Source organism: Nomia melanderi, chromosome 3 (genome assembly GCF_051020985.1).
Source record: "Nomia melanderi isolate GNS246 chromosome 3, iyNomMela1, whole genome shotgun sequence".
In the NCBI taxonomy this organism is placed as follows: Eukaryota; Metazoa; Arthropoda; class Insecta; order Hymenoptera; family Halictidae; genus Nomia; species Nomia melanderi.
The window spans coordinates 17,577,524-18,679,527 of NC_135001.1; the positions used below are offsets into that span (position 1 = coordinate 17,577,524).

The 1,102,004-nt window shown below is 34.0% G+C and overlaps 14 protein-coding genes, 2 long non-coding RNA genes and 5 other non-coding genes across 92 annotated transcripts; 12 read left to right on the forward strand and 9 right to left on the reverse strand.

The window, feature by feature from the left end:
* Window positions 1–337: 337 nt before the first annotated feature.
* On the forward strand, window positions 338–88,254 carry acj6 (abnormal chemosensory protein 6). 3 transcript variants are annotated; one of them, XM_076365638.1, is made up of 5 exons: window positions 338–927; window positions 1,033–1,327; window positions 55,089–55,145; window positions 69,462–69,668; window positions 79,655–88,254. In XM_076365638.1, exons 2-5 carry the CDS (start codon window positions 1,166–1,168, stop codon window positions 80,417–80,419), a joined length of 1,191 nt encoding a protein of 396 aa, XP_076221753.1. In that variant the 5' UTR covers window positions 338–927; window positions 1,033–1,165; the 3' UTR covers window positions 80,420–88,254. The 3 variants fall into 3 exon arrangements, with proteins under 3 accessions (XP_076221753.1, XP_076221752.1, XP_031837795.2); XM_076365637.1 differs by having other exon boundaries at window positions 338–1,327; XM_031981935.2 differs by having other exon boundaries at window positions 338–1,327; window positions 69,462–69,650.
* A 52,849-nt stretch (window positions 88,255–141,103) lies between these two features.
* Window positions 141,104–155,899, reverse strand: sw (cytoplasmic dynein 1 intermediate chain short wing). 41 transcript variants are annotated; one of them, XM_076365547.1, is made up of 14 exons: window positions 155,733–155,899; window positions 155,207–155,327; window positions 155,032–155,128; window positions 154,866–154,971; window positions 154,656–154,783; window positions 152,301–152,336; window positions 150,622–150,642; window positions 148,199–148,246; window positions 146,532–146,684; window positions 145,758–145,914; window positions 145,093–145,465; window positions 144,566–144,797; window positions 143,481–143,908; window positions 141,104–142,159 (listed from the first exon to the last, which is right to left on the reverse strand). In XM_076365547.1, exons 2-14 carry the CDS (start codon window positions 155,306–155,308, stop codon window positions 142,004–142,006), a joined length of 2,037 nt encoding a protein of 678 aa, XP_076221662.1. In that variant the 5' UTR covers window positions 155,309–155,327; window positions 155,733–155,899; the 3' UTR covers window positions 141,104–142,003. The 41 variants fall into 41 exon arrangements, with proteins under 41 accessions (XP_076221662.1, XP_076221657.1, XP_076221661.1 ...); XM_076365542.1 differs by having other exon boundaries at window positions 146,532–146,708; XM_076365546.1 differs by having other exon boundaries at window positions 154,656–154,786.
* A 12,004-nt stretch (window positions 155,900–167,903) lies between these two features.
* Window positions 167,904–169,648, reverse strand: LOC116429228 (uncharacterized). Its single transcript, XR_004235449.2, has 3 exons — window positions 169,346–169,648; window positions 168,263–168,493; window positions 167,904–168,181 (listed from the first exon to the last, which is right to left on the reverse strand). It is a non-coding gene; the product is annotated as an uncharacterized LOC116429228 (long non-coding RNA).
* On the forward strand, window positions 169,537–181,046 carry LOC116429229 (uncharacterized). 3 transcript variants are annotated; one of them, XM_076365316.1, is made up of 4 exons: window positions 169,537–169,689; window positions 170,307–170,618; window positions 170,682–170,779; window positions 180,324–181,046. In XM_076365316.1, the coding sequence occupies exons 1-3, from the start codon at window positions 169,659–169,661 to the stop codon at window positions 170,711–170,713; spliced, it is 375 nt and encodes a 124-aa protein (XP_076221431.1). In that variant the 5' UTR covers window positions 169,537–169,658; the 3' UTR covers window positions 170,714–170,779; window positions 180,324–181,046. The 3 variants fall into 3 exon arrangements, with proteins under 3 accessions (XP_076221431.1, XP_076221430.1, XP_076221432.1); XM_076365315.1 differs by lacking the exon at window positions 180,324–181,046 and adding an exon at window positions 171,145–171,371; XM_076365317.1 differs by lacking the exon at window positions 180,324–181,046 and adding an exon at window positions 171,145–171,371 and having other exon boundaries at window positions 169,558–169,689; window positions 170,293–170,618.
* Window positions 172,273–172,434, forward strand: LOC116429414 (U1 spliceosomal RNA). Its single transcript, XR_004235491.1, has one exon. It is a non-coding gene; the product is annotated as a U1 spliceosomal RNA (small nuclear RNA).
* On the forward strand, window positions 173,965–174,126 carry LOC116429416 (U1 spliceosomal RNA). Its single transcript, XR_004235493.1, has one exon. It is a non-coding gene; the product is annotated as a U1 spliceosomal RNA (small nuclear RNA).
* Window positions 176,645–176,806, forward strand: LOC116429415 (U1 spliceosomal RNA). The gene has a single exon (XR_004235492.1). It is a non-coding gene; the product is annotated as a U1 spliceosomal RNA (small nuclear RNA).
* On the forward strand, window positions 179,449–179,610 carry LOC116429417 (U1 spliceosomal RNA). The gene has a single exon (XR_004235494.1). It is a non-coding gene; the product is annotated as a U1 spliceosomal RNA (small nuclear RNA).
* Window positions 181,047–198,683: 17,637 nt separating the features above from the next.
* LOC116429242 (neurotrimin) lies at window positions 198,684–633,480 on the forward strand. 2 transcript variants are annotated; one of them, XR_004235452.2, is made up of 11 exons: window positions 198,684–198,842; window positions 497,901–497,995; window positions 543,385–543,592; window positions 596,045–596,203; window positions 603,726–603,854; window positions 604,483–604,620; window positions 613,374–613,523; window positions 614,749–614,796; window positions 621,971–622,036; window positions 623,894–624,724; window positions 624,825–633,480. XR_004235452.2 is itself a non-coding variant. In XM_031981978.2 (10 exons), exons 1-10 carry the CDS (start codon window positions 198,749–198,751, stop codon window positions 624,058–624,060), a joined length of 1,254 nt encoding a protein of 417 aa, XP_031837838.1. In that variant the 5' UTR covers window positions 198,684–198,748; the 3' UTR covers window positions 624,061–633,480. The 2 variants fall into 2 exon arrangements, 1 of the variants encoding a protein (XP_031837838.1); XM_031981978.2 differs by having other exon boundaries at window positions 623,894–633,480.
* A 297-nt stretch (window positions 633,481–633,777) lies between these two features.
* Window positions 633,778–641,637, reverse strand: Grip91 (gamma-tubulin complex component 3). 2 transcript variants are annotated; one of them, XM_031981807.2, is made up of 11 exons: window positions 641,387–641,637; window positions 640,251–640,417; window positions 639,941–640,073; window positions 639,132–639,546; window positions 638,292–638,794; window positions 638,001–638,193; window positions 636,567–636,771; window positions 635,667–635,888; window positions 634,867–634,998; window positions 634,283–634,543; window positions 633,784–634,155 (listed from the first exon to the last, which is right to left on the reverse strand). In XM_031981807.2, the coding sequence occupies exons 1-11, from the start codon at window positions 641,463–641,465 to the stop codon at window positions 634,009–634,011; spliced, it is 2,457 nt and encodes an 818-aa protein (XP_031837667.1). In that variant the 5' UTR covers window positions 641,466–641,637; the 3' UTR covers window positions 633,784–634,008. The 2 variants fall into 2 exon arrangements, with proteins under 2 accessions (XP_031837668.1, XP_031837667.1); XM_031981808.2 differs by lacking the exons at window positions 639,941–640,073; window positions 640,251–640,417; window positions 641,387–641,637 and adding an exon at window positions 639,675–639,928 and having other exon boundaries at window positions 633,778–634,155.
* Window positions 641,638–644,885: 3,248 nt separating this feature from the next.
* LOC116429288 (uncharacterized) lies at window positions 644,886–647,579 on the forward strand. The gene is made up of 5 exons (XM_031982055.2): window positions 644,886–644,892; window positions 645,032–645,199; window positions 646,025–646,194; window positions 646,600–646,765; window positions 647,338–647,579. The coding sequence occupies exons 1-5, from the start codon at window positions 644,886–644,888 to the stop codon at window positions 647,577–647,579; spliced, it is 753 nt and encodes a 250-aa protein (XP_031837915.1).
* Window positions 647,580–647,888: 309 nt separating this feature from the next.
* On the reverse strand, window positions 647,889–660,629 carry LOC116429293 (beta-galactosidase). 15 transcript variants are annotated; one of them, XM_076365695.1, is made up of 14 exons: window positions 660,404–660,622; window positions 660,216–660,290; window positions 659,283–659,655; window positions 657,946–658,127; window positions 657,507–657,882; window positions 655,628–655,800; window positions 654,439–654,589; window positions 654,221–654,284; window positions 654,043–654,137; window positions 653,256–653,483; window positions 651,921–652,092; window positions 651,116–651,237; window positions 649,820–650,227; window positions 647,889–649,312 (listed from the first exon to the last, which is right to left on the reverse strand). In XM_076365695.1, exons 5-14 carry the CDS (start codon window positions 657,576–657,578, stop codon window positions 648,920–648,922), a joined length of 1,878 nt encoding a protein of 625 aa, XP_076221810.1. In that variant the 5' UTR covers window positions 657,579–657,882; window positions 657,946–658,127; window positions 659,283–659,655; window positions 660,216–660,290; window positions 660,404–660,622; the 3' UTR covers window positions 647,889–648,919. The 15 variants fall into 15 exon arrangements, with proteins under 15 accessions (XP_076221810.1, XP_076221815.1, XP_076221813.1 ...); XM_076365700.1 differs by lacking the exon at window positions 660,216–660,290 and having other exon boundaries at window positions 659,283–659,544; window positions 660,497–660,629; XM_076365698.1 differs by lacking the exon at window positions 660,216–660,290 and having other exon boundaries at window positions 660,497–660,629.
* Window positions 660,630–662,325: 1,696 nt separating this feature from the next.
* Window positions 662,326–667,158, reverse strand: LOC116429304 (uncharacterized). Its single transcript, XM_031982086.2, has 3 exons — window positions 667,001–667,158; window positions 665,307–666,590; window positions 662,326–663,530 (listed from the first exon to the last, which is right to left on the reverse strand). Exons 1-3 carry the CDS (start codon window positions 667,020–667,022, stop codon window positions 662,692–662,694), a joined length of 2,145 nt encoding a protein of 714 aa, XP_031837946.2. The 5' UTR covers window positions 667,023–667,158; the 3' UTR covers window positions 662,326–662,691.
* Window positions 667,159–678,838: 11,680 nt separating this feature from the next.
* Window positions 678,839–717,425, forward strand: LOC116429162 (organic cation transporter protein). Of its 4 annotated transcripts, XM_031981766.2 has the most exons (11): window positions 678,839–679,500; window positions 692,665–692,716; window positions 695,712–695,811; window positions 711,355–711,677; window positions 712,403–712,506; window positions 712,638–712,792; window positions 713,749–714,059; window positions 714,636–714,948; window positions 715,299–715,480; window positions 716,083–716,219; window positions 716,368–717,424. In XM_031981766.2, exons 3-11 carry the CDS (start codon window positions 695,784–695,786, stop codon window positions 716,423–716,425), a joined length of 1,611 nt encoding a protein of 536 aa, XP_031837626.1. In that variant the 5' UTR covers window positions 678,839–679,500; window positions 692,665–692,716; window positions 695,712–695,783; the 3' UTR covers window positions 716,426–717,424. The 4 variants fall into 4 exon arrangements, with proteins under 4 accessions (XP_031837626.1, XP_031837625.1, XP_076221496.1 ...); XM_031981765.2 differs by lacking the exon at window positions 692,665–692,716; XM_076365381.1 differs by lacking the exons at window positions 678,839–679,500; window positions 692,665–692,716 and adding an exon at window positions 694,465–694,487.
* Window positions 717,426–717,952: 527 nt separating this feature from the next.
* Window positions 717,953–736,674, reverse strand: LOC116429160 (uncharacterized). Of its 3 annotated transcripts, XM_031981763.2 has the most exons (12): window positions 736,602–736,674; window positions 729,684–729,809; window positions 727,371–727,463; window positions 726,803–726,865; window positions 724,860–725,183; window positions 723,431–723,583; window positions 722,757–722,921; window positions 722,204–722,325; window positions 722,028–722,108; window positions 720,442–721,492; window positions 719,817–719,905; window positions 717,953–719,000 (listed from the first exon to the last, which is right to left on the reverse strand). In XM_031981763.2, exons 1-12 carry the CDS (start codon window positions 736,630–736,632, stop codon window positions 718,977–718,979), a joined length of 2,322 nt encoding a protein of 773 aa, XP_031837623.2. In that variant the 5' UTR covers window positions 736,633–736,674; the 3' UTR covers window positions 717,953–718,976. The 3 variants fall into 3 exon arrangements, with proteins under 3 accessions (XP_031837623.2, XP_031837624.2, XP_076221495.1); XM_031981764.2 differs by lacking the exon at window positions 726,803–726,865; XM_076365380.1 differs by lacking the exon at window positions 722,028–722,108.
* A 1,150-nt stretch (window positions 736,675–737,824) lies between these two features.
* Window positions 737,825–864,726, forward strand: barc (RRM1_TatSF1_like and RRM2_TatSF1_like domain-containing protein barc). 2 transcript variants are annotated; one of them, XM_031981985.2, is made up of 7 exons: window positions 737,825–737,999; window positions 738,594–738,943; window positions 739,058–739,414; window positions 835,085–835,254; window positions 857,567–857,753; window positions 863,613–863,749; window positions 864,252–864,726. In XM_031981985.2, the coding sequence occupies exons 2-7, from the start codon at window positions 738,650–738,652 to the stop codon at window positions 864,529–864,531; spliced, it is 1,425 nt and encodes a 474-aa protein (XP_031837845.1). In that variant the 5' UTR covers window positions 737,825–737,999; window positions 738,594–738,649; the 3' UTR covers window positions 864,532–864,726. The 2 variants fall into 2 exon arrangements, with proteins under 2 accessions (XP_031837845.1, XP_031837846.1); XM_031981986.2 differs by lacking the exon at window positions 737,825–737,999 and adding an exon at window positions 738,024–738,184.
* On the reverse strand, window positions 739,492–760,882 carry LOC116429246 (uncharacterized). 4 transcript variants are annotated; one of them, XM_031981990.2, is made up of 6 exons: window positions 760,663–760,882; window positions 760,027–760,367; window positions 745,329–745,604; window positions 744,082–744,318; window positions 742,670–742,883; window positions 739,492–741,826 (listed from the first exon to the last, which is right to left on the reverse strand). In XM_031981990.2, the coding sequence occupies exons 2-6, from the start codon at window positions 760,061–760,063 to the stop codon at window positions 741,619–741,621; spliced, it is 972 nt and encodes a 323-aa protein (XP_031837850.1). In that variant the 5' UTR covers window positions 760,064–760,367; window positions 760,663–760,882; the 3' UTR covers window positions 739,492–741,618. The 4 variants fall into 4 exon arrangements, with proteins under 4 accessions (XP_031837850.1, XP_076221748.1, XP_031837849.1 ...); XM_076365633.1 differs by having other exon boundaries at window positions 760,618–760,882; XM_031981989.2 differs by having other exon boundaries at window positions 760,027–760,248; window positions 760,618–760,880.
* A 6,809-nt stretch (window positions 864,727–871,535) lies between the features above and the next one.
* On the forward strand, window positions 871,536–1,024,549 carry vg (transcription factor vestigial). Of its 2 annotated transcripts, none has more exons than XM_031981868.2 (6): window positions 871,536–873,082; window positions 982,077–982,287; window positions 983,120–983,278; window positions 997,775–997,898; window positions 999,924–1,000,150; window positions 1,023,185–1,024,549. In XM_031981868.2, exons 1-6 carry the CDS (start codon window positions 872,885–872,887, stop codon window positions 1,023,229–1,023,231), a joined length of 966 nt encoding a protein of 321 aa, XP_031837728.1. In that variant the 5' UTR covers window positions 871,536–872,884; the 3' UTR covers window positions 1,023,232–1,024,549. The 2 variants fall into 2 exon arrangements, with proteins under 2 accessions (XP_031837728.1, XP_031837729.1); XM_031981869.2 differs by having other exon boundaries at window positions 983,126–983,278.
* On the reverse strand, window positions 949,024–949,105 carry TRNAS-UGA (transfer RNA serine (anticodon UGA)). Its single transcript has one exon. It is a non-coding gene; the product is annotated as a tRNA-Ser (tRNA).
* Window positions 976,729–977,669, reverse strand: LOC143174320 (uncharacterized). The gene is made up of 2 exons (XR_012998158.1): window positions 977,226–977,669; window positions 976,729–977,137 (listed from the first exon to the last, which is right to left on the reverse strand). It is a non-coding gene; the product is annotated as an uncharacterized LOC143174320 (long non-coding RNA).
* Window positions 1,024,550–1,068,684: 44,135 nt separating the features above from the next.
* Window positions 1,068,685–1,078,766, forward strand: LOC116429296 (uncharacterized). Of its 2 annotated transcripts, none has more exons than XM_031982079.2 (4): window positions 1,068,685–1,068,789; window positions 1,069,152–1,069,330; window positions 1,070,864–1,071,152; window positions 1,073,131–1,078,766. In XM_031982079.2, exons 2-4 carry the CDS (start codon window positions 1,069,161–1,069,163, stop codon window positions 1,073,374–1,073,376), a joined length of 705 nt encoding a protein of 234 aa, XP_031837939.1. In that variant the 5' UTR covers window positions 1,068,685–1,068,789; window positions 1,069,152–1,069,160; the 3' UTR covers window positions 1,073,377–1,078,766. The 2 variants fall into 2 exon arrangements, with proteins under 2 accessions (XP_031837939.1, XP_031837938.1); XM_031982078.2 differs by having other exon boundaries at window positions 1,068,713–1,069,045; window positions 1,073,131–1,078,765.
* The last annotated feature ends 23,238 nt before the right edge of the window (window positions 1,078,767–1,102,004 follow it).

Sequence of the window (1,102,004 nt, forward strand, 5' to 3'; positions counted from 1 at the left end):
GGTTGAATGCAGGTAGGATGGACAAACGGTGGTCGCGGTTAGCGACACCCACGCCGAAAGCAAACGCAAAGATGGCCGACGCGGAACGGATTTGGGGCGCAAGCGTAGCTGCATCAGACTCCGCCTATGCGCGGCCGTACCCCTCCGGGTTCCGGTCGTTCTCGGCTCACCCCGTGACGAACAACCCCTCATGCAACGAGCACGCGCCGCTCCGCGAGCATCCCGGTTAGCCACCACCCCCTGCCCCATCGCTTCCCTCTGCTCCGTCTGCTCCCGCCATCCCCCGTGGAAGAGTTCATCCGCGGAGCACTCTTCGCCGGCCAGTCAGCACCAAAAAGTGCAGAGCATCAGGACAACACATCCGCGTATCCGGTTCCACCGTGATTAATTAAAACAATCGGCGACGATTCCGAACACCTTTCACCCCTCGCGCGCACGTCCCGGCGGTTGTCCTCGCGGCGCTGATCCGGTCGTCGTGTCCGCCGCGTCAGTGGACTCCTTCGGAATCAGCTGCTCCTCAATAGGGAATTATTTATTCATACCTCGGGAGGAACGACGTGACGACCCGTCTCCCTCGCCTCTCTTCCCGCCCCGCTGTCCATTTCAACTGTCTAGTTTCTCTTGTGAAGTGTTCGCATGGATTCGTTGGAACCGATCGGAATGCTCGATCGGCGACGCTGCGACGGTTAGGGGATAAGGGTAAAACACTCGGAGAACACACTGTGCGAAATCGGGGGAAGCCGTTCCGTGTGCGCGATCACGTGCAACGATGCGAGATCCGCGATCCGTCCCGTCGATCGTAATAGAACCGGCAGACTGATCGGTCTCCTCCGCCCGAGGATGACTGGGATGAGTGTTCGCTCGTAAAAAGGGGAGAGTGTGGATGTACCATCCTGGTCGTGTACGCGCGACCGTTTACGGTGATTCGTACGTACGGTGTGCCGGCATCCTATTTGCCAGGGATTCGGTGGAAGTGAAGGTAAAAGTACTTTTTACCAGGGCTCGCGGACATTCAGGATTCTTGTCACACAGATGCGAACCACGGATACCGTGGTGAAGGAGAAGAAGCGCAGCTGTCGCTGCTAGTATCGTTCCTGTTCGAGGGTGCCGGTTTCGCGATAGTTTCGGTCTGAGCTTGGACAGCTTGGACGAGGCCGACTTCAAGATGATGTACTCACCGGACAAGATGATGGGGAGCAAGGGACTCCACGGGGCGCCGATCACCGCCCCGGGCTGTTTCCCTTCCGGAAGGTATTCGCCGCCGCCGTATCGCGCCGCGCCGGACCCCATGCCGCCGCCGCCGCGACGCTGCATGCCGAACCCCACTGTGAGTAGCCATCGCACCGTTTTACTTTTTATTTAACCAGTTAATTGCATTTCACCGGTATACACGTCATCTTAAAGCTTGAAATTATAGTATTCTTTCAACGATCGGTTCTTTATTTGTTTCAGACAAACATGTAATTCTCCTTTGTTTTGCTTTGGTTTTTCATTCGAATGTACCCTAGGTGCATTCGCCCCGCGTTTGACGAGTATACATTTCATTTTCTGATTTTACTGCGCGTAACACGAGAAATTTTGAGACTACATTCCACAGCTAACAGGTTTACGCTTTGGACTCCTTCCACGAGCGTGACGCGATGTCAATTTCATTCATAGGAGCTTTTATTTCGAGCCACACTCGACACTTTTAACTCCGTTCCATTTTTCCAGTCTTTCTTCGAGCGAATCGCGGTCTCATTTTCTTAGCACCGTTCTGATTGTTTGGTCTCTTTTGAAGTAGGTTCTAATGTTATACAGGATGTTTTTGGATTTGAAAATACCGCGAGGAGACTGATACTGGATTGCGTATTCCCAGTTTTTTCGTAATAAATATATTTACACCCGCATCAGAGTAAAAATGTATCATGTACACTGGTTTCGATATTGTTGGTATTTTTTAAAGTGCATTTCAAGTGGTACACTTTAAATGACATGGTGTTATTGAAAAGAAGACGTAAACAGAATTCGGAGAGGACAATGATTTCTTCTTTCGTAATTGATGGTGCACTAGTTTGAGGGAGCCGTTTTTGTTATATTCTGGGAAAGAAGGAATTATTTACTGTCTTTGCCCGCATTGTTTGAGATTAAATCTCAGGTTCAGAAGTAAACCTTTTATTTCGTTGTACTTTTGTTACAAAACGGTGTACACCAATTTAAAATCGTTAGTTTGAAAATATTATAATTAAGACGTAGATAAATTTTCTTCCTTAAATTTATAAAATTTAGTTAAAAAAATGTTATTGTAATTCTTATTTGAGCAGTGGACAAGTGTGAATGGGGATTTAGCATATAGACCTGAAAAGTGATCATTTTGTAGAAAATCTTTTTCGAGAAAATATAAAATGCGAATAATAGCTACTTTTGCGCAAATGTTCAATAAGGATTAGAGAGCGATGTGAAGTCTTGTTTGTTTAATTTTATAGGTTTTTTGTTACTACTTCTGGCGACGAAGAAAGGCCGCGAATAAGAACACGCACGAGCAGCAGCTGTTTTTGATCTTTCACAAAATTCAAATCATATATTGTAAACATTTTTTATTCTGGAAGAGAGTGATCGCTGTATGAGTTATAATGTAGCAAAAAAATTGAAAATTATGTTTGTGATTTTTTGAGCTTCTTTTGGTTTTCAAAATTTCAAGTTTTGTTGAAATTTCATAGCGATATATATTTTTAAGATTCCAAATGTAAAGGAAATGCGAGGAAACATATATATTGATTTTTTTTATTAAATAACGTCAAGTCTCTACTGAGTTAATCATTTTTTCCGTATTTCAGCCATCGGTTATTAATTTCAATTATATAGACGTGGATCAATTATATAGTCTTAATACAAAGAGGATTCATAGTGGAACTAAAAATATAAACAAAAGCTTTAGTTTGTAGAAATTATAGTTAAAAGTACTTCGTATGAAAAAATATCATAAAATCAAACTTTATACAATATAAAATTGTTTCCTCATCATTTTATTTCTGGAAGCATTTCTTGTATTAAAAAGTTATTTTCGAAATTCATTCTACCCTTATGAAGTACGATTTGTTTTCTATTTACTTTATTATAATTTAAATAATATAAACTTCCCATTTTATGAGAAAATACAAGTAATATGTCATAATTTATAACATTTTCAATAAGAACGGATCTATGCTTCAAGATATTTTTGTTATAATGGATGTTATCTATCTATCTTATACATAATACGTCCCCGATATTTTGTCATATGCAATTTAAATAAATATTTCATACATCTCCTGTTTTAATGAATTTAATTCTGTTATTTCCAATATTTTATAAACAAATTCAATTTTTGTGTATAACAAACAATGGAATAACAATTTAAAATGATAAAATCGAAGTGTCATTTAGTTAATTCATCTCGATGTTACACATCACATTAGTTTCATGTAAAGTTCTTTAAAACTGTACGTCAGTCTTGGAGATTACCATTAGGACTGCAAGAAACAATGCATTATACATGAACAGGTTATTGGATTGAAGAAGTACCCTAATACATTTGGAGCGTAAGGTAGCGATAAAAAAGACATTGAAAGTTCGTATCATCCATTTTCATTGGGACCAGTTTCCCTTGTCACATGTATCACACATTCCGTGTATCCGTCGTTTGTTTTACCGACGCTTACCATACCTTTCACTGATGCCAATCGTTTCAACTTCTTTAAAGTTTCTTTCAGAGTTGTTTGCGTATCTTCCTTTGAATTTAATATTCTCCTGAATTCTAAATCTAGAATTTATTACACTGCTTTCACATTTCATTTGTATACAATTGTCAGTACAGGAATGGTTAATTGTTGTGATATTTAGTATATAGCAATAGTTATTCTAAAAAGAATTGAGACTATAGTGTTAGTGTAGAAAGTATATTATAAATTTTCAATATAATTATTAATCAAACTTACAACATAATGTATCTACAGTTGACTGTTTAAAATGACGAATGCAACAATGGCTGACAAGGGAAGCGTTTGTAAGAGCGAAACAAATGATTTTCGAATTCATAAATTTTTAATGTTTAACATTCATGGAAGACAACTTTTGTCAGAGGTGGAACACAGATAGAACAAGTAATTAATTTGTCACAGTTCTCTAAGTATATTTTACATCGTTGACATATTATTGACCAGAATACAATGTATTTAATTAATTATTTGTACGATATGTATAATATATTCACGTATTAATTCTTTATACAGTACGTTTGTCTTATACAACATACTAACAATAAGAAAGATTTGCATTTTCATTTTCAAAACCATTGTTGAACGTGCATACGATAAAAATCCATTAATTACGCACTCATTTGAATACCTTACGTTTTCCCCGTTAACTGATAATCCACTCAATACATTCCCAAAAATGAAATGAATTTTTTTGCTATTGCGAAATAAGCTTTGTTTATTATTCTTCTTGTCATTTACGCAATCAATTCTTGTCGACTGTCATCTTCATATAATTTTCTTGTCTATCTGTTTTTGTAATAACTATATATTTTTTCAATCATTTCCTATCTATCGAGAATAACGATTTCGATCATTTTTTCGTAGTTGAAACGACATTACTACAATATCGTTTCCATATTTTTTAATTACTACCAGACTAACGGTCAGATTGATAGTATACTCTACATTTGAGAAACAACATTACTCTCCAAATTTCCTGATAATACCATCATGACAAAGCCTCGATACCATTAATACTCATTACAGATTTTTCGTAATGTATACCTTAATCGTTCACTTTCAAATTTCGAATTTCCAAGCTACAAATGAACGAACATCAAATTCTCTAGGAACAATAGAATAAATAGTACAATAAATGTCCGCGAACATAGTGTTCACTTCATTTAGAAATGTGACAGGACTTCTCAGCCAACCTAATATTATTATAATATTATTACATCATGGTATCAATATTATCGAAATTATTCTGCACTAAGTCCCGTCGCATTTCTAACTGAAGTTTAACGCTAGCCTCACAGACGTGAAGTGACAGCACTTCCTACCCAACCTAATATTGTTACGAAACTATTACATCATAGTAGCAACATTATTCTATTAATTTGCAGTAAGTCCCGTCGCACTTCTAACTGAAGTTCAACGCTAGCTGTGATAACTAGACCGTCCATTTCCCCGTATTTCTACCAAAAAAGTGCGCGTGAAAAATATACATAAAATAAAATTAAGTTTAACATTGCGCTTGTTTCAATATTAATTTATTCAAATCACTTAGAACGTCTTCCCAGACGTTCATAACTTATCGGAACACGTTATAAGTTCGTTACCGCGCTTAGTTCCGTCAGCCGCCATAGTATCGGCACGGCGAAAACTCCGGTATCCAAGAAAACGCATACCCTCGTGGGTTCGGTCATCCGTGTCGTCAGCGATATCCGTTTCACGACGTAAACGGGAAAGAACATCGAAGCGGGAGGCATCTAAGCAGAATCAATCGGAGCTCAGGTTCTCCGTAGGCAGAGTCCTATATCCGCCGGTCCTGACAGATCCCGCACTCTCCGCGACGTATCCATCCGCAGCCAGGAATCCCTCTGCAGACTGGTCCCGCGTCCCTCCGCGGGGCTCGAAACCATGGCACACGTCGAACCGACCTACCCCCCGCCCGCCCAACGGAACCCCTCAATCCCGCGATCTCTTTCCTCCACTATGTCGCGGACTCCACGGTCTTTAGTTTATTCATGTGACGTAATAGGATAAAAACCGTCGCTACGAGCTGAGTGCCTAGATGAGATTACAGCCGTACTGTTACGCCCGGTAACGTGAATCCGACGCAATTGCTTCCTCCTCCGATTTTTCGGCTGCCTCTGCCATCGTTCTAGCAACAGACCTCACTCTTTTTTCCCTACCCCTTGTTCCCTCGTTGCCATTCAGCTTCCGATGATGGGTTCAATGTAGCAACGCGTTTTTGGATTCTTCGAGTTGCACGGTATCGGGCGAAGTACCGGCGCAGCGGGTAACGTTACGCGAATTATCCGCGGATTGTTGTTGAATAGTTTATTGGATATTAATAAACAACGCTTGGGCAGTTGTTGACCGAACTTTCAATATTACGCGCAGTTACGATTCTGCGTCAGTAAGTTATATTCAGTACCGTAATGTGATTGCTTCTGTTCGAAGGAAATTATTAGGCTGCGTTTTAGAGGATGATTGTGTATCTGTGGTGAACCTGTTAATTGCTGTCTGGCGGATGAAGTGTTAAGATAGAAATGATTGCAGGTGCGGTGATATTTGAATAGGCGGAACGAAATAAGTATAGGGATATGTTTTCTAAGCATTTCGTTGACAGAGAAAGATATTAGTATAGTTGAATAGTAGTCTTTATAAATAATTGACAATAGAATGTTAATGGATTTGATGGTTGATTGTTTCGTGAAAAGTTTTATTTATTACAGGTCTAGGTGAATTTTGTTCTAAATAATAATTTGAAAATAGATATTTGAAATAGTAGTAATGCTGTGATAACTAGACTGTGTATTTTCTCATATTTCTACTAAATAAGTGCGTGTGAAATGGAATATACATAAAATAAAATTAAGTTTAATATTGCGCTTGTTTCAATGTTAATTTATTCAAATCACTTAGAACGGGGGTCACTTTTTATTTAACTCCAATATGTAGAAATGAATTAGGTGTATTTTATTTTTCGGAGAGATTTGAAATTTAATACAACTAGTGTAATTCAACTGATGTGAATTGCTTGATAATTGATTTATTTCCTAATCATTCGACACATTTAATAATTGATGAAGTTAATGGATGTGTAATATACATTTTTCTGAAATCCAAACGAAGTTTTCAAATTCTATGAAGAGTTTGGGGAAAGTGTTATTCATTGTTAATTCACTGTCATAGGTAATCGTTCGTGATTACACTTTCAGTCTGTAGTGTTAATTATCTATGATAATTAATACTGTTTCCCATTATGCATTCATCGTATGGTGGGGAATTATTTACATTTCGATGGCCATCGTTTCGCACGTTCTCGTGACAGATCTTCAGTGTCGTACTGACAACATTAATAATATAACATGACCTTTCGTAAGCTGCTTCTGTGCCAATTGAATTTTTGCTTTCTATTTTCTATTTCACAAAGCTGTATAATATTGTAATACATATAATTTTCTGATATATAACACTAAAATACGAATGTCACAACTACTACTTATACAACTACCCTTATAGTAAATATATATCACAATTACATCACTTCCAACATATTGTTAAAATTATAAAGAAAATTTAAAAAATTCACCTCTATATTTTTAACACAACAGTCACGATATGAACCACAATAAAGCGAATTCTATTAAAGTTTAATTAATGGTTTCCATGGATGGAACAATTTGACTTTTGTCCTCATAGGCTAACACAATATATAATCACAGTGTAGAATTTTCATGTTTACTTCCTTTTGTTACACACTGTATTCGTTCATACAATTTCCGCAAGGGGCGATGAAATATTCAAACGTGCATTTCATATGTTCAAACTTAATAAAATTCGCTGAAAAATCACTCTTCCGAACGGAATATCGGTATACGGTATCTTTATAGAATCATCCGCCATATTCGCTCATCTGTGGCGGGCCAAAACGTTATTTTATCGTGACATAGCATCGTTAACGCTGATGACAATAAATTTCCAAGCTTTTAGTTTCACCGCCATTAAATAGGATTTATAGTCCTCGTCAATATCTGAGTAACCGGGGAACCGTCGAACGGTAACATTTTGAACGGGCGTGGAAGGAAAAATCGTGCGTGATTATTGTGCCCGAACGTCCGAACGGAATATCGCGAGGAAGAAAAAAAGTGGCAACGATAAGTGTAACGACTCTGGAGGGACTCGGTGACAACGATTATCGATTGTTCCACTACAGTCACTGCATCGTCAGCTATTAACCATTAAAAGTGAACGTTCTTTTCCCGACGCGACGACGCAGTGTAGCAGACTCCGTGAAACGACGTCGCCGGAAATCCGGTTGTGTCTGTGTCTGGTTCGGTTGATGGCAAATTCCTGAGAACCTAACGTAAAATTGTTTAATACTTTGCTGACTGGTGAATTTGTTTATAGAAAACATCTACTAACTGTAATATACATACTTTCCTTACATATAATATGCTAAAATAGCTTAAATGATCTAAGCTAACGAATACAATCTAAAACGCTCTTATAAGCATCTATATTGCTTTCAGGTATAAATTAATGTGAGTGCGAATAAAAGAAACTCACGAACAACTCGGACCGATAAACACGAACATACTCGTGACCGGTAACGAGGCGTTAACTCTAGGTTTAGGGAACGCGTCAATTTGACGCATATTGAATTTCATAAACATTATTTAGTAAATCTATACGTCGATTTTTATTGGTGCAATAGTATTGTGTATTTTAATTATCTATCTTTAAGTGACTTCTAAAATCTAGATGGACGAGCATCAATTTTTCTAAGATCAATAGAATATTGCACGATAAATGTCCATAAACCAAGTGTTAAGTAGTGTACATTTGGAAAATGCATGTCATTTTAAAATATTCCTTGACAATAAATGTTTAATATGATAATGATGTTTGTCTTTATACGAAGCAGGAGTGACTTGAAAATATTTGAAGCGAAAGAATGGATAGTAATTAGACATGGCTAGAAACTATATAAATACGCATGAGTCGTTTATTTTGAAAGTAGCTTAAGTCTATTAAAAAAAGGAGAACGGTTCAAAAATGAAAGGATAATATAGAATTGGAATTGTTACAAACATTAATTTGATTTCGTTGAATAATTGACTCAAGCCAGTTTCAAAATAAACGAACCATACGTGATTAGCTGTATGCTAAAACTCTATCATGTAGAAAGTAAGAGAATGATCTGACGATATTTCATATTATAGTTAATAATTGACACACATTCATTTATATAAAAGTGGACTGTAAATTTGAAACGTTCCAAGAAATACTTTATTCTTAAATGTGTTAAATAAATGTATTGTAATCTGTTTTCACAGGTCGATTTGGTGTTTAAAGCTCGACAAGTTCGTTTTAAATGTTTCTTGTCTGGTGTTAATCATTTCTGAAGTATTTGACAATGTACGTTTTCTTTCCAACCTTTTAACCCCTTGTTCTATGATTTCTTTTGCAAATGTGTTCGATGAAACTACATTATCGTTGACCATTTATTACGAAAGGAAGGGAATTTGATACTTTATTTATGTTTATACTTGCTGTGGAGGTTAACGATAAATAATAGAAAAATAATATTTAATTTAGATTAACGCGTTGAATGCCATGGAGGTCACCGGTGACCCCCAACCAAATTGAATTATTATAATTCACTTAATGAAACGATGATTATCCGAAAAAGATTTCTGTATTACAAATAATGCTATCTAATACGAGGACATTCAGCTAGATGAACGCGCAATAATAACAATGCAATTTAATCAAATGATTTAATATTCTATTCTTTCCATTTCGAGTATTTTGTACTATGAAATCGTGTGGCATTCAACGTGTTAAAGGAAAAGTAAATAACATTTAGGTGTCTCGGATTCGGTCTAAAATTCTCATCACGACTTTGACATGACCTATGAGAAAAGAGGTTAAGGACTGTTTTCAGTACTGTCGAAAGAAAAATACATCTAATATTTGTCAGCGTTGTATGTGTATACATAGGTAAATAAAAATCAGCGATTGGCACACGGCAGCGATAGCACACCAGATGGTCTTTTCTTAGAAGAAACACTGAATTGTACATTCAGGATCATCTCCCACGTTTTTCGCGCTTTATTCAATGGAGAAGTGGAAAGTAAATTGATAAATAAATCGCGCAGGAAGTACTCTAAGGAAATAAGAATTAATCTGGAAAAATCGCAGTCCGTAGCATTCTAAAATTGGAAGGCACTCGACGTTGCAAATTATAAAATTACAAAAGATGTTCGTAGATTAAGTAATGAATAACGTGCAGCTATTACAAGTTGTTCGATAGTAAAAATAGTTTAACAAATTAAACAGATGTAAGAAATCAATTGAATTCTACAAAACGTTTTATTCGAATAGAGTTTATAAATTTCTTAATAGAAAATTAAATATGAACAAATAGAATAATCCACATGGGTATATTTTGCAAATTCCTGAAGAAACTCAGTCAATTGTAATTACTTAAGAATCATCACTGAATAAATAGTACCTGTGATACTTTCTCCGAAGAAAAATATTACGAAACTGTAAAATAATCATAACTCGATGAGATGTCGAATATGCAATCAGCGTTATGTAATGTAATTTTAAAATATTCATGAATAACAAGCTAAATTGCCCTATGGCAATAATCTTATGATTAGATCATTAGTCAAAGTTTCTCGATGAACATTTAAAATTTGATTCTACTCGTAGAGATAGGAGTGGACGTATGTGCATATTATAAACTTCAAACATTACCGTCGACTGTACATTGTAGAAACGGGATGAGGAAATTAAGCCGTGTAGAACTTGCTTCATTAGTAGCAGAAATTTAAACAGTACTCCTCCTCTGTTTGTAACGAGCCCTTTTCCAAAGAACTACTGTTCTACGGAGCCAATGCAGTTAGTGGCCTGATTTACAGAATTTTCAGGCGGTTCAATATTTGGAGAAGTCATACCTTTCTACCTTGGCTAACAGAAAATCCTTCCACTGTAATATGCCAGCTGACGTCAGTTTCTACTATTTCTACTGTTAGGCTCAAGACGAGTTTGTCTTTATGTATATGTACACTCCATGTCTCCCAGTTATCAAAATATTCCTCTGGGTAGAATATTCTTTAGACTTGTCATTTTGTCAAGAAGAATCCGTTTCTATTCGTTTCCACAATTCTCCCCTAAATTGTTTCGGACGAATATTAATCTAAGTGTAAGGTAGATATTAATCTAACGACAAGATAATATTGTCCAGAAAAATTTAATTTCAGTTGTATTTCAGATTTCGAACAGTGGTTCTTGTAGATTTTTACAAGCTGAGTTCAAACTTATGAATCAATTTTCTCCAGTATACTGTCCCATTTTTGAGAAATTTAATTATGAAAAAGAAATGTTCAGCTGAATAAATATTTTGTTTATCTTTAATTGTGGAAGCTATATAAATGTTTTCTTTTCATGGAACATGATTTCATAGACTTTATTAAATAAAAGGATACATATTTTCATTTTATAATATAAATTCAGCCCATCTTAGAATACAAATGTATTCAGTTTTCAAATGATTTTGAATGTAAATAGCATACTACATAATAACATTGTAAATATTACTTTTGTGTTTTCACAAAATGTCCTTTATTTAATATTACTCTGCCACGCAATATTAAATTTTATACATATTTCCGAAGAAGAAATCATTTGCGAGAAGTATCGAAGCGATTTTGAATTCAAACTGGACGAGAATATATCCGTCGGCAAAGTGTGCACTCTATTCTTCTGCCATGCGGCTATCACTGATTTACCTCGACTCGTCAGTGCTGCATTTAGCTACGCGTAATCGACGTGATCCAATAGACACTCTCATCCTTCCTTTAAAATTATAAAAAAACATTTCCCGACCATTCTTATTTTTGATCGGTTTCAACCTTCAGTGGATGAAAATGGTTTGTCAATATGAAACAGTCAGAAACAAATATGAAACAATAAATGTTTACTTTATTATATAATGTAATGTAATAAATAATTTTGCAATTAATAAACGAGAAAAAAATATTCCATTTGGACTTGGAAGAATAATATTTATATTTGTTAAATTCCAATTGAGATCTTCACCACGAGACAGGATGTTGCAAGGTAAAGGGTTAAATAAGTACAAACAAAGAAATACAATAAATCTTTGTATTAGTTGTTATAAGCAAGAATATTTACCATTAATCGGTAATTTTCAGACTTCCATACTTAACGGTTAAGTATAATATTTAAAAGAACATTTGATCAGAAACACATGCTTCGTTGAATAAACAAAGTTGTATACAATACAATATATCACGATAATCATAAGAAGTTGCAACCTTGCTTTCCTCGACAATGCTTGAATAAACAATTATTTATAGTATCCAATCGCATTCTATCACGTTATTTGACATCGCCGCGTGTCGCTGTCCGTTTTAGTCTGTCGAATTCCCCGTAGAATGGGGTTGGAAATACGTAAAAACCGAGTAGGATGAGGTTGCATGGGACGGAGAGGCATGTACACGGAAATTTGAAAAGTGGCATATGCGTCAAGTGGGTGGCACGGTGGTTTCGTTGGACGAAACTAAGGTGATAATTAACGTCAGAACTGTTTGACAGACTGGACTTGAACCAGTTTATTCGTATTGGGGTGGTGTACAGGCAAGAAGGGATGAACCGCGTATTCATGCTTTACCGTTCGCGCGGGGCTGCAAGCCGCAAGATTGCATAATCGATATCTCGCCTACACCTGTGCCACTCACAAACGCGCACCTGTGTACGGCGGGGGGGTGGGGGGAGAAAGGTGAACGCGTTTGAAAAAGGTCAGCCGCGGATGCTTATCATTTCACCTTTAACGGGGACTTCTGGTTTAGAGGGTCAGAAGAATCGATTTTTTAATAGTCCCTTTTTCGACCTCTGTAATAGTCAACGCATTGTAGACCGGTCGCGGGCTACTCGTGTTTTCATGCCCAAACGTTGTTGACCGGTCACGAGTTACCTGTTCGCACTTGCATTAGCTGTTTCAATGTTTGGAACGAAGGGCAATGTAGAATATTGCAAAAGCAAAATGTTCGAAGTTATATAGAAGATATGTCCAAAGTTTCATTTCAATTCATTATATGTATGTAAGGTGTATTGAAGTTTATTTAGATTGTCTCACTTTCGTGTTTAACCCTTTGCACTCCTAAGGTGCTTCTGAGTCACCACTCGATTGGTGTATCAAAATTGTAAAATTTCGTATTTAACATGAAGTCTTGAGTAATCTGTCGATACGTGAAATGGGGATATAAAATACCATTGTTCTCCTTGTTTTGTGAATAGATTCCTCGTTAAGTTAGTTGAAAAAGATGTCAACTATATCTCATAAAAATAAATTGAATACTTCTAGTGACAAATTTTTGGAGTACAAGGGGTTAATTACGGAATTACCGGTGACATGGGATAGCTTGATTTTATGTAGATCATTTCCTGCCTGTTCCTCTGTGTTTGATTTTTTTTCTGTCAGTTTGTATGACTTACTATCAATTTATGTAATGAAACATTTCAATCGCAATAGTTAGCTCGATAAAATTCATACATCTAGATTAAGGAAGGTACCAAACTCGTTAAATAAGTTAAATTGTATGCTAATTATAATGCTAACATTTATTGAATAACTTTGGAAATTTAATTACATAGCCTGTTCTCCAATTTATCTTATACGCAAAACTGATTTTTCTGTCGTTCAATAATACAATAATCTATTTAAACGTGCTGTATTTCGAGCAAGGGAATGAAGTCTATCCATTGATTTCGTTCTGCCCAGATCATAGAAAATTAGGTTTCGCAAATAGAATTTCAAATGTGACCTCGTTTAGCAAACTTTGAAATCTCCCATGTGTTTCGTTCCAGAACTGGAAGTTCATATAACTTAACATTTCCAACATTGCTGTCAATCTGTCTTTTACGTGATGTAATAACGTGTGAAATATTAAAGGAAACAAGATCTACAAAAATTCAATGTATAGTATTAAAGTAAAATGTAGAGCAATTTATACGTGCACAGATTACAATACACGCAGTTTGTAACTGGCGGAAGGAAAAAGAATGGGCAAGTATAATAGCGTAACATAAAACAATACTACGAGTTCAGAAGTACTTCATAAAATATAAATATTTGAAATTATTTATTCAAAATTTAATAGCGTTTCTATTAAATTCGAGGAATCTATTCACAAAATAAGGGGAACAATGGTATTTTATATCCCCATTTCACGTATCGACGGATTACTCAAGACTTAATGTTAAATATGAAATTTTATAATTTTGATACATCAATCGAGTGGTGACTGAGAGGCACCTTTGGAGTGCAAAGGGTTGAGCCGACTCTTGTGTGTAGCGCGGTGCCCTTCTTTATTGGAAGCCGATACAGAGCGTTCCAAAGTTGGGACGCACGTAAAAGAGCGAATTCCTGAAATCACTGCAGCACGCTTTTTTATCGAGGACCAGAAGGACACGTGCGGTGTCCTTCAAGAGCGTTTAACACGTTGAATGCCATGGAGGTCACCGATGACCCCCAACCAAATCAAATTAATTCCAACTCAATTAATCGATGATTATTTAAAAACATTTCTATATTATAAATAACGCTATCTAATACGGTGACATTCAGCCAGATCAACATGCAACAATAATAACGCAACTCAAACAAATGATTGAATGTTACATTTTTCCCATTTTGTGTGTTTTGCTTTATGAAATTATGCGACGTTTAACGTGTTAACCCTCTGTAGGCCCATGTAACTTTGAAGTCGCATATCAGTATATTGAAATCTTGTTGATTTATTCCACTTTGCACTCAAAGTGGTGAGTAATATTAAGTAATCAGTTAACTTAAACTTTTATACGCTCAGGCGTGAAAGTTTAACGTCATTGCAACTTGAAAGTTACAAAATATACTCGTTTGATGAAATTATTGAAACTATTGAATACATCGTTAACTCGTATTCATATGTGGATATTTATTAAATTTGCACTGCATAGATTTTGTTATAATTACGAACAAAAATTCGGCCCATAGAGGGTTAAAGAGGTAGGCGATCTTCGATTGCCACGCGTTCCGAAGTCGACCGTCAGTCGCGTTCGTCAAAGACCAACCCGGTCATTTTTGTAATAAACTAAATAATTATTCTGTTATCTTTACGTGTAGTTAACGCTACATCTGTCTACTACACATCAAACGGAATAAAGCGTAGAATACCTTAGAATCGATTCACACCTATGACTGTTCTATCTTAGGAATTCAAACTTGTTTTCTAGATATCCATCTTATAGCTTCTATTCGATTTATTTCTACTGATTGTTGAAAGAAGGAACTACGTCTATATTATAAACTAACTCCCGCCTGTGAACGTATGACATTTCCAGTTTGGAGTTTCCATTCGAACCCTCACAATACTTCGGTCTGCTGTGAAAGGTTGAAACAGAGTTCGAGGAAAGCTATGGAACAGAAATTGCTTCATGCTTAATTTATTTAAGTCGGATTTCTCAGTTACCGAGTAATTTATACAGTTATGGTTATTATTGATATACCCTAAGGTTATAAATACGGCACCTATTATATTCTAGGTGTGGAATTAGAAATCATGTAGACATAGAATGAAGATAGAAAAATATAAATTATGAGAAGGTTCTAGAAAATGTGACTAAATGAAAACGTGCACACAACTGCGTATGGATGACGATAAAGATCTATTATAGTACCACGAACAATTTAAGAAATGATAAATAAAGTAGATTGTAAGGTGATTGCAAGAAATACAGTAAATTGATGTTTAATGTAATCATGAAAAATAATTACGGATGAATACTGGCGTATTATGAAAATTACCATACAGATCAACTTCTTTATGATACTTATGTTCTCAGCAGGTAAAAATCAATGATTATTTATTTTAGAAGTGATAAGAATTTTAATAAATCACTATAATTATAATAAAATAATCGAGATTGTAATTTATTTAATCGCTACATCTTGTGCATACTTTCGTACGACGATTATCAATTTATAAAGCAATTACAAAAAGAAACTGGCAAAAAGATGAAAGATTTGTATTCATCAAATTCAAAGCACTGTAAAATTATTACTGTATGTTAGGCACGGTGTACAATTCTTTCACAACCTCAAACTTTATGACAATAATCGCAGTTAATATATCACAGTAATGATTACTACATTACTATATTAGTAACTTATTGTAAAACAAATATTGTATTACAGAGACAATTTTATGTTTGCCAATCATTTACATGGCACATGAATATTTCTTATAAACTTTCATTATTCTCTGTTTTCACGAGACATGCATTTGTTATAGCATTTATAAACAATCTTTTGCCTCTTTATTTCTCCTTTAGAAAAATTTCAAATTTTAGATGCAAAACATTTGATTGATCCTTTATGAAGATAAATTCATCAAATCTTCTAACTTTCCACTTTATGCAGTCTGTCACTTTAATAAACGAACGGATCATTTAATTAGTATGTCATCATTTAATTAAGGAACACCAACTAATCATAATTAAATGAAACTTCATTACATTCAAATAGTCAGTCAATCACATTTATGTAATTAGATAACTGACTACTACGTTTGATATCACTCAAAAATATACAGTCGCATTGCAATCTATAAATACAATTATCTTTGGAACAATTTGTCACTTAAAAAATCTCTCAGATGGAATGTTTTTTATTTTAAGATAACAATAATTTGGACACTTAGTTTGTTTCTAGTCGGACGTATCTAGAAGATGTAAAGATTACTGCTGCTTTTTAAGCTATTATTCAATTATATTATTCTTTTGCATCAATCGACGCAGAAAATTATTCTCCATAAACGGTGTCAACTTATTTACGACAAATATCCACCAAAACAGAAAAATTTGCATTTGAGACATATTCTAACTAACGAATAGTTCCGCAAAAATTTGAAATTTACATGCTAAAAAGAGATAATATTGTTCGATTGCTACTTTTTCTTCAATAAAGCTAACTGTACATATTTTTTTGAAAATGTGAACTCTCTAAGCTGAATATGATCATTTATACATAATGATAATTGTTCAATAGTGTGCAGGCGGGGGCAGCAAGAGAAAGTATGAATATTGAAGAATTATAAAATACTACATACAAAATTTTAATAATATATAATATATTTTATATTTATAAAATAAATATAATATATTTTAATAATATATTAATAATACATACAGTAACTTATTTATGTCATTGATTTATAGACGCTAAAAATTTTAAAAGAAAAAACATTCACTAAATAACGAATAATCCCAGAGATAACTGCATTAATAGTTTAAAATGGAACAACCTGCACGATCAAACTATAAAAGGATTTCCTATCCCTTTTGATCCTTGAATGTGTATTTTTTCTAAAAAATAAACATTTCTTAAATAAAAAAGAGGGCCAAGAACAGTTGCTTTTAAATGTCACGTACAAAGGTCCTTTCTGGTACAATTTTCCTTTATCTTCAAAAAGTTTTCTAGCTTTGCAGTAATTTAAAATGTTCGTAGTACCTATGTGCATCATTCGGGATGAAAGGGTTAATCCTAACTTAGAAAGAGAGGACCAGTCATAAAAATCAGTTTTTGAATGAAACCCTCACGGCTTTTCTGGCAATGGTCCCCCATTAAAAAAAAATGAGTGTCATGTTTGCATGTGGCTGTAAAAGACGACAAATAATATTACAATAATGAAATACAAGTTATTTAGAGATTACAATTCAAAGGAAAATAAAGAAAAACGGAGAAAAAGGAATTCACCTTGCAGTAGACTTCTACCCATCTTATTGTAATAACATACTGGAGGACCATTATCAAAAAAAGCCATGATAGCTTTTCAGTTTCAGATACGCGTTATGACATGCACAGGCTTTCATTGAAAAACAGATTTTTGTCTGGCGCTCTCCTCGTCAGACTGAAATTCGCCTATTCCTCGATACGGCCCTTTCAAAAGATCCACCGTAATAGAACAGCACGGTGAACGCGTATTAAGGGACAACGCGATATATGGGCGACGAAGAATCCGTACGTGCAGAATAATATAATATATTGCAGATGCGACTCGATAGCATTGCACTAGGGCGTCCCGGCGCGGAGGAGCATCGACGCGAGGTAAACGGGGTAGTAGCCGTGTCCCTTCGGTGATGAAAGTACGTGGATAGTGCATCGTGACACGAGACGCTCACCTACCGAGCCCCGGCCGCGTACGTGTGTCCCATAGCCATAGAACTGCCGCGGACGATCCCACACACGGGACACTGGGGACACATAACGCTCCCCACTTACATCCAATCACTCCTGATTTATATTTACTACTCGCTTGCCCCCTTATTTATCGTGCTTCACGGAGACGCGCGGAGAACAGGAACGTTAATTTGCGCAAATTGAAAATTATGGAGCGCGACCGAAGACAAGAGTCATCGGCGGAAAAGAAAACTTCGCGGAGAGTTATCGGCGGCGCTCTCTCCTTTCGATTTCCAGGGAGAATTAGCCGACCTGGCCCGCTTCCGCGATTTTTCCCTCGTTCCAGCGCGCGTGACGACGATCTTAATTGGCCGGTTTTACGGTAATCGGTTCGCGTCGCCGGCCTGACCTCCGCGTTAGTCCTCTCCCTTCGTCCCTTCTTTCGCCCGTGAGAGTGAAACTCGATTAAGAAATGAGGCCTGTAATTGGCAACCGATGGTTCGAGAATTTTAAACGTCTTACGGCTGAGGTAAGAATAATTGACATGGTTACGCCACAATCAATATCGGTATAATCAGTAATAACCGGCTGAGTTTTCAGATGTGAACACCTGTAGCGGCGTGACTTGGGAAGATTAATGTGGAAAGTAATTTTTTTGCAATGAAGGAAATACGGTTTGTGCGAATATGTATAATGCGATGTGATAAACAGGAGTTATTAGGGATGAGGGAGAAGATTTAAGGATGACCCATTAATTTTTCAAATTATGACGTTAATTACGAGGTACTTTCGTTGATGCCATTAATTCTTGAAAAATAAATAACATGGTTAAATGTTGGAAAATCATTTTTGTCTAGAAGAATATTATTTATTAGATGAAATGAATAATAGTGCAAAAGTTCGAATAAAAATTCGCAAAGATCGCATGGGAATATAAACTGATAAGTAAGTTAATCAGGAGGAAAGAAGCACAGGTGGACAAAGGGATGTATCAGATTAGGACAAGAAATAATTGGTGGGGTCTACAATAAAGTTGGGGCTTGAAATGGTACATGTTAATAGCAGGTGCAAAAGGAGAAGGGAGGTTTAGTCACGCACATATGTTCGAGCGATACTTACTAATGGGACTTTTATATCGACACACTGAGGGACACGCGTGTGTAGATTTTGTCACTTTTCTTTTTCATCAGTATTGATTATTTAGAGTGTATTGCGCAACACTTTGCATTTTTGTTTAAGTACAAACAATACCTAATGTTGTACATCAAGGAAGATGACAATTGTTCTTAAAGTAAAAAAAGTTTATTTAAGATAATTTATTTATTTAATATAATTGATTATATTAATGTAATATAATAAATATTTAACTTGCTAATAATTAATTACTTTTAATTATACTCCAGTTGAATTAATTTAAAGAAATTGGAGTTTATTCACAACAACCCAAGTAAGATCATTTTGGAGCTATTGTTATTTTATTTTTCAACGTCTACAATAATGGTAAAGATTAAAAAAATGTATGAATTTTTTTGGAACTAGTTTAATTATTTTTTAATTTATGTGATCTAAGACGTCTTGTTGAAGTATTTTAAACAAATCTACTTTCATATGTCTTAAGACTTAAAAAAAAAGAGCGAATACTCTTTACAATTGCTGTTACAAAACAAGTACTCGTACAATTTCCAACATTATTAGAAAACTAATCAGACTTCCCGTCGAATTGCGCTTGTACCTCTATAATTAATCCCTCGACCCATAACATTCCGCCAGACTTGTGACGAAATGTTTAAACTGAATTCAACAAATCTACGTATTATCCTTAAACATAAATTAAATTTCATTTTTCCATTGTCAATCGTTAACCTCCGGAATAAACGTACACATGGAGCAAGCATAAAAATGTTTGTCCTTTCTAATAAATCATCAACAATAAAATAGTTGCATCGACCATAACTGAGAAACAAATCATAAGGCAGGGGCTTAACTGTTGCCTGTCAAAGTTAGCAATTAATACGAAACCGATGAACCGCAAGAATGGTTAAATCTGCCGAAACCGTCGTTGTGCGTGTTGAAACACTTATTCATGGGCAGACCGACATTATTAATGCGTGTATATTACGAGGGTTTCCTGCGTTGGGGTAGAGTGTCCATTGTCGGTCTGGAACAGGTACACGGCAAGGGCTATCCGAAAGGGCGAACATTACTTCCGCTCGGTCCTCCGCGGTTTAACGCTCTTATTATTATTTTTATTAGGGAGCCGCGGTATATAATGCTATCAGCCCCTGAGAGGGTGGGCGCACAGGAAATAAACCTAAGTGTATAATTACAATAATACTTACTGAGATCCCTCCGTGGGTTCTCTCCCCTTGTTCAATCCCTCGTCTTCTGCTCCCTCACCAGACCTCACCGTGCCTCCGACTCCTGCTGGATTTCTACGATTCTCCGTTCCTCCAGGACTAATTGCAGGCTTCTTTCTTTTTCTGCTCCCTTTTTTCCTTGCTTTCATCGTATCTAACCTCTCCCTGTTCTTCACTCTTCGTAAGTCTCATTGATACGTCTTCCCTAAGTCTTTAAGATTTTTCATTGGACGGATAAGGAATTGAATTTTTGCAGTGCATACGGTACAAGATCCTGAAAATTAGGTAAATTTTGGGGATCCACTTTTTCGAAAGTATGCAAGCAATTCTGCTGAAGTGTTTGAGTCCATATAAATGTACTGTTGACACGAAGGGAAGAAGGATTAAGTCGAATCTGAACATTTAAGATGATTTGTGTCTTTTCGTGATTATTACTAAAACTGATTTTTTAGAGGTTGGTGTTGAACAAATTAATGTTTCTTATTGTTTTTAAATGAATATCTTTTCTGAATGGGACATATGTTTATAAGTGGTACTTAATAATGAGTCTGTTGTTCATATTCTTTCTGTATATAATCATCAGTATACAAATACCTTTTAAACCAATTGTAATAAACCAAACCTTTGCACTCGAGGGCTCAGCAGCAGAGCCATTTAAAATTTGTCATTGCAAACTGTCAAATTTTTGTATTAAATATATTATCACATTTATATCTATAATTGATAAAAAACTGTAAAATACATCTATGACTGTTCTTTCCAAGCGTGTATCATTTACTTATACGTTAATATGCTTTTTCTATTAAAACTGTTTCGAATCACTCGTAATGTCATTGTGGAAAAGCTTCAAATGCAAAGGGTTAAAATACTAAACCGTGAATATTTTCAAATTAACATATTTCGTCCAGATATGACGAAGTTAGCACAGAAAAGCCCAGAGAAATCTTCAGAAACCACTGAAACCACCTGAAAATCTCATAAATTCCGTTTACTTTCAATTTAATGAAACCAGTCACACACGAAGCGAGACGTTTAACACTAAATCTACCGAGCAGTTAACTCGAGTTCTTTAAATGTCTCTATAGAAACACCAAAAGCGCATCCGTCGAGACTTTAATTCATTTCACTTTGCGCGATACTGAATCAATTTCTTCGTCGCTTTGTCAGAGGAACATTCGTTATCTTTTTAATAATTCCAAAACGAGGACGTCAAGAAGTTTCGCCCGGTAGTTTCAGCGTTAATGTAAGCCTGTAGGAAATCAATGTCCCCATAAAGTCCGACAATCTAGTTATCGCGAACGAACCGAACGTGCAAGCACCGTCTTGACCCGCCGTGCATCAGGAAGTGAAACGATTGTATTCCGGCCACTCTAGAACTGTATAACTGGCAACGAATATAGCACTCGGTTGATTAAATCCCACGGTACTCTCGGACGGAAATATTTCTGCCCGGCGGTGTGTGTATCGCGGCGCTCATGAAGGTACGGGATCGGAGTGCCTGTGGACGATTATAAAACATAAGCAATTCCGTGGCGTATGTGTTATAGCGCAGAGCAGGGGTATACGTGACCGAACTCTTAAACGCGAAAATAGCCAAGTTCCGATGGAGTTCGGATGGGGAATGGACCGTGTTCGTGTCTACTCCGTTAGCTTGATCTCCCTCTCTCGCGAACCGAATGGCACCCTGTACACGTACGTGTCCCATCCCCCGACCACCCCCCCACTGCTCCGCAGGCCATGTACAACGAGATACATACAGGTCACACGTGTGCCGCTTTTCGGATAAGGATACTGCTTCCCGATATATTTTATGTCGTGCAAAGCATAACCGCAGTTGTGGGTGAAATACCGAGAAACCCGGAGCGTACAGGTGAAAGCATTAACCTGCGTCACCGGACACTTTCTTCGGAAACAATTCAATGATACGAAATAATTGTCCGTATGTTGTCGTGTATCAGATTGTTGTTAATGTTGTTACTAATTCACGATAGAAAATAATTAAGCAATAAATAAACGTTAAAACATGAGTAAAATAATGATTTAATTATTACGTTGTTTAATTGATTCATTAGTGAATAATTATTTTGCATATTGCATGTGAAATATTGATTTAATAATGAGTGTTTTATTTAGATAATACGTTGTTCGTTGTATAACGATTGAAATTGTGAGTTTATAATAAATAGAATGTTCTTTAAGCCATTTGCATTTTAAGGAAGTATGAAAAAGGTGATAGTGAATATGAAAATTGAGCGTATATATACGCTAATGATGCAAATGGATTAACTCTCGCTCGGCTAACATTGGATTACTTTTTATCTGTGTGGTAGGTATAAGAAGGAAATGTTTGAAATGTTCGAGATGCGTATAAATTTAATGCAGGATAAAGGAAAATATTTTATGAGTGCGGTAGCAGTGAAGAGGGAAGAGAAGATAGGAAAATCATGTAATAAAATTAGGAGAAATGAGAGGAAGAAGGAAAGAAAGTGAATATGGGGGGGTTAGAAGAAATATGGAAATGAAAGTTGAGTATCAGCGATAAAGAAGGGAATAGACAACATAAGTAGATAGGTTATTAGAAATGGAAGAGGTAGTAGTTGACAATATTATTGAAAGAAATTAGTGGGGGAATAGAGAGAATAATAAAGCACGAAAGAAGTACGGTAGACATGCCGGGGATACAGGAGGAATGAACTGAAAAGAAGAAAAGGTAGAGGGAGGAAACGTGAAACTGAAAATAGAAAAAAATGAAGAAAAAAGTTGAAACTAGGAATGCAAATAAAAAGATAGAACGAGGCATAACAGACAGGAAAGATGAAAATAAACAGTTAAGACGATAAAGGAAACGTTGAAAAATATAGTCAACCGGGATTTGAAAATAAGTAGATCAGTAAATACTGAGAGAGAGAGAGAGAGAGAGAGAAGATTAAAAGAGTATGAATAGTGATTGAAAATAAAAAAGAAAAGAAGAAAGAGACAGGTTAGTTGAGAGGGAAGGTAGATTTAATAAAAGTGATATTCGATCTGAAGGTAAAAATAGATGAGGTGGAAGAAATTGGCACAGGAGTACAGGAGAAAGGTATAGCGTGGTTAATTGCAAAATTTGGGAAAATAAGATAACGATCAGTAATAAATAAATTTATTTAATAACCGTTTGTGACAAAATATGTCGACGTATCGTGGAAAATATCCTTACTGCATATAACGATATAATTCGTCATGACATTCATCAACATAATATACACTATGAGTCTAATGAGACATGTCATTATTTTATGAAAGTAATTACCCAATCTATATATAGCCACTTCAACAAGTGATTAAGGGGTTAATAATGTATATATAAGTAATATGTATAAAACCCAAGTTTATTTATTAATTAATGAATAATAAAGGATTAGCGAGATAATAGAAGATAATTGAACATGAGACAGGGAAGAGTGCAGACAAGGAAAATTGTTAGAAGAGTGGTGGAGAAAGAAATTGATCGATACAATTACTTCAACGTTAATAATTTATTGGAATAAGAGACGAATTCCAGATATATTCCTAATGTACGTTTGCTTTAAAGTATAACAACCGATAACAGAAGAATAATATTTTATTTGACTGCAACAGAATAGAACAATATTTATGTTTGTTATTTTCGACATTTGAAAGATGAAAGAAGAGAGGGACCAGAAAATTAGGAATTCAAGTTTATATTAACGAACTCGGTATCACTTGAAATAGAAAGCAAAAAATATTTAAAATATAGTTACAATTACATTATGCAAGTATAAACATCCAATAAGCTAACTTTGTACTCAGAGTAATTCCCTTCTGATGCAATATGTTCAAGTTACTCAAGCAATACACAAAAATCCTTTGTATTTGGACCGCGCGTCAGTTGCACTTCGCGGGTGACATCTTTCGATCAGATAGCCGTGAAAAAAAAAAACACGGCGAAGCTTCTCTCCGACTTAAATCCATTTTTTATCCATTAGACGACCCGCCTAATGCGAGGCCATGCGCGCGTTTCGCGTTTAGGTACTAGAGAGAAACAATCACGGAACACTCGAAGGGAACACCCCTCGTCAAAATCAAGAGTCTATTATTATGACCATATGTTTATGCCACGATTGTATCTGAACGAAGAGGGGGGAACGTACTCCAGCTAGGGGGTCAGAAGTACACCTGCCCGAACACGACAGCACATGGACAGAAGCAGAACGCGTGAGCAAAAGTAAACACCCACGTCGGATATGTGTCACTCTTCAAACAGAATAGCAGGCTCCGCCGTTTATTGACAATTTCTGTATTGATGAGTCCTTCCGAAATAATCTTTACCGGACGTTCTTTATTCACCTGTATTTCCGTCTTTCGAACAAACTTTTATAGACCGATTTTATCGCTTTAACCCTGTGCACTCCAAAAATTTGTCACTAGAAATATTCGGTTTATTTTTATGAGATATAGATGACATTTTTTCAACTAACTTCACGAGGAATCTATTCACAATATAAGGGGAACAATGGTATTTTATTTCCACATTTCACGTATCGACGGATTACTCAGGACTTAATGTTAAATATAAAATTTTATAATTTTGATACATAATCGAATCGTGACTGAGAGGCATCTTTGGAGTGCAAAGGGTTAATTTTCGATTTCTAATTTTCTATTCCTTTATTCTTCGCCTATCTTATTTTTCGCGGCAAGTTTCTATTTAACACGGTATTGCTCCGGAATTGATTTTGAAATGATCAAATATGAAATGATCATTGAAATGATCAAGTAGTAACTTGATGCTTGCGTTTCAGTTTAATTATTCCTTACATTCGTTGTATAGAACTATTAAGGATTTATTGAATGTTATAAGGTAAGAGTTATTCAATACTAAGCGATGTTTGGGTAATAGGTTTTCTGAGTGAGTAGATAATTGCTGTTTATTTTAAAGGAAATAAAGTTCTGCAATTATAAGTTAGAAGCGTTTAAAAAATATATTACAAAGGTCAGTGAACCTTCTAATCCGGCAAACAGATTCTAAGAAGTTCTACAACGGTTGAAATTTTAAATCGATTCAAGCTCTTCCGATTTTCAACTTGCTGCAGCTGCTATTTTACGGTATTCCATACGTCCGCCATGTACAAAATTTCAGCGAAAGGATTTTAGGGTGGCTAATAATTTAGTAGATTTGGAAAAGGAGAATCGCTATATAATTTATGGTGTTGTCCCAAAGTGTACAAACTTACTAACGTATAGCGTACCGTAAAGCTGTCTTATTCAAGGATATTGGTCCATGAATTACTGTGGCTTCCTGCTGCATGATGGCTATAGTGTCCTTCATTGATGAGCAATCGAGTTTATAGCCGCCCATTGGAACACCGAGGCTTCCAACCATACTTCTAGATTTTAAGGTGCAATTTATTACAACACTAGAAACGAAGGTTAAAGCTATTAGTTCGCGTAAAGACGTACTTTAAAAGTATGAAGGCTTATTTAACAGTTGTGCGCATAAAGTTGTTTGGAAATTGGAAAGAGTTGGAAAGATAGTGAAAACTATAGTGGTTTTAATGGAAACTGAAATATAAATTTAGGACCCACCACTAAACGCTTTGAAATCGTAGAAACTTTTTGAATGATTCGATGTACAAACAAATGGCGTAATTAATACTCAATCTTGTTCTATAGCAATACCATTTAATTGTTAAAGAAATCCCATTACCCGTTTTTCTAGAAAATAATTCGGTTCGAAAATTGTGTTCGTTACAGATAATATATAATGTAGAATTTATAATATAAAATAACTACTTTATTATATTATAGTTTGTCTGTATTTACATATACCAAAAGACGTTATGGATGATAATATTGATATAGGAAAACATTTTTATCTTGAAGGAAAGCATTTATTACTATAAACGTTACACAAAGGGAATAGTACATATTGGTGTTGTAAAAATATATATAGAAGTTTGCGATACTTGATTATACCCGGATACTTTTCACTGAAGAATTATTTCTTCAAATTATAGGTTTACTTTTCTTCGTACTTCCGTATAGATATCGTGGCTATAGCTGAGGAAACACTTGGCCTTGTGTCTGTGATCAGAGACACCTGATTGCAATAAGTATTCGTCATAGTACATTGTCTTCAGAATAATATTCCATTTCAAACCACTTTTCTTACAACACTTAACCTGACCAATATATACATCAAGAAGTATTTCTAAAGTACTAACTTCTTAAGTTTGTTACCGTTTTCAATTTAACTATCCTTTAAATACGTCGGTTTAAGAATGAGCAAATGTGTGGAATTCTTATAGCTAATTTTATTAATGTTGCAAATAGAATACCAAAAATACATAAAATGTATTTTATGTTTTATCAGTTTCTTTCCTTACAATTTATAGCATTTACAAATCAATGATGCAACAGTCTTTTGTCAAATTTGTAAAATTCTGTGCATAATATTTTACGATTGTTCAATTGACAGAACGAAAAATATATCTCGTGTACTTATTATCATAGATAAATGATTACATTTATCTTACAATTAGAAGGTTGACATTTTCAAGCAAAAATATTTGATTAGCTTTAGTAAACAAAGAGTAACGAGCAAACAGTATTTTATTTATTATTTATCACTTTAATCTATGAATTTCAATATTTCCGAAAGTATTCGATGTATAAAAAACTTCTCGATTGAGATTTTTTCTGTCTTGACGGATTTTCAACTTAGATGTGTTAACGCATTTTTATCAAGAATGACCTGTTGCGTCGATTGATGCTAAAAAATGACACGATTATACTTAAAAAAATAGTGCTGACTATATCTCCTACACAAATCCACCTGAAGACAAACGACGCGTGCCAAATTACTGTCCCCCCAAAACAGAAAAAATTATACTTCTAACCAGGTAACTACATTTAACGAGTATACTCGTCATCTTGAAGCTTGAACTGATACTAATTCCTTCAACGACGAATCCTTTATTTTCTCAGACAAACATGTAATTCTTCCTTGTTCCGCTTTAGTTTTTCATTGAAACATACCCTAGATGCAATCGTCCTTAACGACTGCACTTCATTTTCTCACTTTATTGCACGAAAAACAAAAGATTTTCGAAACTAAACACCACAGTTAAACGTACCAAGTTATTACCTTCTCAAAACAGAAAATATAGTATTTAAGACATTCTTTAACACTAGGTTCACGGACATTTACTGTGCAATTTATTCTACTACTCCTAGAAAAATTCATTTTCGTCCATTCGGATTTTGGAAGTTAGAGATTTAAAAATAGTTAATCAAAGTACATATCGCTATAATTGCATCAATCAAAGCCGACGTAAATATATACCAAATAGCGTCTATAACATTCAATACGCGTGAAATTGACGCGCTCCGTAAACCCAGTGTTAGAAAACCAATTCCGCAGACAATTGCATTTATAGATTAAAATAGGACACCCCGTATAATATTTTCCAACCTCCGAGGGAGCGTTCCCGGGTACCAGGACCAATCTCCAGTAGTCGCGTTCAGCTCGAAGCATGGACCGCGGTATCTATCAGATCCGGATCCCATAAATCACTGCCCGTAACCCGAAGTTAAAAGCAATGAGAAAGCAGGATACTATGACGCTTTATAAATGGAGGCCTCTTTGCTCCGGACAGAAGGAGATCCTTCTGGCGGAGCGCGGTTGAAGTGGCTACGTCCGTTGAAATTAGCATCATCCCCGGTTAAAGCAATATCGACCGTGAGATGTCTTCTGCGGCGTCTATTCTTCCAGCCCCGAGGCTTCAGCCCCCGAGTCTTAATGAAATTATCGTCAGGCCGAGTTTCGAGGACAAATCGACGTTTCAATTTTCTTAATGCGCTCATCTCCCCGGTGGGATATTGGCGTGCTGCCGCCCTTCATGCTCCCGAAAGATGTAGCCGTGGGTCGTAAGGACACGTTCCGCTCCTTTCTCTTTCCTCCTCTCTTCTTTTCTCTATGTGTCACTGTTCCTGTTTCTATCTCTCTCTCTCTCTGTCTCTCTCTCTCTTTGCCGCCGAAATCCTCGTGCTATGAAAAGTTTCCGAGCACCACCGGACACCAGGACAAGCTACAGTTGGGTGTTATCAGCACGTGCCGCCGCGTGACCCCGCCACGTGACCAACTTGTTACCCGCTATTTGCTCTCATCCTTCCTTAAGTGCATTACTATCATTGCAATTACAGGCCCACTGAATTTCCGTGTCACTCATGCTCGAATTATTCCTCCTGCTACCCGGGCTCTTATTCGATTGTGTTTCGTCTACCCTGTTGGGTATTTTGTTTTCTGCAAATAGGTCAATAGTATGACTGCTTCTGAGACCTGTCGATTTAGAGGATGTAGGGCTCTTCAGGGCGATCGGTGGATTTTTATTACCATTGTGTTCTTGTACTGTTTTTGAAACTGTGGTACAATCGGGTAGAAATTCTAAGCGGACAATGTAGCTGGAAATTTTTCATGTGGTACTTCGTGTTCGAGATAATCCCGTTTAGGAATATTTTGGGCACCCGTAGTATTCAGTAGGAAGTGGCTAACATGTCTGTCTGTGATTTATAACGTCTGCTTCATATGATTATAATATCAATGCCACCATTTTGAAGAAACTTTTAAGATCAATTATCTCGAGAATGAAATTTCCTATCAGATAATGTTTTTTCACGTTTTTGACTTATTTTTCTATATGGATTCATTTCCTTACGGGTTATACTATGATTTCAGAAGTACTTCATATTTTGTTGCTCATTAAGTTGTTAGGAGGTTTAAGGAATCGACACTGATGATTTTTGTTGTTTTTAGGTTTTTAGGTTTAGATTTTAAGATTTTGTTTAAAGTTCTAAATGTTCTTTTGTTCATTTTATTTCATATCGATTCTTATATTATTATATTAATCAGTTCTTGATTTTTTGTCTTATTTTTACAATAGAACACTTACTATCTAATATTAGTACCGATACGTTTAGTATTATGTAAGTGGTGCAGATAGCAAACATGAATATTTAGTGTTTAAATAAATGGCAGTGATGATAAAAATAAAAATGAATTGTTCCAATAAATGATAATCATTGAAACACGAGTAATTTTAAAGTGTCGAATGTAAAAATCCAGTGAATGGATATAGTTTTCAAGACGACCGAGTAATGGGCTGACTTATTATTTACTGGCTCTACTTGTAGTCAATACAGACGGTGGCATGGTATACACGTGTTTACGCAGTCAATTAACCGGGGTTTTTTTCTCGTAAATGGTAAGCATATCGGTAAAATGAAACAGGTACAATTTTACTGTTACGCCAACACAATAACGTATACAAATTTTTGATTATTGGGGAAAGATAAATAACGTTGGAAAAATAAAGGTAACATTTAATTTCTTTCCATTAAATGTTGCATATTATTTTATGTCAAATGAAAATGTACACAGGAACAATTTATTACAACCGATTTCGATTATAATATTGACTTTGTCTTCTGTATTATTAATTCTTTGTTTTATACAAAATGTGAAACAGGTATTCATGGTACATTTATCTAAAGTTTAACACAATTAAGTAATTAGAAAAATTCGACGGGGAGTTTTTAATCATTTTGTATGTCACATATTTTATACATACGATGAAACCATAATTTATTGCACAACGGAAGCAACAAATTCCTTCAATGATTCTTATTTAATCCTAAGAATTTCTGTAAATCTCTAAAAAGAAATATGGAAACGGAGTAATTTGTGTTTAAATACATATTTCATGCTAAAACCATACTTTAATACTATATTTTAAGTGAACTCTAGTTTATTCATTATTATTTAAAATTAATTAACGTTAAAACAGGCAAATGCTGTGAATTCGGCCAGTTCCCGAGCGTTCAATATTATTGTATCGGAAACAAATTATTCGAGGAAAATTGAAAGGCTCGTTGAAAGCGCTTTCAATATTTTTCCCCGAATTGATATAATGGCGCTTACGCAACGAATTCTTTAAATTCTGTCAGGTCGAATGTAATCGTTTTTTCTTGTGTATTTTGTCGACAAAGATTCTTTTCCGCGCAGTAAAAACAATACAAAAGCTTGATTGAGAATACTATGTGTCGGGCTGATAATTTAATTTTGTGTATTTCAGAACATTTCTGCGAACGCACAACAATTTCCGACAGTTTGTATACTCCTATTCATGCGATTTCCGTGCACAATAGACCCCACGAGTTAATGAATATGAAAAAAATCCCACGCGATAGAAGATCGATAAGGTAACAATCAAATGTGTCCCCTATCGAAAAAGTTCAGACTTCTCATTGAACACTGAAGCGTACTCCGTGTATTATTTTTAAATTAGAATTGATCGGATAATTCAATATTAAGTAATTCTAAACAAACTTTTTATCAAATTAATAAGCATAATAACTGGTTATAAACAGTATAAAATTATTTTAATTGTGCAATAATAAATTCCATGTAAATAATATTACACAAATTAAATATTAAAACTTCATTTACACTTTTACTCGAAGCAAATTCAAGTTTATCACTATCTAATGATAATCTAATCTAATAAATAATTTTACGATTTACACCTACTTATAATTGGTGATGATGAATCTTAAGTTTTTAGAACAGTGAAAAATTATTTCTATTTATATTTTCATTAAAAAATGTTCATGTCAACAAGTTTAATCACAATTTATTTAAATCATATTTTAATGAATTACGAAGTAATGAATTTCTTTGCAAAATTTTTATTTACATTCCCACTTCTTTGGTATATGTAAATTATGTGTCATTACGTAAAGGCGAAATGCAAATAAATTAGATTAGCTATTTCCCTATTAAATTGTAATCTCGTAGAGTAATTCCATCGTAGGTTATTCGAGGCTTAACTATTATATCCAGCTAAATTTGTCTCCTTATTGATTTTAGTATTGTTGTAACAGTGAAAATACATGATTCTATATAAAGAAACATCGATGACTTTACAATTTAGGAAATTGTAATTTTGAAACAAGAAACTTATTGCATTACACTGTTTGTCCTTGCAGATCAAACATTTATGTTTATTACTCATGTAAACGATTTGAATACGTCAACCATACTTTGGATTAAATCTTACTTGGTTTATAATAGAATTATCATAATCGAAATAAGTTCTGTGATGTTCAGAGTTTTGTTAATTTGATTAATTTGATTAAATTTTGAGAGACAAAAGTAATAAAATGTGAGAGACTGTATGGTGTTGCAATAATCAGAGATTCTTAATTTGTTTGCAACGAAGTCCGGAAAGCAATTGCAAGATTCTATTTTAATAATTGCCTTCAGCAACCGAGGGCGAATAAGTAGTTTCTGGCATGGCAGCTGAGCCGTCGCGTCGCTGGAGAACAGAAAAGCGAAAGCGGGAAGATTGTATGTAGCTGCGACGTTCCGAATGTCTGAAATGACATGAAACATTAAGCTTGAGAGCTGGAACGAAAATCAGGCAAAATCTGCCACATCGGCTACTGCTCGAGGAAGTTCTGTAACGGGAACGCAAAATGAAAGTTATATTGTACGGATCATCCATCAACTGATTTTCTACAAACAGAAATTTTCATATCTCTAATTAGTTTGTTTATAATATTGTATATCGTTGTATTTGTAATATATATATTGTTTACAATTCATTTTATTTACGTTTAGATTGCATATTAATTTCCTTACCGAGGGTACGTGCTGACATATGCTCGTTTGACATAACTCTATATTTTGAGAATTAAGGAGTCACGGAATATTTTTAAATAAAACCATTCGCTTTGTTGTGTTTTCTTATATGTATCAATATTTAAAAATATCGGAAATGTTCAAATAGGTAATTTTCTATGTTAAGAGAAAAATGTTCTTAAAAGATACTTCACATTTGCTCTTTTTTTAAATGTTCCAATTTAGTATATTTTATATGTTTGACTCTATAAGATTTGTTACAATTAACTGTTTATTTCATTTCACTTCTAGAATTCAGCTAGACGAACCTGCAATAGTAATCATGCAATTCTATCAAATGATTTAATATTATATTTTTTCCATTTCCTGTATTTTGATCTACGGGATCAGATTGAGAATGCAGAAGTAAGATGATGTGTGTGTTGCGCTGATGCATTAGAAACGCAACACTTGTACTTGCTATTGTATATACTCTTTCTATCGCGATGTGCCATGTGCAACAGGGTGTGGAATTGCTGTCACTAATAACCTTGACAAATAATGGCAAACAATGGCGTGGTATCACGTGATTAACAGATGTAAGCGAAATACAGCGTCGTTATAACACGAAAGGAAATCTATCTGCTCTTTCATATATCACACCGCGTTATTTATGAAACGAAAATGAAGAAATAAATTTCTCCGTTGATATTAAATGGATCCCGTATTACAAGATTCTTTTTACAATTAAAAACAACATATGAACATACACAGCTTTTAATTAAATGGCAGTTTTTATACGCTTGAAGATATAATAATTTAAGTCTAAGTTGAACCACATTATTCTAATTATTTTTCATTCTAATATAACTTTTATTCCCTTTTCATTTTCTTGAACTTGCTTCAGTGAACTCTGTAACTTTTTAAGTAATTCATTTCCGTTTGCTTTTCCTATAAACTATTCCTAGTCTATTGTAATCCTTTCGGTACCATGTTACTTTTGTACATAAAGTGTTTCTGCATTTCCAAAAACAACAGAAATGCTTCGAGTGATCACTGTTATGTTACTGCAACTACAGATTTCATTCGAATTCGTCTCTCGTAGGGAACCGTAACGTTTCCCCGGTATGTAATACGTTTTCTGTCTCCGTGTACCGTGGAATTCTTTTAACGAAGTCATATTATTGTATTTGTTACGCAGAGAATGACATTTCGCACGAGGGCCCGCAACCGCAATGAATTGCTCTTAAGTGTGATGGAGCGATATTCTTGTGTCATCGTTCCCCATCCATCATATAGTTAGTTGACAAGAACGGGTGTAGATTTCCCAGCTGAAAGGATGTATTTTGTTATCGCTTTAAGAGTTATGATGTGTTTGCTAACTTAACGATTCTCAAATTATTGAATCATTGATCGCACTTCGGGCTTCCTCGGGAGAACGTTTAGTGCGGTACTTCTTGAATGAAATTCGAAAGACAAAACTGTGAATAGATAGAAGTGATTAATTTACCAGGGGATTAATAATAGGTACATACACTTTTGACTTTAATCTATTATTTAGATTTTATGTATTATTATGTAGTATTCGACTTTTATGTATTATTCAGACTTTATTATATTGATATTAAAGAAGCTTCGACTTTATCCAGAGACATTGATTATTTTTAAAAAATTAGTGTCTGTGAAAATATTATATTCAAGTAATTTCAATAGCTGACGTTTGATTTTAGTCAAAATAAAGGAATAAGTACAAATGTTAACTCTTGTCTTAAAACTCTGTACGTAGAATTCACTAAGATCCATCAATAAGATCAATCAATACGAGCTGTTCTATAACTAAAAATTGCTACAGATTTATTGGATGATGTAACACTACTAGAAAATGAAATTTTTTAATTGCGACTTTTGTTGAATTTGAGAAATCTAAGTTTTACTTACATTTCTTTAAATGTCAATTAAATATTACTTCTCTATTATTAATCATTAACCTTTAAACGTTGATATACAATGATCGTTAAAATTGTGTCTTCCTAGTAAATTATTAAGGATAAAGTAATTGCATCAGTCACAGCTAAGAGATAAATCATAGGGCAAAGGGTTTAAAAAAAATGCATATTTAGCATGAAACCAAGGAGTACCGGAGCTCTTCTAATTATACAAAAATCTCGTTGGTTCTATCTAGTTAACACGCAGGCTCGTTATTACTGCGGCTACTATAACGGTCGTATACGACGATGGTAGAGTACCTCTAATGGAGGTACGCTTCTACCTATTCGGTACGTGCAACCGCCCGCGCAAACCCATCTACGCCACCACCCTTACGATTAAAATCACCCACTCTTACTTACGGTCTTGCTCGATTCTCCCACGTCTCTGTTTCTCTCAATTCCTTCCATCCACCCCTTTCCTCTTGCCTTTATCCGTTACTTCCTCTCCTTTCTTCTTCGCTCGTTTTTATATTTATTATTATGGTAGATAGGTTCGTAGAATACGCCGTGTTGTGTGAAAGCGTGTTATATGAGATTCATCAAAGGAATAATACTAGATATTTTAATGAATCTCAAAGAAACTACCCTACAATTATTAGATTTTTCACTCATCCAAATTTTGCACCCAGAAGGAAAATAAAAGATCTAAGAAATGTTATAGCATTTTTCATTTTCGCTAGGGATAGTATAAAAACTAGTTGCAGTTGCTGATAGATTACAAACCATCTAGAGTGCTAAGGTTTGATACCAGAAATATTTTTTCATTCCATGTAAGCAATTTCATTTGTATTAAGAATATGAATGTACTTATAATACAGAATGAAGTTGATCAAACCACATTATTCAAAGGTTTTCGCAATTTTCTTATCGTGTTAATATAAAATAGTGTTATAGGATGCCATGCTGTAGGAGAGCTACTTGTAATCCTATTTCTTATCAATAATAAAATTGGCTTCCTTGATTTAACGCTATGATTTCTTTCCCAATTACGCTCGACAGATACTTTATTGTTCATAACTCATTAAAGAAAGAGGAAAATTGTACACTTGTTCCATGTCTACGTTAACGTAGAAGCGTTATAATTAGTAAGAGAAAATTAATATTCAATTCGGACTTGGAAGATGTTTATATTTGTTAAATTCTATTTGAAATCTTCACCACGACAAGATATTCTAGGGCAAGGGGTTAATCGACAATTTGCCTTCGGCGGAAGATGTGAATATCATTTTCATGTAAAACGTAAACGAAATCAATACTCATTTAATTACTTATAGAATCGAAGCAATTTTCCTAACGAAATAGAGACTGGAAAATCAAGATTTTTCACAGTAATTGCTCTTTTCGCACTTTATCTACCGCTTCTGATCAAGGCAACCACTCACTAACTACCAATACGGTTTCGTCACTGCGTAGGGCTGTACGTTTTCACTTGCGAAGCTTTGTAATTTTAAAATCAAAGTATAAACGCAGATTTTAGATCAGCGGAATTTTCGAAATAGAAAAATCGATTAACAGGCTTGCGGTAGGTAATGTTATTTTGAATCTTGTAGGTTTAGCAGAATTCGCTTTGTTCGATGTATCACTGGGAAAATTAAATTTTAAATCTATACTAAAATTGTAATATAGCGGACAAAGCGATATAAGGCTTCATGCTTCTAAATTTATGGTTTATTAATTTTCTTATCTAGCATACGCTTTGGGAATAATATTTGGAATGTTTTTTTGAAAAATTGAATGAATTGTACATGAACTACGTGTACATGTACTCGTGTTTTTATATATCTTTAAATTGAAAAGAATATTTTTAATATGTAGATGTTTGTATATAATATTTGTTTCTTGCCTTTGATTAATCAAGATTTTTTGGAGTTTACTTAGAAATTGTAGTAAGTTCTGACCTTTAATCGAAATATTTTCGATTATTTCTAGAATGTGATCAGCTGTACACACTATACTTGCATGTAAGTGTTAATTTAGAGGTTAACAAACATTTCAATAAATTAATGATAATGTAACAGATGCATATATAGTTCAAATCAATTAATGTATTACCATAATGAACAGTATACTATATTACCGCAATTATGCGAAGGGAAGGGATTGTATACTAGGTATCATTGAAACTTCTATATCATTAACGATGATAATTAGGCGTCAACTATTGGAAGTTAGCATGTATTATAATATTGAACATTATATGAGACAGGACAAACACGTTTGATTCAGGCTTCAAACTATTGAGAATCTAAGGAAGACCCAAATAATTCATCATAGCTTTCGTGTTATCAATTTCAGTTTAATAGTGGAAAGTAATACCTGTTAAAGTGAAATATTGTAACTAAGGAATACACAATATTCCCATCGGAATTAGTTGTGTATGATTCAATTGAATCTACTATTTTGATTTCTTCTAAGAAATTTCAAAATATTAGAGCATCAGTGAACCGCTCGAGTTACTTGCTTAGTGTCTTCTTTTATCTGATATTTTCTTCTTTCTCTTTGGTATTTAATACAGACGTAATAATCTACGACTTCAATAATAACAACGTTATTATTATTGTACCGTACGAAAATTAATTGATAGCGTTTACCATTCAAAAAACACATGTTCAAAGTTCTAAGAAAGAAAGAGAGAATTCAATGGTGGTTCACCGAAGCTCGTAAATCAAAGCCCATCAATTATTTTAACGACCGGAGAACGATTTTCGTGAAGGAACCAATTGGGAATCAAAGTTCTTTGTCGTAAGGCGTCAACAGATACGACCAGTCACCTGAAACGTTGATCAACAGTATCTGGCATGCGTGGCAGTTTTATTTCGTTCAGCCTTACAAATTGTTAGTCCAGATCGGTATATGGTCGACAGAGGATAGGGGAATGGGTGAAGTTGAGCATGGCGGCTGAGTATAGTGTAGATGGTCTGGATCGATGAGAGAGAGCGGCCTGGTCTGATTGGCGGGGCTGCGGGGGCGGAACACCACGTAGCCAATGAGCGTGTCTATCCCTCGTGTCTATCCCGATACACAGTGGTAACGAAATCACTGATTTTTACGCTCGGCAACCGTCAATTTCGGCTTAACTGTAAATACCATAAAGCGAATCATCATGATTTATGGATCGTTCACGCGTCACCATCCACTAACCGATAAGAATTCGATGTTTTCAAGCGACGTGCCGCTGCCTTGAATCAAACAGCGAATTATGATCCACTTCAGATACGTTTTGACACATTGCCACGCGAGTTGTAATAATATTTGTAACCGGATTACGGGTGTTTATGCATTGATTAAAAATTTGAAAATGCAAAATTTCATATAACGCTCACGACACGAGGAAATATGTGAAATATTCAGAGAATGGGGCTTCTTGTAATATTTACTGGGAATAACCATTTTCTGTGGTAATCCTGTTCTTTTTATTTATGTTCATAATAATTTTAATTTATATGAAGATAAGCAGGATATTTATAAGCTTAAACGTTCAATGAGTTTGAATTTGTAATTCTCTCTAATATCTCGGGGTAAATATGTTTGTTATTTAGAGTATAGTTTTTCTGCCATTAACTGTATGAAGATTATGGTTTCTGAGAATACTCTTGTTGACACTAAAATTACCGAACAGGTAAATTGACTTTTAGAAATTCATAGAAACTTCAAGAGTGCATCTATTGAGACTTTAATTGATCTACATTCGAAGGATGTATGTAAAATGTGTTACTATTTGAATCGTAACTCATAGACTTTTAGTCATTAGATACTGAGATATTAGGAGTTGCAGACCATCTGATTCATAAATAATTTACTTAATAAGTACCTCTCGTAAGGATTCAAGTTTAACTTTTTCTTCCATTTGCAAACAGGAAATTTATTTGTCATTTAGTCTGACATTATTTGATATGTTAAAAATGTTATATATGAAGATTTTTATTAATAAAACCATTGCGTACATATATAACGTGAAAATGTGATATGATTAAATTAGTTGTGTGCCATAATGTCAATGTTAGACTAAATAAACTAGTCCAACGTTGAAATTAATAGTTAGATGTCTATCTTTTCACAACTAGGTTGTATGTACCGCTGGCTGTCAAGCCGACCATACAACGCAGTTTACATAATGAGTATCAAGCAATTTGAAAGAATAAAATACGAATGGTTCTAAATAGGTAAAGATGATTGTGGAGAAATTTAATATAAAACTTTGTATTTGTTAATAGAATTATTACACATGTATATTACACGAGTTGTTGTATTATGTGAATAATATTGTTATGTGCTAATGTATAAAGGATAATATTGCAACTTTTTGTGTTATTTTAACATTACAGATAAAAACACAGTGCAAATTAATTTTCTGTTGAAAATGGAAAGTCAAACTTTTCTTCTAAATTGAAGTAACGTTAATAAATATAATCCAACTAACAAATGTGACACATGAAAAGATATAAAAACTGTGAACTTGAGTGTAAAATATCAGTTCTGAATGTAGTATCAGTACATAATACAGTTCTGCTTAATGAAAATGAAGCAGAACTAATATTCTATAAGTAACGTTGACGTTCAAGTTATTTAAAAAAAAGTAATGTAATTTAAACAAAAATAATGAATTACTTATTTCTTCATCCAACAATTTTATTGCAACACTATACAAAATATAACAACTGTTGAATTCTGAATTTGATAAAATTATTTTCGTTGTCAGTGATTATAAATGGATACATTACATTCTTGCTGGATGTTAAATTCTCCTTTACTTTTACACACGATTCCTTCTATCTACGATAGAAATCCAAGTAGTGACTAAAAATATGTCGATACAAATAGCATGTTTAAATTTTCAAAAATGTGCAACTGGCACGAAAGAGTTTCATCGATGAACGAGCATTGCTCCGATCATATATAAAGTTCACGATTTCAATGCTCGATTTCGTGCGTCACGTGATGGATAACAATTATGGTATTGTAACAACAGAATACGGGTTCGTATTGATTCAAAAGATAATTCTAGTATACTTTGCGTTATTGACCATTGAATTAGCATGGCATTATCGAATTATGCGCTGGAAAAGATAGTCGTTTCAAAGATAAATCTTTTGAAGATAAGTCTTTCAGTTGTGAGGACTGCAAATCAATGAACAGCAGATTTGTCAACACTTTGATTTACATATGTATATAACAGATATAATAATATTGATATACAGCGTGGTATAACTACACTGAAGGCAATTTTGCACACTAAACACAGATAAAATTAAAAATAATATTTAAATCTGAATTGAATTTAGATATGTGCGAAGCATACGAGCATTTAACACAAAATAGAAGTTTATTTTCTTATTAAGACTTCTAATATATTTAAAATGGAGTAAATATTATAAAAAGTTCTACTATAATACTTATTCCATTCTGTGGTACGAAATAATATGCTATCAATGCATAAACATCCACAGTTCAATTATTATGATATTCTAATCATTATTAACACTGTCGCGACGGGCCATAGTTAGAAGAAACGTTTGGCTAAATATGGGCATACAATTGCCAACAGTCTGCAGCTGAATTATGTTTATAGAAAAAATATTGTTCTATAATAAAATGTATTCTGTCAATGAATTTCAATTGACGTAGGACGACGTTGCTCATCGCGAAAGTGTTAATGTATTATTACATAGGCACTATTATATTTTGATTTTTAGATTGTATGAAAAATAAAAATATGTATGTATACGTGTAAATGTTCATTGAAGACTTGCTTCTTACAAAGTTATTAGTAACCTATTACACACTATTACAATCTCATATTATTTTTCACTGTAGTTATTCTATATAGTAGAGAATTGTTTATAGATTACGAAACATTACTCAGGAAAAATGAAGATAGTATTATGCTCACAATTGAAGAAGTCAGTGAAAACTACAGAAAAATAGCAGCAGGGTGCTTAAGAAAAAGGCTTGCGTCGGGGGCATTGCCCTCTAGTCTTTATGTGTGTGCGTACATGTGACCAAACGCTCAGCTGACCGAGGTTTAGACAGCACGCCCGGAAGTCGAACCTTTAATATTCAACAGTCAATATTCCGAATACAAGGACCCAACTTTTTAAATGACAGAGAACTTTTCTGATTCCGTTTATAAGAAATACAGCCGTTTCGAATAATTCTATTTTAAGAGACATTCCATATATTACAAAGAGATTTAACGATGATTACTTTTAAACTAACTTTTGCATGTGTTCGATAGCTTTTTCTATACAAATGTGAGACAACTCTGAGTAAGATGTGATCCTTTGATTAAACATTTGTGGACTTTTACAGTGCCATAAATAAATATTATTTGTATATTATTATTTATATATTCAGTAAACAGAGCTCAAATATGCATCAGTATTTCAGATCTTGATATGGTAAATAAAATTATACGACGTACGAATACAATAAAGGATATTGTATTGCAAAAATAAAAAGTAATATTTTCTGTTGAGAAATATTTATTTTATGCAACAAATTAATTTTTACATTAAATATATATTATCTTTTTACGTTGAAGAGCTATTAATAATGAAATAACTCTTACGAACATAATCAATAAAATAATTAAAAGACAAAAATTGTTTTAAGCTTTAAAAATGTATTTTAAAGTTTTCGTATATTCAGAAAATATGTAGTGAGTAAGTTGTGATTTTATTGTGTTTCAGTATATTCGATTCCGCCTAAAATGAAGTAAGGTGTATTAAAGATTACTGTAAAATTACTTTTGCTAATCATTTGCTGGTTGAGAAATATTGTGATTCGTCGCAGAATATTTTGGTATTGTTGTCGGTATTATAGTTACGTCATTGCTTTTGAAAGTAGAAAAATTGAAAACCATGGAAAGTGTACTAAAATGAATATAATTTTGAATTAAACTCAGCAGTTTCAGGAGTATTCTAAAATTCAGTCCATTATGTTGACGGTAATATGTAAACAAATAAAAGAATATTGGAAAATAGAATTGCATATAACAAATGGTACTGGTTAAAATAATTGAATAAACTATTGAAAAATCGTTTGTTATCAGTTTATGTAGTCGAAAAGTTTTCCTTCAAGAAATAACTTTTATTCCAATAAAGACACGGAACGTGACGTTATCGGCCATATATAAAAGGGGAGAAGTTACGTACTGTCACGTCAGAAATTTTCAGAATTAGAGTAATTCGTTTTGCTGCATGAATAAGCTGAAACGATGTTCCTCCGGAGACTTAATCGTATTCTGCATTAAAAGCAAAGAATCACTCAGTAAAGAGTTGATGGGAACCAGGAAGAGCGTCTATGAATCAGAATACTACATTACGAAATTTCATAAATTCTCTTTATGATAGCTCTTAGACGCTTCGCGCTTCGTCAAGCCTCTGTTTCTCATTTGAAATAGTAATGACCCGAGTGAACATAAATTGGTACAACTACTATTCGTTTCGAGGGTATGCACTGTCGAAGAATGACACCATATTCGAATAAATATAAATCATCGTTGAATCTTAGATTACGTGTTAGAAAAAAAAGATAAATGACAAATTACCGGAAAATATGAAAATAATTTGAAAATGAAAGAATTATCAGAATTAATACGATGCAAAGAATTATAATACAATTACCGGTATATACAAGGTGTTTTGAAACATGTAGGCATAACTGCAGGAATGAATTTAGTATTGTAACGTAAGAAAAGAAATTCAGATAGACATATTTCCGGAAGAATTTTGTTTCCGAACTATAGCCGCTTTCTGATATGAACACTATCGCGTTATCACGTCACAATAATAAAAAGTATGTAATTATAAAAGAAAACAAAAATGATCTAGGCATTTTACAAAATATGACTTTGAAGAAAAAATTATTTGAACCGTAATATGCGTCTCTTTGAATGAAACAATTCGTGTCTCTAATATTTTTTGTAACATACAAAAATAAGAACGTTGCATCCTAACAGAATTACTGGGACATCTTGTATATACCCTAGGATAACTGAAGAACTCTAGAATATTATGCAGATTCTTTAGCAAACGTCAATTTTGATTGATCCAATAACATAAATGTATATTTTAATCTTTGAACCTCTAATTTCCAAAATCTAAAGAAACGAATTTCAATTTTTCTAAGAGCAACAGAATAAACTGTATAATAAATGTTCGTAAACTTAGCGTTAAGAATCAAATTTCCATATAGAACGGCGAGAAAAATGAAGATATCAAGATTGAAGGTGGAAAACAGGTCCAAGCGATGTTTAGAATGGTTCAAACGAACCCGCTGAATAATGGAGGATGGTAGACAGTTACTGCAAGGGAGCAAGTGTCTCCGATTATAACAAAAGTGAAGGGGCGTAGCTCACAGCTCATTTGTTATTAACTAGCGTAGTGGAACCTCGAAGTACAGAAAGACTTGGAACACGACTTCACACTTTGACTCGCAACCCCCGGTAAATTTAGTTAATTACCAGTCAAACTTCCGCGAAGAACTTCTTCTCTTCTGTCCTTTAGCCCGTTCAATGCTTCCCTCCTCTTCTGGAAGAGGATATCAACTCAGTTTTTATCACTTATTCTTCGTTTTATCAATTCTTACACAATTTCGAATTCAATGTCGCTGGTTTTAAATTATTTAAACGTTGCGGAGAATTTGTTAAAATTTAAGAGAACCTTCTCCGTAATTTGATAGCGTGCAAGCTATTTTTTATGTTAAATTTATATTCAGTTTTAAATTATATTAAATTTATATTCAGTTTTATATTATGCTGAATTTATAAAATAATTAAACTGTAGATTTTATGCGCTACTTCATTTTTAATTAAGTAGATTCTCTAACAAAGTGATGTTAATATTTGTATGATTATAATTTGTATTAATGTGGCTTCCTCAATTAGTCTATTTACATATTTCTGCAACTATAAGTTTTGAGATCTTAAATGTATATTTGCTTCTAAAGGAGTAAATCTAAATATCATTTTCAATATATATTTATAAGTTATAGAATATGTATATAATGTATGCAGTTGTTATGCAATAATTGATAAGGAGTAAAAGACTTTAAAGACCAGACTGATATAAATTTTTATGTAGAAATATATTACTCTTTTAATCAACTTTCCTATTATACTTAATTTCAGTTTATCTCATTTGAGACAGTCCTTGGCGTCATATGGTATTTTTTAAATAAAACATTTTGTATTTCTTTTTGGAGATTTAAGTAACGTTAAAAACTGAGTAAATTGATCTTTAAAAATATAATTTTACATTAAATACGTCGATAAATGGCAACTTTTGGCTTATAATATCCTGTCTAATATTGATTTATTCTGTTCTCAAGATTCTTTCATGTCTCGTAAAAATTTATGTACATATAAAATGTTCCAGCAAATGAAATTAAAACGGGTTTTATATTTTTTCTATAAATAAAAACGTGTAGTTTTTATTAAGTATAAATGATGCAGAAAAACGTGAATTATTCTAATGTAGTGTGCTGTTCTCTCACATCTTTGAAATTACAAACTTTACATTTTTCAACATTTCATTGAAAACATTGAAGAGACTGCTGAATAATGGGTCAGCGTGTACTAAGTATTACAAGTAAAAATAGAACATCAGTACCGATCCGGCGAATAACGTCTCAACTTGACCTCTCACCTTTCAATTAATCAAATAATTCAATTTAATGTCGTTATATCGTTCCTAGTTCTTGATCATGGAACGGTTTATCTAAGATTTCTCTATATTTTAACTTAATTTTCTAATTTTAACTTAACAGAATTTATGTCGCTAAAAAAACTCAGTTCTTATCTCCCTTTTGACAAATCTTGATTGTCAAAACTTCTATGCAATAGAAACAATACCTTTTTCATTTTCATATCTGTACACTTGCAACTGATAGTTTTTCTATAAGCGAATTTAAGTTATTTTTTAAAGTTAGCGTAAGAAATGAATTTGTGTTGGACCACACAAAGAAATTCGCTTTGTCATAGCTTTTATCGATGTGGACCGACTTGATCAGTAGAATATCTTTATTAACTCTGACGTGTAAAACATTTACAGCGAACGACGTGGCTCTAAAAAACTTGTGTAACTATTAGAATAAATATTTATGTCACTTTTCTTTCTACAGCATTTGATGCTTTAATGAATTTTATTCACAATCTTCTACTTCCTTATAAAAATAGAAACACAAAAACTAAATTGAAAATAACTTAATTAATAATAATTAACTTATTAAAACTTAATTAATAATAATTATTATATTATAAATATAACAACAACAACAATAATAATGTAGAATTTGCAGCGTAGTTTTAGGATATTTTTAAGAAGTGTGAATGCAAAAATGAGTGAGCGAAGAGCCATAAAAGGGAAGACTAACGGTCGAGGAAAAATGTCCTGCACAATGTCGCAGACCCAAAGTTTCCAGTTAGGCTTCGGAAGAAGGTGTTCGAGGGTTTGTGGAGAGTGCGAATTAGAAGAATGATTGTGGGGGAGAGAATGATTTTTAAGTCCGAATGTCCAAAAGAGTATTTATGTCGAGGGAGCCGAACATTGGCCTTTGTGGCAGCAATTTGTGTGACGTTTAAGTTGTGCGTCGTTACTACAAATTTGTTTTTTATTTTTCAATAAACATAGTTATTTGTTACTTTTTTTATTTTCCAGCATATTATTCCCAATCCACACATATTTACATAATAATAATAACAGTCATTATAAATCTATAGGACGTTCAGTAGGGTAGGATGTAACAGTTCACCCATCAAATCAACGTTAAAACCAACAAAAAACGAACAAAGCCATCTTCATAAATATCCTTCAATACTTCTAACAAATGGAAGCTATTTTTCCAGCGAACCCGCACAGATAAAATTTTCCCAACCATACGCGTCAATACTTTTGTCCGAGCGTGCCGCACTAAAAGACACATTTCAATAACTGTATATCGGGCGAGTTCTTTATATCATTCCGCAACTAAGTTATCGCGAATAAAGATCCCGGCAAAAAGGAAAAGCCGATTCGGAGCAATTATTCGAACAGTTATACACGTTTGCACGTTTGAATCGCGCAACGTGCCAATACTTTTCGCCCACCGAGTCGTGTGTTCAAAGCGGAACGGATATCGGGGCACCGCGCCGCGCCGATGGCAGCGGCGGTGATGGCGGCGGCGGCGGCGGCGGTGGCGGCGGCTCCGATCGATCGGCCGAAACGATCGACCGTGTCCCGTATAATTCCGCGAAGCGGAGTTTTGCGGTTGATTTACAATCGGTCGGGCGCAGCTTCCCTGATAATCAAACGAGAGTTTCCGATTGGATTTGTACGATGCGCGCGCGGTGCACGCCCGTGTCCCTATATCCGGCCGGCGCGGCGCAACGCGTGCATGCACCGGTTAACGCCGAATCGAGGATACCAAGGAAAATCAATTAGCCGGGCAAACTGTTTCGACTGCGGCTGTTTGCCCGTGCGAGAGTCGGCGATGTATTTCGTCTCGAAGCTTGGGTATGTACAGGGTGGACCACGAAGCATGATCAGCTTACAAGGGTACCTTTTCAACTGTCATACACCGATTTTCATGAAACTGGCGAGAGACGTAGCTTTCAAGGAAATATTTGACACGTATTTTTTCTTATCGGCCAACATCCCTTTTGAACGGACGAAAACACTCCTCAAAGTTGAGGGTTGAAAGTATATTTTTTACAATGTGTGAAACAGGGGGTGTAGAAGGAAAATTTCTTTTAAGTTGTTAACCTCGAAATGAATAATTTAGATTTATGTACTGCGCCATCTAGTTTCAGAGATATTGTGAATAATATACTTTCAACCCTTAACTTTGAAGAGTGTTTTCGTCAGTTCAAAGTGGATGTTGAGCGATAAGAAAAAATACGTGTCAAATATTTTCTTGAAAGTTACGTCTCTCATCAGTTTCATAAAAATCGGCGAGCACTATTTGAATAGGTTCCCTTGTTAGATTATTCTGCTGCTGGTAGATCGATCGTGTTTGATCGATTCATGTCAGCCCTTTTTTTATAAAGTTATCAAGGTCATCTTCAGTTTTTTATAGGTAAATCTACAAGTCTTTTGCACCTATCTTTTGAGGGATAGTGACATGAATTCGACAAGCAACAAAAGAAATATTTCTTTTCCATCTAAACCAAAGAAACATTAAGAAAATATGATGTACCTTAACACTAGAAGTACCAGATGGGTCAGAATGACCCATTTACGATTCCTTCTTTCACAATTACTGAAAATATACAGTTGCTTCTTCGGGAAACTGTTAAAGAAGCTAATTTATGTAGTAACACCTACTGGAATATAAAGCAATTGAAATCTCAATAAATACAGTTACAGATTTTATAAAGAAAGGAAAAGTCAGTTTAAGTGCTTAATAGTTCTGGCATTAATAGAATCTGTGCCGAAAATAATATCCAGTGGCAGCAATAACAAATATCACTTAATTCTTCCAAGTCCGAATCGAATATTATTTTCCTATTATTAATTGTAATACTTTTGATTAAACGTAAACATAGAATAAGTTAATTGTCTTCTTTTTGTATGAATTATGAAGAATAAAATATCTGTATCGAGTGCAATTCAGAAAGAAATCATAGGGCAAGGATTTAACACATTGCATACTTAGCTGTCTAACTTTGCTAATCACCACAGCATTTAAAAAAGTATTAAATTTGATTCGAACTGATTATCTATTTAAAATATATTACATAACAATATGATATTGAAATATATATATATATTTCATTTCAACGAAGAAATCGCTTTTCTCAGCACATCGCTTACCGGCTAATTTTCGGAAAACTGAATTGCTAGGATGGCGATTTTCAGTGAGATCAACTTATATCACTTTGTAGGATGTTCTTTCGATGACGATCATGCTTCCTGGTCCACCCTGTATACAAATACACGTGTATCCAAGCCAGCACGCGCGCGATAGAGAAAGAGAGAGACTACCGCGTGTGTGCACACACGTACGCGCACACAGGGCCGCCCTTTATATTTGCAACCAATGCAACGGCGAACGTTGCCGTTCGCAACGCGTGCGTTCTTGTAACGCCGACGTTTTCGCGAGTGTGCCTGATTACAAACGCGGCGGCGTGGGCGCGCGCACGCGTGTATGCGCGCAACCAGAATTCGTAATTGTTCGGGAAATTGAAATGTTTGGAATATCGCGGGTAAACGCGGCGAGAGGTTGGCTAGATGGTAAATATTCTTGGGTTACAAAAGGATATGCGGTTTGTCGACGGAAATGGAAGCGGTCCTCGAGCGACTTGATGTTTCTACGATGGGCTTTTGTTCTAGCGTTGCTAGCGGAATTGCGGGTATTCATGGAATTTTTGGTAAAACCACTGTGAAATTTATAGAATCGAGTTTGTTGTATTATGAAATTTCGAAGTATTGTCTGGAGAGAAGTAAATAAGTGAAAGGAATGGTTTTTGGAAACGGAGTCGTAAGAATGAGGGTACTGTAGAGTGACATTTAACCTTTTAGCTACTACACGCCGCTGTAATGGCTTTCGCGTATATCATCTTCTTGAATAGTACACCACTATAGCGGCACGATTCTTTCTATGTCATCAATAGTTGTGCACATTATAGTCTAATCTAACGTAATTGTATAGCGGAAAATTCTATGAGTCTCAAATCACAGCGCTACATTTATGATATGCAGACTGTACAAAGGTATAGCTTTCGCAGCTAGTCCCGCCGTAGCTGAAAGGTTAAGAAGGATGTTTTGTAACAAAGTAGACTGTCGTCTTCTATGGTGCTGAAGGATTATTTAGGGGAAAATGGAGTAAGATACGAACGTTAAGCAAAAGTTGCTGTATAATTTTATGTTCGCTGAGTTTCTGTCTGAGAAAATACTGTATATAGTGTTAAAATCTGTTTATAAAAACATATTAAAATTAATGTATAAAACTTAATGGATAAAGTCCAAAAAGATAATTTAGAAAGTGGAAACAAAATCTTGTCGAATTGCATGTATAAGAGAAGATGGGGTACTCCTACTTGCACATCTCACGCATATACAGGTTATTAATTGAAAATTCAGTTTTGAGGGGTCCTAAGATAATCTTGAATATTTATTAAAGATTATCTCGATAAATAGCTGTTTTCCCCTATAATACAAATTTGGAGATACTAAAATCTGCTGCTACTTTCCGATACCCCTCCTTTTCTGTAGAATTCTTTCAACAGCTTCCTGCATTGACTCTTCGAATCAGCTATGTCTTCCCGTTTTTCCTTTTTACACCAAAACGATTATATTTAAAAATTAAGTGGCGTTACAAGAATGTCCTTGTCTTACTCCAAATGTTGCATCAAAATTAATTGAGTGGCAATATCATTATTCATCTGCGATTGATGTTCATAAGCATGCAAATAAAAACTTTAAAACATTGCCTATCCTATAGTAATAAAATGATAATATGATTGGAAAATATTACTGAGCTCTTAATGTTTAAAACACGTCAAATAATAAGATGACAAACGTAAGAATTAGAATTATGACTGGCAATCGCACAAGAACGATTGACTCTAATCAATGTCTCGTCTATTGTACAATTAATGTATTATTTTCATTTTAGAAAGATGGATGCATAATAAAGCTAGATAAAGGATTGTCTTTTATCATTAAACCATTATATTTATTTGCATAACGCATTTATTGATAGCATTGGTAGAGATATAATGAAATTTTCTTGTTACTTGATTCTGCATAAAGTACCGATATTTGAATGGGAATGGTGTTTTTTTAATATCTTAATTGATTGAATTCCTTACAACTAACTCTTAACATTAGAAACATTATAATACAATATGTGAATGCAAATATGTAGAATACTCCATTTAAGAGTCATGAGTCACAGTTCTTTTCCCAGAATTAAGAAAAAATATTATGGAAAATAGATAAATGATCTAAAAGGTACTATATTTATAGGGTTATATACATTTTGCAAAAGTAACAATTCGAATAGGATCATTTAACAACTACAACTACCAAGTATTTAGTGCGATTAACATGTAATCTTGATAAAAATTGTAATATTAAATTATTTTTAGTTTCTTCAAACCTTCATTAGAGTATTCAAGCGAAACCATTTATTTTCAAGATCATTTCAAATATTTAATGCTTTTAAGATATCAATAACTGCAAAACCAAAAATACGAAACCAGTCGTTCTAACTGGTACGGAGGTTCTACATAGCATTAATAATTCAATTATTTTTAAAAAGACTATTACTGTGACTATGACAGTTGCATAGACTGAATCTGAGATATTTACAAGTGATTAGTTTAGAAGGTCTATTAAGTAATTGTTTTAACCGTCGGACGACGCAGCGTTACATAAACAAAAAGGTTTACTTAAGATCGTTTCCGACTTATGATAAATTATATCGCTTACTTACTAGCGACTAATCTATTTCACGATATTATATGTTGATACTTTAAGCTTAATTCTCTAATAACTTTCTTTTAAGAATGATGATAATGGATCGTTGACTCACCTCCGCCGTCGGACGGTTAAAGGAGCTGCTTGAAACACCCCTTCATTGCGTTTAAGATATTTTAAACTAAGAGTTAATTGGGACGTCGTCGAAAAGCCTAGTTATTATTTCCTCAGTTAATATTGTTATATAAAATGTTTTATATAAATTACAGTCATTCAACAATTAAGAAAGAGAATGTAACCGTTATAGCTCTTATTTGGAATCAGGACGTTAAGGTGAATCAAAAATTTACTTTCAAACCCCCGACTAGAATAGTAATTAATTAATAGTTGAAACATCAATTATTTGGAACTGACTTAAATATAACACGTCGCAGTCGATTGCAGTATAGACTTGACTTAACTGGCATATTTTTAACTTCATACCTTAATAGTATTTTTATATAGTTTTCAAGAATACGAAAATTTTCGTTTTTGAGAAACCAAATGCAATTATATTTAGAATAAATTGAATACAAGGGTTTATTAATAACTTGGAAGCAATGTTGAAGAATATTTGTCTTCCATGGCGGATCTTTGTACTCATACAAGGATAACGAATAAAACTTTTATAATAATGAAAATTTCATTAACTAACAATAATTCACTGTTACATTAAATTTACACAAGAATTATCTGACATTTTCTGAATATGTATGAAAATGTTCCCTGCCGCTAAAAAGGTTAAACCGATAATAAAAAATTAAAATTATCATAAATAAGATAATCTCAATTATAACACTCAGCGGAAATTTTGCCATAAATGAACTTCCTTAATGGATACTTCATTGCGTATATTGAGTTATAACAGCACGGGCTTAGCACTTGAATTTTCGGCGTATTAAAATTAACTCTGTAAACTGAATTTTAGACAATAAAATGAAGAATAAGTTAAAACTGATGAAAAACTATATTCTCATCTCTACAAACATTGTGAACAATGTCATTTACAAAAAAGTTTTAAATGATTTTAAGTTTGAAAAGCTTCTAAATGATCAACAAACGAATCAAAAGAGGATTGCATATTCTTCGCGACAGTTGAAGTTAATAGTATAAGAAGCTTAACATGATAATGAAAACTTCATTTGCTAACAATAATTCACCGTTACATTGAATTCAACAGTTAAACCTGAAATATTCAACAGAGCATCTGCATTGATTTTAGCGATGATCAACAATGGCGAATTTGCGAATATACACAGACGACCGTGTATGCGTACACGTCTTCGATGTTACCCGAGCTTTGTATTTACACCCGATGTACTGTGTGCAGCTTGCAGCAAAGCACACACAATCTGTCTACACACGTGTCCGCGCACACACTCGCAGGGCGTTGATTGCAGGCGTACCTGCGAACGCTGGAGATACATGCACACGGACGTACTTACGCTCTCCATGGGAACAGAGCCGTATTGATACGTCGTTGAAAATTGACGAAACAATATTTTTGACGCTCTGATTACAAATGTACGAATGCATACAGATCCATCGCGGGGCTTGTGTACAGCCGGTTTGAATAATTACCGAGCCGCAATTTCGGGTTTCACTTGCCGATGTATAAAACAATGTTTCGAATATAAGCTATGAAATAACGAACCTACACGCGTATCCGATACCGCAATATAAATCAGTATTCTTGAACCTCGACCGCCCTGTCCACTGATGAATGTTAAATAGAGCCAAACGTTTTAACTGTTTTGAATTTATTAGTTTCGTTGAAGTAATGCACATGTACAGCGACGGAAACAGGTAAATATGAATGTTTCTAAACTTCAACTTAAAATGGAAACCAATAACATAACATTGTATTTTGTGAAGTAAATGTAATAAATAATCATGTCAATATTGTAAATATAGATATGTTCACTATTGGTAAATAACGATTTGAGTGGCCCTATCGTTTTTATTCGTCAACTATATAATGCTGACAATATATAGAAAATGTAATTATTGAAATGTATATTTATCGTAATCATTATTAAAATACTAATTTTCTTCAATGAATAACGTTGTTATTATAAAATGAATTTTTATTAAAAGATAATTATATGCGTAATAATGGTTGTTTTCATACTTCAGAAACAGTTGCCGCATAAATACTGCATTTGGTTTACATTCATTGATTAGAAATGATGCTGTTTTGATAAATATCACATATATTATTTACTTTAGTCTATAATAAATGTATAATATAACAATGTAATTAAATGTATAATAAATGTGTAGTTTTTGAGTAAAGATCGATCTTCCTGCACAAAAAGGGAAGAAGTACACCCAAAGATGATTTAAGAAAATTTCTCGAACAGTTTCTACTAGTTTTCTTTTTCCTTCACTTTTTATGTATAAATATATATTACTATCTATAATATTATAAAACATTAAAACACACCTGGAACTATGGAAAAAACTACCACATTCAAAACCACTTATACGAAAATTATAAAGAACATACTAAACTATAAATAAAAAATGTCTCTGTTCAAAAAGCAATTTTACTGTGTACACTAGACGATGGGTTCTTTAATGTTAGATATGCCAGTCTATATTTAAAGGAACAGACCAAACACGTTGCAAACATAGAGAAAATAATGAAGATAATAGTATGAAGTGCTTGCATTAGTTGAGATCCGTATCACTGTCATCGGTACCAATCGAATACAGAATTGGCCGACGCTTTAATGAGAATGATATTGAATTACCTAGTTCTGGCCGAATTCTAAAATGACTCATTTAATTTGTGACACCAGCGTCGCGACGCCGGAGTGGCCCGATTCTGTCAATCTTAGCGGAGTGTTTTAAATATACATGTCACGCGATTGCTGAGAATAAAATATGCAGGCCAGATGAATATTAAGTCCTGTTGACAGATAAACTGCAACGATATGCACAGATTTCTATCCGATTGAAAACGCCTCGCTGCATAGATCATTAGTTTCTCTGCAATAACTTGTCTACGAATTCTAGGTCTTGTATTTGTCCTTTAAAATGTGAAAAATATTGCACGTTTCGATCTTAATGGCTCGGTATTCCATATATCAACCTTATCTTTCCGCATTTCGTATGCTGAATAATATAAACTATTCTTTTGAGAAATTTCGTGAAATGTGTAAAGAAGATTAAGTTTTAATAATTTAATTGTATTACTGGATTCAGATGAAGCGTTAGAAACTATTTTTGGCTTTACTTCTTCTTTAAGGATAATGTATCAAGACAGAATATCAGTATAAAATATGTTTCAAACGTATGTTTTACTATAAAACGTACAAACAAACAAATTTGTTAGTCCTCTTAGCAGTTTTCGAAAACAAGTTTATTATACTTATAATTTTGTTGTTGGCAGTATACTATCCCTCATAATTTATAATCCAACGATAGTTTACCTATTCATTGTACATTTCTATTAATTTCAAATAAAGTAGTTAGAATATTTAATATACAATATTAATTTAAGCATACTTAAAAATTTGAAGGATGAAGGATGTTTATAGAGCCCTATCTTTAAATACGTTTATCAAAAGGAAACAACGACTTTTATGTAAAAACGAAATAAAAATCTACTTATAGTTGCAATTTCTATTATTAACATTCTTTAAATTTTGCTTATTTAAACAATACATTAAAAATCATTTCTCTTCGTACGTTTTTCTTTAAAAATTATTTCTCTGCGTTGAGTTCAACACGACAATACAAATTATAAATCAGTATGGGATGCATATTTCAAAACCTTTATTTCCTTTAGTAAGATAAACGTAAAATGCAATAATACTATCATATACAAAAATAATATTCCATATAAACATAAAGCTCAGAAATAGTTGGAACTTGAGTTTGTCATGAAAAATAAATACAAGCAGTCACTATGTCATCAATTTTATGGCGTATATAAAAAGATATGCCAGGAAAAGGAAAAAGGCAAGTTTTTATATATTATATGCTGTTTGAAATTCAAAAATATGTAACACACTTGTTCTCCCCACCCCTCCAACCATGTCACTCTGCAAAAACATATATACATGTTAACCATTTATAGGTTGGTGGCACATATAGATGCCACTTTTATTACAGGTCAAATTACAGGGACTCTGTTCACCATTTTGATCGTTATGGTGTTGCAGGAACGGTTAGTGGCACCAATAAGTGCCACCATAAAACAAGGAATCTAGGAAAATTTCGAAAAAAAATTCTCAATAATAATTGTTTCTTAAAGTATTTCTAATATGTATACGGTATACGAATTATCATGTAAAAAATAATTTGCCCCATAAAGGGTTAAGTGTATGAATAAAGTTAAATTTGGCAAATCAGTCGTTTGCTATACATACAATCATGGGTCCAAGCGACGTATTCTGGGGCTAACATTTATAACGACTAGTCTAGACAGATCGTCAGAATTAAATCGTGACGTTAGAAAATTTGACTAGCTTTCCATTTCCGATTTGGCTTATAAGTACTCGACACCTATCGCTGTGAGTTCAATGACACTTCGAGCGTACAAGGAGTCGGCGAACGTACTTAAACATAGAATTGCTTTATATAATACATTACTTCCCCAATACGAGTTACTTACACATTCCGAACAGTCTTATAAATGTTCTAATCTGAAGATTTCAGGATCAACAAAACTTTATCGTCATGTGTGTGCCTAATTCTTAATACATATAAAAATTAGATTGAATCATCGAATCAAGATTCGAAATTAATTTTTGGATAACATGCCAATAGATGAACATAATCTTAACACAGGAAAAAGTATCTTTACCAATGTGGTCAACATTAACCGTTTAACTCCCATCGGTTTTTGCTAAAACCCGATCGAAAAATGTCGAGCGACGCAGACGCGCCTCTTTCGTTTCAATACAGAAACTGAATTTTGCTTTTCTATTTTTATAAAGACAAACTTCAAATAGTGCGATCGTTAGATTTTTTCAGTTCTAAGTAGGTAATAACAAAAATAAAAACGAATAATTAGAAGGAAAAGAACCACGCCGCTTGAGACTCAAACGGTTAAATTAGAAAGAAATGTAAAAAAGACCAATGTGATATATAATTATCAATTATTATGTTACACATTGCATTCAAATTCTAATACACCTTTTTATTATTTATCAAACTTTTCGACGAGCAACATCGTTATTTAATATATCGAATTTATTAACCCTTGTCCTACAACAACGAGTGAGACTCGTGGTGAAGATTTTCAACGTGATTAAACATATATATATTACTCAGTTCATTTGAAAGCAAAGTAAATATTATTCCTCTGTAATCAACTATTATACTTAAAAGAAAATATAGACATAACATATGCTTAGAAATTTTTCTCTTTTTCCAATAAATTATTAATGACAACGTGGCCGTATCGATCAAAGTTATAAAAGAAATCATAGGCCAGAGGGTTAATAAAAGGGTTGGTGTATTTTGTTGTCTGAATTGAACATGTATGTATAGTCATGAAGTTTTATGAAGACTATACCATGCATATATAAAATTGATGCTTATGCATTTAATTATAAGATAGAATATTGTATGAGAATATTGAAGAGAATGAAACACTTGAAAACTGAAAATTTTCCTTTTGCAGAGTCGTATATTGGAAGATGCATCCATTATGTGCAATTCCTGGTCACCTAGGCATAACGTGAGTACAAACTGACATTATAATTTCTTTTCAGTTCGTTATAAATTATAACTATTTCTGAATGTTTTATATTCACTCGTTGTTATCATTAAAAATAATTATTTCTGTCGACGATTAACAAAAAGTGAATACTGTTATAAAAAATTGAATTTCCTGCACATTATCTAGATCACTTCAAAATGCAGTAGTTGCATGTTACTGAATTTGTCTTTTTAATTAATTGAAAGTGTAGTTCTGTGATATTTTATCGATGGACGTGAATTCGATAAGTAACAAATGTCACTGGTAGCAGGAACCTTTATTTAGCCAAAACAATGGAAATAATGAAGCGACAAAATAGAAGTGTCGAAATTGTGCACAGAAAGAGAAAGAGAACAAACACCAAACTCCGTTGCTCTATGCGAAATGTTCCATAATATTTATGGTTTACGAAGCCGCGTAGTTATGGTGGCTTGGCTAACATAAACTCGCTAACTCGCGGTTACGATTATGGTTAGTAGTAAATTGATTATTAAGATATACGATGAGGTGATGCGAGATAGTTTGAGTGCTATAAAAAGAGCCATGGGGTCGCTTACAGTTTCCTGCAAATGCAGCACACAGTTGCAACTGCTTTACTTGAAACTTGTACATACACCTACTTAGAAGTAATTGTAAATATTATTCCTTTTTAATATAAACGTGCCATGCCCGGTCGAATGATCGGATTTAAAATTTGGTTCAGAATTCTTCAGTTCCTTTCTTTCACGTAACTTTATATCTCAATTCTCATCTTTCCTTTTGTTTCTGTTTTCACCAGGAAAAATTTATTGTTTAATTCGTTTACTTGTATTTTATAACCAGTTATCTAGCCGGTTACAGTAGGAATAGATGTATATTAGTGTTATTATTATTATTATTAAAAACATTACTAGGATTTTGATTTAGAATCAAAGTGAAGGGAATAATACATAAAATTAGAATGAAGTTTTAAATTAAATCATTTCACTTTTCCTCTAGTATTAATATACGTCATAGTAACACAATTTAAAGATTAATAATTAAAATATGAAATATTCAGTACTATGGACAGTAAGTGTTGAACAATTCATGAGTATCATCCCTGTATATCACTATAAGCTACAGTAGATGAGACAGTAATAGTGGAACAATTGCGTGAAAATGGCGTTCTGTTTTACAAGAAATAGTACAATATATATAAAATTGTATTCTCTTGGATAAAACTTAATTTTGAAGAAACTCCGTTTAAAAATTTGCGAAGTAAGCATGAATATCACTCAATTCCTTTGGATTCGAATGAAATACTATGCTTTTATTATTAATTGTTACGTTCGAAAACAAAAGTGGATAAAAATGGATTTAGTATCTATATTTGTCTTCTGGTAAATTATTAAGAGCGAAGTTATCCTATAGAGCGCAGTTATGAAAGAAATCATAGAACATCGGGTTAATATTATGTCTACTAGTACCACTACATAAGTTGATGTGTAAAATCAACATAATCGTGTACATAAAAATTATACCAAAATGTAGAGTTCTTTTCATAAATGGTAATTAAGTATTTAAGAAAAATGAAAGAGTAGATAATGCAAATATGATAATATAATGGTGTACGAAAATTCCTTATAATTGTAATAATTTTGGAGAGCGAAAGGTAATGAAATCCGATGAATATCAACAATTCGATTTCTCTTAAAAAATACCATTTCTGTCCCAATTAAGGTAAAAGGTTACAGTTTGGCAGAAAATATTTAGTAAACCATCGAACGGTTCGCCGTCAGTTTAATTTTGTCTTAGGCCATTTTTGGCCTCACATCTCTCGAATGGCCTTCGGGTTTTCCAGACTCATTATCTTTGGACTTCTTTTTATAGTACTGTTAAAAGTACAGTCTACAATTAGCCATTCGTAGACGCAAACAATTTAAAAAAAAAAATACTGGAAACGAGATCACCTTCAGTGGAATCTTTTAAAATTTGATTTATTGACCTAAGAAATCATTCTTACGCAAACAAGACGTATTGAATATGCTATGTAACATTATCAGTAAGAAATACAGGATGTATTGAATAGGGCAATTTCCGGTGAGAAGGCCCGATTTCATTTAAATTGTCAGATGTTTATATTTTCAATTGTTTTCGGTAGCAAATTGAATCTTGCACAGGAGCCTTTTTAATTATTTTTCATATACGTAATTTACTTTCATAAATATATTTTGTTTCGTTAGCTATCAATGATATTTATAATAGTTTCTAAAATGACGCTTTCAAAAAAATCGGCTATCTCACCCGAAGTTACGCTACGGAATTACCAATAAGAAATACAGCGGTTTAAAACCTCAATAATTCCTTCATTCATGACCTTATTTAAGCTGAAAGAACATATTATCGCATATAGTTTTCATTTTATTAGACGCTTCTGTATAATATAAAACGACACTTCCAAATATAAAACAATGCTTATCACTAGAACTACCAGATAAGTCAAAATAACCCATTCTTCATTTCTTCGTTCGTAACTATTAAAAAGATATAAATGCTACTCGAAGAAATTAGGAAGTAACTTGAGTTAATAGCATGTAAGATGAGAGATAATCCGATTCCAATAATCGCATTTTTATAGTTCTTACAGTAAAATAACAAAAAATCAATTCGACTGTTCGGTAGTTCCAGTGTCAATTCTTAAGTCGTCCATGCTCCCTCCATGCGATAAGAGAATCTTCAACCTAGCAACATCGTGTGTACTCTATCTACGCGCAGCCTGGTCGCAATTAATTCTACAATAGTTCCAATTCGATTAATAGTTTCGTTTCGCAGCGGCAAAACTGACCTTCCCGCGAGCGTGAACCGCACATTACAAAACGTATCACTTCGCCCGGCAATCTGATGCGCGGCAATATTTCATGTCGCAATCTCCACGCATTAATCGAACAATAATTCACGATACGACGCCGCGTTTCGCAGTTCACATCATTAATACCCCGGTAATTGCGTTATCCAATGAACGACATCAATTATTACCGGGGAGTATCGAATGCTCTCGCGGCGACAAGTTACGCGGCGGAGCAGACACCGCCGCCGCGGCGCGACAGAGTTTCCTGCGGGAAAATATCGAGCGTAATATAAATTTGGATCGTTTCTATATCGATGACGGTGACGGCGGGGTCCAGTCCCGTCTGTGTCACAGTTGAAACTGAATTTGATCACGGCGGGGAAACGGAACGGCGGCGGCGTCGTCGTCGTCGTCGTCGTCGTCGTCATCGTCGTCGGTAATATACCCGTTACTCTAAACAGCAAGTACTCCGCCATGCAAGCGACAATTTGAACAGTCTGCTCATTTTCGTGTCAGACGTCAGATTTTCGTGGAAGAATTTATTAATTCATGCGTCAGACTACTTTGCAATGTAGGTTATCGGACGGAAATAACATAATTGTCCCAATTTGCGGTATCCGTTGTCCACAGGATTCGAGAGCGATCTCCATTTAGACTTAAATAACCGTCACTTTTAGTTCTCAACTTTCCAAGTAAGAGGATTATATTATATTTCAGAGCCGTGATTCTTCGGATGATACTTTGAAATCTTTATTCTTACGAGGTTCGCTGGTGTTTCTCAATCCGTACACTTTACTGTGCGATGTGTGAATTCCTTAAAGTGCGAATCTCCTTTATCGATGGTTTGGGTTTTTTGTATTTTTGTAAATTACAAATAAACGGTTATGGTTGAAGTATTTTGATTACTGATACCTGTAGTTCTGTAAGATTATGTTTTTATGATTCATCCTTTTCGGAGATCGTTCAAACGCAAGATTCGACAAGGATCACTTCACTGAACTTCGTTTGCACTTTAACCCTTTGCACTTGATTTATTTTAACTGTTGCTGGGTGTAAACTTGTATTTATTTTCAGGAAAATGAATTAAACGAGTGTTCGCATAAACGTTTACAATGTACCTATTGATTAATTTGTTCATGGAACGAAAGTTTATGAAAATTATATGCCAATTAACGAAAAAGATTAGGGCAAATGTATTGTACGTTATAAAATCATTATAAATGGTAAACACGTTTTAAACATTCAGTTTTAACGTTTTACATAATTATCGATGGAACTTTAATAAATTGGAAATTCCAACGGTTGAATTTTATTTTTCAACACAAGTATTAAAATATGCCTGAAATATGAATGTGAAAACGTTCCTTCAATGTTAACGTATTTTCAAAACAACTGCACCTATACGTCAAAGAATTGTTGGAATGAAAATTTAATATCCGTTTTTGTAAAGAACGTATTTTGAAAAGTGGCAATTTACTGTGTAGCGAAAGATTGTATAGGGAGAATACAATTACATGTAATTTAGCTGATTCGATCGTTATACAATCATTTTAATGGTTACAAATTATTTTGTAAATGCTTGGAAGGAAATAGTTGATGCCTGGTTTATTTTCTCCCTTCGATACAAAAGTTCTTCTCAGTTCTTACTGTTACAGCCCTTTTGAAAACTTTGAAATGTAACGAAGATAGATATGAATTTTTCTCAAGAGACACCTTTGGCAGCCAAGCATTTAATTTCAATATTTAACAAATTACACCTTAACAACTTAAAAGAAATCTAAACTTCTCTCTCAGAAAATGGCAGTTCGAAGTTTGAAGTGTAAAATACGAAAAATACCAGAGATCCGTTGCGATATGGAGAAAATAGTATTAACACTAAAATTACCGAACGGGTCAAATTTCTTATCTCAGAATTTTTATTTTGTAAGTATTTAAATTATTAAATCCTTTTTGTGAAAGATTTTCAATTAAATCCGCGTATCTCCACAAGATCAGGAGATCCTTCGAATTTCAAGAAAAATATTGCTCCAATTTTTATAAAAAGCTGAAAATAAGTCACTCTGATTGCTCGGTAGTTTTATTGTTAACCCCTTGCCATACAATAACGAATGAGACTCGCGATGAAGATTTCTAGATTAATTTAACAAAACTCAATGTTGTTCATCCCACGGATCTAAGCAAAAGACTATTTTATTCATTTTAACTATTTATTCGCTATTTGGCATCTATGTGAAGATTCCAATAAAATATTATCTTCATTGCATGAGAAAAATTTAATTGAAATTCAATTTAATCGAAATTTTATTTGAAATTCAAATATTATACACTTTATAGTACCTATATGTCTTTTGTCGTCAATTAAACAATCAAGTAAACTCCTTTTGAATGCATGATTGCTTTTATTTTAAACCACAAACTGATTTTCAATTGCTGCTGCGTAATGGAAAACAGAACGGCAGACATTATATAGTCATGAATGTGTGCATTGTGTTGAACAGCATCGAGTTGTGCTCCATTCACCATAGCATTCGGGTCTGGCTATTTTATTTATGCACTTTATTTCATTCCGACAAAAGCAATTTGAAACTTTTGTACGCGGAGATAGAAGCACGAAAATTTATGATACAAGTTTGATAAGAAACAAAAACTTCTGTAATATTTGCGAAAGCGTTTGAAAATCTTTCTTCTCAATTGTGTAGCAATTCAGAGGAATCTGAATTCTCTCGCACACTGCCACGGAAACAAGGAATGTTAGCGATTTTGTTTTCACGGATTTTTGTCTTTAAAGAAGATATAAGTAGATATTACTAACGTTAAGTTATCTTAATTAAATTAGGTTAGTATTCGATACATATGTAACATACCTATGTCTTTAAAGCAGATACGTTGCTTTAAAGGTAACGTAATCGTTTCTAGCTTCCCTGTGTCACAAGAAAATACGAAAAATTACTCATATATAAAATCATTTAAGAATCATCTTTTATTATTAACATTGCTTCTTCTATTAGCGTCTTCCATCTCTTGCACTCTCAAGAAATAAGCATGCGATAATTCCTCTGCAATCCCTAATATTGTTTCACCTCGCACGCCGGGTATCTTCCTAATTTATGCTATAATCGCTTACAACGGGAGAATTATTGTTCGGGGGATAGTTAAATGGGAACAAGTTAAATATAATGCTTCGCGGAGCACGGTAAGTTACGAGCTTAATCATTCCCGTGTTCTCGCAAATCAGTTGGAGCAGATAAATTGCACGGACGGTTTGTAGGGTGCGATAATTCAATTGTAATTGGCTAATCTTTAACGTGCCGGAGTCGGAAGACGTATTTAACGGGTGGGTTTGCCGCAGGCAGCTCGGAAAAATGACTCTATTAACCACGGGGTTGTACCGAATTGAGCCCGAAGGGAGGCCCTGCAGAAACTTTGCTAAACAACTGCACGAGGTGCTAACTACGTAACTAACAAGAGCAATCTGTATCCGTTGCTCGGCGTTACCGTCGCTTTTCTCATCTCCCTGTCCTCCACCTGCCCAGTCCACGTCTTGGAAAAACCTCTGTACCGGCGTACGTCAGCAGTAAATTGCGTACAACGAATGCTAGATAACGCGCAAATTCTACTCGTTAAGTTATAATTGTTCATACTCTTTTATAGATACGTGTGACTACCATGCAAAAATGCGTTGCACTTAACGCTAGATTTACGGACGCCTATTGTGTACTTCATTGTATCGTTCCTAGGAAGACAGATGTTCATTCATCTTGGAAATTACAGTTTCAAATGCAGAGAACTAGAATACGCTTGGCCCGTGACTTCTTTCTGTACTGTGATCGATCTAAGTACTTCGTTATCAATAATTTATTAAGAATAAAAGAAAACTCCAGTATTATTCTATGCCGACGTGTGCTCTAAGGTATAACCATTGATAACAGAGGAATAATACGTAATTTACATTCAAACAGATTGATTAATATTTATGTTGAATTCTATTTGAAATCTTCGTCATTGGCATGATAATGTAGGGCGAGGGGTTGAAATTGTAATTTCATCTTTTGCACTTGAAAGTCTGTCACTATGTATATTCGTTATTTTGTAATGAAATGTCTATTTTGCGTATCCTTTGCAACGGAACTAGAGAGAAATTGTATAAAAAATGTAACTGTCGTGTTTTAATGTTGAATATCACACTCTCTAATTTTTTGCGTCAATCTAATTGTGTGAATCTACTGTTAAGTGTAGAATAGAATGATAGAACAATATTCTACTATGTAAGATGTACTGCGGAATAATTTTTAACCGAATGCTGATATTATTATCATTTTTCTAAGTGTATTGTTTGACATAAGTAAGTGCCAGGGTATTTAAGCATTTCTCGCGAAGAAGTGCCTAATGAAATTTCCGTTTATTGTCAATTATTTCAGAATTTTTAATTGTCTCTTCTTGCTTTATTGTTATCTATACTAACCATTAATTGCCCCCTGAAACCTCATTGCAATATTCAGCATGATTTCTTAATTGAGATTAAAAGGAACTCGATATAAGAGTTGAAATGTGATTCATTTACATATAAAATGCATTTACATTTGTAAAATTTATGAAATTTAATTTTGCCGCATATTCGGCTATATAAGTTCACTTAAGAAACTTAAGAAGCTAAAGTTACCCTATGTATTTCTTGGTTTCAAGAGAAAACGTAGTCCTGAATTTATCGTCCTATTAACACTCTGTTTAAGTACGACATTCATCTCTGTTAGCAGCACTGTCACTTTCGACGGATTAGGTTCTACTGCGAGACTTTGTAACAGTGGTAGTTTCAGAGTTATGCAATCAAGCTTCATCGGTGTCCAGTATGAATGAAAACAAAGAAAAGATGTTGCACCATGTTAAGTTTCAGAAATATTTTATTTAATAATTTATTGAAACCATTGACATGAATAGGTACTCAGTGCATTTACAAGAACTACTCCTTCAATGAACAGTCAACATTACATTTATAATATATTTGTAATATATTTGTAACTCAACTTCTTCGAAATCATCTACTGCAAGCAAAATTCATGAATATAATTTGGACTTTTTAACACTATAACTACCGAGCAATTAACACTAAAACTACCAGACGGGTCAAATGACCCATGCCTGATGTCTTTTTTTTGCAATTATTAGAAAGATAACAAATGTTTCTCTGAGAAATTATTAAAGAAATTCATTTAGCACTACACAAATTGAATTGTAAATCAATTAAAGTCTGAACAGATGCCCTCTAAATACTTGTAAAATAAAAATTCTGACATCAGTCGATTTGACTCGTCCGGTAGTTTTAATGTTAATACTTCGTTGTATGTACATAAACAACACGCTCGTTTAGGAACCTCAATCAATTAACCAATTAAATTTCCAGCTGCTACACTGTACAAAAGAATTAGCGAAAAGTTTATTCAGAGGTAATATGAGATATGTTGCCTGCGTTGGTCGAATAAAAATTCAAGTTAAGTTATAGAATGTTGAACAGAAACATTGGTACAGCATGATTCTTAAGATTATCATTTTATTTGTATTATTTCCTCTTTTTGGGCATCAGTAGTCTTTGTATCTCTCAAATGGCTATAAGCATTTGTATTTTGTTAATAATGCCATACTAAGGATATTATGCGCCATTATCGAAAACAGAAAACTTGTAATGTACCGTTCCGTGGACTCGAGGAGCATATGTTCGCTCGTACAACAATTTTGAGGTTACTACCTTGAATGTAACTGAATTACTATAGTCAACCTTTCATCGTTGTAAGTAAACTTTTCTGAAACCACGCTGCATGTTCAGTGAGGTACGCAGGGAACAGTTTAGTAGATTGTAAAATAGGGAAAACAAGATACTTGGTAAACGGAGTCTTCCCTGCAGGAACGAAGGAAAACGTACGGAGCAAGTTCAAAATTAGAAAAAGTGGCGGTAGTTCAGCAACCTACAGACAGACAGTAGGTACACGTACTCTACAAAGACCGAAGGAGTTCATAAATAATCGAAGCATTGATGTACGACGGTGGTTTTCGCATGCAATATTGATCGACGTCGAACATCGCAGTTTATAATGAAATAAGTGGACAGTGAATCTCTTTCAACTTCACCTAACATAAAGAAAATATTCATATCGTAAATATTTTTTAATATTTCTAATATCCGTAAATGACTTTAATAAAATATTGTAACTTTAATCTCTTTTAAATTCCCTTTCTAGCTTTAAGACAGTATTACTTGCCACAATTGTGAGTGTCTTATTCTTGTAAAATACAACGAATTGTGCATCTAATATTATTATTTAATTTTTACTTTCTCTCGATGTTTTCTGGTAGAAATTAATTATAGTCAGTTAACACGTTACGATGGACCGTTTTGAATTGCTTGGAAAAGAGGATAATATACGAGATGACTGATGTTGAATCAAAATTTTTAATAACGTAATAAAATTTGTATCTTGCAAATATTTAAATTATGAAAGCATTTCTGCCAAAGATTTTCAATTAAATTTGTGTATTTGCACAGATACCAGACCAGCAGACCTTTCGGATCTCTAGAAACGCGTTGTCCTAGTTTTGGTAGAAAGTTGGAAATAAGTCAATCTAATTGCTCGACAGTTCTAGTGTTAAAAAGCTCAAGATTTTCGTGGTATACTTACTGTGTTAAATAAATTCAAATTATTTAAATTATTTGTATTTACTATTCAGTTTTTTCAATTATTTCAACTGTAATTTGTATCTACTTTTAAATACACAAAGGATCTGGCTGAATAACCAGACAGAAAGTAAATAAGAATTATTATTTTAATATTCGCACAAAACGTACCAACACTTTCTGTATATTAATTTCCGCCGTAATCAGCCAAGTAAATTCTTATAAAATAACAGTAAACAAGTTAGGTGATAAATTTATTTGATTGAAAACAGAAACAGAAGGAAGGACAAAATCTGAAAAATTGATTATTCGGGCAATATCGGAATCGATGTAGAGTTAACCCATTGCACTCGAAAGTTTTTAACTAGAAATATACATTCTTTAAATAAAATTTAGACGAAGTTTGTTGAAAGTAATTCAACGATCATTTATTCGTAAATTAAGAAATAAGACTATTTTACTTCTATATTTCATGTGCAGCGTACAAAGTTCGGTATTAAATATCGAAGTTTATAATTTTATCAATAACCGAGTCACTTCTCGAATGCAAATGTTAAATAAATAAAAGGAAACGCGAAAGTTTAAACCAAATTTTAAAACCAATCATTTGACCGGTCGATGTAGATTTAATGTTAAGGAGCAAATGCAGATAAAATGTTGTAGACTCAGATAACTATTTCAAAATTATGTAATTACGTATCATTAATCTCATTTGCTTCGAATCTAAACAAAATTAATTGATATGCAGATAAGTGTATACCATTAAATCGCAAGACACTTTGAAAGCAGTTGAAAGTAAGTGAGAAACGATTTGTTGAGACGGATTGTTTGTAATGGATGAATACAACTTTAATGAAACTCAATGGTACAGAGAATTCCCTCTGAACGGTCTTGGCAATCGATCAATCTCTCTGTTGATATTTTATAAAACAAGTATGAGAATCGACACCGACAAAATTATTATACTACGGAGTTATGATTTCGGAAATCGTTGAGGAAAAGATGTTTATTAACTGAATCACAGATTTAGTGTAATTTATAGTTACTTTTAGCCGAATTAGAATATCTGTTAAGCGTCTTACAAATATTACACAAGTTTTCTGCTTTGTATAATATTAAGAGATAACCATAGAGTCTCTATAATTAAAAATTGATTCGTGCTTATACAAAAATTAATTCAAAATGAAGAGAATCATGTTGACTATTTTACTGCTTTCAGAAATAGACTTTAAGTTCCATGTCTGTAATGCACTTTTCCTCGTTGAAAATAAATAAATTGTTTATCTTGGAATATTAAATGCTTTACTTGTATAATATCAAAACTAAATAAGTCGCGAAACAATAATTAATAAGTAACTAGTTTATATAAATCATTCATTCGCACGTATTATATATTAGCTATAGAAAAAGTTTTGTTTCCGATTTTCAGTGAATTTTTATATAAATATCTATACATATCCAATTGTACAATAAACTTGTTGATAAAATAATCCCATCACATATAAGAGCACTTCGAACGACATTTATTTTGAACTTTACAACGATAACATACTAACATAGTACGATGTCTCGTATTCGTGATAATAATTTGACAAGACGTCGAAAAAAAACATTCAAACCGTTACGTATTAAAATCGATTCGAATTTCTTTGAACAATGTGACAATAGTCCTCGCGTGGCAGACGAACCTTGCAATGTGCCGTGGGTGACAGATGCAGTTGACGTAAAATATCCCATATAATATCGATTGCCACGGTATAGAGGCGTATCTAGACAAAACCAAGCCATGAATTCGATTCGCAACTGTTATTAATACGTCCCCGGAAAAAGAGATCGTAATACCCTTTCAGCCTTGTCATTGTTCCTATGAAATTACGCGATTTATCATTGTCATCTTAAATTACAAAGTATTGTTATCAACGGTACGACTTTATAATTGCCGACTCTTTACTGGGAAATGTCGAACATGTTATTAATGCTAACAATGCTTGAACGATAACGTAAACGAATGTCAAACCTACTCTAGTGAAAATACTCATCGTGTTCTCTCTTTATGTGCACAATTTTCGTAACAATATGATTTTTAAAATTGTTCATAGTAACAAAAATATTGGCTCAGATCAGATATTCCTGTTAAGTTCTCTGTGTAACGTTATAACCTGTAAAACATGATTTTTATAAAATATAACTTTCACATATAAAATTGAATTATATAGTCATAATTTATTATCAATGTGTAATTGAACAGTTGTGATGAGGAATAAGAAGCATACAGCAGACTATTTTCAGCGAAACTTAAGTCTACACCTAGAATGGAACATTCAATATTTTTGTATAATTTTAATACAAATATATGTATGCTTTTGATGTTATTATAATTTAGGAGAGTCCTAAAATTCAATTTAATATTTATTTGTCATATTTAGATACAAAATTTATTAATATAAAATAAAGTAGAAATTGGATTTGCATTTTTTAGTGTTAGCTTTATTTTTTTCTGTGAATCACTCATTTAAAAACATATTTCTGATGTCTGAAATTGATTAAATTACATAAATCTATAGGAAAATGAGAGTTATTTCTGCTTCTATTAGACATGAAGTCATAAATAATTATGAAGTCTATATCTAAGTTAATAAAAAGGATTATTCTCCACACCCTTTCACTTGTCCAGTTTTAGCAGCACTCTGACCCGAAAATATCCTGTCCGGCAACCCTTGGGATGTTTGATGATCAAACGAATTTGATTAGCGAATCCCGTAGGTCACACGTAGTCGCCTTTGAAATAGCTTTAGCAGAGCGAGTAATAACGAAATATACTTCGTTTCACGTACATTGAACTTAAGAAAGAAGCTAGTAAATAAATAAGGTCGCTTATAATTATGAAGAATTGATTGCAATTTAAATTTCATTTTTTTTGGAAAGATATTATCACGCTACGTTTGGAAATAATCTTTTAATGATATCAAAACAATTTTGAATTTTCAACAATTTTATGAATTGTATGTATTTATGTAACTTTGAGAAGTTAGAATCTATGAAATGAAGTAGAAAGACCAATATTAACATCTATAATGCTATATATTAAAGTAATTAATAACAATTATAAAATAGATGTATTAGTAAAAAGTATTTTACTGTTGTACCAGTAAAAATGTATGGATTTTAATAATGTACTTTTTATAATATTGTTAAATTTTTTGTATGAATACAACGTATCTAATTTTAATTATGTAACTAATTATTGTAATTTAATTAGCTGTTGTAGGACAAGTTCTAGTTTAATTAAGCTTTCGTGCGATTCAAAGTTGGCGAAAAGCTAAATTCAAGTTTCCAGTGTCAAAACTATTTTTAGTATATCGATCGGACGGCCATGTTGAATCCGTAAGAGTGACCTCTGACCGGATACTTTTATATAAACGAACCACGTACATACATATTTGCATAAAACGACTTCAACCGGAATTTTTAACAAATACGATTTTCACATACGTGAATATTCAATATATTAACAATAATCTGAAAATTAATATTCTACGAGCAAACATAAATATTCAAGTTTACCTAAAATTATTACAAAAGAAATAATAAATAGGAAGAAAATTTGATAAAAATCATATTATTTCCAAGAGAAATATTGACAGATACTTACGAACTAATTTAATGAACTATTTAGAATGACAAGCACGAAGCCCTGATCCTTTAGCAATTGAAAATATTTGATTCATCGTAAAACTACAAACTACAAAAAACAAACGATGCAAATATGAATATAAATCTAATTCTTTTTAATTATTAAACAAAAATAGCATTATTTTCAATTATTATATATAGAAAGTACACATCTGATCGAGTAACATAAAATATCATTGCAAAATCGTCACAATTCCAAACATTTACTTATTAATATATATTACGTTTATTTATTTTAACATTAAAACTACCAGACAGGGCAAAATGACCCATTCCTGATTTCTTCTTTTTGCGATTATTAACCCTTTGCACTCGAGAATATTTTTCTCAACAAATATTCATTCTCTGATGAAGTATCAATGATATTTTTTACGACATAAAGAAATACCTTGAATAAATTGAGAGAAATATTTTATTTCGATGTTCCATGTGTCGATGCATTATAGAAAAATTCAATATTGAATTTTTAATTTTATAATTTTCTTAGGTCAAATCAAATGGCGATTGAAAGGCGCCTCTCGAGTGAAAAGGGTTAAAAAGAGGATAGACGTTTTTCTGAGAAATGATTGAGGAATTTGATTTAGCAATTCGCAAACTGAATTGTAAATCAAATAAAGTCTCAATAGATGCACTCTTCGAATTTCTGTAGAGAAATCTCAAAAAGTTGACCTAACTGCTCGGTAGTTTTAGTGTTAATAACACACGTTCATTACGTAGCTTATATTTCCATTCATTTCCCAAGTGAATCATTAATCAGTCAAAATCTCGCCAATTTAGTCCTATAAATATTCTCGATTAATGTAAATAAACACTCATTCCGTCGCATAAAATGAAACGTTTACACGATTATTTTCTCACTAGAACATCGACTGTTTACTCGTTCCAGTTACACCATGTATAAAAGATTCGGCAGACCGTTTTCCACCCTTCATTTCCAAATCCTTCAATCTCACATCGAACCGAAGACCGGGCTGGTTGTACGATATCACGGTCTCTACGAGATTTGTCTGATGGGATTTAAATTCGTTTAAAAAGACGCGAAGCTTTGTTGAAAGAGTGCTGTTAGTCGAACCTCGCTCATGATCCATGATTCTTCAATCAGTGTCACGCGTCGCTTTTAACGTTTCAGGGTGACTTATTCGGGGGCTTGAACAGCGGTCTACAAGACGGCTTACTTTCGAGGGCGGAGGCTTTGGCTGCGGATTTGGGAAAACACAACGCAGGCACCCCAATGCCTCTGAAGCACGACCCCGTCTCCGTCTACCACCATGGAGCCCATATGCCAACCCCCCATCCGAATAACCGGCCGCATCATCAGGTACATTCACACCTCTTTGTGAGTCCGCTTTTCTTGATATATTATACACATATGAATATTTTCTGCACTATCGCGCGGTAACTATCACTCATTGACGAGGGAATTATTCTGTCTGCATGGAACATCTTATTTTCATCATTTTATCACTTTCGCTGATGATTACATTGATGATTATTTTAGTACATTGATAACTACTTTAATCAAAGATTTCGTTGGTAACTGTTTACAATTATTCACAACCTTAATCTTGATAAATTTTGGATACTTTGTAGAACGTAGAGTCCTGAGTACCAGACGTTGTTAAATGTATCTAGTGTTAATATCACTTGTTCTTACAAGCGAGACTGTTCAACCAGCACACACCGATTTTTATGGAACTGATGAGAGACGTAGTTCTCAAAAAAATATTTGACACGAATTTTTTTCTTATCGGTGAAGATCCACTTTGAACGGGTCAAAATACCCTTCGAAGTTGAGGGTTGGAAGTAGATTTTTCAGAAGGATTCTGAAACTAGGGGATATAGAAAAGAAATTGTTTTTTGAAATTATTCGCCACGAAATGAATAATTTAGATTCCCTTTTTGCATCCCCCAGTTTCAGAGATCTTGTAAAAAATATACTTTCAACCGTCAACTCTGAGTGTTTTCACTCGTTCAAAATGGATTTAGAATTTAGTACAGTTGTGGTTAAGCGTTTCATAAATATCTACCGGCACATTTTGCCTTCGATGACGTTAGAAACTATATGAAAGGTATTTCGAGTATTTCGAACAAATACGTTACTTTAACCTCTCGACGCTTTTGAAGGAGGTACCTCGTAAGCGGACGTTTCCTTTTGTCGACATGACAGACGAGATATCTCGCGACCTTTTTTTCATTCATCCGACGATCTAGACGAGATATTTCATGACCTTTTTCTCTTTGTCTGCCGCTCTAGATGGGATATATCACGACCTTCTTTCCATTGTCTGGTTTCTTGGGCGAGACGTCGCAGTTCTATAATTAATAATACTTGATCAGGTTGTGGCTTGACGTAGTGACATCTTCCTGAATAGTGTGATTTCTGCGAAGAAACATGATATTTTTGGAACCGTTGTCATAGATATACAACAATGCGTAAAGACACGTCTCCATTCAAACTTTCGATGCATTATAATATCTATTGTAATTTTTATTTCTTAGCTTACACAATTTAAGCATGAATTAATGTGAGACGTTCTGTAATAATTAGAATAATTATATTCTCAATAAGCACCAGATAAAGAGAAAAGAGGTTACGAAATGCCTTATCTAAAACACCGACAGCCTATGATATTTTTCGTTTATAAGCGTGTGAAGAGGTTAATTAATTATAATTCTTTCTTAAAAGATATTAAACCGTTTAGATTATATTTTAAGAAAATATAATTACTCTTATTGCTTATAAGATATAACACTTTCAATATCATGACTTCCAACCATAATTGCTTTATGTACATCATGTTTTTATTTCCTGATTATTCCATCTGTAATAATATATAATTTTTAATTGATAAGTAAGCAAAAAAGAATCACTTGAAAGTATGGAATAATATTTTTTTATACTTAACCATAATTATGAACGTTTCACAGACGTTTTGAATTATTTTTCAGAAAATAAAATTAGAGTATTCTCATGCCTTGAATTAACTAAATTTCTAGTAGTTGTGCATTAATGTAATTTTCTTTACATGGCTGTTTCTTTTAAATACAAGTTTCGTTATCGCTAATAAAAAAATTAAATTAATTTAAATTAAAAAATTGAAAATTGCATTATATTTATGATGATCGATACGATTATAATGCTTCCCGTGCGAATGAAAATATTTTTTCATCCCTTCGCAATAAAATTCATCGAGCAATGGTTAATGACATGCTGAAAATTGGTGGAAGTGCATTTACATGCATTATGATAGACTATAATATCATAAATGAACTCCGAGACAATTTGATTAAAAACTTAATGTATCAACCGGGAATTTTTGTTAATGAAATAATTATTGCGATAAAACGTATTGAAATCCGACCGATGTTTTACAAAATTCAATAATCGAATGACGCGACAAAATGCAATGAATTGCGCGAGTGGTTTTAAAATAACTGAATATAATTAATTGCGGGACACAATTAATTACATTTTTAATCGCAGTTTATTCGCATCGTTAACTGTGCGTACAACATTTATATTTTTCATTCTCATACTTTATTTATTGATACTTCCAATATTCTCGTGTGCACGAGTGATTTTATATCTCAAATAGGAAAATTTAAAACCTGACGTCATTAATGATCAATCAATTTATGAAAATATCGTCTGGTTGAGCATTAAAATATATTCAATAAAAATAGCATTTCCGATAAATGAATCAAAACTCCAGATTAAAGTGTGATAAATTATGTGTTGTACAACACCACAAAACTGATTACCATAATTCAGTGAAATCTAACGAAGAGAAACGAAATGAAACAAGAATATAAGAGATTATTTGATAAAATAGTATAATATCATATAAATTATAAAAATGTTATAAATGTTTATTGAAATATATCTCTGTTGTAAATTACTACACCTGAAAATGCATAGTTTAATCATAGGTCCATATTAAATGTTAGGCACTACACGATAATACAATTAATTGCAATTGAAACGAAAAAGTCAAGATTCTTCCTAACGATTGCTCTACTATCTTTCTAATATCTCATACATTCAACAAAATTCGGTTTGCTCGATACCTCGCCAAGAAAAGTAATATAATGATTATGTAATGTTCACGTAAATGTTAACAATAATTCGAAAGTCGAAAGTCAAACTGTTGAAGGCGGAAAATATATACAGGAAATTCTGCAGCAAAGTTACTTTCGCACAAGTAAGACGGAATTTGTTGAGAAATAATCAGTGGATTATTATTTGAAGGAGCCATAGCCGGGGCGAAATTCAATTACAATTTGCTGCCTGCCGTTTCGGGGTTTTATGCTAATACAAGCAATCTGAGGTTCATGAGTGGATGATAGTATGACAGTGGGGTGAAGTAATCAATGTGCAGCGACCCGGAATGATCTTTTCAAGCGTAGGGGCGTTGCTCGTGTATTATCTCACCAGTGGGACAATTCGTAACACACTGGGCGGAACGCAATCAATTTTGACGGAATTTTGTTTGTATGCTGCTAGCCCCAGTTTGAAGACACTACTAGAATTCTATCACACATCGACATGGTTACTCAATTATCACAAATGCAACGTGATATATTATAACTTAATATAGTTATTCAATTATCACAAATACCACGTGATATATTATAACTTAATATAGTTATTCAATTATCACAAATACCACGTGATATATTATAACTTAACATAGTTACTCAATTATCACAAATATAAATTTGCAATATAACGTTCATGGTACAAGTAGCATTGCTCAATGTATTTTACTGGGGGAAAATGTTGAATTATACATAAAATTCTATCAATTTGTACATTAAGGAATGTTAAGCGAAAAATATATGCACCCCTTAAAATTCGAATATAGTTTAACATAATGGTCGTCACCAAAATTTAAAAAAATTATTTAGTAATATCTTTTAATGGTAATGATATGATTTTCTGCTGTTTTTTCACTGTTGTAGGATGATTATCAGTTAGCTTACTCGTTGCTTGATGGAAACCATCTTTTTTAACATTTAAACAAATATAATTAAGTTTAATTTTGTTAAACTTTGAAATAAAAATATGAAGTATAAATAATGACGTTCTTCGTTCACTAATGTAGAACAGGGTTAAAATTATATCTTTAATAGTAGTGATATTAATAATTAAGAGTCAGATATTTTACAGCTTCAAATATCGATAATTAATGAATATTATAAAATATATTTTAAATATAGAAATCAAATTATAAGATAATTGAATAATAGTATTAAATAAATTAAAAATTATATATATAACCTTACACTATTATTCAAATTATTATATAATTATAGGTATTTCAAAATACCTATAATCGGAATACTCTACACGTCTTGAACTAGCAGCAATATATATTTAAATCCATTATCCCTGAATAACAAACCAGTTCCGAAAATAGTCATTCAGAGTAACAACCTGCATCTTCATATTAACACTAGGTTTACGGACATTTACTGCAGAGTTTATTCAATTAACTTCAGAAAACTTGACATTCGTTCATTTAAATTTTGGAAATTGGAAGTTTAATGCTAGACAATTAACATACACATTTGCGTTATTGCGATCAATCAAAATCGCCGTAAGCATTTTTTACATATTGCTTATGAAATCCAATACGCGTCAAATTGTCGCGTGCCATGAGCCCAGTATTAAATAAGAGTGAATAGAAAGACTGTAACAATGAAATATCTAAGAAAAACACGAACGTTAACGCGGATTTTCACTGCGCGATCCGAAGATAACTCTAAAGATATTTCTCCGCGATAGAGTATCCATCGAAGGATTGCGGGCTGTGCGCGAATAAACGTTCACGTTCGTTCGTCGAAATCAGATCGATCTAGATAAAAAGAAAAATTGGTCGACTGTTGATCGCCGGGTATATACATTGGCCATCAAGCGGGACGTATGGATCGCAGTTCTGGCTTCCCGCAGTGCGGTGCGGCTAGGAACACCCTCTTCTCGCTTACAGCTCGCCATCTCGCTCTGTCGGGCTTGATCTACCGTGCAGATGGTCAAACAGCAAGTGTCCCATAAAGTCTGTTTTTATACGCGAGGCTGACGAATTCAATAATGGCGATGTCCTACGGGTTCGCCTAACGCCCAACGTATTACGTTCACGAACGCATGTAACGAGTTTTGTATCATTGGCACAAGTGGCGGGAGCAAACATGGGAGCAAGGGAGAGGAATCGTGGCGAGTGATAGGCCGTGCAACAGAGAGCAGCAGAGAGCAGCAGAGAGAGAGAAAGATAGGGAGAGAGAGAGAGAGAGAGAGAGAGAGAGAGAGAGAGAGAGAGAGAGAGAGAGAGAGAGAGAGAGAGAGAGAGAGAGAGAGAGAGAGAGAGAGAGAGAGAGAGAGAGAGAGAAATTCGACTAACCCTACCGTCATGTCAGCATAATGATGAAATATTGCGGAGGTCTCTGGGGCCCTACCGTACACACCCCTGAGCTAGTCCCTCGTTCACTCTATATTTGCCGGCGTCCTCTTCCAACCTAGCGTTCCTTCTTCCTCTTTCTGCGCCGCTAGCCGCCACCCACAACCCTCAGTATTTCTGATATAACTATAGTATTCCGTAGCACCCCCCAGACTGAAACCGTGCCATCCAGTTAGCTCGCCGTGCTGCATATTCCCGTGAGAATAAATGTTGCGTACATCAACGTCTCCGTGCACGTACAGCGGGAGCAACGAAAATATTCGGACACTGGGGTAGCTCGCGTTTATCTCCCCGTGTTCTAATTATTTATGCATCAAATGAATTTGCTACTTTTTCTTGGGACCGTTTATTGAGATTGCCAAGTACGCGGAGTTCCTTCAGTCGACTGCCGAACATCGATTTGTCTTTCGATTGTTCGAAAGATGAATTTCTTTATTTCTCTTGGGGCGGATCGTTGGTCTCATTGAAATGGAGAAGAATGTGACATTTTTGTAATTCATCGGTTAACTGTGCTTGACGAGCATACGCCGCGTCTTGAAACTTGAAACGATATTCGTTCTTTCAACGATGAATTTTTCGGTTTTCCAGATGAACGTGTAATTCTTTGGTTCGCTTTGGTTTGACGAGTACACGCTTCATTTTTTTATTTTATTCCGCGCAGAACGAGAGATTTTTGTAAGTAAATTCCACCGTTAGCAGGTTAATTTGCGATTAGTAGGTATTAGGTAACTGGTAGTATTATTGACTGCAATATGTTGTTCCTAATATTAGGGGAAGAAGTAGGTGGCCTTCGCGGTTTAGAAATGTCCAGGACAGTTGGACGACTTTTCGAATTATCCGTTCCGGGAATTTGTCAAGCTGATGACCGAATCGTGTTTATAGACGCAGCAAGTCTATGGCAGTATAAAAAAGTAAATGATCTCCATAATTCACTGTTTTATGCTTCATTTCCGCGAGAATGGCTCGCAAAGCTGGGAGTACTTTGTTTGTTACATGTCAGCATGCGATTTTTCATTAGTGGAAAGACGAGTCAAGCTTTGAAATTGGGAGTGCCTTGAAATTATGCAAGAGAACTGTCATAAACATGATAGAAGGCTTTCATTAAATCTTAATTAATCAGTTCTGCAAACTGGGCCGCGAAGGTATCTCGACAACAGAGATATAAGAATTCCGTAACAAATATGGTATCCCAAATGTTTCGAAATTGACAGATATTCTAAAAATGTAGAATATAGAGTGACATAATTTTTGAGAATATTACAGGATATTTTATTATTATATAACATTCGGAAACGTATTTAAACATCGTTAATAAAATTCTTAAAAGTACAGTTCTTCAGACAATTAAACATAACTTTCTAGCTAAAAATGATTATTTTTGAAGAAATGATAGATTGGCTTTATAAAATTATACAACATCTAAATATTTTAATTAAATTATATTAATTATAAATATACAATAAATTAAAAATTCTTTGTATTGAATTCAGTAATTAATAAAATTAAATTTCTTGTTTCGCTTATAATACCTATATAATTATTATTATCAGGTATTTCTCGAATATATTTCTATTTAAGAATGACTCCGCTTTGAAGCCCACCATTTTATGTAATCTACTATAAATTTTAAAAAATCCTTAATACTGCTTATAGAAACCTTTATATTTTAATAAATAATTATTTTTCACGATTACAAATATAATATATTTGAAAATAGGAAGTTCTCTCACAGGGCAATAACATAGTTTAACAAATTATAATTTTTATATATTTTAATATTCAGTACATGATTCCTTTAGGTTCATACACGTTAAATACTAACCTGAAAAACTTTTCTCTTCATTATCCTGAGCTTTCAAAAGAATTTCACAATAAATATCAGAAAAGAATTAACTGATAAAATTGTGTGCATAAACTGATCGCATTATACTCAGGGGATCGTTATACTATCGTTGGCGATGAGGATCACTGCCGGTACCTCGTGTCCCGCGGAAATATTTTACTTTCTCAATCGAAAATAAAATCTATGTTCTAGCTTTCCCTGACGTTTTCCCCACAAAATACACCTGCTCTATCACACGATGTACACGGTTAGATTTTGTCTCGAATCCTTAGCTTTCACAATAAACTGAAAAATATACGATTTAATACGTGACAAGTGCCCCGCTTGTTCTAAACATTATTTAAACATGTTGAAATAATTATAATACTGTAAAAACATAGATCATTGTATGCATTTGGTAGAGTCTATAGTATTTACGTTACCTACACGACACGTTTATATATTTAATGCATAAACAATGTTTAAAATTAAAAATTCGATTTTTTCGTTTGAAAAAACGGTTTCTCAAAAATTCAAGATAGAAAAAGACGGGTTTCAAAATTATATTTAACACTAAATATACCGACACTTTGTATACACCTATTCTTACTATAACCGGTAAAATGGTTATAAAATGAATGTAAACGAATTAAACGATAAGTTTTTCTTAGTGAAAAGAGAATCGAAAAGAAAGACAAGCATTTAAAAACTTAATTAATCGAGCGATAGAAGAACTGATATAATGTTGAGTGGACAAAGGAAAGTGCAGAATTCTTAATGAAATTTGAGAACCGGTTATTTGATCGGTCAGGGTATGTTCAGTGTTAAACATACTGCAAAAATCGTTTGTTCATTATTGAAATACAGGATACATGTTTGACAGTGTAATGAAGCAACACATTTATTTACTTATACACTTAATACGAAAATTGCAGAGCGGATATTATAAAATCTTTAAAGAATCATACGAGCGACGCTTTCCATTGCGTCACTGTATAGGAGGAAAAATATGAAGACACCTCATAAATAATTTGTAAGGGGTCGCGTACGCTCTGCTCAGAGTGACAAACACGGCACGTGCTCCATAATTGTGCGTTTGTATGTATGTGTGTAGTAGATGGTCTTCATCCCTTATTATTATTCCTTCCGTAACATTTATCCACTTACTTTAATAATGTTGGCTCATAATTTTAGAATGATTGATTGATAATTCTTTACCAATTAGTAATATCGTAATAAGAATAACCGATACGCTTGATCTGTGCTTATAAATTACAAATACCCGCAGTCTAGTTATTATATTTTGGAATTAAAAGATTATATTATCTCTTTCAAAACGTATATTTGGCGAATGTAACTAAAATCTGTAATTTGTGAAACTATATTCGTCTTTCTCACTATTACAAACAAAAGTTACTTCTATTAATAATAAAGGAAATCATACTAGGGCATTATTTAAATTTTACAGAGTTTAATGATACCTATCTCTATTTATTTTCGAAATATACAGTAATATAAACATCATGAAAGTATTTGAAGGATTACGCGGTAATATTAATCTTCTGTGTAAAAATATGAAATTCGCTATAAAAATTCTGCTAATCCATTATTGTTTAAAAGTTATATTCGTCTTGCACTGTTTTATTATTTATTATATGCATTAAATTATTAGATTTGAGATATATTTAATGACGTGGAAAAATGGTTCTTAGAATTTAAATTATGAGTAGTGGGATTTAGAAAAGATTACATAATTTGTGTATTTAATAATTGAATGAACAGACTAGATTTCATTAATATTAAATACGACAAAAAATGAAAGTTTTTAATCATTTCAATAGAAATACTGTTACTTTTAATGGGAACTAAATGACTAAACAATTATAATTATATATATTATATATAGTGAATAAAATGAATAAGTGATTGCTGATTATTATCATTTGTAATTATTATAATTACATAATATTCAAAAATGGACAAAAGTCATAAAATGGACAGTACAAGGCACAAATAGGCAAATAAAAAAAGACAAATTAATTACACTTTTCTTGTAAACATTCACAATTGAGAACAGACTAAATTAAAAAATAGAATTAATAACTCATAGAAACTAACAACTTCAATGTTTAAATTCAAGTAAAAACAGTTTCACATAATGGAAAAAAATATCACTTTTTAAACGATCGGATCTTTACGTGTTCGATAATTACGATCAAGAGTTTCATAAGTGCTAATCTAAACTGTCGGTAATTATGCAGAAAAGGGTGCCATCAACAAATTTTAATAGGTTTGAAATATACAGTCAGTTTTAATTTTTATGGTATTTGCAGTAAATTAAGCATTTATATGATTTTCTACAATCAGATATTATTGTAGTACGTTATACATCATACCTCTAATGCTTATACCAATTATCTAGAAATATAAATGTGAACCGTAAGCCTCGATGACAGCACGTATAAGAATAAAACAATTCTCAGGCAATACAATTTACAATGATTAAACTGATAATACTAAACCTTCATTGCAAATTCGATCGTCTAAGGTTTGCATTATTTACAATAATACTGCCAGAAGTTTATAATTCTAGAGATAAGAGTATTTTTACGAATATCTCTAAACTACAGTCGAGTGGCAGTAGCTTAGCTAACTTTAGCAAAGCTAAAACGAAAAAACAAGCAAAAAGATGTTAACGCATTGTTGACCGACAATTTCACACATCAGTTATCCCATATCACTGGTTATTATTCCGTAATTAAATATGAAAGTGAATCAATCGAAATAAGCATCAATACACTTTATTCGTACCTAATGAATTGAAATAAAATTTTCAACGTATCTTTTACAACTTCGAATATTTTGCTCTTGTAATATTCTATATTACCCTGCATTTCAAAAATTGAAATAACTAATGCAAGTGCAAACACGAGTTAACTCGTGACCGGTCAGCAATGCGTTAAGATACACAATTCAATCCAACAACAATAAAAAAAGTCCCCGGAGCACAGCGCGAATTAAAAGTCTGTAAAATCTATTTTCCAGATGAGTCACCCGGGAATGGAGAGTCTCGACATGCTAGACCCAGCGAATTCGATGACCACGTTAACACCGATGTCAGAGAACACGGGCGGCGGTCCGGGCCATCACGCCGGGATCCACGGGCCATCCGTGTACGGCGGCATGAACGGAATGATGGGTCACCATCACCATCACGGAAACCTGGGCGGCGGAGGCGGCAGCGTGCCTCATCCAGCTCACCATCACCCAGCGATGGCGGCGGCCGCGGCGGCAGCCGCTGCGGCTGGTCTGCACCCGGACGCAGACACAGACCCCCGGGAGCTGGAAGCGTTCGCCGAGAGATTCAAACAGAGACGCATTAAACTCGGCGTAACGCAAGCCGACGTTGGGAAAGCTTTGGCGAATTTGAAGCTTCCCGGGGTCGGAGCACTCTCGCAGTCGACAATATGTCGGTTCGAGTCGCTGACGTTATCACACAACAACATGATCGCCTTGAAGCCTATCCTCCAAGCATGGCTAGAAGAGGCTGAGGCCCAGGCGAAGAACAAAAGACGAGACCCGGACGCTCCGTCGGTGTTGCCCGCCGGTGAAAAGAAAAGGAAGCGGACGAGCATAGCCGCGCCCGAGAAACGCTCTTTAGAAGCGTATTTCGCTGTACAACCGCGGCCGTCCGGCGAGAAGATAGCCGCGATCGCGGAGAAGCTAGACCTCAAGAAGAACGTTGTCAGGGTCTGGTTCTGCAACCAGCGACAGAAGCAGAAGCGCATGAAATTCGCGGCTCAACATTGACCCGAGGGTGGCTTGTGACAGCAAAACTGACCCTATCAGTTGCCCAGTCTCGAGCCTAAACCAGAGCCCTTGACCGAGTTCCAGGGATGGCCGTAAAGGAGAAACGAGGAGCGAGAGGCGGCGGCGGACGCCATCGCGGGATTGAAAAGGCGCGGTCTCGCGCATCGCCGGTAGATGCTTCGGGCTTGAGGACTGCTTCTCGATTTCCAGTGGATTTGGACACGGTAGCTCGATACTGCGGCCAAACGGACAATAGTTGACTGTCACAGGCTTAATAATGAATGTACTGTGGTCATCGCGCTCGATCGCGCGCATGTGATGTTCTCGACTGCGAGATTTTTCATTCGTAGAAAAACGTTTCTTGGCACGTCGGTTCGCGGACTTCTTCCCTCGATGATCGCGACAGGCTTTGTCAGCGACAATGCGTTGCGTCGTTCAAACGGTGTTCGGTGATTCTTTTGTTCGGCCGGTTTTTAATGCACGCGACGAGCCGCATCACGGAGACGTTCGTTGTATGGAAGGTGATCGAAACGCGCTAGACTTATTTGAAAACATATTGGAAATGATATTCTTTGCTTCTAGATCGATCCGAAGATTAAGTTTCCTGTTTATTAATTGTATTTACGAATTGAGTTACATTTAACAGTTTTTTATTGCGGCAGAAACTGAAACAACATGGACAATTGGCGAATTCTCGAATCTTTCATTGGTGTTTCGAACTATATTCGTGTCAATGTATAACGTTTGAAGATGTATGATACTTTGAACAGTTCGAGTGTGAAGGAACTAGTCAACGAAACGTATTTGTTCGTATTGTATAAAAATATCGTATGAATTCGAGTAGAGGGGTGCTTGCGGAATCCTTAGACCAAAGCATCCGCAAAGTGAGATAGAATTTGCGAAGCGTATCAGCTACGATCGCGATAAAAGAGTTTACGAGCGCATCCACCCTCGTATCTCTCTCTATAAAGCTGTTGAAATCGTCGCTGATGCCGATATCATGACTCAACGTTCTATCAGTGTTTTTCAAATTCTCCATTTGTCCGAAATTACATATATTAATTGGCTATAACGTTTCCAACGGAAATGGAATGCAGATCGTAATACGTGAATTTTAATTGCACCGTAATTTGTTATCGATATAAAAAGTATTCCATACAATGCCTCGGAAATGAAATCTCGAATAACGTCTCTTTGTGTGAAGTGCGCTTTAAATATGTCTGAATTCACAAGTTTCGTTGAATTTCCAGAAAAACAGAAATTAAAAAGAGACCTCGCAGACAAATGAATTTTACATCCGCAGTCTGAATACCAAAGCAACTTCTTGATTATTAATTGAACAGAATAAAAATAAGAGAACTGTGAGCATTCCCCGAATTAGGGGGGGGGGGCGTCTCGCGATATTTTTAAACAAGCCACGAGGGAAGTTTCCGCGAACGAGAAAACGTCAGTCGCAACGAAGAGAGCGAATAGCCATCGACGCGTCTTGAAAAGTACAATTCGAAACATAAAAGTATAAAAAGTACGTATTGTTATAAAGCCGACGCGTGGATACGTCGCGCCGAAGAAAATAAGTGATATTAATCCTAATGAAGACACTCAGTGCAGTGTAAAAAGTGAAAAGATAGAGAAAAAGGAAATGAGAGAGGAGAGAGAAAGGGAGGGAGAGAAAGAGAGCGAGAGAGTGAGCGTGCGTGAGAGGAAAGAATGCGAAACATCGAATGTTTAACATTAGAAATTAAGGTGTTCGCTCGCTGATTTTACGTTCACGGTACAGTACTCCATAAAGAACATATCTGCTGCTCGAAAGTTCTGTGAAAGTTCGAGGACAAACCTTGAGGATTAACGCAAAGTTGTTTCATTCCGAAACGTTTATCTCCCTTCGTGAAATGATACGTTTTATCGACGGACGTCGCGACACTGCTAACTTTTATCCTCCTCGCGTAACGCGATCGACGTATAGTTGAAAATTCCATTGCCCGATTGAAGTCACGTGACAAAACATATCAACGTTAGATTTATAAAGAAAAGGGAAGAAAAAAAGAAAACGTCGTACGCGTCTGGAACATTCGGATACAGTAATACTTAGATTTTTATTGGCTCGGAATCTATTTTAATTCCCCGCATCGACGAGAATGAAAAAGTTTATATCTATTTAATGTATTTATACACTACGTATGTATGTATATCGGTGTATAAAAACAAGAAGAGAAATCAAAGGTGCTATTTACCTTTTACTAATAGTTTATCATTTTGCGAAAATTATCGACGACTTCAAGGTTTGGGAACCGGTTTCGGAATAACTTCGAGAGAACCAATATGTTTCGTTGTCGCTATAAGCCACACGCGTTTTTGCATTTTATACGCGCGTCTCTCGTTTCGAATAAAATTGTGTCGATGAGAAAACGACGAGGTTTTAGCATGAACACCTGGAAAGGTGAAAAAAAAGGGTCGGGGGGCGGGGGGTGGGGGATGCGGAGAGAGAGAGAGGAAAGGAAGAAGGGTGGGGAATCACACGAGAAAGCAAGAGAGAATTACGAAAACGTGTTATGTAGTGATTTTGGACAATCAGTGAAAAGACTGTATCATATCATATTGAAGCAATACTGTAGCATTAGTCGACGAATTAACGAACTTTATTTGTATTCCTCGTGATCGACCGCGCGTTCCCAACGCGCCGGAGTAATCTGTGCGCTCGTGCGAGACGTAACGAAAAGAAAAAATTACAAAGATAACGGACGGGAGAGTAGGGAAGAGAGAGAAACCTGATATTTTGCAACGGCAAGATCGTTGAGCGTTCGACAATGAAAGGGACAAAGGCTCGCGCCTGCTCGCGCGCGATTGGGAGCGCGACGGATCGTGTTCATCGTACATTGAGAAAATTGATCTTTCGACTCTCGAGAACTGTTCGCTGTATTTCGCGGCCTAGCGCGATTTATTTTTGTTTCCTGGCGATTTCGCTGTCTATCGGTGACAACGAAACTCGATCGACTCACGAAAGAAAAAAACAAAAAACAGAAGAGAAACGAACGAGATCCTCGTACGACTGCGCACGCAGGACTGTCGCCTCCGCGTGTGTGCAACGCCGAAAATGCTCGACAGAATTTTTAAAATGAATTGCTTTCCACCCGGAACAGCGTTTAAAGAGGCGAAGCAACCGCCGGGCGTTACACGCGCGAGAACACGGTCTGGAGAGCTGTTCGATCACGAACCAACCGCGAACTACAGTTCGAATCCCGTTACGAGTACGATGTACGACGAGAAAGTGATCGTGCTTGATTATCAGCGTGCATCGAGCAATACCACGAGGATGTTCGGCAAAGACGGCGATATATTATTGTAATAGTCAAAAGTAAACGGAGGATGGTAGTAATTTTTAAATTGTACATACGTAAAGGGATAAGTATTTTCTAGAGCAATAGTCTATTGCCATTCTACTAGGTAATGGAAGGAAATTCTAGTGCAATATAGAGTCTAACGACATTTATAATTATTATTATTAATCTTTATCATTATTACTATTATTATTAATATTATTATTATTACGTTATTACTCGTTATTTTATCTTTCTCTCTGATTTTATTAGATTATTAACATTGTCGCGAATAGAATTCACTTCGGAAACTCGTTCCACTTGTTTTCATGATTCTTCTTTAATACCTTGAGAATTATTTTTATACGCATCTGTACGACGGTCCAATGAATTATGTTCCGCTGATAACAGTGATCACATCGAACACATTTACACGTTAGGCGTAAAAGAACTTCGAATGGAGACCGATTTGCAAGGAAGTCCTTAAACATTTTGTTCCTTTGTTCGTTCTAGTATCTCTTTAGGCGAAAAGATCGAAGCTACAGACGACGACGGTCGTCGTTGAAGCAAGTTTCTAATTTGTTCGTCTGCCTCGAGTATTACGATGTCCTCGTGCACACCCCGCCATGCATAATTATTGTTATGCTTCGAAGTATATCGATGTTATTTGTTTATTTGGGAAATGGATCTGTACGTACGCATCTGTTATGGATCTACCGAGCAATATGCTATAGTTGTTCTGAAATGAATCGAGCTAAATAAAACGCATGCGCAGTAGGCAGATAAGAGAGTGGAGAGACCCACAGGTATTCTACTATCTGCTCTGAGAAAAATGGCGGACCAGAAGCTCTCACTGTATGATAATATGATTATTTATTGCATATTCATGGAATCACTCATTCAAACAGCATGAAAGAAACAACTTTGTAGGCATGAAAAGTGGATTTTTGTTTATAACGTTTTTTTTATACGAAAAGGGAAAGACTGAAATAATGATAACTTTGAATAGCGTGACATTTCTTTTATTAAATTTTTATTTAATTTTCCAGAAAATCTAAAGTATACAGCAATGGTACTTTATTATTTGAAAGGGTATGGTTATCGTTTAAATTAGAATGGAGCGAAAGAAGAGAGACAATTATATGATAACTATATATACTTTTTGTTTGTAAATAAAGAGGAATGAATATATATATTTTATTTCAGTTTAGATGATAATAGGTTTGCACGCATGTGCTATAAAAGTTCAGCATAATGTTTCTAATCGAGTCGGACGAATCGTGTGTAACATTTCAACCTAGAATCCTTTAAAGTCATATTTCTAAAATGTCAAGGTTTCGCAAATTTTAAAAGAATTTAGTTTCTTAGACTCTAGAAAATGGAATATACTCTTAGGATTGTATAACAAATAGACAGACTTCTCTTAAGACTATATGCAAAAATGTATGCAAGTGAGTATTATGAAAGAGTAATTGACAAAGACTGAAATCGAATAGTAGCTTTTATGATTCCGTAATGGATTTCTTTTGATTTAGGAAAAAAATAAAATAAAATAAAAAGTAAAAATAGTTGACACGAAGAACTAATTTAATTAATACGTTTCACATAAACTCGTAAAACTTAATACTTATTAAAAATCTTGGTTCTTAAACGATTATTAGGAAAAATTGAAATTACAATTATTCACATGTAAATGCGTTAACATATTTTTATTGACTATGTAACCGGTGCAAAGCAAAAGTTATATGTATAAAAAGTACATGAACACATTTGAGAATAATGTCTTCAAGTAAATCAGTCATTAAAAATCGTACTTACTTACTTAATTATGAGTAACTTTGAGTAGTACGATGGAATTTAATTGAAATTTTAATGTTACTTTAATATCTTGTAGAATAACTTTGATTATTTATACTAACTTCAGTTGGGATCGATGTAATTAAATTTTCACATAATACTTTAAAGGTATGGGTCATTTTATTATTTGAATTTCTCCGCATTGAAACTTCAGAATTAGACGTAAAAACATAGGTTTTTTTATTAGTTAGTAGATATAAGATATTTTCAAAGGGTAAAATTTTTATTGAAGTGTAGCTGAGGTAATTCCATTAGTTTTTCTCGATTTCCTTTATTATGGATTGATTACTTTTATACGTTACTGTTTAATAAAAATTGAAGATTAATTCCTCTTCTACAGATCGGATCTTCATTTTGCAATCCTAAAATACTCAATAAAAATAAGTTAATGTATGTAAATCTAAATTGTTTCAACCTAAACTACAATTATATAGTTCAAAAGAAACTTGCAAGTAATATTCACTGTATTTGATAAATTCAGAAAGATCTGCGGTCCGAGTACATACCTATCATGTCCTGTTCCATTACTGAAAAAAGAAATAATCTGGCTGAAATAGAGAAATTAATAAAGACATTTTTCTGCTAATTCCAGCTCAACGCAGATATGCTCATTCAGTACTCCTAAATATTAATCAAAATTTTATGAAAAATAGATTTTTCATAATAATTAATAATGGCTAATTTATTGTCGATTTCTGTACTAATTCTTCAATAGTACCTATAGAATTTTGTTTAATTATATTTTATATGCAGTTTATGTCTGAGACACTATAATTTTTAATTTGAAATTGTTTGAATCGTTCTTGACCTGAGCTGTATTAATTTGTTCACTTCTGTATAATATTTTATTTTATTATTGTTACGATGCTATAATTTTTACATTATTTTTACATTACTTACACTCGTCAAGCAATGATATTACTCGATTATACCCTTTGTTTGAGGTAGTAAGAAAGAATCTCGTGAGAGAACATATAAATTGAATTTTTTCGAAATAAAAGATAATGGAGCTAATGGGTCTTTTCGATCTCCTATCTTCTTAATCAAATGTGTGAACTAGACTGTATAAACAGTCAATGTTGTTTGATAGGTCCATACAATTTCTACAAGATGGACAACATAACTTTAAATAAATTCTAAAATATGGGTCCTATGGTAAGATATTAGACGTATTTTGCTTTATTTTGTGAAAATTTATTTCTACGGTACTTATTTTATATTGTTTCGAAATATAACAGAATATAGGGCTACTTTTAAGTATAGAAGGAGTAAAACATAATATCTTACTCAATGTTTAATATTTTTCAAATTGTTACACACAGGATAAAATGTCCTGAACAAAAAATATAAAAACAACCTTTAAATTATTAAAAAAACTTTCTTCGACGAAAGAAATGCTTAAACTGTTATGTAAATAAATATAACAATATGTCTTCACGAATCATGCGAATTTCGTGTGTAATAATTATTTATACAACATATAATTTATTAATCATTCAATGTAATCAAGTTATATTATCCATCCTGTATAAAATAGATGTTATAACAGAGACAGGACTCAACTGTTTTAGTTTTGTTAACATTGATTCGTTGATGAAGAGTAATCGGAAAATAATGCTTACTTTTTGCACACACTAATGGGAAGATAGAGTATTGTTTATGCTAGAGATTCCTAGAAATTCTAAATTCAACTTAAATCTTCAGCAATAAAGTGTTTATCTTTTTCGTTGCATTTTCATGGCATGGTAAGTAAACTTTATGTAACTGTAACAAATCTAAAGTCAGCTGTAACAAAAGTATGTTTTGTAATATGTAATTATCGTTATTGAAGGTGAATGTCCACTACGAATGATTAGAATTAGAATTCATCTCGTCTTTATTATTAACGTCTCAATTATTATTGTCTACGACTGTTAAGGAATAATTCTAATGTAAAATCACCAAAAGCCAGTAACCATTATGAATATTCCCTGAGAAAACTAATGATGATGTTCGAATATACTAATAAAGCTAACTTTTACATTACAAAAGATATTTTATTTTAATTTTCTTGTTATTCACCGAATTACATCGGTTACGATGCTTCCAAATGTGGAAGCAACAAATGCAATGTTTCCTTAAAATTACATTCTCTACTTTGTGATTACACCTATTTTTAATCAAATGAAATGAAAAATTAACATTTCTTGACAGGAAGCTTGATTTTACATTGTCCATAAAAATACCATAATTGTAATATAAAATTGGCTTCTTTAAATGCGGTCTATGGAGAAATATATAATGAATGAAAGGAGATTCGCACGCAAACTTCCAAAGGATGGTTTCTAACAAAAGTGTTCGAAGTTTTTGAAGAAGTTTCAAGACAAGTTTCCAAAATCATAAAGTGCAGATTTTATTCATTTGTAATATACTCTAACCAGTAGATTGGCAATATTTTCACTAATTTTCATTTTTACTACATTATAAAAATAAACATCAAGGAAAAAATGTGTTTATTTATTTATTACGGAATTTTTCAAATTAAAGGTTACTACTATGGATATTTAATTAATATTTTTATCGAATACAGTTTAAACGGAATAGCAGGTTTATGTATCCTATTGAAAAATATTAACTTTCAATTTCCTAACTTCAATACACCGTACTGTAATTGTGGAAAACACTGAATACTGATCTCAGTTTCCCCAATAGGGGAGAGACAGTCCTGAGCGAGACAGAAAGAAAGAATGGAAGCCCTACCGTATCAAGAAGATATTGATATTTTTAGAAAATGATCGGAACACGCAAATATAATTAGCCAATATTGTCATTATTTCTTGAGGCAAATTCCAAGAAAAGTAAATTGAAACATGTAATTTCCCTAGTACATATTTCCAAGATAAATGACTATTGATTTCTGATTTCGTAGAACGTATGAACACGTTCGGTGAAGATATATTTCTGCCCTAATGAATTCTACTATTGTTTGTATTTAACAAATATAATATGAATTAAATTATTTTTACAAAGTGTCGATAAACAATATTACATAACATACATATCTTTCTGTCATTTCGTATTTCTGTAAAACATATCATTTTCCTAATTATCAATTTTCTTTTATTAAATTATGATTGAACATAGAGAATCTCTTAAGTTACTACACAAATTACATTTCATTGTTTTCAGCAAGAGATTTTATTTCATAGGACAAAGTCAATTGTTACAAGCACAGTGCTTGAAACAAGGAAGATTCTTATTCCATTTGCATTTTAAAGTAGTGAAATATTGACGCATCTTCAATAACGTAAATCAAATTTCTGAATGTCGTGCATTAACAATACTCAGGTGTGCACCCCTTCATTTACATTTGCAAGTCACACGAAGGAAATTGCTTGAAATCGATCACCTCGCTACAATGTGAGCTCATTTCAAAATGCATTGCACACGAAGTGTCCATTTCCCTTACTTTTATGAAAGCAATTTCATTTGAATGTTCGAATACCGTAATGTTACTACTTCAACGCTGTATTCGTCCTGTATCGTTAATAGAATTACAGAATCAAATATCTATCCGTGTACCTTCTCGAAAAATTCTTTTCTACGTCAACTCGTCGGAGCCGAGATCAGACTTACTTGCAACAGACACACGAGAACCGTTTCTCCCCCATCGTGATGATTTAGTGCGACGATAAGGAACTTATTTGATAACTTACTTGATCAGGCATGCCCGAGTGTTCGCCCAGAAAGTGGAAACATTCGAGAGACGAACTCTCTGTAGACACTAAAGACAGGGTAACAAGTCATATCGCAGTATGCTTTTAACGATTATTATTACCATAATGTACACACCTAGAAGCCTTGCTGTTTGGCGCGAGTAGGTATATGTGCCGTGTACACTTTCTTTTACCTAAAAGGATTCAAGGCAAAATTCTAGATCACTATTGTGCACATTTGTATATACCAATTATTGAAGGAAACAAATGAGAACCTTCTGTCGATCGAATAAATTATTGTAATTCTGTATATCAATCAATCACTTTTTTTTCTTCGGTTGCATGAGGTAAATGGTCCAACTTATGACTACGTTTCCCCTTACCACCAGCTGCTTTCTAATAAATAAATAAATGGAAAATATAGATAAGTATCTGAGATCTATATATTCTAATTATTCATTCGCTGTTGACTGATATTACGTTATTTGGCAATTTATTTGATAATAACAGCTCATCGTATCATGAAATCACGTATTTATAAACTAGTGCAGTTGGTAATTAAACAGAAGGGAGACAGTGTGTTTCGTTCATCTAATTTAAAAGTATTACGATCGGTACCGGTAGATTAATAAGACATTAAACTGAAGATAATTTTTATTACGAATTCTTTATACATATTTACCTTACACGTGAAAAACTAAAAGTACCATTTATATTATCTGATAATGAATATTCGGTAAAAACGTTAATTATAATTTTCATTGTCCCGATGAAAATATTTATTACGAAACAATCATAATATCATGTGGTCTGTAAAAGGGGTCACTTATCTTATGCATAAAACAAAATTTTCAAAGCAATTACATCGAACATACGGCAAAATCGTTAACTGTGCCATGGTAACATTGCAATAATAAATATATTGAATTGTCTCGCAACAATATCGTCGTTTCGCGCACGACTGCAAACTTCAATCGCGTTCTCATTATCCCGCGTGCCAAGTACTTCGAAGCAACAAGCAACGTTTCTAATCTCGTTACGAGACGCCTAGTCTATATTCAGATGCATGTACAATCCGGTAATGTTTGTCGAACTTAATGGTAAGAAGAAATTTTTTCAACTTTTTGCTCGTTGATAAATCGAGTGCAAAGCTTGTGTATTATACGTATAATCCTCCATTTACAAGAACTCCAAGCATATATCCATATTCAACGCGTAGGATGATCTATGAAAATCAATTTCTGTGTCAACATTTCTGCGACGATTTACATCTGTATCATTTTAAATGTGATCGAACTGTGAGCCATTTATTTTCCCTTTGAAGCATGTATCATGATTGTTCAGAAAGAAACCTAAACTCTTTGAAAGAAAACAGATATCTGCGATATTTTTTAATTAACGCTTTCGGAGAATAGTGAATGTTATATATTACCTACACGATATAAACGTCGATTCTACAATGACTTTAAAATTATGTTTAATCAAAAATTGGCACCCGTTTCTTATTAGTTACAAAAAGAACTGGAACCTTTTCCTTTTCTAAATTTCCTGTACACTTATCGTTTAGGAGAAAACCATTAGCCAATAATAAGGCGAACACTGGAGCAATAATTTTTATTGTAATTACGAGCGATACGAGATACATTAAAATATCATTGACCCAACCAAGACCTTTGACTTTCAAAATTAAAGTTAAACTTCATCTGAAGGAACTATTTACGTGGCTTTATTATATAACACATAATCCTTTTATTTAATTAGCAATAAAATTGCTGGGTTACTTAAACCTTACGAAGGAAAAGTATTATTATTACTATTATACAAATTACTGTACATGATTTCCAATATGAATAATTTGTCATAACTCCCTTGTATTAAAACGAAGAAAAAGAGTACTAGTGATTTATACGCAAAGTTCTTTTCTCAACTTCGTTGACCAAAGTTTTCGAATTGATCGAGCTCACGATTTCATTCATAAATCTTGATTGACATAGTTTTAAGCTTCAACTAGTATGGAATGTAGTGTAACGACGCATTAAATATAAAAGACACGTGAGACTCAATTATCAGTGATCTATATCCTGAGATGGAGATCAATGTTTAAATTCAAGTAGTAACGATTCAGATTAGTAGAAATAGATTCATTAAATGAATGTCTTTGAATGTGAATTATGTTAATGACATTCGAGGGATTCCAATTCTTCCTACGCCACATCGAAACAGAATGGTAATGTTACGGCGCATGCAAGGAAAACTAAAAGCGACAGCTTTATTCGCATTCGCTGATGCTTTCAAAGAGTATTTGTTAATCCTATTCAAAAGAGTATTACCAAAAAATGTCTAATATTTAATTAACAACACTTCATTGCCCGTAATTATCGAACCATTATAATTTCCATATAAATATAAAACTTCTATCGACATCAAGTACAAAGATTTCAATTAATTGACATCCTTTCGTTCGCAAGCCCAATGTAAAATTTGTGATACTTACCAGGTAAATAAAAAAAGGGGTCCACTGTTAAGAGGTCGCTATAACAAAATGGGTACGTCAATGTTTATCATTCTTCAAAATTGTACAGTACGTTGCATCTACGCGTCACGGCGGATCTTCGAGTCGAGAGCACGAAATTGCGCTTCAGTTTGCATAGATCGTCCTACGTTAGTCGGCGTACACACAGAAAACAGTGCAAAGGAACAGAAGTTACTCGAGGAAAAGGGTCGCGTATACCTACATGCGCAGAAAAATGAAGATTTTTGTGTACATATATACATATACATATAAATATATATAAATATAAATGTGTATAAATTATTTCTTTATTTAAAAACAAACACGATCGCACGCGGCGGCGTTGGTCGTTTCGAACGCTTGAAGAAAGCTAAGCTAACGATGTAACCAAAGAGTATTACGTTGACACGTACAACTGTAAGAGGGTTTGTATAAAGAATTTACGAGAAGTACTAATTAGTATAAATAATTACTGTCAGTAACTAGATTGAATGTTTATAATAAATCTAAAGAGAAGCCAAAATGAATTGTTAAACATAGAATCTTACTCGATAGGTGTATGCGTGGTGGGTTTCCCGGTAGCCGGCTCCTTTTTCGAATCGACACTTACCGTTAGCGCAAAATCGCTCAATGGGCTTTGTATAATTTATTGTTCATCCGGTTTCCCCTCGTTTCGCGTTCGTTTAATCCTACAGACCCTGACGGCTGCGGTGAACGTGAGAAGAACGACTTTCGAATAAATTTAGAGGACGACTATTTTAAAGATGAAAAGTTAGTACAGTCCGCCTCTCGCGTTAGCTCCGTCGGCATTAGATTCAACCATTAGCACTCCAGATTGTTTTGTAATCTATCAGCAACTGCCACTAATTTTTACAGTATTCCTAGCGAAAATTAGAAATGCTATAACATTTCCTCGATCTTTTATTTTCCTTAGTACAAAATTTGGATGTGTAGAAAATCGAATAGTTTCAGTTTCTTCAGGATTCATTAAAGTATTTAATATTATAACTGCTGCAATATTGGAGCCTGCAGAGTTCAAAGGGTTAAAAGTGCAAAGGGGCGAGGAGATTCTCCCACTCACGACCACGCGTCGAAAGCCGAGCCTTGTGATTGAAAGAGTCCCCTCGCCTCTATGCACGTTTAGCTTGATAGACGAAGCTAACGCGAGAGTCGTATAATAGGCGAACGAGGCTGCGTACTAGAAGTATAACGATTACTCAAAATCGTAAGTACCGTTTACATATCATAGCGAAATGGAGTTCCGATTACGTGCGCACACACCCAGTGACCACTGTTATTTACAGCATTCGCGTGTCTTTCTAAGCGACCGGACGTTTGAATTCGACGAGACGCGGTTCCGCGCGACATTCAAAGCCCCGCCTAACCATGTCGATTAAAATCAGAAGAAAATACCAATGGCGCGCGATTAAGATTGTCCCCTTTTATTCGCACGAACAGGAAGGATTTCGATATCGTTAACAATCGAACGAGAAAAGCATTCGGGTATAGTTGTAAGCGTTCGAGATGATTTATGAATTTTTTGCAAACGATCATTGTATAGAAAACCGACGCGATTTGGCGACGAAGGCGGTTCTGTAATATACAAGACAAGATACAGTAGGATATATTGTAAAAGTATCCGAACACCATTTACGAGTAAGACCATAATTGACCGATATAATAATATAATAAAGACATATCATAAAGTATTAGTTTAATTGCCTGACATTGTAGAATTTATATGTAAATATGTTGCGTGCAACTTGGATCAGCGTTCACGGGAGACAATGAGAAAGTTTATCGGGGGAATTAATTTGTCGGGCAAACAGAGACGGTTCGCAAAGAGTTAGCGTACGCCATTCGATTCGTGTGGGACTTTCGTTATTTCGAGTTTGCTCTAGGGACTGTCACGAATTTGTATATATAATTACTCGTAAATAAATGCGTTTGTAAACTGTTATGTAATAATTGATGCACTAGTTAAACTTTATTCGCTTTCGATTTACGATTGTACGTTAGCTAAACGAGAAACGGAAATTTCGCGGCGAACCATTCGTGTCGTTTTTATAGCACAGGAGTTTTTGTAAAGTCGTCGGACTCTACGGTGTATGATAGTTTTTACGGAATTTCATTTTAGATTCGACCGACCGATGAAAACGGACACCCGTACCTCTTCAAACGAAACGATGCCTGTAGACTATGATTAGACGTAGCTGATACCGTGAGGAGCCACTTTTGTGACGTACCATGTTTCTTAAGGATAAATATATTGCGAAGGGAAAAAGGATAGACAGTGTTCTGAAGCACACCAATTTGCGCGCAATGTAAAACGATGACAAAGGAAAGCAAATTTTCCTCCATATTGTACATATCATGTGCCATAACTCATTTACCATACTTTGTGTCCAACTTTGTTCCAAGTACCTATTCAACTATAAATATTATAGTATAATAAAGTAAACCTTGATGTTATTGATAAACATGTCTTTCCATTACGTCCTTCCATTCCCTTCGAAACGAACGTTAGTTATGCTCATCTAACTGCTTATATTTATGTTTATAAGCTTGAAATGTAAACTATCGCCTTTTTACTACATTAGGAATTTCCGTAGCATTAATATTCAACTTCGCCGAAATCATTTGAAATTCTACAGATACAAACTTTCCCGTAAACGAAACTAATACCAATTTGAATCTGTTTCAGAAAATGTGGTAGGTTCTTAAAGTTTCGTGAAATTCATTTATTATACAAAAAGTGATTAGAATTACATTTTCTTTGGAATAGTTTCTTCTTACAGTTATCATGTAAAACGAAGGTAAATAAAGAGCTGAATTTTTTATAAAAACGATGATTAATTAAACAAATTTTGTATTTTACGCAACGAAATGATATAACTTTATATGTATATTGAGTATATATTTATTTAATTATTAATTCCATTAATGATTGGTAATTTATATAATTAATGATCATATCATAGAGGCAAGTAAAACTGTAGGCTACGTAATGAACAAATGATATACAAATAAGTGAACACGTTCACAAATGATTATTCACAATAATAATCATTTCATAACATTTTTCTTAAGTCAATTAATTTATATATTGGACTGATCTTCACAATTGACCAACGCAGAGCCTCATTGCAGCTGATTTTACGAAGGAAAATAATATTCAGTCCAAGTCAATTGATTAGTTCAATTTGTCAATCCAGCTATCTATAAACAATAAGAAGAATTATACACCATAATATGAATTTCTATGATAACGTCATCCAAGTAAAAATGTTTATGTTCCTACTAGAAAAATTGCAAATGTTCGAATTCTGATGAGATACCCTAGAAGAAAAAACACACGCGTAATATTATATCATTTAACCAGTTCAGTGTGGAATTTAGTTTGGAAAATCTCTCATTGTGCGCGCAATAAAATCAACTAATGAAGTGTATACTCGTTAAATGCAGGCCAAATGCGCTTAAAATATACCCTAACGAAAAACTAAAGCGAAACGAAGAATAATTACATGTTTGTCTTAAAAAATAAATAATCCATCGTCGCAAAAGTTAGCACCATTAAGAGTTTTAAGATGACGTGTATACTCGTCAAACACAGTTAACTGGTTAAGGTACCCATATTATTGCCCTTAAAGTGCTTACAGCCGGTACGATTTATCGTTCGACGAGTTGTACAACTTTGTCTGATGTGACGGTTCGAACGATAACCGTAACGTATGAGAGAGGATTGTACGACGCGATCGTGTTTGACCGCAATACGACTGTGCCATAAAACTTGTCGTACCGCAGGCGTAGGCTGTTTGGAGAAATAACAGTGAGCACTTCGGGATTAGTAACCTGCGAATCTAATATTGCTGGCAAAACTTGTTGAAATTTTTTACGATAGTTACTAAATTTGTTGCTTATGTTATAACTCGAATTAATGAATTTTTCATTTATAGATATTTTTCTGTGATTTTGTAGTTTATAAAATGTATTATGTGGAAATTGAAATTTTCATGTATGTTTAACACTAGAATTACCGTACCAGTTAAAATGATTGGTTTCGATTTGCTTGTTTCGCAATTATTGGTATCTTAAAAGCATTGAATATTCGAAATGATCTTGGAATTAAATAGTTTCACTCGAATACTATAATAAATGTCGACAGAAACTGAAAATAATTTATTGTTACAATTTTTATAGGGATTACATATTAATCGTATTAAATATTCGGTAGTTCTAGTGTTAAAGTATTTTGCATGGGAAAGGTAAAATGTAATTTTCAGTGCAACATATGGAAGACATAGAAGACTAGGAGAACCGTATCATACGAACGGCAGATCTACGATTAGTTTAACTATTAAATTCTAATGTAGAATTGTTTAAATAATAATTTGGAACACTAATGATAAATAATTTATGCACAAATTGTACGCAACAGTTTACTAATTATTTAATAATGAATAATATACTCATCCTATGTAACTCGTATAAACGTGTTAACGCTTTACTAAGTAAAATACTTTACTTAAATTTGAATTACTTGTATTTAAATATTTAAATTATTTTCCAATTACATACAAGACATTCACGGTGCCATTTCAATTAACATTACCGTTTCTGTGCAATGAGAAAACTCATTTGTGATTAAAATTATAATATATTCAACATTAACGAAATAAAATTTGATCTAATTAACACAGGAAACTAAAATATCTTTCACTTACAATTATAACGTTATCATCTTTCTTCATTTACAGGTACTCATTTTAATTGCATACATTTTCAATACCATAGTTCTTCGTTTCATTAAAAAAGGGAAAGTTAATAGTAATTAACTCATGTTTGAAAGACTACTAATCATAGTATGGTAATCTTCATATATACTAACCCCTCAGACCTGATTTTCACATAAAATTATGTTTATTTATCTAACAATAAAAGACCAATGTACCACCATAACTTCTATTTTGAATAAACTAAGTATACTTTCCTGACATATAGTTGCCTGTTATAATTTTAATATTTTATCATATATCGAAAGTATTAGGAAAATGTGTATTTATTGTTTATTATTCGAGTAACAGTTTTGTTATTCAGTTATATTCATATTTCACATGTTTACAGTGTCTTGTATTTAATAAAAGTCTTAAAGTATTATTTATTAAAAGCCCGACATAAAACAGTGTATATTAAAACGTGTATCGAATCTAAAAAGGATCTAAAAAAATTAAGGAAACTTATTAAAAAAGTAAAGAGTAGCGTCCGATACACATAAGTGTTTTACTAGAATGTGATGTTTGCAGTTAGCAGCTTGACATTAAATGTATGATCGTATAGCGAATTAGCATTTAAACGGAGATGTCTTCGCTATCAAGTACACACTGTCTATGCGCGTCCATGTGTTGTGTTTACACGAATAAACAAGTTCAATGCGCGCTGTACAACCACGTGCAATGTTTTTATTGAACCGAATCTAGACGCAGCAACTACATCGCGTGACGTATCACTATCAACATATTGCGCGGAATTATAAATTTATAACACGAGCATGAGCACACCGTTAAAGAGATTATTTATCCAAATCAGAAAATCGCACTCCAATGCACGCTTCCCATAAAATGGGTAATGTTATCGTCGCGACACGTGATGATTATCTACAACCTTCATGAGTCGATCATCAAGCGTAGAATGTATCCAATTAGTATCGTCGCATTAATTAGGTTAATGTTATTTTCCAATTACTAACAATATTATTTATTATTTACAGTAAGAATTATTGATTCTTCTATGCGTAATCGTTCATAATCACCGGGACGTTCGCAAAGTTTTATTCATTTTTAGTACTTTGTAACTGGTATGTACGTGTCTTTTAACTTTTCCTTATTCTAATATTTTTCTAAAATGTATTAACACTCAGTAGACTTCTCGTATCGGTAAATCATACATTTTTAATTGTTCTACAACGAATGAGACTCGTAGTGAAGATTTTCAGTATGACTCAACGAATATATATATTACTCAGTTCATTCGAGTGCAAAGTAAATATTATTCCTCTCTAATCAACTATTATACTTAGAAGGGAATATAGGCGTAACATATGCTTAGAATTTTTCTCTTTTTCCAATAAATTATTAATGACAAAGTGGCCATATCGATCAGAGTTGAGAAAGAAATCATTGGCCAAGGGATTAAAATGAATGCATAGAATGTCCACTAATTTGCAGAAAATATTTCAAACATAGAACATGACGCATAACTTTTCTCGCTATAACTATAAATTGTAAGTAACTAATTAATAAGTAAAATTATTACTATTGATATTTGTAGTAAAGAAAGTTATGCAATATTTTCTGCAAATTAGTGGACGTTCTATGCATACGATTTAAAAAAAATATGATACACCAATATGAGGGCTCCATTAACCCTTTGAACTCTGTAGGCTCCAATATTGCACCAGTTCTAATATTAAATATTTTAATGAATTCCTGAATCCCTAATTTCTAAAATCTAAATCAATGGATATCCATTTCGCTAGTACAACAGAATAATCTGTACAATGAATGTTCGTGAACCTAGCGTTAATTAAAGAATTCTTTCACTTGCGTCAGACACATTATTGTAACTCATCATTCAACCCAAAACTCATTTGCTAAATGATCGACAAAGATTAATAAAAGAAACTTAAAACAGTGAATGATATAAAATTAGAAAATTCCATCAATTCCTCGTCCACTGTACACCTTCCCAAAAATACGCTAGATTTACCATAACACCGGTTCACTCGTGAAACACCACACTCGGATACGAACAATCGAGAGCTTTCACGATTGAAATGATCGGTCCACCTCAAACAAGTCTGAAGGAGCGCCAGGAACAATCTCCCCGGCACTGAAGTGTACGAAGATCAAAGTTCAGCCATCAGCCCCGTGCGCACGAGGTCCGCAGCAGCAGTTGCGCCAGAAGTAACCTGTTACAGTGCCAGAAGAGAACTCGAGGAGGAAAAAGCCGCGAGGGAAACGAGTTTATAGTATCTACTGATTAATTGGTACTGCATGTAAACACCGCTCGGAACCTAAGGCTTGTTTGCCTGTGTATACACAAAGCTCATAAGGATGGCGGAATATATGGGGTCGTTCAATTCGGAGCGCACGCTGACACACACACACACAGACACACACACTACGCTCGTGCTCTCGAGCTTGAACATGTGGCAGGCGTGCCTAACTCATGTAGCCTTTGTGTTACAAATCATGTTTACATTATCGCTACACTTGTGCGGTTCTAGCCAATGCACTGGGCTCGCACTCGTTCTCGATGACCCAATAGCCTGGGGAAAACGCGCAGCCAATTTGCCCCCGAGCGTGGCTTGATTAGTTTAATTTTTGGATTTGCTCGGCCCTATAATAGTTTATGGCTGGTACGTTCTCGGTTTCCTAAAGAAACGTGCTTAACCCGTATGCATCATTAGTGGAATTTCCCCGATTATTATCACCGGAGTGCACATATGAGGACATTTATTTCGGAGTGAACAGTGGTGATAGAGAGTAGATTAAATTGGTAAAGCAATGCAGAATATTAGATGAAAATGTACATATGAATTTTCGTTGGAGAGTGAGCATGTTCTTCTGTGGACCGTTTCGTGTTAGATAATTATGGGAAAGAATTTGTAAACGTTGACATTTAACTCTTTACGGACGAATGTCGACACTCCGGTGAGGCGAAAATTTCATCTTTGGATGACCGAATCGCAAATAAATGATTTAATTACTCGAACAGCGAGGGATTGACACTTACTTTCCTTCTTTTCTAGTAATTAAGCAGTTGATATGTAATTTAGCTTCATCTATTGAAGATTTTGTTTTGTCTTGATCTTGTCTTGATCTTGTCTTTATTTGTATCGAAATTGAGTAAAATGTAATTTGATTATGTATTAAGATTAATGATTGAAATGCAACTTTCATTCGATGCTAGTTCCTATTTGTAATGATTAAGTAGGTTTCATTGAAATCAGTCAATTTCAATTGATAATTATAAAATACAATTTACAATTGACATCATTATCGCTAATATGTACACAATCAGATTTCTACCAATTTAATGTATATGAGTATCTTGAAACTACTGGAACTACAAAAACATTGCATGTGAAAAGTTATGAAGAATTTAACTGCGGAAGTAGGTTCCAAGTAGCTCCATTTGTTTGAATAATACATTTGAAAACAAACTTTGTTGTTAAGTTTACTGGTCGAATTTTAATCTACTTTTCTGTAGGTTTGTATACAAAAATGATATTGCTAAGTACTTACAAAACACGAATATACTCAAGTGTTTATTTTCGATTAATAAATACAAAGTTATTGTTCTTGCAACGAAGTCTTCAATTGTGGACAATTAAGTATCAAGATTATTTAGATATTAATTATAAAATTCTTTCAGATAAAAGGTACGTGTCAAATATTCTTGCAAGAACTATCTTCTACCGATGTTTCTATCAGTTTTATCATTTCAGATGATCCTCCTACAATATCTGTTTATAAGTTCATTGCAATTACAATATTTTGTATTTCCGGTTTTCTAGAAGCAAAACCTGAACTATCGCGGAACGATCTACACATGGAACCAAAATATTGTGTTCATGCGTTCATCAAACTTGTAGCAGTGTTGTTGACAAACGGTGTAATAGTGTAACTATTGACGGTGCATTATAAAGTAATTACGGTTACCATTTACTGTAAATCTAGTTGCGTATTAAACCATCGAACTGTTTCGCAAACTTTCGTCCATGACGAAATGTGCCAACAGTAAGACATAAAGTAAAATAAAATATTCTCAATAATTATCATTAATCACTCGCGTTGCCAATTTGGGACATCGATGTTTCATTTTAGTTCTTATGTCGATAATTATGCATCTGTTTCAAGCAGAACCTGATTCAAACATAAATAAAAAAATTCGTTATTTTCTTGTTAACAAATTGTGGAACTGATTTAATTGCACGTATTTTTCACAATTTTAAATTCATTTCTATTCGCTATGTAAAAATACAGGTCGAAAGTATAATTATGAAAATTCTTAATCTATTTACAGCGATTGTTGACTAGCAGGAAGCTGTAGTACAGAGAATAAAATGAAAAATTCCAGTGATGCCTTATGCAGAATATAAAATGCTTCATTAGAATTTGTTTATTCTGTTAATTTGTAATAACAGACATCTTTTATATACTAAAAACGTAATGTATTCGTCGTAAATTAGTCACTTCTACTTTTTTCAATTCTTACGCATATTTTGACATTTGTTTCTTTTTAATTGAGTAATATTTTATTATATGCAAGACTACATTTGCATATCTCTTACATTCAATAAATATATATACCAGGAATGTACATTCCTATTTAAACAACAATAAAGCTCTGAATATTACTACAGCTATGGATTATTCTATTCGATACCTCAGAGCAATGAGAAAGAATAATTTTCCATGCAAAATTATTATCTCTAAATAACACATTACTGAAATTCTACTTTCTTTTACAACTAAATTTCACATTTCTATTCTTTACACAATTCGCGAGGAGTGCCTGCATAGAAAAGCAGCAATGAAACGACGCAACGTTTAGCTACACAAGCAGACTTGCATTTCAACTTGCAATTGCACAGCGGCCGATTTGGCCATTTCAGTCTACCAAAATTAAAAACACCTATATCTAGAAGTTTTTCTATAACATTCCATTCTATAAAATGTTTATAAAATAGAGGTGAACAAATTAAACGATAAATTTTTCTCGTAGAAAACAGAAACAAACGAAACCGCTTAAACGAAGAATGTGAGAACTTGCGTAAAAATAAATGAACAAAAGAAAATGGCGAGTTTTCAATCAAACCTGAACACCAGTCGCGGTACGTTTATTGTTAAGACATGTCACAAAGGCGGTAGGGTAAGAGTAAAAAAAGGGGAATAGCCGTATAGTTGTAAGTCCCCAAGAATACCGGGGAACATTACGGTGCGATCTCATCATAAAAGTTATAGCTATACAATGACAACCTCATGAATGATGCACCGGCCGTGGAATTATCAAAGTTATGTGACATTGTTCGGCGGCGGGACTCACGGTCCGGCGCATAAAGGGCTTCGTGACACGCGAAATTGAGCAAAGGGAGAGGATCTAGACATGGCCAAAAGAACAGGACCGAAAGCTGCGGCCGGGATAACGGGGAAGCGAAGAAAGGGAAAGGAAACGGGTTTCGAAATAGAATGGTAGCGGAGGATAACAGGCGGCGACGGAGAGAAGAGAAAAGAGGGCGGAAGGGAGGAAAAATATCCAAGATGTCGTGACAGTGAGAGGTTAGATATAGCCACGGTACGAGGCCGGGTACAGCAGATATAACGGGCACAAACACAGTAGTTGCCGACGCGAGACCCGAGCTATGCCGGTGAATTATACATGATACAGAACACAATCACCCCTCTCGACCTTCCTAACTCGTCCGAAAACCGCCCCTCAGCTTCCAACTGCCCGTACGGATGCCGATACTCGGCCATCTCCTCGCGCCTCCGACACCACGACCTGTCGACCGACCGAGTCCTTTTTTTTCCATCCATACAACTTGGGATTTCTGATCGGGAAACACGGTCCTCCGACTAATTTACTGGGATTGGTAGGATCGACTCGTCAGCCGGTTCGCATTGTAAGGAACTATGAAAAAGAAGGGCTTATCGCTGTTCTTCATTTTAATTTTATTTAACAGTAGATTTATGGAACGCGTGAATTTTATTCGGAGTTTAGTTGTTTGATTTTCATTGAAAGTTAAATGTTTTTCTATGGAACGTTTCGTGTTGGACAATTATGGGAAAGAGTTCGTAAACGTTGACGGTTAATTTTGAAAGAGTATTATACGAGAATTGGTGAGAAAGTTGGAAAATTGATGTAAAAATTGATTACAATATGTAAATGAATTATCACATACAATTGTATATGCTAAAGATTATGTTACGAAGAAACCGATGTTGCAGAAGTAATGTTACAGAGAGTTGTTACAAAATGAAACTGTGTAACTTAGAAATAAAATAAAAATAATAATTTCATTAGAAAACTGGGATGGAAGAACATTCGAAATTACAGTCTTGTAATTCGCAAGCATTGAAAACTTTACAAGAGTAACCAAAACAATGCAAACAATGAATTACGCTTTGATTTTCTAGAATACGTACAATTTTGTAATTGACCAAAATTTTGCTTTGGAAAATAGTAAATACTCTGACAGACATGTTACATTTTAACGTTTCCATAGAACCCTTGCAGGATTTGTGAGCGAAATTTTTGATAAAAAGTATTTAGATAGATCAATCTGACTCCAGCTATTTATTTTTCAACTAACTGTCTTTCAATGGCAGACTGAAAGTTTTAGTAAGTGCAAACACAAGTGAAATAAAAATGAATAATCCGAGGCTCTCGAAAATTTTCTGGTTTCATGTACTGAATAAATAATGTGATCCGAACCGCGCCGCCCATTTGATCGATATAATAATGAAAATCCTAAGATGTAAAATATGAATAATTACATTCGTTTAAGTTACAAATTTATTGCTATTAATGAACTGATGACATGTTGACTTTTTTTAATAGAGAGCACTCATTAACTTCATTAATACAGCCTATTTTTGAATTTTGATAGAAAATAGCTTTTGGAATAAAGACTTGAATTATGTACATATTAAAAACTTTTTCATTTAAGTTCAAATTGTTTAGTGCATACGTATGTCCTGCGTACATTACAACAATTTTAAACATACGTCACGTTACCTACGTCGATTATTGTTTCAACTAACGATATTAGGTATTTATTTCTTTTTATATAATGAGAATAACTTGCTGAGACATTTGTTAATAATATTAACATAGTCTCGTACAAAATTGTATAGCCGAAACCATAATTAGTTAATATTAACATCCTAATGGATGAATAAATGTTAAGCAAATATATTTTTAGGATTACTTTCTAAACGAACATCGCTTCTCGTTAAATCTAACTAACGAAATTTCACATAAAAAAAGTAGAATAATAATCAGTACCTAATTTTTTATTTTAAACAAAGATTTAATACAAAACAGATTTCATTCTGTCTATCCCTTTCCAATTTAAAAGGTCAGCATCGCTGGATGTTTTATAAATCCCAGCTAACGGAATTTATTATAAATTCATTGAATTAAATATTCGTAAACAGAGCACACATAAAAAAAACGTAAAAGTTTCCAATTGATTCATTATTCAAGCCAGATGATATTATTGAAGCATAAATAATTTCTGCGAAGATACCTGGATTACGTAATTGTATTTACACCGGTCGTTCCGACGGAGAAGGGGAACAAAAATTCAGCACATTCGGTGTAGATTAAGTGTTCAACGTCCAGCGGCGACTGTTAATTCCTGATCTCATATTTAAGTGGAAAAGAGTTCGCGCGACGTAGACGACTCGCTTTCGTATTTTTACGAGAGTGCTAATGGTGTCGAAAGACCCTCTCTCGCCTTGACGAGAATCTACCCTCGCTTCTTCGCCTGTCTTAATTGAAAAAATATGAACTTTTTTGTCGTCGCCGGAGAGTACTTTGTTCCCCCTTAATACCACCGCTGTCTTACTTGCCGCGTTATTATAAAACATTGTAGTTTTCCACGCGAAAGATTAAGCTCGGTTCTCTCGTGCCGTAAAGGAAAATTGATTTAAGTCGTCCCGAAAGGAAAAAAAATTTCACCGACATTCATTCTCACGCTGAATTTTTAACTGCCAATTAATTACATAATATCACGTAACATTGGCAATATATTTTATCAAAATAATTCATTTCTGTATTAACTTTACGAATAGAACAGCTTGTATCATTCATATATTACGCGACATAAAAATCATGGACATATTGTTATTTAAAAAATTGCGAGTATGGCAAGATACGAAATGAAAATATTTCCAGTAGCAGAAATATGATATTTATTGTATGTACATGTTTTAATAAATAGAATAAATGAGTAAAGATTTTTAAATAATACGAAATGTTTGTTTATACTCATAAATGAATATGAAAATATGTAAGCATTTTATTGTATTAATGTTTATTCAGTGAAAACGTTAATATTCTGTAACAGAACCTTTTCTTAAAAATGGAAAAGGTATTGTGTTATTTAATTTTAATAATAGTTAATATAAAAACGAAACTCTTTATAATAATTATTCGAAATTGAATATTCTCCTCGTGCGCATGTTCGAAGATATTTTCTAGAAAGAAAAGAGAAGATACTTATAGTGTTTATATAGGCATTATGAAAAATTAATAAAACCACGAAAATTTCAAATAAATTATACTCTTTTCATGTCTGACTGGAGGTATAACGTTTAAAGTCCGGTAATTCCGTTTTCTCTGTACACAAAGACGCAACGACTTCTATTGTTTCTTCTATCGTCTTCTATCCTACGCGCATCAATTGTAGAATACTACTTGCAATAAATTAAAAACATGCTATTAATAAGAATATCGTCAAATTATTATTCATGTACCTCTGCTTAATCATTTACAATTTACTGGTACACATGATATGTTAGTGTCATCGAAAAATTCACTTTATAACTTACAGTTACAAATATATGCAATTCTCCATTGCCAAATAAAAAATTTAATTTCTCAGTGGAAAGAGAACAAATTATTGTCTTAAGTAATTTAAACCGTTCATGCAACTCAAAGCAAGGATTGTAATTCGTTGTGGAATATTAAAACGACAGGAATAAAAAAAATTTTAAATAAAACTTAAATTAGTTATCGCTAATAGCTTTCAAGCATACGGTACTTTGCAAAACATTCTGATAGGTATTTATTTCACAACACATTTTTCTTTTAGTAAAAATATATATTGACCGATGTTTAACTATTACGCCACTTTATTCCTAATTAGGAACTGTATACATTTTGTACATGTAAAAACATGTTACATCACATAACGAGTGTTGTTTGTCATTGCACTGAAACGATTAAGTTTGTATAACCATCAATATTATAAACATATTCTTCTCCGAAATTCGATACTGTAGATTAAATCACTTTATAAAAGCAATGTATGTAAATTATTCTAATACGTCTATAGATTTCAATGGACCACACCAGACTATTATTTTAGGAGGTTCTTAAAGTTAATCCTAAATCCCAATTGCCGCAGCAGTTAAAAGACGACGCGCGGCAGCAACAACAAAACCTGGTCTCCGCTAATCAAAGTGTTTGTCTTGGCTTAATCCTAGCTTAGCGGAGACTTAAATATTCCTTGTAAACTTCCGTCCAACGTCGGGGATTACTAAATGGGAGCAACGGAGGGTCTTGTCTTCGACTTAGCTAGAAAGTGCCAAGCTTGGCTGTAATAGGATAAGACCGCCGAGGAGCTTTCTTTGTTGGTTTACGTACAAAGTGTGTCATGTATTGCTAAAGGAAGTATTTTCGTCAATCTTTCGCGAAGGATACGACTGACGCATCCTATATTTTCAAGCTTTTTTTACCGTCAATATTCATCGAAGTAAACACAATCGACAATTCGCTAGAGTTCGTAGAATATATTCTAAACTCCAAAACTAGAGAAAAATTTCATTTATCGATTAGAAGATATGTTATGGTAAAGACAAAGTAAACACATTAGTATCATATTCGTTTTTCATATTTAGTTAATCTTTTAGTTCGTCTTTTAGTTAGTCTTTTACACAGTCACGTTAAATATAAAAGTACAACAATCATCTGTTTATAATTATTTAAGTTTATGAACGTTTTAGCACGAGTGTTCCTTTACAATATCTTGCCTGCCTGTGCACGCAATTGCACAAATGATATAAAAAATCCACAATTAATGCAGACATTTTTCACATTCGTTGCCTGTCGAAAAGCATAAAATAACGTTTTTAATTATACGAATGTATCGAAGGGTCATAAAAATTGATTTCACCGAAAGGAAACCGTTCGAAATTAATTATCCTGCGAGTAACTATTATTAAGGACCGCAGGAAAGCAGCGTGGTTGATGGGATAAGTAGTGGGTGCACAGGGTTGTAGAGGAAGGGGTTGACAATCCACAGTGACGGGCATTTGACACGCAAGACCGAGAAATCGCCTTATAATTAGTCGCAATACGGGACAATGACGTGCACGAAAACGACAAGAGTTGAGTAGTATGAGGTTACCGAGGAACGATACCACACGGGAGTTAGAAGAAAAGGGGGCTGCTCGAGGGGTCGCGAGTCGGTCCAGTAAGGAAGAATGGACGTCTGAATAGGTATAGAAAAAAAGAAAATTTGAAACATAACAATCGCTATTCCACAACGACGTATATTTACTGGAAAAACTGAGCACTGAACCTAGGTTTCGTTTTATATACATTACGCTAATTGAGGAGTTAAAAATCAAACAATTCTCGAATTTCGTTCGAGAGGAATACATGTGTGGCTCTAATGTTAAAAAGTACAGTGAATTTATTAAGTGTACCAGTTTGAGGAAATAGAAAATTTGACTGTTTTCTACCTACTGAATATAGTGTCGGGAAGATATATTATAGTATAAGTCTTCGTTTCCTTAAAACATAAAGATTGATAGAATACTTGCTTGATTACTGATCCAACTAAAAATTTATAATCGTTATTAATAGTTGGAACATTGAATAATGGATGATATGTAATCAAATTCTTAGAACAAAATTCAAGAAACATATATGTATATTTTATACCGAAAGAAGGATATAAAATCAATTAGTGTTAACTTAAAGGCAAATTTATGCCTTATTAAAAAATTGCTAAGAATTAAAACTAAATAACAACTAGTAACGCTAATCTCTTGTATACTTATTCGTAACTATAAGTAATAAGAGTATGATCACAAAGCAGGTCGATTCTGTTTCACTTCCTACAAACGCAACAATGATAACATTAACGCATTTCCTTAATATCTTCTCAAACCTAATAATATTTAATCATATCAATACATGTTACATTCAATAACTACGTTGCGAATTCGACAAATCTAAGCGTTACTTATTTCCAACATAAGTCAAATATCACTTGTCTATTATCAATATTTAATCTCCATAGTAAATGTAGACACAAACTAAATAAAACTTCGCTACTTTCCCTACTGAATTATTAACGACAAACATGTTTTATCAAGCGCGGTTAAGAAATAAGTCATAAGGGGTTAACGATTACGTACACTTCTGAGCCCGACATCTTCATTTGTTACCGGTCATAGGGAACACACGTAAAACCTTTCCCGCAATCTCCAAGAGCGCAATCCGACACACTTCGGAGACTTTCTTAAGCATGGAAACTATTCGCGATTCGCAAATCAATTACAAGCTTGATCCCATCCCTGCAGGTTACGGTTTGGCTGTGCAGACTCGCGACGCCGCGCCGAAGCTGTGTAGGAAGCGTATTGTTGTACCATAGAGAGACGGTGGTAGCTCGAAGAACCCCACCTACCTTGTCCCAGGCTCACTCCCCGGCGTGTGCCTGGCTACACACGTTAAGAGAACAGGAGAAGTGTGTATGTTTTGAGAGCGGTATTATATCGAGCATAAAGAGCGGCCTCGTCCCAAGGGAATGCAGCGTGTGCGTGCTTGCATGCTCTATTCGCGACCCCCCCAACTTGGGACAAACCCCCTTCTCAACGACCCTCGCAGTTCTACCTCCTCTTCGACCCCTTCCAACTTTCCTCGCTTCGGTACAAGCGTCCCCCTTTCGGTGTATGTGCCATCACACTGACTCCCCCGTCCTCTCCACTCCTCGCTCGTCCCTGAACCGGTAACCCCACGCCCTCAACCCTGTGCACCCTCGAAATGGAACCGAACAGGTTGATAATCTTCGTATAATACAAAAACTCGTACAGCCACCCTATGTTGATGCAGTCTCGCCCCCTTGTATTCTTCTTCTAACCACTTCAAATCGCCCGGCTATACCTCCGTGCCTGTCATCTTATTAACACGTTCCTTCTTTCGTGCGTTCCAGCCGTAGAAAAACTTGCGTATCTTAACCCCTTGTTCTACAACAACGAGTGAGACTCGTGGCGAAGATTTTCAACGTGATTCGACAAATATATATATTACTCAGTTCATTCGAATTCAAAGTAAATATTATTCCTCTGTAATCAACTATTATACTTAAAAGGAAATACAGGCATAATACATGCTTAGAATTTCTCTCTTTTTCCAATAAATTATTAATGACAAAGTAGCCGTATCGATCAGAGTTGAGAAAGAAGGGTTAACCCTCTATGGGCCGAATGTTTGTTCACGATTATAACAAAATCTGTGTAGTACAAAATTAATAAATATCCACGTATGAATACGAATTAACAATATATTTAATAGTTTCAATAATTTCATCAAACGAATATATTTCGTAACTTTCAAGTTACAATGACGTTAAACTTTCACGCCCGAGCGTATAAAAGTCGCAGTTAACCGATTACTTCACTTTATTCGCCACTTTGAGTGCAAAATGAAATAAATCAACAAGATGCCAATATAGTGATACCTGATTTCAAAGTTACATGGGCCTATAGAGGGTTAACACATTGCGTACCGGCTGGCTTTCAGAAAACTGAATTCGAAATGTAGAGTGATATAGAATATCGCGAAAGCAAAATATTGAAAACTGTATAAAAGGTATACCCAAAGTTTCATTTCAATCCATGTAGAAGTAAATACTAAAACGACTAGATGGGTCAAAACGACCCACTCCCGGTTTCTCCATTTTTCAATTATTAAAAAGATAACAGATATTCTCTGAGAAACGATTAAAGGAATTGATTTAGCAACACGCGAACTGAATTATAAATCAATTAAAGTCTCAATAGATGCACTCTTGAAGTTTCTATAGAGGACATTCGAAGAGTCGCTTTAACTAGTCTCGGTAGTTTCAGTGTTAAAAATTGCGTGTGAACGATTTCAATTCAGCTCCACATGATTCAGATGCCAACACCGTAAACTACGCTTTCTTATGTCCCCACTGTATCAAGTCGCCCGAGCAGACCGACTGCTGGCCGTATATAAAACTCGAAGGAATGATCAATTGAAGCGATGCCGGTTTACCCAGGAAATTGCTGAGGGTCGGTCAGCCAATACTCTTAAAAGATTAACGGGTTTCTTTTCTAGGTAGTGACGTGACGTTAGAAGAAAAGGAAGTATGTTGGCTGCCGAAGTAGTTGGCCGTTCGGCTACCCCGTAGTGCCCGCTGTTACTCCCTGATTTGTTCGTCTAGTTGGTCGTTCTGTCGGTAATTTTGGCCGGGATGCTTGAATAGCCCCGTGCCCGGTAAATACGACTCTCTTCACTTCCTGCTCAATGCAACCGAACACCGGTGAACACTTACGTGAACACTGCACACCTTATCTTCGACAGATTTATTCCTTTTCCGCTGATCATCGACGACAACACTTCCTTTAACACGTTGAATGCCAAAAAAATTTCTATATTATAAATAATGCTACCCATTGCTGTGACATTCAGTTTGATGAACGTGCAATGTTAATAATCCAATTCAGTCAAACGATTTAATACTGTATTTTTTCCATTTCGTGTATTTTGCTCTATAAAATCGTGCGACGTTCAACGTGTTAACATGTCGACTGGTCACGAGTTAACTCGTATTTGCATTTCGGTCAGTTATTTCAATTTTTGGAACGCAGGGTAATGTAGAATATTGCAGAAGCAATACTCAAAGTTATATAAAAGGTGTGCCCAAAGTTTCATTTTAATTCGTTATCTAAGAATAAAGTATATTGAAGTTTATTTGGATCGCTTCACTTTCATGTTTAAGTAGGGAATAATAATAAATAGTTCGCTTTCGATGAAATTTGTGGGTCTGATGGTTCTCCAATGACTCCCAAATAAATCTGAAATGTATTTGTAATAAACCTGTAATTGCACTCGCAGCCGACTAGTCCATTTAAACGAAAGGTCATCTAAAGTTTCGAAGAACATGTAGTTACATATACTAGGTAGTAAAATGGTTCACTTAACAATCACCCTAGCGTGATAATAAATGTAGGGCGAGCCAACATTTATGGCCACTTTGAAAGGATGTTTCAGTCACAAACATTAATAATGAGTAAATAAATAATTGAGGAAGAATTGCATAAAATAGACTACATTCCCGCGATGATAACATTTAACAGAATCGTTCTGTCCAAAAATAAAGGAATAATTTGGCTTGACAAAGTATCGAAAATCTATTCGCATCATTGGGTTTCTTGATTGAAAAACTCTACTACCCTATTTCCGTCAAAGTATTTAACACTTTTTTCATAGAATTCATCTGCGTAGTTATTTTAACACTAGAACTACGTACCAGTCAAAATGACTGGTTTCAGTTCTTCTGTTTCGCAATTATTGATATCTTCGAAGCATTGAATTCGAAATGATCTTGAAAATAAATAGTTTCACTTGAATACTATAATGAATGTCTGAAGAAACTGAAAATAATCTGTAGACGTAGACCTATCATTCCGTCAAATTTCATTGAAATCGGAAGTGGCAAGTTAGAGCAACCCTCGTCAGTTCCACTCTCCGCCCTTTCTTCTCTCTGTTATTCCTTTCGTATTTTCACTCTCTTTATTATCGTCCCGGTATTTCCCTCATTCGTGATCCACTTTACCCGTTCATCCCCTAGATTTTTCTCACTCTTTGTCTATCTCTACGATTTCCTTTCTCGCCCTCTTCTTTTCTCCCTTGTATTCCCTTCCCAGCGGCAGCCAGGTTACTTCTCTCCGCCGCCTGTCGTCTGTCTGCACAGTTAAGTGCCCCGCTTTGATTTCCGTTGGCAAACACTGTAAATTCCTATTGACCCGTCTGCCGTCACGTTATCACGTTAAATTAGTCGAAAGTAACGAGTATCGACTCGCTGTGGTTCTATGTATATTCTTCCCCATTGCCCGATATGGGCCTTGGGAGGGTAAAGTCCGCGAATTATACCATTTATTGTTCGCTGCGCGGCTTGATACTGTCGCCGGAGCATTATTTATAGCAGAGGAATTATTCTGTCCGGTTATATTTAATCAACTCTCTGTCTTATTCATAACTGAATCATTCAGAGGAATGCATTAGTCTTATATTAGTAGACACTGATTACAATATTAAATTAATGATAATCATCCTTTATTTACGGAAAGGAAAAAATACTCGGTTTTAAATAGCAAAGATTTTATTGGAATATATTATTAATGTTAGTAAGCTTGTGGTAACTAGGTAGAATAATATGATTTGCAAATGTGCCGTTTGAAAATATTCTCGAGATGTGGGTACTTTTATTTGTATAAATTCACAATGCAGTTACATTATCAATTTGTATCATATTTGAAGTTCCATAACAGTGTTTTCTACAAAATTGCATAGTTTTGTGGGAGCTAGTGAGCGGTAACAATATATTTATTCTGTTGGAAGAGATTAATTATATACTAACGCGAATTTTGATTTTTTTTTCATTAAAATTTTGTATGAAACGTTTGCAGTAAATATAAAGTGTATTAGCGATAATACAGCTGACAAAATTATGCGAAGAAATTGTGCTTGTATAATTTGAATTTATGTTTTAAATAATTCATTTTATAAAGATGGTAAATTTGAGGGTTTCCTCTATTGAATTTTTCGCTATAAAAACTTTTAATGATGAGCATAAATGTTTATTTACTGTCTGTCAATTCATTAAATTATTTTATAGATATATAGATATTGTGTTAAACTATGATAAATAATGAAATACTTTTTAACTTGACGTTTAAAGTTTTAATTACTATAACATAGTAATATAAGATTTCCTATTCAATCGCAGTTCTCTAAGGAACGGAAATTAGTACGCATAAATCTGTATGTATAATTCTGTAGTAACAATTGGTAGTAAAATAATAATCAGCCTCTTTAGTGTGAAATTGATGGTTGTACTATACTTGCGTTGATAAATACGTTCATTGAATTTATTGTACTTTTACTTTATTGTAATATAATTTTATTCGATTATAAAGTTATACTAAATTATAATTATCATTGATTTTCAATAATTCATCCATTTTACGAAAAGGAAGTCATATTTTTAATTGTACAAAATCGATTTAAGCCGCGATTGAAATATAATCGTTTCATTTGTGCAAATTAATAACCACTCAAATTGCATTAAATACTTTATATATAATAATGTCAAGATTTATCCTCAGCATTAAATTCGTCAAATACAGTATAAACTTTTAGAAAATTAATATTACAGTAAGACGTTAGCGTATTTACAATTAAGATACTAATTGTTTATAACTTCCAGAAAAGTTATTTCTTCGCGTACGTACTAAATTATTACATATCCTACTTTAATCTTGATTTTTCAGACGTATAAAGTATCTTATATCGAACCTCAATTAATGAAACTCGTTTCAATATAATTATTATTTACTTATCTTTAAAATTCTCTGAAATACCATAAAGTGGTCTTCTTATTTAAAGTGTTTAAATCTTAAGGATTAACAACCGTTTAGTAAAAATTCGACAATATTTTGACAATAGCCACCTATCGGGAGGTGCGAGTTTACCTGTGGAAATAATCGCCATCATTGTTCCTCTGCGTCACACTCTAGACACAAGATACATCGTGTAAAACGCTATAGCTCACAATCGAAGTAAACTTTCGGGAAGAATGGGATTCGAGAAGACTGAAATTTACAAGACGCAAAATGGACCGTCATAACGCGTATCGGCAAAGACTATAGTTATATACGAATCTCAGAAAGTTAAGGAGAAGACGGAGCATAACGGTACTGCGTGACAGTGTCTCCTAAATATTCAAGCGGAGCAGGTACCTAAAACTTGGCAGCTTTATCTCGGCATTACTCGAAAATTTATTCATATATAATGAACGTCTGAATAATGTAGGAGGTTAACCCCTTGTTCTGCCTCCACAAAGCCTACACGAGGAAACTGGGAGCTTGAATACTGCGAGGAGGAGATGGAAGAGTAAGAAGTAACAAACGCGGTACCAGATTATATTTAACAGGTTGGGTGGGGTCTTCAGATTGGGGGAGAAATATATTTTCCGTGGAATTATATAGGGATACAAGGGAATTAAGTATACCATATTTGATTATTACCCTTTTCATCTTACTGCGGGCTAAACATTTTCCAACCTAAATTGCGATCAGGTGATAATATGGTATCGTTAAACAGTGTGTTCGTATTTCAATCAGTTTGCAGCAATTTTGTTCTAAGATATATATATTATATATTTTATATAATATAATTTATTTGACTATGTGGTTACGTGATTGCGTAGCGTGGAATTCCTATGATTGTTTTAATCGAAATAGTAAAATATTTTAATGGGAATACATTCTTTTTATGAGTCCAGTAACACTTTGTCTTATGATTTCTTTTTCAACTCTGATCGATACGACTACTATGAAACTAACACACTGAAAGAAAATATTTACCAACTTCTCCGTTTCTGGGGATCAAGAAAAACCCTCATGCTGTTATGTATATTAGGATAGATACTTCTTAGAGATAATATGTAAACAGTCTCTATAGACGCTTTAAGGAAGTAAGTAAACATTAAAAGTTTAAATAGGAATTGTACGTGAGTATATAATAAATGTAACGTATTATGAAGCTTCTTCATACGATATTTCATTAACCAGACAATCGATTCCCAAAATTTGACACACACCGCCTCAATACTTGCAATAGGTGGAAACGGCAAGCCATAAGCAGACAGATTACATTGGGCAGATAGTCGCGAAAATAGTCTCATACAAAGAAATCATAATCTATATTTCTAACTTTTATGCAAAATCTATTCAGCAACACATTCGTCTGATAAATTATTATCAATTATCTCGAATGATCTCGAAAGCGATTATCAAAACAGTTTATCTTGGAAAGAAGTTCTCGTATAAACAAGCTTTATTCTAAATTTGTAACTTTATTTCGTTATGTAAGTTTGTCTTTACTCGTGTAAATGTTATTTACTTATTAATTTACGACTGCATTCACACATGTTGAATTACTGTCCACCCGGTTTTGTCATGATTCTGGAAATACCCTATACAGAGGCTATTAAGAGTATAATGGAGTAGAAGAGGGCGCCGAAATAAATCCGTTCCCGATACCCTTTGTAATTTGAGATGATCGGCTTGCCTCAGCCGTATTGGGACTAGAACCTGTCTCTTATATGTGTCACCAGGAAGCGGTCGTAATCTGTGATGTGATCCGTTGGGTGAAAAAAGGCTTCGGCAGCACCAGTTGGAGTGGATTGTGAAGGAAAAGAGATGAGAAGCGACGCGACGCTCGTGGGATCAAGAAATACATCGACTTATCAATAACCGAATGAATTCGAGCTGTAATTAATTATTCATAATCTTAGAAATAGACAACAGATGTAAAGTAAATTATACAATCAGTATCAAATTAATATCGGAATAATAAAGTGATATCGATAGCTTGACGAACAACATGCCGAAACTGAATTTGAGGAATTTATTATTTAGATGAGGGAACCTGTATAAATAGGTTCAAAAATTAAGTTATGCGCTATTTCCCTCAGTACTGTGGTAAAATAAATTCGAAATATTCGAAACGGAGTGAAGGTTAGTGCAAATTAAATCGAGGATTGACCACAGAAGTTGCGAAAAATTTCATGCGAATGGAAATTCATTGTTTCGACTGATGCCAAAATAAAGCTGTTAGTTACTGAAAAATAATACTATAGCTAACACTATAGTTTAGAGCAAACATAGACATAGAATATGCACAGAATTCTTATCTTGTTTTAATAAATTATTAATAACAAAGTAGGTATATCGGTCATAATTGAGAAAAAAATTGTAGGGCAAGGGGTTAATGTATGTTATGTTATACATAATATTATATTATACAGCGATTTCTTGAATATATCAAAGAATAAGCCTTACACTCTCAAAGCTGTAAATAAAAATAATAATAACAATAGAAATAATAAAATGTATCCATTATACATCTCTTAAGAAACATACAGTGCATCAAATTTACGTATTACGAAAAATATGCAAAACAAAAGTGTGTTTTTAAAAGCGTCTAATGCCTTAAGTAATTTGTCACTGATTAATCTATTTGTTCTTTCTAAATATTTACATAGAAATATACAATTTACAAATGGAAGAAGAATTTCTAGAGCTGGTAGAAGTAATATATTCAGTGCAATATAGAGTAATATTGAAGGATCTGCAGCAATTCGTACGGCTGAGATCCTCACAAAGACAATTGCACGGAATGCCTGAAGTATATTTCAAAGACGGACAAGGAACAAATAATGGCGCTCATGGGAAGAAGAACAGTACGTGGCTTGCCGCGTACGATATAGTTGGAACATAATGGTTAGGGTAGTAGTCATGTCGGTGGGGTCGGCGCGGGGGGGTAGGAGACTCTACAGTGATCGGTGCAAAGCTTCCTAATGGACGTCCATTGCGCTCGTCAAAGATATGTCTACTTATCAGCTTAAATGCGCGCGCATTTAAAACAGCAATAATGCAATAAATATCCTAGGGCCTGATTAACATAATTTCATAGCCGAAGATTCATTACCACGCATTGGAAATTGGAAGGAGACATGAGACGGATTAAGAGAGTAGTGTAAGAATGAAACAAATTTTTTTTAAATTTCATGTAAAATTTGATCGCTCGATATTTATTAAAGTCCTTTGATAGCTTGCAAACTTTAACAGTACATAGTATAACTCGAGTTTCCCATTTATTCGCTGAAAACATTTTAAACGAAAGTCAGTTTTCTTTTGTTGTTTGTGCCAGTGCAAATTTGTATAAACCTCGTCACTTCGGATATAACGAATTATATTGATGAAAGTAGAACACTTGATTCAAATTTCGATAGTACTTAGAATTACTTGTAATGAACTCGAATCTGTACAAATTCACGTGGACTAGTGTTTAAATATTTCGAGCTCCTTCGGTAAATAAATGTGTAATGTTGAAAGTAATGTGAATTAAATATCCGAAACTTCTAAGTTTTCGATTCTCTTTGAAAAATCTCTTTCAATTTATAAGCAGACTACATTATTGGAATTTCATACACAATCGTGTTTCCTATAAGTATATGAAGTCCAAATAATGTAGTCTGCTTATAAATTGACTTTTTCTATATTTTTTGTAGTAGGATTTACATAAAAAATCTTAAAGGTTATGCCAACAATATTCGAATCCTACATCTTCGACTGTGACATACTTAGCTATCGTATCATCATCCAAACGTAGTAGAAACACCAGAACACTTATCTGACACCAATTCAGGTGATCGAATTTGATTTAATATTAATTCCATCGATTGAATTCTGAACTTCGATCATACATGAAGTAAATTGGAGAAAATATCCCAACGTAGCTAACAAATTACTGCAATAAACACGATTATCTTCCAAAACATTCAAATGTCAATAAAATTCTTCACTGCCAATTATTATCCATCCCGACCGATTCTTACATATATATTCAATTGATTTTCACACACAGAACTTTTAGTTTAAAATTCTTACATAATGAACGAAAACACTCATGCGTATATTATTTCACCCTAAATACAATATATAGGGTAGACTGAGGCGAATCGGATTATTTTCTGTTTGTCATCATAAAACTAAAAATACTTGAACCTTAACGACAAAAAAACGGAAAAGAATTTTTTAATCTTCCTTTACCAAATAAGAAACAAACAACAAGAAGTATAATTTCCGATACAACAAATGGTAGAGTGGATTTTTGTTTCAATTCGATTCATCGTGTGATCCGATCCGCCTCGGTCTAACCTAACTAAAACAACCAATTGCACAATAAAACTCCTGAAATTATTAAAATATACAATGTTCTTTTATTGGAAACTTATAAATAGTTTATTGCTCGCTACGTTGAATAGCCATTTATGTACATATCTTCAAGTTACTTATCCTCACGTAATTAAAAACTATTGTCACATTAAATCCTTGATTTCAAGAAGTACTATAAAATAACATTAATTTTCAAAATGCTTGTCAATTAAAAATTTGCAGCCATTAAAACTACGCAAGGAACACGAAGTACCTCGTCGTCTGTAACGTGTTAACACTTTATCTACCGCTCTCGACCACTTACTTAGCAATTAACACTAAAATTACTAGTCAAGTGAAAATGACCCACTTCTGATTTCTTCTTTTTGCAATTATTAAAAAGATAACAGATGTTTCTCTAAGAAATGATTAAAGAAATTGATTGAAAATTAATTAAAGCCTCAATAGATGCGCTCTTGGAGTTTCTATGGAAAAACTTGAAAAAATCAATTCACCTACTCAGTAATTGTAGTGTTAAGAATGTGCTTTCCGTTAAGGCGTAGGAGTATATATTTTTAGCTGCAAAGTTTTGTAACTTTAAAATCAAAATAGGTCTCGTTATATGGTTCTGATTTCTTTTATTTTACAGCAGAACAATTTTACCAGATTATACATTGTCGAGTGTTTGTAATTGAAAACTTGATTAATAGACTTGCAGTGAATAAAGTGTTAAGCTACTGTTGCCGTCCAAACATTGTTAACTTTGAGTCCTGCATACTCCTAGCCAAAACGGAATATTTGTGTGCTCATCTGACGATCAATGTAATTGTAATTCCTCATATCAATCACATACACTTATAATTGTCACCACGGCACATGAGGGATTAACCAGTTAACTGCGTTCGACGAGTATACGCGTCACCTTGAAATCAAAATGATACTAATTCTTTTAACGATAAATTATTTATTTTCTTAGATAAACATGTAATCCTTCTTCGTTCTGCTTTAGCTTTTCGTTACAATATACTATAGGTTCATTTACACTGCCTTCGACAAGTATACACTTCATTGCTTAACTTCATTACGTGCACAATGAGAGATGAAATTAAATTCCACAGGTAACTTGTTAACGAACATCAATGTTATTCAATTTATTTGGATACAAATCACATATTATTCCTCTGTTATCAATGATTATACCTTAGAACAAATAGTCTAAAATAAGACCGGAATTTTCCCTTATTTTCAATGAACGATGAACAACAAAGTAAGATCGATCACAGTCCAGAAAGAAATCATGGAACCAGAAGTTAAAAATAGAAAAACGCGTATACGCACTCATAGTCCACACCGACGGCTTCCACCGGCCCACGTACATGCGCCCACAGCACTTAAAGGTTTAAAAGAAGAACCTTGACGCGACGAGCGTTATCTCCGCGAATCGAAAGTCAATCAGAAATAATGTCGCCGGGAACATCATCGACGGAAGCGAAAGCGGTTCATCGGGAAAAGAACGGCGGCAAGGGATATCAAGGGGCGGAGGAGATGGTGGAGGAAGATAGAAGAGTGTCTTGCTTGAAATCCCCGAGACGATAGCAAACCGGCGTAGAAGAGAAAAGAGACAGAGAAAGAGAGAACGCGGCGAAGGCCGCGCACGGATGCTGCGTGCTTCTCCATTTTGTCTTAACGTGGTGTATGCGGTTGCTAGGCAACAGCCCTTACGCTCCATTCATTTATAATTCAGCAGCCAATGCGGGCCACGCGAGTCCGCACCCTCGCTCAGTCATTCGGCTCCGGTCTGCTCTGTGAAACGCTGAAACAGCGCGCCTCCGCGGCTATACAGCGCACGCACCTTCGCGTGCACGCATATTCCTTCTTCTTTCGTATCCCTCCCCTCCCCCTTTCCCCGCCTTTTTCCTCGCCGCTCCCGCTTATTCCACCCTTAACTTACTCTCGTACTTTAACCCTCGTGCTTGTATCGCCAACAGCGCTCACGATCCAGCTTTATGCACTTTTCCATGGTTTACAGCTTTGGACAATGCCGCGCTGCGTCCTTTTTTGCCTCTACTGTTCGCGGCGTTCGCCGTTTTTGTATTTCGCTAGAATTTCTATGTTGCGAAGTTTATCATGTCACTTATTTGTGCCTTTGTTTGTTATCTTCGTGTTCTGTTGATATTTTCTGTCTAGTGGTGATTGTTTTGGTTTGTTGTACAGTATCGGGTCAAACTCGAGGACGGTCTTGAACTGAAGTTGGCAGAAATAAATGTTGGCCAATTGTTTTGAGGTTGAAGTAAATATTACTTTTCTGTTACGGTACTATTGCCGTATAGAGGTATAATTTTGAGGCTAGTTCCACCGTAGTTAAAAGGTTAAAGTAAACGTGGTTATAAATTGATATGGAATTCCAGATTGCTTTCTGTACAGTGTTAATGATAAAATAATTCTGACGGGAATGGTTGTGAACTACATTGTAATGGCAAGGGGTTGATATTTTTTTTAATGATCAACGATTACGTGCTGAAGGTTTCTTAATGTATTTTTCAATGGACATAAAAATTATAATTGTATATTAACAAGTTACGTCGAGTATAATTTAGTGATTTCCTGGAGAATTATTGCTTAATACATTGCGTGCCGGCTAATTTTCAGAAAACTGAATTGTGCGGATGGCAATTTTCAGTGAGGTCAACTTATAATCAATTCGAATCGAATTTTATATTTGTTTCCATGCTGTGGTAATTAGCGAAGTTGTATTGCTAAGTGTCTTTATATAAAAACGAGATTTCTCGTTAACAGTACACAATGCGTTAACAAACATAATTGAGCTCCTTTTGAATATGGGATTGAGTGATTTATTAATACGTTGGCTACCATCGTTACCATATTTCTGTAACAGTCTTCATAGTGACCTTGTTGATGCAATATGTCCTTTTTAAGAAATTTGTAGAGTATAGAATAAACAGGAGTTATTAATTTAAATATCATCTTATGCGTTACGACTTTCAGGAACAATATAAATTAAATTAACTTCACTCGTTTTACAGAAAATGCGAAATACGGTCCAACATAAATATGTGATGTTAATGGCAAATGTCTTAATTAACATTCATTACGTAATATAATAATAATATGCGATTCCTTGAAATTTACCTATCTAAATAAAAAGTTCTTGAATGAAGTTCTTTCTTTGCATTTCCATTTTAATCCTCATATGATCAGTACTTGCACACGTGGAGTATCAATAGAAAATTTACATCAGTTTTGAATAATTCTAAACTGGAATACTTACTAACCCTTTGAATGCTGAATTCTCTCAACCGAAACGTTTCGTGTGGACGGAATATCTTTTTGCTCAGCTGGTCGTCTGAAAATCGGTTTTATGTTAATTCGTACAAGTCGTAATTAAGTTATAATTGTAATTCCTCTGTTTCGCCAAATCGAAGAATGCTAGTAATATGGAATCAAACGTGTGAGCTCAGAAAGACTGAAACACTCATATATGCGTGCATAGTTCACAACGATGACTTTCACCGGACACATGTATGCGTCCATGGCACTCAAAGAATGAAGGATTTTCTTGATAAATAACCACTTTCCTCTCCAACGTGGATTTGGCTGCACTAAAATTTGCAGCCACTTTATGGTACCCGTTTTTCTGTCTAACTGCTTCGACAGGTTTCTGCATTGATTTTTCGAACCAACTTTGTTTTTATTTATGATGTTATGAGAATGTCCTCATCTCTCCCTACCATTTCCTATGGTATTGGAGCCTAAACATTTAAACAATTCTTGGATGTTAGAACCTTTGATATTATACTGTTTGTACCTAAAATGAAAACATTTTGGTTGCTACTTTTACTTGTGATTAAATACTGTTTCGTTAGAGTAACAAAGTAAGGTTTTTAATGAACCATTAATGTTGTTTTAAACTCGCATGTTCCAAACTTTTAAATGACAGTGAATCCTTAAAGGAACTTTTCAAATTTGATATTTTTTATTCTTAGTAATATATGCCTTGATGCAGAATTTTTTTATCGAAGTAATGAAATATATTTATCAAATGAATGCTTAAATAAAATTGATTGAATTGTGCCTAAAGTAAGTTTTATATGAAATTTGCAATAGTATATTCAATGGCGTGGTAATCAGTTTAATTATTGACATGTAGTAATTTTCTTTAACTATCAATTGTTAAACCCATGTTATAGGAAATTGTATAGAATTACTTAATTTCCACTTATTATTCAAACTCTCATTATATCCAATAAATTGTATTTAAAATAGTCCATTTACATTAACCGAACCAATAATTTGTTAATCATATACGAGAAAACATACATCTATTATGCAATAACTATATCAAACTCTAAAAATGGAAACGTTTATTATCCTTCATAATTAAAATTCGTCCACTTTTGTTTAATTTGTCTAATTGCTCTTAATCATTCATTAATTTGCTCCAAAAATTGTATATTTGACAAACAAAATTTTAATTTAATTAAATAGAGCTTGCAAATTATAGTATTAATAACATACATCTTTTTAAACTCAGAAAAATATACTTATTCTGCGCGGATAACAATAGTTAAACTATATCATATGTATGATATACATTTTACTGTACTACAGAGGTATCTCAATAAAACTTCACAAAATTTTCAGTTTATCTCGAATCTATTGAAACTTTTTAGTAGAGAAATAAATTTCTGTTTAAAAGGTGATTTTATAAGTCAAAATAAAGCGGAAGTTAAGAGTAGCGCAATTGATGTTTCAGATTCGTTTCCGAGTTATTAACGATTAAAATCCACCAATAGCGACGCGCGAGTCCAGTCTCTGTGTCTGTCTCTCGCGCGGTACGCCACTGTTCATGTTAGTACTGACCTGCCTCACGCGCGCCACTATTGACAGATCGTCATAGTTGAGAATCATTTTCAATCGCTTATAACTTGAAAATAAATCCGAAACCATAATTCAGTCACCTCACACTTTCATTGTACTTAGTTTGTAGCATCTGAACATAATTTCACTACGACCAGTCAACCTTTGCAAAGTTATTAATACAAATTATATAATCCCTAATTTCATCCATAATTGCAATAATTATTTCTCTTTTCTGAAAATCTTACCATAATACTCATCAACACTTGATCGCACATTTTAGTAATTCAAAATACAAAATGACCCATTTTTTGAATTTTCCCAAATCTTACTGATAAAGCAGTTAATTCAATCAAATCTTTTTGTTTCTCATTCCACTGTGTTGATCACTACGGCAGATGAACGGCCAATTTAATACTATACACACCCCTATCAATTTCCGCGTACTAGTTCATCTAATCGAGAGATACTTTAAAGCCATCATTTAAATTTTATAGCGCAACTTCAATTTTTGCCATTACGAAAACTGTTATAAAGCTAACAGACAGCCGCTGACCAACAAAATCACAGTACGTGTCATCAAACCATTAACACCCGTGAAACATTAAACGACGAAGAAATAGTTGATCCGTTACCCGGTCACTTCATTTTATCGTTCCCCAATTATCCTTGATTACCGATAATCAGAAAAACGCGACCCACCGTCGTGAATATTCAATGCCCTCTACTACTTTCATTCATCATAATTCCGTGTTTCGACTGAACGTTCCGCGAGTGTGTTTACAACGTGAGAAATAACTCTCTGCAGTAGCAGCGACTTGTGACAGGAACGATGGCCATGGCACTGGGAACTTCAATACCGACGAAGCCAGCCCGATGCATGCGTTGAAAAAGACTTTAATCCGAGCGTCAACAGAGGTATTACCGCGCATCGGTGCCCCGACTCTTCTCATCCCTTCATATTCCCACCTCAACTCCCTTTAACCCCGACCATTGGCTACGGTATGGAGCCTAGCGAGCGAAGCGAGGAGTTGCCGTCCCCAACTCACTCGCCTCATGCCGTATTCATGGTTCATTATCATAGCGAATCATGGCCCATCAGCTTTTGATTGTCCGCCGGCGTTGTTAGTCCTAACTAATGCGACTGCAGTGACCACGATACCTAGGACATCCGGAATGTTGTATTAGAGGATAAGCATCATCCCTCCCTCGCGATTATCCTGTCTTTTCCACTGTCACCAATCTTCTCTTTTAATGGTAAATCTTCTTACCCTTTTCTTCCTTTTTTGTTTGAACCCTTGGCAGGTTGCCTTGTAATCTATCAGCAACTGCAACTAATTTTTATAGTATTCCTAGCGAAAATGAGAAATGCTATAACATTTCTTCGATCTTCTATTTTCCTTCTTAGCACAAAATTTCGATGCGTGGAAAATCGAATAATTTTAGGGTGGTTTCTTTAAGATTCGTTAAAATATTTAATATTGTAACTGGTAATATTGGAGTTTACAGAGTTCAAAGGGTTAATTGTATTCTACGCCGGTCACGACAGATACTTTCGTTCTGTTTCTAGTTGCTAGGGAATAAGATGTTATATAATGTGTATTTATTAGCCTCTTGCTCTGCGATATCGTGTCAGACTTGAATATAAATATATATATTCGTGAACTTTTAACTTTTTAAAGTTGTGATTTTTAATCGAGATGTCGAAAAAATACTTTAAATTAAAATATCAAAACCGCGTAACTCCATTTTTTTGTAACCATCCTACAGGTTGGAGTGGAAAGTTATAAGTTAGCCTAAAGTGTTTCTTCTTGGTAGGTTATCGAACGGCCCATCGTTTGTTTCATTCGATTTAAGGTTGCTTACGACCCTCTTTAGTGGTTGTACCTTTCTGAAGAAGAAATCCAATATAAGATTCTTTCCAACTTCTAAATTTAATGAAAATTTTATATTAGTGTCACTTTGTGGAGAAAACTGTGCAAGTATAATACAACCATAAGAGCGTACATTTGCACAAAACTGTTATTTATACACGAAATGGTTTAATTAAGGATAGCGTTCAAATACTTCCTATACAACAAAGTTTTTCTCACGACTTACCATTTGCATATAACTTCAGCTATGTGTTTTATGGATTTCTTAATTCTAAATTTTTTAAATGTTCGATTAAATACATCAATGAATTGTGTTTACAAATACTTAGAATGCAACTTTTTAAACTATGTGTAGCGGGTTTTTTCGAATAAGACGATTATAAAGTTCGATACACATCTCAAATATGAAAAGAGCAAGCTTATATTAAATAACCACAGCGTTATTACATTGAATATTCTTTTCATATTTCTCAAATACGGATCACTCGTGTTTGGTAGTAGGATCCCCATTAATATGTAAAATCTCCCTTTAGTATCGTGTTCAATAAAACGATGATACCACGGTATCAAGCAGAAAATTTTCTTTACTTTTACGCATTACGCCGATACGTATACATTATTCCTGTAATTCTGAATTTCTGTATTCTCTCTAACCGCATGTTTCTGCTGAGCTTGCAGTGTAATATATTTAAAGCATATAATGTAATCTTCGTTTCTTTGAAAAATATTTTCACAGCTTTATGAAAGTCAAAAGAAAAATTCAAGGAATGGAAAATTCATTTAGAACATGTTTTAAAGATATATTAATTTGTTTTCTATCAAATAATATTCCATATCGTCCAGCAAGTATAGCATAACATTTATTTTATATTTCTACAACATTTTTATATGTTCAGCAACTTTCAGTTAAAAAGAATCTACTTTGGATTATGTAAACTTACTGTTACGTTTCCTTCTTTCAATTAAACATTTAATAAGAATGATTAAGAAAAATCATATATCGAACATATTACATTATTGAAACAATTAATATAATATATTCTTCATATACTATTAGTAACCGTCATTTGTCAATCTTTCCATGCCTTGATTCGAAAAGTAGCGAAAACATGCACGCAGCATGTATGTATCGAAAAACACGTACTCATAATAAATATTCAAGATTAAAAATATATTTCCAGAAACCCCTGGCGAAAATAAATGTCTCTCTCCGAATCTCGTTATTCTGTTACTATTAACCAGTTAACTGCGTTCGACGAGTACACACGTCACGTTAAAGCTTGAAATTATACTAATTCTTTCATCGATGAATTCTTTATTTTTCACATGAACATGTGATTCTTCTTTGTTTCGCTTTGGTTTTACATTAAAATATACCCTGGGCGCATTCGTCCTGCGTTTAAAGAGTACAAACTTCATTTCTCGATTTTATTGCGCGCAAAATGAGAGACTTTTCAAGCTAAATTCCACAGTGAACAGGTTAACAAAAATCTCCATTCGCATAAACTATCGCATAAACTATCGATAACTAGGTAAACAAGCCAACTAGGCGTTCTCAATCGTTGAGCTGTTATAAGCTACGGTACGCGTGTCTCTCTCGTAAATAAAGTAATTCCCGGAAAATGTTGTAAACGAAGGAAAATGTCGATCGTACGTTGCATGTGATGTACCGTGTGAAGTCGCCTGGTTAGACGGTCTAACTAAGTTGGCACCTCGGACGGACGGCAAACGACCTTTTCCTCTCTGTCTCCCATCACTGCACCTTGACTCCTGCTCGACCACGGTTTCGCATTAATTATTCAGCTTGAACCCAATTTGCGTGCAAGGAGCGTTCTAGGAAACTGAGACCACGGGTACCATTTCGAATTCACCGAATTCCAAAGAGGAGAAGTTCCCGAAAGCCTTTTTGGAAATCACCCACCATTTATTTCCGGGGACAGACAAAGGATATTGGAAAATTTCCAATGGAATATTCACCAGTTCCTTCCCGAATAACCGACGCTGTACACGGCGAGCAATTTTTTATCATCATCCTCAATTATTTTCCCGTTGTTTCCATGCTCTTTTGTAACATGTATTTTAACAGTACAGTTAATAATGTGAAACATGTGAATGGTCGGATGAATATTTGTGCCGGAATAAGCAGAACACAGTTTACACCGGTGAAACTGCGCACGGTTAATAAAGAAGAATATTTTTGTAGACATGGTTTTAATTTTTAAATGTTTTTTTCACGTCAGCAGCGCGCGGTCCACACCTACCCAAACCCGGCATATTTTTCTTTTGTGTATATCCGTCAATCCGCTTTAGCAGAAACATTTGCGGGTTTTATCTTAATGCGATTCGGAAAGAATGAAAAATAAATGTTTAAATTAATGAAATTTGTTAATTATGCCTCTGACTGCTGTATATGCGCGGAAAAATATTCGCGTTGAGTTTATCATCGAACAAATATGAAATATGCTTCTTCTCGATTAGTTACGACGAGTTTGTCGAATGTATTTTAGTAATGACACATTGTAAACAATAAATTAGCATTAAGAATGAAATCATAAAGTCAGTTTATTCTTATCAGTATGCAACGGTTAAGGAAAAATTTCTGATTCAATTCAAATTGATGTTTCAACTTATTTTCGAACCATTGATGCTAACAAATTATCGAGACGTTACTTAGGGTTTTGGTGAAAATTCTGTTTCTTGTTAAATTCATTGCATATACATATTCCATATCAGGACTGATAGGTATTAGTAACGTTTCCCGCTACCTAAAATGATATCCAGCTGCAATTTTAGTCTGATTCCTGATGGGAGAGGGTTCGAGAGTTGGGATTTTCCTCGCTCATCCCACTCGAGTCTGCACTCGAAGAACATCCCTAATGGGAACAGGCAATGGGTTAGGATGGGTTGACAATCCTCTAATTACTTTAAAGTAGTTCTCAATTCTGCCTGCGCTGTCACAGTTATCGAGGGTTGCAAGCCAGAAATTTTAGTATCTTCCGAATAGAACCCTGGCCATGAATCGAGAATCCGGTGTTACATATTTTCAGTTCCAACAATCCTATTACTACGGTTTTTAGAAATCTTTTACAGAAATAATTATTGAATATGTTTTTAATTATATATTCGTGTATACGACAAATACAGTTAACAGATGTTATAGTTTGGTTAAATTCATATTTCTAAATTATTAGAGCTACCGGAAAGTAATGTCGTTTTTTAAATATAAAGTTTATTTAAAATTTTCACATTGCACATGAAACATTCAATCAATGAAGAGATAGTCGCCGCCATTGTCTACGACATTTTGCCATCTGGAAACAAGTTTTTTTATGTCCCTTTTAAAAAAGTCCACTGATTTTTCATTAAAATACTTTTGTATTCCATTCTTGATATCTTCATAACTGGGAAATATTTTACCATTTAAAAAATGCTGTAGAGATTTAAATATTTGAAAATTGGATGAGGCTAAGTCACGAGGTCTCGCATTGTCGTTCTGCAGTGTTACACCCTCTCTGTTAACACATTGCGTACCGGCTAATTTTCAGAAAACTGAATTGTGCGGATGGCAATTTTCACTGAGGTCAACTTATATCGTTATACATAGAAAAACTCAGATATATTGTTATGTAATATATTTTAAATAGATAATCAATTCGAATGAAATTTTATATTTTTTTCAGTGCTGTGGTAGATAGCAAAGTTGCATAGCTAAGTGTCTTTATTTAAAAACGAGGTTTCTCGTTGCCGGTACGCAATGTGTTAACCATAGCAAGACGTTTTTTTGGAATTGCACTGCTTAAGTGTATTCATTGTTCGCAATAAAGGTTGACAGTAACAGTATTGCCGAGCTTTAAGCGTTCAAAATAAATAACTTTTTGAATATTCCACCATGTACGCAACAACACTTTATTCACATGAATATTCGTTTTTAGAGCTGAACACGTGGGACCTATTTTCCGCATCGCCAAACCTTTCCAATTTTGTGACGGTGTTCTTGCACGGTAGAGCATAATACACTAAGAATTTGCGCAATCTCTTCAATTGTCAATCTCGGATCGTTTTTAGCTTTCAATTCGTCGTTTTCAAAAAAATACGCTTGTCCTGATCTCTCATCGTCTTCCAGGAGAAAGTACCGGGTTCCGAAATTTTGAGAACCATCGTTGACACTTCCGGATAGTTAAAACTTCCGGATAAACACTATCAACACATTGTTGACCGGTTACGAGTGAACTCGTGTTTGCACTTGCAATAGCTATTGCAATTTTTGAAACGCAAAGGTAATATAGAATATTGCGAAATATTATGTGTAAATACAGTATATTGAATCTTATTCAGATTGTATCACTTTCATATTTAATTACGGAATAATAACCAGTCACATGGGATAGCTTCTGCGTAGAATTGCTAGTCAATAAAGTGTTGATATTGTTCTATGCAACGGTAGCATTGTTTCCTTTGCGAAATTCATACAGCATAGAATGTCGGATATGCCCCTTCATCATTTTATCTTTTGAAATGATAATGAATCCTCCAGAAAAAATTAAGCAGCTTATATAGGCAGTGTTTGAAGTCATTTTAGCGTTAATAGATTGTCGATTTGATTCAGACGAAGCAACATTGATTTAACCACAAACGTCAGACCGAGACAATATTACTTGCTGGTACTCCTAAAACTTTATATAAAATAATATTCGTCAATTTTTTTAAGATCAAACAAGAACTTTAAGGAAAGGAAGTATTAATGAAAGTTACGAGTACGTATAATTTATTATCTGACACTCGAATACACATTTCGTTTAAATCAATTATAATGGATTGTTTTTAAAATTGATTTCATTTCTGACCTAAATTTATCTGTTACTTACCACTGCAGTGAAATTTTGAGGCTCGTATTGAAATATTAAAATTGGAACAATGAAGTATAACATCTATAACAAACTTATTTAGACAAATAATTGAACCAACGAATTGGCTAAAACTAATTTAATCTTTTATATCATTAAATCATTAATCTTTTTTCAAATGTACGTTAGATACAAATTCGATTGATGTATCGGTACAGTCTTTTTGCTAACTACATTCGTTCCTTTTTAAATACCTACGCAAGTAGATTCGTTGATCATTCGTTGACCGGGACAGAAATCAATTCGGTAAGTGATGTATTCATTTTTCTTAGTTATCGACAAAGTATGTATCTTCTATTTGCCTTCCGAGGTGCGGGTATCGCATAAATTTATGCTTAACGGGAGCATAAAGGTCTGACAAGGAATGAGTTCCGAGACCTTGACTTAAATGGAGGCGAGCGTACGGGTAGTTGCTGCTACTCGTTGATTATTTATTCAAAGGGTATTACGGGCTCCACTAATTATAATTTATATCGTGGCAGTAACAACATCACATCGACCATACAGCTTCAGAGGTGGCACCATATACGTGAAAGTGCTAGGAAAACTTCAGCAACATCGTACGCGGTAACTGCGCCACTGTTTATAAATATTCCTGCATCTTACAAATGCATTTAACAGTAAAATAAACAAGGGAACGCAGACAGATATTTCTTGAATACAAATTCTTACGCTAATACATACAAATATTTCATATTAATGTATTAATAGCCCCTTTTCAAATCGAGTTTTGCAGAAATATGTCTGCTATGAACTTAATTTTAGATTATCAGTATTTTCGTTATAATACCATGTGACCTTAACAAATAAAATAGTTGAGTATTTATTTAGTTATCGACCTAAAACGTAGTATGTATTTTCGGAAACTAATGTAAGACGGGAAATACAATGCTTACCTGTAAAATATAATAACAATAACAGTATAAATGTGTTTATTGCTCCGGATTCATTTTTTGAAATTCTTGTTTTTTATATTTTGGTTCTTATATTATGACAAACTAAATAAAGGTTTTCGATCAAAACTTTCTTGAATACGATTTTAACTTTTATACACATAATTTTGGGTACCGCATATTTAGAGCTACGACTTATTTTTCAACTATGATTGACACAACTACTTTGCCATTAATAATTTACTGAAAAGAGACAAATTTTACGTACATTCTATGCCTATATATGACAGAAAAGTAATATTCCATTTGAATTCACAAACATTGGGTAATATTTATATTTGTTAGGTCTGGCGTGGCATTCTGGAACGTTCCAACAAATGGAATACTTTTATGTCTTACTACAAATGAGAGAATGTAATTTTATATCTTACAATTTGGCAAAATAGAGGATTAGAATATAGCAAATTCTTTGCTTCATTTTGTATATCATTCATTAATATGTCTGTATTGTGTTAAGATTCTATCATATTTGTCCCAACATAAATTAATTTGATATATATGTAAGTTTAATTTAAATTTAAGAAACATTTGCACTTAACATTTGATTCGTTCAATTTATATCAGACTTCCTTATCGCACAAAATAAATTCGTTTTAATTAAATCGGTTATTTTGAAATGAAAATAAAAGTTTAATGAAACTCATCACCATGCTTGATTCTCAAAAGAAAAATTGGTATGATCAGACAGAGGAAAACATCATTTTAATGGCAACAAATTAATAAGCTTGCGAGCACTTCACTTGTATCTGTGTTAACTCACTATGAAACATTAGAAAGGATCTGCGAGAATACAACTGAAGCACTCAAAAAGTAACTTCTCCAAAATCGTAATATCTATAAAAGCGTGTCACATAAAAATCAATCATTCATTTTAACTATTTACACATTCAAACGCAAAAATTAGATCGATGATAACTGTATTTGCCACTGTAAAAGTGGTTTTCTTAAAACCTAATAAATCGATTTAGTTGAAACATTCATACTGAACAGAACTAATTAATCTATATGCGTTAAGATCGTAGTTAATTTTTTACAAAATAATATAAGTCTATATCCGCATTCAAATAACCGCAATCACAGGACAGATTAATATTTCTAAGACCTACTGCAACGAACACTAATTTCCAAGTTCTCTAACATAAGAGACATTCTAGTTTCATTTCACGCAGAAGTCACCGCTAATTTCCTCCCACTACGGGAACTTCTGCAAAGCTGACTCTCGAAACTGGCTGTCGCATGTTTAATTCGATCAGGTTTTAAAATCCTCAACAGAAAAAGGGAATTTATTGAAAAGGAAAATCGTTAAAGCTTCGCTCTATTTTCTCTTGTCCTAGTAGCATGTAACCCCTTAACCGACTTTCAAAGAGCAGCTCCAAGTTTAGCCCGATGATAGAGAATATTTTAAAGGAAATTGGGAATTCAACAAATTCAGGCTCTCACGGAATCACGAAAATCAGCCCCGGCGTGCAGCTTGATTTCGATCGAGCCCCGGCATAGGTAGACACAGAGAATGTGACAGGCACGAGAGCCAGGAACATGTATGTACAGCCAATCAGCGGTTTTTCCTAGACTGGCTGTCATTCAGTCAGCCAAGTGGAAGGACAGGAACGGCTTGTGGTTCGGCTTTGGCATTATTCATTATGCAGCTCACAACACGCCGTCACCTGCCACCGCAGTCCTGCATACACAGTTAGCCTGCCATTGACCACACACGTGTAACTCCGCGTATGTGCATGCGATTCCTATATCAGCTACGTCTAACAAGAATTTTTTTTAGGTAACACTCCGTTTTCCTTAACGTCCACATCCGCCCACTGTCGTTGCGCTACCCAAACTTATTACTCACAGATACTAATCAAAATTGAATTAATCCTTTGCACTCGATTTATCTTTGATGTTGTTGGGTGTAAACTTGTATTTATTTTTAGGGAAATTAATTAAAGTAATTTATACCGGTAGAATTCAACGTTTTATATTTATTTCATTTATTATTATAACAAGATTTAGTTTTTATAATGTTCTAAGCATGGTGCGTTTTAAAGTACTACGAATGAAATGTAACAAATTTGTTTTGTCATCTCTAGCGTGACATATGAGTGCGAAAGGTTAATAGTTCATTGGGTCTTTCTTATTGTTAAATAAATTGCAATAATTGCAACTGCATTCAACTCACTTCTTCTTGCGTACGATACACAATCGGTTAAACGTTTGGAATTGTTTACTTCGTCAGAAGAAAATTTGGGTTTGCTCAGTGATAACTGTGTAGTTTTTCATGATACGAGCATAAATTATAGCTTCATATATTTATAATTAATTAATGCAGGTGTAGGGCGAAAATTACATTAATTAATTAATAATAGTAGTTATTTAGAATTATATGTTCGATTTACTCTGCGCTTCAATTAACGAAATAAGCTTCCTGTTTTCTTAATCAAGATTTTATCATAAGACTAATCAATAAAGGCAAACAGTGATCCTTACGGTACAATAAAATAATTTCAAATGATTCGAGACTATCCTAGTTTCGGTAAACCTATGGAAAACGTAAAATAGTATACTACATTATTTTTGACTTTCGTTTTATTCTTTCGAGAACTGTAAACATCAGAAGAAAGTATGTAAATAAAAAGGTTCCTATCATTTGAGGATTAATGTTCTCTATACTTATAAATAACCAATATCATAGCAACATTCCGAGAAGTACGAAACATTTTACAAATTTTAAAAACTTTTTTACAAACTATTCTGCCCTGCTTAAATTGAAATTAAATTTCCTTTCACGTTTATCGCTTGAAACCAAAGGTTGAAAACAGTTTTGATTCCAGTTTGAGTTATTAAATATATCAGTTTCGGTTGCGGTTCTTCAGAATCGATATTATATCGGTTCTGTATTTGTTCTATGACTATTATTTATAGATTTTGAAAACAGTGCAGAACCACAATACAAAAACCGAAATCGAGAAGTTATAGAAAATAATAGTTTTAGAATCGATATAGAACCTACGTAGTATCGTTCTGGATCGATTCAGAACCGATACACCTAATAACAGTTCCATTTGTATTCTAAAAAAATAGTATAAAATATAATAATGAAAGCACAATTATCATAAAATATTACAAGCTTTTTAGCAGCAGTTTTTAAGATATATAATACAAGTAAATATATTATATAATAAAATTAAACGTTTCATACATTTGAATAATTTCATCTAAAACCTACAAGTATAAACAATACAAGACCAATAACAACATACATCGAAGATATACTTAATTGTTCTTCATTTATGCGTCACAAATGTACTTTACATAACATATTTGTATCATATATTTTATTATATATTTTATATAATATCCTTATATCATATATTTTATTATATATTTTATACAATATATTTCATTGCATACAAGTTCAAATATTCACATATTTCGGTTACATACTGTACAAGCATCTATGCGTTATTAATGAATTCCTTAACCCCTCGTCACATAATATCGTGTCAAATTGTGAAGCAAATCTCAAACGGAAATTAAAAGAAATAAATATCACTGTTTCGAGTTCAAATTAAACATTGATTTTCTATTATCAACTTTCATTTCATAAAAATAAACACGATTATAAAAACAGACCTCTGTTATGTGTCTGGTGAATCATTAACGACAAATTCTAGTGGGCGCAGCTACGAAGGAAATCGTACAGCAAGGGGTTAATAGAATATAAGACAAGAGCTCACTTGTCGAATCGACTAAACAGTAAGTTTCCATAAGCTGATCGACGTATGAAAGAATCGTAAGCCGTGGAATGGATATTCGGTCCAGAGAGAGAATGGATAATAGGTAGGAACGGAACGCGTATAGATAGCCGTGGCTTCCGTCACTGACAGCCTCCTCCCTGTCCCGATTATAGTGGCAATATGTTTATACTAGACTGATAATGAATTCATGCTGTGCATAGGGCAACCTAGTTGTGAACAGGTTGCAGCAGCATTACAGATCGGATTGCGCAGATGCTCTTTTGTCGGCAGATGAGTGAGAGCCCTAGGGATGGTGGTGGATGATATCAGATCTGTCGGGGTCGAAGTAAGAATCAAGGGAATCGGCTCGATCTACGTGTGCGTGACGTTCATGTGACCGGATTGTGTCGAATGTGAACGTGTACGAACACAACCGGGGAGATCCCACGGGTCCCAACGGGGTACCACCTTCGGGGGCTTAATGACAATTCTGACCATTCTATGCCGCTCAAACGCTCGTTTGCGCTTGTTTGTATGTATTATGATCATTTGTATTTAAGCGGGTATGCCCACATCGACTCTAATCGCGAAGAGGTTTCCTTCTCGTCGTTTTGCTGAGCGGAACGACTTGACGCTAGACTTGGGAACAATGTAACTTGATTGTTAGAGTGCGAATAATATACAGTACGCATATTTTCGTTTGTAACTGCTACGTTGCATATTGCGTACACATATTTTCTGCATGTTTCAGTTAACCCCTTGTGCTGTGGTTTAGTTCCCAACCACCATCGATACAACTACTTTGTCATTAATGATTTATAGGAAAAAGAGAAACATTCTAGGCATATTCTATGTCGATATTCCCTCTATAGTATAACAATTCATAACCGAAGTATAATATTTCATTTGAATCCAAAAGAATCGAGTAATATTTGTGTTCATTAAGTTCTGCTTAAAATCTTTAAAAGGCAAATTATACACCCATCCGTCCATTTACGTGACAATTTCTTTGCGTCAGTCTCTTTGATGCGGTAAATTGTAACTGTAGCAACATGTATGTTACGTACAGAACGACTTGGAATTGTATTTCTTAAGTAGCTACGTGTTCCGTGGAATTTCTATTATTTCGTTCAGCAGAGTTTCAAGGATCTATCTTTGTAAGGTGACGTTTATTGTGCGGTTTATTCTACTGCTCCTAGAAAAATTCTTGTTCGTTAATTTGAATTTTGCAAGTTAGATATTTTAAAATAGATGATTCAGGTACATATCGATGTGATTGCATCAATCGAGGTTGACGCAAATTTACCAAATAGTATTTATAAAATTCAATATGCGTTAAATTAACGCGTTCCGTGAAGCTAGTGTTAAAAAAGCTGGTAGTGGGGCAGTCGACACGATCCCAAAGAATATTTGGCAACCAGCTGACCTGAGGTCTCCGGCAATAAAATAATGAAGGGATTTCCCGTTCTCGCGTCTTAACCCTTTGCACTCGGAAGGTGACTCTTAGTCGCCACTAACGAAATCCTAACGAAAAGCTAAAGCGAAACGAAGAAGAATTACATGTTTGACTCAAAAAATAAATAATCTATCGTTGAAAAAGTTAGCAGCATTAAGAGTTTTAAGATGACGTGTACACTCGTCAAACACAGTTAACTGGTTAATAATGTACGTAACCGTGTAGTTCCTTTTGTACTGGCACACTCTATTTATGCGATTGTCATTCGCGTAAAATTGAAACTGTATCAGTTTCACGTGAATGGAGGGACAGGCGTGGGTAAGTATGTACATATTTATGTATGGACACATGTTAATTATTTCTGTCGTGTCTATTTCACTATTTCATTACATGCATATTATTGTTATTATATATATATACTTGATTACATTAAATGATCTCGTCACTAGTCGCTTGACAAGGTACACCTTCGATTGGACATAAAATATACATGTAAAATCACGGAAACCTTAAACACTGATACCGTGTAATAGCTGAATCGTATACGGTATTGGACCAACACAAGAGTGTACAGTGAATAATACAACTACTCTAACAACATGATTCTATGTTCGTATATCGCTAAAATTACCACCAAAACTAGCAAACGGATCGAAATGACCAGTTCTTAATTTCTTCTGCAATTATTAAAAGATAATAGATGTCTCTGAGTAATTATTAAAAAAATTGATTTAGCAATACGCAAATAGTATCGTAAATCAATTATAATTTCGATGGATGCACTGTTGGAATTACTATAGAGAAATTTTAAAAAGTCACTTTAGTTACTCGGTAATTTTAGTATTAATTATTTGTATTTATGTAGGTAGGGTAATTCTGAATAAGTTGGCATTGTGGGTGAGATGGCCTAATCTCATTTAGATTGTCAATGTTTTTAGTGACATACTAAATCTTGCAGAGGTCTATTTAATTATTCTTTCTATATATATTCACTTCCATAAGTATATTTTCTTTTTGTTATATATCAATGATATTTATGATGTAATAGTTCTTTCAAAAAACGTGGGACATCTCTCCTTGACTTACCCTATTGTTTTAATTTTATCAACTTTGTACATGTTCGACGCATATTTACTAATATAAATGCAATTTTCTTTTGGTGCAGTTTGACATTTGTACAATTGTTGTATACTAAATCTTTAAATACCTCATCGTTTGAATACTTTCTTTGGGCACTGTACGTCGCCGGTAATACCGACCAAAAATAATACCCAGACAGTACAGAGACGTTTTACAGACGGCTCAGAGATGTCGAAGTAGTAATGAATGTACCACTAGCATTTTAAATACGTTTTTAGAATGTCTGGTGTGATGAACCAGAATATTTTTGGAATGTCTTATTTGGGTCATCTTTTAATCTTCGATAAAAATTCCGAGACAGTCTAGCAGTCGGTGACTTTAGCAGGTTAATCGACAGACACGAAAGAAATTCTATAAGAATTCGTGCATTTGTGTAACTTACCAATTTTTATTTATAAATATATAATTATGCTATAATTCTTACTTAACTTCTGCTCTATTCAATTCTTAGTTAACTTCTACGGATTTGAATTTTATGTAATCCAAATATTCCGTTGTTGTTTTTGTAAGTATCATTTTTCAGTTTAAAGACAAATATATGAAATATTTTTATATTTTCTTATATAACTTGTATTAATACACACAGTCTGAATAATTGCGATTAAAGCAAACTACATTTTCTAGAATTGAATTTTGTTGTGTATATTTTTTTTAAAAATGTTAATTTTTCTGATTGTTTTTGCAAATTTAGACACAATGTTTGGAAGTTTTAGATCTTAAAAGCAATACAACATAAAGTTTATGGTAAGCATAAAACAAGCAGGATTCTTTGATACTGTAAGTTCTAGATGTTAATTTAATTTTAATTCCTGTACATCTGTAAAACAATAAAAGCAATATACATCACAAGACCTACATAAACAAATTAATAATATATGTATTATCTAATCGGACAAGAAAAAATGTTTAATTTGAGAATTTAAGACAGTATGAAGCTTCAGAAGTAAAACACATGCGTTAATGAACATTTTCTTAATGTAGTATGTCAGTAAACCGATTTAGTAATCAACAGTAGTGTCGAAATTGTTGGAAGAACTGTACAATTATGATCAAAAGGTTTATGAATATAATTGACAAAACGCGATAAGTGTGTCTTCAGAATCTAACATTTGGAAATATTATTCTCCGTCGATGACAAATCAGACAAGTCTCCAAAAATGATAAAATATTTATTTGTGACATTTGCAGATAAAATCTCTCTAATTTTTCAGTTTTATTCTTTTCAATACTTTTTATCTCCTTGTTGAATATGTATTAAACCTTATGTGATGTATCTGTCTCGATAATTTTGGAGGAAAATATTAAAACTAATCTATCAGTGTTGTCCAATTGTTTAATTCTCTCCTTTTCCGTATTTTGTTTAGGAAGTGTTAATATAAAATAATATTATTCTATTGTCTTGTACTGTTGAAAAAGACTTGTCGCGCTACTTCCAAACTAAATTTTGTAAATGTAAATATCATTCAGTTCTTGTAACCCTAATTAAAACGAAATGCTATGTTTCTCTAAGCCATGCTTAACACTTAAAATAAATGTAGACGTATAAATATGAATTTTTATTTCATATTGCAAATTATGAATTAGAAACTAGGTAAGCAATTAATAAAAGATCATGCTCATTCTTTTTAGATATTGTTTTTATTTTGTGCAACGAATTTTATGATATACCTACTGAAAGTTTGCTATAAGAAATATATTTAACTCTTTGCACTCGGAGGTTTCATCTGAAGGCATATTTCGAATTCAATATTGAAATTTTCGAATACCAAGGGGTAAGTTTACATTAATTTTATGTCATCCTATTTTTAGAAAAATTACAAACATCGATCGTAAAATCCTCGCAAATCACTTTGTGTAACTATAAGAAGTAGAGAGAATTATCTTATACCTTTGACAAACTTCCTATTATTATACTGTCTAATTTTCTTATAAATGGAGATAAACTAAGCTTTATACATAACTTCTAGCAATCAATTAATTGTTTTAATATGAGGTTTTCAATGTTAAACAGTTTGGAACACGCAAAATGTATTAACAATGGCAAAGGTAAACTTAATATTCATTAAAATTTAAAAGATATCAGTAGACATAGACTAGAATAATCCATGGTAATTCTAAAATTTTGCACTTAAGTTTGTATTAATAATCGAAAAATGATTAATGCGAGTAAATTATTATTACAAATTATCGATAAAAACCTGAAGTATCGACATAAATAGGGAAGCTGGAGATGGTGAAGCAAACTGAAAAGTGGTGGCGTCATCTACGGTGAAACGTTAAACCTTCTATCCAATTAGTATCAACCACCCTATAGGATCTACAAAATATAAGAATAGACCACCGACGAAATATCGGTAAAGAGACCAAACGCTTCAAAGGCTTTCACTGCAAAAGTCTTATCGACCTATAAATCTAAATTCTCTTTTTATGGAGAATGGTCAGTTCAAAAACTAAATAAATAAGAAGAATGTATAAATCGTGTTTATATAATTTCCATAATCAAAGACAATGCCACTATGAACAGTAGTAGTACAATTTTTACTTCCCAAAAATTCTTTTCTCAATTGAATAATAAATATTAACATAGGTACATATTCTAGACAATAGTTTATACTAAAATAAAATTTATTTAATATAAAAATTCTTGTAAACATGGATGTTTTAAACGTTACACAGTATCTTAATTTATATTCAATATCAATGTTCACGAAAAATCAATTTGGAAAAGCATTTGTCAGAATTATTCAATAGCCAGAAGAGAACAAATTTATCGGTAGAAAAATTTGTAATACGTCGGATCTATCGATCATTGTTTTCGTACAATTTTCCATACTTCGGGAGCAATAAAAAATACTGGTGAAAAATATCGAGCGGTGATGATTAATGGCAAACATTAGCAAACAATCATGAACAGTAGCAAGCAGTGAGCGATAAATAACAAACAGTGGCGAGCAATGAGCAGTAGGGAGTATCTACCAGATTTAAGAGGCGAAAACACACATAAAATGTTCAATTTACCGAAGGTCCTTAAATTCACAGTGGCTCCATATTTTTGCGTTTGAAATATACATCACTTTGAACGTTCCTGAATTTTTCTGAATCAGTGTTGATTATCAATGACGAAAGATTTTAAATATAGCTCTCTCTTCTCCATTTGGAACAGAAAAGATAAATACTCTATCAGGCAGAATAAAATTATGGAATCCTTGTCTGAACTTTTTTGCACCATAATCAATTTTATTTAACACTTAAATTTTTAATTCAGCACAATTACTGCAATATAAATTCGAATCTAGAGGAGTTTCCTCTTTCTGAACAGTAAAAACTACATAATCATTCTTTTAATAGAATTTGATAATAAATGATGCTAAGTTAGTAGGAAGAAAATTTTTCCAAATACTTTTATTAGTTTCTTTTAAATTTTATTCATTTAAATTTGAATTTAGTTGTAACTTTTACTTTAATAATTTTGAGTAGAAACTGTTATATTATCATCGAAAAACAGTTTAAGCTTGTTTCATCTATTTTCATTTGATTATAACATAATTCCAATTTTAATTTTTAAATATGTCACAAGTATAAAAGGATATTTTTTTCATTTAAATTTAGACTTAAAATAGAAGAAGTCCGACGAGGAAATTTAGTGTTAAGACATTTTGATGCTAGTTGGTACTACAACCATTATACATTCGATATGAGAGGGAAGATAAATGAAACTTTGATTTCATCTATGTTCTTTGGGTCTTTAGTCGCAGTAACTTCCGTGTGGTAAGATCTGAGCTTAAACAGTGTTATCCTCGATAGAGTATTCTCTATAAAGGATCATGCTGAGTCTGATGGCTGCGAAAATGTTCAAGGAACTATTATATTCTTGGCCTTAACTCCGCTCATTTGAATATGCATATCCGCTCCTTGAGTAGATCCGATCCACCGATCAGACTCGCAACATTCCATTATAAACCAACGCGTGTATTAATTCCTTCTTTTTTTAAACATCCTCTACTTCTTTCTTTTGTGTAATTTAATTAGTTTTAAATGACTCATTTCAAAATTTTGTAAATAAATATAGAATATGCGGAGGTATTGTTATTCTAGTTTCATTTGGAGGCTACATATTGCAGGTAGAAATATCTTTCCTTTGATGAATACATTTGGCATTAGAGCTAGTACGATCAGGTCATTCTTTTGTTTTTGTTTAGAGATTTGTTCTCTAACTTTACTTTTTTTTAAATTAGAGAGTTCTTTGATTCCTTTCTTTTTTTCTTAGGTGAGACATTGATCTTATTCTTTATTCAACAATCGCGCTTCGTTTGTAGTTTAAGGTACGATCAACTACTTTAGTTGAACTTAGGCTGAAGAAAATACACATCTATGTATACTTACAAATGCATTTTAATTAACAAAGTACATATACTGATCTATTTTAACCTTTACACTTTGTATAAAACATTAAAAGATCACCATAATCTAAAAACAAGTATTTAGAAAAGATATTTTTATATTTTGGAAGGTAAAATTAGTAAACGTTCATGTTTTAAACTAAAATTTTATTCAGAGCATTGAAGACAATTACTAACTTATATGCTTATATGTTGAATCGCCATTGCATATAGCAATTTAAATTAAAAAATGCGTATTACAAAAACATTTCGTAATTTTATAATTCCTCGAATTTAATAGAACATTACTGGTGTATAATACATTGTAAAAGAAACATTTTAAGAAAAGGATACTGTAAAATATGCTTGACTTGAGCAGGAGTACGCATAAAAACATAGCGCTATACTTAACAATATCACATTTTAGATAAAGCCCAGCTGTTTCTATTAACGCAAAAATAATGTTATATTTACATTTTTAAGCAATAGTCTTTGTGTAATCAATTTTGCTGCTTTTATCATAGTATGAATTACAAATTACTAAAAGAATATAAATAAGAATAATAAATTAACATGTTAGTTAAAGAATGTTATTGTAAACACGGTGAGTTTTCTTGAAAAATAATTCCTAACATAACATAATGAGAATTAAGTGTTACAATCCATTTAACATGTATACTGTTAAATCTTGCAATTATTATCATACTTATTTTTCAACATTTCATTTCTTTTAATCTGTCATTTTAAGTAGTGTTTACAACTTTATTATTTACATACAAAGATATGTTGCACACATTTGTAATTATGTACTGCATTGAAATTATCTAATAACAATTTCCATGAGTAGTGTTGAATTTATAGCCGTTAGAGTATACAACAATTGCATATATATAAAGTGCCAATCCATTTGTTTAACACTTTATACAAAGTAAAGGGATTCTATAATTCTATAAATTAGTGCAATATGCTTTCTTCTTATTGTTTTCAAAATTTTTTATAATTATGCATTTATAATTATGCATTCATTTGATTTTAAGGTTTAAAATATTTAACTTGAACTTAGGAATAATTTCTAAATAAAACTGTAATTTTATCTAAAGATGCTGGTTCCCTAAGATTAAGTTTGTGTAATTCTTCGTCTGCTTTGTTGTTTTTCAACTCTCGTTGCGTATACAAAAACTTATTCCACTCATCAATTCTTGGATGCGCTAAATGCTATATTTAAAAAAAAAACATACATTTAATTTAAATTTATTTTTTTTTAAATAAAACGGAATGTTACAGAATACGCAAAGCTACAAATCTTTAAACTACCAAAGCAACTGTCCACTTGATAGTTTTTAGATTTTATTCAAACTAAATATTATCAAAATTTAGTGTCGCCAAAGAAAAATATACAGGCTGTTCCATAATGTGTAACAATGAATGTATTTTCACAAATTAGGTTTAAAGAAAATGCATTTTCATTGTACTCAAATTTAGTCACAAGATACAAAAATAATAATGTACAAAGAGATATATTACTTCTTTGCAAATAACTTTCCTGTATTGCATACAATGTATACCAAAAAGCAAAGAGACACTGAAAACTTCTGATTACTACTTAGTCAAATATTTATGTTCTATATGTATACATTTTCAAAAAGAACTTCTTTTTTTAAATAAAAGCATTTAAAAAATGTTAGACTGTATTTTCTTGGCTCACTTTTACACGTAAAATTATTTACTCTTTGATCGTCTCACTCATTGCGGCACATCCTGCACATAGTTACAAGAACAGACGATTTATGTTACTGATACTGGTACAAATTTATATATCTTCAAAACATATGAAGCGTATTTTTTTAAGTAAGAACCGTTTTAAACTTTCCGCTAATCTATACCTATAGGAAATATGACACATGGATAACACATTTGTTTGTATCAGTAGTTAACTACTGACAGTTTAATCACATTATACTTATAGAAATTGTTTGTAAAGATTATTGAAATAAGTAATCCTGCACATTACGAATTTGTACTGGCAATCTAGTTCTCTCGGCCCAAAAACACTGATAACTCAATTATATCTTAAAGAAAGTCTTTCATCACGCAAGTTTGAAAGACAGACTTATGGTGCCAGTGAAAAAATATATATGCCAATTCTAATTGTATTTAATGAAGTTTCTCATTCCCTTTCATTATACTTTTATTTTAAAACGAATTCTACTTAGAAAACACGCCTCGTATATCATTCGTTGTTGTATTCATACAGTCCGTTTTAAATGAAAAGTCGTTTTAGTTTTAACATATAACATTATCATATTTTATGTAATTTATTTATATTTGAGTATTCTTTGAATTATACTATCTAAATACTTCTTTATGCTTCCTCATTTAAAACAAAAACATAAGGCATTAACGAGGGCATTACAGATACAATTATATTTATACTTTGAAATTATTCCATAATTGTCATGAAATTAAACATTTTTCTACATTAAGGAACTAATGTATTAAGATAACGATAACTGTTATTAACTGGAACTGAACTTACCTCAGCAACATCATATACCCAAATTTTTCCAGTATCATCACCTACAGTTACATGTAGGCCACTCGGAGTCCATGAAACTCTGTTAAGAGCTGGGCATCCATCGATCATGACACTGGCGGTAGGTACTTCTGTATCTTGATTAAGATTCCATAAGTCCAATCTTCCTGAATCATCGACAGCGGCGAATAATGCTGGATGAGTTGGAGACCAGGCGACGTCGTAAACGTAATCACCATTATGCTCGAAAGAGTACAGAGGTTTAGTTTCTTTAAGACTCCATAATTTAATCGTCCAATCGATGGACGATGTTAGGAACAAGTGCGAAAAATCTATTCCAGCTTGTACTGCATGCGCGCTAATTCCAGTGACTGGCCCTTGATGACCTTCGTACGTTTCTAATACTCCAGCTTTTGTACCATGACGACAAGCTATACAAAAGCGAAACATTATATAGAGTAGTTTCCATGAAATAGGTGTTATTTTCTGAGAAATTCAAGTTAAAAGCTTTCCATATAACTGATTAATAAACGACAAATAAAATTTATGTTGTAGGTTTCTTTAAAATACTTCAAAAATTATTTAAATACGTTTATAATGTTAGAAAAATATATTATTTTATTTGAATAAACCTACAGAATCACTTTCTATAAAAAAAACATTTGTAGCAATTTTAGTGAATGTATAATAAAGTTAGGTTGACAATTGTTTGGAAATGACAAAGAAAAATATGTTTCACAATCGTATTCAGCGCATAAGAATCTATGAATGATCTATTGAATGTTGGAGAACATGAAAAGAAGTTAAAATTGATTAGACAGTTTATTTGCTAATAACTGCGCTGTTATTGGTGGATTTATAACAGTTAATAATTGGAAAACGAAGTCAAAACCTTAATTTCGGTATCCTTTAACTTTAACTTTAACTTTAACTTTAAAATGTTTCTACTATAGCACTGAACACCCAGTATACCGTCATTCAATGACTACAATAACTATTACACTCTTTTATTACAGATTCTTAGCATAAATAACTGGATCATGTGACTGAGACACGCTAGAAGGTTGTTTTATTAAAATATTACATACCTGAGTAAACAGTTCCATCTTCACTGCCCACAACAAAATTATTAACATCGCCATGGGGGAATGCTAAACAGGTAGAGGTGATTGGTTTTGATTGTTTAGTGTTCAATTCTATTCTCTCCTGTGGTTGCGACAACATGTCTAAATTCCACGAGCACATTTTTCCATCAGTTGAAATGCTGATCAAGTTGTGTGCGTTTTGAGCTCCAACGACATTTAGGCAATACACAGGATGCTATAAATACAATTATTAATACATTTTCAATATTAAAATATATTAAGTCTCCCAGAAAGTTCTGCCCGTTTTTTAATGAAAAGAAAATATTACATTTTCAATACATTTATTAACATTTACTAAAGAACATAATTTCTATCGTTACTAATGACCTCATCCCAGCGTGATAGTAATTTATGGATTTTATTCCTGTAGAATGACTCATCTTTGGAAACTTTTGACGACACTATCAGACAGAACTTTCCGGTAGACTTAATATTTTCAAAAATAATAGAAAAATACCAGATTTACTTACAGTGTGCGCATTCGCCGATAACGGAGTTCGTTGGATAGGAGTTCTCTTTTGCACCCTATTGTCCCAAAGAACAATTTGTCCAGAATAAGTCCCCCCTAAGATTAGATTCGGATGAAATCTTGCAAATGTGACCGACAAAACTGGCGACTGACAGTGAAAAATAAATTCCGGGGTTGTCTTCTTGAACTTTGTGTTCCAAACTAAACAAACCCCGTCGGGGTCGTTGGGAGTATCATCGTTATTATTATAGGAGGCTGCAAGGAGTTCTGGAAATTGAGGTGACCAATCCATAGCAGTTACGCAACGATTGCGGGACCATCGATCGCAAAAGAACGATCGATTCAACCATAAACGCTGATGGCTTTTGTCGTCCCTAAACAAAATTTGTAAACCCTCGTGTAATCAGTAAAAATATTAATTAAAAATCATTCAATAGTTTGTATCATTTTAGAAATCAAACTTCTTTTGAAAGATACAATTAATATTTTGACCGTTCACAGGTCAAATTGATTAACTCTATTTAATGCTGAAACGCTCACATAATTCTTTGTTCACATACTTTCATTAAATTTGTACTTTTTCGTTATGTGGAGTTAATCACTTTGGCAACTGAACGACACAATTAATACTATTATTATCATCAATTTTTGTTTGTTTACACTCACATTCCATCTTCCCCGTCCATGTTACCAGCGTAATCAGTATAAATGTCAACTGATTCACCTAGTGCCCTTTCCACGATACGACTAGAGCGATCAAAAAATCGTTGGAAGTCTTCGGATAATATAATCATCTGTTTCTCCTCTTCACTGAGTTCTCGTACTGTAAATCAATATTTATGCAGCTATTGTCACAACAGTAAATCATTTTCTAAAATCAAATTAATGTAAGTGTACCTAAACCAGATTTGAGTTCAATGATATCGTATAAGTGTAACTAATAATAGCATTTTCTTCGTTTATTTCAGATACATTTTTAAGAAATTGATTTGTTAAATTGCTGCGTATAAAATGATGGTTGTTACTGACGAATATATTTAATACTATAATCGTCGCATAATATAATTATATAATATCAGGAAGCTTTTAAAGTATAAGATCACGAATCAAGCTTATACTTAATATTTATTATATATAAAATTTATTTAATATTAATATTACATTAAATTAATATTAATATTAAGTAACTATTGATATTAAAACATACAGATTATTTTGAAGTTAATGTATTTAGTTGAATGTAAATATTGTAAGGAATAATATATATTTATAATATCTCGCGATCGTAAAATAACACTACTCAGAAAAAAAGATCATGCCGCCATATTGGCGACACCGATTTTGAAATTAAATGTTAAATGTCGCCATTGTGGCGGCACCGATCGAGAAGAATTAATTTTATTAAAGAAAAATTTTATTAAGTTTACTAAAAGAATTTACCTTCCTTAGGCTTTTCTTTTTCCTTCTCTTGTTCCACTTGTGTAACAGCGGGCTGCACTTCTTTAACTTGTGGTAGACCGTGCGGAAGAATCCCAGGTGGAAGCTTGCTTTGGAAACCGTCCATATGCGGCAAACTGTTCTCTTCATCTTCAGCTTGGCCATCATCAAATGTCAAAACTGTGGTGAATAAGCTGGTTCCGCCACAAATACCCTAACTTCGATATATCTACCCCTGGCAATTGCCCTACTTAAAACTTCGATTCCCTACATTCTCTTATAAAAAAGAAAAGCTGTATCAACTCGTAACATCGCTGCGTTTGCTACCTATTGCGAAATAATTCTACACAATGTAACGATACTACGAACCTATGGCATTAACATACATACAGAAAAAAAAAAGAAAGAAATGACACAAAGAAATAGTAAAACGCGGTCAGTTCGTGTAAGTAGTATCGTAAGGCACACGTAATGCTTCATCAACAGCAATCGATCTCGAAATTTGATGCAACAAAATCTGCAGAATGACGTGTCATTGTATGGAAAAACAATTATTTGGCTTTGACGTGAAGGTAAATAAATGATTTTGGTAAGTGAAGAAATTTCACAAGCGTCAGATTTAAATATAAAGGATGCAACTCTCTTTCAGAAGCTTTTATAAAGCTGTATGTAAAATAATAAGACGATAATTTGTTGGAAAATAAATAATCACACACAATAATGGAAAAGCAATCGTCGGATTGAATCGCATGCATTAATATTAGTAACAGAAGAAGGTGGACTGCTTGTTGGTGGATTATACATATAAATAAAACCGTATTACTTATTCGAAACAATTTGCGATTATCACAAAATTTTGTTTGGAATGGTATCTCTCCACCCTTAGCTGTAGCTAATGAAATGTAAATGAAACGAAAGAATGAGCCGAAGGAAATAAACGATTAATTAATTATTACTTCGATAGATGTAACTATAAGTCATATTATAATGTGATGTACATCGAACGAATTTCCCTAACGTCAGTTCTCATTATTCAATTAAAAAGAAAAATGTATTAAGATATTCAAACGAACGAAATTTGCATCGAATTAAAAAAAAAATAAATAAATAAAAATATATATGTAAAAAAGGAGTGGAGGTTTATTAACGCAACTTCCCAAGTCTCATGCAGCATCGAGTGAACGTATGACTTACATAAGAAAAAGAAATACCAAAGAAACAGTGCGAAGTTATAAATCAGAATCGATATCTTTCCATCAAGGAACTACTAAACAGTAGTGAATAGATATGAAATGAAACGAAAATGATGGCAGTAATTTATCATATTGCTTCGTTCATGCGTTGCAGTAAGAGTAGACGAATAATATATGATAAAACTATGAATATGAATATATACTATCTAAACATGCAGAAAAAGTGAAGCTAACATTTTTACAGTTACAGAACAAATCATAAAAACTACCCAATTATTTATCAAGCAATATTTAATGTAGTAATTCAAGATACGGATTCCCTCCTTTCAGTGCATATGGAAACAAAAATTTAAAGAGAAAAAAAAAAAGAGTCGAACGTGAATTCCTTTCAAAACGCAATTTTGTGAAACGAATCAAATTCACATATTACGTGATATAAATAGGCAGAGTAAATCATCTCTAGAGAGGATTACCTACCTGTGAATTCGTCCTCCCATTCTAAACCAGGATTTAGATTGTACTCGTCTTGAAGGAGGGAAAAGAAAATGTCAATCAATCTTGTGTTTCTCATTAGGTTAGTTGTGTTTCTTTCTAATTTCATGTCTTTCGCAGGAAACTATTGATGTATAACATGTACATTCAACTAAACACCAAGAATTCTTAATACACGTGAAAGTAATATACAATCGTAAGCGAATGCTACAGAAACCCGTTAAAAAATGTACAAAATTTATTGTCACTTAAAACCAATTGAAACGATGGAGAAAGTGTAATCGCTAATATTTATATCATTTACCATACAAGACACATCAATAATTGTCTAGAAAGAATGAAATGATAATATTTAATAAATAATTATAAATGCATCTATGAACATGCATATAGTTTACCCCATTAACGCAATTGTGTTTCTCAACAAGATGCTCTAAAGGGATTTACGAAGAATATTCAAATTTCTATAGGCTTCTCATAGTAATTTCAATATTACACTATCTCAGTCTATCCTATTAATATACACATACGAAACTAATCAATCATAAATATGTTCTTTTCGAAATTCCAATCCCTTTAAGCTTTCTAGTAAATGCCGGTTATAAAACATCGTTATATTTATTATAATTAAGATGATCGATATTGTTACTTTAATACGACAAAAGTAACGCGAATAAGAGCAATTTACTTCAACCCTGACAAATTAGCATTACTCTTTCAAAATAAATTGACCGTTAAACACAATGTTCGAAAAATCTTAAATAAGATTCCATAGTAACGAAAAACAAACCAAATACAAGAATGAATTCTATAAATTGAAACACCTTGAAATAATCAAACTGACATCTCCAACTAGAAGTATGTAGGTAACTTTTCTACTACAACATTCAAACTGTTCATTCGTTTCAAAGCTACGAAACCTAAAATCCATATATAACATTTGAACAATTCTTCGAAACATTTTGTTGGAAAAAATGTATTAACGAATAGTACGCAAAAATTATGCATTAATATCTAAATAAATATCTCTAAATGAAGACAGTTTTTAGTTTTCCTTGTGACTTCTATAGAAACCATGATGTTAAGACACATCTGCTTTTATAAAGTACACAATCATACTGATTGAATTCCTCATAAACAACAGCGAATTGGCTTTGCAACACTAAAAGCTTAAGCCACAGAACCTTCCACCAATTGTTTCTTTTATCTCAACGCAAAATTTAAGAACAACGGTCACCTGTCCCAGCACCATACACCCTTTCCCATGTTAGTATCCCGTAAAATTGAAAAAATTTACCAAAATAACCATGATGTCGAGCCGAGAACTCTGGAAGGTGCGTTAAGTTGTGACAAGATTTGCCAATGGATATTCATTCAATAAATATTTGACATTTCAGACAATCCCTGTTTCAAACCATAAATCATAAATTTCATTTAAAAATAAAACAGTTGAATTTCAAAGATACAAAACATTTCATTTAAAAAACGGTTTCTTATGTTTTGCATGTACAATACAATCTATACATTACGTATTATATATATATATATATTTTTTTTATATTTTATAATATAATGCATAATTCGTAATAATACCAATTATTACATAGTAACATTAACTTTAAATACACAAATCGATGAACTGTCTTAGAAGTATCATGCAAATAATTTTGAAATTGAAAATGAATAACTTAATACTCCATTTCGTAAATGTCTGTAAATGTCGTAAACATAATGTTTATTTAATACCGATGTATAATAACGTACGTGTACCAAATGAAACACTTCGCACTCCGAATATTTCTTAAAGTAAAAACAGATTTATTAATATTCTTAACGAAAATACCAGCAATCCATAATAAGAATAACTCGTAGCAACAATAATTAACAATTTCATTTAAAAAAAAAAACTCGTAGAATTTATAGAACTACTAAGAATGGTAAAGGTGTACACAGTACAAGCCCTTGTAAACATATAAATGCCAAAACATTTCTGTTTGAGAGTCGGGATGTCAGATAAGCACTTAAAAAGTAATGATACAATACATAAAAGTAAATACAGCCAATGAAAGTAGATCAATAAAAAAAGTAAAAGAGCCAAAAGATATAAAGCAATTTATAAGGTAGCAAAGATATATTAGGTCCTGGGTGGAGAGTCATTTTGCACTTCTACGTTGCTGACTAAAACCTTGCATATATTTCGAAGCTAATAGTTTTGCTCTTTTTTTTATTATCTATATTATACGTTCGTAATTCCGAATAAAACAGAGAGTGCATTCTCCGACTACTTTGATATTTAATACTTATTTGTATAGATTTTCATAATCTTAATCCCGATGAATAAACGGAGTGAAGCTAAACCTAAATGCGAACCTAAAACTTGTTGAAAACCAAGAGAAATCATAACTTACCGTAATAGTCGAATGCATGAGCTGAGAAGGGGAGGAAAAAAAATTTCACTTAGTTACAACCTCGTAAGAATGCACTACACTAATTGCACCTCTCTACACTCAGACCATACATCTTTAAAAAGAAAAGTAGTAATTAAATGTTTATAGAAAATCAGGGGAAATACACAATACATAGTATTGTTCTATTAGTCATGTATTAAATTTTATAAATCAAAACGAAAGAAGTAAATTTTAACTTGTGTTAAAGCATTTGAAGCAGCTTGTCTCTTTAGGAGTCTGTACCACTCCAAGCAATTTTAAAGAAATATTTTTGCATTCATAAAAATAAACTATAAAAAAGTCTATTGCAATGAATGTTAAAAAGGGTTAGACTTGTTGGTTATATTAAAAAAAAAAAAAATAGAAAAAAATTTCTCTGCTGAATGTAGTTAGGTGGATATAAATTTTTTAATTTGTATATCGTGCGGTGCTGAGATTCCTACATGTAAGAGGAAACATACATATTCGGCGCTTGTTATATTATTAAAACATGTTCTGATTAATGTAGTTTCAATTGATAAAGTTATTCAACACTTTCGTCTAAGTATGTTTTACCACTCAATTTAATTGATATGTTATTTACTGCCTAAAATAGAATAGTGAAACACTTAAATTACTTAAAATAATTACCAATAGATACTTAGTTGTAAATAATATTCAATATCTCACTTACATCCCTTGTCACACTTATGCCCACCCCCCTAAGTTCCTCAGGAATAAAGTTTCCTAGAAATTTTGGCAGTAATTTTTTGTAAAACATTCAGTAGCAGCACTTAGTGCACAGTCAGCAAATAAAAAATCATCGTAAAGACATTTGTCAATGTGGAACTTCTTTTCAAGCAGTGATAATGAAATTTCGGGAAACTAAATTTCTAATGTGTTATAACTACTACCATTAAGATATGTACTGAGAACATCTACACATATTCAAATTTATAAATTAAAAAAGCATCAATGATAATTAATTTGTTTGTTTCATAAATTTGAAACTAGCACGCATGAGTCAAGGTATATTGATTGTTGTTGTGATAATAATTTCCAAATTTTCCCAACAAACAGGACGCCTAAAGTTAATGTATTATATGAATTTCATAAACTGTTAGTATATAATTAAATTATGTAAAGCAAGTTAAAAGCTCGCCTTTTATGCAAACAAATACATATTGCACATGGAAATATGATTATAAAATATAAATCAGAAGTTGACTGAATTAACTGAAACTTAATTTTAAAATCCTTTTATAAATATAACTAATAATGTTTATGCATGAATACTATTACTAAAGAAAATGATGATAAAATTCATGATACACTTTGATAAATGGAATCACTATATAAACATGTATTTCCATGTACACCATTTGCAACATGATTATGGTTGTAGAATCAATGTGATTTAATCACAAATTTTCGTCCTATATAATAACTGTTAATTTTTTATTAGAAAAAGTTATATTGATAATCCTAAAAATTAGACTAAATGAACAAATCCAAAGAATAATCTCAAATTTGATTCTACAACCTTTGACTTGGAACATGGATAGCATTGTATCTACCTCTATTATATACTGTTGTACAATTATAGGAAGGGTAATAAAAAAGATGACAGAACATACATAGGTAGTTTGGTGCAGACCCACCTTTCCTGGGACGCCACCAGTCAATCTCAAAGTAGCCTGCGGAGTAAGAGTGAGTTGGTGTTGATGTTGAACAGGAGTAGATGGTGTATGCAGAAGAAGATGCGGACAGTCCTTGTGTCCAACACCGGTTGATTTGATTGATTGTATCGCAAGACAATGGGATACGCGTATATTTAATAATACCGCAAAATCAGTTAGATAACAGCATACGCAAATAACATGGAATGTATCTCATGTTTATGTTAGAAACTTTGATCTTAAACAACATACAATTATATGTATCACATTCGTGCTAACAGACTATTTTCAAATCTTTTCAAATTTTACGTTTTCATAAAAACATTGCAGTAAAGTAGGTGGTATTAAAAAGAAATATTGTAAAAATCTCGCAAAGTATTATTTTGTAGTAATGTTTACAGTCTAAAAATGAGCAGTTAAGTAAGTTCGAAATTTTAATAGAACTAACTGAAGTTGCGAATGGACGAAACAGAAGTATGAAATATAAAAAAAACATAGTTGCCACCACCAGGAAAGGCAATATTTGTATCCATAACCTGATTAAGTATTGAGTGAGTGTTATTCATATCTACTGCTATACTTTCTAAATAGTTTAGTATCCACATATGTAGTTATCAGTAAATTTTCTATTCTTTCATAAATTTTTTCTTCACAAATTAAATTATAGTAATTAAACTTTAAAACACTATATTCAACCATAGAAATATGCATATATTTTTTGTTCACTTAAGGAAATATAATATTCCTTCTTTACAATAACATAAAAACTTATTGCTTTTTCAGTGACATTATAATTAAAATATCATCAACTAATGTTAATGCGAAAAACGCGTTTCCACACATTTTTTATTTAAATAATGGCTTAAACACATGGTAGTAAACAAAAATTTATTTCATAATGATTCTGACTGTTTAAAAAGTGTTGAAAATTGTTGACAATTCAGCAAAGATCAATACACATAATGACGGAATAAAATGACAAAATTATATAAATAAATAACATGCCAATCTTACATATAAATATTTTGAGAATATGTAAGTTTCCTCATTAGCTACAATTAATTATAAAACCCAATGTAAATTGTAAATTCATTTCTTATTATCACAATGCAAATTGTAGTTATAAGTAAAACAAATTATGCTAATGTATCTAATTGTACATTACAATGAATGTGTCTCATCAATTAAAATATTATACAATAATGTTAATGCTTGACACATGTGTTATACAAATATTAATAACACAATGTCACTAATCACATATACCTTTGAATTACGTATTTCCATATACACCACCCACTTTACCATATTCAATGAATGCATTAACAAATCATTATTAGTATGAAAAATATAGTTACATTAAAACAGAACAATTTTTTATAATATTATAAGTATGCTGTGTATTGGTAAATTGTCATTTCAATGCATTTCAATCCTTTGTAATCTCATGTGGATATCTTATGAATTTGAAAAGTTAAAACTTTGTACTCTAAATAAAATAGAACTTTAATTTTAAAGATATGTATGTTATATATGTAAACAAAAAATACAAACTTTTGAATCCGAAATCCTATTTTATTTTATAAGGGATGAAATTGTGGTACCTTTATTCATTTTTTAACGACTGCCATAAATTCTAACCTATAAAATTGTATCTCTATATAGCAAATTTAGGTAAAAAATAAAATATCATTTAATACATTAACAGACTGTTAAAATTTTTCTTATATTTAAAGATGTAATATAACTTTAATATAATTTATCAAATATGAAATATTACAATGTTAGCATGAGACTACAAAGGTGTAAAATTGAAAATTACAAAATTAGCTACATCTTTAAATTACAATGAGATACCCAGTATATGTATGTTGAATATTACTATAATTCTGGAACCTTTTTGAAAGACCAATTATAAATGTTAAAATAATACATCTGTATAACTGTATATTCGTGCTTTTATTTATTTTAAGCTTTCATGCTTTTGTTCATAATCTAAAAACGAATTTGCAAATGTCTGAATAGAAAAAAAACATTTTATATGTTACTACAAAATGATTGTTTTCTTAAATATATTTTTCATAAAATAAGGGTTAATTTGTAACTAATATACAAATACATGAATTTTTTGTAGTATTTTAACATACATAGTTAATCCTCAAAGAATATTCCAAATTTTTAGTAATACTTTGTAGATATGTAATAATAATTTGTTTCTTTAAATCAACATTAGTGCAATGTACAGTATAAATATTTTCTGATTAAACACATTTTTAAATTCACAAAAATCAACATATAATGTAATAAATAAATTATAAGATAAATACAGTGACTCACCGTCATGAGATGTGTGCGTTGTCTGAATTGTTTGAGTTTGTTTATTATAGACCACTGGTTCCTTTGGCGGAATGTTGGTATGGGCAACAGAAACAATTGTGAGTTCTCTGTTTTTCCTCCTTCCAGAGCTGCTATAAAAGAGACATGTAATTGTGCCATAATATAAATATAAATACACTGAACAAAATGTTTAAGCATTAAAATAAATACCTTTGGGCAGAATTTATACTGGATGGCTGTAAACTAGCATCAGGTGTAGCATTAGCACTTTGTTCTGGAGTTAATGAATTCAAACTCGATAAACTTGATAATACATCTGCAAATAAAATAAGTGATAGGACAAATTTTAAATAAACCATAAAATAAAATTATTTACCTGACACTGGAGCTACACCTAAAGATGATAGCATAGCATCTAATTCCTTGCGGTGATCTTTATCTGTACCTGCAGCACGGACCGTAGCTTCCTCAACCTTGACATATGAAGTATGGTTAGATGTAGTTTGACATATACAAAAATATACATATTTCATATAAATAAAATACTTTACATCTTTTTGTTCCTTTTCTCTCCTGCGTCTTTCTTTTTCTTCTCTAATAGCCTGAAGCTTTGCCTTCTTTCTTTCAAGCTCAGCTTTTCTATCTGACATCATTGTACTAGTTTCTTATCACCTAAACAATATTAGTAGTTGTATTAAGCAAATTGAAAAACACAGCAATCATTTTGAGAATAATATCAAAATTATGAATGTCTTGCTAATTCATGAAATTTATTAACGGAACTGGAATCGAGTTTGGTGCGATTATTGATTTCTCCCCAGTGACGTCAGATTCTATAGAATCTGTGAAAACTATATCGGCAAATGTGTATATGAGAAGTGCATTTTCACGTATATTCAATGAATAATCGTATTATATTAAATATGCGCAAACCACATTATAATTAACATAAATTCTTGTTAGAATATCACGGAATCTACTCGTCGAATAACTTACAGCTGTCATTCAGAAATACTGATATAAAAAATTTATCTTATAAACATTCGACTTTATTAGAAATACTTATAAAATACTTACTTTAAGTAGTAAAATTTACTTCACAAATTTGAGCACTAAAAACCGTTATAGTTGCTGATTTCTACATCATCTATTCCACCCATCCGACATGCAAACCTTTTGCATTGCAACAATAGCACCACCGTATCAATATCTCGTACTAACGAAATAGCTAGCCATTTACAATGCAGTTTCCTGCATATCACTGTACGTAGTTTACAGATTTCTATGTTAGATGGCACTTTAAGAAATTTATTGCGGTAAAGAAGAAATAGACCTACTTTATTTACAGAGTTAAAATTTAGCTGTATTTCCAAAAACTTGACAAATCCGATTGGGCTGAAATGTTGTTTAGAGGACCTTTCTAAATAGAAACAATATTTGAGAGATGGATTTTGGCAATTCCAAAGTCAAGACATAATTTTAGAAAATAAGTTTTATCATAATAATATCACTTCCTACGATGCCGACACAACGTAAAACATAACGTAAAAAGGTATAGTAGTACCTTGATATTTTTTCTTCATTAATTCAATGTATATACACATTTTATATCTTCTAATAATTATATAAAAGGATCTATTTCAGTTCTTTTTATTTCATATCATCACAAATATTCACGTAAAAGTATTCAAATAGAAATTGAATATAAATATTTGAGTATTCCACAGGTTTGGACTGAAATGATTTTTGATGATTATAAAGTTAAAGCATGGGAACTTCCCCTCCTTCTGCAACCCCTCACGTGAAAAGTCCATCATACCGGGAATCAAACATTGAGGTACTAGAGGGTGGCTTGGGCCTTTGTTCGAGCGTCATTGACTAAGTACTTGGTATATACCAGGGGCTGGTTTATGATGCGTCAATTATTATTAAAATTTAAGATTCAAAGCGCTTTATTCTCACATCTGGAAGCCAAAAGTAGAAATGTTTAGCACTAAAACTACCGAGCAGTTAACTTGACATTTTGAAATTCCTCTATACAACTCAAATAATGCATCTATCGAGACTTTTATTGATTTAGAATTTAGCTTGAGTATTGCTAAATCAGTTTCTTTAATAATTTCTCAGAGAACCATCTGTTCTCTTTTTAATAATCGCAAAAATAAGAAATCCTATATTATAACGGTGACGTGAAGAGTGATCCTATAATGGTAAAATATTTTTTCACAAAATTTTGTATCTTAACTTTGGAATTGTCAAAAATTCCTCTCACAGACATTTTCTCAATGTAAAATAAAGCTGGAGGTAGGATATTAGTCCAATCAAAATATAAAAGTTATTTAAAATAATATTAAATTCATAAAATGTTATATTATTTCATAGGTATCTATAATTCAAATAAATTTTAATAGTTTGTTTTAACAAACAATCGTACGAAAGGATATGCTTCTATTACAACTTAAATATGAACTGAGAGCTTTATAACTGCATTTATCAATTGCATGCACATTTGCTCCTATAAAAGTTTGGTGGCCGAAAAATTACTTGCTAAGAACTTTCGTAATACACCTTACGTTATAAAGCAATTGCTGTTTCATGGAAATAACGTTATAGCGGGAAAAAGGGAAAGGGCGAAGGTGATTGTAGAGAGGTTGAGGGGGGCAGCATTGAGACACACGATCAAAGAAAACTTTTGTAAATTTAGCTTCGAAATTAGCTTGACACTAATTTCACGAGGAAGCGTGGGCAAGACTAAAAAAGTCAGGAAAAAGATTGACCGGGGGAGGTCGACCTCGCGTGATGCTTCATACCGACTTCGCGTGTCGAAGTCTGATTTGCTTTGTTGAATCAAGTGTATACCGGCTGTTATATCTTGCACAGAAGCGAATGAGATAGTGCATTTTCCTTCTTTTATATCCTGTTACCTACTCCGACTTCATTATTTTCGTCAACAATTAGATTCCCGATAAAACGTCTGGTTGTCAGTCTGTTCGTGAAATTATAATGTACTGCCATTATGGCAGTCCTGATATTACTCGAGCTCTTAAAATTAAATGAAGCCGGTGAAATCGTTTAAGTGGAGTATTATTTGTGTTAAACATGTTTCACATATATCATGTGTAAATTCGACTTTATTCTTAACAACGGAAAGTCTTTAACACTGTTGTCACGTTGAAATATGATCTTTTAGAATAAAAGAATTTATTATACATATAAATAGACACAAGGAAAAGAATAATTCCAATGTAATTCTTACTGATTTATTTTTGTAATATAGATTTATTGCAGAATTCGCATTTTTATTCTTTGTCACGCATACATAAGTACACTATTTATATGAAAGAATAATTGCTGTATATACTACATAAAGGTGAATGTATAATAAATAGAATAACCAGTTTCTAGTTAAAAATTGAACAGTTTATCATTTTAGGTAAAATAATGTTTACCACGTGTCTCGCGAGATTTACATATATTTTTCCAAAGTATTTTGTATTTTTAAAAAATATTAAATTTGATTAAAAGTGATTACCTATTTAAAATATGTTACATAACAATATGATATTTGAGTTTTTCTGTACATATAATCACACAAATTGATCTCACTGAAAATCGCTATCCGCACAATTCAGTTTTCTAAAAATTAGTCGGTACGCAATGTGTTAACATCACACTGAGCGCAGCATGAAATTTCTTTAGAAAATAGAGAGCAACATTTATATAGATTTCCTTTCGCATTACAATTCACATTTCTGTTCACCGTACCGGGCGCTGTATAGTCCCAATAGTTCCCACGAACCTTGTATATTTGCCAGATAAGTGGAAAGCCAGTGCCGTAGAGGTCAAACTTTCGGTGGATTTACGGAATCTCAAATCGTACCAACGTAAGCGGATCTGCCCTCTCTGGTCAAACGAGTAAAGGTCAGCCTTGTCCGGCGAAGAGGGGGCGAAGGAAGAGGGAAAGTGCGGGTTCCTCTATATTTGAGGTAGGGAACACGGAGTTGATGACCTCTAGAGAAAGTACAGATGAACGAAGGGATGAAGAGGATAGAAGTGACCTCGCATTTGCCGCAGAGTCGTCTGATGAACCACCTGGTGGACGCGCATTGCTTCTGAGAGCTAGAAAGCAAAGTTACAACAACATGCCTCGTTTCATCTCTCTTAACCCCTTCATTCCCTGTCCTACGTTTATGTTGCAGGTTTCATGCGCTAATGCTTTTAACCCACAGGTTACTTAGCCAGTTATTTTCAGTCTAAATAACGAGTTACTGTTCTCGTTTGATAAAGTAAATTAACGAAACACGTATCTCTTTACAGGTTTTAGTTTTGCTCTTGGCTGGAAGTTTACTTAGCATGAACCAATTTGGCCCATTTTCGTACTTACGCCTATTTTTCATGGATAAAATGTATGGTTCCTTCAATTTCTATTAGCACCGAGTATCGTTATAATCTATTCGTAACACAAGTGAAGTACAAAGCGTGTCAAGCATTCTTCTGAAATTTAGATTATAGAAATAAAATAAATAAAATATATAAAAATTAAATGAAATATACAAAACTGTCTAAGTTTATTCAAAACATTCAAATACTGTAGAATAAAATTAATTGTGTGCTAGATACACCAGAGACAATTTCTTTACGGTAACGTTACCTGAAGTAACAACATTACAAAGCACAAAAGTTTCATCAGTTTCCCTGTATACGCAGAAAAATTATATAAAATATATTTTCCTACCCTTAAAAGTATTTAAAATAAACAATTCAGTTATTACGATAGTAGTGGCATTTGTGATTTTACTGAAGTTATTTTTAATTAGTTCCGTCAGCTGAAAGGACCGTGTATACTTTCAGTTTGAACTGTAAAGGAAGTGGGTAGAGTTGGATGATACTAAACGAGGGGTGGAAACCGTTCAGAAAAGTTGATCGGCGTTAATTCGCCGATCAGACGAGACTTGTGTGCTCAGTACAGTTTACCTAAAGGTTTAGTAAAATCAATACTCTGTAAGTTCCTCGAGACGAAAAGTCCGTTAACATGATATTATCGTCTCTTTGAATACTAATTTCCACGGTATGCTGTGTACCAGATAGTTGAGATTTTTTACGATGCTATCGTGCCGGCACTATAATACGATGTACTTTTTGCTTGTATCAGAGATTAATGAATGCGTGCAGCGAAGAACCACGACAAATTTTTGATTAATAGCACATCAAATTGAAACGCCCAGCTATATGATCTAGTACGTGTATAAGATGTTTTGTAACTGACGGTAAAACGGGAAAAGGGATGATTTTACAAAAAAAAAAAGACTGAAAACATAGATTAACGTTATTTTACATAAAGCTTCGTCTTCAATCGGTTGAAATCGATTCTAATCGATCTCGAAAAGGGTAATATTGAAAACTTCGAACTTTTACAAAAATTCAAAGTTCAGAAGTCTTTTATATTTAACATTTTTAAACAGTTTATTATTGGCTATAAATTATATATTCAATTATAATTTTATGTTTTATGTTATGAATGATATTCATCAGTAACTCATAATCTAACTGTAAGTCACAATTACGAATATTTTATTATATTTCTCTGTTTATTACGATACTTCTCACTTCTGACAGAAATCATTATTGGTTTTTAATTTCTTGGAATAGGTGTAACAATTAGGAAATAAAAGAACTTTTCTCTTAGTAATTTCATTTGTTATTGTCAAATCATTGTATAAATCATTTAATTTCTAATATTATTTAATACAGAGTCAAGAAAAATAAATCAATAAGGCACACTGCTAAATGACCATTGAAGGACTATGTAAATTTATCAGAATATTAATTTATAATTAAAAAGTAATATTACTTCAGGGACTTAATGTCGATGACAAAGTATTCCCGTAAATTGGAAATTCAATCTATTAAATGTTATACCTGTGCGTCACCCCAGTACTGTCTTAACTGTGGATTTTAAGGAAAAGTGGGACTCTGCCACTCACTTCTTCGATCTTGTATGTCTGGGAAAATGTCCAATGCTGCCACCCTTTACAGACTTCCTTTGCGATTCCTTGGAAGTGCGACAAAATTACCTTCCCTTTTGGGCGAGTGGTTAATTAAATTTCTTCGTCTTTCATTTCTCTCTCGAGCAGGTGCACCATTAACGTCGGGAACGGTTAACATTTCTGCATTTGACTTTTCGATTCATATACTTAAACAGCAGGTATAAATATGAATATCGATCGAAGTCTTCGTTTCTATATTCACGTTTAAAAGCTTCTTATTACATTATTATTGCAACAGCTTCTTAGCAATTATTAAATTGACGTCCACGAATTTTCATTTATATTCTTACTTACCCCGTGGTCCATGAGTCACCGGACATCTGGTGGTTCTAATGGAAACATAAAGGTGAGGTGATACAGCTATGAGTAGATGTATGAAGAAATTTCATTTATCTGTTTGTCATAGTAAAACTTATAGAATCTTAATGCGCTAATAATTATAAAAAATGGTTTATAACAGTTACCTACGTATATTTATTATAAACTATACGCTTATTATAAAGTGATATTAATTAAATAAAATAACTAGAAAAGCAGATAAGAAACTAAGTTGCCAAAAGAAAATTTTTGAGAAAACTAAAGGTATTTTAAAATGAAATCAAGATTAAATCGCCACTGTTTCGAACCATGACAGGAAGCAAATATCCATTAAAGATTTTTAAAATTCTTTATGACATTCAAATAATTTATAATTCTTATCTGAGAATTTATAACAAAATTTGAACTATGAAAGTTTATTAGTTTTTCTATAATAAAATCCAGTGTTATTTGTTTGCATCCTTTCCTATAATTTCTTGTCATCTTTAAAGAACTGGTATTCCAAATATGCTGAACTTTCTCTATACCTATCTATAAAATGTTTTTAACTATTTCATAAAAAATTGAATATGTTATTAAAGAGTGGGTACTTGTAAATTGATGAGTCATATGCATTAATATTTACACATACGATGTCTTTGCAATAAATTATTCATTTATATTATCAGTAGAAATGAAAGCTATGGTTAGATGTACATAGATTACGTGAATTGGACCGTTCCTGGCTCCACATAATATGTCATACGTCATATTATAATACACAGCACGTGCCATAATCTTTTATTAGACACACGACACGCATACGTATCTTTTATTTGACACACGGCTCGTACACGTGCTTTTGAAATGCACTCTAATCGAAATCGTTACAACTGGAACCCTTCGTTGTACTCAGAATGTATAAAATTTTACGTGCCGTTGAGTAAATGAAAAATGCACTCTTTCACGAGTATTTGTGTAAGAAATGTTTATGTCACAAATATTTGTATCATAAATATTTTACAGAAGATATATATCTATATGTTTCTTCTTCTATTCTTGGTATTTTCAATAAAACTGAAATATAATACTAATAACAACATCAATTAAAAGGAATAATTCTAAATTATAGACGTTATTTTCTAATAATATTGTATAATTTCTGAGATCAGTGATAATGTGAATTCTTTGTACTTTATTTCGATATATAAGTTGAACAATAAACAATGATAAGTATGTTTAAATCTTTTAAAGCATTTTTTTTTGTTAAAATGCTGTTTTTAAAAATAAATACTTAAAATTTCTCAAGACTTATGGGCCATTATTAAGAATTGAGCATAATATTTTTTAACAAAATTTCCTAATTCTTCCTAAAGAAATTTTTACATAAAAATTATACTTCTGTATTCAAGTGATCACTATTATCCGTCTTTTTATTTTAAATGATATCTATCTATATCTAATTATTTAAAACAAATTTCGATTTATCATATTTTCAATACTCGACTATGGTCCTTATTTGCTGTAATGTTTTGACACGAGTAAGATCCTTCTTTAGTGTGATCGATCCTTCACATATCGATCGTATCCCCTTAAAATTGTCGTTTTTCCCTGAGAAAGTTAACCAGCGAAAACGTGCTCAGCCTCAAGTGCTCGTTCCCGTTGCAACTCCAACATCTGCAAGCTCGGACACTGTTATCGTTTTGTGTGCTTGACCACCTTCACTTTCACTGGTCCCTGGGGTATTATCGCTGTGTAAAAACGTCTCACCTTTTGATCTATTTCCGACCGTTTCTTCAATATAAAGTGTTAATATGTAGAGAAAGATTTCAGATATAAATCTGATAAAGATGTTATTTTATTTGCGTAAAACTAAAATGAATTCACTATGTATAAAATAAAATAACAAATGTTAATAAACATTCAGTTTGTTTGAAAATATTACCAACTTTTATTAACAGTCTAAAATTTATGTTACAAGCGGAATTCTTGAGTTTTGTATAATAATAATATTTTATATAATAATATACAATAATGTCAAATATTTTCTTGAGAACTGTATCTCACATAAGTTTCATGAAAATCTTATTATATAAATATAATAAAAACATAAGTACAAAACCCACACGCGTATCAAAATTAAAATATCCCAGCGAAGCGACAGACTAGGCCTAAGTTTATACTTCGTCAAAATATTATTGTAAGGTTATTGTTAATATTCGCACCTTTATGTAAATAACTGTATTATGTTTTCAAATGAAAACCTTTCCAAAACAGAGTTAATCTCCAAAGTGATCAATAATATTGTGTAAACGATCTTCTTCCCTGTATCTTCCGGATAGAAAAAAGGTTTATTAAATACCGTGTAATCGATTTTCACATAAATGTTTAAAAGAGTACGTTTTGTTTGGTTAAAGTAGACGAACCTCTTTTCACTTGATGTTCTTTTAAAGAGATTTTCTTGAGTCCTTTCTAAGCTGCTGTGTACACCGGTTGAAGGGTGAGTGTACTTTCACTCTCTTCAAGTGAAGTTACACGTAGAGGCACTTAAAGATGAATGGGCAAGAGCGGTTGTGACACCTATGCACACATACGAGCGCTCGTACACCTACACCTATACATGTATCGTTCATTCATTCATATGTGTCCTCTTGTACAAACTCCTGGCATATACGTGTGCAGTATGCACGTACACACACACATGCGTGCTGACACGTGGTGATAGCTGAAGATGCACGCTCCCAGAAACCGTTCTATAGAAACGCAGGATACGCCTGCGTTCATCAACTATTATTATTGACACGAGGACAGATCTAAAGACCAATGTAGGGTGTCACGTGCCTGTAATCGGCGTGCATGCGTGCATCTATCGATTGATTTTCATGATTGCATTTGGCTTCTTGTTGGATATCAAGTTTCAGTTTCAGGTTCATTAGATTGACAATTTTCCTGACTCTGTTCACCAGTTAACTGCGTTCGACGAATATACACGTCATCTTAAAACTGTAAATGGTGCCAACTTTATCAACGATGGGTGATTTATGTTTTTAGACAAGAAGTGCATTTGGCCTGCATTTGACCGGTATACACTTCATTATTTGATTTTATTGCGCGCGCTATAAGAGATTTTCGAAACTAAATTCCGCACTTAACGAGTTAATTGTTGAAGTAATTATCAGAGCTAATCCAGCCATTTGTTTAAGAAAGTTTCTAATGAATTGATGGTAACATTCGGTTATTTAAAAAGTCTTCTCGTTATTTTTAGTGTGACGTTAGTATATAAGTAAGTACTAAAAATAAGGGAATGAAGATACTGATAAGTACATTGCAAGAAGTTGATGTTCAAAATTGACAATATACGGTGTAAAGAACTCAGATTTTATAAACTGAAAATCTGTAGTTTATGTACAGGATGAAAAATGGTTGTGGAAGATATTTATCTGGGTTAGCTCTGATAATTATTTCAATAATTGACAGGGTTAGGAAAATTCTCACTGAAATTGTAAATATGACAAGAAGGAACGCACCAAAAATGTTTAATAACTAATAGAGTCATCTGTCAATTCTCTCATTTTTGAGCAATTTTGCATTTTATTTGAGGCGTATTAAAGATACTTACCTTTTTTTACAGTTTTCTCTATTCATAGATAACTAGGTTTTTCATTTCTAGCAGAAATACTCATTCCGAATTTGTAGAATTTCTATGTAGAAAATTTTATATTTTCGGGAAGCTAAAGTCGTAAATGTCAATTACATTTTAGACAGCACGTTTGAGATTTTATTGTGACAAAAATACTTTAATCCAAAATCGTTGATTTTATGATTAAAATATGAACTGAAATGTTAGTTTGACTTTCATATGTGATATTATCTGACGTTACAGTTATATATGAGTTACTCTTTGCTTTTATTTATAAAGTCGTAATAATATAAAAATGCACTTGCTAATAAGTAATGTTAAACATCTAGTAACATATCCCTTATTCGCCCAGTCATTGGCAAAGTTTAAAATATGAACCACATTTACAAATATCATATTTTCTACCCATATTTTTATATAATTCATGTAAACTGATTCTCCGTATCTCATTATTCTCTTGCAAAGTGAAAAGTATACATTTCTTGAATTTCATTCAAATTATTTTCCATACAAGTATTAAAAGAACATTCATTATAAATAATATCACTGCCTAATTACCATGTATTGTAACTTTTAATTAAGTGAACATACGTTTAATTGTATATATATAGTAATGAAATGATTATGTAGATAAATTATATTAAATTATTTTATTTTCGAATACATTTGATAGAATTTTCATAGTTTATTTATTATATCAATAAAACAATAAATTATTTTTAATATACGAACAATTTTAACTGTTTCACTTTCCTAAACCTCTTCGTTCTTCAAAGCATATTTTTAACTAGTTTCCATTTTACTTTGAAATATTGTGTTTTCTATTGAATTCTTTGTGCTGAATTTAACGAGAACCCAACAATGCACATGTATGTGTGTGTACGTTTCAAATGTGTAAATCTTTAATCGACCTGAAAATTGGAATTTCTGTGGTTGCTTCAAAGAGGTATGAAATTCTTTTTTTACAATTGACAAAAAGTAAATTTACAAACGCGTCGCGTTTCATACGTTAATTCAGCATTAACTTAGATATAACCTTATCGCGACACAAAGTGTATTACATTTTACTTTTCAGAGTAACTTTCAAAGAATTATAACTTTTGACATAAAGTCTATAAAAAAAGGTAAAAGAATAATTTCATTTCTACCATTTACCGTCTCGCAAAAATCACAATACAATATTTTAAATATCCATTGAGTTAAATAATTATGTCATACTATAAAACAATACAACGAAGTTGTTCTAACAATATTATTTGCCAGTGAATGTCACACGATATTATACACTTAATAACAATTGATTTGATTCTGCTGCAAATCAAACATTGGCTTCAAATAGGGCAATATGATTCATATAATGAAACCATAAATATTTTTAGCAAATAGAATGGTAAGGGAAGTTCATTGAGCATAAAAATTTAGCTCACCATTTCCAAAGCATCGAAACAAACTGCGAGTCCAATGCTCGAGGTGTAATCAAGTCTAGATGGCTCGTACTGATTGACAATTTTCCATGGCCTCTTCACCCTCCGGTACCCTTTCCTACGATCACCACACCTCACACTATCCATCACTTCAATACCCTTTTGAAATCACGTTTCGTTTCTGTTGCAAATAAAGCCGCATTCATACTAATCATTATAGTCGCAATAAAATGATTACTTAAACAAATCCGAATGAAATCAACTTACTGTTGCGTACCAAGAACGAACAGATAAAAATACTCTGCATTTTTGTTACATAAATTTTCAACATTAGAAATTTTGTTGCACAACTACAGCAGGAAATTAATTCTAACACGCCTGATTCTGATATTCTTCGATAGAACTCAAAAACCAAAATAATTCACAATGATTTAGATTATACGTAGCGAGAATACTATTCGCAAACATTATCTTTTTGTGCTATATTGAAAAAGTTACTTTAACATTCAACGTATTTTTAACATTAACGCGCACATAACATTGATAAAGGACGAACGTGATAGCTCAAAAGCTAGTTTTCTAAGAATCCTTTACAATAACTTTTGGAGAAATTGAATATATTTCAAAGTAGAGATTGCAAATTATTTCTATTGCACGTGGTGGAAGATATACTTTTTAATTTGATGAATTTCAATCGAAAGCAGGGAATGTATACAAGGAAGTAGAATTTAATTAAAAGATGCATTTATAAGATAACAGTGAACGATATTGCATTTGAGCCTACCACGATCGGTATCACGTTCCGTGTAATGAACTTGCTGAAAATGAAAATGTAAGACAGGACAGAATAGCAGGGTCTGGAAGCGGCTTAATAGAGTCAAGTGCCGGACGAGAAAGAACGAATAAGAAAAAAAGACAAGCTGTGTCATCTGAAAATTGGAATATTCGTTCGCTCGATGGCAAGCCCCGCTTACTATTCGTTTAGAGATTGGTGTACAATTGAACATACCGTACTTTGGGATCTTTCGGATTAAATATGACGAAATTAACAATGATGTATACTCTCATTTGACTTATTGAAAGTGAGCGCTTGTTTAAATTGTTATAGAAATTATTAAAACCACGAATTATTAGTTATTTCTGCACTCAGAATATTTTTCAATAAATGTTTCCTTCTGAGACCAAAATATTATATTATAACTGTCGCTACGTCGTTATTATTAAAGTTTTAACATGACACACCTCGTACAGCATGGATCAGCAATTATTGTCGCTTTAATTGTTTCAAAAGCTACGTTGATTAGAACAATATGCCCTTTTTTGTGAATAGTCACTTGGGAAACTTGGAAATTATTTTGCTTTTAATAACATTGAATATATCTTTCTCCTAGCCGTTAATGCATGACACAAACGTATTAACACAAAAACAAATGATCTATAGAAACAAAACAATTACATTAGTATCACTATTAAAATAAGATTTATTCATTATCAAAAGTTGTATTGTTAAAATTGTAAAAGTATTTTTTAAAATATTTTTTTTGTAATAAATTCTTTACTTTTTCCTTCCAATCGATTCCATTTACAATAAAAATTGTTTTATCCTTTAATGATTCTTTTAAACCTCATTTATTTAAAGAATATTCATTTAATTATTACAATTTACGAATTAATCCAGGAACTGGCAACGGATAACTCACTGATAGAGATAGGTTCGATAAAAACAAAGGAATAGTAGTTTGGTTTTTATAACGAACAATTTTCATTTCTTCGGACTATCGTTTCTTCGCTATTGACGAATCTCTTTGAGGATCGACAAATGTAAATACGTAGTCTTTTTACAGCCCTCCAAAGTTTGCCGCCCTAAACACAGTAAGCTCTTGAGCTACAATAGCATTGAACAATGGACGCTCGGATTAAGATGTAAATTAGTTCATAAGTCACAACATTATGCAATTGTCAGCTGCCGTGAAATACCCATTGTTATGCCAATAAACTTGAAAGATTCAAGCGACGAGTTACGAATCGAAATGGCTTTCCAGCTTATCAATATTTCTGGCCGTGGTATTATTGAAAAATATTGTTCGAGTCTTGAATTGTTTCCAATTGAAATTGTTTCTGTAAGAATTGTAGTTTTAGTAGAATAAAAAATATGATGATAATATTTATATTATTCCTTTAGGAATTTTATTAAATTACTTTTCATTTGAGGTTGATACATATCATCGAATATCATTTTCATTATATGCGAGTTAAACATTACATGTTCCCCCTGTGTGCATTCCCTGCATAAATCAGTTGTGTCCATCAGAAAACGTTGAATAAAATTGAATTGATTTTATAAAATTTTAAAAATATTAAACCTTAAAAGTGCTTGAATATTAATTTCCTATATTGTGAAGAGAACGTAAATTTTATTTTATCGTAAATCTGAAAGATTAAACGTTTGTTAAAAATGTTACGTTAAATGTTTTGCGATAAATGTCTATTAACATGTTCGTTACGTTTATAAATGACCAATTTCTAATGAATAATATTTAATAATTTTTGTATTTACCCGTATTAAATTTTCACTAATCTTTAATTACACATATATATGACATTTTAACTTAGGGAAATAGTTTTAATGTAAATAAAGTTTCCAATATTATAATAAATACTAATATTGTAAAATTGCATGACAATATATGTTTCTTGTTCTGAATAGATTATTATTTTCTTACTATATAAATTCTTTTTATTCCTTTCATAGATCATGGCTTTCAATAAAAAACATGACTTATTATAATTATAATTATATAACATAAAATATTTATAGAATAACAAGCTCAATGTGTTATTACACAATGTTTGAAATTCATAAATTTATAAATAAACATTTTAATAGTGCAGTTGTTATTTCAAGAAAACGATGGTTTAATCGTACATAGTTGTGTACAATGATTAAACAACGTAATAGTACTTAGTAGATCATTGAAGTTAATCAATATCAGTTAGAGGGAAATACTGTTTTCTTACTTGCTACACAAGTATATGTATGTCATTGTAACATTGATACGCACACATTTTACTTATACTACATGAATGCCATAGGTCACTAGGTCGATGTTTTTGATTTCTAATAAAACAGTGACGTACTCGCGTATCACTTTTCTTTCCGTAAGCATGTAATATCTACATTTATATTTAACATTGAAGTTATCATATTAAATACATTATATACATACCTTGTAATAAAGATTACATTTTATAACATTAATATTTCACACACTCGTTACTTACGTTTCCAACACATTCACTGTGCATCAAGTTGTTAAACAATTTAAAGTAATCTATATATTATAATGTATATAATATCGATACATTTATGTGCAGTTTTGTTTCAGCAAATTCTTCAGATTATACTAGAGACATTAGTATCTAAAAATGAATTTATAAGCTTGATCAGTGAGACAGCACTGTATCACTGGAAATATATCGATGCGCAGTCTTTGAATAGCGTTAGTTTGAGTCGGTAGCGGCAGTGAGTTCATCCAATAATCGATTTTGTGCCTTCGTTCTTTTAGTTCCAACGTTTTCTGTTCCGCTTCTAGCAATGCAACTATTTTACACGACGTGTATCATTTGTATGTTCACAGAACTATATAACTATATTTTAGACTTTTGCTCTATTCGAGGCGTGAATCTGATACAAAAGTGATTTTGATATTCTTTAGAAAATCCAATGAATTTTTAGAGAAAAATGTTGTATTTTATGAAGTACAGCGAATAATAATATTACGTTTAATTATCGGAAATACTTTAAACGTTTTAAATACTTATCGACATTTTACGTAACGATCAGAGCGAATTTTTAATTTTATTTAAAAGGCAATTACAGTTGCATTTTCCGTTTTGCCGTACCATGATTAAATATATTATAATTAATTAAATACTTATTGGAATATTCAACTTTAAACAGCATTCATTTTAATCTATAAAGTTCGTCATGTTCTCTGCTTAAAGATAATAATAATATAAATAATTAATCCAGAAAAATCCAAATTTTATTTTTCAAAAATCTACATGTTAAGTTCATATTTTTTTCCATCGGTTAATTCTATTTTCATTTACAGATTAAAGAAAGTTACCGCAAATTTCCATGTCCATTAGCATTCTGTATATAGCACATGTGTAACAATAACAAATTTTGTACGTAGATGTATTACAACATTTTTACGCAAATGTAGTATTCTTTATTTAGTATTTATAGCTGGCATGGCACGTAGTGGCAATTCCACTGAAAATGAAGTTGCCTGTGACTGTCAACATTGTGACGAGGAGGCAAAAGACGAAATACAGGAAAAAGACGAAGAAGCAACGACACCGGCGTTGTACAAAGAAGATAGTGACGGTGATGGCAATCGAATTATTTGCGCCCGAGATCGTGATTTCAATGACCGAACATTTCCGAGTGTTTGTCACATGTTGTGCTACAATCGCTGTTTAATATTGCGACGCTCGACTGTTATAGAAAACAGTACGAAGAGAAACGTTGTGACCGCGTATAGAAACAGTGAGTATTCACGGTAAACTTTTACTTTCTCTTATTTAATTAGCTTGCTTCATTGTATTTTAGATTATTACAAATTACGCGACGGTGCTTGTTGAGAAATACTTTCCAGCCTACGTATACCCGCAATTATAGTGAACCGTAGCGAAGAAAATTGCATTGAGGTTAGTTCATTTTTTTCTTATATCGACGTGTATATTTTGAGGATCATACAATCGGCTTATATATTTTTATAATAAAGACAAATTATTATGGATTCGTATTATTACCATTCATAAGTCAGATTTCTGTATTGAACATTAAATTATAAAAGTGATTACCATGAGAGCTTCGTGCGTGATGTTTAAGAACATAAATTAATGTTTGGCTTACGAATGAAAGTAATTTTACAATGTAACATCATGTATCATGCATGGTCATATGGTTCATGTGTCGATTCAGTCGATATGTTAATATTTAATGTTTGGCTGATTTTACATTTATTGCATGAAAATAAAAATTTGTATAATTGTTTTATTATCGTCAACAGGTGATGCGTATATGTGATATGTTAAATCTTGGTAAATGCGAAGTTTCGGATCGGAATGTTAAGATGATTAAAGGACTCTGTCTTTTCTAATAAAAAAAAGGAAACAAAATTATAATGTCATATTATAAGGAAAATAATTTGTGTAGCTTTATTTATTTAATAACTTTCTATGTAATTTAAAATTATAAAAGCAGCATTAAACGTTCTTTTAATAAAAGGAAATATACTTAAAATAGTTGATCTCAATTTTTTATTTTCTCCTCAAAACATTATCGGACTAATAATAAATGTAATAAAATGTTAACTTTCCTCGTATTTATTACATGCACGTATAAAATATTTGTTATTAAATGTATATAACTTACACGATTATATTATTTATCTATTATAAATTATTAACATGAAAGTATTGAACAAATTCCATCAAATTATACGTATTTGACAATATCATTCCGACGATTTCGTAAACATTTTGTTAACTTAATAAAAAATTCGGTAATGACTACAACTAAAATAAATATGTAAAGGTACAAGTACGGTACATACATGTACACCAGAAAGTTTAAAACCACTTTTTCAAAAATATACTTAATTTATTACGGTAGCACGTTTTATAAAGATAAATACATAATATTCATTATCCATTTCCTTTTAATGATGCTCCTACACATCTACATTAAACCCTGTTTTCATTGTATGTAAATTAAATTTGACTTACTTTCACTTAAAACAAAAGTTAAACAACTAAAGGATATTACTATTTACGAAAATACAAAACAATAATAAAGGCAATTGGGGAAGCTTATATCATATTTTTGGGAAAGAAATCATAGGACAAGGGGTTAATTTCAATATATCGACTATGCTCGAATCTTAAGAAGTGTACAACTATGTTGCTTCATTTTTCTGAACACATAAGTCTGTACAAATTTTTCAGTGGTCGGAAACTTTCCACTGGCAGCTACACATCCATGTCTATGGGGTTGAAGGGTAACTTGTTACGTGGAGTTAACCGTTGTCGGTTTAGTTCAGAAACTCGTCGCTATGTTGCGTGCTGACGGATTCCTTTTCTCGCTTCTGAAATTAGTATCCCGATGTAAGAAGTACTGTGGCGACGGGGTTGAAAGCATACTTACCTGGCGTAGAGGTTACCGTGATCACGAAGGCGGTTCCTCCAGGGTGAGGCTCTTCCATTGCACTACGGTTGAGCTGACCCCTGCGAATATCCCTAATGTGGATATCTCGGACGTACAATTTTTGTTAGTCGGGACTGCGTTCGCGCTCTCCCGGATAATTAAATTGAAAAAATAATTACATTATTGAAACAGGCTGTTGTGTTTTTTAAATTTAGAAGCATTTCTTGATCTTTGTGCAAAGTAAGTCTGTTTATAAATATTGAATTTTATTTGGAAATCAATTTTCTTTTGAATAAAAAAGTTATATGTAGTTTTATAAATATTGGTTTATTGAACATAATCGTTGAAGTAGACATTTTTCTTTGCTGTAAAAGTGAGTTACTGGCTATAGAACATATCGAAAATTGAATATTTTATGATATAAAATAATGTGGTGACGAACAGCAATATATTACACAATTTTAAATTACACAATATTAATTTAACATTATTATACAATATGAAATCCTCTACAGATAAGTGTTGTTAGATTCTAGCATACTTTGATGAATACAATATCGGTTTCGAATTTTCAATATTTTAGACGCTTCCTAGATTATATTATAAATTTTTTAGAATTTCTTCCCCATGTCTTTCTGATTCATCCTTACAATATTAGTTCGAAATTTTCGAATTTTAAACGTTTCCGAAAATTACATTATAAATTTTCAACAATCCGTCTTCGTGTCTTTCTGATTCATCCTACCAATGGTACCTAGCCATGCCTCTACGTACATTCTTCTTCTATTTTTGGAGACGGTACTCGTATTACACTATTATCTAACCTCTGATGTTACTAAATATTTCAATGCAATATAAATTTTCTTATTGTAATTGTTTTCAAGCAATTTGGAAGCTCCGGTCATCGGTGACCACCGCGGCAGTCAACGGGTTAACAGTGGAATTTAGTTTACAAAATGACATTTGACGATTAAAATGATACTCTGTAATGTTTATAAGGAATTTGTAGGAATTTTAGAATTAATTCATCTTGAGCAATTGGTTTAACACGTTTTCGACCAGCGTTTGTTTCAGTAGCAATCGTAAAATAGTAAAATAAAAACATTACAACTTTCGTAGATATTTAAAATTTAATGCTGCAAATAGCGTTCCAATTGTTCTATCATCTCAAAGTTTCATGAAAATGTGACTTACGCTAATTGACACTAATTGACCTTTTTGTATACAAGCAGAAGTGTATTGCCATTGTAACGTTCATAAGAATCCATGTAGTGCTCCTGTTAACCTTTGCACTCCGTTGGCTCTGCTATAGAGCCATAATGTGCATTACGGTTCTGATGATCAATTATCAATTGTAAAATACTTCTCTTTTTACTCGAATAACGCAAATTGACAAAAGAAATTAAGAGACGTGGAATCCATGAATATTTATTATTTTTTCTTTTTCGTATAGAAATAACTTAGGTTCTTCCAATTATATGAAATCTAGTTAAGAGTAAAACGATTATATTTATTCCATAAATTTTTATTTAATTCAGCACCTGGATGTATCGTGATATGCGAGCTACAAATATGAACAGTAGTACTCAAAATTGCCGGCAGGGTGCGTCGCCGATGAAGGAATTTCTCGCTTTCAAAAGTGTGCTGTCTAGAAGTCAAGTTACGCCTCGAAGCGGCGGAAAGCATACTTACCTGGCGTAGAGGTTACCGTGATCACGAAGGCGGTTCCTCCAGGGTGAGGCTCTTCCATTGCACCAAGGCTGAGCTGACCCCTGCGAATATCCCTAATGTGGATATCTCGGACGTACAATTTTTGATAGTCGGGACTGCGTTCGCGCTATCCCGGATAAATTAATTAAAAAAGTAAATACCTTTGTTTTAACTTTTTGAACTTTGTAGGCTTCAGTATTGCACCAGTTTATAATATTAACACGTTATGCCATGAAGGGGATTCATCGGTGACTCCCCAACTAAATCGAATAACTACAGTTCACTCAATTAAATGATTATTTGAAAACATTTTTCTATATTATAAATTATGTTACCGAATATAGTGATATTCGGCTAGATGAACGTGCAATAATAATAATGCAATTCAATCAAATGATTTAACCCTTTGCAGTCGAAGATACTTTGAAATGTACGAAACTTTCAATAGAAGCTAAATTATCTACCAATTGCATAATCAGTAGAAAAAAAAGAAACTTCACGCTGGTGGTCTCTTGTCGTTTGAATAATTCAATCATTCGTTTGCGATTTACTCTTCTTAATGTGAACATTTCATCTCGACGAAATGTCGACATTCGTCCGCAAAGGGTAAACATTATATTTTTTCATTTTGTGTATTTTCGTCTAAGAAATCATACGGCGTTCAACGTGTTAAATATTTTAATGGATCTTAAAGAAACTACCCTGAAATTATTAGATTCTCCACACATCCAAATTTTGGACTGAGGAGGAAAATAAAAGATCGAAGAAATCTTATGACAGTTCTCATTTTCGTTGGGAATACTATAAAAATTAGTTGCAGTTGAAATAGAAAGTTGTATTTTTAATATTTGGAAACTTTGCTTGGTTTTATAGAAATAGTTATGTTTATTAATATTTATGAGATTTTATTTGGAATTCAATTCTTATTTACTGATAATTGATTAGAAACGTGAAATATTTTTAGTTCGTACAAATTTGTCTTTACTATTCGAAACTATTCAAAAGGTGAATATTATAAGTAAAATAGAGGACAAACATCATCGTTACATACTTTTAAGAATAGAAGTTACTTTACAGCTTATTATTGTGAAATTTCAGTATTGATATTTATATTACTGATGATTAAATGTTCAAACATTGTTCATAGTAACTCATAAGTTATAAATGAAAAGATATGACGCTACTTTTATATATTTATTTATTATAAAAATTTATTTTTTCATACAACTTAGGAGAATTATAATTAATACATGAAAGATTTCTCTATTTTCTAGTACAGTTTAATTTCTAAAACTTTTTAAGTTTTTATGGATAAATTGAAAATATATACCTAAATAAATACATACGTGAACATGTTTAAAATAAATAGATAATAATGAATAATTATTTGGTACTATGGTTTGTTACACTATTATATAGTTATTTACTCTATTGAACATTTCACTTCGATATTACATATTTTATATATTATATTTTATATCTTGTATTTTATATCTTATATTTTATATCTTATATTAGTAAATAAAAACAACAATATTAAGTACACAAAAAATACTCATTCGTAACACAAACATTAGTTCTTTTCCAACAATTCAATGTTATTAAATGAAGGTTATTGCATTCTAAGAAAACAGATCGAAAAATTCTTTTCCTTTATAGGTTTCTATATTTTGAAATTTAGACACGTTGCCTTGTGTAGTTTGCTTATCAGGATAATAGTGCTGTATAATTATGATGCCACGTATGCAAATGAAACGATTAAATATTAGATTTGTATCTTGTTTGTGAATCTTCGTATGTAAACACGTCAATATGCCTAACAATGATTTCCTATTCTAATGATCTCCTTAATGTTAATTCATGTAATCGCAATGCTATGCCCTGCAGTTGTACCAGTTGTACCATCAATGTTGACTTATCTTAATATAGTACAGAACAGCCTCTCTCTTTTAGTCAAATTAGTACGAAGACAAAAGTGTTTAAACAAAGAAAGTATTTGATAATAGAACAATAACAGTCCTCAAATGAAATTTTATTTATATAAAATAATATAACAGAAATAATAAATAACTGTTTTAATATTTTAAATTAGATTTTGCTAAAACTGTTGAAAAATTTACAGATAATCATTAAAATAAGATATTATTACTGTAAAACCTTAGTAATGTTATTTTCACTCGTAACGAAAAGTCCTCATCTCTTTCTAATTTTGTTTAATTAAAATTATGTTAAATATATTACACAGTCTTCTCATAAAATATGGACAATAAATCGTTAATTCTATTTTTCTTTATAATTACCTTCGTAATCAACATGGTTGAAACTTAATACAATAAGTTTTTCCCGATAAGTAATCGTACGGTCCATCACTTGTCTGCTTCGTTACATTTTTCAAATTTCTAGTCTGCTATACCTTCCGTACGATGTTTCAGTCTAAATTTTAAGTTATGATTCCATTGTATAATTACAGCTTCACGAATTTCGAATAACAATTAAACCTTCAGATAAAATTTACCTGATATAACTAACTGAATTTGGTCTGTGCCGAAGATAGTTCCTAAACTCGCCGCTACACAGCGCTGATGAACAACTAGTTTCTCGCTGCAGGAATTGTACGCTGTACGTTTAAATAAGAGTGGGGAAGAGCAGAAAGCATACTTACCTGGCGTAGAGGTTACCGTGATCACGAAGGCGGTTCCTCCAGGGCGAGGCTCTTCCATTGCACTACGGTTGAGATGACCCCTGCGAATATCCCTAATGTGGATATCTCGGACGTACAATTTTTGTTAGTCGGGACTGCGTTCGCGCTATCCCGGAGTAAACTAATGTACAAAAATAAATTTTTCTTCTAAAAGAGGCTTCTTTTATAACTGCTGTAGGCCCCAGTGATATTTTGTACTCAAAGTGGTGAATAAAATTAAGTAATCAGTTCACTTAACTTTTATATGCCCAGGCTTGGAAGTTTAATGTCATTGTAACTTGAAGGTTACAAAATATATTCGTTTGATGAAATTACTGAAACTATTGAATATGTTGTTAATTCATATTCATATGTGGATATCTATTAATTTTGTATTGCATAGATTTTGTTATAGTCATGAACAAAAATTCGGCCTGTAGAGGGTTAAAATAAATCATGTTCTCTTAACACGTTGAGTGCTGCACGATTTAGCTGAGAAAAATGTGCAAAATGTGATAATAAATGTAGCATCAACTTATGTAATTGAATTACGTTATTATTATTACATGTTTATCTTGTCGAATATCGCTGCATTGGCTAGCATTATTTATAATATAGAAAATTTTTCAAATCGTAGTTTAATTGAATGAATTATACTAATTCGATTTGGTGAGGTCACCGGTGATCTCCATGGCACCCAACGTGTTGATTGTAGTTTACTGCGTTAATTTGGAGAATTTTAAATATTCTTTTATATGCTGGGACGTATACATTTTATATTAACATTAACACGTCCGACATTTAATGTGTAATATATCTAGAATTTCCGATTAAAAATATTAACTGTTGAGTGGCATTCTAATTTCAATAAATGGAACTTAGTTGCATTGTAATAAAAATCAAACTGATTGTAAAGAACACATTTTTATCACATTTGTAAACTTGTGTTCACATTGTATGTATATGAATGCATATAGTCAAAGATTTAGTAAAATTTATGTTTAACGTAACCATTCAGTATAATTATTGAGCACGTGCCATTAAATTTGAATTGAAGTAAATAGTAATATGTATTATATTAACAATCTGTTGGATAAACAAAATTGATACATCGAAAGTTTAAAAATAAAATATACAAGTTTGTACTGCATAAAGGACTAGCTATGGAAAGTCGTTGGAATTTGTTTTGCAAAGTAGAGTATTTTAGAAGCAACAGTAAAATCAATTCGATAAGAATAAATCATAATTTTATCATCGTAGCTTTCATAGTTACATGCTTATTTTCCCACTGCACTATATAATTCAAATTTACTCTCCTCAAAGACTGTCATCTCGACTTATATGATTACCTGAACATACGCAGAGATTAAAATAGTGGTATGAAAATATATCCACATTTTGAAGACATGAAAATTATTCAAATATTCTGGGACACTCAATCTATCGAATCTAAAACGTCAGTCTGTACGTAATTGCATTTTAACTATTGATTTGAAAGATATTAAGAATCAATACACTGATATTATTTATTAAGTCTAATATATTTTACTTCAAATTTTCATTTACAGTATAAACGTAATCCACGAATTTCGAAACTATAAATATACAGTATTAATATTTTTCGTAACTTTCGAGAAATTTTGACAATTATCATTCGCGAAAAAATTGTTTGCCACGTTACGACGACAATAAGATGTAAAAATAAATAATACGTGTAATTTTTCGTATTTTACAAAACGTGTATATAGTTTGATCCACGTGTTTCCTTCATTGAAAGACTGACACAATAAATAATACCAGGAATCGATTACCTCTCTATGAGTCTACAATTACACGAAGTTTGATAAACTTCTGTTGGAAGGATTGTATGTTCCACGTGAATCGACGACGAATCGTCGGAATTTTTTGGATTTTTGTATAGAATGATGATTAGAAGGTTGCGGAACTATTAGAGGCGTAGCAAAAGCGACAGTCTCTAGTTAAACAATACGAGAAGCGCGTGTATGGTCCGTTTAAGCATCCGTGTGAGAGGCTGTCGGTCGTTTCCGTATGTCAGGCGCTGGAGACGTGTTAGAAGTTAACAGGCCAGGTGGGCTGGCTTAGTGATAGTTGATGCAAGTGCAGGCTAGCCAGCAGGACGAAGGAAAGGAATTAAACAGACAGAGAGTCCTCGCAAATTGAGTTGAACGGGTCTGGAATTTAAACATTCAAATTAACCTATTTAGCAAGTCAAAAAGGTTAATGTGTGCTCGTCGGTTTTCATGCTCTCAGATTTCTAATATTCAATCGATATTGCTGCATCTTTTCTGAACATTCACTTTTTCTTCTTCACGGACATTTACATTCTTAACACATTTCATGGTTATAGAAACAGGCTGGGAAGTTTGTCGTAGCTTATTAACCCTTTGAACTCTGTAGGCTCCAATATTGCACCAGTTATAATATTAAACATTTGACTGAATCTTAAAGAAATTACCCTAAAATTATTAGATTCTCGGCACATCCAGATTTTGTACTAAGAAGGAAAATAAAAGATCGAAGAAATGTTATATTTTTTCGTATTCATCACCAGGACCAAAAATGTCTTGGAGTTGCTGGTAGATTGGAAAATCAGGTGGAGTGCTAAGGGTTAAGGGTAACTGTACCATAAACTTACCCCTATATTAAGGGTAAATGGTTCATAAAGTTACCGTTAGAGTGCGTCAACGATGAAGATCTTTCCCGCAGTCAAAATTGTGTAGTGCAGTCCTCAAATACTGTTGAGGAGGGGAGGAAAGCATACTTACCTGGCGTAGAGGTTACCGTGATCACGAAGGCGGTTCCTCCGGGATGAGGCTCTTCCATTGCACTACGGTTGAGCTGACCCCTGCGAATATCCCTAATGTGGATATCTCGGACGTACAATTTTTGTTAGTCGGGACTGCGTTCGCGCTCTCCCGGATAATTAAATTGAAAAAATAAACACCTTGTTGAAACAGGCTGCTGTGTTTTTTAAATTTAGAAGCATTTCTTGATCTTTGTGGAAAGTAAATTTGTGTATAAGTATTGAATTTTATTTGGAAATCAATTTTCTTTTGAACAAAAAAGTTATATGTAGTTTTATAAATATTGGTTTATTGAACATAATCGTTGAAGTATTTTTCTTTGCTGTAAAAGTGAGTTACTGGCTATAGAACAATTCGAAAATTAAATATTTTATGATATGAAGTAAATGTGGTGCGAACAGCAGTATATTACACAATATTAATTTAACATTATTATACAATATTAAATCCTCTACAGATAAGTGTTGTTAGATTCTAGCATACTTTGATGAATACAATATCGGTTCCGAATTTTCAATATTTTAGACGCTTCCTAGATTACATTATAAATTTTTTAGAATTTCTTCCCCATGTCTTTCTGATTCATCCTTACAATATTAGTTCGAAATTTTCGGATTTTAGACGTTTCCGAAAATTACATTATAAATTTTCAAGAATCCGTCTTCATGTCTTTCTGATTCATCATACCATTTGTAAAAATTAAGAATCGTAAACTTAGAAATTAATTTTTTAAAGAGAAATATGTCAGCTCTGATGTATCTCAAGATTCTGTCTGAAGACCAATGCTTGTTGACCTATATATTACTAACCTATACATTTCTGTTACAGGATTATCCACTTAACTTGGAATCCTTGCATGTGAGAACGAGCGCGAATGGCATCATCGCGGTATAAATGGATTCTAATACATTCATCGTTCTCGAGATTTTTCACATTTCCTGAGTCCCGGAGGCGGATCTCGTCGAAACTGAACATACAATTTTTTACTTCTGATCTGGAACGTTTTATTATCTGATTGCTGGCACATTTGGAGTCTTTTCCGTCATTAACCCTTTGCACTCGGAAGTATTTCGTCAGAAATATTTAACATTTTCTAACTAGACACAGACGATATTTTTCGAAATTAACTCAAAGAACAATCGCAGGTGAATTGAGAAACAAAGCTTTTTTATCCCAATATTTTACACACCGATGCATTATATACAGTTCAATATTGAATATCAAATTTCACAGTTTTACTACATGAAATCAAGTGGTGACTGAGAGCCACCTCTCGAGTGCGAAGAGTTAAAAGAATTTCCAGTTTGCGGTGTGCAACGAATTGAGCATTATCAGAATGAAATTTTATTCAAATAATTATTCAGACAAAGCTTTCGTTTTATTTCGTACTTCCTTTTTTACTTTATCTTAAATATCACTTACGTATTAATGTACTTGAAAAATAGATTTTAATATTTTGTGTTCCATTCAAGATTTAAACATTTAATATTTGAACTCAGCAAGAATATGGAAATGCTTCTTCTCTATAAATAATTTAAGAATAACTTTCTTTAAAAAATAACACAGTGTATTATTATGTCTCTTTATATGTAAATAAATCTATTTATTATCTTCATTGATGTAACTATTCGTTTTTTGCATATTACATGAAAGTGTTCAGCTCTGATCTGATCAGTAACCGATTTTAATATTGCTCGATAACCGAAACCTGAGCATGGTCAAATTTGATAATGTAAGGGTATCTACCTGCGTACACGTGTAGCTCCAAGATACTGTATCTTCTGCGAACACCTTCTACTAATGATAATTAAATTTTGGTACAACAGATAACCTTACTATATAAATATCATATAGAATGGAAAAACTTTTTGTATAAAAACAAGTTTAACCCTTAAGGAATCACAAATAAACGTAACGTAAGAGATCGGTAGTGTCTAAAGAATCCATATATGAGTAATAATTCAAACAAACGGTGTTTATTATTGTTTCCATTTACCTCATTAATTTATTTTAAATATTTAATAGATAGTAGTGTTTTCAATGGTTTATGCGTACCAGTAAATGGTTTTTGAGCAAACGTAAATGTCAAAATAGATCCAATGGACGCTTTTAATCTTTCAAGCGTTAAAAATGTCACATATCTAATAATAATACGTACTAGAACAGTCTCGAATAATTTTATTTAAAATTGACTAATAAACTTTGTCTCTGAAACTCGGTGAATTTCACAGAATTAACGTTACACGTTACATGTAGTATCACTATACGCGTCACAGTGTTGCTGATCACGTTTATCCTCGCCGACACGGACTCCGATTTAAATAGATATTTCTGTGCGTATAAACGATTGGAAAATACATCATAATATTGACAGGCCAGGACGTAAATTACTATTTCAAAATAACGATGAAATACCGCAATTTCGTTTATGCATTCAAAAATGTTTGGGAGCGAACCGAGCTCCCTTTGACTGGATATTAGACTAAATAAAACTGGGGACAATCGAAACTCTGCTCAGCGCAGTCATTCTTTTGATCTTTTTTCCACGTTTACCAAGAATTTCAATGCGCAGTTAATATAAATTTCTAACGTTGAAATTTAATAATTGTAATGCATACAAATATCTGTGGGTTAAAATTCGATTTCCAGCCTGGACAATTTAAGCTATTTTTTATACATAGACAATTTTGAAAAATGTTTTAAATAAGAGTTACTCAGTCCAGTAAAAGCTATTAAACGAGGTATAATTTACCTGTCATTTCACTTAAAATATTGAAACTATTATTGATTTCTCTTTGAGCGTGATTCAATTTTTTCGATACGATGAAGCTTAAAGGAGAAATCATTTCGATACCATAATGCATTCCTAAATACCACTGGTTTGAACATAATCTGGAGATATTTAATAATTTGGATGATAATCTTCGTGATGGTGCATCAATTTTTTAACGAAGTACACCTGAGCAGATATAATGAATTTATAAATCTCTAAAATAATCTGAATTGCTGAAACATATAACCCATATATCCATTTTTTATCTCGATCGACGATCAAATACCATTTAAACAGTTTCGAAATTGGTAAAATGGTAACATGCATTGTCTAATTTTCATACGAACGATAGCATATCTCAATTTCTTATTCGATCTGAATAAGATTTCAAAGATCACGCATGAAGGTGATCTACTTGACACAGAACAGTTTGTACGGTAAATTAATATCGACTTCATTACATGAAGGGTGTATCGTGCAGATGTCTGTTAGCGGAGCTGCACATAACCGTACCGATAAATATGTAAATGTCTTCAAAGGGGATGTCATCGATCGTTTCATAAAGGAGAAATAAAAGTGGGTAAAACAGGATTCAATAAAATCCGTACTTCTGAATCGCATGGAGGTCTGGCGCAGGTAGATTCGAGTAGCAGTTACAAATTTCCATAGTTGATCGGAGCCTTTGAAGAATAAAGAATGAGACGATATCCGTCTCGTAGGGGCGGACGAGTATCGCTAGAAGGTATAACGGAAGGTACGCGTACGCTTATGTATTTACTCACGTGTCTTCCATACTTCCCGATCGTTTGTAGCAATATAAACAGTAATGTCTTCGAATGTTTAAATACTTTGTCTCCCGTATTGTATTTCATATTAACCCTTTGCACTGGGGAGGTGACTCTCAGTCACCACTTGGTTCGATGCAGTAAAATTATAAAGCTTGATGTTTAACACTAAACTTTGTATTTCACTATGTGAAATATCAAAGTAAAACAGTTTTCACCTTTAATTTATCGATTAAATTATTTACATTAGTCGCAACAAGCATCGTCTATATTTTATCAAAGAGCGTTGAATATTCCTAGTGAAAAACTTTCGAGTGCAAAGGGTTAACCCTTAACCTGTTAACATTTGTCCTCAAATATTACTTGTTGTGCAGAAAATTCTACATACATACATAATGTAATTTATAATAAAATAAGTAATAAAAATGTTTTATAAACTATAATATTAAAACTTCTGTGCGATTAAAAGAAATCTGAAATAACAAAAATAAAATCGGATTTCAATGGAAACGTGATAAGGATCAAAGGAATTACGAAGAAAATTCTATCCAATAACCGAGCTTTAAATAAAAAAAATAACCTGTTATATATTACGCACGTGGAACGAAAAACATTTGTTCTCTAAATTACAACTGTTCCTATTTGTTACAGAAGCTAGCAATATCCGTTACACATAACGGATATAATTCTCTAGCTACTAGAAGTAAACAATAACAGTAGTACCATTTGCATGGTTCACACGTTTCTTCAATAATTTACATGTTGATTTATGGGACTCGTGTTTACAGAATAAACGAAAATTTATTTTCTTTGTAAACTTTCAATCACTAATGGTGTACAAATGCTTTTTCGAAATGTCTTTTGAATATTTGTCAAATTATGTGTTATTGGTACTATCAAAGAATCATTTCTCTTTAAGTTTCATTTTGTTGCAAAACTATTTGCAAAATAGTATATGTAGATTCTATCGATGATCAACTAGAATAATGTAGCAGGTATAATAGTATTTAGAAAAATCGATTGTCCATTATACTATAAAGAATATTAATGGAGTTTCACAATTGTTGTAGTGATAACGTAATAAGTAACCAGTCAATTGCGTTCGACGAGTATTCGCGTCATCTTAAAGCTTTAAATGATACTACTTCTTTCAATGATGAATTATTTATTTCTTCAGATAAACATGCAATTCTTTGTTTTGCTTTAGTTTTTAATTAAAACATACCCTAGCTGCATTCGTCCTGCGTTTCACGAGTACACCGTTCATTTTTCCATTTTACTGCGCGCAAAACGAAAGATTTTTTAAACGAAATTCCACAGTTAACAGATTAATAAAATATCGCAACTATAAAGATTGCTACTGAAACAGACGCTGGTCGCAAACGTGTTAAACCAATTGCTCAAGATGAATTAATTCTAAAATTCCTACAAACCCCTTACAAACATTACGGAGTATCATTGAAATCGGTTGGGATCGGAACTTTTGCCACTGTCTTCGATAGACAAATACTTAAAAGAAGTTAGTTCGTTCGCACGTACGGCAGAATGACATCTCCCCGTCGTATTCTTCTGTAGGATTTGAGCAAATGCGACCAGTACTAAACTTAGCTGGCTTCACTTATTCTTCCTTACGCGACTCACGCGTCGCATTTTCACGTCCTCTTAAGGGGTGAGCAGCCATTTGTCTGGCTTGTCCGCAGACTAACTAAGAGCGCACAGAAACTCTCGAGTGGAATCGTTTCTAACTGATGTCGAATGATCATTCAAGCGTTTTCCCCTACTCATTGTTCTGATAACACCTCTACCGCAACTGTCATCAGTTTGCTCTCGCACTGCAATGACGGGATTGCGAGAGACAAACAATTTGTATTCGAGTTTCCGTCGTAAACTAAATTCATATACATCAATTTTTGCTCATTATTCAGGGGACGAATTATAATTAATATAACAGATATAAAGCGTTGCCAGTGAATTTGCATCGTATTTTTATTGACAGTAGTATATAGTAATAACGAAAACATCGATACTACAAGTAAATTATTAAAGCGATCACTTTAAATGGAACGGAACCCATTTACAGTGTTTTTTAGAAATATTAAATTCAATAAAAATCTTCAATATATATATTTTTCCCCCCTCACGTTTAATAGCGAACAATTGTAAAAATTGAAGTTTGAAAAATAGCTAAAAGGAGAAAAATTTAATAGAACAGAAAAATTGTTAGGTAGTAACAAAAGAAAGGTTTTCATATAGAACAGAATGTAAACATACGAGGCGCTTGCTATGCACGAAATATAATAAAAACTTTTTTCAAAGCAAATGTAACAATATTTTATATTAAACTGTATTTAAATTTTTGCGATTATATGTTATTTGTAAAATTCAGCCGTTTTATTTGTAAATTTAGTTAACAATTTTCTTTGACTTAATATATTATTTTTCATACTAAATTTTCTAGACCATTATTCCATCTTGGATCAAACTAAAAAGAAAGCGAATTCAGCGAGAGACGTTTTAAGAAAATGTTCATATTAATACGGAGTGTCACAAAATTAATTTCGATATTACCGTTTTCCTTCGTTGCGCGGTTTCACCCATTGCGTGGTTATGCAATCAGAGGCAATAAAGACGCAACGATCTGTAGGAACCATGATTGCCAATTGCCATGGTAAACTCTAAGGGTACCACGTTAATGTTCGTTTTCCATGAACCAAATAATTCTAGCTCGGAAAGGGGACTGATTGACATAACAGCTCGTAGCACGAGAGTGACTCCGGTGAATCGTACATACATACGGACGAAGGTATCATAGTGGAACATGACTATTGCATACACTTCCAGGAGAATTTAATACTGGCAGCCATTACCGTTTCACGGTAATTTGTGATTCTAAAATATCAATTTGCTCGGAAACTGTCAAATATTTTCCTCGTGATTTCTTTAGATTGTGTGTTGAAGTAATCAGGTACATATAATGCTTATATTAAACGTGAAAATGTTCTAATTCGAAGAATTTAGTTACGGTTCGTTTTAAGTATATAGAATTGTGATTAAGAAGAAGCCATTTGTAGTAACTTAAATGAAGCACTGCTATTGTTTACATCTTATTCTTAATACATGAAAAAAATATTGAATAACCAAAATTATGTGTATAAATTCACTATGTATTTATGTTTCCACCCTGATTCGATATTAGATGCGTAACAGAGGCTAACTAGAAAATAGGAATAATATTTCACAATTTCTTATTATCTTACCATCTTAAATTACTTGAAAACGATTATAATTTATAAAATAAGTGATGTCGAATGAAAATATTCAAGAGCGTAAATAGATAATAATGTTACGTAAGAGCGTGATGCTAAATAATTAATAACCGTTCCTTTTTATGCTAGTCAACGTGTTACTAAAAAGGAATTTTAGAATTTTCAAATTTTCATTTGAATCAAATGGAAATACTAAATTTTAAGTAACCCATGTTATAGGTGGATATAATTGTTTTTCTAAAAGCTAAAGAAATATGACGAACTTACTATTGATAATACTATTTTCATATTCATACGAATGAATAAGAAACAACCGCGTTGACACGGTTTCATGATCGGATCGTGGAAATCGTTAGAAGCAATAGAAACGAACAGTCTGCATGTCCTCTTTACCGTGTAGCCAATCACCACTCACCAGCAGTTATGTCTCATGAAGTTATTAAAATCCGATGTCTTGATATCTGGTTACAATGATCTCATTCAGCGCATTTTCAACCTGGAAAGGATTACATTTCGAATTCAGGGGCAGCGCAACTTGATTAAGCACATTTCAGCATTCCTATAATTAATGACGAACAGAATTTGAATTAAAACAAATGAAATTGCGTGGGTAGTTAGAGTTGAGCATTAAATATTTGCTTAAAATAATTAAATTAAATAATCGATCCAAATAGAATCTTTTGCTGTTCACAGCGAATTATTCTATTTGTTTATTTACATAATTTCTTTGAAAAGTAATACAAATAATTTTGAACGAGTATTTACTGATGATAATACGGCTTCAGCAATTATTTATAGAGGCATACGTAATAATATTTAAGACAAGCGTTTATTTTCCAATAATCCTGTTATCCAACAGAATTTCATCAAACATAATATCTATGACGCGAATATTCGATCGAATGAAAGGAACAGTTCTATATAGATATTTCTATTTAAATCATCTACTGATTGTTTTTCTGTTGTAACTCCTATTATTCATGTCTACTTTGGATAAACTTGTGGGTTTACTTTTGTTTTCAATACTTTACCTATGAGCAATCGTTTGATAGTCTTTTAAACCCCATAATTGACATTTTAGTTATTTAAAAGAAAGTTATTAACTCCTTGACCTATGATTTCTTTTACAATTGTGTTCGGTAAAACTACATCATAGTTAATACTTTATTATAAAAAGAAAAAAATTCCACATTTATCCTATGTCTATGTTTACTCTAAAGGTTGACGATTGATAATAGAAAAGTAACATTTAATTCATATTCAAAAATACTAAATTACACTCATACGAATACATTAATACGTATAATTAATAAATGTTAATATAATACGTATAATAAATATAATATCTATAATAATTAAACTACATTAATGAGAATTCAATTTTCATTGCGAGTGTGATATGATATTATAAGACATAAACACATATACTATACATAATACAAATAAAATTCCCATAAGTAAAGTGTTCAAATAATAACCTTCCCCATTCCAAAATGTTTCAATTAATTAAAACTTTTACAGTATGATTACTAGATAAATTTATTAATTTCTTCAGATTTTAGTTACCAAATCGTATCTCCGCAAAATAAATCTGGAAAAATGTTGATGTGCATAAGTTATAATTTCTCTTGTTTAAGAATTTTATAATTGTGCGCTCGATAAGGACGTAGGTGTAGATGGTTGATTAATATGTCGATTACAGAGCCCGCATTCGTATAATTAAGACGTTACATAGTTTCTTGTTGACTGAAACGTCCGTATGTAGTCTGCGGTTTAATAATTTTGCATGTGTAACTAAAAACTAGAGGTTAAAATATAATGGAGTATTACTTACGTTAGCTGTGGTATCGATGGATCGCGAGCCTCATGTTTCCGCCTTGTGAATCAGAATGGCACGCGATAATCTATACGATCTGTATCGTGCGTCCCCATCATTCGACCCTTTTATCAGCAACTTCAATCTGGTCGAGCAATTATTCCACGTTATTCCAGTTTTCTTGCAGTAAATCTTTGCCCAAGTTTTTAAATCAAAAGAGAGTTGAAAGGTACCTGTCCAAAATGTCAATGCGAAAAGTTTTTAATGATATAATTATTTCAAAAATCGGGGAATAAGAAAATGAATGAAATTAAAAATACTCTGTCATTTGAATGGCTCAGAATAATAGTAGTATAATTACTGTTTCTGAGTCCTTAAGAAAAAAAATGTTCGTGAAACATCCTTGGATTAATTATTAGTACTTAGTAGTAGTGACTAATATTAATAATAAGAGAAAAACGAATTACACTCGTTAAACCTTCTGTAACAAAAATCATGTTGACCGGTATGAATTAAAGAAATGTGAAACTGCTTCTTTAAGCATTCAATTTAACGTATAACTAATTCTTTCATTTCGAATTGTCAACATTAGCATGCATATTCAGAAAAGGATGAAGCAATTCTTTTCCGTGTTAAATAAGTTTTCCCAGTTGGCGTTGCAGTTAAATTCTGTCCTCCCTTGGCTCAAGCTAATCACTAGGTAACCAGCAACGTGCGTGGTTAACCGCAATGGTATACGACGTGTGGCAATTGACACCAATCTCTTCATTGATATGTGCAGAATATTCAAGAGTTACTATTAATAATTTAAACAAAGATATTGTCGAGCATGCTTCTCACTTGTACCGTGCATTTACCAGATACAATCGGCAGAATAACACTTATTCCGCGCTAAGACATCGAGTACTTTGAAGTCCGAACGAAATAATAATACTTTATGTTAAAAGCTCTTGATAGAACTTGTTTTTAATCGAGATCAATATTATTTAAGATAATTTAAAGATATTACAAAATTGTTCCGTTCGTATTAACAGAGAATGCGTCGTTTAACTCCTTCGCTTATAATTCTCATTGAGTTTAATAAATAGAAATATTATTCAGTTCGTATTAATTTAAGGGAACATCATGTCGCCCTTATGAATATTTAAACATTGCATTCAATTTACTCGTATAGTGAATATTTCATTCCTTCTCCTGTGAGGAAATTATTTTCAATGAAGAACCTTTTGCAAGCCTAGTTGTGAAAAATAGCATTTTAAAAAAGTACATCGATCTTCAAATTTCTTCAAATCAAAAAGGAAAGAGAATATCGAAATAGCTTACTAAAATTCGAACAACTTTTGTTTGAAACATTTTTTCGTATTTTCGATAATTGCAGAAATATTCGAATGTACACGAATAAAGTGGACATACTGTATACATATTATTTTAGCACAGTGTATACAGCAATTGATCCTACGTATTATTCAACGTGTTGTTAATCAAACAATAACATATTTATATGTATTTGTTATTATAACTATGGACTTACAAATAATTTGTGCATAGAATCATTATACGTTAAATAAGGTATAAATTATAATTAGTAATTACTACCTCACCTTTATTAACAAATCAAAAAGTTATTATCACTTAGTATTATATAACAATCTATACATTTCATTTGAATTTTTGCGTTGAACGTTTCTTTCATTAATTTGTTTCAAGTGCCATTGAAATTCAGGCTACTGGGTCAGGCTCTCGTTTAATTTCATTTTTGGAATCATATTGTTATTTATTTATTTTAATAACACTCCAGACCGGTTCACTATATTGCACCGTATTACTTTTATCAATGAAATAAAGTATGCCATACTTAAAAAGTTTTCAAGCTATTTTATGGATAAGCGTGCATTTTTATTTGCAGCTTATTTTTATTCACTGCTACATTGAACTGCTGCATTGTATTTCAAAATCAAAGAATTTTTAACATTTTTACACACTTTTATTCCCTTGAAAAACTATTTTATAAGCAAATGAAGAGCAAAATGAATTTTATATTTAAGTACATGTACAAAATTTAATATTTCATTCAAGATTGGAAAATATGTTTTACTAAGCTTTATTTAATAAACGGTTCTCAAACAGTATGTAACTTTGAGTATATAACAGCAAAGGGACACAGATAATTAATTAAGAAATTAAATGGATACTCAGAGAGATTAATTTAATAATTACGCGTTTAATGCAGGCAACAAGGATATCTAATAAATACATCTTTGTGTCCCACAGTATAATCTGAAAGTAAACCTCTGTATGCGTGGTTAGCTGCAAAAATATACCGGATGGGCTGGTTGCCAGGATTTTCGCTATCAGTGGTCGGATACGTCAAAGGGGGATAAAATATTAAGTAATGAGGTCAAATGGAACATACTTTCTATTTAATGATTCTACATGGATCAAGATTCCATATTTCTTCCGAAATTCAACGTAATTTAAAGATCTTATTAGAAATGTATGACCTTTTTTTCTCGTAATCTTGTACCTTTTATTTTAGTTAGAAATATTAGTAGATGTAAAAACATCTGTGTTTCCAGTTTACGTAAACGCAGCCTCTTAATAGGAATTGAAATTTTATTGATAACATTAGTTGAAGTATCATTCTAAATTTAAGTCGCCTGAGAAATCTTACAGAGGCATCGCAAAGTGTTAGTTAAAATGAGTGTGTTTTGAATGTTATCATTGTGCTGTTCAAAATGACTATTATGTAGTAACAATGAGACAAATGGGGCGTGTGAAAATAAATTTCAATAATTATTGTATTATGTATTTTACCTTCGTTAGTAACCTATTTTTTGTATTAAAAACTGCCAACAGATGTTTAATGCGTATTGTATTACATTTTCCAATAAAATGTCGAGTTTTCGTTCCCGTTGAAAGGTAATATATAACGTTTACGTATCCACTGAGTAAATTTGTAAATATCCGAGCAAACAAATTGAAAAACTGGTTTAATAGAATGCGAGTACTAAATGTAAAGTTATCTCCAATTTAGATATTTATGCAATGCATTTCGTATTGGAGAAATATTATTACAGCAATAACAGTGGAAGCAGAAAATTGGTAGCGCATGTAGCTTAATTGTATTATTCACTTAAATAAGTTTTTCACTGAACGGTAATCAACTAATATTTCTATTTCGATTCCAAGAATTATGTTTTCAATTCCTATTAATTACAATGCAAACATATTTCAAAACCTCCGTTTACTTAAATAAAATATAAAAGAACAATACTCTTGTAATCAATTATTCATTTTCATGTCAATTCATTTGTCTGCATAGCAACGTGTAAACAGTAGACCTAAATAGAAACTACGGCTGAATCTTAATTTTTATTTTTGTATTATAAAGAGAGCTAAATTTTACTTCGGTTTACCGTTCCTTAAAAATTTCATTTATATTTTTCATTCATCAAATAATTGATATTATCAATAATTGTACATCACTGACGTGTTCACTACAAACGTTGATTTATTCGTTGACGTATTGCGAAATTGTTAATATTGACTGTGAAATAAAATTACCAAAAGAAATGTTACTGTCTATTAATCTATGCTAATTGCTTAACTGTCTAACTGCCTCTGTCTGTTTAACCGACCACGTTCAAACATGAATTAGACAAATACAATGAAGATAATTGCAAAATCAATTCAATAGTTTGGTGTTAAAAAGATCCTGTTTATTTTCCCATATTCTAATATTTATTATAATTGCATTGTGTAGTAAACGTTGCACCATGAGAAATATAAAGTTTACGGCTGAGTAAAAGGGAACTATAGAGAATTTTGTTTTCTATAGTTCCATCTGACTCCGTCGCATTCGGTCTCGCTTCTGTCCTTTGCTATTGCCGCGCTCTGATAATGACAATGCCTCGAAAGCCGAGGCGACCCGAGCATCGTGAGTGGAAGTATCCCCTTGCCCCTGTCCACTTTTAACTTGGCGGCCGGTGGAGCAAACGTGAGAAGCAAATAGTACCGCAACTGACCTCGAGAGGATCGACGAATGTGCGGTTGTATGCACCTGTGCTGTGTCACAGACCGTTCACATATTACGCTGCTGCGTAAGTTCTATTCGTTTCAACGTATCGCCTGCAAATTCGATTTTCGGATCATTTTGTGCTTACATCAAACTACATATTTTCCATCGCTACTTACGATAGCTTCATATCTCTGATCTAGTTGGACTGTTCCTTTTTCATAGAAATCTTATTATAAATATATTATATTTAGAATTAATACATAAAGTAAAAATTAATGTTCCTCGATTGAGGTGAGGAAATGAAGTTACTTTACTTTTTTTTTGCAATTGGCTTAGACAAATTTATTACACACCAAATAATGAAATTAACACCTGCTGTGATTTCGATAAAAAGAAGCTTGTAAAATTTTATGTGGCTCATCTTATACATCATTGTTTCTCTTTTGTATTAAAGTTATAGATATGAGTGGAATCTCTAACAAAAAAAAATGTATGGCTAAGGGTGAAACGTAAACTTACAGAGAAATCGGAGAATAACTTTCAAGAAATTTTAAACGGTTTCCTTATTCAGAAAAATTATTCTACCACTTAAGTCTGCATATATTGGTTTCGATGCTCAGCATTAAATAAAAATGATAATGATACTGAACAAATGACTTGCATTTCCGAAAATAAATATACAAGCTGGAATTGTCTAGATTTTACAAGTGGGATTTCTACTTTGAAAAAGCTTATAATATAAACATAATATGTATATTATTGATTTTTGTTATATTACATGTTTTGTTGTCAATTAAAGAAAAGACGGTAGAATTGGTAATGTCAATCGGTGAGAGCCGTCGCTCCCAGCAGGTCTTACGTCACTTTGCTTTTTAGTGTATTGTGGGTTTTTAGTATATTCAAGATTTTTAATATATAATAGATTCTTAGTATATCATATAATTCAGTGTACTATAGCTCTTTAGTATATTGTAGGTTTTTAGTATATTATAGATTCGTACATAGTATATTATAGGTTTTTAGTATATAATAGATTTTTAGCATATTGCAGGTTTTAAGTATATTTTAACTTTTTTGTATATTATATATAGTACTATACAGTATATTATATAATGTCGTATTATTATCTATATAGTGTAATTATAGTACTATATATAATATACAGTATATTATATAGTGTCGTATTATTAAGTATATAGTGTAATTATAGTACTACATATAATATACAGTATATTATATAGTGTCGTATTATTAATTACATAGTGTAATCATAGTACTATATAGTGTTGCTGGCAAGTCTCGCAGGACAACACTGGAGCAAGAGGTGTCTTTCAGTGTATGCTTTGTTTACCTTCCACGCCACGCGATTGGATTAGTATGTGTGACTGTTTCAGCAAATAGCACGTTATAACCGAAAATGCATGTGAGGATAGCAAACCCTTCCCACTCTGAGCAATCAAACCCGCATTCCTTCCGCCACATCTTACCAACAACTTAGAATATAAATACTATACATTTTAAAAACAGCATTTTCATAAAAGACAACGCAATAAATGAACGTATAAAACAGAAATGTAATCACCAAACTATTTTTTACCTTGATGCGATGTATTTAGAATAAACACATTTTTATATGTATTATAGATACATAAACTTGACACATAAGAATGTTAAACAATTTACCATTATACCGAACGTGTGATTCATTTTAAATAATTCTATTAAGATGATTAAAATTATCTATATTATATAATTATCTGAATGATGGTGAGTTTGGTCTCTTGAGGAGGGCTGTCCAAGTGTTACGCTAACTTTTTAATGAGCCCTTGACGGATTGCAGTACTCGTCAAGGCAAGTACGCTAGTCGACCCTTTGGGGAGAAAACAGCTAATAGTTTACAAGATATTAACAATTAAAATTTTCCTTAGTCGTTACTTAAGAGTGACCTTTTTAGCAAAGCTTCGAATTCTGGTGTAACTACCTTTTTTTTTTTATAATTTTACAAACTTTTTCACCATACAAATTGTAACAGTAGGTACTCTATAAAATGTTCTACTTTTATTTATTATTATATTCGTATTTATTTTTCGAATTATTTACATTGATTTTCTTATACCAGTTACAGAATTTGTCCTACAACATTTGATGAAAGAAAAAGAGATAAAAATACACTTGATTTGAGAAGTTCAGGAAACCCGAATAAATTGGTGATTGTTTAAACATTCTTCTGCTAATTATTGATATTTATCTATTGTGAGAGTTACTCACGAATTGTTACACGTTTATACAGACATATTAAATTTATTTAATTAAGTAACACACAATTAGATTTCCGCGAACTGTTCTGCTTATTCATAGTATATTCAGCAATATCATATTTATTACTTCAGATTTTCACTTCATTGGAAACACAATTATATCTAATACAATTAACGATAACTTTACTTTAATACTTTGGTACGAATAATGGTATCAAACGCTCTAGAACTTCTATCCAATCTATTATGCACGATCTCTTGCTTTTATATGTTCATTTTATTAATTTAATATAATTTGATATGATTTATCGACTTTAATAATAATATATTAATTCAATTTTCCCAGGTATCTCTGCAGCAAATAAGAAACAAAAGTTTATTTGATTTTCATAAGTATACACAACATTAATGGCATCCTGTACTATAACATTATAATTAAAGTTTAATGAATCCATCACCATTTAAGTGCCAATTATTTCCAATGTCCTATTTATTTTCGAATAATACGCAAACACGCAATTGTCCAATGCTAACACAAATATTCTCTTCGGTTGAAAACACACCCCCTGCCCTCTAAATTAATTTCGACTGATCGATATTTTTACTGCTTATATTAATATGAACTGGTATTCCAGCGCTGTATCCTCGCTTCTCTCTGTCAATTGGATTAGGTAACCTCGAATTACAGAAGACTGAAAAAGTGTTACGAGCTAACCCGAGTTTGTCCAACTACAATCTAGTAAAGGCTGATTAAAAAGTCAGGGTAACGCTTCAGAAGCTTTTGTTGTTGGTTTCACTAAGGGAATTTCGTTGGTACATTAGAAATATTGCTGCAATGGTGAAACAGAAACTATACAAAATTAGTATTTTATTGATGCATATCGTTTTGAGTATATTTTATTTTACAGACCGTCGATCATCTAATCATGACTGACGATGTTCCTGGTTCCAAGATCGTAAAAATGGTTTAGCGTTATTGATTTATAAACATGCAAGGAGACGGGGGGGGGGGGGTGCCGTGTAAACAGGTGAGGAATATTTAAATCGTACTTGCAGTCTGTCTAATAAGAACATGTACGTCAAACATTGACGCCATAAAATGTTAGAAATAAAGGTAGATTGTCCCTTTTTCCTTAGTATATCGTAAATTAATTGATAAAAATTCTTACCGCAAACTTCGAAATCACTACATTTTGCATTACATTTTTTTTTAGCAAATTTTCAGTAATTCGATATTATGCTAATCGTATTGGTCCGTTTTATACCTTTTAGTGTAAACAGCCTATATGTTATCTTTTGACTTATATAAAGTTCATCCTATAGAAGGATCTGTTTATACCTACATGCAGAAAAAATAATTTCAAAGATTGGCGCGCGTTTTGAATATTTCTAATAAAATGCAAGAAGTTTTACGATTTTTGTCCAAGGAATATGCAACTAAATGAATGCACAGCAAACTCAGAAGATGTTAGACGGTTGTTAATGACAATGCAAATTAACGAAGATGTAAGATTTCCTGTTTTAATGAAAATTTTCAGGCGAATTCCTTGCTGTGCGTGATATTGCTAGAAAGACTGTACATCGGTAACGCAAACCGGTCTTATCAGCGCGATGTAGCATAGATTTGATCTTCTTCTGTCACTTCTGCTGTTGTCATCATCGTGTTAACCGCAACCACTCCGCTTTCCGTTTACATCAAAGAAGAGCAACGAGCAACGATGCGGTTTTCGCGGTTTGCTGTTGTACCCAGAGCTGAAAACCATCGACGGCAATCAACACAATATAGAAACTATGTTTTACCGCAATAGAGTTCGTACGAATGTAATGAAACGTCCAGAGTGGCTGCACAAGTGTCAAGCAGAAAAAAGAGTTACGTCGATAGAGGATTGGCAAAGAGAACAACAGTAAGTCACTGGCTACAGATGTTGTGTGTAAATCTAATAACAAACAATGTGTATAAAAATTCTAATACTTCAGCATTTCAGAACTGATATTCCAGTGCCGAAATTCGCAGACTTTACGAAAAACTGTCGCTATAAAGTATTAGAATGTGAATCTTTTGTGTAAATTAAATAATAATTTTATTCATTGTTTACGTACGGTAATGTATTGGTAACATTTTCATTTAAAAGATGATCAAGAGTGCACAAATCTTTGTAAATCATCATTGATAGACGATGATGCGCAGTCTTATTTTCGTATCTTTCGTACATTCCATGTAATAGAATTAAGAGCGGAGAACTAGTAGTTAAAACTTAGAATCAACATTTTTCATAAATTTCTTATGATCGAATATTTAGCTTCAATCTCAGAGAAAAAATGGTTGAAAAACTTGAAAGTCTTTGTTTTATCAGCGAAAAATTGAAAAGTAAGGAATATCCGATTCGCCTGAAATTCCGGGCGATGGATCATCGAAGATTCACTTTTTTACTTTATCGAATAAATTGTATCTTTGATATTATGCTTTTATCTTGTTCTGTTCGAATTATTAATGCGATTCATTAAAAGTATTTTAAAATACCCGTTACTGTGCACGGTTCACAATGCATGCGGATGGGTAGTTACGAGATGATTGATGTATGTTGCTCACTGTCAGTTAGACAGACAATGAGAATCAACCTTTACGTTGGTGAACGGTCTCGATATAACTGGGCTAATCCAGACACTACTGTTATCTACGAGGTATTTAGAAGAGAACATCAATACTTCGAGTGACTCTTGCTCCAGTTATCGTAGCAAAGAAATTCATTTAAATATCATGTCAACATATAATGCGTTAGCTAAGATAAGATGTTTTTTAATGCATAAGCCCATCATCTGGAACTGTACGATATAAAGGAACATGCGTCACTATTTCTGATAATATTTATTTACTTTTTCAAATATATACCATCTATTAAAGTAGTGGAATGGTATTTAATAAAATAAGGTCTGCTATAGATTTTAGAGAACTAATTTCTTATCATCTATTATTTAGAGTAAGAGTCTACAGTAATTTGTTTCAAAGGCATCATTGTGATGAAATGATGGTGCCATTCGAGACTAGTAACCAGTATAGAAGTTAATAGAATGTATTTATTAATGTATATGAATAAAGTATCAATAATTTATAATATTCATTATAAGTCGCACATGTTCATTGTTTCCATTACCAGAGAAAAATTCGACTGTTTACTTACGAGGCTGCATACTGCACAAAAAGATACAAATAAACAACACGGTAGCCCTTAACAAGGGTTTCCACTTTGAAGCACCAGAAAGTAACAAAAAACAAAAAATTTCCACTTGCATCTCTAGAAGTTTTTTACAAGCAACCTCTCCAAATTTAAAAATAGTCAAAATCTCGCAGAGTGTCAAGGTTTCCTCGTCCGGCGTACATCGTTCTAATTAGACACCGAATTTCATGCGTTTACGACAATTACGAGTGTATGGAATATAAAATAGAGAAATGTTCGTCAGGATTTCAGAATCCTATTACTGTATTTTCAACGTATTAAATTTCTTAGCTATTGCGTAGTTTGTGTTAAGTAATTTAGTGGCTCCGGTTATCGGTGACCACCGTAGCAATCAACGTATTAACCCTTTGCACTCGATAATATTTGATATCATAAATATTCGTTATTTTCTGATGAAACTTCGATAACACTATTTGCAACTAACGTAAAGAAAAATCTCGCATAAATTAAGAGACAGAACTATTTGATTTTTAATATTCGTTATTTTCTGATGAAACATCGATAACACTATTTGCAACTAACGTAAAGAAAAATCTCGCATAAATTAAGAGACAGAACTATTCGATTTTTATATTTCATGTGTTGATACCTTACACAAAATTGAATATTGAATGTTCAATTTTACAATTTTCCTGTGTTCAATCAAATGGCGACTAGGAGTCGCCTCTGCATCAAATCGGGAATTTTTCAATTTCTCGCAAAGATCTGTTGTCTAATTATGATATTATCAATCGAGCAAAGAACGAGTGCCTAATCGCAAACGCGCTGTCAACTTAGGCTGGTGAACAATTAGAACAGCGGGACTCGCAAGTGTGACGGTTATACGCGGGACTCGAGCCGATTGACAGCAGTCTCTTTGAGCACATTGTCGGCTGATTGGGGGGGGGGGGGGGAGCGGCAGGTTGGGGGTTGAGGCAGCCCCCGGCGTGGATGAACAGGGTGCTTCGTATTGGGGCAAACCCTCGCTCGCGAGTCGGGTTGAACCGGCCGAGGGTGGGGGCTCCTCGTGCGCTTAGGATATACAGAGAATCCCGCGAGCTGCGAACTTCAGTCTCGACGCGGCAAGCGCTACGAGTGTTTCGCGGTCTGTGTTGGTGAATCATGTGTGAAAAACGTGGTTTGTGCACGCGTGGACTGCAGGTGCCTCTTCTAGTGGTGACTACGTTGTTAGTTGGTGTGCGCCCGGAATTAGCCGGTGAGTACGAAATTGTTTGGCACACTTTTACCGCGCGCCTATCATATCCCACGGTCCCCCCCGTGTTTCCGGCGAGGTCGATCAGTGTTCGAAAAGAAAAAGGATTATCTCGTGTTGGTGTCGATCGGAAGATCAGCTGGTGATTGTAATTCCTACGGTGCTCGTCGTGGTTATTATTTATTGACGCGCGAAGGGAAGGGGTGGGAACGTTGTGTTTCACAACTTGCCCCTGGTTTGATTTAGGAGGAGGCAGGGTGCAATGCTTCAGGAACATTTTTCTCGAAAGTTTGGAAAGTTTCTTTAGTGGTGGTTACGCCACTTTGATTCATATATACAATTATTCTCAAAACAAGGGGGTAGCCGCTCAAGTGTTACGACGACTTTTTAATGAGTCCCTGACAGATCATTAGTACTGGTCAAGCCGAGCAGGCTAGTTTTTTATGGGGCTATGTCTGGTAGTTTGTACAGTGTTTTATAAAGTTGCACTGTACTGCGTTTCTGAATGTGCATTCATTTTGTACGTTATAAATATTAAACTTCTTGGGCTAAATGTGGTAGACAAATTTGATGATACGATCTTTGCTTTGTTCATTTTTGTTGTCCGTTTGTAACGTTCTAATCGTGCGAAGACGGTTTTAGTGTTTTCTAAATGTTTTTAAATAAATTACGGAAGTGTCGTATTAAGTTGTAATTGGATTAAGGAATGCTTTGGAGTGAAAGGCCAAGAACGTTTCAGGCCGCGAAGGGTTGAAGAAAATTTTCAAGCTTCAAAACTTGAATGCGCAGCCAGAAAATACCGTCATGTAGTGGGTACGGTGGAGCATTAATTGCTATATTCTGTGAACTACCATTCATTAATCCTTAAAAGATGGTACTGACATATATGAATACGCGAATTTATCAGGGACTCGATAAAAAGTCAGAATTGTTAGTAGTTTCATTGCTCATAACTTTCTTCGGTCGATTTAACACTTCGACTGCCAAGTAAACGCCCATCAAAATGCCTATGTAATCAAAACAATATTATAAATTTAAACAAGATTTATCGTGACGATTGTTCTATCATCTTTCTTATAAGTCATGTAACCAACAAAAGTCAGTTTATTCGATACCTCGCCAAGAAAATTATTGCTTAACACGTTAAGCGCCATGTCAGTCACTAATGACCGACGCTTCTGAATTACTTGAAAACAATCGTAACATGCAAGACAACCGATGTCCACTGAAAATGTTTAATAACGTAATTAAGCTGATAATAGTGTAATGCAGGGATTGTAACGCCAAATAATTAGTAATTGTTCCTGCTTTCCTGTACTACGGGAGAACTCTACGAAAAAATGGTGAAGATTTTCATGACGCTGAATGTGTTAAATTTATATAAATAATGGTGTTACCCAAATTTGAGTGACGTGCAGTCAGTGTTGAATATTGAAGCGATGAGAAAATAATTTTGATCTAGCGTTTAATGACTTTCAGGACGAATGTCATCGTATTGTCTACGTTAAACCCTTATATCTAGAATGTAAAGTCGCAAAGAGATAAATCAGTTGCTCAAATAATAAAAGGATAATGCATTTCCTTTTTCCTAGCATTTAAGAGTTTGATGTGTAATTTTGCTTCCTCTGCCGAAGGTTTTGAATATTTTAAACAGTTCTCGTCCGTAAGGGGTTGAATCACTTTATTGCCGTACTACTGTTTTATGTGTGCAATAATAATAAATTTGTTCGTATCATACCTGTATTGTTTTTGCTTTACTTTAAGTTTTTTTTGCTTCTTACTATTTGCTGAGGTCGTTGAGTTGTTCTACATAATTAACTGTACAACGTATATTTTTCTTGTAGTTTCAATACATTATATGATTAATTAAATGAAATGACATTCATAAGACTGACATTACTTTTCTACCAACGAGATGTATAAAATTTCTTCATTAATATGATAATATTAATGATTCCTTCCTAAAAGTTGAGAGAAGTTGACACTGATTTAATTGACATTAATTTAATTTTATATGTATGGTTGATTTATTCATTAATAAAAAAGAATGGCAATCGAGCTTGATTTAAATGAAATATAATATTTATTATGTGTTCGAAGGTAAATTAATTTTTTCAAATTCTCTTTCCATCGTTTATTCTGACAATTATTTCAAAATGAAGCTCACATATCTAATAATTATCTTCATTATCAATATTGAGTCACCGTTAAAAAGTACATTTTATTTTCGATAATCGATCAGAGAATAGAAATCGTTTAGCAAATAGATAGGATCGGAGTAAAAAGTCCTTGATAAATGGATTTTTCTCTGTTCCCTTTTGAGTGTCAGAATATTTGATATTATTTCTTTGGATGACATGGAAACATTCTATTTAAAATTATTTCAATTAGACACATAGTGGTAATACGATTTAAAAGTATGTTGTACTGACAACAATTTTCAATATTTCCTTAATCGTCTTCTTATTAGAAAAATTATAGTACCTATAGTATATTTATGATAAATTTTTAAATTAAATTTATAAATTTTGAACCACTTGCGACATATTTCAAAGTGACCATGATTATAACTCATTCAGTTGCGATGTCTTCCTTAGAAAATATTATTTTGTAAATATACGTATACGAAATATATTTGTAATACTTTAGAATGACAGAAACTTCATCAATATTTATGTATAATGACATTATAGAAATATATAGATACATTAAAGAAAGTATATATTTTATTACATCATGAAAAACATAGAATTTTAAGTAACCGTGTAACGTGTATACAAAAACTGGTATTCGACTCAAAGGATTAAAATTTTGATACACAAACTTGAAAATTGTGTCCTAATGGTTCTCGTACTGGTTCGAAATTTTATTTGTTTCGTGATGTTTAAAGGAGCGAACGTTGTTCTATTCCGCGAAAACGGACTCGGTGAGTATATACAATAAAATTCTGATTTTGTAAACATTGGCCGGTTGCATAGTTCCCCTCAGTTTCCGTTGAATAAAAAGTCAGGAATACGCGAAGCGCTACGTCGAAACACTGAGTCAGTGAATTTGTGTGTTCCATTTTTCTCTATGATCACTTTTGTCAAATAATTTGAAACAAAAACAGTACAAATTGAAAGTGTCGATCACCATAAACAAGTATTTCACGGCTACTTTTATCCTTTTATAGAATATATTTGATTTAACATTGCATATAGAATTAATTAAGAAGATTTTATAATTAGTAACACCGTTAAAAGAAACAAATCGATTTTTAAAATAGAATAAAATGTTGTTTAACATCTTATCCTAATTTTCTTTGTTTAAACGTTCATTTAATACATGACAATTCAAGTATCACAACGATCATTTTTTATCGTTTCTATTTTTTATGGTTATTAATATGAACGATCGTGCAAGTTCATAATTATATGACGTAAATTAATAATTGATAAATGATTTCACTTGGAGTAATTGCTCTCATTCTAGATCACACGTGTCTTCTGAATTTTCATTTCCAATTCCCTCAAAAACGAACTTTTTTACAAACAAGATTCCATTCTGTATATTGGACTCTTTATTTAAAAAAAAATGAAATTCCAGTTATTGTCATTCCTGTTCTGTTCGCCGGACATTTTGTATTCCGGAATATTCAAAATGGAGGGACGCATTATAAAACATTCGGTGAAATGATATCTGTGCGTTAAAAATACATGAACGTGAGAAAACTTCGTACTTTAAGCAATATTACAATGTTCATAAATTAATATTATAAATAACGTATACGAGAGTGTAATAACATTCAATGGAGTACATGTCAAAAATACAATTGTATGGGATTATCACAATAATTATGTTAGCGAATATGCTTATTGGAAAACAACCATGTTTTACGTTCTGCCATTACATTGCAAAATTCAGGTTACGAAGATACGATGCGCTGTGCACAGTAATCTAATAATTACTTTCAACTCGCAAAAATAAAAAAATATATTCATGTACCATCCGACTGTCCAATGTGCTATTCGACCTTGCTTGTTATAGTTTATAAAATACTTATTAAAATTAAACTCTTCACTTATCGAATGAAACTGCCTTCTTCAGATTCTTTTATTGTATATAAATTTATTATTTCTTAATTTATAGTTATTTCTGTTTATTATCAAGTGAATTTAGTAAAAGAATAATTCGTCAGAATCATTTAATGGTTCGTTGTAATAAATTGTTTTTTTAACATATATCAATCCTCTAGCGCTTGATAATATATATATTAAATATGTATATATTTGTTATTAACCATTCACATATATGTTTAACTAAAAAAATTGATATTTTTAAAATGATGCAATTTTTATGGTCACGAATTATCACAATCAGCCTTCGAAACAGACCGTGCTGCTTTACCCGATTCGATAAATGTCGGACATAACGTTCAAAATATGAATTCATTAAATTCTCGGAAATGTGATACCTTTGTGAAAGTATAAAATTGTGAAATTGCTAACACATGTTCAATCGTGTAATCCTATTATAAAGAAAAAACTGTTACGATTACAGTAGATAATTTTAGAGAAGGAATTGTGTCGTTGATGGACGACAAATTTTCCGAATATTTCGGGAATGGTACAGATCAGATTTTATTCGATATGATTGAAAATTACTTTGCGCCGGTGAATTTCAAGAGGAGCCAGGAAAGCAATTTGTTTGTTCAGGATCAGTGTTTGACCGATCGCATTTATTACCAGATGAAATAGATGGTCCGTTATAATTACCATCTGAATTAATTACTCGTTTCGTACGACACATTCGCGGTTCCGCGGTTTTCAATAGGGTATTTGTTAAGAAGTCGAAAGTATTATCGTTGGACACGACTTACCGCAAATTGAAATTTTAATCCGTGTCAACTTATTAAACCCCCGGAGCAGGTACGAAGGAAATCTGAATTGTAAATACAATTAAACTGCGCGTAAAGAATGTTATTACAGTCCGAATATCCTGTCTCTCCGAAAACGAATGACTTCGATTATTAAAATCATTTGTTTGTGAAAACCGCTTGTTTTCAATTTTTCTTACTTCGGATTAAACAAAACATTCGAGTACATAAAAGATGTTAAAGAATGACATGGGTTTATACACATTTTATTCTTACTAACCAGCGTATAAAAATGAATTATCACATATCCGATTGATGCAAAAAGTTTGACGTTTCTTGTACATGATTAACAAACAAATATTTTTCTTCGAAGCAGGTAGCATTTATTTTCAAACTATTATACCGTGTACAAGGACACTTCTTCCTTCGTTTTTACTTAGTTTTGGATTAGCCAGCGAACAGTTAGTCTTCTTTTTAATTCTCATAACATATATGTACACGTTTGAAAACGAATAATAAGTTGAAATGTTTGAAAGTTTCATAATTGTAGTTTTATAATATTATACATACAAAAAAGCAGGTTTATACTCAAAATTCGACGCTTTGTTAGTCGTATAGTATAAATGAATTGAAGCAGTCGCAGTGTTCAACTCCAAACCGTTTTACATTTTCTAACCTTTAGAATTATACAATTATTTTCATTTCATACATTTCGTTCAAATATTTATCGCGAACCAGACATTAAATAAACGCGAATTACAGAATAAATAAGCAGAAAACAAGAAACGTTTCACTCCTTGGGAAAGGACACGGGAACTTATTCAATGGAAGCTCGTTTCGCCCAGCAATTTTTTTCCCCAATTTACCAAGCGATCATCGCGTCCACAATTTATTACTTGTATTAATGGTAGCTCCATACTTCCGTGAAGCTTGGTTGCTTTTCATTTACATTTTGCGTGTTCCGTAACTCGGGCAGGTAACAAAATTTCACTAAGAGAACGTCGGGGCTGTCACGTTCAAATTTACTACTCATTCGGGTATCGTTCCAAATGTTTAGACCAAACAAAGTGCAATGAATTGTGATAGTGGTGAATGGAAGAATTTCCATAGCGATAAATATTTTATTAATATATCTTCCTTACTGAAGAATTTATTGGGTGCGCATGACCGGTTTAACTCGACGAAACGTGCAATTTGTGGTATCCACAGGTGTGCATTCAAATTACTTAAAATGTTCAATTTAAATTCGTTGAAAATAAAATGTTAGCTTTCGACGAATGTGATCCTACGTGTAATACAGACAATTAGCACTTGATCACACGTTGAATGAGAAATAATCTTACATTCGCTGAGTGTTCTCTAAGAAATCGTGTCTGGTACAGTGAAATTTTTTGTGTTATCAAAGTATTAGATAAACATCGAAAAAAGAAGAATAAGAAATTGTAATAATATTAATTAAATGGAATTACTATAATGAGATTGAAATGACATTGTTTCAGAGAACTACTAGAAACAAAAGGGAAATAAAATGGCGAATTCTTAATCAAATTGAAATTACATCGTATCGATGTATCTCTTTTAACGCGAAAAATGTTTAACATTCATTTATGTAATTGGAAAATACTGATTTAAAAAAACAGGTTGAAAACTTTCATTCGTATCAATTAATATTCAATGAAACTCCTGGTTTTGAGGTTATTAATATACATGATTCCATTAGCGTGAATCACTGTATGTATTTGAAATTACAGTAATAACCCCAATACAGCTTTAGCATGTATTTTTGGAAATTGTTGTAAGAAACTTCTGAATATAATTCTGCCAGTAAATACAATTTATTTTATTATATTTATATATCAAAACTAATTGACAGCGTATCTCTCCCATTAAATGCTACGTAGTTCTCACACTCGAAATAAAATTGAATATTCGAATCTTATCGAACACTCGTTATTTGTTTCCTTAGTTGTTTGGTATCTAACAATAATGTTACCAAATATTACGCAGCGTGTTACGAGGCAGCACTATCCTGCATTACGTTTTACGTGCGTATTCCATTATACTGTGTTTGCATAAATTCTATAAGCACCGGTATTAAACTACTCTAACGGACTGCAGTAAATATAATATTACACATTTTAATTCTTTCCTCTTTTTATTATACATTGTATAATTTACCAACGTGGATTCTACGCTGCAACAAATATAACGAATTGAAGTAATACGCGTACATAAGTAATATCGAAACGTTGTAAATGAAATGAAGTCGATACAGTATTTACAATCGTGAGCACGCCAATACCAAGATCGCAAGTAATGGCTATTATTAATGAATAATAATAATAATAATTTTCAGAATGAACAAGGCAATCAGCTGATGTGTCATAAAACATGAACATGCATGTGTACGTTTCACTGATTCTCGGTCCTTAAATTTTCTTTCATTTATTTATTCAGAATTATATCCATTTTTCGATTATTTGTCAACGAATACATATACGTCTATTTTCATTATTCATATATGAGTATGGTAGTTTATTGTATAAATTCTGATTGTTTAATATTATTTGATGTAACACTTTGACGTGTAATTAAATAGATACTTCATAAATGTATCTCTCTTTATTCTGAAAGAATTTTTCTTCGAAGACGTATTTGTTGATTTCATGAATTTTATTATTTTCATGATCCTTGATTTTAATGAAATTCACACACAGCGTAAAATAAAGAACATTCAGTTCGTATTTTTAAGCTACCGAGGTTTCAGACGGAAAAGTTTTAATAACTTCAATGTTTGTTCAGTGATTTTTATTGCTGACTCAGGCGTGTAACCAGATTCGCAAGAAATATTATTTCTCAGTTTATCTCTCAAGTGAATGAATTTTTTAAAAATTTGTTACAGAACATTAAGTGAAATACAAGCCGCGGAATACAATCCGCAATTAATAATTTTCCGAGGGAGATGAAAAATATGGTATCACATCCCCTACGTTCTGATCTGTTTTCACCTTCTGAATATAAATATGATAGTCGTTAATATAAGTTTATATCAAATGTTTTTCTTTTTATTGCGAATTCCATCTTGTACGCAACATCGAAATCTGAGCTGTTCATTTCGGTAACACTTTTTGTTCATTCCTTGCCTTACAATATCATATTAAACTCGTGGCGAAGGTATCAAATAGAATTTAAGTTAAATTAATAAAAAATAAACTATTATTTAAAAAATTATTTAACAAATTATTTAAATAATTATTTAACAAATACAAATGTCATTAAATCTTCCCAAATGCAAATTAAATATAATTTTTGTTATCAAGTATAGTGCTTTAGAGTAGACATCGAATGAGCATGGAAACTTTTTTCTCTTTTAATGACTTGTAAACAACAAAATAATTACGTGGAACGCGGTAGTGGAAAAAGTCATGATGCAATGAGTTCGTCAGTTCATTTTCATCAGTTCACAAAGCGATTTCGAAGTTCCAGTCGACTTTTTAGGCGCAAGTGCTCTGTCTAATTACAGGAGAAGAATGGGGCGCCAACGAGTGAGGGCTTCGGTCAATAGCGTCTTTCTCAATGACAGCATAATTTCATTGAAGGTCAATACACAGATGGCCGGCCCGCAAGTATCATCCAAATCCTTTGCCCATAAAATTGATCAAATTCTGAGATACGGTGTTCGGGCAAACGCTTTGAATCCAATAAAGAGGATTAAGTGTACTGAGCTGTAAACACGGCGTGATTGAATTCTATGGGTGACGAAGAAACGTTCTCCCTCTTTACCTCTTCTTTTCTTCTTTGTTTTCAGTGTGTCATCCGATGTCTTACTTGTATCAGTTTGCTGTTGTTGACCAGTGACTTGTGTGATGTTCCCGTTGACGTTTAATAAATTTTCTAACCAGTCTTCGGATTGCTAAACGACAGTGTTCGCTCTTTGTCCTATGATTTCTTTCACAACTGTGCGTAACCCTTTGCCTTATAATCACGTATCAGACTGGCGATGAAAATTTTAACTTGAATTCGACAGATCTAGATGACATTTATTTATTTTTGACATAAATTAAATATTACTTGCGTATTATCAATTTTTAATATTTGTGGTAAACGTAGAAAGAAAATAAATACAAAATTCTTTTTGGGTTACTCTCAATTTGCTAAATATAATAGCTAGTACCTTTTTAAAGACTGGATATCGTACGCAAATTTTCTTCCAATAAGTATAACTGAATATCTATATTCAAATGAACTGAAAAAATGAGATTTATTGTTAAAAAAGTGTTACGAATTACTTAGTTCTAGATACATTTTATTTTTCTATTGACATTGTATCGCTTTTTTTCTCTGCGCGGAGAGCAATCGATATCACTAAAATGCACTGTTAGCTTCATTTTATTTTCAATAGTTTGTTCTCGTTACGATTCGTTAGACACGTAGTAAAAAAAACAAACGGGGAGACTACAGTGTCCGAACTGTTAAGATTTCGTGAATGTCCTCAAAGTGCAATACTGTGTACAACATAAAAATATCCTCCTTTTTGTTTGTTTTTAAAATGACGGAAGAAATTATATTTCATTTTATTAAGAATTCCTTTTGTATGAAACTCAACCTGAAATTAAGTTCAAAATGGTAGTATTCGTTACTTTTCAATCGAAGTAAGTTCATGATAAATGTGAGGCTTTTAAAGTATCTATTATTCGCAATTAAACAAGCATTCTTCCGTCTTCAAAATTTATAAGTGTGCGAAAATCCGTTTCATTAAATTTGTGTTAGACCATATCACTAAATATTGTTATTAATTTGTAATATTTGTGCAATACGTGTATATCGTTTATTTAAGAAAAACATAGTGTTTAATAGAATAAGCAGCACAAATATTTTACCTAACGTAACTTAAGAAACTAGTTAAATAAATTAAATTGACGAGTAATTATGAACTAAATCAATTTCAAAATACAAGACTAAAATAATAAAATACAAACTAAAAATATCTGTTTCAAATAAATACTAATCAGTTCAATTAGACTTATCACTTTATATTAGATTAAAAAGAATTAATGTATCATTTAATTGAGAAAAATACTTTCAAAGTATATTTTATGACACTGTATTTAGTATCCGTCTTGTATGAAATATACGCGGCACGCAAGAGTAATGAATTTGAAAAACGAAAAGAGAAAAATACGCGGTATACAATGATTTAAGGGAAAATTAAATTGTTCCAGTTCTCAGAATTTTTGACATTTTCCAATGGTAGATATAACATCGCGTAATCGATCCAAATGATACGAATCCGTGAAATTCGATGAAATTGTTTTCCTCTGGATATTGGGAGAAACTGATTCGAAGAAAGTTTCACTTGTAAACCGATTTATCAAGGTTTCCTTTCCGCGACGACCTCAGAATTCTTTGCACGATTTCAAGCTTCCAATCGATGGTAAACTGCAATGATAGTACCGGTACAAGGAAACTGAACTCTCTGTCCTTAACTTTATCCCCATCCACGCCTATCATCGGCTGTTACGAGGATTCCGTTGCTTGAAAAGTTTTAAAGTGACAATTCCCAATCGTCTAATTGTTTGCTGTGATGCCAACTAACGTGTTTCGATCGATCGAATTCATTAGGAGGGCGTCACATGAAAATAACTGGAATTGTGCATTTCACACGTTTCTGTTTAACTATTATCTCACAGTTCGAAATGATGCTAATTTTCTGAACGACGAATTATTTACTTTTCTCACATACAAATGTAATTCTTTTCCGTTTTGCTCTAGTTTCTCGTTCGAATATATTACAGGTCTAACCGGCACGAGTTTGACGATACATATTTCATTGTTTGATTTCATTGCGCACAATGAGAGACGTTCAAAACTAAATTCCACGGATAACAGGTTAGGATTGTATGCAAATATTGGGTTGGGGAAAATCCATCGGGTTTTTTTGTCACGGCTATAAAGTCACATATGTCTGGTAATATTTACATGCGATGGAAAAATGGAATTTCGTAGATGAATTAGAAAAAAAGTGGCGATATTTGTTCATTCAATCAAAAGTTACGGCACCTTGAGAATTACTAATAGAATTACGCAGTGTAGTATGAATTATATGATAAATATACAGATGTAACAGACAAATTATGGATCAGATCGTAACAGAGAAGTAAAACAACAGCCATGGTTTCCTCAATTCCGTTTTGGAAATTTCGATATCAAAGATGCACCTGACTCCGGTCGACGAATCACTGAAAAAGTCGACGAAACCATGAGAAAACTCGAGCAAAATCGGCACGTAAGCAGCCATGACATCGCTTTGGAACTAAACGTCGGCCACAAAACAGTTTTAAAGCATTTGGAGAACTATGGATTCAAAAGGAAGCTCGATATTTGACTACAAAAGGCCCGATACCTTTCTCCCAACGCAATACACAGTACAGCAGAACCTCCTATAAGGGGCTATGCACACGAGCGACGCGATCCTGATGCAGCATCGCAGTAGTAACGCTGCGCGATTTTGGAAGAACAAAGATGTACAGCTCTCTTATTCTCTTTTTGCGAGGCGGAAGAACTTTGTTTCGCTATTACTCCAACACAATTGCTGCGGCACCGCTGCGACTCAGCTGCGATTTCGCGACGGTGACGCTGGCGATTGTACCGTCCGTTGCAGGGAACCTGGCACTTTTGTTTGAGTGGTCAGATTCGAAAGCGCACGCCTCGCCTGTACAGATTTTCGGTTCTGGCGCGTGATTTGCCGAGGCGCCACGCACATTAACCGGGTTGCGCGGCGAAAAGTGGGGAAAGCCGTTTCCGGACTTACAATTGGATTTCTCGGAGGGACTGTATCCGCTCCTATGACGTCACGAGTGCCAGGTTCACAGCAACTAACGGTACCGTCCACGAACAATGTTTGTTCACGTATCCCAGGAATTGAAGGGGCAACTGCGGCAAGAGGACACGGCCACTCACGATAAAGTTGACGCCTCCGTTTCGACCGTTTTTGTTATTAGCTGATTCGCGCGAATGAAGATCGCAATTTAAATTGGACACGACAAAGTGAGATGCAATGAATAATGCAAATAAAATGGAATACAACAAAATGAGATGCAAATAAGAAATTGATTTTTTCTTTTAACATTCTTTTATGATACACACTGATACGATAACGACATTTAGCGCGTTAAAACTCAAAATGACACTAGTTCTTTCAACAATAAATTATTCAGTTTGTCAAATGAACGTATCATTCTTGTTTGTTTTGCTTTAGTATTTCGTTGGAATATATTATACGCGCGTTTGTCCTGCATTTGACGAATATACACTTCACTGTTTGATTTTATTGCGCGTACAACGAGAGATTTTCGATGCGAAATTCCACAGCTAACAGGTTAATACGTTGCGCGTTGTATGAATTCGCGTTATAGAAAATCGTACCGTAGGAAATTTGTCTCGTACAGTGGGTATAATACAAAGTAACACGTTTCGAATGATTATTGCCATGCTAACCTTTGTGTTCTCTGTTTCACGGACAATAAAAGAATTAAGTAACAGAAGAAATCGGTAATAGTGAAGGCAACAATGTATGCACTCAATTAAACCGTACCTCGTTTTTAAGTGCGAGAGATTCCTGCATTTTGTTACATACCGCGCGGTATTTACGAGAAACGCGTTATACGAAAACGGTAGTATCTTCGACGTGTTATAGGAATCCACGTTGCAGGAACTCGCGTTTTACAGGGATCCAGTCACTGTATTTATACTTGGCTTTGCATCTAGAAACTATACACGATGGAACACATAATTTCTTCCAATCCCTGTTTCCTCCTAATTTTATTCTCGGGTTCGGGGTAAAGAATATTGTCTATTTCATATTGTACAATGTAAGCAGGAGAAACAGTTTTCCTCTCAAAGTCCTCATTCTTCTTAAACGAAGACATTGTACGAGAGAATAATATCCAAACATTACATGTACTATATTTAGACTGAAATTATTTATAAGTAGTTTTGAAAAGTTCATTTTTGAAGATAAATATTTTTCACATTCAACACTTTATCTGCAATTGTTTAATTTGGTGAATATAAATCGGGATGTAGAATGACAATACCATTTGGAGTTTTTTCTGAACACTAGAATTACCATGTCAATCGAAATGACTGGTTTAGGGTTTTTGTTCTGCAATTATTGACAGCTTCAAAGCATTGAATAATCCTGAATTCGAAATGATTTTAAAAATAAATAGTTTCGCTTGAATGTTACTATGAATGTCTGAAGGAACCGAAGATAATCTATTGTTACAATTTTTATAAGAGTGACATATCAATTGTATTACATGCTCGGTAGTTCTAGTGTTACTGCATCTTGATCTTTGTTTGTCACGTACTTGGCTCTGAGCATCTTCTGTTTTCCATGTAAATTTTCATTACAGATAACGCTACGAATAAAGTGGTCCGAGTTGTTGGACAGAACAGTTTCTTTTTGTGCAACGTGGTAAAGTTTTTCGCTTTTTCGCGAATGTAATTTGTCTGGATCTCTTTGTGTAATACCTCATTGCCAGTAAACCCAGAAGCAGATGTAAGCGTTCTTTTGTCGAGGCTTTTCATTCGGAAACTTTTTAGTTCATTTTTTGTGTAGCTTACAATTAAATTACACACTCGAACAAAAAGGTATTTTTATATATGAATTTTTCATCATTAGTATACTCAAACTTATCAAATAATATTAAAAATAATTTTTTGTTAATTCAAGTTTGATATTTTGTTTTCTTTATTGGTGCTTATATCTTATAGCACTTCAACGATCTTTCAGCATTATACATGTGTGAACATTTTAAAACTTTATTAAATATCCAGTATATTTGTCTTATTTCCCAGACTACTTAATTCAGTTTTCTTTTCGACGAATGAGTTATCTGTCAAGATCCATACCCATATAAACATTACTACGAATATTCGAGAAATTACCTGTAATTTATAGATATCTGAAAATATCTATAATATATAAATAACTGAATATCTAACCAACGAGGATATTTCTGGTATTCCTATCTACATTCTCATTTTATACGTCTTATAATTTTCAGCTATTAACATGGAAAAAAATAGTGTACGTCTCGGTTGCTATCTATTTCGGCTTTCATTACGATTATACTGATTCTTAAATAATATCGACGAGTATCTATATTGATTATACATTAAAGAGCTATTCTGGAACTATAACGAAATGAATAAGAGCCATAGGCTAAAAATGATTATTCCAATTAAAATTTTGTTCAGTACTAATAATTATAATCATCGAAAATTGATTTCTGTTGCTCATAACAGTTATGAATGAAGGAAATTGTATTTTAATTGCATATAACAGTTACAGATAACGAAGATATTACTTTGGTTATATTGAATTAATATTATATGCGTTTAGCTTTGGTACGCAATTCAAACATTGTTTTAGCGTGGATTTGGAGAATTTTATTGTTTCGGTTGAATTCAAATCAATACACATTAGCATGAGTAATTGAAATATAATTTCTCTCATCAATAACTATTGTGACCGATCGAAATGAATGTCTCTCATCGATATCTGTTGTAAGCGATCGAAATCGAATTTCCCTCATTAATAATAATTACAAGCAACGGAAAAAACTCCCTGTCACTTATAATTACCATTTTTCATCAAGAAGTTTAATTCTTTAATCGTACAGCTTTTTCAAAAAATTTCCTTTACATTTTGCGATTGAATATCCTAAACTTAAATAACGAACTCGACCCAATTACCAATTTCATAAAAACTGTTGGAGTAACTGTTATTTTTTATTTCTACTATCATAAGGAAAGGATGGAACTATATTCTACCCATATAAAAATATAAATAATATTTGATCCATTTTCCTATACTAATCATTTTTCATAGAAACGTAAAATACGTATAGATATGTACTTATCTAATGTTAGATACTATTCGAATAAAACTTTGTTTAAATAATGATAACGAATAAATAACTAATCCCTCATCGGTTATTTGTTATTCAATTTATTTGTTCATTCATGTCGTGTGTTATTCGCATTTACGAATTCGATCGATAGCTGGTCCATGTGGTTCTAGTAAAAATTATACAAAACAAACAATAAAAAATCATGAATTTATTTATCATCTGTGAATGATGAATTAAATATTCGTTACTCGCAAATAATAATCAGGTTGAACTTATTCGCCAGCCTTTATTCGTTATTTTGAATTAGTTTTCACAAACACTGTGTACGTATCATTGTCGTAGGTGAATCATATATTTCGACTCTGTGGCTTGATTATGATTTCGCGAGGATAATACGAAGTATGGCCCTGCAAGATTTGAATATCCGCAAGTTCGCAGTAACCAGCAGTGATATCGATCCCAGGTTAAGGGACCGCTGCACGCGATCGAATTCTGTAACGCGATTCGCTGTCAAACCCAGTCTTCCCTATCAGTTCGTACTAGGTGTACTATATTTTCAGCTATAAATCAATGTTAAAATTAAACACACTTCAAAGTCATAACATTGTACATTATACCGTTGTGTATACTTCTGTCAAATGTCGATAGCTTTACTTTCATGTTTTAGATAATCGGATATACTCTTGGCAAAATGTTTCGATTGATTACCGATGGCCACAATGACATTATTTCCAATTGTCTGTACATATCAGATTTATCAAGCCAGTCATAATATCGGATTTTCGATTCCTTGTTTTATAGTTATAGAAATCATGATAACGTTTGTTAAGATTTCTACGATATGTGGACAATTCTTCGTATATTGTATCAACGCTTTCTACTAACAGAAAGTAGAACACGATTTTGTGGAATCCTAAATTTACGAGAGAGTTATTAACTGTCCCGATGAGGAATGTTTGGCAGTCAGATAACAGGCGGGTCATTTCCGACCCATGATAAGATACATTACCCGCGTTTTAGGAACTAACCTATTTCACCATATTGTAACTAGATATTTTGATCAGAATAAGCAGGTTTCAACAAAGTAGAGTAGATGTGTATTTAACAGACGACATAATAAATTATATTTCTCGACAAGGAATAAGTAGTACTTTTAACCTATTTTGTTTCAGTGTAGGATGTTTGTAGTAAAACGTTCTACCAGTGGTACCTTCTCTAATTACATAATTTATTAAATAAATGTTCATCAGTATTTTCAAAAAACTTAAATATGTTACTCTTTGAAGATTTCCTTAATAATTAAAGACACCTTTTTCTTTCACTGTTTTAAAAGCAATTACTTGTGAGATAAAATAAGTTAAGTGTCCAATTGGTTGTATACGTTGGCGAAAAAGGATAATATCAAAGTGTTAAAAACTTCGAACTTTGTATCGAGCAAAATTGAACACAAATCCGCCATGAATGGATTACAAAATTGTATAAACTTATTTCAAAACTTATGATGAAAGTTCTGTAGAGTAAAAGGAACATTTTTTCCATAATTTTAAAATAGTAATTAATAAATTAGCCATTTATTTATCAAATTCATTAACTTTATAAGATGGATGATAGAAAAATTTACATTGTTAGTCGTTTTAACCACTGAATAATTAAAATAATAAATAATACTTTGTCATATGTACTAATTCGAAAGAATTATAGTTGTATCACGTACAACATTTAATAATATATTAAAAATTGTGCAATATCTATGGCTACTACTATTATAAAAGAATATAATGGATTCAAAAGTACGAACAAAAGGAACTGCTTATTGTTTAATATCTACATACTTCGTTTTAATAAATAAAGATGAACATTCGTGTGTTTTATATCATAAATAGGCGTTGAATATAATAATGTTTCTTCCGCAGTTCATTAATGCAAGCGAGAGCTTTTTATTTCTCTGGATTTTCTGTTTCTGGAACACTATATCTTTATTAATACAATATTGCCGGATTATCTCGAGACATTCTATCCCTTCTTTGGTATCTATATGTTACATATCCTTATGGCGTGTGCAGTTCTTAAAGTTCAGGTATGCAGCAAACCAGAAGGCACGATAAAGGTGTTCCTGCTGAAATTTCATACGTTTTAAGTACGACAAAGCGAGAGTGCACATCTGTCCGCCATACGACAAGCGTTGAAATGTGTAATGACATCTTTTCGCGATCAAGATCATCTTCATAATTGATTGCACGGGGCAGGTGCACCGTTAATAACTTACTTAGGGATCATCCACTTTAATGCGCTAATTTGAAAAATATTACGTTACCGAAAAAATTCGTTACGAAATAATGAACAATTCGTACTGAGTGAAATGTGTAGCCACGTTTGAAATGTCAAAAGTCATAAAGTCATAATCTGTATTATGAGTTGTTGGAGTACTAGTTTTTAATTGTAGAAGAAAAATACTGTTTCGTACAATTTATTTGACAACAATTTAGTATATATCATATAACGCAACTTAACTGAATGCACCTGACGTAATATAATTTTATATTTTTATTTTCGTAGATTGGTACTTCTTTCTTTCACGTTTAGTTCGTAAATTAATTTCATTTTTTTGCGCGTAATTGATGCGGCATTACAGCTTCTTCTAAACAAATTTTTCTTTTCTCTTTTTCAATTTTGCTCGTTTTTCTTCTGTTTCGTCCTTTGTATTCTTTATTCAACAATTTGGATAATATCAGCACACTGTTTATAAACTCCATTTGTTATTGCATTATTTTTAACCTGTATATATTTTTGTAAGAGTAACAACTGTTTCATAGTTGAACACCTTGGAAATATAATTGAATCATCATTAAAATTAATTGAGACATACTTATTATATTTGCATGTTGTAATTCGTAAATATAAAAATATCAATTACTGTATATATTTACAATAGCATTCATCAAAAGCTCAATGTTCAGCTTTCTTTCGGAACGTGTACGAGCAATCAACCATTTTTAAAATTATTTTTATAACAAACAGTCTTCTAGGGATAATCGAGAAACTCAAAAAATTAGAGAAACAGAATTTTCAAGGTACATTAATTTTACGTGCGCTAGTTAAATAGTTAACTCCTGCAATACACCTGCATGCATTTCTCGTCATTCCCTAAATGATTAATTTCTTGAGTAATTTTTTACGACCGTTTGAAAAGTTCGAGAGCTAGAGGATTTCGGACGAAATAATTTCGTTAGCTGTCAACGATTAAATGGAACCGACCGCAAACTGTTACGAATAAATGACGAGGTATAAATCGTGACTGGCCACATGTTAGTAAATTTGTCAAAATTTTAACGAAGAGCTGAATTCGATTTGGATCTTTGCACGAAACGTTTAAACAACTGCCAGCACGCTGGAAGCTACACTGAACGCGAAACTCGAATTGTTTCAATAAAGATGTTCCAGTGATTAAATTTTTCTCGTTTTCTTCGACAATGTTGTAACACGACGCGTCGCGAAGCTATCGCGTTAATAATTCCGTTTTACTTTCACCCAGGAGAATTTGAACTATTCGAAATTCGAGTGGTGTCGGTCGTCATTGTTAATGTACGTATACAACTCGTTTTAATTAGCAATATTTCGTGTTTACTGGATCGTTGTAGATTATCTTCGGTGTCCTACTTGTTATTGTTAATTCAATTTCCGCTTGAGTAATGGAAAATAAGTAGCGCAAATTAATCAGTCGTATCTTGCTTCGGGAAAGTATTTTTATTTATCATATCGTTCTTTTTCCAGGCGAACGAACTAATCATATCGCCAGTGCAAGCGGACTGTTTCTGGTATCCGTCGATATTCCATTTACCCGTAACATTGCATCTGCAGTTTTTGCTCTGTTTCCCTGTTTCTATTAATATAATAGTCCTCAACATACTTTGTGCCATTTTCCACCTGATTTGCTTCATCATGTTCGCGAATGTAAAGTCAGAGTAATTGTTGGACGCGAACTGTCTCCGTAATATCTTCGAAGACTATAAAAAGATTTATAATGCCCGGACGACGAGAAAGAGGAATGCTTTTATCGGTATATTACAAAGAGACGATTTCTGTCATGAATGTCACTTTAATACTTCAAACTTCATTTCGCGGCAATTTCCGCTTAAGTTAACTGCGTTTGACGCGTATACGCGTTATTTTAAATCTCACAATAATATTAATTCTTTCAATTATGTGTTATACGCTTTTCCAGATAAACATGTAATTCTTTTCTGTTTTGCCTTAATGTTTCGTTAAAATGTATTACAGGTGCATTTGTTGCGTTTGACTAGTGTACAGTTCATTGATTCAATTTTATTGTGAGCACAATGAGAGGTTTGTTAAACTAAATTCCATAGTTAACGGGTTGAAACAGTGATATTATCTTAGAAAGAAAAATATATGTGTACGTTTAAAAAGACCGTTTAACGTTTTGAGAAAATTTTACTTTTTCACTCGGCAAGTGTAGATTATTCCAAGTACTTGTTACTAATCTGGAAAGCAGGTTATGTAAAGAAATTTTGACTATTATCGTAGCAATATTTGGAAATATTCAATATTTTCAAGTAAAAATAATAAATAAAGGAAACGAACAATTACTCGATCGAAAATAAATAAGTTTATTGGAAAGTTGCTCATCATGCAAACAAATACCAACATTTGTTTGGGAATCAATTATTTCTACGTTATTTACAGAACAGAAAAGCTTTAATTTTTTGTCTAAATTTTTCATTCTCGCCTGAATCTGAAATAAAATAGAGAAGAAAAGAAAGTAAAATAATAACTTTATTTGAATAATTGTTCGAATACAATTTTTGTTTTGGTAATTGAAGTTCTATTTTATACTGCTTCGTGAAATAGACAATTTAATCATTATTTTAGTTTCACATAAACTAACGACTTATTCGTCAATATTTTTACCGTGTGTATTTGTGATTTATCCTATCAAAGTGTATTTGAAACCAAACCGAATTTCATACGAAACAAGTTGATTCATCGTAAAATCATTTTTGGTTCAATGAATTTCACAGCAAGAGGCAGATCGCATTTTTTCGTTTAAGTTCAAGACGCGATAAATCACTTTCTCTTCCCCGAGCACGAAATTTACTGAAAAGTTCTTAACCATAAATTTGTCACTAAAAAATTTCGCTCACTCGAAGTGGTGGCGTAACTTATCCCCATTGTATGCACTATCATATATCAGGCATTAATACTTGAGAATAATTTGCCTTGAAACTTTCGGAATTGAAATAAATTTAAATTGGTAACAGCGAAGAATGTTTTATGAGAATGAAGTACTTACGTGCACATACACCGAAATATAATGTTACCAAACAAGATTTGGGTTTCAGGATATTATATTTTCGATTTAAACGAAGATGAGTGTCTGTTGATGGTACTTGTTATGTACATGCGCTGAGAACAATCAACAAAAGCATAGATGAACATAAATTGCAAGAACTCACGTTCTATGTACAATCATCGCACCGGAAATAATATTTATGAATTAAGTCCAGCCTTTCGTTCGAAAAAAGAAACTGAAATAATACTTACCTTATTAACACGTTGAATGCCATGGGGGTTACCGGTGACCCCCAACTAATTTGAATTACTATAGTTCACTCAATTAAACGACTATTATTTAAAAACATTTCTATATTATAAACAATGCTACCTGATGTGGCGATATTCAGCTGGATAAACATGTAATAGTAATAACGCACTTCAATCAATTGATTCAATAGCATATTTTTTTTCATTTCGTGTATTTTGCTCTATAAAATCGTGCGGCATTCAGTTAAAAATGAAAACAAACCAATGTGCAACCGATGCAACACAGTGAACTCAAAAAACATCACATCATGCATTAAATACCAAAGGGAAAGAAGAAAATATAAAATAAAAGAAGACTAAAAGAGTAACCCGAACAGGTCACTCGTCTTCTAATAATATTTAAAATTTCCGAAAGAAACTAAAATAGTACACTCAATTTAATCAGCCAGCCAGAACTAAGGAATACACGATACAAGCGTATACATAGATAAACCGCCTGCATAATTTAAAGTAGTTGCTAATGATCCAATTGAGTTGACGTAAGTTGAAATATACAGTGAAAAAGGAAAGTGGAGTAAATAATATACGAAATTCATCGTTTTTTGCGGTAAGCGAAGCCACATAGAGTGATTTCAGCATGTGCTCAGTGAACAGAAGAATAATTCATACGTGAAACGGGGATGCTTGTACGGTTGGTATGAAATATGTGCTGCTGGTATTGAAGCCTTAGCTTCGCAGGTTTATATGCACACCGCAGTGTATACATGACTCCATGGAGTCCGATCGAGAGTACAAAGGAGAAGAATGGTATAAAATTTTACTCCGACACGCAAGCAGAGATAAACTGACGGCGCATGATAGACAAACGACGAAACAATTGTTGGCACCGCGAATACCTCCGTTCAATAAGAATTTCTCATTACTAGACCGATCTTTGTGCATCGATGAGAGGTTTGACAGTGCAAAATTATGCAAAATGATGATACGGAGATCACATAGGATATAAAAAATTAAGGAAAGTGGGGAGAGATAGCCGACTTTTTTTAAAAAGAACTCTTACATCATAAATATCATTAATAACAAGGAAAATATATTTTATGAAAGTGAATACTTATAAGACGAATAATTAAGTGACAGTGTGCAAGGTTCAGTGTATCGCTAAGAATAATTGAAAATATGGATATTTGACAATGTAATGAGATTAAAGTTTATATATTTGTGTAATGAATCGAATAATAATAGTTTGTACATGTCATATACACCAACGAAATGATATTTTCGTATGTCAGAGTAGCAACGACATAAGAGCATTGTAGAAGTGTTAACCTTTTGCACTCGGAAGTTTTTGAGACTAACTCGAAGAGAAATCATCAGTGCATTGACAAACAAAGCTATTTTATTTCAATATTTCACGTATCGGGGCACTGTACAAAGTTCAACATTAAATATCAAGTTCTATAGTTTTACTGTGTCAAATCAAGCGGTGACCAAGAGTCACCTACCGAGTGCAAAGGGTTAAAGGGGTGAAACTCTGAAAATGAACATTATTACGATTGTCTACTTATGTGAAAGGTTTACAGGAAATTTCACTAACTGAACAATTTCGCAGCAACCGTAAATCTTTCAAATTGCTTAACTGCATCTCTGCATGAATCAAAATTTGTCTGGAAAGTTCGTAAAAATTTATTACTAAGCTCTCGCGGCCCTTTGGAGTCTCTTCATGTAAATTCATCGACAAATTTATGCTCATCTTATTTTATCGCGCATAGAATATCACTTTATACTGCACGCGTTTCCTCCGCTTAGATATTTCTTTTAGTTTCACAATTTCTCGCGACACTACATCGTTTAGGGCTTGCGGACTATACTTCAAGGAAAATTGCACAGAAATACCTGCTATTGTAAAATTCAATGCGAAGTGCTTTTAATAGTTTCGTTGTAAACAATGCGTTTTTATTCGAACAGGAATTAATATATACTAATGAATATATACAACATTTTATGTACCAAATGTATGAGTCGCTCATTAGCTAAACACCATGAACCAAAAGGTAGAGAAATGTAGTACTATACAGTGATTTTGCGTATCCCTCTTTAAACAGTTAATTGTGGAATTTTGATTGAAAAATCTCTCATTGTGCGTGCAATAAAATCAAATAATAAAGTGTATACTCGTCAAACGCAGATGATGGAGGATATATTATATATATATATATTATAAACTTTTTACTATATTATAAACATAATTTAATAACGATAATATTCAGTTAATTTATTCATGTACAATTTACATATACTTAACCGTATAACAGAAAATAATTCATTAATTTTATTCATAAGTTTTACATCTGTTAACTCCTTTAAACGACAATCTTGTTCAAAGTCAGCAGAATGTAACTTTAGCTGACAACGAGCATGAATCGATTCTACTGTCCTTAATACTCTGACTTTGCACAATTAACCGAAATTCTTTGCGTATAATTAGAAATTAATTTTTATCGTTAACTACTAAATAAATCAAATTTTCTTAGAATGTACAAAGTGCAAGAAAATGGAAAACGTATCCTATTTTACGTTTAATGTATTTACAAACATGCTTTTTTAGTTATTCACTTGGTAATGGGAAAATGATTTGGAAAATATTTCATTGCTAATGCACGTAGGGTATTAGGGACGAAAATTTTCAAACAAATTGGCCGCGGTACTTCTGTTTTGTAATTACATTGCAAGTCAGATTTAATGCCGTAAGATTTCTTTTTATAGGGTCATATAAAACGTAAAGTTATAGCTATCACAATAAAAAAGGTAGTAGAGGGAAGAAAATATATTGTTTGTGCGTCGATTGTTCCAGTAACATTGTTAAATGTTCAAAATGATACTTGTGTAAGATTAAATGAGTCTTTAGACATTTAAAGGCATAATTTTGAATACTTAATAAAATGATTTTCAAGCTCGAATATTTTTCTTTGCATCTTTGACGACAACGAGGGGATTCAGCAGTCACCCAGAAAAACTCCGATGCAATTCCTGTACGAATTAAATGTTTATCAAATGTGTTCTGCGGAGTGCTTTGTTAACCATTTATTATCAACTTTGAACTTTCGACCCATTTTTTCATCACTACGCCTTTTCAGTGAATATTTGAACACTAATTGGTATGCATATGATGTAGTGTTAGAAAAACCATACGAAAATTGCATTTTCAAAATAATAATTTTCTCTGGTTAACATTATTATATTCATATTTCCATATTTTAATCGATATTTGTCCTCAGCATTTTATGATGTTAGCTTCAGTGAATTTTATTCAGGATATTGTTGAAACGTAAGAACAATTTCGTTTTGTAGTATAAGGTAATATTTAAATAATGTAATAAATACGATTTATGAAATGATAAATAGAAATTTATATAATGTAATAATAATATTTTACGATATTATACTTATTGATTGTTTGTGAAAACAATAAGTAAAATCTAAGCTTCAACTTTGATACTTTTGACTTGAAACTTTGATTTAAAGAGGAGTGCGTATATTTGGAACTGAGAATTTATTATTTTGTATAAAGGGAATTCTACTGTCTTTGTAGTGTAACTGTTAAAAATAAAGTTTTAAACCTTCAACCATATAAGAAATAATGTAACTGTAGTTTCTCGTTGAATGATTTCTGTATTAAGATTGTGAAAGAAAGTACTTTTTAAGAGAAGATATATTAAGTTTACCTTTTACTTGTAGTCCCTTCTATAATCTTAAATGAAGTTTTAATAAGCTTACTTTTGACTTTTACCTACAATTTTTCAATGTAAATACATACAGAAATTTGAGTTATACTTTGTCGTAATCGATTATTGTAATTTATTCGAAACAGTTTGCATGTAAATTAACATTTCATATATGTATGTCTATTCAATGAAATATCAACATTTTTTTCAGAGTCTTTATTTTATTTTTATTTCAAATTTATAAGAAGTATTGAAAATTAAGCATATTAATTGTCACTTTTACGTAGAAAATATATATGTTTTTCTCAATAATTCTACAAATTGTTTAAAATGATTATCTCTTAGATAAATATTTTCTACTAAATATTTACTAATTCTACTTGCAGCTATTGACAGCGATATAGTTCATGTATCTTTGATTGATCTTATTATTTCTTAATAACTAAATTTTAACGAATTGTTTCTAAATAAAAAACTAAAATACTTTAATATTCACAGTTCCTTACATTGGTAAAAATAATGAGAAATAAATTATTTAAATATAAGTCAATTTTACTTATTAATAATAAGTGCATACGCCATAGTAAATTAATTAATTCATATTGTTTTGTAATAAAAGCAAAAATCAATTAAGTTTATATCTGAATTAAAAATTAGACGTTAAAATCTATATTTTTAGAACTAGTTAAGATATTAAACAAATATTTCTCTCTTTGTGGTAAACATATATAACGCTACAATTAAATACTCAATGTATTTCATCGGAATGGATCGAAACGAAGATGATGTGTCTTATGGTGTTTCGCATTGTAACCACAAATATGACGTTATGAAACGCATACGAAGATTTATGACTGCACTGCGGATTTTATGCACTTCCAGTTTCAAAAGTATAGGTAAAGTATAGAATTTTTCTTATTTTATTGGAAATCTGATAGAAACTTTGACACTATTTTTTATATTAAATCATTCGGAACGGAGTATTTAAAGGAAAAGTAACTATGTAGTTAGCGAAAGAAACATCTTTACGGTGCGAGCTTGAATCTATCGAACTTTAAGATACCATAAAGGCTATTTAACCCCTTATTTCGTGATTTTTTTCTCAACTACCTCCGATAAAATTAATTCATCGTTAATAACGTATTCGAAAGGAAAGGAAATCTGCTTGCGGTACATTTGCTTTGAACATTGAACATTGATAACAGAGAAATGGCATTGTACTTTAACTGCAAAAAAATGAACAGTAATTGTTTTTATTAAACTGAGCTTGAACTCTCGCTTCGCATAAAGCGATTTGATTGAAATAAATGCCACACAAAAAGCATCACTGTCGAGTGTGGTAACAGATTAAAGAATTTTACTGAAAGGGAAGATGCAATCAGTGTGCAATAATGGCAACTTAACGTAGAAATGAATGTAACACTTTGTCAAAATGAAAATGAAATAGTTACAATTGTAAAGATGTTATGTATAGAAAATACATAATTAACTATGTGGCTCATAATATCTACATGACTTACAATTATATTCACGATGAAGATTTTACACATTATGTAACTCAAGAAAAATAATATTTTTCACTTATGAATATTTATGTAACAAAACGCTCAATCAACTGATAAACAAATGATCTTCAATTCCGGACTTCTTACCCGCCAGACTTTTAGCTCCATCCTAACCTATATAATGCATGTTATAAAACTAAATGAACATGAATTATATTAAATTAATGTCCTCTGCGATGACTCTTTTGCAATGATATTCTTCCTAATTAAACGAGCAAGAAAAGCGTCTATTTTCTACATTTATCAATTAAAGAAATTACATCGTCGCCTGCCATATCTCCTAGGTATACAAATCTAATAATTGTTAATTAGATTTTCCAACCAACGCTCAATCAATTTTAATTCCATTTTACTCTACTCGCGTATTATTTGTTTCTCTTTAAAAAATAATGTTTCGCGGTTGATCTTTAGTGCGACAGATTTCACCTTAGTTTTCTCCTGATGAACGTCGCATCTTTTATTCGTATTTCGAAGGAAGTGCGAAGCAAGTAATTATTCCGTACACCGGATGCAATTTTATTTCCTCATTCGCATCCCTCTCTTGGCTGTCATCAGCAGCGATGACTCAGTTTAACACGTTCAACTTCGGTTTCAATAGTTACCGTTTCACTCCCCATTAACAAACTTTTGTAGTTTCTGCTTTTAAACCATTTCGATGGCGAACGATGGTGTGAGAAGGAGAAGGTTATAGCGGCGAACTAAAGGAGGTAATTGTGCCAAACCACATCTGCTAATACAACCGGTGCATCGATTAAGCGATTCCGCTAATCTATACTGTCCGCCTTGATAACGTGTTAGAAGGTAAAGTAATCACGAACGTCCCACCGTTTACATTTAGTCTTTCCTATCGCCCTCCATCGAATATTGTTCGTCTTCCATTTTTTATACCACCTCCAGGGATTTTTTTGTAATCGCTTTTACAACAATACTGTTAGGTTATATTATTATATATTGCTTTACATTATAAGAGTATATTTTTTTAAGCTTCTAGGATTATTCATGATACTATACGAGTAAATATATTAATTTGTTAAGTAGTATTTTTATAATATTAGTAATTGTAAAATAAGGGAATTAAAATCGAACATTTTAATTGGATCGGTAATTCCATTATGAAATATTTGCCTATCAAGAAAGTGATATAGAACGTTGTATTTGCAATGTTTGAATTTTCGTGTCCGTATATTTATATAAATTTGCACTTCTATGAGTTATTAAAACTAAATATAATTTCAAAATTAATGTATAAGAATCTACATCTATATGGACACCTCGGTGTAGTTACAATTTGAATGAAACACCGTTCATTATGATCTTATTTGAATAAATTTTTCGCTCTTATATGTACTTTATACACGCGAGATCCTCGATGGAGTGATAATGGATACCATAAGACGGAAGGAAACGAAGAAAATTGTTTTTCCCGGTGAGAAAAGAATTCGCTTTCAAGTGGTTCGCTTCGTAGCACGTTGGTCACATCAAAATGACGATAAACAAGAATAGCGAATGAAGAAGTCGTACTGGAAATTGGTAGAGTAACTGTGTGGAGGTACATAGCAATATAAATACTTAAGTTGGGGCTCATGGAACTAGATGTTACTTACGTAACGCTGGGAAATGAGAGGACTCGAGAGGTTGGAAGACCTCATCTTGTGAATCCTTCATATCTCATGATAAATATGATCTTGTATCATTTATTGTGGCTGGCAAAGTTAGAGCGAAAGTGGTTTAATTATGTTTACTTTGGTACCAAAATGAGATACACCTTTCAAAGGGTAAATCGTCATCTAGTTTTATCACTGACGGGAACGCGAACATTGTCTTTTCACGTAACCAAAGTCCGATTCAACGAGGACGAATCAAAGCTGATAAATAGAACACGAATGAAATTCTGAAATTAACTCCTTGTACTCTACAATATTTTTCGGAATAAATATCGTAATGCCTTTTTTCATTATGCTTCGGTTATGCGTTGAATGGAAATAAAATTTAACAATTGCTTAATTAATAATTGCGTAATGATGTTCATATGATAAATACAACAGTATTAGCATGGTTGACTGATGTGAGTAATTGGCGTCTAATTCTATACGTACATTCCGTTATATTTTCTAATTGTAGCAACTGCATATAGATTTTCCAATAGGAGATTTTCTTAAGTAAATCTATCTAGTCAATTCTCCGATTCGCGGATAGCACTGTAATGAATAATATAAAGTTCAATATTCTAGGTATAGATACAACGAATTTTACTGTAAATAATTTAATTTGAATTTTTCCTAATCCCCCGTGCTAAAAGCCACCTTCGTTCTATTTCATTTTCGTTCACTAATCTAAAATTCATTTTTGTTTACTAATCTAATGTTTGTACATTACTCATGTTTCATGTATAATTAATTATTGTAAATGTTTCACGTTTCTAAAGCTACTGTTTAAAACGCAATTATCAAATGACTCACCAAAGTAGATATAATACGTGACATACCAAATCGTAATTACCATTCAAGCTTGTACACGTTAATAATAAATGAGTAAATAATTTATGAACTGTAGTTAATACCAAAATAAATAGAAGCTTTTACATCCAACTAAATAGAATGTTTCATAATTCATATGCAATAACAAAACAATGAATTTCGGGCATAAAGCTTCATATACAATTCATTTGTTAAAACGATATTGAAATTCGTTCAATTTTCTATTCTCCCATATAGTAAAGTCAATTTAAAAAATTAATAAATCATTGTATATACAAATATCAGAGAATTAGTACAAAACTTTATATTATTTACATTTTCATGTAATCTTTATTATTGGTACTGTCTATAAAGAATGACACCTTCGTCGGTCATAAAGAAAACGTTTTCTTCGAAGGGAAAATTTTACGAGGTGGTGAATTTTGTAAAAATGAAGGGCTATTTATCTCCTTACCCTAGTATGTCCGTTAAATATCACACAAGAGTCCACTAGAGGAGCCCCTTAGGTGGCTCGGCGGATTTGCATATGGTGGAAAGTTGTGACTGGAACTCTCCACGCCCCGGATCGGTGATTTTGCGGGTTATCTCCTTCGTCTAAGGGCGAAGTACACAACCGTGTACGTGCATGCACAACCGCGTGTGTCTGTGTCCAGCGAGAAGATCCGGTAGGTTCTGTTGCCTGACCATTCGCAGCTAGTTCATCTTTGCTTCTCCTTACCTTAGCGATGTCGGACGATGATTGGATCCGTTTCACGGACCCTCTCGGTATGAACAAAATACCAGTTTCGAGTCGCCGTCGACTCCAATCAAATTTTTACTGTCATTGTAAAGTCTTGCGATATACGACACGCGGCGAACCGGCTCGGGGCAGAATCTAAATTTTTATTAAGTCACGTATTACCTCGTTTTATCAAATCATTCTGTGCATATTCGATTTTTTTTTATTAAAGTACACCTAACCCCTGGCTTCTGCCGGTTGCTCTCCCATCCGAGGATGGTTGATTCGGTTCGATATTTTAGATTTGAAGTAGCCGTTGGGAATATCCGATGGATTTTCTTCTGGCTATCTTCTTAGATTCGTCAGATTCAATTTCGTTGATCGAGAAATTCCTGAAGACCACTGCCCTATGATATTCCGTTTCACTTTTCCGTCCTTTCTCGTTCGATTGGCTCGTCTTAATCATTCTTGTATGTACTACGCGATGAAAGTTTGTTCGAAGGAGGCCTTTGGCGAATATATGTGTCTTGTTAAATCTGCAGTTGCGAATGTTGTAAGCTAATTTCAAAATATCGAGTCGATGCTCTCCTCTTTTGAGTATTAAAATGTCTTTCATGTATGAAATATTAACATTACAAAAATTTTTATAGAAATTATAGTAAAACATTGTAAAAATACATAAAAGTGTTTTCTAAAATTTTAAATAAATATTCCTATTTCAATTTTCTTCGAAATTTCAACAACACAATCATTGTAAATGTTGCAAAGGAAAGTGGACATTTTTCGATTCTATATAATCGTGAAATATTTTTTGTATCAGTATTATATATCATAAACATTAGTTTCTTAGATTCTCTTATATTTTCTGATGTATTAAATTTATTTTGCAAATATTTCATACTTTCTAATTCCATTACGCAATTTTTTTCAAATCTTTATTCTACTTTAAGAAAATTTATCATCGATAAACAAATAACTTTATATTGTGTCTATGATGAAACAGTATCAAGATCCCAATAAACAGAGTCATTTATAATTAATAAGGATATATTCATATCACTGAAATATTTACTTTCAGACGTGACAATACTTGTTATTGTCAATCGAAAATCTAATATTATTGTAGAAAATTGATCTAATAGCGAGTATCAATGAAATTTATCCTTATCGCACATTGCTGTTTATCGTCTGCTGACTTGACAGTGGATAGGCTGGAGTATCACAACAATCGATACTATTCAATAATTCTATTCTGGTTACAGAGGGCAATATCTAAAATATACCGAGTCACAGTATTTTCTGAGAATGAAAGAGCTACGACAGAGAGAAACGAAAGATCTGGTGAAATAATATCGCTGATGGAAGTGAATCCATGCAGTCCGACCGAAATTGGACAAAGCAAACGAGCAAAATTGAACGAAAGACTAGTCTAACATTTTCACAACTCAAGTCCTTATGATATTTGTTTTTCATTTTTCTTATCCTTCTTTCGTCCAGATATGCATGAAAAAATGTAATAAAATAACCGGTAAAAACTGTTATAAAACATCTGATCAAATTCTAATAATACCGATTCTTGCATTCTCTAAATAAAAGTTGATCTTTCTGACGAATAAAATGTAAAACGCTAAAGTCTAAGAATAATGTTTGTAATTGTACAAAATTTGATTAGGTTTAAAAAACTATTTCACGAAATATATGATTGAATTATGACGATAACGTTCCTCATTAACTTCAATTGAACTCATTTAACTGATTCGCACGAATTGCAAGCAACCTCGATTCAAGACTTATTAAACAATAAAAGAAAAATAAACAAAATAACAGGCAATGTGTTGTGAAGGGTAAAATGGGAGATCTCATTCGGTTGGTTAACTGTTAAATAATTCCTAGATAACTGTAACATGTCGACTGTACAACAATTTATTTAACGCCTATTACAATAGCAATTTGTCAGGCACTGAATTGCATCATTTTACATGAAACGTGCATTCGTCGTTTGGCAATAAATATTACCACACGAACAATTATCGTACATAACATGATGGTTTTTAAAAATCCAGTTGAAAACGGTTTCAGATTTTCTTGTCTTTTTAGCGAAATGGGTTATTCGTGTAAATGCGTGACTGTCGCAGAAGCTACAGTCGCAAATCAACGCCTTATAATCTTGAAATTTTATTTCGGTTAATTTTTCTGACAAAAGACACTTAACGTGAGAGTTTCGTAGAAGTTGGAAGTGACACAGGCACGGGACTAGGTGTGCGTATCATAATTCTGGAACTCCTTGAAAAAAAAAAATAAGGAGGACAGGTACAGTTTCGTTGAGAGAAAAAAGTTGCAACGTGCGAACGGACGTCAGATTTGCAGCTTAAACCGTCGCCGTTGCTCCCGACGTGGAAACTGTTGTCCATTTATAAGTTCACCAGCGGCGGAAATTTCTTCGTTAGTTTCTCCGTCACATTTTTAGTCCGACAGGTCTGATTCTATTATGCCGCACCGTGTACGTACGTTCCGTGAAAATATTTAAATGGTTTTTATATATGGTCTGTTGCCATGGCTCGTACAAGCATTACATCATTTTTCGCACGTGAATTCGAGTTGATTTATTTTCCCGAACGAAGGTCTGCGATAAAACAATAGAAATCTTGACACGGCGACAGACTATTATCAAATTTTGCACAAGAAAAGTTTGTTCTGCCAATACTACATCATATATAGTTACCGACGAAAACTTAGGTGCAACATGGTTGTTAACCCTTTGCCTTATAACAATGTGTCAGACTCGTAATTTTCAAAATGAATTAACACATATTATTCGACTCACGCAAATTCAGATAAAATATTATTCTGGTTTTATCAATTAATACACGTTAGAGCAAACGTAGAAATAGAATATGCCTAGAATTTTTCTTTCTCCAATAAATTATTATTGTCAAAGTAGTCGTATCGATCAAAGTTGAGAAAGAAATCGTAGAGCAAGAGGTTAAGGTGCGAATAATAAAGATACCGCGAGACTGGGATTAACGCGTAAGCGACCAGCGTTATTTCAGTAGCGATCATCATGGTTACAAACTCCATTAAACGCAATTCGTCTCCATAAAATGCAAATAAAATTCAAAAACAAATACCGCGTCTCGTCTTCCTTTACCTTGCGCCACGAGTTACGATTTCAAATACAAACACACGTAGGAATAATCTAATTTTCTCTATGGAAAATACAAAATATATAGCTTGACAAATATGTGACGCTGGTCGCGAACGTGTTAACCTGTTAACTGTGGAATTCAGTTTGAAAAATCTCTCGTTTTGTGTGCAATAAAATCAAAAAATGAAGTGTGCACTCGTCAAACGCAGGACGAATGCACTTAGGGTATATTTGAATGAAAAGCCAAAGCAAAACAAAAAAGAAATACTCGTTTGTCTGGAAAAATAAAAAAGTTCATCGTTGAAAGAATTAGTATCGTTTCGAGCTTTAAGATGACGTGTATACTCGTCAAACGTAGTTGATTCGTTAAAGAACAAACGTTTCGTTTTATGTATATTTTATATAGGGAAGAGTTGACCGAAGCAACTTTAATTTCTTCCATTGGTAATAATGGTACTTTGTTTGAATCAATAAATAAATATTTATTCTATCTATTCTGTGTAACATATTTCGGGAGCAAATTATTTACTACATTGTTTTCGATGTTGCGAGATATTAAACGTAATAGTTAATATACAATAAGTTGAAAATTATTTTCTGAAGCTCATGTTTCGATTTATGAAATAAGTAAGTGATTTTATTATATTATGCACAGTATTTTTGCTGTATCAAGTACGTTTTGGATTATTTCTCTTTTTTTAAATACAAATTTCTCCGATGAAACGCAGGATTTCACAGTAACGTAAATCTTCTTGAAGTTTAGAATTCTAATTTAAAAATAATAAAGTAAGTTTTACGTACCTATAGTTCTTCATAAAAAATTATAGAGTATAAGTAATTAACAGACTGACTTGTAATATAAATATTGTGTTTAAAAGAATTTCTTGTTTCTGATAATTTCCATGGCATGTTAATTCTTCTTGATAATTGTTCTTGATTACCTGTTATTCGTTGTCTATTGTTTTTATCAAACATCAGTTTACTATAAATTTCACCACTAAATGAAATGCAATTTAGGCTATAAATTTTCATTTATTCCTTAACCTTTCTCTCATCTCTCCGTCAGATTTTTTGTTGTTTAAGATGTATAAGGATATATTGTAAAAATATCTTTGTTTTGTTATTTGTGCTAATATTTTTCTAGTTTTAGCATTATTTCGTGCGGATGGAAATCAAAAAATTGCGAGTGAGAAAAATACCTGTAATTTCGGTTTCTCGTGCACTCCTACTTGTTACGCATGCCACTGGGATACAGTAATTACTTTACGTGCTCTTTGCATTTCCATTTGGTTTTTGAAGTATAAGTATCATTAACACAATTCTGTTACGTTATGAACAGAATGGAGTGACGTCATTAAAAAGATGATGGTATTCCTGAAACCTGTAATTCATTCTGATACACTCTGCCAAATGGTACTGTAATTTAATCTAAAAATAAAATATTATTTATGCGTCTTAATGACAAGAAGATAGTTTAAGTATACAAATCTATTCTTCCTCTCTACAAATATATTAACTTATTTGTACAATAGTAACCGTTATGGTAGTTAACTCTCATTTTCGTAACTGAAAGAATTTTTCACGTGTTACATTGACGAAATAATGAAATAATCAACAATAAATAAACATTTAATATAATTTTGTTTATAGAAATACATATTTATGCAGCAAACTCGCATTTCTCGCACGAAATGAAGTGATATGCTAGATATACTGCTCTTTTATATTTACCATAACGTACACTATATATGTACAATGGCGATTAAAGTTGGATTCTTAATGAAAATCGATTTCACAAATTGTTGCAACTTCTTGAAAAAAATCGTAAAACAATTCACCTCGGTTCATTTCAGAGTCTAACATTATTGAGTGCCTTTATTGGCAAATATTTGTATAATTCAAATGTCTGCAAGAACAGTCAACATTTTTCTTAACTGTATACAGTACAGTTTTGTAAAGTTTCCCACTTCCAACAATGTTTTAAAATATATTGTACGATTTCTCTTTTCTGACGTTATGGCAATTTTTAGGTATCGATAATTTCTTTTAACTACTAAGTTACCGATAGCGTCATCGTGTTACTTTTATGCGAGGGCATCTGTAAATCGTTATAACTTTTGCCATTTAAAGTTATACATGCTTAGCTTTATTCTGAAAGGGTTGCATGATAGGCACATAACTGTCGCGCAACAATTACAAAGCAATGAATTAACCACGAAAGAATTTGATAAATTTGATAACACGTAAGGGTTGTGCGAATGAAATTGAAACACTAGGATCCTTTTTGTAATAAATACCGTCTCTATCATTTTAGCGTGTTTTCCTAAAGACAACATATACTTCTATAATGTTATAATAAATTAATTATTTATAATAAAAATAAATTTTCTTTCTGACATTTTAAATGTATATATAACTTTCAAAATGAACCACATCAAATTGAATCTGCCCCTTCTCTTAATTCATTTGAAATTTCAGAAAATAAATTTATTAGTATAGTCAATATTTATATATATTAACTTGTAATAATAATATTAATAATAGTAATTATAACTTGCCTTATGATTTCTTTCTGAATTGTGATTGATCTAACTACTTTGTTATTAATAATTCACTGAAACAAGTGTAGATTCCAGTCTTATTTTATACCAACGTGTGCTCTAAGGTATAATCATTGATAACAGAGAAATAATATGTAATTTGTATTCAAACAAACTGAATATTATTTATTTTGTTGAATTCTGTTTGAAATCTTCACCACGAGTCTGACACGATATTGTAGGGCAAGAGGTTAATAATATATAATAATGTACAATCATATATAATAATATATAATGGTATGTATTTCTTATTAAAAGAATCAGTGACAAAACAATATCATCCGTTACCATTAGAATTGTGTCACGTTGCCACAAATGACGAATGAGGAATAATCCTTAGATAGTAATCGCTTATTCTTTTCACATAAGCGAACATGAAATGCAGCACCATAAGGTTTCTTTCACTGTAATCAGAGGGAAAAGAAAACTTGAGTCTGCAAAAATGAAATCTGGCGTAGGGAAATAAGAAGAAAATTGAACAGAAATACGTAAACGAATGTAATTGAATGAATATATTTGCGTGTAGAATTACAGAAGTTGCATGCTCGTTTGCATATCTACGATCACGTCCAGCAACGTTTCCATTTCTATTTTAAAGTTCTCATCAACATATAAATGCTGATAATTAATATTTTCGTCGCTAATTAATTATGAACTGGAGAAAGTATAGGACGTCGGTACTTTCAGCATTATTGATCTGTATTATAATATTTTTAATATGATCCGGAGTATTTCAAAAGCAAAGGATCCGTTGGATTTGTAAAGGCGAATTAAATTTTAGAACTTGATTGAACAATTTTCTACATTAGATATAGGTCAGCTGAATAAAATCATAGATATAGAAAATATTTATTGAAATGTTCATACTTTGGTGTAATAAGTCGAAAATATCTATTATTCGTTAAACGATTCGACGATTGTGTTAATAACGATGATCAACAATTTAAACATTTTTTGATACAAAAATTTTAATATAAATATCTTAATAAATACTCTCCGTGGATCTCTTTACTACTTAATATCTATTTATACAGTTTGTAATACATTTCATTGCCGTATAGAAATATAGAGTCTACCACATAAAAGGAACAGCGTGATTTTGAAAATTTTCAAAATTCAAGGACAAAGTAGTCAGTTTATTACATACCTTTTTAAAATATTCGTCGACATCTCGTATTGTTCATTATTCTCAAGAATCCTTAATAATTCTCAATAGTCATTAATTCTCGTCGAATCGAAGTGTTTTTATAACCATTCTTAATTTTTCATTCTCATTCTCTTAGTTACCTGAACATTCTATAGAAAATCTGAGTTTCCAGTACAATTGATCAGTAACGCGTATTGTATCTTTTCGTTTCTACACCTGTCCGACGAGCGTATAATAACAGAGACAAGTCTTTCCAACGACGCGATTGGAAATCAGCTACTAATTTCAAGCTGATCGACGCAGTTCGACCAAAACCACCTATTCACCATCCAGCTTTGCATTCCCAAATTCTCGCGTGCTATAAAGCCGTAACGTCGGCTTCGGATAGATACTGTGTAGCCTGTGTACATCGTACTATGCATACACGGACTGCATTCTCGCGTTCTACTTCTTGCCTCCTTCCTTCGCTTCTCCTACGTACCTAACCTGTCTGTATATTGTCAACTACACAAACACATTTCCCGTTCAGTGTATAATGCATCGAAATATTGAACTTGTATTCCTGTAAACGACTGCTTACGGCCGGGGACCCCAATTTCGTTACAGTCTGTCCACGGAACAATTTTTACCTGGATGCTGATATTAAAATCCTGGAAAAAGCAGTGCAGCCTGATTCTTCATGAAATATTCATATAACTATGCCGATCTATTTTTCTCGTTATTTATAACTGTCTCACTTTTTCTTAACACGCTATTTATGAATTCGGCAGCGCGTCTCGCCTTATATATTTATATATATTAACTTGCAATAATAATATTAATAATAGTAATTGTAACTTGCCTTATGATTTCTTCCCGAACTGTGATTGATCTAACTACTTTGTTATTAATAATTCACTGAAATAAGAGTAGATTCCAGTCTTACCTTACGCCAACGTGTGCTCTAAGGTGTAATCATTGATAACAGAGAAATAATATGTAATTTGTATTCAAACAATCTGAATAATATTTATGTTTGTCAAATTCTGTTTGAAATCTTCACCACGAGTGAAGATTCCTGTAAATGACTGCTTACGGCCGGGGACCCTAATTTCGTTACAGTCTGTCCACAATTTTTACCTGGAAGCTGATATTAACCCTTTGCACTCGAGAGGTGACTCTCACAATTTGATTTGATATAACAAAATTACAAAGTGCCATATATGATATTAAGTTTTGTATAATGCATCAATATATGAAATATTTATATAAATTAGCTTTGTTTCTTAAATCACGTATGTTTTCTCATCAGTTCGTTTCAAATAATGTTGTGTATATCTTATTGGACAATGTCGAATGTTTTTGGTGAAAAGCTTTCGAGTGCAAAGGGAAGAGCAATGCAGCCTGATTCTTCATGAAATATTCATATAACTATGCTGATATATTTTTCTCGTTATTTATAACTGTCTCACCTTCTCTGAACACGCTATTTATGAATTTGGGAGCGTGTCTCGCCTTTAACACGTCCAATGCCGCGTGTGCCATATATGGTACATGCCAATTTTTCAAAGAAAATATTTTTAAGGGACATGTGGTCGCGGTTAGTGGTACGCTGTATATAGTAGCGGAAACGTAAAGAAATGATATCGAAGTATATACAAGTCACCAGAAACTTGAATATAATTTGATATTTTATTTAAAAAATCAAAACACTTTATTTATAAATCAAGATATAACTGAAATTCATGGTGGCGCGGAACGTGTCAACACTAGATTTACGGAACCCGTTGATTTAACGGGTATTGAATTTTTTAAACATTATTTGGTAACAATTTCAGTGGATTTTGACAGATGCTATTATGCGGATACAATTTATAATACTCTGTTCCTGAAACTCTAATTTGCGCGGTCTATATAAACGAATATGTAGTCTTCTGGGAGTGATAGAATAATGTATAGAATAAATGTTCGTAAATCTAGTGTTAAAGAACGCTCTGTTGACTCTGAAACTATCGAACAGTCAAATTGACTTTTTCAAATTTTTCTATAGAAACTCCAAGTGTGCATCGAGACTTCAGTTGATTGACAATTCAGTTTGCGCGTTAATAAATCGATTTCTTTAATCATTTCTCAGAGAAGCATCTGTTACCTTTCGAATATTTATAAAAAAGAAGAAATCAGGAATGTGTGTTTTTGACCTGTCGAGTAGTTTCAGTGTCAAGTGCTAAGTGATTTGGTTTAATGGACATTTCACGTTGTCTCTTCTTAAAGTTCTAGCTGTATATATCCTTATATAATAAAAGTCAGTTCCATGCTAAAATTATTTATATCCTTTGTCGTTTTTCATTTCTGATGATTACGATTTCGATATTTTGAATCATTAACCCTTTGCAATATCTCTATAAATAAATTGTTGTAATACAAAAAATCTTTGAAAATGTGCACTTCAGCAAGATGTTCCAATATACCAGTGAAAGAGCCTCTTCGAAGAAGTTAAGGAAGTGCTAAGAAGAATTCTGCGATTAAATCTGTCAATGTACCGAAAGATTTAATCATTTACTCCGAAAATGAAATCATCGAAATCTCAATTGAACCCACAATTTGCATTGAAAAGAAATATACGTGTAATTAATTTAACAAATCCATATGAAACAGTATTATTTATTTTTGTGTAACATAAAAAACTATACACATTTTTAACTAAATATTCATTAATCAAGATTAATACCAATAAATAAACTTACCGATAAACCAACAAGATTGCATATGTAATTCACAAAACAAACATTTTTGTATTTACAACCTGACCGTATTAAACCGAAATCGTGTATTTTATCGTCAATGTTGCCAGCGCAGAAAAATTTGGAAGTAAACAATTTTATTTATTTTCAAAGATATTCATAAGCGTTATATAATTATTCTATAATTGCAATAATCTTTAGCCCATGAGTCAATACTCTGCAAGGTATATAAAACCGGAGAAAGGCTTTCGTTAGGAATGATATTTCAATACTTTTATATAATAATAGATAGAATAACGAAAAATTATGTTATTCCAATTTTAGCTCATTCTTTCATAAGCAATTTGCCTATTTTTATATTAATTCGATATTATGAGAGCGTAAACGGAATAAAAATATAATGAATTTCTACCCTTCCATTCAATTTCAACGTTTGCAACATATTTGTCTTCTTAACTTTTGTTCCTCGTGCTTTTGAAAGTCATCGAGAGTTTTAGTCTCTTTGTTTTGCTGCCTCCACTTGCTTACGAATGCTGTTGACTTTTGCATGTACTTTGCAGCAGCTCCAATCGACTTTCTGACCTTCCCAGTCTTCTCGGGTACGTGCACAAGAATACAAGTTCCGAAATGTGTTGCGTTTGTAGCAACATTGCTGCATTCCTTATTCAAGCGATAGACAGACAATGATTAAACATTAAATTACAATGTATTATAAGGGGAAGTTTAGATCAACCGATCTTCTTTAGAATTTTCATACTGCCATGCAGATGAAATGTTTGCTGTGCACACTTTTACTGACGACGATGCCCCCTTTTCTTTCCTCTTATAAAAATGCAAGAGTATCGTTATATTTGATTCTCGATACAAGGCTTTTGACATCATTCTCCGGATATTAGACTATGCATTTATTTTGAAATATGATCTTGTTGAATAGATTTTTTAAAAAATTTTGAATATACGGCGTTCATCTGTTGCGATTATGGAAGCTCGAGTACTTTCTATTATATAATTTTATGTTATAATGTTATGTATAAATATATAAAAAAATGTGAAAATAGTAATGATTATTATCATAGCATAATAAGTGAATAATATGACATGAATTCTACTTTTTAGATTTTATTAATCAGATTTTAAACTTATTTGAAATAAATTGTCGCAAAAAGTTCAGTTGAAATACGAGAACTGCAGTTAGTAGGCGTAAAGCTTAAAAGGAATCGATAATAACATTTAAATGAAATTATTTAACCCCTTGCCGTATGATTTATTTCTTAACTATGATCGACACAATTACCGTATTATTAACAGTTTATTAGAAAAAGACACGATTTTGATATTTGTCCTATATGTATCATTCCAAACGTTAACGATTATTAATGGAAAAGTAATGTTTCATGTATATTTAATACTACCGTACCAGTCAAAATGACTGGTTCCGATTTTTTCGTTTCACAATTATTGATATCATAAAGCATCGAATATTCGAAATGATCATGAAAATAAATAGTTTCACTCGAATACTATAATGAATGTCCGAAGAAACTGAAAATAATCTATTGTTACAATCTTTACACAGATTACATATCAGTTGTATTAAATACTCGGAAGTTCTAGTGTTAAAAAAACTAAATAATTCTTAAATTTCTCAAATTCCGTATAAAATCTTTATCGTGAGTCTGACAAGACAATGTAGCTCAAGGGGTTAAAAAGTTAACCCTTTGAACTCTGTTCTAATATTAAATATTTTAATGAAAATGTCTGTACTGAGAAGGGAATTAAAGATCTAAGAAATGTTATAACATCGTTAATTTTCAGTAGGACTACTATCAAAATTGGTAGTAGTTGCTGACATGTCACAAAACTACGTGGAGTGCTAAGGGTTAATATTTTAAGCATGTTTGTACACCAAAAATACTGGAATCTTTTACAGTATGGTCAGTTACTTCGATTTTGTTAGCAATATCTGTCAAATTGTTTTCACCACTTCCCTCAATCGCTCACTATTCATTTTATAATTTAAATGGAAGCGTTCAGTCAAAGCAAATAATTTTGCTTATTAAATAAGAGTCCCTAGTAATTTTAATACAAAACGTGAATCTGACAGTGTCATTGCGCTGAGGCATGCAGAGCATAAGGCCAGATGTCCCGAACAATTGTTACTTAGAAGCACGCGTCCTGCCCATTAAAGTGAGGGTCTTTTATGTTTCCTTAAACTGCGTCACACGTGCGTACCGCAATTAGTGCAGAATACGCGTCTGCCACGTGGTACACTCTATTTTGTATAGTTCGAAACTTCATTGTATATAAAAGATTGAACATGTATAACATACTCCGATCCTATATATTTATTGAAATATTTATATTTATATAAATATTATATTATATAAATATGTGCTATTAATCTTATTTGTATCATACGATATATAAATATATCAATGTTACAATTATAGAACACTTATAGAATATAATAGTATAATTTTGAAAACTATTATCTTCTATAATTGTTCTATAATTATAACATTGATATATTTATACATCTGATAAAGTCTTAAAAATTAATAACACATTTATATATTTATATTATACTCTATTAGGAAGTAGATAAATTATTATTAAAATTATTTTGAATTAGCTAAATATACAGGAAAATTTTTATTCAAATTGTATTTCCTGTGATATGATTTATTTACTATGTATTTTATATTTTTTTATTTTGTAGTATACGTGGTTCCATTTATGGTTGTGGTTTCAGTAAAATATATTTTGCATATGAACAGTTTTTTCTATGAATGGTGATTACAGTATAAATGACGATTATAATATAAATAATGATCGTGAATTCGTACAATCATAACGGCGATATATAATTAAAATACAATATCTCGTTAACTGGAAAATTATTGATATATCAACCCAAAATTCTAAACATACAATTTCGAGAAACATTATAATTTGAATAATAGCTCGTTTATTTTGAGGATGAAAACTATTGTATGGTGCATAATTCAACAGATACAAAGTCTGTTCAAAACCTGCACGAATTGCAGGCGTAAAAATAACAATTTATATTTCCTTTCGTATACTTTTCAATGAAGAGTCAACTGGAATTTAATGGCCGTAGCAATTTTTTGTACAGATACAGTGGAAGTATTTCGAAATTTATAAAAAAAATGTCTCATTACTTATAATGAGGAAAAAAGAGTTCTTTCTGAATAACCCGATATTTGCTTCTGCCATTTTTTGAATTCATATGCATCTATAGGTAGTGTACATCTGTCAGACTTAATTCTCTATTAAATAGAGCAAGCAGACTTCCCGATCGAAACGGCAGTTTCGATGAACCGTGAAATTCGCTAGAACTAGCAATCGTCGAAGCATGAAATTTGTCATCGAGACTTTCATACGTTCCAACGTTATTCTACAATATCGTGCCGTATATAAGTAAGTTCTACGAAGAATGTAACATGCATACAACAACTGCAGTCAGTAGTATTACGACTTCTTTAACTTGTACATACATGAAACACAAATGCTCGACCGAATTTTACAATAAAAAGGTATAGAGTGTTTGTTTTTCTATTTTTCAAATTAATTTTCAAGAAAGACAGACAATTACCCGAATAATATATTTAAAAAATTGAGGTAAATAACAGTAATAATAAGAACTAAACTAACGTTTGCAGTAGATTACAATTGCAATCTAAATATTATCGTATCACCAATCATCACATTTTATTTTCCTTGTTTACAAAAGCGTAAATTACAAATAACTTAGACAAACGTCTAATGAGAAATCAATGTCCACTTTCTTCGTACCACTTTCGTTAAGTATACATACACACTAATTATACCCTGGAACGGAGTTTCTCGAGCATGATTCAATTATACGAAAAGTATTACCATTTTTCACCTCATTATCAAACAGAACCTTCATTTAAATTTTGTTGTTGTTGAAATTTGTTAATTTCCTACGGAATAAAAACTCGGCTTGTTTCTCCGTCGCGCAAGCTTGTTAGCCGGCACAAAGAGGCAAACGCCTCTTTACGCGTTTATTGTACGACAACGGGAAAAAACCAGCGAAAGAATAATCAGTGTTATAGCTTGAAAATTATGACAATGAAGACGAAGGCAGAAGAAGAGGAGCAAAGAAAAACTGAACTATGTTTTCCTTCCGCGCGGTTAGATCCTGCGTTGTTCCTTTTTTTCTGCTGGTTGTTTTTAATTCTATTGTTTCTTAACAAACGCAAAACGTTAGCGAAGATTGGCCGAAAGAAGGAAGACAAATGAACTAATTTCTACAAAAGGAGGTATATAAGTTTCCGTGGCAAAAAGGTCTGTAGTTCTCAATTCCGTTTCATCGTCGCCATTACGTTTCCCCCTCCTGCCGGCAGCCAGTTATGCCGGGGACGCTCGGGACAAATAAGGAACGAAAGAAACGTATATTTTCGCTGGCAATTATAATGTCGGAACGCGACGCTACATGTCCCGTGTACGAAATAGTTTTATAATTAAAAGATGTTTCTTGGAGTTAATTAAACGCGGAAGTCGGCTGGTTAACATTTCGTCAGGTTACGAGGACTGAAGTAAGGTAGACAGGGAAGCATTATTTTCTGGGTTAACTCTGTGCGTTACAAGTGTTCCTTCCATTAACATAGACACTTTGGCTACCTCTTTGCCGACCTTCGTGTAGCAATAAAATTCCTTTAGTATAATTTCGCACGCCCCGAAAATATTTTCTTAAGAATAAACGATGCGAGTGGGATCATAGCGCGCTTCTGAGGAACTTTCCTGAGTTCGTGGACGAAAAATTGTTTCGCGTGGTTTGGTTATGGGCTCTGTAATTTATCAGGACTATTGTAAATAACTATTTCAAATATTTTATTGTAGATATTGAAAACTACGCGGATGTATATTGATGTTTGCGTTTTATATTATGTACCGGAAAAGTGTTCGTGCGGTTTTCTTGTTACCAATGAATTGAGGTCTGGTTTCAATCGGTGTTTTACTAGTTTAGTGAATGAAATTGGTATTAGCAGCAAGTTATGTTTAATGTATTAAATGGAAGAACATTATTTTACAAAATTGTTCTGTGTGTAAATTTTGATTTATGAGATGCATATGTTATATATTTTTGTTAGAATTCTATCGAATTTTAAATTCCACATCTCATGTATTTAACGCTAACATATCAAATTTATATGTAATATTGCTTTTTTTCTTCTTATCTCTTTCACCTAAACTCTTGCATTTTTTATTTCTTCGTGTAAATAATTTCTTCTTCGATTTCTGTTCTGAACATATATGAAGGTCATCGGTTGCAGCTTTAAGCAACATCGTATAAACTCGCCGTTTCAGATTTGTAAATGAATAATAAAAACTTGCAGGTATAGAAGTACATTTCTTGACCTTTCAAGTCTCACTCGTGGTAGTCACGTGCATTTCTTGAGTTCAAGGTCTCTGGAATAATGTATCTACATGTTACTACGGCTCAGTTTGATGCTACCCACATCGTTATGATTTATAAGATGCATGTCTTATTCGAAGGATGAACGAATGACTGTTATATTCAATATAATACATTTTACTTTTTGAACGGTTTAACCTTTCCCGTTGACATTTTTTACACTAATATATATAGAATGTACATAGGATTTTAATTATGTAAATACATAAAATTAAGTGAAAATAAAGTGAAAAATATATTGTTTTGAGAACGTTTCACATGATATTATAGAATCCAGAAATTAATAGCTTTAAAATAATGAAAGCAGGACAACTAAACAGAATATTATTTATTCCATTAAAATTGACAAAAATCGGAAAACATCAAGAAATGGATTTCATGCATTGGTTTCTCAGCGACTCATACTCAGTTCGGGACTTCTTGTCCACTGGACATTTAGCCCCACTCTACCCTACTCATGCTTATTTGAATACTTATTCAATTGACTGGAAAATTGAATTGTCTGTATAGTTCGTATATTTGAGATAAGACTTCACAGTTCGTATACCGTTATTTTTTACTGCTGAACAGTGAAACGCATAACCGTAATTCCTGCACGAAGAACGGTATAGTTCACTTTGATTCCCCGGTATATGAAATGGGGAAACTCTCTCGTGGAAGAAAATAACGGCGGTAATTAACATTGTTCTCCGCGCACCATAAAAGGATCACTTCAGAAATGTACGAAGTGCTATCTTAAATGTTGCAAAAGTATGATTCTTTTGAGATAACACTGACGCCCAGTCTCCCATTGAACCAAAGTTGCCTGTCCCTCTTTGCCTAGGCTAATCTCTCTCGAGTATAAAAATGACTACACAGGATTATTCCTATTGTCTCGGCTATTCCGACGATTTGCTGATGTATGAAGCGTACCAAGAGATGAGACATGCGGTGCATGTTAGATAGCACAGTTTTTTTTTAGCGTTAATTCTTTCGCAGACTCTTCCGGCGTGCTGGAATTATCAAGTTAGAACTTTTCAACAAAGTGGCATTTAAAACCGTGCAGTTTAATGCTTGGGAGATATTTATTTAAGAATCGCGTTCATTGTGCAGTTGAGTTTAAAGTAATTTCCGCTTAATTCACGTTTAATTCAAATGTACGTGTAAACACAGATTTATTGTACAATAATCGCGGATTGAAAGTTATATCTGAAAGAAACACTGTTCGACATGCCAATGTAGAAATAATCCACTGAAATAATCACAAAAACCGTACTTATTTAATTGCAGACTGTTTTTACGGATTATTAATAGTTAAAAGAAACTCAATTGGCAATTGTTAGCGAAGTTTTATAGAGTAAATGTTAATATTCTTAATCATTTGTAATTGACAAGCGGTAAATATAATTAAATTTTCAGCATTTTACTTATAATTTTCCATCGTGTTTCTATTGTTTTCGGTCGGTTATACAATACAATCTTTCCAGGCTGTTAGCAGTGTCGAATATGGAATTGTTGAAAAGTCCAATGTTAGCTGATTTGTTAAATATTATTCCTTAATACGTGTAAACAACAACACTTTTCTATTTTCTTATCTAAAGATTTTATATTTTTAGTAGCATCATTAGAAATACTGTCTAATATCATGTAGGATCACATCATTCTAGTAATATTCACTGTATATTATAGGTATAACGTGTAAAGGGAATTTGTAATTATTAGATTCTCCTAATATGTGTTTCCAAAGTTATGAGTGCTTATTAATTAAGGCATCGACGTTGTACATGTGAAGTTCCTGTAGTTTCCTTTATAAAGTTCACTTTATCATTCATATACGCATGAAATTCGAAGTAATATTTTAACATTTCGGAATGCGTGGTGCGTGCAACAAATGTAGCCATTTTACTGAATAATTATGCAATGCAAGAAATCATATCAAAAACTGTTTCATCCATTATGGATGTGTTCGCAATGATTGTACAATTCAGAATAGAGTGATTCTTCGTGCAGAAATAATTTGAACGTATATTCTTGATATAGACAACGTATGTGCATTGTTTAGATAACTGTTATAACATAACCTCACCGTGAATGAAGTTGAGATGAAGTTGATGCCGAATTGCGGCCGAAATCCGTTTCTACGTAGATAGGAATGCGTCTAAACTATTAATATTTTAATCCATTTATTCATTTTCATGAAACAAATATGATTCAATATCGCGGATTGTATTTGAGTGGAATTAGTTTTGCTGCATTAAGAATAATCTGAAAATTCTAATTCATTTTAAACTCTCTAGACGTATGCTAGATTTATCTGCAGCTAAAAATATTTTTTTTATTTTTCCAATGGAAAAATTCGTTGCTGGTTAATATTTTAGACATCGTTAGAAATTTTTTTACAAAATTTTGTAATTAGATTGTTACAAATTTGTCGATTGAATAAGCAAACTTGATTCGCCATTTTTATTTATGAAATATACTATGAAATTTTACAAAGCTATGGAGTCATTACATTTTTATTGTAACAATTTTTTAATTGTAATATAAATAACATAGTTTTCGAGGCGTATAAGAAAGTATGTAGAAAAACATATAATAATTTGTAAGACATGTTTTTATTACGACCAATTGAAGATTAAAACTAATAGCTATAATTATTGAAGTTCTTTGCCAGTCTGGAAAATATAAAAATGATCAGAATATTCAGCTCATCGATATCTTCCGTTGAATTAATTAGCCATAATTAACAGGGGGAGATGGTATTGAGAGAATCGGTGTTACAATACGTAAGAAGATCCAGAAAATATTAAAAGCGGTAACGGCGCAGAAAATGCTTCAGAATACATTGGACACGTATCAAGGATTATAAATTGTCACAGCTGTAGATGTAATATGCTTAGAAATATGGAGCCATCAATAACATACGTATTCTTCGTTTATTGTCAACATGTGATACTGTGAAAGTTTGTCATTGCGCAACATTCTGAATCATTCATATCCGGATAAAAAGTTTGATTGTCTACGCATCACAAAGTACAAGATCTTTATCCCCTTGTGCTACAATATTATGTCAAACACAAAAATTTTAACCTTTTGCGGACGAAAGTCGACGTTTCGACGACATGAAATTTTCATATTTGGAAGAGTAAGTCGCGGCCGAATGATTCAATTATTACTACTCAATATTTAATTACTCGAACAGCAAGAGATCAGCGCGTAGTTTCCATTTTTTATATTAATCAAACAATCGATAGGTAATTCAGTTTCATCTGTTGAAGCTTTTGTATATTTCAAGAAATCTTCGTCCGCAAAGGGTTAAGCTGAATTCGACAAATCCAAATGTTATTGTATTTTTGTTTTATATAATGTAAATATTACTTTTATGTTATCAATCGTTAACCGTTAGAGCAAACGTAATCGTAGATTACGTATCAAATTCGTTTCTTTTCCTAATAAATTATCACGATAAAGTTGTTTTATTAAGCACAATTGTGACAGAAATCATAGGAAAAGAAGTTAATACTCGTGAGATTAGGTTAGTGATAATTTGTGATTATAAACGTAGTTTGCTGTAATTACTTACTTGTCGGAGTAGCTCAGCCAATTGGAAACCCCTCGAGACATTTTGAATTGTCACAACTGCGGCTCAGCTCCATTTGGGATTTCCTTTAATAACACGCTGTAAAGTTACATGCATTTCGTTTATTCGCGATATAAACATAACGAAGTACTCATAAACTTGTCTGAATCCTTTATTACTGTTATTAAAATGCTAATATAGTTTAATACAAATTTATATTACCAAACATAATAATCTATTCTGAAGTATACGTCACTCAATTATTATAATTAACTAATAGTAATATTCTATTTCTGGTATTATAATCGTGAATTGACAAGCTAATTCCACTAACATGATTTAACCACTTTTTTTTTTATTATAGTTACACTAGATTTACAACATCGATTACATGCGTGTTTTCAGTGAACCCTGTCATTAACTCACATGCTTTATCTTTTGTTACAACATTACATCATTTAATTTTAAATCACTAGATTTTTCTTAACACAGGTTTCAATATAAATTAATTTTACATATATAAATACTGTATCGGTCAAAATTAGCAAATTTTATCAAAGTCGATTGAAGACAATGATACGTGTAATTATACAATTAAACTATAATACTTATAATTTCCACAATCTTAAGCATCGAATTTGAAATTCGTCAGAATAAATCTAACATCGGTAGGAAATTATTGAGCTCTTTTCAATTCAATACTCCACTTAAAGGGTAGTTAACAGGTCCCCGGTAAGTAACATTAAAATATTTCAAGCTTCGGATTTTCATCTGTGTTTAATTAACGCATTCAAACGTACTCCGCCGATTTTAAATGTGACGGATTAGTTTGCCGAAGGTTCCGGCGAGCCCTCCAAGTAGCTCCCCATTTCATCGGGGTGGTTCAATTTTAAATGCTTGATTTACCCTACAAATTAGCATTCGTAATTCGTGTAAAAGCTCATCAACGTTTGTAGGAGTTATCGGCGTTGGGTTCCCCGGAGTCGCGCATCGGGAATGCGTACACACGCGAAACGGAAGTCAGCACCTTGCGGTCTCGACAATTTCAGAGCCTCTACACGGACAGTGCAGTTCGACGCACCTGCCACTGCAACCGAGTTGCGGTGCCGGATGCAGGATTTGTTGAAGTTTCGCGGGGAATTGCATATTACGATTCTGGGTTATTGCGCCGGTATTAGTTCATCGAATGGTGTAACGATTCAAAGTTAACAAGAGCTTATTGTAATTGAAACCGGTTATTTACAGCCGACGGATTCGTCAATCGTCGTCACCCCCGATCGGTGGTTTTATCTGCTACTGAACCCATCGAGCAGTGAAATTGACTTTTTGAAATTCCTCTGTAAAGATTTTGATTAAACATAACAGATTTATTATTAAACACTGAACCTGTTCATATGTTTTGAATATTGATACTTCCATTGTAAGCGTTGTCAGTGGTAATATATTAACTTTTTTCTTAATTCTACAAGAATCCAGTGTTCGAATTTATTCATTATATGTCAGGGACAGTGACAGTGTACACTTAATTTATGTTAATTATAGAAATTACACGTAAACTGTAAAATAGGTTCAACTAAAGGATCGAAAGAAAGATGAAACAGGTAAATACCTTTATTGAAATCATTATGTAATTTAAAATGAACATAAATTATTTGAAAATAACATTTATGAAGTTTATAATCTGTGAGATGAATGAGTTTCATAAGTATAGTTGATTATAGTAAGATAATTAAATCAAGTTATTTGTTAAATGGAAAGCAAATCGAATTCTTATTTTAATAATGTCTGTTTTATTACTTTGCTAATATAGAATTGCTTGTTTTTGCATTTCATTATTTTACATAAACAGTAAAGGACAGAGTTTAGTATGATTATACTTTTTGTCGAGATATTATTTACCGGATGTATTTAAGGCATCTGTAGGATATGGATTACACAGAGAGATACTGGAATAAATTATTATTAATCCAGTGCGTTCGTCGATATCACGTTATATTACATCTACATAAATATTTATACACGTGAGATACAAAAACTCCGGATTACAAATCCGAATGATCGAAAGCCATTAAATTAACAGAGGACGTAATCAGTTATGAAACCATTATCGCTGTGTCTGTTTTTATTCGACCAAAACATCAGCAATACACGTCATTTCAAACATAAAATGAATTGTAATGAATGCTAAAATTTGATAAAAATATCTAAGAATGTAAAAACTTATTTTATACATATCACATTAGACGAAATATATTACCCGATGTAGTCAAGTTAATTATAACTGACCACGTACACTACACAAAATTAGCTTTTTTCATAATCTACTTGTTAAGCTAATTTTACTTTCAAGGGATTGAAAGTAAACTATTATTTTGAATTGTATGAGAGAATTTCCAAGCGAAAGGAAGCATTTGTTTTAAAGAGAGGAATATCTCATTTAAAAGTATTATTTCAAGAACTTATGAATTTTTTATTAGTAAACGATACAGTCTGTAACACTTTACAAGAAATACTAAACTGTTTATATAAAACAGAACGTATACAAGACGTTACACTTATCTCTATCAGTCTCTAAATGTTCCTTTTAATTTTGATGATTAAAAAATGTGTCACTGTTAGCACATTTCCTCCTTCAAATCGCTCAAACTTTCATTAACACCTTTATCATACCATAAAAATCACGGAGACAATTTGTACGATATCGTACATATAAATAAATATAAATTTAGATTAAGTATGCTTTACAAAACCAGCGATCGGTTGCTTTCGAACATTTTATTTAATGAAAATGTTAAGTGTTCGTGGTTCATGAATAAATTTCGTGTTGCGAATAGGAGTCCGCTCCCATTATTATAACAGTAGGCCATAAAAGTTCCTACTGGTTATTGCATGTTAACCTAAACAGCCGGTATCACATTCCCGTTTTTTACTGCTCCGTATCGATTAGTGATCTTGATTAGCTCTGCAAACCAACAGTGTTCGGTGGCTCACACGAGGGCGCACTATTTAGGTTGCTCGTTTAAAGCGTACTCGTAAAAATAACGATTGCACACGTAGTCCCGGAGTCATTAAAGAACTCATGGGTGCAATACGAGATCGCAGCCAAGCGAAACGTCGCGTTCCGTTTCAACGTGACTGCTGGAGGCGTCTTACGAACGTTGTCCACATCACGGCTGGACCACTGCCGAGCTAAATGCTTCTTCTACGTAACGTGTAATGTTGAATGCTTCCTTGTCGTGCCTTTGTTTAATTTTTAGTTTCCCTCTCGTATGACATTCATCAAAATGGCAGCCGTTTCATAAATATTCAATCGACGCCGGCGTCGACAGGTTTACTGTTTGTACTTCCGTTTAACTCTTCGGAGACAATGTCGGCGCAGAACACTGTTCTCGATTGCCTTCCCGCCGTCCTTATTTCTCTTATTAAGGTTTAATGTAGCAGACAGAGCATTTGATTCGTGTAAACGAACACTTTTATTATACAATTCGTAATGAAACAATGGATTAAAATCAAATCGCACGCACAACGCGTAGGGGAAAGTAGGGTGAAACATGAGAGTAGTTTCTCATAGATAAAGAACTCGATCGAGTCTGACTATGAAATTTATTTTCTACTTTAGAGAATTAAAGATGGCTGTGAAAAGTATCAGAAAATTTAAATTATCAACAAATTGCGAGAACATTTGTAACTGAGAAAGAAGAACTTGAGAGAAGCGAAATAGCCGGGAATTTGGCATCGCCCCTGTTATTCTATGATTTCCATAAACAGCTATATTGATTTTGGATTAAAAGCGTGAAACTGAGGATCTTAATTAATGAAACAGCATATTATTAGTTTACAACGAAATAGTGGAATTTATGCAGCCAATAATTACATTAATTGGTAGTGCTCTTTTTTATTTTCACCTAAATTCATTAATTAATAATCTACTAATTAAACATTAATTAACTTCAGCGCGTTGGTAGAATGCAGTAGCAAGAACGGAATAATTGTTGAAACATCTTGAAGGTTGACTTTTGATATCTTTTAATTAATTTTATTGTCACATCCAATTTTCTTTAGGAATGAATCACTGATTATTACCATTACAAAAATTGATTTCTACGTTGGGAACTTTATATTTAACCCTTTACTTTGTAATGTCTGTCAGACTTCTGACAAAATTTTAAAGAAAAGTTTTAAATAAGTGTTTGTTAATTTCTCATTACAACTGTGAAAAAATTAATAAATACTATTAAAAATGTAAAATAATAAAGAAGTTTATTGAACAACCTATTTTTAATAGTGTATAGAAGTTCAATGTTTATAAGCGGAAAATTTGAAATGGCAAAGAACAAATTATGCAAGTACATAGCATATTGTCAAGAGAATTACTTGCTTGTAATTGTTTAAAGATATGAATGCCAGTCTAATTTAGATACATTTATATCACTTAGATATAATATTTTATAAATACTATAAGATTTCATAATAGACAGGCGCTTGTCGCATTCAACACCTTGCTATACCTGGCCGAATAATTAAAAAATCGTATCACTTAAAAAATTTCATTGTATTCCCTTCACCATGACATTGATAGTAACCGTCAATATTATTGAAAATTAAATGTTTCATTTTTATTCTAAGAAACATATTTTGTTACGTTTCTGCATCACCGATACGTTCAAAGGAAATATATTAAAGTTCTCATTGCGTACACACACAAACACACATATATATACATTGAATTTTTATGTATATAGATTAGTGCAATTGTCGTTATTAATACTTGCGTATGTTTTATTATGCGTCCCTACAAATAGTGTGTTACGAAGATAAAATTATATTATGGATCATAAAGAACTTATTTATTATTTTTATAATATGGTCAAAGTCACTATGCCATTACAATAACTAATATATCTGTATGAACGGTAGTCTTCCATTAAAACTTTTGAATACCACGCTTCTGTTAATTCTCCTAGTAACTTGTACATTATCGGGGCCGTTCTGTATTATGGAACCACGTTCATACGCTGTAATTGAAGTTATGGAATTCTGAATCAACGTGTGCTACTGTTTCCTCGATACGTGTGTTCCCTGTTATTCCGTTTTATTTTAAACTTTGACTTTGAGTTGTAGATTATCGATTTCCATCAACAATTTCAGATCGAAATGTTTGAAAATTACATGAAATTAAAAAAATTTAATTTATTCAATCCAATAAATTCATTGTTATCGTCATGCTACATCAGTGACCTAGTTATTGTTGTTATATTATATCATGTTCCCACATGTGCCGGATTGCTTTCAACTTGTACGTGATCGAGAATTTTTAATTGATATAATTTATTATTGTAATTTGCTACCTTGGGTTCATTTCTGTATTGATCATTGTGTATTGTATGAAATGTTCTATATGTATTTATCAATTCAATCATAACACTACGTATATTTTACAGTAATGTGGCAAATTATTAATTAGAAAAGAATAAATTCGATGGAAAATATGCTTTTGGTGTTTAATAAGGATATTTCAATTAGTTTGTCCTAAAAAGAAAGCCTAGCACTAAACAAACTTTATGTTAAATGTCAGAAAGTAATTTACCTCAAAAGTAAATTTGTTTAAGAAATAATTAATTAACTTAGAAACAAATAAATGGCCCTCCGATAAATTGTTGCAAATTAGTAATATACTTGTGCATTCCAAGAATAATATTGTCAGACTAAATGTCATTGTCAGAGAGTTGATACATCCGTTTCTGAACAGGTTGAAATTATATTTACGGTTCCTCTTGATTACTATTCACGTGATTATTTCAGTTTCCGTCACGGTTACAGGAGAAATGCAATCCAAAGTAACGGCTAAGGTTTCTGCCAAGGTTGAAATTTAATTAAATACAATCGCGTTCTAACATGAAATTGGAGACATCTTCGTCTATAATATAATACCTTTGTATTTTGATACGAAATGTCTAATTATAATATCATGTTATGGTAACTTTTTAATATATTAAAAAATTAAACTCCAATTTCAATAAAAAGTAGAAATATAAGAATATAAATATGCATATGAGGATGCAACGCAATTATCGAAATAATAAAAGGGACAATAATGATGAAAAGCAATATACAATTTAATACATACCAACGTGAAAGATATTAATAATTAAACTAAAGTAAACAGAATTATAATGATGTTTCAATGATTTAATTTTTATTCGTTTTATATATTACATATTTTTGGGTTCCATTGGAACCGCACAATTTTAATTGCACAGGATAATATGAAAATCGTTTGCTTTTATTAAAGTTTGATTTTTAGAATGTTACTGAACAATATATTCTGAATATAACTTAATTTAGATCTGTATTGACAGAATAACAATGAAAATAAACTCAACTAGAAATCTTCAGCTTTAATTTTGTTAAATTTCACTGAACAACAGACATTTCATTGACTCGTATTATATTTATTTAGAAGTACGTACGCTCCACTTAAATTATGCACAACCTCTGCTGAAGTTCTTGCAACGTGAAACTTTCGTCATTAGTATCTCGATTTCAAGTTTTGCTAATAAAGTTTCCTGGTAATCAATCGAAGTTATTTTTGCTATAATTAAGAACCCTACAAACTTGCCTGTATCGCGTTAAAAGATGGAGAACGTTAAAAAAATATTTTCCAATCGTCCGGGGTGGCATTGAACGATGAAACTTCTAATACTACAGTTTCAGATTTATTTTTCTTTCAATGTTTATAATTTTCAAATATTTTTCTGAAAGATATATATACAATTTTTAAGATGTAAATTTTCAGCGCATTTAACTCATATAAGTCATTATCAAGAGCATGTCAATGTTATCACGCTAACATTTCACTTTAGTATATATTTTGAATATTATATACATATTTATTCTCAAACAAACCTATATTATCAGTCATTATATTGTTCAATAATATTTAAATGAAATTCGTTAAAAAATCCTTCAAAACCGTGAGAAAAATATGCAAATTTTTAATCTAAGAAAAAGCGAGAACATCAAACATTCATTTGCGAAGTCGAGATTATAGTGACATACGCGTTGATCTTCTTATCATTATTATCAACATTCAGGTTGGTTAATAAAAGTTTAGCACATAAGTAGGCTTATATTTGAACGGTTTAAATTGCGAGGGAAAGATGTTACACTCAGCATTACGGCGCGCAGAATCATAAGTAAAAGAATTAACAATAAGAATCGGATAAGGGTTTCGCAATTATGCGAGTGATCAGGCGCATCTTTTGGTCTTTGCCATCTGCCTACCGGCTAGAAGCCATTGCCAGGTGTAATAATGTAGCCTTATCTCAACTAGCTGTAATCCAAATGGTACTGGAGATTTTGAATTTCATTGGGTAAAATGGTGGCAGTAGGGGCGAGAAGGGACGTGCTTACCTCGGCAATGGTCCAGCTTACACAGTCTATATGAGATACTTGGCTATAAAGGATCATTTCGTATGTTAGGATCTTGTAAAAAGGTGGCTGAATTTCTTGAGTTATTATCCCTTTGAACTCTGTGGGCTCCGATATTGCACCAGTTGTAATATCAAATATTTTAATGAATCAAAGAAACTACCCTAAACTTGTTCGTTTTTCCACACATCCAAATTTTGTACTGAGAAGGAAAATAAAATATAGAACAAAATTAAGTAAATGAACTTTCATACATACCGCAAACTTCGCCAGTGAATTTCCTATCGTTAATAAATTACAGAATATGAAAACATAAATAAAGCGATTCATTTGTCATATGTATTACTGTAAGAATCATTATATTTTTTATTTTCATATCTAGATACCTTTTTCGGGGCATTAAATTTTGGAAAGTTTTTTAAGTGGTCCTGTTCTTACAGGAACGGACTAATAGTTATAAATCATGAATTACACACGTGAAGTACTATGATTACAGACTCTCCCGTTCACTTGTTTTCAAATAACGATCATTTAGGCTAGTTTTTTTTAGAAGTCTTCATTTGAATTGCAGTTTACTTAAATCTGAAAAACGAACACGTCATAATGGTGTTAGACATATAGTCAAACGAAGATGACGAATATTGTTCGAAAATAAAAAACGTCTGCGGTGAATTTTATTTTTTTTTTTCAACTGAACGTATATTGAAACCTTTCCCTTCCAATTTTGAAATAGAGAGCACATATCCAGCAGAATATTCGCGCATAGAGGGTGAATGTCCACAAAAAAACGCATACGCTCAGAACTATCGCGAATAAATTCTCACGTACACAGCGAATAGCTGACGAAGTATTCTAAATGAAATTCACCCGAAAGAATGAAAGATAAGTGCTAAACGAGTGCGTCCAACGAATCGAGCCAGTAGTTGCAAACAAATGCACGTGATGACCATTTCGGAGGGCAGAATCGGATTAGTCGGGCAGAGCCAATAGCTGGGGTCGTTGCATCTATGACGTGCTTAGCGCACTAATGTTTTGTTTATCTGCGCTGATTCCACGCAAATCTTTCGAAGAGATAAGACAATATGTTCGGAGGATTCTACGCGAAAAGGAACGGGGAAAGTGATCGTTCTCTTTCAACGCAATGAATTTTCCCTAACGCGGGACTCGGGTAAAATTTTTCTTACTTTCTTCTTCCTTTCGTTATTTAACTTATTAACTATGGAATCTGGTTTCTTAAATGAAGTGTGTACTCATCAAACGCAGGACGTACGCGCCTATTGTATATTTTAATGAGACAATAAAATAAAACAAAGAAGAATTACATGTTTATCTGAAAAAATGAAGAATTCGTCGTTCGAATTAGTATCATTTCAAGCTTTAAGATAACGTTTATACTTGTTAAACGCATTTAACTGGTTAATACGTGTTTTATTGTTAATCCTTTGCTGCACTTTTCTTACTGTTCCTTACGAAACTTCGAGTTTCATAGAAATTTTCTGTAAAATTTTCATTTTTCATTTTCTGACTACGCTTGCGGGCTCTCCTGTTCACTTGCCTTCCAAATAACGATCGCTTAGGCATCGTTAGCATTTTGTAAGTCTTCATTTGAATTTCGATTTACTTAAAACTTCAAAAGCACGCGTTAACGGCAGTCGTGTTACTTTTCAAGGTCATATCACTTTATCATGTAAAATATCTCTTTAAATTTTAGCCCACCTGTTGCTGAATATCCTAAGTATATATCTCATCGCCTTTTCATTTTTCACCGTTTTCATCGATTTTAAATATAGACTGATTAAGACCTTAAAAAAATATTAAATGCGAACCATTTCAAATAATTACATTTAATGTTTTTTTTTCAAACAGCTACGCCTGCATTCAATATACATATAATATCCACTAATTTATTTGAAACAAGACTACGTACAGAATTTATAGTCTGCTTTGCAAAATCAGATTTTAGCAATGATATTATAAGTAATGTGATTTTTCAAAAGCGTTAATAGAATGAAAAAATATTGGATCTGATTTTACTGAAAAACATGTGAAATCGATGCTAAGCAGATTAAAATCCGTAAAATGTAGTCGACGTTATCCTGCAAAATATTAATTTTAAATTCGAAATAAGATTAGTTTTAGTTTATTAATGTTTTTTATACATGTACGATTTCAGCTGTGAGGCATTTGATAGACTGAATATAGCAGTTGTATTTTTCCTTATATTTGCGAAGGTTAGTTTTGTTTGGTGTTGCTACACGATAAATATGGATGCATTGCCAATATTTAGAGAAACTCAAATATCCTATTTTTATATAGTATATTTTAAATAAATAATCAGTTCTGAAAATATATTTTCTTAAATGCTATGGTAATTAGCGAAGTTACATAGCTAGTTGTCTTTTTATAAAAACGAGATTTCCCGTTACCAGTATGTAACGTGTTAATTTAATAAAAAGATCTAAATAGAAAGAAACGTTCTGCATGAACAACTTTAAAAAACAACATTGTAGGTTCAAGAGTAAATTAATGATTTCGTTACATGTTTGTAAAGTGTCTACAGATAATTTCAAGGAAACTTATACATTACAAAATTTTGTTTAATATTCTGTTTAAAAATGAATGAAAGTTTCATAAGTTTTAAATTTGAATAATTTTCTTTTAACCGTAATTAGTTTTTAATTTCAATAGTATTAATATATTTACCTTTAATCGAAAATCTTTATGTGATTTTACATGATTTAATACATTGATACCGAATTTCTTGCACTTTCATCGTATTTCTAAAATCGATAATCGAATATACATGAATTATATAGTTATACGAAGGTAGGACAACCTGGATTATCTTTCTGAGAACGTGACCCACCGTTCCTACCCCCGATATAGACAGTTTGTGTTTCAAGTTCATTGTGCTTCTCAGAAGAAACCTTTAAATTACACCCTTCAGCTTTGCCATATGATAGCCAATATAACAGACAATCTTTTCTGTGTGATGATGTTTCCCTTCTGTGGTCTGAAAGATTTAAAATGTTACATGTTTATCTTACATTCTGCGTAAAATATATTATTTCTAATGTTTCTAATATTTTTAGTTGGAATCTGATTAAGAACTGTACATTATATAGTATATCGAATGCAGGTTTTGGCAAAGTTGCGCAAATCTTTATTTAAATAACAGATACAAGATAGAATAATAATAAATAACAAATAATAAATACTGAAAGATGTGCTGCATTTTTTATTTGGAAGAAAGTTATTCAGATAATACCAAACATATTTTATTCCTTATTTTTCACATTAAAATGAAAGATTATTTATTATGTATATTTCAATGAAAGTCAACCAGTTAACAGTTAACTCAAATACAAATTCTAAATAACTACAAGTTACGTTTAACAATGAATTGTTTTAAGTTTGTTTCGTAAATTCGGAATATGTCATCTTTCGTTTCTTTTAGAATCAACTTTCGGTCTCCCGTAGATTTTCTTCATCCGACTTGACGAACATTTCAATTTCGTAAGTCGCAAACTTGAGCGTATAACAAAAATAATGTTAAACCAAAGGAAAAAAATACAAGGATACAGGCCGAAAAAAGAGGAACTTGCTGATTGGTGTACAAAAGGCTAGGTTATTTGCTTTCAAAGTGGTTCATGTTGCAGCGAACAAAAAGTGAACGCCCATGCTGTTCCAGGTGATTGGTTGCAGGTCAATTTAAAAACATCCCTCTTGTCAATAATTCATCGATGGAGGCACAAGTGGTGCAATAGGAACTGTTCTCATACAGTCTGCTGCGAGCCGCGATCGAGCAATCAGTGAAACGAAGATGATACATGCAAGCAAGAATGCTCATCCGTTTCCATTTCTGCAATAATGCGTTATAAGCCAACTAACGAGGTTATAGAACAACGTGATCATTAACGAATAATACACAGCCCCTTCTCTGGTAGATCCTATTTCCCGTTTCCACCGTTCTGTTTTCAATAAATAATGCACTTCGAGATTTCGAACTGCAATTCGCCAATTTTATTTGTTAATTGCTTGACGGACTCTGAACATACGTGTGAACGTATTCGTTTCTATAAAAACATTTATGAAAGAATGACTTTTCATAAATTAAATAAATTTGTTATAATTATATCTCATTAATATTTCCGCTTTATAATAATGCAGTAGATATTTAGATTATTGTGAAGTGATTATCAGTTTTCACTGACCGTGCTTCGACGAACAAGAATTCACTAAAACCAAGTTTGATCAGAATCAACTGTGCTTTTCGGTTACTTTTTCTTATGAAAAAATTTAAGTATCTTCATGCATACATTTTACTGTAAATGTATTTTCTACAGCTTCTGTAGATTAACCAGTTAACTGAGTTCAATGAGTGTACGTATGATATTAAAACGCAAAATGGTACTCATTTTTTCAACGATTAATTATTTATATTTTCGGATGAACGTGTAATTCTTCTTCCTTTTGCTGTAACAATTCTAATTGTTCACACATAATTTTGAAAGAATAGCGATGGTTTCAAAATTTTCTGAAAACTCTATACCATGAAATAAATATTACTGGTATATTATAGTTTCTAAATATTATGGAACTAATATAAATGAAGTTTTCATGACAAATATTCTAAATGGTCAAAGTTATTGCGCCACTGTGTATATACTAAATCCAGCTGTACTTTTTGGGTCACTTTTGATCCAATAATATTTCAATATTTTTTAGCACCGTTATATTCCTTTCGTCATTTTCAATTTAGCTTATTCTCATTTCCTAAAGAACACTTAAACTTGAGAAAAAATATAATAAAATCGATACTACCTTGTTACTGTTTTTACAATAATATTTTAAATTTGTTGAAATGTATATTAATGTTTACTAGAATTACTTCATTAAAAAAAACGTTTTACATTATAGGATATTGCGCATATTATTTCTATTCTTTGTGCATAATAATTATCCTCCTTAGATAAGCATTTATAACTAATTAAATTTTAATGCAAAAGAGATTTTATTTTCCTTCGAAGTAATGGATATAAATATATTTTTAAGTTTAATTACAAAATATCTTGTTTGTCGTGCGGAGTGATTGTTTTTTTCTTCAAGTAATTACCCTGAATAATCGAGTTTTGTCTTAAAAAATAGGTTTTTTGTCGGAAAAAGCTTGACATAACATTTTTTTAAAATTTTGACCACGAAATACCGCTCTGTGGATCACTGTGGAACTGCAGTCACCCGAAATGCACTCTAAACAGTCAACTGAAACTCTTCCGCTTTGGTCGCAACATGCGCTACCGCTTAAAAGTTTGGGACGCGTTTAAATAGTTACGATATGTGAAAGAGAATAAAACCGCAAGAAATAATATAATTCTCTATTTCATGTTTTCACTGCGCTTAATAAGATTTCCCTCTGATTTTCTCTTTGTTCTATATTTTAATCAGCCGTAACGTTTCGCTGATCTTTTTGTTAAATTCTTACACTTTAATTTCACGAATTCTGAACTTGTAGCCTTTGAAACGGGTTTATTGCACTGTTAGTTCCATTATGTTTCGTCTTTTCATCGGGTAATTACATTTTCATAGCAAAATCTCAATTAAGGAAACCAGAACTTATTCCAGTGAAAGGGACGTAAAATAATCTGAAGTAATAACTTTGAATTAAAGCAGATTAAACTGTAATCTTATGATTCTTCAATGGCTGCGTGCGATTAGCTTGAAATGTATTAAAATTGAAATATTCATTCGTATATCTTTGATTGAAATATCTTCATTTCCTTTTCATTAAATGAAATATGATGATTCTAAGCTGTTTAGTAGTAGTTTATGTACGCCATTCGTAATTATTATTCAAGTATGTCTTTCATTTACCATAGTACATTACAACGATATTCATTTCCACGTCTTAAAGGTAGTATTCATTTTCTCGTAGAGCACATTAGGTAATTATTCTTTCTCCTTCATCAATGTGAATACACTTCGGAGTTTTTTCATCGTATTGGCAGCGTTAGATTGTTCATTACAGGGCTTACGAAAATATTACGGTCATATTATCTATAGATTTATGAGCATCAAAAGGAAGCAACATTTTTGACGTTTTACAGTTACGAATAATAGCAACTAACGATATGGTCCTCGCATATACCAAGTTTTGGCTATTAAAACTCGAAATGCAAATTACCAACGTTTGTTTTTCAGTTTCTCTCAGCTTATCTATTTAATAACAAAATTCAGAGAAGAAATGAAACTGCGCTGTAATAAAACTGCATCGCATACTGAATGTATTTCAGAATATTCCCGAATGAAAATTACTTCGCATGATTGTAAATTGCGTTACGTTTCTAAACATACATAAAATCCGCGGATACGACGTTCCTCTCGAATGTTTCGTACGCTATATCCTAATGGATCTGGAGGGGTCATAAAATTTATTTGCATAGTTTAGATTTATTCACAAATTATATGTGGTACGTGTAGTAACGTTATGACACGAACATCTCCCCGGCAAGTAAACAGTGTTTGCGTTGCGTATTTACGTTCTTAGAGTTTACCCAACACGTATAACAGAGTTACTTAAACTACTTCAGTAAAACACAAGTAATATTATGAGCTGCACAACAGGTATGACTGATTGAATTACATATTCGTCCAGCGTGATGTATATTCATAACGGTAATAATAATAATAACCACGCTAATAATTATAAGCAAACAAGTGGCAAATAATAGACAAATGCGCATGGCTAGCTCAGGTAATAGGAACTATATGGAAACAAGACAAAGTTAAAATGAGTTCACATTTTCAGAAATCGTAATTTTGTGTAACATATTTTTTAAATGTTCAATTGTTCGAACTAAGAATGTATTTTCGACTTCCACGTATAAAGACATTTCAAAATATGCAAATAACTTATTAACTACTTACTATCAATAAGAGAGTTTCTGGGTCAGTATAATCACCGCTTAGTTAATAGAAACTAAATTAAATTCAAGTGAAAAGCGTAAGTGTATAAAATGAAGTTCTTGCAGCAGGATAAAGAAGAGAAACGATTACATGAAATAAAAGGTGAAAAAGTAAAATGAGCACATGCAAAAATATACAGAGTTTCATGTACAAGAATGAATTTCTTACTTTCGCGAATTGCACTTTCATCGTGATATTATTAAAACGTGATTCACCAGTTGAACGAAATTTTTACATAATTATACACTGGTAAAGAATACTTTGAAGGATCCATTCTTTTGCAAGTAAGTCTCATTAAGCATACCAATCACCAACAAAACGCGTCTAATCTTTTTACTAGTTTAATATTTTCACTTGAAATTGATATACTATTGGCAAACATAACTGAAACAACACTATTTCCTCAGAAAAAAAGAAAATACCAAATAAAAGATGACCCTAAAACCTAACACGAACAGTTCACTCATGCCTTAATATTTTGAAATTTCTAAAAAACAATCAAATAGCACACTTAATTTAATCAGCTACCCACAATTAAGAAGTTCATAATACAATCATATACATAGATAATCATCTGTATAATCTACAGTAGTCTGCCAATGCCCCAATGAGGTTGACGCAACTTAAAATACACAGAAAAGAAATTTTAAAACTACTTCGAACAAAATTTCTACATTGTCTGATTGATAAATTTTCCAATCCTTATCCCTCTTTTTATTTCTGTTATCACCACTGAAAACTAGATACACACAAAATGTCAGCACCTTTACTATTAACATTACACGCGAGCCATTTTTCTCATTTCAACTTACATCAATTACGATCATTCATTTATTACTATATATTTACGTGATCCTCAATTACAAATATAAATCGCAGTTCCATTATAAAAATAAATTCCAAAGTTCCCGTTAAAAGTGGGAAATACATCGTACCACCCGGGGAGCGTAATTTCACCTGAACTTTAAAAGGAAGGTTGCTCCTGCGTTCATCGCTGAGCGTTAAGATATAAGCAACATTGAGCTCAAGACAGTATAAATCCACGGTTCGTTACGCTTACGTTTATAATGCTATTGGTTAGCCGTAGCAGGCCGGTATTCGTCCGTAATGCATTTCGCTTCCACAATCTCGGCCAGGCGGAATAGCGTGCAACCTAATGTGGTACCTATAAACTAGCCGAGCAGGCCTATAGTCGACGAGGCTGCTAAGGCGTCCGCGTTATAATATATTAGGAGTCCTCCCGGCATCGCTGAAGGGAACGGTCGGAGGTAGAAAGAGGCGGTTTCGTCGCCCAAAGGGGGCCGCGGTGTGCCACACGTCGTTACAGATAACATCTCATTGTCACAGAACGGCGCGTGAATATATCACATGCTGGCACCATCGGGTGTATCCACGCTGGACGATTCTACGTGTCGCCGCTGCTAACTACGACTTTGAGCTCTTGCGAACGGGAACCGATAGACGACCGGCGCTGAAACCCTGGTGAATCGCTGTTATTGTTGCACTAATTGCAGAAACCGACAGATTGCACACTCTTGCGTATACAGGGTGTTCCGTCCTTATAAATGTAACTATCTCCGGTGATATTCGTTATTTTAAGAATCTTTCAGATGGAATTCTTTCTGTCTTGGGAAAGTGGCACACTTGCAAGGGGACCTTTTCAACCACGCCGATTCTGATGAAAATCTCAAGAGGATGGCACGTATTCTTTCTTATCGGTGAACACCCACTTTGAAGGGCAACGTCTCTGAAAGTTGAGGGTTGGAGGTATATTTTGTACAATACCTCTGAAACTAGTGGGTGTAAAAGAGATTTTCTTTTCAAATTGTTCGCATCGAAATGAACAACTTGGATCTCTTGTTTGCGCCCCCTAGTTTCGGAGATATTGTGAAAAATACGTTTTTAACCCTGAACTTTGAAAGGTGTTTTCACTTGTTCGAAGTGGATGTTGGTCGATAAGAAAAAATACGTGTCAAATATTTTCTTGAGAACTGTCTCACATAAGTTTCGTTAAAATCGGCGTGTTCTGGTTGAAAAGGTTCCCTTGTCAGTTCATTTCCAGGTGGGTGTGGCTGTTAGTTATAAGAACTGTGGACAATGAAGAATCACAGATTATTCAGAGAAAGATTTATATAAATATAAATACGTACACGTGGACGCATTGCAACGAGCAAGACAGGGGAAGAAGGCACTAAGAAACAAAAGAATAACTATATATAAAGTGCTATTAGAGATGTGCTCAGGGAACAAACTAGAGGAAAGAAAAATTGATAGCAGCAGTTGGCATATGTGTATTTGCATTAAGTAAACATACTTTAGCAGCGACTGCTTATGTAATTTGCTTTCTGTTTCTCTTTTTAGTTTCATTACTTTTTCAATTTCTTCGTTCGCCCTCTCTTTTGACCTTTATGATGTTTTACTTTTAAACGTAACGTCAACGTGGAAGACGAAAAAATATTGTAATGACGCATTATGAACCACTCAAACAATTTTATTACGTGCATCATAAATTCTATAAAGTAATACACCAGTAACTATTTTTGAATTGAAAAATTTAAATCCGTTTGATAGTTTTAATGTTAATTATCTTTGCATTGTCAAACAAATATCTAGAAAAGCGTCTCCAAAAATGGAATTAAAATAGTATATAACATTTTGACATTGCAGAAGAAAAATGACTGCTTACATAAACGTTACTTTATAAGTAGATAGAATAAAACACCAATATTTTTCATTGATAATACTCGTGTACTGATTCGTAGTTCATCTCAAATTACCGAGGGATTATTAGGTCTATGTCATGAAACGTCAGCTCGATACGAGTTTCTTATCTACGAAAAACATTGGTGTTTCGTTTTATCTTTGTTTACAATTGTCTTTGAAGAGCTACCTCCTTTAATTTAAATATAAATATTAATTAATTAGATATTAAATATTAATTATTTTAATTTAAATTAAATTAATTAAAAGAGCACATTCTGATATTTTAATTGGCTAACTGTACATATAAAACGTGTAATCATTCGGTAACGTTATAGATCTACAATGTATTATATTGATTTTTGTAATTAATCTTTTAATTAATATCTAATGAGAAGTCACTTAATGAATATATTGTTGGATTCCGGATTGAGGAATTTAAACGCAACTTGTTAGAGAGGCTCGAAGGTTTTTATTCGTAAGCGGTAAGTTCCGCACGCAAGTACGAACTACAGAGAACTGACTCGCTGGTTAAAAATGGTAATATATATACTACTGGAAATGGTCGGCATAAGGGTGGAGTGCAAAAGGGGCAAGATGAGTAATCGGGTACGGGAAGCTAGCTGGTTAGGAATTTGGAATCTATGAGTCAGGATGTTTTTCGCAGGATGATTTGTCGTGTTTGTCGCGGGGCGATACAATATCTAAGGTATCGGTAGGTTAGTCATGCAACACCTCCCCCCTTGTAGTCCAAAAATTATAATTTTTGGAGGAGGATCTTAATGATCTAGAATTATTAATTTAACTAATAATGCGATTTAAGAAAAGATATTGTAACTTACAATTAAATATTGGAGCCTACTCTAATTATGCAGAATCTTATATATATAAGCTTAAATTACATATTATAATGATGAATGCGTTAACATGATATTACATATAAATGTACTGAGGTAGTTTGATGATGAGGGATAAATGTGTTAATATAATATGATATTACATATATAAGTGTACAAATTTGATAACGAAAAGTTGACATGGACTGTCGTTACTAGCAATTGATGGTTACGAATAATTGTACGGGTTCTGTGATTACAAAGGGGTTGAACTTTTCCGCGTTCGTGGTCCAACCTTGGGTCGTAGATTGTATGAGTTGGTTCTGGATTGAGGCTGGTCAGTGGTCCTCTCCTCGCTGATGTTAGTAGGCGTTGTTTGTTCTTCGGAACATTGTACCCCTCCACGCCTTTCAAACAGGACCATGTCATTGGAATGGTCCCTGTGTTCGCTATGATTGCTTGCATCGAAGTTACAGTGAACAAAATTTTTAATTATTGGTGGCACAATTTCCCCTGTTCTGGGGCTCCTGGTGAAGCAGCAGAGGCGCTTGAGCAAGTTCCAACAGCCAAGCCAGCGACAGCAATTTCCAACGAGGATGAGGATTAGAATGGCAGCTACTACTCCTAGTGTTATCGTGTACCAACTAGTGTGGGTAACGATAAATGGCTCCTTCAGACGATGAGTTAGTAGTCCGTCGAGTTCACTGAGTTTTTTGCTGTTGAACTTTAATTCGTTTAAATCGATATTTGTAAGTTTTATAGGTTTCAAGGGTGCTGCCGCTTTATGGTGTAAATAATCTGTTGCTAGAATACAGCAGTCGTCTTCAGTTAAGTTGATTCGAGGAACGTAATGACTGATGTTTTTATTTACATAGCTTGTGGGTTCCAACGAATATATCATGGTATACCCCTTACAACCACTGTGTAACTGTATCAAACCAGTTTGTTTTAGAACAATGTCTTCCATGTGATCAGTGTTGCTCTCACCACAGATGATTGTCAGTGTGGTCGGCTTGTGTAGGGTATACAGCCACTGGTTGCTTCCGATGTAGTTCCATATCTCCATTTCGGCACTTATTGTTTTCGTCGTGCAGTCCTGTGGGATTTGCCTTACGTGCGGTGACAGCAGCAGGACCTCGCAGATGGACTCTTCTGTGGTTCTGGCTGAGTCTACGTTGCTACACACGTACTTCCCTTCCAGATATTCAACGCAGTCTCTCAAATCCGACAGGACGGCGAAGTTGGATTTTTGTTGGGAGAGGAGTAGGTACGGGTTTTGAGGTGTAATGAACGAGAAGACAGAGGTGTTATGATGTTGGATGGGTAGTGGAATCAGGTTGTACAGATCAAAATTTGTTCTTTTTACGAGTGGTAGTTTTATAACAAATACTACGAGTTCGTTTATCGTAATGCTGTGAAGTTTCATTAATTTGTATATCTTGGGTAAATTCTTGTAGGTCGGTGTGATTATTAACTCAAATTCACCTTTGTAATTAATCAGCTCTTCGCAAAGATCCTTTGGAGTTATTAAGAATGGAGAGATTATATTGTGATTTCCCAAGTTAATAGATTCTATGTTTTTATCAAAGTGATCTGAAACTTGAACGCATAGGGAAAGTAAGGTGGCCACTTGTTCCATAATAGTTGCTTCTAACGAGAGGTTTAATATGTAGTTATCTGTTTCTGACATATACTTATTAATTAGTTGCATATTGTTGTTCAAGGTGTCTTCTGTAAGTTTTAAAGATTGAATCGAATTATTAAGATTTTTTATAGTGCTCGAAACTATCTGTATCTGAGATTTTAATAGAGTTTGGGTTTGTCTATTATCGTTTAGTAAGGCTTTTATGCTATCGGAATAATATTTGGCGTCGTCAGCGTCTGGGGTGCCGATTAGCCAATTTAAAATGTAAGAAGCTCCATTGATTAATCCACGTCGTTTACGCTGCTTTACATCACGTCCTATTAATCCGTTAAGTATTTTTTTCTTGTCATCGATATTTTGTAATTCATTTTGAACAGACTGTAGGGTTTGCTCGCAAAGAGACTTTTGTTGTTTCGATACTACGACTTCTTTTAATAGTAGCTTACAAATTTCTTGTGATTTAGAAAAATGGAAATCTAAAAGAGCTTTCGCTTGAGATAGATAAGTCATATTGACGTATGTTATGAGGTGTAGTTCGGTGTTCGAGATTTTCGCTTCTCCTAACTTTCTATAAAAAATTCCACTCGTGTCAGTGAGGGGTGTATTGATGTACGGAGCTTCGGAGATGGTATTAGGAATTAGAGGAAGGAGTAGCAGTAGGATTGTCGAAATCATCTGGAACATAACGTTTAAGAAGGTTGGAGTGATAAGTAGTTCTTCTTTTTCCTATTTGAAGTTCTACTGTGTTGTTAGGATGTATTTGTGTGACCTTGAATGGACCCTTGAAATTGGGCGATAATTTTTTACTAAGTCCTACCTTGTTTCGTTTCTCGTATATACATACGAGATCATTGACTTTAAATTTTGTCGGGTTAATTTTTTTATCGTACTGTTCTTTACTCTTATTTTTGGAGTTAATTAGATTTTCCCTTGCTGTTTTGAAAGAAGTGTTTAATTTATTTTGTAATGAACGGATGTAGTCGTCATAGGTATAGTGGAATTCTGGTTCCTTCAGTATGGAAGAGGGTAGATATGCTTTTCGTCCAAAAAGAAGTTCGTATGGTGTTAGGTTAGTGGATCTGTGAATTGAAGTATTATAACTAAAGGTTGCGAATGAAATGTATTCGTCCCAGTCTGTTTGATTGGCTTTTATGTAGTGTTTTAAATAATCTTTTAGTGTTAAATGGTATCTTTCTAGACCTCCATTGGTTTGGGGGTGATATGGGCTGGTGCAGATATGTTTTGTTTTTAATAAATTTCCTAGGTCCCTTATTAATTCGGACATAAAATCTGGGCCTTGGTCTGTCAAGAAAGTTTGTGGTATTCCAAATTGGGTAAATATATTCATCAATGATTTTGCAATAGTTAAAGACTCATGATTTGGAATGGCTTTGGCAAAACAAAATTTTGTCAGATCGTCTTGTGCAGTAAGGATGAATCTATTCCCGTTCTCGGTGAGTGGTAATGGCCCTACAATATCTATGGCTAATTTCTCAAAAGGCTTTTCAGCTGTTGTAGTTATTTCCATAGGTTGCTTAATAGGCTTAAAATTTGTTTTGTTCATTTGACATGAGTGACACGACTGAATATACTTCCTTATGTCTGATTTTATAGATGGCCAAAAATATTGCTCCTTAATTCTTGCATAAGTTTTATTGAAGCCGTAGTGTCCCGCTAGTTTACTATCATGATTTTCTTTTAGGATCTTTTGTATTTCCTCTGGTGTTCGCGGATTAATTCTTTCAGATGGGAACAATCGGATTTCATTGTTAGGAAATATGAATTTTAGCATTTCACATAGTTGATCTAATTTGATATTACTATATTTCTTATGATTGGGAGGAATGAGAATGAATTTCTGAGTTTTTATTAACGATTTCAATTTCAAGAGGCACTCAAATATATTTTTATACTCTAGTCTATCAAAAGGTGAGTTCAGAGGATATAGAAAATAGAAAGTTTGCTTTTTATTTTGAACTTTAGACAATCCATTTAGTTCTGGTTTGAGATTTTCTATGCTAAATTTCGACTGTACGTAGTTTAAGTATTGATTGTTCTCATGAAGATCTTGGGACCAAAATACTGCTATAGGATCAGTAAGTGATGCTAGGGTTCCTCCTTCGAATTCATAAGATATAGGATTTTGATTCGTGTAATGATATTTGATAAAGTCGTTGTAGGATGGAACTTGTTGTGTACTTATATTTATCGAATTTTGAGTGACGAGTCGAGATAGAGCGTCTGCGTTTGAGTTGGAGGTGCCTGGTTTGTGTTTTATCGTATACTGGTATTCTTCTAATCTAAGCCGCCATCTGACTAATTTTGACGATGGATTTTTACAATTGAAAAGCCACTGGAGTGGACGATGATCGGTATAGATGATGAATTCTCTGCCGAATAAATAAGGTCGAAAGTGTTCTACGGAGTTGACAATTGCTAGTAGTTCCTTTTCTGTAGTCGAATAATTACGTTCCGAATTATTTAAAGTTCGTGAATAATAAGCGATTGGAAGATCTTGACCGTTGTTAATTTGAGAAAGTACCGCGCCTATACCGACGTTGGATGCATCTGTGGCAAGGATGAATTGTTTTGAAAAATCGGGGTATTGCAAGATCGGTTTACTGATTAGTTTTTCTTTTAAAGTTTCGACCGATTTTTCCTGTTCTTCACTCCAGACAAATGGCACGTCCTTTTTGAGTAACTGAGTTAGGGGTTTTGCTAACGTAGCGAAATTTGAAATAAATTTTCTATAGTACCCTATCATACCCAAGAACATTTTAACTTCTTTTTGGTTGCGCAGTTTTGAGATCTTTTGCAGGCTGTCTACTTTCTTTGGGTTCGGCTGTACACCCTTGTCGGAAATTAAGTGACCTAAATATTCGCATGACTTTTTTAAAAAATCGCATTTACTTGGTTGTAATTTTAAGTTATTTTCTCGAAGTCTAAGAAATACGTTTTTCAACTTGCGATTGTGATCATCTAAGTTAGATCCATAGATGACAAAATCATCTATATATACGAAGCATTGTGTACTATTTAAACCCGTTAGAACGTTGTTCATGACCCTTTGAAAGTGGGCCGGGGCATTCTTAAGACCAAAGGGCATTCGAGTAAACTCATAATGCCCATTTGGCGTTGAAAACGCTGTTTTTTGACTATCTCTAGGATCTATTGGAATCTGATGAAATCCATTTGATAGATCTAGAATGCTAAAATACTGTGCGTGTCCTAGTTGATCAAGAATGTCCTCGATGTTTGGTAGTGGGTAGGCGTCGCCTATCGTTTTTTCATTGAGCTTTCGATAATCTATTACTATTCGCCACCTTTTTCCTCCGGCTGAATCTGGTTTTTTGGGGACAACCCAGAGTGGGCTGGACCAAGGACTGGTAGATGGTTTAATGATGCCATGATCTAACATTTTCTCAATCTGCTTGTCTACCTCGTTCTTATGGATTTGAGGGTACCGGTAAAGTTTTGCATGTATAGGTATTTCATTGGTTGTGGGAATCGTGTGAGGGTCTACTGTCGCTCGACTTAATAGGTCCGTCGGTAAATGGAATATGTCATGAAATTTAGTGCAGATTTCCTTGATGGATTGGGCCTCTTCCGCATTTAGGTGATCCAGTCGTAAATTCTCATTTAATGCTCGTAATCTGGTTTCAGTGAAATTTGATTCTTGATTTGCGGCTAAACTATAAATAAAGGAATGACTGGGAATTGGCTCGATAAAAAATTTAGGCATATCGATCACTTGTGATTTACAAGAAGTGTTAATTATTGTTGTCAAGGCAGTACCATCATCGCGTACCCGAACAATCGAATGAGGTATCAGGAGAGAGTCGTCGTTATTTAATTTGCGCGCAGTTATCGTCCCCGTTTGTAGTTGCTGGGGGTTTAATATCCTTATTGGAATTACCGTTTCGGTTCGAGCATTAATTCTAATTATATCAATGGATTTCTGAAGAGTGTTTTGACATAAGGGTATAGGAAGTGGTATATTTCTTAGCGACATGGTCATTTTTAAGTAATCAATTGCTGCTTTGTGAGTTTTTAGGAAGTCGTGACCTACCAAGCCATCGAAAGGGATGTTATTGGGGGAATCAATTACTTGGAATTTTCCACAAATTTTCCTGCCCTTAATGTTTAAAGAAAGTTCGGTTTCTCCCAGAGTTTGAATAGAAACGTTTGGCGCGATCCCGTTTAATATAGTAGAATTATCGTTATTAACATCATATCTAGATATACTGTGTGCTTTGATTAGAGAAATGGCAGCACCCGTGTCAACAAGAAATTTTAGGAGTTTATCGGGGCTGTTAGAATTGTCTGATTCGAAGAGTATGGCTAATTGGTCGTTATTAGGTAGGAACGAACTCGAAGAATTTATCGTGTACTCATGAGATTGAATTCTGTCGTCGCTTCTTCCACCAAATTCGGGGGTTTCGGTGGATAATATGCCTGACGAAAATTTCCAGTTTGAGAGTTTCCTGACACGGTATTATGTAACTCGGTCGTATTCGGTATATCTATATTGGAAGTGAGTGGGTTTTGTTGTTGATACCTAACATCTCGCGAGTGATTATTAAGAGAATTTGGATTCTGTTGGTAAGTACGAAAATTGCTAGAATTTGGTTGGTTTCGATATGTGTAGGAATTATTAGGATTTGGTCGATGAAGATATGAGTTATTAGAATTTGGATATTGTCGGTTTGTTTGAAAATTGTTAGGATTTGACTGGCGAGGAGATCCATTATTTTGTCTTGAATTGTTATATTCCCGCTTTCTACATTCTTCTATACTGTGGCCGAAATTTTTGCAATACCTACACTGTTTCATACTACTGGACGCGTTGTTCCGGTTCGATTGAGTGAAGTTGATCGTTTTACTAGGGTGTGGTTTTTGTCTCCCTAAATAGCAGTCGTTAGTATTGTGATTTGATTTATTACAAATTCTACAACGTTGAAAGTTATCGTATCTCATGCGTAACGCTTTCTCTTCTGCCAAAGCTGCCGTAAAAGCACTATTAATATTGGGGAAGTCGCGGTATCTCAACATTTGAGATATTTGTGGGTGAGAATGATACACGAAACGATTGAGAGTCATTTCATTTACCATCGCTACTCGTCCTGCTAATGTGTTAACCTCACAGTCTGTTGAATGAATAGTTCCTAAAATTCTCGATTGAAGTTCCTCTAACTTTTGGTAAAATTGGGAAACGTTCTCGTTACGGCTTTGTTGAATTGAGTTCAACTCCTCCATAAGTTGTTCTAGAGATTTCTTATCTTGGTATAGATTTAACAATAGTTCAGAAATTTCTTCCCACGTAGTGAGATTACAGTGTATGTCAATCTGATCTCGGGCTTTACCCTCGATCTTATTTTTTACAAATAATAAAAGGACTGGCTTTTGCGAAGGGCTAGCTAATTCAAACACGGCGTCGACTTGTTTAATAAACGAACGTAGCTTTGTTCTGTCGCCATCGAATTCTTTTGGCAACAGCCTTATTAAATGATCCAAAGATATTGCTACTGAGGAAGTGATATTTGTGTTAACGTCATTATTTAGGGACATTTTTGTATAAGAGGATGGGATTATAAGTCGGAAATTGAAAAATAATACGTTGAGAATATCTGGAGTTCAGTACTTACGATGCGACGGTACGGTTTCTTCCTTCCGAAGAGAGACTGCAACTCACAATGGTGCTGGGCCACAAGGAATCCAGAAGATACGACCAGTTGTGTATGTTGAGCTTCGGGACGAGTCTCTTCTTTTCTTGTTGTTCCGATGTAACCGATGAAAATCAGCACCCTTTCGTCAGTGAGACAGTGACTGTCCAAATGCAACTGAGTGAAAGGCCGTCAGAACAATCCCACTTCTGACACCAAATTTGTGTTGGATTCCGGATTGAGGAATTTAAACGCAACTTGTTAGAGAGGCTCGAAGGTTTTTATTCGTAAGCGGTAAGTTCCGCACGCAAGTACGAACTACAGAGAACTGACTCGCTGGTTAAAAATGGTAATATATATACTACTGGAAATGGTCGGCATAAGGGTGGAGTGCAAAAGGGGCAAGATGAGTAATCGGGTACGGGAAGCTAGCTGGTTAGGAATTTGGAATCTATGAGTCAGGATGTTTTTCGCAGGATGATTTGTCGTGTTTGTCGCGGGGCGATACAATATCTAAGGTATCGGTAGGTTAGTCATGCAACAATATTTCGTTTATTAAAACGAAGAATGAAACGTCACGTAAAATTTAATTTGGCTATTATTATCCATATACAGCGTGTTTAATAATTCTACATTCTTTTACCATTGTAACTGTTTCATGACACTTGTAAAAAAACAGTGAAGCGTGATAACTCAGTACATAGCTTTGCATTGATTATGTTTGTTTATATTTCATCTACACAGTGAAAAATTGTGTTACAATTAAAAACAGCTACCTATTTGTAGCAATGAGTGCAAATCGCGAGTCACCGTCTACATTGGGTTAACCTGCGCGATTGTGCTACGAACCCACAATTCACGTTGATCTGACTCTTTGGGTGCTCGCTGATTTACGATCTTCTACTATTGATTGATATATGCCACACTGTTGCACGAATCTTAACAAACGCTATCAATGTGCGACCAAAGACGCATGGCATTTCACTGAGAAAAATTAATGTAAACTTGGAATTCTTCCAGCAGTTTTATATGTATCGATATTGTAACAATCTTTCCTGATTATAATATTTTCAGCATTTCTGTCGACTTACGGGATAGTCGTGCGTTTTTAATTAATCGAAACACTGTATTGTCGCAACACCAGTTTCAATGAGTACTTCTTAATACAAACGAATCTGGATATGCAGAACGTCATTTGGATCACGTATTCTTTAGTTTAAACATCGTTTTGTTGTTTTTAAAAAATGTGATGCAGTGCAAATTGCGTGTAAACGTAAAGAACCTATTAAGAATTTTAATGCGTTGTTATGTTATTAGAAGGTATTACATAGAAATTGTTGTATTTAGCTAAAACTGTATTACATTCTGAAAATACTTAACAAACGCAACATTTTCTGATTTTTCTGTTTCGATTACTGTTAATCATGTAACGATATTGCACTGAAAAGCCTTCATTAAAAACATATTCTTTAAAGAAAACTATTTTAGATGTAACGTTTGTATAATTTCACGAATATAAAGTTTGTGAAAATTTCTTTGTTTCAGGTATGTATTATGTCAACAATCCAATTTCCAAATAAGTAACCGCTACACGTGGTCTAGTAAAAATCTGAATATCGGTAAGAATAAATATTTTCTGTAATAATAGTTAGACCATTTTTCTTGAAATAGAAATTTAAAAACTGCTAGTTTGTTTGTGTTACTAAGTATTTTTATCGACATCAGTTTTCTTATTGTAATTGTACGTAAGCAATTTTGAAGCTCTGGTCACTGGTGACCACCGTGGCAGTCAGCGTGTTAAAAGTTACATGCTGCAAAAGAAATGGTGGCGCAGTAGAAATTCTAATCGAATCGTGAATACCTCAGAAAATGTGTAGGAAACTTTACCTTTCTTCTTTTCTGATAGTTCTTTTAAAACGAACACGATATATGTATATGACATAAAATCGTAGAAATACGCCCTTCACCTCTTTCGTCGAATGATAGTCAGATAAGATATAACATTGTCTTTGAAAATGAATTTCAAGAATTGAACGTCGAACTCGAACCCCAAAAACTTTTCGTAGATCGTAAATGCCCGAACCTGGCTTCAGCCATATACGAAGTTCTCGACATAAATCTTTATTATAGAGCAGCTAAATCAGGCCATCTGAATCATTCAATTGCTTTTGTAAAATGCTTCATACTATATGGTTCAATGTGATTTAAATTCGTTGAAGATTGACTCGAAAATAATTCATTTATTTGATAAAGCGGTAAAAATCAAATAATATAAGTTATATAAGGAACTCCAGTATCTATGGATATGCTTGAAACATTAATTATTAACTGAATTACCCAAAGTCTCCGTATTAGATCACTGTAATATATTGGAGTGCAAATTTCATAAAATAAGTAAAGAAGGAAAAATAAACGAGAAAGGCAGAGTATGTGTGTCACAGTGTTTAGCAGAGAGGTCTTGTTCTCATTTCGTCAGATTTTCAATTAATGTCAACTAGGATGTCGTGTTTAAAATTTAATTGAAAAGAACTCTACACATTCTAGAGAATGTTATGGTTAGAATCATAATAAACGGCAATTACCTTATCGCATAAACAAATAATAAGGAGATAAGGTGACAAATGCGAATGCATTTTCATAAATTCACAAATCTCAGAGATCTTCGCTTGATCTTATGTACAAGGATCCATATAATTGTTAGGCACGAGATCGTGATTTTATTATTCACGATGTAATCAAATTAAATAGGCAATCGACCCTCGTATCACGTTGTATTACTTACTAATTTTATTATACGGAATATTTTCAAAGGGAGCGATGTCATCGTGTTGCAGATAACATCCTACTGTCAAGGTAGAATGCATAAATAAATTATATGGTCGCGTCATCGGCACCTTGCGAGGCTGAAGGTGCACAAGCAGTCGTGGCGAGTAACGTGTATCGCCGTGGGGCTTGTAAATGAGGGAATAACAATCGCGGATGGCGAGATAAAAGGGGAGTGCGAGCAGTAACGCGGCGTTCTACACCGTTGAGGGCAAATTCTCCCCAATTACGGTATTCTCCGTGAACTGTACAACCTGGTTCCTTGTATAATAATGTAACAGTTGCCTTAAGGGCATAAGGCAACCCCTACCAGTAACAGCACTTTATCCTTTCTGTTCAAGAATTATTCGGATGCAGAGTGTGTCTAATTTACTTTTATTGGTGAAATGGATTGTACATCAGAACTGACATATAGTCGATAATATTTATCAGGCTTCAATTATTCATTAATTTTACATTTAAAGAATTAATAATTTTCTTTTAAGTTAATAGATAAAAATAATCTATTTTATACTTTCAAAATATATGCTTCATTAGATGCAAGCTCATTAATTTATATTCTATAGATAATTTCATCTCAATAATAATTTAGTATTGGAGTTTGGGAATTTTTCTCGTACTAATTTGATCTGTTAGAACTAACCCCTTGGCCTATGATTTCTTTCTCAACTCTGATCGATACATCTACTTTGTAATTAATAATTTCTTAGAAAAAGACAAAAATTCTTTTTTGTTAACCCTTTGCAATCGAGAGGTGACTCTCACTCACTACTTGATTTCATACAGTAAAACTATAAAATTTGATATTTAATATTATATTTCCTGTAATGCATCATTTCGAGAGATATTCAAATAAAATAGCTTTGTTCCTCAATGTACGCGTGATTTCTCGTCTACTTAGTTTCACAAAATATCGATCTTATCTCATCAGAAAATGTTAAAATATTTCTAGTAAAAAACTTCCTAGTGCAAAGGGTTAATAACATAGTTATATGCGTAGTTAGTACAACATAGGTTTCTGATCTGTCGAAATGATGTTCATAATCCGTATAATCTTTTTATTCACTATTTTTCTCACTGTGCCATGTACTGGAAGGTTATAGACAACTCCGGTTTATACTTCTTGCTTTATCCATTCCCTTAGAAATGTTTCTTTGGCTTTCTTGTATACTTTACAACAACGTCGATCAATATTTTTGATCCTCTGGGGTGCGTGCACAAGAAGACGGTTCCGAAACGTGTCGCGTACGTGGGCACTCATGCTTAAAAGTGTTCTTTCCTTATGCAGGTCGGACGGTTATTAAATATTTATTTACAATGCATCGTAGACGAAGAATGAGATTACCGAGTTTCTTCAAAATTCTTATGACATTGTCATCCAGGTAAGAATTTTGCTGTATAAAGACTCGCTAGTTAGTGCTGGAGATTAATTTACTAAAAGATATAAGTAGTATTATATAGAAATTTATCTGTTGTTTTAAGAATTTTATTAAGTTAATCGCAACATTAATTTTACCGTGTTCTGGGCAATTAGAAGTGTTATAAAATACAATTTATTAGGTTTGAATTTGGTTTCGTGTTTTGAAGATCTAGTAAAAATAATTACATAAACATTCAAGCTTTTAATATCTAAGCTAGTTTTTCTGAAGTTTTCAATATTCAAAAAATAATATTGGCAAATATTAAATCGTGAAGAAATTTAAATGAATTAATAAAGTTCGAAATTTGAGTTGCAGTCAGTTCTAATTGTTTGGCAAAAGCAACCACAAAAGTGTAGATATATTATCGATCTGTTATCAATACTGCATGCTGATCTGTGTAAGAAATTACAATAATTAAATTCAGATTAAATGTTAAAATGTAATTTACGAGTTTGATGTATATAGGGAACATATTTATATACTGGTGAAATGAATCCCACTTGACCTACAAAGTGCTTAATTAAAGTAATGAAATGATCCATATGCGCATGAAACGTAATTATTTTCACCTTTACATTGCGTCCACGAAACAATAAAGCTTAATATACAGTGTGACAGTTAATACGACAATCCAAAGCGTCAACATAGTTTCTAATGATTCATGTGTAAGTTTGATTAGAAAATTGTGTGATATCAGAAGGACAACGTAATAACTCACAAATATTTTTCTTATGTAGAGTGTCCTATAATTACGTCATTATACGCCTTCATTTAAAAGAACAGTCCTCTATTTCATTGCTCTGTCCTTTAAATTTATTTGTCTCTGTGAATTTTTAAAACGCAAACCTAATTCATTAAGAAAACTTTATTCTGATGAAAAATATCAAACTTAAAACGTTGTATTGTTTATTATATTGCGTTACTTACTCTATTTCATGATAAATGTTACAAATAAGGCTCCCTATTTGTACGAAAACAAATGAACGCCTGCATTTGTTTATTATAAAACAATTTGTGAATGATCCTTTATTTTCTCCAGAAATGTATGATCACTGTACCTACAGCTGATAGTTAGCATTATATAAGTTTATGGAACGCTTGACGCATATTGAATTTTATAAACATTATTTGGTACATATTTATGTCGGTTTCACGAATATGTATCCTAATTTTCTCTTTTGAACCTCTGAGTTCCAAATGAGCAAACATCAATTTTTCTGGGAAAGTTTCAAGAAGTTTCAGTTCCTAGAATAATAATTGTACAATAAATGCTCGTAAAACTAGCGTTAACAAGAAGGAAGAAGTATTACATAAAACAATGAGCTGAAAATATGAGATAAAATATTTTCATTCGACATTGTGTTTTTGATAAATCAATCGTGAACATTTGTCGAGTACACGTGCACTTGACTAACTCTCAACTAAATTCAGGTGGTGCAATCAACGGAGGATTATACTGCTTGCAAAAATAAGTAGAAAATGTAGGATAAAAAGTTGTTATTTGCGGTTTCGCCTTTCACAGCATCGAGTTTGAATATGTTCTATCAAAGGTTAATCGAATATCGGAGTTAGACAAATTTTTAAACTGAATTTCCCGGCGAACGGGGTTTCAAACCAAAAAATTTTATTCCGCGCTTTGAAACTTATTTTCTCGTGTAAAATAATTTCAGATCAGTTATGTCATCGCTTTTCGGCCGAGTACGCAAAGCACGGGTGAATTCACACTTGTTTAAGCTTCATTTTTTAAAACTGAACTGTACATTTGAAAAATTGTATTCTCTCCGTTCGATTTATATTTTTCACGAAAACTCGCCCCTTCTTAATTACACCATAAGTTATAAAACACTTTGTATAATGTTCTTTGAACCTGTAGACGCATATTTATAGAAGAATCAATGTGAAAATTATTCATTATTGGCGCATTCACCTTCTCAGTTTTTAATAGAAGCCATTGTATCTTATTTTACAATGACCTAATTTTCTATGGGAACATGCACAATAAATTGAAAAGTTCGCAACACAGTTACTCGTACTAGTATTTAATACTTTGATAAAAAACTTTCATCAAATTAATCAAAGAGAATTTTATTTAATAAAGGATATTCAGTATTTTTAATTATATAATTCCTGTTCTATATGATTATCCAATTTCATCTGGCTATTAAGTCCAAGCAATTAAGACTGATAAAAATAGCGAAATAAGAAGGAAAAATTAACAGAAGTTGCACTGTTAAATACACGAAGATCTTAGGTATCGTGATTTCATTGCCTTTCATTGTTCATTTATGGAAAATCAAAATTATTTATGGTTCATTACGAAGAAATCGCGTTGCATTCATTTAGTCCGTATAATGATAACAATTACGATATATAGTATTATCATGTGTATAATAATTGTAATTAATTTCTAATAAGATTCATTTAAATTATCAATATCTTTTAATCAGAACGAATAGTTCATTAAATCTGTTTGTAATGTGTTTGACTTTCGTTAAATGCCCGAAAATAAGGTTAGTGTCGTAATTGAAATTTTAATTTTAGTTAATATCGATGTCACTTGTTTCGAAGTTTTGGCAAAAATTGTAAATTTGCACGCAATTTTCTTGGTCATTATCACAAGAGAATTAGGCTTTTATATTGAACACAGTATAAAAACACTAAATATACAAAAAAAAAACACGGAAAGTTACAAAATGCCCATCATTGCCATCAAGATTTACGGGACAACATCAATTTCATCAAGAAAAGCTCAAAACCAAAAAAGACAATAAGACGAACAATCGATGAGCGTAAAAATTGTGAAGTAGCTGTATGCATTCGACACTTTAAATACTATCATACTTGAGAAAATAATTAATCAACATCAACACCACACCTTTGCCATTCATTCTTTCTTATGTAAGTTTTATTATGTTTAATACATTATTTTATATTATCTTTCCATTTCTTATTACAGAATGCTAAATTATAAAGTTCTTTTTACTCGTTGCAATACTCCTACTTAAATGAATGTTAAGAAAACATTGGCGATAGTTGATAATATTCTTTTTCATACTTCTTTGCGATGCGGATGGGTTAAGTGTAGCTCTAGCTGGTCTCGCGAAAATGAATATATCACGTTTCCGGGTAAAGATAAACGTGTTTTCAATCGAGGTACGGAAATCGAAGGCTCATGCTGGACTGTTCGAAAATGAAACAACAAAAGTGCAGGTTAATGCAGACTGCAGCTACGAGCCGTGGTTTATACACTGGGCGCGGATACATCGATACGCAATGAAAAAATTATCGCTTGAACTTTTCAGCGTGTACCTTTTACGGTTCGCGCAGGAATACGTTTACGGCTCTTTCATAGATGTAGCAGACCGCATATCGCCATTACAAGGAAACACCTTACAGATTCAATTCCGTCCGCATATAGGCACACGATGTTGTACGCATGTGTTGTATGTTAGAAAATGTACACACCGTTCATGGCTTCAACCTATTCGATGCCCCTTGTATACTGTTTATAAATTGATCGATGTTGACAGTACGTCGGCGATAAATTAATTGAAGTTCTCGAATGGGAATATTTGTAATGAAACGAAAAATATTATACTACTATGCGACTGTTGATGTTAACGAACGTAGATGTTACTCGATCCTCTTGGATTCAAATTAAATAGTATTTGTTATCGATTAGTATACTTTAACACGCTGAATTCCGCACGATTTCATGGTACAAAATACTTAAAATGGAAAAAATATGATATTGAATCATTTGATTGAATTGCATTGTTATTATTGCAGGTTCATCTAGCTGCCACATTAGTTAGCATTATTTATAATATAGAAATGTTTTCAAATAATCATGGTTTAATTCAGTGAACTATAGTAATTTGATTTGGTTGGGGGTCACCGGTGACCCCCATGGCATTCAACGTGTTAAAGTGAATAAAGACAAAGGATAAGCCTAGATTTTTCTGATTTTTTTTCAATGAATTGTTAGTGATAAGTTACTTGCAACGATGTAGGATATTGTGTAAGAAAATTCTATTCAAAATTCTATTTAATGTAAATTATGTATTACATACTTTATATAAATTACAAATTATATTCGAACGATTATATAAACGCAAATAATATTTATATTTCTTGATTATATTGTTTATTACATGTATAATATTTTATTTGTTGCGTTGCTGTTCTGTGGTATTCTCCGAATTAAACAATTAATAATTACTTGTATGGTATTTTTACTGTGTATCATAATGTAAATAATAAATCTTCGATATTTTCGTCATTTCAGGTTATTTCAATCAGTTGTTTATACATTATTTCATTATTCATATCGCATCATTTTATATACGGTATTATTAATTATTAGCGTAATATTATTTTTAACTCTTTTAAAACTGGTTATTGTACGACATTCGGAATAAGCTTATTGTTAATTACTGAAGCGTTACAAATTTGCTTCCGTCGTTCGTAACAATTAAATTGGTGCCGCCATAATTTAATATGTCGCTCAACAATTTAATAAAGGATATTACTATTTGGGCATTCTACAATTCATTATTGATTTCGTTTTTTCGAGTATTTCATATTCATATTTTTTATTTTTCTATTCCATTGAGAAGTATTATCTGTTATATTTATGTTCATATTCCCTTCCGTGAACAACATACTGACAACGCTTTCGGTATAATAACATTGCATTTTGTTTTAATTATGTGTGTCAAGAAATGAGTATCTTAACATTTCAACGGTTTATACAAAGGTTATGTTTAAAAAGAGTTATCTTTACACTGTGGAACAAATTTGAACTTTTTTCGTTTTTTACAATAACAACTAGGCGATTCTTATAGAGTTCCTTACCCCAAATACGAATCCGAAAACCAAATTGCTGGGTCACGTCTAGTTTTCGAAAAAACTGGGTTTCTGTAAAAACGGTCGAATTTCTTAGAAAACCAAGTGTTACGTGAAAACTAAAAACGATAGGCCGTTAAAATTCGGCTCAGAAAATAAAGGAGACTCGCCCGAACACGTAGCTATAAAAATTTTGAATTTTGTGTATCATTAAATGTTTGTAAATGATAATCAAAGTTTAAAAAGGGGTAGATGAGCGTACTTTGTATGCACTTCTGTTACATTTCTACGAAAAGAGGGTACAAATTTATTCTTGTTATTAATCGTTATAATAAAAGCCTATTACGTTTGAACGTGGTATCATCATAATTTTTATCTAAATCGCTCTGAATCAAATGGTTTCCCAAAAAAATGATTTGTAACATTTTTCGGAGTTCAATTAGATGTAACAATTGGTCTGCTCAACCGTTTAAACCAAATTGAAATAAATTTGATACTTTGTAATAAGGTATCATGTTAATCGCTTAATCTTGAAATATCGTTCCTTGGGGTTCAGGGAAATTACAACTTTCCGAACTATAATTCAACCTTGACCAATGAGGACGTCGCTTTATAGAATTTCGTTGAACTCCTTTCATACTTGTGTAATGTCAGTAGAGACTTAGTCTTTACGTCCTCCTACGACGAAAATATATTTTTTCGTCCTTTTTCTACATTTTTGGAAAAATGTTCAATTATTAGTTTAATGTGACGTCAAAAATTATTTCCTGTAAGCAAATATAAAAAAATTATGCTGCGAAACACTTTTTTATTTTTGCGGAAAATACATTTTTATAGATTACCATTTACGATATAATTATCGTTAATTATATTAATCATATTAATTCTCCCCGAGGGTTATAATTAATATTTTCATCTGAATAATAAACGCGAGTGAGTGATGGTCGAGAACAATAGGAAGGTAATGCAATCGGGATTGCAACCTAAAACTTCCCGTTAATTAAATTCTTCACGCACGAACGACTCTGTTCCACTCAGTATGATACGAATTATGTCGTAATTTGAACCGTTATCTGTGCGATATCTCAAAGGTAAAGCTTAAATCGAACGGAGTTCTGTTTATATTAGAGCAGTTACCATACAATGGGAGTACTCGAAAAATACACAGAAAAATGGAAAAGATTTCGTCGCTATGTTCATGCTATAATTCAATTTATTAACAATCCGCGAATAGTTTCTATCTTCTGCGAGAAATAACTTTCAACGAAACAATTTGTTCTTTTTGTTCGAGTACATTTAGCTTTATATAAATGGATTAAAAATCAACATTTACGTGGCACTGGACAGCCGGACGGTTGAAAGTAACAACATTTGCAATCGTTGAAAATGCACGTTCGCAGCTGGCAGACGTGCAAGAATAACTAATTACATTTTACCTAGTTTTACTACTCTGGATGTTTGTTTTTGTACATTTACCGCCCACACCAACGGATATAAATTGTGATTTATTTCGGATTCTATCAAGTGAAGTCCAATTTGCTTGGAATAGGATTGACAGTTTCCACAGTTTCAGTAATCGAAACTTTTTCTATTCTATTCTATTCTATTCTAAAAAAAAAATCGATACGATGGATGGTTTCAAATAGGAATCTAAGCTGTTACTCCACGTCAAATTGTTATTAAAAAGAACACACTAGAAAACATTTATGATTATATAGCAACAGGAATAAATAAAGTTTCATTTACAAAGCAGAAAGGCTTTCTTAACGCACTTTTTCTTCTATCGCAGTATATTAACTGTCTTCTACGCTTTAACTGAAACTTGACATCGAAATGGTATTTTTATCGTCGAATAGAATCCACTTCCCTGATATCAACAGTACCTAGTTTAATTGAATTACTTTGGTATATCTTTGTCTTTCTCAGAATGATCTTATTCGTAGGTTCATTCTTCCTAGCATGCAGTGTCTACATTCCAAAAATATAGATCAATACTGTAACTACTGAATGACATGAATATCCAATGAAGAGTTTTACTATAGACTTATCTTGTAGAACATTGTAACTGTGGGTAATAGATCTGAGGAGATAGTTGTCATAACCATTTTACTCGGTATATAAAATTGTAAAATAACGCAAGTGAACAACGATAGGCAGCACATCTCACTGTGTAAAGATCTAAGTTGTTTTAAGATCGATAAACGGCGACGCAGAAAATAAAACCGATATTAACCCTTTGCACTCGACGATATTTTTCATTACGAGCATTCATTATTTTCTGACGAAATATTAACAATATCATTTGCAACTTACATAAAGAAACATATTGCATAAATTATGGGGCAGAGTTGTTTTATTTCTACGTTTCATTTGTTAATACCTGATTCGACACTTTATATCGAATTTTTCAGTTTACAATTTTGTTGCGTTCAGTCAAATGGCGACTGAGAGTCGCCGCTCGAGTGCAAAGGGTTAACGCGAGTGGTGCTTTGCGCGTGGTCTTCGATCAAGAAGGCTCGAAAAAGAATTTGACGTTTTTGAATTTGATGTTCTTCATGGCAGTCGACGCGTGAATAATACTTCTATGTTTCATATCGGCGTGAAAACTGAAAATCAATTTGCCTTACTATTATTCGATAGTAACATGATCTATAACAATAACTCCAGTTAACAATGATTCGGTAACCAAAAGTGTCGCAAGCTGTCGATAGTGACAGCGTAGCGCTAGTTCAACTACAGAATGTTACGATTTGCGTCCCGTGCACGCCGATATAAATCAATCGCGCAGTGATAGGTGTTTGTTCACGGCAACCGTCACGGTATGAAAATTAAAACGGTATATCATGTCGAATCTCGTTAAAAGCGAACCTACTTTAAAAACACGTTATTTACCGTGGCACATTTCTTCTTTATGCGTACACGTCGAAAACCGAATTCTCTGCTAGCATGAATACAGTTCCCGTGAGTGTCATGAAAATTGAGGTCATTCTTTTAAAGATATACGTTTTGGTCTATCATCGTATCTATACACACCGGCGTATTAATTAAAACTGTGTATTTCATTTAATACAGTGTTATAAATGAAAATAATTAGTTAAGTGTGCACACACGTAACGTGTATATTCCAATTAATCAACTGTTCCTATCAAACATTCCGCTTTTTTAACGTTTCAAATTCTAGTAATAAATTTTATGTTTACTTGCTACACGTTTTACGAATTATATATTTTTTATTACTCTGAATGCTGTTTGCAACTCTGTTTGCACTTGCATTAGCCATTTCAACGTTTGAAACGCAGAGCAATATAAAATATTGCAAGAGCAAAATATTCAAGGTTACATAAAAGATATTTCCAAAGTTTCACTTCAATTCATTATGTACAAATAAAATATATTGAAGTTTACTTAGATTGTTTCACTTTCGTATTTAATTACGGAATAACAATTGGCGACATGGGGTAGCTTCTATGTGAAATTGCCGGCCAACGATATGTTAAGAGTGATCACTTCCAAGATGTTAAATATTTATCGATACATATAATACAAGTAGAAATAAGAAAAAAAAACGTTGAAGCTCGGTTGGGAATGCTTTATCACAAGGTTACAAACAAATGAAATTGAAACATGTAACGGTGGATTTTACTTCGCAGTGTCCGTCTATTGTTACCATATGGTTAATAATGTTTACCGTGCAGAAGTGACTTCACTCGAAGAATTAGCGAAACGATTCAATAATTCGATTACTGGAATGCAACGAAACTATCAAGACGTTCGTGCTGTAGTAAGTTTCATAGAACATCGTTATCAAACTTGTATTCGCGTTCAAGGACATTTTCAAATGATAAGATAAACACGTCCAACCTTTCATATCCTGCGAAGTAAAATCCGCTGTTACCTATTGTTACATCCTACCCCATTAAACACCCTACATGTATATTCGTATTACTGTTATTATTTCTACTATTGTCGTCGAGGTGACTCTGAGAGTGTGGTTCAAGGGAGAAAGTCTCACTGGCTTTGTAGCACAAGTTTCTATTTAGTTGAACTGAGTATAATATTTGAGTAGAAACGTGTCGCTCGTCTAAAGAAAACTGCATCCCTTTTTCCTGTTCTTCCTCCGTATTTAAAGGGTTTCGCAAAGGAGTGGGGGAAAGGGAATTTGAGAGAACTGAGGGCTGCAGCGATTTGGGGATGTAGTTTTGTAATCTTGGAATTCCATTGCGGCAGTCCCTGAATTTTGGAAAAGAATTTTGTCACCGGGTGCATAAATTTGGCATCTAAAAGGAAAACTGGACAGCTAGAAGGAGAAAGGGATTTGCAGGATACATAATTTAGGTGCATAGACAGGAGGTTGTTTTAGGTTCGGAGAAAAAGCGGAAGATTAGAATGCAACCTCGGAAAGGACCTCCAGTTAACGATCCCCAAATGAGATAAAAAAGGGGTGTGTGGTGATGCTTATCACGACACTATCACTTCTGTTATTCTTGCGTCGACCACTCTCATTTGCCAGTATCGTTAATTCCATCATCAACGTTCCTATCATGGCATCATACGGTGCCTGCCCATCTGAAAACGTGTTCATCATCGCCCCTATCTAAAGACAACAATTGTTCATGCTGAAATGCTCCGTTAGCATTATAATTACGTTTACTTGTAAACCTAATCACTTCGTAAACATCTTATACACTTGACGCAGCCTAAACATACCTGACAGTTCGATGTCCAGTTCCCTGGTCACTTCAACCCTCAACGTGAATTATCAAGGCCCAAATGTTCCCCCCTCTCTACTACGAAATTCTCCCTTTCCCGAGTTTATATAAATTACAAGCAAGAAGAAGAATTGTCCTAACCAACCATTGAGAACAAGCCAAAACCTCTACCTCGCATTTTTAACTTAGACTCGTCATCATGTGACACAATAAAACACAAAACCTAAGCAATTTTGATGTCCTCTGGATCTGCACAGGATTCAAACCCTCTTTCTTCTTGTGGAAAAATAATACATATTTCAATTTCATTTGCTTATAACTTTATAATAACCCGTTTCTAACCGAACTTAACACTAGAACTACCAGGTGAGTAAAAATTTCCAATTTCTAATTTCTTCTTTTAGAGTTCCTGCGAAGGTAGACACTTCTTTAAGGAATGATTAAAGAAGCTGATTAAGTAATACGTGAACTGATATATAAACCGATTGAAATCTTAACCCTTTGCATTCGAGAGATGACCCTCACCATTTGAATTCATACAGTGAAACTATAAAATTTGATATTTAATATTATACGTCGCATAATGCGTAAATTGGGAAATATTGAAATAAAATAACTTTGTTCCTCAATGTACGTGTGATTTCTCTTCAAGTTAGTTTCACAAAATATCGTCTTCATCTCATCAGAAAGTGTTAAAATATTTCTAATGAAAAACTTCCGAGTGCAAAGGGTTAATAAATTCACGCTTACAGATTTTATAAAGAAATATTAAAGAGACGGTTCAAGCGTTCGATAGTTCTAGTGTTATTTCCATTTGTAGATACTCTCGCAGTTTGCCTAAGAACCGGGACACCCTGTGTATTCATGTGTCAACTACTAATACAATATTAAAACTCACACATAGTACGCATAAAACTTTCAGCAATAAATTAACGATTTGCCCTGGCATTTGATTGACGGTCGCGCGTGGCAAACCCGTCCAAAACAATTCACAGCATACTGATACTTGCAATCATTTCGATAAAATGTAGACAGGACGCATGCACTTGATGCGCACAATTTATTATATTCGGGTTAATATCAATATATAAGTTTCAGGTGATAATGAAATAAAATTATAAACAAGCAATTTCAACCATTCGTTAAATAATTCATTCGTAATTCTATTGATAATAAGTGAAATTTCGTTGTTGCCGTTACTATCATTTCGAATCTTATTAAATGCATTTCATATTTTTCATGGAACGATAACTTTACGATGATGAAGAAATTTTTATATTGCGTTAGTAAATAACACACTGATCCTGTATGTGGCACTGCTTTGAAATTCTGCAGGCCAAGCGGAGTTGTTCAACGGGTCGGTGGTTAGGCGATTCCTAGAAATGGAGGGATTTCAGAATTGAAATTTTTGGGATGATCGACATTTTCACGAGATTACTCTACTTTCATATGCAGAATATCAGGAGAATCGATATATAATGTATGAAAAAATAATCCATATTTCTGTTGGGAAGAAAATTGCAGTAACAATATCCTGACTTACGGTAGAATTCACAAAAATAGAGAATAATAAGAGAATTAATTCTCTTGTACGTTAAAATGAAATCAATAAATTTATTAATGCTACATTGAAAAAGAATTGCTATGGTCGTTATGATTTAATAAAATTTTACGATATTCCTCTCTTTATATAAAGTGAAGTACCGTAAATAACAATTTAAATGATTTGTAGATTAGTTTTCCGAAAGACCCTCTTCTTTATTAATATTCTTTAAACTGTTAATATTCTTTGCATCTTCAATCTGCAATCGATAATTCTCAAATTGAAAAGAAAGTGCCGTTATAAAATTTAGGAATGAAATATTACCATTTAGATGTCGAATAATATATTAATGTTCACGTAAATAAATTTATGAATGTTTTCATATTGACAAATCTTTTGAGATATCCACTTGTTTTAATCTCATCGTGATTCTTATTGTTACAGAGTTCATTGTCACGAGAAATTCTACTTTTCTTTGAGTACACGTTCGAGCAAGTCGTCTTCTATAAATCATTATTGCTCGATCGAATCTTCAAGCAACTTCGTAAATTTTTAAATCGACAGTACGTGCGAATACGCGAATGGCACTCAACGAACGTCGATTTTGTGCCTGCTCGGGAACAGGTATTACGTTTGTTCACGTTGGCTGCACTTGCCGCAGTTGAAAAAAGAAGTGCAAATACCTGAAGAACCGGGCTGCATCGAAAAACTAGCAGTTACGAAAGTACGATTTCCACGTGAAAGTAGAAAATGTGGTCAACACGAGAGAAATCATTGTTTAAGCAATTCTGTCCACAAATATCTCTCGTCTGGCAGAAAATTAACATCATAATTTTCAAACGGTGAGCGCTGCCGTTATTATAAAATCCATCAAAGATTAACCGTTTGCGAAGGAGAATTTTTAAAACTTCGTTGAAATTTTTAAAATTCGTCGAATCTTAAATACTAAAGGAGAACGAAATCACATGTCACTCTCGTTACTTGAATAATTCAATTATCCATTTAGTACCCTCAATTTCAATGTTGAAACCCGAAATCACACAATCATATTATACACATAGTAATAGAAACTATTAATGTCTTTTATCAGAAAATGTCAGTTAATTGACAAATCATTTTACTGTCAAGAACAGATTATTGCATACGTCGATTTCAATAAAATTTGCATAGGATGTGATTCTCAGAAAATATTTGACGTATACTCTTTTTAGTCGCAATGATATGTTTTTATTAAAGGGTGAGTGAGAAGACTTTTCGTTTTAAATATCGGAATTTTAGTTACGTTTTTACGACTTTTAACCCTACTCCACGAAAATATTATTTATTCTTTTTTTCTATAAAAGGGCACCACTTTGGTTTCATCGTTGCTCAACGTTTTTGTACCTAATTATACATTTAGGAGCAGGAATTTGCATGAATAACGCCATAATTACGATTGTTAGTAAAAATGAAGCCATGCGACTGGCATACTTGAAATTGCAATACTATTTACTCGAACATTTCGGTAAACGCTACGTGTTATTCATACGAATTTCAGTAAACTTCAGTAAACACTGTTTCTAGTAAATAACTATTTCATTCTTTACGCACAGAGAACCGAGCCTCTGCTTCCAAAATCCCCGGTGAAAGCTGATACTTCATTTCGTGCATACGACCGAATGTTTCGTGGCGTCTCATATGATATTCCAGCGACGTTATTATTGCAACGTAACTTGCGCCGCATTTAGACGGAGATTATGAAATTAAAACTGCGTATCAACTATTGCGATTATAACTGAATTCTTAATCCTGGCTTACTTCGGGACGGTGAACGTTAACTAAATGATGCAGCTAGCCCTGGGCGATCCTCCTTGCGGTGGGTCTGTAAAGGATAATTCTAATTAAGTCCATCCTAAACTTTGCGTCCATTTTTCTGATTCGGCACGAATCGACCGGCGACGTATATAAAGTGAACCGTTTAAGCGTCTTCTGGCAGTTATCCGCCGGATAATTACGGCACGTGGCTCGGAACGCTTTGTTGGTAATTAAACTTGCGGTCGGCGAAGCGCAGGCGGGATTCGTGGAGTACCGAGGAAATATCGTAGGGCAGAGCGTGGATGGAATGTGGAAAGGGACGCCGGAAGGGCGGCTTTAAGGATAACGCCGCGAATGGCGACGTCACGAAGGGAGAGACGTTTGACGCCACGGCTATACAGATTTTCCTAATACGATAGCGGACCACTTACGGTTATCCCCTCAAACGCACCAAATGCTACGTTAGGAATCGACGTAATTCTACATAATCGACTCGACGCGAACAGTAATAACCATGCCGCGGATGTTTATGTATTTGTAACACATTCTTATCGCCGGATCGCAATTACAGCGAGCGTCATGTAAAAACATGGAACTTGATGGTCACTTTTATTAACCCTTTGGTAAAGGGTATTGTACATCCTAACTCGATTTGCTTCCAATGTTGTTGGGTGTAAACTTGTATTTATTTTTAAGGAAATGAATTGAAGTTATTTGCAGCGGTAGAATTCAATGTTTTATGTTTATTTTATTTATTATTGTTATAATAAGATTTGATTTTTAGAATCCTTTGAAGTGTGGTACTTTTTCGAACAATTTCTAACATGACGTACGCGTTTTTGAGTAAATTAGCGTTGTCACCTCTAGAATGACATACGAGTTCTATAACAAATTTATATTGTCGTCTCCAGCATGACATACGAGTGCAAAGGGTTAGGTGAGGTTTTCGTAGGTACAGTGAAATTCTTAACCTCTTGCCTTATAATGCGTGTCACACTCGTGGTGAAAGTTTCAAACAGAATTCAACATAAATGTTACTCAATCCTTTCGAGTTTGAATTAAATATTATTTTTTGTTATCGATTTTCTTTAGAATAAACGGACGTAAGGGATGGTTTTAGAATTCTTCTCATTTTTTCAATAAATTATTAATGACAAAGTAGCATCGATTATAGTTGGGAAAGAAATCTTATGGGGGTTAATGCGGTTGCAGTTTAATTCGATGTTTCGAAGTTATATATTCTGAAAAATAAAATATATAAGTGGCTGGACAGATACTTTCATGAGTAACTGTATGAATGTTAAAAAAACTATTGAATGAATTTCTCAGAAGATGGACAGACGTATATTTTAATATTTTTGTTGGAGTAAAAATTCTCCTTTTTTCGTGTAAGAGCATTTATTATTATTCTTAAAGTTTTCCATCGTATCATATTGATTTGGTAGTTTAATATAACGTTCTGTCAATGCTTTAATAATTCAAGATATTCTATTTGAATTTTAGTGACACGATTATCGATACAAGCAAGTTGTATATTATTACGAACGTAATAGAATATGTAGTATCGAAAATGAAAAACTTATGAATTTTATTCGCAAATAACAAACTGGTGATTCACTGAGTATTGTAATTGTCCCTCTTTCTTTTCATTTAGAAAATTTAACAGAAATTATATATCTTAAAAATAATAGAAAGTTTCTTTTCGTACCTTTTAAGCGCGTTAATTGAAAATAATATAACAGATACGGGTGTGTAATGTTAAATTAATTACTAAACCAATTTACAGGCAAAACGATTGGTTCGCAAACGAGAAAAGAACTATTGGATTCTTTGCTGAGGAAACAATGTAGTTCTAACGAAAGAAAGCGTATTTTTCCCTTTTTCCAGCGATTACGATGCGCGATACCATTTTCAATCCCCTTTTTTTATGGAAGTCTTAGAACTCAATTCGAGGGTATCGACTTTAACGAGTTAAGGGTGAAAGTTTTTTTAAGGCTTGGCGTGTTACGTTCTTTTATGAGCCGAAATAAGAAAAGAGTCAAAGTGTTCTTGCGAAAGAGTACTAAAAGCGAGACTTTCAGAAACGAGCAACACCAATCGTCGATTCAGCAAAGGGACCGTAGAATTGTTTCCTTATGATTGTTCTAATGAATGTTGCTGCCGGGTTCATTGCCTTCAGATACTAATAGACAGGTATTAAAATAATTTCTATGTTTAGTTTTCTGTACTTACAGTTTCTGTATCAAACATAAAACTTGCGTTTCATGTACAACGAAACATTTAGTTTTAATAAACTAGAATTTCAACTTACGAGATTATTGTATAAAAGAAATCAAATATACTTTTTCATAGTATTTATAATACTATAATCTACAAATTCGTCTTTAAATAATCAAATTACATTATTATCATATTATATTATATTATGTTCCATTGCATTTTAAATACATGTATAACAGTTCATTGCATAGAAGCAATATATTCGTTTACAATTTTCTTTTCAATCTACTTAACTGCACCTTAAAATTTGTCTTCCTAATATTATACTCAAGCTGCGTGTGTTGTCAAAGTCACGTCGTTAGCGACATTAGAGAATTCTGTTTGAAGTATTTCATTAAAGTATTTTGACGGATATATTCCACGCAAAAATAAACAATATCGTTAACGGAATGCGTAAAATAAAAAATATGTGAAACAGTATAGGACAGTTTTTCCATGGAAATTTTCTGTAACGTTAATATTGGATTATTCTGTTTAAAAGAACTCATTTAACATTTCCAGCTGTGTTAATCATTAAACATTATGCGAATTTATCACAGGTTGTCGGAATTTTTCCGCCAGCAATCTAGGTATTTATATATAATATCGTCTTGCATTATTAAACCCTAGCCTCGCGATTTCATTTGCAACCTTGTGTGGCGTAATCAAAGATTAAATCGTTTAGACGTTGGTACAAACAACTATTTCAGCATACCTTCAATCTCCCCTCGTCGATAAACACATCGGTAACAAGTAAACCACGAGTTCGACTCGTATTTGTCAACTTTCGTTCGTAACTGGTGCCATGATCATTACTCGTGTTTTTCGTGTTTGGTCTGCAAACCGTATCACGAGTTCGACATAATGTTATAAAGCAGAGGATTAACACATGTATACCTACAATCTCGTTCGAAAGTGTACAGACATTTATAGGAAATGTGATTATTTCTAATATAGGTTTTGTAACGTTAGAAAACAACGTGAACATGTATTCTGTGTTTTATATTAATATGTTTACTTTCTATGAGGGACGCAACTTTTACATGCTTGTAAATAAAATAATTAATGTAATATATGTATATATATATATATATAATAAAAAAATAATATATATATATATATATTATTTTTTTATTATTATTTTTTATATTGCTTTTTTATTATATATATGTATATATCAATTTGCTTGTCGACTCTTCGACGAAATATTCAATTACTTGCACAAAACTGTTGCAAACACTTCTGAATTGTGTATGAAATGGTAGATCGAAAAGGTAGATCGAAATTACCATTACTGTATTCACTAACTTTACTAGCACAATAACTAAGAAGCTGAGAATTATCTATTTGTTATTTTATAATGTTGTTTGGAATAATATATAGCAAACACGTCAATTGAAAATAATTTATTTAACCATGGAACGAAATTGCTCCTGTCATTGTACATAATTTAATTTTGTCGTGGTTAAGAAATTGACGGGTTATTATTGAACTTCATCAAGGATTTAAACATTTGCCAATATTATTCCGTTAACATTATAAATGAGTATAATTTAATAGAATTAAACAATGTAAATATACAGTTAACAATTTTAGGTTAACCCTCTGTGGACGAGACTGTTTCAAACTTATAGCACTTCTTTTCGTAAAATACTGAATTATTAAACATTAAATGAAGGAAACTACGCGTCAATCTCTAGTTAATTGAATAATTAAATTATTCCTTCGCAGTTTTTGATTCTCCATTGTGGCGACATTCAACTCCAAAAGGTTAAAATTTATAAACTGTATATGTAGATTTAATGACTGACAGTACACGAAATGATTGACATAACTGGAACAAGTTATATCACTCTTTCAAATGCAAATGAAAATAAATGTTGCAGACGAAAGCTGCTTCCTCATTTTTTTCAATACAAAGGTAAATATATAGTACATTACCACTCATAAGTTTCGGAGATGGAAATAGTGAAAGAAAATAAAGGAAAAAAGATAATGTAATTCGTTGTTGCTACCTTTATTAAATTTAAAACTGGTTTTTTACCTTTTTCCTTAGTTTGGGAGATGGAAACAGCGAAAGAAAATAAAGGAAAATAGATAATGTAATTTACTGTTGCTACCTTTATTAAATTTAATAGTGGTTCTTCACCTTTCTCGCATAGTTCATGCACTTTAAATAGTCCAATATATACTACGGAATTTCATGGTTGAAAATTATTATATTACAAATTTATTATATTGTAAAATAAATATTACACCATGGTAGCTATAACGTTTCGTGCTTTTATTAAGTAATCAGATTTCTATGGAGAAAACCTAACCAGGAAGAGGAGATATTTTGACGATTCAGACGTAGACCAATCTCAATGAATAATTTAAATCAACGTAAATTATAATTATAGTTACGTTATTTTACTAATGTTACTTGATTACGTCATTTATAAGTTAAAATACCTACATAATGCTTTAAACATTCATTTCTATGCTTTCTATTAAAAAATTCATTTGTTCTGTCACTGAAATAAGTAACCTCGCTATTTTTAAAAATAGTGTACACCTAACCCTCCATTTACACCGTAGATCGGTTCCCCGAAAATGTCGTGTAAATTGAAATCGTGCAATTCGAGTCTACGTTGCAAAGAAATACATATGTAATGAATTTAACACTATTCCTACCGCGACTGGTCAAATGACTGTTTTTAAAATTTCGATTAGAATTTCCTATAGACAACGTAATTGAATCGCCTTTATACTTCACGACTTTTCCTAAAATATGTGTGTAAAACATTTTTCAATATTCACACCTCCTTCTATTGTTTATTATCTTCATTCTACATTAAAAAATATAAGTTGTGCTAAAGACCAGTCATTATTTACTTTTCTGTAAAATGAAAAACTGTACACATATTTGTAAATAAAACTTCATTAATCCAATAAGATCGCATATCGTATTCATTAATCCAATAAGATCACCTCAGAAAACGAAACAAAAATGAATGTAATTTTTCCATTTGTCTAACCTGACTGTGTTAAAGTGAAATTCAAGTACCATGTAAATGGAAATTCTTCTGCTCTTCTTCAACCGTGTTAAACTGAAATCGTGCAATTCGAATGCCGTGTAAATCCAAGGCTAAGTTTACACTCTATTTTATATAGATTAGATAAAAATAGTATGAAGGTAAAATGGTAAAAAAACTAGTAGGTCGTGAAATGTCTTAAATATAAGTAAGAGTATGCGATTGAATTTCACGGAAACAGTTTTCCAGAAGTAGCATGTAACATTCGTGGCCTATTGACGACTTCCAGATAGAACCAATTAATAATTTAAAGCTTTCTGGTTTCAATCACGAGATTAACTGATCTAACCGCGAGTATATTTTTCTAAAAGGAGTTTAATGGACTTTTGAAAAATGTAATCCGAGCTCCTCTCTTCCACAATGAGTATAAAAAATACTACTTTCTTTGTGCCTTGTGGTGGACAGAATTTCGACGCCGGCCGACCCCGTCTTTGTAAAATCTTAACACGGTCGCTGAGTTTAAAAACCCGTTACTTAGGACTGTTTACTTTCAAGCTGAAACTCTGTTACAAGTTTTGACCCAAGGGAAGTTATACAGGTCGTGGCTGCAACAATCTTGTGTGTGATGATTTCACGTGCGCAAAATGAATGAAAAGCATGAAACGCGTTCTTTTATAAGAAAACCGTTATTTCTAAAATAATATTTCCACAAATTTATTCAACCTTGCATTTTAGATATATCAAGTAGAAGTAGTAAACAATTATCGGACATAGTGCATTTAAGATTGACTTTCGTTAAAACGAAGTTTCATATAAAAAGACAAGTTTTAGTTAAAACTGAAAATATATTAGTAAGATCTATTGGAAATTTTTCTGGAAATATTTTTATTTGCTATTAGATGATTTATTGATAGTACATTTCAGTGGTGACAAGGTAAAATTTTTTTATCTTATGGAATTTAGTAGATTCGTTAACAAAGATGTTAACGTTTCTATTCGTTACTAAATTCCGGTAATAGAGCGTGAAGAAGGTAGATGTATTGTATTTTATTTATCACTTTTAAACACAATTTTTGTGTTTTATATTAAATGAGAAATATCATAAATAGAAGAGTGTATATTGATATATTGCGACTACGTATATTTTCAGATGCAAAGCAAACCATGAATAATTGGATATTTGAACACGATAATGATCGGAAGAACAACAAGTATTGTGCAAAATTGGCTAATTAACTGCCGATGATGTAGTCGTTATTAAATCATCATTACTGTATAGGTCAGGATATTAAATAATTATACAATTTCAAAGTTACGTAACAAAACTTTAATTAATAAGAAACCTAAAACAATACAAACTACTTGTTTAAAATACTTTGTTACAAATGGTAAAGCATTTCTCTTGTTACAATACAGAAACGTTTAGTGTATATGCATTTAAAGGAACGAGATGCGTTACTGATCTAGGAGACTGCTCTATGGAATATATATTATATGATTTTATTATTTTGTATCGTTATCAGTATCCACTTATTTCAAAATTTCTTCAGTTTTAATGCATCGTGCAATTTTATTTCTTTTCTATATTTTATTTATAACGTGTAAAAATTAACAAAGAGCTTTTTCATTTAATTAGTTTCACATTTATTTAAATTTAGATTTAAATTTCAACATTTTCCCTCCATTTTGGGACTTGCTTTTCTTTAAGATGACACTATGAGGATCGATTTAGTTTTTACCCCTAATATCATTTTAGAATCATCATTCTGTTGTTTACAAACTGTTCGATGTATGTAATGTTAACACTCTGAATCATTTAACTCGAGAAAAACTTATAAATATTTGATTTTAAGTAAGAAATATTGAAAATGTTCAAATTTAGTTGTCTGTTTCTTCACGTAAAATATTTTTATTTTTAACATAGTTTCAAAATATATTGGCTATTTGACGAGACATGGAATATATACTGAAAGTTACGTAAGGAACATTTGATAAGATTGAAATTCAATGTAGTTTTCGTGTCGGGGATTATACGATGTTAACCTGAATATTTTGCCAAAATATTTCAAAATAACCGATTTTAAAATTTGATTTATAATTCTCCATATCCTTTCGTTCATTTAATTTCATATCAATCTCCATTTTGTCTGATTAATCAGTGTTTCCAACTTGTATATCTCTATTTTGTAACTAGTTATTTGACTTTTCTTATGTTAACAGTAAACGTACCAGTCCAGTACCAATATTCCCGCCTTAATCAGTCAAATAACTGATTAAAAACGTATAAGTTAAGCAATAAATTTATTTTAGTGGAAATGGAAACAGAGGGAAAACATACATTGAAAAACTGATTGGTCGGAAAATGTAGGAATCGATGTAAAGTTTAATGAAAAACGAGAAATGCAGAATTTTAAATTAAATTTCAAAACCAGTCATTTGGCGTTAATGAAATTATCCTTATAACTATTCGTAAATCTTGTTAAGGTATTAAATGAATGACATTATTAAATATTATTTTTATGTGATCTCAATATTCAATCCCGCTGGTAATATATTTGAGTTATATAATATTATTAATGAATCCGTTGTCAGAATAAAATTATGTAACTTCATTTGTGTTGATAAATTCAAAACGCTTCGTATTAGGGGACATTTAAAACACGAGTATATTTGTACTGGAAATAAATATCCTGCCAATGCTGAGTATACCTGTGGTTGACAGCGATCGAGTCAACCGCGTTTGGTTAGATAATGTACAACAATTAGTATCTATGCTCAAAATAATTACATTCAATACTAGATCACAGTTTCAAAACAATTTTCATTTATTTTATATTTTGAATTTATTTTAACCCCTTGCCCTACAATATCGTATCAGACTCGACAGAAAAGTATTTTTCTTAATATTCAAATATACTTTTAAACATCGCACACGTCGTTGATAATTTATATTCCTGTGGTTATATCAGTACAAAGTAATTTTGAGAAAATAACTCTCTTAATAAACATTTACACGCAACTTTTACTTATTCACTGGTGCAACAACTGTTCCAGTATATTTCTGACATTATTGGTATTTTATTAATTACGCTCAACTCAGTAAACGGCGCTATTTGAACAACGTGACTGATAAGTCAAACTTAACATATTCAGCCATTAATATTTTAGAAAGTAAACCTGAACTTGCAAAATGCTGAAGAACTTTTTTATTTCTCTATAAGGGAGCAACTACATATATAGTGTCAAGAACATAATATTGACTCAGAGAACAAATATACAGTGAAAAATACGGTTTGATATGCGTAGGAGTTAAATTAATCAAATTGATTAAAAACATTACAATTTTCAAAATATGTTGAAAGAATATATTCAACTTTTAGAAGTCATTATATAATACTTTAATTTTTATCATATATGAAATACTCTTAAATATTCTCAAGAATTGTCTATATACATATCTTACATGTGGTTTTTATCAAAACGATCGAAAGATATTACTTGCTTATCATAATTCTAATTATAAGTGTTTGAAGAAATGATTAATCACCATATTTAATTATTTATAATTATGTTTTTAATTAATTCTCAGTCATTTATTGTCTGTAAAAATATGAACAAACATTACACACTTACTGATATTTTAAGCCGTTGCTTAAAAGTCTTATTCGCAATACAATCTAGAATATCTCAGTTGTTCTTCTCTTTCTTCTGAAGGTACTAGATTTGAATTGTTCTTCTTTCCATTTTAAACGGTAGTGACTCCTTTAATGTTACTCTTCAATCGAACTTTCTTATAGGATGGCGCAATCGATTCTTCAACTTCGGCATGAATCTGTATTATAATTCATCATTCTATATTGTAATGAGTAGCTGAGCACGTTCTTTTTCTCTCTGTATAGCCTGTCACGTCACTTTTCCACTCATCAGAATAAAGCTTTTTAATTTAATTAAGTATAACACATTTTTCATTTCTTTAGCTGCGGATGAAACGAGACAACGCTCGGAACGGTATAATATGACGAAACGGAAGTTCCCTCATTATCCCTTTCGTTCTCTACTATCGTGTTGTATACAAACTAATTAAAACGAATTAATGAATTTGTAGAATGTTCATAGACAGTACAAGCAGTTCGTCAATATTTTGACAGATGTCACATTTTTCTTCGTTTCCAAAATTACTATTATTCAAAATAATAAATTTTCAAACAAAACGATTCAGTTAAAATAACAGTCGTAACCAGTTAACTGCGTTTGACGAGTGTACGTCATCTTAAAGCTTGAAACGATACATTTAGAACCAATGGAAAATCCTGTGAAAAAAGTGGTATCGAAGAAATAAATCCATCGCCATTAAATATCGTGACGAACCTATACTTTGGTTCGGTGGGCACCAATACTATAATGTAGTAACGCCACAATATATTTCCGAACTATAAAGATTAAATGGAAGTGCACCGTCGTACGTATATCTTTGTAACGAGTAACCTTTGCAAGCAAATCCGCCATGATTCACGAGATTGACCTACGGTCGAGAAGATCCGACAGCAGCCTCGACTAGTAGCGCTTCGCGGGCCCATAAATCTCAATGCATTATCGATCGATCTCCACAATGTGCCTCGTATACGTGAAACAGACAGAGAAAATGCGCGTATGCTCCCGCGGCGTTGATTTAGATAGGATAATATCGAATTACGATCGCAGCCAGTTGTCGGAAAGTCCACACGTTCGTCGACATCGCTGGCGAGAATTAACTTTTCAGAGTGGATCAAACGAGTCGCTTCTTCTTTCTTTCTTTTTTTTCTTACTTCGATCGTTTCAATCTTAACCCTTTGCACTCGAGAGGTGACCCCCGGTCACCACTTTATTCGACACAGCGAAACTGTACACTTGAATATTTGGTATTTTCAATTAGACTTTGTACCGCTATGTGAAATATTTGAATATAATAGCTTTGTTGCTTAATTTATCTGTGAATTATCGTTAAATTAGTTTCAAACCATGTCGGCTGTATCTTGTCGGAAAATGTTGAATATTTCCTGTGCAAACAATTTCGAGTGCAAAGGGTTAACACTAGAACTACCCGTCAAAATGACCGGTTTTAGTTTTCTTAGCAAACTTTTTAGATCTTTAACCCTTTGCGGACGAATGTCGACACTCTACTGAGATCAAATTCTCATGTTTGTGATACTGAGTTGCAAACAAATGATTTAATTGCTAAAACAGCAAAATATCAGTAAATTGTTCCGTGGTCCTCTATTATTTAAGCATTCGATGCGTAATTCGGCAGGATCTGCCTGAAGTTTCGTATATTTTAAATAATCTTCGTCCGCGAAGGGTTAAAGTGTTGAATATCCGAAATAATTTGAGAAACAAATAATGTCAATGGAATAATTATAATGAATACGCGAAGAAATCGAGAAAATGTGTTGTTACCGTTTTTATAAGGATTCGATATTAATTGTATCAAACGCTCGATGGTTGTAGCATCAAGACGTTTCTTAGTTTTTGTGAATTGAACATCGATTCATTCCGCATAGATTCTTCGTGAATTTAGAATAAAGTGTGTATTTGATTTTTAAATGAAAATGAAGGAATGAAAGGAATGCTGAATATGTTAAATAGAGATTAACATTTTATGGCTCTCGGCACAGAAGCAGATACAAAGTTCATGATCCAATGAAACGTATCGTTTTTCTTGCTGATCGGTCCTCCGATAATCTTCATTCTTTCGACGGTTCGCTACCCTTCTTGAAAAATAAAACACGATAAAAAGTGCTTTGAATAGGCATTCAAAGCTATTTTGTGATAAATCAATTTTCTACCGTTATTGCATTGTATTCTCGATAAATGATATTCATGCTCGTATACAAGCTGCTGGAAGAATGAGTTAAATAGATCTTTAGATGCATTATTATCTACATACTACTACTGAACATTTCAATATCTCATTCATTGTTTCAAATAATCAATTTACAAACTCTTATTGATTTATCCACGTATTTATAGCGAAATTATGGTTGTTTTATTTCGACTTTGTGGAAGCAGTAATAGTATAAATTGAGTTCCAAACTATTAAAAGAAATCAAGTAAATAATATCAAATTTAAGTACACATTATTAAGATACAAAAATATGGAATATAAAACCTGAACATACTTAAATAATCAAATACAACTTTGAATAAGTAATAATCAAATGTAGACAAATGTCTGTATTCAAAAGCTCTGAAGAAATATAAATTGTAGCTATATTCGTCACAAGTTTCAGAAAGCAACACGAGAAAAAATTACTTATTTATTAAGAAGAATGTTACTCCTATATTTAAATTCATTATTCCTGAGACACCTGATTAATAGGTTTCACAAAAATCAATCGGTTCAAAGGTTAAACTCTTCCACATTTACTCACGTTCATATCTAGTAATAATCTGTCACAATTTTTCGCAAACCAGATAGTTTGGAATCTTGATTATCCACCAACACAATAAGTAGTATTAAGTAATAAGTAATGTATCCATATCTTGGCGGTCACTAACGACTGTACTGTTAATACGAGCACCTTAAAATCTGCATTCTGCAAACCCTCTTTGAAGGATTTTTTCTCGAGTTCATTTACTTGGATTGTCAGTCGCCTAATTAAATTATATAATCGAGATTCTACCGTAGTTGATTAACCCTTCACTGTACGACTTAATCACGAAAACTTCTGCATGAAAGAAGTATCTTATGTTTATCAAAGAAAACAACGTGTTTCATTTTTTCATTAAAACAGTTCGTCAACTAAAAGTGCAATATTCACTGATGTTCATGCTCAACCCTTTGCGGACGAATGTCGACGCTTTGCCGAGATCAAACTTTCATATTTCGAATACTGAGTTGCGGGCGAATGATTTAACAGCTCAAATAGCAAGAGATCAGTGCATAGTTTCCCTTTCTCTATTATTTAAGCATCCGATATATATTTCGGTCGAATCTGCTGAAGGTTTTGTTCTTTGAAGAATCTTCATCCGCAAAGGGTTGATCTAGTAAGGTACTACTAATTATTAGCCCAATGTATTCTAAATTAGAAACTGCACAAATCTTGTACATGTAAAAACATGTCGCTTGTAACTTTAATCACACGACGAGTGTAGCTCGTCACTGAACGGTTTGTCATGGAAAACTAATGACGAGCTAGACTCGTCAGTTCACCGCAAGGGGTTAACACGAGAATATTTGAATCGCAGCATCGTACTTTATATTGACCCGAATTTCGAACACATAAAGTAGAATGCGCGGCTCTAGAGCAAAATAGGATCGAGGAAGCACGGGTTGGGAAGTTCGGTATACGTTCTTGCCGGCGTTGATTTACATCGGATAATATCAAATTGCGATCGCAGAAGATTGTCGGTAGTTCCACGTGGTCGACCACGTTTTTCCCTTGGGGTGGCAGATACCAGGGGTAGGAAGCTCGCGGTGGTAGGGGCGACCGGTTAAGGAGTAGACAGCACGGCGAGGGGGTGTAGATGTGGCGCAGCATGCGAATAGGAAGAGTCATTTGTACCATGAAGCGCGAGGTCCCCCTCGTGACGGTTGCGTGTGCCGGCAGTTTCGACCCTGTCGTTCACACGCTCGCCACCACCCTTTCCACTTGCATAGATAACTTTCATCCCCCGCTTGTCGATCTCTGATTGAATCCTCGTTGTCCGGGACGACCGACTGTTTGACTCCGCCGTTTCAACACTTAACCGCGATCTTATTTTATTTACACGACAACCCCCCCCCCCTGACGAGTTGGCTGATTTGTTCCAGATAACTTTGTGATCCGTAGCATTAAAATCGTTACCGGAAGTTCGTGCCGTGCTCGAGATACGGGGCATTAACTGTATTCATTCTCCACGATGGTTGCCACAGATTCGTACCGCTGCGACTTTCTCGGAATAGAGGGATCAATATTTAATTAATAACTATGCCAATGCGTGAAACCTTCTCTTAAAGTGCGGTACGGATTCATGGTTACTTCACCGGACTTAAACTTGTTTTTAACAAGCTTTTTAATTGCAAGTTAACTGTGTAAAGAGGAGCTTAAAGGAGGAGGATTATAATTTTTCAGTAGACGATGTGCATATTAAAATTTGTTTATTACCTCTTTGTTTTAATCCTCGCGATTATATGATATTTAAAATCGATTATACTTATAAATACTATAAATAGAAATTTGTAATCGGTATGTGTATTCAAAAAATGTTTTTTTATTCGCTTATAGGGACATATCTTTTTTCTTATAATATACAGATTGTGTGTTTTTAAATGGGGAACTCACGTAAATAGATTTTCCAGTACTTTGTTAGAAAATCATATTGAGAAATAGTATATTTTGCGAAATTTTTCTGTGATTAACACTAAAACTATCAGATGGGTCAAATTGACCCACTGCAGAATTTTTACTTTGCGAGTATTTAACTTATGAAGGCTATTTTCCGAATGATTTCTAAGTAAACTTGTGCATTTGTACAGATATAGAACTAGGAGACCTATCGAATCTCAAGAAACATATTCTAATTTGTATAAAAAAATTGGAAATAAGTCACACTAATTGCTGAGTAATTTTAATGTTAAAAGAAGATACCTGTGCAGTATTGTTTATCGCAGTTATCTATTCGTACTTGGAATATTGGTACTAATCGAAATAAACATATTGAAAGCTGTAATCCAAACTACAACTGTAATGTATGTATATATTATACGCATAGAAATATACATGTCAATTCATATAGAACATTTAAAAATTTAATATCATACATTCTTTCGATTTTTTCGGATAGGTACCCTGCATACTCGGTTACTGATCGTTCATTAAATCCGTGATGTCCAAACCCTCGTTATGCCACGCAGTGAACCGTTTTAGGTTCCCCCATTCATCTCGGTTGCTTCTTATCCTCAACTTTCCATGTTTTTATTTTCTTGCAGTCCGTATAAAACAATAACAATTGAACCAACTAAGTTGTTAAAACAATACTCAAAGATTTCGGAAACAAAATTAACCTTTTTTAAGTGATCGTACTATTAAAATAATTTCTTTCAATTTAAGTTTCATTCTGTTTTGTTTTCACAAACTGAAATGCAGAATAGAATAAATTGTGTTTACATCTTTCTGAGAAGTCACTAATCACAATGAGGCAATTAATAAACTCGTGGCAAATTCTACCCAATCAAGCAACATAACACTGTCATTTCAGGAACGATTAATGCAAGCACTAAAAATGAATGTTATTGCTTTATATACAAACGCACAATGGTGAGATTTTCAAGATATTTTGTTCTTGTTGTCGCCTAATGTTTAACGTTAGGAAACAAATAACTTTTTTTGCGTTTCTAAAAGTTCCATTATATAGCTTAAATTTATGAAATACAAAGTAGAATTTTTACAAACTGCGTGAACAATATCTTTCTCATTTCAGTGGAAATGTCACGAACATGTATAATGTCACGTCATGTTACGTATAATCTTCTATCAATATAATCGCATCGCTCGATTCATACAGTTAAAGATAATATTTCATAATATAATCATTCATCTGATGACAATTTTATCTTCCCAGCAGATACACACAGGGAGAGCGATAAGCAAGTGAGATGGAATGATGGAATGAAGGTTCATGGTTCTGTGGAGATACTGATGTTGGCCATGAGGGAGATGGCAAAGAGTGATTGTAAAGGGGACATGTGTACATTCTCATTGACTATATCAAATCATTATACTTTAGTGGCATTTTGAAATGTTACTATAGAACTCAAATCAAAGTACAATAACATTGTATTAACTCTTCGTGGACAGAAAGTTTTCAAACTTCTAAAAACTCTTTTCATTAAAAGTTGAATCTTGCATTGCAATATTAAACACTGGAAAACAAAGAAATTACGTATTAATTTCTTCTTATTTTAATAACTGACTCAATTTTACTACAAAAGGTTAAAAACATTTTTCGACAATTTATTGTGCTTTATTCAGATTCCCTCAACTCTGTATTGTTAGTGCACATTAGCTACTTCGTGAAGTTATTCAGACTTCTCTCTTAAAAGGTTAGCTACTTTTCCATAGCACACCTTGCGGATAGACGTCAATTGGAATTTAGACGCACTGAATGTCAAAGATCATGTACCATGCACGTCACTAGGATACAAACATCCTACGTCTATCTATAGATTTGGGATGTAATTACCTGGTATTACCGGCATTCGCTTTCTCAAAGAGGAATTAATTTTAATGATTCGATATAATACTCGTGCCAAAAGACAGCTCAATTGGAGTTTACATGTGAAATGGTTCTGAATGCACTAAGCACTCATCGTTCGGGAGAACATCAAGCACATACACCGCATAAAGCGTTCGTAGATTCGTTGTAGACCGCTCGACTGTATTCGAATACGAAAACTGGCAAGGTGAGATGCTGTACGGACGATATTGATGCGCTCGTCTTACTGCACTAACATCTAGTCCTTAAATGTACATACAAATGGTGTCTTATACAAAGTGCAATAAATCACGGCTGCACGGTTACAACTGCCATTGCAATAAATTCCATTCAAATCCCGGAATGGATAATTTAAATATATTAACACGATATCGAAAATGTGACACACCCTGATTATTTTATCTTTAATAGGCGTACAAGCATTATTTCATTATATTCACATAACTATTTAACGTATATTATACAACAGTACAAAATAAACAAATGTAATACCATTTTAACAGAAGCTTTGTATACACTGTTTAATCGTATCAACTTATATTTTTTCTTACCAGTCGCCTAATATTCTGTATATTTATGCTATAAGAATATACAATTATTTTATAATGACACACTATATACCACGGTGTATGAAGTAGAAAAGAATAATCAGTACCTATAGTCAACCTAAAAGTTACTTAACGCTTTCATGGAACTATTCTGTAGAAGCTAACGCAATAGTGTGATCACAGTTTTGTCAAAAGTTGATATAAATAAATTTTCAGTAATTAGAGATGACAACATATTTACGAGACCTTTAGTTTATTTCCTGCGGCGACTACGTATGTATACGTATTTATATTAAATGTTAATGATCGAGTGGTAACGTTATAATAACGGTTCTTCGTTAACGTAAGAATAGACTGACGTCTCCAAATTCAATTGGCGTCTGAAGCAAACCAAAAGGAGTCGTCTATTCGTTACCGCCATTTAAATTGGTAATGGTTCTGTTGCGCTTGACTGAACATTAACCCCTTAAGCGGGGAAAACGGGTATATCCGCTACGATTAGTTGATCATGCGATGGCTTGACTACATATATCTGCCATGCGTGACGAATCAATTGTTATCGATTTCAGCAGTTCAGTCTTGGTGTTTATGACAGCCTTAATTTATGTATATTGTTTTATATACAAAGAAACTTCTGTTGTATTTCTTTTTATATCTTTTCTAGTTGAACCTAAGATCTTTCACTGTTTCGATCTTATAAAACCCGATATTTATGTAAAATAAAACTCTATTATTGTATGAAATTTTGTTATAAACTTGATTTATTTGAAATAAATATTACGCTCTGAACGAAAACTTTTATACCTTTCTATTTTCATTTAGTCAAATGAAAGGTAATTTCATAATGAGAATATTTGTGGTACTTCTTCTCTGACCATAGTTACAGATATTTAAAGATTTCTTTCTGTGACTACTCAAATCCCTTGTTAATATTTAAATCAGTATTATCTTATACTTGCATCATTTAAACATGTGACCTAAACGCTGAATGTTGATGCTTGTAGAACATCATTCGTTGGACTCACACAGGTAACTTATAATTATTAATATTTTCGTTCCAGATATTTAAACATTTTATAGTACGGATTCACCGTACACTTCTATTTATATTACCGTGAATTAAAATGTCGCTGATTAATGGTAAGATTATAGAAACAATTGAGAGAATTAGAATAATGCTACCAAAATAGCATTTCACATCAATAAACTGGGTTAAATTGATTTATTCAATTTTTTATTGCAAAATGACGAATGACATTAAATGATTAATCACCTTAACCTTTTATACACGCAGGCGTTTACGTTCAACGTCATTGTAACTTCAAATTACAATATATATTCGTTTTAACAAAACTATTCAAACTATTGAGTACATTTTTAATTTCTGTTCATATGTTGATATTTATTAATTTCATACTGCATAAATTTTGTTATGATTACGAAACAAAATTCGGTCCATAGAGGGTTAAAACATATGGAACATGCTTACGTTCAAACAAATGCACTTTTTTATACGGAGATATACAGAAACACCTGACTGTTATGAAATGAGAACTCCTCGTGTTATAGATTGACAACACTGCCCTGCATGGTACCACATGATAGCCTCCGTTGTTGGCCTGTGCGTGACCATGTTGCTGTCGTTGAGCTATTTATTCTAACAGTCTGTAACAAATACTCAACAAGGGTACTTCCTGTTATCCTATGTCCCTGACATTTCGCCTCCACATTTTTTACTTTGAGGTCACTTCAAAGGTCTTACGAATACAAGCTGAATTACATAGAGTGTTACGACTCATTCATCGATCATGCTATCAAAAGAATACGTTTTCAACGATCCGAATGATTTTTTAATATATCGTGGGAATGAACATTATGAACTACTTTCTTTCTAAACATATACCCAGCGGACGTGCAACTATTCTGCGTTTCAGGCAATATACTAGCGAGCCAAGCTGTGTCCGATTTAGCTTCCATGGAATCCATAATTATAAATAGTAATTGAAATTTGCTACTGTCTTCTCTAAATTTGAACGAAATTTCGTGGAATAATAGAGTTTTATTTTACATAAATATCAGGTTTTATAACATCGAAACAGTGAAAGAACTTTGGTTCAACCATAAAAGATGCAAAAAGGGATACAAAAGAAGTTTCTTTGTACATAAAGCAATATGTGTCTTTCGCTAGGTATTTCCTTCATAGCTTTGATCAGTAACGTGTAACTGTATTCACGAATAGAACATCAATATCGAGAATGAATTGAGAACAGCTGAAAATTCCTTTTATTGGCGTTCTTGTTTAACAATAAGGCACAGAGTACAATGAATTTGATCGTAGAACAAAGTATGAAGACAGCCGGTCCCGTGTATTAAGAAGAATCGCTTCGCTCGCTGAATTCGATCCATCTAAAATCAGTGTCTTATTTTTATACACTGAAAAAGACTTTTAACCTTTTATTTTCCGATGACATCGCCTTGAAACCACCTATCTTAATATCAGTAAAATGCGAACCAGTGAACTAGTCACGAAGTCACCAATATACATAAAATCGATATAATAATCGTCCTCTATTTTTCTATCAGATAAACCAGCATTTTTTATAATACTTATTTTTGTTAAGAATAATAGATTAGTTAACGTATTTTGCGGAAATAAATGTATTGTTCTTAAAAGTTTTCATGTAAAATTTACAGAGTTAACCTGTTAACTGTGGAATTTAGTTTGAAAAATCTCTCGTTTCGAGCGCAATAAAGTAAAAAAGATGAAATGTGTACTCGTTAAACGCAGAAGAAATGCACCTATTTTAATGAAAAACCAAGGTAGGATAAAGGAGAATTACATGTTTATCTGAAAAAATAAATAATTCATCGTTGAAAGAAGCAGTATCATTTCAAGCTTTAAGATGACGCATGTACTCTTCAAATCTATTAGTAGGCTGGTTCTTCTGGAACGAGGGCGCACACACTTTTATTTATTAAGTAAGGATGCATTTATACTACCCGTTTGAGCCCATAACCTTTATAAGTAAGGATGCATTTATACTACCCGTTCAGACCTACAACGTTTCAGTTCAAGCAAATATTCTTGTGGGTAATAAGATGGGAGTATTTATACGTAGCGATCCGTATCTGCTCAGACACGTTGTATAGAACGTGTCTAAACGGCAACTGTCTTATGTCGTAAGGAACAGTTGGGGGATGACTTAATGTCTAAGAGGTGTCTCTTTGATTTAGAGTTTTATAGATTCAATTGGTTCGGTGTAACTGCACTGATGAACAGTAAATCAGTGATCGAAGATATCAGAAATTGGGAAATAAAGTCAACAGGAAATTATTAATCAGGTTCAGGCAAGTAATCTCCTAGCGAACCTGAAGGGGTAGACAGTTGTAAATTATTATGATCAGCTTTTTTTAACCCGTCTGAACTGAATGTCTGAGTGTCTGAACTAAAACATTCCGTGACTGATGGTATTAGTAGGATTTGTCCAAACTGAAACGATACGTGTTCGAACGGGTAGTATAAATAAATTATAGCGCTATTGACAGTTCGTCGTAAATATTTCTAAACCTAAATGAGACTGATGGTTATATATATGTTGGAAAAGTTATTCAAAATGTTGATTTCTGAAACATATTCAAAAATCATTCATATAAATAAGGATGTAACTTTCCGATAAATTCATGCATTCAATTATTCATTATGATCTCACTATGTCACGTAAATGAGTTTTATAAATGTAAGAACGTGGAAAATATAACGAGTCGAATTTTAACGATGTTTTATTGATTTAAAATATTATTATCCAGAACATTTCTTTAATTTTAAATATTGTCGGTTTATCTAAAAAAATGTTACCTTCCATACGCATTAGTTGTTTAGTTATTATTAACAATATTAAACCAATGACAGAAGGGTTAATTATCGAAGTTTACGACGTTATCTGATTTATGGAGAGAAAGATATGCAGTGCAAAAAGGATATTTAAAAATTGATAAAAAGTGAACTCCGTTTTATAATCAGGGAATTATAATATTGAAAATATTGGCCAATTTTTTAAATAGAAAATGCGTAATATTTTATTAAAGAATTCAAAAACATATGAAAAGAGAAGAACAACTGGACGATTTTGTGACGTATCAGAAAGCGGAAGATGTAGAATTCCATGTGCTACCTTTAACTTTAAGGGTGCTAAAGGAGAAGTCGCCCCAGCACCGGAAGTCGGAACTAATTTAAAAAATGTGTGTCGCATTTTGCAGTGAAGCAAGAATACTAAGCGACAAAAATTAAAACAACGACCGCTCTTAACTGCGAAACATAAAGAAGCTCGTTTACAGTTTGCGCGAGACCCATATTCAGTGGAAAAGGTGGAGAACTGGAATATTTAGTAACGAACAAAAATTTCATTCGGGTGAATGGAAAAAAGTAGCCGTCAAATAAGTAGTATTATATACGGCAGTACTGAGTATCACAACAAAATTGATTAGTTCATTAGATTACAGTTACTGTATTTCTTACTACAATTTTATTAAACTTTTCACTTTAGACGACATTTAACCATTGAAAAACCAAATCTGAGTAAACGTCTTCATTTTTAGAAATATTTTATATTCTTAATCGAAGAATTAGAATACTCTTCTGTAAAACATATATGTACTCATTTATGATTTGAAAATATTCTCACTGGTAGTAAATGTTTTTTTAGTAACAGTCTAGTACAACTACAATTTAATAGACGCATATGATTAATAGATTTAATTTTATACATCCGATCGTACCATAACGGCAAATAAGGAAACATGAGCTTGATAATTCTCAAGAGGCTTGATGATTCCCTTTCTGGTTTGCTATTTAATCGTTTCTATATGCTGCTCCTGAGTAAGCTGATTTTCGAAACTCCCTAAGCATATCTACGTTTGCATTACCATCGACTTATGTAGTAAATTTCACTGGGAACTTATTGCGATTCGTGTACCAATTAACTATCATCGGAGACGTTGTTTGAACTTGTCCAAAAGTTTCGGACATGGCAACTGGAACCCATTTATATCTCGTATCAATGGACGTACTACGATAGATTAATTACCTGTGATTTCGTTCCATTAACGTTATGTGTCATTAACGTTATCGATCTTTCATATATGATAAATTAGTGATTCAATGGATTCATAAAGGTCATGCTTCGCTTTTCCCAATGGCATTCATAATTAATACCTTCATCGCATTAAGCTCTTCATTCGTTATTATTATTCTTATAACTTTTTTAACGCTTTTAGTGCAGAACGACGAGATATCGTTGTTAGCAACACTTGCGAACAGTGCAAACTACATGTCGTTGCGTATGCAATCGCGATCTTGTACTATACATTACTTATTATTACTATTAATTTATAAAACGTTATAAATGGTTGAATTTCTATTCACAAGCCCTATGTCAGCTGATCCATGAATTGCAAAAATTATTTAAGGATTTAACTTTTTGTTACATTTCGCGATGATTGATACCGAGATTGTGTATACGTTAAAACGATAAGGTAGAAATTCAGCAGGGAAGATTTACTGCAAATAATTCTGTAATTACTTTTACATGTAAATTTGTTACAAATAATTGAAAACGCAGTATTTATGCTTCATACTGCGTGTTTTACATCAAACTATGATCCAACGATGATTCTTCTTATTTGCAAATACTGTTTATAAAGGAAAACTGATTCTTCCATTTTTCCTAATGATTTTGCATACATATTACTAGTATGAGTTTCAACAAATACTCAAATACAGTTGGCATTAGTTCATTTTTCCTTTATTTCGTATTACGTTCCGTTTCGAATTTTCTAAATATCATTTTAATTTTTTCTATGATCTTTTTCTCAAGCCTCATTAAATCACATCAAATTGCTTCAGTCTTCTTAGGTACAATTCTTTCGATGAGCGCTAAAAGGATTAAAAGTGGTGTAATGTTATGATGATTAGTAAATGTTATGATCAGATTATGCATCTTCGTGCATTTATAACATTGCTGAATTTGTAACAATTATTACCACACCATCTTCTGCATAAGAAATCTATTACCCGACAAAGTCATTTTGTTTCTTGTCTTAATTCCTATAAAACGATCTATAAGAATTGGTACTTGCATAATTAGCTCCGCTGTCTAGTGATTTGATTGAAATTGCAGTAGCGGATGAATGTAATCAAATTATAGAATATTAGTTGCATTTGGCCAACTTTGTATCAATTCAATAATGTACAGAAATTCTTTAAATGTATGGCAATGAAGAATAGAAAATTGATTGCAGAAGTAAGAAGTATCTGTACTATAACATATCTATGTTCAATAATAGATTACCGTGTGAATCTCATTCGTCACTTATCCTTTCCAATCATAGATTTTCCGGTCATCTTATATTACTCGTAGAAGGACAACTCCGGTATATGAACAAGATGTAATCAGATTTTTCTCAAGACATATTTCATTGTTTGACGAATCAGGTAAGCAACGTGAACTCGTTTACTTCTTTTTCTCCATCAGGTGATGTGACATTTGTTTATCCAATTCTTTATGAAGACCGAGTGAACGAGTCACTTTCTTCTCGTGGATTTGTCATGTTGGAATATTTCAGTTACATCAGGATATTTTTCTCTCAATTTTCAATTTATATATATACACGATCCTTCAACTGTAATCAAAGACATACTTTTCGAACCTGACTCTTGTCTCAATGATTTATCGCCTTTCTTAAACGGCTTGAACCATTTTTGTATTTTACATTTAATGTTAATTAAAATATTGTATGTATAGTAGTGCCTGTAAATTGAACGTTCATAGTTTTTTAAACTAGGTTTTATTATGATAGCGGTGTCACTACAGCTTTTCTTGGTGTTTAAGTAATTTTTATCGGTGAAACAAATTTCAGAATTACATTTAAACTTTACTTATATCAAATGATTTTAATTCATTTTTGCCATGTAAACTCAGTTCTCTTCAAAAACACAATAGTTACAAAGTTATTTATCATCTGTTTATTATCGTTTTTGTTATTATTCCTGTCAACGGAGTTAATATATTTTTAATTTAATAATTTTATCTTACATGCAGTTACTCTACACAGTTAATAGATTCTTCAAAAATCTATCCTGAGATTATTGCGTGTGTTGCACGTGCAAATTTTGTCCTAAGAAGGAAAATAAAAAATTGTGTCCTAAGAAAGAAAATAAAAATATAATAATTACAACGATAAAAATATATAAATAAAAGACTATAATATAACGAATTTTTATTTTCACCAGGTCTACTATAAGAATGACTAAGAGTTGTTGATAAATTACAAAATCAACTGGAATGTTAAGGGTTAATAAATATTAATATTATTATTTAAAATATTATCAGTATTAATTGTACGTTTCATTGGCTTACAAATACCTGTCTGTTTGTTGAAGGGATTAAAATTTAGTTTGTTGTTGCTGTTATTACTTAGTGATGGATTGACTGAATACTATTTTGGCTTTTGGTTTCGAAAGTTTACGTTGTTGTAGTTCCTTGTGCACAGGGTGGTTTGTATAATTGGTTGGTTGGTTTGTAGTTACCCCTATACGCACGTTTCATTGGAATATTAGCGGATTTTGTGCAGTCATTAGTGATATGCAGCTCCAAATATCTTACATTGCAAAAGTTATAATTGTAATATCGTTGTATACCACCATATTATTCGTACCTTTTGTATTGAATAGTTTCTCTTTCTATTAGGATATTTTATTTGATAGGTATCTTTGTGGTTATAATTTTACATTAAAACTGTAAGAAACATTAGTCCTCTTATGACCAGTTGTTGACAATTCTATATCATTAATATGGTACAAATTTTATAATGTAATTCTATTCTTAGAAAATAAGCAGTTTTTGAAACTTAGGAACATGAAAGTATGGATTCAATAGCAAAATTATATGGTTCTCTTTGCGTGGAATAACAAATCATTTTCCAGAAAATAGAATAATATTGGAAATGCAGGAAACACATACCCCCATCTCAAATATGATCCCTTTAATAATAATACTAAGGAATAATCCGTACTTGCTTCTTTCTTTATCGCAAAATTACATAATACAAAATAAATAATACAAGTTCTAATTTTCGTTAAATGTACAGGTGTCACCGAGAAAATAAAAAAATATTTATAAAATGTCGGAATTAAAGGTGTGTAAAATGTATTTGCAGCGACGGCGTTAACCGAAGTTACATATGCAGAGCTGTGTATACACGAAACAATTGTAGCGTACAATTGCAATACGAGTGCAGTAATTACATAGAATGCGCCTGCATAATCACACGACCATCACCTTCGTTCGGAATTTCATCGTGCAACGCGCGCCGACTGAAACGAATCGATAAATATTGAGATTTACGCTCGATCACGAGTAGTCCATCGCTAGTTTTTCAGTTTCCCCGGGCGACGCTTCGAACTCGAGAAATTCTCTTATCCGACTGTCAAGAGTAGTTTATTAAAAGTTGAAATTGGTCAATGCTCGTTTCGCTCGATTTTTCCTTCGAAATAATTCCTGCTCTGTGCCAGCCACCGCGGACTTAATCGATCACCACGCGGCGAAGTAAACCCACAACTCATCTTGTAATTATTGTGCACGATGTCAATAATATCAACGCGAGGCATCGCTGCGAGAGGAAAAAGGGAAGGTGAAAGAGGAATGGAGACGGAGAGGAAGCAAAAGAGAGATAGGGAGAGAGTGTGTGAGAGAGAGATAGCGTGAGGCGCTGGAAAAATGGCGGAAGTTTTCAAGAAAGTTAGTTCGATAGAACGACGTCCCTTAATGTGTCGACGTACCTACATGAAGGAAAACTGATTACGCGTTTTATCAGGTTTCAAGGTGTATGTTAGGGGAACTTTGCTTCGATCTCTATCAGCGTCGCAAACTTTGGTATCTCTCATAATCGCGGCTCATCCAGCTCGGTTTTGCATAATGTGATCGTTTAACCTTGGATTTGATCCAGTAGGCTACAATGCCATGCAAGAATGGAGAAACGCAGATCTCCGAATTAAAGTGGTAGTAAATCTAACCCCGGTTCAAGTGAACTGATTTAAGTAATGCGGAATACTGTAACGTTTCTGATATTTGAAATTAATTTCAACGTTCAGATATTTTTCCGTTTTTGCATTAGTGATTTACTAAAGTATCGTTACACACTGAAGATTTTCTGTTGCGTTTATTATTTATTTCAACCGCATTTGTATGAAATATTGTTCTTTCTAAGTGTACTGAGATGTTTTTGGAAAGTGGGGAGTGCATTAACGATAGTATAAATTGCGATCTTTTATTACAATGGTACTCGAGTAATTTTTTTTAACACTAAACGTGCCGAGACTTTTATATACCTATTTCTACCGCAACCTGTTAAGTAATTGGCTATAAAATAAAATTAAACAAGTTGGACGATACATTTTTCTTGTTGGAAACAGAAAGAAAAGAATAGAGGAGAATTGAAAAATAAATTAATAAGACAGAATAGGAATTGATATGAAGTTAAATGAATGAAATAAACTGTATTATCAACATTTTTAATTGTATGTAGCGACTACTGGTTTCTTAACTAATTATATCTTGACAATTTTTAGTTTTAATGATATGGAATACCATTATATATATACATATATATACATTCTCTTATCTCATTCCATTTTCACATAATAAAAGGTACAAAAATCAATTAAAAAAGTCGAGATATATAATCCTTCCTCTCTACCACAATTTCTCTACCACTTCTACCTAAAAGGCAATGTATCGAATTGTATCCACCGATTTTGATAACCTGTGTTATACCATAATCATCATAAAATAAATAATAATTCAAAAATAACAAATAATGAGCACAAGATTCTTTATCTCATAAATAATTCGTTCATTTATTTGTTGCAGGTATGTATATTAATGTGCCAGTATTCAAGGAGCATTAACTTCGGTGAAATTCGATCAGTATGGTAACTGTAAGTAGAACAAATATAAATAATATATGACATGAAAATAAAATTCGATATATTGATTTGATAGTCATCTCTCTAAAAAATAAATTAAAAGTAGTGATGATAAAATACCGCGTAAAAATAAATAACGATAACTCATTAGGTACTAAATATATTTATGTAAAATACATTCTATTGTTATTTATCGTAAAATTTTCGTACTTTACAAATCTTAACAGAGAACACATAATTACAAATAGTATCTCCTAATGAAATTTTTCATTTAATAAAGTCTCTATTGTTATAAAATTCTTTTTTGCTCATGAAAATACTTACTTATTCAGACCTCATAAATTGGGTCATATCGGAACGTAACAGGCACACAGCCCATTAATAAATATATACTCAGATTATAAACAATTTATTTCGCTGGAAATAGACTAAAACTAAATAAGAAATAATTATGAATGCAATCAGTAAAATGCAATCTATGCTAATCACAATAATTCATATTATTACATGAATTCCATTATATAACTATTAAAATCATTCTAACGAATGCTATTTGCCAACATTTTACTTAATTTATGAGTGATTAATAAATCCATTACTTTCAAGGTTTAATAATAACTATATACTTTAAGAATATAAATATAACATATGTTTAACATAACAATAACAATCATATAATTAAACAACTGAAATATTCATTATAATTCATTATTACTTACAATACAGGTTACAGTATTGTCAGAATTGCATATTATAATAAAGTGATATTTAAAACAATGACATTCTATATCGGAAAATGACAAGACAAACTGAAGTATCTTTTCAAAAAGGTTGTTCGTATTCTGATCTTCGCACGAATGTATCTTTTTCCTTTGTTGTATATTCTTTCCCGCGCACCCCCGAATGTTTCTTAGCCTGGAAACCATAGATTTGGGAGATATTTCACTAGGTACAACGTTTTAAAACAGTCGTTCAATAGTGACATTTCTCTGCTTGAACTGCTTAAAATTTAAATTAGGGATCGAAAGGTTAAGCGTAATATTCCTGCCTATTATTTATAACAATCTTAATCGAATTGAATGGGACACTCGGTATATATGTGTCTCTAAAATTGGTGTCTATTGATTTGAGACTGTAAAAATAGACAGGTTTGTAGGAGTTTACAGACATTTGGTAATCATTGACATATCTATTCCTACAAGGGTAGCGTGCTTACAGTTACAATATCTTCTATATTTGAGTCAATAGTGTTCGATTTAATACTTCACCCATCCCAAACACACAGATTGTAGTCTAAAGTGGAAATTCGTGATTAAAAGCAATCGTTATCATTCTACCTTTTCCTTCGGCAATCAGTGGGTTCTGAATGGCACTCGGTGGATATCAAATACGCTTCGCCGTGATGGTATAATGCCACTTTTCACATATTCGAGTACCATGTTAACATACATGCATCGAGTGGCGTTCCTATTGAACAATATTCTAATTATATGATGTATGGAATCATTTTAATTGGGTATAAGTTCGATCTCGTTCTTCTCATTCGATCCGCGTTGATTACGTTAGGTGGTACTTCGCTGTTGTGCGATATATTTTACCTACAGAAAACGAATTTTAATGAAAGCCTCGATTCGTGCATGAGTTCTGTTTATTTATACGAGAAAAATCGAAATGCATACGAATTTCTTAAATATTTCAAACTCTGAATTGCATTAGTCGTTTTAACACAAAAATGTATTTTCAAAGAAAGAGATTTTTTAGTAATACTTTTAATTTAGAGCTGACTAAATGTTAATAGATTCGGATTGGAGAGTTGTTCTCCTCGAGTACTCATTTTTTGGAATAAGGAAACCTCGGAAAGTGGGGAGTTTGGAGACTGGAAAAGGGAAACATTTGGGGCTTAGAGTGATACATGTTGCAGATGGGGAAGTTAGGTGTTAGGCATCATACGTATTAGTTGCTTTTACATATATAAAAGTAACTCAGCTGCTTAAATTTAGTTAAATATAGATGTAGACATAATATTAACGAAGGTATGTGAAATATGGATAGTGAAATGACAATGATAATGTTAATATCAATGTTAATAGTAATAATAGTTCTAACAATGATAATGTTGACAACAACAACAATAATAATAATAATAATTTCTGAAGCCTTAACATAAATATGAATAGATTCGTACTTGGTGTAAATCCCTATGGATGTAGTACAATAGAACAAGGTAAAAACTGAGAAATTAAGAAGAGAATAATAATGATGATAAGAAGAAGAAGAAAATGATGATGATGATGATATTGATGAGGGTTGTGTTGTATACCGGGTGAAAATATCGACGAGCCGAAATATACTAATATATAAATATAGTTCGAAATCACAGGGGTAAATACAATCTATTATTATTAACGCAGATAATGTAGATACAAGCAACTGCAACTAATTTTTATAGTATCCCTAGCGAAAATGAAAAATGTTATAACATTTTTTAGATCTTTTATTTTCCTTCTTAGTACAAAATTTGGATATGTGGAAAATCTAATGATTTTAGGGTAGTTTCTTTAAGATTCATTGAAATATTTAATATTATAACTCGCGCAATATTGGAGCCCACAGAGTTCAAAGGGTTAAAATTCGAATGTCCTCGCTGCTTGCAATTCGGCTACTTACATACCGAACTATGGAAAGGGAAAGGCGTCACAACGGGGTAGGTTGCAACAATTAGCTTCAGTAATATTTTAGTACACCGAGTGACTTGGAACTGTTCATCTGTCATTCTCAACGGCATCAAAATGCATGAAACGAGAAAATAACGTGTCGCGTCGAGATAGAAATTCGGTAGAATTGGGAAACACCACAATGCGCCTTTCGTTCCCGGAAATAGAAGTACTAAAGCCGACTGATGATCGAGCGGCGCGTAAAGACAGAAGGATTTCAATGACACTTAAGACACTCGAGGCCGCGCACTTCGTAGTCGCGGGACAATGCGCGGCATGCCACGATGCGCGAACTCAATCGCATTATGATGCGTTCTCGTGTGCAGACCCGCTGCGTATCCGCGGCGCGTAACTGCATCCGCTCGCGAAGCCGTGTCCCACGTGCTACAGCGGTCTCATTAAATGGAATGCATATTTATGGAGTCAGTGGTTGGCGGGCGGTACACGTTCGCGGAGATTTGAGGGATATGTAGACGGCGAGTTGCGGAGAATAAGGAGCGAGGAAGAGAGCGACGGGGTTGGTGGCTTTGGGGGGAGGGGGTGGAGAGAAAAAAGAGAGAGAAAGAGGGGAACTAGAAAAAAAAAAGCTACGGAAACAGCGCCGTCAACGCGTCTGGCGGAGCCGTGAGGCGTTACAAATCTCAATGGCGCACTCTGTGTTCCGATTGCCAGCCGTATCCCTTTTGATTTGAACCTCCCTCGCACCCCTACCCCACCAATGTCGACTGCTCGTAGTACTTTTATCGGCAAACGCGTTCGTGCGCATGCACGCGCCGTCGAATGCAGGTTTTCGACGCTTGCCATGATTATGATCGCGTTTTGTTTAGTCCGGCCAGCCGGATTTCTCTTGTTACCGCGATTACACGCCGGCATTTTCGGCATGAATTTAAAGACGCGAGAACCGAGACCGATGTACAGGGTGTTCCTCGAATTGCGGCGATGCTCGTTTAACACTAGGTTCACGGAACGCGTCGAATTGACGCGTATTGGATTTTAGAAATATTATTTTGTAAATGTTTACGCCGATTTTGATTGATCACACTGACATGTACCCCAATTACCTGCCATCGAATCTCCAGTTTCCACAATCTAAATAAACGAGCATCAATTCTTTTAGGAATAATAGAAGTGTACAATAAATGCTCGTTAACCTAGTGTTAACAGATTGAATACCGTGTGGGTCACCGATGACCCCCAATCAAGGATTACTATAGTTTACTCAATTAAACGATGGTTATTTAAAAATATTTCTATGATATAAATAATGGTGTGCAATGCGGTGGCGTTTAGCTAGATGAACATGCAATAATAATAATGCAATTAATCAAATGATTGCATATTAGATTTTTTCGATTTTGTTATTAATATATAAATGGAGTTTATCGAAATGTTTTAGGAAATATTAAAGTTGTAAGTAGATATGCAAGTGTTCTTTGTTATCATTAATTATTTAAATTATAAGTAATTTTTTAAATTGCATAAACAATGAATGTTCATCCCTATGAGTTTTCTGTGATAGTTTTAATTATCGTAATTATTGTAATTAGAACCTTGAAACAACATGATTCGTGTGCAATATTAGTAGTCGTTTTATCGTGATTTAACGACAAGTTTCACTGATTATTCATTTACTAGGTAAATTCCGGTTGAGGGAACGTTAAAGCAGCCGTGTAGCTGGTACCCAATATCGAAAAACAAATTCAGATTTGTATCAGGTCTGCTACCTACTGTGTTCGCTAGTCTAGAAACACGGCGCGGTTTATCGTCTTGATTGCGACCGTATTTTATTAAGAAGTTTCTACTTCATTTGCGGTCCTCCTAAAGTTACGTTCTCAATCTGTTTGTGTAACTTCGCGATTGAATTTCAGAACAGTTGAACGCCATAGTTACGATTCGTTTATTATGAACGTTCTATACACACGCACATACATATATACATGCAAAAAGACATGGAGGACATTTATTTTATTTAATATAGATTCTTGCAATGTTAAATATATTTTGAAAATAATATTTTATCATGCATCAAGAATTTTGAATGAAATAAAAACTTTGAATAGTGATAAATTCAATTTTTGTTTCTATTTAAATTGAAAAGAAAATGTTTATTAAAGGATATGTAATTGACTTTTAGCTAGTTAATTTTTTAAAATACTTTATGTAAAAGGAACATGTATCTAGAGTGAAACGTGTCAAGCAGTTATTCACGTGATCAATTAATGTTATAAATGTTATAAATATGCTGTAAACATTTTGTTATAATAAATATAATGATGTGTTAGTAAATATTCATTATAATTAAAAAATGGGTAACTGAATTAATGTTGAAAACAATGGTGAACAGTGTCCAATATTTTAATGAAGATATATATTCCGAATTTAATTATTTAATTATCTTTATTTTAATTTAAATGCTATGATATCAGAAATGGTCCTCAAAATTGAGAAATACCAGATTTAAATTGAAATGTTTAGCACTAACGGGTAATTTTTCTTTAAAATTATAATTTTCTCAAATCAATAATTTCAAACGAAAGTGCAAATTGAATGACAAACAATAAACATTTTGTTCAGAATTATTTTGCACTTTGTAAGAGTCTGCTTTGGTCGTTATAGTAATCTTTTTTATAGTTGTAGATATTTTTTTAGATCATCCTAAGCACACGACAGAAACTGAGAATTAAAATTAATATCTTTTGTCACCAATTGGATTTTCACATACTCAAATACTTTCTATGTTTACTTGAAAGTTACAATTATTACGGTTATACCATCGGAGTGGGTTACATTCTGAGAAATTGATCTAGGTCGGTGTGAACTATAGTTACCCGGTTTCTGTAGTTGTTACCAAGAAATCGCGATATACCCATTATGTGTGCTTATTCTATTCGGTAGCTCAGTAATGCCCATTTATACGTAATAGATCTAGAATTACATCAGATGTACCTGGTTCTATAGTCTATAACAGAGGCGAAACATTTATTCAAATCACTCTTTTGCAGAAACGTGAAAATTATACATGGTATCCAAAAGTAGGGTTTACTACTTTAAATAGTTCTAAGTACCAATAAACGCTTAAATACTTAAATGCTTTTTTTATTTAACCAGTTAACTGTGTTTGGCGAGCTGTTTAAATTGTAATTTCTGTGAAAAGCCAATGGTCACAACTTTTTACCATGACACAAAATCCTGCAACTTCTCCATGACGAGTATACTCGTCGAACACAGTTAACCGGTTAAATATTTATTACAATATCTGGATTTAGACATTTATTACAAATTACACGTGGAAGATGATGGCATTCAAATCTTTAAATGCATATAATAAAACAAATAGTAAACTTCCATTGCATTCAAAGGAATTATTTTACCGTATACTTCCGACATTCGACTCCAAATTTATTAACTTTCAAAAGCTTTCGAGATATTTTTACCACTAACATTGAAGGTTATTTTCACTTTTTTAATACGAATAATGCTCAATGAAAAGAAGAACAAAAGTAGGACGAATACTTTCGTAAAATGTTTACTTTATTAAAATTTATTAAAACTGACTGATATCAGTTCGATATATTTCATTATCGATGTTGATAGATTCTTACGTTAATTTGAGTAAATCTGATTTTGAGTAAATGTAGGTGTCTGATAAAAAAGTAGGAATTGGGTAGTGTATCTATAACTCATAAAATGAATATTTATTTAACATACGAAGATATTACAAATAACGAAACTAAAATAGATCTTTCACTATTATTACACAATAAATAACACAAGAAAACTGAAGTTCTTACTCTTTATATGATTTCAATCTTATTGTAACTTATCTTATCTCGTTACTTCATGGGTCCACCAATCCGCGGCCGATTAAAGTGAATGTATCTCACTCGAGAATGCAAGTATTACAAATCGATACACTATAGATTCAGCCAGCAGTTTCACTTCTAACAATACTTACACAATTCCTTCCTTTCCTTCGATGCAATCAAATCAATGGTAACATTGAAAGAGGATTTATAAAAGATGTAAATTAATGAATAATTTCCCTTCTATAAACTTGTTTAATCGCGAGAAGTTTAATATTATAAGATTATGAACGTAAGAATGAATTACTTTATTCATATCTCTTATGAACGGTGAAAGCAGGGGTGTTTCATTTCATGAAAAAAATGTGGTCCTCCATCGGCAGGATGGGAAAGTTAAAATGTAGAAAGTTCTTGATGAATCTGTTGAAGAACTTATTACCCCAGTTACAGAAAGCTTATTCATCGGGTATTTAATATCTAATATTCAATTAGCTGGTACTTCTCTTTTGGTGTTTGGCGATCGCTGGAACTGTTCAGCCGGAGTAAGACATGCTTCAAGCTGAACTGGATCAGTCATGGAAAATTAATCTTGGTAATAATAATGCGAACCGAGCTTGGCCGAAGTTTGCGTTCAATTCGACTAATCAGTCATTCCTAATCGCAACCGTCGCGAGACTTCCTCGAGAACCGGACAATTCTGTCAATTCTGTGAATCTAGAAACCCAGACACCATTCAGATTTCTCATCCTGTCCCATGATCTTTTTAATCTATCAGCAACACAGCTATTTATGGCTGGTCCAATTTCTTGTCTGGTTTAGTCGAAAGAACTTGATATAATTTGATAGAAATAACACTAGGTTCACGGAGTGCGTCAATTTGACGCATACTGAATTTTATAAACATTACTTGGCAAACGTTTATGTCGGTTTTGGTTGATGCAGTTACAAGAATACGTATCGCGATAACCTAATTTTAAACCCCTAATTTCCAAGATCTAAATAGAAGAACAATAAAACAAACCGGCAATAAACGTCCGTAAACCTAGTGTGAAAAACGATACAAGTTTTTATTGTAGTCTGATATACTTTATATTTCATAGCGTTTAAAAACATCTTTCATGTTCTTCTTTAATTGAAATTTAAAAGCTATTCTAAACATGTCTAAACGAGAATTCAATTTTATTTTGGTACAACTTTTTGCTCCTCTATTACTTGAAATATTTTTGACCGATAGCATAGAATAATCAAATATATTGCTACTTCAAACTTATATTCGACTTTAAATCACAAATTGAAGAGGTTTCGAAAATAACCGTTTGAAACTGTTACATATCGATTCCGACTGACACCATTACGAAGAACGAACAGTCTGACATATAATCATATTCTTCTGAGCTATATCGGTTCTGAAATGGTTCTATAACTCTTATTTTTCGGTTCTTCGTTTCACGCGGATAATTTATCTTAATTGGTCCACTGTTGGTGCTTTTACCGTATACACTACGCAATCACACGCATAGGCAATGTTGTCCGTGATATAAATATAGACTGTTCCCCGGATTAAAATTTATTTTATCTCCTCACCGTAATAAGATAAATGCAGATAACCTGGATAATGTATTACTTCCATGTTTAAATGAAAATAGAGTGTTATAGAAAGAATATGAGAAAATATAAATAGAAAGAAATTAATAAACAAATGAATAAATAAAAAATAATATATCGTGATGAATAGACTTGTTTTACATGCAATTCGCGAACAACAAAATCTTGACATCGGCTAATTTGTACAGATATTTGCGAAAGATTGTTGAATTTTCACATTAATGTTCAAGAATTTCACTTTCAAGGAAAAAGATTGTCTCGTTCTTCTCCATCCTCTCATCCCTCTCCATTCTCCTCGGTAGTAAAATTCTTTTTTAAGGTGAAGCGTACGTGGAAAAATTTAATTAAAGATATGGTCAAGGTGTGCCTTGATCTTGTCTAGTTTACGAGTGTCTCCAAGTGGTAAGGACTCATGGTGGTAACATTTTGCGAGTCAGCACTAGTATCGACTCAATATTCCAAAATAACGTTAATTATTGTTGAATGCGAACAATTAAAAATTTCATTCGAAAGTAAACAATTGTGTCATGTTATAATAATATTGAGTGATTAGTGTGTTTAAATTTTCAGCGGTAGTAAAATGAATACACAACATATTTATTTTTGCAATATATTTTTGTCAACGGTACGATAATGATTGAATAATTTGGTAAAACGGATTGCATAAATTAAAGAGATTCTGAGAAGTCTGTAATGTTATTTAAATTCATTAAAGAACGTAGCACGTGTTCAAATATTTTTGTATTTCAATAATTCGGTATAATGACTGTCACTCTTTAGAAGTACCTCTTATCGTGTCCTATGTAGAACTGTTCAAAATTTGTAAGAGTTTTGCAGTCTCCCGTATTGCAAAGGAAGTGTTCGTATTACGATTCACGTTACCACAAACAATTAACTTTAGTATATGTCTATTCACCTCGAAATATCATCGAATACGAACTGCTGACAGCAGGTTCTTGGCCGATCGTTCAAAGTAACTCAGGGCTATCCGTGTTCATGAACACTGGATGCTCTGCCTCCAGTCTAAGACTAAGTTTACATTTCCAAGTTGTATTCGGAACACGTTGCAGGTTTCATATCTTTTTATAATTAATCACCATTGAGTTTATAAAAGGACAATTGATAACACAGAAGAATTAAGAAACAGATTAGAAAAAGAATGGCACAGAATTAGTACAGAATATTTACAAAAAATAATTCGGAATGTGGCAAATCGATTGAGGCATGTTATTTAGAGTAAAAGAAATTGAGTTTGATCCCTGAACAAGTCAGATGCAATGTTGACCAAACGTCGGTGTATAATTCCTTCTGGTCACGGCTCTCACCGGGAAGCCTCAAACAACCTTGAACACCCAGACCGTGAAAGCATCAAAGCTTTCAACTAAAGTACATAAAAATGTAACGCTAGAACTGTGGCATTTAATGATTAATAACTGTTTCTAATTCAATTTATTTCTGCTGGGAATGATTAAATGGCACATTGAATTCTCAAGATTTTCGTGACAGTCGAAAAGTTAGTTTCTAACGTTATAGGTATATATAAGCTACGATTAGTAACCTATTTCAAAGTTGACAGAAAAATCAATTTCAAAATTGCCCCTAATTAATAAGAGTATACAGCATTGAAATGAAATAAATCTTACCGTTCAACTATTTTTGTAATTCTTTGTATTCACGGTACGCGGAGGAATTGTTTTATCCATGCGCCTCGAGAGTACGAGACTTTCTCCTTTCATGTAAAAGTCGTCTTCGTGCACGCATCGATGCACGTGCCCCGGTGTTGCAGGGCATTGTTAATTTGTTTATATCCTTCTCGGCCGGGAAAAAAGTAATTATTTCTATTCGGACCGAAAAACGCCTAACGAAGCAACACGCTTGCTCATGGTCCAATTTCCGGTACTTTTATTTTCCTTTTGTGTACTCGGGCAAAAGGCTTATTGAATTTCGTTGGCTATTCCCCGCGTGAGCGTCAACGTGCACCGTCGAGGTTTTTCAGCTTTTTATTGTCAAATACCGAGTTCCCTCTGTGAAATTATGCTTTGCCCGCCTCGTCACAATCTCATCGTTATTTCATCGATATTATGAAAGCATCTGGCAATTGGAGAATATTGTCCCGCGCTTGCGGCCGTCCTGAGAGACGGGGAGAAGGATATGGGAATTTCAAGGAGTAAACGAGCACGAACGGAAAAGTGCGAACACTTACAGGAATTGCGCATCAATCGTGTATCGAATCACTACGGAAAACACGTTCAGTGAATTTTCTGTTTGATCGTAACGGAAAGTCGGAGTTCCTGCTTTGATGCTAAAGTCATATTGAAAATCTTGTTCCGAACCGGTTGTCGAAGGACCACGCGCATCCAATCCGTCAATCCTCAACTCGGCGGTAGGAAGTTTTATTGCAGCGTTGCACTTTCCACGAAACTTTTACAATACAATCACATCGCGCGACGATTCGCACGATTCTATCCACACCGCGATCGTCACTGAATTATCGTTTATCGACTTTTGATAAAGTCGATCATAAAAGATATGTACTGTACTATAGTTACATCGATTTTTTAAATTATAGGCAGACCGAGGCGAATCGTATCGTCTTGTCTTTGACGATAAAGGAATGAAAGTAATAAAAATAAGTCGATGATTTGAACACTAGAACTACGACTTGTTTGTTTCGCAATTATTAATATCTTAAAAGCATTGAATATTTGAAATGGTCTTGAAAATAAATAGTCTCGTTCGGATACTATAATAAATGTCTGAAGAAACTAAAAATACTCTATGTTACAATTTTTATAGGGAGTACATATATTAATCGTAATAAATGCTCTGTAGTTCTAGTGTCAACGTTTCTTTCTTTCCTACTCGCAGTCCTTTTCTACTGTACGTCTCTCGCGTTAGTTTTATCGACCACCAAGCTAAAAGTGCACAGGGGCAAGGGGCCTCTTCTACTCACGATGCTCGATTCGCCTCTGCTTTCGACGCGTGGCCATTATTGGCGTGCGGTAATAACAAAGAACGGAAACGAGACCGAATAGGACGGAGTCAGATGGAACTATGGAAACCAAAATTCTCTATAGTTCCCTTTTACTCCGCCGTAAACTTCATATTTTTCATGGGCAATGTTTACTACACAATGCAATTATAATAAATATTAGAATATGGAAAAACAAACAGGATTTTTTAACACTAAAATATTCAATTGATTTTGCATTTATCTTTATTGTATGTGTAATTCATGTTTGAACATTGTCGTTCAAACAGACAGTTCAAAGAGGCAGTTAGGCAGTTAGGCAATCAGCATAGATTAATAAAGACGGTAACATTTCTTTTAGTAATTTTATTTCACAGTCAATATTAACAATTTCGCAATACATCAACGAATAAATCGACGTTTGTAGTCAACACGTTAACCCTTTCAAAACATTCCACCAAAACTGTGTCTTCAATCGACATGTGTTTGATAACTGTAAAAGATGCTTTTTTGTAACTACTTTCGTTTGTGTACCGTCTATGTGTCATTAAAGATTCATCGATTCTACGAATAACTTTTACCAAAGTCTAGAAATTATTCAAAACTATTATTAACGTCATTTATCTACTAAAGTCACGATCCGTCGGATGATATGAAAATCTGCCCGTTACGTCTATTCATTCGAATAGCCACGTTAGCGATTCATTATAAATTCAGTAACTAAAGAATTACATTTGCGAGGTTATTTGCGGCACACACTGTAAATTATTCAAAGAAATTGTCAAAAACTGAAGTGACTGATCATTTAAATATTATATTAGCTACACTTTGTAATGGAATAAAGACTCTACGCCAATCTCATATGCTTCTGCTTTTATTTTAATTAAAAGTTCATCACTTCTATTGAAACATTTTGTGAGGGAATGACAGTTACTGCGCAGAACTAAAAAGATGAGATGAGTGACGGTACAGAAGCAAGAAACGATACTGCCTTTGTTCGGTTTAATTGCGTTTGTTATACGTATGAATCGCTAACTGCGATATAGAGTTCGATATGTTATGGAATTCAAATTTGTCCGGACCCAAGAAATATGTCAGCTTGGTTTAAAAAAGTATCTTCAAAAATACCTTGCATTGTACCGGCTGATAATCATACCGTGAATAAAAAATTGAATAATAAAATATTATTTATTATTTATTATATTATGGTTTACACAATAATCTATTTTTTTATCCATTGAAAACATTAAATCCGTTTCAAAATGTCGAAATACTATGTATCTATGTACCAATTTCGAGTTGCAATGTATTCTGTTTAGTATTCGGACTAACCTTTGTGAAAGCTTTAAATTCAATTGAAATTGCATTTGAATCAGGTCGGTTTGAATTCGATTACAAGGCTGTGAGAATTAATCGTTTATTTTAGGATTACTGTTTATGAAGTTTATGTTTAATTAATTGAACATTGAATTATTAATATTATAGTATATTATATTATACAATGTTGGTAGTATAGAATAAATTGAATATAGTCACTTTCTATTATCAATTATTTCAATTTTACACGTATTGAGGTATATTGAAGTGATAAATTATAAGGCAGTGCTAAATTTCTATTAAAAACGTGGGAAGAAATATTATAAGATTGTTATAATGCTCCTAGACCAGTTAAAAAATTTTTATTATTACACCGGTATTATTGCACCGGTAACATTTCTATCAATAGCTTCATAGGCGTCTTTAAAGACACTGTAATTGATTATAATTTTCTAAATTCATAATCATTCCTAAAAGTACAGATATTTTAAAGTATAATTGGCAATAGGTATAAAAACTTGACACATAAACATTTAATTTTGTCTTATTAATGCATGCTATCTAAGTAGTGACCTATATGATATTTTTTATTAAATATTCAAGTTAGATAATTCTCAATGATGTCTAAATCACAGATTTGCATAGGAAATCTTAAGAATTTTTTTATTTTGTTTATAGCTTTATGATATTTCTCTTAAATCAGCAAAGATTGGTTACAATTTCGAGAAAATAGAAAACAAAAATCTATAATTTATAAACATTTGTTGTCTGGTGGTAACCGTGTATTTGTAATACAATTCAACAGTTGTAAAATAATAAACAACTCTATGACAGTAACAAATTGCCCTGGACTACCTAATAAACCGAAATGTACATACATACCATTCATCTTCAGTGCCCATTCTTTTCAGAGAACGGATTTAATGAGTGTGTGGTGACTTGCATTACTGACAAAAAAAGCATACATCACTCGAACCTACAGCTGAGTCCACTTTAAAGACTAATGTTAGTTTTATACATTTTCGTTTGCTGGTTGTTTATATGTTTTTAATACAAATATGGATATCACCTTAGACTTTATACACGAAAATATCACATAGAGTAAAGGATTGTTTGATCTCATAACATGATTGATCAGAGATAGTATACTAAAATTTCTAAGTATATTAATAAATATATGAATATAAGACATTCGATAAAATTTATTACTTATTTTATAAAGTTCTAGCAATAAAATAGACATACTCAGAAAATTTGACAGAAATTCCGTTTGATTTCATAAAGAAATATTAAAAACTTATTTTCAAATGTCCATGAAGTATAGAGATATATACCTTTATAATATATATTTACTTTATAATTAACATATACCTTTTTGATAAATTTCATTAGCAAAATAAAAAAATGTTACAGTTCTAAAGAACTGATCAATATTGAAGAAGAAATGATTGGAAACGATAAAATAGACGATTATAAGTATTCGAACCAGAGAAATAAAAATGTCAGTATGGTTACAAAAATTATTAAGAGTTTTAAATAATTTAAATATTAACTCAAAATCTGTTCACCTGAATTTAAGCGAAGCTGAAATTTTAAGGACGGCGTAAAATGAAAAATTCATTATTCACTGCAATTTGATCAGATGAAATTAAAATCTCTTGATTTGGATCAGATTACTGGAAGTGTGTTTGAACAGAAGTAAACAACTTTTTTAAATAATTACGTTTTATTTTCAACATTAAAAAAGAAAGTATTATGATTTAATGATGCACGTTGACTGGTAATTTTTGAAAAATTTACGAAATAAATTAATGGAAACGACTAAAGAGTCTGTCAATATATTAGAACGTAACTTAAATTAATAAAATTATAACTATAATAATAAAATAGTAAATTATACATGCAGTCACTACAATCTTTTAATATTAATCCCATTGCAAATACATCGGACGTATTAACAAGTTTAACAAAACAGTATAATATCGGCACAAAAAGTTCAATGGTTTACTAAAATTCCGAAAATGAAATGGACAAACGAATATGAAAGAGAATTGTTTTAAAATATTTGGAAAACGAATAATTTATAAAAATGTACGGGCATGTAAATAAAAAAGAGTTGTTTCAGTTTAATCGAGTATCGTTTCCAATTAAAGAATGGGTATTTAAACGTCGATGCATGAAATGCACGGACAATATCCGGTGTCACTCAATTACGTAAAAATGATTAAATCGTCGTTAATTCATTTTGATTCTGTTAGAACCGACAGGAAGATTATTTTTGAGCTTCATTAGTTTTATTCGAAGCGGAAAGTGTTTAACGAAGCAGCGGGCGTATTCACCGTTTGATTGCTCACAGTTCGACGTCTGCTTTGTGTCTGCTAACTACAATCAGCCGTTACTTCTAGGATCGATTTCAGCATTTAAAAAATTGTGGTGATTGATGAAAGGGAATATTAAGATCCGTGGCAATTTGGGAAAAGGATATATTTGTAAATTGAGTGTACACAATCGTAGAAGCTAGAAATAATGTTAACAAATACTACAAATTATTATTTTGTACGAGGAATTCTGTAGATACCTACATCGTAACTTCATGAAAGTAACTAAGTAGAAAACAATAATAAACAATTTTGTGGTCATAAAAGTCATAAAAGTTCTAATATTCATGTGTCGCAGTTTTATTTTTAAATATCTCAATGAACTGTTCTTTTAGTTTATTTCAACAACAGAAAATTAAGACAGATCGACGTCTCGATGTTTTCACTTCTCAACTCTTTGTGACACGTAACTCCCAAATCATGAGAATCCTTTCAAAAATGTTTAAAGAAGGTTTGAAGTATTGTAATAAAACATAATGAATATGTATTTTTACACTTTGAATTCATTCTTTTGCCTCGAGGTAATAATGGCAACTTCCTCGCATGACCAAGGCATGTTTGCAGATTGAAATCACATTGCGAATTCAAGAAATAATAGAAAAATTACTAAAACTATTAAAATTATTTAAAATTATTAAAATTATTTAAATTAGATAAGAAAGGTGATTCTTGTTCGTGTAATATAGATACATATCGAAGTTTCTACAAGGAACGTTTATATACCTTTCAGATATATACAATCAACTGAAGTTCAAATTTCGACATTTTTTCAAAACTAAATTGCCCAAAAACAAAGGGCGGCCGAGAAAAATTGATTTCAGGTTTGTATTCGGCGCACGAAAATCTGTTGAAACTGTATTGGTTATTGCAACATAAAATATGTGTTGGACAGTGTCACCGGAATACAAAAGTCTTCATATCTTAGAAACGGGGTCAACCCCTTCCTAACATTGTACAACAATAGTAAAATCAGTAATAATAATATTCATATACATTATGAAAAATAAACTGTACGGTACTTTAAGTTCATTACTAAAATTCAACTTGCTCTGTCGAAGATTTCCAATATTTAAACCCCTTGACCACTTAACTGCGTTCGACGAGTACGCATCATCTTACAGCTCAAAATGACACTAACTCTTTCAACAATCAATTATTCATTCTTTCAGACAAACATGTAATTCTTCGTTCTGCTTTACTATTTCATTAGAATATTTTGTAGGTGCATTTGCCCTGCGCTTGACGAATACACGCTTCATTATTCAATTTCATTCTGCGTAGAATAATAGACGTTCGAAACTAAATTCCTCAATTAACAGATTAAGGACAGAATTGTGCCGCGAAAATCTGTATCTTTAATTTTTCCACGCAAATATAATAAGCAATAATTTGACTCGTTAACGTGTTTGTCTGTTATATCAGTTAATAAACAAACACAAATGAAATACTCGTACCTAAACTACACTGATAGTTCCATAAATAAGGAAACTCTCCTGTACAATGTTCGACAAAATCATATGAAAGGCATATCTCTCAAAGAGGCTTTAACGTACAGATTCAGTGCAGCTTATTTACCAAATGCTCGCATTCAACAACAATAAGCAAGGGGATTTGGATTCAGAATTCATTGTCAGAGAACTCAAGTCACTGCGGACACTTGATAACTTTCCATTCTGAATGGAAAGTCTGCACGCGTTATACGTAGAAGCTTTCTAGCATTGTCGCTGCGAGAATCGTCCGACTATTACTTTCGAGCGAGATAGCGCGCTAAAGGGAAGAATGAAAAAAAAAAAACAGGAAGAGGAAAGAATTCGTTACTTCTGTGAAGGGCCGGGGGGAACCCTGGAAAAATCGGGCGAAAGCAGGAACGAGTAACAGCGTATTGCAACGATATTCAATAGAATTTCGTACGTAAATTCCTCGACCCTGTCTGCTTGACTTCGGTATTCCATTTAAGACGAGAGATCCGTAATTTAAAGCAATTAAATATGTACGCGTGATTTATACGTATATACCCTTCTGCATTGAATTAATTACCAGCCGTGCTCGGAACTTGCTTGTTCCACTCGCAACACGTGTTCGGATAATTGTCATGCGAAGGAAATATTTTTCAATACAGCCATTTACAGTTAATTAACATACGTATGAACGGTTAATTTGCATTAATTTCAATAAATTGAGAAAAATTGCTCACTAATTTCAATGGAAATTGTGATTTAATTCATAATTTCATACATTTGATTAACTTGCTTTCAGTAATTCTTATGTTAATTGTACAGTATGCAATCAAAGTACATGAATAATTGAACTTATAGCGTAAAAATAATTGCGTCGAGGAAAATATTTTAGTTTACACAATAAAATTAATGTTTATATTGAATGAGTATATTTGAAAAGTCTGACTGACAAAGCTTTGATTATTCAATGACCTGTTTACCGAAAAAATAAAAATATAAGCAATATGACGAATATATATTGCAAAAATCGATAAATATAAATTATACTTAAAAATTAACTTTACTGCATTCTTCAGATTTTATTTACCTCATGCTTTCGTTTTTAACACGAACATATCTTTTTATGTTGTATGGAAATAATTTGTGGACTACCAGTTCGTAGTATTATTTACATTTACTTATTATTTACTTTTATATTCTAATAAATTTATGAAAGAACTTCTACTACGTAAAAAAGAATTTGTAAAACATGCATGGAAAACAATTGTGGAATATTGCGTTAATGTGTGTAATAATTGTTTTTAAAACATCCATTTGGAGATCTTAAAAAAATTTGTGTTTCTTGCTTCTGCTACGAACGTAAAACTGTGTAGATTAGATAAATTCGGGGCATGATCAAAGAAATATATACGTTGAGCGAAGCACATTTTTAACCCCTCAAGGACCATCCTCTAGTGTCACTGAGACACTCCCCATTTGCTTTGACTAAACCCGAGCGAGACACAGATATGCAATGTAACGAAACGTAATTTAAATTTAGGTAGAAATTTATTTAAAACTTCATTTCGATTTAAATGTATTCGCTGATTTAAAATCTTAAATACTTAGGCCTGTATCCGTGTTCGATAATATCCATGATGAAATCTTCCTTTATACTTGGGAGAATATATATTCATTAACCATTAAATAATTTAAAATAATTAGAAATGATTAACGACGCAAAATATTTTCTTGACACTCGTAGCACAATTCGTCTTTCCTCCAAATAGAAGGAAAATGAAATAAGTGGAATCATTAAAATATCTTTCGTTTCTGTCAATAACGTTGTTCAATCTTTTAGGTAAAATTCTTTTACTCCAAATTTTTAATACTTCATAACTGCATCAATGCATTTATGAGAAAATTGATATTTTAGTATGATCGAGCGTGTCAAATGGTGCAAAGTTTTCCTCTACGATTTTTCTCTAACTACGCCAGGAACAGAGTTACGGCCAGTCCGAACTACCAGATACACGTTGTATATATCTAAGAATTTTTTAATCATTTCAACGATAAAGATTTGTTCTTTTGGTATCGAGAAATAAAATTTTTAATTCGAAATGAAAGATGCGAGTGATAGTGTTACTGAACTATAAAAATGAGAATAAACCAGAAGAAATAATTTCGAAACAAGCATTGTGGGATGCGCGGCTTAATTTAATGTCAGACATTATCTTTCACTTGTTTATGGACATATATAAAAGTATTCAAATTTTCCCGTGGTTTTCCGCAAACTTTTACGCTCTTCGAATTGCATCGGAAATTTTAATTGCATACTTCCATTAGTCATGCTCTACATTCAACGTATGCTCGCTCACAGAAGTGTCTATAAACTAGGCTAGTTCCTGAATTTTCCACAAAATTCAGGTGTATAAATATATTAGACATATGATGCAAACACTCGTTGTATTGTTCCAAACTAGGTTTATTTCTGATACTTCACTCGGAGGTTTGTGCACGAAGTGTATAATTCGCAATTTACCAGCGACTGGCATCAGAGCGATAACACTTCACGCGGCCTCTTCTGTATTGGAAAACAAATCAGTACTGACTTTTTCATTTTCTGTGTATTGTACAGGATGAAATATATTACGAGCATTTTTTACAATTATTTTCCTAAACAATTTAGTTAAAACATTTATTTGGGGAACGAAGTATACTCTGCACGTATCATATAAGTTGTTCTAGTGAAAGTTATTTCTAAAATAAACACATCACAGTTGTAATTATGTTGAACTAATTATGTATTATCGATTAATTCATGTTTCTTGTAATTCAAACTTTTTTAACAACTGAATTATAGATTGTTCCCGACTGTTTAAGATTTTGATAATGTATCTTTTTATTTACAATACAAGTAAAATATATTTTAGAATCAGAAATACTATATAGTCTGTTTAGACTGACAGTTATTTTATACTATTTATGGTTCTCAAATTAAAAATACTGAAATTCAGAAAAATCTTTAAAGTGACTATAATTAGTGCATATAGTATTCTTTTCTGTATTAAACCATTATACTTTTATATTAATCCTTTGCCTTGTGCTTGCTTTCCTAATTAAAGCAAGAGTTGCATTATTATTAATAATTTAGTAGCATAAGAGAACAAATATATAATTGTTATATAATTACTATATTGTTTGTCATAATCAAGACTCAAGTATTGCTTGATATTGTTCTAAACAATAATGTACCCTCGTTTAATAAACGTCGAATACTGTTGGGTTGGAATTAAATTGTAGTTATTAAATGCATTGTCTGGAAACAATAATCCTCGTAACAAGTTACGTGTGTTTAAATCTCCAGCTGACATCGACGTTTTCATCCGATCATAATGCTTTTTAAATAATAATGGTTTTTATATTAGAAATATTTATTTTTTATAATAATTGATACACACATTTTCCTTTCGTCGACAATTTTCTATGTGTAGTAAATAATAATCAATCTTGCATGACACTGTCTAATAAGTGATCAAATATCGATGTTCATCAATCACTCTATGAAAACATAAATTATAGAAATGTTAACCCTTTGCACTCGAAGCTTCTTCTCGCTGATATTCCCAGTAACTCGAAGCAATTTTAATAGAAAAAGCATATTGACATATAAATAAATGGCACGCGCATGAAAAGAAAAATTATAGATGTATTTTACTGTTTTTATAGATATAAATGTTATAATATATTCGCAATGACGAATTTTAATACGAAAACTACCAAGCAATTAGAGTGACTTATTTCCAAGTTTTTATAAAAATTAAAACAATAAGTTTTTCGAGATTCGAAGAGTCTCCTAACCTTGTATCTGTGCAAATACACAAATTGAATTGAAAATCTTTCGTAAAAACAACAAAAGAAATAATTGCAAGATCAAAATTCTGAGATGGGTCAATTTGAGCTGTCCAGTGGTTTTAGTGTTGAATGGCTCAGCTCCGGAGCCCTCGAGTTCAGAGTTAATTTAATGGATGATGAGATGTTTAAGTAAAGCAACGTAAACTGTATTAATCTTTAGCAAACTGGTTGTTTTAGTGTATTTTACATAAATTCATGAGCTGTAAATGCATAATATCCACAATTTCCTATTAAGTGTAACATTTTGCCAGCTTCGAGGATCACTAAATCTTTAAGCTTCTTACGTAAGGAGCCGTTGAAATGCCTGATTTTAATGATACGCGGTTTAACACAGTATCTTTTCCGTCCGGCATTGCGAGCAAAATCACAGGTTGTGACGATTTCATCCAGGACATTTCATACGAATTTTGGTACAAAAATGCGCTGTAGTTCTCGAAAGACAATATCCTTGTATATTAACCTTTAACCTGTTAACTGTGGAATTGAAAAATCTCTCGTTTTGCGTGCAATGTAGTGAAAAAATGAAGTGAATGAAAAACGAAACACATGTTTATGTGAAAAAATAAATAATTCATCGTTGAAAGAATCAGTATGATTTCAAGCTTTCAGATGACGCGTATACTCGTCAAACGTAGATAACTAAATTTTGAAACTTGTGAAATTTCCGTTATAGTTGATACTCTGCTATGTAAGGATATTTAAATAGCTATAAACAAATGAATACAATAAATATTTGTATTAGTTGCTATGAACGAGAATATTTAACATTAATCGGTCATTTTCAGATGGTTAAATCCATGACCATAATCCTTTGCACTCAGAAATCTTTCATTAGATATATTCAACATTTTCTAATGAGTTATAGACGACATTCTTTGAAACGAAGTGAATGGGAGAATATACATAAATTAAGAAACAAAGTTATTATTTCAATATTCCACATATTTATGTATTACACGAAGCTGAAAATTGTGTGTAAGACTTTATAATTTTCGCATATCAAGTCAAATGGTAACTGAGAGTCATCTCTCGAGTGCAATTCTTTCTAGAAGTCGGAAGCTTTAGAGTACATTTAACATCATCGTATACACCTTCATAAAAAGCTTGAATTCTTTATTGGACCAATCGTAACCTGAGTGAATATTAATATCCTCACGGTATCGCGTTACATCGTACGTTGTACACGCAAAGCGAACAGGAATAGGTGAAACCATATTTGAGCAGAAAGTTCTTAGATTTAATATTACTTCGTGTAATATATAGTTTTCGAAGAAGTTGAATATTAAAATTCACCGGAGAACACACGTATTTTAGTGCTAGTTTGGTTAATTAATTTTTCATGCTAATTGCGTGTAAACTAATATTTAGAATATAGCAAGCTCGATGAATGAGGCTAGTGAAGTAATATTAAAATATGTTTTACGAAGAAATAAATAATAAATACCTATACAGACACATCAATGTTTCATTATACATTTAACAAATTTTCGAAATTCGTTAGTATTAAAAAATAAGCTTGACACCGCTAAGAAATATTATAGTACATTCAAAATTATTCTCTAACGGAACGATGTTTGCTAAATTATACCTGTGACCTGACGCATCCTATATATACAGGTTTTACCAAAATATGTAGAGTAAGTTTCATTCAATTCAGCACATTAAAATAAGGCAAAAGTTCAAGCAATTGTTTTCTATGCTCGACTTTGTTCATAGCATAAGATTCTGGTAACAAATACTCGAGCCTTTCTATTGGCGGGATAGCTGAAGGCTTTGTTCTGATGAGACCACCATCCTAGGATCCCATCAATGCTAGGTTACCGAATCCCTGAGGCTTTAGTGGTCCTCTAGAGTGAACGATCCGCACTCTCCTTCTATGGCATCTAGATACCATAGTCTGAACTTGTCCTGAACCACAGAAGTAGTTTTATCACTAGTTGAATAGCTGCGGCATGGTAGCTAGGTCAAACATACATTTCGCATTTATTTTACGTTTATCGCTGTACTTAGAAACTGTTCCATTCAACATTTTCTCGGTCTTTTCACTTCTAAACCGACGATTATTCGTTTAATTATTATATTATCTACTTGTACCTATTTGTGATTATATGACCAATGCGTGTAGAATATTAAGAGTTTAATCACTAAAATGTTACTTCCTGTGTCAGTTTTCTGGAAAACATTTTTTTTCTTTAAAAAGGAATCTATTATTTGTAGTCAGTAGTCAATGGATTAAAAGATATAAAAGAAACACATTATGTTTTTACTTTGAAATACGTATCGATATTTCTAAGAAACTTGTTTCGCTCTGTGGCGTAGAAATTGGCATTGAACAGTATATACACAGTTATGATATACATATTTTTGATTGATTGCATTACTGGTATAACAAAGATTTAAGTTATTAAATAAAACTTCAAATAAATCTTCAGTTTTGCGATTAACCCACTGTCCTATAATTTCTTTCATAATTGTCCTCGATGAAACGTTAATAATTTATTAGAGAAAGGAAAGAATTTAATACTTATTCTATTATTACGTTTATTCCAAAGATCAACGATTAATAGTAAAAAAGAAATATTCAATTTACATTTAAGAAAAACTATATAATATTTACATTAATCGAATTCAATTCAACCTTTTCGAAATTATTGAGACACGCATGTCTCAGTTCACAGGACGATTGAGACATACGCGTCTCGATTTACAACTTTGTATTGAAGTATAAAAGAAAAACTTAATCACTTTTCTTGTATCCTATCATTCTGAATAAGTTCGCCAACTGAAATATTAGAAATGTAGCCTGCCTCCTTAATTTTCCTCAGAAAAAAAATCCGTCTAGGGAGGGTTAAAATTCTCATCACGTGTCGGGCACGATATTACAGGACAAGGGGTTAAGTATAGGTATTCCCGCGTGACTTGCACGAAAGCCGGCCTAGAACTAATGACAAACAATTCGCGGCGTAGAATTTCCGTGACATCGTCACGATGATCAATAAAAACAAAAGCGTCCGTGCTTGAATTCACTTGTCTGGGCGGTTTATAATCAAACTCCCTTTCGACTGTCGCCGATCGATCAAGATCATATTGAGCGCGTGACACGCGCGTTATTAAATCCATCCGACGCCGGCGTCGTTAGCCCGAAAAACGGCGCAATTCTGAGAAGCGGTCAGAAATCGTTGAGTTAATATCGGCAGCGGGGGCATTGGTGTGTCCGGCAGGTAAGAAAGGGACGGTGGCATGCCGTGTGCAATACGGACGTCATGCAACGGCGCACGCGACCACAAAAATCTCGTGCAACACACCATCACTTTACGCCTTTCTACGCGCCTGTACGGCCACACGCTCCACCGTGTTCGGTTGTCGAAGTGTGTTTAAAAAATCATGCACCATCATCTACAGGGTGTTCGAATGCGCAGCGGAGTCGGCGGATTTCTTAATCTGTTGACTGTGGAGTTTCATTTGAAAGGTCTCTGATCGTGCAATAATAATAATGCAGTTGAATCAATTTAATATTACACTTCTTCCATTTTGCGTATTCAGCTCTACGATATCGTGCATCCAACGTGTTAACCTGTTAACCCTTTGAACTCTGTAGACTCCAATATTGTATCAGTTATAATATTAAATATTTTAGATATTTGTTTTATTAACAGGAAAACATTTTTCTTTGTTTTCACGGTTTTAAGCAATTTTACACTAAAACTACTAATTGGATCAAAATGACCAATTACTAATTTCTTCTTTTGCAATTGCTGCAAAGGTACAGACACTTCTTTAAGAAATGATTAAATAAACTGATTTAGTAATACCTGAAGTGAAATATAAGTGAATTGAAATCTTAATAAATTCACGCTTATAGTTTTTCTAAAGAAATTTGAAAAAGACGCTTATAGCTTTTATAAGGAAATTAAAAAAAGAAATGCGCGGTAGGTCTAGTGTTAACCCTTAGCGCTCCACATAGTTTTGTGATATGTCAGCAACTCCTACCAATTTTGATGGTAGTCCTACTGAAAATTAACAATGTTATAACATTCCTTAGACCTCCGATTCCCTTCTCAGTACAAACTTTGTATATTTCGAAGATCTAATAATCTTAAGGTAGTTTTCTTAAAATTCATTAAAATATTTCATATTAGAATTGGTGCGATATTGGAGCCTACAGAGTTCAAAGGGTTGAAGATCTTCGCAGCAATGCCGTATTATTATTATACATTGTATAAGGATATTAGAATCCTCACAGTTATATACTGTGCAGCTCTCACGTGCTGAGTTAATCCTGAAAGCTAAAAGTGAATTCGGTAAACATTTTACACGTTGTTTTGCATAATACTTTTTCCAGTTAGAAATTCCTTCACCTGATTGCACTGCAAAATTAGAACTTAAAAGTTAAGGTGTAGAACTAAACTAAAAAGTTATGTACTGAATCAAGTGTGTGGAATCGAAAATCAAGTAGTAGAATGTATTTATGTGCCGACAAACTTTCGGGATCCCGACCCGAACCGAACCGGTAATTTCGGGTACCTGCACACCCCTGCTTGTCAAACGCATTTAAATAATTAAGTATCTTACTTATCTGTAATCCCTATAGTATATTTTTTTATTAAATTGAATTGAACCTATAATTTGTTACTTGCGCTATAATCATGTAATGGATACAAAACACTTGAAAAAAGGAAAACGTCTTACTTGTCTGTAATTTATACAGTATATCTTCTACAATAATATTATTAAAATTTTATTTTTATTATATTTTTTATTAACTTCATTGATTTATAACAATAATGTAACGAATACAATACATTTCGAAAAAGGAAAACATTGTATTTTTTCAGGAAGGAAATATTATAATAAGCAACAACTTTTTCAAGGTTCCATGTTATCACTATATTTGTCCACGTTTGCAGAAATTAATAAAAGTTGATGAACATTATTTTAAGAACGATTTAAAGTAGTTTTCTTTTATAATTTAACATGTACTTCATTATTTACGTCTACTGTCACATATTCTTTACTTCTTTCTATACAATGAAAGTTATCAAAATGTGGTCTACTAATTTGCTTTTGAAATGCTAATAAGCAAGGTATGTAAAGTATTTAAATTAGGTAGTTGCTGTGTACAGTGAAAATAGTGTACATTGTATTTAACATTTTATATGAAAAAGCTACTCAAACCGTTGAGACACAACTTGAATTAAATTTAGAAGTTTTTTCAATATTTTGTTATAGATCTCACAGTATGTTCACATTTATTCTTCAGATATGTAACAAGATCACCATTTTATTTTTAATAAACGTATACTTATTAATTCATCAATTACAGTAACATCGATTGTAATACTATATTGCTTTAGTTCATTTAATTCAAACGGAAAAATCGATATTTAATATATTCTGAATAAAATATCACAAGCTGTGATTGAAATGAAGAATTTTTACCGATCATTACATAAATGGTAAATTGCAAGCATCTACGTTTCAACGTGAACGTTCTAGAAATATTTCATCAAGGTAGTCTCTCACAATAACAGATATAAAAATTTGTAATTGTACATGTTATTGAGTTGAGGATATACTTAAGTGTTTTTAACAGTTACGTTTTTACAGAATATCGAAACCATATGTTTCTTTTGTAGGAATTCTACATGTTTTGTGAAGTGATCTACTAAAAAAGTGCAACAGATTCGTGGTAACACATATTTTAATAAACACGATACTGTTGGAAAAAGCAAAAAATTGTATGAAACATGTCAGCACCAGACATGTGAAAAAGTTGACATATAAATTGTCGTTCACGACCGATACCAATCTATTGAGTGATTCAATAGGTTATGGACGGTCAACGTTACTAAATTTTTTGAAATATTTTCAACATCGAAGGTGTTTGAATAAAAATTTATACGGACATCGCAGATATCCAAGTAAAAAAAGTGTTGTATTTAGTAAACAATACCATATTAGTAAACTATTTATTATTTTATTTATTATTTTAGTAGTAAAAAGTGCTGTATTTAGTAAACAAGAACCATATAGTAATATATTACATGATTTAAGTAATATAGCGGACTTTATCAAAGACTATAAACAATATAGAGCACTGCAGTCGTTATAAAATACTGTTACCACATTTGTACAGTTTTTGGCAATTCGCCTATCGAACATTTAACTTTATTATTTATCATTTGCAAATAGGGTCCGTAATATCAACCGAATGTATCACTACGTCCCCGTGGGTCATTTTTAACCACCACTCAGATAAATTCACCATTATTAAAAATATAATATATCATATTAAAAATAAAATATAATATATAACATATTTATAATAACGAGAAATTCACTGTGACACGTAAGGAGAGATTGTCTTAGATACTTCAAGATATTTATTATACAATATAATTACAAAAACATTGAGAATTATAGACGAATATAATAACTTCTTTCAGCTTTATAAAAGTTAGTATATCTTAATTTGATAAATCTTTCGAATGTTTTAATTGCTGTTCACAAATATAAAACATTTATTTTAGTAGAACCTTTAAACGATCAATTCTAACGATCGTTAGAAAATAGATTGGCGAATATGATAGATACGATAGGATGTTACATTTTTATTGTGCAGATGTCTGCTGTAATAATTCTTAATGTGTGAGACCAAACTTTATGATGCATAAATAAAGGTTTACATCTATAGTATATATACGAAAAATATGCCTATCCCTCAGAAACTGACAATGAGAGATATGAATATTCACTAAATTATTTTAACTCAGCTTCATTATTTACTATATCTTTTATATGATAAGCAAGTTTGCAAAAATTACATTATAACAATTTCACCGAAATTATAGAAATATTATTTTAATAATTTTTTCATGTAGTACAATATAGTCACAGATTAATGTGACCTTTTAATATTTAAAAAGTTTTGATATAATTTCTCAGAGATAGTATGAATGAGTATAAATGAAAGATAGTATACGTAGTTGTTACGTGAATACAATATATGAGGGCTAAATAAGGTTGAAAGCATTTTCTTAGAAACAGAAAGATACTTAACCTTACATAAAAAGCAATTCCGCAAATAGGAGGTCATCGCTAATGATCTCTGACAGAAGTACGATTTAAAAATGCAAAACTTCTGGTCACCATTTTTAAAAAAGAAGATCTGGTTTCTAGTCGAAAACATTAAGTAGTTCATTTGTTTTTTAACAATTTTCACCTATTGGATTGAACTGACTGTTTTAATTATAATGTAATTATATCAACTATAGGTCTCCATTATTGTAGTACTGTTTTTAAATCTCTTTGCTTTAGGGGTTCGAAAATAAAATTCATTTAATCAAGAAATTATGGTAATTAAATAAAATTATATGCATTTTAATAAATTAAAAACAATGGAAATTCACTGAAATACGAATACTACAGTAACACTAAACAAATGAATTTGCATATTGTTTACGACTACCTTGTGAAAGCACTATACTGCTAATTATGCACCTTTTATTAATATATCTGTTACAATACCACCTAATCATAACATTTTTATAATTATTCATAATGAAAAGTAATGAGACATTTTCTTCATATCGTAGAAGGTAGGAAAATGAACTTCACTAGAGAAAATTAAATAATTTTTTAATGTAACACCACACCATATGAATTTTAGCTTCATCCCCAACGTAACAGGTAGCAGATTTTAATTTGATGAACATTTCAAGGGAATTTCCAAAGATTATAGACCAAACCTGGTGCCATCAAATTAAAATATTTTTGAGAAACCTTTCCTTACTCACCTAGACGTACGCAACCTTTAATTTTCGATCCACCCTGTATTCGTCGGCGCAGAGTTAATATGTGTTATACGACCGTGGAGTGACACACACAAACGGAGTCACACGCGGGCGCGCACTTCCACTGACACAACGACTCGTGTGGACGTTCCTTGTTCCACGGGAGAGGGTGAAGTGGAAGTGGGGGTTGTTTCGTCGCAAATCATAGGTGTTGCGACGAGCGGGCGCACGATCTGGCCGACGATTTCTTTGTAAACTACCGTTGTCGCCACGAAGACTCATTATGTCCGACCAGGGGAATACAATATGGACGTTATTTTTAGAATTCTGAACTCTCGGCTTTGAACCCTTCGCGGTATGAGGAACACTCGAAGATTCATGCTAGAAGAACAACGCCGATTTATCGCACCTCAAAATTATTCCCCTTCTTTGAGATTAGTATTGCGTGCTGTACGATTGTTAAGGGTGCCTGTCCGTTCTGTTGTTTTTTTTCCAGAAATTTCGCCTCATTAGGCACAGTTTCTAGCGCATGCGAATTCTAACGTAATCCGTAATAGTCAGATGTGAGAACTAAATGCATACCATCGAAAGGAGAAGTGCACAATTATATGCACAACCGTAAAAATTTGTTAATTTATTATTTAGATACTGTTCCTTTCGACATTTTTTAGTTGAGACACGTTTAACACGTGCCGCATGATTTCATAGAGCAAAATACACAAAATGGAAAAAATATAATAAATCGTTCGACTGAATTAGATTATTATCATTGCACATTCATCAAACTGAATGTCACCGCGATGGGTAGCATCGTTTATAATACAGAAACTTTTGGGAATAATCATTGTTTAATCGAGTGAATTATAGTACTTCGATTTCGGGTCACCGGTGACCCCCATAGCATTCAACGTGTTAATAAGTAATGATTCTTGTAAAAAGTAAAAAGTTGGAAAGTTTAAACTAAACATATGCTCTACTCACGGGTACCCATAAGACGGATGATAGAGGAAAATGAAATATTGATGAACATGAATAAATGTAATTTATATAATACATCATTCCTTTATATGTATATAAATAATTAATACGTTTATTTGTTGTACTGATAACCTACAATTATTACATCTTGTAATCGTTTCAACGCGCTCGTCACTTATAAACTGGTTACAACTTTGGCAACATACATTTTCTTCGTCTTTTTATGACGTTAGCCATTTCCTCAATATATTTTCCTCTAAGAACGTATTTAAAAATTATATTTTATTATGTATTTCTCTTTATTTTTTATTGCATTATGATACATCTAGTAAAATGGAATGAAATTTATCGAAGACAATAAGAAATGAACAGAATTATACGATAAAATGTCGTTTTGGAACACGTTATTTCTTATGTTTCAATATGACAAAAATGTGTTATCAAAATTTTTTACAACACTTCCATTCACAAATAAACGTTCTTGACAACAATTGATTTCAGAGACAGGATTTCTCCGGAACTTGTACTATAGTAATGCGAACAGAATCTCGATATTGAGTGTGTGACTGACAGATTGATGTTGCCAAAGCAGCCATTACCTATCGAAAGATAGATAAAAACGGAATAACGTGAACGTATATTTTCTTCATACTTCCGTTCTTGTGACAGAAACAATATATAAACATACGCAACAAACTTCAACTGCGATCTTTAAGATTAGATCATTTTCTAATTATACATTCCTCTTTTGTATTTCAATTGATAAAATACTACTTTGTTTGCAATAATAATAACATCTAATATATCTTTCAAAAGTTTCAGCGTATAATCATTATTTTATGTAAAATCTGCTTGAGTCAAGCGTTTGGGGTAATAATGGTTATGCAAATAAGAGTTGAATTTCAAAAGGTTAAATATGGGGAAAATATCTTCATTTGAGACTGTTGGGAAAATTAAGCGAGAATATTAGTTAAGCAGGCGACTACCTGTCCAATCGTTAATTAAATACAAGTGGTATTTAATTAATCAAGCAGGATTATTCTACACGCGAGAATACGTAGAGAAGTATAAAATGAATTTTTTAATGAGGTTTCGTTTTTTAAATATCGAGTTTCAATATGTCGGGAGTTAACCCAATATGTGTGTATGGTGTAGTCGACAAGATTTTAAATTGGTTTCTCTCGAAAACGAGGAGAAAATGTTATTCTACCCTGTTTTGCGTATCGTTTCATGTAGAATAACTTCCTATCGATTATACTATCTGCATTAAATAGAATCAGTCAAGTACACGCGCATTTCATCAATTTCCAATCGTCATTTTTTCGAAAAAAAATGTCCTGAAACAAGTAAATTTTTCTGTGTATTTTCAACTTATTGTATCATATATATTTTTTTAAGTAATTCTATATCTGACTTATCGCTTACTGTTAATTTACTTTTTTGTTTTACTTCTTATAATCATTTTTAAAATTGTTACCATTCTTATACATCATTAATAATAACAAAAAATTTAGATATCAACTGTTAATCCTTCGAATAATAATAAATGTATTCACATTGTATATAGTTTAATTAATATTCAACTGCTGTTTATTGTTTAAAGGTCTTATAAAATATTTTCAATTATTTTTATTGGCATATTATAATGTGGTCGTTACATGCAATATAAATGAATAAATAAATAAGTAAATAAAAGGAAGAGTGGTATTAATTAGTTATGTAAAAATTAGAATCGGCTATCATTTTTACTTTTTTCGCTCCATTTTCTCGATGTTATTACAAATTTTGTTGTTTAATATATTCGTCAATAAATTACAAAGTATGCAATGATGTTACTAACGAGCAATCTAAACCCTTCGTCGAATCTACTTTCATATTTTTGTTATACAGAAATACCGACTTGACCAGTAGGTATGCATTGGATTTTTTCGATTTTCAGCCAGAAACCGTGCGATTCTGGTTTACTTTGTATTTATGTTGCACGATTTTAAGATTGCATTGCCGCTGGCAATTTTCCTGCTAATTTCTTTCTCTTTTTGCCGGCTCCTTGTTAAAAAGTCGCGAGTAAACAATAATTTGGTTTACCAATCTTTGGTGTTTCCACAAACCACTATGTCGTTTGCTCGAAACAATGTTCAATTAAATGTTCTCTAATTTGGAAATCCAATACGCTCACCAACATTTCCTTGTATACACGTATTTATCAATATACTCCAATTACTGGATCGTTCGGTTGTATTCAGCGCGTAAACCATCAAACTGTAGATCGTAACAGTTGCGGTGTTCTATTCATTCTTCTGAGTGATTTTATTCTTTTATTATTTACATATTGCTCGCGAAAGTTATTGTACTGTATATTCCCCTTTTATTTTCATTTTTTGCGATCCGCGTTAGCTCTACTAATTGAAGAAAATATTATTTTTTACAAATAAATTACTGACTCTGCTGATTGAAAGAAAAATTCAAAGGTTTCCCTTTCTAAATTAAGTTTAATCAACTAAAGTTACCTCTTTCGAAATTACAAGCTATTTATTTCAGACGCAACTTGCAAAACAGATAAATTGTATTTTTAATTTTATATAGTTAATAAAAAATAAATAAATATATATATATATACAATTTTTTCATAAATATTGTTTAACGTATCGGGTATGCTTTTTATTGAAATTTGATTTCAGAATTATATCAAAGTATTACTATTATATCATTTGCATAATCTATTCTGATCTTTGTCAATATATTGTTCTAGAAAATAAATTATTTTTCACACAATAGGTATTTATATTTTATATCCATTGCCTAAATAAGGTAAGCAACAGAATGTTCATTTCATATTTTTCCTAAAACGATTTACTACTGTTCAGAATAAATTTTACATATTAAATAATTACGTTAGAAGCTAATGAAACGTTCTAACAGCACAAAACAAAACAAAATCCTGGAATACAATGAACATTATAAAAAGTAAACTATTCCTAAAGTTGCTCGTACTCTTCCGACACATAACACTTCCGCGCCATTTTGCCGGCCGATATTGAATTCACTCAGCCAATGACATTTACTTCGTACCTTAGGTGGTCGTGTCTTATTACTTTCAACCATTGCTATTCGTTTCACAGCTAATTCAACATCTACCGGGTTTCCCACCGGATGCGCGTAAATTCTTGTTTAATCTATCGTATTTTTATATAATACAATTTTGTTGAATGTCTCATTGCATTAGAATTATTGCGTTGTTCGTGGGGTCATAACAATAACTGAAAATACCGCTGCCGCTAACGCACACAGTATGTGAAAGGATGTAACGCGCAGACAATTTTCTCTTATTTCGTGACCACTTCCTTTATTACGTATTATTTCCTCTCGTTCTTTCATTTTCTTCTTCCTCATCTACTCGCCGCTCCTGTTTATTTGTATTTCTCTCTCGTTCCAGCTTTACGCCGGTGTCCTTCTCCTTTTACTCGTTGCCCAGGCTTTTTATATGTTTTGTTCGTTCCGGGCAACGATAAAAGTGATCACACAGTAACAGAAAATTGTCTGGAACTTACGGCCGCCTTCCGGAACACCAATCTATACACGTACCTGCATAGAACGATATACGTGTATACGTGTACGGGAGCACGCTATGAATTATAAATGTTGACCTTCTAAAAGGCATGCCCAACCACGAGTTTCGAGTTCTCTTCAGCCGGTACCGAAGTATTGTTCAGGGCGCACAGTAAACCCCTCATCGGCGGGCTACTAGAGAAACTATTCGAGGGATATCACTAACTCGTTCAACAAGCCAGTACGCTCACAATGAATTTTAATCTTCGTAATATATGGACATATGTTCCTGGTGCGTAAGCTGCGAGCTTTTACATATATTCGAATTCCTAACGCTGACAGACAGTTAACAGACACCTTGTAGACATCTAAGTTAACCCTTTGCACTCGATTTATTTTCAATGTTGTGTAAAATTGTATTTGTCTTTAGGGAAATGAATCAAAGTAATTTACAGCGATTGAATTCAATATTTTGTATTCAGTTAATTTATTATTATTATAATAAGATTTCATTTGTATAAACTTTTAAAGTGTGGTACCTTTTAAGCGTGACACACGTCACGTCAACGACAAATTTTACCTACCTATCGTTTTTAGTTTTCACGTAACACTTGGTTTTCTGAAAAATTCGACCGTTTTTACGAAAATCCAGTTTTTTCGAACACTGGACGTGAACCAGTAATTCGGTTTTCGGATTCGTATTTAGGGTAAGGAGCTCTATAAGGACCACCTAGTGGCTATTAAAAAACGAAAATCGTGTTCCACAGTGTTATCGGCGTACCGAACGATCTCTCGAATGGTATGTGCGAAGGTCGATTTGGTTTGGGGACACTTTTAAACCCCCTCCCTTATTCGGCTTTTTACCCTTTCCAATAAATACATAAAAATCTGCAATCTAGTGGTGAGTAATCGTACAGAATCTAATTACTACGTCGAGTGTTGCTTCGTCAGAATATACTTATGATCGGTTTCTAAGTTTTATAGATATTCACTTTTATGAAGATCTATTAACCAGTTAAGCGTGGAATTTAGTTTGAAAAATCTCTCATTGCGCGCGCAATAAAATCAAATAATGAAGTGTGCGCTCGTTAAATGCAGGCCGAATGCACTTGAAATACATCCTAACGAAACACTAAAGCGAAACAAAGAAGAATTACATGCTTGTCTCAAAAAATAAATAATCAGTTTAGAGTTTTAAGATGACGTGTGTACTCGTCAAACACAGTTAACTGGTTAAATCAAAGTAATACTCTATCAAAAGTAGTTTCACTGAACAAATGCAATTTTTATCGGCACGTACCTGCAGTATCAAATTAATTTTATATGAAAAAAATTTTCTATTTAGAAGCCAGGAATAAATGTGATAATATTTCTAGTTGAACTACCGAGGAAATGAATGTTACCGAACGAAGCAGATTATCAATTTTTATATTAACAATGATTAATATATTTACTATGCTTTTTCGCGTACCACTGAATGTAGTGAAATCTTGATTAATCGAATCGCTATCTCCTGCGAGGTACACAACCCAAAGTTCTGGATAAATTGGGAACTCAATAATTTGGATATTTAAAACTTAAACCGAATGTTTTCAAAAATATCTTCTCAATCCTCATTTATCTGAATTATTAGTTGCTTAATTAAATCAGGCAATCGGGGTTCTCCTGTATTTCAGTTTCGATGAAAATCACTTTTCAATCTGTTCGTGTGTCACTGAAGTTGGTTTTAAAATGCTAATTTCTGAAATGATATGCCGACATTTTTATTCATATTTCGGGCGGAATCGTGAAAGCATCATTCCAGTAAATCGTCGCTACTTAATTCTTTAAAAATGAAGCACTTTTTCGCCGCAAATCGTCACAATTTTCTCATTAAAGCGGATTTGTTCATATGCACGTTTGCATGCATTTAATTTCCTTTTAGTTTTTATTTTCTCCACAAATATTACTAATCCTTTCTTGCAACCTTTTGAGGTCACTATCGTTCGTTGAAATTCTGTGAAAAACCTTGTTCAGTTGCCTGCGTTGTTTTATTCATTTCATGGATTTGCCATTCTTTGTAATTAAGGGCATGAATTCCGAAACAGCACAAATTCAGTAATTATAGTGTTTCGAGAAAGTCATTTAATATCAATCTTGACTATCTTCGCTGTGAATATTGTTTACAGATATACTTTTATTATGCAGACGTTTTTAATCATATTAGATAACTAGCTTCTGCGTAAAAAGCCTTGGAAACCCGCGAACTTGTGCTGTTTTAGAAATCATTAAGGAAAGTATTATACTACTACCCACTTCAGTAAAAATTTTAATTGCAATGAACAAATTACATTTTATAAATAGAAATGTTTATTCACTATCCCACATTTCGCTCTGGGAATCACCATTTTTAGTTTCCTAAATAAATTCTTATTGTTATAATAAACTCTCAAAGTACTTTCATATTTTACTTTAAAATATACTTTTTATATTTTAACATTTCTCAGGTTTCAGCGTAATGTCGCTATTATAAGCTGATTTCATTCCATGAAAATTAAAATCATTATCTATACTATTATTATATTCATTATGAATATGAAATTGCATTTATTCTATTTTTATTTATTCATTTTATTCTATTATTCCTGGAACAATATGGGGTTGATTCATCTTGGAATCGTAATCCTATAATTGCATCGATGAAAATTGACATGAACCTCAACCAAATAATATTTATAAAAATTGAAATCCGTCGGATTGACAGGTTCCGTAAATCTAGTGTTGAACTGGGGCATCCTGTATATCAATACAACGAGAAGGTGCGGATAACACATTGCGTACTGATAACGAGAAATCCGGTTTTTATATAAAGACACTTAGCTATGCAACTTCGCTAATTACCACAACATTTAAAAAAATATTAAATTTCATTTGAACTGATTACCTATTTAAAATATATTACATTAACAATGAGATATCTGAGTTTTTGTATGTATAGTGTATTACTGTGAATGTCAGTGATCGAATTTATTATACGAAAATGCCATTTGCACGAATAAAAACAGGTTGCTATATCGTTCTAGATTGGAAACAGTGAACGAGAAGTAATTAACACTTGCGCCTGTTTCGATGTAGGTACAGTGAGATCAGTTCCCGATACATTTCCCGATTCACGGAACAATACTATCATAAATGGCTACGCTTGCGAGATGCACTTGGCGATCAGCGCAGTCAGTAATCGGAATCGATCCTTTAATTAGACCAATTTGTATCGCGCCTGAATCGTCCTAGGGAAATCGTCCCTTCATACGCCCAAGAAAAATACCAAGCAATCAGCGTGCGTAATTTACGCCTTTCCTCTACGCAGACATCGCAGGAAAAATCAGGCAAACATTCGGCAAGCTTCAATGCACAAGAATGGAAGAAAAGTTTACGATTGGCTGGTTTAAGAGGACCCCGATGCTTAATCGATACTTCCTTACTGAGAAACTTTGTCAATTCGACAATTATGATTTTTTACAACTCTGTAGGTTTCTAAGAGACCACGATAGAAGTGTTCGACAATTTTACTTTACTTCTCGCTTTTTATCGGGAAAATGCGTCTTAATGCATTTAACCCTTAGCACTCCACGTTGCCTTGTAATCTATCAGCAACTAATTTTTATAGTATTCCTAACGAGAATTAGAAATGCTATAACATTTCTTTGATCTTTTATTTTCCTTCTTAGTACAAAATTTGGATGCGTGGAAAATCTAATTTTAGGATAGTTTCTTTAAGATTCATTGAAATATTGGATATTGTAACTGGTGCAATATTGGAGCGTATAGAGTTCAAAGGGTTAATGCATGCTTTCATATTTTTTCGTATGTTTGAAAATTTAACTGAACATAGAGAATGTTATGAAAAGAGAAGAATATTTATTACTTTTCGGATGACATGAAAAAATACAGTAAAATTTTTTAAAACCGTGGAAACAAAGAAAATTGTTTTCCTGTTTATCAAATAAAACAATATAGTTTATGGTCATTGCAAATGTGGATACGTGTATCATAGATATTTCAATATATTATTTTTCGATAACGAATTTGATGCATTTTATCAGTTGATGTTTAAACATTTCGAAAAAAAAACAATACCACGCCATTATCAGTATTTGCAGATGCCAGTACACATGAAAATGATCACTGGTGAACAGATACGTGAGTTCGCGAGTGTAAGTTTCATTCGAGTGCGTGCACAGAGCATAAACTTTGAAAGTCGATTTACATTTGAAACGATGCATGGCGTAAACAAGTTTTATTTTACACATATAATTCATTTTATTCGTATAGAATTACTTTTTATCAAATTGTACCATCCATTTGGCTGTATAATGTAAAAATACATGTACACAGCGATCGTCTAAATTAGATGAATTTTAGTTTTCATATAATTATAAATGAAATTAATAAATTAGCGTAAAAGTTTGCAGTCTCACGATAAAATATTTTTGAGTACAATTTTTGGTAAATGTGCAAATGTGTATTCTCCTCATCGATTTCAACCTTCTTTTCAACAGATTAATGATTTCAAATCTATGTATTTATGTTGCACTTCTTTTTGATGTAGATATTTTTCAACTTAATTACACATTGTAAAAATTCTTGTCTATTGAAATCATTAGTAATATATTCGAAAAAGCAAATGTATTGCTTATCAAACAAATATTTGGTGAAATACTTTTAACGGGAATGTTGCGCTATCGTAGTATACAAATGTCTGATGAGTTTTATGAAACTTTATGAAGCTTCATGGGTAATTTGAATCTTTCGTTGCTTCGGGCTTTCACTATTACAGAAGCTCATATTCCGGTGAATTTATGGGTTCTTCAAAATAATTATCCTAAAACGGAGTTGCCTGTGCTATATGCAATCTGTGCAACCATAGACGTTGTGCAATCAAAAAACCGTCCCAGATTTTCATTGGCTCCGATGTTTTTCGTTGACGTACAAAATGACATAAAAAAAATAGGAGAATTTTTCGCTATATTGGGAATAAAAAATTCTCTTTTAATATGATTCAACGTGTTCTAAAGAATACAAAATATAACGGATATTTATTAGACACAGGATAGGATGATTTAACATTTTCGTACTTACATGCAAGCACATAATAGTGGTTAAATAAAATTGATTTTATGAAAATTATAGCAAATTGTAACAACACAATCTGTGGATTTTAATAAACATTTGGCAGAAAGTATCTTTTATAAAATTATTTTTTATTATTCATCATTTGTATCTGTTCATTTTATATTAGAATAATGAATTAGTTTTATTTAAACTATAGTACATAATGGCAAACACGTTCTTATAGTATAAAATTTCGGAACGTAATGAATAATACAATAACTTGTTTTATATATATCGTAGCCCATGGATATCCATTTAACCCGTTTTCCTTTTTAATTCATCGATCTACTGTTTTATTGACAGAATCCATAGATAGCTGTTATTGATAATTTTTAATGGTATCAAACCGGTGAAAATACCCACAATAAGGGATTTAAATTAAAAACTGATGATATTTTTCAAAGAAATGAAAATATATGAATAAATTTTTAGAATTCATATACATAGGTAATTATGAGAGAATTATAAAGAATTTATGAAAGTTAAGATCTAACAATACGGATCGCGTATCTTTGCATACGGTGTCGTTAAAGGGTCATCACTCATGAACCACTGAAATATGTCGCGCAGTCAATAGTCAACAACGCAACTACTATCTGTTCAAACTAGATACAAAATTAATGAGAAAAAGTCTGTTGGTAGCTTCGGAACAGTTTACAATCTCGCAGTCTGCGCTAAGCTATACACTGTCGCAACATTTGTCGAAACCATACTGAAGTTAGAACAGAAAGTTCTTCTTCTGCACTTCGACTGCTGCCTCGATGCTATTGTACATCTTCCAAGTACCGCGTGTTCGACTCAATGCGATGTTACCTAAAGGGACAGTACTTCAGCAATTTCGATGAAGTGAGAAATTGGATCTATCGCCACTTCGCCTCCAAGGAACCTGTGTTCTCCACTACGGATTCTAACTGTTGCTGGAAATAAGAGTAAAGGTCACCGATGCTGCTAGCCATTAGTTGATCCATTGCTGTTATTTTAACAAATATTTGGAAATAAAGAATCTGCAGAACTTAGTGATCTATTTCTAAATATACAAGTACTCTGATCAAAAAATTAGAACCACCATAGATTTTATCTTTACTAATTTCATTAATTATAATATTGGGAGTGCACGAAAGATATATAAAATATTCAAAGTGTAGTAATTTCTACAGTATATCTTAAGGAAAATTATATTCCATCGCAACTTTATTTTTCTAATTATATTAAAAATTTGAATTTCCATAAAAATCCGCAGTCTAGTAATAAGTATTTTAGAATCTCCTCAAATTCGTACGCAACTCAACAATGAAAAATCAAGCCGGACCGCATAAAGTCCATATTGCTGGCCACGTTGGTGAAAAACCATATTGCTGTGGAATTTAGTTTGAAAAATCTCTTGTTTTGCAGACAATAAGACCAAACAATGAACTATATACTCGTTCAATGCAGGACGAATGCACCTAGGGTACATCTGAATGAAAAATCAAAGCAAAACAGGGAATTACACATTTATCTGAAAAAATGGAGAATTCATCCTTGAAAGAATTAATATCATTTCAAGCTTTAAGGCGACGTGTATAATTGTCGAACCCTGTTAACTGGTTAACACTAAACTTAACAGACAGCTCATATCAACCCACTTCAGAATCGTTATCTTACAAGTATTTCAATTATAAATATGTTTTTGCGGAAGATTCTCAGTTAAACTTGTGTATCTGTACAGATATTGTACTTGGCATCGTTCTAATTTTAGAACAAGTCACTTTAACCCTTAGCACTCCAGGTTGTTCTATAATCTATCAGCAACTACAACTAATTTTTATAGTATTCCTAGCGAAAATGAGAAATTCTATAATCTTTTATTTTCCTTCTTAGTACAAAATTTGGATGTGTGGAAAATCTAATTTTAGGGTAGTTTCTTTAATATTCATTAAAATATTTAATATTATAACTGGTGCAATAATGGAGCCTACAGAGTTCAGAGGGTTAATTGCTCGGCAGTTAATATCTCTGAAATAGAAACGTTCAGAGTTTACCAATATTTCGGATTTTCCGATCGAACGAAGAATATCTGTAACAATAACGAGTCGCGTGTTTTCAAACGGAGTGTCGCTGCAGGATTTATCGGTTCAAGGACTAGCCCGTGAATGACGAGTCCCGTAATCACCCTTCAGCTGGGTTAACACCAGTTAAAGGCCGCACGGCTTAATGTGTGTCCGCTTACCTGGCTAGTGTACACACGTGTTACGTGGATGTACGAAGTTGATTAAATCACTTGCCGAGATTCGGCCGGGAGAGTGCGATAATTATCGCTCGTTAGTTCGTTATGTTATCTGAGTTCGTGATCAATACCGACGGAAATCTGAAGCATTGGACAGTTCAGAACCTTGGCACACATCTGAAATCTTTTCCTCTGCGCCGTTTAATTAGTCGTAAATTAAACGGCTAATTTCCCTGCCGATCTATTACGAGTATAATGGTTACGAGATATCGTCAGGCTATAAAGGATCAACGAATGGATAATAATGACGGTGCGTTTGAGTTTGCGTACACACTGCAGTCGATTAATATTAATATGCACAATTGGATTTACCGTTAAACTATTCGATTCAATGCGGAGAAAATATTCGTATAACGACAGTGTATTCGTTCAGCTCGAAAGTTAAACGTAATTTCGAACTTAATAAGATCAGGATAACTGTGGCATTCCACGTTAGACTCGATAAATACCTCTTCGCTTTGTAATTGGTAAACTTACTATATGTAAATTGTAATTATCCATAAAAGGCACAAATAAAACGATTATCGTTCTACGACACGCGAAGTCAAATCGTAATTGTCACTTTAGATTTATGTGTATAGTTCAATATTACTCTCGTAAATAATGAATGTACGTAAAATATGAAAAGGGAAGGAGTACGATTATTTTTTTACTACCAGAGTAATATAATATCAGCGTGTATAAATCATGTGTGCTTGCTAGATTTCTAGAGTCATAATGGTGACCTTCAGTCCTTAAAATAGAATACAACACACTTTTTAAAGGTCATACGTAAAGTTATATTTTTATCATATTAGTATTAAAATATAATTTCTCAAATCAAAAATTTGTTTCGTCAAATTTATTATGTTCGTAAATGATTTGTATTTGAATTCTATTACGTACTATTTTAATCTGAATTACCCAACAGCCTAAGTTTGCAAACAACAAACTTGCAAGTATTATCCTGGAATACTTTAAGTGACACTGTAGATATTCATTCGCCAAAGGATTGAATTATTAGTTACGAGGTATTATGTTGTAGGATACGAAAGTTATTAGGGTTGGGCCAAGGAAGATCGTGCTTTAATTATACGCAAATTAAACTATTAATTTATCTATCCGACTCGGCTTTCCCACAGCGATGAACAATGGGCGAGGCGTGAAAAGCACGAGATATGCTGCAACACCGCGCCAGAATGGAAGTTACTTTCCATGTAAAAACTTGCGGAAAGTTTCTAAATGAACGAGTAAACGACAAATTTGCGACCCACCGTATGAAAAATGTTGCTTCTTAAATCGTTTAAACGTTCCACCGTGCGTAATACACGAGAAATTATTGCACAGTTTCAAATTCGCACGAATTGTAAAACGATTTTATTGAATAACGTGCATTTAGTTTTGAATTAATTATAGGAATCATCTGTAGCAACACTACCGTTGAGGATACCGTTCTACTGACCAATTATATGCAAGAGGTGATTGTAATTTAATTTTATAACGAAATGAAAGATAAATTCTAGTAATAGTGACATTATTTGCTTCATTTGTAACCAAGAACATTATGTTACAAATGAATGCACCTAAAATGCTTGAAAATACGTACAAATCGGCAGCCATGATCACAAACGATTCGAATTTGCTCGAGCAAATAATCTCCATCGCGTTTAATTCAATCCAATTGGAAATGCAAATAGAAAATAACACTCTCAGCTAGAAAAGACGATTTTCAATGAGCTTAGATAATCATCAGGATTCGTATCTAACTTCGATAAACAACTTTAGCCATTAAAGAACTTTGGAGATTGAACTTTCCTCACTCAGAAAAAAAGGGATCCCCGTGTAATCGATTAAGGAAAAATTGAAACGTAGTCAATCCTTATCCAAGGCTATTAACGAAGTTAATAAATGAATTGAATGGGCTACGGTTTCATTTGATAACTCGTCTCCGTTTCCTTTAGATTTTCACTAGATTTTAAATTTCTCCAGATCTCGATTTAACTTCGAGACGTAAGTATTGAAAATCTGATCAATGTTGTTATTAAATATTCAAATAGATCAATGCATCATCAATGCAATTTCAAAGATTTATAATTAGTAAAAGATGGAAATAATTTAATCAAAACAGTTGTTCAGGAAAGTAGATTCTTATCATTCAGATCATGATACTATATGGAAATGATTACCTGACGGTAAAAATGTTTCAGCTTATTGTAGCTTTCTTTCGCTACACCTATTAATTTTTAATGCCATGCTCCCACTACATAATCGTCAAGAAATCTTAACCTCTTGATCTACAATATCGTGTCAGATCAGTGACGAAAATTTTAAACTGAATTCGAAAAACCCAAGTACTATTCATTCTTTCAAAATATAAATTAAATGCCGACATGAAATCAGCATTAAAATGTTTTCTTTTCCTGATACATTATTAACGATAAAGTAGTTGAATCGGTCAGAGTTAAGAAACAAATCATAGGACAAGAGGTTAATATCGCTAAACAAATGGCTTCTTATAAATCATAAGTTTCGCAATACAACGAAAGAGATTAAATTATGAAAGAGGCATAAAATACGGAAGAAAATAGATTACAAGGAGAAGATAATATATAAGAAATTACATATGAACAATAAAGCTACAGATAGATCAAAATGATCTATTCTTGATTTCCTCTTCTACAATAATTAAGAAGATACAAGCGTTTTTCAGAAAAATGACCGGATAACTTGATTTGGTAATGTACGAACTAAAATTAACACTAGAACTACCCAGCGTTTAATACGATTGATATGTAATCTCTGTAAAAATTGTAACAATAGATTATTTTCAGTTTCTTTGAATATTCGTCGTAGTACTCAAGTGAAACTATTTATTTCCAAAATCATTTCAAATATTCAATGCTTTTAACCCTTTATAGGCCGAATTTTTGTCCACGATCATAACAAAATCTATGCAGTACAAAATTAATGAATATCCACGAATTAACAGTGTGTTCAATAGTTTCAATAATTTCATCGAACGAATATATTTTGTAACTTTCAAGTTATAATGGCGTTAAACTTTCAGGCCTGAGCGTATAAAAGTTTAAGTTAACTGATTACTTAATTTCATTCACCACTTTGAGTGAAAAATGCAATAAATCAACAAGATTCCAATATACTGATATGTGACTTTAAAGTTACATGGGCCTACAGAGGGTTAAGGTATCAATAACTGCGAAACAAACAAATCGAAACCAGTAATTTTGACTGGTACGTAGTTTTAGTGTTAAGCCAATAATATAATATAATATCTGTAGAAGAATAAAAGGTAGTCAGTTTGACTGCTCGGTAGTTCTAAGGTTAAGAAAGGGGTCGCAAGATTGAAAGTTTATCGGAAGCAATTATATACAGAGGTGAAAGGAAGCGGTTAGAAGGAAAAGAAAAGGAGAGCATCAAGCGGAAGCAGAAAGGCGCAGAATTGTGGACATCTGAGTGTACGGAGTAGAGGTGGTGGGGAATAAGCGGGAAAACATAGGAAGATTTAGAGTTAGAAAAAAGAGGACTCGGTGAAAAGGGTAAGGAGAAGTGGGAACGTAGAAAAACGAAGGAACAAGGGGAAATCGCCACAGCTGGGATAGGCGAAGAAAGGAAGGCGTAAAAGCATAAGAAGCTTAGAAAAAGTAAAGCGACGGGAAGAAGGAAAGGCCTAAAAACATCACTTAATCCGTCAACTCTGGAATTTAGTTTGAACAGTCTCTCGTTGTGCAGACAATGGGATCGAATAATAAAATGTACACTTGCCAAACCAAAGACAAATGCACTTATAATATATTCTAACGAAACACTAAAGCAAAACGAAGGAAAATTACCTGTTTATCTGGAAAAATAAATAATTCATAGGTAATAATTAAACTGGTTAATAATGGAAGGAAGATACAGCTGGAGATAACATTGAGAATAACCATGAATAAAATAACGATAATATATCAGAGCAAAAAGCGAAAAAATGATAAAGGTAGAACTGAGAAAAATATGATGGGGAAAAGTGGAGGTAAAGTATATGGTAAAAGTCTCAAAAATAAGGAAGCAATTAAGAACATATTAGACTACAGGATAATTTCGATATTGGAAACATGTGAACGTGAAAGTGGAGAAAGAAGAGAAAACATTAAAAGAGCTTGAATGGAGATTGAAATGGAAGTTAGAGATGAAAAGAGAAGAAATGCAGTGATAAAGGAAGTGGGAAAAAAGTGTTCGATTTTTATTCCATGGAATACAGATTCAAAACAAATGTACAAACAATTGCATTATGTATCATTACGTAGGTATAGGAGTCATCGTTTGCCGTTTTCCTTCGAAATGATCATGAAGCTGCAGACTCTTGTTAAAACATAATCACCTTTCCATGTTACATAATCTGACAGGCATTTAGTTTCAGTATATTGCTTTTGCTTTCTAAAGCCACATGAATGATATAGCATAAATAATAGCAAAAATACATTGACGCAGTTGTACGACTACTGTTGTAAAACGCTCGAGTCCTGAAAGCTTCAGGACTGAACCTTGAAGCTTTGGAAGCTCGATCTGCACCTTGAGAGTCTTCACCATTCGAGTCATTATGCTGGAAGAAAGTCAAAGGCTAGAGCCGTTTGTTGCTATACGAACACCGCATTGAAAATTTAGAACATAAAGTTCAATCTTCAGGGCATCCGAGCTTCTTAGTTTGTATAGCTCACCGTTCGAGTCTTGAGAGATCCAGCCCTTAACCTGTAACTGGGAAATTCAGTTTCAAACATCTCTAGCTTCGTGCGCGGTAAAATAAAAATATACACTTAGAGTATATTTTAATGAGAAATTTAAGCAAAACAGAGAATGACATGTTTATCTGAAAAAATGAATAATTCATTGTCGGATGAATTTTGTTTACGAAATGCTGAATTTCACATGCAAAAGGGTGAATTTGGACTGCAAAACCTATAATTATCTTTCTGGTTGAGACAGAGGGTTGAAAATTGGTATACACTGTTTTTTATAGATATCGAAGGGAATTTTCTCGAGAAAAATCGGTGTAAGGACAGTTTTGACACCCTTATTTTGCCATGCCCTTTGAAAAAGACATTGGAATCGACACTCGAAGAATCGTGCATGAAAAGCCTAATGCTATTTAATTACTGAGGCGATCATAAAACGTATACGTCGATTAACGAAGTTTAGATCTCGATTTCCTTGAAAAGTGCAGTTTTTACAAGTCCTCGAAATATGACAATTACTTTTTCCAAATCAGTTCGGTTTCCATTAGAACTGGCGCGTCATAGCCTAAAAAGACTATTTTAACGAATTTTCACATAGATATCCGCAAAAGCTTTCTAAAAAATGAATCCCTCACCGCCGTTTGCATCGATATCGAAAAAGCATACGACACGATACGGTGACCTACAATAAGGCAGATCCTCGCCAAGCCCAATATCAAAGGATACACGGTGGTATGTATTAGCAATTTTCCATTTAATAGAACGGTCCAAATTGAAACCAACAGAGTCCTTTCAGCTATCACTGGAATCGAAAACGGTGTTAAGTAGAGCTTATCGTTATTCAAACCAATGACAAATATTGCTATCTTCGATGCGCGAGGCGTAGTATCACTAAAGGATCATAAAAGTGTACTTACATATCTTAATCATTTCATACTGAAATTTCCCTGCGTGCAATTATAATTTTAACTGTTCTTAGTACTTTTAATTATACTTTTGTGTTTCATAACCGATTATTTAAATAATCGGTATTTTCTTCAATATATATTTTAAATAAAGTATTTTAAAAAGTGTAATTACAAGGGGCCATCGAATTTCTGATGATACAAATACCTACATATTTTATATCAAGAAAATGAAATTAATCGTATAGATATTATCATTTAAAGTTATAAAACACTTATATTATTTTTTCGATATTTCGCGTAGAAGATTTGTCGGATTGAATAAAATATTACGATTAACAAGATCGTCACCGAAATAAATGTTGGTAGCGAGCGTGTTAAGCTCTCTGTCTCGTATCATTGACGATACGATTTATCACATTCTCGTCGAATGAGCCAGGCACAGTCCGAATCAATTTAAATCAGCTATAAAACTTTGTCCTCCAATTCTACATAGACATCGACAACTTAATGAGACTTCTAAATGATGCCAAATTGTTTTTTACTTCGTTCAATTTCTGCCGCTTTGCTCTTAACAGCGTTGTAACCGATTTGACGGTGGAAATTAAATAAAACTAACAGCTGATAGACATTAGGTACTAATCAATTTCTAATAAATATTTTCTTATTAATAAATATTTTCCCAATAATTGATATTCGCTTACTAAATTATAACTGGTTGGGATTTTAATTAAAATAACGAAAATAAACATTTACTATAAGTTACGTACGCTAAAAAATAAATCTATATCACTACGAATAAACTGAAATTGATTTGTATTAAATAATATTGAAATTCTTTCGTGAATAGTTAACGGGAACTAAGGCAAATTCATTAAGTTTTAATAAATCTGTCCACAGTTTACGTTTCGTGATTTTCTAAACATTTTCGCACGCTTCTGAAAACAAAACATTTTTCACTGCGCTGAAGGAATATAAATTTAGGACTGGCGCAACGGTAAAAATAGATATTGAAAGGTTTTCCAAAACACAATTTTCCTCGGTTCTGGTAATACGGACTTTTATGCTTGCACCTATCTTTATGGTGAAATTTCGGTAAACATATCTTATTTTCGTACGAGAGAAATAGTTTTATTTTTCCCTCAAAATTTTCGAAACACATCCGAGTCTCAGTGTTATGTATTATTAATCTAACTAATTTATACAAGCTGTACAAAAGTTTGATGCGTACAAAGAAATTAATTTTAAATACGCGTTACCTTATCCTGCTGTCTTATTCGATAAACATTTATTCAACGATTACTTTGTGCAGTAGATAAAACAAGCAAAACTTTATTTCCAACTGTGGCTATAACATGAAATTCAGAGAGCAGTTTCCCCCCTAGTTTCGCGAATGTTCGTTTCTTTGAAACAGAACTCAGCGAGCGGTTTGACAGCGAAGATGCGCAAGAAGAGAAATATTCATAAACTTTACGCTTTTATAATTTCAAGATTCTTGACAAACATTTCGCAGAATATTTCATTTGAGAGCAGAAAGATTTCGCTACTGGTGTTCAATAAATTGAGCATTTAGTACAACTGTATGTGATTCCAGATTTCTATTGTTAATCATAATACTAAAACTTTCGTGGTGTTTTATCATAATAATATCGTGTTAGTAGAAACACTCACAGTGATTACATTGAGTATCTTAATATTGTTAACGTTTCCTTTGATTAAACAATTGAGCTGAAACACAGTTTTGTCTAAATATTTTGTAATCTAATCGTATTATCTAGTCAATTAAAAGTATCAGCTGACAAATAAGCATATGATTGCATGAAAATTGGCAGATATTTACATATTTGACATACAAAGATTTTAATAAACGAATTGTTCTAATAATGTAAAATCTTCGTAAGGAATGTGTGTAAATATGTGGGGTTGCTTTTATGACCCATGAGATGGTGGAGATTGAAAATTCTAAAATTATATTATCGATTGTCTAAATATTAGAGAAATGTTTAATATCGTATTTTTTTCTTCGATTTTTTTTATATGAATCTATTGATGAAATTATATTGATGAAAGTATATTGATGAAAAGTCTGGCATAGAATATTCATGTTAGTAACAATAATATTTATCACGTTTTGAAAGTATGAATTGATTATTAATTAATTTCTAGATTATCTTATAATTATCGAAATTCGTTAGAACAGTATTATCATAAACAACATGTAAGTTACATTAATAATAACTGGTGTATATTAAATTAAATATATAGATAGATTTTCACATGAATCGGAAAAACTCGTATGTCAAGGTAATTTATATTCAATACTGCAGTTTCTGAAGATTTCTTTGGGGATCCTTAAACCGGTCAGGTTTCGTACCAGCATAAAAATAGGAGAAACGAAGTTGTACATCACGAATAGATTCTATCCAGTAACGTAAAATAACGAAACAATTTCTAATAAATGTTATAGATAGGTTCATGTACACTGTTATTCACTGAAAAGGAGGTACTGACAGGAATGAGGAAAGATCATAATGCGAGAGAGTTAATTTTCAGCGTAAAAATAAATCAATGATACAGAACTATTTAGCAAGTATTTTTTGAAAGAAAAACTTCGGTTATTAATTCTTGAACGTATGATAGAATATTATTTTACTCAATGTTCAATAGTACTCCTTCAATGTATAAGCATTACCAATGATAAATCATTATTTGTTTCGTATCAGTAAATGCACAAGTATTGACCAAAATGAAAATAATGAATGAAAAAGTGTTATTGTAACAGATGCATTTTAAAAATCCATTTCGATGATAAAAGGAACCCACAATTGGTCAATTTTTTATCAATTGATTCAGTTTCATTTATTTTGACATGAAAAATGAGTATCTTTTAAGATCGAAACGATATTTATATTCTGGGATATCAATAAATTTCCAATTCATTGTAACTGGGTTGGCTACAGTTCACAAACCGGCGACCGCGATTCGAAATGGTGGATGAATCGTCACATATAAATAAATGTTATTCATTTAGAAGTGCATTTTCTATCGCGTTAAATTATTCCACATTAATCTATTATGAACAAAGCTAAGAAGCACAAGCAAAAGGAGAAAAGTGGGCAGTTTAAGAATTTATTTTGCAGATAAAATGAGCTTTCATTATGAGTCGGAAATAATCCGCCGAACGCCTTGCGTGAGACTTTCCTGTTTTCCATCTTTCTAGAAGTTGAGAAACTTCAACGAAAACAACATGCTTTTTATATCAAGTATAATTGTATTCAAAGGAAAATTATTTTTCTGCGTATTTCTCGTTTTAATTTACTTTCTATTTAAATCACGTTTACTAAGTAGATTCTTAGAATATCGGATTCCTGCTTTGAGTTAATTGAAAAATACATTCTCCGAAAACATTCTTCTTCAGATAATTGGAAAACCATTTGAATGTACACGTATAATTATGTAATTACTTAATAACTTTGAAATAGAATTCTAATTAAACGAAAAATGTTTCTAACGTTATCATTACTTTATGGCATAGGAAACTATACAATATTTTTAAGTTGAAAGTAACTAAATGTTTGATCCTTGTCAATTAATTTTATAAGAGATTTATCAATCCATTAATTTATTTATCAAGATAATTAAAGAAATTGTATTCTTTTATTTGATTATAAGTTCCTTTTGTAATATTACTAAACACATAAATATTATTTTTGAATGCAAATCAAATATTATCCTTCTGTTATCAATGATTATGCTTTAGATCACAGACAGAATATGACATGGTTGACACAGAATGAAACTGAAATATTCTCTTATTTTCAATAAGTTCTGAATAACAAAGTAGATTGGTCACAGTTCAGAAAGAAATCACAGGGCAAGGGGTTAAATGATAAATTAATGGTGAGGAACGATACGTTATATGGATGTAAATGTTTTTAACGAAGTGCAAACAGCTGTGCAAACGATAATTTACATCTACCTAATAGCTTAAAACGGATAATTGTTTCATGCATGATACATTGAACAAGAACAGTAGAAACACTACGAAGAATGATACGCGTTCTACTGTGTGATATGTAGACGCAGATCACTGCGTAAATTACTGATCCGAATAGACGTTGAATCCAAACAATGTTCACGTACAACCGATTCTGTTGGTGGTACACCATTCGTATTATTAAACATTACTGGGGCATGCGATCCGGTGAATAAATTCCAGGGAAATTGAATATACCCGTCAGACCTTCCGAGGGTCTGATAATTAGACAGGCTGAAAAATGTATTCACACTAGTTCGCCACTTTTAACCGAAGCCGGTGCTGCGATCGTTTCTACTGTACTGACAGAGGACGATGATGCTTAAAAGCGACATTCAGAAAAAACTTATACACAGACGACAGGAATTCAAGGTGCGAAGGATGCATGCTTTCTTAATTAACATCTTTATCACGCCCACTTTGTTCACATTACTGTTTTCTTTGCTTCTTCCTCGACAGTTCTGAAAAACTCTCGGAACACATCGTACAATTTTTCTGTTAATAGAATTGTCATCATGTTCGTCTCAATTTATACTGTAATATAAATATTTTAGGTACATTATTGTATATTGTACATTTGTTTCTAGATATATTTCCATTGCTTAGCCTTCATTTTAATGTTTTATGTTTAAAGAAGGTATGCTTCTGTGGAACAATTAGATTAAAATATTTTACTTAATACTTCTTTTAACATTTTGTATTTTATTTAATACAACTATATTGGTATTTTATATTCTTCTTTTTTTAGTATTAACTTATTAATGATAATTAAATAAAATAAGTTATTTCACGTGACCTAATATATACAAAAATCAAGACTCTTAATTACATTTGTTTCGACAATAAAAAATACAATTATGAGTGAATAAATAATAAAGTTTTATTATATTTCAATTTTAACGAAGTAAAATTTAATGTTTATTATGCATGTGTGGTTTCCAAGATAGAAAGGTAATTTATTCTCCATTTCGGTGAAAATTTTATTTCGTCCCTGTATCGAATGCTGTACACGTGTTAGTCGTCGATGTGCAATAAGGCAGCGATACACATTCTTATTTTCATATAAGGCAAAGAGCTTCAAAATAATTTAAATTTTATTCTGTTTAAGCTATTTATGAGACGCCACGACCTGGTCGATATTGAATTTCAAATTGCCGCATAAAAAGTCAAATGAATTTCGTATTTGATATGTTTGTGCATCTACAAAGCTGTTCAAATAATTACGTGAATTCAGTTGTATCGGATACAGTTTAAAAGAGGAGTAAGTGGCTCCAAGTTTAGAATTAATACTTGTTAATAATATTCAGCCTTCCGTTGCATTCTTTTCTAGAGAAATCAAATCTCTGAAAATGGAGTCAAACAAAATTACTATATACTTGTATTATGTTCCCCTGATACATATACAAAATATATACGTAACAAAAAATTATAAAATGAAACGAATTCCCATAACATGTATAAATCTGCAAATTGTAAATTAATGAAACTAAAATTAAATAATTTTCTTGTGTACACAATTTTAATGAAATTTGGATACAAATATAGTATATTGATGTAATATAACGATGTTAATATATATTATATATCATAAATTACTATATAATTACGAATAGCGCGGATATCTAAATACAATTTAAGTAACATTTATATATCCACACCATTTTTAACTTGAAATCCCTTTGTGAAGTTCACCATACTCTTAATTTACTATGACAACAATAGCCCCTGTCCCGTTTTATGGGATTATCTATACGCTTAATTAAAGTACACAGAATAATCGCGGCCATTTTTCTGCATGACAGGCAAAGAAAAATTTATGAGAAATAAACGAATCGAGCAGTGCCTCATAAGATTGACAAATTCATGTTGAAAGAGGGGACTAAAGTTGAATGAAAGGAGAAACCGAGTAGAATATATTTCTATTAAATCGACGTTGGTTTTTCTCCGTTTTCAATAAAAGCTGAAATTATTCATGAAATATCTCCGTTTGCACCTGAGATTAAAAACCTTCCTCGCAAGAAGAAAAAAGGTATCTACATTTTTCAACGTACTATTCTACTTGAATGAGAGAGCATTCAGTGTGATACTTTGAAATAAGATTGGATGTTTCTAAACTATTCATTCGCGATAGTCTGGCGGTAAGTAAAATTGTACGTAAATGTAGATTCAAATTTAATTCCGTTTCTTTTCTTTAAATAAAATTTTTCGTCGATCAATTTACATTGTAAGTAGAGTTTAAGGATAAAATTATCTTCTTGTTAATTGTATTCAATTGAAAGCGGGAGTTGAAAACAGTTTTGAGTAGTTTTTTACAACACTAATTCTTCACCGACTAGGATAACCTTGAAATATGTTGTCAAGGTCATCATTTTGAACAACTTTCCCCTGCACATGTTACTGCCGTTCGGCTTTAATTTCCCAGATATTCGCAAAAATATGCGCGGGAATGAAGAGTTTTCGTATTTATTTTCAAAAAGGGTAATTCGTATGATATTGGCCTTGACATATATTGTTAACACATTGTGTCCCGGTAACGAGAAATCTCGTTTTTATATAAAGACGCTTAGCTATGGAACTTCGCTAATTTCCGCAGTATTGAAAAAATGTGAAATTTAATTCGAATTGATTATCTGTTTAAAATATATTACACAACAGTATGGTATCTGAGTTTTTCTATGTATAGTGATATAAGTTGACCTCAGTAAAAATTGCCATCCGCACAATTCAGTTTTCTGAAAATTAGCCGGTACGCAATGTGTTAAGATCATTGTTCCGAACGTCCAGGACTTTAAACCTTTTGGCAGTGAGCGTTGGTTCAAAAGTTATAAAGTATTAAAGTTTCGCATTGTCGTATCTTATACAAATTACTTAATGATAATGTACAAAATGATTCATCATGCTATCGATGACTTCTTCGACGCGAAACTTGCAAGTGTGAGGTCGCAGGTACGAGTATGCAATGCTAAGAAGCATTAACAGTGCCGAATTAAAACAATACGAAAAGACTGGATTGAGTATAAACCATTTAACTGTGTCAAGGAAGAATTGCAAAGCTAATTGTTCCTTAAAATTCAATGAAATGAAGAGTCTCTGCGTATTTGGCACGAGCACAAGCTCCCCATTATTAAATACAGAAGAATGAAATATAATGAAAGTAAAGATTTCGTCTCCGGAAATGAAGAAGTCAAACAATTAAGAGAATCCCTTTCTCATTATAATTTCTTCAAACAATATTAAGTGAAACATTAAATTCTGGGCGTTCGTAATATTCATATATATTCCAGAATCGATGTGCATCTTAAATCATACATATACAATAGAATATAAAGCTTTTTACTCTCTTGAAAAAAATAATTTGATCAAATTAAACATTTCATTTTATAGAAAAATATCTATATTACACGAACATGATTAAATAATTAAGTAAACCTGCCTCCGATCATTTATTTGCCACGGAAGAGATAAAAGTATTCATTGCACAGTATGCGAGAAAAATGTTATTAGGAAAACGCACTCGTCGTTCACAAGCTGCACAAGCGCAAAATTCTTTCCCAACGGTCCTTAGTGGTCAACTTACTATGAGGAATACTGTCCTCATCGTTCTAGATTTATGGGGTGCTACGCGCTGCTGGAAAATTTGCAATATCCCTTCGGCTTTATGGTATAAATCTACCAACTGCTCGCAGTGCTAATACTGTGACAAACGGTTCCTCTACGCTCGGTATATTATACTGAAGATAATATCCTAATAATAAATAATATATTTATCGTTAATTCACATTTTCTAAAGTTCCCTTTGAAAAGGGAAATTATATTACAAATTTCTTTTCCTCGTTTATTTTTCATTTGTCGTTAAAATGTCCTGTTAATCAGTAATAATAATATTTCTTTCATTGACTTATATCTTTGAAAGTTACTTTTTAATTAAAATTACATTATAAGGTGAAAACAATTTTTATAAAGCATAGGATTTCTGTTTCCAATTGTTTCATCAGTATCTATTTTAATGAGAGCTTATTATCAACTTTAATGAGAGCTGCCTTTTCCCCGAAAGAGCTGTGTAATTTTACAGTAAAAAATTTAGTTTAACTGAATCCGTGTGAAGAGTACATGTATTAAATCCCATAGAGACATTTTTACGAAACTCGGAGGGTACTGCATAGCAGAGAAAAATCCTTTTTAGATGTACAAAGAGTATAACTTAATCGAAATTAATTACATCGTATAAATAATCTGAAGAATTTTATTGTATCGAGCTTTTTTTAATAAGTTATTATTAGAAATATTCGAAACGAGCGCCAGACTACAGAACATTCGTTATTTGCTTTATAATCAATTACATTTTTTTGTTTAATATCGTTTTTGTGCTTTGTTCTCTGAATTAGTTGACATGAAATTTATTTGTTTTAAAATATTTATTTCCCTTGATAGAGTTGATTAAATAACCATCCAGCTATAATTAAATAAAGTTTATTTTCGAAAATACTTCACTTCAACAGTTATAACAGAAAAGAGGAAGTACATTATGATTAAAATATACATTTTCAAAAATCTTCATATTTTTTTAAAGAATTTCTTCAAACATTTCTTAAATAATCATCATTTTATCACTCTTGGAAAAATTTTCAACTATCTATGCTAGTTAACAGTTTGTTTCTGAAACAGTAAAGTGAGTATACAGAAATTTGTCTGAACGGTGTTCAAAATTTCGAATTTTCGAAAATAATGGATCTTATATTACTGAAGACAAAAGAAACAATTAAGTGTTTTTAACAGAGTCAATTTTTACGAGATCGTCTTCGAAGTATTTGGAAGTATTCCTCTGTACACCGTAGATTGTGAAGGAGAAATGGGAGAATCCTCGATTCTTTTGATCCAGCAAATGGGATCGCCTCTTCGAAAGTTGAGAATAAATCTGTCCGTCAGAAAATTTTAGTTATGTTATCAGAATGAAACTGCATACTAAATAAACGAAACGCATTGTAGAAACTAACTCGTCAGCTGCAGCGAACAAAAACACACAAGTCAAATACAATGAGTAACAGAATAAACTTTCGTACCGTCGAGTAACCGCTTGTAGTTGTTTGGCTGTCTGAGAGTGTCGCATCAGTTTGTCTGGCTTATGACAGGAAAACTGTATTATTAGGACTCGCCTACGTTCCAGCCAACTGCAGTTTCTCTTCTAATGATTAGACCCCTCTCGAAAATTGTTACGAACATTTTTAACCGGAACGGTATTTAAGTGTAAACGACAATTAAATAGCATAAGCCTATGAATCGATATTTCCTTACATTTTGCATTTCAGTAGTTACTTGTACGTACACATGTACGTTCATACAAGAATAAGCCTTTGCACTCGGGGGTTCCGGAGCCATTTAAAATTTGTCATTAAATATATTATAATATTTATAATCGATAAAAGACAGTAAAATACATCTATGACTTTTCTTTTCGTGCCTGTATCATTTATTTATATGTTAATATGCAGTTCCTATTAAAATTATTTCGAGTTGCTGGTAATTGCAGTGAGAAAAAGCTTCGAGTGCAAAGGGTTAAATAGCATATCAGATATTTTTCATATCATCAGTGCTATAGAAGACAATTAGACGATCTATTTTACGTGGCACATCCTGTAGAACATAACGAAGCAAATAAACGCAACAACCATCAAGAGCATAAGCAAGCGGAAAAAATTCAATTGTATAGAGTACAAAGCGTCTCATTTAAGCTGTCAATTAACAGTTATAGTGAAATCGTGACGCTATTCGCGGAATTTTAAGAGAACAAGGACACAAATCAATCGTCACTGTGTTCATACATGTCTGATGATACAGGAGGGAAAACAATAGCCGGAATGAAAATCGGTTTTTAGCAAACAGTGTGCACCGGAGGTAAACAAGCATTGTGGCCGCCCCCCTGTCCTTTTTCCACCGCCGCGGTAGCAAGACTGGCGCGTGTTACGAATGGAAATTTACAGCATTCCAAATGAATTGCGTAACAATGCGTTAAGCGGCGATTCGAATGTGCCGTCAATAAAGTCTACATGTTATAAAGCATTATCTATTTTATCAGCCGAAAGCAAATAAACTATAAAACTCTTTCTATTGGACGTTTCGTAGAATTAAACATTTTGGAATAGAAATATGAATAAATACAACAAACAAAATATAAATAAGTAAATACTTAAATGGTTATTTATTTTTTCAAAATATAAATTAAATAATACTGTTCTTTTGTCGATCATTCACCTTTGAAGTAAATGTACACATACAATAAGCATTAAAGTTGTTTCTTTTCCGAATAAGTTAATTAATGATGAAGTAGTTGTATCGATCAGAGTTGAGAAATAAATCATAGGGCAATGGGTTAAGCGTTAATTTTTATTTATATACTTGCATCAGAACGGCTAAATATGATACCTCTAATTTTGGCGAGAATTCAGTAAGTTTGTACCATATGTGTTTAATAAAAGCCTAGAAATTGGCTGATAATGAAACTAAATAACTTAGACAATAGATAGTTTTTAGGTAAAACAGTAATCGAAAAGGTAATTTTAACACCATTGAAACATTTGAAAATTAAGTGAATGACATGGACGATGGAAAGCTGTGGTTGAGGAATTTTCGACGGATTATTATTTTCCGCGGATTACTAAATTAACTTTAGATCAAAGTCTTTAAGCGTCGCTTTATCACTGTACTTATGGTACCCATATGGGCTTCTACTTAGCGCCCCGGCTTTGGAGCTGATTGACGTATCACATATTCGAAGTTAAGATTTAATGAACTTTATGCAGACACTGCATAAAGCAACTGTATAACAAAGAACAGATAGATTCAGAAACACGACGGTTACTGTGCTATTCAGGTTCTTGATTATCAAAAATCGACAGTAATCACTGATGACAGAGTTGATTTCAAAGAACATCGTGATTTTTTACTGTATAATATGACTTTAAATTACTGCACTTTAAAATTGAAAATATTACACGCGACATAGCTTGTTGTTTTACTACAAATATGTAAGATAGATATTATTCTGAAATGTGTACCAAAATCGATTGAACCGAAAGATTTATTTTCTTTAAAGTTTCCAGCCGATCGATTACCATTTGTTTTGATACTATGTTTTTCCAGAAACTATAGGACCATCGATGAAAACAAAGCGAATGGTAAACACTCATGAACTATCTGAATTGTAGTGTTCGTTTAAGATTTTCCATTTATTGTCTAATACTATGTAAAAGATCATGCATGTGAAACATAGCATTCGCTTTCATTTATATTTAATACTTATAAGCATTTACTGTGTTAACACTAGAACTACCGTACCAGTCAAAATGACTGGTTTCGATATTTTTGTTTAGCAATTATTGATATGTTCGAAGCATTAAATATTCGAAATGATTTTGAAAATAAATTGCTTCATCTGAGTATTATAATGAATGCCTGAAGAAACTGAAAATAATCTACAATTTTTATAGGAGTCGCATATTAATCCTATTAAATGCTCGGTAGTTCCAGTGTTAAACATTAAAATTTGCATAAAAACGCGCAGCCCAGTGATTAATATTCGATAATGTCTGAGAGTTTCCTGACCGCTCGTATCCTAGCCGAGGACATCGCCGGTGGGCCAAGGCTCACTTCGATAGTCCTTGACAGGACTCTTTAAAAGAAGGATTGCTGGAACCTATGGCGTTCGGATGAACTGGGTACTCCGGCGACAAGCAAACTTTTCGCCTGGTTTTGCGATCCTCGCAGCAGTTCCTGGTAACCGTTAAGCCCAGGTGCGATGTTACTGCTTCGGAAACCTTGGGTTTATGACACGCGGATGGTCATACAGGACATCTGTAAGTCGTGTGCACCGCGAACATTTGCTTCTCAAATGTCGGGGACATGTTTCAAGAAATTCCTAGAGAATATAAAAATGTTTAACTGTGCCATAACCCCGCGCTAGTAGCGAATACCGGCGCGAATACACGCGATGTCGCTGATATAATATTACACTATGTAATGAGATGACTTCGCATAAAAGACGAGTCGAAAATATAAGGTTATGTTGGCAGTATTAATTTTTCAGAAATGTCAGCTCAGTGAAGCGATCTATTTTTTGCTTGGAATATGGTTAGAATTAAATTTACCTACTCTTTGCTATTGATAATTAGAAATCTAATTAGTTGGAATATTCGATTGGAAAAAGAATATACGTATAATGTAATAAGGTAATAAATATTGTAATAGTAAGGAAATAATATAGTAATATAATAATAGAATGACAAAAAATAAATTAATATATTAATATATAATTAATATCATGTATGTGCATTTTAATTTATTTCTCCAAAATATTTCGTTACTTTTTTAATAGAAAATGAAATTGCCGAGTGAGCTTTCGTGTTCTTCAAGTTAGTCCTTGAAGACAGTAATAAAATGCATACAGATGATATCAATTATATCTTAAGAAATTATTATGTCTTTAATTACTAACTTGAAGAATATGGAAGTTTAATCGGGCAGTCCCATTTTCCTCTCTGAAAGAGCCAATTCCATTGTTTATCATACAAGTAACGAAATATCTTTGAACGTTTGCGTACTTGTAACAGATAACACGCCGTAAACGAAGATAATCCGTAATAGACATGAGCAAAGAGGTGCCCTAGTGCACGCGTATGCGGCGTACGTTCAATATTGATTCACTCGGAAGTAAATGTACCCTGAAAAATGTTTGTTGTACATTGTTGACTCATCTTTCCATACATCGGATTGTTTTAAAAGCTCCGCGTATTTCAGTATGAATTGTACTGAAACAAGAACGCTCAAGGAAATGAGTTCCCATTAAATAACAAATTTTTATAACCACGGCTATCAACGATCGATATAGTTTTTTTTTGTAGAAAGATAACAGTATTGAATTTGCCATTAAAAATTCTAATTTCGTCGATTCACACAATTACTCTACGTCTAACAGTTTTCAAGACATTCATCGAAATAGGTTTAGCAACCCCAACTTTAAGGGCTGTTTTCACCCTTTCAACGTGGACGATCGCCGATAAAAAATGTTTGCACTGAAAATCGCTATGCGCATATGACAAATATTATTATCGTGATAACTGCTGTTACTTTTAGTTTATTATTCGTCAATATTTATCACATATGTAGTATCGTAGTTTTAAGACAATGGGACAGCGAGTGTTCTGAGGGCCATAAAAGGGATAGGGACTCATGGAGACCAGGCCCAAGGGTTGGTGGGTTTTCCCGAGGGATGCGTAAGTAATGATAATGAGTGCGTGGCGGTGGGAGTAGGGTGTGTTTGAGAATTTGTTGGAAGTGTGAGTATGAAGAATGCTTGTGGGGAGAGAATGATTTTTAAGTGCGGATGGCGAGAGATTTGGAGAGAGTTGCGTTGACCTTAGAAGAGAAAAGACCTGTACACTGTGAGCTATGTCTTTTCTATTTATTTGTATTTCATTCAATTATCTATTCCTATGTTCGTTTTAACACGTTGAGCGCTTCACGATTTCATAGAGCAAAATACACAAAATGGAAATATTAGAATATTAAATCATTTAACTGAATTAGATTATTATCATTGCACGTTCATCAAACTGAATGTCACCGCGATGGGTAGCATTCTTTATAATGTACAAATATTTGCAAATAATCATCGTTTAATTGAGTGAATTATAGTAATTCAATTTGCTTGGGGGTCACCGGTGACTCCCAAGGTATTCAGCGTGTTAAATAAAACATATTTAAATTCCATTAATACCACACAGTGTAATTTATAACTTCAATATAATTCTACCCATAAACGCCAACAAAAAATATGAGTCAAATATTTCCAAAATGACATATTAAAATTTCATAGAAATCGGTGATTTACACTTCGGTATGTTCCTTTGTAAGTTCCAAACCGAGAGCCAGCATGAACAAGAAATGCAGGAGTGTCCCCGCGTTAGCGACTGAACAGAGTTCACCTTCCAAAACCTTACAATCTCAGCAGGACAGTATTCGAGCTGTCTTGACGCAGCTCACACGCCGATGCTTCCGAAGGGCATCTAACCAGCGTGCGGCTTTCAACCGCTATCCCCATGAGTCCAACCTCAGCTGACCGGAGCAGCGGAACCCTACCCTGGGGCTTCACCGGTCTCCCGCGATACTAGCATCTCGCAGCAAGGAACTCCCTACTGTGACGGTGAAAAAGAAAGGCAATTTTCGAGATTGAAAAAATACTGTAACAACTAGATCGCGAATTTTTATGCGTTTATGGGATGTTTAGACTTTATCTAGGGATTTACTGCTAGTCCGATTATGACAGGTAAATTGCTGTGATAAACACAACCGTTCGAAACTGTAAACCTGAACGTGCGAACAGGTATAGGACAATGTAGCTTTAGTTTGTTACAGTGCCTTTTAAAACAGCACCAAAAACAGGATTTTTTGTTACGTTGGAGGCGCGTGTTTCATCTAACGACCGCCTCCTTACGAGAAACAGAATCAACCATATTAGGAATCGTCACTCCAAGCACAGCTTTAACACTGGAACTACCGAGCATTTAATACGATTAATATGCAATTCGTATAAAAATTGTAACAATAGATTATTTTCAGTTTCTTCAGACATTCGTTATAGTACTCAAATGAAGCTATTTATTTTCGAAATCATTTCGAATATTCAATGCTTCGAAGATATCAGTAATTGCTAAACAAAAATATCGAAACCAGTCATTTTGACTGGTACGGTAGTTCTAGTGTTAAAGGGAGCTGTCTTGGGCCGAAACTTCAGATATTCAAAGTCGTACGGACGAACGACAGAGATTTCTCCGGGTGACTCCTGTAATATTGACGACAGGACTCTTGTATATTACGTGGTCACCTGTATACCTGCATTCTGGACGAGAAACTTTCGATACATCAAATCAACGTCTGCATCATTGTTATCCTTGTACCGCTATTAAGTTTGTTATACTTACAATTATATTGATTCTTTGCACAGTGCACCACGGACTATTTATTTAACATTCCTCGTGCACCAGCAAAAGATCCTTTGAGCTGGACCTTAAAAAACAAAACACAGCGTACTTTCGATTCATTGTAACGAGTCGCACAGTACGCCACCAGGGAAATTTTGAAGCGCAACATTTCAAAGAACAGGCACAGTACGAGACCATATGTAAAATAGTCAAAGTGTAGATGCTTTTAGTATTGGTACGCAAAACAATTTTCCATTGTAATTATATTTTTTTATGTTATCAAGTATTTAAATTTGCATGAGAATCTGCAGTCTAGTAATGACTATGAAGTTAAAATTATAGACTTATGAACCATTTGCACTTCGAAAAACAGTGTTTGCTCTACTCGATTAGGTTACTTAGGCATGACAGCAGTATTTTGTATTAACTAAATAAATATGATATGAGTTATATTGTATTTAGTCTCATTTTAATTAGAATTTTCATTGCAAAGTAATTGTTGTAGTTGATTAGTTTATTATAGTTAAACTATGAACGCGATATTAGTATTGTATGTTAGGTTACATTCTAGTATGTGTTGTAGAAAATGTCATAGATTTGGTAATTACAAATAATTCACATTAAATTACTCTATTAATTACATGCTTATACTATAATAAATAAGACTATATTAAAAAGATCGTTTTCGCAATCATTGATATTATTTTCGTGTTCAAATATATCTATCCTAATGTACACGAAATAAATAAACTTACAGTCAAAAAAAGTTTAAGTTGACGGCAGATATACGTGACAAAATTTTCGTGTTAAAGAGTTACCGTATATTGCAAGAGTACTTTACAGTATTTTTTAAAATGGAGGTATTCATTTAATCGAAGCCATAGTTAACTTTTGGCGATGTTTCGAGAAAAATGTTTCTCTACGGCTGGTAGTAAAAAATCATGGCTCAAAGTGAAAACACTTAAAATTTTTGTGTTTGTAGCTATCGTTTGAACTAGAATGAAATAAAACCGTGAAAAATAAAAAAATGGCAATCCACAAAAGATATTTCGAACTGTGCACGGAGTAATGGTTTTTTATTATATCGAACAACTCGAATATTGTAAATCCTACCAGACAGTGCATACGTTTGCAATGTATCAAATAATTTAGATTCTAAAGATATCGCGTCAACCAATTACAAAAATATCATTTTAAGAGAAACTTGTTTAATTAATTAATAACCGAGTTTTTTATTATATGAAATGCAAAATGTATATTTACGCTTTGCTTCTAGTAAATATACTATTTCAGGCATGATCTAGTAATTTTAATTTTATCATTTTATAATTGAATTATGAAAATAACTAGAAACTCGTACTAATTTCAACTAGTCTGTCAAGAATATGATGTCATATTGTTTCTATTTTTCACAGTATACCCAATTCCAATATTTTCTTCTAAAGCACCTTTCATATTTCATATTCTTTTAAATTCGAAATTAAACTATACGTAGTAACATACTCTGGAAAATTTTATCGAATGAAGCAATTCCATTAAAAATATCGTTTACATGATATTTTGATCTATTCCATCAAAGCTTATTGTTTGCGTTAAATTGAAAAATAACCGCACATTTGTCATGTATATTTGTATTTTAAATTATGAGATAGAGACGTCGCTGGCAACAGTTTTAGATTGTCTTTGTTTCCTTCCTCCGCTTTCTTATGTTTTTCTAGAGTTTTTACCTAAACGGTTTATACCACGTTGTAAAGTAAGTTAAATGTAAAACTAACTACATTGAATAAATAAACATTCATTTGATTGGATACCAAAAGCTCCCGTTCTTCTACAGTATCCAACAGTTTGTACTGACTGTTACGAGCCACGGCCGCAAGCAGCGCGAGTGACTGGGTTTATACCCTGGTAATACGAAGTCAGTTTGTTAGTGACGTGCGCGGACCAACCCAATGCGAAATTGGGGAGCCGCTAGGATTATAGACAACGAGGATGAACCCAATAAGAATTCGGGGAGCTTTTAGGAATGGAATCACGTGCAGTCGAATTGATGCGAAATCTGGGAGCTGCGAGGGGATGAAACTTCATGGACGAACCCAATGCGAGGTTGGGAGCCACTAGAGAACACGCGCAGACGAACACAATGCGAGGTTGGGGAGCCACTAGGGAACACGCGCAGACAAACCCAATGCGAAATCGGGGAGCTGCTAGGATTATAGACAACGAGGATGAACCCAATGAGAATTCGGGGAGCGTTAGGAATGGAATCACGCGCAATCGAACCTAATGTGGAATCTGGGAGCTGCGGGAGGGTGAAACTTCATGGACGAACCCAATGAGAATTTGGGTAGCTGCTGGGATTATAGACAACGAGGACGAACCCAATAAGAATTTAGGGAGCTTTCACGAATGGAATCACGCACAGTCGAATTGATGCGAAATCAGGGAGCTGCGGGAGGATGGAAGTTCATGGAGGAACCCAATGAGAATTTGGGTAGCTGCTGGGAAGTTGGCGAATAGAGGATAAACCCAATGCGAAAGTGGGGAGGAATAGTACAATTTTCATGGGCGAACCCAATGCGAAATTGGGGAGCCACTCAAATGGGAGTGATCTTTCGTTTTTGGAGTAAGTGTTGCCACGGACGAACCTGATACGAAATCGGGAAGTCGCTAGAATTGTTAGTAGGCATCGTAACACTATGTAGTTGTAATTATTCGATACAATTCGAGCGATAAGATTGTATCTGTGTGGGAACGTTGAATCGCTTGATTAGGATTTCGGACGATAATTGAGGGTTTTAGGGAATCGCGACGTTTTGTAATATAACTCAATTATATTCTGAATAATTATAGTTACAAAAGTGTTTAGTGTCGCGATGGGTTTAAATGATTATAAAATTATTACCTAAGTTGCTCTGTGTTGACGCACTGGCAATGCGGGGTCTGAGGACGGTTGGGAAGAATTGCCAAATAGAACTTTACCTGATTCTATAAGGTTAATTGGACTCGAAAGGGAACTTTAAACCGATCTCGCTGTAAATCGACTTGACCGATTTTATAACTGACGTGGACCGAGGTAACGGCACTGGAGTGTTTCTCAGAATGCACCAAAGGCAGTGAAAATTAGTGAATTTATATACCCCGAAAAATGTTGTTTTATTTCAAAGACTACAATTGTTTAGATGAAGGTTAAGAGGTTGTCTATAGGGCGCTTCCTGACGAACATCGAAAAGTACAAAAGGCATATAACGTAGAAGGTATAACAAAAAATATTCTTTTTCTTCGATTTGGAATGTATCTCACGCAATGATAATCAAGGATTCCTCGACATCGTATTCATAATCCATTTAATTCCTTTATCTCTTCATTTGCACCATCCTTCGGAAGGACGTCGATAATCTCGATTTCCTTGAAACGTTTTACTTACACGTTCCCGAGCGTTTTCTACTTTTCATTTACTTTTCAATAGCTTCAATCGATACTTCTCGCGCACACAAGAAAACTGTTCTGGAACGTGTTTCGTACGTAGTATTCATACTTAGCGTCATTCCTTTGTATAGGTCGTAGAATTACGAAAAAATTAGCTTCGCGTACCGTAGAGAATGAACGGGATCACCTGGCTTTTCCAGAATTTGTATGGTGTCGGTATTCGCGTAAAAATCTATCTACACGTGGTTTTATTACGTAGATCCTACTAAGAGTACTGGAAATAATCGCGTTCGTAGTATAGTGTACAGTACGTTACTCACATGATCCAAACCGGTCTATTGCTCAAAAGTGAAGAGGAGCAAGGGGACTCTTCCACTCACGAAGCACGGACCGCTTCGGCCTTTGACTCATAGTCATCATTGATGCGCAGCAATAACATAGGACAGAAACCAGACGTTTCAATACCCTTTCCGGTGGCAGTAATTAAATTATAAGGAAATAATTTTATAATTATTATATACAAAAACAGATACTTTCAAATACTTTTTTGTTCTATGGCTATAGCAGTATCTATTTTGTCTTATTTTCTATTGAAGTTTACTTCGTAAACATATGTTCATAAATCATTGTAAAAATAGATAAGAATCAGATTGAAGGTAAGTTGTAACAAGAAAGTTAATAATATTTTAATTTAAGCCAAATATGTACCAAGTACTATACAAGTGGGCTATCTTACGAAAGTTACACTCTTACAACTCTATGAAAAAGAATCTGTTACTCCCGCAGTCCAGAGTTCGATTTTCCCAAAGTTTCTTTTACACCAAGTAGTGAGCAAAAAAGTGAGAACATTTTTCTTATCGTAAACTGAAAAATTCAAGTGCCTCTAAAGACACTGAATAATTTCTGACATAGTCATCATTGATGCGCAGCAGTTATTATTCTCATTATTATTATTCAGTTTCTATTCTCGAATTAGAAATGTACTTTGGACGTATATCAGTGCAACACTTATGTTTGCATAAAATAAATCGTAAAATGATAATTGCCACCTTTTAAATTACCGCCAACTGCGTTTGCTATCATTACATCTCACTCCGTTGCATTCAGCCCTGTTTCTGTCCTTTGCGACTGCGACGCGGCCAATACCGACCACTCGTCGAAAACCGAGGCGATTTGAACGTTATAAGTGGAAGAGTCGTCTTGTCGGTCGGACTCGATCGTTCACAGTTTGCCTGCCATCTCGTCAGAGCTGCACTTTACTTCACAACATGAATACACCATCTAACAATTCTCCACGCCTTCGAGCTCGAAAAGTTAGCAATTTTCCGTTTACTTTGATTATGCGGCGGAATAGTGAATATACTAAAAAGTACACAAGTTAAACAACCCTCTCCATCATCCACGAAAAACGTGAATATTGTCTAAATACTTACCTGCCGATGACTGCGTATTTCACGTTTAAATTACAATATTATCTCGTGTCTTTGTAAAATTTTGTAATATTCGGAAAACTTCGCGAGGTTTCCAAATAATTTACACTACTATTGTGGAAATAATAAAACTGAAATAATTTATATATTATTTAACACTTATTCAATAGTGTTTGTTTGATTATTCTTAATTCTCTAATTAGCAATTATAGTTATTCTTATTCGTAATTATTTATTAGTGTTTACTACTTACTGGTAAAAATACGTACAATTGGTAATTATTAAATTCGTTATGCAGTAACGGATTGGACGACGAATCTGATCACATCTTATATAAAAAAATATATTTTTACGTATATCTCAGGAACTAAGTCTAAGAGGCGGTTAAACATATAGAGAAAAGTTGTTGAAAAACATTAACAACATATGTGAAGGTAAAGATCATTGGTACGATGTTCTTTAAAGTAAATGTTTACTTTTGTTTGTTGCAATTGGCAGTTGAGAGAGGATCCCAAGTGGAGGACATCACAATATCTCTAACTTTTATGAAGGAATGAAAGAAATTGAATCGAACATTCCGTCGCAGATGCCTCTAAGGGAAAGAGGAGAAAATCCATAGGTACTCGTATGTGACGATGCGTCCGTACTGAATGAATGCATTATAGAATCTTATTCGGGTCACCCTTTGAAATAATCTTTTAAAAGAATTTTTAATTACAAACTTTCTTTAGAAAGTAAGTCGAAGGTTTTTTTGGTCAATTAGCTCAGATTTTCAGAATGTTTAAAAGACCCGTGCCGTCCGAGTAAAAGCTGTAAATAATAATACAATTCATATGTATACTCATAATTATTTTAGACTTTATACCATGTCCACAGAATACATTTACAGAAAATAAAGAGAATATTCTAATCAAACAGTATTTATTTATTCTTTTTTCTAATGTTGTTTCTTATAAGTGGGAAATATATGGAGTTATTGTAGTTAATTTAGAAACAGTTATTTCGAAATTGCATTGTGGTTTTCATTTTCTAAAAGTATTTGTAGAGATAGCATGTTTTCTGGAGGACCTTTCTCAGAAATTTCTTACATTAGTGATCTTGATATATTTATAATAGTAACAAACATGTATGATAATTTGATGCTCATGTTGATAGATGTTACAACATTCAAAAGACTGGTTTCTACAGGACAATTTTAAGTGGCAGATTTCAAGTACAGCCACAGTTAAAACTTCAAATTTAAGGGATATAAAGTTTTCTCTTACCATAGAATTTATACAATATTTTAAATAATTATTTGGAATTATTTTTATATCAACGTTTTTTATCAAATGATAGCTCAAGTCGTAATCTGAAGCATATAGTGATCAAAAATTAAAGTTGTAAAATCAGAAACAGAAAATCGAGGATAAATGATATTGAGGATAATTAGCTATAAAAAATAAGATTTACAATCAGTGCATAAGAATCTAACCCTTTTCTGTTGAGAGATGAAATTATCACGAATACAAAAAATTACTAAACCACAAATAACTATTCCAGGCATAAATGAAGACAATATTCAGGCAAAACTAGGGTAATAAATTAAACCTTCTTATTAAGAGTTCAAATCGTTGTCAATAAATGTATTTCCAGTAAGTAATTAAGAGTTCTGGGTTTAAGTATCGCGAAGAAGATAAATCTACGTTTAAGTATAAACGCTCAAATCACTGCCAAGAGTTACTCTGAAGTGCAAGTAAAAGTTTTCACTTTGTCTCTACCTGTGCTCCTTCTACAGCGTCTCTGCTTTATTTGAAATTCGTGACCTCCTTAAATATCGTTATGTAGTGTGACTTTTTCTACAGTGCAGAGAACTGTTGGAGTACAGACTAAATAAAGTGATATAATTTTCACAAATAATAAAAAATATGTTTTACTTGTAAAATTATATAATTGTACATAATGTACAAATACAATAAATTCTTGAATAAATTTAAGGATAATGGTGTAAGTACATTGTAAAAAGAAAATAAATATTTGAATATTTGAAGAGACAATTCCATACAAAATAATTATAAATTAGGGGAGAAGGAAAGCACTGAAATCTATCAGAACATCGATCAAATACCTAAAGCACTATTTTAAAGAATTCTTGTTATATAATTACTCGAAAACTTTCACAGCCTCTGAATCTGAATCTGTTGAAAATTTGTGAGACAAATTTAGTGCAGACGAATAATTAAAAATGAAATTAAAGGAATGCAAGACGTATAAGGACAAACTTCTTTTCATTACATATTTTGAAATAAGTAGATCATTCTGTAACGCATTAAATTCATCATCTTAGTATTAAGAGATATTTTTTTGTCGAATATGTAGAAACTGTTATTGTACTATAATCGTATTACGTTTTTGTTTAATTCCGAGTGTAATGTAATGTATATAAATTTACTAAACAAGCTCCACATACCTGACAGCTATAATAAATACCTTATTGCAAGAAAAGGGGGCAAACTTGTTTACATGAATGCTACCCCTGAGAGTGTTCGATCAAAATCATGAACGTAATCGTTGCAACAATTATTTGCACACATATTAAAACCAGAAACTAGTCTTACATGTGTACCAAAGAAGTTTAATAGATGTGTATCAAAGAGTTAACATATTTCAAAGAAAATGTTAAAAAACTATAAGTAAAGAGCTAATATAAAAAGAAATATTTAATTTATTATATTACTTTAATTTATACTATTATATTATATAAGTATCTTTTATAAGTAAAATATTATAATACTATCTCATTCACTTTACTTGTGCATCACGATCTTTTCAATTATATTTGTCTTTACCATTAACAAAGGTATTTTCTACGTTCAATAAATGAATAATTAATATGACAGATACTTCGTCTGCGTGGTTCAATATCCTTTACCGGTAGCAGTAATTAAAATACGAGGAAATAAATCAAAATACACCGTACTATCCGAATTTTTGCTTTATTCATACTTTTAATAAAAATATAACGTCACACCCCCAAAAAAACCATTTCCAATTATCATATACACAAAGATAGATACTTTCAAATACTTTTTAGTTCTATAGCTACAACAGCATCTATTTTGTCTTATATTTTATTGAAGTTTACTACATAAAAATATGTTTATACATCATTCTAAAGATATATAAGACTCGGACCGGAGGTAAATTGTAGTAAGGAAGTTACTAACTAGCAATGAATTATAGTCATAATAATAAAAATTATAATTATTTTAATTTAAGCCAAATATGTACCACGTACTACAGAAATGAATGATACGCAGTGGCTCTCTCACGAAAATTACACTTTTACAACTCTATGAAAAAGAATCGTACCGCAATCCACTCGGGCTCATTATAAAGCGAGAAACTGCTACTCCCTCTGTCCTGAGTTCAACTTCCTCAAAGTTTCTTTCACACCGAGTATCAAGCAAAAGCGTGACAATATTTTTCTCATCCTAAATTGCAAAAATTCAAGTGCCTCTAAAAACATTGAATAATTTCCGACGCAACGAAATCTGCCGTGACCTTGAAAACTGGAACATTCCTCCACCATAACCTCCAGAATCTCACCTCATATTTTCTCGCCGAGTTATTGAACTTCGAGTACATCCAAAACCCACTGAAACCCGACGAAATCTTGAGATTCCTCGAATTCTTGCACCTAACGCTCGCAGTTGAATAACTACGGCAAAGGAAACGCGTCGACAAGTTTCAGTGACCTCATTGTAAGAAGGAAAAACGTCGACAAGTTTTAGCGAGCTCATTGTAAGAACGGGACTCCGGCGTTCAAGGCTATAGCAGATATATTCGTACAAAAACTGTTCTGATATTTCACTGCGTCGCCGACGGCAGCCGACCGCAGATAAATAAAATGAAAGAACAAAGAAACTTGCCGATAATCATACTCGTATAATAAACGGATCCTCTTAATTTCGATCGATCGATCATTCAATCCGTGTATCCGACGAGACCGGCATTGCGGCTCGACCCAGGACGAGACTCGTGCGCTCGAAATTTTATGTATCCCCGCACCTGTACCGTACCAGTACAGGCTCGCACAAACGCGGGGAATACTTTTCCTTGATACGACGTCCGGTATCGCAAGTTATGGGACATTCTGGGCGTACGTGGTGGAGCTCGGATACATAAGCACGTGTAATATGTACACACCAGCGTCCAGAAAGCCGGCTAGCAGCTGGTGCCAGTTTCGGGTTACATATCGTCTTCGTAGATTCCGCCAAATACGTATTCCCGCCGTCTGGCCTGGTTGGCACGCCATGCGTTCTGTTAAGAAGTGCAGTTAATTACGAAGATAATTTCGAGTCGTGTGTTTGCGTGCTGCACATAACAAGCTTCCGACTTCGGGAGTTTCTGCCATGCAAGCCAATCTGCTTTGAGCCCCCTCCGCGCCTCTCTCGATTCATGCTAACCCGGACCCCCCTCCACGTCCTCCTTCGGCTGCCATACTTTACCCTTTTACTATATCCCTTCGGTCGAACGATCGTTATCTGACGAATAGATTAAGTCCCCTGATCATTTCGTGGAATTGTTTTTAATGCCTGCCCCGTGGGTAGTCTTTGCACGGGGAGTTTCGCGTTGGGGGATGATTCCCCACCTTCGCCGGTTGTTAGCATCGATGTACAGATCGATAGGAGACGATTTTCTTTCAATAGACCGTTTGTTCGCTCGTAATCGGTTCGCTCGGATCTTAGCTCGTGCCGGCTGTCTTTTAGAACTGCGCGCCTTATCGCTCGTATGGGATTTACAAATGAAAAGGGGAAAGGCGATCCGTCAGTGGTAACAGAAGCGTTCCTCGGGAAGGGGTTATTGTGAAAAATTTGTTAACCCTCCGCGGTGAAGCTTTGTACTGGCAATCAGAAGGTTTGCGTTTGTTTAAATTTTGGTGTTGCAATGTTTTCTTGATTTTCTAAGTAGAAATCGGTGTAAAAGCGTCGAGGATACAGTGGTTTAGAGGAACTTTGCCAGATTGTCATGGGTGCAATGTTGCGTGGAGGAAAATGTGAAAAGGGATGTTACGATAATCGGTTGCTAACGTGAGTTAACACGTTGAATGCCGCGCGATTTCACGTAGGAAAATGTACAAAATGAAAAAGGTATAATACAAAATTATTCGGTTGAATCGTTTTATTATTGTAATATAAGAATGTTAGCAAATGATCATTAGTTGACTGAATTATAGTAATTCGATTTCGTGGGGCATTGACCTCAAAGCATTCAACGTGTTAATAAGATGATAGTTAATAATTTACCTATTACAAAACTGTAAATAATTATAATGAAAATTGCTAGAATAACTGTAATTGCTTGAATGAAATTAAATGTCAAGTAGGTGCCGATGCAGGAACGTAAACCTAATTTGTAATGATATAAACAAGATTTTCTGCAATGTTGCGGTGCACGTAATACAACGTGTAACGCGCTTTGCACTATGAACCCGTGAGAATGTTTTACATTTGAAATTCTATTTGCTAGCTCGCATGAAAAGAAATGGAAAGGATACCGCTGGGGAGAGCCGTCCTTTTTGTAGCTTCTAGAGTTTCATATTTTACGCCGAATTGGCGGCACCAAAACTGTGGTTATTGCAAGCTATACATATAAATCAGAGTCCAACCTAGATCTGGCTAGATTCATCCAACACTTACCAAGATTAGAACCACATTTCAGAATACTATCTACTTTGGACTGCATCGAGAGACCCACATAAAGCCTGCAACATTTTTTTCTTACAATTTTAGGTACAACGTATCATGTACGCTGCTAGCCCGACTTTGAACTACATTAATTGATCTGATTTCCTAAAGCTCGGTGTATTTCCTAAAGAGTTTGATAAATGTTTGTGAAAATGATTTTGTTTCTTATTACAGAGAAGTAACTTATTAGTACGTAATATGATAACAGAAATCTTATTATAAAGGTAAAATAACTTTTCAATTTTTGCGAGTGCACCGATAATACAATACTGATACAAATTCTACGATTTATCAGATTAAGAAAATATCTAGCAACAATATTTGTTAATTGATGCAGTTTCGAAATTTTATATAAAATTCAATAATTTGTCGACTATCCAATGTTCGGTTTTTTATATCACACATCACATTAAATTTCATGACTACCGCTTAGCTTTTTGGCAAAGGTACACCAATCTTAGATGATAAATAGTTGTTAAACAGATTTTTATTACTTAAAATCATTTAAAAATAATTTATATTTCAAAAAGTCTAAATTTAACTTATATAGAAATAAATTATTTTTTAAAAAGTGTATTAATAGATTACTAACACATTTTTTCAAATGACCTGTTTTCCTAGCGTTTTGATCAGTGAATTACCTTCAGCCGTATGTAATTCAATATCGTGTACGTATATACTGATATTCCATATGACTATCTTGATCCATGATTCCAATTGACTTACGATTTCAACACACATGGCTAACCGTGGCGAGGTGTCTAGATTGACCTTGCTGTGAATCACGACAGCTTCCTTGACAACACCAACTTCCGCGATGATCTCTGAGTAGATCTTCCACGTCTCTCAGCGGGAGCTCGAGGTTGGCAGACAACCATGTGTTTGTATATACTAGGAAGATGGAAATGTACTGCTTAGGACCACGCTGAGATCCTCTGAACGTTTAAGGCCTTGTTTACGAAACTACGAGATAATAGTGCACCACTTCCTTGTGACACTTAAGTATTAACATTAGAACCACCGTACCAGTCAAAGTGACTGGTTTCGATCCTTTTCGTAATTATTGATATCTTAAAAGCATTGAATGTTCGAAATGATCTTGAAAGCAAATAGTTTCACTCGAATACTGTGATGAATGTCTGAAGAAATTGAAAATAATCTATCGTTACAATTTTTATATTGATTACATATTAATCGTAGTAAATGCTCGGTAGTTTTAGTGTTAATATCAGAACTACCGAGTATTTCAGGTGACTGTTCTGTATTCTTTTATATAATTTATAAGAATACATTTATTGAAACCTGTATTCACTTCAATTCTTGATTATTTGTTATTAAATAAATTTATTTAATAATTTTCTAGAAACATATATATGTACTTTTTTAACAATTGTACGAATCATCATTTTTATGGTTTAAAATCATTATAGTTAGAATATTCTCCTCATTAAGATATTTTTAAACATATACACTTTTTGTTACGTTGTTCGATAATATTTATGATACAATTGAGCACAAAAAAAGTGTAACTGTAGGAATTATGTAATTTGATTTGTCTAATACCAAAAATTGATCTTAACCGAATAATTTTCCGTGATAATGTTCTTTTGATAGAATCTTTTGACAAATAGAACACCATGATGACCTTGATATTTTTGACAGTGAAACCTTTTGGAAATGTTTTAAGCTGCAATTTATAGTTCATTTAAGGCTGATTAACTTTTATTCGAAGTATTTTCCCTCGCTTGATATGTAACGTCACAAATTGAAAATTATATATCTTATAAATATATAAATTAAAATTATACATCTTATAAATATATAAATTAAAATTATACATCTTTATATTCGATGTACCATTTTCACAGAAATTACAGGATTCTCTTTCCTGGGCATCTGAAATTTCTTTATCTTCTTAAGAAACAATATTGAGAATTCATTTTTGTGTTTTGTAAGATTATATTTAGCTATATTATTTCTATGAGCCATTTATTCGCAAAAATGATTAACTCTCTATACTAAAAAGCAGAAAAACTTGATGAAAGTAGATGATGTAAATGACAGTAGTATATAAACTCGTTTAATCGTTGCTGCAGTAAAGTATAAACGAATTTAAAAGGCGAAGTTGATTAATTTACCCTACGAAGAAAATATTAAAATATGTACCTGTAGGTAAGATAAAGTGGATACGAGTTTGGCTCAGAAATTAAAACATCCAAGGGTAAATACTTGTTATGTAATCTACGCAAGAGGTAACTGTATAATTTATCATCCCTTAGTAAAACTTGTAAATTATATCATACGTTCTGCACCAACATCCGGCGGAACTCTTAACAAGATCGGAGGAATGTTGACTATGTGGGCTGAGGTACGATACAGAAACTCAAAGAAGTGTGCAGAAAAGCGTAGAGCATTCACACAAGGTAAAGAAGGCGCCATAAATCCAAAGCGTTTGCAGAGCATTCGGACTGGAATAGATTAAGCTTCTCCAGGAGTTGTATCCAAATGCGAGGAACTTCTCGATCTCACCGTTCACTTTTCAACGAAAGTTTCTGCTAATGCATCTGCGTTGTTCACACGTCGTACGTTGATGACCGGAACATCGGAATAGCTTTCTCTTGGCTTATTAAACATCCGGACGAAATATTTACCGATGGCGAATTGAGCTGATTAAAAAAGATCGACTATCTACAAATGACAAATCTCGAGAAACAATTTTTCTTCTTACATTTTCATTTGATGTTTTGAGCATTTGTATTCCTCGTATTTAAGAACGAAATTTCCATGGACATATTGAGCATTGATAAGTAATCTTGTAGACTGAAAATAAATATAGAGAATTCTAAGCTGATAAATTTCAAAAATAAAGAAAGTATGATAGGGTGTAAAAATTGATTTTAAGATTTTTATAATAGATACCATATCGACGCAGTATTATAAAAAGACTGTATTCAAGATTGGAAGAATTCTATGCGTATGTTAAGAACATTAATTATACGAACAAGCCATAAAAATATAACTTCAGTGTAAAACGTGGTGTTTACAAAGAATTATTACTAGACTGTAAATTGTATGCATTCGTGGCAAATACGAATGCGTAAAATGTTAAGCAAAGATTACACGAACTTTAGAATGTTATTATTCTGTTTTCAACTTATCAAAATTTTTGAAAGAAGAAATCAGTTTCTGCTTAATATTTATTTCCTGAAATTATATCAAAAAATGTTATTTTGCATGAGGGTACGTAGTCTGTTCCGTGCATCACAGCTTATGAAACATTCATACATAAATTCTATTAAATGTGAGAGATAATTCCTGTGGAATTAAAGTTTAGTGTCTAGTCTAGGAGCTATCTATACGCGTCCGTAACGTTTATAGTTCCTTATACGCTGAAATATGTCCGCGGAGTATGAAGTTGATTTAAATAGAACGGATTAGTCTATTAATAAATTCAAGCAGGTTACTTTAGGCTCTTCTAAAAATAACATTTGAAAATTATTACCAATGCGAATGCTGTTTCTATATTCAGGGCATCAAGCCAATTGATATGAATCGAGGATCGATATTTCCGGAATACTTCTGATATGATCGCAGGAGATGTGCTGTGTCACATACCAAATTGTGAAAAATGTTCAGTTTCAATATAGTGATTGGAAAGTTACTAATGCATTGTTTCCTGTCCTCCTATACGTATTTCCTGGTTTTATAGAATTCTAGACTTTGTAATTCAATATCGTGCAAGGTCCAATGATTGATCGGCAAAATGATTTCTAACATAAAAATAGCACTGCGTTTATATAAAAAGACGACTTTTCCGTTGAATATTGACTTACTCGAATCAAGCAATTCATTTATCCAATATTTTTAACAGCTTAAACCGTTGAAACCAGTAAAAAAAGTAATTTCATTAAGCTATACGTAACATTTGCTTACGTCGAGTTTTCAGCAAGCGAATGTTGGAAATAAAAACAGATGGAATTAATATGAAAATTAATGGAAATATATACAATGTAACTTATATTCGTTCGGTAAGGTACACGCCAGAAAATTATTTCATTATAATTACGATGTGAATATATTGGGTATACACAAAGAGAATGTTATTTTAATCACTTGGGTCGTGGTTTAATTGACGACTGCGTGAGCCGTGTACTTCTACTTGATCCTTCGATACTTCAATTGTGAATAATCTTTAATTAATCCCTTAACGCGCAGTTTTTTGAAAAAAACCGGCCAAGAAAAATCAATTTTGATATATTGCGCTTTTGTTCCATGGAAAAAGGCTATATTTTATTCTTGAATAAATAAGTGTTATATCTTACAATCCCATGTAGATGATAAATATCAATAAAACGATTTTTTTCCTTTGCTTTCGCATTGTTATTTTCACAGTTTGGCCTGTTCAGCGCGCTCGAATTAACTCGAGCGTACAAGTTAAGGGGTTAATAACACAATACGAGAATTAGCCGGTGCGCAATGTGTTAATGCAAGATATGACATACTCTTAACCTGATCGGCAGGCATGATATCGAAATTAAGGGTACGCCAATGATGCAAATGGGTTAAGCAAACTTTTGTACACCTGTGAATTCCGAGTACAAACACAAGGGGTTGAATCGGACAGGTGGGATATTTCTGATTAGGTGTTCCGGGTAAAATGTCTACTTCAGCGCCGTGACTGGAGACGGCCGATAGGGGAGTTCCGGGAAAAAGAGGGGGTCGCCCGGTTTTCCCGCCCAATGCAGTTTCTCCGCTGTGCAATATCGACGCGTAACACGTTTACGGGAAACCATTTGACCCAGTTTCCTATAACGGCGAAATCGCGGTCGGGAAGGAGCGCGTGGATTAAATCAATTCGCCGTTCAAGGAAACTACAAAGAACATCGAAACATGATCAATTCGCTTGGCACACGCTCGGATCAACGGATCCGAACTGTCACAGTGGCGACGGAATGCGGACAGATGTCAGTTGATTGGCTCTATTACGAACGTGTTACGCGGATATGCTTTGGGACCCTGTAATTGATTCGGGCTCCTCGATGAGGAAGGGTTAAAAGGGAACAGCAGCACGTGAGAGAGAAGCTCTAGTGCGGATTTACAGACATGGCGGCAGACTGCCGGGCGGCATGGGATGCTAAATTATTTACTGGCTTGTCTATCTATGCGCCGGATACTTACCGACACGTGTTGCATGTATAGATGTACGTTCTTGCCATTCTCTCGCAGCTAGTACAGTTTAGACAACACTTTCGTGCGAACGAAAATGTTTTGACATCGTTCCTTTCAGTCGGTCTACGTTTGGAAGGCCAATTCGGAGGAACTTTTGGAGTTTGGGGATATTAGGTTGGTCGGATAGTTTTGTTGTTTTACTTTTCATTCTGCCGTTTATTTTGGAATGTACAGTAGTAATTCGTTAAAACATTGGTAATTAGTAGAATGTTCTAATATTACAAGTAGGCAGACTGAAAGATGGTAGGAAGCTTTTGAGTAAAATACGCAGCGCATAGTTCGATGACTATTAATTTAACGTAATGGAATTTCTCTTGGGACTTCGTTTACAAATTCGACGAGACTCTTTGGACAATATAATAGTTTGGTGGTAAATAATTTTAGAAAATAAACGTAATTAGAGAGAATTAGTAATTAATAGAATATATGATAATAATTAGATATGATAACGATAATAGAAATAATTAAAAGGAAATGGTGAATATATTAAATGTTAATTTTTACAATGACATAATATTTGTTGCCCTTTCTGTCACAACATTTATAAGAAGTTCTTTGGTATCGCAAATGTGTTAACAGTTTGTTTTTCACTTTGTCGTCTTTCTCTCTTCCACGAAAAAGAAATAAGTGGACCAATAATTTTATGATTCATCGTAAATGTGACTGTTCCTATTAAATTTTTCACTAATCATAGAAATGAAAATCCTGAACGGACAACTTATTTGAAATAACACGACGCTATAATTTCTGCTGAGATTATGATTTAAAGGACGATTATTAATTTCTCTTTGAACATGCCACAGGCATTCGTAAGCTTATTAATAGGATTCGGAGTAGTGAAGTGTTAATAACGAGCAGCACATCATAGAATTAAGAAGTTTGTACCGACGTTTATTTAACTACTGCTAGCAGTAGCATTAGTGTGCCTTATTTCGCTTAAATAACGAAGCACTGCATCTCAACGCATTGTACGCCGGCTAAATTTCAGTTACTAAAAACACGCGCGTCAATGTCTATATTAATACATTTTTAACCATCGAACAAACCGACATTTCTAACTTATGAAAAAGAATAGAGAATTCGATTTTGTAATTTTACTTCGGATCTGTGTAATACATATCTAAAATGTTGCATTAACGAAGGATTAGCAATTAAACGATAGACTAAAAATCTCGCGTTATCGAGATTTTTGGCGGGGCCGGCGCGCAATGTGTTAATTAGAAAATAATGCGAGCTTTCAAAACAACGTACGTTTCAAAACATGCTTTCTGGTATGAATACGTCCTCTTTAACCATTTAAGTCGACAGCCACCCCTTAACGATTGATTCATTCTCATGGGCATCATTATCGAGTGTCGTGTTTGCTCTTACCACGGAAATCCTGAAATGCGTGTCGGTTCAACCTCGATGTGTTGATTATTTGACTGGCATTATTTCAATGTCTTTTTTCTATCGATGCTTGCTTCCGATGGTTCCGCCGATAACCGTATCTATTTCTATCGCAACTTATTCGAATTTATTCGCATTCTGAAAATGTAAAATTCTTCGTTAAACGAGAAAGTCTGAATTCAAACTTCTGTTTTATTAATTATTTATCGTAAAAAACAATTTCATACTTATCGAGAAAAAATTGTGATTACATTATCACAACGAGTACTGTAAAGGGTTAAGTGAAAGATTGAAGACTTCATTTTTAATGTATATGCGTTTTTATTCATAATTTCGATTTTTTTATTTCTTTTCGTCAGTTCTTCAGTTAAGTAAATATTCTACGAAAATGAGGTGTTTGTTAAAACTGTATTTATAAGATTTTGTACATGATTACAATTATTCCATTCTTTTTTCAGGTGAGTGTCCTGTTTAAGTTGCACATGGAAACTGTATGACGTGAGTTATAGATGTAACATGAAATATTCTTCATTGTTTAAAAGTTTAACTAGTTAATGTGACGAAAACTATATGTAGACGACATATACATGATCATACATCATATATTTAACTTTATCGAGTGAAACTATCGTTGCTCGAACGGTATAATGTGTTTTTGTCTGAAAATACATGCGTAGTTATTCAGGGAAATTTATGATAAACACGTATAAAATCATAAGACGGATACAAAGTAGTTATACGGAAAAAATTGTATTTGCATCAAATTAGTTAATTAACTCCTAAGATATTATTGGAAACAATTTGTCCAGATAAATGCATTAAACTTCGGAGTTCAGTTTATTTATATACAATGAAATATATTTCTCCTTTATAGTAACTCCTACTTAAAAGTTTGATATAATAGATAGTTTTACTCATTTTCATTCTTATTTGTAATCGTTATTAACAAAAAATTAATTATGTGGAAGAAATTCGATGTTCCTATGATCTGCTTTATCGATAAGATTCTATGTAAATAGTGACGCTTGTGTTACGTGGTGTACATGAAAAACAAAGAAACCTTTACATATGTTGAGTGTGAATAAATATATGTTCACGATACTTTATTTTCTAATATTTTATATGTGTGGTCGTATGTCTAGAGTAGGAAAGAGAGAGTTGGAGTTGAATTCCATATCGATTTTAATATTTTATTAGATTAGTTAAAGATTACTTAAATCTGCAAGGAGATACGTCGAAAATGAATGAATTCTGACAGACATAAATCCTCGGGGAATAATACGACTCGAGAGTTTGTAAAAAACTGCTGATCCCGCGTCTTTTGGTCCTATCTTTGTCCTCGGCGCACAAGCGGTTAGTAGTTCCACATGGTCCTGAGAACTTCCCAGATACCAATACGAAACGTATGTAAATCAACGTCAATCGCAGTTTCGCGTTTAAAGCTCCGCAATTCTAGTTGAGACCTTAAGCGGAACAGTCCATCAAAGAATCTCAATCACCTTGAACTTTACTTCCTACATAAAAACGGAAGATTATATATTTCAAATGTTTCATGATTCAACCATACTTTTCGCTGGTTTCAAATCCCTCTGAACTGTATTTTCTCGATCAGATTATATTTCAGCTGGAAACTTGTTTCCAAACGTTGAAATAGTTGCTTTCTTTTATATAACTAAAATAAAATTATGAGAAATATTTAATTTACTATTTTGAAACTGTAAATATAATTTCGGCGTGATTAATTTATAAGGAGCTGCGCAGTCAGGATAGTAAAGATTTATTTAATAAACGGATAAATGAGACAGCCACGATGAATAAAACAAAAGAAATATTGAAACTGAACGTGAATGATGAATATCAATAGAATACTCGTGCAAAATAATAGAATAGAAAAAAGTTATCTATTCACGCTATAAAATTGTAAAATAAAATTTTTCAACAGTTTTATTTCGCAATTTTATAGACGTGAAAGAACAATGCAAAAAATTTTTTTATTTTTTTCAAGCAGCGGTTTCACCCCTTCAACGTGAAATTCGAGACGAAAAAAATTCCAATGTATTATGCTTGACTTACTCTACTTACACACAGAGTTTCGTAATTTTTTGAATTTTCGGGGTCGATACCTGTCCTTGTTAGTCTTCTTGTATCTATTAATTTTTTAAAGTATTTTTCAAATATCATTTTAAAAGTGAAAGCCGATATTATTTTACCATTCCACATATTTACCAAGCTCCATTTATTTCGCATAACAAATTCATCGGAATCGAGGGAATTCAAGAAATTTCAAATCATCCAAAATTCACTAATGGAGAAAAATTACATCGGTCCCTCGCTGATAATACTGTTGCAATATTATCAGCCGCGATTTCAGACGCTCCGCGATGATTCGTCCCATTTGGAAAAAAGGTAGCGCAGCGATGCGTCGCGCTGTTGAAATAAACTTTCCGCCGGTGCTGAAGGATCGCCGTGACCTTTCGCGCGTTGAACGGAATTACTCTGATTCGCTAAATCCGTCCAACGCGCGATCAGAGAAGTCTGAAAAAAATCCCCCGTCTCTGGGCCAGACGTGGCCGTAAAGCTTGCGTTAATAGGAATAAAATAGCATGGGTGAATTATCCTCTTTGAGTGTGCAAGTCCTCCGGGCACAATTAATCGGACACGGTTGTCTCGCCGCTTAAAACCCCGAGCCTTCAGCCGCCCCTCCTCCGCGGGCTTCTTTTGGTATTGTTCAACATAACAGGAGGAGCCCATGAGTGGGGAACAGGGGACGGCAGCTCGAAGTCTACAAAAATGAGTAGAGTTATGAAGTCAACGGCTTTATTATTTATCTGCTTTCCGAGCTTTCTTTTCCGCGCTCCTCTTTGGATTTTACTCCGGCGGTCCTTCTGAATCTCCCCCACCCCTCCTATCCCTCCGTCCGTTTTTCTCTCGCTTCTCTACTTTATCTTCTCTCCGCTGTGCCTTCTAGGAAAGTAATTACGACAAACAATGCTCGTGTCCTGTGTGAATCCACTAATTAAATAGAGTGAAGATTATGATTCTGTTAATACCCCTTTGCCGCGTTAAACGAATCGTGCATGTGCCGCAGTTATATCCCGATGTTGTTGATTTTATTTTCATGCTGGAGGCAGATTTGCGTTTCACGATCGCGCGACACTTTGACGAATTCTACCCTATCATGCACGCGCTTGGCGTTAGGCGATAGCGGAACGGTATTGAAAAGGGCGAAGTGTTAGTTAAAACGGACCCTTTGTGAAGTTTACTAAGTGCGTTAGCGGTATAGGGTGGTTTTCACCCGTAAACTGTTTTAAATGTTTATTTTATGGTAGGAAGTAGTGTTTTGCATGAAATTTGAACCATTTTTGGAATAGTATCGTATTTTTATAGATTCCAGGATCACTCCGTTCTTTTGTAATTTTAAAATTCGTTGAATAGTGTGGTACCTTTGGCGATTTGAGAATCATCCCCTTTTCTGATGGAGATACTTGTTTGTGTTTGTACTTGCTATGTTATAATTTACGTTCAGACAACTATGATTATCTACTGGAACGTTTTCAGTTAGTTTTAAAGCAAAAATATTATGTTCGAACGAATTTTAATATTCCCTGCGACATGACTGTATTATCTTAAGAAGTAACAAATAATGGTTGCGATTGCGGATACATGGTGATACAATTTTTGCCGAAAACCAGAAAATTTATGTATATACTGATATATTGAATGAGTTAAATTTCATTAGGGACGGTAAGATGTGAGAAGATTAAATGCGTAATGACTACGATAAATCTTAACTTTTCAGTTTAAGTTTTATTAAATGAATTACTTTTATTTTATAGGATTTTTATGGGTGTTCGGCACTCTACGACTTAAGCAAGTTTTTTTTACTTGATACCGTCTTTTTGTAGTAACCTTTGGAATTTATTTGCGAGGAATTAAAGACATTTTAAGATTTTATATAGAAAAGTGATGCAAAGATTTTCAGGCAAAATAAGTACATATTATGTAAGGTATTTATGTAATACAAATTACTCTGAGCTGCAAACTTCTCCTAAAAATTTCTTTGCACGAAGAAGCAGAGAAAGTGCTAATAATGTTATAACTATACATTCTTCGATTATAAGAATTTCATCACTCGTTCCCCTAGCTTCCCTGCTCACTTGCTGATAAAACGATCATTTACCATTATACGCCGATTATCTTCGAAGGTCCATTTATAGCTTTCTTTACAGACGTGCACACTTTTCTCTGACCTCTTGTATCGATAACTGTTCACAAAGTTCGATAATATTTGTTAAAAAGTATCTTGTACCAAAAATGAGATTAAATGAAAGTTTAGTAATCTAGTAAATTAAATATTTTTTTTTAAACGTGATACAACAATATTTGTCGAATGCAATGACGAAATGGCTTGTCTATGGCTTGAAATCTCTATAATAATTTCATGAAATATATGAAACCACATCGAGGATGCATTTCCAAAAATATGGAGATTTAAAGAAATGAAAAAAATTCATTTTTCACACTAAATGTATCGATACTTTACATACAACTGTCCCTACCATAACTAGTCAAACAATCGATCATAAAATAAAGGTAAATAAATTAAACATTACATTTTTCATAGTGGAAACAGAAATAAAAGGAAAGTTAAAAATTGAAAGACTGATCAATCGGATAGTATAAGAATTGATATAAAGTTGAATGGAGGGAAGAAAATGCAGAATTTTAAATCAAATTTTAAAACCGACGTTTATCCGGTTGCAATACGTTTAGTATTAATTGAAAAATATTGTCAAGATTTTACTTTTTACTATATTTGTGAATATTCTTTAGTGTTATGGATTTACTGCAATATTGTTTTGCGAGCCAGCGGTACCGGCCGATCCCTAGTTCTATTTCTCATACAGCCTGTGCACCAATATTTCTATTGTCTATTGTTCATGGTGTGTGCAGAGATTTAAAAATGCTTCATAACAGTGAATTTGAAAGACACAGCTGTTGTCAAGCGCAGACAAAGTTCTCACGAAGAGAGCAATAGAATTTCAGTGGCAAATGAACAATTATTGTGTTAGAAACAGAATAAAACAGTTTTTGTTTTGAAATTTTTCGATTTGGTTCATGTGAAGAAAAGTTTCTCTTTTTCAATATCGATTAACATTGATACATGTAATATGGTTTTAATAGTACAACTCTGTTCACTTACATAAAAATATTGATAAAAAACATTTTTCAATAATATGAAATTCTTGGTAGACCTATTAATTAATTCTGTTTTAAAAAAAACTATTACTAAATTTTTCAAAAATTTTCAGTTTATATATTTTTGAATTTATTTATCTATTTATACATACACCGGTAATATTAAGGCTTTGAAATATGTTACAAAGGAAACATTGTTGCATCACAGTAGACACTTCGAGATTAAAGCAACGTTTTACGCTCAGAAACTAGATTGTTCTGTAGCAATTGTTTTCCGCAGGACGTTAGATATAACACTGACATTATCTCTAACTCTAAACTACGCAATCACATGGCGGAACTCAGGTACTAAATACTTTTTGCATTATACAGACAAACAAATGCGTGTGAATTAATTTTTACGTATATTTCACAGGATATATGTAAATTACAAAGTAAAGTTAATTTTCATTAGCTTCCTTTCATTGTAGAAGCAATACAGGTGAATCATAAAGAATGTAATAAATAGTTGTTTTTATTTTTATTAGCATGTTGAAGACTTTACACATTCAAAATTTTTAAGTATTAAAGTATGTAAAGTGCACACAACATTACAATAGATGTATGTGTACACTATGTGTAATTAATATGTAGATAATACATGTATATGTACCTTTGAAATATTAATTGCCATATAGCTTCTTCTCTTATCAATTAAATTATCACATTCGCCGCTGATATGTTTCGTGTTATAATTCTTAATTAACATTTTTTACCTGTTAATATTAATTTATACTTTTCACTGAAGCATTTTACATTACACAAAGTTATCAAAATTATTGTTTGCATTTTACAAGATATTTGTATTAGTAGGTAGCATATTAACCCCTTGACCTACAATATCATGTCAGACTCGTGACGAAAATTTTCAATTGAATTTAAGAAATATAAGTGTTATTAATTCTGAAATATAAATGAAGTATTACTTCTCTATTATCAATCGTTAACCTTTGGAGTAAATGTAGACACAGAATAAGCATTAAAATTTGTTGTGTTCTTAATAAATCATTAACGATGAAGTAGTGGTATCATAGTTAAAAAATAAATCATAGGGCAAAGGGTTATATTCAAGTATTAATGTGCGAAGAGGCCTTTAAAGTTACCGTATTCTCACTTGGTTTTTATTTTTCTATTATTTATATTTCATTTTCTATTAACTGTTTTGACAACTTTGGCAGCTGTTCATTGTAGACAGTCCACTGTGTCTATATGTACGAATGAAATGAAAAATACACAACTTTTAATCCTTATATAATAAATCGTTCGTATCGACGTATCTATGATTCAACGACCCTTAATTTTCTTGTGAAAGAGTTCATGTCTGTGTTGTTGCGACCCTCATCTCCGCCTGATTTGTTATTTGAAACCATTGATAACGTTCAAAAGGCTGCGAGTAACGAACACTATGAAGAGTCTCGTATAAGTTGATTTCCGATGTTAGTACGAGGGGTGGATGCTTGTCTGATATAAGAGCACTATGTCAGGGGGATGTTACCATGAGGGGAGAAAAATTATTCTTAGTGAACGATCGGGTTGAAGAATTTTTCAATGATTTTAATCTCACATTTTCTACAACTATCGTGACTTTCTTTGTACACAAGTGATTGAACTTGAGGAATAAATGGATATCAAACAAATACACTTTACTTGTGTTAAGATTCATTTCTCTCGAAAAAAAAACATTGTGAATCATAAAACCTCTGATTGAATGAGAAATTGTATAGAGTATTTCATTAAACAACGCTTTTTCTTAGTAATAAATCATTTTGTTGTGTAATCAACGCGATATCTTAGCAAAGCTAATCATTGTGAAGCAGGTATATGTAAATAACTCGGCCGATCAATTAAGAGATTAACAGAAGATTGGAAAGTGAATTTTGTAATTATTAAGTTTCCAACTATAACAATTGTTATCATTAACACATTCTTGACTAATGAATATACTTATACTGAAGCAATTACCAAAGTACAAAATTGTGCATTTCATTGGTTTTTCTATTAATAAAACTTTAGTTAGTAATTAATACATACCTTTACAGTGCATTTACGTCATTCTCACAGTTCAGAATCATTTACAATTTCTAGAACGAATTTTTATTTTTAAATTATTGCAAAAAAGACCAGATTTCAAAAATAAAAAAAGCAATCGTATTTTTGGTTCAGTTGTTTCTTCTTAAATAGACAAACTTTTTCCACATAACATAAAACGGATTTTTATTAAACCAAGCTAACAAATTTATCGATCTGGTTTTTGTCTCTTCTTAGTGCTTACGTAGGGGATTCTAATCCAAGCGATTAATGAACGAATTAACGTTTTCAGTACAAGAAACGGTAATAACGAGCTTTAACAGGTGGTTTCAAACCTTGTAAATTTAGTATCCTATATATAGAGTAATCAGTGCATAGAGGCCTGGATATAACCCTGTATGCATACATATGTACGTATTACTCATACTCGTCAAATTTCCACCCTATTTACCTAAGGCAAGAGGAGAGATGAGAATGAAATAGTAACCGCGTAGCATCACTTAAACATGTGCCACTCTCGAATTTCAACACGTGATTTTGGATTTTATATGAATTTAACTAATGATCAACCCCTTGCCTTATAATTTTTTTCTGAACTGTGATCGACCTAACTACTCTGTTATTAATAATTTATTGGAAATTAGAGAAAACTTCGAAGCGTATTCTATGTCAAAGTTTTCGGTAAAGTATAATCATTGATAACAGAAGAATAATACTTAATTTGTATTCAAATCAATTGAATAATATTTATGCGTGCTAAATACTATTTGAAATCTTAAGAAAATATTTATAATTGATCTCAGAATTTTGTAAGCATTCCTAATGAAAGAATAGACGAATGTATTCTGTAGGAAATCTTATTTGTTACAACGAATTCTTGTTAAAAACAAGTGTTTCGAATATTTTTTTTAATTATAAGATCCAAATTAATGAGAATCTTTTCCGATGATTACATACAATTTTTGGCACTTTAAACTCTTATCACTGATTTAATTGTTTATTCTCATTATTTTCACTGAAAATACAATTAATTATAATAATAACTTTAATGATTCCGATCACAATTAATTTAGTTAATGATTCTCATAAATTCGTAACAGTTATCTTTATTAAAATGTAGATCAACAAGTCATGTTATCCAAATGAATTTTAAAAACAAGGAAGGAATTTTAAAAACAAAAAACTGACTAATCGGACAATATAAGAACCAATATAAAATGAAATGGACGAAAGAAAATGTTAAATTTTTACCACTAAAACTACCGACCAATTAGAGTGACTTATTTCCAATTTTTTGTAAAAATTAGAACAATACGTTTTTTGAGATTTGAAGGATCACCTAGTCTCGTATCTGTACAAATACACAAATTTAATTTAAAATATTCCGCCGAAACGTCTATAATTTAAATCATTGCAAAATCAATCAATTTCTACAGTAGGTCTATGTTTCGTGTTAATTAAATTTGTAAACCAATCATTTCATCGATCGCGGTATGTTTAGAGTTAAAAATAAATCAAATGTATAAGTTTCTGTGCCATTTACGTTAACGTAATAAATTATATAACAATTATTTAAACAACATACACACAGAACTTTCTGTCCGAATACATTCGTTGTCTCCTGCACACGATACACCCGAAAAGATAGATACGAAATCAGCGGGAGAAAATCGTGATAAAATTTTTCCCCCGAAAATGATCGGAAAGTTGAAATTACAGTTCGTGCGTGGAAACGAGGGACTGTACTAAGTATTTCTTCGAACTGGCCACGACTTTATGGGACTTAATATCGGTGCTGCGACGATAATTTCCACCCTCTCTTGTTCATTCGCCTACCAGAGCGTTTTCACGTGTATACCTAAAAATTCGAAGTTCCGATAAGACCAATTCCATGCGCAGGCCGGTGGCGTGTCGTGACAAGTTGTGATCGGCGGGCAACATGTGCGGATTCTTGAGAGTCGCGATTCCGCTTCTCAAGAATGAAGTGTTAATCCTCCGCAAAAGGTTCCGAGGCACGCAGTAATGTTTTCGTTTGATTAACGGTTGTCACGCGGCGCGAAAGATATGCGCGCGTAACACGTCAGAAGGCAAATCCCCGACAAGTATTAATATTTATTTAATTAACTCCGGCATGCGGCACCGGCCGGTACGATCTCTGCAGTATCGCAAATCTTTCAATACAAATATGTGTGTACGATAATTTTTAGTATTATCCCCGAACTCGAGACGTTAACCTCCTTTGATTGCCTAATAAAATAGGATTTAACCCCTTGATTTATGGTTTCTTCCGCGATTTGGCACAGAAGAATTATTTCATTAGACATTTTTCAGCAGGAAATGACATTTTATAGGTACTTAAAATTATACTGTACAGAGTGTGCCATTTTAAGCGGTAAATATGTGTAGAATATATGAAGTTCACTGCTATTTCTCCAAATGTAATCATCTAGTTTGTTGGCATCAATAGATGCAGCAAGTCATCAAACAAGTGTTAACTTACAAAGATCTATCGAAACGGGAAAAAATAGTATTCGAGACATTTTCTAACTCTTGGTGCTCCGTTGGCTCCAGATATTTGTTATTAACATGGTTATGTATAAATGGCATACATAAGTTTAGCACAAGCGTTAGGATGAAACACTTTTCATGTGATTGAAAATTTATATCTACACTTTCCGAACAAGACTTTTTATTTGCAAACGAAAAATATTATTTCATTTGATTGATAAGATTCAGTAATAGACAGATTTATTAAATTCATTACAAAATATTCATTGCAAAAGCACACTTGCAACAAAATATGAATTTCCAACTAGCATTTAGTTAAATATGTCGATAGTTTTGATAAACAATTAAACTAAAATATGAAAATATCCTCCACAGCTGATTTTTTGTTTCACAAAGTGCACAACGGTTTGTCCCAACCTCGATTTATTTTACAGAGTGTTCTAATAGTGGTGGTAAAAGCAATAAAGGAATAATTGTACGTTTATAATTTATAAAGTAAATAAAAAATGTGCATCCAACGTTTTCTCCCACAAACTTCATTTCCCAGAAAATTAAACATAAACTTTTGTCGTTCACACACGTGGTTACAATGTAAACGGATGGTACAAAACAAGTAGTTTTCAATTACATTTAACTAATAGTGTTATTTACGTGTGCTAAATTGAAGGAAGAAAATAATCAGTAGTGCCACTTTGTGCGCAAAAATATAAAAAATTTACACGTCTTAATCGATCCGTTTTAAAATTACTTACAAAAGGAAAAGAAGATTTATAGATTCATATTCTTATCAATTTTCATAAGATTGTTCAGAAAATAAGTGTTTCCAAGTAAATGTTGCAATACTCGACGAAACTTGAAATTTGTCGAACAATGTACTCGTAATAATTTCGCACGAAGATAATGACACGTGATAAAATTTGATTCGCACTCGGATTCGTCAAAAGGCAGGTTCAACGTTCATTTATCAATGAGTTATGCGGACATTCAGTTCACTTATGTGCTTCGCAACGGTTATGTCAGGGCAGACGTTTTCGAGCATCAACAGCGGTAACGGAACAAGTGTTTAACGACACTGTGCCGCTAATTACTTAATGTTCCGGAACACGTGGAACTATGTTTTACGTAGATGTACGCGTACGTTGTTCCTCGGGCGTGTAGTTTTTCATTTGCGCTGCTAGCCATGCACACGGCTGACAGTAAATTTTTAATTTCAGGCTTTATGATTACGAATCTTGGTATTTTTTTCCAAAACTTACCGTACGTACTGAATATTTCGTTTATGTTCAGTGCGTTAATACCACAGCTTTTTACGGATACTGAAAAATTCGCGGGAAAGGAGGTCCTTTTACTTGGGAAAGGAAAATTACGATCCGTGTTTTTATAGATTAATAAGGAACTTTTATTACGAAGCAGGACATTACACTTAAATCTATTTCAGTTTTACAAGCTTAACGATATTAAGTAAAGATAGGTATAAATTTTATTGGGCTCTTTGAAACTTTATTGAAATTGTTTCTTTAATGTGTCTTATGCATCCTCATTAGTACAAAGAATGCGTCATTTATTAATAAAATATATAGTTCTTTGATTATATTCTTAGAGATTATAAAGCATTTTAGTGATAAATTGAATTTATTAAAGTATATCGTGTTGTGTAATGACACAAGCAATTTATGTTAAATGAAACCTTGTTTTCATAAATTACAGATACAAATTATAATTTTAATTATATGTAGACTACGAATTCGACGTATATATTACAAGGTTATCCAAAATTCCCAGTCAGTGTAATCAATTTTTATAAATTTTCTGTTTACTTTCGAGACAAAATGAATTTTTAACGGTTCGAACAACTTACTACTCCGTTTGAATCGCTATAAATTAGTATACGATTCTGTGATTACATAAACATCAATAGCTAATGAAGTCTGTTACGCTTGATGATATCGAAGGAAGAAAAACAATATTGGAGGTACGAAGGTATCTCTTGAACGAAGTAGACGTTCTGTAATTTGAAATAATGAACGACGGAAATAACGTTACGAGAGCCCGACACAAACAGCAATCGATATTTACTTTGCAACCGGACTTTGTTTTATTTCGCTTGTAAATTTATGCATGCATTATCTTGGGAATTTTTTATAACTAAGTGTATGTTTTGTAGGTCGTAGAATTTATATTCGAGCATGTTAACACATTGCGTACTGGTAACGAGAAATCTCGTTTTTATATAAATACACTCAGCTACGCAACTTCGTTAATTACCACAGCATTGAAAGAAATATAGAATTTGATTCGAATTGATTATCTTTTTAAAATATATTACATAACAATATATCTGAGTTTTTCTATGTATAGTGATATAAGTTGACCTCAGTGAAAATTGCCATCCGTACAATTCAGTTTTCTGAAAATTAGCCGGTACGCAATTTGTTAACAAATGAGCTATTCAAAAACACATGTTTTCTACAGTTCCGTTTAAAATTCGAAATTTGACAGTCATATCTCTTAAATTAGTAGTAACAGAACTCACGTTTTGCGAAAAAATATGTAGTCTTGCATTATACAGTTTCCATTAAACATTCATTCGTTTTCTCAATGTATTTAAAAATCATTCATTTTTCGCCATTAAATATACACATCTTTTATACAAAATATACTATAGCCTTTGATACGAAAACAATCGTTCTTAATTTTATTGTTTCTTATATATTACTTTAATAGCTTTTAATCATTTACAAAACGACAATAGTGTTCAACGATCATTAAATACACAAAAAAAAAACAGTAAAACATAAGGAAGTATTTCTCTGCAATAATTCAACGAATATTTCGCGTTTCTTATATATCCGGATTATGTGCTGTGCGGCTTTTACGTTCTGCGCTTTACGCTATATGCGCTTTTTCCTATGCGTTTTTGTACACGTGCGTATTTTTCTTATGCACTTTTTTCCTGTCCACTTTATTTGGTTAACAAAAAAATCACGTGGATAAAGGAGTGCTGGCGCACTGTGCGACTAGTTACAATGAATCGGAAGCACGCTGTGTTTTGTTTCTTAAGATCCGGCTCGAAGGATCTTTTGCTGGTGCACGAGGAACGTTAAATAAATAATCCGTGGTGCACTGTGCAATGAATCAATATAATTGTAAGTATAACAAACTTAATAGCGGTACAAGGACAACAATGATGCGGATGTTGCAACAACACTGCAACAAACTAAAGCTACATTGTCCTATACCTGTTTGCGCGTTCAGGTTTACAATTTCGAACGGTTGTATTTATCATAGCAATTTACCTATCATAATCCGACTAGCAGTAAACCCCCGAATAAAGTCTAAACAAGAAGAAAGAAGGATGTGCAAGCAATTATTAGATGAGATGCATATTTCGAAAGAGATTCCGAATCTTTTATCGAAAAGGGGAAGAGTAGCTCAACCGGAATGAAGAGTTACTTTGTACCGGTATTCTGCAGGAATATGAATGATTGTCATGCACACCCTGGCCGGAAAATGGGAGAACAAAAAACAACCGCAGTCCCCGTCGGCCCTTAAAGTCACCCCAGTATGAGGTGAACATACACTCCCGAGGGTGCGATATTCATATGAATGACCGGGCAGTCAAAGTGATAAGATATAAGTTGACGGCTGGTAGCCATCCACGGCTATTTGCATAATGTAGGCTCTCGTTATATACGCCCATTAACCTCCACGCCCCTTATGTCCCGGCGTCTTCCACGGCATCCACTCTACTAACCATTTTCCATGCGTGGGCCACTCGAATGAGGAATTTACACCTTGCCGCTAGATCTACCCAACACAATAATATTTTATTGTTCGTTACTAACGCCCCGTCGAGTTATTTTACGGCTGCGTTAGATTGCGTTCGCGGCAGTACCTCCAGTTAGGCAAGGGTTTCGATTTTCATGCGATAGTTCACCGACGTAAATGAGTTTTACACGGTTTGTTAGAAGTTTGAAGTAAACAGCTGTTGGTGAAATACTTTTTAGGATAGATATTCGTACAAATACGATTCATATTCGAAATTCATATTTTAGACAGATCGGTTCAGATTTAACAGCGAAGAACTAACAGTTAGAACGTAGAGTCAACATTTTCTTTTCGTAGATTTCTTATTAATAGTCATTCAGCATTAATGTCGGTAAAAATAAAGTTATTGAAAGACTGAAAAAACCTTTGTTTTGCGAACAACAGATGAAATGTGAAAAATATTCTGTTTGCCCCGAAACCCCGGGTGAATGGAATATTTGCTACCTTTCAGTCTTTTGCTTACCAAACAAAGGTTTTTTCAGTTTTTTAGTACCTCTTTTTTACTTAGTCGCTAAAATCAGGTACAAAAATATATAAATGTGAATAAGGAATACTACAGAGTTTACGGAGATTCGTTGCTGACTGGCTGCGAGTTCCTAGAAAACTCTCGTTATTGACAAAAGGAAAGATGGGGGTGTCATCGACGAATTCCGGAGATTTTGGAACTGAGTAATGTTTCAATTAGCGGTTTAATACTCAAATTTCCGAGCAGTTAACTTGATATTTTGAAATTCCTCTATACAAACTCAAAGAATGCATCTATCGAGACTTTTATTGATTTAGAATTCAGCTTTTTTTATTTTATTCCGCGCAGAACGAGAGGTTTTTCCAACTAAATTCCACGGTTAACTGATTAAAATGTTTTAGATAAGAAATGACTCCTTGTGTTGTAATGTAGAAATTAAAGAATCTTCTAGAAATCGCTGCTGTCCATGTTTTTGAATCTCTTACATACGTACTGCTAGCCGATCACTTGATGGTTAGGTGAACGAATTTGGCTGTTTGACGAGTTTTCAGTTTCTCTCGTTCAATTTTCTGTTGGCTTCATTTCCCAATTACTGACGTTTTCGATCACTAATCTGCTATTTATCAATACGGTTGCACGTGAACATTGGAAACTATAAAATTATTAACTAGGAAGACACTTGTCGCCTGTGTGCCTTCTGCTAGACATCAAGTCATTTCCTAATTACAAACAGTGCTTCAAAATGAAATAATCGTGGTATTAAAATAAGTAATATTCCTAAAGTAATTTGTTTTTTATTATATTGACATAATAACAATTATGTAATACCGTCTTAACGTGAGGTAGTATTTGATTATTTGTAACTTACTTATACTTATTTTATTCCGTGAATCGCGAACGAAATGTCAATTGTTTTGAAAGAGAAAATCGGCAGCGATTTGATACGAGAGATTATACTGCAAACAGAAGAATGTCGGGTTTCTGAAGAGCTGGTCCATTGAAAGTTACAAGTATTCGGATAATATTCCATCATTATACCACTTTCTATCTGGAATAAGGATTTGTATAAAACTATTCAGTGTAGGTAGAAATTCACTCTTTATGCAGTCCATTTATCGTTAATTACATGCGCCATTAAAACACGGTTGCATTGCAAGGTTATTATTTTGTATAAACAAGTAAAATTTTGATGGGTGAATCGACGTTTTTAATAAGCACGTTTTAAGATCTTTACTATTTAGCAAGCTTAATTGAATAGAACCACAGAAGAGCGTGTGTTTGAGAGAGGAAGTAAAGTGCGTTTCATCTTTAAAAATCGACAAAATTAATAATCATAAAATATATAAATAAACGCAACAGATACCTGTTCGTAAGAAATATCAATGAATAATTTGGAATAAACTCCACAAAGTTATGATCTTTTATCAGTTAAAAACTTGAGGTTTATATTAAAATTAAGAATTAGGGGAAATAAACTCTACAATATAGAAAAAAAGGTACAATAGCAAAACGTAGCAACTAGAATATTTTATTATCATAATTATCATTGGCATTTAACAAAAAGAAATATATTTATAAATGCAAATACATATAAGAATGGTTAAATAGGCCTGTGTGTAAGGTTCAGTGTAGGACTAAAAACAATTGGAAATACAGATACTTAACAATTTAACCAGTTAACTTTGTTCGACGAGTATACACTTTTATCATTTAATTTTATTGCACGCAATAAGAGATTTTTCAAACTAAATCCTACAGACTTAACTAATTAAATGAGATCGGGTCATTTCAGACGTAAAGTCATCTCCATGAATCCAGCAACTCTATAATTACATTGCTCGATCGAATGACAAGGACGTCATTATGAAGTGGCCATCGTTGCAATTAGTAATTCGTGTATGTTTAAATACTGTATATTTGTGTATTCATTAGCTTATTAGTTCCAGGAACAGATTGGGCATTAAGAGAAATGTTATCAACTTAAATATATTCATACGATGTAATTGGACGTTAATTTCATTAATATAAAATGAAACGTTAACTTCGGTGCAATTATCTTTATTAGAAACACGGCTGTTTATTCATCTTTGTTACGTGATACACGCGGCGATGAAATGTTAACATTAAACTGTGTTTCGTCTGTCAAGTTGATTCTACATCATAATTGACAGGTGAGTGAAATTAATTAGATTTGAGAGCAAAAGCACAGTGCCAGAATATCCTCATTATTAAATGCTGCGACAAGGATCTCGGCGCAATTAATGAGTAAAAAGAAGAAATACCCACGATATGAAGGAAAAGGGTAGTTGGGTGGCAACTACAGTTATAGTATATTGCAATATGATATTATGCGGCACTCACAGTATGATAGGGTATTATCCTCACGCAGCACGGATTTACATATTGCGGGTAGCCTGGCATTATATGAAATCAACTGTACAGCTACGAGTTCACCATTAAACATTGTTGGTCACCGCGACTATGAGTTTAAATGCATATTGTATCTCAATATCAAGACTTCCCTTAATTGCAGATTCTATAATTCGCGGTTTCCACATTACAGAATAGAAAGTACAAGTTGCGGAGTGAGTGTTTCTTTTTCATTCAATTTAGAAAACAATCTTACGATCCAGTTGAAACGTATATTTTTATCAAATAAGGCTACACAGTTAAACTGTTCAATAAATTATTAAAAAATTTTTAAATTCCGTAATTATGGAGTAGTAAAGATTAATTTATAAAATGAATCAGATTAGACATAAGTGTATATATAGTATCTTATACTAAAAGCTTTTGACTTTATAGATATAATGACTAACGAAGCTTGTATGTAATATTTTGTTTTTATGTATATACATCGTACTTCTACGGTGCGTTTATTTTTATACATACATATGTATGATAATGTGCAGACTTTTTCTTGTAACTGGAGCGTTAAAACCGTTACTTCTTAGCATTCTGTGGCGTAACTTACAATAAATTTTCTTAAGCTGCGCACCCATTATTTACACCAATATAGGTTCAGAAATAAAGGAATTTTGTTAAAATTCCTGCGGTATTTGCCTTACTACTAACTGGTAGTACAGTACCCGTATTACACTATTATCTAACCTCTGATGTCACTAAAAAATTCAATGCAATATCAATTTTCTTATTGTAATTGTTTTCAAGCAATTTGGAAGCTCGGGTCATCGGTGACCTCCAACATCAATTTATCTTGGAAACCGTATGCAAGTGTAGAAGAAAGAGAATTTTATTTGTATAAACAATATTTTTATTACATAACTCTCACATTCATCTCACTTGCACACTTTCTATACTATCCATACCATGAATGTAAAAATCAATATACAAAAAATGAATTAGTCCAGCAAATACCAACATCTTGAAAATTTATTTATATTGCAAACACGCAGTCGCGCCGTTGATTTATTCACGCACATTCACTCATCGATACACCCATTACCACACAATTAATATCTGATCTGACAAGGGATGTTATCGAACCCGGAGGTTCATAAAATTATGAAACCTTGTGTGTAGGTAGAGTAACTCAAGCTTAATACTGCAATTTGTTTTTGGCTAAAATTTCGAAAAATTTTATTTTGCAATTTTATAGACGTGAAGGGACAATGTATTTTTTGTTGAAACTTTTCTTCGGTATCTTTTACCGTTCTCAAGATGATTCATGAGGAAGAAGAATTTGCATTTTTTTCAAATGGTGGTTCCACCCCTACAAAGTGAAATTAGGCACGAAAGAAGTTACAATATATTAGGCTTGACGTAGTCTTTCATTCTCTTGACTTATTGGAATTTTTTGAATTTCCGGATTCGATAACTTCCTTGCGAGTACTAAGCTCATATAGCCACCCCATCGTGCATATTGACATTTTTGTATGTGTGTACATTCCAAAATGTTGGAAGTTTCATAAAAGTCTGTTCTGAAAGTTTCATATAAACCCAGATATTACAAATAGCCGTTCTCTTTGAAATCTATGTCGATGTTTCATTAAAAAAAAAAAAACTAATGTCTTTGTCATTTCTCGTTTTTCATTTCAATACATATTCTTTACTTCCCCTTTGTCAAATGCTTCTGTTCAGAAGTTCTTGCGCACGTACCCTAAAGAAAGAACGAGAATATTAAACACATGCTTGTAGTATTCAGGGCTATAGATATTTTAATACACACCAACATACCAACGTGAGCTTAAATGTATCGAAGCAAAAATGAAAAAAATTCAACATGTTCAGTTATTTTCGTGATCTTCATGGTGACTATATTCATATTTTTATACATAGTACGTTAATACACGAAATACACTTTTGAGGCACGTATGAGAAATTAATGAGTATTGCTTTGAGGTTTTCTATTATTATTTCTCAGGTTATTAACTGTTTCCGATTTCAGATAATTCTTAGCAGGTGTTAGTGACACTCTTACTATACTACATAATCCATTCAATCGGCTGTACGTGTCAAATACGGTAGTATTTCATTTAAATCGCCGTAGAAAAGCAAATAATTTCAATGGTATCTTAATTATCTTATTCACTAATTAGAGTTACCGTAGCTATTACTAGAGTTCTCCCTTCTTTTCCCTTACAAACAATATAAGCAAACTAGGAAAATACATTTTTATCGACTTGTCTCAAAACGCTAGTTAATTAGTTAAAAACTATAAAACTATATAAACTACATTACTACCTTACACAATACGTTCAAATTTTGTTGATACCGCACAATTTCCTACGATATTATACCGAACTTCTGCATTTCACATTATCTTTCGTCGCCTTTCAACATATTTAATAAACTAGTTTGTTCATCCCTTGTTACCGAAGCTTTTTCCGCTTCTTAAATACAGTATAAACACCTACGAAAAATCTGTCGAATATTTTTCAATTCTGTGCCTCTATGGAAAGTCTAACGAAGCTAGAGGCGGTGCAGGTGGTTAGTATTCACCATAGTGAGGTTATAATCCCAGCGTGCTCGTAAAGAGAGTTTTGGGTTCTGCAGTCAACAAAGGATATCATGACTGTAAACAATTGACATCTAGCCTAGTGTTGCGCGAAGCACCCCCCGTGCAAGCTTACATCAACCGTGCGTTACGATAAGATAGCCGCAACAGGAACTCCGTAATAAATATTAGGTCGTTACATAAGTTCATGTTCCAACTCTGTTATGCGTATATGCGAACATTGAAACGGTGTAAACTGCAATAGAAATATTAAATCTTTATGACTGTAGACGATACCACATTAACATAGTAAGTTGGTTGGTTTATCACTAAAACTACCGGACGGGTCAAATGACCCATGCCTGACGTCTTCTTTTTGCAATTATTAGAAAGGTAACGAATGTTTCTCTGAGAAATTATTAAAGAAATTCATTTAGCACTACGAAAATTGAATTGTAAATGAATTAAAGGCTGAACAGATGCACTCTTGGAGTTTCTGTAGCGAAATTTTGAAAAGTCAATTGAACTGCTCGGTGGTTTTAGTGTTATACATGTATACTATTCGACTTATATTCACTAAGGTTTTTTACTAATGTCAGTATAATGTATCCTATATATTACAATAAATAATATTACAACGTTTCTTTTAACATCGTGTATTTATATGTAGATGTGTACTGGGTTAGTTATCTAAAAATGGAAGTTGAAGTACTTTAAAAACTATTAGATAAAGCTCTATGAAAAAATGTTTCAGAGAGAACTTGAATGGTTATTATGGGGACAGTAGTCGATTGTTGCTTTCTATTTTTATTTTCTCTATTCAATGGTTTAATCTACTTTTATTTAATTTTGAGGAAGTTCCGTTAACCCAAATACTTTGAGTAATGAATAAATGCTTCGTATAAATTCTTATTCTAATTATTCATGCAATGCAATTTGCAATGCCTTCTATGATTCATATTATAATTGAGAAAATCGTCGTATCAAACGTCCTTTCAAGATGTATAACTTGAGAAAAACCAATATCTTATAAAAGTATGTCAGCATGTCTAAATTAATAGAGAATTGTAAGACGTTTTAATAATTCCGTGAACGATAACATTATTAGGAAGCTAAAATTTATGTTACATAAACATAGTATGACGTGAAATATTGAAATATAATATCGTAATCTATGTCACACTTCGAATATAAACAGTGATCACTTAAAGTAGTCTTTAATAACTGCCAAACTGATACGATATCAAATGAACAAATTTTGTTAAAACTGGTATTCTGCATTCGTGGGATTAGTCAAGTGACTGACCTAATTCAGTTGTTGAGGAGTGCATAAGGGAGGAATGTAAATAAGCACTAAATGAGCAGGGTGCGTGGGTAGAGAAAACATGGGATGATAAACTGAGAATGGAAGAAGAAATAACAGGTGTGGTACTTTTCATGCAGAATTAAAAAGCACTGAGCGTACCGAACATTAGCATAATGATCTAATTTTCAGAACATTTTTACGCAAACCTCGCAATCTCCTGATAGCTTTGGCACAATTTTTGTGTATCATTTCTATGACAATCAATAGATGATAATAAAACTAGAAACTCAATTTTTACATTTCCACAACGATATCCTTAAAAAGTCAAGTAGCTTTAAAAAGCTCATTTGACTCTAATGGATGAAAACTTAGTTACCAGCGAATCGCGTGTTAATAAAATGTTGAGAACATGATTTTAGGCGGATTAAATAAATAGGAAGTAATTGAAATACGAAAGAATGAAAACAGTTACGAAGAAATTAAAGAAAAATAGTATCTATATACGTGATCATCGGGTATTAATATCAAACTAAAATTAAATGAACATTTGAATTGTTTTTATCGTATGATCTTAAACACCTTAAACTCTTTTGATCTTTTTAGATCATACAAATTATAAGGAATTAGAATAAAAAGGTAACAACGAAAAATATTTGTGTTCGCAGGGTAACGTTAGTTTACATTACTGTGATTCGCTTTTCCGACAGGTTCTGTAAATAATTTGAATAAGAACCATACATTGCATATATGAGAAACGGGTTCGTATCTCCAGTATCGAGCAACCGTGGGTGTGAATCGATTCTGGAATATTGTGCAATTTATTCGGCTTGACGATACGAACGTACGAGCACACCGAATAGAAAGTGACAATGTAGCTTCCATACATGGCACATGGACTACGCTAAATTCAAATTTAATAAAATTTTATACACTTTTTGCAAATCTGACAATGGATGAACAACTCTTCCAATATGCAGAATGAACAAACTACACACAATGCATTTTGAAAAGAAATCAACGCCGTGTGGCATCGAATGTGTTAAAGTCGTGATGCCGATTATTAACTATTCAATTAATTATACTAACTTAGACTAGGTACAATACACCTGTATACAAGAAAAATCAAGAAATTGGATTCGTTTTGTTGTGTATGAAAGTACCAGGCGTACTATAATTGTTAATTGTTACATAACTCTTTCGCTGGCAAAGCATCTATCTAAAAGTCAACAATATTAACACTGAAACTACCAGACTTCCAGTTTCTCTGAGAAATTATTAAATAAACTGATTTAGCAATATGCAAACGGAATTTTAAATCAATTAAAGTTTCAATAGATACACCTTTGGAGTTTTTATACTAGAAATTTCAGAAAGTCAATTTAACTGCTCGGAGGTTTTAGTGTTAAGTATAATGAGGATAAATGAAGATTGTACAACCAAGAAAATGATAATACTCAAATTACGTAATAAGTTTTTTACACTATTTTATGATAAGGAAGTGTGAATTATTTTATTGAATTTACTCCTTTCGCCTTATAATTTGTTTGAAATTATGCATACTACTGATAGAATTACGCAGTGTACTGTGAATTATAAAAATTTAATAAACCAAACATAAAATCTACAGTCAAATTGACAGAACAGAACCGAAGATAATAACATACGACATGTGAAATACAAAACACTCGCAAATCACGCACACGCCAAATTCATTCGCAATACTTTACGTCAATTACATTAATTAATACGTTAAGCGCCATGAGAATCTCGAACGTTTGATACATGATTTGTTCCTTCCTAGTAAAGGTAAATAGGAATAATGATTAATTACTTGGCATCAAGAATTCTTAAATCATAATATTGTTAACTTATAAATCAGTTAACCCTCTGTAGACCCATGTAACTTCAAAGTCACATATCAGTATATTGGCATCTTGTTGATTTATTTCATTTTGCACTCGAAGAGGTGAATAAAATTAAGTAATCAGTTAACTTAAACTTTTATATGATCAGGCGTGAAATAACGTCATTGTAACCTGAAAGTTACAAAATATATTCGTTTGATGAAATTATTGAAACTATTGAATACATTGCTAATTCGCATTCCTATGTGGACATTTATTAATTTTGTACTGCATAGATTTTGTTACAATCGTGAACAAAAATTCGACCCATAGAGGGTTAATATAATATAAATATTATAATAAATTTAATATAAATATTATTAAATATTTTCAGTCGACAGCAGTCATCTTGCATGTTGCAGTTTTTGTCAAGCGATTCAGAAGCGGTGATCGGTGACCGACGCGGCATTTGTGTTAACATTCGTCCATCAACTACGTATACATTATTCTCAATAACTTCATAAACCATGAAGAAATTATACTTTACTGTAACTTCGCATTTCTTTCGAGTAATGAATATAAATGAGCGAAACATGACATTGCATTTCAAAATTTTGCAAAAAGATATATATATATTCGCGTCGGTTTAATTAAGCTTGAAACCTTTTCCGCTAATCTTGCACGATATTATAATGAGCTAAAGCAGGTCAGCCAACATAATGATGATTCATTGCGCATAAAAATCATGTATCGCATAACACGCTTACGTCTATATGTTGTTGAGGGCACAAAAGAACGAGTATTTCACTAAAATACCGGGATACTTTCGCGTTATTGAAACTGGTAAATTAATGGAGCATTAGGTAAGACAGGGTATAAATAAAAAATTTTTATGTTCCAGTCAACGTAAGTTATCGTGCCAATCATCCGGGAACATGGTTTTAATGTATGAACCATAAAGCGTACCTTGTATCGAAACTCGGAAGTATACTTGCTTTTATAACGGATGCCCGCGCCCCGCGTAAAAGTTCTTGTTGAATGATAGGTGGGAGTGTCCGGAAGTCGGTTCCATAGCGAGTGCAGGGCACCCAACGTGAATTACGAATTCCTTTGTTCTTTCCTTGAAGGAGATTCACCTTCCCTGAGACTAAAAGAACATTAAACTGCAGAAATGAAAATGTTCCGTCGATAAGTATATTTCGTAATATTCGTTCCATCATTGAAGTACGAATAAAATTTCAGCAAGTTTGGATAATATTGTAAGAATAATTAATACACCTTTGTCTTTTCTATAATTAACAGTTTTTATACTTTTAATTGTATACTTCACTGTTTATAAAATGATTAATCTTTATACTGTCATAATACTCTGGACAATTTAAAAACGATCGAGCAATGTTCGATCAATATTTTTCGCCTTCGGTTGAGATTTTTGATAAAGTATAATAACTGCTTAATATTTACCGTTAAAAGTGGTTACTACATGGATTTGTATTTTTTTTAAGGATAACTGGTAAATCCATTTATCGAATATTGTGTAATCATGATTTGTTAATTCACTGAATATTGTTTATTGATCACTAGATAAATACTTATATAGCCCCAAGTAATATATGTGCAAATACTGTATGAAGTTTTGGCTAATTCTTTGATTGCCTTAAGTGATAGTATGCAATAACAAATAACAGCTTTCTGTATATTATACAGGTGTATATTGAACCTAAATTTATCCATCGGAATATAAACATTTAAAATAAAACACTGCCGATAAGAAATATTATCGGAAATCTGTGATTTTAGGATAAAAGATTTATTGTATTAACGATTATAAAGTAGTCACGCTTTTACATAAATAGGATTAACTAGTTTTAAAAAGAAAGCACAAAAGCTAATAACGAAAATAGAAAATATATTTCACTAATTTATCAAATACAACTTCAACACAACGATCTTTCCTACTGTTAATCAAGTTTTGATATAAAATCAGAAACCGGCAATTAAGGATAAGGCTGAGGCAATAAAGTTAAACCGTGACCGATGACAATGCCTCCTAAGTGATTTATCGAATCTTTCCGTCGGCGGATCGTTAATCTTCCAACACGCTTCATAATCATTTCTTTGCATAAAGATGTATACTCCAACTTGAACATTTTGCCGCATGATCAACCTAAACATAATTTGCAAATAAAATGCAGTATCATCAATGTTATACATTTATCGTTCAATCAACGATGCGACACATTTTATTTTCTAACTTCAAGAATATTAACTATAATTCCTTTCAACATTAACAAAGAATGAATGGCGTGAATATGTCTTTAATCAGCATTCTATTTATTTAACCCCTCTATGCTGTTTAATTCATTCTTACCGCCACATCTTTATTTAAGTCACATTAATATTAGCATTTGTGTGTGTATTGTAGACTTTTTAATACTACGCGTGGATAAAAACAAAATTTTTGCACGTATATTAAAACAAGAGTCTTTATTATTCAATAGTAATATATATATATATAATTAATGATATATATATATGTACGTATCGTCTCCTCTTACCCTTCAATCCGGATGGAAAAAGGTGAACTACATAGTATTACCGACAAATAAATACTAATCAGTCTGGTAATTAAAGAAGATTACAGGGAAAAATGACAATTTATGTGAGCCCCAAGCTAATGAATGCAGTAAATGAGATAAAATCAATTGAGCTTTTTAAACAACAGTCGTGAAATACGCCACTGTGTATTGCTTTTGTTGCACTTGTAAAAGAATTAATCTACGTATCTTTCAACTCCGATCTCCAATTTCGCACGTGTTATCATAAAATCATTACAAAATAAATATCTATCGTTCCATTACCTCTAAGTACACAATATAGAAATACATAGAAGACTAATACAAAATATGCGAACTTACACACGGATGATTTGATAAAATACACGAAGAAAATATATTCAGGATTTGAACTAAATGGAGTAGAACAATACATCTCGCCCACACATTAAAAACTTCTCGGATGACACTTTATGTTCATCCGAATATTTGAACAAATTACTCCGAATAAAACAGGTGTCTATAAACAAAATCAGAAACTTTGTACTATATGTCTCCCACGTTAGTTCCATCAGCTGCCAAACTGAAAGTGGACAAGGGCAAGGGGACTCTTTCACTCGCGATGCTCGGGCTGCCTCGACTTTCGACGCATGGTCTTATTGGCGCGCGGCAGTAACGAAAGACGGAAGCGAGATTGAATGTCGGTAAACAAGTTTGATGAAAAAAAATGTCTTATTGGAAATATTATAGAAACTAAAGGAAGGACAACAATTGAAAAACTGATTAATCAGGCAATATAGGAATTGATATACAGTTAACCGTTTGCACTCGGGAGGTGACTGTCAGTCACCACTTGGTTTGATACGGCAAAATTATAAAGTTTAATGTTTAATAAACTTTGTATAACGCGTCGCTATGTGAAATATCAAAGTAAAATACTTTTGTCCCTTAATTTATCGATTAAATTATTTACATTAGTCGCAACAAGCATTTTATCAAAGTGCTGAATATTTCTAGTAAAACACTTTCGAGTGCAAAGGGTTAAACGAAGGAAAGGAAACGTAGAATTTTACATTAAATTTTAACCCTTAGCACTCCAGATGGTTTTGTAATCTATCAGCAACTGCGACTAATTTTTATAGTATTCCTAGCGAAAATTAGAAATACTATAACATTTCTTAGATCTTTTATTTAAATCTAATAATTTTAGGGTAGTTCCTTGAAGATTCATTAAAATCTGCTGGAATATTGGAGCCTACGGAGTTCAAAGTGTTAAAACTGGTCATTTGACCGGTTCGCGATACGGATAGTGTTAAAGACTTGACATTTATCTGTAAAGGCCGAAGACGGATAATTACCACCACTAAAGGGCAACTTTAGCGAAGACAAAATGAAAAGTTTATAAAATTCCTAAGAGAAACAGATTTAATTAAAAAAATTGTGTAACTGCTACGACGGTCGCTAATAACTATAGAAGTCGATGCGACCTTAAGCGCCGGTTAAAAGGAAACAAATTAAGAATGGATTTAAAGTAAATTTAATTAAAGTGGAATATTAAATCGGCTCAGAAAAATCAGGATAAGTATGTTCTTATAATATGGATAAATATTGATTTTTCTGTGTAAATTGAACATGCTTTATATACAAAATATATTGAATATATTATTAATAATTTCAGGTTGGTAAAGAATGTCATGTACAGTATGATTTTCAAATTTGAATAATTAACTAAAAGTAGAGATAGCGTAGATCCACGGTATAAAGTTTATGGAAAACTGAGAACACGTATAGTTACAAATTAAAGGGTGAGTCACGCTACTACGATGAGTCTTATTTTTTTCTGTTTAAACACGAGACACAAAGTAGAGAAAATTAGTACTTAATTAATGCCTCCGTGGAATTATATTTCAAACTACAGCTTTAATCTTTAAAACTTTTTATATTAGATGTTGAATTATTTATAAATTCACTCTTTTTTCTACATACATTATCATATAGCACCATTATCGAGAAAAAATGTGTCGCATAAAAAAAATATGTGAAATACAGCATTCGGTAATTTATATGTAGTTCGTTTTTGCATACAATTATTCGCACGTGACAAGTTTATTTAGTATATTATTTTCAGATCTTCTCATTAATAAAATCTATTGCTTTCGATGAAAAGTGAATACGTCAGATAAAGTTGTATTATTTATTAAGTATGTTATAAGAAAATAAGTCTCTCATTGAATTTTATTTCGAAATATTTGTAGATCGAACTTTAGTGCATTTTACTATTCTGAATCTCGTAAATCATATGTAAATAGTTTCATAATTATGAATTAATGTTAAGCAGTAAAGATTTTGTAATAATTTACTTTACAGAAACGAGTATCGATGTATGAATAAGATAACAAGAATAATATCGATCGAGACATGAGAATTTGAATGAAAAATGACAAAAAGGATACATATTTATTTTACACCGTCGAAATTAGTATATTCTTACTGATTAACCAACACGGTCTGCATCAATTATGTAAAAAAAATATTATTTAATGGAATAAATTTAATAACACGATTAACTTGTGATTTTTAGTCACGTTTCGCGTCTGTCGCATCACTGATCGTTGATTGAACCGACCATTTTGTAAATACCTGGTCATTTATTAAATTACAGTATAACGAATGTTCGCATTACTTTAAATTACACTTTCTGAAAGATTTGAAGCCTCGCGGTAGATTATTATTTTTTAACCCAACGAATATTATAATGAAATATAAATGCGCTTTAAAGCGGACCGACATGAAACGCACTGGTATGCAGAACATTTTCGTGCTTCTGATTAAATGCGTAGAGATAGAGATAGTGAAATTTTTATCTGCCTCGAGTTTATATGTTCTAGAACTGATACAACTCAGATAATTGTTAGTTGGAAATTGAACCAAAAAATGAAATAATATTTCCGCACATTCTTTACAATTATTTTATATAATTATTCTTATTTATCTGAAATTTCTGGAACTTACAAAACATTTTACATCATAAAAAGATAGTTCATATTCTATAAGTTTTTTTTATCTGTACGGTACTATCAAATATTTTACTCTTGCAGATAGAAAAAATAGTTTTAAATAAAATTTATACCACATGAAGGGGCAAATATGATACCGAATCTATTGATTCTTCCTAAAAGCGCAGCTGTTTCCTACAAAACTGGAACACGATCATATAATCTCAACATTTATTTAATTACTCAGTATATAGTTAGAACATGTTGAATCAGAATATCTATATCTTAACGTATTATTACGTCATGGTACACCGTTGAATTTGTTTTAATGTCCTCTATAATATACGATTAATTACATAAAAGTATATGATTGTATTAAAAAAAAAAACGAAACAATGTTCTTAAAATCTTTGAATGCCCATGTAACATTGTTTCAAAAATGTCGTTGGTCGCTAAGTTTTTCTTTTCAAATTGTTTGTATCGTTACAAGTAACTGCAATATATGTGGCGATAAAAGTAAATAAAGTTCCTGTAGTTGCTGCATGTTTTACTTGTTCAAATGGAAATACTTTACCAAGTTTCAAGGGGTTAACGGTTAAAGTATTCTTCTCAAGAAGAATAGAAGAATAGAAGCGATTTTTCGTAACGGCAGTATTTACATTTGGGGAAACCGTCATATTGTTCTGGAAGCAAAACAGTAAGCGAGGAACAATTAACACGCGCACGAGTTTCGATTTACCATTATGCACCTCCCGACTGGCGGAACAATACTCTCATGAACCTCAACCCCTTCGAGACACCCTTAGCGATTAACATGGTAGGTTCCCGGAATCGGATCTTTTTAATTAAATGCCACTCTACAAAGTTACTTTCAACCTTTTTTAAATAATTAAATTAACGCGTAAATTTACCTGTATTTTCGCATATTTTTATGTCTCATAGCAGAAAAATATTTATTAAATGCCTTTCCATTCGCGTCGTCAATTGTGGCAAATACGATTTGAGTTAATTAAGCTTTTAATACGAACAAAAAAAAAACACTTTAAAAATTGCTCGAACATATTTAAGTGTTTTTGAATGAGTAAGAACGTTTTAACAGCTATTATAGATAATGGACGAGTAATTTTATGAATGAAATTCATTTCAGAAAGACATTTTTTTAAAAATACTGAATCGCTGTTGTAATTATGGATATCTTCAATGCAGATTTTGTAGCATTGGAAAATAACGTGAACATAAATTCTGTGTTTTAGATTGACGTATTTGTTTTATATGAGGAACGCAATTTCATAACATGTTTGCTCAAGAAACACTGAGCAACGAATGAATAAAACAAAAATTGTTTTTAATGATGTGTGTTGATTCTGTTACTATAACATTTATGTAACATATTGTGTATGAACTTTTAACATCACTATTCTTATGTTTATTTATATTAACAGTAATAATAATATTATGAAGTAGTACACAGTATATAATACTGCAAATGTACCTAACTCATGAGGTATGAAATATTAGTCGAAGACAGCTAAAATTATTTACGATGACATAATTAAAACAAGAGTAACCTTCAGGCAGGAATATTATTTTGTATGCAAGAGTACACACCCTATTGAATAGGACTAATGTGTCTGTTCATTACGTACCGTTTGTACTTATTGTAAGTAGTAATACATGCAGAGCGAATAAATTTTCAGTTTCGAGTATTTCGAACAGAGAATTGTGCTCGCAAACATGTTGATTTATATTTTACTCATATATATGTTATAATGTAATATATATATATTACATAAGAGGAAATTAATTAAGGAAATTAATTAATCTATATTTATATGTATCTATATATATATATATATATATATATATATATATATATATATATATATATATATATATATATTATTAATCAATTTTGATTGTGAATCTTTTTTTACCTTTGAAACATTGGTGCACAAATCGACGAAGAAACCAGTATACAGCTGTATTTTCATTTAATGAATGATGCAAATTGTCTCGACGACAATCCGAGCTTCTAAAGCCACGTGCGTAACAGTCGATTACCCTAAGGTGTTCTGTGTAATTGAATCCTTTGAGAGGGATCTTCGCGAACTGATTAATCCTCAAACGATTGACATTCCGAGACGTTATTCCTGTAACGTAGCAGTTAATGAGATTGTTATCTGAGATGTTCTTACGTATCCTTTGGCATAATTAATCAGTGCTGATTCAACATTCATTCTATACTTCTTCCACCGAAACTCTCTGACATACATTTTATTTTATACAAAAATATCTTATGGTTTTATTCTTCTATAATCGAATTATGCTGACGTATTTTACTATACAATAATTTTATCGATTATTTTCAGATTTTATAAATATTTTTATTTTCTGAATATTATTTGAGAATGTTATTTCGCTTAGAAGATTTTCAATAAAAATGTTATTTATTTCAAACACTTTATTTAATTAAATGAATTTCTATTACAATGGTTGAAAACTTTGAATGTAGATAATAACTTATGTTGAGTAAATAAATTGACAAAGTGAATGGAATGAAAAATAATGTAAAATAATTTCTAATGTAAGCATTATTACATTTAATTTAATATACTGAATTATTTAGTGTACTAAATAATAATATTAATTCAGTTGTGTTTACCACAATAATTTTTCCTGTATACTAATTCGTTTAAACATTCTTTACAGCGTATTTTATAGTTTTTGCTATATTTTCAATAACAGAATTTTCTATCGTCAAATAAAAATTATATTCAAAACTGTACATATAGTTATGTTTGATTCAATAAAATTTGCGAGCTATGGAAGTGAATAATTGAAATACAAGTAGAGTACATGGCACAAATGCATCTCAACCCTGAATATGAAAATGCAAATGGGTGCATTATGACTATTATAATTACACATAATATACATATGCAAATCTGGCTAGCTTAACGAAGTTTACAATGCCAGAAAATCATAAATTTACTCTGGAATCTTGTAAATTTAGTTTCTCATCTGTTGAGTACAGTACATACATTCACGTTGCATTGTATTATACAGACTTATTTAATGAATTATCGGATGCCTCTGAAAATAAAATAATCATACGTGAAATTTGATTTAAAAATGATGTAAATCCAATTTTGAAAAATGAAATAGAATTGAATCGTAATGACTATAGAAAAGTGAAATAGAATTAAATCGTAACGACAAGAAATCTTATTCCATCCATGAATTGAATAAATCAAGTTTCGATAAAATTGTACTCATAATTAAATGTTTGACATTAAAATTTATAAACGTTATCTCAGAAATGTTTAAACTATAATTTCCTATGAACTATACTATAGTTTCCTATGAACAATACAATAAAGTGTACAGTAAACGTACATAAATCTATTATTAACCCGATGCATATACAGCGCGTTTGGAAATTGTTGCGCACAAATGAAAGGGCGTGTACAACTCACTAAATTGAACAAAAAAAACACCAATGAACATGAGTTGAAACCTCAACGGTATCCAAGATGAAACTAGGTTTTGTTTTAAAAATATGTACAAAGACCGAATCAAGAACACTGAATTATCTCGAAAAATATCACTGATACGAACAAATGTTCCAGATAAAAACTATAGAATATGAGTTATTATATATCACGGTAGAAGATATTTGACCGTGAACTGACCTTGAAACGTCTACAAAAGTTACGTCGCAATTCTTAACACATTGTTGACCGGTCACGAGTTAACTCGTGTTCGCGCTAGCATTGGCCATTTCAATTTTTGAAGTGCAGGGCAGTGTAGAATATTGCAAAAGTGAAATGTTAAAATTTATTTAAAAGATATGCCCGAAGTTTCTCACACATCCAACAAAATTCGGTTCGTTCGATACGTTACCAAGAAAATTCATATTCAAGTTTACGTGAAAACTAGTGTCACCCAAATTTGGGTGACGTGGCATTCGAAGTGTTAAGAGGAAGTATTTAGCAGTCAGAGGGTTAATGAAAATCTATTAGAATCGTGTATCAGTTAGAAGAGTGCTGAGTTTAATGTTGTAAGTATCCATAAAATTTACAACCCAATCATGACCTTAATAACGTGCTTGCTTACATAAATTTGTAATCCTCTAGGAAGCTGTTCAGTGGCACAACATAAAGGTATTCTTGTGCTATAAAGAATACTTCCTTGCGTTTTTCTGCGCTGAAGGTAATGATATCATTAATAACTGCGAAGGCCCAGTATAATTGGTAACAGGATATCTTTGTACTGCGTGGGACTTTGAGACACTTTATATAAAACGTAAACGAAGACTGATAATTATTTTGCAAAGTTAATGTTGCAAGCGGGACTGAGTTTATTCTAGCGTTATAACCACTCCCACGCTTTCTTTAAAAAGTCTACGAAAGTTAACTATTTAGGTGGAAAGGTTAAAGGAATTATTATCTGACGTTTCCTTTTTTCTCTCTAAAAGGTATTAAAATATTTCTCATATCGCACGAAATATATGCAGAAAACGCTGATATTTCGAATACTTTAATTCAAATCGTCATTTCGCGCTTAACATCAACGAATTTTATAACGCAGCGAATTATTCGTGTCGCCAACGTAACAACGTATTTTTAAATCTATTTCTTTCGGAATCTGCAAACAGGAATATTCGTACACCGATATAGATTGAACTCGAATACTTTTAGGTGATCTGGTCAAATATTAGATTTATTGCAGTCAATTATTTTCAGAGGACTCCGGAGAATGATTAAACATGTACGTATATACGTAGCAAAGTTCAACTGTTGCAAATGTCAAATTTAAAATTAAAACAACCATTTTTTATTTATAGTCTGTGACATGTTCTCGAATAATGTGGCACAATTGTGTACGATTCATTTCAAGAAGAAGACTAATAAAAAAAGTTTTAATATGCGCAATATGCAATGTCAGTTAATTATTCACAGGATCAGAATTTTATACACTACTCTACCTCATTTCGAAGAGTAAAGTATAAATGTCTTGTATAAATAGGTCCATATAATTTCATCTAATTCATGAATTATTCTTCTAATTATTTACTGTTGTACCATACATTCATGTACGACATGTACATGAATTCATTTATTTGGGTTTGCTCATAAAATGTAAATAAACGTTAATTTTGTCGCATAAAGGGAAATATTAATTTCGATAGAATTACACTGTTCCTATTCAATACCATTGGAATTACACTATTTCCAGTTAATACTATTGGTAATTTTACTGCCGATATATTTTTGTTCCATACTGTATTACATTCTGTGTTTAATCACGTCTGTTGCACGATATTTTAAATTAATATAGTACTCATGGGACTACAATCATTTATCTGATTTAATTGGATTAAGGGCGATGAGGAGGATTATTGAGGGATAATGATAGATTTTGTCGAGGCAAAAAGCCGCCCGCAATTGGGTTGTCTGTATAGGCGTATTTACTGACCCCAGACTGTTGCGCCACTCCATCACTTAGGGTACTATCCCCATGAAGTTTCCCTTGGGACTTCAAGATTATATCTCGTAAAAAAAAAAAGAAAATTTCATATAAACCATGCTTAAAACGTGTACCAGATGCGTTTGAGTTAAGATAAATTAACCACTTGTTAAGTAACTAAAAATACTTTAACTTAATTTCCTTATTTTGAAGGGAGACAATTAATCGTTTATTTTTATTACGAAATAATATAAATGTTACGTGAGTATGTTATCTTTATTTGAAGTTAGTTAATTTAAACAGTGCACAGGATATTTACGTGTGCATGTGCAATATTTTGTATAAAGTTTATTGAAAATTTCTTCGCGAATATGTACCTGGCAACAAATAAAAGATATTACGTGGTTTTATAAAAAATATATTTTACCTGGCCTGGCTTTTAAAGCAGATTGAATAAACAATATCAGACTTTCGAAGTAGTCATCTTTTACCAGGAAAATCATTTGAAAATTTTAAGTATTATAAGAATTATGTTAATTTAAAAAATTGCAATTAAAATTTGAGACTAATTTATGTAATGTTTCCAATTGGCAAATTAAATAATACTTGTAACCTTTCTTCTCAATCTTGTACATAATTTATTCTTATTTCGCTATTAGTACAAATTATTTTCCGCAATTTAAAAGTTCTTAAATTTCGATACTAAAGGTGTAATGTAAAATAGTAGTTCAAATTTTCTAAATTCTAAACATCTGAGGCTGGAAATGTAATTTGAAAGAGTAATTTAACATCTAAAAGTTCTAAAACTTTAAGACTCCAAGGTTAATTGAAGATAGTAATGTAAAATGTGAAATTTGCGTACTCGTTATTTGGCATCGGAATAAAGTCGTACGATCTTTCTTCTAATTATATTGAGAATTATTCCACAAATGGAGGAAACGGTTATTCACCTTTATTTAAACACCGTTTTATACGATATCCAACAACTTACTTGTTCGTGCTACTTCCGGTGAGAAAAGACCTAACAGCGACCTAACAACACCACGGGTACTGCAGACACCGAACAAGATACAGCGAACTCCTAGAATTAACCCCTTGAGTATCGACACTATCAGTGAGGTAAGACATAACCAGATCTCACGCTGGACACCGAAATCAAGCCGGAGGCGATATTTTACTTTAGAAATACTGATTCTTAACCCATTCGCTGCGGTCGTAAGAGTCTAGTGCATAGTTCAGAACAGTTTGCTCCTACATTCTTACGAGAGAACCTACTGAAATAAAATCTACCAAGTTTCTGAAACTGTAATCGAATGTAGTGTCCTAATCCTTTAAGAAAGGAGTGATAACCACCCTAAAATTTAAAGGTAGGTGAGAAACATATTTATTTAGCACTAATACCTTTGAAACTACTTAAGCTGGACCAGATGGTATAAATGTCAAGACAGTATATTATATGAGAATGAATCAGTGCAAATGGATTTAAGAAACAACTTAAAAATCAAGAGCATCTACTCACACTTTTAGTGAGTGAAGTAAAAAGTTATTTGAAATAAAAATGAATTGATTGTGGTTAATAAGATGTTTGCAATAAATAATTTGAAGCAGCGAGTGCAGAGGGAAGGTTAAAGAGTGCTTTGATGGTAGTCAGTGGCGTCTTTTTAAAGGTGGAATGGTCCTAATATTATTATCTTTGTTAAGTAATATTTTACATGCTAAATATTTACTATAATAGTAATTATTATTTAATATGAACGTAATATTTTTTATATTTTTTTAAATTTATTTAATATGAACTAAATATTTAATATAAACATAAGTTTAGAATTCTTAATTGAAGTAGTGGATAAAAGCTAATTTTAATATTAGGATCACATTAAGAAGTAATATTTTTAAACTTATATAACCTGTTTTCATCCCTTTTAACGTTTCCACAAGATTGTCGATTTAAAGTAGATTCTATTAATAATACATACATCCGAAATCTTCTATTTATTACTTATTTTAAACGTAATACTTAAACCAAATTTCTAGGAATTAAATGTGGTTGATGTACAAAATTACTTTGTATCAATTTATTTTAAATAGTAAATGCTTAAATACCTAAAGATTTCGGTCTACATTTTTTTCTGTCAATTTTGTACCTAATAGAAAGTTAATTTATACTGGGTTATGTCACATAAGAAATTTATACGTCAGAATTTCACGTAGCATTCATATCTTTAACAATTTTCGGGATAGCCTCGGGGTGACAATGTTCGGAGGACGATTCACCCTTTAAATCCGAGTTTCCTTAGCTACCGGGTTGTAACACGAGTAAGTTCAGCTACATTCAACATATTTTTATCAGTATTCCTTTCCCAAAACAGTGAAGTAGTAATACTGGGTTTAAATTGAATCAAATAAATTCTAACATTGGAACATGTTTATGATTTCAACAGAAACGATTTAACTTACAATTTAACGAAGAAAAATGTGTATGCTTTATTTTAAATATTTCACGTGCTTACGAAGTTTCATTAGTATTATTAAATACATTTAAAATGCAACTAACGAACAAAATTTCAGTCGTAATACTACGAAGCCACATTTTCCAAATTTTCGTGCAGAGGGTCGTACTGAAAAGGGAGGAAAGTCTTTACGATCGCAGAAATAATTCGCGAATTCAGATTTTGTCCACTGGTTGTACATTTCTTAGAGCAGGAGTTTCGAGGTGGGGTGAGTTGTGAATATAGGGACCGCGGCTCCAACCCCGGTTCTCACTCTCTTTTATGAGACATCCACACTAATGTCTTTCTTTTTCTATTCGGTCTACTTACTTTTCCCAACCCGATCTTCTCTGCTCCGGAGGGCCATAAGAGAGTACATTTGCGGCCAACGAACAGATTCTTTTATCTCGGATGCGATTCGAACTCTACGGACTGAAACTCGCACAAATCTGATGTAACAGTTAGCATATCAAGGCGCGATGACCAATGTTTCTTAGCTAGAAGTTGAAACACCTATGCACGTGGCAATGAAAGTTTAAAATTGGTAGTTGTATGGTATCAATGAAAAATCGTTTTAATTAATGCAGCTAGTGTATATTTTACTGAGAAATCAAAGCAAAACAAAGAATTATATGTTTAGCTGAAGAAGTAAAGAATTGATCTTTGAAAGAATTAGTATCATTTCAACCTTTAAGATGACGTGTATACTCGTCAAACGAAGTTAACTGGTTAACCAAATTCAGTGTTGCAAGCTGTTTTCCCAGAAACTACAAGGAAATGCATATCTTTATCATTTTGAATCCAAATTTCTTCGTAAACTTTGTACAGAATAAAAGCACGTCCTAAAATATCCTAAAATAATAATTATTATCAACGCGATTAGAAATAATTTGTATTGAAATAACTGGTAATATACGATGTTACTGACGTACTACCCATATAAATGGGTTAAATAATGTATTACAAAGTGTTTTATACAAAACTGTAATCTAATAATATTTCCATTTCGTCCCTTTTAATTAAATCAGGTAGAATATTGATCTCTTAGAGTGAAACAAGTTTATCCAGCGGACGGCTGCTAGAGGAACCAAAAGAATAAAAAGAGAAAATATCAATTATTTTTAATACAGTTACTACTAAACTGAATATTTTATATTGAAAATATTGTTTCCATTTTCCTCGGAAATGTTTGAAAATTTTTGAGAAATGTTGGAGAAATGTAAATAAACGTATTTCAGAAAACGTATTTATTTCATTCAGCTCTGTCTTACATTTTTTATTATATTATTTATGTTAACCAAGAATTCTCCGTGTTTTGTATACACCTCGAAGCAATGTATATTTATACGAAACGATTGGTATGTGCACCAACAGAATCCAATAATCACGGAGTCATGAACAGATTTTGAAAACGATTCAAAGGTAATTCGCATAATGGAAATCTCCATAGAATGATAAAGCAAATTTCGATGAAACGGTACTGAAAATTTTCGGAGTAATCGATTCGTGCATTGTATTGGTTCATGTTTCTGTAGGTATCGATAATTCTACGCAAAATGAAACAATTTGCAATTCAATTGTACTTGTGCATTTATAAAATAGGTGCATGGTTTCTTAATACGGCTAAGCTATGAAACTGTAGAAATGAAAAAAAGTACGATCATAATGACGATAATTGGTAATAATTATAAACATTTTTTGTAATAAATATCGGTTCACAACAATTATCGTTATAAGCACAGATTACAACGATAATGATCGTCACGTATGGAAATATAGTACCGTAATCCAGAAATATACAGAATGATTTAACGTCAACTGTAGCTATTACCATTTTTTGCGGTTAATCTTGGCACCAATCGCAGATTCTGCGAGAAAAGTCAGAACGTTCTCGCCGCAACAATGATTGTCACCTAAAATTGCATATTTTAATATTCCTAAAATATATATATACAGTATAATCCTCTATAACACGATTAAAATATTTCGTGTATTCAATCTCGTTATAGGGAGTCTTACTATGTAAGTTGCTTTGGTTATGTAAACATTTTAAAAAATCATTGAAATATTTCAGACTGTGATCAATTTATATATATATGCTCTCGCTAAATAAAAAATCAGATTTTCATCCGTAACACTACAACTACCGTATCAGTCAAAATGACTGGTTTCGATTTTTTTCTTTAGCGATTATTGATATCTTCGAAATGATTTTGAAAATAAATAGTTTCAATAGAGTACTAGAATGAACGTCTGAAGAAACTGAAAATAATCTATTGTTACAATTTTCATAGGAATTGCATATCAATTGTATTAAATGCTCGGTAGTTCTAGTGTTAATGATCTGTGTACTTATCACAAACGCTATACGTTTTTCACAGAAAATGATTCTATAGACTGTCCCAAATAAAACGATGTACTTTTTATCACTAGACTACATATCCGTATGCAAATTCAAATTTTTAGAGACATAAGATCTCTCTGGATTAGAAAAACATAATTACAATAAAGAATGGTTTTTTCCTATGAAACCTTATAAAACTCATATCTTGAATATTTTATATATTTCTTCTTATCGTGTGTATTCTGTGTAATTTTAAACATTCAAATTTCCCCAAAAGTCATACAAATTAGTCTGCTTATTAGTTTCCAATCATTCAAACATGTTTATGCAATCTTTAAAGCGAATGAAATATATACTGATCGTGCATCGATGTTCCTTACTATTTCTTTAGTTCATTTTGGAAACAAAGAACCGCAGGAAATGTTTTACTATCCCACGTGACAGACCAGAGTCTATTTGTACGGAAAGTATCACAGAAAGCTACAGCACGGATTTTGGCTTGCAATTGGGATAATAAAATATTTCCTTGAGGCACGAGGTAGTGACAGTGTCTCTCGGTTCCAACGATCGCTCGATACCTCTCCCGTAATCGGTAAATACAGCTTTGCGATTTGACATCAACTAGAGACGCATTCCGCGAACATCGGTCGAGAAGATAACGATTCTAGGAGATCTCGTTCCATTTTGATTAGCGAATAATTTTTGAAGAGTGAAAGTAATAGTGGTACAAGCTAATAGAATTGTCAAGCGCACGTTGGCGTTGAGAATCACTGGCAGTATCTCGTGTCTCGCGGAAATATTTTACTGTTTCAATCGAAAACAAAATCTGTGCTGTAGCTTCCCGTCGTGGTTTCCGTACAGACAGGCTCCGCTGTATTGCGTCGCATGGTTAGATCTTCCTTAGACTCTTAATTTGCAAAGGAAACGGAAATATATTGGAAAAAATTGGTTGACGGCAGATGCTCGCTTCAACACGTTAACTCTTTACCCTATGATTTGTTTCTCAGCTGTGATCGACACAAGAACGATGTCATTAACGCATTGTGATTATACTGATACGTTTTTTAACATCAATCAAGCCGAAATTTCTAACTTACGAAAAAGAATAAGGAATTCGATTTTCTACTTTTACTTTGGATCTGTGTTATACGTATATAAAATGTTACATGAACGTACGATTAGCAATTAAACGATAGACTAAAAACCCCGCATTACCGCGTGGCCGGCGCGCAATGTGTTGACCCTTTGAACGCTGTGGGCTCCAATATTGCACCAGTTATAATATTAAATATTTTAATAAATCTTCAAGAAACTACCGTAAAATTATTAGATTTTCCACACATCCGAATTTTGTGCTAAGAAGGAAAATAAAGGATCGAGGAAATGTTATAGCATTTCTCAGTTTCGCTGAGAATACTATAAAAATTAGTTGCAATTGCTGATAGATTACAAAACAACCTGGAGTGATGAGGGTTGATACTTCATTGAAAAAAGAGACAAATTCTATGCATATTCTGTGTCTACTTTTACTCAAGTATACTCATTGATAACGGAAAAAGAATATTTCATTTCAATTCACAAGAATTAAGCAATATTTCTGACTGTTAAATTCTGTTCAAAATTTTCACGAGTATCGCGGGTTATTCTAAGTAATTCTTACTTCGGTAATTCTTACTTCACTTACAACTAACGTAAATACAGATAAGAGATCATTAATTATGCGTTATTTTTATTTATTTTTTCATTGTTTATATATATATATATATATATATAAATTCTCTAGGAATCGCAATGGCAGCAAATGTATTCACAATTATTCACGCGTGTCATTAATGTTGTCGGTATTTACACTGTTGTGTTCACGATAAACTATAGAATTATTTCTTTCCAATTACGTTTATATTGTTCCCATTATTAACACGTTGAATGCCGGACGATTTCGCGGGGCAAAATACACAAAATAGAATGTATGTATTATCAAATTATGTAATTGAAGTGCGGTATTATTATTACACATTTGGCTTGCTAAATACCAATATTATTTAGAATATAGAAATGTTTTCATGTAATTATCGTTTAATTGAGTAAATTATGATAATTCGTTTTGGTTGGATATTAATATATAGCATTTATTACATAGCTTTTGTAAGTTACACCAAGTGGTTTTAAAGTTGAAAGGTTGATTTACTTTTCAAATATATACATTCCTGATAAACTAAGATAAATATAATGATAAATACATGATTAAAAATAATGCATTAATAATATTAATATTAAAATATTAATAATCTGTTATGAGATAATCTATAGAGGACAAACTTTGTCAGTTCAAAGTTTATTTTTCAACATTCGAATAATTTAATTTTCATGATTCCCGCTTCATTTTCATTATTTTATTTTATTTTTCTTCTATAAAAGTGATTTTCAGGCCTCATTGCAATCATTCAATCTTACTACGGGTAATTTTCCTTTCGTAATACGTAAATATGGAAATTTGTCTGGTTATATTGAAACTTCCTCAAACTGCTATAGCCAGAAGACGTCTGACCCTTTTAGATATTACTTTAATTAATAAATCTTCCAGTTCAGTCGTCACATTCGGTCTCCCTGTACGTCAAAGCTGTACATTAAATACTGTTGCTTCCTATTGTTTAATTAATTAATATTACGCTGTTACGTACGATTTCAGTTCATTCGTAGTTGTTCTTAACAATACACTTTTTTAATGTAATATTTCCATAGGAATTTTAATTCCTATTAATAATTCTATTCTTTCTACCAGATACCAATTGATTTTTATTTTTCACATATATTTCTTTATATTTATATGCAAGAAAAAGTATTATTTTATTTAAAAAATTTACAATCACTGTCGATTTTCAGAAATATTACAGACAAATTTGCTTCAGTTATATTTCTTATAAGAAAGAGAACTTTTTTGTACTTTCTGTTTTTAATGTTCTTATTATTTATAAAAGAATGTTCTCTAGTAACTGTACGAATATTTTACATCACCACAGGATCCATAGGAACGTTTTCTCTGACTCCGTTCCATTCTTCTATGTTCAGATGCTTCCCTTCTTGTACGAATATTCGAACTTGTATTTAACTCACACGCCCCCAGAGTTTGGAGCGTGATAAGTTCCTAAAGTGGAGTTTCTGGAACCAACGCAGAAGTAAACTTGATAGATTGCACAATAACTTTATAATTATTATAATAGAGATTATTGGTCGATCTACCTCGGGGATTTCATTAACGACGTCTACATACCTACTAAATGCTTTCAGGTAAAATTGTAACCTTTACAGAAGAGTGCTCCCAACCATGCTTTTATCAGTGAAAATCATCGGCGAAGGTTACCAATTTAATGTTGTTACTGGACTAAAGTGCTATTTAGTCCGATAACGATACGTACACGTGGAATGTTGTCTCAAATATTTACGTAAAATCGAAGTTTCCAAACCTTTGGTACTCCTATTGTTAATACCATTTGCATTTATTCAAAACAATTCCATCAAATGTTGATTAAACTCACACTGCTTTTTAAAACGATTATTTCTCAGCTATGAAATCGGCAATCATTTGATTAGATGGAACAATTACGAACCATCCGTCACTAATTGAATAATTTCTCTATAAAAACGATAATTAATTAAACAAACTACAAAATCTAAATTTTTCACCTAGGATTTATATCTCATTCTATGCAAAGGAAACATAAACATTTTTCAGTCACGTTTTACGTGTAAATAAGTCTTGACTTATCAGTTTCTCTTGAAACACTTATTTCCTTAAACTTCACACTGTACAAGTTGAGGTATACATCATAATATACCAGAATTCACGGGAATATGATGAATTTTTTTGCAATCATTTGATTGTGGATACAGGGAAGACTGGTTGAGTTAAAAGAGAGTAAGGAGAGTGGGCCGGAGAATGCAACAGAGCTGTAGAGAATTCACGTAACGCCCGGCTATTATTTGGCATCTATTGTTCAGGCGTAGCAGAACCCAGATATTCGCTGCAACGCCATAGCAGCTGATCGTAACATAAAAATCTACATTTTTCTTCATTGGTTGTGCTGTATCCATTGCAACCATTGGAAATGTAGTTAAAATATCTTTCTAGCAATAGAGTAGTGGATTGTACGAGCATTTTAAAGGTTGCAATTCCGTACGGTTCATTTCGTACTTAATGTTATAGGAGCAAGTTTCTTTCGCGTTTTCAAAATGAGAAGTATCTAAAACTATTTAGTTTTTCACTGTTCATTCTTTCAACGACGAATCATTGATTTTTTTTAGATGAACTTGTAATTCTTGGTTTTGCTTCGGTTTGTCGTTGAAATACACCCTAGCTGCATTCCTCCTGTGTTTGACGAGTACACACTGCATTTTTTCATTTCATTGCAAAACGAGAGATCCTTGAAACTAAATTCCACAGTTAACGCGTTAAAATATCTCGTGGTCACATTTTTAAACAGTAGGAATTCAATCCACTGCATTAACATTAAATTTACGGAAGCCGTCACATATTAGATTTCATATTAGCGATTCTTAACTATTTATTTTCATATGAAATTTTCTGACGGATATTAAATTTCATGTACATTATCTGAAAAAATTGTAATAAATTTCAACTGACGCAATTTGGGGGATATGTATTTTAATACATCTAGATATACTCTCTTTTCTAATAAATTTACATTTTGAATTGAATATTTCCTTTAAACCAAATTACCATAAAAAAAGCAATTTTTGTTCTAATCTGGGCTCCATAGTTTCTAAAAGTTTTCAATCGTTATGTTTCTTTTTTAACAAAACATCTTGCGTTTACCTAACCTTAATCGAATATTCCAATGCACAACGTTCACAATAATTTAATAGTAATTTTGATTTTCTCACTGTTCAAATCTTAGATCGGATATACGTTCTGAAAGGCCTACAAGACTGAAAGAAAATTAAGCACTTTGCGCGTAAGATCATACATACTCGCATCGCGGGGTGTAGTGTAGAGTAAAGCGCATCTCGTGGCTCGTAAATCAATTAATCACTGTAGCCGACAACTATTTTTCTCCCTACTGAAATTTCCTTACGAGATTTATGAGCACTGCCACCCATACTGGTATTATCTACATATAAGGTTAACCAGTGCTAGCGGGAGTTAGCTGATTTAAATCACTCTATCCGAACCGTCCACTTTGCTTCATCTGCATTTAAACAGTTATGCAGAAGTTTATCCATGTATGGATACATAAGCACGTAATATTCATACCATCCTCACTATTTACCTGTATGTGTGTTATGCGAATTCCCAGTCGCTTAGAAAAATGTTTGCAACTAATTTCAAGCGTGAAATTGAAACGACAATGCCGGTTCATTTCCAATTCAGTGGCTGGACATTGTATTTCGAATGTTTAAAGAGATGTTAAGCGAAAGATTGGCTACATTATGCTATTTGGCTGCGTTCGAATGGAGTTTCGATGCGTGCAAGATTACTTCTGTAATTTACTATCACTAAATCTATGTAAAATTTCTATAATTTCTATAATTTTATTACTTAACCTCGCCAAACATCTGTGAAATATATACAACACAATTATGAAAATTATAGTTTCTATATTTTATAAAAATGTAAAAATACACAGTTTTTTTTAATACTGATATAAATTGATTTACAGTAGGAAAAATGTGTTTATAAATAAATTGAAATTATAGCCGCGGCACTAAAAACTAGTCAGTAATTTTGCAAATTAAAATATTTACTTCAAAAATCAATTTTCTATTCATTACTAATATAGAAAATCCAATTACTTGAATAATTAATATCTCACGGAAATATTATCATGTACTATATCTTTAAAAAGTGCTTATTACAAAAATATCCATGGGTTTGCTTGTTTAGGAGTACAATCGTTCGTCGGAATTATTGTTTGAGAAAAAATGTACTTTAATTCCTGCAATTTATTTCGCAACAAAGTAACCTGTATCATCAGTAACAGAACATGATATTAGCGATCATAAGTTTCATCTCTTGGCTGCTAAATCGGAAAGTCGTTGGAGTTTATGCGTATGTATGGTTAGCCACTGTGGTTCGGTACTCAATTTTATTACTACAGATTTACTATCTGGTTATTGGCTGCACTTTGCTCCATATATTCAAACATGGATAAACGTTTCTACTCAATCATAGTCTGACATCTTTTTATTGCTACATTATTATATTTGGATTATGTTATATTGTATACATATATATACAAAATTCCAATATCCTATAGGTACTTTATGCCTCACACAATAAATAAATGCACTGTCGAGTATATAAATCCTGTGAAACATTTTTTCCAGATCCAAAATTGTGTTTCAAAAACAGGTGTTCCAATAACATTGTCAAGCACATATTTTATAATATATTTAATAACTAATGAACAAATTATCGTTGTATGTTAAATGCAAATGTTAAGATTATTTTTTTCCATTATACACAGATTTTCACAATTTTCATTTTGAAGAAACTTCAAACTTTCAATGTACAAAATTATTTATCAACTGTTAAAACGCTTAAAAGTTATTCCTGAAGAATGATTTTATAAACTATACCAAATAAAATATATTTTTATGGCATCAACATTTAAACAGTATTTGCAAGGTTATAAATATTTAAACAATCTTTGAAGTGAGAGATACACTCGTTACGCAGGATTTTTTGCATATTTCGCATTTTATTAAAATAACAAAAGAGTCTAAAATAAAATTTAACTGTACCCTTAGAGCATATCTCTCTCGTTGAGTAACTATTAAAGTTACAACAGGGCTCTGAAAAAGTTGCATGTTAAACTTTGGAAAATAAAAAGAAAATAAAAATTTGTTGTCCAGTGTATTGAGTAGTGACTGTTATCCGAGGTCAAAGGGGCATGGTAGACGCACTATAAATGAAAAAGATTATCGTTGTATTTAAGTTTTCTGTTTTATGAACAGCCGAGTGTAATCGTAACGATTTTATGCTGGTTACATGATCGACATTTTTCCAGGTGAAATTTCAATGAAGACGTAACCGAACAAGAGTTCTGTGTTCGTCAAAAAATGAAACGGAAACACGAAATGTTTTTATGTGCTCAGCTACACACTGGGGGAATATTGAATTTGACTATTCTTGTTATATACGTGCTATTCAATTCGACGTGTCTGATATATTTGTTTCATTCGTTGCTGTTGGTAGATAGTGTAAATATTAAAGATTTTAAAAATCACCGTTCTCGCGAAGGTACGTAATTCCTTTATAAGAGAAATCTTATTTTCATACTTTCACCTGATTTTTATAATCGTATCGTCCTCTACAAAGAACAAACAGCGTTTATTCTAAAACGATGTCCGCACTTTTATTTACTGTTTGCATAATTCAAGTGAATGCTTTTCAGCATTCTAGTTGAACGCGTGAATTTTTGTTACCTTCTAAATAAATACTAATTCCGACCATTTATTTGCTTGCGACTGCGTTGCTGTTTGACAATAGGCTTAATGATTGAGCGAAAATTTAACATTTTCACTTGAAAGCTCAATCGAATTCGCTGCCACGCCTATGCGCGTCACACGGTGTTAAAGAACAATAGTACGTAGACGACTGGACACAATATGAAATCAAAGAGAAGAATTACTAGCCGTACTGTCACTGATAAACGTTAATTAACGGCGACAAAGGGTCGGAACCTGTCCTGTATCAGCTACATAACCGGGAACCCATTAATAATTTGTTATTGAAATGATTTGCTACTATTAAATGCATTTATCTTTTCATTCAGTTAAAATTTAAAAGCTAAGGTGTTTCTGTTAAATGTCATTTGCAAGCGAAGACTCGATAACAACAACTGTACAGGACTCTTATATTATTACATATTTATTTATAATATTTGTTTATCAAAGTGTCAATTTCCATAACGTATTCACAGAATCTGAAAGTAACCGAAGTTATCGTAGTAACACTTCTATCGAGATTCAAGTGCAATAAAAATTCGTAAATATTATAATGTACTGAATTTTATACATTTTTAAACACTATAAATATATAAAACAGTCTCTTTATTACCAGATGTAGACACTTTTCGTTTTTAATGAGAACAACAAATTACTGAAGCAGATGATCCATTAAAAAGACGTGCCTTTATTTAAGAACAAGAATACATTAAAGTAAACTGTCAAAACCGTACTCCCAGTAACATATTATTTTCAAATAACTCATTTGCCAATGTATGGTTGTTAAAATGATAATACGAAAGGACGAATGAAAATGTTGCAAATATAATAAATAAATAAATAATAGAAGAAATAGGTATATTCAGTGAACAAAATATATATGTAAAAACTTTACTCATTACTGTAAGGGGAAACCAAATAAATGATAAATCGATGGTGTTACTTCTGAAATGTTTGAAGTATATCAAATTAAATAATAAACTGTAAGCCCTTACTATAATTGTACTACTAACCACTCGCCTTATGATTCCTTTTATAACTCTGCCTGATACAGCTGGTTTATCGTTGATAATATTTAATTTATATTTAAGTAATACTTAATTTATATTTAAAAGAAGTAAATAAGTATTAGATGCGTTAAAATCAGTTTTAACTTTTTGATTACTAGTCTGACACGGTATCATAAGGCTTAAGTTAATTAATCGTTAATGCAAACATCACCATTTAAATGACAAATTGAGAAAAAGCATTCAATTTCAAATACATCTACTGTCGCACTAATAATTTATCGAAAAAGAAGGAAAATTCTGAGCATATTCTGTATCTGTGTTTGCTCTGAAGTACAATGGCTGACAACAGAAGAATAATATTTCATTTGAATTCGGGAGAACTGAGTAATATTTGTGCTTATTAAATTCTGCTTTAAAATGTTCACCGCGAGTGTGACACGTTATTGCAAGGCAAGGGGTTAAGCGTTTGTAATGCCTCTCCTTCGCAGTTTTGTTGTTACGAACTAGGAATTTAATGTATAGAGTTTTTTACACGAGCAAAAGGTATTTCATTGTTTCCCGTGTGTGATCGTGACATACGTAAAGCGATTCACGAACGTTGCATTTGTATTACACGTACACGTTTGTTTGTTGCACCCATTAAACGATGTTAACGCGCGACGGCTCGGAGTAATTAAAACAAATTTCCTTAATTTGATTTGATGCTGCAGAATTATTTAACGATGACTGTCGTTAGTTCAGGACAATGTCACGCAATTATACTTATTTTTGTAATCATCCATATGATATGCGAGTGCATGCATATTAAACAGGCCTTCATGTGCGTCTAATGCTTTGCATTTGAAAGTATAATACTGTCTAGCTTATTACGCGATTTTCCCTACCGTTTTAAGGTAAGTCGTGCTTTTCTTTTAATTCTTTCTTCTCTTTTATCGTATATTTTCAGTTACGCCAACTCCATTGGATCATTGGCAGCTACTTTGAATTATGCAGATGATTATCTATATGACTGTACTGAGACAACGGAAACATTCCTATGTACAAAATTGAATTTACGATGAAATCGTAGCCGCGCGTTTTCACTCAATATTTTAATCGGAACAATTAAGGTAAAACAGGAGCATTGGGACGTTTGTGTTCTACCGTTTGCCACTTCTGTATTTGCTTTCATTCATCGATTGCTTTCATTTCATTCGTCGATTCGCTGTCGACGATCGCCGAATTTCATCAAAGTTTCAATCAACGCGGCCACGATTATTTCAAATGACATCCCAGCCACCGGAGCGCATGACAATATTTTCGTTAGTTACATATTGTTTAAGGTACATAAAGTGAAATAAGATATATATATACACACACGGCGCGAGGCGCGCGTGTCGGTGTGCCGGCCGCTACGCCACACCACACCACACGCAATGCTCTCTTGGTACGGGCGTCATTGTGTCCTTTTTTCGCGTCCATCCCCAGTTGGCCAGTCGCTCATGACGTCCAATTCATTTTTGCATTCGTTTCGTACCGATGCTTGTAAATTGGACTTGCTGTAATTCAGAGAGGAAAACCGAGGGTTTGGACCGGGTAATCTCGACCAAACGCCAGTCAGCAAATGTCCGTGCACCGTCCAAAACGATGCGACGTACACGTACACACAGAGAGAAACGCACACCGATGCACTGACGTATGCAGAAAATAGTAAGAGGGGGAGAAAGTGAGACAGACACGGGCCGACAGACAAAGAACGGGCAGGAAGTTGTTCGGGGGGCGGGAAAGAGCACGAGCGAGAGATGGAATACGAACCGCTCCGCGGCCACCACGCACGCAGTCACGGGTACATGAATATGCTACCAACGGTGCACACATCACTGCGATTCACCAATAAGCCTCGTATTAATCACAGTCTCCGAGTGGCATTTCGCGGAATATAGTTGACTACATAGTAAAATGAGTATGGCCTATAACTGACAGAGGGCTTCTTCCGGATAAAAAGATTTGTCAGTGTGCGCGGCGAGGCTGTAAAAATCGGCGAACAGATGAATGTCTGATGAAAAAGTTGTTGCGTCGAAGCAAACGTTTCGTTTTGTTCGATGAAACAAATGTTCAGTTGTACCGGGGATGAACGTATAAATATGAATTACCATCGCGAATTAATCCTTTACAGTCGACGCCAGTGCGCGGTATTAATCGACACCATTTCAAGCGGCTGATTTATTGTCTAATTATAGATTCTTTCCTACTTTGCACAATCAAAGTCAAGTATGACAAATATCGAGGAGTTTCAAATATTGATAAATTATAGTGGTATCTGTAATGGAGAGGAAAGGTTTTATTTTGCAAGTATTTCAATTATGAAATGCTTGCGAGATTTTCAATTAAATTTGTGTATTTGTGGAGATACGAGACTTGGCGATCGTTCGAATTTCGAGAAATGTATTGTTCTGATTTTTATAAAAATTGCAGATTAGTCACTCTAATTGCTCGGTAGTTTTAGCGTTGAAAGGATTGGAGAAAATCGGAGAAATTGGAGAAAATCGTCCCTGAGGAGTTGATATATACAATTCTTATTGTTTCTTTTTCGTAAAATTTTTATCAAGCGAGCAGTGTTTACTAATTCGTTGCTATGTACGTGTATGTGAATACGTGGGTTCTACACTCTCCGGTCATTCGAGCATTATTTGAATACAGACATAGTAAATGCTATGCACAAGTGGAATGGTAATCGAATGTTTCAATTGATTGAAATCAAATTCTGCAGGGTAATTACGGTGCGCACGTGTGAAGTACGAATATTTTATTAACAGACACACACGCGATCGCATCTAATGCTTCGTTATCCTACAGGCTATTCCACCATTTTGGTTTTTTTGTACGTATTAACAACAGAGGCATTTAAAGTGTCTATGAAGTGACGTGCAACGATACGATATTTCAAGTACGTAATATTATTTCACGCTTAGACACGTATGCATTGTTATCAAAATATTGAAACCTAATAACTTCCAATACGAGATTGACATTTAACCTGTTGACTGTCAAATGTAATTGGAAAAATCTCCAATTTTGTGCGAAATAAAATTTAAAAATGAAGTGTGCAGTCGTCAAACATGAAATGAACGAATGCACCCAGGGTATATTTGAATGAAAAACCAAAGCAAACCAAAGAATTACATGTTTATGCTTATTTCAATGTTTGAGCTGCATCCAACAGAAACTTGACAGTTTGCTTTTAAATAATAATTTTTAAAAATGACCTCGTTGTATTATTTAAGAGATTTGTCCTATAATATCGTGTCAGACTCTTGGTGCAAATTTTAAACTGAATTCGACAAATCTAACTGTTTCATACTTTTCTTGAATATAAATTAAATATTACTTTCCTATTATCAGTCCTTAACTTTAAAAGTAAATTTCGACATAGAATAAGTATCAAATTTTGTTCTTGTAATAAATTACTAACAATAAAGGAGCTTTATCAAGCACAGTTGTGAAAGAAATTATAAGACAAGAGGTTAACATCAGATTTACGGAACGAGTAAATTCGTCTCATATTGAATTTTATAATTATCAGTTGGAAAATGTTTATTTATTTTATATTTATTTTTCATATTTATTTTATTTATTATTACTCTAATAATATTTCATCTTATAACCCTTAACCCTTAGCACTCCAGGTTGTTCTGCAATCTATCAGCAACTAATTTTTATAGTATCCCTAGCGAAAATGAGAAATGCTGTAACATTTCCTTGATCTTTTATTTTCCTTCTTACAAAATTCGGATGTGTGAAAAAATTTTAGGGTAGTTTCTTTAAGATTCATTAAAATATTCAATATTATAACTGGCGCAATATTGAAGCCTACAGAGTTCAAAGGGTTAAAGCGTGCTACTTTCTAAAACAATTTCCAACGTTCTATAGCAAAGTATTATCTTCAGCGTACGAAAGATTAGAAACCTTATTTTCCACGTTCCCCTGAAAAATGGTCAACCACCGGTACCACGTAAAATACCGGTGCCTTTACGCGTTACCAGTACCTACGAATCTTACTGCAAACCGTCCCCTATTTTTGTCTATAATTCCCAACAGACTGTTCCTCGAATGTCCATCGACGGGCGGCAATCGAAGTTACATCTGGCTCGTCGCATCGTGCAGAATGAGGCAGTCACGGCCTTGCGTAACGAACTGAGCCACGCCGGCACAAATAATGGGGGTTTTGTTTGGCGAACGGGGTAATTCGTTTATCTCCTTTTTCCAGCAATCCGGCGACCGTACAACACCGAGCTACAGCCACGGAAGGGTGCACGGGCGGGGGCAAGAGATGGAGGAGGGGGGATTGTCCACCTCGAATCAAGCGGAATTACGTGCATTCGTTTCATCTGATCGTAAACAGTTACGTGTTAACAATGCATGTTCGGCACGGCCGGACGACGGACGGACGGACGGACGGGAAAAAGGAACAGATGGAAGAAAGCCAGTGAATCGATAGTGGAAGGATAGAGGGCGAAAGACGTGGAACAGGGTTACAGGGACAGGGGCGAAACAAAACATTTACGAATCGCGGGGCCGAGCGAGGGGGAAAAAACAGAGGGACGGGATTTCGCGGAAGGACGGCTATAAAGTAGAGAAACACGGTTAACAAGACAGGGGAGAAGTAACGAGGAAAATCAAATAGAAAATAAGCTGCGCCCGATAAAACGATCGTCATATCTTCCCTGTTATATAATGTATAAATCGTAATCTGATTCGAACTTTATTCTCAAACCGGATTCACTAATGACATTACCCCGCCGGGGAGCAAGACACTTCAGTGTTACTAACTTTATTAACGATCGCGTATATTTCGGTTGTCAAACACGATTGACATTGAGATAATTGTGTTTTTGGGCCGATTGGAAAATGCGTTAATGTACAGAATGCATTATACCGCCTAAACCGGAAACCGATTTCATTGTGCCAATTACTCAAATGACTTATTTGTGCATCGGTAACGTCCTTTAGTGTGTTAGGTGAGACAATTTTAGCGGAAATGTTATTAATGTGTGTCTTGAAACGATTAAAGGTTTTGTAATTGATTGGATTATGTAATTATTGAAAGGTCACTGGTATTGTACAATTTAAATTGTGTGAGTAGTTTTTAGGGAAAGAAAAGGTACTTATATTGTTAAAAATAATTGAAACTACACTTATAATACTTTTATGGTTTAGAAACAGAAGAATACGTATTTATTCTATACTTATAGATTTATAAATAATTATTATATTCACACTTAATTAAACCTATTCTTGATAATGTGTAGAATGTTGTTAAATTATTTCTATAATGTTAATATTCATCATTTCAAAGCATTTTGCTTCATTCAGATTTCAAATACGATTTATATAAATCTTTCATCTGCAAATGAGATCTTCGTTTTCTCTTGAAAAAAGATTTCAATTACTTAAGTCTTTTGATTTGAAAATTACATTATCGCGGAGGAATATTTCATAAAGATACTCTTTAATACAAATGCTAACAGAGGAAGGAACCAGATAAGTATACCGAGTGAATCACGAATATAATAAAACGAAATTCCTTACAAGATAATTCCGTAATACGTTTCAAAATTATTTATACCTCGCCTTAAATTCTTATAATGGATGAAGACACGTATTCAATGACTGTAATGTTATATCATTTACTGCTAACTATTGCTATGTGAATTCATTTTATATTCTCCTTTGTCTACTTAATGTCAAATATTAATTTAAAGAAACAATCACGTATAGTTTTGCTATAAATTAAGAACTGAGTCAACAGAAATGCGAAAAGTTATTATTTCGAGTAAAGACTAAAAATGTAAAACTGTCTGTAACAATAATTTCCAGTATAATTGAGGAACGCTTCCTTCATCACTCTTTTTAACACTAAAACTACCAAGCAATTAGAGTAACTTATCTTCAATTTTTTATAAAAATTAGAACAATACGTTTCTTGGGAGTCGAAGGGTCTCCTAGTCTTGTATCTGTACAAATACACAAGTTTAATTTAAAATCATTCGCAGAAACGGCTTCATAATTAAAATACTCGCAAAATAACAATTTTGAAGTGGGTCAATTTGAGACGTCCGGTAGTTTTAGTGTTAATTTAATTCTTCCCAATTTTATTTACAATATATTCTTGTGTATTTCTAGATTCTTAGTACCCTGATACTGAACTATTGCTAAAAGTGTTCAGTACTGAAACTTGTGTTTAACTTCGACGAACAGATAATTCTAAACATTTCTGTAATATTAGCTTTCCGGTTGACGGAAAGCAACATGATGGTCTTCGTTGGTTGATTTTAAATTTGCCAACCTTTGTCGAATCGTCCGAAGGTAACAAACTGCTAATTAGCCTTCATACCTCACTTTTCGCATCGTTGGTGTGTAACAGACGATTGTCGACCAAAGAAGGTTAAAGTTGATGTAAGACCACTCGTATTCGAGTGGTGCTCGAAATTGGTTTTAATTAATTCTGAACAAAGCGTCTCCCTTTCGTGCTTTACCGAGTTAAGTAAGTTACCGATATTGTTCCCTCGAAATAGTTGCTTGCAGAATTAGTCGCGTTGATCCCTACCGATGCAAACCATTTTAATTGCAACAAAAACAATGATTTGCGGGCGACCGGTTTGACAGCCTTAAATATATTACTTCAATTAGAGAAAGTCACACAATTATATTTCTTCTGACACATCTTGCTTCGGGAAAATGTGCAATTTCAATCGTTGTGAAAAAGTTTTATACGAAATTTACTTTGGACTTTGAGTTTCGATTTTAATCTATATTATTAATGTTTATCAATCATTTCGTTTCCAATTATTTGGAAAAACACTGTCGCTAATGCTATGCGAAAGTTTATTAATTACTAATGCTTTGTTGCTGATGTAAGAGTTAATAATTTATAAGTTATAATTTTAAATTTACTTTACCACCAAAAAAAATAAAGCTCTATGCAAGTGAAATTGTGAACTAATTTTATTGACATTCAAATACAGTGAATGAACCATTTTCAGTTTTTTTTTTACAGTTAATAGATTGTTAAAATAATTAAGATCGATGGAATAAACAATACAATAAACGTCCATAAACCTAATGCTAAACCGCGCATCAAATAATACGACTGTGTCGCAGGCTTTCTTTCTCGAAAAACTATATTTGGAAATCAATTTTGTATGCTTGTACCTAACACATAACTGGCATGTCGGGTTTCATTAAAAATCACTACGTAGTTTGTTTGTTGTTGCAAATTACACAATGCAAAGATTCGTTTGCTATTATAAGTCATCCACTAATTATCAATTCCTATCGAACAAGCGTTACGAGCTGGTGCAGTAGATGTATTGAGAACAAATAGTGGAAATACATCTACTGCGACGCGCTATTATTGTGAATGACATCCTAATATTCGTCATCCAGATAGGCGAGTTGATTGAGATATTATTACACTGCCGTTGTTGAGCAATGTTTCAAACCATCTATTATCAAGAGGCTAATTTATTTACTCATCGGAAACTATCTTCTCTCTAAACCTGACTCTATCGAATAACATAAATCAAAATATTTAGTTTATTACTGTCACTCGCGACGTTCATTTCGAATGTGCACCGACATTTAAGAATAAATTAAAGAGCAAGTGTTAATAGCTGATGAACAAACTATTTTATAAAAGTATTCATTCACGTAAACATCCATAGTTTACTTAGCGGTTTCGAATATTTTGTAGATACTTATTTTCACTTTTTTATACTCAATTCAAACGAATTCATAATGCGAAGTATTGACGAAATAGCATGATCGTCCGATTCAGTGTTGTCAATAGCGAGAGGTGACATGACAGAAGTACGCTGCCAGCCAATAAAACGATCGCAGAATCATTTCCATTGCTACTTCCAATTGCAATGTCAATCTCGAGCTGCCGAATTATAAGAGTTATTTAGGTAGTTTTTATTACAAAAAGTGATTGGAATATAGGAACGTAGAGAAGTTCATATCTAAACGATGTACTGAATTCTTTTGTGTCTCAAAAGTATATTTTTGCTGAATTCTCTTCAAATGATTTTCTATATTAATAATAAAGATTAGAATTAACCCCTTGCCTTACAATATCAGACTCGTGGCGAAGATTTCAAATAGAATTTAACAAACATAAATATTATTCAATTTGTTTGAATACTAGTAATTATACCTTAGAGCACACGTTGACATAGAATAATATTGGAATTTCCTCCTATTTTCAGTGAACTATTAATAACAAAGTAGTTAGACCGATTACAGATCAGAAATCATAGGGAAAGGGGTTAACATTGGAATGAGGCAATAGAAACTGACATTTATATTTCAGTTTCGCCGTCATTTAAGGTAAAGACACCAGGAAATGACCTGCTATCAGTAGTTGACTGTTTTTCAGGAAAACCTAAAAAGTATGAATTTTAAAAGTAATGATCTTCCGAAAAAGGCAAGATAGATATGCTACAGTATCTATCGACCCAATTACGAAACACTTTTACCCGAATGAAATTGTTTATCGTAAAAACTAACAATTTATTTCATGCCTGTATGCCTCCAATTTCCATCGTGCAATTAATTTCTTTTCATTTGTACTTGTCCTTTTACTTGTAATTTGAATCGTTGCAAATAAACGATATTGAAGTAATCACCTTTAATGTTTTCAGTTTTACTATAAGCGGTCAACTAGTAACTAACATATGGTCAATTACTAGTCTTAAAGGATAGTCATCTTCTAAGACAATTATTGAATTTTCAAAAATGTCTATGACATTTAGATAAGGTAACTATATAAAAAAAGTTTGCTTCGTTGCATAACGAAAGAAGTTTAAACAGCATTTTCACACGTAGAGTGTCCCTATTTAATAAAGAAGCAACCGTTTACTATTATTCACGCAGAACATTTTTCTCAATTGGTCTAACTATTGATGCTTTCACCTTATTTGACAGTAGGTTTATTTTAGGAAAGGAAGCGACACGTACGTCGTCGACAAGAATGCGCAGCGACTGAATCGTTTTTGAACGGTAAACGATCGTGGAAACCGAATACACAGTCGTACTATCGCTCAAAGTAATTAGGGTAACACAGTAATTTGTAACCAAGTTCGGTAGCAAGTGAAGGAAATGAATGGAGCTCGCTGCATTTAAGGAAACTCGGTAAAGTAGAAATATCCCAGGCATCGCTTAAACGTCAATTAACATATTACGTTTGAATTCCAAAGACCTACATTGGTAGTGTGATATTACTTATTCAAATAAGGCTTAAATATTTTCCAGGGGAATCTTTGAGGAAGAACGAAATGAAAGGGGTCGAAGGGCGTGAGTTGAAAGATCAATGAAATAAAAATGGGAGACCCCTCTTAGCGGAGCAATTGCATTACATCAAATTAAACACGGTTACCTTAATCAAGCTAAATTATACTTACTTTAATTAATCGAGCCTTTCTCTACAATATTTTCAGAGACTTTAATATCATGACTTGTGTTTAATTGTAAAAAGTACTCAGGAATATTATCGGACTTCTGACCACTTTTATACACTTTTCTACAAGCTATATAGAATCTATCATTAACTCTTCCCACTTTAGATACTTTCGCTGCATCAACTAATTAGTTGAAATATTATTTATAAAAATTTTGTGGTACAAAATTCAAGGTATATACACGCTCCGGTGATAGTGATCAGAAAAATTGATCGTATGCACACCGTAATGATGCAAATAAGTTAATAATAAATAGACTTTCATTTTTAAAAAATAATCACATCAGCCATTTATTCATTTCAACTTATATTCATTCAATTCATTTATTTATTATTCAACAGATTTTCGAGATTTCCATTACAAACAGAAATACTTTCAAGCATCCACAAAAGGAATCAACTATCTATATTTACCAAAAATGTTAACGAAGTTATACAAGCATTTATTTAACACTAGGTTTACGGAACGCGTCAAACTGACGCATATTGAATTTTTAGAAATATTATTTTGTAAATGTTTCCGCCGATTTTGATTGATGCGATCACACTGACATGCACCCCAATTACCTACCATCAAATCTCCAGTTTCCACAATCTAAATAAACGAGCATCAATTCTTTTAGGAATAATAGAATGAAGTGTACAATAAATGCCCGTAAACTTATTGTTAATACTGCTCGACGGTACATGGAAATAGTACTTTTACGTTTCCCGTATACAATGTGTTAATAGGTCAAGAGACTCGAATAAAATTTACGGATAGGACGCCATTAATCTTAGAGGAAGAAACGTTCGAAAAGTTTTCAACGAATGTCAATAAAATCGAGCGTTAAAGACGACCGCCTGTCAATCATACTGTGAACGGAACTGATTACAAACGCTCGCGGTCAGATTTGCCGTCTAAATGGATTTATGAATCAGCACGTTTACATCAAGATACTGCATACTGTAGGCGTGAATGTTCTCGTGCGGCATTGTTGTATGAAAATTCCGCGGAAACTCGGCTTTTATGAAGTTCACTTCATACAGTCCGCAGCACTTTAAATATTCATTTGCTTCTGTTTACTAACAGTAACTTACCAGCCGACCGGACTTTTCAAACGGATAATGACCCTACGCGCACGTACCTATGTACTAAAAAAGAAAAACGAATTTTATTAACCGGACATAATCCTAAAGTAATGAATTCCAGCGCGAACCTGCAAATTGAAATGTCATTGAACCTTTATGGAATATTACATCAGAAAACAAGTGAACAGAAATTCTGTGGAATTTGTGTTAATTATGAAAAATAATAAAAGACACGTTGGAACACAATTGAAACTGAACGTTACATTTATTTGAATATTTCTACATTTCACTGTATACGTCTGTAACACAGAAAGATAAAAGCTTCTAAACAAGTTTATGTTTCTTCTGTCGTTTCTTTTTACTAGACTGCGGATTTACATGCATTTCTGGGCATTTTGAAAGTATAAAATTGCACAAATTGCACGCAATACGAAGCAATGTAGAAAATATCTAAAATTTAGTGCTTTTTATAGCATTCTTCGAGGAACAGTTGTTTTACATCGTAATCTTATTCTTCTAATTACGCCTTCCAAAATTTAAATTTGCATAAAGACTCGTAGTTCGTTTATTACAGTTTCCATTATTTAGAGAAATTCTGTTTATTAAAATCTTAATTATTCAATCTAATTTATCCGAAAGACACGTGGTGCTTCGAATAACTGGTTCTTTCTGTACGCATTGCAATTATTCAAATGGACTTCTTAATATTCGAACTAGCAGAAACTAAATACCCACTTGGAATTTTTTCTTCAGAATGATTAACCACTTGCCCTATGCTGTGTCGTGGCAGACTCGCGATGAAAATTAACCACTTGCGCTGGAAAGACGTGCCACGCACGTCGAGACGTTTCTGTTGCAAGATTCTTAATTATGTCTTTCACACATTGACAGTCTTGTTGCATTACGCCTATTAGATTATTTTGAAATGTACCACTCTATACAGAATGATTAACAAACAAAATTGTAGTACATGTCAGCGTAAAATAGGTAAAAACAAAATTCATCGCGCGAGACATTGCCAAATCTCTGAATTCATTTGCAGCGCAAGTGGTTAAATGTTAAACTGAATTCGATAAATTCATATCAATCATTAACCTCTTTCGTTTTTAATAAGGTAGGAGTGAGAGAGGTTCGTGTGTCCAATCGTTAGTCTAGTTAGTACTATTTGAAGTTCTCTTTCGAACGAATAGCCTGTTGTCTTAACCTCTTACTCTGAAACAACGTACCACGCAGGTCGAGATGTTTTTGTTCCAAAATTGCCAATCATGTCTTATACACATCGATAGACTCGTTGCTAAATGAAATAAAATGTATCGCTCTATACAAAATGATTAATAAATAAAATTAATGTACACATCTGCGTAAAATAGGTAATAACAAAATTCTTCACGCGAGATTGCTAAATCTCTTAATTAATTTCTAGCGTAAGGGGTTAAAGATTTTCAAAGTTTTCCGTCCTCCAGTTTTACAGAAATGCTGAATGTAGGGTTAATTTTTGTTTACTGCTTCATTAGCGAGCCCTTAGTCCACTCTTACCGACAAATGTACAGATGGACACATTGTTGACCGGTCATGAGTAAGTTCGTGTTTGCATTTGCGTTAGCCATTTCAACTTTCGAAACACAGTCGATGTCATGTAAAGATATGTCCAAAGTTTCATTATGTACAAATAAAATATATTGAAGTTTATTTAGATTGCTTCACTTCTATGTTTCATTACATTGTTAATATTAAAATGTTAAGATATTGAAACTGTCAGAAGGAGAGTGAGTTTACAAAGATTCAAGCAATCGTGTACTCCGTTGTTTATTGAAGTAACAAATTAATTTGTAACGAAACAGTCATTTGAAGTTATTTAATTCAATGCCGACTACACAAGCATGAACAATGAACGCATTCGAATTAATCTGACATTTCATTTAAAAAATTCAGGTTATTCTACATTTGTTGGTTCGTACGTCGTAAAAAACTTCTTTACACAATGAAATTTGAAAGCCAAATGATTTCAATATCATTAACAGGTCCATTAATCAGCTTATAAAAAGTCTCATGAAACTGCCTGTACTCGCATTCCACAAAAATTTATTGCAGCAGCAATACGGGAGCGCGCGGTACAGAAATGGCGCACATATTCTTAATTGGGATGGTGACCGCTATGCTCATGTTCCTTTTACGAAGACCGACGTTCTCGTCAGTTTACGACGTATCGATCGCGATAGAGAAGTAGTAAAACTTTTTCCCACAAATGAATGAAGTACTTTCCAGTTGTAAGTAAAGCAACGTTACTGTACTCCTATCAGAAACGTATAGTTAGACCATGTGATAAATCTTGGCATTCGTAGGAGTTCGCTAACAACGTTTGAAACTGTGAACGTTGGGTTCGATAATTATAAGTGACGTAAAATGTAATGATTTATTAACATTTATAATTTAATAACAAACTTCTGTAATAATTTATATGTAATTTATTATTATCTTTATACAATTAATAATATTACAACATTAAAGAAACTTTGCGTTATCAAAAATAAAAGAATTTAATACCGTTGAAAATTAGTTATTCTCTTTTGAGAAAATTTGAAGGTTTGAAACTGAAGAATTAATTATTCTGTGAATAACTATTAGAAAGAATTATACATATTACTGTTATAACTATATAACTACGGACACAGAAAAATACGTTAAAGTCTATGGAAACAGTGTAACAGGATTTGCAGAGGAAACGTAGCGTCGTCCTGTTTCTTGATTGGTAAATTATTATATACATGTAACGATTATCCATTTTCAGTTCTTAAAATCTTGAAAATAGGGTCTTAGTTTACAAAATTATAAATGGCCTTTCGATTTATATTTGCATGTAGAATATTCATGTTTTAAACTGTAGTATGTTCTTAGAACACGCTGTACGACTGCCATCTCCTTTTACCTTAGATATATTCAACCACTTGAAGTTACAATGTTCTAGTTTCCAAATTTAATTGAACTTCTTACTGAATTGTCTCACAGTTCCGAAATACCTTCTAAGTGCTATACTCCCTAAGTAATTAGACTGATTGTATTATTTCCAAATATAACAGTCTTTCGCGATGCTCACGTTCCACTTGTCACGTTTTCCTCTAAATTTGTGCCATGCTGTATGTGACATTTCTATTTCACATGTGATCGATTCCATGATCCACAATTACACAACGGAATTAACGATGTTACTCATTTTGTTCTATCACATTGAATTTGTGATTCCATTAATAATCGATCGCTAATAAATGTGACTACTGTAGAATCAGATTGCATTTTTAATTGAAATGGTACATTTATGGGAATAATAAGTTCATTTCCGAGCGTGACGTTGACATTCTTTCTGAAGTGGAGCTTCGTCGTGAAAAGTACGAGAATGTAGAGCAGTTGTAAGCTTAGCATTAATCACACATGACTCCACATTTTTGGATGTCTACTCTCCAGTCATTGAACTCTACACACACACGCGCGCTCCTGTCGAATTTCTTACGGATAATGACGGGCACGTAGCGATGTGTAATTATAGTATACGAAATCCAAAATTTATCATTTGCTGAAGGTACTATTGATTACTTCAAATATTCCAGTGCGTCATGAAATAATTTATAATCTTCAATCAAATCGATATTTCAGGACAGCAATCCTCGATATACGGCCCGAATTGTTAAGGGGTGGTTATCATATGATGTGACATGCCGATTATGCAGTGTAATAAACTCACATCCGAAACCACCGAAAATACAAATTTATTATATCTTTTAACACCAGGTTCACGGATATTCGTTGTACAATTTATTCTATTGTTCCTGATAAGATTTATGTTTGTTGATCTAGGTCTTGAAAATCAGAGATTTCAACGTAGAGAGACCACTAGGCTGTATATTCGTGTAGTTGCATCAACTAAATTCAACATGAGCATTTACAAAATAATTTTTATAGAATCTAATATGCGGTAAATTGACCCGTAAACCTGTTAATTGCATATGATATGTGGAAGAATATGTTTTTATAAAGAATAATATAATCTTTCTTATTGGGGCAGCTCTTACCGAAGTAAATAACAATAACTAGTTCTTTAACATTCGGTGATTGATTATGAACGATTAATTTTAGCATTAATTTAATATAAATTGTCAACATTCATTTCTAACAGTCCGAACACTACTGGCAATAAAATTTAGATTGTACATATCTGATACATATTTATTCATTCCTTTCATTTTCGTAAAATATATCGGAAAGGAAAATACATTTAATCGATTTTCATAACATATATCATCGACGCAGAAGGAATACACCCCATTGAAATCACCGAAATTTCTTTTTCATTAATTTTCTGTTTACCTACAGTTAAAATTGAAATTCCGTATTACGAGAACATCCCTATACGCAAGAAACGCTGCCAATAATGAGAATAAATCCATGTTCTCTTTCGCTTACTGAATGTATTAATTTGAAGATGAACGATCGTCTCTTAGGAGCACGTTTAAACGACACACGTGCTCGTCAATTATAAATCAGAAGTACTCCCAAGCTGTCGTGGTTCGAGCATCCTCGGGAAAAAATGTTTGATTTAAGTTCAACATTTTAATGATCAAATTTGTCTGTGTCCTCGCACGTACAAAACGATATACCGAACTGTAGACGGCAATTCCTTGGCCTCTTGAAGCCTCTATGACGGGGTGACAAAAATGCGTGACGTTTCTAGGGGCTTGATTATTATGAAAGTGCACCGTAACGTTGCGCGAGCACCGTGCAGTCTGACGACTCTTACTTATCATGGAACCGTGATAATAACTACCTTCCTACCTACCTCGCTCCTATATTCCTGCCCTCTGTTTCATACGACTCTCCACTTCCCTCCTTTCCGCAGTCCCCACCGCTATCACATTAACAAAAATATACAGCGTCATATAATTGGTCGGAAAGTGATTTTTGGTGTGCGAAGAAAGTGGAATTATAAAATAACAGTTTTTTAATAGAGCCCGATTCTCCTATCGAAATCAGATTTCGAAGTTTATCGTTCGTCTGTCCGTGGCTTAGACGCGTCATCTTAAAGTTTGAAATGATATTAATTCTTTGAACGATGAATTCCTTATTTTTTCGGATAAACACGTAATTCTTCTTTGTTTTGCTCTGATTTTCCAGTGAAATATACACTAGCTGCGTTCGTTCTACGTCTGACGAGTACACACTTCATTTTTTGATTTCATTGCGAGCAAGACGAAAGATTTTTGCAACTAAATTCCACAGTTAACGGTCGAAACTTGTTCAGTAAACGAGCGTGCGAAGAAACTTTTTACCTACGTACCGATTTCATATAAATTCTGAAAATGTCACGTACAATGCGAGTCAAAAGTATTCGCGTTGCGGAGAAATTGTGAATGATTGTTGCCGATCGATGAGTGAATAACTTTATATTAATGAGTATTCATCATTTTTTCAAATAATATGTAATATAAATAAATAAAGAAATGAAGTTTATATTTTGTAGGTTATTAACTGATTTTATTTTAAGTCATAATGGTGTAATAATTCATTTGAGTAAGAGCATTCTTGTAAATTGTAAAAATCACTTGTCAGTATTTTATTTTAAAAATCATTTTAAATATCTTCTTTTGTGTTTCTGTAATGCTCGATCGAATTGACATCCGGATATTAAGGAGTTCATGAAGTATGAGGTATGTTATATAAAATTCATTCACAAACTACTCTTACGGAACATATGCATTTTTTCTACATTATAATTTTACAGAGAAGACGGACAAAAGTTAAAACGTGTGTTAAAATAATCTACTGATGAAATTAACGTTGCGTTTTAGTTATTCACCGTATATAAAAATCTGAAATTCCAAGTATAAATTTTAGGTTAAAGAATATGGAAAATTTGGTGTTTTCCCTAATAATCAACTGAATGAAGAATCAAGTTTGGTTTTATAGAAAGCATATAAAAGACTTTCATTTTACAATTTTTAATTATTTTGCACAGTGAATCAAATCGTGCTCGAATAATTGCCCCCATAGTCAGAACGGATATTAAATAATTAATCGAATCAATACCTATAAATAGAAAATTATTATTTGTCAATATTCAATTGAATAATTCAGTGACAATAAATCGATTGACTCTCATAATTAGATATTTCGTGTATTATTTTCTTCTTAAACAAAGCGTATAATGTTTATATTTATAAAGAAGCTAGGGAAATATATTCCATTCAAGAATAAACAATTTTTATGAACTATTTATTTTCAAAATTATGGGTCTCAATCCTTGATATTATCATCATCCATCGCGAATTGTAACTGCGTTGCATATACTTGTGAAAATATTGCTTTGAAATTTTTAGAACCTCGCAGAGTGAAGGTAATCTTAAAAAATACATAGAAAATATTTGCACGGATTTAAATTTTCGTAGATAAATTGAAAACAAATGAAATGGAATAAAATGTTATTTCCTGCATTAATAACTGCTTCATTTATTGCGAATACAGTGGGAATAATTTAAAACTGTATTAAATACTATGGAATTTCGCGTCTTAATGATTCGTACGATCAACTGTAATTGCAATCTAATAAGAGTATAAGGAGTATAGAGATGTGGGTGCAATTAGTCTCCAATTCTGTATTATCTAAGGAATCTTTTCAGTAATTGTTCAGGAATATCCAATCCAAAAGTAACGACAACCGTGTACAGGTAAGTGACAGACGTTTCCACTTTTTTGACACTTTCATATTATCGATTGGCTGCTCGTTAACAACGCACACACTATTGGGTTTGACCCACTTACTTAATTTGCTCGTTTATTCTTGCCAACGGTCATGAATTTCTCCGTCTCCTCAAGATACAAAATCCTGCTTTTCATTTCAGTTTATTTTTCCACCGTTCCACTCATATTACAAGTGAAATGAAATTCATGTTATAATTAGACAATAATTAACAACGCGTCTTAATTGAAATGGAGATACTAGAATGGATGCATGCAAAGATATTTAGTAAAATATATTAAAAACGTAAAAACTGTTGAGGATGGTATTTAGTGAAATAATAGATGAATTGATAAATTCGCAATTATTCTAGACGTTAGTCTGTTTTATGTTTTTAAACTTCTTCGTTGATTCTTTGTTGATTTGCACTGGACATAGAATAACAAAATATACTCTGATAAAATTCGAATAATTTCACTGCTTCTTAGATCTTGGAAGATATATGAAAATATATGGGTTGTTTCAATGATAACACTGAATTTTTCAATTGTGTTTTTCAATGCATAAATGAAACTTTTACAGGCATCATAAGTAATATTTATAAAATCATTAAAGTGTTATAGACTGTTCGACAGAAGACATAATCTATCAAATTTTAAGAAAACTCAAGATAGCCAGTGCTATGCTTGTTTAAACATTCTTTAAATATACTCTAATAATTTACAGTAAATCAAGCAACGAAAACCAATGTTTGTGAAATTAGATGTAACAAAAATTAACGTAATTGATCCACATCGTCGGACAGAACAGAAGGGATCTTTCAATTTAAGCAGACAAACAAGTTTTACTTGAAACATAATAACAAACATATTTCTTGAAAAGTTATTTTCAATAACATCAAAATCATAAGCTGAAGGTGGAAAATAGAATAAGCAGAGATCGGTCTCTATATTCTCAGATTTCACGAACTTTTGTTTGGCTTGGAATATATTATGTTTTGAAATATATCTACCCTTATATACAATACAATGTGTCCAATAGAAGTGTATATAGCAATATTTTTACCTGGATACCACTGTCGCAAAAATTCAGGAAAAATCATACGACCTAACCTTTCTCTTGGATACATTCAAATCAATACGTCCAGTGTCCATTGTCGTTTATAATTGGTTGACATTTTTCAGTCACACTGGAAGCATATCTTTTCAGTAGAGATAGAATTTTATTATTCAATTACTTCAAGTCTTGTACTGTCCGTTCTTGAATGTTTACATTCGTATAGTCTCATACAATTTTGATAAAGTTTGCTTTAAACTATTATGAAAGTCAACTCGGTATATGAATAAAAATGACCGTTTTCGGTGACACTGCAGTGGACGATGTCATCACTTTTCACAAATTAGAAATGTTGCTCTAATTTGGTTCCCGTGATAATTGTGAGAAACTGGCGTTATCACTTCAATGAATTCTGCAGTGTTCCATTTTAATTTATAAATGCAATCATTTCCCGAACTATTCACGATTTAAAGAATGCCCGAAATGCAATTCTTTCTATTTTGATGGGATTTCGACGTGAATAGGTTATACCTTTTTGACAGAATGACCTGCATCGATTGATGGAATAAATTACATGATTATATTCGAAAAAACAATAGTGACCATCATATCTCTTTCAGACATCTACTTTGAGACAAACTAATAATAAGCGTACGAAATTATTGTCCTATCAAAACAGAAAAAACTTCATTTCGGATATTGTTTATGTAACATATAATTCCACTGAAAAATTTTCTGCATGAGTGCAGAAAATGCAGCTGTAAAAATGCTGTTTAAACTTCTTTTATTATGCAACGAAGCAAACTTTTTTGAAAGTTATATTATCCAAATGTTATAGCCATTTTTGAAAATTCAGTACTTGTGTTAGAAACTGACCATCCTTTAAAACAAGAAAAATAATAATTGTACATATGCTACTAGTTGACCCCTTACAGTAAAACTAAAAACATTAAATGTGATTACTTCAATATCGTTTATTTGCAACGATTCAAATTACAAATAGAAGGACAAGTACAAATGAAAAGAAGTTAATTGCACGTTGGAAATTGGAGGCATACAGTGAACTTCAATGAAATAAATTGTTAGTTTTTACGATAAACAATTTCATTCGGGTAAAAGTGTTTCGTAGTTGGATCGATAGATACTGCAGCATATCTATCTTGCCTTTTTCGGAAGATCATTACTTTTAAAATTCATACTTTTTAGGTTTTCCTGAGAAACGGTCAACTACTGATAGCAGGTCATTTCCTGGAGCCTTTGCCTTAAATGATTGCGAAACTGAAATATAAATGTCAGTTTCTATTGCCTCATTTCAATGTTAACAGCTTGCCCTATGATTTCCTTCTGATCTATGATCGATCTAACTACTTTGTTATCAATAGTTCACTGGAAATAGGAGGAAATTGCAATATTATTCTACGCCAACATTCATGTTCTTTAGGTTTTCCTGGAAAACGTTCAACTAATGGTACCAGGTCAATTACTTGCGCCTTTACCGTATGTCAGATTTAGTGTGTATACAGTGTGTTCAACAATAGGTAGAAGAAAATTTGGGGTGTGTTTCTGCGCAACAATATACTACGGAAATTAAGGGTGGGAGAGTTGTAGCTTTGGCTTCGTTCCATGTCCCGCCAATAGTGGTGCGCGTAAGGCAGGTCAGTACGAGCGAAAACACTGACGCACCGTACGTTAATAATTTGATAACAGCGTCGAAACCGCAATTTTATTACTCGTGATTTCCACCTAGTATTGTGACGAAAAATCACCTGAATTTTCTCCCTTATAGTGCTGAGCGTTTGTTGTCTATGAAAGCATCGTTTGATATGATCAAATAAACAAAATAAGTACGAATAACGATTTCATTCACCGTTCGAATTTGCGTCAGATATTTATTTATAAAGCTACATATACATGTTTTTGTATATTTATATACCTTCCATACGGTTTAGATCACGTTTAACGCTAGGTTTACGGAACGCGTCAATCTGACGCATACCGAATTTTATAAACATTTTTTAGTAAATGTTTCGACGGGTTTGAATATGTATTATAATTATCCATTTTTGAAGCTATAATTTTCAAAATCTAAATAAACGAATATCAACTGTTCTAGGAACAATAGAATAAACTGCACAATGAATATCCACAAACCTAGTGTTAATTACGGAATAACCGCTGATATTAAATAGCTTCTGCGTAAAATTGCCGGTCAATAATGTGTTAAACTTAGTGTTAAATGGTGAAAGATCTTTAGTTTCGTATTTCGTGTATAGTTCAACCCTTTGAACTCTGTAGGCCCCAATATCGCAGCAGGAATAATATTAGATACTTTAATGAATCTTACAGAAACTACCCTACAATTACTAGATTTCTCACACATCCAAATTTTGCACTAAGAAGGAAAATAAAAGATCTAAGAAATGTGATAGCATTTTTCATTTTCGCTAGGGATACGATAAAAATTAGTTGCAGTTGCTGACAGATTACAAAACCATCTGGAGTGCTAAGGGTTAAAGTCAACTACACGAAAGGCTATTAATATTTTTAAATAAATATTCTACAAGTGAATTTGAATGTCGAAGATATTATTATTTTACAGCGTGTTCATTAACAGGAGATGCCGTTTTTCGAAGCGTCTTTGGGGAAGCAGTGTTGGGGCAGGGTGGACAACTATTTTGTTCAGCAGTGTTCCGTGTTACCTTCCATGATGTTCACAATGCTGAGGAGTCGTTAATCATAATGGGAGGGTAGACTGATGTGGTGGGCGGCTGTCAAAGTAATTACTCACAGCTGGTTGGATGCCTCAGTCAAACCCGTCGCCGGGGAGAATGAACGGGTTTATCGAGAGTGGGTGAAGTAGAACAAGAAGAAGCGAGTTGTTTGTCGTGCAACAAAGCGAATTCCTCCGAATAAGTGACTCACTAAAAACGTACAGTTCCATTTATCCTGCGTCTTCACTTTGTGAAATGATTGTGCGTGCCTTGATGAGGCGCCTCTATTTTCACCATCCTTGTTGCGTAACATAGAACAGAAACTAATGCAAATGTAAACAGTAAAACCCAAAAATATAAATTGTAGAAATGAAAGAAAAGCGAGGAATAAATGTAAAGTATTATACAGTTTGATAAAAAATGAAATTTAGTAATTAGCAGTTGTTTTACGTTATACATTTTATATCGTCTCGAGTTGTATCGTGTAATTTAATTTCTAATTGAAAACTATTTACTTTATCCTGCCTTCGATAAAAACATGATATTGTCAAGAATACATCATTTGTACAAGAAAAGTTACGACAACACGTTACCGCGTAAAACATTGCACAAAATAAAACAGTAGAGATACAAATTAATTTTTCCATTAATGGATGTCGTCCAACTATTCTGAAATGTTATTGTACCAGAGAATTAAATATTGTTGGGCCGTAATGAAGTTACTAAAACTTGAAGGCAATGTTTCATTTGGAACATGCAGGAGCAACCTGAGATACCGTGCAATTTATCCGATAACTTCGAACGTAAGTTCAAGCGGCGATTATTCGTTGTTTTATTTTCTCAGGAATCGGACGAACTTTATTCTCTAGGATTCTGAAATGAAAAGTAAATCAGTGGTAGTAATTTCAAAACTATTGGGCCGATCATGAATTTTCATTGGATATGGTAAATATAACAATCTCAGGACATAATTTACATGATTTGTTTCATAGAAAGTGAAACATTTACGCGATAAATTGATACTGTTTAAACTGTATTGTTTCTTTACGCGATATCAATTTACACGATCTGAATTTAGTGATACCGAATAAAATTTACATTTGTTTTCTGAAGTGTTATTGTTATTATTTTTTTGTTAAGCCATGTGAAATAAATATATATTTCTAAAACTTATGTCAGCTTGTCTGTCCAATATTTTGTTTCTTTTGTATCGACAAACTCTATTTACACGATTTTCATTCGTGTTTTTCAGTTTTTCATTTTCATTCAATAGAGGGACGAGTATAATGTTATAATAAATTTAAGGAAGAACGTGATGTATCTTTGTCTAATATTTTGTGCACGAAAATTAGATTTATTTTGAAAGTAAGTACAATAAGGAAGGCAATGGAAATTTACTGTATTTTACTGTATTTTTTTGTTGTACTTTTACTGTATTTACTATAGATACTATATATGTATGAATAACTTTTAGTTAATTTTAATAAAAACAATTAATTTGTACAAAACAATGAAACAATGAAATATTTGTAAAACTGTTCTTAGGACCTCTTCTGTTAAATCGTGTAACAGAAAAATACACACGTACGCAATAAACGCTACAAAACGAAATTTTAAAGTTAAAATGATATACAGTGAAAGTCGATACTAATTTTACGCGTGGGAAATCATCGCCAATTGACGAAGTACTGGAAAACATTAAACCAATTTATGAAAAGCTGATGTCTGGATGCATTACAGGAACGATGACTTGGTGCATCCGTGCTGTATGACAATAAATCTTTTCTTCAAAACATTTATATTATTATACAATATTTAACGTTAACCCCTTGACCTACAATATCGTGTCAGATTCGTGACGAACATTTTAAACTAAGTTTGAGAAATTTAAGTGCTATTTATTATAATTTCTTTGAATATAAATTAAATATCACTTTTCTATTATTAATCGTTAACCTTTAGAATATATATAGACACAGAACAAACATAAAAATTCTTTCTTTTCCTAATAAATTATTAATGATAAAGTACTTATATCAATCACAGTTCAGAAATGAATCACAAGGGAAGGTGTTAATATTTGATGTCGAACTTATTCCAATAATTTAACTGATACAAGTCATGAAAATAATGATATAAACAAATAAGAAAAGAACTGCTAAAATTGAAAAGTATAAAGAACAGAATGCTTGATAGTTTGTCTTAAAGTCGTTCGCAAAAGTTTGAACTTTTTTATACTACAGATAGTTTTTAAATGATACTCTATGGATATTTCAGGAACTATTATCTCGATCATTATAATTGAAACTTAAATTATCCCAATATGACAAGAATTTCATCATCTTTTTTAAACTAGTCAAAGAAAGTAATGAAAATCACACTATTTCTTTCTAAATTGTCTACAATTTCAACAAGTGTCTTTTATAAAGATGATTCTAATCACAACCAAGGATATTACGAATCCAACCATTATTAATTCGTTAATTCTCAGCAAACAGTGAACTCGCAAAGTTTGAAATAAATTCGACCTGTTTCTAACGACGAGCTCCGAAACTCCTACAATTAACAAACACGAATAATTTAGTATCCTATACATATTTGTGAAATATTGAAAACACATGGAAAATGTAAGTATGCGCTTCATTTCCTACTGAAACATTTATGAAGAATCGAAATAGGTCATGACTGTCATTCGGTATATCGGTTTCGGTTCTGGTTCCTTATTTCACTTCGCCATATCTGTTTCGGAAACCGAAAAATAACAGTTCCATAACTGTTGTAACCTACATACCAAGTAATAGCTGTAACTTATTCCGGTCCTCCATAACTGTTTCAGTTGGAACCGATATATAACAGATTCAAACAATTATTTTCAAAATCTTCTCAATCCCTGGTACAAACACACTAGTAAAGGTTGAACAACCAACAACATTTTGATTACTTACATAAAGATTAAACAGATATTTCATCTTTCTCCCAAGAAACCTGCAGTATCCTAGAATTTATTCATTTCACACCATAGACAAAGTAAACGCGATAAAATATGTCACAAAACCGTGCGAGGAAGTCAGAAAATTGTGTTGCCGGAGAACAAGTGATTGGTAAACCATGAAAGTAACGAGTTCGTGAAAGGTTGATCCGGCGAAAGTGAGACGGACAGTGGTGGCAAAGAAGGTACGAGTTCTCGACGAAAACCGATATGTAACAGATTCAAACAATTCTTTTCAAAATCTCAATCCCTGGTACAAACACACTAGTAAAGGTTGAACAACCAAAAACATTTTGATTGCCTACATAAAGATTAAACAGATGTTTCATCCCTTTCCCGAGAAACGTGCGGTATCCTAGAATTTATTCATTTCACGCCATAGACAAAATGTATCATAAAACCGTGCGAGGAAGTCAGGAAATTATGTTAGCGGAGAACAAGTGATGGGTAGACCGTGAAAGTAACGAGTACGTGAAAGGTTGATCCGGCGAAAGTGAGACGGGCAGTGGGGGTAAAGAAGGTACGAGTTCTCAACGAAATTAAAGCTTAATGCTTCTAACGAATACCACGACTGACGGGGGTATAAATCCAGCGTGGGCGGGGAATTTGAGAGGGTCGAACGGTAAGAAGGTGGAGGAGAAGTAGGGTAGGAAGGATAACGAGGCAGCGAAAGGCAGAAAAAGAGAAGGGAATGAGCGTCGAACGAAAATACTCGTCGAACGTGAAAGAAGTGCGTTTAATTAAACCGGAAAGTAAGTGCGGCTCCGGTATTACCGGCCGTCGCTTCCACATTTTCTGCAGCTGCAGATGCTTTGTGTTTACCGATCCGTTGTCAGGAAGGGGATATAAGTCCGCGCACTTAAGCTACGTTTGAATTCTCATATTCACCGTGATTTCTGGTTTTAGGCTAATTAAATTTTCAACTAATATTCTAATCGTAACGTTGGATCCGCAGTGAATCGTCGTTCGCGGATAATTTCAGCTGACACAGTTCTAGAGACGACAGAAATTTAAGACATTATTTTCTTGATTATTATACATACTCTGTAATTGTCGGTCCATCTTTATTTGATGAGTTAAATATAGAATGTTTAATTTATAAATATATTATATATATAACTTGTAAAAGTTAAATATGTATGTCGCTATTTGATTGTTTGTAATAACTAAGATGCGTAATATGTAAATTCAAGTTTTTGAGAAAATGTTGGAAAAATAGAATTATAATACAAAGCTTTTTCTTACAAATATGATAAAAAGCATTGAACAATTTTGCATATTCAAATCTCTCATAAATGTATTAAAAAATCCGCAATCTGTTAATAATACTCTGAACAGTACTAAATAGTACAAAATGAGCGTTATCAGATTTATATATTCATGGATTAAAATTTAAGTTCATATTTATGAAGTATAAATTCATAATTCACGAAAAGGGTATTTATGTATACAACGAGAAGGGAATTTATAAAAATTTTTTGTGTGTTGAATATAGAAGCTGTTCGAGTGTTTCTTGCAGAGAAGATTCTATAGATGCACTAAAATACTCTGAATAGAATGATAAATATTTTTCATTTTCACAAAATTCATTTAACTACCGATAATGCGTTACATATAACGAGAAATTTTTAGAAACTATAAATTTCTGAATCCAGTGTCATAATATAATTACATAGAATTTACAAAATTGATTCTACAAAGATTTTACACAAATAAAATATATTTACTAAAACTTGAGAAAAAATGTTAGCGATTTGTTTTCAGCCTTTTTGAAAGAATATTCGAAATAGCATATTTGTTTCCGGACGAAAGTGCAGCACACTTAGGTACTGTCGAACTTGCAATAGGAATGAGGAATTGGGATGATAAGCTTCCTCGTATTACTCAACTTTCCCCTTTCTACATTTTTCTGTCTTCAATCAAGTAAGAGAGATATGTAGATTGAATTGCGTGACGTACTCCGCATAACTATGTGCGTTACGTACGGCTGCTTCATGCCTCTTGAATAGTTGCTATATGTCTTCTTTACAAAATTGTCTGATTTTCTATTAATTAGACCTGCATATAGTATGCAGAAGTTAAAACGAAGAATTTCTATCAGTAATACAAACAAACGTGTTAAATAAAACTGGCTCTTTGTGAATGGAGATATAATCAGATTTTAATATGTTCTTTTATCTGTAGAAATGTGGGAAAGACGTAAAAGTTAATTTTATTTATTGAAGTTGAATAATTATTTATTTTCTTGCTGATACTTTAATAGACTGCTTTAATGCATTACGCAATCCTCAGAAAATTTTGATGCAAGGCTGGTGATTTTCAATGAGATCAACTTATATATGTAAGGTATTAAAATATCTTACTGTTATTTGATAAATTCTAAAATAATTTAAAAATAATCACTTCCAATGAAATTTAATATTTTTTTAAACGATGTGGTAGTTAGCAAATTTACGGAGGTAGGTGTTTATATAAAAACGATATTTCTCGTTTCACGTACGCAATGTGTTAACTTACAAGTGTATAAGTATCATCTCGACATTTTGAAATTGTAGTTTTTCCATTTTTAATATAACTAATAATGCAAATTCTTTACGCTCCTTCCTATCAATCAGTTGTTCTGTAGTATCAGAAATAATTATTAAAGATTTGGTATCATAGTTCTCTTGTTACATTGTTATCTACATAGCTACTCATCAAAATGCTTTTATTCAACATCAATTTCCTTGTAATCGTTTCCAAGCAATTTGGAAGTTGACCACCGTTGACCACTGCCTTAACCCCTTGCCTTACAATAACCTGTGAAACTCGCAGCGAAGATTTTAAACAGAATTTAACATAAGTATCACTCAATTCTTGTGAACTCAAATGTAATATTATTCTTTTTTCATGAATTATTATACTTTGGACCAAACATGGACATAGAATTTTTTTCTGTTTTCAATGAATTAGTAATGACAAAGTTGTTGTATCAATCACAATTGAGAAATAAATTATAAGGCAAAGGGTTAACGCACATAAATTAAATATATAAGATAATGCAGAAATATATAAAGAAAGAAAATTTATATAAAATTCGGAGCGCTGGAGGTTAAGGCGTGTACTTGTAAGAACTAATGGTTAAAGGTTATTCAAAAGGGTTGAAGGTTAAGTATAGTGGGGAATAACATGCATCAAGGAACTTCTTATAAAAAGGACACTTCATTAGAAAAAAAAACGTTGTTCGCGTATAACATAAATTGTATTTGCATTTTTTAGAGCATCGTCATACCTATGAAATGAAAATAAAGTTTAAGGAAAAACTACGTGTCATTCAACTTTTTCTTCTACAACTTTTTTCTATGTTTAATGGTCAAGACATAACCAGGCTCATTCGCGTGACTTACCTTCTATTTGATATAATGGGCTGCAGTGATGATTAGTACCGCGTTACATTCGTATTTTACTTCTTACTTTTCAAAGAACAATTAACAACGTAGAACAGAAAATTATAATAAGTCTAACACTGTAAAAATTTATGATCGTTCATTAAATTTTTTTGTTCCCACACGAAATAAGAGGAAACTATATATTTGATAAATATTTTTATATAGTAAAAAGTAAAACAGTACAAAATGTTTATGAACTGTTTTGATCTGCGGTTCACATATGAAAATAGATTGGATATGGATTAATAATTATCAGAAAATTACCATCACAGTTCTGATTTCGTACAAACTTTTGAAATAAATAGTTTACTGTTTTCACTGTTCATTTATTTCACTCTCTGATTTAAAATAACACAGTGTACAAAAACTTTTTCCTATACTCTCTAGTTCTGGGGATAGTACAAACCAGTATATTCTCAACTCTGAACATTGAGGGCTGTTTTCACCCCTTCAACTTAGATGACGACCGATACAAAAAATACGTGTCAAACATTTTTCCGAAAACTATCCTCCATGCAAATTTCATTGAAATCGGTTCGTATGGGTTGGATGTGCTCCCTTATTATAGAAAATACCAGGCCAGTTTCTAACAATTGGTTTGAACTCTTACAAACAATTAAGATCCTACACAGAGCAGATATTTGAGTCTCGCGTAACTAATATGAACAATCAAGCTTCAACATAAGTCGGTTACTTTAAGTCTGTTATATAGAATGGTTATGAACTATATTGCAACGGCAAGGGGTTGATAGTGTTTTGATGACCAACGATTACGTGCTGAAGGTTTCTTAATGTATCTTTCAATGGAAATAAAAATTATAATTGCATATTAACAAGTTACGTCGAGTATAATTTAGTGATTTCCTGGAGAATTGTTGTTTAACACATTGCGTACCGGCTAATTTTCAGAAAACTGAATTGTGCGGATGGCGATTTTCACTGAGGTCAACTTATATCGCTATACATAGAAAACTCAGATATCATATTGTTATGTAATATATTTTAAATAGATAATCAATTCGAATCGAATTTTATATTGTTTTCAATGCTATGGTAATTATCGAAGTTGCATAGCGAAGTGTTTTTATATAAAAACGAGATTTATCGTTACCAGTACGCAATGTGTTAACTGAGAAACTGAATTTGTGGGAACAAATTCTGGTCTTTAGAGCCAGGAGATAGTACCTTAATGCAAATTTTCTTCGAGTCACGAAAGTTCAGCTTCTACATTTACGTACTGAATATAATACTATTTCTAATCTATTCTACATAATTTGTATAGTAAGCTTATGCCATTCCGTTTGATAATGAATACATGCTATCATAACGATAATATAATATAGACTTTTAAAAAATCAAAAAGCATATCAGACATAAATTATTATTCCCTTATTTAAAGAAAATCAAATTCTGGTTGGTAGTACTATACTATTACACAAATGAATTGTTGACGATATGCTACGTTAATTTTATCTATTTTAAACTCTTTATGAATATTCTTTCATTAAATAGACTCATTACATATCATAATAAAATATATCATTATTGTTCTGTTCTACTCAGTTTTGTACAGATAATTATTTTAAATTGGTGTGATTTCATTAGAAAATATGTCTATCCTTTCGATGACTCTTTACATCGAACTACTATAACAGAAGAAAGTATGCTGAAATGTTTAAAATGGTTTTAAATGTTTTTCGTTTCTTTTTCTTTCGTTCTTTCGTTCCTTTTTTTAATTTTCTCTAATCCATATGAAATCTTTCTTCTTCTTTTTACGAACGGAGCGTGTAGTTTCGTTAATTTCCTGAAACGCAGGCGTAAAAAAAGCATAAGAGATCGGTACGATCTACAATATGAGTACTAATATTTTTACTACTTTATTGGCTTTTAGGGGCGTTAATTTAAAAAGGACCGTAATAATATGTGAGCCGCTAGTGACCATTTCGCATTGATAACTGAGCAGTTGCGTTTCCTTTGTGGCTCGTAGAACTCGATACTTCGGAAGGAAGCCAAAGTAATTGCGACCGCAAGATAATCTTCTACATTTTTTTTTTTACCTTTGCGTTCCCTTCAAGTATCGCAACAGAAACTACATTCGTTATATTGCACTTATACGCTCGTATTGTATTTCGCGGCTATTTACATTGGACGCTTCTGAATTTCGTGCAAGTGCTCTATCTGGTAAAATTTCTTGGAAAATGATTGCGTTTTTCAAAAAGATTCGTAAACACACACAAACATATATAAAATTTAATATTTTTTGATAAATTATGAAAAAGTATCTAATCATTTAAATAAAGTAAATGCATTCATAACAATTTTTGTATAATCTAATTACTTTATTTATAAAACAACATGCTAAACTATTGTTTAGACGACGGCATTTATTATTTCTTCATCGCATACAGTGAAATTGCTCTTCATGAGAAGTAAATAAATTTGAAGCATTGTTAAATAATTAATTAATACATTTAAAATTGAGTAAATTTTGATTTATTATCACAAATTATTATCACAGTTTCGACTAATTAGAGTTTCTATTAGAATTTAGCGAATTTTATATATTATTGATTTTCAAGATTTTTTTAGGTTATACAGCATAATGATCCGCAGAGTCTAATAAGCAAAAACATCCTTTTCAAGTATTCCACAAACACTTCCGTTCAAAAATACGAGGCCAGAGTTCATAAATGATGGAAGTGGAAAATATTATTTTATGGCGATATAATAAAATTCACGGAATCGACAGTTATGTGTGTGAATTGTTTGTGTTCCATTTCAATGTGTGAGTTTCATTAAATCTTTTCCTTCTCTGTTAGTAGAGAAATCGAGTTTCATAATTTTAGTTGTTAATATACATACATACATATATACATCTATAGAAATACATATATACATTCTATAGAAATTATTAAAAATTCATTGTTCAAATAAAGAAAATATACACATATATATACTGCCGATATTTAAAAAACGATTCATACAGTGTTAAATATCACTGAACGTTCATTTCATGTTGGTACTAACCTTTAAACTGTAGCTATGGCGTTCATAGTACAAATTCACCCCGTCAATACTTTTTCTTTCCCAGCGACAACGTTTCTCTGCCATTCCCTTTAAAGGTTATCGTATTACGTAAGTAATGAGATTTAAAGCTATCAATTGCCGTAATCCACCGACAATATCGCCGAAGTCTATCAAGCGAGTAACTCAATTCTCTTATCTGCAGTATATCTATCGAGTATTATAATTTGTATAAACTGTAGAAGCTACGTAAAAGCAGTTCAACTTTGAAGACAGTACAGCATAATTTGAGCGTAAAACATGATTTGTATTTCACATGTGTGGTCTATCTTTTCGTGCTGTCTACATTCTTAGAAGTTCATTATTTTGAAAATGTAAATATGCTTAAATATTTAATAACATAACTTTTAGTGTATTCTCAGTTATTTTTATACATTTGATATATTTTTACTTATTCGTTATACATATTTAAGTAAAAATATATCAAATGTATAAAAATAACTGAAAAAACACTAAAAGTTATATTTTCACATTCTCGAGCAATATATGAACAAGCATTGAAATCCTATTGTCTTAGCAATTATGAAAAACTTAATAATATAGAACTCTCCAGCAGATCGTCTACAATTGTATCTTTCTAATTTATTTTTAAAATAAATACTAATGCGTATCTGTAACTATTTTTCATCACTCAACTGCGAAATGTTCAAATTTTAATCATTGAGTATCAATTACAATTTTAATGAAACGGGCAAGAAATCAAGCGAGCGACCGCACATATGATACAATAACCATAATTTACATAATTTTCTAGTTCAATAATTGTTTAAGCCTTAAGCTAATGCATATGCAAACGCGAGTATAGTTGTGACCGGTTAATAATATAATGCTACGTACCGGTATTAAGAGCCAAGGGAGTTTCGAGCAAACAGATTTGGACTCTCTCACGCAATTAACGCTTACAGGTTATAATGCGCAAAAATTCACCCCGTGAGAATTACGTTTTATAATAATAAAATCAAAGAACATAACAATTAATGATACTCATTTTTTCGCTATTTATACAATCTATTATTAACGGTAATAAAATTATTTAATTCTACACTTTTCTAAATAATTACCAATTAATAATGAGGTAAATTGCATATGTATCTTCAGGAAGTACTCAAACATAAAATAAATAATTTTTTCTTGTCACTTGCATATATCTAGATTGCGAATTTTTATGCATTTTTCGGAAACTTGAATGTTCAGAATAGCATAGAATGCACATTACAAGAAAATGTATAAAATGTCCAAGGAATTTTTACAATATTTCTTAGGAAAAACTATTATCTATTATAATTTTGTTTCTATAATTATATTCGAAAAAATTATAACTTTCATAGAGATCCGCAGTCTACACGTAACATTGGAATTACGTAGTATCTAGACGTTACGATAACGCAAAAGATAAAGACACTGTTCCTTATTTACATTATAAAACGTGCATGAAATGTAATGAAAGGCACTTCTTAAAATATTCATCGAAGATTCATACCTAGCTTAGTTTAGCGTGGCACGAATGAATATTCAAGAAAATCACAAAGCCGGTTGCCGTCACCTTGTATGACACAATAGCCCGCAAGCAATTCCGGGTGTATGACTACTGCGTTATGCATTGTATTCCTGAGGGCCATAAACCGATCCACGTCGTACACAACCAGACATTTATTATCAGTTTATTCTTATTTGACGAACAGTGAACTTCCTCGAATGCGACGCACAAATTAACACATTGTACGCCGGCGAAATTTCAGCTACTAAAAACGCGAGCTTCGTTGGTTACATTGATACATTTTTAAGTATCGATCAAACCGAAATTTCTAACTTACGGAGGAGAATAAGGAATTCAATTTTATAAATTTTACTTTGGATTTGTGTCGTACATATCTAAAATGTTACATTATTGAAACATTGAAAGGAGTGTAAGAATGATTATGTGACGTGTGAAGAAATTTGAGTTTTTTTCGAAAAGAATCTAATAACTCTAGGTTTTGGACAGTATACGATTTTTATTTTATTGGACTATTCTTAAGTTCATAACGAACACGTTTAATTATATATGCCATTAAGTTCAATAGATTAATAGTATAAATTCTATTTAAAGTATATAGTATATACTTCTATACTATATCTATACACTATACTTTACAGTATTTAATAAAGTATATACTTATACTTATTCTGTTCAACCCTTAGCACTCCAGGTTGCTTTGTGATCTGTCAGCAACTGCAACTAATTTTTATAGTATTCCTAGCGAAAATGGGAAATGCTATAATATTTCTTCGAACTTTTATTTTCCTTCTCAGTGGAAAATCGAATAATTTTAGGGTAGTTTCTTTAAGATTCATTGAAGTATTTAATATTATAACTGGTGCAATATTGGAGGCTACAGAGTTCAAAGGGTTAATATTGTTCATTATACAACATGCTTCATGTGAAATGATATCTGATTTTAATTTATGATTTTATATTCTATAAGATATCCCTCACAATGTTCCAGTACAAATTGTCGTAGTTGTTCTGATTTTAAGCAATTGCATAATAAATATTCCTTTGTAACAACTTTTACTACATATTGTAAAAATGAATAGAATAGTAGAATGCCCGTTCGAAAAGACATTGCGCAAAACGCCCGTAACAAGTTTCGGTCATTATATAGAATTTCTAGAGGATGGTGGTCGATGTATTGAAACGCTTTGATAAGGAAATTAAAAAATGTGATTTTTATCGAAATAATATATTCCTTGGTCAAAATCAGCATACAGTCATTATAATCATACTTAATCATAAGGATTATTTATTGAAGCAAGACAAAGAACTTATAGCTCTGCACTATAACCAAAACCTAACGAAAACCTGACCAAGATCTAACCGTGAGCATTATATAAAATGTCCGGGTCATTTGTGAGACACCTGCCCGTTATATATATTGCCCAAAAAATTGGGCATCCTACACTATGCCCGGCCATTTTACAAAATGGCTACGTTAAACACATTACCCGTAACGTGTACATATTTTCATAGGTTATATTGTCGATAAAAAGTTATTCTCCAGTTGAAAATGTCAAGATACATCTTCACACAAGTAAATACATAGGTAAAGACATAGCTGCTGCTGTAAATACTTCGCTCCGTAGTTTCAGTCTTTGTTTTCTTCATTACTTTACTGCCACAACATCCTGGTCCATCCAATTAAAAAAGGTTAAATTTACTTTCATCGTTCGAGATAGTATGAATCCACTATGTATCTTCCTTTAAAACAAAGTGTCTAGCAAAACATAATCCTTACTTCCTACACGTGATGGTTTTTAGTGATTCGTCCACAATAACCGTCTCCTTTTAATGTCTTTTTTAATTTATTCATTTCCTCGCTGCACAATCGAAAATCATACGTTGAATTACGTTCAAATATTTCAACGTAAAATTTCAATAATAATAGGACGCTGAATTACGTTCAAATATTTTAATGTAAAATTTAAACGAAAATTATATAATAATTATTTCAAAGCACATCGTATAATGTGTTACAGTATTATTTAAAAATTTTATCATGTACGAAAATTCAACCTCCGGTTAAAGCGTCGAAGACGATCCCAATATTTTAATAAAATATAAGTCACGAAAAGGATTCAAATAATGTACTATCAAAGTTTTCAGAAAGCTTTTCTGGCATCGACTAATATAATAAATTTCCTGGAAACCTATACAAGTTTGACTTCCTCTCTCACGATTTAAGTTCTATTATTTGCACGGACACGAACCAAGTGTATTTCGTAGAAAATTCTTAATATAATGGAAGGCCATATTTTACAAGTACGATACGAGATAATACTTTGTATACAACGTAGGTGTAATAACCTGTCAACTACTAGGAGGATGGTACAAAGTATAACGTTCAGCATAGCAGGTGCACGACGAGCTGCGTTATAGCTCTTTAACAGTAATGCCCAACGCACGTGTTATAACTTCTCAAAACTTTATGGCCTTACGTTTCAAATTTTTTCACATATCCTCGCCATTTCTCATTGGTATCTTCAAATGAGATACAATACAATTGAACTACGTCGGTTTACATACCGTGTCGTTAACATTATATTCCGAGCGTTTTTTTAATTACCCGAGATTCAATTAGTTTTGTGTATAACGTATTTACAAACTGTAAATAATGTATACATAAAATGCTGGATTTATGTTAAACATAATTAAAGAAGTATCAACGAGTTTCCTTATTTCTAATGTATTATTCTTCGTACGCTCTAAAAGTTTACAGAATATTTCTTTTATGAAAGAAAAATTACTTAAAGTATCGCGCATAATGAGTGAAATACAGGGGAACGCGACACTGTTGAATGAATTTACTATTGGTCAAAACTGTAGTAGATATCAATAACTTGGTACACTTTCTATAGAAATGGATCTCAATTTATAATCCTTTCCATTCGAGGGCTCCGGGGCAGAGCCATTTAACATTTTGTCATTAAATTTCTATTGAAATTATTTCGAGTCGCTGATAATGTCAACGAGAAAAAGCTTTGAGTGCAAAGAGCTCGATTATGATGTTAATTAGGATCAATATTGAAATATTCTGTTTTATAATACAATTTGAATCGTGAGTGTTAACTATTTCAGTGACATTATTGCAAATTAAACAAATTTTTTAAACGAATGTATCATTCATTTTATCCTTTTAACGACACATTGGGGAATTGAACTGTTCAGTTCAGTTGGTAATTGTGTCGTTAAACAGAATTTAGTTCATGTTTGCTGTCACGCTGATTTACGTCACTTGATCTCTAGTATTAGAGTCCCGAAGACTATGTAGGTTTACGGTGCGGATGAATTAAAGGTCGCTGTTGTCCATTTTTTTGTACAAACGTTATTTTTAACCGATGGTATATTAATTTCGACTCAAGGAGTTACTGTTGTGCATTTTAATCAATTTCGTACGCTCTCCGTGGATGTGATTCTTAACCCTTTGCACTCCACAGGCGCCTCTCAGTCGCCACACGATTTGATACAGCAAAATTATGAAGTAATTTAATCAGCCATCCACAACTAAGGAATACACAATACAGTCACATACATAAATAATCATCTACATAGCTTAAAGTTGCTGCCAGTGAACCAATAGAGTTGACGCAACTTAAAATGTACAATAAAAAAAATAAACAATGTCAAGACACCTGAATATTCTAGGTTACTAATCATACATTTTGAAGTTTGTACCAAGTTTAACCTGGAGTTCAAATGTGTCGGACTAATGACATCTCGAAACGAGCATATTTACGCATGCGATCGACACACGACACGATGGCAAGTTATAAACATTTCGCCGCTTGAAATTCTTCCATGAAGTAGCATCGTAGAGGATAACAGTCTCTCATAACTCAGGAATAATCCACTCTGTAACACTGTCAGTCGGTCGTTCGAAAGCAGTTACGTTGCTCGTCTTCTACTCGAACTTTATTTCTTCCCTTCTTCATTGCGTCATCTTTCCTTTCATTTTCCGGCTGGTTCCATTAAAGTCTGCAAAGCACCAATGGCCGTCCGCTGCTTTTGAGCGAGAACTACCCGGTAACGTACGGCGGCGCTAACAGTGACTGCGTCCACAAAACAGACGCTAACGTCACTAATGATGCTAACCGAACTAACACTGACGGAATAAGGAGCACGAACGGCCAGTGACGCCGATGAAGATGTGTTGCCCGGAGCCCCGGGGGCCGTCCGCCTGCACGTTTTATTACACTACGTGCCTTGTTTTCTATTTGCGGAACCCGGTAACCCCTTATCGTTACTTATGCCATATTTTCTTCCTGCGCCCTATATTTCCCCGGTTTTTTAATTACTTCTTCCGTCGTTGATTATGCGAAGTTATTTAATTGTAGTCGAAGCACCGCAACATCGTTTCATTTATCTCTTGCCAGTGGCACAGTGTATTCCTGGTTAGATGCACTCTGATTTTAACCCCTCGCGGACGGAGACTGTTTAACGCTACAACTACCGAGCACTACAATTGACTTTTGAAAATTTCGCTATAGAAACTCCAAGAGTGCGTCTGTTCGTAGTGGTAAATGAATTTCTGTAATAATTTCTCGGAGAAACATTTGTCACCTTTCTAATGATTGCGAAAAGAAGACATCAGGCATAGGTCATTTGGGTAGTTTTAGTGTTAAAGTATACGAAGCTTGCAATATGTAAAGATAAATTACACATCGAATGCATAAACAATAGAAAGAAAAGGAAACTATACACTGATCACTTGCTATTTAAGTGATTAAATCATTCGTTTGCAACTTAGTATTCCAAATATGAAAATTTCATCTCGCCGAAATGTCGACATTCGTCCACAAAGGGTTAACCACTTGTGGCAACGAATTCAGAAAGTCGACAGGATCTCGCACGAAGAATTTTGTCTTCGCCTATTATGTATAGATATGTACACTAATTTTGTGTATTAGTAATTTTGTATAAAGTGGTAGATTTTAACACCATGGGGGTCACCGGTGACCCCAACCGAATCGGATTACTATAGTTCGCTCAGTTAAACTATGATTATTTGAAAAGATTTCTATATTATACAAAATATTTCTATATTTCTATATTTCTTCGATTTGGGTATTTTGCTCTATGAAATCGTGCGACGTTCAACGTGTTAAAACAACCTGGAATACGTAATCCAATAAGGCTATCGACGTGTACAATATGTCGTCGGTAAATTGTGAACAAAAACGTCACGACGTGCATAGCATGTCTTTCCGGCGCAAGTGGTTAAATGTAAATTGGCCAATGAGTAAACTATCCTTCTGTCAGTTTGTAAAAATCGATTGAATGGACAAACCATTTTCGTTGGTTATATTTTGTGAGAATCTTCTATGAGAAAATGCCTCCTTTGTATATGACACTACTAGAAGATTTTTCAAAGTAACTCTGTTTTATAGAATATATTTGAATATATGTGTAACAATAGGATTTTTTCGAAAATTTTGTAACATTTTTACGAGTTTCTCAGTACGGTACAGTGGCCTGAAAAAATATTTGATACGTTTTTCATATCTGCAACCTCCCACTTTGATGGGTCCAAAACAGCGTTTGAAATTTTGGCTGAAAAAGAAGTTCAGAAAATACCTCGAAGCTATTAACAACAGCGACGAATTTTGAACGTACAGACAGTGTATTTTGAAATTGAGGAATATGTATAAATAGATTTTTGGAAGAATTATTTTGTTTAAAAACATGCTTGAAAAATGTTACGTTGTTACACGCGCCTTTGAAAGTTATTATTATCGTGATGATTCTGGAGAGTATATTTCCTAATATTTATACATGCAAATATTACAGGGCTACTAAAGATTCTAGAATCCAATACAAAAGTCTTTGAAATATTTACCTATCTAGAAATGTTTAAACATAATTGCTATATTCGCGTGATTGCGTTTTTAATTAGAATTTGCTTCAGTTACTAGTTGCTTTAACTATATCTATGCCACTAAAGATCACCGCACCCTTTGCGGCAGGTATTGATGTTGCGTACAATTTCTCCGCTCCAATGATTTTGATCGTTTCAAACACATTAATAACGGAGAGAGTATTGTAATTACTACGTGTACCTTAAAAATGTATAAATATCTTCATTATAGCAACTTCAACATATATACTTGACGTTCGTTCGTAAAGGATAAAGATTGGCAAAAATGTATTACTTGTGTATATTCATACGTGTTTTAAATATATTTTTGAAATAAATCACATCTTTTAATTAATTCCATATACGTATGTACTAATTCAGTATTTAAATGCCAAATCTGTACATGTAACATTTCTAATACAATAAATAGTAGATAAAAACGCTTGGTATGCCATATTTTCCAGGCTTTCTTGTTAAACATCTCAATGATATGTATTATTGAGAGTAACAACCGAAGAGTTACTGAATGCAACGATTTACTTAACACTGCAGTTAAAATATCTTCTCCACTAATAGCTTCTAGATGTTAATAATTTATTAATACTTTATAGTATCCGTCGAAAATTGATCAATACAGTAACAGGTTGGCTGCCATTTTGGTCACCTATAACGGGAACCTCGAAACTGCTTGAAAACAGTTGCAATAAAAAATTGATATGCAATACAAATATTTAGTAACATAATTAACTAGATTATAGCATAACTTGAGTACCGTTATACCAAACTATTAATAATTATTTCTAATACTTAAATATTATTATACATAACAGTCGAAATCCCCGATATAAAATTGTATTCAAGAAAATATTAGTGACATCGAAGTTCAGTAAAAGTCGTAAGATTGAAAAATTTCGTTTCATAACTCCACGCGCCAATTAATAGAATGCAATTTCGTTCTGAGGAATTTTCTTTGACGCTCGTAAATCACAAATGTATTTAGGTGTTCCAATTTGAGTGCCTCACCCTGTGAATACGTTCACTCATCTATTATTTTTCTACACAGTCATCGAGCATTTGTAAACACTTGACGCAACGGGAAACCAATTTACATATCGCGGTTGCAAAAAGTTCCACCCGATTTTCCGATATCACATAAAGGTCGCTTCCGTCGCGGTGCTCATCAATAACGTCCCCCCTGCCCGTTTTTGAATTCTTGACAACGTTTAAAGACTGACCAACAACCGACGCACTTTCTTTCTGTAAAATTCTGTAAAAAATATTCACCGTAGAGTACTTATTTCAACATATTTCGCACAAACTGTATGTTTTCAGTACTTTTTGCAAATTTTATACCGTCATTTAGATTTGACGAAGACACCGAAGAAAATATTTAAGCAGTTTTATGTGTCATTATATGAATGACACGATAGATAACGTATTAAGGTATAAATACACTAGCGTGAAATGTGAGACATTTTTTTCTAATTGACGACTTGAAAAAGTGTTTACAAAAAGAAATCAAAATGGTACACTTTAATCAGCCATCCACAATACAATCATATAGATAATCATATATGTAATTTAAAGTAGTTGTAAATGACCGAACACTTCAATTTCATTTTATTTTGTTACTATTGCAAGTGAATTAAACTTGTCGTTAATAATCTCACATGCATTTATGCACATTCTGGGAGTCTCTATAAAAAAGAACTATCACAAATTACTTGTTAGTATCTTTGACCTTTTACAAAAAATTTTATGCCTCGTTTTCATTTTCTTTCGCGTGAAGGAACACTCCGTTTTTGCTCGCACGGTGAATTACGTCCTATCCTCTACATAAATTCTCTTTTATTACTTTCTAATGTTGAGAAAGACCTTCAACTCTTTAACTGCAGTGAGTTCTTTCCAAAGACTAGCAGCACCATGCCCAGACGTGTCGTTATAGTGTTTCACAAAGACTGAATTACGCTGTTAATCCTTTATAACCCAATTTCTCCTTTTGCGTGTAAAAAAATTAAGTGTAACGAAGCGGACTGAAATTAATGTTCAAAAATGAAATAATAGTTAGTTTATAATTATTAGATATTTTATTTAAGAAGCGGGTTTTAAATTAGAAATTGCCATAGGGTAAATACAATGCTTACAAGTCCAAAGAATTGTTCTATTTCATTTAATGGTGACATTTATCAATTTTGTCGCTTGATATGTAACTTCAAAATTCAAAATTACATATCTCACAAATATATTGAAGGAATAACACAAATTGTATATCTTTTGTTTTATCATATTATTTACAAAGACGAAAATTTTTCTTTTAACGAATTAACTGCGATCAACGAGAGCTTAAAATGACACTACTTCTTTCAACGATGAGTTCTCCATTTTTCCAGATAAACATGTAATTATTCTTTGTTTCGCTTTGGTATTTCATTAAAGTATACCCTAGGTTCGAAACTAAATTCCGCAGTTAACAGGTTAACCGATGTATTGGTCCCAAACTGTCGATCGACGGTGTATATTTGTGAAACGGACTAAATTATTTATTACTTCTTGATTGAAAGAAGCATTAAGGCAACACGTTGTCGTAACTTTGTCAGTTATTTGTCATTTATCTAGTCGAAATCGCTAAGCCGCTAAGCATAGTGTTTTATAAACACATGGAAATTTGAACAATCATCCGTTACGAGATTAAAAGGCATAACTGAATAGTAAGGGTGTAGGCGGAACTAGTCAGTTGTAGGTACTAGCTGATGTATTTGCCACGCAAACAATAATTACCGCATGCAATTAAGAGGATCCTTACTAGTCGAAGATGTCGGTAGTGAGGAGTAGGATAGTCTGGGAACTTCGGGTTCCATATACTACTGAAGCATGGAAACGGAAGGTCTGGCAACGCGTGTCGACGGATGAAGAGATTCCGACTTGCTTACACTCGATCTTGTTACTCCACGTCTGAATTACGAGTTTTCTGCGAAATCTGTGTCAGCCTCGATATTCAGTGAACACATTGAAATTCGACGAAATTTTCTACGCAATCAGGATAATACGTAAGTGTATTATTTAGGGGTGGCGATTCGTGCAGCATAAAGATACTTTATTGTTCTTTTGGAGTAACTAAGCATTTTTTTCTTGACAAAGAAAAATATTTACTATGTCAAACTGCTTTTATAAACAGTAATTCGAAATTGTAAGAATGGTGATATTTGAGGAAAAAATGGTTATAATGAAAAAATTTCATTCTCATTATGGGATGAAAGTAATTTAATTAATTAATATTATTATAAATAAGTATTTAATTACGAGTCATCGTGTATGTGAATTCTAGAAAATTCATTCTAGAACATTCATTTATTGCACAAACATTCATCGCTCATCAGTATATCTATTCTCACACTAAAATACATCCATTCTCACAATTATAAAATGATTATTACATTATCGCAGGTTTTTTGACTGTTAATCAGAAGTAGAAGTTTCACGATGAGAAAAAGAGCTGCTCGTTTTTATTGGCGCGAACAGTCGTTAAAGGTACAACCGCTGCGACGACTTCTTGCAGTAAGAAAATTGCTAATACCAATGCTATGCTAATGGCTTGTAAGAAAGAGTAAACTGGGCTAGAGCAATTACAGGCTCAATCAAGTACAAGTTTGAAAATAAAAGTATGACATTTGTTAATCTAATTCTAGAAAGCCTACAACGATGAAAGGCCAAGTACAGAATTATTGGTCTATCTCAGGGAATAAAACCTGCATAATGATACATAAAACGATCTGACGATATAATTGTAATTCATTTCGATTGTAATTATGAAGTTATAAGTCACTCTTAAACAAACTGTATATTCAGTACATCACATATTCTTATCAAAATTTATATTTATATTTGTCTGTCAAATTATATTTTTCATTTATGTATCAACATTTGTAAGTATCTGTAAATATGATCAACCTATGTGATCTTTATAAATGAACAAGAAAAACTGATAAAGTGACAATATTTCCATGTTCTACAGCACGGTGTCATATATAGAATCAATTCAAAATCACTGACCGAAAAAATTGCTCAATTAACCGTCATCGATTTCGGTTTCATATAGGAATCTCCCTCGAATATCAGCTTCATTCCTGAACTCCAACTGGTCCATGCAATCCTTTAAACTGTGAAAAGCACATCGGCCGAAAGGGAATTCGAGGAAGAAACGATTTTTCTCGATATGAAAATCGTTCAACCGAGTGTGAGTGGCTGGGAGGAAAATATAACGTATTGTAACAGTATAGGCAGGGCGTGCGAGAATATACGGGGTGGGAAAAATAAAGTGTTGCAAGCTGTTTTTCACTGAAACCACAGCAAATCCTCGACTTTACAGTTTTTAATCTTTTGCCTCGTAAAATCATCAAATACTGAAGGAAGGCTTTCAATGGAATTTAATAAGTAATAATATTGTTTCAACCCCTTGCCCTATGATTTATTTCTTAACCATGATCGATACAACTATTTTATCGTTAGTAATTTATTAGGAACCGAAAAACTGTTGATACTTATTCTATGTTTATTTTTACTTCAAATGTTAAGAATTGATAATGAAAAGTAATATTTAATTTACATTGGAAACACATAAATAACACTTTCAAATGTTCGTCACAAGCGTGACGCGATATTGTAGATCAAGGGGTTAACTGGTCAGTCAATCAAAAATTTGGGACATCGGTTAAAACATAAACTTTCATTTCTACTTAATTTTTAACTTAAAATTATTTTCTAAGTTTAGTCGTATCTTCTGAATTGACTTTCCGACTTTTCCAACAACGATTATAAAATTAACCATAGGAAATGTCCAAGATTCAGTTAAGGAAAAATTATTAACCCTTAGCACTCCACATAGTTTTGTGATATGTCAGGAACTCCTACCAATTTTGATAGTAGTCCTACTGAAAATTAACAATGTTATAACATTTCTTGAACTTTTAATTCCCTTCTCAGTACAAACTTCGTATATATGGAAGATCTAATAATCTTAAGGTAGCTTTAAAATTCATTAAAATATTTATTATTAGAACTGGTGCAATATTGGAGCCTACAGAGTTCAAAGAGTTAAACTGAGAAAATAATTTTAAGTTAAAATTTCAAAAGGTGTTTTTTGATACCTTCGTTAAAAATAATGTTAATGCGTCTAGTTTTTGAATTACATTAATTTCATAAATTTATAAACCATAAAATTAAAAGCTCCCTCCTGCTTTTCAACGGAAAACTGTTACAAAAATGATTTATTGAAATTACAATATCTTTACTGGAATTCTAAGGATACTTCCTTTCGCGTAGTCCAATATTCGACTGTATTGAACTGACTGGGAATTAGATTCGTTGAAAATAGAAATCGAGGCGACGGAATATACATCAAATGCCTATTTTCTAACGCTTTTCAAGTCGGATTACTGAACTTGAAAAGGGCCTCTGTCACGAAAGAGGTGACAGCGCCTTGAAAACCCAAGTGGCCAAAATAAATAGACCGACACGGACCGGGAAACGTGAGGTCGTTTCTGGTGCATGAAAGTGTAAACCCAGGTAACAAAGTGTGTCTAGGCACGAAATGCAATCTGTTACAAGTATCACATGCTGCTTCTTTGCCAACACATCCTGCCAGCAATAAACAAGGAACGTGGCGACAAGTGATATCGCTTATACGTGTGTTCTTCTGCATACAACGCGATACTCCAGATAATTGATCGACACGACGCTTAGCATTTTTCTCGGTAACTACAGTAGCGGACAAAAGTTTCAGACGGCGGCGTTCTTGATAAAGTAATGCACTTTATTATGAATGCTATACAGTCGGAGACGGAATTGCGTGGACAGCTGATGGTAAAACGTATCGATATAAACAAATTCGTATAACATCTTTAAGTTTTGTACAAGTAAACGATATTAAATAGAAACGTCAACTATTTGTCGATAGACGATGCACATACTAAGATTTGTAATGAATTAAATAAATAATACAATTAATATTTTATATTGCCTTGCATTACGGCTTCCAAACGCCGTAGAATATTATTTATTCAATTTTCAATACACTTTTTATCGATGTTTTCGAACTCTGCATGTGAGCATCTGAAAAAGCTAAATAATATTCATGTTTGTTAAATTCTATTTGAAATCTTCACCACGAGTCTGACAAGATATCCAAATATTGAAATTTCTTCATAATACCCTTAATTCCTTGAATTTTCTTGAACCGTTCCGCGAAAATGATGCTCACACCATTACATTTTCACCATCGTGCCTCAATGTCCCTATGGTACATTTTGGATCCAAGTCTTTGCCCTCGCGACGTTTAATATATCGAATTCTACCGGAAGATTAAATTTAGATACGCCGGGAAATAAAATTGTCCTCGATCTTGACTTGTCCAGTGTAGGTGTGCTTTACGTTATCACTGTCGAGATATTCAGATGTTTAAACTTTCGAAAATGTTCATGAGAACTAGTTGTAACTGAGACTGAGTAACTAGTTGCAACAGTATGAATACTAAGTATAGTTGTAATATCTTCCTATTATAATTTATACGACACTATCATCCAAGTAACAGGATATTATCATACGTCTAATGTCATCCACAAATCTGTTAACCGTTGACTCAGGAATCATTTTGAAACAAATTAGATAATGTACAGGTACATGCCACGTTGCTCTCGAACTGATCGCAGAACGTGCACAGAATTCTCCTGAGAGACGTGCCCGGGCGCATGTTCAGATGAATTGAGAACACATTGGACACGTTCCTTTCAGTGATATTAGTGATAACTTACTTTATTCCGAAAACGTTATGTAATTTTAAGATCTAACTAAGATTTCTGCAAACGACTGCTGAAATAATGAACTTTCAGCTGGGTCGAACGAACTTTCAGGTAATTAAGTAGTCAATGGTAATCATTGATCATATCGGTAATAATTATCAGCGGCGTAACAGAAATCTTCACAATATTTTTCACGTTATATGAAAAAGGTACGTAAACAACTTCATATTGAGAAACTCCATTGGAAAAAATGTTAGGATTTAGAATTCATTTAAAAATATTGCAGACAAAGGTACAACAATTTCTGCTAGTTTTAAAACATGGTAAAATTTTTTCTCCCTTTTTTCACCACATTTATCTTGCGTGAAAAGAATCTGTCTGGTAATAATACTACCACTCTGTACATTACATCAATTAGCATAATGTACCATGTTTTCTGCGATATGGAATAAACTGGTTTGTCTGGAAGTACAGTAATTTGGTTATTTCATTATCATTTAATAAAACAAGATACTGATGATTTAATTAATATCGACCAATTTTTTTTTAGACGATTTTCAATAAAAACAATTTCTTCCGTTGAAACGTTTTATTTGAACATTCCAGAATAGCATAGTATTACAGTAAAAAGTTAATACATTTGTACCCAATCGCACTATTAGAAAGTCGAAAATATGTATCGATTTCTCGATATTTCAAACAGTTGCGTTTTCTTCAGCAGAATTTAGAATTTTATTTTCAGTTCCACTGTTACACGATCCTTGTTCGAGTAGTATAATTCGTAACGTTGCAGTTCTACTACGTATTGTACATACATATTTCAATGGTATCGTATAACTTCCATCAATTACTATTACGGAACAAATTTTCAAGTACGTTGCAGTACCAAATTGAACGGAGATCCTATTTCCATGTTTCCCATATGATTTGATGGACTATCTATCCTCCAGATAGAACAAGCTTCGAGCAAGTTATCAGTAGACATCGGATATTTTGTATTTACGTCATATATGAAAGATATGAGCGCACAGAATGTGAAATGGAGAAATGCTCATAAGGTTTTAAGGAAACTGTTATTTTATATTTAATCCTTCGCGGACGAAGATTCTTTGAAATGTACCAAACCTTCAACAGATGAAACTAAATTATATATCGATTGTATAATTGATAGAACGAAACGAGACTGCGTGCTGATCTCTTGCTTTTCGAGTAATTAAATCATTTTTTTTGTGACTCAGTCTTCGAAATATGAAAATTTCATCTCGCCGGAATATCGACATTCGTCCGCAAAGGGTTAAACTTACTAAAATTCTTGCCACTTTGCCTGGCGGAAACCTATTAAGGAATTGCTTCAAATATAACAGCTCTTTCTTTAACCCTTTGAACTCTGGAGGCTCCAATATTGCACCAGTTCTAATATTAAATATTTTAATGAATTTTAAGGAAACTACTTTAAGATTATTAGGTATTCCAAATATACAAAGTTTGTACTGAGAAGGGAATTAAAGGTCTAAGAAATGTTGTAACATTGTTAATTTTCAGTAGGACTACTATCAAAATTGGTAGGAGTTGCTGACACATCACAAAACTATGTGGAGTGCCAAAGATTAACACTAGACCTACCGTGCATTTTTTAAAAATTTCTTTATAAAAGTTATAAGCGTATTTTTTAAGTTTCTTTACAAAAACCATAAGCGTGAATTTATTAAGATTTCAATTGACTTATATTTCAGTTCAGGTATTACTAAATCAGTTTATTTAATAATTTCTTAAAGAAGCGTCTGTACCTTTGCAGCAATTGCAAAAGAAGAAATTAGGAATTGGTCATTTTGACCCATTTGGTAGTTTTAATGTTAACTGCGTTGAAAACACTAAAATATTTCCTACTTATTCTGAGACCCTCTGTATACATCTTATAACTATTAAGTTGGGAAGTAATTAATGCCGATTTTCAAATTTTGTTAATCAAAATAAGATCCATTGCAATTTACACATTTTTGCCAGCAGACGATCAGTTTTTTAATTTCAGTAGCGTAAAATTCTGTTCCAGAACTGATGAATTGTTCGAACGTATTTTTCGCAGATGCGTGGTTAGTGAACATCTTCCCTTGCAAGTGGTGGTCGAGATGCTTGAAAAAGTGGTAATCGGTTGGCGACAGGCCCGGGGAATATGCTGTATGAAGCAGAGTTCCATAACCCAATTCGTTCAACTTTTATAACGTTGATTGTGCGACGTGTGGTCGAGCATTGTCGTGTAGAAGAATTGTGCCCTTTCGATTGACCAATATCGGATTTAATCGAAATGTTTTGAACCAACGTTGCGCCGAACGTCCATTCACGGTATCTTTTTGCAAATGCATTATTGATATTACGAGTCGGTTTCGCAGCTTTATGACTCGGCTTACAGTCATACGAGAATATCATACGAATCTGCTTTCTATTCATTTTTAAGTCAATAACGTGAAGTGAGCGCAAATTAACAGTGAGAACAAAAGCATACCCATCAGCACGCAAAGCGACATCTGCACTGTAAAATTATATTACAAGGTAAACAGAATGAAGTAAATTGTCACCCCAAATCCAAGCGTCGAAGTCCGAAAACTCGAAAACCGACATTAATTGCTTATCGATCTAATAATAAGCGTTACGAAAAGAATTTAGTTTCTATGTAACTCTCATCTATTCAACTCCGAAAGTACCACAAGGAAAAGTAACCTAGTAAAAGAAAGTAACGAGTTCAACGGACTCATATATGAAAAGTGGAGTTAACATTTTTTGCACAATGATGTAGACAAATATGTTGATGGTTAACCAGTTAACTGGGTTCGACGAGTATACACGTCGTCTGAAAGCTTGAAATGATAATTCTTTCACCGATGAATTCTTCGTTGCTTCAAATAAACATGTAATTCTTTGTTTTGCTTTCATTTTTCATTAAAATATACTCTAGATGCATTCCTCCTGCGTTTGACGAGTACACACTCCACTTTTTTATTTTACTGCGCGAAACGAGAGATTTTCGAAGCTAAATTCCACAATTAACACGTTAGATGCTAATTACTATCATTCATTCGATTAAACGACGATTATTTGAAAACTTTTATACATTATACAAGTAATACCGCCTAAAGCAGTGACATTCGACAAGATAAACCCGCAACAATAATAACGTAATTCAATCGCGTAAGATGATGTTACGTTATTTTCATTTTGTACATTTCTCTCGGCAAAGTCGTGCGGCGCTCGACGTGTTAACAGGATAAATCGCTTGCAAAAATGTTGATTTCGCTTAAAGTTTAGTTATCAGTGTGCACATTAAACCGGTCGCGGATAGAAGAGGGCGAAGTGTTGTTGGAAAACTGTAGGACAGAGGGGAAAGATGGCCGGTGAATCTGGGGGATGGCTGAAGTTACTGGAAGTGAGCGCGAAGTGATTTCAGAGGGTCGAGATATTTCAGGCTCCAGAAATGGTGAAATAAAGCTGCCGCGTGTTGTGCTGTTTATGGCTCATTATTATGCTATATGCCGTGTCCTTGCCGGTGTTAAGGCCCTTGTCGTAATGGAAATGTGAGGGGGCGCGGACGCGGCGAAGTTACGAAGAAGAAAGATAAATGCGGGGAATGAAAAGCGCAGTGTCGTTCCGATACTGGGAAGCAAACGAAGGTTTAACGGCGGCGATGGAAAGTGACAACGTGGGCCGAGTTTATCGGGGAAGAAATTGAATGAAACGATCGAATGGAAAAATGCACGTGACGTGGATATCGAGCGGAGCACGAATCTGCAGGGAGCTCCCTGTAGAAAAGTTTATTCCGAAGTAAATGTAAACAAGGGCGTAATACGGCGAGGTGGAGATGACTGACGTTTCACTTACATTTAATATTTCTCAATCCTCAATTTCCATTATTTCCCCTCGCTGCGTAAATAAATCTAACGTTTTTTCTTTAACCGGACAGATTTTCGGAATAGATGTAACTTAATTATAATGAATTTAGGCCAATTCGTCTGAAAAAAGCAGATTCTGGATAGTATTCAGCTCTACATTCGTCAGAATTGATTAATTAGCTTAGTTGAACTTATCTTATTTAGGTTTTTACGAGATATCTTGCTAAAAACATGTTAATAAGATTGTATGTAATTATTTTCAGGTTCTTGTTATTAAATATCGTGGTAAAGTTGCGCGTAACTACATTTTGTTCAGCGACATTTTAATTACTCTTAAATTCTCGTTGTTCAATAGTAAAGTTTCACGATATACCTTACTAAATACATGCACAAGGATTTAATTACAGTTACGTAATGTGTTTAAAAAGATTCGCTTGTTTTTTTATGTCTCGGTTACCCATGTGACTATCAAAGTAATTTCTTTCCTGAAATTAAGTAAAAAGTAGCATATATAGGTTTTTCTTACTAATGCTTCCTAATTTATAATTTAATTTTTAATAATTTTCTGTAAATTCTTTCTAATTTAAAAAATTACATTCTGCTAATCACTTGTTAATGAGAATTGCGATGTTTTCAGTTATACCACGATTACGGTTATACTGTCACATATATACACAACATTTTTTGAAATAAATAAATAAATAAATAAATAACATGCATATAAAATATATTATAATGCGAATATTCTTAAGAAAATATAACTATCTTATACATAAAATATTCTAAAGTATTATTATTTGTTATGTTTAATAATTATTACGTTTAGTCTACAATTTATATATTGTCTTTATTGCAACTTCCCTTGCTGCTGCTTTTATTTATATTACACCAGTTGAAATTATATACCTATAAAAAATTATAATATATCTATATTTATGTATTTTTACAAAAATATCGATATCACAGAATACAGTGTAGTCATTTCAATTAAGAATATGGAATCAATAACTTATGTTTTATTATATCTCTATTTTATCCCAGGTTTTCTTTCCATTATCAGTATTGACCGAACGATAGGAAACCGAGTAATTTCTGTTCTTGCTCTTTGTACAAATAATATTGGACGTGAATTTAATTGAAATCAATAAAAAGTAAACGAGAAATTACTTATAGCAAATACATATTACTCTTCTTTTACTGTACACCGTTCTGGTTATTGCTAATAATAAACCTAAAAGACGTATTTTGTATTATTCGATCCTCGTCGTCACGTTCTATTATGATCTCCCTGAAATCAGTCTTTAAATTCTCAATATTTATTTTAAAAATACTGTAGTGTTATCAATTTTTATATTTTATATACATATATATATATATATACATTTGAAATCAACTGTTATTACGGTGTTTTTTTAAATAAAATAAGTTAAAGTTTGTATAAAAATTGATAACACTACAGCATCGAGATAAGAAAGGCATTACTTTCAAAGTAATTAATTCACTGTAAATGAAAATCCCATCCGAAACATGTTGCCGACCGAAAATTCGACGAGCGAAGGTTCGCGACGCACGGTATCGTGTTGTGAGTCAGCACTTAATATAACCGTCAATTAAAACTTTTTCAATTTCCATATTACTGAATTAGAAATGTTCGAAAATGAAGTCGCATTAAGAACAGCTGAAAATGCCGAGATTTACGAAGTAGTGCTATCTCCTGATCATTTAGGGAGGAAATCCTCCGAGCAATTCCCATTTCGCGCTTATATCGTAACTAAGTAGAAAATGAAAGAATGAATGAGCGGAGCGTGGATGCGTAACTTTCCTTCCATTATCGTTCCCGCCGCCGCAAGATTGGGCAAAGAGGGCCGAAGAAGAAGACACTTCGCGACTCGGGGATCGAGCCATGCATATTTGCCGGCAACTGGCGTAAAAAGTCCAAGATACTGTCGTCATAAATAGGGATGTAAGTACCCGCGGGACTAAGCAGACGAAACTCTTATTATTTTGCGGCATTATAAAGGGGGGAGCACGCCTGACGTCGTCGTCGTTCTCGCCGCACCGGTGATTTCTACCTATTCCGACGAAAATAATCTTGCGGGACCGCGTAAATCTGATTTTCACGCATTTCGTTCTCCGAGATTTCCACGTTTCGAGCTACCTACCCTGTCATTTATTTTACCTACGGACACCAGCCATTATACTAATAGATTGCTAAGCGTCGGAAGTTCTTTTCCTCGGTGAAATTCTTCAGGTAACCGTTGCAAATGCATTCCAGTATGGTAAGTAAACATAAATATTCATGTTAATTAAGAAATTAATACTTTCGCTCTTGAATAATGTCGATTGGTTTAGGACATTACTTTTGTTTCGTAAATATGTATAGTATTTCCGGTACAACGTCGAGAATTCAAATGAAAAGACAAACAGCGCGTCTAATATTCGTGATAACCTTCTTTTTATAGAATCGCCTTTTATTTGAGAAATTCCTTACATTCTTAATTTAAATTATTCTGTTAAATTATTCTGCATATAAAAAAATAACGTTACACGGTTGGATAATATAAAGGTTAAGGAAGTGATTTTATTTGTTAAGTTTTAGTTCTGGATGCAAAATTTGTCTGTTAGTCAGAGTAATGCACAAGTTCATCATTGGCAAATGATTGATTTTTTTCTCGTATCATTATCTTTGTAAGCAGTGACATCTGAGAAATTAGACACTGAAACATTTAGTAGCAATGCACCACCGCAATAACATGATTGTATCAAAGAATTAAGCAAGATAGTATGTCTGATACATGTATAAAAAATTGCACTAGTACCAGTATTTATAAATACAGGAATGCATAGAAACATGAAACTAATACCAATTTATATTATCTAGCTGTATTAATTGAATGCATACCTGTTTCACAACGTTTCGAATTGTACTTTCAAAAATAAAATGCACTCTTCCACGGTGCATACTTAATTCATTTGACTGAAATATATTTAATATATCACATCAATTTCACTTTAATAATAAAAATAATAAAATTCTAATAGTAAAATAATATAAATTAATTAATCTTGCGTTAATAATTATCTGATTATTCGATTAAATTGTTCTTAAATATTTAATCACTGAATAAATTAAAATAAATTATAACACAGTTATTGTACGAAGTTGTTATATTGCATATATAAATTCATTGAAGCTCGTAAAAACGAATGTGATACGAATAAATCATGATGTTAAAGAATCGTATGAGATAAATGATTAAATGTCACTTCGTCTTCAATTTAAAACGGTCATCCAATATTAATTTGGTAACAATCAGCCTGAGTAAGCGCGTCTTGGGACGGGTCAATCAAGAACCTTGCGACCTCAAGAGGATTTACTCGAAAAGCCGCGCGACTACTCGTGACGTGCGGGGGTGAAATTATCTTCAAGACGTCTTCTGTTCTTGACACCTGACAATCGCAGTTTAATCTTTATATTCAGTAGTTATCGGGACGACTTTTGCAATAATTAGTACAGGAATCAAGAACGTCCCAGTGTAGGACTTACCGAGAGCCTAGATTCTATTATATTAGATTAACCCCTTGTTCTATAACAACGAGCGAGACTCGCGATGAAGATTTTCAACATGATTCAACAAACATATATATTACTTAGTTAATTCGAATTCAAAGTGAACATTATTCCTCTGTAATCAGCTATTACACATAAAAGGACATATAGGCATAACATGTGCTTAGAATTTTTCTCTTTTTCCAATAAATTATTAATGACGAAGTAGTCGAATCGATCAGAGTTGAGAAAGAAATCATAGGCCAAGGGGTTAAAACATGTATCACTGTTTTGGACCATTAATCAATATTATTCAGTTCATTATCCATATAAGCTGTCCTATTGCTTATACGTATAACTCGTTAGGTAAATCAATAATTTTGTTTACTAGTGGAACTGTTTTCTTTATCAATTTATTGTCATTAGTAGGGGGGACTTAAACAACATAGGGCAGTCGAGTACAATGGGACGCTCGATATTGAAGGCTCAGTGTTGACCTGCTATTTTACGGTTCGTGTAGTGTTTCGGGAAACGAAAAACACTCTTACAACGTCAAAAATTAATTTTTTATATACTGTGCAATTTATAAATATATGTGTTTATAAATATATTATATTTCTATGTGTTTGCAAGGTCATTTATGTTTACATATTTATGTTTCATTTTTTAAAAAGAAAATCTTTATTAACCCTTTATAACGCGAACTTTTTGTCGTGACCATAACAAAATTTAAGTAGTATGAAATTAATCAATATCAATCTATAAGTACAAATTAATAGTGTATTCAATAGTTTTAATAATTTTATTAAAACGAATATATTCTGTAACTTTGTGTAAATTATATATAAGGAATTATATGTAAAGTATATATAAAAATTGAAGTTAATGAATTATTTAATATTTATTTAAATTATTTTATAATTTAATAATTTAATTGCATTTTTCATTTCGCGGCAAGAAATTAATTAAGTAGAGGAATAAATGGCAAGTTAAAAATTAAATGTTGATTATCAAATACCATGAACCACTCTACGATGGGAAATTATTTCTATTCTCTGTTCAAACGTGTTGTAAAGTAGCAGTACCATTATATGTACCATTACATTGCTTATTGGAAACCAAATTCTATTTTTTGTTATACCCGTTCGAACGAGGTGATTTTTTTTATCTGAAAGTGTTACATCACAAAAATGTATAAATAATGGTCGAGGTAGCAACACTAACGCATATTATATGTTTTTTTATGTTAAAAGAAAACATTAAATCTAATCCATCGATATAATCCAAGGTAAACCGTCGAGCCTTATGTTTCCCGTTTTGTCCAACCCTCGTTTATCTGTGATGACTTAACCATCCTCTCAAAGAGCTTAATCAACTCGTTATGCAACATAGCTATCTCCGTTGCCTGCTTAAGCCATTCCTCGGGCAACTAAATCAAGTTATTATACAAGTTAACCGTCTTTTGGGACTACTTAATCAACAATTCAGAGCTCATATAATCAGGAATACGATTTTTTAACCATCTCAAGCATATGAAAATTTTCTTTTGTTTGTATTTCTTCTATAAGCTGCATCTTATGTAGAATTTCTATACATTTTTTCGTTACCAACACGTATTTCATACATTATTAGTGTTATTAGATGATGTGTCAGCCGAAAGGAGTTACTTAAATATTTTTCCCAACATTAGTAATCTGACAATTATAACTTAAGATATTTAACACTAGAACTACCAGACAGATCAAAACGATCAATTCCTGATGTCTTTTCTTTAAAATTATTAAGAATATAACAGATGTCCCTTTAAGAAATAATTAACGAAATTGATTTAGCAATACGCGAACTGAATTGTAAATCACTTAAAGTCTCAATAGGTGTACCCTTGATGTTTCTATATTGAAATTTCAAGAAATCAGTTCAACTGCTCGACAGTTTTAATGTTAAATGACTTTGAAAAAGGAATACCTATATGTAAAGCCATTTCTTCTAGTGCCGAATGTAAAAAATTTCAATCGTTTCTACAGCAGATAATGAATGCCTGCGCCATGACCTTCACGTGACCATCAGCACAAACATTGACTTAATTATAAGACATAAGAATGGAAAAGCTTGACACCATGAGCGTGATGCAAGAAATAAATGCTTCTTTACAAAACGGTACCGTATCCTCGATGTTGTGCTTCGACCTGAAAAAATTTCTATTTACAGAACGTTTCTATTTCGAAGCCGTTCAAGCATCTGAGCCACGATTATCATACTAAAACTAAAAGAAAAAAAAAGCATTCGAGTGGCCTATTTCGGTTAGGATATCCCGTATAATAGTATCAAAATCCCTTCAGCCTTTACGGAGATTTCTCCTTCATTCCATATTCTAATCTTTCGGTTTGTTCTCCACACCCTTCTTTCGTTTTTGCATCCGATACAATCTCGATATGAATAAACCAATAGCTGACCCAGAACATTTGTAATTATGCATTAGAAAAAAAAGTGTCATCGGTCAAGGATCATTGGCGTCCCTCGCGAATGCACGGCCAGTTACGCACGGGATAATTTGCGGAGAACATGAAATGGCGGAGGGTGTCGTTAAGGGCGGAAAAGGGAGAAAAGGTGCGGCGCATATAACGCAGAACATAGATGGCTTAGTAATGGGAGCATAGGGGAACCATAATTCCATCGTACGTGCCTATCTATCGAGGGTGCATACGGGCAAGGGGCAGCCCTCGCGGGAAATGCGAGCGTATTAAGAGTCTCGATCTAGGAGGGTTTGATGGATCGGCTGCTTCGAAATGGTTAGCGACTCCGGCGTCGTTTTAAGTTGCAATTCTCGAAAATATATCTTGGAATCTACCTTCATCTATCGTTCTTATATCCGTTGATTTTTATTCCGCCCCGGTAAATGGAAATTCTAACGCAACCGCGAGGAAACGTAAGGATTTCCAATTTATCCCTTTCATGGGAGGAACTTAGATTTCCGTGGAAATAGAAATTTTCGAAACTTTTAACGGAACGTCACATGATTCAGTGTGCATTATGAGGTCTAATTTTCGTAGTTTTTAATTGAACCGGTTAACTACGTTCGACGAGTTAACACGGCATCTTGAAACGGAAGATAAACGTGTAATTCTTCTTTGTTTTGCTGTAGTTTCTCGTTAGAGTATATTGTAATATATTTCAACGTATCAAAAGAAAAGTATATTTTGCGAAAAAATATTCTGTTTTATTCGAAATGCATTTATTCCTCGCTGATACAGCAATTTTCAGAGTCAACGTTGCCTCTAAGTATTTTTGTAGAATACCTTCTAACATACTTATTTTTATAGACGTAGAATGTTGTCATAACGTTTATTTCCCACGGGGATTTTCACCTGTGGAAAGAAAAGGCAATAACATAACTGTAAATGCAACAAAGAATTCTAAATACCAAAAAAGTGGATACGGCCGCTGCGTGGTAAGCCAGGGTATTATCGTGCAACAAAGCTCGATTGCTTATTTCTGTTCTTATAAAGTGATCTCATTTGAAATGTTACGACGAAACTTATTTTTACTAATTTTCAGCTAATAAATCAAATATTATGAAATTTTGGAATGGAGATTTCTTAATTTAAAAATAACAATTAATTGAGAAGAATAAAGATATTCATTGTAATGTAAAACATAAAACGTTCAATTTACTTTTATTAATGCATTATTCATTAAAATATTTTTTAAATGAACTATTTATTTTGAACATTGTTCAGATCATGGATTTATGTGTTTCTGAACGGTATATCAATCTTATCATACAATTTTCAGCGGAAGAAGTCTATTTAAAACAAAAAGGAAAAATTTTTCTTTTATAAATAATTTCCGAGGTAGTGACGTAAGAGGTTTTCTATTTTCAATTTTAGGAATGGCATTTATTACTTAAACGCAAATATCGGGTGGCAGAGAAAGCACCACACAACTAATATTTTTACTCATTACTATGCTTTGTCTCTATGCAAAATTGTATAAACACCTGCAATTGACGCTTCAGTATAGTCTTTTGTACGTGCATATTTTGGTTAAAAAAATGTTTTGATTAGTGAACACGTTGAACACTGCAGGATTTCACATAGCAAAATACAGGCAATGAAAAATTATTTAATGAAGCTATTTTATAAAATTATTTAATTGAGTTGCGTTATTATTATTAGACGTTTATCTTGCTGAATATCACCGCATTAAATAGCATTACTTATAATATACAAAAAGTTTTCAAATAATCATTCTGTTACTCAGTGAACTATAGTAATTCGATTTGGTTGAAGGTCATTGGCAACCCCCATAGCATTAACCTGTTACACGTACGCGTCAGCGAACTGTTAATATAATTCTTATTTATGAAAAGGCAATAGGTATGTATAAATTATTCAGTTTATTTATATATAAAATTTTGATGAAATTTAAATGTCGTTCATCACGAAAAAACCAATATGCTTAATTGTCACAAAAGTGTTATTATCGATTGCTTGAAAATGAATTTTCAAACAAGCATCTCTTCTTCTAAATATCAATTTATTTTTTCGTTTAGACTCATCTTTTTTTAGAGCTTTCATTTAGAACTTGCACAAGTTCATTGACACTTTTATATATATAACGAACCGTGTTAATAACAACGAGATGTTCTGATATAAATTTATACTTAATTAGTTTACTTGAAACGAAACCGCTATAGATTGAGCTCGATAGTATATGAACATCCGATTCAATCGGTAACTCTCTGCTTAATTAAAATGCTCTCATCTGCACTGTTTTAATTCGTATCAATGGATATAGTAATCGACGTCTATCACGCTTAAATTACATGCGATAACTTTTAATAGGACATTTTGCACTCCGTTTTACTATAAATTACTTTCGTACAGATCGAAATTGCGTGTATAGCAATTTATGAAACGTTTAATCAGCTGTCGGAAATTCTTTAGTTCAATTGGTTGCTGGGAATTAATAAACACAATCTGTGAAAGTACCGAATTGAATTACGTAACCCGTATTTTTATATCATATGTACTTCAACCAATTTTCAGTTCGATTTCATTTCAGTAGTTTTCAAAATACACAAACACATTTTCTATTACTTTTAAATTGTAGAATGTATCATAAAAATTAATGTAGCGAATGACGAATGAAACGAATGATTCGTAGTGATTGTTGAATCGACGCATTGTACAGATAATATCACCTTGTTACTGCAAACATATTTCATACGCGGTATTCACTTTGCGTGACTGAATTAGCCTCCGCTCACCGAAGCTGGGTCATTTTCACCCTACTGTTGCGACAGTGAACTATCCTGGATTCGTGAGTTGGTGATGGTAACAAACACGTTACGTGATGTTAAATCTGTCAAACACTCGTAAAATGGACACGGCAAACGAAACTTAATACATGCGTAAGCTTTTCTGACACAGCGGATCGAATGTAATGCATGTCTGTATTTTCATCCATACGTTTCTATTATGATCAATTATTTTAGAAAATATTTTCTACAAATAATTACATACAGAACTAACTAATGCACACTCGCGCATGCGATAAGAAAAGTCTTCAACGAAGTGTCCTTTTTTTAATATTATTTTAAAGACCCTCTACAGCTTGTGAAATATTATTAACCTATTAATTGTGGAATTTAGTTTAAAAAATCTTTCGTTTTGCGCACAGTTAAATCAGAAAATGAAATGCGTAATTGTCAAACGCAGGACGAATGCAACTAGGATATTCATATTTGGAAGACCAATTCGCGAACAAATGATTTAATTAGCTGAACAGCAAGAGATCAGACCGTAGTTTCCTCTTCTTCTATTAATTAAGCAATTGATATGTAATTTAGCTTTATATATTGAAGGTTTTGCATGTTTCGAAGAATTTTCGCCCGCAAAGGGTTAATGAAAAACCAGAGCAAAACAGAAGAATTACATGTTTATCTGAAGAATTTTTTACAATTTTATTTTTTAAGAAAACTTTGCATTTTTTAAGGGGTAGTTTCATCCCTTCAAAGTGAAATTCGGCACGAAAGAAAAATTACAATGTATTAAGCTTGACTTATTCTACTTACACACAAAGTTTTATAATTTTTTGAATTTCTGGGTTTGACACCTTTCCTTGTTAGAGATGTTACACCGTGCGTTTAGAGAAGTTTCACTAACAGTTCTTGTATTTTTCCCACTATTTATTGAATATATCATACCATGTTTACGTTAGATTGTTATCTCCCTCTCAACCTTGCTCGAAATTTTACATAAATGTATCAGATTAACCGCCGAACGCCAATAACACGTCTATCACTATCGAGTAGGGCGCCACGGGCACCATAAGTGCATGTCTTCGCCAAAAGTTGGAGTACCAATAAATTAACTCCTAGGACCCCAATTCCTATGCTAATTTATCGACAGCTGAAAGTACCATTTATCCATAGTGTTTTTAAAATAGCCTATTCGTTGCCTACACAATAAATTACTCTTATCAAATGTCGAGAAAAATGTATCTTTACATGCGTTACAGAAGAGTGAGTAAATCAATTAAATAAAGTTACTCTTGTTATATGATCTCTTTCATAACTATCCTGGAAATAACTACTTGTTGCCAATAATCAATGAAAAAAGGAATCTTAATCTGAGCTTTAAAAGTTTGATAGTGTATATATCTGTTAAATCTTCTTCGAAATCTTCGCTACGAATTTGATATGATATTGTACGGGGTTAAAGTGAATATAATTTGAAATAAAATCGATCCCGGAAAATTAATGTAATCTTCATAAAGAAATAATCATTATATTTCTTTTATTTTCAGATCCAAATTTCAAGAGACCCATCGCCAATGTGACAACGGCAGTCGGAAGGGAAGCAACTCTAGCCTGCGTTGTTCAAGATTTAGCAGGGTACAGGGTACGTGAAACGATCTGATTGATTTTGTGATTATTCGCCATGGTCTACTCTATTTATTTCGCATAGTTTAACAAGAAAATAATAATAATGGCATTGCAGAAAAGAAACGTGAATTTTCGTTTCGCTCGCATAAAAGAAAGTATCGCGTAAATGGGGGACGATTGTAGTAAAAAATTCACCATATTAAAAATAACAATATGGTATCGATAGAAGAGTCGATAACTAAAGTAGATGAGAACGCCGTATATTTTTTTCTTCGTAAATTTGAAGTCGGTATTGGAAATATCTTCCTTCATTTTGTTAAATCCGGTATAAATCCGATCGGAAGCACATTCCTGGAGCATGATAAGGAGCGATCGAGTTTGAAGCACACATGGAAATCAACGGGAACTGCGGTTCCGCCGAGGTGAATGCTCCGGCCATTTAGGTTAATGATGAAGTCGAGCCATCATTGGTAAAGATATTCAAAGATATGCAATTTATAGATCTCCGTAAATCCGGATTGGGAGGATCAGCCGATCGGAGTTAGGAAGATCGACGCGCCAGCGTTCTCAAGAGGGCAAACACTTGAACCTTATCGGATTCCATTGAGACCGCACTCTTACTCTTCGTATCTCATTTCCTAATTAGCGGCTTCGGGGGAAACAGTGCCACGAACAATTATCGTTAAGGGCTAAGGAAGTTTGCCAGTTTCGGAGCGCTCTTTTTATAGTAATTTCTGAAATTCTTTTAGAGAAATTTCATGTGGACTTATACGTTTGAATCTTTTATATAGGTGAAATGAATTTCTAGTATTTTTGAAAGGACGTGCTATCTGTGATCGTTTGTTTTTACTCCTATGAAATTTCTCTCGGTCGAGATTATATTGATCATCTATCATCTTATGACTTTTCAGTTCATTAAAAATGAATAAAGGTTCCTTTTCTTAAGTATTCAAGCGATTCAAGATTAAGACTGAGATGATATTCTGAAAAAAGGATTTGTTAAAATTATAACCAATTAAAAATGAAGACGTAAGTTTAATTCATTTTTCATTCCAATTTGTTAGAGAGAATAGAAGGTTCGGAGGAATAAGGGTAATTCCAGCTTTAATTGTAGTAATAAGTATGTTAAATAAATGTTTAAAATAGCAGAAATAAGTATCGAGCGAAACACTACACTTCTATGCTTCGCAAACTAGTTTTAAACGCACAGGCATCTATATTAGTCATTTTAATCTACTGTTCAATTACATGTTCCTCTTCCTAAAAATATCAAAGCAACAACAATGTTTTTTGATTATAAAAATTCCTTCACCTATTGTTAGTTTCTCCATCACCATAGAAAACTAGTATCAGTTTCTATCCTCTCTCCATTACACTTGAAATTTCATTTCACACTTTTCCACTTCCAAAGTTTTGAAATCCTTGCTACAGCTTCATGCAAACACTCAATTTTCCATACAAGAAATGATACCACACTAACTCCATACAAAATTCAGTTAAATAAAATCGAATCGATTACGCGAGAAATTTCCGAAATATAAGTCCAAATCCTAGAATACAGATGACACAAATTATTAATAGTATTATTATTTATCACACTACTACAGTATCAAAACAGAAGAAACTGGTTTACAACAATTAATCCGCTAGCGACGTTGAATCCTCCAAATCCACATAACATTCACAATTTTACAAGTAATGTAAAATCCCTTTGAGAATATATTCTTAACAAAACGGTGACCGAAAAAACGTAAAAAATGAAATCGATCCTTTCGACTCTTTACACCGGAAAACTTCGTTGAAGCTACTCCGGCTGATTCATTAGAACAGAATTATATATATGCGTGTAAGTATATATATACGATAAAATTGACCGGTCCACTTCAGACAAATGTACGTCTCTTCTGCTTTCGTGTAATTTTGCTAATTAATTAACTAACTGATTCGGTCATGAACGCGGGAGACCCTTGAAACTCGAGATAGTCGGATATAAGAAAGAGAAAAGCGTAGGTTGGTCGGCGGCGTGGGCGGACGCGAGAGGGCGGTGGCAGAAAGGGGATGGAACAGAGAGAAATTCACTTAACTTTTTCGTGAACGGTTAACGAGGTCAACGGGTTAAACAACCTTACTGGATGTCTATGCTCTAGATTTCTTTTTGCCGCCAAGTGCCTCCAGTAATATCTATCCGCGTCGAGAAAGCTTCAGTTACGTTTTAAAATATCAGCGGCCGGGTATTAAGTAATGGACTTCAATTAAACCGAGATAAAATGTCAAGAAAACCGTGGAAATCTGTCAAAGGGTCATCTCCTCTACCCGTTATTCGTCTTCGGACAATAAGATTCTTTTACCCGAGGACACCGGGGCTGACGGGAAAAATTACTCCCCGTAAGCTGTTCTCATTATAAATTGACAGCGTTCTTTAGTGTAAAACGTTAATTGCCTTTATTCGAAAACAGACGGGATCCCTTTCGAGGGGGACCGGCGACGAAAGATTACGGAAGCTCGACTTCCTCGGAAGACGTTAAACAGAACAATGAAAATATTCTAACGGAGGAATTGAATAAATTTGCGCGAAATTCTTCTGGCAGAGATGTTAACGCAATTCGCTTTCGCAACTTTTTAATGGCCTGTATTTCTAAGAAGCTTTGTTCACAGATTTTGTTAGTATGTAAATTATCCCTCTTGTGGAAATATATGAATTGCAAACATTTTGAATTTAACTTTTGAAAAGGCTGTTGGAAACATTTTTCAGTTCGTTGTCGGTCGGAGTTATGGCCGCATGAATGCACATTTTCTTTGACACGGTATAATAATTTTATATGTATATAAAATATGTATATATAACCAACATTATTATTAGAAATAGCTTGGTTTTATGGCTTATAATCATAAAATCTGTGATGTTTCATTTCAATACATATATATTTTGTACAATGTTCTGTGAAATTACTTTCCGTAAATTCAGTCTTTTATTATAACAGACGTACCTTTTGCGCCAGATGCTTTGAGGCTTACTAATATGATCCCCAGCTGTTTCAGCTAATTTCACACATTTTACGAAATCTCCATCCTCTCATTTTTCATTTATACGTAAGACCGTTCAAATTGGCGGTACTAAATGAATTATGAGAATCTATAAGACTGAAAACGTACCACACCGGGAAGAGCATTATACATTTATGAAAATGAAATTTAGAGGTATTAAATTAATGCAATATGAAAGCAATCACATGAATTTATTATCCCAGAACTTTTTCAAACACGCGAGCCAGCTCTATTGAATGCGAAAGACTTTTTGGTCATTCCGCACATTCTGAATATTCTGAAATTATTCACGAAACGCGAAAGTATACGGAATGAAGAATCCTATGTACATTGTACCCAATATAATTGAAATCAGCCATGTATTTAATATAAAATAATGTTAAACGTGTCTATTAACTGTACAAGTTTAAAAATAGAAATGATTAATTCAATGAAACAAAAATTTGGATTTTACTCGAAAACTTTCTGTTCGATTCGACCGTGTCTTGAGAATTTGTAGCATTTGTCAAGTATCCGGTATTTGTCACTCTCACGGTTAGTTTTAAGAAGTTCATTTATTCAAGAACGCTTCAAATATTAAACTTCCCCGGCTGACAGGAACCAAATGTGAAAAGATAATTCATGGGAATGTAAAGAAGTAAGTTCTTTCCCCGTGCCCTTTACCTACACCATAAATTGTCCTGACATTCCCTTCCTGAAAGGCAAAAACATAAAAGATCATGCAATAGACCGATTCCTATAGTTCCACAAATCAAAGCGAACAGCTTATTCCCTCCTTCTTTTAATGTATTCGGAGTACGTATAAGTGCTTCTGAATTTTGCATCATGTACCTTCGCTAATCCCTTGCCTTATAACATGCTAGACTCGCGATGAAGATTTTCAAAAATTCAACGGACAAATATTACTCAGTTCATTCGAATTCAAACTAAATATTACTCTACTGTGATCGATAATTATACTTAAAGAGAAACATAGGTATATGCCTAAAATTTTTCTCTTTTTATAATAAATTAAGAATGATCCAAGTAGTCGTATTGATTAGAGTTGACAAAGAAGTCATAGAGCAAGGGGTTAATTATCCTATAATATCGTGTCAGACTCGTGATGATCTGAATTCGACAAATCTAAACATTATTTACTTTTTGTGAATATATAAAAATGTTGCTTCTATTCAATCATTATCAATCATTAACCCTTAGAGGGTTTTTTGTTATAAATTATTAGCGATCAAATAATTTTATCAAATACAGTTCTGAAAGGAATCATAGCACTAGAGGTAAATAAGAATATAGATTTCTTCATTAAAGAAATTTTTATAACTTTTTGATAATTTGCGAGATTTGAAATTCCACGATGCCAAAATGATTTACTTTGTGTGACAACAAAGTCATCTACATATACCGAAATTCCTTTCTTGTTTAAAGAATTGTTTCCAAAATGGTTATCCCTTTATATTGTTTGCGCTGAAAATTTCTTTGCGTAATCATGATATTTTTACAGAAAATATTCATTTTAGAAATTGAAGGAGCCTTAAGAATTCAGTATGTAAATATTGTCCTGAGTAAATAAAATAGCATAAACGTTTATCCGCGAAAAATCAACATTATTTACATTTTAACGTTGCATGGCGCGATTGTCATATAAAAACAACATGGAAAAAACTACAAAATAGATGTGTTACGTATGAATGTGAGTTTAACATTTATGTATGGAAGTCTGAGAATTACTAATTAATGTTAAATATTCTCCTTCGTAGCAACTGACAAAACAAATTACTGCATTTATTTGTTTTTACTTATTTAAATATATTTATACAGCAACAGGATCAACTATATAACGAAAATTTCGCTGGTTCCAAAATTCACGAGGTTTTATATAGAGGTCTGTGAGACCTCCATATTTAATGCTAGAACTACCGAGCATTTGACACGATTGAAATGTAATCGCTATGAATATTGTAATAACAGATTATTTTCGGTTTCTTCAGACATTCATTATAGTGTTCAAGTGAAACTATTTATTTTCAAAATCATTTCGAATATTCAATGCTTTGAAGATATCAATAATTGCGAAGCAGAAAAACTGAAACTAATTCTGACTGGTACGGTAGTTCTAGTGTTAAGGATTAAAATATCACAGTTGCGATCAAAAAGAATAGTAGGTATAACGTGATAAAAGAAATTCTTCGCATTATCATGAAGCTTTATGAGTCAAACCTACAATAATCGTAATAACATTGACTGAACACTATACAAGTACACAAGAACGCCATGATAAAGAAAAAGAATGAAAATATGTCGCTATTTAATCAGTCAACTGCCTTCGGCGAGTATACGCGTCATCTGAAAAACAAAATCATACTAATTCTTTCAACGATCAATTGTTCATTTCTCCAGATAAACGTACAATTCTTCATCGTCTTGCATTAATTTTTCGTTCGAATATATTATACGTGCACTTGTGCTGCGTTTGACTATCACACGCTTCGTTTGATATCATTGTGTGCGCAATGAAAGACTTTTAAAATTAAATTCCACAGTTAACCGGCGAAGATCTACGTATATAAGAAATGCGAAATGTCGAGGGAAAGAAAGAAATTGAAAGATATTTCGCTAGTCGAACCTCCTGCGTCGTATGAAATTTAAATGGACGTATTTACAGAGGTCAGTAGGCTAACTAGCAGCCAACATTGCAGTCTTCTCAGTGAAGGAGTTGGCATGATTAGGGGAGAAGGAGACATTGGAAAATGGCGGATGGGTCAGGTTGGAATAATCGCGTCGTTTATAAGCTGCTAGTGCGTCGCTCAGTCTTCCGGTTATGCATTAAGATGACGAATAACGGCTGCTACTATGTCGGAAGACTGCCAGCATCACGATCTAGAGATAACAACGCCTCTTTAACCATGTTTCATCGGATTAAGCGCAATACATAATGAACGTTTTCTATTAAACATCAGAGAATATATTATTACGGTATTCACAGCGACGCGGCGAGCAGTATTTCATAGCTAATACTAAAAATACCTTCATAAATACCTTTTTTTCCAATGAGCATTTACTTTCTATTATAAAAGTGTGATTATTTTCAGCGACTTATTGAAACAAGGAACTTTCTGTTCTATAGAAAAAAATGAAATTGTATGACATCAAAAGTGTAGAATATTTTTATAATGGCCACTCTTAATTCATATTTTTTAGAATGAAATTTCATTATTCGTAAAAATTTATTTTGAAAAGGTTCAATGGTTTTGTGCAAAGGAAGGAAAGATGAATTTCGCGCAACGTAAGTATGTTTGAAAAGAACAAATCAGATATTTGTCGCTTTCCTTGACACTTTCGTAGAAAATTTTTCTTTAATACAGTTCCAAACTGAACAAGAAACTGTAAACGTTTAAAAAACCGTTGTAAACAATAATATCGTGCATTTCATAGCAAGAAATCCATCCTTACATGGAGATTTTTTACATTTCATGAATTTTAATAAAAATTAAGAAACATCATCTGTCGATTAATTTTTATTCACATACATTTCTGCTCAACGCCACAATAGTTTTTAAACATTTTTCTCGTTGACGTTATTTGATTCTCGAATTTGTCAGTCTTGATTTTCCTAGCATTCGCTTCAGATTGGATTCTACCAACATTTTTCTTTCCAATCATGTGAAATCGCGTTCACATGGCGGTTTGAGTGCAATTCATGCGTTATGAATGAAAAAATTCTAGTTCATAGGGTGAAAAAAGCTTCAGCTTTGTTCAGACAGATTATTTCGTTTCAATATTTTTTGCATAGAATTTCCGTTCTTCTTATTTAGCTGTAAGTGTAATATTAAATCACAACCAAAATTCAATTTTTCATAATCTAGTACGTAGGTGCCGTAATATAATTCTCACTTAATAATTTTAATGAAGAACTTCATGGAAACGAAATATTTTTAACGTTTAGTTCATAAAGTCAAATTTTAAAATATTCATAGAAATCATGGCGGTCTATGATTATGGAGCTTAAAATAATTTCTTCTAATACACTGAATATTACAATGATTGAAATTCATAAAATTTATCTTGTCTAATAAAAATAGACAAATAAAAGATAATCCTTACTTAAATAATATAAATTTATATATATATAAACTTATTCACTATGCACGCCTTTGTAAATAAATCTGATTTGTTCAAAATATGTTTCCATATATGTATCTAAGACTGATATGTTTTATTGTATCCAGTGTACTTTGCTTTTCGACAATCCAAAGTTTATAGTTTTGTTTTCATGTTGTTATCCATGTGCAGATTTATTTGAAAAAATAAGCAATTTATCGTTGAAAACAATAGTACCATTTTGCGTTTTAAAACAACTTACATCACTATATATATAGAAATACTCAGATATCATATTGTTATGTAATACATTTTAAATAGATAATCAATTAGAATTAAATTTTCTATTTTTTTAATGCTGTGGAAATTAGCGAAGTTGCATAGCTAAGTGTCTTTATATGAAAACGAGATTTCTCAGTTAACTGATTAAGGGACTACATGCATATATTTTTGCTTGATTTGTAATATGAATGTGTACTGGTATTTAGGGGCCGAGGTAACTGTATTGTTACAAACTATAATGGTCACCCGCTGGTCATAGCTTTTCTCGAGGTTTACGGCTCCGTCTGAGAGGTATCATCGCATTTTGAATTTTAATTACAAAGTTTAGGAGTGCCTTTGGGCCCAAGCGTTCAGTGAATAGAGAGTGTTAACTACGATCCAGCTTAATTCGGGAATATGGTATACATGACTTAGAAGTTAGTTTCTTGGTTATCGTTTGCTCGCCATCTGTTATGTAGAATGTTTCATAAAATGAGGTCACAACCACTATGTCGATCTTATCATATACATGCAGAAAAAGTATGCTCACAATAGCGCCCCTGCATACCAACTATTAAGACAAATCATGATCTTTAATATAAATGTTGAATTTCGAATTACGTGCATTTTATTTATGAAATTATGGAGAATTATTTGTGTAAACGGTATTGTATTGAAAATGTGTGATACACTCAATAATTTCTTTACAAAGCAGATATAATATAACATCCTTCTTTCGGTAATTTGGTTTTGAAGTTTTTTACTTCATTATTCTATTGTTACTTTAAGAAGAAATAGTAATAACACAGAAATAATTTCAATTTAATTTCCACTCATCAGCAAACGATGTCACAGAAGATTTAAAGTTCACGCGATTTATTTGGCGACTAGTTTGATACATGATTCCAGTAAACGAACTAAACAACAACTGGAAATTAATGTTATAAATATTGCATCAACATATAAAAATCCTTTTTTTTAAGATCGCATAGAAAGGAAGTGAACTAAAAACGATTAATTTCGTTACCTTTATTATTATCTGTCAATTTTTAACAGTATTGATGTCAATAACAAATAATTACGCGACGATAAAGGCTTATATTTATTAATTGGAAAACCGTAAAATATTTCCCTCAGTTTTTAAGTATTTTCTTTTTCTACAAAAAATAAGTAGATATTCAATCAATGAAGGACAAGTATCTATAAGTATTTACTTTCATATATTATATACCTTCTTGTATAATTTAATATCCTATGCTTAAATTCTTCCAATCATATCTTAAATCGTAATGGAACAATTAATTAATTTCCATGATATGGTAATGAGACGTTTCCGTTGGAATTCACTCTTAAAAGATGTTTAAAGTTTAAAATCATTTAAACACCAGCTAACGAATATCAGTGAAATTTCAACGATCTGTCCATTTGGATACTTTTGTTGCCTGAGACATACTTAATGCTTTTTAAAACCGGATGCTTTGAGGAATGGTTTTTAAATCTCTGCCGAAAGTTCTTTGACAGTTTACAACGGCATTTGGGAATGTCGGCCTGTGGTCAATACACGACATAGATCCGATTTCAGTGAGAGCGAGCTTCCACTACCGCGTTGTGGTCGTTTTCATACGTCTAAGTGGACTAAAGGGTTGATTGTTTACATTTTGATTCGTCGTCCATCTACGGACAGACAAATAACATTTACTCTGCATGCTTCTTCTCCAGAACTGTTTGTCAGTTGTACAACTTTCTTACGTTTCCAAAAATGAACCGTTTAACTCCTTGGCCTATGATATCTTTCTCAACTCTGAACGATACGGCTACTTTGTAATTAATAATTTATTGGAAAAAGAGAAAAGTTCTAAGCATATGTTATGCCTATAATTCATTTTAAGGATTATAGTTGAATACAGAGGAATAATGTTTACTTTGAAGTGGAATGAACTGAGTAATATATGTATTTGTTGAATCATGTTGAAAATCTTCGTCACGAGTCTCACTCGTTGTAGGACAAGGGATTAACCAGTTAACTACGTCCGACGTATATACACGTTATCTTGATATCAAAATCATACTAATTCTTTCAAATTTATTTTTTCAGATAAACGTGTAAGCCTTCGTTTTGCTTTAGTTTTTCGTTGGAATATATTGTAGGTGCATTTGACCTGCGTTAAACGAATATTTCACATGTATTTTAGGAATTTATAATAAAATAAACGTGGTTATTGTTTTACAGAATACTTTTATTTCGTTTTATTCTAGATTAATAATAAATTTCCGATTGATTGAACTGTGGATATGATTGTTTTCTATTAATGAAGTATTTCCTGTCGTTACCTCAAAAATAGTTTACTAGACGTTACGAAATATATGAAATATGTACAATGTCTCATATTCAGAATTTTTTAAACTATTTAAATTTATAAATATAATTATTTCCAAATTGAGAATTATATTATATAAAGTATCTTAAAAGAATAATATTTTCAGTATCAGTTTTTTAAATGGACCGTACAATTTTGTTATGCATCGATTGATTAATTTAAGCATTCTCTGCAAAAAGTTTTATCAAATTACATGGAAAACCATTAGCGTAGAAGATACTTTAATTTCAATATTGTGAATCGTTATTTACAAATAATGAACCAGCCTATATATAGTTTCATTTGCAGATGAAAATGATACCCCGTAAATGCATGTTACATACGAGAAGGATACCATTGTAAACGTAATATTGCTTCTAAAATTATTACTTTTGTGATAAAACAATTTGAATACAATAAATGTAGGCGCTCGGGGAAATGTCAAGCGATCGTTGGTGTTAAGGACCACGAGCACTCCGTCGTGTGTCATGGAAATATTTCATTTTTCCAATTGAAACTAAAATCTGTACTGTAGCTTTTTTTAGGGTTCCCATACCAACCGGGTTAGATATATTACACAGGAGAGTTGAATTTTGCTTGAAACCCTTAGTTTTCTAAATGAACTAAAAAATATCTGCAGAAATCGGTGCACGATGGATATCTCGCTGTCTTCAAATATTATTTAAACGCGTTTATGAACCTATAACGTTACAAAAGTACAATCATTACATGTTACAAGTTTGTAGAACCATTTTCCTTGAAAGAGATGTGTACAATTTTTACAGCTTTTACTAAAATACAACAGATGTTTAAACGTGAAAATTTGATTCCTTAATTTTTAATCAAATTTTATTTCTTCTATGAGTTTTTTCTTAACAGCAAAATAATTTCTAACGTTTAGGATCAGAATGAATTCTCTTGTTCGTTAAACAAATGCACATCTCATTTAAACCTTTGCGGACAGATGTCGATATTTTGTCGAGATTTTGTTTTTAATGCTAAGCTGCGACAAACGATTTAACTACTCGAACAGAAAGAAATCAGTACACAGTTTCCTTATTCTCTATTAAGCGTTCGATGTCTGATTTGGTAGAGTCTGCAGAGAATTTGTACATTTCAAAGAATCTTCGTTCGCAAAGGGTTAACACGTTGAATGTCACGAGGGTCGCCGGTGATCCCCAACCAAATCGAATTACTATAGTTCACTCGACGAAACGATGATGATTTGAAAGCATTTCTATATTCTTCCATACTCTGTACTTTGCTCTATGAAATCGTGTGGCGTTCAACGTGTTAAATATGCTCTGATGGCATTATTCAAATAACCATGCGCGTTGTTATAGCAAAGTAATATTAAATATTCAGAGTTTAATTAATCAAGGTTCCGCTGTTATTTATTTTTCAAAGTGCAACGAGCACATTCCGGGAAGTTTCAGAAAAAGTTCCTTAAGTATTTTCATTTATTGATGATATCGAGGTGAAAACTAGTTCAGGGTGTGCAACCATTCTGATCAACGGGTAACTAACAAAGTTAAAAGTTTTCTGGCGCAAGCTTATTCTGGATGAGATGAACTCTGCGCAACATCGAGTAGCCTCACGACCGGGTAATTGAACATACTAATTTCCAAGTGACTGAGGCGCAACCGGTACAAGCAAAAAATATTCGACGGAAAATTCATAGCGTAATTATAACACGCTCTGGCGGCGTTGGATAAGTAAATATTTTCGAGCACCTAATATTTTAGTATGCCAAAGAAAGAATCCCAGCACCCTCTTACTCAAATGAATTTCGAGTGTGTACCGGTAACGCAATTAAAACTTGTTTTACGATCACGAGAGATTCCTGAAACTCCTCGTTTAACAGTGGTGGAAGTTAGAGAATTTTTTATTTTCGAGAAGGTATGCATTAACGCGCTCCACTCAGTACATTTCGTGGAACAGTTTGTTATGCTCACGTGACTCCAACGGCTGAAAGATTTATAATGAAAACGGAAGAGGTATTTCGAATGATATACAGTAGGAAAATGTGGATTATGATGAAACGATGAAAAATATTAGAAATAATGTGAAATGTGTTTAGCTGGTAACACGTGTCAACATGTTGACTGGAGAGCCAGTTCGTTTAATTCAATTGATTAAACTGTAAAAACTGCACAAACTACGAGTAATGTATTCGATGAAACAGTAACTGGTAAGTCGAGATTTTTCATGACTGGTCTCTTAACCTTTTCGCACCTCATAGGTTAAACAAAATTTAGTTTGTTTGATATGTCATAGTGAAAACTAATTTTTAAATGTGTTACCTGTGTGTGATTAACATAGCAGTCAGTGTATTAAAATAGCTAGAAAATCAACTTCCACGATTCATCTTACAGGTAGAAACTTTACCTAAAACTCAGATTAACAACGTAAATTAACTTCTTGTTAAATCCTAATTCTTCTTATCTTAATCCTTATGTTAAGAATGGATAAACCTGCTAAAGTCTTTTGAACTCGTGCTTGAAAGCAACCAAGGTATTGCAGTCATTATATATGGAAATATGTAAAGTAGAGAATTTTTGATTTAGTTGAAAATCTCACGATCTCTCAAAAGTGTAGAGAAAATAGAAAAAAAATGCAATATCGATATGTTTATGCACAGTATAAATATGAAAGTGCTTATGTAGTTATATAGTGTTGTAGTATAAATCGATATAGGAAAACTGTAATTTACTATTGAAATAATAAATAAAATGATCTATTTAAATCGTGTACATTATGAAAAGTAACTAAGAAATGTACATATTAAAGGAAAAAGGAAGATTAACACGTTCAAAGTCATGCAGAATAATTGGATGCCAATAGAAAATAGTTTCCTCGTTTTGATTTAATCATCAAGATTTCAATTCTGTAAGATGGTAAATTTTATCAGTTTACATTTGAGTGAGTTTCGGATGGTCCCATGTTTCTATTACCTATTGGTTCATTTTTAATTAATAAATATAGTTCATACAAATTCGAATCGACTTAGAAGTATCATTTTGTTCAGAGTACTTATATGTATACGTTGAATCTATAATGAATACATTACATTAATGCATAGATATTACCAGCAATTAAGTTTCTAAAGTCCTGAACAAAATCGTTTCAATTTTGTTTATTGTACAATAGTATCATAACGCATTATAGTAATGAAATAATCCTCTTAAAGACAGCTTTAAAGCAGAAGCTGAAAGGCGTCAAAGAGTGCTAAATCGGTTTATTGCGTCATCATATTTAATAGTGCATTACTATATTTACTGGGAAACGCGCGATAATAAAGTGAGAATGAGAAGTTCCTCCACACTAATCATACATCATACAATCATGCTAATCATACAGCACTCTTTATTTGACGTACACTAAAACAGAGGTAAGGTGGAGTGGGCTAAGTGCATAAACGGGCTCTTATTTTCTTCTTATTTTCTTTTTAATGAATCTTAAAGAAACTACCCTAAAATTATTCGATTTTCCACACATCCAAATTTTGTATTAAGAAAAATAAAGGACCGAAGAAATGTAGCATTTCTAATTTTCGCTAGGAGTACTATAAAAATTAGTTGCAGTTGTTGATTACAAAACAACCTGGAGTGCCAAGGGTTAATATACCTGGTCATTAACACGAGAAGGAACAACTAAGACTATTTAGACAAGGAAAGTAGTGGTACATATGTATATGTATAAGGTAGAGTGGAGTAAGTTTGTTCAAAAGTATCATTTTTTAACATTTAACATTGTACCATTACTATTAATATATTTTAGATCTTTTTATATTAGGACTATTTCACTAGTTCCTTTGTATTTATTTATTTATTTTATTTATTTGTTTTACTCCAAAACGAAACAACGTATTCGAATGCGGTGAAAAGTATTTTATAGCAAACATCAATAGTTATACTCTTGCCTCGTAGCATATGATATAAGGCTCCAAATTGGTTTTATTGGTCAGTTGTGCACATGCCCCATTTTCGGGGAAAGTGCACGGTTGTTGGATTTTTTACAATTATCTTAAAGAATTGAAAGATACAAATGAAATTCGCGTTTTTGTCCGCGAAAAACTGGGGTTCACTTACCCCACTCCACCTTATATTATCAAACAAGTCGATGACTTTACCACGTGAAAAATTGCAATTCTTTTGAGTGGTAACTAGTGGTAGATTACCTGAAGGGTAATACAAAGTATATAATGGCGGAGTACACTTAGATTAATTAAAGGAGGGATGTTCTGTATCCACAAACAAATATTAAATTGCTATTCTTCTGCTCAAACTATTTCAATGTAAGTCACAAAGTAATTAAAAAATACTGTAGTTTACGAATAATAAAGCGTCTAAATATTTATTCAGAAAATTAAATACAGCACTTAAATATAAAACCACGAAACGATAAACATTAAGTAGAACGGTCCGGCATTTGCAATGTATTTCGAGTGATGCAGTAGAACTGGCTCCTTAGAAGTAAATTCGATATAATGCAGATGTGTACTTGCAATCATATTCTACGCTGCATATCAAGGGTTTCTGAGAAAACTGTAATATTTGTAACTACGTTCAGAAATGTAGAACGTGAGTGAATGTTTCTGCGATAACTTGTTATAATGTTGATATTCAAAATAATACAATTAATGGTGAAATACTGAAAATGTGGGAAATAATAGTGACAATCAGAATTAGTCATGCATAAATCTAAGTTCATAGCATAATATGTAGGTACAATTGTACGTTCGTTTATTTCAAATAGTTTCTTGTTGGTTTCGTTGTCGCGATACACCCGTTGTTATTTTGTGGCAATTAAAACGAGTGCTCGAATGTTTGAGCAAGCTACCATTATGCAATAAAGAGCACCCCTTAATAGGACGAATCGTTCCTACGTTCACTTATCGTTTACCAAATCGTCGAGTAAGTTGTAATTAACGCGGAGACGTAAAAATAAAGTAAATCTTCTTGCTTCAGTAATTACAATTACACCGGAATTTTGTTTCTTACGTTCATGAGGCAAATATGCATTTAGATCGAACATTAGCGGAGAAATTAACTGATCTTTATCCTTTTCGGAATGGCGCTTAAGCGGAACAACGCCAACTTTCATTGGAGAGATAAAGCAAATAGGGAGCCGAGTATCTAATAGAAGCTTGAAGCGCTCAGAATTAAAGTAACCATTACTTCATATATTAAAGTTAATCCCATTTATGTTATAGAATTTCCGGAATATAATCGTATTCGGTTTTAACGTATAATAATTCGTAGAATTAAGTATTATAATAAAAGCACAATAAAACGGTCTGCATTCACACGATTTAAGTGAAAACATGTTACCTACGAAATTCAACGTATAATTGCGTAAATGAAAATCATTGAGAGAATTTATACAATTACAAAGACCGAACGCAAAGTATGCGTGTATATTTTACTCAATTGCTCCAACGAATAATTATGAAACAAAGTTAAAGGAATATTTATATATACAGTAAATATGTAGAAACACGGATACTTCACTTTTAAAAGGTTAAGCGTTATTTGTGCGATTAGAAAATATAATTTAAAATATGAATATTTCGTAGAACTAAATAATAGAAGTATAATTTTCATTTTATCGATCACTTTATTTCTTTATCTTCAACATTTGTTAAATTATGGTTCAACATTATCGAATAAAACTGAAAATTATTTAAATAGGAGTCGAAAATTAAATAAAACATTAACATCGTCCTAAAATGTTTGGAGCTCTTATTTTTTTCGACCATTAAGTTACATTGATTTTTCATTTAAAGTTATTGCATATAGATATGTTTACTTTTGCGGCCATAGAATCAAATGCTTTTTTTTCAAATACCACGAACGCTTTGATGCGAGGAAACACATATTTACGTCATTTCAGTTTTATCATGATCGCCGCATCTTCGTTTTCTATGCAATTTACTGATAGGTTCTTTTTAAAGACCATTACTGTTTTCGTTTCTTGTTCGTTGATGCTACGAGTTTACCTCGGTAATAGCTTCAATATTGAATGCGTTGTTGCTATCTAATGACAATCCTTTAAAGGCATTTTTTCCAAAGAAGAATTTTTTCGTTATTACAAAATTTTATCCTTCATATAATTGTGTAAATTCTCGATTAACCTGAATTCAATCATTTGAAACATTCATTCATAGAAGAGCAAAATAAATTATTACATCTTTATATTAATAAGTAACATTTTACTTATTTATTTCAATCGAAAATGTTACACGGTAATCGTTGTATCTCAAATAAATGATTCTTGTAAGCAAATATTTGAATTATTAATCACAAATGAAAAATGATTCATTTAAATAATTATATTTATTCACGTTCATATCACTATTTACATGTATATGATTATATTATACATACACCAAACAAAAATATTGAATATCTATAAATTCAACCTATCTTAAGGAAATTATATCACCATGTATTTATATATTATTATATCACCATATATTGATGTATTATATCAATATATATATTGATTTGTTTTTTACATTTATCAATTGTAAATGGTTTCCAAATTCGTTCAGTACATTCACTAAATGCTCTATATTGCATAATTTGTTTCATTCAATTTATAGTTTTAAAGTATGATTATTATTTTCTGTAACAACTTGAGTTAAACTTACGTATTTACTTCTCCTTTTACAGAGCTCGTTTTTCTTATTTCAAAAAGAACGAAATGCATTCCCAAAATAAACATTCTATTACTTGAGTTTCAAGGTTGGTTTAGTACACTGGTATATAATGTATATATATATATATAATGGTGATATATTATCAATTATATCATAATTGACATAAATACACGCTATCGTCACGTATATAATTAGTTTTACTAAAGTATTCGCTTTTCGCAATTTCGTTATCGATACGTGTAATGCATGTGTGCATCCGTATCGCGAATTAGCAAATCAGTTCTGTTTGATCTTCGTCCTTTTGTGCGTAACTGGAACGGGAAGACATAGACTCTAGGTAGATTCTGCTTTGACTCGAGGTTTGCTGAAGAGGAAAAGGGAGAGTGGCGAAGAGGATTACCAGGACCACCTGTCTGGCTCCTCTATGACATTTCGTAGCGACATTTCGGAAGATTCCTTTGGGATCGTAACTAATGCTCTACCACCCGTAGATTACTTTGAAGATTGTAATGAACTTAATGCCCCTGTTATTATAACAAATTACTGTGTCTCGCGTGTTAATCTTTTATACTAATCGAGTGGCAGCCTTTATACAGTACTCTGATGATCTTCATTAACGTTTTGGAAATGTAAATTCGATACAAGTAGTGATGTCTAAAATGTAACATATCGCAGGGAATGGGGAGAATATTAATTAAAAGCAAGTGAGAAATTGCTAATTGTTTTAAATGAAATGCAAATCTGTTTGAAATAATTGCAGTTTATAAGACAGACGTGGAAATGTGGATTGATTTATAACTCAATGGTCTACGAGGTATTAACGTTCCAATAGGTGAAAGGATATTCGATATTTTATCAGATTGTTTTTTATCCGTGTTAATAGTTTATACGAAATTATGAAGTGAAAATAAGAACGTGACATCACGAGAAGTAATTAAATTTCTGTGATAAGCACAGTTTAAAGTTTTTGACATTCTGACAAGCAGTCCTCCAGAAAAATGAATTTATGATTTAATTTAAATTCAGTTATAAGAGAATGTCTGGAGAAGACAAGATAACTGCTATCATACCAGTGTACTAAACCAACCTTGAAACTCGAGTAATAGAATGTTTATTTTGGGAATGCATTTCGTTCTTTTTGAAATAAGAAGAACGAGCACTGCAAAAGAAGAAGTAAATACGTAAGTTTAACTCAAGTTGTTATAGAAAGTAATAATCATACCCTAAAACTATAAATTGGGTGAAGCAAATTATGCAACATAAAGCATTTAGTAAACGTACTGAACAAATGTGGAAACCATTTGCAGTTGATAAATGTAAAAAACAAACGCTTTCGTTTCTCGAAATTAGTCAAAAAGCCATTATGGAACGTCCATTACTGCAAGTATTACACTGTAATGCAAATTTTGTTCACTTTTTCATAAGATAAATTTATGATAAGACGAAATTCGTTTCAAATAAATTTTATTTAATTGGCACATTCTTTTAACTAGTTGGCAATGGACTAATAAACTACGTCTGACGAAGTGACATTTTAAATGAGAATGAACTTCAATTTGAACATAGAAATAGTCGATATAAACAAATAAATGTTATAGATACAAACGACTCCTTTAAACTGCAGCGAGGGTTTTGAATCTAACAATGTATAAAATAATCTGTATTTTGTTCTCAAAGATACAACTGTGTAGTTAAAATTCGATCCGTTGACAATGTAACTATTGTTACATAATATAAATGTATATTATATCAAGCTTGCTGTATAAAATTGAAGACTTGTTTCAATATCATTGTTCACGTATCGGGTGTCCTGTTTAATTATTTTTGTCACATACTGTATTCCTTTGCTGACAGTTTAATGTGCTATATTTGTAAGCAAATAGGACATATTACACGCGAATACCCAAAACGTATCCCTCCTGTCACTAGAACAACTGGATGAACACGGGAGATTATGTTTCCCCTGACTAAAATTCTACCTTCACTGGGTTACGCAACCTACTTACTTATTCCTACTCACGACATGAGGTAGTGCTATTGACAACAGTAGCTCTCCAACTCATACTAACAGGTTTGTATTTATACAATCTCTACGACGCCTTTCATCTACACCTTTGATTAATTGACAACGTTTGTAGGCAAAACCATGTGCAATTGTACCGAATAGAAACCAGAGAGGTTAAAAATAATGGAAAAAACAATTTGGAAATTTTCTAAATTCCTTTGTATTTAAGTGAAACTATTATTGTGGCAAGGACTGACGATATAAAATTTAGAATTAAGATAATTGTAGGAATGTTCAAAGAATACTTGATTAGCCGTGGTGTCGCTTTTTAACCCTTTGCGGTCTGAAGTGTTCTTGGTTTCTCACTTTGAGGTTCACGTCGACGTTAGTTCATTTATTTATTAATCTCTCTCTATTTATTTATTCAAGAATATTTGGGAGTCATTGAAATGTTACCTTTAAATGGTACAATTGTGACAAGTAAATATAGAAAAAATTGTTAAAACAGGTAGAGGTTGCAATAAAATAGAATGTCGAGTGTGACTCGACATAGGACTGCTAAGGGTTAAAGTTTAGCACACAATAGTGTTGGACAACTGACCGCGGTTGAAGGATGCACATAACATGATCCGACTATTGTTGAACTCGACGATTTCAACGTCCCTTTCTTTTCTATTCAGTCCTTTTCTATATCCGAAACTTCAATCGCCTGTTGTACGAGCAATTATAATCGCAATTCTATCGTGTCTGGTGTCATTTTAATCAGAAAACCATAAAAAACATGATAGTGAAAGTTTCATTCGTCGAAAGTCGGGAATAAAGAAGTTTGATTTTTGAGTTGAAGGTCTTGAGCTCGTCGCCAGCCTTTAGTGTTGCTGAACGCTTCGTCTGTCTTTCTCTTTCCACCACGCGTGTCGTTCTTTTCTACGTCCGTCATGGTAAAACCTTCGTTTCTTGGGGTGGATTCGAATTTACGTCTTCGTAATTGCAACCTTCCGGTCCCGTTGAGTTTGTAATTGTACAATGTTCACTGTATATATTTACAAATATCGCCAGATCGACGCGATGACGATTATATATTGGCAAGCATAGAGCAGCTGTAAAATTCGATTAAATTGTAGAAAAACAACACAAGTTTTTTTTTGAAAAGTCATTAATATACTCTTTACGCAAAAAATTGTCATTTCTTCATTACGATTGTACTCGTCATTGATAGATCAAATGATTAAATCAAACTTCATAGGTTCATTAAAACTAGGGTAAGTATTTCAAAAAGAGATCTTACATGATAAATGACATTGATACCTAACAAAAAGAAAATATATTTTACTGAATACCTACATGTAATATAGAATAATTAAATATGTCTTTGCGCAAATTTCAGTATACGACTAAAAACAATTAAAAATATAGATGTTTGACAATATCAATGAAATCGGTCCATCTCACCCGGATTATTCTATATTTATGAAGACTGTGAAGCAATTGAACAAAGCTGTAATAAACTATTAAAAAATGGTTTGGTTTCTGTCTCTTATGGTTTCTACATAAATTCGATTTTTTCTGGAAGATTAATTCTAGACACTAAAGTGACGATAAAAGCTTTTATACGTATACCTGCAATGTCCAAAGAGACTTGATTTTATATTTATAAACCCTTTTTCATTCAACAAAGGAAGTAGCAAAAAAAAGTGCCGGTGAATAAACGAATAGTTTGTGTAGTATTCGAAAACAATTTAAATATCTTACGACAATCTTTCAGGTTAGTTCTCAATTTATAAAAAAGAGTATACTGTTTTTCGTTACATTCGTTAAATTATGTTCTGAGAACATTTCGTTTAAATATTCGTGTAACTAATAAAGTTACAGCTTACAACAGAAACCTTGTCGAAAAATCTCTTCGCGTGCAGCTAATTATTTTAATAAACATTCATTAAGCTCCATTATTTTAATAAACATCGATTTTTGTGCATTAAAAAATTCTCGTAACATTTTGACCTATTTCAGTACAAAAACTACTTCTGCTATTGCCACGATTAATTAGGTCAATTACATTTTATGACTGGAGTTGAACAGTTTCATTGGATATGAAAAATCGTGCGCGTGTTTCAATTGCAAAAATTGTACAAAATTGAAAAATTTTAGACAATTACTTTCCTCTGGAGAGTCTTCTTTTAGGAAAGAAGTAAGTAAGAAGATGTTTCCAAAAACTGGAACGGATGAGGGGAAGAACTGAACAAGTGCAGTTTTGAACAGAAAGTGAAATATACGGATGGTAGGTTTGTATCTGAGGAGAAAACCATTGTCCATTACATCTACAAATATTTTATTATATTTACAATATACTTGGTGCAAGCAGAATTAGAACGACTGAAAGACTTTATCAGGAAAATTATATAATATTTTTTATTGTACCTGGATTTACAATGCTTCGGATAAAATTTTTTATCCGAAAAATTTTTATTAAACTGCTGCGTATATTTGCAATAGTTGAACGAGTTCGTCGTTAAAAATAATTCAAGCAATGTACATTGTTATATGAATCAAAGCATACCGTAATATCTACAGAAAGTAAACTGCATTAGTAATCTATTATTGTCTAGGAAGAAAATGAACGGAGAATTTCCTTTCGTCTGAAAATTAGCAATAATAAAAGAAATCTGACGAGCGTCGGTTCGAAGAAAATCGTATAACAAGGGGTTAAGAAGATATTCTTGTTTGAAAATATCGTTTTACGGCGGTCGTTAAATTCTGATTTAACTAGGAAGCCATAAAGTTGCGAATTCAAAATTTCCTGTTATTTATTTATGTTTTAGGAACAAATAGTAAAACTCTGGTATAGATATATTTTATATGAACAAAATAATTGCATATTAATTATAATGTTTCGTTTTGAGTGGCTATTTAGATTTATATCGTTATACTAATCGAGAACACAAAAATAAAAAATGATCTTAATCTATGACAATATGATTTTCACTTATATTAGAATGAAGAAAAAATGTGCTGTATAAAATGGCAGTATATCAAAAATGGAAATAAATTTTCTCATAAAAACGTGTCATATCTTTCAAAAAACTGTTGCAGATATTGACGTAATTTCACTGTAGGCTATGAAGGGGACATCTGTTTTTGCGTGTATGTAAAATTTCAAACACACTGGTTCACTTGTCATTGATATATTACAACAGCCATTCAAATCGTCAAATTACAATTAACGTACAACAGCTTTGTTCATATAAAAAATTCCTGTAAACAAGTTTTACTATACAAGGTAGACCGAAGCGAATCATTTTCTGTTTTAAACTGAAAAAATCAAAATACTTGAACGTTTTAATGATACAAAATGAAGAAGAATCGTTTAATTTTTCTTTCACAAATATAGAAAAAGAAGTGAAATGAAATAAAAATACAAAACCTGAGAAACATGATTTTCGATACAACAAACGTGATTTACCATGTATTTCTAAAATATATAGAATACAATATACAAAAGAAAAATTGATTTTCAAATAAGAATACTCTCTTGACACGTGGAGTAATGCGAGAGCTATTTTTAGACTACGCTGAAAGTTCAGACCATTTCAATAATTTAATATAAGAAGGAACGTTACGTGCTTCTCTCATTATATGTTCTTTAAATGGAAGCATAAATTTTATTTTATAGGACATAATGTTCATTACCCTTTCATGTTGCTAATAAGTATTTTTATGGTCTTAGAAAAATTATGAGACATATCTTACAAACATATAATACATACAGTTATGTATACGTGTATTATTATTATCAGTCCCATCGGTGGCCCACGCGGCGTGAATGGGGAGTCACGTGAATTTACCGCGAAACCCAACGTATTAAGGTGTTATTACGCTAAAGTATTGCTTTTTTTGGAGCTTACCTTTCGGTTCATTCTCGCTATAATTTATCGAATTTGCATATATTTGAATGCACTGACTACCATATTTGCATATTACTCGTTATTTTTATTTGTCAGAAACGTCTGCAATCACAATGCGTTATCTATGTTCCAACGATCATAAAATCTTTCGACCGAGACTCTACATTAAATTATCGTAAACATAATATTGTACATGTGTCTGCAGTGCTTCTGAACATTAACACGGGAAGAAATAACTATGTAATATTGAGTAGACAGATAAACATGGCATGTTTAAATTTAACTTGTAATATCGAGTTCTCAAATTATATTATTATAGAAATGATATCATATTTCTTTAATGCTTTGAACTCTGTAGGCTCCAATATTGCACCAGTTCTAATATTAAATATTTTAATGAATCTTAAACAAACTACCCTAAAATTATTCGATTTTCCACACATCCAAATTTTGTACTAAGGAAAATAAAGGATCAAAGAAATGTAGCATTTCTAATTTTCGCTAGGAGTACTATAAAAATTAGTTGCAGTTGCTAGATTACAAAACAACCTGGAGTGCTAAGGGTTAATATACATGGTCATTAACACGAGAAGGAACAACTAAGACTATTTAGACAAGGAAAGTAGTGGTACATGTATATATGTATAAGGTAGAGTGGAGTAAGTTTGTGCAAAAGTATCATTTTTTAACATTTAACATTGTACCATTACTATTAACATATTTTAGATCTTTTTATATTAGGACTATTTCACTAGTTCCTTTGTATTTATTTATTTTAATTATTTGCTTTACTCCAAAACGAAACAACGTATTCGAATGCGGTGAAAAGTATTTTATAGTAAACATATCAATAGTTATACCAAATCGGTTTTAATGGTCGTTTGTTCACATGCCCCATTTTCGGGGAAAGTGCACGGTTGTTGGATTTTTTACAATTTTCTTAAAGAATTGAAATATACAAATGAAATTCGCGTTTTTGTCAATGTTAATTAAAGCGTGTTAACTCAAGTATTCGTTGATTTCAATAAATGTTAAAGTATTATAAAAGAAATTAAAGATATATGGGTTGAAAGTCAAACTTACTAAAAACTAGGGTTCACTTACCCCACTCCACCTTACTATAACATCATGTTGACAATAATCAACAAGGATTTTATTTAAAAAACCATAACCTTGTTATTTGATTCACCAGAATGTTGATACAGTTTCCACAGCACAGAAACGATAGCAGGTCTTATTATCTTAGCATAAAATCTTGTACCGAGCGAGTTACATTTTGTTTTCAGCCCTTCATCACAGCTTCCTGTAAATTATCATCAGTAATGGTACTGAGACCTCCTTTTCGAAGCTGATCTTCAAGCCTCTCATCCCCTATCCTGAACTTTTTGAACCACTTTGTGCATTACGTTCACTTATACACTCAATTTGGCATGCCCCATAAATCTTGTAAGGTGCCTCACTAACCCATACTCTTTTTAACTCATGAAATAAAGACGTACAGATAACAATGTTACCAACGGAAATTGTCCAGCGAACTTTTATAATAAAAATATTGTACGGAACGATGCATTCTGAGCTACTTAATCCCGTTAATCCCTGAATGCAGAAAAAAGTAATACAGGAGAACTTTGATTGATTGATGAACTGAAACGCTATTAACTTTACATTGTTCCATTGTGAAACGAGAACTTTGAATGAATTTATTACCATGGAAATTCTACACCTTTGTTCATAAAAGTATTTTCTTCGCCCAACCTGTGTCTTTTTTAATTTACACGTTTAAAACAGTTTTAAATATTTCTTAAGCATTCGAATATAAATACTGTTAAGAGATACTCGTAAACGCGCAATCAAGTCAAGTGAAACTATGAGCACAATTTTATCCTTTCGCAAACGAGAATTTTTGAAAGTTAAATTAATTACTCCTCAAATACTTAAGTACTAGAATAGTAAGGAAACATCTATTAATGTATTTTTAATTAAAATAATTTTGAACAATTCTTTCAGTGCATAAATACGTATATACACGTTTCATTCATTGGAAAAAAACTTTCTGAACTGCTTAATGCTTCCATTTTGGAATACTCCTGATTTCGATTGGATGTCAAGTAATTATACAGGTAACAAAATAAAATTATGTCACCAACGTGAATATACACCATTTGATATTTTCTGAATTAATTTAATAACATTACCTGTTTTCATCTATAGAATTTATTCCTGTATTCATCGTAATTTTAGTTTTCGTGAATATAAGTCTCCTTGTTTACCCTTCTAGCTAACTTGTTTAATTACGTATCCCCGCCGCCTAATTCTTCTATGACAGAGCGAAAGTCAACAAGTGAAGCAGAATTAAGTTTTAATTACTTGAATGACTAATTGGAGCATCGTAAAAATGAAAAACATGAATTTCAATTTGAGCGGGGCAAAAGAGAAAACTCGCCCTTCATGCTATTGGAAAGTGTAATCCACCAATGTAAAGCATTTACCTGTCGTTAATGAAGTTATGGCTGAGGCAAGTTTCAAAGTAGCTCAGTACAGTTATCGAGCAACTTAAGAGTGGTTCCCGTAAACGAGAATCGACCCTGGAAAGTTGAGGGCACGACGGTTAGGATGACTTGGCAGTGGTTAGCGGTTTTGCTAACTTTATTTCAATGCAGACGGAATGAAGTAAAACGTCTACCGACCCGATGAAAACTTCGATTCAAAATTCGGTTTCTGTCATTCAAACTGACGTTTAAATTAACATTTCAATAGTAAATGAACATTACTTTATATCATTCGGGTAGAAAATTCGAGTAATTTAGAAGATATTTATATTTTATGTATAGTGGAGTTACTTACAATATAAATAGAGATTTAAATTAAGGCATTTTTCATTAGGAAAGAAAGCATTCAATTATAAGGCTAAATATATGTAAATATTATGTCTGCCCTTTTCTCTATAACAGCTCGCACTATGTTATTTATTGAATAATGAAATATGTTTTGTAAAAATACAGATATGATAATGCCCGTCAACTTTCATTTGTTTACTCAATGTGCTCAACGTGATAACGAAATTTAATATAACATGAATGAGATGCAAAGTAATACAAGTTTCCACGTGAATATAATGATAATAATAATAATAACAATAGTAATAACAATAATATTAATATGAACATGAATATTAATAATAATAATAATATTAACACTCGTATTAATAATATGTACTTACTATATGAATTAAATCACACGAATCAATATTACGTTATCATTATAATATTATATTAGCTGAATTATTAGATTACATTATTAAATAAACAATTCAATTTTTTATTAAAAACAGTTTTTGTATACACTTGTTACTGTAGCAACCTTTTGTTACGACAGTTAAGATATTACGCTTTTTATTTTTCCTATTCGTTCCCTTTATACCACTATGTTTAATTTATTTACTGTGAAACATTACGTAAAGCAATTCGAATGTTTGTGTTTTGTATTCTAGAAAGTATTGTAGAAATTATGAAGCTTATCCATGCATATTACCACCTCCATAGAAAGCATTACAATTTGTTATAATTAAGGCTTCGAACATCTTTTCCTCGTTTATAATACTATTTTCCTAAGAATATATTAATATATATTAAATTCTAATAAATTGTTTCGTTTCCTCTAAACAAAACAATGGTATATGTCACGACCTTAATATCATAGCTTTTTACAGTAGTTGCAATAATTTTAATGTTGGTAATAACTAGACAGCGGACCTTTATGCAAATTCAAAATTTCAAGAACATAATTAGAAAAACATAACCACCGTGGAAAATGATTATTCTTAACAAAAATTATAGAGAGCACTACGCTTTCGATATTTCATAAATTTTCTCGTTTTTCGTGAATTCTGTGCAATTTTGCATTTTCAGATTTCCCATAAATGCATAAAAATCCGCAGTCTACTAATAACTGACATTACACCTGGACTAACGGTATAGGCATATTTAACGTGTACTCTCATTCTCACGTATACTTGAATTTCATAAATTCTTCTCGAGTAGAAGATGCAACTCGTGTTATGGCGCAACAACGTCTGTAGTGCGAAGTGAACACAACTGTTCGAAATATACGATCCAAGATGGACTTCCCGTGTACTGCTATAAAATTCGTCTTTACTTTCCCAATTGTCAGCAGTAAAGTTCGTTTCTGCGATGTAAGAATCTACGAAAATTAATATTGCAACCTTTGCGCAGTCGCGATTAGAGAGAAACCGATTTTTTAACGCGAAGTTCTACGAGTAACGTTATCCTTGTATCGCATATTTGGCTTTTATATTTAACACGTTGAATGCAAGCACGATTTTATGCTACAAAATCCTTGAAATGTGAAAAATATAATATTAAATCATTTGATTGAATTGCATTGTTATTATTGCAGGTTCATCTAGCTGAATGTCATCACGTTAGTTAGTATTACTTATAATATAGAAATGTTTTCAAATAATCATGGTTTAACTGAGTGAACTATAGTAACTCGGTTGGGGGTCACCAGTGACCCCATGGCATTCAACGTGTTCACCAGTTAACTACGTGTACCAAGTATACACGTCATCTTAAAGTTTAATGATACTCATTTTTTCAACGATTAATTATTTACTTTTTCAGATAAACATGATAAACAGATAAAATTCAGTAACACTTCTTTGTTTCGTTTTAGTTTTTTATTAAAGTATACCCTAGGTGCATTCGTCCTGCGTTTGATTTTGTTGCGCGCAGAGTGAGAGATTCTTTAAACTAAATTCCACAATTACAGGTTAAATGTTTCATGAAAAATATCAAACGGGAAATGAAATGAAAATAAAACAGAAGTCCTCAGGAGTAAAAGGTTTAGGCAACTTGAATTTTATTCCGGATATCAGCAAAGTTGAAAACGTACCGGAGGAATGGCGCTGGTTCTGATACACAAAGTTAGCCCGGAGATAGAATATCTCCAGCATGAAGAACTAATTATACAAAAATATAGATATTTTTTAAACTTTGCGTGTTACGCTCGTGTCTAACGTAAATCATCAAAGTATTCCATAACTGAGAAAATAGTAATAACTAATTTAACACAGGTAAATATACAGGGTGTCCCGTAACTGATGGCACAAGTCAGCAAGAGAGAGATTCTACGTGAAAAAGTGAATGGAAAATGTTGAACAAAATAAGTTTGAAAATTGTCCGAGTAAGCGTGCATTTGGTCCAGTTTCAGCTCGAGGGATTTCACTGTAGACCATCTCTTTTCTTGTTAGTGAACGTTGTCAATATTTGCATACACCGAATGGATCGATGGTCAAAATTCCCTATGGTGGAGCATGTTGATACATGTCTAAAATAGCTTGGTATGATGCTTATAATTACGTCATTTAAAATTTGAGGAACATTAACCAGTTAACTACGTTTGACGAGTATACTCGTCATCTTAACACTAAACCTACCCATCAGTTAAATTGACTTTGAAATTCCTCTATAGCAACTTCAAGGGTGGGTCTATCGAGACCTTAATCGATTTACAATTCAATTTGCGTATAGTTAAATCAATTTTTTGAATAATTTCTCACAGAAACATCAATTATCTTTTTAATAATTGTAAAAAGAAGAAATCAGTAATGGATCATCTTGACCCTTCTGATAGGTTTAGTGTTAACCCTTTGCGGATGTCGATATTTCGGCGACATTAAATTTCCATATTTGGAAGAGTAAGTTGCAAAAAACGATTGAATCACTCAAACAGCAAGAGATCAGCACGTAGTTACCTGTTTTCCTATTAATTAAGCAATGGATGTATAATTTAACTTCATCTGCTGAAGGTTTCGTATATTTCAAAGAATCTTCGCCCGCAAAGGGTTAAAGCTTGAAATGATACTAACTCTTTCAACGAAGAATCCTTCATTATCAGGATAAACGTAATTCTTCTTTGCTTCGCTTTAGATTTTCATTAGAATACAGCCTAGGTGCATTCGTCCTGCGTTCGACGAGCACAAAATCCAAATTTTTCAAACTAAATTCCACAGTCAGCACGTTAAACGTTACAAATCGATGCTGAAACGATTAATTGCGAAATAAGCGGTAGCATTCTTATTTGCATGAAACATTGGATATCGATAGAAATTCCTTTGAAGGATGTTACCGTCTTAGTAAGTTGATCACGTTTGATTTCTAAGAACTCTCGCATTATTATTAGTGATGATTTATTACAGTAGAGTCTCCCTTACCCTAACATCCATTATCTGAAATCCTAATATTCCTACGTTCTACTATCCAAATGTTCTACGATCTGATTAGGCAGCAAGTGGCCCGCGCGGGCTATGCTTATGTGTTCGTTGGCTATATCGTGTCCGTGAGCAACCGGCCTGCAGGTGTGACTGTGTGTGTATGCAGTGTAGGGTAGTGGGTGCTTGCTACGCGCGGCCAGGCGCGCGACAGAAACCTACCCCACTAACGTAAGGCCATTTCTCCCACTCTACAAACAGCTGCCCCTAGCTTTGCCCCCACCTTTGACCGCGGTCACACCGTACTGATTTTGGCTCATGAGAAAACCAGCTGAACGACCCTGGATTAGAGGGTCTCCAGACGATAGATGATCGAACTTAATGAATTAATACGAAACAACATTTAGTCGCATATGTGGTGTTAACACAACCAAATCGAATTACTATAGTTCATTCAATGAAATTTCTATATTATAAATAATGCTAGCTAATGCGGCGACATTCAGCTAGGTAAACATGTAATAATGATAATGCAACTCGATCAAATGATTTAACTTTATATTTTTCCCATTTTGTGGATTTTGCTCTATGAAATCGTGCGGCGTTCGTGTTAATGGAATTTTAATGTTTTATTTAAAAAGAAACATTGGGATAGATAAGTGAATAAAATACAAATAAATAGAAACAATCATTCTATCCCCCGCAAGCATTCTTTTTACTCACACTTACAACAAATCCTCAAACACACCCTACTTCCACCACCAAATAATTAAATTACACAAGGAATCATTTTAAAAAAATTTAATTTCTCATGCATGGAGAAATTTTCACAATGCACACAATTCACTGCTATTCGTCGCAGTCCAAAACGCGCGTCTTCTTGTGATGGACTGGTTCAAAGTCGCTTTCGTCAGTTGAAAAACAGCAATAACACCGCTGGAATTCATACACCGCATAAAAAAAATCGCACAAAATAAATCGCATAGAAAAAGACCGCACGAAAACAGGTTTGACTGTACTACACATATATTGGAAAATTTATATACCTTATAACCATGTATATAATACCTTAAATCGTATATAATTTGCGTATACATTTTTTTTAAACAAAACCTACTTTTATCTTGGAAATTATTGGGTTTTTGATCCATGTTTACTGGGGCTTTTTTATTCAGTCCAGTAAGTTTTATTCGCAATAATTTAGAAACACGCTGTATATATTTATAGTATATAGTATATAATGATATACAATATACAAGATAAAAATAGGTTTTGTCTCACAAAAATGCATGGGCACCATATCAAGAACATCAAGTTATCTCGAAAAGTATCAGTGATAAGAACAAATGTGTCAAATAAAAGTTAAATATTTACTGATGGCTTCTATTCCATATTTTTGAAGCCGGCATTCGGATGTTTCTAAATCAGAGATACGAAATTGTATTTTATATATATATATATAAAATTCAAAAATGTGTAAACTGTCAGTTTCTATGATTTTCATTCGAGTAAATAATATGCAGTATCAGGAAAAGAATTATTTCGTTACACGGTAATTCATTTATTATACCCTTTATTATACTCTTGGCTCCTATGAATTACATGTTTACAGAGAACATTCAGGACAAAGTTCTTCATAAAAGTATGACACGAGAGGTAAGGATTATAAGTTGCAATTTCAGGTTCATTTTCCAGCTACACAGGTTTGCGTTTCTGTTTCTGCAGCAGAAGTTTGTACTTACTGACCTGCGTGACGAGATACTATTAGTGGATAGTCATAACTCAGAAAGATTTTTAATCGTTAACTCGAAGACAAAGCTGGAACAGCAACTTTATATATTTGAAATTGTAGAGCATCACTTCATAAATTCTCTTCCACCTGTTGCAACACTGTATACTCTAGAGTTTAGGTCATAGATGCGTATGATACACGATACAGAATAGATAAAAGCAAAATCCAATTTATTATAAAATATGATCGGTTATACAGTACGAGGCAAAAGAAAGCTATGGATATTTACATAGCTTTCAGATGTGTATAGGCCATCTTGTCGATAGTGCGCTTTAATTGAAACAATATTGACTTTCGAAATTCTGGAACATTGAAGGGCGAGAAGAAAAAGTAGAAATTATTAAATGATATAACTAAAACAATGTTACTGTTGAAAGTTATTAGGAACATATTGTTTCAAATGCAATCTTACATCGTTACAGTCTCGTCCACACTGTGATGAGGTAGTTTGGTAGTATCTCAGGTCGCACTGGACAGATTTAGCTGATTAATTTGGTGTATATCCATTTCATTGGCATCATTGGCATAGTGATCACGTATCTTGTCAGTATAATACTATCGATTGCCATTGTCAAATAGCAATATCTGGAGACGCGCTTTTGGACAATGTTAATGTATGTGTACCTATTATTTTTTAGGCATTTCGATTAATCTCTAAATAAACCTACATAATGCCCCTTACGACAAAACATTAAAGTTAGAAATATTTGATATATTATTCTGTTATCAGAAGACTGGTCAACGAATACATTAATAAATGTACATAAGTGAGCTATTATAATGGCACGCCGTTCGAAAAGATTATACCGTTTGAACTGGGTCAATTTAAGAGTCATTAAGTAGTCAACTAACATTACTTAGGCAACTAACATACTTTCAATATATAAGTGTAATGAACAAAAACTAATTGAGTTTTCTGGAAAATAGTGTAACAGTATAAAAGATATAGTTTGTCTAAACTACGAGTTAAATTCTGCGTCGAAATTAGAAACTGTCTCAAACTAAAATTATTTTATTACTTATTATACAGCTTTTCCTTTCAGTGCCATTATTAAACGTCATAAAAACTAGAATTTCATGCTAAAAGATATATCACAAAATGAATTTATATATGAGAAAGAATTATGGTCTAATTTAAAAGCCAGTCCAAATTTGACTACTTTTCTCTCCATACTTACCAGTTAAATTGAATACCCATTTTTCCACATAACTTTATAATTATTTCCAAATGTGTTAATAATTCTCAAATTAAAACATAAAGTTTCATTTTTGTTTACTTTTTGACTAAAACATACAGTCGAATCTCGTTTGATAGAAATACGAACAAAATACTGTTTACAATATTCGAATCAGTCCACAAATATACATTATTTTATTATATTTATTCTACTATTACTCGTATTATTCTACACTTCTTATAAACAATGAAGTATTATTTTATTGGATCGAGAAAACATGATCAAATCGACAGTAATCTGATAGGATCAAACTTAAATACTCAGCGTAAGCTATTTTTCTGTTAATCGTGTAGGAACGCACTTTTCCCATAATTTTGCGATAACGTTCTTTTATGCACACGAAAATCATGCGATATGTGTGATAAATGATCAAGGACAGTGCAGTTAGGAGCTATGTTAATAGAAAACATGGAAAACATGTTAAAAGCCTCTAACAGTCCACGTATAAAATGTGTAATACGCATGCCTGCGAATTGTAATTGTATTCGTAGCCGCCAAATGGTCGAGCCCGCTTTTCGCGGTTTTTCGCGGCTAAGGCAATTAGCGTGGCCCACGCATACTACGACACATGGCTGGTATGACAGCTTGAGTGCATGCTACACGCGCGAACGGCTATTAGGCAAGCAGTACCTACAATCCTTTGTGAAAGCTCTGTGTTAATCTCTTTTACTTCGCATTTCCTAAACTCATGTTTTTTTAAGTGTCGACCGGCATTCGGTTAAACACTCCCTTTCGCATGATTGTTCTTAATCCTCGCATAACAGTGGTAACGTCGCATAATCGAGCGCTGGTAGTCATCGTTTTTGACGTTGTAATGGTTAAACACTCGGCAATCATGATAATAAAGTAGATGTAACCCTTGGCCTTATAACGACGTGTCAGACTCGCGAAAATTATAAACAAAATTTAACAGGCATAAGCATTACTCAATTCTTTTGAATTCAAATGAAATATTAGTTTAGAGAAAATATAAGCGTAGAATATACCTAGAATTTCTCTTTTTTCAATGAATTATTCATGGCAAGGTAGTTCTATCGATCATAGTTGAGAAGTGAATTGAAAATCAAGGGAGTAAATATGAGAAGAAAGCAGAAAAATAAAATAGAATCGTGTATCCTATCGTATGTACACATTCTAGACTTTCTAAACACAAATACCTAAGTCTCAAGTTCTTCCCCTAAAGATATCACAATCGATAGTTTTATTCATCGGTAAATATCATTAGAGTTCCTTACTTTTTCGTTTCATTTATGAAAAGAAGAAATTCGTTTAACACTTAAACTATCAGCAGTGTCAAAATAACCCATGTCCAATTCATTCTTTTTCCAATTATTAAAAAGATGACCGACGTTTGTCTGAGAAATCATTGAACAATTCGATTTAACAATACGCAAACTAAATCGTAAATCAATTAAAGTCTCGACAAATGCGTTCTTCAAGTTTCTATAGAGGAATTTCAAAACGTGAATTTAATCGTTCGGTAATTTCGATGCTAACACGAATTTCCAATCTGAAAATATTGATTTTATTCTGTACGTCGCGATCGGTTGTTTCAATTAGAACTGCGATAAGATTTTCTTGTCGTGTGACTATAGGTATAGAGACTACATCACGGATGACACGTGATCCAGCCACCTGCTTTTACGGTTCGTCGGCTGGGAGTTAATCGGGAAGATTGTGTCTTCTATGATTGACCTCCTATCAGTAAGATCAGCCAAGTGCTAATCGAATTTATACGGACCAGAGATCGTCCAAGTCTAGAGAAGGATAGGGCGTTGATCTCTCAGGCAGATAGCCGCTGCCTTAACTGACCTGCTAGAATCCTATCATCCAAGTATCGAATCAGTTGACGCGACGGAACGAAGGCAATCCCTTTGCTAACAATTAGAATAGACAGGTTGCAACATGTACCAGATGCTTGCTAACCTCTATATAAAAGATTAAAAACAATTTGTGCGAACCGTGTCGCAACCCTAATAATATGGCTCCTGAAGAACCGGAACCGAACCGATATACCGCATAACAGTTATGACTTACATCGATTCTTCAGTGTTTTAGTCGCAATCGATGTACGATGTACGATAAAACGATCACATCTTTTCTTCATTTCCTTGCAAGTTTGACTTTGAATGACCTTGAGTCCTAGGTCGTTGAATTCGTCTTAAAACGCACTACAACTGAACAACTTTTGTTTGAAATATTTTTGCGTATAATCAATAGTTTCGGAGATATAACAGTTTCAAGCAGTTCTATCGGAACCTTTTCAATCTCTGGTTAGAACATATTGTATCTACCCGTGCGACTTCAGTGTTGCAACATATTTATGTATCAGTATATTTTATCTTGTCGATCGTTTCACGCGATATACAACAGTAGTCTCATGCGACTTTACGTCACACAGCACGAATTTACTGTCACATCTTTTTCGATCATACAGTTGTCTATACCTGAGTCGAATACACTTTCCTTACCTTGCACTATTGCACTTATTAGGTAATGACATAAATTAGTTCGGTTGCAACTATGAATATGATGTAATTTTAATGACTTAACACGGCGACCCCCAACAAAATCGAGTTACTATAGTTCATTCAATGAAACGTTGCTTATTCGAAAACATTTCTATATTATAAATAATATTATATAATGCGGTGACATTCAGTTAGATGAACATGTAATAATAATAATGCAATTCAATGGAATGATTTGATACTATATTTTTCCCATTCTGTGTATTTTGCTCTATGAAATCGTGCGGCGTTCAATGTGTTAAATATGATATATCTGAAATTATTTGCATTAAAATTGAATCAATAACATGAATGAGACGTGAAAGAAATATACTGTAGAATGAAAAGATAATCATTAAAGAGCAACATTTTATAGTCAAAACTGAAACACTTAGATGGTCACTTTTCTTACTAACATTATATTTTTTTATGATAGAGTGAGATTTTATTGACAATAATTCTTTCATAAGAGGATAACTATTGTACAAAGAAAAAGAAATTTCATGATCTAACGTTAGTAAAATATATCTCTAGATTGATGATTTTGAACCACAATTTGTTTTCCATAATGAATTTTAATTGCTTGCTTACATAAAAAGTATAATTAGATTTACGAGAAAATGAAAAAATTATTATGTAAATTCCATTAAATTATTATAATCATGTGTATTTGAGTTATCATGAACTGAACAATATTATGTATAAATTAATCTCAAAAATAATCTAACGAGTTATTTAATGTCTCGGAAAATATATTCTTATATAAGTACGGTGCAAAACTTGGCACATAAAACACCTCGAACGAAAAACACAATCCCATTAGCGACCATGTCCCCATTAGCAATTAGTTTATTTTACTTCATTGAAACTGAAAAGAAAACCTACATGGTGCCCAATACGACGAAACATTAAAGTTAGAAATATTTGATATATTATCCTGTTATCAGAATACCGATTAACGAGTACAATTAATTTAAAATGTTGAGTGTGCCCATTAATATAAAATGGAACTGAAACTGACAGAGCAAACCTACACAGTTCCCAATACGACAATACGTTAAAGTTAGAAATATTTTATATATTATTCTATTATCAAAATACTTATTAACAAGCACAATTAATTTAAAATGTTGAACGTGCTCATTAATATAAAATGGAACTGAAACTGCCGTACGGTAATGGGAACATATAATGGTTGGTAGAACGCATAAATAGGTCAATAAAGGGGACATCAGACCAAATATAATTTTCACCATAATTTTCTCGTATACATTTACATCGAATTTTAGTATTGGCTTCATTGTAGAACCAGAGAAGTCAATGATTTCAGCCATGAATGCCTTGTACAAACAATTTCTGATAATCGTACACAATCTACTTTCAAACGATCATATTCATGATATCAGAAAATAGAGTTTGTCTCGTTCGATTCTGAAAACTTCAAAGGTAGTTATATTTCACAATGATTCACGGTACTATTGAATGCATTGCCTACATCGAACGTTGCCGCTTTTTGGTAACCCTTTCACTGTCGAAGGCGAATATGTGTGGAAGAAAAAAGTTGAATGACATAAAAATATTCACTTTTATGTAACTTCATTACTCTCATAAATGCGACAATGCATCTAGAAATTGCGGATTTATATCGCAGCGAATTGTATGTATGAAAAGTAAGTACCAGGAATTGTTCAATATTTCAATATCCGTAACAATCCAATTTGATATTATTATTGATTTCACAAACAATTAAATAACCAACATTTTTTTCAAAAGTGTATTATGAACATTGGTAGCATTAAAACAATCTCACGTGAAAATTTATTTTAAATACCTTACACATTATTGCGTTATTGCAATTTATTGTCAAAAATTTGTGTAGCATACAAACAATTAATATTATTTTTAATAAAACGATGATTTATGTGTAAAATGTTTATATTCATAGATTCAAGGAATCTCACTGTGATTTTCACTTTTAACTACCTACTATAAACATTCGACTTTACGAAACTAGTATAGAAAGTCTCACAAAAACCGCTAATTTTTGTCGCAGGTATTTTAATGATTGAACATTAGACACTAATTGAAAAATGCAAAATATAAGTAGATCATAAACCATGCAAGAAGGGAAGTAAAAATAAACGAAAATTTGAAACAGTTTTACAATTCGATAGTGTTAACTAAATTTTATTAAATGTACAGGTGAGAACAGGATGGATAAAGGCCATTAGCTTAAGAAAATCCAAGAAATAAGAAAATGATGTAAAAGATTCAAACACTATTTTATATAAATGTATAAAATACTATACAACTGAAAAACATTGTAAATTACAATTTATAATCCCCTTTTAACCAGTTAACTACGTTCGACGAGTATACATGTTCCGTCCGACGCGGAACAAAACGGAGAAAATCCTCGAAGGTTCGTTTATGATATGGACGTGCCAACAAATTTACTTTCGGGATTAGCTTTTTTCGAACTCAGTTTATTTATTTTAGTTACAAGGGGCAATCGCACCCTAAACCATGAGGAAATCATTTAGTTAATCCGCGCATCTCCAGACAATAGTTCTGGAATTTTCGTCGTTCGTACAGACAACCGACCATATCATAAACCGGGAATTTCCGAAGGGTCGACGCGAACCTCGTTCGTAACGGTTCCTCCAGCCATGCGTCAACTTGGAGGAAATTTCCAAGGCATCGGCAAATCTTCGAGGATCCCTCGCACGTGGTCATTGCCCTCACTCTTGCACCAAGAGGGCAGGCCAAGGGGCGTCGTCCAAGACGCCCCCCGATTTTTGGAATTATGCGCTGATTGGGTATTTTCAATTTCCCAATCAGCGCACTCGACACAAAACCTGTAGGTGTCGTATAAAAACACCTACAGGATCGCACTCGAGAGGTTTTTTACGCATTACAAGATAAGTCACTCAATCGTTCGGAGTGACACACTCACAAGGTTTTTTCGCTCAATCGTTCGGAGTGACAATCTCAGAGACTTTTTCTCATTGCACAACGTTCAGTCCATCGTTCGGGACACATAAGTCGCTCAATCGTTCGGAGTGACGATATCTCAGATACTCAATCGTTCGGAGTAACGAGATATCATTCATTCATTCAAACAGTAGTCAGTCCATCGTTCGGGACAACTACAACTAGTGATCTGATCTCAACCAGTCGGAGATCAGAATTGAATCAGTCGATTTCTGAAGAAATTCGTAAATCGACGCGTCGCGAGTATTAACGAGACCTAAAGTTAAAGCTGGGATTTACAACCCCAGCCGAGGAATTTAATCCGCGTTAGTATTCGTGTACGTGCGACGTCGCATTTTTCGGTATCTCGAGCCGGATCTACTACGCAACATATTTTTGGTCCTTCGAGCCGGATCTGTGACGGTACAATACACATTTTAAAATGCAAAATGCTACTAATTTCGTCAACGATCAATTATTCATTTTTTCAGATAAACGTGTAATTTTTCTTCGTTTCGCTGTAGTTTTTCATTCGAATATATTATATATTTATTTCCTCTGCTTTTGACGAGTATACACGTCATCATTTGATTTCATTTCACGTACAATGAGATATTTCAAACTAAGTTCCACAGTTAACACTAGGTTCACGAACACTTATTGCATTGCTCGCTCTATCGATCCTAGAATAATTAATTTCCGTTCATCCAGATCCCAGAAGTTCACGCTTTCAAAATAGACTATTAGGATACGTATTCGCGTAATTGCACCCATCAAAAGCGACGTAAAAGTTTGCCAAAAAATCCTGCAGAAATTTAGTATACGTCAAATTGACGCGTGCAGTAAAGCTCGTACCAAAGGGCAAAGGGCAAACGAAATAAACACTACAACCGATCAAATCAATCTTCGCGCGTCATATTCCGTCATCCGGTGATACGTCAAGCATAGACGTATTCTAATATACAACGATGGCACACGGGAACGCAGAAGTGTATCGTTTGTAACAGCAGCTAAGGGGTCGCTGATTAGTCGAATAGTTTACTCGGCTGATTTATTCCCAAGGTGTCCTCGCGAAATCGCGAGTTGACGGAAAGTATACAGAGATCCGGGACAGGTGGAACTAGTCCGGGGACTCTCGGATGCAGATATCAAACCTCACGCCTGTAAATCTGCCAGAGACCGGTGTGAAACGGTGGGTGGTTGGATTAGGAGGTAGAGGTCGAGGACTGGTCGACCACCTAGTCGGAAGCGCACCATGAACTATTGCATTTGATATCCACTCCGATGAATGGAAACGGTGAAGCCATATCCATGGTTAGCGCCATCTCTGGCCACGATGTACGCGAATGTAGGTATAATGCCCCTCCATGCTTCCGCCAAGTATGATAACCAAGTATTTACGGCTTCTCCTACGAATTTCTGTAATTTACGGAGACACCGGCGCACCAACCGCGTGTCCGCAACTATGTGTCATTCGTTATTTTTAACGTCAACTCTGTTCGCCCCCCTTCGCCGACAGCCCTCCTTCTTCGCGCGGCTCCCATTGAAACACGAGCTACGCTAGAAAAGTAATGAGATTCTTGCTGCGAAACTGTGCACACCGAACACGGAGGATCGGTTCCACGAAAATGCCGTGTAATTAACCCTTTGCACTCGAAAGTTTTTCAAACTTTTTCAAAGTTTTCATATTTTAATGATTATAGCGTGTAATGAAGTATATAGATTGCGATGTAAAAGCACGATAATAAAATATGTAATGATGATAACAGTAATCATATAATAAGGTGGTAATATTGATTGATTATTCATTGACGATCTAATCTAAGGGTGTATTTATATGGTAATGGTGCAAATGGTTAATTAAATAATTCCATTGAGTAGGATTGGATTGAATTGAACGATTCCATTGAAACACGAGCTACGCTAGAAAAGTAATGAGATTGTTGCTACGAAACTGCACACCGAACCCTCGATTCACATGGTAGATCGGTTCCCCGAAAATGCCGTGTAATTAACCCTTTGCACTCGATAGTTATTCACTAGAAATATTCAATATTCTGTGAGATACAGACGGTGTTATTTGAAATGAATTAATGAGGAAATATATATAAGTTAAGAAAGAAAGTTATTTTATTTCAATATTCCACATATCGATGCGTCATACAAAGCTTAATGTTATATATAAGACTTTGCAATTTTGAAAATCAAATCAAGGGGTGACTGAGAGTCGCCTCTCGAGTGCAAAGGGTTAACACTCAGCCCATTTGTATCAGTAGGTAATAGAACCGAGGCTTGAAAAGAAGATATACAGTTTTCGTAACTTATTCACGTACTCAGTAACGTACCTACGTTTCAGTGAATTATAAACGAAATTAGATCGTAAGATTAAGGAGCCATAACCATTTGAAACCTCGATGAAGTCTGCATATTTCAGATTTTTCACAATGTCATGATTCAATGATCATTTATTACTCTTTTTACTGCTTTAATTTGTTATTATAAAATACTTGTATCAGTGGGGCAAGCTTAAAAAAACGTAAATGACTAAAATTTATGAGGTTTATAAAGCTTTCTTCATTTTGCATGGCTACTCCTGAATTAAATCGCGTTCACTTTCATTAATTTTACGAAGGAATATCCGTGCTTAATTAATTATTCTTAAAAAAAAATTACCATTTCATATTATGACGTTAAAAGCGGAGATTTAGACCGGAAACTACCGTTAACATACGCGAAATCTTATTAGGAAGTCCGGTGGAAAATATGAATTCAATTAGTCGAATGTGTCCAGAGTTTTCACGTCTATCGTAAAGAGAAAAAGTTTCAGTCGAGCGGTCGAATAACGTGGATCGCTTCATTCAAAATGTTCCAAGTTTGTTAGTTCCTTGAATTTTTATACCGAACTTGCTCTATACCATTCTGACAGTGTCAATTCATGAATATATTTCAAAGAAAGTCACCAAAATAAATGTGATATAAAATAGTTCAATATTTATATTGTACAAAATCTTGTCTGATTATCTATGGCGTATAAAAGTTGCATGTAAAGAGCACCATAGCGTGATTCTGCAGCTCTGGATCCGTACAAATTTGATTAAAAAAGGTACACAAAATCACCCTTGACCTCGAATTTCAAGGTCAAATTTTTTTATTACAATGTTTCCTCGTTACGAGGAAAAAGGTCTAATCGTTTTCTTGAAAAAAAGTTTTCAAGAAATTCTAGAGATCGATTTATGCACAATGTGCCTAGCTTTTTAGAACAATTAGTTATTCACGTATTCGGAACAGCTAATTATTCACACAATTAATGTCACGTAATGCTTTGTATGAGAATATTTTGAAAAATTACATACGGAACCTCAAAACGCAGGTGTAATATATTTGAACCTAGTAAGAAGTGCAATTTAAAATAAAATATTTCGTAGAGCACTCTGGCGAGAAGAAATTGTATTTGAAACAAGAACCACCATATCGTTGGTAATAGAATCACCGTAGCATAAGTTGCTCAAGTTATGCATGTATATTTAAGTATAATGAATGCACCGTAGAACGCGCTACAGTTACCATTGATGGAAGTAATAACATGTAACTGGATTTAATACCACTTCCATGAAATACTCTTGCGTATTGTGCAGTTTCTGGCTAGTATGGAATAGAATCGATATACATTTGATACTGTCGGACTAATACACCAGGATGTATTAATTACACGCAATCTCAACACAATTCACTTATGCTTGATGCTATCGTAATGAAATGTATATGCATATGCGCGTATGTGCATACGATTCCTGTTTTCTCTTATGCACTCCATATAGAATGAAAAAATCCACTACAGCGTTTCACTGGTAACATTAAAGCTACCAGACGGTTCAAAATAATCCATTCCCGATTTCTTCTTTTTGCAATTAGTAACACATCGCGTACCGGCAACGAGAAGTCTCGTTTTTATTTCAACCTATCGTTGTAATTTAACTATCAGATCATTTAAAGAAATATTAAACTTTATCGAAACTGATTACTTGTTTAATACTTATGAAATAATAAGATATTTGAATATTTTTCATATAGTGATACGTCACGAACTTATAAGTTGATATTGAGAAATCGGCCAGTTTTCTAAGAATTAACTGGTACGCAATGTGTTAAAGAGATAACAGATGGTTTCTTGAGGAGTTATTGAAGAAATTGATTTAGCAATAGGCAAACTGAATTTTCAATCAATTAAAGTCTTAATAAATACACTCTTAGAGATTCTATAGAGGAATTTTAGAAAGTGAATTTAACTGCTGGATAGTTTTAGTGTTAAAATCGATGATTAAGAAATCGATGACACATATTAAAGTACTAATGAAAAATCGCAGCTTATTAAAATGCATCGTTAGTGCATGAAGTTGAATACACGAAATGTTAAATTGCATGTTATCGCTGTTCACAATTGTGAAGATATTTGTTTCAAGGAATTTAAGGATTTTCCGTGGATCGCATATTTTGCACCATTGTTGCTTCATTAGGTTAAAATAGTTAATGAATGTGTTGGATGTAAAATGAGGATATAATTACTGAAATATAAGCTCATTAACTGTTACAACTGTATAAGATTATTAAATATTTGAAAAATATATGAAACATTATAAAACATATTTTACAAATACAAAATGTTTTGATATAACATAATACCCTTGATAGTCAGAAACATTAACGCGGAAGCCTTAGCGTATAATGTCCAAAAATTTTAACTATTTTAACTATTCATTCCTTAATAGTAAAAAAAATTTGACTCGTCATACATGCAAATAATAAAAACTGAATTTTCTTAAATGTGGAAATATTAAAACTGATTAAATAGATATACTTTCTGATGAATGAAAATGTAATTTCACATGAAAATAAAATAAATCCAGCAATAAGTTTAAATACTAAAGTCACTAATGAATAACGTATACAAAAATCTTTTATAAGTTTATGCGATGAACAATGTAGTTCTAGCAAATGTAATATATTGCAAAAGTACGTTAACGTCTACCGCTGTGTTAAAAGCTGTACAAAATCTTTTAAAATTTTATTATAAATAAATTACTCGTGAATAAGAGATAAAGGTATTAAAGGATAATTTCGAAATCCTTTCTCATAAATCTGTTCTACAATTTAAAATTAAACCATCTTACTATGCTCTGTTTTTGTTAACAATTCTGTAGAATTTTCATTCTTAATAATTACATTATAAGAGTGACAAATATTCATACGATTGTGATGGGGTGTAGTGGAAATAATGCAATTACAATCGTTCAATAGCTGCATATTTACGAGCTCGTCAGAATTTCAACTTTGTTAAATCGATAATGCACTACTGATAAGAAGCGGTAGCCATTCAACCCTGTCTGCTTGTTTACATAGCACAATAAAGTCGATGCAGTCTATATTAGTAATAGAATTCTTTGGGTTCCTCCAATCACATTATTACGAAACAATCATTAACCGTAATTTGTTCGCAATCTATTTTCATTATTATTCTCTTTATATTATTTATCATTGTCATGTAGTTGCTTACGTTAACCCCTTGCCCTGGGATTTCTTTCTCAACTTTGATCAATACTACTTTGTCATTAATAATTTATTGGAAAAAGAGAGATTGTAGGCATATCCTGTTTGCTCGTAAGTTTATTCTAAATTCGAATGAATCGTGCAATATACATGTTTCTTAAATCACATTGAAAATATTCACCCCGAGTCTGACATGTCATTACAATGCAAGAGGTTACCATTTGGTACAATAACATGTTCAATATTCTTATTATTATTTCTATGTATCATTAGCATTTCGATTATATTATTTCCCTATTATTTTCAAAAGTGAAAGTAAATGCAGGCAGACTTTAATACGCCTGTTCGCTAACCGACCCATTACTGCCGATAGGAAAAGTGTCCCGTCCCCTGTTATAAAAGTAAATTGTCTTTCCTTAAGCAACTGAAGGTTGGTTTACGAGGTACAGGCGGCAGTCACGGGCACGTCACTTCAGAAATTACAGGCTAAAAGATATCTCTCGGGCTAAATGTTTGCCCGCCGAAATGGCAATTCCATTATGCTCCGCCTTTGAAGGTAAATGCACGCATCGCGGATGAAAATATTGCTATCACCAATACCGAAAGCGTTTGTGCATATGAGCGTGGCAAAAAGACCGCGATCGCACGCTGGTAAATACACTCGCGATACAAAGGAGGGCCGAAAATATATATATATATATATATATATATATATATATATATATATATATATATAAACGCGCGTGGCCGATTCACGTCGGCACAGGGAACAACACCAACACGGCCGTCCCCGTGTGAATAGTTTTTCCCCGCTCTCGGGCTTTTTTCGCGAACGGATCACATTTTCTTAACAGCTTGATTTACTGCGAGCCAACAACCACGCTTTCCCAAATAGGCACCGACGCGCGCATTGGCCTTTTGGGTTTCTATCCGGTGCCACCTCCGTCCGACTTACTCCGTTCTCTTTTCTTCGTCGACCGGTGCCAAAGTGCAGCCAGGAAGGAGAGTGTTTACTCTTCCCCCCAACCCTTACTTTTCCCCTTTTCCACGTGGTTACACTGATTTGCCGACGTAACCTCAGGCCTTTCGAGAAGTGCAAGGTTGCTCCGGTAATTCCAACGTAAGAAGGGTTTCATTTCGTTTTAATGCCTTTGTTTTTGTGTACGAGTGGTATTAACTTGTTCGCGTCATACGACGAAATCGAGGATATTCCATTATAATCGAATTTCTATGTCTTTAAATGATATTTTAATGATTATAGCGTGTAACGAAGTATATAGACTGCGATATAAAAGCAGGATAATAAAATATGTAATGATAATAACAGTAATCATATAATAAGATGGTAATATTGATTGATTATTCATTGACGATCTAATCTAAGGGTGTATTTATATGCTAACGATGCAAATGGTTAATTAAATAATTCCATTGAGTAGGATTATTTTATGAATGGAAATTAGTTTCTAGAGAATAATGTTTATGTTAGCGGAAGTATCTATATACGGTAAATATCGCTTAAATTAAAATCGTACACGTTAACGTTAACAAGATTCTCGATTCTAAATCGCTGCCGTTTGTAGGTTAAGAAACGAAATTGAAATGTAACAGTCGCAAATTAAAGAGTGTACTTGTAATTATTTTAAAACAACATTTGAACGGAAGATTTCAATTGGACGTTCTAAATTAAATAGTAAGCAGGGGCGTAACAGTGCAGAAGTTACTCGGAATATACAGAAACTTCGAGACAACGATGCAGTTACCAAACGTAGAACAACAGTAGACGCGGATGTCTTAAGAACAACAATTAAAGAAAATCTAAGGAAATCAACTCGACGGAAGGCATTTGAATTTGGAATAATTCCAACGAGTATTCTTGATATTTTACATAAGATAAACGCATAAAAGGAATGAAAATTAGCAGCAGCAATCTATGGAAATACCATCTCTCATATTAGGGAAGTAATATGATATTTTTAACCCTTTGCACTCCAAAGGTGCATCTCAGTCACCACTCGACTGGTGCGTTAAAATTGTAAAATTTCGTATTTAACGTTAAGTTTTGAGTAATCCGTCGATACGTGAAATATGGAAATAATATACCATTGTTCCCCTTATTCTGTGAATATATTCCTCGTTAAATTTTAAAGAATGTCATTTATATCTCATAAAAAGATTGAATATTTCTAGTGACAAATTTTTGAAGTACAGAAGATTAAAATTTCATTGTAATTCGTAACAAAGATGGCTTCTATACGATGATCACAAAAGATCGACACAGTTAATGACTAAATTGCAATGAAGCTCCAAAAAATAAGTCGAATTCACGGAACATTATGTTCAGTAGCTGGAATTTTTCTGTATACGATTTTAATTATTCGAAAATCAATCGCTTCAGACAATTACTGCCATGAATTAAATGTATACAAAATTGATAAAAAAGCAATAATTAATCATGCAAAAAATAGTCCGTAACATAACAAGATGGAATAAGACGAATCTTTATTAATTTAAGTACTTATTTATTTATTTATGTGATCACATGCGGATATAACTTTAATATTTGCAGCATGTATAAAATTTAATATCTCCATAATTTTTACCTGAAATCTTTAACAATGCAGATTTCATTGTGGGTCATAATGTTTGTCATGAAATAATTATACCGTTTCAAATAAAAATTCTCTTTCTCCTACGGTATCATACTCTAATTTTACATTTTCTCATTACAATGTCATGTATATTTACTACATTGCGATCTAATAAGAAATATGAAACATGTTACAGGTGGCATGGCTGCGCGTGGACACCCAAACAATACTGACAATATCTACTCATGTTATTACGAAGAACCATCGAATAGGCGTCACTCACAGTGATCATCGTACCTGGTTCCTCCACATACGAGAAGTAAGAGAATCCGACAGGGGATGGTATATGTGTCAGATTAATACGGATCCAATGAAAAGCCAGAATGGATACTTGGAAGTTGTCGGTGAGTATGACCGGATCTTTCCGAATTAGCTGGCCGTCCATTTATCTGATGTTGTAAAATATATATCGAGGTCTCTTAGGGCTGATATCGCTTGTACCAAGCATTGCATTTTATGGAATTACGTTACAGTGACTGTCAAAATCACAAAATTCATAGATATATGTCTCAACGTATTACTTGTTCCTTTTTAGGAAACACGATGACGTGCTTTCCAGGACCATAATTTTTAAATTATTCATAAAATCTGTCCACTTTTTTGGTTACTTATTAGCAATTGATTAAATTTTCTGCAATTTTCTTACGTAACGGATAGTTAACCCTTCGCACTCGAGAGGTGACTCTCAGTCACCCTTTTATTTGATACAGCAAAGTTGCAAAGTATTGTATATAGTATTAAGTTTTGTATAATGCATCAATATTTGAAATATTTATATAAAGCAGTTTCTTAATTGACGTATGTTTTCTCATTAGTTCGTTTCAAATAGCGTCGTCTATGTCTTATTCGAAAGTGTCGAATGTTTCTAGTGAAAAGCTTCCGAGTGCGAAGGGTTAAATAACAATTATAACTTTATCTCGATTCTTCGTAACTGTTTCAGAACCGATATATAACAGTTTGAAGCAGATTTTCAGAACTATTTTATATATTCAAACGATTTACTTTTAAAATCATTTTGGATTTTTAACGTTTTCAAGATTTCGATAACTGCGAAATAAGAAAATTCCTGTCATTTGACGGGTGCGGTAATTATAGTGTTAATTTAGACGATATTTTAGTCTTGATAAGGAGTTAAGGCGAGAGATATTTTAACTTCAATATCAAGTTAGTTTATAAATTAATATCGAGAGAACATATGCTGACGGATGGGCTATTAAATATTCATTTCAAGAAAGTGAATATTGCATTCGGAATATGGAAGTGTCTGTGAAATACGGAAGAAACGCAACTTAGGATCTTCTATAAAAACGTACCGCTAAATCATTGTTGGCTTTCAACATAAACGGGAATCACACCAATTTTCCTTGTAGTGTAGGTAAACGCATTACAATCCCTTTGAAGTTTCGACCACAAATACAGACGAAGGAATCACTTCCGAATATTTCAATATGCTTTTGGTTCTCGCTTTCAACAATACATCTAATAATAGCAAACATGTGTAAGTGAGAATTTATGTTGTTACTCGATAACCGAAATATTTAAATAAATTGGAAACATTAACATAATTATTTTGAGATTAGTTGAGGAAAATAGAAAATATATTATTGAAACAATTGAATTTGATATGTTATGCTGAATAAGAATATTAAAAAATGTTTAAATCTCCTATAAACGATGAGATATAATATTTACTAAAATAGCGTTATCTTATTCTAAAGAAATGAGAAAATTAAATGCCCTTATTTAAATATTCTATCACGTGTATTAAAAATTGTGTATTAAACTAAACTTTTATTTAAATAAATATATTGTAGTCGTATGTCGTAAGTCACTAATAGCATAAATAAAAGTAACGTACGTCGTAGTTGTGTTGAACAATAGAATGTTAAATATCAAAAGTAATTATGTAGAATACGATTGTTAGAAAGCGATAAAATATAGAAAATTAATCAGTCGTGTCATCACAGGCTCATCCCATTGGGTCGTTATCGTGATCTCGTAACAGATTAAATTGAAGGTATTAACGACTGCCTAATCACTCATGGGGTTAAGGTTGGATCAATGGCTGAATAGAAAGGGAGGAATACCGTACAGTTATCGGTAACATTCGCGATAGCTGTTGTAACACCGATTACGTCATGTCAACGTTGGAAACTGATACGCGGATGTAATTCGCAGTATTTTAATCAACCATGACAACCTGTGAGAATCTGATCCCGTTTCAACCCTATTCTCATCTTAGATAAATGATTTGTTACTATCTCGATTCGAATCAATCTCGCAATATGCCTATAGTGTATTAATGTACACGCATTTACGTACGTGCATTCTTAACCCTTTGAACTCTGTAGGCTCCAATATTGCGCCAGTTATAATATTAAATATTTTAATGAATCTTAAAGAAACTACCCTAAAATTATTAAATTTTCCACATATACAAATTTTGTACTAACAAGGAAAATAAAAGATCGAATTTTCGCTAGGAATACTATAAAAATTAGTCGCAGTTGCTGATAGATTACAAAACAACCTGGAGTGCTAAGGGTTGAAGAAAATTGTTTAACAACAAAGAGAAAAATTTGTGAATACAACAAGAGGTTAACAGTTATTTTTCCTTAATTAACACTAGAACTGCTGTACCAGTCAAAACGACTGGTTTTAGTTTTCTCGTTTCGTAATTGGTGAAATCTTATGATTTCGAAAATAGTTTCTCTTGAATTCTATAAAATGTCTGAAGAAGTTGAAAATAATCTATTTTCACAACTTTTATACGGGTTACGTATTGAACGTTTTAAACGCTCGGCAGTTCTAGTATTAAGTAAACCACTGAAAATACCGATAATATTTACCCGCATGAAAAATAATATAAAATATTCTTCAGGAATTAATAAGAACTCATCGTTAAAACTTTCATACACGGTTAATCGCGACATTTATTAGTGTCGCGTACTGATTTTAAGCTCGTTTTCTGTAATAGCTTAATTACGACTATAAAGGAGATTGCGGCAGCAGACGCGTGTTACATGGTAAAAGTGAAAGTACAAGGATTACGCAACGGAAACTTGTAACAAGTTGAAACGTGCACCATGTTTGGTTTTTTAATGAAATTATGTATACATAATGTCACGGGTTCTGGATCCAGTTAAGTTAAACGAGCATCACCTTAATGCTTTATTGTAATAATCGTGCATCGTCGGCAAAGATCAAGCTTCAGTAGTTAAACGAACGTAAAGCCACGCAAAAGACCTTTCGCTTCTACTTAATTTGCAAGGCATTAACCTTATTATTATGGAGCAATATGGTCGCGAGTTTGCGAGAACGCCGTATAGAGGGTTGCACGCGAGCAATCTTTACGGCCCTTCTCGGAAATGAAACCTCGTATATGCCCTTTCACAACTGCACGCTCCCCCTTTGCTTTATTCTTTTAATTCTTTTAGTCTCGGTATACTTACCCTTTTCGTTTTATGGATACCGAGATCCTGAAAAATCTTTCTGTTGTCTGGAATTTTAATAATCGTTCGCTTTTTTTCGCTGTTGCATCGTTAAACGACACTCTTCGTGCGTCAAAAACACCTCTTATTAATCCATTGACTTGCAATATCGTGTCAGATTCGCGATGAAAATTTCAAACTGAATTTAGGGAATCTAAGTGTTATTTATATTTTCTTAAATACAAGTTAAATATTACTTTTCGATTTTAATTGTTAGCCTTTGAAGGAAACGTAGATGTAGAATAAGCGTAAGAATTGTGTCATTTCGCAATAAATTATTAACGATAATGTAGTTGCATCGATTATAGATAAGAAATAAATCATAGGGCAAGGAGTTAATGTTATAATTAAATATTCTTCTCAAGGTTTATGTAGATCAGTTAATATGACTATATATATTGTTATGTGTAAGCTGAATCAGTTACTCTGATATTTGAAAATTGTTTATTATATGAGACAAACATTCTAGACGAAAACTTCATGATACCGAATGGGACTTTTCGTTATTTTAATATTTTTTTCGCGATACGAAAGTCTCGTTATTTTTTGACTGGATTTTTTAAAATAGTATGGAAGTACTGGTAATTTAGAATTGACTGTTGCTAACGAACGATTATCAGCCGTTCTTAGGTAACTGTGATTTCACTACACTTAAATTTACCATACTGAATCAAATTTCTTATGTTTAACACTTTATATCTCACTACAATATTTCTTTATAATAAAGCAAATATGCTACTGTTAAAATAAATAAATAAATTTGAAAAATGAGTCAATTTATATAAAATATTGTGCATATTTTAACTATTTGCAGATTTGTGATGTTATTGATATGAATGATCTGAATTGTTCTTTAAACCAATTTTTGTTTGTAATATACTTTTTAGCAATTTTTAAAGAATAATTATTTGAAACGTTATAAATAATATGTTCGAAATATTAAATACAAAAAATTGTAATACTATGATTGACAGTTTTTTTTTTATTTCAGTAGTTTCAATATTCAGTTAGTGAAAAAGTTTACACATACTCGTATTTTGTATAATTTTCAAGCAGATTGCAAATACATTTATCGGTTTATAACGTAGTTAGGACATCAGATGTAGGAAATTGGTTATTCGATGCACTACCATGGGTCGCCTTAAATATTCCAATATGTTGCGGGATAATTTGCAATCTTTAGATAAGCGTATCCGTTTCGAACGTGAATGAATATTGCAATATGGAAACGATCGTAAACGTGCAACTCGAATTGTTAAACAGTGGTTATCACATAATATGTCATACGTCATACCAATTATATGTTCAACCACAAATTCTGAGCATAGATCCAATGAACATATTTGTGCCGAATTCAGCAGTAGCATGAAACAATACAATCTTATATATTTGAAATTCTTAAAGTCTTACTTTCGAAGAATGAAAAACGGAATTGTGTCACTTCTATGTTTATCAATATCAACAAAATATTGTACTAATAGCAATTCTTTAACACTAGATTCACCAATATTTTTATATACCTACCTCTACCGAAAAATCACACATTTTCTTTAAAAAACAACGTAAAAAACGACATAATTATACACAATGATTTTATAAATAAAACTATCAGATGTCTGGATAAAAGCCACTACAAGTGGCAGAAGGAAAATGTAAAGGTTTCTGTAATTTCCTTCACAAAGTTCGAAATGGGTCAAAATGATCCGATGAACCTAGATGATTCCGTGCACAGATGTATAAACGTTTGTTTTATGTTGTCTACAGTTTGTATTGTTTTCCTGTTTCCTTGCTCCGAAATTTGATGGTGTCATATTTTTAACCTTTTAGCTACGGCTAATTTAGCCGCGATGCTATGACTCTAGGCGAGGTTCGAAGCGATCTGCATATCATAAATGTAGCACTGCGATTTGAAACTGATAGAACTTTCCAGTGTGCAATTACGTTAGATTAGACTATAATGCGCACAGCTATCGACGACAGAGAAAGAATTGAGCCACTATAATGGCGTGCCGTTTAAAAGGATGATATACACGAAAGCCGCTATAGTGGCGTATAGCAGCTAAAAGGTCAAGCATGCATGTAAATGTGTGTAACATTCAATATGGTAACAAAACATCGACTGAAGCTATTATTGTTCAGCTCTCGTGTCCTGGGTCAATCCTGTAAGTTAACCAGTTAACTTTGAGATTTTTAGTCTATCGTTTAATTGCTAATCCTTCGTTAATGCAACATTTTAGGTATGTATAACACAAATCGAACGTAAAATTACAAATTCCTTATTCTCTTTCGTAAGTTAGAAATTTCGGTTTGATTATTTTCTGATGAAATATCAATGATATGTTTTACAACTAACGTAAAGAAATACCTTGCATAAATTAAGTAACAGAACTATTTTATTTCGATGTTCCATGTGTTGATGCGTTATATAAGAATTTGATATTGAATTCTAAATTTTATCATTTTCATGGGTCAAAGCAAATGGCGACTGAAGAGCGCCCCTCGAGTGCAAAGGGTTAAAAATCTATAAATTGTTTAGTTCTTCGGATAAACATGTAATTCTTCTTCGTTTTGCTTCAGTTTTTCGTTGGAATATATGATAGGCGCATTTTTCCTGCGCTTAACGAGTATACGCATCATTATTCGATTCCATTGCAAGCATTATCGGACATTCTTCAAATTAAATTCCACAGTTATCAGGTTAAAAGTGTACAGGAGCAAAGAGAAACGTCGAGCTAGGCTCGGTAGTTATTTATTAATATGTATTTGGAAATATTTGAGGCTTGGAACGATTCGCGTTCGAAGTAGGAAGGTTAACAGTTTAAATATCGTTTAAATATTTCTGTTTGGATGTAGTCATAATATTAACGAAGATATGTGGAATATGGACACTGGAATGACAATGGTAATTTTAACTGTAATAATAGTAGTAATGTAGGTGAACAACGACAATAATAGTAATAAGAAGACGAAGAAAACGATAAAGAGGAGCAAGATAATGATAATTCGAGATATTGCATATGATAATATAGTATATAATTAGCTATTGTAGTGGGGTAGACTGTAACACAATCATCTTCGCTATAATATTACAAACTTGTGGAACGTGTATAGATAATATTATGACTGACTAGATACATGTATGCAAATTGTTAGGTATACACGAAATTATCTCCTTGACTTCATCTGAAGAATGTGGATACAGAGTTCGCTCGCATAAATTAAACGTGGTAAAACAATGTAATGTTTATCGATGAAAATAGAATTACTTGTTATTGATTGAACAAAACAGAAAAAGGCAACATTAAAAATTTGAAAATTTTCGTCCGTATTTGTCGTTATATTGTGGACGAAAATAAATATTTTAATACCTACTTTGAAGTAAAATTTAACCAAAAATTTCGTTCGCATGGATTTACAGTGCAAATAGAAAATATCCGATCGTTTAAAAATTCTTACCGATCCATGGAATTCGCAAATTAACATTTAAATATTTTAATATTTCAACGTGGTTTGGTGAAATAAACTTAAAATTTGTATTCTTATTTTGATATGTGAGAAATACACTTCGTAACATTTTTTCATACGTCCTAGATTCGATTTTAGACCTTTTATAAATATATTCAAAGCTTTTTCTCTAGCTGATCCCAAAGTTGCATGGTCATTTATAAATAGTACAAACTGGATTTCGAACAGTCAATTATCGCAACGTAAAGGTTGACGATCAATTTGTCCTCCGTACACATTATAAACTCTATTTATGAAAGCAGGAAAGGAGGCCAGAGACTTGTCTCTGGTAATATGCATTCAAACGATTGTTTATTATGTTCCAAGAATATTCTTCCATTTACGAACTAATTTATTGCTTCTGTTTGCTAGTTTACCGTACCTCTTGTTTATATTTAGGTGTTCCCCGACATCGTTTCCAATTCTGCTATAATTCACTATGAGCTAAAGCTCAGAATAAACAGAAGATCCTCTGATTTGTTGACATACTTTCCATTACGACCGAGTGACTGACATTTTCGTAAATATTTAAAACAATAAGAGTTTATATTCATCAATCATTATTAATAAAATATAGTAACAGATAATTCCCTTTTTCATAATAATATTTTTAACTTTGATATTGAGCGATTAAGTGGCAACCGTGCATATGTGTAGTAAATAGTATTATAAGACGTAAGCAAGAAAGATTAGGATCTTCTGATGTGTACTTTTTAATAATAATACTAAAAATCATAATTAATACATTCTTACTAAGAGGTTTAACATTTATCTACCTAACACGTTGAATGCCATGAGGGTCACCGGTGACCCCTGACCTGAATTACTATAGTTCACTGAGTTAAACGATGGTTATTTGAAGATATTTGAAGATGCGGTGATACTCAGCTAGAAGAACATGTTATAATAATAACGCGATTCAATTAAATGATTTCATAGTATGTTCTTTCTATTTTGTGTATTTTGCTTTATAAAATTGTGCGACGTTTAACGTGTTAATATAACAAACATACGTAAGGTAAAAATACCCGGTATTAACGTGAGCGTGAAATAGTTCTCCTATAAATTCATTGAATTCAATCCGAAGGCAATTCACCGTATCAACGTCGGGGGATAATGTATACACGTATACGTGTAATTTCTGTTCCAGCGAAATGTAGCTGTAAGTAATTTACTTAGAACATTAACCCAGCACAACCATAATATCTCATCAAGGAATGAAATGGCACGAATTCAATACTTTGAAGGAGCCTGTGAGGAATTACTGGCAGAGATTAGATTCGTCTGTAAATTCGTGGATTATTCCGAACACACGGTGTCATATGTGTCTGTGCACGTGTGTGCTCGTAAGCAGAACTTCGATGGGATCCAATAATTGGAACGTGAAAACATTTTCCGTCGACTCATCGAATTATCGACGATGTTGGGGGACGCACTTTAATTAAATGCGATTAAGTTAAATCTGGCAGCGTAAACGTGCAACGATTGAGGTCCACTATCAAATCATGGGAAATTATGGGATTCGAATTATTCATAATCGTCACTTCGCCGAATTGAATTCCATGCCATTTTCGATAAATGAATAAGTAATGCGATGAAGAAATTTCCTCTAATTGCCTGCAGGAACCTTTATAAATCACTTAGGGCATCAAAGATATGTAACATGATTAATTTAACGATAATATTTCGTATTACGATATTAAGGATGACACTGAGTAAATTAATTAGCAAGCGAATTTTAATAACGTAAAAATTTCGCGGCTTTTGAACTTTGCGAGCTTGTAGTACTAAATTTCGACCAAAGTGTTTAACAATGTTTTTTCGTGTAAGTTTTTTATATTTTAGAAGAAAAGTACTGTTTGAAAGCAGATTTACATTCAAGGCAAAATTAAATAACCAGTTATTTCAATGGATTTCTAGTACTTTAGAGGGAAGGAAAAATTATATTTTCAAAGGACGAAGTAATATATTCGTTACTCAGTTTTATTTTACACAAAAGTAGCTAAAATTTTATTCCAACAACTTCATCTACGTCTGTTACAGTCTTTAGGTTTTGTAACAAAATAAAGGAACACGCATTAATTACACTGTCGAACAAATTTGATATTTTTCTGTGTCTTGCAATAATCACTAGGTGATTCTCATGGAGATCCTTACCCTAAATACGAATCCGAAAAACAAGTGTTACGTAAAAACTAAAAACGATAGGCAGTTAAAATTTGTCGTAAAAAATTAAGGAGAGATGCCCGAATATATTGCTATAAAAATTTTGAATATTGCGTATCATTAAATGCTTGTAAATGATGATCAAAGTTTAAAAAAGGGTAGATGCGCGTACTTTGTACGCACTTCTGTTACATTTCTACGAAAAGTGGGTTGGCTAGCACGAATTTCCTATGCACCATTGGATTCTGCAGACATTTCCGAAGAGGAAGCCCCCGCAGAAAGCGTTAGAACGATTTTTCTTTCGGACAGGTTAAGAAAATCTCCGTGGAGGGCGCGTGCACAGAACTGTGGCGTCACATGGCCATCGCTCGCCGGCCATAACTATTCAGGGCCGTGACTACGATGGCCGGTATAAATTATATTATCTTTCGATAATTAACCCTCAGCACTCCAGATGTTTTCATAGCGTGTCAGCAACTCCTACCAATTTTGATAAAAGTCCTACTGAAAATTAATAATGTTATAACATTTATTAGACCTTTAATTCCCTTCTCAGTACAAACTTTGTATATCTGGAAGATCTAATAACCTTAAGGTAGTTTTCTTAAAATTCATTAAAATATTTAATATTAGAACTGGTGCAATATTGGAGCCTACAGAGTTCATAGGGTTAATATCTTGAAAGTATTAGATATCTAAAATGTTTTTAAAAATTAATTTTCGAATTCATATTTACAGTAAGGAACTCTGTAAGGACCACCTAGTGGCTATTAAAAAACTAAAATCGTGTTCCACAGTGTTATTAAGGAATGGTTCAATTTTAAAGAACTCAACGTTGAAGTCATGAAGACAACAAATTATTAAGCATATTTTTTGATTGGGACTTATTTTATTCGTTATCAACTGGATCATACACTTTAATATTTTATTTATTTACATTTATTTATTTTTTAAATCTCAAAAATAATAGCAAATTATGCAAGAGTATTTTCGACGTATCGAATGAAGTACCTTATAGATAATATAAATTCCAATTAATTTTTATCCTGATATTTATTAATACTTTATAATTCCAGAAATAAATTCATATCTTATACTTTATTACAGACACTAATTTTGTCGAATCAATAAATTTGGAAAATTTCGCTTTAATTGTATTATAGCATATATTTTTTTTCAGAAAAAAAAAACAGCACACAGATTCACTTTCAAACATCGATTTTTCGTGTATAGAAATAATTTAAGCGGAAAAGCTGGAAAGCCTTTTGATAAAATGTTTCTTGTTTGTTCAATTAAGGAAGACGTTGAACACAATTAGGAAATTCGACAAAAGGTGTTAAATTGCGCGATTTTAAAATCTAGCAAATGAAGTTATTGTAATCAAAGTAAATAAACTAAATGCAGAATGTTTGTATGCCAAACATTTCAAGAGCTAGAGACACAAATGTTACGGAATTGGAGAAATCGGAGTGATTTTCTCTTCAACGAATACGTTAAATCAACATTTGTTAACGAAGCGGGAAGCGGTTTGTTCGGAATGTCCTATGCAAATTAAGCTGAAAGAGATTGCAGTTTTAAGTTCTATCCTATAAAAAAAAAGTGTTTTCCACGATTTAGTGAAATGAATTTTACATAGACACCATACAGAAGGAGTGAAACGTAAATTAAATATGCTTCGAAGTTGTGGAAATACATTGTTTCCGATAGTCGATTGTCATGTGGCTGATAATTAGATGGAAAATTATGGTAATAGAAATTTATGTATTTAGGACGTCTCTTTTACCAGAATAATCAAAAGGAATTGAGTTAATGAGAATTCATATCAAAGGATAACAAATTCCTTTTCATTATTCTGGGTAAAGAGACGTCATAAATGAATAATTTTCAATTAAAAATTTTCTTCGGAACTTCGATTATTTGAAATTCTTTTTCATTCATTGCGGACATATTTTTCAAATGTATTGGCATCTTTGATCAAACGGATAATTGATTTTAAGATTTTAATCTTAATGATTTAATAATAATATTACTTTCTTGTCGTAATAGTAATAATTTATAAATGACTCATAATGATTACAGAGGTTTTCGAAGATAAATATACGACATACAAAGGTTTAACTACTATCGGATCAGTTTATAAAAAATATCTATCATTTTTATGTGAGTTGAGTGTAGTACTCTCCATAGTACAAGAAATAAAGTTTATATTCAATATCAAATTACAAAATGAGAAGACACCTGAACTCAGTTTGTAATTCTGCTCAAATAGTTAGCATTTAATAAATAAATTTATATTATCATACGGAACAACAATTTTAGCATATATAAAAACGCAGCATGTAGAAAAACAATAAAAGGCGTTTATTTCAAAACGCCTTTTCGAGGAGGGCGACTGATATATAATAAAATAGACACATGCATATAAAATATCGACAAAAAGAAACATATGCATAAATGTAAATTTGGCTATGAAGTAGGTTATAAAAATGTAACATGTACAAAAACAATACACACGTTCTCAGGCCGAACCTATCAAAGTTAATACATAGCCAGTACTTTCTACAACATGAATGATTACAAAGATTATAATAAAACAGTGTTAACATGAAACTATAATTTTAACATTTAACAGTAACTCCAGTAAATGTTGCAGAGGAAAAACGTATTTTAAAGACCAGAGACTTTATCGACTTTTCGAATCGCAGTAATAATTTCGCATCTAATAATTATTAACCCCTTGAACTCTGTAAGCTGCAATGTTGCACCAGGAATAATATTAGATATTTTAATGAATCTTAAAGAAACTACCCTATAATTATTAAATCTTTCACACATCCAAATTTTGCACTAAGAAGGAAAATAAAAGATCTAAGAAATGTTATAGCATTCTTCATTTTCACTGGAGATACCATGAAAATTGCAGTTGCTGATAAATTACAAAACCATCTGCAGTGCTAAGGGTTAACACTAAACCTACCTACTGTTCGGATAATATAATGAAAAACTGAATCGAATAATATTGAAATCGCTATAAAGCTAAAGGAACGAAAGAAAACCTCAGAATTTTCAATCGAATTTTAAAACCGATCATTTGACCGATCGTGACACGTTCAGCGTTGAATAATGTCTCATAAATGATTAATCTTATCGTATTACTTTATACACACTTAAACTGATGTGTTTACCCGTTTATATTTCGCTTTGAATAAACAATAATGAGGTAAAGACCCTCATTAATTTTCATGCAGAACAGTTCGCATCATGTTGCACAAGAATGCATGATGATTCATCGTTCCGCACTTAAGTACATCTATCTCTCGTCCCTCTGCAATAGAGGATGGTAGTTCCGGCAGTCCGGTTTCCGCGCCAACAAGTAAGGATCGTTGGGGACGTTTATTGTATACTTTACGAGCTTCCGGTTCCCGTTTCCGGCGTTCGTAGCGAAATCAAATTGGCATTCTCGAGATACGGGGAACACTTGCATCCCATCTGCAACCGTATAATCCCGTCGATTTCGGTCACTCTTTTGGTCCTTTAGAGCAGCCCTTCCACTAACCAAGAGACAACCCCTCTTGAGTTACATAGCCGTTTGCACAGTAGTCTGCTAAGTACAGGAAAGGAAACAAGTCGAATAAATATAAGCTTGAAAATATTTTCTTTTCCGAGAAGGTACTGCAATATCTACTCACTCCATATTGGAATAAATCTGACTGTCATAAATCATTTCGAAACGCTTACTTTGTATTGATAACTCTGGGAAAAAAGTTGACAACAAATTTGTTAGAATCGTCTTAAAGCTCGACTTAAACCATGTTACTATCTAAAAAAATGTTCGAACCGCTAGCAGAATAATCTAAGCTGATCATGCTTCGTGATCCACTCTATGTGTCATTTTGTATTGACATAACTTGCCTTAATATATTTAGACCTAATACAAGAAATGCTTAAAATTCTGCATCTGACAATTATTCTAGTCAGTGTGAACCAAAGTATGAATTATCTTGGAAAAGAGGAAATTTTGGATCTATATTGATTTGATCCTTCTCCTTCCTTAGATACTTATATTAGATATTTCTTTGATTGAGAAATACTACACTACATACCAAATATACTAGACTGAGGAATACACGTTTAATTGGTCAATTTTTATCTAATTTTCGATTCTAATTTGCTGTCAATGCTGTTACACGTAATCAATCAAAACCGTAAATAAGACACATTCAATTAGCCATTCAACTTCTTTCCTTGTCTATTATTTTCTGTTAACCCTTTAGATACGACGGGATTATCCTCGAAGCTATACGCCTGTACGGCAAGGTTTGACACGGTCTGCATATCATAAATGTAGCATTGCGATTTGAAACTGATAGAACTTTCCAGCATGCAATTACGTTAAATTAAACTATAATGTGCACAGCAATAGCTAGCTATCGATTTCAGGGAAAGAATTGAGCCACTATAGTGGCGTACCGTTCAAACAGATGATATACGCGAAAGCCAGTATAGTGGCGTATAGTAGTTAAGAGATACTCAATATGATTTGCTGATTTAAGATTTAATTGCTATTGAAAGTTTGATTAAGAAATTCTTAGGCAATGGTTACGCTGGTCAGTATGCTTATAATGTCATTAAAATATGCATTATTGTGTTCAGGAAGGTTGCATAATAACACTGTGCCAGAGGAATTTCAGAAATTTTCATTATTAAAACACAACAAATGTCCAAAGTTGAGAATTTGAATTATTTTCAAAATTGATTTTCTCACGAACTAAGGGTGGTAGAGCAAAACGGAGCGAACAAAAATGGAGACCAAAAAGTCGAAGGGAAACCGGACGACGATTCATAGTATGTATACATGTATAAATGATTGAAAAATATTTAAACCAAGAGCGGATCGAAATCTGACCGATAATGTGTGTCAAGTCTAAGTCATATAGGAACAAGATTTACAAGATTTTATCTGCGTCGTGAACTCTTTCGAGCCTCTCCACTGTAGTCTGCGAGCATTTCTATGATCTTTCTTTACAAATAGAAAATCGTATTGGTTATTCGAAATGCGCTGAAAACCAGCCATTTCGTCGTGTAGTTTTGATACAGCTTCCAGGTGACAGGGATGGGAGGAAACGAGCCCGTAAAATCGAGTTCCCTCGAATCCTGACTGATCGATTTCTGGCTATTCCTAAAGCTTAGTTTTAGGTGTCTTGAGTGATCGAGTTGAATTAGTTATGGAACTTGTTTCGAAATACAGACCGATTTGCCGTCAATTTGCACAGTGTCTCCAATGAAAGTTACGAATGTGTGCAATTTCGAAAATCCAGTTGATTAAAAATACATTGCTTTCGTGTCGGCGAGTTTGCAAGGAGACCTCCATTTTTACGTGGGGGAAATTTACAATGTAAATGTATTGGAGTAACTTCGAAATCAATTACCTATGTTTTTTAAGTAGGTTACGGCGTGTTATTTTGTACAGAACGGCAGAATCTGCGCAGAAGGGTAGAATTATATCCGCCATATTTCTCACTTAATTTGACAAATTTTATAATAGGAAAATGAATATTTTATCGTCTTGGTAAATGTTAAATTAAACACTCACTTTTACAAGTTAGCATAAGTAGCATAAATCATTTCTGAGATAATACTTCGTATTTTTAATACTTACGTAATAGTTCTTGCGAAGGAGTTTCGTCTTTATCAGTCTAGCGATATTTAAAACGTTAATAAACGTTTCATGTTCACTGAAATTTGTATCTGCAAATCTCTGGTTTCATTTTTTTACACGGTTTTGTTGTATTTTATTTTAGTCATGTCCTTAATATTTGTTTTTTACTAACAAGCTTATTATTTATATTTTTATAATTTTTAATTTATATTCATTGTATATTTTCTTTTTTTCCTTCTTGTTAATGGACTGAAAATAATACTGACAATATTATTGTTTGTTTGCATTCTGTTGAACAATGTTAAATCAGAACATCTTGTTACCCATTTCAAAACATTTGTCGGATCATTACTAATAAGTTTCATTACTAATAATGCAATTCTATTATTGTGTAATCGATTTAATATGCTTTTTCAAATGAACTGCTGATGTCAGTTATCCATATACATAGGAATAATATTAAAATGGCCATCACATAATTACCCTGTGAAATTTCTTCTATATAACTTAAATTGTTCCAAGACGTCCATTTGTCTTCTACTTCCAATCGTTAATTACGAAACGTAGAAAAAGTTGGGAACAGCAGTTATTCAAGCGCCAGATTAAATCAGTAGAAATAAAATATTATATTATAAAAATATGGGAATCGAAAAACTTTACACACGAAGAAGTAAGAAAAATAAGGTTTCCCAAATTATTCAATCGAATAAGAATTCTAATAAGTAAATAATTTAAATGATATTAGTTTCCTTTGGGATAAATATTTTTTTAAAAAAGACTAGTATTTTTACAATTTATCGTTCCTATTTAATCGTCGTAGCAATTTCTGGTAACCGATTGATCTAGCATTGATCGTACATAGAAAATAAGATTATGTAACGATATTGTATATCAATGTGCTTGTTCCTTGTATATTATACAATAGACGATTTCTAACAAGTTTAATAGTTCAAGTATTGTCGCAGGAAACTCTGGTCTCTGGCCGCACAATTCTACCGGAAACGTCTTCGTATATGCGTCACTTCCTTAGTACCCTGATCCTGTCGAAAAGAAGACAATCCTTCTCAACAACAAAGTTTTCCGTTTCCTGGACTTTCATGAGATAGAACTTCAAGTTAGAAGAAAGACAAGATTTCCTATCATCCGGATAATTTGTCCAATTCACATTCATCTATCTTCTTCTTGGCTTTAAGGTTTCTTTGAAAACCAACGCGATGGTGGATGTGTCCTTTAAAATATTTTGTGTCTTGAAACATTTTGTTCTCCATTGTCGTAACTGAAAAACTGAATTACTATAATTCACTTAATTAAACGACGATCATTTGAAAACATTTCTATATTGTAAACAATGCTGCGGCGATATTCAGCTAAATGAACATGTAATAATAACACAATTCAATCGAATGATTTAACCCTTTATGGACCGAATTTTTGTTCATGATTATAACAAAATCTATGCAGTACAAAATGAATAGTTTCAATAATCTCATCAAACGAATATATTTTGTAACTTTCAAGTTACAATGACGTTAAACTTTCACGCCTGAGCGTATAAAAGTTTAACTTAACTGATTACTTAATTTTATTCACCACTTTGAGCGCAAAATCAAATAGATCAACAAGATGCCGATATACTGACACGTGACTTCAAAGTTACATGGCCCTACGGAGGGTTAACGTTATATTTTTCCCATTTTGCGCATTTTGCTTTAGAAAATCGAGCGGCACTCAACGCGTTATCCTACAAACTCACGCTCAAACGTTTTTGGCAAATGAATTTGCACAAATCGACATATTTTTGCGCAGATAGTGAAAGCCATTTATCCTGTCCGCTTGAAGTATCTCTTGGCCAATTCTATTAAATATCGCTGCGGATTTCTTTTTGAAAACGGCTTTATATCCTTTATCCGCAATTTTCCCGGCGGATAATAAATTCGTGCGCAAGTCCGGTACACGAAACGTATCATCTATGATAACGTTCTTCACGAAACCGTCGACTTCCGCGGTAATGGATGTCTTACCTATATACGTCCCTCTATTTCTGTGAGTGTGCTCTTCGTAAAATGTAATTCCCTTGGTTCAGTTTTAGTAATGTTTATAAAATAACTATCACTACTAAATATATAAGATGCACAATTGCTTCTCGCGCATTATTTATCGTTATTATCGTTTACAGCGTCGAACGATTTTTTTTAATATATTTAAAGATTCTACGTTCTTGCCCTACAATATCATGTTAGACTCGTAATGGAAATCTAATAGTTTAAACATTACGAAAATTATAAAACTGAATGTTAATACGAGTCAATTAACAATCGACGTACCTTTTCTCATCCAATATATTTCTTTCGATAAATATGCCAAATTTGTATAATTTTTCAAAACTGTTCTATACACATACATTTTACATTACAATATCAAATTATCGTAATACCTTGTATGTGGTTTTCCATGATTTAAAGCTTTCAGAATCTCTTCCTTTATTCGTTTCAATGAATTTCGGTCTCGTACCGTCCCGCAGGAAATAAAATAAAAATTGAAAGATGCAGATGTAATATTTGCAATTTAGATCACGCATTCAATGTATAAACGAAACATCCGAATATGGTGTCTACGTAATTAAATATTCAGAAAGCTCGCTCTACAATTTGTAATAGTATGCAGCCGCTGATGTGTAACTTTTACGAAAGCCACCCTCGAACTATTAACAAACAATCCGCCGTGCGGTATTTTCGTGACATCGCCATGGCAACCGACATAAAGGAAACCATCTGTATTCGAATTAATTTGTTCAGTTCTGTAGACGCATAAAACGCGTTTCCGGTACGCACAAATAGGGATCGTGCGTTCGTTTCGCACTGTTCTTTCTCGTGCACGTTGCGGCTTCGCGTCTGCCTTTTTGACACCGCTGACGCTTATATTTGAACCTTTTGGTCTTTATTTTACCTTCATATCGCCATGGAGCGTTTGTTTCTTTCCACCGCGTTGTATAAAAATCAAGACAGTGGAAAGGTGCCGTTATTTCGTTCTCTTTCCTCGCGTCACTTTCTTTCGTGACTTTCATGCGTGAACAATTTGGAATAAGAAGCGTATCGTTCAATCGGAAATAAATCATGATTATTAAATCGAATTGCGTACAGTTCTCATTAACCGTGGCAGTTGTAACAATTATTGACGTGCAGTGAAGCGCTTATGAAATATATAAGAAGTTCTTCACGGATTTGATTTAATAAAGAACGCATCGCGAGAAAATCACAAATAATTTGTATTTTGAAATATACCGCTTCTATACAGACTTTAAAATTCATCAACCGTGTTCACTGATTCATATCAAAAATAGTGAAATATGAAATTGTGAACATATTTTACTTATTCATAATTAAATTCGATCCGAAAATTCAATCCATAAAATAGGATTTTTATGGGTTAACCAATTGTAATTTAATTCAGACGCTTTAAGAATCAATGAATAAGTAATTATTCATCTTTTCCCTTATATCTATAACCAGTTAACTTCGTTTGACGAGTATACACGTCATCTTAAAGCTTGAAATGATAATAATTCTTTATTTTTTTCAGATAAACATGTAATTCTTTTCCGTATTGCTTTGGTTTTTCATTAAAATATACGCTAAATGCATTCACCCTGCGTTTGGCGAGTGCATGTTTCATTCCTTTGACTTTATTGTGCGCGAAATCAGTGATTTATCAAACTAAATTCCGCAGTTAACAGGTTAAATCCTTTTTTGTAACGTTTTGTATGAAAATTTCGTTCTGCAATATATTGTAAGAGTTAAGGTTTCCCGAGCAAAGAAGAATGCTATTCCTTTCCGGACATTTGGTCGAACTCGCAAAGTGAAACGTAGCTTTTAGCTGTTATTGAGAGGACTTGCAGGGTACTCGTAGATACCAAAAGATTCGGTCGCGCATTACCGCTCGAATGCAGTCAGGAGTAGATTATAATGCTAACGGGGTCGTTTTCCTTCGTTTCATCGTTAAATAAACTTCGTTTCGAGTTTCATACAGTGAACTTTGTCCTCCAGTGACCTGGCTCTCCTGCGCTTTTGATGAAAAATTTTATAGAATTATAATCAATCACGGTTTCTCCATTTGCACAGAATCCGCTAAAAGATCCAGTTAAAACCTTCCACTTCAGATGTTCCTCTGTAACACATTTTTTACAGGAATGCTGCCATTATTGGCGAACACGTTAATACTAATATTATTATAATACTATATTAACATATATATGTATACATTAACTATGTTATGTATAATTATATACATATTACTGTATAATTATTACTAATTATATTTATATCGACACTAAAACTACCAAATGGCTCAAAATGACCCATTCCTAGATTCTTCTTTTACAATTATTGAAAAAATAATAGGTCGTTCCCTGAGAAATTTCTAAAGAAATAATTTGGTAATACGCAAACTGAATTATAAATCAAAGATAGATGCACTCTTAAAGTTTCCATAAAGGAATTTCAGGAAGTCAATGTAACTGCTCGGTAGGTTTAGTGTTAAACTTATAAAAATACGTTAAAAATTAAAGTGTAGCAAATTTCGTTTATCAAGAGTATAATTATTCATTATTATATAATATATAAATTATAAATTAATTATGAATTCCTACTGGACACGGCTCTCACCCGAAAGCCAAAAATGAATATTCTAAAGAAATTGTTTTAGCAATATGCAAACTAAATTGTGAGTGATCGAAGTCTCGATAGATACACTCCTGGGGTTTCTATATAGACATTTTGAAAAGTCTGCTTCTGAAGACTCTATAACCACTAGTCGGTAGTTCTATTGTTAATGGAATTCCTATGATATAATAAGTACATATGTATATGTGTATAGATTTAGTAAATATTATGTATGTTATGTAAGATTACGATTATATTAACGACAGAAGGTGAAAACAGTTAGGATATCAGTCTCTGTTGCTTTAAAACAGCTACAAGAGCTGAAATGGAAACAACAGCGAATAAAAAGGAGTTTGTTTTGTATCGGTTCCGGTTACAGTTCAGTGGAACTGTTATTATATTGTTTCTGTATCTGTACATTAGCCTTTAAAAATACATCGGTTTCTGATTGGTTGGATATCAGCATTAAATCAATAATGCTTCGATTATATAATCCTTTATTAATTTCGAACCTTGTCATCGCATCTTTGTTACAATTTTATTATAATTCGAACGAATTATTAATGTATCATGCGTTGATCACGTATGAATTGAATTTGGAACGATGCGGAAATAAAATGAGCTTCGATTTTAAAAATAATTGTTGTTGTAAATTACAATTTTTCTTTGAATCAAAACTGTCCGATTATTCAATTATCAGGTTTGCTCTTTATTATTTATAAGGTAATACTGATAAGTACATTTATCGGAAATACGCCAAACTGTCATTAAAACATCTTTTCTTAAATTCTCAAATTCATATATTATATATAAATATTATATTATTTATACAAAATTTATATTATTATATATATATAAATATATTATATATTTTATACCGTTTTTCCTTTATAAAGCGAAATTTAAAAAAAGGTATTATTACACAAATTTAATATATAACAAATACATAACCGCTTTAAACCTAATACACCCATAAGATATTCTCCAATTAGTGATGCAACAAAGCTGAAAGTAATTTCATAAGAAAAAGTAGGCAAAAATGTAAAGTAAAATTTTTTTCTTGACGTTTGCTTTTTGAACGGCACGTTACTCTCTATAAAAAAATATTTCAGGAATCCGGAATAAAAACTTTTCATTCGAAATTCCACTTTCAAGAAAATTCAGTTAAAAACCTTTGTTAAACACACATGGATTTAACTAGCATCCGATAGAACGTGTTCAAACACGATTTTATCAAAAACGGTACTCGAAATAAAAATTTTATTTTACGCTCTTTTTTACTTATTTTCGTATGTAGAATTCCATATAGAATGTGCCATCTGTATTTAGTCAGGAATTAACCAAGTGCACCTGTGCTCAGTGAATATTCACGCTTCACTTTTTTGAAAATAAAGTCTCAACCTGGACAATTCTGTTCTGTTTTCGATGTATTTTTTCTTGCGAGTCACATCTTATCCTCCTGAAGCATCAATTCCCGGATATTCCGAGAAACCAATAAAATAACAGTTTTGTAGAACTGTGCCGAGTTATAATAGAAGAAATTTGTTTATCGATAACTGTTATAGCATCATTCCGGTTTATGTAATCGTCTTAGTCCGTACTTTTATATAACGATTATTAACGGTTACTTTTGCAGCCATTTTAATCCTTGGTTAGCAGACCTTCTTGCCGATGAACATTCTTACATATCTGTAGTCGGTTACAATACGATAATTTTAATTTTTATGAGAAATAGCAATTTCCCAAATGTATGTACACTCCTTGCAAAATGTTTAACAGATTGTTAATTTTAACGTTAGAACTACCGAGTGATTAAATTAGATTTTCTAATTTGTCTACAGAAAATCCGACGTTGCATCTATTGAGATTTTAATTGATTTATAATTCAGTTTGCGTATTTCTAAATCAATTTCATTACTCATTTCTCAGAGGAGCACCTGTTCCTTTTCAATAATTGCAAAAGAATTTAGAAGTTCTAGTATTAATAAACTCCAACATATGTAATGTATAAATTTAAACAACTATCTTTAATCAAAGTAAAGAATTTAACAAATTTCATATTCAAAATTTTATAATGCTCAATACAGTTAACACTGTCTGCCAAAAAATTAATGAATATTCGTGAAACTTTATAAATTCAATTCGTCTTCATTCTATGTTCAATAATTTAAATACTCCGAGATGTCTCATCGAATGGCTACATACAAGCAAATAAATACCTGCAACATTTAAATTCATACTTGTTTTTAATATCGCTTACACATTTTGATAAAAACTTTGAATTCACTTTCTATTTCCTTTAGACCAGTTTTAAATTACACGAAACGGTTTGTTTGTATCGAAAGTCGCATCAGCTTGCTGCGAATTATACACGTTGTTTAATTTTATGCAACATAAACGTTACCTCATTTATATTTCGGTGCGTAAGGTATGAAATAATAAATATACAAAGTCACAGATCGAATATATTACACGACCATTTTAATTAATGCCATGTTTGATTTCGGTTGCAATCATACGCGAAAAGACAATCTTTTAACACACACCTGTCAAATGTTCAATGCCTCTTTGTGAAAAAAATCACTAGTGGAAAATTTCTTTGATGTTACGGTTCGTTGAGTTTTACGCATGGGGGTGAAACCGATCACAAGTTCGATGAATTCGTTATTCCGATAACCCACCTAGTAAAGAACTTCGCAACTTTTCGCAGCACACTTTTCAAGTCCATTCTCGTTCCGTGAGTATCTTTGCTCCGGTGTATGAAACGTATGAAAATGGACGGGTCGGAATGATTATATTGCGGGCACGTCACACTGTTCCATGTAAATATTACAGACCCTCTTCACGTACGATACATGGAAGTGGAGCATTAAAACTGCACTAAAGTGCTCCATCTTTGATAGATCGGGTCGATCGAAAAACTATACCTGAAAATTTCATTCGAAGGAAGTTTCGTTGATAAATGCTGCTCCTTGTGGCTCCTCGAGGTACCCTTTTATCAACTGCTATCCGCACATCGTGGCTGACTACAAATCTTATTTGTCTCGGAAGAGGCAAGTTCTTCAAGTATTTATTTATAGGTGATAATTCTATTTAACTGGTATGTGTGAACTTACTAGTTCACCGTTTCATTGCTTAGAAATATGTAAGGAATGTAATGTGTTACTATCGTATCGATTATTATTAGGTTGGAAGAGTCTCGTAGTCTTTGAAGAAATTCTTAAAATTTGTATGCCATTCAATTTAAATCATACGCTATGTTGTTCGACAAGTTTCAAATATCTAGATTGTTTATTTACAATATTTATTATGGTGTAAGCTTCAAATTTAAAAAGAAGATATGACTTTTTGGCAAATTTAATATAATGTAGTTTTAAACAAAGTTGTATGTAAATAAACAATAAATGGTAATGCGGTGTTTTGATAGGGAGACATCGAACATGTTTGTATTTACTTTTATTCAGTTTAGACAAGTGCATTCAAGAAATATATTATGCACTTAATTAATTACTAATAACAAAAAATTTTAAGATAACATTTATTTAACAAAGGCTGTTCGCGTACTAAATGGTTCATTCAGTATTTCCTTATACGCTTAATTATGAATATTATCTAGAGATTATTGAAAACAGTATTTCTATCATCAAGTATTACTAATAGTTTTGAATAATTGAGGTTAAAAATGATAATACTATATAACGTTTAATTAATATATATATATATATATATATATATATATATATATATATATATATATATATAAATTAATTGATGATAAAATTACTCACTGTCTGTACCTGTTATTACAATAATCAATTTTCATTCTTACTGTCCGCTGATTTAATTTCATTCAAAAAGTCCTATTCTTCTTACAGCTCCGTTAATTAAATTTGTTTCTAAAGCGAAAGTTATGGTTTTTCAAAATATATAAACTTTTATAGTGGATGCCAGTAGGTGATGATTTCTCAGGGTAAAACTTGTATGTTGAAAATTGCACGAGAAAATTTAATGACTTTTTATGCTATATACAACTGCCACAGTTTAACCAAGAAAAGTATACACTGTAATTCATTTAACGAAGTTAATTTAGATATATTGAATATACGTTTAAATTTATTTCAGAAAATGTTCATCTTCCTATCAGGTCAAAAAATATGTAAATATTCTATAAATGAACACTTAATGCATCATAAAAAGAATTAGACAAAGAGTTTCGAAAAGACATTAGAATAAAATTATCTTTATAGTCAAATATCTCGAGTACCAAATGATCGCGAAGAATTTCGTTATTGATATGTAAATTTACAAATGGATCGCATCACACCGTAATGTATTTTAATGAAAAAGTTACTGGAAAGTGATAAGGAGGGTCACAATGAAACATCCGTAACAACTGGAACTTTTATAAAAGCTAATAAAACATCAGATATCGGATACTTATATTCCTGACGTTAGCATAAGATAACTGGAACGAGAAAGTAAATAGATTCAGCAAATCAAGCGTAATATGATGGATATTTCATCTGCATAAATTTCATCCCTTTCCATGTTTGCTTCAATAAGCATATCACAGTAGAGATTCGGAGAAACAGATTCACGGTAAACAATGGAGATTAAGGTAATTTGAAATCAATGAAAAACTTTTCTGATTCTTTTCACCGATATTATACGTTTCACCGACTCGATTACTTTCCTGTTATGTGAAACATAATATAAATGTTATTACTTTACACATAAGGAATTAAAGAAACTTATATCTATGATGTCTTATAGTTTGGTTAACAACTATTAATAATTAATTGAATACTCCAATGAATTTATTAAAAAAATTAAAGATTCAAACGCTGACATTGAATTATAAAAAGAAGTAAAAATATATTATTATACTTTGTAGACAACGATTCAATATTAGTTTGGACATTTATTAAATAGAACTAAAAACAAAGGAAAATAAATTGAAATAATAGAAATATTAAAAAATTAAACAAAATAAAAAGAAAAGTACAATCAAGGAATTTATACATTTATCTGTGTATATTCTATTGTTAACACGAAATGGAAAAAAGGTCCTATAATAAAAAAGAAAGTATGTTTTACAACAAATGGTACATAATTTTCTACCATTAAATTGTTAATCGTGTTTACATTAACTTTGTCTATTTCCGACGGCAATAATTTTGTTTGATTTTATAAATACTTGTATAGACCTATAGAAAGGCAAATTTCATTTGCAATTAACAATAAAACATTTTTATCATAAACAACAGAACAAAAAGTAATATTACCGACAGTTGCAACAAATGTCATACGTATGATTTACAAAAAACATCAAAATATATTTTCTAATTTTTGCCTTTCGTACATTAATCGATAACTCGACTGATGTTCTAGACAACTTGAACATCGAAACTACCCTTTTTAATTTTTAATTAAAATGGCCCCCAACCAAATCGAATTACTACAGTTCCCTCAATGAAACGACGATTATTTAAAAACTATATTATAAACAATGCTACCTAACGCGGTGAAATTCAGCTAAATGAACGTACGATAATAATAATCCAATTCAATCAAACGATTTAATATCATATTTCTTTTTATATATCTCTGCCTATGAAATCGTGCTGCAACCAACATGTTAATATCTCACGTGTTTCTGCACTAACTTCAGAATACTGTTTTATTCTCTCATTGTTGTTTTTCCAAGCAGGTCGCGTTCGCATCCGCAAGGAATTCTGTAATATCGCTGAAAAGTCAGTACACATTGCAAATTCTTAAGCTAATGACTTTACGCACTGACGTAGAACCTATATTGCGCCGGCCTCCACATGCTAATTAAACATTGTAAATGAAACGATGAGTATTTGCCCGGAATCTCTTCTACCTTGCTGGTAGCAAACACTTCATACTGTTGTTATTCATTACGCAGCTTGGGGGAAGTTAAGCTCCACGTTAACCACTTCGTCTCATCCTTCGAGCTGTTGATCCCGACCTCTTCCAGCGCTACTTTCACCTCGGGCTACTTCCTTCCGCAGTGCCACTCACTTTTCCTCTAATATCACGGAATGCACGCAATCCGGAACACTACTCAAGCAACCAAGAAAATCCACCGATTCCCTCTGTTCCACGGTGAAGTAATCAGGGCTGAGAAGGACCTCCGGATTACCCGTTTTAAAGACGCAAATATCACGCTTCGACGGCGGCCGTCACGTCGTAAATTCACCATAAACACAATCTTCGGGATTTCTTCGCGCCCCGAAGAGAGGAAAAGCTACGTGACGCTCACACTATATACTCATATTTCCTTTTAATTTCTCGCTCGACGCATTGCACCTGATATAAAATAACATTGCTGCCATCTGAGTTTCATTACAATGATCTTTTATAAAGAGTATTATTAAACACGTTAGTCGCAAATCGTGTATTTACATGTGTATTTTAAGGATATGCAGTAAGCAATTTTTAAATAGATATAATTATTTCAATAGGAAGTTAAAGTATAACGTTTCATGGAAAAATTTGTTTCTACTATTAACGCGATAGATATTACATTTATTTGAGATCTAGAAACCCAAAAGACCTTTTGTTTATAAAAACGATATGTATAATTGATAATTAAACAGTAGAATTTTTGTGAACTATATATAATATAGTTATAACTGTTGTAAATTTTGAATCAACATTCTTCGTATTTGTTACCATGAGTTTCTTTTATCATATTCAATTCATTCACAAAATCGACATGTGGGTTTCTAATGAAATATTTCTTTTAACTGAGCATTTCTTTAATTCTCCACTTTTCTTAGTCGTGACAAAGAAACAGTCCTTTTAATGTAATAAAAAAAGAAGAAACTTTCCTCAAACCGTGACGCTACAAGAGTATTCAAATAGTGTACCTATTCTACCTTTTCTCCTCTTTGCAAAAACACTGTCACATACATGTAAGTACATTTCGTTTCAGTTTAACATTAAAGTCCATCGAACTTGCTTTTTATCTGTATGCGTTTCAAAATCCCTGCTGTTTTCGTATTGAATTCATATCAATTTGAACGAAATAAATCGCAGACATCATCTTCTTCTCAAAAGGAACTCACCCTGAAGAAATTCATTTACTCACACGGTATACATTGTCTGTTATCGTATTCGAATCACAAATTCGCATTTCCATTTCACCCGATAATTTAATACATTTAATTGTACGTGCGCGGGTAGTACCACTTTGAAATCAATGCTTCATGTATACCTCGAGCACATATTGCAACGACGCGAACAATTTCCTGCAGCGTACCGAATTGTCCTCTAGATCGTGTGTCTCGGCCGAAGTGATCTATTGCCCTCCCAATTCGATGCTCGATTCGGGTGTCGAACTTTCCATGTTTCCTCTGTGCCCCGTTACAAAGACATTTGCAGTCTCTTCCGTTCTGCTCGTTTTTTCAGTCTTCTCGCTCTCGCGCGTCTCCTTCCTCCCCACGGTTCGCGGCGGATAACAAGATAGCAACGAACCGTGACGGAAAATATCTTCCAGCGGAGAAAATTGTCCAGAACTCGTCACGGAAAACAGAAGGAATAGTTGAGAGCAAAGACCAAAGGGGCAAGAGGCGGCGCGAGGGGCACGGGGAAAGAGAATTTCCCTTGTTATCTACCAACTCCGTCTGGGTATACGTACCGCCAAATACATAATAAAGCGATCTACGTTACACTTTTTCCCCTATTTTTTGCCCAACAAGTGTTAGTCCTCTGTACCCTGACCAACAAAGCGATTGGAGTACACAATATATACACGCGTGCAACATTTCTGAGCTAAATTGAACTCCCGCAATACGGAAGATACAAATGAGCTTTGGAAAAAGGTCGCGGTATTCCGACGGAATAATAGAAAAAACCTATTGACGCTGATAATGGTAATTAATTCCCAGTTACCTCGAGGTTGTATATATATAAAGATTTTTGTAATTGATAATTTCAGTTTTAGAGAATGGATTTTTAATATTGTTTCATCCGAAAGGTTATACAGTTTTATCACACTATCTACTCTTGCTCTGTTTCGAAACTTCTATTTTGTACATTGAAATGAATTTTATCTAATCTGTTAAGTATATTAAAATATCGTGTACGTATATTAAATATTCATGAATTATTTTATGCTGTTTATTGACTGCATTAAGAATCTTTTGATTAATTCATGAAATATAAAGCGCTGCAAAGCTTTCCCATTCATTATTCCGCAGATATAGTCTCGTTATTGATAAAACAGGCGCTTACTTTCATTGTCTGTCGGGTTCTTTTATATTTGCAATTTTCATATACTATTTTTACCACTACACCTCTATATAATTCTTGTGAGCATAATTATATTTCGATCATTAGTTACAGTATTATTTGAATGTAAGATATAGCGAGTAAGATTATGTAAACGCATTTCTATCTTGTCGATAGAACTGCATTCTTGCAGATCAGAAAAATTATATGCATTCCTGGACTTCAGCCGTTGTAATATCGGTATTTTTAGCAATTATTAATTTATTGTCAATGATTTAATTGGCAATGAAAGAATAGTTGCAATAAAGAAGATATTACAATGAAATATTGATAACCAAGAAATAAGTTTCGCGTGCACTTATGTAATTGCATTTAATTTTAAAGGAAATCTAAGAACACAACTTCTGTACTTGGGGTACTTGCATATTTTTAAATTGACCAAGAATATTTAAGTGTTCCTTTTTTCTTTACTCACACGGTATATTATGGTTCTGAATCTAAGTTCAGGACAAGCAATCTGCAATAGCTCACCGCTGTCGTGTCCATTTCTTCCTACTAACCTCCACTGTATGCTCTTCTCCAAATGCACATGCTACTTTAAACTTTTTTCCTAGTGATTCCTAGTTTTGATGTCTTACAAACAGTCTTCAGTGTGTGTGTAATTTAAATAATAATTTATATATATATAATATAATAAATAATATAATATAATACATATATATAATATATATATGTATCAGTTGATCAACCGGTTGGTTGGTTAACACACAATGTCCATACACAAAACACAGTTCAGAGAAAAGAACAATATAGCTTTTTACAACAGAATGTTCCGTGCTTTCAGTAGGTTATTCACCGATTTTCCCATTCTTATTTTTATTCTGTTCGCTGAGCTTTTGTTTATACAGTAGAATTCCGTTTATCTGAACTTAATTTTAACGTGCAACGTTTTATTGGTGCTTTCCTGTGTTATTGTATTATGTTTACCGTCATTTGAAATGCTAATATTATTGATAAATATCACTTATTTAAAAACCGTTCCCATATAGTCAGTAATTTCAATTTTCATGAAAATATGCAAATCTGATTTGTTTTGCCTTCTTGCATCTTGTTATATCCGATAAACATGATGTAAATTGAAGAAAGAAACATACATTATGCTGAATAAAAATACATTATAGGTTATTTGTTCTTCATTTTGTGCTGTATTGAATATTCATTTGATTTCGATTTATTAAACAGGTCCAACGATATCCGTTTTACCTATTAACCAGTTAACTGTACGAGTATACACGTCATCGTAAAGCTTGACGTGATACTAATTCTTTCAGCTATGAATTCTATATTTTTTCACACAAACATGTAATTCTTCTTTGTTTCGTTTTGATCTTTCATTAAAATGTGCTCTACGTGCATTCGTTCTGCGTTCGACGAGTACACGCTCCATTTTTCGATTTTATTGCGCGCGGAACTAGAGGTTTTTCAAACTAAATTCCACAGTTAACTGGTTAAATACTTCTACACAGCGTTAAGTTGTTCCGTGACAATTTCAAATCTTCAGACTATTGGGCTTTTACTGTCATTTCCATTTATACGGTAATTTATGCGACTCTATTATTAATAGGCGATACTTTGAATTGAATTCCATCGCTCCAATCCAAAAATCAATTGTAATATTTCATAGAACGTGTGATCGTTCGCAGGATAACGGCCACAATCATAATAGTGCTAATGTTTCATTTGACAATACGCTTAAACCCGAGGATCATACTAATAAGAGCGGGGCTATTCGCGGTTGAGAATTTGCCGAAACGCGAATTGTATTCATACTCATAAATCTGGTTTTGTTTGAACGTCGAACATTTTAACGCTTCATGCAATTTCGGAATTGAATTCATAAGATTAGGATTATGAAATCTATATTGTAAAAACACTGCCGTTCGCGAATTGAGTCCTCAATGTTTAACCAGCGAAGTGTGGAATTTAGTTTGAAAAATGAAGTACTCGTTAAATGCAGGCCAAACGCACTTAAAATATATCCTAACGAAAAACTAAAGCGAAACAAAGAATTACATGTTTGTCTCGAAAAATAAATAATCCATCATTGAAACAGTTAGCACCATTAAGAGTTTTAAGATGACGTGTCTACTCGTCAAACACAGTTAACTGGTTAACAGTTTCTTGTCTAAATGTTATTACATAATAATTGCAGCTTTTTAAACACCTGAACGTGTACAAGACATTTGTTTGTAACATGTAAATAATTTGTAATGAAACACTTACGTTCATCTCATCTGTCGGATACTCAGTAACTAGCAAATGAAATGATACATAGAAAAATTGTTATGAACAATTTTTAATTTTGCACAGTGTTTAAAATCGACGATTTCAAACAGGAATATCCCCTTAAACGGTTGAAAATATTTTGTTCGACAAACTGCGGTAGGACTTTCTTTATTTGTACTCCACTTATGTGAACTAGGTCGCAATGAGTTCAAAATACACGGACTCAAAGGTGAACTCTTATTATATAGACTAAGGTTCAACGGTGGATATAGCTCTATAGGTCGTTATATAGCTATACGAACGCAAAATATTCTCAAACAAAATTACGCTATTACGTATTGTTGATAAGATATTACTACTTGCAAGTGTTACTAATTGTTTCTTACCATACATCATTTAGAACTTGTACACTTTAGTTTAGATAAGATGCATATACAATACACACACATACGTGTTGGTCTCCAGTTTGCTACACCCTAGCTCCTATTATCAGAACTACGTGTAAGTAGTGAGTAGATTCAGTGGAACTCTATTATATGAACCACTCAATTATATTACATCTACCGGAAAATTCTGTTCGACGTCACCTCAACTTTCCACAAATAAGTCATTCCACAGAATTGGAACCCACAAATTATCATCCTGTGGAGAGGTCATTAGTAACGAAAGTTATATTGTTCAAATATTAATAAATGTATTGAAAATATATACTAACATAACATAAACTGTCATAAACTGTCTTCGAGAATTAAGAATTATTAATTATTAATTGAATTATGAATTATTAACGTATGATTTTTTATGAATATTCAAATGGTAAATTCATTTTTTAAAGATGTTTGACCTGTTGATATAAACGGAGTATACTGTAGCAGACTGAAACTATTTGAGGACTTTCCTTCATTTATTAACTATTTGAGTAGTCTTCCTCCATTGCACCTGCAGCTGGTTCCGTTTGAAAGAACGAGCCACAGCAGCCCCCTGGCGGTGGGATGAACGGCAGCTCGACAAGCTCGTGAACTTTCTTCAGGATTCTGTTCCTTTGTGACGTGACGATCCTAGGGAACCGTTATGTCCAACTACGAGACTAACACTTGAATCTTAGATTTATGACACCTCAATGGTCACTCGGGACTTCTCTACTTTCGCGTATTCTGTACATACGGTCAGCAAATATAAAAGATCAGTATTTTCAGAAATTGATGCCATAAGTTCCGGAACAGCGCAAGTCCACGTTTTGACGTTATATGAGTTATTGACAAATCTGTTTTTACTCAGATCCATCTGATATTTAATATGTAAGGGCTACATTGTTAGTTTTAAAGCGATGGACAGAACTGAAAGAATTCTATTTTAACCCTTTCCACTCGAGGGCTCCGTTGCAGAGCCGTTTAAAATTTGTCATTACGAACTGTGAATTTTTTTTATTGAACATATTATAACTTTTTCTATTAGAATTACTTCGAGTTGCTGGTAATGTCAGTGAGGAACAGATTCGAGTGCAAAGAGTTAATTATTACTCGATCTTCATCTCACTTCTGATGTGTTTAGAGATGTAAGATTAAATTAAAAAACGATACATGTTCTTGTATTAGATAAGGAAGAGACATCTATATAAACGAATATGTAATGTTGCCTTTTTTATAATCCTGGGCGTTGTACGCAACTATTTACGTAACCTAAGTATTCCAAATTTTCTAAATTTTATGAATAATTTGTAAACACCCAACGAACAGTGAAGCTATTCTTTTACTGAACATATTGCTGAATTCTTTCTGTCTGAACGTTGTCACGTGACGTTCCGTTTATACGGATCTGTGTCTGTCAGACTTCTACACTAGGCGGGTGTGATCGCACTCCACTTTTCACCTACCCGCGACTAAATTACTCGGTCTTATTTGATCCCGAATTTACTTGAAGCCAGCAGTGTCTCGCCCGTCCAACCCGTCCGAACTGTTTCAGGCAACCGTCCGATTTTACACAAAACTTCGAACGCGGTGACTCAGACTTATACTCGCGGAATCTGCTCGCACAGCTGAATCCTTTATTAAAAAAATACACCATTCTGCCGTTTCCAGCTGTCCTTCCGGCTGCAATAGTCTTCCAAATATTCCACAAAATGCAGTTACTCCCTGCCTTTACAAGTCAATTAGCTCCTCGTTCCACTCACAAATTGAGAATTCGTTTAGTGGGACTTCAGGACATGAAGGGATATAAATGTGAAGTTTATTTTCAAAAAACTGAATTGTGATGGCAATTTTCACTGTCAACTTATATCACTATACATAGAAAAAACCAGATATCATATTGTTATGTAATATGTTTTAAACAGATAATCAATTCGAATTAAATTTTATATTCTTTTCAATGCTGTGGTAATTAGCGAAATTGCGTAGCTAAGTGTCTTTATATAAAAAAGAAGTAAAGTTAGTTCTATACTATTTGTTCACAACATTAAAAAATTCATTATGCATATATTGATAGTTCATTTTTTTTCGAAGCTGATTACCATCACAAAAATTTTTCACAGAAAGGAAAAGAAGCAATAATAAAACATGTTTTAATATTAACTTTGCCTAAAATTTTCTTTAATTTCTGCGTGTCCTAATAGAAATAATTATTAATAATTTATAAATCACTAAATTTATTTCAGTTTCTTCTATTTAGCTTTAAAATCAATCTTTTATCTATATCTTCATTAATTTAATATCAATCTTAATTCTTTTTACTCTGAACGTTGATTATATACTTTCATTGTGTCTACATTTTTAATAATATCAGATAACTGGCTTTTGTGTAGAGAACCTTAAAAAACGCGAGCTTGGACTATTATCGAAATCATTATTAAACGTATATTTCTATTTATCGTTTATTTAACTTTAATGCATGAGTATTTCCGTTTAATAGCGTACGTTTACAATGACAATGAGATAATTCAATCATTCAGTCGTTTAATATCACTTTGAATCGCAATCATGCCATTGATTGAAAATTCTCAACATTAAAGGCAATGATTCGTCCGGTGAAATACCGTTCAATTGATGTATCATGAAAATACGATTCATCTGTCCATAACGTACATCTGCATGATCGCACAACGAATCAGATTAGCAGTGTACCATTGTAGTACCTCCATGTTCATTGCACTTCTTCATACGACCCAGAAATATTGTTTCGTTTTTGTCACTTCCACCCGTAATTTCATGAAAATTCTACGGACGATGTTTCACAATACATGTTTCACGAATGAAAATTATACGAGCTCTTTGCGTAAGTCGCATGCGGTTCCACTGATTATGTGCTAAATACGAGTATAACAGTCGTATTTAGCAAGATTAAGATCAAACTTGACAATAATTGAAAAACCTCTATAATGAAAACCCAGACTAAATTATTTCAAAAATTGATTTAGCAACACCGAGACTGAATTATAAATGAATTAAAGTCTCAATAGGTGCACTCCTGGAGTTTCTCAGAGGAATTTCAAAAAGTCGACTCAACTGCTAGTTTTAGTGTTAAATTCCAATCGTAGCGATTATTCTTATCAACTTGATAAATATCCATATAATTAAACAACAAAGAGTCGTAAACCAGCAGAAAAAGCACGAGTGAATAAAATCATATTTATCAGTACACGAATACCGTAAAGGACATTAGACGCGTGTGCGCCTGAGCGATGCGCGTTAATCGCGTCGTACTGCGGGCAGACAGCGACCGAACACAGAGGTGTGATCCACAAACGTTACCTCTACGCAGTCATAGTTACGTTTTAATCATTTATTTGGTCAGCCGGTATGCAAGCGGCCGAAGCGTTTGTCCGGCGAAAATAAACAGGTACGATTTATTTATAAATCCAATTTGCGCCGCGAGGAACGAGAAAGGAGCTTCCTCTCGGCGGCGTAGATTTCAATATTTTTCAACATGCAAACGTAATGATTGGGCGCCGCGCATATAAGCGAGGGCGAGGACAAAGTAGTGCCTAGTATTTACCGGACATTACGTTCGCCACCGACGAACCGCCGTTCTGACAACTCTTTGTGCGTTTCATTTGTTCTCCTGTCTGCAGAATTATTCGTGTTTACACTGCCAAGAAAAACATCCTCGCGGCGGTATCACAAAAGAATGGTAACAATTTTGTAATGAGTGTTTGAATATACTGAAATATTACACCTTCGCTGCTGGGATTTCTTTCCACCCCCTTTTTCGCGAGGGTGTTTTCCGTATACGAAACGAGAACGTGCATTTATGGTATTAATATTAAAGGATTCTTCTCTGTTCGGCGGAAGATGAAGTTGTAATGCAAAAATAACTTTCTTTCTTGTAACTGGAAACATTATGCCACTCGCGAGGGAAACTTTTCGACCAGTGCACGCTGATTTTGATGCAACTTACGTGAGACGTAGTTCTCGAGAAATTATTTGACAGATATTTTCTCTTATCGGCCAACATCGACTTTGAACTAGTGAAAACACCTCTTAAGGTTGAGGATAAAAATATATTTTTTATAATATCCGGGGAATGGGGGTGCAGAAGAGAAATCTATATTGTTCATCTTGATGCGAACATTTTAGGAAGACAATTTCTATTCCACTACCTTTTTTCTTCTTTTCTTCAGCAAGATAATGTGCTTGCACATAGTATATATATGTTCACATGTGTATTAAGAATATGTAGCTTCGGCTGAAAAGGAAGTAAGGAGGTATTCATAAGATGATTGGAAATGTAGTAAACTAAATCATGTTATTATTAATAATATATTAATTCTTTCGCCCATGCGGAAAAAGTGTATAAAAGATTTTTATTTATTACGTATTCTCTATTCTTGTATAAGTTTTTTTTCATACACGAGGAAGAAAAGTGACAAAAATAATTATTCTCACGGTTATAAATGTTTGCATAATAACTTATTAGGTAAATACTTTTATCTGTCACTGTAATATTATTTTCAAGTAGTATTCAGACATGTAAATTACGCAGAATTACACTGATGTTCAAAAGTTCTCGGCCAGATCGTTTTTGGAAATTTTCTTATACAATAAAGACTTTAAGAACTATTAATGCAGCACATTCAAAAGTTTTCGGCCAAAGTGTTGAAAAAAGAAAATAATTCTTGTTTTCTATAATAATAATAATTTAATTTATATTATATTACACTTAGTATTTTGTTAGCCCTTTGCATTAATGACAGCGCAGATCGATGTGGCATGGACTCAATTCCAAAAACGATTTGGCCGGGAACTTTAGAACGTCACTATGTAAAGATTTATGTGGAAATAAATTAATAATGTCATAAGTTATATTTATGATCACTAGGTTTTCGTTTCGTTTTTAATATTTAATATATTTAAAAAATTAGAATGCATTAATGTTGATTTGTACGTATAAGTATTTAATTCTGTAAACGTAACGAAGGATATAAATTGCAACATGCAACTAGTACTATATCATGTTTTCCTGCTCTGTGCTTGAAGGATAACATAATTAACATACTGTTTACTGACCACGAATGTACTCGTGTTTGCACGTGCATTAATTTATCCAATTACTGTTTTACAGAATTACGTAAATTATAATTGTAATATTGTTTGCGCATTTAGATAGCTTTAGATAACTGTTCTATTAGTTGTGAAAATATTTTGTAAAATTCATTACATTTACAAATTTCATGTAAAATTTTACGAGTTTATATAAATGTAATAGATATTAAAGAACCTAACTTTTTCTAATAATAACGAATAATTACGATAAACATTTTTTACAATATCAGTTTCACTAGTTTATTACTGCATGTTGCATTTTATTCTAAAAATGAAATATATTAAACATAAGATGATAGCAGAAAGGATATTTTTATTAATATTTTTATTAACTCTATTCTTCAATGAATTACTAACATGTTATGCAAATGACATTTGAAAAAAGACATATGTATTTTATTATATCTCTAAATTATTTCATACATTTCTATTGTGAGGTTTCTCAAATAAATATGAAACCAGCGTAATCCATGAGACTCAAGGATAAAATGGCACATATTTCCAAAAAGTACAACATTTCATTGTAAACAGCATTTTCGCAGAACGTTGACAACAGATTTAATCCTACACGGAAATATAAAAATTGTTTAACACAGAATACACTTTCGCGGCGCGATAAAAAGGTAAGCAATAGTATAATACCGGAAATAATCTACAGCCAGACGGATATTGTTTTTTATAATGTAATATTTCTCCAAATTGCATCATTGAATTTTAGCTTCGATTATAATACTTTGACACTGCAAGAACAAGTAAAACTCTGGTTGCGACGCGTAACGAATTTAAGTTTATGAATATTCAAGCTAGATATGAAATTACAAGTGCTCAGACAACAAAGTTCTGATTAAAACCTGGAACACTTTTGTTCGAGGGAACATCGTTCGGCAAAAAATTTTTAACCATTTTTATGGCAATTACCTTTCAGTAATTTAGACATTCACCTAAAGAATGAGTTTAAATGAGGAAATTATACCAAAAGCAACCAAGTGAAATACATTGTAATTACTTTTTAATAAATAATCGATTTATCAATAATTTAATTCAATGTATTGATTATGCAATGATGCATCATAAGTGATACTTTATTCGCCAATTATTATATTTTCTAATTCAACGTTAAAGAAGTTTCTCCAAATATGAAACATACAAACTTCTTTTAATATTTTTGCAATTTCTTAGTCGGAATAACTAATGGACTCATAGCGTCGAGTTATAACTTGGACACTTTCCCCCAGATAAAGTGCGTTCATTACGTATTGTGTCGCAATAAATTTAAGCTCACTTCTTTGTTGGCAATTCCAGATATTTTTATTCTTAAGAAAATGTCGTTTCTTTTCTTAAAAGTGTCCAAATACGAAACACTTGTAAATGAGAACAAATATCGAAAGATAAAGCAAAAAGAGAAGTTGAAAAACACAGGAAAAATATTTATGTATAAAAACCAGTTAAATACTCATTCTGCAGATCGAACCGGATAGTAATCGCGAGAATACTATACGCTATGCCAAACAAACTGAAATTTGCGTTCTCGATTGTACTTCAATATGAATAAATAAATTCTTCGAAATCATCAGTAGCTGCGTTTTTATTTACATTTAAAATACTGACGGGACATTCCGAAGAGATGAACTATTAACCAGTTCACTGTGGAATTTAGTTTGAAAAATCTCTCATTGCGTGCGCAATAAAATAAAAAATTGAGCGTGTACTCATCGAACGCATGACGAATAGAGTATATTTGAATGAAGGATCAAAACGAAACAAAAAATTACATGTTTATGTGAAAAAATAAAGAATTCATCGCTGAAAGAATTAGTATCATGTCGAGCCTTACGATGACGTGTATAGTCGTGAAACACAGTTAACTGGTTAAGAGAAATATTATTCAACATAACCCTTCAACAATGTAGTCTAAAAAACTGTCTCAATGCCAACTCAATACAATTTATTTCGAGTGATTCTCAAAATATTTTGGGTACAATTTCAAGGGAGAAGAAGAAACAAAACTTCCCCAAATAGTAGGTATCGATAACGATAAAACATTCTTCATTTATAGGACTGTCAGATCTAACGTCCTCCCTTCACATTCCTTTTCAGTAGCAATCTTTTTTTATATCGAGCACTTGTGGACCCGACCTAGACTGTCATCGACACTTCCTATTCGAATAGGTTTCGTCGTCTTCCATACAGTTACACGCGCAATACCTCGAAAACCATTCAAATCCACGTGTACATTTTATAGAACATTGAATTTACATTTCCTTATTGTATTTCCATTACAATACGTATGCTGATTTTATTTCAACCTATGTGCACGCTGCTTGCCAATTTAATTGAGAAATCTTTTAATTCTTGCGCCATGATTTTGTTTTGTTAAACTTATACAAATTTCTATCGCTGCTTTTTCGTTCATATGTTACCGTAAATATATATTTAAATGGGAAAATTTGAATGGAACATCAATGGTATACCATGTAACAAGTGTATTGTAATGTTAAGCCAGTACAGAGTTTAAGTTTACTATGATTTATCATTTTTGAATTTTACTACGATTGACTATTTTTTAATTTTACTGTGATTGACTATTTTTTAATTTTACTATGATTTACTATTGCGTATGTATGTAGCCATCACACATTTTCCAAGAAGCTTTCCAAATGCTCCATATCTACGTATCTACATTAGAAGATAACCTGCAGAAAATAATTTCAACTGATTGACATTGATTACTTATATTTGATATAAGTATCATTTTAAGGGTTAATACTAGTGTATCTATTGTTATTCCCTTGAAATGATAGTACTCAATGATCTTTTATTTACTTTTTCATAGAGTATTATTTTCGGTATGTCCAGAGTGGCTTGGATATCATAGTACAAATGGAACGAAGCTGGTTCTACGTGTAAAAAATAAGCGAAAACTTCGATATAAAATTTTTTCCTACGTCCATTTTATCAAAAACGATTTTGAAGATTCATCAGATACGCGGTACATAATGGCCTTTCAAATTCGGTTTTCATGAAAGCATAACAATGAAAAAGTTTTATTTTTTTCGCCTTATTTTCACAACTACAATTATCTTTTTTTTTTTAAATGTATCATGCATTCTGCTCCACCTTTCGTATTTGTCGGAATGATTAAATAATAATTGCCGTTGCGTATCCACCACGGTTGATATCATATTTCAGTGGTTTTGTTGACATATGTCGCGTGAACGTTTGCTTTACATGTATAAAAAAAAGTCGCTTAGTCACTATCAGATTTGCAGAAACTTTTACGCAATTTTATTATAGATGAATTTAGGCTGGTCCATATATCACGTGTTCGCGGTCGAATGTTCGTTTCGTCAAACCGAATAAATCGTACAATATTCCAAAATCGATTCGCATAGACAGTTGCTCTGTACAGTAGATACGGACTCGTTTCCCACATATCCAGCGTATGGTTTTTATTCAAATTATTTACACCGGTTGTCGGAAAAAAGAAACTACATCATAAATTACCTTCAGCCTGTGAATGTATGACATTCCCGGTTTTTTGTTTTTTATTCGAATCTCTTATACGTATGATATTATTCGGTATGCCATTAAAAAGTCAAAACACAGTTGACGAAAGAGTGTGCAAGAGAAATCGTTAGTACATTTTTGATACGTTCTAGCAGGAAACGTTATTTTTTTGACATGACGTTCGAAGATAATGAAAAATAATAAATATATGTTCAGAAGCGTTTTAATTATTCTTCCATTTAAGGATTTTATGAATTCTATCTCCGCAATATTCAGTATGAGGAAAAGAGGAACGAATAGAATTCAAACTATTTCCAAGTGATGAAGCGAAGTATTTTCTTAAATAAACTTTATTTAATTGCTCCAACTGCATGATTATTTAGTCGATTATATCAAGAGAAATAAGTATTTTTGAACAGATAAATTTCATTTTAACGAAACTCAGAGAGGCACAGAAACAGTATTAAAGAAAGATGTTATCGATTGTAAAAACAAGTAACAAATATTTTGAAATTTGAAATAAAGAAAATGATTGAAGAATTTGACGGCTTCTAAGAATGTTTTACAAAATTATGTTTTATAACGAATATTTTTAACCACCACGCATTGATTTTTTCATTTTATTTACAATGAAATTATACGAAAATGTATACGTATCTATGCATAGCTTACAGAAACAAATGTTTTATTTATCATTTTTTAAATAACTTTTTTCCCAAGATACCAATCACGCGTTCATGAAAATTCCACAGTTAAGCGCAGCATAATAGTTACACGAGTTCACTGCCAAAATTCAGTTTCAATTTGGTCCACGCTGTATATGCCTCAAGGTATTTACAAGCAATGCGAATGATGTATTAAAGCCACAAACAGTTGAATTGAAAACGAATTCAAAATATGAGGTCCGATGCAAATTTGCAAAATTTTAATTCCTACACTAGTAATTCACTAGCAGTTTAATAAGCGAAGAACAATATTCACGGATGTTATATAGGTATTACATATTCAGGAATAATCTGTTAATACTAAAACTACCGAGCAGATAAACTGACTTTTCGAAATTCCTTTATAGAAACCCCCATAGTATCGAGACTTTAATTAATTCACTATTCAGTTATGCGTTATTGCTAAATCAATTTCTTTAATAAATTTTAAGAGGAACATCTGTTATCTTTTTAATAATTGCAAAAAGAAGAAATCATGGATCATTTCGACCCGCCTGGTAATTTTAGTGTTAGCGAATCATTTTAACCCCTTGCACTCGATTTATTTTCAATGTTCTAAGCTTGTATTTATTTTTAGGGAAACGAATTAAAGTAATTTACAACGGTAGAATTCAACGTTTTATATTTATTTTACTTATTACTATTATAATACGATTTAATTTTTATAATCTTTTTAAGTGCGATACATTTTAAAACAATTCCCAACGTTCTATAACAAATTTTTATTATACAATGCAAAGGAAATACTGAGTATAGAGAAAAATAATAAAAATAAATCTATTGTAACGAAGAAGCTTATATTTACACATATCGATATTTCGCACACATCAAATGAGAGGATCAAGAGATACTGAGATTTTTGCGTTTCATTGCGATATAACGAGATACGGGAAACATTTCTGTCACAAATGTGCGTACGTCAAAGCGTTAATAATTAATACAATGATCATAAATAATTTGTACTTTAATGAAGAGACAATATAGCCGTTTAAATGGCATTATATTTCATACATAATAGTACGAGACACAATTGAAAATTCAATTGAAATTTCACGTCGGCATACCCCGTATACTTTTCATGTTATTTTAATTGAAAAATGTATCACTGTTATTGAAACACCCTCTACAACATGCTCAGTCGCGGCGCGAAAGTATTGGACAGTCATTCGATTTACGCACCGAAATTAAGCCACGCTCGGGTTGCGGTGATCGTCCGGTGGACGGCTGTTTTTTACCTCTACTTTCAATCCTACCCAGACCAATGCGAAACGTCAGTGTGACGGTGGGAAGGGCGCGCCGTGGAATCGATGCAAGGTAATGTTAAGTAAGTAGAAACGGTTGAATTCCGAGGCACGGAAGGGCCGTGTGTGAAACAGTGGAGGTGCGGGACAGGATAAACGAGCCAGATTCAGATTGATGCAGGATGCATGAAGCTGATTTCGAATGAACGGACTAGCACTGCTGGACAAAGAGATAATGGGCGAAGAAAAAAATGTTCGGTTAACGATTGTAGATTACCCCAGAAACGCGGGATTTGAGAATTTCACGATTTCCGGTAAATTAGTTTGCCACGGGAATAACCGATTTTTCGGGATTAATTGGTTTATAAGGGAGCGACCCTGAGAATCAACGCTGGAAATACCGAGCAATTGGAATTACTTGTTTCGAATCTTCTATAAAAATTGGAACAATACGTTTCTTGAGATTCGAAGGATCTCCTAGATTATTATTTATAAAAGAATTACCTTTCGATTCATTCGATTAGTAAAAAATATCCTTCGAATTTACTAATTAAATTCGAAATTTATTGGTAAAAAGGAATTAACTGTAAATTCATTTAATTAGAAAAAAGAATTTTTATATATTATCTTCTAATCTTGTATACATACATTAACAGTAAAGTGATTAGTTACCAACATTTGGACACATTACTTATTACTTAATAGTACTTGACACATAATGCAAGATTTTCGGAATGGACAGAACTTAATTGTAATGAACTCAGCAGGTTAATTTGTCTGAAAAACTTAATATCAAATTTAATGTAACAGTTGCTGTCTTGTACCCGTACAAATACGAAAATTTCGTTTAAAATCTTTCGCGAAAACGCCTTCATAATTTAAATACTTGCAAAATAAAAATTCTTCTAAATAATAAAACAAGAGAGAAGTTCGAGACTCTCGCTCTTCTTGTATACAGTCATCAAATCACTATTAAATGTTAAAGCCTGAAATATCTCGAATAAACGAAGAATGTGTTTTATCGGTGAATAACAGTTGCTTGAAAAAAGTGAGAAAATATTACACTTTAAAATGTAACAACAAAAATGAAGGAGTATTCATCAGATAAAACTAATGAACGAAGACACAACAGAAAATGGAAATCCGATAAGTACAGGAGCGTCCATATTTTAATGCGATAATGTGCGAATATTGTAGAAAGTATAAAAGATTATTTTCAAACAAATGTATTGATATTTCGCAGTGACCATCAAGTTTGCTGAATTTAAATATTAATACAAATATTCAAGAGGATTAGTTAGTAATCTTTATGGGCGTGGAAAATAATTTCTCTACGTGGAAGAATCGGAAACAATAATTAATGAGAAATGGAATGCAATTAGACTAAAGTTTCTATAAATCAACATCTAAGAAGAAATTAGAATTTATAACAAAGCGATGGCGGTTTTTGAAACTAAAATAAAATACTTCGAATGAAATTGAAAATGTTTTCAACTTATCTTATTGGCAGACGATGCGACATCATGTTTATCTTCTGCTTCATGGTTCATTGTCAATATTGAAATCCTTGGATTGAATACTTTCTCTCTGAGTTTCAGCTGCCACAGTTGCAGATATTTTCATTTTATACTCACAAAAAGTATATCAGAAAATTCCAATTGACAAAACTCTTCACCGTATATAACTATAGCAATTTTTTTGACATAAAATGATTTTTGCTTTACTTTAAGATTATTTAAGAATTATAATCAGTTACTTGCACGACCGAATAAAAATAATTTTATTTAAGTAATGCTCAATTGTACCGAAATTGTCATAATACATGCTTATTGTCAGTTTAATTTCGATTGATACAACTGTGATTTTGTGAAATTTCTTTTTCCACTGCTTGGAAATTCATCATTTTATCACTCAAGTGTAGATAGGAAAACAATAAAACTTTCCAATTAAACCTAGTAAATCATGGCAGAGCAAGCCCATCGAAATCAATAGTGCTAGTTCAAATACATACTGTATGTATATAAGTCTGTTATTGGGAAAAAGTCTGAATCCGTGGAAATTCTGGAATCACATACCTCGCATGCTCTTTCATTCCGAATTGATTTCGTTTTAATCCATACCGAAAGCGATTTTACGAATATAAAGATCTCTCGATGAAATGAGTGCATGGCTATCCTGGAAATGAACGGTAGAGCAATTAACACACGCTCAAATAGATGCAATACGATAATCTGGTCGAATTCAGATTGACGTTTAAACAATCATTTATTTGTATTTGTCCGGTATAATTAAAATAAGGTACAAACTTAACTATTTCATTTTCACCTGAATATTACGAATAAAATGTGTGCAACATTTTCTAATATCGGAGACGAACAAATCGGTAGATCAATTAACACACGCTCAAATGGATGCAATACGATAATCTGGTCGAACTCAGATTGACGTTTAAACAATCATTTATTTGTATTTGTCCGGTATAATTAAAATAAGGTACAAACTTAACTATTTCATTTTCACCTGAGCATTACGAATAAAATATGTGCAACATTTTCTAACATTAGAGACGAACAAAATGAACGTTATTAATGTATTTAGTAATTTTTGAAAGTTTATTTAAATCATTTTTTTAATTTACTTATAAATTACGATTTTTCAATAAATCAGAAAGGTATTTAAATAAATAATTATTAATTCTATTTTTTTTATTAAAACCAATATGTAAATTTTTTATGAATTGGAGTTTGATTCTCATTCCTATGTTTGAAAACATAGAACATATTGGAGTAAGAAAATTTTTTAGAATTTTTTAAAACCTTGCTGACCGATAATTTTGCCCAAAAATTATTAATTGTATACTTCAATGTGAGTACTTTTTTATATAGAATATATTAAAGTGATTAAAACAATTTAATTTAACGAGTAAAATATAAAACACTTCTGTAAAGGCCTATATCGCCTTCAGTTAAAAATAAATAAAATACAAACACAACATAATTGGTAAACGGCTCGAGTTGAGGAAATACGAATTAACCCGTGACCGGTCAGCAAAATATTAAAATGAGACAGGAGTGTTCGAAGTACGAACTTTAGATTGAAATAAAAGTGAACTAAAATAATATCAATTTTCAATTTAATAATAAGTTTAATGTAGACAATATTAATTATAGTTAATACTTGGCGTAATTATTATCATTGTCATTGCGATCATAATTTAATTATTACTGTTTAGAACTAAATCTATTTTTTGCCTAATACCTTTACACTGTGTTCTACAATGTGAAACTGTTTCTTTAGTAAACACAGGGTTACAAATTTTGTTCGTTTTGCATAAACTGTTCTACACTTTAAGTAAACTTCCTCAGTTTAAAAAATACCAACTAAAATAGCACACAACTATACTAGAGATGCATTCATAGTATTTTTCACGATAAAGACTACAGACCGCACATTTACGGAACGAAATAACCATTCCATATTTAGATTATTTTGATAAAAGTAGTTGCTTCAAGCTCGGCTAGATATTGCAGGATAAAGTTAATTACGTTTGTAATTAGAAGTGAACTACTTTATATACTTACAGATTATGAGTCTAAATAACCAATGTTTAAACATTACTACCGCTTCCTAATTATAATAACATATAGAATATACAATAGATCATGTATATATTCATTCATTTTTATATATTTTTGTATATGAAAATTAAGGATAATTACGTTACAGTGAAATTCGTCAACAATTCTTATTAAATTTCAATTTATGTGTTGCCATAAAACGTTTTCAAGATATTTAACCAATTAACTGCATTTGACGAGTATACGCGTCATCTTAATCATCTCGAAACTCGAAATGATACTAATTTTGTTCGCGAATTATTCATTCTTTTCGATATACATGTAATTCTTCTTCGTTTTACTTTAGTTCTTCGTTGGAACATGTTATAAGTACATTTGCCCTACGTTCGACAGGTATATACTTTGTTGTTAAATTTTATTCTGCTCACAATGAGAGAGTTTTCAAGCTAAATTCCACAAATAATAGGTTAATCACGTTTAGTTTACACTGATTTCATTTTACCACTTTCTCAGTTTTACCATCTTTTCTTGAAACTACGTCTTCATCCCTTATATAAACGATATTTACGATTATTGTCTGATTTTTCCTCTAGTCACCAGCTCGATATTTCGAAAATATTTAACCGCCGTTAATCAAACCACGGTCTTCGACGCCCCTTTTCAATCTTTTTATACGGGGTTGTCGCCAAGGAATTTCCTCGTTAGTGAGCGTGTCAATTATAACTGATTTCTGGAGCGGTATAAAGGAACTCAAGTGGAAATTGACTTCCTGTGGACCTTTTTTGGTGACTTTGGTATAACTTCTGAAAACACGATTGCCGCTATCATTACGTTATTCTGTTTCCATTACTTCCTTCAGTTCCTTCGCAGCTAGTATGTATCTTAATATTTTTATAGTTCGTTCATATGTTGTTAATTTTTCATACGAATGTTTGAATTAACCCTTTACACTCGCGAGCGGACTCACAGAAACATTAAAATAGAATAATTCTATCCCTTGGTTTCTATATTATTTATATTAACGTTAGTTATAAAAGCTACCATTGATATTTCATTAGAAAATGAAGAATGTATCCAGCGAAACAATTGTCGAGTGCAAAGGGTTAATATACATGTTCTCCTGTTTCATGTCTAATTGTAATATCTGACTGATCATTTGGCATCGTTTTGCTTGTAATTATAATACATTCTCGTTTCAGAATAAATATATTTTTTAGTAGATTCACGTCTGTAAATTCATGTGTTGTAATACGTTTCTTAAGAAGTTTATGCATAGGTTCAAGCTGCTGGTATCTGCATTTTATCACGTTGTTTCTAGGTATTGTGGCCGAGCATCATCCTATTACATGGTCTATGCTTTCTGAATGTTTATAACGCTACCTCCATTTATTCGTTGACGTTCTTTTATTCTGTTTATATGTCATTCTGTTGTATTATGTTATTTTATTATGTTTATTTCACCCGGAAGTTGACCTTCTAAATTATTTCTGTCGTCATTGGAAACAGAGAAAAATGATCTAAAGAAGTCTAGATGGTTTCAGGCTATGCATTTGGCAATGACGAAGTATATCCTTACAAAATCATTTCGAACGTTATTCAAAGTCATACAGAGTTTTAATGGTACCTAATCTTGTGAGACGAATGCTTGAGTTCTCATCCAATATCCGAAGCAAGAAAAGATAGTTAAATCTGTATACGTATAATGAAACTTGTATAGAGGGTGAAAGAATAAGTGTTAACTTTTAATTAAAATCTAAAATATAATTAAAATCATCTTCCCTAATTCACTTTCAAATGACAGGTTCAAATGGAAGGTAGTTTAATTTTGATGGATTTAGCGTTCTCTTCTCGAAAATATATCAAGTAAATGTCTCTTCATCAGCACTTTTGTTCCATACAATTAAAAAAATAATTAAACCGAGATCTGCTGTGGTTTTTGAGGAAACAGTTAACATTTTCTTCTCCCTACCTTGCACTACTGAACGATTGTAGAGCCAATTTTATTGTGAATGAAAATTATAATCTGCAAGAACAAATAATAATTATTTTCAGAATTCAAGATTAATATGCTTCAAAATCACTGAAAATTTAAATTTGACGCGATGGACGATATATTCATTGTTATTTCTGTGAATTACAATAAAATTATAAAATACAAGGGATAATGAGAATATCGATGTATGCTAGGTTCAATATTAATCTTTAACCAATGCAAAACCAATATATTTTGGCAGTGGTAGAGAACCAACACAAAGCCGTTACAGAACTGATATAGAACCAACATACAGAACCAATATGATAACAGTTGTGCAGAACCACAACCGGAACCAATACAAACCAAAGCCTTTTTCACTCGTAAGTGGCACAGTCTTCAACACAAAAGTGGTCAAAGTTTCAAAACAAGGGTTGGTCAACTTCTGAATTTAAAAAAAAGAATTAATTTAGTGAAGTAAATTTAAATTCTGTAAAATTAAGTATTGAATTTTCAAAAATATCTATAAAATTTGAGTAACATAATTATTTTTAAAAAGTTCGTTTTGTTAGATAATGTAAGAAATTCAAACATTTTCATGCATAGAGTGTCTCTATTTAATAAAATAACAAGCGTTTACTATTATAACGCAGAAAATTCTTCTTAACTGGTCAACTACATTTACCTTAATTCTTTCAATGATCAATCATCTATTTTTCTAAATAAACGTGTATTTCTTCATTTTGCTTTAGCTCTTCATCAAAACACATAAGTGTGTTTGCCCTGCATTTGACGAATACAACGGTTTGATTTTATTGCACATAGAATAAGAGATTTTCGACAGTTAACAGTTAACAGTTTAATCTACAAGTACACCTAGAGTAGAGTGCCCTAAAGTATCTCACTGAAAATCTACCAAACTGTACATCAATCAAAGCGTAAGTCTACACGCTGATTCAGTTCTTCGAGTCGTTTTAAACCCGAAACCGATAGCACGCTCGCCTTCGTACCTACATACGGATATATTATGTACATACGACAGATTATGCTTCCATTAGTACGGCACAGAAGCAAGACAGACGCTCGCTCTGTCGGATCTCATCTTTAATGCTTTAGAAATCCTCCGCTACGTCCTGCAATTCGATTTCCATGTACGTACGTCCATTTCCGACGAAAGTAAGGCTATTAGACGTCAATCAGATCAGTACGCCTGTGCCTAGACAACTTCTCATCATTCCGCTGTACGTCATCTTCCATCTGTCCTATTGCTCGCACCTGTGTAACGCGATCACATGGGATTAGCCGGTCGAAAACACGTAGTGCGTTACAGTTGAAATCATAAGATCAAAGAGTAAGTGTGTAAAGTGAAGCGTATGGGCATCTCCTCGATATAGCGAGGAAAAACGAGCGTGTGTGCGAGAGTGGCTGGAGGGGGGAAAGCGGCGATAGAGTACGAGTGGGAGGGCATCGATAGACTGACCGGGTGGCTTTGACCCGCCAATTCAGCATCACCCATACGGGCACTCAACCGCAAATCGAGTTCCGGCCGTAGGGCGGAATAAAATCGACCTCATCCCCCTTCGAGCAACCCTTCCCTTACGACCTCCCCACACACCCCGTCGCCTCCCTGTCCTCTTCGTCTTTCCTGGTGTCCGTGTTACCTGCGGGCCGATTCGTATGTAGGCGAGCCCAGTAAGGCATTACTCGCGAGGGACGCGTTTATTCGACGCTCGGGGAGAGAAAGGAAGCTGGAGAGGTCAATTGGGGAGAAAGTCAGGTTGGCTTTAATGGGCACGGTCGAATGGAAAGGACCGATCGCGAGATATACAGTTGCCGATACATGTCTGCGGTTTCACTTCTGGCAAATCTGACGAGAAAATAAGGTTTCCTTGACACGATTTACTTCGCTCGGCTCTCTTGTATATGGTGTGTGTGTGTGTGTGTGTGTGTGTGTGTGTATTGTTTTGGCTCGCTTCTCTGAGGCGAAGTTAGCGGACGGGGCACGTTCAAGGGTAACCGGAGTTAGGTCTGGGATAGGTCTGGGTGAAATGTTATCTGATGATTAACATGTAGTTGATTCGATTACAAATTGTTCTTCGGAATAGGGAGCCAATTAATTGGGTTTGACGAGTATACACGTTATCTTAAAGCTTGAAACGATACTAATTCCTCCAACGATGAATTTTTATATAATAATATATAAGTATAACAATATATGTGGACATGTTATGTATAAATGTTATCTTAAAGCTTGAAATGATACTAATCCTTCCAACGATGAATTTTTATATAATTAATATAAGTATAACAATATATCTTGTGGACATGTTATGTCGAATTCGAATGACAGTGAATTGATTAGCAGTGAATCCATTACTTTTAATCTCATCAAAAATTATTTAGACAAAAGAGTGGATGGTTCCAAAAATTTTTCATACATCATACTTCGTTTTTTATCGTATACCTTTTCATCGTATCTAACTTAGAAGAAAATATGCACGAAGGAACGATTCATGCTATCTTTTGCTCAGCAATGCTTTATTAATTAACGTAATGAGTACAATCAAGATAGAATAACTAATTAATAAGAAAATGAGGTATAACGAAGAGTGAACGAAACAACGCCAAAAGGTTCTGCGTACACGACGATATGAAGTAATTAATAAAGGCAATAATACTTCATGTAAACAATATTGTGTTTTTAATCGTTTCATATCACCTTTATTTTATTCCTTTAAACGTCTCTTTATTCCTGTTTATAACTGTTAAGTTCTTCATTCAATGTTTAAATAAACGCTTTAAGCTGTAGTACTTTGAATTAATGATTAATTGTATTATACTAAATAACTTAATAACTCATTCATTACAAATCTGATGTATAACGGTCATTTCAAGTGCTTAGTAATTATGTAAATTAGTATATCCTGTGACTCTCACTAGTGCGTGGAATCTTATTTGAACGTGATATTCGTGATATGAATTTCAAATTGAATTTATGAGAAAATAAACAAAACTCTTACCCTTCTTTCTGTCACGCACAATTCATGAAAAATACTACATAAACATTGCAGTATTAACATTCCTTTGCAACTAACGCAAGAAGAGTGAAAATCATAAATGTGGTGTTTCTAAACATTTTCTTAAACTATTCTAAGTATCTGTATTTATTTTATATTATACAACAAAAATGATTACCAACTATTATTTACCTATCACAACACGCTTTAATATATTACTACTCTCGTTTAATATCATTTTACAAGTTGTCAAAAAGCCTCTAAATTTTCTACAATTCAACATTTCTATTCACTGAATATATTGATAAATTTTCATAGAAAAATCCAATTTTTAAACACACTGTACAGAGAGTAGAATAGAATAATAGAATTAAAAGAAACGCATTACAATTCTGTAGACTAGTGTCGCTTTACGATATCGTTACTTCCGTTATGACATACGTCTTTCGTCTCTTTACACACGTAACTTCACCAACTGTCAGATTGTATGCCCAATGAATTTCACCTGCCTCGTGCTCGTGTCTGTACCACGCAAACGAATGCGCATACGATATACTAAAATTTATGGATGACCAGATATACCTACGTACTTACCGCCGGCAGTGTTGAGCGTAACTTCGAAACGTTATTGTTGCGTTAAGGGTTACGACAATCTTGTATTGTAATGTGCATACGAATAAGAGAGGAATATTCACTGATTTCTCAGTACGAAGTAAAATATAGATGAATTCCCCTAGATTTCATACTGTTTTACTTTGACATGGTGTATATGATTATACCAATGAAAAATATGTTAATAACAATTATAGAACGACGGGTGCCTTTTGATATTTAATCGAATGAAGATTTATTTATTCTGTGTGTAGGTAGTTTTTACACTTAACATAATTTACATCGTGGAATAGACTGTTTTGGTAAAACTTTAAAGGAGAATAGAAAAGCGTATAGAAGAAGGAAATAAAATATAACCTAAATATAATCTATTATATCCCATAATTTTAAATATAGATGAAATGCAAATCTGTATTTCAAATAATAAATTATTATATATTTATTATATAAATATAATATATTTATTGTGTATATATATACTATATCATATAATGTGCGGTTATTTTTCAATTCAACAATTATACAAGGTGCATTCGAACGACATGCTAAGCGGATGAAAAATGATATCTTATGAAAAAACTAGGAAAATATATAAAATAAAATTTGTTCATTCGGCGTTTAGTTTCGAAGAAAATCGAATGTGAAACTTCACTATATACCTGCAGTTACAACTACTTGCGATTTTCGACGCGATATACAGCATTTACCCAGTTTATAAATAATATCTACACGATATTTAATAATGAGAGACATACTAAATTCTATCTCTTTCTATTAAATTCTAGAAAAATGAAAATTTATACAGCAGTAGTTACATGTTGTGAGTGAAAAGAATAAAATATATTTAATTTCAAAATATTAGTAAAATCCATAGTGACATATAATTACTTTAAACCCAACGGCAAATGCTTTTGCATGAAACATAATTTATAACACGTTAAAATGAAGGTGGTAATTACAACTAATAAATCTGTATTCTGTATGGCTGAAATTATAACTTACGAGACAAAAGAAACCCGCATAATACGAAACTTGCTCGCTGAAGTGAGGACTTCGGAGACATTGTAGGAATGCCTCAGACTTTTATAAATGTGTTCCTTATCCTTAATTCGAAAAAGGCCGACAATGGAATGAGAATAATGGTAATTTGTGAGGGACTTACCTATCACATTGAATGACACGTACATTCAAAGAAGTCCGAACGAATATTTCCATTTCTTTTGGCATCAATATCAAAAAGGATGGTTATTTTCCATTTATACATGTAAAAGATATTCTTTAATCAGCTAATTATTTTAACTGTCCAAGACGTACGTATTTTAATCAGTAAATATATGTCAGTAATCATTTAATCAGAAAATAGGAAAAAAATAAGAAAAATTGAACAACCTGAGAAAACACTATTTTGCATTTGCATACGAATCTGTTATCTCTGTTAACATTTTTAAGATTCGAAGGAACGTACTTTCTCTTATTATGATGAAATCATCAGTTTCAAGATTTATTACAATCTTACTTAGAAATAAAGAAATGTATGAAATGGAATTTCTTCTAAGTAATAGAGTAACAACATTTTTAAATAAAAAATCTTACACTTCATAAGAGCGAATAATAATTAATAAATCAGTTTTTATGTGAAAATTGGAAATAAATGATAACTTTCTTAGAAGCTAGGGCAGTGAGCAGCGCGAGAGGTCAAGTGGAAGATTTTCACCCTTGGAATATGGAGTCAATTTGTTAGTTAGGTGCGCGACGAATCCAATGCGAAATTAGGGAGCCGCTAGGATTATAGACAACGAGGACGAATCCAATGTGAAATTGGGGAGCCTCTAGGAATCGAGTCACGCGCGGAAGAACCTGATGCGAAATCAGGGAGCTGCAGAAGGTTAACCCTTAGCACTCCAGGTTGTTTTGTAATCGATCAGCAACTGCAACTAATTTTTATGGTATTCCTAGCGAAAATTACAAATATAACATTTCTTTGATCTTTTATTTTCCTTCTTAGCACAAAGATTGGATGTGTTGAAAATCGAATAATTTTAGGGTAGTTTCTTCAAGATTCATTAAAATATTTAATATTATAACTGGTGCAATATTGGAGCCTACAGAGTTCAGAGTTTAATGCATACTTTCATATTTTTTCATATGTTTGAAAATATAACTGAACATAGGGAATGTTATGAAAAGAGAAGAATATTTATTACTTTTTGGGTGACATGAAAAAATAGTGTTTTCCTGTTTATAAAACAAATATTTAAAATATTTAATATTATAACTGGTGGAATAGTGGAGCCCATAGAGTTCAAAGGGCTAATGCATACTTTCATATTTTTTCATATGTTCGAAAATATAACTTAACATAGAGAATGTTATGAAAAGAGAAGAATATTTATTACTTTTTGGGTGACATGAAAAAATACAGTGTTTTCCTGTTTATAAAACAAATATTTAAAATATTTAATATTTATTATAATGAAAATATTTATTATTCTAGAATAAATAATATTCTAATTGATTAATAAATATGTTTAATGGTTTATAATATATATATATATATTCGTTTATCTCTGTTTGTCATTAATAGTTCCACCGAACATTCTGGATTATCAAACTAGTACAGACATGATAGTAACAGAGGGTAACAACGTGACTTTACGTTGTGCTGCGACAGGATCACCGGAACCTACCATCAGTTGGCGACGCGAGGATAATCAGTTAATACTCTTATCGAATGGGAATAACGGTAAGCCTTAATTCTTCAGTATTATAATTGTACACTTTACATCAATCTCCAATTACTATAGACGTTCAAATTTACACAACTATTGTAAAAAATCCCACAGACTGTTAATATTGTGGTTATTTCTAATATATCTAAGTAACGTTGGAAAATAATGTAAACATATATTCTGTGTTTTATATATATGAACAATATTCATTTAATATAATAAACGCAATTATAACATATTTATACCGTAATAACTCTATATTTACTGTACTTGCTATATATATTGGGTCATACTAAATACTTAAATAAACACTATTCTTATGTGTATTTAAGGCCTTAAATGAACAGTAGACTCTAATTAAAATATACATGGCATAAGAAGATTAGAAACCATGCAAGGAAGGAAATAGGTATTAATGAAAATTTGCAGCAGTCTCACAGACGTTCTATAAAGGTTAATCTCTTATTCGATACGTGAATAAAACGCTGGAAAATTTCGATACTCGAATTGTTTATTTTTGATAACACAGAAAGAAATTTCAAATCAAATTTGCGCGATTTGAAATAAAACTATACAAAATTTACTTAAAACTGTTAAAAGCTCAAAAATTAAAAATGCTTAGGTATACATTAAATTTTGATAAATTCTTTAACTTAAAGAAAGAGTAGAAAAGAAATGTGCAATATTTTGATCGCGATTTCTCAAAAACATAGAATATTTAAACAAAATCATAATTTTTACACTTTCCTTTGTAAATGACAGCGAATAAAATAATTTTAAACAGTCGCGGAACCTAAAATCGAGATACAATGATCTCATTTCAAAAACTTTTTGATCGTTCTTGAATTGTCGGTCTCGATAAATGGATTTAAGTTTACAAAATGCTTATGTGAAGCTGCACAGCCTTCTAAGATTCACAGTACAGTAACCGAGTCCCGTATTCTCTCTGAAAGATAAATAGACCGCGTCCCAGCAAGGCCAATAAGTTAGACAGTGATGATATGTTTGCAAAGGTGAGAAAGATCTCCTATATTTGCATTGAAATTGGCGAACAGAAAGAATGCTACATCTACATAGGTAATGCGCTTCGCGCACATGCTTTTTACGTACGAGCAAAAAATATTCCTATTAGTTTCTGCTTTTCTTTTCTCTTAAAACTGTAGTACTTTTTAATATACTGCATTGAAATACATCGTACTTATAAATTCCAGGTTTACAATACAAATTCAACGTTACAAATTAAAATATCTGCTAAATCAATCGTCTTCCAGCATCATTGATTTAACTTAATTACTTCTATGTGCGGTTTAACGATTGATATCAATTAATGACTTAACAATTTTATGATCCCGTTTAAAAAATATATACGATTCCAAAAATATCTACTGAAGTATACACTCTTGAATGTAACGATACAAATTCGGGAATCAAGATATATTATATTATATATTTCAAGATACATTATATTATATATAATATATTTCAAAATTATTCAAATGGATAACTCTTCGAAATAATTGCCGAGTGCAGCTTTGATTGAAACAAATCTTTTACACAATTTAAATAATAAAGACATTTAGGTATACTATTTTTGGCAAAGCCGCTAGTATAAAATCGATAGAGTATAACCATTTATTTTGTTGACAGTCAGAATAGCATTTTTTTATAAAGATACTTATTTTGGTTAAAAATGATAAATTAGTTAGCGTATGTTGTAAAAATAATTGTATTTTTCCTAGAAGTTTTATTTGGGGTATAAAGGATCAAGTTTTACCCCGTAGAGAGGTTATGGGAGCGCAGCGATTTTTCCATGGAAGAAGATGAAAAGTTACATTTTTATTTTATATAGGAGTCATTACACGTCAAATTGATCAATTGCAGTTTGCCGATGTCAGGGATTTTGTTTACAATGAAATATGGTCTAGTGCGCGTGAAATTACAGGGGTTTAAATCATTATTGTGTTAGCTTTAATTTATTTACAAAATACGGATCTCCGAATTTTATACTTTTAGCCTTTTATTCAGGTTCGCACGTTAATTGATAACGAAGAATAGTAGAAAAAAAAGAAAGAAATAGGACAATAGAACTCATTTCTCTAGAATTTATTAAATCAGGGAAACCAGAAGAAACTGAGCATACCAGGTAAGGAGTAACACAATGGCAGGTACTAAAACAAACAAAAATTTATAAAAGCAAATGAATATTGGATAGGGTGACGGGACAATGGAGTACAATAAGACCGATTCAGAATATTCTGAAACAAGAGATTCGATATCGCGAGTTAATGGCGAAAAGCAAATGGATAAGTTGGCAGTCAATTAGAAATGATGAAGCGTACCAGGATTTTTAAACAAGCCTTGTTGGCACGAGGGGGCAAAGAAAGTGAAGAAGGGGAATACAGACGAAAGGAGAGATATTTCTTTGGAATAAATGAGAAAGCATCGGGAAACTGAGGAAGGAGATTTCCAAACAATTTATACGGAAGTGTCCACCCGCTAAAAGAATGAAGAGGAAAACGAAACCAAGTGGAGGGATAACAACTGGAGCCAGAATGGCCTGGTGTGTACAAGAAGCAGAAGTACGAACAGAAATGGAAAGCGGAGTACAAAGGAAAGTCAAACCAGAGAAGATGATATTAAAGATATGAACAGTATACTGTATTAATGAAGTGAAATAACTAAAGGAAAATTTTGTAGGATAAAATGGACGATAAGATGCAGGCATGTTAACCCCTTGCCCTATAATTTCTTTCACGACTAACCTCCAAAAGACTACTGTGTCGTTACTAATTTATTAGCAAGAAATATGTTTGTAAAAATAGATGTTATAATATTTAATTTCATTCGTTCCAATTTTAATTTCTTTCCGAAATTTTCGTCGCTAATCTGACACGATGTTGTAAGACAAGAATTTGATGGTAGGAAGAGATACGTATGCGAGAGTTGAATAAAGTTGAAAAAACCGGAAAGATACCAAATGTGATAACGAAGGGAAGTTACCGTAGACAATGAAGAATAGTAGAAAAGTAAAAAAATGATAATTTATAGAAAAGTAAGAAGGAGAAAGTAATGAATTTGGCAAGGTGATGGAACAATGAAGAAATTTACGTAATTTGACAATAAATTTTGGAGATATAGGAATTTTAAATCGCAGATAAAAAAGGGGGATAAGAAGATGTTTGAGGACGATTTCAGAAGCAGATTCCGAGTTTCTTTTAATTATAAACAAATATTGTACTCGTGAAGTAGATAATAATACATTGTACATTAGAGCATACAAAGGGTCAACCGTGTTTACTACGTTTAATAATCCTACAAAATTGTTCTCTTAAATGATTTTTAACACATTGACGGCAATACTTATGGACCATTAAAGTTCTGTCGAGAATTTCATTGTTTAGTTTCTCCAAAACGAGGACAGACTGCCTGGCTCCTCCACCTAAAAAAACTTATACCTATAGGGGCTAGACTCCCCAAACACTGTCCCTCGTGGTCAGTTCAATTCCGAACTCTAAGAGGATAAAATAAACTTTGCTCCTTTAATGATCCATATTGTGGTGCGTGTTAGTGTTCGGAACTGGTTAATGCAGGGTGGCAGTGTGCCTTTGCCACCAAACACACTATTACAAGAATTACTCCCTTTAATATATATTTTATAGTTTATTTAAAATATATAATTTTTTTCTACTTAATTTTCATAAATTTGATAAAACGAAATACGTTTCAAATAAACTTTATTTAAACAACTCATTCTTGTAAATGGATGACAAATTTAATAAAGTTCAGAGTTGATTTAATGAATGTTCAAAGAAGAAAATATTTGAAATATAATAGATTTCATTTTTAACAAGGTTTACAGAGAATAAAAACAGATCTATATACAGAAAACAGTGTTGTCGATTATAAATAAGGAATAAATGCATTGTGTCATTTATAATGTTACTTTTCAAAATAAAGTCTTACTGTATTTATTACTAATATAGCTCATTCGAAAATCTCGCAAACCGAAGTGTAAAAATGATTATACTTTCTTAAGGGTTGGCAAAGTTCGTATGTTTTCAAAAGGTCATAATCTCATGCGTAAAACCACGCAATGTTTTTGTTTAATGTTAGATTATTACAAAGTTATGCAGTTTCAAGTAAAATCTCAGTTTTCCTGACTTCACCCCGATTTTTATTCGTTCTTACGAAATGGTCGGAAATTTTGGCTAAAGTCAATCATTAAATCATTATATACAAATATTAAATTAGGAATTATAAATACTTCAGAATTTTTTCAGATTGTCACAAATCTCACAACAATGAGAAATCTGACGTAACCATAAAAATTGAGAAATTTACCTTACACATATATAACAACTATACATAAAAACTCTATATAAATATAGATTCTCTTCCAAAAACATCATTTGATCAATCATACACATTCAACTGAGCTCAATATTTATCTAACTTGTATATATTTTCCACACACAATCCAGTTTCAGTATATAATTTTATGTGAAACATAGTTTGTCACTTTTTACATAAAAAATGTGTCCAGTTATTTACGTTGATATTTATATCGGAGATATCTGTTCAAATGATTGAATTAGATGTCTCATTAATTACAATTTTGTAACGCTTTATTCGTTCGTTCCACATGCTTTTCGTTCTTTCGTAGTTAACTCTGTCCAGCTTGTTGGCTAAAAGCAAATATTCCTCAGCATTTAAGCGTGGTTAGTGGACAAGCGTAGTAGACTGCCTTGACTTTCAGATAAGTAAACCAAATTTAACGTCGTGTACTGAAGACAACACCAAAACTGTGTTACCACACTTGCCTGTTACACGTAATTTTCTGTTTATTCGCTCTCCACTGAAACGAACTATTTGACATGGTCAAAGTTCATTTGAAGTACTCTGTTACCTTGCGAATGCAATAAAACCATTCGCTTTGATAAAAATTGTCACATACTCATACGATAACACGCTAAACAATTTATACATTTTTGTTGCAGAACTTTGCATAAATTAACCCTCAATGGGCTGAATTTGGTTTCGTGATTCTAACAAAATTCACGCAGTATGAAATTAATAAATATCAACACATGCACACAAATTAAAAATGTATTCAATAGTTTTAATAGTTTTATTAAAACGAATATATTTTGTAACTTTGAAGTTACAATGACGTTGAACGTAAACACCTGCGTGTATAAAAGTTCAAGCTGATTAAGCATTTAATTTCATCCGTCATTTTGCGATAAAAAATTAAATAAATCAATTTAACCCAGTCTATTGATGTGTGACTTCAAAGTTACACGGGCTTATAGAGGGTTAATTAAATATATTAACTCGATGGACCTTTATACACATTGTATAAACATATGTATTATTCCGTAATAAATTTCTATTAATCTACGAATTAATTCCATTAAGCCGCACATTTGCAATTAATGAATAATTATGCTCTTGATAAACGAAATTTGTTACACTTTCATTTTTAACGTATTTTTAAGTATTTTAAGTTTAACACTAAACCTACCGAGCAGTTACATTCACTTTCTGAAATTCCTTTATGGAAACTTTAAAAGTGCATCTATCGAGACTTTAATTGATTTATAATTCAGTTTGCGCATTGCCAAATAATTTCTTTAATAATTTCTCAGAGAAACATCTGTTATCTATTGAATTAATTTTTCTAACAATAAAACTGTAACTTTAAAAAATGAATATTGAAATTGCTATATACCATTCAAAAGTATTGGGACTATTAATACCTGCATAGCATTAATTCATTAAAATAATTTCTTGTCTGAATTTGTTCGTGTTATCGAGATCAGTACATGAACTGCATATCTTAAAATTAATTGTGCCTTTTAATTCCTAAAAGCAGTGTAAAACTTGTGTAAAAATGTGATTAAAATTTGATAGAAAGACTTGTGTACCGAAATGCTTGTTTGATTGCTTTTCGAAACAAATTACACCTGGAAATTTCGGCGCAGGATTTCATCGTATTCGTGATAGCGGTACTAGGAAATATACTGACGGTGAAAAAGTTATTCGAGTCAATTTCAAAAACTTCACGGTCGTATACCAAACTGTCTGAGAGTGTAACTTCACTAAACTTTGGAGACAAAAAGCGTTCGGTGCGTTTGAAATCCGAGTGTCGTTGTATACCATACGTCTCTATAAATAAAAGCATTCCTGTAAATAAAAGTTATTCTTGTATTAACCCTTTGCACTCGAGAGGCGCCTTTCACTCGCCATTTGATTTAACCCAACGAAATTATAAAATTAAAAATTCAATATTAAATTTTCTATAATCTACCAACACATGGAACATCGAAAATAAAATAGTTCCGTTACTTAATTTATGCAAGGTATTCCTTCATATTAATTGTAAAAAATACCATTGATATTTCATCATAAAATAAGAAATATTCGTTGCGAAAAATATTCTCGAGTGCAAAGGGTTAAAAACGTTGTTAATTAAACGATCACAAACCGTTTCTCTGTAGTTTTGTTATTACTCGTAACAGACCATTTAACTCAGTGTAGGTACTATGACCTTGAAACGATGTTAAAATAAAAACTCTATTCTTTTATGAAGATATTCCTTGAATGTTTCAAACCAATTCAACCAATACCGACGATGTTATAAGAACTGAAAATATACTCCAAGGAACGTACTTCGTAATACTTAAAGAATCATTGAACCGTTTTATTTCAAACTTTGCTAACGTAGTTTAAAGAACAGTTTAAAATCCATAAAAGCCCCTTTTTGCTTCGAAACTTAGGTTTTATTTCATATGTTTATAAACGATCGGTGTTGAAAGTGGAAGTCGATACTTTAACATTTAAATATTATCACTTCGTCTTTAATTGATTTTTCAAACATCTAGGCCAGTGGATCTTGAATAATTTAATACGCAATCGCGAAATTGTCGAATTCTTTATTTTGGATGGTCTAACTTCAACAAAATATTGGCCACCAAAAATGCTTTTAGAATAAAAGAATAGGAGACTCCAAATACAGCTTCTATTATTTTTGTTCCTTTTGTATAAAAGAGTATACAATTTTTTGAAGCAGTACTTTTAAAAATAAATGAACAGGTAATCATTTTTATAAAACACATTCCTATAAATTCGTCATTGTGTTACCTTTTTAACTGGAGATAATCCTTTACATAAACTGTTCATTTTTCTCATCTAAATGAATAAAGTGTAGAACAAGAATAGCGATAGTTTTGTTATTATATCTTTTATCCAAACAATTTCACCTCTTAATTACAAAAGTACACCTTTTAGAATGCTTCAAGTTTATCATAAAGTTAGTTGTCGCTCCCCCATCACCCTATTTTTAATTCTGTAATCTAATTTAACCCCTTTCTTTTCAATAAACAGTATTATCGAATATTATTTTATCTCTGCATAACAAAGGACTGATTTTTCAAGTACACCCTGTTAAACAACAATCTCGAAGGATTGAAAAATCAACTGCAATTCCAAACGTACACAAACGGCCACGAATTAATTTTGAAATTTCATTTGCAGTTACCAGCGTTGAGGGACCAAATTTTAATATCACTAAAGTAAACCGATTGCACATGGGGTCGTATCTCTGCATCGCATCCAATCGTGTACCGCCGTCAGTCAGTAAAAGAATTATGCTGACTGTACAGTGTGAGTATAATTTTGTACCTATCATGAAATTTTTTATAACTCATTTCATTCTTCATATCCGAAGTGTGAAAGGATTAACGATTATTGCTTTAGCGAATGAATAACATCTTTAAATTGATGAATATTTGTAAAAGAAACATTGAACATGAACTGGAATTTTTATGAAAATGTATTCTATTCGTCAACAAAAAAAATCTTCAAAGAAAATCATTGCTATTAATTATAATTATTCAATTACAATACTCCAATTATAAGATCTTATTTTCGACAATATTTTTCAGATACATATATGTATTACTGAATTCTGTTTTAAGGAGTTATTAATTTAATACATATTCAAAGGAGCTTAACCTATTATTAAATATTACAATTCATTTCATATACACGTGTGTGCTAGAGAAATTTTTGAGAATAATTTTTTCAAAAATACGACTACAAAAAAGATTCATTTTATTATTTGTGCGTATTTTCTGAAAAAATATAGTATTATAACAGCTATAATATATGTTATTTAAAATATTGTTTCCCATCTTAAATTGCTGCTTGAATTTAGTACCTTTAATTGCGATATTTTAATATATATCTCATACAACAATGGATTACATATATGCTCGATTGCTTTTTCCAGTTCCACCTATGATTGAGGTAGAACATCAATTAGTAGGTGCTTTGGAAGGACAAGAATTAACTTTAAAGTGCAATTCAGAAGCTTATCCTAAATCAATTAATTATTGGACGAGAGATAAAGATGCAATAGTTCTACAAGGTAAGTTACAAATTGTTACAAATTATAAAGATCACACGACTGTAGCCATATATGTGTAAATATAATATATGTCATATAGATAAAAACCATAATATAATGTACACATTTACATGTTTACAAAACGATATGTAAAAGAAAAATTAATAGTCAGATTTGAACAATGGCAGAATCATTAGATAGAGTAATATAAATAAAAGTTTCTGGATAATTATTAATGAAAGACAATCTACAGACTCTAATAATACCTTGATATTCGGTTGCAATTAAAGATGGACTAATTTTATAACAAAGTTTCACTTATGAAGGAAAATCGACAGGTAATATTATTAATGTTTGCAGATTATAAGAGAGAGAGAGAGAGAATTGCAGAGTACTAATGTCATTCAGACTGAAAATTTCGAATCGACTCGAAAAGTGTTATCAGAGTTCACTGCAAACCGTTTTGAAAATGTATATAAATATCTTTCTTTTCGAAATTTTATTTAATCTTATACACTTCAATCATTGGAATATAATGAAAGAAAAATTTGACGAAAATGGAATATTTTTCATTTTGTCATGTGATGTATGATCTGATAACAGATGTAAATGTAAGGTACACAGGATATACGGAGTATACATACAGTATACCGTGTTTCATTTGGAATATATATTATTTCCACTGCAGCTGAAAGCGAAAGAGAATGGCTAACAATAAGATGAGTTTCTGTGTTCTCTGGATATGCATTTAAGAATACTAAGGAAAGTGCCGTTTTAGACCATTTTGATTGTTATGTTTTCACTTTAATATTTTCTTTTGTAATCATGAAGTTGAAATTATAATTGACATTAAGACGAGTTTAACAACTTGCCACATTGTGAACTATTATGTAAATTGAATTAAATTTGTCCGTATGTTCACCGTTTTTATGACTCTTCGGTACCATCGAGGTGTCATTCTCAATAAATTGAATTCCTTGCTTTAGCAAAATCTTTAAAATTACAATGCCTGCAATTCATAGAACGGGAAAATTGAAAATACTCTGACGTTAAAATTCCAAATGGTGTCTTTTGACAGCTTCGGTAGTACTAGTGTTAAGTCCCGCCGTATATTTCGTGTCTATTTCAATTACGCACACACCGGCGTCCGAATAGTTTCGCTCCCGTATCCTACCGTTCCTATCGATAATTCACATTTCCGTGTTCCCATAGATTCGTGTGTTGCAGGGTACAATTATCTATTCACGTCCCTTACACTTGCCGCATAACGTATTCCGTGGAAAGAAAAGTAACAAGTTGTAACGAGTCTTTTGAATAATGAAACCTTGATGCCGAACGCATAAACGCGGGTACCGACGAAGCACGAGTATAAACGTTCCGCTCTTCTTTATGCCCGGTCTATAAAAGGTGGCTTTAGTACTTTCCATCGATCCACCACGGTTCCTTTCAGATCCCCACATTTTCCCTGTATCACGATATGCTCACGACTTACCCGCGGTTTGGGTCAAACACATTTTGACGCACAACACCGCCCGATACCATCCTTCTGCGCTCGGTGCTTCTGGTTCTAACCCATTTTATTAGGTACTCTAAGACCTGATGAATCGTTTAACGTATGGTTATACCAGCGTTAAGCTATGACCAACCGACTCTGGTTCACAATAGAAGAACCGCTCTATTCTAGAAGTTCGATTTTAATATGTTTTTATGAGCTGATAAATACATCGGTTCCTAACTGCAGTTAACGCATTGAATGCCATGGGAGTCACCGGTGACCCCCGATCAAATCGAATTACTATAGTTCTCTCAATGAAAGGATGATTATACGAGAACATTTCTATATTATAAATAATGCTACGTAATACAGTGGCATTCAGCTAGATGAACGTGGAATAATAATGCAATTCGATCGAATGATTTAATATATTTTTTCCATCCTGTGCATTTTCCTCTGTGAAATCGTGCGGCGTGCAACGTGTTAACGATCGGTTTTCAAATTTGGTTTAAAGTTATTATATATGTATTGAATTGTTATGTAGAATTAAATAAGGATAATATGAGAAATTCTTGTAATTAAAATTTCTTACGGTTTGACAAAAAATATTTTCTCTTGGTAAGCTATTGAACGGTACGCCGATGGTTTACTTTCGCTCAAGGGCACCTTCAACTTTTTATTCGGTTATATTCCTTTTCAATAAATTAGTGACTCCTCCCACGCCTCCTAAATTTTGAAACAGCCAATAATGTTCCTATGAAGTTTCCTGCGGCTTCCGATGTAAATATGCATTTTCCATTGACCAGAATTCTCCACATAGGAAACATAATAAACGAAAATGGGCCCATAAACCTGGTATATTTTTAAAACAATGACTGGACTCTAATAGTGCGGCAACATTTGTTATATTTGTGGATTGCGATATTTTCCAATATATTATGTGATGAGTACGAATATTTAAATCTTGCTGTCATTGTACTGGGACTACTGCAACAAGTTGAAATAATTGATACAGTTAAAATATAGTATCTGATGCATCAGATTCATATAGTATTAATTACTGAATTATGCTCAGAATAACGTATTGTACCATATTTTTGTTGTGTGTAAATTAGATTTAATTAAATGTGCAGAATAAAAAAGGAACTTCAAATAAGTTTAGTTTTAAATGTGAATTTAAAATTATTAAATTGAATTGACTATTCATGTAAAAGAATTTAATAAGCAATTTCATTTGCATACAAATAAAGTGACCACATTTTACAGATCAATTAATTAGCTCTTCCTTCTATTTAGTCAAAAAATTAATTAAATCGACAATTACTGCGACTTTGAGAAATCACTTTGGCACGTTCCATTTGCCACATCCTACATATTGTGTTATTATGATGTAATATTTGTAGGTATATCGTTAAACAAATTTCTTAATTTTAGGAAATTGAAATTTAATCAGTTAACTGCGTTTGACGAGTACACGCGTCATCTTAAAGCTTGAAATGATACTAATTCTTTCAACGATGAATTATTTATTTTTTCAGATAAACATTTAATTCTTTGTTTTGCTTTAGTTTTTCGTTACAATATACCCTAGGTGCATTCCTCCTGCGTCTGACGAGTACACACTTCATTTTTTGATTTTATTGCGCGCTAAACGAGCGACATTTTCAACTAAATTCCACAACTAACATAAGAGTACACGTTAGTTTTATTACGAATATAATTTATTCAAATTTATATGGGTTTCCCTTAATTTTAATCCACGTAGCTTCAGTATTCAGTTTTTATTTATTATTTTGCTTCCTGAAGTTCATCTGGAATAAGCTTCGTTTAAAATGTTATTTAAAGGACTGGGAAAAAATCATCCAGGAACAGTGAATTTTATGTTTACAGTTAACAGTTTTTGCATGTACTGTGTATGCTTGTTCTTCGCCAACGTTGCAGACACAGATTTTACGAGAAATTGGACCTAAGAGTTATAACTTTATCAGAGTCACATGTACTATATATATAGATCCGAACAGCGTCGTGAGTTTACGATACGTCAATCGCTTTTAAGGTCGTAACTGTGAGGTACTTGAACGTACGCTTCGAGATGACTGAAGTTATTTCAAAGAATTGGCGTTTACAAAATATCTACAAAGCATGGTTATTTATTTATACAAATTGGATCAGAAAGATATTTATAAAGATAATGTAAATGATGAACGTAAGCAAGGAGAAGAATTTATATTAAATTCTTCAGTTGTGTATTGCAACAATTTCATTATCATACAATATTGTAATTAATTTTTAAAAATGTAGACTATTTCAATAGAATATCTATGAAAATTATGAAATAATTTTTGTAAAATACTTACACAGTATAAATTTTAATCACCAAAACTACCGAGCAGTTAAATAGAATTTTCGAAATTTCTCTACAGAAACTCGAAGAGTGCATCTGTTGAGACTTTCATTGATTTACAATTCAGTTTTCATGGTACTGAATGAATTTCTTTAATAATTTCTCAGAGAAACATTTGTTATCTTTTCGATAATTCCAAAAAGACACCAGAGTCATTTCGACACGTCTGGTAATTTTAGTGTTAAACGTCGTAAAATTGTAGAAAGATTCCCATGACCTTTCCATCAAAGTGTATTCACTGGAGGAGCGGAATCGACTGTCTAATGCGTTTACTTGAATGATACATCACACTAAGAGGGAAATGTTTTGTCAGATTTCCTTTTCAAACGGCTATTCGAAACGAATTATCTCTTGAATAATTCATGCGAATCTGAACAGAACGTTAAAGGTATAACGTGATTTTATCTGGCATTTATGAGGAAGGCCGAGAATGCGAGTATGTATATACATAAAGACCGAAACGACAGGCTCCGGGTCTTCCCTGGTGCCATTATTACATCGCTAGACTAGACGGTATTTGCATCTGTATCGAAAGCAATAATAGTACGTGCAATGTGCATTTTGGTCGTACAGCCATACTAGCAGCCGAAAGGTCGCATACACAATATTCACTGTAAATGTTTGAATGTCATTAAGGCAGAAATTTGATTAACCCTAAGGAATTTAGTTAATTTTTCCGTATTATACAGAGTGGTCCACGCAACTGTTGCAAGTCGTGTTCCTTCATAAAGCAATTACAACAAATTTGCAGAAATAGAAGATAAGTAATTTACGGAGTACTATAATACTTTTCAAAGCCATGTCTATTCTTGCAAATAAGGATATATGCACACTACAACCACTACATTATTTCTCTTAATAAAAATTTATAGTTTACTATACAAACCGAATTATCTTATCGAAAAATGATTAGTTTGAGATATCAAAAATTGATTTTATCTTTTTCGTCTTACGATTAGTGAAATAATAAAGATGTTTGTATTTAAAGTTATTTGAAAAAATTATATTACGATAAATGAAATAATTTTTATAAGTATTACCACTTACAAATAATAAATAGCCACTATAATCTTTATTTGTATAAAGGATTACATCAATTTTCCTAAATATGCAGTAATTATAGTGCTAATGGACTTGCGTGTGATACGTAGACGCGATAATATGGCGGATAATTGAATAGAGGCAGCGTTTAAGAATTCATATTCTATGCGATAGTAATGAAGTTTCATATAGTAACGCTAGTAAGTTACAGAATGTGTAGTAGCATGTGTGAAAGAGCTTCTGAATTTCAATGAACGGCGAGGAGGAGTCGCTGGATTAGAAGCTCGCCTAGCAGTAGACGCGAGGAACTGTTGCATTTGAGAGTTGGCGCAGTCTAATTATCTACGATAGGATGTTATATCAATTAATGATATTTTGGGGAGTGTATCGTTGAAGCATTCATAAAATATCTATCTCTGCTTCACATTTAGGTACTTATGTAGTCAACTGCAGAGATATTCGTAAGGTACAAGATACTAACCAACTACATATCAACGTAATTAAATAAGTGGTGATATTAGCGTGCAACGATTTAAATTTATAACGCAGGTTTACATAATATTTCAAAGAAGTTATTGTTATCGAGAGAACAATGAATCTTCGAGTAAGTTGCGACCTACTCTTGAGAATTCTGAATTTTTTCTCACCAAAAAATACTTTTTCAGTTTAGAATCGTAAATTCGATATCTTCGTCACAATTCATTCACTTCGTAAGAAACTGTGTAAATACAGATTGAAAGTACATTTATTGAATGTATTCTGAAGCTCTTATTTAGTAGTGGCTCTAATGTTTACCATTAGCGAGTATTTTTTAAATTCAGGAAAATTTCAGTAGATAGCAACGTCCACACTTTTCGAATGCGATATGTCAAAACGTTCATCGTAGAAATATGTTTTCTTCGAAGCTCATACTTGCGATATGCCAGATATTTGTATTGGGCTTGCATCGAGAGACTGAGCTCACCGGCACAATGCACTGGTGCTTATCGGTTCTTATTTTAACCGATTTTTCGCTAGTAGTGAAAGAACCGTTTCGTAGCATTTTATTGTCTTCGACGCATTCAAATTGCTTACGAACGCTTTTAAAAATTACTCGAAGCTTCTTGATGCGTTGCAACAATTGCACACATAAATTTGGATTATTAACAATCTTTGAAATAACCGATGTACAAAACAGTAAAGAATAATTTTTACTCGAAGAATATGAGTGTTACCAATTGTCTCGTAAGTTGAAAAGTTAACGTGAGACATTGTCAGGCTGTAAATGGTAAAATATTGGTAATAATCATTCTTAATACTCTTTCGATCTAAACAGATTTTTAAAAACCGTTTAACTATTAATATCACTTGCAACTACATTTCTGTATTATGAACCTATAGACATTACGACCGTTGCAAAAAGTAAATTAAATGAACTATTAGGAAATTACTAAAACTTCAACACATTTACCTGAATAATATTTTAAATAATAAAAAGTTCAAGCATGTAATAGTATACTACATGTTTTACAAATTATACGCAATTATATTAAAGTTTCCTTATTTATGTATTTGTTGAATTATAAAATTCACTGTTTCAACCAGTTTTTATATAGCACAATGAGGCAGCCGTATAACAAGAGCGAAAACGCTTTATATTAAAGCAAATCTGAGGAAACTGAACCGAAGTATCATATTGGGTACGCGACAGGATACAGTACACGCAACAATAAATTGACAAAATAATTATACAGCGTGTACCACAGTATATGGGCATAATGTCACGTTTACATTATCTTGCGTTCCAGTTTCCTTAATGTTTTTGTGTTGCACCCATTGTTCAAAGTTTTCGGTTCACAACACAATTGTGGATAACGTTGACATACTCCGAAAACACATTGAAGAGGTTTGTTTATTTGTGTATTTGTCAAACTGCATTTGACACTATTCTTCACATATTCGAGCCGAAGGTTGTCACTTCGAGCGGTTTGACTGCGGAAAAATGGCAAAATATGTAGCTCAAAAAGAATCGATCAGAATGAGTTTTCTTCATTAGTATGTTAAGTTCCCTAACACTATAATCATATACTTTTACAAGATAAAAATTAGATATTCTTCCGTTTGCCTTCAACTATTGAAACGACTGCACGCTATGGTTAAAATACTTCTTCATTTTTATTCACTAAGGTAACACATTAATTAAATATATCGAATATGAAACTTATGCAATGTAACGTTTGTATTAGATTATGAAAAAAGCATTCAAATAGATAGTTTAACGAGTATTTTACTTCTTTCTTTCATTCCTAAATTCTTGTTTCGTTTAACTGTTTACATTTGGAGAAAAATCTTGAATTATCTAAAACCTGTAGTAATAATATAATTAAATCACAAGTATTATTATCTTCTTAATATTAATAAATGCAGCTTTTTAATAACAATGATGAAAATTAGACAAGTTTTACTTCGGATTAGAAATAAAAAAGATACTCTTTTAGAATATAACTTTATGAAATAAAAAGTACGTAATTAGTAATTACATCTCGGGTTTATTCTTTGCTACGGGTAAATATCTGATCCTTGTAACTTTTATAAACAATTCTTCGTATAACTCTTCGAATAATTATTTTACTAGTAAGTCTTCATCGGGAAGGAAATCCGAGCATCGTAATACGATTACATTTAAACGCACTTACAGTAATTTATCAAGTTTCCATCAAGAGACTAGTTCAATTTTCATGAAATTAAAACAATTATCGGTTCTCGAGCTGGCCTATAGTTAGCCTATGTTTAACATCAGCCTTTAATTCAGAATGAAGCTTATCACGGAGAAGACATTCGATCGATATAAAGTTGATTTGAAGATATTTCGAGGATTATTCAATTTGCAATAATGGTTTGCTTCCATTATTTCGCTTTGCATCCACGTAACCTTTCTATTCGTGGAAGATAGCGCCATCGTTGGATAGAATCTAAAATCTTACGAGCCAGAAGGCGGAAACGTGTCTGAATGGTGTCGATCTAAACAGAAATCACGTTAACTTAAACTGGTGCACGGCGAATACTAAAATAAGCCAGGCAAGGGGACAAGTGCGACTATCTTTCAACTTGATTGAACTATTGTGACGTTCCTTCAATAGCTTCAGAAATTCTTGGGTTCGTGTTGTACGTTACGCGATCGCTTATATTTGAAAGGACTAATAAAATCCTGTTTAAATTATACGTACGATCGATCAATCGAACTTACCGGCAATTTCATTTTTCTTCCTATTATTCCTTCAAAACTATCATATTCGATCTACCATAAGGTTTTATAGGTGTCGTATTTCATTAAAAATTGAACACATTATTGTAATCTTATTATCTAATGTAATGAGATTATTTTGAAACAGTTATTTAATACTAGGAATAATTACTATACAAACAAAATTAACAATTTACATTCGTATAACGACATTAGAGTCGTTTATTTTTTAAACAAAACAAATATAAATATAGTAATATAAACATAATAACAATGCTTATTATTTAAATGGCGCAATCGAACTATTGATTTCGACGAAATAACTCTGTCTATGTGAAACATTTTATAACAAATGCTTAATATTTGTTCATATCGTAAGTTACTATCGCAAAACAAGATGTTATAAAATGAATTAGCCAGTTGTTCGGAGTCTATTGTCTTCTAAATATATGTTTTCTTTTACATATTCTAGTTCGGGAAAATTGTCAAGTTAAAACTCCAGAAATTTTGCGTTCAACTTAATTTAATGCTGAATAATTTACTATGATTGTATCTCGTACTTTTTTTAACTGTTCTACTAGTCAGTTTTTAAGAACGTCGTTGTTTTCCAGGAGAAAAATACAAACCAATATTGTTGGACGACGCATACAAAGTCGAAATGAGACTAACTATAAGTTCCGTCAGCCAATCAGACTTTGGTTCGTATAAATGTGTTTCCAAAAACTCATTAGGAGATACTGACGGCAGTATCAAAGTTTATGGTAAGTACTACAAGTTACTTTTTTACAGTTACCTGTATTCTTGAACTCGTTGCTGTCTAAATTAAGTGTATATACAATACATATAATATACTGTTGCCATGGAGGTCATCGGTGACCCCCAATTAAATCGAATTACTATAGTTCACTCAATTAAAAGATGATTATTTGAAAACATCTCTATATTATAAATACTGCTAGCCAATGCGGTGGCACTCAGCTAGGCGAACTCGCAATAATAACAATGCAATTCAATCAAATAATTTAATATTATATAAATCGTGCGGCACTTAACGTGTTAACATTCATGTTGGTAGAGATCCATGAATCAGCAATACCTCGATAACATTAGGATCTATTATCGTAAATTTTCCGAAACTATATGATCAAAATAATATGATCTTTTTTATTTAAACAAATTTTTTTTACTGTATGTATTAATTTGCGCCAACTCCATTGGGTTGTTGGCAATTACTTTAAATTATGCAGATGATTATCTATGTATATGATTGTATTGTGTATTCCTTAGTTGTGGATGGTCGGTTAAATTATATAAGTATGATTGTTAAGGTCATTAAATTACGTTGCTTCATTTCCTATAAAAATATGGAACATAGAAAAATATGAAACAATATAGAATTTTATTTTAAAAAAGAACAATGTATTTTTTTAAGCTCAAGTTTTTTCGTAAGCTAAAAATAATGAAGATAATTAGGTGAAACTGCGTAGTAAGCAACATAGGTTCGTTGAGTTCACGCCGTAACTACGCAACTATCTTCATAAAGAAGTGTATTTTATTTCCCCCGTTATGCATAGTTACCTTTGAAAATATGTTGAGTTCACTGTAAACATAATACGCATAAACTTTAATTTACAAACTCGGGATGAAGCAAAGAGGTTAGAACCTTGTAACTTAGAATTAATACAAAAATCTGAATATTAAACCTACAGAATTTACTTTCTATAAAGAATCATTTAACAGTCGCTGGCGGTTTAAAAAAAATCTAACATTTTAATTTATGATCACAAAAAATATTTTTCTTCTGAATGTTTTAGTTGATCATCGTGTGTACGATATAAAACCTTTATAACATTATCAATGATTATGAAAAACGTTAATTTTTACTAAATATAAGAAGTTTTACAAATTATAAACCAGAAAACTTGTTCGTACATTTTTATTTGTAACTACGAATGCTCCTAATATATTTTTCCTCGTATGTTCCAGAAATAATATCGAGTTCAAAGTCCAATAATAACAACACAAGATACAAAGGTAAGTAATTGTTTCTAAAATGGTATTGCTCTCATTTGAATTGGTCGATTCTCGTATAAGGGCAATTATTTAAATCGCGTATAATTATACAGAGATCATTGTATCTTAAAAAATACTTTCACGGTAATCATGTTCGAAAAATAAGTATGAATAAAGGAAAAACCATTTCTACAGTGGCTTATCAAAAAGAAATATTTTATGTTAATTGTAAGTTTTCTTGCTTTAACCGGAAGAATAATTACAGACAGTAAACATATTATCGGCTTCTGTGCCGTTTTACCATTTAACCTTCGGAATATCGCGCTGGGTTAATTTATACCCATGTTTTCCAGACATCTGTCGTGAAATAAATGAAAATTCAGGTTTAACAATTGTCATAAAATATGTATGAAAAATACATTCTATATCGAACATTACAATGCAGAAAGCAAAGATTTTCTGTTTACATTTCACCTAATTCATATCTCGTTGATTCATATATTTTTGAAAAAGAATTTTAAGATTTAACATTGCAAATATTATAGACAAAGAAATTACATGAACGATAAAATAATGAAAAGAAAATACACATCCTCTAAAGAAAACTTGGTACCTTACAATTGTTGAAACAGATATTACGAAACTTTTGTTAACTTTTTCATTGAAAATCATAATTGTCTAACTCACAACAGTGACAGTTATTTATTTTATTCTATTTCCTATGATTTTTCATATATTACTTTACATAAGTCGTACACAGACTAAGAATTAGGCGCATAGTCGACCTATGTTACTGCTCGCTTTGTGCTGATTGGTACTTTCTGAATGATGCGGTGTAACGTGCATACTTGTCATGAAATAACGCGTCGCTGATTAATTAGATCGAGTATCTAGTTGGTGTGCGCCGATCCACTCTCTAGATATTCTCATGAATCGACCTTTACAAAGGTAGACACAAGTCTATGCTCCCCGGCACCACCGTCTGTCAAAGCTTGTTTCAATCGCGAATAATTGTGTGTCACTTTCGAGAACAAGGTTCCCTTTCTCGTTCAAGATGCAAACAATTGATAATCGGAATGTAGGTTGAAATAACGCCAATTGATTTAATAAGTTCGTAATCAATAGAAATTCACTCTTTCGAAATTAGCCTCTCCGCTTATTACTTTCTGTCGTTTGACGCTTCGTTGATTGATCTTAATACGAATGTTAATAGAAAGGTCCATTAAAGTATTATTAATTTACCGGTTTGATTATAAATGTGGAATTAATTGTAATTTGTATTGAAATCTTACTGTAAGCTTTTTATAATATTACACTAAACTGATTTATAAAACTTCGTGCTCCGACAATGAGTGCAAGAACATAGTTCAACATAATCTTTTTGTTTTTAAGTGAAATCTATGAGTATTGCTTGTTGAGCAATAAAACTGTTTGGCTCGTCTCCCAAATTTTGTACGTTTCTTTACTTATTATACAGATTATGAGACAGGTTCATCTATTGATTGATAAGGCGAAGAGATTCAGCCCTTTGGATCTCCGTTCGCGTATCACATGAGAACTGTTGCAACGAATACTGATATTTATTGATTCCTTCTTGTTTATGATTGATTAATATAAAATTACTACAATCTTATTACATTTGTTTTATATTATTATTGCAGCAGAGTGTCGACAGTTCGGAAAGTCAAATTATTCTGACAATCAAACACTTCATATTATTGAACCTGTGTGAACTATTTAGTTTATGTTACGCGAAATACCAATCAAGTTTTAAAAAATTGCTTTGCGATGACAATATATGTTTATATTATGTTATGAAAATTGAATCATGCTTTCCACTATATGTATACTTACATGCATCGCACTCGCAGACTTTCTAGGACATTCCTTCGTCGCTATGAATATCTTCGATTACGTTTGGAATATTTCAGATTATTGATTTTATTTGCACGTAGCATCTTTCTAGAATATTATAGATGCCTCTAACATTTACTCGTGACACACAAACACACACACATATGAATCACCACCTTCGATATTTTAAATACACGGAGAACTTCTCTTAAATTTTAAAGCACTACGAAGTACAGACAAGTACAGAACTAATGTAAGCAAAGTTTGGAAGATTATATTTCAACATTATTCAGGTTAAAGCCCATGGCAACAAAAGACTGGGGTAAAAGGATAATGCAAGACCTATGTGGAGCATCCCTTCAAATGTTTCCTTAAAAATTGTGTTATCGTGTCTAGTGTATGCTATCGTCTTTTTATTTAAAGTAACACGGTAAATCAGGAAAAGATGGCCAACTTTTTTGTAAGAATTGTTACATCGTAAATATCATTAATACGTAACGAAAAGAAAATTAATAAATATTTATTATACATTTAAATTAATAAATATTTATGAAAGTAGATACGTATAAAAAGAATAGTTAAATAGGCCTCTATGCAAGATTCGATATACCACTAAGAACAATTGAAAATATAGATATTTGACAAATTAAATGAGATGTATACATACACAGAATATATCAACGCGCAGTAAATTTTATTTCATTTAATACGATTTGCACGTTCCTAACGGAAAACAATTTTGATATACCTACTTATGGCATACATGCATTATGCTAAGCCGTTTATAAATTTAGTAGCACTTATTTACTAAAGGAAACCTTATATTTTGTTATAATTATTTTTGCTAGGAAATCGGAAATTTCTAATATTTCTTCTAATGATTAGGTATATACAAGTGAGTTCTCTAAATCAACGTTTTTGATACATAGAGCGAGTACTCCGATATGTCAAATACCCAAGTAGATCAGGTCGAAGAAATGTGGACGAAATCGGGCGGGATCGTGAAAGTATCTTTTCACATATGAATCCTTGGAACTCTGAAACTTCCGAATACCTGACATTTGATTCAGGCTTATTTGAAATGCATCACTTGATCTTCATAATACGGTTCTTGATATACTTTTTTAAGCAACCGAATGTGTACCTGGTAAACCTGTGTAATTTGTCTTTACAAATATCGAATACGAAAAGTAAATGTTAAAACAATTTTCATTTCTCTCAGCAAATGATTTCTATACGAATTTATTATATTTACTCAACAGAAAAATATGTGTTTTAATAAATAATAAAAAGTCAGCTCTATTAAAATTAGTTTTTTAATTAGTGCTTATTCTATTCATAGAATAGATTTTCAAATTCTAAAACAGTACTAGAAAGTATATTTTATCTACAAATATTTCCAAAATTTTCGAAAAAATGAACTAACATTAGAACCTGTGTATAGGTTTGTTCAAACGCAACGAGGAAGAGGTCGAAACTCCCAGGACAACTCAATAAATATTATACGAAGTACTGTGTTTTCGTATGAACTCCTCCTGATGCAATTAACTTTGAAAATAGGTGCATGCGCACGTCAATTCAAACTTTCCTTTAATGCATTTCTGCTTTATTTAAAAACAACTTGCGAATAAAGCCTGTAAATTAGAGGGAGCATTAAAAGGCTAAACAATTCAAAGTATATGATTAATTGAAACAAAAAGTAAATATTATTTAAGATAGTCATACATTTATGTAATATTTGATTGAATATTTCTTTTACGAAAAATGGATATTTTCTATGAACGGTTAATAAACAGCACAATTTATCAAAACACATTGTAAAGTGTAACAAGGACACAAGAATGGAGGTTGCTGAATCTGAAGTAGGAAATATATTAAAGATAACTGTGTCTTATCAGTAAAATCTCCTCTGCTTTTATATTACTTGAATTCTTCTCAAACTTGTAATAACTAATAACTACTTATCATTAATATTAATAATAAAATACTAATACTCTAATGTTTTCAATTCATATATATATATATATATATATATATAAAATTGTGATATTGTCGCAAAATGCATACTGCCTCGATGTATAAATAAATATGTGATGTTAATGTGTGCAAAATACATGATGTGCATTTCTTGTACAAAGAAAAATAGAAATTCTTAAGGAAAATATTATATACGAATGACAGGAACATCCTATGGTATAGGTTAGGTCAGTTCAATATTTTTCGTTTCGAAGAACTTTATTTAAAGTTTTTCTACGAACAGTTTAACTTCCACGTGTACCGCGCTTATTTTCTATCAGCGGAGGCAGAACTATTTCTGTGTAATATTGTGAATGAATAGGAATACTGACACAACGCCGTGTCAGATTTACAAACCGACCATCTCATTTGCTCCCCGCAGCGAAATGGTTACGAAAAGGATGTACAAAAGTCGACAGACCTCATTGCAGAGAGCTAGACGTTTAGAAGAACGGCTCTATAAAAAGCCACGGATGAATGCCATTTTGAACTTACACTTTATTCATCAACCCGTTCTCTTTACCAAGTTAAACGACAAGCTTACGCCGACATTCCGTTTGTGTCTATAAGCATATAATTTATGTAAAAAATCCCGCCAAAAATATCTGCACTATATTAAATTCACGTTCGAGTATGATAATCTGAAAAATCGGACGCACATACGTGAACTTTTCGTTATGAAAGCAGTAAAAAATCATCTTTCTTTCTATCGACATATTTCAAGTGTTTGCACTTTAAAAGATGACGTTTATCTATATTTCTATGAATTTAAATATACATATTCTTCTAAGATTCAACTATACTAAATACTACCTTTCGTAGCATAGCAGAAATTGTTAAATTTTCATTATTAGGATTTGAATTCTCATTAAATTATTATGTTATATTCTTGCATTGAACTGGTTTATAAATACAGATAAGAAATAAAGTACTATTGCTTAGTCTCAATGTGTATTTATTTACTGTTAAGTTACATTACTATCATAGTAACTTTTTAGTGGTAAAAGTTTCCATAAATACTTAATTTGATGTTATGATATGTGTTTAGAAGGAAGCTATTAATTTCTAGCTATTTCAAAAATTGCTTTATTATCTTCTAAAAATATCTCATATAGATGAAGATGAAAATATACAAACAAATCAATTTGAAACTTCTATGTAATCTGATTCGTTTTATCAACCGTCTGCTTTTACCAAAAGTTGCCATTACTTTCATAAATGAAATGAATAAGGTTAATGATCCTCGACGGATTAGAAGATCAGCAAGTTTATCGTTAACGTATATAATTGTGCAGCTTAATTAATATCGTTCGTAGGTCTTATAAGCGACTTTCTGATTTGCCGAGTCAACCAAATGAGAAATGGCGACCGTGCGACACGCCTACCTGAATCGCTATACGTATTTACATACACTACGGCCTTTGCCAGCCTGTTCTACCTACAAGTCTACAGCCTACATGAATTAATAACATGAAATTTAAAACTGGAAAGTCACAAAAATATACAGATATTCTCTCAAATTTTCTAGAATTTAAACCAAAGGCCAACAACTAGAATGACTGTTCAAGAAGAGCAAACAATTCGTTAAAAAGAGGAACATTTCGCAATAATAATGAAGAATTCAAAATTTATAAATATAATTAAAAAAGTAACTATTTCGAAGGTAGTTTACATAAAAACCGGCGAAAATTGCCATCTCTGAGAATTTGTATTATTTAAACAATTTCAATACCGGTAAAATATTTAATACTCGCATGAAGTGGAATGTATTTTAATTCGAAAATTTTCGAATGAAAATGTGTACTAAAGTGATCGATTTAGATTATATGATAAAATATCATTTATAAAAGCTATATTTTCAATGTTGGCCAATTAATGAGAGTTACATGAAAACAAATTTCGTGGCACCACTGGATTTTGAGATGCAGTTCCAACACGATGAAGAATGTAGGATTTATTATTGGCTCATCAGCTATCCGCATTTGCGTGCACACTCGAAGGTCGGAAATCGATATATGCAAAATATTTTGATGCTAACAGATTGAGAGGCGACGTTGCATTCGACGGAAGATTTATAGGCCCGTCTGGAGCCATAGGTCAACTTTATTGCGCACTGCCTATTCTTCTGTAAACAAATATCTGTTTCAACATTTAGTTCGCATATAATGAGATCAGTAACGAGACAAGACATTTTTCGATCAGAGAATGACACCGACGTTCGACGCTTGGGATACACGCAGTACAAATTCCGAATATAAATGTTGCAAATTTTGTATTTTCTCAACTTGTCTAACGAGGAGCGCTGCAGGTGAAATGAAGTATCATGTAACTTTATTAAAACTTTTGCCTGTACCTTTTTTACTTGTATTTTAAAATATCATATTATCGTGGTAAAGCTTCGTTCATTTTTTATTATTCTATCAAAATATTAATGGTAGAAAAGTTAGAGATATTTCACGTTGATTAGTTCTTTCTTTAATTTCGTACAACTGTTCTAAAAATAAAATAAAATGATATGCTTAAAAGTAGTCCGAAAAAACTGATACACTGTATTACCGTTCCTCAGGGAAGGTGTATCAACATGCTCCAAATGACGCCATTATACGAAAACGGTTCCATAAGAAAACCCGGAGCATATAAATTAAATAACAAAACGTAATTCCCTTATTTTTAGGTAACTCTGTCAGAACATAAACTAATTCAGAATGTAAAATCAAAAATACACTCAGTATTTAGAAAATTTCACTGTATCAACTTAGCCCAATCTCCTCGTTATTCTACAGTATCTTGTAAGAACAAAAGATTGCTACTGTCCATGAAGAAATAAACAATCATATGTATAATTACGTATTGCAGACGTTCAAGTAATTTATGATGCAATTATCAGCATTTTTATTAAAACACCGGTAAATGCTTTGGAATGAACACTTCGTTAGGAAATGTTGAACAAAGTAACCTATAATTATTAAATAATCGAATACAAATTCAGACTTCTAATTTTAACGTCACTTTCCAATATCAACAGATTTTACGCTTACTTCGAATCATTCGATCATCTTCCTGGAGCTAAAAGTGTTAAAGAATCACAGTTTGTTAATGTCTGTAAGTTAGATCGATCCGCTAGTGGCGTTGACGGTTATTGATCGTTAACTACTTGCAAGTAAAGCCGAAACTGTAATTTCGTTTCCTTCTTTCTTATCTTACAATTACGAGTAACGAATCACCTGTTAAATTATTTCTTGCCTGCATCTATATATCGAATATTGCGTATTAATTATTTATATTGACTGCAATGATTAATAATTCTATTGTGTCGTTATTACAGGAAAGTTAAGGCATAACTCAAGAAACGACATTTTCGAAGGAAATCAAGATATGCTCAAAGAACGAGGTAGGCCATTGCAAATTCCTTGTCAAATTTGTAATGATTTTTTAGCTAAAGTCAATTCCTTTTTAAAGCTGTAATAAAATGATCACGAAAACTTGTATAATCTATTTATATAATGAAACTCTTTTAAAATTTAACTGTTTAGTTATATATAAAATTTAGAAAATAATCCTGTAATTTTAATATATAAAGGAAACGTAGATTCTAAAAGGAGACGTACATCGTGATGTGTCATTTTATAACTTTTTTAAAAAGAGTACATAATACAATACACGTATTTCTTGAATAGAGATAACTCAAGTTTATGGGGTAATATTATCTCTCAGCTTTGAGCGCTGACAACCTATTAGTTGTAATAACCAGAGAACAGATGAAGACAGAAATTGAGTTAATAATTAAATTCACTTGGATCTAAATTGAACGTATTAGCAGCTGCTATCTGCGCAATATCTTGTTTCGCATCAGCTAAACATGCATTTTCGTAATGAAGTTTTGTGTTTGAAGTTTTCACTATCACTCTTAGATCTTGTCGTTCAACCATGATCGTTACTATTTTAAATATAGAACGGTTTTCAATTTCGACTACTACATTTTAGTATTGACACTACAGTATTTCGATGTATCACAGTTTTCAATTTATAATCGAGGTTATCAAACTATTCAATTATAAAATATAATTTATGAGGTTATCAAACTATTCAATTATAAAATATAATTTATGAGGTTATCAAAATATTCATTTATAAAATAAAGGTTTTAATTTACGTTCAACTTATTTAGAATATATTCTTCAACTAATTTATTGTATTCTAAATATTCTCCATTTTCGATAATAAACATTATGTTCTTTATATGCATTTAGAGCAAGTCAATAATGTAGACTGAGAAAAATGAATGAATGATGATAGTAAATTCCTTCTTGCATTGACAAACTGAAAACAAATATATCATACAGCATGTCCGTTTTATGCGTGTACACTCGAATATTTCCGCAATTATTGAAGACATGAAAAAATAATTCAGACAAAAGTTGTTCGACGTGACGAGGAAAATTTAGTAAGCTATTTCGATTTCTTTTTACATTGTCATTTAAGGAGATTTCGAAGTTGATGCAACTTTTTAAGCGTAACAACATATTTTCATTATTGTCAGTTTATTCGAGTGTACACGAATAAAACGGACACGCTACATATAAAAACTCTTGTTGAAAAGTAAACAACTGTTCTGTCATTTTTTAATGAAAATGAAAACCTTCTACCTTAAATTATTATTCACTCCCTTGTCAAAATATTAAGTGACTTAGCGTTAATTTCACTTAATTCAAAGACACTTTAAACACCATTATCCACACTGTAGCCTTTCAATAGATTTCATAAAGTACTGATTTTCACTTGTCAAAGCAAGTCGCTGAAGTTCCATGAACAAGAAATTATAAAGAATCGAACGTAGCTTTAACACTAGGTTTTCAAATTTCCGTCAATTTGACGCGTATTGAATTTTATAAGCATTATCTGGCGAATATTAACGTCGACTTTAATTAATTACACCAGTATGTACCTCAGTTATCTATTTTTAAGCACCAAACTTCCAAAATCCGTATGAACGAACTTTCTAGGAGCAGTAGAATAAACTCTACGATAAATGTCCGCGAACCTAGTGTTAAGGCATTGAAAACTACAAATGACGACAAGCTCGAGTGTGTAGCAGGCACTATATACCCACGATCCAAAGTGATTTTCGGTGATACCAATATGTTCGAAATTGCGGAAGTGGTTCAAGTCGCCGGGCGCACGTTGCACGTACGCAGTCTCGCAATAAGAAGTAATGGCACGGTAATAGTATCGCCATTTCCTTTTCCAGATTTAAAATTGCGGGGCCGCAAGGAGGCGAACGGTGACGAAGGCGACGATTACGACGATTCCGGTGTGATGAGGAAAGAGAACTCCTCCATCCTGATCTTCGTTTTAGTCACGTTCACTATTTACCTCCACCATCATCCACAGTTAAGAACGCTCCATCCGGCTTGAAAATTGGCCACCGCAGTGTTAGTACATCATCAAATTCTCCTTTCGATCGCGACCCATCGAAAATTTGTAAATCCATTTAGATATCCATCGCTCAGGGACTCCATTCGAGGATAAGTTTCATGAATTGCGCTGACCACTTATACCGTGCTGTATGATAACATCCTAACGTGTAATGATGTTAGATATTGTAAATTATTCGTAAACGATAATTCAAATAGCTTGCGAGTGGAATGTCATTCCTTGCCGTGGAACTAACGCGTAGCGTCTAATGTGATTAGATCTGTATTATTAATAACAAGGAGAAGAAAACAAATGGATCCGTAAGCTTGCACGACGAGTACAGCGAGCCTTGATCACGCTTAATCACAATCGATGGTGATACTCGAAACTAGTCAGTCACCGGACTAATTCCTCGCTAATTCTAATGTAGAGATTTACGTTAAACTGGTTAAGGGATTTAGTGGAGGACGCATACGCTGCTGGTAATGTGTACGCTCTATGTCACTTCTTTCGCTATGCTATAAACATCTGCGACGTAATATCGAGAGCTCGGAAATTCTACTCGACCGTAACTTCTGATCAGTTAAATTATAATGAATCGTCGATCGTCGGATCATCGATCCTCTCGTCTTGATTATGATCACTCAAGGAACCTAGTGAAACGGTACGTATATTTTATAGAAAAAACATTGAGAATCACTACTGCAGCGAATGTGTGAAGACATTTTCAATAATTAAGTGAATTATTTATTATTTACTATTAGAGTTTCGTATGACACAGCAAGGTACTATCCACAAAGGCAGACAACGTATAAGAACAATAGTACAATAAAGAGAATCATGACATTACTGTGTTAAATTTAGTTAACACTTTTCTATTCGTCAACCCTTCTATAACTAATAGAATAATACTCATCTACGTTTACTTGACTCTCCACGTTATATATTCGGGTATTAGAGATTTTATTATAAAGGATTGTTCATGCGTAGCGTCACAATATTTTGCTTGGAAATAAAAATGTAAAGAGAAATTCTTTGTGTTAATCTGAAAGGGGTGTATCAATGTACAAAATGCTAAATTACACTGATATTTATCTATTTGGTTATGGATAAGTATTCTCTGCTCAGTGGGAAGCTAAAATGATATCGCTCTCTTCGATTGTTCGGTAAATACAATGGCCACTTCTCTTGCAACGCTGGTTTCTTACGTTCACATCACTTCCTAAACACGCGTTCGATTTGGCCATGTACAAAGGTTCTAGAAATTATTCTGCTACGATTTTAGCGAGACTCAACTAAATACCCGCGAAGATAAACATGTGTCATTATTTGAGAATGATAGTGATTGTACATAATATACGTGAAAAAAGAAACGTTTAATGTTTGCGTCCAATAATATAAAATATTTACATTGGTATACGTATGTAATTCTAGAAATATCTTTTCGTCGTACATATCTCCAATGTAAACATTCCGTGACATGTAAAGATTATCTAAAATTCAAGACAAAATATTTTTTAATATACAAGGCACGTCGAAAGACAGAATACTTACATATCCCTGTTAACATTGAAGGTAGAAGAAATTGTCCAGAATGACGCTTATACTATTTAACGCTGAAACTATCAAGCAGTTAAGTTGACTTCTTGAAATGCCTCTAGAAACTTCAAGAGTGCATCTATTGAGACTTTAATTAATTTATAATTCAGTTTGTGTATTGCTAAGTAATGTCTTTAATAATTTCTCAGGAGAACATCTGTCATTTTTTTAATAATTGCAAAAAGAAGAAATCAGGAATACACCATTTTAACCAGTCTGGCAATTTTAGTGTTAAAGGGACGAGTGTGACAATATAAATAAATTCTTTGTTTTTTTGTGTAAATAATGCTTCCCATCTCAGGATACATGAGTTTCTAATATACATTCTCTTTTCTTTTACCACTTAATCTGATTACTTTAGACTTCCATTTTCGCCCATTACCCCTTCTTCCGTTTTTGTTGTTTCTTTCACTGCCTCGTATTCTTCTCTTAAGTGTTCAAATGTCTCATTCCCTTTCCTGCAGATTCTTCAGATTCTTCCCTCTTCCTTCTCCCTGTATCTGTTTCCCCTATATTCACTCCCATAACTGAATCTTGCAAGTGCTTTCATTTTTCTCTGCTTTCCCTCTTCTTGTAATCTATTTTGGTCTTTCTCTCGCCAGCCATTTCCCGTAATGCCTCGCCGATTGGATAGCTCCATCTTTTTTCTCCTTTGCTGTATTTCCTTTTCTCTTTTCTTCTCTGTTCATTCTTCTGTTACCTGTTTGACCATTATTATCATTCATTTCTGCTTCCCATTTGCACATCCCTATTACCTTGTAAGATCTTTCCATTCTTCTTTATTTTCTATTTTCTTTATCTTTGTTTTTTATTTTCTCTTCGTACACTTAATTATCCTTATTCCTGCTTCCACACGTCTGTTTTCTATCTTCGTTTCTTCCCTTATAACGTACCCCAGCGTTTCCCTGTCTAATCCTAGTTCCACCTTAAAAACCTTTCTTATACTTCCAATCCTTTCCATTCTCCCCATCCCCATATTTCCACACCGTAGATAAATATTTCCACGAATATATTGAACATCATCGTCCTTCTATCAAAATCTCCTCTAAATAAATTCTTTGTTTATTCGTATTTTTAAATTTATTTAAAAATCTTTAACAACCTTCTCAATGATATCACTTTTAAAAAATCGATGAAAATTATAGCAAACAAAAGATTCGTTTCTATCGTCACACTCATCTCTTTTAATAGTACACACAACAGCTGTTTTGGATATTTTTTTCTATCCTCGATACGAACGATACATTAAGTGTTCTGTTTCTCATAGCACACCCTGCATAGTATGCCAATTGATTCATATGCAGTGACCGATGTAATTATCTGTAGAAGTTGAGAGTATACGAAAAATCCGTGAAGCACTGCTTATAGTTACAGACAGATCGTCTGTAAATAACCTGTAAATAAATATTTGAATATCTTCAGTCCTATTGTTGAGAGAAGTTGTTACCGCCGTTTGTGCAGAATATAGTTTCGAATTTATCAAAATAGAAACATGAAGATATTTACATTCCTGGACTTAGGAATCTACGTTTGACTACAAATCTTCAATGTCGGAGAAAATTTGTTTCTGATTAGCAATCAATTGTCTACATTCGAGCATCTACACACTTTGTTTGCGGATAGATGTATGCGAATAAAGTTGCGAATAGGTTCAATAGTTTGCACATAAAACATTCTTTTAAAAGCAAAATACAGGATAGTGAAAACAATTGTATTCTAGATGAATGTGTCACGAACATTTCACGATTATCAATGAACGTGCTAATATTTTTATTGAGTACAGAACCGCTTACTGTGTCAAAACTTTCGTCCGCCACTTCAGATGACTTACAGTTAGAACAAATCAATGCAAAATTATTGAATAAAGTTACAGCGCAATAAAATAGAATATTAAATTGAGAACTCGTTCAAATTCCGGATAAATCGTTAAACAAAGCTGAAACAGAAATAATTCTAAAGGATACAGCAGAAAGTATAAATGGCGAATTGAAGTCAACACCACCAATTCTCAGTAAAGAAACCGATGATTCTCAATTAAATTAAATAAATACCTCCGGAAATGATCACCAAAATCAAGAAAACAATCCTGATATTATAGAAGTCTCTCAGGAATATTCGTCGATAGAAAGTGAAAAGGAAGAAATTTTACAATTGCTTCAAGGTGTACCAAAAAATGATTAATAATTGTTTCTATTGCTGCATTTAACTCCACCGATTTATCGATCTGTCTCTTGCCATACTTCTAAATATTTTTCAATCAACCGTCAACTCTTATATTAACTATGTGTGTTACATGTCTCACATATGTTAATATACGTTGGTACATAACGAAGGTGGGCAATCAGCCAACTTGTGAGAGAACCTTCTAACTGCCAGTGGAGCGTGTGCAGCTTTTGATGGAGAAGTTCATCCCCGGCGTATGAAATACGTTGTGCCGCTTATATAATTCTTGCTGCCGTTTCACGATTAATCAATTACAGTAGATACATTAAATCTTAATCATTTTGGATACACTAAATTAACTATTAACATATATGCAGCCTAAATATGTGGCGAAGTATGTCAAACAGTCACGTTATCGGATCTTAGATGGACATTGCTTAGAATGAGAAATAGTGGTTGACTTTATAAATCTGGGCAAACATAATTCAATTCATAGATTTCTCTTGTATATTTTTCTCAAGAAATAACTGTTCTTTAATTCTAATGAAGAAATTAATAAGAAATTTTTTTTTTATTAAAAATGTAAGAAAGAAAATATTCAATTGCAAGTTTTACTTGAAAATTGTGTAAACAGAAAAATATTAACATAGGAAGCACTTGGACATATATAATAAATTATATTTTATACACCTTTATTCTTTGAAGTAAATGTATTAATAATGATTTGTAAATTTATTTCATCGTGACACAGTTCTAATATAAACAATTGCTAATCTGAAACAGCTATTATGAGCAAACAATCTAATACAATTCTAAAACCCAAATAATTTGTTCCTTATAAACAATTTTCAATTGAAAAGTTTTACATAAAATTCTGTAAAAACAGACTGAATTGTGTGTATCTTTCGAAATCTGTCTTAATAGATTCTTTTCTTTCAGATGGAAACCATCGCAAAATCTTCTAAAATGATAAAACATGTTCATCGTTTCGTTTGTTTACGTAGAGAATAATTTGTGACACTATGTATGAACAATCTAAAACATCAATTCTTGAGAAATGACGAAAAAATACCTGTTTTTCTGCGAAATAATTGCTCACACAAGCGATCAATGTTCTAAAATAAAATTCTTTTATATTTCAATTGGCATTTCACAAGAAAAATCAACACACAGAAAACTAACTAATGTCGATTTTATATGTATAAGTATGTTATAGAGAACGCTTAATAACTAGCACGAACAACTACGAATGACACGTATTACTGTACATACACATGTAGACTCGATATATGTATACCACATGCAATTATACATAAAATAATATATCTTATGTACTTGTATATCATATCGCGTGTATGCGTGTGTATAATAACATATGATATACAGAGAATACTAGAATAGTATTATCCAAAGACTGAGGGCATCATTTTGGTGTTCTTAAATTGCATTAAATAATGACTAATAGTTGACATAAATCTTCGACTAAACAGAGGTCACGAAAATCATGGATCAATACGACAAACGAAATTAATTAAATATCTTCTAGATGCAGTTCGTTTTTATACCGTCTCCTAAATGTTCATAGTCCAATTAATTGAGAGTCACTTATATACAAATTCAATGAATGGATTAAATCATAATTTGACGACTTAAAAATTACCAAAAATCTTCAAAAACTAGAAATTGTAAGGTACTATAATTCAAAATGACTAATTTTAAACGAAGTTTGTATTATGTCAGAAACTTCTATTACTTTGAACTGAACAAAACTGAACAAATTTTAATTGGTCTGTTATTGTAATTTTTAGTTATACACTGCAATCTTTCATTGTTATAAAAATGTAATTAATTTAATTTTTATTCTCCTTAAACATCTCTTTAATAATTTCAAATATATTTCAAGTTCATCGAAAGAAAAGAATTTAAACAACGTATCATCAAAAATAACTATTAAATTAAATGGCATTTAAACATTTTTCTCAACTCAAGTATCTTTCTTATATCTCATATATTCAACAAAATTCATGATATCTTGAGATATTGAAATCAAATGTTCAGAAAATATTATTTAAGTGTCACACGATAAAATCCATATATTGAATTTTTAATAAAACGTTATTTTGAATATTTAAACAATTATTAAATTCTTATATTCAAAGTGTTCAAGAGTACGTAACCCCTTAAATGATTCATGAATCATTCATTCTAATGTTTTAGTTATTGTCTTGTACAACGGAAGTAACGTTGACTATAAAATTGATCCATGTTTCTCTGACACTCTACAAATCTTCATCCACTACGCTATTATACCATTGTACATACTGAAGTAGGAATTTAGTATGAAGAAATCGTAATTAAAGGATCTACTCGACCTAACGAAGTTGTGAAAAGTATTTGAAAAATGAAAAGTGTGAATAGATTCAATAAATTAATGGAACAATTTGTACAAATGGTTTCTCTTTCATAGATTGAGGAAGTTACGAAAGTTGTTAAGCAAATACATAGAATATGTTTTTTCCCCAACTAAAATAATCCTCGTTGTTGAAAATTACTCCCAAACAACGTATACATATTGTAGATTCACACTTCAGTTACTTTGAAAGTATCTTTCCAAAAATGTTTAAAATGTCCAAATTAGAACTTCCTCAAGCTATTGCGCGCTGTCTGGGCTTGTAAATAACATTTCATTTACAAATGATATAAAAATTATAATTTGAAAATTTCCCGCAGTTAACATACCATCCGAAATGTAAATTTTTGAAAGAAAAGCGTAATGTAAGTTGTAATTCATTTTTTCTGAGTACATATCTGAAATTAAATGCAGGATTAACTTTATGTCATAAGGTCCTTGTAAGAAATAGATGCGTACGTTTCATGTAAAATTATTTCTTTAAATGCTTCTTACAATAGCAATAACTAATATAGTTTGAATTAATTAAAATAATGTATTAAAATTTTGTTGCAGTTTTTCATCTTATGAGATCAGAATACTCAATTTTCATTGAAAGATACTGTAATTTTTTATTTTTATCGTCAACCCTGTAATTACTAACACGTTCACACTTATGATGACAAAATTTCGAAATCTGAATTTTTGTCCTCTATACGTACCCAGTAAATACTACATAGAATTTCTTGCAAACTTTTAGTATCCTTGGAATATTATCTCATTAATTGTACTTTCAAATTACAGCTGCAAAACATATTTTATATGTTCATATTGTTTCTTAAACAGTACCTTCGATCTAATTTCAGGTAAACCTTAAATCACTCAAAGAACTTTATTTTTTTATATAAATCGTGAACTAATATTTCATATAAGTTATGTGTAATTATTGATAGATTACTTAAAAGATCTTCATAAATTGTAGTGACTATCGTTTCATATTTTGTAAAAGTACCCCTAAATACACACTTACCGAAGTACTTGCAAAGAATAAAGCTGATTGTATGGTTGTAGTGAATAATGTAAAACGTTATATCGTGCGATTGCAAAACGGAATAGAGGGATTGTCCTACTGTTACGTACAATTATTATTCTACTTCGAAATCGTCTGTGCATCCATTTTACAATGAGCATCAAAAGCCTGCAGAGAAACGGATTTAAAATCCTCCCCAGAAATAATCTGACGGTATATGGAATACACGAGAACACGGATTGTATTTTTTAAACCTGGCATATACAAGCTCCTTTTTATGGAAGAATAAATTGTCCTTATTTTTATCGGTGAATTTAAATCTATAAATTATTGTACACCTTTAAATGTAGTACAATAATCGTGTTATACTAAAGTTTTCATACAATCCTTAAAAGTTTATTGAAGCAAAAATGCAATACCTAAAACTACCACTTAACAATTATAATTGCATTAATATATGAAGTATTTGATTAACTGAATGCTTTATGGCATTAGTATTTACCTAAACATTAACAATGCTTCGACTTATATTCATTGCTATTTTTATTACACTGACTTGAACATTTCTCAAAAATTTAGAATACTATAGTTACTGTATTGAATATAATTAAAATGTCACTAATGCTTAGTATCAATTCTTTTATCAGAACAGGACATTTAAACGAACGAAAATGTTCTCATTGTAAGTTTGAAAAAAATTATATTTCATGCTCAAAATGGTATCGTTAATATAGTAATGAACTAAGATCTTATAATCTATGTATGTATCGTTAATTCTTATACTTTGAACGTGTTACATAATACTTATGAACTTTTTCAATAACGTAATTTGTCTCAGATTGATTAAACAAAACGTTCTACGTGGAAAATTTATGCTACCAAATTAATCTAACGAATATTTAATTTTAATGTATACACGCAAATCCAACAAAACATATCAGCTATCCGTGTTCTCTTTCAACAAATAGATCCATGTTTACATGTAAGGAGCCTCTTTAGACATGTCAATTATTAATTGTTCGTTACAAATTCTGTAACAGATATAGACTTACATATTTCGAGCAATACGTTCAAAATTGACTGTTTGCAAACTATTTGTTGAATACGATAGAATAATAAATATTATTGACTATTTCTGTCTTGAAATTTATTTTACAACTAATTAACACGATGTAAGTTGTCACATTTCCTATATTAATTTCAATAATTCATGAAAAACATATACAAAAATAAACGACTTCAGGTAAAACTCAGTTAACGACGATTCGAAGTCAGATCACTCTCGTATTTACTATCACTGTTATCGCAAGTATAATATTTGTTTCTATCTACAGATTTATATTATATCCCAGATAATAACGTTGATTATATATTCATCGTAATCTTTCATGCACTACAATTGTGTTTTATATCACGAAATTTGTAATTAGTTTTAGTTCGCCCATTTTCCTTGAACATTCATATTCGATTCGAATACAGCGACAACTGACAATTAAATCATGTATGAAAACCTGTGCCCAGCCTATAAATACTTTTATATTATCAGCATTGTAGATACCATTGTAATCAATATTGAATGACTGATATAATTAATTGTAATGTGAAACTGTGACATTTGTAAGTAAAACGAACAATACTAATGCTTGTAAGTAGGAATTCACCATACGACTATATGAGATTGAGTTTAATGAGCGTAGATGAATGAAATTGCAATACCTTATAGTGTACAGATAGAGTGTATTGCCCCTGCGAAGTAGTGGCGTGACTATATATATGCCTGTTTAATATAGAGTACATTATAATGCATAAATATATGCGAATAAAAGTAAACACGACACTTAAATATACATACACAGAAGCGGAGCATTAATTAACGTTATAGTACCACGCCTTCGTTTCAAACATTTTAATAATATTTTCGAGACTTCGGAGCTGTATTCGGCGGTAAACATTATAACAATTCGAATATGTATATGGATGAAATTAAAAATGAGAAATTACTGTCACGGAACCGCGCGATTCGTTTTAGCATTGTGTTTGTAATATGGTTGCGCCATACGTCGTGCTTCCAGCACGCAATCTAGTTTTATAAGCACTGTCGAGACTAGAGAACTGTCCATTGTCCATGTACACGAGAAATATAAGTTTCGCATGTATTGCTGTCTTAAATTTATTTCATCTCGTATAATACCGTGACCGTTATGGAAATATTAAAGCAAGACAAATCTAAATCACATGTTTTTTCGTCGCAACTGTTTGTGAAATAAATGATACGTTGATTAAAACCGGTAAAGCCAATATTGAAAAGGAATTTTGGTAAATTGAAAATACCGATTATTTTTCATTTTTCAGGCCTTCGTTCAGTTTTATAGCTGCAGAATCCCAGATCGTTCGAGTAATTCCACAGGTAAAATAAATAAACACTCAAGAGAGGTAAAACACTTTGTAAAGTAAATGGTTATTTTAGGTACTTTTGTAATAAATTATTTACACGAATTTTCTATAAAAATAATTCTGATTTGGATTTACAAATCGTATTTATTTTCATTGTAACAGTACAAAAGTATTTTATGCTTATAGATACTTTAACAATATACAATATTGTATTGATTATTTGTATAAATATATCGAGAAATTAATATAAATAATTAATATTAAATAATTAACAATCCAAGATATTTTGCGCCCTACAATCTGGATTCATCGGAGAAGAAAAGATCAATTTTATTGATAATTGATAGATTCAATTGAAAACAATTAGGTGATTTTATCTTCGGTGTAGATATGTTAGTGGTGCAACAAGACGATTATCTTTACTTTTATAATACTCATTAAAATCTAATCGCACGCTTAACAACTGTAAGGAAACATCTTCAGCAGATGCGAGCATTATGAGAAATTTCTTTACTCTATCCTGTAACAAAAGTGTTATATCAAAATGGAACCATTTCGGAAATTTCAACATCACCATCATTTTTAATTTCAACATTGTTCTTAGACTAAAATAATTTGTATGACCGTGACAAAAAGAAAATCTTCACCTGATATGTCCTTGAAAGTAATCTAAGTTGAATGAAAAGGGTATTTAAATATTTTAGAAAGGCAGCTTGACGTTTAGTTACTTCTGCATCATTTTCATCTATCGGTTGTAATCGATCTGCCCCTGAATATGCAGCGTCCAACGAAACGCTTTCGTTTAATCTCGCTTTGTATTCGCGTGTAGCGGTTTTCAGAAATGTTTCTTCGAGATTCTGTAAGTCTAAAATTGGACCATACACTGAACGTAAATGGTCCATCAGCTCCTATCCAAGAACGTTTCTGATTAGAATGTACTTCTAAATTATATTAAGCTACATCATAATTATAATAACACTGTTTTTTCTATCAACCCAAATTTTTATAAGAAATAATTTCAAATATAAGAATCTGCAAAATCATTACACATACTTACAAAATATTTCAGTTTGAACGAAAACCAAAACATTATGTACAAGACTGATCAGTTTGACTTAAAATGGTCGCTTATAAAAGGAATTATATCATATAATTTTGATTGTTTCTCTTGTTAAGTACGCACTTGGCACATTTTTAAACTAGATAAACAGAAGTATGCGCTTTAACTTACTTGAGATTTTTCATCGAGAAAAGTACCGCGTCTTATTGTGTCTATGAAATAAGCGTGGGCAGCAATTATATCATCTAGTGAAACTGCTTGCACAAGCTGTTTCGCAAATGCATCCCAGGAACATTCGATGACCTTAAAAATTTGTCCTATTTGGAACTTATCCTTAGAAGTACTAACTTTCAAGTGATAATTGAATTATTCAGACCGTGAACTGACTAAATCTGGTTGTTAAACGTTTTCAGATTACAGTATCAAAATATTTAAGCAATGTTTCGCGTATGCAATTTAATACAATTTTTCTACTTGTTATTTTCTAGAGTTAATCACTTCGGCAACTGAATGGCTCAATCATTACTAAACACCGTACAATCCATAATTTAAAATTTGTTGATAAAAAAACGCGTATAAATTTTGATTTTTCAAAAGATGCCAAAAAAGTATAAATTTGAAATTGTATTGAATTTCTTGAAAAATAACATTCAAGTAATAAAATAACAATACGTAACATAACGCTATTAGATAAAGAAAATATTCATATCAAGTATTAGAATAACGATAAAAATGAAATAGTATTTATATGCCTACTAGAGTAATATTTTGTTTAAATCAAATAATATTTTGAATTACTGATTTTTGTCTTATTTAATGATAAACACTTTCTTTGAATTTTCGAATTTTCGAAAGTGTTTCTACAGCGAAAAATAAAAATTTTTCAGTAATCTAGAATTAATTATGTAACATTCATATTGTCCTATCTATTAATATATTTTCACCTAATTATGACTAATTTTCCGTCTTACCTCAAATAAGAAGAAATATTGCATTTGGTGAACCAAATGAACCATACTACTCGTAATTAAATGTATATGAGTCTGAATTGTTGAAACTTCCGGCATTTTACGAAACATTTTTGCCGAAGTTATTTGACGCTTCCAAATTGCGCACAATATAGATTCCATTCGTTTAGCTCTCCACAATGCAAAGAATATAGTTTGATACACTTCTCTATAAGGTTCCAGGATCTACATAATTACAGAAAAGATTTTCTGTATATTTATGAAACTTCACAGATAGCATAAACCGTTTTTTAACAGTATATTAATTTATAATTCGCAATAGAATTATCAAAATCAAGTGTATTATATTTTATATAAAAAAATTGGTAACCATTTTGTTGGAATTATTTAAAAACTGAAGATCCTTGAAGTTTGAAATGGAATTAATATAAATAAAACGTATCATTACCTAGAAACGAGTGTTTAAACTTACTACAAATATTTAAATAAAATTAATAAAAGTTGACGTCATTAATATTGTTTGCAATACAAATGGCACATGAAAATTTTGACTTCAGTTTGCAGAATAATTAACTAATAAAATATACTGTATGTATGTAGTTCGTGTTAGTAATATCAAATATGCAGAATATTCCACTCGGAATATACTCACACTATATCTATCATTTTGCATGTTCGCTCATCATGATTTCAGTACGATCGGCATTGTGGTAAAACCGTATGCAAAAGTTTATGTTATTTGTTAAATTCTACTACAATTCCGGACATATTAGAATTATTATTCAGAGAGTTACACAAAACGAAATCGCAAGCAACTCGTTCTATAGGAATGTATGTTACGAAACAATTTCACTATTTTATTTAAACTATACCGAGATCTGTAGAAAATTTTATCAAACGTACCGTTCCAATGGGTCCGCCTACATTATAATCAAGAATAAAAACATCCCAGCCAGTTTCATTTTCTGACGGCGCTAACAATCTTACATCGAGTCTCCCATGTAGATCCAAGTCGTCTATTTTCGCACTAGTTGCTCTTATTCCCGTTTCCAAGATGGAAGATATATTATGCGGATATAATGAACTGGCAGGTTTATCTAATTCTAACCTGAAGTCAGAAGAAGCAGACAAATACACCACCATCCACATGTTCTTAGTCATGTAACATGCAAAATGAAAGAAATATATAATTATTAAAAGTATGTAACTCTTCGAAAAGAAGCTTTCAGTACTTTCCTTTTACAGAGGAGCACAAAAATTAGACGCACATTTTTTAAATAAAGCTTAATAGAAATGTAGAAAGTAATGTTTTTCATTGACTTTAAAGTGGGGTCGCGAAAATTTAATTTATTATTACACGCAGAAGTAAGTTGGATGTCAAGAGGGCGAAGTTTAAGATTATTATTATCAAAAGACGAAATTTTTATATTTTTAACCGAACAGATATCTGGTCTTGCTGCTCTTGTTCAAAATTACTTATAGCTATCAAAACTGTGCTTTAAAACTACTTCTACCACTTTTTTCATATGTATATTGTTTACCAAATAAATAAATTATTCATGGAAAAATGTTTATTTTTATATCTTTATTTTATATTTAAATCTGGGGTCGCGAAATAGTGTCGACGATATAAAGGAGTCATGAATGAAAAAAGTTTAAGAAGCCCTGGTATAACAGGATTCGATTATTGTTGAACGCGACGACTTTAATCTCTCTTTTCTGTTCGCAGCCATTTTCGTTCGGAACTTCTATCGCTTATTACACAAGTAATTATGATCGTAATTCTACCATGTTTATCATCATTTTAATCAGCAAAACATAACAAATATGATAGTGAAAATTTCATTCGCCAATAATAAAAAATAACGAAGTTTTATTTCTGAGTTAAAGGTCCCAACAAGCTCATCGCAAGCCTTTAATGTTGCCGCACGCTTCGATTCTTAGTTTTTCTTTTTCCTTTGCTCGCGTTGTCCTTTTCTACGTCGGCCATGATCAACATCCTCATTTCTAGGAACTCGAATCGACTCTATCTTTTCATACTTGCAATATTCGGGTAGCGATGAGTGTTACAATTATAAAGTAGAATCGGTAAAGTCGAATGTCCTCGTCAAAAGAGTAATCGTTTATAAATATTCGTTAAACCAATCATTCATAAAACAATATTCAAATGTCGATCGTCTTTCGATCGTTTTTAAACTGTCACAAATTCGTCCACACATTCGAAAACGTATGCAACTACAGATTTGCTCTCTACTTTGAAATTATTATATGTTATATATAAAAATTAAACTAAACTAAATTATTATATATTACATTTGTGTAGAGATTGTTACTTACTCTAACAAATGCATGAGATGTTGAATAAAATGTCCTTGTCCTAGTAAAAGATAACCTTTAATAGCATGTAAATGATCCATAAAATGGTATTGCTTTGTTAATACTTCAACTACTCTGGTTGACGTTGCTTTATAAGCCGCGTCCATCATATTTTGTAATCGACCGTCAGGATCCATATCGAACAGAACATCAACTACAAAAAGTATACAACATTGTACAAATGATGAAATATACTTCACTACTTTCAATCGAATTCTTTTCTAAAACATGCGAATTATTGACAGTGTCTACCTTTATATTCCTCAGTAAAATTTTTAAACACATTCGTGTGTTTCCCTTGCCACGGTGTAATATCTTTACAGACTTCGCGTAAAAAATTAATACTCTTCCCTGTACCCAAAATCTTTTTAGCCTGCGTTTTTGTAATAAAAGATGGAAGCATGCTACTACGAACTTGATATTTTTCGTGCCACATTCTTTCTCCGGTAATATCGGCGCAAGTTTCAATAAAGAATTCCCTGTATGGATCATCTAATTCTCCGTTAGCGATCCACTTTATTAACATACTGTATAAAGGATCGCAGACACTTTCCAAGATTTCTTTCACCAACTTTTTAACATCTGCATCTCCGTAATTGCTGAATTCGTATACAGCAGACGCAAGAGCGCCACCCTTTTGACCTTGACAAGTTCTCACTATACTTGCCAACCATTTTAAAGTTTCTAAAGGTTCGTATGCCCAAAGGTGCAAATGTGATAAAGTAACTTTGTATAATCCTGATTGCAAATCCGCTCTACAATGTATTTAAATAGATTACGGATCACAATAAATCGTTATACGTGTATGAAGAGACACTTAGATTATTTCGTATAATTCGATTGCTTAAAATATCTTCGTCACTTTTAACAGAATAGAAAAAAAAGGTTAAATATCATTTACCTTAACACTAAAACTACTGAGCAATTAGACCGACCTATTTCCAATTATTTATAAAAATTAGAACAATACGTTTTTTGCTGCTAATTTTGTATCTCTACAAATACGAAAACTTCGTTTAAAATCTTTTGCAAAACATTTTAAGCACTTCGATTACTCAAAGTACTAGAATCTTTGAGGTATTTTGTAACTACCTATTTACTTCCTCTTGAATAGTAGCTATGAATCGGTAATATTCGGATAACTTGGAATGCATCGCAGCAACGAAACTGTCAGCTACTTGACCACTCGAAGCAGCTGATATTCTTTCCAAACCTTTTTGTACTATATTGTGTAAATAGCCGAGTTCGCTCAATCTCAACGTGGATTGTTTCCGAGATCTGTCAATATTTAACATTGGATCTATTTGGAAACCATAATTCGAATCTAATTTTAATATTTTTCCTTCAATGCCTTGAAACGAGTATATAATATCCTGAACTAATATATCCTCTGATATATACTCTTCACCGAGTATTTTATTAGGTCTCGCCAATAAATCCCTCGTACTTCTTTCTGTGTTACTCATAGACACTATTTGCGATGGCACATGCACGTCTGGCGTCGGAGCTAAATATTAAACAATGGTAATCGGCATAAGTTACAAATAAAATTATGTGAACCGCATAAAACGTATATGTAGTAAAAAGGCTCACGAAATTACGCTTTAACTTGAATTTATTTATATTAATACTTACTTATTTATTCACAGCAGGATTTAATATAAGTGATGATGAACTGTTTTTATCGAAACAACAAATCGCTAATAATTTCTTTGAACAATTTTGTAAAGCATAAAAGAACATGAAAAATTGAGAAGTGTTTCCATTAAAATTCTTCATGAACTTGATAAGTTTAAAAACAGAAATTTTCGAATTACCAATTTATTAAAGTCACTATTTCTGACGAAAACTTAACTTTCGGCAAGTATTTTCTATGTAGAATAACATTTCTTAGTACTTGCCAGCGGAAGATGCAGCAGACGAGCTTAAGCCCAATTTCAAGTCAGGAATGGAGAATATTTTTCTCTTTAGACGATCAGTGCTTTCACACATACTCATCAAAAACACAAGAACTTGAGCTCTGTTTCTCAGTGGCTAAAACGTGAGTAAACAAGTACATTTAAGTATACAAGTATAAAATTTTAAGCTAATTTATTTTTACGTTCTCATTATACGTATATTTTTATCTCTAAGTGTACATAGGTAAAAAATATTCTATAAAATATATATCGAATTCGAATCTATCCAAATTAATTATGAATTACAACATACCCCATCCTTTAACTCATGAAATAATTTGTCAAACTGCACTGCATCATTAAGGGACAACTTGTCTTTTATATGACAAGCCAGAGTGATTTCGTCTTCTTGCAATACCTCTAATCCTTGAGACGACGCTAGTACTTCGAGAGCAAATCGCATCCATTTTCTGATTAATTCTGAAATTAGCGAATGAAATAATAAAAGTTAATGGTAGAACTTTGTTAAAAATATTATAGGCGTAAAATATAGGCCTATTAAGATGATTGAACCGCCTAAAAGCCTAAAATACTCACTTAAGCTTTTAAAGCGCAGATATTAAACATTAATTTAAACAAAATTCTCAACTCAATCAAGGCAACACATTTGCAGACAAATAATACATATAAATTTTGATTTATTATTTATAATCTAATTAAATAAATATAAAACATTGTAAAATGTAATAGAAACAGTAAATATTAATAAAATCAAACAAAAATTTTATCATTTAATATAAATGTACTATGAATTTATAACACTGCAAAGTGTAATAATTAATTGTTAGTTCATATTACTAAACTTTAAGCTGTTTTAATATTGAATATTTCTTACAGACACCAAATCATATAATAATATAACTTTTAAATTAGAGAGTACATTCATTTCCAAAATTTATCCCTTATTCATATAATATTATCAGAAAATGTACATATACAAGAGGTTAGTGAGTACTTCAGTTAAATTAAACATTTTTTATATTCAGACTGTAAAATATTTAATGTAAACAATACGTATCTTATTATTCTAGAGATACGTACTAACAATTGGGTACAAAACATATATTATATTATAATTACAGTATACAGGATTCTATATAAAGAAACAATTGTATTTAGTTAATTCTTGAATGCTTATTAGATATTACCACTGTAATACTACAAATGCTTAAATGTTAATTGAATATCATTCAAATGTATTTGATATAGCCCAAATTTTGTCAGTCTATCTAAAAATGAAAAGAATTATAGGTTAAATATCCGTATAATTACGAGTATGAGAATCCTGCACCACAAATCATGAGAGGTATTTTTTGTAATATTTAATTCGTCTTTTATATTAGTTTGTACAATTTGTTTTCCTTCACAACTAAAAATATATAGCTTTACCTGTTTTCTGTTCTCCACACAGAGAAATAATCAGTTTTTGAACAAGATCGCCTATGATTTCTGCTTCTGATATATTCATATTTTATCCGCACTGACATAACATATAAATATAATTTATTAACACAACACTAATTCACTGTTATTAATTCACGTACCGGTTTACGCGCGCTACACTAATGAATCGCAAATTTGAAGTTATATAGATCGAACACTCCACAACGCGCAGAGAATAGAGTCCTCGCAAATCCTGTCTGTGGAATTGTCCAATAGTATTTCGTAAACGAACAAAAATCAAAGTGCTCTCTTACTCCATGGTATTCAATGATTATTTCGTAGCGGCAAGTTTGAATAAAACTGAGGTGAAAATTATTTCGTTTCCTCGGTTCGCCTTTACTTTATTCAATATAGAAATTAAAATATTGATTAGTAGTAAATAAAACATACAAAGAATCTGTGTAAATAAATTGTAGTTTAAATTACACCATTGACGAGGGACAATGTAGACTAGACTGGTGGGACTTCGTGTCCGATGATCTGAAATACCGATCGTGTAGGAAAACTAGATTTTTCATCACCGACGAGAGTCAAAATAAATTTACAGGTGGAATATTACTCCGATCAGAACATGAAAATTTTCAAAATTACAGAAAGTTACACTAAAATAATAAAACACTTTTTTGCAAAATTTTACATCTTAACCTCTGCATCGTAAAAAATCCGCCTGCGAACATTATTTCTATCTAAAAGGACCTGTATGCAAAATTTCAACTTAATCGGATTTTTTATTCTGATGTTACAGTTAAGAATGTTTGTCTCCTTATAAATTTCATATATATCAGTAAAGTGTAAACTTTAATTACAATGTATGATAATTTAATTAATGAAATATACCCATTGCAGTTATATTTACATCTCATAGAATATAATCTTTTCATGAGTTTCTGTATTATATTTTAACATTAAATCATGGGGATCTGGTTTCAATATAATAAGTATTCCTCAATTTTTGGATCATATAGATTTGTTTATATTTCACATGAACAGACGTATTAAAAACGATTAGTTTGATTTCATCAATAGCAGTACTAAAAGATAAATGTCGACATAATTCTTTTACAATGTTACGTTCTATTGAATTCAATCACTGATTTCAACACTAGAACTACCGGAGCAGTCAAAATGACTGGTTTCGATTTTTTGTTTGGCAATTATTGATATCTTCGAAGCATTGAATATTCGAAATGATTTTGAAAATAAATAGTTTCATTTGAGTACTATGATGAATGTCTGAAGAAACTGAAAATAATCTATTGTTACAATTTTTATAGGAATCGCATATTAATCGTATTAAATGCTCGGTAGTTCTAGTGTTAATGAAGGTACATAATTAGTTGCTTTTGTATTATTAGTTACGAAATATACCTCTTTCTGAATTAGTTTTCCAAATTATCATTTGGTTCACCTTCAAAATCGATTTTCTAGGATAACGTTCAAACATACACACGAAAATTGAGGATATCGTTGTGTGTGGTCGATGAAGGAATAAACTGCGACGATTCTGTGGCGACTTGAATAGCGGTAATATCCTCTCAGGTGACAAACGAGGGAGTGACGCTGTGGGACGTCCGGCGTTCTGATGCTGTTCGACAAATTATCTCACCTCCGGTCGAATGCTGTGAAAAATCACCAATACCGTGACGAAGCGTTATTGTTGATCGATAAAATCGTATCGTTGTGCCAGAATAATTAAGTCTCCAAATGGTTCATAAGATATTTTATAATATATCATATTCTTCATAGCAAATATTAAGTAACATACAATCGCGTAACGTCGGGAGCTTAAATATTTATGAAATAGTTTACTTATTTACAAAGTTACTTCGGTCTTAATCGAGAGAAAACATTATTAACTAACTTATATGTATATATAATTACAGAATGTGTAATTCGAATGTTATTAACTTTATTAGTTGAATGTTAATCATTTTTATAATGGAATGCTTTATATTTCAGATTATATAATTAACTAAAATACCTATGATAGAATTAATATTTTATTAGTAGTTCATAAACGATTTGTACGAACTGTTAATATATTGAAGGGTCTTTTTATTTCATATATTCATTGGTTATTTTGTTTTCGTCTTTGAGCACACGAAAAGGTAATACAGAGAATATGGTTTCCTACCTATGCATGACTTTTACTTTATATGGGAAAGCCGTACCATCATAACACCCTTGGTACCGGGTGGCACTACATATGGATCATTAGGAAACACAATATGAAACAGCTGTGTATAGTTACTCGTCTTAAATCGGTTAATCACAAGAGTTTAAAATACTCTCTTCCGTATAAAAGATATAGAAATATTAATAAATTATTTTTGAACAACTATTCTTCACGAAACAAATATATATACGAATCGTTTATTTTGTAAGTGGCTTAAGTCCATTTTCCAAAAAAATCATTTAATAATTATAACAATTCCAATTCTGTATTATCTTTTTATTCTTAACAGTTTTTTTATCGGCTCATATATACTGTTATATACTATATACTGTTTCTAGCGTTCTTCAGAAACGCATGTTTATATTATTTATTCTACTGTTATTTATCCTTGCCGTTATTTTTCCGTAAAAATTATTACTAAAAATCTTGAAGTTACATTTTTCTGTGATTCTTTACATCCTTTTATATTTTGAACGTGTACATAATTCAGCAAATATTTGAAACATAAAAAATTCAAATCACAAAATCAAATCACAAAAAGAATTGAAAAATCCTTCGTCAGACATTTAACCCGTATTATATTGAAATAACTTGAACAAAAATTTCTATATTTTCAATTTAAAATTTTTCAAAAACATTTTACCTTTGAAACTTTGTTACGAAATGAAGGTCAGAAGAATTAAGCGAAGTTACATATAATGTAGAATCCATCAAATGTCTTGTCAGTAAATCACGAAAACATTCTAAATTACACTTATTCTAATCTGAAAACTACTTATCTGAAACGTCATTTTTAAGCGTAGTTCATTTTAATTATTAAAATTCAAACATATGTAACGTCTAAAGGAAATTACGTGGTGTGATTAAACTTTGATCAGAGGAAACGATTTAGAAAACGATGTTTTATAGACAGAAATCTAATGACATCAGTTTTGAAATGTTCCACACACTGTAATGCGCAATATACGAAAGAAGACGTATGTTCCGAAGTATTTTCGTCTTTCTTCATGCGACAATATTACCAAGGGGGATGAAACTCCGCCTTCCGAAAAAAATACCGCCCCCGACATGCGCCCTCGGAACGTGACTGCTTTTCGTCTCATCTACAATCGTTCTTTTAATCTGTTTCGCGTGGTGCCCATCTAAGTCGGAGTTGTCCTTCTTCGTATCTAAATCCTACCGGTGAATTGTCTGAAATTTTATCGTCAGTGAAGTCAGTGATACGCTTTCGCAAACTCAGTCTCTTTGGAAATATTAAACGAATTTATAATGTCCGGTAAGCTTCGAAGTTACTAGCAGACAGTTTTTGTGATTTTTATGTGTATTCAAATGTTAGCGCTCTTAATGCATTCATTGGCAAGTTAACTGAATTTCGATTAAATATGGAATTGATGTTTGTTGGATTTAATATTTAGTATGGAGCGTTGTTCAGGATATGCCTTTAGATCTAAGCTGCCGTAGATCTGAGGGGAAACTAAGCTTGATTAGTCCTTCGAAGTATCAAAGGTGTTTGCCATGTCAGACGTGTGGTAAGAATTTTGACAGGCCATCCTTGTTAAAGAGACATTTACGGACTCACACAGGTCAGATTCGTCAAAATGATATTTCATTAATCTATTCTAACGTATCTCAATGTTTGTTTGATGATGTATCCAATTCTTGAAACTTCTCAAACAATTTTATGCTTTTTTCTTTGTAATTTTCGTGTCACATCGATATATGAATCGTTTCTATTAAGAGTGACTTAAGTCCACTTAAAAAAGATTAAAGAACTGTTAAAGAATAAAAAGATTATATAAAATTATAACTATTATAAGGATTAACTTGATTTTTTAATTGGCTTCGGCTACTTTAAAAATAAATGGCTCATATGTGTGTATCATTCAATAAATTAAGTATAACTCGAAATCGTCTTATGAAATTTCAAATGTTACGATATCCATAAATGGAATGAAGTTTATTTCCTTTTCCTTTAATTAACTCTTTCAGACCTGATTTTTGTACAAAATTATGTTCACATATCTAACAATAATGGACCGCCATTTAATGTACCATTAGTAACGACATTATTTCGAAAGAAATAGGCTGAAAGTAAAGGTGTATATAAGATTGCATGTCACACTTTCCATATTCTATCAAATATTGAAGTAAAACAATGTATATTATAATGTGTACTGGTCTGAAGGGATTAAATTTCTTAAAGTATTTTTCCTAATAGTTCATAATTAATGTAATTTTCTGTTATGAAATAAGGAAATGCTTATAAAATGAAGGAAAATATAGTTAACAACGTATCTGTTTGAAATGGAAAAGTATTCTGCATCGATAATTTAGATTGGCTTCTTAAAATTATTTTTCTGAAAAATACGTGCAATTTATTTTAATACAGATATTCCTCAAATTGACAGGTGAAAAGCCGCATGGTTGTACCGTGTGCGGGAAAATGTTTAGTACTAGTAGTTCTTTGAACACACACGTCAGAATTCACACCGGAGAACGACCACACGAGTGTCCCATTTGTGGGAAACGATTCACCGCTTCTTCGAACTTATATTATCATCGAATGACCCATTACAAGGTGTTTATATTTTTCCATTATTGTTGGATTATCTCGTACAAATCACAATTTAAACATATTTTGTTCACTTTCGGAAAACGGAGCAAGTTTAACCCTTTGCGGACGAAGATTGTTGGAAGTACACAAAACCTTCTGCATATTCTGCTAAATTAAACACTGAATGCTTAAATCATAGAGAATAAGGAAACTCTCTACTGATTTCTTACTGTCCCAATAGTTAAATCATTTGTTCGCGACTTGGTATTCCAAGCGTGGAAGTTTGATCTCGACAGAATGCCGACGTTCGTCCGCAAAGGGTTCGACAATTATCACGAAACATATACCATAAAAATTTTAAACATTTGAGTGTCACATTTAGATAATTCATAGATATTTTATATAATATTGACTGAGACGTCTACGCAGGAAAAACCGCATAAATGCAACGAATGTGGTCGCTCTTTTCCAACGCCTGGTGATTTAAGAGCCCACGGATATTCCCATACCGGAAATTGGCCGATGCGATGCCCGGTCTGCAATCGTGGATTCTGTAAACCAACTGCTCTGCATCATCACATGCAGTTACACAATGGTATCTATCAGGTTTCTCATGTTTGATATTGAAGTGAGTCTATGTTTCTTAACCCCTTGCCTTGTAATATCATGAGGGACTCGTCATGAAGATTTCAAACGAAAAATAAATACAAATGCCATTCAGTCCATTTGAGTGAAAATTACATGTTATTTTTCTGATGTCAGGTGTTTGATGCTTTAAAGTAAATGTAGACATAGAATGAGAATAAAATTCCTGTATTTTTCTAATGATTGTTAATGATAAAGTAGTCCTAATGAGCGCAGTTACAGAAGAAATCACAAGGCGAATGGTTAACTTATGTATTTATAAAAATAATCTACGAAGATATTATGAGTAAGCGGATTTTATTCGTTTCTAGTCAATTCAAGAATTCAGAACACATTCAAACGAAAAATATACTATAAAGAAATTTAAATAAGAGGTTATATTAATGTTAATTTCTGTGGAATATATTATGAACGTAAAAATTTTGTATAAACATCTCAATTCAAAATATGAAAACGATGTTTTTGAAGAATATTATTTTTATTGTATGGAACAGTGAAATCGAGTGGTTCATTCTTTTACAGGAGAACGTGCTCATCGTTGTAACATGTGTAAAACACAGTTCTCTATGATTACCAGTTTGCGATCTCATGAACAGTCTCATGATTTGAACACGACACTACGTAGCATCGTGAACTGTGCAGATATGGATAGTAACACAGCAACTATGGGTGGAATTACGTTTGACGATGCGAACAGGACTTACCTGCAATTCCCTACGGCGTATTCAAGAGCATCTTGGATACCCTCCCAGTATACCAAATAAATTATTTGTGATATCTTAGTGTTCATACTTTAATTCATCTAATTATTTTTCCCTAATATGGAAAAGTCTACTTCTAAGAATATACTTCTATATCGAAACTTTAAAATAATATTATAAAATATTATTAATACTAAACAGTTGAATCTTCTTCGATGTAAACTTACGAATCAGTATCTCGAATATCTAATATATGTATCGAACAAATTACTTTCTTCCATCATCACAAATGTTTTATTTTAATAGGAAATAACCGTGAGAAAAAGAGGATAGGAGTTTCTATTGGGTTTGTTGTAACGCAATGCGTTAATACAATTTGTTTATTTTTGAACAATATTAATACACTATTAATGAAGTACTCAAATTGAAAGTATTGTACTTACAAAAACTGTTTTCTAAAAATTATAAATGTGGATGTAATTGCGTGTTTAAATTTAAGATAGTCGCATAGTGAGCACGAAAAGTGCCATGGATCGTAGCCGATATTAAAAAATGAAAAGATGGACAAAATAAAAAAATATTGTAACATCGTCAATTGTTCGATCTACTACGTTAATGAAATACTGTATTAATGAAACACTATATTATGAAAATATATGAACCGATTTCTTTTTTATTTTCCGGAGCTAATGTATCCATTATTTAAATAATTTTTAATTCTGATATTTTCCCGGAGAATACCTCCCACCGATGAACATGAAATGTTGAAAGACATTAGAAGACAAGTAAAAGATCTCAAATATAAAATTTTAGCTTCATGTGTTTATGATTTTCTGATATATTAATGAAAAACTCTGGTGTTCCAGAAAAAGTATTGGTAATTATGAAATAAAAGTGTGGCTTGCACTCACTTCATAAAAACTAGACTAATATCGATCTCTGAACTAATAAAAAGTAAGAAACTAATTTTAGATTAAACACTCTATAGATATTAACGATAAGAGTCCGATGTTGTGTATAATCGTCTAACTGACAGTCGGCAACAACGATTCCTACAGCAAAAATAATTGCATTAGCCATGTCTGTATAAGTAGAATTCATTGTATTGCGCAAAAATTTTCCATTAATATCTTGAAAACTACTAAATATTCAAAGCTAAAATTTTACATTTAAATTTATAGCACTTCGCTATTCCCTTAAAATTTCTCGTTGATTGGCGAGAGGTGTTTCTCAAACGAACAGTCCTTTCAACTAAAAAAATGATTAATATTTGATAATTTGAACGTCTGTTTGTATAAAAATAAATAAGATGCAAAGGTGTCCACATATTTTGCTCACTGTTACAAATCATTACGTAGAAGAGAATCCTCAGCAACCTCATTCTGATATGTTATTTAAAAATTTTAACCAAGAATTGGTGTGTCTTGTAACTTCATCGTCCTATTGCTCGGTACGTATTCCAGTTCCACCAGAAATATTTCGTTGTCACCTGTTCTCAAGAAGGGCGCAGGAACGTACAATGTTACTTGAGGTCCAATTAGTGGCCAATATCGTCCAAGATTGCGTCCATTTACGAAGGCTACACCTTTGCCCCAGCCATCCGTATTTAAATACGTGTCCATTGGTGCACCATTAACCGTGAACTTTCCGCGAAAGATCACCGGACCTCTACGAAGAATTCCACTTTCCACGGTAATTGTATTAACAGTTTGAACCGCACCGATGTCATCCAAGCGGTAGCCTGTCATTTTCCAAGGCCCAAGGGGCACTTTATTTAACGTCACGTTCGAAACTCCCTGTGAAGCCCAACAAAAATGTGACTTATTGAAAAAAGTACAGAACTACTGTATCATCTAAGAATCGCGTTAAATATTTAATTTACGGGAATATTTTATAATTATACGAATTTTCAAGACTCAATCGTTACTTCTTTTGAACGAAATAAAATCAGAATGAGGTCTTCCTTAAGCTTTTGAATGTTTTCCAACAATCAAAATTCGAAATATAATTTCGGTTAAAAAATCTTATTACTTTTTTATGATAATCGTATTATGCTACGAGAATATTATTAATAGGTTACATTGAAAAATGATACAAAATCCTTGAACGAAATGAAATAAAGTACATTTCACCCTCAATTCTCTTTTAAAACTATCATTAGCTTCTTTGGTTAACTGAATATTATTAACAAGATGTTGCAAAGTTTTAAGAAAGGAAATAAGAAAGCAAATAAATTCGAAGAAAGATAAGTTTAGAAATAAATAAGATTAACAATCTCTTGAATCGTGTCACCGTGAACGAACCTTATAATCGTGAAGTCCTTTTCCAAAATTCAGTCGTCCTTGATTCTCAACCAGTATTTTCAGTTTTCGTGCATAAGGAATCTCCATAGCAATGTTATATATATTTTCTGTCCGGCTCAATGTTCCCACTAAGTAATCATCCACGTAGACCATTCCTCTGTCCCGAACATTTGCGTGTAAATTCGCTGGATCGGCAAAATTACCTATTAAATCTGCTTCATACAACATCAACCAGTTGGACAATCCGAGAGATTCGAACGTTAGTGGTTCCGATTTCTCGGCGACTATTGATGCTAAAAGATGACGACCAAGTGGTTCGAAGAGGTTCACGACTGGAAATAGGCGAACTGATCCGTAATCACCTTTGGGGGAAGCACTTGGCAGAGACATGTTTGGTAATGGTAAGTACTGGAAAAAATGAAATAACGTTTCTGTTAAGTTCAATAATTCAGATATTTTCTTATTTAATTGTTTGTATTACATTTACTATTGATTATTGGCTTCTATTCCGTTCATAGAATGGTTACTTTTTAACTTCTTACACTCGAGAGGCAACTCTGGATCGCCACTTGATAGAATATAGTAAATTAAAAAATTTAGTGTTCAATGTTAAATTTCTTATGATGTATTAATACACGAAACAATGTAATAAAATAGATCTATTCTTGAATTAAAATATGATTTTGCTTTATATGAATCGTAAAACATGTCGATATTTCATAAAAAATTGATGAATGTATGTAATGAACAAATTGTCGAGTACAAAGGAATGAAATGTAATTACTTATAATTCAGTTGAAATGTGTAAAAGGCGATTACATAAAATTTATTTACAACTTCTTGTAAAACGGAGGAACATAAAAATATAAGTTTTATTTTTATTTGGAGTAATTCTGTTTTATTTTATTTGTAGGTAACACAACTCTTTGTGAGAAAAGAATAAATCACTATTCAGTTCATACTTTTGAGGATTAGTCTATAAGAATGAGATTCAAAACTAAATTGAAGCTTTGGATTCTGATTAACAGCGACTTATTTATGAAACAAACAAAGGTGTGCATATAACATTAAACACCTAATATTAATTAACGAAACTTAAGAATGATATGCTTTATTTTTTATTTAGAAGGAAATCTGTTGTATGATTTGATTTTTCCATAGGGTTTTGAAAATAGTTCGAAACTTTTGATTGGTAATGCACATGATAGTCACATGTGTTTGTAATGATTATAATTGGTTTATACAGAAATGGCTACGTTATATTTTATTGGTGATTTATAAATAAAGATTCAGTACCTTGGAGATAACATTTCTGATTTCAAAATACTTCGACGTCGGATCGCCCGCTTCGGTTAAAGGCGCGTCGTAGTCGTAGGAAGTTATTTGCGGATTATACGAGTCCTCACCGCCATTAGCACCTGTGTAAATGTTATAATAATATAACGAATTCCTATAATATATGGAATACGTATATAAATAACATAATTATTTTTTATTATTAGTACCAGTTTTCAAGAAATTTATTCTCCAAAACAAAATCAAATTTTCAACATTAAAAATTGTTTTTGTTTTATTATGAAATCTATACTAACATTTCTTGCAAGAAATAATTCCATAATCTTTTTTCAATCAAATTATGTACATTTTTTGGGAACTGTAAGCATTTAAATCTATTTAATGAATTTTTAAAATAATTATATATCGGTCACGTATTAATGTTTTTGGATACTTTTAAAATTAAGGTCCTTTTCATAGAAATATATTATTAATTACTTTGTTTAACACTTTTTTTACTACAATGTTTTAGTTCACACTACCTACCGAGATCCGAAGAAATTTGATTTTCAATGCCAACGCTTATAAAGAATTTTTTGAAATTAATACTTACGAATGAATTAACATTATAAAAATTATGTTATTGTTTACATATTTTGAAATTATTCCTTTCTACAATAAACCGAAGTAATACGCCACTGGTGTTAGCAACATGTTTTCATTCCATCAAGCCGATACATAAAGTATTAGTAATTATGGAAAGCAGTGAAACTGTTAAATGAAAATTCGTAGAAACAGATAATTAAAAAAATGAGTTCTTACTAACCGGCTGTGTAACCGAAATTTGTGCCACCGTAAAACATGTACATATTAACGGATGCACCGAGTGCCAGCATCTCGTCCAACGTTTTTGTGATTGCAGTATTTTTTACTCGTTGAAAAGTTTCTCCCCAATGAGTTAACCATCCGGGATAGAATTCTGAATTTACTAATGGACCCTGCCGGAAATAATTAACAAATAAGAGCAATAAGACAATAAGTATAAATAATATGAATACTTTTGAAGGAGTACCAAACAAGTGTATTTACAATACCAACTCGTTTCCCACATTTTGTTTGAAATTTAAATTTATTAAAAATTCATTTTTAACTTCTTCAGATATTCTGTTTCAACGTCTATTTGTACAATTTAGATATTATTCACTAAGAATAATATTAGTTCAATCATAAAGTTTTTGTAAAAATAAACAAATTTTTTAACATTACTTTTATCTCAATAATTTATTCTTCGATTAATAAGAACGAACATTTTTCTCGTACCATTGTGTAATTTGTTTTGATGTAATGGAATTCAGTCCATCGAATTGCTCTAAATTTTTAATCTGAGTACAAGTGCTCGCGTAATAATAGTATCCGATATTACTTGCAAATTTCCTGACAGCCAATTATTCGCACGATAAGCCAGCTAATCTAATATTGTTTTACAATGCAACGTTGACCTCCAAAGAATTAGTACAGATCTGTACATCACATTTCGCGATTGTTATCGTTCCCAAAAGTATAATGAATTTGGATCGAGTGCTATGTTTTGTATAATACGAGAATCTAACGCTGATAATCACTTTGATAATCGGAAGATGTGTATATTTTGATAATGAAAGTACAGAGATCTTAAAAGTGTTATTATGTAACTATTAATCTTTGATAATCAGAAGCTTTGTTATTTTGACAATGGACGTGAAGAGATCTTAAAAATGTTATTACATATCTATTAATTTTTGATAATCAGAAGATTTGTATATTTTGATATTGAACGTACAGAGATCTTAAAAATTTTATTACATAATTATCAATTTTTGATAATCAGAAGCTTTGTTATTTTGACAATGGACGTGAAGAGGTCTTAAAAATGTTATTACATAACTATTAATCTTTGATAATCAGAAGATTTGTATATTTTGATATTGAAGGAGCAGAGATTTTAAAAATATTATTACATAATTATTAATTTTTGATAATCAGAAAATTTGTTTTCTTGACAACGAACATGAAGAGATCTTAAAAATATTTTTATATAATTATTTTCAATTTCATATAATGCAGTTAGATGTAAATACAAGTACAATGAATCGTAATTAAAAATTGTGCCATCGATATTTACCCGTGGTTGATACCTGCGCATTACTTCGAAGCTTCTCGTTACGTTGACCCCCGTCCCAAAGTCAACGGTAGCGTAAACATCCAGTATAGACCCGCAACTAACCATATTCGCGTTGTTACCGTCGGTCGTGTACAACAAAGCTTTCGTTCCAATTTTTTCCTTCATAATGTCTCGGAGGTGATTCAGGTACTCGTAGTCACAACCGTAACTTCCGTATTCGTTTTCTACCTGAAACGGAAATGAACATGTTCAAGAATTGAGAATAAAAAATGTAATTAAGTCAATGAAATTAATTAATTAGTTCGAGATAATTTAAAATGTTTAAAGGACACTTTTATTGCGTGCGAACTTAAATTTTTGTACTTAAAAATAACATGAAAAACTTTCTTTTTTATGTACCTTTTGCAAATGAATGTGTTTTATTTTTTAGTTAATTAGTGATGTATTTCAGGGACTACAGTGTATATAATAGAACAAAATTTTTTATGAAATGCTTTCACACGTTCACTGTGATAACTTAACATCTTAATATCAATTTTTTAATATAATTTGGCAGTAAGATTGTATTAAATATCAGTTAACTCGATTGTTGATTGTCATGAAGAAAGAACTGATGTTTTTATGGGAGAATTTTTATGTAAGAAAGAAATTATTAGAATACAAAATATTTTCATGGTACAACAAATCTTAATGTTTCAGATTTATATAAAAACAGGATTAAATATAGAATAAATCATGTTCACATTATTTTTAATACATGTAATAATTACACAAGTATATTTTTTACCTGGACCATAATAATGGGACCTCCATTTCCTCTCAATAGAGGTTCGACTCTTTTGAATACCTCATTCAAGTATATCTGCACATAATTCATGTAACCTATAAGGTGAAAACGAAATGATTTATAATATAAAGTAAACAATAGTAGATTTGAAAATCACAAAATAGAGGAAGATTCTTACGTGGATCATTCGTTCGTAATCTTATATCTGGTACCCGTGTTAGTAACCAATATGGTAAACCACCCTGATGATATAATAAAGAATACGAAATGAAAAGACATTCTATTAAAAAGATAAAATAATGAATGGATTTTTAAACAGTTTCTTGTAAATATAGTATTCTATATTATTACATATTATTTAAAATGACTGAATATTGAATTTTCTGAGACACTTACAAAATCTCTTTCCGCGCATATATAGGGGCCAGGCCTTAATAGGACCAACAAGTCCTCTTCTTGAGCGATATTTAAGAACTCTACTAAATCTGCATCACCTGACCAGTTCCATTCATTTTCCTCCGGCTCGTGAAGACTCCATTCCACATAACTAACGAAAGTTTCGATGCAAAGCTATTTATTCCTCGAGTTAAATTTTCAGAAAATCGTGCTAACGTAAAGTAATTTATTTCACACATTCACGTTGAGACATGTTTTTATGTATTTTATCATAGATTGTAATAATAAGAAAGCAATGTTTTCAAGAATGATGTTGGTATGCATTCCTTTTTCACATGTTTAGTTTTCTGACTTCAGTTGCTAATTGTGGGTAAATGTTAATAAATAAATCAATCATTATGTCAGTAGGTCTTAACGTTGCAAATCAGTTGTGTACTACCGGTGTGAACGTGTTAAAACTTCAATGAAATTTGACTAACATTGCGCATAAAATTATGTATTCCATAAATCAAGCTTCACGATAATTTGAATGAAATATTCGTAAGTATGTAGGTTGAAACGATACAAAGGGACCAAAATAATACAAGACTTTACAAAACCCAGTGTTAATCAGTATTTGATTGAACTTCGGAATTGATCATTGCGCACTTTCTTGAAATATGCTACCAAATTAATGGATAGAATGTATTTAACACTAAAACTATCCAGCACTAGAATTGACTTATTGAAATTTCTCTATAGAAACTCCAAGAGTGCATCTATCGAGACTTCAATTGATTTATAATTCCTTTTAAATAAATAAATCAATTCCTTTAATAATTTCTCAGAGAAACGTCTGTTATCTCTTTAATGATTGCAGAAAGAAGACATCAGGAATGGTCTGGTAGTTTTAGTGTTAAATGATGCCAAGCAATTACAAACAAACGAACGACATATTGGTGTAAATGTACCTTAAAAGGAGAGTTAAACTAGCTAATTATTTTTATATTAATTTAAAGACTTATATTGTATAAAATTGATTAAAATTTCAATTAAATGAAAGCGTTAAGGGTTTTTATGTAATTGAAAATGACCAAAAATTTGTGCATTAATAGGATATATTTTTATTATAACCGTATCCGAGCGAAAGTATAGTCCCATATGCTTTTACTAGATATACTATAATTTTATCAGGAAATATTTGACTTACGTTGAAACGGCATTTAGTCCGGCAGCCCTCATTTTTCTTAAATGGTCCCTCCAGTATCGTTTTGGCGCACGGAAATAATGAAAACTGCCTGATACATATCGGAACGGTTTCCCATCGAGTAAGAATTGATTGTTCTGGTAATCGACTTCGAAACCGAACGTTTGCCCGTTGCTCTGTAATGGAAATCGTTTGATTTAAAATATCAGGCGAAATTTCTAACAGAATTACAATATTAAATCAGAAAGAATTAGGAAAAATAGGAAAAATATAAATTATTAGTCACTCGGAGAAAAATTTTGATCAACTCTTAAAGTGTGTAACCAACAAATTTCGATCAACGGTAGGTACATTGTAATTTGTCAAATTATGCTATGAATATCGCGAAAATGTTTTCCAATATTTTAACAGAATTGGTTTGGCTGACCCGATAGTCCCCATTTTTAATCGTTCAATTGAACGGATTAAGGAGACCCGAATTCACACGATAATTTCAAATTGACCTCTTTTAAATTAAAATGTTTTTATGAGTGGGAACTCTGAAATAATTTAATTATTGTACTTTTAATTAAGTGAATGTTCACCTCTAAAGAAAACAAGCGTTCCCTTATATTTCTTTGTACGGTTTGTTGAATGAATTTTATATGAGTTGAACCTACTTTATTGATGCTAGTGTGTATTTATAAAAGTAAATACAACTACGGTATGGTAAATAGAATAAACTTATTATGTACGTTATAGATATTTAAACATAGGAAATATAAGTGGTATAAAAATATGTAAGAAAAATATATAAATATATAAATAAAAACTATAAATATATAAAAGCTTCTTTTCATTGAAATTTATTCCTTTGAAGTTGTACACAGTGAGTTTGAATTTTAACAAGAAGTGTTTAATTGTATGCTACAATTTAGAGCTGAAAGTTTTTGATAATTCTACTAAAATATAAACCACTATTATTTGAGTAGTTGCTTATATGACAAAATACCAACATTATTGCATAAATTTTGAAAAGGAATTCCTAGAACTATAATCACCAGTTTAAAATAGAAAATATAATTTTGTTAGACTGTCAGTGACAAATGTCTGAAACTTCGACACTGATATGTAACATTATAAGTTTCAATTTAACATAGAACGCCACTTAGGTGGCTGCTAATAAGTGACAGAAGTATAACGGTATTAAAATCATTCGTAACGGTAAACGCAAAACTGGTTTTTTCAGAAATAGTGTATATCAAAACAATTTACTCCTGAGACTGCAGTATTCTACTGTAATATTTCTATATACGTATTTATCAATTCAACAGAATTCCAGGGAACATAAGTTGCAGGAAACATATTTCCTGCTGGCATTATCCTGACCAACATTTGACCAAAAAGCAGTGAAGTGAATATTCTCACGACATTCACCTTTATTATTATAATTCAATTTGACTCGTACATAATATTATATTTAAATTCCTTACATTACTACAATTACATTACATTTTACAAATTATAGTTAATTATAGTTAAATTTGATTAAGATTAAAAACAGTTGAAACACTGTTAATAAAAAGATAAAACCCGGATATTATAAAATAAAGAATTAATCATTGACTATCACAGTAATCATCAGTGACAGGATCGATTAAATCGCATAGAAACATTCGCGATAAAATGATTTCCATTAAATGAGATTTCTTTTAATAACACACAGAACTATGTAATCGCACATAAACATATGAATACATTATAAAATGATCACTAATTACGATTATTATCATTCGCCTTAAACAAAATACACGTCATTCATTGGGAACGCAGAAAACTCGCGAAAACTACACAGGAACGTCTGGAATATTTGGTTTCCTTACAAGGATCTTACGTTACTTACATTATTCCCGTGGATATCCGCTGTTTCTCCAAAGGCGCACGCCACGGTCAAGGCCAGCAGTAACGACAGCATCGTTTAATTGTGACCGGTCGCCCGGAGACTTCTTCGCTGATTAAACCCGGCGCGGCAAGTAATGATAGCGACCGCTCGAAGACGCTCGGTATAATCTGTCAGCGGTCTGGTTTAAGTCCGGGTTAGGTGGTCCGTACCAGTTCAATATATACAGGAACTGTAGCCGATTGTGGGGGTCACTTATCGCTTAACACTAAAACCACTGGACGAGTCAAACTGACCTACGTCAGAATTTTCATTCCGCGTGTATTTAACACCAACACTACCGAGCTATTAGAATGTCTTCCTTCTCCTGGTCTTGTATCTGTACAAATAAGCAAAAATTGGAAAACTTTCGCAAAAGTGTCTTCGTAATTCGAATACTTGCAAAATAAGAGGTGGGCCAGTTCGATTCTTCCAGTAGTTTCAGTGTTAACCCTTTGCACTCCGAATTTCTTTCGCTTTTTTCCCTTGATAACTCTGTATTATTGCGATATTTTATATGAAATGCATTTTAGAAAGTAGTTAGTTTATAGAGAGCAGTGCAAACGATTCTTCTTACTGATAATACTGAAAATAACATAATAGTATAATTTATTTTAGAAATATCTTGACGAAGAATCACACCTGTGAACAAAAGCGATGTCGAGTCACGCTCGACATAAAAGCGCGAAGGGTTGACACGCTCGCGACCAGCGTTTGTTTCATTGGCAATCTTTATAGTTGTAATATTTTATTAAATCCAACGAACGTCCGTATAAAATGCAAATCAAAAATGTTGAACACTGCAAACGTGTGACGCTGGTCGTGAACGTGTTAGATTATGACGGCGTTTTTGCAAAAGATTTTTAATTAATTTCAAGAGACGCGTTGTTCTGATTTTTATAAAAAGATTGAGATATGTCAAATATACACTTCAAATATTGACCGAGTTTGCACTCTTTGTTTTCTACCTTTGTTTCTACATTTCTTATTCTTTTATAGCAAAGATAAAAATGAACAGTTATCAATTATTTGGTTATTTATGTTAGTTAATTTACAATTCATATGTTACACTATTATCTAGTTATTTACGTTATCGAACATTTTTATTTGACGTCTGTTGTCTTACGAATTGTAATTGTTTTCAATAATTCAGAATTTCCGATTATCGGACCACCGTCACATGCAATTTGTTAAGGATTCAAAAAATTAATTTTTCCTTTCTTTTGTACATTGACGCATTAATTTCCACGCCATTCATACACGAATAACATGGTTCTACAACAATGTATTCCTGTAGTCAAATCATGCTAATAGATGGAATAAATCAGGTTGGTCTGCGGGGTTAATATTCTTTACACAATGCTGGCAGCGAATGAGTTAATAGTACGATACAACATTATAAAATCTTGTTCTTAAAATCTTTTAGTCGTACTCGAGCAAATGTCGAGCAATTGGAGTGACTTATTTCTAATTTGTTATAAAAATTAGAATAATATGTCTCTTGAGACTCGAAGGATCTCCTAATCTTGTATCTATGCAAATACACAAATTTAATTGAAAATCTTTCGCAAAAACGTCCTCCTAATTTAAATACTTGCAAAATCAGAATTCTGAGGCCAATTTGACTTGTCCAGTAGTTTTAATGTTTAAAGACGAATGAATACTCAACTTAGAAGTATTAGAAAAAAGAGAAACTTAGAAGAAAACACTTTTTTCTGATTTTTAAATGTATCTTTGTACCTGTAAAATACTGAACGTTTACACTTAATAATTTCGCACAAAGAAAAATGTTGAAAGATTAGTTGATTTCACTGCTTTAAGATGTGAATCCTTCCTCGAGTAATATTGATAGTCCGTGTGAATATCTTCGTCGCGTTTTCACTCTCACGTGCGTTTAACCACTGTCCACCGTCAACACAAGGAAGATTTCATGATCCCACCGTTCGTTTCTTATCAACGCATCGTCGTTAGTTCAACAGGAAGCTCAACGCCGCACAGTGCACTAGGATAAGGATATTTCACGGCAAAACTTGACCATGCTTTAGCGTCAACTTTGTATCGACGAAAATGGATTTCCGATGACAATGTTCGTTCGCTTCGTGACACTGAATAACTATAAAATAAGAGACGGTTGATCTAATTGTAAGTTCTGTCCCATTATTTAGAGAAGGAAAAGAATTCCGAAACGAGGATTAAGGATGTTTGCATGTGGATTATTTAGGATGCGATAAAACTCGTTTATGTGCTTACAGTAATTTAATTTTTAGAAGTCATGTTTGCCTTGCGATATTTTGCCATAAAGAGAGGAGAAGTTGTTTTTAGTATTATTTTTATCAGCAACGTAAATCAAAATATTTAAGTACGACACTAAACATGAAAATTCGCAAATTTAGAATCAGTCTATTTTGATTACTATTTTAAGATCAAATCTTATGAAAATAGTCCGACAGAATTTCTATTTTCATTCGTTTACTTTAAACCTTACGTATACGTTAAATTATTAAAAAGTTTTGAAACCACAGTCTTTTTTCTTGTTTTCTGAAATGATTTTAATAAGAGGATAACTAGAGTCTATAGCTATACGATACATTTTCTCACATTTCATAAAAAACCTACTCAAACTCCGAATTCTCTTTAAGATTCACATTACTTGGTAAATCAGAAAGTACTTACGATACGACTAAATAATAACGACATACTCGTTCACGTACATAAACGTGCAATAGAAACTCGAGTACCGACGATCTACTGCGAATGTTTAAAACGATCAGTTTCACGGTTCTTTTTACAACAGAATTATCGCAGAGAAATTGTGCTGTGCTTGAATGTCGAAGCTCTAAAGAATTTCAAAGAGAACGAACGTTTCGTGGATTACAAAGTTAGACGATCGTAGGATTTCGTCCGCCGAAATACCGTTCGCTGGACCACTGTACGACGTTCTGTTCCAGTTTTACCGATGAAACTGGATGCCTGCGTTGGGGGAGTCAGTAATGCGCGGTGTGACCCGATCGAGAACAGGTCGAGGTATCACTGTCCGATATAGGACGTGTCACGGGCACTGTACTGACCGGTGCACTCAGGATGACTGTCGAGTGAGCAGAAAACGCAGGCCAGCCGAGCGTCACACGAACGCTCCGTTACGTAGGCAGCGATGGGAACGAGAATATGCGTAATGTTTGAGAATAATGACTCGCCAGCTGATTGAGACTCTGCGGTGTTCTTGGGAAATCTTTGGGTCTCGTTTGGACGATCCTTATTAACCCAAAAAAATTGCAACAGTTAGTAATAATCATAAACAGCGATAATGGTACATGAAAATAATAAATATCAGTATTATTATAGTTTGAAAATATCTATGTATAATCGTAAGTTCTGTGAAGTTAACAAAAACTGGAAGTTAATATTTGACTAATATAAATGATGATAATTGTTAGGTGTTCGACACATCAATTCATGATGCCTATATAACCAAATTGCTATCTCTTACGTTAAATATCTAGAACAATATATTTATTTAACCCACTTGTACCAAACGGAAAAGTGGAAAATTGATCCTTTACCGTCAACAATGTTTAGTATCTAAAATGATAATTTTTTAAGTAAGTGCCGTTGCCTCGGTTAGAATATATAGAAAATACAATAAAATATATAAAGTAACATTTCGTTTTTAATATTTATTATTTAATTCATGTTGAGTAACAAGAAAGTTTTCGATGTAAACTCTCACGGCTTAATAACGAGAAATTGGGTTATCGATGAAGTATTTAAGATATTAAAGATGATTGCAGAGATATAGAAACGATATGCTTGGTTCGGTAATGCGTCATTAAGTGATAATTATATTTACCGTCAGCAGAGGATGGGTTGCGAAAAATTTAGTCGATATTTTATTTGAAATAATGAATAATTTAGATTACATGATCTCAAATTCTTCATTCAATTGTGTATTATCATATAATTCTTTTATGTTAAATTGCAGGGGTTAACTGCGGAATAATTAGAAACGAATGTTTAGTAAACTCTATAAATTAATTTGTTTGTTAGAGGCATGTCATCTGTTATCTTGAATAACAGGAATGACGTTTGAACGACAAATATTTTGCATCTGTTTATAGTTGTTTGACTATGTGTACAATTGTTGTCAGTCAGATAATAAACCTGTTTTTATTTTATATATATAAAAATTATAAACTAGAAATTTGATTTAAAGAAGGAGAATTAGGTGCATTTAGAACTAAAGTACATTGTTACTTAACGACATGGCGAGAAGCAATTTTTAAGCAAAAATATTGCAACTAAGATGACGTTCTGTGCATATACATTTAAGAAGATGAGTTTCCTCATTCTAAAAATGACGCTATAAATGGCGTCTGCATATATCGCGTGACGTGCTAGTCACGAATGTGCACAGATCTGCGAAGAATTTACAGCTTGAGGTACCGTTCGCTATTTCGTGTATTAAACTAATTGCTGACACTTAATAAGCATTGAAGTGAGAGTAAATTACTCTCTTTCTACAGACTTTTTTCATGTTAATAATATGGATAAATTGCATACACCTTCTTTCATTAATATTTTCACTTTTTAAACAAATGACGCAATAGAAGGTCTTAACTTTATTATAACATTGTTCAGAATTATTAAATTTCTTTTCTAAACGTATATTAAATCACACGAAATTCTTATATTAGAATCTCGATAATTTAGGAATATAGGACTGTTATTTACAATTATTATAATATTTATTTGTAATTACTAATTGAGAATGAAAATACATTTTCCTTGTGAAATATTTTATTTACCAACGGTTCTTTAATACTCGCCACAATTCGATGAATTACTCACATGTATATTTCATAATATATAATACTAAGGTATAATATTTTATAAATCTATTAGTTTTTTAATTTTATAAGTTATAGCTAATATTCTATACATTTATTAACTCATTATTAGTTACATTATTGTCCTCTTCCACTGTCCAACTTCACTTTTTGTGCAAAGAATGAACGGGAATTTACTTCGTAATCAATTTTTATTAATATATTCTCAAAAATTGGAATTATTCAAGCCTTAACTTGGAGAAGTCCAAACAATAAATTCAGATATTAACTCCTTCTCACAATTTTCATTCCGTTGTCACTAATTTTCACAGAGGTTGTTCCAAATTCTCGAAGTTAGTAATCGTATCGTTAGGTATTTCATTGTTTTCATAAGATATCTCTGTTTGAGTTCTTATAGTACTCGTACTTTCATCAACTCCATCATCGTTGACCGTTTGATTTTCGCTTGTCGTTTGTTCCTCATTTTCAGAAGTAGAGCTTTCTGTTTGACTACTCGTTGCTTCAATATCATTCACTTTTACTGAAACCAACTTAACATTTGGATCAATTCTGACATAAGTATCGTTGGACGATTCGTCAATGTTATTGATATTAGCCCCGTTAATGTCATTAATTTCCACATTTTCATTTACATGTTCACCTATTTGTTCTCTGTTCTCTGCAATAAGTTCATCTATTTTGGAAACAGATTGTTGTATTTGTTTATCGCCAATTGCAGATCCATTAACATTTAGATCCAATGTTTTATTTTCATTATTTACAGAATATTCTCTATTGTTTTCGATGTTATTTGATTCGGTTGTAACCTTTTCAGTGCTTTCAATAGTAGTAGCAATCTCACTTGCATTATTAACTTTATTTTCTTGATGGAATAATGGCCGAATAGTTGAAATTAAATCTGTATTTTTCTTCTCACTCTCAAATGGTTTGTCTGTGGAATTTGTCTTTGACTGCAAGGTTTCAGCTTCCGGTTCACCAGATATTGCAACCTTTTCATCGGTTTGTGACAATTCCACTGTTTCATTATTACCTGGTTTCGTATTTCCCTCGAGATCATTTAAATTTGCCTGATTATTTTCATCATTGGTAAGTATTTTATTGATCGACAAGGAAGTGGTGTCTTCCAGTTGCTGCTCTTCCCCCACTAAAACAAATAATTTTATTTCTGATGCATTATGTAATATACTATTAGAACGAACAGTACTATAGATTATATAATACAATTCGTATAACAAAATATGTATGAAATTGTAACTGATATAGTATTTTTATATTATATTTTAATAATTTCTAAGTTCCAGAAAATTAAAAGTATTCTAATGAATGATTAAACAATGGACGCTTGAATTATAGTCTTATTTTTCTCTGTTAGATGTGTCTTTCAACGATGGATGAATTTTTGAACACACTACGAGGAAATAACTGATGATGATCAATTCTTTTGGATAGCCCTTGAAAACAAATCTATTCTATTTCTAATAAATATAATAGAAAAGTTGGAATATTAAGTAAAAGAATAAAGTTCAAAAATTATTCTGCTTTCATCCATTGATACACATCGAGTTCTCTAGAAGTTATAAAATCGAATCTTTCATGCAATACACGTACTGAAACTGTGAACAGTCATGTAAATTCATGAGATTACCACACGAAAATAAAATATCGCCGTAACTTAAAATATTTGAAGCAAATGCTTATACGATAAAATGCACACTTATTTATGAATGAAACAAATGATTTAAACATTGTCCTCCAATATTTCCCCTTTGAAGGAAAAAGATTCGTCGAAGAAGGGTCGAGTGACAAAGCACTTGTTACCGTGAATTTATTTGCTATAAAATTTATAGTTAGATTTGTTCTTATTTGGTTAGATTTGTCTATCGTGCATGCAAGTCACACTTTTAGTTTCTTCTTTTCAGGCCTTGACCGTTCGATGAACATCGATTTATTCATGTTCTTTAATCAATGCCCAACTGTAAATATTGCGATGGAAATGCTTTGTAACAAATGTATACGAAGTCATTAGGTTGGTATACATATTACGTAAAGTTTAATTACAACATGTCAATCAATGGTAAGTATAGCATGCCAGTTTTTAAATATTACATTGTTGCTTTCTAAGTGATTTAAATCGCATTTTTCGTTTCGATTAGTGTGAAGTATTACGTAAATATATTATATAATTCTTTTTTCAGTTTACTTTATCAAATATTTCTCAGGTGTAATGGCGAGTAATCTTTTCATATTAAGAAGTTAGCATAGACTAAATACAAGGTATTTAGCCGTCCTCGTGCTTAATACATAGTGTGTCCTAAATGCATGCAAGGTTGAACGATTAATTAATTATTAATACTTCGGCTGACCACTTGAATTATTCAACACAATGTATCATCCGATAATATAATGTATGATATTCAGATAAAAGTAACAAATATTTGATAAGAAAGGATAAATTATTTGAAAGAGTCAATACCTTATCAAAATGATTCTTGAAGAAGCATTATCATTGCGCATTATCTTCTAATAAGCTGATCAAAGATTTCAATAAGAAATTTTAAACAGAGATAAACTATCACGCAAATATATATCTCTGTCATAATAATTCATTATCAAATAACTAAGTAAGATTAAGAAATTGTTAAAAGTATATCATAAAATTTGAATTTGTTTTTAATTCATTGAAATCATGAAGAAAGTAATTTTTGACTTTCTAATTTTTCTATATAAATTGAAATTTTCAATAAGTTTTGCTATTAATATAATAATCATAGTCTAATGTATTCATTTTATAACGGGGGATTGTCGTTGATTAAATTAAATTACCAAAGTGACGTTAAAGTTTTTACTGCACTGCATTTCAAAAATTTATATCTCTTAAGAATAATTGAAATCGACGATCATGCTTAAGTTATAATTTTACCTTTCCCGATATCCTTATCAGCAGGAATGCCCAAGTCTGTCGATGTTGATATTGAAACAGATGCACCGCCGATATTTCTTGAACCGTGTCCTTGGTCGATACCGATATTTGCCGATACTGCAGATTCATTTGCCGAAGTTAATGCTTTTATAATTTCCTCTTGATTTTGTCTTTGCGACAACAAAGTTAATAGCGACTCGTTATTCACTTTCAACTTGTTCAACGTATCTAAAACTCGTTGAACCGTTGAATTATTTGTCCAGTTTTTCTCATTCCCTGTCGACGATATTTGGTATTGGTCGTTCAAAGATTTCAACTTAACAATTACCCATGGCAATGACGTATTTTTCCATGCAATAGCGTAATCTCTCTTGCACTTCCCTATCAACTCACGAATATTCTCTTGCCCAACTTCAGACGAGATGTTACAAATATTCAAAATTCTCTGCTTGGCTGAATTCAATTTACGTTCGTGCCATAGATTAAAATTAGATATCGATACGTTCCAATGATCAGTATTATTATTCTGTGCCAGTTTGCTTTGTATCTTTCTCTGAATTTCTACATGTTTCCTGATCCAGTCCCATTTTTTCGTCGTATCTTTAGAATTTTGTTTAGATGAGTTCCTCGATTCCTCTTCCGAGGAATTATCTTCTTCCGTATCATCTTTGCCTAAATTTCTTCTGTGGGAATCTTTTTGGCGGGACTCGTTATCGTTGTTTGCCTCGTTACTATCGCTGTCATTAGAATCGTCATCGGAGTTTAGTTTCTTACTAGACTTGTCTTTCTTGGAGCTCTTTTTGTGCGAGTTTCTTCCAGGATTGTTTCGGCCAGATTCTTTGATTACATTATCCTTGTCGTTATTAGATTCGTCAGAATCATCGTCGCTAGAGTTCTCCTCACTCGAATCTGGATTTATAACATTGTTCTTGTTGGAATCTCTTTTGCGGCGATTCTTTTGATCAGGTTCTTTTTCAGGTTGATCTGAATTTTTGTTCTCGTCATTCTTCAATAACGACAATAAATTTGGTGGTAATCTCCGCTTGTCAGTGTTCGTGGGATCATTTTCATCTCCGCGATTTTTCAGATTTATTAGCAACTGTTCGTAAGTATTGTTTTCTGGGTTTCCTTTATTCTTTAAATCGAGGATAAGAGACAGTAGCCTCTCTTTTTTCAACGCATTCTCTTCTCGACGTTTCTCCAGTGCTGTTAGCCATTCCGGCTTTTCCAAGGAAACCCCGTGGATATGAACGAATAAAACAGCAATTATTAAAATACCAGTACCTATTAATGAAAAATAAATGTATTATTATAAATCCATATGTGTTAATTTAATATATCAACGTTGCACATTATTGAACAACATTACTCCATTATTTTTCAATTAAGTCAAACAAATGAATTCAATAAATATAACATCGTTATACGTCAACATAAATAATTTTAAGAAATTTAGTAATATCCTTTATACGTAGCAGATTGATTAAATATATAAATAAATATAAATTTCAAGAACAGGAACACAAATTATAAATCAGAAGTGTATATTAATAAATGTATCGTCTATTATTTGATTTAATAAATTCGGTCTAGTAGACTCATCATAAACAGAATAAATTATACAAATATTTAGTTTCCTAAATTTCATGTACGTCAGTCTTTATAATAGTGAGTATTTGGTTTGCAACAATTACCTTTCATTTCAGCAACGTTCATCAAACACTGAACACATAACACAGCATCACGTTGTTGTACTACTGTTAGTTGGAGATCCACGAGGTTCTTTTATACAGTCGTTCAGTGATAACTGCTCCTTATCGCGCCTTCTGCTCGAAATTTATAACTATTATTCCAATGATTCATCTCGCCCAACAGGTAACAAACATTTGTCACACATTGAATGGAACATACCGAATCATGCCTACGTAAGTTTCGCACGAATAGCAAACAAATATTTCTCATCTCGCAAAACGGAACACACTAAGCCACGTGTCTTCCGTTTTAAGACGTAACTTTTTAATGTTTCATTCATCGATAACCTCCTTTTCAGAAAGAATTCTTTATTTTAACAGAGAGATACAAAATTTTAATGCAATCTCAACCGAGAAAAGAGCCCCATTTGTAAGTGTTTATAAACATGTAAATTGATGTTTCATGAAAGTTACGATTCATGTTGTTTTGTCATGTAACCACAAATATAATATATTGCGACTCGGCGGTGATATAAAGTCGTAATTAGTAATTTCGTATCGAAATGTTATATTCACACTGTGATTATTCGCGTGTGATAAAACGGTAATGGAACTTTGGAACTGATCCTATAGTACTACACTGTAAGCAGTTGTGTATAACTGGTTGAGGAAGTTCAGGTGCTGAAGGGACGCCTTTATAATGCAACCGAAACTACAGGAGTGTATGTAAGAAATTTGATTTCAATAAATCATTGCATTAATAAAAACTACGTCTAAAAGGCGGATCTTAGGACTTTCAAGCTACTGATTTTCTGAAATTTGGTATCTGAAGGATTGATAAATTATAATAGTTTTAGAATTTGTTCGGATATTAACCCTTTGAACTCTGTAGGCTCCAATATCGCGCCAGTTGTAATATTAAATGTTTCAATGAATCTTAAAGAAACTGCCCTAAAATTATTCGATTTTCCACGCATCCAAATTTTGTACTAAGAAGGAAAATAAAAGGTCGAAGAAATGAAAATTAGTTTCAGTTGCTGACAGATTATAAAACAACATGGAGTGCTAAGGGTTAATAGCATCTTTGATAGAATTTACAGATTTCTGTGAATTACAGAAGTTCAAATGAATCATTCCCAAAATCAGAATTTCAAAGACTTCGAACTTTCTACAAATTTTATTTTGCAATTTTATAGACGAAAGCTTTTTTCCGGAATCTTCTACCGTTTTTAAAATAATCTACGGGGAAGGAAAGTTTAGATTCTCTTCAGGGGATGGTTTCATCCCTTCGAAGTGCAATTCGACACGAAGAAAAATCGCAACGTATCAGATTCGACTTGCTCTATTTACACGGAAAGTTTTACGAGTTCTCGAATTTCCGGGTTCGTTACCTTTCCTTGGGAGTCGCGCGGTTTCCGGTGTAGCTCGTAGGCAAGGATCAGTTTTGGTGCGGCGAACGAAATCGAAAGTCGACGGAGATCGAAAGTGGCTGAGACGGGAGCGAGCGCACGGCGAAAGCGAGCGTGATCCTGACCCAGGACACTCCAGTTTCCTCGGAGAGATCTGTCCGACAATCGAGTGCCGGGTTAATAGAAATCTGAGTTGGGTCGGGTCAGGACGACGCCAGCAGCCGGCGAAAGTGAAAACGGACCGAAACGAAACCCGCGAACTCGGTCGTGGGTAGGCAGATGTAGGTGAGTGAAATTGAGGTCGGTAAAAGTGGGCTATTGGGCCCGTATCCTATATTTCTCTCGCACCACTTTCGCTCTCGATTGATGCTTTCGTGGCGCGTTCACTTTCAAACGCATACGTGACTAACTTCGATACTCTCGCGTTCTACAAATATTAGTTTGTTGCACTGCAATTCTGCGAACGACAGGGGAAATAGAAGTATTGTTTTGTATAAGTATTAGATTATCCCGTAGATAATGTTTCTTATATAGATAATTATGTAAATAATATTACAACTGGGTGATTATTGAATAAACTGTATCGGGAGGAATAAATATTTTGAAATAGATAAGTTTCATTATTAAACAAAACGAAAATGTTGTCGATTTGTGAAACAAATGATGAATGTTCTGAAGCTGAATATTTCTAATAGTATATATTTTGTTTATGTGATTTACTAGTTGCACGGTATATTTTAATTGAAATTATACTAGATTTTATATATTATTATAATATTTGAGAACTTTGGATATCAAATTTCACTGTTATGTTATTTTTTATGCTAGTTCAGTATTTTAATGCAAGATATGTTTCTGAGTGTTGTAATAAATATATTCGCATGATTAATCACTTGCGCCTGGCTATCTTCTTCCTTCCCCACTGTGTAGTAGGGAGTGATACCAATGTACGGCGTTACGTCGACAAATGTCTACTTTGCTTCTGATAAGAAAACAAGCTACATATGTAACAATAAGTTCAAATTGTCTAAGATTCTGAAGTTAGAGAAACGTTAAAATTCTGCAAATATATAAATTACTTAGATTTTGTAAAATTGATTAAAAAAAAAATGAATACCCATGGTTATCCAAGTTTATTATGTAATACACTTATTTAATAAGTATTAAAATTTAATAAAGAATAACATATAATTAAATAATCATTAAACTTCTCTGCACTTTTCAGGAACGAGAAATTAAAAAGAAATAGCTTTTGCAATTGCATTTGCTTAATAATAATAGATGTAAATAATTTGAAAATTAAGACGCAAAGACTAATGCTATTTTTAAATGTTTCCATTATTTTACGCAGAATATTGAACGAGCAAAAGGAAAATCGGAGGCTCGACATTTATCGGTATAGCGTCATTGCCACTTGCATTTAATTAATGAGGTTTGTTCAATACGTTGCTTCTATTTATTCAGTTGTTATGTATCAAACATCGATAATCGTGAAAGAGAAATCATCAGACGGAAAACTACCTCACTGTTGCACCGAAAAATTGTTGTCACGGGTCATCGCACTAAGAGCGATACGATTGGAAGTCCTCGTCTGCAAGGAAAATAAAAGAGTTATTTCATTCAATGCCTTTCAATTCATTTTGTTTCAGAAATCTTTCACTCGAATATTTAATGAAGAATATGATTACCACCGGTTTCAAAATATGATTTAAAATTCTGTTTTTGTTTCGTTCGTTTAACCTTATATCAATTCCTATATCATCGGATTAATCAGTTTCTCAATTTTCGTCTTTTCCTTTGTTTCTGCTCGCACTGAGAGAAATGTACCGTCTAACTTGTTTAGTTTTATTTTACAAATTTGAATTGATGCATAGAAAGTGCCGGTACTGTTAGTGCTAAGAAGGACTTATTTTAAAGAACGTAATTATCTGTAAATAACCTTTATTTGAAAAGTGTGTACACTTTGACTGACAAAGGAATTCGCAAATAATTGTGCACACCAATGTTTTTGTAGTATACTTCAACTTCTCCTTTTTATACAAGATGTAAATTGTTTACTTATATTTACATGTGTCAAACATCCATAATTTAACAATTCGATTTGTGTAAGCCTTTATTTACTGCGAATACTGCCTTTCATGCTTTATCGCGTGTTAAAAATAGAATGAAACAATTTAAAATTCACATCGACGAAATTGACATTTAATATTTTAACTTCCTCCATTTTGCCAGGAAGTATTAACCCTTTGCACTCGAAGCTCTCACTAATGTCACCAGCAATTCGAAGGAATTTTGATATAAAAAACATATTAACATATAAATAAATTCTATGCACATGAAATGAGAAGACATAGACGTATTTTATTGTTTTCCATAGATTATAGATATAAATCTTATAATATATTTAAAGAGAAAATTTTACAGTTCGCGACGGAAAGTTTTAAACGACTCTGCTCCAGAGCCATCGAGTTCAAGGGGTTAAAATAGAGACAGAGGTTGACAGGAATTATTTTTCTTCGTAGCTATTACAGTGATTAAAGAATTTGTACTCATATCCGAGATGCAATTGTCTTCTTGGCCTAAGATGGAAGCTGCTCCCCACCAGTTTCTGTCTTTGTGGTTCCTTTTAATGCTCGGGTTTCGAAACACTTGTTTCGTATAAATTGGCTCAACGAGTCTATTAAGAGGAGGATCTGAAACCTTTTTCATTGAAGGTTAGCGTGACTAAACCTGTGTATTAACATGTCTAGATCATTCATTCCCGTTGGTTGATTTTCCACGTCGTCAATACCATCAGCGAAAAACATACAATCATTGCTACACATGAGAGTGAACTTCAATTTCATCGCAACAATGATAATATAATTATGTAGAATGGTAGAGAAACATTTTTTTCATTAGTATAAGCTGTCGTGGCTTTCATTTAGCGATCACGTAAGTACAACGTCTCATTTCTGTTGTTTTCGTATATTTTAAATATTCTCACATTAAAGTGTGTCTTTGGACACAGGAAAATAATTAAATAAGAAATAATTAAATAATCACATTCAATGTGAAGTACAATCTATAGGATTGTATATTTTAAAGTGTTCGAGATGAAAGTGAACACGTGAGAAACAGCCTTCATATAAGTATTAGGTCGTGCAATATGAAACGTCGGATTTTTCTTACTCATAAATGTTTGTATCCCTGTTGTTGTTCCTTTGTTATTCGTATAACCTGTTAAACAGTTTCATTGTCGACTACCAGGGTAACTTCCTGCAAACAAGTTTCGACGAATCACGCGTAATAACTATTTCCTGCGTTGTTTCTCGAAAACGTGGATACCGCCAACATTCGTGTAGTTTTCTTATATGAATTCAAACTTAGAAATAATACTACAAAATTCGCTGAAAATATAAAGAAAGCATTTAGAGACAACACTGCGAATGAAAGACTAGTACAGCTTTGATTTGCAAAATTTCATTTCGGTGGTTTCTTTGCAAAATGAGCGTGGTAAACCGGAAACAGTAGTTCATAACGACGATTTTAGAGTTTATTTATTCTAAACGTTCAGAAGTTTTCAAAAAGGAATATATTCATTAAAAACATGGTGGCAGGAGTGTATCGAATCGAATAGAGCATGTTTTAATTGAATAAACGTCTCTTAGAACATCACATCATTCCCTTTTCTCACAAAATCCGACATTTCATGTTACACGATCTAATATGTATAATAATATAATAATTATTATATATATGTTATGTTTAGTAATAATATCTAATACTTCGATATTTCCTGATTTTTTAATTTTGATGGAATAAATATTTCTTTTAGTTATCAAAGGATTCACTCGTTTCTTCATTTTGCAGCTTCTGAATATACTGTATAATAATTTCAGAAGCCGAAACATTAATTTTCTCAATTTTCGTTTTTCGGATGTAACCGCCATTGGCTTCTGCGCGACGCAGATTCTGTGATACAGCTGAAATCTTCGATACTTGTTGTTCGTTTCGGCGGCGAATTTTGTTGCACACACACATGACCCACAATGTGTACCTACACATGCAGAAAGATTACGCGTGGCGTTGTTGCGCGTAAAATATAAAGTTCAATGTACAGTTCCTTCGCAGAATGTAACGGACGTATTTCTTTACTTTCTTACAAATGTAAAGGAAAGGGGAACGGCTGTCGATTCGCTCTAAACAATTTAACGGAGATTACAACGACACTTGAACAGTGGCAATTCAAGCGTTATTGCATTAACTCGCATCCTACACGAGAGAATTCTGAAACTTTCGGGTCATTAAACCTTTCGTTACGATTCCACGCAGAGATAAATCGATGAACGTGAACTTTCATTCATTTACTCCCGAAATTCTTGACGTGATTAATTAAAAATATTTCTCGCCTGTCATATAATTTTAATATTGGAACTACCGAGCAGTTAAATTGACATTTGTAATTTCTCTGTAGAAGCTCCAAGAGTATCTATTGAGACTTTAATTGACTTACAATTCAGTTTGCGTACTACTAAATCTTCTATAGTAATTTCGCAGAAAAACTGTTATCTTTTTAATAATAGCAAAAAGAAGAAATCAGGAATGGGTCGTTTCGACTTGTCTGGTAGTTTTAGTGTTGAACCTGTACGAATTTATTCATTAAAATTGTTTAAAATGTATTCTTACGCGATTCTGATTAATAGAGTTTAGTCGTTGATTTTACATTGCGTATCCAAGCAATTTTCCTCTAGAAATTTTCCGCCCTGTGTTGACGGCGTTGATCGGTAATTGTGTCTGTCGCAATCGTTTCTTTGTATACTGATTGATATATTATTCCTCGTGTCGTAATGTTCGATAGATGGTACAGTACATTGTCGATACTGTAGAACACTTGTTGCTTAAAAGGAATTTCAGTCTAAAAGTTTGAAAAACATCGATTTCTTAGCATACCTTATTTCATTGACGTTCGAAGAATGTCACTTGACAATAAACGTCAAAATTATGAAAATTAACGAAGTTATCAGCATTCTAGTTATTGCCACTAGTGTGTCATTATCAATGTATTGTTTATATTTAACACGTTGACTGTCACGGTGGTCACCGATTGAATTACTTGAAAATAATTAGAATTCGTCAGATAACTGACGTCGAATAAAAATATTTAATAGCGCGAATAGCTAAATAATAGTGTAACCTAAAAGTTGTGACACGAATTGTGAAAGAATAAGCGACACACAGAACACTGCAGTTCTTCGTGGCAGTCAACGTGTTGACACGTTCAGTGCCACGTGTACCATGTACGGTCCATACAAATTTTTCTAAGAAAACATTTTTAAAATGTATGCTACCAAGGATAGCGATACACGTTACAAAATAGCGGAAACGTGAAGAAATGATATCGAAATGTGTAAAGGTCGTCAAGAACTGAAATATATAACTTAATATTTTATTTAAAACATCAATATACTTTATAAGCAAAATGTAACTGAAAGTTACGATAGCATGGGACGTGTTAAGAGGGAAAATTTGATTTCTAAATCTCGACGTTCATGTTTGAAATACACTCGAATAGGATCTAGAGGTGACATTTGAAAAGATAAGAATCGATTGATACAAATTTTATGGAATTCCAATCGAGTCAAAGTAGAACCTATAAATTTAGATCGAAAAAACGAAGATCTATGGACTTATCCGTAGATGGAGATATATATCAATTGAAAATTCAAAAATATAGACGTAATTAAATTGATGTAATAAAAATATAGATATAAATAAATTGATATAACAAAAGTATAGATATAACTAAATTGATGTAACAAAAATATAGATATATAAGCTGCCAAAGTCGAAGTAATCCAAACACCGTAGATTCATGTTAGTGTTTTTAACGAGCTAGTTTGGTAAAACAGTCTCAAAACTGGGCAATGTTTATGATTATTTTTAAATGATGAGTATAAATTATAATTTCAATTCTTTCTTACTTATTTACTGTATTGGAACCTGTATACCAGTAAGCAATTTTTGAAAGTGTGTATGTGTTTTTAAGCATTCCAATCACATTTTCAGAGAATCTCCTGGGTTTATGAAAATATATTAATCAGCATTCGAATTTGAAGATCTGAGTCAGAATATCGAAGGTCTCAACGATTAGGAATTTTTAAATTTTGAAACTCAAGCTATAGGTTCTCGAATACATATTTAAGAAACTACCAAATGCAATGACTTAAAATATTAGAACCATCAGATCGGTCAAAATGACCAGTAAATTCTAATTTCCCAATTCTCGAAATTATGAAGATGCTTTTGTGAAAAATTACAAAGCAGATTTGTGTATTTGTATGAGTACATTGGTACGAAGCGCTTCAAGTCTCGAGGTATAGACTTTTTCAATTTCTAAAGACAATATGGAACAATTATTCTAATTGCTTGGTAGTTCTAGTGATGAGCTTAAAGGTCCCTGGACCGAAAAATGGAAACTCGAAGATTCCATGCTTCCAAGGTAAGATGTGATTCCTTATTGAAATAAGATTTCTTACTTATTGGTACATGGTGAGTCAAATCGTGATACCATATTATCGATAAATCTTTTATCTCACAAATCACCGAATGCCCTGAGTTAACGAAAGTGGAACCAATTGCGGTTCTGTTCGAATCTTCCATGTCTGATGGAATTATCTGTCGGTAATCTGAACTTAACCAAGACCTGTCGGTAACCAAAATTCGATATTTTTTTCCTGTGGGTCGATGATAATGTAAAGATTTTGATTGCACAATGCGCCGATGGAAAAAGAATAACTTCTGCTTTGTTTAGTATAATATTTTCTGTATCAAGTAAAATATCTTCGTTAGTTATGAATAATTTATTTCTCCAGCATAATAATCCTACAGTTATTTCGTCAGTTCTAAAATGTACGTGAGTTATGAATTGCATAAATTAATGTAACTCCTCATTTTACGATTAATACTATTATTCGATATAAATCAGTATACAACCTATTAGTTAATATTAATGACAAGAATGTATCTCATTAAGAACCTCATAAACGCGATATAATATTTCATCGAATATTTTGTATAAATTACAGGTCTCTGTGTCATTAAGAATTTTTTGAACACAGTCTATCATGGAATACCATTATTTTACGTAAATTACGAATGATCAATTTATTAAGAATATTATACGCCTTAATGTAAATAATTTTTTAAATTATTAGACCGCAGATTTTTATCCATTTATAGAAAATTTGAAAGTCGAAGACTAAAAATATCGCGCATAATGCAACAGAATGTATAAAATATCCAAAGTGCAGTGCTTTTTATAGTGTTCGTCAGGAAAACAATTTTCCATCGTAATTGTACTTTTTCAATGGTATTCTGAAAAATTCGAATTTGCATGAATATCTGCAGTCTATTCATTTACTATCAACTCGAGCCTCATAGTTCAGCAATCAAAACATTTTGAATGTTTGGAATACAACGGGATATGTTGACGATGAATGCGGTCGTTAACTGAATAGAGAAGGTGCTGGGATTTTATGAATGCACCGCCATTAGATCCGCGATGACGTGTACGGCTACGATTCGACTGATAAAGCGCAGAAGAATCGCTGATCAGCTTATTCCCTCGATAATCGTTGTCAACAGACATGTAACAATTAATCTATTTGAACAGCGATGCATCAGGAAATTGTTGCAAACATCGCGTACGTTTGTCCTTCGCGAACGGCGCACGTAGTTTTAGGAGTGTCAACTTAATTGGGGTTAATGGAGACACATCTGCATCGCAATAATGCTTCGGCTTTAAACGCTCCAATGACGTTAAATACATGCATGCCTGTATACGCGCTCGGACATTCGATAGGCATTTATAATTTTCAGTTCTGTACATGCACAGGCCATCGAAGAACCTCGTCTCCGAAGAGTATAATTAATAAGAATTTCTTGTAAAATTATCTAATAGGTCAATTGAGACACGAGTGACTCATGTGGACGGTATCATTCGGACGAATTAGAAATTAACCCTTCACCTTGGCTGACAATGACTTTCGTTTTATTTTCTGGCTGTCGACGTGAATAATTACTTGAAAGTTTCGACGAAAATTAGTGAAATTTTAGAATGATCCGAATGGTCGGTTACGCGTATATTAAAATGGAATTTGTTATCTTTAAATATATATATGTAGACAATGATGAAAGGGTGTGTCATACGTTTCATCAGTTTCCGTTATTTCTTAAATAAGGTTCTCATATGTTCCGTAGAAACGTTAATACCATAGAGAAGGATTGATTACACGCAATATGAGGAAAAATGAAGAAGTGCGTATTAGGAAAACAAACGGATGTGTGCGTCTTGTACAAGATAAACGAAACGTGTGTATGGATTTACGAGGGGTTTTCCCATTCTTGATGGTAATTAAATACTTTTGCGTTGCGAAAATTTCCTTACCGTGAAATGCATTTGCATAGTGAATATTCGAAATAACTCCATGGCTGATGAGAAATGAATAAAAATTTCAGTAGTGTAATCGATGTTTAGGAACGTAATTAGTATTTGAGAGCTCCAACGGTTTCTTTGTTTAATTAGGAATTAGAATTCTGATCGGGATATTGATCCTAATCGAAATGTTGTATTTCAAATGCTTATTTAAATATTTAGATTCCATAATTAGTATATTTAGTATAGTATTAATATTTATAATAATATTGACAGCATTGATAATTATAATAATTGACTGATGTTAGTAATGTTAGTATAATTTAAAAAATGTTTTAATCAATATTTAATCCATGCTATGGAAGTGCAAATTGTAAGATTTTTATAAATAAGTGTATCAGTCCACTGTATTTTAAAAAAATTTTCAATCTACATTTAAGCCCCAATAATAATATTCAACCCGTTTCCAACAACTTCTGTCATTTTTGAAACACGAAAATGGAGTACAGATTATTTGAATTTAAGGTATGTAAATCAAATGTGTTTTTAAATAGTGGGTACAATTACATGGAAACCATACAGGTATGTATGGGTGTAGCTAAATATTTTAAAAGTATAAATAAAATATTGTTATGATAAAATACACACGTTTAAAATTTAATTAGGGATAATGAGTCTACTGATACAATGTATTAACTGTTCCTATATACTTATAAGATTATTTTCTTATCTTGTTTTGCTGACTGTAAAGATCTCGGAAACAATTTCATATATGTCCAAAATATACTAAACTGTGTCCTACAGATTGCTGACCAACAACTTGTCTTCAATCATTATTTTCATTTTAATGGAAACTGATAAAACTCGATTCATTATCCACGAAAAATTGTTACTCATTACTTTATATGATTTTTTGAAATGTTTAAATATTCGACAAGCACGTCAGTTAAAAATTAATTATCGACATTAATAAGCTTTCTGATGCATTTGAATTGTTCTTATCTTCATTTGAACTTAACTTTTATTTTCTTATTTATAATTAAATATCTTCCTTGTCGTTTATTTCAACTTCTAAAAATAAAATAGACAAATATGCCAATGTTTTATATTATCATTTGAAATACAGGAGATACGCAATGTATTTCTAAAATTTTAAATTTCAAAACTTGTTTACATTGATTCTGTAGTGTATCTTTTATTTAACGTTTTTTAATGGTGCACTGTGAGCCGTCCTTTAAATATATGTATTGTATTATTTATTATATACATACATGTATACTTATATTACATGCTGCTGAAGTATTGCACATACTTCACAATGAACCAGCAGTACACTAAAAATATTCTTCGACAGATCCCGTATATAACTAATAACACAGGAAACACGTAATTTCATGTGAACAGTATGCAAGGTGATAAGTACGTAAGTAGCCGTAGAACTGCATCATTAACTGAAATCATTAGTGGCAGAAACACTATTTAAATGTTCAAAATAAAAATGTGACGCATCGTTCGGCATCCGAACCTTCTATTTATAACTTTCACTCTTCGCCGGCAATATGTTTTCCACCAACATGGATGGCAATGTGGACTTTTTATGGTTAGGCTTGAGTTCCCACTGCCAACAATTCTATAAAAATTCGACGATTAACCACCTCATCTTAACAAATCCAATTTCTTTATAATCTCAATGACGAATATACTACTGATTCGTTATTTCTAACTACCAAATTTATCTGCTACTTCGAACAATTGTTCCAAACGAATGAACAACGAATAAATTCAACTTCTTCGTAGCCATCGAACAACGATAATGCATCACCGACGAATAACTATAAAATCGAACGTATCTTTCCTTCGTTACTTTGAATATCTTTCGCCCAGCAAGAAACTGACCGGTTCAACCCTACCCGCTACCTGCCGCGTCGCGTCGCCGAGGAACGCGAAACGCCGCCGCGCCGCGCCGCGCGGATCCATTGTACACCTTATATCTGCGCCTGCAGCGGCGGGTAGACTCGAAGTCGACTTGCACGATCGAGTGAGGCGGCCGAGTCGGTTTCGCACGGGCGAAGACGCGCGAGCAAACGCTTTTCTCTGGTTTTAGTCGATCGCCGTAGCTCGCGCACGACGCTTGGCTGACGCAGTGCCGCTTCCACGATCCAGAGACCCCGAATAGAAACATCGTACGAAACGACGCACGACGCATCCCCCAGCCCACGTGCACGACGCTCGATCCTTCCTCGATCCGTTTCAGTCGAGTCTGTGCCCGAACTCTCGAATGTTCCGCCATTAGTGTCTCTCCCCTTTTTCTTTTTATTTTTCTCTCCTCCACCACGGACACGACCCCTCGTTTATTATCGGTCTTCCTGCGAGGGACCGGCGCACACATAGATCCTTTGTTTTCATCGGGCTCGTCCCCTTTTACTTCGCTCCGAACGCAACGTCCTCGAGGATAGATTGATCGATCGGTTTCGATTAAAGTGCTCGTACATCGGCAGGAAACGATCGATAAGGTTTGCGCTGGCATTCGTAAAACTGGTCGGGCTTCTTTTTCTTCGATTGTGTATTGGGATCGATCGGAAATCCCGGGGCTGATAAGCAAGGTGCGCCGGGAAAACGGAGTGCGGCCCGATCGAGAGAAAACACCGGGCGACACTTGTTTGCGGCTCTGCTCAGAGGTAAGATGACTCGCTTTCCCCGGGCTTCCTTCGGATTTCATTGGCGGCTCGCGCGCGGCTTTCGCGCATCGGTTGCTACCGTTTTAACGTGGCTTTTGTTTCGCCGTTCTACGCTCCAGTGGCAATTTACGACGAGGTTGATAGTGAGACGAAGGAGAGTGATGGAATGACATTTTGCGGTAAACGATCGGTAACTGTGGCGTATTTTTCACGCGAGAAACGGGAATTAGCTGTTGCATCGGAATAGTTCACCGTTGTGTGAACCGAACGAAGTTTTATTATTTATCGTTCGTTATGTCACTTCTTCAAGTTTGAAATTGTACATTTTTTGAGATTGTCATCGAGTCCGTCGATTGGTAGTTTGTACGGACGGTCAGCTGTACTTTCATACATCCGTAGAAGGAAATGGTTGATTCGTTATTATACAAAAACTATGGAAATTTGGAAATTAACACACATTTCTGTTAACCGCGTTCGCTCGTGGTTCGCGCAGTCGTCTGTGACGGAGCCGCATAAAATCCTTAATTTAGTGTCTGTATATACACTAATGCCCAAAAGTTTAGAATCACTTTTAATATCCACGATTTGCGTAAGAAAATGAAGTACAAAGTAATGAAATCTAATGTTTCCTGCTCTTAGTAGTAGTTTTAATTAATTTTTTTAACATTTTATCATTTTCTTTTGTTTGTAACTGTAGAAGGAATATATCTAATATACGTTAAAAGTGATTAAACTGCTTGTCTTAGGTAGAAATTACTTCAACGAAAAAGATATATCTACCTAAATGAAACTCAAGTTACAGCTTTGAATCGAGACTAATTAATAATTGAGAACTTATCGTTTCTCTATAATTGCGTATGCTACTCTTGAAGTATTCTATTATACGAATATCCAAGGACTCATTTGAATTTTTTCTAACAAAACGTCGAAACGTTTTCGCGAGACAAGTGATCCGAAACTTTTGTGCGTTGATGTACTTACTTTATTTCATATTTATGCTCGTGGCGCTTCGCTCAGTTCGTTAGACATGTTCTGGCAACAGAAATCGTTTCGTGTTCCCTTTCGGTAGACAATAACCGAATATTCCGATGGGGAACAGAAGGGGCAGAAGAAAGAAGAAGAAATGTGCTCTCCTCGGATTCTAAGAAACGGGATCAGAAGTTATCGAATAGAAATTTACATTTATTGGGCAATCGTTAATTATTCGTTTGTACACGATCAACGGTTGCTAAACACTGTGGACCCTGAAGATAAGCACAAAGGCGTCGTAATATTCCTTATCTGACGGTTTGTATCGTTATGCTTCACACATCAGTGGAGAATATGTGGGATTACGTTGAGCAACACGCTCCAAGACTAAAGACCCGATGCACTTTTAATGCCACCGTGACGCGTAGTCATCGCGTCGGAGCTCTAAATCGATAAACGCTTAATTACTTTTCGAAATATTCCACTATTTTGGACAGTCATTTCGTACACGCTTAAGTTATAGATAAGTCCCGTTGTCTAGAGTCATAAGTGAACGTTGAAAAGGAAGCCTTAAAAAATCACACTTCCTTTTTGACCTTTCAACTGTCAGATTTACGAGAGATATCTTTTTTATGAATGTTACACAAGTTCTGCTTTTACGGAATATATTCAAGCAGTTTAACACGAATGCCACACGATTTCATAGAGCAAAATACACGAAACGGAAAAATATAATATTAAATCATTTGGTTGAATTGCATTGTTATTATTGCACGTTCTTCTAAATGTCAAATTATGTAGCATTATTTACATAGAAATGTTTCCAAATCGTCGTTTAATTGAGTGAACTATAGTAATTCAATTTGATTCACGGCAGTCAACGTGTCAAATAACAATTCCATTCTAGCTGCAATGGAATTTATTTACGATTCAACTTGCGTTCGAAATAAATTTCTATCGATACAATTCTTTCTATAAATCGACAAATTAATTTGCAACCTCCCGAACTTTTATTCGGACAATCGTTTCGACTGTGGCGTTCGATAAGCGTCGATTCGACGGTTAATTGTAAGGTGTCGCGAATAATAATCCGCGCGAGGCATAGAAATGCAGAGGATTATTTCTCAAGACACAAAGAAGGTCATTTATAAAAAGCTAGTATTCGCGTTTACACGTCAAATATCAATGTTGCAGTAAATACATATGCCCGCTGATGGTCCTCTAAAAATACTTTTTGATAAACTGGTAGCGTGAACCTTTCCCCCTACCCCGGATACTTACCAAATAATTCCTATTTCTGTTCGAAATCGTGCCCAAGATCCCTAATCGTTATCGGTCCAATTACATAATCCCCGGATCGAGATTACTGAAGCGCGAGCTTAAGAATGAATGGGGAAATTATTGAGAAATGTTCGATAAGCGGTGCACCTCTCACAATTTCCAGAACCAGCTGAACCGTACGAGCGTCTTCGAGATACGTGTATATATAGTCGAGATAAGTCAATCTCGTAGATAATAAAGAAATGACACTTTTTTTTATTCAAATTCATGTTACAGCTCGTGATAAAAAATATATGGAATAATATAAGCAGTTACATAAATTTCATGTATCAGAGTAAATCCAGAGGTGTCGAAAATGGAAACATTTTTAGAAAAAAATCATTTCTTAAATAGTGCGTAAACAAATACATGTTAATCGACATTAATATGTTAAGTAGATAAATAGTATAGCAATCGAGAGGAAAAGAAATAGTTTCGTTTGATTGTAATTCATTTATATTAGAATAGCTTTTAATCCACTTCAACTTCAACTTGATTTTCAGTAAAAGACGTCATATGTAAATATTATTCTACACTTCCCATTTATTTTTGTACATAGGTTGCTTTCGATTGTACCTTCATTTGATCAGTATTTGACACATCGACAAATGTTCACGTTTGATTGTCTCGAGGTCTCGAATGGGAAAGAATTTAGTTGATGCTTTCGATTTATTTCTGGGCGCAGAATCATCAGTTGGTTCAATCACTTAGTGGTACATTATGAAGTACAGTCTGTGTACGTGATATTTTTGATGCCCTCTGAGGTAACTGAGATCCGCTTTGTACATCTATTTCCGGCAGTATAATATTTGACTTTCCCGTAAAATGCTCGCCTGTAAATCCGAAACTGCCAGGATAGACTATTTCATGAATCACTCTACACACGCGGTCGTTGAAAAGGTATTTCGACACCCACGCCGACTTACACACGCGTTTCTTCTCTTATAACTAGAACCTTGATTTTTCTATGCATCGCCTGCGAATGAAAGACTATCTGCCAATTTCCAACGAGCCTAGAATTCCGCGAGCTTATCGGCTTTTCTCACGGTCGCGTGTGAATCTAAATCGCGCGTAATTACGAATCAGATTTTCTTTGTTCCAAACGGTAATTGCAAAACCAGTTTCTTATTCATTGGCGCAGGAAAAATTTCAATCGGACGATTATCCGTTTGTGCAGCGAAACGTAATAATACGTTTAGCTTCTCGTACAGAGTGTACAGCTATTACGAGTTTTACAAATATATTTTCTTTTTCTTAAATATGGAATTAGTAATGTCTTCTATGACATTAATTATGTATTCAATTTGCGAAAATTAATAAATAAAATTGTTTATTGGGAAATATATTTCTGTTGTTAGTGATAACAAAATATAAAATATAAAAAAAGATGAAGATTTTATATTATTACTAACGAATGAGAATTTATAAAACTGACGAAAATTTTCTTCGTATTAGGGAAAGGAGAAAGTTATAGAGAATAATACGTTGGTTGACACTTAATAGATTTTACATATACCAGAGTACGAAAAATGGTTAAAAAAATGTTTTCGTGTGAAATATATATATATATTTTTTAATGAAATCATTTTTAGAGTCCTACAGTTTTTAGTCATAATTATTTCAAACTAATTTAATATTTCCCGAACTGTTTCTGCTAGGATAAAAGCACGAGGATAAAAATAAAAATTCGTCAGAAATGAAAATGAAATTTGTTTTCTCGTCCAAGTGAAATTTCTCTCCGATGGCATTACTTCTAATTAAATCCCGTCGTGCTCTTATTACAAGAAATGCTATAAAGTGTAGCATATCATCGGGTAACTTTATATAACGCGTTACTTAATGTCATCATTTGAAATGAAAATGAAAGAATTCTATTCAGGGATTTAAATTATTCTTCTACATATGTATTATTTTACATTGCATACACGTAATATTTACAGTAATAAATATTCTATTAAAAATATATTTCAAGCACAGAATAGAATACATAAATAATCAATATTAGGTACTACTATCGATAATTATTTAAATGTTACTCGAAAGATATTCTAAATAGCAACGATGACGAGTTTTATAAGAGTTTCTCGCTAAAACGAGAACACAGTTCGATGATTTCGGAAGCGTGCTGTTTAGGTGATTTTTTTTAGCTGAGGCCAGAGGCGTCCCGGTGCTTTTAACAGAACAACGGGCCAAAAAATATGCGCAGTTGATCCGACTGCAGTGACTGTAGCCAAACGCAACGGTGGACCAAGTTCAATGCCGCCGTAAACTTTCACGAACGCATGGCCGTCCGCCATTTTTCGCGAATTATTCCCTGAACGTGTTACACTTGAATCGGATGTTTTTCTCTCGTTGAAAAGACAAAAAACGATATCTGTTTGATTAGGGAAATACTCAGAAAAATATTTCGCCTTCGTATGTACATTATCCGTTTCACTGAAATCTTGATACTTTATGATAAAACTGAATATTCAGAGAGATAAACATTCTCATTATCGCACAGACAATTATGCGACAATTTTTGCTTACCATGAAGTTTTTTGTAATAACGGTTCTTTTAAAGGAATATGAATAATTATGGTAATAGCCTATATTTATATGTAATAAGGTGTTCTGCGGCATGTTATAGGTTTTTAGAGTTATAACTTTAAAATCGCGATTAGCAATATGTAAATTGCACTGAAATTATTTCTCGAGTATGATATTCATACATGCACTGATATTTTTATGTATCTAGTGCTGCTCGAAATGAACATTATAAGCAAAGTGTATCTGCAACGCAGATAGCATTTTTATAAAGACTTAAATGTATATAAAAATATACTTATTTAATAACAAAGAGTATGCATGTAATTCTTAAAATCATATTTTTCTAAATAAATTATTTTCAAATGATGTATTTCAGAAATATTCGTTTATTTCTAAAGTAATGGTCAAATAAGAATTTCCTCTATGTGAAAAGCACAGAATATGTTTAAACATATGAAAAGAAATGATAGTGAAGAAATACAATTTTTGGAAAGAAGTTTTCCGCGTCGCAGAAAACGATGTATACTTTCTAGATGAAATTGAATAATGAATAACTTTAATCCAAAATAAAGGAGTGAATATTAAAATAACTTGATTTTCAAATACATCATTACTCGGATGTAATGTTAAGAAAGAACAATAATTTAAAAAGAAACCATCATTGGCGGGATTAGTTTTAGATAAGAAACAGTCTGTGAACAGAACATACAAAGCAAACTCACGGGGTCATTAAAGTTTTTTTTCAATAGAATAATTAATGAAATAATTAGAGCCGGCGCTTTGATAACGCTTAACGAAATTGCTTAACGAAATTGCTCTTAATGCAATCAATTGAACACGACAGACGTGAATTTTATAACACGTCGTCGGTACTTTTGCCTCTATCAATGTCCCTCGTTCTCCGCTTGCACGTGCTGATATTCATCGTGTTATACATGTGTCGCATGATGGGAATAAGATGCTCCATAGAGGAAGATCGGCAACACTTGCTAAACGAACGAATGAATAAAGAATCATGCAAGGTGTTGGATTTTCACTGCAGACAAATTAGGAATCGCGAAGTTCAAATGACATTTATTAAGATTGTATCAATTTGTTCAATAAGTTAAATAAAAATAAACAAGGGAAAGTATTTTGAATCTGCTTAATGATCAATGACATGAAATGTCAATAAAATGTCAATAAAAGCGCGATTGATTAACATATTTATCGTAAATGTAAATGTGATTACCCATTTGGAATGTTTAAGAGTTGAATTTATGTAAAGTGTTGCATCGCTGCGCGCAGAGAATAATAAAATTTTGAATAGAATGTTATGGTACGTTTATACCTATTGAATTCTAATTATTCAATAAATATCGGACTGAATTTTCTAAAGCGATCAGTCTCACGTACAAGGTGTTTCATTAGATATGGTAGAATAACTCAAAAGGGATTAAAGTTATCAATGAAATGTTCTTAGAAAAGTTGTTTGGTTCGAAGAGGGACATCACATATTGTAAATTATTTTTTTGTAGACAAAAAATGGTAATACTTGAATTAAAATATCTTCTAACTCAATTGTTTTCCGATATAAGTAGATTAATCCGTTTATATAGAGAATAACGAGATAAATCGACTGATGTATTCAGAAAATAATTTGCGACACATAACGTTTCCCTTCAAACCAAACAATTTTTCTAAAAAGATGTTTAATCATTTTGATCCTTTGTGAGATATTCAGTACTTAAACGTAACGCCCTGTATATGCCACTACTTTCAGTGTCATTATTTCATTCATTTTTATATATACATAAGCTCGTAATTATTCTGAACTCCCTAATTGTAGAATGTACGTATGTAATTTTATACATTACTGTCCATATCTCTAGAATCTTTATTGACATTGCGGTATGCTAACTACCACAGGTTGTGCCATTGATAATATACTGGAACCAGAAGCTTTTACAGCCCGCATGCCGAATTAGTTAACATTTTGCGGTTCAATGAATTCCTGTTAGTTACGTCAGCCAATCCGAGTTTCTATAGAACGTCGAATAACAGCAAGAGACGTTGTTCGCTTATTTTAAACTTTTTCGGGCGCACATTTTGTACTGCTAGAAAAGTGTTTGTTATTCACTACTTGAAATTATGTCTCATGTTCCTAAAATATCAACTTTTTGCGCGAATGAAAACTGTCTTTATAGTGTCTGGCCCAATGCTGAATAGATTATTTCCTAAGTGTGCATACATTACGCTGGCTTTCAACACTTTGTACGTAAATATTTAGGAATGCATCTGATGCAATTTTAAAGTGTGACACGTTCATTGAAAGATTGCATTCATAATTAATGTTCGTTAGCAATCAATGTCAATTTTAATAGATGCACGCGTTGTCTTATTAAAATTTCCTTCGTTCTAGTTTACACGATGATTATTACAAAATTTGATTCAGTATTAGCGTACAAGTTATTAATTGAAGGATTACATCTGGAATTAATACTTTCTTGATAATTGGTGTAAACAGTGGAATTGTCCACCATCTATCTTTCAGTATTTCGTCCGTTTCAGCTCATTCAGTAGCCATACTCTTCCAAATTAAGAATCTCTTTAGTGCCTTATCTCAAATAACCACATCACCCTCTATCTTATCAGTCACGAACAACAATTTATGCAAGATGTTGTAAGACGTTTCCATCAAATTAGCACAACCTTAACTCGACACTGAGTTTACCGACATTTATATACCTATCTCCACTGGTCAATTTAACCCACGAACAAAATCATACATTTTCTTTGAAAAACAACTTCAAAAACGATAATTATATACAACGATCTTCTAAATAAAACTATAAAATATATGGATAAAAGTCAGTGCGCGTAGAAAAGAAATGTAAACGGTTTCTAATTTTCCTCGCGACGTTCGAAATTGGTCGAACAGACTCGGTAACCCTACCGTTAAATATTTCCACTAAAAGAGACTATCTTCATGTTCCAAAAACGCACGACAAACAAACCCGCAAAATTTCAAATGGACAGGTTCAACAATCCTCTTCGAAAAAACCCCCGATGACCGTCTCACTTCCGTCTGACGGAAGCGAGGGGTTAAAGTTTCAGAAACTGGTACATTTCCTTCATAAATATTCATCATTCGCTTAGCATGCGGCCACTCGAAGTTCACGGGTACTCCCCGCCGTCGAGTACAATGGCTGTTCGAGTCACGATTCAGATGTACGCCGGCGTGTCGGATTGTCTTATCGTGTCGGCCGATTCGATTGAACGTTTGTTTTGTCTAACGCAACGCGCGGCCGCAGACGATAGTTTTTCGCGCGCGAAAAATTCTGTTTCCTTGAGTCGCGGAAGATACCGGATTTTCGGGTTCAACCGGCACGTGGCTGCGATACATATTTTATCGTTTATCGGTTTGAGGTCGGCGGTCGTTTACTTTCCTTGTTTATCTTTTTCCTCTTTTATTATTTTTTTTTTGGTCTTTCTGTGCGTGAATTCGAATGGAAGGCGAGATGATTCTACGAAATCGGACAGATACGCGCAATCGCGACAGCAAGAATGGCTCGTCGGTCTCGTTAATTGCCGCGGACGTATCGCGCTCCTTCCTTTTTTCGTCAAGTCGTAAATTAGCTTCTCGCGATAAAATCTGTATCGGGCGATCTCATTATGAATGTCGTTCTTTTGTGGCTTTAAATAGACCTAGCCGGCGGGCGTGTTTTAGTGGAACGATCGGCGGGACAGCCAACACGTGGAGCTTATGATTATTCAAGAGAAAATGGCTGATCTTTGTGTGTATTTCGGATGCCCGTCGTATCTAGAGCAAACTCGAGGAAATATCGCGATGCTACACTGCCAACAGACGATGGATTACGTTTATGGTAATGCGGGGCAGTAAAAGTAATGTACAGTGTTGTATGAAACGTCACGCTTCGGTTGAACGCCGATTAGCGGCTTTGCATTTGTGTCTGCGAATCTGTATGCAGATTTCATGTTTCAGACGGTAATTTGTAAAATGGAAAAATCGACGTTATTTTATCTTGCGCGTGCGGAGTTCCATTCTGTTCGTGAACGTTTATATGCAGATATAAATTTTATTCTAAAATTTTATTCAAAATCTTGTGTTGCTTTCTACGTCGTACGAATATAGAACCTTTTTAGCGTCAACGATGATATATCGTTGCATACGCGATGGTTTACACGAAGTCGGAAAAAAACAAAAAATTTGCTCTCTGTGTTTTTGTAGAAATAGATATTTCAATGTTACTTAAACTTAAAATGTACTAAGTCGTAATATTCAGATGTTACTAAACTGGAGTGATCGATTAAGTTGTCTTTCTGTAACTACTTACTAATGAGTTACTTTGTTCTCAAGATTATTTGTTTCTGCCATATAAAAGTTCCTTGCGTTCAAGTGATAACTGATACGATCTTAATTGAGCGAGAGATTATCATCGAACGTCCTTAAGATGTCAAAACGACTTTTGTTGACAGAACACTTCGATTATGCTGCTGATGATGCTTGTTAACGTTCCCATGCTATCTTGATGGAGCTAGCATATTAAGAGCACCGTTCAGATATGTTAACAGTACGCGTCGGCACGTACGGAAATAAAAACTCTATTACGCCGTTCCTTAGATTAGAAATATTAGCAGCAGATAAGAAGCATAACGAAGTTACAGCGTCATTCGGTTTAATGTGAAAATAAACTTGACGATAAACAAAACGTCATTAAAAACGAAATCACTTTGGCAGTAAAGTTCGTTCGCAACGCGATTTATTCTCTCGATACGCATTCTTTTTCCTTCGCGTTCGCATGAAATAACGAGTTTATTCTTCACGGATCACCGTGAATCAATGAAATATTTCGCGTTGTTGTTCCGGGGAAGATAAAGTGATCGACGCACATTTATTTGTTTCTCTTATTCTGTTATCTACGGTTACGTTACACTTTGGCGTACTCTTTCCCTTAAGTAAGCGCTGTCGTTTTAATAAGAAAATTTTAGAGCTGTTTCTTTATCAAAATGGCTGGCAAATCATTAAACTCTATCGGTGACGTGAAAGTGAGATAATGAGTGTAGCTAGATAAAGAGATCAAAGGTGCCTTTTAAATTACGTCAGGGATGGAGTAGCGATAGCGTTATACATTGGAAAATTCGGTTTGTAATTTTCTTAACAGGTTTTAGGAGGCAATAGTTACAACGATATGTGGTCCCTGTAAAAATATATAAAATGTCACTGATAAATATCAATAAAAAATCTTCATTTCTTCGAACTTTTGAGCATTTTTGGCTCTTCTTATCTCTAGTATTTTCAAACAAAAGATGCGAAAAAATTCTCTGACAGTTAAAATCTTTCAATGTTTGTAACATTTTCTCAGTTGGGGAACAATGGGAAAAAGAAGGAAACTCAGAAGGTCGAATTTTTACTAATTGTCATCTTGAAAATAGTTGAATGGTTCGTCACGAATTTAACACGACAATTACCAGACGGATCAAAATGACACATTCCCGATTTCATTTTGCAATTATAAGAAAGATAACAGATGTTTCTCTCAGAAATTATTAAAGAAATTGTTCTCGCGATACATAAACTGAATTGTAAATCAATGAAAGTCTCAATAGATGCAGTCTTCGAGTTTCTGTAAAGGAACTCCAAAAAATCAATTTTATTGCTCCGGAGTTTTAATGTTAATTATGATCAACATCCTTTACTGATTTTGAATTCCTCGAGTTCTATTAACTAGTATCGTAAAATAATTATATCTGCGTTGATATAGGATTCAAACTGTATATTACGCTCTTTCTTTTGCACGTTTTTCTTCCTCTCCGTAATCATTGGTTACGTTAATCATGGTGTTAAATGAAGACAGGAGTTTCCTTTTGGCTGATTTCCTTTTATCGGCGCATACTAAAAGGATAGTGTTCCTCTTAATCTGCGGAAATGTTGTACCACTTTCGAGTTTGAAAGTAACTGCAGGAAGTTAACCCCTTGTTCTACGATTTCTTGCGCGAGTATGCTCGGCGGAGTTACTTTATCGTTAATAATTTGTTAGAGTAAGGAATGAATTTCATACTTATTCTATCTCTACTTTTACTCCAGAGGTTAACGATCGATAATAGAAAAATAGGATTTAATTTATATTCAGAGAAAGTAAGTAACATTTAGCTTCGTCGAATTCAACTGAAAATTTTCATCGTGAATCTTCTAACACGATGTTATAGAATGACGGTTTGATAACAGTTCGTTACAAAATTGTACACTTACTCAACGTTATATGTCGATTTTTACTTAACTGAGAAATAAATTCAAGGAAACGAGTATTACTTCGAATAAACATTCATTAACACGTTGAATGCCATGAGGGTCACCCCCAAACAAATCGAATTACTGTAGTTCACTCAATTAAACGACGATTGTTTGAAAACATTTGTACATTATAAATATTGTTACCTAATGCGGTGACATTCGGCTAGATGAACGCGTAATAATAATAATACAATTCAATCGAATGGTTTAATATTATACTTTCTCTGTTTTGTGTAGTTTGCTCTATGAAATTGTGCGCATTCAACGTGTTAAGAAATACTCTATCAAAACTACTTCACTACTGCCTATTTCGTTTAACCCGTTAACTGTGGAATTTAGTTTCAAAATCTCTCGCTTTGCACGCAATAAAATCAGAAAACGAAGTGTGCACTCGTCAAACGCAGGACGAATGCACCTAGGGTATATTTTAATGCAAAACTAAAGCGAAAAGAAAGACTAACAACATATTCATCTGAAGAAATAAAGAATTCATCGTTGAAAAAATTAGTATCAGTTCCAACGCAGTTAATTGGTTAAAAGACAAAAATAAAAAATGAGAAAATCATACTTCCACTTTCGTAACTATTCGCAGTCGAACGCCGCGAAAATGTTCAATCCTTTTTAGCGCGACGCCGACATTTTTCGAAACTGACTTGAGAAATCACACATACATTGACGAAGACTATTTTCTTTCAATATTTCACATATCGATGCATTACACAAAGTTTAATATTAAATATCAAACTTCACAATTTCGCTATATCAAATCAATTACCGACTGAGAGGCGCCTCCGGTGTGCAAAGGGTTAACACCGGAAACTGCAAATGAATAATTATAAAAATATAATAGAGATCGACGTGCGACTTTCCCTTCTCTAGTATCTTTCCGAAGAGGATCTTTAAACGTTAAAAACAATTGCCCTCAAAGGATCAATAAATTCTTCTTCCAACAGGTTGAATCACGTCCGGAGCAAAAAGGGGTTGGAGCGATCGTCCGTTTCTTAAAACGGCCATTATTAGCCAGCTCATAAACGCATAAAGTTTGTCTCGCGCCCGCGGGAGCGGGTTGCACTCCCGTTTTGTAACCGGGGATCATTAACGCGTCTATAAAAATGCAGAAATTGTCGGCCGGGGTAGAACGCTGACGCCGGCTGGGAATTCCAGCGCGGCTCGGCCTAATCGTAATTAGCATCGTACTTTCACGATTATAACAGTAATCAAGCGGTAATAACCGGCGATCGGGGGCTCCGAGATCTCGAAACGGTTGGCGTCGCGCGTACAAGGTGCGCTCCGGGGATTTTCTTTGCTCCCGTGCGCGCCGCGCCGCGTCGCGTCGCGTCGCGTCGCGCTTCTTTTCCTTTTGCTTTTCCTTTCCCTCTGTCGCGGTTGAACGGGTCAACAACATTCTGTCCTTCCAACCGCGACATGCATTGTCTCTAACCGCGATCCTCGTCGGTTTCGAGATCGCGAGCGCGATCGAATCGCGTGTCGCGCGGCCAAACGAGTGTGTAATCGCTTGTCGCGGGCATCCTTCGGTAACACGGTCGAACCTTGATTATCCGGTCTAATTGGATCCATGGTGGTTCCGATAATTGGTCAGTAGGGTAGACCGAGGCGAATCGGATCTGTTTAAATTTAAACAGTAATTCTCAACTTGAAAGCGACCTTTTTTCTTCATAAATTTGGTATTAATACACATTCAGCTTCGATATCAGTAAACGTTTTTTAAAATTGAGAAATGGAAAATATCCAATCCTATATTTCGAGGTGGTTGGGAAAATTCTCAGCTTCCAACTGTTTGCTTATAAAGCGAATAATTTCAATTTTGAAAATTGTTGTTATTGATATTGCAGCTGAATGTGTATGAACAAATTTATGAAAAAGATGTTGATGAGTTTTGACTATTAGTGTTTCGCTGATTGCTCGGGAATTTAAGAAGAAATTCAATTTTTCGCTTGATCCAAAATTGTACAATTTAAGGATAATAAAACCCATTGTGGACACATGTGTCACAAATATTCTACCTTTTAACTCTACATCTGTTAACACAGTTTCCGTGACAGGACTCATCGCAAAGATTCCATTGAACTCAATCTTTTGAAGGTGAGTGGATAAATGTTTAACACGTTGACTGCCACAAACATCATCAGCGTTTTATGCATCACTTATCCTTTCTATGAATTATTAATTCTTTGATATGAAAATTCTTGTATTACCTTATTATCTATTATAGTTATTTGCATTACGGAAAATTTGTATTCTAAATCAATTGTCTTCCAAGTCATTATTTTCTTGTAATTTGAAAGCGGTCATCGGTGACCGCCGTGGCAGTCAAAATCTTAATGGCAATAAATGCAATATTATTTTCTGGAGAATCCTGTATTTTTTCATTTCAACAAAATAAATGAAAAACGTCGCATCACTGGTTCGAATAATTGAGAGTTTGGATAACTGAGGTTTCACTGTATATTGCTTCATTATTATAGAATCGTTCTGAATTTTATTTCTACGTTACAACGGAATACTGACGTTTATTTAGAGGACAATTCTTATGAAAATAAATGCTGAAATATTCTTTTTTTGCATGAAAAAATTGAATATATGTATTTATGCGTCTAAATAGAGTGACTGGATGAAAATGTTTGCGTACTGTTTCGTATACAGGTTAAGTCTCGTAACATGACGCATTCAAACTTAAAAATTATTCATCGTGAAAAGAAATGGGTCATACGAAAAATAGTATTTTCAGAGATATACAGTAGTATAATCGATAGATAAGGTATACATTATTATCAATTTCTATTTTTTAAGAATATTAACACGTTGAATGCCATGGGGGTCACCGGTGACCCAAGCAAATCGAATTACTATAATTCACTCAATTAGACGATGATTATTCGCAAACATTTCTATATTATAAATAATGCTATCCATTGCGGTGAGATTCAGATGAACGTGCAGTGATAATAATCCAATTCAGCCAAATCATTTAATATTGTATTTTTTCCATTTTGTGTATTTTGCTCTATGAAAACGTGCGGCGTTCAACGTGTTAAAACGAGTTTTTTTTTGTTCCTATATAGAAAGATATACGGTGTTTTTTCCTTCGTAAGAAACACTGCTTCATAATGTGAATTCATGCATACTAAGCTCACTTATATTGCATACAATTACTGATAAAATCTAAAAAGAATACTACGATCTCGAGGCTGAATTACGTTGACGAATATAATACAATATAATAGAATTTTGCATAGCAAGTCGGAATTTTAATCAGGATTATTATTATAGGGGAAAAAGCCGCAGATACAGAGTAACGCTCGCGCATTAGAATTTCTAAGCAGTAGAAACGGAATGCTATGAACAGACACGCCAGCCAATTCTTGTTTAAACGCAGGTCTACAAATTTCCGAAATGTACAGCGAATTTAAATTTCTAATAGTACAATCTTATCGGAAACGAAGTATCGTTTGAAAAAATTTAATTTTATGCAGGTCTCAAAAACACCGCGTACGATCAGGCTAATTTGAATATTTCATAAAAGTTGTCATTTATCACGATCGAAGCGTTATTTAAAAACATTGGTAAAAGACGATTTGAACGTCTGCAACAATTAACTTTTTAATTAACGTTCAATAATAGTGCTTAAACGCAGAAATATTTACTCTTTCAAGGAAAGAAAATTTTAATCGATACAGGATAATTCGAATAGTAAATATTATCTTGATAGTCAATGGTATACTTGTTTTAATGAACAGCATTATTGCTGTTTCAATTAATGTTTTCAATTCATCCTTGCAGATGGAAAGATAGTATCTGAATGTTTTCTTCCGATACAGATGCCATAGCAGGAATTCCAGTTTCTGCAATAGGCGTACGTATAAAAATTCTAAAGGATAGTCTGTTAATTTCCATTCTTTAATTGCCAATTTACATTTCGTTTTCCGTATTCAGAACGAGAACGATTAATAGGTCATAAATAATACTTTGAAAAGATTCATTTCGACGATAAGTATGCTATAGCTATTGAAAACAATTTCCGTTTGGATTCCTTGAGATATTGATACTGCGAACAGTACATGCTTTATTCGAACGTCGACGAAAACGTTAACATCCTGTTAACAAATACTGTTATGAATGAAAATAACGCAAGTATTTGAATATAATATTTCAAGTATTATTGTAATATATAATAATATATAATATATAGTATAGGATGTTCCCTTTACCTTGGAAAATTCTAGTAGGAATTTTATGGGGGACTGAACTAAGTAAAAAAAATGTTTTACATATATTATGTGATATGAAGGAGCATACTCTGTAATGGAAATTCTGTTTAGCACGTGGGATTATGGAGGAAATTGAAAGTCAAACTCGTTTTCCTAAATAGAACATGCGAATAGAATATACACATAGAATCATGTTTTATATATTTTTTGTAACACGATGCCATTTGAAAAGAATAATTTAATAACATGCTACACACGACCATTTATTGTTATGAACTATCATTTCATATATGCACTATGGAATCGCTTATTTATTTTAGTGTTCAGACATAACAATAAAGTTGATGATAATTATGAATTGATTGTAAACGTGAAGTATATTAATCTGTAGGTGTTTATTAAATAGAATGAATACAATACGAATAATTATAAAAAAATTTGTGCTTCTAGCACAAACAAGGTGCTTCTAGTTTCAATGAATAGGAATTGATAATTTTAAAATATACTTATTTTATTGAAAAAGTGTTTGCATGTCATACATTTTTCAAACGAGTGAAACAAGGTGCTTCTAGCTTCAATGGATAGGAACTGATAATTTTAAAATATACTTATTTTATTGAAAAAGTGTTTGCAAGTCATGTATTTTTCGAATGAGTGAAACAAGGTGCTTCTAGCTTCAATGGATAGGAACTGATAATTTAAAAATATACTTATTTTATTGAAGAATGTAAATGTAAATTCGAGGTAAACGAAACCTCAAACATTTGTCAGTGCTGATTTAAGTTGATACAACTGTTAACTCATTAAATAAATTTAATTCATTAACCAACCAGACAATTCACAGATTTTCCATCGTTCGTATGTTACAGATAACACATTAACGAAAATAAAACGTGAACCTATCGCAAAGAAACGAAATAGCTGCACGACCAGGCAGTGATATGAAGAATACGCAAATCAACAATTATGGTACGTTGACTTACTGTCTATTTAATATTAATCTTTGATCGAAAATCAATTTTTTTCGAATTTTACACTTTTGTCGGCAGGTTTCACTTATCACAATCTATGCAAATTCGAAGCAACTTCGAAACATTGCACTATCTAAATGTTCTTTTGCTAAAAACAAATGCTCAGAGCTTAAAAGTATCATTATATAATTGAAAAGAAAAAAAAGGAAATTCAATTTTCAGCTAGGCAACGCAGGATATTAAATATATATTTAAAACGTTTTAGGTTTCTCTAGGTATACCGAAAAATTATCTCGCAGATTTTTCCTTAAACGACAAATTTCTATACTGCAGATAAAAGAAGAACTAGTTTTTCCTTTCTATTTATATTCTCCGAAGTTCACATTCTCACCGTGAAACAATTTTTGCACCCAAAGTAGGTTACTTCGGCAATTTCCACTAGGTCACCTATCGGGGATTGTTTGTCCTTGATTAGAAGATTTATTCGCGTGCAAGGCAGCTTAATCAATAAAACAAAACTTGGTACATTTCTCGCATGATAACTATCCTTTCTTTTGTAATCACATATACAGTATGTAACAAAAGTAAGTGAACATTACCATTTTTTATATACAATGGGGTTCAACCAAACGTCCCATATTCAACCTTTCTACTAAGTAGACAAGCATACCGAAAGAAAACGAGTTCAAAAGGTAAAACTCCTTTAGAACTAAAAAGAACGTTTCTTCCACGTGAAACGATCCTTTTCTCATTTAACAAATTAATATTATTATCCAAAAAGAAATGAAGTTTTCTTCTACCAATGAAATCTCTCGTCACTATACATGGGAAAATATTGAAACAAGTTGCAAAGTATTAAATCGTAACTGCTCGCGAGATTCTTCAATGTGAATCAGAATTCGTTTCAGGCTTTTATGTCACGCGAATAAAGAAACTCATCGATGATTAAATGACAAATGAACGTCTAGTAATTTATCTTCCTAAGTTAACCCTTGATGTCTGCTCCGGCAGCCTTCGAACGTTGATTTCGTCGTATAAAATGAAACATTTATCTCGGTACAGTAACTTTTTTATCGGCCGCCCGGCTGTTCACTTATTTCTCTTACATACTGTATGCGAACACGCACGTTGGAAACGGGGGAAGCCTTTACTGCGAAAAGACTGGCAATACGTGTCGGCCTTTCGAAGTCTTCCAAGAAGGTAACTTAAGTTGCATATAGTCGAAGGCTGGCTTCTGCTGTCTCGAGGTTACTGTACATTTCACGGCTCGCATGAACTGCCGATCACCCTTTTTTCCTTCGAAACTGGTTCTCTCGTCACTTGCTATACTTAAACGTAATAAAAGTTAAAACGGTTCAGACGGATTATTGAAGAATCCTGCCCCCGATTTTCCAAGAAACGGCCGCGGTGAGAGCCACTTGGGTGGCTGCGATTCGTCCTTCGGTGTACCCCTTTCGTCAAGCTGCCGACACATTTCCGAAGGATCGACGCTGTGCGTCAACGAGAGTTTCTTGAATTTCTAAGAACACTTTACGCTTAGAGCTAAGTTGTACGTCGAAGTATCAATCCTTTGCCTTGCAACAACGTGTCGGACTTGTGAAGATTCTGAAGAGGATCTAATAGGAATAAATATTATTCTTCTCTTATCAATGATTATACATTGGAACAAGCATGTAACATGCAAAATTAGCGTCTATTCAATAAATTATTAATTCCAGAGTAGTGCTATCGATCATAGCTGAAAGGTAAATCATACGGCAAGGGGTTAATCGGTTAACTGCGTTTCACACACTCGTCACCTTAAAGCTTGAAAAGGTACTAATTCGTTCAACGATGAATTCTTTATTTTTTCAGATAAACGTGTAATTCTTCCTTGTTTCGCTTTGGTTTTTCGTTAAAATACACCTTAGGTGCATTCGTCCTGCGTCTGAGAAGTACACACTTAATGTTTCGATTTTATTGCGCGCAAAACGAGAGATTCTTCAAGTTAAATTCCACGGTTAACAGGTTAAATACTAGAAAGGAAGAAAACGTTATTTGAATAATTATATTATTCATTTGCAGCTTTCGATTTTAAACTCGAAGGCACGAAGTCCACATTACGGCGACATTCGATCGGAAAGGATTAATTTTGATAATCCGGGGATGACGAGTGTAATTCGTATTCGACTTGATCTCCGGCTGATTTCCAGTCTTCTTATTTCTTCACCCAACGATTCTTGCATCGAATGATATCGTAATAACCGCAGGAATGTAAATTGATCTGCTAACCGTGAAGGACTAGTTCATTCGTTAGATTTGTATGCATTTTTATCCTCAAATTACGTTGTACAGCACGTATTCTGACTTTTATCAGTGAATAGTTCTTGCAGACTTCTGTGTGTTTAATACGAATTTAGACTTTTGTTTCTCTATTATATTCGGTTTCTTAGAAAGTCAGTTTTAAAGAAAAATGCGAATCTTTTAATTAAAAAATCTGTCCAACTTTAATAATGATTTACGCTGTCGTGTTTTTGCATATAAGCATTTTATGTACCTACTTTGTAAAACGAGGGCACACTGGTCCTTATTACAATATAAATAAGTAGACACAATTTCCATGCAATTCAAAGTTAGTTTGATTATTAATAATTTCAAAAATTTTTTTCAATTTAAGAATTCTGTTCCCAAATAAGCAAACGCTAACCTGTTAAAGAGAGAAAGAAATATCTAAAGTGCCTTAATGTTTTCTTATACTTTTTAACTTATCTGAAAATAAAGGTTAAAATAGAAATCATAATTTTTTCAATTATTTAACTATTTTCGTCAGTGTTTGTAATTCCTTCTTATTAAAATTAATTTATGTCAATAACTATTTGTCATATAATTAATATCAATAAGATCGATACTCAAGTATAAAAACTGTTACAAAAGAGTCAGTATATCTTAGTTGAGAGGAACAATTAGACTATTCGAAAATACCGCTTAAATAAAATATGAATTGGTATAAACTATCTCTATCTTGGTGATAACATGTATGTTAAAGTAAAATATTTGCATCGACTCATAGAATCGCTTGGAAATTATTTAAATCAAAGTCGGTTCGTTAATCGCTTGTCAGTATCAACCTAATGAGCAACTAGTTTTTACTAAATCATTGAATGCCTTATTCCAAATGCTACTGCAAACATTATTTCCCTGAAAATCTCAGGTAAATACATTAACTAACATTCGTGAACGAGAAAAGATTTATCGCCCATTCAGCGCAGTGCGATGCTCAACGTCGTCGATCACTCACTTCCTTTCGATGAATAATGTAAATCATAATTCTTTTTTCCGATGATAATAAAGCACGCTTAATGCGGCATGATGCATTCGATAAGCAATTTAACTGGAAGGAAATTTAGTGTTTTTCTTGATCGACTGCGCCATTATTTTCAACTGTTTTGCTTTTTTCTTCGGGATTTTCCCGGCGTAATTTGCATGAAAGTATTGCGACGTCGAATGAGTCTCGTTCCTCGAATTTCTGAATCGCGATCTCTAAGCGCACAGTGTTTGAAACTAACAAGTATTCCCCGTTTGCTCACGTCACAGTTCAGTAATTATAAATGTCGTTGTTTAACGAAACATTGCACTCCGAACGGAAAATGTGAAAGTAGGAAAGCCTACTCCGCAGTTGCTGTGACTCAGAATTTTTTCGCATCGAATAACACAGGTTTTTCCTGTTCGCGGTCAATTATTTCCAGTTTCTTGTTAACAATACCATTTAACCGAGGGTCTCTTCAACTAGTTCATCTAGGCGGTTTCCCTGATAAGCTCAGTGAGCATGGTGTCATTGGAAACATACAATGTTCGGGTAATGTGCATTTCAAATACAACGTACTATTATAATAATATTATTGTGCAATATTATGTTAATTTTTGCATGCATATGTATAGTAAATATTATCATAAACGGTAAATTATGCAATTTATGGTATTATATACTGAAGTGTTTATTATGTAACCATTTGGAAAATTTAAACTTTCTTTTTTTATAGTCGAAGTTAATTAATTACATTCAAATCCTAGAAAGATTTGGATAATTTTGAAAAATTAGCAAGAATTTAAGTCCTTCAACCCTACCTGAGTATCTTTGTAGGAGTTACTTTAAAGTTAATAACTTCTCGAGGGAGTTAAACTTCGAAAACACACTATTTCATTAATTGACTCGAACTAAATAATATTTATATTTATTAAATTCAGTATAAAGTCTTTGCTACGAGACTTTCTCGATAATGAGGCAAAAGGTTAAGTAGCTCGGTGATACAATTTGAAACGCTATCGGAAACTATTTTCAAATTGTTTACTAAAAATGTTATGAGAAAGAAGAACGGAGAAGTTTTCAAAGAGAAGAATTAACAATGAAAACTGTATTTGGAGATCGGTTTTGAAAGAAACGGGAATATTCCTTGTTTGGCGTATCTAATGATAATAATTAATATATACCTTGAGCAAAGTGCTTCAGATAATCGTAATATCAAGTAATAAGAAGGTATGTAAAGTGTGTAAAAAGAGAATAAATGATGCAAATTAATTTGAAATTGGGAAGAGCAAGCACAATATCATTATGTACATGATCAATCCATCTGCATAATTTAAAGTAATTGCCAATGACCAAATTGGGTTGACGCAACTTAAAGTATACAATAAAAAAAGATTAATTACTTTAAAGAAATATATATGCATGTTGGTTCGCTTAGTGATTTAGTACACGTCATTAAGTTCTATACAAATTTATAATTACCACATTACTAAAATAATTATCATTTACACCATGTTATTATGGCATTTCGAATGAAAACTTTCGAATATTGTACTTTTTCGATAATTTATAAGTGAAAAATAATATAGAAGAAATATATTAAACTTGTTTATATAAGCGGAAATTAACGAATTGCATTAGACGTTATCTTTGACTTCTAATTTTTTAACTGTTCCGTTACATGATCGCCGTTTGATTTTTAATGTCGACTACTATACCTAATGAATTAATTAATATTTGCTTTTACCATGGACAACTCATTTCAAGGTTGTTACCTTGAATTCCCGCTGCTATGCACCTAAGTGGAAATGCAAATTCTTCATACGTAATCTTCAGCTGGCTCCACTAATAATGGTAGCAGCGAATCATTATGCAAAATCGACAGAAAAATATATATTTATAATATATACCACGTGGATAAGACAGCAGTATCATATTAGAGACACCAGTGAATTTTAAGTTTCATTGGACAAAGTATATTTGAAAATTAACATAACTTCAAGAAGTTCCATATTTTCATCGAGCATTTGAGCTTACCATGTTTGTAAATAATCTTAATAAAAATTCTAATCGAAGGGTAGTCCAGGAGATGAGCGTATTTTTTCATTTTTCATTTGAGATCATTCGAATTTCTGATTAATTATAATTCACACTGTTTTTGTAGACAGGAATTCTTCATGAGATTAAATGTTTATAATTTGGAAAAAAAGTTAAATGTTACTCTTGACGGTCGGTTTTAAACAAAATAATACTTCAATGTAAACAGTTTCATGTAAATGATGTTTTAGAAATATATGAAGATCTCCTATTTTACATCTGGCCCATTCTGATTATCTAGCATTGACTGTGAGTCACTGAACAAGAACTTTGTTCAATATTATCCGGACAAAGTTCGTTAAACGAAAGTTCAACTAGTTCACTTTACGCTGCAGACGATCAATAAATAGACGGTCAATAAATGCAAGTTCACGTCGACGTTGACCTCATCTATATTTGGGATATAGTAACCGTGGGATTTTCTTTCTATTTTTTTCAACGAAACAGACGGACAATTCGAAATATTTTCGTCGCAGTGGCAATCTTCCAATGAGAAAAAGATAATATAATATAAATCTTATTTAATTTTAGTTCCAAGATTTTGACTCACTTATCCCAATTAATAAATTCTCATAGTTATCGCATAAATACGAAATATTTTTTCCACTTGTATAATATCTGTAATAATTGTCTACAATTTCACTTTTTAGATGAATATGAAAGTTATATTAATAGCAATAAGAGCAATTGGGACTATAGAAATTTCAGAAACAAGAATTCACGAACAACAAATTATTCAGCATATTTAAAATATCGCACGTTTGAAATTACACGTTATACGTTCATCTGTAATAAAGTTACATTAGTGTAAAAAGTAAAATATTGCTGGCATGAGAAAGCTGGTGTACTCTATATTTAACAGAATTTAAAAAGGCTCTTCGGTTCAATGTTTTCCGTGTAACGTCTATCAAAAATGACTTGATAATTACCACTTCCTGTTGTTACGCTTTACACAGGCGCGTGTAGAACAAGGCATATGCATGACCATTCAAACATCGTCGACATAACTTCCAATGGTTAATAACGTTTCTGCTTCAATATTAAGATACACGCGATAGGTAACAAATACCTGATAGTGATTAATTTCTTTTAATAAAGCAGAGTTACACTTAAACACTTGTAGTTTAAAATTGTCAGTGGAAAGAAAGAGAAAAATGTATACAAACATTTCTTTATGTGACAAAATTTAAAAAATTAAAACATTACAAACGCGTATAGGAAAAATACTTTTCTAGTAAAATGACTATGATGAATCTACAGGTGCATGAATTTTAAATTAACTTACAGCAACATTTTTATATATTTATCTTACACAATTTGTGCAGTATTCATTAAGAACTTCAAGTATGAAATATATTTTGAAAAGAAAACATAATAACAATTTAACACGATCTTTGTTAGGAGTGGCGCCAATTTTCAAACGATATAGAACGACTACGTTGCTTTTATTCGGTTAAAGGATTTCAAATGACGTAGGGCTACGTTTCCCGTCACGAAAGTGTCAATAGACAAATTGAATTAGAAATGTTTCATTCATCCACCGTGTGACCCAGATGATGTTCTAAGTGGTTACAATCTGTTCATGTTGTTGACGATCCTGGCGGACGAAAATGTTTTTTCAAATTCTTGAAACGTGAAAACGCATTACTCGAAACTATATTAAAAGGTAAACATTAAGAATTAAGGGAGCTAAAACACGGCTAAAAGAAATTATCGTTTACTTCGTTTATCTTTTAACTTGACTGCGTTTGACGAGTGTACACGTCGTCTTAACCCTTTGAACTCCGTAGGCTCCAATGTTGCACCAGGAATAATATCAGATATTTTAATGAATCTTAAAGAAACTACCCTACAATTATTACATTTTCCACACATCTAAATTTTGCATTAAGAAGGAAAATAAAAGATGTAAGAAATGTTATAGCATTTTTAATTTTCGCTAGGGATACTATAAAAATTAGTTGCTGATAGATTACAAAACCATCTGTAATGCCAAGGGTTGAATCTCGAAACGATACTAATTCATTAAACGACGAATACCTTATTTCAGACAAACGTGTAATTCCTTTTCATTTTGCTCTGGTCCGTCATTAAAATATACCCTAGGTATTCGTTCTGATCGACAAGTGCATTTCCGGTTGCATTCCGAGAAAAACGCGAGACCTCTGAAACCAAATTTCACAGTTAACAGGTCAATCGAATATTAATGCCGATACTTTTGTTCATTACTGTACGCGCACGAGCGCTTCTCGCGTAACCATGAGCAACGCGTGAACGGGTGACGTATCGCTCGTTTTTGCGCGACACTGTTGACATACAAAACATGTGTAAAAGAGCGGCGGTTTGATAAGCGCATACGCAACCGACCAATCCGTCTTCTCTTTCCGGCGCACACCCACTTGTTGCGCAAGACAAACGTCGTCCACGTTGCCGCCGACAGCGAACCGTCACGGAACGCGGACGAATATAAATGAACGGTAATCGATCCGGGGTAAACAATTTAATTGCGAATGTCGTGTTTTTACCCCCCTCACCCCCGTCCGCCGTCTCATCGGCGATCCGTCGGACCAACCATTCGGCGCTAACAGGATGCTGACGGTGTGCATACATAATTACGGATTCAAGGAATCTGTCTTGACGCCTGTGAAGAATCATCATCCTTCCTGGACGCAGCTCTCTTTTCCTTGTAACATTTTCCAGAGAAGCGTGCGACTTTTCTTACCTTGCACATTGTTTCCCAAATAAACGTGAAACCTCCTCGCGTTTGCGCGCGTCTTACTCGATAAACTGGGCAACCGTGCGCTCGATCTCTTCAGACGCTGGTGCACTTTTGAAAAGAAATTAGTGCTCTGTGCGGATCTTTATGTATTTACTGGTGGCGCACTGTGCGACTCGTTACAATGAATCGAACGTATTCGGCTCGAAGGATCTCTTGTGGTGCACAAGGAACGTTAAATAAATAATCCGTGTGCACTGTGCAATGTATCAATATAATTGTAAGTATAACAAACTTAATAGCAGTACAAGGATAACAATGACTTGACGCATCGAAAGTTTCTCGTTCAGAATGCAGGTGTGCAGGTGACCACGTAACATACGAGAGTCTCGTCAATATTGCAAGGGTCACCTGGAGAAACCTCTGTCGTTCGTTCGTACGACTTTGAATATCTGGAGTTTCGGTTCAAGACGGCTCCCTTTAACACTGGAACTACCGTACCAGTCAAAATGACCGGTTTCGATTTTTTCGTTTAGCAATTATTGATATCTTCGAAGCATCGAATATTCGAAATGATTTTGAAAATAAATAGTTTCATTTGAGTGCTGTAATGAATGTCTGAAGAAACTGAAAATAATCTACTGTTACAATTTTTATAGGAATTGCATATTAATCGTATTAAATGCTCGGTAGTTCTAGTGTTAAAGCTGTGCTTGGAGTGATGATTCCTAATTGGTTCATTCTGTTTTTTCTAAGGAGGCAGTCGTTAGATGAAACACACGCCTTCAACGTAACAAAAAATCCTGTTTTTGGTGCTGTTTTAAAAGGCACTGCAGTAAACTAAAACTACATTGCCCTATACCTGTTTGCAGGTTGAGGTTTACAATTTTAAACGTTTGTACTAATTACAGCAATTTACCTGTCATAACCCGACTAGCAGTAAACCCTTAAATAAAGTCTAAACAACTGGGACTTGCAGGTACACGCTTACATAGGATGCACGCGATACGAAGAAGTGCATGAAATATATTTAAATTTATTTGTATTTTTAAATTTATTTATCAGATATGGAAAATGAATTTCATATTACTTTTAAATGAACCGTCCAGTTGCGAAATAGTATGCGTCTGTTGATTTTCGGAATGTCGGTTATGAGTTTTCTGATCGTTTTACTGTATCTTTGAGACAACATTGGAAAATCTTGAAACGACGAAACGCGTTAAAAGTGGAAAGAATTTGTGACGGATTAAATGATAAGATACCGAACTTGTTCTTTTATTAACGAAAACTGAAATGTATTCTGGTTTGAGATTTTTAATAGTTATCCACGCCAATGTGTGATTTCTGTTATCACTCTTCTTGTTGACCTGAAAACGTAATCTGTCTAGTAAATTAAATAATAAACTCAATTTCAGGGAAGAGCGATCGCCAAGATGTCGCAATAAAGTGGTTTCCTATGAATTGGACTGTGTAAGCTTGGCACGGTTGAATTTCACCGGATAGTTGCCCCAATAACGCGAAGATTCGAAATTATTTTCTTAAACTGATTGCGCAAATCGTTTCACTTATTATTCAGTTAATCGAAATCATTCTCTGTTTCATTATTCGCAGATCTGTTAATGGAAACGTGAATTTTACGGTTGCAGATTTGTCTAAATATTTGTCGTTTCAAGTACACTGTTACAAAATGACCGGCGATACGTGTGCGCCAAATAATATTTACCATTTTAACGCGATGACTGGTGTTGTTTGCTTAAATCTGAAACGTCAGAGACGCGTAGGACGATTGCGGTGAAGTTAAGCGCCACGCTTATGTAATTCGTTAACTCTTCTTGATTGCAAATTAAACAGATTTAATTAAATTGCGCTGGTGCGAGCATGGAAATATTCGAGAGGACGTATTAATTCCATTCATGCTCTTCTAAAGTTAAATTACGATTAGTTTTTATTTAATATAATTCTCAATCTACAACTATTTCACAGATGGTATTAAAAACTGTTCTAGACCTGTTCATTTTTCATATAACATAGCTTAACCTTGTTACACGCAAACAAATTCATAAGAGTTGATTTATATCGATTTTGTAAAATGAGATGTGCTTCGATAGAATTACTTTTTTTACTTATTTTCGATCGTACGGTTCGATTATTTCCTAATTTCTCTTGCAGCCTGATTCGTCGAATGCGCGGAAACGCATAATATTGTCTGCGGAACTCGAAAAACACGTTACATGAATAAAGAACAGATGACAATTGTGCAACACCGTCTGACCCTTCGTTCAGAAAACGTGCGGATGAAAGGTCAAAGTCGTTTAGACGGCAATTAATCGTAATCTTCCACGCTTTAATTATTAGATTGAGTTAGCCTTCGCCGTCGTTGTGGTTTCGGATCTTTGTTTACAGATACAGAATCCTCTGTTTTGTTTATTGTAACCGATCACGTTCGGTATCGTTCACTTAACTTCTTTAATTGTGAACAGCAATGTTCATCCCTTCTATAATACACTCTGAATGGTAATTATAAAACAGCTTAAATTTTAATCCAATAATATATTGTTCGAAACAGCAGTATAATTATTAACACGTTGAATGCCATGGGGGTCACCGGTGACCCTAAGCAAATCGGATTACTATAATTCACTCAATTACACGATGACTATTCGCAAACATTTCTATATTATAAATAATGCTATCCATTGCGGTGACATTCAGATGAACGTGCAATGATAATAATCCAATTCAGTCAAATGATTTAATATTTTTTCCATTTTGTGTATTTTGCTACATGAACTCATGCTACGTTCAACGTGTTAATAATGAATCTATCGATTGCCTAAATAATAGAAACAAAGGAAATTATACACTGATCCCTTGCTGTTTGAGCAATTGAATCATTTGTTCGCGACTTACTTTTCCAAATATGGAAATTTCCTTCAAATGATGACTTAAATTGTTCCCTTGTAAACAAAATTTTAATGCCATTTCATTTTCTTTGATTAAAGACAACGTTACAAACACACCGATGTGTATTCACAAAATTGTTCACAATATCTCCTTTAGCTATGAAGCTGACAGTCATATCATAACTTATCAAATATTTTCATGTTTACTATCGTCCGGAAATTCATTTATCTGCATAATGCCGCTAACTATCAATTTCACGGTATATATGACAAGCGGGTGGCAGTTACAAACAATGTTGTTTATGGCGTGTCTCGAGAAACCGAAGATAAACGAGTACCTTAACTAGGTAAGGACAGGTATCTCCGTTCGTATTTTTAGCGCTTATTTGCATTCCATTCGGTCTGTGCTCCCTGCGTGCAGACTCGTCGTTCATTTTGGTCAAGTTGCACATCGGTGGACATATTCCCAGAAAAGGAACGCCCGTTCCTTTGTAGGGAACTTTAAAAGAGACTTATTTAGAAAGGTAATATTTCCCTGCGTCTTTAACCCCTTGCCCTGCAACATCGTGTCGGACTCGTGGCGAAGAATTCAACTAAAATTCAACCCTTTGCACTCGAGAATATTTTTCTCAATAAATATTCATTATTTTCTGATGAAGTGTCTATGATATTTTTTGCAACTAACATAAAGAAATACCTCGCATAAATTATGTGACTATTTTACTTCAATGTTCCATGTGTTGATACATTGTATAAAATTTAAGATTGAATTTTCAATTTTACAATTTTCTTGGGTCAAATCAAAAGGCGACTCTCGAGTGCAAAGGGTTAATAAACATAAATATTATTCAATTTGTTTGAATGCAAATTACGTTATTCCTCCGTTATCAATGATTATACCTTAGATCACACGTTGACACGGAATAAAACTGGAATTTTCTCTGACATTCAATAAATTATTAACAAAGTAGATCAATCACAGTTCAGAAAGAAATCATAGGGCAAGGGGTTAACTTTCAAATTTACTTAGCTGTTGTGGAAAAAGATTTACACGATAAATTTTCTTTAATCCAATTTTGTTCATACGTCATTTCTTTTTCTAAATTAAAAATCATTCTGAGTGCAGCGAACATCTCACACTACAGTATAATGTTCTCCACTTTTTGTTTGTTTCTTCGATTATTGAATTCAAACTTCAACGATTGGAAAATTCTTTAAAGTACCGCTAATATTTCCAGTTTGCTTTTATCAGGTTTCAATAACTTTCTTATTAAATTCTAAGGAAGCTAAGCACGCGGAACCGTAAGGCATATCTAAGAAGGAATGTTAAAGGCGTTAAAAACAGGTTGAAACAAGTTACAGACTATAGTCTCATGTATGAGCGGTCTTTGTGTTCGACCCGACACGAGACGAAGTGATAATGGAATCATTAGCGTGAAGTTTTTACCTGCTGTTTCAGAATTACTTACATGTTAAACAACTACAAGACTGTTTTGAGCGATGTCCATTCTCATGATTAACGAAGACAAGTTGTTATCAATTGTTTCAGAATAAAGGAAACATGTAAATTCTTCTGAAAAGAAATATTAACATAATTACACCTCTGGAAATGTTTGGAATAAAATTTTTAATCAACTTTATAGACCATGTAACATTAAAATCAACTTTTTGCATCAATATGGAATAAGAACGATAATTTCTAAATAGACTAGACAGAAACGAATTGGATCAGTTCAGGTTTAACAGCGAAAAATTAATAGTTAAAACTGAGAAAACTTTTTCTCATAAATCTGTTATTAATACACGCTCAGTTTCAATTAAAAACTCTTTGTTTTGTAAACAAAAAGCTGAGAAATGTTAAATATCTGATTCTCCTCGGTCCTACTTTAAATTCTATTATATTTCTATTATTCACAAAGAACAAGATACTTAATCGATTTGATGAATTTCTTATCAGTTGTAAGACGAATATTATTCTTTGATACATATCACTAATGGAAAGGTACGAGACTGATATAAAACTTCAGTCTCGTAAGTTTAAATGTCCATTATTCTATGTTTGTATGGTATGTGTGTGCAATGCGGAGATAAGGGTGTGTTTTAAAATTTTTCCAATGTTTGGAATCGTATGATCATTAGATTCCGATCGACACTTAGATAAATTTGTAAACATGGAATATTACAAATCCAGGTGTTTGTTGCGCGATGAAAGGCACGCCGTCTAATACATTGTCGGAACATGACAGATAATCTACAATGCTAATACCATATACACTTCCATCGGAAATCAGATTTGCAATTTGAAAACACAATTGTCTGAACTTAATTACTCATACGACACGTAAGTTATTTTCGCAAACGTGTTTGCCACGGTAAGCCGCATCGAGGGATATTAATTCTTCAGACGATCTTAAGTTTGCGAACGGACTGTACAAGACGAAACTCGTAAATTCATTCCTCGAATACTTCTACATTCGAATTAAGACTTTCACGATTGCGATTAGGTGTCCTGAAACTATTTCTTTCAATTGATTGAAATAGATTGAAATTATTTTTTTACCGTTAATGAAAAATTGAAGGTTTACTTATTGATTTATTGGTTTTTACATTTTTAGTATTACGACAAATATTTTGATCGGAATATCGTTTTATTTTCATTGTTCATGATTTCTAATAAATTTTTCCATTTTAACGTTGCCGTAGAATCGCAATCATTATCTTACCTGATTTTTCCAATGCACAAGACCCGTTAAGGATATGCTTAAACACTTGAACGAATTATTAATAATTACTAATTAGTACCTATATAATAGATTTGCAAAAAAGTGACCATATTCTTTTATAATAAACTTTTATTATTTATTTCTTAAAACTTCATATATATTAATACAAAAGTTCAGTGTTTTTACGGTGTCCTAATAAATTCATTGTAAATCGAGTATCGGAATCTAAATTTTCTACAATCTGAAATGCGAACTCAAATAAATATATTATAGCATGTTTACTATTATATTATGTTTAATATTTACCCTTAATAAACACTTCGTACAATGGCTGTCATTATATAGAACCGGTTGGCAACGAAGTTCAATTGACTATTCAGATTCGTGCCTCATTATTAATCAAGAATTGGGTCACAATGTCGGTTTACTTGCTAACAAATGCTCATAAATATATTATCACCATTCATCACGCAATATCAAACATCAATTGTTCATATATCTTAAAATAGTGTTGGCAAATTGCTGGTATTCTTGCCAGTTCAGTATTATAACTTCGTTGTGTCCAATTATACCCGCTATAAATCTAAGCCATTAGCTTCGAAGACTACAAATTAGCATTATAATGTATACTTCAGATTTTACCTTGAAAACCTTAAATATTATTAATTAATCAAATGAAATATTATCAATGAATTACATTCGTTAGACCATCGTATCGAGAGCAGTTACTAGTGTATAAACAAGAAAATATGGGAAATAAAATCTAAGGTATTCAACAAAATCAAAATTAAAATATTCTTTTAACTAATTTTTTTTCGACATATACATATAGATTATTTCCTTTTTATACAGAATACAGAGCTCCATCGATTATGTGTATCACATAAAAGAAAACATATCATTTCACTTAAAAACACGAAGATGCCCTTGACGTCTCAAAAGTTCCTCTACTTACAAAAAAATTATTAATGCCGCACTATATCCTCCATTAGATTGAAGAATTCGTTGATAAAGTTTCTTTCATGCCTCCAGAAATAGCAGAGACAATCAAGTACCAATTCTTACCGAAACACCCCGCATAACAAACACTTTAACACGTTCACACCTGCGCTGTAATTTACACTCTCTCCCATCTGGCGGCTAAATTCTCAAAATTTCGGAAAATATTGGAATTATCAATAAGAAAGTTCATTTTCAACTATATGGCAATTTTTTCTAATTACCAAATTAAAATGTGAGCGATCAGTGGTACACATCGTCTAATTTGATATCTTAGTGCAAGTCACTGGTGGTACAGTGATGCTCGTTTAAATTTAAAAAGGAGAATAGACAAATGTCAAGGAGATGTCGCACGCGTGAAGTATAAACGTGCAATGAAGAAAATTTCAATTGCAATAATTTTAACCTTATATACTCAATCGTAGTACCGATGAAATGTCGAAATTCTTCTCATTAAAATGAGTCCAAACAAACCTTTAATTTCGTTAATTATATCCACTCGATAAAACTAGTCCGATTTCCATCGTGTTTGGACTCATTTTAATCACAACAATCTCAGAAATTCACTGGCGCTGCGTTTGAGAAGGTAAGGTTAAAACGACTGCAATTAAAATTTTCTTCGTTGCATGTTTATATTTGACACGTGCATCGCCGAGTCAATTTCTGGAAGCAAACAGCTTCCTCCAGTTTTGTCTGCTCGGTTAAATTCCACTGGCGTGGCCAGAAATTGTATAATTTAAGCGAGCATCGCTGTACGCGCCGGCGTGAACGTGTTGAACGAACAGCGGTTCGATGTCTAAAGGATTTGTACATTTTCCAGTGGGTGTGAATGGCAAGCATGTCTCTAATGGTAAAGAGGATGTTATCGACAAAGAGGAGGAGGTCGATGCCGTGCAGGAGGCGATCGGTACTCTTGGCCGATGGCAAATTTGCGTGTGCCTGGCAATCTCGCTGGTGAAATTCCCAATCGCTTGGCACCAGCTCGCTATCGTCTTCATGGCGCCTCATCAAGAGTACAACTGTACCGCGCCAGCTACCGCGGAATCGGCTGACCAGTGCATAGTCAATGTCAATGGTACGTTGACGGAGTGCGCCGAGTGGGAGTACGACAGAGGCACGTTCTCCGAGACGATCATATCGCAGGTAAATCGATCACGTCGGTCCCCCTTCTCTCTTTTTTCTCCTAAAAAGATATCCATACGGAAGCAGCGGTAATCAATGACTTAAAATTCCAGTGACGGAGTTAAATAAAAAAATTAATCTTAATGATTTTCTCACTTGATACGTTTTTTCATAAATTTACGACGCGCATGAATAGTAGATGCGGGAATCGTAATATTTATTCGATGAAAATAACGAACTGGACAGTACGTGAAACCATTTTGCAAAAAAATAATTTTCACGAAGCTTGGTTGGGTAAGTGCAACCATCCGGTCAGTATCTTTCTCCTTCTTCCCCCCTTTTGTTGTTTTTTTATTTTTTTTCTTAGTTACGTAGCTTATGTTTTTTATAGATAGTGAACTGTGAATTGTTCAACCGAATAGTTTAAGAATAGTTCGGGTAGATTTAGCGGTTACATTATTTCGAGTAGTGTAGCCGAACGATTGTATTCGTACCACAAACGAAGGTACATACGAATCATTCAAATTGAATTGTGCCACGCTTCATGATCTCTAGTTGTTTCTTTTTTTTTTTTAAATCTTTCCGTAAAAATAGTTGCATGGATATGGTAAGAGAGCTTTTTTTGATGGAAATGTTTCGTAACTCTTCCCATTTTCTTCATTTTTGTTATAGAAATAATTGTTTCTCGTCAATTCTCCCAATATCGGACAGTTTTTAAATTTTTGTTTATTATTACGTTATTTCAGTGGAACTTAGTATGCAGTCGAACGCATTACGCCAATATCCAGCAATCTATTTTGATGTTCGGCGTACTTTTGGGCAATATTATATTTGGCAATCTAGCAGATAGGTACAGACAATATTGATTCATTACGCGTAGATCATTTGACTCTGCGATTTTATTAACTATTAAGATCTGTACGATATTACTGACGTCCCGAATATTCAACGAAATTCAAATGCGCTAATCGTTTGCTATAGATATGGTAGAAAGATGCCGTTGATGGTATCCGTGGTTCTCCAGCTGATTTCCGGTATTGGCTGCGCAATTGTGCCATGGTTCCCGGCGTTGTTACTAATGAAATTGCTCAGCGCCTTGGCCACCGGTGGCACGATGGTTACTAGCTACGTCATTTGTAAGTAAAAATTATTCCTTTTATAATTATTACAATATGTTCTTTTATAATTATGCTGATTACCAACATAGTAGACTGTAAAATGAAAATTTAAATGTTCGAACATTTACATCATTTTGTAATTTAATGATGTCGTTAAGAGTAAATAATCTAAAGTAGTAAAGGTTTCGTTTAAAATTGTATCATTGTATTAGAATATTGAATTTTGTAATGGACTGAGTACATGAACCATTACGAATTTTAACGTGTAGCCTGTTATGTGTATTTTGCAGTATATACAGTATTGGAAAATGATAAATCACTTTTTCAGTGATTTTATTTATATTTAAATAATACAGTGTACTAATATGAGTATTAAATGTAGTGATCAATTTACAGAAAATTGGAAATTATACTAAAAATAAAAGTGACATAATGGGAATATTAAAGTAATAGACAAAGATAAAAATGACAAAAGAATCAAGATAATACTTGAATATTTTAAAAAATCCATAAAATAAGTGAATTTTCATATAATTTACAATTTAAAGAATTGCAAACTGTAATATTTATATTCGAAAATAGTATTATATTTTATATGCAATCCTTTCCGAATTTTTGACTTAATATTTCAAGCTAAGGGGTTAAATGAAAACCTATTTTAAAGTATTAAAAACCAAAATATGGATTTTCAGTTCCCATAGCAAAATAATACCTTATCCTTGTGTTTAAATGAATATTAACGTAAGATAGTACTTCGATTTACCGAGTTCTAATGTTGCGCAACCTCAATAGCTGAAAGTCTTGGTTATTCGCAAATTGAATAATTTGAATTCTCATTGTAGCTTAAGATATGTACAATAGAATTTTACAAACACTCTTTAAAGAATTTCTTTTTCAACTCGTCACTCGTTTCGACCAGTTCCATCGGGTGACCGAGATTTTACTGTGAATGTAACATTGCTAATTGCCCCTAGGTATGGAGATCGTTGGCACGCAATGGAGAGCGGCCATCACCGTGCTTTATCAAATTCCATTTAGTTTAGGCCACATGTCACTGGCTGGTCTTGCATTTTTCTTCCGCCATTGGCAACATCTGCAAATTGCGATCACGTTACCATCTATAATTCTGTTAAGCTACTGGTGGATCGTACCTGAATCTCCAAGGTGGTTGTTGGCGTTCGGCAAACAACGGGCGGCTTGTAAAGTTCTACAAAAGGCCGCTAATATTAATAAAATTCAAAACAAGGACATTCCAGAGTTGGTCAAACGACATTGCCTACATCAGGTATGATCTTATTGTTCAGAAAATTAACGAAACCTGGGAATGTAGATTTAATACGTCGTTAATAGCAGAATAGGTAATAGAAAGTTTAAATAGATTATGAAATATAAGATGAATTTATTCATTTAGGTGCACGTAATACGCAATAGTAATTAACGTTGATTTAATATGTTGTTGTACACTTAATGGAGAATAGAACATTGAAACTTACATAAAAAATAATAGTAACATTTGAATAATAATTGATATATGAATTTAGAATTCTAACGATACGAGAAAATCGATTTGACATTTATAACCAGTCTGAGGATCTTTATAAATATTCAAATTTTTAAATAAACGATCATAGAAATAAAATTATGCTATAAAATGTTCTTTTTTAAATACATAAGACTCTTTTGTGATTTTCTGTATTTATTCATATCGTGTGCATTCTATGCAATTTCGAACTTTCAAATTCCTTAAAAACGCATAAAAGTCTACGATTTATTTATAACAGTAAGAGAAATGAAACGACAAGTTTTCGTGATAAATCCATAATTATCCGCATCTTGTTTATTCGTGAATAATAAATTTCAGAATTCCAAGCGGTCAGAATTGGACAACAAAGCAACTTTCGTGGACCTCTTCCGCACCCCGAACATGAGGGTAAAGTCGTTGTCGATCTTCTTCAATTGGATCGTCTGCGGAATGGGACTGTTCGGGATGTCTCAATACATAGGACAAGTCGGTGGCAACATTTTCGTTAATTTCACCGTATCCGGTGCGATTCAGATACCCGGAAATTTCGTTGCTTGGTGGGCAATGAACAGATTGGGAAGGAGGATCACATTGATCGCTAGCAACACGATTACTGGCGTTGCCGCTCTTTTGCTCATCGTCATCTCGAATGGTAAATTGCTCTTGCAATTCATGTATTTCGACGTAATTCAACGAAAATTAGCCAATATTTTACCGTGCACTTCTCTGTGATTAACCCTTGACTCGAAACTGAATTTCCTTACAGTTTTCAAACAAAAGTATTCAATGCAACATTTGGCAATTTGAATGATTTCTTCTTTCCCCTGATTTGCCGAATATCATATCATGATAATTTACGAAAATTACTGATAACATGTACAGAAGCTTCATGAACACATAGTTGATAGCAAATAAAAATCGTTTAACATTGTACAATTCCTATTGAACTATTGTGTTGTTACATTTACCAGGTTCACTTAGTATTCTTTGATTTGTTTGCAGATATCGCGTGGCTCCGATTGATTCTAGTCTGCCTCGGCATCGTTGGAATGTCGGTCTCCTTCACTACAGTTTACCTGTTTTCCGGTGAACTGTTCCCCACAGTAGTTAGAAATATTGGCGTGGGCACCAGCAGCATGTGCGCGAGAATAGGTTCTATCACGGCGCCATTTGTGGTCTCTTTGGTAAGCCGGTTCACAATCGAATTAAATAACGTCATTTTTACGAACTGTACAGTATTACTAATACATGGATATTATAATCGATTATATTGAATTACATTCCATTGAGTTCTTTACTATGTCAACATCTGGACTGCGAGTTGCTACGTGAATCCGTTGTTTTGAAAAGCAACTTACGAGCGTACAGATTAAATAAGAATTTAATGAAAATAGAATTGAAGGATGTATCTACAAGATTAAATTATTATTAAATGATCGCAATATTAGTCCGAGAAGGAAGTTTTCTGCGAAAACTATTTTAAAGAATACGAAGAATTGTATTTTCTTTCTCTGCTAATGCTAAAATGATATCTTTACGACAATGTATGTATTTATTGACAATGTATTTATAACAGAAAATAGAATTAACGTAAATCTCTTTTTTATAGACAGTTGTGTATAAGATCGAATGTTCTACGAAATAATAACTAATAATAAGAGAAAATTAAGTCGAGATAATGTTTACTCGAATTATTTTATTCGGAAGTAGATACTTATTTCGAGAATTTTTAATTCTCTCGAAAGCTATTTAGATGATTCGTACTAATTTTTACATTCTATTCCAGGATCATATTCAAACATGGCTTCCGCCGCTCTTCTTCGGAGTTCTCCCACTCGTCGGTGCCGCCCTCTGTCTTCTTCTACCAGAGACCGTTGGGTGCACGCTTCCGGAAACACTTCACGACGGCGAAGAATTTGGAAAGTGCGTAAATTTTCTGTAACTCGTCTGACATTTAACATCTATTCTAAAATATTTCATTAAATAATGAGCTCTAATGTCTTTCACATTTTCACGAATTTTCCATGGAAAATTCTAAACGTATTTAATCGAATCTTCCCGTTTCTTTCAGGAAACCTCACAAAATGAAGAAAAAGCAGAAGGACATTGAAGCGGAAGCGGCGCTTTAAACGACGACTGCCAGAAACGCCGGGCAAAGAAGTGTTCGCTAAAAATTCATTAGCGAAGTGCGATGGAAAAATTATAGAGATCGAGAACATTGATTTTCATAGAGTGATTAGGTGTACATATAAGTAATACTGAGATCATTCCGCGTTCTTATTTATTATATTACATCCACGATTTCAATGGTATCCGAAGAATACTGTTTTTTCTTCATGCATTCGAAAATATCAGTTTCACACTCCAACAGATTCTTTTGTCCTTCACGTTCAACGAACTTACACAACGTACTGGTACATAAAAATGGAGCATTCTTTTAATTCATGCATCGAGTGCCAAACGAACGTCCATAAAAATCTCAAGAAATCGAAACAATTTATTCGATGAAACGATAAACTACGAACATGAGATTTATCAGAACAATATCTCTATTGACTTTTTTTTGCATCTAATAGATCCTAAGAAGATTTTGTTCACTCGGTATATTACAACGAAAATGAACTATTAAGTTTGGACGAATAATTGTATTACCTACGTACGACTGGCATGCCAGTCGAAACGTTGAAGTGAATTCAGTCGGAATTCACTGGACAAATATTTTTGATATCGGTGTTTACAAAAAAAAGAAAAAAAATGGAGAGTGTTATCTACTGCCAAATAACAGTTGTAAAAGAAGTGCCTTGTATCATTTATATGCGAATGTACAAATAGATCTTTTATTTTATAAGTAAAAAATTTCATTTCTGGACATCCATTCCCAATTTCTGTTACATTCTAATTGAATAGTTGTGTCTTATTTTTTAAGTAAAATATCGAGGAAAACAATGGAAGAAACAAATAGGTAGATTTCAGCAAAATTATAAAGTGTCAATAAATATATAAAATTGAAAAAATTAAAGTATCCGTCACAGTACGTACCAATATATTATTTAACTTCTCTCTTTTGCTGTATTTTATTAGTTTTGTCAAATTAAATAAATAATTAAATCACTAAGCTATTAGTGAATAATTTACGACTATTATTAACAATGATTTCTGTATCCTTCAGTTCCTTCTTTTAATAAAATGCTTAATGGTATTAAGATTGCAGAATATTTTCAGTATATATTATTTCTGTGAAAAATTTGTAGAATATTTCACATGCGTTTAAGAAAGATTATTATTTATTTTAGCAAATTGCCAGTTTTGTATGTTTTATGTCACGAGATGTTACATTAAATACCTCTGTTTATAATGGGTATTGACTGTTTTTCAGTGTATATTACTTAACTATCCATTAAAGAAACTCAAAACAAACTATTCGTGTTATTCGGCAATTTGCTGTGGGTTTTGCTCTTGAGTTACGTCGCGGAAAGTTTCTTTACAATGGTAATAAGCCTTAATAAGTTGTATTACCTTTACGCAAGGAAAACGATTGGAAGACAGCAAAAAATTGTACATTATTTAATGAAATTCATTTACAAAATCTAAGAAATAGGAGTTTTGATATTTGCTTAAAATATATTTAAAACAAACAATATCAGTTCCAAGCCAGTTCATTAACTTTTATTCAAAAGTTTTAGTGAATTTGTAACAGATTAATATTAGAGTTACTTATAGTTAATACCTTAAACCTACTTCTACAACTATAAAAATGATAGTTTTGTAAAAATTATAGAATTTTGAAATGAGCCTTGAAAAATATGCTATGATGAATTTAAGTGACTTTCGTAATTAATTCTTTCTTTAAAGATTTCGGACTTCTCGGACAAGCTTAATTTTTTCAAATAATCATTACGCTGTATATGCTTTATGGATATTATGAAAACAATGAGTATATTAGGTTCCTTTGTGTCTACTTTTATTTGTACATGCCCATTATACAAAAGAATGTTCGTAAACGAAACACGCGTTATGTGAAAGCCGCTTAAAATAGTATATCCATTAGAGTTAATATCAAGTTTAAACATGTCAGAGTTAAGCTTCGTTTCGTTTATTTATGCATCGAATTCAGTCGTTTGCGTCGAACCACTTTTCCTTTGATATACTGTAAGCTGTATTTACAAACACTTTCTCACAGACCGCTTACAAGGAAGTTTAATCAGATATTAGAAATGCAAAAAGTCGGCACGTGATAAAGAAAAAATTATTTATAATTATTTTCAAAACTCCTTGTCATGAAATTCGATGCCATTTTTCTGAACGACGTTGTATTTTCACATTAACTTCATCTCTTAGAAAGGCAAGTCTTGTAACGTCAAATTATTGTTATATTCTTGAATTAATTCAATACCTAACAAACTTCCCTTAATAGACACAATAAATCGGAACAATTTGTCATCACGTGTACATTATTGGAGAGCGAATTAACTTGTAAAAAAGAGAGAGAGAGAAATGAATAAAGATACAAGCTCGATACAGTGACATACGAGCACTGTAACTCCATGAATAATGAAAAGAAAAGTTGTTTTCGTGAATATGCAAGTGTAATTTCTTTTCAATACATTGGTCCCGATTGAACGTCCATCATGCACGTATCGTAAAAAATGTGATGAAGATGCATCTTCGGAGAATTCTCGATCACAGGAGGTTACATGTCTTAGACTGAAATCAAAGCGAAAGATATTTGTTGACAAATTGAATGCTTTAGATAAGTAATCATTGATAGAAACTATTATTCAAAAAATAAAATTACATAGTCCTCCTTCAGCTAGAAAATTATTTCGAAATGGTAAAACTAATTTTAGTTGCAAGAATTTCATTAAACATTATAGAAATTCATGAATATAGTTATTAAAACGTTTTTATTAAACGTGGATAAATATTTAATCGATTCGTAATATTCAATATAGTTTTCAAATTCCCTGGAAAATTAGAAATAATTAATAGACTTAAATCTAAAGTGTTGCAGTGACAATTACAATATAGATATATGCTTTTAAAAGCTCTTTACATTGCATTTGAATCCATTTCTTATATTTATAATATTTTAGATTAACATCAAACTTTATTATTACTGTTAGGAATTTATGTTATTATTAAGTTTAAGAAGAACACAGCTTCAACAACTACCATAATTGAATAATAGGGGTTTAGTGTGCAAGGATTGAGAAGGTTCCGAAAATAACTTTGAAATCGGTTCTCGGTTCCGGTTCTTCGTAACCGATATTATATCTGATCTATATCGGTTTTATAACTGTTACTTTTCGGATTCGCATTTCCTTCAGAACAGAAAAATGACGGTTATAGAACCGACGCAGAGCCGATATTACATCGGTTTTAAAGAGCCATAACCGAAATCGACGTACCGAATAACAGTTATGACTTTATTTCGGTTCCCCATAACTGTCTCAAGAATCGCAAGCGATATCATAACTGTTGCGTGTATCTACTAGGGAAAAAATAAGAATTTTATATTACCTTAGACTTATGACTTGCATTACTGGCTATCTTAGTACCATTCTCTATTGCTTGCTGTCTTTTAACCTTAAATATCTTGGCCATTTTACCTGTTAAATGAAAACAATAATGACTTATCATATCTAACGCATTAGTAACGATTAGCAAAATACATAGGGGTGTCCAAGTTTTTCTAGGAGATCGTCTGATAATGAATTCTACAATACACATGAAAACAATAAAAACGTTCATATAAAGATATATCCTGTTAAACCTTGTTTCTGAGTTCCAGCGAACTTCTGTTTGCCTTCACAAGAGATGTCGCAATTATTTTCTTGCGTCTGAATATGCATATTTTTACAGAAAATAGGTAAAAACGTGAAACCCGGATAGAAACTTGTCTCATTACTAGAAAATTACAAAACTGTATTTATTTTACATATTTTTTTATAGAAACACATTGCATATATTTTTCTAACAATTTCTTTTCGTAAAATTCATGCTCGCAGACTTTCGAATATGATCCGTTTAAATTTGTTTATTAAGTGATCACTGATCGCCTACAATTACCATATTTTCAAACAATTTGAAAGATAAGTGAAATGTCACGAGGTCGGATAATTGAACGCCTTAGTACAGGCCTTACCAGTTCTGGGTGCCGGAGACTGCACAACGTCCGCGTCATCCTGTGCATTATCATTAAGTTTCTCCTCTTCGATAATTTTATCTTTGTCATTCTGCTTGTCGATTTCTATCGTCTCCTCGGTATTCAGTCTCGACCTCGGCGACCTGGTCCCCTCGCTTTTCGTCGAAGACTTCGTCGAGCGTGCTTCGCGTTTCTGTACAGATTCATCGGCCGTTTCCATTTCTTTATTTAGATTTTTCTCCATTATTCCATTTACATCATTGGGCTCCTCCTCTTTCCCCATCGACGATGTTCTCTCCGTTGAGTCATTGCTACTTCCAGACTTTAACCTCGGCGGTTTCGGCGGTGGCGTAGAACCGGAAGTCATCTTCTCCGGGCTCTTCTCTTGCTTAACTTTATCCTCCGAATCCATGTCTGTGTTTGGCTCCGATTTACGATCTTCGTTCTCGTTCTCTTTATTTTCAGCCGCGTCGTTCTCTTCGCTCGCTTGTCTCGTATCTTCGGAATGATTTTCTTCTATCGTCTCGTTCGTTACATTGTTATTCTCCTCGTCCATCTGTTCACTGTTCATATTTTCAGACTGTTTCGCCTCTTGCGCATTGTTTTCGTTATTCATTTGCGTTTCCGTGGTATTATTATTACTTTCGGATTCTTTGTTATCGTTCTCCGGCTTAGATTCTTCCGAAATGGGAATTTCCTGTGCTTCCTTCATTATAGCTTTCGGCGACGCTTTGGCCGATCCAGTTTCCGATTTCGCTCGCTTCGGGGAAGCTTCTGTGGATTTAACGGGGCTCTCGGTTTTCTTGATGTTGTTCATCGAATCACTATCACAGTTCGTAGCGGTGTCTTGATTATTCTCCACTTCTGTTTGAACACTTTCAGCCATTGATTCCGTTGTTGCCGGATGCGCTGGTTCTTCTGTCATATTTGTTTCGTTGTTCGGCGTCTCGTTTGCGTTCTCATTCTGTGTCTTCTCTTCGTGAACGTCGGTATATGGCCTGTTTATTGGGACTTTCAATGGAGGCAAAGTTGTTCTTTTCTGCATGAATTCCTATAATTAATTAGAAGCGCATATTTTCTGTCATAATAATTCATCCTCTGGCTCAAATAATGACAACGAACTTGTGTGAAAAGGCTACGATGAATTAATTAAAATTTCTGCTCCGAACAGTACATGCATTCGGTTGCCTATTTTGAAGTAGTTGAAAATTATTGATAACAATTGACACATTTGCGACAGCCAACGTGAATTCACGTGTTTTCAAAGAAAATAACTTTCAACATATTTTATTTTTCTGCTCTTCTCCATCTGCGACTTCTTTAACGGAAAATTCTTCATTTCAAACAGATCGCGACAAGACTAGTATTTCGAAACAAATTTTCTAATTTTTGTCCCCGTTTTAACGTCAGAAATTTGCTACGATCAGCTTAAGACTTTCTTCAATTTCACTGGCAATGAGTATCGAAAATGGGAAAAATTTGCCGGTCGCGAGTGTGTTAAGGAAAACGTGTGATTCTCAATTGTGTTGCCTTGAATTACGTTAATGCATTGGATTTTCTAAATTAAAATCATGAATTTTCATTACCGTTTCATTTTCCGCGTGAGACTGGTTAATGGGTCCCCTTCTGCGGCCAACCAAAATTGTGTGGCAACCACCGCATGCAACCTTGAATTCCGAAAGTATGAATCATGCTTTGCGCTACGTTCTAGTTAATATACGCTGAATGTTCAGTCAATTAATGTTCTGAAACTTGTAATTACTTTTGTGACAAAGAGTTCCTTGTATTTTGGTGCGAATGTTAATTCGTGAACGTTATTCTCGTTTTCCTCCAGACCTAACTTTCCGTGTCTCCCGTCGCCACATGTGAACAGCTTTCCAGATTCTGTTATGAAAAATGAAAAAAAAATATATACCAAATTCTTATTTACATATTTTGTTTGATAAAAATGTTTCCTCTTACATATAACGATAAATAAAGAATGTACCACGTTTACATTGTTTAATTAACCCACTTGTATCAATTTTAGTAGCGTTGATGTATTTCTTGTGAAATCCTTGCGATTCGTTCTTTCTGATGTAAGTTTTATTATATTCTATATATTATTTTATATCATTCTTTTCTATTTTTTATTACAGAATGCTGAAGTATGACGTTCTTTTTATTTGTTCTAAGTTTTCTACTTAAATAAAACTTAAGAAAAAGTTAGTGGCAAGGGTCTTCTTTTTCATACGTCCTTATAGTGCAAATGGGTTAATATGTAAAGTTTATTCCCATCGATTTTTAAAAGAATTTTTCGAGAAAATTTCAATTACCAGTGACAATAGCGGTGTGACTTTCTCCGCATCCGATCTGAGCAACAGTTTCGTTTTGTAGCGCACCACGTGGAAGAAGTTTCGCTGTGTAAAGTTCTGTGGTATTGGTCCCAAGACCCAATTGACCACAGGAATTACTTCCGGTACAATATAAATTTCCATTATCTACAAGTTACGAAATACATTATTTATATATTAAAAGTATCGTTTCACGCTACTAGTTATATATTGTTCATTGTTTTCTGCAATTCCATTTCTCCAGCCAAACTTAACACATTGCTTGCGGGCCATTTTGTTCATTTCAACTCGTACAAGTTACATTCAATTCATTTATTTATTATTCAACATATTTTCGAGAGTTTCCATTACCAATAGAAATACTTCCAATCATACGCAAAAGGAATCAACTATTTATTTTTATCAAAAATGTTAACAAAGTTACACATTTATTTAATACTACTCAGCGGTACATGGGAATGGTACTTTTACGTTTCCCGCGTACAATGTGTTAATTCATCGCGGTACTATCTTGAATTTAGATTGTTTAACCTTCGTTCAGATTATCTAACCTTCCGAAAAGCGAAAGCCGGCAGTATTTTCCCACCAATCACTGATTACAGGAATTTCCAGTTAAATTACACGAATAAACGTCAGGAGTACTTTACGCTTCTCACCAGCTAAGATGATAGTATGATGTCCTCCGCACGCGACGTGCACGGCAGGACTAGGTAACTGCATCTGTTTCGGTACAATCTGCGTTGAGAATTTTGCTTCTACGCCTAATTTTCCGCTTTCCGACTCGCCGCAAACGTAAACGAGACCGCTTTCTGTGAACACAATTCAATACTTGGGAATTCTAACACGGCGAGACGACATTTTTTCGTCGGCGTTAAAATAAAGCTCGACCTAGTTCTCTTATCTCAACTCCTTGGTCAAAGGTTAACGATCGTGATAAACAGTTAATTAATGTACAAGAAGAAAGTTCAAATGTAATTAAATTATTCTTAATCAAGCTTCTTTTTAAGCTTCATTTTAATTTTGAATTGCACTCCGTTCTCGATAAAGAGAATTGATTTATATCGAATCATGTAATATTTAGAGTTTGTCTAGGATTCGGTAGAAACTATTGCAGTAGCGTTAAATGAGGTTTCTTTGTACAGGGTGTTTCAAAAATATATGTCGCAATCACTATAACCTGATTCTACATCTTTCATTTGATGAAAAAAGATAAAATTCATTCTGATCTTGGAAAAATAGGTTAAAATTTTTTATCGCTGTACCCTGTTCTATCCATTGCGAAAGTAAATAGTACGAAACGAACCATAGATCGGGAATGAATAGTTTGCTTGTAAATTGCTATTGAAGTTCGAATGGGAGAGTAAAGGACAGCGAGATTCAGTGTCCTTTTCTGTCATGGGATAGGTCACCGAACTCGACTTCGTAGGTCCTCGCCATGAGTTAAATTGTGACACATTTTGTCATTTCGGATTATAGCAGAAGGCAATCATTGCACTCACCGTACCACCTGGTCGATATTTGTGTAACAGAAAAGGATACCGAATATCGTGGTACCTTATTCTCCCACGGGAAATTTAACAGCAATTTGCTATCAAACTATTCATTTCCGACCTATGGTTCCTTCGAGACTATTTATCTCCGCAACGAGTAGAACACGATGCAGCAATAAAAAAATGTTGATCCTTTTTTCAACATTAAGATAAATTTTGCGAATGCTCTTTCGCATCCTTTTTCATCGCATGAAAGGTGTAGAGTCAGATTGTGGAGGTCGTGACATATACTTTTGAAACATCTTGTACATCTATTTGAATCGATTAATAATAAATAAACTAAGACTAATTGAAAGTAATTTAACACCAAAACTACGAGACGAGTCAGAATGACCCACTCTTGGCGTCTTCTTTATGCAGTTATTAAAAAGACAACGAATGTCTGAGAAGTTACCAAAGAAATTAATTCAGCGCCACGTAAACTGAAATGTAAATTAATTATAGTCAGATGCACTCTTGGAGTTTCTATAGAGAGATTTCAAGAACTCAATTTAACTGCTCGGTAGTTTTAGCGTTAATGTAAACAGGACATCACCTGTCAGAAACGAAGAATGGTAGTATCCTGCGCTGATCTGCTTTACTGGCTCGGGTATCTGCACTTTCGTTGGTTTGTTCACCAATCCGGAAACATCGGGTAGTCCCAGTTGCCCTTCGAGATTGCTACCCCACGCGAAAACGCCGCCATCGCTTGTGAGGGCGAGAGAATGGTGAGAACCGGCTGCAATCTGAACTATCTCCGGTCCAGCCAATCCTGTGTCGTACACTAACACCGGAGAACTCGCCGAGTCTCCTATCGCAGAGGTGCCTCGACCTAGTTGTCCTTCCTGATCACTGCCACAGGCGAAAATCTTCTGCGCGCCTGAAATGCCAACATTTTTTACTCGGGTATCGCAATCTATGGGACCTCGAAACGTCTCGAGTCACTGTTATCGGAACCAAATCAGAGATCTTGAAGTTCCTGGAACTTTCTACTTCGTAACGCCACGAGCGACTACGCTGGTTTTCTTTTAACCCTTACGTTCTACAATCGCTGTCTCAGACTGCTGACAAGTTATAAATTAACGCGTAAATTACTCATAATTTCAATGACTGAACGTTATAGAGTAATTGATAGGTTCCAACGTTGTCTGTCGTGTATAATAATGCACGTCTATACAAATTTTTAACGGTCTGACAGATTAACCGTGGCACTTAAGGGTTAATATCTAGCTGACTTTGTTTAAAGAAGACGTATTCCATCTTGAATATATATTAAATTAAAAAAATACAGTTCAGAACATTGTTAGGAAAGCTTGTATTTCTGTCGGAAGTTTGATCAGTTGTAAGATTAAGACAAAAACTACCGAGCAAGCAAAGTGACTTGTTACTAACTTTTTATAGAAATTGGAACAATACGTTTCTTGTACCTGCAAAGTACCTACCTAAATACTTGCAAAATAAATGTTCTGCATTGGGTCAATTTGACCCGTCCAATAATTTTAGTGTTAATTGTAATCTTACATTAGTCCTGATTAATATTGTCCCTGATTAATACAACTACTACTTGTCAAATTCGTTCCAGAAAGTGGTTTCCAAATGATTATTCGTAGAACTGTAATTCGACTTGAGCAAGAATTGAGTAATTTTCGCGCAGAAACTCGTAAACAAACTTTTGAGAATTAATGCTAGTTGTTCACTGTTCGAAATCTATAATATTTCAATCAACATGGAATCTACTATCGAAGAAATTGAAATATCTTCACCTTCGCTCTCGAGTTAATCCTATGTTAATTATTACCGTCGTAAAGCGAATTCGAACTTTGCTGAGAGTTCTAAAATTGAAAGGGCATTAAAGTAATTAGCAATGGAAAATGAGGGTGTCACGAACACTGGTGTAATGTAGGGCGTCAGAAACGATGGATAGGAATCTTTCGAGTGACAAATGTGGCCGCGACATGCTTTGTTGCTTAAAATGTAACAGATGATTTTTCCTTCCTAAAAAAAAACTACTTAATCTAATGAGAAATCTCGAAGAGTGTAAGACTTTAAGAACGTGTAACGTATGTTGCTAATCAAGATGAATACATGAAAAAATAAATGTATTTTTTGGTTTTATCATTTGAAGCACAGTTTGTTTCATTTCAACTGAATATTTCGAAATAATTAGAGACATCGGTAGTGGTACAGTGTCAAGAGATTTTATATTTCATTTTTGTTCATACACGAGGAAGTATGATTTCTATGTGCAAGATTATTATGGTTCACATAAAAAGATATTAAACAGCCTGTTAAACACAGTTATCTGTTTCACGAAGGAAGAAACTAGGAAATGAGAATCAGCCCGGGGAAAAGAAAACTATTTTTAAATTGAAAGTTGAATGACTGGCGTGATAGCAGCCTGTGCAACATGCAATGTCATGCATGTAATTACACAAAATTATTCTGTGTACAAGGATGTCGATGTTTGAAGTAACATACGTTGACTTAAGAATGTCTTACCTGTACAAATCAGCGTGTGTGCCCTCCCGCAGGCCACGTGTGTAACTTTTTCTGGCTTTAAAACTAAAAATGATGAAAACCACTTAATGCATTTCGTATTAAATCAAGTGCATTTTATTTTTCATACAAATTACATTTTCCTTCTTATCGTATTCTTTTAATTCAAAAATATTCAACGTTATCCGCGGCGTTCGATCGAAGTTAAAAATCTTCGAAACGGTATATTTGAATCTAATCTGTAAAGTTCACGTGCTTCGAATTTATTACTCTCGGTTAAATACACAGTGCCGAAAATATTACTGATTTCAATAATACATAAAAGTTTTCAGTGAAACGTAGACCGAGGCGAATCGGATCAGTTCAGATCAGCGACAAACTGACAATTGAAACTTAGAACCAACATTTTTTCATAAACTTCTTATTAATACACATTCAAAGACAATTCTCTAAAAACTTAAAAATCTTCATTTCATAAGCAAGAAAATTGAACAATGAGAAATATCCGATTCGCCCTGGAAACCTACCAAGGCCTACGATATAATATATTTTTAATAACAGAGACACGTACTTTTCACGCATGATGGTTTGCTAATGTGATTCTTATGACCAAGTCCGAGCTGACCCCAGTCGTTGCTTCCGAAAACAAAAAGCCTGCCAGTTTCTGTAATTTGAAATTAATGTTTAAGAGTGATGACGACGACAATAATATTAAGAAAAGAGGCTTAAGATGAAAAACATTTAAACAGAATGTTCCTGATAATTCATTCTGATATCCTATCTAATGCGGCAGGACCACGGGTAATATATAATAATAAATAATTTTATCGTTCGGAGAAAGAAACTGCACGTGTTCAGGTACTCCCACGATTAAATGGAACTGTTGATAATAATAGTGTATCCGCTCTGGTCGTATAGATATGTTACGTGCACGAGCATTGCGTGGTCATATCGATTTACTGGACAGTGGCTATCCCTCTGAAAGCACAGGTCGATTGTGACTTCTTCGCGAGGCATGTTACAGAAGCTGGAGGCCGTACGAGTTTCGATCCCTCCCGTTTCGTTAGAAATGAACGTATTGGAAGTTGTACTTGCGAAATATTTATGGTAAAATGTGGTTAACACTTCAGAATAGTTGACCGAAATGTACTTTGAATAAAAAACAATTGTTGCGTGGGAAAACGTAGTGGTGTAAGTTAAAACTTGTTAAAAGTGTAGTGACCTTACTTAATTTTCATGGAAAATGGTCCTTTAGAATCGAATCAGACGCTGAACGCCACGCGGTTGGTAAAAAGCGTATCTTTCGAATTTCCAGTAAGGCAGGTGACTTTTTCTTATATACTTATATACTTTAACCAGTATTTTTTCAGAGACATGCATCATATTATTATTCTTCTATTATTATTCTGAGCATCCTAGTTGAAATCATGGATTTCTGTTTCCTCTTTCAATAATATTAAATATGTACATATAAAGGAATTATATGTTTAGTCATTGCTCGCAGCAAAAATCGACAAGATAGAGAATGAATTAACAAATAAGAAAAGAAACATTAATTTCCTCGAGACGTTGATTGATGCTATTGTCTTGTTTTAGAATGTAAGTCTTCCATTCTATATGATTGATTAAATCTTGAATTAAATCTTGAATTAGAATTAAGAATACAAGGCCCGTGCCTCTAAATAAGAAATTAAAAAAATAAATATGGTTCGGAAGTTAATCATCGAAGCTTTCTATTTGGTCATACAACAATTTAACAGTCATTGTTCCTTCTAAAAGTAAATCAACAAATGAACTGCGATTTTTACAGTTTTATTATCAACATCCAGCGTTCACAATACCTCCAGTGTTTATAAATCGTGATACCATCACGACACAAGTAAACTGTGGCGGAAGTTGACTGGCATGTTAAAAGTTGAAGTGAAAGCGTAAACACTGTGATCGGATAAGAATAAGCCAGAAAAATCGCGAGAATTATTTTTAGTCGTTGATCATGGTTAGAAAGATCAATTGGGTCTCTCTGAAACGGAAATTTCGTCTAAATTAAAGAGAGCTTCAAAATGGCGACGGTGTAACTTTTATATCACTGAAGGATCGTGGTCATTCATGGGTTCGCCTATTGATTTCCATTAAAATCAAGACCGGTTGTGCCTAAATCAATAAAGCGACGCGTAGACCATCCGTGTATAATACTCACTTAACAGAGAATGTATTCTAGAAAGGGTTATACAGTCATGTGCAATTATACTTCACAGAAAAACACTGTGTCGTGTTGCTCTGTTTTAGTTCACAGGTTATTTCTGACCTGGGAATAGGATAAAATTAAAAAAACATAAACCGTACATTCTAATGTTTCCATGATTTACGTTTAAAAGTTGTTTACATTGTACATCTAGGTAAGAATAAAATAATAAAATAAACTCAGATTTATTAGTATATATAATAGTATTTCTACTTAGTTTCTAACAATTGAATAGTGAGACTGACAGTTTCACTTGTGATAGGCGTGTTACACGTATTTGGAAATCGCTCACAGAAATCGTAAATTCTTCAATACTGTATGCATATAATCCTGATTATTATTAGAGTTGATAGAAAGATATTTTAATTGGTATTTTCATATTTTGTAGGATAATTGTAACTATTTTAATTGCTTGTAAACGAAGAAGAATCTGTCTGAATTTTCTATATCTTGGAAACACTTATGTTTTTTAAAAAATTAAAAAGTTTACTTTGTAGTTATTATACGTTGAATAAAAATAGGTGATTTTACGTGTTTTTGAATTACTTTGAGATAAATCATATAAAAGTGACATGTAATTAGTTACGGTTACAAATTAAATACGATATTGAGAAAATTTAATAAAAATTTCTTTTAACTTACGACAAATGACGGCAGAGTGTTCATCGCCGCATGTGATGGAAACTACTGGATCTTTTCGTATGAAGAAATGTGATGCAACGTTATCTGCGAATCGGCTGCGACCTATTGTAAATACTGCACCCGTTTCTATAAAATTAGATAAACGACGTCACTAATAATTATATTTCAACTATACAATTAGTTCTTTGTATTTCTTCTAATATCAAAGTTTCCGAAACTACTGTACTAAAATAGGCGAATACTAAGAATTTTACGAACTAGAACACGACAGTCTATTTTTATAAGAAATTTTATAAAAAAAATCGGAATATAAAACAGTAATTACAAAAACGATAAAAAGTTCCATTTTAATAAATGTTGAGGAACAATAAATTACATGTTTGATATTTCTGCTACATTATAAAATTCATCCATTTTCAAATAAAAACGATGGTTTAATTCCATTCGGAATAATACGACGCGTACCATTTTATACGCTCGAGTTACCATTACCAAAAATTTAAGTCGCGTGCATCTACTAACTTAGAGTGCGCGATACCCGTTAAAGAAAGCGCAGACGCGCTAAATCTCCAATGATTTATTCAAGGAGGTTAACGCGATAACGCGATATCGCCGGACGAATCGCTTTATTCTTTCTCGTCTGGCACGAAATGACGGTCGCGCGCAAATCTTTTGTTCCGACAATAAACCAAGACAAATTTTATCGAACGTTCAAATCGTTCTTGTCACTTATACCATCGTCTACGATCACTTGTTGTAAACAAAAATTCAGAGAAACTACATTCTACATTCATTTGAAATTCAAATATACGTCGGTATTGTAATCAGATCATAGATAAACGAAGCATTGCTGTAATAACTTGAATCTAAAGGTGCCCTGAGCGAGTCATATCTAAAAAATGAACTATTACGTGCACGGGATCAACGAAATCTAGACTTTAATGTTCCTTTGAGAAATGCGACTCGCTTCCAACGAAATTGTTCCAAAGATTTTGCAAATAAAAATTTACAACTTCGATTCACAACGGTCATACGTATTTTATTGTAAATGCTAAATACAAAGATCAACGTAGCAGAAAATTACGTAATTTACAATTTTGCTTTTTCAATGTAATTTATTCAGTTTAATGTTCTGCAACTTTGTTTTATAATTGTTTTATAATAAATACTATTTAATGAAATATACGAATATTTTCGTCGAATGTTAATTAAGAATACCGCTCAGTTTCCACTTTCTTAGATCAGTTAGATTTTGAACATAATTTTTATAACGGTTTCGCAATAGAAATTTCATTTAATCCGAAATCTTTTCCCCTAGTCAATTTCTACAAATTGCGACAGTTTTAAACTAGACAAACTCAAATCACTATCTTCTGTTTTTCTTGTTGATAAATGTGTTACTTTACTTTTGAATAAATTTTTGTTATATAAAGAAAAAAAAAGTTATATTGAAATGACTTACTCTTCAACTTAAACGTATCGGTGTCTGAACTGCTATCATAAAGTTTGATCTACAACTTTTTTACTAGAACTTATCCATTAATTATATGTAGGTATTACCGAGCGTATCGATAAGTACAAGCATCTATTAAGTTGAATATTTGTTTACTGCTTTCAACGGCACGACAGATGCAATTAGGAGGCAATGAGAAAGTTGACATGAACAGTAACATTTATATATCTTATCTTTGTATTAACATTTTTATAAGTTTAACATTTTCATGTTCAAAGTCAGATAGTATCGACAAACATGATTTTCTTATAATGGAATGTTTGTAATGTACAAACCTTTTCCTTCAATTTATAATCTACATCTAATTTGTAGGTATTTGTAGCTTTCAGAGTTAGATAAAATCTGGTTAAACGGTTTTACTACACATAAAAATAAATTATACGTAGTACTAACAAGTAACGAAAGAAAAGCAAATTGGGTGTTATTACGTGCAGAAGTATGATTCAATTCAAAGAACTGTTTGAAACCTTGATTTTTATGAATACATCATTTCTGATAATAATCGATTCTTATAATACTAAGAAAATTTTGAGAAACGAGCACAAGTCATTTGTATTGAGTATACAATTTTTGTAAGTGTACCTTATTCTAGTATGTGCATTTACATTCATATTTACAAATAATTTTTTCAATAATTTTCATTCAAGCAATGTATTCCTATAAAATTGGTTGTTTCGAGAATGAGTATTTTTTTAACCAATTACCTGCGTCTTAACTGAGTATACACGTTATCATAGAGCTTGAAACGATACTAATCCTTTCAACGATGAATTATTTATTTTTTCAGATAAACGTGTAATTCTTGTTTGTTTTTCTTTGGTATTTCATTAAAATATTCCTTAGGAGCATTCATCCTGCGTTTGAGTATACACTTCATTTTTTGATTTAATTGCGCGCAAAACGAGAGATTTTTTAAATTAAATTCCACAGTTAACAGGTTATCCAATTAGCCGTGTTCAAACAAGTACACTCGTTGAAACAAAAACCTTGCAATTCCATCAAAAACAGCTACATAATTAAAGATATCTACGAAACAAGTCCTGGTAATTATAGTTTCTCATTTCTAAAGGTCAATGATGCAGCAGCAGGTGTAAATCCTGCGCGGAACTTACGTTTATGTTCTACTTATCAAAAGTTCAAACGTCGTCCCTTTGCATAATTCATCGCGCATCCATCTTTCGAGTACAACGTGTTCTTCGGTTGCGTTGACTTTAATTGCCAATTACGTTATCAGCCGAAGTTTCGAGATCTACTTCTAAGAATATTCACGCGTATCAAACGAATTTTTAGGAGGAAAACGGTGATTGCATAGTTCTCCGTCATCGACCAAAAGTAGAACACGTTATCAAAAACAAAAGTTCTTTGCGAATTATATAATTAATACTTTCATAGAAGTAAATGAAGGAAAGAAAAAAAAGAAAATAAAGTTACGGAAAATTTAATATAATCTAAGTTTCAATTTAAATGGTTTCAATTTAAATGGAGTGTCGGCGCTTAACATGGAATATGGATCACCGCGATATTTCGGAAAATATATAACGTGATGTGTCAGTTACCATAAGAAACAATTCATTAGCAATAGAATACAATTATATTAATAGTTGGACAAATTAAAAATTTAAATGCCAAGTGTTATTATGTTCGGTAATGTGTAAAATTTTCAGAGAGACGATTTAAATAGCTAAATTTCTTAATAAAGATAGGCCAAAAATTTTTACACATTACCGAACATAATAATGCTTTGTTTGGGCAAGTATTCAAAATCCGGTGTGTCATATTAGGTGCTGTTATTTTAAAGTAGAAGTACATTTTAAAATAAGTAGAAGTTTTCGTCCTTTCATTCATGTATGATAAATTCATTTTAAAATTTTCACCTGATTACGGACACTCGTATTAATCATTTATTGATTAACAGTTATTTATTTTACAATTAATATGTTTATACGCAAGAAAGCGGATAAATGCGACTATTTAAAGACGTTAAGGAATAATGTAAAAAGGTTCGACAGAAAGTGGAATTTTTAAGGAATTTTAAATTCAAAGTCAAGAGTGATTCGAAATTTACATATTTCTCATGTAAATACAAATAATGAATTATAACAAATACACAACTTTAATGTGTGTATTTTTTACAATTAGTTGGTTTCTTTTTTTTTTAATTAGTTTCATTTCAATTTTTGTATCTACGAATATATAGCGTACATTTATATTGTAAAACATGGTAGAAAATGATCAAAATTATTAGTTCATATCTCGTAATGTGGAATGTGTCTTTATTTCGAGACGCGACATGCGAGATGGTAAATTCGCTGTGCCGATATCATCGATGCGCCCATTTTGTACCCGCTGGAACTGCGTCGGGTCGTTAACCCGGGTACACATCGTTTACTAGCCATGAAAACAGATTAAAATGTATACGACTAACGGCTAGATCGATTCAAATATTTAATTCACCGGTACGTAAATAAACAATGCAATATTTCCATTGTTCCTGCGCTTATAATTCCAATACTGACCATTCAGTAATACTATTTTATTCATGATAGTTCATCGTTACTCTAAATATTATTTATAATCGAGTAGAAACGCTTCTTTGTAGAATATCTGTTTACAAAGTAATGTAAATTAACATTATTGTTTTACATTCACTACAAATAGCCTACTGAATTTAAGTTCTTATTCTATAACTTAAGAATTCACGATTAATATCGTTAATAATATTTTCGTAGGTATCTTGCTTTCTTGAGAAATAATTAATTTGACTAAGTATATTTACTTTAAAATTAAACGTTTCAGGTGTCCATTAAAAGTTTAATCAGCGCAGTTATAAGATGACGATAAAGGATGCTTTAAATAATACGAAAGTTGCTTCTCATAAAATTGCACTGCGAATAAATAACAAACATATCCAAACGGTGAGTTCTTTAATAATTGGCAAGTACAGAATTTATGCTTCCGCCGACCCCGTTTTCCCTGGAAGCAATAATTCGTTCAATTACTTTCACACCAATGGGCACAATTTACGGCGTAATCGCGCCGAAGTACGACTTTCTGCGGATGTGAACTGCAACCCACATATTCGTAAAAATAGATGCCGCGGGTATGATAATAGATAAATCTATTTCTTCTGACGTGTGACCAACATTCGCCCATAACGTCTGTATTACGGTTACTTCATACAGTACATAATCATAGAGTTTATGAGACTCTTAATTATTAATTTACGGATAGCACAGATATTGCGTGCAACACGATCAACCTACGAGCACTAAATAATTTGGCAGATGCGTGTAATCTCAATCACCAATGAATAGGTCTGCAAAGATTAATTAATTAACTTTATGATGTTACTTCAAAAGTAATTTTCTTATTTAATGATGTATTCAATAAATTATACTTTTATCGTAAACAAATGTTTTATTATTCTAATATTAACATTTATTATGTAGCAATATTTTCATTTATTAGACGTCATATAAAATGTTGTGAACTTCAACGACGTATTAGTAAATTATTACATATATTTTGTGTATATATGCGTGTACAAAAATATTTTTCATTTAAAGAGAAGATTATTAATAATATTTTTCGCGTTTTTATAATATACAACTAACATAATATTAAAGTTAAATGGAATCGAATGCAGGGAAACAGTAAAAACTCAGTAATACAATTGACTGAATATGAAAGGTTAAACATCTGTAAAAATTTCTATCGAGTATTATGTTTCGTTTGAAATAATATTCGTTGTGTTTAACAATTAATATTCTCCAACTACGTACACATGGAGCTTTTATAAACTCTTTAAATTTTTCGAAACTTGTGCTCAGTCTTGAGAATTAATTTAAATTAATATGTGTATACTTTAGTAGGTTTTAATGTTTATGTGAAAAGAAAATTTTTTATATACATTCAAATTGGATCTACTCCGATTTTCTTTTACCTTCTTTCTAAAGTTAATAAAGTCTACTGTAATAAAAATGTAATTCGATATTATGTAGTAATTTCCTCAAATCCGAGTCTACGGAACAATGCTGCGTAATTAAATGTACTTTATTGATTAAGTAAGTATTTTGTAATTTAAATATATATATATATATATATATATATATATATATATATATATAATTTAAATATAAAATATTTAATTTTCTAGCAATATATATATTATTTAAATGTAAAATATTATCGATTTTTTAGTATGTATGAAGAAAATCAATTGTACTTATGTGCTAATTGCATCAATTGTACTAATCATTGTAATTATGAAATGTTGAATATATTTGGCGTCAACTTCGGTAAGCCAGTGGTGTTAGGTTTTTAGATTTTCATCTGTATTGTACGTATAAGTCAATGAAACATATTTCAAGTTCAAATAATTCAGCCGATCGTGATATAAACAAAAGTAGATCAAAGGAAAAATTAATTGTACCAAACAGGAAATCGTAAACACTGCCGCAATACGTCGAAATACTCCACTAAAATAATGAAAGAACCTAATCTTAATGTTTTATATCTTACTGTACATCGAGTCCTTAAGAATGGTCTTAATATTTTAAACAAAAACTGCTGTCTATGTCAACATTTTGAAGACACCATAAAATTTTTGAATTTTAATGTACACGACGAAAGATGTCTCGAAATTGGTAAAGCGTAAGTCAATTGAACCAGTGATATGTTATTTGGACTTTAAGTAACTTAAGTATTCCTTACTAATTTTCAGATAATAATTCTGAATGAAAGAAGTGGCTTTAATGAGCTTGAAGATTTATGCATATATTGGTCAGTTGCTCGTAAATATTCGTGTAATTCTTGAAAAAGAAATTTCAGAATTTTAAATTAACTAAATATCATAATTTCCATAGAATAACTGCTTATTGCAAGAACACAAAACGGATGAATGAATCTTTCACCAAATTATCGTTTCAAATGAAAATCGAAGTACTTTTAGTACCCAAAGATATCGTTATTAAAAACGCGATAATTGCAGTATGTAATAAAATATGAGAAGAAAATTTTCAAAAATTTATTTCTCAATTTAAAGAGCAAGAATAAATTTCAAATTAATGGCAATAAAGTACCTTTCGATAGCGTAGCTGTCATAAAGATCGTAAGGTAAGTGATCTAATAAAGCCATCAATACGGAGAACAATTTTTTCCCTTATAAACATGTCTGTATACACACTAATCTCTAATTCTGTAAATTTGTAAACAGAAGCAGCCTATAGATCACTCTAACGCCGGCTCGCCGGCGTCGCGTCGTGTAAAAACAATAGTGTCCGATCGAGTAAAGTAAAGAAAAAAAGTGTGACCGATGTTAAAGCAGGGTGTCGATTGTGCGGAAAGTTGCAATGAGTGCGTTGAGTCGCGTGCAAGTACAGAGTGCGTTTTCGTAAAAGGTTTACCGGGTATCGTCTCTAGTTCCGACAAGCCCATGCTTACACCTTGCGCTGCGAAACTTGCAGCCGACTAACTACCGGTCAGGCATGGCTATCCTGGTGGCAACTTAAACTCAACGTTGCCAGGCAACTGGAAATCAATTTCCAATGGCAACCACACCGAACGTGTGTGTTCTAACGATAAGAATGGGAGCGATCGTTCGCCGCTAGTGTGTCTCACGTGAAAATTAAAAACAATGCATCGTTGTCTGTTGTGTCCCTTCGCGTGCCGCTACTTCCGGGTGTCGTCCAATATTCAAGCGCAGCGTTGCATCAATCATGACATTCGAACGAATGTTTCCTTTTTTAGAGAATCGGTTGGTTGCTCCTTTCGTTAGCATCTTCGGTTCTTGTTTGTTGACGATTGTTGGTTTCTTTTGATGTTAATTTTGCTGCATGTTGATGACATAGAGTAACGAAGGCTCTTTTATGATATCCAATGAGGAAGTGGAAAAGAGTCATTTTAAGTTTATCGATTGTTTAGGAATTTCTGAAAAGGGGGTGGAAGAAGGTGATAAATGATGGGATTTTGTATTGATCTTTTAAAGATTCTGTTCTTATGAGTCATGTTAATGATAATACAAAAGTGATTATGTGCAGTTATTTACATTTCTGATGAAACGACTAAAGATTTGAAAGATAGTCGATATAAAAATTTTCATATAGATAATTCTGTTTATCTTTATTATACTTCAATGTTTAATAGAAATTTTTAAGCGAGTGATAACTCTGCTTGACAGCTGCGTTTATGTTCTGTTAATTTAAAATAGTTTTTGACAGTGCTGTTCAATCTATAAATTAACAAAATATTTTAAGGTACTAAGTACATAGGTGTATATGTGTATATGTACTACTTCTTTAGTATTTTACATGCTTGAATCAGTGTTTCTTAAAGTGAAGTGATTCTTAAAGTGAATGAAAGTAAACATTGAATAACTTTTATTTATTTATTATTCCTTCATATTTAAAATATTCAAAAATTATTGTTTATAGATGAATTAATATTTAATTAAACTTACGTTAAATGTTAATAAAGAATTTTGTAAAATTTTATATGAATGTGAATACACATTTTTCTTTTAAATATAATTTTAAGATCAATTCTTTGTGGAAAATAGCGCAGAATATAGATTTTTAAAACATCGATTACTGCATCCTTTATCGGCATGGAACTAAAGGAGGTTCTAGAAACTTGTACAGAGCGCATTGGTATCGTAAACGTGTACGAAGCGTGTTTATTACGGTGTTGCTGTCAAATTTTGTAAACGAATGCATATTTTTCTCAGTAAAATTAAAATTTGTGATAATGAAATTAATTCTTACATGTGTTAGTTATATCGTGACGGAATAACGTAATCTTAAGTGGTATGTTCGTTGATAACGTTATATTTTCGTATGCGATATATATCTAACCTAAAAGGCAAACGTTTATTTATTTTAATATAATGTTTATGTTATCCGAGAAAAATCTTAGTATTACGAATTAACTATTTTATATAATTCTCATTTGTTATAGACGGAATATATTTAAATTATGAACTTTAAAAATAGTTAGTATATGTTATTTGTTTTCTAGTGTTGCACATAACCTGTATAATCATTTTATTAGTTGATATTGTGGAGTTTTGGATCAAAAATGTTTTGTTGTGCAAAGTTTAATTAATGTTAAATGTATAGTCCTTCTTCTTGAAATGCATGCGATTCAAAATTAACTTCTTTATAAAATGTATCATAATGTTTATTAGTATTTATAGGTTAGAATAAGATTTTGGCACTTTAACAGTATATTCCAAATTATCCATATAGTTTAATATTTTATTACTATTAAATAAAGTGTGGTTATTATTTACACTTTTTATGTTACTTGTCTAACGAATATCTAATAGTTTATAACATATATTAATTCATATTTTAGTTGTCATTTAGATTAATAATTCTTATCAATTGGATGTTCAACAGGTGTTCCACAAACTATACAGTAATATTTTTCAAATGCAATATTATTGACAGTCAAAATGGCTGATTGTCAAGAATCAAAGAAAGTTGATGATACTATGGCACAATACAAATTTGATGGTCAATCTTATATATATCAGGATCCTACTACTAATGTGGTATATAGGTTTGACCAAGAGAAAAATGAGTGGATAGTAAAAGAAACCAGTGAAACAGTTGAAGATTCCAATACTGACACAGTTAAGGCGCAAGAAGGAATATTTGGTTTTGAAAATGATACCCATACGTATACAGACCCTAATGATGGTAGTATGTACTTTTGGGACAAAGAGAAAAATGCTTGGTTCCCAAAGGTGAGGTGTGTTCTTAATATTTTTATCTCATTTAAATGTGATAAAACTTCTTTTTAGTACCATTATTTTCATTTGTAAGTTTGATATATGTATTTGCAAATTATGTTATTATAGGTGGATGAAGATTTTATGGCTAGGTATCAGATGAGTTATGGATTCACGGAACCAGGTGGAACAACATCAAATCCTGTACAACAGCCTGCACACTCTGCAAAAGTTGACAAAGAAAAGAAAAAGCTGGAAGCTAAAAGAAAAGCGCAGGAGCCACCAACTTGGTTTGAAGTCGATGAAGCACATAATACAGCAATTTATGTGTCTGGTCTACCATTGGATATCACCATGGAGGAACTTACAGAACTCTTCAGCAAATGTGGCCTCATAGCACGAGATGAGAAGGGAAAAAATAGGATCAAGTTATATAAAGATTCAAATGGACAGCCTAAGGGTGATGCTCTCTGTATCTACTTAAAGGTAAGTGATTATTTATTTATGTATTAAGTATATTAATAGGAGTCAATTACCTTTTTTTTAATTAAATTGCATGAAATAAAAATAAAAACTTCAACAAACATATACAGTTACATATATTATTATGTATACTTCAATAATCAATATAGAGCCAATCTTTGCATATGTCAAAAGAAATATGTCAAAATAATGATTTGACACGCATTGTTTCATTATTATAATGTACATTGTTTTAAATACAGAAAGTATAACTTGACATTCGTCATATATACAAACAAAACAGTGTAAAATGGTTTGTTAATAACATCATATAATGAGTTCATCTCTACTGTTATTGGTGCTTTTGAGTGATAATGTTAACCGATACATTATATTTCAATAGTGGATAGAACTTCTATTATTTTGAGACAGTGTTAGGCATACACAAATTACAGTTTGATTTCCTAAGTAAATCTAGATGATTTACATAGATATTTAAGCGCATAGCACAGTATCATAAAAATATTTGACTTACAATTCAAAGTAGAGTCTTATTAACTTAGGTGTGTCATGAAATATTTTAGCGATAAAAAAGTTTTATTCTATCATACTTACCTACATAATATGAATAAATTAAAATAAAAAATAAACATATTAAAATTATCTTATCCTATACTGTTAATACAAATTAAATAATAATATTCTGCATTGCTTTGATTAATATTGATATGCAACCAGTACATTGTTCATTAGTGGTGAAGTACACTGTGTGACAATATTTTTTCAAGATAACATGGAAGTTTAAGTATATTTGAAACACTGTAAGTGACGTTCAAGCAAGCTGACTATTCATGGTACGTGATGTACTATAATGATTATTACATTATTACGCTAAACACTTATTTAATGTATGACAGAAATGTCTATATTAAATACAAAAGACTTCATTGTTTGAATTAAAGATTCAAAGACATTCATACGAGAAGGATATATTCTTGAAAAATATGTTTCTATGGCACAAAAATAAAAGTCAAATATTTTTGTTGTTAGAAAGAATCTCCGAAAACTCTTATTTTGAATTTGTTTACATCATCTATCGGTCTTTCTCGCGAATGTCTTCGGAATATCGCACACTTAGCAAATGAGCGAGAAACAGTGTCGAAAAATACATTCTAAAATATCAATTCTTCGCGGTTTCATGCATACAAATGAAGTAGCAGGAAAAGAAACGAATTCTCGATACAACTTTCATTTCGTACACGATACACCAGTATTAAAATTATTAATCTACACATCTGAGGTAACATTACTAGCTAGACAGTAATCGCTGAGAATCTAAATTCTATTCAGAGAAAGGAACATGAGAAACTGTTTCGCAGATATTAAGTGAATAAATTATTTCAGTCTGTGCTCGGCTTCATTGTCATCTAAAATGGCATCCGTACAGCTGGAACGCGTTATACTATTCACACGGGAACGAAATTCTCAATTCGTTAACTCTTCATTTGGTAAATTAAGGATAAACAACTAAATTCGTGAGAATGTAACGTTACGATTTAAATAATAGAAAACCGTCTAAAAAACAGTTTACAATACAAAATATAAAAGTAATACACTGCGTTCCATATTACAGTTGAATTTAATCTAGCGCCAGATAGTACACGAAAACGTAATAGATGCAGAAATATCTTTTTTTCGTTATAAAAAATGTGGTATACATATTTTTATATATTGGTAAATAGAATGAACTATTTTTATACTGTAAAATCTGTAAAATCAGCATGATAATTTCATTAAACGAGGAACTGAATCCAAAATATGTTCCTTTGGAAGTTCCTGTCAAATCTGCCATTTTATAATGGCTATAATGAGCTGATTTTTTCAAAATCGTAATATCACATAATCTGTCACATCTGCGAGCAATTTCTCGTATAGACGCATCACATTCGAGAGCAGCCAGGAGTTTGCCTGTTTCTTCTGCAGTCGAATGTTTCATATGTAGCATTTTAACATTCAGAAACTTTAATATGTTCGTATCAACACGACCAGTGCGCTCACACATCGTATGTAACGAGCAGAAAATTTAATAACAAGACGCGAGAGTTGGAATTTTATGGTTTTTGTACATATGCAACTCAGTGTAAATAGAAATCTCTCAAAATGTTGCCGTTGAGAAATTACCAAATAAAGAGTTAAATCAATATCATTGCGTCACTAGCAGTATGTGTTCACGGTTTCCGGAGTACTTCTTCGCTCGCCAAACCATTGATTGTGTTCGGAGAAAGAACTCTGCTTATGTGTGTTAAACTTTGCGGATCGTTGCTGGGTCCGTCGCCAAGAAATGCGCCGTACTCTAGACCCTGAAGCGGATACTGTGGTTTCTTTGCTGCAGAGTAAGCCACCTGGGTCCTGTTAGGATGATGTCGCACCCTGTTACTGAAAGAACATGAAATATTAATAAACCTTTACACGATTGTGCTCTTACATTACTGTTCACAGGTTAGGAACCTCTTGCTGGTTTCCATTAAAGTAAAATCGAATGGCAAACTTTCTCTTGATACTTATCGAATTCCTTAATACTTATCTTTTATAAATTAATGCCAATCGTCTGTACTGATTTTATTCTGTTGATTTAAAGTTCTTAACAAGTTCTGTCCTATTTCTGCCATTTCATAGAGTAATTCCAGAATTTTTGTTGTGTATGTATTTTATAGCAAAACTTCATTAAAATCGTTTGCTAAAGTTTCATTGGATTTGAATTTTTTAGAGAACGAATATGCACTTTAAAAAGTAATGGAATATTAATTTTGAACACGTAGTTCTGCTCCAAACAAAGTTTAGAAGGTTCAATACTTCAACTGTTTCCAGGGAATTAATATCCGTGCCTTTTTATTTTCACATTTTTACAAGGTAATTACGAGTTAGGTAATAACGAGAATCGGTAACTGTTAACACGTTGAATATCGCAAGATTTCATGGAGAAAAATACACGAAATGAGAGAAGATACAATATTGAATTGAATTGCGTTATTGTTACTGCTCGTTTACCTTGTTGAATGTCACTGCACTAGGTAATGTCATTCATAATATAGAAATGTTTTCAAGTAATCACCGTTTAATTGAGTGAACTATAGTGATTCCATTTGGCTGGGGGCCATCGGTGACCCCACGGCATTCGACGTGTTAATAAAAAGTTTTAGTATTTTCAAAAGTTCTTGAACGATCTGTGCGAGGTCGGTTCACACAATTTGTACACGAGAATTTATTAAGAAATCTTACTTGGATGGCGGCCTTGCACCTATTTTCACACCGTGAGACCAATCGTCGTTCCCGTTCTGTACCTCCCAATATCTTCTCCTCCGCTGTTGCTGTCTGTTCTGTCTGCCCTTTTGCGACTTTCGCATCTCTTTAGGGTATTTCTTGCCCTTCTTCCCTGGCTTTAATCTTTGGTTTTGCGGTGCGTAGGGATCCGGATTCTTCTTGCGTCTCCTGGCTAGATTTTAAACGAAACACTTTCGTTTATCATTTTTTGCGTATCACATGTCGGCACGGATTAACATAGAGGATAAATGTACACATTTCAGAGAACTTTATAATCATCGTATCCTTTTTTAACCCTTAGCACTCCAGATGGTTTTGTAATCTATCGGCAACTGCAACTAATTTTCGAAAATGAAAAATACTATAACATTTCTCAGATCTTTTATTTTCCTTCTTAGTGCGAAAGTTGGATGAGTGAAAAATTTAATAATTGCAGGGTAGTTTCTTTAAGATTCATTAAAATATCTAATATTATTCCTGGTGCAATATTGGAGCCTACAGAGTTCAAAGGGTTAACACGTCCCATTAATTTCAGTTATATTTTGCTTATAAAGTGTATCGATCTTTCAAGTATAATATTAAATTACGTTTAAGTTTTTGGTGACTGTTTCTTTAGAAATCCGGAGAATTGATGCTGTTCTTCAAAAAGTGTTCTTTGAAAGAATTGTCTAAAAAGCAAATTAATAGCAAATATATAGAACTATGATATGAACAGTTTCATTTGAATTGTAACATCATTTTAGCAATTCAGAATGCATTATGATACATTTTATTTTCTGCGTTAATTGTTGTGTACGGTGGAAGCCGAAAGAGAAGAAAAACAAATGAAATTAGAAGCGAAAGAATATTTTAAAAGAATAATATTGCGAGCGACGTAGCAGCAAAGCAAATTAACTTAGCGGCGAAAGAAAATTAAATTGGAAAAGAGAAGAGGTGAAAGATGCGTTGAATTACTTAAAAGTGCATTGGGTAAAATGCATTCGATGGAAATTGTTATAAATTTATGCATAAAGAGTATATAAAAATATAACGCAATTATATACTGCGGCGATTCTTTATCTCCCTCTGAAATATGGATTATTTACTATTTGTTAACTTGCTATATGTTCAGTAATTGCAAGTTGTATTTTCAAATGAAACATTTTATATAGCCAGTTGAAGCTTATAGTTTTCATATGATCCGAGCGGTTTTCAGAATAAACCCATTGAAACTGAGGAAATGTCTTTAAAGTGGTCACGAATTGTTTGCGTCTTCCCATATTTCGTTCTCGTTTCCCGCGATTATTTTTCATATAGAACGGTTCTTGAATCTCTGAACCGGTACATTCAGTTTTCATGGAAGCGTATTGGGAAAGATGATAACATCTTACGTATGCGGCCAGCTAGTACTTCACAAACGAAATGCTTTCGTTCGATGCAACTTCGTGGACTCCATTTATATTTTAGGGTCGGATCGATTGTGATACAATGCCATGCATATTGTTGCTTCGACTGATTGGTTTGGGGTCTGCCGAAATTTTGGAAAACCATTTCCTCGCCGGTCACACCCCATTGCCATGCTGACTTTTGCCAGTTGAATATTCCTCCGATCCATCTTTCTAGTTTTGCTGGAACATTATGTTCAAACATTTCACTTATTCTAAATTCGATAAAATTCTTTGTGTCTCCCGCACTTATTAGCAAATCTATCTACAGGTAATTTGCAATATTTTATTATGGTTCGTAGTATTTATTATATTTATTCGTAATAAAATAAGCTTTGGTATCTTTATTTAAAAAATGCTGTTTCATTAAAGGAATGGTGTGAAAAATATTTTGCATTAAAACGAATTTCTACTTAATTCTTGATTTCATTTAAGCAACTAAATATTTAAAGTTTTGTTATGAGATAAAAAGAAAGTCCTTTGGATATTAAAATTATTATTCTTTAACGCTGAATATGTCTCATGCTGATTGCTACTATGTTCTAAAGATTACTGTGTTATTTTTTCGGATTACTCCCTCCTTTGGAGTATACAGAATCATTCACTGCGGAATCAGATATTTGTTAGAAAAAGTAGAAAATAAAATGAAGAACGACGATTTAGTTATCGCTATTAACACAAACTATCAGACCAGTTAAAGTGACCCATTCCTGATTTCCTCTTTTTGCAATTACTAAAAAGACAACAAATGTTTCTCTGGGAAGATATTGAATTGCTTTATCAACGCGCAAACTGAATTGTCTGTCAATAAAAGTCTCAACAGATGCACTCTTGCAGTTTCTATAGAGGAATATCAAAGTCAGTTGAACTGCTCGGTAGTTTTAATATTAACACATTGCGTATCAGCTGCTTTTTTTAGAAAACTAGATTGTGTGATACAAAAAAAACCTCAAATGTCTTATTGTTCTTTAATAATACATTTTAAACGAATAATCGATTGCAGTAAAATCGACTGCTTCTCAAACGGTGTGGTAATCAGCCATGTTACGTAGGCAGGTATTTATATAAAAACGAGATTTCTCATTCCCGATATGCAGTGCATTAAATATTACAATGGAAAGTGGTTTCTTAATCGTTATGGTGTTATTATACTCAAGGTAAACGATATTACTGCAGAATGATTAATTACTCACTGAACTGATCGCCCATCAGATATTTCCTCAACATTCTGTCTTTTCCGTTTCTGTCGAGGATCGCCAGAGTGGCGTTTCTGTCTTTGCAATGGAAGTAGGCGTCCCTCCAGGGTGCCGTGCCTGCGCTTAAATAATAGCAGTATCTTTTCAATCGGAAGAACCCTATGGGACAGGCGAAACGGTTTGTGGGCGCATTCTGCTGGCCGATTCCCAGGTGATTCGTAACTTGTAAATTAATACTGGCGTTGTACGGTTGTGCCACGAAAGCTGAAATGCCTGAAAAATCCAGTGAAATTAATTTCATTTTATCCGGAACACTCGATTAAATGGAGGTGAACTTTTGCTTTTGTTTTAGGGGGAAAACGTGAATGAATGATTAAGTTTCTACGTAATTAAGGATGATATATGTATACCTATATACTCCCGCATAATACGGCAGTATAACGCGGTTTGAGAATTGGGAAAAAGCCTCATATAACACGGCATCCTAGAACTCCGTTTCAATCTAACCGTTCTACGGGGATTTCTCTAATTCTCAAACCGTGTTAAAGTTTTCAAGAGCAAAATTCGAAATTAGAGAAATTCCCGTACAAGATGGAACGAAACGGAAGTTTTTAAGTGTGCGGAATATCTCATTGGAAATTTTTCAGTTGAGCGTGTACGTCGTACCAGACTTTCCCGCAGAGTTTTGAAATTTCTTAGAATCTGAAATCCTGGTTTTGTTCGTGGAGTGTTCAGTACATTTTAGAACATTGTGTTTTCTTTTTACTACATTATACATAGATTAATATTTTTCGGTTATTATTAATCTTTTTCTAGAAATGGCAATTATGTTTTTCTAATTTTTGGAACCTAACTCCCTTTTTCGCACTAGTTCCTTGTTTCGTGTAACACGGATTCACATAACACGATAGTTTTATAGGAACGTAACAACTGCGTTATACGGGAGTTACCTGTATTCAAATGAACTGTGACTTCCGAAAAGTAGTGATAGCGATTCAGTTTTTCACTAAATACAATATAGAGACGTCTGCAGATAATTCCAATTATAGTAAAAGAAAAAGTACTATGTTATTTCTTCAAGTGTACTCTTTTTGAAATGTTAAATTTAACGAAGTATAATATAGTATATACTATACTCGGAAAGTACAAAATGAAATCGAAATGATTATTACATAACGTTATATAAATGTTATTATCATCGTGATAACGTACGAATATAAATGAGTATAATATATAAACAATATTCTGAAGAATATCATAATTACCCAATTAACATTAACATTTCCGTTTCTAACCTGTTGTCTTCTATCATTACTGGAAGACGTTTGTGTCGCTTCGAGCGCGTTCTCGTTAGATTACCTTTAGCATAGGCGCAACGCTACAAGCTAAACCATAAAAACGCCTATAACTGAAGAAGAAGGTCAGAAGTTACGACCACGTGGCACAAAGGCACTCGCGCGGTTTACGTTTCGCCGCATAATATCGTAGATGCATCTAGTCGCCGGTGAATACAGTGAACCGTAAGTAAGAAATTTCTTACGTCACGCGTTACGGTAATGTGCAGTGGCATCGTAAGTAGTTCAGTGTTACGGTGATTCTCACGCAATTCTTTCTTTCCTCCCGCGGCGCCCCCTTTTACGGGGACATTCCCCATAGAATCGGATAAAATATCGAGCCGTGAATAAGCAGACGCTCCGCTTCTGATCACTTCTAGCCGGTTCAGTTGTGTCTGTCGTCCTTGATCGTTATTTAATGATTATGCAATCGTAACACCGTTACGGATGAACTGGTATTCGATGGTTGCATCGCGCGGTTGGAAGAAAGGACAATGGCAGACATCGACCAATTTTTAACGTGGCAGGAAACGAAAGCTTCTTCTTTCAGAACATGATTCTACGTGTTTCAGCACTAACACTACCAGGCGAGTCAAAATGACCCATTCGTGATTTCTTCTTTTTACAATTATTAACACTAGAACTACCGAGCATTTAATACGATTGATATGTAATCCCTATAGAAATGGTAACAATAGATTACTTTCTGTTTCTTCGGATATTTATTGTAGATACCTATTGTTGAATTAACTGTGTTTTCGTTTTTTCTAAAGCTGTCATTTCCATTTAATTTCGTTTTAGTGTCAGTTGCAGTCTCATTTTTAAAAGAATACTTTTGAATTTGGGAGAAGTACAAGAAAATTCGCTTCAGTTTTCAGATTCCATGAATCGATACATTATGTTTACATAAATATTCACATTCTATTAATCCTTTCTATACTTTAGTCTACAATATAATCAAATGTTTCCATTTTATCACTTTCTTAAGTGAATATTACTTCTATTTAATTTTGTCTGAATATCTACTATTTAGAATGTTCGACCGAACCATGTAAGTTTCAGTCATTTCAAAATATAATAAAATGTTTTTTCATATTAAAACATAACACAGCCTGTAACTTTGACAGCTGTTTTTACACTCTCGCTATGCACGATGGTTGATAAAAAGAAATCCATGTCAAATACTTTTGTAACAACTACTTTTCAGTCGAAGTGTCGTCAGAATTGTCACGTCGGTATGTTCCGTTGTAAGCGTTATCACTGTTCGTAATATAAATATATCAATATTGCTGGAATTAGTGTCAGGCCAATGTCATAAATAATACTGAAAAGATTATTTGCACGTGTAAGATTTAAGTATCGTGTGAAAGGATATGTTCATCTTCCTTATATAAGAAGCCCATCGTTATGAAGGTTAATAGTCTCTGGTATTTATTAACAGTTGTGTCACAATCTATTCTAAAAGAAATATATGATCCCTAAGTACTTTAGTTTTCCCCATAACTCACTATTATTCCATTGACTCGTTAATACATGAAGACTCTCATTCAGAGTTAGACATCGTATGAATTGTTTCTAATAAATATCTGTCGCAGATGATTAGTCGAATGAATTTTTGTCAATATTTCATGTAGACAATTGTTAAAAATTGTTTCAAGAAATAATTTTACTTATGCATCGTTCAATGTATTATTTGTTATTCTTATCTATTTTCTGCTGCCATTAATTTTGTTTCAGTTCTTTTAGAGAACTTTGTTACATGGCGGAGAATAATTTTCAATTATATTTCTTGTTTTCATAAGTACAATATCTCGCAGAAAATATACACTTTCAACTTCTTTTTCTTATGTTTATTAAACACTATAGTATTTCAGCTAAATACCTATTTTCACTTGCTTTTTAATAGAATTTCCAAAGTAGATCAACTGATTAAATTTCTTGAACGGTACTGATTATAAAGATTCAGAAAAGGACACGAGATCTTCTTTAAATTATTTCCAAATATTAGAGCATCATTAATAGCCTTGTATCATAAAAGAGATTTCAAACGTACGAATATAAAATCGATTCCAATTCTATATATTTAATATTAAATATAATTCATCTTCTTTTCATTCACTACTACAAATTTACTAATCTGTTTTAAATTCGAATATTTCATTATTACTGTGCGTTCCATTTTTGCCAGAAAAACGGCACAAATCGCTGCAAGAAATGTCCGACGTTTCGACGATAGAAAAACTTACGATCATTTGAAAATTAAACGGTTAATTCATTTTCAAAGGTCACTTCATCGCCTGATAATTAGCGTTGCGGTAGTTATTGAAAACAGTGGCGCGAATGAGAACGGTAATTGTTACGCAGAACAGTAGTAATAACAATGAAGGGAGGAAACTATCGTTGCCTTCTGCAACTGGCTCATCGGGTAGCCATGGCGCTCAACTAAGCATTGCACCATTCACTCTCAAGTGTTAATGCGAATTAAACTTCCGCGTATCGTGAAGTGTACCTAACCCAGTTGAATGCGTTTGATGTTGTCCGTTTCGCGGAGAGTGAGTGATATCATCTGAGAAACTACTTGTGCAGCGCATCGGTTTCAACGGTGTGCTCATCCGTATATGATAATCAGTATGGGGAAAAAGTGCAAATGCAATTAAACCGTGCATGCTTTTCTGTTCGTCGAGGACGAACTTAATGAAACTGCTTTACATGTCATTAACTGCTATCATACTCTCGTAGTTACAGGGTACTCTATTTATTTTCGCTACCATAAACGTTTCTATTGTTCTTTAGTATACTATACTTTCAATATATATCATATTGGTATTATATTACAACATGCAGCGTGTCTCAGGAACTCTGCACACTTAAAGTATCTTGGTTAGAGTGTTATTATGTTCAATGTGAAGAGTGAAATCTTAAAGCTGCTCTTGAACCATGTTATTTTAGCTAATAAGATTTCCGATCGAATCGCTAGCAGCAGAATAGTCTGAACTGATCACGCTTCATGGTCCACCCTGTATATTGAGCGATATTTGAGTATTTCTATGTAGGAAGCTCGTTACCTCTTCCGTGGGTGTTGAATCTGACAAGTATGTATGCTACTTAGTGTAATTGGCGTCCGAAGAAAGAGCATGGAGGCTGCTCTTATAGCAAAACATGTCCGCCAGTATAATAATATGTTGTAAAACTTGAAAATATGAATTTTAGGGTTCCCCATTCTCACTTCCTTTAGCTTCTTCATTATTTAATTAGCGTGTTTCTCCACTTTGTAGAATTGAAGGTAACTTTGAAGAATCTCAAAAAGTCTAAATTATCAATAGGTTATAGAAACATTTACAACGGTGGAATTAAGTGTTTGAAAGAATAGGAAAGCAACTGAAGAAACAGTAGTTTACGTAGACAATGATTCTTCAATCCAATGCTACAATACATTTGTACTTTGATCTTTTAACCAGTTAACTGCGTCCGACGAGTATATACATAATCTTCAAACGCAAAACGGTACTAATTTCTTCAACGATTAATTATTTATTTTTTCAGATGAACGTGTAATTCTTTTTCGGTTCGTTTTAGTCCATCGTAGAATGTATTATAGGAGCATTTGCCTTGCCTTTGAAGAGTACACGCTTTATTGTTCGCTTTTATTGCGCGCACAGTGAGAGATTTTTCAAATTAAATTCCACAGTTACTATTTTCCAGTGCTGTTCGAAATCAAGTGTTGGTCTGATTTCCATTTGAAATCGAAACTGTGTAATAATGCCTAAAATAAGGACAATGCTTCTCATGATTGTTAAAGAATCGAAAAAATAACGGAATAACAAAAATATTCGTATTTAAATCTGCTGTCGTTTAAAATATTGGCTGTCACGTTATTCACTATATATAAATGTGCTTAAATATTTTTTCAAAGGATTAAAATCTCAACGATGATAAACAATTTGCAAAAAACACTCAAAATATATCCGTACAAAATGCGCTAAAAAACGAATTCCTGTTGTCAAATTGTTCCAATAAACGGGAAAAGTGAGTTGGCCTCCAGGTTTAATATTTTTTGCACATTGGTGTCAGTCGCGGTGTTAAATGACGTGGTATTTAACACTTAGGCGATCGCCTAAAAAAGACTATGACTATAACCTTTCTCATTAATCTCTGTTGAATTCATTTAACTGATTTTAGTAGAAACTTCGTTTTGTAAAAGTAAGAAAAGTACTTGAATTCCAAATAACCATGACTCAAGACTTACTAAATAACAGAAGAAGGAATAAACAGAATAAATAGTGAGAGATTTCCTTATTTGGTTGGTGAAGTGTTAAATATCAATTTCAATCTGTTCCTGAATTCAACAATTCGCAATAGTTTACCAATCAGTAGGCAGCAGCCAATAATTGCTTCGCGTGAGAATGCTCTTTTCACGTTCCGTTGGACGGATTATAGTTTGTTTTTTTGTGCGGAAGAACGAAATTTCAAGCACAAAACAGATTCGAAGCGTTCGAGCACGTGAGCATGGTGGAATAAAACAAGCAGTCTTCGTTCCCACGGAATCTCGAATTCTGCTGAGTGAAATTTGCATTCGCTGGATGGCTTTCGGGAACACGTTTTATTCATACGTTTCCCTTTTCACGGGCCATAGACACGATACGGAGCGGCGGTGTCCTATTTTTTTTCGCGCCGTTCATTCACGATTACGCCAGAGCGGTGTCGTTAATATTTCTACACGTACACGCCGCAGACATTCAATGCAAATTCATCGTCCGATGAGTACCTATGGAGCAAGTGGATCTATTCGCTTCGAGACGTATTATGACAAATAAGCAGTCGATACAATCGATGTTATCGCTAGAACTACCGAGTATTTAACCAGTTAACTGTGGAATTTAATTTCAGAAACCTCTCAGTGACGTATATACTCGTCAAACGAAGTTAAAATGTACCTATAATACATTTTGACGAGAAACTAAAGCAAAACGAAGAAGAATTGCATGTTCATTTGGAAAAAATAAACGGTTTATCATTGAAAGGATTAATATCATCTTGATTTTAATACGATTGATAAGTATTCCTTACAATAATTGTAACAATGGATTATTTTTAGTTCCTTCAGACGTTCATTATACTATTCAAATGAAGCTATTTTCAAAATCATTTCGAATATTCAGTGCTTTGGAAATATCAATAGTTCCGAAACAAACAAACCGAAACCGGTCATTTTGACTGGCACAATAGTTCTAGTGTTAACACATTATTGAGCGGTCACGAGTTAATTCGTGTTTGAACTTGCATTAGCCGTTTCAATGTTTAAACCCAGGTCAATATAAAATATTGCAAGAGCAAAATATTCGGAGTTATATAAAATATACGTCTAAAGTTTCATTTCAATTCATTATGTATAAAGAGAGTACATTGAAGTTTATTTAGATTGCTTCACTTTCATGTTTAATTACGGAATCATAACTGGTGATATGGGATAGCTTATGCGCAAAATTTGTCGTCAACAATTTGTTAACGCCCCGTCCGCGTCTACCAGTCGTGCGCATCGGAATAATTCGAAAGCAATTCCAAAGTTTTACGCGCGTGAACTCATTATACCTTCTATGCATAAATTGATGATTTTTTCAACTCTTCTATTCCTTATGCAACGCTTGTCAGGTATTTACAGCCGTCAACGTATTTGCTAAAACACCTTGAATATTTATCTCAGAGTGATTGGCGTGCCTTTTACGTCTGTTACTCACTAACACGCCGATTAACTGATTTAACCCTTTATGGTACAGAATTCCTGTGATACGAAAGAAATGTTTTTTTCTTCCTTCTTTTCAATTGAAGTTTAGTGATCTAAGGAGCTAAGATGGATTAATTGGTTTCTGTTTTCAGATAACTTTGCTTTCGTTGTTTACGAGTTTTAAATCGTACAAATTTTTACGTAGATAACTATTAACATTAATGTTTATTAACTTTGACATGTTTCAATCTGTTAACTGTGGAATCTAGTTTGACAAATCTCTCGTTTTGCGCGCAATTAAATAAAAAAATGAAGGGTATATTTCAATGAAAAACCAAAATAAGACAAAGAAGAATTACATGTTTATATAAAAAAAATAAAGAATTCATCGTTGACGGAATTAGTATTATTTCAAGTTTCAAGATGACTTGTATACTCGTCAAACGCAGTTAACTGGTTAATTTTCTTTCTGCTTCTTTTAATATTATTTGACACATAACACAATTTTTTGTGTTCTTTCATATTATGTATTGCGTTTTTACTTCTCTTAATCATTCTTAACAATTTTGCTATTAAATTTATGATTTCTGTGATGACAAAGTATTAGTATTCTGATGCCAGCATTTCTCAGTTTAATATTCTGTCAGTTTACAGTTCAACGTCCCATGTTTCATTTTAATATCAGAATAAAGTAGATTATAGCCAAGTATAATGAAATATACTGAACATAAGGAAATTGCATAAGTACCCGCTGACCCAGTGCGCGTGATTTCATCTATTCGGTTTAATCATTCAGTTTACCACTTTGAAATCGGAAAGTATGATTTTTATCGTTATCATCGCTTGAAACCGTAGATTATATGGTACAGTAAGTATAATGAATTTTTTATTGCTCCAACTAAAACGTCAGAACTTCTTATCTCTAACGAGGATAGAATATAAATGCGCAGTGATTTCGTACTTTCGAATCTAACATTGGAAGTTCAGGAATTATAGAAATCGATGAGATTTATATTTTGTCAAGTATGGAATATATTATTATTTAAATGTATATGTATTAAAATACTAAAACAAAAGATGATACATAATAATATATTAAAATAAAAATATTAAAAATAAAATAAAATAATTAGATAATATATTGAAAACACGATATTTATTATCAAATATGCCTATTAGTTTTGGGGTAGCATATACAGGGAAAAGTTGTTCGGAATCACATATTTCAAGGTCACTGAAATCAACATTTATTCACAATATCACACACACAAATCAATTCACGATATTCACCAGAACTACACTATTCACGTACTGAAATCAGTTCATAAATAAAAATTTTGTAAGTAGTAATCTGCACAACTCTAAGCACTACTCACCATATGTAGTACTAATTCACGTTATCATATTTTTTTCTTATATTACTGTTAATATTTTTTTACACTTCTCAGTTAAATTTGTCGCGGAATCGGAATGTTGAACGCATTTTATCGCGGTTTTACAAGGTCGAGTGGCAATAACGTTTTCTTACCTATTGTCAATATTCATGAACAGGTGAATATTTATGATACACAGTTTCGTTCAAAAGTTGTCGACTTTCAAACCGGCTCACGCGTTAAATGACCGACAGATATTGACATTAGATGCTTTCAGGTTAGTGCAATACCTGAACTTTGATAAAGGTATGCCAATTTTTGCGACTCGAATCCCGTAATTGCACACTGACACGTTAATCGCCACATCAGTCTAGTAAGAAAAATTTGAATAAAGTATTTCTAATTTCAACTTTACTTCAACTGATACTCTATAATATGCGTGCTCTACTATCTCTGTATAATTTTCTGATTGTAAAATTACGATACATTCATTCGCTACTATATACGAGTTACAGTTATAAAGCGGTAGTTAGTTATAAAGCGGTTGAGAATTAATATTTCCGATGAATCTTTAAGAGTTTAAAAATCTATCATAATTATTAATTTTGAAAGTTTTCACTTCTATTTCGTTATATAAAGCGTTTCGCTTGTTCGCGACTTTTATGATCGTTAGTGCAGCGGACGACGTGTAAACAATTTTCCTGCGATCGCGAGACTCGCAGTGCATCCATGTGGATGATGAATACATGAATAAACTGACCGCTGATTCTCCCACGATTTTTACTTTCAGCCGTTCACGAGAGAAATGTAGGTTATACGTGGCACAAGGTTGAGTTTTGCACTTGTTGCACGTAATTGTTTCATGTCTCCCGTAACTTTTAAAATTGTTTCTTAGACGTTGCTTGTTTGCGCTTAACAAGCTCCGAGCGTTCCGTGCAAATATTTCCTTAAGATTCCTTTCGAATAATAGCATCTACTTTACGACACTGCTCTTGGAATCATAATAATGATTCAAGATTTCCTATGTTAAATTACGTTGTAACAACGTTTTCGTTTCTGGTCGATGTTTCAACACAAGTCTCTCGTTTAATCATATTATTTTTCTTGATATACATGAATTTAGTTTTGCATGTTTCGTTTAAAAATTCGAGACAACTTTGATTAGTTTGAATATAATTCGACTACATTTGTAATTGTACAGTTGTGCAGTTATGAAACGAATATGTACATATAAAGCTTCTCATGGTAATTCATAATGAAATGGGGAAATTTAAGGATTTCAAGACTTTAGATTGTTCTGATATTTCATCCCTCTTGTGTTATAAAACAACGATATTATATCGCGATATTGTATTGTGATATGATATTATAATATCAGTCGTATAATTTATGTGCACGTGTTCATAATTTTCGTTTGAAATCATTTCTGTTAGATCACGAAGGCCATTGACAGTTTTCTATTGGGAATTTAGTCAATTATAGAAAGAAATATTTCACGCGAGAACTGGTTTTAGATACGACTGTCGAGGATTTCATAAGAGGTCTATAAATTGCGTCCCTGGTATGTTGCGTTACTATTAGCGTAGATTTGTAGAATCAGATGATTCTTTAAATTCCGAACGCAATAACGCAGACTTCAGTTCTTTTATTTGTCGACACGACGGAAAGAAACGGACTTGATTTCTGAGGAGAAGTTACGGTTTGGTATAAATTGATCACTTCGTGTTTTGAATATAAATTGAAACATTTCAATAAATAAGGTTTAATTGGAATTGTTTCAGTATTCCACAGAAATACTAGATACTACAGAAATACAACACTGACTTTCTACAAATGAAGAAGAAATTGATCTGTTTTAGCAGAATAATCCCTTAATGATTGGGTGAAAGCTGCATCGAGTTCTAATTTCAAACCTGTAGTAAAATCTATGTAGCACTCAATTAAAAAAGGAAAGAAATTCTTAATGCGCACTACTTTCCACTGACATCTGTATACGAATCATTTACTCCAGTTAAACAACAGTAGAAATCAATTTTCCGAGAGCACTGTACAAAATAATATTAGACTAAATTTAAGTACAATGCAATAGACCAAAAATTGAACCCTAGATAACTAAACTTAAATTAGTATTACTATGTAACTAATAATTAATAATAATTCCACTTATAGATTGCGAATTAAAGACACGAATATTTTTATATTTCTTCTATTTATTTCAAACAAAATGGCACAACTTCAGAGGTATATCATTACATTTTAATTAAAAAATAGAAAAACGTACCAATTAACGTTCGTAGTTTTGGCAGATGTTAAAAATGTAAATTTGAATTCGTAAAAGTGGCGGAACTCGGCAATTCACACAAATGTTCATTTATATATGGTTAAGGTACAATGTCAAATTTAAATGTTTCGTCTATTACATTATAAAACATATAAATTATATATAAAACTAAAATATTATATATATAATTATATATAAATGAAAAATTGTTCTAAGTGTCAACAATTTGTTTAAGTTTTCTATGACTATTTTCTGATGAATAGATTACGGATGTTTATGAAAATTTTCAAAATCATTATTAGAAAAAGGAATAGAAACTAGCTTCTCCTGATACCTATTATGGAAAACACTGTTTTCTTATTTTATTTACTTTTATTCCTTACTATGTTACAATAAATAATACTTTCATCGAAAACGTCCGTTAATTCATTCAATTTTACTTGATTTTAACGAACGGTCATTTCGAACTTCGTTTCAAGTAATTTCCAGTATTAACCCGTTAATTGTGGAATTAAGTTTCAAAATCTCTCGTTTTGCGTGCAATGAAATAAAAAAATGATGAAAAAAAATCAAAACAAAACACAGAAGAATTACATGTTTCAAATTGTTTTTTATGTGAAAAAATGAAGAATTCATCGTTAAAGAAATTAGTATCATTTCAAGCTTTAAGATGAACTAACTGGTCAATGCATGTGTCCGAACAAAAGGATGCGAAGATTGTGTGCTACCGTAGTCTACGAGTTTGAAGGTGTAGATTTCCTGGTAGTTGCGCTATTCTTATGACACATTCGAGATTCGGCACCATCCTATCTGCTCTTATGCGTGCAGATTCGTGTACCCTCTAACAAAAATAGATGGCCGATCTGTTCACATCGGACTTCTGGCTATTCAATAGGTATACGTGGCCTTATTTTTATTGGGCCTATGTCACGTTATGTAACAGCAAAATATTTCAGTCTACCATATCGTTCGATCAAACATTTTCGTATCTACAAATCGACGATAATTAACAAACTTCCACGAATTAACGAAATATATAAAATTACAGGAACTCATGATTTCACGAAGTTGATTTTCTCTTTAAAAGTTGAATAACAAATAAATACTTCTCACGCATAGACTTCTATCTATAAAAGATTTAATTTATACAAATATTATCTATTTTACATATATTATTAGGTACCGTATTATTTCGTTTATTTTATTTTTCCTGCAACGAGCAATTAAAGTCGGTGCATTGTATTAAAACGGTTTAGTGTTTTATAAATAATTTATTTACACGAATCGTCGTGCGCCAGGTTCATTGACCGCTTTGTTTATTTCTGGTACTGATTAATGTGCACGAATCACACCGTCTTGGTGGACATTCTTCTTCTGGACACCCGTGATTCTTCACGGTCGATTACGATGCCGATTATATAATCGCTTCCTCTGTAATAGATTATCATACAACGCTTTAAATAGCTCAGGTATTGAGATAATAATCTCAAGTTGCGTTATCAGCTTGCCTGGTTACTCTTAAGTCCGTCGTTAGTCACCATTATTTCTACTGTACCAATTAACGCGCCACGTGACTGTCGATAAGCGCATCTTGTAACTCCGCCGTCTGGCGTCCACTAATTTCTATAATGTATCAGGCGATATGCATTCATATGTAATTTAATTTTATTCAATTATTATTTCACTGGCATTTTCTGACAGAAGAATACATTTATCTTTTATTTGCTTCAGTATAATTCAATTTTTGTAATTGAATAAAGTCAGATATCGTTATAATCATTTTTTAATCGAGAGTCCATTGCACGTGCAAGGATCATAGAAAGGATTTCACAGGAAAAAATTGAATAATGTTCGTATAAATTTTAATGAATTTTTTAATAGAACGTGATCGTGGAATTCTGGTGTACGAACGTTTTCATTCAACACCGTGTTTCTGCGTCATAGATGAACGTTCGTGTTAACTTTCATGTCGTGGTACGAACCCCAATCGAAATGCAGTTCCAGCAATTATAGTGCGAATAGTTCTCATTCTTACACGCCATTAGAATTCTCGTAGCAAGCTCCTGACATTACGATTAAACCACCTAATTACTTCGTAGATACTATTCACGTGAAACCTGTTGTCGAGTCAACAGTATTGCACTTGTCACGGTTTCGTGTTCAATGTATTATTTACTGTTTTATTTTGAGGACCTCTAATATCGTCCAGCATCGAGGACAGGAATTTTTGAATATAATTGAACGAACCATGCTTAGCCGTCACATTAATATCAGAGATGATATTCAACTAATACTTTGTCATTATTGAATCAAACTCGTGGCAAAGGTTTTCATATTGAATTTACTGATTGTGAATATTGCTTAGTTCATGCCAACTGAAGAAAGACACTGTTTTCTACAGCAAATGTACTCTTACAGTGAACACGTGATTTTTTTCGTTAAGAAATTGTTTAAATGAAATATCTTTTTAAAATTCGGATCAATTTACAGGGAAAAAATTGTGAGGTAAAAGGACAGAGGGGAAATCTTATTTGTAATTCTGCAGCGTTACATGTAAATTTGTAGCATTGAATTAATTCTTACATTTCCATAGCGAAACAAAGAATGAGAAATAAAGTTAAATAAACTTCTTTGAGTGGTCAGCAAGGGATGAGCATGATATAAATGATAAACACGCGTTCGAAGTTATCAAACTCATTTGCTAAAATACTAGTTACATATTCTGAACGGTTCGAAACTTCCCTCTTAAGTCTGTCAGCCATAAAACATGACTTAATTTGTTCTTCATATCCATGTTTCCATCAACAACATATTTGTTCTCTTATTTACTCGTGAAGCAAATGTTCATTTTAATGTATAATACATAAAATCATCATTTTCCTACCTCCGTCAGTACAGTACTGATTTCTAAACACCCAAACTGATTAAAAAATGTTCAAACAGTTCATTATATCAATTTCACAAGTCTAAATTAACTTTCTTAGTTTTAACGGTTTTTATTTTCCTGTTGAATCTCAGTTTGAATTTAAAGTTGATTAAACTAGATCCCGTGCTCGTGCATTATTATTTTTATCATTTTTAATCATCAATGGTCGAAGAATCACCTTGTTTATAAATTAATTCGCAACTTCGAAAATGAATCTTTTACTGTGTTCAGACTGTTAGCGAATAATATAATGTTCGCGAAACCGTTAGTGTTATGATTATGTTACTACTATTATTACGGTTATATTACCGATAACATCATATTATATTACAGCTATTATCATATATTACTCCCCGCCTATTTCTTCACTTATACTATTCACAAACCACTGACCTGCTTTTCCATTCTTTGTGAGATGTATGTATTCAGAAACAACAAAGATGAAGATAAAAATAAAAATTGGCGAGATAATGACGTATATGCGTACAATTTCTTCGCTTCTGCCATTCACAAATCACTGAAATATTAAATTCTTTCTGAAATATTCCTGTTCAGTAATAATAAAAGCGAAAACATAAATTGCCGAGATATTAGAATACTTTCACGAGAACGGGTTAATCAGTTAATTGCGCTCGACGAGTATACACGTTATCTTAAAATCAATATGATGCTACTCTTTTCAATCAATTCTTCGCTTTTTCATGTAAACATGTAATTCTTCTTCGTTTTGCTTTAGCTTTTCGTTACAATATATTACAGGTACACTTCATTATTTCAATTCATTAGGACCATTATCAGAGATTCTTCAAATTAAATTCCACAGTTAAAAGGTTAAGCAATCGATACAGTATCGCATTATGACGTACGCACTTATTTCCTCACTTTTACCATTCATCGATTACTGAAACATTAAACTCTGCGTTCCGTCTGTAATGCTTGCTCTCGGAAATGATAAAAATACAAATTCGCGACGTGTTTAGTATAGCTTCGCGTGACGCGAGCAAGTTAAACGTCGAATGCTAGACGACACATCCTCCGAGAAACGGGACGCCGTTTTACCTGTGGCGCAAAGGATCAGAATCGAGATACTCCGCATGGCGTTCGAAGCTCGGTCCCTTGATTTACACTCCGAAGTGGTCGACGCGCGGACACGAAGGCGCAAACGAAATCGTCCTCATCCTCGTTTCACGGTTCGCACTGTGCCGGTCTCATCAAGACCGCACCGTACGTAGTGGTCAGGACGAATTGATTAATCGGCCCCGACTGATCACGTTTGTATCACTGAATGACAGGACCGAATCAACGCTTTAGCAACCGGCGCCTCTTTAAAACTGTCTTCCTAACACCAAGACCCAAAAACTATGGATTCTCCGACACATCCGTCGCTAGATTTCGAATTTCTAACGTATACAATTAATCTATAATAACTTATAATTGAAAATATTACAAAATGATCAGTTTACAATAACTAGACTACTATAAATCTATATTTCACTAGACTATACTCTGTATTAAAAAGTATACCGAACAACTTTAATCAAATCTCCAAACGAAAATATGAAATTAATTTCTGCTTTAAAATGCAAGGCAACGATTGTCAGAAATGAAGCCGGTGTCGCGATCAATTCTCCTAAGTGATCGAAATCGTACCAACAAGTGTTATCGATTCACAGAACGGTTTTCTTCGAAGGATACCTATTATTCGAAGGAGTATGTTCAAGCTCGTTTTTAATGCGGCGCGGACATTAAGTGCGATTCATTGGATAAATTTCCGGTAAGTAAAGCGTCGATTCAGTTCCCGATCACGAGTTCACCGCGAACGAACGAGCGCGGCGAGAAGTATCCACGATGGTGGCTCGCGAGCTACTGAAGCTGCCTGCTTCCATTCCGCTGGTCGTCAAGGTACGCGGGCCGAGCTTTCGATCCGGACTCGCGCGCTTCCCCCGGTGCGCGCCGCATACTTTCTCGATCTCCCGGTATTTTTCAGGGTCCTCTGCGACCAGCTGTGCGTTCGTTCCGTTTCGTTTGTCAAATGGCACCCGGTGCACCCGGGTTCCTCCGCCCGACACGCGACATCGGCAGAATGGTCTCCAGGCGAATCAGAATGTTTCGTGCCGCTGAAAATTGGATCGGCCCCGGTGCGCCTCTCGGGTTGTTTTCATCCTCCGGACTCGGCTCCGCGAGGCGATTGCTAGTTTTCTCGAATGCTGCACCTTTTACAGTATCCTCGCGAGTAGTACCTGAAAATCGGGGTTGCAACCGGGCACTAATCGCGCAATGGTGTTGATTCGAAGTCGAGCTCCTCTGTTTGTTCTCTGTAGAGGACAACGGAAATGAAAGAGTGAAACGTCCGACCTTCGAAATGATCAACAGAGAGGTCAATGAGAGGATATTAACCCTTCGCGGACGAAGATTCTTTGAAATATACGAAACCTTTAGCAGATGAAGTTTAATTATATGTCGATTGCTTGAACAATGGAAAGAAAAGAAATTGTACATTGATCTCTTGCTGTTTGAGTAATTGAATCATTCGTTTGCGAGTTACTCTTCCAAATATGGAAATTTTATCCGGCCGAGGTGTCGACACTCGTCCGCAAAGGATTAATGCAATGTTATACTTTTCTGTTTTGCACTTTTACTAATTGACACTTTTGCTAATTGAATTGTAGGGTTTCTCTGGTTAAAATGAGACCAAACACGATATATTTTGGAACATATTTGCTTATTTAATGAATTACGATAATCTATTTCCTTCTAGTAAATTGTCACTTAAAGTTTGTCATGTTTCATCTTGTTTTAATCAGAAGAATCTCACAAATGCGTTAGTGAAAGTTTCATTTACAAAAACGAAGAGATTTTATAAAAACAACAAATTCAAATTTATTCAGCTTATATAAACAACCGAAATTATAAGCCGATACTGAAGAATTAAACTTCAAATGTCTGTGACTATGTATAAATTCGAGGAAAGAATCAAATGCTCGTAACCATGTACGTAGAGGTTGGTCTCCTAAATTATTGAAGAGAAATAAAATGGAAACTTGTTTATTCAATTAACTGCGTTCGCGTTTCTCTCGTATTGCGTCAACAGCACGAACAACACCCTGTTTATTTATAATATATAATATCATTTTTATAAAACACACTAGTACTGTGCAATATGCAATGTGTGCTTTAGATTCTTTCTTTTCATTCAGAAAGTTTGCATTTATAGAATTGAAACAATATGCACTTATAACAAGTGTATACAGTGGCGAACATCTACTTACGAACATTCACTGGGGATGCATTTTTATTATTGTTAATAATATTCGGGAAGAGTATAAATTAATGTTCATTGTAATTTCTTTATGGTATATATGTATGTACATAAAATATACTTTATATTTTTGGCACGTATCAGAGTAAATCGTTCCGCACTCAAACGGTTAAGAGAAGCTCAAGTGAACTCGTTTTCTTATTATTACACTAGTAGCAAATGATTTTGTCCAGGAAATTCGCTCTAAAATGGTACCTACGACGAGTATTCTAAAATCTCAAATACACTGCGCATGTCGCTCGAAAAGAACCTCTGATAACGAAGTTAACGGAAAGAAACGAGTGGAATCTGCAAGAGATTATTTTAACAAAGCTACTCAATTTCAAAATCAAGCTCCATCTTGAAATGAAAATAAATTTCACGTACTCAAATTGAATTTGTAGAATGTTCATCTGAACTTAGAAGACTGTCACACTGATGGAACAGGTGATGCGGAAATCTATTTAAACGTTTTGAAAGGAAATGCGAATATATTGTTCAAATTATTTATTATTAATTATTATTCAAGAAACCTGACTTTTGAGTAGCGACGAGCAATTATTTTGTCTTTAATTTGTCTCATACTAAGCTACGTTTACACAAAGTATCTTATTCTTGATCGCGTCTTTTCGCTCTCGCGATAAATAACGTGAAAAGTCATTAATAATCGTGAATACTATTTTTCACGTTCATAAATTATATTTACGTAATGATGTCTATTTATATACAAAACTAGTTTTTCGTTTTTATTCTGATTCTTGACTTTGTCCCATCAAAGGAGCGACGTGACGTGTAAAGTTCGATAATGAATTACAATATGGCTACCGTAGTATTTTTATCACTCTTTCTAAAAGTTAGGATCTCAAATCAGTTGAAAATATATAATATCAATTGATTAAAATCTACAGTGACGTCAGTTTCTTATAATACGATGTTGTATCAATATCACAGAAATTCGAGGACCTATGAGGTCATTACTTTGAAATGACCTTTAGCCGAGTAGATTGAATTTAAATACAGACATTTGGAACCTAATCGAATAAAAGTAATGATAAAATCACTTTACACCATTTAATGTTGCAAACCTTTAAAAATGTGGCCACCGCTATTAAGAAAGTAGAGCAACATATAACTCATTCAAATTATTTCTAAATTATTCATGCAAAAAGTTACTTTCATGGTTAAAAGCCATTTTTTATATGTAATCGCATATGTGAAATGAGTACTTATCTGAACATACCACAGACACCATTTTCTCGATTACAATTGCAAAATATGTAGAAGTCTGTTTTTTATTCTTACAGTTTCACAAAGATCGAGCATTGTAAAATTATCTAATAGAAGCCAGTTTAATAGATTATTCAATATCTGTATTACGTTCAAGAAGATTTCAATAATTTTTCTTTAAGTAATAATTTAAAAAAAGATCGTTACGTCGTATAATTTAAAAAGGACTTCGTTTGTGTATATAATCGCGGTTGTTGTTGTCTCAAAAGATTAATAAATAACCACCGGCGATGAAATTGTTAATATTTACCATCGCGGGTCTCTACATTAATCCATTAACGTTGAGAACATAGAACTGTAACGTTGCAGTTATATACGGTAACCATTTACTTTTCATCAACTTAATAGTTTACACCTGCGATGAACAAGATTAGTCCGCGTGCCACTTACGACTCGCACATGTATTATTGTCTTATACGTCATACATACATGTATATATGTATATATCCTTGCAAATCTAATGTGGAAAAAAACTATAAGCCGAAATTAGAATATTTAAATGATTAATTTAATCATTGTTACTTTGTAAAATAGAATTTTTATATTATACAACGTATACAATAATATAAAAATATAAAGGTATAAGTAATCAATTCTATAAACTATCATTAAATTAATAATTTCAATATTCTAGTCTTTCGGCTTGTAGCTTTTTTTATTAGATTTGCAGGAATTACTTGATCGATGAAAATTTCCTAGTAAAAAAAGGAATTCTGTGAATATTAAACATTTTTCAATAAAAGACAATTTTTTTCAATTGATAACAATTCAATATTATTTATTGTCAATAACATTAACCAAGTAAATAATATTTTCAACAGGACTCAGAGTCGACGTTATAAGAAAAAAGATTAAAATTGCAGTTGCAGTTGAACTAATATCAAATTATTTTATATTACAAAAGAGAAACAGTAATTGGGTTTCGAACTGTGAAAACACTTTTCAGCTTTGCCGGTTGTACGAAGAAATTCAACGGTTCATATGACCATTGTCACTAGTTCAGGCATTATTTTCCAAATATTTTGAATAATATATTCGAGAGTGCTGATGTAACGTTGTACATCACCGGTTCTCGTGAATTAACTGTTCATTCCTGAAACGTATGGTAACCGGTCTTACCTAGGTGTCAACCAGAAAAATGGTACCGCCAGGAAATACTGCGTCTTATCCCTCCGGGATGCCTAATACATTAAAGGGGTTGTTACAGGACGTCGCCAGGGGTGCATCGCTTAAATTTATAATATCTCCAGCGACATACAAGCGAAATAAAACGTAACGGTATAAGCACTGCGTTTATCTTCCTTTTCGTGAAAGAAGTCTTTTGTAGAACGATCCTTTTTCTCGAAGTCCGTAACCCGATTAACGTAATATTTCTCATTTAGAATGACTTTCATTAGGTCATTTCCAGGATTTTTTCCTCGAAAGAATTATAAAACTTAAACTTGTTTCTTTCATACGCATTTATTAATATTGCAGTATTCAAGTTATTTCCTTTTAAGTAAAAATAATCGATTTACCTAACTCTTCTTAGTAAAATTAATGGAAATTATATGAGTTATGGAGTTCTTTTTGAAAAAGTATCTCATAATTTACATGCTGTTTATTCTAACATCCACAAATGTACAAATATTATTTTAAAAGGCTTGAGTGATAGAATGGAATCAAACACAAAGTTTTTGAAAAGTACTATAATTCATCATTATTAAAAAATTTGATTGAATATTTTAATCGAGATCTAAAACATTGATATTGTAATACAGTCGTTAGTGGAAAAGAAGATATAAAATGAAATTATTTCTTCTTGGTAATGTTGTATAATAATACTGAAGGTGTTAACCAAATATTAGTATTTTAAACTTGAAATATTTCGATTCTCAAACAGTATGCAATTTTGTGTGAAGGTAATATTCAGTTCGAAAGTTTAAAGAATATATCTATGATAGTTGCAAAAACGATCAACAAGTTTGATTGGCACAATACATACGTTTAACGACAGGCGTTGATTTTCTTATGCGTCCACGGAACAAGCATTATTTTCTACCAGTTGAATAAATCAATATCGAACGATGACATTTCGATAAGCATTTCCCTCGCGGGACCATCGGAGTGCGTGTTACACCGATCGCGTATACATAAACGCGATTCCAAATACCTCGATCGTTACATCACCGTGTACATTTATATACGAACGCGAAAGAAATTCAGCGAACACGGTTCGTCATTTGTCACTGGTCGAGGATCCGCCAATTACAAATTGAAGTCATGATCGCCTGGGAATTCCATGCTTTCACCGATTTCCAATCGAACTTGAGCGTTCTAATAAGTGTTCAAATAATCTTAGATTAAAAGTGCACGTTTATTACATTGTACTACACTTAAAATATTTATTATAATGAAATAGTTGTTACATTATCAGTTGATAATGTAATAGAAAATAATGAATGCCGTGGTGGTACATCAGTTTAAAAATATAAAATATGTTGTAGATATAAATATGATGTTACTATGTTATATTGTTTTATATTATTTATTGTCGTTTAACCTTAAAACTGTTATAGCTATGATATATATATGTAATAAGTGGTTTTAAATTTCCTTATATTCTACAATTATCAGCACGTAAAGGTATTTGTATCTGAAATTATTTTAAAAATGTAAGTTCAGATTTGCATTCATTTACATAATATAAATAATGTCCCTGAAAAGCTTAACAAAAAATGTATTACAATTTTTATGAAAGGTTGTGTATAAAACATTTTATATACTCATCAGTTCCAATATTAACAGAAGAACGTTATTTCTCTAAGTAAACAGTTTTTTCAAAAATTTCCTTTAACCGATCGAAGAAATCAAATAATATAAACATTGAAATGCATCGATTGTTGAATAACAAGTGCCATTATTAAAAACATGTATGTCAAAATTATTTAAAAAATGTTCGCACAGCTCTGTTTCTGTCCTCGTTTGATATATTATAAATAACTAGCTACTGTATGAAGAAGAGAGGCGGAGGTGGCTTGTTAATTACGTTGGTAATTATGAAAGTGATCTAAATATTTAAAGGTTTGCGTTTAAATGAATTAAAAAATATGTTCATAGTATAAAACAGAGTATTTCAAGAAATATTTGGTCTTGTAAGATAAAAATTAATTATGACTAATTTTTTCTTTAAACTTTTGTCGATATTTCTTATTGTTCTCAAGATAATTCATGGAAGAGAATTTGCATTTCTTTCGAGAGGTGCTCTTGTCTCTCCAAGGTGAAATTCGACACGAAAAATAAATTGCAATGTATTAGGCTTGACTTACTCTACTTACCCGCAAAGTTTCATAATTTTTTAAATATCCGTGTTCCATGCCATTCCTTATTAGTCCACTATCAAAATGAATGTTAAGTGAATTCCGTTTACCGAGGGAACAACCGACTCAAATCAACGGCTCAACGTTTATAGTTCCTCACAAATTACATCGGGTTATTTTATTTGAAAAAATGTGACGCGGAGTAATTGAGAACTTGATTTCTTTTACATTCCTGACTTAGTCCACTTTCATACGCGAGTTGCATAATTATCGGGGGGATTTCTTTAGGGTTCAAGCAGTTCAAGAGCATTTTAATTGCTGCGCCAAAAGTGGAATATACAACTGGATTCTCCGCGAGCTATTAAACGACTGGTAGCTTCGACAAAAGGCTGATTCATTAAGATTCCTTGGAACACCTATAAAATCCTCTGAATTTGGAAAGGTCAAAGGACAAAATAATCAAAAAACGCACGATGCGCGATCGGTTTAATCCGCTGTTTTTTAACTACATTATGATTTTCAACACAATTATGAATGTAAAAGAAGGTTTGATTTCAAGAAATTCTAGAATAATAATCATTTTATTTTTTGGTGAATGTTTAAACGTGTTCACCCCCCTCCCGCGATTTCAATGATTTTAAAATATGTTGTTAAGAACGTCATTATGAATATTTCTTATATATTGCTCTACGATAGCTCTACATTGATTAACATTTCAAATTAGTACATACATTAATTAATGTCGAGGTCACAGTGTTTTACATAAACGATTGCTCAATAATATTTAGCTAAATATGCAACAGAAAAAAATTATAGCTATATTGATACAGAAGGTACTAATGACGTCATCTCAAGACCTTACATGTAACAATTTATGTTATTAACATATTACTTGACTCCAGGTAATAGTTTTTTAACATAATGCCAAGGAAACAAAATTAAAAACGTATTGATATCACTTTTATTATTCCCATTATATTTGTTTTATCACAGCACAAATTTTTGAAGAAACGAACTGATCGTTGAAAAATTGAAGTGTCGGTTTATAAAATAATAATGAGGATCGTATATAAACATAGCATATTCGATTTAACCCATAACAGAACTAATTATCGGTTGTTTTTATAATTATTACATGACGGAAATAAGAATAAAGTGAGGATTCTATGAGTGATAAGTCAAATTTGATCGGTTGACTGGTTATGTAAAGCGAACGTGAGAGATTTATCTGACGATCCGATTTAATTGCCGGTTCAATGCACTGTTATTACTGATTTTCACTCATACTCTTCGTCCATTTTTCGAAAAAAAAACTGTTTCTCAAATATATGGTTCTTATTACGCGATAACACAGGTTGTTCGTGTACATTTATCATTTCAGAATTGATATAATCAGTTCAATTTGATCAGGTATAAATCGATTAAATAAACTGGTATTCTTTAGAGATAATTTATAGATTATTTATATATAATACTATATAGATTATTTTATGGACATAAGAAATAAATAGGCAAGCTAATTAATGAGATAGTTTAGTGAACTGTTTACTACCTTTATATGTTAATGAATATTGTTTATGTCTAGTTATTCTAATTTTTTATCAATTTTTAATTTAATGCGGATAATATAAACACGGGTCGTGTTAATAAATAGGATCACAAAAATGTCTGTAGTGCGTATGGGTCATAATTTTAGATTTTTTGATTTAAAATAAAAAGATAAACTCGGATGAAACATAAATACTCTTTACAAAATGAAAAATATATAAATACATATTATTTTCTTATAATACGCTTGCAAAATACTTGAAATAGTGGATACAATAGAGAATTTAATTTAACAATTAACAGTCTTGTGTGTGTAATACAAATATTATATGCATCTATATATTAAAACGTAATATTCAAATATACAGATTTAGTACGTGTTATTTCACTTTTACAGAGATAATTCCTGCAAAAAAGTTCATTTTTTGACCTTACAAAGTACAAAAGCCTCTTAACAGGAAACTCTTAAGGTAATTTAAAATTCTGTCGTCTTAGATATACAATTCAAATATTCAAGTAGATTACGTATGAATAGAATTTAACGAAATAACACAAAACTGTTTGGAGATTACATAATTCTGTTCTTCCCTGTTTTCTCTCATTTTTTAAAGCGTAAGAATCGAGGCATTTTTAGCCGGAATTTGCTGCCCTGATGCGCAGCGACGAGACAGATTCCGGCGCATGCAGCGAAGGTCACAGTCATTAATAAGTACCCATATAGACTGCGGATCGTTATGCAGATATAAATTTTCCTAAAGTAATTTGTGGAAACTGGAACCGAAAAATAATTCCTTTACTCTATTAATGTCTCCATTACATTCTAAGGAAGGTAAATGAGATAAAAATCTCATTAATTCTTTTCAAATATTTTCTTACGAGTTTGAGCAATTGAAAAATGTTATAAATGCATACAAATTACAGATAAAAGAAAGAAGCTGTTTTTCCCGTTAAATTGAAATGTTAACGTACATTGACTCTATCCATTAATTATGTAGTATTTTCGTACTTCTTTTATTTTTAAAAATTAACATAAACAGAACTCCTTTTAGTCTAAATTGTATCCTCCTTTATTATCTATGATATTTGAAAATTGTTATGCTCAAATGAAAAGACGTATAAAACTCACTAAACAAAAAAGTCTCAGAGAATGCCACCACTAATGGCGAAGTGATGAATTTGGATACTGATATTTTGATCAATATTGCGCGAAAAATTGTTCCATGATTTGGAAACGTTCGAATATCGGCTTCAAAAATATGGAAGAGAATCTATACGGTTTTATTTAAGAATTGCGACATGATCTTTGCAGGACGTCTCAAAGTCGCCTCACTGTAATATGTATTTCATACCCAGTACTTCTTATCTGACGGAATTTTTCGTATTGATACTTTTTGATATAATTCGGTGTTCCTGATTCCGTTCCCATACATTTCTTTTCAAGCAAAAGCCATTTTTATCGCGGACGCTATTGAGATTTCGACCTATGGTTACCGGGTCTTTTTACTCGGTGTAGTGAGTTGTAAACACCCGGTATTATAATCAGGTATTATAATTAAAAATAAATATAAGAAAATCGCATTATTTATGAGATGACCTACTAAAGCATTTTAAACGTTTGCAGGTACTTCATAATTGCTAAAGATCTTTTCAATTTGCATTTGGTTTTTTGAAAATAAACATTCCTGAATCCAAGAAACTCCGACATTTTGTAGGTGGAAAATTCGTAAAATATCAATTTCCACAACGTATTTAAAAATCACCTAAATCAGCGATAAAGCAATAGATTTTCCAGCTCAAGAAAAATTACAGTATGTCACCTTGAAACGTTACCTAACACATACACGAAATTTCAAAACCGTTGATCCTTAATTACCTAACAATTTCTTGTTTCGCAAATCGTTTAAAATCGATCGTTCTCGAATGGGAATACTCCCTTAACGCATTGTTGACCGGCCACGAGTTCACTTGTATTTTCATGCCAAAACGTTGTTGATCGGTCACGGGTAAACTCGTGTTTGCACTTGCATTAGCCATTTCAATGTTTGAAACGCAGGGCAGTACGCAATACTGCGAAAGCAAAATATTCGAAGTCACGTAGAGGATGTACCGAAAACATCATTTCAGTTCATTATCCATAAACGAAGTACATTGAAGTTTATTTAGACTGTTTCACTTTCGTATTTAATTACGGAATAATAAAGGGTAACACGGAATAGCTTCTACATAAAATTGCCGGCTAACAGTGTGCTAAGGACATTCCTCGCGGGAAAATCGTGCGCACTATAAAATTCGCGTTACGATTTTAACGGTGCCATCTTTTTGCGACATATGAGTCGTAAACACGCAGCCTCCGTGCGGGAAAATTCTGAGAGAATGCGGACTCTCCGTTAAAGTGATGTTTTCGCATCTCTCGGCCGGCGACAGCTGAACAAATATCGTTATCTTTATCTTTATTTCCTCGTCCTTGAACTCATGTGCCCACTTCACACGCCTCGACGCATGTGCATGGTACACAAGTATTTGCATTAACGAAATTTCTATAAATAAGTATTCACCGAGGGTCGAACCAGTCCTCCCGTGTGATCCCTGTTCAAGGTGACGTCTCTTCGCAGGATGAATGTACCTCGCGGAGAACAGCAATGCCGGAATTTTTCCACGAGAACGTACGTTGCGCTGGTAAAAGCATATTAAAAAAATTGTAGTCGAGGCACACGTATAATGAGGACCAATTCTGTTGGTCCAGGTAAACACTGCAACGAAGAATATAAAACGGTAGTTTTCGTATTCGCAGTAATTTAATTATTCATGCGATGCTTAGAGTCACGTGCAAAAATTTATAACCGCAGTTATTGCTTTTTGCTGTGGACTCGATTACGTTTGTTTATACACTGACCTATATAGTTTGCCGGAATTTTTATTGCGAACTAAAAATGCTAGGCCGTTATTCTTTTCCCTCTGAATCATTGTGAAACGAAATTGATATAGAATCCTCATGAAAGCTTATAGCTTAACAAAGAGTATGAGGGTTACCTTTGAATCTAATTATACGAAATCAAATTACAAAATTATGTTTCGCCATATTTTAAATCTCTTTTGTGATAAGAGTGGGCATAGAAACAATTGAGATTATTTTATGTTTTGTTTTATTTGTTTTATTCTGTATAACAGTTCTGAAGAAATTTTGCACAGTAGTGTCGAATATTGAGTTACATATTAGAGAACTTTCTCTGATATTTCTTTTCCTTTAGCTGAAAGTGTGTCGAAGCAAGTCGCAGTATATCTGTTGAAAACTTATGAATTAAGTATTAAATTTATGCTACATTGTTAGGTATTATTGTACAGTGTGGATTTGAATCATCTATGATAAATATGATATATAGAATTGGAAATCGGGACGGGATTATATAATTTACGTTGTTAGTTTATCGTCAAGTTATTTACTAAATTCTCAAGAGAAGAAATCCGCTTTATTGAAAATGTGAAAAAATGTGTAAAAGAAATTTTCTTTTTAAATTGTTCGCCTCAAAATGAACAATTCTTTCTTTTCTTCGTCCTCTAGTTTCAGAGATATTGTACAAAATATATTTTCAACCCTCAACATTGAAGGGTGTTTTCACTCGTTCGAAGTGGACGTTGGCCGATAAGAAAAAACACGCATCAAATATTTTCTTGAGAACTGCTCTTCACATAAGTTCCATTAACCCTTCAACTATTAAGTTGAATATTTAATATCTCAAATGGAACTTCGCACTGCTACGTGAAATATTGAAATAAAACTCCTCCGTTGCTTAATATATCTATGAATTATCGTTAAATTAGTTTCAAACTATCGCCTATATCTCGTCAGAAAATGTTGAATATTTCCATTGAAAAACTTTCGACTGCAAAGGGTTAAAATCGACGTGTGTTGGTTGAAAAGATTCCCTTGTGAGCGCCGCGAGTGGACATCTTCCCTTGCCTCTGTGCACTTTTAGTTTATTGGTCGCCACTATAGACGTGGCAGCGGCATTGTACACACGTAGAATGCAATGTATATAGCGGCAGCGAAACTTCTTCAAATTATCTCGGAAACTAAATGATAGCGACCTCTCCGTCAAAGAGAAAAGTTATTCGAAACATCGACTTGTACAATATTTGTCAATTGTATACAAATGAATGCGTCCATCTGTTGCAGTATTACCCGAGAGACAAGTCGTGTAACAAATTAACACATTGCGCACTGTAACATTTTAGATATGTATGACACAAATCCGAAGTAAAATTTACAAAATCGAATTCCTTATTCTCTTCCGAAAGTGAGAAAGTTCGGTTCGATTGATGTTTAAAAATATATCAATATAACCACCGACGCTCGCGTTTTTGGTAGCTGAAATTTAGCCGGCGTACAATGTGTTAATAATATACAATACGATTTCTACTTGAAGAAGTAACACGATTGTAAAAGTGCTCGTACCTTTTTCGAATCTAGTTGCAACAAGGAAGTAAATAATAATCCGTTGAAAATGCACTTCTATCGGATATAGTTTCGTTTCTCGCCGTTTCTACGGTCGAAGTTGTTTCAGTCTTTTGAATATTTCCAGCCGATATTCCCGGAACTCATGGAACATATTCCGCGCAGTTGTCGTTAATCATTGTTTCCACTCTAGTGAAACACTCCTTCACGCTGTTTTTCATGAAGCCCTGGAAGGTATCCAGGAGAACGCGGAGACTTCAACTTAATTCGTATTTACAGCCACGGGGCCGGCATATTTTTGTCAAAATTGGGCGAAATGTAATTTGGTCACATACCAACTTCTAACGGTTTGAACAAATTTTTTTATTACTACTCATCTCGCTTGCGAAGCAACAAAATAATGGCTGAATCTAGAGAAAACCTTGAAAATTTCCATCTGATTAATCTTGTATAATAATTAATTTTAACTACCATGTATCATTTCTGAGACCGCTCCACATTCTCATTCGTTTTTATTTACCCCAGAGTTTACTGTTCAATTATTCATATAAATGATTCAATAAAAACATTGACGGTTTGTGAGAACTTTTACAGAAGTTGCGTGAGTTCGAATGTCTATAGAGGTAGAGGATTGGAAACTAAATTTTATTCGATTGCTAGTTACCGTCTATAATTATCAATTTACTTCAGTTGTAAAGAGTAACAACTAACGATTATGAAAGATGATTTGAAAGTGGATCAACTACTACATCTGAATGCTAATTTGAATACTGATGTTTGTTATGCATGCGGTCAATCTATTGTAGGACCGTTTTCGCGTCGATTGTCATGGATTCATAGCTCATCTTGAATTCTATTTTAATCCTTACAGTGCCAATGTCGCTGTGAGCGACTCTGGAAATTTTTCCAAAAAGTGTTAGCATCTCTCTCAGCGACTCTGTATTTTTGACATCGATAAATGTAATCACCAATGGAACTTTTCATATTTTCTGTCCTATTTATCGCTATCAAAAATAAAGAGTCGCCGGGAGCGACGCTGGCACTTTCTGGGAAAATTTTCAACGTCGCCCACAGCGACGTTGGCACTCTAAAGGTTAATTACCCGTTTTCATTTAACTCGATTTTTTTCGGAGAAACGTTTCCTTGCGCCGGGCGTGTCCATTTGGCGATCCGTTCCTCGTTTTCTGTTGTCTTGCGGTTCGCGCCTTAACAGGCTGTAATTTCCTCTTAATTACACGAATTACAATATCATTCCGGGGTCCCCTCGGACTCCCTTTTCCCATGTGATGAGAAGTGATTTATTAGGCCGCTTCTCATTGAGGAATAATGGCCTCGTGGAACGCGTTCCCATTTCTCTGGTCTCTTGTGCTATGGTTCCCGCGCCTGCGTCACTATTAAGAGTCTCTTACTCTCACATGTACTTGTTTACTTGCCTCGCGTAATTAATAGTTAAATTCATAATTTTCTTGTCCATGTTTCAGCGATTATTTCTCGTGTCGTCGTTTATTCAACCTGTTAACTGTGGCATTTAGTTTCAAGAATCACTCATTGCGCAATAAAATCAAATAAAGTCTATACTCGTCAAACCCAGTACAGATGCACCTGAAATATATTCTAACGATGAACTAAAACAAAATGAAGAATTACATGTTTATCCGAGAAAATAAATAATTCATCGTTGAAAAAATTAGTACCATTTTGCGTTTTAAAATGACGTGTACACTCGTCGAACGCAGTTAACTGGTTAATTGTTACTTATACGTCGTTACTCGTTTTCAATTTTACCCCAAGTTAATTATGTATAATCTAAGTCACGCGGGGAGGTGTTCAAGGGGATGTTCATTCGATGGTCAGTCATAAGAAAATCAGTTAATTCGATAGAGCTTGAAATTTATTAAATACCTACATATATAAGGGTTATTGAGCAGTAATTAGCTAGTGTAGCTTAATTTGTAAATACATTTTCGAAGTAAAAATGTGTTAAATTCTATTAAATGATACATGTCATTATTTTTTGAAAACGTCCGCCTGCTATAAATACATACGAATTCAATTCAAACGTCATTTCAGAAATGGAATTTTTATAAACACATGTTAATATATATTTCCAATTTATTGGTTTTATAACGGCAGAATATAAATTTGAATTATTTGTGAGTCATTTCTACGTAGTAGGTCTGCATGGACCTGCACTTTTTCATTTTGTAATGAACTCAAATGTTTTACTGGCTTTTCCTTATTTGAATTTCAAAATTGAGACTTATTGCGCCATTCAGGCAACGACGCAATACGCTTTTCTTGTATACATTAATACACTGCCTTCAGAACTCCGGTTTTCGCTTTTAAGGTCACTTACTCCTGAAAATTTTGATATTTTCAAATATACCTGGAATATTTGTCAGTGCTTGTTATTTTATTTACCAGTGTAAATACATGTACTTAGAGACTGGTGGGTATGCGTTCTTAGTTACTCCGAATCTGTTTACAAACAGGTTACTCTGGCTCTTTGTCCGATAATGGTAAGACAATTGGGGAAACATAGTGATAAACAATATAACGTAGTCAAAATATTGTTAAATACTACACCATGGTAAACATGGTTCAAAGATTACTTAAAGAAGTTTGTGTTTGTACAAGGTAACACATGTTAAATATGAAAAATCATTGTTTTAATATCCCAACTTACAATAACGAAGAAAACAGTATATTATTGTTCCGAAGTAAAATAAAATTCATATTATTTTCTCTTAATTTCCAATATATCTATGAGTTCATAACAAGTAAGAAAATAGTAGAATATCCTTGAGATGTCTCTCAAATCAAGAAGACTTACAGTTAGAGCAATTATCTAATAACGGGTATAAACAAATGTACATACAGTGTTAATTTTGTAGAAAAACTGTCAGAAGAACCTGCGAACACGTGTCATTTATTCCCTGAAGTTTCGAAACTTCCTGAAAAAGGTCACAAAACGAGTGTATTCAATAAAAATGAACATTGTGTTAAAAAGTCATATATTATTTCATCATAATACCGTCTTCGCACTGTACACCCGTATGAGAATATCAGAAACCCTAAGGAACCTTGTGAAATTAATATTTTAAACATCGCGGCTTCTCTTTGATAAAATTTTCAATTTGCTACGCCAGAGTGAAAGACCGCCTCTTGCAAATCCAATTAATGTCTCCAAAATCCTTTTCACGTTAACAGGAGAAGGAAAGCAAAACGAAACTCTTCCTGAATTTCAGACACGGACGTATAAGCCCCACTCGAGCGTAAATTAACGTCATAATTGCACTTTCAACATCAGATTGGTGACAGGTGTTTCCTCAAAGTCGGTCGCCGTTGCTGTTAAAAAGATTTCATAGATCATTCCAATTAGCGGGTCAAACGTTATTATTTTTACGATTTCCGTTCGTTACGTTGCCTTTATTTCTCGCATTGAAATCCACCCCTCTTTTTTTTGCTCGATATCTCGAACGTTTTTGCCCGAGTTTCAAACTGACTGTTTTGGTTTCATTTCGAAGAATTGTTATCGAACAGTTTGTTATGTATAACGAGTTTCGGCAAGAATAACAAAATGGCGTATAGCGCGTGGCAGAATCTGCACGGTGTAAATTTATAGCACCAGTCGCGAGTCACCGATATCCATGCCGATACGAATTAGGTGTAACGAGCGCTTATGCGGCATTGATAAATCTCGAACGCAGACTCCAGAAGTCTGTAATTAGCAGATCGCAATTGCACGCTGACCCATGAAAATCTTTCAAATATTTAACAATAGATTCTCTTCAGACATTCGCTACAGTATTCAGGTGAAACTATTTATTTTCAAGATCATTTCGAACGTTCGATGCCTTTAAGATATCAATAATTCCGAAATAAAACAGTCGAAACCAGTCATTTTGACTGGTAGTTCTAATAATTCCTTATTCCGAATGATCTTTCTCCATTGGTTCTTTCTAGCTTCTAAGTTTCCTTCGAATATCCTAGTTAACGCGCTTTATAAAGTCTCAAAGGACATTAATCCTCGAATTCCGGTATGCAGCGTGTCTATCGATTTCGCGGCAGATGCGCCGATTATATTGGCGACGTTAAAGATGTCGGGCGGCGAGATAAAATCCGTTCGCGGGACAATCGTTCGGACGTCGATAAATTTTCGCGACGACTTCGTTAGTCGCGGAATTGTCTCCGCGGGACGTAATTCCTCGAAAGCGACGCCTGGGAGCGTCTGGGCTGGAAGAATAACTGGTTGACGACGTTCCGGATTCCGGTGGCACGGCTAAGGCGATATCAATTGAACGTCGAACATCCTCGCAGATGCAGCTGTCAGATAGACGTCCGTCTAATTGGCACGCGGCCATTCCGCAGTGATGCCGCCGTCACGGTATTTTCGAAGTGGGTTTACACCTAAGTTTAGTTTACCGGTGGTCTAGAAAGTGATTCCATGTCGTCGCGTTTTATTGGACCCGCCATTATGGTAATTGAGCTGTCTGCCCTGGCCGGTGCACTTAAATGCGACAAGTCACATCTCTTTTTTGATTGCAATTATGTAGAGGATGTCGAGGGAAGAAGATGCATCGTTTGGAGAGATCTGTAGAGCTGGATGAAAGTATTGGCTTAGCGTGATTGTCGACACGTAACTTATCGTGGGCGTCACACGGAAACGTGACATTTTGCTGTAGGTCGTTCAATACAATTTTATAGGGAATCATGATTTATATTCGACCCCAAATACGATGAAAAAACACGTGATTCCGTTTATAAAATGAATACGGTGAAATTTTGTATGTCATTTATAAACGGAACTTGGTATTCACTTATGTCGAATTGTGTGCTCCAAACATTTTTCATAGTTTAATTTAATTGAATTTAAATAATTATTATTTTGCGTATCACAACGATATTCAACGGTGATTAATTTGAAACATTACTATATTATAAATCATGTCCCTACTGCAGGTCAACAAAATGAACATGTAATAGTAATAACGCAATTCAATGAAACAATTTGATATTATATCTTTTTTGTTTATTTTAAAGCGTGCGGAATTCAATGCGTTACAAAACTTCGCTGCCTAGAATTCATGCAGTTCTCCACCGCAGCATTATAACATACGAATTAATTCGAGAGAAATGATTTCGCGGGCGCAGCTCGAAGAAAGTTTCGAAGTACAGTACAGTGTTCAATGAACTTTAACGACCTTATCGGCCTTTTCGCGGTGAAACTCGAACTATCGAACGAATCAGTGGGTGGTTGGTTTTATTGTTTTTGAAGCTCCGTGGAAAAACATCGCGATTTAAACAGCCTGACGAGGATTCCTGGGTGATTAACCAAGAAACGTTTCGAATAATCGAGTTCCGCGTATAGTTTTCGTCCCGTTCGTTTACCCCTTACTGCTGAAATGGCGGGTTCTGCTCGTTCTAGGCTTTCTACGCCAAAGAGAACGATGATGAGCACTCGACAGGAATGTGAAACGGAGTAGTGGCAGTACTTCGCCGGTGGTCGCCATGTGTACAAGTCATTATTTTGGAGAACATTGACACTTGATCTACGAAATCCGTCAATTTGACGGATATTTTTCGTAATATTTACTAAAAGTTTCTGTCGGTTTTGATCGATACAATTGTACGAATACCTATTCTGATTCTCTGTTTTTGAAACTCTATCTTCCAAGAACCATGAATGAAGCAGTTAAATAAAGTGCGCAATAAATGTTCGCTCATCTAGTCTTGAATATGTTAAATAACGCGGAGAAACACTACTGAATATATTCAAAAGTAAATATCGAAGAATTTTTATGTGACGTAATAATATAAAATAAAGACATTTGTCAAACACTTATACCTACGCACTTGGTGTAGGTACTATTAAGACATTGCGCACCGGAAACGAGAAATCTCGTTTTTATATAAATACCAACCTCCGTAGCTTCAATATCTATCACATCGTTTACTGATTATTTTTAAATTATTTTTAAATGTTTCAAACGACAATAAGATACCTGACTATTTTAGATATAGCGATATAAGTTGTCCTCACTGAAAATCATCGGTCACGCATCCCAGTTTTCCAAGAATTAAACGGTACACAATGCGCTTAACATTCATCGTCGTCGTCAATTACATCATCCATTGTTCTGTAAACTTGAGGGAAACTTAAATTGTCCGCTTGTGCAGCGTCCTTTGCAAATAAATCGCGGCAGAGGGGGCTAATCTTCGACGCCCGATAATTTAACCGGGCGGGTTCGCTTTGTAAAATAAAATAATCCGGGCGGGATTTGGAAATTTTCTCGATTTTCTGAAAGCGTGCTTTTATGCTTCGCAATGATATGCTTTGTCCGTGCGGCAATTGTGACGCGCGGTCAAAGAACGCCATTGAAACTGGATTAACGCAATATCGCGATCTGCGCCGGTAGTTGATTCGTTCCACCGCTACCGGAAAGCACGCACGACCGGAGTGATTATAGAAAATTTTATTTCGCTGCGGAACTCCATCAATTCGGTTACGAAACAGATATTCGTTTTTTTTTTAATAGAGAGCTCGCTATATCGTGGTTTCGGTATTTCTTTTTTTTTTTCATTAGGAACAGAATATTCGTCACGGTACCAAACCTGAAAATACCATCCATTTCGGCGTTAATTAAAAAATATAAACTTTCATGCAGTCCGTTCATAGATTGGCAATTGGCAATTCGAATGGGAATAAACTGGCATAAAAACTAAGTGAACAATGTAGGTCAGTCCGTATTCAAGGAGATTCAATCAAAATTTCGGCTAGTTTTTCGGTTTTCTGTTTATACGAAATATATCAATTTTTAACGCTGGTTCATTCGCAAATGAATGTTTGCAGGAGGAATACCAATAAAGAAACTAGAGTCGTTACTTCTCTTTTCCCATTTCTATGTTCATTTCGCAGCAACAAAATTGCTTCTATTGAATTTAAGCTTAATAAAGCAATCTTATTGAAAATAATGAGCAGTAAAATGAAAAAGGGATATATAAGTTAACAATAACAATTCCACTAACTTAAGATGAACTTGTTACAAGGCAAGCTAACTTCTCATTGTAGATTTTAACGAATCATCGAACAGATTTGTCGTTGAACAGATTTTAGAGGTTACAGAATTATAATAAAGGTTCGAAATTTTATAGAAAATAGATTAGAATACTCATTGAAAACGTGCGGAAGAAATAACATGAATAGAACTGTCACTTACCCAGTCACTTGACTGTTCGGCAAAGTTCGCTGACGGCTCTTTCGGTGAACGCCGTTCGAAAGTTTCTTAACTGCGGTATTGTTATAGCTTTAAGCTGAGGCAGCAACTCGCGGTATTATTATAACTTTATAGATCGGAATCCTTATTACAAGTTGCCAGTAAATCCCGAGGTAGGTGCAAACTGCGCCGTTATTTTTAGTGTTCAACGTTGCGAGTCAAGTGACCTAATATCCTTTTCGAGCAGCGGCGCAAATTTCATTTCGAAAGGGTATAACTGGATGAGAGGGTCAAAAGTGTCCTTGAACCAAATTAAACCGGCGATGGACCGTTCCACAACTTGCCAAGAAAAAACATTTTGTACTGAATTTCAACTTTCCACCCTGACTAGGAGGGTTGTTGCGCGGGTAAATCAGATTTATTAGTTTTTATTTTGTTCTCCATATACAGGATCCATGTAATTGCATCAGGCTGTAACTCTGTTATCGTTGCACTCATGGTAAAATGTCGAATCAGAAAATTGAATGGTGTAACGCGTGCTGCGCCCGTGGGACCATAGTTTTTTTTCAGAAGCACGATAGCGCATGTGCGATCTATAGTTGTATTATTGTTTTTAAATAAAAATGTATATTTTTTTATATAGATCCTTTTCGTCATTGTGCATTGAAAGATATTAGGATATATTGGTTAAAAACTTATTAGTTGACGTGATATTTTAACACGTTGGATGCCATGCGGGTCAAAGGTGACCTCAACCGAATCGAATTACTATAATTTCTTCGATTAAACGATGATTATTTGGAAACTTCTCTGTATTACTAGTAATACTACCTAATGCAGTGACATTCAACAAGATGAACCTGCAATAATAATAACGCATTTCAATTACATAATTTGATATTAGATTATTTTCATTTTGGAAATTTTTCTCGGTAAAATCGTGCAACATTCAACGTGTTAAATAAATGGAGACATGTTAGACGCTTTATCTGAAATGTTTAGAATGTAACGGGAAGGCAGTTGAACATCTTATTCATAAAGACATTTTTCAAAAATATGTCGGCAACTAATAAGTTTCTTAGCAATGCACCTTACACCTTTTTACGTTGAACGACGAGAGGAATTTATCTACAATGTGCCTAATTTAACTGTAAACGATCGAATTTATGGAAAATTGATCAAATGAGAAACGAACTTCGTGAAAATGAAAATCATTCTTCAAGTTTACCTACTTTCTCTATTAATAAATATTCTGAACAATTTTAAGCATTCCCGTTTAACCGTTACTTACAAAGTAATATATAAATAATAGATATTGAAGTTGCGAGTGATCGGGGAATTGAGGAATTTAAAATATTGCCTTTTTTCGTACGAAAGTTGGTAAACATTGTGGTATTCTTCTAGTAATTCACGGAACGGTTCATTGATTCAATGTAGTTCAAGGTTGATTTTGGCTCCCTTATTTGGCAATACGTTTTCGCGGTTGAAGTCTCTACCATTCGTCATTCCGTTTCTGAAAGCATTTTGTTACTTTCGTATTCTTTTCTCTTGTGTCTTTCTACGTGATCAGTTATTTGAACGGACCTCCAACCATGAACGTTTCTGTTCCTAAAAAACAGCTACAAAGTCTCGAACAGTATTGTGCCCTAACTTCAATGAAACTTTTACATCCGCGACGGGATATTTGATGCTAAATAGTATTCTCGCCAGAGTGGGGAAATTAGAATGAAGAAATTAATTCGAACTGAATTTTTAATTAAAATTTGTCCCTTTTCATTCGGTATGAAGTTCCCTTCTCGCCGCGTGCCACTGAAATGCAGAAAGTTCTTGTGTGCGAGGCTTTTTATTAATCCTATTACGAAAATATTAATTCGATGGAAGCGGGGTCAAGCGTTATTTCAATTAATGACGTAAAACGTACAGATATTTTTGAGGCTATGGTTTATTATAATATTCATTCCTGCCTTTTCTATTGGCTAAAATTGTAACGGTAATTATAAGCAGTTTTAGGATCAATAACACTCGTCCCACATGTTTCCTTTTCTTTGTATTCGATACAAGAGCATTTCTCTGCAGTTTTAAAACTGTAAGTCAAAGGCTTTCGTTTTTTAAAACTCACGTAGTTTCATCATTCCTTGGCTGGAAAATAGTTTTCTAAATTTCAAAATTTTAAAGCGCGTCTTTCCGCGTATTTTGATGTAAAAATAGCTAACAGCTGTCGACGTGGCATCGGAGAATCGCTAAATGTATGGCAAGTCGCTATTGATTGAAAGGGTAGATATTTTAATTGAACTCTGCCACCAAGCAGTTGAGTCGACTTTTTGAAATTTCTCTGTAGAAACTTCAAGAGTGCATCTACTGAGACATTAATTTATTTATCATTCAGTGTGCGTTCTACTAAATCGATTTCTTTAATAATTTCTCAGAGAAACATCTGTTGTCTTTTTAATCGTCGCCAGAAAAAGTAATTAGCAGTGAGTCAGTTTGACTCATCTGGTAGTTTTAGTGTTAACAATGTAACTTTAACTCTTTGCACTCTATAACCTCTAGGACCGCATCATTTACGTGTTAAATATTTTAATGGACGATAAACTACCCTAAGATCATTGTATTTACTACGTGCGTAAATTTTGTCCTTAGAAGGGAAATAAACAATCTAAGAAATGTTACAATAGTAACAATATTTTTAAACTTTCGCAAGGGGCACTATAAAAATGGTTTAGAGTTGCCGATGGATTAGAAAATCGGCTGGAGTGCCAAGGGTCAATAAATGTTTCAGGAAAGTTGACCCTTTGCACTCGATAATATTATATTTCATATTATAAATATTCGACATTTTCTGATAAAATATCGATAACATTATTTGCAATTAACGCAAAGAAAAATCTTGCATAAATTAAGGGACAGAACTGTTTTATTTTGATGTTTCACGTGTTGATACCTTACACAGAATTTAATATTGAATTTAAAATTTATATTTTTACTGTGTTCAATCGAATAAAGATTTATGATCATTTATTTCAATTTTAGAAAATAAGAAGCATTTGTTTACTGCAAGATCTATACAACGAAAATAAAATTCATAATTTGGCCTCTGGTATTGTAAAATGATGAATTTTCGGTTTGAATGTGTGTTAACACGTTGACTGTCATGGCGGTCTCTATAGACATATGTGTAAATATAAACTTTATAATTACCGAATTTTTATTAATATTTACATGAATTCTAAGTGAAACAACCAAACATATTTGTTTGGCCTCTGGTCATTGTGAAATGACGAATTTTCGCCGACCGTTTGAATATGTATTCACCTGTTGACTGTCATGGCGGTCTCTACGGACCTATGTGTAAATATGGACTTTATAATTGCCGATTTCTTATCAACCAGTTAACTGCGTTCGAAAACTATACGCGTTATCTTGTTTAAAACAGCACTAATTGTTTCGATGCTGAATTATTTATTTCTTTAGATAAACATGTTCTTCCTCTTCGTTTTGCTTGATTTTATTGTTAGAACATATTATAGTTGAATTTATCCTGTCTTCGAAACTAAATTCCACAGTTGACAGGTTGATATTTACATTATATTAAATGACTGGTTTTGATGTTTTTGTTTCGCAATTATTAATATCTTGAAAGCATTGCATAATTGAAATGATCTTGAAAATAAATAGTTTCATTTGAACACTATAATGAACCTTTAAAAAAACTGACAATAATCTATTGTCACAATTTTTATACGGATTACATATTAATCGTATTAAATGCTCGGTAGTTCCAGCGTTAATCGTTAGTACAACAAGCAAACCGATGCGTTTGGCCACGCAAACTTTTTCAAGAATTTTCCTCTAACGGTGAACTTGTTAAGAACATTCCCACGAGAAGGAATGTCCCAAAGCACGTTCGGCCCGAACCTGATGGTGAAACACGCCCGCGCGTTTCGGCGGCGTAAATAAATTCACCGGTTCTTTCCTGGATGACTCACGCGCGCCGCGCGAGGAATATACAAGTTTTCACCTGGTGGCTGACAGCCAGCTCGATTATTCAGATGTTGCATTACACCATGATATTGCACCGCCGGTCCTTTTGACTCTCCCGCTGACTTTTTCTGCTTTTTTTCGTCTCGTTTAACGGGTTCGGCCGGGAGATCGGGCCGTGGCCATGGCGAATCCAGGGCGGCCAAGCGAGCCGCGCGTGATTTCACTCGCGACTCCGCTTGAAACTTTTATTAGCGCAAGGAGATTCCGACGTTGTTCCACCGGATCGCAGATAAGCCAAATGTCTTGCGTGTACAGCGGGCGTGACGCGCTGAAATTCGCGGATCTTGATTATCTTCTAACAATTCTGCTCGTTTGTTTCAACGGTCCTTTCGCTGCTGCTTCAGCGTCGTCATCATCTCAGCATCGTCTTCATCTCAATAGAAAATATTAAAATATTTCTAGTGAAAGACCTTCCGAGTGCAAAGGGTTAAAAAAGGTTGGTAGTGGGACAGTCGACATACTCCCCAAGACTACTTGCGACAACGGCTCTTGACGCAAGTTGTCGACACAAGTACCCCGGTTACCTGAACATTTGGCAACCAGCTGACGTGAGATCTTGAGCAATAAAGTAATTAAGTGGTTGGTAAATGTCTAGATCGATTGCAATGAGCTCGAAATACGTTGTCATCGCACTTCATAATTTTGCTATGTACAATATGACTTAAATATGTGTAATACAAATAAAAAATAAAACAGCATTCCTTGTGTCTTTTGATGAGTTAAACATTTCGGTTGGATACGTGTTAAAATATATATTAATATAATATCCGACGTTCAGGTTTTTAGTAGTTGATATTTAACACGTTCCCTGCCATCGGAAATTTCAGTTATATTTTTCTTGTGAACTGTATCGATCTTTTCAATAAAATATTAACACATTCAGCGCCGCCCCCGCGATAATGCGCGAGTTTTAGTCTATCGCTTAATTGCTAATCCTTCGTGTAACATTTTAGATATGCATAACACAAATCCAAAGTAAAATTTACAAAATCGAATTCCTTATTCTCGTCCGTAAGTTAGAAGTTTTGGTTTAATCGATGTTTAAAAATGTATCAGTATAATCACCGAAGCTCCCGTTTTTAGTAGCTGAAATTTAACTGGCGTTCAATGTGTTAACCCATTCGGGACGGCGATTTTTTTCGAACACGGTCCCCAGGAGCGAAATTCTGGGGTTTTCCAGTTAAGTTTTTTAAAATCTCCAGACGATAGTCATAAAAACTCAATTTTCTTATTGTTGGTATGTTTATTTTTTTCTATACTTTACAGATACTATTAATTCAAAAATATCTTATCTCGACGACTACTTTACTCAGAATAACCGATAAATGCTCATTATTATCATTGCGCACGCTGCAACCGGTCTCAAATGGGTTAAGTCATATTCAAGTTTTTGGTAATTTCTATATATTTTGATATTCCTTTACGTTTTCGCTGCTCCGTAACGTGCACCGCCATCCGTGGCATCTCTAGCAAATATTTCCTCATAAAAATTGGCGCGTACCATGTGTAGTACACGCGGCATCGAACGTGTTTTAATCGATGGCGAACAAGCCCCGAACAAACGACGGGGTCCGCGCGAGGAATGAAGCGCGTCGAGTCGACGGGACAAACTCGATCTCGAGTAGCATCTCGATCGGATACCTGAGCGGATACGTTCTTCTTTACTGGCGGGGTCGATCTCGAACCGTTTCGCCTCGAAAGGAAACACGACCGAGACGGCCGGGTAGCTCTCGGCTAGAACTGGAATCCGCGTATCAATAATTTAGCGGCGCGTCCCCCGTGCGCACTTACATCGTCGGAGGAGCGACCACCGCGGAATTTCTACGCGCAGCGCGAATTAACGATCGCCCGGAAAAAATGGTAACCAGATGAGCAGGTGCCGGGCCGCGGGATTGACGCGAGGTTAACCGGTACCGACATTACCGTGCGTTCTAACGAGGAAAGGACCGCGATTATCCCACTTCGGTCTTAATGAGTTTTCGCGAGATGACGGCGCGCATGGTTCTTAACGATCTACGTAAAATATTAGGTGCTGATACCTGATCATCTCTAAGATATAAACGGCCAGTGGTAAGAACTGATGGGGTGTTTACTGGGAATTTATTGGGTCGAGTCATTAGCAGCCGCTGTTCTCTTCTGACAAATCTGTCGTGGTTCGAAAAAGTACAGTGAAAGAAAAATAATGAAATGTCCCTGGTGCGAGGTGTGGTCACTCTAGATTATTAACACATTGCGTACCGGATAATTTTCAGGAAATTTAATTGTGATGGCAATTTTCATTGAGGTTAACTTATATCGCTGTACATTGAAAAACTCGGGTATCATATTGTTGTGTAATATGACATGCGAGATAACCGATGTCGAATGACAATGTTTAATAACGTGACTAAGCTGATAATAGTATAACACGAGGATTGCAACGCCAAATAGTTAATAATTGTTCCCGCTTTTCTTTGCTCCAAAAGAATAACTCTACGGAGAAACGGTCGAGATTTTCGTAGCGCTTAACGCGTTAAGGGTTAAAAAGGAACAATGACTAGTAATTCGAGGTGCGAACACAGCGTTCTAACAAAAAAGGAGTCAGTTAGCGACAGCGATAGACAGAAAGCCAGATGCACGGTGAATGTCGAAGCGTTTTTCCGTTTCTTTATTGTGCGCGTGGCCAATTCGTTCTATTTGTCTTGTGAATGTAATTAACAGAAATACAAATTCCTACAATATGAAATTTCTCAGTGTGTCCATCTTTTTTAGTATTACTTTTTATTTCGAATTCTCCAAAATGAACAAGGAGGAAATTTCAAACAATCTAGCGAATGAAACATTTGAAATAAGAAACACGCGTTTAAATCAATCGAAATTATAGTTTCAACGGTTTGCTTCAACATAGATGATTATATATTCTCATACGTGCATATGACTAGAAATAAATCCGTAAACAGGGAGGCCTATATAATTAAAATGCATTTACTTGATTGATGGGTACTCTTCCGCGCAAGAGTACGATAATCGAGAATAAACCGTGTGTTTGAAAATCAGCACTGCTCTGGCGCAACGTCTGCTACGCGTGTTTTTCTGTTCATATTTTTTTTTTCTCTGAAAATCAAGCTTCATTTCCACGACTAATTAATTTCCTACAAACAGAGAGTAATATCCATTTCGCAGAGCACGTCAGGAAAGAAAACATAGAATCTCATTATTCTTCCAAATTAGAATTCCTCGTTTCATTATTTGATTACTCCCTGTTCATTTGAAAACATTTTCGTGCACCTTTTATCAGAACAATTACTTTGAAATTATGTAGAAAATTATTTGATTGTATTGTTGATATAATAATATATTATATTTCATGTTATATTATGCTACAGTTATTGTTGATCTTACTTTCTGTTTTGTATCATTATCCTGTTGTAGGGTACAGTCATTTTTTTATATTTTAACGATACTGCAGATGACTGGACTAATTATGAACCCAATTTCATTTTATTCATAAATATAAAAAATATGTACGCGTTATAAAACGTTCTAAAACTAACATACAAAACTTTTCTATTTATAGTAAAGCTGAATACGCTTTTAATTGGATAGACGGTGTAAGTATCCGCATAAATTAAATCTTTGAAATATAGGCGAGCTGAACAATTCGTTGCGCATAAAGTTTATTATATGTTATTACAACGATGCTGGAAGATCGAACAAATTTATGGCGATTCGATGCTCTACTCCACTTTTACAGGACCTTTTTTTACAATCGTTGTTGTATATTCTCCTCGTGGTGGCGTCCGGTAATTTAATCTGTGCTTTAAATTACGACGTTTACACACTGTGATATTAATTACTGTGTTTTATAACGGGATGCTTCGCCCTGAGAATTATCATTGGCATTCATCTATATTATTGGCCTCGTTATCAGAGCTGATAATTGACCACAGCTAATGTTGATTTATGCTTTGAAAAATCCGTTCGTCGCACGTTCTGTTGCAGCTACATGCACTGTAAGCCTTCTTGCACTGAAACCAAAACAGTTTCCTCGGCTTCGTTGTTGAAAAGTACAATTTAAAGGCTTTCAGTGTAATGAATATGAGAAATCGATTTACTTTATTTGCAGAAATTGAAACTGCCACATTTGAAAAATATGTTACAAAAATGTTGACGACTAGACGAATCATTTTGTAAATTTCTGTTTTTATAAGTAACTTTATAATACATAAAAGCAGACATTGAAATATTTTAATTATATAAAATAATATAAATGAAATAAATAATGAACATGAATATAACGTGTAAAGTAAAGGAAAGGAACATTTCTTTTGACGACTAAATTTTCATCTATTATTTAATATTCGATGCAATCGTTCTTGGAATAACACTCAGTATTGCTATAGAGTAAATAAAATGTATGCATCGAAAGAATTTCTGATTTTTGACAATGGAATAACTGCTACTACATACTTAACCCTTTGCTGTCGAAAGTTTTTCACTAGATATATTCAACATTTTTTTATTCAACATTCTTTGAAATTAAGTAATGAGAAAACATACATAAGTTAATAAGAAAGTTATCTTTTTCAATATTTCACATATTGATGCATTATACAAAATTTAATATTGAACATCAAATTTTATAATTTTATTATATCCAATTAAGTAGTGACTGAGAGTCACCTCATATTCAACATTCTTTGAAACTAGGTAATGAGAAAACATACATCAGTTAATAAAAAAGTTATTTATTTCAATATTTCACATATTGATGCATTACAGAAAATTTAATATTGCACATAAAATTTTATAATTTTGTTATATGGAATTAAGTGGTGACTGAGAGTCGCCTCCCGAGTGCGAAAGATTAATATTTTCACACGTACTCAGTTCTGCGTTTTACAAACGCTCTTAAATTTTCCATCGCGAAGATAACGCGCAATAAGATACTCTGTCCCAAAATACCTTATTGCGATGAAATGAGTCAATCTACTTCCACTCGAGATTCGCGCAGCAGAAACGGAATGGATCTCTTGATCGCTCGCTAAACTTATCGATCCGGATGTATAATTACTAATAGGTATCTTATCGCGGGTGCAGTGCCATGTGGATATTGTATGCACTCGTGCACAACGTAATCTAAATGAATCTATATTCTCATTACACCCTCGAGTAATGGCTTCTGGGTTTGCGTATCCTTTTAAATATCTTCTAAACGACAACGATAAACTAGATGCGTTCTTTCTTGTCAAAGAAAAATTTTCTTTTTCATCGATCCATTTCTATGAAATGTTTATAAATCTAGTCTAGAACAAACATGAATGTTTTTTGATTGAATTTTCATGGATACTTGGCGATCAATTTAAGACATTTATTACAATATTCATCTCTTCAATCTTTGTTCTATTTATTGTGTAAGAGATGAAAATATCTTTCTTCCAATTACTCTCATACCAATACTGCTTAACCTGTTAATTGAGGAATTTAATTTCAAAAACCTCGTTTTACGCGCAATACAATCAAACAATGAAGTGTGCAAATACTCGTGTGTAAATACTCGACGAAAAACCAAAGCAAGGAAGAATTACCCGTTCGACTGAAAAAGTGAATAATTTTTCGTTGAAATAATTAGTGACTGACGTGAATGACCTGTATACTCGTCAAACGCTGTTGACTGGTTAAGTAGCTACCATTTCTATAAAAATGTATAGATTATCTAAAATAATGGTAGCCACACATAAATAATACTAAGCAAATAGTGTCTACTATTTTTAGGAATTCGTAACAATTTCGGAGAACGCGCACAAAAATTTGCATTCTATGTTTAGAAAGTATAAATCCGTTCACAGCTAACGCCGAAGCGAACAGAATTTTTTAAAAAGCGTGCGATCGTTTTCCAGCTTTTTATTGTGTAAAATATTCTTATAAATTCATCGAACCTCGAGCCTCCGGTGCAGGCGAAACGATTTCATCGTTTCACAGATTTCAATGAGTTTCCTGTTCGTCGCGGCATTCTCGCGCTCTAAATACAAATTCATCTGGCGGTTTCGATTCTGTAATGCGCGAGCTGAATCAGTGGAATGCCACCAAATGAATCATCCGCGGAATCACAGCAGTCCTCGTCGTGTGTCGAGGGGCAGGGGAGGGGAGATTACGTAGGCGTATCACCGACGCTGGCGAATACTTCAGTGATAACACGATCTCCTCGTTTGGATAAATGAATCTAACCTGTATCTTCGCTCCGGTTTAGCATGCATCATTCTCTTTCACCGATACGTTCCCTTGCGCCTCACGGTTTGTAATTATCTTCCGCCAATAATCTTGTCTGTGCAACTGATTGCCAGAGACACGCGTGGTATGTTCGATAGGCCTGTTCCGTGCTGATGCAATTAAAATAATCGCGTAGATCCTAATTGCGCTGGAACATGACGCACAGTGCCGAATTTTCCGAAATCCGTGACACTAGGTTACAGACATTTCCTGTACGGTTTATTCTGCTACTCTTAGAAAAATTCATGCTCGTTCATTCGATTTTGAAAGTGACATGTTTAAAAATAGATAATTGAGACACGTACTGGTGTATTAGATCAAAGTCGGTGTAAACATTTAGCAAATAGTGTTTATAAAATTCAATATGCGTTAAATTCACGCGTCCCGTGATCCCAGTGTTAATTGAAGTTAATTTTTTCAGTTCAGAAGGATATTGTTGATATCTTCTATGTTGAAGTAACTCTTTGAAGATACTAATAGGGTAGATTGAGACGAATTAGATCATACGATCAATTGGATTGACAGAAGAAACCACGTTTGTTGTATCCAAATTATATTCCTCATTGTTTGTTTCTTATTTGCTGAAGTAAGATTAAACAATTCCTTCCCGCTTTTTATCATTAACGTTCAAGTACTTGTAGTTCCCTGATGTCAAACAGAAAATAATCCGATTTGCCTCGAGCTACCCTGCTATTATCTTCCTAAGTTACTTCAACGTAAAAGACATGAATAATATCGTTCTTGAAAACAATTTTTTTAAAATCTCATTTTTATTTCATTGTTTACACACATTGCGTACCGATTAATTTTCAGAAAACTGAATTGTGATGGTAATTTTCACTGAGGTCAACTTATATCACTATGCATAGAAAAACTCAGATATCATATTGTTATGTAATATATTTTAAGTAGACAATCAATTCGAATTAAATTTTATATTTTTCTCAATGCTGTGGTAATTAGCGAAGTTGAATAACTAAGTGTCTTTATATAAAAACCAGATTTCTCGTTACCGGTACGCAGTGTGTTAACACTAGAACTATCGAGCAATTAAATTGACTTTTTGAAATTTATCTATAGAAATTCTAAAGAAAAAGTCAGGAATGGATCAATTTTGATCGTTCTGGTAGCTTTAGTGTTAAACTTTTTCGTATTTCACGTGAGGGTATTTTGATATATTCTCGTACTTGGTCATCGTTATTGAACTTTTTTACAATTTAATAATAATTATTAGAAACAATGTGCACAGTGTAACTCTCAAATCTTAGCCGATCTCTGTCAAACTAAGAGGGGAGAGAGTCAAGGGTAATCGGGTAGGCTCCATCTGGATCCTTCCGGGAAACACAGTAAAATAATTCTGTAAACACACAATAAAAAGCCGCGGCGTTATGTAGAAACGAAATCCGACGCCAATGTTCGTACCGTCTGTTGCAGTAAACCTAGCAATGGTGACGTCATAGGGGCAGAAACAGTCGCTCCGAGAAATCCAATTGACTCTGGAAACGGCTCTCCGCGTTCTTTGTTGCACGACCTGATTAGTTTGCGTGATCGCCTCAGTCAATCATACACCAGAACCAAAAATCCGTGTGGGCAAGGCATGCGCCTTCGAATCTGACTACTCAGACGAGAGTGTCGGATTTACTGCAACGGATCGTACATCTCACTTCGTCGCATTCCGTTTCGCCGGTGCTCTTCGTTGCGCTGCTCGGCCAATAACAAGGACGTGCGGAAACTAGGGCGTCACTGTTGCCATAACTACCGGGTCGAGCACCGCGTGTGGCCGATTCCCTCTGCCTCTCTCCTCTCTTAGCTTGGTGAAGTTCGGCCAAGAAACGAGGGCTATATTGTACACATTGTTTTTAACCCTTTGAACTCCGCAGGCTCCAGTTGCACCAGTTATAATATTAAATATTTAATAGGTATTCATAGGTAAAATCATACCTTAGTTCATATTTTCTGAGCTTTTAATGACATTATTGTTACATTAAAGCTAATAAAAAAAATGCTATGACATATAATACGTGACAAAATATTCGGGTGTACGTAGTCAAAATTATAAAATTGATACGTAGTTTAAGGTCAGTTTTCATAGTCTACCCCAACACTGTCCAGTTTTTTATTAGAACTATTGCTAGGTATTCCAATATCGATATTGTTACGTATTCATTAAAAACGTCGAAATCAACCATTTGAACTCTGTGGGCTCCCAATATTGCACCAGTTATAATATTAAATATTTCAATGAATCTTAAAGAAACCACCCTAAAATTATTCGATTTCTCGCACATCCAAGTTTTCTACTAAGGAAAATAAAGGATCGAAGAAATGTTATAACATTTCTCATTTTAGGAATACTATAAAAATCAGGTGCAGTTGCTGATAGATTACAAAACAACCTAGAGTGCTAAGAGTTAAGTTTCTTATGGAACAGTTATTCAACGCCAGGATTTTATACCTAGAGACATGACGAATGGTGTTCAATATCTCCAAGACGGTGTTCACAATTTAGCAGGAACTTACGAGGTAGTTAACCTCAGAGTCATAAACAGAAAGAAACGTTTCCATAATAAACAGTCTGTTAAGTATACATCGGGAAAGTGCATTAAAAGGGGTGTAAAACACATAAAACATAACACCCTTTATAGGTTTCTGGGGAACCCTAACGTTCCAATGTTTTAAGAACATGATCACGTTCCTTCATGAATGTAATGGGTATAAAAATGTGTGTGTGTGTGGTTTATGTGTGGCCTTCGCAATGTTTTATGATAGTTTTGCCACATTTTGTTCGCCTCTATAGTTTTATAACGAAATTAGCTGTTATAATGAGTACAACGTACTCATCAGATCAATGCAAAAAGAGAAAAGAAATGGTTTCTCTTGCTCTGTAATTTAATAATTCCTGTAATTTACTATTTTTTACTTACATAAATCATACACCTAGAGATTTGTACTGGAAAATCAAAGAAAATTATTTTAATTTTCTTCCAAGTTGAGTGTGGGGTACGACGAATGATTAAATCGAGTTAATTTTGTTTTACCACGCAGCTGTGGTTATTAATGAATCAAAACTCTATCCTATTTTTTCCCAATTAGCGTATTTTTCTAAATATTTTATAGGTTTGTAAAATACAGTGATTCTTCTTTAAATTCAGAAACTTGAATTTATCATTGCTGTTATGTGAACACTCATGCAATGATTCCGTCGCGCACTTTTACGTCTATTTAAACATTCCCACGAATCTACGTTCATTTATAGTACCTATCTATCTATACTTCAATTACCTTCGACGTTATGAACGCGGTAAATTAATAGCCAATCATTGCTGTCCACGACGCGATTGAGCATAATAGTTGGAAACAGTACTACCCTCCATGCAATTTTCCGGATTAATAAAAATTTTACATAATTGATTGCGGCCTATTATACGACGGAGTTAATAATCGCATGTCATCATGCTAATTATTCAAATTGTTTTTGCCCGCGGAACTCTCGTTACAATACAGTGAATAATGGCTGCTCGATGCAGAAATATGTTGCCGCTCATATTAATGAACTTCAAACAAGGAACGAACATTATTTTCCTACTCTGAAATTAAGTTACTTAATTTACAGTCAAATTATCAGATTACACAGTCTATTGTATTACGTTGGAATGCTGCGAAATGCATGCGGCATTCCGAATTGAACGAACTGCCTGATTATTCATTCATAAAATCTACGAAACTAAAGATATACAAATTCCTCCACCGACGGATATCGAAATTTCTTAGGAAACGTTAGAAAAAACGACGATTGATCTACCCTACGAAATTGTTGGATTCAAATTACGTTGGATTATGGTTATTATTATCATACCATCGACGTTAGCGTACTCTTCGCGAAGTTCTGTAATTTTCTGAGATTACATTTCTGTGTTCGACGATTTCTCTACCTTCGATTCGATAATTGGATAATGGCGAGTGGTACACGGGAAACGCCTCTACCACGCCTACGAACATATATTTAAAGTACATTTTGCTCCTTTTGCAGGTTACGCTCCATGCAGCTGCGCGCGTATTAACATTGACCCTGTAATTATCTTCTACGCTCATCGTCGCGAATGAATGATAGTATTTATCACGTTCCTCGTGTACCTATACGTCGGAGTACCGTTATTTGAGCCACTCATTGGGTGAATCGGTTAATTCCACGAAAGAAAAAGTGGTGACAAATGACGTAGTAATGTGCATTGATTTTGTTCCTCAAATTGAAATAAAAAATCAGAGGAATATTATAAAATGCATTTTACTTTACTATGACAGGTGTAGCTTTCACGCGTTGAATGCCATGGGAGTCTTATAGAAATTACTATAATTCACTTAATGAAACGATGATTATCCGAAAACTATATTACAAATAATGCTAGATGAACGCGCAATAATAATGCAATTCAAGCAAATGATTTAATATTCTATTTTTTCCATTTCGAGTATTTTGTAGTATGAAATCGTGCGGCGTTCAACATGTTAATCTAACGAATATGTATTGTACAGAAAATAGTATGTCTTCGAAGTGATCATTATTATTATTGGAGTTTTCACGTGTTTTGTTTCCGAACTACATTCGTTCCCATGTTGTACTAAGTGTTTACCTGTCTTCGTAGAAATTGAGCACTTTTGGCGGGAATTCAAGTTTCTCAACGTCTTATCACGGATTTCATCCCACGCAATATTCAAGTAGAATTTTAAACTATTTCAAAACTACCACAAGACGGTGCTTACATAGTAGTTAATAAAATAGTAGACTATGAATCATTATCTGCAAATGATGAAGGAAACACAGTAGCGTCGAAGAACTTGAACTTACAAATAAGATATTACACAGAAATGTAAAGAATTTTACTTTTGTTTTTATTTATTGTACTTCCAGCAGTTTGAGATATGTTGTTTTATAGTTGGAGTATTAATAAAAAATTATCGTTTGTCAAGGGTTAATGAATACTTAAACATTAATTATACTGAGTTTATGCATTGAACGCCGTTTCGATGTCCTATAAATTTGTATAACAAAAGATTCATTATAGTTCAATAAGTATTTTATTTTAACTCGACCCTAATAAGACATTTAATGAATGCGCCAGATTTTTATCTAACTCCAGTCCCTGTAAATTAATATAGAAACATCTGTACTTACATAAAAGTTGGCAGTCTATTAATAACCACCTTTTTATGATCAGAAGTCACCAAGTTTCCTGTTTAGTTTTTTTTACACGCGTGCAAATATCTACGTAATCAGTGTAAAAGAAACCAATTGAAATACTTCAAATGTATCGCTTAGGTTGAACAAGTTTTTTTTCAAAACTAGCGAAGTTATGAATACTAATTGGACTAGATATGTATTCATAGAATTTTCCCCCTTACCTTTATGTTCAGAAGTTAGCATTGAATTTATATCTATATGTTATGAAATACTTTATATAGAGATAATAATTAGTAGGTCATACGGGGATTGCGATTTGAATAATAACCGAGGGGTTTTGGTGTCGTAAACGTATCGCAAGAAACGTTCGTAAAAACGATGCCACACGCCTCTCGTCGGTTCGACCGAGTTACTAGCAAATTAACGTGCAATTACGGTCACACGTGCATTTCTGAGGAAGTACGGGTTTCAATCGTTTCCGATTCAGAATGGAGCTAGTCGTGAATAGACGGCATGGAACGCGTGATAAATTTTTAATGAGAGTCTCGAAACCGTATTTCGTAGAACGGTGCATTCTAACGTTGAAGCATTTTCGTTTGAACGTCGAATCAAACAGCTTGTTAATCAATGTTTGGTGGAAAAGCAGTTTTTATTTATGAAACTTGTTTACATTTATCAAACATTTGCATTTTGAACCTCTAGTGCATCTTTCGAAGCGTAACTGTTGTATTTTCTTCTGCAAACTTTCCGTGTTCTTATATTTCCCATTTAAAACGTATCCTTAAAGGAAACCTCATAATATCTCCACCTGATGTCAGTGCACCGAACGTTAATACTTCCCGGTATTCTCGCGTTGTTTTATCATTAGATACTGAAAACATGAATTCAACACTTTTTAAGGTTCAATCAGTTATATAATTACATAAGATCTTATTAAAATCTTGAATAAATTAAAATGTTTTATTAAAATAATATTATATCAAAGTCTATATCAAAAGTGTAATGCTATATTAAATATATAATTGAAAACCTTTGGAAGTTGTATAATTTAATTAAATTTCAAGGTTTTTACAACTATATATGTACTTTAATATTATGCTTTTGATATAGATTTTAATGTAATATTATTGTAATAAAGTCTTTTAATTTATTTAATATTTTAATGAGATATTTACATGTTAATACATATTAATTACTATCTGTCATAACAGTGTTCTGAAAACAGTATTCTCATTTGCATTTCAATGTTTGGTTTTGAAAGGAAAATTAGAAACTAATTAGAAGTATTCATACAATAGGTTGTCTTTCTTCTTATTGCCATTATGTGTATTATTATCGATTGAGATGGCAGATGAACGAAGAATGGAGCTAATCAATAAGTGTCTTTCTAACAACTTCCGGTAGCGCGTTACACGTCACTTTCCGCTGCGCTTGGGTGTACGAAACTAAGGGAGTCTTTAGTACACAGCAATGACAGTTTTGGGTAATTGCCAACTTCGTAATGATGATAGACAGTTGCTAACTGTGTCTGCCAACAGGACGTCACATTCAGTTAAAGCGGCGCTGACACTCGTAGACTCCTTGCACTGTCTCCATGTTAACAATGATCGATAGCGTCTCCGAATTTCATTGCGTGCATCGAACCGGTTGCAGATATAACGGTCGATAATAAATCACGTTGCCTTTGATCAGGTGCAGTGTCCTGTGCGATCTACAAATTGTAAAATAATGGAACTGTCGAGTCTCTATTATTTATGCATATAGTAGGTAACGAAGGTAACTGAAAAAATCGAACTTCTGTGCAACGTACGAATTATAATATTATATTATATGATGTGGTATTATGATGTAATGTAATATAGTATGATATGATATGATATAATATAATATAATATAATGTAATATAATATACCTATAATTTTAATCATTTCAATTTTTAACTTTTGAAATAATATATTATATTATATATTATAATATGAGGTAATATATTATAACATAACATAATATATTATAATATAATATAATATAATATAATACAACGTAATATAATATACCTATAATTTTAATAATTTCAATGTTTAACTTTTGAAATAATATAGCTGTTATTTATAAGATACATAAATAACTATAATATCATATAATAAATAAATAATGAAGGTTCCAGTAAAAATTAATCTGGAAATACGACGATGAATTTGAATTTCACAATTACATTATATCTTCTACGGAAATATATACTTTTGTTTGCACGCATCAAACCTATTTCTACATTAAAATATGCATATTAAAATCCAATTTTAAATTCTAACTGAATTCGAGCTGTACGCAGACCTAATTACGTGACTTACTCCGTACACCATGAATCCTTTCAATCACAGATTGCTTTTAATTCTCTGAATCAACGATCTTACAGGTCAATAACGTCATTACATTTTGTATCTCAATCTAAACTAGCCGTTTGCGTTACGTACGTCTATACTTCAGCAATCAGTAATTAAAATTCGCTGAAACTTCTTTGACGCGCCTTCTTTCTGTGCAAACACAGCAGTCGTTTAATATCTTAGAACTAAAAGGTCCTCATTAAATAAACGAGCTCCGCGTTCCCTATACACGAACGGACTTCCCGTAACAGTACCGAATTTCTTACGAAGAGTGTCACAAATTCCATCGCGCACCGAGGAAACATTCTTCTGTCCTTTTTCGAGTTTCCCATCGCGAAGCGATGAATTACGGAATTACCGAGAGAAGCTGTAGCATCGCGATGAATAATTTATCCGCGTCGATTCATGTGATTAACATTCGGGCTCGGAATTACTCGCGCGTCGCGTTACTTTAATTGAACCGTCTCGTAATCGAACGTGCATATCGGCGCTCGGAGGCAAAGAGAAAAAGAGAGCGGCGCCATTGAAATTCTCTTCGAAATCCTACCTTCGGTTATTTATTACGTCGCGATCGCGTTGCTCTCGAAAACACTTCGTGATTAATAACCGTCGTCGCTTCGCTCTCGCACTCATTAAATTATAATTACGATCCGGCGGGGGGCGAGGGGTTCACGAAAATTTTTAAATTCCCCCGACAACGTTGAACGGTTATATCCGGTTTGCAATTAAAACAAATTAGTTCCACGAACAAAGTTCCGGCCGTAGAATATAAACTTTCCCCCTAGCGAGAAACAAAGTTCGAAACGAAACTCGCGGTCGGACGCTGTGCGTGAAATTGAAAAACAGACCGGAGAAAAAAAGGGGTTTCTATTCAGAGATTAAGCACCGCGCGTTTCGCGCTGTTTGTCTCGTTTCGAACGAGCGCGGAACTTTTTTCAAGAAGGGTCCACTCGGTTTTCGTTTTCTAAACTCTCCCTTTCTCCCGTGTTTTTCGAATTTCAAAGGCGACCACCGCGCCCCTCCCGCTGCGCATTCCATTCAATCCAATTAACGCGATCTCCGCGTATCCGGATTTAACCGCTTGCGCTGGAAAAACGCGCCACGCACGTCGAGACGTTTCTGTTGTAAAATTCTCAATTTTGTCTTTCACGCATTGACGATCTCGTTGCGTTACGCCTATTAGATTGTTTCGAAATGTATCACTCTATGCAGAATTGACCCTTTGCACTCGAGAGGTGACTCTCAGTCACCATTTGATTTGACGCAGTAAAATTAGAAAATTTAATATTTAATACTGAACTATGTATAATCGGTGCGTGAAATATTGGAATAAAAAAGCTTTGTTTCTCAATTTACCTGTGATTCCTCTTTGAATTCGTTTAACACTAGGTTCACGGGCGTTTATTGTACACTTCATTCTATTATTCCTAAAACAATTGATGCTCGTTTATTTAGATTGTGGAAACTGGAGATTTGATAGTAGGTAATTGGGATACATGTCAGTGTGATCGAATCAATCAAAATCGGCGTAAACGTTTACAAAATAATATTTCTAAAATCCAATATGCGTCAATTTGACGGGTTCCGTAAGCCTACTTAAAAAAAACCATCGTCTTTGTCTAGTTAGAGAATGTTAAGTATTGCTAGCGAAATACTTCCGAGTGCAAAGGGTTAAACGGAATTCGTGTACGTATCAACGTGAAACAGGTAAAAACAAAATTCATCGCGCGAGACATTGCCAAATCTCTGAATTCATTTCCAGCGCAAGTGGTTAATGCGGCCGCGGTTGCGCCCCGCCGCGGAGCTTTTAGTTCGCCCGGGTACACGCCCGAGTCTTCTTGTTATTAATACCAGGAACGGGACGGGTGTTGCAAGAAACCCACTGCCGCGGTTGAAGGCACGCGTTCACTTGAGAATAAAACTGTCGCGATCTGTTTTTGAAAACGCTTTCTGCGAATGGATACTAAGCGCGTTGAGAGTAGGGACTAGAATTCACACTAGGTTTACGGAATGCGTGAATTTGACGCAGATTGAATTTTATAAAGATCATTTGCTAAATGCTCGTATCAATTTTAAATTCCTAATGAAAAACGCAAAAATATTCGCGATCTGTTTTTGAAAACGCTTTCTGCGAATGGATGCTAAGCGCGTTGAGAGTAGGGACTAGAATTCACACTAGGTTTACGGAATGCGTGAATTTGACGCAGATTGAATTTTATAAACATTATTTGGTAAATGTTTCAATCGGTTTTCGTTGATTTCTACATCTACAATTTCCAAAATCTAAATGAACGAATATCAACTTCCCCAGGAACAATAGAATGAACTGTACAATAAATGCCCGTAAACCTAGTGTTAACTGAGGGTTAATTGTAGCCCACTGTATATGGTACATATGCAACAAGTATAAACGTGGCCCAACGCACATCGCGCGAGAATGTTTCTTTACCTCGCCGCGCGTGAACAGAACGCCGACTGTTCATCTCGGCAAGGTTAATAATGTTATGCAATCCGCAAATCGATCACTTGTTTAAAAATTCAGGTTCAGCGGTAATAAAAGGAATTCGATAAACTATCTTAAATTGTTGACCGGCAATTTTATGCAGTAGCTATCCCATGTCACCGGTTATTATTTCGCAATTGAATATGAAAGCGAAATAATCTAAATAAACTTCAATATACTTTGTTTATACATAGTGTATCGAAATGAATCTTTGGACGTATATTTTATATAACTTTGAATATTTTGCTTTTACAATATTCTATTATATATTGCTCTGCGTTTCAAAAATTGAAATGGCTAATACAAGTGCAAACATGGGTTAACTCATGATCGGCCAACAATCTGTTAACACATTGCGTACCGGCTAATTTTCAGAAAAATGAATTTTTCCGATTTTCAGCCGGATCGACTTGTATAGAAAAACTCTATATCACTTTGACTGTCACGTAAACACTAATCAAAACTCCCATGTACTCGAAACAGTTTTCTCTATTAACCAGAAACTGAGAAATCAAGATTCTTCTTAATAACTGCTCCACTGTCTTTCTTATATCTCATATATCCAACAAAATTCGGTTCGTTCGATACGTCATGAAAGAAATTAATGTCCACGTTTCTGTAAAAAATTATGTCACCCGAATTCGGGTGACGTGGCAATCAAAGGGATACAGATGGATATAAATAATATACAGGAAAACTGAAATATGATATTGTTATGTAGTACGTTTTAAATAGATGATCAGTTCGGATGAATGTTTCTTTACCTCGCCGCGTGTGAACAGAACGCCGATTGTGCGTCCCGACAAGGTCAATAATGTTATGCAATCCGCAAATCGGTCACTTGTTCAAACATTCTTGGTAACTGAGCGATGGGTTCATCACGATTGCTGTTACTACGAGAACCGATCGTTAACTGAAACTATACTTACGTTACAACGGCGTTACTATGTAGTTGAATACTTTCGAGCGATTATCTTAAACGTTGCCATACACGTGTCTTTAATTTTCATTAATTATGTACGGTTTTGCTATGTGATTAAACACTGTTGTATGATTATCTTGAACGTTAGCTTACCTTCTTTCCTCATTTTTATTAGTGCATTGTGGAGCGTTACTATGCGATCGAATACTTTTGCGTAATTACGTTGAACGGTAACTTACGTGCTTCTATAATTTTTATCTTTTCTTCTCGATACTTTATTTAGTTATTTAATAGTCTGTACATCCCAATGATTTCACCAGGGATTTTGTAAGAAAGGAAAATGTTGAATAATGACAGTGTTCGCGGCATATGATTTTACAAGTTTTAAGAACTCTGAAGTGTACAATTATTTATTTTGAGGATCCTGGGAAAATTATAGAAAATATTCATAAGCTTGTATATATTTTATAATGTTTACAATTATGTAAAGTTCGTTTTCCTTTAAACTAAGATTGTTCTTACTTAAAATTGGCGTTCAAAGAAAATTTGTGTTTATACGTGAAACGAACAAATGTTTTAAGGAAAAGTAACATGTTTCTCGCTTGTATTGTTTATAATGAAAGTATCTACCTTGTAACTCAATCCTGGATTTTATAAGTTTTCATTATAATTTTAATCGTAAGCACTTGCACAAGTTCTAAAATCAATAAACTGCACTTCGCATGTTTTCATATTAATGCTACAAATATACTAATTCTAAGAAAGAGGAACGATCACAAAATAATTTTCAGAAATAATTACGAACAATTGAGAATCCTCGAAACAATTAAAAAAAACAGTAGCATACAATGTACGATGAAATTCTATAGTCGCTTATTTTATCTTTCATATACTGAAACTATTATTATAAAAAATTAAAATATGTTGCAACCCTTAATTTATATATGCATATGATAATTTACGTGCGTCCTGTAATCACGACAAATCGATGTTCCGTCTGCCTCAAATAGACCAAGGCTGGCTATTAACGAAGACAGCTATTCGGTTGAAATTAATGATAACGAGCGCCGCTTACGCAGTACCGCGAAGAAAATCTTTCCCCAATGAAGTTACAGCGACGTTTCCTTGATCTACATAACTCAGCATCAAGAAATATTTCAGCGTTTGCGACTTCGGAAAGCCATCGGTGAAAATGCTTCCTTCGAAAAGTAATAAGTACTCTACTTCTCAAAATTTCGTGGCAATTTATACTTTCATAAACGAATTCACAGCTACCAGAATGCAACAGAAATGTCTTTTAATTCTGTGCTTCAATATCATTAGACTGCACTTCTCTTTGGAAATTTTAGTTTCCATGAATATAATAGAATTACGATAGAAATTGTTTCTTTTTTTTAACAAACACTACAGAAGTAAATATAAAAATAGTACAAATAATTTTCATAATAAAATGAATAAATGAATATTATACTTTATATATTTCATGCATTTTCTCGTGTCACGAGTAATATATTCTATGCAATTTCAAACTTTCGGATTTCCCGCAGATGAGTAAAAATCTGCGGTCTAAATATTACGATAACGATACAGACATTCCTCCGTGTTTCAGTGGTGTGTTTTACATTCGTGTTTAACATTAATATGATTTAATATTTCAGTGAAATTTCTTGGTCTATATTGCGTTTCATGCGTCCGCGAACGTCTCAACCGAATCCAGGGTCTCGAAATGAGATACGCAGTTACGGAATTCTGTCCCAGTGTCGTATTTTATCTCGAATTCAATATTCGCGATTTTAAACAATATTTAATATCCTCAAAATGTCATAATGCGGAAGATCATGGCGCAGTCGGCAGCGTTTCGTTCAACGTTACAATGTAAAGAGAGAATATTACGTGTCCTCTAACGGATAAAAATGAGCGGCGTATGTTCTCCAGTATAATTCTTTATTCATTTGATCGAGATCGTTCGTCGTGATTTTGCGTGAAATACCGCAGATATCTCGCCGGATATAAACTCATATTTTTTCGTTTGGATTATAATCTTTCGCGCGGTTCCTTTTAAAAATAGTAAACAGAATCCGTGACAGTTAGAGTCGAATCGCAATTTCCCGGATTAAAATGCGACATATTTTCCTGCTGTTTTATTTACGATCAAATGATTTTCTGTTTATTTGACGACACTATGAAACAAATTAAAAAAAGTATTTGTAAAACCGAACGTGGGAAATTAATTTAGAAAATTACAATGTTTTGTGGAACTCATAAAGGATAATCGTATCTTTGTTTAACACTTCCAATGCCATGGGGGTCATCGGTGATCCAAATAGAATTACAATAGTTCACTCAATTAAGCGGTGATTATTTGAAAACATTTCTATATTATAAATAATGCGAGATTCAGCTACATCAACGCGCAGTAATAACAATGTAATTCAATCAACTGATTTAATATTATATTCTTCCATTTTCTGTACTTTCCTGTATGAAATGTAAAATGTAATTAAAATGTACAATTAACGCTTAGTGCTTGAAAAGTATAAGCGATTAAACTTCGAAGTGCAATTTTCAAAATTTGCTTAGTTTCTCGGCCCAAACAAGCTATCAGTGATGTAAAAAAGGAAATAATAAAATAAAAAATGGTGCAAAATTTCAATCAAATTTGTTCGTTGGTGTTTTTCAATAGAAATTAATGCTGATTCGAGGAAGCTCTGAAGAAACGTCGTTCGACGTTATAGATATCACTCGAAGAGAGGGGAAAAACATTTTGTTTTATCACGTACATAAAGGTTATAGTTCCTAGGCCGTATAATTCACCTTTCTACGACGTTATAGCTGCCGATAATTACTTTTTCGTTGCTGCGTTATAAATTGTCGCCTCTTTAATCGCACTCGTTGCGCGTTCAGCGCAACTACACCGCCTCTCGTTTTCTGTAAATGGCCATCGATGAACATTTAGACCAGTGAAAATAGCTTGAATTATTTTTAATAACGTTGCCCCTTCATCAAACGCGCGGATATACTTCTTATCGGCAGTTTTATCAATTTCTTTACCACCATTTATTTCCTTGAAGGAGATTTCTGTAACGCAGTTATGCAAACTTACGTTATTATTTCACGTAGATTCTCTTGTGTAATGCGTTAATAAATTATGATTGACATCGTCGTCACGTGCGGGATGTTTGCGTTATTATTTTATAACGTTTTTCTCGGCAGTGATAATTACAAGTGTAGGAGAAAGAGAATTTTATTAGAAACAGTATAATTTCTTGACAACTCACAATAAAACACTAACTAAATCAAACAACGCACACTATTTATATACTCGGATGCTCTTGTCTCACTCACACACTTTCTAGAACATTCTTTCATTACCATGCATTAACTTCACACATATTTGGAATATTCTAGATTCATAAAAAAACGAACATTATTAACATATAGAGAAAATCTATATAATCTAGAATATTCCAATGCGTTGAACATTCATTCAAAACGCGCTCGCACACACAGTCGCGCCATTCATCTATTGCACATTGATCACTCATCAATATATCTATTCACATACTTAAATACATCCATTCCCGCACAAGCAAAAAATCCTGGAGTTGAAGGTTATATGGATTTTCATGATCAATGCAACAGAATATATATCAAATTTTTATGTTCACTCTGTCGTTTAAGGAACAAAGGTCATTTTAAGTTTTTTTCTGTGTAATGGTGTATACTTTTAGAGATAACACGAAAATGACTGTCAAGACGAATTCAACAATCTACTATACAACGACCTGCAAGGATGTAGAGTCACAGAGAAAAGAAATAAATTAAAGCCATATGGTTTAAACGTAATGGGAATATACAAGGTTTATCATTTCCCTTATCCTGTTAACTGTGGAATTTAGTTTCAAGAATGTCTCGTTTCGCGCAATAAAATCAAAAAATGAAGTGTATACTCATCAAACGCGGGACGAATGCACCTTTGGTATATTTTAACACGTTGAATGCCATGGGGGTCACCGGTGACCCCAACCAAATCGAATTACTATAGTTCATTTCAATTAAACGACGATTATTTTACATTTCTGTATTATAAACAATGCTTCCGAACGCGGTGATATTGTGGAAGCTCAGCGTTCAATAATAATAACGCGATTCAATCAAATGATTTAATATTATATTTTTCCATTTTGTGTAATTTTCTCTATGAAATCGTGCGGCGTTCAACGTGTTAATGAAAAGCCACAATAAAGTAAAGAATTATGTGTATTTGAAAAAATCAAGAATTCATCGTTGAAAGAATTAGTATCATTTCAAGCTTTAAGATGACGTGTGTATTCGTCTAACACAGTTAACTGGTTATACCACACGAATTAACATCGAATCTACAAAATATAGATACATAAATACAATATCCAAACAAAGCATAAAAATATACTTTGTTCACTGAAAAAGTAAAAATTGTCGTCTTTAAAGTATCAATTATTTTTCTCCGTCGACGTACCTGAATATGAATGAATATTTATAAAATCATGAACGAATGTATGAAAATATTTCTAAAATAATAATAAATGAATGAATGTTTCTAATAATGATAGACATCATTTTTTCTCAACTAGTTGTTTGTATTGCAATAAATACTATCATTGCAAATACCAGATTATTTTGACAGTTACACGACAGCCTTCTAGAATTAGATTCTATCGTAGCATAAATAAACACGAATCTTCTGATCGCAGTTGGGATATGTACGTTGTAAAATAAACTATTCCACAGGCAGTGTTTACTCGGATATCCACGAGGTCAGACGAATTCATAATCCTACATATTAGAATTACCGCGGTACTTCACAGTCTGGTTGCAAAGGCAATTGAAGGCACTGACAAACAAATCCGGGAAAATAAATAACCAAATCCGGAAGAATCGCAAAAGTTGTGCTCGAGATGTCACGTTTTTATTGGCAGCGATACGAAACGTGGTTGCAAATATCAATATCAGCGAAAGCATTCTTGTAAATCTCACGCAATAAATATTGCTCTGCGTTACAATGGTGGACAAATCTATTGATGCAACACACGATATCGCATACGAACATTTATAACCGTTGAAGTAAATCTTTCTACGACATTTTATTATATATATATATTTTTTTAATATTATCTTTATTCTATCTTATTTGTAAGTGATAAACATATTTTTATACGCAGCTTACGTTGAGAATAATTTATTACTTTATACTGTATGTAATTATTTAAATTTTTACTTGATTATTTTCTTAATTTAGTTTCCATATTATTTGTTTGGTACATATTGTTATTTTCAAATTTTCTTTTCTCTTTTCTGGTAAAATATATTGACGTAAATAACAATTTTACATACATTCCATGCTTAAAGCCATGAATATTGATTTTTATGTTTTCTGTAAATATTTAACGCAAATAATAATTCTATTATATTCACTAATTTATTTATATATAATACGTATAATTTATTATACACTAATAAAAGTGTTATTGTTTATTAAAAACCTATCAGCTTATAGGAAATCCAAGTAATAACGTTTCTATTGTATAGCACTAATAATAATAATGAAAAACCTGACGCGTACATCCTGGACCCAATTAGTTCTATAATGATTCATCCGTGAGTTACGAGATGGTAGGACAATGCATCAGACGGAAAATACACGGCCGACACCGTGTCAGGATGTGAATAAATCAAATTTCATTCTTACGGTGGGCCTCCATTGATAATCGCATGCGCGAAGGTCACTAAACTCCGGCAGCAATAATTTACATTCCGGTAGACAGGCTAAAACTGTGCATGCTTGGGCGCATACGCGGAGGAGACTGTAAACTTGGCCCGAGTGAATTTACACTGTACCATCGGTGTGACACGCGTGAACGCGAAGGGATCAACCGATCCTTTACGGTACTGTTTGGAATAGCCCGTAACTTACACGATTTTGCTATTTTCTCCGCATTGTCCGCGTTCGCGCTCCCTCTCTTGTCGATACTTACGTGTGCCGTTCCCTTTCGCATTTTTCGCTCGAGTCCTTCTTCCGCTTTGATTTTTCTCAGTTGCGCTTTGGAGAAAGGAACGTTGCAATGCAGAGGCTGTCACTGGGATATTGCTTTCGCAAGGAAGCGTACTTGATAATTCAACGTAGCGGTAATAGAAGGATTTCGATAAACTAACACGTTGCGTACCGGCTAATTACATTGTGGAACAAATTTTGACCTATGTTTAAAATTCGACCGTTTTTACGAAATCCCAGTTTCTTCGAAAACGACCTGACCCAGCAATTTGGTTTTCGGATTCGTATTTAGGGTAAGGAACTCTATAACTAACATAGGTCAAAATTTGTTCCACAGTGTTATCAGAAAATTAACCCTCTATGGGCCGAATTTTGTTTCGTGATTATAACAAAATTTATGCAGTATGAAATTAATAAATATCAACATATGAACACAAATTAACAATGTATTCAATAGTTTCAACGATTTTATTGAAACGAATATATTTTGTAACTTTGAAATTACAATGACGTTGAACGTAAACGCCTGTGTGTACAAAAGTTTAAGTTGGTTAATTATTTAATGTCGTTTGTCATTTTGCAATAAAAAATTAAATGCGTCAATTTAACTCGGTATATTGATGTGTGACTTCAGAGGGTTTAAATTATGCAGATTTTCAGTGAGATCCACTTATATCACTATCTATAAAAAGAAACTCAAATATCATGTTGTTATGTAATATATTTTAAATGGTCAATTAGTTCTAATCAAATTTAATATTTCCTTAAATGCCGTGGTAATTATCAAGGTTATATAGCTAAGAGTCTTTACATGGAAACGAGATTTCTCTAATTTTCGCTACTTTTCAGAACACTGAATTGCGCGGATGCCGATTTTCAGCCGGATCGGCTTATCGATCGAGTAGTGATATTTAATTCATTTATTCCTCTGTATTAATGAGAATTAACGAGTACTCCTAAAAAGAAGCTTTTAAAAAATCAGTAATATTCCGAATTTTTAGAAGTAAGATTCGCGAAATCTTTAAATAGAAGAATAATTAAGAGCAGAACGACAAGCTTGTTAATAATGAAAACCATTTTCCTGTCTGATACTGACTAATATACCCGAACGCGCGAAATAATTCAAACGGAGTCGATATAGTTGCTCTACCAAGAATAATGCCATTTCCTTGCTTCGTTCTCTCATTAAATTACTATCAATACGGCGCCGGTAAGAATGTGTCCATTACGGGAATGGAACTCGCTGAAGACTATAACTTTTCTGTTATTAATACTCCAATCCTAGGATCTGGAATCATCATATAGACTTGTTTCTTCTGAATTATTGATATCCGATCCTACCGTCTTAGTTCTTAATGTCGTAAAGTTCTTAGTGTCTGATTCGTTAAATATTAGCTGATACACATAGATTGTAGGTGTCTAGTTCAATGAACGATAATCCTACTTAATAAGTAAGTGAATAAATCAGTGTAAAGACAAATAAGACTATTATTTACATAATAACTTGGAGATTGTAATCCGTTAATGTTTTTTTTTTTTCAAGAAAAGTTTATTTTTTACGGTGAACCTCAGTTGCTGGAAATTTCTAAAGTATTTGAAAATATTTGAAGAAAGTACAATTATTCTGTAGATTGAGTTCTACGTATTATTGACAAACTGGAATGTTAAGAATAGAATTAAAAAGTATAGAACATAATTATTATAATACCTTTGAATTAAAAATGTCTAAGATCCATTGTCCTCATGATAGATCACTTTCAATCAGACATTTTCGTCGCTATTACCTATATAACATTATTGAAGTATTTGTAATAAGCTTTACTATAGACACTGGTAATATGGCTAAATTTTAGCGTGTAGATCTTACAAAATTATAAATGAAATTTATCAATAAGAGAGGTTCAATCGGAGAAAACACCATTAACTTCGTGCAGTTCAAAGATTTTTCAGTTTTTCACTCAGAAACTCAAAGTGACTTAATCCAAATGCAATTCGATGTAGCACATTACTAATTTATTTGAAAACATCTAAGAAACGTTAAAATTATAATATTCAATATAACTAAGATATGACAAAAGATTCTTAAAATACATAACTATTAGAATGCAATTATCCAATCTTCCTCAACATAGCGCAAAGCATTATTCCATTCACAATAAAAGTGGACATTTATAATAAACACAAAACTTCTTTACCTGCTTACAAATAATTAACAATTAATTAATTTCATCTACAGTGTTAAACAATCGATCATAAACCAGGAAATTGATCGTAACTTCGTATTACCATGCAATTTCTGTTCAACGGCAAATTCCGTTTGACGAGCCAACAATTGAATCACAGACAAAGAAATACTCGAGCTTCCTTCATTTTATTCATACTTCTTTCTGTTCCATCGAACTAATCATCTCCAAAATTTTTCGGTCTCGAGGATCTCATTACGGTCCGATCGACTGCCTCGATAAATAAGAAAACCAACCTTCGCTGAATGTCGCGGCTGATTGCGCCTCAATTTTCGCTCATTACTTCTTTGTCATTATCGTGACTGCCCGATTGAACACCGCCAGGCGCAACATGTGCTGTACGTTCTCGATCGCGTGAGTATACGTGAAAGCAAGTGCATGTAATTTAACGCGGAGCACCAATTGCTGTAATGCGGACGGCGGCGGCGGAATGACCGCGGGAGGTGCACTGGGTGGTCCGATCCTGAAATCTAGGTCTTAGATCCGTGGATCGGGACGAGTGCCATGCCAAGAACGGCACTGTTCCCGGTTGCATCACGCACGGAAAATCGCTTGCACCTCGACACCGCCTTTTAATCTCTCCCCCGTTCCCAGACTCTACCGGAAGTCAAACGTTCGACTCGGAGTATGTTAGATGTTCCGGCACGGTCTATTTGGGTGACACAGTCGGTGCGACTGGATTTATGGCATCGATAATTATGCTCGCTCATGTCTGACAATATAAGTAAATTTTGGTAGTATTGATAGCTGCATTCTACCATCTGGTGTCATAACTGACCAGCAGTTAACGGATCATAAAAGACAGCAGCTCGACCAGTTGAATCCAGCAGCCGGTACCCTTGCAGGTCAGAAAAAACTCATCGGCAACACCTCGATCGTTGAATCACGATGAAAACACGAAAGTCAGAATACGCGAGGCTTGTGCTAAGATAAATGTTGAAATGCTGAGCAAAGTTAGAGAATCATTAAGAAGAATTGTTAAGTGCACTGAAGAGGTAATCATTTTGAACACATACTGAAGTACAAGTTTGACCTTGATTAACCTTGAGTCATAGATCGTTGAATTCGTCTCGAAACACGCTATTTGATGGTGGATAAAAAGTGTCATTCCATTTAAAAAAGGAAAGTTGACCTTCACCTCACCTTGGAGTGTCCAGGAACAATCAAAGTTCCATCTCGCGATGTCCTTGGTATTGAACAACTTTCGTCTGAAACATTTTTGTGTAATCAATATTTTCGGAGATATTCGACTGTAACGCTTTATCATTGCCACCCTGTATATAGAGTTACAGACTCACGATAAGGGCAGACAGACACGTAGTCAACATAAGTTAATTACAAAACGCGCTGTACTCACTGGACAAACACATCAACTTTGTACACACGTACACACTCCTTTCACTCATTATCAATCAACAAATACAGTCCACTTTCAACCGAGAAAAGAAGGCTTTTTTTCACACAAAGTTAATTCGGCGTGTGAAAGTGTTACGCAACGTCCACTGACATTGCCTGGACAGGTCTGCCATTTGACGGCTAGCGAGGCGGCAGGGGACTTTTCGCTGACAGGGAGTGTTTCGTTCACATTTTTGATCGGTTACGTGTAACCGTGCTGACGAATAGCAAATTAGTGTCAGGAATGTGATGCCTTAACCCATTCGAGACGGCGATTTTTTTCGAACACGGTCCCCAGGAGCGAAATTCTGCCACGAGGTTTTCCAATTAAGTTTTTTAAAATCTCCAGACGATAGTCATAAAAACTCAATTTTCTTATTGTTGGTATGTTTATTTTATTGTATGTTTATTTTTGTTTTTCTATACTTTACAGATACTATTAATTGAAAAAAGTCTTATCTCGACGACTACTTTACTCAGAATAACTGATAAATGCTCATTATTATTATTGCACACGCGGTGCAATCGGTGTCGAATGTGTTAAGGCCTCTATACATGTTGAAACTTGCGGTGATGCGGGCATCGATACAAGTCATGGGTTTGAGTCTTCCAAAATTTGATGATACGCGTTGCACTAAAAAAAACGTGAAAAAGGGCGCAAACCTGTCGCTCGTTGCAGTACCTGCATCGTCGCATGTTTGAACGTGTATGAGGGCCTTTACGCACGGAGAATTCTCTTCATACGATTCTTGCGTATGATAAGCGTCGATCATGAGTGACCAATATGGCGCCTAACATGTTAACACATTGCAGGCCGGCTAATTTTCAGAAAACTGAATTGTGATGTCAATTTTCACTGAGGTCAACTTATATCACTATACATAGAAAAACTCAGATATCACATTGTTGTGTAATATATTTCAAATGGATAATCAATTCGAATTAAATTTTATATTTCTTCAATACTGTGGTAATTAGCGAAGTTGCATAGCTAAGTGTCTTTATATAAAAACGAGATTTCTCGTTACCGGTCCGCAATGTGTTAACACTAGAACTATCGAGCAATTAAATTGACTTTTTGAAATTTATCTATAGAAATTCTAAAGAAAAAATCAGGAATGGATCCATTTTGACCGTTCTGGTAGTTCTAGTGTAAAAGTTTTTCGTATTTCACGTGAGGGTAACGTTTCGATATATTTTCGTACTTGGTCATTATCATTGAACTTTTTTACAATTTAATAATAATTATTATAAACGTTAATTTCTGATCGATTTGCGACGTGTTCCCAAATGTAGCCCTTTCAAATCGTTTATCCAGACGGATGTCTCCCAATTAGTTCGGATAATCGGCGTTCTATCGTCCGCGAACACTTTTATGAAGCCGTGTATTTCGCGTTATGAGTTATCCTTTGTAACAGAAAGAAGTCGTTAGAAACTATTGTTTTTCTCGGTGTTGTCTCCTATTCCTTCTGCGAAGAGGTTATTACTTTTCCTTCGCGGGTTCTTGTGCCGGTGAGACATTCTCAGAAATGATGCCACTTCTAACGATACCAGCTCGGTTTAACGTTGGCGTGCAGCAATAGCAAAAACGGGTCAATCCTTGTGGCCAGTTCTATACAGGTTTTCGTTGTTTATATACACAAATAAAAATAGTATGGACGGTCGATACCCTCGTAGCATCTGCCCGCTGATCGTTAACCTATAAATGTCGGGCTCGAAACTTAACATAATTATAGCGACCAAATAGCAGACCGTTCCATAAATTCTCGAATGTCTTCCGGGTTTTATGCCGCGCAACGATCCGGATCAGAGAATTTAGTGACATTTTGATACAACCGTTGAAACACATAACATGTCGGAACGAGATTTCCATTGAAACATATTCATATATCATCTTCTTCTAACAGTATACCCTGCAATATATTTTGTATTTGTTTAAATCTTTGAAGGCTTCGATATTGCACCAGTTATAATATTAAAGATTTTAATGAATCTTTAAAAAACTACCCTAAAATTATTCGATTCCACACATCCAAATTTTGTACTGAAAAGGAAAATAAAAGATCGAAGAAATGTTACAGCATTTCTCATTTTCGCTAGGAATACTATAAAAATTAGTTGCTGATAGATTACGTACAGATTAGATTCTTCAATGTTTCATATTTGGTTATTCTTAAGGGATGTTAAAACATATTTATTCAATATATAGATTTAGTCGATGCTTTTTAAGGGAATTTAAATTGTACGTTGTACAATTTCGTTGCTAAATTACTAAAGAATGTAGAATGTCATTATCATATAGAAATTGCAATGTAAAAAAGGACAAATAATGTTAAATAAAATATATCTATTGAACCTTATAAATAGTAATATATAAATAAAACTATTAAATAGAATGTTAATTTAATTGTTTCGTTCTTTTCATTTAGTTGTCTGTTCTGTAGGACAGAATGTACTTTAATATTCTTTCGCATTGTACGATTCTATTTTTGATCTACACACATACCGAAGAATTAAATTTTAAAAATACTGCCCGAGGAATGTTTCTCTTTGTAACTGATTCAACAGATTTTCCAGCGTTCCTGTTTCTAAATTTTTAAATCCCTGCGTCTGGCTTCTTATGCCTCCTCGGAAACTCGGAGGTAGTGCATGTTCCATTAGCCCTTTTCTCTGTAGAAGTAATTTATAGTCCCAACGGCAATGAGTTACAAAATATCTTATTGTAGCCTGGATGTTTTCCAACCACCTGTCATTGCGAAAATGTGCTAGACACATTTTTGCTTCAACTTAAAAATAAATTTCCTTTCATGCTCGGCTTTAACGGCTCTGAACATTTTATGACACACATTTACCTATGAGCTGTTTCGTATAAAAATCAATGATCGTACGACGAAGTTTTCAACGAATCGTTTTTAAGAAGAGCTTCCATACTCGTCAAGAGCATAAGATAAACATTTCACGTATCTACGATGTGAGTAATTCCCTAGCAGAATTTCTTAGCACTTCGCAAAGTTCCGACGATGTACGCGAACGCGTATAGGGTGAATCACGAAAAACAGAATTTTCAAAAGACTGAATTGTGATGGCAATTTTCACTGAGGTCAACTTATATCACTCAGATATCGTATTGTTATGTAATATATTTTGAATAGATAATCAATTCGAATTAAATTTTATATTTTTTCAATGCTGTGGTAATTAGCGAAGTTTCATAGCTAAGTGTCTTTATATAAAAACGAGATTTCTCGTTACAACACGTTATAACACAATATAAACGAAAATATATAGTTCTATTTAAAAAAACTAATATTGACTTTTAAAACTAAGATAGAATTTTTAAGCCACATATTTTAAAACTATGAGATCTTCCTTCAGATTTCATTTAAATATATTTTTATATCGTTAAAAATAATGGAAATAAATTTGTAGTGGTTAAGATAAGTAGGACACCCTATATAAGTGCAACGATTTCATCAGACATTTACAAAAGTGCATACTTTTACAATGTATTTATAACACTCCTTTGATCTACAGTTAGTTTTGATCGTTCTCTTATCATAATCGATAGAGAATTCATAATTCGATCAAGCGTGTTCAATCGATTTATTCAAACGTAATCTTTACTTGTAATCAAATTTGTGTCGCAAACCTCTCGGTATCATTGCAATTACGCTGCGTTTAAATCTATTCATCAAAACCAGAAGGGAATAAGGATTTACTGTTTCATTAATGATTCCACAGGGTTTTCTGTTAAAATGAACTCTTCGTTGAATCTCATTAAAAGCTCTTTGCCCTATTCAGATACGGATGTACGGCACTCTATCGCACGTATGTTTATATCCCGTAAACTCATAAAATCCGCAATCTAATGGTAACATTTAGTAATAATACTCGCGATATTATGTCACGCGCATTTATGCATGATAAAAATCGCTAGACGAAACTGCCGTGTTCCCTTTCCAAGCATGACGCTCCGCGGGTTAACTGGTCTGCCCCGTGAATCGCCGTGTTGTCGTCATTTGCGTAATTACAAAAACTTCAGTATTTGACGAGTGGCGTCACTAGTTCAGGGAGACCACTATTTAACTGCAAATCAAACAGTTGCAACAGACCGTCTCGTCGGAAGCGGTCGCAAAATATTTGTCGACGACGGATTCAAACAATCCGGTATCATCGGTGGACTGTTTAAATGACTTATTTTCGAAATAAGTTCAGTTCGTTAAAACATCGAAGAAATCAGAGGTTTATATACGTTTCAATGGACGCATTTTATTTATAATAACGTATAATTCAAATGTGAAACGATTCGATTGTTTTAGTTAATTGGGATTTTGATGCGAAACGAAATTACACAATCATTTTAAATCTAGTGTACGTCCAGTTTTTGAGGGAATCGAGGAAACGAAACATTTACCTATACTTTAATGATATTTTATTTGCAATAATTTATAATATCAGTCTGAAACGCTTCGATTGTTTTAGTTCATTCAAATTTCATTAGTAAATAAAATTGCATAAACCTTTATACTGAAAATGTATTCACAAGCATTGAAAAAGAATTGTTGTCCAATTTATTCTAAAAAATATTTCTATAATGAACATACATCCAAGTACTTAAACATGTATGTATAAATAAAATAGTATGGACTTGCGTCATCTTTATAATAATACATGTATAATTATAATATATACGAAAAATATATTCATATTATAGATTATAATATATTAGAAATAAATTACCACAGACATTATATTACAAAATAATGTAAGATTCTAATATGTGAACGAATTTCATTTAAACAGAATAGTGACTGCTGACGAGTATCTTCTAAAAAAAAATTGACACGTCTTCATTCGGAAATTCGTAATTCTATCTCGAACGATCGGTAATTTCGAGAATCGTAAATTCGCGGCGGTCTTGCCAGATACATATCCGTTTGGTTTACGATGCCGGATCTCTTTCTCTCTCGATCGAACAAAAAATAAAATCGGACATCTGATTTCGCGTGATTCGTTGATGACTATCTATAAACGCGGACGAAATTTCTGGCGAAAATACTCTTCGAACGAACGACATGTTTCGGATATTGATTTCACAGTCGTGATTATTTTCCTAGGAATTCAATTACGGATTCATTTACCAACGAAAAGTTTCGTGTCGCTTACTTTAAGAAGAGAAAACGTGGACTTCGATTTGCTGGGGAAAATAGAAATGACAAACATCCATGAATTTTAAGGAAGAATGGTAAGATTGTCGTTAGTGATCTTTATTTGTTTAGAAGTATGTATTGCTGTAAATTGTCCCTTCGTCGAAGCTCTTCTATATGCGATGAAGAATTCCTTGTAAAAAATGATTTAGTGAGAAAAAATATTATAACTGAACTGCATATGTTTATTCAGTTGTAGTTTATAAAGATATTTTAATTGGAATGAACGAAAATGAAGGAGTTGGAAATAAAATAAAAGATTTAATGCATTTTCAGACTTCGCTTGAAACCGTCAGTACAAACAATATAATGTAAATTCAAATTAAAAAGTGAAATAAATTTAAATTGTTATAATGTAACAGTTAAGCAAGCTGTATTAGAAAATATAAAAATAAAGAATTCTACTATAGAACAGAGGAAAATGCAAGAAACAGAAAACTTCTAGTTAAATCTCGTGATCGATTAATTACTTAAATTCAAGTATTTTTGTTTGTTTCAAGAAAACTTATGAGAAACAAGTTAATTATCTCCGAATATTTTAAATATACCAAATCTTACTCTTACTGTCCAACCATTAACTTTACATAGATCATCTACATAGATTTTACACAGATTATATAAATCGCTCAATTATTCTCAAATTAAAATGCGTAATGAAAATGACCAGCGCGCGACCGAAAAAAGAATAAAATATTTCCCCCCGAAATCTATTCGGGAAACGTCGAATAACGCTTTTCGCGTTCGACGTTAATTAAATTTGGATGAAAAAGTGGAACAGTTTCGGCGATCCAATAAATTCCTCGGTGTTTAACGTTTAACAAGCCCAAATATTCCGAACACGTATTATCCTATGCGATCGGAATTCCTTTACCGGAGTGTAACGTGCATTAAATGATAATTAATCAATTTTTCATGTATTTACGTGCACGGCGGCGCGATAGTTTGATCGATGTTGTCCCGCGCGCCGACAAGAAACTCGGAAAGTTACGCGCGAGGACAAATGAGGCAAGAAACGCGGGTACGTATCGTCGAAAAATGAAGCGCATCAACCGACGGTGGAAAAGGAAGTCAACGTTCGTGTAAGATGTCCGACGCAACAAGCCCACACTCGTGTCCGCAGTTTCGCATTTTTCTAGGAGCACAATCGATTTCCTGTTCGTTTCTGTTGCCAGACGCGTCTTCCTTCGCGCGGAGAAATTATTATACATTATATCGCCGCGCAACAATGCCGCGGGCTGCGGTGTTCTACGATGGACGACGATGTTAAATCGGCGCATTACTACCGCGAAACATAACACGTTTCTCATGATTTACATACAATGGCAGACAATTTCAGCAACGAAACGCGTCCGTCGACGTAATAACGGAGATTTATTTCCGTTCAATGGGGATCGAATGGATTCCGTCGGCGTCGGTGCCGTGATCTAGGAGGATTAACTTAATGGATCTATTTGGATGATTTCATTTTTGAATGGTGAGCTGGGATCGGTGGTACCGTGGAACTTATTAGCACGTTGCACGATTTTATAGAGCACGATACACAAAATGGAAAAAATATAATATTAAATCATTTGATTGAATTGCGTTATTATTATTGCGCATTAGTCTAGCCGCACACCATCACATTAGGCAGCATTATTTATAATATAGAAATATTTTTAAATTGTCGTTTAATTGATTGAATTACAGTAATTCGATTTGGTTGGGCGTCACCGGTGGCATACAACGTGTTAAAAACTGTCTAGCGTACTGTAACTGCAATTTACATTTAACCTGTTATCTGTAGAATTTAAAAGTAATAATAAATAAAATGTAACAAAGAAGTTACTCGTCAAACGCAGGGCAAACGCACCTATATAATATTCCAACGAAAAACTAAAAACGAAGAAGAATTTCATGTGTATCCGAAAGAATAGCTGATTCATCGTGAAAAAAATTAGTATCGTTTCGAGTTTTAAAATGAGGTACTTATCAAACGCAGTTAACTGATTAATCGTATTAAATTTAAATCTTTCCGGTGGACTTCAGGTGACTACATGAATTCATTTCGTCAAAGCCACCGAACTTCTATCGCGATGGTATTCGTAGGATTCCAGAAAAGTAGCAGAATGTTATAAATAACAGTAAGAATTACTTTGATGGTTAACCGCGTTTCGCGTTCAATGAGTGTACACATCATACAGCATCATAAAAGTCAAAATAGTACAATTCTTATATAGAAGAAATGCTTTTTCAGAGAAACGTGTAATTCTTCTTTTTGTTTGAATTTTTCAGTGTTGACCAGTGTACACTTCATTGTTTGATTTTATTGCGTGAACAATGGAAGACTTTTGAAACTAAATTCCACCGTTAACAGGTTTCTACATTATTTAACTGAAATTTTGTTTGTACCGAAAAATCGGGACTTCGTGCTACGCCTAATAGAAAGAACATTTAATGATGTTTCTTAAAGAAAAGATGTTTAAGTGTTATATTGGGGAAAATAAGATTAGGTCACGCAAGGACTGATCTTATTGATTAAAGGATTAAGCGAATCTTCGAAGAAAGAATATTTCCAGAACTGTTTTTATATAATTAACTTTTCCATTATAGGATACTTTAAGAACGTTGAATTTTTTAAATATTTACGCAAAAGACTTTCGCTGCGTGAAAAATGTCTTTCTCAGGGTTTATATGAAAACAGAGACAAAAAGATTCCTGGAGAAGGCAAATGAAACTATTCCTTGATGTATCCAGTCATAGGAATTCTAATTTAGAGAAAGAAGTTTGAATGAAAAAGAAATTTCAGTTTTTTGGCAATTTAACCGAAACTATTGGTCACATCAAAGAAATCGTATGATAGGGGCTATACAGTGACACGGATAATGATTCTGCTAAATTTTATTTCAATTAGTTCATTCAATTTACACCCAATTCTCATACAAGATTCTGATTTGACACAAATTATTTTCCTCCTTTTACACGATTTGCTTGACTTAACACTAATTAGAACAAAAACACCGAATTCTAACATATATTTTCATATTTATTTATTTTCTAATTTTGCGGATTTCTTCGATCTGGAGCCAATCTCTAGTTTTTTACACGGAACGTATCTTTTTCACAGTACCCTTTTTATACTGAACGTACCTGCCGTGTAAAACTAGAATTGAGCGTAAAGAATGAAATACCTAACAAGCTCAGTAGCACTAGAACTACCGAAACCAGTCAAAATAACTAGCTTCCTTGTTTCGCAATTATTGATACATTAAAAACATTGATTATTCGAAATGATTTCGAAAATAAACATATTCACTTGAATACTATAATGAGTATTCGACGAAACTGAAAATAATCTATCGTTATTTGTATAGGGTTCACGTATCAATCGTATTAACCCTTTGCACTCGAAAGTTTTTTACTGGAAATATTCAAGATTTTCCGTCGAGATACAGACGACGTTTGAACCTAATCCAACGATAAGTCACAGATAAATTAAGCAACAAAAATATTTTACTTAAATATTTCACGTAACAATACAAAGTTTCATTTAAAGTACTAAATATTTAACTTCATAGTTTCGCTGTATCAAATCAAATGGCGACTGAAAGTCACCTCTCGAGTGCAAAGGGTTAAATGCTCGGTAGCTCTAGTGTTAGAAGGCCGACCGCATTCGCCGATCTGCAACATTTCGCGCGTTTCCGTCGCGAAACATCAACCCTGATCAGAATAAATCTCCGAGGATCTTGGTGAACGTAGGGCGCGGCGAGTGCAGCCCGTAACATGCCATTTTTGGTTGTCTCGCTCGGCGCGCCCTAAAAATAGTGTCTTGGCTACTTTTACGCTTCGTCTGGTGCGCGGCCCTATGGTCCGGCTACCGATAAACCGAACGCATTGCGTCGTGGGCGTTAGTCACGATACAAAACGCTCGCCTCGGTTTTATGTCCACTTCGGGGCCAAGTGAGAACGAAACGTCCAACAGCCGCGGGAAACAAAAAGGGCCGGATGCCGCGCAGTATCCTATAACGAACGGAATTCGTTCCAGAACCTTGTTCGTTATAGTATATTCGTACCTGAGGGTAAATCCGACAGAGATTACCCACTATTTTTTAATACATTCCGCGCCACTGGGAGCTTCTATTATATTTTGCTTTATACTGTATTGACTTTTTAACAGGTCTAACGCCACACTATTTCATAGAACAAAATGCACAAAATGGGAAAAATATAATATTAAATCATTTCATTGAACTGCGTTATCATTACTGCACGCTGATCTTACTCGATGTTACCGCATTCGGTAGCGTTGTTTATAATATAAAAATATTGTCAAATAATCGTCTTTCAATTAACCCTCTGTAAGCCCGTGTAACTTCGAATTTTATACAGCATATTATTTTATGTTGTATTTCTAGTTTTTACATTGTTTTATACAGTTTTACAAAGTTTTGTATTGTTTTGTATAGTTTTGTATAGTTTTATATAATTTTATATAGTTATATGTAGTATTATATAGTTTTCTATATTTTTATGTAGTTTCATGTGGTTTTACATTGTATTATAATGTTTTATATTGTATTTCACCTTCTTACATTGTTTTATACAGTTTTATGTAGTTCTGTATAGTTTCGTATAGTATTATATAGTTTTTATATAGTTTTTTATTATATATAAATTCGGCCCATAGAGGGTTAAATGAACGATTGGGGAACAATTCAATGAATGAATGATTGGGGGTCACCGGTGACCTCCATGACATTCAACGTGTTAATAAACTATTGAATTATATTTCAGTTTCTCGTGATTTTTATATATTCATGTATCATTTCTTTACGCTCCCGCTGTTTTGCAACGTGTACCTGTGTCCACATGTGTTACAATAAATATTTGCTTGCAAGAATTGTTTGCATGCGTCAAAAACGGTACACGTGGTATTCAACGTGTTAAACGAATTATTAAAGAACTATTGATATTTAACAAAAGAAAAAGATATTTATGAAAGTAAATATACAGTGTGTTCCTGTGAAAACACCTCATTTTCTTGAAAAATATGGGGGATATAAAAAAATATCTTAATCAAAGTTATACCCGATATATACTATTGATTAGATATTCTGAATTGAGGATTTCAGGTGTAAATCGTGTTCTGTGGAATTATATCGACGTTTCACCATCGTTGCAATCGACCTGATCAGGGGTTTGTAGTATCAATGCGTTTTCGACCCCTATCATTGAAGTTTACTTCATTACTTCATTCAAATAATATATCAAGTAAACTTTTATATGATTGCAATTTTCATGTGGCCAAAACAATTGTTATTATTCCGTGGCACTAAACTCAACAATAGGACAATTGATTTTAAATATAAGTTAAGAACTGACCGAGCGCTTTAACGATAAAATGTCAACAAATTCAAAGAGTGATAACCATTTAACTACATTCGACGAGTATACACGTCACATAAAGCTTGAAACGATACTAATTCTTTCAACGATCAATTCTTTTTCTCTCGAATACTCATGTAACTCTGCTTTCGTTTTTCGTTACAATACATTCTAGGCGCATTCGTCCCGCGTTTCACAAGTACACGTTTCATTGTTTGATTTTATTGCGCGAACAATGGGAGATTCTTGAAACTGAATTCCACAGTTAACAGGTAAACCAATTTAGCCAACAAGCGGCTCATATTGCGCACGCAAATGTATCAATATTCCCGCATTTCCCGCGTTCGTCGTGAAACGTTCCTCCGCTCTAACGCTTCGATTCGGCGAGAGAAACTCTCGGTTACAGCGTTTTGTTTGTCATAAGGATCGCCCGTTATAGGATGGCCTACTGTATCCGCCGGCGGAGAAACAGATAGACATCGGGACAGGATGCGCGCGTGGGTTCATTCAACGCGTTTCGCTTCGCGGGCGATTTTTACCTGTCCGTCGTCGGCCGCCGATATTGTGCCGCGCGGCGGTGGCGCGTCGCCGCGTGGGTGGAAATATGACGATAAACCGGTGGGTGGGTTTGGCTCGGTTCGTGTTTTGTTATTCCGTGACCTCGTTTTTTAATCCCACCCCACCCGACCCCCTCTGATTCTAGGTGATACACAGGGTCGCGTAATTCGGGCACGTCATCGAGAGTCGCGAACGATTTCCGCGCGCGACCGTACCACGTTCGCCGGCGAATCAGCTCATCGAATCCTACGGTCGGAATAATTTCCTGAACGAAATCGAAAAGTCGATATTCTTCGCAGCCATTGTTTCTTAACACTTTGACTGCCACCTAAACACTCATCAAAACTCCCATGTACTCGAAACAGTTTTCTCTGTTAACCAGAAACTGAGAAATCAAGATTCTTAATAATTGCTTCGTTATCTTTCTTATATCTCATATATCCAACAAGTTCGGATCGTTCGATGCGTCATGAAAGAAATTAATGTTCACGTTTCTGTAAAATATAATGTCACCCGAATTCGGGTGACGTGGCAAAGTGTTAACACTATTCCTACCGACACTCCACGTACACCTACCGCGACCAGTCAAAGGACTGATCTTTAGCACAACTTACATTTTTTAACATAGAATGAAGATAATAGCCAATTTGACAGTATACACAAGACAGTGTAACACAAATCCAAAGTGAAATTACAAAATCGAATTCCTTATTCTTTGTCGTAAGTTAGAAATTTCGGCTTGATTGATGTTTAACCGTTTGTGTTAAGCGCGGAGGCGCTTCTGTTTATCAGTATCAATTATAATTTTCTTACTATGTTTTTCAAGAAATAGATCAAAGTAAATTTATTCGAATAAATGTTATTCTTTGATATTTTTTTGTAATAACACAATATTTGTGATCTCATTATACAACTACTCTTATTAATTTTTTTGCATACACACCCAATCCCTTCCGCATTTTCGGTAAATATTCACACAAGTTGTTTAGCATCCAAACGGTTATAAGTGTATCAGTATAATCGTTTTTACTAACTGAAATTTATCCTGCGTACAATGTGTTAACCGTTTGAGTCCCAAGCAATCGCGCTTCTCCGTTGCATTTTTTAAAAATGTCAGTCTATCGGTTCGTAGATCAGGCTCATTTATTTCCTTTCTTTCCAATTATCCATTTCTATTTTTGTCATTACCCGCTTAGCACTGGAAAAATCTAACGGTCGCGCTATTTAAAATTTGTTTTTGCCAAAATAGAAAAGCGTAATTCAGTTTCCGAATTGTAAGAAAGAAGCGCGGTCGCACCGCTCGGCGATTTTCCACTGGGTTTTTGCAAAAACCAAACCCAACGAAAACATCTCGCGTTTATACTGTCTACCGACAAACTAAAAATGGGCAAGGGCAAAAAGAAGTATTCACTTGCGATACTCGCTGATACTGGCTGAAATGTGTAATGAAGAACAACGACCTATTCCTGATTTCTTCTTTTTCCAATTATTAAAGAGCTGACGGATGTTTCTCTGAGGAATCGTTGAAGAAATTGATTTAATAATACGCAAGCTGAATCGACTGGAGTTTCGATAGTCAATTTCCAAAAGTCAATTTAATTGCTCGGTAGTTTTAGGAGTAACGCTGGATTTTCGCAACGAGTCAATTTCACGCATATTGAATTTTATAAACATTGTTCGGTAAATGTTTGGGTCGATTTTCATTGATGCAGTTACGCAAATATGTATCCTAATTGTCTACTTTCGAACGTTTAACTTCTGAAATTTGGCACGTTACGTGCCACCATGAATTACAGTTATATTTTGCTTATGAAGTGTATTCATTTTTTAAATAAAATATTGAATTATATTTAAGTTTTTAGTGTCGTTCATATATTTTGAATGTATTTCTTTATGTTCCCGCTGTCTCATTGGATTGCATATTCCAGATTTTTCTGAAATCTTCCAATTCGTACAAAATTATTGGTAAACGACATTTGTGTACATATCTATATATAACAATCGAAGACAAAATTCTTTAGAGATCCTGTCGAGTTTCTCAATTCGTTGCCAGTGCAAGTGGTTAAAAATATTATCTTAGAAAAATTGTCTACTATATGTGGTACACGCAGCATCGAACGTCTTGATTAAACTAATATCAATTTTTCTAAGTACGATAGAACAAACTGTAAATGTCCGTAAATTGATGGTTGACCTTCTTGCAACTTATAAATCTTACATAATTCATTTCGTTTGATATGTTACGAAGGAAGGGAATTTTTAGATCAACGGTCAGGCATGCTATTACGTAATACAAGGTACTACGGCGAACGGATGCTATAACGGGCGATATTGCATCTAACAGATGCTTTAGTAAACATGTCTGCGAGTAAGATTGAAACGCTGTAACGTACAAAAATGTACACTACACAGAGATAAAGGAATATCGGCCATTTTTGCCATTCTGTTTTCACGGATCGACTCAGGGCACTTGAATGCAATCTGGGAAAATATGCGTTCTCGCTGAAAGAAAACATTACTCTAGCCTTTGAACTGTGTATTTGCGAAACGTGGAATGAACGTCAAGATACATTGAATTGGTAAATAATGTTTAATGATACACTTCAATATTAGATGGTTTCTACTAGTGTGGACACGACAGTGCGACGAAACACGATTATTTATTGAATGAACACGAAAGCGAAGAACTTTTTCCAGATCAAACTAAATTTGAACGACGAATTAACTTATCATCGCTAGTTCAAAGATCAGATTTAACCGTAGAATGTGAAGGTGATGGAGTGGGTCCAAAATTTCGGTATATTTGTCTCAGAATTCTGTATCAGAAAACTCGTTTGCACATTCTTAACACTAGAACTACCCCCAGTCAAAATGATTGGTTTCAGTTTTTCTGTTTCGCAATTATTGATATCTTCAAAGCATTGAATACTCGAAATGATTTTGAAAATAAATAGTTTCACTTGAATACTATAATGAATGCAATCACATTAAATGCTCAGTAGTTTTAGTGTTAAATCAGATTCCACTGACTGAAATAGTGAATATTCAGTTGCATCCTTGGAATTAAGATTTGGTAAGCTTTGAAAGGAAATGCAATAAAATGATGGAGGTTTCTAAATGGTAAAAATATCCTCTTTAATAATCTTTAGTAATGAATTTAACATTAGAACTACCGTACCAGTCAATATGACTGGTTTTGGTTTCCTCGTCTCGCAATTATTGATATCTTCAAAGTATTGAATATTCGAAATGATTTTGAAAATAAATAGTTTCACTGGAATACTATAATGAATGTCTGAAGAAACCGAAAATAATCTATTACCACAATATTCAGATTACATTTCAATCGTATCAAATGCTCGGTAGTTCTAGCGTTAAAGTGGCATAACTTGAATATTACTCGGTAAACTGGAATAAACAATTGTATTTTTGTCTACTATCAGAAAGTTAGTTTTTATGTTATATATTTTATAATTTTACCTAACCAAGACCAATTTCGTTCAATGTAGTATACCGTACTGTATCCAGAACGTTGTATCTCCTGAATTCAATTATTCGATTGGCTAACAGTTCTTCTACGTTAAAAATTTATAACTGTTACGATAGTTTCTTGATGCATGTTCGATCGTTCACTCATTTTTTCGTCTGCACATTCTATGTTACACACGCTCGAGGTCAACGATTTGCATTAATGGAACCGATACAATCAATCTATCTTCCAGCCATTATCTGCCTTTATGATCAAATTCAATCAGCGATGAATTGTTCAAGGGAATTACTTGATCCCAATCCGAAAGTGCATGCCAAGCATTGTTTCTCGTGGAATTGAAGGTCACTGTAAGATATGTCTAACACTATGAACTAATATTTTATTTATGAATTTTCTCAGACAAAAGTGATACATAATATATTTTTTCGACTTTAAAATAAATGATTGAAATCTTAAAATAGAAGCACATAAGATTCCTAATTATTTTATGACAATAAACAATAATAATATAATGTCATCATTGTATTATATAATAATTATTATTATTATACTAAATAACCTAATGTGAAAATCACTTTTTCATTTCTTTCTCGACACAGTTGCAAGCAGTGAAAGTAAATTTTAGAGAATTTTTACACTATAATTACACATATATTATAAACTTTAATAGAAAATGTTTGTTTGTTTTCATTTTTCTCCCTTCAAAATTAACAATCTTTTCCTGCCATCAAACATGAATGGTACTCACGGTGCTCAAGCTGGATCGAACACACTGTATATAGTACTTGTTACGCTGAAATTAGCTATCAATGAATCGTGCATCGGTTTCAATGAATTTTTTTCATGAAATGCATTAACCCTTTGCGGACGAAGAATCTTTGAAATATATTAAACCTTCAAGCCGATGAAGCTAAATTATATCAACTGCTTCAGCAATTAGAGAAAATGGAAAACTACGTGCTGATCTCTTGATGTTCAATTAATTAAATCATTTGTCTGCGACTTAGTCTTCCAGGCACGAACATTTCGTCTCGCCGAAATGCCGACATTCGTCCGCGAAGGGTTAAGGTTTACAAACAAGCTGGGAGGATACTTTTTAGGTCACCGTCACAACAGACGCTTACTTGGCGTGATGAGGTCATCATCCATGTTGGCGCCACTAAATCTGCATATTCAGTCACTCAATGACATTAGTCTATTATGTGCCGCGTTTTTAATCTATTGTGTCAGCTTTCTGATTTGGAATGCCTTTTCCGGATAACGGAAGCAATTGACTCATGTTCGAGGAACTATAAATTATGTAATCATCACGTAGAAACAGTAATACGAAATAATTCACTATTAACCCTTTGCACTCCAAAGGTGCCTCTCAGTCACCACTCGATTGGTGCATCAAAATTGTAAAATTATATTTAACATTAAGTCTTGAGTAATCTGTCGATACGTGAAATGAAATACCATTGTTCCCTTTATTTTGTGAATAGATTCCTCGTAAAGTTAGTTTTAAAAAATGTCATCTATATCTCATAAAAGTAAATTGAATATTTCTAGTGACAAATTTTTGGAGTGCAAAGGGAAAATAAAAAATGCTGTAAGATTTCTTAGATCTTTTATTTTCCTTCTAATGCAAAATTAGGATGTGTGGAAAATCTAATAATTGTAGGGTAGTTTCTTTAAAATTCATTAAAACATCTAATATTATTCCTGGTGCAATATTGGAGCCTACAGAGTTCAAAGGGTTAATACATTTTAGACCAGTTGTTTCTAACAAACATTTTGTTCCTAATCGTGCTCAGTAATTGACTATCTTTTTGTTTAAAACGTTTTGAAGTTACCTATGTTTCAGATAGAGTTAAAAATCATTGTAATATTAAATTCTTAATTTTGAGAAGTACTTGCATATTTATATGCATCTTCAAAATATGTATATATTATTTGAATATTTACACGTATTAAAACTATTTACTGCGAAATACTACTGCTCTCTAAACGCGAGATATCTCATCATTAAACCGTAATGTGTTAATACTTGAATAACCATACAAAATTTCCTTATATATTTCCTGTAAATTTAGTAAACTAAGAAAAGAAAGTTTTCAGTAGAAACAAAACAAAACAAAGCCTTTTTCTAGAAAGAAAAAATTTGTCCCATCCGTTAGTTTTAGTGTTAATCTCTCACATTTGAACTTTTCACTTAAACTTTTTGCTTACTTCATATAGCATTTCCAAAAGTTTCTTCGGGCTTTTAAAATGTGGCCCCTATAAACAAGAACAATAACATTTTAATCACTCCTATTATTCTCATAAGTGACTGAGAGACATCGTGGTATTCGTGGTACGATTAGGGTTAAAAAATGTTTCCACAGTAATGTTTTAAAAATTGTACCTACCCGTGTGCGTTGAATTATATCCACGCTCATCCAAGAATTTGTCTTCGCCGTAAACGATGGTTATCAGTCTGAGTGGCTCGTGTCCTCTCCGAGCGTACACGGCCTGTCCTCGTTCATTGGCCAGCGACGTTATCTATTCCTTATTCCCGGCACGTCGTTTGTATGACTCTTTCCGCGATGAGTAGACTCGCCAAAAAAGCATGGAAATCGCGCCGAACAAGATTCCGCGGAACTGTACTTGCAGAGCGACCGGTCGTCAATTGTGAAAGTTCAGTTGTTTGTCGGCACACGAGGAAGTACACGAGGTGCATCAAAACCCCATCAGCGTTTTATCGTTTCCCAGATTTCCGTTCGCCGGTGCTCGTTAGGCTCTTACCGAGAGTACTTTACATAAAAATTTGGTCGTATCTCGAAGGTAGCCATAAGTAAATTATTGTCTAACACGGACAAATAGAATTCTCGTCTAAAAGACGCTGGAAATGGGTCATTTTCGAAAATCAACCCCTTGTCAGATTCGTGGTGAAGATTTTAAACAGAATATGTCAAACATAAATATTACTGAATTCTTGTGAATACAAATTGAATAGTACTCTTCTGTTACGAATTGTTATAGCTCAGAGCAAACATAGATGTAGAATATGCCTAGGATTTTTGTGTTTTTTCAATAAATTTTTAATAGCAACGTGTCGATCATAGTTGAGAAAGAAATCGTAGGTTAAGGAAGATTTTGGTCTAGGACGTTCAACAAGTCGGTTTGTTTTAATCTTTCACTTCATTGGTGTTTGAAGAATGAATACTTGAAAGGAAATTTCAAAATTTTGGAAACCGTCGAGATTATAGGAACTTCAGCGACTCCTGCTCCTAGGTGGACTTATCTTGTAAAGTTTTAAATGCGTTTTCCTAAAACATTTTTCAAATTAGTGCACTTAATATCTTAACAACTAGTCGATTGATTTGAATAATTTTTTTCTTAGATTAAATAATAGTACATTTTTTGTATATATTTTTTTACATATTTTTCTGCGAGTAATAAAGCTCTAATATCTTGAGATTCATCACATTTTCTCGTCTTTAAACGAGATGAAACGGTAACAGGAATGATTAAAAATGTCATTGTTATCTTTAAAACGTCAAAGCGATAAAAAAACACTTTCCCTCAGTTTACCAAGTTTAGTACCTTGGACATTTTACGCGTGAGATTACTTTTGTTTTTATTTCTCAGATCTATAATGGAGGAGCTGGGAATTTCACTGTTTTAGATGAATTCTTTCAGGTCCATTGTAAAAAAAATTGGGAAGCCTTTAATATTTGACTATAAAATTTAATAATTTTTTTGTTGTATCGAGAGTGTATTGAACTACAGAAATATTTACCTTGTTTTATTTTATATCGCAAATTGCACTGAACAATTGTATTCGAGGTAACAAAATAATTCTTAAAAGCCATAGAACGTTTACGTATTAAGCCATCGGTTTGAAAAGAAAAATAAGGTTGTATTAATAGCAGAGGAAACTTAATATTTCCCATAGAGGTGACTTGCTAAAATGAAAAAAATCGTTTGCTGCTGCAAGAAGTCGATTTTTCTGCCTTTCAAACACGTTTTTCTCGAAACTACTTTTCTCTTCACGCTGCAAATGAATATTCGATTTACGTTCCGCTAATTGACTTTAAATTTTGCATGTAGGTTCGTAATAAGATTCCGCGATTGTTAACGGAACCTTTGTTAAGTTCGAGTCACCGTCCTCTAATTGTAACAAATGAAAATGTTTTCTTTAGAAAAATGTCGCGTTAATAAAATTCAATTTCATTTTTCAATTACCATTTATTTTCATCGTGTGATTATCTAGAATTAAAAGAACTTTAGAAATACATTTGTTACTTCAAAATAACAATTTTCCCAATTCTTAAAATCTCTAAACGCATTGTTTACTTTTTTAAAGGCAATTTTAATGATCGACAAGACGTACATGGAACCACGCAACGTTTAAAAGCTAATAAATCATGAAAATATTTGATTTCAACTTGCAGCCAATCCCCAAAAATTGTTATTACCCCTGCACAATCGATGCTACATTAAACTGAATAAAAGAGACTGTTCGCGGTGTCGTTAAGTGTTAAGATGGCTTGTTATTTTCAATTAAGACGTTAATTGCCGTGCATAAGAGTAAATTCCGTAAATTTATAGTACAGTACCATTTGTTAGCACCCCTTATTTCTTCGGGAAAATCTAGCGTCTCATTTAATGCGGAAATTTTATTGCGGCATTGAAGTTTATTTCATGGCAGACGATAAATTTCATTCGTATTTTATGTTTCTTCATAGAAGCATCGTTACGTGAAGGAGGATATTGAAAGTAGCAGCTAAATGCTGCGCTTTTGAGTACCGCTGGATCATGCAATTACTGTGCCTCACCTTCTTCGCATGAAACGCGATTTACGTTAGCACGTTATTTTGGTTCTTATCTTATACCGTTTAACTTATCGTTAGATCGAGAATAATTGCACGAAGATACATACGTGTTTTATAAAACCGAAAATTAGGTACAAATGTAATAGAGCGCTTTGATTAATAGCTGTTACTATGAAAAGTCTGTGTTACAGGTTTTCGTGTTATTACCTCTTTAGCTGTTTAAGTAATTGTTCTGAGCAATTGGAGAATTGCCAATTTGATGAGCAAAATACGATACGTTAATAGTTTCACTAACGTGTAATGCGATCTTCCTCTATTTTCAATTGAGGAGATTCTTCTGGGTATTATATTCCATTATAGCAAAATATATAATGCGTTTACCTGAAATTATAATTGGATATCAAGTTTATGAGAATTTTCATCTAGATTAAAATGGAAATTGTAGCCATTATAATGATTATCGTATAAATACATTAATTGTACCTAGCAATTCGGATTTGTATTATTATAGTATTTTCCTTGGAAAATAAATAGCTTATTATAATCTACATACAACAAATTTTCATTTCATAATTTCATAAAAGTGGAACATTTATTTATAATAAATATTTCGAATTTTTCTTTTCAATCGCGTTTATGTATTTTCGTATCGTTATAACAATAGAGATTTGTTCAGTAAAAGATTTATTTACTGAAGAAATACTGCGTTCATCTTGAAGCTATTAAATTTTATTTGGAACGAAAATGAATTTTGAAGTAAGTAACATAAAAAAGTCTATGACTATTATGGATAATAATTTGACAACTAATACCATATCTAGAGAAAATTTAGAAAACAGAAAATGATTTGTATAGTGAGGTACATCGATATCCATAGGATAACATGTTTCCGTTCGATGAAATATCGTTGCCGATTCTTTAGTGCTCATAGTCCACGGGTTGCCCTACGATATTTTGATCAAAGTGTGTATCACGTGTTATTTTCTATCCCATATATTACCAGTCAGGAACTAACTTGAAGATGGTGTTCAAACTTTCCTAGAAAATCGCTGTGAGATATCGCAGACGAACGAACGAACCTCATCAAGTAGCAGTTTGATATCTCGAAACGCGTCGGCGAGGACGATAAAGCTTCGGCTGATTTATTCGTCGACAGGCGTCGATACATACATACATACATACATAACACGATGAACAAAAGTATTGCCACTTTTGAACCAGTTTCTCCTGTACAGTCGTGTGAAGCTCTACAAAACTTAACATTCCTGATTAACCCCTCTGCCTATGATCTCTTTCTCAACTCTGATCGATACGGCTACTTTGTCATTAATAATTTATTGGAAAAAGAGAAAGATTCTAAGCATACGTTATGTCTATATTTCCTTTTAAGTATAATAGTTGAATACAGAGGAATTATATTTACTTCGAATTCGAATGAACTGAGTAATATATATTTGTTGAATCATGTTGAAAATCTTCACCGCGAGTCTTGGTTAGGTCGATTAATAATTTATTGGAAAAAGAGAAAAATTCTAAGCATACGTTATGGCTATATTTCCTTTTAAGTATAATAGTTGAATACAGAGGAATTATATTTACTTTGAATTCGAATGAACTGAGTAATATATATTTGTTGAATCATGTTGAAAATCTTCACCGCGAGTCTTGGTTAGGTCGATTAATAATTTATTGGAAAAAGAGAAAAATTCTAAGCATACGTTATGGCTATATTTTCTTTTAAGTATAATAGTTGATTACAGAGGAATCATATTTACTTCGAATTCGAATGAACTGAGTAATATATATTTGTTGAATCATGTTGAACATCACGTCTCACTCGTCATTGTACGGCAAGGGGTTAAGCGAGAGCAATACGGTAGTCGGCGCAAACGTGAACACTTTTGAGCGGCAATGTACACGCGCACCCCGTAACGGCAGGTGGCATGCTAATACGCGTCTAGTGAAAATACACGTCCATGATCCGACACGGTGATCCTAGTGGCGAGACTCGCTCGCCGTAATCATGAACGATATGAAGTCACGGTTAAAAGTGCCTGTAACGCGACGCTGCGCTGCTTTGCGACTCGGACAGGCATGCGGCTTGGAAATAAGTCTGACAGAAGTACCGGTTCTGGACGTCCGACGATATTATACGGCGTTAACTATTTCTCGCGTGTATTTATCGTTACATTTCTGTTCGGTACGAATGACGTCCGGTGGTTACTTTAACGCGCTGTAACCGGACTCGCTGTTACTGGCAATTACGGGCACGGTGAACGTGATGTTTGCGTTTGCGGTCGCCAACTGTAGTCGGTGGCGGCGCAGAATAATTTGGAGACTGAGGATTGACATATTTCCATAATATCTGTCTGCCGCAAACGTTTCGTTAATCGAGGACTCGAGATTCACATGTTTTCAGACAGTCCGTCTGTTGCAATCATTTCGATGTTTGAAGATTTGAGATTCACGTGGTCTTACGAAATTTGTCGCTCGTAGATACTTTGTTATTTAATCTGTTTTTAATCTTATTTTTGAGATTTGATCTCGACTTGGCGTTGCTTTGAAATTTCAAGAAGTATTGAAATTTGTAAAGCTCCTTTTTAAATGTAAGAAAACGTACCACGAGAAAACGTGATTCGATTTGAAATGATATTAAGATGTTTAAGTTAATTAAAACGCATAATGTGTTATTCAGTATTTATGTTTGTTATTTTAACGCGTTGAGCGCGGCGTCGCGTCGGTCCTTAGGAACCGACAGTATTAAATTTGAGAAACTATATTTTATAAATCATATGATATAAAAGCATTTATTCGTGTATTTTGTAATGAATTTCGTTAACGTACAAATGCAATTTTTCAATTCACATGCCTCCTACATATATGTGGAAAGCACGGAAAAAAAAGTTACGCGTTTAAAGTGTTATACATGAATGTGGAATAAAATTAATTTCGATTAATTCAGAGTTTTTAAACAGAATAGCTCATTACTTACTTAATTTCTGAAAATATGCAGTCAATGCAATCAAAGATATTCAACCATTTTCTTTACAAAATTGTTTCCTCTTTCTGTACACTATCTTATTCATTATCTAAATTATCCAAACATTGTTTACTTAACATTTTTACACATTAATGTGAAAACGTATCAAGGTGACAATCACTAATTTTCATGAAACATTCTTATAATGATTATAATAACAGAACATAATAATGTTCAACTACTAGCACGATGAAAACAGTCTTCAATAGAATACAAAACTTATTTCCATATACACTTTCTTAAAAATGATTACAAACAGCTCTATAATGTACTACAGGATGATTACCAGAAAATCTTAAATATGTACAATTTATTTAAGTTGCGCGAAATTTTAATAACATATTACAAACTTGTTATATAGTATTAATTTCAGAGAAAGAAAATTTGAGATGATTTGATAGATTAAAAATTGGTCTACGGTAAATCAACGTCAGTTTACTATAGCACTGCGCGAGGACAATTTAATTAATAAGCCGAGCGTGTATTGCTAGTGAAGTAGGCTTTTCGCCAATGCTTTGCTTTGACTGATTGTTAGCTCGCCGAAAGCTTCGCCGGCTAATAAAAGAAATATTTATATTAAACGACATATATTCTCCGGGGCAATGCTTCAATTGCTCTCGATGATAAAATTAATTGATACTTTAACAATATTACTAATATAATATTTAATCCATATGATTTTACAAATGTATGTCCGTTTGTATATTATATTAATAGGAAATTCCACAAAAATACCAATGCGTATGCGGAGACAATGATAAATTTGATCGTATTACATTTAGATTAAAATGGTAATTGAATCATGTTATATTGAAGCCTCTGTTATATTGTATTCCATATGCCCATACATATTGTACATTCATATAATCCATATTATACCTTACAAAATTAACACATTGCGCACCGGAAACGGGAAATCTCGTTTTTATATTAATATCGACCTCCGTAGCTTTGCTAATCGCTGTATCATTTAGAAAGATATTAAATTTTATTAGAACTGATCATTTTAATATTATTAAATAATTAACCCTTTGCACTCGAAGCTTTTTCTCAGTGACATTACCAGCAACTGGATGTAATTTTAATAGAGAAAGCATATTAACATATAAATAAATGATACGGGCACGAAAAGAAAAGTCATAGATGTATTTTACTGTCTTTTATCGATTATAAATATAATATATTTAATGACAAAATTTTACAGTTTGTAATGACAAATTTTAAATGCCTCTGCTGGAGCCCTCGAGTGCAAAGGGTTAATAATGATTATTATTAACAAATTTATCAAATAACAAGAAAATATTTGAATATTTTACATATAGAAACAACAAGAAAATATTTGAATATTTTACATTTTTAAGAATTAACCGGTACGCAATCTGTTAATATAGATGAACTCGGAAATGAAATAAAGGAACAGAATTAATGTTACTATACCATTATGATGATTGAATAATTAAACGACATAATTAAAACTTATAAATACAAACTTTAGTTGGAACATTCATTTGTAAATAATACGTGCAGTAATATAAGAATTCAAGGATTGGAATTGCTGGGGATCTAAATACTGATCTCAGATTTCAACGATGTTTTATTATTTTTTTCTTCAGGTCGAGTCCGTGGATTTAGCGTTGAAGCTGCTGGACAACTCACAGGTAAGAGGCAAAGTGCTGTCGGTTCAAAGGGCGAAGTTCCAAATGAAAGGAGACTCGTACGATCCAGCCTTGAAGCCGAAACGAAAAAAGAAGGACAAGGACCGACAAAAGAAGATCCGCGAGAAGTAAGTTGCACCCATTAATTAGGTCACAAGCAACTCCCCTGTAACAAAGTTCTCTTACAGAATGGTTCCTAACAGGTTCAGTAAATTCAACTGGACAAATTACGGCAATATTACTTTCTGGTAGAATAATTTCTGCTGTACGATTGAAGAATTATGAAATAATTATTAAATTACAGTAATATCGCAGACTCAATGCGAATCTCAGAATATTTTAGATTCACATCAATTTACGATCGAAAGGTTTACGTCATTTCCTAAACAATCTAATCACATTTATTTTAAGTGAAAAAACTTCTTATCTCCTTTCTTTGTAGTTTTGAAAATGACAGCAATATAGGACATCGTTAATGAAACAAATCATATTTTTTGCTCGGAAATGAATATCATATTTAATAAAGAATAATGGCTTATTTATTGTTTACCCCGTAGTTTACAAATAAAACAGTTTACTATAAATATTTAGTATGTCATTAATATTTATGCGACTCACCTTAACAACATAACGTCCAACCTTTGTTTATAAATCCAAAGGTATATAACGATTTAAATGTTCATTATCATTATCTATATTCCAACATTCACATTTATATCTATCGTAATCATTATGCAGTTGTTACTCAATAACTTCTCAGTTCTACAGCGTATAGCATTTCACAGAAATAATCATTTCCGAGGAACAATTATTTAATAACAATCTTCAATTATAACTTCTCAATAACTTTTACAAGGAAGTAGTACAGCATCTTGTTTCGTTGAATTTACTGTGAATGCGTTAGAAACTCTACGGTGGAACCTTGTTATCGAAGGACACAATTAACCGTTCATAATTAAAACAATCTTAACATTCCCAAATTAATCGCTGTTCGCCAGTTATTTAACCAGAATAACTTCGATAAAAGCGCAGCGTCTTTTCCTTTGAACGAGCATTTTACTTCGTCGTTATAACGTAAAATATTTTGAACGTCCGTTTTTGCATCTTCCCTCGCCAAGAACTGAATGCAGGATGCATTCAACCGTTTCACATCCCAGGAACGGTGTACGATCAAAGAAAAACCGTGTTCAGTTTTTTTCTTCGTCTCCCGCTATCTTGATCCGAGAGAAATCCGTGGAAAGAGCAAATTCTCCTGCTCGGTTCTACCCATGAAATCGCATCTTTGAGCATATCCGGCGTTCCTCTTTCCATTCAGTTCGGCTCATTCATCTCGGCCCAATGACGACCATACCGGAATGCGTATCATGTGTTACCACTTAATCTCCAGGAAATCGAGATTCGCCTCGTCCCTGTACTCAATTTATATTGCCCCCGCCCGCACTTCCGCTCTGCACAGTTTCTGTACACACGATTACAAAAACTTTATAACGATTTGGAAAACGATGTGTCTTTAACACGTTGAACGCTGTATAATTTCATAGAGCAAAACACAAAATGGGAGAAATATAATATTAAATCATTTGAGTTGCATTATTATTGCATCTGGGTAAATGTCACCGCATTGGGTAGCATTATTTATAATGTAGAAATGTTTTCAAATAATCATCGATTAATTGAGTGAATTGTAATAATTTCAATTTCCATGGCATTCATGTTAATTATGATTTAATGTAATTTGATCTATCAATTCAAATTTATCGGAAAAATACATTTTGGAGTACATAGTCGGTGTAACTATTAAGTAATAAAATAAAAACAACAGTAATAGTAATAATATAAGAAATTAGCAAATATGCAATTTCTTAACTTTAATACAAAGGAGCGTAATCATTTGAAACTTTGAAAAATGCTGGCATCTTTCAGATTCTCCTCAGCTTAATTAAAAAAATTCCCGATATTTATAAGTGTGTTCACTTTCTTGTCTAGAAGGGTTAAAAATTGTTCATCTTTGAAACTCAACACAAAGTGATTTGAAGCTAATACAAACATAGTGTTGAAAATTGTTCATTGTTGAATTAAATTTCAATAAATAACGGAGTTTTATTGTGAAAAATATAAGTTTATTAAAAAATACATAAAGTCTACTGTTGACCACGAAATATATTGCAGTTCTTCGGACTATTGTGGGCGACAAGAATATCATTTGAGGTTGCGCGTACATTCCTGTTCTGGGCAAATATTATCAAGTGTACTTTAGGGGTTGATTTGTTCCGTGGAACCACATTATATCGACGCAAATCAAACATTGCCCGGTTCAACTGTGTCCCTCGGGAGAACTTTCCTTTTCTATTATTTGTAATTGGATTCTGTTTGATGTACACGGTTCATAATTGAATGAAAGCATTGGTGTACACTAGGGAAATTGCAAAGTTGGAAAAAGTGGGTCATGTTGAGAAACTACGTCACTCAGTCGTTTAAAGAGTTCAAATCTCTGGATAAGTTTTCACGAGATTGCTAACCTCTGTCGTAATATCGCGTATCCGAGAAATCCATAGACTTATCTTTCTAAGGGAGAAAACAATTTTGATAATTACTTTTTCACATTTGAAGTTAGCGTCAGAATTCATCGTTCTTTTGCTCCTCGCGATGTAAACATGTATGACTGTCCGTAAAATAGAATTACTTTCGAGAGATTCATAAAATTATAACTAAAATTAGCGATTCGACCTTTCTACGCTATTGGGTTAATTGTTACGTTAATATTTTATAAATTAAATCAAATCACATGCAATTGGACGCCTAATTATGTAGGAGAATGCATTGTCTGTAACTGGATTGGGCTTGGTACTATTAATTAATTTATGTATTTCTATAACAAAAATTATAATTAAGAAGATATCGTCGTACTTTTTATTATTAACACGTTGAATGCCGCACGATTTCATAGAGCAAAATACACAAAGTGAATAAATATAATATTAAATCATTCGATTGAATTGCATCATGATTATTACGTTCATCTGGTTGAATGTTATCGAATTAGGTAGTGTTATTTATAATATAGAAATGTTTTCAAATAATCATCGTTTAATCGAGTGTACTACAGTAATTCGATTTTGTTGGGGGTCACCGGTGACCCCATGGCATTCAACGTGTTAAGCAACAAATATTCGGAAACTTATAATTTTGAATACCTGTTTCTCATACTTTTATATTTTTGAATGAAAGCAATTCGATATTTAATATTCTTTTCAACAGCGCATACATATGGTTTTCTTCTTATCGTACGTTTCGAAATTAACATTTTCAAATATTTTTCGATACCCGCATCTCGTTTTAATTATTCAGCAGCTGCGCTTGCTGGTGTCGCTTCACCTGTTGTAACGCAGCAAACGATTTGTTATTCGTCTCGACGTGTTGGTGTTTTTAGTCGCCCTTCCATTACGGATCTTCAGTTTCTTTTCTTTTTTTTGCGTGATCTTAAAATGATTGCTTCTTTTATACATTTCAGGTATTTTAGTTGTGAAATACCTGAACCGTGGCAGAAAAATAATTTTATCCTTTCTCTATTCAATATTCAGTCATATCAAATTTTTAATTGGTTGTGATCAATTTTAAATAGATCTGGAGCAGGCAAATACTTTTGTACGTATTTATTTAGAAATGTCCCATGATAGATTTCAATTTAATTTTGTAACTATTTCACGGTATCACCACAAACAATATATTTATTCCCATTATTTTACAATTTATTATAATTTATTGTTTCTCTGGTAGATCGACAATGCGAATAACAATTGTAGATTGAATTCATCAATGCGAGGAATCTTCTAATTTAAAGAAATAATCTTCATACTGTATTGACTGTGGTATTAATTCCTCTTTTCGTTAATTATTTTTTAATTCATAAGTTGCACAGTAAGCTTTCAAAATTTAATATCATTGCAGGTATTGGAGAACACAGTAAAGGTGAAATTAGTAAACTTTTTATGTAACTCCACACATTCGAGACGTTTAACTGACAGTCAACCCATATCACCCCGCGCCAATAACTTTATTTCCAATTTTACCTAGAAATTACAGTCAAACCTGTTTTTGTGCGGACCTTTTTTATGCGATTTCTTCTTCGTGCAATTTATTTTGTGCGATTTTTTTATGCGGTATATGAATTCCAATGATGTTGTTTTTCAAGTAAAGATAGCGACTTTGAACCAGTTCATCGCAAGAAGATGCGCGTTTTGGACTACGACGAGTAGCAGTGAATTGTGCATTGTGAAAATTCTCCATGTATGAGAAATTAAATTTTTGTTAAATGATTCCATGTAATATAATTATTTATTTTCTTTGAAAGCACTTTCTCACTATTTCGTAAATTTCTGAACATTTTTTTGTGCGGTCCCTATCTACCGCACAGGTTTGACTGTACGTGTAACAATTAAAACAAAAGACAGTAGTATATATTCTTACATTTCATAAAATTAAAATTTCTTAAGAGCGCAACGAAAACAGCTCAGTTGCTCGCCGATAGCGAAAAGAGAACTGCGTCATATGCGGAATATTCCGCTTACGGATGCAAATGGGTTAAGGAACTGTGACGAAAGAATATTCTAGAAAGTGTGCGTGTGAGATGAACGTATCTGAATGTATATATTGTGCGCGTGATTTGATTTAGATTGCTTATTTTATTACAAGTCACGCAGTAAGAATATTGTTTATACAAATTAAATATTTTCATTCTCCTGTAAATTCTTGGGGGAGAGAATAGAGTCTTTAAAGAATGTTGCCGTTCGCGCTGTTTATTATATGCGGTGGAACCGGATGCCAAGAAGCCTCCGGACCAAGTTCGACGCGACCAGACTGCTTGGCGTTGGCGGGTTCCGGTAAAAGCAGCTGTGAGACTCGATTACTCACGTCAGGACGCCATGGTTCGCGCGTATAACGCGGCTTGGCGCATCAGCCGGCTGCACTTTCTTGTACTCGTCCACTTTCCTCTCGGTGTGACGAGCAAAAAGACTGTACCCTCCGCCTCTCGTTCGCGAGACACATGTGAAACACCATCTTGATTCTTTTGGTTACCGCGCCTTTCGCATATTTGCGCGGAAATTTCAGTCTATTTAATCCTTTTCACTCCTGTGCCGAGGGGGATTCAAATTTCAAGAATTTTTGCTATAATTATTCATAATATCCTAATATTTACATAGTACTCGTTGCGTAAATAATATTTTCAGGTATAATTATATAACCGCACTGTATTAAAACTATAGTTGATTGAAAATTATTTATGTTAATGCAATTTCCTAAACGAAAAACGAACACTTTGGACTCTAATACATATATAATCGCTGTAAAAATGATAACAGTAGATTATTATCAGTTTCTCCAGATATTCGTTATAGTATTCAAGTGAAACTATCTATTTTCGAAATCATTTCGAATATTCAATACTTTTATAATATCAATAATTGCGAAACAAGGAAACTGAAACCAGTCATCGTGACTGGTAAGGTGGTCCTTGTGTTAATGTGATTAACTTGCAGTTTTTGTTTCAAATTACGTCGATGAAATTTCGATTGGATCTTCACTTATGAATGAAGAATTTCGAAATGGGCCATCTTCGTTCGACGTATTGTGTCTACGATTTTGACAATTGGAAAACAAGCGATTATTAACCCTTTGAACTCTGTAGGTTCCAATATTGCACCAGTTACAATATTAAATATTTCAATGAATCTTAAAGAAACTACCCTAAAATTATTCGATTTTCCACACATCCTAACTTCGTACAGAGAAGGAAAATAACAGATCGAAGAAATGTTATAGCATTTCTCATTTTCGCTAATACTATAAAAATTAGTCGCAGTTGCTGATAGATTACAAAACAACCTGGAGTGCTAAGGGTTAACCCTTTGTACTCGACAGTTTCTGCCCGGAAATATTCAACATTTTCCAACGAGATATAGTCGACATCGTTTGAAACTAATTCAACAATTCACAGATAAATTAAGCGACAAAGCTATTTTATCTCAATACTTCACATAGCAATAGAAAGTTTCATTTAAAATACTAAATATTCACTTCATAATTTTGCAGTGTCAAATCGAATGGTGACTCAGAGTCACCTCTCGAGTGCTAGGGGTTACTAACGGTATTCTGATCCACCTGGTATTTCTAGTACTAATAACAAAAAAGTCATCCAGTTAGCAGATTAATCTGCCACTCAGCATTTCAATTTGAAACACGAATACGTCGAATGCTAAAAACAAATAAACACGTTTCCGCAGGCTTCTATTTTCAATCGACTCGCTTCTGAAACGTTCTACACGCCCTGCGTACACTCGGAGCAACAAGAATTTCCCAAGGCGTCCTCGCTCGAGGAACCCAGAGCGCTTTATGTCGAGCAGAATAAGTCGTATCGCCTCGAAATCCGCAGACACGCGGGAACAGGGCCCTTATCCGTGGCCGGTGTCCATAATCATCAGTTACCCAGCTCTTTGCCGTCTTCATCGGCGCTCACGGTTGTCTGTCGCAGGACGAGAGCAACGAGGAGCGAGAGTTCGATGGCCTCGGGCCCGTGAAAACCAGTTATTTGCGAACGGAGCCGGGCCCTCCTCGGCTGTTCTTTGCCGGAAGTGCTCGGTCTAACGGTCTTTTCACGTCCACGAATCCATCGGCTATCTCGTTTCCCATCCAGATTGATTTTCCTCTCTTTCCTCGCCGGAATATACTCGATCGATCCTTCTCCTTGCCGCCTTCAACCTCTTGCACTGTTATTTCTCTCGTAACTACGCTCGCTGGAGTTAGTTTGTTGTTCCATCGCAAATAATAACCTCGCAAATCCGTCGAGTTTGCGTGAATTCTGGAACATTCAACTAGTTAAGCCCTTGCCCTTTGATTTATTCCTCGACTATGATCGATAAACTACTCTGTCATTAATAATTTGTATAGAAAAAGAGGAAACTTCTGGAAATATTTTATTTTCATGTTCTTTCTACAGTATAATAAGTGATAACCGAAGGATAATATTTAATTTGAATTCAAAAGAATTGAATTTATGCTTATGACATTCCGTTCAAAATCTTTGCCGCGAGTCTGACATGTTAGTACAAGGTAAAGGGTTAATAGGTGCTTTTCGTCCTAGGATTTGTAATTTCAAAGATAACCAACCGAATGAGATCTCCCACTTTTCCCTTAGCAACGATTGCCTTCTATTTTGTTTATCTTTTTGTTACTTCGTAAGCCTTGAACTCGGTTATTCTCAATTATCAAATACTTTTCTAAAGCGCAATCTTTAATAAAATTATCTCATTAAAATTAAGGGAAGAGGTTATGGTTAACCCTTTGCACTCGGAAGTTTTTCATTAGAAATATTTTAACATTTCCTGATGAGATAGAGAGGATATTCTATGGAACTAGCTCGATCAGGAATCATACTTACATTGAGAGACAAAGCTGTTTTGTTTGAATATTTCTCGAATTGATGCACTGTACGAAGTTTCATATTAAGTATCAAATTTTATAGTTTTACTGTGTGAAATCAGGTGATGAGTGAGAGTCACCTCTCGAGTGCAAAGGGTTAATAGTTGATTTTTACGAGGTAGAAAGCGTTCGGTCAGATATGGCGCAGTTGCTAGTGTTAAACCTAAGTGTTAACCTTTTGCACTCGAGAGGTGACTCTCAGACACCGTTTGATTCGATACAGCGAAACTACGAAGTTGAATATTTAGTATAAATTAAACTTTGTATCGCCATAGGAAGTATTTAAATAAAATAGCTTTGTCGCTTAATTTATCTGTGAATCTTCGTTAAATCAGTTTCAAACAATGTCGTCTGTATCTCGTCGAAAAATGTTAAATATCTCCAGTGAAAAACTTTCGAGTGCAAAGGGTTAAGTTCTCTAAACTCGCGTGTTTTCAAAACCTCTGCGCGCTTCATTAGTTTATTGCTATTCGCCTCTCGCGCTAATTCCATCGGCCGTAGACTGAAAAGTCCACAGAGGCAAGGGGAGGCGTCACCTGCGGCACTCGGCCCGGTAGTAATGGCGGAATTAGTTTCGGCACGTCTTTACGAGCCGCGAACTGACGTGGAGCGTACGGCCGAGTCCTCTTGCTCCTCTTCACTTTTTAGCCATTGGCCGACTTGGTCCACGTAAATAACGCACTGTACCTCTAGCACTTCAATTGACTTTTGAAAATTTCGCTATAGAAACTCCAAGAATGCATCTGTTCAGGCTTCAATTTATTTACAATTCAATTTGCGTAGTGCTAAATGAATTTCTTTAATAATTTCTCAGAGAAACATTTGTCACCTTTCTAATAATTGCGGAAAGAAGACACCAGGCGTGGGTCATTTGACCCCTCTGGTAGTTTAGTGCTAGCGTACACGCGGCCATCGCGTGTCGCCCCAAAGTCAATCCTAAAGATGACGGTCCAATCAGAATCGAGAGTTTCCGCTTTTACAACAAAACGATGCATGAAGCAATGGAGTCAGTTTTCCAACTTACTAAATCGTACCGTCCACCGATTATAAGAGACCTGAAAGGAATTCGGCTCGGATTGGTCAGTTTTCAACGTTTCTCCATCTTACTTACGATACCAATTTGCTAGTCAATACGGTTACACATAACCATTCAAAACTGTAGGAGAAAGAGAACTTTATTTGAAGCAGTATAATTATTTCATGGCAACTCACAAATCAAACTCACACACTATTTATACACTCAGATGCTCTTACCTCACTCGCACACCATCTAGAACATTCTTTCATTACCATGCATTAACTTCACGTATATTTGGAATATTCTAGATTCATAGAAACGAACATTAACATAAAAATTGATATAGAGAAAATCAGTTTAGTCTAGAATATTCCAATGCTTTGAACATTATCACTCAATATATCTATTCTCACACTCAAATACATCCATTCCCACAAAACCATAAATAAAATCCCTAGCGAGAGACTCCTCTTGCGCTCCATCTTCTCGCGGACAGCGCGCAGTAGCTATAGCAGCAGACACCTCGGTTCGACGCATTTATGTTACTAATTAATCCGCGAAACGAAGAAAGCATAAGAAACAGAATGCAACAGAGTGAAATATAATTGGTGTCGAAGTTTGCCTCGGCTTTTGATGTTTACTGAATTCCGGGGACACGGAGGTCCGGTTACTATGTCCCTAGAAGCACCGAGGCGTGCGGTCAGTTCCTCTTGCCCCTGTGATTGCAACTGCTCGCGTGCTGGTCTGCCAAGTCAGTGGAGTTTTGGAAGTGAACTCGACGCTACTAACACTCTACTCTCCGGTTGAGAAATGTTGGCGGCTATTCTTCCAGAAGTCGGGTTGCCAAGGCGACTCTCCGACTCGCGATGTTTCGGTTTCGATTTTCGATGCATAGTCATCGTTGACACGCAGCAACGACATAGGACAGAAGCTAAACCGAATGCGGCGGAGTAAGATATAATGATGGAAAATAAAATTTTTTAGTTCCGTGTGTTATTACTACGCACCAATGATGATCGTGCATGGAAAATCGAGGCGGATTGAATGCCATGAATGGAAGAGTCCTTGTCTCCCTGACTTCATACTCCGAAGAATAGCCACCGACATTTCTCAGCCGAAAAGTACCTCCATGCGACTCGTTGTCTCCGGAAGCTTACGTTGGTAAGACTTCGGCCTCGGTTTATTGGACCTCGGGATTGGGATCCCATAAGTGCAATGGCCACCGCGCGAAATGAGCCCTCGTGACAGGTAAACTGCGGCTCGGACGAGATGACAGGCTACCAGCGAGCGATTTGGATCGGGCGGCAGAACGACTCCTCCACTCAGAATATTTGGGACGTCTTCATGTACAGGGTGTAGCTAAATTGCTGCGCAAATGATAAAGCATATGCTGTTCACTAAAGTAAAAGAACCTCAGTGAACGTGGATCCAAAACTCAATAGTTTTCGAGATAAAAATGGGTTTAGTTTAAAGGAATGTACGGGGACCGAATCAAGAACACCGAATTATCTCGAAAATCAGTGATACGAACAAATGTGTCGAACGAAAGTTGCAGGATATGAAATACTATATGTTACAGGAGGTGTTTGACCTTGAAACATTTTGCAGAGGTCACGTCACAATTCTTAAATAGAACCCTTTTCTATATTTTTATATATTATAACACTATATATATTATAACTTTTATATATTATAACAATTATAATATATATAATATTTAATTAATATATATTAATTAAAATACAATATCTGGTTAACTGGAAAATTGTTGACATACCAACCCAAAATTCTAAACATACAATTTCGAGAAACATTATAATTTGAATAATAGCTCGTTTATTTTGAGGATGGAAACTATTGTATCGTGCATAATTCAACAGATATAAAGTCTGTTCAACCCCTGTACGAAAATATATATATATATATTTGTTCCTGAAACGCTTCGTGCAAGAATTTCTGATTCCACGGCGTCGCGCGTGCAATTCCGACCGTTAGCATGTTTCACGTAACTGCTAGATAACGAGCGGTCGCGCTGTCTCCTCACGAATCCCTGGTCCGAATGCAACCTTATTTTTGGACACGAATCATTTCGCTTCGCCTTGAATGAGCAAGATTCTTGGAACCGCGTGAGTAACGCACGGAATACTTTCCTCTGACCAATTTAAATCGTGATCCGGTGATTAATGCGTCGCAATGGCGCGAGTAGAATTTGCATATGGCGGAGAGTGTGCGTCGAGGAACGCTGACGTTATCAATTGAATTTCGATACTGACTAAAAATCCCTATTTCGCGTGTTTGCGAATACACGTATAATTTTTATTACTGGGGTACTTGTGCGTGTATTTTTATTGTACAATAAGGAGCATAACTTATTGAGGGGCAATCAAATATAAAAAAGTTCCGCAGGTTACGAATGTGTAATTTGAATTCTCTTACATATTTAGCACTAAATATTTTGAGTAACGAAACACTTTTGGAAAAATGATGAAATTTTAGCATTTTAGAATTGAACGTACCACTTTGTAAAGTTGAGACTTTTCACTTTTATAAATTTGACGAATGACAACGTTTGTTATAAATACAAATTACACCTGTATTTTATTTTAAAACTGTTTCTACTAAAGGTGTCAAAAGGCAGCTTTTGAAATTTTAACACAATTATTTTTCAAGTTTAGTCGTATATTCTGAATTGACTTTTTGATTTTTCCAATAACGATTGTAAAATTTATTAGAAGAAATGTCCAATATTCGATTAAAGAACAATGATTAAATTGAGAAAATAATTTTAAGTTAAAATTTCAAAAAGTGTTCGACGTTATCGGCAGGAACAGTGTTAAATAACTTTCGATTGGACAGGAAAATTATATTTCGTAATCTTGTAGATTTTATACAAAAATTAGAAGTATCTAAAACTGTAAGTTACAAATATCAGCGGAACAATTAAACTCGCAGTATGGGGTTCATGACTTATCAGTAGTCAAGATTCTTGAGTATAGACTTGCAAATTAACCAGATAACGCATTCCACGCGTTTCTCCGTCACACCGCAAACATTTATTTTCCGTGATAAGTACATTAGTCACGATATATTTTCATTTCTAATATACATACGCTCTAGTTTTGTTTTAACTAAGCTCATATCGCGATTTCTCCGCTTAGCACAGTCACTAACCACAAATTCCGACGAGTTCTCTGAAAATAAAATTGAACGTCTCCTTTTTTAAGGAAAATAATGTTCCGCGATGTAATTAAAAAATAGTGTGCAATATACGAAACTAGAAAATGTAATATATAATTATTAGGTACATGGGAATTACTTTATCAGAATCTGTTTACTTTTTATTGACAATTAAACAAATATTCATAAAATATCAAAAGTCCTATATTTTCTTTTAAATTCTTGAAAATCGGCAGGTGTATACAAACTTTCTTAACTGACTATACATGTAGTTTACATTTGTAAAATATCCAAAAAACGAGGGTATATTATAGATATTCCATAAATTTTATTGGAAAACAAAAACAATTCACTGCTCACTCTATTAACCCTTCAAGGACGAACGTGTTTTTGTATGAAGTTTCTTAGTTTTTGTATATATAGCAAAGTAAGTTCATATCACTGAAAATTGTCATTCACACAATTCGATTTTCTGAAAATTGGCATCACGATTAAAGAAGCAGCTTATTTTTATAAAATGAATTCTATTTTCCAAAAAAGAAAAAGTGTGTATTGCGCCAGTCGCTTCTTTAATTGTTATAGCAAGAAATGAACTATTTTTACGTATTCCCGTAAATTGTATTGAACAGAATACTTCCCTCTTTTACAGACTCCCATTCAGTTTCTTTAAAACAATTATGTGACTGGGAACTTAACAAAAATGAACAATGCGATTATACACTTTTCGTTCAGATTCTACTGCAACATAAAAGCTTATATCAAGTTTCAGGAACTCCTTGTAAAAGAGAAACTCTAATCTTCAAATCCATGGTAGATTCAGTGCCAAAAAGAATTGTTAATGTCCGCAGTGACGTTTGAATTCGTGAAACGTCGGATAACGCATCGGGAATACGCGTGTTTACTTTATTATCCGTTACATGAAGCAGAAACCTCATAAAAAAGAATTGCTTATAAAATATAATAGTAGAAGCTTGACGCTTAACACTGAAACGACCGAATATTTAACCAGTTAAGCGTGGAATTTATAAATCTCATTGTGCGTGCAATAAAATCAAATAATAAAGTGTATACTCGTTAAATGCAGGCCAAATGCACTTAAAATATATCCTAACGTAAAATTGATTTTTCTTTATTTCTGCTGATATTCGTTATAGCACGCCAGTGAAATTATTAACTTATAAGCTAATTTTGGATATTCAACACTTCTATATCAATAATTGCAAAATAAAAACTGAAACCAGTCATCTTGACTGATACGTAGTTCTGGTTTCAACATGTTAAATGCCACAAATGTTGAGCGTTTTAAGTAACACTTATTCTTTTGTAGCATAGATAAGCAGGAACAGTTATTCATTATTTAACATCACGATCCTTATCAACTTATATTACATACTTATATAATATAACTATCATCAACATACTTGCGTTATTGAAAATATTTATTCAACATCAGTCATCTTGCATATTATGTCTTGGTTCAATTGCTTGGACAAGAAATAAAATTGCTTAACAATTTCTAAGCAATTCAGAAGCTTCAGACATCATCAACATGGCGCCTACCGTGTCGAAATAAACTCGGACAGAACGTTGTACGCCGTTTTATCGGAAAGTTACAAGAATAAACAGATCGCCGATGTTCTGATCGCAATTTAGCGACCCTTTAATTTTATGTAGTGGTGTAAACACTGATCCGAGGAATGTTTATAACATCCCATCATCCTGTCGGCCGGTGTACACGCCCCCCGCGCGGTAAACATCGTGAAAAGGGAACAAAGGGAAAATGGCTTCCACATATGGCAACTTGTCACCGCGGCATCGTAAATCTATCTAAAGAATGTCCTTCCAACGACAGAGATTTATTGCGCATATGTGGTACACGCGTGTTGCGGCGGTGTGCCCGTCGATGTCCATTTATCAACATAATCTTATACGATACAAAATTATCCTATTTAATATCCCGGCCGCCCGCGTCCGCGAACCTGTTCAATAAACCATCTCGCGGCGACGTTCGTATCGATTTATCTCCTGGAATCTGCGCCGCGGGAAAACATTATCCGGGCGACACGCTGTTCAGTCATTGATATTATTATCGTCTTCGCGCCCGGTTAATTGTGCCGGTGATCGCTTAATATTAATGGAGTCTTGTCACGGCAGGCGTTTCTAATCGGCAAACGACACCCGTTCTATCGTCTTAATTGATATTCCACGGCGGATCCGCGATTGCCTCGATCGACATCGCGAGGGTGAAATCGACGACTAATTATCCGCATCAGCCCGCGTGTAATCGGAGGAATTAAGTTTTTCTTCTGGCGTTTGATTCATTGATCTCGTGGTGGGTGGTGATTATCGCCGAGATTCTGACGCCGGGATACGGACTGACGCTTTTCGTAATAGGGATGATGCATATCTGCGGAGCTTCCATTCGTTGCGGTCAATTGCGAGCTTACTCGTGCTTCGGTTTTTGAATTTAGATTGATTTTATGTAGATAGAAGTCGTAGAGGCTTGTTCTATTAATCCTTTGTGGACGAAGATTCGTCGAGACATAAAGAACCTTCAACAGATTACGATGAATTATGTATGGAATGCTTAATTAATATAAAAAAGGAAACTACGTGGTGATCTCTTGCTGTTCGAGTAAATCATTTGCAACTTAATCTTCCGGATATGAAGATTTCATCAAATGTGGACATTCGTTCGCAAAGGATTAATGAATACGTAAAGCGATTCGTAATGACCGCAAGGAGAAAGAGTTGGAAAGGAAATGAGATATCACAGAGTGTGTTCTATCTGAAGAGGGAACCTTTTTCAACCAGCACGCGTCGATTTTGATGAAACTTATTTGAGACATAGTTCTCAAAAGAATTGTTGACACACAATTTTTCTTATCGGCCAGCATTCACTTCGAGGAGGTGAAAACACCCCTCGAAGTTGAGGGTTGAAAGTATATTTTTTACGATATCTCTGAAACTACGGGCTGCATAAAAGAAATCTAAACTATTCATTTCGAAGCGAACAATTTGAAAAGGAATATTTTTTCTATATCCTCTAGTTTCGGAGATATTGTAAATATACGTTCAACCCTGAACTTTGGGGCATGTCTTCATCTCTTTGAAGTAGATGTAAATATGTGTTCAGTAAGGTGCGTCAAAAATATTAAATTTTATTATTATTAATTTTTTTTCAAACGAAATACCACGCTAACGATTGCTGTAGTATCTTTGTTGTATCTTATACGGGCATTTATTGTACAGTTTATTAAATTGTAGAAGTAGAAATAGACAATCAGGGTTCATATTCGTGTAATTGGATCAACGAAAACCGATTGAAACATTTACCAAATAATGTTTATAAAATTCAATCTGCGTCAAATTGACGCGCTCCATAAACCTAGTGTTAAAAAAGACTTCAAATTATATTAATACTGGAACTATCGTACCAGTCAAAATGACTGGTTTCGATTTGGCTGTTTCGAAATTATTGATGTCTTAAAAGCATTAAATATTTGAAATGATCTTGAAAATAAATAGTTCCATTCGAATGCTGCAATGAATGTCTGAAGAAACTGAAAATAATTTATTGTTACAATTTTCATAGGGGATCACGTATTAATCGTATTAAATTCTCGGTAGTTCTCTGACTCCTATCTTATGAAACACGGGAAAAGCCCAATGTGCAACTGATGCAACATAGTGAATAGAACACGTCATCACGTCGTGCATTAACCCTTTGAACTCTGTAGCCTCGAATATTGCACCAGTTACAATATTAAATATTTTAATGAATCTTAAAGAAACTATTCTAAAATTACTCGATTTCTCACACATCCAGATTTTGTACTAAGAAGGAAAATAAAAGATCGAAGAAATGTTACAGCATTTCTCATTTTAGGAATACTATAAAAATTAGTTTACAGTTGCTGATAGATTACAAAACCTGGAGTGCTAAGGGTTAAATACCAAAGGGAAAGAATTAAATATGAAATAAAAGAAGACATGCTCCTGCTACATTTTAAAATTTCTAAAAGAAATAGTACACTTAACACGTTGCATTCCGGTAACGAGAAACCTCGTTTTTATATAAAGACAACTAACTATGTAACTTCGCTAATTACCACATTCAAAAAAATATTAAATTTGATCAGAACTGATTATCTATATAAAATATATCAAATAAAAATACGATACTTGCGTTTTTCTGTATGTATTGATATAAGTTGGTCTCATTGAAAATCGTCGTCCGCACAATTCGGTTTCCTAAAAGTTAGCCGGCACGCAATATGTTAATTTACTCAGCCAGCTACAACTAAGGAATACACAATACAATCATATACATAGATAATCATCTGCATAATTTAAAGTAGCTGCCAATGACCCAATGAGGTTGACGCAACCTAAAACATGCAATAAAAAGAAGTTCTGTTCATTCGATGTGCTCCAAGAAAATTCATTTTTAAATCAATGCAAAGTTTGCCTCACCGGAATCCGAGTGGCACAAGAAAGTATTACGCGAGATTAGGATAATCGAAACTTCACTGGTCTTGTTTGAGAAATACCAAATCTTTGAATGTTCGAGACAAACATTTGCGACAGAACAATATTTACGGTGTCGAGAGTAATTGACCCGTTCGTTGGCAAAGCGATTAAGTCCACAAAGCGGAAACTAGAGAAATCGATACAGGAAGTATGTCTTTATTACAGCCTGTGGCTCAAATCGTTGGATAAGTTATAGCATAATAATAAACAATGATACAACAGAAGAAAAACAACAAAGCACTGTTTGCTGCAACTCGACTCGTGTTCATCGTGATAAATTATAAACTGTAATCGCTTTGATTTTTTAAATAAACCTATCATTCCAAGCTAATATCCTAGTATTTCAACCAATTTTCGTTGCATTCATCCATTCTTAATATCATTACTTTCGCATCATGTCTGAGTACGATTTTGGTACTCCCGAAATATTCTCGAATCAATTACTACCGTGTCTTGTTAAATTATAATTGAATTAAGTAACTTTGATGCCAGTTTCGGAGTAAAAGCCGAAGATATTTCGGACCAAAATTGATTAAGTATTAATACTTTCGTAGTTGTTGGTTCCGACGTAACAGTCTCAACTGGATACCATTTACAATTTCAAAAAGTAAAACTATTTATTGTACCATTTATTCTATTATTTCTAGAAAAATTGTTGTTCCTTGATATCAGTCCTAGAAATTAAAGATTTAAAAGTAGACAATTAACTCATATTTCTGCAATCGCATCAATTAAAATTTATAAACATTTACCAGATTATTTGTAAATCGTTATAAACATTCACCAGATACGTTTATAAAAATACACGTCACATTCGCGCGTTCCGTGAACCTAGTGTCAAGAAGCGTCCAGTATATTTGCTTGCAGAAAAGGACCCTGGAATTCCCATAAATTTTATTATCGTGTACGTCTACGACGCGTGAATTCTCGTTGAGGATGACACTGGCTGGGATATTTTCCAGGCGTCATTCGCTGACAATTACCAGTTGTTCTGTATGTTCGAGGAACAGGCGAAATTTATGACTTCCTCAAAAATGGCACCGCAGCCATTCGACCACGTCGTAGACTTACGCACATGGCCCTAACACTAATGATAAGTGTCCAGTTGGATAACCAATCTGGTGGATTTATAAATAAATTGATGTGGATAGGCACACTTGTGAATAGACAGACAATCATTGGTTTGAGTTTTGAGTAATCGTCGGTGTCGATAGTTAATTATACAATTTTTGGCGAAATTTTCATTGTCCCTTGTTTTCTGTATTTCTGAGACTGTAGATATAAAGTGCAAAAGTGAACATGCACAGACTAATTGCAAGTTAATTTGTTTGCGGTAAAAATGTCGAAAGAACACATTCGACGTTTTATATTATAAGTATTTTAGAATAGTTTTGTTTTTTACTGTATATTTTCAGTTGCGTCAACACTATTGGGTCATTGGCAATTACTTCAAATTATGCAGATTGTTATACCAGAGTTGATACTAAAGGCACAGATACATTAGGAAGAAATTCGCGATATTTTGTTTGTTTTTTTGTATTTGTTTAATTCACTACTTTACTTCACTTTACTTTAAGGTACAGATACATTTGCAGGAAATTTCTGACAACTTCATAGCAACTTGCAGAAATGTTTACACTTTTATTTTATTTGATTTTGTCACTGTCATAAGTAAATTGAACTTACTGCCAACAATTTCAAAAATAATTTCCTAAATTACCTTTTCACTTTTAGTAAATTATACAAATGTGAAGAGTTTAAGAATCGTTAACTATAAAAGTATTACGTTTTCGCCTACCAGCGTTACACTGTTATATAGTATAATACAAAACACATGTTTCACCGGAACGAAGAAATATTTCCAGTAAGCCATAAATTGAACTGATGAGCAGTCAAGGTGGAGACCCGTGTAAAAAGAGAGGTAAATAAATCGATGGTACACGATTGGTATCAAAGATTCGGGAAACCGTTCGATGAAGACAACAAAAAATGGCAGCAAAACGGTAGAATCAATTTCCAATATCAACCGCAAGCAATCAAAGTCATGTTAGATCAGCAAACACTGGAACGCACGAACAGGTGACAGAGCAAGTAAATAAATAAACGAAGCAACGCATACACGGGGAGGCGAAGAAAAACAAGTGAGAGTCCGATGAAACCGAAGATAGTGAAAATACAAGTAGACCGCGACGCGAACGCGCGAGATACGAAAATTAAGATAAGAACATATGAATCGCTCGTGAAAACGCAACAGAAGCGGAGTGGTCCGTTTTTCTTCGCCGCAAAAAAAGGTTAAACGGTCCATTTGGAATCCGTTGACGAACAAATGTGTTAAGACTTCCCACAATGATGGGACACGTTGGGAGTCCACCACACACGACGCCGCGAAATTCTACGCTTCATTAATCGTTACATACGAAGGAACAAAGCGAGATCTATGCTCGCGATACAACGCGGAGGAGAGGATTGATCCGTCATCGTTCTATTCGCTAACAATCTGTTCCAGTTGGATTTATCGCTGCAGTGATCGTTACAATAAAGACGAGCATGGGACACAATGCTTCGTAAAGTTTAACATTAGAGCTACTGAACGTTTTGAATGAATAGAAAATTGAAAATTCAATTAATAAATTTGTTCTATAGCTTGAACTCGTAACCGTACGATTTTAAACGAAATTCATTTATCAACGCGGCGATCATTCGCGTGTCGTCCGTCATTCGACAGAGGACAGATCAATTTTTATTTAAAATTATTCTCGTTAATTAAATGAATTGTTAAAAGAACCAGTTAACTGTGGCATTCAGTTTGAAATATCTCTCGCTGTGCGCGCGATAAAATCAAATAATAAAGTGTGTATTTGTCGAACGCGGAGGAAATGAATTTATAATATATTCTAATGAAGAACTACAGCGAAACGAAGAAGAATTACACGTTTGTCTGAGAGGATAAATCATTTACCTTTGAAAAAATTAGTACCATTTTTGCGTCTTAAAATGACGAACTCTCGCGCCTGATAGTAAGAGAATTTAAGTTAATGAATTACTTCGTTTTATTCTTTGCTATGCAAAATGAAATAGATTGACAAGATGTCAGTATATTAGTATGTGACTTCAAAGTCACAAGGATCTATATTTCATATAAAGACACTTAGCTGTGCAACTTCGCTAATTACCGAAGCATTTAAGAAAATATTCACAATTCAGTTTTCTGAAAATTAGCTGACAGAAAGAAACTGAAATCCGCCATTTTGACGATTCCGGTTGTTCCAGTGTTAATAATGATGCGCTGATTCGAGTTTAGTAATTCGCTTGTTTGAATGTTACGTTAATAGTTACGATCTGAAGTATCTCTATCACCTGATTATTTACTCTTTCCTTTAAAACGTTCAGTGCCACGTGTACCACATATGGTACACGCCAATTTTTGTAAGAAAATACTTTTAAGGGACACATGGTCACGGATGGCGGTACACGTTACAAAGCAGCGAAAACATAAAGAAACGATATTTATATGAAAATTACCAAAAACTTGAATATAACTTAATAGTTTATTGAAAAAATCAGTGCAGTTCATAAGCAAAATATAACTAAAAACTCTAGCTAAAAACCTGAACGCCGGTGATTATATTAATATATTTATTAACCCTTAGTACTCTAGATGATTTTGTAATCTACCAACTCCAAGCCGTTTTTATAGTATCTCCAACACAAATGAAAAATGTTGTATTGTAACGTCCCTTAGATTTTTTTATTTTCCTTCTTAATACAAAATTTGGATATACAGAAGATCTAATAATCTTAGGGTAATTCTAAATTTATTCATTAAAATATTTAATAGTATCAATGATGTCATAGTGGAGCCCACAGAGTGCAAAGGGTTAACATCTATCTGACCGAAATTTTTAACGCATCAAAAGAAACGAGGAATGTTTTATTTTTTATTTGTATCACACATATTTAAGTTATATTATACAGAGCGAAATTATGAAGTGTGATGTTCAATGTTAAGTCATGTATAATTTAATGGTACATGGAATATACTACCGCGCGAAAGTAAAGGATCACTCGATTTTCGCTGAAAAATCGGCCGTGTTCAAAGTGCTATAACCTCAAAAGACTTCGTACCTCGTATCACAGTCAGCCGGGACTCGTTTGAAAATGTAAAGCTTCTACTTTCACAAACCAGCACTCATTTTTCTGTGACATTTTTTTCCCTGCGTGACGGAAGCGAAAATGGACATAGTTCTAGTTACGAGAATTTTATGAACTGAAACGTCTCTACGAATATTGAAAAATTATTTTTGGAACTATTTAAATTTAAAACCGAAGTCTCGCCTCAGCGGCAACCCCTTTAAACCTCATTCGCCACTTCTGTAATCGTTTTCTTTGACTTTAATTGAAATTATATATAAAAGTAATGTAAAGTAAAGATAAAATCGAGATAAAATAAAGATAAAATCAAATAATAAAGTGTGTACTCGTTAAAGACAGGGAAAATGCGCCTATCGTACATTCTAACTATCGACTAAAACAAAACGAAGAAATACATGTTTAACAGAACAAATTAATAACATTTCGCGTTCCAAGATGACGCGTATACTGGTCGAATGCAGGTAACTAGTTAATTAATTGCTAATTTTTTACGCAGTCTTAGAAATACTTGAACGAAAGAGGGAGAAAGGCAGTTGATATTTAACCACGTATTATAACTGGCGTGTAACTAAATTGTACATAATGACTATGATTAATCGTCTCCGGTGAGACTTACAAATTACGAACGTTAAACCGGGAAATATCGTTCTTTTACCAAGCGAGAACGACATGACTTTCAACTTTTTTTTACACTTACACGCATACACACTCGTATACAGCGCGAAAGTTGCGAACGTTCATCGATAATTAACTCCCGTGGTAATATATTTGATATGTCGAATTTAGTTAGAATCCTGTAACCGCGTAAGGAGCAATTAATTACTGTAACACATTTTACTTTCATGTTGTAACAGTTTAATGGATCGGTGCACGCTCGATAGTAGACGAATTAAATTTTTAAATTAGATGTTTCGAACGAATAGTTGGCATCATTGTGTGATATAATTTCAAAGTGAATTACATATTACATTCGAAATAACGTGTAAGTTTTAAATACGAGATGACTCACGAAAAAGTGATATAATATCGCATTACCGAGATCAAAGATAAAGATGTCAGAGAGAAAGGCCTTTGCTGGTCGACTCTTTTTTGACGTCATGTTCATTGTTGATCGAAGATCATCAGCGCTATTTTACGTAACGTTATATACACTGTGTAACAAAAATAACTGGAGTGGAACTTGTAGCAAACATTATTCTACCGAAGTGAAGAACGTTTTGTAATTAATTAAATGAAAGAACGTTACGTTCATTTCTGCGTCTAATATATTGTAAAATGATGAACGTTGCGTCACAAAGTGAAGAACGTTTTGTAATTAATTAAACGAAAGAACGTTACATTAATTTCTGCGTCTAGTATATTGTACATTCTCCTTTTCGAGATAATTACAATATTTCTCTTAACACCTCCGCGGTGAGCATCGCGAATTTGTGAAATTAATATTTTGTATCTTGCGCGAAGAAAATTAAATTACTCTCATGTGTGCCTCCGGTCGTAATTGTGTTAATTTACTTGGATTTTACGGTCATAGTCTTATGAGTAAAACCCTACAATATATTGTTTAATATTTGCTTATTACTAAATTATGCATTTTTAAATAAAATTTCATTCTTTCATCACTTCGATTTTCAATTTCTGTTGGCAAATATGAACGTTTGGCTGAAATGTCATTTTTATATTAAATTAGGGGATATAATAAGTATCTTAGAATTTTTACAGAAATAATTCATATTTTCAGTGGAGGGTTAAAAATGGCAAAATTTATAAATAATTGGCTGTTAAATATTAAAACGAATACATTAACACTAAATATACCGAGCAGTTAATTTGAGTTTCTGAAATTTCTCTATAAAAACTCCAACAGTGCATTTGTTGAGAGTTGAACTGATTTAGATTTCAGTTTGTGTTTGTTTAATAATTTCTCAGAGAAACATTTGTTATCTTTTTAATAATTATACAAAGAAAACGTTAGGAATGGGTCATTTTGACCCGTCTGGTAGTTTTAGTGTCAAGTATTCCACTTTTACCTGGAGATTAATTTTATGTCGCAAATAATTTACACGATGGACATATTTTTGTTATAGACTACTCGATTGGAGACCGGAACGTCCTCTAGGTGAACCACTTAAGCACGAAAGGGTCGTAATCATAAAGAATCTATTCTCACCCGAGGATTTCGATAAGGAGGTCGCATTATTACTGGAATATCAGCAGGATATTAGATCCGAATGTCTAAAATGCGGAGACGTACGAAAAGTTATTATTTACGACGTAAGTATTTCTCACATAAATCATTACTTTACAATGAATCTATATTAAAGAACACAATCAGGTTATTTATTTCATTCATCCTTTTCTAAAAAAAAAACCTTTTGGACACATCATCGTATTCTTTTCTAATAATCGTAGAAAAATATTACCTATTTAATTCATTAATTTACATATTTATGTATTGGAATAAATATTACAGCAAGCCTATGAAAATGCACCGTTATACATTTTAATAATATTTATAAGAAATTATTCATAAGAAAAGAAAAGAAGATACAAATTTTCTACAACGAAATAAGAAGTTCACAGCAAGATGGTAATTAAAAACACAATACAGGTGTTTGTGTTAATACACATTTTACGATTTAACGCATACGAATAGTGAAACGGAAATATGTTTATTCTATTGACGACTCCATCAATATCGTAGGAACACTGATTGAATTGCATTATTATTATTGCACGCTCATTCAGCTGAATGTCACCACGTTAGGTAGTATTATTTATAATATAGAAATGTTTTGAAATAAGGATCGTTTAATTGAATGAACTATAGTAGTTCCATTTGGTTGGAGGTCACCGGTGAGCCATTCGAGGTGTTAAGAACATGTTAAAGATAAGAATTCTAATATATAAGGTGGAGTGGGGTAAGTGCATAAACGGGCTCTCATTAATACATTTATTCTGATTAATACATTTGTTCAAAAATGTCATTTTTTAACATTTAACATTATACCATTACTATTAATATATTTTAGATCTTTTTATATTAGACTTTGTTTCACTAGTTCCTTTGTATTTATTTATTTATTTTATAGCAAACATATCAATAATTATACTCTTGCCCCATTTTCGGGGAAAGTGCACAGTTGTTGGATTTTTTCCAATTTTCTTAAAAAATTAAGATATACAAGTGAAATTGGCGTTTTTGTCGATGTTAATTAAAGCGTATTAACTCATGTATTCGTTGATTTCGATAAATGTTAACGTATTATAAAACAAATTAAAGACACATGGATTGAAAGTCAAACTTACCAGAAAACTGAGGTGCACTTACCCCACTCCAGCCTACAGATAGAAGTAAAAAATGAAAAAGTTGTTTAACACAGAAATTACAAACATCTCTTAGATTTCGAGCTTATTTGTTAGTCGAATGCACAGTCGGCTAAACGTAACGAGCGGAGCGCATTAGGGTCGCTTGTTATCTCCGTTCCGTGCGCCCAGTTTTGCATAGATTATTTCATCGTTGACGAGTTTTGACGTACCAACCAAAACTACATGAATATGAATACGCACATACGGGGCACATGTATCTCGGGTAGAACCTTCTGTACTTATAAAGTAGGAAACCTTGTTCCACTCATTAACCCACTGTTGGACGAACTTCCTGAGACACGGACAAATTTTTGTTTCCTGTTAAACGCCCGTTACAGCAGTTAATTAGACACTGCGGAAGATTAACTAATCATTTTTCTATTTGAGAGAGGATATTAAATCCTCGGCAGAATTAGCTGCAGAAATATCACGGGGAAAAACGTTGAAACTATGTAGAATGGTCCGTGTTACGTCATCTCCTTTACTCGACAGACCTAGTTCCCACAGGTTACCATTTGTTTTGCTCGTTTCGAAACTTTGCAAATGAAGAAAAATTTAATAACAAGGATCAAATGGTTTCTCAAAGGAACCTCATTTTTTCGTATTTAAAATTAACAGTCCTGTTGCTGGGAAATCTTTTTTCGCGATGATGCATCGCGTGAACCATTAGAATCTGCGGACATTCTACGAAAAGATTAATTGAGCAGTTGGGGCGAATATAATCTTTCTAGATTTTATTTCAATAAGTGTATTCTTCTTTTTCTGAATCGACAATCCTGTGTTTTAAATACAAAGACACATGTAATCCTCTTAGTACCTTCCAATTCTTTGTGATACCGTATTATTAAAGCCATCTTTTTGCGAAACCAAAAACAATTTGACAAAACGTGCGTATCTCTTTACGGAAGTGTTATTTTCTGTGATGAGCATTTATTTTATACAAATAACAGGTCATTGCATGCAACTGTTCATTCAAATTTACTATTTCTTATTTTTTTAAATTTCGTGCAATATCGTAATTTCGCGATCCAGGAAGAAATTAAGAAACTTTCGTTCTATCTTGGTTTTTCACTTACTTACCTATTTCGATTTCAGGTAACCTAATTCATCGATTACTTTAAACTTGGCAATTAAATAAATTACATTTCTGTGCCTTCGACAATTTTTCGATCGGTTGATGTTGAAAAAGCAAAGAGCTTGCATTAAGTGTTGTGTCAGAAATACAAATATTATTTAGAAGTATTACGTAGATTACGTGAAGCAGTTCGAAAGGAACGAGTTCATGGAAACTGCACCAGGATATTGCACCTATCTTCGCGTCGCAGCTTGTTAGAAGCTTTTCGCCAAAATACAACACAGTTTTAATTCCTCAACCTTCATATTTACCGCATATAGCATTTTCTGATTTCTCTTTATTTTCAAGCATGAAAACCACCATGAAAAGCAAAAATATAAAACAAAAATTGCTGAGTAAATGGAAATGCGCAGAGGAAAATGTATTATATACTATTAATTGAGATTACTTTAAGCAGGTAGCGTAAACTCTAACGATAACCATTCGTTTGCCAAATTGATTAAGTCCACAAAACAATAACTAAAGAGATCGATAAAGATAATCGAATGTCTCTATTACGGCCTCTGACTCGAATCGTTGGATAAATCGTAGCATGACAATAAACAAGAATACAACACGACCGATGAAAACGACGAAGCACTGTTTGCTCGAGCTCCGTGTTCTCTTATCGCGTTAAGTTACGACCTTCAATCGCTCTAGCTTCTGAAATAAAGGTATCACTGCGCGCTCAAAAACATTTCTGTCATTTCGTAATATTAACTCTTTGCACTCGGAAGCTTTTCACCAGAAACATTCGACACTTTCCGATGAGACATAGACGACACTATTTGAAACGAACTAATGAGAAAACATACCTAAACTAAGAAGCAAAGCTACTTTATATAAATGTTTCACATATTGATGCATTGTACAAAACTTAATATTATATACAACACTTTGTAATTTTGATATATCAAATCAAATGGTGACAGTCTCTCGACTGCAAAGGGTTAAAACAATCACTGGGGAAATTTATTTCACAAAAAGGTAAGTATATATAAATCAAGTAGTTTGGCGCGAAAATCTCAGAAGATTCTAGAAAATAACCAGTTTGTCCTGACTCAAAACTACCCTCGGAAAAGGAAATTACACGAATTTTCTCATCGCGCTTCGTATATAAAGTATCGGTACGTTTAGTTTGGAAAAAGGCTGTAATTATTTGTGACTTAACTCGCGCATCTCGCGTCAGCCTGTGTAACGGAAGGGTTCGAGAGTAGAGCAGGCCAGCAGGAACAAGCCGCGCGAGAACGGCGATCACAAAGAACTCGCTGGAAGGTCCTCCTCGGAGCCGACGCAAATAAACTTTCGAAAGGGGATGACCTAACCCCATAAATTCGCAACGAGACACTCCCAGTCGCCGCTTCTCAACCGTGAATCCATTCAATGTCAAAGTGAATTCCGTCGTCTAGCGGGGCGGACGGTCGGTTCTGTTCACAGCTAGACGCTGCCGGCGCGATGGCCGCCGGGAAACGGCAGCGTCGACATCAAAAGCGACACACCACGCGAAAAAGGAAATTCGCGCTGCCGGCCAATTTACCGTAACCGTCCTGATTGTATTTTTCCCGGCTATTTTTCGCGACCTGCGCGGAAAAGCGGTCCGAGCCCGGTAACGCACGTAAAACCATGGAAAGGGTTGCAACTTGGTAAAAAAAATCATCGAAAGATCGCCGATATTCGCGTTCAAACTATCCGGTGTTCCTCCGTGGTGCACACCGATTCCGGGAATATCGTTTTCGACATATTTTCCTCTCCCGGCGCGTTTTATTTTGAGCCGTTACCCTTGTTTCACGATTCTTCCCTTGGTTCCTTTTTATTTTTTAACGAACAGAGTGCACGCTCGATCGTAATCGAGAGTTTTCATGTGTTAGACGTAACAGGAAAATTTTCGGTTTTATTTCGGATTTGTTTCTAGCCGTTTTTGCTCTTTGATTTATGTTATTTTGCAAATATATTCGGTGCACGATAAAAATGTGAAAAATTTAGAATGGGAGTTTTTAAAGTTTGTTTTGTATTTTTTTTTATGTTGTCTTTTCTTTCGTTTGTTACGTGACACTTGAAATTCTTTGTAGAGATTTTGCAGTGGAGTAAATAATAGGAAATCTTTAGAATTCTTTTCTTTCGGAGGATATGGAAATTTAAATAAGTATTTAGAATGGAGTAATTTTACATGAGGAAAAAATATGAAATTCAATTGAAAATGGAAAATAAAATGTTCTCGAACAAAATTTATTTTCAAATAAAATACGTGTAAAAATTCTTAAATCTTAGTATCACTTATTTTCACTTCTTTCTTATCGCTGATTGGCTTTATCAGTATGGTTTTTCAAAATAGTTTAATAAGAAGTAGGTTATTGCAAGTACGAATAATTAATAATAGGCAGACGCAATATTATACTAAATCAGTTGATCTAACAGGGCACGGCAGGACAAAAGAATTAAAGATACGGTGTCATGGCCTGGGTCAGACAGTAAAATTAATGTTGAAACCGAATGCTCGTAAATTGTGGTTTAAGTTGGGACATGAAAAGTGTTATGGAGAACTGTGAGCGACATAAACAGCTTTAAGTCGTAAAACGGAAAGAGGTCTCGACTTCGTCACGCAACAAAGCCAGCTTAATGAATGTGAAAAGATGATGGGCATCCATTTTTGTATCATTACGAGCATCATTGTTTAATTATATACGGTACTCCTTCTATTTGACGAAGCAAAATGAAAGATCTAAACAATAGAATCACTAAATAATCAATTGATAAAAATGAAACTTCCGAATAGAAATCGTTAGTCACTGAAGCATAGAAAAATTGGGCTCTTGATCACAATAAAATCGTTTGTATTGTTAAAAAATTAAATATATAATGTAATATCTGTAATGTCGATTTATATATTTTGTAAAGAACTATACTTAAAATATTGTAGATGTTGCGATCACTTTTTTTTTCTTTTTAACCCTTAGCATTCCAGGTTGTTTTGTAATCTATCAGAAATTGTAAACTAATTTTTATAGTATTCCTAGCTAGAAAATGAGAAATGCTATAACATTTCTTCGATCATTTATTTTTCTTAGTACAAAATTTGGGTATGTGGAAAATCTAATAATTTTAGGGTAGTTTCTTTAAGATTCATTGAAATGTTTAATATTCTAACTGGTGCAATATTGAAGCCTACAGAGTTCAAAGGGTTAAATCTATAACGAATGTTTGCAAAAGCTATTAAAAATTATTAAAAATTGTGCGGAATGTTAAATATTTCTGAAAAAATATTAGTATGATTCCTCTTCTTTGGACTTGCAAATATTTTACGTTGACTTTATTTCATTTATTACTAAAATACTAAAAATGAATGACTCATTGATAACTAATATTCTATTATAATTAGAGTTACTTTAAATATTGACTTACTTTACCGGAAAAAGACTAGAAACTTTGATAAAAAATGCAAAAATAAAGAAATCTTTGCGTTTTGGAATTAATTTCCAATTTACATGTAAATTTATATGTAATCACATACTTCCTGGAAGAAATGGTACCGTTTTGTCCTTTTATGCGTTACAAAACAGTTAGTTAAAATGAACATTATAAAAAATTGAATTCAGTTCTGTTACGTTTTCCAGGCTACATTTTTAACGAATTGCAACATTGCATGCTTGCAGAGACATCCCGAAGGTGTTGCACAGGTGACATTCCGTGAACCAGCCGAAGCTCAGGCTTGCGTCCAGTTGTTGAACGGCCGTTGGTTCAGTCAGAGAAAAATATCTGCTGAAATCTGGGACGGTAAAACGAGATACAAGTAAGTTACCGGCTGCTTTCTTTCCTTATCGACGCGTTTACTGTTGTAGTCGATAAATAATCCATGAGGATAACGTAGATTTCTTCCATAGTCGCGTAATTTTAAAGCCAAGGCACAAGAATAAATTGTACACCATATGGATCTTACATTCTATGATGATCAGATTCAGAATTGTTATACGGGATTTGTTAGTCAACCTTGTTACCATAAGTAGATTTCTATATTACCTACTTTGACTTATACATTTCTTAAAATTACAATAAAAATTCTATTAAAATGCATATCTTTTTTGTCATATATAAACAATTATTTTCTTTTCATCTTTTTCTTTTCATCACAAATGTGTATAACATATAGTATATATAATATACAATGTTATAATTGACACTATAAATTTACTAATCATTTAAAAGTAAAGATTTACTCAAATAGAAATCATTATCATCTAAAAACTGAAAATAAATGAACAATCATTTTCATACCAATTTCTTTTTTGTTTCAGAATCACTGAAACTGACGCCGAGATTGAAGCCCGAATTGCTAAGTGGGACAAATATTTAGACGGCGAAGACGAAGAGAAGGAAGGCGGATCGGGAAAGAAGAAGAAAGACGAAAGTAAACAAGGAAAGGAAAAGGTGGAATCGAACTTTTCAAAGGAACCTCGGACGATAAAGAAATCGGAAAGCCTGGAACCAGAACGACCTCAAGAATATGTAAAAACGCCTGTATCGGCAGTGCCATCCTCCGAAAGTTCAAATCAGGCAACCATACAAAATGAATAAAAATAAAACAAAGTACTTTTAAGCGACAGTAACTAAGAGTGACACTGACGATCACACTTAGGAGTATTTTTTCCAGATTACAAGGTAACTGCTTGTATCTATTGTTGTTGATCATCCCAATACATATTGTGGAATTAGTTACGTCGTAACATTGTCGTTGCTCGATCAAAATAAAGAAAAAGATTTTGCTTGTAATTCCCGGTTGAATTATTTCTCCATGTATTCCACTGTAATTTTACAAATAATTTCATTTTGCGGTGATAATAATTTTCATTGCTTACAGAACACATTTATTAACTGACACGGAAAATATATATAGCATTTTCTTATTTAATACCTTTTTTCTATCATTTCAGTATTTTTTTGGTAATTTTTTTTGTAAGTACATTATGCATTTTTATATTTCTTTTTAATTTTTAATGATCCGATTTCTTTGATGTTCCAGCTTTTTTATTTATCAATCAGTTCATGTATTGAAAGACGAACAATCCTTAGTACGTTTATTGCACAATGCTTAAACAGGTATTTGTTAAGTACAACACATTGTAAAATATAGTAAGTTTATTCATATTTATATGAACATTAAGAGTGACTGTATTTACTTTAATTAATCTTTTGTCTGTTAAATTTGTAAATAGAAAAACGATAAATATTTTCTTCTAGTAATGAATGGGTACATTAATTTATTTACTGGTTGATAAATAAAAGAAAATAAAGTTACTTAAAAGACTACATTACAAATTCTTATTAGAATCCCTATTTTTAATCATTTTATTCGGCTTTGTTCATAAGATATACAGAATAATTAAATAAAACTTCTAAGAAGATCAAACGGTGTTTATAAACGCTATATCTTGTCAACATAGTTAAATATTATAACATTCTCTATTGTTTTCAATTACTGAAATAATTCCTGAAACAAGTCCCACATATTATAAATCACTGTATGTACTTCGAAAACAATCATAAAAGTAAACATTATGTTACTTAATTATGTAAGTTATTAATTCTAACAATCATAATTACTAAATTACATAAAAATCACTGAATTTCTGTCACAAGTTTATATATATTAAATTATTTTAAAATTACCTGAAAACTTACGTTATATTTCATATATTGTGTTTTGAAAAGATTTACTATTGCTTCAAATATTAAAGATAGAAACAGATGCTTAAGCGGGTATGCAGTACAATATTTTATCATTTAAAATACACCTCTCTATAACAAACAAAAAAGGACAACAAACATTACCCGAAACGCGTATCAAAATTCTCGACGATACTTCAAAGTTTCAACGCGAATCAACATTTTCGTAATTTATCGAAGTTCTCTAGTAAAATTTCTTTGTTCGTCGGCCATAGTTCACAAACGACCTGCATAATTTTCGTACGGGCGCAGTATTCCCGAGCGAGACACCGAATTCTTTTCGTTTCAAGGGTTTTCATCGTAGAATCGAACCGGTCTTTCCCATCGTCCACCGGTAGCCCTTGGCCGTTCCGCTGTTCGGCACAGAAGAAGAGCCGGCGGAATCGCGTTTTTTGATAGATCAGCCAACAGCCTCTCACGAGAGAAGTCCCACGAACGAGCCCGGCACAAGGATCGCCTGGAATGCCGAAATAGCAAATTAGAGAATTCCAGGAGATCTGTTGTCTCTCTTCTGTTTCTTTCTTCTGGCCTCGTCCCCTCCGCGCTTTTGTCCTCCTCCGCACTTTAGCGTAACGCGGATCCGCTTCTGCCCGGTATCGCGAAACCCTTCCGACAAACTTGATCTGGTAATGATCTATTGTTTCCCGTTGGCTTTAGCGAATTTTCACACCTTCGGTCGGTACATTCGTCTTTAGCTGCCACCACTGGGACGCCATTTGCTGAGAGAGGTCCCCACTCGAGGAATTTCTTTCCCGTTGACAACCAGACGATTGTCTTCTTTTAATTCAAATCGATTTTGATATTTTCATGTTTATATAGATCAAACGTCGATCAAGTGACTGTTGAATTGATATTTTTCTTTTTATCGTGATAATTTCGTGGATTAATATTAAGGGCGGAATTTGAACTCTTCTTACCGTGTCATTTTGAGACAGAAGAAATGAATTTAATAAGTATGAAAGGAATAAAAGATTTCATTGGAAATTCTCTTATGAATTGTATTACATTGTACAGTGCAAGAATATGCGTTTGGTATTCCGCTCTCGTTGAAAATTAATTCTTTAAAACGTCCTTCGCGTGCTTCCTTAACACATCGAGGAAAATACTTCAAAGATCCATATTTAACACAGCGGTCGCATAAGTGCATTTGAAATTGAGTCCCCGCGGCGCAATATTTGAATTTATAATAACTAATGCCACAGTTAGTGCATACCTAGAGATATTTAAAGACTATTTATCGATAAAAATTTTCCAGCCTCTTCTTAACGAGAAATTACTTTTTACACTTTGACGAGAACAATTAGGTTACACCTATACATGGTTTACATTAAATATTCTTTTCCACTCATTTCCATTTTCAAGTTTATTATTTTATAAATAACATGTAAAGTGAAAAATATATTTTTAGAGTCTTCTAACAACCAGTGAAACTCTCTACTAGGTTTCATTGAGTAATGAGATAGCTTTTATTGAACAATGACAGGTCAAAGGAAGTCAAACACATTCCACTTTCTTTGAACACTGTAAACTAAATGCTGTTAATTAGGCTTTGGATACATGGGGTATTCGAAAATTGTTTTCTAAAGAATTTTAAGGAATTCAATAGAACACAATCTTCTCAGAAAGATATAAAATTCAAGACTGTTGACAATTATTAACCTTTCAGCAAAACTGATAGAATCTTCCACTGTACAATTACATTAAATTAGACTATAATATGCATAGCTATCGATGACAGAGACAGAATTGAGCCACTATAGTGGCGTGCCGTTCAAAAGGATGATATACACGAAAGTCATTATAGTGGCGTATAATTGCTAAAAGATTAAGAATTAATGCGATTCAAGATATATTGATGCTGGTAATAATTTCAATCGATTTCTCTTAAATAGTGTATCACACACTCGTTTCTCTAGTTCATGCTCACTTTATTTACGCGAGTCTCTTTTTTGCGCGTAGTTTTTATGATCTAAATTTAGCGACACCGAATGAAATGTACTTTTGTTTTCTGAAATGTCATTATTATTATTTCTTCTGTTTGGCTATGTGAAATAAATATATAATTCTAAAACATATACCAGCTTTTCTTTCCAATATTTTGTTTTCTCTTGTACCGACAGACTACGCACTTATCTAAAAACAGACATTGATTTCAATTACGAATGATTCCTTTTTGTCTTCTATATACACTTTACTATTATTAAATTACGCAATTTATATTAAACTTAAAATTCTTCTAATATTCATAACATTTCCATTATCCGAAATTTTTTCTATAAAAATCCTGTTACTCCACACAATACTTCCACCGAAAAAATCTTATAAAAAAGTAGCTAGCTTAGTTTCAAACGTCTTAACGATATTTAAAAACGAACGTAGTAATTACAACCACATTTATCTCACATTACCCATCTTCCACAAACATCTGCACTTTAATAAACATCTGCAGTTTACCCATGACACACGTTAGCAAAAGCATTTATTAATATCCGAATTCCCACTTAGAACTCATTGAATCTTCCTCTCATCGTGATCCAAAATTACGTCAGTTATTACAACGCCGATTGCACATCTATAGTCACCATAGAGGAGCATCCTCATGAAGGACCTTTCAAAGGGCTAACACGAAAAACGTGCACCCTGTTCAACAGATCCATCGTCCATTTCTCTCTTACACTCTATTTTTCTCCGTTTTTCTCGCTCTGATCTTCCTCTATCTCTTTCCCTCCAGTCTTTCTGTTCTTTCTCTCTTCTCCCTTCTTCAGTATCTCTCCTTCGTGTTCTCTATTTTCTCTCTCTCTCATACCCTATCATTGTTTAGCTACTATTTGTCCGGGTGCACGCATCCCTCCGGGGTGAATCGCAAGGAAGCATATTTCAGACGTCCCGGTCCCATTCAAGGGAGCGAACCAGAAGGGGGACGGCGACCTCGTTCAGCAATATCACCGACAAATTTAATGCCCGACTATTAGCAGCGGGGGTGCACCTCCCGCATTGTCGAGTGGCCACGTGCAGGATGACTGTTCCTCGCGCACCGTGATGGGCGAAAAACGGTTTGATCGGGCGAGCCCGGCCCCGTCGATCGTTCGCTAGCCTCTATGGGGATCGTTCAACGGTGAACCCCAGGCGGACGGGATTCGGAGGGAAGAGAAGAAAAAAAAGAGGCCTCGCGCCCCGTGTCACACTTGTCGAGGGTTATTGGATTTAGCCGACGCCGCGGGGCGTCCTTCACGGACCTGCCGCGTTACACGCGAGATTAGGCGCCGGCTAGGACGCGATTCGCCACGGTCAAGTGTCTGGAGCTTCCGATGCTGTTTGCTCGTATCATTTTCACGCTGCTCCCTGGGTATAGTGTTGCCATTAGCCCCCAGCTAACCCTGCCGTAGGTCGTTTTTGACCTGTTACTGATGCCTATTGCGAAGATAGTGAAGACTGACGACGGAGATCCTGAGCATCCCCTATTGAGACTTTTCATTTTGCCACTGGGAGGTGAGCGAGCCTTTGACTGATTCTAACCCTTTGCACTCGGAAGCTTCACACTGGAAACATTCAACACGTTTCGATGAGACGTAGACGACACTATTTGAAAGTAATGAGAAAACGTAAATTAGGAAACAAAGCTGTTTTATATAAATATTTCACGTATTGATGTAGTATACAAAACTTAGTATTGTATATAACACTTTGTAATTTTCGTTAAATCAAATGGTGACTGAGAGTTACCTCTCGAGCAAAGGGCTAATATAGGAATGTGATCGTTTGGTGGTAAATATTGTTTAGTGAAACAAGCTTCTTTTGGATTATTAATGCGATTAGAGTTTTAAATTTTATTAAGTTAAACAGATTTTGAATACCCTTTTTCGGGGGAATTTTAATATCGTTTTGTGTTTCCTTTATGTAATTGTAAGCGAGTTTACTATTAACCCTTAGTATCGTGATCTTTTTATTACGCTTACCAAAATTCCTATTGACCCATTTTCGTCCATATATATGTCGTTTGTAAAAATAAGTAAGAAATCCTTAATGTAACAATTTTTTATTTAAAAGGGCAAATTTCATTGTATCATGGATGTTATACCATGTAGAAAAATATGTTATCATATTAAGCTTAAAAACTTAAAAATGTTACATTTAAAAACTTGAAAAATTTCGTTTTATAAGCGAAAGACTGAAAAATGAGAAATATCCGTTTCACCCCGCATCTGGAGCGAATCGAATATTTTCCATGTTTCAATTCCTTGTTTACAAGAACGAAGATTTTTAAGTTCCTTAACATTTTTTACTGATATTAACACTGAGTGTATTAATAATAAATTCATAAGAACATGTTGATTCTAAGTTTTAACTGTTAATTTGTCGCTGTTCAATCTGAACTGGTTCGATCCGTCTCGGTCTACTCTACCACTATAATAAGCATTTCTAAAATAGTAATACAACCGAGAGAAGAATTATTCAACATAAAAGCTTAAAGATATTATATAATGTAGAAACAAGTTAACGAAGCAGCTCACATTCGATCACATATTCGAGTTTTTACTACGGAAGGGTAACAGCACCAGAATGTAAACATTGGGTCAATTACTTAATATCTTACCGCGAAAGACCGAGACACATATCAATGTGAGAGTGCGTGTGATTATATCATGTACAAGAAAATGGCCCATCTGCTAAAATCCGAGGGCAATGACCTGGGCAAACGTTCGAGAGGATTAAAAAAAGCTGAAGGCAATACCGTCCGACGACGATGGTAACCACGAGCGAACAGAGACGGAGAACATTATAAAGTCGATCGTGTCAACGAAAATAGCGAATAAAGATAGCGATTTAAATATTGTGTAGTATTGTAAAATATACATGAAACTACACCTACAATAATAATTTTAATTTAATTCCTCAGTCCCAAGATAATCCAAACCAGCTAACACGTTTGTTCTTTTCCACTTCAAGCTCGATTACTTGAAAAGCGAACTGACCTATGAGAAAATTCTGTTTCACACTTCCGCTTTACTTCCGATCTACCTTCACTCACTTCCTGGCTATATTCAAACTTCAAAGGCCACCTTTACAAATCAGTCCGACATCCAATGCCGGAAACCACCTGATCCAAACCAATCCACGATCGGCAGCCGGAAGTCTCGGCGCGCGCCGAGATTTCCCGTCGCCTCTGCCTGTAGAAAATTCCACGGAGCATTCGGTAGACCGTTCGTCTCTCCCGCTAGGCTCGCCGGGCGCGGCAAATTAAGCTTCCCAAAACACCACGAAACTGTTAATTAAGACTCATTATGCTCGCGGGCTGGCTGACTGGCTCCGGCCGTCCGGGGTGTTGGGGTTGGAAGTGGTGAAAGGGTGGCGAACCGAGGCCGCGTTCAAAGTCGGACAGAGAACCGTCGAGAACGCGTAGGAGGGAAAAGAAGGAGAAACGCCGGTAGGCGGACGACGACGACGAAGATCAGGAGCAGCAAGAGGAGGAGGAAGAAGAAGAAGAAGACGAAGAAGCGTAGGAGATGGTAGCGTTGCATAGTAGCCCACCGAGAAAGGTGGGAGAGATCGGGTTCGCTAGAATAGGAGGAGAGCGAGAGAGAAGGCGGAAGGAGGGAGACGGTTTAACCCGAGCAGAGAACTTCTTAATACCGCGACGGCAGTCGGGTTCATTGTGGGATCAATACAGAGACGGCCAAGCCGTAGGAGTGGCGCGCGCGGCGGCCTCATTGGACGCGCCGTTCCCGCGCGTTGATTGGCCGCCGTCGGAACTGCCAGGGGGCGGTGCCTCCCGCGCTAGACCCTCTGCCGGGGTGAACGAAAAGGGGGAGGCCAGGCCCTGACCCTCGCCGGGAAGGAGAGAACACGCGGCAAGTGAAAAAGACGGAGAGCAGGCATCACAGCGCGCGCGGGGCTCGGTTGGAAAAAGACGGCGGGCCGGGTCCACGGAGAGGGTGACACGACGCCGGAGGGGTTCAGTCTGTGTTCGCCCATCAGAGACACATCATCAGTCACTATACAGTGTCCGGTGCACGTATCACGCCGCGAGGGTAGTTTGCCTGCCTCCCTAAACGACCAGGTGTCCTGTTGGGCTACCATCGGCCTCTGATCGACCGATCGAACTTGACAGTGCCACGGACGCACCGGACTGCGGAGCCAGTCGATTGGTTCGCGCGTCACGGAAGTTGTGAGGGTTTCGTTCAGTTTTGCGCGGGGAACCGGGGTCTCGATGATTTTCACGTAGAACAGGTGTTTCTTGAGGATCGTTGGGATTTGGAGTGTTTCGGGCCTGATGCCACGTGAGTTTGCGACTGGTCCCTTTTTGGGACTTACAGTGATATCTATGTCTGGACTCGGTGTATGTTAGTTAAACTTTGAGTACACTTGGATTCGCGCTGAATAAGGTGACTCTGGGAGAAGGAATTACCGTGGAAGCTGACGGACATTGCGAAAATGAAGTGCGACATTGCGGAGCTGAAGACCATTTGATCGTTGAGGGACAATATTAAACGAAAGTGACATTTTATTTATAGTTTGAAATACCTGATTTGCGAGTTGTAAGCTGATAGTGTGTCGTGTTGTCATCTTCATCGGAAAGCTAGGAGCTTGGAGTTTGTTGCGCTTGGGCCAGTGTCGAACGTGATCCTTAGTGAACCGATAGACTGTCACTATCGGAATCATACAGTGATTCGAGTCATTGCTACGAACACCAGGATAATTTCCTGTCAAGAAAATAAACAACCGTTCAACTATAGATCCCAGTATTCACCGGCTACCCCTGTGAAATAATCTCCGGTACCGTATCACCGTAAGCTTCCGAGTTCACTGATCGAAGCGGAAATATTATCGCGGTCCGAACGCTTGAGAAACAAAGATTTCAGGCAGATCGTTCGAAGGATTTCAAATCCTTAGGAGGTGGTGACGTATTTTAAGTTACACGAATTTCGAGTGATCAAGTTGTTCGTTGGTGAATCGCTCGCGGCGAGGATGCGCGATTCAGCTTGACGGGACTCGAGTGACGGATTCTGGTGGTACGCGATTTGAAGGAAAATCGAGCGGGGTCTAGAATAGTTTCGAGCGGAGGGTTGTGAGCCGAGAAGAAGGCGACAGAGAGGCGGAGAGTGGACAGAGAGTGGAAACGAGAAATAGTGTAGTAACGGGTGGTGCGACGTTCGGGTACGCAAGTCGGCAGGCCGGCTCTGGGGTGCCGGGCCCGGGCGGGGTGATGAGCTGTTCCGAGGTGATGTATCAATATTATCCTTACCTCTATCAGAGGCCACCGCCGCCGCCGCACCCGACCCACCCACATGCGGCCCCGCACACCCATCCCCACGCAAATCCGCATGCGGCCCACCACAGCCCGGCCAGGCCGGCGCCTTTTCAATCCTTCTCGGCGGCCACGGCGACGCATCAATACGACAGGGTGAGTGGAATCATTGTTTCTAGTTAACTGACACTGCACTGCGCTTTGTAACTAAACGCCAATCGAGCAAATTCAATTCTCGCGTGTTGTCATTAAGTTTCTGTTAGTTCTGATACGCCTAAATACACGTTGAAGATTGATGGCTTCTCTTCAAGGAGAAATATTGAATGCTCCAAAACTATACGACATTCGATCTGTATTTTGTTAGTTGCATATTGGATTTTAACCTCTTGGTCTACAGTATTGTGTCAGACTTGCGGCGAAAATTTAGAACTGAATTTGACAAATCTGTGTTATTTCGTTTTTCGAAATATCAATTAAATATTACTTTTCTGTCATGAATCGTTAAGCTTGTTTTATTATGTTTTAACATTTGCCCTTCTGGTAATAAATTATTAACGATAAAGTAGCTAGGAGTACTTTCTTTTTTAAATTTCAAAATACCACGTGGAGGTTATTCGAATGAGGGTTGTGTTCAATTTTAATGAAGAAGTCAACTAGTTCTGATTAAGATAAAAAGGAAACGCTCAGAAGGAACTTTTTATTCACTCCGAGTGGACAACCAAGTGTTACTGTAAATAATTTTATCATGTGTTGTTCCACACAGTACAGAATTGTCAGTCGTTGTTTATGCATTAATAAATAAAAACTGATAAGGCTCCATGAGTTAAAGAATGTTTCATTTTTGAATACATTACTCCTAAGCTTTGTATAAATGATCTCTATTGTCTAGTGACAGAGATGTAATTTGTATATTCTCGACGGTAATCATTGCCAAAGCGGACCAGGAAAATCTTCGTAAATGAACAAAATATTTTTGGAAATAAATTTTCGATAATGACAGCCTGATGGATTTAAGGCATTTTGCGACGGTGGTATGTTACCGCTAGCTTTCTCAACACGAAAGAATAGCTAGAAATACACTGGGATATTAAAAGATCACTTAGCGCCGTTTATGGAGAAAAGCGATCGAATCAACTGGACTTTCCAACAAGAAAACGTTGCCATCCACACCTGCCATGCAACTGTAAGATGGTTTCGAAATCAAGAAGTCAATGTTGTAGTACGGTCGCCATACTATCATGATCAGAATCTTATGGAAAACATGTGGTGCATTACGTTTGAACAAATATAAATTGTATAAATAAACGATAAGACTAATAAATAATACAAGAACGTAGCGAAATTAAATTGTAATTAAGATAGCATAAAATGTGATGAAGTCCATTCCGAAGAAAATATTTACTTAAATTAATTGAAATCAAATAAAGATCTACGTACTCTTAAATTAAGAAAGCTATAAGCTTTGAACACATTTTGAACTCAGTTTTATGTTGAACGAAGTGACTGTATACTGGTTTTAGAAGAACGAAACAGAATGGAAAGAAAAATACACATCTATTTTCATGTAATACCGTTTCCAGTTCAATTCTGTTGTAAGACATAAACCACAAAAAGTTCATATTGGAGTTATAGTTATGAAACGCAGTGCATAGAATTTCAAATAAACGGATACACTCTCGTCCATAAATCAGTGGGTACACATTAGAGAATGTGGAACAGAACTGAAACGATCTCATAACACTTTATTAATGGTGAAATGCTAGAAGATTAAGTAGAGTTAGTAGATAAATCCACTGCGTCGCGAAGAAAATGAAACTCTTCAATTCAATATTAAAATTTGTTTATCCCGAAATGTAGGTATATTTCTTTAGAAAACACAAAATAGGTACTTATTTATATTAATTTAATACAACCACGATATAGAAACGATTGCACATTTTACGTTTTGTTCCATTAAAAAAACAGAACAAACGTTATAAACTATATACGTGATAATTCATTTTAAAAGGTGACAATGGATAAAATAGAATTTTATAACCGTCATCAATTGTTCTTAAATAAACAAATTCGTATGGATAAATACTTTTTCTAAACAAACGATTTTGTCAATTCAGCCATTCAATTCGCCAAAGTGGTTAACTACGCAAACTAAATAATAAAAAATAAAAAAATTTGATGAGGTTATATGTATAAAGAACGAATTAAATTTTTAGCAGCAGTCAAATTTAAAAATATTAAAAAATGAGGGGAATTAATGATCTCGATTTATGTCTGATTATTCTTTAACTCTCCGACGGCGGCGCCTGGGTCTTTACTGACCCAGATTTTAAGAGACTTCATTAACTTTTCACTTGTTAACTGCTGACTGTGATTGATAACTGATTAAACTAGCTCTAATAATAAAATAATCAATGTATCTCGTATACATACAGTTGAAAACATGTTTGGAAAGATTCCTAAGTTAGAATTTGACTAGTTCTGGTCATGGCCGCCTGTAAAATCACTGAAAATCATCGTCTAAGTATTAACACTAAACTTATATTTTTCCATTAATCAATACTTCAATTCTTTTCTTTTTTCTCGTTTCGAATTTTTAAAAATGAAACCAAAATATAATTCCCTTCTTCTTCTAACCTCTTGCCCTATAATTTATTTCTCGACTATGGTCGATGCAACTACTTTGCCATTAGTAATTTATTACAAAAAGAGAAAAATTGTAGGGATATCCGACGTCTACGTTTACTCTAAACTATAATTATTGATAACAAAGGAATAATACTTTGAATTCAAAAGAATCAAGTAATGTTTATCCTTATTAAAGTCACTTTAAAATCTTCAACAGTCTGACACATTGTTATGAAAGTTAAAACAGCTTCCCACTTAGTGATCCATTTCTCAGATCTATTTTTCAATTGAATATTTAAAGATTTCCATCGAATACTGAAGCTTCGTATTGAAACTAGAAATAATGGGCTTCTTCGCGACCACTAACTCTGTTAGCTCCAATATTGCACCAGTTATAATATTAAATATTTCAATGAATCTTAAAGAAGCTACCTTAAAATTATTCGATTTTCACATCCGAATTTTATACTAAGAAGGAAAATAAAAGATCGAAGAAATGTTATATTTCTCATTTTCGCTGGGAATACTATAAAATTTAGTTGGAGTTGCTGATAGATCACAAAACAGCCCGGAGTGCTAAGAGTTAAAACCGAAGAATTTTGGGCACCGGCGCCCGTCGACGAAGTCAGTTAGCACGATGGCCATCGTCATGGTCCTTTTAGAGGCGGGTCGCGTTCAAACACGGCCGGCTTGTAATCTCGGGACGAGACAAGCTCGTGCGATACACCAGCCGTATGACAGCACGTAAAGGTTATGAATAATGTGTCGGGAACAGGATCCTGACGAGCCGTTGACATCTAAATTTTCGACGATCGAGCAGACGTGTCTGTTCCTTTCGTCGTTGAACCGCTTTCGATCGCCGGACGTGTTCACCGCGTAATCGTTCCCCCGATCCACGAGGACGGCCGTGTTCCGTCCCGATCGAGTTTTTTTCGCTTGGGGAACATCGGTTCCTTGAAACAATGGCTGCCGGAGATCATGCTAACGATTGCCCGGGCAACAGTCGCTTATCCCAGAAACTCTCCCGAACGAAATAGAATTATTTTCTTAGTGAGTTTGTTGATTTAATATATAGTAATTACACTGAGGATCTACATGCAAATTCAAATTTTATCGAATATAATTGAAACTCAAGAAAGTCTCTCGAATAGAATAGAATTATTTTCTTAGTGGGCTTGTTGATTTAATATATAGTAATTAGACTGCGGATCTACATGCAAATTCAAATTTTATCGAATATAATTGGAAAATAGAATGACGACAGATAAAGGTTCTCCCTAGTAAATGTTATAAAACATACTGCACTTCGAATGTTCTTTGTTTTTCGTATCGTGCACATTCTGTGTAATTTCACATTACTTGTTCGAGCCGGTACGAACGTATTTACTTGCGTTCGAGTTGTTAACCAGGCACAACGAGCATTGGCCCGTTGGAAAAACCTAGAAATTTCGGTAAGCCACGAGCAATGACTCACGGGAGTTAGCAACGTCGCACAGAGGTGCCTTTCGACGAAGAGTTGGCCAAAATTCATACTTTCATAAGATTTTTATAGAAATTGGTATACTCATGTTTTTGGAATTGCTAAATCTGAATATTTTATCAAAAATACAAAATGCAAAATGACAGATCTAACATCAGTGATATCGTAAGCATCGTAAACTGGAATTTGGAAATTAAAGGAATATTTATTATTGAAGTGACATATTAAATTTGAAAAGATATTTTTTTGTTGTAATTGATGAGTATCATTTTTGGGACTATGAGTTTCAATTTCTCCAAATTTGTGACGTTTATCTGCAAAAATTGAATGAAATCTGAATATTATTTTTCTTATATTTTATTGTACTTTAACTTTAGCTTTTTATTGTGAGGTTTTATTAATTATACAGTTTTCATTTGTCTTTAGTTTTTGTAGGATATATCGGATAGGATAATTAATACCTGCATAAACCTCTATAATCCATGAAATTGACTGTCATTTATGGAACACGGAACTATTAATTTCAGTTATAATACGGTGGCAATAAAAATGTAAATCCAGACCTCAGATTTTTTAATTAATATCTTTGTTTTTAGTAGGCTTGTAATATAAAATTCACTTTTATAGTAAGTTTAAACACCTCTTAATGTCCAAGTTCCTTTAACATAACCTTTACTTTAAGTTCGAATTGAGATTTTATATCTAATTTATACAGTAATGCAACACGAATATTTATTATCCTCGTTAAAAAATCGTGAAGCACGCCATTATTAGCCTTGCCGACTAAAATATTAAATACAACAATCCTCCGCGATAGTGGTAATACTTCGCGAGCTTAGAGGAAGAAGTCGGTATATCACTAAACTGAGGCAGAGAATTCATTTAGATAAGAAAAGCATTTTAATTATTCGTACCATTCCGTTCGTTAAATCCGTTTAACAGGAAGGGGTTTATAATATAAGAGAAATATAAAAAGGAGAATCAATTTATTGCAACGCGGAGCAATTTTAGATTTAACGTGTCAACGTTAATACTCGTCCACGACGAGGAGAAAAAAAAATGTTATTTTAGTGCGCTCATATTTCACATCGAATTCACTGAATTCCTCGCGGTTTAATCGCCATAATTTCCTCGTTAATATCCTTCTCGTGACGATGTCACGGGTGATAGAGGGCATCAGAAGCGCTGAAATCTCGCTGGACAGGTCCCGCGTCGAGATTATGACACCCCGCGAGTATTTGTTCCGATATTCGAACTGCCCTGAGCGTTATACATAAATCGCTTGGGTACCGGGTTCGAATTAGCGGAGTTTGTTTCGAAACTGGAGGAACTAGTTTGTCTGCGTATACTGTGCAAGAGGCTCGAACGTTCAGGTAATCCGCATGGTTGTCGGCTGATGCGAAACTTTCCTGTGGAAACGTTTCTCTGAAACGATGTTGCCGTTCGGTTGTTCAATATTCAGCGAAGCAAAAGGGTTTCTCGAAACGAATCGTATAAGTTGTATATAATTGTGACATGAATAGCTTAAACGATGACTTAAATGTGTTACAAAACCATTCAATTAAAAACCTAACAATACTTTTACGAAGAATGTTTGTTAACAGTAGCAGTGTTCTGTTTGAATGTTGCTTTTTGAATTATATTATTTAATACATGTTATAAATTGTATAGTTCTCTTGGCGATCGATGCAAAACAAAGGAAATTACAAAAAAAGAGGAAAATATATCAGAGAAGTATAAAAAAAGTGAAGGTTGAAATTAAAATTTCCAAATTATATTACGTAAAATATGTTCAATTGAGGTGTACAATACTAAAAAAGGAATTACAAGAAATACGATACATTAAAATGTAATCTGATTGTAACGAAATGTATTTTTTTGTGCGGTTAGGTCCATAATCTTCTTTGTTATATCATATTTTAATATTATAAATTTCAAACTTTGAATACGAATTTGAATTAAATAATAATATTTTTTAATCTAAGAGTTTAACTGATCAAAACTGCGTAGCGTATAAAAATTTATTCAAAAATACAGTTCCTTAACTTCTTAACATTTGGGCAACCGCCTGGAAAGAAACCAGATAACTACAACGTTTTTCATTAACTTTAATTGATTTGAAAATTTTACTTCGTAAAAGCAAAACAAGTACTTAATGATTTGCAAATATCCCCAGTGGAAGTCTCACTGAATAACAAGGAGAAAATAAACAATATAAAAGGCAGTGCGTTGCTAAGGGAAAAGTGGGAGCACTCTCCATTCAATTGGCTAATTAATTATCTAACCTTTTTCTCATCTAAAAATGAATATTTCAAATCTAGAAACAGTGTACAATCTATCTAAACTTACGTTGCGTAGATTCTTCAAATTAAACGCTCTGAAACTCCAAAAACCCGGCGAGAAAGTTTCGAAAAAGTTTCCACGATTGATGCGTCCAGCCTTTTGTAACATGTTTATAAACAACCGAAGGTAATTTCTGAGGTGTTTTACTTGACGAATAGTCCACGAATTCCAGCTTTTGGCCACGGGTCCTGAAATAGTTGGGCAGACGGGGGACCGAACGAGAATTTCAGCGAGTTTCATCGCGGGGATTCTCTCCGCATCATTTTAATATGTCCGCTGGCAGGTCCGCCGTACTTCTTGCCCTCCCATGAACTCATCCGTTCACCGTGGGGTATCCAATACCGTTTTTCACGTTATTTGTACCTATCCCGGCTACTTTTTCGTTCCTTTTTCTTTACCGTTGCGTTTTTGCGATACCACGTGCGACTTCGTAATTTACGAACAGCTTTGTTAACCCTTTGCACTCGTACGTCATGCCGGAGATGACAATGCAAATTTGTTAGGAAACGTTGGAAACTATTTTAAAAAGCACCACACCTTAGAAGATTATAAAAATTATGTCTTTGCGCTCGTATGTGATGCTGGAGATGACAACGCAAATTTGTTTGGAAACGTTGGAAACTATTTTAAAAAGCACCACACTTTAAAAGATAATAAAAATTAAGTCTTATTATAATAATGGTAAATAAGGTATATAAGTAAATAAAATGAATTATTTTAATTCATTTCCCTAAAAATAAATACAAGTTTACCGTATAAGTGCTTCCGTATTCTATATCTTTTGCATTCAAATAAAACTTTGAATTTTCTAGTATCTCTAATATTTTTGTACAACATTGTTAACACTGAAACTACCAGACAGGTCAAAATGACCCATTCCTGATTTCTTCTTATAGCAATTATGAAAAAGATAACGGATCTTTCTCTGAATCATTAAAGAAACCGATTTAGCAATACGCAAACTGAATTGTAAACTAATTAACGTCTCAATAGAGGCACTGTTGGAGTTTCTATAGAGGAATTTCAGAAAGTCAATTTATCTGCTCGGTAGTTTTAGTGTTAAACTGTTTTATTCTCACATACGTATTTACACTGTCTATTATTTTCGTTTTGCAATCATAATTTTCTTTTTGAATGCCAATACTTCAGGAAATATAATTCTAATTTACATCTTAGATTCACAAGACATAAATCGTTTAATTTCGTATGTTTAACGTTACTTACCAACATTAATTCGTGAAACGTTAATTGTCATTATTTTCTGCGAACGTAAACCTACCTTGAGATTTACATCGAATATAGGTAGTACATACTTTAAAGATAATTTGCTATTTAATGAAGCCTCGCACCACCAAATGTCTGCCTTAAGTTTAATAAACACTTCAGCTTTTCCTTTGTAGTTCTACACAACGGAGATTAAATTCCTCGAATGTATAAATAATAACTCGACTCCGCACTACACGAGCCCGCGGAACGCACGAGTTGCAAGAACAAGCGAACGTAATATAAATGTTAATACACATAAACCCGACATTGTACCTAATTTTCAATTAACAATCTCCCCAATTAGCGAGACAAGTTTTTCCACGACTCCGTATTTCGTAAAGTAAAATCCACGAAACTGGTAGCCCGCACAACACTCGCGGCGCAATAAAATTCGAGCGCGCAACGTTCTATCTCATGCATATGCACGAATCAGCGTTAATTACAAACTAATCTATTCCTTCATTTAAACTTCATAATTAAATGCACCCAACGATCTTGATCCGAACAGATACGTATTTACAACATTCCCAAGACCATAGACGCCGGAATACGTCTGTGCGCATACTTGAAAAGAAGAAAGAAAGAGAAAAAAAAAGAAGAGGGGCGCGAAACGTATGAATGTATTCGCGGGTCTCGACTCGCGAGCGTCTGATTCGCGTATAAAGAGAAAAAGGTGGAGAAAAAAGGAGGAAAGCTAATCGCGGTAATGCCAGCGCCGCGGAATTTCTCCCGCAGTTCCCGGGCAATAGATTTTCCTAATCATTCCGTTCATTGTTTGCCCAAATACGCCGCGGCGTTACGTCTCACTGAAACGCGATTGCCGTTCCAACGTGCACGCCGGCAATTTGTTCCACGGATATCTGCCGGCCGTTCGACCGTGACAATAAAAATCGCCGTCGTGGATCGCGAGGGCCTTAATGAATCCTTCATCTGACCATACACGGTTATTGCTCGGCCGCCAGGTGAAACGCGCCGCTTGAGTTCCTCCTACCGGCTAACCGAACGAGAGCGGACGAAAAAATGACCGGTCGAATGTAACACTTCGGGATAATCGGGATAATTGCTGAGGATAGTTTCGGGCTCGATATATTGTCGCGAATTCGTATTCATTTTCACACTTCAATTTCCGCTTCTAGACTTCGGAATTTTGACACCTGAAACGTTCGTTTTCTTTTAACACTCGATTTGCGGAACTCGTCAATTTGATGAATACTGAATTTTTTAAACAGTTAGTGACAGTTTGAGTCGATTTTGACTCGTCCAATTAGGCGAATACGCATTGTAATACTTTGGATTTGAAGCAATTCTCGCGATTTATATAAACGAACATGTAGTTATGTAGGAACAGAATAAACGTTCGTAAATGTGGTGTTAAAGCTTTTAGGATCCTGACATGTAAATATTCTTTTCAAGAATTTTAACACAAACTATCGAGTAGTTAAATTAACCTTTTGAAATTCCTCTGTAGACTCGAAGGGTGCATCCATTGAGAGTTTAATTGATTTACAATTCAGCTTGGGTATTGCTAAATCAGTTTCTTTAATCCTTTCTGATAGACACCTGTTATTTTTTCAATAATTGCGAAAAGAAATCAGGAATTGATGATTTTGACCGGTCTGGTAGTTCTAGTGTTAAATTCTGACACCTAAATTTTTCTTTTAACCTGTTTGTATTCTACTCGTGAGAAATAAAGTTTCATTGATTACACTTGTAATCTGTTTGCTGTATTAGGTTGTCCCAAATGTTTCTTTCGCTTGATTATTACATAACATGCTATTGGCTTATAACACAATCTTCCTAATTTCTGCCAGACTAAATACGGCGAGTAAAGCGCGAAAGAAACTTACGAGATGATTTAATCTATGAACCAGCTTCATGATCTGAAGATTTCGAAAACGCACTTCGACGTTTAAGAGATTCGAATTCTGCAACACACCATCTAATTAGGAAAGAGAGAGGCAATATATTACTAACGTTTCTGTACGCGATTTCGTTCGAGTTCGTAACTCTTTTCCTTGTTAAACTATTCAGTGAAGGTTCGAATCGATTTGCTCAAGGTTCCGTTATATTCGAAAGTATCTATTTACGTTGCTTAACGTATCTAAACTAATATAAAAGAAAAAAGTGAAAAAAAGAAGCAAAGACTACTTAGCTTCTGAAAATCAAATTACAGAAAAATATTCAACACAGATAATCCATTTTATCTCCTCCGCGCAGTAGTTATACAATAGATCTTCGCAAACGAAATATAGTAAACGTATTTCCTATTACACCACGCGTATGACGTCAAATGATCAAAACCGAATTAGTCCCTCTCATGTATATGAGAACCGTGTCAAGACTACCAATGACGCGCGAATGATAAAAGTTAGAAAATCACCGTTTACCGTGTAATCTCTCGTAATAAACAATTATCGTTTATTGACAAATACCCGGCATCCGTTTCTCTCGGCACAGAAGAGCATCGGGACGGAGGCGTGAACGAGAGAAAAAGGGTCGAGTATCGGCGTTATCGTCGGTGGCGTGGCGCGATCGCGCGTTATCGATCCTCGCTCGGCCGCGGCCGCATCGTCGAAATCACCGATACGGCCGGCCGCGGCAGAGCGATAAATAATAAGTAACGGCCGGCATTACTTAGCCGACATTGAGAGGAATGTCGGAACGACGATGAGGTATCACGCTGCTTACCTACTTAAACTGTTTATCATGCGGTAAATTATACGAGCCGAGAATATGCTAATGAGAGGCCGGCAGATCTAACTGCATCTAAACGACGTAGATCGCTGATACGGTGAGGACTAGTGAAGAGAAATTTCTGAACGGCCGCGCCGCCACCGGGCCCGGGCAGTAGTTGGACATCCTCCAGAAAAGAAGGCGCACCGCGTTCCGACGACCGAGAGCACAAATCACTTTCGGTACCTTGAGCGATACGCGCGCGCGTGCGCGCTTCGGGGGACATCCTCGCCGGGAATATGGCATCCGTGATTCCTAACAGTTCCTTTGTGTATTGGCGTTTTATATATACAGTCCGCGACGAAATGATACAATGGTTTCGCCTGTTGATCAGTACACGTTCGAAAGTACGTGTTTTGAACAGTTTATACGAGGTGAATCACGAAGATTAGCTTATTCTGCTGACGGCAGTTTGATCGGACATTTTGTTTGCTTTAACGTGGTTCGAGGAGAGCATTAAGATGATTCTGCCAAGTCTTTTGTCTACCCTTTTTTTTCTAGAGTTATCAAGATCATCCGAGGGTAAAGCTACAATTTTTTTACACGTCCTTTGGGAGATGGTAAGGCGAATTCGATAAGCGTTGTGACGAATATTATGTTCTGAATCTAACAGATTGGAGGAAACTCTTAGTTGGAAGAGTTTTGAGATTCTTAATGATGATTAAATAGGAATAGCAAGTACCTTGGGACACGTTTAATGATATTGAAGGTGACGTGTTGATAGTGTCTCGTGATCTGCGTGAACTGAATGATCTTGATAAGTCTGGAAAAAGGGTTGACAAAATATTTGATAGAATCAGCTTGAAGCATTCCTTGAACCATACTGAAGATAAATATACTGAAGATCACTTATGCAGAGATTTTTGGATTCTATGCGAGGGAATGTAAACAAAGGATAAGGACAGTACGGCAAAATGTAGAATTGTTTTGTGTATACTGAATATTAACCTCTTGCCCTATGATTTCTTTGACAACTGAGAAAAGACAGAGTTATTTTATCCTTAAGACGTCAAACGGTAACGGATAAATGACATTTACCTAGAACTGAACAAAATTAAATCACATTTATACTTGTTAAATCCAAATATTTGCTATAGGATATTAGATAATGATTTAAAGCGACGCAGCAGATCGAGTATTTGAAAGATGATTGTAGCTTTATGTTGTACAGGTTACCTATATAGTAACAGTTTTATTATTTTCTTTGAAATACTTTTACTATGTTACAGTTCGATTTTTATTCTTAGGAAACAGTGTATTTCTTTGTCTTTGTAGAACGCAACGTGAATAATGGAGGAAGTATTAATAATTGTTTCTATATTAATAGTTATTATAACACAGACATTTATTCCATTGTGGAATTCATAATCACAAATCTCACTCACTATTATAAGCCAAAAGGTTAATAAGAAAGTTAGTTACCCCAAAACGAAATTTCTATATCATAAAAGTGAATATATTCATCAACTCCACAACAAATCCAATGAAAACCAAACGCCATGAGAGCATTAAAATATTAAAATATCCAATTCAACATGACAGTCGCCCTCGCAAAACACCGAAAATCCTCGGAGAACCCCAACCCAGAAAATCGGTAACGCTTAAAGGCTGAACCGACCCAGAAGGTACACCCCGACACAGCTAAAGGCGATAAAGCACACGCTTGTAGCGTCTGAGCGGCGTGAGAAAATGGCCCGACGATTTTTAACGCGGCGTTGTAAACCGTCGGTACGTATAAAAGTTCTTTCGTATATGCACACATAGAAGAACAGAGGAAGAAGGCGAGCCGCGGCGGCGTCGGTGCAACAGGAAGGAAGAGAAAAACCGTGGGCAGCGGGAGGGAGAGGGAAGCCAAAGAACGAAACCGTGGAGGAGAAAGACGAAATAGGGCTCGCTGAAGTTCGCTCGCGCTTGCTCGCGCTCGGTCGCGCGAGCGTATATTAGCCGGCACGGCGAAAAACGCGAGGCTATTAATTCAGAGCCGGTGGACACCGGTCAGCGCCGGCAAAGGAACAAAATGAGCGCCCTTCGGGTCAGGCCCTAAATAAAAGGAACGAAGGGAACGTTTAAATAAAAGTAAACTCGTGTCGCCCGTTTGGCCCCGCGGTCTCTGAAAGTTGGCCGGGCTACCCGCCCGAAGAAAAGTTGCCCCGGACGGCGAAGATCGCGGCCCCGGGCCCGAAACTCCCTCGCGAAACCTGTCCCGTGGAACCGAGATCGACCTTGCCGCGGCCGCGATTGCGAGCTTTAACGCTCGCCTCCGTTATCCGACGATCGTCGAGAATGCGACCGACTACGGGCAGGACCGGGACAGCGCTTTTTCGGCTTCCCCCTTTCGCCTGTAACGGTGCTTCCGCGACGCGGGATCCTCCGATCTCCCTAGGATGCTTGATGACCGGATAAGGAATCGACTCGACGCGACGCTGATCCTTGCTCCGGGTTGTTCGGTGATAAGGGAATCGGTGATTCCACGGTAATAGCTCGATTAACACTTTGACTGCCGCATCACCCGAATTCAGGTGACATTATTTTTTAGAAACGTGGACGTTAATTTTTTTCATGATGTATTGGATAAACCGAATTTTGTTGGATGTGTGAGATATAAGAAAGATAGTGGAGGAATTATTAAGAAGAATCTTGATTTCTCAGTTTATGATTAATGGAGAAAACTATTTCGAGTACGTGGGAGTTTCGATGAGTATTTACGTGGCAGTGTTAACGCTACATGTATGTTTTTTGATGGTGAAGCGTGAGACGTAGTCATCTTAGGACATAGTAGGAGCAAGGGAATATGTCAGTTTGACGCGTTTTGAAATTTATAGACACTAGTTAGTATATGTTTACGTCGACTTTGATTGGTGCAATTATACCAGTACGTACTTCGATTGTCTGGTTTTAAACCTCCAACTTCCAAGATCCGAATGAACGAAGAAAATTTTCTAGGAGCAGTAGAATTAACCGTAGCATAAATTTCTGTAAACCTAGTGTTAGCAGAAGTGGTCGCAAGATGGTCGCTTCACGGAGATTGAAGATAATGATAATTTGGTGATTATTTGCAACACTGATTTCTCACTGATTTGGTTGACCTTGAAATATGTTGTCAAGATCAAGGTCAACTTCTTCAACTTCAGCAGTTTTCAATTGCTGTGTTATAAACACACCAGAGGATACTTTACCGTCGCTTTAGTCGATCCATAGATCTTAGGTTCTACCGCAACTTTGCTGGAAACGTATTCTACGAGTGAAGTTACTTTACCAAGAATCGGTTACTTTTATATTAACTCAACAGTCAGTTTTTCATGTCGAAGATCTCGTTATATCGGACCGTGGAATATTTAGAACTTGTTTAGAGTTCGAGGGAAAAACGAGTTATATAGAGTCAGCGTTAAACGGGGTTTTACTGTGTTGCGAAATGCTTTGATGAACATTTGCACAGTATGACTGCTTGGGTTGTCTTGTATCTACGTGTCTAGTGCATCGTTATTCCTGCTGCGTTCGACGGGTCTCTCTTGACTCAATCAGGTTTTCACTTTTTCTGAGCTTTTACGTCTGTTCAGACTTTTCCGATATAATCGTACATTTAGTCGCAGTCTCATTTTTCAAGGATGCCGTGGAATTCGTGGAAAATAAAAGTTAAAGGAAATTTTCTGTACTGCACATGTGCTTAGATATTTTTTTAACAATATTTCAAATATATAGATTATTTTTAATTTTTAATTTTTAATTTTTTTTAATTTTTAATTTTTAATTTTCAATTTTTAATTTTTAATTTTTAATTTTTTTTATATATTTTTTTAACAATATTTCAGTATATTGTACTGAAAATGTACAACAGTATATTGTATTACAGTGGCAAATGGAAAGTATCTTTGATTCTGTTGTAAATAATGCTAACATTGATATAAGATTTCAAAAATTGGAAAAACAGAGAAAATTGGGGGGAGAATCTTAAGAAAAGATAGGACTATATAAAAATACTATTTAACTGTTATATATATAATTCTTACTTCTTTTCACTTCTTAACTTCTCCTTTTTTCTACCTTTTCGTATATTTTTTCTTACCTATAGAAATGAAGTTGCAGATTATATTATGTTATAACTAAAATTATATTAATAAGAAGATTAATCTACACTTTAGATATAGATTTGAAAAAATATCTATAAAACCTAATAGGTAAAAAAATACTTTAAATAGTTCTAAGTATCGTCATCGATGTAGTTTTCAAATTGAAAGAATATTATATTAAGAAAAATTAGAATTCGATTCAAATCAATTTCGAATTGTATTTGAGTTTTACAATATAAATATTGAAGATTTTGATATTCTTAAAGTGGCACATAGTCTGATAGTAGTATACCCATATAAGATTAAGCTAAGAAGTAAATATCTTCGAAGTCGTTTATTTTACAACAATGCAACATGACACAATAAAATCACTCATTGGCTAATGAGAAAGGTGTAACTGTCTATTATGTTCGTTAGGGAACTGAATAAAACCGTTGGCCATTTTTATGGACAGATGAAGTATTAATACGAATGTTATTTGTAAAATAAAACTTGAGTTTACCATTAATAGAAAACCAAATAAACTTTTTCCTTTGCTCCCGTACTACATGCAGTTAAGTTAATGCACGTTTTTCTTGCGCGCTTATACAAACGCAGGAGACGGTACCCTTAGCTGGACTGCAACTTTTAATTGGCAGAATGTGCTGACACATGTTAAATTACCATGCTTATATAACACGTTTTTCTTACTTGCACCCGTAGAACACACTTCTACAATCAAAACTTGTAACTTTGCACGAAGGATTATCGAACGCAGCTGATCAGCAACTAAATACACTTTTCCAGACTAAATTGCTTTCATTTACTTCATTTGCATGCCTACATTTCAATATTTATCGTTTTTGCAACTTTGTTTCTGTATAAGATGCGTATTATCAGTTTGTATCCGGCCGGAAGTCATTAACGAAGTAACATTATTGCGCAAGGATTTAATGAAACTCGTATATTAGAACGAAACACAAATAATTCATGGGATTACCATAAGCGCGATCTTTATTTCATCATACTAAAATAATATTATGCACCTTCATTAATCATAAACTTTAGTATCATACCTTTCAATCGACGCTGCATCTAATAGTAGGTGACTTAATTAAGTAACGTACATTTTGTGTGATGTGATGCACGTACGTTTAACATAATAGCCGTTGTATCTTGGCATAAACGATTTTAAACCGTGATATTATCTTCCGTGAGATTCTTTACAATTTTTTAGTACGTTTCCGATTAGCGATATTGATCATTGAGATTGGAATCATCAACGTGAAACATTAATAAATCTGCTAAGCACGATCTGATGGTAGGTTCAATCTATCTGATTACTGATATTCTTTTAGAATCGTATGATAAATCGGAAACCGGCTCTTGAGTGTTACGCGTCGGTCATCTTGAACTAGGGCCTATGCACACGAGCGACGCGACACTTCGCGATTGACAAAATGGCAACGGATCGCGATAAGGATGACAAATATATATATATTATATTTATCCTTATATTTTATTAAGAAAACTATATTAAGGAATATAGTATTCTTTTTTTTTATGTTGTGTAAGATGAAATTCGCTCTGTATATGTTACATGTACGTAGAGTCTAGCGACCGCCGCGAGATCGCAAGATCGTGTCGCTAGTGTGCATATGTTCCTGATGCTTAACCCTTTATGGGCCGAATTTTTGTTCATTATTATAACAAAATCTATGCAGTACAAAATTAATAGATATCCACATATGAATACGAATTAACAATGTATTCAATAGTTTCAATAATTTCATCAAACGAATATTTTGTAACTTTCAAGTTACAATGACGTTAAACTTTCATGCCTGAGAGTATAAAAGTTTAAGTTAACTGATTACTTAATTTTATTCATCACCTTGAGTGCAAAGTGAAATAAATCAACAAGATGCCAATATACTGATATGTGACTTTAAAGTTACATGGGCCAACAGAGGGTTAAATTCAGACATTTCAATTTTCTGTAAAACAGTATTTGAAACTTTAATAGAGTTTGACTTACAGTCTGGTATAAAAGTGAATTATATCCATTTGCTGTTTGGACTTTTCATTTTGATAATTCAGTGGCTTGAAATAATAGTCTAACTCCTATTTCTGAGATCTCGAGGAGAAAAGGTTTTTAACATGTTCTTGTATCGATTAATGTAGTTCATAATATTAATTATTAATGATTATTAATATTAGTAATTATTTAGCACAAGAGCTTTTTTTCTCCATATATTAGAAATAGTAGATTATTATTATTCTAAGCAATTCAATTGATCAGATGTTGCAATTTAGGATTATGTTATCAGGAGATATATTTGTAATCTGATAATTCTATAATAATGCCACATAAAGAAATTACTGTTGCTAAGAATGATATAAATTCTGATTAAAATATAACATCTATATCTTCACCTCACACTATACAATTCATTGAGTTATATACATGATATACATTTTCACTTGAATCTAAACAATATAAATATTAATCACCTTGTTAGATTAAAAGAAATATTATTTTCTGTTATCAAATGTTTCATCTAATTAATTATTAAAGATAAACAGCTCTGATGGCCATAATTGCGAAAGGAATCGTAAAACGACGCTTCAATTTATTATAAATCAATCTCAATTTTCCGTCATTCTACACTTTCCACTGCACCTTCATTCTTAGTCCCAAGAAAACCGAAAGTAATGTGAACCATACTTTCAGTTTTCTCCTTTCGTCCACCGAGGAATTCACATAAAATGTGTCATCGGGGAAGGTGGCGAATGTCCGGATAACAGTGTCCCAACCTGTTAACCAGGAAAGACGAGTTAACTCTGCGTTCATGTTCACTATCACCTTTCAATAATTTTTCATTTCCTTCTCTCTTAATAATTCCTTGACTTCATCATGTCACAGTATCCAAGTACATTATCATAAACCGCAACCATATTTATGGACATACATTTTTTACAGCTAAATGTAGGTAAGTCGGAAAGTCTCTACGTTTCCTTTCGAAGTGCTGTTTGTAATGCAATACACGAGTGAACATTATAAACAAATACTCTGAGAAATGGCAAAAATTTGTCAAATAAAACAAGCAACGTGTAGTCTAACGAAATTGAATTGAATTTAATCAAATTTGTCTTCAATCTGTTTTAAAAGGTGCAAGTCAACATCAGTTTCGTTCACAAGAATTAGTACATCGAATCGTATTCAATATTTGTTAAAAGAAAATTGTTTACATTTCTTCCTATCAACTATTGTTCCTTCAAGGACGTTCCAAGTGAAACATCAGAAATAATATAGAATTAACCAGTTAACTATCATCTTAAAGCTAATAATGATACTAACTCCTTCAACGATGAATTCTTTACTTTTTTCCGATAAACATATACTTCTCCTTTATTTTGCTTTGGTTACCTAAAATATACTCTACACGCATTCGCCCTGTGTTCGACGAGTACACACTTTTTTCATTTTATTGCGCGAAGCGATAGATTCTTCGCACTAAATTCCACAGTTAACAGGTTAATGGAAAGAAACGTGATACAAAATTGAAAGCTGCAAGAGTCAATTTAACTCATTTCCGCTCCCTGCTTCATCAGTTCTCGCTACCGAAAGATCGCTCGGTCGATACATGATACATCTGCCAGCACAGGAAACCAGATTGACCGACAAGCGATCGTCACGATCCGCGAAGTTCGCGCGTCGAGAATTATCGCACGGTTCCCCCGGGATCGGTTGACAATCTTATCGCGACAGGGCCGTTAATCGGCGTTATTAATCCCCGGCGATTCGACGTCGGAGTGAATCGCGCGCGATTAAAATCCATTTACGGCCGCGTTATTTTTCACGTCTGTCCGGCCGGGCCGTTTAAATCGCCGCAGGAGAAATATACGAGGGACGGAAGCCCGTCGATAGATCATCGTCGTAATGGCGCCGTGGACTCCTGCGTTATTCGATCTTAATCATTTTTATCGCGTCACGGGACACCCGCGCCTTCCACGACCACCGGGGTGGGTCCTCCGCGCATCGGCAACTCAGGTGGTTGCCCGTTTAACGCTTCGCCGTTCGTTATCTTACCATCGCCAGCGACGAGAACGCTAAATGCCGATAGCAGCGGGGCTCCCGCGGTTCCACCCGTGGTCCCACGGGCAACCGTGATTCCCATGTAAAACAACCGATTCGTAATATTTAGGGGGACAGATCGTTAATTATGCGCGCCCGCAAGAGGCCGTGATTGCGGGCACAATGAGCCGGCGGGAGAAGCGAGAAGCAAAATTAACACATTTGTAGGCGTCGGTGTTTTTAATGTTCCGACGATGGGTAGAATGGCTCGCGTGTAGAAAAAGAAATGTAAGCTTCTACTAGGGTTTTTGCAAGCGATCGGTTGTGTGTGCATAAGAACGAAGTGTTTACTCGATTTGCTGGTAGGTGCTTAAAATTTGTGTACAAGGCAGTTAGTATATATCAAGGATTTAACCCTTTGCACTTCGTAGGCGCCCCTCAGTCGCCAATTGATTTGACACAGCAAAAATAGACTTTGACATTTAATATTAAACTTCGTACAATGCGTCGACATGTGAAATGTTAAAATAAAACAGCCTCTTCCTTTAATTTATCTACGATTTCTCGTTAAGTCAATTTGAACGAATGTCGTTGGTATTTCATTAAAAAATCTTGAGTATTTCTAATGAGAAACTTCTGGAGTGCAAAGGGTTAAAACAGTCCGGAAATATCTGTTCGAAACTGTTATACAGGGTGGACAGTGATCAGTTTAGATTATTTTGCTGCCAGCGGTTTAATTGGAAATTTCGTTACATAAAATAACGATTTAAGGAGTGCTTCTACCAAAATGCTTCTACCACTACAAGCGGATAATATTCGATCTCTTGCCGATATGCTCGTACAATCAATTCCTCTGTACCAGTCATTATATTCACTATTTCCCAAGGTAACTATACACGCCATAAATTCAGATCTAACCAGAACGACTTCCTTACCCACATTCAGAACTATAAAAAAGGAACCGTAAAAAAGGAAACAAAACGCAAGTTCCTCACGAAAATCATCATACAGACACATACCAGAAACAAAGCGATTCGCCCAATATCTAAAATTGTTTGCAAACGCGCCGTACGGAACAGACCGCCGCGCAAGCGTCAAATTAAAAGGCGAACCTATCGGCGGCATCCGGTTGGATCACGAGATCCCATCCCTACTTTCCCGCCGAGACCGATCGTTATAACGTCAAACGAGGCCCAATAAAAATCTCTCGGTTGCAACGACGTGATTCTCGACTAGCATTCCTAACGAGGACACAAGAGTTCATATAAAATCCAGCCGGCGCGGTGGTTCGCGCAATAAAGTCATAAAGGGGACACTTCGGCGTTCATTGGTCCGGGGCGACGGTCCGGTCCGGCGGTTTATTGGCGTATCACGTGGGCGTTTCGCATATAAATTCCTTGCGCGCGGAAGGTCCGGCAAGAAATTAGTCAACAAGAAATCGAGTGGAGAAGGAGAGAGGAGGTTCGGGGCAGCCAGACTCCGGCGGGATCTCGGGACACAGGACGGAGGAACGGGACGCAGGCCGCGTACAAAGGGAGAGGAGACAGGTGCAGAGGACGATCCGGAGAGGACTGGGCAAGAACTTAGCTATCCTTCATTAGCACTCTCGTTACGGAGACCACCGTTTTCTTCAGGCATGGACGCGTATCGGCGAGGAACTGCCATTTCTGCGGTTTAACGCGGCCTGCCCGTGCCTCCTCGCGGTTCGCTTTGTGCCATTGTACCATTGCGTTTGTCAGTTTTGTTCCGTGAGGCAGACTTAATTGGAATGGAGCAGTTTGTTCGGAATTTAAGATGAGCTCGTGGAAATTTGATTGTTCGCGGGTTTAAACAATGCTGTTGATTGTATTCATGAATGCTGGGTTCGGTTGGCTTGCTGACTTTGGACGTTTGCGATCAGCGATGCTGCAGTAGGTGTCTTTTCATTTATTTGTCATCCATTTATAGAACTATTGTATGTTTTTTGATTCCTGGAGTATTCATTCTTTTCGTCCACCTTGTTTCATCGTTGAAACAGGAATAGAGAATATCAAAATAGGAGGAAATGATTAAATTTAAAATGGATTTGCAATAGGTCGATTGAACGAATGTTGAGTTTGTTTCGTTTGAAGTAATATGGTGTTAGAATGTGAATATATATTGCAAACGTCTGCATACGAAATCGTCTCGAATGTTTAAGTACAGAAGCCTAAAAGAGCAAGCGTTTTATTAATATTTTTAAAAATGCAGATGCGTTACTAATAAAGGAAACAACGAAGGAATGCATGGATAACGCACAAATAAAATGCAGAAGCTTAAAAACAAAATTACGATCCTGAATGTATTATTGTTACCGTTCTGACACATGCTTTAGTCTAAAAATAAATACAAACCAGAAACATAATTACGCATTAATCTATGTCACCCTAAAAATACACAAGAAATCACAATGTTCGACACATGAGAGACTATTAGTCATCCGAGATCCACAGGAACCGGGAGTGTATTTTTAGAGACATTCCTATCGCTTGAAATTTCAAGCGGAATCGAATAGGTATTATTATTCTATATAATTGGGTTGACCGAAATTAGTGATGATTCGGTGTATACGACAACCCGCGCTTTTAATAGTTAACGGGTGACAGTTAATTGCTGGCAGAGCTGCTACAGGCACGTCTCAAGATGGTAGCCGTCTGATTAGAATTTATCGATGAGGAGAACCGTAAAGATGTATCTCTTTGGGAGATCTGCGTTGATGAGTCAAATTTCAGAGAAACCGGTGATCAATAATAATATCGATGTAGCTCTCTCTGCTCGATCAACACGTTGTAGTGCGTTAATTAATGTATATACGGTCGTCCGGTAGCTATAATGAGATACTATTGCGTGATTGATAAGAACAGTCACACGTACCGCACAAGCAAATGTGGATATTATACGAGGACTCTTGTGATACTGTATGTGAATTATTCAGTAATCTTCACTGAAAAAATCTGAATATACCATTGGAATTTCAGAGGTAATATTTATGAGTAGTAAAAATTACTGTTGAAATAATTCTTTATTCGTACGTTATGTGAAACATTTTTTTATCGCTGATGTTTATTTTTTCATTTTTTCATTTTTGACGTTGGAGTAGCTCGAGAATATATGTGTTTCTCAATTTTAGAGAAAATATTATTATGTATGCTTTTTAATGATTAATTCAACATTCCATTGAATATATATCATCATTAGTTACACTTAATCAAATTCAACATATACATCAAACAATTCACCCACTCAATGAATCATAAACCGTCAGAGAATAGCATCCAAGTAGCATGCACGATCGAGTTAGTATCGTAATTAGCATCATAATCATTACTACACCACATTACGACTTCCTCATTTCTTCACTCCCACCAGTAGCATATAATAGAAAAATTAATTCCCTAAACATTTCGTAATACAGTAGAACAGCATATGTTCCGAGATAACATAAAAATCCAAATTATTGAATCTGTATAACCAAAACTCAGACTGACCTAGATCGCAAGAAATAGCCCAGATAATCAAAGACCCACTGCATCGACAATCAAGTACAATAAAGTATCATCGCTTATTTCCATACTTCCGTGGCACCCAAACATTTCAAACTGAGCCACTCGATTCCCAGAAAAAGAGAACACACCCGGAGCCCGTCAGCGCGTCCAATTGGCACCAACAGCCACGACAACCCGCTTCCAGTCGCCCGAACTGCTCGAGAAATTGATCCCGCAGTCAGCGGCGAGTCAGGCTCCCCAAACGAGTGTGCGAACGGCGCGACACGTGATTTTCATTCACCGTTTATACCGGGTCCGATCCGTTTAAACCGACGAGACGGTGGTGTGATCGCCGGCGTTATCTGGCAGCAATCGTCCCGGCGATAATAAAGGACACAGAGAGCCGCGGGTACCAGGCTACTACCGAGCCCTCCTGTCTGGCCTCCGGTTGGATCGCGTCAGAGCGTGCACGCCGCGCCGGATGATCTGAACCCACCGAAGTGTGGGGGCCGTAAAAGCGCATTTTTCTCGGGTATCTCGCCGATTAATGAACCGATGTCGTCGCGGGGACCACCCCGAAGGGAACACGTACGGTACGCGCACCCCTCGCGATAGACCCGGGACCTGAGGATAGGAAGCGCGACAGAGAAAGGCAGAGAGGGAAAGAGAGGAGAGCGCAGTCGTCGCCCGGACTATAATACCTAAACTATAACCAGCTCCCGTCCGTCCTTCTAGCAGCAGGTCTCAAACGAACCGCGCGCCTTTACCTGACCAAGTTTTACGATCGTCGCGCCGAGGTGGCGATGTGTCCTCCCGTTATCGTCCGGGCGGGATCTGGCCGGGCCTAAAGCGGCCTCTCGCCACGGGTATAGTATATACTCTTTTGTCAGTCTCTTTTTCCTTCCGCCACGGTCTTGTTGCTCCCGTTGTTGTCCTCTGCGCCGAGTCTCTTCCTCGCGGAGGGACACAGCTCGGACTCTGTGGGAAACGGAGCTATGGACCCAGCTTCGCCCCATGCTCCGCTAGACGATAACAACCTCGTTCGCCGATTCGATGGATGCGTACGGTAGAGGTTTTTCGGCGATTCGAGGAGGTTTGAGGATATCACGGCTGGGAGAAATATTATCGGTGAAGTTGCGCTTAGCTACGGTTTTGATGATTTTCGAATATGTCGTTGGGCACGTGATTTTAACGAGTTCTTCCTGTATAGAGTTCAGTGTAGTAGAAGCGAAAGTTTTGGTGAATGTCTAGATGAGTCACCTTGTTACTGATTTCGATGACAGTGAGATACAAGGACGAATGAGGAACTTTTTTTATATATATAATAGGTGGTCTCTATTTTTCAAGATATTCGCATGAATATGCCCGGAAAAGGGGAGCTATTGAAATTATTTAGAAAAGGTACTGTCTTTTCTTTTGAAATATAACAAATTGTTACACTGGAAAATCGATAAATAATTCATTTTACGTATACATACAAAGTGTTAGATATATTATTATACCGCCTCATTGTTTCTGGTTACCTTCAAGACTTTCTTGGCTTCCATTACGTTGCAAATGAACGTACGTTTGAATGCTGGTTTAAAAGGCAGTTTGATTTCAGATAAGGAAAACGTTAGATAATTAACCAGCTAGAAAATATCCTTATCTCATCGGAGATTTATAAAGGGAACTCCCAGGAGGTAACTATCTTCCTATGGAAATTTCTAAATACCCCCTATTTCCTCGCGCTCCGCCCTTTTTTGTCCCGTCGCACCGTCTCTAGATCGGCTCGTCGGAACCGTTGGAAATTCACGGTGGAAAACGCGTGTGCCTTGCCGCACAATCGGCTTTTTATTTACTCCGCTCGCGACTTCCTCGCCGCTTTCTGTTCCTTTATTCCACCTTCTTGCCTCCTTGATTGTCGGATAAATCGCTGCGCTGAACGGGCGGATACGCGCGGAGAGAACACGTACTTTAATGTACCGCTGAGTTTCAGTTTTATTTATAACACCGTTTCTTTTGCCATTTCTCGTGTCATCCCCGCCCCACGTCGCCCCGTTCCCCGCGAGTTTTTTATCAAAAAAAGAAGAGGGAAAAAGAGCCCGGCCGGGGGCGGGGGGGGGGAGGACGATCACGTGGCGCGGCTGAGGTCGCGCGGCTCTACAAGAACAGAATCTCCTAGCGACGATTTCGCCTTGCCTCGTTTATTCGCGAAACACTAAAAACTTCGAGCGATTCGCGTCTAGAGTCTGGCGACGATTTCGGACACCTAGATTCTCCGCGTGGTTTCTGGAGATGTGAAGACATTTTATTCGATAACGTTGTACATGTACATGTGGAATTTGGAATTTGCCGTATTATAACGGTAATTTGAAACGATTCATTTGTAACGATTAATTTGAAAGGAACTGGGCTGATTGGAGATTTTCAATGAGATTAACATACATCACTAAACGTAGAATACAATATTTTATTGTCGTTTAATACATTTGAATAAATAGTAGGTTCTGATTCAATTTTCCATTTTTCTAACGATGTGTTAGTTATCTACGATCACCTATAATATTTATTTGACAAATATTATTCTTAAGAACCAAATAAAACATTTTATTCAAAATTATTGTATGATACCGAAGATTTTTTAATGTTTTAAAAAGTTTGTTTTGTGTGGTAATAAATTATTGTGTGGCACTGTTGCTACCTGAAATATTGTAGGGACAAAACGATGCTTTATTCGGAAATATTGTATGATACCGAAAAATTTATAATATTTTATAATGAGTAGTACCTAATTGCAAGCAAAACTTTAAGAGAAATTTCAAGCAAAATTCCAAGGTCAACAATATTTTTTAAATTCTGTGTCTATTGCTGATTTATCAATACTATTGTACAACATCACTTGACATTAAATAAAGAAGTTGAAGAATGATTCTTACGTTATTAGAAGAATGCAGTAGTTTGACGATTGCATTCTTCAAACGTCTCAAGCAGTTGCTACTTCGACCAATTTGTATTTTACAAATCATGCACAAGTCAGATATTATTTATTTTATGAAAGTCATCAATATTTTTCTAGTCAACCAGAAGACGTATTCCTCCTTGTGCAATAAATGGGAAGCCGATAATATTTGTAAGTTACAATGCAAATTAACTAGTGTTACGAGTTTATATTTTATTACACGGAGGACGGCTGTTTTCGCATTTTGAATCGATACCGTGTAAACTGCAAGTCTTCCTTTAGATATAAAAATTCCTTGAAGTAATTTAAGGAGACAGAAATAAAATAAAAATATCTTTCCTTTCTTAAGGTTTCGTATAAGTTGAAAACAAAATGACAGCGTTCTTAAATCGTTTTGAAGTTATTTATGAGCGGATAAAGTTCGCAGTGCAATAATGTGCAAGAAAAACAATGAAATTGTGAACCTGAACCGATCAAAATCGTCTAAAGGACTGCTTCTTCGAATCGATTACTTGGAATCATAGACTTCCTTGGTCCTCCAGCTTTCTCTCATTCAATGTCCGCGCCGATAGTTTCAATTTCAACCTCTCTCTTCATTCAGACCCGTTCATTGCATCGTTAAGTAACAAGTATCAAACAACTTTTACTGTCAGTTTCTACATTCCTGTTGCTTCTCCGACTCGGACATCGTCGGGGAAACACAGAAACAAGGCGAAAAGTAAAAAGAAAACACAAGAAAAATCTGTGGATGGAGACAGAGACGATAAAGCAGAGATTTTCGAAGAAAAACAGAAGCGGAACAGACTACCATTATAGTTATATATATTTTATATCCATAGCTACGTTTTCCTTTGTTTTGAAATTGTTTAATTTGTCACATGGGAACGACACAGTAAATCGCCAGATGTAATTCTCGTTTTGCATTCTTTATGTACCGAAAGATAATTGTGCTTAACATTAGATTTACGGGTTTGTTAGTTTAAATGATTTTAAACTTTATACTTAGGTTACATAAATGTTTTTCAATAAAGTGATTATTATTGAAATATTATTTTTTAGCAATTTAAACTCGGATTGATACAATGATATGAATATGTGTTTAAATTCATTTCTCTTTAACCTTATAATACAACTACTTTTCTAAAACTAGTGCAATTATCTAATGTTAATTTTGTTATGACGTATTTGGTAATGCTATCTATATTTTATTTACATTCGTACAATGTTAGTAGTTTCAGATTGTTAATAATTACGAGATGTCAAGGTGTATAAATTAACGGCAACATAGGATCTCTTTACATTAACTTTGTACATTAACGTGAAAGAATAAAATTATAGTGTATTTTTTTATTATTATCAGTTGAAGGTATTATATTTAAGGTATCTTAATTATTCTTATGCGATATTCGTACATTTTCTTTCGAGGAGTGGCCAAGGTCTTCTTGGATATTCTGTACATTAACACCGTGACGTCCATGCATTTTATTGTAAAATTTATCACCTATCGCTGACATTTTCTGAAAGCTCTCGGTACCCACAGAAGCAAACGTATGGCACTTGTTGCTCGGAAACTATATAATAAAACCATCGTCGTTTCAACCGCAAAACGCAATATTCATTTACCTTTATTCTCAAGAAATATTTTTAAGTAAGATTTAACGTTTTAATCTGCACTTGAGGCAAGCAACAAATCACCTTTACGCGACATCGGCTGATAACAATGATCAAACAGAAGTCAAGAAGTCACGACTACGCGATATCAGCCATTAAAACATTAACTACAATTATACCCGACGAATAATTTCTATTTTACCTCTAGTATACTATCCAAGCAGCAAAATGTTTAATTTAAGTTGTTGTTTCGAACATATTATCAACCCAGAATTACTTTCATCAATTTTCTTCGCGACTGAAATCTATTTCACTCTGAATGATTTCTAGGAATGCGAACAAAATTTCCATTCATCATAACTACACATTCATTTTGAAAACAACGTTAACAATAGTAAAACATGTGTAGACACTATCGATGTACAATAAATGACATTCACCCGTATTAGAACGAACCAGAAATTCTCACCACGAATCTCATTCATCGATACACGTCAATCAATTAAACTACAATTTTCCACGTCAACAGCTCAAACTGCTTCGAAAATGAAAATTAAACCATAACCTTCACAACTCGAGTTCTACATATTATACTCATTATTCCATTCAAAACACTCCTAAGGAAGCTACCAAGGAAAATTCAATGTGTACCACGTGGTTTTTTTTAACAGGACTGACCTCTAGATTGAGCTACCCTTTTAATTTGAGAATCACTGGTTTACCAACAGGGGGGTTCCGTTTAGCAGAGAAACTTTGATATTGCAATATAAGAAAAGCTTGAAAAAACTTACAAAAATCGCCCGCAAGTTAATCGCAACATTAAAATTCAATGTGTACCACGTGGCAATCTGCGTTGGCTATAACTTACAAAACAAACGAAAACCGTGGCCAAAGCGCGCGCGCGCGCGCGGGCGCGCAGTCTCCACACGCGCTTGTTTTAGCGTATAAATTATAACGGCGGGCCGCGTTTTTGCGGCGTCACATGTTCAGTCTTTTTTCGACGGGTTTCCTAGCTTCCTACATAAATTAAACGCGGAGAAGCGTTTCCCCCGTAGCGGAGAAGGGCTTTTAAAGCCTCCTCCTCTTTCTCTTTGCCTCTCTGTCACTGTCTCTCTCTCTCTCTCTCTCTATCACTCCCTCTCTCTGTCTCTCTCCGGTGGCGGAACATCGTGGAACCGAGAGAGGGTTGCACGTAAAAATATATAGCGCGCATGCGCTCACGTGCTCGTCGATATTACACCCGGTTTCCGCCGTGTGTGCGCGGCTGTGGCACACAAAGCGGACAGAGAGCGTAATTACGCTTAATATGCAGGTATTGCCTCGGCGAGCGAGGAGAGAAAAGTTTTTCCTTAATGAATTCACGGTAACGGCCCCGCTGAAATTTCATAGTTGCCGCGCGCCGCACGACGTGTCCTTACGTAAAATCCGCACAGAGGCGACCAGCGCCGCGGACACACGGTTCGCACGGCGGTACACGCACGCACAGGCGGGGTTGGGGGGCAACGCGATTATTGCGCCAATACGAGGATCCCGTTGAGACAGCTACCCGATGCACGTTCCTTGTGCTTCAGCGCGCCGAGGCTTTAACCCCCTTGTCCTGTAATGTCCTGGCAGACTCAGAGAGTTTTAACCTGTTAACCGTGGAATTTAGTTTGAAAAATCTCCCGTTTTGCGCGCGATGAAAGAAAGAAATGAAGCGCGTGCTCGGACGCGGGTCGAATCCACCTAGGGTATCTTTTAACGCTAGAACCACCGTAGTCGAAATGAGTGGTTTCGGTTGTTTTGTTTCGCAGTTGTTGATATCTTAAAAGTATCGAATATTCGAAATGATTTTTAAAATAATTGTTTCTTTTGAATACTGTAATGAACACCGGAAGAAACTGGAAATAATCTGTTCTTACAATTTTTATAGGGATTACGTATTAATTGCATTAACTCGGTAGTTTTAGTGTTAATGGGTGACCAAAGCAAAACGAAGAATTAGATGTTTATCTGAAACAATAAATAATTCATCGTGGAAGGAATTAGTTAAACTGAATTCGACAAATCTAAGGTTGCCTAGGGGTGGACCGAGGCAAATCGGATCGTCTTTTTTTTATAATAAAGGGTAAAAAATACGGAAATGTAATTGATGGAAGGTGAACGAGAATTTTTTAATCTTCTTTTTATAAATAAGAAACAAGAGAAATATAATTTGTGACTTACATGTGGATTGGATTCTTATTTCTATTCTATGTCTCGGTCTGCTTTAGTTTTTTTAATACAAATTAAATATTGCTTCCTTATTAACAATCGTTAACTTTTGGAGTGAACATAAGCATAGTTTTAATATCAGATTTTATCGATGTGAAGGTGATAATGTTTTCTAAAACATTGTCTGTATTGCGCGAAAAAAGTTTTACAGCACAAGTCCCAAGGAAATATGAACCAAAGCTCGTCTATTGCCTTTTCTCGTCCAAGTTTGGTCAGAGTGATTCACGTCCGACTTTTTCTTCTTCTCGCGATTCCACTGAGTGACGAATAATCGAAGGATCGAGCACCGAAGCGTCTCACTTAAATTAGTCAGTGATTTGTCATGTACTTAATTAATACCGAACCAACCCATTTAGCCCATTACACGGCCATACGTATTCATGAAGAAGCAAACTGAAATTCTCCCTAATAGAGAGAATATCTCGTGAAAAATAATTTTATATTTTTAAATTTGTAACATTATATTAAAATAAAGTAAATAATACCTTGTTATTATGTTATACTAGTTATAAATAATATGCAAATGAATTTATACATTGCTATTTATTTAGGAAAACAAGTTCCACAAATAACGCAGTTCGAAAATAATAATGTGATAATAATATGCCTATAAATTAAATATAATATAAATTTTATTTATTTTTCTGAAATATAAATTAAATATTACTTTTCTGCTATCAATCGTTGACGTCTGAAATAAATATAGCAAGTAGAATAGGTACCAGATTCTTTTTTCTAATAAGTTATTAATGTTCAAGTATTTTTATCAAGCACAGTTGCGAAAGAAATCATAAAGCAAGGAGTTCAGATTTAATGTACGTATTTATCACTGAATAATCATGAAATGAAATGTACCCGGTCCCAGATTTAACCAACTGCGTCTATCGATCTCAAACAATAAACGAGCGACGTCGAATTAACTAATCGTTCTTGCCGTTCAACGGCTATTTCGCAACGAGGCAGCCGATAGACTCGAAACAGACCAGGCAAGAAACTTTTAATTACCCGCGTTTCAGGAAAATCCCGCGCTTATAAAATGCCAGTGTTTATTCGCAATTAGTCAACCGATTCTCAATCTCGCGTCCCCCTCTAGCTTATCGATACGTCAATTACTCCGATGTAGGTCTTCGTACGACGACAAAAAGAAAAATGAAGAACGATCGTTTTGTAATTGACGTTTTTCTTCGATCGGCACGGCGAGCCTACGCGCGGAAAGGAATGATTTATTTACTCGTAAATCGACACGGACGTCGGTAGCTTTAGCGCATTTGCATAATTAGAGTTTATGAGTAGTAAACATTGATATTTAAATATTTCGCATTCATCGACTGTGTGTGGGGCATACGCTCGATCGGTGATTTTGAATTATTTCTACTTCGCCGATGTATGTATTTAATCGTTTATATTTACTGTTTAATCCGTTGACGCCACGATACCTTGCAAATTTGAGTTTTATTTTTAGGGAGGAATTTTTGTTATATTCGTCTACATATTTCAGTACATTTTGTCATTTGGTAAAGTATATCTTCGAATAGCATTGATTTACAGAATGATCATTCAACATCGACGATATACTTAATGCACCAAAACTTCAATGAAACCAATTGTGTATAGTTTGAGTTCTTTTTTAATTTACATTGTTAACTGTCCATATATCTACAAAGTGCATCATATGTTTTTGAAAAATTGATTGATAAATGTAACAGTGGCTTGACGTATTACATACTCAGGTGAAAATTTCATTCGCCACAATTCATGCTAAGTAACTTTATTAAGTGGAGCTTCGATTATGCTACGAGGTAAACAAAGATAATTCATAATACAGTCAACATTTGTTACGAAAGAAAAATTGAAACTACATGTTCTCATGAATCTCGCCACTCTATCTGACATCTTACTCGTCTATCGAGTACAAGATCAGGAAGAAGCATTGAATTTAAATTCTTTTCCCATGCGATCAAGATAAAAGAAGACTGTTTACTTTAGTAGAACCAGCAATTTTAAGATACAATTCATTTTACATTATAGCTACTACTTTTAATACGTTCCTCATAATACACCGATCAATTAACACGTTGAATACCGCACGATTTCACAGAGGAAAATACACAAAATGGAAAAGATATAATATTAAATCATTCGATCGAATTGCATTATTATTATTGAATGTCCATCTAGCTGAACGTCACCGTATTAGGTAGCATTATTTACAATATACAATTTTTCCAAATAATCATAGTTCAACTGAGTGAACTGTAGTAATTGTTCAATTAACTCATTTGTATTATTAACACGTATTACGCACTCCTACGGCTACGTTCAAATAATCAATGTATCAAAACAGAGAACAATAATGTATTAATGTCATAATCATGAATGATCAATCACCGACTATATCGAATTTTCGACACTTTTCAAAAATATTTTCATTCAGTTATAATATAAAAAAGAGTTTGTTAATAAGATTACAATGTATTCGATTCTTCCGTACGAATGCGAACTGGTTGATGTCGGTGCGCGACCGGGGATCGGATCACCGCGAGGCATTCCCGACGCGTCGCATTAGCAAAGATCGATTACGGGCCTGTAATTTGTTGTTCTCGCTTCGCCGGAATAAATTTCTACGGACTAGTTTCTCGGTGCCCGGCCACCGCCGCCGCCACCGCCGCCGCCGCCGGTTTACGTTTCCTATAAGGTGCACCACCGCGAAACGCGGTTGCGCAATCGATCAGGAACGCGACGGAAAACCGCGATCGAATACGTGAACAGGTTTGCTTCTCTGCCTCCTGCTTTTTTTCGTTTTTTACACTGAACCCCTTCCACGCGACTATTCGTCGCTCGAGAGTCACTGGTTCACCTGTTAAGGAGGTTTTCTACGTGGAGGGTCAAGAAGGATGTATTTTTTTTTCTACTACTTTTATATTCCTAATGATACACTCTTAAACCCACATCGCTAATCTCTCATGGAAATGACTACCGTATTTACTTCTGTGAACGAAACCAGCGCTCGTTGAATATCGCTTACTATTAGTTATATAGAATTGAAGCTGTCGTGTAAAATTATAAAGTATAAAGTATGTTGTTATTTTGTGTAATTCATAAAATTGTTTGAATTTACTTTGTATGGTTCTGTTATTTGAATTGTATAAAGTTTGTTGTTATTTCGTATAATTCATAAAATTGTTTGAAGCTACTTTATATAATTGATAATGTTGTGAATGTTATGCAGGTCTAACATTAGATTTATAGAACTTGTCAAATTAATTTTCAATAAAACGTTACGTTCTAAGTATTTGAATGGGTTGACTCTTAAAACAAGTAATTTTTCGTTGTATCTCTTCAGACTATATGCGTATGTACTTATGTATATGTATATAATATACTGAATATATCTATTCGAGAATATATCTTATATCTTTAATTTATTGAAAGTATCTATGAATAAAAATTAAGTTTTTTTCAACTTTACTTCCTTCAAACATTTTCCGAAAAGGTACTTCAGCACAAACTCGTTCATTACTTCTTAATAAACAAGATAATTATAATGTAGCCAATATAATAAACAATATAGAATAAACAAAATGTCCAAAGTGTAGTAACTTATGATATTTGCTTAAAACACTTTTTATGGTAATTCTACTTTTTTAACTATCTTCTTAAAAATACGAATTTGTATAAAGGTCCGCAGTCTAATTAGTAGCACACTAAATTTGACAAGCATAATTGCAAAGGAAACTACGATGAAGGATTAAAAATAGAAAAAATCTTAAACGTCACATTAATCTTTTGACTTCCGGTTGTCACTTTAGTAGCCAGGCTTCAAAACTTTCCATGGAATTGTCCAATTATAATCATCAATAGAAAACATTCTGAACCATTCGTGAAAAATTACTTCGTTGCCGTGAAATATACGGAAAGAGTAATTTTTGATGAATTTTAATAACCACTGAATTCCATCTAATTATATTCTTTTCCAATTAAAACTGTAAAATTGGATGTTTCTCAATAGCAAAGTACCAAACTTTCATTTTTCATTTGCGAATCTAGTAGACGACAGATCATAGAGTGCGAATACTCAACTTTCATTCGCTCAGGAAACAGATTCATGTAGCAATAAAAGATTATCTTCATAAACAAAACTTAACGTTTATTTTCCACGAAATTACAGGTCTTTGTACATCCGACAATTTATTCCGATCATTTAACACCGGTGCAATAGAGAACAATTAAGTCCAATGGAAAAATAAATCCGGGAGCCGGAGGGTTAAAAAGGTCTAAAGGCATTCAGACGAAAATAGCCGTTTAATGAAAATCGGTTCCGTCGGATGCGCGTGGCAGACAAATCCTGCGGCGATCGCGGGGCCCGGCGAACTGAAATCCGTGAGAGGCGAATTCTCCGTGGACCACCTATCGTGACGGGCGCGCAACTCGCTCGAGCGTGGATTACGATTTCGACTTTGGCGAACAGGTCGACGACGCCGTGGCGCGGTAACAGGTCGGCCGCGGAGCGTACCCGCGCGCCGCTGTTTTAATCGCGATTTAACAAGAGCAGCGTTTCTACGATTCCTGTGTAATTTCCGCGCGGAATTCGTTCCCCCGCTGGAAAAGCTCGTAGGTCGCGTATCGTGCCGCGTTAATTATGGCTGTATTAAAATTGTTTACTCCTCCCCCGGTCCCCCTTCTACGGCCCGGCAGCCGGCCGTATAATTGACTCATTAATAGATGGAGGTAATTGAAACGGGACATGTAATACTGGAACGGAAATAGAAATACAATGGGAAAGGTCGGTGCGCGGTTGCCTGATGATTACCGGGGTTGCATTATGCGCACCGGTGATAAAAAACGAGTGCTTACCGCAGGCTAATAAGACAACTCTTCAAGACTCGTTCGCGATAATTTTAATAAGGACGTCGGGCTCATGCGAACACCGAAAATAAGCCGCGGCAACACTTGTTTCCCTGGGAGATATCGTAGCGCTCGCTAATGAATTGTGAAAATCAGCCGGAACGTTTGTGCAGGTTGTTCAACTTAAGGGAACTGCTCGACGGTGGATTATTCCCTTGCGACGAGATTAATATGCAAATTATATGTTCCGTGTATCGACGACGCGTACTCGGCCCGCTGAAAAATTCGGGGGACCGCTCGGTACTCGGATTTTTATTGGTGCATTACTTTTTTTCTAGAAGATAAATACTTTATGATCGTAAGGTTTACTTTTCATTCCAATTGAGCGTTCGTTCTTTTTCAGTGAATTTACTACAATTAAGTTACTCAAGGAATATTTCATTCCTCGTATAGCGTTTCGTGCATTGGCTTCTTTTTCTAGATGGTGTGCACTTTGTAATTGCAAGCTTTAGTTTCAATTTTAATCAAACAACGTTTTATCATCGTAACTAAACAATATTTTCAATAAAACATTTGCAGGAGAACGTTATTTTTTTCCCTCTGTACGTTATTTTTTATATTATTTTTATTTATAAATACTTTAAAAGTTTAAATTGAAATTCTTTAAGTTTTTCTATTTAATTTTTAAAGAAGTAAACACTGCACTACTTTTCAAATAATAATCAAACTCCAAAGCGTCGGTGTGCCTCGAGCTTTAACCTTTTGCGGACGAATGTCGACATTTCGGCGAAATAAAATGTTGATGTTTGAATGATTTAATTATTCAAACAGCAAGAGATCAGCACGTACTTTCTGGTTAATCTGTTATTTGAACAATTGGTACATAATTGTGCTTCGTCTACTGAAAGTTTCGTATATCTCAAAGAGTCTTCGTCCGCAAAGGGTTAAACGTGTTGCCGAAAACACCTAATCATCGATAAATGACTCGCAGCCTTTCAGCAGGTTCCGTTGAATTTTTCAAATCGTAAGTTAATCCGAGACGATTCAACATCCATTAACGGTGACATAACTCTCGTTCGATGTTCGAACGTTTATGGTTCAATTTGCCATAAAACTGCCCGCATGTCGTCTCCGTTAATTTACAGCATGATACAAATTTCCTAAGTACCGCGTATTTTTAGCCAGATATAAATTATACGTTTTCTTAATGCAAATTTAATTTAAACTCTACATTAACCGACAAATACCTATGAAACAGTTACCCGAACAGTGCAGGGGGGGTTAAAGAGCGTATACCATGCCACTGCATCACCGGACTTATCCATAAAACGCGGCGAGGGATCCCGAGGCAAAAGGAGCGGTACATCCGAACGCTGCCGCTTCGGCGTTCCCATAGGCACGCACAACGCAACGTCTTTACTTAACCCCTTGACCACACGATCAACAGCATTTTTCCGAGGCAACCAACCATAGGAACTCCCTGTTCTTGCTGCCGGGCTCTTGTAACCGCACCGATTCGCCGCACAACGTTCAGGCTCGAACATACTATCGACCAGGTCTAAATCTGTTCCCGGTTCGCTGTCGGCTTGATCAAACATATCTTCAGTTGTTTATAACGCATGTGTTCGCACTAGCGTTGTAAAAATCACCCTTGAACCTCGAGTCTTGAAAGCTGCAGCCGCGACGCGAGCTTTATAAAGCACTCCTCGAAGGTTCAAGTCTCCGTCTTTTAGATTAGGTCTCGAAGCTTCGGAGACTCTAACGTTTTACGACGCTATATACTGTGATCAGGAAATGAGCCTTGAGATGGCACAGGAGCTAGAAGAGGCTCTAGCTACGTCTTTTGTTTATGGTTTTCATTGGTTATCTGTAACCGTGTTGACGAATTGCAAGTTAGCATCGAAAATCAGATGAGAAAAATAAAAGCTGACCGTTTTAGACTTCCTTTGAGGACTCGTCTACTGAACAACTCATAGTAGTTCACATTATGAATCTCAGTTTGATCTTGGTTCAGTTATGCACTATCTTTATTTATAGAAAATAATAGACGAGGACTGAAAAATAATAAACAGACCGAGAGTGGACCGATGGCGTGTATCAGGTCTCGCGTTCGTGAGCTTTTCGGCATTCTCATGGCGCGCACTTGCAGCTGTGCGTTGATCAATGGATAAATTAGAATTAATTCTTCTATTGGTAAAACAGAATTCTACGAGAGTATTTTGAGGTAAATGGTGAAATAAGAAATTACGGTGAAAAGGAACAGTACCAAACAAGTGCGTCTTCGAAGAGGATCAAAATTTGTACATTATATTAGAAATATTTATTTTTCTTTCTAAAATTTGTTGTGCGGTTCCTTCATTAAGTTACTGAATTTTAAGTGTACATGTCTGAAAAAGTGAACTCGACGTCATAATAGAATTTCTTAAATTCTCATCCGTTAACATTTGTAGTTCAACAGCTTGTCGACAAAATGTACAACTATAATTTGTTCAATTAAATAAATTTACTACTACTGAAATAGATATATATCGTACATGCGACCATTAATATGAATGAAAGCCGTGTATATACAACCCAGTAAAGTTTCGTCAATTGAGAATATCTACTTTTGCGAGGTGGTAAAAGGTAAATGATATTGACAAACATGGTCATGATAATTTAAGACAGGTGGCGTTACAAACGAAGTCAGTGGAGTATGTGCGAGCGCAATCGTAAAACGAGGATGATTGGAAAATGATGAAAGGTGAACATTAAACACACTCAGACATGAAGAAATAAAAACATCTTAAAAATCTCGCAGATCTTCTAAACTGAGACAATGATTTAAAAATCGCAAAATAAAGAACAAATAATTACTAAATGAAGAAAGTCAAATACAACGAATTCGTGTATCCCGATACATGTAAAAAACACTGATGGTCTTTCAATCTTTCAACAGCTGTTGTCAATTCTACGTAAATCTTAATAAATAATCCATTAAACAACTAAATTAATAACGTTGATTTCTGTTAATGTCTTAAATATATTGTTTACCACCGGTGGTACACGCCAGTGTGAACGCGTCAATAAAATACTCAGAGAAACGTATACACGTCGTATTACGTAAAATGCGGGGAACTTAAGTCTCCGAGGGAACGTTTTCCGTGGACAGTGGTAGCGAAAGGGTTAAAGTATCAATAACCATAGAACATTGAACCCGGCGGCAGTGTCCGCCGGGGAGCGGAAAGTAATTATACCAGTTTTCGAAATCATTTTTCACGAGTTTCCAATCCTGGATATGACAGCGTTTGCACCACCGACCGCCACGGAACGCGTCTCCTACGGGGCGTGTCGGCGTAATTGGGCTCCCACACCCTCCCCGGACAGTTTCAATTATTTTTTATCTGCCGCGGGAGCAAGGGAACCGGCATTAAGGATCGAGATCCCCGGGGCCGAACGACATCGCCGCGCCGCGTATTTCAGGGTTTAATGCAGTTCCGAGGAAACAAACTGTAATTGGAAAAAGTCCGCGGCGGAATTAAGGGTTACTAAACGAAATTCAGAATGTTCACGCCGCATCCACCGCCCATGGGTTACAGTACATCTGCCCGGCATTTAGCGGAATTATCTCGGGAATATTTTTCGTGGGATAGTTCGCCTTGTCCGGGATAACGAGAGGAATTAATCGAAATCGGAAAGTGAACCGTGATCCCCGTGGCGTTTAGTTCATTTACTTTGCGGATCTTCGTCAAGTAATGCGAATACCGTGTGATTCGATTCTGCGTCGTTAGTTTGGGCGTAAGGGTGGTTATATTGGGCGTTCCCCTCGTGTCGGGATTGGACGCGGTGTCGATGAATATTCATCTCCACGGGGAACTTGTTCTTATGAACCGTAATACACGGAGATGGTACGCGGAAACAGGCGAACATCTATCCGGAATTATCGTACGTCAGTCTTAATTATAAAGTGTGTCGATATAAGGTTCTGTTATTGTTATGCTCGCTATTAAATTTACGAAAAGACGCGCGCGCTGTTCCTTTTTTCTTCCCTTTATTTTGGCTTTCTTCCGAAGGTTTTATTTGCAGGTCAATTTGAAGCTCGGTGACCATATATTGCATAAAGATTCTCGCCACCGGCCGTTGAAACGCGGATAGAACTCGCCTGCCAATCTGTTACCGTCGATTTGGCTTGAAAAGTATTTTCGATACGAATCCGGATAATTAATTCCGCGACTGAAATGTTTCGGAGAATAAACATGTCTGAGGTTTACCGATTTCTTCCTTTCTTTCTATTCAGCTTTGTTAATTAAGGCGTGAGAAATGTTGGTCAATCGTTGTCTGTTCTTAATCATTTTCTTTTCTTACAAGCTTCGAATTGCATCTACGGTTCGTGTTATCGGCGACGATAGATTGTTGTTTTTTATTGAGAGATTACATTTTTAATGGAGAAAGTAATTTTGTAATATCTTGAAATTTAAATATTGTATGTTTGTTGTTATATGAAATGAACGGATAATTCCGGAATTATCTGCAATCGCATGCATAAAACGTCAAACGCCATAAAATGTTTTTATTCATAATACACGCGAATTTAGTTACTTACATTCTGATTATTTTCTTCGATAGAGCTTCATAGTATTCGTTCAGAAATATAGTATACAAGAAATAAACGAATATTTCAACACTGGTCATTACAATTGTTAAGAAAAATTCAGAATTAGATTTAACACTAAACGATCAATACAAAACTCGTTGAAAATACCAACTCGATCGAAGACGTACGAAGACGATTTTCACTCTAAATTAAATTCTGCTTCGAAGAAACGCGAATAACCGAATGTTAATGTTAACAATACAGCAATGTTGCCTCCCGTTCCGGGAACAATGGAAAATCTATTTCGTAACCGTTGTTTCGCGAGCCGCTTGCGTCAGATTTCAGATCCTGACACTATCGGACACTGTCGTCCGACCGAGAGTAGCGTGTTGCCGGCTCGAAATGATCGTCCCCGGCCTTTGGGGAATCGGATCAGGTTTTACCTCGGTCGTCCGATCGGTTTTTACTCGGCGAGCAACGGATTGTCCACCGGTGTCTTTGCCTGGCACCCAAACGCACGGATGCCACCTTTATGCTCGCCACGCAACCGTTGATCACGGTCGGGTCACGTATGAATTTTTTCGCGGGAACCGGTAAGGCGGGTTCACCTCGATTTCGCGGACGTTTCGGTGAAAGTCTCGTTGCTCACTTTTTTCGCGGACGTTGCTCGGTCGTTAACGAGGCGACGCCAGGGGATTCCTTTGACTCCGTCGCTGATCATCGCGCCGCTCGGTAGGGTTGAAGGATCGTACAAAGGATGTTCAGATGCGAGTGACAGACCTTTGCACGTATCTCGTTTGTGAACTGTTCGTCGTGTGTTCGTGAAACTCTGGCAGATGTCGTCGTTGATATTTGGAAAATTGCCGTGGATCGATACGCTGTATACGGAAGGATGTAAATTATTGAGTCGTAATTACATAAATACATTCGGATCTACGGGACGTTTCTTTTTATGTTAGTCTTATGTAACAGTGAAATAACAATGCTGAGTTTAGATTAAACGGAAGTGGCCTCTTATTTATTGTCTAGCTCATAATTCGGTTCTTCGAGTCAGCACGATATACTTGTAACGAAACTTATTTACGTTATTGTTTCATATCTAACTTTGTTGTAGGAACTGAGAAATTTATGATGATGATTGTTGATACATCGGAGCTGAAGTATGTTCAATTGTAAATATATTCGAAATAACTTGGTGAATAATTGAAAATTAATACTAGTGATGTTAATTGTCGTACTTAATTCGATCGTGCAAGAAAGTTATATAAAATTGAAATAATCGAATTGATACCGTGATATGAAGCCGAAACAGTCGCTTTAACAATAAAATATTACATAGCGAAATACCAATTTCAGGAAGACCTCAGATACTTCTTGTTTTATTTTTATTGAAAAATGGAACGGTCGCTCTTATTGAAGTTCTTCGTTTAAAGGAAAATAACCAACAAACGTTAAATTTTCTTGTTGTGAATTGTGAACATGTTTTAAAAGAAACGTAAACGAAGCAAATTATGGTTTCCGGTGATTTTCTAGTTATGTTAATGCAAAATACTCTAGTTTGTGATGTGATGAATCATTGGAGTTACGTGCCGGATAATAAAAACTGAGTACAAATTGCACAATTGAAATTGGATTATTACAGCTTAACAAGACGTGGACATTCAGAAAATTAAAGTTCAGTCATCGGTATTATCGAATGCTTTAATCCACACTTATGTGAGTATAATTCTACAGAGTGAATTGTTTTAATCGAGTCCTTAAGAGCGAGACTGGTAAGATACTAATATCGATACTTTATTTCTAATTCATGACACTAATCTAGATGACTGTGCTAGGTTATATAAATTAAAATTCATGTTACACAATTATTTGTTGGATACACTAGTCCTATTAAAGAGATAACGATTAAGCTGTAAACATTTATGCAAATTCATGTTTTTATAGACTATATCGTGAGAACAGCAGTTAATAAAATATTTAGCATTTTAGTTAATCTGTGGCAGTAAACAAAGATGATAGTAAAATCTATATTTTTTCCTTTGTATTTCTATCCGTTTTATGAATTTACACAAACTTTGCAGAGTAACAGTAATTTCCAAACTTTGTAAATTTTACACATTACGAAACTAGTGCTATTCTCCTTTTCTTGCTCGCATAATATAATGCATTTTATTCAGTGAGAGGGGCCGGAATTTATTTTTTATTTTTCCGAGGTAGTCTTTTTTAGTAGTTTAGTGGCATTGGTCAAATTCATACATAATTCAAAGGTTATTTGCCAAATTCTATTGCGTCACTTTAGCACACGTTATCAGCCGATACCATCTTTGTCGCATCTGTTGCATTGACTCCATTTCATGAAGTTTCTTCGTCGCACGAGCCGGTGGAAAGGACATACCTGCACGGCAAACACATTACGTCGATTCCTGTACATTTTAACTAGGCAAAAATTCAGTTAATTAATTGCATTAGCCTGTCGCAATATCCGTCCGCTGACTGATCACCTGTTCCTTTTTCTGCCTTGCCACCGATCATCGTGGATATGTATCTCTCATTAAACGACTTTAATTAAATGGAAAATGTTTTTAACTTCGGCCACTTCGAAAGTATTCTTGTCGAAGGCCACCGATACCGAAAAGTAAATATCTCGTGGATTTTTCGTTCTGTCAGCGTATGTTATTATCTGCTTAGCGGATTATTTAGATTGAACTAACGATCCGTGATATTAATCGGCTTTGATATTTCTTGTAGTGGATAGAGATAGTGATGTACGAGTATAATAATAAATTCGTTTCCCAATATAGTGACTACACTAATTGTTAAAATATACTTAAACTTCTTGCTTATAGAATTTAGTTCGAGATCCTATTTCCTTGAGAGGTAAATCAAACCATAAACCAACTTTTTCTTGTTAGTTACTATTTCTATTAGTATTAGCTAAATATTAACCGTTTTTACTATCCACAGAAATTAATACATTTAGTATTAAATTAGTATTAATTAAATATACTATTTGCATAGTATTATAAGTATATACTTTAGTATTAACACTAACCGTACTTTCAATATTGTAATTGGTCAAATAACTGGTTATAAAATATAAATAAATTAGGTACAAAAATTGTTGTAGTGGAAACAGAATCGAAAGGAATGACAAAAATTGAAAAACCGATTAATCGGAGAATACAGGAGTTAATATTAAAGTTAAATGCACGAAAGGAAATCCAGAATTTTAAATTCGGCCATTTGACCAGTTCTCGATACGATTAATGTTAACTAAGTACTTCATTTAAAAATTATTGATCTATTCATATACAAAGAACATCGAATTGAGACCAAGTATAATATAATGTCTCACACTATAATCAATGATTTTGAAAAAATTTATTTATATAGGTTTATTTCGAGCCGTCCGCTACTCACAGTCATAAGCTATTAACTAGTAGTCGATCGATGCATGGACTCGACTGAAGTAGATTCCTCGTAAATTTAGTTTCACCGAATAAAACTTTAGACAAACGGGCAGCTCATCGATAGGATCGCGGCAATGACTAACTATTTACAAGAATCCATTAACTTTTACCAGTATCCTTGCTCGGATCGCATACTTGTTAGTTTCCGAGTAGCCGAGGCCGTTAATCTTCCCTGATAGAAGTCTGCGATTTCGGTGAATAGAGACAGCTCGCGGCGCGTAATTGTGTTTAAATATACCACGGCGTTCGGGATAAGGAAGAATCCGAATCCGAGCGAAAACGCGCAAGGGCTAATTGTGATTTGTGGCTTTAGATTGTTGCAAACGCACGCGTGGACAGTTTCTTGGACATGGCGGACGAATAAAGATGTCTTTCGCGGTTGCTGCGCACGGCACGCCGTGAAATTAGCTGGCATTTTATGTATATCCCGTTTTTTGATTGACCTTCGACCATTTAGTGTATTACGCAATTGGTATATATAGGCAAAATGTTTAGAAAAGTGTTTTTACGATTTTAAATGAAATACTATCTTTCTGTCATTGATTATTTCGTTTTGTTGCGTTTCGATTATTACCTCTAGTACAAATTAGCGACAAAGTGGCCGTGTCGATCACAGCTGCGAAAGTCACGGATCAAGAGGCTAACAATAACAACCACTAATTCAACCGACCGAAATTTTCACGTTAGCCACTTAACTGCGTTCGACGAGTATACACGTCATCTTAAAGCTTCGAATGATACTAATTCTTTCAACGATAAATTATTTATTTCTTCAGATAAATCTGTAATTCTCCTTCGTTTCCCTTTAGCTTTACGTTAGACTATATTATAGATACATTTGTTCTGCATTTTTCCAGCAAAATTCAACAATCAACAGTCTAACTCTTTACACTCCAAAGTTTCCGTATACAACTACTTACATATAATTCCAATTAAACTCAAAGAAAACCAACTTCCACAGTCAACAGGTTAATCATTACGCCTCGGTACGCTGTCGGGTTGCGTTTCGTTGAACCCCGGTTTACAAAGCCATCAAAACGTTAGGCGGGCGTAAATCGAATCGAAACGGGGCCGAGGAGCGATCGCGAGCGGATCACGAATCGGAACGGAAGTCTCCGGGGATCTGTCGACGATATATAAACGATCGCAAGATTTCCAGGGGTCTGGGCGGTTTTTGCCGGCCGTAAGTACTGCAAGTTTGTCGACGGACGTGTCCATCTGTCCATACGAATCTACAATTCAATGACTGGCCGGAGAAGGAACGCGTCCGTGGTTTGTCACGAGTCACCGAAGGACAGTTAGACGGTGTACAAAGAGTCCTCTGCAGCCGCCACACCGCCGCCCGCCACACTTCCTCTTCTTCTGGCTATTCCTTTTTCGCCACCGTTCCTTCTTCCTTCTTCCTTCTTCCTTCTTCCTTCTTCCCTCTTCCCTCTTCCCTCTTCCTTTCCTTCCTTCCTTCCTACCACACCGTCTGATCCTCGCTGCCACGTTGCTTGCGTAACCCAAATATTATTCCATTGGTCCGACTGGATGGCTGGCTGCTCGTGGAATTTCACCCTTCGACAAACGCTCGTCCATCTGGTCGCCGATTTGCAATTCCGAGCGAGCCATTCCTTCTATCTCCTTCCCTCTTTCTCTCCTCCTCTCTGCCTGTCCTCTTCTTTCTCCAGATATTGGAGAACTTTGTTTTTTCTTCGACCACCTTCCGCTTTTTCTCGTCGCCTTCGCGAATGTCATCTCGGGGCTTTGATGTTGTCAGTTTATTAAATGATCTTCTGATGAGAGGAATCAACGATTCTTGTGTATCGAGCGTGCGAGGTGAGTTTCAGAATAATTGTTGAGTATTGCGTACTGAAACGAAGGAAATGTGATTTTTATGCATGTTTATGTTAAATTTTCTTTCGAGAAACGTACAGCTTCCTGTATATGTGCGTATGCAGTAGAAATTTGATTATGAGATCAGTGAAAGATGTGTAATATATTTTTCGGGATTATGTTAATTATTCTACCGTTCGATCATTCAGTTTCAATAATCGAGGTTCTAGTGCGCACTGTTCGATTATCCGAATTATTTGACCATCCGAGGTTCAGTTAATTCTGATCACCGTGCCTCTACCGAGTAATGATAATCGATTCGGTGATATTTCCTGGAGACTCGGGCACCGATTTCTTTCGGATGCCTGGCGATCGATTCACGTCTTGGCACGTAAGATGCCCGTGACACGGGGGAGTCGAACAATGCGAGATCTCTCCTCTCTGTAGACGAGGTACGGCTCCCGGAAGTGTGACGAGATCAAATAGATAGCGGCTAACCTGTTGCGAGGGGAGGACAAAGGCGAATCGTTCAGCAACGAGAGAGAAAAAAGTAGATCCGACGGGTTTCAGGAAGCTGAGGAAACAGCCTTCGCCGCTCGGGAACATGATCTAGGACGATACACGATTCACCTCGATCAATGGTAGGCCGTGTCAATGCCAAACATGGAGAACCTCTAGGCGTCGACCTCGAATTAATGAGAATATAATTCTACAGTCTCGACGATTAAAGCGTCTGTAGATTTACTAGTAGGACAGTTTTATCTTTTAGTTTTATAACCTGTACATATAGGTCGAGCCTCGTAACATGACGACTTAAAATAACTTGTAAGTTATTTGTTGCACGAAAATATGTTTCAAACAAAAGTTTGCTTGATATCTAAGGCATGCTCTAATCTGCTCTTTATTATCTTACTTTCTTAACGAGATATTAGGGTCACCTTTTTTTAAACGGAATGTCGAATATTTTTCGCAAATTTGGATAAAATATGAAATTTTGCGTAATTTATTAATGATAATAAATTTGCGTATTTTCACCAATGTATTTGTGTTTTACTCGGTAACATGGTGACGAGATGTTTTGATGATTTATTTGGCGAAAATATGTAAGAAATGGACTGAATTGTCTATGAAAGTATTTTTGATCCGTTAACATTAACTGAATTATATTGCAAAGATGAAAAAGGAAAAGAATCGATTGTAATGTTTGTAGTTAAAATTTAGATTTAAATATACTCAAATTTAATTGGTGTAGAAATTACGAAGAAGAGGTGACAATAAAGTAGAGGCTTAAAATGATAAAATATTTACATTGTCGTTGAACAAGTATAATCAAAGTTTTGTTGCTATTCTGAAACAATCGCAGCAAAGCGAAACAGGCCAAATCGCTGACAATGCGCGATTAATTAGTGAAACTAGTGGAACGACAAATTTTTGGCTGAGGTTGATTCACCGTTCGCCAAATTCTTCTCGCGTTTCTACTGCCATATGCTCGAGAAATTCAGTGAGGGCACAACTCAGGCCAGGAAGCCCGTGGGCGAAATAATGACGATCGCACTGTCAACGGTTGTGTCTACGAAAAATGTCTGTTATGCGGCTGCGTACTCAACAAAATTTCGCGCAATTCCGACGAAAATTTGATCGGGATTTGCTGCAATTCCGGTAACTTTCTCATTACGATCTATGTCGCAAACATAACTCACTCAGATCGCGTATATTTTGTTTCATGTTTCGCTGCTTTAAATGAATTTCATTAACATTCATATTTTCTTACCATGGGCATAGTGCAATCAACTAATAGAAACGTTCGAATTTTCTTATATAAACATATAAATAAAACGAGTGTTTCCGAAATATAATACAACGGAAAATACAATTATGTAAACAAAAGTAAAATACAGAAAGAAGTTTGTCCATATAAGATTCCATTAAAAGAAAATAACTTCGACAATTTGTTAGTCCACTTTCTGCATTTTGATTTCATTTAGGTCTAAACGTAATTTTAGAAAAGTAACTTTAGAATACTAGGTGATTCTGAAATTTCATTTAAACAGTGGTGATTAAACAGTAATTCACGTTTTCTACGATTTCCATTGCATTCAGTATAAAATGAAAAGTTTACATAATTTGTTTTTGTACATTGTACGGTAAAATTCGGCCAATACATTAAGACTGTTTCTAACGACATATTAAACCTACCGACAAGCTACTAATTAAATTAAGTGGTATATTAAAAGATTGTTCTATTATCTAAATATATTCCTCCGAAACGCAGGATACATAATAAATGAAATAAAAATAAATTAATAGACAAATACAGTGACACAGCTGCTGATTGGTGTTCGCGTCGTGCTCTTGATGCACCGCAATTAATTAGAAATTGTTTCTGAGATATCTCGGATCTGATCTGGGTATAGGGGCAAGCAACGTTGAGTCGGAATCTCTTTGATACGTAAGTTGTCGTGCAGGACCTGTTTTGCTGGACAAGTCGTTGCCCACCGGTCCAAATATTCTTCTGCGTAGCGCGTGTCATTGCATCGTATCTGGCGGATCGTTAGAAAATTAACAAAACTAATCGCGACCGATTTTTTCTCTTTCGACTCCGAAACTGCGAACGGGTTTCTGTCATTCCTTTTTCCTGAAATTTCGCTCGACAGAACATTGCACATTGACGAAGGTACAACGCCCAAGCGCAGTATAGTTAATTAACTTTCGAAAATGAGAATTAATTCTGTTACAAACAGACGATGACTGTAATTTAATTTTATAGAAATGCCAAGGAAAGATAAGAATCTGTTGATATAATATAATCCTTTCATAGATATCGTTAGATTTTCTCTGCTCCACGTGTTTCATCGAAATTATTAAAACTGTTTCGCAAATGCAATTATCTAACCATATTGCACGTTATGTTTACAATAGCGTAGTAACGTGTCATAAATTTTCTCTAGCTTGAACTTAGCGAAACGGCTCCAGTTCAGTACGTTGAGTCATCAATGATATCATTAGGAAGTTGCAACACGTAATATAAATCGTCTAACAAGTAACGTATCTGTTTAAAGAATTTATCGATTACAAGAGTACCAACATTGTTTTTTAAACGATATTTCTCATAGGTGACGCGTTATTAATTCTAAATTGAAAGAGTTAAATATTACAAATAACATTCAGAAAGTATACAAATAACTATACGCAGGTAACACTATAAAACATAATTGTACATAGTATATAAAACTGTACAGTTTTTGCTTTAAAATTAGAAAAGTTTTCGTTTTCAAAAAATCTTTGCAGATAAATACATAAAAACAGTCTACCAAAGATTTAAGGTTCGCTTAAATTACCAGTTATTTTCAAATGAAACTTTAGCAAACATGTAATCCTCGCGCGACTTAAAATGATAAATCCAACAATTCAAATACAAAAATCATTCAAAATAGATCGTTCAAAATAGTTCCAGTATAAGAAGAAACTTTACATTGTTTGATTATCTTTGTTATTCGTTTAACATAAACGACAATCAGCATAAACGTTTCATCCTTGCTGTCGAGTCGATCCACTTTCCACCAGTCCCATATCTCCGACTCTCGCAAATGGCAGTGGAACGGAGGAGCGGCGAGCAAAAACGGTTTTGGCCAGGAGATTCCGAGTGGCGATCATATACACATCGACCCGCATAGAGGGCTCCGTTCCTAATTCCCAGTGTCGAAGGGACCTCGAAAAAACCGCGGGCGGCACGTATAACGAGTACGTCAGAAAACAATCTTCCTGCAAAACCGAATAACGAGCCAAAGGGAGGACGCAGTCGGTTAATTGCAGCGAGAGACTTCACGGCCACTCGCGTTATTTACGACTAGCTCGGTCTCCGTGGCCGTTTTCCATCCCCGTGTGACTGTTATGCTAGCCTGCGACCGTGCTAAACGCGACTGTACTCCGTATTTCGAAAAAAGGATCCTCGATGACGGTCGTCACGGGCTTAGACCATACAGGGTGTACCATACGAAGCTATCCGCGCAATTATCTAACCCTTGGCAGTCCTACGTCGAGTCAGACTCTATTTTATTGCAACCTCTACTTGTTTTAACAATTTTTTCTGTATTTATTTGTAGTATCATAGTTGTACCATTTAAAGGTAACATTTCAATGACTCCCAAATATTCTTGAATAAATAGAGCGTCATATTAAGCTGCAATTGAATGAACGAACGTCGACGTGAACCTCAAAGTGAGAAACCAAGAGCACTTCGGACCGCAAAAGGTTAAACTAGGTGTAGAGAGAGATGTTTCGAATAAAACTTACACTGTCTCGAGGGGGACATCTTATGGTGGATACAGATATCGTCTGTCTGAACGTACTTTCGAGATTTCAGAGTGACCTTTGTTTTTCTAAATGCATTGTGTATTTTTGAGTACACAATTTTGTAGCTGACGCAACGAGGGATTCAGTGATTTGTATAACCTTGATGTTCCAAGGTCATTTACAGTCATTTACCGTCACTTAAAGCTGACAATTTTTTACTAAGATCGAAACATTAATTTTCTTGGTGATATTTCGAATGAACTAAATTTTATTGAATGTATGTTAAGAAAATCTTAACATTTTAGTTTCTATTTCATTAAAAGAACTGTTTTGACTGTGCGAGAGTTTTCATGAGTGTAGAAATGAATAGTTCAAAAAAATTCTAAACAGTTCGAAATTATTAATACCAAGTTATTGGAGCGCAATTTTTGAAATTTCACGCAACTTTCAGTCTAATACGCATGTGTGTTAATTTATTTAATTATTGTTTAGGGAATTATATTTTTATTAGTATTGCAGAAGTATTTTTATGCTTTTGGTAATACTGAAATAAAAATGGTTTTAGTGTTAAAAATGTTCACAGGGCTTTTTTATATTGAAAACTTTTGACTATGAGATTTGTTCTGAAATAAATGTCGAGGAAGAAATTTATATTTCGCAACATTTCGTTTCAAAGTGACGATTTGAAAATTCTAAGGAAATACAACCAGATCCGGTAAAGCATGACCCACGGCATGCAAGTTTAAAAAAAAAATCATAATTTATAATCAAATTGATGGTACAATAAGTTGTTAATGGCCGCGATGCGGCCCATCTTCCCGGCTATAACGACCGGTAATAATATTCCTTGTTTTCTAAGTATTCAGGATATTGCTTTAAATTCTCGGCGGGTAATTTCATAATGAAAAGTTCAAAGAGCACGAAGCTATTTTTAGTTGAACGATATAGTACTGAGAATCATTTTGAAAATTTCAAAATGGATAGGTAATTTCATAGACACTGAACTTTAATGAAGTCTTTTTTTACTTTTGAATTCAGATTCGTTCAAATCTTCAAATATACAATTTTTAACGTAAACTTATATCAATATGGTAGCATTGATAATCAGTAATATACGAACAAATTTCCAAAATTAGAATCTCAGTTTCATTGGCTAAGTACATTTTTTAACTAGCAATAATAGTTGAAAGACGTATTTCGATATATAGTTGCACAGCCGTTCTTTAAAAAGCTACGTCAAATAAACAATTTTGAATACCATTTAGAAAATTGAACAATATCAACCATCTTTCAAGAACTTATTATTTTTAAAAATGAAGAGCAATTAATTTCTTTTACTAGAACGTGTCCTTAAATTTGACATGTAGTAGACATATTACAATAAAATTCAACAATTTTATCTACCTCTTATAAAAACGCCATAGATTAGATCGACGTAAGAAATCTAAAGCTGCAATGGCAGGTGGGTAACCGGTAGAGGTTCTAGGGTTCTACATAAATCTCCAAATTCTATACGATACGTGTATTATACATAAATATATATTTATAATTAATAAAGATTGATTATTTATGCGTTATTGCTATTGAAATCAATATACAGTATATATTACAATCCACGAAAAAAAGTGTACCACTACTTTATTGAAAAATTGACGATCCTCGAAAGGTCAAAAAATAATCAGTCAAGTAACAAAGGAATAAAACTGTACAATTTATTTAAATAAAATTTGATTTCAATAACAATAACTTTGCTTAGAGCTAAGAGAATCTTTACACATTATTTACCATTCGTCATTACTAATTAACATTTACAAATTCGGTAGATAACAATACAATACCCTTTATGTTTCTTATGTTATTATACACAAAATTGAGCAACATATCAGGCTCGTGATGAAGATTTGAAACAAACTTCAACAAGAATAAATATTACTGAACTTTTTGGGATTCAAATGAAATATTATTAATCTGTCATCAATAATAATGCTCAAGAACAATCATTGCCATGGGATACTCCTATAATTTTTCTCTCTCTTCAATAAATTACACGACAAAGAAATATTTATCATACTTCAAAGTAAATCGCGAACAGGTTAATTACTCGTTATTCACAGACCTCAGTGCAATTGGATTTATTCGTTATTTCGAGTAACACTGCCGCGTCGGGCCGACCCTCCTTTCAAAACACAAAGTATAATTCCTCATCGATATCGAAAGAGCGCGGACCGGGGTATGCGCGTAAGTGGCGAATTAATAAACGCCGCGAGGCTCGCGGCTCGCCGCAGCAGGCCTCGAACTCGGACTAGCACTCGGACTTCTGCGGTAGCACACGATAAGCCTCCATTACTGAAATACCGACTGTTTAACCCCGCGGAACTCGCGGGTCCCGGCAATTCCGCCGTAACCTTCCTCCGGCCCCCGGCAACCGCCGCCGCCGCCGCCGCCGCCGGCTCACGTGGCCCGTCATCCTTCTTCGCCGCGAGCGTCGTCCTCGCTCGGTCCCCGTGGTCCGTGTGCGCCGACGGTTTATCTATTTCCCGTGTAGGGAGACGAAGCGTCTCTGCCCGGTGGTAGCGTAAAGCTACATGGCATCCGATTAATTAATGGCCCCGCGGAAAAGTCGGGAAAGTTATTAACCCTTCGGTATCTCGCGGCTACTAGATTGCCGCGCGACCGTCGCAACACGCCGCGTTTACTTTTCCTCCTGACTTTCTCGTGATTTATTCTTGCCTGGCCGAGCTACGCGGCCCGGCCCCGAGGAATTCGCTGCCGTTTCGGCGGAAAAATTCCCCCAGACGAGCTAAATTCATTCTCGATTGGTAATGCGTCTCGCGCGGGATGATTTGTTTCAATGGGATTCTGCGCTGGGCGTATCGATTAAGCGTAATTACGTTCCATTGAATGCGAGTTTGATTCCTTTGGCAAACGCACTTGCGAGGAACTGTTACTGGATTAAACTGTTAAGTGAGGAATTTAATTTGAAAAATCTCTGACAATGTTCCCACTGAAATCAGGTGATGCGTGTACCGTCAAACACAGTTAACTCGGTTATATCGAGTGTACGTCTTGTAGACAGTTCTTTATATTAGTACTTGCATATGCATGAGCACTTGGAATGTTTACTTTTTTCAATGGTTTGTGTACTTTTTGTGTTTCTATCAGCATACCTGTCAGCACGCGTACCTAATCCTGACACTAGTCGAACCTTTTTGTCGACTTACTCTTTTACATAATATCATCTGCTATTGTGCCACGAGTCGTGCGATTCACTGTATACGCTCTTGCTTTGAGCTTATTTCTCTAAAATGGTACACTGCCATTTTAATCCAAATAATATCATTATGAGTAGTGAAATGAATGGTGAGCTGTTAGACAAATGAACACGATTCGGTAGAAAACTCAGGCCTGAAGGGGCTAAAAACTCCATTTGAGATTAATTAAGTTGGAATATTGAATGTGCAATGAATCGTGTATGGAGCGAACTCGCTCCCGCTGTGAATTCGACTTTTAACCCCCAGTTAGCGAGGATACTCGAAAAGCCGCCCTTGGTTACGCCATTGGTTACGCCTCTGGTGAGCGCGTCGGCATGCACGCGCGTGCAACTGTGGCTGGGCTGCAGCATGTAGGCTGTCCGGCAGGTATGATTTGTCGCATCGCCGGCCAGCTGCTACCCTCGTGTCCTCGCAGACTTTCCGAAGAAACCCATTTAGCCCGGCAAAAATATTTCTATCGGCCTCGTGTGCGTCGTGCAATAAGCAACTGCAATTGCGTATCTCCAGCCCGGCTGGGAGATCAAACGAAAAAATTATTTGCATTTCCTATGCGTCCACTTTCTCAACGATTGATGCTGCGTTTTATGGGTCCGCGGGACGCGCGTTGTTCTCGGCGAGATCGAGTTCACGATTTTCTAAACCGGACGCGAAGCGAAATTCTCGATAAATAACGCCTGTTTCAGATTATTTTCAGATTGCGAATTTTATACATTTACGGAATTCTCACTTCTATTAGATATAATAAAGTGATTTTTAGTGAAGTTTCGAGGGATTTTTGTGTGATCGAAAAAGAATGCATTCTTTGAAAATGTATTTAATAAATAAAGTATGAATAATATGAATGTAAACAATAATGGGGAATACTAGTTTATAGGTATTAGCATGATTAATGGAGATTAGACAGAACAGTACTTATTAAGATAAACTTAGGTCAGAAGAAAGTTTCCAGTTTTATTATAAATTTATAAGGATTGGTCTAATATTAACGGTGTTAGCATATTAATCCCGTTGCACTTAAGAGAACTTTTACTTCGTAACTGTTAAAATCACAGAGGTGCTCGTATCCGTAATTATTTAAGAAACTATTATTTTCATTTATATAATCACTTTTATTTAAAATTATTCACAATGAATATCGTCGACATAACTTGATGTTCTCTTATAATTTCAATAAGAAGTCGGGTATCAATCATTTGAAATATTCGATAGTGTTATTTCTTGCGTTAAAAATGTAGAATTTCCAGAAATTCCTTAATGCGGGATGTAACGTGTAATATAACGTGTAATTACTCGAGAAATTCAACGGAATGTATTCTATATAAATCTCGCATCAAGCCAAACTTCGTGCTAAATAATTTTCCGAAAGATCGATGAAAGTTTTGCCAGTAAGAACGTCAACAATGCACCTAACGAAGTCAGCGCATAGGCCACGGCGTAATAAACAATCGAATCGACTGACAGCATTATTACCCACTCCTTATTCCTAATTGGCGAAAGTCCGAACAAGTTGAGGGTGTACGCCCATAACTTTGCCACGTACAAGCGAAAGCGGAGTAATGTCAAGACAGTTTCCAATGCGTTGCATTTCCCCGTGGCAGGGCGTTCAATAAATCAATCCCGCGAAACTGTGCAAGAATTTGAAAACGAAACTTCCCTCGAATTTTGCAATTGCCATTTTTTTCATTCGCTCGGCGTTAAGTAAATCCTGGGGTGCTTCAAAGGTGAGCACACGTGATTGTAAATACTGTATTTTATTTTGAAAACGTTAGTACAACGACGTTCGAGTCCGACATACGTGTGTTGAATTCGATTTGCAATAATAATTAAATTAAGCAACGCAGAATTCCAATGCAATCTCGCGATTTCATTTTATTTTTAATACATCGAAAATATTCTCCAAGGAAATTCCGTTCCACTGTAGTAGTTACTGACATTTGTGCCATTCTGTTGCCATAATGTAATATGTTCATTTTTACAGAAGAATGTATTTACAACTTTGAATAAATTAAATGTACGTTTCAATTTGAATGGAAGTTCTACTTAAATAATTTATTTACAATTTCAAGTAAACGTTACGCGAATAATTAGTTCAATGTACTTGATAAACTCTTCGCTTTAATTGACCAGTATGGTTCAAAAATAAGATGATTTAATACCAGAGCTAACAAACAGTTCATTTATGCATAATTTCTCATAGAAAAGTACAAGAGTATTTACACAAGTGAATATTACTTTATTTCTACTTGTAGCATTTTTATTTTAATCTCTATATCCATAAACAAATAAGCGTTCATAAAAAAAGTAATTGTTCTTTCGCAAATGTTAGGATATCATCAAAGTACAAAATTGGCTTCACAGTGAACACGTTATAATTGAAAAACTAACCAACAGTTGCTTCACGAAAGAATCTTCATGCAAGTAAACAAATTTCTAAGAATGCAAATCAAATTCAAATTTCTAAGAATATAATAAAACGGAATCACGATAGAGTTTTTCCCGATAAACACCATAAAGAGCACCACACTTTGGATATTTCATATCCTTCAAGTTCCTCTACGGAATTCTGCACTTTCGAATTTCCTATAAATCCATAAAAATCCGCGATCTGTTAATCGGCGAGTATCTCGTGCGTCACGGATCCGTTCCGCGGAACAGAAGTTTCCCGCGAAACCACCGAGAATAACGTTCCCCGTAATCGTTCGTTCCATCGATGTCCGTCCGTCCGGGCCCGGCGGAGCCCGGGGACACAGAAAGAGCCGTCGCCTCGTCTCGCGGTGACAGCTCATCTCCCGAAAGTGATTTATGCCGACATGACTACTTACCGGTTAACTTATGGTGTTTACCAATTCAATTAGAGGTACAACCGCGCAGCTCTCTTAGGACGAGATACATTTGTTTCAACATTAATTTACCGAAACGCCCCGCTGTCATAACAAAACTATAATAAACCGTTGGCCGGTTGGCGTGCCGCCAGGGAACCGCCACTTTCGGGGGCGGACGGGGAACGGGGGTAGGATGGGGGTTCATAAAATCAGTTGAAACGTTTCGGCCCGGACCTCATTGTTTTCGTTTGGTTCCAGCTACTCGCCTTCGAATCCCGATCCCATAAATCTACGGCGTGATAATGCAGTTCGGCTCTCGTTCATTTTCACGCGACCGGTTCGGTTTCACGTTTCGCTCGATGTTAAAATGATGCTTTAATGGAGACCTGATTGTCGCCGGAATAAGGAAACTGATCGTAACTCTGATTTCTGATGGTTGATCGTGAGATATAATGGAGATGGTATTTTCATGCTGGTGGATAGTCGATTTAGAGAGTATGTATGTAACTAGTTATAAAGGCAATAAAGTTATACGATAATGACATGGGGTATTTAGGTCTTCGTGGATAGAGATTTTTAGAAATATTAAAAGTCTTTGTTAGAGAAAATTGAATTGGATATTGAGCTATTAAATACTGAAAATAATAGAACTATGCGTTGATCTTCTATTGTTTAGAGGGTTCAGTTCTTTGATTGGAAATTTTTATCCTGGATATGTGAACCTGATGTGGCCAACTAGTCCTTAAAAGTCAATTAATTTGATGTTAAGAATGGTTAAACTTTATTCGAGTTTGCGGGATAGTGAACATTTGTTAACACTAGAATTACCGTACCAGTCAAAGTGACTGGTTTTAGCTTTTCTGTTTCGCAATTATTGATATCTTCAAAGCATTGAATATTCGAAATGATTTTGAAAATAAATAGTTTCACTTGAATGCTATAATGAATGTCTGAAGAAACCAAAAATAGTCTATTACTACAATATTCATAGCGATTACATTTCAATCGTATCACATGCTCGGTAGTTCTAGTGTTAATAAAAATAATGGATTGTGCTTCTGAGAATGATGTATTGCTTTTGAAGATAGTGGTTTTGGAAAGAACTTTCCTGCTGATTTAATAATAACTTGCTAGTATTTTTGTAAAATTTTTCTATTGTGTTGAGTATTGTGAAACTATAAATTATTTTAATTCGACTACGAATCTTTATACGAATCCAAATTTTGAAGAATACAGTTAGAAAACTTGGAAAATGGTTTTTCGTACCAAGTATGATAAAAAGCTTCACGCTTAGAATATTTTATATATTTACTTACACTTCTAATCTTCTCATAAACGAGCCATTCACTTGCCAAATGGAAGTCCACGAAACAAAAAGTAGAGACGTCGGTGCAGGAAGTCTCTGTTAAATCGTTGGATAAATTGTAGTATAATAATAAACAATAATACATTATTAACCCTTTGAACTCGAAACTTTTTCTCATTCGTATTACCAGCAATTCCAAGCAATTTTAATAGAAGAAGCATATTAAATATAAATAAAGAAAAGTCATAGATATATTTCATTGTTTTTTATCGATTATAGATATAAATGTTATAACATATTTAGAATAAAGTTTCACAGTTTGTAATGATAAATTTCAAAGAGTTCAAAAAGTTAATTAATAACACTCATCACGTTAAGTTATGGATTTAAATCGTTTTGACTTCTGAAATTTCGTATCATTCAATCGAGTACTCTGATAGTAAAAAATTCAAAAAGTGAACTTAGTTCGACCTGCGATCGGCGCAAGTGCTTCTCATAACAACGATAAAGGAGAAAACATTGAACACAATCGAAATTATTTATGCCAGAATCCAACGGTTCTCTCTTTTGTGTGTACATTATAGCGCAGTCTCGTTTAGCCTTTCGTTACTCAATTCGGACGGAACCGAATTAGTGCGCGACGGCCCGTCAGATTTAGAGCGAAGCGCCGCTGTTATTTTTCCAGTGCGTACCGCGGCCCGGCCGGGCACACTTCGTGCCACTTTTCGAGCTGGGAATGCCACGAAAAACGAACGAAAACGTACAAAAGCACGCGGCGATTTCGGCTCGGCGCTAAAGCACAATGCCTGCGAATTCTCTTCTGCTATATTTACGTGCGCGAAAGTCACTGGCCCGTTCGCTTGACTGATTCACCATTCAGCTACAGTTAAATCCGATTTGGATGTCTCATTGTTGCGCGTGGTTCGGTGGTGAGTACATTTACATAGTACTACTAATTTCTTTCGCTGCATCTGAATCATATTTTCAATCGTTTGTCGTTGAAACGTGTAAGTTTTAACCCGTTGACTGTAGAATTTAGTTTGGATACCTCTCATGTGCAATAAAATTCAGTAAAGTGTATACTCGTCAAACACTGGGGACAATGAATAATTTATCGTTGAAACAATTAGTACCATTTTGCGTTGAAGATAGTGTGTAAGCTTATTGAACGCAGTTGACTGGTTAATTCTTCAGCAAAAGAATTCTTTAATCTGGTGAAAGACTGTATTATTTCTGCCCCCTCTAGGGCGTAGAGAAATAAAATTTTCAACTTGTTTTTACTCGAGTTTCATTAGAATATTATTGTTTCAATTGTGGGATCGAAATGGTTTTCCATTATAATACAATGTTGAGAACATTACAGAAAATTAATTATAGAAACGTAGTTACTCCAAATAGTACTGAAATACGTGGCTCTTGGAATAAAATTGTCCAATCTGTTCCGATCACGACATTAATCTTTCGTTACTAATATTTTATGTTAATGATTAATATTTAAATCACGAAACTCATACATTTATATGATATTAATGCAATCATGTTATGCATTTATGCACTTATAACTGTGCTCACTAGAATAACGTTGTTCTCAATAATTTACCAAAAAACAAAGAAAAATTCCTAATTGATCTGTACCCACCTTTACTTTAGAACATAACAATTATAGGAAAATAGTATTTAATTTGAAGCTAAATTATTAAGTAACATTTAATATGAAAGTGACTTCCATTTGAGAACTTTCGAGTCTGGCTCGATATTGTATGAAAAGGAGTTAAGAATTTCCTAATAAATAAATAGTGAAGCACGGAACAATTGAAGGGTACAAAGGAATACAAACAAAAACTCAGTTCCACTCTCTCAATTTAGAAATTAAAAATAACCGATCCTCGAACGCCCAAAATACACTGGTTTACAAAGGTATTTAAAATCGATATATTCGAAGCAGAAGTAGACACCTCGAACGTATGTTATTCGATTTACATGAAGTGTACACACATTACTGTTATGTCCTATATATCCCAAGTATCATACGTACGAAAATTTCAAAATATGAATTTAGTTTGAGAAACCTCTCGTTTTGCGCGCAATAAAATTTGAATGAAACACCAAAGCAAAACAAAAAGGAATTACACGTTTATTTGAAGAAATAAATAATTCATTGTTGAAAGAACTGGTATCATTTCAAGCCTTAAGATAATGTGTATCCTCGTCAAAAGTAGTTGACTAATTAACACAGACATTAAATACTTTTGTGGACCAGTGTACTACAAACGAAATTCTGCAGAGTCTATACTTCCATCCATTCCAATGGATCAGACCAATGTTGGATGACCAGTCCACGTTATCTGCAACGTTGCCCCAATGATTCAGTATTTTCGTGCATCTTCAGCAGCGCTACCTCCGAACCCTGAGTCAAGACTTGATTATCCTCGCCATTTTTTAAATATTTTAACCAGTTAACTGTGTTCGACGAGTATACGCATCATCGTAAAGCTTGACATGATACTAATTCTTTCAGCGATGAATTCTTTATTTCTTCACATAAACATGTAATTCTTTGATTTTTTCAATAGAATAATAAGTTATATTCAGGTTTTTGGTAATTTTTATGTATTTTGATATCGTTTCTTTATATCTTCACCGCTATCCGTGACTATTAAAAATATTTTCTTACAAAAATTGGCGTGCACCACATGTACACGTGGCACGGAACGTGTTAATTTGGGAAAATCAGAAATTACCAAACAATAGACAACTTCTGACCGACTCATATTCCGGCTCGTCGTTCATTTCACCCGGTATACAGCAGCAGCGCGAGCCCTGCGCGCAACGTCCAGGAAAATCGCGTCCGCGGAAGAGACGGAATAAAAAGGCGAAGGTGGGAGAAGAATACGTTCGCGAGTGTTTCCGCGAAAGCTCGGGTACAGCCCACGGGGCTGGAACTTTCTCCCGCGGTCATAGATCGTCCGGGACACGGCGCGACGTCTAGGAACCGATACACTTCTGTTGTCGGCGGGGACGGGTTCTTGCCGGCTTTCCGCCGAGCGATCGGATCGACGTGACTTTCGGGTCGCGTGCATCGGGAAACCCGACTAAAAACGAGTAACTCTATAAAAGCTGGTCTCATTATGAGCTTGCGTTAACTGCGGCCGGCGAGGCAGCGGCGGTGTGGACCTAGCCGCGGCAGAAAATACGGGACGGTATCGTAAAGCACTCGGCGCGCGGTTACAACCGCTTACAAATGACTCTCTTAATGTCCGCCGGCCGCTGTATATATTTTACAAGGGAGTTCACTCTCGTCGCTATAACTTATACTTTCCGCGCCAGGCCTCCGCCGCAAGAAAAATAAGGATCGACCGGCCGTGGATACGTTTTCCATGGCTGCGCCGGCCTCTGTTGTTGCCCCGTTACACACCGGCCCCTCTGGTTTCTTCTAAACGCGGCGCGCGCGGTCGGGGAGGAACGAGGCCGCGGGAAAAACGCGTCATTTAGGCCGATGAAGAAAACGGCTCGATCCCTTGAGGGACCCGTTGCGCTTGATGAACGCCCGCGAGGATATGTAATGAAATCGTGTTTGAAATTGAATCGTTCGGGATGGACGGTGTAAAACCGAACGAGTGAATTGTTGGATTTGTGGAAAGTGGGTGATTCGATTGGAATAAATCTCTCACCTCGAATCGTCATGTTAACGATTTGTTTCATTCATCGCGCTGTAATATCCTGTCACTCGGGATGCTAATCTTGAATTCGACGAATCTGAATGTTATTTACATTTTTTGCGATATAAACTAGTTTGACTTGCATCGTGTTTGGACTTATTTTAATCACAACAATCTCAAAGATTCACTGGCGCTACGTTTGAGAAAGTACGATTGAAGTGAATGAAATTGATATTTCCTTCATTGCACGTTTATAAATACACAAATCCCGTAGTATTAATTTTAAAGAGAGAAAAAAGAGATTTGTCTCCTAAAAGATATTCATATATTTTTCTGGAACTAAAAATCATATTAAATGATCATTGTTTTTGCACACTGAAGACACAGATTATGCTCTAAAACAAGGAAATATTTATTTTAACCCTTTGAGTGCCAAGCGATGAATGGCTCCTTCATGTACTCGCGAAAAGATTCTTTTTGATTTCATTAGTAACAAAGGAAGACTTGTCCTGTTCTTAGTATTGTATAAAAGTTGTATGAACTTTAGAATAAAATTAACCGAAATATAAATTTTTGTTTAAAATCGTCTGGTATTTCTTGAACGTGTATGGAAATTTCTCCTGGCACTCAAAGGGTTAAACTTAAGTTTCTCTAAGCGTTTTCTAGAATTTATGAAAAGCATAATAGTTCTGATATAAATATCATGTATTCTTGAAACTGGAATTTTTATCGTGAAAATGTGAAACGGTCGAAGGTAGAAGAGATAAATGTTTTAGTGCAGAAGTTGAAGCGCGTCGTACGGCTCGGCGGCAAGATTTTAGCGTATCTCTTATCTCATTCGCATCCAGAGAGATCACTTTCATCGGTCTCCCCGTGAACTGTCGTCTCCGTCATATATAATTCTTTTCTACATGACAGCCAGTAGTTTGGATACAAGTCATTAACTCTAGCCGCGGAGAACGCAATATGTTAATGTCACCGATGACAACTAGTCGTTTAATCACTTAACGCCTCTTTTGAATGCCAGGAATCGCAGTCCCCGAACTTCGAGTGATTCATCGGCTGCAACGGCATCTCTTCTAATCTCGAATCCCGAAATTCCTTATAAATCGTCGTCAGTTGGCTGTTTCGCAATTCACTTTTGCATCAGTTAATGAGAAAGCACGCGGCCGATGGTGCTGATTTGTGCGTTGCATAACGACGGTGTCAACGTTTCGCCGGGTAACTATTTTTATTGCATTCCGTTCTTGCTAATGATTTTCTTATTTGGGCCCCGATTGTGTGCTATCTAAACCGAAGATTGGTTACAACTAAAATTAGTGGCGGGGAATACGAAAAACTTCAAATTCGGTGTTTGACAAATGAGAAACGCTGTAACGAATGCTTTGTGTCATTTATATTAGAGAGGGTGCAGTAATACTTCGTGCATTTTAAATGAAGCTCCAATTAAGATTTTGTCGAATATGAAAAGGAATATATATAAAGAAGCGGAAAAATAATAAAACAAGAAACGAACGTGTTAGTCATAAATAAGTGCTGAATAGTCGCATAAGGAAAAGGAATAGGAAAAGAATAAAACTTTACTATTACATTCAATATTTTTCTTATCAAATATTCATTTATAAGAATTACAATAGCTAATTTATTAAAAATATTTAAGTTGAACACAAACAAAATATTTGTTTTACTCAATCTACGCTTTCTATTGAAATTAAGAATCCATTTTGTCATAAAGTTTTTTTTACCTGTAATCAAATTGCAGGGAAATGAGGGACGTAAAACTTACAGTTTTCAATGTATAAACAAAATGTTATACCATATACTCCTACAATAATATATAATATAAACAATAATAACAAAATTAATAATAAAAGTTCACTGAAAGAATGACGACACAAAATTCCGTGCGAATTCTTCGTTTTTAGACGAAAATGCGTGTCACAGTCGCCATTTAATTTGACATAATAAAATCATAAAATTTGATATAATTATACATGAAATATTGAAATAAAGTAATTCCCTGGTTCGTATATTATTTGTCTAACCCAGTCAAAAATTTAATTAATATTTCCTTAAAAAACTATAACTCCACGTAGTGAAAATATTTTCGCGTGAAAAGCATTATCGTGAACGCTAAACAATAGATTCTGCTGAACAATGAAAGTGAAATGCACGAAAGAATAGCGAGGAAAGTAAATATTAATCAAAGAAAGGTGGAGGTTAGGACAACAATGCGGAATGAAAAAGGAAATAGGAAACGAAGAAAGGTGACGGTCCGACGCAACGGAAGAGAACCCTGCGCCCAGCGACCTTCGGACACGGGTGAAGCCCGCCGCGTAAAGATCCACGGATAGCAGGATATAAATGAGTCTTCGAGAGGTCCGAGGGCAAATATAGACGAGCGAGTTAGCGAAAGGTACTGGCCTCAAATGGGACCGAATGGCACCAGTATGGAAATGCGATCGGCTTTTAAACGTCGAACCGCGCTCAGCTATGTTAATTCCGTACGTGTTACTCGAGGTGTAGCTTCTGTTTATCTTCGAATCTACCCAATGTACCTTAACGAACGCACCGGACCACCTACGTCCATGCCAGACACCTAGCTGTCGCTGTTTGTTTGAAATTCTGTTGTTTCTTCCCAGGTACGGTGCTCGCAACAGTTTCTTCTTTTATGATAAATGGTGCGCACCGTTGAATGCGTTATTCACTCCGTTCCCAGTGTACCGAGAATGGTGTTCGAATACCTTTTATTGTTCTTGTGCTTGACGAAAGTGGCGCGGGGATTATACAGTGATGAACCTTATGGAATCGTGTTTCTCTAGTTTCTTCAATGTAAATATGAAATTTTCTGTGAATAATGGTCTACTATTTTTACTTCTGATAGATAGGCTAATGCAAAGTAGTTTTGAACAGCATGTAGAACTCATCAATGAAAAATCGAGTATTCGTGTCATTTTGTTGGACGGTTAACACGGTTATCGTTCTGATACCTCTGAATTTATAGGTAATACGTTTAACTTTTATTTTAATTTATAATGGACGGTTGTTTTTCTAAAGAGTATAATTCCATTAGTTCCAAATTTATTTTCTGGTTGTAATATTTATGTTCGACTGCATGCATCGTTCGTCCACGACTTGATGGCCAAATTGAGAATGCTGGTCTAATTAGTCACGTTTTATCTCGTCTTCGATTCTAATTTGTTATTCGTCGAAACTATAAACAAAGCTTATAGCGAGAGACTAAGTCGTGGACAGACAATAGTTTATTTCCTTTTTGTTTAAACTTATCACGACGTACCTACATATGTCACAATGGAAGCGTTAAATTCATTGCTACTAGTGAATCTATTCTGATATGAGTGACCACATATAGGTATATCATGTGTAAAGTTAACATTATGTAATGAAGTTGCCCAATTCTTTATGTAACTACGATACAATTTTAACACATCATTGCTGCAACATTCAGGTCGTCTGGTTTTCTTCTAAGTATGACAACCTGACAGACGTCAGACTTTAACATTTGATAAGACAGCTGATGCAAATGTCGATTTTCGAATATTAAATCTTCGGGATTGAAATAAATATAGAATATGTATTATCGACGAAGTGTTTCATAAAATGAACTCCATAAAATTGATTCGAATTTTATCAACATTCATGAAACTTACGGTTCAAATTATATTCCACGTCGCGTATACGATAAATACATAAAGAGAAACCGGTTTTTAATAGCTCCTACAGTTTATTATGCACTAAACTGTGTTTACTTTACAATTTTCGTATTTTTTCTATGCAATATGTAAATAGTATCACTTCCAAGAATTATGTAAATATGTCTCTAAGAAATTCCGAACCACTTTCTTCCAAATTAGAATCTTATCGAGCCTGCATTCGTTACACGTTCTATTCGGTATTTGCGAATGAATTATTTACACATTACACCTGAGCTTGTTTCACTTCCGGAAATTAGCGTTCCTCCTGCTACAGTCCACGATAATAAAACGTAAACGTATTGTATACTGTTAGGCTGCTCATGGCGAGGCCCATTCGCATGGCAAAGAATTAAATTCGCCGCGGAATATGAATGGCGAATAAAAACACCCCATGCCCCATACAATTATACGTACGCACGATCCGAGCTAGGCCGAGTAAAATGTTAGTCGCGTGACTGGCGGCCGTACACGCATGCGAGATCAGGACCCCCCAGACCCTTCAAGAAGCGCTAATTCGACTAGGAAAAGTCGAAGGTCTCCGTGACCGTGGTCGTTAAAACATGCCCGACCAATCGAATCTCGGGAGTCCTGCTGACACGACTTCCCTTTTTTTCAAGAATTCTGCGCAAGACACGTATAGAGACTTTTATAGAAATCGAATGGTCGTCCGGAAGAAAGGCCTATGTTACATTTCACAAATTTTAGAGGACGCCGGAAAAATAAATTCACTATAACGACTGACTATACGACTAGAGTAATGTGTTGTCCTCTCAAAGTGAAACGTAAAGATAATTCAATAGTTGGAAAGTAATTTGTTACTTCATAGAAATATAAAATTGCTATTCTGTTAATGGTATCATTATTAATCATTCTTGTTGGGAAGCAATGTGACAATCACGACATGAAGTGAAGTCAACTGAAATTTGTAACGTAGATCATTGTTCTATATAATTGTGAATGTTTACTCTTCTTTTATGCGTAATTTCTAACGTCCGAATCAATGAGTAACAAATAGAACAGAAACGTTCTTCACATCTCATTCTCTCCTTTCTCACGGAAACAACTTTCAAAAAATGTTAACGCAGGCCCTTGGGGACAACTATTCGATTTCGTTGCACTACGTTTGTCGAACAGCACACCATTGACACGTTCGTTACAACCATTTGTTTCGTCGATAATCTTTTCAGCTGCAATATTCCAATAATCCAAAAAATTGTCTAAATAGAACATTGAAAATATGAAACTAAAAAGAGTTCTTGAGCTTCTAAATATAATGTCATAGCTTATAACTTTAACCCTTTACGGACGGATGTTGGCATTTCAGTGAGATGAAATGTTCGGATTTCGAAGACTAAGTCGTGGACAAATGATCTAATTAGTCGAACAGCAAGAGATCAGCACGTAGTTTTCTTTTTTCCTACTAATTAAGCAATGGATATATAATTTAGCTTCATATGAAGGTTTTGTACATTTCAAAGAATCCTCGTCCGCAAAGATTTAAATAATAACATCCATAGCTTTTTCATTTATATACAAAATATAAGATCGTGATCGTCGCGAATATGAGATATTAGCGAGAATGTTATATAAATAAAATATGAAATTTCTAAAGAAAAATAAATTAATCACCCTTTCTTTAGAGGACAGTAGCTGAATTTAATATCTGTCGCAAACCGCGTCAGTGTGTCTTTACACGGTAAATTCCCGACGAATTGAAGGCAGCCGCTTGGCAGGCGAGGATCTCTCTCAATTGACGCGATGATCACGCACGATCCCTTAATTGTGATCTCGGAACGCAGGTGACTCGAGAGCACGCGTGTTGCCTCCGCTGCGGCACGCACCGAGGTGTCTCTATTAACTCCGGAAACTAGAGAACCGTGCAAAATATCTGGCTCAAGGGAGACGCTCTATATTAGCTCGTTTTATGCAGACGCCGCGGCTTCCATCAAATTAAGTTCACACAAGCATCTCGCCTTCCGCCGAGCACCCGCTATTTCGTATCTTAGCTGGCGAGGCTCCCCTTCGATCGATTGGCTCATTGGCTGCGCCGTTTAATCAACGCGGACTGACGCTTCTTTAACCCTTAGGCACTCCAGGTTGTTCCGTGATCTATCAGCAGCTGCAACTGATTTTTATAGTATTCCTAGCGAAAATGAGAAATGCTACATTTCTTCGATCTTCTATTTTCCTTCTTAGTACAAAATTCGGATGCGTGGAAAATCGAATAATCTTAGGGTAGTTTCTTTAAGATTCATTAAAATGTTTAATAATAGGGCAATATTGGGGCCTACAGAGTTCAAAGGGTTAAATCTGTAACGAATTTTTGCAAAAGCTATTAAAAATTGTGCGGCATGTTAAGTATTTCTAAAGAAATATTAGTATGATTCCTCTTCTTTGGACTTGCAAATATTTTACGTTGACTTTATTTCTTTCATTATTATACACATGCTATACAATGTATAGTAGAAAATACTAAAAATGAATGACTCATTGGTAACTAATATTCTATTACAATTAGTTAGAGTTACTTTAAATACTGACTTATTTTACCGGATAAATACTTTTAATAGTACAGTCGCTTGAAGTAGAAACAGCTGATCATGAACAGACACAATGGCAGATTGCAATTGCACCATATGTAAGGCATTTACAAGACATTCACGTAAAAGCTATTACACACAAAATATTGGTATCATACAAATAAATGTTATTATATATTTTCTTCTTATCTTTCGTATACATTGTAGGAACGTGTACATAGATATTGTATTTAATTTTATGCCGATATAAAAATAATGTGAACAAACTTGTTATGTTAATTCCTTTACATGAAATTACATTCTGTATCACACACTATAGCTACAAGTGTCATTACCATAAACTATGATCATATCAGAAGTTGTTAACGATTCGGTGGTACTGCTACTCTGATTAGCGGTCTCTCCGAGTATCTATTTAAATGTTGATAAATAATTTAGTTACCACTGGTACATCAGAAACGATCATTTGCAATGACATGTGAACGGTTTATTTGAATATTACGTAAATCGCTGGACGAATAAATTTTTTATCACCATATAACTTCACATAATGAAGTTCGCAACCGACTATTTATTCGCCAACCTTGAGCCGTAATTTCCAAGTCCTGGTAGTTTTCATATAAAAAAGTGAGGTAGAAACTACAAAGCTGCGTGTTTACATACTGTATTATGGAATGTCGTCGCGACGGATACGCTCGTTGAAATCAGACGTTCTCAGTCGCATTTACATTTACATTTAACTGATATCTCTCCTTTAGATCGGCTATTATTAAAGCTTCCAGTGCTGGGACAGTTTAAGCGTTTTTAAGTGCACCGGCCAATCAAATACGGAGAACGACAGAGGAGATGAAAGTAACTGCAATAAAGTTGTGAAGAAATGTATGAGAATATTCACACGTGCGCAATATTCTGAAGTCGATCTGCACCGGGATTCCTTCTTGTAGAATTAATGTATGCGCATACGTATATTTCACGTATCGTAGCGCGTCACTGATTTAAACTGTCTTCAGTGTTGTTGGTATCTTCATGAATTTTGTAGCCGACTTTAGTTTAATTGTTATCGACCTCAATTTATTTCTATACCCATTTCTTCTACTTTTGATCCTTTGCGCTACTTTATCTATTTTTGTGAGTCGGACAGCTACATTTGTAAAATATTTATCAGTAGTAAAGTGAGGTGAATGTACGAATAATTAACAGCTGAAGCTGTAAAGACAGCATATTTATATCGTAAATATGAATACACAATATAAATATAAATATTTATATTTATATTTATATTTATATTTATATTTATATCTATATTTATATCTATATTTATATCTATATTTATATCTATATTTATATTTATATTTATGTAACTTCAACTGGTTAGTTATTAGTACACTTTCCTCAAGTACAACAAAACGCACAAACTCCAACACATTAACGCCCCCTGCTTGAAATAGCGAAGAATTATCACCGTCATCACCATTCGACGGTACCCCCGACTAAATCAAAGCAAAAGGGGAATAAGAGGCCACGTGTCCCGCTTGATACGGGCTCAAAGGCGTGGCGCGAAAAAGCAAGATTTCGGATCGGCGCGCGGCGGTGTCACCATCTGTTTTTCATTCGGCGGCCAGCTATCCGCGGATTGTTCGCGTTTTCGGCTTTCATTCGGGGGATCGCGCCGGCAGACGAAGATCCCGAAAGGCCCTCCGGGAATGTCCTCTCATTAATAAGAGCGCGAAAGCGGCGCGACGCCTCGTACGTCGTGTTATCGGCTGGCCAAACAGATGCGTTCGGCGTGCTTCTCGCTCTGGGCTGCCAAAGCTGGTCAGAACTCGAAACTTCCGCGGAATGCGCGGACCCGGCATACTTTCATCAATTTCGCGCGTCTCACGGTGCCGCGTGCAGCTATTTCATTGACGGCCCGCGCTGATATACTTTAAACGTTCGCCAATCACGCCAGTTACTGACCGTGGACTTGCTGTTTTTGTCTACAGAGCAGTGAACCAGGAGATAGCGAAAATCGTAAATTTCAATAACATCGTCGACTATGTTGGCTCGCCATATGTTCAGTTATACTTACAGCTTTTTCCCTTATACCAGCTGTTTCAGGCAACACAGGCGAAAATGTCTTCTGTATTTACGATATTACGTGATCGTTGCTGATACGATTTAACCCTTTGAACTCTGTAGGCTCCGATATTGCACCAGTTACAATATTAAATATTTTAATGAATCTTAAAGAAACTACCCTAAAATTATTCGATTTTCCACACATCCAAATTTTGTGCCAACAAGGAAAATAAGAGATCGAAGAAATGTTATAGCGTTTCTAATTTTCGCTAGGAATACTATAAAAATTAGTTGCAGTTGCTGATAGATTACAAAACAACCTGGAGTGCTAAGGGTTAAACTGTTTCGAGAAATGATTCGAATAAAAGAACTACTTTTCTCTGAGAAGAAGTACCTTTTCTCTGTTGTACATATAGTTAATCTTGTTATGCTTTTAATTATGTAAAATACTATGACCTTGAAATGACCTCGGACTCAAATATTTGTTAACTAACGTGGAACTATATTTTCTGATGTTTGATTTGAATTTATAATGACGTAGTATGTATTGGTATTCGAAATGAACAAATTTATTTCAGAACTGAAATGAAATTTTAATAAATACACAGTAAGGAATCGTAACTGTTATGTTTGTGCTGCAATATCAAGAAACGACAACTATATAATTTTAAACAAATCTTACAGAAAGTTAGAATACTGGTAAATACCTAACACTGAAGATTACAAAGAAAAATCAATTGACTCGGAGAATAAAATGAAATTCTGATAAATGAAGGTTAAGAAATTTGTATTAGTATCTTCATCATACAATTATTTATTGTCTGAAATTGATGAGAGATTATCATGAAGAGACGATTCCATATTTCGACAGATTTTTCAGACTTAGAACGATGACAAACATTTATTATATGTTATGTATATAAACTTTTTATTATGTTTAAAAATATTGAAGGTTAATATTTATCAGTGCATCATGCAGAACAGATATAATTAGCTAGAATAAATATTCTTCTTCCACTCACAATCGCATTCTCTTTTATTGGAGCCCATCTATAGCGAAAAGGTAAAATCCATTTCTACCTTTGGGATTTTTTTTCAACCCATCATCATGCACGATTGCTGAAATAAAAAGTAGGTATCAAACATTTACAGCGTTCTTTCATCTGAGCAAAATTTCATCGAAATCGGTAATTGTCACTTCGAGATAACCCCTTTAGATTAAAATCAATTACAATAATTTTATCTGTAATGGGAATTCTTAAAGCATAAAAGTTTTTATAATTAATCCGTATCGGAATTTATGTTCACATGTTATGAAACATTATATAGGATTATGTTACTACTCTGATCAGTGAAAATAATTAAGAACACTCAAATCGAATTTCTTACATATGTTTCATTAAAGTCAATCATTTTATTACCATTCTACAACTGCCTTATTGTAGAAAAAAGAGGTTAGACAAGATTTAAAACGTATCTGCTTATCTCTTTTAAAAAAATTATTAAAGTTATTCAAAAGATTAGTATAGCTTTTTAATTATATTATTAATTATATTTTTAATTATATATACAATACATATGTATATAAGTCACCTCCACATCGATTTCAATGACACCGAAATATATTGGCAAGGTCGTTATGTAGATGTATATACAGAAAATACATATATATAAGAAAAAGTTATTCAGAATGACATCCTTGCCAATATATTTCGGTGTCATTGAAATCGATGAGGAGATGACTCATCTAGACATTTACCCGATTATGATATGATACATTTAGTACATCACTTACAGTTTCGGGGGCATAGAACGGGAGAATACCGCGAATCATGGACCGAGGGCAAAGTTCATAATAGGACCACGGTGAACGTGCGGGCAGCTAATTTTTAAACAAAGCCTTAATTTCGTAACTTCATAATATCGCTGTACACTGGTTATTACGACGGGATAATAAATGATTATTAACGTCGGAGAAAGAGTAGGGAAGGGGATCGGAGCCGAAACAGGGTCGAGGAAGAATCCTTTGATGTCTTCTCGCTCGACCTGCTTCAAGCGGAGCGACAAATTCTTCGATATTCAAGCGATGAAAAGCTTCTCCTTCGGGGGTTAGCTGCAAACTTAAAGATTACGGTAAAAACGATTACGCCTTTCATCTGAGAGAAGAGCGCTTCGCGGGCTCCTTGTATATAACTTTTACCTAAAAGTTTTCTTTACTACCTGCTAGTCATTTTTCCTGATTCTAATAATAAACTGACGTCGATCGATTAACATTCATTAGGTACAGTGAATAATGAATGTATTTAGACACTAATGTGGATTTGTCGATATTTTCTGGATATTTATAATTGAATTTATTGATATTTTAACACATTGCGTACCGAAATCTCGTTTTTATATAAAGACACATAGCTGTGCAACTTCGCTAATTACCGCAGCATTGAAGAAATGTAAAATTTAATTCGAATTGATTATGTATTTAAAATATGTTACATAACAATATATCTGAGTTTTTCTATGTATAGTGATATAAGTTGTCCTCATTGAAAATTGCCATCCGCATACTTTCTGAAAATTAACCGATACGCGATGTGTTAAATTGAATACAAATGAAATTTCCCTTTCTCTCGCGTAACAAGACGTTCACTTTAGTTAAGAAGTCCTCGGACTTTGATTAAATGTATGCGTTGCATTGCTGTTAGCGTCAATTGAAAAGGTGAGGATAAAAGATATTTAATAAATAAAAATTAAAAAGTTAATAATTAATTAAATTATCTAATTAAAAGACTATTGTGCGACAAAAGTACTTGAAGACTAAGCCCAGAGGATAATTTATGTGTTATAGATGGAATATTTGAAAAACATACGCTTCAGCAAAGTAGATCATTTTCATTTCTTTTTCAAGCATTTGAATTTCATTTCGAAAAGGAATGCTACGGACGTGTAACATAACTCATTTAATATTATACGTTATTTATATAATATATACTGCACGAAGAAGATTATCGATCATTATAATGTCAAGAAAATGGCGACACACGAGCATAGTAGATATAACAATTATGTTGCACCGATAAAGGTATACATAGCTGAAACATAACGAGAAGCGTGTAACACGCGCAGCTACTGAATGTTCCATTACGCAAACAGGTCAGTATGATAAGAATACTTTATCAGTGCTAAATACCGTGTAAACGGAAGTATTACGTAATCACAGTGTAGCTATTGATAAATATACTGAAAAGTAACATAGGTAACAGTTCCAACATTATATTGCAGGAATGTATAAAGCCATGCACTGTAATATATTTTATTAAGAAATAATTTTATATTTTCGTCAAACATATAATATTCTTTATAGAATCCAATCATTACGTAGACTGAAATAATTACACGTTAATAGTTTTCTATAGAAAAATTAAGATAATTAACCTTACATTCTCATATAATATTCAGAACATCGTAATTTCTTAATCAAATCAATGTTTTCGTATTTCATTTGTTTGAAATCGAAGAATATAGGCCTGCTTTCGTTTGCACTAAAATTTGAAACAATTCAAAGTTTAAAAATATGGAAGAGTTAGAAGCCACGAAGTTTTTAAAATTTGTTGCTTGCGTTTCTGAAAAAGAATTCTACAAAAACATAAAACTTAGTAACAGTTTCAAATAATAATTTAACATGATATCTAATAGTGTATTTAAACATAAATTTTGAATTAATTACGATATGTTCTGCTAATGGAAAATTTGAAGAATAAAAGATTTTGTTTTGTGACAGTTATTCGAAGCTCATTACGGTTAAATAGATGTTTAATCTAATTATACAATATCAATACTTCGTGGCAATACTTTATGCATGTCTCATAAGGTTAAAATCACTTCATCGAACAGGACGAGTGCATTAGAACGCAAACATCATAAATTAATCAAAGACTACACAGTTTTAAAATGTACTTCCACCATTTTTTCATGCGTTCGCTAATCTTTATCAATATAAATGAAGTCCCATCATACACATTAAACTCACAAATCGGACAGAACGTCGGAATGGGACGCTCGGCTCAAGAAAGATGTTCCAAAACGTAAACGCTAATGAATGCATCGCTTAATTCGTGTAATCGGAAAAAACGCCGTCCCGCCGTATCTCTAAAACAAATCCCTATACAAATCAACAATTCCCAAACGCGCGAGCAGCATCGGTTCTTAATAAAGAAGGCTCTAAATTAAAGATTCAGCTCGAACCCTCTCCGAGTTCCGATCTCGCGGCGGAGGAGCAAAGGGCTGGCCGTTCGCGAGAAAGGGTCGAAAGAAACGAAAGAAGACGTCACCGGACGGCGAAGTCCGAAAGAACGAGGGAGATCGAATCGAAGGGATCGAGATAATTCCATTTCAGTACATCACGGGGCCGCGCGCGCGACGCTGCATCGGAAACGGGGAATACGCATCGGCGATCGCGATTGTCGGGGTGTTGCACGGTCACCGCTTACTTATTTCTTCGGGGATACGCCGAGAAGCGTTCCTACCCGGCTTGATGAGTGCGCAAAGAGGATAACGAAGGTCGTAAACCTTTCCAGTGGCTCCGCATGCGATTTCCGATTCGCTTCCACGATCGACTAAACGACGCGGCGACGTCTTATTTGCGCTTTCGCGTCTCCTTTCTTCGCTTTTTTTCTCCTCTTCCACTCTTCCTGTCTTTCTCCCTTTCTCTCCTCCTTTCCTCCTTTCCTCTTTTCTTCCTCTCCTTCGCGCTCGTCACCATCTCTCCGCTTTGGTCCCTTTTTTCCGTTCCCGCTCCCTCGCCTCCCGACACGGAACATTTGTCCCTGGTCGCACAATAGCTCGCCCGTGATTACCGCGATAGCCGACAGGTTTACGGTCATACCGACCGAGAGAAAACGTATGCTAATATACGTCGGCGGGTTTGATTTCTCGCGCCGCTACGGAGAGCTCGAGAAAACGGGGAGCGTGAACCGCGCCTCGTTATGGGCACACGGGCAAGTATTTTTATGGCGTATACGCGTCGCTCTTCGGTGAACCGAGGGGCGGTGAATTATGGGAATTACACTGTGTACGCTGGTTATCGCTCGAAATCGTACACCGTGATACTCGAAATAATTGCAAAATCATCCTTTAAACGAAAAGCGCCGGCTTCGGTGGACGCATATTTGCGGGAACCCTGTCGCGCGATAAATGAATGGCTCAGAAGTCGAACGGTGTAAGTCATATCTTCGTCTTAACACGTTCCGCGCCGCCGAGAATTTCGGTTATATTTTACTTGTAAGCTGTATTGATTTTTGAACGTGAAATGTTAAATTATATCTGAGTTTCTCGTGATTTTTATATATTTTCATGTCGTATCCACTGCTCTGTAACGTGCCCGCGTATCTCATGAGAAATGGTACTTAACGTGTTAACCAGTTATCTGCGGTGGGCCTCGTGAAAGGTATGTAAATACGTAAATTGTGTTACAGAAATGAAATGATGGCGAGTACACCTATCCCTCGATTTACGCGAAAGTCTGTTCCACTTGGATTCGTTATACGCGAATGAAAATCGTGTAGACTCTGTCGGTACAAGGGAAAACAAAATATTAGGAAGGAAACATGGTGTAAGTTTTAGAAATACAATTCACATAGCCGAAGAAAAGAAATATTAAGAAACGAAGTACATTTTTTCGTTACTAAATTCAAATCGCGTAAATAATATTCTAATTTAACGCGTAACAGAGGGACTCGCGTAAAGAAAATCCACGTAAATCAGGGATATCGAGTGATTCAAAGTCAGGAGTGCCAAACAGGTAATTGGTTAAATATTTAAACATTGTTTCCATTGTTAAAAGTTTCGTTTAATGGCGCAGGTATATGGTTACATTTATACTTAAAACTTCCTTCTGTAGGCAATGTCCCAATTTCTTTATCAACCCAAAGTTATATTAATAAAAGCTCCTTTAATTACGTGAACGAAAAATATGACACAGACTGATTGTTTTCTCCAAAAGTAATAATCATCAACTGTTAAGAAATATACATGTAAAATACATTCTGTATCGAACGTTGCTGTATCGTGTACAAATGCAACGTATAAATTAAACGCTGCCATTTCACGTTACTTTACTCATATTCCTTCATTTGTTTATATTCTATTGAAACGAAATTTCAGAGTTTAATGTATCAAATTATTGTAAACAAAAGTCACGGGACGCTGTGCGATAGCCGAGCCGGTACTCCGAGGGTTAAAATCATTAATTTCTTCTTACGTATTTCCTATTAATAAATTAATTAATTGCGCTGTACGCTTTCAGCAGATGATCGTGTCAGCTGATAGTGAAATTATCTACGCGAATTCTCGACGGTTTCGTAATCCATGTAAAAGTTAACATATAAAAACCTTTACGCACTTGCTGCAAAGAGGTATTATGTCTTGGCTAACAAGTTCCCTTATTTCCTCTTATTATCAAGTTTTTACAACAGGTTTCTCCGTAAATGCCGTTTGCAAAAGTTTTAATTATTTACCCGCTTAATTGTCAGCGATTTGTCTCGCGGTTTCTTCTTTTCGATTGCGTCAAGTCAGTCGGCTGATGTTACGCAACGTTTGCGAAATTGCGTGGAAGGTAATTTTCTGATCAATGACTGTCATTTACTATTCTCCTCGTCTTCCAATAGATCTTCCACTAAAACAATTACTTACCTACATCAGTGTTTTAACTGTGCAATGACTATGAATCGCCGTCAGTGCTCAAATATAATCCTCATTCGTATATTCGAATTAAAGATCGCCAACTGACAATGAATTTTCACGAGACAATTACGTTACAAAATAAAATGTTTAAATTCTCAATATTATTCTGCAAGCATTAACAAAATTGAAAAAACAAGTGTGACGAAATTTTGAATCTATTGCGATACACCTCGTTATGGCTGATCTCCAAAGAAAATTGCTCAACACTAAAACTACCGAGCGATCAGAGTGACTTACTTCCAATTTTTATAAAAATTACAATACGTTTCCTTTCGAAGGGGCTCTTAGTCTTGTATCTGTGCAGACACGCGAATACAATTGAAAATCTTTCTCCGAAAGGCCTTCATAATTTAAATACTTGCAAAATTAAAAGTCCGAAGCGAGTCAATTTGACCCGTCCGGTAATTTTAGGGTTAATTTCGTTCCAGAAGTGCATGATTTTTAGCCGCGACGCGCAGCACGTTTCCGGCCTTGCTCGAATTCACACCGGGAGTCCGGTACTCATTTCCAACAGTTTTACGAGCCCGCCGGAGGAAATAATTTCATCAAAAAGTTGCGTCGAGCGTGGAAGAAAGCCGCGCGCCGCCATGCTTCCGCGCTCCACGCAGGCGCGCTTATACCGACGTAATTGCCAGGCATAATTGCAGTCCCCTTTTGTTTCTTCAATTACGTGGGTTTAGACGGGAGGGGAGGGAAACACGAGGGGCCAGGAAGAATGGTGGACAGGAATTTTTATGAAATGGCTTCTGTCCCTGCCGCCGTCATCGTTCGTCTACCCCTAGACGTCAAACAGTTCTAATGTCACCAGAGTATCCGACACTCGCTTTTATTATTTTCATCTTCTGCACTTTATTCTTTTCATTATTCCAAACCGTTTCTTCCTGGTATGCTCAAGGAAATGTTTGTATTTCGAAGTTTACACTTTCTTATTACTAATTGTAATAACTTCGTTTAAGAAATTTTGTACTCAAATGTATTATTCGACGAATATAAATAGGTGATATATTCATTGAAACTGTAGTGACAAATTGAGAAATATTGCGTTTGTGTTGATACAAATTATTCCCTAAATGTGACTTCGTTTTAGCAGTTTGGAAATGAAATGTTTTTGTTATAAAAAGTGTTATATGTCATTAGGTTGATAATAAAAAATAATAATTGTTTACATTTGCACGCACACAGTTGAAGACATAATTTGTGATATATAACATTAAAATTAACCCATTGCCTTATGATTTATTTTGTAACTATGATCGATACGACTTTATCGTAAATAATTTAGTAGAAAGAGAAACATTGTTGATGCTTATTCTACATCTACGTTTACTCCGAAGGTGAACGACTGATAATAGAAAAGTAACATTTCATTTATATTTAAAAACAATAAATGACACTTAGGTCTCTCAAATGCAGTTTAAAATTTTCGTCACGAATCTAACACGATATTATAAGCGGTTATGTAACCTCTCTTATTTACTCGATTTAATCGAGGTAGAATGGAAAATTTTGTGAGACATAATTCCTTGAACATTTATTCAAACCATTTTACTACTTCCGTAAATATTAAACGTTGCATAATGTTACTATTTTCGTTTAGAAATATCGTATCTTTCGCAATGCATCAACGTCAACGCAGGATTTATCGAGTCCTGTATACCCTTTGCAAATTATTATCACCTTCATAAAATCTCCGTTGAATGGAACACTCATTGCGTAGGTGCGATGACGAATTACAACTTCCTAATCGCTGTTAAAATCAGCATATTTCATACTTACAGACAAACGAATATTTGTGAGAGTGGCCGCACTCCGAACACTCGTTTGTTGTGGTACGATTATACAATTTTCTTTTTGTTCACTTGCAATCACCGTAAAAGGTATGAAAATGTATGAAAAAAATTTTAAAATACAAAATTCATGATCTTCGAGTAATACTTATATACGAACACCACAAATCTTAACTTATAATCGATCGAACGACTAGACAATGATGGTAAAATTTTTTTTATCAGTTATTTCAATTGTAAAAAGATTAAAAATGCGTAGAATCTGTTCAATACGATGTTCGGAGTATTTTGATGTGTAATTTTAGAAAAAAAAATTTTCGCTGCGGACAGGATTCGAACCTGTGCGGGTAGAACCCAATGGATTTCAAGTCCATCTCCTTAACCGCTCGGACACCGCAGCTTCGAGGAATAACTGCTTAAATTTGGTATTTAACCAAGTATACGAAGAGGATTGTCTATAGTTAATGTTTCATTATTTGTTTATTTTATCGACATAATATATGTAACTTTAATAAAAAATTAATAATTTAAATAATCCTACTTTTTATTTGTAAAATATAATAAAGTCATAAAATACTTTATTTAGTAGCAATATTTTTCAATACGAGTAATACAAAATACAATATTTTTATTAAATGCTATAAAATACAATTCTACTTAGTTTTTAAACAATAATATGTTATTAATATTCTCAGCTCAATATTACATTTGCAATTACTGAATCGATGTTGCACTACCTTTTGCTTTATAAATTTGTCAAATAATTATAAATTGGACAAAAATATAAGACATTATAATAATATGATTATGATTTTTAACAATAATTATTATTAAATACATTCTTGTGGGTATCGTTATGTCGTGTCATAGAGTGACAAAGCAAAATCACTGAAATCTATTGACTGTTATGAATGAAAATTACTACGTACTGATAATTATATAATTTATAACATTGTACTAAAAGATGATAATGATAAATAATTCTATTTTTACATTAAAAATTAAAAATGTTAAATATATCAATCAAGAATTTACCTTTATTGTCTTCCGTATTATGAAAAGCTACAAGTTTAATAAAGTAATGAATTTATTTATGTCTCCTAATATTAATGTAAATTCAGAATTCGTTATGCTTTCATAAGAACTGCTTTGATTATAAGTTATGGGTAATATAGAACTTCTTTATTTTAACCAAAGAACGCAACAGCTATATGGCAACTTTATATAGACGACTAAATACAAAAGGTGTACTATCACCGTTTAAACCCATATTCAAACTATCCCAACTCCAGCGTAAAATACTTTTCTGAAAATTTATAATTCCCTGTTCCACGATTTCTCAGCGACGTTGCATTTTTCAATACTTCAAGGTGCAAAACCAGTATGGTACGCGAAAGTCACTCGGCTCGTTTATGAGACGGGAGAAGGGCCATAGTTTTTTGTGCGAACGGGACTTCCCGAGTCGCCATTTAAGCGCGCGCGTAATCGTCAATGTATGAACGCGACCTGTTGTAATTACATTAATTTCCTCCCATAATTACGAATCTTGCTCGCCGCGGCGGACTCCGATCGACAGCATGGAATCCGCGAAGAAAGTTGCCACCTCGATTGGAATTAAAATCTGTCTGTGTCGAACGACTACTGCATAATGCAAAATGACGAAGAAACCGTTCGATGTTTTACAGCGAAATGGTTGCACGGAATAGAAGGAAATAATCGATCGAAGAAAAGGAATAAATAAATTGCGAATGGTAATTTACGTATATTTCCTGACAGTGCAATTTCTTTCTTTTATATTTACAGACGATAGGTATCAGACCTTGTGAATTTTTGAAAGAGGGATATAATATCAGAAGAGAAACCGTCTCGAAGATATTCATTTATTTTTAATCACTGATATTATATTTTTTTTAATTATATTATTTTTATTTTTATTAGAATTCCTTCTAATATTCAGTAAGATTTTGTAAGAAATAAAACTTTGCGTTGGTAAAGCATATTGATATTTAATATTTGGAATGAAATTTGACCGTGAAAGATAATAAATTCACATACGAAAATGAGTGAAGTCGCGAGAACAATTTTTAGTGAAAATTATTTTTTATTCTGTTGCCATTAAGTTTATTAATCGGGAATGATGAATGAACTGGTCGTTTATGTTCTTCTTTATCTTCCGGTGAGTCTCTACTTTCTTCTTTTTCAACCAGTAATTCTGGTACATGCACTATTGACTCGTAATATCTGCATTATATGGGTGGCATAAATTATGTTATATTGGCACTTATAGTTAAAAAATCTTAACTAAATTAATTTTAGTCTTGAGTTACGCCTTCGTGAGCGTTTATACTCGAAAATCACTCGACTAACAGGTTAGTATTCAAGTTTTATGGTGTTGAAAGTGACCAGCTATGTAAACCGTTCACCCGGATTGTGATCACATGAATATTCAGAAATTCGCAGTTAGGTTTTTGTAACTGGAATCAATAAATATTGAAAATGGCTATTTTTAAGCAGAACGGCCACTTACAAACGAAAAATGTGAGCAGAACATTTAAGAGTATCTTCCAGTAAACACAAAATGTTATTGTAGAAGATTCGATTGATTTGATTTTCCCCAAATCCAGTCTTTTATTAATTTACCTGAAAATCCTTTTAATTATTTTATATTTCACATAAATAATTACCACTGTACCAATAACATATAATTGCAAAACTTTTATATAGGTACATCTAACTACAGATTAGCAACCAAAGTGTTCGCATTTGTATGTACAAGCTTCAGTATTACAATATGTCTGCAAATCTTTTTATGGTCAAGTTATACGAAATAAAAAATCATCGTTATTAATCATTGTATATTGTTTAAAGTGACTTCGATGCTTTATCAGACTTTTCATTAGAAAAGGTTATCATTACATGCCTTATACTTATCATTAGACTTATTCGGCAGTAATTATGCAGCTTATTCAGCTAATTTAACATATTGTTGACCGGTCACGAGTTAACTTCTGTTTGCACTTGCATAGAACATTGCAAAAGCAAAATATTCAAAATTGTATTTCAATTCATTATATGTAAATAAAGTATATTGGAGTTTATTTGGATTGTTTCACTTTCATATTTAATTACGAAATAACAACCGGTGATATCAGATAGCTTCTGCATGGAATTGCCGGTCAACAATGTGTTAACAAAAAAAATAGTTGATTTGGAAAAATATATTATATCCGACATATGGATGGATGAAGTTTTGTGAGTAATTGTATAACACGATACTGACATCGTAATTTTCGTTTGAAAATGGTGCCAAAAGTTGCCATTTCTAGCCATTTCTCTTTCTTGCGATCGGATAAATTGAAGATTAGATTCGTCGGATTCGAAAGGACGCTACGTTTTCATTAGTCACGAAACGCGTGGGACAGAGAGACACCGGTCGCCGGCCAGTGTCTCAAGGGTTGACTCAACAACTGTCGATTCGTCACTGTCAGCTTGTGCAGTGTCACGAGCTGCCCGAGATGAGACGAGCGATTATGGGAATGAAAAATGATCCGCGAAAACCTTTGATATTTCGTCCGCTATTCCCCGGGGAATACACGAAACGGCGTCGGGTTCCTGGATGCCGCGCGAAACAAAACGAGTTTCCCATTACTCCTTGCGAGAACAAAGGATCGTATCCCTTTCACCTCTCGATCCGTGAATAGTAAAATTAATCCATGGAAATGTCAAACGGAAAACCGCAGAAGATTGCTTAATTGCGAATTTCACGGAAATTAGTTTTGTTATATAACAGTTCGATATTTCATTATTTCGTGTATTGTCTATGGAAGAATGAATATACGAAGCATAAGAATAATAACATCGAAAACATCCAACTAACGGTAAAAAGGGTTATTTCGTCATAAATTTCAATCGATCAAAGGTCAGTGGATATTTTGTTTCTTAATGTTCTTTGAATTATTTTCTTTCGGCACATATAATAATGTAAATATAAATAATTTCAATAAAGAAATGAAACGTTCTATACTTGTTTGGGAAATATTGGAAATAAAGGTGGTCATCTTAACGAAACAAGCTTTTAATATGTAAGAGGTTATAATTTGTATGATCTTTAATTTTAATAAAACATCCTTGACCTAATTTTCTAAGAACCAGAATAGCTACAGAATAGGTAAATAGGGGACAATCGTTTACGTTCCAAACGTTCCATTTTTTAGAACTTCACGCGAACGGTAACCATTGATCGGTTAAATGATCATAATTAAATAACCACGGGATAGCTCAATTATCGTTAATGGTGCTCGCCATATGCCGGTTTCCTAGATCGCCGTTGAAAAGAAAGAGAGGACCGAGCTTAATTAATCCGCAGTTCATTCGTTAAAACCCGGAAATGCGACCCTGTTCCCTGTAATTGTCTTAGTTCGATCGTTTCCCCGGCTAATTGAAATTCTTACTGAAGTAGTGGGCGCTATAGTGAAAGAAACTTGTTGGACTCTATTAACCGATCCTTAATTAACATGTTGCCACCAGTGTGATTTTGTGACTCTTACGTTGGACTAATAGCGAAAGTAGCGAGGATCACAAAGTCTCGTGCAGATTCTCTTTATTTGACAGTTTAATGTCGTCGTTAGCTACAGTTATTGAGAATTGGGTAATACTTGTAGTTACAAGGTAGTTTGACTAACAAGATTGTATTTTAATTGCCACACAGCAGACATTAATGTTTCCTTAATTTTGAACAGTGAAATTTCACTGTAAGAACATGTTTTATTTCTTATAATGTCGATTCTGATCACTTTCATCTTAGTGAATAATTCATGAAAAGATTATTGAATAATTACTTTACTGACACATAATTGAGCGGACAAGTAATGACATTATCAAATTGTACAATTGCTGTAGTACGTTAAATAATAGTACTATTAAAGAAAGAGTTCGAAATGTTTTCAATGCACACTCAATTAGCATGTAAAAACAAATGACCAACCATTATTAATCAAGTGAGTATCTCAACGTTAAAACTTCTTATGAAACTACTATACATCTGACTCTCAACTTACACCAAAATTCACTTCACTTGAATTCGTTTTACGCGAACGAAAATCGCGTAAATAGAGTCTGTGGGTATAAGAGAGTACAAAATATTGAAAAGAAATGTTGGTATGAGGTTTAGAAATACATATTTATTTCATATAGCTAAAGAAAAGGAATAATAATAATGACATTTCAGAAAACAAAAGCACATTTTATTCGGTATTACTAATTTAGATCGCACATCAAAAGTACCGCGTAAATAGTGTTCTAATTTACCGTGTGAAGGAGACTGGTGTACGAAAAATCCGCGTAAATCGAAATTTAAGTGTACTTCACAGATATATCTTCTCGTAGTATAGTGAAAGTAATAGATAGGACGCACTTCAACGCCTCACTTTCTTTCGTCGAAATATTAAAGACAACAAAACAGAATACTAATTTATATTTAAGAATTCCATAAACATCATTACCGTATTTGCAAAACACTTACACCTTCACATATTCGCTCGCACGAACGAAGATCGATCTCAGTCCCAACTTTCCGTTTACCAACAGTTCATTAAAACGCGCGGGTAAAATATATACTGCACCCTCGCTGCAAAAAAATGTCCCCCCGTATTTATTATCCACACGGTTTGCATCGCAGAAGCGCGCCCCTCGTCCCGCGGCTCCCATCGAACAGCGCCGTGAGTCCCAGGAAGAAGCAGAAACTTCAATCTCAATAATTCTGCTTCGCGTAGCGGCAGGCATTCCCCGCGTTTCTATCTCCGAAGTTTCCGCGCTTCCTCGTCGCCGCGTAGCCCGCGCCAGGTATTTCTGCCCGCTCCCCCGGCAGCATTAAAGCGCGGGCAAGGAAAAAAGGGGAAAACAGCGATGGCAAAAGAACGAAAGGGAACGAGATAAGAAAACAAGGAAGAAAAGCATTAAAAGCAAGAAGCAAAACGAAAAACATCGAAAGAAACGGAAACTCCAATCTCGGCGGAATCCCTCTTCGCTGAGCCGTGTCCAATATAGACGTTCCCCGGCCGCCGCGGAAGAGGAGACCGCGCCTCCGCGCCGAGCGGAGCGGAGCGGATTTTCGAGTGATCGTCGCGCCGCAAGGTGGAATGCACCTGCTATACGCGCGAACGATCTTGGTTCAAAGGTTAAGTAGAAAATGTCGTACGTAGGCATGCGAAGGGGTGAGTCATGTAGGGGTGGGCGGGAGGGAGGGGCAAGGAGGAAGCAACACGCAGATAGAGATAGAGAAAGTGAGAGAGACGGAGAGCGAAAACGGGCGAAAGACAGAGAGAGAGAGAGAGAGAGAGACCAAAGGGCCGGAGGCTGTGGCTACCGCGGCAGGAGCTAAGCGCATATTAAGGAGGCTCATAAAATTATAAGCATTCCTAAGAATCTGGTAATACGTCGACGCGGTGCTCCACGCGGCTTTTCAATGCTGTTGCTTGTCCTCGAGGGAAACGCGCGCGCGAGTGAGCGAACGGACGAGCGCGTGTGGGTGTAATTTATATTAACGATACGTCAGACCGACGGCGGCCGCTTTGAAGATCCGTAATGCCCCGCTGTCGCGGGAAACGTGGTGAGAATACTCTCATCATTCGAAAGGACTCGCGAGAGGAGCCGTCGCGACTGCAGACGGACGGACGGACGGACGGACGGGCGGACGGACGGGCGGACGGACGGACGCGAGGCTCTTGTCGGATCGGATGGTATATACAGCGAGAGGATATCGCGAATGCAGCTATTTCCCCTCGATCGTGCTATTAGAATTGAATTGAATAGACTTTTCCTTCGGGGTCCAGTTTCCAACGAGCGCCCGACGGCCGGACGCCTCTCACTTCGACTTTTTTTCCTCGAACACTCCCGTCTCCCCTCCGCGCGCGCCGCGCGTCAAATTCTGGATTTCCGAGATCCTGGTTTCGTTCGTTGACGTGGAAACGCGGGGGCTTGATAAAGGATTAATGGGAGAAGGGGAAACGAGAGCGGTTTTTAATTCGATTCGTTAGCAGACTCATCATAGGAACCAGCTATTTGCATAGCAAAGTCGTCGCTGAAGCTACCTATTTGCATGGGGAAGTTTCAAGCGGTTGCACGTACCGATTAAAAACTGGATTTTCTTCTTATTCTTCGGAACTGTGAACTTCTTAGAACGCACCGTCTTTTTGTGAGCGAATTTTAAGTCGTTTGGTTGATTCGAACTGACAAGGGTGGCGGATCGATGAATACGAAGTGAATAATAATATTATTCTGATAATAGAGATATTATAATCGCACGTGGTGAAAGACACTCGATATCCCCGAAAATAACTTTCAGATCAATACCTCGCTGACGGGTAATTTTGGCCGAAAATTACTCCCTTAAATATTAATGTACACACTTTACCTACACAGCACACGTTGAAATGATTAAAACAATTTAATTTAATAGATACGATCCAGAACACTTTTACAACCTGTGTTACCTTCGGATAAAAATTAATAGAGCTAAATATAACTTAATTCGTGAACAGTTCGGCTCGTGGAAATACGAGTTAACTCGTGACCGGTCAGCTGGGTATTAATATGAAAGTAATGCGTACACTTAATAAGTTGAAATATTTAAGTTCATCAACAATTAAGAAGCATATGGTTAACCCGTGCTTTCGGCACTAGAGAATCATCTGTCGTAAGAACTTTTTCAACCAGACAGTATTTGGAAACAAGAAAGTTTCTCGAACGTTCGTCTTTATCTTCGCTGGTCGTTGGAAAATCTTTCAGCGAACAGATCGCGATTCATGTCCGATGAAATTAATTGCCTCTCGTCAGGGCCGCATTGACGAAGTGCAAGCGGCACGAACGGTTCCCAGAACCGCGGAAGCCACGCGACCGACGGTACCTCGAGTAAACTGGTTTATTGTTATTTACGATCGCCGACCGGACGCCATTAATCGCCGCAGGCGACTATTGTAGCAGCTGGCTCGTTGTGTTTCGTGCGCCCGGGAAAGAGACGGGGCAACCTGCGAGGCGAGGCAAATCAACCATTTTCCGGGCGAATTTGTTAACCGGAATTTATGCGTTCATTGTGACCACCTAGTTAAGTCTCGCTGGCTATTGTTTCCGTCCGATCGTTCAATGGAGAACGAGATTTAAACGGTTCCCGATGCGTGTTTCCAATTTCATCGCTGATTTAGTCGTTAACGAACGCAAAAAGACTGACACCTACTTCTTCTCCTCCTTTCACTTTTATTTCTGCGGTGAATATTCATTTGCCTGTGTAAATTCTGTCGAATTCATCTCTGTCTTTTATTATTATCAGTTTAATTATTAACGTCATTAACCTCTTTCTCCGTGATTGATTTCTTAACACGTTAAGCGCCACGGGAATCTTGAACGCTTTATACATGATCTGTCCCTTCGTAGCAAAGATAAATGAGAACAATTATTAATTGTTTGACTTCAGAATTCTTACATCACGCTATTGTTAACTTGTTCGTGTTATTAAATATCTTTAGTCGACAGCAGTCACCTGACATACTGTAATTATTGCCAAGCAATTTAAAAACAGTCATCAGTAACCGACACGGCATTTAACGTGTTAATTATGGTTGATACAACTCCTCTATTGTTAATAATTTACTAAGAAAAGGAAAAATGTTGATACCTATTCTATGTTTACGCTCGCCTCAAAGGTTAACAATTGATAACAGAAATGTAATATGTAATTTATATTTAGAAAACATAAATAACACTTAGATTTCTTAAATTCAGTTTGAAATTTTCATCACGAGTTCGACTCGACATTGTAGGTCAAGGGGTTAGTGCTCTTTTGCTACATTATATCAGTACTATAGATAGAACAGTACTATAGATGTAAATTTCCGAAAAATAATTTCAACGGTAACTATAATCCCACCGAATTGTAATTAAGAATATGTGAAATAGCGAGTCTGAAAATGAGACTGTATTATTAACCTACCACTTTAGAGTGTTTCATAAGATTACGCGGTTGCAACGATATGAACATATATAGCAGAGATTTGCGTTGTCAAGATCAAACGGTAGGTTAGAATCGCAAGAACACGTTAATCACGTTTAACATCAAACATGAGGAAGGGGCATAGAAACAGCGCTATCCGCAATGGTAATTCATCACACCGAATGACCCGCTGGATTACAGCGAACCGCACCAGAATGGTACCGCAAGCAGCTGTCCTTTTCATTCAACTATCCAGCTTTGGACTAGATTTACGGTGCAAATTTCTGCTACTAATATCAGAAGCAGTTCACTCCGCGACGCTCCGAGAACCGTCCGACGATTGTATTTAACCTTACTCGAGTAACTTTACATCGGTACTCCTGTTTCGATCTTATTAAAGTGATTAGAAGCTCTACGCCTACTATGATTGCGGTGTATATATAGAAAGAGTCACGACGTGTTAAAGTTTTCGGATAAATTGGCCTCAATAGCGCATACACGAGCATTAGGCAATCGTGGTATGTATGTCATTTTATATTGAGCTCTGTTATCAAACTTGTGACATCTGGTTATATATGATAGCATCTACAAACAAAATTCTTTCGACTATCCGGGCATTTGTAATTTGTAGAAAGAACTGTATACTGATAAGATTGATATAGCAATTTTTATTGAATATTTCAGTTGGCTAACTAGAAGCTAGACATTTGTGCAACTAATATTGGTTTAACCCCTTATCTTAAGAAAAATTGAACAAGTAGGAATATTGTGCGATTCTTTTGAATTTGAATGAAATATTATTCTTCTGCTATACCTATATACCTATATTTGTTTTTTTTCTTAATAAATTATTAATGACAAAGTAGTTGTATCGATCATAGCTGAGAAATAAATCGTAGGGCAAGGGGTCAAGCTTTGATTATTAGTATTATTAACACGTCCACATGTGGTACACGTTGATTTTTGTAACAAAATATTTTTAAGGGACACATGGTCAAGAATAGCTGTATACGTTACAAAGCACCGAAAACATCGAGAAACGGTATCAAAATACATAAAATTAAGAAAAAACTTGAATATAACTTAATACTTTATTTAAAAAATCAATACAGTTCAAAAGCAAAATATTACCGAAATTTCCGTGGCATTCAACGTGTTAATATTAATCCTTTATTATTATTATTATCGCATTAATCATGAGACGAACAGAATTCTTGCCAAGAATGGTTTCTGCTAACAAATATTCCGAAAAACACTTAGATATCTTACATATCTTTTCGTATATATAGAGTCTATATAATGTTTACACTCTCAAATTCCCCGTGAAACCATAAAGATCCGCCCTCTACTTAGTAGTCAATGGACTGTCAACACATTGTACGCCGGCTAAATTTCAGCTAGTAAAAACGCGAGCGTCGGTGATTATACTGATACATTTTCAAACATCAATCAAGTCGAAATTTCGAACTTACGAAAAAGAAGAATTCGATTTTGTAATTTTACTGGATTTGTGTTATACACATCTAAATCGCAATTAAACGATAAACTAAAGATCCCGCATTATCGCGGGGCCGAGGTGCAATGTGTCAAATAACCAGATGACGTAGTAAGATTGCGCTAGAAATAATAACTGGATGCATCAGCATAGAACGCCACGCATCATCGAACAGGACGGGCGCGCGGTGCGCCATAAGAAGGACGATCGTCCTGGAAGAGTGACACGTGACACGGCGACGGTATAGCCCGGTGGCGGGTCAAGATGGTCGCGGAATAGTTGGGATGTGCGACAATTATCGGTACGGCATTGCCATATCTCACGCATGCCAGGGCAGATTACGTTGGCCTGGTGCACGGTGCGCGCACCGTTTCAATGCGTCCCCGTGCGAACTCGTGTCGCACAGCCCCGAGCAAAGTGTGCTGCAACGTTACATTCCTTGCCGCTGTTCCGTTTTTAGTCTAGGAACGCCATTCTTTGCGACACGCGCTAAAGGGGGCTACGCTCCGTGCCACCGCGGCGTTCACCGGCCACCACTGTTTTCTGAGGATCGCATTCCGATCGCCGATGCCTCTTGGCTCCCGTCGATACCTCCGCAGATTGATCCCCGACCCGATACCTCCTCGATACCCAACCAGCATCCGCCCTTCCTCCCCTTTTTTTGCAATTTTCGAGAAACCGTTTAGGGTCATCCCGCGACGCGCCCGTTAACTGCTTCCCTCGGAATTGCGTTTCTCACACGTGATTAAAATCTCCGGGCGACAGCAACGAGAAATCTTCTATCTTTTGGTTTTATGTTTTTATTATGCATAGAAAGTGTGAGAGGTTTTTTTTAGGGATTTTGTGGAATCGTTGATTCTATGCGTGTAACGAGTGAATTTAATAGAGGCGGTACTTGAATTTTACAGTAAATACCTGAAATTAGCAATGTTTGGTGTTTGCTAAAAACTTGAGGTAAATGTTAGTTTAATTGCAATTATACCACTCACTTGTCGCAAGATTTTCTATCGTTTACTGTATTATAGATAGTATATTATATAATAATCATAAGAAATCTAAATTCTTAGTCGTTCTTTTTTTATGTGTACGATTCATTATGTCTGTGAAAACAAGAATTAATTGGTTTTGAATTATTTTTTTATATATAATTGAAGTTTCCTAACAAAATTTTTGGAAATCCTTTTATTTTCTTATTTTACATTTTTATAATTTTTCCGCTTTATATTTTTTAATGTTATATTGCGAATACAAATATAGAAACTGTTTTCCTTGAAATTGAACGTTTTTATACACGATTAAAATCTCAAGAAGATTTTGAAAATTCTTCGACTTTCAATTCATATTTCTATATTTTTATTCTTTTTTATCGTTTTAACGTTGTACTTTGAAATTAAGCACTAAACATTTAGTAGTAGTCGTCAATTAATTTTAATCCAGAAGATGTACTATGAAAAGATTTAGCAGGTTCGATAGTGGTTCATTGTACCATGGAATGTTTGCAAGGTATATACTCAGAATTATATGTATAAACGACTGCACAGAAAATTATGTTACAATAGAGAGTAGGTATCGTCCGAGTGAACGTACGGAATTGGAGGATTATCCGAAGGCAGCATTGGGTCAGTTATATAGTGATTCTTTCTGACAGATTGCCGGTATTGTATGGTAATGAGGGTGGCCAAGACTTCTTACGTTGTATCTTAAATTCAACTTCGAATCTTTTCTTCATGGAATCATTTTCATCGTTTCGTGTAAAACAACGATTGCAGATTGTAATTCTACTTTGAAAATGAACATTCGTAAAACAACAAAGTTTACCTTTAAAGTTGTCGCAAAAAATAGAAAAATATACACACACTTTTTAATGCTGATCGATTTATTCAGCATAATGCAATTTACTTTAGTAATCACAACTACGGTTTGTTTCTCATTGACTAATGACATTTTTAATTGACAAACTAACACTGCGTTCGACTCACAGTTCCATTTGGCTTGAAACAGCCAAACTATAAAGTTCAATATTCAACAATAAAGTGTATATAATTATATAACGTTAACCCCTTGACCCAAAATGTCAGACTCGTGACGAAAATTTTAAACTGATTTTGACAAATCTAATTATTACATATAAATTATAAACGTTTATTCACATAGAATAGAATAAGCGTGAGAATTGAAAAATAAAATCTCTATGTTGTCGAAAATCATTAGTATTTCATTAGAAACTGATAAACTACATGTAACGGAAGAACATTCGACTGTAAAGGGTTGAAGCTGAAGAATGCTCGGAATTATCAAACCGAATCTCCCGATATAACCGACACATCGTGCGTGCGTCGATAAACGCGAAACGGTCCAATCATTAACGGAAAGGTTGATCCGTTAAAATAATTCGAACGGATCGAAACCCGAGCACGGCCGGATCCGCACCGCGGCGAGTAAATCGAGGCTCGATTCCGCGGATTCTGTGGCGCAGGTAAAAGCGGCACGCTCGCTCGTGACTTCCAATCGCCGCCCGGTTTCTTAGGCCGCTCGAGCCGCTGTGGTTTCCAGAACTCAATGTAATAAGAGTCCTCGCTGCATTCAGACGAACTCCGCGCGTCCTCAATATACTTGCATCGGGACTAATGCGATACCGTGCCGCCGCGAGAAAAAAAAGCAGAAGAACAAAAAAACAAAAATGGATATTACAGAGCTGCCGACGCGCACGCGCGCTGCCAAGATAAAGGTGGATTTACACTGTCCGCTTGTACACGCAACGATTCAGCTCGGATAAACATGCTTGTAGGCAATAAAATACAGTGGAACGTCAATTATCCGAACACCGATTCCTCGAAATGTGGATTATCCGAATGATCAATTACACGAACGAATCTATGAACTTACGTCGAGTACACGTGTAAATTATGAGTCCAAAAATATTTAGCTTTGGAATGCTATTTTAGTATCTAGCCCGAGTTTAACCCGACCAGCTTCCTAATTGCTTGAAAATAATTCCAATAAGAAAATTAATATCGGATAAAGATATTTAGTAACATAGTAGCTAGATAATAGTGTACTATAATACCAAAACGTTAATAACTGTTTCTAACACTGTTCGCCTTTATTATAAAGGGATAAAGTTTATTGTAATAAAACGTTCGAAATTCTCATGGCAGTCAACGTGTTAATGTATACATTCAGAATGCATTCGTTGCTAGAAGAAAAGGAATAAGGCTGAAGATTAATCGATTATCGTCGATGAAACTTCTATCGTTACGTTCTATTCCAAGATCACTTTGTGGTTAGGATGCAAGTTTTCTTGGCCGGTTTCCATATTTTCTCATCTGATTTTTATACGTGACCAGTCAAAACCATAAATAAAACACTCAGCGAAACGCTGAACGTCGGATCATCTGCCAATAGTACTCCGCGTTGCACACGAGAAGAGATCCGGGAGAATGGGATGAGAAAAGATGAAAACTAACTAATTAGACCCGCATTCCTTCCACAACTCCTTTCGCGAGCAACGCGGAGTATATTAACGGATGGTACAGGGTGGACTATAAATCATAATACTATTTAAATGACAAATAACTTCTCTACTTATGGAATATTTCACTGGATCTTTCTGCACAAGAAATTTTATTGCGAGTAGCTATTGTTCTCTACACTTTCAAATTTATATCGTGCAAATATCTTCCGTTTTCTGATTCACAAATACGAATTTGCAAATCTTGCATCATACTAACTAGCGTGTTGTCCTTTATTTATATAAACACGATCTTTTAACCAGTTAATCGCGTTTGACGAGTACATATTTCATCTTAAAATCAAAATGATACTTCTTCCAACGTTCAATTATTTATCTTTTTCAGATAAACATGTAATTCTTCCTCGTTTTGCTTTAGCTTTTCGTTAGAATATCATAGGTGCATTTGGCCTGCGTTTGACGAGTATACATTTCATTATTTCATTAACACGTTCACTATTCACTGTATCATCCTCACATATAATAAACTTTTAACTTACCGGAACTAGACGTCCACTTAATAAACTGCAATTATATAAAACTGTGCAGTTCGATCATATGTGACGAGTAAGTTTCTTCGTCCAAAGAATCACATACGATTCATGGACAGCGAACGTATTAAATAACTCCACACAAAGAAATCAAGACTCGTCAAATCAGGTGAATAGGCGGATCATTTAACACTAAGACTACCAGACGAATCAAAATAACCCATTCCTGATGTCTCCTTTTCGCAATTATTAAAAAGATAACAGATATTCTCTGAGAGAATATGAAAGAAATTGATTTAACAATACGAAATGCATTGTAAATCAATTAAAGTCTCAGTAGATGCACTCTTTGAGTTTCTGTAAAGGAATTTCAACAAGTCAATGTAACTGCGCGTGAAATCATTGAAATTAAAATAAACCGCTAGTTTTCAAACTAGTCTTCAATAGTTTCGATGCTTTAGATTGAGCCGAATTTTACAATCACGGATTCCGAGGCCTAAATTTCCAATGTCTGAAACAAACTGACAAACAACGGAATTACAAATTCGTTGTCAACCGTTTAAATGGTTCTCGCAAATTACGGAGCACCCTGTATAAAGCCACCTTAGCGACCTCTCGTCGAAGGTACGCGGCGGAAAACTCGGTTTGTGAAGTCATCTGATGGCGGCCATCCGGTAGCCCGTTCAATATTAATCGAATCACGGCCACCGTGCAAAGGATCGCGTTCTCAGCTGGCTATCCCGCTCCGGCCGCGCAACGAATGACAGGTATTTAAGTGTCGCGCACGGTGGCGGCAGAATTATTTTCGAAAGGGGATCGCGCTCGCGTCGAGGCAATCTTTCTTTCGATGAGTCACCGATCGTTGCCAATCAATCGACCTGCTTCTAGGCGATACACGAGATTATCTTTTGACCTTATTTTCACTGTCAGCGACGATGTAGAAAGGAGTCGATCTTAATTCTTCGGGGTGCTCTCGTTTCTTGTGGCTCAATTGTGACACGGAATAATTAAAGGTGAAACAAACTAAACCAATGATTCTTTTAGTATCAACGGATTTGTACCTTCTCTTTGTAGGAAATTCCTAGATCGATCGAATTACATGATAAAAACATATAATTGCCTTTAAAGTAACAAACTTGACCTTCGCGTGACCTCTAAGTATTCTGTTAAATGACATCGAATTTCCTTTCAAATCGTTGAACTTTTATCTGAAACATTTTTCACCACTAGTTGTGCATTAACGGGAGTGATTCCAGTCACGTACCTACTTACCCCACCCTGTATACGTTCCTCGGAGCGAAAGGGTTAAGCAACCGTTTGTAAATCAAGCATTGATTGTTTCTAAGAAAGAAAAAAAACGATTCATAAACACGTCATTTCTGTCGATGAAATCCCGTGCCGCGCGGATATCGAAATAACGGATGGAGTGAAAAGGCAGTTGAAAATTTTCTTCGCAGGGAAAGTTTCCATAGTGATCAAGGAATTAATGGAAGACATACTCGCTTATTCTTCCGCGTGGTTGCACCGTCCGCGGCTCGTTTTTGCGGATTTCAAATTGTCCATGCGCGACGGGCGCAGAACTAAAGGAATCGCGGTAAAACGTCGCGGCGGGCAAAGCTTCTAGAAAACGACGCGCGCGTCAGCCCCGGCGCGTAGAGCATTCGTTGGATTCCTAGAGTAGTTCAGCCACTATTTGATGCAATGATACGTCGAACAGGAATTCATATGTCGCGCACCAGTCATAAGGAAATGAAAGGTTCCGCCGTATCACGCCGTATAATCGTCCTCTAATCAACGAATAAGGAAACAATTAGGCGAGTTGCGAAACGCGTGCAGACGCATAAACCTTGGACCCGCGATCGTCGTCACTCGAACGTTCTATTATTTCGTTTAATATTTATTACACTGTCGCGGAATTAAGTTGTTAGAGGCCACTCAAATTCAGCGCATTATCAGAGTTTCGAGCAACGGTAAACTCTAATTGACATGTGCGCCAACGATCGATAGATTACTTTGTTCTTAGCAAGAGAGAAATGGTATCGAGTGTTTTTATAAATTTTTCCTCGGCAAAATAACGGAAATTCTGCTGAAACATTAATTTATTCCATCGATGCGGCGTATCAACGGTCGTTTAAACTAATAAGCGTAATTAAACCGGGAATATTTTTTGCTAATCGCCTAGTTAAAAATTCATCTATGTCTTGAAAGAAGGAAGTGATTTATTCACTGATACTTTTAACGACAGTGGAAGTGAATTAGAAAAATAATATAGACGAAGAAAAATAGTACTAAATTCTCGTCGCAGCAGTTTTAAGCTTCGCGGAATTCCATGTATCGAAGTGAAATTCAGTGGCGCTATACCTGATTCTACTACACGCTTGATGGAGACGGGGTTCCTTTTATTTGACCATTTTAGTGACTTGGGTCCAGGCGCCGAGATTAGTCAAGCTAACAGGATCCGCTGCGGAGCGTGAAAATCCAATGGTTCCGCTGTCAGACCCTTCGGAAATCTGGTCAAATTGCCAAAACGAATTGAGAATTCGGTATTGGTGTTATAAGATTCTATAAAGATACCTTGGAATAGTATAATCGCTTTTCACCATGAAAATGTACCGTATCTATATAGGGTGTCCTCTAAAATGTAGTACTGCCATTCCGCCGCCGAAGGTATGCAGAAAAAAGTAAAATGAAAAGAATCTTATTCTCGAGAAAATACAGTTTGAAAATTTATAATACGCATGCGCAGTGGATTAACTGTAGACAGAATATGTTCAAAGTCGGCTTAATCAACGACAAGCCCTGAAATGAGAAAATTTTATTCGAGATTTTTTGTACAATAATTTCTACTTTTCCTGACAACGAGTTTATGTTATACTTTCAAACTCTTGCAATCAAAATTTTCCGCGCGGATTATCAAGCTTTCAGTGTCAGTCCTTGATAAATAAAATGTCCTCATTAGCAGTGCAGTTCAAAGAATTCTCCCAAACAACATTCCTTAACGCTTTAACTGTGCACCTTTGTACTTAATTATTTTTCAAGCGATGACGGGTGTACTCGACAAAAGCAAAATAATGATGAATAATGAACGATTTAAGGATTCATAATACAACATTTAAAATACGATTCATTTATAAACAAGGAAATAATCAATAATCGGTATAAAAGTATATTTATACAAAATAATCATTTGGTAAAGAGAAATTAGAAAATTGAATTTGTCTTTACAGAATATTTCGCTCAAAATAATAAAATCCATTCTACCCATTCAAACTCCACCCCATTACAAATTACTGCGTTTTGTCTATTAAGGTTCATTATTATCCTAACCTCCGCTAAAATTCCAAAATTTCTCGTTCCATCTAAATTTCACTTTAAACAGTGAAAACTCTAGTTCTATCCTCCACAAGGAACATCTCTATTAAACAAACAATCGCGACCGTCTCAGCGTAATTCACCGTCGAAACTTACTCGCGATGAAACAAAAGGTCACAATCTCTCCATAGAATCACAAGCCATAAACACCAGGAGCGACCTCGTCATACACGAAACATCCTTCAAAACGAAACGCATTTCGTTACACGTTACGCTTTCCGCAGCCGAATTCCTGCCGTCCATTATTCCGGCGTGCATACGATCCACATCGGTGCAACGTCACAGCTTCATCGTTCGAATTACGGTGGGCACGATGTCTCGCCGACAGTCGACCGGCGAACGGAAGAAACGAGTCCCCCGATAAAGTGCATTAAGTTATGCATCTCGGTTATGGCTGGCAGCACGTTACGCCGCGGATTGTAAAGAGCGGCTTTTTATTGGACAACTATTGGCCGGCGCGAACTTTCAATGAGCCGAGAGACGGGTACATAGTAATAAGTTGGTAAATGGTCCGACCGGCCGGTGGCTGCGGGCCAGCGGGAGCATAACCTTTAGTACGGCGCTGCGGTAGGTAGCCGAAGTTATTGGTGACCGTATCGGATCGGGTCTGATAACAGGATACTAAAGGCCTCGTCTCGCCCGGTATCTCTCGGAGGGGGCCCCAACGGCTTTTAACGCGCCTATTCCGGGAGCCCCCTCCGATCCCCATTGGCCTGGATAGCCTAGCTCCTGTACGGGATTTCGCGGCCGCCGCCTCGGGGCCCCCGTGCTCCCGCGCCGCTGCGGGATGATCCTCGCGTCCCCGGATACGTTTTCATTTATATTGCCGATGCGGTAATATTACTCAGCGATATCTCGCTGGTATGGTACTTACGGGGAGGAGACATTAAACGGATACCGGCACAATTCTTTTTTGCCGAACGAAACGAGCCCTTATCGGCGGGGGCACCGCTGCCGGTCCGACGATGCATGGTCGGCCACGTTTTAAGCGCCCGGCTGGCCGAGCAACGATCTACAGGGTCTTCGAGGATGGATGACCGCGGTTGCTAGTATTCGTGGGAATTGTTGGATTTATTGCGAACGAGGGGTAGTTTTTAATCCTTATGTCAGCAAATGTTTGTTAGAGGCTTAACTTTTTGCGCTCGTATGCTGGAGATGGCAATAGGAGTTTGTTATAGTTTGTGGTTAAAAAGTGCCATACTCTAAGAGATTATGGAAATTAAATATTGTTATAATAATGTAGTATAAGGTGATAGATACAGAACGTTGGATTCTATCGCTGTTAATTATTTTAATTCGTTTCTCCGAAAATAAATACGAGTTTACGCACAATAACGTTGGAAATAAATAATATTGCGTAAGTTTTTGGGCGAACGTGTTATTTTCTGAATAAGTTGAAGGTTTTAAACGAATTGGGCAGAAGAAAATTTTTAAATAAATACTGGATTGATAATGTAGGAGTTAATGCGATGGGGATGATGTAAATGTGGTTGATTGAATGTTTTCTTTCTTTTCAATGTTTATATTGCTTTGAAGAATATGACTGTTTAAGGAAGGTTTTGAAAAATACTTCTGCTGGATTTTTTAATTTCGTTTTAAATTTCTGCGTTTTTTTAGTTGCGCAAAAATTACAAATACGTACATGCTTTAATAGTGTTTCTTCAGTAAAATTTTAAATGATTTTTAAGAGGATCTTTGATTGGTTATATAGTAGAACATTTATTGTATCTAATTATTAGGCACTGTTCATTTTTCAAATTAGTAATGTTTTGTATAAAAAATTATAAATTCTGAAGGATATAGACTAATTTTTGGAATTTTATTGTTAAATTTTGATATTTCATGGTTGAAGCTGACAATGGTTCTGTTTTTTGTTTATTTAGATGAATTTTGTGTAGACAGAATCAATGTCATGAATATTATAAGAATTTTCATTGTATAAAATGAATGTTTTTGAAATTCTGAACAATAAATTTTCATCGCAGAATTCTTAAGATTAAAAAAATTAAATATTCTGCGCATAATGAGATAAAATATATTGAATCTATGAATTGTTAATATTTAAATAACAGTTATTTAGAAAATAGATAAAAATTCAGTAAATAAAAGAATAGAAGAAATATTCATTTTTTATTACAATCTATTGGAAAAGATGGTGCCATGTGTGCTCCAAAATTTTAAGCTTCCTATAATTAACAGAATTATATATTTACAGTTCTAAGTTTATAAGAAGAGCATTAAAAAACAAGACCTAAATTAACAATTTAACTAACTCCCATTAGATAAGACTCATTACTTATCTATGCTACTAAATCATACCTCATCGAAATTTAAACTGTACGCATACATTCCAATTCTTCTCTGAATCAAACAGACTTCTCATTCAGCATGCAATTCTCAATGCAATAACCGTGGAACTCAGTTTGAAGAATATCTCGTTTCGCACGCAATAAAATAAAAAAATGAAGTGTGTATCCGCCCTAGGGTACATTCTAATGAGACACCAAAGCAACACAAGAATAATCACGTCTTTATCTGCGAAAACAAATAATTCATAGTCGAAAGCATTATCATTTCAAGCTTTAAGATGTCACGTATACTCGTCAAACGCAGCACGAATGCACCTAGAGTATATTCTAACGATACACCAAAGCAAAACAAAAAATAATCACATCTTTATCTGAAAAAGACAAATAATTCATCGTTGTAAGCATCGCTATCACTGCAAGCACTATGACGTGTATACTCGTCAAACGCGGTTAACTGGTTAATTGAGACAGGTGAATCAGTCGGCGCGTGGCGCGAAACCTCAAAGCGAATCCCCGCGGAGCGGGTGCGCACGTTCGCGATGCCCGATCCCGACCGCTCGTCGTTCAACCGCGAGCGTCACGCGACAACGTCGATTAATTAGAGCCGATCTCGGGCCTGGCGTTAGGTGAGAATATGATAAAAATGACGGGTTATTAAAGCCCCTACCCCGGGATCTCGGGCCGGCGATACTCGGACGCCTTCTGGAATCCCGCTCTATTTATCGGCTTTACGATTATGTTGCCGCGAAATTCATAGCGCCGGTTTACACGCGCAATTTACGCGGCGCGCGCGCGCTCGCGCGGTGGAAATAAGAGGACGAGAGTGCGCGCGGAATGCCGCGGTCGGCGGGATCCACGTCCGCGGGTCGACGCGTTCTCGGCTTCAGCGCCACGTGTTCGCGCTAGTTGTCGCCACCATTATCGTTCCCGCTAGTATTAATGCCGGCGAAAAACGACCGGATAACAGTCGTCCCGGTTGACAGATCAAGACGCTCAGCTGACGTCGCTCAACGGCATCGGGCTGGCCGGCGTTAACGCGCGAAACTTTCCACCCGAATTCCACGAGGTCCGAGCTCCGCCGCTCGTTCGCTCGCTCGCTTCGATATTTGAGCCGTGACAATGTTCAAGACGACGATGGGTGGATATTATTTATGGCTATCGCGGCCGACGATTTAGAGGCACCGTGTTTTCTTGCGATTCTTCTTTAGATGCTCTGGCAGAGATATACTGTAAAATGGGTTTCGACAGGGTGAGGTTGGGTGAAGTCAAGAATCTAAATTGAACCGATAATGGAATTTTGGGTAGGTTTTACTGGTAGACAATATTTTGTTGTTGGTTTTTTATACCTCAAACTGGGATAGTAGTTCTGGAAAAATTTGGTTACGGTTGTTTTGTAGTTTCTAGTAGGAAAAATGCGAAAGCCAGGACTCTTTGTTTATTATTTAATGGAAAATTTTAATGATAGAAGATTGACAACATTAATAAACTCGATAGAATCAAGATTTTTAGTTGTAGTTTGAAAGTGATATTTTTTAGTTTTGTAGCAACAATATATTGAATAGAGTATTTGTATAGTCTCTAAAAATGTGCATTTTGAATGGAGCTGCGTACTATGAAATTAATGACAGCAATGAACTCGAAAGATTCAAGATTTTTAATTATAGTTTTAAAGTGATATTGTACATAGTTTTGTAGCAGCAATATATTAAGCAAAGTATCTTACTATTTTAAAGAATTTGTATTTTAAATGGAGCTCCGTACTATAAAACGTCATTCAATCATTTTGTCATGTTTTAAGGTATAAACTGTTCTCCATTTATTTCACAATTTAAAATCCAGCCAATATATGATAGAAGTATAAAACTAAATTAATTTTCAAATTCATATTTTTTGCAGAGAAAAAGGTAATGTATTGTGAGAAACCGGAAAATTAAGTAGCATTTGAGATAAGTGGAAATGGTCTGTGATGGACAGACACACGTGTCCAGAAAATCCTACAAAACTACCGAGCAATTGGAGTGACTTATTTCTAAGTTATAAAAATTAGAACAATATATTTCTCAAAATTTAATAGGTCCCTTATTGTTGTATCTATACAAATACACAAATGTATTTCTCAATCGTTCGTAAAAGCCTTGTCACAATTCAAATACTTGCAAACTAAAAATTCTAAAATGCGTCAATTTGAACCGCCTTACTCTCTGATTTTCCTGTGATCAATTTTTACCTCCAAATTTAGTTCTTCGCGACGTCATCAATTTCTCTCAAATCTATTTAACACCATTAAAAAATATCTTTCAAGTACACATGCAAACACCGAGTGAAACGCCTGGACCTAAACCAGAAATTTCAAAGATTTCTATGCAAATACACTCCCATATTTCTCTGAAAGTTATAATACCTCTAATACTCGAATCGATCCGGTTTCGCAGATTTCCCAATGATCAAATCCAACCTGAAAATCCGGACATCTTCGTAGGTCTGGCAGACCAGCATGCGGCGCACTTTCTCGTGTCGCCAAAGTGGCTGGTATCGAAATGGCCTGGGGAGGGGGGCGGTTGATCTCGTTGTAATTTGTCGAGCGGACGAGGGATCGCTCCATCGTCCACCTGGCTGGTTTGCTAATGAACTAAACTTAACTAAAGGGGGCTCGTTCAGCAGCGCCTTATCAATAGTCGTAATCCAGCGCCGCGGCCGAGATCTGCTCGGGGCTCCGGCGACCGGAGAGAGAGTCGGACTTCTCTCATCTTCGTGGAAGATAGGAGAATCGTGTCGACGAATGGCCGTGTCCGGCAAACAAATTGCGAGATACCCCGTGGTAGCTTGTTACTGACTCCGCCCTCCCCCTCCTCGTTCATCGGCCGATCGTCTCGTTCCTTTTCCCGTGGTCGACGCTCCTTTTCATCCCTTTTTCGGTCGTCGACCATTCTTTTTCGTATCGCCACTTGTTCCCGTTCTCCCCCGGTTCGCTATTCCGCCTTTGTCGAACAGATCGACGCGACTACTCACCGCCTCCGGGGATCGGAATTGATGTGGGAATCGGACCGCTGGAAGCCCGGCCGTTCGTTTCGTTCCGGATCGACGGGGATTGTCTGGTTTTACATGGTTTTCGGGACGCCGCCGCGCGATGTTGCCCCCGCGATCGACAAATTTTATTGAGTTTGACAGCAACCGGTGATTCCACGATGTCAGTTCTGTCTGTCTGGTTGAGCGACGTGTTGTCTTAACGTCTTCTTGCAAAGGTTCCGAAGACGCTCCGAGACTTTAGCGGTTTAACCTCTTGCATTCAGGAAAGGCTCGGAATTGATTCAATGCAGCGAAGTCATCGAGTTTTATATTCGTTATTCAATCTTTTCTGGCGTATCAAAAGAGCAATCGTTTTAAGAAATTCTGACTCTAATCATACTTTTATTAAAAAACCTGTTTCTCTGCGGGGACAATTACCACATAAATGATCACAATCGTTGTCGCATGAAGCATTCATATAAAATATTTCAGTCGTTCAAAGTACATATACCTATTTGCTTTTCAATTCGCTTATTCTAAATTCATCTTCGTTTACCAAAGTCAATAACAAACAACACAAGAAGATACCAAAATGTGACTTTCCAACAGTTATCGAATTACATAAAAAGAATACACATCGGATCACTGAGTGAATCAACGTCCTACGGTAACGGTTAAATTCGTTTCGCAAGGTAAAATTGTCAAAAATTTGCCTGTATTTTATACGGAGAAGGAATCAAGTGGCTCTATCAGAATTTTCACAATATCATCATTCATGCAAAGATCCCACCGTACCGGCTCTTACTAGACAGTCAGTATAAGACAAAAGGGGAAACAAATAAAGACGCAGCCTTAGGTTCGCGAAGTGACTCGACACCGGTGGTGGATGCGAAGGAGGGGCTACAGAGGGGCGGAGGGGGCCATAGGGGAACGGGAGGAACAGGCGCTCGCGCTTTGGAATGCTTTGAAAGACCGCGAGCAGCTCTTGGCTAGAGCTGCCTGCGTTGGCTGCGAGAGATGTCGAGGACGTGGACCGTTTCGAAGGAAGCCAGCGCACCTCGGATGCGAAAGAGAAAAAGCAAAGGAGGAAGAGCCGGCCAAGTCGTGGACAGGCTTGCTTCGATTAATTACCACATTGTCGTCCGACGAACGCTAGATGCTTCGCTGTGGTAATCTATGGAAGATTTACCGCGTCTCGGATTTTACCACTCGATACATATTCTTTCGCCCCTATGCTCATCTGCGTATCATCCCTTCAGTGAACATGAGTTTTAACCCCCTGCCCTACAACGAGTGAGACGTGGTGAAGATTTTCAACGTGATTTGATAAATATATATTACTCGGTTCATTCGAATTTAAATGTTATTCCTCTGTAATCAACTATTATACTCGAAAGGAAATGTAGGAGTAACATATGCTTATAGGTTATTTATGACAAAGTAGCTGTATCGATCAGAGTTGAGAAAGAAATCATAGGCCAAGGGATTAACTATGGTTTAATTCGAGTATTAGTGAACCCTCGAATCGCCTGATGCCATTTGCAATGCTAGCGGAACGTCGGAAGCAATTCCTAATGGACACGCCTTGCAACCGGAAAATTTGAACATTTCTCAAGGAAACTAGTATTTGATTAAGACCAACGAGTCAGAATTAAGGAAATTGTTGGATATTTAAGCGGTAACGTCTCACAAAAGGATATAGAGGAATAAGAAATAAAGCAGCGCGCAAAATTATTCAGTTGCAAGGATAAAAGGAACAGCATGTAATTAATAAATGTGAAAACTATACAAAAATTGTAACAATAGATTATTTTCGGTTTCTTCGAATGTTCCTCAAAGCATTGAAGTGAAACTATTTATTTATAGAATTACTTCAAACATTAAATGCTCTTATTACATCAATAATTGCGAAACAAGAAAATCGAAACCAGTCATTCCGACTGGTATGGTAATTCTAGTATTAAAGTTCGAACCTGTCCGCGATATGCTTGAGCCCACAATTATCCAATACTATTAAATTCCTAAGAAGAAAAGGGAATCATTTATACTTCGTTGATCATTTAATTGTTTCCACTACAGGTGAAAGATTATTTCACCATTACCGATGTTTCACCTTCGAAGCGCACGCCCACAGCGAGAGGCAAAAAGTTTCTGTTCGATTTCATAAATTATTGATAGCAATGTAAATCGACTAGGCGTAGTCGCGAAGAAAATCGCGCGGCGAGGGGTTAGTAATCTTCCGGATACTGAAAGTTAGTTAATAATTCAAAAGAAGAAAAACCGGCGCTCCTCCCCCGGAAATTCGCAGCTCCGGCAAGAAGTCCCTTTCCGTTACCCATTCCAAGCGAACGTTTCCATCGCGACTGATTTCCGGAATTCACTGTCACGAAAAAACGAAGTCATCGGTAGTCGGCGAAGAGTTCCGCGGCTCGGGAGAGAGAGGCCGAAGGAAACCGGGAGCGGGTTTCTTGCCGCGATGGCGATACCCAAGTTCATGATCAATTGCACGTTCCCCGAATGCCGGCGGTGATCATTCGGCGTCGTTTGCTCCGCGAACGCCCGGTTCCTTCGCTCTTTGCGGATCACGCCGGTGATCTACTACCCCGTGGAATGTCGGGGCCCCGGTTTATTATAGTAGATAATGATAACATCTCGAAGGCGTAGCCGCACGCGTGTATATTCGCGTTTCAGCCGCGCGCGCGCGCGCGCGAGAGAGTCGCTTTCGTTTCGCGTCCCACACGTCCCGACGCCCGGTCGCCATCAGTCACTGCATACATCACCGTCAGCTTATTTTCGTGCGTCGCTACCCGCTGCTGATGTATGGACGTAATTGGTTAGGCGGGGTACGCCGTCGGCTCGATATACACGCCAAAAGGTTGCCTGTCAACGGCGGCCGCGGGCCGGAGGAGGTTCCGCGGAGACGACAAAATGATCGCGGGGGACGTGGGACTGGGGAGGACGCCATCACGCTTTGCGACGGTTTCGATCTTACGAGGAGAGGGCCAGACGTACAAATCTGTTTTTCAATGATACCGTGCATGTTGTAGTGCGTATCTAGAAATGGAAAGCTCTTGCAGCTGTTTTGACAATGGTCCTGCGTTTTTGAAAAATTAGTTGCACTTTTATTAACCGTCTGGCTGCTGACGGATTTCTTCGGACGTATGCCGAAACTATGTATGGGAAAAAATGGATACTTTTCGTACAATAAACTCAATTATATTGCATTACAATAACAAACATTTTTAAAAATACCATTTATTCACTTAAATTTGTTTTAATTCATTTTGTGGATAAAATTAGTAAAAACGCAGTCTTGGCATAACAAAAAAGAAGCGCTATCGCGTTCTTTGCAATTTTGGCAAAATGTATGTGCTGCTCCTCAGCAGTCGAACGGTTAAATTGTGTCCAGGCAGCATGAAATTGATTTAGTAACGCGGAAACTAAAATTGGAATTAAACGAGACCTCGATAAGTGCATTTTTATAGTTTGCACGAGAAAATTCAGGATATGCAATTCATCTGCTTGATAGTTCTAACGATAACTACTATACGCATCGAGGTTTAGTGGTATAGACTTGTGTTTGATAGCAATTCATGGAATGGGCTTCGTTGTTTGTCTATACAAATAATAATATTACAAACATATATACTTGTTTACATGCATAAGAGTATACAAATAGAACATCGAACTGTATTTGCGCTAATTAACGTCGGAACAGGCCACGATAAATACAACTACGCAAGAAATAAAAGTACCATCAATTCTTATCTCAATCAACAGCTTGTGAAACTATGAGCTTCGATCCGCGCGTATATTCTATTTTCACAATTTCATCTTCGAAATAAGCGAAGCCGCGGCGCACGAATTAATTCCGCTTCCCCGGGCGAGCGTATATTAGTAACGAGATAAATCGAGAAGACGGATACGGGACGCAGCCGATAATTCATTATACCTACAGTCCTATCTAATACCTCCGAGCCGAGTACCGCCGGTACATCGATCCTCGAGATTGTCCCGAACACGATCGTAATGATCCAAGAAACCGCGTGCTGGTGTGCGCGAAGTGCATGCTTGTCCGACGCGATGATAAAGGACGCGCGATTGCAGTCGCTTAAACTTATACGCGGCCGGTAGCCATTATTGTTTTATGATCTATCGCAAATAAATCTGCTGGACAGTCGTTGAACATGAATTACACTCGAAACCATTGAGAATCACTAAACCACTGTAACTGATCTTCCGAATGTGAAATCTTCGTTTGAAGTGTGACTTTATTGATTATGTTCTTTCATTAAATCTACAAAAAGGTGTTACAATATATAATATTTTCATACGATATTACAGATTTTGTAGCAGATGTTGCAGTGAGGGAGATTAGAGTAATCGCGGTCAGCTGACAATGATGAAGTTCTTAGTTTTTCTTGTTTACGTCTTGTTATACCGTTTACTGCACGTATGCACGGTTGACATTGAATCACTGCTCAATAACAAAGAAAAATAAGCTTTATCTTTTTTCCTCGTTCTAAATTTGAGGTCTTTTTTACAATTTAGCTTTAATTACTAATAGAGATGTTACAAATACGAAGGACTATATTCATGTTTCATGTAAATATTTGTTATTTATACGTTTAATATTCAGTTTCATCAATTAACGCAACTGACGCGCGTTATAGACATATTCTTCTCTGTTGTAACAGCTTTATTTGGTGGATAATAAGAACACAGTTTAGAAAAATTGGTAAAGCTCAAAAACAATTCAACATATTGAAAATGATCACACGATGCGAGCAGCTGGAAAATCATTAAACATTCTTTCAGCTTCATAGTTGATAATAAAAACGCAAGATAACTCGAGGTCGAGAAAGGAAGCATATTACATGTTTAACTTCTTCAATAAACAAAAAAGTATTTAGTAGAAAAAGAATAATAAAGATAAAATGAGAAAGAGATAAAGGAAAATCTTGAAAAAAATGAAAGTAGGAGAGAGAAGAATAAGAAAAATTGGTGTTTTATCAAATGAATCATTAAATTAATCTATTGTATCATCAAAAGCAATGATAATGACGATATAAGCGAAATGGAACTGAATCGGAATAAAATATTTAACAGCATCAACAAAATTCCTTCATTTGTCGATATATGTCAACGCTTAAGCATCTTTTGCATCGTATCATACTCTAATTTATTTCATACTGGTCACATTCAGTTTAAAATATGTCTCTCATCTATATCTCACCATTTTCTTCTTACATCTCACGCGCGTACCTAATAAATTCATCGCAAGCAATAAACCAACAATAGCAATAACATCACGGGTATACAGAGTACTTAATAAAAACCTGATTGCGCATACTTCTTATCAAATGAACTCATGAAAATCTTGTTACTTCATTATTCGCTTGCACGAACGTCTAACATAGGCTCGACCCACTTTCGCGGCGAACAAGTACCAGCATTTAACAGAAGAATTCTAAAATTATCACGAATTCTCCCGAGTTTACGCCACCGTGGTCCACAGGGACAAGATAAGCGTGTAACGTTCAGTGGGTGACAGTTGTAGTTCGCAAAGTGGCAGTTAGCGAGGCCAGACGCGCGGGCTACGTCCATCCCCGCGTAAACCGGACAATTTATACGATGAATTAGACTTTCAGACTCGCTAATGAACGATCGTAATCGGCCGAGAAGATGCACGCGCGTGTCAACGCGTCGCGTCTCGTCATTCGACGGCACGATACACGCAATTGGCGTTGCGTATGCGTCGGTGGGGTGGCCATTATTGTTGCGCGGGCTCCCGCCAGCGAACACTGGCCCAACAGATGGGCGTGCGTCAAGTTAAGTATAAGTTTAACCCTGGCAAATCGACTGAGGCGACCGTACGGTCCATTTCTCGGTTACGATACTCTTTGCCAGGATCTCTGCTCTCTATATATTCGCTGTTCTACGAAGTACGAGAATCATTGTTGTTACGACATTGTAAGAAATACTTGGCCGAGCATTTTACCCAGAACAACCTACCAGCTACGCACGAATGCCGGGCATAAATATTTCTACGAGCGTATACTGTCTGTATTAGGAGCGCTATCTTTAACGCGTTCAATACCGCGTGTACCACGTATGGTACACGTTGATTTTTGTAAGAAAATATTCTTACCCCTTTGCGCCACGATTTAATCACGAAAACTTGTGTACGAGGAAAGTATTTTCTGTTTATTGAAGTACAACAACCTTAGTTCTTAAGTTATACCATTGAATTACTTGCGTGACTAAATATTTTCACTCAGCATCAGTTCTTCGATTATAATTGAAGCAATTTGGAAGCTTCGGTCATCGGTAACCATCGTAGCAATCAACGTGTTAACACGTTGACACATAAAGCTTCAACGTTTTGTGTCATTTCTTCTTTTATAGCGAAGATGAAAAGAAATGATTACGAATTATTTTATACTAGAATTCTTAAATTATATTATTATCTACTTCTTTACGTCGTCGAACATTTTTATTCGATGTCAGTTATCTCAAGAGGTATAATCCAGTCATTTGAAAGCTCCGGTCATCGGTGACCACCGTAGCAATCAACATGCTAATGAATACGGTCGAAATAAAAACGAAACACGGAAACCAGCGCGAACACTTGAAACTTAATGCGTTATCACAACTCCAAGCGGAAAGTATTCCAGCGCAACTATGTCTCTCGGCAAGTATCTCCGCGACGTGCCCGGAAGTGCCGCGAAGGAAACATTTGGCCTCGATGCCGCGCGGGAAATCTCGGCTATCGTCATTAAGATGCCGGTATTTACGCGGCTGTATTTCTCCGGCTGCCCATCATCGCGACCACCAGGCCGAATGAGTAATGCAACAGGATCGCCTGGCCGCGGATCCCGGCTAGTTTCAGCGTGAGTGCAACCACCGGCCGTTTACTTTCGATCGCTCGTCAATCTGCTGACCTTCGACTCCCGCCGCGACGGGTCCAGGTCCCGGCAGCCACCGGGCACCAGCGGACGCTAGATAAAATCGTGTTAGCCGCCGACGTGCCTGGCCAGTTTGTGCTCGAAACGGTCGCGTCCTTTGAGTTCTTCGAATAATCGCGACGCGGATTATACCCAGCGGAATTAATTAACGTCGAAGCGCGACCGATCTTCGGCCGCCGCCGCGCCGTTCGGCTTTCTCGTTGACGGACGCTGCTGCACGCCGCATTTCGAAAGACGAGCCTTGAGGTAGGACTGCGTCGATATAGTTTGCGGCATTGCCGGTCTCGCTGCGTGTTTCCGTTTCGTACTGTCGCGTATGCTCTTATATCGCGAATACAGCGGGAGATATATTTTTATTAGTCACTAGACAATGCGAGTTTCTTGCTTTAATGAAGTTCATATTCTACATAAATCAATAGCTTGTTTCAAATGTTTGTACATGTGTTTTTAGTATGTCAGACGTCGAGTGTACAGAATTTCGTGAATAGAATATGATCGAAGCCTACATGTTATTCATCTACTTCCTTCGTCTATCTGAGATTACGTTTCACAACGCAATAAGAGAGCTTCAAGGAAAAACTACTAACAGTATTATCAAGGTAGTAAAATTCGGAGTAGAGTGAAAGGGGCGAAGTATCTCAAATGCCAATACCTTGTTTCAAACTAGTCTACATACTAAGTGGATTCCTATCTGTTAAAGGCATAACAAAAATCCCCTGACAACTTAATACCTCCGACTCCTCGTTCACCGGTGCAAAACGTCGCGCAACCGGCATGCTCACGATGCAACCGAAACCTCTCAAAATTCCCGAGATTCTAAAAAATCAGAAGAAACCTCCTTCATAAGGCGTCCCAGCAATTTTCAATTCCCGTACCACGAGCGTAGTCCGAAACCGTCGGTAGAACGAAAAGGAGAAAAGAAACAGCTCGCAGAGGTAGTCGCATCGATCCCGAGCAAAGAAGAAAGAGAGCCGGCGTGTCGAACGTCGTCAATCCGACCGATCTAAATCGACGCGGCCGCAGGAATGTCCCGATCGAGCTCGGCCGGTGCCATCTTTCGATCCGGCGTGGCCGAATAGTTGGCTTGCCTCGCGAGCACGATCGTATCGCGCGCGGCGCGGCCCGCGCCGCCCGAAAAAATCCGAGCAGAATGCCATGACCCAGCGTGGCATTTGCATCCCTCGGATCTAATGAATAGCGGGCATTACGTCCTATTTGGTCCTCTCGTCTAGAGGCAGCCTGTGACGATGCCAGTGCGGCATGGCATAGCTATCGCGCTATTTGCAGTCTGGCCCGACCCCTACGAGGCTAGGGGTGCACTACGGACCACCGAACGACGCCTGGCCTCGGTATGTGCTCAATGGAGGCCCGTACCCCTCTTCTAACGACGTCTCTCGTACGATTTACCTATTAAACGTCGATCCAGACGTTACGTTTCCTCTGCACGGATTCATAGGACGGTCCGATACGCTCGGGGTAGGGGGTGGCCGGGAAAATCCCTCGAATTATCAGCGACGCTGAGAGTCGGGCATCGAAGCGTTTCGTCGGCAGGCATTTCGTTGTCGGCGGTCTTGTTGGGCTTGCGATATTTTGACGTCCGCCACCCTGCCCCCGCAGACGGACGTCGATACCGTTGCCACGCGGGGGTTGTTGCAATTTGAAGCATTGATCCGCACGTCCGCCGGCCCGGCAGTTTATTGAGTGGTTTTCGATGGAATGATTAGGGGAAGCAGATTGAGGAAATGCAGTCGGCGCTGTGGTTATTATTTGGCCGACTGTCGCTGGGATCATTTGCGGAATGGTTTCTGTCATTCTGTTATGCTATTCGGATTATTTATGGATGTGAAATATTATTTTGAAGGATCATTTTAATTATTTTTAGAATATTCTCGAATTTAGATTGCTCTGGACAGAATGAGGATGGAATTAGCTAGATGAAGATTAAGCGAAATTATGCTAAGAATGTGTGGAAGTAATTGGGACATAGATTCAAGGTTTTGTTTAAAAATTTTAAGGTTGGGACTTTTTTTTAGTTTAAGCTTGAAACTGAAAGATTAATTTAGTTTCAGTTTTCGCGTTTCTTTCGATCGCCATCGTCTTGTTACGAATTAATATTTCAGAAATGCAGTTCAGTAAATAGAATACGCAATATTAAAATTATGGATTATTATGTTTTAGATAATCCTAACTTGTCTATAGGTGTCGCATGAAAAATGAATGAACACACGATGCACAGTATTATTATTATATTTAGTTACAATTTCGTTTTTCCTGTCGTTAAATTAAGATTTCTTCTTCTTCAATGGATTTTGAGCAAAATAAATAGTGTCTGGTTAGGAATAAATTTTCTTCGATACCCGACACCTTACAGTCCCCCGTAACACAGATAAGTAAATAAATGATCGTTTGCGCGAACTCTGATAATTACAAATATCGCCAGGCACAACAGTTGTTGCATGCAACCGAAGGGAGAAGCGTGTGAAAATTGCTAAGTGAAAGGCTATTGCGAAATTTATCAAGAGCCGCGAAAGCAACGGTTCACGTTTCACTCAAACCATGTCTATCTTAATCACCGCGTCCATATGAGCACTGAAACATTAATAAAGCTTATCACGTGTTCATTTCTCTACAAGACACCCGACTATCGAGAAGCCATGTAACTTCGAAAATATTTCAAGTATACGATTCCAACAGTTGCTTTAAGTCAATTGCGAAATAAGACAAAGCATCTGTTAAACTTCAATAATTTAGAAACTCGATGTTTCCTTTCTGAAACGCAAGTCTCACGATGAAGGAAAATATTTTTCTTTATGCAACGTTAATACTCACCGTGATTGATTACAAATAGATCGAATCTTTCTTCACCATGCTTCTCGAGTGTTTTTCTACAAAGGTATATACTTGTTTAATGAACATTTTTAGCACACTTAGAAGAACCATTTAGTCAGTCGACAGACAATATCGAATTGTAATAAATTAGTAAATTGTAGTAATGTAAAGTACATTATTACTATAAACTCGTTATAATTAATATAACGATTAGAACTATAAACCTATTAGAACTATAAACTCGTTATAATTAATTTCTATTCTGACATAGTAATAAACGCACGCAAATATTTCAAGATTAATTCACTTACTCAGAAAGTATGAATAATTTACATTTAAATATAAGCACTGCTGCAGGTTATAATTAAAAAAAATATATATTAAGGAGGGTAATATTGTTCTCGCAGTTGAACGTGCACCAAAGATCGCTAGAGGCGGCGGGTCTCGAAATTTGCGGTGCTAGCGGTAGTGTCCCGCAAGGACAGCCTAGTAGCGCCGGCTCTGTCGGTTCAGCGCCGAGTCCAGCGTCGCCGAGACCAACCCCGCAACCGCGGCCACCCCTTGCGACCACCACTTCTCAACCCACCAGAACGTTAGACGACGATAGATCGACGGACGGTGAGTTCGAGATCCAATTTTTAATGATGCTTAGGTCTTCGAATGTACTTTAACCAGTTAACACGTTGAATTCCCACCCAAATCGAATTACTATAGTTCATTTAATTGAACGATGATTATCTAGAAACATTTGTACGTTACAGATAACGCTATATAATCCGGTGACATTCAGCTCGATGAATATGCAGTAATAATAATGGGATTCAATCGAATGATTGAATACTAAATTCGTTCCGTTCTGTGGATTTTGCTCTATGAAATCGTGCGGTATTCAACGTGTTAACTGTGTTTCACTAGTATACATGTCATCGTAAAGCTTGACATGACACTAATTCTTTCAGCGATGAATTCTTTATTTTCTCACATTAACATGTAACTCTTCTTTGTTTCATTTTGATCTTTCATTAAGATATAATCTACGCGTATTCGTCCAGCGTTCGACGAGTACACGCTCCATTTTTCGATTTTATTACAAATAATCTCCTTAAGTTTAAAATATTAAATTTTAATTATTACTGCATAATATAAAAATACGAAAATTTGATCAGATTTTATTAGAACTGGTTACTTGTTTAAAATTAATTAATCATGGAATACATGAGATTTTTTACGCATAGTGTTACAAGTTGATTTCATTAAAAATTGTCGGCGACATAACTCAGTTTTCTAAAAAGTATTTGGTGTGGAATGTCTCGGTGACCAATACCGTTAATTCGAGCAATAAATAAATAATCACTGAGATAACTTGCTCTTTTCAATTATCATCGAAAAACGATGAAACTAAAGAAAATATTGAATTATGGTAAAATTGCCGTTGCTAATTATTTCGTAGCCGTAGGTGCTGGCACTGCCGCGGAAGACTCGGACGACGGTGAGAGTAGAGCGCAATATGTAAACCCAAATTGCGTGGTCTTCACCAACTACCGAGGGGACGCTGCGTCCGAGGTGGAGGAACACTTTCAAAGGGCACTAGCACATGACAAACTGAAGGGTGAGTCGCTTTATCGAATAGAATATTTAAACGTCAAAATTCCGTAAACATTAAAGATAAAATATTTCACTCTTGTGTTGTCTTTTTCTTTCAAGATCAAACGCGATGTAATAAAAGTACTTCTCGAATTTCATGATTTCTTAAACATTCAACGCATCTTCATAACGGAAGGAATTAACAGACGTTCATTATAGACGTTTAGAACCACTACCGTAAAATATTGGTTAACAAACTATAAACTTCCATATGTATAAACGAACACGATAAAAATAAATAGTTCTAATTCGAGAAATATTAATAGTTTATTCGGAGAACAATCTTTATTTATGTCTATTTCAAAGACAATATCAATGATAATATTAATGATTTAATTCCTTACGTTCTCATTCAACATATCTTAAACCTTAAATCGAATCAGATTCAATTAATAAATGAAAAATAACAATCTTATTCAAATAAAAACATTTGAATATAAATGCTACTTAAAAACCGTCGGATTACAAAGAATCAAAATAATACTACACACTTGAATCGACGATTTCGCAGCTATTTTACCGAAACGTTAAATATTTAATTCACAAACGAATATATAATTGGGCTCGGTTCGATCCAATTACGATCTCGATGCTTCAAGCGTCATCGAAGCACACGCGCCGAAGATTGGACAGCACGAGCTGGTACCGGGACTAATGCATCAAAGGACGGTGATTTAACGCATCCAACAGAGATGCAACGCGAAGCCAGCGGACGACCGATAATAAAGTGCACCATTAGCCCGCGACAACGCTAACAAGCCACGTAACAATTGTACCGTCGTCGTACTTGGAGACCTAAAACCCTCGCTGTCGGGCCGAGGAAGGAGACGGAGAAGAAGAAGAAGTGGAAGTCACGCGGGAGACGAAGCGCGCGAGCCTGAGAATACAAGAAGGCGAAGAAGAAATGGCTGAAAAAGAGATGAAAAGGAAGGGCGCCATTGGGAAAGCGTTTAGAAACGAAAAGGAAACGTGGAGCCAAAAAGAAGATAATTACTCAGGCACTAATGAAAACTAATGAAGCAGATTACTCAAATTCAAATATTAAAACAGTAACATTTTTCAAATTAAAAACTTGAGATTGAAATTATATAGTACAGTGGAACCTCGGAATTATTTGTATTGTTCATTGGAATAGTTATTGATGCAAATGAAATAAAAATAATCTATAAGAAATATACTTAAATAATTATAGAATTTATTAAGTTGCATTGCTGTGATTATTATAACAAAGAAACAGCAAAAACTAATTAATTCACTTGCTACACTCATTTCTTGTAACCTCCATAGAGACAACATGTCGACTTAAATAATGTTCATTACGGTAGAGACACTAGTTCATTTAATTACCGCCGTTACACGCCGAAACAGAAAGATCATACTCGAACCCTACGAATCTACAAAATGTTCCTAACAAATAGCGTTCACCGAAAGAATTGCTCAAATAAAATCTACATATTAAAATCATACAGCCCGAGCAAGAAACAAAGGAAAAAACCAAAAGCAAACTAGAACAGACTTCCATCGCCCGAAGAAATGCTCCAAGTGGCATAAGCTAACTCGACGAAAAAAAGCGTTCGAATAAGGACCGCATATTAAAATCATACAGCCAAACCGACGAAAGAAGAGGAGTAAAAAACGAAGGGAAAAGAGAGGATGATCAACGGACGCAGCAAACGGTGCAAGAACAAACATTCATAACCGCCAGAAAAGGAATCGAACGGAGGCGATAGCCGTCGATGGAGCGAATATCATCAGCAGTCAGCCGGCTCCGGGGCGGCTGTCCGTCGCTCGTTCCCGAAAGAAAGAGCCCGCTAACAAGAATGGCCAAGGGAACCGTTGGTGTGGGGGATCGGGGGTTGTCAAGGCACGGGCGAGTTTGGCAAGCGATCGGCGTAGCAGCCCGTCTATATCGGTATCGTTTAAGGCCGCATTTATCTCGCGGCGGTGCTCAGGATCAGTTCACTAGCCTGCTTAGAATTCAAGACAACACGACCTAATTGTTATGTGCCTGTGCGCGTTCCCCGCCGTGCCCTCCCCCTCTCCCCCCTCGGCCTCTCGTTGAGTCCTCTTCATCCCCCCGCCGACAGTTTCATCGCGGCCACGGTTTCTCGGCGTAGGAAAGGTAAATTAAGAGCTTCTTCGCGCTCTCCTTCTCTCTCTCTCTCTCTCTCTCTCTCTCTCTCTCTCTCCTTCTCTTTCTCTTTCTCTCGAGCGGGTTACGAGCTGACTCAGGGAAGGGCAGAAGGAAACGAAGAGAACGATCAAGAGGACCAGGGGCGGGAAAGGGCGGGGAAGAGAAGAGACACCGCCGGAGACAGTTTTAGCCGCGGTATGCTGGGCTACATACGTACAAGGAGTGAACGGCTCTGTGGGTGAACGTGTTCACCGCCTGGAACAAAGACACCCTTCTCCGGGAGGATCAAGGTGGAACGGATCCGAAGGGTTGGGAACTGTTTCGGACGGCGCTCGCGGCACGTGTTTGCGGCTACGGGCAACGGTTCCGCATCGGGGATGCTGCTGCTGCGAGATGACATCTTATTAGACTGGGTTTTTGCGTTGGCAAGTATTTTAGGGGAGGTTTCTGTGGGTGGTTTTCTTTTATTTTGTCGCTGTCGTGATCGGTGTGCGAGGTTTAGTGGGAATTCAGATGGAACATGTTAGACTTGATGGGTGGGTATATGAGAGTCGTTACTATTGTTACTGTAGTTTCTTAACGTGTCGAAGGATGGAATTCTTTTCGAAGAAAATTTAGAAAGTAACTTACGTAAGTGTATTTTGAATTATTTATCCCTTTGGAAGTAGAGGTGACATTTATTGATATTATAGCTATGCTTATACTTAATATCGCGGTTACATTATTCGTAAATGTAAATTAGTAATTCTTTATAATTAATACTAATGCTTAGGTAATTGATATTAATCGTGTGAATGTAAATTAGAATTTTTTAAGTTAATTATTAAATTAGTAAGGTTGCTTAGACGCTTATGCGAGTGGTAAAGTGGAAGAACCAGAGAATTCCGACCGATTGAAATTTAATTTATTATACTCGTACGTACCTTTACTCGTTACTTACATAACTGTGCACTCGATATTAAAGAATAAATATAAAATTAATTATAAAATTAAAATCGTGCATTTGAAAGTTCCGTTTCGTAATGATAACTAAGTGAAGCATATTTTTAAAAAAGAACGATACAGAAGAATAATTTAGTTCAGTGTTAATCGCGTATCGAAGTAAAATGATCTCTATTGAAACTATTCAATGCGTCAATTAAATTATATATTTAATATATCCATTTAATAAAATAAACAGAAAAGAAGATTAACTGAATGAAACAGGATAATTAGACAACAAAGCTCCGGAAGCACAAAAAATGGCATATGTCGGGGAGTTGATGACGTATCGAATAAAAATGAATGGTACGAAGGATACGTGGCGCCTTAAAAAAGACAGTACCCAATGGTAATTGAGTCGCGAAATGCGCGGAACGAATCAGGTACTCTATTTCATCGATAAAGTCAGCGCATTAAGACACCGGGCACAAAATGAGAATCCGATGCGAGCAAAACAACAATGAAGAGAACCACGTCGATGTGACCGTAGAGTGCTTATCGAACAGTAACTGGACGCTAAATGCAATTTCCACGGTAGATCAAAGAAGCACCGAGCACCTAGATCGACGATACGTGTACCCCTTAATCACAGTTACTCTCCTTCGAGTTATCAATTATCTGAGCACGGTGTAGTAAAGCTAAAGACGTTATTAGTCTTCTCCGCTCCCCGCAGATAACATATTTCACCGGCTAATGAGTCAAAAGAAGTCGCTGGTGGATTCCGCGACATAGGACAAAGTGTCCGTCCAAAAGCGAAAAGAACGACCGCGAATTACCTGTTAACAGGTGAAGGTTTATTTTCATCTGACACGTCATCAACCTTTTGCACCGTGTCATTCTTCCTCGTGTTTTTTCATAGTTTTATTAGCTTGTCCATTCTATTCGCTATATTGTACTTGCTCATGATTCAGTTTTTGTAGTTATTTGTCGATAGACTGTTAAACATACATTATTACAGTGTAATCCATTTTCAGCATTAGTATACTTTGAATTTTCATGGTGGAAGAATTAGTGCTTAATCGAATTCAAATCATTCATTTTCCTTACATTTTCCTGAAATTAGAACTCTTGAAAATTTCGTTGATATTAAAAATATTATTGATACTCCGGTAAGTTGATTTAGAGTATTTGAAGTTGCTTCTTTTGAAATTGCATTTCTTAAAGTAATGGACAAGACGTGATTACTGTTTCTTTTCATTTAACAGAAAGTACCTAAAATTATAGTGAAATTGAATATTTACATGTTGGTTTTTTTGTCACCTGAGAGTCATTAAAATTAATCGTAAAAAGATATTAATCCACAGTAATAGTCAGTTGTAATCAAAGTCATTAAGGGAAAATAGTATCAAATACGTTTGTAAACGTTAATGTCATTAAGTTTCTAGATCTGCTTCTTAGACTTCAAAAATAGACTACTCTAAAATGATAGACCGAGAGTGTACGATAGAAGTGAACGATAAACGTTCGAGTTTTGCTTTCGATAAGAATGCATCAACGGCGTAACACGAACGATCAACGTGCTTTCTTGCAATCGACACCTGAAGCATCCGAGTAAAACGCTCCCCGCGTTCCGTTCGTACGTGTGTTGGAAACTGGTCGAGATGAATGTGCGCTTTCTAACGTTTCGTAGACAATTGCAACACTGAATAATACGTATCGAGAACCGATATTTGCTTTCTGCACCTCACAAAAGACAACATTCACTTGAATTTTAGTGAAACTTTAGCGATATATCTACTACATAAATGCAATCAGCTCACAAGAGTCTATATACATAATGTAACACGTAAATATTATGAAACTAGAATAGATATTTCATTATATGTTACATTATAACATATCGTAGCTACTAGAATAACAAAACTTAGATGAGAATATCGTTTACTAAACCTCAAAGGCTGTCGCAATTGAAATTTCTTCGCTGAAACCAGAAATATCCTGAAGAATACTTAAATACATTTATATATAATAAGATGCGTACCAAAATAGAAGTTATATAAAATTTTAAAAATTCACCTTATACACTTCCTAAAAAAGTTCCACTCCCTACTTCCACTCCCAAAACATCGTCCTCTTCAAACTCTTCCGCGCAGCGCGCAATTTCTATCCACTCGCTTTCCCAGAAGCAAATGTCAAATGAACGAAAATCCGCGCCAAAGCAACGCCCCTCGACGTCCTCGGGTCCCGCCGTCATTTTTACGGCGAAAAAAGAGAATGGCAGACAGCTCCGCGAGACGAGAACAGCGCTCGCGATCAGTCACCGTTGCCGGCGGCGTCGCGACCTGAAAAATCGCGGGCGTTTATCAGCGCGCGCTGCCGGACGAGGGGTTAATTCGGAACGCCTCGCGCGGAGAGGAGGAAGCGTTATCTGGCGGGAATACGGCGCGCTCAAAAACGGCGGTAACGTTGAGTTCGGGAAATTGAGCGCATCGTTCCAGCCGGTGGCGTCAAATTAACGCCCCGTTCAGCCGACCGGCCGCGACACGGACGCAATTACTTAACACGGCCCTTACACGACGCGTCCTCGCGTCTTCAAAGCCGCTGCCGCGAGATTAGCCGCGATACCGTTCACGATCGCACTTTTTCACTTTGCCGGGATTCAGCCGCGGATCTTGACGGATGAAAATTGCCGTGTAATCCATGACGCGCGGTGATTTAACGCGCCGCGATGAAAAATGTCGCGAGAGTCGTTACATCGGCTCGCCTTTGGATAGTTCTTTTTCTATCGAAGGTAGATTTATTGATGGGAACTGTCAGATATGAAGAAGACTCGTGTGTTTCTGGTGAAAGTAAGATATATTCTGTGAATACAGGAACCATCGTATCACACGGTTGTTACGTTCTTAAAAAATTTCCTGTTATGCGAATCCGTGTCATACGAAACAAAGAACTAATGCAAAAGGGAGTTAGGTTCCAAAAAAAAGTTAATCTATGTATAATTTTTGTAAAAAGAAAAGACAACGTTTTAAAACGTACTTAATACTCCACGAACAAAATGGGATTTCAAATTCTAAGAAATTTGGAAACTGCAGGCAAATCTGATACGATGTACACGTTCGAATGGAAAATTTTCAATGATATCTTGCGCACTGGAAAGCTTCAATTTCGAAGTTTCGAACTTCCTTCACTTTTTGATATTATTTGGATTTTGTAATAAGAATACTTTGCAGGAGAAACGGTCAAAATTAGAATGTTCCGTGAAAATTGCAGAAATTTTACAGAATAAGAACATAACGCGCACTTGAGAAATATTTGCAGTCATAAATCTTGGCAGGCGAAAGAAAATGAAAATCAAACATGTGATCCTAGACTTATGTCCGGCTGTACATTTTCGTATACACGCTTTACGACTGCGTAAATGGAACCGTTAACTGCTTGGAACGTGAGTTTATGACGTGTAAATGATGGTTTGATGGGAGTTTTTTCAAAATTTCTTGTAGAAGTCAACGTTTTAACCTTTCTCGAGCAAAAGCTTGAACCAATGTTCCCTAAATTCAACTGAATTTTAATATAACGCTTTTTCGAGTATATTTAAAGGTACATAACGAGTACTACAGTACTATAGACACTTCTACATTATATAGTTACAATATTCCGAATAAACACTATGCGAAAACTTCAAAAAATACAACTAGAAATAAAATAAAGGCAAATAATGAATCTGCCTTCTAATTAAATCAGAACAGGACCAATTGCCAAATATTTATATTACCAAGCTGTAGCACGTTAAAATATTTCGGAAATAACTGATATACACACAACACTCGAATAACACGATTTTTCAGTTATACAGAGTTGCGAATATTTGCTCAAAAATTGCAACAACCAGACTACTAATTGCAAAATACGGTACTTCAACTGCGTGAGTTTTTATTTATGGATCTGTAGTATGTAGGAGCACCAGTATGTGGAACACGAGTTCCAATGACAGAATGAAATTATTATATTTTTTACACGGTTATAAATAACACTGAATCTACATGTCAACCGCATTATTCGAAACCTTTGTTATTTCCTCGTGCTTTACTGTTGAAACGAACAATAAGTGGAGCCAATTTCACTCATATATGTTAACACATTGTTGACTGGCAGTTCTACGCAGAAGCTATCCTATGTCATCGGTTATTATTCCGCAATTAAGTATGAACGTGAGATAATCTAAATAAGCTTCAATGTAGGTATTTTGTGTATATAATGAACTGAAATGAAACTTTTGACGTGTCTTTTATATAACTTTGAATATTTTGCTTTTGCAATATTCTGTATTGTCTGTGATTCAAAAATTGAAATGGCTAATGCAAGCAAACACGAGTTAACTCGTGACCGCTCAACAATGTCTTAACCCTTTGCACTCGGGAGGTGACTCTCAATCACCACTTGATTTGATTTGCAAAATTATAAAGTCTTATATATAATATTAAGCTTTGTATGATGCATCGATATATGGAATATTGAAATAAAATAACTTTCCTTCTTAATTTATATACGTTTTCTCATTAATTAATTTCAAAGGATATCGTCCGTATCTCATCGGAGAATACTGAATATTTCTAGTGAAAAACTTTCGAGTGCAAAGGGTTAATAACCAAAATCTTCGAATTTTTCCTATCTCCAGTACTACAGTACTTTGTACAAAAACTTTGATTTATAAAGTACAAATTGACGCAAATATATTGAAGGAGATCTTAACATCGACGAATACAGATAGTGTAAGAGAAAGCATATAAATAAACGAAAACACCGAATTGTCAGCGCGAAGGTTAATAATTTAAAGGTGACCACGAGAGTACATAAATAATATGCAAAACGTAAAACTCGGCGAACGAGCATTCACCCAGAAAAATCCAGAAAGCCGGGGGAACGAAGAAATTACCGTTCCAGAGGAATTATCTAAAGATCGCGATCCGATTCGCAGCGCAAGGTGAACAGAAGTAAGCACGCTTAACACGGCTCGCCGGTAGCTCGAGCGACGCGAGATCATTAATTTTTTCATGCCGGTCCGTTCGTTCGTTCGTTCGTTCCTCCGATTCACCCTGGAATGATTTATCCTCGTCCGCTCCGATCCAGCGACATCGATCGGTCGACCTCGCGCGCGATAGCCTGATACAAATGCGGTCGGTAAATCTTCCGTGGCGACGCGGTCGCAGTGTTTCATTTCTAAAGTCCCCGCGGAAAATAATCGGCTGACACGGGGCCGGATAAGTTTCTCGCGAGGCGAGCCGCGTCGTGCCGCACAGCGTCGACGCGTGGCGTTGGACGGCTGCCAGAAGGTGGCTCTATAAAGACGTCGCGCGTCCCGGTGCCGCGATTCGTCAAAACGTAACCCAGAGCAGATTGATGTGGCGGTGCGACCGGATGGCTCGTTATTCTGATTGCGAGCCGTACACTGCCAGCCGTTGCTAAAGAAACGACGCCCTGAACAGGCATCGAGACACCGCCGAGCACTAATGACCCGTCTCTGTCTATTTTCGATACGTGAAGCTTGGGAATAGTTTACAATTTGTTCATTCGCCACGCTATAACATGTATTGTTTTGGTTAACTCTTTGCAACTCAAAGAGTTTGTCACTAGAAATATTCAATTTATTTTTGTGAGATACAGATGGCATTTCTTTAAACTAACTTAACGAGGGATCTATTCGCAGAATAAGGGGAACAATGGTATTTTATTTCCACGTTTCACGCATCGATAGATTACTCAAGACTTAATGTTAAATACGAAATTTTACAATTTTCACCGATCGAGTGGTGACTGAGACCCAGTGCAAAGGGTTAACTTTGCAGATTATTAGATTGAGAAATTGGGTCCTACGCGTGGAGTATTACTTTTTACTAGGGATTTCGTAAGTACTATCTACAGATGACTTAGTATAACCATTACTTTGTAGAGTCAGTAAATGCGGAGAAACCTTAAGACAAACGAATGGCTCTTAAAACTACGATACCCATTCACTTGATGTTTTTAATAATTACAAAATGTGCAATTTTAAGTACTTAAAATTTCAGTAAATACTGTTTCTAGTAAACTAATTTCGCGAATAGAACCGAGGATTGTCCACCGACGTTTATTCCGATGTCTGGAATTGGTATTAGTATCGATAGGACTCCTAAATACCAACCATAAAACAACAAATACAACACTACAATATATTCAATCTCATTAAATCAGCTTTAAATCCGAAGTGTTGGAACATCAATACACCAACCATTTATTATTGCCCGAAACCTTCCGAGACCTCTTCCCCCAATTACAGCCCGAATCACCCGAATCGTCCGTGAATTTGGCATCGACAACCCTTTGGAGTTCCATCAGAGCCTCTACTCTGGCGTTCGCATAGAATTGAATCCTACCTTCTCCAGCCTCCCGGAGCCTCCCCCTTCCCGTGGTGCAGCGTTCCCGTCGGCCGGCTCCGCGGCATCGGCACAGTAGAAAGCCGGCCGTGGACGCTCGACACTCTGTTTCTTTAATTGCGTTAATAAATAAAGGACAGTCGGCCGAGGCCGGTGAGCCGAGGCCGGAGAGACAGAAAGGGGGGAGGATACAGGGGAAGAAGAAGAAGAAGAAGAAGAAGAAGAAGAAGAAGGAGGAGGCGAAGGGAGGCGGCTGCGGCGGCGGCTGCGGCCAAGAAAGCTGGAAGAGGGATATAAAGGGGGTTGCGGAGGAAGGGCGAAGGACGTGGAAACGAAGGACGAAAGTGTGTGGAAGGCCGGTTCCGGCCGCTATCTCGCATCTTCTCCCCCGAGTAAGCAAATCGCAATATTTAACGCGATAGTTAGTCAATCTTTCTTGATACGTGTGTAGGAGGATGATGCCGCGCCGCCTCGGCCAATCCGCGCCGCAGCCGGCCCGGCATCAACGGGAAAGTATATTTTACACGTTCGTCGGGAACGGGGCCCCCCTTTCCGCCCCCATGCACCCCCGCCCCCCTCGCCGCTAGCTCGTCCTTTCATTCGGCATTCCACGCGTGGGAAACAATGCGGCCCCATGGCTTCTTTATGCTTAAAGTGTCGCGGGTCAGTTGTTACCGGGACGACCCGATACCCAATCGGATTAAAAGTATCGTCGCCGGTCCGCCGGACCCTGCCGGATTGCGGATCCCACTCTCGAAATTTCTCGATCTCTCTCGCCCCTTGTCGGAATCGGTGTTAACCCCTTGTGCGGGGGAGGGGCGAGTCCGCGGGAACGATTTTCTGGATTTCATTTAACCCTTAACCAGTTAACACGCCGCACGATTTCATAGAACGGAATACACAGAATGGCGAGGATATAATATCAAATCATTTGATTGAATTGAATTATTATTACTGCGTGTTCGTCTAGCTGAATGTCGCCACATTAGGTAGTATTATTTATAATATAGAAATAGTTTCAAATAATCAGCGGTTAATTGAGTGAACTATAGTAATTCGGTTTAGTTGGGAGTCATCGGTGACCCCATGGTATTCGACGTGTTAACTGCGTTCGACCAGTATACGCGTCATCTTATGCGTTCGTATGCCATGTTGGATATGGCAATACAAATTTCTTGTGAAACGTTGGAAACTGATTTAGAAAGTACCATAGTTTAGAAGATTACAAACGTTAAATCTTATTATAAGAATAATAAGTGAAATAAATAGAAAATGTTGAATTCTACCGCTGTGAATTACTTTAATTCGCGTCCCTGAAAATAAATACAAGTTTGCACCCATTAACCCTGAAAATAAATCGAGTGCAATGGGTTAAAACGCAAAATGGTACGAATTGTTTCGGATAAATTTGTAATCCTTCGTTTCACTGTAGTTTTTCGTTGGAATATGTTATAGATGAATTTGTTCTGGGTTTGATGGATATACGCTTTATTGTTTGATTTTATTGTGCGCGCAATGGGAGATTTTTCAAACTAAATTCCACAATTAACTGGTTAATTATTACTTTGCTTCGTTGTGACTATTTCAAGCTGACGCGTATGCAGGGCTTCTAATACGGTCACCAACATGCAAATATAATTGATATAATGTCACTTCAATCGATGAGCATTAGCTTCGAAAAATCCCAGTCGATACGTGTTGACATTGAAAATCCAATTTTTTGGACGTCAGTAGGTAAGCTTTATTCATTGACAAATTAAGCCTACGTGAATACTGATGACTTTGTGACAAACATTCGAGCATTTCAATTCTTCAATTCTCTTAAATCACATCTCGAGATCTATGTACATACATACAGAATGAGAAATCATTACAAACTTTGATTTAGGAATGCGCAAACTGAATTGTAAATCAATTAAAGTCTCATCAAATGCGTCCTTCGAGTTCCCATAGAGGAATTTCAGGAAGTCAATTTAATTACTCGGTAATTTCAGTGTTAATCTACAGTTTCTGATCACAAATACACCTTTACGAATAATTGCCACATTAACGAACGTAATAACAAAAATCATATTCGATTTCAAAGAATATACACCCACAATTCAGTAAATGAGAAATAAAAAATGAGTCACTTTAACACTAAACGTACCAGCACTGTATACATAACCATTTCCACTCCAACCAGATAAATAATTAACTATAAAATAAAAGTAAACAAATTTGACGAGAATTCTTTTTAGTATAGACTTAAAGAAAAGGAAAGTCAAAAACTGGCAAACTAATTAATCGAACAATATAAGAATCGACAGGAAGTTAAACGAACGAACGAAAATACAAAATTTTCAATCAAATTTACCGATCGTTTGACCGGTCGCGGTACGTTTAGTGTTAACCGCGCGATAGTTCCAGCGTTAAGGGTTCAAATGAAGTTATTCGTGTTCCGTAATCGGCGAAAGGATCAGCGAAGCCGTTGGACCCGCGGCCGAAAAGGTGCAAAGGTTGGCGTATTGAAACAATATCTCGACGGTGGCAACGTTAAATAATAGGATTGTCCACGAGCCGGGATAAATTAGTCGTCTCCTTCGGTGTAGTTAGGAGCAGCTGTATCAGTCGCAGATGAAATCGAGGAAGAGAGCGAGAGGAGGAATTAGAAGTATAAATCGTCGGCTGGTTCCGACCTCGTTGGTTCAACCTTCGAATATATGTTTGGATCGGCCGAAGGAGAGAGATCCGAGAGGGAAAAAGGAATCCTGGGACCAAGGACCCGGGGACTCCACGGGAGGATACACGACAAGCTTCTGGCTTTGGAGTCGAGTGGTCGCTTGTAAAACAACCGAGCGGTACCTTTCTGTCGTGCGGTTCGATCCCGTGGGATCCGGCTACCCGTTTATCGTGAGCCCACGAAAGAATCGCGTGCTGGCCCGTGGGAAACGATACAAATATTTTAATAAACATTCCTGGTTCCTGGGCCCGGGCCCGGGTTCGCCCATTCGATAGAAATCGTCGCGTCGATTGGCCTCTCTTGATCCGCAGGAGATCCGGGTCAATCGATCGTAGATCGATGGCGGGCGCTACGTGATTCATTGCATAAGGATATCAACGCATTCACGGCTACGCGTAGTTTACGTACAATCGACTAGACTTTCGAATGTATAGGGTGTTTCAATGAAAAGTGATGGATCTTTTGGCACACTGCGTACCGGCTAATTTTCAGAAAACTGAATTGTATGGAAAAACTCAGATATCATATTGTTGTGTAATGTATTTTAAATAGATAATCAATTCGAATCAAATTTTATATTTTTTTCAATGCTGTGCTAATTAGCGAAGTTGCATAGCTAAGTGTCTTTACAGAAAAACGAGATTTCTCGTTGCCAGTACGCAATGTGTTAGTTTGAGTGAAGATGGAGTGATAGTTTATAGAATTCTTACTTCAGGCATTGACACATTGTTGATCGGAAATTTTATGCGGTAGCTATCCCAAGTCACCGGTTATTATTTCGTAACTAAATATGAAAGTGAGAGAATCTAGATAAACTTCAATGTAGGTACTTTGTGTATATAATGAACTGAAATGAAACTTTTGACGTGTCTTTTATATAACTTTGAATATTCTGTATTGTCTCTGATTCAAAAATTAAAATGGCTAATGCAAGTGCAAACACGAGTTGACTCGTGACAGGTCAGCAATCTGTTAAACCATTGCGTACTGGCAACGAGAAATCTCGTTTTTGTATGAAGACACTGCAACTTCTCTAATTACCGCAGCATTTGAGAAAATATTTAATTTGGTTCGAGCAGATTATCTATTTACAATATATTATATAGCAATATCATATTTCAGTTGTTCTATATATAGCGATATAAGTTGATCTCGCTGAAAATCGGCAGAATTCAGTGTTCTGAAAATTAGCCAGTACGTAATGTGTTAATATGTACGCACCTGTATGTTTTAAAAGTAAATTAGCGGTGTCCTGTAATTAGTCATGCAATTGGAATAAGGAGCATTTTATTTTTACACTTTATAATAATTGTAGATATCATATGGAATAACATTGGTGTCAAGTTGAGTGAAACAATGTATCTACTAATCTTGATGATTATATAACCACATAGTGGCAGACTAACAGGGTAATTGATGGTTTAATTGAAAGTGAATCCGTACTTAACAACGTTTACCGTGAGAATGAACATTAAATTGAATATTAATTAATAAACCGCTTAATTATGAAGATTGATATTTCCTCTTATGAAAAAACACGACAGAATAAAAGTTTCTCTGTTTCAGTTGGTACGTCCTGGATAATGTAATTTAAAATCTGCATTCGAGACGCTTCATAAGCGAAGTGTAAAATTTTCTTACAATAAGTAGAAAGATACATGAACATAAATTAAACTCGAAGGAAATAGCGGAAGTAGCGTTTTAATGAAAGTGTTTTTATAAATTACCTCTGCGATATTAAGCGTTAAAACGTGAGTTCTCAATTGGTTGAATCTTCTATTCAACTATCATGTATGCGCACTTCATTTGCTGCTCTTTGATTTCGCAGTAGCCTCTAATTGATTAACGTTTACGCAGAGTATATCGGAATTCTAAGTATGTTCCTGAATCGTGAAATTGCACTGCCGGCTCGTTAGGAGATGATGTTGTTTCGTGTTCAAACCATGGAAAAGTAGATTGAAGCCTCTAATTGAAGTACGTCACGCCACCGCGCGACCATCAAGCATTAATTCCGGCATGGAAGTACGATCCGTGACTTTTCAATCATTCACGTCCATAAGTGTATCGTAGGAATAAAAAAATTGCACCGTCATTCTCGAGATTTAATCGCAAATTTGACTTGAAAGAAAAATACAATTTAATGTGTCCTTTTATTTCGAATTATTCTTCGATGATCGTGAGAAGTTATACTTTTGTTACACTTGAAATGATTCTCTTTCTACTTATTACGTATAGAATATTAAGGGCACGGTTTCTGCGATTTTTCTTTTATAGAAAACATCTCTCCCATGTCTATGAGGAATTTCCCGGCTTCCTTCTGGGACAGTCAACACCCTGGCCAAGGCTATGAGTATCCAACGGATCCATGGCACCCTCATTACCCGCAATATCACCATAGGTGAGTCCGCCTAATACTTCATTTTATTTTACTGCGCTGTCAATATTTATTAAATTGGCTACAATCAAGTGTGAACTAATTATTCCAAGTGTTTACTATTTATAATACCAAGGCGAAACTAAAATCTAACTATTTTTTAAATCGCTTAAAATTAGATTCTACTAGCATCGTTTTTTAAATGTTAGTGCATATAGTTTCTTCGTCTGTTAAAATTTCTTTAGTTTCAACATATAAATTGAAACATTAAAATAACGATATGCTTTTGTATCTTCACCATTTATTGTTGTATAAAAGCGCACCTTCTTTCGAGCAATATTCTAATCTCGTTAACCCCTTGCCCTTTTTCTTTCTGAACTGTGATCGATCCAACCACTTCGCCATTAATAATTATTATTCTATGTCAACGTATGTTCTAAGGTACAATCATTGATAATAGAAAAATATATAATTTGCATTAAAAAAATCGAATAACATTGAGGTTCGTTAAACTCTATTTGAAATCTTCGCCATGAATCTGATACGATATTACAGGGCAAGGGGTTAAACAAAAATAACAGCAACTTTTGATCACATTACGCGTAAGTAATAATCCGCATTACACCGGATGCCACGGTAGTTTCCATAATAGAATATACCTGCAACACAGCTTCCCACTCGGTCGCTCCAGTACCGGATACACAGTAACCGTCAAACGTGTTTGACAACGTTAAGATTTCATCGAGATATGACTTTCCACGGAACAACGAGAAACAACTAAAAGCAAAGATCGACATTTCAAACCCGACAAATGAGAGTGCTTCAAAATCGACCGGTTTCACGCCCGAAGCTCGTGTTTCCGCGCAAAACCGTTCTGTGACAAATCGACGGAACCGTCGCGAGCGTCGTCCATTCAATTAACGGACGATAATGCGGCCAATGTTTCACGCATTCCAAAAATCCACCTCCGGCAGGCGCGACACGGTCATTACGCGATAGCCTGCCGGGATAAACCGTCAGAAATGAATGTCGCGGCGCGCACGAGACGGGAAACGAGCCGGCTGGGCCTGCCGGGAGGAGGGCGACGGGGGGATGCAGGGGTTCAGAAGAAAAGGGAGAAAAAGGATCCGAGAAAAATCACGAGAAATCGAGGAAAGGGACGGAACAGTGGACGCGCGAGCGCGCATTAGAATGAGAGGATCGATTAAAGGACCGCACAAAAGGGGCGACGAGGAGAGGAGAAGGCGAAACGAAGAAGAGGGAACGTGTTCGGAGGCAAAGAGAAAACGAGACGTGAAAAATACAGAAAACCGTCGGGAGCAGGTACCACTGCTCGAGAGATCTTTAGCGCTGATCTTGCGCCGGCCGCCGTATAAATTACCAGTCTGTCACCGTTCTTGAGAAGAGGCACGATATCGAGAATTCTTTCCCTCCTTCTTTCTCTCATTTCACCCCTTTTCTTGGCTCCTTCTTTTTTCACTATTTTCGGTCGCTTTTCTTTTCCTCGCACGGCGTCTTCCTTCCTTTCCTATTTTCTTTATCTGCGTTTGGCCTGTGTAATACAATTTTTATATATCGATACCGTATGTGTTTTCTAAATTGAGATTAAACATGCTATTATACTGTGATCAAGTTAAGATTAGAATATTATCCACACTAAGGTAGAAACTAGTAAGTACTGTGATCGCGTAGCTATTCTTCCGAGGAACAGCAGGTAACTATACAATAATTGGGAGATTGAGTTTTAAAGCAAGCTGTATGCTAATCAATAAATCCCCATATCTTTACCACACGATGATCCTGTAAAAGGTGTTATGGAAGTTTTAAAATAAGAATGGAAGACGTTGAAAAATGGAAAATATGTGGCAGTACATTTATCAGTTCTTATCGACGCGTCATGCAAGAACGATCGAGTCATCCGAATTTTTCAGAATATTTACGGTAGCGCGACATTTGAGTATAAATTGTTCATGTATGATCTTACTAGAGAAACTAGTAAGTGCTCAGTCATTGAAATAAAAGTCGAATGGTTATCATGGTGTATTTTAGGGCTGTGCACGAGTATCACCACCATAATATGGCGGCCGTGACGGGTTACGGTGGCCTGTTGTTGAGTGGTGCAAGAGGACTCGGCCACCATACGTCCCACCATGCGGCGCACCACGCGCACGCCGCGGCCTCCTACAAGGACTGGACGTCGGCGACGCCGTCGCAGTCACTCGTCGACGCTTCGTCCGCACCCCCTTACCCCCACGGCCCGTATGCACCCCTTTCTGGTGAGTAAAATGGGAGTCTATTTCAGGAGTCGTGGATTCTTATCGATTGGGGGCGTTATTTGGTCATCAACTATGCTTTCGTGTGTGGACGCTTCGCTTGAACATATTTATTAAAACAATACTACGCCCAATTCTGTTTTCACGCGATTTCGATGTAACACGAATTATTTTTCACAATCTGATTCAACTTAACGCGATCACCCACATTCGAATATGAATTTTCTTGTGGTTTATAGTATCACTTTGCTGATTTTTTAGGTGTAGAACCAATTTCAGCTTTTTTATAGATGCTGTGTATTTTTTTACATAAATTTGTCTATCGTGTAGAAAAAGAACTGAGTGTACAATTCCTTGCAATCAGAATACTACCAGTTTCAATTTTTTTTTTCTATTGTTTGACAAGAGACGAATTTCAGAATAAAAAGATAACGGTTGCGAAATAGCTGTGAAATTTACGCGATCTTTGCAGCTGCAGTGCGAGCTCCTATCTGAAAATATCTTACATCATTCATTATCACCCTATTTTATTAGTTTTAATTTTATTAAATTAATTGAACATTGCTTACGACACAATCGATGAATTCAGATATGTTTATTCACATACACGAATACAAATCAGTAGTTCTATATTTACGATTAACCGAAACAATTGTTTATATAATTCTCCTTCAAATTTCACAATTTCTCGTTCGAAAAACCAGCGTTGACCACGCAAACATTCAAAAAGATGTTAGGTCTGAAAGCCAACGTTCCTAAAATTTACACCTTTAATGAGAAGAAAGAAGTGTAAGCATTAACCGGATGCTAAATAACTTTTGTAGATATTTACAAAAAATACGGAAGTGATTGGGTGTGTATGCAAAAAAATTAATAAGAGTAATTATCTAATGAGATCGCAAATATTGTGTATTACAAAAAAACATCAAAAACTAACATTTATTCAAATAAATTTACTTTGATTTATTTCTTTGAAGAATATCGTAAGAAAATTATAATTGATACCGATAAACAGAAGCGCCTCCGCGCTCTCCGCAATTTTGTCACAACACAAGAAGTCCTCAGCACTCGAACGGTTAAAATGGAAAAATCGAAGTTCGCGAGGTATCACCGCAACATGGCCGAATTCTTGCTCTGCGTCCGCCGACTTCTAATCCTCGGCAAAAGACAATCCCTCCCTGTCTCTTATATAATTCGCCGTGGTGGCTGCGGGGGTTAAAAAGGAGAGCGGCCCTTTTTGCGAGGACGTGTCCCCGAGCACCTCCGTCGAGATGGAGCGAAATGTTTTACGGCCATGCCGTCGGTTTTTGTTGTCGGCATCGATGATTTCGGTGGGAGAACAACGAAGAAACGGGGCCCGAACGTGGCGGCGCTATATCGGCCCCGCGGCTCCCATTAAGCTCTTATTAATTGCGAGCATCTGAGGGGCCGACCGACCTTTCTTGCGCTACCTGCGCGCCATTCTGCCTCCGCTCCTCGCTCTCTGCCGCGCCGGGCCGATACAAACGGACGCTCCTCCTCGGCCTTTCAACTTTGATGTCGAGTCGGTCCTCCTGACGAGATTTATCATGTAAATCGTGAATAAAAAGCGCGCGTACCCTGCTCCGTGCAATCGAGACGCTTCGCCGCGCTGCCGCGCGCCTCGCCATTTTTTTTTCTTCCTGCGGTTCCGGGACCGTGAATAGGGGATCGTGCTGGATTCTGCTCGATCGCATGATTCGCTGTAAAACCTGGAGGTGTGCGCCGTAAATTTGTTAAACGATTCACCGGAGAATGTATCTAGCTGGAAAATAAAATAATAATTTTGGAAATAGAAGATTCGATGTTTTCGTAACGTTTAAAATTCTCATTTTTGGTGTTTTATTTTATAAACACTGTAATTTGGGGAATTATAGTTTCAATCGACTATTATTGCGAGGAGATTATGTAATAGACTGAACATTCGCTTTGATGTTTAAATGTTTATATGAAATATTCTTTGTAAATAAGAATATTAATGAGTGTATGGTATTGTTAGTATTCTTGAAGAAGTGCTTCTAATGTAGGACGCTTTTGTTTTGAATGAGAAGCATCTCAAAGTTAAGTTGTTTTAGAGATATTATATAAATTTCGAGTAAAACAAATATTTTACGTCTTTAGCATCAAATTTTTATTTTCGATTATATCAAACGAGTACTTTTTAATCTTTATAACACGCAACAGAGTAATTTTTTACACTTTCACTAAATGTAATAGTCTTTCAAAAAAACAGAACGTGGCTCTGTTAGCAAAGGTTAAACAATCGTAGTGATGTTTACGTTAGAAGTATTGAATAGACTAAGTCTAAAGAATAAGAGAATATAAGAGAATAAGAATACATAGAAAACGAATTTTATATGGTAATATAAATGTCAACTAATAACCAAAAAGCCACCCATTTCGAGAGTGGATAGAATATGATTCCGAGTAGTTTTGTAATATATTTTGATGCTTTTATTTTTAAGAATGCATTGCAGGCCAGTTGAAACTATTAAATTACCAACCGATGCTATGTAGATATGATTTTGCAATTATATGCTATACGGAGTTAGAGTATTCATTTATAGCACTGTGTCTGATCAAAAAGCATTATCTACTTATTAACCAGTTAACTGTGGAATTTAGTTTCAAAATCTCTCAGTGTGCACAGAATAAAGTCAATCAATGAAATATATACTCATCAAACACAGTACAAACGTACCTATAACATATTCTAACGAAAAACTAAAGAAAACGAAGAACAAATATATGTGTATCTGAAAAAATAACTAACTCATCGTAGAAGAGATTAATATCACTTCGAGTTTTAAGACGACGCGATACTCGTCAAACGCAGTTAACTGGCTAATAAAACTAAATAAAATATTGCACTTCGCAGTTGAAATAACGATGATTTTCGTAGTTTATAACCATGTATCATACGTCTGGTTCTACAGATATCTCACATCAGACTATTCAAAAAATGTCGGCGGTAATAAATTTCATAGTAAAATGTGCGACTATGAAAGCATGAATAAGAAAGCAAGAATCAAATGTAACCAATACCCATACATAACGTTGTATATACGTATCCGTGATCATAAAGATTGAGGACCTTTTCCAATTTTACAACAAACTTTCAAACAAATCTTTTATATTCCAGAAATTCATTCGCCTATCTATAACTTCCGTAGATTCTGATTTTATTTTATACTCTTAAATGTCACTTCTAGTTTTGCAAGTTATAAAATGCCCGTATACTAAATGTATATTACCACGAAAAGAAATACCGGCTGTCTCGCAAGCGGAGGGAAAATAAAAATACTCCGACCGATACTTTCAGTTTAGCGATTCGAAAGAATTTTCGAGTCGGCGTCGCAAGTTTGATATAATAAAATTCTCGCAATCCAATCAAGTGATCGCGTAAAAGTGCGCGAAGCGGCGCGGCGGGTATATACATTTCTCGTCGCTCAATTCGCCTTCGCGTTCGAAGGCGAATGCAGCGCGCGCGAGTTGCAACGGAGGGTGCAGCTGCAGCACGCCGTGAAAATACCACGCCCATCGTGATTGCGGAGACCACTCCCATCTGTCTGCACGTCGTTGCAGCTAACACGCCTTCCACGTTACCCCCGTGGCATTCTCACGCGATTTCATGCTGCACATCCGTGACTTTTGACGTAACGTTCCGCCACGTACGAGAACTTCCGCGTCTTGGCTTCCGTTTTATTTTTATCACAACATTCAATTCGAGGAATCTGTATCTGCCTGTATTTCCTTTAGACTTTTCATCTTGCCCGACGTTGCTTCGCTGCTTTCTGCTACAGAGACATCGTGCGGAGTATAAAAGTTAATTAATGTTGATTCGCGTGTTGAAACATGGAAATTAAGTGATTTAATTGTATTTCATTGCAATTCATTTGAATTAATTGTGAAGCGTGAGATTCGACGATTATCGAGCTTCCAATTATTTTCCTTTTGAAGTTATCTTTTCTTTCTTCACGTCAAATGAAGAAGTAAAATTTTAATATTTAAATCTTCGCAAAGTTAATATTTGTGGTAGCAGATAATAATACAGTTCATTGGACTAGTCCAATTACTTTTGCAGAATTGTGTGAAATGAAATTCTTTTGGAGTAACAAAAATTCTTCTGTTGTAGGTAATTGATGTAGAATTTTTAGTACAATTTTTGAAAATTATTAGTAAATACGTAACTATTTTACATAGTTTCTATATAAATAATTGAATGAAGTGACGAAGAGTTTCACTTCCTTATTGATAAATCGTAGATTGAATTGAATTATGTATAGGTTTAGCTCACAGAAAAAATGATTAAATATTACTATTTTATTATATAGTACCTCAAATATTATTAATAATTTTTTTTTAATATTCTTAATCAGAAGTTTTATGTTCTGAACGTGTGTTCTGAAACGTCAATTGCATAAATTGAAGAGAAAGCTCAAGAAGGGAAGGAAACGGAATGCGCTAGTGTAGTTCCACTGTATAGCGAAATTTAAGGGTCGAAAATCGATACCACTGCTTCACTTCTCCACTCTCATCGCTTTCACTACCATTGATTTCGCACACCATGGCTTCGACCCTCTTCCAGTAGCCATTTTGGCTGTGTCGATGTAACAATTATTAGAAAATATTTCTTTCCCTTCCAATCCTTTTCTTCCCACTTTTTTTCTACAATTTCATTCTTTTTGCCACTCCCATGTCATCTTTTATTAAAAAATTCGAAGTCAGATTCCTTTAAAACTTATTACCTACATTTCGGTATAATTAAATGTAGTAAAAATGTTAGGTTGATTACATAAAATCTTTATACTTCTTAAAAAGATCTTAAAGACATGTTTTATATTTAAAAATTATCCTACACCAGAATGTATATTGTTAATCTTGTTTATTAACAACTGTTTGCTATCCTGCATTATTTTATAATACTTACTACTGTAACCTTAAACCACTTTACATGATTTACGAAGTATCTACATAAAAACGTGTAGTTTTCATTGCTATTTAAACGTGATATTACTTATCTAAATATATTATTACTGATTTACTTTCCTTTACCATTAAACAATACATAATACATAAACGTTTTTACAAGTAAATTCTTAACGAATGGCAGCTTGCAAATTTTCAATTGTTACTCGATTCTTATGTCACATATTCTTATTGTTACATATCTGAACATCGACTCTTCTATATAAATAATTTACATCGAACTGATCAATGAGAGAAGCACAACGATTCGATCGTTACACGCGATTTAACATCTTGGAATTTAATTTAAAAAAATCTCTCGTTTTGCGAGCAGTAAAATTAAAAAGTGAAGTGTGTTTTTCGTCAAACGCAGGACAATTTTAGGATAGGATATATTTTAATGAAAATCCAAAGCGAAATAAATAATTACCCGTTTATCTGAAAAAATAAAGGATTCATCGTTGAAAGAATTAGTATCGTTTGAAGCTTTAAAATGACGTGTATACTCGTCGAACGCAGTTCATTGGTTAAACATGATTGAAATGTTTCGCGAGAAAAGTGTCCCGAACGGCGCGAACGTAAAAAAAAGCATTCGTCGTAAAAAATGTCTGGAAGTTTCAGTATTCGGCGCAAGGAAACGTTTCACGAACGAATGGCCAGATATTTAGGGCCAATTTAGGGAAACGCTTACGTTCACACGCGCGTGCGCGCGCGCGCGCGCGCTCGCCTCGGCTTATAGCGCGGATTGAGAGTTGGTTCGCAGATCGGACCGACCAAACGAGTTTTCAAGAATTTACTTGCCGGAATGTCGGCAACGCTCATTATTCTAACTGGCGTGTGCTACCGTAAGGGCCCGTTGTGCACGCTCGCTGGTTCCGAGTAGCCGCGACCTCGTCGAGTCAAACATCGATTCTCGAAATTAAGGGGGTCTTCTGGTCTAAAAGCACTGTTCTACAGTTATATTTGAAATCTTATTGTTTCAATCCTTCGACGATGATTTTCGACATTCCGACGTCATCGAATTTTCGTATTTGGAATATAAACTAGTGAACAAATAATTGAATAGTTCAAACAACAGATCAGAACGTACCGTTGATTTTCTCTTTTTCTCTAGTATTTAAGAGATAGATGTAATGTATTTTACTTCGATAATGGTTTCGTATGGGTTAACAATCCTCGACCATAAAGGATTAAAGAATTCAATGTACTATACGATTTCGTATAGGACAGATCGAGTCGAATTGGATCGTTCTCTCTTTGACAAAAAAGAACAGAATGGGGAATATAATTTGTGATGGTATAAATGTAGTCTGAAATCCAATTTTGGTCTGATATTGCAGAATATTTTTAGAGCAACATCTTGTTTGTTTTTCCGTTTGTCTTTCTCTGTTAATCAAATGTTTCAATGTTAGAAACCCTCTGGTTAAAAAAGAATTTCTTAACATTGGAAAGAAATAAAAAAGAAAATAAGATTTTTAGTTTATCTTACAGTGATTAACGATAAAGAATGAAAATACTTTTGCCTTTATTACAAATGAAAATGTTCTGATTATTGTCACAGACTTTTCGCTACAGATGGTATAACACTTTGAAACTTATATAAAATTTATAATTTTCTGCATTACGAACAAATTTCTTTGAGTGTTCGTTCTGAACAGTATGAAAATTGAAGAAATGTATAAAAAGAATCCATTTTTCGGTCCCTCTAAACCAGAAGACCCGTTTAATGAATAAATAAGGAAGGACTCCGCGTTCTCCTTCTTGGTTCCAACGAATCCTGATTCCGGGATTCGCCCTCTATAAAAACAACACTGTCGACGTCCGACTACCAAATTTTTGTAAATTGTATTCCGAGGGAACAGGAGTTTTCGGTGTTCCACAGGAAGCCGAATCGTACGGCGTGTATTCTCCTTTTTTGGATAACGGTGAAGAGAAACGAATGCTTGACAAATGGTTCTTAAAAATTCACTACTGTATCCAGAATTTGATCTCCTTATTTAATTATTTTTGTGGGTCTCTTTTTCACTGAACGTGACTGTCATTCATACGCGTTCAAATTCCGTACTACATTGCCAAAAATTGTTAATAATATTTTCAAGCATGGAAAACTTACAGAATGAGAAGATAGTGTGTAAATTAATTGTATCTGTTAAGTGGTATTAATTTAGAACTATACACAGATGAAGCTATTGCTCTATACTATAATTTAGGTTACAATAAATAAAATAATAAAGTGATTAATATTTTGAAGATACACATATTTCCACATGTTTTACAAACAGTTCATATATAGTGTAAACCGATGCGAATCAGTTCCGATGTAACAGCGAAAAACTTAGAATGAAAACATTTTTATAAATTTATTATTACAACACGTTCAGCTTTAATCAGTAAAAATATTTTTAAAAACTGAAGAATCTTCATTTTACAAGTAAAAAACTGAGAAGTGAGAAATATCCGATTGACCCGGAATTCGGGGGCGAATCGAATATTTCCCATTTTTCAATTTCTTGCTTAATAAAACGAAGATTCTTAACATTGAAACACGTGTTTTTGCTGATATTGAAGCTGAATGTGTATGAATAACAATTTTATAAAAAAAAATTTCATTCTAAGTTTTAACTATTAGGTTTCCGCTGATAAATCTCATCCGATTCGCCTCGCTCTACCCTATTTCCCACGTGTTGCACATTTCAACATTTTACATTGGCGTAAACATCCATAGCTCGGTCTGTAATTAATTCCGGAATAAACATCGACGTCTGATGTTTACGGAAATAAATGGCTTAAATCTATCGCATTCTTCGTCGCAAATGCGGCACCGTGAACGAAGCAAAGAGTCTTTAACGAGTCCTCGAAAGGACTCACTCCGCTTCGAAGGGTGAGAAGGTAATTTCGGAGCGAAGCGTCCCCGCAGCGTCTTCGAATCTGAAGTGCCGCCATTAGAACGCCGCTTGGCACCCCGATTAGGCCGTGCCGCGGTGCCCGGAGACTCGCTGGTAATTATATAATTGCGTAAAATTAACTCGACCGGCATAAATTGGCTGCCGTTTAAGCGCGATTAAGAGAAATAAATCGCAATTACCGTGCGACATCTGATGACGCTGGACACTGTAGATGGTCATGGCGCACCGTGTGACGCTACTGTCGGCGGTTTTATACGCTCCTCCTCTCTTCCATCTACTGTCACCTAGACGGTCTCCATCACTTCTCGGAAATCATTTATTTAATTGCCTGTCACCAGCTGGTATCGACAAATTCGACACGATCCGGTGTCTCGGTAGCTGTATTGCGCAGCCGAAATTAACATTAAAACCGAGCTCTCGAATCGTGCAATACGTGTTTTCTTGTACAAATTACGAAAATGCATTTATTAACGTTACTACGTTTGCTACGTTACTAATCACAAGAGTTATCAATTTCTTTATAAATTTATATATTTTCTCTGGAATGGATTGTATGCTAGTGGTGTTCATAGTTCACCTCCTCTTTCTGCAAATTTACAGAATTTGACTGGCTGTCAAAAAAATTCTATCACTGAACAACCAGCCGTTTAAGCGTTAAGGTTTCGATTGACTACGATATTGTTTTTTGAGGAGCGATATACATATTTACTAGAATATACGTCACCAAAATTATTGCCTGATATATTCCATACGAGACGAAGGACATATCTCAGTGGTAAAAGATTGTTTTAAATATTGAACATGATATTTATTCTGTGTTTTCTACGCAGCTTGATTCATTTGCTAGATGTTTCAAAGGAATTCTTTGCTACCCTGGGAACGAAACTATAAAACAGTAGCAGAGTACACGTAGGCTGTTTCGCTAGCATAATTTCTGAACAATAAGATTGCATCATAATGAATTAATTGAACATTAAATTATAATTCATTGCCTTACATTGTAAAAGCAATGGAAGAAGATTATTTTGATTGGGTTAACCGCTTATCCTATAATTTCTTTCTCAACTATGACCGATACATATATCCTATCATTAATATAACTCATTAAAAAAAGAGAGAAAAATTCTAGGCATATTCTATGTACATGTTAGTTTTAACTCATAATAATAATAAAACAATAATATTTAATTTCAATTCAAAAGAATTGAGTAATATTTATGTTTGTTATATTCTGTTTGGATTGAAAGAGTTATTAAAGAGTAAGTCCATAAAAATTCCTCCAGATAAATACGAGAATAAAAAGACAAATAATTTTTGGAAGTGACACATATGGATCTAAGAGGAAAATTTTTTAAAATTCAAGAAAACTTATTACCGAAGCAAAGTAGAGCTGCGTATAATTTCCCGAGACTTATTTACTGGCACATAGAATTTACATTTAATACATTTTTGTCAGGAATTCGCAAAAAATGAAATAGTTTAGTTGTAAATAAATATCGGTTTTATTGTTAGCGAAGAAGACAATAGTAATAGCAATTATATTCCCACGATGGAGGTGGTTTCAGGGAATTAATCGTGATTCGTAGAATAGAAATCTGTGGGAAATGTTTGGAATTCCTTGAATGCAATTCGCTGATGAAGAAGAAGGTTGAACAAACAGTTCAATTCTGAGATCTCTGATAGTAATTAGTGGATTAAGCGGACGTTCCTTTAAAAAAATGCTCACTCAGCTTGAACGTTTTGTAACAAAGTATGCATTCGTTAAACTACAAAACTTTATTGCAAAAATGACCACTAAATACTATATATTGTGATTAATAAACGACAGACATAAATTCTTAGTTATATAAAACATGATAAAATAAATGTTGAAAAAAATTCTTAATTGCCGTTCACATTTTTTCCGAACTTTAATTTCAGTACAATTGATATAACAGAATTTATTGATTTTCGAATTACATTAAAAATAATCACAGCACAACAGCATTACTTTTTTCAACTTGAGTTTCAAAAATTCACTTCAACGAAACGAAAATTAAAATGTGAAATACCCGAATTACAGATATTTACGGGAGATGAAACTTTGATGGACTCACTTAAAGGAATTCAAATTAAATAGAAATCTGTGTACCCAATTAATGATCATAATCGGTTCTGGAACAGTGCAGAAAGTTTATTGAACCTCGGCAAACTTTTAACTATACCAAATTTCAGTATTGAGTTTATTAATGTAAAACAATGTTATTCGAGAAAAGAATAAGAAATCGAAACTCAATTAACAAAGAATGTTGTACTCCATTAAGGTTCGTAGAAAATACGCACGGGACATTTCTTCGAGCAGGAAGTTGAATAGTCGCGAAAGAACGTGCCGCGGAAACCGAGAAATCGCGAAGCGACGCTGAACGCGGTAAAACTGGATCCGAGATGTTAATTTAATGCCGTTCGCGTACTTTTATCTTTCCCCCGGTGAACATTAATTCTCGGCGGCCGCGAACAGACACGAATTTACGAGCGTGATTCGTTATCCGTACCGGAAGAGCGACGAACTGAAATCGCGAAATCTATTGCTTCCGAACACGCAGCCGCGACGACACGTTGCAACCCTTCAGATGGTTTAAATCAAACACGAATTTCGCCCCCGTGAATACGAGATTGAATTCCGTTCACGGTATTTTGTCGGATTAAAGAACTGATTGCGAATGATATATACGGCAGCCGACTTACGGACACTTTATTCGACTTCTGTTACCGCTTTACCGATTTTTATTACGTTGATCCGACAAAATAAGAGAATCGATGTGTAATATTCAAGTGAATCTGACATTCATTGAACAAGGAATTTTCAGAGAAATATGCTGTACGTACAAGACAATTTTATAATTAATATTCTTTCACTTGAAGAATATATAGAATATTTCTGGATAATTTTTAGTATGAAAGATATCTAATATTTATACTTAAAATAAATTGTTATCACTTTGGGACTATTTCATTTAAATATGAGAAATTGAAAACTACGAATAATGGAAAATCATTTTTATGGTATTCGAAAGTCTTGCTAATGCGTTCATGAGAGTCCATTTAGCTATGAAGTGCCCAAGGGAAACATTACTCGCGGCCAGGAGAGTAAAGCACACTTTATGGTACATTAGCCGAGTGAACGGATTATAAAATCACGCACTTAATGTAGTATACATATACGTAATATTAAAGATATTAAAAATGTGTTTGTGCTTTATATTTAATTGTAAAGTAATTATTTTTACTGTAGATATAAAGCACGTTTAGGTTTTTTTATTTGAGCACGGATTTTAGTTGCTTGTTGGTGTTCACGGATTAGTTGAAAGCGAGTAGAGTAACAAAAATTTACTAACATTTTCATAGATGTTATAAGAGAATATTCGTAGTCATATAAAGCTCCAGCTTTGAAAAAAATGATACAAAATTTAAAGTAATACCTTACCATCCCGAACAGATGTAATATATTTTGGAAGACGAAAGAAACTGGATGACATATTAATATGAATGCATAATAAAGAATGGTCATGATACCTAGATTTCGCATAAAATTTCCCTTTTCGATACTGGTTTAATTTGTATTAAGTTGGAATATTTGAAGTAGAAATATTTAATGTTCCCAATTTTGTCTCATGTTACCTACAGTGGCAAACAAAAGTAATATTTTTTTAATTTATAAAAATAACTTTTTTATGCAGGTAATAGTTAAGATAAATATTATATGTAATTAAAATACGGTAAAAGTTTCTAAATTTTTAGCATAAATTGTTATATGTTAAAGTAAATTAGGATAGTTTCGTAAAAATTTTTGTTAAAATTGTTGAAATTAACCTTCTTACTATTCCTTAGCTTATGGAAATAAAAACTGTACAATCTGTTACACTTTATACGCCTTTTAAAGAGTACCCGCTCTTTCCCACCCCTATATAGAGTAAAACCGGAATTTCCTGTACGCCCGATAAATTTTATTTTCTTCTGAACAGAACAATTTTTTCCAAAAAGAATCGTCTTTTTTTTCTATAAAGTCCCACGAAGAGATTTTGCCTTGTTCAGAGTACTTTTTTGCTATTCAATTTTTTAGTACAAACAAAAATACATTACGGACCCACTTTTACCCCACTTTCCACTATAATTTAACGAAAGTGTTCAAGTTTTTTTAGAAAATTATTAATAGTAAAGTGGTTCCACCGAACACAGTTTTGAAAAATATACAGTAAGGGGTTAAAGGAATGCAGTCAACCCTGAAATACCACGGTTAATCTGTTCCACATTACACAAACTTTACAATCAGGAGTCGTACAAATGTGACGTTTTCATTCCGTATTATCGTAAACCGTGTTCCCGAAGACTTCCCACATCCACGCACACAAAAGAAACCGTTCAATTGGAATACAATCTTATATTACGTATCTTAGACAAAGATATTAAAGAAAGGAATTGGTTTGCATTTTTTCTCGACTAAAGTATTCGTCATTACGGTTACAAGTAACCAATCAAAACTATAAACAAAACACCTAGCAAAAGACTATTCTTATTCCTCTATCGTCCCGCTAGCATTCTCGACCGAGACGCATAATACAAGGGTTGTCGCAATTTTTCACCGTGTTATTCTCGAACCAAAGCAACTCAAGTGTAATTCGAGGGTTGGCTGTGCTCGCGATGGACACTGTTCATCCATTAGCTACTTTACGGGGGTTGCGCTCGCCGATCGGTCGCAGAATTTCATCGTCGATAGCGAGTAAGCCGGCTATCAGCGGATTCGTCGCGTTGGTCAAGCGGTTGCGGCGACCGCGATGAAACAAAGAAGAAAGGGGGCCGTGGGGGTCGCGGGGTGAGACGGAGCGAGGCGCGGAGGCGCTCTCAATATTTCCAGGAGAATTAATTCAGGGAATCTTCGCCATAAATTCTCGTCCGCGTGGGACATTCTCTGGAGAATATTCTCGATCCGCGGGTCGGTGCAGGCCGGGGCTTTCTGGCACGCGCCTCGAAAATGGCGTCGCGCGCTGACGTCACGTAATCCACGCTTCCACCGGTGTGAGAGCAAAAGGGAAGAGAATGGAAAAGAGGGACACCAGGGTAGCCGGGGATGGCTAGCGAGCCTCGATTGGTCAGCCGGCTGGATGGAGGGAGTGGTCGAAAGCCGCCGGTTATATCGATCTCTCGAAGTCGGCTCGTTCGCGGCCGGAGACACCACCGTGAACCGTGCAGCCGGACTCTCTCTCTGCGGTGAACGCGTGTCCTCTTCGTCCTTAACCTGTTAACCGGCTGATTTTTCGGGAATGAAAACTCACGCAGATTTAGTCGAAGGTGGATAATACTGATTCGGGATGAACTGCATTATTATAAGCTCGGGTGGGATGAAATTAATGGCACGCTAATGATATTGTAGCATAATCATATGGATTCAAACGTACGATCGTTTGATAAATACAGTGAGGCCCCGAGCTTACATCCTAATTGATTCCGGAGTGTAAGATATAAACCGAGAAGGATGTAAGTTAGGATACAGAGGGTAGACATGTATGCATGTATTTGAACATACATGTGTGCATGACTATTGGATTGGGAGATACATTTTCTTTCGAATCTATAAAAATGATAGAGGAGATTGTATTTAATGAATGTTTATAAAGAACCGAAGAGATCACGATGTTCACGAATGATACTGGAACCCACTGGGTGGTCTACTTTTATTGCCATTAAAATACGTTCTTTATCTTTAAGAAACGTCCTCAGCGTTGTCTTTGGCAAATTTAGTTTTTAGTTAATCTCAAAACCTTGTATTCCACTATCAAAAGGTTTTATTATTTTTAATTTAGTTTCTAAACTTATAGTATTTATTTTTTTAACGAGATAATTTAAAAATAACATCTGAGGCTGCGATGCCATTACACGTACGTAAATAATGGTCTTAACTTTCGATTGATTCTTAAACTGTGTGTAAACTATATAATCTGAAATTATTTATCTATAAAAATTTGTAACTGAAGTAAGTTTCAGACTGATTCAGTTAAAACTAAACACGTAGAGCAAGAAATATTGGTTAAAAACAATTGACTAATTCGGGGCACCACAGTAAAGAAGTAAGCAAAAATTGAAGGGGATATGTTTGGGAATATAAATGACGAGTTAACTTGTCATTCACGATTAATGGGTTTTTCCCATCAAGATGAATAATTCTTTTTTCTAATTTACTTATTATTTTTATGCTAGCCAAATAACATTTGATGTATAAAATGTAATCGTTCGTTTTTCCATTCTTATGTATGTTTTCATGAAGCTGAATTTCATGTTCGCGTACTTCTCTTTAAAACTTACACATTGTTAATAACGTTATTCTAATATAAGTTATAATAATGTTGAAAACTTTAACATATAACGCGATTAAAATGTTACATATTACAGGGTCTCAGGTTTACGAATTTCGTGTGAAATTCAGCTTTTGGATACTGGTTTAACTTGTATTAAATTGGTCCCCTGCTTGTAGTAGTTTCTTATGGAAAATCTCACTTTCATAGTTATTTCTCAGCGATTTTTAATCGCATTATAGAGGGTCCTGTTATATTAATATTTAATTCTGTCTCCACTTTATAATTCAACTACATACTGCAGTATCACTATTATTTTTATATATGGTTTCTGAAATATTATGCTACTACTTGTATTATTTTGTTTAATTATGAATATCGAAAATAATGAATTCAAATCATGATGAATGACAGCATAAAGCATTGATTTATAACCAGTTATAAATAAAAAAAATATATCAAGTTGTTTACTGCCGTACTTTTATAACAGACTTTTGTGCAAGATTCACAATATATTAAAAACAATGAAAAACAGATATTTAATCATTCCAATGACGTCGAGTCATCTCACCAGTAATTACCCTACATATTTGAATATATCAAATTGCACAGCCACACTAATCCATTACGCATGTTTCCACGAAGGTGCGTTATAATTGTCAATGTATAAAAGTAATTTTTTGCAACTTTATATATCTATATAAGAATTTAAAAAGTTCTGGAAATATTATTTCAATCAATTATATCGCAATAATCATTAAATACAGGATTCCTATCGTCCCCGCAATAATCATAATAATTAAAGGAACGAAACGCATATTACGGTCGTTCGATTCACCGTTAACCTCAGGTGGTAGATTCGACATCGAACGGCGAGAACTGGACATCGGGATTAAATTAAATCGAACACCGCCGTTCTAAAAACCAGGGACCCGACCCCAGCGACCCGCCGACCCTTCCCGTTGTCGGGGGATACGTATCGAAAGCATCGTGATGACCCTTATCAATGGGGGTCAAACCCCTCGCCGGCTGAAATCCAATATACTCGTGGTAAAGGAAAGTCCCTACATACATACATTGATTTCACCCCGCTTTCAGCCTCGTATGCATTGATGAGCGTTTATTAATTGAGAATTAAGCCACTAAATCCATACGGTTCAGACATTTTGCGCAATATCACAGTGTTCCCTCGTGACACTTGAAATATTATAGGTGCCGATTCGTAAATCATCGAAGACATTAGAATTATAATTTATTTTTATTCTACGAATTCGAAATATTATCAGGTTATAAACGTTTAAAAGAATTCTGCATAGTTTGTGGTAGTAATAATCGTAGATAATCTTAACATGGTCAGTAAATTAAAAGGGTCCCGAAGATTCTCATGAGTAATATATATTTTTATTTTCGTTACTTATATAATCATTATAAATTATATATGAAAAATTGGAGAACGTTTAACTTTAGACAACTCTAATGGGTAACGTGTTTAGCCAATTAACTGTGGAGTTTCGTTTGAAGTCTCTTTTTGTGCAATTAAAACAAATAATAAAGTATATACTCGTTAAACATAGAGCAAATGCATCTACAATACATTCTAAAGAAAAGCTACAGGAAAAAATTAATGTCAGTTTGTGTTTCAGGATCGATGTATAGATAATCATTAAATCTGTTTGTGTGACAGTAATAAAAATACGGTCACGAAATTGTTGAATATATAAATTAGATAAATAACTACCTTAATGACAACTTATTAAAATAATCTTTGTCATTGTAAATTATGTTAAGATTATCTAATTTTGTAAGGAAATTCGTAATACAGTGGTTACGAATGTTCCCCATCTTTTTAGCACAATTCAAAGATAGTTAAGCTTGCAATGAAACACAGAAGGTAAAATTGCAAAATTCTCGGTCTGGGCACGTTTCGCTTTGAATTTCCACCAAGTTTGTGTGCTGTTTCTTTGTCAGACACGCCGGGGGGAATTCCGCGCACCGTCTTGCCGTGCTCTTTGATATCGTGATATTGAATACTGAAACATTCATAACAGGTGCGTTCATCCGTAACTTTGTATTCGCCGGCTTTTGCGTGTCTGAGGTTTCAAATGGAAACACAGCTCAGAGTATTCTTCGTTCGTAAATGATTATTATTCCTTAATAACGCTCGGACGATTTATATCACTTTAAACTATAAAATTTTATAACACAATTCTGTAATGAAATTTCTGTAACATTTAAAGGTAACACAAGTTTTAGAAAATATAGCTATTTTTTAATTAATAGATAGCTCTGCAATAATATTCTCATCCTTTCATTTCTATATCATATTGTTAAAATACGAATTGTAATATTTAAATATTTCCTTATTCAAAAATTTATAATTGTTTATTATATTTATGGTTAACGAAAAGAGAAGACGAAACAAAATTTCTCTCGCTTTTAATATTTTCTTACTTTTCTAATAATAGATATCCCACTTTGCAAAATTGCCCAAACATTACAATGTTTAAAGTCACGTCAAAATTTCACGTAGAATCCGACAATAACTTTAGATGCAAAGTTTAATGATAAACTAAAAGCAATTACCAACATTTAATAATAACTTCAATAACAGGCATATGACAACGGAGCTACAATAATTTGTTTTTAGACAATTGCAATGATCGTTCTATTTACTGTAATAATTCGTCATGAATATGGAATGACATAGAAATACTGTAATGCCTGCTAATGTATTTCATGTTAAATGGGAAATATTTCAATACTACAATTCTTATTTCAATACAATATATTAAATAAAATCCTATAATACAATTCTATAACGAAATTTCTATAAAAATTTTAGAAAATATAGTTTAAAGTATTATAAATCATCTGAGGGATCAGTTTGACGGATATTGAATTCTTTAAACATTATTTAGTAATACTTTCCAACTTTCTTACCAATACTCTGGTTCTGAAGCTACAATTTTCGCGATTTATATAAACGAACACGTAGTTCTCCAGGAACAATAGAATAAGGTATAGAATAAATGTCCGTAAATCTAGTGTTAAGGAACAATAATCGTTTACGGACGAAGAATGCGTTCATGGACAATATTGTTTACTGGTTTCTAAGTTGCGGCCGCGCCTGATCATAATCTCCGTGAGAGAGCATCCTAATTCAATACGGAGGACAGGGAGCATCGAGTAATGCACCATAAGTGTCAGAACGATTTATGCGAGTCGCGTACGCGCGGCAGTAACGTTTACGCGGCTGAGTATGCGGGGCCAATATGCTGGAACAAAATGGACGGGGGTGGCGCCGGTAAATGGTGTGTCAGATAGCCGCGGACAATATTGCCCAGTCTTGGCCGGGCTACCGAGTCACCCTCTCGCGTTTAAGTGGAAGGACCCGCGTCGATTATAACCGAGGGAACTCCTCCACTTTTGTTTCGGGACAAACGTGTCGCACGGAATTTATTATACAGGGTGTCCATGCAGTTACAGCGTTCTTGTTAAAAATGGTAATAATAGGGAATACTGTGGCGAATCGACGCAGTTCAGATTTAAGAACGACAAACTAAGTTACAACTGAGGATGAACATCTTTTTTCATAAATTTCCTATTAATTCAGCTTGATATCTATAAGAAAATTGAAATCCTTCGGAAATTCCGAGGCGAATCGAATATTTCTCATTTTTCAGTGTTTTGCTTAGACATCGAAGGTTTTTAAGTTTCTTAATAGTTTCTTTTACTGATATTGAAGCTGAATGTTTATTGATAAGAAATGTATGAAAACAAATTTTGATTCTCATTTGTAATTATTTGTTTTTCCCTGTTAAATCTGAACTGTTCCGATTAAATATAAAAATCCCACGAAACGCTAACGTTTAGCATGGATATTTGTTGAGTTTATGGAATTTCTATATAAAAATTCTATAACCAATGTAATTCCGCTTATAAATTTTGTATGTTGATATTTTTGGATAATTTTTACATGTTTAGATAGCGTGAGGCGTTGTATTTTAATCGAGTAGAATGTCTTGACTTTTGGGATTCAGATGGAAACATAAAAGTTTTCTAAGATTTTGTATCTGATTTATATGGGATATGATTAAATTAATATAATTCACTTTAATACGAAGCAAGCTGTTGGTTGTTTGGATTAAAAGATTGGCTGTGGTGTTTGTAAATACAATTCGGAAGCGTTTAACGATTTTCACAGGGGTTACCCATGGAGTAATCTACTGTTTGTAGAGTCTCGACTTGTGGGTTAACTCAATATTTACAGGGTATTCGAATGGGGTGCGTAACTTCCGTAGGGTAAACAGAATCAGGTGATAGTTAAATCCCCATGGGACTTCTGTGAAGATTATCTCTAAGCACATGCTAGGAAGGATCCATGGATCGTGTGAAATCTCCTAATATCTCTTAAAATCTTATAATTTACATTACATTTATACATAAGGTATTCTAGGCACATTGCAATCTATATTTAATTGCAATTAATATTATAAGTTAATCGATAATATATATTTCTATAAAATATAATATAGATACAATTTACTATACGTATTTAAGAAATATTATTTTAGAACACTGGTTACAATTTCTGCAATGGAGATGAAAATTTAATATCTTTCAATATTTTTATAATGATGTGTCTAGTTAATATTTACTTTGGTTAATTATATTGAATTTTCTCATATTTTCTTACGTTTATGTGATTAGAATAAGCAAAATATAAAATTATCCACGTGAAATTGACAATTTAAAAACAAGATGTCAGTCCTAATTGCTCTACCCATATTAAGGTTTCACTAAATAGAAGATAAAACTAAATAATAGGGTAGACCGATGCGAATCGGATAAAAATAAGAATATTGACCATATTTGTTGCATTGTTATAGAAATGGGCATGCCAACCATCCATTTTCAATTGCTTCAAACCGTTGTTTGCCACCCCAGAATTTCGAGCAAATCGGATATTTCTCATTTCTAAGTTTTTTGCTAATAAAACGAAGGTTTTCAAGTTTGATAATAACTCTGCTTACTGACATCGAAGCTGAATGTGTATTAATAACAAATTTATGAGAAAAAATGTCGATTCTCGATCTATCTTATATAATCTTCCTAAATTTTGCATCTGAAAATTGTTTATACACTTTGATGCATCCTTTTCTGATGATCGAAAATCATTTTTCTTATCTGCGTTCGAAAATCGAGCATTTGGAATTGTATCGCTTCGCCGATACTCAACTACCGAAGCGGCGCCCCTTCTCACGGTGTGCTCTAGCATCATTTTCCAGCTCAGTGGGTTTGTATCAAATAGTGCTTCGCGTTCCCGTCGTCACCGGTGAGATCAAATCTTTTGTGCCTCCGCCCGTGTTTCTTTCAGCGTGGATGCGCCAATATGGTAACGTACGGGCGCACACGTTCCTGACTTTGAAGCAGGTAGATCCACGTGCTGGCACGTGTGCGCCGACAGATACAAACTTAATCGGCCGTACGGTGTACCACGTGCCGTGAATTTAAGCATTCGAAAACATCGATCCACCACTTCGAGCTGTAACTTGAAATTACACCAACGTCCGGCGGCGTTTAATTCAACATGGACGCGCGTTGTCTGATAACTGGACCGGAGTAACATTATAGATAATGGAATTGATGTACTCAAACGTGAGCTCATTGCGTCCCTCGATTGAATTTTAAATCGGCTTCAATAATTATATGCTGTGTTCAATAATAATTACTGCATACCACTTTGTTTAACCTGTGATGTACATTCAGTGGCGGAACATTACGAAAGTCGAAGAATGATATTAAAAGAAGAGGAATGGAAAGAATGTTTTCAAGGAAAGAGAGATGAAACTTAGGAAAACTTAAAAAGATCAAAGCGAAACAAAGAAGAATTACATGTTTATGCGAACGAATAAAGAATTCATGAAAGAATTAGTATCATGTCAAGCTTCACGATGTATACTCGTCAAACACAGTTAACCGGTTAATAACGTCCAGTCAAAAGACAGATACGAAGACACTAGAAAAAAAAACATCACGATAATTTTAAAACTGTTGAGGTGTTATGTGAAATAAAATAATACACGCGTAGAGTATATCAGAGTAATAGTTATATTTCTACAGAGATATTAAACGGTGAAGAAACTATTGGTAGAAATCGGTGGTTACAAGACGGGCGCACAGTTAGAACTAAGTAAGGAAAAAACTGCCACGACAGTACATGCACCTACACCTGGAGTACTAGTTAACCAATCACTGCAAGGATGTGGGGTCTTCCAAAACACGGTACAGCATGGTCAATGCTTTAACTTCAACAAAAACCAAATATCGTCGATCACCGATCACGGAACACTCGTTCCTAGATCGAACGAGAAAGTATTAACATGGTAACCCGAGTTTACCCTGCCCCGACCGATCTCTACTCGTAAATACAACTGTTTGTTCGAGATCCATCGGATTCCTATAAACTTCTCCTTAATTACGAACGGCTATCGAGGGATAGCGTATCGTCGAAGTGTACTCTCGAGGGCCAGAATGATCCGCACGGTCACCCTTCGGAGATATCAAGATCAAAGATAGCCCGGGACGCAGGCGTGCAACCGTTGTAAGGAACATGAGATCTTAACTGGTCGAACCCGTGACATATTCCGTTTGTCCCCCATCCGTTCGTCTGTCTGTCCGCCGGTTCGGTCGTCCGTCCGTCCGTCCGTCCGCCCGTCTGTCCGTTCCGTTTCGTTCCCTCTCGGCTGGTACGTCGGTTTGTCCGTCCGTGTCGCTCAGCGGGTGCCATCACCAGTTCTGCACCCTCGCATCCGTCAAAACGTTGACTCTTCTTTTATTACGCGGCTGGCCGCGTTATAAATTTCGATGAACGATGAGCCGGTCCCTCGGAAAGAAAAAGTCATTCCTACCTTTCCGTATAACCAATTACTTGTCCTGTACGAGAAAGTCCTGTCCCCGGGGACGGCCAGTGAAATCGGCCGAGTCCGGCTGATGATTGCTTAACCCTTACCCGTGCAACTGAAATGTTCCCGGTTGTCGGGGCTTCGGAATTTTAAGCTTCTTTAAAAAGTTTCTTCGGGGGGGGGGGGGGGGGGAATGCGTATTGTGAGATATTGGAATCGGCAGAAGGTTCGTGTGTTCGTTCAGCGATTAATTGGGATCGCTTGCGATAGCTGACATGTGAAATACGACTGAAGTTATGATTGAATATAGTTTGAAATAATCGAATGAAAGAAGTTCATTTTGCGATTGGTTCTTTGAAAGATGCACAATGTGTCTGATTCGACGCTGAAACTAGCAGACGGGTCAAAATGATTCCAGATGTCTACTTATTGCGATGATTAAAAAGGTAGTAGATGTTTCTTTGAGAAAGTATTGAAGAAATTGATTTAGCAGTATGTAAACTGAATTGGAAATCAATTAAAGTGTTAATAGATGCACTGTTGGAGTTTCTATAGAGAAATTTCAGAAAGTTGAACTGCTCGATAATTTTAGTGTTAATAGAAAGCATGAGATTTCATGATCAACTTAATTGTTTTTAGATAAACCACTATAGGCATTTATTCGTAATGTGGTTGTATTTTTAAGAATATTAGTAAAGTAATCGATACCTAAGACAAGATTTCACGTTGTATTAACTGTTTGCCTAATATTTAATAAGCTTGGGAAATTGATGTATCTGTTTAAGATATTATAAAGTAAATATGAAATTGTACTAAATTTTGGTTTAGTAAATTTGCAATAGACTTCCTTAGATCGGTTACTAATATCAATTAGTATGGAAGTTTGTAACAGGCATTCGCACTGAAATGTCAATTACTTTACTCCATTCTGTCCAACGTACACTTCAACTTGACTGCAGTCTCCCAAAATTGAAATTCCTGCGTGCATTGCTCTTAACAGTTTGACGGTCTATATCGCGTAGACATGATTGTATTGTTTAAATTAAAATATTAATTTTTAACGCTGTCTGATTAAAAACATTCCTTAATAATAAATTTAAACAATTATTTTAAGTTCATTGAGGTTGAAATAATTTTTGAAATGCTCTTCTTAATTTTTCAACACCAAACATTATATGACAAATATTACAGTAAAATAAAGTTCTCTTTGCATAAAACATTACAATAAGATCAAACAAGGTATAAAGCATTGTATGTAGCTTAATATAATTCAATATATAATGCCCTTAAATATTTTTAATTCCGTATAGTAAATGAATCTGAAAACACGGGACGTATAGCAACGTCGTAATCTTTGCCATACAAATTCAACTCTCAAGCTAGATACCGACAGGTTTAACACTTTCATATTTTTATAAAGAAAGAACATGCTTAAAAAAGGTTTACGAATAAAGATGTACGAATTGCTGCAACTATTTATCTTCATTCCAATCAAACTTTTTATTTGTTCCACCCCTTAATAGGAGTGATAGAATATTTCTCACTGCCTATATGGCGCACGTTGCATTCCATTATCAAACACAAATAAAACTGCACAATATAGAAACTATTCTACTGTCCCAAAAGTTCCTTTTGTCGATACACATTGAGTTATTAATACTGTATGTTTTACGTCGTGCTATCGAATTACGCGCAATCCATTTTAATTCTTCCATTCTTCTGAAAGCCTCGTAACGTCATTCTTTCAAACTTTTAAAGCCAGACTAAACATTGTGGACAGAGCGCGAAAAGAACTTGTGGGACAACCTAATATAATCCGCACCGTCTATGAATCCATCGACAAAAAAAAGACCCCGCACATAAAATCAAAATTCAGCACGAAATGAAAATCGCACATCATTTTCCTTGTTCCAGGTCTCGAGTCCCAGGTGCAGGACTCGAAAGATCTCTACTGGTTCTAGAAGCGAGTTTTTGAGTCTCGTGGGCCGAACTAGTTTCGCGGGGAACGCGGCGAACACGGGCTCGAAAGCGCAGAACGGCAGCAGACGCAGCAAACGAGCGGTCGGTCGCTCTTTTGCTGCGAGGCTGAGCGCGCCATCATCATCGGGTGACTTGATCGGGAAACGAGGAGGGTCCGCGGAACACCGACGCGGAACGCAGCGACAAAATGGCGAGGCGCTTCCTCACCGGAACGGACACCGTGGAACGGAGACGACGAGGGTGTACTACTTTTACTTATACTTTAAACCGACGATGCAAAGTGATATTAGCGTGCTAGGGTGGTCCCGTTCGGTCGGGCAATCGTTATTCCCGGCGCGACGATCGCCAGAGAGAAAACGGACTTTTGTTAAATACGGCCGGGTGGAACGCGCCGATCGAAGCGGTCGAACGTTCCCACCGGGTCGAGCAAGTGTACATAGTGTTACCTAATTACTAATTAAGGATCTTACTATTAGCGGTACAACTCAGATAGTATTAGGAGGTATACTTTGCGCGCACTATTACCTTCATGGGTGACTGATGTCCGACCGGCAATCGAAAGAAAAAAAAAAAATGGAGCCTCTAGTTCGTATAGACTGTAGGGGATTAGGCCACTGAAGGCGAGTCTAAATTTTCCAAATAATTATGAGAACAGTGGACCGATCGATCGTTCAATCGATCGTCCAAATGTGAATCGATCGGATGCTCCTTCGTGTTGAGCATTGATACGTCCACTTAGAGAAACGAGGGAAAAGAAAGTGAAAGGGGTGGTCCATGTTCCTCGAATAATATTATCGATTGTATAGAGTGTATTTTCTTTGATAACGATCATTCATTAATTAAATGTAAACACGATAGTTAACTTATTGAAGGAGGACTGAGAAATCGTGCGCTGAAATATCGAAGGATTAATTATTTGGTGAATTTAGCTGCAAACTTAAGAAAAATATTTATTGACCAATGATCTTGCCATATATATATATATTATAAATATATATATATACATATACATAATACTTATTATTATTATTATTATTATTATTAATATTATTATTATTATTATTATTATTATTATTATTATTATTATTATTGTATCATAACACCGGGCGCTGCAGAAAATTTTGAAAACCTCTCCCAGTCAGCAAATTAAAATAGTTATCACCCGAAGTATCAGAATAATTCTTTACATCCCTTTCCCCTTCCCATAGGATTTAATTCTTCAACGTAAAAAGAACACACGTGCGCGCGCACACACCGACATTTTGTCTAGCGGACTACTTACTCTACCTTAAGCGCATCGTATCCATCTCATGTTATCGTCATCGTAGGTGTTAAATAAATGATGCATTAATATTACAACGTTGCGTTCTGTAGATTTGACTTTCAACCCTTTCGATTTTCTTGGTCCGTTTTCGTCGGGATGGCACCAGCGATACGGTAGGTGTTGATATTTTTTATGTTTTCTCTCCCTCAACCTTTCTTTCCCCGTTACTTTCACTAATATATTTCCGACGGCCATAAAGACACGTTGGAAATATTACTTCCTCGACATGTTTCGCAAAATTCGTTCTGAAGTTAAACTTTCGTACAGTAATCGCAAGATAATTTATTTCGTATTTATCTTGACCGTTGTATCGTTTATTCTTAATGATCAGTCTAATCGGAAAATCACCGCGTTTCATGAAATTGTAGAATTTAGAGATAATTATACATTTTTGAGGTTGAGCTCTTTCTTGGAGATACTTTCCGCCAGGGAAAGAAGGAAAGATCACATAAGATTCTGTTGGCGTGGGCTGCATATTTGTGATTATACGATTATCGCCGAGATTAGGAAGATAACTCTGGAGTATATCCGACTGAGAAAATAGAATTTTATGCTGTTGCGGTTCGTTACGCCGCTGCTGGTTAATTACACACCGCTGAATTTAGTGGCTCCACTCACGCTGGAAAGTTAATCGAGCACGTAATAAGAGGAAGTAAAGGGGAATTTAATCTTCTGGAATTCTCGCGGAACTTTCGTTTTCGTTTTAGCCCCATCCCCCGCCCCTCTTTCTCGAATGCGTGCAACGCGTTTCAACAGTTTGGTAATTTTGCTTAACCTTAAAACTACAACTTTCATGAATGAATTTATTGCTTATGAATGTTGAAAACCTAATAATTATAATTTGTATCTCGGTAGAAATGATTATTATCTATAATACACGAGAAACTATCACTTGGGATAACATTGTCTACATCAAAGTTCAGTTCATGTAACAATTGCTGTACAAAGTAAACACACAAAAGGACCACAACTTCTAGGGTATTCAGATAATACCCGTTATACGACGAAAATGGTCTTAATGAAGAGAATTAAATAACATTTTCAGTATTATAAACGATTTCCTGTTTCAATTGAAGAGATTCTCTAGCTTCGGAAACTATCTTAGCGTACGAACACTTGTCATTTCTTTTTTCGATCATTCTTTGTTATTCATATGTAAACTAGGAAGATAGATGATCTATTATTTAATTTAAACAAAAATCTATTGGTAACTTGGAGAATATTAATTTTTCGGTGGTTTAGAGTAGGTACTCTAGAAATTAATAACTCCTTTTTGTACTCATCTTGTACAATTCGATTAATCGACTTTTCAGTTGCATTTGTCTTGGAGAAGCGATAAGTACGTAAAAGTACAATTATATATTATATTTTGTAATAATAATATATATATATATAATATAATAAAATATAATATGTATTAATATTATATAATATATATTATATTTTATAGTTCTATATTCCTTATAATTATTTTATAACGCCCTCTTCACGCAGTGTTAGTGGTGTTTTAATATTCTTTTCTAACAGTTACAAAAGACACAAGTTCACATGACAAACAAAATCAGTCCAGTTCACATGGGCAAAAAGATGTGCTCGTATATAAATCGTACAATTTTAAAATCTTCTCTTCGAGGTAAATTTATCTCTGACGCGGCAACGGAGAACGTTCAAAGGGCCAATCCTTAATAGAACAAGATTTATGAAGGAAAACAGATGTATAAACAGAACTAATATTCCAAGTAGCGATGAACGCAGTTTGGAAGACACGTGTTCCGATCGGCGAACGATTTCCTTTACACGTGCGTCGCTCCGTTTCCGACGTCACCGACGTGTTCCTGGCCCGGGCGAACGTTAACGAGACGAGAAAATGAGCAATTAACTTCATCACCTAGGGGAGCCGATGCTCCTGGGATTCGGACGGTCGTTGTTATCACGTGTAAAACACGTGTAACCTGATTGGCCGACGATTATAAATGGACCGAACGGCAAGGTGGCGAGAAATTTTAATGAGATCCTGCGAAGATTTTTCGTGTAAGAATAATGACAACTTTGAGATTTGACGTGATCTAAATTAAGAAACAGACATGGAGAAACGGGAATCGCGTAATTTTCTTCGGAGAAGTTAAACGAAAATTAACGTTGTATCAAAATTGGTACTGAGTTATTATAGAAATACGTGTATAATGTTAAGCAACCGCTTAGTACGTCAATACACTTAACCCTCGTTTACATGTAGATTGGTTCCCCGAAAATGTATGAATCGAAATCGTGCAATTTGCATTCACGATTCATATTGAAGAGGAATACATACGTAATGAGTTTAATAAATCCATGTGAAACAGTATTAATTTTCGAAGAAGTTCTTTCGTTCTTCTTCAACCGTGTTAAACTGAAATCGTGTAATTCGAATACCGCGTAAATCGAGGACTAAGACTACCATTTCAGAAATGTTATGCCACTTAAATCAAGTATTGATTCATCGTCTCTCTTCCTTTCGCAACTGTGTTGATTAAAGTCATTTTGTTATTAAAGAATTGCCAGAAGAGAAGGAATTTTTCCCGTCTCGGAGAAAAAAAGGCAGGAATAATTTAATGTTTATTAGTTTCTATCAGAAATGTTTGAAACGAATCTGATTGAATATTACAAGACAGAAGGATGCTTTTAATCTTCAATTCTTACCACGTTGAACTGGTTTAATAACCAAGCTGAATAACCAAAGTACTGTTGAAATTCTATACACTAATTATGCAACCATATTAATCTAACAAATTACACTTTCAAACTGAAGAATAAGTAAAACTACATTACCTAATTTAAACTAAAACTTCATTGCACCTAATTCCAACAAATTCTGCTCCAAAAATATGGTTCTAGTGTCAACCACACTCGTACTTTCAACAAACCAAACGAACGTGGTTCAAAATCTAAATTCATTTCTTACTTCACTTACTTCACAAGTGACAATGAATAATATAACGCCCTAAAACCATTTTACATGATAAGCACTTATAAAAAAAAACATACTGCACCTATATAAAAATGAAAGTTAGCCCCAGACCTAAAAAATCATTAAAATACAGCGACAAAGTAAACAGAAAATAAATCTTCCATCAAGATCGCATTAAATCAAACGAACCGTCCAAAGAGAGGAAAATAATTCGTGTATAAACATAATCGAGTGTACAGGGAGACACATGTAAAAACCTTATCCCGCGTACACGTGTATTCAATTCTTTAAAAGAAAAAGTATCACGCCGAGAGGCCGCTTCTAGATGAAAAGGCCTTCATAAAATCGCGATCGCGATCCGTCGGTTCGGTAGCACGGTATGCGTCGGATAAAGCGAAACAACAGAATCCACTTACCCTGTCGCGGGCACGGTGATCCGCGGGAACTCTGGGCCCGGTGGTTGTTACGGCGGCGCGCCGATAATTTATTCCGTCGCCGGTAATTATCCGTTTCGTAACGCGCTAGGACGGCGTTGCATCTGGACGCGTTGCGTTGCCTCATAATCTCCGATCGGCGATGGATTCCAATAAACGGTAGCCGCCGGTAAATCTACCAAATAATAAAATAAATCGTCGGCCGCGCCGTGAAGGGGCCGGTCCCGATCTTCGGGATAAGGGGAAAGCCGAAGATATATCGGGGGAGGGGCCGTGACAGGGGAGCCAGGAGAGATGAGCACGGAGGGAGAATGGGAAATGGTGAGATTTATTGCGTTGACCGAGGTGTTCCATCTTGTTTTAATTACCGAGGTCGCGTTGCTTGCCACGCTGTTTGTGCCCGGTTCGGTTTGTCGTTGTTCGCTCGTCTCTTTCCCTTTTTCCTGTCTTTTTTCTCCGTTCTTTTTCTTTGTTCCCTGTGTCCTCTTTCTCATCCTTGTTCCTCAAAGAGCGGCAGAGATTCAAGGTGCTAGGTTAAATTTGAACGCGGTACCACGCTCGTGATGGGCCGTTCCACCCCGACGGTAACACCGATTTCGAATGGTTTCTTGGACGTTGTCGCTTTGTTTTTTATCGGTTGCCGACAATGTTCGTTTCATTCTTTGCGGGGTGAAATCATTGAGACGCGAGAGACGTTTTTCTGTTTAATTGAATATTGGTAGTTGAGGGTTGAGATGTGTAGATTGATCGACTGTTCTATCTCTGAAATTTCGTTTTTGTATTTATTATATTTTGTTGCGTAAAAGTTCGTTTTAGATGTTTTTGTACGATGTACGAGAGATATAAATTTTTATTTATGATTATGTGGATATTTATATAGTATTAAAGGTATCTAGATTTTATTTATTATATCATGATAGTGGGAAATAATTTATGGATACAATTTCAAATAATTTTATCAACACAATGCTGAAAGAACTGTACTCGCAACATGTGATTGAATTGTAGCAGATGCAAGTTTCGATGACATCTCTCACGAAATCAGCCATGGAGGTCGTCTGCACGTGTCTCCATATAGATTTCACACTTTTTTATATTTTCACATGCATGCATCACGATACAATATTTTTATTCTTGTTGCATTTTGTCCGAAACAGCAATGTCCCATAGGGAGAGCGTAGTTGCCAGGATCCTATGCCTGAACCGCTACATTCCATGGATGCACAGTAGTCGGGAGCGCAATGCTTCGTGACAAAATTAAAATAATCATGTCGAGCTTTTTAAACTTTCGAAAATTTCTTTTTTATCACAATAAACTATTATTTGTAGCAATTTATTTAAAAGGGCACAGTAATTCTATAGTACAGCAACAACTAAAAAGAAATATAAAATCGTGAAACATATCAGACACTTTTAAGTTTCTATGAGTTTAAATTAATTACATTCATATTTCATATAGATAATTCAAATGAAAATTACTTTATTTTTCTCTGGCAAAATACACAAAATGAAACAAATATATCAAATTGTTTCGCTGAATCGTTTGATTATTACTGCACGTTCATCTTGCCAAGTATTACAGCATTATGTAGCATTATTTATAATGTGAAACTGTTTGCAAATAATCGTCGTTTAATTGACTGAATCATAATTATTCGATTTGGCCGGGGGATACGGATGACCCCCATGGCATTCAACGTGTTAAAAGTAGCAAACACGAGTTAACTCGTGACCCGTCAGCGATGTGTTAAGCGCGGAGGGTTAAAACTGAAAAAATCGGAGTTCGGTCAGGAAATGTCACTTTTAGGAGCATCGTGGGGCGTAGCGCTAGTTCCACGCCGCCGAACTGCATTTCATCAAGCGAATGCAGATAGACCATCGTTTCGCGTACATAAATCAGTCTGTTCTGTTTCTTCTGTCGCGCGTATGATTTGTGTGTTTTGTTACGCAATCGTGCATATGCTGGCTAGACATGGAAAAACCACGAGCAGGAAACCACGTGAGGGCCACGTGAAGCAGCGTTCCAGACTCTGTATGCGGGTACGACGAACTTCCTGGATCTCTTTTTTCGGGGACAGTTCACGGGGGAATAAATTTCGTGTTTTCTGGAACGGTCGATGCTGGACATTGAAATCAATTGCCGCTTACTTCGAGAAGTAATTCGGGTTTCGTTGAATGTGAATATCACGAGGAATACTTAACTTCTCAATTGTGGAATTTTGTATAAAAAATGTCTCGTTTTGAAAGTAATGAAATCAAAGCATGGAATGGAAACTTGTCAGACGCAGGACGAATGTACTCAGGGTGTATGCTAATGAGAAATCAGAGCAAAACAAAGAAGTATCGATAAAGAAGAAATATAGAAGGAATAAAGAAGAAATCACGAAGAAAAAAAAGTAAAGAATTCATCGTTGAAAGAATCAGTATCCTTTCAAGCTTTAAGATGACGTATATACGCGTCAAAAGCAGTTAACTGGTGAAATGAAGTATTGGAATATCCGAGAAGTCTAAATGTTCAACGAAGAGTATACTCAATTGAAAAATTCTTTAGCGCGAATATATACAATAAAATTGTAAAATGCTATAGGGATTATTTGGCAAGGTAGAAATACATCACTATAAGAATGAAGTGTTCATCACGATTTCATAAAATACTCAAACAATCTAATGTACAATAAATACATAGGTAAATGCATAGATACTAAATGCAGTGAATAAAGAGTGTTATTTGTTGTATAAAAAGTTAACTCTTCTGTATAAGAAATCATTTTACTTTCATTGGTTTATTTAAAAGTGATATACCATATAAGTGAGTAATTTATAAAGAGTACTAAATGAGGATAATCGTACTTTTCACCATCATAATAATCCTATATGTGTAATTAATATATTCTTATACGTAAGAATCGATAATGCTCAGTATGATCGGGAATATTGTAATTTTGCGTAATTATTTCAAGTAGCAGAGATCGTCTATATTGATGACAGATAGGGGAACGATGCAACGGAAGAGAGGTTAGTAAAATAAAATTAATATTCATATTCACGGTTGGATCATTTGTTCCCCTGGTGCAATATCAATAACCCGACCCCACTAGTGTGACCCTTGCAGGGGTGCCACTCGCGAAGAAGGGACGTACTCGGTATTTAATTACCGCGAATCGAGGGGTGATCTATGTATTATACAAGTGTTCGGAGGTTTCGTCAGAAATTGTTTAATGTTTTCGTAGGCAGTAATGAAGTACGTCGCGGAAATTTTTTAACCCCTTGCCCTGTGATTTATTTCTTAACTATGATCAATATACCTATTTCGTCGTTAATAATTTATTGAGAAAAAAAGATTCGGCATATCCTATGTTCATGTCTCTTTTAAAGTATAATAATTCATAAGAGAAGAATAATATTTAATTTAAATTCAAGAGAATAGAGTAATATTTGTACTTACCAAATTTTGTTTAAAATGTTCATCACGTGTCTGACACGTTAAAGCAAGGGCTTAAAATATGAATTTAGTACCTTTTCAGTAACGTTAACCAATTTATCAATCAAAATATGTTAATGATGAAATTTTATTCGATAAACTTTTTTTTGTAACTATGTTTGATACTTTCTTCATTGAAAAACGATTACAACTTATTTTTCATCATAAGCTTCACAATGTTTTCTGAAATAACAATTTCAGAAGAGATAATTAAATCGCGTTATTCCACACGATTTATTGTTTCATGATTACGATTGTCATTGATGTTGAAAGACTAAGGAAAAACTCCTTCGAGTACATTATATGTAAATTACAAGTGTCTAAAATATTATTAAATAACATCCATTGTTATTGTAACCGCATAACTCCGGCATCGAGGCGCCGACGAGCACCGAACGTATCAGATGAATAGGGCTCGAGAGAGATCGAATCGATCAAAAGGATCCGAAAGTCTCGTGTGGACCTCGATCAAATCGAATCGCCACGGTCTCGATGACATAGTGACGCCGTGCTCGACAAAGACCGAAAAAACGTCTAGGAATGCCGACGAGCGTATTTCGACTGTGTCACCTGAGAGAGATGCCTACGCATTTCTATTTCCCTCCTTGTCTCGGTCGGCTCCTTTCTGTGGTCGTCTCGTTCCCATTGCGATCTACGTAATAATTCGAAGTATCAAGGAACAAGTTATTCAATAATCTCAATTGTTTAAAAGCTTCGCTTTGAATTATCTTCAATAAATATGCTTTCAACTATTCAGAAATTTCAAAGTAATGTTACCGGGCAAAAGTATTAAAACAATGAAAGATCTTAAAATTCCTCTAGCCAAACACTATAATATTAACCCTGACTTTTCTATGAATAATTTTAATATTATTCGAATTTTCTTGTCCACTTTATCAGAAATGAAACTTCGAATGTAATTGTGAAGCAATGTAATAATTTTCTTGATTGTACCCATAATGATCTCTCTATATTATACAAATAAATGACATAAACGAAAGAAACATTAAGCAATTTTTAAAATATCCATGTGAATTGACCAAGACAAAGGTTCAATGTTCTTAGACATTCCAAATCGTTTATAACGACGATTCACCGCATCGCTCATTTTGAATGATCTTCAACAAACATACTTCCAACTATTCAGAAATTTCAAAGTAATGTTACCGCGCAAAAGTATTAAAACAATGAAAGATCTTAAAATTCCTCTAACCAAACACTATAATATTAACCCTGACTTTTAATATTATTCGAATTATCTCGTCCACTTTATCAGAAATGAAACTTAAAAAGCAATATAATCATAATTTTCTTGATTATACCCATAATGATCTCTCTATATTATACAAATAAATGACATAAACGAAAGAAACATTAAGCAATTTTTGAAATATCCATGTGAATTGACCAAGACAAAGGTTCAATGTTCTTAGACATTCCAAATCGTTTATAACGACGATTCACCGTTACAGCTAATCCTGACACGATGATTGGTTCCGCTCCGTTCCGAAAGACAATTCACCCCATGGTCCTTTCGCCACCCATCGTAGACGTTCTCCGGCGTCGTCTACCTGTAGGAACACTGCTGGCTCGGCCTCGCCTCGGTATTGGAGGCATCTCTGCCCTTATGTTCCCACGGGCTCGAACCTTTGACGTACGATGTCCCGGGTACGCGGTACACGACATCCACCTTCCCCGATATCGTAGTCTGCCCCTCCGCGTGTCTCTTCACCTCCGTTCCTCCTTCTTCTTCTTTTCTTTTTTCCTTCACTTTCGTCGCGGCCCTCCGATTCTCTTTTTGTTCGCATGCTGTCGCAGAAAACCGGTAGCCAGCGGGAGCTTTTGAAAGAGCCACGACTTCCGGATCACCGATCGTCTTCGGGGAAAGGAGACCGGCGGGTTTTAAATGGAAAGAATCGACGACATTAGCCGCCTTCGGACGAAACGTTGATACTAACACTAGAACTACCGCGGATTTAACATTAGGTTTACGGATTATTGTTCGGTTTATTTTATTGTTCCTAGAAAAATTGATGTTCGACCATTGATCTTGGAAATTAGGGATTTAAAATTAGGTTATTACGATACGTATTCTTGTAACTGCATCAACCAAAACCGACATAAACGTTTGCCAAGTAATGTTGATAAAATTCAGTATGCGTCAAATTGACGCACTCTGTAAACTCAATGTTAAAACGATTGATATGTAATCCCTATAAAAATTGTAACAATAAATTGTTTTCGGTTTCTTCAAACGTTCATTATCGTATTCAAGTGAAGCTATTTATTTTCAAGATCATTTCGGATATTCAATGCTTTCAAGATATCAATCATTCTGAAACAAAACAATCGAAACCAGTCATTTTGACTGGTAGTTCTAGTGCTAATCTGTTCGTATCACTTGCTTTACAGTATCCTGTCAGACTCGTGGTGAAGATTTCACATAGAATTTATCAAACGAATATTATTCAATTCGTTTGAACCTCTTCAGGACCGAATTCTTTTCGAGAACAGATTAAGATGACTTTAGTCTCCGTTTGACTGCAGTTTATTTTGTTCAAATTGACAAGAATTGAACGATACGAAGACGGACGTAGGTAGTTATGAGAAACATTTTCAGAAAACAAGTGTCCGTTCTATGGACGTTAATGTTAAACTAAAATCAAATGTATATAATAAATTCTCTTGCTTTTAATAGATTATTGATAACAAAGTAGTTATGTACATCGATCAGAGTTCAGAAAGGAATCATAGGGCAAGGGTTAACATTCGTTGACACGCTCTGATATTCCGGGAATGCGCAGTGCGCATCAGCTAAACTAGCTGGGTAAATACTATATCTTGGTTCGATGAGTCTTCGACATATGTAGTTCAAAATTGGGTAAAATGTAATCTGATACTAGATTGCGAATCGTTATGCATTTCTGACATATAATAAATATGAAAATACTTAATTAGACATTTTGTTGTGTTTTCGTGACAAGGCAAAATTGCATTGGACCTCTATTTTTTGAACACTTGTACGTCGATTTGTGTTTTCAAATGAGAAGTGTATGAAAAAATACTGTAATACTGGAGTTTGGACAAATATGAATATTCTGGTTGCTAATATAATTGTTAACAAGAAAAAAGCGTGCATACTAACAAAAATTAATACTGATTTTATTTTTTTCTTATTAGGAGAAATCATCCAGTTCGTAAAAGGCACTTCTCCTTCATTCTAGTTTATCTGAAATAATCTACATATATGGGGATTTCTATTACGGTTTGCAGTCTAATGATTACATGCCTACTATTGGCAAATCTTGAAAAGTTAAGTTGTCACAATTACAGTTAGCCCCAATTAATAATTACAGACAGAAATTTGTAACGGAATAAAAGTTGCATTTCAATCAGTCTTAATATATAATCCAATGGAAAAGTTTCTATTCCGCTAATAGAAACTTAATAGAATTCCGTAACTGATAAGTCTAATAAACATACAAGATTTTCTTACAGGTACATAAAATCAGTATTTCCAGTTATATATAAAAAAAATTTGATTTTGCTAATAATTATATATTCATATATTTCGAGATGTAAACTTCGTTTCAAAATTTTAACTAATTTCATACATTACGCTTTCTATTTATCCTAGCATGTCTCGTACTAATTATTTATCTCGACGAATACTGATAAACAATAGAAATAGACGCAAAATTAAATATACGCAAGTACAAGAGAGAACGTGCTTGTCCAGGGATGCATACGCGTGACCGGAATCCCGAATAGTGTCAAGGAATTATTACTAATAACCCGGCGGCCGTAACTCACCGTGAATGGCATCTGTAATTTGTTTATTTCTGAATAGCCGGAACGCATCGGAATAACGATTAAGTGGACGCATTGCGAGCACGTGTTCGATCCAGCAGGACCCCCACTAGTTTTCGAGTCACGTCTCATTTGCCCCATTCAATGTATCGTTGAGGGTGCGGCGAGGCATTAAAATCCGCCACCCGAATAAGGGCAGGTGCATCGTGATTCGTGAAAATCACAGTCACGGTCCGTGTCTCGTAATGAGTTTAAACGAGTCGTTTTTACGGAGGCTCCCGTAACGTTGCTTTGTATCTCAATTTTCGAGACACGTCAATACACAGTGCCTTTTAACACTAAAACTACCGAGCAGTTGGATTGACTTTTTGAAATTTCTCTATAGAAACTCGAAGAGTGCGTCTATTGAGACGTTAATTGATTTTCAGTTTGGGTATTGTTAAATCAATTTTTTTAATAGTTTCTCAGAGAGACATCTATTATCTTTTTAGTAATTGCAAAAAGATATCAGGAATCCATCATTTTGAGTCTGGTAGTTTTAGTTAAGATCGTGTAAACTATCGTGTAGTGTTGCAATTTACCGCAGAAAAAAGTCCGGGAACATCCAAGGTCAGATATATTTATAATTGATTCTATTTTAAATATTTACTATTATCCTTCATTACTACCTAATCACAGAACTTCGAAACGCAAGGTATGTTACATATTAACCCTTAGCACTCTAGGTTATTTTGTAATGTATCAGCAACTGCAACTAATTTTTATAGTATTCCTAGCAAAAATGAGAAATGCTATAACATTTCTTCGATCTTTTATTTTCCTTCTCAGTACAAAATATGGATGTGTGGAAAATCTAATAATTTTAGGGTAGTTTCTTTAAGATTCATTAAAATATTTAATATTATAACTGGTTTAATATTGGAGCCTACAGAGTTCAAAGGGTTAACAAAGTTCGAAACAATACAAGGCGCAACTCGTGTAAAATTCCACGTTTGATAATACGTAGCAGCCTTTTGTTGCTTTATCCACTTCCTAATGCTGACGAGTCAAAAAGAAATTTCACATTCGAGCTGATCATTCGTTTCAAACATACGAAACAACCATAAAATATTCCAGTTCCACACGCGTAGCGGTACAAGCGGATCCGATTGAAAATCACCGGCCGCGAGGCCAGTTTCCTGAAAATTTGTCGGCGCGGAATGTGCTAAACACTCTTTCAACCTTCGTCCATTCTGCAAACCGACGAGCAAAAAAGCCGCAAGAATGAAATTTCCCAAGCTCGGGCAAAAAATCGTGTCACCCATATACGCGTGGCTCGGCAGTGGACGCGATAACAGGATATCCCGTGCGCCAGCGTGCTATTACACAAGGTAGCAACCGGGTCCGAGAAAAAGCGGAAAGAAACGGCAGACATTCCCGGCCGCGTAGTCAGAGGATCGCGAGACGGAAGTGGCGAATGGTATCGCCGTGAAAATAATTGCGATAGATATCGCGTGATGAACGGGTCCGCGGTAGCCGGGCCGGGCTGACAATACGCCAATAGAATAAGGCGGAGCTAAAGCGCGGCCGAAGGAACGTGTCTATTCAAGCAGAGGTCGGCCTTTCCTCTTTCTCTCGCCGTGCGCCAAGGAGCCGGCAAGCGTCCGTGGAATGTCTTCATTAAAATACCCGGGCTCATCATTTATGCAGAGCAAAAACACAACGAGGTGAGCCTCGAACGAGATCGCCGTTCCCGACGCCGATGCCCGCCGCGCTTGTTCGCTCAGCCTAGCGTTTAGTTTTTAATTTCCGCATTGTTCGCTGTACACCGGGGCGTTCTGCGATTTACCCGCGTTCCGCGAACGCGCCGCGGGCGTGAAAATTCACGCTAAACGGCCGCTTGATTAATCGAAACGATAACCGCATGGACGTCTGGAAGGACATTCGCTGGTCCATGGATGTATTTAACCCCTTGATCTACAATATCTTTTTTTAACCCTTTACGGACGTAGATTTTTCGAAACGTACAAAACCTTCGACGTATGGAGCTAAATCACATATCAATTGCTTGATTAATAGGAAAAAAGGAAACTACATTCTGACCCTTGCTGTACGACTAATAACATTTTTTAGCGAGTTTTCTTTTAAATACGAACATTTCATTTTGCAATGCCGACATCCGTCCGCAAAAGGTTAAGTTTTTATTTGCATAAATATTAGTTATTTACATAAGGAATGAAGCTACTAATAAGAATCTTGCAATAATATTTTGACAAAGTATAAACTAGTTTTTCGTTTAGCAAATGGTTTTGATTTTGATACGCTCATGGGTTTGGTGCTGGTGCTTTTATGATGCTGGTCGAAGTATCTATGTTTATGGTAAAAGTATAAGTTTATTAATATATGTTATTGTGGATATTTAATATGTGATATTTAATACGCGTGAACCCTATGTGTTTTGATCTAGAATATCGTGTCAGACCAGTGACGAAAATTTTAAACTGAATTTGAGAAATCCAAATATTATATATTCTTTTTTTTAATATAAATTGAATATTACTTCTCTATTGTTAATCGTTAACCTTTATTTTAGTAATGGAATAATACGTGAAACAATGATTAAAATAGTTTTATTTCTAATGTCTTAACTTTTGACATATTCACAGTGATTTTACACGATTTACTTTCTTGTCTTGGCGGCAAATCACTTTTACCTTCCGCTAACATAATGAGACGAACATTTTATAAAATGGAATATTAATGTTACTTAAATATGTCGAATAGGGAAAGTTCTATTACTCGTGACAGAATATTTACGCATTTACGTGAAAATATCGACCTAAGTCACGCAATAGAAGAAACGGTACGTACAGTTACAGTTGAGAACAGAATAAACTCCGGTCCACGTAAATTGCGATAGAAAATTTTATTTTCCGTATACATCTGCGGTTCACTTACGAGTTAATCTAAATGAAATATAAAATTTCAGGGGTAAATCTTTAAGTTCTTAATAACCTGTTTTATCATAATTAGATTGTAAAATCACAATTTTATAGGATAGCATTGCTCCGACAGCGGGCATAATTCATTTCTTATACATGGAACTCTAGGCGGATGAAAATTAAATTTCTTCGAAACTTTCGTTTCATTGCGTCTGTTTTATTATGATTATTTATTATACGGTGCTGGTTAAAAGTTTGAGATGACTTATTTATTCGGTAAATACCTTAGATGTCTTAATGGGAGACGCAAGAATAATTGTTGAAATTAACGTTTCGAGCTGTCTTTCAATTTGTTGAAATAACTTCTTCGCTCAGTAAGGATTTCGTTATGGAAAGCTAATTATTTAATAAAGAATAAGTGCGGATAACTCATGGTGACACAATAAAATAATTTCAAAAAAGGAAACCCCGCACATTTCATGAACTCGTCGGAGCGCGTATCGCGGGAACAAAAATAACGATGGAGCCTTAATGTTACTTAAAATCAAGGATACAAAATATAACACAAGAAAGAAGCATCTGAATGGACTAATAATATACAAAAAATAATTAATTACCTTCTTCATTTATAAACAGTAATTATTTCGGGTGATTCCGAATATTTTCATTTCTAAATTACAGGGGAATCCTGCTCCTGTGCGGGTATCGCCGGTTCTTTTCATTACTCTTAGCAAATGAAGATACAACAAATATAGCGAATAATCGCATAAACATTTCTCGGATTCCTGTATATTATTGCTTTAAGAACTCGTATTCCGAAATGAGCAAGCTTTCTCCTTATGGAAAACCAGACGAAATAAGAGTTAATTTAATGTGATCCGAAAACGATCGTTGCTTCCCGGGACTCGTTTTCGCATTCGTAATTAAGTAGAAAGCAACGGGTATGACATCTTGTAAGCTTGTCGCGTTTGTCATCGCAGCATCAATCACAACGACCAAATTCCGATGTCTTGTGCAACGAATCGATATTATAAATCTCGAGAATGCAGGTGTTACAATTTTAATGTTCACCGACGAAGGACATTTTCAGATTTTTCTCTTTAAAAGCATACAATTAGTGGCGTTTGAAATATTTTTGACGTAACGAGAGCTTCCAAAAGTTATCGGTGAAGCTTACAAGGGAATTTTGTTAACGCGAAAATTTCAATTTCTTTGAAACTTCGTAGATTTGCAGGAGATGCAAGTATTGGAAAATTTTGTTTAGCCACTTACGGTTCTTCGGAGTGAAATCATCATCTGGATGGAAAGTAGCTATTACCGAAGACATGGTTTTAAGTTTTCTACGGTTTCACGATACATGTTGCACTCGAACAAAAAGTGACGACGGTTAGAACCCATCGTTTATAGTAACGCATGCATCATCGCATGTTTCAATGTATAGAGGAGACTTAGGTTGAAAGCTATAATTAATAATTAATAATAATTCTGAAGAATTATCACTTCCAACATAGCAAATCATAACTTCTTTATTTTTATAACTCTCCAAACGAAATTTTCAGAAAATACGGTTTAAAAGCAGCACTATCGAATTAAATTTATAAAATTCTAAATTCCTAATTAATATATTCTAAAAACTATAATACAATCGCTGTTCTGCACTGAAACTGTAAACTTCTATTGAATTTTGCGTGTTGATTCTTTTACTGGTTATTACAATTGCTATCTGCTGCAACATTTCATATATATTCAAAATGCCACGCGGTAAAAACTTAACTGAAGCCGAAAGTAAGTTAATTGATAATTTAAGGAACGAGAATTATTCAGGGAAAAAAATAACAGAACCAGTTGGAAGAAGTCGTTCTGCATTATCCAACCATTTAAAGAACAAAACAAATTATTTGAGAAAACACCCTGGGGATCGTCCAAAGGCAACAACATCGCGGGAGAGGCGTACTATTTTACGACACGCATTCGTATCATTCTCACAGCACTAAATCCCAACGTACGCAATGTGTAAAGAATCATACAAAAGGCAGAACATATTAAACGACGTAAACTAATGAAGACACCGCGCCTAACTAGCCAGCATAAACAGGCAAGATTGAAGTGATTTGTTTCGACTGACAGGTATGATTTTGTAGGGTGTCTTATAGCTTTGCCACGGAATATAACTTCCTAAATAAAATTCTCAGAGAATACAGTTTAACACTACAACCACCGGGTGGCTCAAAATGACCCATTCCTGATTTCTTGTACAATTACTGAAAAGCTACAGATGCTTCTCTGAGGAATCGTTAAAGAATCTGATTTAGTAATACCTACACTAAAATATAAAATTTTAATAAATACACAGCTGTAAGATTATGAAATTTGGAAGATTCAGTGTAAGTACTTGGTAGCTCTAGCGTTAACACTTCGCACTCGAGAGGTGACTCTCAGTCACCATTTAATTTCACATAACAAAATTCCAAAGTATTACATATAATATTAAGCTCTGTATAATGCACCAGCATGTGAAATATTTCTATAAAATATCTTTGTTTCTTAAATGACGTACGTTTACTCATTAGTTCATTTCAAATGGCGTCGTCTATGTTTCGTCAGAAAGTGTCGAATGTTTCTAGCGAGAAGCTTCCGAGTGCAAAGTGTTAAAGGCAGAATTATCAAATTCAACTGATAGAATTCAATTTTTTTAAGCTTCCAAGGCCTTCGAAAAGTCGCTCCGATGATCAGCTTCCGAGTGCAAAGTGTTAGAGGCAGAATTCTCAAATTCAACTGATAGAATTCAATTTTTCTAAGCTTCCAAGGCCTTCGAAAAGTCGCTCCGATGATCAGCTTCCGAGTGCAAAGGGTTAAAGGCAGAATTCTCAAACTCAACTGATAGAATTCAATTTTTCTAAGCTTCCAAGGCCTTCGAAAAGTCGCCCCGATGTTCCTTCTTTGACCGTGGAGGAATCCGGTGACCTTCATCTTCGCGCAGACCCCACGCAAGCCGGCCAGCGCTCTCCCACGAGATGAATTTATGAGCAGGGAAATAGAGAGACAACCGTGTACCCGCCTAAGGTGGGTTCCCGGGGTGGATGGTGTACCTGTTGTGTCGTTACATAAGGAAACGGCGTGTATATGCGCGCGAAGCTCGTGTATGCGGCATCCGAGGGAGCCTCATAGTCGTAGATAAACGGCTAGATAATGCGGCACGCTGACAGAAAGTCTCCCCGAAGCTACCTGCTCCGCAGGATGCCTCGTGTGTCGCGGGGACTGATCGTCCCCGATCACTGTCCCTCTCCGCGCGGGGACAGAGCCGGAATCATCGGTGAATTAGGGAGCATGATTCGAGCATTCCATACGTGTCGCGATCCCCGACATTGCCGCCGACTCGTGGTTATAGATTTTCAACCCGACAAATCAGGGGTGGACGCCGGGGAGGAAGTTTTACGAGTTTCCTCGGTGATTTCTCTATCGGATTTTCCTTTCTGTTGTTAACACCTAGCGGCCGGCGATTCTATCCGAAAATTCTTTTCCTCGTAATAGCTTTAACCAATTAACTGCGTTTGACGAATATACGCGTCATCTGGAAACTCGAAATGATATCTTTTCAACGATGAGTTAGTGGTTTTTTCAGATACACATGTAATTCTTCTTCGGTTTGCTTTGGTTCTTTGGTGGAATATATTATAGGTACATTTGTACTACGTTTGACGAGTATACACTTTATTATTTGACTTTATTGCGCGCAATGAGAGATTTTGAAAGTAAATACCACAGTCAACTGGTTAATGACCTGACCTCTCGCAGTTATGAGGAGACGTGTGTAACGTGTGGTAGTGACTTTCGTGTATATTATCTTTTTGAACAAAACTTCCTCTGTCATCGATAATTGTACACATTATATTCTAATCTAACGTAATTGCACAATGGAAAATTCTGTCAGTCTCAAATCGCAGTGCTACATTTATGATCCACAGACCACGCCAAACTTTGCTGTACAGAGCTCTAGATTCAGTTCGTCTCGCCGTAGTTAAGTGAAAGAAAATTGTGAAATCATTGTAACTTTAAATTCGAATAATCACAATTTCAGTAGCAATGAAATTTGAATCTGAAGTTTGTAACATATCAATCAAGTTGGCCATTTATCCAGTGTGTATGCAAGGTGCGCCAAAAAGTAGAAAAAACTGTTGCACGATCCAGATGTCACGTAAAGCTACAACTTACGAGACTTTTGAAGTGTGCATGAGTGCAATGTCGGCCACTGAGAAGGGTATGTTCCTTCTCCCATTGCCCAGCTGTCTAATATACATACAATGTTACGAATACCGTATGTCCATCCGCGTGCAAAGCTTCAATGTCGTACTATTTCAACGCCCTTCGCCAGTGCGACGTTGATATATATTCTCTTGAGGAAAAGGAAGTAAATGTGTCATCGTGAGCTGCACTCTTATCTTCTTCTCCTTATCTATCGAATTAATATTAATGGATCTTCCATGACTCTCGAGATTCGAGAAAAACTTTTTTATTCAAATTTATTGCTGCGACACGCGTTGAGGAGAGTTCTACAAAACTTTTGCTTTCCTTGTAACGTTAGAGGTGTATTATTCTTAAGCTGTGCATGTTAATATGGCTCATTATTAAAATGTTTATTTTATGTAGATTGTAAATGCTCCATTACCAACTTTGGAAAAGCTTTGTGTTATGGTGTTTGTATAATATTTTAAGTAGCTGACACGATTTTGGAAATATAGGGAAGAAACGAAACGAACAAATATGTCAATTTACAATTAGTCTGACAAAATTTGCAAATTCTTAACATTGATATAAGAAAGTAAGGGTGAAGTAAGGATAACGTTTGGTTTATGTAGCTAAATTAGAATAGTTAGTATAGCCGAATATGAATAAATAATAGAGAGGACCTGAAGGATTCTTATATAGTTGAAATGTTTAAACGTACTATTATTGTACAGGTCTGAATTTCAATCGTGTAGCTCTCAAAATTCAAATGATTAGAAATAGTTAAAATGTATACCAAAAGAATATGTTGTATTTTGTATTATTTTAATCATTGGAAGAAAACTATTTAAATATGTATTAAAGATTATAAGAAAATGTTTTCCCGTGTATTTAAAGTAATAAAATAATAATTAAAGTTTATATTAATATAATGGTCTTATTGATTGCAACAGAAGAATAAGTTACCCACATCAAATAATAGGTACTGTATAGAAATATTTTTATTTATTATAAGAAAGACATTCAATCATATTAAGTTTCGTGCAGTCGTACGATCACATGTTTGTAATTCACATTGATGATGTGTTACTAAAAATTTGTTGAAGTGCATAGCATTCTTGACTGCGTCAAGATAAAGCATTGGTACATCTTTAGATACAAGATTTGAATAAATCTTCATAAATAAAAATGTTCTTTCTACTTAATATATTTTTCCTTTGATTTCATTAAAAATCCTTATGGTATAAATAAATCGAGTAAACCTGATTTCGATTTATACTTTGACAGGATAGTAGTCATAATCTTGCTTCTTACGTGCGAAGTACAACAATGCTATTAAAACGATCATCATAAATTTCTGAAACAATAATAAAAATAAATCAAACTTATTGAAATAATTATATATACATAATTGTAAATGAAACTTAAATTACATACAAATAATCATTAAATGCAGTAATCTATTTAATTTGTAAATTGTATTTTAACAGTTTCATCATTCATTAATCTTTCTCTTGTGAATATTATTATCCTACGATATTTTATAATAATACGTAAACTTATAAACTTATAATCAACAATAATGTTATTCTAATTTTCAAAATGATTTATCAATATGCACTTTTAAATTTTTCACCGACTCAGATTCACAATTACATAGACTTGATAGAAAATTATGGAGAACACTTACTCTAGACATTTTTATTACGCGCAGTGACTGTCACACTTTCCCGAGAAGTTGAATACTGAAATGTATACTCGGGAACACTACGTTCCCATTATTGAGCACGCGCATTTATAATACACATTTCTGGCGTAAAACATTTGAGCAAACTAACGTATTGAATCAAAAGCACGTGGAGTCAATAACGAAAAACAGTGGCGGGGGAAATTTCCAAAAGTAAATAGATATCTCCGATCACAGGCTGACAACGTCGTGATACGTATTTCTTTTCAAACTGTCAAATTATTTACGGCAGCAAAATTTGCATAAATGTGTCATTAATTTTTTCTATCTTAACATATTGCATACTGGTAACGAGAAATCTAGTTTTTATTTAAAGACGCTTAGCTATGCAACTTCCCTAATTACCACAGCCTTTAAAAAAATATTAAGCTTGATTCGAATTGATTAGCTATGTAAAATAGATGTCATATTGTTATGTAATATGAGTTTTTGTACGTATAGTGGTATAAGTTGATTTCACTGAAAATTGTCATCCGCACAATTCAGTTTTCTGAAAATCAGCCGGTACGTAACGCGTTAACAACAAAAGAGGATATTTTCATCGTTGAATACACAATAATATATTACGCTCGCCCGATTTCACATTCCTCTGCAACACAATGCATTGTCAATATCGTTATCTGTTGAACTTGCGTTCCTTAATTTCGGTAACATTTCTTTCATTGTGACATTCAATATTAATGTAAGCCAGAATATTCAGATAAAATAAGTTACACTGACTGAACAAAGCGCTCACGGAACAATTAGTAAATTAACTAAATGAGCCAAAAGATAAGCGAAAAGTTATAACGTTGCAATCTTTATTGCTCGGAATGAATAACTCCATTCCGTGCGAAATTTATCTCGTTAACAATAATTACTTCGAACAAGATACTAATTAAAGTAACAGTTGCGACAGTTGTCCTCACTGTGTAACGTACCAAGAAAATCCCGATCGAATATGATGATTTTTCAGAAATACTCCGTTCAGATAACTTTGTCCTCGCAATCATCCAATTATTTCGTTAGTGCCACTCAAGCACCTACTAAGCGAAACTTATTTATAATTCAGCCGACGGAGCGGAATGGTTCCGAGGTGACCGGATACTTTTATGAAGTGTACGGACGTAATTATCGCAACAAGATGGCGAGGAAACGGATTTCTCGTATTCATCTACTCGTCGCTCGTTTTTATTATATTCTATTAAACCGATACCCGGAATTTACGAGACAATTACAAGCGCGGTTTCGTCTGTGATCGTGACCGAGCGGCCTGTCGGCCCCGGCCGAAAGAACAAGCGAGCCGTGTATTGAGATCGTGGGTCGGTCGTAGGGACAGCGAGGAAAGAAGTAAAGATTTTATCTCGCGCAGCTGATCACCACTCTCGCTTTGGTCGAGAGCCAAGGGAACATTTCCTCGTCTTCTTCGTTTTATTTGCCCCTCTCGTTCTCTCGTTCGCCTCCTCGCCACGGCCCGACGCATCGAGCGGGGCTCTCTCGCGCGAAGAAACGCCGCGCGGATTTGCATGCGATCAGTTACCGATTAAACGAGATAGAATCGACTGCTACTTCGCGCCGAATCGATGGCCGGTGCCTGTCTTAACAGAATTGCGAATGAGCGCGCCGGACCGTTCGCCAACGAAAACATGGCGGACGCAGATAAATGTAACCTTCACGTTTCAATTCTCGCCGTTGCACAATTTCCTCGAAGTTTTGTTGGAATTGTTTAATTGCGATCATTTGAGTGATCGTTTGGAAGACTAACCGGTTAACCGCGCTCGACGAATGTACGCGTCATCTTGAACCTTACAATTATATTGATTCCTCCATCGATCGGTTCTTTATTCTTTTTTTCAGATGAACGTGTAATTGTTCTTTGTTTTACTTTGGTCTTTCATTAGAATAGTTTTCATCTTTTTTTCATTGTATTGATGAATAAATGAGAGATTTTTCAAATTGAATTCCACAGTTAACAGGTTCAGCTTATTGGGGTGTGATCGGAAAGAAGTGTCGTGGAATTTTGTTTGTGTTTTGTTGCTGATTGTTGATCTTACCATTTGAATGTACAGCGACCGAATAAGCAATTTTATTCTTTTCTTCATCTTTAGTATTCTTGTTAATATTTTTATTCTCCTTCCTCTTCTCCAGTCCCTTGTTTTCTTGCATTTGCCTCTTCTTTTCTTGCTTCAACTTAACCTATTTTTGGTTTTAAGGCTTCTTTATCTTATTTCCATCATGTTTTTCACATACATTTCTTTCTATACTCTTCTTTTATTTTTTCTTTTTTATCTTTCTTATTCTTCTGTTCTTTTCTGTTCGAACTACATCATTTTCCTCGATGACCAGGTATCTTCTTTCCTTAACCTTTCAACCCCAGCTACAGTTTATAATATATAATATATTTACAATAGTATCTAAGTATGTTTCCCTGTTTCCTTATTCTTCCCTTTTTTAGCCCCAATTTAGTTTATATTCTTCCTTTTTCAGTGTATATCTAACGCATCTTTCATTACATCTTATATCAACCCTCCAACTTCCTTCTCAATTTCATTTTCTTCGTTTTTCCTCTCTGTCTTTCTTATTTGTCCATCTGTTAGAATACTTGGCTTTCCATATCTCCCAATCTCTTTTTTACCTTCCTAGTTGTCTCCTTGTATCTTTTCCACCCTTTCCTCCCATATTTTATCTTCTCATTTTCCCTCTTCGTCTTCCTTTTTCTCAGCTGTTTCTTACTATATCTACCTACGTGATTACATTTCCTTTTCTTCTGTGATATTATCTTCTTTATTTTGTTTTCTAATTTCTTTTAATACCATCGCTAGCTTTATCTTCTTCACCCCATCTGATAATCTTTCCACCTTTTCATTTTCCGTTGATTCTTTTAACTTTCACGCTCATTTATGTTCCGTAATAGTATCACAGTAATGCAATTAGAAATTACAGTTTGTCTATCACAATTGTTCTTCGATATCAGTATTGTATTTTACAGATAACGTTAATACGGAATATTTGAAAAAAAAATAAAATTACAATAAATAATATAACCTTTATTTATTCTAAAAAAGAATTTTTGATTGAACATGAAGGTACAGAAGAGATGAGCCAAAAGAAGCCTGGCGTCTACAGAGGTGAAATTTCTGTCGGGATCTTTGATGTTCGTGTCCCCAAATTGGGTGACCTTGAAACACAAGTACAGGTCGATGTTGCCGTGTTTTTACAGGCGATATATCCATCACTTGTTATCAGGTGCTAGATAAAAGAGGGAAGAGAAATCGTATAGAAAAATTGTAAGCACGATATTACTATAAAACATTGAAGTAAGATATGCACAATTTTAAGAACGCCATTTTATTTAAACAATTGTCTTTCACAACAATTCTCACCAAATATTGTAGACTTTGAATAAATAGAGTAGCTCGCAAAATGAAAACTAAAGGTCTCGTTGCAAAACTAAATCAGACAATCCTTTCGCTTGGAAAGCAGAATTATTTAATAAACAAACTACTAAGCAATAAAACGAACTATTAACACTAAAACTACCGGACAGGTCAAATCGACCCACTTCAGAATTTTTATTTTACAAGTATTGAAACTTTTAAGGCGTTTTTGCGAAAGATTCTCTATTAAATTCATTTATTTGCACAGATACAAGACTCGAAGCCCCTTCGAATCTCGAGAAACGTACTTTCTTAATGTTTATAAAAAATTAAACTTGATTAAAGTTATCAGGGTAACTCTGATTCATTCAAAACTCTGAAAAACTTCAAACAATTCTCTACCGTTCCATTATCCCTCCACTATAATCCCAACTGCATAGACACTTTCTCACCGACATCGACACATAAATTGCATCAAAACCAAATCACATCCTAACAATATAGAATCCATTCCCGAAGTCTACGTTAATCTTATTCCAAACAATTTATCTACAACATACATTGATTAACTCCAAGCTATTTTTTCTTATACTCCTAAATTACGTGATAACCGTAGAAATCTTAGCAACCTATTAAATTATACAACATCCCTCAAATTTCAAATTTTTTATAACCAAGCGTAATCATAATGGAACTACCGAGATTTCAGCTGGGATCGGGAGTGCGAAGGGCTAAAATGAGAATAGCTTGATCACAGTAACCATCTGCATCTCGGTTGGTTGATACCCTCGATCCGATACCCCAATCAAGGGTTGAACGCGCGGTGATCGGCGATCGGGTCCTCGTTAAAGCATCCGCCAACGAAAAAGGAAGGCGTCGGACGCGTGGTGCAGAGCTGAGGCAGGAAATCGGCCGGTCGTCTTCGCGGGCCGAATGGAATCCAGCGAGTGACACCACAAGTCGCCGGAATTTCAGCGTTGCATAGCCCGGGTGGCTCGCGATCCAGGGCCAGCGGCCGCTTAGCCTCTTTCTCCCTAGGCCTCCCTCGGACGTCGGTTGTTAACGCGTCGCGATCGAGATTCATTTCTGTATACGTGCATGCGTGTTACATCGAGCCACCGGATCAGAAGCACGGCTCCGATGTTCCAGTTCCCCATGGGCTGCGTTCGCGCGGCGCGAGGCGGCGTGCCGGGCGTGCTGATACTTCAGCTTCTGTTTGCACTACTTCGGTCGAGCCGGTATGCGCCGGTCGCGGGAGGGTCCCTTTCCGTCTTCTGCGACGAGCAACGTGAACGCCGCGCCGACCACGTCCTAGGATCGCGTCTATGTAGAATGGAATCCGGCTCGCCGGTTTACGAGACGGTGTGTTACGAGGCAACGATTTTTTACGCGTGGTTTGCGAATTTTACGAGTATATTATGATTGTTTTTGGATGGAAATGGAGGTCTCGGTCTCTTGGAGATGTTGTGAGGCGAACAAAGTATTGTATATTGTGTATGTACCTGGTTGGAGCTATGTTTCGTATTTTATATTTTATATTTTATATTTTATATTTTATATTTTATATTTTATATTTTATATTTTATATTTTATATTTTATATTTTATATTTTATATTTTATATTTTATATTTTATATTTTATATTTTATATTTTATATTTTATATTTTATATTTTAAAACAGTTGGTGATGAAGAAAGGGTAAGATAAAATTAGATCTCTAACTGTGCAGCATTAATGAAGGTAAGAATAATTACATATTTATTACACACATTGAGACAGTAATAGATGTCAAGAAAATGATAGACAGAAATATGAAAATTAATATAGGAACGGAAGAAGAAATAAAATACAAGTTCTACACAAAATAGAAAGATCTCTCAATTGAAAAATATTTCATTTCTCAGTGTGAAAAAGTTGGCAAAACCTTTTATAACTTTAGTTGACTCAATTGTAGAAGTGCGCAGACAGTAGATTGCGTAACGCACTCAAGTGTCCTCTTATTTGCTCAACGCGCATTTGATCATAGATATTTTGATAATGATGACTTCAACGCATGGTCATGATTTACCTACATTTACGTACGTGGCGTAAAAGATAGTAGGTTTTTAATTACTGAATTCAAATAATCTTTTTTCATGTCAAAGTGTTTTGAACTTTGGCATTTCTTCATTACTAATGTATTAAAGAATTAATTAAATAGTACTGAAACAATCTAAACTTAAAATCACCAATTTATCAAATAACTCTCACCACGTAATCAAGATTTGAAATATACGGTAAAATATGTATAAGTTCTAACAAACACATATAAATTAATAATTCTTTACTATAGTATGGCAGACGGAGACGAATATTATCACGTAGAGAATTGAATATTTTTCATCTTCCATTTTTTTGCTTATAAACCGAAGATACTTAAGTCTCCATAATATTCTTTAACTGACATTCAAGTTAAATATTTATTAATAAGAAATTTATGAAAAAAATATCGTATATCCTACAGTTCAAACATGGACAGAAACAATGAAACCTCAATGATTCCAAACAGCCCAAACGAACGTAAACATTCAAATTCACAACTGCATCGCGAAATCTAAAACCGCAAATTCATATACATTACTTCATATCACATTACAAACAATCATCCCCCGTTCCGCCATTGAGCGGAAACAATTAACTCATCCACTCAGCCAAACAAATAACGGCGAAGGAACAAAACGAGCCTCTCGATCACGACGGGGTTACCTGACTAAATGAAATCCAACTTGGAGGGCAGTTCGCTTAATAACAGAAATCTCGAGGGTGCCGATTTAGCTTACCCCATCGCCTGAAAGGGCGGAAAGAACGAAAACCACGGACTGACTCCTTTCCCTCCTCCCACGTTTCCCCTCCCCGCCGCCGGCTACTTCACCGCTATTTCTCGCTGTCTTTCTCCGTCTCTCCCCGTCATCAATTATTATCGTCTTCCACGGCTTCGTCGGGCCGACGACGACAACGCAGGCGACCCACGATTGGGCGTCGGGACACTCGGCGTCGCCATGACGACCGACCCCCTTTCGATGAGGGTCGGCCAAGGTGGGGGACGAATAACTCGCGAAAACACGTAAATTAAACGCACTATGGGGGTTGATGGGGCGGAATGGGGCCGAGTGGGTGTCTCAGACCGTGAAACATAGCCGTCATAAGCGGATATTAAACCGTGCTTCCGGGGTCAGAGCCGGCGGCGGGCCGGCTCGTAAACGTTCGCAGAAAAATCCGTGTGCTCCCTTCCTCCGCCGTGGCCGCACCGGTTCGGCTGATCGACGCAGACGATTCTGTGCAAATGAAATTGCTCCCTTCGCTCGGCGATCGTCACCGAACACTTTGTCCATTAATTGGAGGGACACCGTGTTTCATTTTGTTTTCCCTTTTGGTATCTGAATCTGTTGTTCTTTCATACTTCCGTTGTGTATTTGATTTTCCATTTGCAGTTTTGAGCTTCGTGTTCCTTGCGGTCGGAAGTTTTTTCATTTGAAGAATGCGGACTTGCTCTTTGGTTGAGGATGGCGGAAACTGTTTATTTAGTGTAACTCGATTTTGTTTTATTGAAGGATAATTTTGGGGAGATTATTTCTACGATTAGAGGATTTTGGGAATATCACAATGAAGTGATTGATTTGTTATTACATTTGCAGATTTCATTGTATGTGGAATACTACAGATTATTGTTAAATGATATATTGTTTTATGTAGTATAATGTATTAATCATTTACTGATACGAAGACAGGAATTTGCAAAATTTGCATTATATGATAAAATTATGGAAAAGTGTACAAATTTATATTACATGAAACTGCGACTCAGTACAGATTCGCTGCAACTATAAACCGACATTTAAAAATTTGTCTCTCAAATTTAAAAAATTTGTATCTATTGTAGTACACATTAAACACGGATGAACGCACTGGTTTCACAAGAATTACATAAAAAGGTCAGATCATATTTCTTTATCAAAACGCACGAATGGAAAAATCTTGAGTTCTGTCATCCGAAGGAACAATAACGAACGAAACCCTATACATAGAAATACACACAAACGTACATTTACAGAACGCGAAACTTTCACGGGGAAGAAAGGAGTAAGAAGAATAATAAATAAAAAAAAAATCGGAAAAGAAAGAAGAGGAAAGACCCCGAGGACGTGCAGAAGCGTCCCGAAGCAGCGCAACAACTTTCCCTATATGCGTTATTTCGTGGTCGTCGGTTTTTCTGCGTATTGCGCGCGGCCGGGTACGCCGAGGTATGAAACCGCGCCAATTACCTTGTCAATTACCTCGATTGATGGTCGCCGCCATATTGATTTCACAAGCAATCAGAAGGTTGTGCCAGCGTTTTCCTAGTAGATCCGCGACGGGGCAACCGCGATCCCGGCTCCGGAGAGTGAGCAATAATTCTTGCTTTTGCCATCGGATGCCGAAGACGCCTGCCATCGAACCGATCGGACCAGTAATCCGAAGTATTTCTCACTCGTGCCCTCCCCCGGATACCGATTCCGCGTATCCCGGGAAAGATTTAGTGTCTCATAAGTCACCATCGAAAGCCGCGACTCGCGGCGGCGCAAAAACTCAATCGACACGTACCGAGAGCATCGTACGTGGGATCCTACTTACTGGTGTCTTATTAAGCCGGCCGGGTTCGTACGATGAAACGGGGCCCGGATAGTTCGGTTTCTTGCTACCTCCAGGCCGCGTGGATCGCGGATTTAAGGAGTTTGAGGGGAACCCGGCCGAGTGTGAAGACGTCCCAGCTAAGGGACAAATATGGCGTTGATTTAATACCCCGGGGATCTATGCTCCCAGGTGTCCGATGAATATGGAGCTTCTTCTTGTACACCTAATCTTCGTTTCTTCACTGCGAGTAGATTTTATGTGGATACTTATTTCCTTAATTAATTCCCTTTCATTCTTATTAACCAGTTAACTGTGGAATTTCGTTTGAAACGTCTCTGACTGTGCGCGCGATAAATCAAATCGTTATATCTATCGAATATCTATATTTATCAAATAATAAAGTGTATAATCGTCAAAAACAGGCAAATACAGATATATGCTAATGGAAAATTAAAGTAACATAAGAAGAATAACACGCTTATCTGGAAAAATAAATAATTTATCGTTGAAACGATTAGTACCATTTTGCGGTTTAAGATAACGTGTACAGTCGTCGAATGCAGTTAATTAGTTACGGTGTTTTTATGGTCACAATATTTTATACGCGAGAAAAAATCCAATTCTTAGACTTGCATCGACGTTATTTTTATCAGCAGTCTAGTGCTCCAGTTTGAACCGGTTCCGTTTTCAACACAACAGCCTGAACTTGTATTTTTAAAACTTTCCTAAAACGCAACTTCTGGTTGCGTTATCTCGAAACTGGTCACTCGAAGATTGTCTTCTTAACTTGTTACCTTATGATTTTCTTTGCGACTATACGTATTAGTTTTACATTACATTAATAATTTACGAAATCGAATAGATATTTTGTCGGTTGTAAAATGTATATTTTCTTGAAGGCAAATCATTGATAACAGCAAAATAATCTGTCGCTTGGACCTACGTGCAACGAAATAAAATTGATTTCTATCAGATTGAGCTTTCTTAACACATTGCGCGCCGGCCCCGTGATAATGCGGGATTTTTAGTCTATCGTTTAATTGCTAATCCTTCGTTAATGCAACATTTTAGATATGTATAAAACAAATCTATAGTAAAATTACAAATTCCTTATTCATTTTTTAAGTTAGAAATTTCGGTTTGACGTTTAAAAATCTATCGATATAATTACCGACGCTCGCGTCTTTAGTAGCTGAAATTTAGCCGGCGTACAGACGTCATTATACGCCAAGGGGTTAGATTGAATTAAAAATATTAGTTATTATACAGCAATGGATTAACAAACATGAGCATTTGCATGGCAACAGTACATTTCTCTTTGAGTTCAGCCGTAATGCACAGGTGCATTTCGGTAACAGTGAGCGCGGTCTTGCATAGATTACCGTCGGCGCGCTCCGCCATTTCACTGAGAACGATTGACAAGTGGCACAACGGGCCCTCCGGCAGCTGACTGCCACCGAATCAAAGTGTGCAAGGTGTCTCAACATTGTCACGCTCGTTAGAAGTACAAATAAGCTGAGGCGGAGCCTGTTATTTATTCCCTCGCGATCGCTATCTCGAAGGATCTTTCGCGGCGCTGATCAGAAACGTACCGATCCTTCGCAGCGTGTGTTCGTTGCATTCTTTTTTGATAACATTTCAGGTCGAACGTCTTCAATCTTAGATGGCTGCCGATAAAGGAACATTATATTCGAGCGCGCGATAATGCGAGTTTCATGCTTGCTGCACCTGAAACAAGGTGTCGTCGAGCTGTAAATGATAAGACAATTGTAACGGGAGATTTTATGCTTGCACTGGAAGGCTACCTTTACAAATCATCTTGGAAACATCGTTGCTACGATTTCTAGTATCGATGACGACAGTTACAAATATAAATATGTACTTTTAACACTAGGTTTACGGAACACGTCGAATTGACGCATATTGGATCTTAGAAATATTATTTCGTAAACGTTTACGCCGATTTTGATTGATGCGATCACACTGACATGTGCCCCAATTACCTACTATCGAATCTCCAGTTTCCACAATCTAAATAAACGAGCATCAATTCTTTTAGGAATAATAGAATGAAGTGTACAATAAATGCCTGTAAACCTAGTGTTAAAGCAAACTCTCGAAAATGATATCATTAAAATAATATAGTCTAAGGTATGTAGACTATAACGTAGAGTACTTAAGTACTTATTTAGCTTTACAGACATTTATTGTATACGTAGTCGGAATTTCACATTTAAAGTGGCAAGGTATGGAAATTCAAATGTGTTCATTATTATTGATAATGAACGAATCAAGCTCACTTTTCACTTTGTTCCTGATATTGAAACTGAACGCCTATTAATAAGAAATTTATAAAAAAATATTGATTCTAAGTTTCACCTGTTAGGTTTTCGTTATTTAATCTAAACTGATCCGATTCGGTCCACTCTACTTTATACACAGTACTCGAACACGAGCATTGCTCGAGATTCCTAAGAAAATTGCCATATAAAATTCTAATTCTTCCCAAAAATACCCGTCGATCGCCGAGCGAGTAAATCCTGCAGTAACAATGGAACAGTCGACAAAGATGGCGCCACGGTTCGCCAAGTTCGACCGCAGCAGTTCCAAAGGCGGCCTCGGGAGTCATCGTTATCATATGTTAGCCGACTTTCCAACCCCGTCTGGAAGGTCGCGCGTAAAAAGTCGAAGGAACGGGAACGAGGTGACACGGCATAGGGTGACGACGTTTGCATTTTGCCGTCGCGATGGAAAATATGAACGTGGGACACGCGCGCGGGAGTTGTAGCCGCCGCCGCCGCCGTCGCCGCCGCGTGAGTTACGTCGACGTAAAAACGGGCTGCGGGACGTATTCGAAATAACCGTGGAATGTTCGTATATCCGCGGGGAACGCTAAACGGCCGAGGCACCGGGAGCGTTTAACGCGCATTGACCACATGGTACTCGGTCGCGTTGTCAACGTGTCCCGCTGGTCCCCATGGCGAACTTTACGCCGCCGGTTCGTTAAAGCTCCGCAGCCCTATGGGAAGTTAAAGGGCAGCAGTTACACGCATTCCACCTCCCGTAATGCCGAAAGTTTTAAACGGACAAGAAGTACGGCGGGGGCCCGGGCCGCCGTTGCCGTTTGCGGCGTCGATTCCGCCGCTGCCGTCCCAAATTAGTCTTCTTGTACGTTGACGATTTAATATTTGTTACCGGACTGTACAGTGCTGGACAAAAGTATCGCCGTGTCACGCGATCGAGTATAGTGAGCTTCATTAACCCACTCGCTGCCAGCATTTCTTTCAGTGACAGACTTTATGGTCTGCGATATTTTATTTAAATACCATCTTTGCGAAGTACAAATAATATTCGAAACGTGGAATAGATTTACTCAACATTATACCATGCGTTATAATATTATATGGAAACACGGGTAAATGTAATTTACTCTTCTTTGCGCGAAATATGAAATATGGTTCGTCACAAATGTGGCACTGGTGGTGAACGTGTTAATTAGCAGAATGAGTGATTTCGCAATTGTTTTCTATGTTGTATGTATTTATGTATGCATAAGTCGAAGTATTGCGAGCCAAAAAGTATTTGCAGGCTTAGTTTTTCGGTGATGGCGTTTTGTACAAAAATTGGACGTTTATGTGATATATAGTGGTTGTAAATTTTATTCATTGATGAATTTTATTCATTGAATGCGGAGAAGTTTGATTAGCTATTACGAAAGAACTTATCCGAAAGTGACGTTGAATTAAAGATGGAAGAAAGATATTATTTTTAATCAAATTAAGGACAAATGTAGAACAAAGAAATGACTCTTATATAATGTTCCAAAATGACTTATTACATCAGCTCGATCATCGGATGTGAATCTAATCGAAAATTTATGGCATATTTTATACACTGCTGATCTGTCTTTTATTCTAATAGTATTCCCTTCAATTGAAATTTGTTTGAATTGCGATATTTTATAATGTTTATTTCTTATTTAATGGAGTGATACTTTCAATGAAATTAATATGGGAACATCATCTCATTAAAAATAGAAACATGACAGTATTTTATCAAAGTATCAAATAGATGATGAGTTTGAAAATGTTAAAACAAATTAAATCGGCGTTAAAACATCGCGATTTATACGATATCACTAGGGCAGACTGAGGCGAATCGGATCAGTTCAGATTGAACAGCGAAAAATTAATAGTTAAAACTTAGAATCACCATCTTTCTTCATAAATTCCTTATTAACAGACATTCAGCTTCAATATCAATGAACAAATTTATTAAAACTTAAAAATCTTCGTTGCATAAAAAATATGAGAAGCGAGATATATACGTTTCGCCCTACGAGATAATTCGCCTCGGTCCACTCTACTTTTGTCCACCACTGTATACGCAGGGGCGGGACTCTCGTATTTTATGCGGGCTCTCCGTCAGTGTCTCCGATTTTCAGAGTGAAATCGATTGCGAACACAGAAATCTTGGAAGTTCTTCCGGGAGAAAACAGATCGCAGGAATTGAAGGTACGAGGAAGACCGTTCAACGGATTCATGCCGATTTTTACGGAACTTTACGAGGGTCATTCAAAAAGTTCCCGGAATGGAATAGAAAAACGGTTTATATATTTCAGAAATCATTTCCATTTGAAATTATAATGGCAGGCATTATCGTTAAAATTGATACCCTACGCAACGAACAGTGAACAAGTAACCATAAAACTTTCATTGCAAATATCTCTTGCAGATTATGACTTTTTCTGGAAAATTTCTTTCTGTAACCGACTATGCAGAAGATTTAAATAATTGCATGCACCCAACGAAATTTATTACACGCGTGAGCTGCAAAACGTATCGTACTATTGTAACAAAACGTTCCTCTGAAATTATATAAGCGCTTGGATTCTTTATACGATTGTTTTGCTGACCTTTTGCACTCCGTTGGCTCCGTCGCAGAGACATAACTTGCATTGCAGGTGTGATATGATTAATTTTAACCAGTGAACTGCGTTTGACGTCTTAAATCTTGAAATGATATTAATTCTTTCAACGATGCATTCTTTATTTTGCAGATAAAGATGTAATTCTTCTTTGTTTTGCTTTGGTTTTTCATTCAAATATACTCTGAGCGCATTCATCTTGCGTCTGACGAGTACTTACTTAATTTTTTGTTTTCATTGCGTGCAAAATAAGAGATTTTTCAAACTAAATTCCTCTTTTTCTTTTCATTGGAATAAAGTAAATTCACAAAAGAAATGAATACATACGAATCCGTAAATATCATTCATTTTTCTTTGTCAAAACGGAAGGTTTTCGAAAGTTTAGCTGAAAAATGGCTATTGAAGTATTGAGCGTACATTGTACCGCACAATGTTCGGAGTGCAAATTAATTACGTAAACGACTCCACTTAGTGAAATTAGATAAGTTCAAGTATTTTATAGCGATTGTCACTTGATAATTTCCGAAAAGGGTTTCGGTGATTATCAAATGTCAGTTTCAATGAAAATGATGTCGATAATTATTAGAGCAGATAAATCGTCAACAAATAGGCACCATTGTGACGGCAAAAAGGCGGTCAATTTGAACGCAATGGCGCGCACGGGAAGTCATAGCGATGTCGGATCACATAATCACAGTGATGTGCTATTCAATTACCGCGTCATAAAGTACGCGCATGACGACCGGAAAAACGCTCGAAGGATCGTTAATTGCTTTCACGATGAACGAGGAATTAGATTGCTTTGTACTACTTGATTGCTTTCGAAGCTGTGCTATAAATCAACATCCTGACTTTCTTTCTATATATTCAAAGATTTTATTGCACCAGCGACACAGAAAAACTCTAGCCATCACATTAATCGTATGTAATCAGTTTTACGTTGTTTCTTACTGAACTTTCCTGAAGTGTAATTTTGTCGGGGTTAATACCTATGTGTTTATCCGGAATAATGGTTTTCCCATATGATGACATTATTTAAATCTAATATCTGTACAACAGAATTTAGTGTTCTATTCTTGAAAGTGGTTTCAGTAATATGTTTAATTATAATGGATACAGAATTAACTTTCAGGAGGAGGATTACTTTTCGAATATGAAAAGGGTAAATGAAATAATTTCACAGCAAACCTCTGAGTTTTAACAATATTTGATAGGCCTTTTATCAACATAATATTCATTAGTTTTTTAATGACTAAAACAGGAATAAAGTTTCATATTAGTTGTATTTCTATTATTATTCGGTTATCGACATAGTTATTCAAATTTCACAGAAGTGGAAATCTAACTTGAAATCCAACCTTATGTAAACTGATCCAAGTAAAAATTATAGATTCTAATCTGTTGAATGGATTTCTATACAAAAACCCCTTCAGCTCTGTACCATCGACTTGTTAGCACTTTTAAATTACCTCGAAATTAATTACGAACTTCGGACGACCGCTTTACAAGGGGTTGTTTTCCAGGCTGAATTACGTGGGAATCCTGAATACTTCATTGAAGAATTCCATTCGGCAGACTGCTCCCATAACGCGAAACGCAGATGTAATTTGTACGTTTGTTATTTCGTTCACGCGCTACTTGACCTTCTTTCGCTCACGATCCGTGATTACTGTCTTCTCGGAATCGCGTCGCCCACGAAAAACTGTAATGTTATTGTTGCATGGGAAGTCGGCGAAGTCGCGTGAACAAGATCCTTTCTAGAGAAAACAGGATCACTAATACAGCCCGTTCTACAATGAGAATCGTTGATGATTATTCTTTTTATGGAGAAAGTAGATCAGATTATACTCATCAAACAGCAACTTGAACGGTAACTTTCGCTACTGAATGTTACTTATATAGTTGAACCCGTCCATTAATTGGATTATGTTATCCTCATTACATACTGATCTTGCTAAACGTTACTGTTTTACATTGTAATATTTACAATATTCAACATTTCTCAAATAATCTTCGTTTAGTTTAACGGATTACAGTAATTTGACCTACTCGAGGGTTACTTTCAACGTGTTAAACGGAAACATCTCTTATCCTTTTTCTAAAAGAGAAGAACTTTGCATCTGCTTTTCCTAAATAAGTGCGTTTGGCCTAATTAATTCAACTAAACCTTCCGTACGACATACCAAACGCGCACAGAACATTCATCTATCGTCTGCTACCATCGGAGGCCGCAAAATCAACGCATCACAGAATCAACACGTTGAACGGTGCTCTGTGTCACGCATTTAGTGGTCCCCGAAGCGTTTTATATTCCAACAAAAAAGCTCCGGCCGTAACATCCAATCTAAACTTGTTCGTGCATCGATCGTGAGCCCTATGAGAAGGGAACGGTGAAACAAGAGACGGGGGAGGAAGAGGGGCACAGAGTGGCATCAGGAAAGGTGGTCGGCGCCACGATAAATCTGTTATCCGGGGGTATCTTAACGACATTGTTGTCGCGTCTGACTTTAGTCCGCTATAAAATTCGGCCTGGTTTAATGTGAAATAAATGAACAAATTCCCAGGATGCCGCGAGCGTGGTTGGGCCAAACGGGGCCCGTTCGCGCAAGGACGGGGCCCGGCCCGTTTTACGAGCCATAAACCTTTTTCGCTATTGTGTTGCGCGGCTGTGGCAGCGCGCCCGCACCGAGCGAGTACGCCTCCGATTTCGAGGGACAGTCTTTCCCTTTTGAAAAGGTACCGCCTTTTTCTGGTTGCACTAGTCATGCTTCGAATCATTCGCTCGACCCGTTTATGCGTTTTCCTGGCCCCTTATTTAGATTTCGAAGCGTCTCTGGATGAGGAGCTTAGTTGAAGACGCTGTGGCGAATAGTGATCGAGATGTGTATACACAATAGCCTTTGAGGTTAGTCGATTGCAACATATACAGGGTGGACGAAGCATGATCTGTTTGAACTTGAAGTTGAAAATTTCATTTTACTGATATTGAAGCTGAATGTGTATTAATAACAAACTTATGACAAAAAATTCTCATTCTAAATAACTTAGTTTTTCGCTGTTTGAATCCAAACTGACCTGATGACCAATGAATATTTATTTGTAATAACAAAAGAAAACAAGTAAGAAATAGTTTAAGAACTGTTTGTGTTAGCTTGAACAGTGTAGAATGTTATTGTTATGATTATTGTTTGTATACTGTTTTGAAAATGAAGAATTACACGAAAATTTTAATAATTGAATCAGATTTTCTCCATACTATGGAAATTTTTATTCATTAGGTGGTCGTATTATTAAACGCGTAGCAAGCTTTGATATTAGACGACTTGACAATGAAGTAAATCACGAAAATTTCGAAAACTACTAATTCTACTGAGTCGGTTTTGGCCGCATTCGGTTTAGTAGAATATACGAATGCATAGAAAATAGTGTTGTGATCAATAGAAGAAACTAATTTCAGAATCTTTTGTTCTAATCTGACAGTTTGGATCACTGTACACTCAGATTGGGGATTCTCCGAGAAATAACCACGGTGGGCGAATGAGAGGAGATGGGCCAGCGCACGTGATGAGAAAACTCGTTTGGTAAACACGCGTACGTTTGTATGCCGGCAAAAACGCGTGTCGGTTGGTTAATGCGCGTCGCGTACTTAGCCGAGTACTTGCTAACAGGGAAATTGATTTTGGGGAAGGTAAGGGGACTGGAGTTGCAGGATGAAAACGAGATTTTGTCTGGTTAACATCTTTGTAACCAGTATTGCCGCTTGTGAGTGAATTTTTTGGAATTGGAAGATTTATGGGACTTAACACCTTGTATAACTTTGAAATTACTTACTTCTGTATCTGTATTCCTTAAATCTTTCTTTTCTTCATCGCTATCTTATTATCGAAGAGTTGGTTTTTGGTTCTTCTGTTTTACACTAGAAGGTGTAGATATTATTTGGATCCATTATTAAATGCCTGATAAGGACTATTTCGTGTGGAAATCAGTAAATATTATTCTTATCTGGAAATATACAATTGTCTTCATTTTGATTGCTTTTAAATAATCATTTTATCTCTGTTTCCTGAGTTGTGCTGATTACAATTCAAATATTTGTACCAACACCTCTGTTCCCTTTCCTTCTTTTTTCTACTTTACTATAGATCTAACTTACGGAAATCGAAACGTAAGTATAAAATGTCAAGCAACTAACATAAGAAAGATTAGCGTAAGATAATTCTCGGTTACACTAAAAGAAATTTTCTAGAAAACAGTGTCCTACTAAAAAACCCCTTTAACCTTCTATTCTTCACAAACACCCACCGTTTAATCGCTGATATTTCCAATACGCGCAATCCCTTTACAACCAAATAAATGCAGGAAATATTCGCGCTGCCGATCACAATGAAATTCGAAATTTTCAAAATACCAGCGTCAAACCAGGAACAAAATTTCACCTTTCAAACGCTCGTACAAACGGTACCAAACAAAATTATGATACAACCCAGTGAACTCCGTTGGACGTACGCGCGTAATTCCAGCGACGAATGGTACTGGAAAATTGTTGAAAACTGACCTGCCCCAATGTATTCAGGGGTTTTCGCTATCGGCACGCCTACGCGTTCGATGAAATCAAAAATCGGCGTGTACAAGCATTCCGCGGGGTGCGGCGCGCAGGCGGCACCGCCATGGCCGGGATCCGCACGAAATGGCGGCGCCTTTGTGGCCCTGTGTCCGAACGGTCATCGCCGAGGGTTTTTACCCCGCTGGAATCCACGAAACACTTTTACGTACGCGCTGGACCCATTGAAATGCAACCCGCGTTCCCGGTCGCTCCATCAGCCCCTTCGTCCCCTGGTGGCTCCATCCCCCTCCCCTCGCGCGGCCGATGTCCCGACGCTGGATCACTCCCCGGTAAACCACTAATCTGCCTTCCTTTCACTGGCCGTGATCAATCTTAGCGTTTTTCTCGATCGTCAGGGGAATATCGACACGGACGTATAAGTACCGAAGAACAATAAAGCCTTGGAAATATAGAGGGAAAGAAGGACGGCTAAAGGAGTTGCGGAAGAATGCGGAGGGCGGAGGGGGTTGTTAAAATAATGCTCATTACATAGTTATTTTCGGTGCATCGGGGATGAAAAAGAGTAAGTCGTTTTGATCTTCTTAACCCCTTGCCGTACAATGACGAGCGAGACTCGTGATGAAGGTTTCTAGACTAATTTGACAATAATCGATGTTATTCGTTACCCACGGATCAAAGCAAACTATTGCTATTATCATTGTATTATCTTCAAATCAAATTTCCACTTGAAGTGGAATGGACAATTCTGTTGCATTTCTTCCAAATTGTCGATAGTGAAATGGTACATGAGCTTAGTGGCAAAAGTACATAGTACGGTTAACGCTCGGTTCACGGACGTTTATTGTGCGGTTTGTTCTATCGATCCCAGAAGAATTAATGTTCGTTCGTTTAAATCTTGGAAATTGGAGATTTAAAATTATATTGTTAGAGTACATATTCGCGTGATCGCATCAATTTAAAACGACGTGAATATTTACAAAATAATTTTTATAAAATTCTCTACTTCTTGTGTTAGCAGATCAATTTTTAGTAATTTAGATTTATATGATCGTTAGTGATTAGGAGTGAAATATTAGGATAAACGCACTTCAAGTTTTCTTTTGAACACTTGGAAAACATGAGAAAATTATAACTTTTAGTAAGTTACATAGGAAGTAACTATAGTTTCAAAATATAACTTGGCTTTAGTAAAAGAAAAGTAAAAGATTTTTAATGATGAAAAACACTCAGTTTACGTCGATTAACGGAAAATGTAGTCTAATACATCTAAATACCTAATCATTACAGTAAATTTACTTATACCATAAATATGTAAATACCTTCTGTACTAAGCAATTGTCAATAATAAAGTAACTCTGTAAGTAAAAAAGAACTCGTGAAACACGAGGTTAAATATTTTCGAAGCACACTTGAAACGTCATTCAAACTCTTTATATCGCAATTTTATATAATTATAAATTATAATTATTAAATCATGAAGTATCTGTACACTCTTATCACTTATTTCTTTTGAAAAGCAGTCCTCCGCCACGGAAAAAATAAGTTTAATACAATTCCTCTTATTTGTTGCGATTAACAGAATTCCTTCATGGAATGAACGGCTTCTAATTGCTATGCGCCAAAGTTAACTTGAAATTTAAAAGAAGCAGGATAATCGCGGAGGTGGTCAAAACCGGTGCAGTAACCACAACCGGTACATCAACGCCGCTGCTTTCTATAGTCGGCGGCCACAAAGAGCGAGCCACGGGCGAGCGAATCGCCAGAGTTCATTATCACGGAAAAACATGGCCGGGGCTGTTATGTCGCTCGGAGAAAATCGAAACGATTAGCGGCGCGAGAGGAAACGCCGCTACGTTTACAATGGAATGCGCCAATCAATCGACACGTATGAACCTTTTATAATTCCCGCGGGGCTCGATCACGTTTTTTCGAGGAACGCGAAATGACAGGCCGGAATGAGGGTCATTATATTCGTCGATATCATGAAGCAATCGGGGCAGAACGAGTTCCGTCGCATATTTTCATACTATATTTCGAGCATTGTAATGCGTTTCACGCTCGTAGTTTTACTCCTATGTCCTGCCGTTCCCTCTATTTAGCGTGTCAGAGAGGAATCCGCGACTTTATAATGAATTTTCTATATTTATCTTTAATGAAAACCGGAAAATATACTCCGATATCTTGAAAAAAGAAAGAGACGCTGCGATTCTTCGTTTGAATCGTAATTGCAACAGTGCGTATACTATAATTTGACTGTACTCAATTATTCGAATGAATAAGTTGTTAAAGTTTTTATCTGCTCATCGATAAAACTGACACGATCTCTAAAATATTATCTTGTCGATTGAGAAAAATTCTAATTGATTTAAAACTCGAACGGAAAATGGAACTGCAAGTTTATTCTAATATACCGAAACTGGTAACTTTCATTCAGAAGTATCTGTAACTACAAGAACCACGTTGAGAATATGGTGTTTGTTTAAGAATGAAATAGATATGAAGAATAAAAGAATGAGAAAAACAGTGCATTAATGTTAAGGAAAAGGATTCAATAGGCTTAGAGAAAAAATGCAATAAAACAACGACGTGTAATGTAGTATAATAAAAGTTGTCGAGGATGGAAACAATAAAGTAGAGTTTACTTTTAAATTGAAATTAACTTCCAAGTTAAATTGCCTCGAACAGTGCACAGAAGTTAATAAAGTAATAGATCATTTAAATTCTTCCAGAGATTCTATAAATACATAGTATCCAAAAAGATATTATCGGATTGAACAATTCTTAAAAGCGTTTAACAATCCATTTTCTATGAATATATTCAACACTAAAACTACCGAACAGTTAAATTGACTTTTTGAAATTTCTCCATAGAAACTCCAATGCACCTACTGAGACTTAAATTCATTTACAATTCAGTTTAATCAATTTCTTTAACCCTTTGCACTCCAGAGACGCCTCTAAGTCACCAAATGATTTGCACAGCAAAACTGTAAACTTTGATATTTAATATTAAACTTTGCATAATGCATCAATGTACGAAATATTGAAGGAAAATAGTTCTCTTCCTCAATGCACGTGAGATTTCTTAATTCGATCTAAGAAAATGTGTGTATCTCATTAGAAAATATTGAATATTTCCGGTGAAAAACTTCTGGTGTTCAAAGGGTTAATAATTCCTCGGAGAAACATTTGTTATCTTCATAGTTGCAAAAAGAAGAAATCAGGAATGGATGATTTTGGCTCGTCCGCTGGTTTTAGTATTAAACTGTTCAAATCGTGCAGCAGAATACTATGTACGAGGAAATAAAGTCGAAGTATTAGAACGGCGAGACGAGAGGGATAAGCGTGTATTTACATACACGTGTTCCAGAGATTGCCAAGCGTATTCGTGTTGTTCGTTAACTACGGAGATAAGGTGACTATACGTAGGTGACACGTGTTACGAAAATACACGGCTAAGGACTACTCTGAGGGAAGCGACAAGATAAAATTAGAAGGAGAGAAAACCGAGTCGTCGAAACGTTTGTTTTACGGTCCCGCCCGGTTCCACGACATTCGCCGCAATTTTTCTTTCCACGTTCACTTACGACACAGTCAAACGCTCCAATTCAGTGAACGGAGGGGTCCTACGAGCCCCGGCAGAGGTAAATTAATAATATCGTTTAGCAATGTCCAATAATGCTGCCAGGAGGAAAATACGAGAAGACTCATGTACGATCAACGCGTGTATTTACTATTTCACGATGCTTCAAAACGCGATATTCACGAAAAAATGATTTTCGTCAATTGTAATTTAAGTGCAGTATCAAATGAAAATGATGAATGATCAAAAGAAAATTTGAAATTCTTTTCCCTTCCAAATATTGGGAGTTAATTGAGAATTAATTTTTTTATAAAATTTTATTTTATGTTCTTCATATATTTTATACCTACACTTCGATTTAAATATTATATAAATATTCATGATAAATATTGAATATTAATATAAATATTGATTTTTCAAGCTTCATTATTAAATCAATTATTTATAGTAATAAGAGAGCGAACAAAGGCGAGAATAATTTGGGATAGATGTGATGTTACCACGAATAATTTGTATTGAACAGCTAACATAAAAGTTTATAAATGTTAATACTCTTGTAAGAATTATGCAATAATTCCATCAGTAACAAGTAATAAAAGAAACCATAATCATAGTTACTTAACATATCTTGTTACTACTACTTATGTACAATGCTAAATTCGAATTTGCTTCTTTATTGATTGCGATAGAATTTAAGAACGTTTACAATGTAGAATTGATTTCGAGTAAAATTACTCTTAGTAAATGTTCCACTCGGTGCTTGCGTAAGTATCATAAACATTTAAATAAGATTGACGCGAGCGCGAATGTCTCATGCGCGAGGAATCAAGTAACAAAAGCGAGTGCGATGAATTATCCGATAGTTTTGTTACTCGCGGAACTCATTTAGCGAACACGTAGTCTCTTGTACTCCTCGTTATCTTTGTATTTACTTTTTCCGAGGGAACGACGTCTCTGAATGAGTTATCGCCGCGAAGCCTTGAGCCCACTCAATTATCTTAATGAGCAGAAACGCCAATAGCACGCCACGTTTTCAGGGGTACGTCTTATTTTTAAACCATTTCCCGCGTTGACGAATTTGCGGATGCTAGTCACCCTTTAAACGGAGCATTCCTAACCAGAAGCAAGTCGGCGAAACAAATTTATTCTGAACTAATTTTTGCATTCCTCGCTGTAAACTCTATTATACGAAAGCATTCTTCGAAAAGATAAATATACCGTTTGAGCCCTAATAACACTGCTCTACAAAACAAGCAACGAACATCCGTATCACAAATCCTTTAAGTAGAATTGAAAAATATTTCATAACAAACTTGTTACATTTCTCGATTTACATTTAAGATGAAATTCAATCTGTCAAGAAGAACAACCTCGATCTGAGGCACTAATGGAACTTATGATTTCAAGAAGAATTATTCCTCGCTTAATTAAAAGGAAAGTCATCTTAAAATGAAAATAAAAAAGTTAACCTTCGCATACCTGTTACTAAATTACTTTCGGATAAAAGTTAAGTACTATATGTATTTTACACATAAAACGTTTTTATATACATTTTCCATATATTTCTGTACATTTAGTAAGTACTAAAATATATTTAATGATCGATGGTGGAACGTTCAAGGTGAAGAATTTTAATTTTTATGCGATTGCGAACAGATGACAGTAATATCATAGAGTGCATAGGAGAATGCACAGTATCTTTATGGAGGAAGGTGCATTTGTTCTTTACAGGCACGTTTATGCTTCTAACGGTATTTTCATACGCAAGAATTGCGTCCGCGTAACGTGTCACGTATTCGGCAAATTCGCATTGAATAGTTTCCGCTGTAAGCTTTTGATTGCACTTGACTATGAAAGACATTTTACTTCGTTCTGCTTCATCGGTCTGGTATTTTACAGTGCATTTAAAATATTCTGCGGTCAAGGTGAAGCCTCAATGTTATTCCTTTTATCATTGATGGGTGGTTCGTTTTTCCGAATTGTTCAGAAACGTACGTCCATTAATTCTTAATTGACTCGAGACACGTGAAATATTTCAGCTAACCTCTGAAAGTAAAAATAGAGATTAAAAATGTATTCTTAACTACCTTAAAACAGCTAGTACATAGTTACCTTGGTACACATAAACTCGTCTCATTCTTTCAACAATGGTGAGTCTTCCTGAAAAATGCGCTTTCCGAAAACAGCGTTCAGCGAGAGATTTTTTCATTTCTGAGGGTGTATCGTTTGAAATTTACATACGAATGTTTAACCCATTGCTCTCAAGAGGTGACTCTCAGTCACCACAATGATACAACGAAACTATGAAGTTGAATATTTAATATTTCAAATTGAAGTTTGCATTGCTATGTGAAATATTTAAATGAAACACCCCTGTTGCTTAATTTATCTATGAATTATCGTTAAATTAGTTTCAAATAATATGACCTATATCTCGTCAGAAAATGTTGAATATTTCCATTGAGAAACTTTCGAGTGCAAAGGGTTAAGTAACATATAATAAGTATATACCAAGTGTAAAATAATTCTTTACTGCTAGTATAAAAAAGATATAGAACAAGAATACAATTATATTGAAAATTAGGTAGATCACATCATGAGATTCATTGAACAATTCGTATTAAAACAGCAAGAGTGTACCCATTACTTATCGAACAACCCTCAAATGTGGTGCAGCATAATTCAAATGGTGAAAAACAGGATAATTAAATTTATCTACTATTAACATTTAATCACTAATTATTATAGTTCAATCACCATCAATAGGTAATTAATGTTTGATAAAAATTTCTATTTCTATTATATTTCCGTATCAAATCAACACCAAGAACAATTATATTATATATCCACAGAATAATATAAATATATGACACAGAATACATGAATCTTCAACGACTTTCTGTACCCAATGAAGACCAAAAGCACCCCCATAAAAGGATCATCAGCAGTTTTCAAAGGACTCACGGACACGGTCCCGTAACAATGAATTAGTTGGTTCAACAACTAACGAAAAGGAGACCGACAAAACGAGATGGAGGAAAAAAAAACGAACACGGAAATCTCCGCGGCGTCGATCCGTTAAGATTCCAAAGGGCGAAAAACTATTTCTGGTAGTCATGTGCGAACGGCGATGCCGCGAAAGTCCCCAGGCCGCGTTTCCCTTTCCCGCGTCGGTTAACTTAGATTCCTCGGCGAGCAACCCATCAAAATGATAAACTCCTCTCGTTCCGTGAAAGAAAGCTGGCCGAGGCGTCGCCCGTCGGTGCATTTATTTTCGTATTCTACTTTCCCCGTGTCGCGCGGATAATAGATCGAAATTCCTGCCGTAGAAGTGCCGGCTGAATGGCGGCGACGTAGCGAGACTACCGGGTGTCCGTTTAGTCCAAAATCGGCGCCACCAATCAAAGAGCATCGGCGTCGATGAGACAGGAATCTGCCGAAGCGAAGGGATCGATCTGGCTGCGACGTTGCCAGCTTTAAGTGGCAACCGATCGCGACGCTGCGGGGGGGAAGGCGACAGGGTACGAACAGTGCGTCGGTTATTGCTCGGTGATAGCGTGCACGACAAGGGTGAGGAAAAAACGCGGTGTGTCACCGGAGAGGGTGAATTCGGTTGGACCCGGTGGACACGTGGCTCGTATGTCCGTCGCGGATCGTTGGTTCACGCGTCGTTGCCCGGCCGCGCGGCGTCGCGGTGCTATCGCTCGCGGCGTTCCTCGCAATTACGCAATGACGGTCCGTCACAATGACGTCGGACCCTGTGCGTGAGAATACCAGTGACTTCGTTCGTTCGAGAGCTGTTTCGGCGATCGTTCGTGGATGAACTGTGCGTTCCGACGATTTTGATCTATCGATGCGATTCGGCCCTTCGATTCGAGGAGATTCGAAACGGAATCCCTTCGATTTGACGACAATGGCTCTTTATGTTTAAGGTTACCAGCATGAGCTTCTGGCCACGCAGACGGTTACGCATCACACCGCTACGAGCGTTGGTGGCGTTCGTCCTGATGGTAGTGCTGTTCTGGTACAACCTCAGTCGGCAAGAGCCGCCCAAACAACCGTGCAGTGTGCCTGAAGAATTCACTGAGAAACTGCATGATCTTGCTTACAGGTCTATACGGTTCTATATTGGATGTTGATAAGTTCTTGCTGAACTCCTGGTAACTGATAACTATTGTCCGGATCGAGGAGTTCTATGATATCTCTCGAAGCTGGATAGTAGATTGAATGTTGCATGTAATTGATCGTTCCTATTTTATGTTTTTGTTAGGTAGATCCAACTATGGTGAGAAATCATTTATTATTTCGTAATAAATTTTCGTTGTAATAGCCAATTCTGAGTTGTTATTAATTGGCAGTTTCTACACATAGGTTCCTTTTTATTAGAAATTTATTAATTGGAGGGATTGTCATTCTGAGAGATTTTAAATTATAAGTAATTTTCGTAGACGTTACTTCTTTTTGTTTAGTTTTTGCAACTGTTGTGAGAAATCATTTATTATTTCGTAATAAATTTTAGTGTAATAGCCAATTCTGTTTATTTTCCTATTCATAAAAAATATATACAAAGTATTTCAAAGGTTTTCTCAATCGTAATATTTCAGTTTGCACAAGTACTTAATTTTTTAAATTTTGTATTTATAACGTCTGTAGTTGTTTTAATTGTAAACAATAAATATTACAAAGCACTATACATTGCAGCGTGCTTGGAGTTCTGCATCAGAACTGCTGACTACTAAAGAGTTTCTAGTGTCATTGTACTTGTTCGACAACAGATGGTTTCTTTGATAATGCCTTTTATGCTTCTACCCGATAACGTCGCGTTTTAGTAACTCTTACAGAGTAGTTTTCGAGGAAAGAAAATCTACGATGAACGAAGGAGATATTCTGTCGTCTTGTTCACAACAGCCAGTAAATGAGAACAAAGATACTGTCCTATATTCTCACAGTAGCTTACTTTGCCATTATCTTCGTTTAGGTCGTCTAAGATAACATTTGTTGGGTAGTTATACTGATAAATTTAGTAGATCCAGGGCAGAATGCTTCTTTTACTTTCCCTTTAACCAGTTAACTGTGTTCCACGAGTATACACGTCATCGCAAAGCTTAACGTGATACTAAATCTTTATCTTTTCACGTAAACATGTAATTCTTTGTTTCGATTTGATCTTTCATTAACCCTTTGCGGACGAATGTCGACATTTCGGCGAGATGAAAAATTCATATTCGGAAGACTAAGTCGCAGGCAAATGATCTAATTACTCGGACAGCAAGAGATTAGCATGTAGTTTCTGATTTTGCTATTATTTAAGCAATTAATATATAATTTAGCTTCATCTGTCGGTTTTGTACATTTCAAAGAATCTTCGTCCGCAAAGGGTTAAAATATACTCTGCATTCGTCCTGCGTTCGACGAGTGCACGCTCCATTTTTTGATTTTATTGCGCGTAGAACGAGAGGTTCTTCCAACTAAATTCCACAGTTGACTGGTTAACTAATCAACCCAATCGATTTCTGTTAATTGATCAGTAACAGAAACCAAAAGATCGTTTAGTGGTTGGCGACTTGGATTTCTCTTCCGCAGAAAGTTTAATCGAAGTCGAGTTTCATTAGCCACCTCCAACTGTGATGTCTCATTTGCCTAGGGCTCATCTAGCGCTAGCAAAATTAGACATCGTGCACTTTCTGTGCCTCGGCGGACTCTGGGGTCAAGTTCGGATCGGTCGCGCCCTACCTTGGGCACGTAAGGTCGAACTCTGTCTGGTGGACACGTTACGTGACGATGTCCTGATCACGAAAGCATTCCGTGAAGTTGGACTGAGTGCCACATATCTACACGCCGCGGGTGTGTACCGCATACAGGAGAACGAAGAGGATAACGTTGGCGAAGATGCTCCCAAAGTGGAGGTAGTAGTCTTCGAGGAAGACGCGGTGGTGAGTCCGTTTGTGATATTTGTAAAGTATCTGTAAACAAATTTTTGTTCTGGCCTTGTTTCTTAACGCGTTGAATGCCGCACGATTTCATAGAGCAAAATACGCAAAATGAAAAAATATAATATTAACCCTTTGCACTCGAGAGCTGACTCTCAGTCACCACTTGATTTCACGTAAAACTATAAAATTTGATATTCAATGTTGAACTGTATATAATGCATCGGTGTGTAGAATATTGAGATATAGCTTTGTTTCTCAATTCACCTGTAATTTTTCTTTGAGTTAATTTCAAAAAATATCGTCTGTGTCTAGTTAGAAAATGTTAAATATTTCTGACGAGATACTTCCGAGTGCAAAGGGTTAAATCATTTGATTGAGTTGCGTTGTTATTATTGCACGTTCTGGCTAAATGTCACAAAATTAAGTAGCATTATTTGTAATATAGAAATGTTTCCAAATCGTCGTTTAATTGAGTGAACTATAGTAATTCAATTCGGTTGGGGGTCACCGGTGACCCCACGGCAGTCAACGTGTTAATATTTACAAATGCACTACTAAAATCGTATGTCCAGGTTTGATATTTAGTTTCTTACTGTAAAATCCGCGAGAATTACGATTTTGTTGTTTGGTGATCATGTTTTCAACCTCTTAGCATTATTTAAATATTTAAATGCTTTCCATTTTTGTTTACTTGTGTCAGTATTAAACATGAACTCATGTACTAAAGTGTCGTTTTCTTTGTGTACACAATGATATCGTTATAGCGACTGTTTCATCGATCTTTCAGAAATATACTTAATAAAAGAATATATTAAGAAATATATTAAGAAAAAGAATTTCTAACTTGTTCTGTATTGATTTTGTTCATGTACGAATTACTTTAATATATTATATTCTGAACATTATTTTGTGATAAAGTATATAGTATATAAAGTCATTTTGATAGATTTAATATATTATACCGTTAAACTCGTAATGTTATATAAAATATCTATGACCCTCAAATAACTTTGATAATAATATTACCAAAAGTATCGCCAAAAATCGCTTATATTTTTCGCTTCGAAAATTGCAATGTTTTAATGTTATCTTCTTTATTCGTGGTTCCAGGTGCTTATAAAACAAAAATAAAATTTTCGTATTAAATTTAAAATTTTTCAAAAGTACTCTCAGAAAATTTGGTACGAGTTATTTATTTTCGAGAATTTATTAATGATTATTAACGAACATTATTCTTCTGTTTTGAAGGAAGTATTATCATTTTATATATACAGGATGTTTGAAAAATGTACCCGCACTATTTCATAAACAGTAGGACCCTTGAAGTCGTAATATTTCTTAATGCTCTATGCAAACAACTTGTCTCTGTGAAATTTAACGCTGCAGTACCATCCGTTACAAGTTATAAATTCAGTGTCGCGTTGTGAATATTTTGTGCGATTTACGATGTATATTTTACACGTAGCATAACTAGGACAACGGGAAGTCGCTCGTTGGCATTGCTGTCAGTACTAAACTGGTGAACTTTCTTTTATTAATACCGAATGCCTTTATTGCTGTGTGACATTCTGAAATGTGTCTTGTTAACGATAAGTATTGTACACTACAAATAGCACAGACATTCTGTATATTAACCCTTTGCACTCGGAGGTTTCTCTCTAGAAATATTTTAACATTTTCTGAGGAGATAAAGACGATATTTCGTGAAACTAACTCAATGAGAAATCACACGTACATTGAGGAACAAAGTTATTTTATTTCATTATTTATCAAATTGATGCATTATGAAGTATAATGTTAAATATCAAATTTTATAGTTTCACTGTACGAATCACGTGAGAGTCACCTCTCGAGTGCGAAGGGTTAAATTTCCTCTCAATTTTCGACAATTTCCTTGAAAGTTTGCAGGTTTAAATCCTTGCCACTTTTATTCCAAGTTATCGGACAGATTTTATTCGAAATTCCCTTCTCTTTGCAGACGCAAATGGTGAGAAGAGTCGGTTGGACGAGAAGAGTGCTGCCTCCGGATTGCGAGTTCTCTCCCAGTCTGCAATGTTTCCCACCACAGCTTGTAATTCCTCCTTTACCGGCGAAACAGTTCGGTGGTCGATTGATGCCTGTACCCAGGGAAGGTATCGAACTACAGAAGTACCACTACCCCTATGACTGGTGGCTCGAGCTGAAACCAACGGAATGTACCGAGCAACAAGAAACGAACGCGTAGTACTTGATACCGTTGTAGCGAGGATTCGCGGTGGATGATTAATCTTATCGCGTAGAAACCAAATGTTGCCTCCTTAAACTGCCGCGAATGAACACAATACCGTTCACGATACACACGTCCTATCGTGTTCCCGAACTGCTTCCATCCCCGATATTCGTTGACTGTTGAGTATTCGCGTAAAACGATAACATGGGTTCCGTTAATAGAATTTTGATGGGGCAATTAAAATGGGATAGTTAAAAATGGTTATTGAAAACGAGAAATTTAAAAAGGATATTCAAAGAGTATAACACTTATTTGAAATTCCTCCACGTTTTATCGGGTTTTTGCGAGTATTGATGTATTCAACTAATTCGGAAGAAATTCTGCAGTTTTATTAAAGATTGGAATTTAGCGAAACAAAACTGTTCTAAATTCATTACTATATTCGATTAAGCAACGGAATTATTATCAATGGTATGTAAGAACATTAGGAAAAAGAAAGTGAAATTCAAGTTAGAATAACATTATTATTCGTTGGTTGTCACATTGCTTGTAGCAGCCTGCTTAAATCGAAATTCTGAGCAATGAAATAATTAAAGATATTTAATAATGTATTTATAAGAAGAAGCAAACGAGTATTGGAAGTTACTTGCTCGATTCAACAAACGAACATTTTTGACTATCCATATTTAATCAAAGTATTTCTTTTTATAAATTAATTTTAAATAGATCAATATTGAATAATCACATAAATTCGTGCGATTTTTGCAACGTTGCTTATTATACGTTCACTGCTTAAGTAAAACTGACATTACTTCTAATAACTTTTTTTTGCGCGATATATTTTTTGTTTATTCCGGTTTTATAAAAATACACCTTCCTTGACGAGAACATTTATATAAACGATTATCGGTGAGTGAAAAAAGAAATTACACAGAATTTTTTATAGTACCTTTTTCGTCAAACACATGTGTTTTCACGGTACTTTTGGAGAAACAATTTTCTAGAAAGTTCATATTCTTATCTCAACAAATGCGTCACAAGCTTTTATAGTCCTCCGACGAATAAAAGTACTAAAACATTTGCATATGAAGTGCCTATGTAATCGTTCAATGAAAATCGCACGAATTTCTTTGAGTATACATCCATTTGACGATTTAAGTAATAGAAAGTTAACGACGCACTGTTGGTTGTTTGATAGAATTTTATCTAACGAATAGAAAATTTGTAAAAACCTACATTTTATTCTTTACGAAGGAATTATACTTTCCCCGACCAGGAAACGTAAATTTAAGAGAACGTGACAAATCATTATCAGTGAAATTACGAGTACACATTTTTAGAAGGCTTTCGAGTATTTCTGTTCTTCCAATGATTAATCAATTAGTCCGGGTTTTTACGTGTCAACGATGGAGTTTGATAATGTAGGTGGTGTTAGACGAACACAAATTGCTTTAATGAAAGTACGATACTCTGCGCGGTACGAGGTGTCTCTATCTTCAGATATCTGGTTGCTCTGTTGGCGCCATTATTGTCAGTACAAGCGTTTCTTAACACATACGCAAGTATGTGTACAGATGTTACTTTAAATTTATTACAAGTGCCAGATCAAAAGGAGATATATGCAAATTTTGAGGTAAACGTTCTTCCTGCTTAATTATTTATAACGATTACAAACTGCGATAGGATGAAAATGACGATTCTGTCGTCTTTATCGATTCGATTTGTCTAATCAAATGTACTGCCTTCTTCTATTTTCACTTTTAGCGCAAATAAGATTGTTACGAGATGATGAGTTCTTTTGTAAGAAAGTATTTGTTTGCTGTACGTGAAAATCTACGGGATTTTTAAATTATCTATACAACGGAGTTAATCAATGTTTCATAAGGTGATGACGTTACGATCATTTTGGAACGAATACGACGAATAATTGAATTTTTGGGGAAAGTTAATTGGAGAAATAAAAGTTTAACGGAGAACGAATTCAATATATTACAATTTTTTGAAAGATGAGGCATGAAAGCTTTTTTAAAACTTGCTCCATTTATATGGTCAATACTATAGATCAATGTACAATAATCTGATAACCTTTCCTATTAACAAAATTGCCAAAAGTTTCTTTATTGTTTATTCGTTTCGTTACAAGACAGAAATAATTATTCCCGGTAATGTATTGTCTGTTTCCTGAAGATCACATGCTACCCCATGAATGTTAAAGTAATGGCGCTGAATTATATAGTGTTGACTATTTCACTGCGTTGCATAGTTGTAAGACGACGAAAAAGTAGAATGTAATCTGTGTAAATACTTTAGCTGTTTTAGGTCCCTGAACGTATTCGTTAATTTTACTTTAGCACTGTTATTAAAAGAATACTAAAATTTCTAAATACTTTAAATATTAAAATATTGAATGCCTCCTATTGAGAAAAACGGTAAAATAGTTGTCATTGAAAATGAACCAGTGAACGTTAAAATTTACAAAATCATACGCCAAAATCTGATAGAAAATTAAAGTTGGCTTAGTAATTATGAAGCGCAGTGTAGTAGGGATACATTACTTTAATAATTACGCATGCATATCAAGTTGATTTAAATACACATATTCAACTGGTTTAACCCTTAACAGGTTACGTGGTTTTCCATGTATCCTAAGTTTTTTCTTTGGACAATATTTCAATATTTCCATCAAAACACAACATTAAAACTAATATATATATAGTAAGTATACGAAAGAAGTATGTCACTAAGATTATATTTATAATAAATATAGCTATTATTTGTTTAAAAAGTTTTATATTCTCAAAGTCACTCCACTTGATCGGTTAAGGGTTAATATTGAAGTCGGTACGCGGATAAGAAAATTGATATCTTCCATTAAGAAGTTGTCAACTATGTGTGTGATATTAAATAAGGAGAAGGGACACTGGTTACATCGAGCGACGAGTTTAAAGAAGCGCTATGGTCCTGCATAAATTAATATTGAAAGTTAGACGTAAAAGAATTGTTCCTTTCGAGAGTCTGAATATGCGCGTGTTGAATGTCTTTGAATTCTACGCGTTGACTGTGTTTAGTAAATAGTAGGTATATATATTTTATGAATAAAAGCTTCGAGTACTCTTCGTTTCTCAGTTGCAATAATCAGAATCCTCTTACATAGTCACTGAAACTTGTTTTAAATCGAAGTCTGTCTATTTTACGAGTTGTGAATTTCGTAAGTATACGAAGAAACGAACGCTTATTTTGATTTGCAAAACGAATGGCGAATCTTTTTGCAGTATCGATGGTTTTTGAGATTGCTGGAAACTTACACTTATTCGAGAGATAGAGACATCTACACAATTGAAATTACACGTTGAAGAAAGTGAACTTGTTCGATGGACTTGCATAGTTTGTTCCGATTATAGCGTTTAAGGTACATAATAATTTAAGGCAGAACATATTACGCGTGTACGTGGCGTATCATTATTAGATTTTACGAAATACCAGTCTCGAGTTAGAAGTCAATCATTTATCATTGTCCCGTTGAACGTGCGGAAATATAGGGGTCACCGAGACTGTAACCAAAGGTTAAAAACGTAAAATGAGTGTTACCTTTTCTATAATGTTTATATTTTCTTCCGTTTTGTGCATACTTTGTAGGAACTACGATTAACATAGCAATTGATCATTGCTACGCGACACTAGAAAATTCAAGATTTATTTTGTTTCCGCTAATATACGGTTGTTTTATTGAACCTGAACGTACTGTAAGGTAAATCATTCTCAATGATGTTTATATTCCAAGTAACCTATGACTAATATTACCATGTAGTGCTGTAATCAAATCGAAAGTGTCAAGGTGAACATAACGATGACATGCTTCCTCTAAAGCTTTAACGATACCATTATTTATACGTGTTTGTACTGCTTTTTATACTCGACTATGGAAATGGCATTTGTCCCTACGGTTTCATAAGTTTTTTACGAATTGCACTTTCCTCGTGTCGATGTTGTATACCGCGCGTGGGAACGGTAGCTGAAAGTCATCGCGGTCGTAACTACATCGATTAGTCGCATTTTCATTTGCGGAATGAGTTCGAAATGTTTTCGACAATAATCCGATTGCGTGACGAACGACGAGGGTGTTTTGTATAGTCCGGCAAGAAACGAACGTTACACGGCGACGCGGTCTGTTTTTGCGCGATGACCGCCGCCATTACGAAATTAATCTGTATTTTTCTTGTTTCTTCTGTCCATTTTCTTATTTCTCCGAGTGAAATGTTCATTGGACTGTTGAACGCAATCGAAGCTAAGCATCTTTCTTTGTTTTAGTTCCGTTTGTTACATGCTTACAGGTTTCTAACAGCGAGATGACTATAAAGAAATATTTTATGAAATGCATATAAAAGCACATTTAAATGTATATTTGAAAATTCTTTGCGATTTGTATTTTATTGTTTTAAAAATGTAGCGAAGTATGATTAAAATGTTGTACAATTATTTTAAACGGTCTTTACTTTGGTTGAAAATCTAGCTGTATGTTACACGTTTCCATTTCTGAAGTTCTTTTTGTATATTTTGTTTCGTGTGTTTCTAGTTATTAGGATAGGAATAAGATTAAGTGTAATTTCGCGTTTAAGCATTGTTGAAAATTGATTGTCGCATTGCTACGTCGACGTCGCGAGTAAACGGTTGCAGCGTTTGGAATATGAGTCGATGTACTTCCGCGTATTAATTGTTAAGCGACCGATTGTTTCGTTTCGAGTCAAACGTGCACGTTATTCGTTATCATTTGTATGAATGCACAGAGAGTTGTACGTGATGTATCTCGAGTAGTAGTCAGTTTGGACTGCTGTGTGTAGTTGTCTTCAAACCTTTCACGAGATTAAATAAAATACATGGAAAAGGAACGGAGAATTTGTCACCTCCCAAATTTGATTATACGATTTAATGTCATAATAAATAATATAAGCTTAATAATTGCACAATTTTAATAAGCAACAGGTGTGTTATCAGTATGTTTAATTACGTAAACGTACAGGAGTATCAGGTTTTAATCAATCTTATTTTCTTCTTTGCTACCATTTTATTTCATGTTTATTACTGTAATATTATACTTCGCCTGTTACCGATAGTATTTACGTAGTATAGATAAGATATTGAGCTCTATTTGTAAATAGTTTGATGGAACTAGGTCAACTATCTCCGTTTATACTAAGTACGTAGATACAGTTTGTCAGAAGTTTATTTGAACATTTTTTATTGTTTCGATACACTAAAGCCACTCTCAAAATATTTCCCACTTATTTAGGGACACTCCGTATATTCATACATATAGTAGTGATCATAGAAATTGCACTATTTCAAAAATAGCATAGTCATGTATATAGTTTGGTTCAGAAAATAGAACGAAAATATCGTACCTAATACATATTACTTCAAAAATCTTCAATTTGTGATTGTCCACACAAAGTTAGCCATTACATTTCAAAACTAATTGAAATTTCAGTATTAACATTAAGTGTTCGGACACATATTGTCCAGTTTATTCTATTGTTCCTAAATCTATGTTCGTTTATTTAGATTCTACTGATGATCGGTTTGGTAATTGATAATTGAGATACATATCCGTAATTTCACCAATGAAAATCGGCGTGGATATTAACAGACTAATATTTATAAAATTCGGTGTTAAATAAGTATACAATGTAAAAATAAAAGTAAATAGAGATAGGTAGGAGAAAAGGACGACACGTAACCATCAACACCAGCAGACCCTCAACCGCAAGCATCACGCGTTACAAACAATTTCCCTTGCCTCCCCAAACGTGATCTTCATTTTATATCTTCCGTTTATCGTGTACTTCGGCTGTTTCATTGCCCGACCTCGCCTCCTTCCTTCGTTCCTCGTTCACTCGCCAGAGAACCCATCGGCAGGGCTTGGAATCGGGCGACTGGAACTTACGAGCGACGCTGCACTTTTGTCCGGCGTCGTACGAGTTCCTGAACTTCATTAGCCAGGACTGTCTCGCGGCCCCTCGGATGTTTTCGGATTTACAGGCAACGGAAACGGGAATCTTTCCTTCCCGATCCCATCAAACTTTTTGGCACCGGCGTTGTCCCAGTTTCCGTTGATCCTTTTATTATCCGTATATAGTTTTCTCGGCATTAAACTCAGGTCTTCGTAAAATCGCGAGGTCGGTACCAGTTACGGAAATAGAAACACTTCGGTGCATCCGGCGCGGGTTTATCCTCTTTCATTCGTTGCGATGGGGTCCGACTATGGTAGAGGCATGGACTCGATGCATTTGTGTGCATCAGTTTGTCGTTCGGTATGGTTTCGAACAATTTCAGACACGACGAAGCAAATGACTGATCCGTATATTGTATCGCGTTCGACGAGTAATCAAGTACGGTTCACGGTTGATTGGAAACAGATATTAAGAGTTTACTTAATGGCTTATTGACACCTTATCGACGGAGTCATAACGTTGATTCTTTATCGCAACGATGGGAAGAAAATATAGTCAGGGACAAAAAGATACTACAGTGTAAAAGTTGCTGAATTCTTTTTATTGAAACGATGATACAAAATCTTTCTTATATACATGTTTCTCACAGTGCTTTTATAAATATGTGTAAGTAACATAAATTAAATTTTATGCAGTATGTTTCGTGTTGTTAAACGCAATGGAAAAAATAGGAATGTTACAATATTACGATTAAAAAGAAATAGAAATATTACAATATTATGATTAAAAAGGAATAGAAATATTACAATACTACGATTCATCAAAATAGAAGTATTACAATACTCATTAAACACAGACAAATAGAAATATTACAATACTTATGAAAATAAAAGAAACGAATTTAATAATTTTTAATACTTAGTATGCCCCCTTTTGAATTTAACAACAGCAATCATTCTTTCAGGCAAAGATTTACATAGTTTTTCAATAGATTTTTACCTTAATTTCTTCCACTTCTTCACAATGCATTTTTAAAACTCATTAATAGTTGCGAATTGCTTCCCATTTTTGTATACGGCCCTTGCCAAATTACCCCAATAATTTTCTATAACGTTTATGTCTGGTGACTAACCTTTTTGTACTTGCAATGTATCGCTTTACTTTCTTCGTAGTGTGTACGGTCGCGTTATCACGTTGAAATATGTATTTATATCCGGCAATTCGTATCGCATATGCATTAATTTGTTCTCCAATAATTTCATCATGCTTTTTACTATTTAATGTTCCTTCAATCAATTTTATCTCCCTATTCTCATAATAACCCATACCTCCCTAAATTATTATACCGTCGCCTCCCATGGGTTGACGACTTAGTTGTTGCTCTTTCCTTAAATCGTGATAATAACAGTGGAGGTCATTAGATTTGTCTAAATTGAACCACTTTTCGCGCGCCGGTAAATATGATTCTTCGCCATTTCTTATTCATATGAACATGCTTCTCCGCAAATTGCAGACGGCACGGTTTATGCTCTCGCTTTAACAAAGGTTTTCGTTGCAATTTTCGTCGTTTCAGATGTTCACAATTAATTTTGTACTCTCCAATTGCAACTCAGGTGAAATATGTCGGTCACTGCACATGATATTTACATTCCGCTCAACAATGGTGACCGTAACTGATTATATTATTCAATTTGACGCAAAAATTATGTTGTACAGTGGTTTATAGTGCAAGACCCTGATTTCTTGTTTTTGCAATTATTAAACAGATAACAGATGTTCCTCTACGAAATTATTAGAGAAACTGATGTCGCAATGTGTTAATTGAATTGAAAATCAATTAAAGTCTAAATAGATGCACTCTTGGAGTTTATACAGAGGAATTTCAAAAAATCAATTTATTAATTTAATTAATTAAATTATTAAAAATATTATTATAATAATATTAAATAATTAAATGATTAAAAATAAATAGGTCTTGGTTAGGTTGGTCTATGCAATAGATATAATTATTAAAATGCTCTTCATATGTAAATAATTACAAATCTAGTTCAAACAATAAGTGTACTAGTAGTCTCTCTCGTGTAATCGTGAGCTTCAATTAATTAAATATTTTATTTACGTTTTCGGTAGCATTGATTATTCTTTGCTTACAGCCCGGTAGAGATCATCCGGTGTGTTGAATTTTTTACCTCTTATTTTTAATTCAATCTCGTCCCTTGTATGCTCGATCGAATTTATTTCCGGTGACTGGACTGGATAGCTAGAAAGGGTAATCCGATTATTTTTTAACCATTCCATGAATCTCTTTGCTTTACGTTCAGGATCGTTATTCTCTATACATAACTATCTTGTTGTTATATTGTAAAAAACATATAGCAACATTGCTTCTTTCACAGTTTCTGTATATTACACCTGATTTGATTTATCTTCAATACAATGCAGAAGATATATCAAATCATATATAAAATTTTCAAAATTCTAAGATAATAAGAAGAAAAATGGTAATATATAAAAATGGCAATAAGTTGAAAACATAGAATAGAATTTTCTTACATGAGACTTCATCTCTGAGATAATCAACTTTGAATATTTATTCAATATACGTTAAGTCATTTAGTAAATAATGTAATTTCTAATCTTACATTGTAAGATATTTATTAACGCAATTTCCGAAATGACATGAAAAAATTGATCGAAAAATGGGGAAAGGACATACACAGCGATGACTAAAAAAATTATTGTACTCATTTTTTACATCAGTATAAAAGAGCGACATTAGTTATTAGTAATGACCTAATATTCCTATTTCTGTCGAATAGAATATAGATCACACCTTTTCTCCATTTCCCTGCAAGCTTGACCTTGAACGACCTTGAGTCATAGATCATTGAATTCGTCTTAAAACGCACTATTTGACGGTGGATGAAAAAACGTATCATTCCATTTAAGAAAAGAAAGTTGACCTTCACATCACCTTGGAGTATCCACTACGAAAAATAAGTTCCACCATCTTTGCGTATAATCAATATTTTCGGAGACATTCGACTGTAACGCTTTATAATTTCCACCCTGTATACGCGCTTGACAAAATTCTCTACTACACAAAAGAATGTCATTGTATAATTCTTATTAAATTCTTCGTACAGCGGTATACTTTTCTTCGCGGTTATATCACTACTTCCAAAAGTCCCCGTACATCTGAGGATATATTACGTTACAACTAAAACGTCGCCACAACGAAACACGTTATTACGTCCAGATTTAACAGAGCTTGTCGTGCGCACAGAGAGATATTTTTTAATTCGCCGGATATCCGACAAAACGAATGTAATCCGTATTCAATAAATGAAACTTCGATTTATCCGACCAGAGAATTCGCGCTATCTAGAATTTTAGAATTGAACACATCCGTGTCACCGGAAATTTCGGTTATATCTTGCTTACGGAGTGCACCGATTTTTCAAATGAAATATTAAGTTACATTCAAGTTTTTGGTAACTTTTATACACACTTTGATATTATTTCTTTACGTTTTCGCTGCTTCGCGACGTGTACTTTTCTTTGACACATATCCGACAAAAAATGTTTCCTTACAAGAATTCATTGTGTATCACGGTACAGGTGGCACGGAACGTGTTAAGTAATGTGATCGTTGACAAATGTTAGGTATGCGATGCTATTCTCCTTTAAAATGGCGGGTTGATAGATAGAAAGCGCGTGAAAGGAATGCAGGTCTAATTGGAAAGAGTGGAAGAGGCATGTCTCTTTTCACATGCAGTTTCAATGATAATTAATCAATACCGCGAAGAAAACACGGCGAAGGACTGTGTATCTCTGTACGGTCGCGGGTGCCAATTTTCCATCGACGCGCGATAGGTTCCACGTATTGCGATTCCGCTCAATAAATTAAATTCCGTTGTCCACGTCCATGAACATTTCGCTCTTGTTTGACGGATTAATCCTCAACAGACCAGAAGAGTTCATTGACCCAATTTGATGTTTATATCTGTTCAAAAGTCTTTTACCAAATTGTCGTTCAGAATTTTTGTATATATCAAATGTGTAAAACAAATGAGTGAATTAAATAAGAAAAATAATAACATTAAAATATATGACCACTTCCTTTCTGAGGACGTTTCGCACTGAGGTCTATTGATCGCTACCGGTATCTTGCGTTACTTGTTGTGGTCCTTTGACACTAGAACTACCGAGCATTCAATACGATTAAAAACAACTGTACCAATAAAAATTGTACAAAAATTCTAAAATTAAAAATTTTTTTATTGATAAAACTTGTACCAATAGATTATTTTCAGTTTTTTCAAACATTCGCTGTAGTATTCAAGTGAAACTATTTTCATTTCGAACATCCAACGCTTTTAAGATATCAATAATTACGAAACGAAGAGAACGAAATCAGTCATTTTGGCTGGGACGGTGATTTTCTTTAAATACAGAATCTACGTAGTGTAATTTTATTATACACTAATTTTCTCGTATAAACGATATATTACTGACTAATTTGATATATTTCAGTGTCCTGTTAGCTTGAATTCCTAGTGTAGTCAGGAACGGGTCCTTTGGGGATGTAAAATTAATCTTTGGGCAGGTTTATAAATATTCATTTGAAATTATACTTTGAATTTACAGGGCGTTAAGAGAATGGTAGTTCATTGAAACTGATATTGAAACAATTAAGATGAATAATCTATTGAAAGATTCCGAAGGACTGTATACATAATTTCTGTTATTGACTGTACCATGGTATTACATATGCATGCGTTAATGCAGAATATTTTATAACATCAATATTGGTTACTGGGCCGCATTACAAATTCATGTTTGTCGTAAATATTGATACTGATATTACTTCATACATCGTATGAATACGATATAATAATGAACAACAACTGTTGCGCGTATACCTCCATTGATTAACCATTAATTATTCACGTAATAGTTACATAAATTACGATTAAATCTCAAACCGCATATTTCAGTACTTATATTAAGCACACATAATCAAGAGATATTAACGTGTTTATTTTGTAAGAAACATATCTCGAGAGAAATTAAAGAAATGAAAAATTCCATTGAGACACGTTAAATAAATGAAGGAAAATAATTAAATAACTAATTAATAGAAAAAGATTTTTGTAAATAATTGTTCGATAAGTGGTTGTAGAAAGCTTATTATATAATAAATAGTGATATTTAAATTACTCTTAATTTGTATCTACACCTTCACTTTCGATGGAGAAATTATGTTTCAAGTTACCTATATTCAGTTCATTAGTAATTGAATTAATTAGTAATTTTTTCTTGATATATAGAAAAATGAATCAATCAAATCGAACGATAAAATGCACATTACAAATCTTTAGTCAACTATTAAATTTTCAGGGTGATTACAAATGACGCAGGAGTAAATTCTGACAATGAATTTTGAAAATGAATAATTTAGTAACGCCGAATAAAATACTCTTTTGTTTTCTGAAAGGACATTGTCATTACTTCTTCTGTTTGGCTATGTGAAATAAATATGTATCTCTAAAACTTATACCAGCTTCTCTTTCCAATATTTCGTCCTCACCTGTATCGACAGAGTCTATTTACACAATTTTCGCGTAAATCGAGGGTCGCGTGTAAACAGTATACCGTGCGATTTGAAGTAACACTCGCTGTATGTACAGTTAATTTAATATTCAAACAAAGAGGAGGGAAAATATCAACAAACGTGAGAACTGCATGACCTTTTATCTTGACAGGAAACAAAGAACAATTTTCTTTTTTTTGCGCGTACACGTTATATTACCATTGTGTAATGCTCCCATTGTGTGTCTCAATCGAGACAATTATAAAACGAAACATGGGATCCGCTTTGAATTCAGTTCTTTGCCTTGAATCGTTTATCAGTTAACGGTAGCCGAGAAAATAAATGCCACAGATATAGCACGGGCTTGGTGGAATCCTTTGAACAATACTATTGATTTTCCCCCGTGCCAGTTTTTCCATGGGGCATTGTTTCGGAAAAACACGATCTTTCCAATTGCTTAATGGCAGTAACGTTTTGTGTGATTCATTTGGAAAGCCATTGAATCAATGAAATAAGACCGTTTAAGAAGAAAGAGAACAGCAATACGATACTCATCGACGAAAGTATCCAATAAGCGCAATATAAATGCGAGTAAGATTAAAAAATGTAAATAGTTATTGAATCCTTGTAGTATCGGTTCTTACTTTCTCCGATTCTTATAATTCCAAGACCATCAAGTACCATTTGTCAATAATGAACATCATTTACATTTTCCTAATGTTTCTTTTTCTTTACATAGAATCAAGTAAAATGTTATTTATATATGAAAATACAAATATTCTAATCTTACGAATATAAAGTTCAATTAAGAATGATTTTAAATATAAACATTATGTCGCAGATTAAAATTATTATACTCTACATTTAAATAGCCGTTAATTTAATATTTTCACTCATTAGCAATCTTAAGTGATATAATGTACTTATGAAATAACTTTGTTTAAGTATTTAATTATTAATTACTAAGAATTAATAATAAATGAGAAGAAGGAAAATTAAAGTGCCCCACTTTTAACGTACCTACACGATAAATATCAATTTATCTCCTCATTCGTATAGGAGTGTTTAATTAATATTTAATACCACCCTTATTTGAGGATATCGTTTATTTATTGTCGTTCGCGTAAAGTATTAAAACGTCGTGTCTCGAGGACACCATGCCTGATTTTAATCGCGTTGATGCCCTGCTTATTAAATTTTCATACCGCACCCCTTACTTATCCGTGAAATATAATTTCCTTCCCTGCTCCTGAGAATAATATTACGTTTGGAACATTGAACAGTGACGCGTGTTTGTCGAATAATGATGTAAGTAACGAGAAGCAACTCAGAAGGAAAGAAAGGAAATAATCAAAAGAACGAATTAATTTTCTGTATATGTACGCTTACTTAATTCTTAGCAAAATATGGGCAATACGAATACAAATGAGAAGTACAGAGTAAAATTTGTTATGTATAGGTATATAGTGTGATGTAGTATAATGTATGACATATAAGTAATATTCTAGTTATAAACAAAATGAAGATTATTAGTAAACTGCAGATAAAAAATATATTGTGGCACATAAACTGTTTGATAATCGATTCGAACACAGAACGTAAGTGTTTGTTCTTTTTGTTATCATTCCTACTAACAATCGATGATTGAAAACTGCACGACGTTTATATATTGAACACAGATATTCATATTATAAAGGTGCAAACAGAAAAATGTTATTTTCCGCAATTATACAAATGTCCATAGTACAATTTCAAACGAATACAATTTTTCGAAGAATTGACATTGATAAAATAAAAACTATTCCCTCGTAAGTATAGGGATAGAAAGTAAAATAAAAATAACGATTGAGACAAATTATTCTTCACTCTGATTTACTGCTATACTTCATCGAAACATCCATTAATTAAAAATTCGCTCCCAAGAGAATAAGACAATTTATTACCTCTATTCGTGTTTTGAAATAAGTGTTACACAAGCAATGTCTATAATTAGATGAGGGATTGCACTTGTCGGTAATAAGGTAATTAAAATACTCGGAGAAGTTGCCGGAGCGTAAAAAGAAGGTTGTCTTGAAGGAGATATAATAAGATTTGAGGAGATGCGATCGATCTGGGCTCCGCCTCTCTGTCATTGTCTTCCTTTTCCAATGTAATTTTTATTTCTAACATAATAATCAACGAACACGTCGCAACGATAAATAATTATCGCAATGATATACAGCGCCGTTGTGGCTGTTCACAGTAGTTTCTTTCGCTTTTCGTCCATTCGTTCATTCGTGAGGTTCTCGTTTTCTCGTTCTACGCTCGCTCCCCTATCTCGTTATACATGATTCTCTTGATAACGCGTAACACAACGTCGAAAAAGACACTCTAGGGGGCTTCCGCTCGCTTTCTGGGAAACTGCGGTTCGTCGGAAAATACGATTTGATTAAACACATGTGTTTCTTTAAACTTTTCTTAAAACTTTCGTAATACAAAACTCAAAGAAACGAGGGGACAAATCCTGCGGTTCTGTTAAATAAAACGACTTCGCGTCGAAGTTGTCTGTTATTTTTGCCAGGGAAACGGTTTACAACAACTGTGATAAAAATTCTAGAAGCTGAAATTGTGTTGGTCAAAATTTGTATACGACTTACTTTCAAATTGTTCCTTCGTTGAAGCAGTTGACACATTTTTAGATAAAAAAAGTGTTCCCTGAAATTAATTATATACATTCTGCGTGATTGGCAGAGATAATATTTTAGATGACACATGATTTGTATATACAGTCAATATTCAAAAGCAACGTATCATTAATTGCCTATCGTCGCAAAGCAATTGGGTTTGATGATTATACGTTTTGGAAAAATATACGTCATAATACAAGGCACACGTGAACTCGAAGCATAGCTCGGAAGAAATTTCTGTGTACAACAGCATGTTAAAAGTTAACAGCAATATTTTTATATATGAGCATATATTTTAAAAAACTCAAGTGGAAGATTAATTAAATATATTCGTGCTATCAGTTATTTATTACTTACTACTTTTACTTATATTATATTCGTGTGTTTAATCAGTTTAATAATGAACTTTTTTGAAAGTTGACATTAATTACAGTATCAAAAAGTTTCTTCTACACTTTCGACCTACTTTTGCATGGGGCGTTTTCATTTTGTATAATGATTTCGGATACAGTAGAGATACTAAGAAAATGAACGCGATAGAATCAAATTTGAGTTCTATGAAATCTTTTTTATCTTTGTAGGTGAAAGGTTAATACGTTTTAACGTTGAAAATTACATTTACCTTGATTTAAAACATAGACAATTTTAATTTCTATCGTGAAGAACATATTTCTAACATATTTTCTTTTATAAAATTAAAGTTCATATTATGTTCGGTCAGCTGTGGAATTTTGTGTGTATAAAATGTTCAATGTTTATGAAAAACTTATAAAGTACCCCCTTTATTGTAATTTACTACAGTTTCATTGTATTTTTAATTTACTAAAATTATGAGCAAAGTAAATAGAATTTCATTGAATTAATCATTTTGCAAATTTGTTCATAAAAATGTAAATTTACTTCCACAGTTTAGTTGCACCGAAACGAATCGAGCGAAAAATATGAATATTTTTGCGACACGGAGGCCAAATTTCAAAAGAAAATACTACCTTCTCATTTTGATATGAACAAAATTTTTATAATAAATAATTAAGAAAATAATTACATTTTTCAATGCTTTCATTTATTCTCAACCCTTTATAGAACAAAATTCAGAAAACATGAAACTCAAAAGATATTTCTTACAATTTCTGTAAAAAAACACTCATAATTTTCTAAAAAAACTACAGTTACAGTTTCTTTTAATTACAGGCTTCGAATTACATTAAAAAAACTATAGTTATTAATGACAATGATTTACTCCGTTCGTCAGATCAAGGAATTTCACTTCTAACTTAGAAATGCCAATTAAACACCTGTGTAACTGTCAATAGAAAGTTAGATCTTCCGATGTTTCTGTTTTATGTGTTTCAGTGAACTGTAAAGGGTGAAGGCACACGATGCTGTCCGAAAATGAACGATGACTTCCACGGAGAAGTACTTTGCTCGCTTCGAGTCGCGATCCATTCCTACGCAAAACCTTTCGGCTGCCTTTCAGCGGTTTCTATAATCGTTTCCATCGATTCACGTCAATCCCTTTAGGAATATTCATCGTGGAAACGGTGATAATCGAAAATCGATGAGGGACACCGGCGAGCTAGGCACAGAAAGGATGAACTAAGACCTGACACTTGATACGCGTTATTGGTGTACCCTTCTCCACCGTGTCCGCGATTAAAACAACGTTTCATGTGGCCGTGGGACGAGCAAATCAAACACTGCTCGCAAGAAGCTTTTGCATCTGTTTGATCAGGATTGTATAGGATACTTTCACGGACAGCTGGAAAGACACTCGTACTCTTGATACTTGTAACTCATAAATAATGTACACAAATTGTGAAAAACAGCGCGCTATGGAAAAGTTAATTTGAAAAGTTTCCTGATAAAATATCAACACGATGAATGCCACGGAAATTTCGGTCATATTTTGCTTATGAACTGTACTGATTTTTTACATAAAATATTAACCCTTAGCACTTCAGATGGTTTTGTCATCAGCAACTGCAACTAATTTTTATAGTATCCCTAGCGAAAATGAAAAATGCTGTAACATTTCTTCGATCTTTTATTTTCCTTCTTAATGCAAAATTTGGATGTGTGAAAAATCTAATAATTGTAGGGTAGTTTCTTTAAGATTCATTAAAATATCTAATATTATTCCTGGTGCAGTATTGGAGCCTACAGAGTTCAAAGGGTTAAGTTATATTCAAGTTTTTTTTAAATTTCATATATTTTTATATCGTTTCTTGATTAAAAATATTTTTTTACAAAAATTAACGTGTACCACATTAACGTGTTAACTGCTTGCCCTACAATTTCTTTCTCAACTATGATGACACTTGTTTATTTATAATTTATTGGAAAAAGACAGAAATTTTGGGCGTGTTCTATTCTATGTTTGTTCTAAACTATAATAATTAATAATAGAAGAGTAATTCACACTATATAAAACATTATTATGCATGAGCTCACAGTAATTACATAAACTACAGTAAAAACTCATAGCGAATCATCGTTATAAAAGAAATTTATGAAAATTGAACATTTTTGGCGGTGTCCGTACGGAAATAGCCCTTTAAAAAACGCGAAGCATTTGTATCTATGAAAAAAATAACTCGAACAGAATACCAGCAAATTTTCATACCATTTAAATTTTTCCTCTGCGTGTTTCCTCCGTTCTTAACGGGACTCGAGATACAGTCCAGTCCAATTGCGTGACTCGATCCGTGTATGGCTACAGTCGTACTTTTATAAAAGCACCGAAAAGCCTTGGCGAAATACAATTTCCATGGAAAACATCGGTGACGTACAATTCCACGATACAGAAAAACGCTGGTTATCCAGGCTAATTGGAGGATAACTCCGTCCGGATAAACGATTTTTCGGATAATCGGTTAGAAGGAACTTTTATGTCATAAATCGATCAGAAACTAAACAGTCGTCAGGTTTACTATCACCCTATTTCTACGTATTTAATGCAGTTCATGAATATAAGGTGCATAAACGGGCTCTTATTAACATAATACGAGAGAAATTGCAATACTTAATATCTAGTAATCTACTCAAAGTTAATACTATCCTATCCACGTAGATGTCGCCCAATTAATGAAGGGAATCCCCGATTTATACCAAGTAATTCGAAAGCACCACATGTAAAGAGCACGTCTACTTACGAAATAAATCATATACTACGAAACGTATCTGAATGCGGTAAAAAGTATTTTATAGCAAACATATCAATAGTTATACTCTTGCCTCGTAGCACATGATATAAAACTTCAAATCGGTTTTAATGGTCGGTCGTGCACACGCCCCATTTTCGGGGAAAGTACACAGTCGGATTTTTGGCAGTTTTCTTAAAGAATTAAAATATACAAGTGAAACTCGCGTTTCTGTCAATGTTGATTAAAGCGTATTAACTCAAGTATTCGTTGATTTCAATAAATGTTAAAGTATTGTAAAATAAATTAAAGATATATGGGTCGAAAATCGAACTTACCCCATTCCACCATAAATCAAATCTAATTGCACACATTTTTATTGTTAGACGGGGAATTCGAAGGGGATATACGTGTTTTGAAACGTAAACATCGACGAATACGTAATTTAATTTACACGATCGAAAGCCGGGTAAATGACGTTCCACCGTAGTTTCTGGTACAACGGCGAAACTCGGCGCGCGCGTGTTCCAGCCGAACGGCAGCGAAAAAGGGCGGAATAAAAGGCGCATCAGAAGCGTCGTCAATTTCTGCAGGTAATTACACGGCGAGCGTATTGCAGAAATACGGAAACAGTATTATCGGTTAAACAATTAACGGGCCGACCCGCGTCCCGTGAATCATCGGTTGCGACCCGCCCAGTAATATTTCCATTGTACCGGGACATATTCCGCGATCGGTCTCAGCCCGAAAATGCCGAGCGGACAGGAAGAGGGGGAAAAAAAGCATGTTTGGCAAACGCGTTCGGCACGGTCTCTATTCATATGTAAATAACTCGGCCTAAAATCAAGCCAGATATTTGCCGGTCGACTGGTTCCGCTGCCAATATCGACGGATACCCGTGGAATCAGGACAACGTCGTAACGCGCGTGTCCCGTTCCTCATTACGCGATGCATAATTGCCGCGTCGACGTGGCTCTTCGATGATTAAATTTAAATCGTACCGATTCGGATTATGCGAACGCCGGAAAGCGCGTCGCCGTAGCACCTTTGATGTTGTGTGTATTATATCGTATGATATACCTTACTACCTGTGCACTAAGCACTACAGTGCGTTACTGACGTGAACCCAGTCAGTGTTTTAACCCCTAACGAAGATTCTTCAAACACGAAACCTTCAGCAGATTCGGCCAAATTATATAACGGATGCTTAAATAATAGAAAAAAAGAGAACTATGCCCTTGCTATTTGAGTTATCAACCCCTTGCCCTACGAGTGAGACTCGTGATCAAGATTTTCAACATGATTCAACAAATATATGTATTACTCAGTTAATTCGAATTCAAAGTAAATATTATTCCTCTGTAATCAATTATTATAGTTCAAAGGAAATATAGGCATAACATATGCTTAGAATTTTCCTCTTTTTACAATAAATTATTAATGACAACGTAGCCGTAGCGATCAGAGTTGAGAAAGAAGTCATAGGCCAAGGGGTTAAATCATTCCTTCGCAACTCAGTATTCGAAATATGAAAGTTCGATCTCGGCGAAGCGTTGACATTCGTCCGCAAAGGGTTAACCCCTTGGACAATGATTTCTTTCTCGACTCTGATCGATACGGCTACTTTGCCATTAATAATTTATTAGAAAAAGAGTGTGTATTTCTACAGATACAAAAATAAGAAACCGATTTAACCTCAAGAAGAATATTGTTCTAAGTTTTATTAAAACTTAGAAATAAGCTACTCCAATTGCTCGGTAGTTTTAGCGTTAACGGGTTGTTAGAAACGTAACGATGATTGCATCCACGAGTTTTTCTTTGACAATAGTTTTTCCGGCAGCTTTTATTATCTTAACTATTATCAGCTTTTCTTTTACTTACTTGCATTTTAAAAATTCTCCACTTCGGCGACTTGTTACAGCAACGTTTACATAGAGTCAGATTGGTTTTTATTTCGAAGTTGTGGCAAATATTTTTAAATGGTAGTTAATGACAAGGAAATAAAAGTGCTTATATGAGAAGCTATATATTCTCAAGGGAAATCGGTATTCAGTGGAGATTCATTCATCGATTGATAATTCTGCTGGCAAAAACGAAAGGTAAAAAATTCAACGAACTCGACGATCTTCGCGCAACAGTCAACAAATAATGTTACTGGATTATGCAACTGAAAACGCTTCTATAAAATTTCATTAAAATCTACACCTTGTTAATGCCAAACTATTTATAACTGATGCTTCTAGTTCTATTGCTAACAAACTTGGTTTTTTTACGTTTATTGCGCTAAAATCTTGATTATATTAACTTTATTCGCTTTGAGCTAGTACTTTGTAAAAACTTGTGCTCGAAAAAATGAAAAAATTTAACTAAATGATGATTATTCTCTCAAGAAGGATTCAGTACAAGTTAATTGAAGAAAAATACGTGTCCGTGTCACAGCGCCTACAATGCGGAGCTTCGGAATCCATTAAACCGAATGAAACGATAATAAATCTTTTCTTCTGTTAATTGATTTTTCGACGCGGAATTGATTTCGATCTATCGAAGAAAAATACTGTTTGAAGGTAACGCATACCGCGAGGTATTTGAAAATCATAATTTATATATGTCTTTTATTTATTTATTTATTTAATTAAGTTATTTATCGTAGGGTTGTAATCATTAATTTGATTAAAAATGCAATTTTCTTTTCCTCTTTGTAGTATATAACAAAATTAAGTAAGATAGTATTAATAATTTTGTTTTCTCGATCTATACAGCAGTAGGATGAACTCAGGCGAATAAGTTCACACTTTTTCAATCGTCTAGAAGTCGAAGGTGCCAAGCCGAATTTTCACAAAAACAGGACGAGCGAACGTTCTAATTTATGTAACGATAACAGAATCAGTCAGTTGAAATTAATTTACCAGTATAAAGAAGTGCTTCCGCCTGAACAACATTTTTATCAATTTGTCCTATTACATCTCATGCTTTTTTTTACTAGACGTAGAGAGAATTAAATGTAGAACAGAAAATTGAATGATATAATATTTATATTAATGCAACTTATATATTCATGAAATTGCAAATGAACTTTTCTATAATAGAAACTCCTTTATTTTATGCAGGCCATAAGAGAAATAGTATTTTTATTTTACATAGACTTATCCGGAAAACTCTGTATATAAAAATATTAGTCTATAATTTTAAAGGAATCATTATTTCATTTTCTTAAATTCATAAAATATATATATGATTGAAGATGGTATTCCTTTTATTTTTTCTAGTAGGGTTGCTATAGCCAGTATTTGAACAATAAATAAAAATAACTTTTCTATTTTGTGATTATTGATGATTCGGTACACTTAAAATTAAAGAAAGAAACATTTTAAAAGGGTTTTTTGTATACCACAAATCTTTGCATTGTAATACTATTGTATAATCTTTTATGAAAAGCAAGTTTACATTTTATGTGTGCATTGTTACATGCATATTCTTCATATTACTGATTATATGCAATTTTTCGTGTAATTCGGACTAGAACCAAATCCAAATTTCGTGATTCATTACACGCAGCATAATTTGATTTTAATGTCGATAACCGAAAACTATTAATTAATAGGCAATTATAGTTAGACAGCTGTGAATCTATGACTCCAATATGTCGATAGAAGTGACGTGATTGAACGCAAACATGTCTAAATCCTCGCCGCACAGCGTCAGGTTGTATCTATTTACCATAGTTTGCTGAATTATTTCAGAAAAATTTGGAAAAGAAACAACTGACCCGTGAATGTTAATCATTTTTAACCGGAGTATAATAAAATTATCGATTAATAGCCATTTCAATAAAATCAGGCGTGCAATAAAAAATATTGAAAATATTCTATCTGTTTGTACTTTGAAAGATGTATCAAGTTTCCAGATAATTTGATTTCGTACCAAATACGATGATATTCATTCGTGTCCAAGAAAAATGGTTTCACAAGTTTTCAGTTCGGAACAAAATATAAATAAGTTGGGATAAAGGATTATATTTAACTGATTTATATTCACATTATACAAACATAAATGAGTTACATAACAATGCTTAAATTAACTTAGGCAAATCACATTTCTTTTCGTACAAATTCGTGTTTACGTCCACATAATGCGAATTACACTGCTTGCATACCAATTCCGATCGCAAGTACGGTTAAAAACAGTGCTTCGATTAATATTGAAACGTAAATACACCGTAGATAATTGACCTTATTCATTTCAACAGAACATCTCACCGACCGTGAAATTGGTTTTGATGTCGCCGTTCTGGTAAAACTGGAAAAGTCATCAGTGTCGTGAGAATATACAGGCGATGGTTTTGGTTTCGCGTCTGACTGGTACGGTTCGCTGCCACTGATTTCATCGAGATTGACCGTCTTGCACGTTGTCGGTCAATATTAACTCTTTGACTGGCAGTATCCGCAATTCCGGCCGTATCAACCGGCTGACACAATCTGTTTCATCTGGCAATTGAGCTACAAGTGTCAGTGATGTGAATTTTTATCGAAGTAATGTGTATCCTGTCGGAGGTTATCCATGCAAGAATCTAATTTCGTGACGAGGCCAGCAGACACACGGAAACAAGAAAGAAATATTGCATTTTCGTACGATCGAAGTTAGTAATTCAAGTATCATGTGAAATATTAACACGTTGAACGCCACACGATTTCACGAAGCAAAATACAGGAAACGAAGAAAGATATAATATCGAATTATTGAATTAAACTGCATTATTGTTATAGCACGTTTCTCTTGTCGAATGTCAGTGCATTAGGTGACATTATTTATAATATAAAAATGTTTTCAAACAGTCACCGTTTAATTCAATGAATTATAGTGATTCGATGTGGTTAGAATATTCAACGTGTTAGAATATTGATTGTATTTCATTTAACTGCCTGAACGTATTTGTGATTACATATACACGATTTTTAGTGATTGATAATCTTGGTGAGTTACTTTCGAATATATTTAATTTACGTTTTACAAATCGAACTTTCAGTTTGCTGTTGATGTATATTAAAACGTGTCAATGTATCTCAGTGAAAATGATTTCATAGTTATTTATATAACAGAAGCAGTTTACTGGCGAAATTTCACGTCATTTATGATACCATTTCTGACTAATTTTTTAACAGAAGAAATATTTTACTGCTAACAGTTAACGATTTTCTTATTTCAAACTAAGTTTTATCAAATTTATCTTCATCTGAATAACATAAAATTGCAATAACCGAAAGTTTTAGAATATTTTTACCTCAACTGACTCTTGATTAGATATAAATGAAAATATTAAAATGAGCATGTATTGTTAACCCTTTGCACTCGAGAGGTGACTCTCAGTCACCACTTGATTTGATTTACAAAATTATAAAGTCTTATATATAATATTAAGCTTTGTATGATGCATCGATATATGGAATATTCAAATAAAATAATTTTCCTTCTTAATTTACATGTTTCCTCGTTAATTAGTTTCAAACATCGTCTGTATCTCATCGAAGAATACTGAATATTTCTAGTGAAAAACTTTTCAGTGCAAAGGGTTAAATTTCTATTTTCGAAAAAGCATTTCAAATAATGCACCGATTTAATGAAATGGACTGTCATATTTAGATCTTGTAAAGAAAGTATCATTCGAAGCAATGAGATGCCAGTCAAAGAGCTAACATCGCTAACATTCCCAAAGAAAAAGAATGCGAAAGAAAATGACGAGATATACGTACAGCAATCCATCTATTATGTGTACTCGAGTATATGGAAGTGTTCCGATAAGGATGAGAAAGCTTCAAAGCCTACGAATGCAATTACCGTGATACGTAATACTGTCTCGTATGTACAACGCTATCGATTATTATTATTTTTACAATTTCCTTACTATACACATATAAAAATATAAGCGCGTCGGTATGTATACATGTACGCTGCCGTATAACTACGGCACGTGGCCCAAATATTTTTGACATTTTTTTTCCTACTTACGTATTGTCATAATAACTATACGTTACGTTTCCATGATATTGCCTGGTGATTACTAAATCGATCGTGATCGGCCGTGACAACTCGTTAGCACCCTATAAAATGAAATGACGAAGTTACATGATATTACGAGAGACGATAATCTCTCTCTCTCTCTCTCTCTCTCTCTCTCTCTCTCTCTCTCTCTCTCTCTCTCTCTCTCTCTCTCAAAACTCTGAAGCTTACGAAGGCCATTTCTATGTGTGAATTCGTTATGGTTTCTCTATGTGAACGTTTCATGATCTCTACGCGAGTGTTCGTGTTTATAATTTTAGTAGTAGTTCACCGTACCAGTTTGAATCTGATTTTCACTCGAATCGAATTAGAAACTGATCCGACGAATTAATTTCGTAACATTTCGATCGCTCTCAGCTAAATTTTATCCTACGTTAATCTCTATAGTAATGGTGTCTGGACTTACCTGATTTAAACAACGACGTGCGCGAATATTTTTCGGTACATTACGAAATTACCTCCTGAAACGTGTTTGAATTCCGAGCGAACGGCCAATGTTATGTAAAGGTGAATCGTGTTTAAAATAAAAAGGTTTTATTCGTTCATCCGTCAGAAAATAAGTATCGTTCTCCATGTTTCGCAGACAACGATTAATCGGGATACAGAGGATGTCTTCTTCTTTTTTTTTCTTTTTTAAAGTGCGTTTCATCGTGAATTGTACTTCAAAAGTGATATTTTTCGTATGCTTTTCTGTTCGTTCCTTTTCTTTTCTATCTACTGAAATTCGAAATTATGCGGCGACGCGTAATCAGACGGTTAAGCATAGAGAGACACGTGTGTGTGCTGCGTGTGTGTGTGTGTGTGTGTGTGTACGGGGGTTGGAGACAACTGGGACCACCTTTTCGTAATCTCGTAAATATTGATTTCGGTGAAAATTGGTTGTGGTCAATTCTCCTAGAAAATCGCATCGCACACTACTCGAATTTTCTTGTCGTTTGTTATCGTTTTAAAAATCTACGAATCTTTCGGGTACAACGGCGGACGGAAGTATTCGCGCGATACGCGGCTCTGTACGGAAATATGTACAATCATTGAAATAATTTAGTTCCACCGTCCCTTCTCGCATGAACCTTTATTCGCAATATGTTACGTGCCTGTGTGCGGGAACAAAATTTCGTGAATGAAACAGAATATACGGGATGGCCCATGTAAATGGGAACGCCTAAGTACTGCCATTATTTATACTCGAATAGAAAGATTTTTCAAAACAGAATTACACCATCTTATGGGAACATGTAGCGGTGAAATATCTTTTTTCAGGAATCATTTTCTTACGTTTTTGTATCGCTATTATTATTTTTCAATGCGAATACATAATTATTTCAGATATGTTTATAGAGGATGAATTTAATTTTGTTAACTACTTTCAGATCAGATGAACAAAATGGTACATTGTTATAGTTGTAGGTAATAAAGTATGCCTCTGCTTTTTAACTTGAAAAGATACCAGTGAATTTAGAATCTAATTAAAAAACGACTGTAAGAGAAAACTTTTTATTTTCTATCACTACACGCGAACCATAAAGCAGTATAAATTTATATTGAGAAGTTTCCACATACGAGCACAAATGAATGTTTATGTGTTCTCATTTACATGACCCACTCCGTATAACTAATAAAAACGTATTTTACAGTCATTTTATGTTTAGACTCGACATTCGAAATCTTCATTTAACCATTTCGTTTCACAAAAGTATTAACCTTCTTTTATTAGAAACAGTTAAGTGTGTCAGTTGATTTTGTGCCAGTAAAGGAGCTCATTTCATGAGCGAATTTTCAAGATTCCAAAAAAAGGTCAAGGAGACCTAAAGAAGAGCAAGAAAAACAAATTGTATTTGAGATAGAGAAAACAATAAATTACACGCAGAAATGGCAGAAATAGTAGAAAATAGCCATTTTATCATCCGTAGGATTATGAACACATTGTCATATCATTCGTGTATGAATTTAATTTAACCCTTTGCACTCGAGAATATTTTTCTCAACGAACATTCATTATTTTCTAAGGAAACATGAATGATATGTTTTACAACTAACATAAAGAAATACCTTGCATAAATTAAGTAACAGAACTATTTTATTTCGATGTTCCATGTGCCGATGCATTATATAAAAATTTAACATTGAAGTCTAAATTTTATCATTTCCATGGGTCGAATCAAACAGCGACTGAAAGGCGCCTTTCGACTGCAAAGGGTCAATTGAATTTTTTCTTCAAATATGATTAACAAGATACAATTTACAAACCGTAGATATTCAAAACATACATCTTCTGCGAACTATGTTAAAAAATGTATTTCTGCGATTGAAATATTTCAGTAAGTGCAAAGAACTAAGGTGGCGGGGTTAATATTTTCCACACAACAGTGGCGGCCAATATGTTACAAGGTTCGCAAAAGTATGAAATACTCGTCGACGCATACGGAGTGGTCGACCGTCTAAATTATCGGAAAGGGAGAAACGGAAACTAATTAATGTAATTAGGAAAATTCTGCGAACAACTTCATCTGAAATTGCTGTACTGGTGGCGAATGATTGCCACGGGGAAACTGGCTCAATAACTGCGCGTGGAGTAGTTTAAAGTGCTGGATACTTCGCGCGTGTCGCTGGCAAAAATTGTATATTAGCGAAGCTAATAAAAAGAAACGAGCAGAATTTGCGGGGGATTTCCTAAGGAATTCATTAGGTTTTAGGACGAAGTTGTAATCTTGGACGACAGTCGATTGGACGTATTTAAATGAGATGGCCGAACGTTGGGACGCAGAAAATGTTCCGAGCGAATTCGGAAAATATCTATATGTAGTGAGGCACAAACATGGCGGAAACCTATTAATACATTTTAAGGGGAGGTTTGAAGAAGAACGTAGGGAAATTGAAAAGATAATGCAATTCGTATTGATTGATTTGATGTCACCTACTAAAAAGGTCTGGATAACTTCGAGAAAGATATTTATAGCCGTACTTTATGTGCCATTCTTGAACTTCAATAAGAAACCTTCGTGCCTTCGAAGCTTTCGACGTTTTTAATTTATCTGATCTTAACCAAAAAGTTAGGAAGAATCCTTTAATACGTGCTTCGATAGTTAGAATGTCAAATTTTTTTGATTCTTCACGCGTTCGAATAGAGAAGACATAACAAAACCTCTATGATTTTAAAAGTTTTGGAACTTGGCACAATGTTTCTCTTGGCTGACAGTCGTACTAATTTGGGTCAAGGACATTTTCGATTCCTTCGTTTGGCTGTACACCGAGGAAAACTGCGTAAAAATTAATTTTATCGTCTAATCTTTGTTTCCAAGTTTTAATGTCATCTACGCGGTGCATGCAAGGAATGCCGCGAATTTAAAAGTGGTATGTTTCAAGAGCTAATCGTGTGCAAGACAGAATCAAATGTTTCGAATCATCTTTCAACGTTAATGAAAGCTATTAGAAGGAAATCGATCGAATTAATGAAAAGAAAAGGTTGTAAGGGCTACTGAAAGAAAGATAACATGCTCTAGAACAATAAACTATAATCATTCAGTATTTAACAAGTAAAAGACTGACTGTAAAAAACATCTTTATTAATCAAGTATTATATTCCCTATTTCGTTTACGCAATTCCGCGTTCGTATATGATAGGCAAGTAAGATGTCGCGAACGAAAATTCGTACAAAGAAATCGGTGCAAGCAACACTCGAACGATCCGAAGTGTTTCTACGCGAATAATGTGCTGCTCGAACGCTTTCGTCCACCGCTGTATAGGATGACCCACTCGAACAGACCCACTCGAACATCTTCGAAACTGTTAATGATACAAAAACATGTGTCGCATAAAAGTTTGATGATTTTAAGGGTAACATTATCTCGTATGAGTAACTTCTTCCTATATGAACGCATAGACGTACGAAGGTCAACTTAATTTTTCAAATCGGAATCGTATATTCCTTAATGCACTAATCGATGCAATCCATCATCCTCTATACAACAGTACCAAGCCACCTACAGCGATAAATTATCAGTTTACAAGATATTTTACTTCTAATATTGAACAACGATACAAGTACTTACTACACTTACCTTTCCGAATGACATTTACATCGAAATCGTGTACTATTTCCTAATATTAAAATTAAGATACCTTGTTTCACGATCCTTCGTTGTAACTAGTTTAGCATCTTTATATAGAGTATGATGAATTGATCAGTGGATTAAAAAATCGATCCCATTCAAATAAAGTGATCTTCATACGTGTCCATATAAAAAGACGAGCGATACGAGATGACGCGGCCCTTAGAATCATCGAACATTTCCGACAGATCTTTCGGTACGATTAACAGTTTCGAGAACATTCGAGTGGGCCCATTTCAGCGGGCCGCCCCGTATAATTGCAACTCAACGTAGAACGTCTACAAAGTCTGTCATCTCTCTACGTTCGCAATTTTAACGGCAGTGGCCATCGGCGACAACAGGATCGCGTTTGCTACACACGTCTCGTGTTTTTTTTTTGTTTTAATTCATTTCTATATATATTCCTCTTGCACGTTCCGTTGCAAAAATAAGAGAAACAAGGACGCACACGCACACAGAAAACTCCGATCGCGTTTACAACGTTCCACCAGCAGGTACGAAATATATATGTATATTTCCCGACGAACGTAGTGCCCGGCGTCGACGGGTTCCCGTCAGCGCAAACAAGCCGCGTTTACAACCGACGTTACGCTCCGTAATCGTTGTTACATGACACACGCACCTGCGTACGAAACTCTTCCCATCGATACAGCATATCGCGCGTTTTCCGTGTCGCGTCACGATACTTCGCATGCTCGTTCATTTTTCACTCATTCTCTCTCGCTTCTCTGTCACACACACCCTCTATCTCTCTCTTCTTTCATTCTCACTCTTTCTGTTCGTTCGTTCGTTTACTGACCTTTATTATTAGACTGCAGATTTGATGCGTTTGTAACAAATGAATATATAGACTATAGAAATGTTCAGAAGAATCTGAGAATGCTACCATTTTATTTTCAACGTGTCGAAATTATTGAAAGAAATTTCCAATGAATTTTTGTTTCTTGAAATTATTCTGGACAACTTCGCATAAAGATCCGCAGTCTATTTGTTATTATTATTCTCCTCTTTCATTCTCTCTTGTTAAATATCGCTCGAAACGTTTGTGCGTCTTCTAGATTCTCTACAGCCACGCTCTCACACGCGGGGATTATATAAACATAGAAACATACAAACACACACATTGTTT

Excerpts from the sequence above, each read along its gene's own strand:
- acj6 (XM_076365637.1), top strand. The coding sequence starts at position 1,166 with ATGATGTACTCACCGGACAAGATGATGGGGAGCAAGGGACTCCACGGG. Across the intron at positions 1,328-55,088 it reads GCTGCATGCCGAACCCCACT|AGTCGTATATTGGAAGATGC; the intron begins GTGAGTAGCCAT and ends TTCCTTTTGCAG. Across the intron at positions 69,669-79,654 it reads AGGTACATTCACACCTCTTT|ATGAGTCACCCGGGAATGGA; the intron begins GTGAGTCCGCTT and ends TCTATTTTCCAG.
- sw (XM_076365526.1), bottom strand. The coding sequence starts at position 155,308 with ATGATGTCAGATAGAAAAGCTGAGCTTGAAAGAAAGAAGGCAAAGCTT. Across the intron at positions 154,972-155,031 it reads AGGTGTAGCTCCAGTGTCAG|ATGTATTATCAAGTTTATCG; the intron begins GTAAATAATTTT and ends TTTTATTTGCAG. Across the intron at positions 144,798-145,092 it reads TATCGGCGAATGCGCACACT|CATCCTGTGTATTGCCTAAA; the intron begins GTAAGTAAATCT and ends TTGTATTTATAG.
- LOC116429229 (XM_076365316.1), top strand. The coding sequence starts at position 169,659 with ATGCAACTATTTTACACGACGTGTATCATTT. Across the intron at positions 169,690-170,306 it reads TTACACGACGTGTATCATTT|TATTTATAGCTGGCATGGCA; the intron begins GTATGTTCACAG and ends TTCTTTATTTAG. Across the intron at positions 170,619-170,681 it reads TGTGACCGCGTATAGAAACA|ATTATTACAAATTACGCGAC; the intron begins GTGAGTATTCAC and ends ATTGTATTTTAG.
- LOC116429242 (XM_031981978.2), top strand. The coding sequence starts at position 198,749 with ATGTGTGAAAAACGTGGTTTGTGCACGCGTGGACTGCAGGTGCCTCTT. Across the intron at positions 497,996-543,384 it reads AAGATTTAGCAGGGTACAGG|GTGGCATGGCTGCGCGTGGA; the intron begins GTACGTGAAACG and ends AACATGTTACAG. Across the intron at positions 613,524-614,748 it reads CGGCAGTATCAAAGTTTATG|AAATAATATCGAGTTCAAAG; the intron begins GTAAGTACTACA and ends CGTATGTTCCAG.
- Grip91 (XM_031981807.2), bottom strand. The coding sequence starts at position 641,465 with ATGAATATATCAGAAGCAGAAATCATAGGCGATCTTGTTCAAAAACTG. Across the intron at positions 638,194-638,291 it reads TTTTACTGAGGAATATAAAG|TTGATGTTCTGTTCGATATG; the intron begins GTAGACACTGTC and ends TACTTTTTGTAG. Across the intron at positions 634,544-634,866 it reads TTCTCGATGAAAAATCTCAA|GAGCTGATGGACCATTTACG; the intron begins GTAAGTTAAAGC and ends GTTCTTGGATAG.
- LOC116429288 (XM_031982055.2), top strand. Across the intron at positions 646,195-646,599 it reads ATCGAATGACCCATTACAAG|GAAAAACCGCATAAATGCAA; the intron begins GTGTTTATATTT and ends ACGTCTACGCAG. Across the intron at positions 646,766-647,337 it reads TCACATGCAGTTACACAATG|GAGAACGTGCTCATCGTTGT; the intron begins GTATCTATCAGG and ends ATTCTTTTACAG.
- LOC116429293 (XM_076365700.1), bottom strand. The coding sequence starts at position 657,578 with ATGCTGTCGTTACTGCTGGCCTTGACCGTGGCGTGCGCCTTTGGAGAA. Across the intron at positions 653,484-654,042 it reads GTCCCATTATTATGGTCCAG|GTAGAAAACGAATACGGAAG; the intron begins GTAAAAAATATA and ends TTTCCGTTTCAG. Across the intron at positions 652,093-653,255 it reads TGCGCAGGTATCAACCACGG|GGTCCATTAGTAAATTCAGA; the intron begins GTAAATATCGAT and ends TATTTCCGGCAG.
- LOC116429304 (XM_031982086.2), bottom strand. The coding sequence starts at position 667,022 with ATGAACGTTGCTGAAATGAAAG. Across the intron at positions 666,591-667,000 it reads GAACGTTGCTGAAATGAAAG|GTACTGGTATTTTAATAATT; the intron begins GTAATTGTTGCA and ends TTTCATTAATAG. Across the intron at positions 663,531-665,306 it reads TGATAAGGATATCGGGAAAG|TGGGGGAAGAGCAGCAACTG; the intron begins GTAAAATTATAA and ends TATTTGTTTTAG.
- LOC116429162 (XM_031981766.2), top strand. The coding sequence starts at position 695,784 with ATGAAGAATACGCAAATCAACAATTATG. Across the intron at positions 695,812-711,354 it reads TACGCAAATCAACAATTATG|TGGGTGTGAATGGCAAGCAT; the intron begins GTACGTTGACTT and ends TACATTTTCCAG. Across the intron at positions 714,949-715,298 it reads GCTCATCGTCATCTCGAATG|ATATCGCGTGGCTCCGATTG; the intron begins GTAAATTGCTCT and ends ATTTGTTTGCAG.
- LOC116429160 (XM_031981763.2), bottom strand. The coding sequence starts at position 736,632 with ATGGGCTTGTCGGAACTAGAGACGATACCCG. Across the intron at positions 729,810-736,601 it reads GGAACTAGAGACGATACCCG|AAACGGGTGCAGTATTTACA; the intron begins GTAAACCTTTTA and ends CTAATTTTATAG. Across the intron at positions 721,493-722,027 it reads CTCACGCGGAAAATGAAACG|GAATTCATGCAGAAAAGAAC; the intron begins GTAATGAAAATT and ends AATTAATTATAG.
- barc (XM_031981985.2), top strand. The coding sequence starts at position 738,650 with ATGGCTGATTGTCAAGAATCAAAGAAAGTTGATGATACTATGGCACAA. Across the intron at positions 738,944-739,057 it reads AAAATGCTTGGTTCCCAAAG|GTGGATGAAGATTTTATGGC; the intron begins GTGAGGTGTGTT and ends ATGTTATTATAG. Across the intron at positions 857,754-863,612 it reads GAAAAGTTATTATTTACGAC|AGACATCCCGAAGGTGTTGC; the intron begins GTAAGTATTTCT and ends GCATGCTTGCAG.
- LOC116429246 (XM_031981990.2), bottom strand. The coding sequence starts at position 760,063 with ATGCGGAGTATCTCGATTCTGATCCTTTGCGCCACAG. Across the intron at positions 744,319-745,328 it reads TCTGATGGGCGATCAGTTCA|CAAAACTAGAAAGATGGATC; the intron begins GTGAGTAATTAA and ends ATAATGTTCCAG. Across the intron at positions 741,827-742,669 it reads GGTGCAAGGCCGCCATCCAA|TAACAGGGTGCGACATCATC; the intron begins GTAAGATTTCTT and ends ATGTTCTTTCAG.
- vg (XM_031981868.2), top strand. The coding sequence starts at position 872,885 with ATGAGCTGTTCCGAGGTGATGTATCAATATTATCCTTACCTCTATCAG. Across the intron at positions 983,279-997,774 it reads AGCACATGACAAACTGAAGG|AAAACATCTCTCCCATGTCT; the intron begins GTGAGTCGCTTT and ends TTTCTTTTATAG. Across the intron at positions 1,000,151-1,023,184 it reads CCCGTATGCACCCCTTTCTG|GTCTCGAGTCCCAGGTGCAG; the intron begins GTGAGTAAAATG and ends TCCTTGTTCCAG.
- LOC116429296 (XM_031982079.2), top strand. The coding sequence starts at position 1,069,161 with ATGAGCTTCTGGCCACGCAGACGGTTACGCATCACACCGCTACGAGCG. Across the intron at positions 1,069,331-1,070,863 it reads CTGCATGATCTTGCTTACAG|GGCTCATCTAGCGCTAGCAA; the intron begins GTCTATACGGTT and ends TCATTTGCCTAG. Across the intron at positions 1,071,153-1,073,130 it reads TCTTCGAGGAAGACGCGGTG|ACGCAAATGGTGAGAAGAGT; the intron begins GTGAGTCCGTTT and ends TTCTCTTTGCAG.